The sequence below is a fragment of the Poecile atricapillus genome, chromosome 3 (assembly GCF_030490865.1).
Source record: "Poecile atricapillus isolate bPoeAtr1 chromosome 3, bPoeAtr1.hap1, whole genome shotgun sequence".
NCBI lineage: Eukaryota > Metazoa > Chordata > Aves > Passeriformes > Paridae > Poecile > Poecile atricapillus.
Window position 1 is genome coordinate 53,606,042 of NC_081251.1, and position 1,134,582 is coordinate 54,740,623.

General features: G+C 38.0%; 9 protein-coding genes and 1 long non-coding RNA gene across 37 annotated transcripts; 4 read left to right on the forward strand and 6 right to left on the reverse strand.

Annotated features, from left to right (window-relative positions):
- Positions 1-238: 238 nt before the first annotated feature.
- On the forward strand, positions 239-11,345 carry RNF146 (ring finger protein 146). 14 transcript variants are annotated; one of them, XM_058836575.1, is made up of 5 exons: positions 239-595; positions 5,878-6,034; positions 9,569-9,707; positions 9,795-9,894; positions 10,006-11,345. In XM_058836575.1, the coding sequence occupies exons 3-5, from the start codon at positions 9,570-9,572 to the stop codon at positions 10,626-10,628; spliced, it is 861 nt and encodes a 286-aa protein (XP_058692558.1). In that variant the 5' UTR covers positions 239-595; positions 5,878-6,034; position 9,569; the 3' UTR covers positions 10,629-11,345. The 14 variants fall into 14 exon arrangements, with proteins under 14 accessions (XP_058692558.1, XP_058692550.1, XP_058692555.1 ...); XM_058836567.1 differs by adding an exon at positions 5,053-5,157 and having other exon boundaries at positions 9,569-11,345; XM_058836572.1 differs by adding an exon at positions 6,584-6,789 and having other exon boundaries at positions 9,569-11,345.
- Positions 11,346-15,173: 3,828 nt separating this feature from the next.
- Positions 15,174-56,560, reverse strand: ECHDC1 (ethylmalonyl-CoA decarboxylase 1). Of its 5 annotated transcripts, none has more exons than XM_058836578.1 (6): positions 56,488-56,560; positions 47,839-48,060; positions 42,881-43,023; positions 38,007-38,059; positions 35,995-36,075; positions 15,174-16,605 (listed from the first exon to the last, which is right to left on the reverse strand). In XM_058836578.1, the coding sequence occupies exons 2-6, from the start codon at positions 48,056-48,058 to the stop codon at positions 16,200-16,202; spliced, it is 903 nt and encodes a 300-aa protein (XP_058692561.1). In that variant the 5' UTR covers positions 48,059-48,060; positions 56,488-56,560; the 3' UTR covers positions 15,174-16,199. The 5 variants fall into 5 exon arrangements, with proteins under 5 accessions (XP_058692561.1, XP_058692560.1, XP_058692559.1 ...); XM_058836577.1 differs by lacking the exon at positions 56,488-56,560 and adding an exon at positions 55,721-55,858; XM_058836576.1 differs by lacking the exon at positions 56,488-56,560 and adding an exon at positions 55,123-55,234.
- LOC131578119 (uncharacterized) lies at positions 55,455-98,328 on the forward strand. Of its 2 annotated transcripts, none has more exons than XR_009277379.1 (4): positions 55,455-55,590; positions 56,422-56,601; positions 56,710-56,772; positions 98,193-98,328. It is a non-coding gene; the product is annotated as an uncharacterized LOC131578119 (long non-coding RNA). The 2 variants fall into 2 exon arrangements; XR_009277378.1 differs by lacking the exon at positions 98,193-98,328 and adding an exon at positions 76,908-77,948.
- Positions 98,329-104,074: 5,746 nt separating this feature from the next.
- On the reverse strand, positions 104,075-117,251 carry KIAA0408 (KIAA0408 ortholog). The gene is made up of 6 exons (XM_058836560.1): positions 117,018-117,251; positions 112,693-112,889; positions 109,605-109,946; positions 109,180-109,259; positions 106,605-107,979; positions 104,075-104,798 (listed from the first exon to the last, which is right to left on the reverse strand). The coding sequence occupies exons 2-6, from the start codon at positions 112,825-112,827 to the stop codon at positions 104,628-104,630; spliced, it is 2,103 nt and encodes a 700-aa protein (XP_058692543.1). The 5' UTR covers positions 112,828-112,889; positions 117,018-117,251; the 3' UTR covers positions 104,075-104,627.
- A 6,661-nt stretch (positions 117,252-123,912) lies between these two features.
- Positions 123,913-155,054, reverse strand: SOGA3 (SOGA family member 3). The gene is made up of 9 exons (XM_058835703.1): positions 154,919-155,054; positions 154,114-154,242; positions 153,685-153,735; positions 150,971-151,911; positions 150,423-150,647; positions 146,878-147,036; positions 127,252-127,323; positions 125,477-126,652; positions 123,913-124,165 (listed from the first exon to the last, which is right to left on the reverse strand). Exons 1-9 carry the CDS (start codon positions 155,052-155,054, stop codon positions 124,055-124,057), a joined length of 3,000 nt encoding a protein of 999 aa, XP_058691686.1. The 3' UTR covers positions 123,913-124,054.
- A 17,095-nt stretch (positions 155,055-172,149) lies between these two features.
- On the forward strand, positions 172,150-182,433 carry C3H6orf58 (chromosome 3 C6orf58 homolog). The gene is made up of 6 exons (XM_058836512.1): positions 172,150-172,468; positions 174,310-174,396; positions 177,916-178,100; positions 179,180-179,313; positions 179,732-179,970; positions 182,224-182,433. The coding sequence occupies exons 1-6, from the start codon at positions 172,150-172,152 to the stop codon at positions 182,421-182,423; spliced, it is 1,164 nt and encodes a 387-aa protein (XP_058692495.1). The 3' UTR covers positions 182,424-182,433.
- A 7,897-nt stretch (positions 182,434-190,330) lies between these two features.
- On the reverse strand, positions 190,331-266,175 carry THEMIS (thymocyte selection associated). The gene is made up of 7 exons (XM_058835962.1): positions 265,992-266,175; positions 252,276-252,434; positions 243,968-244,426; positions 240,304-241,349; positions 204,537-204,687; positions 194,584-194,728; positions 190,331-190,400 (listed from the first exon to the last, which is right to left on the reverse strand). Exons 1-7 carry the CDS (start codon positions 266,080-266,082, stop codon positions 190,391-190,393), a joined length of 2,061 nt encoding a protein of 686 aa, XP_058691945.1. The 5' UTR covers positions 266,083-266,175; the 3' UTR covers positions 190,331-190,390.
- A 17,625-nt stretch (positions 266,176-283,800) lies between these two features.
- On the reverse strand, positions 283,801-666,302 carry PTPRK (protein tyrosine phosphatase receptor type K). Of its 5 annotated transcripts, none has more exons than XM_058834978.1 (31): positions 665,763-666,302; positions 582,142-582,264; positions 535,746-536,017; positions 491,813-491,894; positions 489,907-490,022; positions 475,847-476,021; positions 444,486-444,779; positions 375,549-375,851; positions 365,845-365,954; positions 364,448-364,649; positions 361,436-361,541; positions 354,454-354,727; positions 351,578-351,614; positions 320,238-320,373; positions 313,030-313,190; positions 310,893-310,928; positions 307,118-307,302; positions 305,329-305,416; positions 304,432-304,508; positions 301,769-301,805; positions 299,900-299,997; positions 299,087-299,203; positions 298,200-298,354; positions 296,949-297,084; positions 294,965-295,114; positions 294,214-294,387; positions 291,521-291,652; positions 291,163-291,288; positions 289,378-289,541; positions 288,019-288,154; positions 283,801-285,658 (listed from the first exon to the last, which is right to left on the reverse strand). In XM_058834978.1, the coding sequence occupies exons 1-31, from the start codon at positions 665,872-665,874 to the stop codon at positions 285,605-285,607; spliced, it is 4,368 nt and encodes a 1,455-aa protein (XP_058690961.1). In that variant the 5' UTR covers positions 665,875-666,302; the 3' UTR covers positions 283,801-285,604. The 5 variants fall into 5 exon arrangements, with proteins under 5 accessions (XP_058690961.1, XP_058690960.1, XP_058690963.1 ...); XM_058834977.1 differs by having other exon boundaries at positions 320,238-320,376; XM_058834980.1 differs by lacking the exon at positions 310,893-310,928.
- Positions 666,303-715,631: 49,329 nt separating this feature from the next.
- Positions 715,632-740,152, reverse strand: LOC131577664 (vesicular inhibitory amino acid transporter-like). The gene is made up of 2 exons (XM_058835704.1): positions 739,844-740,152; positions 715,632-716,783 (listed from the first exon to the last, which is right to left on the reverse strand). Exons 1-2 carry the CDS (start codon positions 740,150-740,152, stop codon positions 715,632-715,634), a joined length of 1,461 nt encoding a protein of 486 aa, XP_058691687.1.
- Positions 740,153-771,154: 31,002 nt separating this feature from the next.
- Positions 771,155-1,112,628, forward strand: LAMA2 (laminin subunit alpha 2). Of its 6 annotated transcripts, none has more exons than XM_058834220.1 (64): positions 771,192-771,379; positions 851,939-852,109; positions 856,229-856,341; positions 868,228-868,470; positions 889,772-889,951; positions 892,071-892,160; positions 894,330-894,447; positions 896,106-896,284; positions 897,947-898,046; positions 906,121-906,281; positions 909,863-910,003; positions 911,418-911,591; positions 956,245-956,349; positions 956,985-957,196; positions 963,236-963,347; positions 966,850-966,963; positions 975,323-975,450; positions 980,160-980,246; positions 986,387-986,598; positions 991,019-991,125; positions 992,140-992,403; positions 995,682-995,862; positions 999,237-999,373; positions 1,001,791-1,002,024; positions 1,005,605-1,005,748; positions 1,008,120-1,008,299; positions 1,009,006-1,009,194; positions 1,009,288-1,009,526; positions 1,014,149-1,014,266; positions 1,017,408-1,017,542; positions 1,018,216-1,018,340; positions 1,022,030-1,022,116; positions 1,022,945-1,023,138; positions 1,031,495-1,031,637; positions 1,032,157-1,032,255; positions 1,036,942-1,037,053; positions 1,040,410-1,040,572; positions 1,044,973-1,045,183; positions 1,046,633-1,046,749; positions 1,047,910-1,048,073; positions 1,051,561-1,051,699; positions 1,057,347-1,057,449; positions 1,063,394-1,063,510; positions 1,066,477-1,066,659; positions 1,069,440-1,069,594; positions 1,071,245-1,071,388; positions 1,072,281-1,072,414; positions 1,077,282-1,077,441; positions 1,079,129-1,079,253; positions 1,079,840-1,080,002; positions 1,081,964-1,082,108; positions 1,083,912-1,084,050; positions 1,088,305-1,088,425; positions 1,090,655-1,090,873; positions 1,092,213-1,092,361; positions 1,095,173-1,095,349; positions 1,096,143-1,096,356; positions 1,100,832-1,100,944; positions 1,102,408-1,102,597; positions 1,104,946-1,105,101; positions 1,108,517-1,108,670; positions 1,109,055-1,109,185; positions 1,109,777-1,109,999; positions 1,112,372-1,112,628. In XM_058834220.1, the coding sequence occupies exons 1-64, from the start codon at positions 771,289-771,291 to the stop codon at positions 1,112,527-1,112,529; spliced, it is 9,786 nt and encodes a 3,261-aa protein (XP_058690203.1). In that variant the 5' UTR covers positions 771,192-771,288; the 3' UTR covers positions 1,112,530-1,112,628. The 6 variants fall into 6 exon arrangements, with proteins under 6 accessions (XP_058690209.1, XP_058690210.1, XP_058690208.1 ...); XM_058834221.1 differs by having other exon boundaries at positions 771,193-771,379; positions 1,022,945-1,023,000; XM_058834222.1 differs by lacking the exon at positions 992,140-992,403 and having other exon boundaries at positions 771,193-771,379.
- The last annotated feature ends 21,954 nt before the right edge of the window (positions 1,112,629-1,134,582 follow it).

A 1,134,582-nucleotide genomic window follows, 5' to 3' on the forward strand; every position in this document is an offset into this window, starting at 1 on the left:
CAGGGGGTCCGGCAAGGAGACCCCCAGCTGTCAGACCCTCCCGAGCGCCTGGCAGGTTCCCCCGCAGGGCACCCGCCGGGGCCGGGGCTGCCGGGCACCTGCCCTTCCCCTCAGCCCAGGTGCCACCCGAGCCGCGCGGGGCCGCCGTGACACCGCCATGACACCGCCGTGAGGCCGGGGCGGGGCCTCCCCGCGGCATCTCGCGCGAGGCCCCGCCCCTGGCCCCGCCCCCGCCGCGGCGGCGTCACAGTGGCGCGTTCGGCCGCCCCGGCCCGCGCGTGACGTCGGCGCGTCCCGCGGTCCCGGCGGCGGGGCCGGAGGGAGCGGCAGGTGGCGGCGGGCGGAGCGGAGCGGGGCCGAGCGGAGTTGAGCGGCGCGGGCCGGCCCGGCGGGTGAGTCCCCGCGCCGCCGCGGGCAGGCCCGAGCTGGAGCGATCGGAAGGAGGCGACGACGGCGGCCTCGGCCACCAAAGGCCTCTCCGACAGCGCCCCCTGCGCGGCCGCCCGGGGCCGGGGCGGCGTTGCCTCCCCTCGCCCCTCCGCCGCCGGCGGGGTGCGGACCGAGCCGGAGCGGGCGCCGCGGCCTCCCCGCGCGGGTGAGTGCCCTGAACAAAAGGCCGGCTGCGCTGGGCTGAGCCGAGCGAGGGGCAGCCGCCCGGCGGGCAGAGCCCTGCCCGGTATTGTTTTGGCGGCGGGGAGGGTGGGGGGGTGTCGCCCGCCCCGCCCGCGGGGTCACGTGCCGGGTGTCGGGGCCGCGGCGGCGCAGCCCTGCCGGGAGCCCTTCCCCAGGCCCCGCACGGAGAGGCTGGGAGGGAGAGCCGGGACCGCCGGCAAAGCCTCCCGGTCCCTCCTGCCGGGCCAGGCCCCCTTCCGCGGAGCCGTGTCCCTGCAGGAGGCGGCGCCCCGACGCCGGTGCGGAGCGAGGTGCGCGCAGAGTGCCGGACCGGGCCCGGGCTTAGGCTGGACTCGATGGTCCCGGAGGTCTTTTCCAACCGAATTGATTCTGTGGTTCTGTGAGTCGGGGGTTTCGTTGTGCTGGGCAGTAAAATAGGTCAGGAGCATTGGCCGTGGCGGCGTCACGCGTGGCGGAATTCCCTGGCCGAGCCGGCGCAGCGCTCTAATTCCCAGGGCGAGGTGCTGCAAGTGTGGCTTCGTCCCTGCGGATGTCACCGCTGGCCCGGCCGGGCTCGGTCACTGCCGGGCGGTCACGGGTGCGCAGCGCGGAGCACCCAGACAGAAGGAACGAAGTGTTCCTAGTGGAAGTGCTGTTGTTTCTTTTTGCTTGGCGGCCTCGGCTCAAGTGTTTGCATTGTATCCCTTAGGAATGTTGAAAGGGGATGCGAAACGTGAAAACGGGTCCTGCTTTTGGCGCGGTACACGTTGCCGCCACTGAGGAATTGTTGTTAAAAACATTAACTAAACGCGAGGTTTTTTGTACGAACAAGACAATCGGAATGGGGAAATAGTTAAACTGAAACTGTGGGGGTTTAATCTTAGTACAGCTTTTCAATGATATGTCTGAGAAACGCTGTAGGTTTCCTTACTGGTATGTAATATGCAGTTACATATTAACAATTACAAGGAGGAGTATGGAGCTGAGCTTTAAAACGTTTTGCTTCTGTCAGCTTTGTAATATTAAAAAGCCAATCCTTGCTTTGTTAGCTGCTGCCTCTGGACCGTGGGCTACTTAAAAATAGATTCTGAAGTATCTCTAAAAATGCAGTACCAAAAATTACAGTGTGTAATAGTATTGAAGACACGGTGAAATCTGAATCTTCATTTGATAATTTTTAATAACTCTTAAACATTGAATGTTTTTGCAAGAACTTGCTTTATGGTCTTGTGTGGTTAATACTGTAGTTTCTTTCTAAGTCTATTGAAGTGCCAGTTGTTTAAATTGCTATAATACAAAATCTGTAGTGAGTGAAAGAGAAAGTTTGTTCATGTTTCCTTCAAAATGTATTGCATCAATTTAGATGTAATTGAGTTGTCATGTATTTAAAGAGCTGGAACTGCAGTATTTTTATAACCTATTGAATAATGAGCCCCTGGAAGAGTCCTCATATTGAAATTGATTTTTTTTTCCTCTCTTCTGTGTATATTAATGAAGTGTATATATATATATATATATATATATCCAAAGAGATGTCCCTGTATTTATTTGAGTTTCTGGAGCATTGGTAACTTAAGATGAACCAGGTTTTGCTTCATTTTTTGCACACTTTTGTTTTTGAGTGAGAAATTAACATTTTTCTTTGTTAAATAGATTGAAATAGGATATATGCTCAAAATTCAACATCAGTGCTCCAATTGTAGCATAGGAAACAACCTCATTTTCAATACATGTAGTATTTAATACTGAAATGGCTGACTGCTCTGCACTTGGCTATTCTTCTATGATTCAGTTCCCAAGTGTACAAATAAATGTTGGGGGTTTACTAATATGCCATAGCCAATAATAAGGAAAGACAGGCAGCTTGAAGCCTCATCACAATCAGCAATTCCTGAGAATATTCTAAGTTTAAGAAACAGATACAAAAAAAGTAGGCAAGCACAGAAAACAGTAAAGTTATTTATCTGTTGTGGTATCCAGTGCCAGGGACAGATTTAAACATCTGGTAAGACTCAGTACCTTGAGCTGGTAGTGTATTGACAGTAGTAGACTGTCAGATAGGAGTGTGATTTTTCCTATTAAATGAAACAACCACCTTCTTTCTTCACACACTGTCTGGATCTTGGTTACTTGTGGGGAAGGACAGCATTCAAGGGAACTTTTTCTCCTCCTACCCCCCAACAGAGTTACAAATTAGGGACCTTCATGGAAAAAAAAAAATACAAGTATTAAATGACAGAAGAGCATTTACTCTTGTGAATTAATACTGTAACTCCACTGAGTTTTCAAGGGGGGCGATGATGAATTTGTGATAGCTATTTTAAAATAATCTGTATTGTAGTATTCCTAGATTTGTCATTTGAAGTAAGACTCATATACTAGTCTTTGGCTGGTGTTTGTTGAATTCACCAGTGTTGCACTTGTGTGCTTTTAAAAAGCTAGGATTTTCCTTACAGAGGAAGCTTAAGACTGTAGGTAATTCTTCATCAATAGGAGCTGTCTTCCTAAATATGCATGCTTCTGGTTTTGGTTTGGGTGGGTTATTTGTTTGATTGATTGATTGATTGTTGAGAGCTTTTTGCAATTGTTGCTGTTTTTTTCCCCAAATGAATAAGAGTAGAAAATTATGCTGGGCCTGATAATTTACTGGGTCTCATAATTTAACGAGCACAATTAACTGAACTGACAAGAAATGGTTTAATTCCATCTTGGCCTAGTAAAAGCTTAACATTGTTCTTCAGGAGAACCTGAAGTCATTTTGGGAGATAGGTCTGGTAGGAAGTCCACCACTTCAAATTCTTAAAGCGTGGAAGAAGTGGACATGACTTCTCCCAATAAGCATCCTGAGAGACTTTCAAGGGGACAAAGAGAACAGTTCCATGTTGTCTGAGCCTCTGTTTGGATGGGGATGGTTCTGATCAGTGACATTGTCCTTCTGTCTGTTGCATTTCTAAAGCTTCAAAATCAGTATGTGATAGGATGCAGGGGTTTAGGGAGGGATACGTGCAGGTTGCTGCAGATAGCATAACTCCTCATACTACAGGAAAAAGAGAAAATTAATTGTGAAGTATAGGACACAGCCCTTACTCAGGTGTCTTAAAAGGAGGAGTCATCATCCAAGAAGGGACATGTGTGTAACCATAAGTGTTTGTCAGTCCTTTCAGTAGAATTTTCAAGACTGGCTTATTAAATAAGTAGCAACGTCATGAAACGTAGAGGTTACCTGATGTCAGTGTGTGAACTAGTTCTTTTCAAGAGCTTTGCAGCAGTTGTAAAGTTGCCTTATCACAATCCTGTAATTATGCCTTCCTTGGATTCTTCTAGATATAATTACATATCTTGAATACATGTATGCATTTTTATTTCCTAATAAATCCCCCAGAACAGACCCCGCCTTTTTCTGCCATCTCCACATAGCATTTGGTTTTATGATGTGCTACCTCTAGTAGTGGATTATGAGAGGGAGTAGATAAAAGGCTTCAGGTGATACCTATTGAAGTAACAGAAAGCCAGCTCCCAAGATGAAGGACTGAATACCACACCCAGAGCATCAAGCTTGTTGCAGCTGTCTCTTTGATCATAGAAAACATAGTATCTTGTCTCAGTGGATTAGTAGAGCCACCATTCTAATGCGATTGCTGCTCTTGGTTTCAGATTGATGTGTGAAGAAAGGAAAGCTGCTAGAACTATGAGGGGAGAAGAGGTGTGGATAGGCTTGTCAGTTTTTCCTTTGGAGCTCATTCTAAAAATAGCTGTACAGAATATTACATGGAGCTCAACTATAAAGAAAATTAATGCTTCTTGCACTGAAGTAATCTAAACACTCTGATATTATTAATGATAAATGTTTGATCATTTGATGAAGGACTATAGCACAGAACACTATAATGCTCCATGTTCGTTCAGGGTCTTACCACTCCTTGTTTTTACTCGACTCTTACATGTCTGCTCTGCACTGTATTTATGCTGAAATGATTCTTTCCTTGAACAAATTTAAATCAAAGAGGTGACATTCTCAGCTTCAAATTATTCCTATATATAATGTTTTGCAGCAACTGGAAACTGTAGTTCAAGATGTTTGAGTATCATCCAGAAAGCTACAGACCAGAAGGAAGATTCTGTGGCTCATCAGTATTTTGACAGAGGATTCACTGACGGTGGTTCTCTTAGATCAAGACCTTCCTGTTTAGGTTGTGAGAATGCAAGAGTGTTGGTCTCCCTTCACTTTCTGAGTCTGCAGATTCCTACTTCCCTGCTGTAGGAACTTTTTAGGTATTTGTTTGGCACTTAGTGATTATGATTATTATGTATTTGTGAAATGACTTGGCTATGATTCTGGTTCACCAGATATATTGCAACTGACATTATCTATTAGCCTGAAGAGGGGTATATTACCCCTGAGTTATGGAGGCCGAGTTGCATCCTTGTCCTCTTTTTTAGAAATCATATGCACTCTTTCTGTCGTTGAACCTTGGTGCCTATCAAGATATTTTAAAGAAGTAGAGGAAGGTCCTAATGAATTTTTGTTGTTGTTTGTTTACCTTGGTAAGTATCAAATGTAGGTTGTAGAGTTTGTTTATAAGGTGGTATGAGAACATACAAATGTAGATTTATAAAGAAGAAAGTGCTGAATTGTTCTGAGGTTCATTCATAAATGGATGCAATGAGGTTTCAAGGCTTTGAGCCTTGAAATATGAAGAGGCAAATTTCTCATTGAAATATGGAGAAGACCGGGGGGAGATCAGTTGTTCATGTGCACTGCTTTTTCCTCAAGCATCTGATACTAGTCTGTGTCAGGACAAGAACATGGTTAGATGGTTCTTTGGAATGGTATGATAGTTTAATAAAAAGCTTTAGAAAGCTATTGTGACTTTCTAAATTTCCTGAATATAAGGGATCATTTATTAGACGTTAAATTTGCATAAAACTAACATGCTTCTAACTTTGGTCTTGTTTCTCCTTTTGTGTTACTCCTTTTGTGAGGTCACTGTATGAGCAATTAATTGACTATAGTAAAAAACAATTGCCTTTTATAACGCTTAAAAAAGTATTATTTAAGCCAGACATCAAAATAAAAACTGGATCAAAACTGATGGTTACAAAAAATGACACAGAAGTCTGGTGATAGTTTTATTGAAAAAAAACGTGCATCAAGTAAATAAAAGCATAATAATTTCCTTTCTGTTACAGAACCATGGTATTGCACTTTGCTCATTTGTACCTCTAGACAACATTGTAATGGTGGTATTGTTTGCTTTCTGTTAGTTTGCAGAGAAGCTGAAACGCTGTTGTGTAGCACTGAGCAGGACAAGTCAGGAATGAGCAAGCCTTGGGAAGGAGGACCTGCCATCCTAGCTGGAGACATCTGAAGAGAGACCATTTCAGTCTTGTGGCATGCTTCAGTAGAAATTATTCAGAAAAAGTAAGCTGTTGTTTTGTTACTGAACTTCAACATGTCAGCTCCTTGATGGACTGTTTAGTTGCAGTTAGAATTTGGCCTGGAATTTGAAGTGGTTTTGTCTGAATTTACATTTTCTTTGAGTGCAAAAAGACCTGGGGTCTTTTTATGTAGCTGTTACACATCACCTCTTCCATACTTCATTTATTGATGAAAGCTCCATAGCTTAGAAATTAACTGTATTATTTAATATTAAAAATAAAAACCACAAGAGGTGGGATCTTGCAAGATTTTGGACTAATTCTGTCTCAGTTTGTTTTAGGCTGTATTTATGTTAAAATGCAGAGTTCATGTTCTTCTTGTTCTCTTATTTATACCTGCATTGAGGATCTAAATACTTAAAATAAAACTGGTTTTAGAATTATTCCTTGAGTTTAGTTAATTTTTAGTCAAGAACATGATTTTAAAGGGAACCCAGTCCTCCAAAAAATGGAGCTTTCCTATTTGATAACAGTTCTGATATAAAGCCTGTTTTGATTGAACTTTGTTATAAAATATTACTTTTATTTTCAGGAAAAATACTGTGTGGTCAGTTTTGTTTAATTCTTAATACCATGAAGTTCCAGTGGAAGTGCTTCCACAGACATAACGTAGCAGAATAGCCATCCAAGATGTTTGTCCTTGGTTCTGAAGGATTGCCTCTTCTGTAAAAACCTACGTGTACATCCTCCTACCAGCTGATAAACAAACTCTGTGACCTAGATTTGGTATTAAAAAAGGTAAATTAAAAAAACAAAAGATTAATTAGCATCACGATTTAAAAACAAAAAGTGAGACAGCTTCAGTGTAGTTGATATAAATCTTCAAGTGCATAATTGTCCTGCATTCTGAGCACATGCAACTGCAGCTGTGCTTATTGTATCAGAGTTTTATGTTCCTGGGTAGCACTTTTAGAGATAAGGGTTTACTCCTCCAGCTCTACTCATTTTATACATAACATTTTCCTTAGAATCATTAAAAATCAAATAGGAATTTCAAGAAAAAGCATTTACTCCTTTTCATATCCTACATTATTATCTTGATCTAGTAAGGAATCAAAGATCCCTCTAGTTAATGGGTGACCTGTTGAGCACAGTTCAAATGTTAGCATGTTTTGCTTTCAGTGGACAGGTGAGAACTTTTAATTCTTCTTTTAGTTTACCTCAGGGTAAACTCTCTTTAGTTTAGCTCATGGTATCACAATTTAGTTTGTCAAAGTGCATTGCCTTTTTAATCCCTGCTTTGCGTTTTAATCACCTTCAAAATCTAAATGATGATAGGTGACTTGTATAGAAGTTACTTACCTACAGGTTGTTTTAATCTTTTCTTTGACTCTGAAAAGGATCATTTTATAAAGGATATTCAGGGAGAAGTGTCCTTTTGTAAAACTGTAGCATGGAAGTAAAAATCTCTGCTGCTGTGCTTTTTTGCACTGTACTACTCATTGTGGGGACACTTGAAAATTAAGATCCTTTACCTCAGCCATGGTTAGCAAAAATTAATCAATAAATGGATTTCTCTTTCAGCTCTTCTGTTGTGAAATGATGGTTGGGTTGTGTTTGTCGTTATTCTGAAATCTCAATAGACTTTCTTCTCCCCTTTTTCTAATAAGTTTCTTGGTATAAACCGCTACCCTTGCTATGAAAATCTGTTGCAAAATACAGCCTCAGAAGTGTGAGGCTTCCAAAAAGCAACTTATTTACAACATTGTTAGAATGGATCTCACAGATGTGTGCTGTGCAGTCAAATCATAATTGCCAGCTGGTAGGTAATGCTGTGTCTGTATCTGGCATGCTGATTCAAGAACTGTTGTGCAGACTGGTCATTAATCTCAGAAAAAGAAATTCAGATACGAAACTGAAACATAGGTGAATACAATTTTGTGCTACTTCAGGAGAAAGTATTTGAGCTGTAGAGTTTATAAAAGAATCACTTGATTAAAAAAGGGATTAAAGAGACATTGGTCTTTCAAGAGGAAATTTTAGTGCTAGAAGGGAACAGACAGCATAGAGAAAAATATTTTAAGTAAACAGCACATGATATATCATTGTAAAGATAAATATAGATACTGAAGCATTTTTTTTTTAATCTCAGATATATTTATAAGATTTTTAAAGCAGTGGAAGCTTTTAAAGTAATACTAGGCATTTTCTCTTGAGGTAACAAATTTTGTTAGAAACGTGGGTAACATTAGAACAGGGGAGGCTGTGGTATTTCCATCCTTGCAGGTTTCAAAAAAACTCAGATAGACAAAGCCACAGGTGGTCTAATCTAGTATTGGTGTCGGTGCCATGTGGATCAGGAGACTGGACTAAGTGACCTCTAAAGGTCCCTTTTGGCCTACATGCTTGTGGTAGTTTTGCATGAACTACTCCTAGCTGTCTGTACAACAAAGGCTACTTTCACTGAAAGGCTGTTTTGTTGAATATCAGTCTTGAAGTTTCTTGGGGATTTTAAATTTAAAAAGGCACCTTTTTAGGCCCCATTCCCCAAAGCCCATTCTCCTCCCTCATTTAGTATCTGGTATTTGGTTTTGATTGTTAATAAATAAAAGGAAAATTACCATGAAACAGACCGTGAAAGATTGCCATGGCAAAAATGTAGTTGAGAAGGCATTTGCATATTTAGGCTAGAATTTTTCAACTACTTAAATCCTACACGATGCCAAAGTGATGCAGTTTTGCATTCCCCATTCTCTTACAGTTACAAAATCACCTTTAAAAACAGAAATAGGATATGGCCAGAGAAAGTGAAGGCAGTTACTCCACAAGCTAGTCAAGTCAGAGCTGTGTGTCTTCTGCAATACACTGCTGCTTCTGCTGGTCTGCAGTGATTCCTTTCGAGAGGCACTCACATATATGAGGGAGTTCACTTGATGTTTAAGAAAAAGGAGCCCAAGGTATCTTTTGAAAAAGGCCACCTCAGTTTTCAAATCTGGTTCTTTCTGCAGCCCTGTGGTTGTTTGGAGCTCAGTTTGAGGGTGGTGTACCATGGTGCATGGGAACTAAGAAACAGAGTGGGGGAATTCATCAGCTGTGTGCTGCTGTGAGGCATATTTTCTGTTGTGTAAACCTAGTCTGAGATACTGTTCAGGCGGTCTCTTAATCAAACAGATGATCACCTGTAGTCTGAAGAGAGATTGTTTAAGTTCAAACTGCAGCAACATCACCTCTTGAGGAAAGAACCATAATTTCTTTGAATTTCCTGAGGAGGCATCAAAGTAACTGGTTGGCTGAAGGTTCATTAATCAACTCTACTTCAGGAAATGAACAAAGGAAATTCCAAAATTTGTTTTCTAACTTGATATGTTAACATGCTGAAAATTAAACAGATAAAAGATTGGTGATCAGCAAAAGAAATCTTTCCAGTACTCAAGGTAGTCTTGTCACTCAGGAAACAGTAACTTACTTTAATTTGAAGTAAACATCTTGTTGTGTGAATGTTGAGGTGAAATGTGATGCAAGGTGCTGGTTTAAGTTGACATAATGAACTGATTTAAATTTCTTTGATCCTCTGCAGGATGGCTGGCTGTGGTGAAATAGATCATTCGATCAACATGCTTCCCACAAACAGGAAGACAAACGAGTCATGTACCAGTGCAGCACCTTCCCTGCAAGTCCCTGAATGTGCTATCTGTCTGCAAACATGTGTCCATCCAGTAAGTCTGCCCTGTAAACATGTTTTCTGCTATCTGTGTGTTAAGGGAGCTTCTTGGCTTGGGAAACGATGTGCACTCTGCCGGCAGGAGATTCCTGAGGATTTTCTTGACAAGCCAACCTTACTGTCACCCGAAGAACTCAAAGCGGCAAGCAGAGGCAATGGAGAATATGCTTGGTACTATGAAGGTAGAAATGGCTGGTGGCAGTATGATGAACGTACCAGCAGAGAGCTGGAAGATGCCTTTTCCAAGGGTAAAAAGAGCACTGAAATGCTAATTGCTGGTTTTTTATACGTAGCAGACCTTGAAAACATGGTTCAGTATAGGAGAAATGAGCATGGACGTCGCAGAAAAATAAAACGGGACATAATAGATATACCAAAGAAGGGAGTGGCTGGGCTGAGGCTGGACTGTGACACCAACACTGTCAACCTGGCACGAGAAAGCTCTGCTGATGGTGCAGACAGCACACTGACTCCAGGGGCTGCAGCTGTGCAGCCTCTAGCATCCATTTCTGTGAGGCCCCTACCAGCACTAGATGGTCAGCTCGTGAGCCCTTCAACGCCATCACCTGATGCAAGCAATTCTCTAGAGAACTCTTTTGCCCACTTGCAAATAAATGGAGACAGTATGGCTGAAAGGAGTCACAGGGGAGAGGGAGAAGAAGACCATGAATCTTCATCTTCTGGTAGGGTGCCAGCCCCCGACACCTCTGTTGAGGAGACCGAATCGGATGCCAGCAGCGACAGTGAGGATGTGTCTGCCCACCTTCAGCAACGCCCGTCCCCTGGTCAGCAGAGACACTTGAATGCCGGTGCAAGCCAGGCAGGAGCAGATAGACCAGGGACAGGGGGTGGGGTGGCAAACACAAGTGTAAGATCTAGAAGGCCAGATGGACAGTGCACAGTCACTGAAGTTTAAATCTAGAGCCATGCGAAAAAAAACCCATTCAGTTGTAATTTTCTGTAAATTTTCTGTCCAAATTGGCATTGCACTCAAACCTAGCAGTGTATTTGGTGGGAGGGTGGGGTGAGGGGGAGAAAACAAATTTGGCCTGTTTTAACTTAAGTCTCTTAACATGTCTCAGCTGGAAGACTTTCTAACTCTAGGAAGCTGGGTTGTACTGTTAATGGTTTGAAAGCTGTTTAACAATGCCCAGTTTTCTTGAAAATGTCTTGTGTTTATTTTGTAGCATTTTCCCCTTGAAGATACTCTACCCCTTTTTGGCCAATGTATATCTACTGTACAACTTGAATTGTCTTCATTATCTGACTGTTGCATTGTCTTACTACTTTCTGCATGGATTGATGTACGAAAAGAACACTAAAGCTGTGTGAAATCAGTCAAGGTGTTGGGTGTGAGCAGGATGCTTAATTTAATGTGAGAAAATAGATGTGAGTTTGGAGTTAAAATGTGTTTTTACTAGGCAAGAGCAATCATTTACCTTCTTTCAATGGAAATGTAAAAATGCTGTTAACTTGTGTTGCAAATCCTTACCTTTGCACTCTCCATGGCTTTTTCACTGGCTTTGCCATCTAGTCCTTGTAGTTTTGTTTTTTGAGATCTTTCTTGATCTGTCTTGTTTTTGTTACAGAATTTATAATTTAATAAAACTACATTTTATCAGTAACAATCTCAGATATGTTTCCAGTTTAATTGAACTTCACTGAAGGAATTTCAAAGAAGACTCTCATAAAAAAGCTTCCCATGTTTACCAAAAGGGATGACTAGTTCTGAGTGGCATCCTGATGTTCTTGCATCCCTGACTGGCTGGCTGTCAAAGACAACACTGTAGGACTATAGTCTTTTATTGAAAAATCATGAGTTGCAAGCTTAATACTCACACAGACATCTGAAGAGCTGATTAACTCGCTTCACTGTTGATGGCAGGCAGAAGTATCACACACAGCCTTATTTTAACAGCAGAAATGTTGAAATAAAAGACTGTAAGTTATCAAAGTTGACCCTATAACAAAGGACATGAATATTAAGGATGATAGTGCTGTTCCCCTGTTCATAGCAAAACTGATGGCAGCACAGAAGGAGCAGTTTTGTGCTTGTATTAGCGTGGGAGCTGCATTACTACAGACTTCTGAATGTTAAAAGCCAGATCCTGAAAAACACAGCTTGTCTTTTATCTCTCTAGCAGTTCTTTTACATTTTTTTAGATTGAGAAACAGCATTACTTGATTCTGGACTCTGTCTTTATTTTAAAGCTAATTAAACTCCAATTCTTAGTATATGTATCTCAGAATACCAAGGGACGGTAGCTGATACATTGGTACTGCTGGTCTTAAGTTGCTTTAAGCAAACAACTATTTGAAAGGAATTAAAAGGGCTGACTTTTAAAATGGTAGATTTAAACTTCTATGATCTTTTTAATGTAATGATGGATGACATATCTGATCTTGGACAAGCTGTGCCCCTCCTCCTCTGCCTACAGGTGAGATCAGTGGTCAGGAAAGTGCAGAGTAGGATGGAATAAGCAAGATCTCCTTCATTCTCAGCTAGAAATAGATGCTGTTGACCACATATTTTCACCATCATCTTCCAGTCCCATAAAGAAATAAGCCAATTACATGGACTTCAGAAAGGAAACTGGATGAAATGCTTTTTTCTCTCTTAGTTGCTAGCTATCTTACTTTGATTTGAGTTAGTATACAGTGGCTCTAACCAAAGTATGCCTTTGTGCTGCAAAAGCCTTCACTAAGAACACCAGCTATGTGCACACACTTCACTTAATGTGAGTATGGGTTAAAAAAAGCAAGAAATAAAATAAAGGAACATGACTCACTATACTTAATTTTAGGATTTGCAGCCCAAACAGTCTACAAATAATTCTATCAGTGATTATCCTTGGGGTTTTTGACCCAAGTAGAGTTCAGCCCCACACCTGTGATGCTGTTTTTGGCTCCTGCTGGCTAACTGCAGCTGTGAAACACTAAAATTAAAGCAAGGCTGGTGAGGGCTTAATAGCCAACCATCAGAGCAGCAAATGCACTCCCCAGATCAAGCTAGGGAAAAGTAGTAACTGATAATTCCCATCTTATATTTAAACCATTACTTTCAGTAGGAAATGTGTTCTCTGTTCATTTTAGCAAAGCCACAGCCACACTGCATTATGTGGTTGACTGCAATTCCATGCATTAAGTGATTTTCAACTTGTACAGCATAGCTAGAGAAATGCACAGTGAAGCAGAAGGGAAAATGAAAAAATAAATTTAAATGCTATAAAATCTACAGCATCTCAATTTCCAGAACAGATAACCCTAGATACAGGAATCCTATTTCATGGCTAAAAAAATACAGATCAGATAGGGAGCCAAGCATTCTGCAAGAACACCTTGCTTATCTAGCTTGACCATCTAGTAAATATATTTCTATCAACAGCAAGTAAGATAGAAGTATCTGTCTTGTTAAAAGTGATCTCCAGTATCCAACCTTTACAAGCTTAGTATAGAATCCACGCTCCTATTAAACCCTTGGGTTGGCCCAGTACACAGAAGAAAAATAAGACAGACATTTCACAATATAATAGGAAACTTAGTTTGCTGAGGAGGAAGCTGGCAAATTAGCCCCTAGGAAGTACAAAAGCTGGCATGCTATTTAATTAGGAGTCTGGGACTATCAATTTTGATGTTTCTAATTTATTTTGCGCATTTAGTGCATGTTTGTTTTTAAACCATTTCAGAAGGGGAAAAAACCTGCTGAGATGAAGCTTGACAACTTTAATAATTGTAAAGAAAATAAAAACATTTTATCAATTGCTGGTTAAAGGTATTTGTCACTTTAAGAGGATAAGAAAGTATTCTGTGAAATAAAGCATTTAGCTTTCAAATGGGCTAAATGGGATTCCATTTCATCTCAGTCTTGAACTCTCATCCTGGCAGTCGTGGTAATTTAGCTGGCCTGTCATTTCTATGAAGGTCTCTGCTTACTTTTAGAAGAAGATAAACCAGAGAATATGGTATTAGACTACTCACAAAATCCTTGATCAAAACCTGCAATGATCCTCAGAATGCCCTGTACCTATGCTTGGTATATTTATGATACCAACAAAATGGGTTTCCATAACCCTCTCTGAAACTGCTCTGAATGTGTCTTGCTGTATATTAGTTAATTATTTGTCCTGATTTCTTAGAAGCAAACATCGGCCTTTGATACAAATCACAGAGGGTGGATGGGGAAATATATTTGCTGAAATGAGAATTAAGCTCATTGTTTATAAATCAAAATGGAAAGACATCCCCCACAGGTGTACTTAGCATTCACTAACTGCCAGCACAGATCTGGTTCAAAATATGAAAGAAACCAGATTCTGTCTTTGTCCTACAATTTCTTCCCTCTCAAATTTCTATAACTCAGTACACAGAATACACTTAGGAGCCTAATACACTAAAGAAAAAAAGATTCAAGGATCTTACTCAGGTTCGAAGTAATTTCCACACCAATTTTAAAAATAATAACAGTAATGGCACATTCATTCTTGCTAAAAGCAAAGACATAACCAGTTGCCCTTTAAAACATTTTTTTTTTTTTACTCACAACAATATTATATGCTTGCTATTGCTTAAAAAACTCGATACGTATAGACTGGAGTGTGCCTTGAAGGTTCAGTGATGCAGCAATCTAGAATCCCTCATGAGTCTTGAGAAACTTCATGAAAAGCAAAATAGCTTCACTACTAAACAGTCAAGTGCTGCCTGATTATACTAAAGCATTTCCACTTGGGTTTGACGTTCTTTAGGGCATGGGAAAGAATCCAGCCACACAGGAGTAACAGCTGGGCTACTGACAAAAAGGAGCCAGGGGGAGAAAGGCACAAAACACTACTCTTCCCCATGTTCTCATTCCCGTCTCTTCTCTAACCTGAAAGGAAAAATTGAACTTTATTTTAGGGGAAGAGAGACTTGAAATCTTCCTCCATTGGTGCTTCAGATATTAAGGTGCAGGATCAACAGGGTGGAGGTAAGTTCCTTATCTTCTCTAAGGTGCCAACTCAAAAACACATCCATTTCCTCAGCATTTCTCTTGGTTGCTTCAGGCTATATTAATTGCTGTGAAAACCATACAGTAAAACATCCCCAGCAGATCACGGAATCTGCTCAAAACTACAGAATCTTAACAGGCAATCCAAGCCTAATTCCCATCATTGATGTGTCTCCAAGTCCTCAAACATATGTAGTTACCTCACGAAAACTCAGGACTCCTGCCACATTGTAGAAATTGTAACATGGATTTCCATCCAAGATATTGCCTTCTTTTCTTAAGGGAGCTTGTTCCATGATCTAGAGCTAGTTATGCCTGGTCAGAGTAAGAATGCATGTCAGTGGCACACAGCCCAGAGCTTCCTTCTTTACATGCTCCCACAGAGTACTTAGGTCCTTGGCTCAGATCTCAGCCCCTGCTGGATTTAGACAAGTGCATCCTAACCAACAGTACAGGAAACTCTCAGTCACAGATATGTCTGTATAGTTTTTCTCTCACAGATGTTTATTTTTAAATCTCTTTAAGGCACTGTGTGTCAGTTTCTAATTTCTAAAGAGAAAACTTTCCCCACTGAGTTATCCAATTACTTGCATAGTCACTGGCATGAAACGGAGACTGAGTTCCAAATCTTCCAGTCAGCCCAAATACACCCTACCAGTAAATATGCATTGAAGAAAGACATAGACATATCCATGCACATCTTAACAGAATGCTGAAGTATTCACATCATCCAGTCAACTAAGGACAAGCCATTCCAGGGCATGATACATCATGGCCTTCCAAGATTTCAGCTAGATTTTGTTTAAAGAACCAGGCCAGCAGCTTTGCACAGGTACAGGATATGGGAATGTGCAGATGCATGTGTGGGTAGTTGATTCCTTGAGCAGTGAGAAGACACCAAAATACATTTAAAAACCTGAATCAGTGATAGTGAATGAGTGCTAGAAGCTTCTCACTAACACAAAGGTTCTCCTATAAAAGCACCATTAAAATTGAAGGATACTTTCTCAACAATTACACAAAGAACTAACTAGAATGAAAAAATAAAAGCTATCTTTCCACTGGTAATCATCTTTTCCAAGCTGCTTAAAGACACTGGTCTCACGTTGGGGAACTTGTATTTTGCAGCTTTAGATGCACCTGTTCCACAAATGAATAAACGTCACAACTTTCAAATAATTTCCATCCTAGTTAAAACAACAAAACAAAACACCAAATAAAATAATCTTCAGCCTCATTCCAAATGAATTATAGTTCTATTTTCAGCACAGTATTTACCTTTACATACTAATTTCACTAATCTCTTCAGTGGGTGATTAGGACAGTAGAGAATCTGCACGGGATTTCTCTGTGGTTGCACACCAAATATGCCTGCCTGACCTAAATGGCAGGAATGTTAATGCCATTTTAAATGGACAAGTCATTAAATGATTCAGTTTAATGGCTGCTTTACTGAAAGCTTTGTTTGCAAAAGGGTCAAGCCCATTTCTTATGCATAAACCATCACTTATGTTTTGGTCTTCTAACCAATGCCTCCAAATTGGCAGGCCCACCCCATACAGTTCCAAAAATGTCCTTCTCTGTCCTTAGGGCATCTTCCAGTGGGAGCTCTCTTCCCGCTGTCACCACCTTTTTCACAGCCCGAATCACAGCGGCCGGACCCTCTGTGTAGTGGCTCAGCCAGGCCCGGGCCTCTCCCAGCGCTCTGGTTTGGTCTGAGACCGGCAGCGTCTCCTCGGAGAGCCCCAGGCTCAGAGCTCTCTCGGGGTCCACCCGGGCAGCCCCGCCCAGCAGCTGCAGGGCTGCCCCGCTGCCCACGATCCGCACCAGCCGGGCAGCTCCTCCCCAGCCTGGCACCAGACCCATGTGCTTGTGGACAAACCGAATTTCACTTCCAGGCGTCATCAACCTGTCAATGAAGAACACACAGAGGTCAATCCATGCACTGACTTTTGTTATCAGCTCGATGGCCCTTAATTTTCTATTTTCTCCTCCCCTCTGCTTCCAAAGGCTGATACAACACGCACAGCGTGACAGCACGCTCATTACCGCTGGAGCTGCTGTATCTTAATTTTTACATCACATGGTGCTGTAACTGCAGCTTTTGGCCCTTCTCAAATTAGATACATATGCTGCTACAAATAAAAATTCTTAGTGCCCATACTGATACCTCTAGTCAGTTCTAAAAAGTGTTGAAAATAGAATTGCAGACAGAGGACATGTTACATTTATTCACACTGCCTTGCTAATTCATTCCTAAACCAAGAGGGCATTGGGTGAAACCCAAGCAAACTAATGTACAAAACATTTCTCAAGAGGATGGATGTGGTCCTAGTACTGAGCTGAACTGGGGAGGTTCTGTCAGCACCATGGTGACTACAGCATGGGTGGGGCTTTTTTGTTCCATATTTTAGAGATTCATGCGAGTTTGATTTCTAATTGCTCATTACAGAGAGGGAAATCAGCATGGATGCTCAACTTATGGCTCACAATGCATAATATAATTGTTTTCTATTTATGTTGCAATGTGTAATAGAATTGCTCCCCTCTAGAAGATAAGCAACATTCCTCTTTCCAAATATGTCACATCTTTCTTTTCTATGCTTCTTTTGTACAGCTTCTCACCTCCTTTATTTAAGACCTCATCCTAGGGCTCATTAAGCTATCTCCCTGGAGGAGCTCTGCTGCAGCAGATTGTTCTGTCTTCACACAGTGGTCACACTCACACATGTTAGGTTAGTGGAAAAAACCTCTAGAAATAGAAACACAGAAAAGATGCACAGAAACAGACCACTACTTGCTCTTTCTCAAAAGTGATTTTCAGCAGTGTGGTTTCTTGTGGCTGATTGTAAGGCAAAGGATAGAAATTACACTTGTGGAGTATATTAGCTTCTAGTTGATGTACTAATTAGCTTTTTGAAGACAAATCTTGTAATACTGAGGCCTATACACAAATCTGTTTCCTAGCCATGCAGTTTTCCACAATGAAAATACTGAGGTGAGAAGCTTTGAAAGGGGAAAGAAAAGGAAAATCTTTAAAAATGCAACTACTTCTAGGAACTCACTGTTCTCACATCTGCTTATTGTTAATTGTAAGTTTGCTTGGTTGCCTTATTCTTAACCAGAGCACCATCAGCATTCATGCCACACTGTACAGCATCAGAATTGAAGAGCTTACGCTTTATCCCAGATCCAGGACAATGCACAAAAGCAACAGCTGACAGGCCAGATTGCATGAAAGCCTTTTTGTAGAGATAGCAGGGGAAGGTTGTGTGACAAAAGGAAGAAAGCAGAGTATTGCAGGGGAGGAAAGGCTTTAACCTAACATTATCAAGTGCTTCCCAGACCCAGCAAATCCCAGGGAACTCAGGTCTCTTTTCTCAAAAGAATGATTCTGCAAGTATTCCAGACATCCTTTACTGGCTCAGCTTACTCTGCAATTTGCTCACATCCAGTGTCTCACTGGAAAAGCAATAATGAAAACATTATTAAGGATTTAATTCTAGCTGTGCCAAGTGATGTGAGGCACTAGAAAAGAAAGGGTTATAGGCAGCTGGGCATCCAATGCTAGACAACCTATAGGCAGTCTCACAGGACAGCCACCACAGGTGGAGGTGAATCTGAGTATTGTATTGTATGTTGAATCTGAGATTGTTTCAGACAAGGTTTAGTATGTGGGAAGGGCTCTGTTTCCCTGCAGAGTCTTCACCCCACATCAGAGAAAATGGAACCAAACACCATGAAAGTAAACCACTGACAGCTTAACTCACAGAGGGACAGTGAGGCTGCAGTTTCCAGAACCTAACTGGGATTCACCTCTTCCCACAATACTCCTTCGAACAAGCTCCACAGAAAATACTGAGATAAGTGGTAGTCAGTGGAAGGTGTAACTGTAGTATTGGACTGTCTTCAGGCTTAAGAAAGGTATCTTTGGTTTTTCAGACATTTCAACTATGAATCCTCTCCTGAAGTCACAATTTCTTACAGAAACCACCCATCATACTCTGTGTTAGATTTATCACTTGCAGTCCCCATGCCCCAAGAAGCAATGGAGACCTGATCTCATGTCTGAAGAGGAGGAAGCAGCTGCCAAGCTAGCCTGGGATCAGCCTCTGAATGCCACAAGCTGCAGCCTCGCATACATATTTCCCTTTTATTGTATGAAAGGAATTGAGTCTATCTTCTGAGACATGACAGATCTGATCTCCCATTAAAAGAATTTATGTAAGAAAAGCACACCAAGAATTACTTAACATAAAGAGGCAGACAGGAAAAAGCTGGAAAGACCAAACTACTATTGCTGAGCTGTTTATACCTTATTCATCTAGTACTGGCCCTGCCTGAGACAGAGTAGTAGATTAATACAAAATTAACCCTGATTTCAAAAGTATGCCTGTTCTTGACTTTCACATTGGAGGAATTAAAATCTGGGTCCCCTGTATCACAGGGGAAGGTCGTATTGCTAGACTCCTACACATATGCCTTCCCTGCCCTAATAAAGAAAAACTGTTGCATGACAGTACTGAAAAAATATTTATTCAATGTAATTAATGTACAAAGTGACAGAAGATCTTATAGTAAGCAGGGGAACGTCCTTCAGAAATGTGAAGGGCACCAAAATCCTCACAATTTAAATTGGAAATAAAGAGGTTAATAAGGTAATATAAGCTCCAAAGTGCAGCTTTGAGAACCTTTTATTTCCATGTTATGAACACTATAGCCCCCTAGGAAGAAAGCACAGCCACCATGGGCCACATCCAATTTTGTGTTAGTCATCTAAAGAAAACAAGCTACAGCAAATGTTCCTGCTGTACATTTTAAAATGTTCTCAGCTGCACTAAATGTTATGAATCCTCCCCCTTTGATCTGAGGATTCCTCCATTCTGTGACATCTCATCGCACCCACAAACAACTGACTGTCACATCACACCTCATCACATCACTGGCAATGCACGTGAGAAGAAACCTTGTTTGTTATTAACACTGCAGCCTAATAAATCCCACCCTTATAAAGGCACACTTGCTCCCCAAAGGCAGCACTTGCTCTGAGCTAACAGCTATGCTTTCCTTTGCTAAAGTATTTCCCAGTTACTTGAAGCCAGAGGATATACAATAAAAGCTAAAAATGCAAACAAAAATATACTTTCTCAATTTTTCCTACCTGCTTATTACACATACTGATGTTACTGAGCTGTTCCAATGGGCATAATCGGTTCCTTGGCAGAAGTAAGATTACATTAAGATTTGTGTTGGCCTTACCTCATAATTTCCTGGACTTCAAGCTTTGAGTTATATTTAGAATTTTGACAAGGCAAAGGTACTAATCAAGTTTACTAGGGAGGGACAGATACCACCCTCCATTTCATGCTTTTCAAAAGTTCCTAGAACTATGCTTTTGAAAGCCATTATAGGGAAAAAAGACACCTAAAATATTAGATGTGTTGCCAGAAACCTGAATTTTGTTCCTATTCCCTGTTTGACTCCCAGTGTCACATAAGGACACAGCTCCTGACTTCTGTTCCTCCCCTTTTAGCTGGCCTGAGACTGGCACACCACAGAGGGAGGCAGCCGGCATCACACAGTGCTGCAGCACCTGGTTCCCAGCTACGGCTGTACCCAGACATGGCAGCCAGAACTGCAGGAGATGACTTTTATCTCCCCCACAAATACTTTGGCATCTGGCTCTCAAACCACCAATATTAATATAAAAAATAAACAGAGCTTACATTTTTGGGTCACAGTAAGTTCCCTCACCAAATCCGCTACCTTCTTCTATAAATTTCAGTAACGCCTATCTGCAAGGTGATTGAACCACCACAAAGTGGAAACTTCTCCAAAGACAAGAATCAAAGGCCTTGGGGTAAAATTAAAAGACACCTATGATTTTAGCATGCTGTAGAACAAGAGTTACAGAGCTAATAATAAGTCTTCATGTAGAACTACATATTTTGCAAAACATAGATGCAGGACACCCAGACAGATAAAAAGCAATGTCTGTGGTCAGCCACACAACCACTTTGGCACAGGGAGATGGGGAGTGGGGGTTATGGTCAGTTCATCACATGTTGTTTCTGCCACTGCGCAGGGAGAAGAGTCCTTGCTCTGCTCCAGTGTGGGGGCCCTTCACACAGAGACAGTTCCCTGCAAACTTCTCCAGTGTGATTCATTCTTCCACAGGATGCCGTCCTTCAAGAACAGCCTGTTCCAGTGTGGGTCCACAAGTGCTACCAGGAAACCTGCTCCAGCATGGGCCTCCCACAGATTCACAGCCCTCTCTTGGGCATTCAGCTGCTCTGGTGTGGGTCTTCTCCAGGGGCTGCAGGTAGATCTTTGCATCCCCATGGTCCTCCATGGGTTGTAGGGGCACAGCTGCCTCACCATGGTCTGCAGTGGAATCTCAGCTCTGGTACCTCAAGCACCTCCTTCCTCCTCCTCCTCCTCACTGACCTTGGTGTCTGCAGGGCTCTTCTCTGGCCACAGTTACAACTGCACAATAACTTTTGTTTCCTTTTCAGATATGCCATCACAGACGCATTACTGTAATTCCTGATGGGCTCAGCCTTGGCCAGCAACATGTCCATCTTGCAGACAGCTCTACCCAACACAGGGGAAGCTTCTGGCAGCTTTTCACAGAAGTTGTACCTACCAAAACCTGCTACCAAAACCTGGCCATACAAACCTGAAACACCACCCAAACCACATGTGCAACTATTGCAGGCACAGGAAAGGAGAGCTGTTAAAGAAAAAAAGGAAACTACCAGGAACATGGTAACAGAAGGAAGGTTATCAAAAGTCAAACACTTGTTTTAACCAGCAAAGAACAGAAGAACAAAGTTGATGTACAATGCTGCCATACACTTTGCCCAACATGTATGCCTTTCTAATACACTCATCAATACGGCATCAGCTTAATTAACTCTTTTTGAATTAAGCAACAGCAGTGTTATGCTGACACATGGCCAAAACAGCTTTTTAAAATACAGACTGCTGGGGAGAGCAAGTTCAAGAGTTTGTTGAGAGGTCAGCTATGACATTATCTGCAGATGGTGTTTATCATGCAAATTGAACTTCCATTCCATGCCAGGTGGACATGAAAATTTAATGATCTTGCTGGCAAGTGGACAAAAGCTCATGCGTAACTGGTTTTGTAACTTTTCTTGGTGAGTGCTACCAGGACAATTCGTAACAGCAGCAGTTCTCACATGCACACTGGACCTTAACTGAGCAAGAAAGCCAGTCCACTGTCCACTTCTTCCCTGTTTTCAAGTTGCAGCTTCTCAAGACTAAAAATATAATCCCTGTTTTACCACTTCACCAGTAAATTGCACCTCATAATCTCACGCTATTGTCCTCAGCATCCCAGGGGATAGACACAGCAGATATCAGTACTGATGGTGGGGTCCTGAAGCAAATGAATGGGACTCAGGCAGCAGTTACACGGGTACTATCTGTAATCTGATCTCACTTCTCTTGCTGAGGCACACAAAATCCAACAAAAATACAGTGCTGCTCTTATACACAAGTGCTGCTGAACATATGCAGTGATGGTTTGTTTTTAGTCAACTAAACTGTTACAATACATTAACACAAAGCAAGAGAGAGTTGTGATTATTGAATTTGTAGCATCAGAGCAAAAAATAAACTACCTGTTCTTTTATCTATATAGCAAAAGCCTTGATTTCAGATTAAAGAGAAGTCCTTTATTTCAGGTTGGCTTAGTGCACCGCATAAATCAAGTAATCTTTTCTAGGCTGCATTCTAAGCTTCTTAAATAGAAAAAAAAAAAAAAAAAAAGAAGCTTTAAAGTGAATGGCTAAAATGCAATAAATGTTCAGATAAGGAAGAAGCAGGCAGTTGGATATGAAAGCAATTCCATAAGAGAGAAACATCACCTTTGCTGCAAATGCACTCAGATAATTCTGTAGCTTCAGTTCCTTGGCTCAGGTAGGGATACTAAGGGATCATGCCACAGGCAAGTGGCAGCTCTAAAAGCTGGATCATAAGGAGCAAATAATTGGGACTGCAAATGCTGTTAGTCTGAGGTTTGGGCAAAGATAATCACTTAAGCAGTCAAGCACTGTGGAACTTCACACTACTTTGAACAGTTCATGTAGCACATACCAAGCCGTTTGGAATCTTCCAAGTTCACTCTTTTCTCACCCTTTTCTTTAGCAGGCATGTGGATTTGCAAGGTTTAACTTGTCCCTAGTGCTCACTCCACCTCTGGTATCTGTATTCCAAATCTCAGAGTCAGAAAGATATACCAGATATCATTCACTTTCCCATTTAGTATGTCTTACACCTGCTCTCTCCACCATGGAAAGACAGATATTAAAACATAAAACTTCCTTAGCAATAAGATACAATTTCTTCAGGCATTGTATATGAATGCTCTTTGGCAATTGCTGCAAAACTAATCCCTACCTTCTCCAGAATGTTTAACAACAAAAGTAATTCCTAACCTTGAAAACACAACCTGAATATGAACTACTGCCTTGATATTTTCACAAAGCCATGGAAAGTCTGAAATGACTAAAGGTAAAGCTGCAGTCTGTACCTGCAGAGATCTGACCTGGAAACCTAAACACCAATAAGTTAATTACATGACAACATTGTGTTCTTGTACTGACAACTTGTCTTGTGTAAGCCTTGTTCAATATTCCAATACACAAACCTTCCACAGTTATTAGAGAAACTCATCTTTAAATAACAAATGTATGAACTAGTCATTTTTGCAGTAAAAATGAATTTTGAAGAAGCTAGGTACTGTGGGAAGAATATTCTGCAGAGGAAATATGCAGTACTATACTAAAATAATTTTGCCAGTCAGCAAAGTTGCTGATTAGCAGCTTCCAGTCCTTACTTCAATTTTCATGACAGATGTTTTTAGAGTTAGACCCTTAAGAATAAGAGTGTCGCCTCCAAAAAGCAAGCTGGGACTAATTAATCTCCCCCTGCCTATCCAGTGCAGTGTCTGGGCAGTTTGTTTATCACTATACCATCAAATAATTACCTAGGTACTCTGTAAGGGGATTATACATACAAAATAGCTACAGATTTTTCTGAAAGTCATCTTACTACACTCTCTATCACCAAAAAACCCCACCTTAATTCTCTAAAAAAGTTAACAAGTGGATTAATTCTGAGAAGAGTTTGTCATAATTTTACTTATCTTTCAATCTCACTTGATTACCTGTATAGCCTTTAAAGAACCAAAAAGACACAGATAAAACATTTAATCAACAACTCCTTTCTAATTCTATTTAAAAGATTTTTTAACTGGAGCAATGCAGTTATGGCAAGCCATAACTGCTCCATGCTTTCCCAACACAGCTTGCTAGTATTAATTCCCTGTGCATCTCTCCCATATCTTCCTCCTCACTGAGAGCTTCTCACATTTCTGCCCCATGAGGAGAAATAAGGCAATTAGATATTGCAGCAGTCGCTGCTTCAGACCTATGACAGCACGAAGTGAGACTTCCAAAGTGCAAATTCTCTAAAACCAATAAAAGTAAGGATATGTGCTACATGATTGTGGTGATGGTCTATGCAGACCACTACGGCATCATGAAAGCAAGCCCTCCCGTAAATGTTTGCTCTTTCTGAAAATCCTTTAGTCACAGATATTCACTTTACAGATGACTAAATGGCAACTACTAAAGAACATAAAAATGAAGACAAAATAGTTCAAAGAGAATCTGGGGGAACTGCATGCCTTGTGCTTATCTTAGATACTGTTGCTAAAAGATGCTCTGCAATTCCAAGTTTCAACAGACTAAAAGAAGACTGTGTACATTAATAATCTTTCCTGTTTATCAGCTTTAATCCACAACCTTTTCCACAAGAAAGCAATGGAAAGAACTAGGTCCAGCTACTATTTTAACAAGCCCATCAGAAAGCCATCCCTCTCAAATCCTTTCAGTGATTTAAAAACACTCCACCAATTAAAATCATAAAACAGTATACCTTCTTTATTTGAGGATTAAATAAATTGATACCCAAGAAGCAAAACAAAAAAAAAAAACAAAAAAAACAAAACAAAAAAAAAATCCTACCAAGCCTCCCAAGCACAGAGTGTTCTAGGCACACTCTAAATCACAGTGTCAAAGGAGTAGGCTTGATGCCATCCAAAGAAATTTCACTAACACAAATACTTGCTTTTCTCACAGCTCTTCTCAAATTGCTTTACAGAGACTATGTGGACTTTTACTCATAGTTACTGAATTATTTTTTAACACTCATAGTGTATCCATTTTCCCCCAACTCACCACAAAAGCTAAGAATCAAACTTTATGTGAAGTAGCCCAGAAAAATTTCTCATGTCTCCCTAGCACATATTGCCTTTACCCCCTACCTTTGCTGTCCTCCTGTCAGATTTTCCAATGCATTTTATGGAACTCCATGGATCAGGGTAAAAATCAGGTCAAGTAAATAGACTTCTAATTGCAGAAGTATTTTCTTAAGTAAGAGTTAACATTCTTCTAAGTTGTCTGGGAAACCTGAGGGCACTTCCCAGAGGGGAGCAAAGGGACCTAAACAAGGAGAATTGCATTCTTCAAAGAAGGCCTTAAAATAGCAATTTATAACGTGACTATCACTCTTTCTCACATCACCCAGAATAAAAGGAAATGCAGAACTAATGACAAAGTCATGCTCTCATCTAGAAGCCCAAAAACATTTGGTTGATGCTAAAATTCTGAAAAGTGGAGTCCCGAATCTAAAAAATTTAATATACAGCAATGACAAGTGTTAGAGAGGAAGAACTAGAACACTGGGATACCAGTGCAGAAGTTGCTAAATGGACATAAATAATTTTAGGAGGAATGTGGTCTCCAGGAATAAACAGGAATTTCAAGTGTGGATAACCACCACCTACTAATCAAATATTGAGATACTCAATGTAAGAGGAACCTCCAAAATCAACAAAGTCAGCTCAAAGAGGCTGCAAGATTACCAGTTCTAAAGGAAGCCATTCCAGGGAAGAAGCACAAAAATAACACTGCTACTAAAAAAAGATCCCTTGGATAACTGGAATTAAGTAATAATAGGCAGACACAGAGAACTGCAAGTCCCCCCAAAAAGAGCATCTCATCAGTAGCAAAGTCTGCACTGAGAAAAATCAAGAAAAGGCCTTTCAGCAGCACAAAAGAGCTCAGTAAGGCAGCAGAGAAAACCCTCTGGGAGTGAACCCTGATAAGACCCAGATTAAAACTGGTCTATACATGATTGTGTAAGAACAACCAGAGAAGTGAAATAGGATCTGTTTTTTAAACACTTCCCTGATCTAAGGAGAGGGGCTAAAAAAGGGCCAGAAAGATTGTTAGTCTGAGAAAGGTATACTAAAAGGAAAGAAACACAGGGAAAAACTGCTGCTAATACCCTGCAAGGGGAGTAGCACAGTCTCAATCAAGACAAGGTAATGCCACCCCCAAAGTCTCCTGCAGGTGACATCTGCTGTCACACCAGCTGCCATCCACACAGACTTTCAATCTCATTCTGGACCAGAATCTCCCAGGAGTCAGGTACAGATGGAGGCTCACACAGCAGACCTTGATTAGGGGGTTTAAATCAAATTTTTTACCTCAGGCTTCAGACTTTTTCACCCATGGCTTCACAAAAGCCAGAGATAAAAAAGCATGCTATAAAAAGCTACATTTCTTCTAAAAGGGATAAATGAAGCTGGATATTGGAAATTGCAGAAAGACATTTTCTGCAGCAGGAATGAAAAATTGAATTAGACAGCAGATCACAAGGCAAGAAATAAGGGCCCAAAAAAAGCATGACTGATTAAAACTCCACAAGCAGTATTAAAAGAAGTAAGATGAGCCTTTTTATTTTGTTTTTCTCTTCCCAGTCATTTTTCAATAAACTGACAGGAAAGAAAAATATTCGGCCAAACCACAAAGTGAATCTGTTCCATTTTCCAGGATGATACTTCTTTAGGCTCCTATGCAATGCCCACAGGTTCCATCCCCACCACTGTGCTGGGGCTGGGCAGCACCATGCAGGAGGGGTTGGTGGAGATGGGGATAGGGCTGGCCAGAGAGTTCATGCAGCCCTATCCTGGCTCATGCAGCCAGGACACGTGTGCTGCACACACACATTGGGTGGCCCCTTGTCCACCTGTGATGTGACATAAAAGCCATGTGTGCCACACATCACTCCCTCATCCCACCTTGTGCCTAAGCATCCAAGTGAGCTGAGCAGTTACAGAAAAGAGCAGAAAAAGTAAATTAAAAGGTCTTTGCTAGGTAGGAGAGACAAACTTTTTCCAATTACACTGATAGCAATAAAGACTGTCCTGTCCACAGGTGCTGCCTTGGACCTGTTTAACACCCTCTGTGTGCACACTGGCGAGGAGCAGCATGGTTTTACAAAGGCTTATTGAACACATGCAGGGCTCAGATCACAATTTAAGAACACATAGAACCAAGAGAATAAAGCAAATAGTTACACTGTGGAGCTCTAATTCCCCTGAAGTGTGCAGTATAAACTCTCAAAATGGCATGAAATCTCCCAGAGCCATAAAGTTGGACTGATGTCCCATCATTCAAGATGCAGTGCCTGGATCCTCCTTACTCCTGCAGATGTACAGCAGCAATCCACAGGCTACTGCCCTATTTCTCCTCTCCTGCTAATGACCAATATCTTACTAACAATCTCTTCTTCTAATTCCCAGTTATGATTATATTAGAATTACCCTGCTGTCAGTGGGTCCCAGGCACCTCAGTTACCATACAATTATTTTCAGAGCAGTTTTCATCTTCTCATAGCATTTGGGCCTTACCCATGAAGCAGGTTTTAGCTGTTCTTTACAGGCTGCCAAAGCCCCCGTACATAAGTGAGTGAACACCAAAATAATGCTCACAGAAAAATTACTCATGCTGGAAACCTAAAATGTTACATGAGTCTTTCCTTCCCAAAAAAGAAACTAAAGCTATTTGGATTCTGTTCAAGCAAACATTTTCAACAACAGATATGCCTTTAAGACCAAAGCAAAAACTTCTCTCAGGAAAGTTCCAGTGATATTTCACCAGATTCTTTGATGAAAAAGACCACCTGGAGACAAAGGTGTTTGATTATAAATTTTTCAGTCAAATTTAAATGGCAGTATTCCTCTAGAAATAATAATAATAAAAAAGTACAGTGGAGCTTGTTTTCAAAGAGGAAATACTGTATTTTTTAATTATATGCACACTTTCATGCAGCATATGCAAACCACATTTATAACTTTGGCTTCTCACATCTTTATTTTCATCATGTATGTTTATCAAACTCATAGAAAACAGAACAAAATTCTCCCAGATCAAATTCAAGAGTCTCTTAAGGCAGGAACATTTCCATCATATTTTCTGCTTAACTCTACTGCTGATGCACAAAGGGGAGGAGGGGAGTCACAAGAGTGGCTGAGCTTGGCATCTAAAACGTCAAAAACACAACAATCACCTCAGTCACCTGAATTCAGCTGACTGGAAAGGAAGAACATTTCTTGACATCAGCCCTGAGAGATGCAAGATTCAAGCTGTTCTAATACTTTATGATAGATTTGAAGTATCAGGTTTCTGCAACTCACAGCACTAAAGAACTTAAAATACAATGTATCATCACAGTAACAACCCTTCACAAGACACAGGGTAACAAAACACGCTTTGAAATTCAGCTGTCTCTGCACACGGTGCTACTGAGTGCTGCATTTGCACTTCCTACACAATTTCTGACTAAAGCAAAGAGAGATCACATACTTAGTTGAAATCACTGGTGATTCAATTATAATGGAATGTTGCCACTTTGTCAGGATACCATGTTAATTTCAAACAAAAAAATACTGACTGTCACAGTTAGGGTTTTTTTTTGTGACCCTGACCTAAGTTTTCCAGATATGATACATGTCTTCAGAGATTTTTTTGGGAGGGAGGGGAAGAGCACAATGATATCACTCAAAGAGGCATAAATGAGAGAGATAATTTAAGATTAAAATTCTACACTGAAGCAGTACCCTTCTGCTACTCCTATCCACTTTTTAATACAGAGTATCAGTTATGCTGATGGGGATCTCAAACCAACTTCAGATCACTGATGTCATGTTCAGACTAGCTGCACAAGAAGCAGGCACGTTTTCAGCAAACTGTAACAGATCCCCCATAAATATGCCTAAAAGTGAAACCAATTATCCCCAAAAGTATTATTTCCCCTGCTATCTTTTTATTTATAGTCTTTCTCTTTGACACATACACAAATCCATGCTAATTTAAATTATTGGGGTTTCTCAGTCTATATATTTACTTTTTCTTTATGAATATGAATAATCCATCAGCACACAAAATAGAACTGGAAGATAACACCTAGTAACAGACCATGGATACAGCAAAAGTTTTTATACACACGACTGTTTAAGCACAATAGGAATGTATTTAACACTAGAAATTACTATCTGATTTATTCTTACTGAGACTGCCGAGTCACAGCATAGTAATTGATTTTTTAATTAACAGAATCAAATAAGTAGGAAGCCAAAGCCACCAAGGTTAACAAGTTCAAACGGTTTACAGACTTATTTCACAGAATTTTGCATAAATCTGGAAAGAAAGGGAGCACAGAGGTCCAGCCTGTGGGGCTCCAAATCTTTGCTAAGACCTTGGGTTGCTTTGGATCAGAAACAAAAATAAAACTGGGGGTTGAAGAGGAAGACTGGAAGTTGCAATTTTGAAGACAATGTTTACAGTGAAAGTAGGTTGAGATTCACACACCGCCTGCTTACACCCAGGGAAATTGAGTCATTTCAGGAACATCTGGTCATTTCAATGAACAGTAACCCTGAAGTGAATGATTATCCTTCAGAGATCTACAATGTTAACTCTATTGCTACTTGGAGTGATAGAGAGAGGAAAAGTTATTTTCGTGGTCCTTCAATAGCTCATGATGGCTGAAAAATGAAAGAGCTAACAGGGACTCAGGAAGATATCCTTTGGAAGCTGATCCAGAGCAAAGTTAGGCAGCTGAAAGATGTGGCTTCAAGGGAAACTGAGGGTATTTAACATCTCCCTAGAGCCAAAAGGAGTAGATTGTATTCTCACCCCCTACAGTTCTTTGCCATCTCCTAGACACTTAGCTCCTCCTTTACATTGGATCTAGCCAATATTAAATTCCCTTATAAGTCACTCTTGTTAACTGTAAAAACAGGAAAACCCAGGCCTTCTGTTGCTTTCCAGTGAGATAATTGACTCATACAGGCATCTTCACTGGTGCTTGGCAAACCAGAGGTAAGAAGTGAGCTGAGAATATGCAACAGGGACACCCTCTTCCCATATCCAAGGAAGCTGTTCAGGCACTCTGTCCTCATGAAGCCAAGCTCAGTATAACCTCACCTCAAAACCAGCAGTCTGGAATAAATAAGCACTTCTCACACTTCATATTATCCAATTTGTGGAGCTATCTGATAATAAAACAATATAAATATATATCATACATATATATTTAAAAAAATAATAGTTTAGATCAGAAATAACGCATCAAACTCAAATACCTCAAATACCAGTTTAACTAAACTGGGAATTAGTCACTTCACAGATGCAAGCAGAATGGACAATTCCAGTGCATTTGTACTCTTTTTCTCAAATTCTCTTTGAAACTTAAATACTTCTCTTTGGTGGATTAATAGGTCAGTTTACCAGCAAGTATCAGAATGGGTCCAGGCCAATATTCTCTAAAATCTGCCTTAGTTTTCCATTATCTATTTTCCAGTATCTGGACTATCTCTATTTATTATTATCATGCAGCACATTTTATCAGCTGCAGACAGGATTGTTCAACAGAAAGGATGTAAGATTGCATGGTACAAGTGGTCTAAAACATAGACACATGCTGAAAAAAAAAAAAAATCACTTATGCTGGATAAGATGGTTTGGCCTCCCAAAGGCAAAAAATACCCTCCAAAACAAACAAAAAAAACCTAGAATTAAATAAACCCCTGCAAAAAGACAACTTCAGAGAGAACGCATCAACTCAAATTCATGCTTTGTTGATACTATTTAGATTTCTACTAAAATCAAACAGTGATAAATTTGAATTATAGACTACATCTAAAAATCCTCTGCCTGAAAGACTGTAAAAACAAAACATTCAATCCCAAATGAAAACTGGTAGAAGATCCCCAATACCAGCCCATAAATACAAATATCATAAGCAAATAACATAAGCTCTTGAGCCCATTTCTAGCAGTGCTTACTTAACCAGATGTCAAATGTACCACGTCAAAAATAAGAACAGTGTTCTCAAAGGCAGGCAATGTGAAACTTTTAAAATCATAACCAGAAACTTGTAGTAACAAACTTCCCAGGGCTCTAAAAATGTGAAGTGATGTAGGACTGCATTGGAATTCTGAAACTGCCAACTGATTTGCAGGAGATTTTAAATATACACACACATACATATATGAGACCAAAATTCTATAGTATAAAAGTAAGCTATGCCACACAGCAAGCACCCGAAGATGTGAAAGTGTGGTATCCCCACCTTAAGTAGAAGGGAGAACCCAAGATTCGTAGACACTCATAGTTGAAAGGAACAGCAAAAGTTGAATGCTCTGCAAAAGCTTATAGTTTTATTAGTAATTTACACACTTGGCATGGACATTGTTATTCTACTCCCTGACCTCTCAGAATAAGCACACAGCAGTGGGTTTTAGATAGGGGGTAGGGTAAAAGGGAAGATAGATGTATTAAAGAGCATGAGAGAGAAAGAAAGGAAGAAAGAGAATAAGAGAGATCACCAGTTCTGCCTCTAGCATTGATCCAGCTGGAGCATCCAGGATCCTGGGGTGCACACATGCCCAGGCTTTGTGGGTGTACCTTTTTATACATATGTTTACCCTGTCCTGGAGGTAAGCTTCTCACTTTCTATGCAAATTAGTTATCAGGCACAGTCACTTCTTCTAGATCTTTCTGGAAATAGGTTGGAGGCTTCAAGGGTCTTTAATGGTCTTAATCCCCCACTACAGTGCAAGACTGCTTCTCAACTTCATTCCTGCACTTGCCCTGTACTGTTGTGCTTATCTCCAGGTGCCAGAACCTGAACATCTGTCCCAGAAAAGTGCTGCTCTACCTCCACACGGCCCCATTCTCCACCCACATCCTGTCCTTTCTCACAATGTTATTACCAACAATCCTTGTTTAGCTCCATGGCTACCCAGCTGTCAGTGTTTGAAATGTACCCATTTTAATCCCTTATTTTTCAGGCTTCTACAGAGAACCCACTCTCCGATTTGGCTACTGATCCTTCTTTGATGATGTGGAGCAATGTTAACAGTCACATGAATGAAAAGTGCTTTGTGAGCCTGGACTCTGCAAGGATTCATGAATATGTGAACCCCATCCTGCTCTGTTTGTATCAGGCTCTGCCCAGTGAAAAATGTTACTATGTACTGAGGCACCCATATTTCAAACAGCTGTATCTTGTGCACCTAAATGCTTGTCTAGATAAAATTAAAAGCCCAAATCCTTGTACAGAGTCAAAGATTTCCAAAGAAGCTCATGGGCTGTGCTCTGATGTTCTGAAACCTATTTTTGAAAAAGTTTACTGTAGAATACTGAAGTATTTATGACTTCCTCCACTTTTCCTTTTTGAAAGGTGAAACTGAAAAGTTGGTCATAGTGGAGCTACATCTATGCAGAGATTAGACTAACTTCTGCTCCTTTGATTTCCTATAAATTGCATTTAATGCACTAAATACCACTTGTAAAATTAAATAAATTATCACAGAAACACATACACCAAAAGCTATTTAATAACATTTCATTGTATCTCTTACTAAGTGTTTCATGGAACATGTCTAACACCTTAAAATGTAGTACTAAGCATGCCTACATATTTCACAGAAATATAGACAACATACCTCTAAAATGAAAGAAGGCAAATTTGATAAATGCAGTATTATTAGCATAAGCTAATAGTTAGCTCAGCACTTACAACAGTAATGAAACTGGCCCTTTGCAATTTAACTGTGTAACACCAACTACAGCTGAAGAAAACATAGTTCATTAATTTATTTTCTAAAGAAGAAAAAGAAATTATTGATGTCTCTACCTCTTAACCCATTCTGAGATCAATGGTATGAGAAATAGGCAGTTTTCCATCTCTGCACTCTTGTCCTCTGCCTCAATACACCACCTTTTCAATTTGATTGACACGGCAGGGACATCCCTCTACTTGGACTACAGCTGCATTACAGAGGAAAAAGGAGGCAGGAGGAAAGAGATTCTGTATCTCAGAAGCACCCAGATACAATGGAAGTCCATTTACCAGGCAATGTAGAACCAAATTTTCGAAGTTATGTATGTGTGTAAAAGACCTAGACAGACATTGCCCCAGAGAGATTTCTCCAAGGCACCAACACGAAATAGAAGACAAAACAGCTCAGAATTCAAAGTTAGTTATTCTGACTATTGGTTGGTAATGCACTGCAACAACTGCACTCAAGAGATTATTGTGATCTCCTAATTGCACAAATGGATTCATTACCAACTGTCTTTTCCCCATATCTGTCAGTTTATTGTCCAACATTCCACTACCGTTCCTGTTTTCCTGTCTGAAGTCCTCAACCAATCCTGCCAAATCTTCTCTCCTTACCTTCACACATTGTGTAAGCACAGGACACACTTCAAGTTTCTGCATAAAGGACCCCAAAGCAAGTACTTCAATTATTTGTAAAATTCCATCACTAAATCCAACATCACATTCACTTCTGCAACTCACTGAAATGGCTGCAGCGTCATGCAGAGCTGTAAAATACATTAACATTTGGCAGCAGAAACCACAAATCACCTTCATGGGCTCAACTGTGGCCCACTGAAAAAAGTCAGTATTTCTTGAAAATATTACTAAAATATTCAGCTGTCTGAGCAAGTTTCATACTTGCACCCTTCTACATTACTCAGTGTTGCAGTAATAATTGAGAAAAATAATTACAGTGTCAGAAGTTTTATCTTTCTAATTTTCATATCAGAAAAATTCTTAAAGGAAATTAATTACCTTGCCCTTGTCTGGACTGATTTGTCTGATTTTTTTTTTCCACTAGTAACATGTTTATGGTCTTTATAAGGATGCTGCTTTTCTGGAGTCACACTGCAACAACACATAAAACAGCTAAGACTGAAGATGATGTTTCGAGAAGAACTCTTCCTCCAGATTAAAGGTGGACTGACCTGAGATGCTTTCACTTTTCATCATTGTCCTTATGTCAGCAATAAATGTGCCAAAGTTCACACAAACTCCTGCTAATCCAATTTAAAATGAGCCAGCTTAAAACTGAGTGAGACAATTAGCTACTGCTACCAGAAGAATGTATCAGTAAAGCATCTAAAACCACATCACCTATTTTAAAATTGAATTTGTCCACACCTCTACTTTAGCAGAGATGTGCATCATGCTGCCAGAATACATTTCAGATGAGGTACCTAGGTCATTTTAGTTCAAGTGAGTTGCTCAAATTATATCAGTGTAGCTAATGTAGTACTAAGTGGCAGAGATAAAAATAAGAAAATACTTCATGTGAAAACCAAGCAGTTTGATAGTTTAAACAGAAACTGTGAAAAACAGAACTGTATTTGCAAATCTAGAATTAAAAGCAGCCACAACAAACTAATTTTGTTCTTAAAAAATAAAATGTCCAAACAGTTTATTCAAAGAAAAAAAATCTCTGATTTTCTCGAGTTCATCTTTTGTCATCTAGTGACTGAGGACAGAATACCTATTCCACTAATATCTACTTATAGTCCTCAAAAAAACCCCAGAATTTTGTCCACCAGAATTAAAATTCTCAAATTCAAGAGCAATAACAGCAAAGAGCATGTTTCTCTGTCTTGTTGCTGTTATTAATTAAGTCCCATTTGGTGCTCCTGAATTGCTGTTATTTAGTTGCAACGGATGAGTGTATAGAAAGTAATAGAAGATGGATCAACAGCTGTAGTTATTATGAAAATTATGGCAGCGCATGAGAGGAATTGCAGCTGTTCAATTCATGCAAATAAGAGCTACTTGACAATGCCTATAATTACACAGCATGTCAAAACAGCATAGCTGGAGTGTAAGTAGAGACTACATATTTTAGAAAGCCAAAAGATTTCCATTTCATTATATTCCCATTCCCTAAACGCCTATTTAGAGATAACAAGAAACACTTTCTGTCGACAGGCTCACAGATACAGAAAGGTCTGCTGAGTCTCCCAGGTGCATTCTCCTGCCAGCACTGCAGCTGTCAAACACAGAGCCTCTCTGCTGTTTCCAAGGCATTTGTAACACAGCCTGGACTCATATCACAGCTGGGCCTTCAGCTCACTGTGTGCTGAGCAGATAGGAAGAAAGATCCAGCCACATTTACTTTCAAAGCAAAGGTAGATTGCTTCCAAGTGGCTCAGACAATGCAGATACCATCTTCTCTATCCAAAGCCTGTTCGTGATACCTGGAACAGCACTGTAAAATTCTAGTTTACTTTACATTTGAGTGTACCTTCTTTCAGATTGTTTGGGGCAATTCCTTTCCCATTTCAGGCACTAAGACCTCTTCAAGAGCATATCTCCTTTTCTTACATGTAAACTTCACTAAAAGCTCCTCATTTTCAGAGATGCTGCCCACTGTACTTATCCTGTTGCATCTGTAGGCTGCTTGCACATGAGCAATGGTTTATATAAAGTGACATTTTATTACTTTAGTGTCTTCCCATTCCCGTTCTGCCTGTTTAATTAAAGCCCTCTTCTTTTTTTGCCTGTTGTTTCATGCTAGCAAATCCCTGCACCTGCAATGGAAAAAAAAAAAAAAAACAAACCAGGGATAAATCGTCATTTGTTTTCCTCTGCACCTCAAACTCTTGTTTCAACAGTTGTGCAGCACAAAATTATGTTACAAATAATAAATCCAGAACAAGAAATACAAGAGTAATGAAGAGATTTATTTATTTATTTTTACTGATGACATTCACATAAAGAGACACAGGGAGATACACAATTTTGCAGTCCTCCTACCTATCACTCAGGGGTGAGCTGCACCCACTTGGTGTACAACACAGTCAGTTACAAAAGTTCCTTACTGCTCTTGTTTTACACAGTGATTCAAACCACATAACCTGGCAGAAACCACAACTTTTCTTTTCCTGTGAAGTCTGATGACAAAAATCTAATTGCAAATGCCTTGGAATCCAGGAACGTGACTCCTAGTAGAATTGGTACCTCAAGCTTCTAATGTTTCAGTTGGACAATGATTAAATCACTGACCCAATACAACAGTTACACAACTTGTCAGCCTTACCTGAAATCACATGCTGTGGTAAGTTCTGCTCCTCCTCCAAAAGCTTTTCCTTGAACTAGTGCAACACTGATCAAAGGCAACCTACACAAGAGACTTTAGTAAGCAAAATTCATACTGCTATCCTTTCAGAAATTACAAAACAATTCTACCAAACCATTTCTATTGCAAAAGTTGAGAAAAATATACTTTTCCAATTTATTCAAATAACTACATATTTGTGGGCAATCAGCACAATATCAATTCTACTTATGTCAAAATTACTATTGCATAATTGATACAGAATCCCAAAATGAAACAGCATGATGGATATTTTAAATGGAATCAAAATAAATATCACGTACTGAAAAACATGTTATGAAAAATATCTGCTATAGAATATACCTAAAAAGGCAAGGAGTGACAGGATAGCAACGTAAGATTCTACTCTAAGCCAGTACACCACAGAAAGAAGCAGAAAGAGACACAAAGAACTGAAGGGCTGTGTTATCTAAAATTAATGAGATTTACCATGACAGCTTCAGCAGCTTCTTCAAACAGAGTGCTACTATCTCAGTCATCAACAAAACTTTTTTTGCAGACAAAACCTTTTGAGGAAAGCAGCAATCTGTTACCTTTGTTGGTGTTGTATTTAATCATGTTCAAGGTATTTAATCATGTTCAAGGTAATTCTAAGGACAGAGGGAAGGAAAAGTATGTTTCCCCACTGCTGATGTGAAATGAATACTAATGAATAGTGATTTAGGATAAGGCAAGTTTCCTAAGAAATGAGGACAGCTGGTTAGTCACAGAATTTTCACACTAATACAGCTGTTTCATCTTTTACTATGAAGAGATTTTGAGCAGTTTACAAACCATTCAGAAGTCAGCATCCTAATCATAGCCACATGTCTGGTTTTAGCTCACCTTTAACAGAAGCACCAACACTTTCTTACAGTAAGTTCACTTACAAGCTGCAGCACAGTTCATACAATACATGGCACAAGAGAAGCCACAGAAGAGGGAAATTTTTTCCTGTGGTTTATGAGAAACCAGAAGATGTGGGTCCAAGATGGCTATCATCCATAGTACATCCATTGAGTACATCCATACTCAAATCCATTTGAGGCACTTGTTTCAGGATCACAGTCAGCCTCAGCTCTGAGGGAGACTAATCCCATCTACAACAGATGTCCCCAGACAGCAGCTCAGCACTCCCCCTGAACCACGGCTTAAAGACATGCTAAGTCTACACACCTGAGATGGGGGCTTAATCTTCACACATCTTCCTCCTCTTAGCTTTGCCCCATCAATTTTGATTATATGGAGACCAGCTTATGCAAATGGATTCCAATCCCAAGGATTCCTTACAGTACTACTAATGTAAGTCTCCAATCTCCTGGGTAATTTTACAGAAAAAATGTTAATTCATAACATTTTCTCATATAGATTATTTGAAAACAAAGAATATTTGAAAACAAGGAGTATTCATCTTCAAAGAGCTCTGAGCAGAAAAACACTGACTCTACCACAAATGGATTTAATAGAAACATGACTTCTCAAGGGAAGCCAAGTCTAAAGGAAAGGATGTTTTTTCAGAAGCATCAGGTGGTAAAACAAACAACACTCCTCTTCTGAAGTGGGAAGATTAAATAAATATATCAAATAAATGTTACCTATGTAAGCTGCATAACCTGTTGCTGCTTGTTATTTAAGAGCTACCAACTTCCACTGAGTTAGAGAGGTCGAGTTTCAGAAAATTTGAAGGCCCAGATTTCCTTAACTCTGGGTATCTCCTAGCTCTACACATATAAACCTAGGGGATTTTTTTGTCCTGTTCCAATCTCTGGAAAGCAAAATGTCAAGGTCTAATTTAAATCCATAAATACCTACCTGATTAACATGTGTGAATAGAAGGTCTGGGATTCAAAATTACAGACATAAAATTACGTATTTAAACATCTTATTAAAGAATTAGCCAAAACACATTCTGATACTTATAATCACTTCATAAATGGGTAAATAAAATATATTACCTCATAAGTCTGGTTAAGGTGTTTTGCATAAACATGCACATATTCATCCCATCCTACAATGAATAGGAAATTAAAAAATGTTAAGTGATCTTAATGTGAAGCAATCAAACACAGATGGAGTAGACAGGAGTAAACATTCTTTATATTTACTTCAGCTGGGTTTTGAGTCCTTGGTTCATGTTGCCCAAATTGCACCCCTACCCCATTGTCCACAAATAGAAAACCTAGTATAAATCAGGCAAAAACAACAAAAAAAAAGTCATAACTCAACTGACTTATATAAATTTCAGTTATAATTAAGCCACTGCTAAAGTAATTGCAATACTGAATTTCTGTGTTGTGAAATTTTAGTGTTTCCTCTTAATTTCCTCGTCTCACTTCAAGTCGAACAACCATAAATCTGAGTTTTTAAATTCTGTACAAAGCCATAGCGTGCTACATACTTTTTACTTTCCCAAATCCGTAAAGTTTTAGACATGATACAATTTATCAATTTAATCTTTTATTGTTTGGGCCAAAAGCATTTTAGCAAAAGAAAAAAACCACCAAAAACCACCAAATCGCAAAACAAATAAAAAACCAAACCAGAAAGAAGATTTTTCTTATCTCTCTCATCCTTTATGTTTTACATCTCCTTGTAATCAACAATGAAAAATATACAACTGTTTCCTTCTAATCTAGTACAAGAACTAAAGGGTTCCAAATAAAACACATTCAAAACTAATATTTCTTCCTACAATGTGTAGTTAAAATGTGGAACGCTTGGCACAGGGCATTACACCCTCTACACAAATTCAAGAACATAAACTCACAACAGGAACAGCAATAAAAGGTTATTACATATAGAAGGCAACACCTCTAGCTCTAGAAATCTTAGTCACAAACTGCTGGGGGCTAAGAAAATATTTTGAGACAAAATCGTTATCTTCCTTCCCTGTTAATATCCTCTTTCTCAGACATCTAGAATTAACCAGGAACTTGACAAATAACTGGGCTAAATGATCCAGAACCACCATGTTCATATACATACTGAATTGAACCACACATATTATTTATCCCAAATTAAAGGAAAAAATATGTTTGGACACCATACAAATAAAGAACAAGTAGGTAAAAATTTCAGCACCTCTTTCAAATAATAAAGAAAATAAAGCCAAACAGACCAAATCCAAACAAACCAAACCACTCATTACCAGAATTTACTAATTTCTGAAACACATTTTTACAGAAGTTGGCAAGTTAGAGAATCTGCCTGAATTAAAAGCCTCTGACTCATACCTCAGGGAATGAAAAGATATGCATTAAGTCTCCAATACATCTTTGGAAAAGGACCTTGAAATAACAGCAGGCCAATTTCAGGTGATTTATTGTCCATTTAGTCATGTATTCCCGAGAGCTACTCTGCCCAATGACAACCAGCATTATGATGTTTAGGCACAGATCTCTGGCAGATGTGAGTGCCATGACAACTGCTACACAAAAACCAGTGTATTTAGTTTTACTACACTAAAGGGCTGCTTGAAAATTTTAGCACATGTTGATTTATAAAGAGGCTTTTAGTTATCACTGTAGCCATCTCCTGCACACTCTAAGAACAGTAGCAATATTTCCATTCCAAGTTAAAGAACATTCAAACCTTTCATGATAGCTGCCTTAGTAGCTAAGTTCAAAGCCCACACAAAGATACAAGATACCAGCTCTCAGACACAGACTTGCACAATTCCCATATTACAACCTTCAGGATGTAAGCTGAATTACATGCTTCAGGATGAAGCTGCACAGAAGCTCTTCAGAGAACATGATTTTTCACTTCACCACAGCAGAATCCTTGCATTCAAACTGGACTTCTCAATTCATGACAAAATCCAAAATGGTAATTAAAGATTCATTCCAGAACAGACAAACTTGAAAAACCCATTTATGTCTGAGCAGATAAAAAGAAAAGTCTTCATTCTCTCAGGTGGTAGAGAGATTACTGTGTAAAAAATGCCTGCACAGAAAAGACTAAAAAAAAAAAAAGAAAAAAAAAAAAAAAAGCAATTGCTCGAGTCCTGGCAAGTAATAAACCCTTCAAACCTTCCTGACAAGAAAAATAAGGCTATTATTCAGATAAAAGACTCTAAGAGGTGTTCTCTACAGTCTAGTAGAATAATTATATCTGCAGGTCTAATATTGTTCTTGAAGTAAGAAGACCTCTAACTAGCAGAAAGGGAGGTAAAATGCAGTAAAATGCACAACATATGGAAGGAAAGGATTAACAGCTTGGAGTGGGCCTAGGAGAGGCAGGGAAGAACAAAGTCACCTTCATAAAGTACAAGACTCTAATGCTGGCTCTTATTGCCACAAGAGCTTCAAATCCATTTTCACTGTTGATAAAATGAAATTTCCATATTATCTCCAACTGCTCCAAAGTCCTCCCTCCCTGGCTTATGCTTGGGAACCTCTGTCCTAGGACTTCCAGACAGGGATCAAGGAAAGCAAAATTCTCCTTTGTGCTTCTTCCTCTGAGCTGTTGTTTCAAGAGCTATTCTTGCTTTTCAGCTAGGCAACTTTTCAAGTCTCACTCCAGAATGAGGTTCTTGCTCTAGGAACAGCTTACAAAGCCTTACAAAGACAGAAGGAAAAATATTTTTTTATTTAAATTCCACTACTCATTTACCTACTGTCATTTGGTTATGTAATGTTAGCACTCAGAAAAGAAAAACAGGCAGGGGACCTAGGTTTGCTTCAGAGTTAGGAACAACTGAACATGGGACAAGATGGACAAAAGAGGAAAAAAATGAAGTGGAAGAGGAGGACTAAGAGCCACTAGGGGGCAAGAAAATCCTTCAGCATTCCTGGCCATTATTCTGCCTATTCTGCACCACAAGGAAAAGCAAAATGTACTAAAAATTATGAAAAATACAGTACTCCATCAACCAACTGGTTGGATAAAAGTGTTTTCTGCAATTACTAAAAGCAATGGGCTAAAGAATCCTTGAAAAAATATATTAAAGACAGTTCAGTTGTTTGAGCATGGTGCTAATAACGACAAGATTATGGGTTCAATCTGTTCACTTAAAAGTTGGACTTTATCATCCCTGTGGGTCTCTTTCCAACTCAGAATATTCTATGATACTGTGAAAGACATACCACTTCAGACATAAAGTTACTCACTTTTGGGGTTTTTCTGCCTTGAAGATGCCTGTGGACAGAAAACTTAACCTGAAACCAGACAAAGTACTCTCATCTCCACCAAGTTAGAGTGAAGAGTTCTGTAAGACTGAAGAACAGAAAATGCTATTACATATTCTAGTAAAGATTTATTTAATAAAGACTATTAAATCCCACCAAACAGATTGTTTAGAAGCTATTATAAAGAAACTCTCAGTAAAAGATAAATAGCTTGAACTCTCCAAAGGAAGTAGAAAAGCAACTACATTTAACTACTCTTGGAGCATTTCTGGTGACTCTTAGGCTTTAATTTCAATACCAGCATGAGATCTAGATTCTCTGCAGAGAACTCCCAAAGTTATAACTAACATGTATACGTTTCATTCCGCCCAGTATATCTGTTATTGAACCTAATCCTTGCAAGAGCCCTCTGCCACTGGAGTGGCTCAGAGTAATTTGTATAAGCATAGAGAGAGAATACAAAATGCATGGAAGCAGAATCACTGAGATTTACAGAACTCTGAAGGAAAGCCTGGACTGCAAATAAGAAAAGAAATGACCTTGTTTGGCTTCAGCTCCTTTTCTGTTGGTATAATGCTCAAAGAAGTTGAGAATGGCAGATTAAATTTTTTTTAAAAAAATAAATTTAGAAAAAATTTCATATGCATCTATATTTTTAGAATTACCAGTGCTTGTCCAGATGACAACTTCCCCCAAATCCATTTAGATATAAAGCATGACATTTCCGTATGTCATGCATAGACATGAGAAAAGCACCTCTCTTGTGAGGCTCCAGAAAGGAAAGAAAGAGTCCTATACCCTTTGAAAACTGGACTGTCCTATGTATTTTACCAAGCCACAAATAAAATCCAAGACATTGTGGGGTTTATGATATTTAGTTTCAACAGGAAAAAAAAAATCATCACTGAAGACAAATATCAGATTATCCAGTTTTTGTGTAGATGCTCATATTGGAAGTGCAAATTAAATGTTTCATTTATGTAGTTAAATCCTGAAACTTGCAGTGGCCACAAAAAAAGCACCAGGATTGGCACTTACCACAATTGCAAATTAGGTATAAGAGCAGCACAGGCAGCTTCCCTGGCAGCTGGCAAAGCCCTATTTCCACATTGCCAAGTCCACATATTAGTCCACAGAAAGAACTGTAGCACACATGAAAGTTGTCCAAATGAGTGGCATGAGCAAAAAATTGTCATCAAACCCCAATTTCTTCAACTTCATAGGTACACACAAGACTCAGATGACTCAAGTACAGCACAAGAATTGTATCTGTTCTTCCGTTTCATGCAGGTTCAAACAGTTTGGATAAAAGTTCTGTAATAGCAGCCATGCTACTTAAATTTCTGTTTTTATTTTAGAATATAAGAAATTATTACTTTTATCTGTTTCTAAAGGTCAAACTACAGAAGCACATTTTATCTGATGTGTAAATTCACCATATACTGCTGTGAGAAACTGAAACGACATTTTTAAAAGAAAAGGCTAAAAAAGCACATATAGTGTAGGAATTCAGAGTTATGAATCACTTACAATAACACTTAAATCATGGCTGGAAGGGCCTGACAACATTTTTTTGACCATTAAAGCTCCATTCTGTGACTTGTATGTAAAATTGCAGAAGTGTAGTGCAACACCTCTGTCTAAAAAGAATCTCAAAAAACGAATTTTTCTCCAAAACCTTAATGTGTACTAATACTTGCCTGGGAGTTGGATATTTCTTTGACAGCATTCAAATCAGATCCTGAGCAAAAAGTGTTTCCTGCACCATGGATTATAAGACCTTTGCCATCCTTCCAGTTTTCCAGTTCAGTTACCCTCTCCTGGAGTTCTACCATCATAGTACCTGCCACAAGAGGTGAGAAACAAAATTTTTAACAGGAAATTATTACCACCATTATGTTTTCCACCAGCAAAACCAAGTTAGAGTAAATAAGTGATTGTCTTAAAATCACAAGGGAAAACATCATCTTAAATCCTGCAGACAATCACCAACATACATTTGTTCTCCAAGGATGCACGTCCCAAAATTCCAAAGGATATGCTGTATGAAGGATATTTGTGTTACAATCAAAAAAGCCTCAAAATAAAACAAAACAAACAAACAAACAAACAAAACCCTCTACCTGATTTATTTCTGCTTGCAATTGCATACATTCAGGACAGCTAAATTTATATGTATCCATCCAGATCTGTCCAACTAGTCATTTTGAAATTACTGACATTCCTCCCTGCCCAAACAATTGGCAGAGAATGAAAATAATCATGTCCAAGATGGGCTCAAGGTGCAACCAGTCAATGTTAACAAAGGCTCCTTTCTAAAGACTCTCATTATAAATATTATCATCATAGAGTACTAGCTTTTTATTTCTTGTTTAAACAACCAATTCATGATAAAACATCATAAATATATTTGCTTAAGTACCCTTCCTGACATGGAACTCTATAAACTCCTGTTTCTAGCACTCATCCTGGACAGCAGCATCTTCCACAGCAATGGAACATACCTGTATTAATTTAAAGCTCTTCCTGTCTGAATGCCTATGACCTGTCTCTGATTCTCTTAATATACTTAAGAGAAAACATTTACAGAAACTAATTTCAGAAAGCAGGGTACATACAGGCTGATGACACTCCCAGCTTTACCCTTCTTTGACAAAAATTTAGGTGGACAGGCCTACATTCTTCAGATAGAAATGTGCTTTTGATTAATACTCTCAAGGACTCTCTCCTCTGCCAACAGTGTTGCTTTTTTAGCTCTATGCCTGCATGCACAGGACTCATCCTCTTCTGAAATTTCCCATTAGCAGCCAATCCATGGGACATTTATGTTTTCTACCTGTTTGGTTGTTTTTCTTACAGTTAATTATGAAGTAAACTTCCCAGTACCACATTAAGAGTGAACACTCAGTCAAGCACTTACCCCTTAGGCTTGGTCTCAGCCACTGAATTAACACAGTTTGACAATGTTTCTGTTCTAGTCAACAATTAAGTGGACATTACATATTATATACCAGAATAGCATTGGGTTGTTTTATTTTTTTACCCACTGTCAAGTCCATACCAATACCTCTAAAAAATCCTAGCAATTCTACCAGTTGCTTTCCCTTCTGTATTTATAATTTGGTCATGCTTTTTGTATGTGGCATATTACATTTGCTTTCACTGAATTTCACCCTGTTGATCTTGAGCTCTTTGTAGCAGCTAATCAAGGTCACTTTGAATGTCTCTCCTCTACTCCAAAAAATATTCTTGAAAGATCTCCTAATGTGGGGTCATCTGACAATTTCAGCAGTTCATCTTCTATTTCATCATCCAAGCCAGGAATAAAAATACTGAGCAGAACTAGGCCTGGACGCAATTTTTGTGGGTCTTAATTTGAAATGCTTTTCCAGCCCGACAGCATATTCAACAACTCTTTCTGCAAACACTGCAGTTCAAACAGGTGTGCATTAACCCTGTGGATTTCACTTATTACATATCTGACTTCTTAAGTCTTCTTTACAGAGAGGTGTTTGAGATGGCATCCAAGCCTTGCTGGAGTCAAATACAGCAGAACCACTGTTTGTGGTTCTCTTAATAGGCAAAGCAGTGAGGTATTGAAGAGTATTCAAAGCCAAAAATCCAGTCAACTGAAAAAATGCAGGATCCATATGAGCCTGTTACATGCAATAGCAGGGGACAAGAGACACTGGCCTGGTTCTATCCTCCTGTGAGAGGCTCTTTTTCACTCCTGACAACACTGAACTGTTATTTACCAACAGACATAGCTCCTGATGTTTGATATAATGAAGAGGGCACAACACTAAAGCAAATCGTCATTCTGCCAATCTTATTTCAGTATTTAATACCACTAAGTTCATGCTCTTTACAAAATTAATAATAAATAATAATTTGTTTGCATCTTAATTATCATCTGAGAATAAATATTTTCAAGTAAATTCTAGAAAACAAAAATTATCATCATTATTTTCTAATTTCTACAGGCTAGCTTTTTTCTCTTTCAAACTACATTCAAGATTAATTCAGTGAGAAGTTGGGTTGCTGAAACTGGTTCTACCAGGCTTTAACTGACATTATTAGCATTTGTTTCCAAAGAGACTATTTCAAACAGGTGGCCATCAGATTCCAATTAAGAAGAGAAAAAAACACATAACAATCTCCATATCGCCCATTAGCAATTTCCAACAGTTTTGTTCTGTTCTTGATTTCATGAGTTGCTCAAGCTTAGAATAAACATAATTCCTTTGAGATAAAAAACTGCTGTGTAAAGCAAATGCCTGGAAAATAGAATTTCCCTCAACAGTTTAATAATGTTTTGCAGCTTTCTAGAGGGAGTGTGCATGGATATATAAATTCACATCTGCCACTATTCAGAAGCTATGAAACACAGAATCAACAGAATTTGATGGGGAGGTCGCTGAATCTACCGGCTCCGGCTGGTGAAGTCAACCAGGTTCTGCTGAGGCAATTCAAGACTAGCACACCCCATCCTGCCACTTGAAGAGCATTATTTGATACACAGCTGTAAAGGCAAAGGACTAAGTTCCTGGTAGTTTCTCAGCAACTGCATTTCACAGACAATAATGTTAAAAATTAAATTAAGATCAGTATAAATTAAGATGACATACCATTTACTGCAGTAGCGAAGGGGCCAGACTGATTTTGCTTCTACGCTGCCTCCCATGAAAACAAAAGTTTCTAGCAGAGGTGTAGAGCACAAAGAAGAAGCATCTCTTCTACTGACAGTAAGATTTTCCAGAGAAATTTTTTGTGGCTATTGCCTAGCAAAATGGTGTACAGCTCTCTACAGGGCTCTACACACTGCTGTAAAACAGAACTGCCTGATCCCACGGCTCATTTGTTATACGCTAATGAGGATCCACAACAAAGACAGAGCTATTAATTTCCTCAGTGGATTTTGTGGCTGCTCTTTGCTACTGGAGCATCTAATTGACATACACTAATAAGTTATTTTCACAGCAGCCCTGTAAGGAGAGAAGAGATTATTTTACAGATAACTAACTGAGCCAGAGAGAAAATGTCTGCTAATTTTGGATGCATGACTCCAGATGTGTGATATGATTTCAGCAGTTTAACATTACACAGAACACTGTACAGGCAAAGAACAGCTATCAGTTGCCTAAATGGCAGGTGCACTTGCTCAGCACTGCCACCAATCACTTCTGAGCCTCTCTGGCCAAACACATAGAAAACAGAGAACATATTTGCAAGTTTCTATCAAGTTAGGTTTAAGCAATTTGACTTTTATTACTCCTGATCTTCAAAGAGCAGAAAAACCCAATCTGCTCTCTCCTTTTGGTGTTACAGCTCATTTCTCATGCCCCTTTCAACTTCCACAACAAATATGCCAAAAGCACACAGTCTGCAAGGTGTACATTGCACAGTTCCGTTTTGAATCAAAAACATAAAACAATCTAGAAATGTAGAAAAAGTAGAAACAACACTGTAATTATGATTGTATAACAGCATGTATGCTGACAGGGAGGCATGCAGAAGGACAATCCCTATGCTAACATTTTTTAGCTACAACTTCCTAAGTTAGGTAATGCTTCTATACATGAGATTTTTAAGCAAAAAAAGAGAGAATGCAGAAACATGTAGGTGCATTACCACCAGTTCTGCTGCTCGCTTAGGTTCCTTTCAGCTAACAATCACTAGTGGAAAAAGCAGATTGACATTCTGCATATAACGGGCGCAGTTTGCTGCAAAATGTTTGCTCACTACAAAGGAACAGTGAGAAACTGGGCAGGAAGACAGAACAGCAACAAAGAAACTGGCAAGATGACACAAAAGTATCCACTTCAAAATATTAACATATAAAAACATTCTTACACTAAAGGCTTATGCAGGGCTCCAGTTCAGGTGGATTCACACCATGAACCTGCGCCACCCATATCTGAAGAGAATGGCATAAATTGGAATAATCTAGATAATTAAGAAGAGACAGCAAATATACTTAACTTGGAGAACAAAAGCCTTTCATAATACAAGATTAATAAAATAGGGCACTTGGTTTTGATAGCTAAGTATTCTCCAGTGTAAAAGCATATTAAACAAATCACTGACCTGCAAAAGCTGAGAATACCCAGCTCATCTGATTTTTAATTAACCACTCACTGATATTTATGACATAAGGCAAATGAAGAAGAAATGGAAGACAGTTTGGGTGAGCAAAAACCACCAAATTACAGAAGTTTAATGTACAGGGAAGGCTTTAGGTAAAGAAACAGGAAGCAAACTCAATCTTGCTACATCACCTACAAAAGAGAGGTGGCATCTTTTCATGCCCACAAAAATGCCTTCCATATTTCCAGAGCAGTGATGACAAAATGAGAGGAGATGCAAGAAAGAGCTCAGTGGCAGAATTGTGCTAACACTTAACACAGGGAGAAGCACATTCTGCAAGACAGTCCCTGTGTCACTGAGAATTTCTTAGATTCTTATGACATTTATAGCAAAGTTACTATGCAAAACACTGGACACATTTGCTGCACATCTGAATAAAACTTAACGTTTGTTCTTTTAACTCAGGCATGGTAAGGCAGAGTGTTTCACTTTCTTAGACAAAATATCGAAACAGGTAACTGAAAAAGAGAAAAACCAAAACCAACCAGCAATCCCATCAACTAATTAGTACCTGTAAAGGCATTCATTAGCTTTGGGTTATTCAAAGTAAGTATTCCAATGCCATTGTCTTCTTTGGAAAGGTTGATGGATCCACCAGAAAACTGTTGAAGTTTCTTCTTTATCAATTCTTCCTCATAGCCATCAGCACCATTATACAGTGACAACCTTCTCTGTTGTAGTATTCTTTTCTTTGTAGTCTGAACTAAGTTCTTCCAGAGAGGAAGGGCCATTTCTGGAAATACATGGGGTGAGGAGAAAAAAAAAATTTAAGAGATTTCCTTTGAAATCCATTTCAGTCCTCTGAGAAAGAGGGAATTATGACAGCAGAAACTAATATAAATGTAATACAATCATATCAGTTGACTGAAATTACTGCACACTATATTTTCAAAATTCTTAGTTTGAATCTACCCCCACAAAGTTACCAGAAGGAGTTTTATGGAGTGATTTTAGTAGTTAAGCCATATATTAGCACCTTTTAAAACATTTCTTTGTAAAATATACCAAGAAAGTATTTGTGTGCAGAACACAAAAGAGGTTCAAAAAACTATAGTAAGACTCCTATGTATTCCACTAGACCAATTTACTCTGTATTAATTTTCCAAACCCTCCCTCACTCTTCTCTCTTAAAAAATACCAAGACCCTCAGCTAAAATGGAGGAAAAATTCTATCACATCCCACAGCCTTCATGATCTGGATGTCCTGCCTTTCTGTAAGCAACTATTAGAGCAAGACCTTCCCAAAAGAAATACCTCAGGAACATAAAAATTAAGAACTGAAGATCATTCTTATATCAAAGTCTGCTCCCCATCACCTAATCCCATTAACACAGTTGTCAGACCCCATCTTAAAACTAATTAGTTTCCCTAGCCCCTGAATGCTATGTGCTTTTCCCAGTCATCCCAGTAGCACTTTGAGTTGACCTCATTTGAGCACAGAATCTGTGCAGTGCTCCAAAGGATGCAAAGTGTACAACATTATTATGCATTGATTTATTTATATATTTGCCTTTTATAAATGTAGTAATACTTGTAAACTATTTCTGTATACCAGTATACCTCTGGCTTATTCCTCTGATATTTCTACTCTACAGTGTATGACTGTAGATCAGGAAATAACAAGAAAGTAATTATCATATATTACACTTGATCTGCATCTCTGCCTTAATTTATTTACTTTGGAAATGGGTCTACTGGAGAAAGTGGTTTACAAATTACTTTAAAGAAACTGAGTAAAGCCTGAACTGGAAACAGCTGTTCTGGAAATAAAGTCATCTTAGAAACCAATCAGAATGGGAATCAAAAGAACCCCCAGAGGATGTGGAAAAAAAAATGCTTGCTATTTTGCAATTTGATATAGTCCTACCTTTTACCCAACCTACTTTTTAATGGGCTTGGCCATTCAGAAGACATGGTAGATGCTCATTTTGTTGATAGCTGGGAAAAGACTGTTTTGTTTCTGCATCATGTTTGGCAGAAACAAGATACTTTCAAAATTGGAAAGCAGCTGTTGGAAAGTTTTTCTGTGGTGAACTCAGAACATAAACACATTCATTGAGACAGACTTTAGTGACAGCTATATTGTGTGCTCTGTTCAGGGTATCTTACAGTTTACAGACTCAACATTTTTGAAAACCTTTATTATTTACACATGATCAAGTAAATGCACATTAAAAACAACACACAGTTAGCTCCTAATGAAACAAATGAACAGCCCTGTCAAGTGAATACTTATGTCACTGGCTGTACCATCCTACACTCAATTTGAAAATGCTTCTGTTGGTGCAGGCATAGTCCTCATGCAAAGGGAGGAGGAGTTTGCAGAACAACCACACTGCGGGATGTGAAGGAACATGCAGCAATACCAGGCAATTGTGAAGAGCCATCTATGCCAATAGATTCATACCTGTCCTGCCAACTGCACCCACCAAAACAGCAGGATCTCACAAGCTCAGCACAAAGAAATTAGTAAGGCCTACACAAATCTATGCATTTTAAAATCATCTACACAAGAAATTGTAAAGGGATGTTTTTTTAATATCTGCTGACAAACAAGGCATGTTAATCTGTCATGATGAACTTTTCCAAAGTGTAAACTAATAAAACTAATTACAAAATTTAATCAAGTTTAAAATCTAATTGAATACAAGAGTCATTACTTCATAAAAAACATTCCCTGACTGGTGCTGCACCCAAACACTCTCCATCCATGCACATTCTAATAGTCTGCAACACTTCAGCTACCACCTTTCAGAGCTTTTAAAATTTTATTTAAAGAGTGAAAATGGGTTTCTAAAGCTCATTTCTCCTAATTGATTCTTTTTATATTCAGGCTCTCAAGAAAGAGACAGCCTTCCCTTTTCTCTAAAACCTCAGTAGTCATTCCTCAGCACATATTAATGCAATAAAATTTTCCATCCAGCTACTAGTTTTTGCTCAGGAGAGAACAAACATGAAATATATGGACAGTTCAGCCTTTCATTTTAAAGCATACCTTGAACAATCAACTCCCAATTTTTAATGAATACAAAGTGTCCCAAATTCTCATACAAAAACAGACTACCTGGAATTCTCTAGGAAGCCCCAATGACTGTCTTGAAAGCAAAGAGGAAGGGGAAAAAAGAAGGCTGTCCTGCTAACTTGATGACTTAAACTTCTTTCATGACTTTTATACACTACTGAATTTCTCATGACAAGAAATATACTGAGCAAAACAGACTTAAGATATGGAAATTTTATTCCAATGAAAAAAGAGTCTGTCATTTTCAACTGCTTGGTTATATGCATTAACAGCTCTTTAATATTATCACTATGGTAATAAAGAATAGCAGCAAGTGCAGGATTAGAAAACAAATTGGACACCACTGCCTGCTGATCATGACTCATGATTAATGACTCATGCAAGGTATAATCTTTGAATTATTTTCTTTACAATCATCTCCTACAGTACTGGTCAGTGCCCAATACTATTTTCTAATAAAAATAAGATTATTTTAGCAGTGTATTTAAACATCATCCAAAATTTCAATCAGTATGGAGCACTCACAATCCACTGCATTAATCCAATCATGAGATTGATTATTTCTGTATTTTGCACAAAAGCAGTGAAAGATGTTGCAGTAACACGATATTGTAGGACCATCCAAAAGATATTTATTAGCACTAAAATTTTCAGATTTTCAGTTTAACATCATCACATCACTTTATACATACTTAGAGAAATGGAGTCTGAGTCTAATTTTAAAAAGGCAACATGCTATACCCATTAGCATCTGTAGCAAAGGTAGTTTACGCACAGTTCCTACAAAGGAAAAAAACCAACCTGACAGTAAGTAATAACAGTGGTCAATTAGCATCTTTCATATGTTTTAAGTGCTACAGCTTTATATATCACTGGTGACGACTAAGAAAGAAGCCAACAGTATGGACATCAATAGCTGTTTATGCCACAGCTATTGTACCTCTTACATAAAACAGCATTTTAAATCCCATTCGGCACTCAAGTGATTTTGTAACACCCTTGCCTGTGGGGTAGCAGACTGTGGGTTCATATAAACACATTGAATGCCAGTACTTCAGTACAAAGAACTGACACACGTTATGCAGGAGCAGTACATGTATCCACATGCAGGCACTCACAATCTATGTATTTTTGTGCATGTGGAGGTATCAGAGGCCTTTTGACAGCCTCTGGTAACTGCCTAGGTAAAATTCAGACCTCACAATGTTAATGAAACATAGTAATAACAGGAACACTAACATCAATACTCCCTGAGTAGATTCTTTGGGAAATTAGTAAGTCTTGAACAAGGATATTTGCCTTTGCCATTTACCACTACCATGTTGCAACCCAAATTTGTCTTGGAACACATGATGTATCAAACCTCCAGCAATGCTGCCAGTGTCAATTGTCACTGAACATGAAGATATGCGGCCAAAGTAAGAGATAAGGGCTGTAGGGAGCAACTTTCTAGAATAAAGGGTATAAGAATTAAGACAAACCAGAGAACTAAATCTTAGGAGCTGTATACTCAAACAAGAGACACAGTACGACATAGCAAGTTAAAATACATGAGCAAGGAAAATTGCAGTTCAAAAAATGGTGCTTGAACTATTAACATGAGTCAGGGAAAAAGAAAATGGGGAAAGAAGATACAGGGGTGTGTTTTCAATACATTAGAGAAATAAGCATGCCCTTTCATCTGGGGCAGGATGTGATGTGCAGATATAGATACTGCAAAAAAAACCCATCAACTGACTTTCTGGGTTTGGATGAAGGTACACTGAGATTAAGCATAACAGAAATAAAAGGATTAAATAGACAAAATCCACAAAATAAATCTCAGGGAGGAGAAAACATTCAAATGGCATAAATAAAAACAATTAGAAAGGCACTTTTGTGACACTGCCAAAGGCATCAAGAGCACTTGGTCAAGAAGAACAAGAGAACCTGACTTGAGGAAGACTTTTGGCAGCTGCAATTTCAGTGAGAAGCTCAGAAGTGCAAAGAGAGGGAAGAAGGTTTAGAAGATGTGAACTGAGGATGATGATGACTCAATTGAACCCTGTCTGGGTGGCTTACCAATCACTTTAGAAGGCATTCACCTGTACTAAGGAGCAGTGACCATGACTGGCAGATGCTTCACCAGGTTCTTGCAGTGGCCAATCAATGGAAAGCAAGTGGTGATACGGAAATGGATATACATTATACATATATACATACACACATATACATAATGAAATACAGATATGGAAATACAATTGACGCTATAGCATGAAAGCAGATGAAAAGGCAGAGTGATGGATAAACAAAGCATGAAAATAGCCCATCTGTAGGAAAAAAAAAAAAATGTTAAAAATGAATGAAAATAGCAACTGACTGTAACCCTGGTCAGTAGGCTGGTGTGTAATTATGGGGAATAAAAAAAAAAAGAAAATAAATTCTGGTGTTGGACAAAGAGATTCAAAAACAAAAGAAGAGCGGCTTGGTCTCACAGTGGAGTCACTAGACCCTGCCTTCAGACACAAGAAAGGTGTAATAGGGAGGACTCACATGCAGGATTCCTCTGTTGCCAGTTGCTTGTCACCACCCCACAACTGAAGGTTACGGTGCCCTCCACCTACCTCATGCACTTATCCATCTCTCTACTTTCCTTCCATGATGCGTGGGTTAGGTTAACTTAAACACCTTGTCCAACAGGTTCTCCCACTCTAATAATTACCAGATGAAGCAAACTGAGGGCAGTCACTTCTCCAGCTGGCTTTCTCACTGCTGAATGCAAGCAGTGAGCAGATCATAAGCATGCTAAGGGATCAGCAGCAGAAAACCTACCGACAAAACATGATTTGCAAATACAGATACCAAACAAAGCGGGGGAGCTGAGGAGATTCTGCCTCCCCAACTAGGGGACTGATCCCTCCTGCTTTTCTCAAAATGTCATGGCTCTCAAACTTGCTGAGCCCTGTTCAAACTTTTAGCACATTGTCTCTGGTACCTGCACTGTAGACAAATTAGACGGGATCAACAGTCCCTCCAGTTCAGCACTTTAAAAGCCTTATGACTCCTCTAAAAACAGACTTTAAAAGTAGCAGGTATTTTAAAGGACAATTATTTAGCCTCTGTATTACTGTTGATAACGAAAGATTTGGGCCTCCTACTTTCTGTATGTCATCATTAGAAACAAAATTTATCCATCCAGAAGCTGAAAGAACAAGAATTAAGAACATGTCCAGATTAACTAACTGAAACGGCATCAACTAATGTACGTAATGGGAAACAAAAATTAACTGGGAGAAAGAAAAATCTTGTAACTGTGTAAGTAAAAAAAACCCCTTTGTCTGTAGTTTCAGTTTTAAGCTGGCTGACCATTTACACCTCATTTCTGTTTTTATCTCTTTTTTTCTTGTTTTTTTCATTGTTTCTAAGCAGCCCAATCCTGGACATAGCAAGCTATAGCTTTCCAAACTATTTGTTCTTCGTTTAGTTTTGTATTTTTTAAGGATCCCTGTAGGCTAGAGTTTAGCTGTGAATTGTCCTTCTATCCCTAAACAATTACATTCTCTTTTAATCACATTTTAATTATTTTAAAGAATAGTAAACTAATTACAGAGAAACATATTTAAGTCCACAGAAAAATAATGGCATTTAAGGATGCAAAACAGCTGACAAAGGAAGCCTTTCCATAAATACAGATGACACTACCTAAAAACATTTGATTTTGGTCCCATGGTGAGTAAAAGATTTTGAGTTTTACAGCAGAGGGAAAGAATATGCTATCTTCTGCAAGAAGCACTCGGGCCTTTATTTTTTAATGCTTTGATTCGAAGAGGTTCTCTTCACAGCTGTCATCAAAGGAGCTTTTAGTGACAGAAAACTCTTTTAAGTTCACTGCCCACTAAGTGTGTTTTAGAGTCCTTTAAGAAGAGCAGATGCACAACTTCACAGGAATGGAAATAACCACAACCAACCATTTGCCTTTCAGTCACCAAATCCCGAACCATAAAATGCATGAATTCTAACTGTACCCGCAAATACTGATGCTTTCCCAATGGTTGCCTTGAAAACTGTATATCTTGTAGCCAAGAAGTATTCTGAAGAATACAAGAAATATCCACTTAATTCACTGTTTACTACTCTCTCTTTACCACCAGCAGCTATAAACGCTTCTCTTGACAGCAATGCCAAAAATGATATACCAAAGTCTGAACTGGCCACGCAGTCACGATTGTCCTGTCCCCTTGTAACAGCACTGGGAACTAGCAGCACCACTCCAGGACTGCCTGTCACCTGCTTCCTTGGCTCCACACTGAATTTCGGGAAGCAATGACAACCGTGCAGGTATCACCTTGGGAAGAATGTGAAGGCTCAAGGGACCGAGGGGTGGAAGCTACTTCTCCAGAAGACATTTCTTGCTGCTAACCTGCGGTGCCAAAAAACACTTTTCTTTTTTTTTTTTTTTTTTTTTTTTGACGGAATTACTTATGTTAGATCAACCGTCAAGCCAGGCAGGGCCGAGCAGGGCCGAAGTGGGCGGTGACCGACTGTTCCCAAAGGGAGACCCGAGGTGTCAGGGCTAAGCAGAAGCACCACCGACCTCTCCAGCCCGGATGACACCAGCTCGCCTCTGACCCGGGCAGCCCGAGGCCTCGCGGGGATCGGGACACCCCGCGCCCGCCCTGCCCCCGGACGCTGCCCGGGGCCGCGCCTCGGCAGCCCCGTTCCCCTCCAGAGGCCCCTTTCCCCCCGAAGGCCGCGGGCGGCCGGGCCAGTGGAGCCCCCCGGCCGGGCACTGACCTGGGCCCGGCGCTGACCTGGGCCCGGCGCCGGCGGAGCAGCGGCGGCGGGCGGTGCTGCGGGGAAAGGGCCCCGCCGGGAACCGCTGCCGCGGCCTCCGGGCCGGGCCCGCAGCCGCCTGCCCGCGCCCCGGGCGCAGCGGTGTCGGGGCAGCCCCGCGCCCGGCAAAAGGGATTAAAACCTATTGAGCCCCCGGGTGCTGGGGGCTGACTTGGGGCCCACAAGATACCGCATCTCTAGAGGCGTGACCCCAAGCAGAGAGAACTCTGCCTGAATTAAAGCAATTTTGAGGCAGACGACACTTGTCAGCTCCAGTGCTGCTAAATACCACATAAGCAGGTCGTCATTGTTGTCGTTTTCTGCACCTATCGCCTCCATCTCTAAAAACCAAGCCCCGCGTTTCTATCCAAGTCAGGCTAATTGAAGATCCTCGTTTCTCCGCTGGCACAGGACGAGGTCTCGCCTCAGGTGAGGATACGAATCGCTGCCGGGAGGATCCAGCCTGGGGCGCCAGGGCCCCCGCTTGCAGCAGGCAGGAGGGATGTTAGCTCCCTGTCCACGGCGCCTCAAGGAGAGACTTGCGCTCCAGCCATTTTACCTGTCAGCCTAAGTGGGAGCTCTTTCCACTGTCCTGTTCCCGGCCGCTGTGCCTGCCTGGCCTCCAAATACCGCTCACCTGTACCCAGCTCTGGAAGCCGGGCCAAAGTGCTCAGCAAGCCGCAAACTACCCCGGCATTAAACTGTAACTGTGTAAACTTGAGGCTGGCAGAAAATGGCACTGTCACACACAGCCCTGCTCTCGGTTTTGCCAGCAGCCAGATCAAGGCAAATAAATGTTCCCAATAAAGATAACTTAGTGCTTTGCATATTCAAAGCAATATGTAAATATGAGCTTTCTTTCTGTGTCCTTGTTGAGACACATATATAAGATGACTCAGTTTTAAATATTTGTAGCATGGCTGAAAAATGTATCTGGAGATACATCTTCTCTCCCTTTATTAGACCTGTTTTTCAACCCAGCTGTCAATACCAATGCTCCAAAGTTGGCCTAGTTCATTAAAAATTATGATTGAATATGTAGGGAATTTCAATTAATCATTTAGGTTGAAAAACAAAAGCTTTTCACGCTGGAAAGATATTTTCAACTTTGTATTGTTCAGATAATAGAGAATATGAAATAGTCTAGTCCCAGGCAGTGCTATCTTTATACAATAGAAGGATACATTTCCTTTTTACAACACTCTCTGCAACAAGCAGGCTTATTTTTCCTCTTGGGTTCACAAAGAATTTTTGCGGTAGGATTCAGCCCTGCAGTTGTGTCTGGAAAACCTCAGTAAAGATCTGTGCGAGTGCAGCAGCTCTCACCAGGTCCTGCTCCAAGGGTTCGTCCTCTCTCGGAGCGGAGCGATGCCCAGGCACGTCCCAGCTCGGTCGGAAGCAGAGGAGGGCGAAGGCGGCTGGAAGCTCGTGGTTTTCCAGGTAACATATTGCCACCTAGCAGCGCTCGGTGGAAGTAGCGCAAAGCGGACCTGCAGATCCATAAACCAGTTTGCCTCATTTTTGGTTTTATTGCCTTGCGTCATATAGGACATGTTGAGAAGACTAGGATGTACGCAGAGTGAAGAATGAAGACTGCAGGAAAATGAACAGGTGAATGAGATCATCTTCGAAAAGAGACATTAAAGACCAGGCAGGCTGTAACCTTCAGCAGGATGGTGACTAGTCCCCTGGATGTCTGACTGTACAATAAAAGACAAAAAGAGAAAAAATGTACAGTCCTGCAAAGTCACATAATCTTATTCTTGCAAATAATTCCAATGTTTTTAGTAACATTTTCTCATTGCATTGCTGAAGCAGTACTGACCTAGGAGAGTCAGATCACCACCTGAATTACATAGAATGTGCCCATTCCCTGTCACCGACCCAGAAGCCGGTGACGATGTACTGGCTAAAAGAGCAATGCTTCACTCTTGGTTTCAAGGCTGCCAGACTGAAATATTGAATTCCAATAGATACAGAGCTACGGGTGCTATTTTTACGAACTCCTTTCAGAGCAATGGAACAAATAGATGACAGATCTGGGCTTATATCTCAGGAATTATTGGATACTAACCAACACATAAACTCACAGTCAGTTCATAAAAGGTCCCTTGACTGTAATTTTTAGGAGGCAAATATCATCTGTGTGAAAGCTCTGTGTGAAAGTGTGGCAGGTTAAAGGATGGTGTAACATATACTCCAAAGACTAGATCCACATAAAAATGTAGCCACATGCATTCTATCCCTAAATTATTGAAATATTTCTAAAATTTAGATTTCTGGATCCAAAATTATGATATTCAGTTTCTCCTTACAGCCTCACCCTTGAGGCTTCCAAATCCCATTGGTGCCTGACAGCTGTGATTCATGGGAATGGACAATTTATATCAAGTTAGCTAACAAGACTACTACCCCAGCTGTCTCTTCTGTCCTCACTGCAGATATCTGAAATACCTCAGAGCTGCTGCGGCTTTCTAAATGCAGCCCCATGTGCCAAGTTACATTTGGTTTTTGTTAGGCCTGGGGACAGGGCAGTCACCCTGAGTACCTCAGAACTGCAACTGTATCAGTACTTTTATGTCAGCCCCTCCTCCACTTCATGCATCAAAGTTGCCAGTGTGTTATTTCTCACACAGTATTTGGTGACTGGATGTGTCTGCAAAGGGCTCAGCTCTTCCCAGGTAGCTCTGTACCCAACCTATCACAATGTGTTGATTTAATGTTCTCTGTCCGTGTTGTTTAAGGACCTCCTTCTGCAGAGCTGACTCTGAGCTTCAGCAAGGCATGGCTGGAAGATGAGGTAAAGAAACACCTGCCTCTGTAGCACAGCATGGGAAGTGTCACCCATGCCCTCTTCTGCCAAAGCAGACCAGCTCTTTGGGGAAGGTGCTATGGTCAGGAGGCTGTGGTGTACTCTTGGGAAGTTGAGGGAAAGGAGCCCTGTCCCCTTTGCCAAAAGCTGCTTCTCTTAACTTAGCATAATGAAATATTCATCAAGCCAGAGAGCAGGAGAGAGATTCAGCCACAGCTTGGTGCTTGCTCACACTCTCAGTGACCCAGCAAATACTGGGTATTTAAACATTAATAGCTACTTTAGTGTATGACTCTATGGACTTGAAGGTCTTTTCCAACCTAAACCATTCCATGTTTCCATGCCATATAAAGCAACTTGAACTTGTAGGGTGAAGTCTGTTCTTGCTCTGTCAAGTCCTCTCTCTGGTTACAGCTCACCATGGGAAGAATGGCCTCAATCCAGCCAAAAGGGCCATCAGGTCCCTGCCACATGCTCTCACCTTTCACTTCACCAACACTGTCATGTGAATAGACACTGATTTTCTGATAGAAAATATATACAGTACAAAAACATGCTTGTGTGTGGTGTACCGTCCTACACAAAATAAGATCTGATTTCACAAGACAAAATACCACTTCACTTCCACTGGGAGGTGGTGGTCCCACACTTCTTCCTTCTCCTTTCTGGGAGTGAGAACCAAGGGTGAGCCAGATGAGCTCACTGAACTGTCAGGAAACTGTTTTAGCACAGCAACTAGTTTCTCTTTTGATTCCAGGGCTAAGGAACTGAACCAGCTTGGCTTGCTGCTGGTAGAGCCTGAGGGACACAAAGCAGGGAAAAGAAGATGGAGGAAACTTGAGGAGGAAGGCCATTCTCTTTTAGCAGCATTGAGTTATTAAACGGGCTCAGTTGTATCATTTGTTCTGACTCTCCCAATGTCACTCAGGGCTTTAACAATTTGGGGAGAGGAAATGGGTTAGAAATACATGGCCCAGGGCAAAGCTGAGAGGTGTATGAGTGGGTTCCCCTCTTTTGAGGGGGCACCCAGCCACTGGGATGAGCTAATTGTACTGGAAAACTCCACCCTAAATTTCTTTGAAAATCTGTCTTTCTTTCCTTCATTTCCTTTGGTCTCTGTTGCTACTCAGTTCCATAAAACTTTCAGGGAAAAAAAAGCATCTTTTTCTCCAAGAGCATTTGAATCACACTGAAGTAGGCCAGGTGATAATTGCACACCACACTGTAGTGCTGCTTAAATGTCAGATGTTAATTAAAGCCTTTCCTGAAAATGGGACATTAATTAGGGCAAATGCAGCCATTCTTTATGGATACTGACTAACCAGTGAGAAAAAGCATTATTTCAACACTGGTGTTGAAACAGTTAATTTTTATTTGTCTGAGGTGTGTTTGTTATAGAAAGAAAAATAACTGAAAAAAATTATAACTCCTTGAACTTATTGTTCTCTCTTTTAAAGACAGTTTTAAATAAATATTCTGGCACAAGAATATTCACGCACACACAGATTGCAATAGGAACATTTCAGTATTAGGTCCAGATGTCTCTAGGAGTTGTATAACCTTGGTAGGAATGCTTAAATGCTGTAGATATTAAATACAGTTCTGACCTGCAAAAACAGCCGGTTGTGGCACTTCACTTGTGTCTTTCTGTTCTTAAGAAAATGGCACCATCTGCATGAATCATGGTACACCAAAATGTTTGCTAAGTCAGGGCCAAAAAGTAAGGCATTTTACTTTGAAACTTTTCTGAACAATAGTGAATTAATGGGAAGAATCATAATATTGATAAAGGATGTAAGTGTTCAAAATTTAAGATATATATCCAAGCTTTGCAGCTTAACCATCTTGCTTTTTGTCTCTTTGGCCTGGATTCAGCAAAGCAATTAAGCCCCTAAATAGCACCATTGATTTCAGTGACACATAAGCAGTTGGTTGGATCAGGCCCACTCTGCCTGCCAAACTGCATTCCTTCTTGCCTCCCAGTGCATTAGAGCTTTTGGAAGAGCAGTTCCAGTTATTATCAGTAGCTGTAGCATGAAATCATGGTCTACATTGGCACTTTTGTGCCTAGATACCTCTGCAGAAGATCAACATATGAGAAACTGTGCAGATCTCTGGCTGAAGATTTCAGTCTTTAGCATTGCTGCATTTCCACCAAGCACATGGCAGAGCACACTGCAGCAGACACCATCCATTACAACATCTTCATCCTCACAGCAGCTACATCTCTGCAGCTATAGCAGAGATGAACCCTTGATTTGGGATTGACCCTTTCAAGTCTGGCCATTGGAAAGAATCCCCTGTATCTGCCATGCCAGAGAAGCAGCTCTTGGTCATGGAGACCATGAGGTGGTGGGGGCACAAGTCCTGCAGGCATTTCAGGCACTGGGGCATGGGTGAGGGACACACTGCTAGATTCTCAGCTCCAGTTCCTATGGTTGCTGGTCACAGAAACACTAAGCTGATGTTTATTTTGTTCTATTCATTGTTCTAATGCTCCTTTTCACATGAAGAGATCGTGGTTCCAAGTAAAATGGAAAATGCTATGATGTGATGTGAGGATTATTTCTAAATGAGAAGAACTGGAATATTTTTAAGTACCTCTTTAAGGTAGCATTATCCTGTATTCTTATCTGCCCTTTTGTTTCTATTTCATCTTTCCTGATCATCACTATTTTTCACTCACGATATTTTTCTAGTTCACACTTAATAGAGAAAGAAGAAATTGTGAGAATTAAGGTAGCAGGAGGTACAGAGCATTCCTCTTTAAAAGCAGAGATGGTTTTATTTTTCTCAAGTACATGTTACATAAGTGTATCACTTCCACAGCTGAAATATTTCAAAAGATGGATAATGAGGTTGTCAGCTGGGTTGCCTGCTGAATCCTATGACTCCGGGTTCACCAGGGCTACTGGACTTTATAAGGGAAAGCTGACCAGCTTCAAGCTCATCTTGTAGTAGCCAACATTAAATAGAAGCACAAAGCATGTGAAAACACTGTAATGGTAAAAGAGTTTATTAAAAAAAGAAACTTCTGACTGAATCTCACCTGAGATTTCATAGTATTAAATCTGCATATTTTAATAATATTAAAGAATATTAAATAATACAAAGTTGATAGCTGTGATCATGTCTCTGAAGTAGTTAATTAGGCTAAATTAATTTATATCTACATGTCAGTGTTTTTTAACTATTGTAAAAAGCTGGGTTTGTATATATTTGTTTTCACAGAAAAAAAATTCACTGTCTACTATTCTTAAAGCCTTTAAACATTAACCAGGCCCTGTACTTTTCCTCACTGAAAGCATAAACCTGTACAGATCATACGTTCTAACCCATTGCTCTTTTTTACAGTTTCAAAATTTACTTCTTTTGTGGCTTAGTTCAAAGCTAAAAGCAAATGCAGAGAGATTTTGAGGCAAAATAAACCTCTAGAGATTTTTGTTGTGTACTGATGTTTCCTGTCCAGGCCCATTTACCCCTGGCAACACAAGGTAACAGGACAAATAGCATACAAACCCATCAGTTAAGTGTTTGGGGTTTTTAAAAATAAATAAATACAGCCTGAAATAACACCTAACATAAATAACACTGGAATATTGGTATCTTTGAGTCACCCTATTGTTCACGCTATGTTTTCTTTAGCAGTGCAATCAAATCTTACTTTATTCAACTTGATCTAGATAGGCATGTGTTGCCAGCTGGCCTGAAGACACAGGGGTGCAAAATCCCTGGACTATCCAAGGTAACCAGAGGACGGCAGTCTGGAGTCAGCATAAGTGTAAATTTACACTGTGTCCCTGAGGCACGGCTGCTTATGCTTGCATTGGCTGTGCACAGTGTGGTTGTACAGTCAGACAGCTTTATTTCAGGACTGCTGCAGAGTACATATGAAAATATGGCCAGCCTATCCTGACAAGAAATAGCATAATGAAATGAACACTTCATCAATTTTATCATCTCTCTTACCACCTTTCAGATACATGTGAATAAATAGGAATTGAAATATTAACAAAAAGCCTGAATCATTACAGAATTCCCTTCTGCTTTCTTGTGCTTCAACAACATGTACTTCCCAGCAATACACAAGAAAACAAAGGGTACAAGCTTTCAACTGCTGAATCAACTGAATTAGCCACTGTTAAAAATTTATTTAATGCAGAAAAAATTATTTTTCTATTCCTATAAAGCTGGTGATGAGGTACCATGTCATCATTTCCAGAGGTGCTTAGGATTTCTGTTGGTCTTCTCTTTACACTTGTTAGCGTCAATCAGCTTGAAGGACAGCTGGCAAGGTGTGAGGGGGTTGTGCATGTGTGTGTATTAGAAGGAAGTCTCCTGCCTTTACGTCCCCTTCCCCTTTGCAGAATGAAGGATGGATGACTAGACAGACATTCTCTATAGTGTGTTTTCTAACACTAGGAATTGGTATTATTGTTTGTTGAATGCGATCAGACATTTGTGGCCGTGTGGTACTGTGCAGTATTCCATTTGCTGTTTCTCATCCAAGTAGGAAGAGTTGGGTAGGAAGCATAATCTCATATGAAAAAACTAACAAACAAACAAGCAAAACCCAAAACAAAAAAAAAAACCCTACTGCAAAGGAAAGTAGCAGAAATTAATCTTCCTACAGACTCAGCACAAAGGTGCTGCATGGTGCAGTAGCCTCACCTCAAGCCCTAGGTGGTTAAAATCTTACCTGAGGCCCTGCCACTCAACCTGTCTGCAACTGTTTGGGAGTCACCAAACAGCTACCATGCTCCAAGTGTCATTGAGGAAGGATTAGGCAACCAGAGAAAAAGTGAACCAGGAAATCTGTGTGGATACGGTGCATGAGACAAGCTCTACCTGCCAGGTCACAACAAGGTCAGAGTCCCCCTTAAATAGCATTAGCACTTAGATGTGTTTATGCCACTCCACAGCACTTTGGTCTCCCTGTATTGCTCTCAGGCACATCTCAGCTGCTTGTCAAACATATACAACAACAACTCCTTTACCAAGTAGAAGAGAAGCTGAAATACCACCTGAAATGTATGTGGTACAAGTCTTTGAGAGGAAGGTGGGGAAAAAAATTCCATCAAAAATGCAGTGGTGGCTGGCTGATCCCATCTCTTGGTGCCTCCTGTGCAGCTGACTGGTGGCTCCCTGCAATAGCACCTGGCTCCAGCTACTGTCCTGACTCAGAACCAGGACTGACTGCTGGCTGAGCCACTGCTTCTCACAAAGGTTTCTCAGAAGAGATAAAGACTTTTTCTACACTGTAACTAAAAATCAGCCCTGTTGTAACTTGTAAAGCCTTGGTCAAAACAAGATAATGTGAACAAGCTCTTCCACACTAGAAAATAGAATAGCCTGGGAACATTTATTTCAAGAGAGCTTTTTTCAGGACTCTTCTTTTGTCAAACAAGAAAAATAAAAAGTAGAAAACACTGAAGTTATTCTCCGATTTTTTTTCTGTATTATCTGTCATGTGAGCTCATTTCTCTTCCTATTGTACCCTTCCAACACATAACAACCTGTGTCTCTTCAGGTCCCTGATATACTACTGTGCCTCATATTGCTTCTGGAGTGGAATCAATACTAGTTCAAACAGCACAAAAATCTCATTAATTTCCTAATCATAATGTATATTTAGGGCTGTATGGAGGGAAAGGATGATGGACTACAGCAAGAACAACATTTATTACCCCCTCCAAGCCCAGGAGACTCAGTACTGGGACTGACTGGACATTTTTTTAATGTGAGCAAGAAAATCAAGGAGATGTATTTTCCTATGGATTTGTGCCTGGGGTGGCTCATCTAACTCCTTTGCAGCAGCACAACATTCCCCATTGGCCACCCCAAGGCAGAGGCAGCAAACACCAGCATGCATGCTGGCTGGCTCCTGATGCAGTGGGTGACCAGTGCTGGAAAGAGAGAGTAATAATTATTTTGCTTAAATTTCGCCCAAAGGGAAATTAATTTGAGTCCACTCAGATGATTTATCTGGAACTTTCAGGAATGTGAATACCTTTGAGACCTGGAGACCCCATCAGACTTGGCTGACATTAAGTGTTCAGAAACTGTAAGGGAAGTGACTGATATGCAGACGTAATTTCCAGGATAAAAATCATAGTTTAAAAAAGGGATTTTCACATATACATTGTACTTCTGTATCTGGATTCTCTGGAAATCTAAACTGACAAAATTTTTTGTATATAAAAAAAATCCTGCTTTCCTTGTTCTCCAGTATATCAAAGTCTTTTTGACATTTTATTTGCCCTGTGCTCTGAAATCCCTTCCCAGGTGCACTCAGTCTGATACATGGAGACTCGGAACTCACAGCAGTTCACATCAAGGACATCAACCTCCACTTTTTCCTACACAGGCGGCATTTGTGGTAAATGGTAAAACACAGCTGTCCTCTGACACCATGCTTACACACTTAAGGCCTGTGCTGCATCAAAGGACTATACTCATCCCTGTCATCTTGCAAGCAGGATGAGCTCAGAGAAGAAATTTATTGCTGGAACAGGTTCATCTGCCCAAGATATTCAGCACTCCTTGCACACTTTCCAGCATATTATAGCTTATGTGATATGGGTAGTTTAAGGACTTTAGCTGCCTTTTCTGGCTCTCCCAGAAACACAATGACAATGTGGAAGCCTACAACCCAGGAACAGTGTAGTTTTCATCCCTGTGTAGTAATAATATTTATTTCTTTCATGGGGGCTGTTCCTTCTTCTTACCTTATTAAGTCAAAGCAGGAAGGAACAAGGAGCAAGGCATTAATAACAATGGCAAGTTTATACAGTGAAAGCAGAAGGGAAGTGCATGAGAGAAATAAAAAGAAGATGAGGGGAAGAGGACGGATGAGTGTCACGCACAGATTGCTTTCTTGGTCTCACCAAGACTGGAGACAATCAAATCTATATGCAAAGATGGTATTGTCTAGTCAAAACTTTTGGCACAAAACAGAAGGATCCCTTGCTGTGGCCATGCTTTTTGTGGTCTCAGCTGCAGGACTTGTGCTGATAGGTAGACACTGTCTATGTCATATATCAATGCCCAGGTGTCATCCTGTCTGTGACAAGTGTATGACAGAGGTGATAATCCATTTACTGAGGTTTTGCTGAGATTAATTTCTCTAGCGTATAACAATTCATAGTGAGCCATCTGGAAAAGATAGATAGATAGATAGATAGATAGATAGATAGATAGATAGATAGATAGATAGATAGATAGATAGATAGATAGACAGAGAGAGATGTATATGTGTGTGCCAACAAGTTATATTGGCCCAGTTTGACCTCACCATGCTCTTTGAAATATTGGCATATTTGGATAACCTTGAGGTACCTATTCTGCATAGCCTTGCCTCAGCATACAACAAGAATGGCAGCTTTAGCAGCAGGATCACCTTAGCCTGGGTTTGTCTTGAGTTTAGGGTGAGTGCTGAGAGTAGACACAATTACTGTTCAGGCACATCCTTTAGCCTCACATTCAGGTGCTGCACTGATTTTCTAGAGGAAAATGCATTGAGGGGCTGTTCTTAGCCCCAGGAACTTGAAAGTCATAAAAACAGTGTGATTCACAGGAACATGTACTGTGTGATTCAGCCTACATCTGCCCCAGAACAGAGGTGAAATTTACCTTTCTTTCCCAGCAAGAGCCACTGCAGCCATGGCAGACTGGGTGTGAGCATCCAGAATGACTACCCATAGCTCATGAGGGCCAGAAACAGAGGCTGCAAGCTCTGGTACTCCTGCTGTCCCTGGGTCTGGGACAATCATGGGTTTTGCTTTCAAAGAAATAATAGAGGAGTTTCTAGTCATCTCATAATTTCTTTCAGATTAAACAATATTATTCATCATTAGTAGTAGTTATATGCACTCCCAAAGTAACTGAGTGATTCTTCATCAAAACAAAGCAGAAGTACAGCATTTCTACAATAAGCCAGTTCAAATTCCCTGTAGGGTCAGACAAATGGGGAAGCCCAATTTATGCAGAGGACAGAGGAACATAAGACATACAGCTGGCACTGTGTTGATGTTTGTGATACAGCTTCAGGAAAGAAAACACATCAATCAATACACATTTTAGTTTGGCCTGGTATTCTCAGGACAGACTTTACTTCAAGAAGTAAATAGCATGCAGGCTTTTTCCTGAAGCTTGCCTTAGAGTGAAGACTTCTGGAGTTGCAGTTTCTTGATAGGAAGAGACCCGAGCTCTTAATTTACTGCTGCCTACACCTCCTTGTGAGGGGTGGCCAACCTTTCTGCAGCAGAGATACCAGAGCAGTTGCACTGAAAGGCAGATCCCTAGGGACAGGCGGTGCTGAGCAGGTGAGGCAGGCAGCCCATGCCAGCAGCAGCTGCCTGCACCAGGGGAGTCACACAGAAGCCAGGCTAAAGCTTGTGCATCACCTATGCCTTAGGTCAGTTCTGTCATCCTCATGCCTGCACCAGGAGGAGGTACCAGCTTCCTTTGTGTCAGCAGAGAAGAACTCATTATGTGAACTGATTTATCTCACATGATATTAACTGGAGTTAATATCATATGAGAAGTCCTTTGTGTTTTTAAGTGAGAAAATAGACACCATTTTTTTTAAGCACAGGGATGGAGTGGGGAATTAAGCATGGGAATAAATGCCAAGAGAACCAGTGGGGTTTTTATCTTTTCATGTACATTTGATTCAAACATCTTCCAACCAAGTTCTCAAATAGCTATACTCAGTGTGGGGATAAGTGGGTGAAATGCAAGCTTTGATTTGTCAGGTGGTCGGATGAGGTAGTTCCCTCTGTCCTGGGCTCAGAGTTTATAAATCACTGTCCAGTACCAAGTGCCTTCTTGAGTATGCTGTGTTACAGAAGGATAAAACTAACCATTTTAAAGCATATCACTGTGAGCAAGGAATGTGTGATGCTGTATCCTAGATTTCAGTCAGTGGTATCCCAAACTGCAAACTGTGACTGCCCTACAAAACCTATGTACAGCTGTAGCTGCCAGATTAGGACCTGCCAGCTGTACCGCTGTAATCCAATAATCCATTATCACCACCACAGCTGGTCTGCATCCACTCATACCATCACACACAGGCAGCAGAAGCTACATCAACATAATTATGAACAGGCATGGACACAGTCATCAGATAGAAGCAGATATGTCTCCATCTTGCTGGAGGTATGATATTCCAACACATGTTCCGTGAAATGTGTTTTCAGCTGGCTCTCAAGAGACTATTTCCCAGTCCAATTGTGGGAAAGAATCAGCTGCCTGCTGGCCATGAGTTGCTTTTCCAAGGTAATATATAGACAAGGTGACCAACTTTGATCAATAGCACAAGGAAACTGGTGCTCTATAACCCTGACAAAGTTGACTTTTATGAGGGATTTGCAAAATGACCATAGTTTGAGCAGCTGCTTCCACCACCCTGAAATGCACTACCTTAGCCCAAAAAACACTGGCTTTTCCCTTAGTGATCCACCTCCCCATTATGCCTAAGTGATTTGACAAGAGAAGGTGACCCAAAATGCCAATTTTCTAACATTTTTGTGTAAACCCATATATCTGTCATTTTAAGCAGAGATTTTCCAAGCTGCAATGTTGGGGCCAGTTCCTCTGTGTCTTCAGCTGTATTCAGTTAATGACCTCAGATTTCCACCAACACACAGCAGCTACAAAATGCACTTTAGGCTTATGGACACTGTGTATCTGTGGTGCTGCAAAACAGCAGATGTATCTGACCAATGTAGTAGTCAAATACATGGGAACCTGAGTGGGAACAAATAGGATAGTGTAAGAAGAGTTGATTATGGGCAGGGTTTCTTGGGAGAATTAAGGAAAAAATATCCTGCAGTGGTAAAACATGATATTTTGAAACTGCTCATCATGAAATTCAGTTATTGCTCTGCAGATCTATGCCAGGGAATACTCTACTTTCTTCCATACTGTTACCAGGGAAATTAAATAGGAGGATGTTGCTATTTTAAGACTCAGAATGAAAAGTAAAAGTGCTGGTTTATTGCAGCATGAATTTATAGGTACTCTGCAGGCTAGGCTTTTGAAACAGACTGAAAAATGTGTGTGGTTTTTTTTGTTGTTGTTGTTTTGGTTGTTTTTTTCTTTGTTTTGTTTTGGTTTGGGGTTTTTTTTGTTGTTTTTGTGTTGGTTTTTTTTGTTGGTTTTTTTTTGTTGGTTTTTTTTTTAACGTGTCAAAATCAGACTTAGGCCCTGATTTTCCAAGGAGGGAAAATTGTAGTGGAAATGTATGCCCTTTACCTTGTCTTCAGTGTGAAGTGAAAGAAAAATGTGCAGATGCTATTCAGCTCTGCCTTAGTTAAAGGTGTTGCAAAGACTTTAATGACAGGAGTACTTTTCTTCTGTTGAATTACACGATGTCCCATTTGTAACACCTGGTAGTTACTCTGACAGCTACACACTGACACAGTGAAGTCTCCAAGAGAGATTTACAGCACAAGGCTCAAAGATGTGCTGAGGCTGAAGAATCAGAGCTTCAAACGGGAATTTCTGTGAAATGAACCAAGAGCATTCCCCTCCCTTCTTTCCAGGAAGTCTGTTTTCTTTTTCATTACAAACCTAAAAAAAAGCTCTAATCTTGCTCAAAAGCAAGATATTGGGGCAGGGATCTGGCATTAAACAATGAAGATAAATGTGGAGAAGCAGAGCTATTTGCTATACAGATTTATTGCTCCAAGTGCCTACAGGAAAAGCAGTGGCGAGCAAAACCGTTCTCTAAGTTATATGTTGATAGCTTCATAAAATGGATAACATAGTATTATATCCTGAAATTCATTTGCAGTTTCTCTGAAACTTACTCTCTGCTCTGCAATGCCACATTGAAAGAACCATCCTCTGCCATTGCTGCTCCAGATCACAGGAATGAATGATCTCTTGTGGGGAACCAAATCTTCATTGCTTTGACAGCATATCAAACGCCAGAAGTCCTTGGCAGGTTCTGTTTAAATGAGGGATGAGGGTAAGAAGAGCAGGTTATCAGGCACTGCTGAGAGGTGACTCTTCTCTGCTACCTTGGCTGACTCCAGCCGTCACTGGGGTAGCATGGAGTTAAATGGTGTCACTGGCAGAGCACGAGTTCCTTGGAAACAGAATAGCCTCTCAGCAGAGCCAGACACTGCCCACCAGGCATGCACTGCAGGGCAGCTGGTGTAGCCAGGCACCACCATACATGAAGGTGCAGCACTGAACTCATGTCAAAAGTGACACAAGTCATCTTCACATTTTGCCTCAGATCTCTGCTGTCCTCCTCTCTCTCCCTGCCTGTAGCTACAAATGTAACACAAGTGTTTGTGCCTGTCAGCTTTGCAAAATATTTACCATAAACATCTCAAGTTGTGATTCTTGCTAGAAATGCCACAAGGGGGAAGAATTGGGTTATTTACAGGGCAGCATTTACTTAAAACATTTGGTTTGTTCAGTCAAAAGAAGACTGAGATTGCTCTTCAAACCCTTGGTTGGGAGAGGTGGGGAAGGAAAGAGAAGGGATAACATGAAACTAATCCCTAATATCCAAGGAAAACTCAGTCAAAAAAGTCTAGTTTTGTGTCTAGATGGGGCATACTAAAGTTTTGCATTGTATTGGTTAAAAAAAATAAAAATCCAGCTCATGCCAAATCGATCCCTTTGAAAAGGCCTTTTAAGCAAACTATGTTTCATTAAACTTTCCATTAATCTGTTCAGCAATAGGTTTAAGAGACTGCCCAGCTCTATACCTGACAGCTCTTCCTCTGGCTTTAATAATAAACTACTGAAACCAGCCACAGCCATGGCAGCACAGCTAATCAAAGTGCCTGTACATTCACTGGATTTAATTCTTGTTTAAAAAGTCTTTTTTCCTTATCACTCTAATGTCATCTAAGCACCTTGCTGGAAAATGGAAATCCCAGTCATCCATTTCAGGTTCATTTCAAGGCAGCAGAGCTTGCTTTGCCAGCAGAGCTGTGCCTTGTGCTAACACTGTGCTCCAGAGCACATCCATATCACGATGTGGTGCTGGGTTTTTACAGAAAAGAAGCAGAGGCCAAAACAACCTGCTTCAGATTAGCACATCGACTTTACAACCACAAAGCCATAAGTGCTAGTAATGTGTGTGTGGGTATGTGAACACTGCTGTGCTTATGGGTTGACAGAATGAAGACATGCTTCTGTGACAGTGTCATTTGGATGCTCTTGGATATCCGAGCAGTTCAGGGAGACAGTATAATGAAATACAGAGTGAAAATTGCTTTAAAATAACCTTGGATGTTCCCAAATTTTTCCCTGAGTGATTTGAAAAAAAGAGAAGTACTGAACCAGCATTCCTAGGAAATGAATAAACTGTTGCAGCCCAATCAGGAAGGCAAACATAACATTCTCTCTCCTCAGGATGTAACGAAAGCTGACTTCATACTGCAAAACATAATGAGGGGTGTTTGTCATAAGTTAAAAATCAATGAAGTCCAGCTGTTTCCCTAGTTGTAGAAGCTTCATTTTTCAATGAGAAGATATTTTTTCTTGCAGGAACATTCCAGAAAACAGACTTCACCTTTAGTTGTGGAAAGACAAATTGGATGGAGCATAACTTTCCAAACCAGTAGACAGACTTTCTGATGAGCCCTTAAAATAAATTGCTAAATAAGAATTTAGCCTTTGATTTTTGCAAATAGAAAGTTAGAAAATAAGAGTTTCCTCTTTGGAACAGAAGTTCAGCCCCTATTTTAAACGCTGTCTTCTGGTTTGCCAAGGAGCACTTTCTCTCATTGATGCATCTTGTTGAAATATGCAGGAGACAATACAACCTCTGGCAGGAGCCACACTAGCCATAGGGTATCTATCAAGTAAAACATTTACTTATCTAACCAAGAAAGTATCTCACTAACCAGAACAGATGGAATGTTACAGGATTTGGCTTCTCCATCTTCCAGTCTGGATCTGCTTCCTTTTTATTTCTCAAGAAAGTCTTCTGGTTAAGTGTCTTTCCTCCAAGCAGGCATTAAAGATGCTTTGAGTCCCCTTTGAAGAGGAAGAGTTGCCTTATTGGTAGAAGGCATGTTAGGGCTCTGGATCTCCAGTTCTGCTGTTTATTCCATATGGATGTTGCAATAAACCTGTGTGATGGTGAAGACTGGAAATTAAATACAAGCTGTGCACTGAAGCAATCAATCTGACAGAATTCTGTTTACTGTTGGAAAAATGTCCCACAGTGAGCCTGTTTGCATGGAAATGAAATTATTTCATAGTTTCTGGAGTTCTTCATTCCTATTTATATAAATGTCTCCCAAGAAAAAAAAACAAAACAAAATTCTAGTGGGATTTTTAAGACAGAGTTGGAGCCAGACAGCCATCAAAAACAATCATGTCACTCCTGAGAGCAAGCATAGCAAGAAGCAGTATGAGGGGGAATGGCTTCCATGCCCAGCTCTAATAATGCCAGCACATGTGTGAGTTTACCAAAGGAATACTGTAGTAGAAACTCACCTGTGCTTCAGATAATAAATAAAAAGCAAATAAAAATCAAATTCACAGAGCAGCTTGGTTGAGAGCAGTTATTCATATATTGCAAGTAAATAATTGTGTCAACAGGAAAAAAGAGAAGTTACAGTTCAATCTCATTTTCACATTCTTCTTTTAAAGAATGTAAATCCAGAATAATTTCTTAAGAACTATTCCTGAAATTTCCTGAAATACTCCTGAGATTTTCCTCTATCTAACATTTATTCAAAGATTCAATAATTGCAAATTTGAGCCATGACTTCCCAGCAGTGCAAGTCTCACAACAAGATAAAATGCAATGTTTCACAAGTTTTATCACCTTCTAATGGTGGTGCAACCAAAGGATTACATGTTTTCAGCTACAGTGCTGAATTTGGGTACCACATTATCTGTATTACAGGGTAAGTGTAAATTAAGTGCATTGATTTGCATGGTAAAGCTATTAAAAATGGAAGAGGGTTTTTTCACCTTAGTCTCTTTAGACTGCATCTTTCTTGTAAAGCTAATTTTTGTCACAAGCTGCAGTAATAAGCAGTACTTTCCCACAAATACATTTTTTCTGATGTCATGGCTTTAGATTTAGTGATCCTACTTTGAAATATGTTACTATAACTGAATTCAGTTTAGGAAACTAATTAAGATGGCTATTTTTAAACTGCAACCAGTGCTCTGTCAACAAAGCACAACAATTTTACAATCAACAGATGCGCAAAATGTTCCAGAAAATAATAAAATAAAGTATTTTTTCTTTAAAAGGTTCAAGTAGGATTTTAAAGCATCCAATTATGCAGTACAGCCTGGATCTTGACAGCTTTCCTCCAGGAGTCATAGAAAAAAAAGCAACAAAAGAACAGTGACCTTCCATCAGTATCTCTATGTCATAGTATACTTGAGAAAATACCAAATCTGGAAGTATTTAAACAGAACACAGAAGAAGATTCAAATAATGATAGGTCATCTAGCCTTATATCACATTCATATGGTGGTGTCAAGACCATGTGGTGTCAAGTCATGAAAAATATTTAGTATAAGACCGCCCTCTTAAGAGTTTATTAATTAAACTCTTCACCCACTGAAGAGTTTAATTAATAAAAGTAGCTTGCACATGCAGAATCTTAGAATCATGGATTCATTAGGTCAGAAAAGGCCTTTAAGTTTATCAAGTCCAACTGTTAACCCAGCACTGCCTAGTCCAGCACAAAACCATGTCTCTAAGGGTCACATAGAATGATGGAATGGTTTGGGTTGGAAGATTGGGTTAAAGATCATCTAATTCCATGGGTGGGGATGCCACCCACTAGATGAGGTTGCTCCAAGCTGCATCCAACCAGGCACTGAACGCTCCAAAGGTGGGGCATCCACAACTTCTCTGGGAAACCTATGTCAGTGCCTCACCATCCTCAAAGTAAAGAACCTTTTCCTAATATCTAATCTAACTCTGCTCCGAGTTTGAAGCCATTCCCCCTTGTCCTGTCTCTAGGGAATAGTCCCTGTAGATAGTCTCTCTCTCTCCATCTCTCTTGTAGGCTCCCTTTGCAGTAGGTACTGCAAAGCTGCTATAAGGTCTCCCTGGAGCCTTCTCTTCTCCAGGCTGAATAGCCCAAACTGCTCCAGCCCTCTGATTATCTTTGTGGGCCTCTTCTGGACTTGTTCCAATAGGTCCGCCTCCTTCTTATGTTGAGACCCTCAGAACTGCAGATAGTACTCCAGGTGGAGTCTCACAAGAATAGAGGGGGAGAATCTCTTCCTTCAACCTGCTGGGCACACTGCTTTTGATGAGACAATATGAAAGAAATACAGAAGATCATATTAAGATTAGTAACCATAATGATCTTGACCCCTCGGTAAACTGGAATTATTCACTGAAAATAGCTTCAACACAAACCTGCAGAGGTCTTCATTAAGGAAGAAGAGATACAAGCTAGGCACTATGCTATGGAACAAACAAACCAGCAAGCAAACAAACTAAATGACACTAAGAGTTCAATCATGACAAAAAAGTTGTCATGACACTTCATGAGAAAATACATAAGGCTTGAATTATCTCTAATTGTGTAGATATAGTGCTACAGTAAAGGTGGCTGGGAAAAAAAAAGCCAAAATAATTAATGTGAGAAATCAGATATATACCTATAATATGCCTTTAGGTATGTGTATGTGTATGTGTGTATGTGAGCACACTAACATAAACCAAACAATCCAGAACACTGAATGGTAAGACAGATTCTCCATCTCTGTGGTCTTTAGTTTCTTCCAGAAGTCTGATGTAAACACATTACTTTTGCATCAGAAATGAATTATTGCACTCAGTATGGGACTAGTGGCTGAGCTGTAATGGCCTGTTGTTTTACAGGAAATCAGATTTGAAGGTCTAATAATTCCTTTAATTCACCGAAGCAACAAATTAGCCTTGTAAGCAGGAGTATCAGCAACCCTTATTCAAAAAGCTAAATATTCAATCAGCATGGATGTCCCAAAATTATTCTCTGGAAACACCATGATATGGGAAATTGTGATCACATGTTTAGAGACCTTCAGTCTCTAAACCCTCACAGTTCCTCTGTGCCCAGTGAGAGAGATTAATTCATGGATCTACCATTATTTTTTGTCCATGTGTTTTTTCCCTGTGGGTTATGAAATAGCTTAGATAGGTAGTATGTACTGAGTCAGGGGCTGCCTGCTGCATGGCAGAAGGCTGCACAAGCTTTTTACAAGAGTTAGTCTCTTACAGATTTTATTTGCACATATTGATTCAATAAAAAAAATGACATGTGAAAATCACAAATGCAATTTGTCAGATCTAAATAGGTTTTCCATTTAAATGGCCAAGGAGCAGAGATGTGGAGAAGGGCAAAAGACAAAAATCAAAGAGATAGGCTATAAACTGCATCATCCTCAGTGTGTTACTAAACAATCCTGTCAGGGTTCCTCCTGCCTATTACCTTAATGTCTTGCAACAGCAACAGTAATCCTTAAGAATATAAATCTTTACTATATCTACTAAAGGGCTGACAGAGATGATGGACCCACAAAGGCCGAAATGCAATCACTAGACAATCACAGGTACAGAAGGAGACCAGAATCTTCCTTCATGTAGGTAACATTATTACAACTGCAGCAGCTGGCTTCCTGTAAAAATCCAGGCCATTGTGCACTCGGATATCTGCTTGTGTCTTCAAATATTACCTCAGCACTGCTTTATGTTTGGCAGCATTAGAGGGGTCTGGTTTGGTGGGAGTACCCAGAGTATGATATCACCATTTTAAAGAAGACTTTCACAGGGTAGGAAGTAATGAAAGCCCAGGGCTGAAGCTGGATTTCACAGGCAGATAGTAAAACCCATCAGCCAGAAGATGGAGCAAGTTCAGAGCCTGTTTCTCCTGCTCCTGTTTTCCTGATTGCTGGCTGTAATAGAAATGCTAGTGAGGAAACTGATCAAGACATTCAAGGCAGAAAAGAGCAATTTGGACTGTAATGTGGCACAGGTACATAGTAAAACTGACAAACTCCATTGAGCTATTCCCCCTTCACTGGATCCCACTTTTTTTTACATTTTATTTTGCAGAACACACAAGTTCACTATCATTTTACAAACTTTTTATGTCAGAAAGCCTCTCTCCTTTGAGGTCATTTTATTCAGTCAATGTAAATGTCAGCTGCCAGTTAGAAGTATTATTATGTATATGGAGCTGTCAAAGAGTGAGGGGGAAATAGCACAGGCAGCTCACTTCTGTCTTAGCTCTCAGGAAAGGTCAGCTGAGCCTTTCAAAAAGGGCTGTCAAGGCCAAATCATCATTCAAAATCCATTCTCTAGAAACAGTGCAAGAAAGCACATACTTTAAAGCCAGCCAAAGTAGGGCTGAAGTGACTGTTTTCTTTTCCTGATGTCAAAAAGCTCTATTAGTGACTACTGGTGGTGCAAGAACCCAAGGCAGGGAGAGTGGACAGAGCTTACTCCAGTAATTGCATCCAGCTCCATTTTGTTTGTATTTGGGATTGAAATTTTTAGGCAAATTTCATCCTCTGATGAATATCCCCATATCCCCATTTCACATCCTCCCTGAACTGCCAGGACATGGAGCAGCTCTCACCCAATGACCTGGACGGGAACAGAGGAGGATCAGGATGTACAGCCTACAGCTCTAAGAGTGAGGGGTAAATTTTGTCCTGGCAAGCTTAGCAAAGGGATATGGCATATATGACTGAGAACGCTAAGATTCAAGACAGATTATGACACTTAGGTGTGGAAAGACTGACCAGAAATTTTAGAAGTGCAAAAAAGGAGATCTCTTCACAGAGGTTTGGCTCAAATCCCAAAAATACTTAGGTGCCTAATTACTGAGGATATCAATAGCAACCAAGTGGTTAAATGTACTGCCAATTACATAAAAGAAGCAGAAAGAAATTACCTTAGCTCTCCTATAGGAATTACTCATGCAGTTCTGTGAAAATCTCCCAAAGGGGATAAGATTAAAGGAGGAAAGGCAAATTCCAGATGAATGCCATTAAAAACTTCTAGGTATCCAGAAGTATTCTCTCAATAACATCCCAGCCAAGAAATGCTTTGTTTCAAGCATGCTGAGTTCCAGACTAATTCCATCTTCCATTTTTCCCTTCACCCAATTAAAACAAGAAATCAGGAAGCCATCACCTCTCCCTGAAGACATCTAAAAGAGACCCACTTACTATTACTTCTACATAATACTTCAAGAAAACACAAATGAGCAGGGCATTATGAACTCTGTCCACATCAATATTTACTGTTCTGGCTCCTCCTTAGCTAGATCCACGTTACTAAAGAAATGGGCTCTGTCCCCAGAAGGATATGAGTGAAACCATATAAGAAGAGTGAGTCCCTCCCTCCTGCTCCCAGTTTTCTGATCGGAGGGGAATGCTGAGCCAGACAACATGGTTGCAGAGCCTTGTCCCTTTCAGCATAGCTACCATGACTATTTTTAATTTGTTGGTGTGCTCAGCTGTTCTTTTTCCCCTTAGCCCATGCCATGCTGGGATCTCAGTTTCTCAGTCCTTCCTACAAAATTCAGACAGAAAATACTGAGACAGAAATGTGCCAAGTGAAAAGTAGTTTCATATGAATTTAAGGCAAGTGCTGCTATGGGAAAAAGTCTTAAGGAACAATGTGATGTATTTAACTTGGGGATTGAAGGGTTTGTTTTCACTGCTGTTTCTGATTCTGCCATAGGAGGTCCTTAGGAGCAGAAGTATGTGAAGAAAGACAAAAGACCACTGCCAGAACTCATTTTGGATGAGGTTATTATATCTTGGAAAGTTCATGGCTTGTTTACCCATGAAGCTGTTTACCCTTTGACACAGATTTTGTCTTTGCTAGCATATATTGGAAGCTGGGAAGACTTGCCAGAAGTTGTGCTTATGAGGGAGACAGAAATGCTCATTCTTTGGTTCCTCAACGCTTTTCCCTCAGCTGTGCCACCTCTGGCCATCCCAGCAAGCTGGACATCTTCCTGCAAGAAGCAGAAACTGGTCACCATGGCTCCTTGTCTTCCATCTGGAAAGGGGACACCTGAAAAGACTTGAGAGAGCTTCCTAGAATTTACCAGGATTTCCTGCGAGGTGCTGGACAACTCCACCACCCACCTATGCCAATCTTCACCTCTTCACCCATAAAATGGGATGAGGAACATTTGACCACTTCATACCCTGCCTCTTTTTAAGTCATCCTTGTGTAGGATGTACTTCAGCTTAAGGGTTCATCCAAGTATCAAGCTTTATCCTTTCCCCTTACCATGCCTGTTTTGGATACTTATCCCCAAAGAATTTTATCTGGAATTTAGTGGTCCTTTGCTTTACTTATTCCCTGGGAATGTAGAGCATCCTTATCTCCTCTGTCCCTCTCCTTTTTTTTTCATTCCCTCATTCTCCCATTCATTGATCTTGAGCTCTTACTCTCCAGTCAGAGCACATGCTTCTCTCAGAACTGTGGTTTCATGATAATTAGTACCAGACCTGAACAATACCTGTCCAAAAAGGACAATTGAGATCAAACAATCACATTCCTGCCAAATTAGCCCAAGCCCATAGAAATAGTTTCTGGCAGCCTAAAGCTTTTGCATGAGCTTCATATGAGGGAGAACAGGCAGTACCTGATGTGGTGTGAAGTTAAAACAGCTGATAAAAGTTGATCTGGTCAATGTCCTTTGAATGAATGCAAAATGGAGAGTTTTTTACCGTCAGATTGGTTTCAGGGAGCTTGAAAGAGCTTTTGATCCAGTGGTAGAATCCCAAACTTTCCTAGCCTTAAAGGTTTGCTGCAGACTTAACCATGTAAACTCAACAGGTCCTTCCTTCTCTTCTCTCTGCCTCTTTCCACTGGTGGGCTGCACCCTTTCCCACATCCCTACCTGGCAATGATGGTGTGGGGGTGAGAATGGGTGATGAAGAAAAACAATGCAGACCAGAAAGCAATGGAAAGGCTTTCACTGACAGTGCAACATCTGAAATTTTATTTAGCTGTTGCTCCCTCTATAATTAAGAAATAAATAAAAGGACACGGAATCCAATGGCACTGTGCTATACTGGTTCATGGAGGCCAGTGCATAAAAGTCTTTGCCAACTCTGGGGCACTGCTTTTGTTACTAAAAGGAAATCCAAAATTGCATAACCCTACAGCTCTGACTTACTGTAAAGATGGATTTTCAGAATTTAAAAAACAAAATGGAATTTAGGGGAAAGAGTTGTTACCAAGAGAAAATTTTCATATAAATTAGTTCTGTGGGCAATTTTGTAAGCTTATTTAAGAGGGAAATTAATCCATTCAAGATGTCCACTCAGCACTTTCTCACAAATAAAATAGAGCATCCAATTACATTTTGACAGTAGGAAACAATATGTGTGTTGAAAGCTGGTCTGGCTAAGCCTGAGTTAATTTTTTAGCTGTTCCCATGTTTTTCAGATGTTCTGATCCACTTACCACAGTGAAAATACTGCAGACCTCCCTTTTATGATAATCTGAGGGGACAAGATACTGATTTACCTGATCCTGTGTGCTCTCTTCACATTTCCCTGACCTTGAAACTTGCTTTGCAATTTTTTTGCAAAGAATCCAAAAGCCAGGAAAAATGTGGGTTGCCTTGGTAGAGGCTCTGCAGTGTGTGGGAGTGTGTGTACTTGCACAGAGAATATCCTGAGCAGGCAGTTTTTTATGTCCTTCTGGCTCTGCTTGTGCTCTGACAGCATTGGTGGCCTAAATGCAGTAAATAAATCTGAAGAAAGGTCTTGTCTAAAGTTTGTGCAGAACCTTTCTACAGCAGGGACCCTTCTGACCATCATTTTCTGCAGAGAGCAAACCAACATGGACAGGACTGCCATGGAGCATGATCTTTTGTGTGAAGGCCAGGTAGACATGAAAGGAAAAGCTGTGGGAGGAATGGGAAAAACAATTCTCCATGACAATAACAGGTAAGACAAGAAGGAAGTGTATTAAAAGAAGTTCAATATCATATGTCCTGTTTAGCCTTTGGAGAGCAGTCTCCCAATATCAGGGATAACAAAGCATGGGAAGAGGGCTTTCTGAGGCAGTTCAAGTCTGGCTGATTCTGCCTTGATATTTGAGATTCTTCCTGAAGCTGCTCCCATCTCCATTTCCCATAATTTTATGAGCTATTGCAGAATGCAGATAGCTTTTCCTGGTATTAAACTAGCCTGAACAGTGAAGTTCTCCTCTGTTTCAGGCCTTGTGCCATACAACAAGAATTTTTCTTTTAATCAGCCTCAGAGCATCTGGGAATTTCTCAGGCTGTTCCATGTGCAAATAGTTGTTCATTTTTGTCATTTACTTATGCCTGTACCTCCCAGGGAATTCCTGGCTTGGCAGGTAGTCATGTATTAACCAACAACCAAAATTCCACAGAAAGTATAGCTGAGGTCTGTCGTTCTAATTGGGAACGGCGGGAAGAATGACACGGACTCTCAAAGGAGTCAGAACAGGAGAGAATCTCTAGTTTATTGTTACAGTCATGTTATATAGACTAGTTCGTGAAGAGTACAGAAAGGAAACTCTTATTGGTTAGTAAAATACTACATTACCATCATTGGTCAGTGGGGTTTACCACCCCCTGACCTTCTCCTGTAAGGAAAACACAGGAATCAGAAAAACAGCACCTGCAGGCTGTTTTGTGTCTTTGAGGATTGTTTTGAATCCTCCCATGAATTTCCCAGGCTAGCTTCTCAGGCAGGCCTGTCAGGCCATGGGCCTACAGCCTGCTTCAAAGCTAGCATCCACAGAGGTCCATGTCACCTATGTATGGCCACATAGCTCATACAAGCTATGAAGCCAATAAGAGAAACAATGACAGCTCTATAGCATGTAGAGCCACAAGCATGTAAACTCACAGGCACTCCTTCAGAAGAGAAGCTGAACTAGCCCGGTGCTTTCCAAGTTACTTTGTGCTCAGAGCACCAGGCGTTTCCCCCAGTAGAAGGAGACCTTTTTTCCTCACTTTCCTTAGCTTGCTTTTCCTTCTGTGAACCCCTCAAGAATGATGCACAAAGTTGACCCTAGATGCTGCCATGGAAGACACCTAGTTCAGATTACATTTAAGAGCTAATTGGAAATACCAAGATGCAGAAGGAGAATAAATGGACTGGCAGTTTCCATGGCAATTCCCTAGACTATTAAAAATAATCAATATAACTATAGTAACCAAGAGCAACTTGTTAGCAGGGAAGCAGGGAGCAGGCTCATGCTATCCACAATATATCAATGTGGTGTTCTAGCGATACTGAAATGGAAACAGCAAAACACAAAACTGCATTTTAAAAATTGATTTTTAATTTTTAAAATGTTTCTGTATCCAGAAACATTCCTGACATGAGCAGGAATTGCCTGTTACCAGCATCTCTGAAAAACAAGCTCCTAACAAGCATGTGCATGAACAGAGTATCCAGGACATGGCCATGGCAAAGATACAGCCTGGTCATACACAGGGCTCACTCTGTTTCAGTCACTACATCTCCATTTCTAATGACATGCCAGAGCTCAGACCATTTTCCAAGAACACTTATATCAGTAAGGAAAGACCTATAAAACCAGATTAATATCTCAGGAAGTTTGTTTTATGACATTATAACCTTGACAGTTATGAAGTAAACAAAGTTGTTTTCTCATCTGTAAGCAGAGATTTTTGAGAGCTAAATATGATGAGAATTTTTTACTCTTAGTATTAATACTATTTTTTTTCTTGTTCCATAGAGCTCATTTGATCTATGCTCTGATTTAATGTTGTTAAGTGATTTTCATTACATCTTCATGGAACAAATGCCATTTCTTCCTGCTGGATATCCAAAAGATCTTGCTTCTTGAGCCATCTGATTTTTACAGAATTTTATATTCCTGCTGTCTTTAAAGGAGTCACTGCTGTGGGCAAATGCCTCCCCATGAAGCACCACGGCAGGTTTTTACCACCCCTCTAGTACGTTTGCAAGGCTACCACACCCTCACTGGATACTGGCATATATACTTCTACAAATGTGACATCAAAACGTAGCTTTTCAATGTCACATGCAGTAAACAAGATATTTTAAATGCAGGGAGAGAGTACTTAGTTGCTGTATTTGCTAATGCTTTTTAAAGTTTTCAACACATTTTAGGACAGAGAAATTCCTTAGGAGGAGAGCTCCAGAGCATGGTGTCAGCCTGTGCCATCTGCTAAACTCGTTCAGCAGCAGCCTCTGCTCTGGGGTGCTAAAACACAGCAGCTTTTGTTAGGGATGTGCATCCATCCCCATGGGCAGTAGCAGAAATGCACTGGCACAGCCAGCGGTTGTTTTCCATCCAGGCGGCAGTACCAGACAGGGAAGGGTTTCTGCAGCCAGTGATCAGCCACAGTCACCGCCTGTCCTTGGTGCACATTTCAGGGCAGACGTTCTCCCAGTGATGGGGTGGGGGCATGGAGAGGATGGGTCGCAGGGTATGGTGTGGGAGCACGCATGGCACTGACTGATGCCTGTGGCAGAGTCCCTGCAGTCAGTCCATCAGGCTGACTTGTCTCTGCACTGCAGCCATGGCTGTGCCCTCCTGCCACCCGCCTTGTCTCCCCTGGGCTTCAGCTGAGAGCCTCCAGGGACAGCAGCTGCAGGAATGAGCCAAAAACCACCATCAAAAATGTTTACATGCACCTCTTTTTTGTGTGCAGCCTTTCCTTCCCTGAGTGAGAAATATTCAAACACTCAGCTTAAGGAGCATATAAGAGATTAAAAGCAGTGTCATGTCAGCAGGTGAAGCCCATGCTACCACACACCTGATGGAAAAACTTCCCCCTGGTGTCAGCCTTGCTCTCACGGCGCTGTTTGCATGCAGTAAAGTCTCTGCTCCGTGAATTTGGCAGTATCAGTGGACACAGAGCTGGCTGCTTTAGGGGCTGAATTCCCTTGCCTTGGTTCAGCCTGTGAGGCAGGAGAAGCCAAGCCAATGGGAAGTGGCTGGAAACCAGCCCCTTTCCAGCTGGCCTGTGGCTGGCAGGGACCTCTGGTCACCCAGGCAGGGTGGGGAGACATTGCTCCCATCCCAGGAGGGAGTCTCCTCCTCCTCTCAGCTCCCTCTCTGGGAGTGCAGCCCATCCAGCAGCACTGCAATACCAGGCTGGCTAAATCCACTGGAGAAACTGCACCTTGGCTCCCTACCCGCTACCCAGTGATGTCCAGGCATGTATGTACAGCATCCAAGCACAACTCCATCCATCAGCAGGCAGTACTGCAAACACAGCTTGGTTAATTCCTTATCACACTTAATACACTTATCCTCCCCAGTGACAGTTAATAAACAAAAAACACTAGAGTGATCCTTTAAAAAAAGTCCTGCTATAAGAGCATGTGGTTGTAATTACTGCCTTTATGGACAAGTCTACTCCTTTTCTTTCCTTCCATCTCTGTGTAATAGGAAATGTGCCAGTTTTCAAGCATTCTGCTTCATTACTATTGGAAGGAAGTTTCCAAAATTCAGAGTTTGTTTAACACAGGTTCCTGATTTCATCCTGAGAGTCACCCTCAAAAGCTGAGCTGGAACAGATCTGCATGAACTGAAGTTTCTAAAAGTCCTGGGCAGTTCCTTGCTTCTCTTTCCTTTGTTATCTATCTCTATTACGATAATGTGCTCCATGTTTCCTTTTCCTTTTCCTTTTCCTTTTCCTTTTCCTTTTCCTTTTCCTTTTCCTTTTCCTTTTCCTTTTCCTTTTCCTTTTCCTTTTCCTTTTCCTTTTCCTTTTCCTTTTCCTTTTCCTTTTCCTTTTCCTTTTCCTTTTCCTTTTCCTTTTCCTTTTCCTTTTCTTTTTTTTCCTTTTCCTTCTTATGCAAAGTCTAGTGCCCCTTCACCTTCTCCCCATTACCTTTTCTCTTGTCCACAACTTTCCTGTCAGTCCTCATGCTGTCTCTACTGCTGGTCTGCTCCCCAGGTACCTCTGTCACCCCAGACAGTTCCTTTTCTCAGCATCCCTTCTGGATGTTTGAAATCCTCCTCTCTCTTTATTTTCCCTCTTCTGTCATCCTTTCCATGGTTTTCCATGTCACCATCTTTTCTCCTTCCTATCCTCTTTACTGTGTCCCCCAGCTGTCCATCCCTCTGCAGGTGCCCTCCAGCATCCCACCACTTTAAGTACTCTCGTCTTCCAGGGGCCTTTCCTTGTGGAGGTGTCCCTCTCACTCCCCATTGCCTCCACCCACCACCTTCAGCCCTCTCTTGTGCCGCCTTTGGTTGCTTCCAGAGCTGGGATCCCCATCCAGCAGTGCTCAATCAGTCTCTCCCTACATTAGCTCACGCTTTGATGGGGCTGGCACCAATGTGGCACAGGATGTGAGATCAGTGAGATCTGAGTGGCTTCCTCGGGGGCTGATGCTGTGCTGGAGTGTTGGCACTCACTTTCCACCCCCACCCTGACAAAGGGAATTGTTGTCAGAGCCAACAGACACAAGGCAGCACAGGCTCCAGATCTACTGGGAGAGGTTTGTTTGTAATGGAATTAATCCTGGCGGATTAAGGGAAGCTGCCTCTACAGAAAAACACATGACATTTCAATATTAGATGGGGAGAAGTGGCCAAAGTAGCATGACCCACGAAATACCTTTGGAATTTTAAGGTTTTTGGCACAAAGGCAGTGGGCACAATGTTGCATTTAGCCACCAAAGAAGTCCCTCTTGCATGGCTAAAACCACTCCTGCTACTGTGGCTAGAGGTAACCGCAGAGCCCTGTCTCCTACCAGAGAATTTCGGAGTGCAACGCAAATAATTAATTAATTAATTAATTAATCAAAACACTGAGGACAGATATATGTTTTCATTATCCTGTCGCACACAAGGATTCTAATCAGGCACAGTATGTATTTCCAGTGCCACTCATTGCCTTCATTCCCACAACAGGTTTTTACAAGAAAGATAGTCTAGCAGCTTGGTGTGAGGCTTGATAATCTAGGTGAGGGGAATGCTGGGCAGGCACAGAAGAATGGAAAATCAGAAAATTAAAATGCATTTTTTTGTAGCAGTATTTTTAGTTTAGAGATTTGGGGGTTACATTATTATTATAATTATTATTATTATTATCATCATCATCATCATTGGAAGATGAAGACTGACAAAACCAGGAAATACAAATGTCTGTATTTGGAATATTTCTATGTTCAGGAACTCCACCATTTTTTAGGGGAAATCTGATCTGATACAATGCAAGTCTTGCATCTGCCACCTTTGGTGAAACCACATTGTCACATGGCTGTCACATGCATAGACATGTGCACACACCATCACAGTGTAATGTATATAATGCAGTCAGTGCACCCCATGAAGTTAATTCCTAGTATTTTCAGGGCCAGAACTGATCATTAATTCATATATTTATGTCTTTCTAGAAGAGAGTATGAAAAATTGAAAGTAAATGGAAAATATTGGAAGAGCAAATATACACGCTTCTAAATTTCCAATATTATTTTCTTTATTGGCATAATTTATTATCAAAAACTATTGGCTCAATCTGGTTTGAATTTCTGGGAAGTTGTCTGGCCCCTGACTGACCATTACTGGCAATCTCAAATCTGTGCACATACTGACATTCCAAGTGTGAGCACAGTTTTGCTGCAGTTCAAAACAGCTTCAAGAAACTGGGCAACCAGTCAGGGCCAAGGCAGTAGCAAATGAATGGGCATGCAGGGAGAAGGGTATGAAGGGCTGCATGTGGAAATAGTGAAGGGAGCAATAGGGAATGACACATCCCTGGTAGACAACAACACAGTGGAAAGAAACAAAGTCTAGTGTAACAAGAAGATGATTTGACCAGGTATGTACAAATGAAAAAGAAAACCAGAATATAAAATATTGAAGAGCTGAAAAAATAGAGAAATACAAATACAAGTACCAACCACAGGGATGTCCAGAGCAGACATGAGGTATTTATCACGAATGTGCTTATTGCATCAGAACAAACTGCTGCCTTTTATATGAGAGGGAGAGAGGGCTGCTCCCCTTCCCACCACAAGGTGCTTATGGAGGGATAAGACATCAGGAAATCAGCCTCTGGAAGATCTGTCTTCGAGAGTGCATGAGTTGTGACAGTTTTGACCATCTACTACAAGACTGCATGAGAGACGTGACTGCAAAACAGAGATGTGGTGGGCACTTCTCCTGGCTCAATGGGAGCAGACACCAGCTGCCATTAGCAAAACCTCACGAAAACAAGAGGAGCAATCAGTGAAGGCTGCACAGCATGTTGTGGTGCTGAAGTCTGCTGTCACAAGCTTTGGATGAGCGTATGAACTAAAGACAAATGTATGTTGACAGCAAAAACCAAAGAGAAAGAATAATGGATCTTCTTGGAGGCACAGAATCTGGGCTAAGAGCTCACTGGCGTGGCAAGCCACAAGATTAATGCTTATTTCTATTTCAGTCTAAAAGAACAGTCCAGAAAAACAGTCTCCTTGAAACAAATCCTTGAATGCTGGTCTAAGTCTGACCTGTTGAACCAGTCTGAGATTTCATGTGCACAGATCTAATTTCACACTGTCACCAAAAGGGACAGGACTGGCCCTGCTGCACATGTCCAAAGCCTCCCTTGCACTGTCACCAGCAGAAGTGGTAAACAGGGAGTGTCTCAGGCTGAACATGAGTCATTATTCTTCCTTTGGGTTGGTTTTCAGCTGGGCCTTTCCCTGGATCCTGCCTGCTAAGTGGGTGCAGAAGCATTAGCCCTAGGAATGCGAGGCTGGGAGTAAAGTCTCCTTTGGCAGCAGCACAAGCTGCAGTCTGAGTCAGCAGCAACATCCAATACTGGTGGCATCGCAGGGCAACATGAGTCCGAGGCACCTTGGGATGTGTGTGCCTGGGCTGAGCATGTGCCTGTGTATGTGTGACCATACCCACAGTGGGTCCTGTGTCACAGACATAGCAGAGCTGTCCTCACAAGCATGGAAACTGGCACACACGTGACTTTTGTCCGGACTTGGCAAACTTTCCCCATCTTGCTGCCATTAGTGCATTTTTTTCCTTTCAGTGGTCCAGCCCTGGAGACCACCCTGAGCTCTTCATGGGATATGTTTGGCAGCTACCATGTTTTGCGTGCCAGCTGGATTATATTTTATATATCAGCAGCCATGCCTGGAGCAGTGCCTGATCTTTTGGCTTCCTTTTGTGGTGATCTCTTCTTTTGTTCAATGCCTGTGTGCACTGATGTCCATCAGCCTGCCATGTGCCAGGGAAACAGCAGCATGACAGAAACGCCCCTAGTATTTTTGTTTTCCCTTTCCACATGAATTCAGGCACAAGGAGGTTCTTGAGGAGCACTTTATGAACAATTCAGCACTTGTTGGACAATGTTTTCCATGTCAAGCAGTGAGCCAGCACTGGTACAGAACCACATGTTCTCCTGAGGCCCATACGAATCTGATATGAGGTAATCCGTCATGCTCTACCCATTACTTCATCCCCTCCTGCACTTCATTCTGTGCATTGGGAACAATATGCATTCTTTCCTCCAGATATATAATTTGCTTATTTACAGTCTGGAGACACCTGAGACACCTTAACAACTAGAAAACTCATGGGGGACCACTGCCACTAAAAATGTGGGATGACAGTTTTGCAGGGAAGAGGCAGGAGCACTGCTGCACTGCTCTGTGGTCTGTTCAAAGGCACCACCGAGGCTGCAGGGAACTGAGGCAGACACATCACTGAGAAATGCATATGCCTTTGGCACATTTTACCCAAAGCAGAAAGTGTGAAACACCTTGAAGTAGGCATGAATTCTGTTTCAACTTGATTGGTGTTTTTACTGCCCATTTTGCTCAAAATGACAGCCAGGCCTAAAATATCCAAGTTAATATATCATAGCAATAGAATTTCCTGTTGTGTCATACCATGAAGGACAAATGAAAGACCTAGTCTTGCAAAAGACATTTAGTACCTTCAGAAGATTCTCAAACAACCTTCAGTGGCTATATATAAAAGGTGCACCTTGCTTTGTGGGGCTCCAAAGTCTGGGGTCTGCTCTAGTAGAAGGATGTATAATCTGGAGCAAGTTGTATTTGTTCATAGCTAGTAAACAGCAGCATTTATTGTAGGTCTTCTTCCACTGCTGTTTGCTACTCACTTCTAAATACTACTCACTTTCTCTGCCAGAATACTGCACAATTAGTACCAGCAATCACTACTAGCAATCCCAATAAGTTACATTTCTAAAACAATTTCCTGAAATAGTGGGTCACTGAAATAGAAACCCCTCCAGGGTGAGTTGCTCCAACGCACCATGGATGTGCTAGGCTGCAAGCAGAGGAAAAAAAGAAAGGCTCTATTGGAGTACAGGAATTTGTAAGGATTGTCGTGTTTCTAGTAACATGCTGCTTTTTTTTTTGTCTGCTTTTTTCAGCTGAATGTTCCCTTTGCTATCACCTTTTCCATCCTTTGGCTCCAGTTCACTGAACTAGCTGGGCATCTAACTTCATGCAGCTACTCATGTGCTTATGTGCTTTGCCCTGTTGGGACTCTGGTTGCTAGCCACCTGCTTCCAATCAGGAAGGAGGGCTTTGTATGACAGCAACCTCACCCTTGGCACTGTGGGAGGTTACCCCAAACCTTAGACCAAAGGTACCTGTTCAAGAGCACTACAATTGTTATTTTTCCTGGGAGCACATTATGCTGTCACAGCATCAGTGTTTGCCTGTATAAACTTCATTCCTGAGATGACCACTTTCTGTGCCCCTGCAGAAAGCAGACTTTAAATCAGAGGCTTCCCGTGGTCCTGCACTATTACCACTCTGCAGCAACAGCTCTGAAAGCAGTAGTCTTAAGGTTGAACCCTCTAAGGCACTCAAAGCAAGGGGTAGGAAGAGTCTTTTGCTAGCACAGTAGTTTTTCTCTAGCTGTGCGTGCAGCTGCACTGCGTTAGCCTGAAGGTACTTTGCTGCTTATGTGCCTGCTAGCTTGTACCTCATTCAGCTGACTACAGTTTGAGTGAATTGGGTCTGGCAGAGCACAAGCCTTGTTTCCCACTGCAAGCCTCTTTAAGAAAGATTCTCCTGGGAATGCAGATTCCTGGAGGGAGTGGAAGAAAAGCTGCAGAGCTGGGCACAGAGCCACTTTTGCAGGGAGAAACTACTGTCATAGTGCCATCTGCCCTGTAAAAGTTTTTGGCAGTGTAAATATACATACCACGTCTTCAACATGTAGCACACCCCATAGAAAGAAAGTTAACATCCCTTGCTAAATCATACCCCTTTTCCCTTGGATTTCACTCTACTTGCTTAATATTACAATTAATTAACAATTAATATTATATTGTCTGGCTGACTTTACCCCCTATCACTGTTGACAGAATCAAGTTAGGGGGCTAACTGGAATGCCTGTTTAATGCTTTGTTCATGATTGTGCAATGAGGATGGAAAAGCTGTAATGACTGTTCCATGATGCAGGGCCTATAAATAGAATGCATGGAAAAGAGTGCTCTCTAATGCATTATGTTCTAATCAATAACAACAAGCTGACTCCAATTATATTTTATTGTCTCTGAGAAAAGTATTTACATGGCATAACAGCTGTGAGTCACAGCAGTGGTTTAGTTAGGAGTCAGATTCACTTAGAAATATTTGAGGCTGATGGCCATTGTTTTCTGCACTCAGGCACTGCACAATTGACTGCTCTTGCTGCAGTTAATATTTAATCCCTTCAATGAACTTCCACTACTTACCTGTAGGTGCTGTTCACAAAAGTACTCTCTAAGATTATAGGAACAAAAAGGTACATATCCTAGCTGGATGAGAACCCCAACAAACTTATAAGAGCCTTCATTATAAGATCCTTCAAGTTAATGAGAAAGAGAATAAAAATAAAAGTGAAAAAAGAAAGATGATAGGTGAAAGTGACTCGTCCAAAGTTGCACAGCAAATGAATGGCAGGGAAGGGAGAACAACCTAAACTCCCTAAGCACTGCATTGTTAGGTCTGGCTGTAGACTTCAGGTTCCATTTTTTGTTTTCTCCATGGTCTGAGCTGTTTTGCATTATTTTGTGGCTGTGGAAGACTAGCATAAAGGTACATAAAGGAGTACTAGAGATACACAGGTCTTGTGGGTCACATAGCAATTAACCAGCAATTCAGTCATGTGGCAGAGATCTCATGTCCATATGATCTTCAGGAAAACCTTCACAAATCAATCAGCAGACTTCAGATACTCAGAACATGAAGAAATAAAATTCAAATACTGTGAACTTAATGAGAAATGGACCAGGGAGAAGCACATATTTTCAACCTTCAGCTATTTTTTCTCCTCAAAAATGACAAACACTGAGAAAAGATGTTTTATACCTTTTTCTAACAGAAAACATAAGTAATGCATAAAAAAAACCCAAAAAACCTTCAATTATATACTGCATTATGCATTATGGTAAGTACAATACAAATTACTACAATTTGATACATCTATTTTTCAAGTGGAATTTATATCCCTGGTTTCTCCAGACCACTTAATGCTTTCTGACAGCCAGTCAGGATGACTTGAAAGGTGGAAAGCCAGGGGGCAGAACACCTTTGGTGTTCCAGGAGAGCATTCACTTCTATCTGGAGGTTGTCTACAGCAATTAATAGCATGAAGTTCCTTTTGTCTCATAAAAGACAAAATTTTAAGAACATTTGCTTGTGCTTTTTTTTGCTTTTATTTTAACGGACAGAGACACATGACATGAGATAGTCTGAGATTCAGTTAGAATAATAGGTAGCAGTCAAGACCGAAATATAAGGTGGTCCCAGAGATAAACCAGTCATTTATCTCTTAGGCACAGTTATCCTTTGGTGAGAGGAAACACACTGCTCTCAGTGAGTTACAGATGTCAGAAGCCAGGACCTGGAAATACCCATTAATACACTACTGTCAGGCTGGATCCCAAAATAGTTTTGCCTTTGAGAAAGGTGAGGTTGGCTTGCTCTTTTCTGTGCCTCTTTGCTGTTCAGATTTTGGACTCTTACAGTGTCCTCAGAAGTTGCTAATGTCTGGAGCCTGATTTCCAGAGAAACTCTGCATTATAGGGATGTACATTTTGCCAGAAGTTGTGTGTCTTTCCTTTTTGTATTGCTCAAGTAGCCCAAGCAAGCACCAGGTACCAAGTTATGTTTGTCCTGGGATTGTCCAGTGGTTATTCTGACACAAAATGTGAATTTACATTATCAGATTACTGCTTGTCCAATGGTTTGGGACATTTTACCTAGCATCAGGTGTACTTGACTCTCATGGTCAGTTGGTCACATCCTTCTCTTCCATTTCTGACAAAGCTATCTGGTTTCACAGGCTGAACTGAAGCCCATAGAGACAGAATGACCACTGCTGTGCAGATAGCATCACCAGGGTAAATCTGTAAACATGCAATGTTAGGAGGTGGTCAGACCTGATATTTCCAATACCATTCCATAGTTAGTACCTCTGCCATGATCTAGGCATGCAGAAATGAGTCATTGCTGACCTTGAACTTGGTATGCCTATGAGCTCACAGGAAAGAAGATTTATCTCACTTTGCAGTAAAAGTTTCTTAATATTTGCAGAGTCACATGAAATGCAATGTGTAGGCTGCCTCTTGGTGTGATAAATTGCACTGGAGCATTTGAAGATTTGGTAGTTACACTTGTTTTGATTATAATAATTCCATGCACACAAATTATGATCACTGTGTTTGTTTGTGTCTGACACAATGCAGTCCAAATCTCCCCTGAGACCTCCAAAAAATACTCAACTACATTTGTGCTTCTTATATTAAAATGCATGTCTCTTAGTATTTTGATGTTTTTAAACAATTACCCAGCAAATTGTTACACTCCTACTTTATTTCATTTACCCTATTTGACAGGGCATCTTTTTTGGAACCCTACCTTGGCAGAATGCAAAATTCACTCCAGTAATCTAAGACAACCGTTCACTTCCTGAAACAAATGTATCAACTTAAACACTTCTCAAATCCAGCAATCAGGAGCACTAAACATCTCTATAAACAATAAAGATCGAAACAATAGGATTCTGTGTATTGCATTTGCATTCTTTAATTATCATCTTCTTTAAAGGGAGAGAAGGTCATATTTTACTAAACAAGATAGCTGGCAACCTTAATGAAGCTGTATCACACTAACTTCCTAATGGTTTGAAGACTGCTCCTGAGCAGATGTGCAAGTCCAGCCAGTGAACTTCTTATGACCATTTTACATATATGTTTCAAGAGCAGCTTTCAGCTATTTTTTCCTGATGTTGTTGTGCTCTTTGTTTGACCCTAAGGAACTGCTAGTATTTCCACTAGTCATTGGCAAAGCTCCCACGGACTTCAATGCGGGTTAAATTTGTCTGCAGAAAGAGACATGTCATTTAGTCTGCGGTTTGGTCTCACGTTAACATGTGCTGCCCACTGCAATGCAAAACAAAATAACAAGTTTCTAAAAGGAAAGTTTATTCTTTTGCATGTGTGTTTTCTAACCACATAAGTAACAAATAAACATGGTAATTTCACTGCCTGCAAGTGAATGTCTGGAGCTTGTTGAAAATGATATTTCAGAGGAACCACGTGAACCTGCAGGGCTTACTGAGACCCAGGTGCTAATTCCATGACTAAGCTGTGTTGCAGTGACTCAAAGACAACTGCAAAGTGACATTCAGTGGTTTACCATCTCTCGGGTCAGCAAGTTCCCCAGTTCCCTTTTGTTGTGTGGATGTGCCCCAGGGCATCTGTAATCCATGTTAGAAATTAACTTGGTGTTAGCATAGAGTACCACTAAAAAACCCTCTGCCCAGTCTGAAGCAGTGATGAAAAGAGCTAATTTACGTCAGAATACAAAAAGAAGGTGATGGAGAACAGCATGAAACATGCTCTGTGCCATTTCACAATTCAGGGAAAGTTTCTCATGCAAAACGTATTTTTAATCCAATTTTGAGAGAACAGAATGGTATTAGAGACAAGTCCAAAGTACAGCTAGAGGCAAAGCAAAATTGCCGTTAAGGGATGCTTGAAAAGTTTGGGATATAAAATGTTTGGGAATAAAAAAAGAATAAAATTCTTTTTTGAATAAAAAGAAACAAGACTAAAAGCATATAAAATGATGCAGACAGAAGTTAATCAGGAAGACAATGAAGGCAGCTTCTTGAAAATAAGTTTTTAACCTGCTTTCTTTTCCCAAATGAAAGAAAAGCAGGTTAAAAAAATATGTATTTTCACCATATGCACAGCTAACCAATTTTTCCATTAAAGCAGACTCCCCTTAATGCAGAAAGGCATGTTAAGTGTATTTACAGCTTAAAGAAGTGTCCAGAGTTGCAACAGGACAAGTACGCAGGGCTCAAATCCCAGTCTTGGGAATGCAGCTATAATGGGGAATGTGAGATGTGTAGGTTCAATTTCCTTCTCTACCATATAATCTCTGTTTGGCCAGGGAGAGATGAAAGACAATAGCTGGGCAGATGCTAAAACTTGGTTTTGAGACCAGAATCCCACACAAATTCTCTGAAATTACATAGTTCAATGCCTTTAAAACATTGGTCTCTCTGTGCCTCTGCGAAGTGGGAACAATGTCACTGCGCCTCAAACAAAACATATGAAAGAGACACATCAGTGTGCACAGATGCATACTTCTGTGACTGGGAATCAGAGAAACATTATCTCCAGAATGAATTAACTCATATTCCTACTTCTAGGGGTTATTGTTGTCATTTGGTTGTGTTGTTTTGTTTTGTTTTTTTCCTCTCCCTCCCACTAAGTACATGAAGCTGCTGACTGCTGCCAAGGTCTAACTGGGCTTGTACTGCAGCTGCAGCCCTACTCCTGGAGGAATTTAGTCAGATGCCAGAGTGTCAGGAGGGCAGAAGCAGTGCTTGATTACTCTTGCCTGCAGCTTAGCATTCTTCTCTTCAGCCTCTATTCTTTAAACTTCAGTTATTGAACCCATTCTTTTTCTCCAGTATGGGCCTTCACTGACAAAGCATTAGATGTGGCAAAATCAGGATGGCAAAAGTGACCTCAGAGTGAATCTAGGAATGAACTATTGTCAACAACGTGTCATTCTTTTACCTCCATATACTGCTACAGTGCTGAAACTACAAATCCCACTGTGCAATAGCACAGTTTTATCAAAATGGAATATTGGTTGCCTAGCAATTAAAAATATTGGCAACAAAATATCTACGCTTATGGTGATAGAAGCAAACATTGTCTGATTTGGTATTGCTGCCCACTCTAAACTGTGTTTGATATAACCAGTACAGCAAAATTCAGAAGTCAGGAGGTTTAGAGCACAAAAAGTTGACCAGATTCACAGCAGAGGAGACACAAAAGGGATGCAGCACTTTTTGACTGTATCCTGCAGCACATATATATAAATCACACAGAAAATATCAGAAGATGCAGTTTGGCATTATGTCTGACCATGCTCGAATAATCAGGTCAGTCTTATTTGTTACTGTTCCAATCTCTCCCAAATACTAGCTTCCTTGTTTTATTGTGATTCACGCAGGCCCCACAGCCATCTGTGATTTGGCAGCTTCTACTGAGTCAGAAAATGTCAGCAGGAAAGGGGAGGGGTGATTAAAGAGTAGAGACAGAAACTTTTCCAGCCCTCTGCTTGCCTGCCTTTCTCTGTGTGAGCTCTGCTGGCAACACCTACAATTCCTTTCTTTCTTTAGAACATCTGATTGTGCTAACAGGGGCTGCCCAGCACTTGATTAAAGATGTGTTCTTAACCAAGCACAGTGCAATTAAATGTGAGAGTCGTATGGATCCAAGACCTTAATCAGTGGCAGGAGAATAAAGTATTGCAGATTTGGAACCTGATGCATGGAATCTGTTAAATCATGCTGACAGTCACAGACCAGTCCAGCTTGGAATCCAATATGCTTTATACGGCAAATTTGGCAACATTTTAATAACTATCCACTAGCTTGATAATAATGACACTATCACGTGCACTTCTCATGACAGTGCAAGTGTATGCAGTTTTCATGCACTGCCACAGCTGACCTTTGGGACACTCTCCTTTTTCACAGAACTAGGACTAGCACTCAGGATGTTTTGCCAAAGTGTAATTGGGTGATACTTGTTAATCAAAGAAAAGAATTCTCTTTTCATATGTTCAGGTCCTTCTTTCATGGCTCATCTCTCAAAAATTTAGATAGGAAATGCCAGCTAAAAGATTGATCTTAAACACACAGGGCATGATCCAAGATAGAAAGGACTCCTAATGATCTCAATGGATTTTGGATTTGTTACTTTTCCTTCTGGGCTGAAAAGAAGTTCCTGTTGTCTCTCTGCTATGTCTGCAGAGTGACTAACATAACCTAAAAAGAACAGTCAGCCAAAGAAAGCATTACTATAACCATTGTTTTGCACAAGAGGAACACAAGCTGAGGTCCACAGAGCCTCACTCACTCCAGCAGAAATAAGTAAGCCCTAGGTCCCTATTTGAGAATCTCACCCAGTGGTTTGAGCAAGATCAGCTAAGGCAGGTCCTGGTAGATCCAAAAAATGACAAGTCCCCAGAGTCACAGTCCCATAATCCATCTTGATACTGTTTCTGTGTTCTGCATTAGGCCAGAAAACTTACTGTAACGTGCTGTCATTAGACTAGACATAAACAGACAGAGAGGTGCCTCAGGAGAGCATACACCCATTTTGAAAAAAGACTCTTAAGATTGTAAATAAAGATTTATAAAACTATGAGAAGAGAGAGAGGCCTGAGTGTCTGAGGTCCCACGTGGAGAAGCAGGATGCAAAGCTCAGGCAAGTCTCATCTTCTCAGCCCCTGAGGCAAAGACCTGCCACTGGCCCTTGGGTAGCCTGGTACAGCTCACTGGGGACTGGATTCTGATCTCACATGGCTGTTCTGCCTTTGACTGTAACAAAACAACTTGTTGCAGTGAGCACCCAGAACACCTTATATGCTGTTTCAGGCCAGGCTGGTGCATTTTCAGATTTGACTAATATTGCTAGGCAGTGGTGACAGAAAGTTTTCTGCACCATAACAAAGGCAAGTTAATGGCAAAGTACTATCTTTGGACTGGAGCAATGTTGTGAGCTCCAGTGAGCCATCACAACAAGCACAATTGTTCTGCCTCAGTAACAGAGGTCACCTTTCACTAATTGCTTCCTCTGCCACTGGAAAGGCTTCCCCCTTCCCAGGATGAGCTTTTGGAATGAGCCACACAAGTTCCTCACCCAATTCAATGCAAAATCAGCTGGGCTTTCCCTTCCTTGGCATTAGGTGGGTTGTCATCTGTCAGAATGTTTGGCCTGTAAGGTGGAAAAAGGTTTCACCCTTTCCCTCTCCCAAGGGCAGCAGAAAAGAGCACAGCACATCTTACATTGCTATAGCTGTGTCTGCTCCAATCTTCTGCTTCAATTCCTTCCTCCCACTTACCCCCAGAAAGTCAAGAGTTCCCTGCTATTACTTTTTCTGCTTCATTTCCCTGTACTTCAAAACTGGGATTGTTAATGTGTGCTCCACAGGACTGCAGAAAACACTAAAACAGCAAAATGCTCTAACATCTCTTATCTAGTATGCTCTCACACTGTAAGCTGCTTGCGCAGAGTGGTCTTCCCAACCTCCAAATTTATTACTTAACTGGATCACAATCTTTTATTCTACTTCCAAACAAAGAGTAGTGATCAGAAGTACTTCTTTTATGACAGCATTAAAGAATTTTGCAGATCAAAGCCTGTCTGAAGTGATGGAAATGGTGAATATCCCCTTCTCTAGATCCAACTTAAAAATAAAAGCTGTGTGTAATGAAAACCAAATTGTCTGTGTCTCTGCCAAAGAAATAAGAAAACCAAGAGTGGCATTTCCTTACTCCGGACCTGCGGCAGCTGGCCTCTCTTGTAATATGGAAAGTCAGTGGTGGGTAATACCACTGTCATGAAAAACAGGGGTTTTTTTGGGTTTTTTTTTAGCAGTGAGTGGGTGTGTACACAGTTTCAGGAAGAGAAGTTATCTGTTGGGCTTTTTACGGTGTTTAGGATTGTGAGTTTCAATCTCAAACAACCCTAAACTTGCTGTGGGTGTCAAGAAGACCCTTCTTCCTCCTGCCTTTCTTGGTTAGTAGTGGCAGCAAGCAGTCCTGAAGCAAAGATGACAACTAATGACATCAGTACTCACTTATGGCACAAGAGCTGATTTCTACTCAGCTCTGACACTTGTTGCTCATTTAGGGAAGTCGGTGCAAACCTGGGAATTCAGCTGTGAACACAGAGAACTGCCTCTAATACTCTTCTGCACAGGAGGAAGAGACAAATCCTTTTTTATATCCATCTATTGCACTAAGTCATCAGAGTTGAAACCTGTGCAGCAAAGCTGGTGGTATCTGCTTCCTTGCTTTAGTAGAGATGTCTCACATGGGGCTTTTTTTCTGCAAGGTGTTTTGTTATTTTTTTTGTTCATTTGTTTGTTTTGGGGGCTTTTTTTGTGTGTATTTTTTTGTTTTAGTTTTGGGATTTTTTGAGCTTTTTGTGTGTGTGTGTTTTTGTTGTAGTTTCCCTGGTGGATTCATGCCTTTTACACAGTTGGTATTACAGTCCAGTGATCACTGATGTGAAATATTTACAGGAAATATTGAGCCTGCATGAAGTTCCATGAGATTCATTACACTGCTAATACTTATACATGCATGTAAAATTTGACGTTCTTCTCTTCAGTCATTTCAATGTCAAACTCTGTGGGAGGCATCAGGACTGGAAGATTAATCTGTGATTTGGCTTTGGATTTAGGGAGGTTCAAGTAGTAATTAAACTAAACTAAAAGTCTAAATTTGAAGACTCCATTCCTCTCTGATTTCGATACATTCCTGTCAGACATGGTTTATATTTGACCCTTGTGTGCCAAGTGAATGAACTGAATACAATCTTCCTCAACTGGGGAGATCTTCACTATTAATCAAAGTCCTTTTGATGCCTTGAGAGGCTACCTAGCACAGAGGCTGGACAGAGTTAAAGGAATAAAGTAGATATTTATTAAAAAGGCCTTTAAAGGACACACCTTCAGCAGTGTAAGAGCCTGGCCAGGGCTACACGCAAGATGGACCCAAGATGGTCACAAGATGGATGACAGGTCACAAGTTTTCACACTTTTGTAAGTTTTGGTCCATTTACACATTGGGGTTAATTGTTCAATTACAGCTTCAGGTTATGAAGTCCCATCTTCCCAGATTGCTCTCTTCACTTTGCTGCTGTTTATGCTTTTTGGGCCTGAAGCTGCAATGGTGTCCTTGGTTCTTGGACTGAAAAAGGATTGTGTTTTCTACCTACACTGTGAAGAGAACTTGATAACACTCTGTATGAAGTTCAGAGTTATATACTAATGCAGTAGAGAATCTGGAAAATATGACAGCTAAAGCTTAAGGCACCACTTTATCTACAGCCTGTCTTTCTTCAAATCACAGGACAATGTATGTAGGGGAAAATATATATATATATTCACACTGATCCTGTAAAGACAGATGCAAGCCTATAATGTTTGAATGAAATATCATGAGAAAGAGACAAAAAAGGAAAGCAGGCACTTGAAATTAGTGAGCTTTGATTTTCTCAAATGTTTCTCAAATGATGACAGAAGTGATGGTTCCAGCATTACATGACCTTGGTTATCCCAGTCATATCTAAATGTATACAACCTATGAGACAGCAGCCTAGGCCGAAATATATGCAGGCTGGCACTAAATGGCATTCTAGGAAAAACAGAATATCTAACACATAACTCATAGGAGGATTTGCAAGCAGCATAATGCTACTTAAATCACGAGACCACCATTATGTTCATTTCTGAATGTTGTAAGTTACTTTCATCATCCACTTTCCACTCTCTACAGGAGAAAGAAGTTGGAGCCAAGCTTAAAGAGACAGTTCACTTCTAAAAACCTTGGTGGGCTGACTGCAGATCACTTTGGCAACAGATTTTTAAATCGTTTTAAATTTGTCTTGGCCCTTTGTACATCTAGTTCAGCTTTTGGCCAACCTCCAGTAGTAAATGAGGAATTCTTCTCTTTCTGTCCCAACTGCTGTGAAATTTTGCTGTAAAATGAATTAAAATTGCAGAAATCCATCCAAAAGGTGGTTGAAAGGAATACAGACTCCTGCACAGAAAAGGAAAAAAGATTTTCCACACTACAAGAGAAAAAAAAAGACCCATGAAACTATTCAGCTCCAAACTAGCTTATGCAGTGCCTGTTGCAGAAAGATAACAAAAGTCATCTTCCTCTGTTTTCTCTCATCAGGTCTGTAGAAACATCACGTGTTTTGCAGATCTGCAGAGTTGTGGAAGAGAAGCTAGAAAGTGAAAAGAAGCCTCTATAGAGCTGTTTTCACCAGGTCTGTTTCTCATCTTAGGTGGTTGAATGGTCTCCTTCTGATGGAAGGAGAGGGAAGAAAGGAAGAAGTAAAACTACAGAGAGGAAAAATGGAAGAACTTTGCATGGAAAAATACTGTTAATTTTAAACTGTAAAAGTCTCATCCATGTACAGGGAGAAGAACATCCAGTACAGCCATTTTCCAGGGCCTAAGCTTGACAATTTTTCTTATTATCTCTATTTTCACTTCCTTTCTTCTTTTCTCCCGCAGTACAAGAGGCAAAATCATGATCAGAGATGTAAGGTAGGCTTACAATATTTTGAAGGAGAAGATGACATGCATAACCACATTTCTTTCATTAAAAGATTTGATTGCATTTACTTACACAAAACTGGGCTTTCAGAAACTGCTGGATGCCATTAATTCACATGCTATTTTTATGTAAAGATTTCAGTACAATTCTTCGGGAGAAGTCTGCATACAATTTTAGACATCATTTTTCTGTATGTGCTATGTGTTTGACCGTGGTGCTCATATACACAGCAAATAAGTGTTGTACAGCTAAGAACAGCTGCACTGGGCACTCTGGGACTTCCTGGAAGAAAAGTTCCTAAGATGTGTGTCCATGTGCATGTGTGTGTGTGAGTGTACACAAAGATATAAGAGTGTATGAGACAGTTTGTGAACTGGCTTGTTCAACTTACATCTCACCATCTTACCGCCTTTGGTAGACAGCTGCTTCTCTGAGTAGATATTTTGGCTTCAGAAAAACTCCTACTATGGAGACTTCTTACCAGCAACAGCATGGGTAGGTCAAGTGTCTTCAGCTGAATTTGGAAAAAAAAAAATAATTCCCAAACTCCCAAAACAATCAGAATACCTTCGTGGAAATTAGAAAGATCCTGCAAAGAAACAAGCATGCCATATGTACACACATATCTGGCTGTGGTGTTCTTCCAACATCTTAAGCAGCTGTACATCACATATGGCACCAGAACAGCTGACCTGCTGCAGATATCTCGTGATACAGAAGTAAAATTCAATATGATTTTCTGTGTCACCATGCCAGTTAGCAGTGTCATGTTTTCAGAGTTCACATATGAGTGCAATTTTCTTTAATGACAGTCTTTTCCTACTGTGAATATGATTTAGAAATTCTTCTAGCTGCAGTAAACTTAAATTTAGGGAAATTTGACGGGCACTGGCAAAAGCCTATGCAGGCACATCTTCCCCAGGCAGTGGCCTCCCTCCATGTGGAGGGGGAATCAAAATCAGGGTCCTTGGCATTACAATCCCTGTGACACATTAGCAGGTTAGTAGAGGTCCATGCATCCACTGAGATCTAATATTAAAGAACCTCTGGCTTTTAATGTGTTGACTGGTCACGGGATTTAACCCACCCGTTAATATCAGCCAGCATAGCTTCCTTGCTTGTATTACATACCTTAGACATACCTGTGCAGGGCCTGCTCTCCTCCCACTGTTCTTTTTGGAATTGCATCTACTCCGTAGTAAAGGGAAAAATTATCTCATGTGATAGACCAGTATATTTTGGGCTCACAAATTAGATAATCTGATTTCAAAATATAACATGTATGGACTCCCCTACAGTGTTATTTTTCAGTGAATCTTGGCCATACACACACACACAAACATGTACCACTAGGCGGAAACAAATTCCAGACCCTTTAACAGAAACATTGCTGACAGCAGCTACTAGAGAAAAGGCATTAACAACACATTCACTTTGATCACATTGATGGTTCAATCTCTCTTGTCTCATGGAAATTCTGGTACAATTCTTTTTAGAGCAACACAGTTAGCAAGGCACCCTTAGGTATGAGCTGCCATAGCCACACAGCAACTGGATCAACCAGACACAACAGAAACACCTCTCTACTGATACAAGAACTTTGCCAACAGAAGAGGTCCGAGGGAGAGGGGTAGAACTGAAGTGCAAAAGCAGATGAATTGTCATTTCAAATAGCAAAAGCACAGGTTTTATATAAGGTATGCCACTAACAGTGGATGAAGAAAGTGCATTTTCAGTACTGCAAAACAATAGATGAAGATCTAATATACTTGTGAATGGCACTAGTAATATCAGCACATTTTAAAACAACCTGTCCAAAAAATATTTTGGCTGAAGTACAGATAGAAAGTCCTGTGGTATGGCATATACATACAGACCAACAGTGATAAACCACATAAAGGGACACACACTGCAAATCAAAGAGGGGTAGGAAAGCCAGAGGCAAGAAAGGGCTTTGATTTAGTGCATTTAGAGCACCTCCCAGTTTAAAGAGCACGTACACAACTAAAGATACCATTACAGATGAGAATACCATTACTGAGAATATCAGCAGTATAATGGCTAAAGCTGTGTATTACAGATCTCAAAGCTAAAGAAATTCTTTGCACAGCAGCACTATGAGAATTGTGTAAGTTCTCGGGCCTGCATTCCAGACTGCTGTAGATCTTTGCTAAAATGCTGTTGAGGACATTTGAATACAAAATCCCTATTTAAAACACCAATTTTTAAAATAGACAGCTGGAGAAATAAATTGGTGTTCTGAATGCTCTTGAAAATTCTATTACACAGATTGTCAATACTTTCCTATATGTAACAGCCAACTCCTTTACAGTCTGTGTAACAGTGAAGGACAATCGTGTTGTTGCTAGAAAACAAAGTTTGTTCCTTCAGCAACATTTTACAGATATGTAAGTCTGTCACTCTCATGTTAAAAACAAAACACTTAATGGAAGAGTACTCTTAAGTTTGAGGAATGATACACAGAGGTTTTGCAGGGAATTTTTTTCTTCTACTCCTTCTGCCTCCAGCAGAGGGTCTGAGTCAGGCCAATTTTCTAGCCTCCAGGCAGCCCACTCTGTTACATATGCAAGTGAGATCTAAATGATTCTTCTCTGTATGCTTCTACCTTGCCACACTCCTCCATAAAAGGGTCTGGTAAGATTATGGCTCCATGTCCCAGCACGAGGGAGAATGACACTTTCTGTCAACTAAGTACCAGACATCTGATTCCTAGTGACGTCCCCATTTCAGTGGGCAGCTGACTCTGTGCCTCCAGGGAATTACTAAGACCCATAAAAATGCAATAGAGACTAATTCAGAGTGCAAGAACATATATCTGCATTAAAATTTCAGACAGGGTATGGAGGAGTAAAATTATTAAAACCTATTTTAGAAACAAGCTTACAAAACTCACCGCTTCCATAGGCGACACTAGGATTAACAGGAAGGTCAAGTTATGCTTAGATCATTTGTGTTTCTTGCACAAGCATGTGTATATGTATAGATTTCCTTGTCAGAAACAACACAGGGGAACTTGAAAGCCCAATGGAGCTTTTCCCCCTACAGCGAATAAGTGAATAAATCCTTTACTGTGGTTCAATAACCAGCTATGGGAACTAGAAAAATCTCCACAGTCCAATGGCCCTGTTACAAGTGCAGTTGAAAAGAATATTTTAACAGTGACACTGGCAATTTTCTAAAGTTAGGCTTTCCAACTAGCCATCTGCAGACCAAAATCACCAGTCTTGATACTTTTAGGCATCAGAACCAATGTCTAAAATTAGACAGACACAGAAAATCTTGACAAAATGGACCCATCCTTGACCTATTAGTTTATTTCAAAAACCTTCTGTTCATTTAACTTACATACATCAGGGAATGTTGTTGATATTAGATCCTTTCTCTGTGATTCAACAATGTGGTCTTTGTCAAAGGCAACCAAAGAAACTGAAGGGAACTAAAGAAACAACTTCACTGACTAATCAAGGGAAATGCTTTTGTAGTTACATACTTCAAACAAAAGTGCATCACAATTTTTCAGGAAAAAACTGCTTAACTTCACCACAAAGGTAATTTAAAGAAGTGTTTTTGCAGTCAACAGTGACTGAAACTAAGAACCACATTTTTTTACAATTCTCTCATATTACCCTTTCCTCAGCATTAGGCATTCAAAGCTGGTTAGGTACTTAGGCATTTAAAAGGTCAGTTTGCAACGTATTTTGGTTTGCTAATTTCCATAGTTAGAATATTAAACCATGTTCCAAATTTACCACGAATCATGTCTAATTTTTCTAGTTCTGAGGAAGCTAATGGAGTGCAATCTCTAAATCAGGGCAAACAATAAAGTTTACAGAATTCTTGATTTTTTTACTTGAGCACACAGATTTTTGTCTCTATCCAAATTGTATGAATTTTTTCAAGATTTTCTGTCCTTGCATATTTTCCAGCAATAACTTTGCAATAATGTCTCAGTAAGTTTTGATAAATTGTTGATTTGCTTGAAGTCTTCATGGGATTTGTGGGATAGACCTAGAAAGTAGCAGAAGTCTAGACAGAGCAATTATTCTGAGTGTATTTTTTGCCATGGCATGATAAATTGGGATTTATGGTTCTAATGCCTGCGCACTTCAATATTGGCAAGCCTGAACTGTTACCAATACTACCATACAGGCTATTGCTCAGAACACATGGCCTCCTGTTTTCTCTTTCTTCAAAATCAAAGTTGTGCAGAGGAAAGAAGAATAAGGTCCTTAAAGGAAGGAAAAAGGTGTGAATTCTCAACATGACTGGAGTAGAACAACAGATCACTACCAAATTAAGCACATTAAATTTTCCCTATATTGCCACACATACAATTCACTAGGACAAAAGCCTATACTCTCTCTGAAATCCTTTTTACATTCACATAAGAAGATGTGCACATTAATGGATCCTGGGATGATTTTTGAAATTCCTTTGAAGACACTATGTTTCTCCAGAAGACGAAGAAAAGTTGCCAGACAAGATCAGGCTGATGTTGAAGAAGTGCCTCTTCACTCCTTTTGACCTAGACATGCTGTTTAAAGGTAACATTTATCATCATTACTGCACCATGTATCCAGCAACAGCCTAACAAAAGGTACAAAAATTCCAGGATGAAGGACACTGTCTTTCTGAAAGTTCAGAGCCTGGACAGCATCCGTACTTCTTTCACGCTGTGAGAAGGAAACAAGCCAGGCTCTGCGCACGTCATTCACATGGCAAATAACACCAAGTCAAGAGATGGCAACACCAGAGCTGCAATGCCATGTGTCAGGATTTCGGGCACCATTGTGATCATATCTTGATGTAATATTTCCCTACTAGATGCAGCTTTCTGCCAGAGTGCAAGTAAACTTCATAACTGACTGCCACGAGTCAGTCCAGGAGCAGGGAATTAGCAAGTGGCTGAGGCACTCTAGTCTAGGAGAAGAGTAAAAAAGGAGTGTGGCTGCACCACTGGGAACAACGGTGCTTGTTCTCCCACCTTGAGTGAAAGTAAAGAAGTCCATTGTTATCTGAACTTTGCCAAACCTCAAAGTATAATGCTGGAAGGAAAAATAAGTTTTACAGAATTAAGCATATACAACTCTTTCTTCCCTTCATAAATTGTATGTTACAGTAGCTGAATCTACCAAAGTGTTTACAGTATGCTATACATATAATGGCACAGTTAAGCTTTGTAAAGGGTTTGGAACATTTCAGAAATGTCTCTGGTGCTGAAAAAGGCTAATGTATTACAAATCATATAATATTTTAATTCAGAAAAAATATGTTTTGGAATTTTGACCTAGCATTAGGGTTAGGAAACTGAACAAGGATGCCATGAAGCATGACTGACAAATCAGTCAAGCTAGTCTGCTTCAGATACATATTGTGCAAGGCATTATCACTGCGATCAGTCACAAAAAATGCATATTTAGTTTTTTTGCATTAAATACTACACCTGTGAACCTATGTAAAAGATATACAAAATATAAATGTCATCAGGACTGTATATTTCAAACTTTTTAAAATAAACACAAAGTGTATATATATATATGTAGGCATATAGGTTGTAATTTCAATGTCAACACTAGCACAGTTTGTCTCTTCTAAATACAGGCCTGGATACTTCCTAGTCCAACACATGCACCTACAAACACATGATCATGCATACAGCTTTACGTTCTGCTGTTTGCAGAAGAGTCAGAATATACAGCACTATACATTGTTTCAACTCAAAATTGATTGGCAAATTAAGAAAGATGCCGTCCAAAAGAAATTCCTTGTGAACTTATTAAAAAAAAAGAAAAAAACAAAACCAAAAAAAGACCCAGAGAAAACCAGGGATATCGCTATTTCATCTCAATAAAAACACTGAAGACCATGGTGATGACGACCTAAGATTCAGAACGCTTTGTCCAGCATGTGGTGGGGGTCACTCTTGGACAAAACACAACAGTGCGGAACTGGTTGCTACGACACATACCAAACACAGTTACAGTGAGGCATAGAGCTTTCACAACACCATCCAACCCAGCTCTGGGTTCACACTACGGAGGTCTCTGACCGAAAGGAGACAGAGTTGTACACTGTTCTTCTCACAGCGGGCGGTGCTGATGGGGATCTGGATGCCCATCTGGAAGGTAAGCGTCGATTTGCTGGCCGAGCAGGACGGGAGAAGCCCTTCTCACTCGAACATTTAGCTGGCACACATATCTAGAACACAAAGGCAAGTCCTTGCTTTAACAAGTCACAGCTTTTGTGGAATGCAGCGGGAATGCAGGAAGACATGTGCGGTGACCTCAGAACAGGTGGTTGGAAGCTATTAAAAGGAGTGCAGAAATGCACAGAATGCAAAAGAACAGCTATTTCTATGTACAGGGATTCTCACATCAGTTGTGGTTTAAAATATATGAAGACAAATGTCAGACACAAGGAAACGCATAAAATGATACTGCAAAACAAAAATGGCATTTCCTCTTATCTTTTAGTTTCTGCAAGTTATTTTTTGTCAATGAATGCTGTAAAATATTGCAAGTGTAGAACTCAGAATAGTATCTGATATTACTGGAGTAGGCTCTACATACTTCTCAGGTATTTTTTGATAGATCCTATTTCAGGAAACTCTGTTTCCATTAGTTCAGTGTGAAGCTGTTTAACTTGGTAACTAATTCAGAATGGTTATGTGTTAATACAGTGTCATGTCTACCAGCAGAGCCATAGATGAAGAGGAAACTCAACAGATTTTGATCAAAGCTACATTGATGTAAATTGGAAATAATGAAAATAAACCCAATGCCTCATGCTACATGTAGTTTTTACATCTCTAGTGACATTAATTCTGCTGGACCTAAAATGGTAACTCCTAGTTAGGCAGTATTCTACACTTAAGTTTCTACAGATAGAAATGACAAAATGTGAGCCTGTGAAAAAAAGTCATTATTTCTTTCCTCCATATTAATTGATGAAAATTTGTTTGCCTGATGAAAGTTTATTGGATGAAGAATAAATCAGAAGCTTCGTGGCATTTTTCTTTCTTTGCTGAAGCAAAGATGTGCCTGTTAAGCAAGACATTGCATCACAGCAAGGCTGTCAGAAAGACATGCAGAAGAAAATCTGCATGGTCGGATTCTCAGCTGCTTAAATCCATATAGCTCCACTGAGGTCTGTGAATTTGTGACAGTTTAAGGTATACCAGCTGACAGCCTGAACCCATTTAAGTTTCCCAGCTCAAAACACACCTGCCTTATCTTTTTTGAGATTCCAAGAGGCACGTCTCTTTATGTCCTTTGTGGACTTTTACAGAACCTGCAACTTACAGAGTGTTTTCCAAATCATCTGTTTGTATTTTCATTAAGAAAGAATGTTGGCAAAGGCAGTATTTCTAAACTTCTGAAAATAAACTTCAGCCAAATATAAATAAATTAGTCATGCCAAGCTCTTCTGTTTCTGTAAGCCTGTGCTTGAATATATAGGAGAAACTGGAACTGAGACATGAGTAAGAGAAGGTTATTTTATTACTGGAAACTTTATGGAGTCACAGTACCCCTTGTCATAGGTAGTTCCAAGGAAATCCTGAACCAAGCAGCACCCTGGATACTGAAGAATGTTATCAAAGACCTCTGGGGTTTGGGGCATGGCCAAGCCTGCTTAAGCCCTATAGGAAGTCTCATGAAACAACACATCAGCTAAAGGAAGTGGAGAGGGTGTTAAAATCTGGTTGAAGTTCGCACTAGTTCAATCTTAGCATAACTGCACTGCAGTAAAAAACCAGCTTTACAGAACACCAGCAGGGATAAGAATCTGGCACATGTCTTCACTGCTCATTCTTACTTACATGCTCCTGCCCTCCCACAACTCTATAATCTGCAGAGGAAATGCTCCTGATTCATCCAGACCCTGGCCTAAAGTATCTATTTTTACATTAATTATTTACAATATAATTTTAGTCTGCCCCATTAAGAGTCTGAGGCATGTTATGAAATGGCACTGTTTTGTTTTTGTCATTCTTATGAACCTTACCTCTGGTAACTTCTGTCTCTCTTTTCCTTGCTTGAGTTGCTGCCCAATATGCCTGGCTGAATTCCTTGGAAAGTCTTGCTTTTCTTGCTCAATCTGGAGCATTTCTAAATACTGACTCAGTGTCTCGCAACCCCCATTGGTGAATTCAGAATTTGCCTGTGTCCACTTATCTTTGCAGAATTTTGCATTACATGGAGAAGTCACTGTTGATTTTTCATAGGTTTTCAAAAGCTTTTCAACAACACCATAGTTCGACCTTGAGTCAGCTGAACGCGGGCGACCCGATAAATTACTTGGCCTCCAGTCATGCTCATGAAGCATGTGCCTATAACCACTAGTATTTGGAAGTCCATTCATGTGTTTTTGTTGCCCTGCTCTCTTGACAGCTTTGCTGGGGTTGTTAGTTTCTTGCTCCTTTGCTGCAGAGAGCTTGGGATTTGAAACACAAGACATATTTACATTTTCTGCCCTGCTAGAAGCGGGGCCACACAGTGGACCACAGGGTTTGTGATCTTCTGATGCTGTCTGAGGCACCTGATTTTCCTGCAGAACATTGTTACTTTTATCTGTATGAAATACAGTCCGATTGAACTCATCAATCTTTGCTGCTAGCATTTCATTTCTTTGGGTCTTTCCCAAAGCATACCTAGCGTCTTCCAAAAGATCATTGTGCAAGGTAGCAGGGGCATAAAAGTCATTACTGTAAAAAGGGCTGCTGTGAGACTTGGTGTTTTGTTTCTGATGCATCTTGTTGCTTTGGGCCATATTTCCATCTGAACAACTCTTTTGGGCTGACAGTGGGGAAGTCTCATTTTTATTGTCTTTTCCAAGCTTGCCCATATCATGTGCCCATGTGTTGTGGCAGAAGCTTGCTGGAACATTGCACTCATTTTTGGTGACAGGTATTGCTGCTGTTACCATCACAGGGACTTTCACAGCCTGCCCTTCATTTGCACAGGCTACTGCAGATTTCTTTTTATTTACAGGTGAAGGATTCCTCAGTTTCCCCCCATTCCAACAATCCTGAGCCTTGCAATTGCTTTTGATGCCTGAATCTCTTATGGGTGCCTCTGAAAGCTGTACAACTGCAGAAAGTGAGTTTGTTAGGTGCCGAGAAGTGCTCCGTGGAGGAACTGGTGGAGCTTCTTTCTTTTGCCAAGGTCTGAAATCTGTGCCTATGTCACCAGTAAGACTACCATAAGAAATGTCCTTCAAAGCCTTAGTGGAGCTCATCAGATTCTTCCTATTATTATGTTCCTCTGTTTCAAAAGCAACTGAAGTCTGTGATTCATTGCTGGACACGTGGTTCATCTCAGGCAGAATAACTGTGTTTTGGGTTTCCTCAAATTCCCCCAGGAAAGGAAGTGACTTCATTCTGGAAATAACGGAAGAGGTGTTTTAGGGATGAGCAATAAGGAACATTCCAGAGGACCTCAGCATGGCTTAATTCTCCCCAGGAGCAGGTGTTTTAACACTGGCTACTTAAAAAGGTTTGGGAACAGTTTTGCTGCAGCTGATATACCCAGCATAATTGAAACACACGCAAAAACATTTGAGGAAAGGTCAACAAAAGGAACTTGTATTCCTTTAATTTGCCACTAAAATTCTTCTTCTGAGTTTTTTAGATGACTGTTTTCTTATCTGTGCTACAGTAAGTACAGTAGGATCTTGTTCTAATAACTCAAAGGAATCTACCTGACTGTGAACTGAATGAAGAAAGCTGTAGGACACAGTGTATGCCTTGTTTAGGTTTCATAACCTTACACATGAGATCTGCCTTTTGATATCTGATAAAAAGCACCTTTAGAAGTTATGCATCAGCAATGAATCCATTTGCTCTAAAGATTCAAACAGCTAAAAGAATGAATTAGTGACAGTCTTTTAACTGATTGCTTTGTGGAATGTGAGAAATCTCTCTGACCTATGAGAGCATCTAAGAAGGTTCCATTTTACCTGAGAAATTTTACACAACACAAAAGGAAGTCTGGTGTTTAGCCTGCTAGAGAAGACAATGAATACTGAATTTTTAACAGATGATGGAATGTTCACCTGCTGTACTTTTCAGGATCTGACTTGCCTTCTTTGCATCAATAAAAATGTATGGTGGTTTTTCCTTCTCTTCCTTTCCTTCTACTATTGTATCATCAGTTTCTGACACATCCTCCGTGCTTAAGGCTAGTTTTGGGCTTTAAGTAAGAAATTCCCAGAAAAAACCCATACAGTGTTGTATAAACCTACATGGAAATGGGGCCAGAGCAGACAGAAATGTCTGTTCACTTTCCCAATCCTCTGTACATGAGAGCTATTACAAACAAATACAATTTCATTTCATATAAATACTAACCAGAATTTGTAGGTTCTGTATATAAAATCCATTTTGCTGGCAGAACGTGCCTTTGTATCATATTTCAGCATAGTTCATTTGAATGTTTTATGCTGAGCACTGAAACATTAGGAAGGTAGGAACTGCCCAACTACTAATAAATCCAACAGCAAACCTGCCTTCAAAGTGAAAAGCATAAGGAACATTATTCATTTCCTTCCTCTAATATAAGAAGTCCAAAGATGTTTTTACCTTCTGTGATTGGACTTCTTTCGAATTTCCTCTTGATAGCTGCATAATTCTTCACTGACTCTGGCAAGTTCTTTAAGAGCCTTTATAAATATAAAAACAGTCCTTTATTATATACATTTAAAATGATATCTCCAGAATTAATTCGAAACTTGTGATCATTTGCATTTAAGATTCACAGCAGAGGGAAGTAGTATGAGAAAAGATACAAAAATGTCCCCACCTCATGAACTGAGGTAAAGAGCATGCTGTTAACACATTTAAACAGTGAGAAGACAATCACTGATAGCAAACCTAGGAGCAAGTAGAGACAGTGACTTGTGGACAGCTAAAATCAGGGAGATCAGTTCTTCAGCTTAACCTGGAAGACCAAAGTCCTCAGTATTTTCTTCCCCCTTGTAACTGAAACATGCTCATACTTTACTTACTACATTGAGATCACCGATATAATTCTTGGTACTCTGCTCAGAATTTCTAATGGAGAGGCTGTCTTCAGGTTCCTCATGGTTCTCAAAGGCCAGATTGTCCATTAACAGAGTATTGTTTCTGCTCTTGTCTCTGGGTTCCTTCCATTTGTGTCCTGTTATACTGAGCAGACTCCCTTTCTCCATTCTGTTGTTTGCCACACTGTGTTGATGGTTCAGCTCCACTGAGTCACTCTCTTGCAAAGTAGGGGAATGCATGGACAGCTGCAGCATCTTGCTCTGAATGGCCTTGCTATCATGGATGGTCATATTGCTCTCCCTTCTAAGTTTTACCTCCTGGTAAAGCTGAAAAGACAATAGAACCTTCTATTAAATTATGGTATTGTAATGAACTTTATGGCAAAGCCCCCATACTTATCTTCTGTTTTGAATGATGCTTCTAGCATAATTTCATTATATTCATAGATTAGAAAGAGTCTACATGTGTTAGTAGGAAGGTGCTGCTGAGTCACCTAGTGTGATAATCCAAACACCATGATTGCCACAGGATAAGGTTGTTACCATTCTCAAACTCTCTGCTATAATTTTAATGTATGGCTTCCACCCACAGTTGGGACTGGAAGAGATCTCACGAGATAACTGGCCCTGCCTTGAGCCAAAAGCTGCATGTTGTTTTCCAAGTAATATCAGCACACTATGCGGTGGACACAACTGTGATCTGATGGATAGGGAATGTGGGGAAATGTGACAGAGAGAGAGTGTTCTGGCTATGTTACAGCCTATTAAACCATATTATTTGAAGGAGAGGAAGTGAATTCTCATCAAATATAGTGCCATCTGCACTACAGCAGACTCTCAGCTCTCAGACAAGTGGAATTCTTCCCTATGACAGGAGTGATAAATCAGTACTGCAGAATGGTATTATTTGGCAATGTGCTGTCACCCTCCTCTTTCATGCTATCTGCTGAGATCCAGTGGCTTCATTAGTAAATGAAAAGGTGTTAATTCTGGTCACCCAACACATTCAAATTAGGAACTGTGGTAAATTATAAATTAGAAAAAATGGCAACATCATAAAAATTTCTTCTGCTTACAGTATAATTTCCAGTGCCAAGAATCCCACAGCTCTATGTAAACATTCATTCTTAACTTGCTCTCATGAAGAAAGCACACAGGCACCTCTGAACAGCCATCTGCCTGCCCTCTCACAGTGCACAAGGCCATAACAACAGCTTTTGGAAGGACAGTGGAAAAAAATAACATGCAGCACATATGGCCATTTCATGGGTAGTGCTGTGGACTAGAAGTATTCTCACGTTCAGAGACTTAACACTTGACCTCATCCTGGGTTTTCAGATTTCACTCCCAAAGCCCAGCTGCTCATGGAAACTGAGGGCAGAACTTTGCCATTTCCAAGCAGTAAGAGCCTCATATGGATTCAGCATAGCAGTAAGAAGGAAGCATACCACCCCATAATATCATCTCCTAAACTCCACAAGTATTCCTGGAAGAATTAAGTTAGGTTTGGTGGGCTAGAGAAAACTACCAAATTAAAACACAAGCTGATAAGTGAGCACAAGTTTTATTGAGGAAATCCTTCTACAGATAATGGCATTTAAAAGGTATCTATCTCTCCTTTCCTCCAGCCATGTGGATTGTGGAGGAGAAATGTCAGGCATCCGAAATTAGCAGCAGGTATAGTCAGAGTTAGTCAGAGTTTAAGAGGGGATCTTAGGATTTCCAATAACCTTGGGGTATAATCTGTAATTTTGTTTGGCCCTGCAGTAGCCAGCAAATTGCTTCACTCTCTTCCCCTCAGCCCCATTCCACTCTTTATCTTTTTTTCTGTTTCTGTCATGCTTTCCTAATCTCTGTGCTAATACAGAATCCGATGAAAACAGTCCTTGCTGACATTTTCAGGTCTACTAATAGCCAGAATACCTTTTCATTACTGTCATTCCAAATCAGCTCTTATACCTGAAAAACTGAAATTCAACTACATATACAGATCACATTACTAAGTTTTGAAGTATTCTCAACTTGGCAGTGAAATTAGGGAAGACTGCACAGAAAAGTCCTAACACAAAAGACAAAAATGTGGCAAAGACCATCATGCCAAAGTCTGCAAGAATTGTGGATAAAATATAAGAGAGCTGACATCATGGAGTTCTGCTGCAGGCTGGTTTAATGGGCAGTGTATGGCTGCAATTCCTTTGGCTCTGACCACTCTCCTTCTCAGTTTCATGGGAACAATCTCTGCCATACATTCCTGCGCACCTCCGCCACAGGACAGTGCTGGCAGAGAGCAAGTGAAACTACTCCATGTGTATATTAGATGAAAAATGTGGAAAGCTCACTAATGAAAAAACTTGCCTCTTTAGGCTGCCAAGAAGACTCAGTTAATGCATTAGAGAGTGTCAGAGGGTTTGGCTTCAGGGACAATTTGGGGATAAAAGAATAATAAATAATTGCTGTGACTATTTCTGGAAGGATATGCATTCAAATAGCAGGGACTGTTTGCTAGTATGTGTAAACACAAGTGGTTTCAGAACTTTCATGCTATTTACTGGACCTATTTTCTCTCCCAAGAGTCATCCATAAAAGGAAAAGGTTCTAGCCAGAATAATTCTGTATCATGCAGTATTTCATATCAATATTATTTTTAATATTACCGTTTGCCCCAGCAGGCCTGCACCATCTAAAGCCTTTTCGCTATATAATTATGAAACCTACATTTTTTTGTTACTAAATATGCATTTTTCTAAACCCCATATTGTTCAGTATTTACTCGAAAAAAGTATGTGTAATATAGGCAGCATGGCTCATGCCTAGTTGAATTGTTAGCAGTACATACAGCCAATGATCTCATAGCTCACAAAGCCACATTTCACCTCCTACCTTGTATTCATGACTGTTAAATGAGCAGTTGCAAACACTGCTTCATGCCAGGATTTTCATACTACCATCAGCTGTTAGAAACTTCCAGTGACACATAAGAAATAGGATAAAATACAGAAAAAATATTGAAGTGACTCCATGTCACTTCACCCCAAGCGAAAATGGTAGTGCTCAGATTTTTGTTTAAAAGTACCTCTTCTATTTTCTTTTGCATGAGCTTCCATTGACATTCCCATTCTTTCCTTTCATTGTCAAATTTCTCCAGCAATTCCATTTTTTCTTTATTCCAGTTCCTCTCGGTATTCTCCAGTTGTTCACGCAGGTCCATGGCTAAAGTCCGTGTAACAGCAAAGACAGCTCCGCTTTTCTTCTTTCTTCCCTGAATGTTTCCTGGAAGTTTATGAGAATAGCTTTCAGGGAACAAAGACAACCAAGAAAATTCCCAAAAATAACTGAAATGAGCTTGCAGGAGACAGTATTATATGAATGCTTGATGTTTGTCTGGAATGTGACTCAAATATGGATGAACTGAGCATTATAGGACATAAACCCAAAGGCAGAGATGCCCAGTCTGGAAAGGGGAGGTAGAACACATTCAGCATCATGGAATTCAATAACATCTGCCACAGCACGCTCTGTATCATGATCACTTCGCATCTTTGCCATTACTCTTCACTATAAATGTGTTTTCAATGAATTTGAGTCTGTATAATATTGAATGGCACTTCAGGACCTTGGGATCTTGCAATATCTGCATTTGAGGGTGAAAGCTATTTCTATATTTGTTCAAAAGACAACTGCCAATGTAAAAGTATCATGTTTGCTCACACACTCCTTGCACATGTGCAAGGAGCACGACAAGGACTGGTACATTCTTTTGGCTATTGAAGACTGCAGACTCGATACACACAGGGAATTTTCATGGCTACATGAATTCTCTGGAGTTCATGAAGGAAGACAGGACAGGAAAGCTAACATATACAATAGAAATCATTTATTTAGAAGGGACAGAAGGTCACCAAAAAGGGTTCAAGAACTTTGGATTTACAAATCTAAATCCATAAATGTCAGTTTCAGCACCAGCATAGGGAAAACTAGAAAATATTCTCCAATAGCACTAACTCCAATCTAGTTCAAAACCTTTCTCAGAGTATTTGACTAATCAGTGCTTCTGTTTCTTCTTCCTCTTCAGAAGTTTTTAGCATCTTAGTGTTTGAAAATGAAATTATTATTAACTGAACCACTACATAGGCAAGTTTTAAGGGAAATATTTTAGATCTGCTTATCTGACTTTGAAGCAAAGCAGTTATAAATCTTATTGGCCTGGTGTTCCTCTTTCTTTCTTAGGCTTCACACTAGAAACGCCATTACCATCAGCATATTTACTATTCCAGCAAGGCTGAAATAACACTCATTCAGTTATGATGGTTCCTGTGACACCCCATCGATACCCCAGTTTGTTAAGCTCAGCTCTCAAAGCCAGTTGTTGTGTTACCTAGGTGGTCATGGGATCTAGTTCTAGTAATAAAATGCCTCTGCATTGCCTTCTTCACCTGTCAGAAATCAAATAGGCAGGCAATTATCAGAAAGTTAACTAGGAGTAAGCCCAGTTTACCTTTATGCAATTTGTTCATTTTCTTGACTGATGATTGGTGATTGCCAACTCACAGAAACTGCTGATTTTACTGCCTACATTTTCTATGATATAGTAAAAGTTCATTCCTGAGCAAAGTTCTTCCCCATCCTGTATGTTACTGGCAAGTCTTGTTGATTTAGCTGTGGCTACCATGTAATCAACATTTACCAGTGTCTGCTTGATTTCAGCTGACTGGGAAGACAATGCCAAAACTGGAGTCAGCCTCTTTCATGTCCAAGAAGAGCTCAGATGAAACCCAACAGGTTACTTAGGTCTTTGGGTCATAGAAAGTCTTCCCACAGGATCTCCCAAGCCATCATGGGCCCAGCCCTAACTCAGGGCTTGCAGAACAGTTTACCCAAGCACCTGACTTGGAGCTCTGAAATGACAATCTGTCCCTCAACTACCTACAAAGAGGTTTCAGACCCTTCTTTCTCCTGCCCAAAAACATACAAGCAACTTCATAAAACCATAAAACTCCTTGAAACTAGGAGCTGCTGAAAGGCAGTACAGAATTCTCATCAAAAAAGAAGCCAAGTACTGGTTTGCTCACGGCCTCTTAGGGAATGCAGCCAGGCTAGAGAGACTGCACCTCTCCAGACCAGTGTTTCAGCTTTGTGCCAGACTCCAGTGAGTACTGACCAAAAACAACTTGCAAAAAAATTCTATTACACTTAAGATCTATTGCAATCTAAACATCTACTGCTAATTAAGAATGTTGCAGTACTTTCTCACTTTGCGAATTCAAAGGTTGCAATTTTTAGCACAGTAATTTTATTTTTTTAAATTTTTTTTTAGCTACATTTATGTCTATGTAACCTTTCAGGATACCTCTGAGAAATAAACAAAAGTCAACTCTCTAGTCCACTATAATCCTTATACAAATACCTGTCAGAAAAAAACCCCAAAAACTAGAACCCCCCCATCTGTAAATGCTATACAGTCATGAACAAGACAGGCAGACATAATCTGTCAACAGCTTGCACAAATGGTGATATTGCTAGTGTACAATTTGTGATAATGACCATGCTTTAGTCAGCCACATATTACTAGAAAGGTCAATACTGTATAGCATATTTGTTTTTACACATGTAAGAACAGATATAATATGTACTTCTTTCAAGCATGAATATAGCATTGAAAAGGCCTCTGGTGTTTCCTTAGTGCTGGAAACTACTATTGCCATGTTGGCATTCATCTTAACAATTTTCAAATTGTTTCATATGGAACTCTGATCATAAAAAGAGACTGAAGACAGTCAGAAGGAAATCAAGTCTTGAAAGAGGACAGTTACAGAGGTTACAGATGGTCACTTGTAGCTCTAAGAGTCACAAAAGGCTTGTATTGTTTCTTAGGCTTCTCTGATTTCCTCTTGACATAAATTCTGAGAAGAAAACTCATGTTTATTGATGTTAGCAGCTGGATGACTGTACAGCTTCACTGCTATTGTACAGTGGATCACTTCCTCAGAGACTTTGACTTCTATTTCTACTTCTCTTTCCCCCCAGTTTCTTTTTGCTTAGTGTTTCTTTTGGGTTTGTTTGGGGTTATTTTGGTGGAGTACAATGTGCAGTCCTGGTAATACACCCTCTGTGTGTATAGTGCACTGAGACTTCCCCATGGGTATTTCACATGGCTAAAGCAACCCAAGGCATGCAAAATGTCACATTATCATTTGCTCTGTGGATCAGAACAATATCTGTGCTCTTGCAGTATTGGCAATTTCTGCATGTCCTAGACAAGGTCAGAAGCTCATTACAGCAAGCAAATTAAGCAAATAATCAATTTTGTCTGCATCAGCTGCATTTTCCCTTAACTTTTCCTTTTGCCCTTCCCCCGCTCAAGCAAAATATATTTTAAGCAACTATTTGATGTTAGTCATTATTCCCCCATATCTTACTCTTTCTAGCCAGATATTAAAAATGCAAGATAGTTTGCAAACAACCTCTGGCAATTTCTGAAAATAATCTGCTTGACATCAGCTGAGATGTTATTTTCCAATACAGTTTAATCAGATTGGATGTGCATAATCGTTCAGATACACAAATATTCCCTTTTTTTTTTTAACAGAAAAAAAATGAAATCAAATTATATTTCCAAATTAGTGTTGTATTTTGGATGACTAAGAAAATTGTAAACATATGTATTTGTAATTATAAATGTGTGCCATGTGTCATGATAGAATACACTTTATATAGAAAAAGAAAGCACAGTTGAGTGAGAGAAGAGAAAGAAAAGAGGGAGAAATGAGAAAGTGAAAGAAAGAGAAAGAAAAAAGAAATAAGGGAAAAATAAAGAAAGAAGAGAAGAAGAGAAGAGAAGAGAAGAGAAGAGAAGAGAAGAGAAGAGAAGAGAAGAGAAGAGAAGAGAAGAGAAGAGAAGAGAAGAGAAGAGAAGAGAAGAGAAGAGAAGAGAAGAGAAGAGAAGAGAAGAGAAGAGAAGAGAAGAGAAGAGAAGAGAAGAGAAGAGAAGAGAAGAGAAGAGAAGAGAAGAGAAGAGAAGAGAAGAGAAGAGAAGAGAAGAGAAGAGAAGAGAAGAGAAGAGAAGAGAAGAGAAGAGAAGAGAAGAGAAGAGAAGAGAAGAGAAGAGAAGAGAAGAGAAGAGAAGAGAAGAGAAGAGAAGAGAAGAGAAGAGAAGAGAAGAGAAGAGGAGTATTCAAGTGCACATAATACTATCTGTCATCCCTGTTCTGTTAATATATATCTGCACTGAAAAAACTGAGCTTTTAAGAAAAAAGACTACATATAACATATATGAACTTCACAGCATATAAATAACATTAAAAGGGAGGTTTAAATAACTGTTTGCCACATAAGAAATTTGCCTTCTTTTTTAATCTTAACTGTTCAAACCCAGTGATTTAAAATAAACTGCAACCATACCTTTAATGGAATAAGAAATCCTTTAGGAGTTTTTCAGTCCATTTCCAGGCAGCAGAGAAAGCAATGAAAGGCACAGCTAGCAGGGATCCTGTTCTGTGAATCCTGATCTTTAAAAGAAGTAAGAAAGCTAAGCAACACACGACCTTTCAACTGGGGCAGCATTTGCAACTCTCTTTGAATAAATCCTCAACTTTTGCAAACTGGAAAAGAGTTCCGTTCAGCATCATCCCCGCAGCTGGCTTCCACGTGACGTCAGTGCACGGAGGATGGTTTTAAAGCCATCTCTTCCAACCCCCAGCTTTGTAACTTTATATCTCCTCATATTTTGTGTAAACAACTCCAAGTCCAGGACATTTTTAGGTTTTATAGTGCAGTCCAGTCTTTAAAGCTTGCCAAAGCAGCTAGTGTTAATATCAAAGCTATGACAATAGGCAATTTTAGGTTTCTTTTATAATTGTCCATGCTGTAAAGGAAGATTTTTTGCTATCTTCCAGACCCAGTTTTCAGGGTTATCTTTTTTAATATGATCATTTTGAGCTTTAAAACTTGATCCTCCTTAATTGCTTTGTAAAAGGAGTTTTGTTTAAAGCAGTGGTTTTGTTGGTTAACAGCTATCTTAAAGAGCTGAAAGCAAACCACTCCTCACTAAAATCTTTTTCTGTATTCTAAATACGCTCTCACTTACGAAATGCAGAATTATTGGGCACTGTGTAATCCCACTGTCTTGCATTCTGGGAATGGCAGTAACGGTTTCTTTGGAATATAACCAAATATTCCTGATACTTTATAATGTTTCTGGATCAGATTCTACAGTCTGTTAATTCACTTTGTATCTCAGCAAAGCAAAGCACTTGAAATTGGATGAAGAATATCCCTTGAACAGGGAAACTCATCTTTGGCACAAGGCTGGTAAAGAAGGTCCAAAAACACCTTGGGCTGGATACAAATCCCTGGGAGGGTCCATAGCAAGTGTTGGCATGGGATGAGGGAAGGGAGTGTGACAAAAGCAATCCAGCATGAGACCCTGAAGCCAGAGCAGCAAAATTCAGCTGCTCCCCCTGCTGAGCTGCAGTCAGGAGGATCCCAGCTCACTCCTCGGGTCTCTGACCACCAGGGTAACTCTGCTGCTGCACCGTGGGTGAAAGTGCTCTCGTTTTCTGGCACCCCGAGAGAGACCCCCGGGGGGAAGCGTCACACACACCGTCCTGCTTGGTACTTGTGCTTGGGTGTGTCTGCAGACAGCAACTGAGCCAGGCAGCAAATTCACCTTTTGGGGAATGTTTTGCCCCATGTGTGCCTGGAGAAGGGCCACAGAATATTTTATTCAGGCAGCATAAAACTGGACAAACACTGCTGTCAGACAGATGTCTTGGAATGCCCTAAGCAGGAACATATTTTTGTGGGCAGAGCAGCTGATGACAAGAGGATCAATGAGAAAAAGGGCACGATATGAGGATTCACACACCCTTTGCTTAGTCAGCACTCTCCTCATTAGAACAGTAAGTTTTTATCTGATAAAATCCATTATAAAATCCAGTATAAAGATTTTTAACTCTGGGTGCATTTTATAGTAAATACCAAACCAGGTTTCAGGGAAAACACATTTTTTCTCCTTATATGGTCTAGCTGTAAGTCTCAGTGAATACATTAATTGGGTGCTTATTCTGCTCCCATTTGTCAAAACTGTAAAGATGATCTAAAAATTGACCAAATATGCCCCAAGTACACAATGAATGCTCCTGAAGAAAATCCCCAGAAAGAAAATCAGCTCTGAGGATTTAAATCTAAGGAAACAGTATGACTTTATTTTGTGAGGTTAGGTCTCAAGTGCCAGCTGACACGGCTGGGAGTGAAGCTGGAGTGCTTGGGAGCAGAACTGAGCCCACAGCTGGAGGCCAGGCACCACAGCACTGCCTCCCCGCTGAAGCCAGCACAGCTGCACTACTGCACATGAAGGCAGATTCTTCAGACTTTTTTTTTTTTTACTCTTATCCATCAACATATGCTATTATTCTTGTGTCTTTAATATTGCTAACTCCATGCCTCTTGCCTTGCTATGTGGACTCTTTGAAGTAAAAACAGTAAAAATAAATAAAACAATGGGCTAAATCCCAGGCTTGTGTTCCCACTTGGACAAAAGCCTACATTTCTGTCAGTGCAAGGAATTAGAAATGTGTAAGACTCAGGGGCTCATTAGGAGACAAGCAGTGGACCCACCTCATAGGTCAAAGGGACACATTAAATTCGTCCTAACTTGGAAAAGGTGAGACAAAGAAAACATGAAATGAGTTGTAAAAACATAGGATCATTGTTCTATATACCCTTAAGTCTAGCAGTAGAGAATTCTACTTTTGAGGATAAGAAATTACTCAACAGAGACTGCCCCCACTTTCCCTCCTCCAGCATCAGCACACAAAGCAACAAATGTGGCTTCTTGGCATCTGGCACAGATAAATAAGCAGGAAGACTACTGTAGGCTCCAACATATTGCTTCCACAGGAAAAGTATACTTTGTCCATATCTGGTACCAGCACTGCTTGTGTTAAAAGTTAGCACCTCAACAAAAATGGTGCAAGGGTATTTTAAACAAGACCTCTAAAAAATTTTTCTTCATCGTGGTAGACTGGAGAAAAAGCAGCGTGAGTTTCAGTATGGGCTGATCAGATACGCAGGGCAGTGGTTAATAAAATGCACTCAAGACCACTTCAGAACATCTTTGGCTGTGCTGCACCAGCTTGGTTATGGTACACCCATTCTGCTATGGCCACAAAAGCTAATGACAAGAAGGAAGAAGAGCAATGTTGCCACTGCAATCAACCCAACCTCACCATTAGATTCCTGAATGATGTACACCTTGGTAATCCTGGTATATACAGCTCAGGAATGGATATATATAGGAAATGGGCAGAAAGGAATACAAACTCTGTCTCTTCTTACTGTTGTGTGCTTCTGCAATAGGATTTAACTCAGTGGAGAAACAGAGCCAACTAAGTGTTATGTCATGTCTCTGCTCCAAGGTTACATTGGAAATCGTTGGCAGATACTTTAGATGTTTACTTTAAATAGAGCCACCGTAATTTTCCCCATAGGCAACTGCATGTGTAATGGCAAAAGTTGGGTTTGAATATCACTTCCCCTGGCATTAAATCAGAGACAGAAATGTAAGCCAATGGGAACTACGTCCCTGATACTGATGCCTTTAGAAGTCTCCTACTCACCTATCAGATTCTGGGGTGATTAAGGAGAAGGGCATGTAATACCCTGAGGCTCTGCTTGTTTTTGTAAACAACTCCTGAAGTTCATGTGCAGTTCATCTCTTTTTATAACACATATCTAGACAGCCATGTTTTTGGCAATTTTCTATTTTCCAACTGCCAGGCATATTTCTGCACTATAGCACCTGCTCTCTTTTAGTTTTGATTCTGAAGCACTGGTGACATGTGTCAACAGACACTTATTCTATCTCTCAACTGGAGCTTCAGGCATGGATATTTTTGGTTGAAAGAAATATCTCTGAGCTTGGAGAAAATGGTCATCCTAACATAATGGGAATTTTTCAGTAGCAGTAAAAGAGAGTATCTGTAAAGGGATTTTGTCAGGACATTCAGAGCCAACTCTAAACAGGAAACAAATTTAATTGAATTTTTCTGGTTGTATTAAAGGAAAAAATGCACCTATTCCCTAAATTACACAAAAATTCATTGGAGATAGTGCCAATTTCCACAAGTGCAAAAACATCATAATTAGATCTACAGAGGCAAGATCTTTTCCTTTTGAAAGAATCCCCTGGGAACATAGGAAACAGAAATTTAATATTTCAGGGAAGTGCTAAATTAAGGCAATCTCGTGGTTCAAATTCAATGACTTTTTTCCCCTGGAACATTAATATTTCACCAGAATATTCCAAAAGAGGAACTGTGAATCTGCTAAATTTCAACTGGTAACCTGGCATATCCTGGCATATCCAGCCCCTTGCCACACACAAACAAAATCTATATTCTTCTTATTTCTCTTCATGACTCTGAGCTGTGCAGCAGGCAGAACCAGTGAATCAGCAGTGTTCTGTCTGTCTCTGCCCTGCCTGACTCCAGTGCAGTCCTGCTAGAGGATGCTGCTGTATTCAGCTGCATTTGCTCACTCACCCGTGAGATGGTCTTTGCTCACCAGGCCAGTCACTGAGTGGGGAGAATCTGCTTCCTTTCTTGGCAAGTGTAATTACTGCATTTCGTAATATCAAGTTATTTCAATTTAGCAAGACATAGAACACTTATTTCTTTGGCTAGATCTTATCTTCTGGATATGGATAAATGTCATACTCATTCTATTAGCTTTCTCAGCATCTTTTAAAGTTGTGCAATATCTGGTATGAAAGAGATCAGGAGCTCAAATCACTCCCTTCAACCTGAATGCAAAAGGATAAGAAAAATACATCTCATTTCTCACTGAGATTTCACTGTGAGGCTTCTTACCGTTCTCCTTACTCACGAGAGATTCAAAGACTGTGGGGAGCTTCTAAAATAATTTTGTATGCTTTGGTGTGCTTTAGTTTCAGATTGCTGCCTATGCAATAGCTCCCTAAATGTCCCAAAAGGTCCCAGCTTTGATTTTGCTTTGTTGATGCCTGATGGAAAGCTCCAGCTTTTACTCAAGAAAAAACACTGTGAGAAATCAATGTGGTTGTAATTGCTGTGCAGAAATTACCTCCACCTTTCATCTCCGTAATTCATTCTTGCCTTTTCTGATTTCCAAGAAACAAATCTTTCCCAATTACTTTCCAAGATTTATTCCATGTATGAATTCAGTGTATTACTACTTCAGAGTATTACTGTTACTGATACACTCTCTGTAAATCAAACCTTCTCTACTAATTTTTATTACATATGACACCAAGAAAGATATAAGCAAGTGTGGGTTAAAAACTAGGAGGCCAGAACTTCAGATCTTAGATTAAGTATGACTTTTTCTCTCTTATGGAAATTGAGTCAGTAACATTTAAGAAAACACAAATGATTGGTTTTTCCTCCACAGGAGATACTAAACCAGAAAGAAACTGGAAAAGTCAGTCTTGTGCTAAGATCTGGTATGACAAGTTTAAGCCTCAAATGATTGTATTTTTAATGTCCAAATTGCAAATCCATGCAGAGAAAACCTCTAGTATTTCCAGCAGCTGCTGAAAAACAAAAGGCTTTTTCCAGTTACAGAAAATCACTGTGAATTATGGCTTGATCATATCTTGCCATATTAGTTTTTAATATGTAGAAATTGATTTTAGGTAACTGCATAAAGTAGAGCATCTTAGAAACTCCTCAGAATTACTTTGGGCCTGACTTTATACTTAACTGGGGAACCAGTCAAAGCTATCAATTAATCTCACATATATTGATTATAATTTCCTTTACACATCTCATTAACTATAAAATTATAATGATGACAACGCCCCCCAGTAGAAAAAGGTATTTGGATTAAATCAAGGAGTTGAGTGATTTAGCTGATCAAGGTTACTGCCCATGCAGAGTATGTTGAGGGAAAGATAGACAAAGAGAAAAATATAGGTTTTTTTAATAATGAATATTTTTGCTATTTTTTTCATTCTCATAACAAAAAATTTATTGTCCCATCCCTTGCTGCTCTCTGAGGATTTTCCCTCAAAATGAGGGAAATAAGGCAGCAGAGCACAACCTAGGCATGGAGATGAACTGTTCTCACTGGGGAATGAATTAAGTGAACGGAGAGCTAACATGATAAAGGGAATCCTTACCTCTAGCTAGAAAAACAGCTGCTTTATTTATTACCACTCTTTACTACTACATTATTCAACATGGCAACTGCAGGAAAAGAAGTGTCATTAATACACATACTTGTTCACCTTTGGAGAATTCATATTTGTGGGACTCAGTGGTTTCAACATGGGTTGAATAAAAGAGAAAAGTGAGCTCCATTGGGCATTTCAGATGAGGTTTTCATAGCAGAAGATCTACTGCTTGTCAGAACTGCCTATGTAAATGTGAAAGAAAAGAAATGAACCACCTATACTCTTACTTCAGCCTCTCACAGGCAAGAAAGGAATATTCAGTGACAATTGATGCATACCCATGCCCACAAGCTTCCCTCACTATGATCACTGGCTAGCAATGGCACAGTTAGACAGGGGTCACTCAGCAAACCAAGAATTAACATGTCCATTCAAAACTCACGCTGAAATCTGGGGAGAGAATGTAGAGCCATGGTGGCCACTGGGAAATGTTGCCTGGCAAACTCGACACCAGCCAGGGTGACTTACACCACTCCCATCAGTGCAAGCCAGACTGTAGCATGGCCATTTTTCTAGAGCACAGAAATAATGCAGCCAGCCTCTATCTCTCAGAAGACTCCTCAGCTACTCTGATACCTTCTCCTCATGCATTTTGTTCTCAGAGGCTCCAGCTCCTGGCCACAATTCCAGATATAGTGCTCTGCATACCAACCATGTTGATTTTGTCCCCTCTGTGGGCCTAATCCACATAGTACAGTGCTGAAAACATTATCATTACAATTATGCAAAATATACATACAAACGCTGACATAAAATTGCAGAATACACACAGAATATGGCTTTACTATTTTTGTATGTGGTTAGAATAGAAATTCATTTCCTAGTAGTGGGAAGAGTAAGTAAGTAAGAGAGTCCTCACACCCACTCTGCATATTTCTGTTTTGTTTCTGATTTGGTGCAAATAAATAAATATTAAATTGGTTCCAGTCCTTAGGAAATTTTTATTCAGAAATTATAAAATCAGACAAAGTGAAAAATTCCATTTTAAGTTTGCTTACCTGGAATACTGCAGTGAGCAGGTTTCCTATTCAACTGGGTGACTTTTTGGTATGTTTCTTTGTAGATTTTTTTGGTTTGGCTTTGGTTTTGGCAAACAAGTAGTCTTCAGTGTTTTTACAGCAGCGGCTATTACAGAAACTATGTCTCTTGCACTTCTTTTCTTTGAGGGCGGACAAAATAAACAAACTGAAAATAACACTACAATGAACAGTAAATGATGAATGACTTACAGTACAAAAAACAGTGTAAAAAGGAAGACAAGTTTAAATATTGTTGTGTATGAAAGGGATGAAAATAATACAAGGATGAGAATAAGTAAAATGATAGGCTGGAACATCTGGGAAAGTAAATACAAAGACAAAGAGAACAGTCAATTAATGGAATAGCAAGTCCAAAGTTTAAACAAAATAAATAGTGAATCAGACTATGCTTGTGGAGGGACCAACTGCCCATCTCCCATTTACTTCAGTAGGAGTTCTGCATGGTCAAGCCCTGAAATGTCCAATTATTAAATGTTCAATTGCTGTTATTTGTTTAGAGAAAATACTAATTAGTTTGTTTTAAATTTGTGTAAGTCCATGCAGTGCTCTGCCTTTAAGCTAATGGGAGCTCTACAAGCTCAGAACTACTGCTAGATCAGAAAGTGAGCATGCTAAATGCCGTCTCTGTTTGATTTCATGCAATACATGTATAGTAATTGATTAGCTTTAAACTCACTGCGTCTGTGACTTTCTGATACAAGGAAACAAAAGACTAATTAGTCAGCATAGGAATAAGAATAGCTTTCAGCTTCACCTGGCAACTACTTTGACTGTAAACTAGCAAGACAGCACAAAGTAAATTAACACAGCAAGAGACTTACAAAACATTGGATAACTTCATTAGCAATAACAAGATATGCCAACTATAGGATTGCATGATAAGATAAGGGTAGGTAATTTTCATTTTTCATGGCAAAAGCTCTTGAGTCAGCAAGGAGTTTGCTCCCCAAAACCTCTCTGAAACAATTCTGCACAAAAACAAACCACAACAAAGACGCTTGTTACTGCTGCATGCAAGCAGTGATTAACAGGCCTTCAACAAGATGCAATCTATTACAGCAATTACAGTGTTCACATTACTGCGTGGCTCTGTGACTCCATAAGGTAGATCTGCATGGTTTCTTTTAATCTGTGGTTTGCCATATTCTCTACAATTTTTGAAATTTAGTATTTCCTCCTGCTTAAAATTAATAAAATTGTCCTATTATTCATTTAAAGGAACCCATCCACTAAGAAAACAATCATGTGCATTTATGAATCATGTTCATATGTACCAAAAATACTGTTTGTACTGCCTTTAGTGGCAATGAAGGCCCAACTCTGTCAACTGCAATTGCAAAGCAAAGAAAGGAGTCAAATGCTCTACCTAAAATTAGAGCATATTTTTAATTTCCAGGAGACCAGATTTATTCACTGTTCACAAACAACCCTATTGGTAGAATTTGTTTTCATATGGCCAAATGAGGATTTTGAGTAATGTAAGAAACAGTGATTTTTGTCCACTGCCTAGAATAAAGAATTTCCTTTTTGTTCCATAAATCCAATTTGAGGTTTAATTTGCTTGGCAGAGCCTTTTTACCTGTAGGCCGTAATAAGTAAAAGTCTACCTGACTCACTGACAAAGGTTCATCTGCACTTCGATCGTCCGAGGACTTCGGAACTTCAAGTCTGTCGATGAAAGCCTGGAGCTCTTTCCTGAAGGCCTTCATCTGTGCATTGATCCGGTACAGAAGCTCGTGCTCACGTATTCTGCTGCCATCGTCTTCTTCGTCCATCAGTCCAAAGAGGTCCCCGTTAGCTACATAAATTCTTGCCTCCGTGATGATGGTGCTCGTGTCAGAAATTAAGCGATCTATTGTCTTGCCCAGCCGTTCCGCTTCAGAGCGAATGTCCTTCATCTGCTGCCTGTCAGTGAAGCTTTTCTGCCACCCAGACGGCGTTGGATAAAAAGACCTCGTGGGCGTCAGGCACCGAATGTTGCGCACCTCTTCGGAGTCACTTTCCCCTCCAATGGGACCTTCCCTTTTGCGGTGAGGGGGGCGGGAGTCATCATCGCTCTCCTTTTTTCCTGCATCACTTTCTGCATCGCTGTCTCTAGGGCTGCCACGGATTCCAAGATGAGAGGCCAAGTCGTAGCGCTGCATGTTGGACATTAAGACTCTGTTCTCATACTGGAGCTGCATGACTTTGCCGCTCAGCTCGTTGATCTGCATTCGTGCAGCTTTTAGCTCCTCCTGTAATGCTTCTGTCTTGGCATTATCATGGTGTCTAGAGCTCTCATGGGCCCCAGACTTGTACTTGTATTTGTTCAGCTCAGCTGTTATGCGTTTGTTTTGTTCTTCTAAATCAGCTACATTTCTCCTCAGCAATTCGGTTTCATCTTCTACTAGCTGCAAATGCTGTCGTAATTCTGACAGGGATTCATTCTGTTCACCCAGGAGTGGGTTAGTGGTCCCTGAGAAATCATCTCCTCTTAAATCATCAAGCTCTGCTTTCAGTCCTCTATTTTCTACTTCTAGTTCCACTATTTTCCTCCCGAGAATGTTAGCTTCCTCCTCTACAAGCCTCAATCGAAGCTTGAGTTCAGCTTCTCTTGTGGTAGGTGGCCCACCTGCTTCACCTTTTGGCAAGGGGCTGTCCAAATCCCCATAAAATGATCTGTATTTTTGCAGCTCATGTTCAAATCTGTCTTTCTCTTTATCAATTTTAGCCATTTTCTTCCTCATCAAGGCTGCTTCTTCTTTGACAAACTGTAGCTGGCATTTCAGGTCTTCATTGTCATCCTTAGGAAAAAAAAAAAGCAGTATTTCAAGAAACCTGAAGTCAAACAGGAGACCTCCAGTGGATTTCCTCAGCTTACAGAAATAACAGTCACAGGTACAGATACTAAGATATTTTCCTGCAATATTTTTTTCACAGATCAATAAATTAAAGAGGGGAAAGCACTATTTTACTTGTGACTAAAATTTGCACAGTCCCCAGAAGTATCTTGGGGGATAGGAAAAGGGGAGCTCGTAAAAAACCTTATATTTTCTATGCTTGCAACATTATCAGACTTAACAGTGTTCAAAAATCCTGAAGTCAGCACAAATAGAGCCCATAAATCTTGTTTCACTGGTGCTGCCATTTACTTTGCCTAAAATACAGGGTAGGTGAAAGCTGGTAGGTTCTGTTGCAGCACCATGTTTGTTTAGGTGGTTCTTGAGATTAACGGTGTCTGACTGTGGATCTGGGGTAAAAGCTCTTCCATTTCACAGCATACAGGAAAGCAAAGGGCAAAGCAAAAAGCAAGCCAAGTGCAGATATGTAAACCATGTATCCCATTCCCATAGTTTCCCGAAGTCTCCAGATAAGAGTTGAGGCTACAGCTACTGCAACATACCTCTGTTGGTGTCTGCTGTGACTTTTTTTCTGATTTTGGTAGGTCTTTGCTTCCTCTCCTTTTCAGTGATTGCTGCAATTACAACAAAAGGATATGCATTGAATTTTTCAAAAGGTATACTAAAGATGTATATAATTTGTATATCATTAATTTAAAAATATAGCAAATCAAATGCAATTATAAAATAATTAATTTCTTGTAATTTTTGAGATACCAAATACAGAGGAAAGATAACATCGCCCGAAAATGAAACAGCAATGGCACACAAGTAAGGTTTTAGTTTAATCAGTCTGTTACCTTTTTTATTCAACATACTTTAAGACTAGTGCATTATGAAAACACATTACAAGAGTGGTAAAAAAACAAAGTGGTAAATTAGAGGTGAGAAAACTGAGACAAGAAGTGAAACCCAGCTTGCCCATTCGATATTAACCCTGGTGGGGCCAGGGCACTTTAAAAAAGCCTCGGTCTTAAGACTTTGTGGTGGGACAGCTCCAAAAACAGTGTTACTGAGATCTGTGGCTGACTCCAGTGTACATCTACAAGCACAGCTTCCTCTGTGTCCCACCCTCAGGCTTGAAGCTTGCACTATATTGCAGTCACACCTCCTTACCTGTGAACTGAGGACAAACTCACACATAGCTCTGGTCACTAGGTTTGTTTTGTTCTCAGATCATATTCAAATAAATGCCATTTAAAACTGCTTGCACTACAGAGTTCTAAAGAGAAACAAATCATACCAGCTCAAGAACAGAAACATGCAAAACACACAAACACAAGTCTGCACCACCATATGAGATTCTTTGGTGTCCTCTCATATGCTAAGTAGCCCATGAGAGTAGAAAATAAACTCCTGCTTTCAGAGCAGGATGCACTGGGATTGAAGCCAGCTAGTGTATCCAGCAAAGATGTTGTAGCTGCTGACAGCAGAAACCTTGTTATGGAAAAGCAGCAGCAGTGGAAAACAATTGCTACCATCCCACTGGCAACATTCAATGCTCATCATCAAGAAAGCAGCAGGAGAAGACAAGTAAATGAGATAATATGTCAATACATAACACCCCACTTGCAGCTGTTCCCAGTTTTTGTGTTCCCCAGGTAAACTGTAGTCCCCAAGGCAGGACAGTGATACAACCACCACCATCTTCCTCTGAGATTATTCTCTGATAGAAAAATCCTTCGAGAAACATACATTTCGCTGCACCAGCTGGGGCAGAATCCAGCTCTATCTAAAAGCCATCCAGTTCCATAGACTGGGAATTAAAATGCATTCATAATCCTCAAGAAACACAGTACAGTGAGTGGGTACACTGCACATAACAATCCTGTGCACCATTTGGCTGCTGTTACTAATCATCCTCTTTCTTCTGCAGATTAACTCCATTAAAAATTCCTACACTTAGAGACTGCTCACTCAAAAGAAAAAGTTAATGCCATAGAAACATTCACGTGTATATCAAATTTTTATGTCTCTTGCAGAAACATTGAATGCTCTCAGTAGAGGAAACGATAAAAACAAATCAAACATCATAGCTAGAGAGCTGGATAGCTGTAAAACACAGGCTTCTAATGGAATCCAGAAAAGACATGAAAATAGTTCAATTAACTTATTTTTCCCTTTAAGTATAAACCCAGGAACTTTGGGATCCAGTCTACAAACAAAATTATTCTTTTTCAGAGTCACCCACAAGTTATCCTGTTGTAGAACTGGTACATGGATTTTTGGAAGGGTTGTTTTGCTGTTTTCTTTTAAAATTGGCATGTTTATAAAGCCCTAAACTTTCAAAGGAGTAGGTTCCTCCTCTATATCACCATTAATTATACCACTATGTATTACCACTTTGAAAAAACCCTTTTCAAATCAGTTTACACTGCAAACTTTTCCTTACCCCATATTTATGCCAATACCACCCACTGATAATAATATTAATAAATAAATAAATAAATAAATAAATAAATAAATAAATAAATAAATAAACAAACAAACAAACAAACAAATAAATAAATAAGCTATAGTCAAACTATATTTTTGCTTTATTACCTAAATGCCTTTTGCTCACCCCGTTGAGTTCAGCATCTCTTCAAAAACAATGAAGTTCTGGAATGCTGGGCTGAAACATATTTTGTACCCTACGACTTCTCGGAAGATAAAAGAAAAACTACTTTTCTAGGTTTGATGTCAAAGGAAAACCCCCTGTTTTTTTCCTCTATTGCTCTATTTTTTGGTGTTCCTTTTAGTAGTCCAGATAGTAATATTCTAATTACAACAGTAGTTGTGGCTGTGTAATGATTAGGCACTCAATTCTATTCTGCTCTCCTTAAATTACAACCAACCCTCCCAGAGCTTGTACTGTTCGCCAACAAAATCTCAGCATTTAGCAAAAATTTTATAGCAGAAAGCACTGAAGAATATGCACAATTCAATTAGCAGGATGATGTGGGTAAGCAGATTAGGCCCAGCTGGGCCTAAATTGGTATGATCTCTTTTCATATGAAAACCACCATGAGACAATTTCTGATCACTAGAGGTTAACATCTCACACATCTCAGCTGACAGATAATATCCTCACAATCACAGTGTCCCACAACAGCATGTCAGGGCACTGAGGCAATGGCAGTATTGTACTAAACAATCCCACATATCAAGAAGTATATTCTGCCATAAATAATAATTTTTTGTTATAAATACTAAATTTTTAAGAGTTTCTTCCAGATGTGCATTTCACAGTTTACAGTGGTTACTCTTTCTATCAATTCTCTCAAGCCTTGTACTACTGCAGTCTTCTGGTTCAATTTTCAACATGAAAAAATGTATTGCTGCTAATGAAATAAGCAATGAAATTCATTGCAGCAAAACAGAAAAGGGAAAAAAATGTTCAAACTAACACATGGCAGAACCAAAAAAATAGCAACTCAGACTCCTGCTTGCAAATCTTCATACCAAACCCGAGACTGGACATTACTAAAATTGTCTGCACATTGCTTATCACTAAAAGTCACCTCTGCTGCTTTCTCAACTGTAGCAAAAAAATCTGCCCCTCCTATGCTAGAATTGGTTTTCTAGCATAGAGTTTATTGTGAAGGACAGTTTGTGGGCTCAGATAGTTTTTTCCCATATAATTAAAAAATCCTATTCAGAAGTGTCTACAGCTGAGATAAGGCTGTAGATAATGTTTGTTTTAGCTGCAAACCAGATCTCACACAAAGGGCAATTCTGCTGCAGTGCTCAGCACCATCAATTCTCCAGTGACCTTCACTGGAGTTTGTCCAATGTCTTGCTGGAGATGCTAAGCACTTCTCAAGATGGCATAATCTTTCTCTTGCCAGCCCTAAATTGCAAGCCAAATGTGCAGTCCTAACATCACCTGTTATGCTCAGTGCTTCTCAGGTGGAAAGAGATGTGAAATCTACTCTGAGAACAACACAATTCAGAGATAACTGCATCAACTCCATGGAGGCAGAAAGCTATAATATGAACCCAAATTCTTCCTACCTGGTTCTAAGCTAAAATAAATATCTCAGCAATTAATAATCCTTAAGCAAAACCTACCAAGATTTTTCAAGATGCTTAGGTCTGATTATTTCAAGCCTGATCTAGAGGTATTTTATCTAAAAATTGTGGTAGGCAACCTTGGGAGGAATTCCTGACACATCAAGGGATTTATGCATGCACAGGGGCTCCATAACAGCCTTTATGCCTCCTCAAAGAACAGGGTAAAGGGTGTGCAGCTCCTTGAATCTACCACAGCTACCACAAACCTTCTCATCTGCACAAAACTCTGCTGTACTTGGCTATGGTTAGCTGACCCCCAACTGCTGTTACACATCTGCAGAGCTTTCAAAAATGAGAGTAAACCTAACACCATCTTTACAGTCTTGAAAAGTTGATGAATATTGAACAATTTTTGGGCTGCGCAAACTTGCCTCTGTGTGGTACAGAGTGACTATGACCAGGGAAATGTAAATTTACCCTAAACCTCTCTCTGTATTTTCCCTATAATCAATATGGCTGTGTAAGTTATGGAGCTGGATCAAAACAGGCACAAGAGAGATACTTTAGTTTTCTGCTGCTGGACCTAATGTAGTAAAAACTAAATTGACACTATCGATGTTGGCAAATTGAAAATTTATATTCTCCAACAACAACAACAAAAAAGACTCTTTGTTTTTAAAATTTCTTCCTTATTCTGCAACTCTTAGTGCAATTTGCCAGCAATTTCCCAGCTCAAGATGCTGGCTTTGTCTGTCATCAGCACAAGTACACAGAATGATAAAATAATTCACTCCTTCCACCACCATTCTAGAGCAGGAGAAGTCTTGAGTATTTCTGTATTCTACTTGCTTTGCAAAATTAAGTCACAAATGAAAAAGCAGGGTTAACTGAGATACAAAAGGCACAGCCTACCTGTCCACAAAGCAAACACTAAGCATATCCCCATTAGCTGTACCAACACTCTCTTCATATTTAAACTGGTTTATTTCAAAATAAACTGCTGAGGAGCAATATAAAATAAAAACGATCTTTACTACTTCACTAGAGAGAGAAAAATAGTTCTCATGTAGTCGAATGACTTCATATTGAAAAAAAGAGGATCTGACCTCCAATATTTGTACTATTTCATTTGCATTTATTTAGGAGTTATTTCAGATATCACTTTCAGATCCTTTACCATTATTTGTAAATTAAATAAGAAAAATATAAAGAAGGGGAAAATATATGCAATATTTGCACTTTGTCTAGAGAAGCCTTTTGCAGTTTGAACTAAAAACCACGTTCTTAGAGCATATCATAGTAACTCTTGTGGTATAACTAGGTAAAAGCATTCTTTGCAGTGCATAACTGAAGCAGCATATTTATGCTCCCATTACATTTGCTTCCTTCTTTTCCTTATTAAAAAAAATGACAGAAGATGAAAGCCGCCTTTTCAAAGCTCTCACTACATCTCGGTCAAATAGCTGTCTAAACTGATACTTTGCTTTCTGTGATTACACACTCCTTCATCCACCAGGATATCACAAAACAGTGAAAGCAATTTCTCTGAGGAGGAAGAGGTCTTCTGCCATTTGAACCTTTCAAAACATGGAAGAGCTAGACATGCTTATTTCCCCAATGCTATCCAACTAGGCTTTGTTATAGATGCAGAAATCACAATCATCTTAGACTTGGCTCCCTAATCCTGAAATGCAAAAGATCTCAGAACATCATGAATATTTTGAAGTGCAAGTTCAGGATAGGTTATTGTACTGCATACTGATGCTAGTTAAACTTTTCCTAGGGCTTCCTAAGTTGGTGTTTATTTGCCAGTTCTGCTATTTGTCTATTCCGAGAAAAGATATTCAGTCTTTTTGTCAGGGTTTGCACAATTCCTAGTATAATGCACTGCTCCAGCATTGATCTGGGACTGACAAACGGCACGTCAACACAGTTAAAACCACTACCACATAACAATAGCAATAATCACAGCACAGATATGTATATTATGAATTAAATACATATGGGATTTCATCAAATGTAAAGTCTTTTTTTCTCACACCTAGTACCACATGTGGAGTTCTTCAGTCTTCTTAGGAGGATATCTCAGGAGAGATTTCAAACAGATTTTCATGAGGATCAGAAAGTGCCAGCAACTGGATTAGGTTCATTGCCTTGGTTACAAAATGCGTATGTATTAACCACAGTGCAGCTACAATATCCCAACAAAAAGGGTCTGTGTCAAAATGAAAAATAGTGGGAAGGAGAATCGGAATGATTCTGCACATAGTGTACACTGCTCATTAGAAATGTATAGAGAAGCCTGTTCTGCAAATCTGTGGGTTGATCACACCTGTCCATTGGTGTTCATGCTCATTTGATACTCAAGAGTTGCCTTAAATGCACAGACAACACTTACAGTCCCTCACCTGGATTCACAGGGTGGGATGGCATCAAACACAGGCACATTCATGTGCATCTGTAGGTGCACAGCAGAGAAAGGAGCCTTAAAGCTCACCCTTTGAGACTGTGCACTTCTGACAACTTCCAGTTATGGGAACATCTCACAAAAATTCAGATTATAGAGTTCACTTGAAAAGATGCAAAAATTGAAGATGAATTCAGGTAGGAAAAAATCTGAAATCAGCATTTGGTCTTGAAGCCTGAGCAGTGACCAGAAGATTTTCTGTTAACAGGGGAAAGAAATCCAGCTCTTACTTCTCATCAATCATTACTCTGTCCTCTGACTTTAAAGAGGAGTCTTCTGTTACTCTTGGTCTCTTCTTTTGTCTGTGTTTACTTGGGGAAGCTCTTTTGCAAATCTAACTCTTTGTAAATTGACTAAAAAATATTTTCTGCAATACAACATATGGGGAAGTTCCAAAGGTGTTTGGAAAGTTTGGTCATTGAAAACAGAGAACCAGACTCCGCAGTGCTCTGAAGTTATGCCAGTGTGATCCAGCCACAAATTAAACACATTTTGATGAGCAGCTCATGTAAAGAAGGAGCTCTAGAAAAAATAAAACATGGAGCTGAAATGGAAGGAAGGTGTTTTATAAGTTTAGACAGCCCCGCCTTTCTTTTCTCATTCTGGTACCAGTCTGACCTGACATAACCTAAGCCTGCACCCAATACTTTTCCTGATATATCAACAATGTGAAGATGGAGATGGGGGAGAGAGGATACTGCAGCCCTGGCTAGAGCAGAGTGTCCAGCTGCTTCATTAACTTCAAGAAGCTTGTAAGACCCATTACTTGATCCCCATGTCCTGTCCTCCTAAATAATGACTGTTCCCCCTAACTGAAACGTGCTCAGGTTCTTATGGGAAATGTGACTTAGGCTGACTTAAAACCATAACGTAGAGGTTGATCTAAAACTATTATTTAAATGTTCCCTTTGCTAGAAATGTGAAAACCTCATTCTGAAAAGAAGCTTGACAGTCTTCTGCTCATTATAAATATTTGATCACTGGAATGTATTTTTAATTAGCTATCATGAACAAATATTTGACTCTTCAGCATTTATCATAAATGTCACTGAACCAGCAAATCACCTGCAAATTAATACCACATCAGCCCTAATGGGGTTATGCAAGAATCAATTCTAGGTCCTACTCTAATTAACATTTTTCTTGCTCTAACATAACATTGGATAAAGACTGGTGGGTAAAGGTTGGAGAAACACTAAATATTGAAAAGGAAGGTCACTGATACAAACCTTTGTGCAATCAAACAATATCAGTTTTAATATGACAAAATATGAAGATACGGATGTAAGAACAAGGAGTAAAAGCTATGCTAAGACAATAGGAGAACTGCCTAGAGAATTGAGATCTCTTGAAAAGCCAAATATCTGAAAAAATCTTGCAGGGTCATACACAATAATCAGCTGAAATTATATTGAGGTGCAATTTTATGACCAAAGGGTTTATTAATATGGGATATAGATATCAAAACTGAGGTTTGCTGTGCAGTAACTAGAAACAATGTACCTCTCCACAGAGTCAAACCAGCCTCAGACAAGTGGAAAGATTCACTTTCAAATAGCGCCTACCTTTCTCCTTTAAGGGAGGTCAAATTCCTAACCTAGGTTAAATGCTTAACTTTTACATGGCTAAATTATATCAATCCTAAGCATGAAAATTTTAAACAAAGAAAAAAATCAAACACCAAAACATTGATGCTGGACTCTTGAATTTAGCAAGGCAGAAAGACATTATGTTTCCTGCCTGGTAACTAACTGTCAACAAATTCAGATGAGAAGGGAGGTGTGAATTTTCACTTGTTCTTGGGAACAAGTTTAGGAACAGCTGTGGTAGACTGCTATCAACTGTCAATTTTTAACAGAGACCAGCACCCTTTTCTGAAAGGTAGGCACCAGTTTGAATAAAATAGCTGGGGTATTTTACAACCTGCGTTATTCAGAAGACCAGACTGGTTTATTATATAAGACAGTTTTTCTGTCCTCATAATTTTGGAGCACATGAAACTTGATCAAAATTTAGGAACTGAACAAAAATACTCCTAGAAGCACATCACAAGAAAAATAAACCTTTGAATGCATCTATATATATAAGCAAGGTGATATTCTAGTTCAAAAGTCTTTCTGGAGGACTGTTACTGATGCTTCTAATTAATCATTTAATCAAAGATTTAAACTAGCATCTGTGTATTTGGAATAATTTAGACCAGCCTGTAATTCAAAAGACTGCTGGTAATCAGGACAGTTTGTAGTCATCATCAGTCATGCTTTGAAGGGATGTAGAGTCCACTCATTGCAGACAACACAACAGATTCATGGCAAATACCTTCTAAGTGCAAGTACTCATGTGTGACCTAAGCAAAGGGCTTTGCTGTTATCCTAACCTGGATTCATTGCTAAGCTAGCCAAAGTCAATTAAAACAATCATGCAAACAGGATCAGACAAATCAAAACAGCCTTGATACCTTCAGGTTTTATTTTACACATCTTGATATGTGCAGTTGTTAATACTAGCAATGAGGGGGAAGGGGGGGAAATCACATCATATATCAAAAAATCTAAGCAAAAACAAGCACTTCAAAAAAGCACACCTGCACATCTAAGAGGTTAATCCATTGCCTTTTACTTCAAAATAAGAAATTTAATACTTAGAACTCTTAGTTATGGAACATTATCAAAATCTGAACTTCTCAAATGCCAGGAGGTTGCTTTTCTTGATACTACAAGCACTGAAGTAAGTGAAAAAAAAAACTCCTAAAATATCAAAAGCCTGGTGCTCTTGTTCCTGACTAGAACTGATTCTGCATTAATCAGAAGAGCTGCTGAGGTGATCCGAGAATCCAGCACTTCTAGAGCTGGGTATTCTCCCTGTTATGTGACGTGCACTATAGCATATAGCTATAAATGTGTGCAAATGAGAGGGTCTAAAAAATGAGAGTCTACAAGAAGAGGGTCAGAACGTGCCATTCTGTTCCCTGAAGTGTCATATTCTTCCAGGGCAGTTCAGAGGTAAAGCACAACCAGCACACTGCCGGTTTATGAAGAATCAGCTGGCTGCCCTGAACAATGACACACAGAAGCTGTTTGTTGGGCAGCATTCCCCACCACTGTACATGTACAATGCTTCCCTTGTGGCACTTTATTCTTCCTACCTCGAGGTATGTACCTGATGGAGGGTTCCATTCTTTGCCCACAGACACACACACACAGCTCCATGACACAGAACACAAGCAGAGGCACAAACTGCTGTGCAGTATCAGTGCCACAGCGAAAATGCCCTGCCTCGGATCATTGGCTGTGTTTTGCCTCAGAAAAAAAGTCTGCTTGGACAAACCCTGAGCTCTCCTGTTTAGCAGAAGTAACCTGGAAACCATCTCCTTTCTCCCTATCCAGAAGTGACCTTTTCTACCCCTTGTGTGCTCCACTGCAAAATGGGAAAATAGATTCTGCTTGTTATTCACAGGAACAGATCAGAACAGCTGAGGCTGAAAGAGACCTCTGTTATGACCAGCCCCTACAACTGGCCTCAGCAAAGCGCCCTGGCACCTCCACAAATGGGCAGATGTTTTGAGTCATTAATCGTTTAATAGTCCAGTCTCTCACAGCCTCTGAAGATCTAGTCCAGTTCCCCCTGCCCAGAACAGAGACAACTGAAGCAGGCTTCTCAGCCTGTGCAGTCTTGAATTTCTCCTGAGATGGAATCTCCTTCCTCTATAGGCAATGAGTTGAGCACCTTCACACAAAAGTTTGTTCTTGTTCTCCACTAGAACATCCAGAGAATGTAAAGACAGAAAATTGTTTCATGGGTGGCTTCTGAAAAGCTCAGTATAATACTGTGAGTAAGATAGCCCTGAAACCAGCAATAACCACAATCACTAAACAATAATGGAGCTATGGCAACTTTTCTTTCAATCTAAAACCTGCTCATCTGTGACCTATATCAGCACATTGCAAATACTCTCTTATGTCAGAGTTTCTTTGAAAGGGGCAGGTGCTCTTAAGCAGGACTAAATACAGTGGTATAAAGATCAGAAAGCATGTATGATTATTATTCATCAAAGCCTTGCTGGGACTTCCAGTAATGATGACATTTGGTGTACATTGATTCCACACAAAAACATGTATGTAGACATCTGGTTCAGCACCTAGAATGTCTCTGTTCTGTCTCTATAAAGCCTTCCCAGTAATAGAAAGAAATTTTGCAAAGTCATATGGATTTCCTCTAAATCTAGAGAATCATACCCTATATCTATTTCCTCATTCATGTTTTTGTACCAGTACAAAGATACTGAATGTCCTCTCTATCATGCAATCTCTTTCTTTAAGATCTAAAGAAATCATGAATAGTGTCTCAAAACAAAAAGTAAATTTTCAGAGATCTGCCAAAAATGTCAAAAAAAAAATGAGCGGAAATAAAATGTGAGCTAAACTTTGAAAAGCACAATGTATTATTAAAAAGAACAAACAAAAAACCCCAGTTTAGGTGGGTTTTTATAATCCAAACCAGGGTGGATTATATACTGTCTATGGATAGTGTGAAAAGTAACATAGTAGAGCTATTTAAGAATCAACTAAACAAGGGAGTTCATTTTTACACTGTTAAGTGACCTGGCAACTTTTTGTTTCAATTGAGCAGTCAAGTTGATACCCCTGTGTCTGCATTGCATATAGGGAAACTTGAATGTCCACTTGAATAAAGCAATACTGAAATTGGGAAGTACAAAAATAAAAAGTTTTATTCTGTGACTGAGAACCATTAAAGGGCCCTCTGTATTTCCCAGACTTTCCTCCATTTGTTAATGTGGTATCATATTTTGGCAGTCTTAGTGAAGTCAGTAGAGAGATTGCCTACTCTGCAAAGAGATAGAAAAGGTTTTCTTTCTCCTTTATGCCTTGAGGAAGTCATACCCTAAAGTCTGTATCAAGAGTAATGCATCTTTTACAGCCTGCCCTATGGTGAGTTCCTGCTCACAAACCATCTTCTCTGATAACCAGTTAATATCTACCACTTGATCCACAGTTGGACAGTCCCTGTTCACTACTTCCACACACAACTGGCCATGCCAGGTGGCTGCCCCTTGCCAAGTAATTCCTAGCAGTAGGAAATCACATGGCAGCAACAGACTGGACTTGCTGCTCTGCATCTCGTTTGCCATCTCCTCTGGCTCCATACCAAGTCAAAGAACCTTTGCCTAGCTTTTATACTAGTAAATAAAAAGCTCAGAGGCTGTTCTCAGGACCTGATGCCAACTGGCTGCTCACAATTCAGTCTCCTTTCAGCTGTGATGACAATACAGCCTAAACTTCCCTACAGCTTCCTTTCAAACAAACAGGATCACATCCAAATTGTCAATTGGTAACAAGCTCTGACCCAGCCTAGACACCAAATCATGCCCAAGCACTGCAGCAGGGGTAGGTGACCCAGGTTGAAACCATCTAAGGGACATGTTAGCAACTGCTTGTCAGCTTGTGGGCTCTCCCTAAGCCTGATTTACTTTACATATATCATTTTTGACTGCTGGAAGCAATTCTGTAGCAAAGAACAACTTTGAAAAGAATGATCCAAGACAAAAAAAAAAAAGTATTTCGGATGCTTGAGACCAGAACGTTGGGACTGATGTCCTTTCTGTAAAGCATAGTTTCTATGTGTTTGGAAGCTCAGGTTTTATTCTATGTTTCCATTCTACTTAGGTTTTTATTTTTTTTAAGATGGTCATTACTTTTTTTTTTTCCTTTAAAATACACCTTACTGCAAGGTGACTCTAATTTTACCAGAAGACCATGGGTAATATCAGTAACTCTTTTGACAAGAAAGCTGGTAAATCTAAGGTTGCTATCTCTCACACAGCTGAAGGAAAATAAAATAAGATTCTGACACAAGGAAAGAACTCTCATGTCCCCATGAAATCAGTGTAGCAGCATTATGTTTACAGATTCAAAAGAACTGATCAGTATTTTGTGATGGCTAAATTAGTTTCTGTTTTAAACCCATTCCAGATATAAACTTTTTCACTACAGCTGCCATTCATTCATTATTACTTGCCAATCAGCCATCAACCCTGCCACTCCTTTTACACATCCTTGTAAATTTTCAGACTATTCAATAGAAATTCACAGAGCAGCACACCAACTTCAATGACTGAAAAATATCCCTTCCAGGCACCTTTACTCACAAAATCTCTTCACAATAAGGTATTTATGGAGCTTTATTCCTTTGAAATAATTCCCTATGTATTATCTATGTTTTGGAATACATTATTATTGACCATCAGACTGTTCATATTCAATTTTGACTAACTCTCTTGAAACAAATGGCTCATGTGAATTGTTTATGGCTGATACAAAATTAAAATCTAATTTTACAAAGTTTGAGTGCCAGCTGCTTCTCAAATACACTTTTTTTTCCTGCTTATGGCGTGACATTTTCAGATAATTACTACAACAGATTCTGTTTCTTTTTCTTTCACCATTATGATTATTTTCTCATATTTGAAGAACCATATCGAAGCAAACTCTGCTTATCCCAGTCCCTGTGAAATCGCAGTGTGCTCTGAGCAAGTATGTCAGAATCACACCCTCACAGGTTATGAATAGCATCTCTGCTAAGTACTGTTTTTAAAGGAACAAAATACTTGGGCAAGATACCAAAAGTAACAGAATACCACACAAGCAAGTCTGACTGGAGGTTATGTATCTGCTGGGATGTGGTGCTTAGAAATCACTGAGCTGTGCTTGGAGATAGAGGACTTTCTTTCTTTTTCCTGTACAAACCCGGGCAAACTTGTTTCTCATCTCTTTTTTAAAAGTCCTATAACTATCCTGTTTTCTTCATCAAAACAGATTTAATTTTCATGAAACAACAACCTGAAATCCCAGCTCACAGAAACCCTCTGCTTAAAGGTACTGCTGATAAAAGCATTACTGATAGACTCAGTACTGGATACTCCAAAAGACAGAGGAAGGAACTGGTCTTGTGAGAGCCCTATTAAATCCTCCCCTGCTGCCACCTGGTGCCAGGAGCAAGTAAATTACTGTAACTCTCCAAAGAGTTCCACTTACTGCACTGATCCTGTGAGGACGAGCAGCTACAGCAGTCTCTCACCTCACTATACTCAACCTTGTTCCCTCCATTACCAGCTGTTTGAAATGAGGTTCTAACTCTGAGGAAAAATGAAAATATGAGGTGCAATTATGGTGTGCTTGGGAGACAGCATGATGGAGGAGACTTAAACTTTCCTTTTCAAACCAGAACAACCAAGTATTATTCCCCAGTGATTCATATGCATGCAGCATGGGCAACAAAGAAAAGCCAGAAATCCATGAACATCCATGTAGTTATGGCCTCACTGGAATCACAGAGACCTGTCAGGATAGCTCACATGCCTGGAGTGCAGCAAGGGATTGATGAAAACTCTAAAGGTGAGGAAGAAGGGTTGTGCTGTACACACAAGAGCAGTCCAGTTGTGTTTGGTGTTGTCCTGTGACAGGTGATGGGCCAGCGTGAGCTGCAGACAGCAATCAGAGGAGAGAGGAGCACCCTCTGGAGTGTCTGCTACTGCTCATCTGATGCACAAGGGGAAATAGACGAAGCATTTTTCAGACAACTGGCAGTCACATGATTTCTGCAATGGACTGAATGTTTGCTTGCCACAGGTGATTAATAAGTCAGCTATGGCAATTACTTTGATAGATCTCTTGCAAACAAGGAATCACTGGTCAGAGGTTTGATGGCCAATGGTAGCACTGGCAGCACTGACTGTGAGATGGTGAAGTTTAAGGTACTGAGAGAAGGGACCAAGCCAAGTACAAGGCAAGGAGTTCTGAAAGCCTCCAAATATATAATGTTATTGTTGGATAGGGTTGCCTTGCCTGTTGGAAATGCTGCAAACCACCACTCTTTATGAGACTTGTTTCCAGTTTCTTGCAACCTCATTATATTTTAAGCACTGAAGATTTTCCATACCATTTCCATCTGTCCTGGGATAAGTTACCAACAATGTTAATATTTTGGGAAATTTCAGCAAATTATTCAGCTCTTTTTAAGATGAGAATATTCTTGCTTGCTCATAGCAAATTATTCTATCAACTGTTCTCTTGAGACATTCCAATATGTCTGTGTTCCTGAAAACATTTTTCTGTTTATATACAATGTATACCTCATGCTTTCCTAATTCATCACAAGGATGACATAATATTTTAGAAATTTTTCATTCCTATACATTACCAGGTAATTATTTGAGTTTACCAGTTTGAATTGCTGAAAATTCAGTATTTATGAATTACCTCACCCTCTCCCACTGCCAGCAATCAATCTGCACATTTTCTCCAGCTGACAGATTACGCTCCAGCTCCAGGGCCAGAAGGCAAAGCCTAACTAGTCTTTCAATTGTTGTCCCATGAGGGTCTGGATAAAGCTGAAGCCAGGCATTAGAACCAGAAACCTTCCTTCAGGTGCTCAGAGTGGTACAGTTGCTGTTTCCTAGCACAGCAAATGATCCTCCACTGCTCTCAGTCTAGATGCAAAAATGAAGAGCTAAGGCTTGGAAACCAGGAAAGGAACAGAACAAACCAAGGAAGCTGACATTTGCATGAGGGGGTGGAGGAACCATGGGAAAAGTAAAAATTTCACAGCAGATAGGAGCTGTAGCTAAGAAATAGGGATAATATATTTCAGTCAGAATAAGAGCAAAATGAACTAGAAAACTCTTGAAATCCAGAGAGGAGACTGGACACTCATGAAGAGTTGGAAGGATGCAGGGAAGGAAGGAATGGAGGGAGAGAAGGACACAACTGGGACTTAGAAGACAGCAAAACAACCACTGCTATCAGACATACAAGAAAAAGAGAAAAATAAAAAAAGAGAAAAAGAAACAGAGAAGAAAGGAGAAAGAGAAAAAAAGAAAAAGAGAAAACAAGAAAAAGCAAAAAAGATAAAGAAAGGAAGGAGAAGGAGAAGGAGAAGGAGAAGGAGAAGGAGAAGGAGAAGGAGAAGGAGAAGGAGAAGGAGAAGGAGAAGGAGAAGGAGAAGGAGAAGGAGAAGGAGAAGGAGAAGGAGAAGGAGAAGGAGAAGGAGAAGGAGAAGGAGAAGGAGAAGGAGAAGGAGAAGGAGAAGGAGAAGGAGAAGGAGAAGGAGAAGGAGAAGGAGAAGGAGGAGAAGATCATACATACTGGATCAAGATTAAGTGAAAGAATCTGGAGAATGTGAGACTGTGAGTTACAGAAGAAAGACTTGAAATATGTGGTTAAATGGCAGGAGAAGGGACTTAAAGAAAGAAAGGGTTACAAGAAAGAATATATACTGGATTTTCATCCTAGAAAAGCGAGGCAAGCTGATATTGGTGATCAGGGGGACTGGGACAGAATCTTACCAGACCTCCTGCAGTGTGGGTTTGTTGGTTTGAGGTGTTTTTTTGGTGGTTTGTTTTTTTGGGGGTTTTTTTTGGGTTTTTTGTTTGTTAGTTTTTATTGTTGTTTTTGTTTGGTTGTTTTTTTGCAGGGTTGAGGGGGGAGGAATTTGGAGTTGTCTGGGGTTTTTTTATAGCAGCTTTTGTGGTGAAATTTCTATCCATCTTTCTGATGTATATGCAGCCTGAACACTCAGAGATGTATAAAGAGCTAATCTGTGCTTAAACAGGGCAGGCAAAGGTTGCAGGAGTAAGCAGAAAAGTTTAATTACTTTCCTGTGATCCCACAGCAGGTTAGTGTTAAAATAAGGAACAGAACTCAGATTCTTTCCCCCAGCTCCAGTGCCCAGTTCCCCAGATCCTGTTGCTTTCTTCCATTTCCATGCAGTGTATGAACCAGATTGATAAGGCAGGCACCACAACAGCAAAACATAGATCCACATAGGGATAGACTCCTCTGCCTGCAGTCTGAACTGAAGGGACAAAAGACATCTCTGGTTCACATGCCATTGTTATCACAGGTTCTGCATCTGAACTGAAAGTCTATGCTTAGAAGAAGAAAATGGTGGTTTGACAGCATTACCCTGAAGTGGCTGTCTTGCATCTGCCCAGCTTGGAGCAGTAGCAGAGCAATCTGTATCCATCCAGAGACACATGTCCCCAAAAAACACTGGGCTTCTTGCAATTGCATGTCTGCATTGCAACGAGAATTTGTAAATCCCAGGGTCCAGTACATCTATCAGATTTTCCCCCTACTTCATTTCTCTCACAATGAACCACCAAAGCACAGCTAACTGGGTGCTCGCTGCATAGCTACAGCAAATTCATTTTCAGGTCATGGTAACAGAAAGGTCTGCAAGCATTAGCCAGGCTTTACCTGTTAGCAACATATTAATGGAAGATAATTAATTAATTAATCAATGAACTACATGTTCATTACTATTAGCATGTTAATTTTTTTAATATCTGAAAAATTATGTCTACCTACATAATGTTGGTTTATCTTTTCTGATAGGAAACAATTCCTCTACTTTGCTTTCGGCTTCCCAAAAAGCATCACAGTTGATAGCAACCAATACTAAAGACAAAATCAGCTGCAGTTGCTACAAATAAAACCAACAAAGATTAAAAACCTTGGGTGTCTGTGTGGACATATCTAGGAATAACTTTCAATCAAATAGCTGCAGTCTGGGGGACTGAAAAGAAAAACAACTCATGTATGAAAAAGACAACTCAGAAAATGTATCCATATCTGGAACACCTTCCAAATCCTGGATGTTTGCAAGCTTCTGCTGCCATCAACAACAATTTCTAATTTGATGTAGAATTTATCTTTTTTTTTTTTTTTTTTCCCAAAAGCTCCAAATCAAGAAGGCAAACAGCAATTACCTCTTTATATTAATGGACAAATACATTCACATGTCTGTATTCACCCAAATGTACACTGGAGAACTCCAGATTTTACTCTAAACCAACACATCTGCTAGCTTTTATCTTTTCTACATGTTTTCAGTCAAGTCTCCATTATTTTTGAAACAACAGAGAATCCACACAGAGAACTTTGGCTTTGGTCCTGCCCTAGAGACTACCTACAAAAAAAATTTGCTTTCCTTCTTACATTTTCTATTAAGTGTTATTTTAATTCTCTGCTATCTCACACTGTTCATTATAAAAGAATAAGAAATTTCACATGGCAGTTGTACAAAAATAGATTTTAAGAACAGAAAGGTTTGGGTTTCTGCAGTACATCTGATGACAGAAGTACAGAAATCAATCATTACATCTCCAAGCATTTTTACTATGTTGTGAAACAAAAATGGTTCTTTGTCCTTAGAGAGATACTTTCCCATTTATTCTAAGCTCAATAAAGCAAAGATCACAATCCAAACAAAAAGTTTTCCCCGTATTTCAATTTAAGCTGAGTAGAAGTCCCTTAAGCAGGAGGTTCCATTGGTTATAATGGCTGTATTGAAACGAGAAAGGGTTGTAAATCCATGAAATTAGAGGAAATAACTCACAAGCAAACAGAAAATTAACATTATGACTATCTGACAATGACATTTTAAATGCATGAAACCTTCAATTGTCAGAGAAGAAAAATTATTTGTCGTGGAAAAATTCTAATGCAGACTGCTTTCAGCTGTTTTCATGGGGTTTTTTTGTATTAACATTTTCATAGCCTCTTCACAAATTCTAAATTTCAATTCTATAAGATTTAGTATTCTTCACCAGCATGTTTCCATGGGTCTCCCAAGTCATGGTTTATTTGCAAAGGGTACAGTAATTTGGCTTTGCTTCAAACTTGTTTTTTGTCTGATTTGCACCTCTTCAACTATCCTCCAACTTCCCCCATGCTGTGCTGAAAGTCGTGGCCTGAAAAGCAGCATTCACCTGCTGAAAGCAGCTCAGTAGCCTATTTGAAATACATAAATCCTGCCTAATTATGATGACACATATAATGACTGTGCAAAGCAGTTTTCCCTACTTCAGTATAAGGCTGTATTTCTGACTCTTTGTCCACTCCACCCCTGCTAAGGTGTCAAGTCTTACTTCACGTTTTCATTCTGGCTCAGTGCCCCCGTTCAGTGCCACTGGGAATCATCCATCTGCTTCAGCTTCATGAAAACCATTCTTGTGTAACAGAGACCCTGAACACGACACCATCTCTTCTGGAGTCTCCAGCACCCTTTCATTGATACCAACAGCTAAACCAGAAATGGCTAAACACTTAAGACAAAGAAAGAAGTGGAGAGCAGTGTGGAAGCAACAGAATCGTAGTTCTGCATTGTGGGCCAGAGGGAGGAGCCACAAGAAGAAAGTGACTAGTGATGACAGGGATGAAGAAATCCATTAACTAGCTTAGTATCAAAGAACACAAGCTATTAAATTGCCACTGAACATCACTGCAATCTGAAGATGCTTCAAAAAAGAAAGGCAAAAGAATTTTATAGCAGCATAACCTATTAGAGAGAAGGAGGAACCAGAGATGAGAACCTGAAAGAAAGTAGAGTCTAATGGAGAAGAATAACAAAAAACTTGGAGTAAAGCCAATCTTAAAGACAAGTTATAAGGATAATTACAGAAAGATCATACTCTCATCAAGAGGCTAGTCCAGGAAACCATGCCCTATTTAATGGCAGTAACCAGAGAGAAAACAGAAGGCGAAAGTTTCAGTGAGATGACGGGAGACCTAACTACGGCTTAGATTTTTTTCATGCCCTTTTAAAATCAGCAGTTATCTGGGAAGGCAGCAGAAGGTGGAACAAACCACCTGTTTAACATCAACTAACATGCTAGAAATTCAGTTACTGTAAAAAAACCATTTGAATATTTTTAATACTACATCACTTAAAGGACTCATTTGCAGTTCCCAAAAATGCTCTAACATCATACAACTGAAAATTTCCTGCCTTTTTTGACAACTGAAATACATCTCTTCTGCTTCATACAAGATCAAAGAAGACACTGGTGTTCCTACTGGGTATATTCCTAAAAGTGAAAATCGAGGGCATGAATTTTAAATCTTGAGCAGGAAACAGGAGAGATGTTTTTAAAATCTCTTCTGAGAAGTCACTCTTAGTCAACAGTTTCTCCTTTCATTGCTGCTTTGTTATCTCTGTCAGCCTGGCTATTACAGCTGTAATGCAATTTTCTGCTTACTTAATGGCACAGTATCTTACATCTATATAATGGCAGCTGGAGTAATTTTGAAGATTAATTAGATACAATGAAAAATTATGCGTAGATTGAAAAGCCAGGTAGAGTCTCTCACTTCCCAATACTCCAAAGAGCATGACTGAACAAGATGGGGAGGTGGCTAGATCCCCAGTCTCAGTGTGCCTACTTGTCTCTAGTAGTAGTTAGCAAGGGAAAAACTACTGGCTACTGGTCACAAAAAACCTGTGGGAAACATCATCTGTAAAGTTAGACAACTCTTACACACTTGAGCACAGTTTCTGTATAAATATTTATGTAGGTAAAATGTAACAAAGTCTCTGAACTCTTGTTACCATTAGTTCCACATTTTCCTCCTAGTAGAGAGAGAAAAAAAAGGTACCACTTGGTTCCTGTTTTGCCTAGAAAACACCAAATATTTTCATTTCTTCTCAGCTTTGCAATCATCAAGTTGTACTTTAGCATTCCTTGCAATTTCCAACTTTTGACTGCCATATTGTTTGCCCCCAAAACAAGTTGTAGAAGAAAACCAGTTCTATAATAAGAATCTAAGATCTTAAAATAATTGGTGTAGAAGTAAATAACATCACTAACCTCTTTCATTTTTTCCAGTTCATTCTGTAGTGCTTGTTTGGCAATTTCAACTTCTATAAGCTGCTGTCTTAATTTTTCATTTTCATCTTCTGTTATAGTACGTTTTTCTTCCACATTTTCTAACTCATGATGAAGTCTCACCGATACATCTTTTGCAACCTAAATGAAATGGTATATCAAAAGAAAGGTTAAAAAAAAAAATTATTGCTGCAGTGCTTAGTGCCTAAGCAACCATTTAGAAGTTAATTCTGGATGTTTTGATGGAAGAGAGAGGCATGTAAGGAAACAGGTAGACAAGGACATCCACAGACAGAATTTTAAATAATTCTAAATTCAAGCCAATTCCTTCCAAAAAGTGGTATGTTATCCCTATGGGCTTCACTGGAAACATCAGATATTAAACCCCAACTCCTTCTTAGGTTCTGTGACATCAACAGCTAAACAGGATCTTGACTATTTTTGGAGACAGCACATCATCTATCTACTCTCAACCACAGCCAGCTTACGCTTTTCATTGCACTAAAGCACATGCCCTTCAAATACTTGATGTGCAACAGCATCTAAAAGCAGGGCCTGTCTTCTCTGGGCCTTACCTACCTGTGTCTACCTGTGACCACAGATGGACACATGTTTATTTTGACTCTGCTAGTTTCTCTCTCCTCAGTGGACAATTAATGAAAATATTTACTACTATTGGCTCATTTTAACATTAAAATACGAACAAACAACTTTTTTACTGATGTTGTGCTCACACAAATGACGTCCAATAATTTCAGTGAAAATGAACACTAAGGTTTTTGGTTCTTTGGGGTTTTTTATGCATTTTCACAGGAATAGAGTTAAAAGGCATATGACAAGATCTAATTCCTCTTCCTCAGGAAAAGTAGTGAGAATCTTGCCCTGCAAGCCACTTGCACTATATTTTGTGAAACCACCAGAAACTATAATCACACACCAAAAATATTTAAATATACACTAATCACTGTGCTGATGGTGATTTAGACACAGACACATAGTTTGAAAAGCCTCATTTCCTCCCATTTTTAGAACACTGGAAAGCATAATTAATCCTACTTAGCATTAGCTAGGGGAGTTCAGCGAGCTGTCCTTCATGGCTTTCACTCAAACCATCTTTTTGTTAGTATGTCAGAAGTTCTTTGACATAAAAAAACTCTAGAGAAAAAAATAATAACTGTAAGCCAGCATCTAGAAAGATCCAATCTATCAGAAATCAGCAGCAGCTAGTGACTCAGCCTCCCTTGACAAGAAACCCAGTGTGTGTGAATTACAGATACAACACTGCAGTGTAGCACCAGATCATTCAATAACCTCCCCCACTGCACACGCACTCAAGACACATAATGCCCAACAGAAAGAGTGAGTGGAGGGGAATTTCAATTATAACCATAGTCCAAAGAGACTGCAGAATGAGCTGAGAAACACACCACAGGGCTTTAGCTTGATGTCTTTTCCTACCCTTAGTATTAAACTGTTCATCTGGTTGTCCCACCAAAGTAAATGGAAAATCATGGGGGATATTTAAAACAGCACCCTAAACAGAACCTCTCTTCAGTCTATAGATATAGTCTGGATCAGTAAACAAAACCAGATTGTAATATCATTACTGGTAGCTAATTTTTTGAAACAAAATTTGGTGGAGTGACTATTAATGCAGGAAAAAATACAGAGCATTCTAGATCACATGGTAAATGGGACTCACTTATGCAAGATACATTTTAATATAGGCATATGTAAGATACATTTTAATACAGCTCTCTGCAAGACTATCTCTGAAGGATCAAGCTCCCCAATATATTGTAAAATGAGCAATGCAAAATGAACAGTGTCAATTTGGATGGTCTTTCTTCAGAAAAGGACTTGGAAACACTAAAGAAAACTACACATGAGTTATAATTATGGTTAGCCAGCACCCAGAACTCTTATTAGGCAGAAATTTGGCATTAAACATTCATCCCTACTCCAAAGCAGAACACATTTGTGAACGGTGAGAACACTCTGCAAGAACACTGCTCCTTTCCAAAGAGTCAGTCACACTGGGAAACACATGGGAGAAATGCTAATTAAATCAAGCTCTTTGTCCAGCTAAATCCAAGGCCTTAGCTTCTATCACCTATATTGGCAGACAAGCACTTCAGCAGAGATGCTCTCAACAATTCCCTCCCCAGCCTACGTGTGTATGACTTGCTAATAAGAGTAACTCAGCCAACAAAGAAGCCAACTCTATAAACTGGAATCACAATTCACTTGGGATATGAAGGCCCGCCTTCAAATTCTGCCTGCAATATCAGTCACCTAAGTATCATGCTAAGTGTGCAAAATATCCCTTGTTTCGAACAGAAATCCCCATGAAAAGGGGGTGATTTTGCCTCTGATCAGTGAGATTCTATTTTGCCAAGAACCACATGGGCAGCTTGGGACAGTATTTATAGAACATGGGACAGTAGTTACAGAACTGTCACAGCCACAACAGAAAACGTGGGTTTTGAATATGCACAAGAAAGGACTATCAAATAGGAATTTTAATAATAATGATGACAAGCTTAAAAACTTTCAGAAAAGGTGATCCAAACCAGGCCTGGGAATAACATACTCTTCATACTTCATATTTATCAGAATGAAGTTAAAAAATAACCTTGTTTGTAATCATACATTAAATTCACATTTCAAACTGCAGCCCACAGAGTCCCTGTGACATAAGTAACTAGAGTCCCAGGCAAAAGTGTGGCCAATAAAGCTCACATTTGCTATATAGAGGTCTGCACTTCCATGGGAGACCAGTCAACTGAAGAATGTTTCAGCAGGAGTCCTTCAATACCTAGTGAATGGAAGCAGAAATTAAAACTTCCATGTCAAGAAAGGGTTTTTTTCCTCTGTAATTGGACCAATCCAGAATGGAGATGATGGGTATTTTTCAAGGACAATCTTTAAACAAGGACTGAAACTTTTCCTCAGCAATGGGCTGTGGTTCATTCAGATCTTATGGATGAAATGCAATTGATGACACACTGAAACTTGATGGGTTTTGTCTAAGGTTTCAGGTGGATATGAGAAACCCTGGATTCATTGAGCATAACAGCAGTTTTTTTTACTGACGACAACAGAGTAAGGATTTAGTGTTGTGACTGCAAGTATTCAATCTGCTTGCCCCCAAAATCTTTCACTAAAGAGTGACAAAATCCCTTCAAAGTCAATGGGGATGCTTGGTGAGGTTGGCTTAATTTTGCAGTGGAAGGGTATGTGTTGCACTCATCATAAAGAGTCCAAAAACTTTAGCTCCTAACTTGCTTTTGAGTCACTCCTTGCACATCACCTTTACAAAAAATGATAGGACTGAAGCTGAAAATAACCTATCTACACACAGTGAGGGCTCCTATTACCAAGAGTTGCTTGGCCATTGCTATTCCATGAGCTGCATGGAGTGCACAGTGGAATGGATGGAAATGCCTGAGTCATGAGGACCAAGAGCACAGCTGAGTCTCCATCTGAGACGCTCCCTTCCCTTTGACACCTGCTCACGGCTGTACCTTGAGGTCCTGCTCCATGCTGCGTATGAGCTCGTTGTCGATCTCTCCGGTCTGGGCGTAGCGGAGCCTCTTGCGCTCAGCCTTGCGCAGCCGGTACTGAAGGATCCGGCAGTTCTTGTTGGCTCGCTCCAGTTCATGGCGCATTTCTTGAAGCTGACAAGCATCCTCCTCAAAGAAACTGTCCCTCATCTCATCCATCTCTGTCCTCAGCTCATCTATCTCGTTCTAGCACAGGGGCAAGAAGGGGACAGAGATGCAACAGGTGGGTCAGAAGCACAAATGTCAGCACGTATAGGGGAAGGCAGCCAAAATGGAGCTCCACCCCACAGGGACGGCATGTAAATACAATCCAGCTCATTATAAGCACCGCAACGAAGCAGGGAAGTGGCACTGCCCGTACGCCCCACGACAGAGCCATCTTAACGCTGCCTCCAGCGCTCCTGCGGAGAGGGAGGGAGGCTGGGATGGTCCTCCCTTCGGGAGGCAGCCCGGCTCCCGCTCGGCCCCGGTTCTTCTCCCCCACCCCCGCCGCCGCCCCGGCCCCTCACCTTGAGGCTCTCGTTCTCTTCCCGCAGTTTCTCCATCTCTTCCTGCATCTCCTCCTGCAGGTGGGGGCTCAGGGCGCCCTCGGGGCCGCAGCTCCTGCCGTCGCCTTCCGTCTCGCCCTGCCGCAGCCCCTCCGCCCCGGCCGCCGCCATGGCAGCGGGCGAGGAGGCGGAGGCGGCCGGGGGAGGCTCGGCCGGGGCGGCGGCCGCGGAGGCGGCGGAGGCAGCGGAGGAAGCGCTGCCGCTGCTGTGGTTGCTGCCCTTGGTTTGCATCTGGGCGGCCGCCGCCAGCCCTTTCCTGAGGTGGAACTGGATGAGCTCACTTTGCAGGCATCCCTCCTTCCAGTACCCGCCGCCGCCCGCCGCCGCACCGCGGCCCTTCCCCGCGCCCGAGGAAGATGGAGGCGCCGGGGCCGCCTCCCCCGCGCCCTTCAGCGGGGACCGCCCCGCTTTCCCCCGCCACTGCTTGGGCGGCGGCGCCGCCGCCCCCTCCCGCTCGCCCCCGCCGCCCCCTGCAGGGGGCGCCTCCTCGGCGGCGCCCGGCGGCGGCAGCGGCTCCTCGGCGGCGGCGGCCGCTCCTCTCCCGACGGCGGCGGGCGGTGGTTCAGCACCGGCGCCGGGCTGGACAGCTCCCCGTGCCGGCCTCTCGGTGCCGCGGCCGCGGGCGGCTCGGGAGGCCTGGCCGGGCGGCGGCCGCGCCGAGGCGGCTTTGGCGGCGGCGAGCGCGGGTTTGGCGGCGCTGGGCGGCGGGCGCGGGGCGGTGTCGCGGGCCCGGGCCGGCGAGGATGCCCGCGGCTGCTTCCTGCCGCTGCTGCCCTCGGGATGCAGGCGCGGCTCGGCGGCGGCGGCGCCCCCTGCAGGCGGCTGGCTCATGGCGGCGGCTATCTCGGGGACGCGTCCATCACCGGCGGTGTCCTCCGCCTCCTCCGCCGCCGCCCCGAGAGCTGGGGGAGGAGATCAGGAGAAGCGGTCGGGGTGGGGACGGCGAGCACGGGGAGACGGGCTTCCCGAGCACGGCGGAGCCAGCCTGCCCGCTCCCCGCCGCCCCCAGCCCTGACCCGCGCCCACCTGCGGGCGAAGCGGTCCCCCGGAGCGGCCGGGGAGAATCCGGCCGAGGCCGCAGCCCAGAGCCAGCCGGAGCGGCTCATGGAAGGGCCCGAAGGGCTCGGCCGAGACAGACCTGTTCCCACTCCGCCTGCACTAGGGGCGTTTCCCCAGCCCTGACGCCGAGCCTTCCCCCGCCGAGCCGCCACAGCAAGGATGAATTTCCTTCCACGCGCAAACTTCCCTCTCCCTTGTCCTCACCACCAAGCCTGGGCTGCTGATGCAGCTGTCTGCCTGCTAAAAGGCCTCGTCCCAGTGTCTATCACAGCCGAGTGGGGGAAAGCTACTGTACAAAGGGCTGCACACGTGGAAACGACTACAGATTTCCCTTCAGCTTTGACAGCGACTCTTCCGGGGCAAGGTGACTCGGGAATAGAGGGTCATAAAGGAAAGGGGTTCTGCAATCAGCTTCTAAACACACATTCGCCCCAGATTGTTATTCAGATTGTTATGCCAGAATTTAGACCAATTCATATTTGTTATCAGTTATGCAGATCGATAGGTTATTTAGGACTCAGACATAATCGCTCCAGCAGATTTTCAAAACAGAGGAAGCAATGAATGCACCCTCACCCAGAGCAAAATGTTATGTGGCATTCTCTGAAGGATGCTCACTTGGCAATTTACTCCTATAATGACACAACCAGAGTTTTCATGATCACAACAGATTATGAAAAAGGGCTGTTAAAAACCATATCATGCGGCTAATGTCCCAAATATATTCTGAAAATAATGGCTATGATCCACAAACTGTTTTCACACACCCTTTATTCAACTCTCCTTAGGGAGAAAACACGGGCAACGGCAAAAATGACAGCATTCCTAACATGGCCTGCCCATTCCCACCTAGAACATGGCTTAACCATTCCCTGCTAGAACGGGAAATAAGGAAAGAAGCACTACTGGGCAAAATCAATGCAGAGACTACACCGTGCTCTGACAATTGGTTTACTCCCTGGAACATACTAGACAATGAGGCTGTGTTTGCTCTGCTCTCACTGGCAGGAGTACCTCATTTCCTCTCAAATGCACTGTCATTAATAACCTGATTTAAACCAATATTCTGGAAATTAATGCTCAAAATGACACAATTTGGCAGACACTTCCCAAGCATTAATTAGTAAAAGAAGAACAAAAAAAAGCATGGGAGTGTAGAGCTATAAAACTTGTATGACAACACTTTATAAAAGATTTGCTTTGCATTTCTCTTGGCCACCACAAACAGAATTCCCACCCCACCGTTGTTTGGAGCTATATAGGTATGAAATAGAAGAAATGTAATTCCAATTAATCATCGGGAACCCTACGCTGTACCTGAATCTTTTAGGGAACTTTCACTGCAACTAAGACATCAGACTCAACCGCGACCTGCCAGAAAACAACCCCTACTCTGCATGCCCCAAAATGCAAGTTCGGCTACCGCCTACGGTTAAGTTGGCTGATTTTAGATAACTATATACCTATATATAGATATATATTTTAGATAAATATATATCTATACCATGCATTTATATATATTTTTAGCTGGCACAACGAAAGCCCCGTTTGAGACCAAGTCCGAAATCTCTGTCCTCACAAAACTCCGCAGCTCGACCTTCTCCCCAGAGGCTAACCCACGTGGCGCCGGGACGCGGCGTCTCCGCAGGTTTTCCTGTCGGGAACAGCTGTCCAGGCGGAAAAAAGGGGTAAATAAATGGAAGCAACAAAAGGGAGCAGTCCGGTGGCTCCACGGGCCGGCGCGGGGATATCCCGTGCCCGGAACTTCGGGCAGGGCATCTCCCCGACCCTGGTCCTTTCGTCCTACCGGGCGCCCTCCTCTGCCCCGCCGAGAATTCGCAAACGCGGCTTAAGATTTGGGAGCGCTTCTGCCTTTTGTCCTGGTTTAAAGGAGCGGAGAGGATTTTTGAAGGTCTCCTCTCATACCTGGCGGGTTTGATGCATCTGAATCAGGAATAATATTTCCTTGCAGGGAAAAAAAAAAAAATAGAAAAGAAGAAGGGGAAAAAAAAAAGGCTTGGATCTAAAGCATCTGCATTACTCACCACCACTTTGTCCGCTGCCCGGCTGGCGAAATGCATGCACGGAGAGCCGGGCACCGCACACGAGGTACCCGCCGCTGCCAGAGCCTCTCAGGAAAATGAAGCAATATTCATGAGCTGACCTCACAGGGCCTGGGAGACGGAAAGGGGGGCGGGGAGGGAAGAAAGCAGAGAAGGGAAGAGAAAGGAAAAGATTAAACGGCGAGAACCCCGCCCAGGCCTGAAGGCTGAATTACGTCCCTTCATCTATCTGCACATGGTGGAATAGGATTACAGCGCAAATGGGGGAAGGAGCAGGCTGCAAGGAAGGGATGCGCCTGCTTTCGCTTCCCAATGCACGCAGGCAATCGATTATGATCAATTATTTAGCGTCCCCTTCAGGGGAGCCTGCTCGGGCCGGGCAGGGGCGCCGGGCACCTTCTGTACGGGCACGGCTGCGGTGACAGAGCTTTCTTTCCTTTGTTCGCCCCTTCGGCAAGAGCCCGCTGCCGCCCGGAGGGGGAGAGACAAAGGCAGCCCCGTCTCTGGGCTGGTGGAGATCATTCCCTGGGATTATTCGCGCGCCTCAACACAGGGACTGATGGGCCACTGACCCTTTCTGTACTCGTGTAGCGGGCAAATCTGTTTTACCTCTCTGTTCTATCGTGAGGTCAATTTACCTTTGCTCTGAAGCACTTCAGGAGGCTCTTAAGGCTTTGCGCCTGAAGCCTTTCCCAATTACAAATCAAAACGGGGGAAATGCTTTCTTTCCCCTTCCCTGCGAGGAGGGACCATATGATGGCTGTGTGTGGGAGTGTCCCGGACCCACCTGTGTCTGTGTGGACACCCAACAAGAATAGCCTCAAGGGGAGCCGTGCTCCATTTGGGGTCCCTCTCCCTCCTCCTGCAGCAGCTGACAGGGCCGGGGGAGCTCCTGGGCTCTGCCTCAGCCCCGGCAGCGACATCGCGGCCGGAGGGGCAGGGGACACCTCCCTCTAGCCGTGGGGAGACTGGGTGTCCGGGCTGGAAACTCCTCCCGAAGGATAATTAAGTGGTGATTTCGTGCCCACAGGTATACCAACATATGCGTACACGCATACATCTGTATCCAACCTGTATGTACACATATACACTTGTGCATTCATATATACACTAATGTGTGTGCATACATATGTGCCAGCACCCCTACTAAATATGCATACATACGCATGGGTTTGTACATTGCACGTACATATATACCTATCTCTGAGGTTCTTGTGCAGTCCTTGGGTGAGGGCAAGCTCAGGGGAGATGGGCTGCCCCCTTTCCAGCTACCCCTCTCCTGACAGGACTCTCCACCTCTCCTGATATTCCAAGCAGGACTCAACACATCTAAACCAGCATATCTGGCATGCAGAAAGGTAATCTCCCCCATGCAGGTGCATGTCCTCCAGACGCATGCCCTGGGTCTGCATGAGCGGGATATATATAGATGTGATGAGGACAATCAGAAAATAAGAAATGGAACATTAATGCTGAATAAGAAAATCAGTGGGATGAAGGAAAGCTACTTTTAAAATTATTAATATTTAATGATTTTTATAGGCCTTTGAAACACATTAAAAACAACGGCAATCATAGTAAACAGAATAATTGGTTGAAAACATGAGGAACGAAAATAAAAAATATTTCTGGAGTTGGAGTTGAGAAAATTTCCTGTGAAAGCTGGAATGCTGGAACATCTAGGTCCTGATCTCAGTGAATATACAGGATAGATGTATTAAGGTCATTGCAACAACATAACATTTAATTTACACAATATCATTCAGAAGGACAAGCACAACAATCCCTACTTTAAAGCACTGGGCATTATTTACTCCCTTCTGCTCCCTTGGTGGGTGAGTTGCCTGGATGAACTTTCTACAGATAACAATTATGCAACGTGACGACATCTTATACCTCCTACAACAAATTTGATCATGCTTTTAGAAAGACACAGATCCTTATTTTCTCATGGTAGTGTCCAGATGAAAACCAGGTTCATTAGATTATCTTCACCTGCATTGTCAGGCCATATGTCTGATAGTAAAGATCTATCTTATGAGTGTAAAAATTCCAGTTTCTCAGTGTGGTTTGGTATGGTTGACTTCTCAAAATTTCCATTCTGCCTAAACATCAGTGCAGACAGAGTTATAAAAATTGACACGGGCACAAAAATATTCTACTCATATCATTTACTTTTCTGGGGGAAATGGATAAAATCAACACAACTTAAAGTGCTCTTTTTCTAATGTAACATATTATTCCACTAGGAAATTTTCTGCCAGATCTCTGTGGACATTTTCTATTACTAACAGATCATGATAAAAAAGACACAATAATTATATCTAGCCTTGAGTAAGTGCAGTATGAAGACACCCATATATAAAAAATAATACAGTAAAAATTCCATTTATGAGCAAATTTTATTGTAGAGTCTCTAAAAACCTGTGGACTGAAATAGTACATGGAAGTAAGGGTCTTAACTTCACACAGAAAACAAGGGGCTCTCAGCTGAATACTGTAATTCAGAAATGAAACACTGACATGGTGCAGAACAGTTGTACAAATACATTGGTTCAAATGTCAGGGAAAACAATAGAAATAAAGTACCAGAAATTATTTAGTGAGAAGTGTGGAACAAACCAGAAAATATAATTACTGATCCCATATAATTCCATGGTACATAGAGAGATTTTGATTACCAAAAGCAGTTCTGGTTCTCCATCTCAAACCAGGCAGGGTGGAAAGGAGTAAGATTCAGAGAAGGGTGGCCAGGGCCTGAAGTGTCTCTGCTCGAGGAATTATGAGGTATGGTAGAAGTCTTCAGACTGGAGACAGGGTGACCAAGGAGAAATATTATTCAAGTCCTTACAATCTTAGGTAAGAAAGGTAAACAAATGTAAAAGGTTCACTGTTACTCACAGTCTCTTCCCACACAAATAGTGCAGAGATGCAAAAGAAAGAAACAAGGAGGTGATGGATTCCAAAATCCTGGGAAACATCCTAGTCCTTGTGGTAAAGCTATTCAACTCCTTGACACAGAGTGTTGTGAATATAAGGATCTACTTGAGTTTAAAAAGTGATTGAAGAAAGTAATGGAAGAAAAATTTGAGACAAAAAAGGGCAAACATGTTTAAAACCTTCCTCTCTTCTGACTATTTTTCTGATCTGGGGATTGATCTGGGAGGGGTATTAGTGTGTGTTTTTGCATTCTCTCCCAACATCTACTATTTCCCACAGTCAGACACCAATCACTAAGATAAAAATCTTTGATCTGGCTCTATATGACAATTCTTATCCTGTTAGTATCACACTCTAGCTTTGCCCCTCACTCTTTTCCAACTTACATTTTTTTTTGTCATTTTTATTTCATTTTTCTGCCTTAGATTTAATTTTGTGCGGAACATTGGCAACCTGCTGCATCCTAGTAGAACATGCCTATGACTTTTTCACTACTTTTTCACTACTTCAATAGCTAGAATTGTTTTGACTCAAATTAGAGATGTGAATACCTTGTTTTCTAGTCCCCCTTATTCCTTGCTCATGTAGAGACACATTTTTGTGTTCAGCCAACAACTGCTTTAAGTTGTGTGCAGTTATGCAAGAGATGAAAGTACAGGAAGAGAAAGGAGAGGAAGAATTTCTCCTCCAAGCAGAGTCTTAGTTTAAGTCATGTAGATTTCTTTTCCTAAGTTAAGAAGAGAATCCCTTTACATGACAACCTAAAAGTGTGACCGAAGCACGACCTCCTAGCTTTCAGTAGAGAATACTTTAATAACAGATTTCGGAAGCAACTTGGAGAGGATGCTTTTCCAGGAAAATGCCTGTGTGGCTCACAATTGCTGTACTTTCACCACTTGCTTACTCACCTCCTGTGCCCTCTTGGGAATACGCTGGGCTATGCTGGTGCAGAGAGAGAAGCTTCTGGAGCATGCTGTGCTAATTCATGGTACTGGCACAGCCCCAGCTGGCAGAGACTGCAGTTTATCTCCCTGCCCAGGAGGATGTGCCGGACACAACTAATTATACCCCGGGACAGGGCCTGTTTTCTCTGTCCATAAAAAAAAAGATAAGTTTGAGACTTTAATTCACCAATTTCTAATATGTTGACTAAGCACCTCAAGAGGTAATTTGAGAATAAACAATGAATACATTACAACTGTTCTATTTTCTTACTTACTTGTAAATGGAAAAGCTTTCCAGAGGTACTGCATAAAACAATTTTACAGCACCAAATCATCATACTTCAAAAGATAGAAACCTTGGTGTTAGATAGGAATAAGACTTGGCTGAAAAAAACAAAACTAAACCCCAGATATTTTAAGTTCATACAACTCAATAGAACAGAAATAACAGCACCAAATAATTTCTTAAAAGACACATAGTTTGGCATACCTGTTTAGCCAGATAATTATATAAAATCATGGTGGTCTGATTGCCATTTCTCCCTTCTTTTTCCTCCTCCTCCTCCTTAACAGCTGCTTCTCAGCCAGAGACAGCTATAGCATGGCACACTGAGGCTGTACCTTCTGTTCATCAGCAGACCCTACCTACCAAAGGGACAGGATGCCCCACCAAAGGTACAGCAATGCCATCTGCACCCTCCCTGGCAAGTCATTCCAATGGGAGAAGTAGGTCACGTTGCCTTTTACTGTTACATAAAGGAAGCAGCTTCAGCTTTCATACCTGTAAGGGTTCGCCTATATCCCTGTTCAGGTAGTCTGGATCTCATAAACTGTGTCAGACCTCTCTGGGTTTAACCCTTACATTCACACACCTCACTGGATTCTCAGACTCACAAGATTGTGAGAAGGTACAAAAAATTTAAATTGTAATGAAAATTAGAGACATCTTTTGTTCCACCAATGGAGAATAAAACTAGGTGAAATTAGGTCTGTTGCTTTTAATAACTAAATTCTTTTAAAATAAAGGCTTAGTTCTAATTTTGCTATCACACACTCCATTCAGCCTTTCCAAAGGCTTCAGGAAGTTTCATAATCCTGGTTTTTATTCCTATAGCAATCAATTGTACATATTGTTCAGAGATAATGACAGAAGTGAATATGCCCTGAAACAGTTCAGCTCAACCATTTCTTACGATAAAAAAACTTCTGGAATTGCTATGCCTTATGTTACTAGGATGATTAAAAAAATGTATAAATTTTGAATTTAAGATACTGAAAAAGGTTACTGTATTGCTGTGTTTGCTGCCATTCTACTTTCTCATGCTCTCTTCAGAGGATAAGATTACAGTAATCTTGCATAAATGCTGTCATGCATGCATATATCTGAATAGTCTATATATTGCATTAGCATCTAAACCTCATTGATTATTTAATGAGGCTAATAGTAGAGAAACAATAGAGAAAATTTTATAGCCAAGACTGTGGGAATGAAAGCCAAAATATGGAATTCCTCTAGATTAATCAGTCTTGTACCCCATCTCATTGCATTGTACATAGCATGCTCACTGGCTGCTGAAGGTAAAGAATATTCCTTTGGACACTAACACAGTACCAGTATGTTCAAACAGCTTTTCCAGGAAGAGATTTCCAATACAAAGTACTTTTGTTGCAGATGATCAATTGCAGGTGATCTCAGAGCTAGAATGGGTGGTCTTAAAAGAAATTAGTCATGAACAGGCTGTATTCCAGGGTCTGGAATAGGCCTCCCCTAGCAGGGAGGCTGTGCCGCAACCTGTCCATCGCACTGGGAGGTGACCCACAACCAATATGATGGTCTTACTATCTATCTTAAAGTCCTCATTGTGACTTTCTTGAGCAGACTGCAGAGCTTCTTACCTCATGGTGTTCCACCACAGCTTAAAACAAGTGAAAACAATGGTTCTAGCATCCTAGGGGGTTTGCAGGCTCCTTCCTCTGTGCCTAAAGAGAGTTTGGGGGAAGTAGAGCCATCCTAGTCTCATACATCTGTGACCAGCAGAACACAGTACTTTTCAGGGCTCTCCACAGTAGGTGATTTTTCTTCATTTATTTATAGGCACTAGAATGCCCAATTCCCTTTGGATGCTAGGAGCCTTAGGTTCTTATCTTGGAAAGGCAGGGAAGATGTGACAAAGCAGGTGAATAAACAGTCTGCAGTTTGTTAGCTGAGAGGCTTGAGAGCGTTTCATGGTTTTATTTATTCCTCATTTAATGTTAATTAAATTTTTATTTCCTCCCTGTTAATTTGGTATGCTTGTTTTGATAACTTATGGATGTGTATAATTGTTTAGTCTGGGACTGTATCTTCCTTCTCTGACTTTCAGGTGGCATCACGTTACTATATACACAAGCTTCCAGATGAAAATTCCACCTAGAGCTTCCAAGATCTGATGTTAGATAATTAGTTGTTTTTCCACCTGTGATATCTCCTGAATCATTCTTTGCTTTTTTGTCCTTTTCTTAAGGATAATATCTCTTTTTATTTTGTCTGTGGTTTCTCTGTTATTTTTTCACTATAACCTGCATTTTAGGATCAGTGGATTTTTGTACATATCATTTGCTAGCTTAATGCAATTTTCAGAGATAACTCTTTGACTAGGAACTTTTGAAAATGTTGTCAAATTTATCTCTGTTCCCTTTTTCTCCCAAACATCTGTGAGACCTCAACAATAAGTAATTCTGAAAATTAGTTTTTTTCATTTCTATGTCTTAATGGATTTTGTATATGATGACTGGACATTTTATTTGTTAATTCACATTTTCAAATCCTATAAAAAAATCACTGTATTTAGGCAAGTTGCAAATTAATAAATCAACAGTGAAGGAGATCCTTTGTTCAGCAATTTACTGGGCTTTTTATCAGGCCTGTTATGCTGTTATCTACATGCTGGATCACATCCAAGCTTCTTACATAATGCCCCAGTACTTTTAGAGAAATTAGAGGACTCTGGCACACATCAAAACAATAAAACCAGGATATCAGGTTTTCCAGCTGGCGCATGTGCACAGAAAAAGCTCTGTAGGTGTATTGAGAAGTACACATGACAGATTTGTTGCAAGGCTTTTGACTCAGGGACAGAATTTTGATTCTGATTTAAAGAGCAAGTGAGAAAATGGTTTTCTCAAGATCTGCTGCCATGTGTACGCTGGTACTGCTTTAGATGGTTGAAATGCCAGGCAGTGTGGATCAGCTGCGAGTGTACCTGCAGCAGCCTCTGTGCTCTCTCCGGGCTGCGGGAGAGCCGCTCGCTGTGCGAATGAGGCCAGAGTCCCTGTTTCTATGGCGACTTCACCTGCCATCACCCCATCAAGCAGCCCCTCTTCAGTTCCATGGAGCTGCTGCAGGGGAGGGAGACGAGGGGGAGGCAAGGAAGGAGAATTTCCAAGGGGGAGGCTGGGAAATCAGTATTGTAGTGTCAGAGTGTCAGGGAATGGACAGACGCAATCCATGCAGGGCAAGTTCCAAGGAGATGCTGGGCTCCTCCACCCTAACCCCCTCTTGCATTCCTTGCATCTCACAGAAAGCATGGCAGAGACAAAGTGGTGATGGCCTGATCTTGTTCGGAGTCCCTGTGGGGAAATGTTTTTCAGCACAACACATCTACCCTGGTGTAATACTATTACAAACAATCAAGCTTTGTGAAGTAAAGACAGGCCCAGTGACTGGAGTCCTGCAACAGGGCTCTGGGTCACGTTACCATAGCAATATGTAAACCCTGGACAGCTGATGCTGCCACCCACAGAGAATCAGGATGTTGCAGGACAGATCTGAGATAATCCTTTATTGATCTGAGGTGCAAGAGACCATAATTGAAGCATAATTGACCCTTAAGCTTAAGGTAATGCCTTTGTGTTGAAAAGGGTGCTGCACAGTGAGTCTTTCTGCTCCCTCTGAGTCTGAATGTGAGGTTAACTTGGTATCTATGCCTGCAAATTCAGCAATAAATCCAAGTGTTTCTGTTTGGCTGAGTTAATCAGTTATTAATGAGATATATATACAGGAGACAATGCCCTCCAGGTTTCATTCATTATTGAGGGAGGAAGTCCAAGGAAGGCACAAAAACTTACCCTGCCATATAGTCATACTTGCTCAAAAGAGCTGTGATCCACTCTTTCCAAACCCACCCTCTTTTCCCACAATTCAAGTTGTCTTGTAATTGTAGAAGAGGTATGTGTAGGAAGAAAAAAATCCTCATTATACAGAGATATTCCTTTAAATCTGGGACTAAATCTTGGCTCCATTAAGGTCAATAGCTAATCTCACATTGTTGTCAAAATGACCATCCTTAATGTTAGGATTCCTTGGACATTTTGCTCATTGTCTCCTCTAAACTGGCACAGGATTCTTCACGCTGATTTGAGTGCTGACAGATTTAATTTAGAAGCTTTACTAAACCAACTGCTATAAAGTAAACATATAATTTCAAATCATTGATTATTTCTGCCATGACTAGAAAAAAGTGTTCTGTGGACTTGAAATACTTCTTATAGCCTGAGAACTGTGAATCATAATAATGAATTGTAGTAATGGATTTTATTAAAACATCAATTGTTTTTGCATTTACAAAATTTTTGTATGACTTCAAAAAAATATAAGGAAAATAAAAATAATTTAATGCAGCAAAGTAGTTATTCCCAGTTTTATAATGAATTTTTTCTTTCAAGAAGAAATCTGTAGTAACTGGAAAGGAAGGCTCTCTCTCCTGGGCTGGAGCTGCCGATGCTCAGGCACAGAGCCAAGCAGTGCATCCCATCTCCTGTCTGATGCTGGGCATGTACCTTTTAACTTCCAGTTACAGTCCTCCAAAGTCATGATAATATTTGCTGCCATGTCTTCCTCTCCTACCCTTCAGATCTAGTTCTGGAATGAGACATGAGTAACAGATTAACTCATGGATGTCTTTTTTCTCAATGTTGACTGGATTAATTTCTTTTAAGGAAAAAATCCTAAAACATTTTTACCCACTTTTCATTTGCACATACTTTCCATTAATCCATCATAATTTTAAAGATGCTTAACTGAGTTGAAGCAAAATTTTGTTTTGCTTACCATACTTTTAATAGTTTGAATACCAGAAACTCTAGTTCTGAAGGTTTCACTGCCATTAAAGCCCACAAAAAGACACATGAGAAAACTTCCCTTGAGCCCTCTTTAAAGAATAAATGTCTTCTTCAGTGACTGCTGTGGTGGCACTCTCTCTCATTGCAGGATGTTTTGTGAGCAGTTGGGAGTCTGTTGTTGATCTTGTAATTGCTATCAAAGCTTTGGCAAAGGGTCAAACTATTCAAGCAGTTTTAAAGTGTCACTCAAGCCCATGTAGTCTCATCAACTAACCTCTCAAATAGCCTGATTCAAGCCATTTTGATAATGGTGGCCTGCACCACTGGTGTGAAAGGAGCAGAACACAGAGTTATTTCCATGGCTGCCTGGTGAGCACATTAGTGCATGGGCACTGCCCCCTGACCAAGGAGTTCTGGAAACTGCATAGATCAAAACCTCCCTGGGGCAAGAGCAGCTGCTAGTCCTCTTCCCAGACAGCAGCTTTTGGGATTCTCCCCTTCAATATTTCTGCAAATTATGAAAGACTCACCATGTCTGGGCAGGGGCTTGTTGGTATCTGTAACTATATCCACCCTGAGACATGGATTCACCACTTGGTTAGTGTTTGAACTGTGTCATAAGGACATCATACATATGAGGGTCATCAAGATTAGAGGAGCTGTTTCTTAGAGGAAAGACAGAAGCCAGCTTCAAAGCCTTTTCTCTGAGCCAAAGCCCTTTCTTGTACACTACCACATTATCTTGCTAGCACAAGTTTCATCTGGACCAAAACCAAGCTAATTTAGTCCTAGTACAGCATGTGATTTTTATACCAGCTTAAGGATTTATCCTGACTGCAGCAAAGGAGTTGATACCTGGTCCAGTATAAAAACTGCTGGGCAAAGGGGTTTTTTGCCAATCTTTTTTGGCAAAGCATTTGGAAAGCATTCTTGCTATTAAGTGTTTGTTTAAAATCATTCTGTAGCACATTGCCACAATGTCTGACACAAGGAGCCCTAAAATCAGATGTACCCTTTCTTTGCATCTGGCAGTTGAGGTGGAGACAGCTGGCAGGGAGAGAAATGTAGATTTTTTTACTTCGGTGATACAATTTGTCATATGTTCATGCTTGTCAGCATATTAAAAACATTTTCTAGTCCAGTCTTCTGATTTTATATAATTTTTATTTCAGTTACATGTGAAAATGATAGGGAGATTAAAAAGTTATATAGCATCATCTAGTGTTCATATACAAATCTACAGGAGCTTGCAGTTTCATTATCCTCACTTATTCAGATTAACTGGCACCAGTTTTGACAACAAAGGAAAATGTGATATAAATTCTTTATTTCCAGCTCTTGGCATGTGGACTCTAAGGAAGAAAAAAAAAAAAAAAAAAAAAAAAAGGCAGCTGTGTTATGCCCATGCTGTTAGCATTCACAGCAGGAGTGGGACAAGAATATGAAGTATTTTCTTGAAAGTATTTTTGCAGATAAGGCTAAGCCAAATTATTTTGGTGTGTGATTTTAGTATAAGGATGGCAAAAGTCCAGGATCAGAGCCTGCTGTAGTCACTCTGATTTGACAAAATAAATTAGAATGCTTTATTTTTTAAAGTATGTCTTCAAAAAAAGAGAATCAGAACAGGAATCCAAATCTTTGTCTCCAAAGCTAAGCATTTTAAATTAAATTGCTTAGAAGGAAATGCAATAGAAATCCAGGAGGACATCACAGGGTTCAGAAACCTGCCTTCTATAAAGCACATCTTATGTTCACTTTTCGGGAGGGGGGTGGACTTCTCCTTCTTAAAAGCTTGAGATTTCAAAATTTTAAGATTGGTTCTTCTTAACTGTGTACTGTGTTTTTATGTGTAGAATAGCCAGCAGAGAGGCTTATGCTAAGGCAAAAAAAAAAAAAAGAAAAAAAAAAAGAAAAACAAGTACCCTGGTCTTTCTTTTAAATCTAGGCTACAGTATATGACTTTCTTGTATCTGTTTCTTGTATCAATGACACTCCTAAGCATCTGCAACAGGTCTCATCACTCTGGAAAAGGCAAACTCTGTTTCTATGGCGCACAGCAGCTCCCTTCACCACCCAAACATCAGAAAAAGTGCAGATCACGTCTCCCCAGGCTCTTCTGCTGGATGGTTTCCCATGGTATGCCATCCCCTGTAAGTCAGTATCACATTGTGGCTCCCTGCAAAGACCACAGAGCACGACCCCAGTGCTGGTGCAAGCAGGGAGGAGACAAAGGCAGGTCATACAGGAAAACAGCATAGGAGCAGGACAGCCGGATGGATGGGAGGCTGAGGGAGGCATACCTTTTAACCAAAAACATTATTCTTGTCTTCTTGATGAGAATTAAATGGGACAATTAAGTATGACTCAAGGTGAGTAAGGTCATGTGACACACTCATTTGAGGAAATGGCACTTCAGAACAGGCCAGGAATATTTGGAAAGCTGGACATCTTTTCTGGTGAAATCAGGGAGTCCTCAGAAGTTCTTGTTTGATAGGAACACCTCAGTGTTAAATGAATTCCTTTCAAACCTATTTAAAACTAAACATGTCTTTCGCTTGTGTTCTTTTGATAATCCAAGCCTAATTTTTTGATGGTTTGGGGCAACAAACTAGAAATTCCTGTCCTACAATACCTGCCCAGTTGTGTGCCTCAGGGGTTTTTATGGTCCCAAACTTGGTGGCCTTCGTGGAGCTCAGTCATATTTATGTTTGGTGTATAATATCAGCAGGTGGCTGTCAGATACAGGAAATAATTTCACATTAATCTTTATGCAATGGACACTTGCATTATGGAACTGATATTGATACATATGAAATTGTGTCATGTGGGGAATCTCAGAAGCAAAGTTCTCAGGGGCACCCAGGTACGGAAGTATTGGGTGTGCCCCAAAAAGAAATAAAAGTTTAAGGGAAAGAAAAGCATGAAAAACTGGGCAATGGAAATATTTATCATGTTTTCCAGAAAAAAAAAATATTTCTGTCATCTCTCAGCTTGGTGACGTGACATTTCTCCATATACTATCATTAAGTCTCATTTCAATGTTAGCTTTGTTGTGCAAGCATTTGTGACTATCCAATAATTTCTGTCTTTTAATACCTATCCATGCATATTTTTGCTACTTACACACCTCTTCTGGATTTATAGTACCATAATTATGCTTCAAAAATGACTGATTTGGTTTAGGAATTATATGTTGAATATATGTTTTAGTTTAATCAAACAGGTTTGGAATTTGTTTTTCGTGAGTTATTCAGAGTTCTCTAAACGAGACTAAAATCTGTTTTTCTTGAAAATCACCCTTATTTCCTCTCTTATTGCAAATGAACAGCAGAACCAAAATAGTGTGTTGTATACCAACACAGAATATCAATTAGAAACAACAAGAGTGTTATTCTTTCCCATGACAGAAGCAAAATTGGGCAATAAATGTGAGACTAATTTATATCTTGTGTTTTATTTTACAACATTTCTTTTGAATTGTCTTGTACCAAAATTTATTTTTCTTGCTTACACAATGAAGAGTAATCTATTTATTTGAGAAATATTTTTGTTAGGTCTCCTTTCCTTTCTTTCAAGAAAGCTTCTCCCCTCCCCCTCTCTTTTCTTTTTCAGTCTAAGGAAAATGGCTGCAGCTAGAAGATGGTTGACAGTCTTCTTAAAATTTTCTCTGCAGTCTCTGAGTTTCAAGAGCCAATTATAATTCCTGAATTAATTGCTTACTCCTTCCAAATGGCAAAAAAAAGCTGTTTTGGCCCAAGTTTCTAATTGATGCAGTCATTTTGCATACTTCACATCAGTAAATCTGGGCACTAGCATCTAGCCACAGATTTACCGCTTAGGATATTTGTGTATTTTAATGAATCTTTTCCATTATGCTGATTTTTTTCTAATTAGTTTTTCTCATTTTAATCTAACTAAAATGTCATACTAAAATTATAAGTTAAGATTCAGTTTACTTGTCTTATAAATTAATGCATAATTAATGACAGATTGAAAAATAAACCAAACTCACAACATGATTCTAGTATTTTTTGTTGCAGTTGCTCTTTCCCTGGTGATATACAAACAAACAGCCAAAAGATTTCCTTAGTTTCATAAGTAGTCTTAGGACTGTACTTGACAACAATTTCTAAGAAAAAGTAGACACATTATATTAAAAATTTACTATCATCTTCCTCCATTAAACAGGTGTTTCCAACTCAGATCCTCTCAGGAATATATCTCTCTGTTTTAGAATATATCTCCATTTTTCTTATATCAACTTTTAAGTATATGTTTCAGTGAGTGGAGCTTTTGTATGGTCTGACTCAACGGAATGAATTCCACCACACTGCGAAAATAAGGCTGAAGTATTTTATGGTAGGTGTTGAAGAAGATCACCTCTGAACCATGGCTGAAGGCCATGCTGTAGGTGCTAAATTCCACAGATATCTGGCTCCATGATCAGCTTCACCTTCAAGCTGCAGTTAAAAAAAGCAGTGAAGATTATGGTATAATCTGAACTAACCTCCAAGCTAAATATACCTCCATAATACCACTATAAAAATGAAAATTATAGGTTAATTCAAATTTTCCTGATTTGGGTCTGAAAACTGTTTTTTTTTTATTGGGTGGTTGCTTTCCTATGTGTGTATATATATAAATATATAAATGTGCATCTTAACATTGGTCCTGCAAGCAAGCCTGTTCATGAAATTTGAGAATGGTCTTGAGTCCCCTGGAGCACTGTGATCTGGAAAGTACACTTAGGACACCACTAGGTACCCATTACACATCTTGTGTGTAGCTTGCTCCTCAATCCATAATTGGTGCTAATTGATATTCTTTTACTATTATGAACTGGAAATGTTGGATTTACACTTGCCTTTGCAGTCATTTGTCCAGCCAGACTTCCACCCAGCCAGCCTCATGGGAAGATTTGCTTCATCTGGGAAGAAAAACTGCATATGGTAAAATCTCACTACAGATATGAATCTGGTATTTCTCTGTGTGCTGATTAATCACAGTTTATAATCTGAATTGTCAGGATCTTCAGCACAGGTTGCTCTTTTTGATAAGGCAAGATCAGCAGGGAGCAAAGGATGGCTTTTGCAGAGGGGAGAATGGGATTAATAGACAACACGAGAGTGATGTTTTCCAAAGAAGGAGAAATGTTTGCTTCAAGGATGTCGGAAGGAGCCAGGATATGATGATGCAGCACCTCCTGCTAGATCCACTACACACACAGTATAATTTCCCCTCAGATGCCTGATGCTCCTACCACAACGTGCCTTGCTTAGTGGTTGGGTCCACTCATGTGACCACAGGGCTTGGCTGATGATCTTTACTCACAACAACATGAATTAGTAGCAATTTATAAAGCCTTTTATAGCCCTGTTAGGGGGCTTTGCTGGAGGATACTGAAGCCAGAGAGTTCCTCCCTGCCACATACTAGAGGCCTGTGACAAAAAGAAAGTCTGTTCAAGACATTAGCTGAGGACAATAACAACAGAGATTAAAAAGAAACCTAAATATATCCACTGCTTTAAGCTTATTCAGGGAAGCACATGAAGAATACATTTAGCTACAGTGTAGTCGTTTTGCCCTCAAACAGATCACAATCAAGGGGTACCCACAATTACTCGTGGAAGTGTCAGGGCATGAAAAAAGGTGCCATGTCATAGGGAAGCTCATACCAATATCCCATCTAAATGAAAACTCACTATTCTTCCTCTTAGGACTGTTACCCAAAAATGAAGTGGATGAACCCTTCCTGTCAGTGATGTTTTATGTGGCTGAAGGATAATGACATCCCCAGTTTACCTAAAGGTTTCTCGCCTGTGTCAGCTCTGAATTAATTCCACTGGGAGTACTGATGCCCCTTCCTCATTGGCTTTCCAGCTCCTTCCTCAGTGTATCCAGTCAGGATGAAGGAATGGAACTATGGTTTGGTAGTTTGGGGTCTTAGGGCTGCCATTTCTTCTTGTGGTCACCCCAACTAATGTAATTGATGCTTATTAGCTTTCCTGCAGTTATCATGAAGCAAAATCTGTAGCCCACTTGAAAACTGCAGCATTCTCTGGAAACTTCATAATTACATATCAGACCTGAAATTACCACCTATCATATCCAACAGTCTTTTCCAGCACGTGATTCTGCTGCAATGTCTCTGGGAACACATCCTTACTGAGTAACTGGCAGGGTACTTGCTAACAGTGGTGAACAGTGGTGTTGACATTACCAATGATCTTTCTTAATCTCCCCTTTGCTTAAAATGCTGGCGTGCTATGACTCAACACCCAACACCAACACCACTCAAGTCCAGTTGACATCACATGTACCCTCTCCTCTCCCCACTCAGGACAGCCAAACCAACTGGACTGGATTCCAAACTTGAAACACCAGCTCAGATATTTCTCAAAGGAAAACAGTTGTCCTTAAAGTCATACAGAAACTTCAGCAACTTGTTTGCACACACACAGCTAACTCCAAAAATGAAGATCTATAAACTGAATAATAATATTTTTCAGGAGGAATTTTTTATTAATAAAAAATTATTATTGACTCTTTAAAGATTAACTGGGTTATTGAAGTCCTTTTATTATCATAATAAGGCAAGAGGCTGAAACTTCTTTTTCAGAGGACTTCAGCAGTCTAAGTAGATGTATTCTTGTTCATTATTTCCCATTTATTATATAACACAATTTTTTTTCTATCAAATAGCTCAAAAATTGATATAAGGCAAGCATTTTATCATTAATTATCTCAATTCTGTATTATAAATCTTTTGAGAAAGTGTGCTTTTGCATTTACACTAGTGATTAATATTTTCATGCCTGCCCAGGTCAGTGTTAGTAGGGTTTGCCCTTCTAGACGGCAGAGCAGAACAGTTTTTCATGCACAATAAAGTTCCACACAAACATGAAATCAGTAGTTCACTACCAAGTAATTTGCCTTGAGGATGTAAATATATGGTATCTCTAAAAAAAAAAAGTGAAGGCATTTATTCACCTCACTTTACCTTATGTACCTTAAGCAAAATCACTCATGTAATATCTGATATCTTTCATTAGAAGAATTCAAACTCTCCCCTCTGACTAAAGAAAAACAGAAGGAGTTTAGCTTCCCAATTTGGACACTTCTTTCAGTGATGGTAAAAAAAAAAAAAAAGCACCAACCTCTTACTCCTTCATGTTCCTAAATAAAATTTCTGCCTTAGTGCAATTACGAACTTTGTGCCTTTTATTTCATAGAGTCACAGGTTTCTTCCACATGTCTTGTGCCTTAGCTGATGCCTTTCATCCTCCTTCATTTTTAGGTGAGCCTTACTGCCCATTGCCTCAATTAGAGCCTTATATATATATATATATATATATATATATATATATGAAATCAGCACATTTTTTGGCATTTGTTCTCAGGATTATTTAACAGAATGCCTTGATTCAAGAAAAAAAAAAGTACCTTTCAAAACATTTCTGAAATTATTATTTCAGAATATAGATCAGAAATTATTTCAGAAATGTAGTAAAAAGAATATTGTTTTTATCTAATCTAAAAATACTTTTTCTATGTCTTAAGGTAAACTTGTAATTTCTACTCCCTCTACAGTCTGTCAGGAACAATACATCTCTCAGTGGTGTGCTTTAAATAAGTTACATTCTGGATATGACTGATTCTCTGATTTGGTTATCAAGGGAATCTATATAGCTAGGTTAATATTAAAATGCCTACATTTGGGTTAGATAAATCCCATCCATAGAAGTTAATGAAAGAACAACTTGATTTCTCAAGACTTCAAGGCAGCATGATCAGATGTGTGTTAACCTCTGTTGAACACTGTATTTCAAAATCCTTTGTGTTTCTCTCTCAGTAGCAGACAAAAGAATTAAAAGTGATCATTGAAAAATTCTACTATTTACTAGAAATTCTCCTTAATAAATAGAGTAAATGGAAAATTTTTGAATTGAAGTGATACATTTATTTTGAATTTATTATCTAAAGTTTGCAGCCAGTTTTGACTTGCTCCCACCCACAGGTTTAAGATACTTCAGGCACACAAAGCCCAACTGAAACTCACAGAATTACTTCAAAAAAAAGTAGCATTTGCAATTTTTCTCATGCAAATAAAAGACTACAGAGATAACAAACCACGTGTTTGTTTGCTCAGTGATCTTTTGCAAACATTGCTTATCTGAGAAAAAGCAGCTGAAGATTATAAAGTCCTAGAATTCCTAAAAGTAGGTGAGATGGAGGCAGCTGGGCAGTTTCACTTTGGCTGGAGTATAACTTGGAGACCAATTTTATCACTGGAGGCATAGACTTTGTGCTCCCTTTGGAGTCTACAGGATCATGGAGGTTTAATAGGAGACCGTAGAACTTTATAATGATGACCATTTCCACACAAAACAAAGCAGTACTAAAAGTACAGCTCTCCAGGTGCCACATGGCCTGAAGAAGGGCTGATGTGGCTCCTTCCAGCACTGTAATGACCTGGAGGCTTCAGGCAGTTGTTCCAAGGCCAAAAGACAAAGCTCACAATGGCAGCACCTGCAGCATGTCACTGTTGCTTTTCTTTCAGTGCCTGGAGCCCTCCTCAGAATACCTCAGCCATAGCCTGGGCTATGTTGAGTGTTGTTAAGGTGAGATCTCTGCTGCTGCTGTCCCTTCCTTACCCGAAGGAATTGGGTTGAGAAAGGGAAGCTGACAGCTAGTAAGAAACACAGACACAGAAAGCTTGATAGCACAACTGTACAATCAGTATTGCAGCCCCTCAACCATTTGGAGATATGTGCATATGTCATGGACAGCACAGATCTGGACATCTTCTGATTAGATTGATTCCTCTTAAACGTCTGCTGGTGCTCCCTAGACCCCACAGATAGGACAGAGCATTGTTCACAGTTGCTAGCCTGGTGACTCCCTGTCAAGGTCATGGCTGGGAAGAGGGAAGGGAGACAAAGACTTGTGCGTCTGAGTCAGCCTTTTTGCCCAGCCCACACCTTTCCCGATAAAAGCCCTGCAGCCACAATCACCCGGGTCACAAACCTTCACAATGTGGCCCTGCTTTGGCATACACGTTCTTGTAGTGGCTGTCACCCTGAGTCCTGTGACTGCTGAGGCACAGAGTGAAAATGATGTCACTGGAGAAGATGTCTATCCCCCCCTCTGGGACCTGGCCCCTGGAAACCTGCTGGATTTCCCAGTGAAGGACAACAAAATTGTCATCAATGCTTGGAACTATCAAGACCGACTGGGAGTGTATAAGAGCTTGCTAAATGCTTCAGCCAAATATTTTGCTGCCTTTGGACCCCAAAACAGTGGCAATATTCTCTGGGGATTACCATTGCAGCATGGGTGGCAATTTCGTACAGGTATGAATTATTTCCTTAAGATGCTGGATTAGCAAAGTGTTTTCCAGACCTGCTCAGAGGCTTCCTTTCCAAGGTTTCTGCCTCACCAGCCTCATATAGCCTCAGATGGTGTAAACTTTGACAGAGATGCCAATTTGAAAACAAAATGCTGAGCAAACACCCTTACCTTGCTGGGCAATAGCTATTAAAATTCCTTATAGGAAGGGGTCAGAATTCAGATTTGTGGTATAGATGGGCAATATTTCAGCTAATTAAAAATCTCTGGAATGGCATTCCCAGCTGCTTCAGTTAATGTAGCTAGATTTCAGGGCATGCATTCTACAGTGCTGTTCTTAAATTGCCAACTAATAGGCTTTTATTTCTGTTAATGTTACAAGCTTCTAGAGGTGGTTTGAGTTAAATTTCTAAAACCGATATATGAATGTCCACATCTCCCTCTGAGAACTTATTTCTGCTTATTCTTTATGATCAGTTTAGAAACATCCTTATTTTCTAAATACGTTTTTTACAAAAATTAAGTTTTTTCTGTTTGTTGAGGGCTTTTCTTTGTTTGCTTGTTTGTGGGGTTTGTTTGGTTAATCAGTTTTTTTTTGTTTTAAATGATTGTTGCAATGGAAAATCTTTTGCAACATTTGTCTTCTTTTTCTTTTTAGCCTTTATCCTTCCCATTCATTCCTTTTGCACACCAGTGATCTATTGCTGCCTGTTTCTTGACAGTCTCTGTTGAAGTAAAATTTTGAAAAAATGAATCTTTCTATAACTATTAAAATATAATCTTAATTTTAAAAAAAAGGGTTGAACTGCAGTCCTCATCATTGCAAGTTCATATTCTCTGTGCTTGGCTACTGAAAGATATCTGTTTGAGTATCCAGCATGCCCCAAAGCACAAGATCTGCCCAGTCAGCTAGGGAGAATAATTAGGATAATTTGTATGCACATTGTTCATGATCGTCTCTTCTTCCTGAGTAAAAATATCAGAAAATTTGGTTTGGTAATGAGGTTTAGTTCTAGTCTGACAGAAATGACACTGCCATTATTCAGCTGACTTGTCAGAGAGCAAATGCTCTGCAGGGCAGAGTTTGGGAGCTTCTGGAATAGCTCAAGCTATTGCACAAGGCCATGGTAATTGTATGTCATACACTTAAAGCAGATTTCCTGACACTCTGCATGACAACACTTAATGTACATGTATGGTGTTCTTTTAGGACTTAGGCCATTTCTTTATGCCACGTGCTTAAAGTAAAATATTCTGTCATGAACAATTGTGAAATGTCTTGCATGTTTTGTAGATTACAGATGCTTGCAAACTTTGCTGATTAGTTACAACAATGCTTGCATGCTTAGCTTCACAGTAAGGCCACGATTGTCTGCATGATTAAACTGGAAGTGATTCTGTATCATACAACCCAATTAGGTGAGACAATTACTAACACATTTAGGTTGTGCTGTTTTGCTCGTTAAGCAGCTCTCCTGAACTAGCAGTCCTACATCTATTAAAAACAACGCTTCAGCTACGCACGTGTTCATGTCTGTATGTGGATGCATATTTATGTCTCAGTAAAAATACTGTGATGTCCCGATTTCAAACAGTTCAGTAAATTCACAGAATACATTTACAGTGAGGGATATCTCCAACTGTAAAACACAATCAAATTACTATGCACTGAAAAACTCAACTACTCTAGGAACAGTAGTTCATGAAGCAAAGCAACAGTAATTGTTTTGCTTCTCCACCCGAAAGTCTGTGTGCTTTATTCCTTTATATTTTTTTTTCTCAGTGGGATTTCCTGTGCGAAAAGTTTGAGAAGTATTTGTTGTATTATTTAATTTTATTCACTCAGGTAGGTTAGCAGATCATTCTGGTGTGACTTCCTGTGGCTATGAAAATGGAGAGCTCCTGTGCCAATCTGTAAGAAGCTGGTGGTCCTGTAAGTATATGCTGTCACACTGTTCTTCTTCATAATAAATTAGTGTCCTAGAAGGGCATCTCAAAATATTTCTTCCCTTTAGATTTACATTATAATTTCAGTGCTGTGTAATTCTCCATCACAATCTTGCAGCAAGACATCTGAGTGGATAAATGAAAATTAATGTATTTTGAATGCTTACTTGAGAAAGGAGAAAAACCCCAAACAAAGAAGCTTGCAGCCTTAAAAATATTTACACTGCAAATATTTATGTGAAAATGTGTGGGAAACACTATGACAGGTATATATATTTGTAGATATTTGTAGATATTTGCAGTTTACCATTAGTCCAGAACAGTTTTCTTCAGTTTAGATGTTTGCACTCCAAACTAAAACTCTGTGAGAAAATGTCAAGCAGGAATCTTTGTGGTTCTTATACCATCCTTGGTTCTTTTTCCCCATAGTGTATTTTCCTTCCATCACTTCTACCCCTTGGTCCCTCAGCTTCCCTGATGTCCTGGTGTAATTCCCCTTTTTCCAAGACCTGTCAGCAGGTTTGAGCAAATGGCTCTGTCCCTTCCCTGCCACAGGAAAGTTTTTCCTTCAGTGGCCATTTGGATTAAGCTTCTGGCTGTGAATCAGTAGATAAAAGTACATATCTTCAAGTGAACAAAGACATAAACATAGATAAAATCTAAAATGTAAATCCAGGGTAAAACTGACTGTGATATGAGTATCACAGTTATCCAGCTGTGGTTTTCCCACTTTGTGGATAGCTCTAGCTGCTGTGTGGGATGGTGTCTCACACAGTGTCAAGTAGCAAGAGTCACTGCATGGCCCTTTGCAAACAGGGAACCTTCCTGGAATAGAAGCCACCACCTTTGTTTCTTAGTGTTTGAATTCCTGCTCTTCATTTACTTCTAAATACCGCATGTTTGCTTGATATCCATTTTGTTGCCTCCAGAAAATGTATGAACTCAGCTTTGATTTACCCTATTGTAGCCAGAACATGCCAAGAGTCTTTGAGATTGCATGGAAATGTCTCTTAGTGTTCTGAGGATATGAATTCTTTCAGCTGGCCTTCAGAGCAGCCCTCTGGCACAAGCAGTCACATGAAACCAGGAATGAGTTTAAACCAGAAACTCACATTTAATATACCTCAGGTGAATGTGATACTACTTGCTTAAGATCATTAATCTTATTTTGACTAGAATAATATTCAGTATAGTCCTGTCCTGCATTGCTTTCTGCCCTCTAAGTCACTGAAGCAGGTGGAAATATATAATATAGGCAAGAATACTTAAGAGAGTACAAGCACTTTGTGATGTGAGATCAAGGTTTCAGTACTTCTCATGCCAACAGTGAACAAGAAGCAAGAGCCAGATCCGCAATGAGTCTCAGTGAAACACTGTTGTCTCATCACTTCAAAGTGATGATACAAACACTGTTGTCTCATCACTCATCAGAGTTTTCCTTTGAGCTTCTGACTGGCCATGCATTTCCTCCTGAATTCCCAGACAGGTCCACATGCAGGAGGTGTGTCACATGAGACAAGGGGTTTCTCTTTAAAAATAAACACTTTCATTTGTTCAGTCAGCACTCCCAGGGAAGTCAAAACCCTTGTACCTGACCAGCCTGTCAGTGTCCCATTATGGGGACCCCACGGAACAGTCCACTAGATCGGAGCATGGTTCCACCAACCTATTTGGGGTCAATGTTCCCACTTGGAGTTGGTAGATATTTCCAGTTTTGTCAAGTATGTTATCTTCTGCTGGCTGTTCCTCCCTTAGTGCCCTTAAAGGACTCACACTAAACAGTCTACTGAATAACACACTTTATTAACAAACACATTGATAGTCAAACACTGTGACAGGTTAAGGTTCAGAGATTACTATTGATAATAACATTGCAAAATGAATTTGAAGCAATATATTGACCAATTCTAATCACCAATTAAAGCTAGCTAGGGAGAATAATTTAGCTTGCACAGAATGAGGTTCTTACCCAGTAGACATCCCTATGGGGAAGAAGACAGGTTCAGCCTGTTGACTGGTCCCAGAAGTTATGATGGAGTATTCTCTGACTTCCCTCCCCACTTTAACTATATTTATATTACTTCCTTTGAGGGAAGAGGAAAGGTAAAGTTACAGTTGGTGACATTTCAGGTTGATGTGGTGCTTGAGCCATTAGTATACGTAGAGTGTGAAAAGCAAGGTGCATTTTTGAGCCAATGAAGCAAAGGGCAGCTTCTGGTTACTGTCTGGTTCATTCCTTTGGCTTAGTTCCTGCTAGCTCCATGTTTTCACTGGAGCATAATCACAACATGATGGGTTGTGTTCAACAACAACAACACTGCTGTGTTGCTCCATCCTTTGTTTCATATCTGCATCGACTTTGACAGACCATGACCACAGCACCTCCATGCTGCTCCATCCTTTTCTTCATCTTATGCTTACAGCAATACACTGAGTTCCCTCAGTATTCCAGCTCCTAAGGTGTGCAGACCCAGTCCCTAGTGAACTATAGCCAGCACACATACTCCTCCTGTGTCAACTCTGTTTTGTGATCTTCTCCCATAAGGTGGAGCAATGGCTTCCCATTAGGAGGACACAGATACGTGGTAGGTGTTCAGGTTTTGATGATTTTGGTCCTCATTGCTGGAATTTTGCACAAAATATCAGCGCAGTCCATAGCCCTGACACCAAGTATGAGCAAATGACTTCTCAGCATAACAGCTCAGAGGAACCCACCCAAGAGCGAGAGCAACTGATCCCTAGGCTTTTCTTCACTCAAAGCTATTAAACTTCATTTCTACTAAGCGGACATGTTTAAGAGGAGAACTTTAAATCCTCCTTCCAAGAGAGGAATATCAAATATCCCTATGGGCACTCTTTATTGGAGATAAGATTTGGCTCCAGTGAGAAATGAGCCTGTTTCCTACATCCTGGATCTGACTGCTACAACTTATGGATCAGACCAAAGAAAGCCATCATCATAAAATAAATCTAAACAGATAATTGATGATAATGAGGTAATATCCAAGCAATTTTCAATGAATAAAATATTTTTAGAATCAAAATTATTATTTTCCAGTAAAATATCACATTTTCCTTTCTCATAGGTCTAGGATGCATAGAAGAGGGGGTTTTAATGGTGGAAATACTTGTGGAGTATCCCTTAGTCTTTCTATACTTAGTTTGCAATTAATATTTGAGAGACTTTTCTTGTCCTGTCCAAGACAGCCTACAAAGTTCTAACTTTTTTCCATTACTTTTTTTTCCTTTTCTGCAAAGTAAAGCACAGTGTAAGCTCATACAAGGCTCTTAAAGAACAATGCATAAATGAACACTACAAATCATATCTAAATCAATACAAGTGTCATCATTATTACATTTCAGTACATATATTCCACTGCTGAACACAGTTGTATTTGTAACACTTTGTAACAGTTGCATCTGGTGTGGGAGAGTTCATTTTCTTACGTGGGCATTTTTCATTTGCTTGTGATTAACACCTCCTGCCTTTTAATTATTTTTACAGGTATGAATTACTATCTGGCTATTATACCCTTTCTGGGAGCAGTGGAGGCTGGCCTCTTTGGGCAACTGCCGTATGAAATAGAAATATTGCCACCAGAGGAGCAAAAAGTTGATTTCTGTTACAACGTTAAAGACTGCTGGTCTCGCATGCCCAAGCTCATGGATGAATGGAAGACCTTTTTTGAAGTAAATATTTTTGTTAAAAATATTTTTAGAAATTATACCAAAATATTAGTTTTAAAAACTATTATTACTGTCATTTTTAAGATTCAGAGAGTTTAGTTTGTTTTTGATAGCAGCTTCATATAAAAACAACAAGCAGGAAAAATGGAAAGCATAACATATAGTGAGTCAGAGGTAAGTAGGATGGGATCTTTACAAGTTATAGATTTTTTTCTTCCTTTGACACAGATCTGTATTTTGGCCTCTATTCCAAGACACTGTTTTGTTTTCAATTATATTTGTATTCTTCCAATACTGTTTATGTTAGCAATGCAAAATAAGATGGAACATTGCCCTCAAGAAGTGGTCCTTAGTTGGTTTTATAAGGTTCATTTATTTTTTTATACATCTAAAAACCTGAAAATGCTGAAACATCATTCATAAGTGCACCTATTTATGCAAGTAGATATTCTCTTTCCTCCTCACTCAGCTGTTCTCTAATCCCAAAGATAACACTATTTCTTATTTCATAGATTTAATAGCTATTTTTTATAGCTAGACCACTGCAGTCGACATTTTTTAATGGTAGTCGAATAATTGATAATGATCAGAAATGTTAAAATGTAAGTCACTCTTTTGAGTGAAAGTAGATGGTTTAAGAGTAAGACTGGATTTGTCTTCATAAGATTATTTTTCCCATGCATCATGTTTCAGAAGTTATTGTAAAATATCTTCTTCACAAATAACCATAATGATAGCAAGATAATTTTCTTATTTTTCTGAAAATCTTTGTAAAGTTGTGGTCAAAAGAGAATAGACAAGTTTTCAAGGAGTCCCTATTTCAGTGCTGAATCTCGTATGAATACACTCTGATACAAAAGTCCACTGAATTTTTGTAACCAAATACTGAAATTATGTGGATAAAACCCTTGCAGTGTTGAAGTGTTGAAGTGGAATAACAGCAACTACCATTAACTCTTCGAATATAATTTCCTTTAACTGTCAAACATAATTTTGTGACGTATGTGCTTATATAAAAAAATACTAATTTGGTTTAAACCTCCTCTCTCATTCTCTGCCCTTTTTGTCCCCTGTTGCTGCAGTACTTGTTATCTACAGAACACACAGCTGTGAGTTCTGGCAGCTTCTCCTCCTTCAAACTGGATGATGCCCTTGGGCTCATGTGGAAGGCACACACCACCTCCATTGCTTACGCACTCCCCAGATTCCAGGACCGGTAAGGGGAATAGAGAAGTGTCCACGGAGGATCTTTTCACGTCTTTGGAAGGATGGTATCCTAACAAAGCCTACACAAGCTTTCATACCTTAGGTGTCTACTCTTTAGGCTCTGCTCATCCTTCCACTGTCTCAGAGTGTGGGATGACCAGTGAGAGATGGCTGCCCAAACTGTGATGCCCAGTCAGGCTCTGGGCTTAGAATGAGATGCTGGTTCACCTCTGGGAGCCAGGACCTGATTCAGGTTTAATTTGGGCAGAGGCAGAGTTACCAGGAGAAATTAGGTATAAAGTACTTAAGGAGGCACTGAGGCCATTCAGGATTTTATACTGAACAAAAACTTTTGGAATAAACAACTAGTGTGTTCTACAGGGGAATTCAGTTATCTGCCACATTTTTTTTATCTTCTTCTCTTTCAGCTTAAAATATCTCTCTGATCCAGAAGCAAATTTTGGTGAAGACTGGGCTAATGCTGTAGATTTCATTGCTGCCACACACTTCAGTACAGACTTACTGACCACGAACAACTTCCAGTCCTTCCTGCCCCAGAGGATGCTTGTTGAAGGGGATGTCCTCCCATCCATTAGTGACTTCTCTCCAGAGCAAAATAAGGTCCTGGTGTCACTGAGAGTTCTTCACAAAGCAAATAAATTAACAGGTATGAGCCTGACCTACAGATGTCTGTTGTCCACAAATATTTAATATCTTATTCTCTCTACATTCCTTTTTTCATATGAATACAGTGAATGTTTTATATAAAGTGGTATAAACAGATCTTAGAGACTAACAGTAAAACAATTAAAAACACAACCATAAACAAACAACACACTAGACAGAAAATGCTGGTGGGATAACACTGACAATGAGGGATTTCAGTGACAAAAATAGAATTTTGGGAGCATATGTTCCTACTCTTTCCCAGTTTTCAAAGGAAGTTTATAAAAAGAGATATTTTTATGTTTCACCAATTGAATCCGAAACCATTAAAGCTGTAAATGAAGTTATTAGACCAGTTTAAAAAAAAAAAAAAAAAAGGAAAATTATCATGAGCACCGGTTAAAAGTGTTTTGGTTTTAGTTTTTCGTTTTATCTCAGTCTTTGATTTAACAGAGATCTATCTCAGGAAAACGATATCCTTACACAATGCTGGCTTCATCGCATCACCAAAATAAGTCGTGCATCACCATCCAGTGGTGCAACTCAGAATTACACTCTTCTGAGAATTCAATTCTTTCATAGATACTGCTGGGCTGGCTATTTTTGTTTGAACTTTATGAAGCAAAGTTATTTTGAATCTTTAAATGAAGATAGAATGTAAAAATACATTGAAAAATTAACATGCCTATCTATGGCATTTGTGATCCTCTTCTTCTATCTGTACATTTCACTGAAAATTCTCTTACCAGTTGTATTGAAAGCTGAAAAAGATGTGAAATAAAGTTATTCAGTGCTACAAAAAGAGCATCTTCCCATCACAGAGTGCTTCCCTTTCATTTTTCACATAGCATTATTCTTTGGAATCTGAGTAAGGGTCTGAACAGATCTATCTCCTGCCTGGCAGTCTATGACACAGTTCAGGAGGAGCACACCAAGGAAAAGCATGACCAGAAGGACAGGGAGGAGGAAGGAGCACATCAGATGAGGACAGCACTACAGGGAGAGAGGAAAGGATGTATGGATGCAATCCACTGTAAATTGAAGGAAAGAGGGAGAGAGATGAAGTTTCATGTAGGTGCAGCCATAATGAATTCCATAGCCGAAATCCCTTGCTTTGCAGGGGAGAGATTTCCCTAACTTTGCTCTAAGGGATGAGCTTTGAATTCAGCTGAGAATTAAATGCCAGCTAATTCAGCCTGGTAACTGATTTGCAGATCAGAAAAAGGAGTTTTAAAATAAACTTTACTGTGTCTAAATCCACAGCCTCAGCAGGGACCTGAAAGACCTTATCTCAGTGCTACAAAATAGAGATTACTAAATATACTGGTTTTGTAGATGCTTTTAAATACGTCCTGTGAGATACAGGTTTCTCTACTGGTACTGCAAACTTCAACAGCGGACAGAAAGTTGTACCACCTCCTAGGACGGGACACTGTGTAACCCAGAGTGAGACTTGATTTCTTGATTCAGAGTTTGATTGATCTTTATTTTCGTTTAGTTGCCCCTGCTAGTCTAGAAGGAGCTGTATTGAGAGAGTGTTGTGCTGCTGCTAAAGCTTTTCGACTCATGGACTATCAGATCAACTTTTTATGCTCTGCCCCTCACTGATACCCAAAGGCAGAACAAGAGGAGAAAAAATTTCTTCTTAGTTTTCCACTAGACTTTTTTACCCTCACATTTCCCCTCTATCCACTCTAAAAATGAGCACTGAGTGGAGTGAGGAGTAAGCAGACACTGTCCTGCAAACTGGCATTAGTGCTAGGCTGGGTTGGCCAAGCCACACTCCCTAGAGAGCCACTGCTTATCCCCTGGACAAAAGTATTAGAATCATTTGCTTCTTTAGCTTGAGGTCTTAGCTGGCAGAAAGTGAACGCTTTGTTTTAGAGTGAAAACGAAGACAGGCCTGATTATAACTCCCAGGCCACTGCTCCATAAACCACGGAGCTACGTGCCGGAGCAGACAAAGACCTTCCCATAACTCTTCCATCATTTCGATCTGCAACACGGGTGACAAGGGAACAATCCCCCTTGCCTGTTGATACAGAGGGCTCCGAGCCGAATGAATGGTCTGCATCTCCCTACACATTTGTAGGCAATTATCACCTCATGGTCAGTCTCCAGCTTTGTCTACATTTCACTGTCCCCAGGAGAGTGTCGAGCGCTTGTTGCCAGACTCACGCTTTGTCCCTGTCATGCCGAAAGCTGTGTGCGCTCCATGCTAATTTGATAATGTCATGTTGTGGTTTTTTCCAAGGAGGATTGCTGCTGAAGATCTGGCAAAAGGCTATGTCCACCGAAGCAGGAAGAAAACTGGGCCGAAAACTGATTGAAAGCTTGGCTTCGAGCCGGGAGCTCGAACTACTTGACCTAGTAGGAATTCAGAATTATTTTGAAGTATTATTTGAAGATTCCCAGTTCCTTGAGAATGAGCGATTCCAACGTGGATTGATTTAATTTTTTAGCAAACATGTGTCTGGTAATCTGGCTTTGGCAATTTCTTCCAGCAGAATTTCCTGAGTAGCCTTTCTTGTGCATCTTTCTCTCATATGGAATCGATATTTTTAGCCTTAATTTTCCTAATTATCTCATTTTCTTAACTCAAGTCCTTATAAATAAAAAGACTTACAGAAAAATCTGACTTTACTACTTTTTGTGACTTTATAAACTCTGTATCATAATTGGAGACAAAATTAAAAACAGGCAAAATATATTCTGTTTCAGACTGTTTTTTTTTTCCTCTGTAAGCAGGGATTCCACTAGACATGTAATTACTCGGATCCTTGATGGTCTAACAGATGATCATGAGAAACTTTGTTTTGAAGTTCTGATCCAAAAGCAATGCCTTGACTATTTCCCAACAAAGTTGTTATTTTGCAGAGCAGCTGCAATCAAACTGGAAGCTTTCTGGTTTTTCAGATTAAATACTTGAGTACAGATAGAGTCCTTTGCTATGCTGCTTTGCAACAAGTAAATGCCTCGCGTGGTAGAGCAGAGCCAGTCCAGAGCAGTCCTGAAGCAAATTAGTTTACTCCGTACCAGCTTTTACATGGCAACAGAGATTTCTTGTATTTGATCCATTTCACTTCAAGAAAACTCTGATCTGGATCTTAATTTATGTGATTATGTACCGTGTATAACCACAGGTTGCTTTTCCATTCCACCATGTCTAATCCACTTGTTGCAGTGTGTCATATGTTGGATTTGATTCCTGAGGAAGAAATGTATTTGTAATGTTTGTACTCCTAGTTCCTGGAACACTCAGACCCAGTCTTTGGGATTGTAACATACATTTGAAATCAGTTATATCTTGAAAACAGGGGTTGTGGGGAGGTGGGTGAGGGGTTCCGCAGGCAGACAGGGCTTGAAGTTTCTTGGGAAAGAAGGAAATGAATGAAAGATGTCTTTGCCCACAGCAGTGGGCTTGGAACTAGAACACCTTTAGGGTTCCTTCCAATCCAAACCCTTCTGCAGTTCTATGAAAAGAAAATTATTTCTTTCCATTACATTTTTCTGGTTTGATTTGTCCTTTCTTCCCAAACTTACATGATATTTGCACTGTAAATTAAGAAATAATTATCATCACATTAAGCAGCTAAACACCATTCTGTCCTTTAATGTCCCAGGACAAAGGTGTTAATTATTCATTGTCATTTAATGGATAAACTCTTAATGTACCATCATTAGCTAACAATTTTCAAAGGAAATATATTAATGAGGTATAAGAAAATGTGGGAGTTTTTACCTTAATTACCTGGTTCATAGATCACAGTAATTAGGTTCCAGCAGACTTTAGATATAATCCAAAAGTAATCATCACAGCTGCCAGCTGCTAAAATATTAAGTTAGTTGTGCTCCAGAAAAGTTTTAAAAATTTTTTGACCTTAAATGTGGTTGACTTAGATTTAACTTAAGGTGTTCTTTGAGAATAGAAAAAGAGCCATTAATACAAACTTGTAAAATGCAAACTGCTGCATTTGAGGGAATATTTATAAAGCACATTTTTAAAAAGCAAGTAACTCCTTACCTGAATTCATGAAACATTAGGAAATAGTTCAGAATTTTGAGAGTCACCTTTCTTAATACAGCATCAAGCATTTATGTATTTCGTATACTTTGTCCTGTTCCATCAAGACAACCAGTCAGATAAAGACTTTAGAAATTGACCAGATATTGCTCTTTGGAAACTGAGGAATGCATAAAAGTTTAGACAAAATATGGGATGGGGGACTCTTACAAGTAGAATAGAGCCAGTTATCTTGGAATAGAATAGATGCATACTTGCAGGAAAACTTCTGAGTATCAGAAATTAAACAGAGAGAAAAGCATCAAGAGAAAGCTGTAGAGGTGTGGTAGGATGTCTGTGGAGTGGAATGGGAGAGCAATGAAGGAGCTTACTTGCCAATAAGAGCTAGCAAAAGCTGACGACTACCTAAGCAGGTGTTTGCTGACAAGAAGGGCTCACAAAGCATATGCTCATATGCAAAATGCTCAGCATTAGTCTGGGGTTTGCAGCTCTGTCCTCATGCCTTTTATATATGTGGTCTCTCTACTGAAGAATGCCTGGAATTAATTAGGTCTTGTTCCTATTTGACAGAGGTGGTGTTTAAAAAAAACAAAGCCACAGCTGGCTTCAGAAAGCCAGGGTGAGGGGGTGGGGGTAAACTTCTGTACAGGGTAAACTTCTGTACAGGGTAAACTTCTGTACAGGGTAAACTTCTGTAAACTTCTAAGGGGATTGGGACAAACAACATTTAGGAGTGAAGAAGGGAAGTTTAGAGCTGAAATGTGGTACATGATAAAGGAGAACTTGGGAGAACAAAAATACACCAGGAAAGAGCCTGTCCATCTTCAAAACTCAGACAAAAGTGCTGAATATTATGCAGTCCCCACACCACAGCTCATTTTAGGCAAGCCAATTCCTTATTTCTGAGCACTGGGCAGTTTTCAGTGCCTTTGGTACAGGAGTGATCACATTTCTGAGGAATGGTCAGAAGTGAGGTTCTTGTCCTTGTCCACAGATTTGCAACTGGGCATATAGCTGCTGTGCCTTACCAAATACTGTCCAAAATTTACATCACAGAAAAATGTAAGGGCTGACCTCTTCACCTATTCTTCCATAAGGGGAATGGCAACCTTGTCCTTCTCTAGGAAAGGTACCTGCGCCTTCACAGAACGGCAGATGACAGGTGTCAATAGGCACTTCTTTAGCTTTCTTAGGCATCAAGACGTGGAGCTTACAGGGAAAATACTCAAGGAAGTGATTGGTAAAGATGCCAAAATACTCTTTATCCTTTCAAGTAGGAATTGGTCTTCTAAGTTTTCCCTTCCCTATGATCCCTAATCTGTGGAGAATTGGGCGTTTCTTTCCAGCCTATGCTCTCTAATGAATAATAAAGTGCTTTTTTTTCTGGTGGGAAAACCACACCTGGCAGGTGTGGAGGGAAGAGCAAAAACATTCTTGCCCAAGGCAGCCTCTAATGTGGCAGATAGCAAATTCTTCTGCTGGAAAGTAGAAGATGTAGGTTTGGACTCTGACAGAGAGAAAACAAAGCTAACCTAATATAAGTACTCTGACTGTTGTGCACAATGTTAAAACCCCTCTGCATTTCCCAAATCCAAATTGTTCACTTACTCTCTCGACCAAGGCATTTTGCCTGCTCCTCTCAGCAGGGTGTTGGAGGATGTGGACTTTCAGTTCCTGCCACCAAAAGCAGGATGGAGACCTGTTATCTCCATCACCCTAACTTCAGTGACCCCAGGAGGAGCATGTTGTCTGTCTGGTTTTGATATAATTTAAAAATATGAATATTCTTGTAGATCTGAATCTAAGCTCATTTTGGATTTAATTATCTTTTTTACAATGAGACACAATGGCCATGAGGTGTTTTAAGAACAATGTGCATGGTGCAAACTGCCCCAGGGAAGGGGCTGTCAAGGATCCCTAGGAGGATGTAGGGGAGCCTGGGGCTGCAGACCTGCCCAACTGCACCAGCTGGAAAGGGCTGCTCAGTTAGGAAGCATTGACAGTGGCTCAAAATGGGGCTCAGAGGATGAGGAATGGAGGCAGAATCATGTAAAGATTTGTTAGAAGACATTTATACCTACTTAAAACATGGCTAGAAAAAACTCGATAATTTAAAAAAGGCTTTTAACTGATGCATGCCTAATCAAGCTCTCCAGGACAGAAAGAGCAATAAAAATAAAAATAAAAATAAAAATCCTTAATGTGTCTTAACTTCCTTCTGCAAACTGTTGGTAGTTGTGGGAAAATTTGCATGAACTGTTTGTGTGTGTGTTTGCAGGAAAGGGCTGCAGCAGGTATAGTGGACAGATAGTGGCAGTATAAACCAGCCTTCTGGACTAGTAAAGTCACCTTTCATTTCAGAAAGAAAGGCTCTTTCTACCTCTCTTTTGTATGACATTAGGTCCCAAAATGCTAACAGATTTGATCACTGATCCTAAGAGAGCAGGCAACTGAAATAAGAGGGGAAAAAGGGAGTCTTTTTGCTGACAAAGTAGCTACAGTGCCCCATGTGGGGCAATCCTGAGCCCAGTTCAGGTCCTTCCTCTGCGCCATGAGGACCAGAGGAATTACAAAAGAGTGGTGTATTTGCAAGAAAGGCAGATCATAACATCTGAGGCTGTCCCAGGAAGAGTTACTGCTTTCTGAGGTTGGCCTGAGCCTCTGGCTGCCAGCACAGCTGCATCCAGAGCCTCAGGGACAATGTCACAGAGGACACAAGGGGATATAGGCACATGAATGTTGAGGCATTTCTTAGATCCTGGTGGAATCAGCCCCTTGAAACATCATGCAACTGTTTCCACATACACTCAAATGTTAACAAATATGAGGAATTTAATGTTACATGAGAAATTTGAAATAGTCAGACTGAGCTATCCATTCTGGTACCCCTGCTCTGCATGTAGATGACAGCAGTGGTCTGGGGCAAAAGCAGCAAAAGCAAGGCAAAGGCAGGGCAATCTCTCTTCCTACTCAGCCTGCCAGCAGCTGGCAGTCTGCACTTACATCCAGCCCACACGGTTCATCAGTCCCAGAGAAAGAGTTGTGAAAGGTTATCTTAGAAAGTACAAAAACCCAAGAAAAAAATACAGAGCAAGTTTATCAAAGAAATCAATTATTAAAAAGCACAAGACCACTCCCAGCACACAGATAAATTAAGAAAACAAGGGAGAAAAATTAAAAAAACAAGCAAACAACAAAACCTGCCACCAATACATGAAGTAGAAGCAAGACAACATTCTCTTCAGAGACTATCGGTTTTAACATGGTGTCAGGGAGTTGAAAGTTTGCATGGTAAAGATGCATCAGTCTAAAAATGTAAGGAAAACACCTGGACAGTCTTAGAAGGGGAAGGAAGATGTGAGATGTGTTAAGTGAAGAGATAGCAAGAATAAACTGTGGTTTCTTATTGGGAGTGTTGTGATAGGTAAGTGTTCCCGTGACGTGTCATTTAAGCAAAAGAGTTTTGGCATTTAAGGAAGAATGCAGGGAGAAGATTCTTCTTATCTTCCCAGGCACAAATGCTGGATATATAAAAATATGTTCATGTTGATCATCCAAACAGAAAGTTCTGTCTCACTAAGGGCTTATGCACACATGGAGTGCTGTGGAAGCAGCTGCTTCTGATCAGGCCCTCAGTGAGAACACGCTGGAAATACTTCTTAGCATTAAAAGAGATAAGCCTTTAAGCTAACAAGTCTGTGCAAAAGCTTATGCCAATCTTTTGCAAAGCAAATATCTTATTATTTAAATACACTTGTATTCTCTTCAGGCATAGCAATTGTGGTCTGTGTTCAGCTAAAAATGTCTTTCCCTTCCTGAATGCAGTCGTCTTGAGCATTAATGTCTGGGAGTGATAACCATGTCCCTCAAGGATTGCCATGACATTACAGCTTTGTCAAACATGTATTAGCAAACAGTATGAAATCACTGTGGTCATCTGTATGCCGTAAGGGAATCACAATACTTATTAAGTCTTTAATATCAAACACAAACCTTTTATTAGGATCTTACTTCACATCACCTTCCTCCCCTCTGCTTTCTCCAGTAAGACTGGATGTCCTTTCTTCAGAGCTTAAGACAGCACTATGTTCTCTCTTCCATCCAGAACTGAATGCAAATGGCATTGTCCTGCTGTGTCATATAAACTGAACAGCCAGGATAGTTCCCACTTCTGTCACAAGACACAACGTTGTCCCATGTGCCAGAGGGAAAGATGTGGGAGACATCTCTGCTATTAATATATTTACAGACTGCATAAAACCGCCACCCTTACTTAGAAGAATGAAACTCCTTCAACTCAGTGAGGCTGAATATACAAGACAGAATTACATCATGTGACAAGGGTGACCAAACCAGGCTACTTATGAGAGGATCTATGCAAAGAAGAGAAATTGCTTCTTTGGAAGAATTTTAATAGGAAAAATTTACAGAAAGGGCTGATAAGTCTTTGGGTTTTTTCACTAGATCCCAAATGCCAATGTAGAATATCCAAAAGAAGCTCATGTTTGTTGGGAATGTACTGCGTCCCACTTTGTTCACACTCATCCTAACACTTACAGCAACTAGAGGACACCTTGTTTTTTCTAGGCTATCTCAGCCTCTCCTTCTATGTCAGACTCTCTTTGTCCTCAACCGTCCTCATGGGCTTTTGTAGGACTCACTGTAGTATGTCTGCATCTTTCTTGTACCAGGGACCCAGAACTGACACAGTAGTCCAGATGTGGCTTCACCAGTGCTGAGCAGAGAGAAGAGTCACTTCCCTCTACCTGCTGGCACATCCTGCCCCTGCAGCCCAGAAGACTGTTGGCTTTCCTCTCATCCTTTCTTTTGTAGAAACCTGGCACTTTTCTGAAGGAAATCGTGATAGCAATACATCATGCCTTTCAGAAATCCAGCAGAAGACAACATCATTTTCAGTGGTAAAGTAGAAAAAAAGAGAAAAAAAATCAGTAAAAAAAAGATAAATTCAAATACCAGGTTAACAAAACAAATGGGGTTGTTTTGAGCTGCCAAAAGAGACATACAGATTTTTTTTTTAATGCTTAATATATATTTAAAATACCCACAAGTTATGTGGCAGCCACTTTTGTACACACCTGCAAGCTGTGTTAACCAGTGATATGCAAAACATTGTATTCTACATATGCATGGAATCAAAGTACTCTGAGTGATATTTTTAATACTTAAATTGTAACTGATTTTAATGAGGATGAACATTTATCTTGAATAAATTAATGTGAGACAATATTAAGAAATCCTAAATTAATTTGCATTAGTGAAAATTAATCATTCAGTAGAATTTTAATAGACAAGTCTGAAGAGACTTCACTGTCTGCTTGAGAAGACTTTTGCTTTCAAGTATACTAAGGCTTTTTTGGAGTTTTTAACTCCTCAATAGAACTAAAAATAGGGTATGTCCAGGCTTTCTAAACATATTCTCTTTCTCCACCCTGCTGATTTCTGGATATGCCACTCTGATTAAGCTTCTGTTTACTCTGGAAACCCCTGGCACATCAACTGTGTGTTTACACATCGATTCTTGATAGTTTTCCCTGAAAGTCAAATCACTGCCAAAGGGTTATGCACCTATCCTAGGTGGATAAGGATGGCATGGACACTCATTCTTCAGATCCAGTTTCTGTCGACCTGGATCTTCCTTCTTTCCTGGATTGACCTTCGTGGCTGTGTTTTCAGCAAATGGCTGGATATAATAGCCTTAGCGTAATTCTAGATATTAGCAGTAAAAAAGGTTATGGAGATGGCAATGCTACATGGCTGAGACACTCCTGGGCCTTGTGAGAAGAGTGGCTTTGCTTTGCAGGGCAAATACATGTTGTGCAATGGTACTACTTGTGCTTTGTTCATCATGTAAAAAAGGGGCAGAGTCTGGTCATTTCCAGTTTGGAGCTGTAACCTGAAGCATGTAACACTGGCTAAAAAATGAATGTCCACCTTAGACAATCCTTTAATACCCTTTCCTTCTAAAAAATACCAAAACAAAAACAAAACCCAAAGGAAGCAACTATGTGGCTGTTTCAGTAAGGGATATTCCTTTTGCATATGCCCTACAGAGGTTCAGGAAATAACCAGAATTTCAGGTGCAATAAGAATGAAGAATTGGACTTGGCATCATTCTCTGAATTCACTAATAAATATGTACAGAAGAGCTTTGTCCCTTCAAAGGGTCATGAGACATTAGCTGGTTTGACTTCTTGTTTGAGACAAGTAAGCAGTTTAGTTTTGCAAAGGATTATTATAGCTAAATTACAGCCTTGTATGCTCTTCATGAGTCAAGAAGGACACTTTCATGAGCAGCTTTTTCTTACAGCTGTGGTCAGTCTTGATGTGAGGACACAGTTTTCTACTTGTTTCCAGTTCATTACAGAATTATTTTTCTTTAGATGTCTCTGAAAACAAACAAAACAAAATGACAGGGTGAAATAGGAAATTTTATGTTTGGATTTAAAAATTGCACAAGGAGTACAGGTGAATGAGCTCTTGAGACAAATTAATGGCTGTGAGTTAGGGTTTGTCTGTACCATAAAATGGTTTGTCAGTACAATTACACAGCAATCCAAGGACTACAACAAAAACAAACCTAATATATAAAGCTATACACAGCTATACCAGCAACTTTGCTTAAGTATGTGAAACTCTTAGCAGTAAATTTTTCTTTTACTGGTATAGCTTATGCAGTTTAGGGAAATACTTAACCTACACCAGGCAAAAGAGCTCATTTAGTCAGTATAAACTGTGACTCCATCAAAAAGTTTTCCTAGTGTATCTCCAATGTGATTACCATGGTGCCTCCTGTGTCATATTCTGGTCTGTCAGACAGACCAGCAGGAGAGATACCTTCCTCTTGGGGAGAGGCTTTCCAAAGGATGTGCCCTGTGACTGATGCAACAGAGCTGCGGGCCTGGAGGGAAGTTAATTAATAATTTAATTAATATTTAATGGCAACATGCCAGTGTGCCAGACTTCACCAGTGGGCTGTGTTCCCAGCTCTGCCAACTATAAAAAGATGTTAGAATCTGCCCTGTGGGGGAACGGTAGGGCTTGTTGAGTAGGAAGAATATCTAGAAGATCTAGATAATCATGGTTGTCTTCCCTGCCCTAAGGGTCTCTGAACCTACAACTTCTTTGAGAGAGGTTCTTTGAAGTTCTGCCTTAGTCAAAGCTAAGATTTGAAGCTCTTAGAGCAGCTCACTATTTGACCCCTCTTGACTCTTCTCTCTATAATCACCATTGATTGCAACCTGGAAAAAACTTCACTTCTCATATTAGAGAAGAGTGAAAACAGCAGGCAGCTGAAAAATAATGTAACCATGAAAATTAGCAAGGTAGATGATACCCCCAAATCTGCACTGACAGTTACTTAGGAAGGGGACTTTCAAAACTGCTGAGAACACACAACTACACTCATGGATTTGGGTTCCTCACTCCAATATACCCAAGGCTACAAAATCTGCCTCAGCCTTTCACCCAGAGGCTTTTCTATGAAAGAAACAGCTTGCTCAGAGGGTCAGTGGCATGACAGCGCCAGAGAAATGTCCTAGAAAAACAGTACAAAAAGGATTAATGGAAATGTACTGGGGTCAGATAGAGTGATTTTCATTTGTAGCACTGTCTCTAGATTTCAAATATGAGGTAACCTGAATCTCAACACAGCCAAGGAAAAAAATAAAGAAAAGAATTACACCTTAATCTGCTTCATACAATTAGTTTTAAAAAAAGGTACAAATTGAAAATAAAGAAAACTATTTTCTCCAGACAAAACCACCTCAGCTGTTGAGTTCACGAGAACAGGAAAACATAGCTGTATAGCTTTTTCATTCCTTACTGCATTTCTCTCTCTTTTCTACTTTTCCTTTATTTGTGTCCTATTTAATAAGCACAGAAGCTTAGTCAGTTGAGACCATCCCTTTTCTGGCACTTGTGTGCAGTTCAAGTCCAGAAAGTAACCTCCTGAAACAGCCTGACAGCAGTACTCATTTTCAGCTCTCCAGGTGGCTGGACCATGTTGTTTCTGTCCTTTTCCAGCCATGAGTTACATGCAGCTATCAGGACTGGAGACAGACTCTGCCTTTTCTGGTTTTGCTGCTGAATTTTTTGTGGTTGCTGTTGTTTCTGTTCCTGCATGCCTCCATCTCATTTTTGGTGCCAGGGACATAGGAGGAGACATCACAGCAGCACCAGAGTTATTCCAGTTCAGTGGTTGAAATGGACCTTCTATCTTCACATTTTCTCACACTGAGAAAAGCCACTGTTGATATCTTTAATACTGTCCAGAATACTGTCAAGCTGAGGGCTTTCCTCATTAAAAAAGAAGAAACAACTCATGGCAGTAAAAGGAGAGAAACTTGCCACGCTGAAAAGAAAGCCACACATTTTAAATGCTTCCAGGGGGGTGTGGGGTCTTTTTCTTACTTTCTCTTGAATCTTTAATGAAAGGTTAAAATATGTTAATGATGGTTGTTGCTATAGCAAGCTCAGGCATCTGTAGTGAAGTCCCTTCCTTAATTGCTTATTGTTCTGGAGTGATGAGGTCATGTTAACATCACTGACCCTCTGGGCAGTTTTATTCTATTAAAATTAACGTAGCCATGACCTGAGGCAGCTCTGTTCTTTCTTTCTCCCTCCTGTTTAGGGTGAGGACTAGCTTTTTACTAGTATCACCCTGGCATGCTTCAGCCCTGATCATGGAAAGATTTTGAGAGGGACACTAGTGAAACACTGCAAATAATATATACTGGGTTTTTTTTTTTGAGGTAGACGTGACTGCTTAGGCTTACTTCTGTATTTCATTAAAACTATTTTTCCTCCTAACAATTCTACTTAAAAGTAATTTACATCAGTAGACTTAATTTTGATAAATTGTATATACCAAATAATTAAAAGCAGATATTAATAAGTGGCATAAATGTTCTGAGGAAAGGAGGCACCATGGGTGGGAAATGGTTAACTGATGAATTCTTCAAGAACTAACATGGTGAGATATTAGGTATTTGACAGATATTAGGTGAAAGAGACAACATATTTTGGTGCATTATTATCCTGTATATAACCCTAAATTGGCTAATTTGGTTATTTTATCTGGCTACATATTTTATAACACTATTGTCTGTATTAACAGTTAATTGCATATATCCACGTAAAATCCATATTTCCCAAAATGCTCACAAGTGCTAGTGTGGAATCTTGATAGAAACTTTATGTGCTAGAATAAAGCTGTAGTGCAGATTTCTGGTGGCTGGGGAAGACCAGCAGGCTGGAGGGGCCTCATGCTCCCTGGATAGCTAATGATTTCAGAGAGTGGATATATCTGTCAGCCATTAAGGACTAAACTTGTGGGATTGCTTTATAAACCAAGGATTGTCCAAAGAGAGTTATCTCCCTCAAAGCAGCAAAGGTCCTTTTCTTTCATGTTTTGTTAGTAACCTCAAAGAGGACAACTAATAAAGTGAAACTTTCCTTCCATTAACAGGGAATTTAAAGGGCAGGTGGATAAAGACTTAGAGGAACTGATGCCACAACAGTAAGTGGTATAAACAGATGATGATCCTCTAGGCTGGAGCTGCTTCTTGAAAGTATGCTTTCCCCTTAATGCCTATGGTCAGAAAGGATATTTTAGTCAGAAGAGAGCTTAATTCTCTCTTTCTCAACTTTTTTACATGATAGAACCTCAATAGCATGTGGACTGAGGAAGGAATATGTTATGTGAAACATCCTACTTAGTTTCATTTTTGTATTTTCTGTGATTTTGGAGTCTCTGTGCCTGTGAGCAGGGGGAGATATGGCCACACACTGCCCTGGATGTCATGTTTCTGAGGGATTTGCATCGCAGAAAAACCCCACCTTATTTCATATTCACTATGTTGCCTAACTTGAACATGGTATGAATGTTGCACATCACTTAAAAATAAAGTACATTTTGAAATTAAATACTTCATAACAAAATATTTTTTTAAATCTCTGAAGCACAATATTTCAAGTTTTTCCTGTGTTTTCAAGGATCTCCAGCCACAAAAGAAGCAATTCAGCCAAATCAAGTGAAATTCATAGAAGGTTCAGCTACGAGTGAAAAGAACTGGGACCACAGTTTCAGTCATATCTAGAAAAATTCTCATCTGCATTTAGCTGGAAATGGTGCCTAGAGATTGTTACAAACAAAGGCCTTCTTCACTGGCTCTTAAAGTCACTGCAGACTGCCAGAGCAGATAATGCCCAAAAGCTTTTAAAGCCTCAAAACAGCCATGCACAAGGCATCCACTCCCAGAAAGAGGAAACGGGCTGCATTCAGAGTGCTATCATTTCAGAGCAAATTGGCACAAAGCAGAAAAAGGCCTGTGTGCTTCTATCCCCAGAACAATGGTATGTACTCCTTTAACAAAGGTGACATGGCTAAGAGGTCACAGGTGGCACCTCAGAGGAGCCTTTCCTGCCTTACTCACGGGACATTTGCAACAATAGCAGAAGTTCCCAGGGGAAAACCTCTCTTGTTTTGGGAAGTGAAGGCTACCAGTCAGTCTGAAAAATCACTCTGCCTGCACTTGTTTGCATCCACGAGTGATCCCAGCCCACACTCACCTTCTTCCTCTGGACAGTGAATGCTCATTTCTAATGCTGGTGTCATGAAATACTTTTCTTATGTTTTCAACTATGTTTTCATCAATATAACTGTAGTCATGCTCTTCTTCCTCTTCCTCTTCTGCCTCATAGTTTCTTGCTAGGCCTGAAAAATTAGCAAAAAATATCTCTAAGGAAATGGAAGACTCTGCCCTTGGCCTGGAGAAGAAAAAAAGTACAACTCAAAAAGACAATAATAAAAGCAAAGAAAACAATTTTCTCTTCATTTTTGTATTTTTCAGAGATCTTAAATGACTTGCTCAAATTCCAGAACAGTATCTGTGACAGAACAAGAATGAAAATGAGCTGAGCACTTTACAAGAGAGTCTTCACTCAAGAATTCCTATTTCAGTTTTTGCATAGGCTTGTACCTCTAAGTTGACCACTGCCTGCTATCTATGCATGAATAACTTTAAAGTTTATTGAAAGGTTTATCTGGTGTAATCACTAACAGCATCAAAACAGGCACATAGAATTTTCTGACCATATCAAGAGAAGAGCAGTCCACCTACCATGAGTTGCATGTACCATCCTTACCACAGATGTGCTCTCATGCTGTCATGTTTCATTGCCTGAAAACAGGACCCCTGCAGCTAAGGAACCACAGTGTTACCTTGGGATTTCCTAGAGACAGAATCCCCCAATTGCTTGTAATTTAGATGGTGATATAACAGAGACGCAGAGTTGAGAATGACATGAGGTTAAAATGAAATGTTTTGGAGTGCATTTCCTTACGTCCACCTAGACTGGCCTGAAGCAGTGCTGAGGACAAACATTTCAGAAAGCAGCAGTGTTTTCCCTCAAGACAAGAGACCCTTATTGGAGGCCTCTTAGCAGCTCCAGTGCTGTGGCAGGCTCTACTCTGCATCTGGGTACTGTAACTTCAGTTTAGAGCTCACAGTGGTGCAGGTTGCTGCTGGGAGGCCCCAGGGTCTCTTCCCCTGCTTGGGTTGTCCAACTTTTCCCTGAGGCTAGAGCAAACTCTGCAAGACATGTGGGACCACTGATCTCATGGAACTAAACTCCATAAGGATCAGACCATGAGTGCCCCATTTTACCCCTCAGAGCCACCCCATCACTTAGCTCAGTCTGTGGTGGGCAAGAGCCAAGTGGCAATAGGACCAGCTAGAGCTGAAATGATGGTGGTGATATCATCACAGATCCCCTGCCAAGGGCAAATCACCTTTAGAATTTATCAGGAAGTCTCACAGGTTATGGAGCTGAGACGATACTGTGTTTTTAAAGCCAAAACTTTCACCTGAAATTGCAATCAGTGTGAAGCACTGTTGTTGGTACAGCTGTTCCTGGTTGATTAATTTTCTACTACCATGGTGTACTATCTGACCTCCCAGCAAGCCATGTTTGTCAAACAGGTTCTTCTTTATGAGACCAAGCTTCTCAAATAAGAATTCTCCCAGTCTTGCACTTTCAAACCACCATGTGCCCCTTTAACAAGAGGATAACACTGTGATTTCTCAGCAGTCTCCAAATCCTACTTGTGTTCCTCCTGAGGCTCTCCATGACTAAGGTGTCTCTCCCTGAAAACTGGGTAACAGTAATTTCTTTCTGAAGGCGTGATCCTTTTTTTTGTAGGTTTTCTAAGGCTGGAAATAAATATGAGGTTAATTAAATACCTGTCTGGCTACACCAGCGCAGAGTTTATCACAGACCTATATAGCCATCAGTCCCCCACTACTGAGTTAACAAAATATTTCCAGATCTAGGCATCAAAAGGGAAAAAAAAAACCCCCAAAACAAAACCCCAAACATATGATTAGAAATGCATGGAAGATCTCACTCACACATGTGGCCACTATCTTGTTAATAAACATTTCCTGGTTTGTAGTTCATTTGCAATTTGGCTGTGCTTGGTATCAGTAAAAGCAAACTAATGAATAAAACAAGCACTGAAAGAATAAGCTAATCCCTGTGATTCAGCAAGGGAAATATTGTTTGTGCACTTAGACTTGCTAATATGGATATAAGGTACAGATTGCTCATGGATGGCATAGCCAGGCTTTCTTCTTTTCCAAACACATGCAAACAAACTGATACACTTCTAAGCAAGACAGCTCAAGGAGAAAGGAGGTTGATGTCATCAGGCCAGACTAAACTGCAGCTGTCCCCACTCCCAAACCTGTTCAGAGTTTCTTTTGAAATGTATATATTTACACTTCAATAAAGCATTAAGCAATGAATGAGACAAGCTGAACAATCCCAGGGGGATCCTGAACATTGAAATCAATGCAATTTTCTTCCCTGTTTGAAAAAAAAATCTATTAGCCTCAACACTGAATTACCGAGTCTCAGTCTGCCAAGAAAACAAGGCTTATGTCATCGTGCTGTCCATCCATCCATCAATCTCTTCAGTACTCTTACAAGTTTATTTCTGCCAATTTCAGTCAGATTTGAAAAGGGGACAGAAGTCTCACCGTGGTTACAGAAGCTAGGGTTGAATTAGTTCCTCTATTGAGAGAAAAGCATGCAGAACACAGCTGTTATCCACTCCATTTGGCAGCAGACAGCAGGATAAATCAGCGTGTGCATATTGGTTGGCCACTCAACACACACATAGCTCCAGACCTGCTCTTTTCCTTTTGATAGGAACACTACAAGGAGAGTTTTGGTTATTATCAGGAAAGACAGAGAGTAGCAGTAGGGGACAACAGTCCTGAATACTTATTAAGCAAAATTTCATTAATTCTGCTCTTCCTGGAACAATTTGTATAATTATATTTGCCTTTATAGTGGAAGGCTAGTGCTCTGCAGACTAAAAATTTCCATTTATTTCACTTTTATTCTCAAGTGAGTACAGTATATTGTCTTTTTCTCGGAATATACTTGCTGGTTTCCACAAATTTCAAGGCCAGAAATTGTTGTCATAACAATTAATAACAATTATGGTCTCCATTTTGCCCTTCTTCAAAAGGTAGGCAACAGAAACGACCCAACTCATCAAGACCCTTGCTTGAATGAAGCAAGTGCTGGAGGCCCCAGCTCATGCATATGCACAACTCTGCATACCTAAATGCCTCTAGCTGTGTGACCATAACACAATTTTATAGCTATGGTAAATATTTCAGATCAGTTTTAACACTGCATAAATTAACACTGAACCACAAAACATTTGTTGTTTATTTATGCCTAACCTGAAAAAAGTAGTTGTGAAATATTCTGCATAATAATATTATGAACTCAACGTGGTAGAACCACGTCCTTATTTCTGCACATCACTTAAGTGAAAATGCACAGAACCGAAGGTATAAACCAAGCATTTTTATGAACAGCAGAATTTTATTTGCCGTGAGCCTGGTTCTGATGCTCCTCAGTGCTAATGAGAATTAATTCCTTAGGGAGTGCTGCTGAAAGCCAATCAGTGATAGAAGAATCAGAGCCCATAAAACTAATGGACTGTTCCTTGAGCTGGTATCCATCAACCACTACTTCATGTGATGATGTAGCATATCTTTAAAAACTGTTAAGTGCCACAATCAAAATATTTCACATAAACTGTAGGGTTGCATTTAATGTATGGGTAATATTTATCTCCCTCTGGAATCTCCTAAACTAATGTTTGGAAAAGATTAGTCTTAATTTCTTTAAAAAACCCTTAAATTTCCTGAACGAGACAAGTGTTGACCTATTTCCCTGTCCTTTTACTTTTAATTTTTTTTCTTTTTCAGGTTTGTTTCTAGTCTATCTCACTGATTTTATTGAACTTTTTGAGACCTAGTTTCCACTGTTTCACTAGTGCCTCATATAAAATCAATCCCCAGTGTAACCACAGCTCTTGCAGATCAGAAATGGCTGCCTCAAGTTTTAAACAATCTCATATTTCTTGCCTCATCATAAGTTCCTGCAAGAGATGTAGAGAGGGGCTCAGGGCACCATCAGACATGTTCAAGTGCTGCTCTGCACAGGACTGGGGGAGCAGAGCCAGGCAGCACTACCAGAGAGTGGGAAAGGGCACTGACATGAAGTACTCTTTGCTTTAACTACATATAATGCTGCCATACCTCCTCCCTGCAACCACCTAAGCTCCTGCCAGAAACCTCTGAATATTACTGCAATTAAAGTCAGTCATATCTAGTAAACCAGAAGGATTCAGAACCTGTGCTTTCTTCCCCCTGCTGTAAAACAAATCAGAGTTTGGTTGAGGGCAAAGCATAGGGAAAATATTTCAGTATCATTTACTAAAGTATACTCACATTCTATAAAGTGGTACGATCTCCATATTTTAAGTAATTTTCTTGCCTTTTCTTGAACTTACCTCAGAAGATGTGTCAGCCAAGGATAAATTTTGTGTTTACAGATGAAAACACAAAAAGGTTTTTGGTTTTTTTTGGTGTTTTTTGGTGTTTTTTTTTTAATTACAAGACCATGGGACCCAAAGAATCTAATATAATTTTTTCCCTAGTCAAAGACTGAGCTGAGTGGGGAAGCTGGAGGGTGTTGTCACACACACATACAGGAAAAGATTCCCAATTCATATTGCTTATTCCCATGCACCTAGCTCAGAACAGTAATACAAAATCCCTGTGATGTCCTCAAAAAAAAAGAACCGCTTTTCTTTTTTTTTTAAATAATTCAGAATTCTATATTTTGCTTTAAGTTTTTGGGGTTATTATGTTTAATTCATTTTAATATTTGTTTTAGAGTACAGTTCCATAGTCATATGTATTGTCTTAACTAATGGGACAGCAAGCTACAGGGGCAGAAATTTCTTAAGCCATCTTTGAAAATTTAGTAGACATATGTGCATCCTAAAGCACAAACAGAAGGCCCAATCCTCTTTTTCTTTCTCCAGCCCACTAGCCTCTTAAATCAAGTGCCTAAAGACAGAATATATAAATACCTTCCCTAAAATATCCTGACATCAATGAACGAAATCAGCATGAACACTGTTTTGTTGCAGACTGTAACTATTCCAGAAACTTGCACCATGAACAAGATTATGCAATATTATAGAAACTCCACTTAGAATAAATTTCAAGGATAAAGAAAAACTGATACAGCAGATTTCAGATGAGGGTTATTATCCTGAAGATATTGCTACCATTTTTAATTAGTTCAAACTCAGTCAAATATAAGAAAATAAGATAATATCTTTAGTGATCTATTCAAGTTTAATTGCAACAGAGGAAGAAGGTTCCATTTCTTAGAAACAAGGATAATAAATCCTATCCTTATTAACATGAACTATGTAAAAAAAGACAATAGAAGCTTTAAGACAGAGAAGAAAACATGGTGTTTTTCTTTTCGGAACTATCTGGCCTTTAGTAAGAAATAGCAATTGTCTCTGTAACGAGGGGGGTTTTGAGAGTACAGATTCAACATCCTTATTAGGAATTTGAAACAGGTTGGTGCTTTGGAGGGTGGCTTAACATTCATCAGTAGAAGTTTAAAGATTAGTCAGTGAATGGTGCATTTCCTCCCACTCAAAACCCACAGGAGTGTGTCTGTGTTATTAGTCTTGACATATTTTCTAATCCATTATCTTTTGAATTAGCAGAGCAGAGTACACCCTCTGGAACAGACAAGCTTGCTGCACGCAGCAGTAGACTCATGGGGATTCCTCGGCTGGCCAGGAAGAACTGTTCCATAATCTAATCCACTCTTCTGTATAATTCTCTAGTTATCTTTTAATCAAGCCAAGTAATTTTGGACTGTACATACAACTTTCAGAAAAAACCTTCAGCTTTGATTTGGGTATGTCAGTGTACAATCCATCACTGTTCTTTGGACTGGGTTACATCTGCCTAGCTCAAACTGACACTATACTCCAATTTGGACAGAGTTGGTAAAGGAATATACTCCAAGGCAATTGAACAAGAAGCAATTTCCTAGTCTTGCAAAAGAAGTATCATTATGATACTACATTGTGATTTTCTGTGTGCATACCAAGAGAAGTGCTAGGAGTTTGTTTGGCATCCTCAGTAACAAAAGCTATCCTTTGTCTGGTGTTCTGTGAGAAACCTAAGCCAACAGAGTAAATAAGATGAACTTCAAATTAACTAATTGCAATTTTCATGAGAAATGAGGCAGGAGACCTGTGACTGATGAGCTTTTGAATCAGATGCATGGCTAAGAACTCTGATAGATGGGAAGAGTTAGTGCTGTAAATCTTTGCAGTACCAGAGTCATACAAGCCCTCAGCAGTCCTAAGACCATTTTTTTTTTCTCTAATACTCTTGGTCATACACCCAAAGCTACCTGCAAAGCACGGGTCTCCAGACATAAACTCATGGAAATACACAGGAAAAAATAAGCCTGACTGATAGCTAAACTGAGTCATTGGTCTATCATGACTACTGATATGCAGGTCTCAACCAGACGAAAAGTAAACTCTGCTTTCTCAGAAGGGATGTCACAGAAAATATTGGGATCTTGATGGAATGAGGACCAAAGGAAATAGATCAAGAACAATCAAGAAAAGATATTTTTGAACCTGAAAATGGCCCTAGAAAAAGCATTCTTCTCAATTAGATTGTTTCAGAATTAAGAACAAATGAAGGATTGCCTAAGAAAAACAAAGTTGTGATAGAAACCGAAAAATCACAATAAAAGTCAAGTGCTTTTCGGGACTCTGAAAAAGGTTTATCAATGACATAAATAAGGCTTGATGACGTGGACAAAAGATTAATGCTACTATCTCTGAATGAATAAAGAGAGAGAAGGCAGCCAGACTTCAAGCAGGGCAGATGAGGCTGTCAACAATATTGCGTCGTTTCACTAAGGTGCTGGAACATGTTCAGTAGAAGGTCCAAACCTGGAACTGTTGCAAAATGTCCAAGTCTGTTTTCTGGTGTCCAGAACCACAGGCTGCATGACCTAACAAGCAGCATGAAGGAGAAGGAAGAAATTTTGCTGGTACCGTGGGTAACAGAGGCAGCCCTCTACCTAGGGACAGGTGAAGAGCCCCCTGAGAGTTTCTGGGTCAGGATTTAATGGAGACACCAATATGAGTGATGTTGTGGGTTCCTGCTACAGGAATGAGCTTTCCTTAGTAAGTTTGCAGTGGGAGGAGCAGCTGAGATGGTTGTGCTGCCATCCAAAGGGATCTGAACAGGCTGGAGAGCTGGGCAGAGAGGACTTCCATGAAGTTCAGCGAAGGAAAATGCAAGGCCCTGTACCTGGGGAAGAATAAGCCCGTGCACCAACACAGGCTAGGGAAGAATGACTGGAAAGCAGCATTGCCAAGGAAACACTGGGGTCCTGGAGGGCAGGCTGACCTGACATTGCTCCAGCAGTGTGTCCTTATAGCAAGTAGTCCATCACCTCCTCGGCTGCATTAGGCAAAGTGCTGCCAGCACAGATCCTTGTCCCCCTAATCCACACTGCTGAGAGCACACCTGGAGTGTGGGGTCCAGATCTGGGCTCCCAGTACAAGAGGGACGTGGATGTTCTGGAGCAGATCCAGCAGAGGGTCATGAAGGTGATCAAGTGCCTGAAGCATCTGGAATAGAAGGGGAGGCTGAGAGGGCTGAGGCTGTTCAACCTGGTGAACAAAAGGCTCAGGGAGGATTTTATCACTGGGTATTAGTACCTGATGGGAAGATAGGAAGAAGATGGAGACAGACACTTCTCACTGGTGCCCAGTTACAAAATAAACAAAAAAGCAGTAACAAATACCCTCACAGGTGGAAAATGGAAAGACCAAGTGACCTCCCAGTCCTGTTATTGAGCTGAAGCCTTAGTAACAGTGGCTCCACACAGCTTTTCTCAGTCAAGGGATCTCAGTTTAGAAACTGCTGTATAGTTCCCATAACAGGCACAGGAAGTGACTCTATGACTTCACTTTTTGCATGAACTGAGAAGCTGCGTTCAGAAAAATATTTGAAGACTCTTTACCATAAAGGCATTTTGAGACTTTAGCCTGTGTGATGTTTCCTGTCTGTGAGCAGTCTAGGCTGATAAAGTTAAGCACCTACTCAATCACTGGCTTTTGTGCTTGTGAATAAGCCAGTCCTCAGCCTAAGTTTTACATCTGTCTTCTTCCCTGAGGAAGCCCTGTCACATTTTCTTCAGGTGTATTCCCCCTGCTTCCCATGTCTGCCTCACCCCACAGAGACTAATCCATGCAAGTGATCCAATTTGTCCCTGTAGCATGGACAGTGGTTTTCAAAGTCAAGCCACAGTGATTTACAGGAAATTCCCTTGACAAAAAAGGAGTACCATGTTAACCTACGTTAGTATTCCTCTTTTTTGTGAGGTTTAAACTGAGGATACAGTATTTTTTAGCTGTAAGCGTCACCATTTGCCTCTATAAAATCAAATCAAACCATTAAACAGTGACAAAACAGAGCCTGAAAAGAGATTTTTCAAAGCCACAAAATATCAAATCTGGAATTTAATTTCGAAACTGCCAGATACCAAAATATTATGCTGGTTTTTCTAGGGCAGAATTAATTGTACTCACAGTGACTAGTACAGGGCTGTTTCGGATCTGTGCTGATCACAGGGTTGACAATACAGAGATTTTTTTTTTTTTTTTTTTATATGCAAGAGGGTTTTTTATGAGCAGGGCTTGCACAGAGCCAAGGGCTTTTCTGCTTCTTATGCTGCCATGGCTGGCAAGGAAAGTTGGGGGTGCACTGGAGTTTGGGAGGAGACACAGTCAGGACAGGTGACCCAGACTGATCAAAGGGATAGAATGAGGAAGAGGAGGACATTTGGAGTGATCAAGTTGGTCTTCCCAAATCACTGTTACACATGTTGGGGCCCTGCTGTCCTGGAGATGGTGGAACATCTACCTGCCCATGGGAAGCAGTGAACTAATTCGTTGTTTTCCTTTGTTTTTGTGAGTGGCTTTTGCTTTCCCTGTCTTTAATTCAATGCACAAGTTTTCTGGCTTTTGCCCTTCCAATTCTCCCCCCATCCTGCTGGTGGGGGAGTGAGCAAGCAGCTGTATGGGGCTTGGCTGCTGACTGGGGTTAAACCACATCACCTCCACTAATCAGTCCCCAAATAATCAATTTCCACAGCAATAAGGTTTAGTGAATATTCAACATGACACTGTACTTCTTCTCTTGAAAAGTGGTTTATGTAGCTTTTAGAAGTTTCAATACACATAGTTTCAAACACACAATCCTTTTTAAGAGTCTTACATACTGAATGACAAGGAAAAAGGAGGAACTTTATAGGAAGTTTTTCTATTGATACCAATTATCAGTTAACAAATGCTGTGAGGATGAATATTCGTGCTTTAGTCTTCCAGCTGTTCCAGTGTTGTAATTAATGTGATTTGTTCATATTTCAAATATAACCTGTGACTGAGAAATTAATGAAATTTTTTTTTTTTTTATTAACGGCAAAGTTGAAATATACATGATAAATTTGGATTTGTCCTCTTATCATTGAGCTTTTCAGTGTGATTGATTTCTGAAAAACTTGAAAGACAAGCAGAAAAACAAGCCATCTATCAAAATTATGTGAAATACAAACAAATACGGACTTTAAAATCAATTATTGGTCAAGTAATTTGCTCAGTATAATTTTGTTCCTCAACATAGAAAAATATGAGTTGAAGGCATCTCCATATCTTTAATGTAAATGGCTTTCTCATCTCAAAAAATTTTGGGATCTTAAAGCATTAGGTATTTTTTTAATAACAGATTAAGTGTAAGCATCACTCTAAAGCAAAAGAACAGCACATTTTCCAGTCGTCTGTTCCTAAAAACCACTGAATATTCATGCTGCAGTGTCAAACAGAGTTTAATATTGTGCTGCTGCTGAGAGCTTGGATGAATTTGCCTTACGGCATTTATAGAGGGAGAACAGAAAGGAGAATTTTTCATCCCTTTTTGACTAAGCCACAGATTCCAAGAGAAATCACACAAGATATGTCAAATTTTCATTAGGGCTGGGGTTAAGCTTTGTTACATTAATAGCTTAAACCATAAAGCTCAACTGACCTTTAGTCACAGTGGTTTCCACTAGTGTAGCTTTCCCAGTCATGTCCTTATTCTCACGATGCACCACATCATTTTGACAACTAACTTGCAATTCCAAAACATCAGCAGCTTGATTTGAGCACAATTTCTTGGTGGTGTCTATGTAGAAATTCTGAAATCAGATAGAATAGCACATTAGCTTTCCGTGTAAATTATTATTCCAAACTGATGTGACATGCAAGAGCAACAGTCTTTGGGTTATTTCTGTGAGTTTTAACTATAGATCTTTCTGTTTGTTGAAGTCCTCAATGACATTTACCACAGAGCTTGTCTTTCAGGCATGTACATCATAAAATGACATGACCAGGAGGCACTCTAGGTGAAGACATTACCTCTAAAACACATCTCCAGTCTTTCTTTTCCTTTTTATGTTTGGCTATATGGTGTCACACAAGCAAAAGGAGATTTATGTATCCCTTTTAGTTGATTCAGATTACTTTCTGATTAACTATTTTTATTGTATCGATTGTTCATTTAATGTGTTCTGTTACATATTATATCACAAATTCATATAAAGTCTGACATTTCAATTACATTTACCCAGTAGCATTCACAGCATAGTATAGTTAGATGATGAGAACAGACAATTATGGTGTTATTAATTATAATTTTATTACATTGGAAAAAGCAAGTTAGATGGCTGCAATATTTGCATCCCTTGAAATTCAAGCTTCATACACACCTTTCCATAATCATGTTGTTTTATTTTTAATTCTGAGGTATTCATGTCATAAATACTTTCAGTCAAATACATATTTTTAGCTGTGTAAGTAACAGTCAGTTAAAAGTGTCAAAAATATATCTTTGGTGAAACTTTGCAGCAGCTGCAGTGTAGGTACAGACCAATTGCAATCATTATACCAGAGTATATGTTTTAGGAAATAATCACAATAGATTTTCCATTCAAAATTAAATGCAGATTTTTTCCTTAGCAATGACAAAGCCCATCCTATTCAGGGAGATAAGGTCATGTTGGTAAATCTGACAGTAGCTACACAGTAATAGGATCTGATCTTTTCAGAATCAACCTACAATTTGTAAAAGCACGACACAAGCCCGCTTTTTACAATTTGCCCTTTTTAAAAAAAGATATCAGCTAGGAACAAAAAAAGTCACTTGTAATCAAAATAGAAAATTAGGAAGAGTATACTAAGAAAAACAGATGATGGAACCTATAAAACACAGGGATGATTTTTCCCAGTGCGTGGGTGACAAGTGGAAGACTCCAATTTTTCAATTAGACGATTCTCTGGTACTTTTCTCCTTTTTCCTAAGCCCCCCTCCCACCCCCCCTACAAGATAGATCGACAGGAGTCAGTTGAGTTATAGTGTTCAATGCATGTTTGTGCTCTATAGATCCTACAGCACTGGGTCGTGCTCACCTGCATTGCAAAAGAGCCTCTGAGGCCCAGCAAAGCTGTAAGCATGTAATTCACAAAAAACTCCAGGACTTGTAAAAAAGAAATTCATATAAGAAATATTTTGCAAAGAGGACAGAAATGTCAGAAGAAATTATTCACAGCAGAGAGTTAAAATAATCTGTTGGAAAAGACACTGTTCAAATTAGGAGTGTGCTCAGTGTGTTGTGGAATAGGTACACTGAGGCTACAGGGTCTTTAACTTTCTTTCACCAGGAGGGCATGGCCCTTCTTTCACCTCCTTTTCTTGATCTTCTGCACCTAAACATGCCTGTATACCCCACCTGTTTGTTGCCAGACTGCCCCAATTATATGTACGCTCACTTTATAGACAGTTATTGAGAAATGTCCACCTTCTGCTGGGGGAAAATAAATGCCTAAATAACCATGTTTCACTAAACTAGTCACATCTTTGGTATCAGTCATACCTCTTTATCAAAAGTTGAAGGTTTTGGGAAGGGTAGGGTAACTATTATTTATAGGCAGATTATTCCTGTGTTCTAGCTGTTTGGCATACTTAGCACACAGAAAGCTTTCACTTAATGGTCAGCTTTAGGGAAGAATGAACCTTAATTTAAACTATAGACATATTTATTTTTTTAAAAAAAACAAAACTCTTATTTTCCAGTCAGCTCCTTATTTACCCTATTAATACTAGCAATCAATGTGATGTATGAGTATGTTGAGTTTATTTGTTTTGCATTGCCTTAACTAATTAAAAACAGGCCTTGGTATCAACATAGGAAGTTCCCCTCATTAAGGAAAATGTATCTGGAATTTGTGCTAATCTTATAATTCATCAGCAAAACCACACACTGTGAAAAAATAGTTACCTGGGGCACCTTGTAAACAAATTAAAATATGCAAAACTCAAACATTTAAAATAAATAGGATTACAGAAAATGAACTGTCACATCACTTTATGCTGAAATCTGATAGCATTTTAACATCCTTAACAGCACTATGGATAACAATTATACTAAAGACCAGCAAAGATAAGTTGTTTTTTAAAAACTATGTAACTGAGAAGCCTTGCAGTTGTCTTTCAAATACTTGGCATATTTAAGAGCACAGAATTTCTATCTAGGCAGAGTCATTGTTCCACTAATTTAAAGAAGTCAGGATATTAGCCATGATTTTCAATAGTTACTGCCAGAAAAACATTAATTCAATTTAAAACTCATAATCTGAGCCGCAGTCATTTGTTATAAGAGATTACTCATGAGGAAACCCCAAATCTCAGCATTTGGAAAATAAAGCCAACAGCAACAGGTGCATGAAAAATTTTACAGTGATGGCTAAGAATTGCCATTACATCTTCAGGTTTGCTTGTGGTCCAGGAGCAGTCAGAATGTAAAGCAGTAAAGGTAAATGAGTCTAAATATGCACAGTCTTTCTCAGGAAATAGGACTGTTGTGTCAAACAGGATAAACACAAAGTGTGAGAGTTAAGGTGAGAACTAAAGGACTGGAGATGCATCACTTTAGTAAGAACAGAAGTGTCAGAATTCAGCAGAAGAAGTAAACGAGTGCAGTGTTTGTTGAAGGTGCATGAACTGAAAACACTGCAGAAGCAAACTGTTTCAGAGTAAGGAGATTGAATTAGTTTCCCTTGATCACCTGACGAGTTTTATTGCACCTATACGTGTGTGTGTGTATGTGAGATCTCTTCTGCAAGCAAGGCTTCCCTCTGCTTCTCTGCTCCAGAAGCAGTAAAATCTGATGATAGTCCTTATGAGTGGCACTGGAAAACAGTAATGTTTTCCCTGTGTACAGCCACAGTTACACAAAACCTATTCTCAGAATGCTGATTTCCCCTGCAACATAAGTGTCTGCTCTCATCCTCCTCTCCCAGCTCCAAGCTGAATTCTCCTCAGACTTAAATTTGGGCTACCAACAATTGTATCCATGTGAATATTTTTTCCATTACCCTGTCTAATTGCTTTTTAAACTAATTTACATTTCTGTTATCAGTACCATGTGGCAATGAGTTCCCGAGTTTATTTCTGCACTGAAATTTACTTTGGGTTGTGAGGTTTCTTTTTACTGCCTTAACTCATAATTTCATGCTGGTGCAGTAATTCCTCTCCGTTAATTTTCTCCCATCATTCAGATTTTTGCTCTTTTTCTTGAGTCACCTCTTCTTTAGGTAGAAGAGTTTCTGGTCTTTAATTTTTCCCCTTCCAGGAGTCAAATTATAAGTCATGATGCACTGACTCTGGAAACTCCTGCTCATTTGCAAGATACAACCCAAAAATACTGAAGGCAATCCCTATCCCACACATGCTTCAGACAGAACTATTTGGTCACAACTGCTTAATCAGCCCATAAAATAGCACAGAAGTTCTTACAAAAGAAACCCCAAATGCCCAACTAACTAACCAATCAACCAAAAAACCCACCAAAAAACACCACTAAAGCAGCAATAACAAAACCACAAAACAAATAAGCAAACAACAACCCCCACCTTCCTCCAACTCTGAAGGTGTCCAGCAAAATTATTGTAACCACTGAGATACAACAGAAGGAGAAGCTCTTAGAGTAACTATGAAAAAAGTCCTTTAAATCTGGTGACAAAAAAAAAAGAAGATAAATTCATGTTCATAATACACATTATTGTTTGGTCATTTTTTTAAGGAAAGAACACCTCAACAGTATCTAGAACATTCAGAGTAAAGAAGGAAACAACATTTGTTTGAAGTACAGAAAAATGTGGGAGTAAATATGAAACCAACAGCTGTCATAATCTCTGAAAATGTGGTGAGAGATGTAGTGGTATAAACTAATCTGACAAAACTATGCTTTTCCAGACTGAAAGTCAAGCTGTTACATGATTAGAAATGACTCTAGTGAAGAGGAGTACTCATTTGCTGGAGCAATCAGTGCTGGACATGGCACTATGTTTTTGGAGTACCTAATTGCAAGTCACACATGCTAGAAGATACAGAATATAAATCTTTTACTGCAATCTTTAAAAACAACTTGGAGTGGCATTATTTACAGCCATCAGAAACCCAAGCCAAAGCTCCAGATATATATTTGTTGCTTTGGCATATACTGCATGGGTATATTTATATCTAAAATACTTAATTGCTGCATGCACCTTTCCACCAGAAGAATAAGAAGATGTATACATAGAATGAAAGTGTGATGAATGATTTCACTGTCCAAACACAGACAAAAAAGACAATTTATCTCCACAAGCTCCGTATGACAGTTCTGCAGGAGTCACACGGCACTGCATTCACAGGGAAGCCCAAACCAGGCTGGATGAAGTTTTAGTTTTAAATATTTTGCAGACTATTTCAAGGAAATTGTGAGAGAAGGTGGTAAAGTGAGACATATCAGTATTCATAGCTGCTGATTTATAAAGAAGACTTTATGAGCTTCAAAACCTACAGATTTACAACCTACCTATATGATTTTGCTCCCACAGTCATTATATCCCCAAGACTTTCTTCAGGGAGAGTTTGGAACTACAGTGGGTCAGAAAATAATCACAGATTTTGTTTCCCATCTAATACCAGCCAGAGTAAATGCTATCACATTCAGAGCCTTAGACCATCCTGAGTCACACAGCTGAATTATTTGCAGGTTGGAAGAGCATACGTTGCAGTACATTCTGGAGTAACTGCATTCATTGCTCAGACTTACACCTGTGCTCATCATCAGGTGATCCCCCCTCTATTCCACTCTGGTGGAACCCCACCCAGAGTACTGTGTCTAACTCTGGGGCCCCCAGCATAAGAAGAATATTGATCTGCTGGATCAGGTCCAGAGGAGGGCCCCAAACACAGTCTGGAACACCTTTCCTAAGAAAATAGGCTGAGAAAAATGGTGTTGTTCAGCCTGGAAAAGAGAAGGTTCTGGGGAGACCTACTGGCAGCTTTGCAGTGCCTAAAAGGAGCTTACAGTAAAGAAGAGGGGAGGCTCTTTATCAGGTAGCATAGTGATAGGACAAGGGGCGTGGTTTTAAACTGAAAGTCAGTAGGTTTAGATTAGAGTTTAGGAAGAAATTATTTTCTGTGAGGGTGGTGAGGCACTGGAACAGGTTTCGCAGGGAAATTTTGGGTGTTCCATCCTTGGAACTGTTCTATGCCAGGTTGGAATGTTGTTTTGAGCAACCTGGTCTAACAGAAGGTGTCCCAGCCTATGGCAGGGGTTTGGAATTAGATGATCTTTAAGGACCCTTCCAACCCAAACTGTTCTATGAGTTATGAAAATATATTTCACCTACTGTAGGACTAGAAATCTGAATGGGTGCTCTTACCTAAAAGATGGGAAACACAAATTTGAATAATGGGAGCACACACATGGGAAATGCTGACATGTCCCAAAATCTATATTATTATGGCAGATAATTAGGATTGATTTATTCCACTTGGAAAGAAACAATTACCTTTGGATTATTATTAACTTGTATCCCAAGGTAGCCTTCTTGTATGATCTATTGGCAAGCCAACTTACATTGCACATCAAGGTAATTTTTGCAAGGGCACAGTGTACCCATAGCAAAGGGTACTGACAAGGGTCTATGATTTTGTAGCAAAGAATTTTAACAGTCTTTCCTATTGCACTGATTCCAGTACATGATATCAAGTCTTCATTTTCCACAGTCCACTGGAGTGTGGAAAAGGAGAAGAGCTAGTTAGAAGATACTTCAGGAAGGCCATGGGCAATAAAGAGGATCCTCATTTAGCCTTATTAATATACAGGATGAGAGCACTTTGGAGAATTATTATTTGCCTGCAGGACTCATAAGGTACTATAAACTGCAGATTAACTATTTTGACAAAGAAGGGGTCAAGGTTATATTGTTTCAAAGACAGAAAAAAAAAATTAATTTATGAGTGATTCTCTGCCTAAAAGAAGAAAACATGACCAAATTAAATTTTGTGATCCTGATTCAGGTGCTTAATAAATTTCTTCCTCACAAGGTAATTTCTGTACATACCAAAAATACCACAATTAATTTGACTCTCACTGTCAGTAGACTGGGTTTTATCATAGAATCATAGAATGGTGTGGGCTGGAAATGACCTTAAAGACCATCTAGTTCCATCCTCACTGTCATGGGCAGGGACACCTTCCACTAGACCAGGTTGCTCCTGGTTCTTTTCTCAAAGGTTAAAAAGGGGGAAACTATAAACAAAATCATGCTCGATTGTAAGCTAATGCTACTGTAAGCACATTCTAAGGGTTCAAACTTTCCAATTTCATACTGTATTTAAACTCGTTTTCATTTTCCTAATAGTAGGGACAGAAATCCCTGCTCAGAGTTTGAATTAGAATACTCGGATTTAAAACCAAAACAAACCAGGGCAGAAAGCTATGTTCCAGCCAGATACATTTCGACAAAAATAAAAGAATATAAAGTACCAAGCCGATTGGTCTTGGGGAAACCAGTCGGGCTCCCTGCCCGACTCGCAATTTGTATGTGAGCTGGGACAAACGACGACATCCAGACAAAAAGGAATAAGCGGGGATGAGGGCACCGCTAGGGGGCTCCGCATCCCGGCGTATCCCGGCACATCCCGGCACATCCCGGCGTATCCCGGCACATCCCGGCGCATCCCGGCGCATCCCGGCGCATCCCGGCGCATCCCGGCGCTCCGTCAAGCGCTCCCGCTGAACGCGCCTCCGGCACCGCGGCTCAGCGATGAAACCAGAAAGCTTCCCCGCATCTCGACTCTCCTCCGACAAAGATTTCTCCTTCTGGTCCACCCCTCTCCCCCCGTCTGAAACCACGCACAACAAATTTGGCGGTCGTGCCTGGGACTAAGGAGAAAGAAAACAACGCTTGATCAGATCTGATGAATTTTTGGGATGCGATGTAGTGAAACGTTAAGATCTTGTAATTTAACAGGTTGCAGTTCAAAAATTGAGGTGAGGGTGGCAGGGAATAACAAAGAGTGGGAAAAAAGGGATGACCATCCAGCTGATAGGATGACCTTTAAAAAGGGCTGTTGTATGTGAACAGTACATGCTTTCTTAGGAAATTTTGCAAGGGCTTTAAGTAGGTAAGGAAATACTGACACTCTTCACTGACAGTTCCCACCGTTCAGGGAAATTTTCTGCAGCTAATGGAAACAAAAGTAGTTGCATTTTGTAATCAATTAAAAAAACACACATGAGTGTATTTCTGTTGCATCCTACAGAAATTCTTTGATTGCTCCAGAAATTCAGACTCCCAAGATTTTAGTTCTTAATCCAATGACTTTCATGTATTCATTCACTGCTTACAGTATTTGTTTTATCATTTGTTGAGTGAGATCTTTTTCTCCCCCCAAATTTTTCCCAGAATAGTATCAATTGTGTCTCAAAAGACTTTAGAATTAAGTTTTGCTACCAAAGATCTTTTATATCTCTGGGTAACTGAAGCTGTCAGCCCCTTTTTCCCAGATATTTTTTCCCCTGCTCTGTGTGCGTAAAAGAGAACAGAAAATTATACTGAGCACCATTGAGTGGTCTGGGATGAAACAATGATGCATTAGCCAGCACAAAGTCACCGGGCTTACACCTTCAACTTAGTGTTACAAATCAAAAAGGCTATTTAAAAATCTTTTAGCAATAGTTCAAATGCAAAATACAGAGACCCATAATGCCCTCCCAGCTCCATCTCTTCCCTCTTCTATCCCTGAAAAATACATAAAGGGGGGCGTGCTTGATCCCCAGTGCCTCAGAGCAGAGAATATTTTTTTCATCTTTACTCTAATGTAGATGATAGTATTACACTTATTTTTGCAGTGCTGTCTTTATTTTAAGGTTTGGCTTTTTATTTCTGAGTACTTTGTCATAAACAGCACTTTGTCTCTACAACACCATGGAGTGGAAGAAAATATTGTTTTCTCCATTTTACATGCTGGCAAATCAAAATGCACCCTTTTCCACATTGTTTCAAAAAGTGGGTAGGAACAGGTGAGATGCCACCAGCTGTCACCTTTCTACACACCTTGAATTCTTCACCAGCCTGCCTTCCCTGCCATAAGCACAGAAATTGCAGCCACATTTGTGAACTCTCAGCCAAAGAAACTAGGCTTGGGCCGTTTCAGTTTGGGCAATGAAACTCCATTAGCATCAGCCTGTGGAAATCCTGGTTTCCATGGCACTCACAACAGCCCTGAAAGGAAGCAAGAAGAGGATTCCATAGTTTCACAGTGAGTCTGATGCTTTACCCCAAAGCTGGCTTTACTTTTCTCTTGGGCTACCGACTCACTAAATAGTGAAGTTCTGGGGAGAAAAAAAGTATACACCTGAAGACCTAAATTAATGAGATCTACTTCTGTATTACAAATGCACCTCACCTTGGCAAATGGAACTGCTTGTTTGTTCAAAGACTATGAAATGTTGTATTTTGTGCTATCACCACTTAAGCAGAAGATGTGAATTCTTTCCATTTGTCTTTAATGGAACATTAACTGGAAATATAATTACAAGGGAGAGCTAATTACCTGCAGGTTTGCCAAACTGCAGATGGAATATACTCAACAGACTGAAATCTGAAGGCTGAGAATGATGTGAATGTAAGTGCAGTTTAGTGTGTGGAAAATTTGAATTGAAACTAAATGAAAAGAAGAATTAAATTTCCTGTAACTCCTGCCACAGGTCTCCAAAGGAGGCAGCCCTCACTGCACTGCATTGTTGTTCCACCTGTCTCTCCCTCAGTCCTCAGATCTTCTCTGCCCCTGAATATTTAAATAACATCCACACTGGTTCAGGTCAAATGCATCTCACAGAGTATTTTTTCTTCGCCATTGCCTTAAGCAGACACCAAGGAAGGGTAAGAACAGAGCAAGTCAGGATATGTTACATCCAAATACGCTCTCAGCCTCTTGCTATTTTCAGCTCAGGGAATTTCCTGAGTTTGACGTGGTTTGTCTATTAAGAACACTCAAAGGGTGTCTCTTCCAAACATTTGTCCAGTCTCCCCTTGCTCTCCTGATCCACTTCCGGCCTTGATCTGACTCCCCCTACTCTGAATACATCCTGCCCCATTTCCTCTAATTGTGGTCCTGCAGAGACTGGGGGGGAGGGCGGGGGAGTGAGGGAGTGAGATTTTTAAAATAAAATGTTTTCAAGTTCTTGCTGCTGTGCTGGCCTTCCTAGCATGAGTCTGCAAGTCCAGCTGTTGAACTCACCCTCTTACTTCCTTTTACTGCTTGACAGAAAACGCTGTGTGCAGCAGACATCAGCCTCGGGAAAGCAGCAGGACGCTGAGTTGGTAGGAATTAAATACTTCAGACTGGATTCGGTCCTCAGACCCTGGGTGTAAATCTACACTTATTCCCTGTAATTTGAAAGCATTATTCTGGATTTACTCAGTCATGGCTGAATTCAGCATCAGGCTTCTTGTTTTTCAAAATTATCTGGCTTCCAGGCCACAGCAGGGAATGTAACAGCAGGAGTGAAAGGAAAATGGGTTATTTTATTTGCAAAACGTATTGCTATTCTAACAGGTATTTCTGCAACCTTTCAATTCCTTCAAGAATTTTGCCTTCTCACACACATACACACATATAAATTTACACAGAGATATGAGTATATAAATATTTCAGCTTGCCCACTAGAAACCAGCCTGTCAGAAAGAAACTATTTTGCCCCATTTTTCACTTCCCTCTTTATTCTTTATTCTCTGACATGATTACAAAGTTCTGACAATTAATTCCCTTGCAGCTGTGCTGAACTGCACACCGGTGGTTAGCAAACCCAGCCAAGTCACAGGGGCCTTTGGTTTGTTGGCAACGTTGTACCATGTCCTGTAAAGGATCTGGATTTTTCCCCATCAGAAAGGATGTTCACATCCTGATACTTTTGGCAAATTGGGAAGTGCCCACCTGCAGTGATTGAAGGACATAGACCATGCTATGCAAACAAAGCCAGTTTATTACACTAATCACCAGTATTTATAGTTCTCTAACATCCATGCAAAATTTTCCGCTCGGACCCCTTTGCCCCTGTTCCCTTAGCAACACAATCTTTTCGGTTATCATGTCCCTTTACATCCTTTAGTGCCAGCAATGTTCTCACTACATCTTCTCTCATCAGAGTGGTCAGGGTGACCAGACATGATGTCTTCACTTTTGTTCTTGCCTTGAGTTTATCTCTCCGATGGCCTCCACTGTACCAGGGCCAGGAGGTCTGTGGGGCTACCCAGCTCAGCTTCTGTAGCTGTGTAACCTTCCATGCCCACCCACCAGAAAAAAATGTCACTTCCTATTACAAAATTTACCAAACCTATTAAAAGAAGACTTTTTGGTCTGTTTCTGGCTGGTGGCATTTTCAATTTTGAATTTCCTCAATTCATTACAGGGAGTAAAAATTAAGGGAAAGAAAGGCTTTTAAGACCATTTGCTTCTGGGCATCAAAATGAAACTGTGCGATTCCATTCTGTCATTCTGCCTCCTGCTCCCACCCTGTCCTGAACCACTCTCCCTCCTAGGTACTGACTCTACTGAAGGTCCGAGTTCTCTCCCAGAGAGAGGCTGTAGCCTAATCTGCCCCAATACCAAGCCGTGAGAATGAGAATTAAATATCCCTCTGTGCTCATAATTGTTTTCCATTCCTTCTGTTGCATCCACCCCCCTTCCAGGCTCTCTCCTGAGAGCTGGCTTTGTAGGACAGGCCTGGCACTCCAGCAGTGTTCAGAGCTATGCCTCAGTGACATTTAAAAGGCCTTTTAAGCCCATTCAGGCAGAGTCAGCTGAGAAGAGAGGATCTCTACAAATCTCAACCCATTATTTCCTGGCTTACAAAAAAAGAGCAACTGGAAAGTCATCCTAAGAAGAAGCATGGAAAACACTGGTGGTGGTGCTTTGCTCATATGCTAAGAAAGGTCAAATAGCAGAAGGTTCATACTCAGTAATTTTTCTTCACACCAAAGATACCCTGATAAAACCTTGGTTGTTAGTTCCACCATTACAGAATGATAGTAGATGACACTAAGGACTGCACAACCTTGAAAGTGGAGATTGCTCATGCCCAGTTCATGCTCATTCCAGCATTTCAGCATATGTCCAGCTTCATGAACTAGTGTCTGAACTTGGCAGTAGTTTAATGCACTGAACCAGTCCTTCAAAACCCCTTGTTTAAAACTTTGCTGAAAGACTCTATGTGCAGAAGACATTCTAAACAAAAAGTATACACATTTCCTAAACAAAATAATGAACAATTCCTGTTCTACATTTACACATTTACAGAACTCAAGAGGACATCCAGGTTGGTGAGGTTTTAAGTACTGTTGCAGCTGACTAAAGCATTAAATACTGCTGTCATGAAGAGTTCTGCTGATAAATTCTGACCTGTTAGGGCATCCACAAAACTTTTTGGAGGGCTTTTCCACAATGACCACATATGTACACCAGACAGAAGAGTCTGAGCAAATAAATACTTGCTTAGTGGACAACTCTTAAAACTACTGACACAGGGCAAAGAGCTCTGTAAGTCTCACAATTTTCATCAATAAGATTGCTTTTGTTTCATCAGTCCACTGAATTACCTTGGGGATTTAGAAAAAAAAATATTTCTGCAGCCTAAAATTTCCTCTCAGTCAGTCTTTGAGCCAAGCTTAACTGTTCACCTGGTTTTCAGTTCAGCAGCCAGCCTTTAAAAACGTAATGCTGTCTTCTCCTGAAGTTTTCAACATTCAGATGGTCAGCTGGGTCATTTTGTCTGATGTGAATATTTTCTTCTCAGGACTTAGAAATTGAGATGACTCTAAATAAGTTCACAGAGGTTTTAAAGGAGATTATTGTTGCATCAATCTTATGCCAGTTTTGAGAGGTAATATTTGCAGTTCTATTAAGTGCACAGGAAAGACAAATTTCTCACTCTTCCTAACAGTAAATAGTCCAAACACACAGGCCAGGCCCTCCCCCAATGGCATGTGTTACATGTCAGATTATCAACAGATGAATATGCCCAATATTGCAGAAAAGTTTGCAAGCAGTGTTGCAGGCTGCTCTCCCAGATCTACCAGCTTGGCTCTCATGTTTTGGCTCTGGGAGAAAAAAGGCAAACATGTCCAATCAAACTGGCAGCTTTGGCAACAGTGGGACTTTTTTTCCCCAGGTGAAATGACTGCTGACCTCCAGCCTTCTATAATTTCCTTTATCTGGTTTGCAAAATGAGGGTAGGCAGGAGAGGAAGAGGCTGTGCTCTTGGTGGCAGGAGTTGGTCATTGCTGCCTCAGGAAATTGTCTGGAACTGCCAACCAGAAACAAAGGGCTTGGGGAAGAAGGACTCACCAAGCCAGATGTAAGAAAACATTTCTCTCTCCAAAGCTGTTCTTCTCTGTGATTTTACCAAAATAACAATTTGTGGAGAAATAGAGTGCTGTATAGGGAAACAGTATTGAGCAGAATCAAAATATTCCAGCTCCAGGAAAACAAGGCTGCCTCCCAGCTGTGCCTTCAGCCAGCCACCACGAGCATATCAGGACTGCTGTAGATCATGCAAGCAAAGATGCCTGTGGCAGAAGTGAGGTTGTCCCAGCTGAAACAAAATGGTAAACCTGTAATGAGCCTGGCCAAGCTGCAGAAAGATGAGGTGGCTGGTGCTTGTTTCAAGCTGGTTGAAAAATGGCTTCTTGAGAGTTTAGCGAAAGTAACACAAATTCTCAAAATCATTTGGCTGATTTTGGCTGTTGGTGTATTCTTGACCCAGTGAGAAACAGATTAATACAATAAAAATACCTAGCCAGCTGAAGAAATCAGTCTATTAAAATCAGTGTGCATCCTTGGGTGAGTACAGTTATGCACAGGTTTCACTGTTCACAGGAGCAGAACCTCAGAAAACCACACATTCACACATACTGAAGTTTACTATGGTGAACAATTCCCTTTGGTAAATGGAAAATCTCACCGTGGTCTTGTACAAGCCTAACAGCTGGCAAAGTCAGGACCTTGGATTAGTGTATTCTACAGCAGTGTGTCTTTTCTGGCACAAAGGAAGCTAAATAATCTATCAGATATATAAATATTGTACAACTTAAACCAAAAGGTATTCAGGGAACAAACTGTATGTTTCCACAGATGAAGACATACTTAACATGTTGTGGGCACTACCAAAATTCAAACAAAAACCAGAGAAAATAAATTGACATAATTTATTTGTTTTTTTGTGAATATATAAGAAGGCTGGCAAGAATAAAAGAATATGCAGTTTGTTGTCATTAATTCAGATTTAATAGCCTTTTATTTACTTAGGTGCAGAAAACTTCAGACCTAACAAATCCATCTATGTTTTCTGGGTGCCTGTGACATTTGAAAACTTATAAAAGTAATGTAGATCTCAGATTAGTCTCACCCTCCAACACTTACTTTTTAGATAACTAATAAGCTCAACAGATTGTCACACTGCATGTGACAATGGCTCTAGGGAGAAAATTCTCAAATCTACCTGGAGCTGGACTGAAATCTCTCATTAATTTCACATGGATCATCAAAGAGCATCTGTGAGGTAGCAACAGTTTGTGGATGGCACAGTCCTGCTTGCCAGCAGAAGCCTTCCCTTCAGCACTACTCATTTCCAAAGACATAAACTCCAAAATTATTCAATCCTGCTGTGAATTGAAGAGCTGTGTCATAGGCAACCTGAGGGCAGCTCCAATGCATCCTTTCGAAACAGAATTTATTGGGTCAGCAACGTCTGACTCCTCCTAGCCCATTTGGCCACCTCTGTAGCCAGCATGTTAGCAACAGGGAAACACATCTCATGTGACAGTAACTGTCCCCCTTTTGAGGCTCCATTTTGCACTGCCAAACTGAAAAGAAGCTTTAATGCAAGAGAGAGCTAGACCCAGGGAGGAGTAGGAAGCTACACTTACAGTGCAGAGCTTTTTGAAGTCAGTGAGTTTTACTGTGTTCTGGTTTTAGCAAACCTTTGCAGGAGGTGGTCTGTGTGGTTTTGTGACCCAAAAGTTTCATTTTAAGTTTAGGGGGCTGGGTGAAAGAAGACATTTATGAAGAAACTAGTGAAAGATTCACACATATCTTTGAAAGCTTCATAAAGTTTGCACTGAACTGCATGGTTTCTAGTCCAAAGTAGGATTTCATTAGAATTTTCCAGTAAAATTTCTAAGAGCTTGAATTTTGATCCACTAGAAATAAAGCAGAAATAAAAAACCATGCATTTCAAACCACCTTCTTTAATTATTTTTGGTAGTCTAACTTTTGCAGACTGTTTGTAGCATAAGTATTTTTTGATATCTTAGAACTTTATATAAGTAAGACTGCAGTTACAAAGTTCCATACTTCCCCCCCCCCCCAAAAAATAAGTCTTTGCAACATTCATATAGTAAAAGGAGAAAAGCAGAGACTATTAAATATTCTTTTGATAAAAGCAGTATTACTGATAGAAATTTCTAGGTTTGAATAGTCCTCATCACATTTCTCTTACAAACTTAAGCATATTCTTTATAGCAATTTCATAATGCAGCTATCTAAAACTTCTATATTAAGCCCTGGATTCAAGCAGGTATTCTTTTTTTTGTGACTTTACGGGTACAATTGGTACATTGCTCCTGGCAGACTGGCAAGATAGCACACAGGAATTATCTCATTTAACTGTAGATCAATGCCATGACTGCAACGATAAAATTGTAGGAAAATTGTACAGTAACTACAAGGTTATTATCAATCACTTTTAGCTCTGCAGTGGCGCAGGAGAGAGGACAGATACTGTAATAGGCTCTCTGCTGAGTACTTTTCATTAATATACTCTGTTTTCTTACAGTCTTGCACATCTTTTACTCCCAATGGTTACTTTTGTCTTCCTTGTGATAAAAGCGGGGAAGTCAGCCCAGGCTCAAGTAAATATATCACGTCATATCTTGCTTTTCCTCTTACGGACCAAAAGGCTTATTTAGTTATTTATTATTTGTTAGAAATGTATCACAGGGACATTTAATAAAATCAAGATGCATCTTTTGTTTGGTAATTGTTAGGTCACGGCCCTAAGTGGAAGCCAAAGCTAAACAGAAAGTCCGTAGCAGATTTCTAATGTAGGCAGGTGTTCCTTTACTGAACACGGTAGATTTACAGAGGCATAAGGCATAAAATGAAGATGCCTCATCAAATCCCAGTCTCAAACAATTGCTCGGATTTTAACAGTTAATGAATGCATAGAAGCAAGGATGGAGCCACACGCTTTTTCACTGCTGTGAAAATGGCTTTATCAATGAAAATCAATTTATCAATGGTTGCAAAGTAATTTAAAGGTTCAAAGCAGTAGTACAGAAGAATAGGCTTTACTCTTTGTTAAAACAGCTTCTTTTGCCCACTTCAAATTTTTCCTTTCAAAATTACCTCTTTAAAAGCATTTTTCTTCACACCTGACCAAAATTCTTCACTTCAGAGAGTCCTCTGACTTCAGCTCTCTCATGGTCATGATAGAATTCAATGTTTTGGACCAGGGAAACAGTAACATATTTTGGCACAAAAGTGTCAGGGATTTTGTTCCAGAGGAGAGCTAAGTACAGTAGCCAATTGCTATAGCACTTTTTTCTTTCCTGCATAAGTTTAATTTTTCCACTATAAAGGGAGAAAGAGGAGGGACTTCCTGGGGAGTAAGGTGGCAAATTTCTTCTGATTGTCAGTACAAAAGTGCGTGTCATTCAAGAAAGAGCTGCCCGGCGATGATCTCAAACTACTTCAAAATTATTTTGCAGAACTCATACCTAACATTATTTCACAAGTCTATTTTAATGCAGAACTTCTTCCTAAGACTTGATGGAGATGTATGGGGACACATTAAAAACTCATGACAACTACATCCTTAAAAAAATACTGTGGTTGCTGTGAATTAATTTTGTAGGCTGCTTGACAAATTTTGTATTTTGGACCTCAGTCTATTATTTTGCTAAAAACTACAGAGAAAAAGTTCTGCCCAGAGATTTAGTTCAGGACAAAACAGGTCTGCTAGCCAAGAAACCTCACCACTAAGCTGCTGAGCGACTGCAGGCAAGTGGTCTGCTGTCTATTCCTGCTGACATGCATTCTCCACCTATTTAGAACATGAGGATATCTGCTGGGATTGCCGTTCACCGCGTGTTTCTGCAAGGCTCAGAGACCTCAAGACCCTCATTCCACACAGCCCTGTAGGTGATGTGATGACTATAAATATCTGTGCAATGGATTTTTACCATCACACCATTTCCTAGTGGAATTTTATCTCATCCAAATATCCTACTCTTATTTTCCAATGATCATCCAAGGCAAGTCCCCAGGTGTAAGAAGCTCTCCAGCTGCCTAGAAACTGAAGCTGCAAGTATTAAATGCCGCCCCAGGATCCTTATACCTAGCAGCAGCCTTTTGTTCCCATCTCTTTTCATATTACCCTTATGTAGTTCTCTTGTACAGCTGATAGCAACATGAAAAATGTGGAAAAAAATCATGCTTGCCTTAGTCTTGACAAAGCAGGCACATGCACACATCACAAATACTGATATATTTATAAGATATATATTTTGAACACAGAATGATTGAACCATTGTAAATGAAGCAGAGGTCTGGAGTCAGAAAACTTCCCCGAAATTATGACCAAGAGAGCGAGTTCAATTGATTTGCATATATTCAGCTGATAAAGAAAACCATCTCTAGCAACCAACTTGTTTATCATATAAATAATAAATAATAATAAAAAATAACATCCTTAAAATAATAAAAAGTAACATCCTTATATAAATGTGCTCATCAGAACCCCAATATCCTAAATTCACTGAAAAAATGTAAACCTGATTCCTCAAAAGAAAGAGCTGTCTTTTGTGAAGGTTCACCCTGTATTTGGATCACGACGACAATAATTACCAAGTCACTCACAGTGTTACCTGAGGCACCAAGGGAACCTGCCTTGCACAGAATAGGAAGCAGAATGCAGTACAGTGTATTCCACAGGGCCATAGGGCAAGCATCGATGAATATTGAGATTAAATGACAGGCACAGAAACAAATGCTAATAACCAACAGGATCAGTTCATAGCTTGCCTCACTGGCCATGTCTTTTCAGGGCCACATAAGATTTCCCTTTCAGTTACATCAACTCTAACACCAGCCTTAACCTTGATACAGGCTATTTTTGCAGTTTCTTTTTTGTTCTTCCCCAGATGGCAAGCTCTTTCAGCAAGGTTCTTCTCTTTTTCACTGTTTGCAAACAAGGCAGCCCTCTCGTGTTTAGAAACATTTATGTATGTTCATGGCTGTCCTTCTGACTTAAAAATAATTTTGTCACAAGGAAAGGCTAATGTGTGGCATCAGAGCTGGAGGAGAGCTACGTGGAAGCATGCCTCAGCTAACACTAAGGCAAATACTCCAGCAATTAATGCAGAGAAAACTGCTGAATACAGAACACAACCTTTATGAAAGTACTAACAGGAGGCTTGAAAAGTAGAAGAATATGAGCTATCTTAATCTCATGGTTCCTCTGAAATTAAGTTCCCTATTCATGGTTACATGTCCAGTGTGCAGGTGAGACTGTTATCAAATCCATCACCATTCAGCAAAAAAACCCCAGGGTGAAATTCTGCGCAAAAAAAAAAAAAAAAAATTACAGCTGAGGAGGAAGAAACTTTGATGGCTTAAAACAACCTCCTTATCATCCAACTTTTACCTGTCCCAGGAGCTATAGCTGGCATCGACCTGTTTTATGCCCTACCACCTCATTTTTTACCAAGGCCCTTCAGAACAGAAGGAACATTGCAATGAGGTACAGGAGCTATTGTCCAAGGATGTATTTATTTCAGTCAGATGTAGTAAAGGCATGCTCAGTAGAGATGGGAGATAGAAGAGAGAACAGAATTAGGGAACTGAAGAGCAGCTGTTCAAATTAACTCATTGCATCTGTCTAAAGTCATACAAAAAGATATAATTTCACCCAAGAGCAAACCTTCCAAATGGCAATTTATTTTCTAGAAATAATTTAATGACACACAACTACTTGAGTGCTGGTACTTTACATACAAATAAAAATGACAAGTCTTTGCACTTCAGTGTTGTCATCTAAATTAGACTTTTGAGACCAAGTACTCTGTGGGTATAAATTAGCATAGCTCCACTAATGCTAGAGGAATTATTTATGCACCAGAAGAGGAAATAGTATAGGGAAAAGACATTTTTTGACTATAAAACTCTAGCTCAGTCCTGATTGTTTTTATTTAAATTATTAATCCTCTGGGCATCTCCAGTGAATAGATTTTACAACATTTGTAGATCTGGAGAATGCATATATAGATTCATGAATTGATAGGACAAGCCTAAACCAAAAAGATGAAGCACAGGACTGAACCATGTAGGACAAGGGAAATCTATAACCAAGGTTTCTAGGTGGCTTATGCAAAACTCCATCAATTTTGGCTTTAAAGGCCGCAATTGGCAATGGGGAAAAGGGTCATAAAAAAATAGATATTCTCATGTTTTGAGAAAAAAACCCTTTACTATTAATTATTGTCAGAACCAGTGTATTCTCTGAACTTTCAGTTCCCTTGGTGGAGAATTTAAACCTTTCTAAAGAGAAGGGACAAGCAGCTGAGCATGTTCCTCACACCACTGGTATGTACCATTAGTATCCACATATGGGATGTAATCCTCTTCAAGAACGTATATGAGTCACAAAACAGTAGCAAAAATTCAAATTATTTTTTAATAATAGGATTTAAATCCTTGTACAAAAAAAATAAATAAATTAAATGGTGCAAGTCACAGGTAGAAGGAATTGTGCCCCGGAACTCTCAGAGGAGAGAACCCAAGACATGACACACTGGGATCACTGGATTCAATCACATGGCTGCATTCAGCATTGCCTTGGAGCCAAATCATTTGTACTTTATTGCAACTGCCTCTGATCCCTTCAAACAAAGGGACTACCACTGGGCTATCCATCTTTCTGTGGTACATTGATGGTGCTTCAAAGGTGATACAATATTGTTTTGTAGGTTTAGGGTTTTTTTCTTCTCTTTTTCTTCTCAGGAGACATTAGGTAATGGTACTTTTACCTGCTGGTGTGAATCATGACACTTCTGTTGTGAAATCTTCCTTGGGAATGTTGAAAAGCCAACAGCTGTGCTCCTATTTTCACACCTCTAATTCCATCTATTTCAAAATAGTGCTGATGTATTCTCTCTTCTCAAAGACTATATCCAAATGGACCCCCAAAAAGCAAATAAAACAAAGAAGAAGGTGCTGTTAAAAATACCCATTAAACTATTTAAAAAGACAAAAGATTTGTTATAGAAGGAGACTGGGCTCTGAACAGAGGCATTATCAAGGGCTTTGTCCTCTGAACTCCTACTGAATATGCTTTACTAGGAACATTTTACTCATCAGTTATGTTCTGCAAGTAGAGTGACGGTGATGTTTATCCCGAATGTTGAATTTATTAAATGGGGATTTTATATCACCCCTTTTATTATAAAGTTATAAGCTAAGCGGTTAAAAAAATTACAGATGAATAAGATGAATATGGCATTTATCATTAGACTAGGCAGTAGTAAACAAAATTCTAATGTGAAAAGCTGTGCTTTTTATGGGTTTGGTTTCTGTCTTTGAAAGAGTAAGGATAGCATCTTTCCTTAACTGAACAAGTTTTTAAATGTAATGAACACAGATGCACAAAAATGCTCTTAGTGGTTGTATATCAGTAGGCAGTTTTCTTAGTTTTCCAAAAATTTTTTCTTGTCCGAGATTATCTGTCTTTAAACTATGACTATATCAAGTAAAGTAATGGAAAAAAGACATTTATTATGTTTTGGGAAAAGGCTCTCAATATTGGTATGGTGTATTTTAAAACATAATTCTCTATAAATTCAATCTATTCACATATATCTGCCAGATGAAAGAGAAATATTAGTGAACTAAAAATCAAAAAGTAAAATGAAAGAGAAATAAATTTACTTGATTGCACCTATTAATGAAAATGTGAACCCTGTGAGATTAGTAGGTGGGGACACATTTATTAAATACCTATGAAATAAGAATTTCAGTACAAAGTTCTTCTGTGGATGATTTCATTTATCTGCCATTGAAAGTTATCTAGGACAGAAGTTTATTACAGTGAGATGCTTGTGTAATAAGTGTGAATAAAATGGATTCATAACATTTAAAAAGAAGAGGAAGGTTAAAAAATTTTCTGCTTCTTTCATGCTACATTATCAATATACAGTGAGGAGGGAGAGAGAAAAGGAGAGGGAAAGGGAGAGGGAGAGGAACAAGGAGATGGAGAAGGAGAAGACCTATTTGATTAAACAACCTTGTATGTTTAGCACATTTTTACAGTTTTATATACCAGTAAGGAAAGGAAAGCCATGACACATGTATCTGTTCTTTTACCTGAAATGGAAGTTGAACAGACACATTCATGTGTTTCAGAATATAGGAATCAAAAATTATGGCAGGACTATAAATCATATGCTTTTCTGCCAACATATGTGGATTTTCCTCATGTAACTAAAGTTTTCTTTTTCACAACAAAGATATCAAAAACTTATGGGAATTGTTTATTTATTTTAATATTTAAACTGATACTTTACATCTTCATTAGCAGTAAAGATGAAGACTTCAGGAATCCCCATTATTCATCACCTTGTTGTAAGATGATGAATCTTGCAATGACGATCCCCACCATTGCATCTTGTTGTAAGAAAGGCATGGGGTGTGATCTGGGATTACGTTGTCAAAATAAACAGTTGTCATCTTTGTGACTGTGTATGTGCATGTTTGCAAAGGGCAAAGGACAGTCTTCCACAATTTCAAGACATCAAACATAGAATTAACCTCTAACTAAGGACAACCTGTTTTAAACAAGGGTTTGAACAAAAAAAGCTGACTGTTGCCTTTGACGGGTCAGTGTTTCTTATGTCTCTGGAATATGTATGGATTTTCTCACCTGTGCCTCTGGTTCCTGTTACCAAAAATGCTATAGAAGTAAAGTGGTGGATGGAAACAAGGCTCTGTTACAGATACCAGAACCCAGTGCCCTTCAATTCCTGTCTTTGCAAGAGCTGTGGAAACAGGAGGACTAGCTCTCATTTGAATTTTTACATTGTTTCTTTGTCCAGAAAGAATTTGCATGGCAATATTTAGTTCACCAAGAAAAGCAAATTGGAGAGAAACAAAATTTTCCAAGCTATACTAAGTAATTCCATTAAAAATTTACTTATGCATTTTTTTCCTGAATATATTTCTACTTCAGAAGGAATGAAATGTGAACTACAGAAAAGCATGGATCTACAGATATTTATCTTCAGGACTTATTTTTAAATTAAATTGTGTTATACCAGTTTCTATGAAGGAATGAAGTTTGTCCTTGACATGCATATGGCCAAACTTCCAGACCCCATGAGATTCCTGAATAAGGCTGAGAGACTGGCACATGTTACATGCCTGAGGGACCCGAAAAAGGCAAACACTAGAGCAGCTTGTAGGCTAGGGATGAAAACAGTTGTCTGAGAATGTTGGTTTTCCTCTAGGCTGTAAGTTTCTGGATGACAGCTAAGCCTCAGCCTTCCTTGCCAAAGTATTTCCTTCTGAACCAGAGCTGCACCTCATCCCTCAGACCTTGTCCCTGCACAACTTTGCAGAGTACAAATCAACATATCCATGGCCCCAGGGTTTCACTGGAGCTGCTGATGGGTGTTGTGTGTATTAGCAGCCATAATGAGGTGACCTTTTTCCTACACAATGCACTTATCACAGCCTTATTGTGAAAAACATTTCTATCATTCACTTTGGGTTAATTGCTATGCCACCAGTGGAGTTCAGATCAAGGCAGAAAAATGTACATAACTACATGTATCTATCTGCATGTTTTGCGTGTCCTTGTTTCATTACAGTCAGGAAACCTCCACAATGCAGTTAAAAACAACATCCAGCTCACCACAAAGTGTCTACTTGGCTCTCTAGGCACCACTGAGAGTAGAGACCAGAGTGGAAACTTACACATAGAGGTGTAGCTGACATCTCTAACATATGGCTACCTAAGCAAAGGTACCTCTCTCAGTGGCTCTGCTGTACCAGGCCATTCGTCACTGCAGCATGCTGACCCAGCTTTGAAGAGACACTCATGCCATTTTGTTCTTCCAAAACAAATATTCCACATTCACACTTATTGGAAGTAAATTCCATTAAAGCAAACAGAGCTGTATTTCCTTAGACCACACCCACACATATCCCACGAGGTCCATCTATCCTAGTGCAGATATTTTAAGGCGGGACACAGGCATCAAAATGTATACACAGCAGAGGAGCTGGGTAAACAGGGCAGTCAAAAGTGTGCTTATAGGATGGGTTTCAGAAAGGAAACTGCTTAGCACTGCCTAATGAATGAAGTCAGCTAGAAAAGCCAAATGCTCTGTCAGGAGTCTTCATACCAGAGAGGAGGTTTTGTGGTTACATCTGAATGACACGCTGTGTTGAGAGAAACCCAAGCACGACATGTTGGTTAGGGGTGCATACAATATATAATATGCATATAACATATATGTTTTATATACATAAAACATTTGTAAAGTATTTTTTAAATCAACAAATTAGTGTCTCAGAGTGTCATGTTATTACAATTGTGCTGTACCTGCAAACAGGGTGAGAAGCTGCATTTACATTTGAAAATTGAAAATACAAATTACATTTGTACATCTGAAAATGTATTTACAGTTGATAAAGTTAAGAAAAATATGATGGCAGCACTTGGCAATGTGTCTTTTGAAATAAGATTGAAGAGCCCATTAATTTGAAGTTGTTAGCATAATGGTTTATGCCATTAGGTATCAAATCTCTTTTTGTAATTACAGAAGAGATCACAACCAACAAATAACAAAATTGTGTTTAGGTGCTCAGGAAAAACAAATTAGTTTAATCTACAGTCCACAGACATTTGAGAGCCATATGTTACTGTTGCCTTTGTTATTTTTGAAAGCTGCTATGATTTATTACTCTAAACATATAGCGACAAATTGAAAACATGGATTAAAATGTCTCCTACTTGACCTTTTCAGAGCTATCCCATGAATATAAATATTTATTTTATGGATTCAGCAGCTGCTGATCAAGTTATATATTTTGAAAAGTATTCTTTGAATTATAATGCCACCATTCAAACGACATAGTTCCACAATAAATTTTGTAGGCGTTTTATGCTAATAGGCACCTTACAAACTGTTGTATAACCTCCATGAACTCACACTGCATGAGTGGTTGTAGAGGCATGTGATGGTTGGTAACTTGGTGATCTTTGCATCGTAACAATACAAGAAATCCCCTCTGACATCAACTCTTCACCTGAAACAAATCTTAACTTCTATTTATTCATTCAGAGATAAGAAATCAGTCGGCTATTGTGAATAAAATAGGAATGTATAACAACAAAACAAAACCAAGTAGTTTCCATTTTCCCTTGGATTTTTATTCCCGTTCACATTGGTAACACTTTCATTCTTAGCCTTGCCCTTTTTTCTCTCAGGCACTGCAGTCTCAGTGAGGACCTGAGTTGTCTTCACTTGGCGCAAAAGCAAAATAAAAGGTGCAGTGATTGAAGACAAATAATAGAAGAAGCACATTGTCCCAATGGAGCTACTAAATTTTGGTGTGGATTACAGCCTATTCCCATCTGTGCCTCGTCTGTTTGAGCCATGGAGGGAGAAAAGATTACTTAATTGCTTTTCAGTGTGCATGTCTGCTGTAGGATCAAGCACACAACCAGCGAGCTCTTACACTCATGCAAAGAAGTCTTGAGGTTATCAGATTTTTTAGTCCTTGTCCTGCAAAGCAGCGAAAACAGTCTGGTGTCTCTATGCTGGTTAGTATTATACTACTTATTATAAATCTATTCAAAATCCCCATTTATTGTAACTACACAGGTTTACCAATGAAAAAGAAAATAACACCTTCTGGGAGTTCTTGTTTCAGCTACCCTAGAAAAGGGATTTCTAGAAAACCTTTATTTTTCAAATTTGAGTCTGTTTTACTTACCCTGTGTTTTCTGTGTCCTCCACAAGTTGTGACCTGCCCAGAATGCACCACCTCCCTCTGTTACACCCACAAAATTGGGGCCTCCAATATGTAATTTACAGATTTAGCCCACAGAGTGTCTTCTAAATGACATTTATCCGAAATGCTTTTTCAAGTGCTTTCAGTCTCAGCTTGAATATTCCTCTGCTTTGATAACCACCTCAGATGCTTTTGCTTCTGTCTCTGGCCTTGTTTATAAAGATATTGCTCAGTAAGTTAGGGAATGAATTTACAGCTTCTTGTCACTAACTCTCTCTGTAAACACCCCTAGAGCACACTAAATTGCCTTGGTTTGAACCAACTTAATCTCCTCTCAATGCCTTGTGAAATATCTAATGCTTTCTGCAAACTGAGTGACCACAAAAGAGGGCATGCAGGAAACCAAATTAGCTGTAAAATTACAGCTGAACACACTACTTTCTGTAGAAAAGCCATCTATTTCAGTTAATTCTTTGCAACTAGGTCGAGGTGATGATACATCAGCATCCCTGAGAAGAAGCTCCATTTGCTCTTCCTGCTTTCACTTTCACTGTCATGACTGTAGAGCTGGTGTCTAGTCAGTGAGAGAATCTTATTATAGTAACATCCAAATATGACACACAGCAAGGATTAAAGTGTTATCCAACTTGTAAATGCATAAGCAGGCTCCCTGGAAACAGAATTCAGACTGATATTTTCATTTTCAAACCTGTATTTTTCTCCATCTGAGTAGTCAATGGAGCATCTTCTTTTCTAAGTAAGATCCAATTATAATGAGAGCTTGGATTGACAGGAAACATTATTATAACTGAATGAGCTGTCAAATCCATGATTAATAAGGTTTTTCATTTAGGTTCAACAATAGCAGCATTAGACTACTGCCATATTATTATTCAATAACTCATAGCATTCATAAGAAGGTTTATTTTCCGTTTCAGAGGGTAGACCGAGATGTTTCACATTCAGCTATTCGTATGGGCAGAAGTGGTTTCAATATTTCATGAGATGATTTTATCTCTATTTTTCCAGAAGATGCAAACTAATGAAAAGCCTTATGCAAAATCTAAGCCTGCTGTTTGAGGATTTAGTTTCTGTTTTCCTTCTAGCTCCTATGTTTTTGCATCCATATTCCTATTGCTCAACCCATAAAAAGAGAGAGGGAGTATGAATAGTGTAGGAGGTTGATAGCTTGGGTGTTCACACCACCAAATGCTGATGATATGGAGTGAAAATAGGAGGCAAACCAAGACCTCTCTGGTCTGTGTGTTCAGCGAGGTGCAAGGAACAGATAAAGAGTAGATATTTCATGTTAGCCACCATGTATGTATGCACTCAGCTGGCTCAAACAGAGAGTATTTTTATATTACACAGCTTTTCACTTTTATATGAGAGAAAATGAGGGCAGGATAGTTATGAATTAAGTTATTCACAAGGGGAAAATATAATTTTCAGAAAAAAAAGTGCTCACCCTCAGTATTTTGTACCAAAAATGCAATTCCCTCCATCCTACATAAATTCTGCTTTCCCAACCCATTTCACAGCTTGATAGAATGTAACTGGATATTCTGTTTTTCTGTTTCACTGGTTCTCAATTTCATCTTCCTAGCTTAGCTCCTTAATCCACTCTTCCACCCAAATGGAGGTGTTGCTCAATCACTGCAAGTAGTATAATGATACGTCAGATTGACTTCAAAAAAATAACCTTTTAGTCCAGCATTTATTTAACATCATCAGTTATGTCTGACTACTTTTCATACAAGTATGATGTATCAATATAAGATACAGATATATAGATATATATATATATAGCTAGAGAGCTAGTGAGCTATCTAGATAAGTAGATAGATGTAACCTGTACTGTAGCTACCTCTTTCTTCATTTTCTTCTCTTGCTGACACCTTTCACACTTGCACAAACTAACCTTTAACATGCAACCCTTAGTTTAATGTTATCATCTGTCGAAGTCCCACAATCTGGGGAAATTTATGGAGGCATTGTATGAAACATCTGACTTTCCTTCCATAACTCTTTTTAGTCTTGAAACTTCTACCTTCTGTAAGCCAACTGGTGAAGACAAGGCGAAACCAGATATACCACAGCAGATGCAAAGGACAAGCACAAAGACCCGTGTCTAATATTAGAATAAACTATGAAGTGGTTAACAAAAGACTGATCCCTCAAAGGTGTTAGTGAGCCTCAGGGTTAACACCTTTCTATGGTATAAATTCTTAAATAAGTTATTCTTTCTTGTTTCTTCCTCTTTCAAATACACACACATCAGAATCCATCTGTCCTAGACAACTGTCACTTGTTTTTTTTCTTTTGTAGATTAACTTCCCTTTTGTAGATTAACTTCCAGCTAAAAACTTTAAACAAGGCTAAAATGTACTAATCTCCAGTAATTTCATTGTTGATATTTTTATGAAAATACTGTTTTTTGCTATTGCAATAGCCAATGCACAAAATGCTGCATTAATAGAAAAATCATTCTTGTCTATACAAATATCCAAGATGTGAAAATGAAGCATCGTGTCCCATTTCACAGACAGAGGAGACAGCTACATGAACAAGTTGCCGCCTAGTAAATGAGCATGGATTTACAGCTCATTTAATACTCCATGGCAACTGTCTGTGTGGTTACTGCTCCAGAGTAAATGCGAGGCAGCTCTGACCCTTACTGAAAGCAAGGCAATGTATCTTGCGTTTACCTGAGCTTTAAGCATCCATATAAAGTAACTAATGAGCTGTAAATCCACAATCCCTCTTCACACCTGGTAGTTTCTTCATGTATCTGGAGGCAATGATATTTATGTGATTTGCCTGTGGTCACTGAAGCAGCATTTACAGAAGTGGAGATGTAAACCAGACATACTGAGCTCCTGTGAACCCCTCTCCTCACATGGTCAGAATTTTCTTGTAGAGCTACTGTTCAATTGCTTGGCACATTTCCCTTCAAATGACAGTAATTCACAAGCAAACTCAACCACTTTTTCCTCATTAATACTGCAGCACATGCATTTACCACTTATGCAAAACAGATGGATCCCTAAAAGTAGCTTCCAGATACAGTTTCTTCATTTCACACATAAAACATTATTTACTTTTCAAAGACTCTTAAATTTAAAGTTTAAAGCTGATGCTTTGGGAATAGCTTTATCCTGGTTTATTTCTCAGATTTCAACTCTAGGTAATCAAGAGTCTAAACTAGAGCAGAGTCTAAGCAGAGTTCATCATCAGTGTTGTCCATCAGGGTGGTCCATGGCATGCCCCAAACTAGTAAAGAGCTTGCTTTATTTTCCTTTTTTCCCACCAGTAACTCCTATTAAGTGACCCTCTACTTAGACTCCATCACACTAGTTCAGGTGGGCCATTGATACAAGCCACTGTCTACAGTCACTGCAAGCCTGGGGTCCCTGCTCTGGTTTTTCAGTGGCACTACAGGAATCACAACAGACTTGAACACTCTGTACATTTTTAATCCTCTCATTATCCTGTATCAAAAAAACAAAAAAAAGAAAATCTGAACCACTACATTACAACATACTGCCATGACATCTGTTTACTAGTAAAATTGTTTCATGTTCTGAGGCAAAACAAGACAGAAATGTTAAATACCTTGAAAAAGGTTGGTGTAAATAATAAACCTCTATTCATAAAGAAAAAAAAAATTGCGGTAAAGACAATAAATACATTATTTTTAAGCTTTTAAAAGCTCCCTCATCATACTTTTTTATGCCATGTCCATGGACAAACACATTCAAAAAGTAAAGAGAGGAAGCCCAGGGCTTGGACAGTCATTACAAATTTTAATAGATTTGATGAGTCTTTCCACAGCACTCTCTGTCTCTTGATAATTTTCAATTCCTCACTGCGAGGACTCTCTGGAAAATGTGAACCATGGCTACAAGTCTTTTAGGATGTGACCCTGCTGTCACACTGACAGCAACTTCCTCATTTCTTTTCACGTCTTTCAAAGCATAATCCCAACCTTCTGGGATGCTTTCATTACCAGAATGCTCAGCTGACAACACTGCCAAACCTTAATTTCATGAAAGAGGGCATAATGTGAATGGGCAATGTCAGTGCTGTCCCTTACACTGACCACATACGACACTTAAGTGACTTTAGTGAAGATTCTTCTTTTTCTTTTTTCTTTTTCCATTGTTTTTTAGCAGTGGCTATATCAACACCAGTTGATTACACAGCGCCTGGAAGACATCACTGGACTTCATTTCAACCTGTGCCAACTACCTCTTTCCACACGGTTCCCAGGCATAATCTGGTGATTATAGCACCCCAGGGCCCATTCCCACAAATAAAGAGACCAAAGTCTCCAAAAAGCAGCCACCAGCTACCCCATGCCAGCTGGCTTTCGGTGCCCTGAAAAGTTCCTGAAGCTGTTTGAGCAGGGATGGAGTCAGAGAGCCTGGGAGCTGCCCAGAGCTCCAGCAGCTGGCTCTGTGGCATCCTGGGGAGCTGCCTGGCAGGTCACTGCCACTGCTGCAGACAGACATCGCAGGAGTATGGGACTGTGCTTCCTGCTGGAAATTTGCTGTGCTTTAGATTATCTCTGGCAGTTTAAACTGGAAAACTTTTCCAGTGATTTCCAAACAGAAGTCCAAAATACAGTCCATAATAGGTAGTGCTTCAACAGCTAGATATCCACAAACACAAAATTTTCCAATTTTCTTGCTGTGAGGAGAAGGGCAAACGGTAAAATGCAGCCTGCAAAATGGCTTTGTGGGAAGTCAGGCTTCTTGGAACCCCAGCTGAAAAAAAAGATATTTTTATCACCCCACTCCCTAAATTCTATTTTTGGAGAGTTATCCTGCTGCAGCTGTTCCTTGAATTTTAGATTTATTGTTTTACTTTTCTTGTCCTGCTTCATAATAATACATAATTATATGATTTTATTATGCTATGTGTTTTATTATGTTAGATGATTTCTGTGAGACAGGAAAAAGATGCACCAGCCAGTTCTTTCCTTACTGACATCAATGGCTTTTGGCTCACACACTCTGTTCAGGATTTTCCTTCTTATCAAGGGTTCCATATTTTCATGTGGTTCAATATTTTATTTCTTCTGGGCATCCTCTTTATTTTTATATTTCTTTCCTCTTTGTTCTCCAAGTAATTCATTTTTAGCTCTAAATTAAGCAATTTGCTCTTAACCAGTTGGCATTTTCATCAGTCAGCATATCCAAATGTTCATCTGTACCTTCCTTAATTCCATGTACTATATCAGCATTTCCTGTATCACTAATGCCTTTCTGCAATGAGACACCTCAGATTGCCCTGCTGTTTCTTTAGGCAATTATGTACTGCCTGTCCTTCTGGCAGGCACACTGATATCTTCCCCACTGTATTTCAGTTTGAGACTAACATCAAACCACAGTAAGTGCCTCACTGCAGACTTGATGATTCTCTGTGAAAATTTTAAGCTGTTAGTATTTTTTAAAAGTAAGAGAGGGTACTGAGAATATCAGGAAAACTCCAGTCCTTTATTAGCTTGGGCTTTAGGGTTTCCAGTTTCTCTATCAGAGTCCATAGGGTACCCAGCAGTCCTGGTATCCAGCCAGCATTGCTTGGTTTCTTCTGCAGAAAACCCCAGGGTGTGGAGTGAGATGGCACATGCGTAGGCTTCAGCCCAGCATAGGGTAAGGATGTGGACAGGCCTTCCAGAAAATGGTGACAGGCCCCCACATCCAAACACAGCTATAAGGATATCTGCAACAGAGCATCAACACAAAATCCTTCAGCTTGGTCTGTCCAGCCAACAAAAAAATTAAACTGCTTGACACTTGTCAGCATCCTGCTCCAGCTACCCCTTAAGATCCTAGCAGGAGATCCATCCTGTGCTGAGGTTTGGAATACTTGCTGCTGGGGAAGGCAACAAAAGCCTGTGTGTAACTTCAGATGTCCCTGCAACTCCCACTCCTTTATGCCTGTGCCCTCGGCTTCAGCTCACTGCACGAGAGAAGAGCAAGAAGTGGAGATGTGCTGGGAAGAAGCAAGGAACAGGAAAAGGCAAGGCTGCTGAAAGCAGTACAGGGGAATGGGGAATCAATATCATATAGGTGAGGGGTGAGGTGAAGGGCACATGGAGAGTGGAGCATGGGGGAACCCAAACACATGGGTCTGGGGGAATCCGGCATGTGCGTCACAGGATGGGTTTTTGCAGGAAAAGGAGCCCATGGTACAGTGCAGACATGGTTCTCAGAGAAGTGAGAAGCTGCAGCACAGGGGCTTGGAGGGAATTTGGGCCTGATTTACCAGGTAAGACTGTGGTGGGGATGGGATTTTGAGACACTTTGGACACAATGACAGTATGGGTTGGTCCTCAATTTTTAGAGCTGCAGTTCCAGCCTTCACACATTGTTTATTAGGGACTTAGAAAACTAGTGGAAAATGACAGGGAGAAACGATAGAATGTGGGGAAAGAGGGGGAAGAGAGAGTGGAATGTGATATTCCAGAGAAAGGGAAACATAGTCTTCTGTGGGGAAAGGAAAAAAGAGACGAAGAAGAAACACAGGTGCAGCATCAGCAACCACAGTGCCACACCTGTCAGAGATAAACCCTCCTCCTTATATTTGCATATGCGTATTTCTGCATCTGCTAATGAACCTCTTTTTTCTTCTTCATTTCTAGAGCCAGAAGGCTGTTAATTCCAGAAGTCTGTTCTTATCTATTCTTTCCTGGCTGTCCCAGTGTGCATTTTCTAACATGCTTTTGTTTAGGAAGGTTATTTTCTTGCTACACAACAGAAATATTTGTGCTAAATCTACTCTATAAAGGAGACAAAAATGTGAAAAATGCTCCGGAAGCATAAAATAAAGTTATGAGGGAGGAAAGGAGACACTACAGGAAAACTCATTTGCTGAGAAATGCAGCTTATGTCTTATCAACTTAATTCCAGATAAGTCTTCATTTTGCTGTGAAGACAGATGCGATAAATATGTTAATGGCAGATTTTGATAGCTCAGTTTGTAGAACTGCAAAGCCAGATGGAAGTGATAATTTTTCTTTCATTTTAATTTTGAAATAAAAAGCAAGAAAGCAAGAAAGTTCTCGGTATCTTAACACTGTAATGACTTTTGAAAGGATAATGGACCTTAGCACAAAATGACGATTAACTATCATGCCTTGATGCTCCTATTTTATTAAATTCCAGTTTCCTTGGCTGGAATTCTCTCAGTTTTCTTGCCAGAGATGAGCAGATTACTGTTTGTGACTGACTTTTCCAGTTCCACATTCAAAAAGTTATTCAGCAGCAATCCAGCTGGTGGATTTTTTACTGATTCTGCTGTTGCTTAGGTTAGATACATGACGAAACAGACCATTGATAATAGCATTGGATGGAGCTAACATCTCTTACTCCTTATCAGGAGTGAAATACTGCCTTTTTTGTCCCTTAAGCAGCGCCCTGATGGTCTTAGGAGTACAAGGTTAAATTGTGGCTTTCCATGTATTGATTAAGATTGCATATATCTATATCTGGTGTGGACTTTTTGTTTCGATTTGATACAAAACCATTGAGGGACATAGATTAACACCTTAAATGTGTAGGATATTTACTGCTTGAACTGACAGGCAAAAAGAAGGCTAGAAAACTTTTGCTGCTTGAATCTTCTTAAAGGGGAGGAAACAGTAGGTTTCCGAGCAGGTGAAAAAGGAAAATAGAAAACTATTTTCAAGGAAGCTACTAAGTGAAAACTTGGTTTATCATATTTGCAGTGGTGTTTCTAATGTGTGGAAAAAGCAGACACAACTCAGTTGTTCCCTTTATATGAATTTTCATTTCAAGAAAGTGAGGTCCTGACTGAGTACTCCCACAGGAACTCTCCAGGAACGATGCTCCATTCTCAAATCAGTACCATTAACTTCTGGGGTTTTCTTAGATAAGCTCACAAATCAGAAACTGAATAATCATTTACCATTTTCTACATGTCATTTAAAACCCCCACCAAAATTCACTCAAATTATTCTAGAAAAGAGAATGTAGATTTCTGATGAATTTTATAATACATATTACCATAGGATAGACAAAGGATACAAGTTGCTATGTCATCCTTATCCTCAGCTGGGGGTGCTTGTGGGTAGAGGTATTGGCTATTGGATAAATATCTGCTTTCATCTAGTAATATTAGATAGATATCTTCTGTATGAAGTATAAGATTATTTTCATCATTCAATACAAGCTATTCTTTTTCCATTTGTTTAGTTTACATGCATTTTCTTGGGGTTTGTCTTTTTAAATTCAATTAGCAAGTTGAAAGCATATGTGGTCTGGATGTTTCTTATGCAAACAAAATGTCCATATGAGAAGGAAAGGGAAAGTCTATGCTGTGTGGGGAGAGGAGAGATCCCAGGTTCTGGAAGTGAAAGCTGTATCAGCAGGAGCTGAGCCAACTTAATTAGCCCTGTGAAGAGACAGGGCAGAGTGCTTGGTTAATACAGCTGTATCATGTTTGAGGATTCCTCTGCTGTCTCTGGACTTTCCTGAGCTGTGCAGACATCCATGTTTCTGCAGCACTGCACCTTGAACACAAGCAGAGGCAGTTCTCACACTTGTCTGAGGTTCCAGTCCACGCTGGATGCCGATCTCATACAATCCAGTGACTGACATGACCAAAAGTGTGCAGTGAAACATGCAGTCCTGCTCCTGGGCCCAGAGTTTCCTTACCAAGGTCAGAGAAAAGCAGGAACAGACAGCTGGAGCCTCTCTGCTCTCACATCCTTGCTGTGAGCTGAGACAATCAAAGCACAAGCTGTAGCTAAAGGTGACCCACACTTGCAGATAATCCTCAGGTATTGTCAAGAACCAGACAGATCTTAGTCTTCTGTGGACACATGCCGCAGCAGCATTTTATCCTGGAGCTCCAAACCAAGCAGAGCTTCCCAACTGGTGTGCAAGGAAACCATTCACCACTCTCCAGCAAGCAGCCAGAACTCCCCAAGGACCAGGCAGGGAACTGCCTGCAGGAGAAGCGTGGCAACTCATGCAGCACTAAAGCTTATCCCAGGCTGCCACCTTGTCAGGCTTAAGTTCAGCTTATTAGGACGCTCATCTGTTATTTATGCAAATAAGCCTATGCATAGTCACAAAATATGCAAAGATGGCTATTTATCTGTTTAGCACAGTTTCTGACTTTCTGAACCCTCAGACATTCCTGATACATTTAAAAAGAAAACAGAATCTCCCCTAGCACTGCAAAGAGGACAAGGCAGAGCCTAGCTGCTACCATCCACATCTTCTCAGAGGACTCATGGTGCTCAGGATAGAAAAGATAACGCATTCTGTGTGACTTTAAACACAATATGTTACAGCTCAGGATGTTTAATCTAGAGAATAAGGGATCTTTACTTTTTTCACCTTCCCAGGGGAGGAGATTTTCCATATGCATAACTTCAAGCATTTTGACTGCAGTTTATTATTTTTTTAACGCAGGTACCTGCCCCCGCAAAAAATTAAATATGGTCTCCTGAAACAGTGTTTAAATTATCTCCTTTGTCTGGACAGCTGTAGTATAAGGTTGCTCTCACTTATGAATGTTCAAAAGAACCTTGGCTCACCCCTCTTCTGCCCTTACCGCTCTCTTCTCACTTTAGGAAAATATTATCTTCCTCATGAGCCTGATCTGGAGTCAGTATCCACCTGCTTTTCTGCATACACAGCCATCTGTAACTGCAGGAGGTTTGAATCCTCCTGACAAGGGTACAGATTGACCAGAAACACAGCTTTAGGGAATTTTCCCTTAGTTCTTTACCCCCTGGCCAGTACCAGGGTGATTTTGACTGTTAGCTCCATGGACAGGTTTCTCATGTATCCTTTCCTGCATGTTTTATTTCCTTGCATGTCTTATTTAAGATGCTCAGTATTCATTGTAAAAATGAGAAGGAAAAATGTTTCTGTAGTAAAGACAGGAGAAAATGACCCATCTTTTTTTTGTAGTAACCTTATATTAGGGAGCCACCTTATCCATTCAATTCTTCTATGGACTGTTCTAACCATCTCCCAGGATTTATGTGGAGCTTTGGACCTGCATGTGGTCTTGGAATTGGGGAATGAGAGGAGAACACCTCCAGCAGGCAAAGAGAGTTACTCACAAACACTGCCCTTTCAGAGTGGTTATGATTCAACTTTAGTTTCATACCAACACACACAAAAAGAACTTCCTCTGAATCTCCAAAATATAATTACATGAGTTATATTGTACTTAAAGCATAGCAATCACAACACAGGGTGCTCAGTCCACCCTGACATCAGGATGATGATCTCATCAGGAGAGAAAATAGTAATATCAAAAGCAAGAAAACTCGTGGGTTCAGATAAAGACAGCTTAATAAATGAAGGAAAGGGAAAAAATACCCCAAAACAGTGGTGTAAAGGCAGACACTCACCACCTCTGACAAGACTGTTGTCTGACTGGTCTCTGAATTATGGTTGCCCTCCCAGGCAAATCACCCCCTCAGTTTTTATTGCTGAACACACAATTATGTGTCATGGAATATCCCTTTGGTCAGCTGGGGTCAGCTCTCCAACCTGTCTCCTCTCCCAGCCTCTTGCCCGACCCCAGCCAACTTCCTTGGCAAAGCCTGGGAAATCAAGAAGTCCTTGAGGCTGTGGGTGCATGGATGAAAAATAGCCAAAGGATTGGTGTGTTATCAACTCTGATTAAATCAAAAATCAAAAAATACTTTACAGACTGGTGTGAAGAAAATCAACTCCACCTCAGCCAGACCCAACAAAAAAAAAAATAATGAACAAAAGCATTGTCTTAGTTAAACATGAAGAAAATTGTCCTAGAAGGGGCACTTCTTTTTTAACATCAAGTTCTATTCTAAAAGAAATGCTTCTTTTTTTTTCTTTTTTTTTTTTTTAATTCCAACCTATTTCCCGCTTGGGTAAGTGCAAAACAATGAATTCAAAAATTTCAATACAACCTGTCTCTCTGTGAACTTAATTCTGCAATTTCCAGCTGAGCAAAATTATCTTTACATCATGAAAACATATGCTTCCCCTTAATAAAGATTTAAATACAAGCACTTCAAATTTTTCCCTTCACTTTTACAATGGTGCAGTAAAGTATTATCTGTGCAAAATTATACAGCCAAGATTTCTGCTGTGAGTCAGCATGGTTCCGTTGTTTTTCATGGATCAATTAACACACACTGGAGATTTTAGCCATTCCTGTCTGTAATGGCTAATTTGCTTATTACAGGGAGCTGAGAGCCATCTGTGTGTGTGTCATAAGGACACAACAGTGAAATGAAGACTTTAAACCCACAGAACATGACCTGTGCTTGTAAGACGTTCAAAGACAAGGCGGGATACCTTACCTTTGGAGCCTGTTGTACATCAGACACACCTTGCTTAGGCACTGCAAAAATAGGTGGTGGTGGTGCTGCTGTTGGCTTTTTGGGAGGCCTGGGTGGTGGATGAAGGGTCAGGTTTTCATATCTTCGCAACATATAGTATTCCTCTTTGCTGACTTCTTCCACTGTTGTCCTAGTCACAGGTGGTACAACTGTCTGGACATCTTTGCTGAGCAAATGGACCAGCATGTTTAAGCGATACACAGGGATCTCCCAGCTCTCTGCTGGACTACTGGCACTACTGATCAGCAAGTAAGAGTCTGTGATTTCTTCTTCAAACTGAAGACCAGGTGCGGCAGCCAAGACATCCTTCTCGATGGAAAGGTCCCTCACAGACACTTTGACATTGAAAGGCAAATGGAATTCTTTGCAAATCTCAGAAAGGTGGTACTGTTTCTTGTCATGAATCACTTCCACAAAGCCACCTTCCATGTACATGGGGAGGAGCACTTTTTTATATGAATCACTAAGTATTTGGTCACAAGCTAAAACATCTATGAGTTTCTTTCTTCCCTCATACAGAACTTCACTAGTCTGGCATTGCTGAACTAGAAATTGATCTCCAACTGAAACAGATAAAAGCTCTTTAAAAGGGGAAGAAAAGGCTTTAGTTGCTACAACATGAAGATGTTCTTTTTCACTTCTTGCTATCTCTAAGTCATAGGCAGTTGGAAACTCCCGAGGCCTTCTCTTGAACTTTCCTTTGTAGCTCATAGGGATTAAATAATGTCTTTTGGAGGAATCACTTCTCATCTCAGAGGCTAGGACTCTTGCTGCCTGGTACTTTTTGTAGATGACAATCTCTTTCCCTGCAGACAATAAGTTATAAGGTTTTTGGCTTCCCGAAGGCCCTTCCATTATCTCAGCAACCATAGGAAAGTCTTTGTTTGTTCTCTCAAATATATCTTCCAAAGAAAGTGGCTGAAGGAAAGAGCTAATATCATAACAGTCTGTTACATCCTTGACCTCAACATCCAGATCTGAGAGAATATGAACTATGTCCTTTCGAACTGAAAAGAAAAAGAAATGTATTGGGTTTTGTTTTCAAAAATACAAAATACAAGTCCTGTTGACCAGATACTAAAACAACCTCCCCTGAGGTGTGTGCGTCCATGTGTAAATGCGGACCACTAACAGGGCCAGCCAGAGTCTAATTGTTGTAACTTGAGAGATATGGTTATCAGTAATGCACAAGACCACGCAAATTAAGAGAGAGAATAAGGTGTGCAAGTGAGCACAAAGTTTTAAAAAAGAAAAGTCTAGTTCACTATTTTCTCCGCAGCACCTCCAAGTTTAATCAGTTGTTTATCTTCTCAAACTCTTGGGTGCAAGCTGTATTTTTATTCTTTTATTTCATAGCATCTTAGGGTTTCTTGAAATAAAGGAGTGGGGAAATATTTTAATAAATAATTATATATCCAATAGTTTTTGGATCCGTTAACAAAATGTTGCTTCTATGGCCAGACTGGGAGAAAGAAGGTATTTTGATATTTATAAGAATAATTAAAACATCCATAATTATTAGGAAATAATACCACTTAACAAAATGGCAAAGCTTTTGTATAATTAAGAGTAAGTTATTTTTATGAATTAACTCATTTTAATATTATGTCCTTCTCTGGAACTGTTGCATCTTTTTCTGCATCACCTGGTTTCATTCACTATCAGAACTGAGCCATTTAATTTGACAATCCAACAGGGAACAACAGCTCTTTTACCACAACTGAACTTGCAAAATTTTGAATGCAAAACTTCCAAGAACAAAGCTGACTACGTAATTAAGGCTTGTTTAAGAATTTGGCTCTAAGTCAATGATACCACAGATCGCTGACCAATGCAGTAAAATTTAACAAGCAAATAATATTCAATGACTCTCTTCAATATGACTTATTCTGCATAGACCTACGCAAAGGGATAGTATATCCTGAATTCACACTTCCTCATAGCAGGACACACCAATATTTTATACTGAAAATTTATTTTATATGGCAGAGTTCTATGACAGTGATTCAGGGTCTGTTTGCTCCAACTCTGCTTTTGTCACATTGATACCTTGAGGTGATAAACAACCTGAGCACCACAAGGGAAAGACAACAAAGGAAAATGACTGGTGAAAATGAAACTTTCTATGAGCATTTGTGAGAGTTCCACACAAATAACTTGTTCATTATTAATAATGAGAAGTATAGAGGATTCCTGCTCAGAGCCTGTGAAAATGTAATCAGTTATCCCAGTTATCAAGAATCTTTTTTTTTATAGTGGATAGTATTTCTCATACTTTATCTTGTGTCTATTTATAGTTCTCCTAAAAATGATGAAAATCCATTTTTCATGGTCCACAAAAAAGTAGTTATTCATGTACCATGAAGCCTACTTTTCAAGTTTGTATTAAATAGTTATTTAGGACATATGCAATACTTCTTAAATGTTGAGAACACCATGAAACTTAAAATAAAAACAAACACAATCCTTACTGGAATAACTGATTGGAAGACAAGTGAATACCAAATATTTCTGAATCTTCTGAAGGTTTTCAGGGATATTAAATTCCTATTGATTCTGCACATATATCTAAGTGGATATAGCAATACACCTGAGTTAATCGAGCTTCAGGAGATGAGCTAGATCCCTGAATCTAGCTAGAGTTACAGAAAATGGAGTACTTTATCTTGTAAAGTTATATTTTCCAATATATTTTCCAATTATGGTATATTGTGTTAACAGTCTCTGCCCACTTTTATTTCTTTCTCTTTTGTCCATTTGTTTATATAATTCAACAGAGAAATGCTCAATTGCAAAAAGGTTTCCTGCTTGACATCTTCATGAACAGCATATTTTGAACAGATTCAGTTTCTCTGGAGGTCATTGGTTTGCTTCTAGTAAATGTAACAAGCAGCAAAATCTTCCCAAAAGCTAAGTTGCTATCCTGCAATCAGAACCCAGCTGTATCAATGTTTTGGTGGAACAAGTAGAACAACTAGTACCATAGCTATTTCAGAGTTTTTAAAAATAAAATCTCAGAGCACAAACTTTCAAAGATACTGGTTTTTCTAATCTTTCTGCTTCCTCAAACTCACAGGTTTCAGAAATTTCCCATTAATTTTTTGTGTTTATATTCAGTTGATACTTGTTTCTGCAACAGAATAAAACAATATGATTTTCCTTTCTGTGACATCCTCATTCTGAAAAGTAAATGGTAATTAAGTGTATTGCAACATGTATGTCCCTATTCTTTTTCTACCTCCTAGACATAGCCATAAATGATCAAAAGATTTCTCCATGGCCAAAGTCTAAGACACAAACTGGGAACAGAACAGAATTCCTAAGCTCAACCTTTTTACTATGCAATATATTTTCAGTGAGGATTTAATTGTAGTGATCAGAAAAATGGCAACAGAAAGAAATGCAAGGTAATAATCTGAACTAACAGATGATAAGGAAATACTAAAAGAAATATAATTTTTATCTTTCTTCTTCTTGAAACCAACATTAGTAGCAAATACGAATTAGGAATTTTTAGCAAACTGAATCTTTCATGGCTATTTTAAGGAAATGTGGTGTATTTAAGGGAACTTTTGTACTTTGTTACACTGAGTTTAACAGAACAATGATTTTAATTCCTACTTACATTTCGTTACTGCCTGCACTTCGTAGACAGGCATGAGAATCAAACAGCCATCAAAATTCTCAGGAAGTGGACTAGAGGCGTCCCACATATGTAAAGTATTGGAAAGTTTAACAATCCGGTTTCTACACTTAGGGATTTTCCACTCTGCAATCTCTTTTAGGGTGTATATCTGGTCATCTTCACACTCGTAGAATTCTCCTTCTTGTGAAAGGGGCAAAGTAAAGGAATGAGACTGGTTATTTCTGACCACGACACAGTTCACAGCCATTGTTCCATGGACTTCTTCCACTGAGTTGAAGGTGATCTGCTCATCATGTTTGATAGTGAAGTTTGCCAATTGTATATCCTCAGTGCTGTAGAAACAAGGATGGCCAAACCTTGCTGGCCCAATAGAGACCTTTCTTACAATCTCTTCAATGCTGACATATGGGGTCTTATCTGCCACAACTTTATAAAGACCTAGAACAGAAAACTTGCATTATAGAAAGGAAAATACACAAAGAAAGTCATGCCAAATTTTAGACTGTGAATGTTATAAAAAGGGGGAGCAAAGCACATCAAATAATTCATAGATGATAGCTCAATTGCTAGAAATACGACTATAGAGGTAATGTCAGCTGCACGGTACAATGTATAGGCAGCTGGAATTAACCCTTTGTGTCTAATTTCTGACATCTGGCATACTTAGTCCACAGTAAAATTTTTCTTTGCCACAGAGAAGAGAAAAATTATCCTAATTCCTATCTGTCTTCTCAGAAAACCAGCCTTTGGGAGCTAAATGCAGATGTAGTATGAGGAAACACAACATTAGTGTGATCAGTTCATGCAGGATAAGTTTCCTGCCTGAACATCAGTACTATGTAACCTTCCACACACAGATTGGGAATTCCTTGGTCAAGTGTGTTTAAAGATATTCCCAAATGAAAGAGTAGCACCTACAGATAAAAAAGAGCAAATAGATTTTAGCATATCTGATAGCCCAATCCACCAGCTGGATTAATTCAGAGTCTGGGTGTTGTAGCACTCCAGACATCACGAGGCAATTAAAATGCTGGAGTTCTGCAAGGCAGAAGCTGTATCTGAGCTTCTCTATCTCCTAGGGACATTATTACTTCATGTTAATCATGCCCTTTGGATCTGTCTCATTAGGAGTTTCTATTGCAAGAAAAATGTGTACATTTCTATATTTGCATGAGGGTTTTCATAAAGGAAGATGAACTAGAGGGTTGAGAGGACTAAAAAGCAGGTCTTAGCCGAGCTGTGTGGTTCAGCTGTCTTCTTCACTAGGTGTTGCAGCATTGTGAATGCTGCCTAATGGAATTGCAGTGCAGCTTCCCGAGACAGACATTGACAAAAACTTGCTGTCGAGTGAATACAGGAGGAGAATAGAGGTTATTTCCAGGCCAAGTCTGCTAGCCATAAATAAACGAATAGCTACAACTACAGTGACAAAGAAGCCAAGCTCCCTGGGAGATACTGTGCCTTTTCTCCCTTTGTCTGCCAAAGCCAACAAGCAAAAATCCTATGGCCTTGCTCCTCCACACTATTGACTCCTCTGGACCAGAGGGCACCTTGTGGTAAAGGTATACTTCCATTTTGGCTGTTAAGGAGGATGCATGGGATGGGGAATCAAGGAGCCTGGTCGGTACCACTAAAGACATATTTATTGCAGCTTCAAATCCCAGGAGTAGTTTAAGCCAGGTCTGCAAGGTTTTAAATGTCCTACACAGTTGTCCCCAGCCAAAGGCAGGATGTTCCAGCACACACCCAGATTTCAATAAGGTGGAATGCTGCCAGAACACACAGTTGCTGTTGGATCTTGGGAAGACACTAATTTTCTTCGTTAGACCTCCCTTGATTGTGGGCTTGTTTAATAAATTGTATCAGGGGATATTGCTTCTCTTAAAAACAAGCAAGGTGCTACTTTCTTCCACATCCTTTCCCTTACTAACTTTCATTACTGACCATAATCAACACAATAGAGGGCCCCGCATGATATCAGGGCCCCGCATGATATCAGGGTGTCCCTAAGACTGTATTTCTTTAAAATAAACAAATATCGAGTATCAAATAATTACTTTTATCACAACATCCGTTTTTAATATTTTTGGGGGGAGGGGGGATTGGACAGGACAGATGGCTCTGGCTACACGATTGCTGTGATTCTGGCTTTACAGTAACAAAACCCCATACTTTCACTTTGCAACTTTAGCACCACCCTTGCTAAAGGAGACATAATTAAGATTCTGTCTCTTGAGTAGCTTTTAACTGAATTCATCTCCAGATTGGGCATGTTGGGTTCTGAGTGTCCCATGTGGCCACTAGTAACTCTGGGAATGAATATCTCTGAGGGTGTGTCAGTAGCCTAAGCAGTAATAGCCTATTTGATCTGCTGCAGAAACAGTCACCAGTTGTGCCAATGTCACTTCTTTCTACAGTTCTGTGCCTTCACAGTTGTCTGTACGACAGCCAGCTTTTCCTGTGTGAAACCAGTACCCTTTTGTCAATGCATCCTCTACATATATGTCCTCACTGCAGGAAAACCTGCAGAAAAACCTCCAGGCTTTTTCCTGGGCTGCAAGGAAGGCACATGCATGAATGTACAAAGTACAGCTTCAACACACATTTCTTTCCCACTGATATTTGTAATGTTTCTCACTGCTATTTTTAACACAATTATTAGTGAGGAAGTTATCTACCACAGTCCTAATCACCACTGGAGCATGTCAGTGCAGACCAACACAAACAGGTTCATCAGCATTTACAAAGTATAGCTGCGACAAGGTGCCAGTGACAAACTGAAACTGTGGAAAAGACAGTGTTCCAGTATCATGCTTTGCAAGCACAAGAAGGATGTCATCTCCTGGCAGTGCTGGGAGAAAGCAAATAGGAATATTCTTCCTTAAAAAGGATATTCAAAAAACTTACGGCATGTCCCAAAGGTAGTAACTATGCTTACCCTTGTGATACAGGAGCAAGAGTATGCAGCCCACAGACCTCCTTGAATTGTATTGAAAAGCCTCCATAAACTGCTAAAAACCACTTCCAGCTGAAAATATTTGCCAGCATACAGGTATGAGAAACATTCTTCTCTTCTATGAGTTTGACAATAGTCTCAGGCTACTAGTTTTCCTAGTGCCAACAAAATTATTTGGAAGGCAACTATTTCAGCAGCAAACCGATGAACATCCCAGGTTGGAAAGCAGGTGTCATATGGGAGCATAATTATCAGATTTCATACAAAACTAAGCACCTGATTATCCCCTTGGCCCAGGCAGACTGGATTTGTCAAGGATGGGAGCAGAAAAATGTTTGCCTTCTGTTCTGCTGGGTTTTTTTTCATTTTGGTGACAGAATGCTTGCTTGGGCAAAAGAAGAGCCATGTGGCCTTGCATGTTTACCTTCTGTATTGATAAGACTCCTGACATGAAGGCACCTAACAGCCACCTTTGAGTGGCTATAAGCATGCAATGTTCTGTATGTTTCTCTCTATATGGAACACAGGTAAATACATAAAAGGCTATTTTGGTATGTTGGGTGGAAGTCACTGCCATATTCTGCCATGGTATCCTGTCATAAATGCTCTCCTTGGTACATATATATGTAAAACCAAAATAAAACATATATATATATACATTTATATGTTAAAAACCAAAATAAAACCACAAAAAACACCAAACAATATTATCTGGAACAATTCAGAGCCTTATTAAAATCACCGTGAAGAAAATTGCAAAAACAAATGTTTTCAAAATCTGAGATAAAAAGGAAACCTGCAGGAGGAGAAGACATATGGCAAGTTTGAGATACTAAAATTTGGACATTTTGAGGTCAAACAAAAATATTTTTATACTTTTTCATAAATCATAAAACAACTGAATCAAATTCACTTAGACTTTCCCAAGAGATCTTGGTGGACTGTAAGGGGGAAAGACAGATGGAAATAACAAATTTGGAAGAAAAGTCCATCTGGTTTATCAAGATCTGGCATTATTCTCCTATAGATATATTTTCTAATGCAATCTGGTCTACAACCAAACTGTACTGATGTCCAATGGTTTGGGGAAAAATAAGACAGTCATGCAAGAAGAACTATGTACATATATAATAATACTACAGGAAAATAAATATAAGCATTCCACTCCATGAAGCCTCTGTACCTAGTGACTTTTCATTAGATGAAGTATCTGTCTAGACATAATGCAATAATTAGTAAGCCTCAAATATCATCAGCCCATCTTTTCTAGAAGTTTTACTAATTGGTGTACAAATTGAGACAGAGAGAGTTTAAGAATCTGAGAAAATTATTTCACTGGTATGAGAGAGAAAACATAGCCAGAGGATCACAAGACTGAATGTGCTATGGGAAAGTATGTTTTGATAGAAGGATATTTTTATCACCTTTTTACAGAGCAGTATATGCAGCTCTCTTTTACTGCAATGTAAAATGTACCACCCTGGAGCTTTATAGACTTCCTGTTTTCAGTCTTAATTAGAGTCCTGAAGGAAAAGAGTATTTTACTCTCTTTCCCCCACAGAAAGCTAAGAAAACCGAGTTAGGCTTGCTAGTAGAGTAGCAAGCAGCCTTCAGGAAAAAAGGAGAGCAGAACAGATCATCTGTCCCAGACTAGCAGTTTCTGTTCCCTAAGTAAAGCAAGAGGTTGGGAAGAGCACAGTTTCTACCTTCTCTGGAGATGACCTAATTGCTATTCCTCTTTTCCCCCACCTCCCAACACCCACTCTCTACCTCTTCTCTTTCAGCATCCTCCCCTCATGCTGTCCCAAAGGCCAGTTCTCCCTCACCTAGTACTGAGATGAGCCTTTTAATGCCTAACCTCTGTTTTCTCACAGGTGTGTTGTGTGATCAGTGACTTGAATATGTACTCAAAGGGGCAGTCATGCTCAGCTATGTGTCTGTCAGACCATGCAGGAGTGAGCAGCAGCGGCAACCAGGGCCCTCATGAGAACAGGGGCAGCCCAGTAATGCTTTCTGCAGAGGAAGGAACACAACAGAATGTAATCATTTGTGCTGGCAAACAATTCAGTTGTTGTGCAAATTACCTGTCTGCTAATTTGCTAGTAGTGAAAGTTGTATTTCAAAATGTGGTTAGATGTAGCCATTGAAGTGCCTAGAGTAACAGCAGACTTCTATTTTTTTACCCAGTGTATGAGCACAGAAAGAATAGCTTGGCCCTCTGAGGCATGAAAAAGAACAAATTAGAATGAGGATAAAACGAAATAACACAGATAGTGAACTTGCGGTTGAAGCGGTTTCTCTAATGCAAAGGGCAGATTAGGCCTTTATCAAGAATCTGATTTGCCAGAGCAGAAAAAAAGGAGTTCTGAAGACTGCAAATATGCTCAGAAAGACAAAAAGTAAGGCTCGTTTAAAGCCAATGAGCCCAGTTCTTCACTGTCAGAGCTGCTATCCCCAGAGTAACCTAAATAGGAGCATTGCTCATTTGTGCCAGCATGCACGCAGTGAAAGGATACATGAGCCCATGGCATGCAAAAGAACTCATGGCAAAGGAAATGGAAAAGAACATCAAAGCAAAAGATTTCTTTGCATCAACACGGGCAAGAGGGCACTGTACACACAATGTAAATACAGGGTCAGCCTCCTGGAAACCTGAGAGTATTTTTATTGAATTAAGTCAAAGGCAGTGTGAAAAAGATCATCTGCAATTCAGTTCTGCACTTTGTTCAGGAGATGGGGGCAAGCCATGTTTCATGTACAATGTTTCAGTTAGAGCTTAGCACGTGTATGTAATACAGTGAAAAAGAAAAAGGTCAAGAAAGAGCAAGAGAATGGGAAATCTTGACTCTGCAGAGCAGAATCATTCATCAGCTAAGAACTAAATTAGAGAAATGACAAATTTATGTCTTACCAAATAGCTCTTGAATGTATAAGAGTACATATACAGAGAAAAACAGGAAAGAGGTGCTCCCCGTTGGGCTAATAAGAAGTGTCATTATGCCCCTCTTCAGTGCTGCTGTTCAGTAATACCCATCATGTGGAGGATAACAATGATAAATTTCAGCAAAATGAACTCTGAATTTATTTTTCAAGTGAAATAACCCAGTTTTCTAGAACACTGGTTGGGAGAGTTCATAACTATGCATGAAAATTGTAGTGATTAGATCAAATTTGAAAATGTACTCAGTAGGGCAACAGCGTCCAAATGCCAAGTTGTAAAACTGATCACTTGAATGCAAATAAATCCCGATTCACCAGGTTCAAGCACTTGAAATCCAAGTCTTTCTGTTCTAACAGACATTAATAAATTTATGACTACTTTTATGACTCTGTTGTGTTGGATATTTTAGGATTCAAATGTTCAACCTCATCTGCCAATCAAGATTTAGAATATATTTCTACTTGTGTATGTATTTTAGAGATAGAAAAAATTTTAATAATGTCAGAGAAACTTGGATTACAAGAGAAATACTAAGTATCTTGAGAGTGCACAGGAGAGTCATATTTCAATATCTCTAGATAGCCACAGATAATTAAAAGGTCTTTGATCTCTACATCTGGGCCCTACTAGTGTTTTCAAATGGCATTCCAAAAAAAAGTCTTTTAATAAGTGGTCATAGAAACCATTCTGATTCACAGGATAAGAAAAATGTGAAAGAAAATTGAGGATCTGCTGGAGGGGGGGAGAAAGTTATATATACACAACTATTTCAGGGTGAAATCTGTATTTTAGAGGTGGCAGATAAAGGCATAGCAGAAGATATTTTTCTGTAGAATTCAGATGAAACATTTCATTCTTATGGACTTTTACATTTTATTTGTTTCAAGAAGTGTGTCTTGTCTCCCTCTGCAGAAAAAACATATCCCACCTTGGATACTGGCATAACCTAAACCTTATACATGCACGTGCACACACTCTGGCATACTCAGCAAGACTTTAGAAGAGCATCAATGAGGTTATTAAGTCAAGCACTCAAACACTAGAAAACACTCATATTATGTTCCCCATGCAGCATCAATTTAATTTCCCGTGTGCTTTCAGTACAATACAATGATAATTAAATATGTAGGGTTTGGGGTTTTTGTTTGTTTTTTTTTTTTCTTTTGTACAGAACTGTAACCTCATTCAGTCCATTAGGTAGGCTGATGGCCAAAGTGAGTCCTGGGCACAATCTCAGACTCTTGAAGTCTGTTGTGTACTGTGTGTGCTCTGTACCAGTGTTTCTTTTACACTAGTGTCCCACAGCTTCTCCCCCAGGCTCCTTCCCACTCCCCCTGCCCTCCTCATGCAGTTTTCCAGCTTGCTCATCTCCTCTCCCCAAGGGACTCCCATTACCTCTTCTGCCTGCAAGACTCCCAGCATAGGAACTGCCCTACTTGCAAGTCTTCCTCTGCTGCTGAAATCACCTGCATCTGCCTCCAGTCTCTGATCTTTGCATGGGAAGTCTTCATCCTTCTGTCCTGCTCTGAGGTCAAAACTTTTTCTAGCATTTTCCTAAAATAGTTTGCCTCCTACACTTCCCACATATGGGATATGCACTTCTCCCTCTGTGCTTTACTCACTTCCCTGTTCAACTCTGCTGGGGCCCAAACGCTAAAAGAACTGAGCAAAATTCAAAAATTAATAAATATGACACATGATGAAACAGTACTGGGTTCAGTACTTGGCCAGGTCTCCTTAACAGGGCAACAAGAAGAAAGGAAGATATGATTCAAGTAACAAGTCAGTAGCACATGCCAAAATTTGAAGTTTATACTCCAAAATCCAAAATTTGGATTTCTCTGTAGAACAATTAAAGAGGTTTTTAAGCAGAAAAACACATCTATTCCCCTGTAATCCTCTTTCCAAGCACGGACCAACTCTGGCCACCATAGTTAAAATAAATCATTAAAATAAAAGCACTATTGAAAACAAATTATTGAAAATATTTTGTACCCAAAATAATAAAATACAGATTTATTAATAGCAAATAAATTATAGTTTGAGAACATGAGAAAGAAGATTTCAACTCAGACAGGGTTTGGCAAAGTCATAAGTAAATGAAAAGAAGATTTTTTTTGTAATGCTTACACCAAGGGACTCCAAATGTAGAAAACATTACCACAAAACTTTATAATTTCAATAATTTCTATCCAGGTTTGAGAAAGGATTGTAAGAGTTGAAATTTAAAAATTAGTTGACTGTGTCTTGTATCATCTGATGAAATCTGTATTTTTGACAGCTGAGCTGTAACCTCAAATATCAATCAAGACAACAAATCAATAAAATGAACAAAGGTGATTACTCAGGGCAATAACTCCTCAAAAACATGAATGCATGAAATACTATACCAGGAAAATTTAGTGGTAATTCCACTTTGGCTGAAAACTGGCTGACTTCATTATTCTCACAGATACTTGCTATGAGCTTATTAATTTTGAAGCCAATAACTTTAATGACTTCTTCTGTTGACAGGGAGCATTCGTTTCCAAACATCTCATAGACAGAGCCTGAAAAGAAATACAAAAGGAAAGAAAAGCATTATTTAGATTTTTCTCTCTTTGTCAAGAATCTTTACCTCTTTGAGTGAAGCCAAAAATCATATGTAAACATGAAATAATAATTAACTAAATTTTCTTTTGCTTCCTCGGGGTTATGAGAAAAACCATCTTGTGACTTCTGTGACCAATCAGCTCTAGGTGTACATGGTTCTTAAATGCATGTGAGGAGAACAAGGTCTGAAGAATCTACATTTCCAAATTATTAGACCAAAACATTTGACCAATATAGGTAGAGGTAGAGCATAGGATTACCTGTGTTGTCAGGAGCTGTCTCCTGAAACCGGCAGGCAGTGGAGCTCAGGCACTAAAGGCGCCTCTGCACTGCACAGGGCATAGCATATCCCATAGGAAACAACAGACTACAGCAAGAAACAGAAACCCACAGACCATTGAAGGTACCCAGGGAGAGGACAGGAGACATCTAAGTGCAATTAGCATTTGAGCTTCCTGTGGTAACAGAAGACCTGAAGAAAATATAAGAAATTGGAAAACTAGCAAATTAACAATGTCAATCCCTCTTCCATGTTGAAATGGACATATTGATTCTGATCTGGCAGCAAAAAATTCCTTTTATCTGTCATGCTCAGAGCTTTGAGAAAAGGAACAAAGCAATCCAGCCAAGTGTTTTAGCACTTCCTCAGACAAACCTGGAAGTGTATCTTCTCCTGCCAAAACCAGTCCTCCCTTCTCCATTCTAGTTGTGGTCAACCTTTACTATTTCAGTAGCAGGTGCACAGGAAGAAGAATAAAGCCAAAAAACTCAAAAGCCAAGTTATTCAGAAAAAGGAAAATTCTTCCTGGTCTCTGCAGAAGATTGGCAGAAGTTTTGGAGCATGGGATCAATTAACTATAGATAAAGACAATGCAGTAAACACATGGTGTTCCATCTGTAAATAGAATTGCATTGAACACAGAATAACAGAAATGACAATTTTAACACTAGCTTCCATTCTTCTGTCCATTTCCTCCTAAGAACTAACCAAGATCTGTCCTAAAGTGATACGGATATGCCATTTCTAGAATCTCATCTCAAAGTATCATTTCCCTTGTGGTGAGAAACATTGTTCTCATTTCCACTCCCAGTGCATTGGTGAGTGCATTTATTTGCACTCCTACTAATACGGTTCAGCTACCAAAATACTTTCTTTCTCATTTCCATTTTTCCCTTCCCCAAAGGATTCTCAGGGTTAATTCTGCCTTTTGCTTTACGTCCTCTAAGACAGATTTTCCTTCACACAATTGCTCTAAGCCCTTACTTACATCTTGTTCAGTATAAAGTCTTTTTTTGTTTTTTTTTTCCTAACCTAGGTAAGCAGAACGGTATCAGGCAATGAGAAATATTTAAAACCTGACTTCTGGCTACATAGATGCAATCAATAATTGAGAAGGCCTGTACTGAAATATCATCATTGCTGGCAGAATTTCCCTTGAGGAGAAACACTCTTTACAGCTCACCTTGTAGCTGGTGGGGATGCTGGGAGCTGGGGAAATAAAAAACACAACAGCTTAGCTTTTTTTTCCACCCAGGTGTCACACCAAAAAAACCCAACTATTAGCTGACTGATCTTCCTATTGTTTATTCAAGAACAACTCCAGACCCGGACTGATAAGCATCTCTTACTGAGTCTGTGATTTATTTATTAACTCTGCTGCAGCACTTGCAAACGACATGCTCTTGATTATCTGCTAGACCTCAAGAGAAGTCACTGGGAGCCCAGCCTGAGCATAACTTATTCTTGTTTTAGCCTAAACCTACCCAAAGTTTCAATAGAGACCACAAAACAACAGGAGAATGATGGAGAGTAATGCTGAGTATCTGGTTAAGTGTGCTCTGTTGTGAATATGTGTCCAGACAAAGCTATTGGTTGCTTGTGCAATGCTCTCAACAACTGAGATGGACCTCAGAAAATCCTCAGCTTCCCTGAAGAAGATGTAGGGTTTTAACCCTCTGGAGAAGGAATCTTGGTTGAAAAAATAAAGTAAAAAAATATCTGGAAGATGCTTTTCACAGGCTGGATGGGACAACATTCCCTTGTTTCCTGAGGACCCTATAGAGGCTTAAGGGCTCTGCTGTACTTAGATTCCAAACTCACCCAGAAGGCTTTCTGCTGCACACCAGGATGAGGACCAACTCAGAGATATTCTGGATTATAGGGCCACTCAAATATCAACCAGTCCCAGGTGGAGAAACATGCTGTTTACACACGCTTTCCACAATTCTGGTACTGAGCTGAAGACCAAGAGAGCTGCTGCCCTTTAACAAAAAAGAACAATCTGGTTTTCTTATTGTAAAAATAGTGCATAGTTGTTTGCTCTCTGCAGTGCTTTAGCAATTCTACACAGACTAACTCTGCTGTCTCAATGGAAATTGCTACAGCTCCCATCAGGAGGCTGGCTGCTGCTAATACAGATCATGAAGTGCCATGTCTGTTTACTTCTTAAAAATTTCTAGGTGTAGTGACTCCGCCATTTCCCTGGGCAGCCTGTTCCAATGCTTAACCATTCTTCCAGTGAACATTTTACTCCCAGTATTCAAGATGAGCCTCCTCTGGTACTTGTTACGTCACTGGCTGCCTGGGGGAAGAGAACGACCCTCACCTCACCACAGGTTAGGTTGTTCTGGAGAGAGATAAGGTCTCCCCTTAACTTCATTTTCTCCAGGCTTAAAGTCTCCAGCCCCCTCAGCTGCTCCTGAAAGGATTTATGTTCAATCTCCTTCACCAGCTCCATTTTACTTCTCTGGCCATGCTCCAGCACCTCAATGTCTTTCTTGTCATTCCTTCACCACTACTCTCTGGGCTTGGCCATCCAGCCAGTTTTATACCCAGTGAGGAGTACACTTGTCCAAGCTGTGGGCTGCCAACTTTCCCAAGAGAACGTTGTGGAAGACTGTGCCAAAGGCTTTCCTGAAGTCTGAGTAGGCAACATCCACAGCCTCTCCCTCATCCACTGAATGGAGCAGTTAAGGGGCTAAAGTTTTCAAAAAACTGTTATTGAAGAATATTTAATGATTTAATCTGCAACAGATTGATACCAGAAAACCCCCCAAGAATATTAAAATCAAGGGATCTTATTGTCCTACCATCTAAGAAATTAACATGGGTACATAATCCACTGGCAAACAAAATACTTTGTAATATCATCAGTGAAATCCATAGGATAGTACTTTTCATTTCCAGAAGAGAAGTTGGATAGATAGATCATATAACCATGGAATAATGGAGATATGCCACCACATCTTCCATCCAATTAAAGACATCAGAGACCAACTTTCAGCAGCTTATCAATAGTGAAATATATATTATCAGGTTTATTTGAAATAGGCCAAAAGGTTGAAAGATTATGACAGTGAGAGGTTGGGTGGATAATTTCTGACTGAGACCATGGTTGCAGAAACCACATTTTTATCAATACTAGGATATTTTTAAAAAAAATGAAATGAAATTCTGCCAGCCACATTTTTGGGGGTACAATTGCACATACAGTATTGATTTTAATTATATATTTGTCTGCAACTAGATTGCTTTGGTCCTGATTTTAGCCCTTACTTGGCAGTTTGCCTGGAATAATACAATGAAGATTACATTCAGACAAGAAAAATATTACCTAAGCACTTGCAGCAAATATTTGTGCTGGTAAAAGGGAGCCAGGGAAACTGCACAGCTTTCAGAAAGGATAATAAAAGTTCTTTTTCCTTTAGAAGTCATGATAATTAATCTTAAAACATTTTGAAAATTCTCACTTTGTGACAATATGACCCTGACAGTCACATTTTACTTCAGGTGTGTAATGTGGACCCCCTTACACAATAGATTGAAAAATAAAATTAAAATACACTTTTTAAACATTTATTTGTTGTTGTAAAACAATGACTTTGTTTTTCCCACTCAAGTCACAAAGAAAATGTAACTCTTTGAAAATGTAAATCAAGTAACCTTGAGAACAGAATTTTTTGATTTGAGAAAGATGTATGTAATATAATGCAAAAACTCCTCAAACCAACATTTTAGGAGAACCCAGAATAAAGCAGCTTATTTACAGTGATCAAACAATGCCCCTGAAGGCTGTAATTAAAGAACCTGTTGCCTTTGAAAGAATGTTTTCTGGACTGTTACTTTGTTCAATAAAAACCACATTTATATCTTTCATAAGCTCATCTCTAGTTTGACAATCTGTGTTATCAACCACCATGATCAGATCAAAGCAAGCACCACAATTGGTTCAATATCTTTTCCCTCCATCTTTCCTAAAATTTTAATCAGCCACACCACTATCCTCCCCAACATAAGCCCTTTATTTGATTTATTTCTCATTACAGGTACAAGAAGAACACTTTTGTATTAAAAACAGCAATATAAAATATAAATACAGTGAATGCCTGAGATGGAGGATATCATTCTTCATGTCAAGGCATCTGACAGTACCACTGAGATAAATACTTTATAATGCAAGGTGAAACAATAAAATATCTCAGTAATATGTCCCTTTTTCTTCCCAGCAGCTTGGAGCTCCATTGAGTGACTGCTCTGGGAGCGAACGCCTCACTGATGCTGATGGAAAGCGCGGCTCACAATCAGGCCCGTGGGTTAACAGCAGTAATGCATCACCGGGACGGAACTGCCTTTTGCCGCATGCCTCAGGGCAGTTTAGCACGGAGGGCCAGGGAGAGCAATGCAAACGAGACAAAAGACTTGACTAAGGTGGCACAAAGGATTATTCAGCAGGGGTAAAGCTCAAACTCGGGCTGGCTGACTTCCAGTCTCACAGCCGGTTTGCTACAGGGTGCTGCTAAGGGATACTTCCAAGTATCCCCCATTCTTTTTCCCTTTTTCTTTTCTTTTTTTTTTTTTTTTTTTTTTTTTAACAAAGACCAAGATTTTTTCCTAACAAAACCAAATTACTTTGGAGGCCAACACTAGGCATTGACTCCCTAGTCCCATGAGTTTGAATCCTTGAAGGAAAATATTCTCTCTTTCATGTCTCAGTAACACTCACTGAATTCATTGCAGCTGGCAGGCTGAGCTGTCTTTGAAAGAAGATCCAAAGAACCGGGGACCTGGCTGCTTAGTAGGGAGATGAAAGATCTCCCTACATCTCCTGAAAGAGTAGAACTTTGTCCCAATGTCCTTTTCCCAGTGTTCCTTTCCCCACTATTAAGTTGTCATCGGTTGCTCATATGGGTGCTGTCCCTACTGTCAGAGGTGAATGTTTCAGGGGCTGGCAAAATGGTTCTGCTTTCACTTAAAGGCTCCATCCCCTGGTGCAGCCATTCAGCCAGAATTACAATAGCCCATTCTCCCCTACAACATAGCTCAGCTGAAATCACAGTTTTATTAAGTCTGCTGAAGGCTCTCAAAGTAATATGAAGGGCATAATGGATCTATAATTAGTGCCAATAAAAAAAGATATCATTCTTTATGGGCATTATTTGAGGGCTAGCCAATTGTTCAGAGTTTATGCTCTTTGGCAAGAAAAGAGATCTATTTTAAAGTTTTAAGGAGGAGAGTTTTGCTTAATCATTTTAATCATTTTATGCTCTGATTAAGCAGAAGAAAAAGCAAACAATTTCTGATGGGGAGACATTAGGTGGCTTTTTTTCCCCAATCAAATACCTCCTGAGCAGCAAAGATGCACAGCAGCCTGCTGGATTTCCTCCACTTAAATAATCTAATGTCTTGTAGGGAAGAGGCTGGAAATCATGAACAACGACATGCAAAGAAGGAAGCATGCCCCAGCTTCTCTCTCTAGCCCCAGGCTGAGTGGCTGCAAACAGGATAAAACACCTGTGTGACTTTTATCCACCCCTCCCTTCCTTCCCCCAGAAGGTGCCCCAGTGAGAGCAAGTGAGCCCAGCTCCCCAATGCCCACACAGTGCTCTAGATGCCCGAGGATAGCAGTGGTCATGAAGGTGGTGTGAATTTGCCAAGTGACAGAGCAACTTATTGGGCTTTCAACAAACTCCTCTCTCTTTAACATATCCTAAGCAACAAAAATCTTCAGGTTTGATCAGTTTGGGACATAAATATTCCAGAAGACTTTATGCAAAGATGTGTCTTATCTACATCATACCTACTTAGACTGTGAAGGGTCTGATTTTTGGCAGCATGAAACCATCAAAAAACAAAAGCTGTTAAGATTTATCTCCTGCCATATAAAGCCAAATTTTAATGTCAAGTGCTTTAAGCCATTTCAGTCATAATGGATTAAAAAAAAATACTTCTGCAGTTTCTGATTTATTCTTTTCCTGATAAGCTTTATGGACTTTTTCTTTTTTAATAAATGCATTCTTCTGATTCTCATCAATCCAGAGGTTCACACACTGTATGTGGCAGCAGAGTTTTATGCACACAGCACCCACTATAATGGAAAGAGCAAGTGAAACCCCATCTCCCAATGAAACACTTTTGACTTTTTATTTGGGTTCACCCAAATGAGTCAGAATTACTACAGCAGTGAAGGCAATGCCCAAATGTGATTTTGAACTACATTAGTCACTGTTATAGCTGTTCATGATTTATTTTCTTTACTACATTAATTACTTTGAATTTAATATGTTTATTCACATATATGTTCAACAGAAAAACTACATTTTGTTGGACAAAGCTTAGGAAAGTGGTCCAATTGAGTTCCAGGATCAGATCAGAGTGTTGAGCACTTCACAGGTACAGTCCAGAACTGGAAACATGTTTATGCATCTTCCCCTACTGAGATCAGAGCATGAGGCCCCTTGTGTCATTACTGTATGTCCAAGGGAGCTAACCAGAAACAGTGGACCTGGACAAATGTCATGTTCCTTTATGAACAGATCACCAGGTACTTGAAGAAAAAGTCTTGTTACAAAAGCCCTGCAGCTCAGAAGCAGTGTGTGGTCATGGGCTTGTGTATCATGGGATGTTTATCCCAGGATCTTCCCTCCTATGCAATTTAACATAGTCGTCCCTTCATCTTTCCAGAGACTGAGTTATTGAAAATTATCTTGGTATTTTTATAAGCTTTTTATAGGTTGATGGGAAGGGAGACAGGGTCCCTCCTGGTGCAGACCTCCTCCTCACATCCCTGGAACCCAAGTGCAATGAAGCTGGGGAGCTCTCTGCTACGGGACATCAGCACACTGAGGGAGCTTCAGCAAGCCAAGACAAGGCCTGCATTGAGACACACCAGGCAACTTGGGTATTCTGCCTACCTCCTGTGCCATCCACAGGGAGGCCCAAAACTGAATGTCACAGAAACAAAATCCCCTCAAAGGAGATCCTCAAACCAGCTTCACCCTGAGTGCCAGCTACCCAGTGTCAGAATTTTCTCAATGTGTCTGGATGAGTCATTCCATTGAGGGAAGCAGTAGAACAAAATGAGCAATATTTGACCCATAAAAGGCAGGGTTTCTCACATCCACTGAAGAATGCTTTCTTTCTTGTTTAAAATAAAACAGGTATTTGAAGCAGCTTGAACAAAGGCAGCAGAGTTTCAGTGGCTTGTATTAATAGAGAAAATTTACCAATATGCTCCAACTATTGACCACAAAAGAGAATCCAAACTATCTGTTACTCTGGCTGTACTTAAGGCTCTTGCTCCAACTTGCTCAGTCAAGAGGAACAGAAACAACTGTATTCAGAGGAAACCACCCTCCCACTTTTTGATAATTTTGGCTTCTCTATCTTTAAAAAAAAGACACAAATTAGTAAGTGAAAACAATGTACCACAAGTTTCACCAATTTCATGTACAGTTCTCCCTTGACATGCACTCCACCGAGAATCCAACCAGTAAATGCAGAGAACATTTTTAATGATATTTCACCTCTAAGAAATACAGTCCTAATTATCTTTATCAAAGCTGTCTACTCTTGGCCTCTGTTTAAATTACTTGTTGCTTTATTAAGAAAAAGTAAGAAAAAGTAGCTTTATTAATCCTGAAGAGGCAGTTTGTTTTATTCATACTTATTACAGACTGCATAGCTTAGCCTTCATCAACTCATCAGCTTATCACACAAGGGAGCAGGATTCGTTCTCTCTAGGTTGGCTTAGAATGAGCAAAAAAATTCTACCCTCTGTGATCATTTTTGAGCTGTTATTGTTGAGAGATATTTCTTGTCTAAATTAGGACTCGGGGCAGCTGAGATTGGATAGATAAGGATTCCTTTTGTGTTCAGTTCACCTAGCTACTGTAACAGGGTTAATAAGACCTTTTGAACTCTGTTGATGGCCAGCAGACCCCATCACTTCCCTGAAATGCTTGCAGAAATGCGTGCTGGAAAGATGTCGTTTCCCAGTCACAGAAGCAGAGAGAGTGAAACCAAAACTGCAGAGACAGCGAGCGAATGTGGACACACATGGAACCATGAGTCATGTTGTTTATAGACCACCAAATGAGTTTTTAATTGGAACTATTCACCCAAAGGGCTTTGTTTGGCATTGCTTCTCATGCAGCTATCAGTGCGCACCAAACACCTCCCAGAGGAGGAATCCCAACCTGTCAATACTAAGAATCTTTAGATCTCTTAGGTGTGGAAGGACATTAACCAAGGATGTTCATGTGACCCCAACAGTTGCCTCTTCCCAGTATTTTCTCCCTGCACAGATCTGGCACTTTCCTGAACCTCAGAGACTGGAGTACCACAGCTACAGCACACTGCTTCACTGCATCCCCAGCCTGCAGAGGTGGAGGCTGCTGGCTTAGAGTTCCCTTCTCCTCAGAGAAGGAGCACAGAGTTTCCTAATGTTTTTGTAAAGGAGGGTATGTCCTGGAGCTGCAATTTACACAACACACACGCTGTTTTCAAATAACTGAACAGCATAGCAGAGCTGTTCTGAACTCTCCCTACACTCTGGCAAGTCCCAACCCCTGAAAAAATAGGGGAATACCATTACTGATGTATGTATTTAGGTGGGGCAAGAATGGGAAGACTGTGTGTAGGCTAATGACAACAAACACCAACAGAAGAGGTGCCTTGAGCGGTTCTTCATTTTTCACAATTAAAGCTGGCACTTTTTACTGTCCTGCCACTGGTTAAATTAAGCCTGCAAAATATTAAATTCAATTACCCATAAAATAATTATTTCAGTATTAAAACAGACATAATTTTTGCAACATAAAGATGAAAGCCCACACTTGCATGCTATCTGTAAAAATCAGTGGTCAGACAGCACTTACCTCACTAAGTATCAATATTTACTAAAATGTTCAAAGAAAGATATTTGATCAATCAAATCAATGGAGTTTCAGCATTTTAATTTTTTAGTAATATATTTTAATGGACTATTAAATTGTTATGTACTTCGGTCTGTACTGTAGTTCCTTTTTAATCAGTGCTGATTACCAAGTTATTTGTATCTGGCAGACTTGATTTCATTTTGTAATCATCCTTCCAATTCCCTTCAGAGATTCAACAGTACATTCCGATTTCTGTAGTTAAGACATTATATCTGCTGAGTCCAAAGCAACTGTTCTGAGAGGTACCTCTGGCATTTTCAGAACTACCATCTCCTTTCACCTGTGTTTCTGTTTTCAAACCAGGGATGACAATAATTTATCTGCTTCTGTCTGGACTTTTGAATATAATGATGAAAAGCATTTTGGAAGAACTCAGGTCTCTTACTAACACCCCACATTTCTGATGCTGGTGTAGGTGATAGCTGCAGGTTTGGTCTCTGACCATGCAGCCCCACACAGCTGGAGCCAAAGTGGAATAGGAACATGAGAGTGTGAATAAGCACCTCAAACCTTGACTATTCTACCTAAAGACAAACTGGTAAGGCTTCAACCAACCCCAAAGTCCAGGTGTAACATGAAAATCAGTGATATCATTCAAGGAAAATGTTTTCCTCTTCTTCATGCCAGGAACAGAGAGGTAAACAGAATCTTGAGAAAGGTGTCTAAATCATAGTATTCACTACCAACAGCAAAAGTTAAATTGCCCATAGCTTTTCTAGCTGAAAGTATTCCGTGTGGAAGCAGGGTCTATAAAGTCACATCCATTTGCAGTTTGGGGAACTACAGTTAAACACATCATATTCCATTAATATCAGCAGGAACATATTTATTTTTATAGGCCAGCAGAGAGACTAATGGTAGAGTGAGTGCACACAGCATATGTTTTCTACTTGCTCTCCACTGGGAACAGTAGCAGGCAGGCTTGGGTCTGAAAGGAGAGACCTAGATTGTATTTGGTGCAATATGGGTTGCAGAATGGACAGAGGAATTCTGCATAGAGGCAGAATGTTACCTTTCAGAGATGTTATCTTGTCAATGGCAAGTAAATTCCCACTCTGTCCCTGGAGCTTGACTTTGCAGCTTCTAATAAAAATACCTCACCACATAGAAGACGTCCATCCTCACAAAGCACTGCGCTTTCGTTATACTTCCAGAGGTACTGAAAATCTGTCAGGAACTGTAAGGCTAGCTTGCAAGTCCTATATTTGTAAAATCATTACACCTAAGTGCAGTGTGTGGAAAATGCTGCTTCCAATAGAGTAAACAGAGAGTTTCATCCCCACAGCACACAGAGCACCAGAGAAGAACAGTGAATCAGTTACACTGTGTTGTCTTATTATCACATATCTTGCTGTAGCCTTCTTTGGTTGGCTGCTACATCTTTGATATGACAGCTCTAATGGATGTAGTAGACCATTATTTACTCCACCTAAGTACACATGGCTAAGCTATGTTAAAAAACCTTGCCTTTATTTTTTTGGAGGGGGCGGGGGTGGGGTGGGTGGGTTGTGAAGAGGGGACTATACATTAACATTTACATATACAGAAATTCTTCCTAGTTTAAATTCTTACACAGGAAAATTAGGTATCCCTGGTGATTGATCAGTTTCAAGTGATCACATGTAATGCTATAACAATCGATCTTCTCCCTTACTGTCTGCAGGCTGTGCTGAGAATGGTTACAGATTCCTATGAAATCCCATTCCACAAAACCACTTAGCTGACTGGGCTGACTGTGCAGCCATTTGGGGACTATTACAATCAGTGCACAAGTGCTCAGATTTGGTCCCAGCAGCCACAGCAATAAACCCATATTCCCTGCTGGCAGACCTGCCATTACCCACACTGTGATTGCTGGTGTACTGCATGGGGTAAAAGAGATCAAAAGGTTGTTGCAGGGGCAGAGGGATCTGCCTGAGGAAGGACTAAAGAGTGGTTGTCCTAATGGAAGCTTGAAGTGCTCAAAGTGGCCTTTTCTCCTGTTTAGCAATAGAACAGGAGTTACTTCAGACTCTCTTTGAAGCACTAGTCTTGCAACAGAAAATGTAACATAAATCATAATGCAATCACAGAACAATGTGTTCACTCCAGCTGCCAAGCACAGAAGGGAGGAAAATATTCAGGAAAGATCTGACACAGACAGAGAGCTCAGGGAAGGAGGGAGAGAAAGGGAGTGAGGGCCTGGCCTGAGAAGACCTTTTGAAGCCCTGGATCCTGCAAACCTATCAGGCACTGAATGTCTTGAGCATCTCAATCTTCCTCTGAAGCAAGGAAGAAGAGGAACCCACAGAAGCCTACTACAGAACATTGGTATTTCTAGGTACTTGCAAATATTTTGGGGATATGCTGGCTGGGAGGGCAAGGAGCCAAGTAGAATATATCAATCTTGCTTGTTGTATAAACAAGAGGCTCATGCATGGCTGTCAGTGCTGCAGCTGCTGTGCTGGTGGAACACGTATGAGAACGGCTGAGAAGCCACCAGGAACAGAGGACAGGAAGAGGTGGTGCTGCTGAAGACCAAAAAAGCATCGGAGCAGCATGAGGGCTGTCACTTTTTAATATTCTCAGGTCTCTGGAGCACATACCACCCCCTTGCAAGGCTAGTCAACAGCTAATAGCCTTTTTCTTTCACATGTGAGGAATAGTTGCAGAATGGTCTGTGGGCTAACTCAACAGTATTTTTCTCCTCATGTGGAAAGGTTTAGACAGCAAATAGAATTAAAACCTGAAATATTCTGACTACAAAAATGTACTGGTATAAGTTTTACCATCCATGAGCAACAGGATGCAGACTGTACAAACTCAGAAACCTGCAGACAGCTAGGTTACCATCATTTTATCATAGCATTTTATGTGCATATATATATATACATACATATATATACACACACATTTCACAGTATTTTGTGTACACATATATACATATATGTATTCATACCTACATGTACAAAGGCATACAACTTGTTTTCATATCACTTCTGCTTCCTAGCTGCATGAAAGGAGATGAGTACAGTGGCTACTCCAGCTTCAAGAGGTGATCTTCTCTTTTTTAGTTTTAATTTTACTCTTCATCACTTAGGCCATAATTTTCTTATCAAGAACTTATTTGTCACAGCTGCCAGACCAGTTTAAAAGATATAACTTGAACAAGCCACAAAGCAAAGTTCAGAAAAAGAGTGTTTTTAAAAGTTTTTCTGGTAATTTATCTAAGTTTATTTCCCAGAACAATTTTTCTATACATCAGTATTATCCATAGGTATTTTCCAGAGCAGCCAGGATGGGCAATCAGGAGCACATGGACAGTGCACTACCATCAGATTCAGTATGACCTTTCCCATTTCCCCTCTGCCCAAAAAGGCTGTTGTCATTCCACAAAAAGAAAAATATGGCCCACACATACTGATTGCCAATCAGACTTTAGATGGCCACTTCCTCTCTCCTACAATGGAGCAGCATGGAAATATTTAAATTGATGTAAAGACAGATGTTGTGGATCCTGAAGTGGGTGCTTGGTTGAAGCTGAAGTAGACTTCAGCTCATTTCATGAAACCCTCTCTTTTTATTAATTGAACCCAAATTTTTCCCTTTCAGTGGCACAGAGGTAACTTTCTTTTTCTAGACTGATACATGGGCTTGGCCCAATATCTTCACTGTTATTGAACAAAGTCCATGCCCAAACCAAGAGTAGATTTTTCCCTTTAATGCAAGCCTCTTTACCACATTTTGAGTGTATTTTGTGCACAAACAGAGTACTAAAAACATCATAAAAACAGATTTGTAGCAGGAAAACCCTGGAAAATAAAATATTAGCCCTGTATTGCTCCTGTCCAGCTCATACCAATCCCTTTGCATTGTCGCACATTTGAAGTGCCTCTAAATACAAGACAGAATTTCAGGAAAATCTTATTGTCCTCCCTGGTTCTTTATTTCTGAGACAGAAGGCACCCCCAGAAGTTCAAGATGAGTTAAATCAATTAACCTCTGTGATGTGATTTGCAGTTGCTGGATTGATGGCTCTGTGTAAATGTAAAGCAAATTCATGTCTTATTCCAGTACTCTTTCCAGGATATGGTGAGGACTAACTACAGTTTCTTTTCCACTTCCAGAAAGAAGACCAAATGCACACTGCACCAAAGATACTTCCAAAGCCTTTGATAAAATACTCATTCTTCAGCTGGGAAACTGCTAGGAGACAGCTCCATGAGCATCCTTCCTATGCCTCCCCCACATTCCACGTTCCAGTCTGAAGGGTGACCTGATGTCAAACAAAGCCCTGCCAGAAAACACTCAATGCTCACCTTGACAATAGATGCCTGACTGGATTTGAAGGACTCTGGGAAGGGCTCTGATGTCCAGAGAATGAATGAACTTCTCCAGGGTAGAGGCCATGGTCGGCAGCACTGTAGTACTGTAGTGCGCTGTAGTGCGTGACACGTAAAGACCAGTGAAAAGCTCTCAAGGCAGCAACACCCTCAGCCTGGTGCATGCTGTGCTCGGGAGCTCCGCAGCAGAGGGGAGGAGTGGCATGGGAGGTACTTCTGCTTCCTTCCCTCCGTGGCTGCTTCCTCCCATGGGTGCAGCTGGAGTGGGGTGAGGCAGCTGGTGGCCCCCTCAGTGGTTCTGGCACCCACATCCACCAAGGGTCTGTGACAGGCTGGGAGGTTGCTGTGGGTACTGGGCTCCAAAGGGGAAAGGGGGATCTGCTGCAAAACTCCATTTCATCAGCAATAGTTATTGACCCTGTGAAAAGAAGATACTGAATATCAGCCCAGATATGGAAAAAAAATAGAGTGGGAAAAAACCCACAATATCTGGGTGAGGTGTTTTTTGGTTTTTTTTTTTTTTGGATGGGTTTTTTTCCCTCTTGGAACACAACAAAATAGTTTGGTGTTTGTTCAAAACCATAGATAGCCTTTGAAGAAAAGAAATGAAGCATTTTGCTGTCTTAAATATTTTATCTGGATTTAAGATATACAAATAGAATACAATTGCTTCTTCCTCTAAACAAACATTTAAACACAATTCTGTTTTGCAAAATAGTCAACATTTTCTTATGCTACCAATGATTTGTGGGAATTTGATTTTGAGGTGCTTCAGCTGGGAGGGAATTCTGAGACAGTACCAGGTGAAAACCAGACTGTGCTGGTGACAAACCTCCAGCACTGATCCCAGCTCTACCATTCTGAGCTTGATCAAGCACTATTGTTTCAGTAGGGCACTTCTCAAGAGCAAGGCCATAGCAAATAAGCAGCAGACTCAGATCGTAAGGAAAACTGAAGTGACTGTGATTTCATGTTTGTTGACATCTCCTGTCTCCCTGAGGGGTCAGGGAAAGTAGAAACATGACATTGTGACAAAACAGTGAGCAACCAGTTATTTTCAAAAAGCTTCCTAGCTTCATTTCCTCTATATGTAATATTTTTCAGGAGACAATATTACTCACATAATAAAAACTTTACAATTAAAACTCAGATTCTTAGAGTGGGGGCACTGGCTGTTGAGGTGCTAGGCTACCTATAGAGTCTGAAAAATTTGTTAACTTGGTCTTAACAAATATTTCTCCTGAGAATGCTAAATATCTTATAAGTGGGGAGTCTCCAGGTGCAGAACTCACTATTGCCAGTTGTTAATGCTGCAGGTGCTACAGGGAAGAGGAGTAACTGGACTTGGGATTTAGGAGTCAGAGTTACTAGTAAAACACATACTAGAAAATATGCACAGCCAACAACTCATCAACTATTTTAATGCAATACATTACTTTTTCTCCCATCCCAAGAAAACATACTTGAAATTACGCAAATGTAATTGATTTGAGAGAGAGCTGAGGAAAACACTTCTATTCAGTGGTAATCAAAAGACCCATATGGTAAAAAGCTGGTTCTTACAAGCACAAAACAGTGAAAAGTGTGAGTGGTTTCAGTTATTTCAGTGGGACATTTTTGTATTTTTTAAGATTTTGTGTGCAGCTCTAGCAATTCAAAGCCAACTTTCTTGGTATATGCTCCCAAGGTTGTCAGGTGTTCTGCCAATGCCAGCAGCTGGGCTTTACCTGTACACATTGTTTTGATCAATGAATAAAGAGCCCCTAAGGCCATTTCTGTAGTTCCTCAATTCACTTGTATTTGGCTCTTCACTTTGGTGAGACTGCCAGGAACAACACCACAAAAGAGCATTTAATATGAATGGCAAACACATACACAAATTAATAAATGTTTTCAAAACTGCTTGAATCCAACAAAACAAATGCACAAAAATACATGAATTTCACACAAGAAAAATCCAGAACAAAACCTGGTTTCTGTTGTTGAATCCAGTAGCCCAACAGCATGGAGAAGGCAGCTGCAAATTTGTGCTCCCATGGCCAACAAGCAGCATGTGTTTCCAATAGGCACAGACACACGGATGTATACAGCACCTATACACATAAATACACTGCCAGACACAAATCAACCTATATAAAACCTGCAAGCCCCAGTGGCCTCATCCTGCTCACTTGTTCTGGCTGATTGATGTATTAGTAGGAAATACACACTTATGTGTTTATGCAGTGGGGATCCCTCTAGCAGCTGAACTTAGGCACTGTCCACCCAGTGGCCTCTGATCCTGCTGCCACTGGGACATGCAAGCAGCTCTGAAGGCCCAGAGCCTCTGTAATGTGCATGGGAATACCCTGGAAATACCTTTGGGGTTCCCCCAGCCACTGTTATTCCTCTGTGCTTTGTGTGTGCAGAAACCAGACTTTTATCAACAACCTAACAAAACCAGCCATCTTAGCTACAATGGAGGAACTAGAAATGCACTTGTCTGAAATTGCAATTTAAATCAGGAATGCTACCCACTGGTCATATGCATATGTTAGAGTCCCTAGATCTGCTAATACATAGACTGGTAAATGAGAATCACTGGCCTGCTCTTCCAAATGCTCCACAGGAGATTTTCCAGTTTGAGGTGTATGGACAAGTGCAGAGGAAAATAATTTGCCATCTCCAAACCATCCCTGATCTAGGAATGAGAGATCATCAGATTGTCATCATGGACTGATGGTAATAAGGGACCCTTTGGGGAAGTTTTCATATTGCAGATTAAATTCTTAGGAGGATCTTGACTAAGAAAAATTCCTTTTGTTTTGTCCAGTTTCAATATTGAATATTTGTACAAGCGGCTGAAATAAATATATTCTGTACTGAGAAGAGACAATATCTGACCCTGTTTTCCCATATGGAAAGAACAGAGATCACAAACCTCCCCTTACCCCTTCTTCAGTTCTAAGTTATGGCATTCTTCATAAAGAACCTATCAGGACCTCAGTGTTACCTCTGCCCTTTGTGAACCTACAGGTACGATCAGCTTGACCACTCCATCTCCACCATCTGCCAGCCATGGGGTGAAGGTCAAGTTGCACAGCCCAACCCACAACAGCCAAAGTGACTGTGAGACCTCATGTAGCCACGGTGTTGGCAGCTCCAGCTGCTCTGGAGGGTGAACACAAACAGGGACACATATCTACCCAAGTGGAAAAGCCCTGCTTATCCCCCAAGAAGGTGGCCAAGAACCAGCTCCAGGGGAATGGGACTGAAAAATAGCAGTCAGCTAATTCGGAAGGATAGACACATAGACAAAACACAGAACTTTGAAAACTATATCCAGGAATATTTTTCTACCTTGCTGATGGGCTTAATTATTATTTTCCAGAAAGGCAGTAAAATGTTCCAAGTTTCCAATGAAAATCAGTTCTAAACCTGTGAAGGTTTGCAATATTTTTTGAGCTCAGACCATTTGTTAGATAAATGTGGCCATTAGTTGAGCTGGTTGAAAAGAAACTTTAAAACAATCCTGTAAATATGAAACTAGGCATTATGTCTACAGGAATATATGCACCATTTATTGAACTTAAAAACATAAGAAAAATGTATTTGATATAGCTGGCAGAACAGTAATTCCAAAGAGGAAAATGTTTTAGGGAAACTCAGAACAGATAGGACCTGGGAGACAGGTGTGAGGGAAGCTCATATGGAATGGTTACACTATCTTTTGAATCAAATTCAGGATACTGCAGGAAGTTCAGTACATGTGAAAATTTTTTTTCCAGTGTAACGTTGTCATGGTTTAGGAATTATATTCTCCAATTTAGTACTCCCACTAAAAAAAGTGAGTGATGCCTCCTCTCCCTTCCCTCCAATTGGAGGAACAAAAGGCAAAGTTCACAGGCTGAGGAAAGAACAATAAGTATATTGTTTAAAAATACAGTATATTGTTTAACAATAAGTATATTGAAAGAACAATAAGTATATTGGAAACAGCAATGAGATAAGAAAATGAACAGTAACAGCAGCAAAATTAATAATAAAAGTAAACAAAAGAGAGAGTGATTCACATGTAAAAATTCTCACCACAGAGCATGTGACAATAAACAATACCAAATGGCCCCCCTGCCATGATTTTTTTGACCAGAAGGAACCCCTTCTCCTTGGAAGCAGAGGTCCATTTTCCCCTCCCCTGGCAATGATGTGAGGTGATATAGAATAACCTCAGTGTTCTAGCCATGGCCCTTACTGGCTACTGTAAAAAAATGAGCCCTGTCCTGGCCGAAACCAGGAAAAAGGTGAAACTCCACCTGCCATTAAAAATAGTCAGACTAAGCTGTAAGGAATCCTCCCTTGACACAGGTGCACTGAGCTGTGAAATAATCTCCCAAGGGAACACTGGACTCCTGGAATGTTTAAGCCTTGACTAAATAAAGGACTCTATGACACCATCAAGAATAATTCTGATAAAGAGAGGGAGAGAGGTCGTCTATTCCTATGGGTGGTTAGCTGTATTTCTACCCTTCATTTATAGGAATCTACTGTCTCAATACCTAAGTCAGGTGAACAGTATTATATTTAATTGTTCCAGAGGTGAACTGAGTATTAAAAGAAGCTGCAGAGACTTTCAGGAGCTATGGTATTCCTCTGCTAACCCACACTGGATCTGGTAATACCAGCTGTGTTTCATACAACCCACCCAAGAAGCACAACACTGGCCTGACAGACGTGCCCTTCCAATGGCCCTTGTGATGTAAAATGATGGTTTCATCTTGAACAAACTATCCCCAGCATGAGAAAAAATCTAATCCCTACAATGGCACACACGGATTGTTCACAGAGAGACAGAGGCTGAATTGGCTGAAACATGAACTGTTGTAACACGAGTTACAACATGATGGGTGGGTCTTTGTGTAAAAGTTTTTTCTGCCACTTCAGTATGTATAGGTGATAGGATTTATTGCCCAGTAAAGCCAAAGGTGATCATCTCATAAGCACTGAAATAATTCTATCCAAAGAAACCTAACTTTTTTAGCCTAATATTTAGGTTACTTATCCTCCAGCACCTGCAACAATTGCTTCTAAGTTTACCTGAAAATAGAAAGCATTCATTGTTCAGAATATTTCACTGACCCCAGAAAGCTGTTTTGGGTTTTTTTTCCTTTTTTTTTCCAACATTTTTTCTTCCATGGACAACTGCTGCTCACACACCCCTTAGGATGAGTGAATTTGTGTAGAGGACTTTTCAAATCTACAGACAGAGGCAGATCTTGCTGGAAATTAAACTTAAGAGCCATGTTAAAAAGCAAGGATCATTACCCACAGAATTTTATATTACATCACCATCAGCTGAAGTCCACAGATAGAGATAAAATCTGCCTTTCTGAAAATAAAATCTTGCTCTGCTCCAAGTTTTTGCACTTGGTATCAAAACGATTGTGTTGAAACTCTAATGCCTTCACAAAGCAGGTGGTCACTCTTGTGAATTGTGGTGGCTCCTGGCTCTAAAATCTCAGAACATTTTAGTGCCCTGTGATTTTATTTTGAGCTTTCCTTTACATTTTCAGGAACTCTGTTTTGGGTTCTTTGACATTTCCTTACAGTTTGACAGAGAGATCTTAGACATGCTCTTCGTATGAAATTTAAATAGCTTAGCAGGTATGAACAAAAGGCTGTTAGTAAAAGCTCTTGAGCCCACAGGGTTATTTGCCAGTGTTTGACTCCAGTGAACATTCTATCGAAGAACCAGGATCCCCCAGTGATTTTAAAAGAACTGAAGCAGATGTACACACATTACATTGTGAAAAATAGTAAGTTTTTAGCTGACTTTTTATGGACCGAACAATAATAACCTGTGGGTATTTTCATTTTATTGAGCAATTCTGTACCTGCCAGAGTCAGAAAGATCTTTTCATTGATTTTAATAGAAGCTGGAGTAGATTCTTAATAAGGAAGACTTACGGCTTTCAGCTGGCTGTGGCTTCGTGTAGAAACACCTTGCTTATAACGGCATTTCAAGTTAGAGTCTTGCAAAGAATATTGACGTGAAGTTTTCCAAAGTTTCTTCAACAAAGAGTAATAGCTCTGTATACTCCAGTAAATTATAGAAAATATATCTCCAGAAATCTCTGCCCAGCTGTTTGGTAAGTGTGATAAGAATCATGGTCTTAATGAATGCATTTAAAGTGTTAGCACCATGGACGTATTGAACACTAAAACCCCCTGAAATGTTCGAGTGCTGCAAAGGCTCTGCCAATGCTTTGTTCAATCACAGAGAAAAAGGACACTATTTGAGGTTTCTAAGCTCTGTGCTAGTATAGACTCAAAGCTAAAAATAGCCTTGAGAGTATAGAGTCTCAAGCTAAAAACATCTACTGACAGGTATTAATGGTACTTGTCTTTATAAATGTATTAAGATGATTGATACTGAAGTGTTTATAAAGCATTTTGAAGATAAAGCAGAATGCAAATGCTTAATACAGTAGGAGTTCCAATACAAATAGGCACCTGCCAAAATGACTGTTTATACAAAATGAGCCATGCAGGCGATCCTCAGCCAGTGTTACCACTTTTTATATGACAGCACAGAATATGAACTCACTCTTCTGATGGAAATATTTATTGATCTGTGCATTGCATCAAACTACAAAATCTATTCAGGCAGCCTCAGTGTTCCAATGGCTAAGCAAATATTAAAAATATTTGGGTTTTATCTTCCATACTCAGTTTGGGGGTACCATTTTGCTTGAGTAGACTCAAGAGCAGAGAGCAGAGTAGAGCAAGAGTAGAGAGCAGAGAACTTACAACATAACCAAGGCTACATGGAAAATCTATGGCAAAGCCATGGTCTTGAGTCCTGATCCCTAAAGCTTCTCAATAAGAATTTTTACTCTTTCTAAAAGTGAAGGAATTTTACTCTCTGTAAAAAAAAAAAGAAAAAGTCAAACCCATACTCCCAAGTCTACACCCAAACCAGTCAATTTCATTATCTGTCTGGTTTATATGCATTATTGGCTTTTTTTTTTTTTTTTTTTTTTTTTTTTTTTTTTTTTTTGTGGGGAAAGAAAAATTATGGGCGGGACTTAAATAAAAACACATCCTACAGCTTTAGGAATAAGTATGGATCTATTAAAGATGGAGAAGAGATTTTGGCAGTAAAAATTACTTGAGCTATCTTCAAATTACAGAAAGTGTTTTGAAATATGTTTGGCATTCCTTCAGTGTGTTTTTGACAGCTGGAAACACGCTGGAGAAATTTTTGAATTAATTTCAAATATCACTCTCTCCTTTTGTGATTTCTTGAGTGGAGTGGGCTGTAATTTATTTTTAAAGAGGCAATGTAGGTTTATAGATGTGTTAAAGGAATCCAAAATAATCTTTTTGCACCCTGTCACTGTTCAAAGAAAAGGACACTGTATTAATTTAAATATATTTGTGAAAGATTGCTTCCCCCAATGGAATTTACACAGCTACTTTCATTAATTATTCCTGAAGTTTCACCTATCAGCTGTCAATTTTCCACAGAAGGGAAGAAAAAGAGTTTGACTTTTCCTGACAGCAAAGAGCTTTAACAGAACTATAATGAAAACTGACATCTCACACTCCTTACTTCCCCAATGTCTATACTACCAGAAGAAAGAGCACTAATAACTCCTCTTTATGGAATCATTAAAAACACAGTTTAGTCTAAACAGCTGGTAAAAGAAATCAACAAAACATTTAGTTTAATAACTGTTACCTTGAATGTTTTTTCATCCTCTATATTTATCTTAAAAGACAGACTTGTCTAACTTTTAAGTTAATGATGAATTGGTGGCACTGAATGTATTTGCTCATTTTTATTGAAACTGAAATACTAGCTGTCATTTTAAAATGTATAAAAACCCAAGCTTGCTCCTTTCCTTTCCTTTCCTTTCCTTTCCTTTCCTTTCCTTTCCTTTCCTTTCCTTTCCTTTCCTTTCCTTTCCTTTCCTTTCCTTTCCTTTCCTTTCCTTTCCTTTCCTTTCCTTTCCTTTCCTTTCCTTTCCTTTCCTTTCCTTTCCTTTCCTTTCCTTTCCTTTCCTTTCTTTTTTCTTTCTTTTTTTCTTTTTCTTTTTCCCTTTCTTTTTCTTTTTTTCTTTTTCTTTTTTTTTCATCATTAGTGAGAGCCTTTCTAAAAGGTCCACAGAAAGATAGCCCATCAACACACAATTTTATTTGCCCAGTTTTAGAAACAGCTTTAGAAAGCTGGAGAACAAACTTAAATGTAATTACTTCTATTCTGTGTATGAACCTGAATCTAAAAGTAAATTGTTTCTGCAGGAAAAATGTGTTTCATTAAAGAATAAAGGCTTCATATAAAATGCACTTAACACTTGCCAACATATCAGTGAAATTGATTATAATTTCCTACCTTTTCCAAGGCCTTGATATTACCCTGCTGCAGGACATTTTGGTTTTCATTATAATTCACCATATGAAAACTCAGATGTATTTGCTGCCTCAGTGCTCTGCATCTATGCTCTTGTTCCAGGTGTCCCTAGCTTTTTCTTAAGGAGAAGCAGTATAAAGGTATCAGTGATTGGTGGACTTCTTTCTTGGAGTCTTTTTTGGGTTTTCTTTTTGGTTTGGTTTTTTGCTTGTTTTGCTATTGTGTTTTCTGTTTTGGGTTTTGTTGGTTTTTTGCTTGCTTTTAATTAAATACACAGGCAAATTGAACATAGATGAAGGAATTTGGCAAAGTCTAAGAAAGCTGTGGGAAAAGTAAGATCTGACATAAAGAGTTTAAAGGTTCCTTTTATTTGAAGAGGCAGCCAGACTCTTGGGCTGGCACCTGCCAGAGTTTCAGTCTGTGGGAGAAGATAGTGCCCAGGGAGTTCTCAGTCTGCCCTCATGATTCCTTACCCCTAGGGATGGTGGAATGAAAGCTGTATTTGGTCCAGCTGAGATGAGATTTGTCTGCATTTCATTACAAGCACAAATAAAACAAGTTGTTTCTTTTGTGTTTCTGTCATATGTTTTTTTGTTTACTTATCAGCCATTTTTTTCATGGCTTCAGAAATGGGTCTCAGCTTCCATCCTCTACCTCACCCAAGGGATGGCTGCTAGCCAGCATCTTTTCCAGTCCTACAGTCATCATTCTTATGGTAGTCTGTGATGAGCACATCACACACATTGTGAGAAGATAACCCTCATGAGAGACTCGTTTGGGAAATCTGCTGGAACACAAATATGTTCCTTTATCAAAATGGTCAATAAGCCCATCTTCCCACCTGGGGAGGAGGAAAGAGCAAAGGGGTTTTTCCCCAAAACAACCTATAAAAAGGCAAAAAACCTTTTTTTACTTGAAGAACCCATAGGTAGAATTTAATTTAACTTTATTTTTTTTGTGTGTATTTTAGCCCTGACCTATTAAAATACTCAGTCCAGAAGGTTCACCAAGCGAAATAAATCTCATTACTTCTCATGTAAAATGATAACTTACTGGGTAGAACACACTGCATCCATTTCTTCTTGTAGGCAGCTTTGCATTGCAGTATGAAACATATGTTGTGATGCAGCCAATGCTCTTTCACCTTGCCCTTCTCCACAAACTTCATGTAAATTATCTAAGATTTCAAACGGTCTGTAAGGAAACATCCTGGGGCTCTCAATTTGGAGTATAAGTCCTTCTGCCAGCCTTTCATCTTGATTTCAGTTTGTTGCATGTACATTTATTTGACATCCAAGAGCATTTGTGACCCTTGGGCATCTCGTTCAATGTGTTTCTAGCACATGTTCCCTGCAGTTGGACCCTTCTCCTCTCCTCCTTTTTTCCCTTCACCACACTGCTGGAGACTCCTGAGCTTGGGGATGCTGAGAGCCTGTGGGGCACTACAGCATCCTGGACCTTTCAGTGCTGAGCATGATGTGAGATTTAACACACAGCCAGCATGAATAGAGAGATACATTTTGAAAAATTAAAGTCTGCATGTCCCTCTACATCTCTCTGAGCAAAGTATCTGTAAGTGTTCTTGTAGAATTATGTCAACAAATTAATTCAGACTTGCCAAGGGTAGAGGATGAAATCTACAAAACCTTCCCACTAAAGTCCATTTTACAAACAATGTATTTTGTTAACTTCTTCTTTTCTGAATTCTGGTGTCTGCTCACCAACAAAATCCACCTATTCAATATGGCTGAAGACGAGCTTGCCAAGAAAGATTCAATATATCATATGAGAGAAGGTACTTTAAAAAGGGGAAAATAACATCCAATCTGAAAACTTAAACTCTTCCTAGAAGAGAGAGTAACATGAAATCAAAGTAAGCAGTCACAGGAAAAAATCCAAGACAACACAAAACAAAACAAACAAACAAACAAAAAACCCACCAAACCAAACCAAGAAACAATATCAAAGTCCAAAATAAGCCAGCCCCAATACTGAAAAAAAAAAAAAAAGCTAAAGAAAATTTGCTGTTTGGTTTAACACACAGTTGAGGATGCTTCCTTCCTAAACCCAGCAGGTAACCAGAGCCCCTATCCCATCCAAGCCTGCCCTATGATAGGAACTTATCATGAGCTATTCCCTGGCTTGGACAGGAGCAAAAAGAGCAATCAGCTCAAAAGATGTTTGTAGCTTGGGGTGCAGCATCCCATTTTGGGCAGTTATGTTTTTCCCAGAGCATTGTATTTCTGAACATTGAAATTAATTTGAGTACATAAAATGTTATTTTCTACCCCCAGACTCTGTGTTCTAACCCAGTCCCATGTCAAAGAGACAGGAGCATATCTCCCAGCTTCCATGTGGACACCAGCAACAAAAATGTTGTTGAAAGATGGGTGTGGGAAAGTAATTTTTGCCATACCCCCTTGACTAGTTAATTTTAAAGTTTCCTTTGAAAATCACTTCACAGTAGCACATTTCAGGAGCTGCCATGACAGAAAGTCAGTTACACATACACACTGGATTACGTGCATCCAGATATTCCTGTTTCCCTTATGACCTAGGATCTTCTGTGGCATTAACCAAGCTACCCCCATACATTGCTGGGTGAATCTTTTTTAAATTAAACACACCTAAATATATAATTTACCAATGCTCTTCCTGCGTTGTTTCATGTTTTTTACAGCCCACTGATCTTTAAAGACTTGGAGACACCTTTAGAGAATTGGAAGAGGGAAGGATTTTTCACCTCCTCCCCAACCCAGAAAAGCACTCAGAGGAAAAAAAAAAACCAGTTGCAGTTGTTTCATTTTGGAATTAAGTCATTGTCATCCTGCCTAAATCACTCAGCAGATTTTGAGTGACATCCAGCAAGAAGCCTGCTTTCAGAGGTGTCAGCTGACCTCAGGTGAAGGTGGGAGGTATTGGTTCAGCTACTTAGTGTAAATTAGGAACTACCTGTTGAAAATTGTTTCTGCTGAAAAATTGAAATGTGTTATAGAGATAATACCATGTTCCATTCATGTTTGGTTTGCTTCTGCCTGTGCTGAGTAAAAAAAATCTGTGAAAACAAGAATTAAAAGAAACCAAACTAAAACAACAAAATCGAGCAACATATATGATGTCCTGTTTGTTGCTGGATTCCAGTTTACAAAGGCCATTGGAAGAAGAGGAAAAATCAGGTAAGAGTATAGAATCTAGTCTGAAAAGCACACAGGCTTGAAATGAGATGATTACCTGTCTTCCTTAAAGATTTGTGTGCCTGTGATAATTTCAGAATAGGTACCTTCTGGCAAACTCAAATGAGCAAGATCAGGACATCATGGTGCAGTGAGGAGTTAATTTCTTAAAAGTGAAGGCATGGAAAATGCAGACTTGTATGCGTATATCAACAAAATAATTGTCACATTCTAGTCTCTGTTTTTCCCAGGATTATCTGATAACTTTATTTTTATTTTGCTATGCTAGACTGTAAACTAAGATCAACTTGCAGGGCATGTGTCCCCCCCAATCCAATTTTCACAATTTTTCCCAAATGCCAGGTCAAGTAGGACTCTGAAGATATTTGTTTATCAAGTTGGCTTCTGTTTTCAGGACACTCAGAATTCTTCTCACTCTCTGAAATCTTTACTGTGGCTCCCTGGAGGACACAGTAAAGCACTCGCCCCTCAGAATGCTCTCCCAAAAAATCCTCTCCACTCTCAACCCCAATCTCTGATGTTGCTTGTCTCAGTAAAAATTTTCTTCTTCTAAGAAACGAAAATTTTATATATATATACACACACATATATATAACTATGCTAGAAAAACAAGCATCAAAAAAAAGCCTGCACAGTAGCATTTTTCTGTCACTTAGCAGTGAGGTAGGGGCTGAGACCACCCCTGTGAAATCTCACCTGAGCTATAACTTCCTGTCACATTTACTTTACTTTTCATTTGTTGCTTTTCCTCAGAACCAAGATGAATGGCCATGTTTGATGTTGTAGCATTGTTTACCTTTTCTTGGTCAGCATCAACACATATGGTATCACAAAAATTGCACCTTGTGGCCTTCAAGGCAGACTGACTCCAGAAATGTAGTCAGGTCCATAGGTCATCAAATTAGTCATGTGACGAGATTCTCAAGTTTCTTTTTTCTCAAGTTTCTTGTCTGTGCTAAACCTGGTTTAGTGGCATTATTATTTTTCTAATATTTCACAATACCTCTGCAGAAATGTACTTTATTGAAGGATCTGCTCACTTAAATTTCCCATTTCTTTCTCCTTGGCACTGTCCCTTGCTCAGCATCTTTTATCCTCAGAGGCCTAAATCAATTGTTCAACCTCCCTTGACCACAAATATGACATTTACTCAATATCTGAAACTTTTTCACTGACTGAAGCAGTCAAGATTTTTATATCCTTCCATATATTTCACAACTGCATGCTTTTTGGGAAGTTCCAGTCTTGTCTAGATTTTTATATTTTCTATCCTGCCAATTCTTACATCCAAAGCCAGAGTTTTCTATGCTGTTGCCAAATAAAGGGGGAACAAGATTCCTATCTTTGTGCTGATCCCAGTCAGTTCACTATTTTCTTCTCTGTTTCTTGCACAAAGTTTATAAATCCCCCACTACAAAAGATAAAGGCCTATTCCTCAGGCCTCTGTCTGCTGTGGTCACCCCCTGAATATTCTATAGGACTCATCATACTTGTCCCTGCTACCTTTAATCCATATACCAACAGTTGTATTTAAGGACAGAGGCTGCTGCAGGCTGTGATTCTGACTCCTTAAAGGACTATCATCTTAGAAGGGGTCTGTGTAAAGCAAGGCTATTATTTGAAGTAAACAAAGTGCCTGAAAGGAAGGCACACTGAAGTAGAAACAAAGCCTGCACTTCTTCCCTGTTTTTTAAAAGAAATTTTTAAAAGCCTTTGCCACAGACAAAACCACACAGTTATTTTCTCACAGCTGTAATTGCAGCTCACTGTCACACTAGCTGAACCACCTCTTCTGGCTGGAGGAGAAATATTAGAAGAACCTATAATGTGCCTAGTGCTTTTAGATTCTATTTTATCCTCACCCCTGAAGAAGTCTGACCTATGAGAATTGCTGCTGTACGTCTAACTGCAAGGTAAGCTGGAAACCTTGATCATTTCAGGAGATGAAAGCAAGCAGCAACTTTTTATACAGTTTAAACTGCACCAACTGAAGCTTCAATGATAGATTTTGTGCAACAGAAAAGGTTGCAGCATCATCACAGCTTTCTATGATTTCCACCTAATTTGAAATGAATGCATACACACCTTGAGCAGAGGGTTTCAAGCATTTTCAGTACACAGAGGCAATTTTGCAATGTTAGTCTGGATTATCAGTGCGTTTCATAACAACTTCACCCTGAAAGCAAGGAAAAAGGCTACAGCACCAGGTTCCATGTGAAAGATAGTTCAGACCATGGTCCAGATAGGCTATTTATTGTACCTGTTCATTGATACAGCAAGTGGGTCAGAAAGACTAACAAAATATTAAGCAGTTTAATATCCTTGATCATCAACAAACTGTAATTTCACCTGTTGGGATTTAAGCAAGATAAATATCTTCCAAACTTTTCTGAAACTTACAGTTCGACTTTATGGCTACTATGAATAACCAACTCACTCTGGTTATCTTGAGAGAGAAACCCCAAAGATACTGTAATCTTTGGTTTCATGTTTATTATCAGAATGCAAAGAGACATTCACTTTCTTCAGCATTTCAGGACTGCAAAATACTGCGTCGTTTCAGATACTATTCTAGAAGATTAAACACACAAAAGAAAGACAAAAGTTTTGCACTGAGAAATGGAAAGAGCTCACACTGGTTTGCACCTGGCAGGAAAATGCAGAGATATTATCACAGTTTGGAGGTACTGCGTTTTGCCAGATGCCATTTCCGTGCTCATTACCGAACAGTTTCAGGATACTCCAAAGCTTGCAAGAAATATCAGGTTTTGCTTCCATGTCCAGTTGACAGACGTTTTTGCTGATTATTTTTTTTTTTTTTAACATACAGCTCTTTTTTTGTCTTTTACTTAGAGGAGGTTTGAAAAAAATCTCTGAGCATACAGGGATTTAAAATATATCTTGATGTAATTTGTGAAGTAAGGGACTATTTTCTGACCCAGATGGAAGCTAGAAGGCATTACAAAAGACTATTGAAATCAAGCTGTTGTATCTCAACAAGGCACAAAAACATCTGTTCTTTGTTGGCCAAGACACAGTTAATAAACATTATTATTAGGTAAGCATTCTGTTGTGCCTGTCATCATATGTACTCTGCATAAATTAGGACACTAAACACAACAGCAGGGAAAGAATTAATTTCTGAGAAGCGTGGGACAAAATAACATTTATGCCTGTCAACCACCACCACAATCTCACATCATCCTTTTAGAAAGACTTCAAGAGAAAAACATCCAGGAAGCTTAAAATAATTTAGAAATGTTTCTCTATTCTCAGTATCTCAATGTTTGCTCAAACAGAGGCCCCAGTTAAAAAAATTAACAAATGTTATTCTGCAGAAAGTTGAAGGAAAATTTATGGGACTAAACATCTGCATATTCTGAAAGTCTCATCCTCAGTACACACAATCTGATCCCAACAGTTTATTCAACCCTAGAAAGTAATGACATAGGTGAATATTCACAGATACCCTTGACTATCCTGGATTTGCAGAGGTTACAAGATCTTTGACTGTTTAACAAAGACCACTAGCAATAAATCACCACAAAGGTTCTTTTGTGAGATTAGGATCACTTTACTCAATTCAGACCTCTACGTGACACAGGAAAGTACAGCAGAAAATGAGTTACTTTTCTTTTCAGTACAGAGCAGAGCACTATAAAAGCAGCTTTTACATTTATTTCAAGATCTCAGGGTTTCTTCTGACACTGTAGCAGAGTGAAGTTTAAAAGAGGTCCTTTATACAGTCATTTGTCAGTCCAGGTGGCCTGGCCATGTAATGATTCTGCCACGTTTTTTCTCAGGCTGTCCCTTCCTTGTGCTTTAACATTTCAATTCACACTCGAGGCTCAATGACAAAGTACTTGCCTACCATTGCTTCCCCAGTGTGCTTTTTTTAGACCTTTGGTTTTGGAAATTGTTAATCAGTTTGAAAGAGCACACTCCTGCAGTAGCCTTGGCTTTCATGTTTCTGGAAGGAATATTCTGTTTTTTAATGTAGAATAGCATAAACTAAGTAAATATATTAACTGGGCAACTTCCAAAAATAAATAAATCCCATATGCTGAAGATACTAAGCTTCAAGCTTCAAACTCCTGTGTCAGTGACTGTTTTCTAGGAAGGCAAAGCATCTCTCCAAGTTGTTTCCCAATGGCATCATTTACCCGGGAAGCAGGAAATGTAAATACTAGGATCTCATCAAACAGCTGGGGTCTGATCTCTCAGGACCCAGATAAAAGGTCAAAATCTGAGTCTCCTCACACTTCTTTCTGCTGGAGTTAGGTCACCATAAACAGTGAAGCCAGACTCAGAAGGCTAAAAGAAAAAAGAAAGAAAGCCTCACACTATAGAGGGTGCTGAGGTTTGGTACTTATTACATCTCAATGACATGGCTCAAAACAATTCCAAACATGTCCGTGTTTGACGCCTTTTGTGGTTCTTCAGTGTTGAATTCTAAGGTCTGGTTATTCTGGGAAAATTCAGATAATTTCAACACATCCTAAAATTACCTCTTTGATTATCAGCCTATAGAAAATGAACCAAAGCCATCCAAGGGACTCACAGAATTTCTTCCACTAACAGAGCAGGACACTGAAGTCATCACTTCTCAGTTTTAGAGCAAAGAATAACTTCTTGCACATAGGAACCATGTTTTTTGGAACATGTATTAACCAAATTGGTTAATTTCATTATGTGGTATTAAACCAGTTTCAACTTCATTAATTTCAAATTTTAATCACCTCACATACCTCCATGGATGTAGCCTTTTGCAACTCTTTGTACTATTGTCTTGTTGCCCACTCGCTGTATTCACCATACGTGTGAGTCCAGCCTTTGCTTCGTGCTGCTGAGGAAAGCAGAGACAATGCACTGTGCAAGCTTTAGCCACTTGACTGAGTCTGTGTTAGTACTTCATCAAGGATGAGAGGAAACAGAAAGGTTTTGAGGAGTCTTGAACCCTATGGACCACTCCAGGTTAGGAGCTGCTGGCACATGTGATACTGATGCCAGTGGCTTTTCACCACCTCAGGGAGTGAAACGTTTCCCACTTAGTGTCCAAGGTCAGGAATACTTCTATTCTTCCACAGCACACTCTTTTTGTAATAAATACTTGTTTTCTGTCTGGATCAGGTTTCAGACCCCTCACTTCCCTTTCTTCTGTCTTGTATGGGTGTAAGTAAAGGATGCTGGAGCAGCACTTATCTGCAGTAACAGAGCTGGTACCCTCAGAAAACAGAGCTGGGGTTTGCTTACACTGGGTAAGATAAGAGAAAGAGCTGCACAATGAAACAATCTGTCTCTTCTGATTTTATACTAAAAAACACATTCTAATATCTTTTGCCTAAGAGACCCTCAAGAGATAGCATTACTGGAGAATATTTCTCATCTGCTTCTCACATACCATATTCCCTCTGCATACTTTTCCCTGACCTTGCGAGGAAGAATTTCCCAGAAACTTTTAGTTCATGAGATATTGCAAAAGCTCTTTAGATCACCACAGTCAGCAACAGTTACAGAAATTATGAGACTCTCAGAGTACTTGAACACTGGCAGAGTTCCCCTCTGCAGAATGACCAGCAGCAGCTATAATCTCTTCCATCCAAGGGGATTGCTCCCAAGGAAGACTCTCTTGCAGGTTTAGTATGCTGCAATGCCAGGATTAATACTGGCACTTGCACCAGTCATGCTTGATATCCAGGGGAAACTGGACTCAAAGGTCTTAACCAGGATCATGAAATTCTGATGGGGATGAACCCCACTGTCCCAAACATAGCACCTCACCATGAGAAAAACTCCACCCAAAACATAAATACCATTCTGCGCAGTATAGAATGTGGCTTTTGCATTCCACAACCCTAAGAGCTACTCATCTCATCTGTCACAAAATTAATCTAGACTTTAGACTAGTCTTTACAACATCTTCTCAGACAACAGAGGAAGATTTTTCCACAGTCAAAATCATCTAGTGCCAGACAGACATCTAACAGGCAGGATGCATCAGGCATGTTGTTTCCACAAAATGTGGTGACCAGACAGTCAGTTCTAGGTAACAGACCCAGCACTTGACTGCCAAAGTTAGTTGAATGCCATTTCCTCACAGGGAAAGCTAAGAATGTTACAAAGCATGTAACTTATACTCCACTTCCCAGTATGGCAGAAGAAAAAATAGGGTAATTTGAGTATTAAGAAGTCAGACCCAGTGAAGGTTTCAAACCTTATTTATTTACCTTGCTGTTCATAACTAGGAATTAACAGTGGGTGACACACACACACAAAAAAAAAGTGGTTTAGATTTGAAAGAAGTGGAGCTATGCAATACAGATGGAGTCACTGAAAAAAATCTGAGAAGCAGTGTTTCTCTAAACATTCCTCTGTGGTTTATAGTGTTGAATGGATAATTTCATGTATCTGAAGGAAGAAATTTAGGACATACAGATGACAGGGAGCCTTGTGACATACTCCCTGAAATACCGGGATGAAAAATAATACAATTTCCCTTCAAGATTTTCCTTATCCAAATATATTCGTCTTCCAGAAAATAATGACTCCTTAACAAGGTCAGTAAATGAGAAGGTATCAATGAAGGAAAAAAATATATAATAATCTTTAAATAAAAATTTAGTTCACTCTTACTTTACAGAATGTTTAAAAGCACCATAGCATTTTACTCTCTGTTCTAAAAATGACCAAGAAGCAACTGAACAGATTTTAGCTGGTAGTATAGAAGAAACTTTGTGAAGAAATGTCTGCAAGCTAAGTAAAAGCAAAGTAATATTTTGTACACCACAAGTATAATCAGAATCTGGCATTGGTTTATTCAAATTTTGCTTTCTTGGAAGCAAAGCTTACATGTTTGTAAACATCAAATCAAACATTGCTTAATTTTACAATTTGCTAAACAAATACTTTTTTACCCTGAAGGGCATATGCAGACCCATCTCTTTGTGTCACAGTTCTGTTGATCTGTGCTTCAATATTTTTTAAACAATTGGTTCCTGTACAGTTTTAATGGATCTCAAAAATTTCTTCCAATATTGTGCAAGTCACAGGCAAGGCCATTTTGAAGTGTGCACTTCCTTACATAGTTTTTTTGTCAGTACCTAACTAATGCAACGGTGAAAAACTATACATTTTCAGGAAAATCTTTAGATTTTTGGTCCTGTACTTAAAGACCTCCTATAATCAAGTTGTTTACATTAATTAGAATCACAAGCATGTACACAACAAAACCACTATACCAATGTTTCTTGATCTATGCATAAAAAGTATGTCTTCTACTTACACTAAAACATACAAAAAATAAACTACAAAAATTGTTTACACTTGATTTCAGCAAAAAAAGCTTTCTTCAAGAAAAATGATTCTTCTTTTTTTCAGCCATCAAAAAAGGAATGCAAGTAAACAATAAATACATGTGCTTTTTCCATATAGACATATTTACACTTGAGTCTTTGGCTTATGTTTAAGTTTCTTTATAAAGATCTTTATGTGATCCAGCCATCATTGCACATTAAAACAAAATAAGCCAGTTTTTCTTTTACTATATATAATATATATATGCAACACTTGAAACGTATAAAGAATGAACCTTACTATCAATCTGCACTGTTATTGTACTTTAACAATGTATCAAAAGAAAAAAAAATTAATACCATATAGGAAATATTGATACATGCAACATATGGTCGCTCTACTGTATCTGAGAGACGGCTGCATATACACACACGAGAAGGTCCTAACTTGAGCAAATCTCTTCTGACTCTGGTTTTCATTAAATAGTATTTATGTGGCACTAAATGTTGATACTGTATACAAGCATAGAAACAGATTGAGTTCTTTTATTAAGATACACAACTTCATAAGAAAAATACTTTGCATTTAAAATTTAAAATCCCTCCCACCCCCCTCTTCCCCTAAAATCTTTCTTCACAGGATCAAGAACTGTTGTCAAAACAGCTTATTGAGATTCATATATTTGGTGAACTTCGTCACATCCTTTCCAACTAAGAGGATTCCAGGTACTCCAGTGCAACATCATAGCAGAAACGATATTGCTCCTTTAAGGGGAAACAGAAACAGAAGTTACACTAAAATCTAAAATCTTAGCAGCGATATCTATAACTAAGAACAACATTCTTTGCTAACTGGTAAACTCAGATAGCCTTGGATTTTCCATTTTTTCCCCCTATTACACAAGTATATTACCAGCTCTGATTTAAAAACTCACCCTAACCAATGAAGGGGAAAAGGTCCCTGACCATGGAAAGTAACAATGTGCTTCTCTGATTTTTTTCAGCTTTTGAACTGGTTTGTCAAACATGAAAAGCTCTCCCCTCAGTCAGAGCATTCTTGCAGTGAAAGCACCTTGACTCTGATACACCACTTCTATTTGAGTTAGCTGATACTGAGCAGTAACTGGTGTAGGACTCCGAGTAGGTCCATGTCCAGAGCCCATTGGTACAGTCCCGTCAATATGGAATCCAAAAGATCAGATGTACATTTCAAAAAGAAGTTAAAGCTAAAACCTCATTGTGGTTGCTATTTCTCGATTGAGATCTGATACTGGGGGCTAGGGAGAAGGAAGGAGAGAGGAGAGGGGAAGAGGAAGAAGAAATAAAACCAAGGAAATTAATTTGGTGTCTATTGTCCTCACAACTTGAAAAATGAAATCTGCCCTTGTGATTTATTTTTGTTTGCACAGGAAGACAGTGTGATGCATTAACAGGAAGTTGTGGGGATATCTTAAAGGCTTTATGGCTCTGCTCATTGTTATCTGATCCTGTTGCTGAATGTAGGGCACATGACACTGTTATATAGTGGTTTTCCTGGTTTGTTCTCTAACTAACAACTCAACAGCTTCTGCTGTTCAGGAGTTTGGAATAAAAATTCACAGAACTCAAATACATAACTAAAAAATGTAGTAAATTCAGTGAAAAGCTACGGTGAAATTCAGGACTATTTTGAAATGTAATATAAGTTTGCAGAGCATTTATCAGAAACAAACACAATCTACCTTGGCCTCCCTTTACAGAGGCACAAATAATTTTCCATGTGATCTAACCTGTTTTCTTGACAGCAGTGAACTGAAATCCAGGCAGCAATTCAATATGTTGTGTCTCAGGTGTCTATGGCACAGGAGAATGCAAAGCATTTGCAGCAAAAGCAGCAATACCTAGCCCAGTGTCACCGCTGCCACAGGATGTTCTATTTGTTAACATATTAACCATCGTCTTAATTTATGTGGTGGCAAGGGATGGAAGTGATGCACTATGATTAAGAGAATCATGCCACAGAAGCTACTTGATATTAAGCAAACACTGACACCTGGAAAAACGGGGAATATGGGAAGAGGCAGCTACAGCCATTTTGCACAATATGCAAGTTCACAAGGTCAGAAGCAATTTCCACTATGCGTAAACTAAAATATGTTTTTAATTTCAATTGGCATCCCTGATTTTTATGCTGTAGGCAGCCATCTGGCTGAAAAGTGACACTGGCAGCTGGCAGTGTGAGACTCAAATGGCAGGAATTCCCAAACACTACATAACCTGCTTTCATTCACCTACAAAAAGGAAAAACATCCATGTGGGAGAATTTTTTAAGGACCTTCCAGCCCTTAATGTTCAGTTTTTGTGACAGAGGCAAACATTCAAATGGATAGGCACTCATACTGTGTGCATGAAGATTAACGAGAAGATTCAAGGTTATTTTGAGTTCTGGCAATGTACAAACAGATACTTAGTCTCGCAGTTTTGCTAATTCAGGGTCATATTGTTTATATTAGTTTATTGTTGATATCATTTATTATTTATATTGTTTATTATTTAACTGTTGGATTCAATAATCTTAAGGGTCTCTTCCAGCCTAAATGATTTTATATATTCATTTGCAACATACTAGATCCAAATGCTTGATTTTAAAGTTCTGAGGCGTCATTTTGACTACTACAAATCTGGGTAACAAGGATTGTCATTATTCGATACAACTTTCAAAGCAGCAGTTCTTACTAAGGAGCAAAGTATTCACAGATCCAGGCAGGAATCTGTACTTCACCGCTTATTCCTACCGAGGAGAAATGCCTTGCTCTGTAAAATTTCAAGATGGCTTGCGTGAGTGCAGCCTGCTGCAACTTCCTTTCAAACAGACTGGGTTATTTTGGGAGACCGAAGTGCATTCTGTTAACTCAGAATGCTTTCTGTGGAAAGCACGCAGCCACTACCAGAAAGGTAGTGTAAAATGCTAAGCCTGTCCTCTCACGATGCTGACTTGCATTTACACTCAATATCTGTTCGTTCTTCTCGTGGGCCAGGGTAGGTTTGCACTGTTTTGTGGGCACAGGATTGAAAACACAGCTCACACAACGAGGCAGCCTGCGGTCCCCGGCTGTTTGCAGAAAACCTGTGGGGCTGGTGCTTACCGGAGTTTCTACCATGTTGGGCTTACTGTTCCGCAAGGTCTTCACAGCGTGGAAAACATCCACCACATTCTGCCTTTTTACCATCTCAACCACAATGCCGATGGCACAGAACATCCCGCTCCGGCCACCGCCGTTTCTGTACGCAAGGAAAAGAAAGGGTTAAATGCCACTGTGGCCTAAGACGGCATCCAGAACACACTTCTGTTCTTTCACTCTGTAAGCACAAGTGATTCCTGAGTCCCAGAGGGAGATCAGACTTTATCAATCTCTTTGCAGCTCCAGTGGGTTTGCTCTTAAGACACTTGCTTTTTCTGACCTTCCTCTCAATTACTGCTTTTGAATTCTGCCCTTACAGCCCATCATGCTGCCCAACCATGCTATAAGTCTAAATTTCACCTGCTTTAGATATAAAAAAAAAAAACAAGATCAAGTTCAATGGAAAGTAGGACATTAGAAATAATAAAAACAAGTTCAATGCCAAGCACATTTTCCACTTATCTCTGGAAAGACACTCACTTATATTAATCTATGATATGAGGATTATTCAACTAGATATACTAAGATACCACTGATTTAATAACCTGCTGACCTTTGGGGGCACTTTTGAACTATTTTAATCTTAATTTCAAAGAAATTAAGGTAGGTATTTCTTATTAATTTTGAGGTGGCATGGGCAGAAACGGGTCACTAGTTAATTCTGAACATTTAAACAGAGGTCTTTTTTTCAGAGTAAAGAGAAATACATAATTCAATTTCTAATTTTTAAACATTATATTTAAATAAGGTAGGAGACAGATTGATTTCTCGCTGCTTTGGGAGAAGATGCTCTCTTTTCAAAATTCCAGCTCCCATTTAAATATCAGGTAAGCAGCCAGCAGTCATTTACCAACAATAGTTACATTATCATGTACTGTAATTGAGCTTTTTTCAGATGTCATATATCCATAGTTTTCAGTTTAAATTCCTCAAAATACTGTAGGCCATCCTTTTGGGAAAAAATGTAGCACATTGTGCAAAAGAGACACAAAATTTGGCATTCAGTATAAAAACCAGGAAGAAGAAAGATCTGTACATGTCTTGCGCCTGAAAAACATTCTATTATATACAGAAGATGACACTATGCACAGTATCACTGAAGTATCACATTCAAAATTCCTTGATCTGACACAGAAAAAGCCAAAAGTTGAACAAAAGTCAGCCTACTATGGTAGGCAGTGATACTTTTTTTTTTTCATTAGAAAAGTAGCAGGTGCAAGTGCAGAAGAAGGTATCCATAAGAATACTGCTTAGTTTAAGCCAAGAATGAATTGATTGGGGTTTATTTGAAGATCAGCAACTGACTCTCTCCAAGTTACTCACAGGCAATGGATGATGGTCCTGCCCTCCCCTTCTTCACATTCCTCTTGCCATTTTTCAACCTGGAGAATTAACTTCAAGAAGGATCTCTTGGAAGCTGGTACATCTCTGTGAGAAGCCCATCCCAAATACTGGAATTGCTGCACCATCAGATAGCCCTCTTGTGGCTGAGAGAAAACAGAGAGCTTTAGGTCAAAATGGCACCTTTACACCTTGGCTTAGAAAACCAAAATATAAAACTAACATGAAACCTAGGTGTTTATATTACTGACAGATTCAAGCGTGTAATTGCATGGTAGGGCCTCCGGTAATTTCTACCACTTCAGCTCAAGGAAGATGTCAGAAAATGTGAAAAAGAGAACTACACTGAAGACAACATCACAGTTTATCGATCACAAATGTAACTTATCCTGAATTCTAAATCAACAAATTCCCTATATCCCATAGATTCTGTGTGCCAAGGTTGCTTAACACCACTGATCAATTTAAAACATCACTACTGAATTCTTAGGCTTGTAGAAAGAGAGAGAGATACATTTGGCTCCTACACATGAACTGACCCCATTATAAACAAACAACAAGTAATACTGGTGCACAAACATGACTACTGTCCTTGAAATCTTCCCTTTGTGCCAGACTATGATAATCATGATAGCCTTGCTGCCAGTCCCTGAGCCTTCCACGTGCTAAATGTGACACAGGGAGAGCTTTGAATAGAATTAGACTGTCACAAGAAAGGCCTCAATAACAGGAAGAATAAATAGTCTACCTAGCTTCTTGAAGCTGAAGATGACAAGCAGGAATGTGGATTTTAGAAAAATAAGAACAGAGCAGAGAGATTTTTTAAAAGCAAGGCCTGTGAGCAAAAGGGCATAGGAGACAAAGAGAAGTAGAGGAGTAGAAAAATCAAAGCATCATAAAAAAAGGAAGAAATGGAAAAAAAAAAAAAAAAAAAAGAGGAAGTCTCAAAATAAAAGAAAAAAAGCGCTACGGTGTAATGTTTGTCAGTGTGCCCACACCTTAGTTTCCTCTAGTTTCCAAGAGGAACTGAACATGTTTTTCATAATTCTGAATATAAGAAAAATAAAATTTGAGTAAAATACTAGCCACATAAAAACTAATCTTCACCCCACTGAAAAATGAAAATGTGACCAAAATAAAATAAAACAAAAATAAAATAAAATAAAATACATGAAAGATCTTTGTGTACATAGTAATTAATTTTCCCCACAGTTATCTTTCAAGATTAATGAGAGTTAAACATGTAGTTAAGATACACTAGCAATGGTGATACATTTTCAGAGTTTTCAGAGTTTTCACACCCTGCTTTGCAGGGCGCCACAGTCTGCCTTTCCTGTTGTGGTTTTCACATCTTAGGCTGAGAAGCTGCTGGTTCTATCATCAGCCTCAGTGTTTCTGTTCATGATTCACTACAGAAAACATCTTACCAAAGCTATGAACTAAATACCTGTCAGTACATGTTCATTACAGGGATATTTCTTTTACTGTACAACAAACAGAATACAGAATACTTCTCACACATCAGGGAGAATACCTCAGAACAACATCTATTCACCTTAAAGCTCTCTCTGCTTAGTGTAGAGAAGTACTGCAGCTGAAAAAGTACTAGGAATCAGTATTAGACACTGATACTTGATTGACTCTTTTCTGAGTAATGTCTTAGGAACATTAGTATTCTACTATTATTCAAAATTAAAAAGCAAAAGAGCCTAGAGAGCATGAAAAATTACATATCTTTCTGTCACATATTGTTAGAATAATCCTTACTCTTGTAAGATTGCATATCCTGAAAATTCTGTTTATGACGTCGCAGTCCATTGAACACGACATGCATTCCACTTGGATGGGGCCGTACCGCAGTATCCCTTCCTCAGGCCAGTATTGTGGGCAGCCCTGTGCCAGAGCAAAACAGGCATGATTAAATGGTAACTTACAACCTGAGCATTGCCTTATTCCACTGCAGACATCTCACCTAACCTTTACTGAGCAACTAGTGTTGATTAGTTGCTGTGAAACAGAGAATAATTTGCAAAGTCACTGCACTGCTCTACATTTTCATCAGGTAGTAAATTCAGGGTGATTAAAACACGTGATGGCACGTGGAAAACTCAAGCTCCAAACTAACCTGTGCTAAGTCGACTTCATTCAGCATCACAAGAGAAGTACAGCCATAGTCATACACTAATCTCCAGAAGTCTTTCACAGTGTTTGGTAAAGGATGCTGCGTGACGATAAAAGCTGCTGGCTGCCTGTAGCTCTGTAAACACAAACAATTTTATTAGTAGTGGTATGGGAAGTACTTGAATTCAACTGAAACAGAACAAAGCATAAAAACAGAATAAAGCTGTGACATCTGTTACTTCATATATCACTGAGGATGTAAAAGTTAGAAATACATTATCATCTCCAGTAAGAACAAAGAGGTTACTCTGCTCAGGTCTGCCTTCTTCTTGGTTACAGAGCAAGCCCTGATTTTACACTCAGATATGCTGTGGTCACTGAAGACGTTCTTTGTGGCTCTGTTGAGCTGAGTCAAGCAGCTCTGCTCTAGGCACTGTGTCCAGGAGCCAAGCAGGGAACCTTCACCCCCCAATGCAGAGGTCTCAGAAGATCCCCCTCCCCATAGCAGGGACTCTGTGACCAAACTGGGGACACAACTCAATCCCAAATTCTGTTTCACAGTGCACAGCCACAGGGACACCCAGGAAACTGACTTTTGGGATCACTGGGATGCGTTTCCAGAAGAAAGCAGAAGTTAAACAGCAAAATACTATTTCTTGCCATGACCAGTTTCCATTTTCTATGTGCTGTGTTATACACAACTACAAATAGGGATTTCCAGCCTTGCACAGTAACTGAGATGCAACTAACAGCTGAAGGATGATTTTCTTGCTGCAGATGTATTACGAGCAGCAAGCAGAAGAGGAGATATCAGAAGTCTTTTGCAGGCAATTTGTAACCATCCATTGAAGAGTAAATTAACCCAGAAGAAAGACCAAGTAGGGTACATAAACCACTTTTGCTATGGAAGCTTGCTCACGTGAGGATTGATCTAAGAGATCTTTATGTGCAATATATAGACATACCCTACAATAACTTGTTGGTAATGTCTTTAGCATCAGTACTTGTTTGACAAGAGATTGAGGAGGTCACTGATTTTTTTTTAATCTAGGTTTTTGTTACCTTTTCTAATGCAAGAAGAATGTTGGGGTAGCAGCAGCTCATGTCCTACTTCCTAAAACTGCCCAGGGACAACACAGAGACAACCAAATTTGATTTTTCCCCTGTACTTTTTAGAAATAAAACACATCCTAGCTGATGTTGTCCTATCCCCCTTCCCCATAATTTCTAGTGTTTCTCAAGACAAGAGAAAGATAAGGGGTAAGCTTCTCTTGTTATTTTGTTATTGAAAATCCCTTTTTCTTGTCCAGGAGTAGTTCCTCTTCTCTGAATAAATCAGTCTTAAAAGAAACAACCAGAAGAGAAAAGGCAAAAAACCCCAACTTGTGTTACCAAAAATTTTAACCTTTTACTTATAATCTTGCTCTCATTGTAATATAATACCTTTTTTCCTATTGCTGTTTTTTCTTTTATTACTACCATTTCTGCCTTTTCTTATTTGGCTGTGATTGCCAATCCATTAATATATTGCTTGGTTCATGTCCCTACCTGCCACATGCACACTCAAAGTCCTCCTGCTCCCCACACCCTGTGTTGTCTTCCCTTCACCCCAAAACATATTCCTCTATGCAGCTTTATTGGTAGGTTCAGAGCACATCAATTTTATCCAGGTGCTTAATGCAATTTTAACTGCAATTCTAAACAATTTTTGCTACCAGAATTCTGTTCACTGCTCTAATTCATCTGTTCAGGCCCCGTGATACCCTAATACATTGGTCTTACACATTTACACATGCTACTCCTGTATTTTTTTTGACAAAATAAGCTAGCTGTGAGATTAGGGGCTGCATTTTGCTATCAGTTCATTTTCTGCACTAGCTCAGGCAGAACTCAAGGACGACTATACCAATCAGTGTTGATGATTTCTGTTGCTATTTGCCATTTTATTTCAGCATCTCTCCTTGACATGGCAGTTTCTGACAGCATTTCATTTTTGAGGAAGGGAAGATGCTCCTTATTTAAGTATTTACTGTAAAAGTGACTTTAGGGGCCTAACTTAGGAAATGCTAATGGGAGGCATAGGCAGGTATCTGGCAGCACATGAACTGTTTTATTGATCAAACATGTATAAGTGGGTTCAACTCCATTTTTCCCATTAATCCACCTTTTCCCCTGACAGTACTTCTGTTACTAAGACCACAGCTTTAAACAGCTGCAACTCAAAATATAAACAAGATCCCCAGTCCTATACTCTATAACCAAACATTCCAAGAAAACCATTTTTTCTTCCTCTGTTGCTCCTGCCTCAATATAGAAAGACTTTTCTATGAAATAGTGATAGTAACCTCATGCTCAGATAGATAACATTTACTTCCTAACAAACAGCAGACTTTTGAGATCCTGCTGAGATTTGGGATTTGGAGGTCTGGACACTACAGCTTTATATAAAGCTGTTAAAAAGGTGAGATTTCCAGTGGGTCCCACAAGGATGCCAAAGACTAAAGAAAACAAACCTTCTGAACAAAAAACACAAGCTGGTGGGAAAGCTTACCCTTTCCCCCCACCCTTCTTCATTTGGACTGTTTTTGCTGGGCACTGCAGTAACAGAATTACCCTTTCTTAAACCAGCAAGTGCTCTCTCTCACATTACTGAGCTTTCCATGGCACACTATGCAGACAAAGAAGGTAGTCTCTTACGTCCATAAGAGCAGCATTGATGTAGTTGCTGCTCTCCCCATCAATAGTAATTAAGAAAGGCAGACATCTGTCAGGTGGCAGCATATCCATGAAGCGGTTCTTGTCGTGGTTCCTTGGCAAGCAGGCGATGCTGCAGTCCTCTGCCTGCAGGCGAGGGGTCACAGAATTCAGGGTCTAAGGGAAAGAGGAGGCTTGTTTTAGCACGCTGAGATAGCACACATGGGACTCGAGAGTCCCCAAGTTTTACTGTAAAATATTGCAATATGAGAAAACACGAGGCATTAGCAAGAGGACATTAGCAAATGCAAGCTCCTGCCTGTCTGTTTGCTGGACATTCTGGGGCTTTGCAAGGGGGGTTAGACTGCAGGTATTAAAGGCACTCTGTGTACCACTGAATACATTCTGCATGACACCATCCCTTCCGAAAGGAATAAAACAAAGAGGATCCTTTGGAGCCCTAAAAAGCTATTCCTTCTATGTACAAATGCAAGCCAAAACTCTCTCTGGCTCCTATTCACTGGTCTTTATTTCAGACAGGTATTTACTGCAATTTTATTAAAAGGAGGATAGTCTGTATTTAAAACAATTTTGCAAAGCACATAAACATGTGTGCTTTATTTTGTAGACAAAAAGTTAGGGACCAATTGCTATAAAAGTAATATGAAAAGCCTTCTCCTTAAAATAAATTAAATGTATCTAGAGGCAAAAAAAAAATATTGTCACATCAAGAGTTAGTAGGAACTGTGAATACCTGAAACTCATCTTTGAGATGTGAAGAGTTTGTCTGAGAGTCTATTCTAATCATATCAAAATAAGCAGCTTTGAATTCGCAGACAGGAATGGCAGTTTCTCCACACAGGCAAGCTTCTAGAATGGCATCGTGAATAAAGATGTACTGCTCCTGTCAAATTAGGAAAAGAAACAAAAATTGTAGCCATTTAAAACCAACAGATCTTTCTTTCTTTTGGGATAAACACTACTGCACACTCTTAAACCCATTCAAAATGCTGCCCATCAATACATTAAATAATGCTTTAATACAAACAGTCTTGTTCTTATTGGGGTGCAGTGAACAAGGAAGTTTTCTCCAGGACGAATTTAAATTAAGTAAAACTTAACAGAACAGGGATAGTAATTTATTTAAGAGGAGAGTTTCAGTTTTCTTGTAGTGCTTGTGGGTTCCTGTGCATATGCCAAAGACTTGTTTGCTTTATTAATTTATTTTAATAGCTTTCAATCTTCTGACGTTAGCAGAAAGTGTAAATTGCTTCAAGCACTACTAGTGTGAGTAGCAAGTATTTGGCACACTGCATTCTCCTTATGCACGTGCAAGCTAGTGCATCAGTTGCCTCATACTTGGCTCTAGGCCAGCAATAAATTCCAGTGTGTTCCAACAGAAGCACCATTTCTTCCCATTTTTACTAACTTGCCTTGAGATAGCCTGAGTCCTAGATAACTGCATTACTATTTCAGTTAGGCATCCTGTCAATTTTTACACAAAATGCCCATTGTATTTACTCATCCTGAGAGTAATAGATGTAAACCTTGTCTGGAACTGTGCCAGCATCACACAGCTATTGTGAATACCAATGAGGTTCTTAAGAGCACAGAATTTAACATATGCCTGTAAAAAAAGCACATGTCCAGGGGACACAGTCATATTCTGGCTCTACAGTCTTACCCACACAACTATGGAGCTATTGGCATCACTGTTGACTGTATGACCATCACAAGAACTTGATGCAATGACAGCTTTATTTTGCTGTGCAGGTATAAGAGAGACTTCTCTGAGAGAAGGTGAGAGGTAAGAGGCAAAAGGGAGAGGAAGGAATAATAGTGGATGTATTAATTCACATGCAAGTGCAGATTAAGCTGGGAAGGTTAAAGCAGCCACACAGAAACACTTCACCCCATGCACTCCCCAAAAGTTAATGACCCTGTAGCAGGAGTAGTTGACCAGGATCATCTATTGCTCAACTGGCATAGGCTGCAGCATGGAATAAAAACTGCACAAAACTGCACTGACATGTTTGGTTGCCAAATGCAGAGATTTGCATGTGGTCACAGGTGAAATAATATCTCAGGTACATGTCCTTATGGAGGGCAGGAGAGAGAAGTGGTGAACTTCTTCAGGTAATCTGCCAATAACCAATAACCTGTGTTTCTTTGGAAGCTCAGTGGTACTCTGGTGGCAAAGTGGGAGCTGTTACAACTTCATCCATAAGGCAGTGGTTTTATTGTGAAGCTACTGAAGGCATGTTGAAAGAGCAATAGTATGGAAAAGATTTGCAGCAAGGTTAATAAAGCAAACAAAAACAGAATTGAAAAGAGAGTGTGAAATGGACATAAAGTTCACCAGTCAATTTATAGATAAAGTGATTTGAGATGGTCTAAAAGGAGTGGCAGCCCAAAAGGCAGATCCACCTTTGGGATCCTGGGATTGCTGATACCAGAGCTGACAGAGAGACATCCCAGACATGCCTAGTATAAGGTGTTCCCCGAAAAAATCCTTTCTTTCCTTTTGTTGCCAAGTTAGGTGGGCACTTTTTTCTGTGATGACTACAAGAGTTGGCAGATTTGTTGTACTACCCTGGGGCACTTTTACACTGAGCAGTGCTCCCCAGTGGAGGTACCCTCTCGGCAGGGCCACTGCCTGCTCTTTTCAGAGGCACAGTGAAATTCTGACCTAGAACGTTTCAAAAAGCATCGGGTGCTTCAAAGGCAAACTGCTGTACCTCAGTTTGTACCATGTTGATGCGCCGGGACCGCAAAGCTTTGACACAGTTGTAGATATCCACAACACCTTCTCTTTCTGCCATATCTAACATGATATCGATCACAATATAACAGCCTGTCCGCCCAGCACCAGCACTGAAAAGAATCAGTAAATGCTGTTAGGAATAGACTCAGAAAAACATCTACAAAATTTATAACCATTATTTGAGAGCATTTTTATAAAACCATTCAGTTTTTCATCACAGACACTATCTAATTTTTATCTTCTCTCCTTCTCATCATAACATCCTTTAAATTTTTTTATGTGTTCAAAAAATTTTTCCAACACATTTGATCCACTAAGTAACAGCAAAAAAGGAAAAGGTTCATTCCTTTTATCACCCAGATCAATACTTAAATTAAAAAAAGAAGTTAGTTTAACTGAAATCTGGAGAATGATTAAACTTATGCACTTCAGAATATTACAGATCTTGTTTTTCTTTAATAAGACTAAGAATGATTTTTAAGTGATCTATTACAAAATGAAACTCAAGTGTATATTTTACCAGCCAAGTTCCAAGCTAGTTCAGACAGCACATTTAACAATATACAGAAGATTCACTCATGATTTATTTTGGCTTTACATAAAGCTATGGACAGTTTTTGCACAGTGAATTATTAAAATCTGTAAAGGCTGAGTAACTGTATCTACAAAATGTAATCAAACATTTGTCTAAAATATTTAAGTAAATTAAACATTTGTAGAAAGCAAGTTTTATTTGTCAAAGGACTGTGTCCCAACAACATAACCTTGCAAAATCTGCACAGGAGAAACATTCTGTATTTGTTGCTACTAACCTCATTCCATCTTCATCTACTTGCTTACTTTGCTTTAAATTAATAATCTTTTCAGACATTATATGCAACACCAAGCTATCAAAGCAGATGCATCTACACTCATTCTCAAACACTGTCACAAAATTGTTGAAGGCTACCTAAAATGAGAGCCTGGAGTGTCTTATTTAGCTGGTGCAGATGTTGCAGGAAAAAGAAAATCTCAGATTATTCCATTTAAGAAAAGTGTACTAGAATCTGGTTATTTTCAAACATTGCTGTAGACAGCCAAATCCTACTGCAGTGGGAATTAGGCAATTCAAAAAGGGACCAACAAAAACAGAACACTTCAAAATGATGGATGCTTCAGAAGAGACTGCTGTAAATAATGATAGAAACAGTTGTGAAAAATAAAAATCTCTGCCTTCTCTACTCACCTGCAATGGACAACAATAGGCCCTGCACTAGGAGGGTTAGATAATTTGACTCTCCGTATAAAGGAAAGCAGGCCTGTGGCATTGTAAGGAACTCCATGATCTGGCCAGCCAGTGAAATGAAACTGTTTAACCTCACGGATTTCATTGTAGCCCCTCTGTAAAAGGCAAAAAAAAATAATTATGAAATTTGAAGTATTTCATATCCTAGATATTATCTGACTCAATCATCACACATACTGATAGAATCTACATGCTGTTTTCATCATTTCATCAATTATTTAAAGCAATAATCCATAGAAAGCTTAGAGATGTCATTGGGTTATTTTAATTTTGAAGTTTGTAATTTTTACTTTGGACATTAGGTATGCTAGTTTTGCTGCACTGAAAGTTTTTTTTAATAGACTTCAATGCATTTCCCATTGATTTTTCAGAAGTTTTGTTAACTAGGACAAGGGCCTGCTACATTTAAATGCAAGTATAATTTAGCATATGACCACAACTCTATCACATAGAGTATTCATGGAATTTGTCCTTTGATCGACTCAGCGGCGGTCAGATCAGAGTGCGTAGGGATGAACAGTAGGCATGACTCATAATCTGGTACTTGAGTTTAGCTCAGAAGTGTGGCTGTGGAGAAGAGGTGACTGTCAGAGAGAGAATGGCAGCAGTTGACATTCTGGGGAAATTCGAAGTCCCACAGTGAGATGCATGTTTGGGTAGCACTGACGCAATGCGTAACTCCCATAGTAAGGTAAGGATGCCTACACTGTCTCCCAGATGACAAGCCAGAGGGATTTAGTATTCCACAGAAACATCAGCATAGCCACTTTTGTCCTCCTTGCTACCAGGAAACAGTATTTTGCCGAGCCCTTTCAAAATGCACTCACCCTTCCCAGAGTGAAGGTCCTGACAACATATTCTGCGAGGGGCTCCATCTCTACACAAGTCACTTTGAAGTCCCCATAAACTTCAGTGTCGTCAGGCCAGTACTTGTAACACTTGACCTAAATAAAAAAATGGGTATGATTTTGCACCAAGGAAAAAGAAAAGCTTGAGGATACAGTACTGCATGTACTGCTTAACACCACATTTATTTCCAAAATGACCATGCATTCATGTGGCTTGTCATGGCTAGTGGCTGTTATGTCAAGTTAAGCACTAGCTACAAGGAGTTTCCACTGCTTTACACAGCTGTACTTAGGTGCCAAATTCACTTCTAAATGAACATTTGTATTTTCTTTACTGCTGAGCTATGGAATATATTTCCACTTATGCTAAACTGTGATGCATTTTGTACCCATAATCAAACTGTTGCAAGTAATCCCAGATACTTTATAGACTTCCCTGAGGTATGTGTTACTGCTAAACTGTAAATAATTTGCTGATTTCTAGCCACTGATACAGAAGCACATTTCCTCCACTACTCTTCTCATTTGAGTGATACTATATAAATCTATTCTGCTGAAATATGAATTTTGGATTCAGAAATTTTCCACTACACATGAAAGCAGCAGTTTTCAGAAGTTGCTTTTAGACAATACTATAACTGCAACATTGCCTGGACTCTCTCCCCTTGCTCCTTCAGGATTCAGGGCAGCCCTTCATAAGACTCTTCTACATTTTGCCCATAGTATGTCTTGTCAGCAGTATTTTTCTTTAAGCTTGCAGCATTAAAAGAAAAGACAAACCCAAAAACTTACTCTTCCAACTTCCACTAAATTTGTGACCATCACAACGCAGGCTGACTGCTCCTGCCATATCATTCTCCAAAAGTCATACACAGTCTCATGAACTGGACCTGTAAGAAAAAATTCTAGGTAATATTCTGCAAAAAAATAAGTGAATGATAATAAAATCTAGTGTGTTTCAGAGCTGATGCATGTGAGAACATTTGCTCAGAGAAGAAAACTTTTTGAAACCACATCATCATACCATTGTTCTTGTTTCCAGATTATATTGTTACTTCTGGATATTCTCAATTTAACTGAATTACCACTTGAAAGAAAATAATGGCAGATGTTTCATGTAGCAAAATGACAAAAGTTGCTTGAGAACTACAAGGACACAGCAATGTGTGACAGCATCTGTAGTTACACTTCCAGTTTTGTTTTATATTTTTTAAATATAATGTGTTGAGAATGAGTTTCTTCAGGTGCTCACCAAGGAGATGCCCACCCCAGAGTGAAGTATCAGGCAGGAGGGTGATGGTACAGATACTGTGCACTTACTATCCGGTTCCTGGCAAGCATGGATGCACAAGTGGGCACTGAGACAGAAACTTCCCACTGAACTGTATTTAAACTAACTTAAGTATTTTTCTGTGAGGCAAATAGGAAGCACGTTTAATCTTTGCCCCCTGCTCTGCTGCAGAGACATGTTCAGTCAAGTGACAGAGGCAGTTGCCCTGTTACAATAATCTCCAAAATGGCTCCTTTACCACCATCCAGCAGTACTATAAATATTGCTGTATATAACAGACATAGAATCACAAAATTAACTGGAAAAGACTTTTAACATCATCAAGTCCAACGGTAAACCTAACACTGCCAAGTACACCACTAACCCTAAGTGCCATATTTAAAGACTCAAACACATTTTTCATATGCTAGATCAAAGGCTGCACACAAAAGCAGTAATTAATTTTTCTCTCCTTTACACACCATTATGTGCAATGATTTGCATAGTAAAACAGAAATAAAATATAAATTTAGACTCAATACCGTATAGAGACCTATTTAGACAGCACTTACACAAAAATGAAAAACAAATGTGGACAGAACTCTGAGCATCCTGCTGTAAAATAACTCTTTGACTTTCCTGTGTGTACCTACAATCAACTGACAGACAAATAACAGGATATTTCCAGACAGATATCTGATTATGCTGACAGATCAAATAATGGCACACCTAAATCTAATAATTTTTACTTTAAATCATAGCCTCTGATATTTCAGTGCAATCTTAGACTAATCTATTTGGTTTTCCTCATTGTGAGGAGTTCTATCAGAAGTACAAACTGAAAATAGATTTTTTTTTTTTTTCTCTAGCACCTCTTTTAATAGTACTATGTTATATGATAAAGATTTGCCTCGCTCCTTTGTACAAAGAGTCTTTGTCCTCTGGCATTACTTTACCCAGATTTTCTGAAAGAGTTTAATTTATCATTACTATCTTCCCTGCATCCTGGACTAAGTTGTAGACAGTAAAATTAAACATTGTACTAAGGCAAGAAAAATGCCTCAAGGCAGGTTGAAACTGTTCTCTTCTCTATGCATGTCTCTTTTCTCCATTCATCCTCATAATTGGAAATCATGGTAGTAGCTTCTGACTTTATCAGCTGAATTTATCACTGACAGATTTGCTCAATAGCTAATTAACATTATAAATTAGTGCAATTTTTGAATTTATTCACATTCCACCCAAACATACTATGTTAATTTACCATAACACAAGACGAAAACTCACAATATTTGGTATGCTTTATTTTCATCTACTTTTGTTTTACCAAAACACTGTGGAACACTACAGAGAGCAATTGTTTGATTGGATTAAGGCTGGCAGATCCTTACCTTGGGTTGCAATGTAGTGACTTGGTCTCTGATATCCCTAAAACAGCAATATAAATTGGTTTGAGTACCATATTACTAACAGAGAGTGGAAAATAAAAGCATAAGGATACTATAGAATCCATGTATCTAGACAACATTTTCAGAACAAACCAATATTTAAGAGCAGCATGAAGCTCAAAACCTAAAAAACTAGTTCATATTGAAAAGGTTTGAATGACAACAGATAAAATGAAAATAAGAACATCTGACTTGAACAGACATTGTAGTGTACCAGGAAGGAGTACTCTAGATTGGTCCCTTGCACCTAAAAATGAGTCCTCTATTGACATTATTTCCCTAGCTGTATACGTTGAGCTTTTATTGAAAATTTAATTGAAATTCTCTTCCACCATATTATCTCACAGCTGATCTGTGTTCCCAACTTAGCCAATATGAAAAATAAATGCCTTTTGTCTTCTTCTAAACAGAGAATCACTGTAAGGCACAAAGAGGTGTGTGCCTCAGCCCTAACTAATGGGGACAGATATATTGGTGTGTGCACAGAATCAAGGGTCCTACTGCAGTGAAATCGGCTCGACTGCACAAAGTGTGCACCAATTACAGTGGGCATGATACACACAAGAATATACACAGTCTTACACATACAAACACACACACATATATATATATATACATGTACAGATAGGTAAATAGATAACCCTACACAGCTAAGCCTTTCCAGATAGCTGGATCTATGCCAATGCTAGCAGCACTTTCAGCACTAATTGTCCACATAAAAATCTACAAGACAAAGAGCTACTGCTCTTGAGGAAATAATTCAGGGTATATTTTGACCAGTGCCAGCAATTTAGCTACAAAGAGGAAGGAAAGTGTAGTGTTTATGGTGACAAGACAATACTGAATTTCACAATATGGAAATGTTAATAACTCCAATTATTCTCTAGGTTAAGTTTTATTAGGCCACTTGCTGGAAGTACTGTATTATAGGGAAGTACAAGGCCTTTGAATTCCTGATATTCACAAGATGCTACCAAAGTGAAGGATTTCAGTGTAGCCAAGGAGTTTATGTTCTTTTCCACAGACACCTTCATTATCTTTCTAGAGTGAGAGCACCTTCCTTTGGTGCTTCTAAAACAACTTTTGAATGTCTTACTCTTGGCTTTATGGGAGACCAAAATAGCATCAAGTGATGAAAGAATTTCTCTTGAAGTCCTTAATATCAAGCCACAGCTTAAAATTGTGGAAGTAGAACCTGTGCTACATGGGTTTACACTCAGTAATGCTTTCAAGAAGAAGATAAGTGTCACTGAAAAATTGTAAAATGCCAGTTTTAACTTCCAGCTTTTTTGTCTGCTTCTAATGAGATTCAACTCACTCCTAAATAAGAAAATCAATATCCCCAGGGAATTATTAAAAAAATCTGTGAGAGTTTTCTTGTTTAAGGCCCCAGGCAAAATATCACAGGCCTATCATTTCACAGAGATAGCCATGTTAAAATATCCAAATAAGAAGACAGAAATATATCTGCTAAAGCTAAATCTTTATATCCTGGAAAGTCAAAAGAGTCTCAAATAACTCATCAACTAAAAGTGGTCAGGAAAAACTACTAAGGTGCAATAATCAAGAAAAGCAATCAAAGCCATGTATTACAAAAACACTTGTCATAGCTATTCCACTACCTTTCAAACAGCTTTAAAATTAATTTGAATATAACAACTTGTTTATTTCTAAGGTGTTAATTACAGAAATATCATACTTTTTTAGTCAAATTACCTGGCAATTTGGATAAAATTTTAAAATGTATAAACTCATTTGTATTCTGATTAAAGAATGGAATTTCAAATTTTAGAGATTTTTTGCAGAAGTGAGGAAAATTCTGCTAAAATATATATATCTGTGTGTGTGTGTGTTTGTGTATATACTTTGTAATACCTAAACTAGCACCTTAAAGGAAATGCCAGCTAAATATTGCTCATCTAAAACATTGTTAAAAACAGACTAACACAAAAACCCCCAACCTACAAATGTCATTATCCCTCCTTTTTCTGTCAAGCAATTATAATGACTACTGCACAGGTATATTTTCAAACAACTACAGCAAAGCATACTATCTATCTTCTTACATATACATGGGGAGGGGAAGAGAAAAGCTAGTGGCCAAAATCATCACTGAAAAATGGGACCAGCAAATTCTCTTTAACAGATAGGCTCACCTGAGTTACCTAACACCCAATAATATTCAGAGCTAAGCTAGAAGGCTAAATTGTCTTTTCAAAACAGGTACAAAAAATATTCACACAAAAAATAAATTTTTTAAAGGAACAGATGAGATAAATTAGATGAGGCATGCATAGTTATCAACTGATAAAAATAGTAGAGGAAAGTAATTAATAACAATATCTATATTAAATATTTACAAAAGGATGCTGTTATTCACATATAGTGGTACTTACATCCCTGTACAGCCAAATCTACAGCCCAAACCAAAGTCAGATGTGAAAGAAAGCACAACAATGTCAGTGAGTACTAGGACGTAGAACAAGGAAAGTGTACATTTGTTCTTAATAAAAGAAAGCTTTTAATAATTTTGTAGCATAACATGCAATAATTTCACATAGAGAAGCTGGAAAATTGAGAGGGAGAAAGCTGTGCATTCCACTCACATCTATGTAGTTGGCATTAATGTAATCTGAAGATGGATCATCTTCAACAGGTTGCAAAATCACCCTGGAGTGGTCATCTGTAAAAACCAAGTGGTTACGGAGCCTTTTTGAAGAGTGATTTTTAAGTAAGATATTAATGGTAAGTCATCTAGAAAACCAAAATCAGCTGGCATAAGCACCTCACAATTTACAGTCCTTAAATACGAAGTGTTTACACAGAAATACAAAGATCCATTTTGTCTGAGGTCTGCAATTACTTCAAAACACATTCACTACTTTTCACTAAGGGCAGCTGAAAGGTATTGGCACTGTTATATGTGGTTAAAAAGACACAAAGAAACCAGGTTACTTGATCAAAGTCCCTTTTAACATCAGCTCCACTGTTGGTAATCTAGAAAACCAAAAATGCTGATTACTGTTTCCTCACTTCCAACCCAAGCCTGCTCAAGTTCATATTGAGACATTAATGAAATCGAGACAAAGGAGTTAGCAATGCACTTGGGATTTGATGAAGAGGTAACACTACCCATTCAGGGACTCCTCCGGCACCGTGATTCCTGCATGTTCGATTGCATGGGTAAAACAATACAGATCGTGAATAAACAGAATCAACATCCAAATGAGTGCCAGTGTGTTGCTGATATATGCTTACCACAGCTTGCACAACAGAGATGCAAATGTGAAATTCAGCCTGAGTTATACAAGGAAGAAAGTTGAACTGTGAAGAACAACAACAACAACAACAACAAAAAAAAAAAGCTGAAAAAGGCACTGTTCTGCTTCTCCACTGCAGGTATTGAGCAGCTGTGCCACCAGAGACTTGCAAAGGAGGAGAGAGCACGGCCCGAGTAACACACGAGTAGAGCTATTGCTCAAACCGAGGACACCGATACTCACATGCTATAATGTTTCCATAGCGGTTCTTTGTTCTGTTTTGATCCTTCTTAGCGACATCCCAAGAAGCTGACTGCCCCTCAAAGAAACTCTATAAATAAAAATGTTCCGAAAGAAAACATTCTGACCATTAATTTATCTCCAAAAATAACAGTTTAAAAGAACTGCCCCACCACAAAGTAAGTTCAGCTTTGCTCGCCTGCCCCGGTCACCCGGGCAGTAGCATGGTACAGAAACATCTAGAGAAGAAGGGAGCCTCTCTCCCTCTGCTACCAGTAAGTGGGCAACTCACTGAGGAACTCCACAGGGATTTCAAATCCTGTACTTGCCGGAAGGCTAAACTTGCTTTTACATCCTTGCTATGGAGGAATGACAGTAAACTGAGAAAGCACAGAGAGACTGATCACTATTCTTACAAGACAGTGTAATATACAGCCTGTTTACTACAGCATTACATTGCTTTCCACATATTACTTAATAAAACACCTTTCCTTCCTACAGAGAACATCAGGAGCTCTCCTCTGCCAATGTTCATTGCTCTTTTTGCCTTTCCTGATATCCCTCCCTCTAGTCACTATCAAAATTATTCTACATTTTTGAACTCTTAAGACTTTGGTCTCTCAGTATTGATAGAAGTAGTTTTTATTTCTCCTTGGCTTTCTCTTCATTGCCCGTAGATATTTTACTGCAGTTGTAGGTCTATGCTACTCCTTCCTTCCAGATGATCTCTTATCCTGGGTAAGTTATCTCCAGAAAATACACAGCAGCCATGGAGTCAGAACTTTAATGCATAGTCAGAAGCCGAAAGCAGGGAATAGATGTCATGTATAGAGACAGAAGAAGTAGAAAGCAGGAAAGCACCTGATATGGAATCAGGGACCACCCTCCCCCCCAGCAGTGGTCTTAGCCTTGAAGTTAGGCAGAGCATAACAAAGCATGTTTAAGTAAAAGAGAGGAAAAGAGCATAATATTCTTTTAAAAACCACACATTTATTTATTCCAGTTCTTATGTTTACAGTAGAGACAGCTGCGGAAAGGAGAGAAGGTTGAAAACTGTGTCAGAAGAGATTACTTCCTCAGAGAAAACTCATTGTAAACCTAGCTGCAACCTTGGCAGTCCCATTCCCATCTTTACTGTGTGTCCTGCCTGATATTCTAATCCCAAAGAATCACAACAGATTCAGAGATCAGAAATGAAATGTACTCATCTTCAACCTCCAGTACTGGGAATTTTTTGCTCCCATTTAAACATTAAAGTTGTAAGTAGACATGCTCAGACAGGTTTAATTAGAACTTCAAGACATTACTTCCCTTATCATCTCTTTACTGCTTCTCAGATGGAGCTGTCCCAGTATTGCCCTACCGAGATGATAAAATAAATCAGGAAAGTGCTTCCAGTCAATGTTTCTTGGAAAACCAGGCAGGTTAAATTCTTTACTTTAACCTAATCCAGGAGATCTGCACTAAAAATAGCTCACATAACTGATTACAGCATTTCCACTAAAGAGCAGGAACAAGATTGGCAACTTCTTACAATATGTCAAAAGGATTCTTTCTGTACCCTAGGAAACACACAGGGATTTTCTACCAGGCAATTGTAAAGGTTCAAACCATTTGCCTCCATTTACTATTTCACTTTTGGGTTACATATATAAGAATCTTATGCCTGTTAATCTGTTTTTCGCTTAAACCCATGACATTTAGTTCCATGCTTTTGCAATACAATGCAAACAAAAGGCTGCCCATTTCAAAGGGATTTTTCCTAGCAAAGCCCCACCACTGGAGATCTCACCTCATACTCCTCTTTAAATCCATAGCTGTCAGAGGTCTTCATTAGGTTAATATGTTGCAGGAGATCAGCCACCCTGATGGCAGGGTGCAGCTGCCCGGTCTGGTACGGGGACTCCGTGCCTTCGCAGAGATAACGAGGGACGTCCAGGAGTCGGCTGGACTCTGCTGTTGCACTGTGATTTTCATCTGTATTCACAAGAAATCGGTGCATTATGTACCCACAGAGCAGTAACACCTACTGCTATACATAGCAACATCTATTTTGAACCCTCAAAAACCTCTCTAATTTCTGAGAATGCAAAGCACTTACTCTCCAGCACATAAATACTGTGAAGTATGTAAAAGAATTTAGCAGCAAACACATACAAAAGTTTGCAGTCCTTCATCCAGCAATAAAGATGTCTGAGGGGCATTTTATTTGAAGCTACAAAACTTTATGACGTTAATGTACTTGGGAACTCCAGACTCTATCAACCAAAGTAACTTTTTAAGGGCCAGTACATATCAATAGCAATATTACACCCTAAACAATAAATTAGAATAATTCCATAGTGGCATCAGCACATCAATTGTCTAAAGCCAACAAAGAGTGAATTGAGAACCCAGTGAAAAAGAGAAGCAATTATGCCACCACTTCAGAACACCACCTCACTTAGGAAGATGAATCAGCACTACAGAGTGGTCATTTAAACTCAGGTCTTTTAGTAGAAAAATGAGACTTGAGTGGGCTGATTTCAGTCACAACTTTTTCCCCTGTACAAGCAAATAAGTTTCTTCTAGCACTCTGTGTTACATGAATTCTCATATCAAAAGCCAATGTCAAAGCTGCATGAGGTCATCACATTTTGTCAATCCCTTCTGTGAAATAGTCATTTTATTCAAATTAGTAATTATCAGATCAAATGAATTTGCACAGGAAGAAAAATTGTAATCTAAGTAGCTACTGAAATGAGAAGTGGGCAGTCAACCCCTCCTAAACTTCTTTGAAATCAGTTTACTATTTTCCTTGCAAAGAATCTAGACTAGGAAGCAAAACATTCTAGGAAAAAAATGAATGCCCTAAGGGTTGGATTTTGTACAATTACACCAAAATGCAAACACTATTAATGCCTTCTGAAATTAAATCTCCTGAGAAACACGACTCTTTGAACTGTCACCCAAGTTGCTAATTTCAGTACCTAATTTATGCCTCACTAACCTGCCTAACAAGGCAAGTGACATGCAGCAGTCACTTTTTATTGTAGTGTTACCCATACTAAATCACACACATTTCAAACCATCTCAGGATTTGTAGTTCTCCCCATTCCTCACAGAATACTTACCAGTAATAGGCACTTTAACCCATTGAAGCAGCAAAAAACAATGAGTGAACAGAACATGAGAAATTTATTTCAGGACTATATTAGAAAATGGCTAACAGAAAGTGACATTCAAAGTTGTTAAATCTTCACAATAGGTAACAATGAAAGTCATTTAAAAAATATAAGGGCCACATTATTATACTATCAGTGTAATAATAGGGACCTGGGAAAAGCAAAATTGTCATACTAACTTAGTGCTAATGTAAAAAGAATGGAGAGCAGCATTAATAATCTATACATGAAGAGAAAGAAAACTAGTATAGCTACAAAGTAATAAGAGTTTCATATAAAAAAACATGTTCTATGATTTAGAAGCCATAAAATATTCCTCTTCTTTAAATTAGGCAGAAAACACCTGTTTCATCATGCTGGGCTGAGTGAAGGCTATACAAAAATGGAGTAGGCCAAACGATGCAGTTCCAAAGGAACAAGGTTATGGATACCCAGCTTTTACTACATGGTGTGCCCAAAAGCTTCTACACTTCTCTCCACTATATCAGTCCACTCAATGAAAATTAGCACCTCTTCCAACTATCAATGGTTTGCTCATATGAGGAAGTTATCATGCCCAGAATATCATTACCAGTAGATGAAAAAGCAGATAGGAATTATTAAGCTGCTCTGCAGTTGGTTCCTTGCCCTCGGTATCCACAGCTGTCTGTAACAGTGTCTGCCACAGCAGAAAATACCATGGCAGTATGGCACTGTGTGGGAAGGTACCATGAGCACTTCACAAGCACAGCATCCAATTTCAAAGTTATCTTGATTATTTAGGAGACAATGCGAAAATCAACAAAGTGAATTGAATGGTGAAGGCAACAATAGCGTGCGTTGGAAAGGGAAGTCAAATATGTAAATAGAAAATGGAATAATGGACTGGAAAATGATAACTGTGATTCTAACAGGTATCTCAATGCAAGTCAGCAACATGAACACAATAAAAAGGAGAAAATAAGAGTTCAGTTAACAGAAACAGTAAAAGTGGGGCATAGGGGTACCCATTCCACTCAGCTCAGCATTAAGACGTCTTCCAAGAACGCTACCTGATCTGGGGTACTGCAATTTAAAATTCAACCTATGAGTTGGAAAGTTGGAAAGCATTCAGAGGAAAATAATGACAACAAATTTAGAAAACATCACCTACAAGATGATGAGTGAAAGAACTGGGTTAAACTCAACTAAAAGAGAAATAATTGAGGACACGAGATTTTCAATGTGTCAAAGACAGTTTTGAAAGGACAGAAACGTGCCAGTTTTCCATATTTTCTATGAGTCTCTCAAAAGGAGATGACTCAATCCACAGCAATGAAAATTTAGTCTGGATTAGCCTAGTTAGTAAAAACTAGGGGTGAGCATTAATAATACTTAGTAGTAACACCCAGTTAGTAGTAATTAATACTTGGGTCAATTAGTAATGTGAATCGGAATTTATTCTTACTAAGGAGGACAGAGGCACCGGAACATTCCACTGCAAGAGCAAAATTTTCTTTGCTACAAATTTTTAAAACATAATGAGACAATATCCAAAAAGAATCTGTATTTTATGTATAATGTCCCTTCTCAAAACAGAAGGGATTTCTTTGCCCCCAGGTCCCTTTAAGCTTTACTCCTAGGAATCTAATTTTCTACATGTCTATATTCACATCCATTTCTGATATCTGTCTTCTATTCTAAAATAACCTCAGCAACTGACTGAAATTCAATACTGCACATTGTGTTTATCCAACCAAGAACTTGGGTACAAATTATACTTTTATCTTCTTATTTAAAAAAAAAAATAAAACAACTCTAAAATCTGCATTCAGTGTTAGATGCAGCATAGACATATGCAGCCTGTCCATTTCAAAGCATGTTCTTCTTTTTAAAGTAAGTACAAAGCTGAGAAATTTACTAGTTAATACCAATTCAATTATGTAATTAATATAGGCATACAGAAGTACTTGTTCAGAACATGCAAAAAAAGTTGTTTCCTCTTAGATATTCTGAAAGTTTTTTCATTTTCTGTTTTTTTTTTTTCATTCTTGTTACTTAGAAAATTGAGCTTTGGGTGCTAAAAAATGCTAATGTGGACCTCAATTTTATGTTTAAAGATCTCTTAACAGAGCTCTAGTTTCACATGTCAGTTTATTGGAATTCAGTTTCAAAGCTCTGGGGAGAAAAATTTTAGTATTTTCCATTTACATATTTCCTCATTTACTCTTCAGTTAGCAGTGACTAGGAATAACTTCTTAATGAGAACATAAAATAAATTTTATTCTAAAATTGTTGTCAGTCTAATTCTGAATTGATGAACTGAGTGTGGAATTATTTTCTGGCAACAGCATAGTTTTACATAAAACAAGCTGTTTCAACGTTCAACCATGCAAGGAGACAGAACTCATGCGGGAATGGATAATGAAGGACTAGGGTCCTCACCTAACACAGCTGTCGGCACAAGTGGATCATTGGGCACTGTAGGAAAACAAAGCCCATGAAGAAACACATTACCCTTAATTTGTGTATTTTTAAGAATAAAAACAATATACTTCAGAGTATGACCAAGTGATAACTAAACTCCATTAATTTTAGTACAAGAGAAAACCAAAATGAATACAGTTCTAGAAAGCATCCTGAATAAAAGAGGTATGAAAGGCAGTGATTTCAGACTTCAGAAATGTAATGATAAAAGCAAAGAGATCCTTACTGAAATGAAATAAAGAAGGCATTACATGCAATTTAGTTTTTGAAAGGACTCCTCCTTCACTATTGTTTTTTTCACTTCACAATAAAGGTTCACTTTCATAGAACTCACTTCTTTTCTTTTAAACCCATCCTCTCATGTAATACCTGAATAGCTAATATCAAAATAAAATGGTATTTCTATAAAGTTTTCCAGGTAATTTAAAAAATTATATACATTTTTACTGCTAATAGCTTTTTTAATGTTCAGTACCAAAGAGATTGCTCGTAATGAGTATAGGAAAATCACAGACACACAGATGCAGATGTCTGAATAAAATTCATAGAATTTTATCTTTTATTATCACAGCTAGAACCATGCAGAGATAAATGCACTGTTTTGGACAGAAGTGGCAGAATTCAGGATTTGTTTTGTTCCAGTCTGGAACAAAAAATTATAACATCAAAGTGTCTGTAACAGAATTAAGCTTCAGTTCTCAAACAATCTGCCTGAAAGTTTGTCACATAGCAGGAAATCCTGTAAGCTTGGAAGACTTGTCTCAGCACAGACAATGGTCAGAAGAAACAAATCCTCCAATACACAAAAAATCACACACCTAGGATGATAGAAACCAGTGATGGCCAGCCAGGACAGCTGCGGTGACAGGAGCTCATGGGCTCTTGGCATCACATCAGTCCACCTGAAAGGCTGCCTGGGTGCCTGGCAGCCCTGGCTCACTAATAGCCATGTAAATTCCTGATAAATTCTTAGCCTCCACCACAGTCCATATCAAACTGTCTCTGAAATCCTGCCTCCACAGCTTCCAATGCCAATAAGACATCAAACTTTGGAGACTTTTCAACCAGTTCCAGCCAAAACTGTGTGAGAAAACCACCAGGCTGATACTCCCATTTATAACTGGTTGTGAGACTCTTAAAATGTTAGCACTTAGCAGTTTGGTAAGCTTCAATAAACCAAGCAATAAACCCTCCTCCAAAACCCATTTCCCTTACAACAACCAGGAAAGAGCTTAAGAGCCTTAACGGATGTATTTTGCTCAAGCATAGTAAGCAGTATGGGAGATGAGAAGAAACATGGAGTGTCATTCCCAAAAGATGGCAATTCAGAAGCAGCTCAGGCTGCTCAGATCTGTTTAAAGCCAAGCCACAAGTCCATGGAGCTGTGAGAAGCTCAGGCTCCTACCAGCTCTGTGGTAGAATTCTATCCCTTTGTAAGTTATACACTAGTTTTGAAATATTCAGTCTGCCAGTGGAGTACCTTGCTTTTGGCAAGGCATAGTGCAGATGTTGGGAGGCAAGAGTGGTGAACAGTGGCAGCTATAACCCTTAACAGTCAGAAACCCAAACTTTTTCAAAACCAGACAGCCAGCATGTCTACAAAAAATAAATACAATTATAGAACAAATTTTCAGATATATTAACAAGCTTGTTCTTAAACTTCACAAACAGCAATGAAAATTGTCAATGTTTCCTTCTGTTCTAATGTCCTTACTGCCAAAAGAATAGAAATTAGTTTGGACCTCATATTATTATTCAATACAGACGTGGTGTTATGCAGTAATATTTAATGTGCTGGCATTAAACAGTCTCATGTGGGAAAACTCAATTTCAAGTTTTAACTGAGGTATTCTACAAGTATAATACTTTCTCTAAAACAAATATCATTTCATAGTGAAAGCACATGCAAATATTTAATTAAATAATTTGGCACATTCCAATAAGGACAACATACGAACATCCCTACTCAACTTTTATGCTTTACCAGCATTCCTGGAAAACCAGGAGCGTAAAAGAATTTTCCTTAAAAAGCAGAATTGTTTTCTGTCTTTCTATATTCACCTACACTCCGGAGTATCTATCACTGTCTACTTACATCTGGGGCTGAAGTTATGCGAGTCCATGAAAGTGATTGACAGGGGATCCTCTGCATGCAGAGTGCTCTGGTCAGCGTAACTCCTGTCCATGGCATTCACCATGTGGGTCATCTCCTGACGGGTGGTTCCCATGGCATCCTTGCGCTTCTTTGCAAGTTTGCTGCCCAGCCAAAAAGAAAAAAAAAAGTAAACCACCTTAATATTTGATGAATGCTGATGTGTGCAGTAATCATTCTCTATAATCCTGAGTACTGGAAAAGTTTGACTTATTTCCCTGTGTGTGATTTTTTTCAGCATGTGATAAAACTGTGCGCCCTGCTATGAAATAGTCATGGTCTTGTGTTTTCAGTACACACAAAATGCTGCAATGGAAGAGCTTGCTTCTGTACCCTGGTAGTAGTTTGTTTTTTTTTTTCCCTGTGGAGTAATTACACTAATAAGAACAAATTAGAGACTATAATTACATTTTAACTGAAATGACAAATAAGAAGCATCTGTGCATGCAGTTTTATCAACCATTTCCATTTAAATATCTGTCTTGATTTTTTAAATGGATAATTCATTCCCCTTTGCTTGCGTTGTTGGGAAAAAAAGTCATGTAACCTTCTAAATTACTTCGTTAGTCAAAAAACCTATGAAGTAACAAAAGAAGCATAATTATTCAATAAATATTTATATTATATATTTATATTATGTTTTATGTAAAAGGTTGTGCTGCCCATTCAATATACAAGATACAAGAGGATACCACACTATGGTCCTGGTACTTAACTTTGGTTCTTTAAAAAAACAAAACCACTCTTATCATTCTACCTTTTCATGCAGTTTGGGAATATTGCATTTTTGACATTAACAGTCTTACACTCTGACTGTATCACAGTCAAAGACCAAGTTAATCTGTACAACTAAGACCCTCAAATTAACACCCAGTGCCCTTAAAGTGCACACTTCAGAAATATCGCTCAATTCTTCCCTTTTGAGAAAGAACTGGAAGTGATTTTTACTGTCTCCAGGAGTCAAGTGGAAGCAGAAAATATATTTCACTTATAACTTAAAGCATGAATCTCAAGTAGCAGGAAGTATGCAGAGCAGCATGAGGTGCACCTTGGTTCTGCAGAAACCCGTAAAGTGCATAAAACTGTTCTGAAATCCTCCTGTTTTCAACTGAAGCCATGACTATAATACATTAGATAGCCAACCTGCTTAGCTGGATAAATCTGACACCACATGGGAGAGACACAATCATCACTTAATATATTGAGTTCTTGAAAATGTATGTTTAAAACACAGCTTATCTTTGTAAGCTTCTTCTGCATAGAATACCATCAAATGCTCTGGTAAATGTTTAGACAGTGTTTATCTTACATTTCTCTTTACTAAAAGGATGGCCAACTCTAAATATTCCATGCACATTCTAAGAGCAAACAAGGATAATATAAGACACCTATTACATATTATAATATTAGATATTAGGAAGAAATTCTTTACTATCAAGGTGGTGAGACATTGACAGCAGTTGCCCAGAGAGGCTGTGGACCTACCCTCTCTGGATATGTTCAAGGCCAGGTGGAATGGGGTTCTCAGAAATCTGATCTGGTGGACAGTGTCCCTGCCCCACAGCGGGGGGTTTGGAACTAGATTGTCTTTAGGGTTCCTTCCAACACCATCTACTCAGGGATTCTATGAAGAATATTAGTGTAAATTGTCCATCCATTTACTTGTTGAGTCCTGGGAAAGTTCACCAGATAGGACCTACATTGCTCTCGAGAGCAAGAAGTGCTTCATGCTTGCACATAGTTAAGAAAATATGACAGGGCTGTTTCTTAAGTTAACAGTCTTGGTTCACAATGAGGGACCACAGCATAGAATATGGATGGACAAAGTCCTCCTATGAATAGTAGATTCTTCCACCAATCACACTCATGTCCTTATTTTGTCAGATTCCTCCCCCACACACACCCCTTTGCTCCATCTACAGATGGAATAGTTGGAAAATTACTACTCAGTAACATTCTTGCTACAAAAATCTCAAAGGTGGTCTCTAAACCTATTATTTTTTCATCAAACTATTGTTTGAAGGGGTTCTGTATCAGTTGTTACACGAAAAATAAAAAAATCTGTTGGCTGTCCCCCATAAAATGCTTTATTTTATACATTTACTCCACACATTTCTTTTAACTTAAGAGGAGCTGGTTTAAATGATACTCTGGTTGAACAAATGAAGACCATAAGGACTTCCAAGAGTGAAACTGCTTGAGTTTTATAACTGGTTCCCAATACTATCAAAGCCTCCACAAAACTAGCATTTCTAGTTCAAAGTAGTTTTTTTTTAAGTTTCAGAGCCTTTCAAATAGTCTCTATACATTGAAAATCACCTTTTTCTATCTTTTTTTCTACCTTTTTCTACCATCACCTCAGAAACTGAACAAAAAAGACTATTACATCTCATCTCTTGACGATATTAAGCCTTTCTTTGAAGCATCACTTTGTAACAAAACCTCCTAGATTTGCTAAATAAATCAACAGCTATTAAGGCTTTCATGCTATTAGCTTATTACAGTAGCTACTTTCTAATTCTTATGCTCTGCTTCAACGCCTAAAAAGGCCTATTGTGCTGTGGCACTGCAACCCAAAGCTGCTGGGAAATGGGAGGACAGCTTTATTGTTCAGCAGCTCCTGGGTCCCTTGGGGTTTGACGACTTCTTTTTCCTTCCTTTCCTTTTTTTTTTTTCCGTTCCCTTGCTCAGCTAAAGGCACATGCAATCTCTGCTTCGTGATAGTTAAGCGAATCATTAGGTTAAAGAACTTGAGGCTGACAGAAAGCATAAATGATTCTCATTATCTGCTGAAAGGATTCAGTTGGATTAATCTGCTCAGGTGGGTGTTACAGTGGTTGGAGAGGAAAGGTGCTCCATCATAGGATGAAACTGTGTGGTTAATTATCTTGAGTAAAAGCCATTGTTTTTTTAACAAGGAAATTATAATTTGTCACAATAAAAGAGAATGGCAGTTACCTAAACCAGCTGATTTTTTTTAAAAAAATTATTTTAAAGTTTGTTTAAAGAAGTCAACTAATTCTGCTTAGAAACGTGGAAGAGCATTATTATCGGACACCAGCAGTTCATCAAAGCACTCAAGCAAATCCTCAGAACTCCTCTGAAGTCAAGTGCTTTATGCATTTATTTAAAATGAAGGATGCGTGTAACTGCTTGCTCAATCACAGACAAAATTGTCACAGTGCTCACAAAACCTCATTTGGTCACAAAGTATTAAGAAAGCCAGTTTTGCTTCAATGAAGCAAAACTATACAAACCAATGCCATAAAATAAGATCCACTTTAGGATGTGTATGCAAAGTACCCCTAAAGCAAAAGAGGCAGACCATAAACTATATAAAACTATATAAACTATATTAACTATATAAAACTTTATAAAAGTTTGGCATCTGCCTACAATCTGCATAGGAAAATGGTGTGCAAGATCACTCCTGAACTGATACTGAAGAATGTAGTTTGTGATTTACAGGCACATTTCACTAACTAGGAAATGGGAAAAGAATTTTTTTTCCTTTGTGTGATGTGTTGCTGTGAATCATAATGCAAATTAAATTATGATTATAATAAAATTAAAGTGATAGTTATGGAAAAAACTAACAAAAACCTAAAGTCTCAATACACAGTTAGAAATACAATATCCCTTTAAAAAAAGAAACAACAGGGTAAGAATAACAGGAACAATGCTACAAACAATTTTTCAAGCCTGAGAACAAGGAAAGGTAACTTTTATAAATAAAACTTTGGAAAAATCATAGAGACTGTTTTTCTTTTTTAAAAAGGGATACTGCATCTTTAAAACACATAAAATAGTAAGTCACCCGTATTCTACTTACAGATAGTAGGAGTAAGAATAGTAGCTCCTCCTGGCAAGCAAATCACAGACAGTGGAAAAAGAGAAGCAATGGTGAATGAAAAGCGTGACTCTGTCACATCCAATAAAGCAGAGAAATGTGCGTTTAAAAAAAAAGTTGAAAAATTCATGTTTCTTTGGTTAGCATTTCAACTTGCTCATGCACAAACTAGCCTTACTTTGCCATGCAATTAAAAACAAACAAAAACAAAAATTAAAAAACCCCTAGCGTATAAAAATGATTTGTTTTTCAGAAAGATCACTTGAGAAAATTACATGCTGAGATTTCACTTATTGCCAAAAATTTTGAAAATTAAATGGATTGTGTAACTTCAACATGCAGTTCAGCATAATATAATGATTACTGCCTAGATGTCATGACAAATGAACAGCTGTGTACAAATCTTGTCAGCAGATATGCTTTTTACTTTTCAGTCACAAAAAAATAAAGGTTCCATTAATAAATACATTTAATCAGAAAACAATTTCTTGTCATTCACTTTAACATATTTATCAGTACACAGTTGTATGCATGTATGTTTGTATGCGTACTGTGTGTAGCTATATGAGTACACACATTTTAAAGAAAACTGCACATTTCCAGCAGACATGTGTGTACTGGCATATCCACCACACATTTCCTGAATGCAAACATATGCTTTCTGTTTTAAAATCTTACAACTGGAAATGCTGATGTAGTCATGCTAAGCATTAAAAACATGGAAGGTAAACAAATGGAAGGAAATGAAGGACATTTGGAAATAGTCCAACAATGATTTTGAAAATAAAAATGGCATTGCTTGTTAAAGATGCAGTATCCCTTTTCTTAGCTGGTTTGATTACTCCAGTAAATCAGTCTGTAAAAGCTGTTAAGAGCTTCATTGAGGAAAACTTCAAACCAATTTGTACAAAATGATCAGGCAAAGCCTAAAACATCTCCAGCTTATGAACAAAACTGCTTAAGTACTCCATTTTTCAATAAAATATAATGCTGCATTTAATCAGTTTGAGATAGCAGTGGCTGTGCATACGATTTAATAAACCAATAAAAATGCAGAAACCATTGTTTTATTGACTTTTCCATCTAATAAGCTGTGGTCAATTCGGGTACCAAAAGGGATACTACATAATGGATCACTGAATAGGTACACTACAGAGGATGATTCAGACGGATCGGTTTTCAGTCCCACCACAACTACGTGAAGTGTGTTTTTGTATGTGTGAATGTGTCAGAGTTTTTACAGCTGTTTCTGGCTTCATTATATGAATTGCCCTGATTCACTAGATGGACTGATTTAACTCAGGAACACAGTTTTTCTACGCTTTTTGTAAGAGACCTTGACTAAAGCTGGTGTAAAAAAGTGCCCATTTTCACTAAAGGCAGAGGGGGAGAAGAATGGCACACCTACAACATATGCAATAGACAACCAATTAAACTATCGTGACGAAAAATTACTAAACATTAAAGATTCATTAAGTAGGTTAATTTCTCTCCTATTTAGAATACAAAATAGTAGAGGAGTTTAGAAATATTATGTGCTATAGAATGACAATAATTTCTAAAAGAATACTGCCTTCACAGTTTCTGAGGAGGGAAAGGGGGAAAAGGTGAAATTTAAAAATATTACTTCACAGATATAATTAACTCTGGTCAAACAATTCAATAGCAAAAACTTGAGCCTAAAAGGACTCTGAATGGAAGAGGCAAAAAGGACAGGATAAATGTACACATGGATTTGTTTGTTCGTTATTTGCAAAACTAGTCAATCACATCTGGAAGTGACTGACACTCTGTAGTGTTAGACAGTCTTGTTCTCACACACAAACACACGTGCACACACAGAGAATTGTCTACTAAACATAAGGGGACCACTGTAACACGCACTAAGATGGTATTTCCCAGCACATACCTTGCTACAAAGCTAAAATATAGAGATTTCCTCCTAAAAGTTGAAAAACAACTTCTTTTTTTTTGTTTTTCAAAACTCGTGTAAATAAAGAAGGCTGGCTGACTGTATGTCTTTTTTGCACGTGATGAGTTGAACCTTTTGCATATGTGTTAATTCTCAACCACAGAGGTAAACAACAGAGAAAAGTAAAAGCACTTTTGGGAAAAATCACATATGTAGCTAACTAACACAGAACACTATAAGCATACCTAATGTTTCTAATGCAGACGTTTCTTCTCCAAGTTATATATCTCCAGGGATAATTGTAAAAAGGCAATAAATTAAAAAAATCTAATGCAAACCAGCAATCATAACATAGAGAATGATCTTAATCTTTAAAAATAATAGCAAGCTGAATTTTAGAGGAATATACGCAACAATGACAAAAATACTTTTTATGATAAATTCTGAAAAAGGCAAGGGAACGTAACGCACACACCACGGGAAGGCAAAGGGCTCGTTCTATCCAAGAGAAATCAGCTTGTGCCACATGAAGGGGACCCGCCAGGGATGGGTTGCACAAAGAGAGAGGAACTAGTTTCTAAACTATAACTACGGAATTATAGGGATATATTATGGACTTTTATGCCAGGTTAAAAGAGTTGCAGCTACTGGGAAGGCTAGGCTTCGAAACACTGACCAAGCAACAGGATAGCACAAGTTACTACAGGTAGGAGCATTGGGATGCAGGGATAGCATTGAACAATGCCAGAAGATGGCGATATTGCTTACTGTCTAAGAAAGCACTGAAAAAAATTTAAATTCACTCAAATTAATACACTTTTAAACAATTTCATGCACTAAGGACTCACTAGATAATTTTACAGTGATGTGGTATGACTTTTAAGAAAAAACTCCAAGTTTATAAGAGCATAAATAGAGGTATAAAATTACATTATTTTCAAGTTGTGTAACATACAAATACAAATAACTCATTAGAGCCGCATAGAGAAAATAATATTCATTAAGTGGTTAAAACATGAAAAGTGCAATAAGTTATTATTTTTTCTTTGCTTTAAAAAATAAAAAAGGCAACATGAATTTCAAATCCACCCACTTTAACAATCTGTACATTCTTCCATCTCCAACTTAAAAATCCTTGGAAATAAATAGTATGAGAAAATGTATAGTTATCAGATCTTAAATATAAAGAGAGAGTATCTTTAAAGACATCCTAAGAATCACAGCAAAACCAAGAGAAAACACAAGGAACTAATTCAAAAATTGACCAAAAGGACCTACCAGTCCTAAAACTTTTTTTTTTTTCTAAAGACATGTAAAAAACACCCTTTAAAAATAGTTTGATAGGGAGGGGGGGGAAAAAAAATCAATCGGCACAGATCATTTTCTTACCTTTTTTTGACAATCAATATGACAACAAGGAGAAGTAGGATGAATACCAGAATTCCAGCACTTATTCCTGCTATTTTCACCACTCGATCTGTTTGTTTAGCCGGATCTGGAATCACCTCAGGTTCTTCTGTTGCTGCTGCTAAATGAATCAAAAAAAGAAGTTACTTAAATGTGTAAGCACTAGAGACAAGGAAATAATTTTTGGTGACAATTTTCGAATATGTGTGTGTCAATACAGTAGTCAAAATACAGATACAGGCATCATGTGTTTAAGCATCTACACATATGTATGTAGACATACTATAAATTTAACAGAACAATAGAACAAGCATAGTCAGAAGTGTCCAACACTTGGCCCTGCAGAGAGCCATCACCAAGAGTCACACCATGTGCCTCAGAGATTTGTCCTAACACTTGTACTCTGCCAGGCTTGGTGCTGTGACCACTTCCCTGGGGAGCCCATTCCAGTGCTCAACCATCCTCTGGGTGAAGAACCTTTCACTAATACCCAACCTAAACCTCCCCTGACACAGCTTCAGGCCATTCCCTCAGATCCTGTCACTGGGCACCAGACAGAAGAGACCAGTGCCTGCCCCTCTGCTTCCCCTCACAAGGAAGGTGCAACTGTAATGATGTCTCCCCTCAAGTCTCCTCTTCTCCAGGCTGAATCAACCAAGTGACCTCAGGTGCTCCTCATACAACTTCCTCTCAAAGCCCTTCACCATCTTTGTTCCCCTCCTTGCAACAGCATGTATACGTGTATGTATACAGCTGAATAAATATGTGTGTATATATATATACACACACACCTCCACACATGCAGAAGTGTTTAGGCACCTGCATTTCCAAATAAGTTATGGTATTAAAAAGCAGAAGACGAAGCAGAGACAATCCATCAACTTACCACCCTTACTTCATTTAATGTTATTTTTTTCAGATATTAAATATGGAATATTTAACACCAAATAGTAAGAAAACATTTACACACATATAAATAGTAAAACAATTTTTCCAAGCCATAATGTGAACCCTAATCTGCAGTACTTCTGTCCTCCATCCAGTTTCAGTTCACCTTTGTACATTAATTCACCTTACAGCATCTGGTCTGAGATCTGCATTCTACTGGGAATTTTGATTCTCTAAATAAGGTCATCCACAAAGCCAAGTTTGAAGTCAGCAGAAGTTTTATTTCTGTTTATAGGCCCTGAAAGAAACCCCACAAACCACTGTTCTACAGAGAGATGAAACTAGTCTGTAACACAGCTGAGTGGGCTGAAGCTACAGGTTACAGCAAAGAGAAAAATATAATATACATGAAAGTGCACAGCCATTCAGTCTGCACCTCTTTGCATAACAGCCTGGTGTAAAAAGGATCAGGAACAGGAGCTTTTCTAGCCTGGCAAAAATATGAAAAATATAAATAGGTTTCAGCCAGGGGTAAAATCCCATGAGATGTTTACTCGTAGAATAGTAAATGGCTTTCTGGTTTTCTAGTTCCTGCTTTCTAAGGTTGTGGCCTTTCCTCTACTCACTGGCATGAAGGGGTGGGTACGTGTGCTTGCTCTCCCTCTGGCCCTTCTCTCCCACTCCACCCAGCATGCAGCAGATGCCACTTCACCTCTCCCCTCACAGCATCTTCATGTGGAATAAGTTACAAACTGCTGGTATCCTCATGCTTATGTCATTGCACAGAAAGTGTCCTTTAGTCTGAAAGTAGGTTGCTTCTCAACAGATCATCAAAAGCAGCAGAACAAAAACCAAGGTGTAGTCACATGTGAGAAAGTCTACTGCCCCTCTGAAAATCTACTCCATTTAGAAAGCTAGGGTAGTCCTTATCAGGGATAATTGGTACCTAATGCTTTCTGGGTTTAACCATGTTACAGATCATTTCTCTTTGTATTCCACATGCAGGAACCCATAGTACCTTTTGAGGGAAGGATACTGCTGTTGTTTAAAATTACTCTATTACTTGTTTCTGTAACCTTCATCTCTGCAGTATCTGAACATGTACAACTTACCCTCAGAAAAACCTTCTGAGTTAGTGTGCTCTCTTCCAGACACCCACGCGAGAGCTAGACAGACAGTGAGAAATCTGGTAGTGCTTTAATCGTAAAACTTAATCATCATCATAAGAATTCATCATTATAATCATCTCTCTCACCTACAGCTTGAACTCTATCTGCTAAGAAATACTAAATGTTTCCTTCTCTATGTAAATACATGCCTGCATGCACACTTGCATACATAACCTGCAAGGACTGAACACTGTATATTGTGTTTGTAGTATAAGTGTTGTTGAGGTGTCAAGGGGTAAAAGTGGGGATCAGGCAAGAGATGCGTGCATGTACAACACACACAAGTTAGAATTAATGTTGGATACACATATGATGCTGTCTAACAGAGGAAATGAGGGGCATGACTTTTGATGCAGAACTGGAAGATGAAGGTATTCAACCTTCTCAATGCTTAAAATGAATCAACTCCCAGTCCCAGTATTAGCCAGGCTGGATGTGACAAATGTGAATGAACATTTGATAAGCAGTAGAGCCAAAAGGCCAATCAGTAGAGTCAAAAGACAAATCTAAGCTAAATATAAATAGCTTTATATGCCAATGGGGGGAAAAAAATCATTTTTGCTGTATGGACTACTGAGAAACAGCAAGGACATGGGAAGGGTAAAGTGGGAGTGTACAGGAATGGGATATTTGCTGCGTCTGGAATTGTACAATGTGAGTGCAGCTGGGCAGCTCTGACCTAGCAAAGGTAAGAACTACTCAATCTGCACAATAACTAAGGCTGGAGCAAAAGATTTAGTTGTGTGGATGGAGATTTAAGGCCAAGTCTCAGAGATTTCAAAATACGAATGATAGGGATTGAATGTGACCTGAAGATGCACTTCAAAACTTGAAGGCTCAAAAATACATCCATCACTACAGGCTTGAGCTTTGATCAGGACAGTCGTATTTTGAAAGGAGTGTTAGTGATGAGAGAGTGAAGGGGAAAGAATGACAGACCTGCTTCCCGCTTCCCTGGAGAAAGATAGGACACCTATAACTTGATAGAGTAAGCTGCAATATATGTGCTTCTCAGAATCATGTTTAAAATTACTGCATGGCCACACACAGTTGTTTCATTCAGAAAAGTTACATTAGAAAAACAACTATTCACATTTCAGAAAATCTGAAGGAAAGGTAATGGAGGGTGTTTACATATTTGGTTATGGCCAAATTTAGGCACAGGTGTTTTATTATATACACTCTAGGAAATGATTGGTTTGGATCACCAGTAACTTCAAAATGAAGCTCTCTGTCAAGTCTTTGGAACAACAGTGAAAAGCCAGAAGGATATCTACTGTTTGACCATTTGTTCTTGTTTCCTTACATTAAGGGTTTTGAAGTAAGGGACAGTAACTCATTCCATGAACTTTAAGGCTACTTATGAGATAAAGCTGGTGCCCACTAGAAATGTACCAGAGAGTCCTAAATTAATTGAGGAAAATGTCATTGAACAGTCATACACTAACCAAGTGTATAATCAGTGGATGAGCCTCCTATACCCAAAATGCTAAAATCTACTGGCAAAATGATACCTGTCTTGCCAATATCAACAGAAAAATTGCTTTGAACTTAAATGAATCCAGGATTATTATATGTGCATTTCCAGCAACAGATAATATATGCATTCTTCAGACTAAATTCTACATTTGGGGACTACATTAAAGTAATCATAGATATAAATCACAATAATCTATGTAATCTATGTTAATTGCATGCAATGACTATTTTGAGGAAGCTCTTGAATGTAGCATAGAATAATTTAATGAAATGTATGACTTTGAAAACATTTCATATTAGTTGTGTTTTAACTTTGATAAAGTGTGTTGTAATAACCATGTGTGAGGTTACATGGGTAAGCTCATAACCAGAGTGAAAAATAGAGAAACCTTGTGTCTGCATGTTAAAGCTACATATATAAGTGATTATCTCCTGGCTGCTGATTGCACAAGGACTACAGCAGCAAGTAAACTTTTGCTTGCTGTGAGAACTTGCTCTCTCTACCCTCTACAAGACAACCAGGATTTAGTCCTCTGAAGTGGCTCTTCTGCAGGCTGAACTGCTGATTTTGTCAAACAAAGCAACTGAAATAAACAAAGCTTCATCAAGAACAAATCTTGCCTAACCAATCGAGTGGCCTTCTGTGATGGAGTGACTACATCAGCAGGCGAGGGAAGAGTTAGAGAGCTCATCTATCTGGACTTTTGTAAGCCTTTGACATGGTCCACAACAACATCCTAACACAACATCTCTAAACTGGAGAAATACAATTATTTTGATAATTGGAATTAACTACTGTATATTTCTAAGAAGGGCAAAAATACTCTAAAATTATTTAAATTATAAAAACACCTGCTTTACTAATTTTTAATGTTCATTTTTAGTACTGTAGTCCTGCAATCCTCTCTTCTATCTTGAGCATCAGACTCTATTAAAAGGTAATTTATTGATCTGAGAAAGAACCCTGCATGGTAACACAATGATCATCATACAAAAATATACTCTCTATTGACTACTAATTCCTTTGGGCAGCCTTACTCTAATAGACCACAAATTAAGTGTTAATTTTTACAATACCTTTGACTTGCATATCAGTATGATTTTTGCACTGATCATGTAAATCCAAAAGGAGAGAACCCTGCAGTTTTCAGCCCATACAAACCCATCTTCCATAAAATTTGCAAGAAGAGTTTCTGATCTGAAACAGAACGTTAACTACATCTTCCTCCTGTACAAAAATTGCTGCCTGCACTGAAGATTTATGAGCTAGACTGGAAGGTGAACACTGGATTTTAGCAATTTATCTACTTGCCTTTCTTCTGAACTAATGAACAGCAACAACAATCATATTCCACAGTTCCACTCACAAAGTTCATAAAATAACTCGATCCAGTGATTCTGACTCTGCACATAGCCAGTAACAGTCACCATATAAGAAGTTGTTCTCCTTGTTTTAATAGATGACAAAGGGGAGCATTCAATCAGTCAACTTCCATGATTAATAGCATGAAGTTCAGCTGTGAACAGCACTAAATTAGACCAGTGTAGCTAACTCTCTCAGGGACAGTAAAATTCTATCAGGTGAGGTAGAGTCCATCTTCTCACGGCTTCCTGATGTACTTAATTACTCTAATTTTTTTAACTACATTTTTAATCAAACACACCAAAAATCCAATATCCACTTCTAAAACTGAGCATATAGAAATTATTTACACTTAATTTTTGAAGCATACTGTGGCATAAGGAATCCAGTCACGGCACATATTTCTTTCCTGTCTTCTCCTTCCTTCTGTGGTTCAAAATTTACACAGAGCCTTGCAAAATTGTCAGAGAATTTATGACACTCAGCACAAAATCTATTCGCCTATACCTTCCCAAGAAGATGGTGTAGGAATCAAGATAATGATATTCTACTTACTCATCCAAACACAATTATTCAAGCAGAAAATTCTGGTAGGATTTTGAAGGGCTGTTTGCATGGTACCACTAAGAGAACAGCCAGACTTCCAAAAGACAGCTTTTAAATCAGAAGTTTTGAACAACATTTTTATACATAACCTTCTCACCATATGATTTGACTCTCTTAACATTCACAGCATTTTATTCTGGGTTTCCTTTGTGTGAGCAAGGGATGAAACACAGTTTTATGCATGATTAAAGCTGCTATTTTATTACACTGCATTTTCTTTGAATGTTAATTTCTGTTTATGGCAGATCTTTGAATTCTCACAAACTGGTGTTATTGCTGCATAGCTTGAAGTTCAAAATAGCTGTGCTCAAGATAATCTGTTCTGCACTTTTGTTATGTGACATTCAAAAACTTTTAATTAAATCCAAGAATGACATCTGAATGAGTTCAACAAGGTAACATCATGATAACATCAAATGAAACTGAAGGTAGCTCTGGAGATGTCAGTCTACCAACTGAGAAAAGGGCTTGTTGAAAAACCAGGTGAGATTCTCTGATAAATATTTTTTTAGACTTGTCTGCCCTGTGTTTTAATCATCTGGCCAGAAAGACTGTTCTGCCTGCATCAGTCTAGTTTTTTCACTGCTTTGCTACAGTGATAATCATTGTGCAATTAAGGAAATTTTTATAAGCCTGAAATTTAATTAATAAATTCAAGTTCAGTGAGAGAAGATCCATAACCACTTTTATCTTTATTAAGTTTAAAAAAGTCTGATTCTATTTGCTGAAAACATTTTAATGTATATTTGCAGGGATCAGCAGACAGGCTGTGCAACTTGTTCTAGCAAACCATGCACATGATTCATGAGGTCTTACAGATATCCTCACATGGGTCACTTTGGTACAGCTCTACTGATTTTTCTTTCTCAAGTTGAAAGCTGAAGATATATTTAGTGGGAAAGGAATCTCCACAATTATTCCTTCCCTACAGCTCCTAAAGAATTTCTCTCCTGGTCTACTGCTTCTGGAAGATGAAGGCATGGCAGAAATATACTGGGGTTTGGAGCCATCTAACCTGTTGTCTCCAGGATTCTAAATTACAGATTTTTAGGGTAGCATTATTAGAAAGAAAAATTGTACATGATTGTGAAGAGAAAGTGTGATTCCCCAAGCTGTGCTCTGAAGTGTCAGGTTCATGCTGTGCTCTGAAGTGTCAGGTTCATCCCTGTCACCATGGTAACCAGGTTCATGACTGTCCCAAGGAAGAGAGTTTAACAGGCTCTGCCAGTGAAAAGGGAGACCCACCAGACTCTTCTCTGAATTTGTCCTGAAAGGGGAGGGTAGAGAGGAGATGCTTAGATAAAACCTGCTGTCTCACATTTGTGTTGCAACATACTGTGCCAAATTTATCCTCATGAGTGTCCCTCACTGGAGGAAAGGGAGAGGTGTCACCACCTCCAGATGCTGCCAGATAAGCCTAACAGAAGAAGCCCTCAGGGCCCCAAAGCTTTGCTATATTATAAGTTAAGCCTTCATATGGACAAATTCATATAAGACTACATTCTCTATATAAAAGGTCATTGTTGCAGAAATTAATACAGATACTGTTTATGGGCCTCTTTTGATAATTTATGTGCAAAAACAAAAATACAGCTTCAGGCTAACCTCTAGTTAGTCAGATTTGGGATGGTATAAGGAGCTGTAGAAGTTAAGCATGGGGAGACTCAAAGTTGGCTATGCATACAAATAAGGTGCCAAGTAAACAGGTTACACATCCTTCTTTCAAATAATGCAGAAAAATAGCCTGAGCTTATGCTACTGGATACTTTTAAAATTATGAACACGTAGCTTATAAATATTTATATACATTGTAATTAATTAAACAGTCTAGAACAGCATATCTTGTCCTACGATAATGATAATGCTACTTGAAATTCCAGTATAATATGTACATTTATGTATAAAAGACCAGTTCCTGACTAGTGTTGATAATCCCTGTCAAATGTTAGTGAATGTTACTTTGATAAGTCATATACAATAAAAAAACAACAACAAAAAACCTAATAAAAAACATCTCTACAACTCCCCAGGACTTTCAGATGACTTAATAGATGGTATTATTTTGGAAGGAAACTCTAAGGAAAACAGAATCATGTGAACCAAGTTTCTGCTGCTATAATGGTCTGGAACAAAAATTAATGAGGGCTCTGAAATCAGTAATATCCATGAATTTATGACCAATTAGCAAAGAGTTTACCTTAATAGATTCAGAAGTATCAAGTGAAGAAAGTGCTGAATCTGTTTGCCTCAGTAGCTGAGAAACCTTGGACATGAGCAGATGAAGAGAGCCAGAGCTGGAACAATGCTGAGGAGACAATGTTCCTGTAACACTCTGCCTTGCTGTCCATGGGTCACATTGAAAGAGAAAATTGGTGCCATCAATGCCTTTCAACTACACTTGCCACTAAGACATACTTCTGGAGCCATGTACTTTGCAGGCACTTTACTAGCTTTAAAACTATGGCAAGGATAGGATTTGGTTATGGGGAATTAGGATGTTCAGTGAATGTTATAATCCACAGGTTTTACAACTTTTGAATTGCAAGCTGCTGTCCTCTGCAAGAAAACAGCTGTTTGTGCAGAGATAACGAAGTTAGCTTTAAGGGATCTGGCTCAGTGGTGCAACCATGCCCCCAGGACATAAAGAGCTCTGGGCCAATACAGATGGCAACACTGACAAGGCATTTTACACAGAGGTGTAAATTGAAGTTACCCTGTCAGCTTCTAGTTCAGTTGGCTTTGATGGGACCAGACACAGATAAAAATGTGGGCTAAGGCTTCTGAAACGGGCACCTCTCAAAGAGGAACGTGGCTTGTCCCCATCTTGCAACATCATTGCCCAAGAGATTGGAGAAGCCTCCTGGTCACAGCCTCTGACAAAGTGGAGGTGGCTGAGCTGCCTTTGCAACTTTTAACTCCGGAACTTTCAGAACAAATTATGTTGTTGAGCTCTACACGTGGATAAATTCGAGTCTATTTGGTAGTCTACTCGACACCAGAAAATCCATTACACCACCTTTTTTTCTTTCCTCTCATTATGGACTGCCTTAGCTTCAGAACAAATAACAAATATTTGAAAGGAATCAGGATACCATATTTCAGGGGTCTGGTACTGTGTTTTTTCAATCTTTGAAGTTCTCTTTCAGGCCACTGTTTCAAAATTGTCAACAACAGTGCAAAGGCTGAAGATTTGCCTGAAAAAATCCTAATCTGCATGAGAACTCAGGTTTTTGAACCTTATAGATCTTTAAAATGTAAACTGTGGACATATTAAGTGCTTGTTATAAAATACCAGATCTCATCATCTAATTTCATGTTTGAAATGTGGAAAAATTCAGAGAAATACCTAATGTGATTTTATTTTTTTTGGGAATCTGGTTAATTGCATGTGACTTGCCAAAAAAAATTTCAAAATAAGGCCTTCTTGAGACACTTGATGTGTTTCTTTCAGTAAACAATATGGAAGTAGAGATCTAAAAATTCAAAAAATTTTTGTTCATGGCATGTGTACTAACAGACCTTGAAAAGGGTATGTAAAATATGGATGTAGAAATATATAACATGCATGCTGTAAAGTATTGGACTGAAACAACATAATATAAACCACTATTGCTCTCTGATTTTCTGGAAAGGGGTATTGACTAAGAGTGATCCTCTGATCTACCTCTTCAACAAGCCACTTAAAAATTGTTACCATTCCTTAAGATCACTGTGATTACTTCCCTTAAAAGCACAATGGACCTGTTGTAAGACCTGTTGCAGCATTTTTTCCTGGGAACATATAAAAGCAGCCAGCCTCTTGCTAATGAGATCATTTGTTAAGTTAATGTTTGGCTACATTACAAATTAATCAAATTTCAAGTTTTACTGTAAACAAACTACCTTCAAAAATAAGTGTTTTTAAAGATAAAAATCTCTCTTGATGTTATAAAATTTCAACTGTGCAAGACACTGTACTAAGTTGCCTGGTGTTAACAATGAGTCCTATATGACTTGTTAGCTCAAAATTAATTCTTAAAAGAAAATTATTTAAAAAGCAATGTTTCATAGCAAATATACAAAAATGCCTCATCTTCCCACCAGATAGCATTTAAGAAGTTTAGCAGGGAAAGTACATTATCATTATCATTATTACTTATATAGGCACATTACATGGTTTATGTGGAAAAATATTACTCTCCAATGCCTGAAGTTACATTTTGCTATATTTATTGAAAATAACACTCTATGAATAACTTCTGCTAATTTAAGCAACTATGAAATTGCAAGTGAGAATTTACTGGTAGTGTAGGAGTTGCAGAGTTAATGCAGACCTGTGTAATTATGCTGAAGGAAGTAAGGACAGCTTAACTCTCCTCCACCAGAAAAGTGCAAACTCTCACCCCAAATGATAGCTCAAAATACAGAAAATGGGGTGAAAAATTTTCTTATATCAAATGCAGTGTTAATAACATTGCAGATGGAATCAAAAGATAGAGAAAATGAAGAACAGAAATAATCTTTCCTTTATTCTTTCCAAAAAACCAAACCCACACAAATTAAAGCTTATATAATGTTAAATCTAGCCTTTGATAGCAGCCATCAATTGTTATTTGCCATTCAGGATGGTGAAAGGTGAGAAAATAAACAAAACCCCTCCAAGAAAACAAGTGGTTAGTTCTTCCTTTGGAGGTAGGTCCTAGTTTTTCCAAATATGCATAGATGAAATTTTATACATAGCATATATATATATAGTTTATCTATAATCTTTAATAGCACACATAGTGTGCTATTTTCTTAGTATCCCTGTATATTACTGTCATGGCTGCCAGCCTTCAGTATTTTTTTCCTGCAAAATTTAGTACTTTTTCAAATAGAGTGAAAGAGTAAAAAAAAAATATATATATATATATACACACACACACACACACACTCTGAAGGAAGAAAACATGCTTTCCTTCACGAGAGTTATAGTCTTCCATTTAGAGATATTCCTCAGAACTTCTTCAGTTCTATAATACCTTAATGACATGGTGCAGTGTTTGCAGGAGTCCACTAGGCTGGCTGAGAAACAACTACACTGGAAGTGCAACAGCCATGGCAGAGAACCTTTTCTTCATTTTTAAAACCTTCCCATCTGAAGAGCTTTCACTCCCAGAAAGCTACATGGGTCAAAACTCTTGAGGTTCTCCTGAACTTTTTAGCACTAATAGGTGTCTAATAGCAGCTGGATGTCTGTGAGCATGAGGGAAAGGCAAATATCCTCTTCCAAACCAGTGGGGGGGTATCACCCAGCTGCACATCACAGCAGGCTGCAAGTACTATCTCAGCCATTACCCTAATTATGCAGTTGCTTCCAAATCTGCTTATCCAAATACATCTGAAAGGTCTCATGTCAGCACTTTAAGCTCGGCCACCTGATTTTGGACTGAAACATCCAAAGCTGTGGTGCTTATCCCTGCGAGTATACCAGCTGTGACGTGAGGGCAGCAGCCTTTAGCTGGCTAAAAGCTTTGTCATCTTCTGCTACCCCACCATTTCCAACCCAAATATGTTACCTAAGCCTTAAACCCTATGTAAGAAGTCAAGAGCTGGTCTCTAGGCTTGTTCACCACATCTGACATCTAGAAACACAGCCATAATGACACTGCAACAACATGCAGCTAACGCAATGACAACTGTATGAAAAACACATCAATAATCACAGCTCTGGCTTGAATGTCATTGATTATTGAGCTCAGATCAGGACCTGTAATCATATTAAAAGCCTTTCATACTGTGTCATTGCCTCTCTTTCTATATATTTCTACATTATTAATATGTCAAAGAAACTGTCAAGCAGGAAGAGGAGATGGCAGTCCTGCAGACTACAGGACAAAATATGCCAGCAAGAAAAAAGACTTAAAGTGTATTGCCAATTTCTGAACCTTTGGGTCTACTTTTTCATATTTTTCCCTTTAATACTGAAGCTTTGTTACCTTCAAACCTTAAACTCTAATTACTCTCCCTCATCTGAAAAAAAATAAAGAATTTTTTGTTATTTCCATTACTCAAGGAAATAGCCACACGAGACCGATAGGGAACTATGTGTAATAGAGAACTTCCATGATTTAAGATAGATGAACTTTTTACATCTGTTATTATACTGATTCATAGAAAGTAAAGGAGAAGCAGCTTTTAATTTCACAAAGCACAGACTCTGGCAGAATAGTGAGGCTGTAGGAAAGGTAGTAATGGGCTGTACAGTATGCAGAACTAAAAGGTATCAGTTTGAAAATGACTGGTGCCCCCTCAGCTGCATGTTTCACACAAGTATAGAGTGTGTGGTCGTTCTTATCCAGAGGATGAAATGACCTGCTCTGTATTGGATGTGCCATGGGCTGCTGCTTTCTCAGCTAGTTTCTCCAGGAAAATACAATTGTATCAAAGGAAAAAAAACCCAACCATATATTTAACAAAAGCTTCAAAATCACATACAATTCAAAAAAATGAAGCCAACTATAACATGCAAATATTGTATTATGATTTATGTAACGGATTGTCAGCAAAGAAGATTACTGTTCTGATATTTATGCTTTAAATCTGGTTTTAGGGTTTTCAGTCAGTTGTGATCTGATTAAAATGTGACTGATTTGGAGGAGAAAATCACCTTAAACTGAAGGACTGCCAAGAACTCTTGAGGTGGCAAAAATATCTATACTGAGGCTCTGAGCTGTGTCTAACAATGACCAAAACCAAATTTGCATCTTAAAGTGAGAACAACAGTATGAAACAACTGACATTAAAACAATGAGTTCTAGTGTTGAGCACACAAGCTAAAATGCATCTGTATTTGCGTTGTTCCTTTGCAAATGTGAACTCCATTTTGAAACACAGAGGCCACTCCACACTGTGAGTTCCCATTTATAAGCAGGTACTCCTGGCCATTCATGGCAAAAATGGCCTTTCTTCTTTTCAAGGAAGGGAAAAATGGCTTTATTCACTGACTAACTTGATACGACTTTAATGAATGGTTCAATTCAGCTTCTTATTGCTTAAAACCCAAGCAATGTTATCTATCAGCTTTCTTAGAGACAGATGGCCAAAATTTTCAAACTTGGGTTGATGGATTCACCCTCCTATATTCAGACAGCACCAACACAGGAGATGATTTTCAGATTGCTTGAACAGCTCTCATAAATCAGATGAATTGTCATACTTTAACTAATATGTGAAAAGAAACCTGAGAAATATATTAGCCAATGAATGGAATGACAATATCTGATAAGACTTTCTCTTGCCTGATTCTTTTGTAATGACAAGACTAGAAAGTACCACATGAGAACACAATGCAATCCCACATAATCATACCTGCTATCTACCAAATACTCAGAAAGTAAAATTAAATACAAAACTGTTTGCAAACTTCAAGCATTTAAGAAACAGAAAGTGGAGAACAACAATGTGTTTCTGAAGCAAATATTAAACAACCTGGGCCTACATTAAGCTTCATAAGAAAACCATACAAGCCTTATTTATCACTACAACACTACAGCAGGACAAAATGCAAAAAAAAAAAGTAAGAAATATAAATGAAATCAGTGATTTGTGATTGTAAAATGTCAGTTTAAATTGGACTGGAACTGTATCCCTAACAACATGAATCTGAGAGATATATGCCAATGAAAAGAGAAGCAAATCTAAATGTGGATCTGAGTGAAAGAGGTGGCCTACTTCTTTCCTTCTTTCCAAAGGCACAATCCAGACCTGTTTCAGACATTACTTCACACACTCTAGAGACTCCATTCCTTGTGCTGGTTAGCAATGGGACAGCTACATGTACAACTACACGTGCTGCCACCACAGAATACTACCATTAATACTAACATTAAAACTACCATAAATAGCCTTTGTGAGATGCACAGAACAGGAATGCAAATAGTGCTTGGAATCATGACAGGCACTATCAAATCTGCCTGAGGTCATTTACAGATCATTCTCCTTGTGATATATACCTTAGGTCACCATTAGTAAGTCTTCACCTTTAATTGGAGCAAGTACATCCCTTCCTATTTCTCACTGTGCAGATAGAAACAGCCAACCAGCATCACTGAAATGAGGGAAATGGTGTTAACAGAAAACTACCAGTAAAGATCCTGTAATTTAACCTTACCTAACCTTTGGCCCTGCTCCACAATCAAACAATTCCTGCCTCAAAGTACTGCACTACCTTCACTCTTGATATTTCTTTTAAGGTTTTTAAGCCTGCATACCTTTTCCTAAGCTTAAAGAAATTATTTATAAAAGTAACCTCTATTGACCAAACAAATTAATCCAAATAAGATTAAGCCTAAAGATAGGCAAAGTAATGACTAAATTTCAGTATCTGTTTACTTTTTAAAAAAAAATTATTATCATTGTGAATGAGTGTGAACAGATTTTTAAACTAAAAAACGTTCCAGTTTACTTCAAATATTTAAAATATTCTTTACATTCTCTTGAGACCTGGCAAAATGAACACCTCCATATGCATTTGAGAGCAGGATTTCTACAGAAATCAAGGGGGTTATGCCAGAATGGACAAACAAGGAGTGTTTCAACCACTCTTAATGGAAATTACTAAAAGAAAAGCCAAATTTCAAGATTCTGCATTTGCATCATGAAACATAGCGAACAAAGATGCCAATTTAAGGGTCATTAGTTTACATAACAGCAATACTTACTGCAACATTTTTCATCAATTAGTTTAATGCATTTGCTCTAAGATTCCAACAGAATCATATGCAAAAATATCTTATTTTCAGACATTTAAAGCAAAATGTATTTATGCCCACTAACAAAAAAATGCCTTATTAAACATTCATAGACATTGCAGGTATTCATTAAATCAGTTTTTTCACCAAAGATATTTTTATATAATATCAGTTTTCACTTTGTTTATTTAACACTTGCAAAGCCTCTTTTAAGAAACATGAAATATTTTACTAAGTAACAATACACTAAATTTCATTCTCAGCTCGTTGACTTAACAGTGTTCACTTAGTGAATATGAATTCTAAACAAGTTTCATCACATTGAGCCATCTTCCACTAATCTTGACTTTTGGCAAGGATAAAAAATACCATTAATATTCAAGAACTTTTAATTACAAATGCTGATTGGAAACCCAGTGACAACAACAGCCAAATTCACACAAATTTTTTTGAAAAAGGCAAAAAATCCTCATCCCGGAACTCCAGAAGAAATAGCTCTCTATGCTGGCATGTGCTTCCCCATTAGACCCAAATATCCTTCTCCACTGTGCCTGTGCTGCTGCAGGCGGGTAACAACTCTAAGGAACTCCTGCTCAGTTTTGTAGAGACCTTTCTCACATGCTTGGCCCATTAAATACTCTAGTAACAGAATATGTCATCTTAGATTTCATTCCTGTCTCCAACACTGGATCAGGGAAGATTACAGCTGAGATTAAGCTGAGTTAGGTTCAGAGCTGGGTTATCCCTCCCCCTTCAAACAGGGCTTCTTGTACACAAGGACCGGTTCCAGACACAGTGAAATGATCAGAAATGGTTTGAGAATAATTACTAAAGTTAAAAGAAGTCTTTTCACCTGCTAATACATTAAAAATTTCAAAAGGGCTGTGGGCAAAACAGTGAGAATAGTTCACAGAGAGTTTTCAGGAAGGCTGAGTTCAAGGAATTTGGGGGAAATGCAAGTATGAAGTAGCACACTCTGGGAATTATAATTTTTCTCCTTTTCTCACAAAGGCCCTGTTCTTAAAATTACAGTTAGTTTCAGGTAACTGACGGGGAAAAATAAGCAGCTCATTGTCCTGTGCCCATTAGTATCTTTTATCTAAATTTAGAGCTAATGAAGAATTTCATTAATATGAAACTTCAGAACATCAGATTTGAATCATCACTGTAAACCTACAAAGGGGAAGAAATTTTACTAAAACTTCTTCCATTCGCAGTGGAAATTGAATATTCTGAAAAGCATGACCATAAAGTCTAAGCATTGTTAAGGAATCTGTCTGGATGAGGTGGAGTAAACCTTCCTCACTAGAGTTGTTAGGGTGTTATGCTTTCAATTTGTGATAAAACAGTGTTGATAACATTGTTTTAGCTATTTTTGAGCAGTACTTGCACAGCATCGAGGCTTCCTCATTTCTCACACTGCCCCAAGGGGTATCCCATGTCATAAGGTCATGCTCAAATAAAAACGGGGAATTCTATTTTTCCAGACCTTGGGCATAGTCTGGCTATGGGCCTAGGTGTGGGAGGTAGCGTGTGACTGTCTTTGTATCCTTTTTTTTAAAAAAAGAATTTGATCCTTTCTTCACTTAAACCATTCTTAGCTCACACTTTCTTACTTTTCTTACTTTCCCTCTTCTGATTCTCTTTCTCATTCTGCTGGTGAGCAGAGCAGCTGAGTGGGTGCTTAAATGCTGGTCGGGGTCAATTTTCCACCCTCCAAAAAGTACGCAGAAAGGAAAAAAAAACCAGCAAGAAGGAAAATTGCTCAAGATCTTTTTAAAAAAACCCAACCCAGAGAAGAAACCCAAAAGCTACTTATACCATTGTCCATTTATACTCAGGTTGGTTGTCTAAAAACTAGTAAGTTTTTTCTTATCCAATTAACACGACATATTTTTAACGCTCTATTCAGTTAGTTAGTTGCTATACTGTAATTGGCATGTCATCTTTCCTAGTTGAACCTTTAAAAGTCCTTTCAGGTATTAATTTCAGACAGAGCACTTTAACAGCTGAAAGAGTGGAAACAGAAAATAAACAAGCTTGGGAGTAACAAGGATCTTGCACTTGAGCTACAAGTGTTTTCAGATAAAGGTAATGTTTGGCATAACTCTTTCTTTCCACAGTGTCTCTTTTCCCCTTCCTCACTCTGCTGCTTTTACAACAAGGTAAGATAAGGTCATAACACATTTAGCAACCTTATCCAAAAAACAGCCTATACTAACTGGCACATTTTCACACCCTTTTTTTTTTTTTTTTTTTCTTGCTATACCTCTCTTCCCACCCCTCATTTTTTTCACACAGTATTTAAGGCAGTTAAAGATTAAATTATTTGAATGTCAGACTTGAAAGGTAAAATACTCCAGTTTGCCACAATTTTTTTTGAGAGGATGAATGAAAAGGGAATAAATGACACAGTAGTCCTTTCATACCCCTCTTCTTCTTTCAAGAGCATTCTTTTTTATTTCCCTCACTTTCAATTCAACCCATTCACAAAGGATTAGCATAACACATCTTTTTATGCTTGTAAGGGTTACAGCTGTAATCGCCTCACCTCATCACTTTACTTAGAAATCCTGTCTCCAGAGGAGTAATTCGATTACTCACAACAATCCAACTTTTGCCTAACCAAATAGGAATTCATTATAATGCTGTGCTGCTTCATCAGTTTACTATGAGTGGATGGGAAAAATATAGCAAAATGAATAGCTGGTGTGAAAGGAAGAAAGTAATTGTCAGCTAACAAAAGGCTGCCAACAAAAGGTAGGATGACAAGCAGAAATTCTAAGTCCCATGGGCAGGGTAGCCTCCAAACTACTAATGACTTGAGAGTTTTAGAAGTCTTGGTTTTCAAATAGGTATGGAAACTTTGTAAATTGATGAGAACACCTGATTGATTCAATCTGACTAGTCTTTAGCAGGTACTGGGCAAGTGTGTGTAAAAACCTGAGGCAGAGCTTTTCCACCTGTTGAAGAATCACCATCATCTTCTCTTGGTGAAAAACACATTCATATTAGGCCTTAAAATGGCTTTTCTCATCCTTTTCTTCAAAGATTCAAAAATGTACAGGAAGTAATCTTGGCTGCATACTGCTTCAAAGTAAAACTAGTGCTATCCTTAGCAACTGTCAGTGGATAAGGATAAAAGAAAAAGATAATAATGAGGACAACTGGCATCTCCAAATGACTTCCAGTTGTCCATATGCCCACAAGCACAAATCTAAGAAAAACTCATGCTGATTGTGGCACAGAAGGACAGCACTTGGGGCAGAAGCACAGATGCCAGGATCATGCCTTCTACTTAGAAGCAGAACATTTTATTTTGTTTTGTATTATTTCTGTAGAATGATTTAAAATGCCCAGATATAATAAGTTCTCAAGTGCAACATTTGTTATGCCAAAGGTTTAGGAGCATTAGGATACAGCTGACAAATCTTTAGCTGTTAGACTGGCTTAGGTTGCTTTTCAGCTTTTGGAGCCCAATAACTATCTTCTTGACTTTTATTTTTATAGATTCCTAGGGATTTCAACACAACATATGGGCAGCATTAAGGGCATTAGGATTTATAAATTCACATCATCATTATAAAAACATACAAAGTCCGAAATATACTTGGGGTTAAATGGAATACATGTATTACTCATGGTCAAATTAAATATTGATGTGTTTTTGTCTGCATTAAAAAGAACAATAAAACACATTGTTTTTACAGTAGCCATATGAAGAAAACATTCCAGACACGAAGGAAGCAGTTCAGTGTATTTACTTTAGTCTGATTTCTTTTTCAGCTGGAATTTCTTTATACTTAAAGTTGCTGCTATTTTACATTCTTCTAGGCAGTTAACCTTTATTGTGATGTGTGTGTACTTTACAGTGACTGGAAATCAATAACAATTCTGATACCAAGCTCTTTTTGTCTTGAAAAACTTAAAATATCCCTAAGACAGCATATTTCTTCAATACTACTCATGGGAATTTACTAATAATTACATTGTTAGATGTGAGTGGAGAAATTGAGTACGTGAAATAAAAGCCAAACTTTGAAATGAAAGAAAATCCACAGAGCATAGGAAAAATTGTGGGTTATTGTTATTGTGCAAATTTTTTTAAACATATACATGACTGCAATAACTATGTTCACTCTACACAAATAAAGTATCTGTATTCTTTCTCTTTCTTCCATAGTTAAAAATCAGAGGAGAGCAATCCCCCCAACCAAGACCTCTTGCTCTGATCCTAATGAGACTTCCAGTTTCAAGAGAGAAATCTAGAGCTGCACAGAGAGATGGAGCAAGATCCAGCATCCAGCCTTGAATCGATAAGACACCTCAAAAAATACACCAAACTGTTCAGGTACAAGAGCACACATTTTCTTTTGCTTCCTGACACTTTTTGATTCACTATGGTTTATTTCCTGAAACTGAATTTACAGCACTAACTTTTATCTGAGTGTGCTCAGTTTAAGAAATTAATTACTACATTTGCAGAAAAGCAGCTCTGATACATTGTGCAGAGAGCTCCGGCACTCTAAGCATTAGGCAATGCTGTCTATCCCAATGGAAACAAGATCTTTTTCTTCAATAGAGAACTCTCACCAGAAAAGTTGAAATACCTTGCATTAAACTGGCCAGTAATAATAAAATGGAAGAGAGAGTGGAAAGACGTCAGCAGAAACATGAAACCATGTATTATTACTAATGCCCCAAACCAGAAAAATGTCCTCCAAATTGCTTAACCAAGATAAAAATACGTTGTGGGACTGTAAATATCACAAGACAGCCATCTTGCTTACAGATAGAGTACTGGATTGTGTTCATTAGAGTGATAACTTTTTTTCTCTTTGTTGTAAAAAAGCTAGTTAGACATTTAATCAGGAGTCAAAAATTACATAGTTCGCAAAAATAATGTGACAGAAACATCAGCAGAATACAAAAATAACTGAGAGTTATCTGATCTCATAAAATGACTTTAAAACACAATAGACAGTTTCAAAGTTGACAAAAGAAATGTATATTACATCTCTACTTAGCTTCCAGCTTAGGGATGCTTTATTTATGCTTTTGTCTCAAACACTTGTACCACAGTATAAATTGGTTCTAATTACCTTAAGTAGCTGCATCCTGAGAAGGAAGAGAAAAAGATGAAAGACTTACAGTCATCCTGCATGACTGTATTTCCCCTTTAGCCTAACAAATGTTAAGACAATTTGTTGCAAATCCTACATTTTTTCTCATGTAATCTCCAGCTATGGCAATGACAAAAATTGGCTTGATGAAATACTTCAGCATTGGGTAGGACTCAAGAAGCCTCCATACATGGCTGAACAGAGTGTGTAGTACCTCTGATATATTTTGCTTTGACAAGAAGTGGAGCAAGCAAGTCAAGTGTGGAAGGAGTTGTATTTGAAGAAATTCTTCCATTAGATAAAAAAAGCAGCTGTCACTTGATCTTAGAGTTTTGAAAAACTAGAAAAATGTCTTGTTCAGCATAAAATGTTGGCCACATCCTCATTTGTAACAAATATTCTAGCAATCAGGGCTCTCTTGTTCTGGCAGTAAGACCCCACCTCGGTGACATGGGCTACATCCCGCAGCCAGGTCCTGACAGGTTCATATCTTGGGCCTAGCTATGCACAATGTGCTACTAACCAAGCTCACCATTTCTACAGGCTGGCTGGTGGCAGGCAGGGCAGTACACCCTTACTGCAAGCTCAGGCAGCAGCAGTACTTGCACAGCTGCTCCTCTCCTCCAAGCTATAGGCATTAGTTAATGCAAAACCCGTCTGGTTCAGGTCCAGTGCAACAGCACTGTGTGCCTAACATCTATCACATTATGTTTTGATCTATGAAAGCATCACCGACCCCTCTGCCAGCATAGAAAATTGTTCTACCTAAGTATGTGTTTGCATTCATCTAAATAGTTCCTTGACTGGGTTACTCAAACATAAAGTATAAGATTTGTATTTCCTGAAACAATTTGGAAAAATACTTCCAGGTGGTTCTGTTTTGTGGGTATAGAATTTCACTGTCTAAATTTCACCATTACTAAAGGGACATCAAGGAAGTTGTGATTTCTGTTGGTCAGTACTCTGCATGCATAAATTGATTTCACTTTCTTTGTCTGAGAAAACTCTACAGTTCTGTTTGAATTAAATTTATATAAGTAAAGCTACTTGATTTGGCTAAGTAAGATGATGCCTCAGAACTTATGCTGAGTAAGCAAATGCTTTTAATACAAAGGCAACCAAATAACCAGCTTTCATATTTGGACAAGCAAATAATGAAATTCAGTTTTCTATGAGCAGCAGCTGAATGAGCTGTAGTTCTTTAGGCTGTAGAAAAGAAGGCTCAGGTGGACCCCATGCTCTCTACAACTACCTAGAAGGAGGTTGTAATGGGGTGGGGGTTATCTCTCCTCCCAGTTAACAAGTGGCAAAATGACAGAAAATGGCCTCAATTCGTGCCAGGGGAGGTTTAGATTGGGCATTAGGAAAAAAATTATTCACTGAAAAGGTGGCCAGGCATTGGAACAGGGTGCCCAGGGAGAAATGGTGGAATCACCATCCCCAAAAATGTTTGAAAAATCTGCAGATATGGCACCTGGGGAAGTAGTTCAGTGGGCTAAGACCTTAGATATCTTTTACAACCTTAACATGATTCTGTGATTTCTCAGTTTCTAAACTGCCAATGATCTATCATAGAAGGAGATTTTCTAAACTATTTTCAAAAGGAAAATAAGAACTTGGTAGATTTACAAATATGGAGTGACTCCCGCAAATTGTCAGTGGCCTTTCCCATCTCAGTGTACAGCATGATCTAGGCTGAAATATGTAACCAGTTGGTAGCAGCCAGGGAGCACTCCACAGCTCAAATTACTGATCAAAAATCCTATCTAATCATGATGGCTAATATCTGACTGCTGTTCATGGGGACTTGAGACATACATTCCTCAAAAGACAGAGTAATCTGAAAAATCAGCCTCCTTATCTGATATGTATGGCAGAATTTTCTGTAAATGAGTGAGTAGGAAAGGAAATAGATACAGCAAATCTTTGATCCCATTCGAGATACAGAGGACAGAGGCTCCTTCTAGATGTTTCACTGAGAAGATAAAGCACCCAGTACCCAGGTTTCACAGTGCAGTATCTTAAAAGCCTTTATACCAGGACAAAGAATGATAACTCTTTTTATCAGATGCATACAAAAGGATATGCTATGAAAGATGAGTACATGTATAAATATTATAGTTCTATGATTTCAAGAGGAACGGGAACTAACAAAATTTCTAAATTTTGGAATATTATAAGATAACAGGCCATTCAGGATTAAATCTTTATGAACTACCAGAAGTAAGGAACATAAAAGAACTGTGAGAAAATCTGTTTACATTTGCAGAAAATAATTACAGCATCTTGAATTACCAGTTCTTACAAAATTTGTTACAAAATTCTAGAGGATGCAGCACCATCATTTCAAAAAAGAAATGGAAGACTCAATTCAGCAAAATCCTTGAAATTACAAACAGATCAAAGGTTAATTCAAGATTTGCTTGACTACAGGCTTTCTATTGTAATGGGTTAACAAAACAAGCAAATTCACACAATCCGGATGGTGTTAACGTACGCAAAAATAAAGATTCACATTAAAAAATGTCTGTACTTGTGTAAATCAATGCCTTCCATATGTTGAGGCAATTTGAATGCCAATTACAGTAATTGTAGAATCCTATCCCTTCTCTCTCTGATATGGAAAAAGGGTCATCTGTTGTTAAAAACATGGATAAAGCAGTAAAATCTCTTCCAACGGTTCTGGCAAATAGTCAACAGTTTGATTTTTCTGTCATTACCTAATGGTCTCAAGAATTAGATGTACAACCAGAATACACATCCTTATATCACAGAACAGTTTGGGTTGGAAACACTGTCACCTAGCAATCTGGGCCCCCTATAAAATCTTGAAGGCCTCCAACTAGACACTGTGCCACTGATTACAACCCTCTGGGATCTGCCATTCAGCCATTTCTCAATCCACATCACTGTCCACTCATCCAGTCCACACTTCCTGAGTGTGCCTGTGAGGATATTGTGAGACAATGTTGAGGTTGGTAATATTTGCTCCTCTCCCCTTAACCATCAAGGTAATTACTTCATCACAGAAGGCAATCAGGTTGGTCAAGCAAGATTTACCTTTAGCGAATCCATGTTTACTACTACTGATCATTCATCTTTTGTCATTTATGCAGATAGAGGCAACCTCCAGAATGAGATGTTCCATCACCTTTCCCAGGATTGAAGTAAAGATGACTAGGTGGTACCTCCCTGGGTCCTCTTCCTTGCTCTTTTCAAAGACTGGGATTACATTTGCTTTCTTCCAGTCCTCAGGTACCTCTCCTGATCTCCATGACCTTGCAAAGATGATCATGAGTGGCCTAGCCCTTCTTGTTGTCCTTAATACCCTTGACCAGATTTAATTCATTGGCCTTGGCCTTCCCTGTTTTAACTTACTCTAACAATCTCTCTATATTCATTCTAAGTGGCCTGACCATTTTTCCACCTCCTGTTTCATCTCCATCTTTCTGCTTAAGTTTGAGTAATGACAGGAATTCTTTATTCATCCATGCAGGTCTCTTGCTTCCTTTGGCAGATTTCTTGCTTGTTAGGATGTGTCATTCTTGAGCATGGAGAAATGGCAAATTCAGAAACACAGGAGCACCAGGGATGGAAAGATTCCTGTTTTCCATCAGTATGTAAGGACCTGGTTTCATTGTCCCAGGAAGACTCACATTTCCATGATTCTGTGAAGTGTGCAGATATAACCTTTTCTCTACCATATTCACTTTTACCATACAGTGCCATTCTAATCTTATTTGAATGTTATGATGGCATAAGTACCCATTCTTCACCAGAGCAGGATATCTTCAGATTTAATTTCTCACAGTGTGAAACTGATGACACATAAGTGAGGATTTGCCTTAAACTCACCCATTAGCCACCTCATTATGCTGCCTCTGAGCTTTGCTCTGCATTTCAACTGCCCATAGAAGCCAGTTTTAGGCAATTTATTTTCCAACATGAGAAGCAGGTCTGGCATAACTGGATGTCCTATGATCTTGCTTCAGTGCTGACGATGTGACAGCAATTTAGGAATGCATAATTCAGGGCAATATCCTGCAGTTTTATGGCAGCAAGGGCATGAAAGCAGTGCATAAAAAATGGCTTGTATGCTAGATGTGGAGATGATAAAATGTCCAAGTTTTGTAGCCATACACAGAGTGACAACAACTAATGTACAATAGATATTTCCTTTTATTAGAAGCCAGATGCCTCTTATTTCAGACATGCTGCTTTAACATCCTAAATACTGTATTGGCATTTGCTATTCCCTGCATGCCTTTCCTATTAACTGTGGAGTTTTGAAAAAAGTGTGCTGGTGAAGTAGCATTGCTATTCTCACAAATTTCAGTAGTGTAGCATCAGCACAGACTACTGCCTCAGGATATTTTCCACCACAGCAAGGTTAGAGCAGGACCTCTTTCTCCCCTGTACTAATGGCCTGGCCAAGCTCTTGGCAGACGTGCTGAAACAGTCGATAATATGTAGTCCACTTATATATGTTTGAGTTACCAATACTCAGTCATCAGCAAAGAGCAAGTAACACAACTCAGCACATATGGGACCTCTGATTTAATGTTCAGGTTAAATATTCTGGCATCTGTATGGTATTGAATGTGGTTATTTTTCCTGTTGACTTAACAAAGCAGATGTTAAACAGAAGTATCAAAGAACACAATGCATTTTAGGACCTCTCTGACAGTAAAGGATTATGGAAATCCATCCTGATCAAGCACCTTCATCACTGTGCAGCACAAAGGGCATTCCCAGTCCTTTCCAATCTTCTGAATTCACACAGAAGTCTCCAGACACTTCTTAAATTGACAGTATTGAAAACCACACACAGGATTGTAATTCTGTTCCCTATGCTTTGAATTCACCTGGCCACAAAAATGGTTTTAACACTGCCTGCAACTACCCCCTGCTGTGACAGACAGATGTGTGATAACCATATTATTTCTAGAAAGATCATCCTGCCATTAAGGTCCATCTGCAAGCCCTTCCAGCTGGCATCTTTCCAAAAATAGCCTGGTTGGTACACAGCTTCCCACTAGAGCAGAAAGCAGCATGAGCTCCTGAACTTCAGAGCCATCATCTCCTTATGCAGCTGACAAAGCATCAGTCTCTGTATTCGAATAATTTGGCAGCAGTGCCAATCAACCATACTGACTTGCTCTGCAACACATTGGAATGTTTAGGAAGTGCTACTATACTTGGCAGTGCTGCTCCTTGTTTCTAGATGACTATCTGTAGAACTTCACTTAGCTCTGTCAGAGATGACATGCACATAGTTTACTAAATCCTTGTAAACTTCATGACAACAAAAGGTGGGACTTCTTCTCATTTAGTTAAAAGTGTTCAATTAGATACAGAGAAACATGGTGACAACTGATTTCAGGGTCTTAAACTGTTTTCATAAAGGTAAGTAAGCATATTTCTGATTTAGATGTTGCTGAATTTCTTCTGCATTCTTTGTGCACCATTCTTTTCTGATAAATAGCTCATGTCCTTCTTGTCCAGGTACACAGTGAGCAGCCTTACTGCTAAAATATATTTTGTCTTCTACTCAAAATATCTCAGCATTAGGCAGCTGTTAAAGCAAGAATGAATAATTGCAAAGATTACTTCCTCTGTGGTAAGGTGTTGCATGTTGTCTATGCTGACATCTTGCCAATGCAGAGAAAGTGTCATTCTGCCTGAAGAGTACTGACTGCATATAAAGACAATTTATAATTCCTAGAGACACCTTTCTCCTCCTTTCTTGAAAACAGTGCTGTCCCTTCAAAAGGCTGGTCTAAAACTTCACTACAGCACACATGAGCCAAATTCTTGTCGCTCTGAGACTGAGCAAGCACGAGATGCCTGTGACAGGCTGTTAGGGGCAGCAATCTCTGCCTGATCTGCCTCACACACTCTTCAACCCCAGGCATTGCAAAAGGCCATTTCAGCCAATGGTAGAGTTAATCACAATAGAAAATTAAAGTGTACACAGGCTGCCTCTGTGAAAAGGGGTTAATGAGACCAGTCCTATCTGGGGTCAGAGTTTACCTTCTCTAAACTTGAAATTTTACAATGACACAAAGAAAGGAAATATATTAGAAAAGACAAATGAGAGATGGTGAAAGAACAGTAAGAAAAGAGGAGATGAAATACACCCCTGCACCCAGCAGTATTAGCAAAAGGTACTTTTAAATGCATGTCTATTATAAGCAGAATGAAGGATTTTCAATTGCAGCTAAAAATCTAATGGGTTCTGTAAAAACTCTGGATTTCTAGCTTTATGCCTCCATATTCTCTGCAATGGATGCAAAACACTCAATGCCTACAGTCTGATTCATGAAATAATATTTGTAATGGTGAAGAGACCTAATAAATCAAACATCTACTAAAAAAGTATATATGCTAAGATGCTGATCCTTGTACTGTATCAACATTCTTCCTCTAATATTTAAATATAAACTAGAAAACTCTTCCTAAATTCTTACTTCTAAAATTATCATTCTTTAGGAAATCTTTAAGGTTGCTAAGATTTCAATCTTTGTGCATACATGAAAATACCCACATTATAGGTTTTGTATCTGGATATCTGGAAGTGTCTCTCACTTAACTGATTTTTAAATAAACATCATCAAATATTCCATCAGGGGATCACACCATCTTTTATTTACAACCAAAGGTATTACTTATCAGAACTAGCAGATGTGGTTGCTCAGTGAGCTACTGAAATTTCATATACAAAAGAGAAAAATATGCCATGCTAATGTTCTGTTTCCATCTTTGGAAAGCTCAGCAAGTCAACTAAATTCTCCTCCTTGAGTGATAAAAGACATTATGCAAAAGACCACTGAAGTTTAAACATGCATATGAAAACGTTTTTCATATGAATGTGTGAAAAAAAAAAGATGTGACTTAGGAAACACCTGCATTCTTCTCTATGTTTATATTGCCACTTGGGCCTCCAGTTCCTACTGCGATGGTACAGCTCAAAGTCATTGTAAAAGCATTGATCCAAACACAAAAACAAGAGTGAGAGAAAATTCCTTTCAGATACATTTAGCATCTGACATATTCCCTTCATTTGTGCATTAATCGGTAACAGACATTTTTGAGCATCCTGCAACAGGACGTGATTTGACTTTCACAAATTTCCCTAAGAGCAGAAACATCATCAGGAGCAATTTCAAGGAAATAATTATGGTCTAGACAGATTTATGACTTCTAAAGACCTAATCCAAAGCACATTAATGTCAGTGGAAGGACTCCCATTGACATCAAAGGCCTTTGGATCAATCCCCAACTGCTGTGGGAATGAATTCCGAGCAGTAATGATGGTGGACTAAATGCACACTTGGAGTTGAAATGTTACCACCCAGACCTCTTTATTCCTCAAATCAGATTAAAAAGTCATTTTCTGCCATTTCCCAATTACTTCCAGATGCGCATCATCTCAAATGGCATTTTCGTCCATCTGTATGAACCAAACATGCAGAGAGATAGAAAGGTTCTATACTGCCTGAACTAATAACACAAATGAAAACCACAAGGGAAAATAATGTTGGAATTGATGAAGTTCTTGTTTTAAATGTGGACCGAGAAACCCTGGACTTCATTTATTCCCTCTAACTGTTTTGTGATAGAGCTGCCAGGCCCACCATTTCTTTATTTACTGCCACAGTAGATTTCTTCTAATTAAATTTTCAATATTTTCCTCTATCCCACTAAGCAAAACAAAAGAATACACATAAATCAGTGTTAGCCTCAAACTTGGCAGCCTGAAAACTGTCACAAATGTCAGCTTCATATACTCTGCTTAATAACAGCTCTGCTGTCCCTTCTGTCCTCTTAAATGTCTATTTACATGCTAAATAATTTGAAGCATCACTCTTCTCTGACCATGTTAATCTAGTTTCACTCCCTTAGCAGTCAGTAACATTTTAGACTGTAAAATGAAATGCTGATGTTGTGTGTGAGTGGAAACCATCCAAAGTTTTACACTTTGAGTCAAACTCAGCTCCAGGATATGACAGATCGGTCACCAACATAACCTGTTTATTCTGAAGTGCACACACTTTCTATTTACTTCAGTTTATCAATACTTTGGTTAGGCAGGTTTGGTTATCACGTATTCATTCTGATATGTGCATGTTATGAACTACTCAATGGTCTCAAGTTTTGCCAGGGGATCTAAATTAGCTATTAGGAAAAATCTCTTCATGAAAAGGGTTGTAAGGCATTGGAACAGGCTGCCCAGGGAAGCGGTGGAGTCACCATCCCTGGAAACATGCAATAAACATGTGGGTATGGCACCTGTAGATGTGGTTTGGTCGTGAACATGGTGGCTAGGTTGATGGTTGGACTTGGTGATCTTAGGGGTCTTTTCCAACCTTAAAAATTCTGATTCCACAGTTGAAATCTGCCTTACTAAGCTAGTATTAGGAAGTTCAAGACTTTCTTTAGGAAATTATGTATAACAAATTTTTAAATCAAAGACATATTTCCTAACTCCATCTTTCCATTCCTATAGAATATCTAACCTGTTATCTCAGCCTCTGCATTCTTCTCTGCTCTTCAGAAAACAAGATATTTTTTTTTAAATCTTTCTTCAGTTACTTTGTGTGGGAAACCAGATTATTAGTGAATGGCTAATCCTACTACCTAGAGTCAAAAATTAACAAGGTAGAGAACAATTCAATGTTGTTAGAAAAACAAAAGAAAATTCACTGATCATTGGTTACTAAGATGATTGGTTACTTCTGGATGAGAAGGGGATTCAGTTTAAGAGAGGAAGACAGTATTGTCTAAAAGTGTCCAAGGAACTAAACTTGTTCACAGTTAATATATTTTCTGGGCTATATCTGTAACTGGAAATGGTGATTTAGGTATGTTGTACTCACCGCCTGTGATACAAGGAGCTGTTTTTAACATTGTTTCAACTTGATTTCCTTAAGAATCAAAGCTTATGTGAACAGACTGTGTACATGTCTGTAACTTTTCATACTCTCACCACATCTAATAACTTAGCCTGGCCAATTCACTCCACTGTGCAGAAGGGCAAAAGTTAGTCATTAAGCTCTCACAAGTGTCATGGAAGTAGGTGTCTGGAAAAAGGGGGAATCCTATTGTTAGTCTAATTTAGGGCTATCATAGAATAACTGGCATTCATCCTTCAGCTGCAAGTACACAGGAACTGCTCAGGAGGCTACTTTTTAAACAGGTGCTGCTCCAGTATTTTCTACCACAAAAAATTAAGTCAGTGCATTTCAATGCACCAGACACTAGTATGTCTCTCTGTTTACTCAAAAGCATTTCTTCAAGGCACACCAAGAAGGAGCAGCAACATACTTTAGTCATGATTTGTCACCATCTTTTAGATGACACTTCAGTGCATTTGCTATCAGAAGCACATGAGAGCACTGCATCTGGAATATACAGACTAAAAAAGTACAAATGCTTCAATTTAAATCTGTTTGCTTTCATTAGTTTAACACCAATAAGCAAAGTATTTCATCAATTCCCAAAAGTAGAAGGCAACCTTGGGAATCATATGTATGAAATCCATTAAAATGCATGAAAAGCATGTTGCTAGGGAATTGTAAAAAAAAAATAAAAAAAATTAGTTAGGTATGAATTTCTCCTGGACAAAAACATGGCACTACAGTCATATTTTTTTCCATCTATACATCTTATTATCTTATTGTGAATATACACAGTAGATAAACCAGATACTTGAACAAGATAGAAATAGAAAACTAACTTCACTGGTAATACTGAACTTCACTACCAGGGAAATTTTGTCTTAACATGCACCTTTTATGTTGTCCCTCCCTGCTCCTTTCCACCACAGCTTTTTAAATTTTTTAATGTCTTTTCAACATATTCAAGGCATAATTCAGTTTGGCCACCTCTAGGCTGCTTCCAGACACAGGAGATGACACAGAACTACACACTACATTCATAATGGAATACATAGTTTAGAATTTCCCAGATTTTAAACAGGTATGTTCACTTTGCTGGAGTGCACTAGGTAAGGTCAGACAGTCCCTTTTTCCCTATGAAAATATTACAAATGTAACCAGATATCTCCTATGCCAATGATACAATGTGATCTTAATGCAAAAAACCAACCAAACAAATCAGGGTAACCAGATGAGCATATGCAAGAACCAGTACATTAAGTATACTTTCCTTTGAGTACAACATATCATGGTATTACTATTAAGATGAAAACATGGGGGGGGGGGGGGGGGAAATCAGTATGAACTTTTAAAAAACACTTCAGAATACCAGTATAACTAATTTGAGAAATATGAATGTACATGACTCTGAAATGATGATTCCTAATTAAATGCACTCCTACAGAGGAAGAGAAAGCATTTGCTTCTAATGTTGCCTCCCAGTAAAATTCATGTCTAGCAATTAAAATAAGTCAGAGAAAACACTTTGGTTTTTAGGTCCACTTTCAAGGGATTTAGCACTGATATCTCAGGCAATGCAGTTATTTCAGGAAAACTTGTCTTCAATCAGAGTGTCAAGGGCACACAATATATAAGGCACAAAGGTAAGAAACCTCATATTTATTTTGCCTTTCTTTCAGACTACAGCCATCAGGGGGAATGTGACTGTTGCAGCAGAGGAAGGTATAAGCAACCACCAAGATTTCTCTTGTTACCATGAACATTGCTTTGAGATTGGGGGGAATACGTGTGGTTAAGCAAAAAATAATTTCCTCATATGACAGATGAATTCCCTTTTTGTTTTATTATTACTATCCAGAAAATTTATGATGAGAGCAACCATTGCTTTCCTGTTTCACAGTCCCCAATATTTTAAGTTTTCTGAGCCTTTCAAAACTCTCCCTAGACCCAAATACTAGCAGTACATGCTTGTGGTACATAAACATCTGTTTATCAAACATTTAATCTTGCCAGGTAAATATAAGAAAAATAATGCTGATATACTTTGTACAGAAGACTTAGCTCATGGTTTTAATTTCCTGTTTATAGTAGCTTACCTCACTTGAAGAAAATACTAACACATCTTAAGATGGTTAAGATTCTGGTTTCTCAAGAAAACATTTGACTGCTACCATCTCATTAGAGGCATCAGCTTTTCATTTGAACAAGATTTAAATTGAGAGAAGTTATTGAAATAATGGGGCTGATGTGTCTCTGCAATGCTTTAATACCTGGTTGCTCGTATCTAAAGTAGTTTTTATGCTGAATATCAAGATGCAATTAGAAAGAGACAAAGTAAGTGCTGGCCCTCTGCAGAAGACTCTTTGGGCATTTGTAAACTCCTTGCTTATTTATGCTGCCAGAGTCTGTCAAACAACTCTCATGTCAGCACAATCAAGCCACCAAAACGAATGGGCTATAAATACAGTCAAAGCAAGAGATAACAATAAGCAGAACAACTAAGTCCTCATTTGAAGATGAAACAGCGTTTTTGAGTGAGCAGTATGTGATTAACCTGCTGTATGTGGGGTCAACACGATTTATTCTCACAGCTAGGCAGTCAGCCTTAGTCCTGGAACTCACTTGCTGTCAGAGACAAGCCTTTCTCAAATCAACCCTCCCCTATGTCTCGCTAACACTTGGAGCTCTTACTTAGGAAAATTAACTGTCATGTCCTTCATTTAAATTATTTCCACCCCTGCTTCAAAGTAATTGTTACTCTAACAGACAGTTTTCCCATGTGCACTTTCTTCTCTCCTGTCCATCCATGTGCTGCCTGTAACACTTCAGCATTCTAAAAGTAGATCTTGAAAACCATAGACAGAAAGGGGGGAAAAAAGAGGTGTCCTTATTTTGTCTAAATTCTGGGTATTGCTAGAACATACTCTCTTTGCTCAATACCAAAGAATAAAAAGCAGCAGACCATTTTAACACAATCGAGTGGTTCAAAATAGAGCGATAGTGCAGGCTTTGCTTTGAACCTTTAATAAAAGTAGCACAATTCATTAAAAAAGCTACTTTGTGTGTGGGGACGAACCTCTTACCTTTTGTAGCTATTCGAACACACTGAGTTTTGGTTTCCTGTTAAGGAAAGAAAAGTAAAGAAAACAGTCAGATCAAGGGCTTTTTCTTGCCCTGCCCACTCCATGAATTCATCTTAGATCTACTGATGAGTTGGTACAACCCAATGAGTTGGCTCAGGGCTCTGGGCTTAGCAGGGGTGGAGGCTGGGGAATTTTGTCTTGATTGGACTGTACTGTCCAGGATATAAAAATGGGGAGAAAAAGTGCAGGACGGCCCAAATATAGCAAAATTTCAGGTTATTAAAATCAAACGGAAATCATGCCTTAAGAATACAAAGAGAAGGTGCAGCAGGAGGAAAAGGGAGGAGTGATGCTTTTTATGTCACAGCACAAAAATCCTAAGCTTGTGTTGACCTGAAACATTACTGTGCAGCAAAGAAGATACATTCACTCAGCATTGACCCCAAAATTATGTCTTGCTACAACCTGATGCTCTTGAAGAGTCACCTCAAGCACATGAGCAGCACACTCCCTCATGCTTCTGCATGTGGAATAAGCACAGATGCAGCTCAGATATCCCTCCACATATGACACAGTTAATCTACAACCTATACAATCTGCCCAGGAGACAGTGATTTGACAGCAATGTGCTTCAGAAAATGTTGCACATGCAAAGACAATTTGCATATAATTTACCACTCTCTCCTTTCCCCTCAGAAGTTTGGTCAGCAATTAAATCAAATGAACAGCGAAATGACTTGGTTATGCACAGTTTGGACAACTTGAACAGACAAGGGTCAATCATAAATGGGGTTTTCTGACCTTACTGTACAATGTGAAGTCATTTTAAAGGCAAACATATTGAAATAGCATAAGGTTGTGTGAGAGGATGCAGCTGCTGTGGTATTAGATCACTCTAAACAATATTAGCATGTAATCTGAAAATATAATAATGACCATTTCATTCTATAAAATATGCTCACTCTAGTCCTCCATCCCTCAGCATTCCATCCCCGAATACATCCCTTGGCATCTGTCTCCTCTTGAAGATTCAAAAGCAACAGGTAAAATACTTTGATGCCAGTTTGCAAACATGGCTTTTAGAGCCAATAAGGACAATTTTTCAACTGACATGAAAGCCCTGTGAAATTTACTAACATAATCTTACTTATTCTCCCTAGTTACTGAATTTACTTGTCTGTTTCTGTTCAATATGTCTGTGAGGATCACAGAGTAACCTCCTCTCAACCCTACCATGTACTTCAGAGCCTATTTTACTTCTCTCTGCCTATTTTGGTGATCCCACACATTTGCAACAAAGCATCTGTTTAAATATTCTGCAGTTCAGAGGTTATCTTACAACCACTACATCTCTGTCCTGACAGAATGCAGTGCAGTTCCCCTCAAAACCCACCCCTAAATCCCTGTTGGAGCAGAAATCTGATCCGAAGCTTCAAACATAACAAAGAAATCTGTTTTAGGATTAAAATCTCCCAAACTGAAATCAAATTTAAGTAAAAAATACTGTGTTCTCTCATTTTCTACTTATCTGTCAAAATCTAAAAGTCAGAATAAATATTTAGTTTTTATTTAGTATTTTCATTTTACTTTTCCCTCTTTTTTTTCTTTTACCTCAGAGAATGAAACAAGTTTCCTTACAGTGCAGTCTACTGGAAATCCAAAAAAACAAAAGGAATTATTTTTAACAGGTGAAGGAAATATGGATGGGTGTCTAGCAGTCACCTTTTATTTTGCTTTGTTTACTTCATGCAGCTCTTTAAATTAAAAGAGGACATGGTCTACTGTATCAGAAAAAAACCCTCAGTTTTCAAACACTTTTGTACCCATTCTGACTTGATGCATTTCTAATTTTCATAATCATAGGTAAAGGTTGAGATTTTCTTCAAGAGACTCCAAGGCAAGGCTGCCTGTTAGCAATGATTTGTTTAGTCATCAGAGAGACCCAAGAATAAGAAAGGATATACACTGCTTCTGCTCCTTTCCAGTGGTTCTGGTGGATATCAGTGATTATCAGTCTAGTTGCCCTTTCTAGTCCCTGTCTGAAAAGCCTGGACACTTCAATTTCCTAAATTATATATGCAAATATTAAATTTTAAATATCTAAAGCTTCTCTGTCTACCATATTTTCCCTTCTCACCAATCCTTTTCCTCTCCCTCATTTTTTATTTACAAGAGGAAAAACCATTTGAGAGCAACAGCCTGGGCTTGCAGAGCCACAGCTGTTCTTTGCACCTGGAACCTCAAACCTCTTTCCCTGACACTTTTCCTCCTCCCTCATGCATACAGAGCCAGTAGCAGAACTCAGCAGTAGAGTTAAAAAGAAACACCAAGGAGGGAATGAAGGTGAATGATAGCCATAATTCTACTGCACAGCAGTGCTGCAAGCCTGAGGTACACCTCCTCAGAAAGACTCTCAAACTCATGGTGGGCCAGGGGTTACTTATACTCAAGAAAATTTTTACTCTTTATTTGATGTACAATGTGAGAGTCTTAAAAAGTTTGCAATGTTTTTTTTACTAGCCCACTGAGCAGCCCATATTCTCTTTATCCTGCAGCAATTTAATCTTCTGAAGAGTGCAGGTACTGAGAACTGGGGAAAGTACTGGATGTTATTTACCAAGGAGACAGAGTCACAGTCCTGAAATTACTTTCCTCAGACAATTACTAGGAGATGTATTAAACTCTCATCTAGTAGCATTCACTATGACACGAGGCTGATGTGAAATGTGAATGGCGCACTGCCACGCTGTGACAGCACCGAGGGGATTTCAGCCATGCCACTGCCAACACCTCCCACATCCAACTCCAACAGTCCTCACTGTCACCACAGGCATGTCTTTGACTCCTTCCAGGAGAAAGGTGTTGTCAGCACTTGCCTTCTCGACGCTGCTCATGGCCTGGAAATAGATGTTGTAGCCTTTCCGAGGAGCCAGCGGCGGGTTCCAGAAACCTTGGTACGTCCTGTTGTCACCCACTGTAAAGGGGGCTGGCTCTGGCAGGTTTCCTGGGGGCAGCTGAGCAGCAAAGTAATATGGTGACCCTCCACTAAGAGCAGTCTGATAGGTGACAGGGATTTGGTAGCACTCCATGGCACCAGTTTCTCGCTTTGTTCGATGCGGGTGCAGCTCCTCAACAACAATCTGGTAGGCACTGGTGAGACAGAGGAAAAAAGGACAAAATGGGAGATGGATGCAGAGAAGAAACAAAAGCTGGAAATATAGCAAAGCTATTTATTTCAGCTGTTGGAAAGAAGCAGCATCCATTTTTTTTCATGAAAAACAACAATACAAATCCATACACGACCTCTTACTATTACTTTCTTTTAAACTTTTTTTTCTTTTGAAGAAACACAGGAACAATTGTGTTAAACTACAACAGATTAAACTCTTGGCTGATCAGAAGCAATCTGAAGTTAGCATTTTCTTTTGAAACAGTATTAGAGAAAGCTGAGCTTCAAGACCCAACATAATGGCTGCCTCCAGGCTGTGCTTGAAGCACCAATTTGCAGTTGTCATATCATTAGAGACAGAATGTGCTGACAGGCTTCTCCACCTCTTGACCTTGCTGTGGCTTCTATCTTGGCTCAGAGCTATGCAGATCTAAAGTACAAGTGACATGCTGTAATACAAGCACAGATGGACAGAAATCTGTCCATTCCACTGAAATAGACTGCCTCATTCCTTTACAGTTGTCAGTGATAAAATGTTATGAATTGCTGAAGCAAAGAGTATTCAGCCCATCAAAACACCATCTCAACCTCCCAATACCTCTGTTGAAATGGATCATGGCTTGGTCACTTTTCAAAATCACCTGCTCGAAATAGAACAGGTAATTATAATTCTTGTTTCTCCTTTAGGGGAACTACCTAACTGCTGGATGTTACCAACTCATTATCAGCTTCCTCTGCTTTTCAGAAGTACAGAATTTACGTAGTGAGAGCAGAAGGCAATCCTTCATTTTATAAGATAAAAAAAGAGGTTTGGGGTTTTAAGGCATGTAGACAAGAAACTTGAAGCTTTTGAATTAAACTGGCAGACTTGTCTGTCTTGGGTTTGTTATAAAGCTTTCTAAACCTAAAAGGTAAAATTGAACCAAGTTCTCGAAGTGTCATTGCATTGCTGCAAGGACTCTGAAAGGCAAAGACAGTCTTCCTCCTTTCAGAACTTATGGGGTAGCGTTAAATTATTTTGTCAATTTTCTCTGCTACTGCTGCCCAGAAAACCCAATAACTGCAGTGGCAGAGATAAAGTATGATACTGGAGAATGGAAGAAAGAGAAGAAATAAAATGGGAAACTAGTTTCACGTCTTTCTTAAGCTGAAAGAAAATGTTAGCATCCCTTTTCCTAGCATGTAAAAATTAAGCAGGAATGACTCTTCCATTTCAATGTGTTCAAGAAGAATATACAAAGTCATGTCAGTTTTGAAAGTCTAGGTAGAAAGAAGAATGAACAAAGAAAAACAAAAAGTTAGACATGGGAATATCTATTTCTCATAAACTGACCATGAACTGAGCTCAGTTATACATCACCTTCTGTTGTAAACTTTATGTATTAACCATCTCCAGGTAATGGGGACTGTACCAACAAATCACTCGCACAAAACCCCTGTATATCCAGCATATTTCTTTATGCTTCAAAATAAATGTACTAGCAAAAAACTCTAACAGCATTGATATTTTAAAAACTTGACAGGATGAAAAATATTTTTAAAATTTTTACTTATAATGACCCAAGCCAAGAAATGACTACTGGCATTCATTCCCTCCCTGGCCTGGTCCTGGACCGAGGCATGGTAAAAACACTGTTTCAGAATTGGGCAGACAACCAGCTGGAGAGCACTGGGATGCAGACACCACGTCTCTGCTGCCTGAATTCTGCAGTCTTCTCTCATCAGCTGCCAGTGGTCTGGGACAAACACAAATTCTGCTCTCAGAAGTGACAGAAGAGCAGGAAACTTGTCTGTGACACCCTTGGAGCTTCAAAGGAGAAAGCCAGCAGGGACAGAGGAAGGACAGTGTAATGCCTGCACGTGACAGATGCAATGGTCCCCTGGAACAGCCTGGTTTGTCACACAGCTCCAAAAATGAGACACACCACAGTGACCAAACCAACCCCTCTTTCCCCCTCCATTTTATAGAATAAGGGATAAATGTGGTATCTTCATTTTAAGGCATCGCTCATTTTTTTTCAAGTCTCCTTGGAGACCCAAAATGTCAAAGATGAAGGGCATAAGAATCAAACTGGTTAAAAGTCTCTTTTTATAGCATTCTTTAAAAGAACACTAATTTTTGAATGGGATATAAAAAGTAAGGCAAAATTTTAAGCATGAGACCACAATAAAATGTGAATGTTCTGAAAAGACTTTCAAATCAATTAATTTATTTAAAGTATATTCCAAAAATGCTTTTTTGAATGAAATATGAAAAGCTACAGATATACATATTGTAGTCATCTACACTTACACAACAGAAAAAATAGGAAATGGAAGAAACTGTTTTAAGTCTCAAACACAGCTTTATTTTTAATTTTTAAAAAAATGTATTTTCACAAAGTATATTTAAATAAAAGATTTGCCTATCCTCTTCAGATAGGTGATCTGGAAGTATTTTTCATGCAGCATTATAGGCTAACAAGACATGGAGGAATACAGTCATTTACCTCTGGGCCCTTTGTGATACCATCTGTTTAAACCCATTTACTAAACACTGCAGTGGCTCCAGAGCAGCACTGTTACTCTGCGTGCACATAACAATGTTCAGAAAGGACACCCTGCTGTAACATGTGACGAAACAAGTCAAAGCTAAATTTGCAACTTGAAAAGTGGGGTGTTCACTGGCTGCAAATGTGTTTTGACATCAGATATTAGTGAAAATTTAACTCTGTACTCTGCTTATCCCTGTGTCTTTACATATAACTAATTCTAGCTTCAATTATTTTAGGTTTTCTATACATTAATTTTTGTGCTAGGGAGAATTCAATTATTGAGAGAGCTTTTTTGTGACAGGAGCTGAGGGAATTCCTACAACAGCATTTTTTCCTCGTCTTTCCATACAGCAAAGAAAGATTAAAATAGGGAAATAAAGAGAGAGTGGAAAGCTTAGATGACAATATTCCTTCTTCTTGATGACTAAAATAAATTCTGAGCTATTCTGAAGAGTAATAAAAATTTCAGAACCTGCTCCATAAGTCATCAGGATCATAAAGGCCAAACAGCTGTCTGAGACAGCCAGGTAAGCAGAGAAATTTTATAGATACAGCAGCTGAAAAGCTCCTGAGCTGAAAGTTTCCATGATTATTTCTTGTGACAAAACTTTTTTTTTTTTTTATTAACTTAAGAAAACCTGTACAGTACCTCACTACTGACCAAGACAATTGCAAACAGGTGAGGAGGTCTCTGTCATCCTTTTAATCCCTCCATAAAAATTCAGGCTTCCAAAGAGATATGGCAGTGGTGAATGTTGTTCATACTTTAGCCCTATTCTGAGTAGACTTTAAATATCTGCTAGACATTTCTTTCTATGTGTCTAATGCAGATACATCTTCCTCTCCTTTGACAAGCATCAGACTGACTGACGAGACCAAGTTTTAGACCCAGCTCTTGGAACTCTAATTGACAGTGATTGTTTTAGTTGCTCCCTGTCATGGTCCCCTTAATTAATCTTGCTGCAAAATGAAAACAACATAATTCTTCATAAGTACAAGAAAAGCACTTTAACCATCAATTAAAATAAATGTAATCATTAAAACTTTACTCTGATTCTGATGTACACTCTTTGTAATCCTCATCTGCAGTAGGATTTGAAAACAAAAGATTGTTTTTCTGGTACTCAGTTAGGAACCTTCAGAAAAACTACAGCAACAAATCACATCTTCAAATGAATCACCGAAGCACCATTGATTCTACTGACTGGAATCTCATCCACAAGATTGATGGTGAAACAATACGTACTTCAAAGTGAGCCTGAGACATCCAGCTTTATCTCCCTTTGCATTTCTAGTTTGTAATTTTGTTTTAAAACTCCAGGAGGCCATAAAGAATGCTAGGGATTGCACAATAAAACCTGACAGTGAAGGTATTATTGGAGTCACGTTTAAACTGTGATGACTAGGGCAGCCAGGCAGTGTCTTAAAGAAATACCACACATAGATTGTACTTAAGATAAGGAATGTCTGTTTGCTGAGGAGGCTATGATGGAAATCTGATCATAGCATAAGTCCATTTGTAAAAGGAAAAGAGTATCCAACTAAGCTTTTTTAATTTTCCTATTTTTTTTTTCTTTTCCTATTATTTTTTATTTTTTTTTTAACGTGAACCTACTGATATTAAATTAAATGACCCTCTACAGCTCCAGAGATTACAGGGCTGGGTAGAAACAAAACTTTTCAAAAAGCCAGCTGTATTCTTCAGGCTCAGGCTAAAGAACAGCATCTAAGCCTCTGCTACTCCATCACAGCTGCAGACACCATGATCCATTTTTTTTCCCACCTACCTAGTAACACTCATTATGGCAGGAAGCCAGATTCTAGAGGAAACAAAACTGCAGTGTGGATGGAGTGAAGCTTCACTAAAATATATCATTAGGTTTAGCAAAATGCATTGAATCAATTCAGAATTTCAGTGTGCTACATTTATCTCCCTATTAGGGAGCTGCTGAAAAGTACCTGACTGCAATATGCATAACTTCAGGAAAAGCAATAACACCATGCCTTCTGCATTCCCCTGGTGAATGCTTCCCATTCCAAGTAAGGAATAAAACACCTGGCTGATTTTAAGAAAAAAGCCCAAATCTCCAGTTATGGTAAAGGACTTATTTCCTTGGCCTCTTGATGTTAGAAACTTGATGTTAGGTTTTAGAAATTAACTCACGTGGAGAGGGAAGATGACAGAAAAGAAGTAAGAAGTATTTTTTGAGAACACAGTCAAACAACAGTTACTAATGGTCTATGAAAATATCCCTGTCAAACTGCCTATTAACATTTAAAGCATAGATTCTTTCTGCCATCTTCACAGACCACAGTGACAAGCTCATGCCATTGAACTGAGGATGCTGTGAGGAAAACTGACAGAATAAATGTGAGTTTGTCTGCTGCAGGTTTACTCTGCAGCAAGTTCAGAGCAGAGAAACCACAACTTCTTGAGCTAGGTTGAGTAATTCTCTAGCCACATTCCATCATGCTACCAGTTCACAAAAGAACCACCCCTCCAGGAGAGGAACCCAGGATCCAAGATTGACCCCCTGAAGATGTGTGGTGGGATTGAAGGTGGAAGCCTGCTGCTGTCAGCACAGGACTGCCCTGGAGCAGCTGCTGTAAAGAAGATGTGCACCACTGCCATCAGTAGATCCCAGTGGTGTCCATCAGGCTTGCCCTGGGCAAGAATTTGCCTCAGCTCCCTCAGGTGGCCAGACACAAGACTGAAAGGATGTGGCATGGATTACATGAGAAACAGATATCACATTTCCCAAACAAGGACGGCTTTCATTAGGGCCAGCAGCAGGACTCTTGGAAGTCTTGAAAAAGCACCTACAAAAGCATATAGTGAAGTAAGTTTAAGCACCTGCAGATTTGGGAGCATTTTCAGACCACAAGTCTGGTTTCCATGGTATTAATTTAAAAAAAATAAGTCCTTATTTTAAGAATCCAAGTCCCGTACTGAAAGCCATCCTGTTTCCCAAAAATCCTAGGTTTGCCCCAGGGCAATTTCTCAGAAACGAATGATACGTGGAATTACAATTTTAAATATAACACATCAAAATCTCCAGTAAAGGGGATGAATCTGGATTATCTTCTATGACAGAATATAATAAATAACTTGATAATATCAATCATAAGAGTGATTATATGATAAGCACATAAAAATGCACATAGGTATGTGACTCATCCCCCACAACATTCAGGTAAAACATTTATTCCTCTTAATGGAAATAGACTTAAGAAACAGTTAATTTTCCTTTGCTTTTAGGGCTTGGGCATGTGACTCGACATCAACTGAGCCGTGATAGTGGACTTAATGTAACACAGAATGAAATGCATTAGCCTGTGTTTCTCTAAAATGTCACAAGGGTAATAGCATGAAAACCTTCAGATGCTCAGCAGCTAATTAACCCCCAATTAGTCAACCCTGCCCCTGAATATTGCTGATGCAGCCACATCAGTAAAACACAAATGGAATCAAATAATATCATAAAATTTTTACACTAGTGAGTAGAAGTAAAGAGCAGAATGTGGACTAATCTTTGCAAACAAAATTAAATTATCTCTCAACAGAGAGCAGAAAGGGAAAGACCCCTCAAAGTTAACATAAATGAAACATTTTAATATGATTAGAGGACACGCCAAATAAAATTTAATAGCTTGCTACATGATTCCTAGTAAGAAGCACTCTCAGAAGAAAAAGGTCAAATAGTTTGTATTCATCACTATTATTCTCCCATTCCCCCACAGCTTACAATTTTCCAATCATACTGAAGCTGACTTTGAAGCACTGGAGAGGAAGTGTTATTTTCAAATCTACTTTCTGACAAACACCTTTCATCCTCATATTTCAGAGGCACTGTGAGAAAGTAAAATGAAATTATAATGGCTAGAAGGTGGTTCTGGGGACCCTATATCAAACAGGTCAGGTAGCTGAATGATTCAAGTCATGACTATCTTTTAAGAAAAACCCTGCCAAAGCCAGATTTTTTTTTTAATTACACATCTATTGGCAAGCTAAGTGTGGGTAAGAAAAAAAAATAGTGATGTTAAATGAATATCACTCACAAATGAACAGCTCTATGTACAGTGACACAACAAACATTCAACTAAAAAAAATAACTCTTCTTGATCTTTCTTTTTAATATATATATAGTTTTTTACCTGATAGGTGCACCTTTGGCCTGTGCAGGTCTCAAGAGTACAGTTATTGTAGTAGCAGTTTCATTGAGAGATGCATCAACTCCTTCATAGTCCGGTAATGTGGGAGCTGATTAATGTTGAGCAGGAAGGGAAAGAACAAGAGACAAATCAGCAAAAACATTTTGAATTTTTATGAGGTTGCGGATGTTTGGAATATAGAACAAAGCCACAATCTTTATTAGCCATGTGAGTATTTTTAAACAGTTTTTTCAGTCAGGCACAATCTTTTACTATGGCATAAAATGGGACTTAATGAACAATTGATAACTCTGTCTCTAACCACTTCCCATCAAATCATGTCACCTCTCAACTTGAAACAATTTTATTCAAGAGGGACAGAAACAGAGGGAGGAGGTGACTGACAAGGAACCCTAAACTACAAACAATGAAAATACTTCAGCCTCAGTTTTTCTACCGTGCAAATAACAACAGACACCATGTTGAAGACCCAGCTTCTACCATCCTCCTCCAACAATTTAAGAATCTTTCACATTTCCTCTTGAACATCATGGGAAACAATGCTAATACCAACCAGTGTGCAGAAAAATTGGACTTAGACACGCTTCTGTGGACTAGAACTGGATTAGGGAATCTATTCCCATGCCCATTCCTATCAGTGGATGGCCAAGCTGCTCATTAATCAGCTTCAAAACCACAATGAAAGAACACAATCAAAAGTCAAAACCAGGAGTAGTTCAGGAACTAATTCACTAATGGCCTGTCAGACTGTCACACCTTCATGGCAGCAATATTTGTTGTGGGTGGGATGGCTAGTGTTGGCAATTACTTTAACCATCCAGCTTTAATCTGCTGCCTGTTACAGTCCTCACTGGTAATACTGTTGCTGACTTCAGCCCTAGTGCAAGGAAAGAAACAGGATTTTCTGTGAATGAGAAAATAATAGATTTCTAATAATTACTCATTTTTCATAAATTTGAAAACTACCTGAATTTTTGTGTTTTGGTTGCTTTTTTTTTTTTTAAATATGTGGCTGTATAATTATAAAATCATGAATGAAGCCTGTATATTTCAGAATGAACTTTCACAAAAAGATGTTTCCTAGGAGGACATCAATCATTTAAGTCATAATAATTTTACAATACTATATCTGAAAGCTCAGAAAGATTATAAGCCTTGCTTCATTAGTCCTAGATCCTAGATGAACGCAAAACCTGCTCTTATTTCAGGAAATAATATTTTACAAAATTTATGTTCATTTAATGTTAATTTTAAAATTACTGCTTACACCATGTTCACTAGAATCACAGTAACCATTTGTAAGCTTAGTTAAAAGGAATAATTTCACCCCTCATTAAACCAAAGTTAGCATTTTCTGAAACATGCTTTACTCCGTACAAAGTACGAGTCATGCAGAGTAGAACTAGACAACAGTTCAGTGCAAAGCAAGATAGAAAGAAGGATGGGCTGAAGTTCTGATACAAGAGGTGTCACAGCCTGCCTTTGAGCTTTTCTAGCATTAACCATGTCTTGGCAACTAACAAGACACATACTGTCTAGAAAGTTGTGCTATACCAGATTCTCGACAGAATTCTCAAAATTTCTGAGTGGAAAGGAGAACATATCTGAAGAAGCCTGAATTCATTGTAGTCCTACAAAATCCAAACACCTTGAGGCACTTTTTCTCAAAATACTGAAATATCAGACATGCTAGCACGATATACACCTCTTTCCCTTCTACAAAGAGGTTAGAAAACAAGCATGCAAGTACTACACCACCATCATATTTGAAAGTTTATGAACTAGAAATTGTTATGAAGAAACACAAGGACCCTTAAAACAACCTGAGTAAAATATCAGACTTCAAAACAATCTAATACCTACATAAACAGAACAGAACACATCATTTGGTTTTTTTGTTTTTTTTTTTTTTTGGTGCATTGGTTGGGTTGCTTTGAAGGGGCAGGAGTATGAGGAGTGCTAGTGCTGATGTGCTGGGATCGAATTCCACAAACAGTTAGCCATGATAAATATAGCATTTCATTTGCTACATAATTCAAGGAGCTCTGCCTTGAATTTTCTCACATTTTGATTTATATGTGTGTTTTCATGTACTGTGAAGAGACTACGTGAACAGTTTCCCACAAAAAAAATCATAGGTGCATTCCGTTACATTAACTTCTCTTTATAGGACAATCTGAGTTTCATTATGACAGATAATGAGGAAAATAGCCTGCTTTCTTCTGTTTAAATTTTTAAATGACTGCCTTCTTTGATCTCTGCCAAGCTCTGAAGTCACCATGTCACAAAATCAAGTTTCTCTGAATATAGCATTATCTTCCACTATTGACTGCATAAGTCACTATCTTATTTTTTGAGAATAACATTGAAATTTAAGAAAATAAAAATAATGTCAAATGAATTTGACATTACTGTCTTCTAGAGTTTGCAGTGCATTATTAAGACAAATAATGTCAAAGTTGGTGCACTGCAATAAATTAATAAAGGCACAAGGAAGCAGACCTATATGAATCTGGCAAAAGAAATTCACACAATGTCCCAGCTGTCCTGACCCTGTTACAGCTGTGTGCTGCTAAGTGGTGTCACCTTCACTAAGTCAGTAATTTTCGGCACCTGACTTTACTGACCTGAAAAATTGATGCAGTTCTTAGTGACCTATGAAGTGCTGAAAGGCCTAATTAGTTAAGGTTTACACATCACTTCAAAATCTTTGGATGAAGGTACTATATTACACAGAAAAAAAAAACCAGTTCACAACTACAGCTGAGCAATTTTCACCTCATGCAAGGATTTATCCCTGAACGTATGCTACCCTGTGGTGAATACACCCAGAAACATTTTTAGTAACATAATTTCTTAACATGGTAGGATTTTTTTGTGGGGATTTTCTTAGGCATTTTGCAATTTCTCAAGTCATACAAAAATATTCAAAAGACATTTCCCCACCCCCACCCCCTTCCCTGTTTTTTCCTTTGTGCTGTTGTTTGTTTTTACCTGAGATGTTGGTTGTTACATTGATCGTAGTTGCTGGTCCAAACCCTTTGACGGTGCTTGCACGTATGAAGAACTGGTAGGTAGTCCCGGGGTGCAGGTGAGAGAAGACGTGGTGTGTGCTGTTCCACAGCTTGGACACTGTTTGTGGAGGTCCTGCCACCGGAACCGCGGGATCAAACGACTGTATACTGCTATAGCTGACCTGGGGAAACAATTGTTTTTGCAACATCTCTTTAAGGTTTTGGCACAAAGGATTTAGGTTAGCTTGGCTTGAAAGGAAACAAAAGACACATGCTCATTTAGCTACTCATTTATCTTGGGGATATCACAGAATCATTTAGGTTGGAAAAGATCCTTAAGATCATTGATTCCAGCCATTAACCCAACAATGCTAGGTCCAGCACTAAACCTATGAGGATTTCATGTGTACTATTGAAGACTCTGCCTTACTTGAAAGGCTATGCAGGCACCCCTCATCATTACTGTTGGATGACAGACTCTCTTGCTGTTTAAAATCACCCTTTGAGCCTCACAATTTGCTTTCTTTGTAGCTGCTTTCTCAGAGCTAATGTCACTACTCCTATTAATTCATTGCCTCTTGCATCTGTTTCCAATTAAAAACTAAGGAAGCATTTATCTGCTTTAATCCCATTCATCAACTGCTTTTACATAGTTCATGTATGGAAAATTTCACTGTTACATTCTGCTGAGGGGAAGTGAGTGAATGGCTGAGTGTGGTTGAGCTGCCCACCGGATTTGACCCACACTATTTAGTGATTTTTTGTTATATTATGAAATTTATGCATTAAATAAATAAATAGATTTTAAAGGGGTTTGTTTGGTTTGTTGGTTTGCATTCCTATCATTCTCTAATACACAAAGTTATACCTTCTATTTCTTTAAAAGAGGAGTGCTGGAAAGCATGGTGTTTGTTGCTCAAATCAGCTTGTGTTACCTGCTAACCTCCCGTGGAGATCCCAGAAGGCTCATAAATTAAATACACCTTAAACAGAATTTATATGGAGGTTTTCTTAAAGGGTGATGTAAAAAAATCTAACAGATCTAAAAAAAATTGCTCCAAATTTAATAACCATCTTGCTTTTCATGTAACCTTCTCTTCCAATGAAGAAAATTTTGCAGATCATAGTTGTCATGGCTTTGGAATGGTGTATAGTAACAATAAAATATTTTTAAAGCCCTTGACAGGGATGGACAGTCATGTGCACCATAATTACAAATTTTGAGTATCTAAGCACTGCAGAAAATAATGTATTCAGTATATAAAAGGAGCATATTATTGACTAGCTGCATACAGAGCATAAACACCCACTGTCATCCACCTCTCTTGATGCACCTCCCTAACCCTATCCTATGCTTGTTAGGTGTTTAATGATTACCTCATACTGAGTAATGATGCCATTTGGATCCACAGGCTCCTTCCAGTTGAGGAAGATCTTATCTTCAAAAGGAGTTCCTTTCACTGATTTGGCAGGTATAGGGCCTGGCACTAAAAACAAAACACAAGTTTTAAAAATAGGAAGTTCAGGAGACAGAGAAACTAAAGAGATGACAGAACATCCTATTAAAACCAAAGGTGAGCACAGGTCTATTTTTATTAATATTCATTTGCATGCAAAAGGCAATGGTAGAGTGTGTGAAAAAGCACTTCAAAGTGTATTTTGTCATTTGCAGTGCAGAGAGAGCATGAAGTTGAAACGTTAACGTTATCCCCACATACGGTTTTCAAAACTCCATGGAAAGTCAAATTGTCTCATAGTATAGCCAGGGGAAACAGTTCAAGCTAGATTACAACTTCAGGGAACATCACTGAACTCTGTAATAAGCGTATCTTAGGACAAGGACTACATGGTTCTAAAATTCTTTTAAAAGGAAAAAATCAAAGGCAAGGGAGAACTTCTGTTATACAGCTTCCTCCAAAGGAGAGAAATTCTTACAAAATAGTCCTCAATCACATTTTCTAGTAATTTGTTGTTTTAAAAGACACCTTCATTTAAAAGAGAGGGCTGAACATAGGGAAACACACCAGCTCAGCTGCCATTTCTTTCAGCCTTTGACCTCCTCTTGTGCAGAAGGATCAAGACTGCTCACTTCAAATCTTTCAAATAAGAGATGTTTTCAAAGCTTTGAACTGAACAGCACTAAGGTGACCCTACTTTCTTATTTTAAATGGAACCAATATCCCTGGTGTAACAAGAACCCTGAAATGTCACCTCAGGCCTCTTTGCCCAAGTGATTCACAGCACCTCATAATCCCATCAACACAGGGCAAAAGCACTTTGTTATCTCCCATTACAGCTTACAAGATATTTTTGCCTACACATACAATTCCTTTTTATCAGAGCAGCTCACCTGGGTTTGAATGCACACATGCTAAAAGAAGGAAGTGAGCATAAGTGACCACCTGGAGAAACTCTGAACCCAATGAAACACCTCCTCCCCTCAGAGAGACAAGGTTGTTCAAATTTGCAGTCTTCCAATCTAAAATGTTATTTCTAGTTAATATATTGACATATATTTCTGTCTTCTTCTAGTAAGCCTATTTTCTTCAATGCAACTTTCAGTGAGCCTTATGCATGACACTCCTTGGTTATTCATTATCAAAGCAGAGTGAAGTTTTACAAAGAGCAAAAATAAATTAAAATCCAATGGATCAAAGGAAGTATCAGGTGCTGTGCTAGCAGCAGGAAAGAGTGAGTGGTCTTTCCCGTCAGTGAAATTTATTTCAGTCTACATGCAAACTATAAATGATGATCTGACCCTTGGTGCAAACAACATAACTTGGCTCATTAATAGTAAATTCAGGCAGTCAAAAAAAGCCCAGAAGTAAATAGGTGAGAGCTTCACAGAACATGTTCATCTCACCGTCGTAAGAAGGCTTAGGAGAAGTTAACTTAAATCACAGGCTGGTGCTTTTCTTCAGTGTCCCAGGACAGACCAGGCAGTGGATGAAGGGTGACATGCAGTGACAGCCCCTCTGTGCTGCTTTTGTCATTGAGAGACTTCCTGTAGGCAATGTTTCATTTTTCATGGGAAATCCCTACAGTATTTCCTTACATCTCAGAAGAGGTATGAATGTACCCTGCTGCACGTGATATTTTCCTTGGGAGATGCACGCACAATTTTTGTGTGTACATGTACATCTGTGTTTGGGAAAGAACACTGGTATGCACCAGGGTATGTTCACAGTGTATGAAATTTGGCATTAAACCACATCAAAGTGTGTGAGGTAAAAAAACCCAGACATGATTGCTCAAAAACATGCAAAATACTTTTTGTGCAGTGCTTTAGAAAATAAATGTTTCATATTCAGGTGAAACTGGGTGCAGGGCTCTATATTTGATGGTTGCATAAATCCTCCTACACCTTAAGTTTAAACACCAAGGTGAGAGAAGCCTCTAGACTCATCTAATTTCATTAATTTTTTCTTCTCCTGCAATACAAAATTTGATGCTTAAGGCAGCAGTAGCAGTGTTAAAGTGACTGGAATTACATGATCCCAGTTAGTTTCATACTTCTCTTCCCCCTGGCATGGGAAGGGTACAAGAACAGAAGCTAGCACAGCAATGAGGAGCTTGCTTGGAATCCCAATTCAAAAAGAGCAGAAAGAAAAAGAAAGAAAAAGAGACCAAGCATCTAGAGAAAGAGAACAGTGATTCCCACAAACCTCATCCACCCCCACAAATTCATAAAAATGAATGTTGGGATTAACTTAAATAACATGAGAACTCAACTGGAATTAAAACAAAGAAACAAATAAAAGTTCAAGTGCCCAGAAAAAGGAATATAAATTAAAATTTGTTTGAAGGACACATTTTGATGGTCTAAAGTTATTTTTTCCTTTCCATTTTCTGGTTCAGCCACAGTAAAAATGTCTTTTAATTGCACTGCTTTACCAAAAGGGTAAAGGGGGTGAGGAATGAGTAAAGCAGGAGTACGAGATTTTGCTTAAAGAAAAGAATATCTTCAGGTTCATCAAAACAATTCCTTAGCATGCTCGTTTATTCTTTTACATCTTTGTTATTAGGTCTGTGTTTGTTACAAACAGAAATTTTAAAAAGACCAAAATTAGTAAAAAAGTCTCTAAGCAAGCAAAAAAAAAAAAAAACCCCACCAAAAAAACCCACCAACAAAAGAACAACAGCAACCTGTTGGTAACACTACCCTAAATACTCAAACTGCATTTCTCCATGTAGGCAACCATTGCTGTCTATTCCTTGCTACTCCCAGCAAGACTCCAAGGACTTCAGAAATACCTTAAACTTCACATTTCCAAAACAGTGTTCAGAGCCCTCCCTTCTGTAGTAGATTGACCATGGCTGGATGCCAAGTGCCCACTAAGCTGCTCTCTCACCCCCCTTCCCAGTAGGACAGGAGAGAAAATAGAATAGAAAACAATTAGTGGGCTGAGATAAGGGAAAAGTGGGAAAAAAAGCCAAAAAGCAAAAGTTTGTACATGCATAAGCAAAGGGTAAAATTTAATCTCTACTTCCCAGAAGTGAGCAGTGTTCAGCCACTTCTCAGGAAGCAGGGCTTCAACTTTAACAGTGGTTGCTCCAGAAGGCAAAAATTGTAAAATGAAGAATTCTCTCTCATTTCTTCTTCCTTCCTTAGCTTTTACATCTGAGCTGACATCATATGGCATGAAATAACCCTTTGGTTTATTTGGGTCAGCTGCCTGGTTGTGTCCCTTCCCAGGATCTTGTCCCCACCAACCTCTTCCTGGAGGGAGAATGCTGAGACACAGCAGTGATGCAGTGCCAGCCCTGCCCAGCAGCAGCCAGAACACCAGGTGTTATCAACACCTTTCTGGGTACCAATGCAAAGCACAGCACTGTGAGGCTGCTGAGGGAAAATGAGCTTCATATCAGCCAGACCCAATACATCTTTGTATGATATTTAGCAAGGACTTGGGTCAAAACTAGCTAAGTAAATGTCATCCTTGTGTTGATAATGGCAGGAAAGGCTTTTTTCAGGCTTGTGTGTTTCCAGAAGCTCCATCACTCACCCCAGCACATTTTTGCTGACTTCTCAGCTCTCATTCTTTATCTACATGAGCTCTCACTCTTTCCCTTGGACTTACAGACAGTTTACATTTAAATCAAAACACACAAGACTATTACAAATATGTTAAGGTGAAGTATGTTACTTAACATAATCATCTGAGTAATTCAAAAAGTATAAGAAGCTGCTAGAGGAGTAGGACTCAGACCTTCTGGCCTCTGTACCCACTCTTGAAACAGATTCTAGTCTGCTGACCTTGTGAAGTGTGGCCCCATCATCTCTCAGTGACAGTGACAGTAAACACACTTTCTTTCCCATGCATTACTCTGTGCTAAACTTCCAACAAGTCAGGCTTTACACTTAGCTGAAGAAGTGAAATAATTTAGGTGGGTTTAACTTCATCAGAAGAGATTCTGAACGTAAGCAAAAAACCCCAAAGAAACAAACAAAAAAACCCAGTAAGAAAGTATACAAACATAAAATGCACATATATATAAAAGTAAGATAAAACAAATTCAAAAGGAATCTCAACAAGGTTTTATAGTGCAAACAGCACAAGCTCTTCTTTCATGATTTACATGCATCTCCAGAGCTCTTTTAATAGAACTATATATTCGTATAGTGAATAGCTGATAATCTTTTCTTCTATATGCATGTGGGATGATGGGCTTTATAAATGCTATGTATAATGAAAGTACAAACCATCAATCTGATATCACACCAATTCATTTTATACCAATATATTTGCATTAAATTATGTCACAGTCGCAAATAAATTGTTATTCACAAATAGTGTCACTTAAATGTTGTTCTACACAGACTTAGCAGGAAATTTATATTACTATACATTACTTCTGGAAAAACAATGTATTAACTGACACCAACCACTATAAAAATGAATTTATATTGCTTCAGTTTTTCTGCTACAAAATAATGAAAGTGCATGTAAACAGAGTATTTTTATTATTATTATACTCCATGAAAGCCATGCACAGTATTAATATGCTCTGTGATAAAAGTTATGTGCAGAAATATGTAGGGTTATATTGGGATGAATTCCTTTGTTGTAATCAAAAAGGGCAGCATATCAGCAGCAAAATTACAGCCTTTCTCTCAAAGTCCATCTCATTTTAAGGAGATGGTGACAGTTTGTCTGTCCTACTGTTCAAATGTTACCAGAAACAAAAATGGTCCACCTTTCCATAGCCTTTTTCTGAGAGATTTGCCATTTTTACTTTACGCTTTACTACAGCTGGTAGACTGTTTTAAATAGAAGCAAATTTTATGTATTAAAAAGGAAAAACAAAAACAGAACTGCTTTTACTGATCTTTACCTTAAAAGCATTTGCAGGAAAGATGGTGACAAAAATTACTTCTTTGGAAATCCCTCAAGTTGGACTATTTTCAGTAAAGAACAAAATACTATTGGATGTTATTGGGAATAAAATCTGATTTTATATTAACAGTGGTGTACATGCTCCACTTGACATTTCTTTTCCAGCCCCAGTGTCACAGTTTAACCCCAACCAACAACTAAGCTCCATCCAGCCAGTTGATCACTTCTCCCTCAGCAGCTGGATGGGGCAGTAAAAAATGAAGTAAATAATAAAAACAGCAATGATATAAAAGAATTAGAATAGATGTAACAAATTCTGTGCATTGCAATTGCTGCCCAGTCACAGAGTGATGCCCAGCTGTTTTCCCAGCTGTGAACCCTGGCCTGGTTTATCCCCAGTTTATAAACTGAGCATGATGTTCCATGGTGTGGAATGTCTCCTTGGCCTCTAGGTCGGCGTGCTGGCTGCATCCCCTCCCAGCCTCTTGTGCCCCTCCAGCCTTCTCGCTGGCAGGACATGAAAAGCTGAAAAGTCCTCAACTTAGTATAAACATTACTTAGGAACAACTAAAATATCAGTGCTTTATCAACATCATTCTCATCCTAAATCCAAACCTCAGCACTATATCAGCTACTAGGAAGAAAATTAGCTCTATCCCAGCTGAAGTCAGGACACACATTTAGACAGTATGCAAAGCATTTCACTCTTCCTCTTTTTATTTTCTTGTCCTTTAATTATAAGATTTGTTCTTCCTCTGCTGTTCCCCAGAGTCACAAGCCTGCTGGAGTTTTTCCAGAAGCATGAGCAATAATTGGACAGCTGGCATCTTAACCCTGTATCATAGATCTCGATATCTCTGCACGGAGCAGAATGAGCCACAGCCTCTGAAAGATCAGGGGACATCATTTCTGTCCAATGAGCCCATGCTTTGCTCCAGACCAAAGCTCTCTTATACTTTAAGCCCCAAAACAGATACTCCTCCCATTCTTTTCAATTAGTTGTTTGCCTACTGTTAGATGACACACTCCCTCACTAGTTATAAAATCACCATTGAACAGTTTGAGATTCACAATTTGCTTTCTGTGTAGCTGCTCTGTCAGGGCTAATGTCATATTCCTGTTAATCCACTGTCTTTTGCGTCTGTTTCCAAATAAAAATTAAGGAAGCATTTATCTTCCATAATCCCATTCATCAACTGCTTTTAGAAAGGGTCCCTCTGAGTTGGCAGCACTGTGGTCAACAGGCACTCCTAGAACATGTGCATGCTGTTGATTCATGCTAAACTGGTTCTTGTACTTTGCCTCAAAGTGCCAAACATTGTCTTTTCCCAGCATATATACAGCCCCAGGTTGCATGAGCCTTCCTCTACTTCCTTTATCAAATTCCTCAGTGTCCATCTCCTGTACAAGCCAGGAAAAGCAGTGAATCCCTGCCACAGCTCAGATAATGCCAAGTGCCTGTGTACTCAGAAGAGCTTTCTTCCAAACCTAAGTAGCTGTGTGGCTTCTCCCCAAAGTGAAAGATGTTGTTTCATTTTTAAAACATGCACAAATTTCCCTGTTTTCTCCATCTTTTTGCAAAAACTTGTTGAACAGTGTCTCATTGAGGGGTTTTATTTTTACATGGAATGCAACTTCCTGTAAGTACTAAAACATAATATAATTCCATCTTCCCATGTTAAATAGAAATACTGAAACTACCAAGTATTCAGATCTAGCTCTGGTCAAAAGAAAGACTGTGTTCAGACTGTCATGGTATTCCTGGGTTTTGCTATTTTGCAGCTATTGAATTACAAGCTATTAAAACTTTCCTCTTTTGTCAGCCATGGCTCCAAAGATCTGAAGCACAGCTTTTGAATCTTAACTCATTTTTCTACTAATTGTTTCTTGAGTTAATTCTGTTCCAGGTATCATATGCAAGTGAGTACCACTCAGCGTTCTGACAGATCTGACCATTTCTGAAAAGACCCCCAGCCCATCTGCACAGTCTTACATGAATGTGAGCCCTTGTGAAAGACAACCAGAGAGCCTCCCTGTCTCAAAGAAGAGCCTCATGAAAGTCCAAAGTCCTCTGCTTGTAGGAAATCCTAGAAGTTCAGAAAAGTGTAAAGATCCTGGCAGAAGGGAGGAATTGACATGAAAGATATAGTGAGATGAAGGGAAAGGTTAAAACATAACGAAAACAACTGAAGAGACAAAAAAGGAACAGCTTGGAAGCATGGGGAAGTATGATGAAAAACAAAAAATGAAGGGAAGTGGTGGAGGGGAAGAGAGACAGGAAAACATGGCGTAGGCATCTCTAACTCCAGGAGTCTACAAAGTTTTTGCTTGTTTAGCAGTACCTTGTGACAAAAAACAGCACTGGAAAGAATCCCACACTACAGGAAAGCTAACAAAAATTTAATTATCAGTTGACATCTGGAGTTTTCAAAGTTTCTATTTATGAAAAGTATAGAACATAAGTGCATAGTTTCAGATAATCATGTAATTGGGCTATTTCTAACAAATGTTATTTGCAAAAATGCAGAACTACACTCTATTTCCTCTATATTCCTTCTTCAAAATGAATCACTGATAATGCCTCCATGATATAATTAAAATTATGGTTGTTCTACGAAACCTGCAAAACCTATGAAGACAATGTAGCTTCATCTGAGCACATGTGAAACATAGGGCACAGAATCACATATATAATTAGACCTCTCATTTTCTTAGTCCAAGTGCTGCTTTAGGCTTCAAACTGAGCTTGGAAATAGTTTCAGATACTTGATCACTCAGAATGGAACTAAACTAGCCTTGTACACATAAGCAGTCAGCTACAGGATTTAGTTTGCTATTGCTATGGGAGGTCAAGGAAAGGCTCAACTGTTTCTCTCAGTATTGTACATTGTCTGCAAGCTCCAAACTTTGAAGTCATGGCACAGTGGACATAAACTTTCAATCAATCAGTAACACAAAATTAAAATCCCAATAGTTTCACAGAGTAAAGCTCACAGGAGGCTATTTTCAGGTCACGAGCGTTATTACCACCAGCACATCTAAATATAGGTACCTTTTAAAATGTATTAGCCCCTCTGTGAAAACAACATGTGCTTCAAACAGTTTACCCTGGCAACTTCTGTTCACTGGGTAAGGCTTCTTCTACACTGCACTACTTGTGACACCAACACCGACTCGAGTTCGCTGACAGCGCACTGGTGTGTTAGCTTGAGACCAAAACCTGCCTCACGTGCACCATCTTTCAAAAAAAATCCACAACAAAAACAGGAGAAAAAGTATATAAACTCACTTGACTCTGCTTCTGACAAGTACTGACACAGTGATCATTTGCCATCTCCACACATCTAACAAGACAAAGGCCATTGGAAACCACAACCTCTCTTGAAAGCCCAGGTAAAAAGGAAAATAAATCTGTTTTCCATGGACTTAACAATATCACTACTACCCTTTTTAACTTCAATGAAAATAGCAGCCATACACACTGACAATGTAGTCACAAACACAGAAATAATTTGTCATGAAATATGTTTAAAATTAACTTAAAAATTAATTTGAATTCCATTAAATATTCTAATTCTGGATTTGTCAATAAGTCTTCATATGATGCATCTGTGTGTCTATAGTTTTCTACAGCTCCTCATATTCTACCCATTTAATAACTTTTTCTCTCTTTATTGCAACAGTAAATATATTCCTCTCCTCTCATAAAATTGAAAATATATGGAAAAACAGCACTACCAGACTCTAACACTGACTGTTATATAAAGCTATACTTTCCATTCATTTATTTTGCAGGCTAGTACACACTACCTTTTTCAATTTTACCTTTTTATTTATCTACAGACTTATATTAGTCTAAGTATTCTACTTTTGTTACCTATGGAAGTATATATTTTCATTTTGCTGTTGTCAGTACTTTCACAAAAACTAAACATAAGAAAAAGAAACTAAAACTGGTTTTTGTTACCATATTTTAAATATTATTAGGGAAAAATATAGATTTTTATTTTCATATATTTAATACCAAGATTCATAGACTAACCTCTGAATGTGTCACCATTAAGTGCCTACATCTATTTTTATTTTTCCACAACTAATGTGAATTCAACTGTCTTGTTGAAACTTTGTTAAAAGCATTTTAAAGATGAACCACAAAATATCTGGAGTTGGAAAGGACCCATACATATCACTGAGCTAATTCCAAAGTTGTCAAAATAATACTTTAATTTGATAGGGGCCTTTCAAATAGTTAACAGATGCTATTTTCTGTGACCTGCAACATAAATTATTGCTCAAAGATATTTGCTATAGAGGCTTGAAATCTTGAATAGAGTCTTAAAGCACTGAACTCAATATTTAAATATGATTTACAGAATAAACTTTCAAATACTACACCTAATACTGTGAAGAAATGTAACACCACCATGTGTTTCTCATCACCTGCATTAACACAGTTTTTGAAAGACTGGGAAGCCATCCTCCTTTTTCTGGAGAGAGAGAGAGAGAGAGAAAAGATCTCTTATAGAGATAGATCCAGTTTGACTTGTGCTGCATGGACAGTTTTAGCGACATATGCAGGGTGACAGCCGTGATACCTTCATAGCTGCCATTTTTGGGCTAATTAATACATTAATAGAAGAGAACTTCCACCCTTCATGATACATACTGTAACACACCAAGTCACTTCCTTCCACCTGTCTAGACTGGACTTGTATGTAATTTCCATAAGAACATTTAACATACCATCTTCATCTGTCTGGATAATGGTCTCCTCACTTTCCTTCCTCCCTTCTGGGTTGGTTAAGATCATCTTGAGGCTGACATTTGTGTAGGGAGGCAAATGATCCACAACGTGCTGAGGTGCCTTGGGGTCCATGTCCAAGCAGTCTGCTTTGCTCTCGTTGTGTCCACAGTAGTAGTGGTAGCATATTGTGACATTGAAAGTATGGCAACGAGTGATGTTGTAACCCAAAGATTCCCAATCCACAGCGATGTGTCTGGCCTGGATCTCAGCAATCTTCAGTGTTTTTGGTGTTCTCATAGGTTCTAGAAAATAGAGCATAATGAAGAGAACACGGTTAACATCCTTCATCCAGCACTGAACCATAGATGGTAGATGGTATATTCAGGAATGCGAGAGTGAAGGAAGCACCCAACAAACACCCAAGCATCATTCTTTGCACAGGTACCCTGGAGGAAAAACATTCCTTAGTTTTTTTTTTTACTTCATTTCTCTTTGTCCTGTCTTTGCAGGCTTTAGTCAGTGATGGAAACAGCAATAGTGAGAAAAAGAATAGTTAATTATCAGTGGAGCAATTCAAAGCAACTGAGAATACTGGCAACAGATGCAAGAAGAGTGACCAAAGGCCAACCAGCTGTCACTACTGGCTTCCCTTCTTGATTTCCCCTTTACTCTTTTCCTTTTTTTCACCTGTGTAAATTAGACAATACATCATAATGTAAAGAGTGAACATTTACTACATTATGACTTGTCATGCCACCAAGCAACACTGTATACTAATTATACTAATTACCTTACTAAACTAGCAGTTACAAAAACAATGCAGATATTAATTAGTGTTTATTATTTTAGTAATGAAGCTATTCATTCAAGCAACACCCCTCAGAAATAGCACAAAAAAGTGCTTTTGGATATTCCCATTGTATCCTGATTCCTGCAAAACCCCAAAACCGTGATTACTCTGAGCAGGTAATCTCTGACCTGCTCCCCAAGCTCAGCTGCTCTCCACATGTGCATTTCTACCAAGGAGTACGTGATGCTCCCCAAGCGGTCATCAATCCCTCACTGTCTCTCTAGTGCATCCATTCCTCATGCACGAGTAACTTTTATCATTAAACTTAATTAAAATGATTACACAATGAAAATCACGACCATGACTGTGTATACTAGAGTTTCACTGAAAATATACCCTGCTAATACATGCTTCCTCACCAGAGAAAATAAAGCCTGTTGTTGATACAGCTTCAGCCTTGTGTCCTTGCTGGTTTAAGGTCAAAACAGTCAAGATTGTTCAAGGAAGTGAAATATAGGATTTCTCTTTCTGGGTATAACTGTTCCCTGTAACTTGCATTTATGAGTTCCAACGAGGCAAAAACCAGCCAAAAGCACAGATGGTATATTGAAATAAGGAAATGTGAATCAGTGTAATCTATTCAGCATGCAGTTTGCCAGACAAACTGCAAACATTTAGTTTCAAACATCAAAACAACGGAATTCTAAATATAACATAAAGGTATTCCTAGTAACATGATGAGTGTTAAGGATTAAAAGTTACGCCTATTTGCTGCCATGATCTATCCTTTCTTCATTTTGAACAAGCACATATTTTACCTTTGCCATTAAGTACTGATTTATCATATATACAGTAAAAAGTGCAATTAAATAAGAAAACTTCCTGGGTAGTAGCTCTCTGAACAGGCTGTGTACTGTAACAATAGAGATTTGAAACTGAAAGATAGCATTGAAAAGGTCCTTGAGAGATAAGAGACTTGAAGAGAGGGAGGAAAACCAGGGTTTTATAAAGAAAACAATGTCTGTAAAAAACAAGTAGAGAAGTGTGAGGTGGTCATGGGAAAAAAAAAATGCAGCAACATAGTAGCTTTGGAAGGAGCTGGTAAGGGTCTTCAAAGAATCAGTATTCCCTTCGCTACTGCAAGCACTTGGGGAAAAACTGAACACCCAAGTGCCATGGAGGAAGAGAACTGTTAAGACAAATACATACATACAAACATATTTATGTATATATGTATTTATATACATATACAAAATCAGCCTTTTTCTCATATGAATGACAGTGCAAAACTTAGTTATACACACTCTGATTTAGATTTAGGTCTAAAAGAGTAAATATATCCTTCACCAAGGGAATGTGTTATAGGCTAAATTTTCCCTCTGAAATGGGATAATTTTGCTCATTTTAGTAATTTTGTCTTTGTTCTCCTACTCTAGTTTGCGCCTGAGACCACACTCATTAGAGATGGAATTCAAACCTGAACTCAAAATTTATTGGAATTGATGCAACGTAACACCAGGTGTCTGACCATGAAGTCTGAAACTATTAATGTTTAAAGCCAACTAATCAGTAACAGAAAATTCACTACATTTTCATCTTGCATCTCTCATGAAAAGACTTAAACTGCATTTACACGATGCTGCACAGCACTTTCAAGAGAGAAGAAAAAAAAAAAAGCTTTTTTAGTCATAAAGAAAAATTATTTTACAATTCTATGCAAATTTTACAAATGTGTCACAGCATCAGAGGAGATACTGAAAAGCATCCTTTATTCACCTGTCAAAAAGGAAAGAATGAAAGACAGAGTGTGATCTCGCTTTCTCACAACTATTCCCTTCTTTGGCAGAAATTAAACAACTTCTGCAATATTGAGATGGTAATTAAAGTCTGCAGAGTCTCTCAACAGCTTTAGTAAACTCTGCCAACTGTCCCACTGCTCCTAAAATGATGCTTTAAAAACACAATTTTACTCTTTCTTCTGGGCAATGTTCATCTTGGGAATCTCTAGAGGTAAAGACCAATTGTTTTAAACTACCACACCACAAAGTCTCCATCTGTAACACCTCAGTAGAAAGCAATCTTCGAATAATTACTTTTCTCAGATAAGGCACTATTGAATTTTTGAGTAGGCTTCTCAAAGATCTCAACCATCTCATTAAGAATAGCTTTGATCTTGATGGGAGCAAATAGTGTTCATCTCTTTTTTTTTTCCATTTCCCATCACAATTTAGGGTTTGCGTTTCACTGAAACATTTCCTTAATCCTGTTGGGATTTTATTTCAATTTATGCATTCTCTTCTGATTTCTTGACACTCTTTGAGCACTGCTAATCCAAACAATTCAATTCATGTCTTGTCCTTCCAATTTTTTCCCATCTTTCCTCTTTAAGTCACATGTAGAACTTTTAGCCAAAATACGTGGACTTTCAAGCACATGAGTTCTTACTTCTTTGTTGAATTACCCATGTCAAATAGGCTTCCTATGACAAAGAGGTAAGAAATAAAATGCTCTCAAAATACCTGCTCAATCCTTAACCTGTCTGCTGGAGTGTCAATAATGATGGCAGAAGGCACTTAATATTTTTCAAGCATTAATTTACCAATTACCCCTGTGAGACATGTAAGTGGTGTTAACTTTTCTGAGAAGAGAAAGAGGCACAAAAAGGGCCAATAGCTTGTTGAAAGCTACAAAGCAAATTACTGCCAGGACTGCAAGAAAACTGAACCCAGGTCACTGGTGGCCATCAGACAGCTAGCTGCAGCAATTCATAGACCTCATTTGCAATGCATGTGCCAATGCTTCCACCCAAATTCTAACTCCAATCCTGCACTCTAGTCCTTTTGTAAAAAGAGGTTTGGTGGGGATTTTTCAAAGGTTTTCTTCGAACAAGTTTTAAAGAGCATAACAGTACCCAGACACTAATTGAATATCTAAGCATAAGGACATGTTATTTGAAAAACAATAATTTGGCTTTTTCTTTTAGGAAGATTTCTTGATTGAGAGCTTTGAATTTGAAATAAACAGCTTTTTTGGTTGTTGTTGTTCTGCATTAAATCTTGTATTTGAAATTTAGATTTTTTGGGAGAAGATATTCATAATTTATTTTTTACAAGCCTTTTTCTCCATCAGATAAAAGGCTGGAGAGAGTTCTTTTGTGGTGACAGCAGAAAGTATGCAGTACTTCTGTTGTTGCAGGAAATTCAATATCCTGTGACTGCATCAAGCTCTTAGATATGAAGATCCTGACTGGCAGAGTTAGATCTTTGAACAGAAACCCAGCAACAAAGCATATGGAGGATTTGGTGGTGGTGGTGGTGGTGGCGGGGTTGACCTTTAGTTTCTCATGAACACCCCTAATGATGACAGGCTTCCTTCTGCCAGACCTTGAATGCGCATGGGCTGCTGCTATGACCTCCACCCCACCTCCACCTCTACTTACGGCCAGCTTCTCCCTCTGCCCTTTCCTTTTAACACCTGTCAATACCCATCTCTGTTTTTCTCCCTCCTCTCACCTCTGCTTTGTGTCTTGGCACACAAATACTATCAAGTGCTCACTGACTCATATCTATTATCCAATGTGACGGTTTTTAGCCTCATTGAACCAATTAAAAACAGAGGCATTGGGAGAATAGCAAAAGAACAGAAAAAGCAGAAGGATAAAGAGATTTGTACATTTGTACAGATTACTAAAACCTCAATCCTTATCCAGAAACCATGTAAAAGAATTACATGTACGTGGCACTCAATCACAACAATTTCTGGATCAAGAAGATTTAACCCAACCTTATGGGATAAAATAAAGAACATTTCGGTAATTCTCCAAAGGTTAACAACAGAGGGATAGACGGAGAAAGAGACAGAACCTGTTGACCCCATACAACCTCTCAACTGCAGGATGATTTAATAAGACTCTCCAGACAACAGATAAAATGAAATTCAATTTCTTTAGTGCTTGATAAGCAACACGTGATATGACAGGTCAATATCAAGCCTCTTTGTAGAGATTATCTTCACCTACACAGAGATGGGAGTGAAAACAAAAGCCTTCACAGCTGCAGAAGCAGCAAGGTGAGAGCATGCATTTCCTCAGAATCTCTTTCTAATGATAATACATTTTAGCCAGCTATCAATCAGAAACAAACAGATGTCCTGAAAGCTGTGAAAAAATCCCATACAATGAGGCAAGCGAAGTGTGACACGTGCTCTGCTTTTGCTGCCTTTCCTCAGAAATCCTAAATATTGACTGCAAGACAGTTTAATTTCCATGTACCTGGCAGAGGTGTGGGAATTAGATCTTCTGACAAGCAACCAGAATGCACATTTTTTCACATGAAATGGAAAAAAACTGGAGAAATTTTAAAGCACAAACATTTCAGAAAAATATGGTGCATCTCAAAAACCAGCATGTCTTGTCTATACACTGTCTGCATATTCAGTTCTTTAATTTGGGTTGCCTTTGGGATTCTTCCTCCCTCTTGAACCCTTTCTAGTCTGTTATTACACTGAGGAGCTGACTTCCAATTCTGCTTTAACCACACTGAATGAAATTCATATCAAATTTAAGAGCAACCGAGGTAGCCTTCAATTGTGACACTGGAGGTGAAAACTAACTGGACTTGGAAGGTGTGATAATGCACAAATTTGTGCATTTGAGGGAACTGCAGAGAGATGTAGGGCTTGTGTTAAATAAAAACTCTCATATATAAAAGCAAATATATGACCATTATTTATAAAGTAGAGGTAATAACACCAAAATTTAAAGCACACTTTTTGTCACCAAGGCTCCTTTAATTATCTTGCCTTTTAGAACAAAAACTACATAGAAAAAAAGAAGTCCGTATATTTCTGCTAATATTCTCAGTCTGAACAGCCACTGGAATTTCCCAGACTTTTCTTCTATAAGAACATGAGCCTCCTTGTCCTGTGGCTTCTCCTGACCTTTACAGGGTAACCCTTTCCTTGGCATGTGGGAAATAAAAAAGGATTATTCTAAGATGTCACCATGGTTGTTCCCCTTTCTCAGTTCATGCAAGGTCCTACAAAAACAGAAGGTTCCCAAAACTCAAAACAAAAAACCAACCAAACTAAAAACCAACAAACAAACACACAAAGTGTTATGGTCCTGTAGCTGTAAAGAATTATTCTGAAAGATCCCTGATAAGAACCTGGAAGAGAGGTAAGAGGGAAAAGAGCCAAAGGAAGCACAACCCACACAGGAATAGCTGTAAGTGCAGTAAGAAAACAATAAACAAAGGTGTCTCTCTTGCTCATTTTTGCTGCATTACTCTCAATTATAACTTTTGTTATTAGCAAATGATGAATCAGGCAGAAAGGATTTTTATATAGATACTAAATTCCTCACATCATAAACTTGGTTAGGACTGCTGAATATAGCAGTATGACTCATTAAAAAGGACCAAACTAGAGTTAAATATTTCAAGAGACAACCACAGTCTCAGCAAGAACTATGCACATCAACTGTGATCACTTCTGCACTTCTGGGGGTAATGTGCTGTTGTCAAAGGAGCAAACTGTAATTAAGTTATGTTATGAACAAAGCTAACAAAAATCCCTAGGTAAGGCGAGCTGTACTAGAATATCCATGATGAAGCTCCTGAGTTTCAAGGATTATTAACCTACAAGTCCAAGAGAATTTAGTTCAGATTAACTCCCAATAACTCCATTATTTAACAATATGATGATAATACAGGAAGATCCTTCAGACATCTCAAAAATGCCATGCTGATTTTCATAAACCAGTCTGTCTTTATGACAGAATAATTCTTGCCAATTCTATTCAAGTTTCTTGTCTGTAACTGGCAGATTTTTGACCATTTCAAAGTAGAGTTGAAGTCAACTCTGAAGAAAAGACATAAAATAATTATCAGCATTGGCCCCAATTCTTAACATACAGTGATAGTTCATGAACCACTTACCTTCAGTCAGGGATTCTCTTCTACTTACTTAATGTGTATCCCAACCCAAAACCACATCACATTATATTGCCAACTAGATCAATATCAATGCAGGATGATATAAGACATCAATCTGTCCTTCTCATATGTGTGAGAAGAAATAAAATACTATTCCACTGTATTATAAATAAAATACTATTCCGCTGTTGGATTACCTGAACTCCCTCATTCTCAGAATCTACAGAAATCAGGACACCTGTTCTGTAGGTAAATGCAAGTTGGAAAGTCTCAGATACTTGGTAGTAGGGTTCTTTGTTTAGTTGCATTGATTTTATTTGTTTGGGGCTTTTATTTTACTGTTGGTTTGCTGGGTTTTTTAAAATCTTGTTTCACATCAGCATTTAAGATGCCTTTTTTTATGCAGCCACATTTGAAAACTCAGGCCTTCAATCTTTTTAAACTTAGAAGCATTAAGAAATAGTGAACACCAAAGGAAGAGACATGAAGTCTCTAACTAATGAAGTTGACAGAAGTCTTTTCTGCAGTCTGATGAGAAAGAAAAAAATAACAGGTACATATTCCCACAATAAAAATCATAGGGATTGCTGGGCATCTCCCTTCTCAAATATGTGACATATACATAATGCAAAACAAATATGGATGCAAACATAAAAATAATTCACTTTTTATGCATTAGTATGTCCATCCCTTTGTCATGTGAAACATGAACCAGAATAAATGAAACTATGGTACTTACACTGTGTTAGCACTACAGATTTATTTTGGTGCCAACAAAGGTTATAATGCAATTGCATGAAAATCTATGAGTTTTTCCTCCTTTCACTACATCTAGTGACTGATTTATTAAGCCAGTTTACAAATTTCTTATTGACCACATACTTCAGGGAGCTGAAGAAAACATCTGAATTATTACAGAGATAATCAAATCCACTACACTAGTTTTGGTAGTAACAAGGGGATATTTAATATATTTTAGAACGTATCTTTTTGGATGCAAAATTCAGCTGTCCCTGCATCATAGGTGTAGTAAAGAGATAAATATAACTGCACTACTGACAATTATTTGCCCATTTTCTCTGGATAAGACATTTATTCTGTTGCCTCCACGCATAATTAACAGTTTATGCATCCTTAGCATGTAATCAATAGCTGCAAAGTCTTGTATTAGCTTGAGAGATTAGACATCCCTTAATAATAAATTCTGTTGGTTTCTCCAGTTTAGCTTAGCTGCAAAAATCCACTTTTTTATTTTTTTTTTATTTTTAAATCTGAGTTTAAATCAAAAGGAACTTTATGGTCTAGGGAAGGAGAGGAAAAGCTGGCATGTTCTCTTTGAACAAAATGAACAAAACCTATGTGATGGAATAAAACACAAATCAGCACGCCAACAAGCATCCGACTGCAAAATTAAACACAGGGGAAGCCTGACAGTACAAAATGCCTAGGAAGCCTGTTCAGGACTACAATTATGAAGTTTAATTCTGCAAAGTAAATTTCAAAACTATTAGTGATAGGGAAAAAGTGAACCTTTGACTTGAAATAGCAGTGCTTGGTTATGTTAAAGCAGAATGGAAGATATCTAAAACAGTAACAATTATATTATAAGGAACATATAGTATTTACACACATATTTATACACTTTTTACCCACCTTAACAGTGAACTTAACTGTTCAATATTATGAAGAAAGCATTTACAGACATTTATCTGAACATAAATCACCATTATTGCTTAGGTGATATATTGTTCATTTTCCTCCAAAACACATTCATAAACATGTTTTTATGGTTTTGTTTACAAACTATATATTTGGAAGCTTAGGATGTAATGAGTATTAAGCAAAATTACTAAGCTGGAGCAGTGTGAATAAGCTAAACAAGAATTTTCTACAGATATCGTCAAAGCTTCAGTTCCTTTCTCCTGTATAGAAAAATTTCAGTTCTCCAAGTTAGGAGGCATAAATATCATCACATGAAATAAATGAAAAGATAGGGAATGCAGTCTGTATTAAAAAATAGTCAGCACAATGTACTTAGACTGGGAAAAAAGGCTACATTTACCTCAGATAACTAAGAATTGAAAATCGCAGGCAGTCCTTATGATACCCACTTAAAACCTGTACACACATTTGTATGTGTGCATGTACACCGATAGACCTATGCAGACACTTTTACTTCCCCACATGCAGATAAAACATGCACCAAAATTCACCATCTCTATCTCTGCATACCTACTGAAATGGTCTCAATGTGATTTTCTCCTGCTTCCTTTTTATCTCATCTGCTGGCTCTGGGGCCTTGGTTGAAACCACCCATCCTCCATCCCCCTGTCTGCAACCCAAAAAGCCTGGAGTTTCTTGGTCACAGCCCATGAACTACCACATCTAATGTTGTGCTTGTGTGGCAAAACCCGGTAATAATTGTGTTTCACCTTACTCTAGCTCCTTTCACAAAATCAATAACACTTCATATCACACAATGCATATATTATGTAGTGATAGGTATCTTTATATAATGCATAGGATAAACCTTGGATGAAACACAGATTCATTAAGTTGTTTGAAACCAGAAATGGCCCTGGTAAGTAACATACAATGCCTTTGCTGTATATATTTTGTCCCATCAGTGAAACAATCCAGGTAATTTATTTTTAAATGTTGAATGACAACACCTGCAGTTTCTATTGTACAGAAAAGTTTTCTCTAAGCAGTTGGAAATTTATTTAATGAATTGCCTTCATTTAAGAACAAATTTAAGAACACAAGTTGATTGAATTAGTATAAGCAGCCTTGTTTTCTTTAGAGAAAAAAATACAGATGCAAAATTCCTCTAACATTAACATTTTGAAAAAGATCAAAAACCATTCTCAATGGTATGTAGAATTCTAAAAATGCTGGTAAGGAGCCATGGGGGAAATTCCTTTCTAAGGTGGATACTGCGAAATTTTAGCATTTTTGAATTTCAATGAAATTTTGTTACTTAAGTTGCACAGTCACCTGCCAAAGTTTGACTAAACATGACTAAGAAAATTCCTCAGTCTATTGGTCAATCACCACTGCCAAGTGACTACCATAACCTAATACTTGTACCTGTACGAATAATCTTCTTAATACCTTAATTTGATATTTCTTTAAAGATATTTTAAATTTTCTGTACATTTTAAGCAGCCCAATTTCAATTCAACTCTCCCTTGATGTGATGTACCTGTGAGAAAAACTTGCATTCTTGTGTCAGCAGGCAAAGCACTGTCCATGATTTCCTAATGGAGCAGTCATGACATTTTCATTAGAAGATACAGCCCTAAGTAGATAGTTTCCAGAGAGGAGCCTTTTTTCACAAAATTTCTTGAAAACTTTGTTTTCAGAAAGGGAAAGGATGATATAAGGAATATTCGCTTTTCATATTGCCTTGCTATCTGGGCAGAATTGACACGGTATCAACTCTCTTTCCTAATACCATGTGGCTGCAAAACTTTGGAAAGCTATTCTGGGAAATGGGACCTACTCCTGCAAACCTTTTGTTCCTGGCACTGCCTCAATATAAGCAGGGCTCTGCAGAAGTGAGCTCACAAGCACCTTTTAGCCACTGTGAAAGACGGTACTTGCAGAAAGAACACAAAAGCAACGAAAAGGCCTTGCTGACAGAGGCACTAGCAAGCTGGGGAACTGTTTTCTAAAATATGCCATGAAATTCAAATAATACTCTTCCATTTAGCTGCATAAAATACTCTCAAGAAATTGCCCTGCTGCTTCACTTTCAGCCATTTAGTGTTCCACCAAGCTATTGTTTCCTGTCTAAGCAGAAACTTGGAAACCATAAAATAATTCACCTACGGTAAAAAAAAGTAATGTATTTTAGAAACAATTTTCTCTTTGCACACTTCCTCTGAACACATCTGGCTTATTCCATGATCCCAAGACACAAAAACATTAATGAAAAATGATCCTAAAGAATTTTCTGTCTACAGGAAAGCTGGACAAGTTGTAACACAAAAAGGTGGCAAACCCAGGAAATGAAAAACAATCCTAGATGCTGTGGATAATAACTTACCCTTCTTTAAAAATCAGGTGTTTTTATAAAAAGTTATTAACAAGCAAATGATTTTACCTTATAAAGAACTGGTGATGTTGCTAAATGCAATCCAAACAAATCTACTTTTCACTCACATGAGAATGTAAAGGATTAGCTCTTTGGTTGCAGGAGCCATCACCATTTACTATGTGCTTTCTTGTTCTAGATACCCATCTAGAGAGCTATTTACTTCAAGCTGTCAATCACATTCAGTAATTTTACCACATTCTGACTTTCAAAAAGATATTGTACTAGAACAGTTGTCTTGGCTTCACTGTTACAGCAAAGCAAGTGCCAACGTGCTACCCCGACCAGCTCTGCTGCAGCAGTCACCCAAGAGAATGTCAATCACGCCTGCTGAGTAAGTGGAGCATTAAATTATTTTTTTATGCCTGTGTTGTACATGCTGAATCACTGTCATCATACCCTCACAACAGAATGCAAAGAAGGAAAGGAAGCCAATTAGCCAAGTCAAGGCCACACAGGCAAACACACTAATTTGGAAGTGCAGGCTAATTGCTGGACACCAGCATAATACTGTCACTTAAACCAGATTTATTGCTGAGTCTAATAAATGTTTATAAATAAATATAATTCCTTTCTCTCACCTTACTACTGAAAGACTTAAAAATTCCCCTGGGTATCTGCCAGGCTTTTATTTTTTTTTTTTTTTGGCACCCCGTCTTACTGCTAACCTTTTGGAGATCGACATAACAAGCACACGTGCAATCTACTACCATCCCCTCTTGTCACCACAATCAAGCCACTAGGTCATAACCTTTATCAACAACCATAATAATTTGCAGAATTAAAAATCTACAGTAGAATGCCTAAATTCTTCAGAATATGTTTAAAAACATAAAATTCTTCAGAATTTGTTTAAAGGCTTTTATGATTAGCAATGGAGGTTTTTTCAAATTTACATTCCAAATCTACCTGATTCTTGACAGCCTCTGCATTGCTTTTTGAGCTAATTCTATTCCTATCCATATCCATTAATACCAGCTTGTGATGCCAGCCTTATTCTCCCACTGGCCATATTCTCCATAACCACCTTCTCCCCCTTTCCTTGTTTTGAATCTTGAAGTTATTGTAGCTCTTGCCTTCAAAACTTCCCTTGCTACTTTAATATTCAGGCAAAATTACAATATTACTATTAACTTGAGCTGAAACAAGGACATGTGCTAGCAGTCAAAAAAAACCCAAAAAACAACCACCAAGAAACCCCAAGCATGTTTGCCTTTCCCAGCAGCCCCTCAATTTTTGCTTTTGACTTGGATATCTGGAAGGCAGATTAAATCACAGCACAATAGAACAATTCAGCTTGGAGGGACCTCTGAAGGTCATATAACCCCATCTCCTCCTCAAAGCAATTGTATCAGATTGCTCAGGAACTGGTCCAGTCTATTTTTTGATATCCCAAATGAGGTAAATTCTACATTCTCTCAGGACAATAGTCATGACAGATACATAGGAGACATAAATGTGACTTCAAGTCTTGAGCTGACTTCCAAATATTTGGTGAAAAGCAGAGAATTCCACACTTCCCTAAGCATCAGATTTATTTTTTTGATCTTTTTTTACAGTATCTGGCACTGATGTCTGTTAGATGGTAAGGCTCTTCACTCAAATTTCACCAAGCTTCACTTTGTTTGACACACAACTTCACAGTTCACAGAATACCAGAAGCATTTTTTCTTATTGAAAATATTATTTTTAACTGCACTATTTAAGATAAATGTGCAAAATAAAGTTGAACAGAAGAACTCAGGTCTCCTCTTTTCAAACCACGTGAATGTGGCACTTAGGGCTGTGTTTTTTATGATGGACTTGGCAGTGTTAGGTTTATGGTTGGACTTGAAGATCTTAAAAGTCTTTTTTGACCTAAATGATTCTATGATTTTATACTAGAGAAGAGAGAAAATCACTGTACTTTAATCTGCATATTTTATACCACTATTTAAAGACATTTGGCAAGGGGCAGACATCTAAACAAAATGAGTTGGTGTTATCCTGTTTAATAATCCTTAGGTTATCACACATCTACTAGAAATTTGTTGATGGGTGTTTTGATTTGTTTGTTTAGAGGATTTAGGTCAGATTTTACTTCTACTGAACATTATAATAGAACCCAAGAACAGAAGTCAATCATCATAAGTGTGCAGTGATGCATCTAAGTGCATTGCCTTAACTTCTTAATCAATTCATAAGAAAGATGGAAAAGGCCATCAGTTATACGAATGTACATCGCATAGAAACCCATTTTAACATCTAGAAATAAAATCAGGTATGTTGGAGTCATGTAAGAAACTGGCTAATATAATTTTGCGAGCTGTGCTGACATTGCAATCACCAGGATGATTAATGAAGTTTATGCTTTCAGTCTTTTCTCACAGCTATAGTACCATGGTAGCACAGTGCTTTTTCAAAATTATGACAAAATGACTAATCTCTATTAATTGCTTTTGAGCAAAAGCTTTATACAGAGACTGAAGAGAGCAATAGAATACATGATTTTCACAACTAAGCATTTAAATCAAGCCATTTACTGAGAGGGTGAACTAGTTTACTTAATAGTGAGGTCTATCTACCATCAGGTATTTCTGCCAGGGTTGCAGGAATGGCTTACTCAAGTGACATACACTGCAGGAAAGGGGGCCATGTACTCTGAAAAGAGAGAATTTCAAGCCCAGCTCCTAAGTGGTTTCAGAGAAAAAGTCACCACAGCCATAGAAATTTCCAAGCAAAGAATGTAATCCATGCTCTACTTGCAGCTTGGCTCCTGAGGAATGTGTCCCTCAAATAGCAGTTCCCGTAGGCATTCAACCCAAAGGACAACAGACTGCTTGTCTTCTTTTGGACACAAACACTAATTAAGCAGTGTATATAAAATGAAGTTTCCTTCAGTTGCTGGGGAGTTTGGCAAGTGATTTTTTTTTTTTCTTTCAAGCTGCTCTCCATTTAAATTCAGATATTTTGTTTCTAGACACAAGAATTCTCAAGGAAATTTATTTGAAATGTCTGGTTGATTTCTTTGTTGCTGCTGGCTCTGAACCCTCATTCTTGCTTAGCTATTTTGATCAGGCAATGACTGAGTAACTTGCTAGGAAGACTGCTATCTGTCTTAGAAAGGATCCAAAATACTCTGAGCTGGTTTTAGTTCTTTTTGACACAATTAATAGATCCTTCCTAAATATGAAATATTGGACGAGGAAGTTATCTATAGATTTGTAAGAAATTAATTTAATTCATATAGTCCACCGAAAAAAACAGCTTTGTCTTTAATTGAACTGGTTGGAAACCATTTATGCAACCTGCTGTTTTATAAGCCTCATTATAACAATCAGCATTTGGCATTTGAGAAGGACATTTAATAAAAGCAAAAGATACCATATTCTATTGACAGCAAAATGATACTGACTCCTTGCGAAAGTGAAGCAGTAGAATTTGTGTTATCCTCATTTCTGTCTGAGAATGAAAATGCAACAACTTTAATTTCCTTAACATTCCTTGAAAAAAGACAAGAGGATGAGAAATCACTTTAGTGATACTGTTATAAAGTAAAAACAAATGATGGAGCTGTAGCTATGATTACAATTATGGCTTTGGTCTGGTATCGCACAGCTGATAATATCCCAGCCTTATGTGTCTTGTGCTACTTCTTGAGTTCAATTTCCTTCAGATAATGTATTTGGGTTCCATAATATGCCTCTTTGGTGAAACCAATAACTGAATCCTGTGGTAATTCCTCAGGGAGTTATAATTTATGGCAATTGTCTGTTCCCACCACTTTTCTCAGTAATTTGTTCCAATGATTAATAGCCCACTGTTAAAGACAAATAATTGTACCTTACTTCTAATTTAAATGAGCCTGACCTCAGCATGCAGCCATGAGGTTCTTATATTTTACCTCCTCTAGAGGAAAGAGGTGTTTTGTACCATGTAGTATTATTCCCTTGTACAAATACTGTATAATTACCTCCTCATTGCTGATAGACATATATGATTGAGATCTTAAAGTCACCTTTTCTAAGACTGCATCTTAAGCCATGACTCTGTGGCACTTTTCTCCATTCCTCCCAAATCTGCATCTGTGTGTTGGAAACATGGAACCAGATGTGCATCCAGTTATCAATATCACAAAATCACAGCGCTGACCCTGCTTTTTTGTCATACCCCTACACAGAGAACTTCTGGTGACTGCTGGTCTACGTCCCCCAAAACTCTTTTTGTGTTTCTGTACTACCTCTTTCAAATGCATTTATTCACATTCATGTGTAGACAGTAAGCCACACAATCTATTCTATTTCTAAACTGTCAGAGGAGCTAAAAATGCTAAAAATGAAGCTTCAAATTTAAATCTCAAAGCAAGGACAAAATTCGAAGTGGTATAATGTCATAAACTTTTATAGTGAGATATCTTGCCTTTTCAGGTTCTCATTTCACAGCTCAAAATTTTGATTGCACTTTGTAATCAAAAGATGCAAAAAAATTAGAGCTAAGTACAACAGGTTAAAGGGCAATAAACTTTATCTGCAAACATATTTACTAATCCACTTTGCTCATCACTCAAAGACTATGAATACACACATTAGTCTGAGTTAAAATATTACAATTATTGAATATTATTGTTGCAGTGAAAAAGAAAACAAAACCAGAAAAGAATGTCAATTTGGGGAGAAAGAAGGCTACGCCTTCTCCCTGTATAAACACTTCAAAAAAATGCAGTCATGCTTGACTGCAAAAGACAATGACACAATTTTTTCTCAAAAACCAGTGCCTTGCTGAAAGTCACTGAAGATTCCCCAAGGAGAACTTGAATTAGAGTCAAAGGCCAGACATAAAGACACCTCTCTGAAACCTAATCCTCTTGCCCATTTAAAATGTTCCTGCAGCTTCTGGTCAGAAAAACACAACACTAGGGTTGTACTGTTAGTTTTACTTGTTTTTCTTTAGTGTTTTCAATACCAAACAACTCAAATATCTGAACAAGTATCAACACAACTAAAATAAAACCAGACAACCTACTCTTCCATGTCAGATTGTTTCTACCCTTCCAAAATACTCTCTTCTGGCATTAGCAACATAACAATGTTTAAACCACAAATAGGCATTGGAAATGTTGGTGTTACTTAGTGGGTTTATATGAAAGTTAATTGCTTTTCCACTGTCCTTCCAGGATGCTACGGTACAGTCATGGATTTAGGTACAAGAATGAGGCCTGTGTCTTTTCAGACTCAGGATGAACCTGAAAGCATGGCACATTAGTTGATATTGGTACCTATTAAAAAACAGCCAAATTTGTTCATAAGTTAGCTCTAAAGAAAAATATAAGCAGTAAGTAATAAGTGCAAAACAAGCATTTTTATGTCAGCTGGATAAAATCAAAAGAAGTCTTCATTCAGGAAACTATTTTACCAGAGTCCTTGTCTGTCACAGAACAAGAACTCCTCAGGGTCTCTCTTGACAGATCTGACAGCTCACCAGGGTACCCAGCAGGCTTCATGAACTGACATCCCTCTGCTTTCTCCATAGACACTCCTCTTCCCCCATCCCACCCAGCTCCCTTAGACCTTTAAACTCCAAACCCACTCTATTTTAATGCCTCAGGTGTTTTGGATTCTCCTGCCACAGGTTGGAAAAAAAATTTCCTGCTCTTTATTTGATCTAACAATATCATCAGCAACTCCAAATACAGATATAGCAAAATCAGGTACTTGATTTCAGTGCCCAGCCAAAAAATCTAAGGTATTTTGCATTTTATTACGTACAAACAAGAGATATAATGGCACCCACTCTAAACATAAATGTGTCACAAAATGTGTTTGTAGTCTTCAAATCAGAAAAGCATTTTCAAAATCAGGATTAACCTTCTCTAGAGCAGTGCCAGGACTTGTACTACCTGATGTTTTTTGTGGGCTTTGACCTAAATGGGGCTTCTCTGAAGAGCTCAGATTTTGAATGGACAAAAACAGATGGGACACAACACCACCAAAATTTACATCTGGGCTGCCAGTCTCCCATTCCCCTGTGCCACCTCTCTTCCACATCAAACCAAGTCACACTACAGAGACGAAACATCTTAGGTTCAGACAGGCTTGGGCCTGCACTGTATGAAGGAGTGGATTGCCTCCTCGTCCATTTTTCTTCACTCTTGCAGCTGAATACTATAAATCAATAAACAAGCTGTTAAATTGATTTTTTCTTTTTTTTTGGTCAAGACATTAGATGCTGAATTAACTAAGCCTTAAATAAAACAGAATTCTAGCAGAGGAAATTTCACAGTCTGAATTGAATTAACACAGTCAAAAATTTCCTTGAATTTTTCTCCTCTTCCATGTAACTCTAGGAGCTGGAGTCCAGGAAAATCAATACAACATCTGTAATAACAGCACACTAAAAACTTTCCAAACACTCCAGGGAAAATCCTATAAGTTATGTTTATGACTATTCATAACACAGTAAACGAGTATTTTAAACTATTCCTTGTACTTTACTCTCCCCCACCTTAGAACTTCATTAGCTGGTATACTGATAAACAACTAACCTTTAAAGCAGCTTTTATATGTCTTGTGTAGTTAATCAGTATACTGAACCCTTATTATCACATTTATTAATTATCACATTTTAGATTGAACTGAGGTATGTATTTCCATCTGTATCTTTCAGCTATTTAATAGATGTGTCTCCTGTCACAATTATCAAATGCCCTGCAAAGTCTCCTCCTTTGTATGTCACTAGCAACATCATCCCCTGGTTTGTCTACAAATATTATGCAGTTTGCTTCCTTCTCAGCTGTGCTACACACAGAGTAATTCAGAAAATAAGGAATAGATCAGAATCACTTTTTTCTCCCCTCAAACACAGAGAATGAAATAATACTTTGTAAAATAGCATAAAAAGAATGATAGATTTTTTTTCAAAAATGCAAGCAAGGTTAAAGTGTGCTAAAATCAGCAATAGCAATCCACATTAAATAATAATATTAAATATCTTTTACAGAAAATTATTTACTTTCCATAGTGCCAGAATTAATAAATCACTGTTAAAACTCTGATATAGTATTTCTAAACTGGTTATGTTTTGCTAGCCAACTCTGTCTTTTAATAACAGCCCAATAAACCCAAACAAGTAAAACTGTGAATGCTATTTTCAATTGCAATGAATCCCTACCTCAAATATTTTTTAAAAAAATATTTGAAAACTACAGTCCATATGTGAAATATACACCAATTCAGTGTACACAGAACTCAAAATTAGCTTCCTAACCCTTAAAATGGTTTCAGCAAACTGACTCAATATTAAAACTAGGGGAAACAATTGTCACTTAGCACTGAAATACACAACAATCCAAGTAGTTTAAACCAAGATTTCAGCTGTTAGATCTACAATGCATACCAAACTACCTGCCCTTTCAGTTAATTATAACTCATGATAATAAATGAATAAATTAAAAAACAAATCCAAATATTTAATCCCATACCCTGCTAACAGAAAACAGGAAAAAAAAAAAAAAAAAAAGAGGAAAAAGATGGGGTTTTATTCTGGGCTTTGAAATGCACCTAATATATATTTCACTTTAAAATAATTCAGTCTTTCCTTCTTTTTAGCATTGCCCTATACTGTCAAGCTTGCAGTACATAACACACAATTCCTTCCTTTCCCTCAAACATATGGGATCGCTACCACAGCATTGTGCTATTTTCACATATATGACACTTCTGAAAGAAAATAGCAAAATCTCAACAATCTTGTTTGTTGCTAATGCACAACTGGTAAGCCAAGCAGCATTTGTCAAAACTGCTTCAAGAAGATCTAATTCTCTATTCTCAGGACAGACATTGAGTTTCAAAGTATGTCACGTTATAAAACCATCTCAGTCTAGAACTTCTTTTTGCTGAAATGGTACATTTCCATACTCTTCCACCAGAATAAAAATTGAAAAAAAAAAAAAAAAAAAAGTGAAGGTTATAAAAGAAAGAAATTGTGATATAATCAAGTCACACTTGCACAGACTTCAAAATTGTCAGATATACATAATCAGAGATGGAGGAGATAAAACATCTGCTGTGGCAATAGAGGGATTCAAAATGATTGAATGAGCAAGAGCAACAGACCCACAAAGTGAAAAAAAACCCCAAACCTTTGCATTCCTTTTGCATTGCATTTGTTTTGCATGTGATATTTACTTCCTAGCCATCCCACTGAACTATTATTAAATAAAAGCTTTCACATTTGATATGCTATGAAACTGCTACAATTACTCTCCGATAATCTTGACAGCTAACGTCGACCTTTTGCCATTTGCTGGGATTTTGCATAACAAGAATAATGTGTGACATTTTTAATACAGGAAAACTTATGAAAGAGATAAACATTTTGATGATGAGGAATATTTCTTTGTGCTTCAGGTCTCAAGGTTTGAGCACCCACCAAAGTGAGCATTAGCTATGCCACGCCCAGCACAGACAGCAGAGCCCATTGCTGGAGCAGTGCAGCCCACCCAGGCTTTCCTGACTTTTAGAAGCACCATAGCAGCTCAAAGCAGCTCAAAGGTGTGTAACCTGTGCTTCAGCATCCAGCCAGCAGTGCTTACAAACATTAACAATTTCCATTCTATTCAGGTTTATATCTGAGAGAAGTCCCTAGACTCATTTCTGCTCTTCCACGCCATTTCTTCTCCCTCTCCAATAATAAACATCTGAAGAGGACAATTGCTATGTACCCTGACAAACACTGCTGAAAACCATAACCAGCATCAATGCAGAAACCACTACTGTGCATAAATATGATTTTCAATATGGACTTCAATATTAAGTGTGGTCTTGGAAGATAGTGTTTAAGCTGCCTAAATTGTTTAATAAATAGCAATCTTTGATGTCAAAGAGGAAAAACCTAGGTTACCAACTGAACAGCCTTAATCAAAATAATGTAATGCTGAAATAAAAATAGTGTACCAAGTCTAAGGGTTTGATAGCTCTAGATACCAATTATCAAGAAATGTGAAAACTAAGGATCAGCCTTTGCTCTTGATTGTATACGTTATCGCGTGATTCAACGGAAATGGTAAAATTTTATTAATGTCCTATTTACCTACCCATGAAAATTATATAATTTTCCATCAATTCTTTTAGCTCTTCTTGTTTAAATCAAGTGCTAAATGTAAAGCATAAACCAAAGAAACTTCAAAAATTACAATTTACTGTGTCTGTGTTTTATATATGCAAGTTATCATCTTTGACAACGTTATTATACAAGACTTACAGTGAATAATCACTTTTGGGTTCTATTAATAAAAAAATAAAACTGTTACAAAATGAGCACAAACTTACCACCTACTTATTAATTTTTGCTCTTCTGGCTACAAGTCATCACAATCTGTACCAGAATCTAACCCAAATGACATACAATTTACTCTTCTACATACAGGGAAGAAAAAGTAATTTGGGGAAAAAAACCCCAAACAAACCCCAAGGAGTTATTCCAGCAGATGTCGTTTCCTCCCTAAATGCCTATTTGGACTTTGCATTTCTGAAACATCAAAATTAATTTAAACCCATTGTATTTCTCAGTGACTTTTTTCACAAATCAGATTATATAACACCTGCTCATCTCTTTCCCTCCACCTTCTTAGACTTAGGAGTTGAATTTAGCTTTACAAAATCACGTGCAAGAGGAGAGCCATTAACCTCCTTGTAAGTTCATAACCACAAGTCACTTTGCTGAGTACCTTCAGTGTTTAGAGACACCTCATTTCACAATAAAGGGCAGTTAACACCTGTAAGGCAATTATATCTACCAAATGTTGTTGGCCTGAAATATGAATATGTAATTGTTCCTGCCATCTGTTAATTATACTAGTTGAATCACTTATTTAATCATATACATTTACTTGACATCTACAAACTTTTTAATAGCTTTCACAAATGCTAACCTGGCTCTCAGGCAGAACTAAGGTACCATTTATGTGTCCCACAAGGAAATGACACCATTATACAAAAGACCAGATTTTGCAGCAGCTCAACAAGATGAGAAGGTAGTTTGTGCCAGGCATCTCCCCAGCCTGTCCATGCTGGCTAACAGCCTCAGGGACCAATGGGGAATATTACTACTTGAGGTAGGGGCATTGTTTTCCAGCAACAAAAATAGTTGGATAGAAAACTGAAAGGAGAGGGCAGGAAGATGGTGGGTCCAGATGTGGAGGGAGCAACAGTACAGCCTGATTTACTAAGAAAGCTGCCCAAGTGTTCCTCAGGTTAATGAACACTGCTTCTGATCCTCTAAAGATAAGGAATCCATGCTACCACATCACAGCTTTGGTACTGAGATTGCTCTTTTTCCACTAGTACTTCTAAAGTACCTACATCTAAGCATCTAAGGTTGCTTTAAACCATCACAGAACTGCAGCAGAGTGGACTTTTGCTATTCTCCAAAGATAAAAGGACATACAGCTTGCATTAGTCTTGCTGTAGTGGCGGAGGGGGTGTTTGGAGGTGATCTCTGATGAGAATGTCTCCCACACCTCAGTGCTAGTCCTCTTATCCCTCCTAGAGCTGACCCATGTGTTCCCCAGCCCAGATTAGCTCCATCCTGCCTCCCTCTGAATCCCAATGGTACTAAAAGCATGAGCAAGGTAACAGAAAGGAAAATAAGACTGTGACCTGACTCCCTCGGTCTAGGACGGAGAAAGGAGAAAAGTTCCCCTCATTAACCTACTCAAACTCTCAGCCTTGTACGGAAGCTGAACTAGAAGTGGGAATGAAGACAGTAAATCCACGACCACATCAGGTTGGCAGACATTTTATCCAGCACCCCCCTCTGCCTGCAGCTGCACCTACCTAGTTGAGAGCAGCTTCTCTCTAGATAGTTAATCTAGGAAAAATGAAATAACAAAAGTAAAACAACTTACTGGAACATGTAGCATGATTTTCTTGGAAATTGCTTTAATAACAGGGTTGGGATTAAATGGTGCTGTGCATGCATATTTTGGAGATCAGCAGCCTAAACTATTCTAAAACTTTTGATGAAAATTTCAGGGTCTCTAAGATTACCTCTCTGACTTTCTGTTGCAAATACTGAGCCATCAAAATGCAAAACAAAGCAGTGCTGCTAATCTGGCATTACAAGAAAAGATGTCCCCAGGTTAAAAAAAAAAAATTTCAAAAGTTAAGGCAGGTTCTTATAATTTGCATATTTGAATAGCTATTTTAACAGCTAATATTTTCATGAGTCTGGACATACCCTCACTTCATTCTATCATGGAGAAAAACAACTCTGAATTTCAATTAGGAAAAATGTAACTTTTTGAAATAAATTCCCTTTGTATCTAAAACTAACAGTAGGTAAGATTCATGCCTAAAAATTCATAGAAGAGTATAGCTGTCATCTTATAGAAATCAATCTATAACCTGGTACAATAAAACGAGCCCATCTTATGACTCCGTCTTCACCACCGGCTATATTCCACGTTGCTCAAAACTGCTGACCTTTCCTAAAGCTGCCTAAAAACTTCCTCTGCTGCTTGAACATAAATCCAGAACTCAGACTGGAACCCTGCTGGCAACCAAGTTGAAATAGCTATAATGATGTTTCCAGCCCAATGTGGTGGTGGCAGGGTGGCAGCTGCACAGGCACAGGGAATAAAACCTGACTGGCTGCAGAAGCCTGGGAAACACTGGGAGAGGTGCAACTTGTGGTCATCTCTACCCTACAAAACAGCAAACCTGCCTAACTGGGAAACAGTGAGATAATTGAGATGTTCTTGTAACATAGAGGTAGTTTTTTCTAACAATTCAGTTCAAAGTCCAAGTAAATTAATTCAGAGAAATTTGCTCTCTGATTTGCAGCTACTTCGTGTATCTGCTGGTTGATTAATTACATCTATTGGATCCTCAAGAGAAGCCACAGTGAGTTATTTTATTGTCCCTAGTACCCAGAAATGGTCTACAAAACCCAGAACTTTGCTTAGATCAGGACTGTAAATGAACAGGCTAAAAGATGCGGCACCTCTTTCATTTCTAGTGAAGATCCTGCATTTATCAAGCTGCCCTCACTACCCCTGGGAAGCAGCTGCGATTCACCTTTGTGCTTTCCAGGCAGAAATGTGCACCAGGGGCCAAGGGTCAGTCGAAACACACATCCAGCCCAGCTCCAGGAAAAGGGTGACAAAGGCAGGATGGGGGATGTTCTCTTTAAAAAAAGTCAGCAAAAAGCTGCCATCACAGTGTTATGGGGTTTGGGGGCTGTGTGGGGTCTGGGAGCAGGAGGGAACTCCTGGGAAGGGCTGGGTAGAGCCTCACAGCTTGGATCCCTAAGTATGCAAATCCTGTCATCCATACACCATACAGACCTCAGACACCTTTGGAAACTTCTTCAGATATGCAAACAAAGTCTCTATAGAAATTAGGAGAAAATCAAGTATGCTTTATTTTAATTACTTATGGTTAACTCAAATGTTGCAATTCATAAAGAGGTCAGCAAATAATGTCAAAAATATTTAAGGAATATGCAAAATAAAGCCCTAGACCATAGTTATCTCTCCCCATTGCTCAGAGGTTCCCCATGTAAGGACAACTTGCTAGAACATCCAACTTTCTCTAGAGAAATAAGAAATAAATTGAAATCACACACTGTGACTTTTTCTAGCAAGGATTAGAAAAATTAAGTGGATTTCATCAGGTTTCACAAATATATCACAAAGAGCTATGGGCTCAAGATCTAATGTTCTAGCTATGCCTGTATTGACCTCGCCATTTATTTTGATACTAGTTTTCCCTTTTTCTTAATCAAGTGTCACTTTAAAAGCATGTGAATAGTATTTGGTGAGGACAAGCACTGCTGGGCACTCTGCCAAGGACTATGAATGCTCAGAGGCAGCTGAGAAAGAGAAAAAGGCAACGGTCTGAACTATGATTCAAAAGGAGAAAAAATAAAAAGTAGTCCAAAACTGGAGATTCAGGGAAGAAATTGGCAAAAATCAGTGTGGCATGGGTAGAGCCAAAGAATCTACTTAAATAAACTTACAGTAGGTAGAAGCAGATCAAGTGCAAGCAGACAAGTTTTCATTATCAATCACCATAGGAATTTTTCATATTATTAAAGACAATAAAATTGTAAATGAATTTAGGCAAAGATATCAATCAGAATTGAACTGCATTCTCTGCTTAGACATCTTGGTAATTAATAGCTGAATTTTATGTTAAACTTCTTATTGACTATTATTTATTTCCATATGCCAAAGCAGATAGCTATGTATTATTTTCACATTTACCAGTCACACAGGCACATAACTAACCATATCAATAGTGTATTAAACAGACAAGAGAAAAAATTATTAATTTTCTAAGTCAAAATCTCCCTTTTTCCTAGCAAAGGCCCCCCCTGCCACTCACACAGGCTGAGCTCTTCCTCTTACCCAGCCTGGGAAGCTGCACACACAGTCCAGGGACTGTTCAGCAAACAGAGTCATTCATTCTCATCACGAGCCCATATGCCCTAAAGTTTGCTTGCTTATTTTTCAGGTGTACCACTGGGTCTAATAAATTATATCATTTTCCCCCATACAGCTACCTTCTTATATCACTGCCTGTCACAAATACAACAGTGCTACTATTCCTAAATATTTTGCAGGGCAAAATTACCACTGAATCCAGTTGCAGCTGAAAAAAAATGAGCAGTTCTGTGGGTTGTTGCCCAGGACCCCAGTGCAGGGGCCCAGATTAAATTCTATCAATAGCCACTTGTGGAAGAACTGGTTTAATAAGACCTACCCAAAATCACCCAAAAATTTCATGAGAATCCAGATATTTGAGAGTGAAGCTCAATTTCTTCCATCAAAAAGGTTTCTTTCTCTTCCTGAACTCTTTTGCCTTGTTTAACAATGAGTTTCAACTTTTTGGAAATCCAGAAAGGGTCTTACTGCCAAGAAACCCCTTTATAAAATAAATGATTCTCTAGGAGACACTTTGGAGCACAATCATCCTCTTCACTGAATGGGCTAAAGATTATTTCTAATGAGACAATTGCACATTATCTCAGCACTCACCCTGAAGAAGAACAAATAAGAGACTGCACTGGCAATCAAAATCTGACATTTTCTAACTAAGGAAGGCTTGACTTTGTGACACCTGTGCGTAACTTTTCCTTCACATTTTGTGCTATTATGCAGGTATCTACCAGAATCACCAATATCTTTTGAGCTTTAAAGTCCCCAGTGTAGACAACTACAGCTTTGAGGCAATGAGGCAACAGGGAGGGATTGACAACCTTGTGACATGGAACTTCATTTTGCAGGGATGACCTTCTTGTCATTTCTACAACTTTATGCTGGCACTTAAAAAACAGTGAGATGCAGACTACATTTCAGGATCCCTTCTCAGCTTTCTATAAATCTGATCCTTTCTTATCTATCCAGTAGGCTGTCCATGACCCACATGTAATTTTCCCCTTACTTAACTTAACAAGTAATACTTGCCAGTATTACTTCTCACATATACTCTTTCATTTTGTCTCCAGGCATCTCATCAGAATCCATCATTCCAGTCTGCCTGCTCACAGAATCACACAACAGCTGAGGTCAGAAGGCACCTCTGGAGATTGTCTAGAGTGACCTCTCTGGCTAAAGTGGGGTCAGCAACTACAGCAGGCTGCTCAGGGCATTGTGCAGTCAAGTACTGAATATTTCCATTGAGGTCAACTCCAGAGTCCACCTGGACAACCTTAGTGTTTGACCATCTTCTCAGTAAAGTTTCTTCTTACGCAGTTCAGATATTACAGTTATGCCCATTGCCTCTTCTGCTTTCAATAGGCGTTTGTACATATGGATAATTTCCCCCTAAATCTTCTCTTCTCCAGAATAAACAGTGCCAGCTCTCTCAGTCTCTCCTCTTATGGCAGATAATCCAGTCTTTGTGGCAATAGTCATCCCACAAGCTTCCCCTTTTTAGTCCCATCTTTGCTGTTAGAGCTGGGCCCCAGCTCTAAAAGCCCTTTCTTTCTTAGTAGACCCTGCTCCCCTTTATTTTTGCCCAGTTATTTCCAGCCTCAGTCATTGTCTCCTCTGCACTACTGCTTTCCAGCTCCTATTCAACTTACACTCTGCTGAACTGACTTTCTGTTCACTCTCTCACACAGAATTTCTGCCAGGGTTTTTTCCTGTTTTGCAGGTTCTCCTCTCCCTCCTTTTTTTTTCACCCCCTTCCTGTGATGCCAGGGAATTACCAGATTATGAAGAGCACAGGGACACACACACACTTGTGTCCTGCTCTGTTCTGTTGTCTAGATGGAAACTACTTTCAGCAATCCAGAACAACTGCGGTAAAGATGTTCTCAACCTCTAAAAGTAATGGTCAGCTGTGTTTTAATATACTCAGAATCTATGGGGGGTTAGACTTAGAGGTCTTAACAAGTCTCTGCTGAGATGTGATTTTTTTTAAAGGCTTACAACTCCAATGGGATTTTCACAGGAATAGAAAAAGACACTCCCTTGATACAAATTCCTTGTGAAGAGTCAAGTCCTTGCTTGAAATCATAGGGATATCATATTTCTTCTCTATTTTTGATGCAAACAAACATATAGCACTTAGTTCTTGCATCCAGAAATCTCCCAAGTCCTCTGGCTGATTTTTTTCCCATGCAAAAAAAAAACTCTTAGCAACTGAGAACAGGGCAAGCAGTTCTGTAACTAATGGTTAGTGGCAGTCAGCTTGGTAAACACAGCAAATCCCACAGAACTGTTCCTCCACAGTTTTACTCTTAATCTTGTTAAGGAAACAGTTTCTATTTATAAAATTAAGTTTTATCAATTCTGACAAGATTTATTGGAATTTTGGGCACAGACACTACCAAAAGCAATCATAAATTAAAGTTAATTATCTTTAATAGAAGACTAAAATGCTAGGAAAGTCTATAATATTTTTTAGGATCTCTTACACCTCTTTTGCCAACACCTCTCTTCCCTTTAGTATTTATGTTTTCTGATAAAGACAAGTTAGTTGAATACATTAACAAAGTTCACACAAAGGAGGAGAAGACCACCATTCAAAGGAACCAATGAAGCATTTCTTCATATGTTTTTATTCTGCATATTCTTTTTATGTGTAAGGGTTTACTGAGTGTCAACAGATAACTCCACATCTGGAAAATTTTCATGCCAATCCTGAATATATAGTTTGACACCAACTGCACTGTAAGAATTTGCAACAATTCATTAGTTATTTTTCATCGTAATGAGTCTTTAACTTAATTTTACACAATAGGTTTCTAGAGTATAGGAACTTTTTTTGTCTGTCTGTTTTTCATCACCACTAAGGATCCATTTCTATCTAACTCGCATCACAGCCAAGAAGCCAACTTCTCTTTCTGAGTATAATGTGATTAGTGGGAAGATACTTTCCAATATCAACATTTAAGAAAGTGAAGAATGAGTTATTCCAAAAAATTACTCTCTTAATTTAGTGTCAGAATAAACTGCAAGAAGCATGGGAATGGAAGAAATTCAGAAACTCAGAAGACACTGTAAGCTTAAAAAATAAGGTATTTATGAATATTTGTCCTCTTATATAATCTCACAGATTCGTAAGTCTGTGTTATTCACAGGACTGTGGGTTGAAGACGCATTTAAGAATAGATGTTAAAGTAACTTTCATTTTTTAGCTTCCTTCAAACTTGTATAAATAAATCCATTTATACTTTTCACTAAAATGGATCTCAGTAGAATCTTACTCATTCAAGCTACATTTTTGGGCATTTGGTCCTAAAAATAATGAAACAGCAAGGGAAATTCATCATAAAATATACTGTTCTCACTGGACAGATATAGCATAGCTTTAAATTCCTAAAAAAGTTTGTAGCTTATTTTGGAAGAGCCAGGAAATCTTGCAAAAATGGGAGCTTTCATGTCAGTCATTCCCCATTAAATCTTTGCTCAGAGGTAAGGACAGATTGCTACTCTGCATGGATAAATTAGGAAATACAATGATGAGTAAGACCTCCTCCTCTTTGGAGAAAGTCCATGATACTTGAAAGTAGAATCTACAATGGATAAGCCATGCAAAGGATGAGGCAATTACAGCAGCCTTTGCATAATTAAAAGCAGTTCTAATTCTGGCATTCTGTCAAACACTGGAAGACAAGTAAGTGTTTGTAACTGTGGCAGTTTTCCAAATTCTAGATGAGCATGACAGGAGTAACTCCTTGCCTTGGTAACTAAACATGAACCACTAATGGGGGTGCTTTGAAAGGAAATCTGACCTAATGGAGATCAATAAGAAACTTTGGTAGATTAGGCATGCATTGTGCTCTGTGCCTGGACAGGGTGAAGAGACATTCAGATGCACAAAATGAATTAATTAGGCATCACCATTGAAATTCACTGCCTTTCTCCAGAAAGCTGCTTCCAACAGTTACCTCTGTAACAGATAATAGCATTTCCATCTCACAGAAGCTGTGGTTGAGCTTCCAGTTACTAAGAGATAAAAAGAAAAAAAAGAAAAAAAAAAAAGTAATTTGGCAGGAAACACAATGTACCCTTAGGTACAGTTTTATGATAAAAACTCCAATATAGGTATACATAAGAAATATGCATGCAAGTAACTGAATTTTGTGACAGAGGTTTAACATCTGACAGTCTTAAATTGTAGCTTTTAAAATCTTAACTACATGGTTTTGGGTATGGTAAGGAAAGACAGAGAGGAATGCTAGTTAGTATTTATGTTCACCAGTGGTTAAACTCTGTAAATGTGGTTTTCCTGAAAGTTAATGTTTGACACCAAACCACTTTATGAGTAATGAAGAAGAAACAAATCTAGATGTGGACTCCAAGATGTGCAGTCAACACAAGAAGAATGCGCAGTAAAATGCCTGAAAAGCCTCTTGTTGAGTGCAAGTATAGTAAGTTCAGGGATGATGGATATGTAAAAATAGTATCTGTAATTATTCTAACCAGAGTGAATTTGCCATCCATTACCTCAACATTCTTGAGGAAAAAAAGGCAGATTTTTTTTTAAAGGTGCTATTTAATTTTTCATCTTGGAGTTCCACCAGTCATCCAACAAACAGAATTATTACCAAAATAACACAGAGCTAGGATACAGGGATATTAAGCGACAGGTCATAAGAAAGATGTTAAGATTTGACCCTGTTCCTCTCCCTGCTGTTTATGAGGCAAGCCTAGCATGCAACATTTGAAGTGCCTGTGGAGCTCTCCCTCTTGACAGAAAATATCAACAAACTATACAGCTCTGCTACACTTTGAGAAGGTGAAATGCAGCCTTCAAAGGTCTCGTAACAGGATGATACAAATACAGTCCTTTTTAGTGAAAACATGACAACAGAAAGAGAGGAACAGTGCTTCCTTTATTCTCACTCTATTCACCAGGCAGAAAGGCCTCTTTCAATATGAAACAGACTCATCAATATGCCAACTATAAAATCTAGGTAATGCTAGCCTCCAAATAAAGTCTAATGCTGGACTTATTTCCATAGATGTTCCAAAAGGAGTCCATTTTTATTCAAATACCTGCCATCTATGCATGTTCGCTTTCCTAAGAGAAGGCACGTTTTCTCTTCAGTGGATAAACATGAATGCATTGAGAACAGCAGGAATCAGCCTGGCCCTTCACTCTCAAGGCATGTACACAGTGTTGTACAGCAGGTCAGAGGGTAGACAACCCCTGATCAGGAATTTTGAACATTGTGCCTGTGCAAATGATACACACCTGCTGGCAGCTGCCATCTGGCACTGGCCTACCTGACCTGAGTTTACTGATTTTAAGTTCACTCTCTCAAAACGCTGTATTCCCAAAAAGATGCTTTTGATTTTTCTTGAAGGCCAGAGTATTTTAGATTTCCTTTAAGTCTAGAAAAAAACCTCAGTGCCATCTTACCTGCAGCTTGTGTCACATCCAATTTATTTTAAAAACAGCTGTGGAATTTGTTCCTCAAATTCTGCAGATCTATTAGAAAGTCAAGTCACAGGGCTCAGAAATGAAGACCTAATACATTTTCTTCCTACTAATGCAAGGCAGGGGAAGCAACTAGCAGACAGCAGTCAAAACAAAAATAGAAGGGAAAAGAAGTGTCAATGAAGTCACACCATCATTGTGAACAGCTGGGAAAGTCACAATTCTGCCCACTTGATTTATTTAACTTTTGGAGAGTGTTTCCTTTTATAAACATGTTTAAATGCAGACTGCGTAACTGTAAGCAAATCCTATAACACCTCTACTTTCCTTGCAGGCATGCTACAATTCTGTCTAATCAGGATAAACAATTCACTCTAATGAAACTTAAACATATTAGTGACAGTTGAACATGTTTTGCATTATATAGCTAGGAAAATTACATATCTCTCCCATATAGAAATTAACTTCTTTAACCCCATGAACAATAATTACAATCAACTAACATGAAAACACAACACGACAAAATGCACCCTGCAATTTATCTCCTCAACAAAATTACACTGTACAGATGAGAAGGTATTCCATCACTTAACTCAATACTGCACCAAATGGCTAATGAAGTTCCTTCATTTACTGCAGATTGCACCAAATCCCTCCCCAGCTAAGATGGAATAGATGCCATACACATAGCCTGTTTTAGATATTACCATGAATACAATCCAGCTGATCTCTATACTACGACTTTTTTTTCTTTTTATTTTCTGCAGTGAAAAAGAAAAACCCAGAACAAGATACCTGTTACTCACACCTCAAATAGAATAGTATGGGTTTCAAATGTGAATGAAAATAAATAAATCCAACGACACCTTTGAACACATACTCAGGACCAGTTAAAACAACAAGAAATATACATAAACTTTCAAGAAGCAAAACTTAAAAGGGCACCATTGAATGAGTTAAGATTTAGTTGATAGTGTTTGCCTTCATCTTGACACGCCAAAAAAAGGAAGAACATCACTGGTATGTAAGTGTATCCATGACAGTATACTAATTTAAATCCTACTAATTTAAAATCATTTGAGCACTACAATGAAAAAGAATGAAAACATATAAAATTAATATGGAAAACCCAAGGCTACATCCATAATAGATAAAATCCAGGGTCAAGAAATAAAAGCAAAAGTTAGAATTTTTAACAATTGTCAAGAAATGCCTTTCTTCTGCCTTTCTTGCAAGTACATGGCATTAATTCCATTCCTTCCGATAAAAACACAGTAAAGCTACACTTCATGAAAAACACCTCAGGCCATAGTCAGATCTGTATTTAACAGAGCTTTAGCCATGTTAAGAAATAAATACAGGTAATACAAAAAGAAAAAACATATTTCAAAATAAAGGATGTACGACTTAAGGAAACTGGAAATATGAAACCATGAATTTTGCAGTGTCAAAACATAGTGGACAGAACATTTGAAGATAAAAATCACTTCTGCCTAAATGAAAAAGCAATTATCTCTACCTCTGTATTTCATCAAGATATTACAATTCCTCTTTAAAAGAACAGGATGGTAACTCTGCACACTTTATTTTCATTGTATATATTCTCCCTGCTTCTCTCTGTCCCTTGTTGCATAAAGTGACTCCTAAAAAGAGATGATAAAAGTGTATTGTATGACAAGGGAAATCAAAAGCAGGGAAAATTTTCTACTTCAATGTCATCCTGCTTTACATGACTTAAAATTTTTTGTAGGCATCCTCTAGTCCACATGAGGAGCAGTAGTTTGAAAATACTTCCTTTGATATTGAAACAGAGATGAGACACTGGCAAAAGTTTCCTAGAGAAACTGTAGAGGACCCAGCTCTGGAAGTCTTCAAGTTCAGGTTGGATGGGGCTCTGAACAATGTGATGTATCACAGAATCATATCACAGAATTGATTGGGTTGTTAGGGACCTTAGAGATGGATCAGTTTGACATTGTCTCACATGACACCCTTGTCTCCAAATCAGAGAGATATCTGATGTGTGAACCACTTGGTGGATAAGGAATTGGCTGGACAGTTTCACTCAAAGAGTTGGGATCAAGGGCTCGATATCCAGGTAGACCCCAGTGACTGGTGGCATTCCTCAGGGATTGGTGTTGGGACCAGAGCTCTTAAATACCTTTGTTAGTGACATGGACTCTGGGATTGAGCACATCCTCAAAAAAGTTTGCTGCTGACAGCAACCCAAGTGACGTAGACAACACACTGGAGGGAAGGGATTCATGGGCTTGAGAGGTTCACACATGGGCTGTGTGAACCTCATGACATTCAAGAGGGCCATGTGCAGGGTCCTGCACCTGCACCACTCTGAGCACAAATACAGGCTGGGTGGAGAGTACTGATAGGAGAAGGGATAATGACTTTAAACTGAAAGAGGGTGGATTTTGATTAGATGCTAGGAAGAAATTCTTTCCTGTGAGGATGGTGAAGCACTGGCACAGGTTTCCCAGACAAGCTGTGGATGTCCCATCCCTGGAAGTGTTCAAGGCCAGGTTGGATGGGGCCCCAAGCAACCCAGTCCAGTAGAAGGCATCTCTGCCCATGGCAAGTGATCTTTAAGGTCCCTTCCCACATAAACCATTTTATAATTCTATGTTTTGGTGATTATTGGCTTAAGTGTATTGCAGTACATTGACAAATTAAAAGAAATTAATGCATTCATAAGTTGAAATAGACTCAATTTTAAAAATCTGATGTTATCAAGAAGTGTGTATCAAAAAGATGCTGTAACTCAGAATTAATAAGAATAAATTAAATAAGATATTTTAATATTATTATTATTTTAATATTATTAATTAACAAAATAAATTAAGTAAGAATTTAAATGATATTTGACAACTTTTTATACACCTACCTGCCTTGAAATCCATATGTCATCTAGCATTTTGTCTTAGAGGATGATGAAGTTGGATCATTTACATCAACATTGTTTGTACACTTGAGCCTGGACTTTGATCCTATCTAAAATTAAAAGTACCAATTGCTCTTGTTCTCCCTGATGTCTTCATCCTAGCCAACAAATCTCAGACATTCTCATAAGCAGAAAGAGGTGGAGAAGTGCTGAAATAATAATAGTAGAAGTGGCTTCTGATCAGAATGAAATCATAAACCCTTCAGCCAAAATCAACAACACCCTGCAAGCTTGATATCCCCCAGTTATCACACCACTAGGAGGGTGCAAGGGTATCTCTGCAAAGAAGCAGCATAAATTCATTCATTTTCAGTTTTAAAATTCAAATTGAGCTGCCTGCAGAGAAGCTGATAAGCTCTCTAGTAGAGTATAAAGTGTACACAGACCTTAAGATCTAGCACAGGTGGATTATGTGTAATGAAGTAAAAGGAATAAATATCATCTAGGGTGAACAAATCCATCACAACTGTTTATCCATGCAAGCAAAACAAAGCACAAAATGCGGCTAGAGTTATGAATATAAATATCTAGAAGAGTATATAAATATTACATTTACAAAAATGTGCCTTGGAGTTCCCAATGAAGTGAACTTTTATAGTACCCATTATATTTTTAGGTGAACATAAAGCAGAAGGTAGGGAGCTTTCTCTTTCAACCGCTTGGTTAACAAAGAGTGATCAGCACAAAGGAAATTTTTAAGAAGAGTTTCCTTCAAGCTAACAAAAAGACTTCATCTTGCTCTTGATTGAATAAATGCTTATTTATTGCAACTCACATACACATTCAAGGTTGTTATGCACTATCTGTCATGTAACACCTCCATCTGTGATGGGGCCACAGTTGTAAAGCAGGTAATAGTGTCACTCAAGTTCCTGGGTGCTTTCTTCTGTTGGGTTTTGGCCAGTTTCCTTTCCTCCTTATCTCTTATCTAGAATCTCTCCTGATAACAATGCCCCCCCAAAAACCCCAAAACAATACAAAAAACCCAAAACCCAAAAAAAGCAAAACAAACCATTCATGTGAAGTAGCTAAGCCAATAATGCCTCATGTTTCCTTGAGCTTTTTATGTCTCTTATTCTTATCTTTTCATCTAACTTATTTACAGCAAAGAGTGATTTTTGTTTTTCCTTCAGATATGTACTGGGTCAATAAGGGAAGAGCTCTATGCTGTTTCAGAGGGAAATGGATGATTTTCTGCAACACAGAGGAGATAATTTTTAAATTTCCTAACATTGGAAGAAAATGAGTTAATAAAAAAAGTGTACAACTGCTTGGAATAAACATTAGTGAATGTTGTTCACTGTGGCAATTCAAAGTATATTAGCAAATATTCTAAAGCATTTTGATACTCAAACCATTTTGAAAATAGGAATATATTTCAGGAAAAAATTATATGGTAAGTGAGCCAGAGCACAAATTAGTATTGGCTGTAATTCTGTTCCATTTAATTTGTTAGTTTGGGCTTGCTACATATGGGCAAACTCTCAGAAAACGAGTGCTTCTTTACTGCTCCATTTGCAAACGTGTACTGGGGCAGTGACAAGTTGTAGAATTAATACTTCAATATTCTTTCTTAAGCAGCGAAACCAGTTTCATATCTTGTTTGCCAACTCTACACACAATGCGCAATTTCTTTAAATACGAAGATTTTTCCAATACAAATGAATGGCCTAAAAAACATATACCAGAGGAGCACAATGGAAACATTCTCCTTGGTTTGTTGCAATTAGCAAATTATTTACTTTAGGTCAGTACTATTGTTAACTTTTGGGACATAACTTCTACATTCCTTCCATGTAAACCGAATTTTAACTCTTGCATACAAATGAGCAAATACAGCAGGAGGTCACTGAACAATTCAGTTTTCAGACTGTCAGCTCTGAAGTAATACTGTTTTAGCATATAGTCACAATTTTCATTGCACTCATCAACTCCCTACTTCAAATTACATATAACTTAGTGGAAAGGTATTGATGATATTTAAAAATGCCTGTTCTAACATTAAAATTACTACATTAAGAACAGCCAATTACAATAGGAGCCAAGGTAATATTGATATCAGAAAGCACAATGTTGGTGAGTATTATAGAAAAGACACTGTCAGAATTTGAAGCTGCAGATGGAAGATTACGATTGTGAAATTTCTTTCAGGGTCTCAGTTTATCTAATTAGTTTTCATATAAAATATTGACAAGAGCTCATTTTTATTTGAAAGCTCAGACGACATCCATGTCACAATTAACCATGAGATGCTGCTTGGCTACATCCTTTATGTCAGCAGCACGGGTACCTATGGAGGACCAGAGATGAGGTAGCATTGAGCTCAGAGCAGCAGGGGCTCTCTGAGCTTGTTCAGGTACCTAGATAATTCTTCCTCTGCAGTGCTCTCTGTTCCTATCAGTAACTTAAGATGACTAGTTTGAAACTTGCCCACATTCACAGAAGTTTCAGCAAGATTTGACTCCATGATTTGCACATATGCCAGACAGATAGAACTTGAATAGGAATTTGTAAATAAATCCCTGAATTCCACTTAATCATATATCACTTAATCATGCTTTAGCAAAACATTCATTTTAGCATGTTATAGTTACCTTTACTATGCAGGTTAAGAATTTCTCTCTACTTAACAGCCAATACTTCTAAGAGAGCTTGAAGGTTTGGGAATGCTTAAGTTACACTGAAATATGTTGTGGTCAATAGGGGAACATATTGTGCTTTGGGTCCAGGCTTATCCTTTCTCTTCTCTCCCAGTGAATTCAGTGCTGTAAATTTAAAAAAATTGGCTTAAATAACAGCTTTAGTCATGCTGAATACAGCTCTGCAGCTCACCCAGCAAGCACATTCATCCCCTTTGGCAAGGCAGATGACTTGCAGGTGCCTGTATTCTGCAGAGGGGCATTGGGGTTGTGCTGACAACCTGGCAGCATTTCTCTCTGATTTCCAAGAACAGAGATCCATCATGGCCTTTCCTCACAGGACAGCTCTGGACTCCCACCTCCACATACTACATAGGGGTCAGGATATCCCAAATACTACTCAAAGCCATAAGCTCTGCTTTGCACCAGCTCCGTGTATGCAGCAGCTCATCCTCCCTAAAGTAACCTCAGTCTTGTTTTCTGATTTCCCTTAAGAATCCAAGTCAAAAGATATTGATAAAATATCTTAAAATGTAAACACGAGACTCAAGTGACACAAAACTAGCAGAGTAACTAGACCTAGGTGTGATAGTGAGGCGAGACAGGTATTTCAGAGGCTAAGGAGATGGGAAATCTCTGGCCAGCAGCAACTGACCATGGAAGCTTTGGACAAAGCTGGGTGGTGGTGGTGGTCTGAGCTGCCATGCATAACTAGCTGAGGTTACTTATACAGCCATACAGAAAACTGTAATTTACAGTATAGGAAGGAAAAGGAAAGAATGCTAGACATCACAAAGTGATTTAGTTGGTCCCTAAATGTTATAGACTTAACAAAATAGGAGGACATAGGCTTCTGCTGTGGAAAGGCTGTATTTTGTAAGGGATAATGAGAGGAGAAAAGGAGAGCCTGCCCAGTCTCAGATCTTGTGCAGTTGCAGTAATCATAATGAAAAACATCAACACTTCTGAACAAAGACTATGCCTGATTCCTCCCTGTGGACCTATTTGCAAATACAAAGTCCAAAGCATGACTATAAACTGTATTCAAAAACAGCAAAGTGCAGGAGGGAAGATGTGCTCAAATTATGGATCTCTGATTAAGACAGACAAAATTCTCAGCAGTAAACCAACAAAATAGGTTAAATAATCTAAATATTCATTAAGTTCCATATTTCTTTCCCTTTTCTTATTCTTTCTATTCTTTAAGCAAATGAATCAGGAAAGTCAACGTAAAACATAATGTTAAAATCCTTTGTATAATGTATTTTTCTGTGCCCAGTGGTATCTGAATTCACCCAAATGGCATATTCAGTAACAACTGTACATATTAAAAAGGTAGTTTAGGTTTTATGTCTGAAAAAATACAATTCTATCCTTTATGGATCATCCAACCCCCTAACAAGAAAATTTGCTATGTTTTTGAACTCTGCTGGACCAGAAACCACCAAGCCTGCTGAACCTTAAGCCTGATCTACAGGACTGTTACACTATAAACGTGTAACCCAAGTCAGGCATGGCTCCAGCACAGGAAGCTCAGCCTTCCCTTGGGTCCCATTTCCTCCCCTCTTGCCACAACAGAAGCAGCTTGCTCATTCTCCTGACTCTCACTTCATAGAACCATTAGCCTATTAAACCAGCTGGATCTGAGAAGCAGGCTCCACAACTGTGAAAAAGCCAAGGGCATGCTGAAGAAGGGAGGCATGTTTCACCTTGTCCTTGGCAGTAGTCCTGCAACAGAGCTTTTCAAAATATCCAGTGGAAAGGACAAGAGGCACTGTGGAAGGATTCTGGATAGGCTGAACGGACCAGAGGGGAGTTTCCCTCCCAGCCCCATATTCAGTACAATCCCCACAAAGTCAGACATTGATGCTTCAAATTTACCTGGGCTACTTCAACCAATTTAGGAATAACAACTATAAAGATATTTTAAAGCACCAATGAGCCATGTAATTTGGGACAGAGGGGAAAGAAGGAAACCTGCCCTAATGTTCACTTCTGACAAGCCTAGCATAACACTGTATTTCTCATCTTTTAAACTTTCAAAATTTTATTTTCTCCCTTAGAGGGTTTAAAGACAATATTGAAATATCATGAAAATGTAAAGAAATTAATACCATGAAAATATTAGCAAGCTCAGAAAACCCCCCCCACCCCCTCCCCACCTCCTTTTCCCATGAAAACCTCAGTAGAGGTGTTCTGTCCTCTGGTAGTAGTAGCACAGGAGGAAATGCAAGGGAAAATTCCTGTAGGCTGCTCCTGATGCTTTGAGGCAGGCTGTCCTGTCTCCAAAACACACCACACTGTCATAAGTAAGTAATGGCTGTTAGGGTACTTTAAGAAAGTAGCATTACAAAATGCAAAAGGTCTTGTGGAAGACAGCAGTTAGTCACCATTTTAAGTGACTTCAGTCATCATTTCATGTGCAAAGCAGAACCATGAATAAACTTGTCAGTTTGGCATGTAGGGGTGGCCAAGAAACAGAACAAAAAGCTAATGCTATAGCACAAAAAATAGATTAGGAGCTAACTACTAGTATCTACCCTTTCTTCTTTTTCTCTTGTTAAGCATGCCCATACTTCTTCCTTATCCAGGTTGTCATTCAGACAACCCTGACAGGATCCTAAAAGGAGGTTTACCCTTTCAGAATCCATTCCTCAGTCCATAAAAATCTCCCTTCACTATGACTAGAAACATCTGTGGCCTCTCTGGTCTTAACCTTGGATGCGAACACAGTTCAGCCCAGTTGCTGTAATTCTGCTGGGACTACTTAAATGAGTAACTAAAGTTTTATTTTCAGGGCTAGGATGCAATGATAATGTCACCTGAATTTTTAGAATTATCAGAGCCAACGCTAGAGAAATTTTGACAAACATGAAAAAATGTTTCAAAAGCAGTTCAGACACCTTGGGCTTTGGAGTCACTAAGGGTTTTTTTCAGCTGTCCTACAGCTTTTGTATTAAATTCTGCACTTTTTTTTTAATATGACAAAGACCACATCAAAGTTGCCCGCACCGTGAAAAACAGGATCAGTTAGCGACGGCTGAGATATTCAGTAACAAACAACACAAAAGAGATGTCATATCCCTGTAGTCTGTATCACATTCTAACAGAGGCTTTGCAATGACTTTTTTTGCAATATTCTTCAGAACGTTGTCAAAAACACCACCCACTCAAGCTAACTGTTCATAATTAAGAAACATGAAGTAAAGTAGCTTGTGGAATATATCAACTACCCTAGTTTCTCTAATAATTCAAAACACACTCAAGCCTCACTGTTAGTAGCCTTAGAAGTAGCCCATGACAGCCAAATTAATTACTAAGAGGCGTTCAAAGCCCATTCAAAATTCTGCTAAAGGCATTACAATTACTGACACTTAAGTAAGAGGGTTTTTTGGGGATGGATTTCTTTTCTTCTTTGGTTTTGGTGAGGGGTTTTTTGGGCATTCTCTATCTCTTTTTTTTTTTTTTTTTAATTAAAACAGAAACTCTTTATGTATTGCGCTTTAATGTCATGGTTTTTCAATGTCTCCTCAAAAGGTTCAACAGAAAGGTGCTACACATTTTTGTACGTCTAAAAGTTTGACTGCTCAGCCAGAGGGGGAGCCAGAAGCAAGGAATTACAGGGCAAACACCCTTAATAAAATTACAGCTGGAAAGATAACAGAAGCCTGTTAGAAAATGAACAGTCACAGAAAGATTTGTAATTCAATTTGTTCAGGGATTTTAAGGGTTTGAAAGAGCTGACAACCTGACGGGAGGATCTATCAATAGAAGAAGATTTAAAAGTAAAAAACACCAACTTTTTAATGTTTACAAGGAGAAATTGAAGAGTGAAAGCAGCCCATACTCACATTCCAACAAAATCCAAAGACTTAATAAGGATGAAGAACACATTATAATTTTGAAAGACCGTTTGTTTCCAGGATCAGATTGCGTGTATTGCAAATCACACAACAGGATATAATTAAGCAATAACACATGCCAGGCATAAGCTTCTGAGCAGTCAGAAAACACTATAGATTGCAGTGAAAAAAAAAACCAAAAAACAAACCAAAGCAAAAAACCCCCACAGTTTACTTGTTACTTATCACAGTTTGTACAGCTTTCCTACTGCTGCACTCAGCATGCACAATATATATATTCACTCTAGTGTACAGACGCATGAAACTGTGTCCGATCATATCTCATAAATCCTTAATTACTTCTTATTTATAAATCAAGGCCACTTCTGAAGACAATACAAAAGGCAGAGTCTTCTCTGTCAAGATCCCTGTAATCCTTTTATTAAGTGTTATGGGTGATAAAAGTTAACCTTAGCATGTACTGGCACATTTTTATGGTTGAGAATTCCTCTGTCCTAGCCTGTAATAATTTTGTGATTCTACTAACAGCAGATGGTCAGTTGACCATGCCACACACAGGGAAAAACACCAGTGTTTTCTCCATGGGTCTAACTTTAAGGATGAAAACAACGGGTCTAACTTTAAGGATGAAAACAACAATAAGATCTTTTCTTCTTAAAGTGTTATGCCTTGGAGTTTCACTTGCTACAAGTGAGCAGCAGTTGTTCATTATAACTCAACCAATTTGTATTCAGCTGTAAAGTTATTACTCTGTGTGTTGCAATTCAGATTTAAGCTTTCATAGCACTGGCATCTTCCTTAAGAAAAGTAACCTGTAAGCAAATCAAGATCAACCAGCAGCAACAGTGCTACAACAGTTGAAAACATGCATGTAAGATCACACTGCTCTCAGAATAAGGACCTCTGAATACAACAAGAAAAGAAAATAGTTTTGCATAGAGTTTCACTGAACATTTTGGTAATTAATTGCTCTGCAGGGATGTACTAACACTTCATTGTTCAGCTCAATTCCGAAGTCTTCAGTCACCTGAAAAGGGTACCAGGAGATATCCACTCCAGGAGCATTCCTCCCAGAGTAGGTGATGGAATCCTTAAAACATACCAGCCATCACAACAAGAACAAACCATAGGTGAAAAACTGATTCTCTATTTGCACACGAGAAAGATCTAACTGTTGACTTACAGCCCCTCCACCTGATTTTGCCTATTTTACAGCAGAAATACAGGACTAACACAAATCAGTTCCATAAAACTTCATCTGCTTTACAAGAAACCAACTGAATATGCAGTTCCCGTTCCTCCTCAGAGGAGGGATGAGCCCTGGAAGCCTCAAGCCAATTCCACTTGGACAAGAACATGAAGCCCTGAGCAACTGACATGCCTTTGATCCTGGCTTATGCTCAGTCAAGTTGCTGTCTTCCTGCTGAAAGTCAGGGATTTCAGAGGCTACTACCCATGGAGTGGACACCTATCAGACAATCCAAATAATTATCTGCATCTCAGGAATCTGTTGGAAGCAGATAAGCTCAAAACTTCAGAATGATCAGTTACGGGAACAGCGTATGCCTATTTAGAAATTACAAAGCCACTTCAAAAAATTATGGTTGGAAGCCTGAAATTCACCACAAGCTTTCCTTTACTCATCTCAAAATCAGCAGCCTTCCAAATATGATACATGCTCAGTATACTGTCCTATTTATTAATAAACCTCTCAGTTCCACAAGGGAACCTCAGAACCAAAAATGTTAAGCTACAGGAAAGACACAACCTTGCCCTCCCCCCCAATTACATGTATTGCAGTAATTGCTCTTGCACAAACAATATGGGGTGTCTGCTAGCTATAAAACAATTTTAATAGTGGCACTCTGGACTAACTGATGAGAAGAATGGCTGCTTGCCTCTGCTACATCAAATATTTTGTTCACACGTATATAAAATACACAGTGTGCCAAATTTTCACGGCAGGATTAAGGAAAAAAGTATATTTTATGTCTGGCTGATACACATTTTGCAGCAAGTGAATTTAATTTCCTAACTTTCGAGTGCCCTTTTCCCCCTGCAAATGAGGACAAGTTTTCATACACACATCCTTTGGTCAAAAGCAATCAAACCTATGAGGACTTTTTTTAGAGAGAGGAAATGCAAAGTACTCTGAATTCCCCTGTCCAGCCAGGCATGGCCGCAATCCCCAAAGTGCCCATTGTAGATTGTGATCTGTGGATGAAAGATAACATCCACTTGCCAAGTTCTATTACAAGTCTGTGTTTTTATGTTAGAAACTTGCTTGGAGCTCAATTTCTGCTACATTTAGCCTTTATGTATCTTCACTGAATAAGGAAAGAGGTACGAAATATATACTTGAGATTTCTTTAAAAAAGCATCAGATTTCTACACTGTATCATCTCTGACCTTGCAAGCTCCCTACATATATCTTATTCCTCAGGGCACACATTTAGTGTGTGAGTAGAGCTCAGAAACCCATTAGATTCAGTTTTGGAAAGAAGAAGCAACCGCATAATCAAAAAAACACTTTTCCAAATCTTAGTAACAATAGTTTACAGAAGAGCTCTGTTCCAGTCCTACTCACTTTTAGAACTGAACAATAAAAGAAAGAAAAAGAAATCAAAAAAGAAAAGGAAAGAAAAAAAAACCCCACAAAACCAAAAAACAACAACAAAACCCAAACCCACAACCCCCAAAGGAAATAAAGGAGAAAAATAAAATATTAAAATGAAAAAAGAAAAATTAATCTGAGGAAGCCTTAACATTTTGTATGGCAATCCTGCCTTCTTACTCCAGAAAAATATAAGTCACTGTCACAAAATATTCCTTCAGATACTAGTTGTGCCTCCACCCATGTGTCATTCAGATTAACTTTTCAGGACAGAAGGTAGTTTTCCATTATCTCTCTTTATTTACACAGAGCATCTCTTGTGGGCAGAGCAAATTAGATTCTCTTCTCTTATGACCCTTTATTCACAGCAATTCCCTGCCTGGATAGGAAGCAGGATACACAATGACAAAAAGAACAGGGAGGGAAAGAGATCTCACAAACAGCACCAGACAGGCATTGGCTAGGAATGCAACAGCTTACTGAATGTGATGCCTTGAGAGGCTGAACAGAGTGAGAGGAATAAAGTAGGTATTTATTGAAAAGGCCTTCAAAGGACACACCTTGGGCAGTACAAGAGCACGGCCAAGGCTACAGCTAAGATGGACCCCCAGTCACGAGTTTTCACACTTTTATAAATTTTGGTCCATTTACACATTGGGGTTAACTGTCCAATTATAGCTTCAGGTTATTTAAGTCCTATCCTTCCAGATTGCTCTCCTCAATTCACTGTTGTTTATACTTTTTGGGCCTGAAGCTGCAATGGTGTCCTTGGTTCTCATGCTGGAAAGGATAACTAAAGTGTGAAGAGAACTTACTAACACTTTATATGAAGTTCAGAGTTATATACCAATGCAGTACAGAACCTGGAAAATAAGAAACCTAAAACTTAAGCCATCAAAGTCAGCTTGGGAGCAGGTGCTGGCTCAGGATTATGCACATCCAAAAAATCAACCACCCAGATTTTTTCTACACAATACTAATATCCCAGTGAGGGTAGCTGCTAAGGATTTATTTATCTCTTTAGAAGTTAGTTCCAACATATATCTTGTGAGGCTATCAACTCCAAGAGAAGCTTCGCACAACATACAGATTATTTCAGAAATTTCTGGCTGTGGACATGATCAGAAGAAATGATCAGCAACTATTTGAGAGCCTGCCTGTCTGTATTTCTCTGGACTTTAACTACTTTGTTTCTTTTCTAGCATTCACCACCAGAGCTTTATTCTCCTCCACTCACAGTATCCTATTTTATTTGACACATTTGCTGTTTTATCTGGAGTTAATTGCAAGTCTCATAATAGTTTACCTGTGTAAACTGTCCATGGTCTGTGGTTTCTATTCAAAGCCCTTTTTCCTCCCATGACATTCCTTTCCGTCAGGGGAAAAAAAAAAAAAAAAAAGAAGCAGACAGCCAAGTACAGCCAAATTTACTTCGTTTTTACCTTTCTCTTGAGCTCTGTTTTGGAGATGCAACACTTTTGACATGAGTGCTGTGTACTTCATAGCTCTGAAACACATATTTCCTCCATAATTTTCTAGCTTTTTTAACAACCATTTTTTCCTGCAATTTTTTACTGCTGTTAAAGTGCTGGAAATGTCCCCATTTCCATTAGCTTTCAGCTGGGCTGGACTCTTAAGATTTGAATTCTTCTATTCCTAACACTGAATTAGTTCATTCATATTTCCCATTCTATTCAAACAATTGGGGAGAAATAAGCATCATTTAATACTGCAGTTTAACTGAAGCCCTGTCTAACATATGACATTTTATAACATGACTAGTTCTAGTAGTTATCTTAAAAGCCAAACATCATTACAAGCCATTAATGTTTCTGCTGACTCAAATGCTGAATAGCAGTCAAATGCACTAGCAAAGTAGTTAATCATGTATTAAAAGTCACAAAGGGATCCAGAATTAATGCTGAAATTCGTCTATCAGCTATGTTAAGAATATAATTAAAAATAGTTAGAACTGGTATTAAAAAGAGCATTAAAAAATCACATGTAGAATCTAAATGCAATGAACTTTTCAAGAATTAAAAATAGTCATCCTAAACCCAAACTTTTTACAATATCTTTTTCTCCCCCTTCTTCATCAAGGATGTTTTGGGTTTTTTTACCATTTCTCCCTTCCAAATCAGTCAACAAATGCATAAAGCAAGATTTTCTGGAATAACCTTCATTTCCATAGCAATAGATTGAGAGATCAAACACAAGATTTTCAATTACCAGCTAAATTTATACAGTAGAAGAGACCATAGTACTCAAAAAATTCCAAACCTAACAAAGTCACACAAAAATAATTTAAAAATAATCCACAAGCCCCCTTACTCAGATTCTACATTGTGGAAAAACAGGATAAAAATACAAAGACTATGATAATCTAATCAACTTCTGATTTTCCTTTTCTGTGTGCATGAGCAGTAGGTCTTATGATAAAAGCTTTCTTTTGAAGGCTGACAATTGGTATGATACATTTTAGAAAGTCCTAGTTTGCAAAGAAATGCAAGCAAAAAATATTTTTCACAGTTCTCACTCACTCTACTTCTCCACATATGCCTACTAGATAATTACGTGTTTTATGATTATAGCAGGAAGCAATTTAAAACACTACTATACTTGAATTTTTATTTAAAATTATATAGTGTCCTCATTGCTTACTGGGGTGTGTTATAATTATTTAACTTAGTACCAGCCATTAGAAAAGTAGATCTATTACACACTGAATGACATGAGACAGATGGTTTGTTTGTTAAATACTGTTTCTAACTTCTTCCTTTTTTGTTTTGTGTTTTCTGTCATATTTATTGTTCTTAAACAAAAAAATGTCTAAGCACCAAACAATACAGACTGATTGATGAGCCTGGCATCATAATTCACATTAATGTATGTCTTCCTAGATAATAAGCAGATTTCCCCAAAGTTTCATAACTTCACATAACGAAAAGCTTTAAAAGTAACATACTAAAAAGACCTTTTTTTATAGGCCTTTAGAACCCATCAAGAAGTAGTCAATAAGGAGACACATACTGCTTAATAGCACAGATATTTTTTTTCTTTCCAATTTCATGTAGTGGCAATTTTTGAAGAAATCAATGACTAGGCAAAAGCAGATTTGAGATTTATGATGCAAATTTCCTTTCTGATGACTACAACTCTGAAAATGGTCCTCATTCTTGGTTCATATGACTTTTTTTAGCATCTGTTAAAATAAGAGCACTTTAAAATATGGCTTCTTTCTAACAGGCAACAGTCTTTCACAACAATTTAAAGCTGTAAAACTTCAGATAAAATACTTCATCCTTGGAGAGTGTCAGACCAAGCTACCAATTAGTTATGGAGAAAGTGATACTAGATCAACATGGGAGCACCAGTTAAAGAGTGGTTTGGTGGTCAGAAGCCAGTGATGGAGCATCTCCCCTGAGCTGGCCTGCATACAATGTCTGGGACTGCGGTAAGGTTTAAAACATAGAACAATGAGGAAAATGAATTGGTTGAGTAACATTTTTAATAAATAAGATGAATGCCTCAGTCTGTATGCATCTTTCCCCTGGGTACAGGGCCTCTAGTGCTGAAAAAACTTTTAAGCTACAGAATTCCCAGGATTTCCCCTTCCTGCTGCCTCAGGGTGTTTCTTTTCCCACCAGAAGCCTCAAAATTCAGTATCATTTAGGTGCAATCAGTGCCCTGGAGCCCATGGCAATAGCAGAGGCAAACACTGTGTGACTCTGCAGGCAAGCTCAATTGTTCAAGGCCAAATCTCAACTTCCCAGACACAAAACAGAGGTGCTGGAGAGGGGCCAAATAACTGGAAGAGCTGTTCTGCACTGGCAAGGTTTTCTGGGGACAATAAGCCTCACAGAGCTCATGGCAAAATTATTCACACACAAGAAAATTGTTGAATCTGAGGTGGATTCCAACAGACCTGCAAACCATTCCATTAGGCCTTTTTTTGAAACACAATAGGTGATTTCTCCATTTCCTCTCAAAAATCCCCAAAAGCTCTGCTTCATACAAGTACCTGCATTTGATCTATGTTTATAGCAAGTGTCAGGTGAGATATTCAATCAGAAACATAGAGGACTGGGTACTGAATGAAAAGAACACTTCCCCCAGAGAAAAGTGCTCATTCTCCTCCTCTGTATTTTTTGCTCTCCTGAAAATTATCAGTATTATTATATCATTATATATATAGACACACACACACATATACATAAAAAATTAGATATTATATACATATATAATATTAATTATATTCTATGGTATGATATATAAAATACTATATATATATATTATTATTAAAGTGTTCCCTGGCTGTGAAACACAAGGGAAGAAAACAAGGTACTGAAATGTAAAATGAAACAATTCTTTGTACGATCCCAAGGATCGCTTATATACAGAACTGTAAGGTATTTCTATAATAAGAATGATAAGGGAAAAAAAAGGATAAAAGATTAGACAGAGAAATAGAAAAATGGAAAGTTATTTTAGTAAAACTGAAGTAAAACTTTTTCTCTGGATGTCTCAAAATAATTGTTGCCTGGTAGATTTTATCGTTTTTATAACCCAGCTTAGCTGAATTTGAAAACAAAATATTGTGTCAAAATCAAAGAAGAGAAGCCATTTCATTTTGAAACCACTGAAATGAAATATTTAAGCTCCCAATATTTCTCCTCAGCAGAAACTACGGCATGAATTGCATCAAAACAAGCAAATAGCTTTGATCAATACCACACTGCGTCTTCCAGTTAATACACTATTTGCATAAACAATTTCATCAGGCATTACCACGAGTGCAATTGAGACCACAGCAATAAGTCAATCTGCCTACTGGCTAATTTGCTGTGGGATGCAAACTATGCCATTGCTTACAATCAAGGACAAGAGACAGAGTAGCCAAAGAGAGAATTACATTCCCACAGGTCCCCCCACACCTTCCCCCAACCAGTGATGCGGCACTGCCACACATCTGCTGAAACAACAGGATGGAGAGTTTCTGTGATAAAATATTTGGGATGTATCTACTTTTCCTTCCCAGAGAAGGATAGAGGTAGAGCCATCACATATGGGTGGTGGTCCTGCTACTGAAGACTGCCCAGATGTGAGAATCAAGGATAGGAGCAGACTGTCAGCTAGGAAGGGTTAAAAAGGCACAAATCCCTGGAAGCATAGCCCAGCCTAAAACTGCATCACTACGTTCCTGTCTCATGGTCAGTTTTGCCTTCCTTCCCTTGGTACGAGCATTAACCCCAAGAGACCAGGTGAATCAAGATAAAGCCTGGTGAGGCAGCAGGGCTGCTCTTAATCTGCACCACATGGGATGAGTTTCTGCAGGCAGTCAGACACACCTTAATGGAACAAATGCTGTGTTGCAACTATGTGACCACTTGCCATGAGGAACTACTCCGTTTCAGATGGAGGGCAGCTTCACTCGGAAGCAACAAAATGAGCTCTGCTTCCCCACAGACGAAGGAGAGGAGCCTGTGCCCATGACCCATGGCAAGCAAGCGGTGTGATGCTCAGATGCCCAAGTCCTGGAAAAAAGTGAAATTGTTTTGAAGCAGTTGGTTTCTGGCATAAAATTTCTGCAGAATAACAAATGGAGGTTGGCCTTATAATTAACAATTTCAGGGACCTTCTAGAATATGAATCAGAAGGAAGCAAAATATGAATATTGCATTAGGGAGAGTTCACGTTCTAGTAGCCCTATGTGGACTGTCAGTGTGCATTCTAGTAGCTCGTTATGATTTATCTTCATCAGCCATGGGCTGAAATTACCAGACTCCAATTACTTTGCTTCCCATGTTCAAGAAAAAAAAAAAAAATTATGTCAGGCCTACCACAGGAGATGGTTTAAAATGCCCGAGGTAGAGAAAGTAATCTACTGTTCTCTGACATTTGCTGCCTGAAAGTCATTCACATTAACAACCATTCAAACTTGTTTAGTGCAAAGCAATTGCTTCTATTTTCCTCTTGTCAGTAACATTAGCTTCAATTCAAATTTAACTCTTGGAAAATTTCAAATGTAGAATGAAATTCAGTGAGGCTTGTCAGGGACATGTAAGGGTCTTGACAGAACATACTGTCACTGAATTTGTCTTCCTTAATCTGCTAATTTTGAAATGTCTATTTTCGAGGGGAAAAAACCTGATGATCTACACTTCTTTTACTGTCACAGGGTAGGCAAGAGATTTATGGTGATGTTTACCAGACTCACCTTTTAATACCACTCCTAACATAACAAGGATTACAGAGGCAGAAAAATAGATGCGCTCAATTTAAACTAACAAATTAAGCGATTATTTACGAGAACAACTCGAGGTTTAGTTACATAGAAAAATACATTTAATAACTTAATATCCCATCACCATGAGTAGACTTGTATAACAGGCCATTAACTTCTAAAGCCTTTGGGCTTATAAGGTTAATATCGTCAGTGAGAAGGGGAAGCAGGTTAGATGGTTAAACAGCAGCTGTCACAGCCAGCTCAGACAGACACTGAGGACACTGGCTTTCATCAACATTCTTTCTTCATATGACACCCACTCAAAAAAATGTGTATTTAGTTTCTCATATAGGTAAATAAAAAAAAATACCCACAAGACATACACACAGCCTCACATTTTTGGTATAGTGTTTTTAAGAACAAAATACTTTAAAGCCATATCACTGTTGTGTCTTCTGAATGTATTCATATTGTTAGGGAGGTGGGGACTGCAAGATCAGAGGGGAAAATTTATTTTCATTTTATTTTCTATTTGTGAAATCAGGAAAAAAAACCTGCATGCAAGCTCATGCTAGCTGCGATAAATTCAACCACATTTCAAGCAAATTAGTACTGTTAGAGTTCTTTATGGTACAGCATAATTTAACCCAAGAAAAAGCCAAATAATTTCTTACATGCTAGAAAATGAAAGTAATAAAGCTCAGTATTACATAGTTGATTGTTTCTAAGCCCGTATGTACCTTCATTATTTTTAAACTAGCTATAAAATAATTACCGACAATAATTAACTTTGAACAGTTTGGGGGCAGTGGCTGGTTTACAGGCTAAATCAGATGGGTTGATATGACCCTGATATCTACAACTTACACATCAGATTAGATGTTACACAAACATGGCATTTCTTTACTCAGTCAAAAAATTTTCTGGGATTTGCAGTGCATGTCAAGATGCCAGCTCCCTTGGGAAGACTGAGCAGTTTCCTGAAGGTAGGAGGCCTGGCATCACTATAACACATCAAGACCCCAACACAGCAGTTAATTGTTCTGAAAGAGTTTGACCTACTGCCTTATATTAACAGTAATATCACTATCTTTGCTGAGGGATTCAGCATGAAACTGGAAACGTTCCAGTTTTAGTGTTTGTGCCACCTGGCCCACGTCATTCTCCCTCTGACAGTTTCATCAGAGGTATCTTAAAATATTCACATTTCATGATCTAGACAGAATATACTTTTGCGGATATATGTCCAAGGAAAGGACAGAGAGATAATCAAAATCCTGGTCCTGCCCTGAAAGTGTTAGCAGTGCAGCAGTTAGTTAATTTATGCCTGTCTCCTGGCAATTCTCTCCCCCAAAATCTCCACCAGTACAATGAACAGATCTCATTTTCTTCAGTGAAAAAGTTAAGCAGTTCCAATTAAATTGGCAACAAGGGGGACTCACAGTAATATGCATGGCTGGTTTTGTCTGGCAGTAGGCAAAAAGGCCTTGTGTGATCTTTTCTGCTTTCCCTGGCAGAGGGAAGGCAAGATGGTAACATCCAGGAGATACACAATGATAAGAAGACAAATAACAATAATGCCTCAAGCCATCTATATGGAAAGCAAAGCTTGCAGTCAGCACGTACCAACAAAATTAGGTAGAATTATTGGAAGGAAGATAAGTAATGCAAAACCTGGTTTGGTTTTAAGGAAAGGACTCTCCAGTACTTGGAACAGGATTCTGCTATAAAACGTATAGAGGAATGTAATCGTATTTTCTGAAGTCTTGAAACAGATAATTCTAATTATGTCCACATAATTTATACACCTTTAGATTTCTGGGGAAAAAAATCATCACACTGGAGGCCTCTAGAATTATTTTATTTTCCTGTTCTTCTGAATTAGTCTTTCTCAAGCACTCATGTGACAAATCCCACATTACTTCTTGCATTACAAAACTCAGGGACCATTTTATGTGACATAGATCACTTTGCTGCTATAAAGCATTGCAAGCACTCTAGCTCTTTGGGATTGGAAATGGAGAAAATGAAAAGAAAATATTGTTGATTAAAAAGCTCAGAATATTAGAGCATTTAAATTTTCATACATCAGATACATCGGTACAAAAATATAATGCAGTATTTTATAGCTGATTCTTCACTCATTCTAGGGCATCAAATATTATTATTACTTCTTACGCAGTGGTAATACCTTGCAAGTTGATTATTCCAACTAATTTATTTTTATGACTCTTGATAACAATTTTTTTTTCAATTTTTGACAAAAAAGGAGTATGAATCAACACTTTAATTTTTACCATTTTCACTTTTCAGTAGAATGAGCAAACTTAGTCTTTCAAAAAGTAGATTTCTTTCATAGGAAATGATTGCTTTCATTTATTAGCTATATCACATTTATAGTAATTCAATCTCTTCTCTTTCAATCAAGCAGCATTGTTAGTTTCTTGAAACATCTGAACCTCAATGTTATTCTATACTCCTGTTCCAGTTATTTTCTGTGAGAACTGCACTGTAGCTATCAGAAATAAAAAAAAAAACAAACTACCTATTTTTATGATTTTCTTTCAACTACCTGAACTGAGCTATTAAGAGAGGCAAAGATAGCTTTTTGGTACTTATCAACTTGACACAAAGATTTTACAATTTTAGAGCAGCAGAGCCAATGTTTTTTCAAAAGCAAACTTTTTCATAGTGTTTATATGGAAACAACACAGAAGTAAAATTCATACCATTACAGAGTATCTTTGTTCTAACAGAAAACATAGGATAATAACATTCTAGAATCCTGGTGGTGCAGACTCTATGTTTTGAGAATTTATGCAGTTTCCTGACCTCAGGTTTGCATGCTGAAAGCTGAACTACTGAACATATTTGTACACTAAGCAGTAAACTTGAAGCATCAGCTGAACATTCTACCTAAGGAAAACAATATTCTCCAAATACTGAGTTTTCTAGCTAGTCCAATTAAAATGACAATGTGTTTTAATTGTATTTATAAATACAGTGAGTCATACCTTTCATGCACTGAGGTTATCCCAACTAGCTAGAGCATGGGTTACACCAAAAATTCTGTGGCCATTGCAGAGCTTAAAGTGTTTAACACGTTTATGTCAGATTTTAAGCTGAGCATGTGGTTTCATTCTATTAATGCCTAAAGCAAAGGATAAAAATTATAAAATAATCCTGCCAAAAGCTCAGAAACTTGTGACTTGGGAAGCCCCTTCTCTTTAGTTTCAAAAAGTGCTGAACATATCCTGTAAAAATCAGGCACAACCTAACAATATTCCATAATAAGCTGAAACAGTAAATCACTGTTCATTGTCTTATTTTGGATATGGTAATTTCCTTGAGTTTTTTGCATCATTCAAGAGTTCATGAACAAGAAATGAAAGGGTTGACTTCCCATCTTCCAATAATTTGGTTTTCTGCCTTGTCATCAGAGAGCAAAAATCATATAAAACCAAAAAAACCCAAAACTGTAAGACTATAGGGATTAAAAAGGCAGTTGGGATTGGCAATACAAAGAAGAGTGACTAGAAGAGGAATAAAAGCAGACACTGATGCTTATAAGACAGAACTACAGCCTTCCTTTGATTCACAGTAATTCACATCCATAGATGTAATTAAATTTCCAGGTCCAGTATTGGATGCTTAACTGGAAATTGAAATCCTGATACAAGAGAAAGGTGGAAAGTGAATACCCAGGAGTTGAAGTGGATGAGAAAAACAAGCAAAGTAGCAAAGCACATGCAATTCATTGCCATCAGCACTAGGGAAAATGTTTGAAAGGAGGAGAATTAGGAAAGTCCCCTTTCTTGCTCTGCCATGTTTTATATTTTCTGAACAAAATTAAAAATAAAACTTCCCTCCAAAATCCACCAATCCATCCATCACAAAACACCTTAACTTATATGTTCCAGAAAATAAGAGAAAAACAACTGGAAGCTGGAGATAAGACTTCCCAAAGACATACTTCTGTAACTGACTTCTGAAACCTGAAGCCAAACTTACAAAGTCTATGAAGCTACTATTAAAAGAAAAAGGACAGTTGAGGATGAGGAAAAGGCTGAGTGGTAACATAAACACTTGAGAAGAGTATATGGTGAAACAAAGTACAGATAATTTTATCTTACATTCCTTCCCACTGGACCAGCTGAAGTTAAGTAATGTGCCAAATGTAGGATATTCACAATATTATAATTTAAATTACAACAACAAGGAAACAAAATCCATACAAAATTACTTCTATTTAATAATAGAATATGTAAAACTATTTTTTTTTCCAGTGTCAATTATATTGGCATGCTTGGTAGCAAACATTTAAATTAAATGAGCTTTTCAACTTAAATAGTAACTGCAAGGTATAAGAAAATGCAGCCTTATGGGCTGTCATAAGAAATACCTCAAAGTTGGCACTTTACTTAATTATACAAATGTGCAATATGAAATCGATTTTTTGTGCACTGTATTAGTGCTTTGCTTATTGCAAAATACTTTTGTATTGCTTTTGTCAACATAAATTAGACTTACACAATTTTTTCTAACACTGTTAAATTAAATTATGTGCTTTGCAAGTATAATATTAAACCAATGAATTAAGCTTCTAAATTCCATTAAACCATTGTATTTCCTTTATATTCTATAATGGAACTTTAAAAATCAAAATAGTTCTTAAAAGATACCTTCAATAAACCACACCAAGACCAAGTGAGCTATCAGTTTGAAATAAAAAAAAAAAATTAAAAGGGGAAATTTGCATCCCATCTATAAAAACTTTAAAATTTGCAGGAACTCTTTATTCATTAAAAATCAAGCAGCAGAGAGAATGCTACCAGCAATTAATTTTCGGCACGGCTTGCATTATCATTTCAAGGTCAGGTTTCATTGGCCATGCCTCAGTGGGAGCTTGGTTTTGAGATCACTAAACACTGCTCGCAAGGGAAACCTCATTAAACATGTACTTGAAAAAGTGAAATTACTTGCAATAGCAACAACTGAAAAACTCTGATATCCTGCCTAGACCCTTTTAGCCTCCAGAGAGAAACAGGAGTCTTTCAGTAAGCATTCATGAGCTGCTGGATAGACCTGTGATGGAATACTTGAGTCTACCCTTAAAAACTGCGTGAGCTTCTAACCACAGATCCAGAGACTGGTCCAGTTCTTCTGGCATCAGATGGAAACACAAAACCAGTGACCAATACTTTCAGGAAAGAATAAAATTAGAACACCTGAGAGGCAAATTATGTGCCAAAGGGGCTGGAGGGAGGAGAAAGAGCAGTGATTCTTGGGCCCCGCAGAGACCAGCAGCAATCTCGACAGACAAAATTACTACATGGCATGCATCAGGCAAGGAAGTCCAACTTCTTCGACATCAGTGGTTAAAGTGGTTGATATCACTCAAACATTCCTGCTGTAATTTCCATCTTCAACTGGAAAAAAAGATCTTTTTATTTCTTGGATGCTTATATTTTTTTTCCACCTTTCAGACTGCATTTATTTATAATTTATATTGGTTTTTTATCTTTATTTTCTCTTTACCCCTAATTTAATTTCTTGACACAACTTTTAAGAGTAAGCAGTGCTTTCTCTCACCATAAGCCATCCTTACAATGCAGGGAGTTCCAAAGAGTAAGGTGAATTCAGGTTACTGCAGATACCCAAGTAACTGGTGTCATTTTTGTACTCCTCTCACATGACTGGGACAAAAAGATGACTATGATAACGATGTAGAAAATGTACTGAAAATAAGTGTCTGCTTCTTTGTAAATGATACCTGGCAGGAACATATAGTTTTGTCTATTTTTTCAAATTCAGAAAATACAACAGGTATGGATTTTTTCGCCTTCATATCTATTGTAATACACTGTGTAAGAGAAAAATACTTCCAACCATCTGCCTGGTTATTAAAGACGTTAGAACAATTTACAGAAAAATGTTTCAGTATGTTGAAACCATTTTATTCTTTACAAAGCTATCAGTATATTTTTCTTGAAATTGATATGTATTTCAACACATCTATGTGTTTAGGCGCATATACACAGTCTTAAATCTCAAAACAAAGGTTTCTCTATTTCTTTCAAATACTTTCAAATACTCATAAAATACTGCCAGCAACACCTATGAGTGGTGATGGACATTCACTAGTAATTTCTGGAAGCAATCAGGGACTGCAAGATTTCAATTCAGTGCTACAGTCCAAACTAGTTAGATCTTTTCCTGTCTTTGAACACAACAGAGAATATCAGTCTGCCTTTTTTCTTTTTTCCTCTGTAAAGCAGCTAAGCAAGAAAGACTGATTTTGAAGCACATATTTCAGCATGACTCATTCAGGAACTGTTGATGTTGGTTCTTCTATCTACGCCATGAAAAATTTCACTACAAAAAGTAGATGAGAAAACGTGATCCCTCATTGTCCCATGCTGTTCCCTGGCCCCAGTGTCTAAGGATGGGTCCCTCACCTACTCCTGCCCCTCAGTTACAGTGGTGCATGCCAGAATTTCAACAGCACAAGTGAAGCAGGGATTTGCAAGGGTTCTCATGTCCTGCAGTGCCTCAGTCTCTCCCCGGCTTTACAGCACATTAGATCTCAACTGCTACATCGGTGCCTCACCATTTTCATCTCTCCTGGTCCCTTAAACCCACAGGAGGCTGCACACTATGCATTTTCCCCTGGAGGACTCGGGAAGCCAGGAATTGCCTCGGCAGGTTAGCAGCCTCATGGAGGAAGAAACAGAGTGCACCACATTCCAGCTGAACAGCAATATGAACTGAACAGCACAGCCTAGAGGCAGCTGGGAGAGGAGAACTCAGTAGCTCTTGAGGTGGCAAAGTTTATCAGCTAGTTCATTCCTAAGAAAATCTAAGATAACAGAGAGCATTTTAAGCCCTCTCTTGCTTTCCCTGCTTTTAATTTTAAAATAGGAAATGCTGTTCTCTTGCATAAGGACTTACGGTTTCTCTGTAGTAGGATGGGGTGGAGGGGCTTTGGTAAGCAAACACTTGGCTCCACCACTCCTGTGATTTTCTCTGTCAGTGTGTAACTCTCAAGGGAGCAGCAGGATCCTTCAGAAAAAGCAGACCTGAGGGCCAGCAGCTAGAGAGGATGAAGTCAGTTAACTCACACACAGCAGTACCACAAGTAGGAATCCAGAAGTTACAGAATGCTAGAAAGAAATGGATTTAGAGATGTTCCATCAACACCACAAAAACAGCAACAAAAAATATAGGGATCAATGAAAAGGACACCAATGGTGCAAGCCCTAAGGATAAGTCACAGTGAAAGAAACTTGGTCATATCTGTCTTTACATCCAAGGTCTTAATTGGAGGGGGAAAGACATTAGATGACAAACAAAATTTTGTAGCCTTCTCAAGAGTTGAATGGCTACTTCTTCTAATGCAATTTAGCTCATGAGACAAAGGTGAAACTTGCTGCAGAGAAACCTACTACACATGCAGGTTTAAGAGACGTCAGAGTAATGCTCCAAAATGTGCAAACTCAAGCAATTTAATAGTTTGCATCTTTTATGCATTTTAAGGGAAATAATTCTCTTTCAAATGTCAAAACACATTTTTTATTAATTTTCTTTTTCTTTAACTGCCAGAAGAAACTTTCAAGTGAAAGAACTTGAAGGGTCTTCATGTCTACTGTTGTTGTTTATAGCAAATTATATGCACAAAGCTATATTGCAGTAAAAGAGCAAAATAAAGTATTTAAAAGTTAGGAAATGCCAACTTTGAGATATCAGTAACAACCTTCATTCAATTTCCTTATGCATATGCACTATGTTGTTATTGTCCTTGAGGCAAGATGGAAAAATCTATACATAAAAATATAATGTCAACTAATTTAGGTGGCTCAAGTTAAAAAAAAAATGTAATAAATAATTTTTTTTTCTGTGTTCCTTGCATGCAGCTTTTAAAAAATCAAACTAGATCACAAAAGGCATATCAAACAATACACCTTACTGAAAGTTGTAGGCAAAAATAAGTGCTGCAGCACTGGTGTCTTGCTGTATGAGCCCTCACACACATTTTGTACAGGAAAGCACATGGTCCACCAGGCATTCATCAGAGAACATTCTGAAAGGTTTGTCTGGCCTGTAAGCTACTCATGTTTGCCAAATATGAGTTTAATAATTTACCATGTGATCCAGAATATGGTAGGGCAGTTTATCAGTTTTCTGTACTGATGCAGTCAGCTAAGGAAAAACTTACATGACTACTCTAAAATTAGAAAAAAACAGAAACAGAAGCATAATAAATAGATATTAAGTTACTAAAAAAGTTATTCAGAATATGCATAAGATATTGAGTATTTAAAATATCTGACTCATACCAAGTATTTTAAATTTTCAAATATTTAAAATATGGAATTAATGGGTTATCCACTACACCACAGATTAAGAAAAAACAGTAGGTTCCAGGGTGGTACTGACAATGGAGGATGTTCTTTATTTTTCTCATTCTTACACATAACTTAATTTCTCCTTATAAGAAATCTAACAGTTGCAACATAGTATTTATCCACTCAGAATTAAAACAAGTTTAGAATACCATAATGACAGTGGATATTGTAATTGACAGGCAGAACCTGATTGATGCAAAAGATGTAGAGACTATCAGCTACTGCAAGTACAGACTCCCACTGAGAAAAAAACAAAAAGAAGCACAACATCCTGCCATAAAACCCAGGTGTGCTGTGTTTCCACTCTCCTGGGAAGACGGTGGAAAAAGAATGATTGCCTCTCTCCAAGGTATTATGGGAATTAGTACAGAGCTAACAGGGTACTTGGATCAGACTGAAAAGGCACTGCAAAAGAGGAACCAGTTTGAAGAACTGCTTGTGGTTTCACTGATTTCCTAACTGGCAATAACTTCCAGGCTACAAGAAACAAAGCCTCTCTCTTCTAGCATATCCTCGGCACCTCTGCAGTCAGCATCAAAGGAAACTGGGTAACTATTTCCCCACTTCATTCAGTGTACAGAGCCCATTTGCTATACATCAGCTGAGCTCCAGCAGAGAAACAACTTGACAAGACAAGCTGAAGCAATATGTGTCAAAGAGATTGAATTCCAGTTTCATATTAGTACAGAAGAAGACAGTGCATGATTATTGCTTGGAGCGTGTGGTTGTTTAAGGGATAATGGTAGTACCTTAACACTGAGAAGTAATGGAAATTGTCTGTCTTGTTCTCATTCTTTCTGAGACAGTCACTTGTGATATGTCTTGTTACACTGCCAGGTCATTTCTCTCTTCAGGGTCCTTAAATATCACCTGTCCAGGTTGACAGTACATCTCTCCAATGATGGCATTATGCTTTGTCCCTTGCTAAATAGCAAGACGCTCACTTTACCAAGGATGAAAAGTCACACTTTACTTGCAGAAATTAAAATATTAGAAGTTGGACACTGTATTACAGCTCTGCTTCCCAATGCTGCCTCTCTGCAAGGATGCTCAGACCTCAGTATCAAGGCATCTTAATGTGCCCAGGTCCATGTCCTCCTTTATGTTCTTGTTTATAATAAAGGGGACTACTTCTAATGTTGCTAAATTCAAAGAAACAGATTGAATTATTAAATTTTCAAACAACAAAATGTATCTGCAATGACTTTCATATTTTTTAAATGCCACCATGTTCACCAAGAGGAACTCCTATTACAGAAGCTCCAGTGCTTCCAGGTCCCTGTTTTCGCACACCAGCAACTGCTCTGTGCAAAAAACAACTCGGCAAACCCTGCTCCAAAAAACAGACCTTTAGCACTAGAGACAAAAGAGTTTCCTCATGAGTTGTCAGTGCTATATTTAACCCCCACTACAAATCCACATCAGATGGAGTAAGGCATTGCATGAAACACAGAAAGAAGGATGGTGAGAATAACTGTATATTTAAAGGCAGATTTAGTGCAATTCAAGGCTGAAAAAACAGATTGCAAATACTACAAGGGGTTTTTTGCAACTATTTTTCTTTACTACAATTTATTTGCATATTTGTTTCCTAGCCCGTGTTATGGTCTAGCCAGGCAGAAAGAAGCCTGCTCATCATACCTGGGTGCAGAACTACCAGAACAGGGTGGCTGCTCTGCAGAGGAGGATAAAACACACATTGGCACATGTCTACAGGGAGAATAATGTAAAGTGTCCAAGGGATTAGTTTTAGGACAACAAAAAGCCTAACAGGAGCATCTGCTATTCTCTAGTTTAAGTCTGTCCACAAGGCTGACTTTCCAAATACGCTGATAGATTATGGCTTCTACAGAACCTGCACCCCATGGCTTACAGCAGCTCAGCTGAAGCATCACCCATGGGTACTCACAGCATATCTGTTTTTTACAGATCTTTAAATCACCTAGAGTCATCACAGAAATTATGGTACAGACTTAGAATTCCCACCTTAAACTTGAAAATCCTTTCTTAAACACAGAGACAGTAAGCTGATTTGTGAAAGCAATATTGAAGAGTGATAGCACTTTTTTCTCCACTGTGGGACCAGATCAAATTAACACAGAAAAAAAACCCCCTACATTTGTGAACTGCCTTAATTGAATGCACATGACAACTAGTAAATTCAGGACTAAATAATTCAAAGAAAGGCATAAACATCATGGTTTATTGATTTCTACACAATTGTATTGTTGTATGTATTTTTTCTCATTGTATAAAGTATGTGTAAATGCTCTGAATATGCCCCTCAGTGAAGTGACTATAAAAAATGTCTACCATCTTAACTTGTCTTTCAAATACACATTCCCCAACTTTTTCAAGTACTTCTAGGCAAGATAAGCCACATCTAAAAAAACTTTTATTTGTTTCTTTTCTGTAGAGGTTCTTCTATTATGTTCATCACCATATGAACTGCAAACTTACAAGCAGATTATGCCATATGAATAATTTCTATAACATATTATTTATTCCCTCATCCACTGCTTAGACAGAAGCATCCATATTCGTTTTAAACTTTTCAATTCTGTTTCAAGGCTGAAAGGGAGGAATAGGTGGGGCTGAAGGGGGAGGTGTGGTCATGTTAAAAAAGGAACAAGAAAAATCAAACACAAAAAGCTGGGCATCAGGAAAAGAAAACTTGATAATGGCAACCTAGGAAGTTTTCGAGGGGAAGTGGCAGGCACACACAATAAAAAAAGAATATGCTCAACTTGTATGATCCTTAATCATGGTTATTTAGCTGATAACAGACAAGGGCTAAGCCAAAAAATCCCCAAACTGACAACTTCAGGAATAAATTGATCTCCACGGATTTCTATACAGTGTGTTTGTCACATTCTTCCCACACTCCCCATCCACCTTATTATATCAAGTCAACACCAAAAGTCAATTCTACATGGACAGACAAAGAGCTCTTGGTCACACAAAGAGCTAAATGCAGACACTACAACAGTGATAAAACTTGTCACCGAATGAATAAAAATTTCACCCCTTACATATGATTGTCATTGTGTAAGATTCTCATTACAAAACAATTAGCATTCAGACATATAAATACAAGATCTCATTGCAGTCAGCACAACAAAAAGCCAGCACTTACAAAAGCAAGGAAAGTACTTGCTCTGAAAAAAAAAAAAATATCTGAGGTAAATAAATTTGAGAACAATAGCTGAGGAAACATTCATAGTCAACCCTGATTTCCAAATAGCAATGAGACATCAAAGTGAACTGATTTGTCAAAGGTGATGCCAAAGGCCATAAGCAGAGAGTAGGTTTCTTGAATTGCAGTTCTGCACTGTCTTCAAAGGTCATTATTTTAAGGAAACATGGTACAGCTCAACTGGTTTATTTATTTGTAATCATCTAAACTACTACGGGTTGTGAAGTGTGAATAGAGCACATCATATTTCCAGTGGGTGCTCATGCTCTGGGATTTCAGCTTAATTGTTAGAGTTCATTTTGTAGACAAAAGAAGGTACATTGTCAAATATATTTTCACCAGTCCCTACCACTGAGCACAATTTCTCTAGAATAAAGGTATTAAACTGAAAAATATGTACTTATGGTACTGTTATAGTATCTGAAATGTTTAATTATCTGAATGATAATTTAGCATGTTGTCATTTCCAAGGGTAATGAAATAGCTGTTAGCAACTAATGACCTGAAAAACAAAATTCATAAAATGAAACAGCTTTCAAAGGTAACCTGAAATGAAAAATAATAGTATACAAAGGAATAAAAGGCTTATGCAGTTGATTTGGAGATGTGAAACAAGGAAAATAAATTTCAACCCCATGAGGAATTACTGCCTAAATCATGTCTGTATCTCCAAACTCAGTAATAATACTGGTCACATCACATATCAACAACAAGATTTTGTTTCCAGATTTCAACTTTCTGCCAGATTTTTTTTATTTTGGTTTCCTAATCTTCCTGAAAACAAACTCTTGCACAATGCCATACCTTTAATTCTATAGAAAAGGATGCTAAACAGATTTGGAGAGGGGTTAGAGAGATGGGTATAAAGGACTTAGATCAGAAGAAAATTAATTTGGTAAGAAATTTCAAGATTACACCTTCAAAGCTTTAAATCATTCTCCAATGCTAAGGAAAGAGTGAGAAATTTTGCTCTGGTTTACAAGACAAGGACTACAGGACCTCTTCTAGTTCCAGTGTCTAAGTCTCAGCCCTAGTGGTCCATGACTCTCAGATCTACTTTCCCACCCTGTACCTATGGCCTACTTTGTTTTTATTATACTGCAAATGTTGTACTTGAAACATAGATAAGATGCAGCCAATTCAAACTACTGTAAATTAGAACTCAAGTCTTTTTTTCAAGCTTTTTTTGTACCAGTTTCATCATATTCTGTAATTTGTCAACTTTATCATAGTTACATTTTCTTTATAAATTACATGAAACTGTTCCTGATAGGGCACAAACAGGAGTGTTTATTCAATTAATTCATAAAACCAGTTTTAGATATATAAGCCAGTTCTCCTCCATTTGAGTTGATTTTATTCTGGTTTCTTAATCAAAATGCCTTATATCAAATTAAATGCATTAGAGAAGAACAATATCATCTTTATTAACCAAATCTGTAATTTAATTTTTAAAAAATCAAGTTATTCTGACAAGAGCATTCTATAAATCTGTTGACTGTCTCTAATTATATTATTTCCTTAATTCTTCATTAATCAATCTTGGTATTGGCTGTTCCCTTATTCTGTTCAGAATTAAAGTCAAGATGACAAGCTTTTAATTAACTGAGTGATCCTGAGCCTTCATGTCAGTATTTTTAATGTTTGTTTTTCAAGTCATCTGGAGCTTTTCAGGACTGCTCCAGATTTTTATTTGAAAACAGGTAACATTAAGAGCCTTGACAAGTCATTTTTAGATTTCTGGACCTACTTATCACCTGAGGTGTAACTTCATCTCCATTGCTGCTTAATATTCTCCTCAACTCTTTGTTAAAATGGAGGCTATTTCATTATCATTCCATACAAAAGCATCACATGGTCCATTCCCCCTCTCAGCACCAGCAGGAGAATTTACTGAGAAATAAAGTAAAGAGAGTGAAATTCACTCAGTTCTGCTTCATACAGTCTAGGTTCAAATTAGGTGAAAAGAGTTATGCTGCTCACTATTAAAATGAAACAAAGTTAAAAAAAATGAAAAAGCAAACAAAAATGAAATAAAAAAAATCCAAATATTTGTCTAGCAGAAGAAAGTCCAAAGAACTGATGCCTTTAAGAACCAGGGCTTTTGGTAAGAACTACATGATATCTCTGTAATGGCTTTGGAGAGGGACTTGTGGAGAGGGAGAGAAAAAATATTGAATGCATTTGGAAAATCTCATCAACATCCCCTGCCACAGCACAGGCTGCTGGTACAGCTTTCCTCTTCCACCCTTCCACTCCTGCTACTCACAGCCCTCCATATCTAATGCACACTACTATACCAAAAACACCAAAATAACTGAAAAATTAGTATGCTTCCAAAACACTTTAGTGCTGCAATGATCAGAGCAACTTAAAAAACCTTATTAAAATTTTCCCTGATTAATTTTTAATAGACTGATAAATGAAAATACAATAAAAGCCAGTCTTATAAAAGTTTGTTTTATTTGCGTACTTACCAATTCTCAACTCTCGCTATAAAATTAATATTTCATTCCTGAGCACTTGAGAGACCTTAATTATGAAACCAAACTAAAGCATCAAACACACTAATCAATCATACTAAAAAAAAATAAATTATTTCAGCTGAAATAAAAAATAGAAGTTGCAGTTCAAAAAAAGAGCTTCAGTCTTCTAAAAGGGAAAGATTATCTCAACCTGCACTCATGTTTTTAAGAAGCAGACACAGACTAAAAATCTGTGAATATCAGTCCCCTAACTTTGCAGAAGCTCTAACCAGGCTGTGAGTTATCTAGCCTGGGTGCACCCACAGTACTTCCAAGTGCTGCCATATGAATTATTGCCCACATCCATTCCTTTACAGCTGGAATGGGCACTGCGAATTAATGTACTGCAATATATTTCCTCGCCACAGACAGTGCTCCTCTCAGAACTGTGATCTATTGACTAGTTACATGCACTTTGGATAAATCATGATGGTTTCAGTGTGCTGTGACATGCTCTGCTCTGGGAAAAACCACCAAACAAACCAAGGTGAGGCAAGAGATGGAGAAATTGCTTGAGAGACGGGAGCTCTGTGTGGTGTTGGTAGCCACTCCTTTTCCTCCCCCTGCCTCTACTACAAAGTGAAGGGGGCAAGTGAAGTGACCCTGTGTCCTTCACCAGAAAGAGATCCAGTAACTTTAACCAAAGTCTTTTCCCCAAAACCCTGACTGACCAGTGTGCTGAGTGCCAATGACCACAACCATGTCCTGCTGTAGGTTATTAGTCCCTCCCTGCCCACTGGTAGACTTCAGAAAGAAGAGAGAAGAGGCCACTGCACACAACAGAGGCTTTGAAATGTGGGTGGCCATGCTAGAGGAGTCCACTTACCAAGGTCTGCTATCCTAACTCTAAGTGAAGAACATCAGAGTGATTTACTGCTGAGTATGATACTATACTATAAAAAACTGGCCATGAACAATAGTCTTCCCAAAAATGAAGCATGTGAGAATTCAGGAAATCCATGTTTGTAAAACACAGCACTCGCAATGTTCCAGGAAGAAAGTTTCAAGTTCATACAGAGGGAACTCGCAGCTGCAAGTACCATATAAATGATACTAAGCAAGGCTGAATAGAGCAAACAATAAAAAAGTTGAAAATGAATTTAGGGGAAGTTGGTGTCTGAACTTGCAGCTTACTGCCAATTCAACTGAGTCATCAACATTAAATTCCTTTGAAAAAGAGGATAGCATGCTTAATTTACACAATCTGCAAGAACTTGGCTGGGCAGTCTGCCTGGTCTCATGCTAGGTAAGTCAGCTGCACTACTCCTTTCTCATGGATATAAGCATCATTAGGATTCTATATGTGGTATGGGTATCTCAGCAGTGGAAAGCAGCACAATAAGCAGAGCATGGGTGCTGGTGCCAGATGATGGCCCAAATCAGATGGCTCTTCTACAGGATGCTTTCTCAATAACAAATCAAGTATTCAGTCTTAATGGGAATATGATAAAACTCCTTAGACCAGACTTTTTCCATTGTTTTAATATCTCCCTGCTCCACCTCCCCATACCCAGTTGGTAAACCTATGTGGAACAAGACTCTGGTGCATTTGGAATCATAGCAAAACCTTAAATGGTTCCAATTAGTACCTGGCCAAAAGCCCAGAAACAGTCACAAGTGACAAACACATTTGTAAAACAACAGCAACTTCTAAATATTGGTGTAATGAAGGCTCTTCTGGAACGACAAATGTAAAATAATTTTTTAAAGTATCATACTCATTTAGTTTCAAGTTGTTCATCTTGAGTTTATCCTTGAAATCCGTTCAAACAGTAAACAACAAAAATATGAGTAATAAAAACACGTAATTTAAGCACTCAAAATGTATTCATGTTGCCTTTGAAGCTATAGGCTAAGTACATAATAATAATACTTTGAGAGAAATAAGATTAAAATTCTGCTCAAAACATGAACACAGCTGTTTTCCTATAAAGGTAAATATTTTTCTCTGTCCCCATTAAAAAAAATGGTTGAAAATTATGCACTTATTTGTATTTTTATTAGCTTTTAAAGTTTTAACCAATTGCAGTTGCACTACTGCAAGGGACACAAATGAAGAGCACAGCTTATCTGTTCAGTGTTGTATTTCCAGGAGCCTCCTGTGATGTTGATTCTACCCAACTTTATAAACACATTGCCGCATATTCCAACATCCTAAATTCCCTTGTATAGCATACAGCAGAGCTTACAAATCCAGGTCCCCACCCTGAACCTGCTGCATTGACTCTGCAAATGTGAAAGGCAACAATTACTGAGTGAAGTAGCACTGTACACATCCCACATCAGCACATGTAGATTCTATACTTCAATGTCCCTCTCACTCCACTCATTTTAAAAATCATTTACAATTTTTATGTAACCACAACAACACTTTAGCTCTCCAGATGGCCATGCAGAGTCACTTTTTCAGTGGCAACCTCTCTGGGGTCCCTCTGTTATAAATCCCAAGACAATGATCAAAAGCCTTTGAGCTTGCATTTGTTTTTCAATATTTCTCCATGCTTTGTTTTTCTTGTTTCTTAGAGGAGAATTCAGCAGTATCCTGTACTCTGTGTATACTGTTTTTGAAATTAATACATGTGGAAACTGTGCACAAACGTTCTGCATTTGAAAAGGCAGCAGAAAGCAGCCCAGCTCCTAAGCCTCCAACCGCAGGTGTTCATGAACCCGCATTTCACGGCTGAACCAGCATCTCCTGCTCTCGTGCCTTGAGGCTGACTGCTACCAATATCAGGTCTCTGTGATGGATAATGATTTTGAACAATGAAATAACAATAATGACAATAGTAATAATAACAATAATATCATTGATAAATATTTTTCCTTTCTCAGCTCTGCTAAAGCTATAAAGCTTCCCTCCTGTCCTTACTCATTTCATTATCAAAACCAAAAAAGAGTGTAAACACACAGCACTCTTTTCTCCAACTATTTTACAATTCCTCATGCTTTTCTGAAAAATCACACCCTTGTGCTGAACTTCAGTAAAGTAGGAGCAAGCAATTCCACTGTGTACATATATTAAGCTCTGGACAGGCTGAACTCTTGACCTCCTTTGCTGCTAAAATATCAGTTAATCATAAAACTGAGCTGTGAGCTGTTACTCAGAAGCAGCAGCCAACATAAGAGAACAACTTCTAATTTAGAGTTGAAAAAGCAGGCTAAGTGGACAATTTTCGATTATCACGTATTTTCTAAACCCTGCCCCTCTCCTCCTACCCCCTCAAGGGAAGAAAGGCAATAATAACTCAGAGGATATGCTAGGAAGGACAACACACCCCAGAGCCACAGAAAACAGCTTTAAGGATTACTTCTGGTTAAAGTGTTACTCTCTGCCTTTTGTTTTGGTGTTAGAATCCAGGAGAAGTGAATAATCTGAGCAATGACCCCAGGCAAGAGGTGAAGTCAGAATGAAATAAAACTCAGGTGCCCGGTGAGGATAGAGGGGGAGGGAGTACCCTTCAGCATCAGCAGCTGAGAACACAATGCCTTGATCATATCAACATCGGTGGTGCTTAGAAGAGGAAATAACAAAGCACACACCTGGCTCTTACGGAGGATAATGTAAGAAAATAGTGTTTCACTTCAGATGTTTCAGTCTTCAGCCATTTAAAAATACTCAGTGCTTTCATATGTTTGATTGCTCAGAGCTGTCTTTAATCACAGACTGATAAAACAACACATCTAACAAAATGCCTTAGCTTCAGCACAGGAAAGATTACCTGGGAAATGCCAAGTAGACAAACAGGCTGTCAGAGGACTTAACTAGTGGAAGAATTATCCCATCATTAAAGAACAATTTTGTTAAGCATTAGTGGAAACATTTAGTAAATGAGTCACCAGACACTAGTTTTGTTATGAGGAAGACAGAAAATGATCTAAATATCTAATAATAAAAGTGCATATATGACAATGAGTTAAGTATGATCATCACTCAAATCACTAAGGAGTAGAATACATCTCCAGCAAAGCAGAGGACAACTGATCAATAATATTTTATTAAGAAATAGCATGAAATTATAAATACTGAATGAATTATGGGAAAAAAGTATTTTAAACTTAATCTGAAAAAAATGTTGATATTTGCTTAAGCATTAAACAAACAGAGAGCAGAATCCTAGCTTATTCTGATTATTTTTTCAGGGAGTTTGCTATTGCTGCTACTTGGAGCGTAAACTTCAATCCTTACAATCTCATCAGATCAACATTCACTAATGCACACTTTTAAATCTGTGTAGAGAGCAGTCAAACTTCATGTTAAAAATTCATTTATTTCCCACTATTCCATCTGATACTGAGCAGATAATCAATTATAACTTGCATCAGAATTTGAACTAGTATGTATAAAACTTATGGAAAGGCAAAATTGACAAAGAACATTGACAGAAAAGAAAGTATCTGTCTGAAAAATAAGTGAGCTTGTCAGAAATGAGAATTAGGAATAATTGAAGAAACTCCAGAAAGAAGATACTGCTGCAGAGATGTCATCTAATATAGCACAGTAAATCACCTGCCAGTCACTGGTACAATACCGGCAGCAGCAGAGACTGCAGGGTGAGATCTTCCATTATTGCCTTTGCCTTCTCTTATAAATCTTTGCTTTAGAAGAGACTAATTTTTATGTTTATAATTTGCCTTTTACAAGAAAAATATAAGTATATACAACCAAGAAAATCATATTGATGAGGACTTGCAGTTATCTATCAGAAGCCTTGGGAGAACACTGCAGAAAAGGAAGGTCTGTCTCATTTTCCAGACAGGTGAGGAGGCAGCAGGGCGTTCAATCTGGTTCTGTCCCTGACTTATCTCTGATGCTGGGAAAAATATTTCAGTCTTCACAAACCCTTGCTTGCACACCTTCTTCTAACTGAAATGAGCTAATAGTAACAACTATTTGCCTTCAGTTTAATGGAATAGAAAGAATAAGTCTTACTGCAAGGTAAACAGCTTGAAATTTTATTATTATTAAGATAATGCTGTCACAAAGTTCAGAATTTTCTGCTCAAGTGTTTTTTTAATCTGCTTAATTTCATAGTGTATTAAATTGAGCTGAATTTTTTTCTCAAGCCAGACTAGATTTTGGAGCCTAACATGTGAGTGTTATGCTAAAAAAAATATATAATTAAAAATAAAAGCACACCCACAATAATTTTCCCTAACAGGCCTCTAAAAATATGTCACATAATTCATTATTTCCTCTCCCACTAACAATCTTTACTCTGTCACAACCTGGGTAAATTAAGTTACATTTTTTCAAGTGCTGAAAAACAACCTAAACATTTCAATTTGTTAGTCTCGGCTCAGTCTCTTTAAAACAGAAGCAGTTTTCCAATTTCTACTTTTTCAGAAGAATGTCTAAACCAATTCTGTGCAAAAAACCAATACTTTAACCTTACTTAGACCTCAAAGACTGACACCCTAACTGAGATAGACACATAGATATTTCTACTTTACTGGAAAGACAGTCTAAATTATAAAAACAATCCTGAACTCCGAAAGATGCCTTAACTTTAGTCTTACTCCAGCTTTGTGCATCAGCTTCTGACAGTACTATGAACAACTTTAAAAAAGATTGCCTAATTTTCTGGAATTCATACCCACTGACCTAGTCTGCTAGAATTTCTGGCTTCTGATCCAGACCCTGATACTCTTCCTTAAGTAAACAAAATGAGTGGTCATCAATCAGAGATCTGCCTTCAACTTGTGGAAAAAACTATTTATATTTCTGATTCACATATGCACATATATACATGAGACATGGAAACCACATCTATACATGAGACATGGAAACCTGAGACACCAGCTTGTCCTTCTGATTAATGCAATTTTGCATAGATGGTTATCAGCACTCTTTGCTAAAATATAATACTGTGCCAACTTTAAAATACTGTCAGGCCCTAGAAGTCCTGAGACTAGGAGGGGAAACACCACAATTTAATTTATGCTTATTTTCCTCGCAGTCTGAGATTCAAATCTATAATTTTTCTCCCCTGCAACTATGAGATGTAGGTATTATCTTTCTTCTTATGAAAGCTGAGATTAAAATAACTTTAAGTAGCTTTAGAAGGAACAGCATTTAACACAAGTTGACAGTGCTTAATCTTCTTGTTGCTGGCCACGCAGGGGCACTCAAAGAAACAGAAAGAAGACTGCAGGGCTCAGCAGCACATGATTTTGGTGACAGTAGTCAAAAATGTAGAAAAACTCTATTTGTATTTTCAATTGTATTCTACAATTTAGAGAATCATAGAATATCCTGAGTTGGAAGGGACCCGCAATAATCATTGAGTCCTACTCCTAGTTCTTCTCAGGAGAGCCCAAAGAGTCACCAACAGTGTGAGAGCATTGTCCAAACACTTCTTGAATTCTGGCAGGCTTGCTGCTATGACCACTTCCCTGGAGAGCAGTCATAGCTAGAGATTTTAGTAGTTGGATTTTAGTTCTTGGAGATTCTGTCAGGCCATACATAACTGCTTGGGAAAAGACAAATTACGCAGAAGTTCACTACTTTATTTTTTTGCACTATTCTATTTCTTAAACATATCCTTTTTCCCCATGCAATTTCCTGTATGTGCAAAGTTTACTTAAAATGTAATTGAAAATATGAAGGTGAAGAAATATGAAGGAGGTCAGGACTTTCCAGAAACCAAGAGGTCCCCTTCCTTACATGATGAGAAGCAAAATGGTTTCTTAGATTTCAACTTCCCACCTCCTAATTTACCCTCCAAGGGTTAGCAACCTAGACAATGACCAGACAAAGAGGACACAGCAAATTATTACTGATCTGGGCTTTTTGTTAATTTTTCCAGAGCAACACTCACCGGCACATTTGGTCCTGGTGATGAGTGGTGGCCCTGGCTGCCCCGTCCCACCTTCACCCGGCCTAGTGAGCAGGACCCGGATTTCATACTCGGTGTCAGGGTCCAGGTGCCAGAGCTTGTAGGTTGGTGCGTTGACAGCGTGGGTCTCTGTCCAAGTCCCAGACGTCATCCGGTACTCCACTTCTTTCAGGATAATGGGGCCATCCCCAATGATGGAGTTGGCGTTCAGCTGGATGAGCAAGTACGTAGGCCCAACGCCCAGCAGTTGCGGGGGTGCTATCGGCCGAGGAGGCTCTGCAGGGGAGACAAAAAACAAGCCAGAGATAAAACATAAGCCGGAAAACCCACTCAAAGGAGGGCTCTCTACCCAGGAAGTTGTCAGAGTTTGGTCAGCAAAGATTCCAAACCTCAGAAACAAATTCAAACTGACATCAATGAAGAGGAGCTGAGGAGAATTTCAGCTGATGGAAGTGAGTGGTGCACTACTGGCATCTGCTCAATGCTATATTTTCCTTTTAAAAATCTCAGCTAGATACCACAAAATCCTGTCTGATTTATATACTGCTGCTGCTAGAGATTTTTTTCTGAAAAAAAAACTATGCTCGTTTATATCATTTAGTATACCAATAACTTGACATTTTCTTTTATTGACTGAAGCCACATTTGCACTTTCCTTATAGAAAGGGCTGCAAGAGATAATACACAACCCCTGCACAGAATATTCTTAAAAATAAGTATCAGTGCAGTTAATCTGAAATCCACTGGATGTAGTTAGGGAAAAGGCTACAGATGCCTATTATATGCATTTAGAATACTCAGAACTGACCAAAGCTGCCAGGAGAATGACAAAATAAAAACATGTAGCAACAACACATAATATTTTATTCTTTAGTAATATACTAGTTATTTTGAAATGTGAACAATAGGATGTGAGATGTCTTTTGTCATCCCCTCTTCTCATCAGCTTCTGCCTGACTACAGATTTCAATGCAGCTGCAAAGTGAAAAAGGTAATGACAGACCAAACGGGAAGGGGTGGTCCCCCTACCCTAAGAAATGTTAACATAGAAACATTGCCTCAGCATGATTTATTTTAAGAAACCACCACAAGCAACAAGTATTTTTCTAATAAAATGAATTCAGTGATAAACATGAAGGTTCATTTTCATTCCAGATGGCTCATATTTCAGCTAATTTGTTTCAGTTAATTAGGCAACAATGCTAAATTCAGAGCACACAGGGGTTTAACACAGCAGCGATGCAGAACAAATCAGCAACTCTGAGCAGGTAGAGGGGATCTCATGGCCAGTACATTAAAAATAAGTTTTAACCCCAGACCATAAGATTTCCCTAGAAGGGGACCCTTACAGTCTACACAACAGAAGTAAAGACACAGACACATTGCACGTACTCCGGCTCTCAGGGATGATCCCACCAGTGTCAATGACACAACACATGGTGGGGAGTGGTGGACCTCCTTTGACATACCATCTGCCCTGCATGGTGAAGTTCAGCTAATGACTCCCTGGTTCTGCCTGCTTCTCTATTTCCAGCAGCAAAGCTTCGCTTCCAGGTACCACAGCTTGCTCCAAACAGTATATTTACCAGCTCTATAAGCAACCACATTTCCAAGATTTTGGCACATATCTTGCGGGCTTTTTTCTAAATTAGCTGCTTCTCAAACCACTCAGTTTGTAGACCAGGAGTCTGTAGTTATGTCACAGTGGCTGTAATGGGAGCTGAATTTTTCCTCCCAGAGTGGAAAGGTGAATGCTCCAAGGTGTTTCCATTTCTGCTTCAGGATATGCAAAACCATAGAATGTACCTCAATTAATTATTAATGTTTTACCCTTCTTTGGCAATATATGTGCTTATGAATTAATTTAGATCCCTACCTGCATCAAAGCTCAGAAATGCAGCTGGGCATAATGAGGGCAGTTTATTTACTGTGGAGCTAACATATTAAATGTCAAACTAATGTATTCTAAGGTCAGTGTATAGCACTGAATATAGCAGAAAACATCATCACTGATGAGCATGATGCATTACCAATTCCAAGTTATAAACTTCTAAAACATATGGCTATGTTTAGAAGTATACACTTTGATTAAGAGCACGATTATCACAAATAAAACCTCACATTAATGAGACCATTGCCTATTAAGTTTTTATGTTAAGAAGTAAAGCACATTCTTATATTAGCATACACATTTTGTTTTTAAGCTCTCGAGGCCAAGGAGACTTATTTATAAAGTCTCTCCCAGTTCCAATAAATTATGCATGAATTTTAATCAGTTAGCAAATGAACAAGTAATTGTTCTGCAGCATTATTAATATTCCTCATAATACAATATACTAGCAGAACCAGAGGTGAGGTGCAACCAGAAATCCCAAAAGTACACTGAGTATCAACTGAAGCATGCAGTCCCAATATACCAGGATAAACTATTCTGATGTTACCCAATTAGCTTTCTATTAATTATTTCCATTCATTATTCTATAACCACATCTCCAATTATAATTTGAAATCACAATTTCCTTTTGTATATACAGCAACCTGAAACTTTTACAGTTTAAAATTTGCCACTGATAGCTAAAAAAAGATAGAACAAAGGCATTATTAATGTTCTGGTTGTGATTCCCATAGAAAATATCACACATATCAACAATACTTTTCTTTCAGTGAGTTTTAAAACAGAATTTACGTCCTTCAAGGAAGTATATGTGGCTGGTGTTTTTTACCCCAGCAATCTGGGTCCACCTGTAGTAAATAATCTAGTTTCAGAGTGCCCTGAGAAGACAGTCTGCCAAAAATGAAAAACCTCTTATATGAGGCATGAAAAATAAAAGAAGATGCATGAAAAGGTACCCTAAAATCACCCTCTCAGAAGTATGTTCTGGCTTATAAACAACATAAAAACTCAGCTTCATCCCAGCCAGGTAATGGCTCAGATGTTCCGAGACTGGATTAGAGGTAGAATTGAAGGAAGCTGAGGCTCACTAGATACCCACCACAGCAGCTTCGCTCCTGCCTGGCCCTATCAATCTGCTCCAATGCAGGTGGCCCCTACTCAGGTGCATTTTTTGGCTTCCAGTCACCTAAATCCAAAGCCAGGTGAGGCAGCATGGTGATGTCACTCCACCCTCTCCCTGCCCTGATCATTGCAACTCAACCAGAGAGCTGTGTCCTTTATTTCTGACAAAAAGGATGCACCTTCTTCAGTTATTATGGGGAGATATGGCTAAGGCACACAGTATTCCTAGCAATCAATTTTTCTTGAGCTCAGTTCCCCTTTTCTCAGCCATGAACTCTCTGTGAAAAGCCATAAGGTTCTAAACAATAATCTATGAAAAAATATTTCAACTCATAATTGGTTGAATTCACCAGACGAATCACAATTTTAAAAGGTATTTAAGATACACTAAAATGTTTGATCAAAGACCATGCATGGTGAGTTTCATTTCTTCCTTTGCTAAGCAGAAAATTTAAGATTCCTTATCCAATGTAACTAGTTTAATTACTGACTCATTTTCTGATTATACTTTTAGCCAGTGTATAAAGGTGTTAAATCTGATGAAATCCCTTCTAGTTTTCATCTAATATCTCAGAAAGACTATATTAAAAGACCACTTGTACATCTGCAAGACATTAAATAAATGAAAGTGTTTTCATGCATAACATGTTGCAGTATTTGGTCAGCTCTGGTTTTGACATAAAATGCCCACAGCTAAAGTAATAAAAAATTAAGACTGACATTCCATCAGTACTAAGTTCTCATTCTGCTGAGCTACTAGCAGTACATTATGCTCACATCAGTATGTATATGACATTGTATATTAAATGTAGTGTGATATTTAGGCACCAATGACTAGAATAAGCATGCAGCTTCAACCTCCTCTACCAGTCTTCCTACAGTTAAGTGGTTGTGTCATATTTTTAATATGAAACATTGTATGCAAATAATTATGCACTCACAGGCTGAAGAAATCAACCAGAAAAGGTCATTATTGTTATTAGTATAGTAACTAATATACATAAAATTTCCAATATTCTCAAGTAACATATCCATACAATACTACATTGCCCTCCAAGATTAAGCACTTCCTAAGTTTAAAACAAAGGAAGGTAGTTTCATTTGTATGTTACTGGCAATCACATACTCTCATTGATCAGTTCAAAGCAAAAAAAAAACCAACCCAAAACAATTAAGAATTCTACGTATTCTTCCAATTTGGAGGAAAAGCTAATACTAGATGCATGCCTGATAAAATCTTATTTATAAATCTTTTTACAAGACCTGAGCATTAGATGTACCAGTTGCAAGAGACTCTTGCTACACAGCAGAAGGGTTTGGAGGGGTGGGGAGGGGAGGGCTGGTCACCACATTGCCAGAACACTCAGAGCAGGTGCATGCCTTCATCCACCCTCAGCCCACTAGTGCCTTGTACAGGACCTGCACACATTAATGCTGTGCAGGATTAGCCTGCAAGTCCCTACACTCACACACACACTGTGCCTTCCCCCTGTGACTGCATGTTCAGCTTGCTCTGTGAAATATCTCACACCAAGCCATACACTTGGTATGCTAATGGGCATTAACTGCTTAACCCAATACACACAACAAGGGTAATCATAAAAAGCTTAATTTTTACAAGTATAACAAAGCATTCATTCATTATAGGAAACCAAACATCAGCCTCACCTCCCCAGAAATTAAAATTGATGTTTTAATTACACCAAAAACTATCAAGAAAGTAGGCCTACCAAAAGAATACAAAGTTCCTTTAAAATGTAATAATTCAAAGAAACAAAAATATAAAGTGATGCAAATACAGCTAATACTGGATGTTCGAGGGAGTATAGCAAAGATTTCTCCATAAATGACTCAAGACTGACTCAGCTCCCACCTATCTCAAACTCACTTCCTCTTCTAGGAAGATTTCTTGCACAGCTTTTTAAGCATGTCTAAACATTTCTTACAAGCTTTCTGGTTTTCTAGTTGAATTGCACTGAGGTTCAGTGCCCGACCCACACTGGCTATGCATAGTTAGAGCACAATCATGAGACACCCAGGCAATCTGAGACACCCAAGGGGTAAGGGGTAGGTAAATCCCTGCTTGCCAGGAGCTGGACCTGTACAGAAGTGTGCCTCTGCACCGGGCTCCTGATTGCACATGGAGATATCGTGGCAAAGTTGTACCACAAGACCCATGGCATAGGGGCAGAAGGGCATGGGGAAGCAGGGTGTCAATTCCTTGCAAGAGCTACACTGCTTCAGTACTCTTTGTGTAATGGAAGATTACATACTGCTCTAGAGATTTGTGTCTTTTAAAAAGTATTGAAAACCCCAAGAAGTATAAATATTTGTTTAAAATTTGGAGAACATGAATGACATTTAGAAGAAAAAGTTAAGGCAGTCAAGTACAAGGAGGAAAACAACATTCTCAGTCTTAAAAGCTGGTTAATCCCACAGAAAAAAAAAGAAGTAAGAAGACGTAGCGACCGAAAACTTAAATTCAAATAGAGTAATTGAGCCACAAATGGAACAATGAGAATAGAAACTGAAGAATAATAACAGTAGGGAATTCTGCATTCTCTTAATTATAAGTTGTGGGGAAAACAGAAGATGTTTCTCATACCTACGCCTCTGAAGAAGTACAACTGAAAGAAATTATACGGTCATGAGGCAGGTGACAAAATTAATTATGAACAGTTTGAAAATAAAAACAAACCATGGAGGCTTTGAGCCCAAACACTGTTTTTTATTTCTTTTTTTAATTTTTGTAAAAATCATTCTGCATGTGGCATATCTTTAATACAGACTAGAAATATTTCATTCAACTCTCCAAAATTGTAAGGAAGTACTGCTCTGACAGGGAAAAAAAAACCATCAGAATTTAAGACAAATAAATTTATTTTGGACTTGGCCTGTCTGCAAGGACACCTGGCTGTCTTCTACAGTGATAGCAGCCTGACAAGATCTGTCACTCCTCAGCACCAATACAAGGTGTATTAACACAAACGAGGGACTTTGCCAACTAAGGGGAAAGCATTGCAGAAAACAGTACTTGCCTGATAAGAAATTCCTCTGCTCAGTTAAAAAGCAGGTTAATGCAGAGGATTGAGGGATGCCAAGCTGAAAGCACAGACCTGATGAACAGCAGAGGTATCATGAACCTTAAAGTCACAGAAAGCCTCTGCAGTTTATTTTTAAATTTCCAACAAAATCTCAAGTTTTCTCTTTCTGTGCATGTCAGACTACACTCACAGCTGAGTCTGTCACCCTATACACTCCATCTCTAGTGAGGAGTTTGGTCCTTAGTGGTTTTGCTGACTAACACATAGAAGGCAAATAAAAAACCACAAAACTCTATGCTTTCAATAGTTTGTTCAACCCATTGAGGACAATTCAGTAATGGGAGATGAGCACTCTCCTTGGCTTCCAAAACCTAGGAAATGCAAAAAGACCAAAACTCCCCCCAACAAAGCCAAAAAACAAGAATGTGGCATATTTTCTTTTTTAGCATTATTAAAAACACACCTCTAGGTCTACATTGCTCCAAGACCTTCTAACCACTGATCAGACTTCACATAACAAGTTCAATAAACAAAATTACATCAGGACAACACTAACTACCCAATTCATAGGTGCAGAAACACACCCATCCTTAGGTGAGAAATGCTGCCATTAGGGACTTAGCTCATGGGATTCTTGCCTGCACACCACATAGTGGTACTTGCTTTTCTCACCTCAGCAGCTCTCCTTGAGACAAAGGAGAAGAATAAGTGCAAGCTTATTCTCAGCCAGACATACTATACATCAGCTACATGGATTACTCCTGCCCAAAATGCATCTGACAAAATTCAGAATAAAGGAGGATGAGCTTGACTGCTGGGCAGGGCACACTGCAGAGGCTGCAGGAAAGCACACTTTCTTAAAACATCTGCAACCCTCAAAATAACTCACCTGAGAGAAGTTTTACAATCACCTCCACTACTGCAAGACCAAATGCTGCTGAGAAATTAACACAACGAAAACCCAGCCAGCTGCAAGTCCTTTAGAGCTCTCACAAGCCTTGGCCATTCAATTAATAATTCTCCAATCCACGGCTTAGATTTTTCTATTTGTTCATAAACTCAATTTTCCATTTTTTAATAAATTTGTTTCTTTTTTCTTTTTTTTTCCTCACAGTGGACAAAAATGTCTCCCTGCTTATCAAGTTCAACTCATTTTAACAGGTGCATTCTTTTTCTACATTGTTAACAGTTGTACATTGTTCATTTTTTTTTTCTGATAGGAAAATTTATATTGCTCCCATCTTTGTCTTCTACAGGTAGCTTGGAGAAGGCACTATATTGATGAGAAGGCAGAAAAGACTTTTTCATAAAAATAACTAACTTTGACATATTACACCATAGAGTAACTTCTTCATGTAGAAATCAGTAGGCTTTTACAGTAAAGTGTTCCATATAGCTACAGACCAGTCTTTATTTAAAAACAAACTAACAAAACAACAGAAAAACAACCCAAAGGAAAAACCAAACCAAACTCCAACACAATCAAAAACTAATTCCAACTTATCTCAGCTGCTGTCCTGTGACCATAAGTGATGGTGGCTGCATGGAGAAACTTAAACAGCTCATGATCTACGATTCTGCTATAACGGTTTTTCTCAAACTCTTTTTCCCTTTCTAATTCCACTTGCACAGACTTTATTTCTGTGAATTCAGAAAATTATTTCTGTGACTTTAAAATAGAATTTATCACAACTGCACAGTATTTGGAACTAGCTGCTAGTCCAGAGGTTGAGACACAATACCTACAAAATGTTACATTTTAATTAAGAGAGTTAGTTGTCTGGAACAAAAGAACTCATTCTAAGTAATGGCTTAGTGACCAGGGGGTATCAAGTGATTTATCTAACTCTCTTCAGAGAGTTTGCAAGACCATTTTCATTGTCTTTTATTACTTGAAATGGAAAAAATAAAAGGATCAATTCTATATAAACATTAAAAATAAATATCTATAACATTGAAATTCAGGTAACTACATAGAGAATCAGTCACTGGAGAAAAAACAGCAACAAACAGAAACGGCAAATTGAACAGTGAGTTCACAATACTGCCTTAGGTAGAGTACTGACATATTTCAACATAATATCTTTAATTTGGGGTCCACAAACAGGAATAGTATGTCACAAGCTCACTTCAAGTACTGTTTTAGCTTTGAGCACCTAATATATAAGGTTTGTGTCATAGATACAAAAAAGTCTGCAAGCTCATGCAGCTAAAATATATTTAATTTAGGTGACGTGGCAGTTAGTGACCGCCTAAAGTGCTGAAATAGGAATTATTTCAACAGTGAAAACTGCTAACTTCTGCATAGTGATGTTATATCCTATGCATCACCGTGGCATTTTATTCACCTTGATTTGAAACACCACCATGTTCATTTTATTATCTTCCTTTAAAATAAAGGAACAGTGTGCAGCTTCAGCATTGTCAGCAGAAACTGTAAACAAGGTTAAGAACATGACCAGCTTACATGTAAAAACAAAAAAAGAGAGTCTGTCTAAAAATTGGAATATGTCATTTCTCTACACAATTTATGATCAGGACACCTGCCTATTTTTTGAATGATAGTAGGCTATGTTACTATGGGAATCAATTAGAAGATTATGACACATTTTGTCAAAAAGATTGCATTGTGTTTAAGACATTTATGCAGCACACTCCTAGAGGAAAAATGAATAAATGTAAGAAAAAGAGGTGCCTATAATGAGAAGGCATTCAAATTTTAAATAAAAAAATAAAAAAAAATCAGCCAGCATAAATGAGTCAGCTGTAGAAATGTCTCCAGCAAAGAGTTGATCACAATGACTTCATTATCCACATGTATCAGTAATGCCCTCGAGATCTCAATGTTGAGATTACTGCCGGAAAGAAATATTTTATCTGCTTCATTGTCAGGAACCAGCAGGTTGAGAACAAATTGAATGCCTTCTTCAAAATTGGTACCTCCCAAGAAAGAATTACTTTCAATTCCACAAGGCTTTGCAATTTTACAACGCTGCGATTGCATGCACATCCACATGCTGTCAATGGTGAGAAGGAATAAAATTAGAGATTACAGAAAGAATGACTGAAGAACAACAAAATATTGGTTTAGAGACTCCAAAAATTTCTTTTACATGGTGATGCAATGTGTGATGGGAATATATTCATTTTCTAAGTACTTGGATTATTTTTTTATTTCATTTTAAGTCTGAACCAGTCCAGTAAAATGAGATTGTAAAGATTTTTTGCATTATTCTTATATCTGTTGATGCTGTAGTCATGCTCACACACTGAGTATACTGCCTAAACAAACTAAATATAGAAACTTTCTGACAGAAAAAAAATTACGGTGGCATATTTATAATTAAACTTAAAAAATTTAAACTCCTGCAACAAAATCAAATCATTTCAATAGAACTCAGTGAAACATAAATAAATAAATAAAGAGGGGGGGAAAAAGAACTAACACAGATTTACACCTCACTAGCTCTACCTATCTATAAAACTTGAAAGCTAAAAAAATCCACCCAGACAGCACTCCTGGGTGACTTCCTGGAATTCTCCTGTATGCTTTATTTTGGAAGTCACATTATAACATGCCAGCACTAACACGATTTTTTTTTTTTATCACCAGCTCTCCTGCATGCCTTTTAAACAGCAGAGAAAATGTGTCACATGGTTTTGGGACAGTAGCATTGTGAGACGGGATTCAAAACTGTATCATGGTCTATAAATGCAACAAGCTGTACATATCCTTGTACCAGAAGGGTACTGAACTCTAAAGTACCTGCACATGAGAGGAATAGCTGGCATGGCTTTGCTTCCAAGCATTTAGTTGTATTTAATAGAAATTACAGAAATTTAAGCATGTAAGATATGAGACTGATTTTACTGTAACCATTAACCTAAACCATGGGGGGAGGGGAAGGGAAGGGAAGGGAAGGGAAGGGAAGGGAAGGGAAGGGAAGGGAAGGGAAGGGAAGGGAAGGGAAGGGAAGGGAAGGGAAGGGAAGGGAAGGGAAGGGAAGGGAAGGGAAGGGAAGGGAAGGGAAGGGAAGGGAAGGGAAGGGAAGGGAAGGGAAGGGAAGGGAAGGGAAGGGAAGGGAAGGGAAGGGAAGGGAAGGGAAGGGAAGGGAAGGGAAGGGAAGGGAAGGGAAGGGAAGGGAAGGGAAGGGAAGGGAAACAGGTCACACATTTATTATTAAGGCAAGACCTTACAAATGCACAGAGGGCAGAGATGAACAGAAAACCTTCCCCTTCAGACTTGCAAGGCATTCTGCAAAGTTCTTTCTTGAGTATCCCATTTCACAGATGGTAAAAGCTTTCTGTCAGCATTTGAATACTACCATCAAAGAAAAAACTGATACAAGGTAATATAGGGGTTAAACATTAATGATTATCTAGAGGGATTCTGTGCGTGCTCAGCCTATGCAAATCTAGGGGGAGAAATGACAGAATCCATCACCACTTTTGAGCAAACTTATTTTTGAGGGGCTGTTTTCATGCTCAAATTCCTCTCTTTCTATTCATAATCTTTCCTAAGACACATATAGATGTTCCCACCAGCAATGTCTTCACTTTTCTTATTACAGCATGTCCAAATATTTCTTGCCAAAAATGCCAGAAGGCAGCCCACTGGAATGACAGAGAAGGGGACTAATTTTAGGAGGCACTGAGACACTTCCTTCAATCTATGCAATGAACCAAGAGAAACCAAAATGGCTTTTGCACCACAGTTTTACATCACAGATGTGAAATACATGTCATCTAACACGCACATCAGAGGGCAACCCTACTCCTCCACTTCTCACCACCAGTGTTGCTTGCAGTGTCACTCCTCTACACTACATTCACAGCAGTTTAGGGTTAAAATTGATCCTGCAGGGGTTACATTGAAGTTCCCTGCTCTCCTATGTCCCTGCAGCAACTCCCAGTGGTTTCAGACAAAAGCCAGTGTCAGCAGAGAAACAGAAGCACAAGTTCGGGCTCTTGAGAGAGAGGAAAAGGGAAGGCAAGGATTGAGACTACCTTTCAAGAAGGTGCTGTCTACTACATCTACTTTTACCATGAAAGCCAGCCTCAGAAAGGGGAAGGGGGATAGAAGTAGCCAAAAGTAACCACCATCCTTGCCACAGCACCTGGACAGATGCTAAAGAATAGCTGTGAAATGAGGGTAACAAAGCAGCTGCCATACACTCCCACTGCCAAATGGATTCTGAGTGTGATGACAAGTCTGAAAGAAATCCCTGGAAAAACAAATCAGAACAGAAAACCCCACCAGTTCTGCATGCTAATAAGATCTTTATGAGATATTATGATTTTATATGAGTTGATAAAAGCCTGTTATCTTTGTTTTGTTGCAAAAAAGTTTCAAAATATCAATATGAATGTGGAATAGAAACTCCCTGAGTACAGTAAAAGAGTCTAAATTTTGCATCTTATTCAACTGACACAAACATTTAGTTTTAAAAAAAAATCTCTTTTTTTTGCTCTCTTATTTTAACCATTCTAAGTTATCAATTATTGATGAGCAAACGTAACAAAAAACACACAAAAAGTTTCTTATTCTGCTACTGCATGTTTTAATTATTGAATATGGTACTAACCAGCATCTATTTAATCTGGGCTGGCACACTGAAAGTTCTGGAACCAATCTTGTGTATTCACATAAGAAAGGTAAACAAAATCAACAACTCTACAAAAATAATAAGAGAAGAAATTATTAGGGTAGAAATTGTACAGTACTGCTTTTCTCTCCAAATACAAGATCCACTGGTAATAATATAGTTTATAATAATATGCACCATTGTGAAAATTGCTACCTTCAAAGACTGCACGAGTAACCTATGTTGTTTATTACATTCAGAGGGACTGTGCAGAACGGGCTTTTTGCCAAAGGCTGGGTTTCTGTTGGTTCTGGGTATTGAACCAAGCACCTAAGAGCACATTACAAAAGATTTGGAGACAAAAACAAATCACTTGTCACCATATTACCAGTTAAACAGGCAGTAGCAATACTTTAAAGGAATCCTTACATTTTACATAAGTGATGGTAACAAAAGCATGCCATGGTGGGGAAATGACCTTGTGTAATTTTACCAGCAAGCTCTGGTAAACTTGATGGTACAAACTCTGTCGGCCCCAGTACCCAAAGCTGGGAGTACTTTTTCAGACATTTTAAATACTCTGTTTGATGAAGGCAAGGAAAGTCATGATTCTTCCTGCTGAATTCTAAAGTTCTGCCTCAAATTTTTAATGTGTGAGTGTTCTTTGAAGAATTTGGCTGGTTTGTTTGCTTTTAAATAACTGCAAGCACCAGGAAGCTTTTCTCACAGGACTTGCTATCCCTCTGATAAATGTGAGTTTGGGGCAAAAAAAAAGCAGTTTTGTCAACTCAGTTAAAAGACTGGTGAAGCTGCCCCACTGAACTCTATTTAGGCTTCTGCTTCTCAATGCACATAATCTTGCCTGCTCTCAAGAAAGCCTTCACCTTCCTCCCCAGCCTGTAATGGGAAAGGCAAGCTGGACTTACTGAAATGTTCAGAATAGATGCACATAACTTTTTCCCAAGCATAACAAGCCATAACACAACATTTTGACATTTTAAAAAATACTCTAAACCTTCTCTTTTTCCTTTCTCATAGTGTTTTTCTTTCCAAAATTCACTAGAGTTTTCCTCTAAGAAGTTCTTCACCACTGTACCGAGAACTCAGCAATCAGCAAGATTTGTATCTCTAAGTTCTCCCCATTTGGCACAGACTCTTTTCCACATTTCTGAGGCACATTCTCAGGGTGCAAATCCTTCTCCTTAGTACCCACATTCAGCCAGTGAAAATTCAGGGGCTAGGCAATCCTGAGCCTGAAGCCGATTCTGGCTTTTTTCCAATGTTCAAATAATCTCAGGGCCACACAAGTACAGGAAGCCTATTTTATAGTTACCTTTAGTTACGGTCAAGAATATAGAGGTAGTACAAACCAATCTCATGCACACATATTTTATACCTTCCTAAATTCAGTGACTTAAAAATGTAACTCCATATGCACCAAAGAATAACTGCATATACACAAAAAAGAAAAAAAAAAAAATAAATCCTTCTCCTTTGTAAAGAAATGTGCTAGAGAAGCTGAGGTTGGGGTTGCATTTCAGACAAAAGGGTGGGTATGTATGTGTGTAGGAAAATTATAAAAGATAAGAAAGTTAAGATTAAAAAGTTCATCCAAATTCAGAAAATAGCTGCAAGAAAAAAACATTTACAATTGCATTTACAAAATGACATTTTGACTTTTCATGCTAGTTGCATGTGAGGCACTAGATAATAAAAAGGGGCATTCAGAACATAATTCAGGATCATAGAGAAGACACTTAATCTCTCAGCATAAGGACATTCCACATCCATTTCTCTTAGCTGACTGGACTCAGAATTTGTGCAGAGTCTTACTGTTTCCAAGGACAGCACCTTACCCTAAAGGTTCAGAGATTCTCAGGAGTCTCTACAACCCCCTTTTGAGGCTGAACCATTTTCCTAAACATTCACTAAGTCATATGTCTGCCTACAATGCCAGTAAAAAAACATGGGGTTTCAGTGATGGCTCCAATTAAAGCAGCAGTAGCCTTATCTGCTGTGCTACATAGCTGCAGGTATTTTGTGAAAAGCCACATCCAGCCTTTCGTGTTTTCCTTATTAAGATACTGTAGAATTAAGAAATAGAATGGCAAAGTCAAAGCTGATAAATACAAAGCAGTGTATTGAGCCTTCTGAATCCCTTATGGACTCTAAATCAGTATAATCAGACAGGAATATTTCTATTGGGAATTTCAAGACAATGTCAGTCCAATCCAGACAAAAAAAAAAAATTAGATATCAGTGATTATTAGGAACAGAATACAAAGAAAGCATAATGTCTTGTGTGACTGTGTAAAACCATAATGTTCACTCATCTAAAATAAATTCTATACATCTGATCTTCCTATCTCCTGCCAGATGATCTAGAAGACATATAAAAGGCCAAATTGAAGTTATTGAAGACCTAGGACAACTTCCTACGTGGAGACAATCAATCTGCAACACTCAACATGAAAGAATGATGATTGAAGGAATACATGCTAGACATTTGTGAAATGACAAGTGGCATGAAACTGATTAATATGGAATGACTTGCTATTTCTTGGAGTGAAAATAGATGGCAACTTCAGAAAGAGTACGTTCTTTCATGAATAACTTGAGCTAACTGTGGGAACTCATTGCTCCCAATTGGGCAAAAACCCAAGCTCAGAAATTATTTGACAAATCTGTATAAGGTTTGTCATGGATATTATACACATGATTCATTGATACAGTCTCTGGCTCAATAAATCTAAAGCTCTAGCTTGCTAGATGCTCAGTGATATATGGAGTGCCTCTCTGATTCTTACATCTCTATAAGCCTACTCATTAAACTGAGACAATTTTGGCCAAGCAGCAGTGTTTTCTGATATCACTATCATGTTCTCTAGAAGTAAAAAAAAGCCAAGAAATTGCTGCTAGCTATCAAGCTACTCATTGAATATTGGACAATATTGGAAATAACTCATAGGCTTCAGTCCATGTAATCCATTATTGGATACAGTGACCTCTGCATAGAGCTGCTAATGATCCAACTATCTTCTTTCAGCATGTGGATGGTGCATGGCTATATGTCACATTTCCTTCACATTTAATTATAAATTATCATATTTTCTTTTATTTTTTTTTTCTGATGCCTGAATGGAGAGCTCTAGGTTTTAAAACAAAAGCTACTTTGCAGAGCCAAAGCAATCTGAGCTAACCAACTGAAAAGTGATTAATTTTCTGTTGATTTACATCCCTGAGTGGTTAACATAATACAGATGCAGTAAGAAGACCATAATTATGTTGTACCTTCATTAAGCCATTCCACATATATCTTCTGAAGTTTTTTTCATATCCCATCATCGTTTTAATGTGTGGGGAAAAGGATCAGCAAAGGTAAGAAGTCAGCAAATAAAACAGCTTGTTTGAACTCCCTCAATTATTCTCATTGCAGGCCAATCCATGAGTAATACTAACCATACTTACAACCATTAAAATACCTCAAAAGAAGATAAAACTGCCGCTTTTCTACACAGCCTTTCCTGCCAAACAAAATGTTTTGCCCTGCTGTCTGCCTTTGTTTCCAAGGTAATTAGAATACTTACCTGTACTGTAACTGTGGTGTTTATATTCTTCTTGGCATGAATAACTTATCATTTCTTTCTCTTCAACACATAAGGTAAAAAATGAGTAACGGAAGCAGGCCAGTAACATTGCTGAAGCTCAAAGTACCCTTTGAAAGCACTGAAGAGACCAAACCATTTTCCCTTTGATATGTTGCCTAATTTTTCTCAAGTTGTTTAATGAAGCATTTCTTTTCATGCCTCATTTACACCATATAATAATCAATTATTTAAAAGCCACAAAACACCTGTTATTCCATCTACGAGTCTTCATGGCACTTTTCTCACCCAAGTTCATAATCTTTTGCTATTCACTATACTATTTTTGCCTTTGCATTGTCTTTTCTCTTCTATGATCACCTTACAGTGCCCCCTGGTTGCCTCACTCCTTTTAAATGTCTTTTCAAGAAACCTGAATTACTTCTAATATTGCAATCAGTCACTTTTTCTTCAGTGGAAGAATATTTTTAATTTAGATTCAACAAATCCTTTAACAAGAGTGCATTTTTTCTCCACTTTTTTCCTTTGGATGAAAATTTCAAATACTTCTCAGAGCAGCACAGTGACGTGTGCATAGCTGTCTATCTTATTATTCATTGAATACTACTGATAAAACAACTACACTGATATGTTTGCTTTTTCATGCTTTAATTACACCTATACAAATCATAATAACTTACTTCTTATAAATCATAATAGCCTACTTACTTATACAATTAGTATATTTTTGAAAAGCCACTCCAAGTGTTATTGTATTTCCATATTTAAATAGCCTGATTAGCATTCTGAAATTAAACCAAATGTCCAGTTCAAGAGAAATATTTTACTTATCTTTCTTTTCCTTTTTATTTACCTTTCTCTTTTCTGGTCAATTTCTTCCTCTTCCACACCAAGTCCAGCTGTTTTTTCCCATAACAACCCCAAGATGAGGTTTACTGCGGGTTTTCTATTCTAGCCTGTTACATTAAGGCCTATCATTCTGGTATCTGGTTATCTCCTTGGCTCTGACAAGATAATGTGGGCTTGAGGGAACATACTTGTATCTCCTGTCATCCCCTCTCTGTTATATCAGCTCCTCTAAAGGCATGTTCATACAAGGAAGCTGCTACCAAAGAAAACCCCCAAGACAACACTGTTTATCTTGGGAACAATCACCACAATTCCTTGTGGGCACAAAGATGTTTGCAGCACAGTGTAATCCACCTGCAAAGCCGGCTGAGGATGCAGTTTAACACTGTATCTAAGCCAACCCAAAATGACTGCATCAGTGTTGGGAGTGAACCACCACCTCTTCTCTGGTCTTTCCATATTTTCCAGACCAGAGGTTCTACTACTAGTAAACCAGTCTGACACAAAACCAGCCACTTCTTTCTACAGTGTCAGGAGTTCGTTTTTTTTTAAATTTAGCTCCCCAGTCAGCTCATTGGAGAGAGGGCCAAGCATGCTTCTGATGTAAAGGAGGAAATAACAAGTCATGGGGAGTAGGAGAGGGAAAAGAGAGGTAGAACCATACCTTTTGTTGTCACTACTGTAACATCAGATGCATCAGACATTGCCCATGCCTATATACATATCTTTAAGGAAGAGCCCAACAAATAAATAAACAGATGATGTATGAATCTGTTAATGAAGCACAAATCAGTCAAAAACAGGACATGCAAGAAATTCCTTCACAGATTAGGAAGCTGCATAAATTATGGGAATATGGAGATGCATTTTTCAGAGTTGAGGTTGAAACCAGACCAAATGGTAACAGCTTTCAGCTCTTTACTCAGTGCAAGCCCCTCTGTAACATTATGCTATGAGTCAAAACAGGATTTTTGTCATTGAAGATTTGCTTCAATTATTCCCACTCAATCGATTAAAATTCCAGAATCCTGTGAAATTTTTAATCCACCATAGGAATCCTGTGAGCTCTGCTAAGTTGGTGATAAATCCCAGCAAATTTTGATAAGGAAACATCAGGTGCTAAATCCCTAAAAGTCATCTGAGCTGGAAGTGCAGGAAGGGCAAAGACACTGAACTGACACTCACAGGAAACAGACTGTAGGTACCTGGTCCATTAATTTCTGTTAATTGCCTGAGAGCTCAACTTAGCATCATTTGCTTCCACTTGGCATCTGCTTAGTCAGTTGGCCAGAAGGCTGTCTTTTTACTGAAATATAGTTCATCTTAATTATCAAAAGTCCTAATGATGCAAATGTCTTAGGGGATAGTTTCCTTAATAAGGTGACTCTTTGCACGTACTGTTTGGCACACATGTTCCCCTGCCTGTCCCCTCCATTTTTCATAATGTAAGCAATAACATCTGAATGAAACATTCAGGTTCAGAGAAAAAACTTTGTCCTCCTCTCACATTTCTAAAAAAAATTCTTTGTTCCAGCCTGAAAGCACTGAAATACCACTAAATTCCTACTTTAGGGGTTGCTTTGGTAAAGGGCAGCAAAATCTGGACAAACTAAAACATTAATTAAACCACTCTGTCTGCAACTCCAGAAAGTTACTTGGTCAACTCCTTGAAACCATCACTTGATTTGGCCTAAATGAAAAGCCAGCCTGTGTTATCTCTATCAGTTCTTTAGCCTTTTATAATATTATTCAAAGAAGAGGCTAAAGCTGTTCCTGGAACAATTGAAAGTAAAAAAAAAACGAGGATCATTTTGTTTCTAATTGTGAAAATGTCACTAATAATGACAGCAATTTGGAGGGAAAAGAAGTGTCACTAGGGCACAATTCTTTGTGTGGCATAGTCCGCATACCTAGTTAGAGGTCAAGTAGGTATTGGAGGTGTTCCCAGGAAAAATAAAACTCATTAAATATTTCTTTAGGCAGCCAGGTTGAAAGAAAAATGCAAGAGGAAGGTCAAACAGATTTTTAAAATGGCATTAGGAAATAGCTGAAGATAATGAACTTAAGCAACAAAAAGTTAAAATTAAAAGATGGAGTCAGCTTCCCACATAAAACAAAGACAAATCTTGGGAAAGAAAAGAAGTCTGTAAGCCTAAACTTAAAACATCTTAGACATGTCTGCAGCCAGCCAGAATACAGACACAGTCCAATTTTTTTCTTGAGGTGTCCATTTATATTACCTTTACAAAAATCTTTTGTAAAAAGAGCTATTCTTTCTAGTAAAACAGACTTTTTTATCACCTTTCTATTACCTCATTGTCATTTATTGGCACATTCAACCTGACAGCATTTTCTCTGCTCCACTGATAGAAGCAGCAACCAACATGTAGGGCACAAAAGATGGCAGACTTAAATCATGTTGCAGAAAGCCCAGAGGTGCAAAATAAGGGAAAAAAGACCCAAACAAATAAATAAACAGAGCAGTCACTGGCAAAAGTGAGGACTGCAGCATGCATTTTACACTTGTGAGAACTTGCAGATATCTTCTCCCCTTCAGTGCACTATGATAGCCACGTGTCATGCTGCATACATTCAAAGCAGGAACTGTGTTTCAGCATCACATATTAAAAAAACAAAAGAAAACAACAAACCATCCTGCAACAAGGATACCCTGAAAGTATCCAGCTGCTAAAATGAAGCTGTGCTTCCTACACTGCCAAACAGCTGCTCCTTTCTATCTCCAATAAAAAGTGGGGAAAATATTGCAGTGGCTGGTGATGCAGTCCATAGATCACAAGTTTGCTCACACTAAATGTGTCTTGTTTTTTCTAGGACATGCAAGTCATCCAGTCCAAGAGAAGTGAAAAGTTGAAGAATAAATCATTAGTCAAGAAATTTCCAGCTGCTGTCAACACAATTCAAAGTCAGAGTAAAGTTCAAAGCAAGCATTAAAAGTCATGAGACTTCAATCTCAATTTTTAAGCCAAAGAAAAACATCTAGTTTACCACTATCTCCCTTCAAAAGTGGTTGTCTTTCAGTTGTTTAAAAACACATCTTATGTTACTGTGAGGATATTAATATAAGAATAAAGCTGAGATTTTCACATAAACTCCTGCAATTTCAGGTAAAAAAAAGAATGAAAAAAAAAGTATTTTTAGACTTAATCCTTATTGGACAGTGAAATAGATAATAATAGTAAACAGTACAATATACTATTCTTGATCTACTCAGGAAATGAGTAAGCCGGCTTATTAAAGTAAGACAGTTTTACTAAAAATAAATATGGCATTCACACTTTGTAGAATGTACTACTTTGTAGTATTCTACCTTGTATCCCCAAACAGGTACAGTTCCATAGGTCTTACAGAATCTACAACAAGATAGGCACAAGGATTCATCTAGATTCCACAAACTATAAGATGCCTGGTACATCCAAGTAAATTTAAAATTAATTTACCTTATAATCCATTAATTTATGGAAAATTCCAGACAAAAACTCTAAATTGAGCAAAGTATTTTTCCTGGCATTTATTTATCCAAATTAACTAATTCACACAAAGTTAGGACAATCATTATTAATAAAACTAGAACTCATCGAAAATCATCTCTGCATTATAAGCCTTAAAGTAGCACCACACAATGTTTATACCCTTCAGATCATGTTGATTACAGAATGTGTTCAAAGAGCAACCAGACTCATGAAAGATCAAAAAAACATGGATTATGAGGAACAGCTGAGGGAGCTGGATTTGTTTAGTCTGGAGAACAGGAAGCTCATGAGAGACCTCATCACTCTCTACAGCTCCCTGAAAGGAGTTTGTGGTGAGGTGAAGGCCGGTCTCTCCTGCTGTGCCTGCAGTGAGAGGACTAGAGGTAATGGCCTTAAACTGGGACAGAGGAGATTCATAATAGATAGCAGAAGAAAGTTTTTTCACTGTTCAGATGTTCAGGCATTAGAACAGGTGGCTTGGGAAGGAGGTGGAGTCACCATCCCTGGAGATGTTTGAAGTCTGGCACTGGTTGATGGTTTGGGGGTTACAGTGGTAGTGCTGAGTTGATGGTTGGACTTGATGATCTTAAAGGTCTATTCCAACCTTGAAAATTCTATAATTCTGTGATATTTTGTACTTACATCCTCCTTTCTTGAAGGAAAAGTGTAATATTAAATTGACTTGAGATGCTTTTCCTTACCATCCCTACTGACCATTCTTATTAGTCTGTAAAGTTTCTAATATAATTCAAGTCTAAGTAATATTTAATTCCTAAGAAGGTGGTCTCACTTTTTCCTAACTGTTCACTGAATTTTGTGTCTGCTTAGGCCCCAAACTCATCAATAGAAATTTTCTCTTTTGTTTAATTGTGAAGAATTCAGGAAAGAGAAAAATTTCACTTGTTACCACATACAGACATACAAACACTCAAAGTGTTTGGCAGTCCAAGACATGCCAAAAGACTAAGTAAACAGACATAGAATTACTACATGGAATGTTATAGATGAGGTCCTGGAAACAAAGAAGTTTAAAAAGAAATAAAAATCACAAAAAATTTGGCTAAGAGATGAAAATTAAAATATCAGTCCTAATAAAACAGTGTCATCCTTCCTCATGAAGGAGGTAGGACACAGACTCTGCCATTAGCACTGTGAACATACCTGGGGAACAAGGGAGAGAAACACATTCATTTTCCTTATAACACTCCTTAAATGTTCTCCAAGACATGCCTGTTAGCAGTTCCATATCAATCTCAGTGACAAGCTCTCTAGTAAACCAACACATCCAAATTCAACACTGCATCTCAGCAGGAAGAAATCTATCTTTCTACATGTAGCTAAGCTTCCCCTTCTTCAGGAGAGGCAGATATGTTCCTCACCACTTTCTATATAATTCTGAAAAAATTCTGCAAATAAAATTAACACTGCAGAAAAATCCTGCAATATGAATTATTAAGCAGACAAATATTTAAAACTCTTTAGGAAAGAAAGAAAACTTCTATCCAAACTACTTTGAGCGAACTTTTTGTAATCTCTTTAAAATTATCTTCAAATAACTCCTCAGCCAAGATGATTAAAGGTCATTGGCACATTGCAAAGCATATTTTTACGAGATAAATTTCATTATAATTGCAACAACTTTTCCAGCGACAATTTAGACATAGAATCAAATTATCCATTTCATTTTCATTCACACCTCGTGGGCTAGATCATTTATCATGTTTCATGATAATGATCAGAGAGCACATAGAAAGAGATTTCTGGAGGTAACAAATTACTTATCGTATTAGCACAGCTTACAAGATCCTGTCAACAGGTACCACACATAAATAAGAGGTAATTAAATTCACCATGTGCAGGAGCATTTTATATGCTACTCTGTTTTCTAGAAGCTGGCTAAAAATCTAGGTTACTAAATTCAACATTCCAAATTAGCAGCTTAAGTACAATAGTTTAGCTCTTCATAACACATCAGGAATCATTATGCCACTAGAACACCAACAGGTAGACAGCATGCAGTGGGCTCAAGATCTGGAGACGAATGTCTCATCATCAGGTATTATTGCTTCTTGCCACTGAATCATCCATCATGTCTCTGAGACAGCTTGGAATGATAGTGCCAGACCCTCACAGTACTGCTCCTTGAACTCTGTCTCATCCATCTTTTGCATCATTCCCCATTTGCAGCAAAGTATCATCTCCTTGCTGCAAAACTGAGTGTGAACCTGTAATGCCTTTAACCTGCAGTGCCACTCTAATAGTAATTGATTTCCTTTTATTGCAAGGATGGTGCTCACTGAGACTCTGTACAGCTGCTGAGGCTGGGACATGGTCAGAACAGTAGAAGGCAAGCACCTATGACTTTAGCAGTATGACCCATTTTCAAGGAAATATTTATATTTTCATTGCTAGCTATTTTAAAATGAGTGTATATTTATCAATATATAAAATTGGTATAAGAATATATATGCAGTTTGTTTTCCTGCAGTTCAACTACAGTTTAATAGCAAGATTCACTCAAATGCAGCTGAAAATAAATGTCAGTGTGGTTTCATTTTGTATTTTTGCTCAGTGATTCAGCATTAGAACACTGTTAGATTTTTAAATACATACTAAAGCACACAGGTGCACCTGCATTAAAAAAGCAACTTAAATTAACTGTACATTGATCATGGCGAGACTTCACAAGCGTGATGACTTGTGTATCATAAACCACCCAAGACTAAGCGTTTTAATTCAGCTTCATCTGAATGCTGTTATAAAAGTTTAATAAATCAAAATGATCAAAATGCCCCCAGTGGCAGGTTGGGATTCAGTTTCCAATTCAAATTCCCTTTAATATATGGCTTCTCTGACATGCTGCATTTTCTGCCATCTATGTTGAATTCCAAATGCATCCCTTTTCATCATTACCATGCATCTACTCATCGGCACCCTTTTTAACAACTCTGCACAATACAGAGATGTCAAACCTAGAGGGGCTTTCCCCTCCCCCAAACTGGAAAATGATGGCAAGTAAGGGAACTTTGTCTATACTTAAGTAAATATTTTAACCTCCACAGTAATGTCAGTGGCATTTAAACTGAGAGAGACCATTCTCAGCTGCAGTATTCAAATGAAATATTTGATTTAAATAAATGTAGAGACAGACCAGATACTGGAAGGGAAATTATCCAAGTGAAATACAGCAGTGATGCAGTGGGGCAGTCTGGAGACATCTTTAATTAAGATGAGAAAAATCACATTACTGCAAATGATCTTCATGTCACTGTACTTGGATAAAACACAGATATAAGAAACAAAGAATCCCCTTTTTTCCTGCCTAAAGTGACACCTGCTGAAAGCTCTTCCCTTGCCTCTTTTTTCCCTTTGCACTGACTCCCATCAAGCCTAAAGGCCAATGAGATACTCGCTATTCCAAGTGATTACATTTTAATTTCCCAAATGCTTTATTTGGTGTTTGGATTCACCTAAGTAATTTTGCAATAAGGAGGCACAGGAGAAAATGGCAGACATATAGGAGAGCACCTAAACAGTGAGATGTCACTCACACAGTCACTGATGCCAGATCTCTAGTATCACCAGCAGCACCATTTCGAACCAGGCTGAGTGAAGCTGCATCGTATCTTGGCTTTGCTGAATTTGCCAGAGCAGGTGATACCCAGTTTATGCGGCCTGTAAGGGGGCTGATAATACCTGGTCTGCTGCAGGGGCAGAAAACCCATGAGGAATATTACCTAAAGCCAGCACTAAACCTGACAGCACAGAGCCAGCTCCTCTGCAACTGTGAGCCACTCGGTCAAGGTCATCTCAGGTCACCACCCATTATAGGCTCCCACTGATTTTCATTGACCCTGCAGCTGTATTTATCTTGCTACCAAGACATGGCAAGGTCTCCACAAGAGCTGACAAGAATAAGTAGCAGTCCACTGCCTGGTAAGCAGAGAAGGGCCCTTTTCTGGAGATTTGCTTTGAAAGCACATTCCTGCCTGAATGTTTATGTAACATGGTCAAAGACGGCCATCAGAAAACCAGCCAGGCCTGCTACATGTTCATTCCAGGACACAAAACAGCATCTCACCTAATGACACACAAAATAGTGCCACACCTACTAATTAGGGATGACAGAAGAAAAGCTATCTGTAATTCTAGGTGTGATCAGATGCCCAGAAATGCAACTACACTGACATACAGAAAAGCAGGTCTCAGAAAGAAGCAGAAATAGCCATGCAAACATCGATCCAGCTAGCTGTCAGCATCCCAAGCCTTCCTCCTCTTCTTTTTCCTTTTGTTCTGATTTCCACCTGTGAAAATAGTATGCCCATCATGCTTCTTGCTGCTGAGAAGCAAGCAGAGAAGACAGGACTTCCACAGAGTTTGCTATCCCACGTGCTGTCATGCAGGCAGTATGAAGCCTTACAGAAAACACAAGAGGAACTCATAGTGCTTGGACTCGTGAATCAAAGTGCCGCAAAGCATCAACATCCATCATGGATGTCAGGGGAAAATATACACCAGGCAAGGAAAACTATAAATAGAAAATGGCCCTTGCACCAAGTAAGTGAATTAGTTAATCATTAATCTGTTTTGGTTCCTGCATTCTTATGAGTGAGGAACTGAGGCAAAACACTTATGTCCAGGCTGAGAGGGTATTGCCCTTTTCTTAAATGATGTCTGAACCACAGACCCCTGGGGTAGAAAAATTCTAAGTTAGCGAAGGATACTTCTACATCAACTTTTCTCTGATAACTCTGCCCCAATCACTGGCTGTTGGGGCAGGACACAGAGCTACAGGACTTGGCTTTTTGCTCTGATCCAGACCAGTCACCTTTAAGTTAAGAGAATACATTAAGAAGATGCATATCAACACTGAAATTGCTAGCTTTTGCCTAATGAGAGTATTAATTTAGCCTATATCAAGCAGTACAAAATTCATGTCTAATGAAATAAAAGCAAAACGTGTGCTTTACCTTAAATGTTTCAGGTGTTCCTGAAGAAAACATCAGAACTACAATAAAGCACCAGCTCATATTAGAAAGACTTCGAGAGTCAGCTGGAGATGAGATGTCTCAGGGGGATATTGCTAAAGTGTATAAACACCTGAAGGGAGGGTGCAAAGAGGATAGAGCCAGGCTCTTTTCAGTGACAGAACAGGAGGCACTGGGCACAGAGCGAAATACGGGAAGGTCCCTCTGAACAGCAGGAAACACTTTTTCTTACTGTGACGGTGTCTGAGAACTGACACAGGTTGCCCAAGGAGGCTGCAGAATATCCATCCCACGAGATTTTCAGAAGCCATCTGGACATGATCCTGGGCAACTAACCCTAGGTGATTCTGCTTGAGCAGGGGGAGTTTGGTCCAGATGACCTCCAGAGGTGCCTTTCAACCTCAGCCATTCTGTCACTGTCATTTCAAATGTAAACCTGTGCAGCCAAGATTGCTTAACACAGAAATCTGGAATGGAGTCTATGCCAAATACCTGGCATTTCTGTTACCTCGTGTGAATCAGTCTCTTTGGCTTCTTTGAAAAATCCGGTCAAAACTATTTTCTCCTGCTTCTCCAGCAAAAGCAGCTTTCCTGCACTTCCTAAAGGAAATGAGCAATGCACCTATTAATTATATAAACCAGAGACAAATGTTGCCTGAGCAAAGGAGCTGAGCAGAGTTAATTCCACAGAAGGGTTGCCTGAGCAGAAAGTGAAGCTGCTGTTCTTTCTGATATGTATAATGAAATTGAGACTCCTATCTGGTTCAATTTATTCATTATGAGCATAAAACTTTCTGAGGCATTTTCCTATATTCTTGTTTCATTCTTTTTATGTAAAGGAGGCAGGATTTGACTTCAGGGTGACAGCGCCTCTTTACCTGCTGTGAGAAACAGAGGATTGAAAAATAGGAAGATTCACAAGTTAAACCTACTTAAAGAGGATACAGTAGAGAAATTAAAACCAGAGAATGCCATAAAAAGATTGAGTTACTTGACTTTCTGATGAGTGCTTATGCCTAAATATACACCCAAACTATAATTTGTGTTTTATTATCAAGGTTTAGAAAAACTTCACAAAATAATTTCCTTATTTTTTCAACTACTGCAAAGTAATTATGACATTGTCTTCTGCTCTTCCTGCAGGGATATAGCCATGAGAGAATTAGGCTACAACTAATGAGGAAACTTAAGAGTATAAAGTAATTTAGAAGATGAGCTGAGTGTCCAAAAGAGTACCAGTATTAATATCAATACTCCAGGAATGCATCTTATGAACGAAGCATAGCAGCCACAGGGGTCTTCTGACACAAATAAAATATTTGCATACCTCTGTTGAAGTCTGTTGATGATTCAAAATGAAACTTAGCCAAGTTAGTGATGTAAAGCCCACAGATTTCAGTAACTTGGACTGCAAAACCTCTCTCCTCAATTTCCTCTCTGGTCTGAAATTCAGTGAGTTCAGAAAAACTCACACCAAAGGCTTTTCAAAGATACAGTCCAAAGCCACTGTCTCTTGGAGACTGAACACATTACAAACCATCACTAATAACCTGAACTGCCTAATATTTATCATGGCAGGTAATTTCACCAGAGGGGAAAATTTTTTTTACAAATTTCCTGTTTATCAAAGAACGCAATAATGGAGGGCAGAAATATGGGGCATTTTGCAAAATTCGTTTAAAAGTATTTCAGTCTATTTGCAAGCAGGGAATATAAATTCAGGTTACCTGATGTATTTACTTTTACCTGCCATCTAGTGCTCTTCTTGACATATTTTTAGGTCTGTTATTACACTGAATGAATAAACCAAGTCACAGAATTGAGTACACACATCTGAAGCAAGGTTAGATTTCACTTTTTTTTTTCCAGACCAAACAAGTACCAATGAAATTTGGAAAGTGCATTTCAGTCCTCAGCTTTCTCAAATGGAAATATTTCAAAGCTTTCTTGTAAGAGAAAAAGAATAATGCTCCCGTAAGAATTTCTTGCCAGGGGCAAACTCTATCTTCACAGAGTTCTAGCATCACCAGGAACCAGCCAAATTACTAGCTTTCCTACATAAAATACCTAAAGAGATTCAGATAAAAAAGGCAGAAGAATCACTGCCAGTCTTGTGTAACAGGAGCTGCTTCTGATGGCAAAGTCAGCACAGTAAAGTAAACAAAAAGAGCAAACATAATCATAAATATCACCCAAAATTGAACCTGATGACTTAGAAGAGAGACTGCCTGCAATGTCAAATCAAATGCAAGAAACAATTATATCCACAAACTCATACAAACACGTGAGATGCCTAGAAACAAGTCAGTTCATCAGAAGTTAAGATTTTTGGAAGAACATTCAGATGACAGTAGAGGAAGACTGCCTTTTTTTGCTGTTACTAACTTGGATTTACCAGGTGCATGAACACAATTCAATATTGCAACTATAAATCAAGGCAGAGACCTCCCCTTGCTTTGAATCTAGCACAGAAGTGATGTTTTGGTTGGATGAAGAAATGTTAAAAAGAAAAAATCATGTAGTAAAACTTTAAAAAATTGCTGTAATTTATGGCTCAAATAAACCTTATAAACTTATCAGTAGAACCAGATGTGTGATAGAACTCTCCACATTCACAAATGCCACATTTGATTCATACATTCTGAGGGTTTTATCATTTATTTTCTTACCTTATCTTTAACAAACATTTTCTTCCAAATCATATGTGCAAGATCCACTACATAAAATAAAATGCACCATATTTCCTGCTAATTTTGCAGCATTTAATACCATAATATCACGTTTTGTACAATTATTTTTCTAACAATGTGCAGCTACTTTAAAAAGAACCTAAACTTGGACAATCATATAAACACTTTACATAAAGTGCAATTCATTTTTATATCATTTAAGAAAGGGGTTTGCTCCTTTTTTTGACAATCAGAGCAACAAACTGTTATTACATGAATATGTATTGAATATTAAATTGAATATTTAAATTGAATTAAATTTAAATTGAATATTAAAAAGAAGGAGACTTAGCACCTGTATCTTCCCCGTACTGCAGCCAAAGAAATGATGATTTTATTCACAGTCCTTGCAAGGCTGCCCAAGAGTAAGACATTCCAAATGGGGACAAACTGAATTTGGATTATTTTACAAAGATTTATTAACTAACCATATGAGAAAGTAATATCAGTTTCATCCCCATCTCACAGCCACTTTTAACAATCCATGTCAACTAAGAAGTTGTTATCACAGCTGCTGTGTTGGACACTACCTCATTTCTTGATGCACAAGGTAACTTTTCTGGCAAATACTAACAGCTTCCGAGAAACATTCCAGTATGTTTTTAAGAGCATGGAACAATAAAGGAGTACAAGAACTGATTACAGGGCAAAGTTCTCTACTGATTGAAGATCAGAACATTTGATACTGTCACTTGGAAAGGCTACACACTTGTATGTATCAAATATACACAGGTGAGATCTCTTTGGGTACTTCATTTCTACAATTCCACACTAAGCAGAAGAGACTTTGATATACACTTGCTCTCAAAAGCAAGTAAGAAACAAGTGAAAAAGAAAGAAACCATCAGTGGCTTCTTGTTCACTCTTACCTATCACAGATACTGTTCCTCCCTCCCAGCATCTCCCTCAAGTTCCAGGGGAGAGAGGAGTCCCTGAAGACTTCAAGAAACTCCCTTCCCAGAAATTGCCAATTTACCAGGGAAGATATAAATAGATAATTAATCAGATGGACATATTCAGGAGGGTAAGTAAACTAACAGTAATGACAGCACCAAACTTCCTGTAAAAGGAAGGGGAAAGGGAAAGGGAAAACTCCTTCTGCACGCGTCCAAGAATAATAGCAATGCCATAGAAACCATGTAAAAAAAAAAAAATCAATACAGTGCAGCCACTGAGCTGGGAGCTGAAGACCAGCTCTAAACAAAGGTGAGACATTAAATCATTGACTGGAACTACTTTTGGTAAAATCTCATAATTTAATTAGAAATCCTATCCTAGTTCAATTTTTCTTCAAAAAACTAATCAGCGTAATTGAGTTATCCCTTTCAGGTTCTTGAAATGTATACCATCCCTCCCAGGTAACTACATTTGTAATAGAGTTTAGAACTCCACTAAAAGTAATTCTGCTAAAGTTCAAAATGAAATAAAGATGTTTCAACATAATGTACATTATAGAACTGAAAACTTTCATTACTCATCAAGACTGATTTGTATCAGATCAGAAGTATCAGATGCCTCTACACCTGTATTATGGTATCGCACATCTGTATAGACATGAGATATATCCCATGATATATCCATATCTTGGCCATGAATCCAAACACCAAGGTTTTGAGTTACTGTGCAAAAACTCCTGTTCTTCATCCCTCGCTCTCTAATAAATGCTGTTGTCAATAAAGTTTAGCTTCTACAAACCAAAGACCCTATCGTTGCTCAGAATTATCTGGAAGCAATACTAAAGCCATGACAAAGTAAATTGTGTTTCATCGTTTTTTTCCCCTCCTCTGGCTGTGAGAACACACAGATCAATACTCTTCAGCATGAGAATTCTGCAGCGAAATTTTCATTTGTTACAAACAGCAACAAAAGGGCCCCAAGCATGCCCTGTCACTCCCAGTTTAGAAGGAAACGCACTAATAAACTCTTCCCCCTGGGTCATCTTTGACAATGGGCAATACTATGCCAGCTCTTATTAAAGGCAATTCATATCAGTGGCCCAAAAATTTCCTTTAAAATTATCATCTTTTGTATCCATGTAGCAGGATGTCAGCTTTAAAGTGCCACTGAGATATAGGACCTGTCATTATGGTTAATTTTCAGTACAGTTTTAACACCAGGGTAGCCGATCCCTAAGGGTATGGGTATGCTTCTTTGGCTAACAAGATTTATTTAGCGGTTATCCAGACAAACAAGAAAATATATTACTGTATATTGCTTTTCAAATACAACAGCAAGCAATAAATCCAACTATAAAACATATATCTTTGTTCTCTACCATGATGTCAAAGAGATGAAAATGGTTTTGGAAGGTTTATCTTTTAGGGCATTTTTTAATATTTTATATATATATATATATATATATATGTGTGTGTGTGTGTGCATATATGTACATATGTATGTATGTGTAGATATATTAAAAAAAAATTAAAATTCTTGTACTTACACAAAAAGTAAAGTCAACCTTTACATAAAAAAAAAATGCTATGGCTGCTACATACATAGCTGCTTATCAAATTTATATTTTGAGCCATAAATGTGGTGCTATCTATGAAATTACCTAAGTTTCTAAACAGGACAATATGATGCATTTTAAAAGATGGTGCTATGAAATTTTATATTCTTGTTGGGGTTTTTTTTTTGAGACAAATAGTATTCTTAACACCATTTTATTGCCATTTTATACTAGAAAAAAATAGAAAACTTCATTTATTGGATAAATACATTGATTTGCCCTGCCTTTCTAACAACAAAAGTCTGTTTTCATGCTTCAACAGGACTTATTTCAATTTATTAGGATGAAGACCATCTTGCAGTTTGGTAGACAAAAGGTGCATCTAACAGAATAAAAAGAAGCTCTTAACATGTTGTCTAAATCTTTGTGTAGTCAGCAAGGCCCATTTTTATTGATGTTTTATAGTAGCCATAAAACCTGGTTGACCTCAATCAACTGGTCTCCCAGGGAAAATACCTCTGCCAGCAAATACCAGATGAAAAATAGGTCAGGGCATTTCCTTCACGGCTTTTATTTCTAAAAGCTGAGGACAAACTTGCTTGCCCTGTCCCCATTCCAGATGCAGCATCGGACTATAAGATGCCAAACTGAGCACACAGTTCGTGTGTTTCATTGCCTCACCAATGAATTGAGCAAGAGCCCAGCTGTGTGTCAGACCCTCCACCCACCTGGCCAAATCTGTCCCTCCACCAGGCAGCAGCTCCACAAACAGATTTTGTACACCATTTCTTTTTCCCACTTAAAAAACTGTAAACCTCATCACAACAAAGAATGAAACAGGCAGTTTTGGAGGTAACATAATTAGGTAAGAAGTGGTTCAATAGCTTATTCCAGGCCATAGACCACACAATTTTGGAAGTGAAAACTGAATTTTGTATGTTCAAACACATCTTTTGCCAGTCAAGATTACACGTTTCCAGAGCATTAAATGCAAAAAAGAAAAATTCCCCAACTTGATCACACCACAAACAAGCTATGGTTGCACATCAGCAAGCTTTTGAATTAATTTCAACCGGAAAAGTATTTCAAGTGGAAAAAGCAAGTTTTCTTTTCTTTCCTTTTACTTCTGTGTTGGCAAATATCACAGAACATCTCCACAATGCTCCCAGTCCTTGGGTAGGTGAAAGTTTACAACTTTTTTTATCTACCTGTCTCCAAGGTAACAGAACAATGTATTATTTGCTCTATTACCAGTGTGCTCAAGGCAACAGCTTTTAAAAGGGAATGGTAACTATGTATAAGTGGAATCTAATTTGCACCTAAGTTCAACAAATAGCATTCCCAGGAAAGCATGCAGGCACATTCCACATACTTTGGGATCAGGATTTTACATAGGTGCATTCCATGGAAAGCAATTGTAAGAAGATTTGCAAACCAGCCTTTCATCACATGACAGTTTCATAGGGCTATCTTTGTATGATCATTTCAGATCAAGGCATATGTAGGCTAAATAAAAAGTGTAAGCAGAAAGCACTGGCATTAAAAGCATTTAGCTTGATAAAATGAAAATAAATAAAGCTTTACCTCGAACAATAAGTTGAGCAAAGTTTGAGACTCCAGAACCTCTTTCTGACTGAGTTACACAGCGGTATAAATCCTGGTCGGTTTTTGTCACCTCTTGCAACTTAAAAGTAGCTGCAAATCTTCTGTGATTTATATTTTTAGTCTGAGCAACTGGAATATCTTCCCCATTTCTTCTCTGAAAATAAGAGTAATCAAGGCAGAGTTAACTCAAAAGATGTAAAAGACATTTGTCATTATCATCATACAAAGAAGACACAAAAACCAAAATCTCAACCCAAATGCATTCAGACCATGCTGCCATGCATTTTCATGGTAGAAGAGCTCAGTTCTGAGGTGCCATCAAGAAACAAGCGGTACTCAATAGCATTTCAAAATCAACTTTGGCAGTGAAAAGCACCATCAGTATTTTGCACTGGCACAAAACATGACCATGACATACTCGACTGCAACTGCCTTATAGCTGGAATCATCCCAGGATAGCCCAGCAGTAGCAGTTGTACTCCCAAGAAAATCAATTCAACTTTAAGCAGATTTACAACACATACACTGGGTATATTGTAAGATATATTTAAACAAACCTGACATTGAGGGATTTCAAAGGTCTGCAACAGCTCTTTTTCACCAACCAACCAATGTTTCCTTTTTAATGTTACCTTTTATCTGTCCAAATTCAATACCTTCTAAAATTTTAGCATTGTTATACTAAGCACCACCTATCCATCTAAAGCTAGCTGAAATAAAAAGTGTAGGGCAGGAAGGCACAAAAAAAAAGGAAGAACACAGATCTCATTTAAAGGAAGGAGCTTAGAGAGTTCTTAAAAAAAGCACAGCTACCACAAATCACTGAAAAATTTAATCTGTCTGGAGCTGCAGGGCCAGGTGACAGGTCAGTAAGATAGAAACAGTTTGAGCTCTTGTGGGATCTTTTTCCTTATTACCATTCACATTAAATGCTCAATTTTGATTTCGGTTGAAAAACAGACCCTCCACCAAAAGTCAGCATTCAAAAACACCCAGAAACATGCACAAAGAGAACAATGTCACTGTTCTCTCCCATGGATCAGCTGCGTGTTAGTTCCTGAGCAGGATAGAGTTTCTGAGCATTCAGCACTGCTCAGTCTCCAGAAAGATGGCTGCATTTGCTTGTAACCACCCATTCTCCTCAACATACAGCAAAGCGTGACCTCTGTGGACGTTTTTAGCTCTAATCAACCTCTGGAATGAGAAACTTCATTGAGGTTTTAAACTCCAAGCTTTCTAACACCAAAAGGGCTACTGCTGAGCCACAGAATTTAATAACCTGAAAGCCTGTGGCAAAACATAAAGGGCAGAAAAAGGAGATGATTTAATGCCGCATGTGTCTATCAGCCAGCCTCCTGTCACAGGCAGGAGTACTCCGTAACACTCAGACCCTTCATTTTACATCTACCCTTTGTCAGCCTAGAATGGTTTAGTTGTTTTAAAGAGTTTTGTGGTAGATTAACCAGGGGTCCATCACCACTGAAACAAGCATTCACTCTAGCTATTACCATGTCTAAGCAGATTAATTCTATTTATACCAAGCAGGCAGATTTCAGTCACTCATATTCCAGTACAAAGACCATGCCATTATCTTTGCCGAATGCAGGGTTTTTGGTGTGATTTTTTTCACTGCAGGAAGAAGCCATCCAGTTTCGCTCACCCAGCCACCCTCTCTGCCCTTTCCGCAGGTGTGAGCTCTGTCTGCAGGGCTAGGCCAGAAAGAGTCACAAGACACCAAGAGCAAAATCAGATTTCCAGAACAAAATGGCACATAAGACACTTCCAAAAGGTACTCTTGTTGCCTCTCCCTAAAACTGTCATCATCTCATAACAACCACAAACCTGGTTATCACAGGGGTATATATCTGAGAGGGTAAAAAAGCAATGGATGTTGGGCTCTAGGACACCTGGACCAACTGTGGTGCAGCCAAGTCACCCTGTGACAGACAGGCTCCATCCTCAGCTCTCTGGGTATCTGACTCCAATTTAGAAAAATTAAGGAAGTTTTCTGATGCCTGCAAATACTCCTACACATGAAAAGCCTTATTGAACTTCAGGAATCAATGAAATTATTGAATTCCAATATCAAGCAAATGAGGGATGGTGTTAAAGACTTTATTTTGGTGATGCTTAAACCACGGTAAAATTATTTTGTGGGAGGTGCACCTTCCAACTAGCTGGCTTCTTTTGATAGAAAATACTAAATTTGAAAGGAGGATTTCCAATCCTTGCATTCCCCACCCTCCTCCCTTCCTCACCCCTGCCTCCACCCCCTCCCAGTGTCAACCAAAGGTTTGGACTGTCAGAAATGATAACTTAATGTAAACCTTGGATCTAGTGCCTTGAAGTAACCAAAATAAACAAACCTCATGATACTTTCTTCCTCTCAGGCCTCTCAGGCTTGTCCCTTGCCCTGATGGCCTTGCCACATCATATCCACCCAGCAGAAGGATGCCAAACTCCCCCACTAAATACAAACTTGCTGTATGATTGTCAAAAATACCAAGGAGCCAATAATAAACCCAAGGTGTATCTTTGAACCTTATATAAATAGCAGACTTGACAAATAAACTATGCAATGCAGTCATTCTTGCTCTGCTCTGAAGGGAAAATATATATTAGGGAGTTTTCTAAAATGAAGGACTCCATTTCAGTAAGTCCAGTGCTTTAAATTGGAATGCAAAACGCTTAGTCTGCAGCAGAGAAGCACATCCAAGATACACCATATAAAATAATTTACACTCCGAAGATCAGAACTTGCTTACTTAAGCTCATCTGCATGTTTCAAGTTGAGAAACAAAGTGAATTGGGCTCCTACTTAAAATGAAATATTAATGCACTTTCAGAGAAATTAATTAAAATAAAATTCAACAAGCTTTACAGTTCTAGAACAACACCTCAGATTTTCTTTTTTATTTATATCAGTGATTTCCTACCATATTATCTTACAAGACTTGGAGCAGTTGCTCTAATTTCTCTGTATTAGAATTTGTTTCTTTGGAATCCAACTGCAAAACTACATTTTCAAAGTCTTTCTTCATGTACAGATTATCCATTAGAATATTTCTCCATCATTAAAGTGATGAAAAGTTCAAACAGAAGAGAGTTCTCATCTGAAAATGCATGTTAAAGAAAAAGCCCGGCATTCATTTCAGCGCGTATCCCTTACACTGGTAACCCATTAGCCAGTCAGAGTTCAGATGCACTGTCACGATCTCTTAATTAAATTCTTCTTTCTAATGTCAGAGCATTACTACTGATTTTAAAGGAGAGGGAAGAAAGGCAGCAGTTCTCTCTGCTTATTAAGGGTTCCTGGTACATACTGTTTCAATTTATGTCCTGCTCACACTGAACAGAGCTTGAAAATGCTGCTCAATTAAGTTTTAAAAATTCAATTTAAAATTAATGTGGAGTTATACTAATAGGTAATGGCTGTACCCTGTGCGATCCTTGGCTCCTCCAGTCCCTTGCTGTCTGATTTGATAACCCTGAATTGCTCATTTAAGAGAGGTCACCACCAGGCAGTTCTCCTCTTTTGTGAAAATAACTCTGGGCTTCACAAAGAACTACTCTCTATAAACACTTGATTAAAAGAAATATTAGCCTGTGGAAAAAAAACTCCTTAATTCTGGCATTTCAGGCATTTAAAATTACAATCTTAAATAAATTGCTCTGACTTCAAGGTTATTTTTAATTTGATAGGAATATGATTTTATTAAACTTTTTTCAGGCAATGAAATTAGATCATCTGTGTTTTAAATAAAGTCAACAGCAAAGCCTACGCAGCTTAGAAACAATCTTAGGTAAATTAACAATTACTCTTAAATATCTCTCTTTTGCCTCATGAAAGAAATCAAGCATTTAATAAATACGAAATGCAATTTTAGTGGATCTTTTAGAACCTGAGTGAAATTAAAAGAATTTAAACTCCAATGTCTTATTTAATTGGTAGAATTTAAGTGCATCGTATAGAAATTTAAAACCTATCAACCTTTCTCCCTCAACCCTTCAGGCTGAAAAGTGGGGAGTTTTGCTTTTTTTGCTTAAATAGCAATGAGACACCTCTCTGCAGCAATGTTCCCTCCAAATTTTCCCAAACTGTTTTTTTCACACCAGTGATTTTTATAAGCCTGGACAGCTCAACCTTACACATCCCCATCCTTTTCCTACTGTAAACACCTTAAAATAAGTCCACTCTACTGCTAATAATTACAGTCAACTCTGGTTGCCTTCTCGGGCTCTCAGCTGGATGCCGGGATGCCTCCAGAGATCAGAAGATGTCAACATTTTGGCTGCGGTGACACTCACGTTACTCTGGCAGCAGTGCCCTATCAGCTCCCTCCTCACCTTCCCTCCTGTGCTCATGCAAAAAAAGCCAACCTGGAATATGAAAAACCTTCCTGAAAACACACTCCCTGCCCATATATTATCATCACCAAACGGATCAGCTTGTGGTCAGAATCACTGCACGGCCACTGGGAGCAGAGCAGAGGGCAAGTTATATGTGGTGAGCAGGGCACAGGTCTGGAGTTTGTCTGAGCAACCCAGTCCCCAAAGCTGCAATCAGAACCTCACCAGCAGCACAAGGGCTGGAAAAATGCCCCCAGCAGCCCAGGGATTCAAACCTCTGCTGCCTTGAGGAAAGGGACATATGTAAAGAACATGTTCCAAAACATTTCTGGGTTTATTCATTATGTGAAGGGAGAAATGTCTCTTTTTGATGGGGTGGGGCGGAAAGAAAGAGGATTGATTATGGATAGTTTGAACGCCAGCAATAATGCACAATCTCTGGTTAAAAAAACAAAAAGAAAGGGAGTAAAAAACACAAATAGCTATAGTGTTTAAATTTTACTTTATATGTACCTGTCTGTCAGTTTTCCACAGATATACAAATTCTTCTAGCACATTTATGAAATAATTTCCAAATGGAGAAAAAAAAAATAAATCTAAATTTAATAATAATAATATTAATATTATTATTATTAATAATAATTATTATTATATTTTACATAAATTCATCAATATATTCTTGGCATTTAAAAATCTATTAACATGCTAGGAACATAATAAAATATTACATATATTTATTGTGAGAAATTATGAATAAAATTTTATTTTCCCCCCACAAAAAATTTAATTATTGAACAAAGTGGGATTATTTTTTGAATTTTAGTTATAAGTACAAAATTTAGACTAAGAAACCTTTTTTTTTCAAGAAGATAATGAATTAGAAATATAGCCTAAATAATATGCCTAAATAGTCCTATCTTCTTAGCATAAAAGAAGATGAACTAGTAATTTTGTTTGTTTGATTGACCATTACAGGGAAGCAGTAAACTTTTTTAAGTAGGAAATTAGTAGGACTTGCTTTAACTTTCTGATCTCCTACATGCATAGCAAACCAGAATAAGATTCTACTTTCCAGTGAACTGTGCACTCATTTATTAGCAAGAAAAGCTGCACAGCTTTTCCCATACAAACACACTGAAGATCATGAACAAATGTGACAAGCCAAGCTTTATCCTGCATGCTGCACTGCAGTACAGAAAAATCCACAATTACTTTAAATGTCTTGGTATCATGCATTGCTGTAACTCAAACTTGTCCCCTTGGAAGCAGCTCACATTTCCATCACACTGCACTGACCCTCCTACTGAAGAAATCAAGGGCTCTGATGAAATAATCTAATTGAGAGCCATCTGGCCCTTTAGAGGTGGCACTTCTAATTTATTTTATTATAATAAAAGCCACAGGAGGCAAACTAGCAAAATTCATATCACCATGTCCCTGGCCATGCCACCACAGAAATAAAAGCAACACTCACTTTATCAGAGCATTTTAAAGCCTCTTAGTTTGAGCCTAACCAAACATATGTTGAACATTTAAAAAAAAAAAAAAAAAGTATATTTAAAAAAAAATATAGGATGTTTCAGAAAACTTTGGTTCTTGAATGCAGTGCTCTTGATTGAAAAAAAATAACAAGCAACCAAAAACACATAATTCACAAAAGTATGGATTCCAGACACAGGGATTTGAGGTCTATATCCCCTTGGGCAGTGCACAGTGAACTACAGCATTTATTCTGCAGCATAAAATAAAAAAATCTGCTTAGTTAGAAGACAATGAAGGAAAAAAGTTGCACAAACCCCCACCACTGAGGGCTAACACACCACAAGACAGCTCCTCAAAAATTTCTCAGCAGACAATTTTACCCTTTTCTAAAACACCCAAGCCTACCAGCTGCTCTTATTCTTCTGCAATTCATTAAGAATTACAAGAAACATCACCTTCATTTCAGGCATCTCATTCACTGGGTGCTTCAGCCACTGGCTGACTGAGAAGTGACTATAAGGACTACACAGAAGGACCAATCTTCCACCGCAGCTGCTCTGCCTGTAAAGCACAAAATGGCAGGAGGGGAAGGAGCCACCACTGAGGCCACACTCAGCAGCACAGTCCCCAGCACCAGATGCTCCAGCCACCGCAGGACCCCAGGGAAAGCCTACAGGGAGGGCAACTCCAAAGGCTGCTGTGTAAACTAAATGACTGTTAGCTATGCAGACCAGAGGATTTAGCTAACTGGGGCAGAATTAAATTAAGACCAGGAGGATTACAGTATTTCATGTTGTTGAAACCTAGGATGACCGGGCATCTAGGGGAAACTGCCATATTTATCCATGAAGCTGATAAATTGAGGCAGGAGAGATGGAGAATGGTTCATTCAGGGTTAAATGACATAGATAGCATCAAAGGTGAATAGAGGGGGGAAAAAAACAGGGGAAAAAAAACAACTTTGTGAAACAAACAAGTTATGAATACTGTAATTTTCATAGGTTGAATGTTCATTATTATCATGTCTGAGTCAGGACTGTGATACAGAATAAACTACAAGTCAAATAATTTACAAGGAGCCTAACAGATCACGTCAAGGAAGCTTTTCCTATAACTTTGAAACAAAGGTTTGGAAAACCACAATGTCTATCACAGACCATAAATATGATGCAGTGAAAGTAAAGGCAGAATAGACAAGTCATTGCAAAAGAGTCCTCTATGCCTACCTATACTGTGTCTTCCTTTCAAAAACACCTTTTCTGTAAGTAAAAGCAAGCAATATGAAACAAATGAGGAAAGTGAAGTTTCTGTGCAAGCCTCAAGCACAAGAAAAAAAAAAACTTATATCCTGCTTAGCCACTGTCAGTAATCAAGATAAAGGTAAGATGATGTAGACTTGAGCAGGATTTTACTGGCTGAGGAAAGGTTTGGCACAAACAGCCCAGTTTGCTGTGCAAATTAGTACTTGCTTTAGGCAGATGATCCTGATAATCCAAAAAAGTCTTCTGCCTCCCCAGAGGCTCACCCACTGCCACCCAGGGAGAAGAGCGAAACCAAAGCCATAGGCCTGCTCTCTTCCCACAGCCTCCACACAACATCACTCCTCCTTAGGGCAAGCAGGCCTGACTGACTTATTTCAGTTCAAAACCAAAAAGCATCAAACTTGACAGCTGACCAAAACCAAAAGGTGATCAAAACTCTTCATCACAGTTCCATAGCTGAAACCCTGCAGATGCTAGCAAGGCATCTTCTCTGAACTTTCTCTTGGCAGCACTGAATAAAAAAGCCAAATAACAAAGCTTTTCTAAAATTCAGAGTAAGCTCTCCTTAACTTTCAGGGATCATAAAATTTGTGCACACCAACAAAAAACATTCTTTCAGTGTGATGAACATGGTGAATAGGCAGGTACACTGTAACAGCAAATGTTTTATCATCAAACTGAAGAAAGGGTATCTTAACCAGCTAATTAACTGTATCAAAATGCAATGGTATCTCAAAAGGCAAAGTTACATTAGAAAGCTCATAGAAAGCAACATACAAACAACATAAAATAAAGTTCAATTGGACATGACTCTCCTATTAGAAATGCATTTTTTTCTGACACGTAAAACGCGCCTCCCAGCATTCACTGTTGAGTTAGCTAAATGGTTTACCCCAAAGGCCCACAGCCCATGTTCCAACCCTCCTGCTGAATACCAATCCATGTCTTCACCTGGGAACAGCAGGAGGAAAGGACTCCTGTTGCATAACTTCTCTCCTTTGAGAGGAAATAGCCCTTCCACAAAGCAAAACAAAATAGTCAATGTTTTGTCCGTCAGCACTTTGCCAGAGGCATGAATTCTTATATAGCCTTTCTAATCTAAATTCCTGGAATACTTTGTTGGTTGTGCACAATGCATCATCACAGGATACCATCTGCATGTACCCAGTCCAAAGACTTATTAAAGAGCGAGTATATGCAGTACCTAGCAAGAAAAATGAATGCTAAATATCACATCCCCTTCTGTGGCAATCAGCACCAAAACCCAAGATGCTGGTGAACAGGGCATTGAGGATTATGGCAGTTTCCTCTACAAAGGGAGAGGGATGCAGCCAGTTGTTTGAGCCTGAACAGACGCTCGCTCATCCTCCAGTAACAGTTAGTACCACTGGGAGGTCAGCCCGACTCCATTGTTTTTACAGCAATTTGCATTTTATTTTCCATAATGCTGTTTAATTTCACGTTTTCAATTATTACTCTCAGGCAATTGCTTTAATTATCTGTTATTCCACGAGGAAAGACACTTTCCTCTGGCAGAGAGAAGGGCTGCATCAGACAGTATTAACGCTGACGAGTCTTTCCACGGGCGAGTGCGGGGCTGCCGCGCCAGCCTTGGCAACCCAAGTGGAGGGCGGTTAGCCAGCACCCACAGCTATTGCTGACAGATTGGCCCGCTCGCCACCGCTCAGATGGCAAATCTGCCCAGGATTACAAGGCGCATATTAAACCTTTAAATGCATGCAGCCGGTACCCCTTTGAATTTCAGATTCGCCAAGGCAAATGGTATCACCGCAGACCGTGGCAAAACACATCTGACTGCAAAGCCAGAACAAGCCGCTTTCCCTAATCCAATGCTATGTTAATGCAAAGCTCAGCAATGATGGATGGACTCATTAGTGCCGCAGTTATCGCCATCTGAACCAGGTGCCAAGACATATGGTTTAACAGATGTTCTAGCAAAGAGCTCTATACGCCACACCGTACGAGTGTCCAGCTAAACCGGACATCGATAAGACACTGAAAATCGTATTGGGCTTCTGGGAACCACAATTGTTCCCAGCTCAGGAAGCTGTTAAACACAGCCCGATTATGCAAAAAACCCTATTGCTCTGATATCCCAATTAGATTGGCAAAACAAATGCTGGACAATATACACTGCTTTCTGGAGTCTTCGTGTACCCAAATGTTTTTTAATCTACCCAGTCAATTCCATTTCTCTACTATCTTAGCAAAGAAATGAAACTTTCTTCAAGCAGAACTCATCAAATGAAATAAGCAAACAGAGCCCTCATCCCGCTCTTGTATTTTCATGTTTAGAATACTCTGTGTGCACTGTTCTTTCAAAAATTCAAAACACAGCACATATCCATTCTGAGCATAGGCTTACCATGCAGAAGTGACTGCTTTGCAAGCTTATTTACTGACACAATTCCAGTGGAATGCATGACATTTCACAGGGAAATAAATAGAATAAAACAGGGGTTCTTCTTACACTGATTTAGCAAATCAATGTGCACAAAGCAGCAAGGTGCATCAAATGTTAATAAAAGAAAAATTCCTTATTCTTTAAAAATCTTTTCAAAGAAGGAGAATTCATAGGCTTTGGAAAGGAAGAAAATCAGCAGAAGGTGGGCATAACCCAATTAATTATTATATCTATCTATACACACTATATTAATTTCTTTAAGACTACACATACACTTATGTTCACCTCCTACAGGAAAGCATTTTTCAGCAAGAAATTCTGCTAATTCCTAAAGCTTACAAATCAGAGCATACTAAAGTGCAACAGGTGCAAAACCTAGGTTACCACCTTGGGTTTAGGGACTCCTGTCACACAACCCGACTGTTTCAGTGTGGGCAGTAAGACCAAACTACAGCTGTTGGTCTGTGACATATTACAGTCAGGAAAATTTAGGACAAGTTGGAAAATACTGAGAAAGTACCCCCCTGCCCCAGCATTACATTCTGAAGGGAATGACAAGTAAAAAAGATACTAAACACTGTGAATGACTGAATGTATTTTAGAAGCAACATCAATGTTGTTTATCATTTAAACAAAAGCTAAGGACTTTGAAAGCTTTTCAGAATTTGCTAATAATTGCCGGTCATAAAGAGAATCCTTTAGCCCATAACCATAAAAGATTTGATAGCAGATCAGGTTGAAAAGGTGAAGAACAAAAGAATCTGAGCCACATTTCTGCCCTGCTCCCACACCTATTATTCACACTGTCACAAGGTGTGTTTCAGATCATCTTGTTCAACCAGTTAAATCTCTTTATCTGTGCAAATATTTGTTCTGTATTAATGCAGCCTCAACTTTTGAAATCTTCTGTTATCTTTGCTGCTTATCTTTCAATGACAGAGCTTTCACTGTCCCAAACACTGGTCCACTGAGGCTGCAAAATACAGAGGTGGCAGGAAAGGAATATCAAAGGGGACAAGAGACCAGATGCAATTCAAAAACAAACAAACAAGAGCAGAATCTGCAGCCATGAAAGGAGGAGTTCAATTCAGTGTTAATCCCTATTTGCCTGAAATGTTTACAGACATACATTTATAGAAAATGGTGTTGATGAAAGTACTGTCATTACAGCAGTAAACATGCAAGAAACAGTGTATTGAAATGCTGTGCCTATTTTTGTCCATTTTTATTTTTAGGCACATAAAGCTATGTGCACTTAATTATATATACATTGTGAAATACATAAGCATGGAAATGTACTTGCAGATAGAACATCTAGTATATGATCAGGGCCCAATAATTTAAACAAAATTGAAGTTTACATAGGTCTACAAGGAGACACAATACCATAATCCCCACTTTTATATCATGTGGTTACAGTTTTTCCCTCTTCCCTGCTTCTAATCAAACATCCTAATCTTTTTCCACCTGCTGGCATTATTTATATGAGTAATTTAGACATGAATCAAGCTGGGGAAAAAGACACACACAAAAAAATCCCCCTCCAAAAAAAGACCAAGCAAACAAATTTTAAAAAACCCAACAAAAGCAAAACCACAAGAACAGAAAAAAGATAAACAAATCAACAAAACCCAAACTAAAAAACCCACAACAATAGAAACATTCCTTCCCAGCCCCCCTCCTCTGCAACAACAAAAATCCAATTGGAATCAAAATCTCTTTCAGTAAGATCACTTTCCTGAACTGACTTACTGGAGAGCTGCAAAAGCTCCAGATCAGTGCAGAGAGGGATCAAGAGGGTGAAGCTGAGACCATGGCAGCTCAGACCAAGCCTGGCTGACTCAGCCATGGGACTGTAGGACTTTGAACATAGAACAGGGTGGCTGTTTTTTTTTCCACATGTTGCTGAATTTACTTTAATTCTTCTCAAAACGGAAGACAGCAAGAGCCAGGGAACACGGGTAGAGTCTTCAACAAAAGACAACTCTGTGCAACTCTGCCTGCACATATTTACTACTTCAATGCAAATGAAAGCAAATGAATTCTTAGATCACCACAGATGCAAAAAAGCCTGATGTCTCAGATTGCTTCTCGAACTTTTCCTTATCAAAGAATGTGTTTTAATAGCAAATTCTTTGCTGTTTTTCTGTGTTTTTTTTTTTCTCCTCAAGGAAATAGTTTTTCTCTTTCAATAAGGATATAACCAAAAGCTATTTTCTCTAAAACTATGTGCTTGGCAACTCTCTTCTTCCCCACCATCATCCACTTCTTTTTCATTTTTGCACTTTGTCTTTTTTTTTTTTTTTATAATGGTCTTTCTTGTTATGAGAAAAATACATTCCTGGAATGTTTCAGCTCAAGGCTCTCAAAAACAATTACTTAGGCATTCGATTTGATCTGCCAGTTCTTCCTTTCAGGCTACTCGGGCTTTATGAATCTTGAGTTTGGTCAAAGGTTAAAGCGAACCTTTTCCAAGTTACACTCCAGTGTTTCATGGGTCCCATACATACCCACTCCAGTTTTTAAGGATAAGGAGTAAATTCACTATTAGCTATGCACAGCAACAGTAACAAGAGTGCAATCTAAGGAAAATTATCCATATAGGGATGGTTACTGATTCACACATATTGAGCAAATTGGATTGAGAGGTGGAATGATGAGTGAAAAAAAAGCCACCCTTAAAATGGTGAAAACTCAGTACTGTTTACAGGAGAAAAGAAAGAAAACAGAAGCTCAAGTATCGAGGTATCTTCAAGAGTATCAGGGCACTTTACAAGCCCAGGCAAGCAGAGTTATAACCTCTGAAGTACTTCATCTATCACACTGTGAGAAATTATCACATCTGTGATCCACATACACACACACAAAGAAATAAACTACCCATGAAGCATATGGAGGGACAAAACATATGTTTTCTGAGTTGCTCTGGCTGCTAGCTGGGCTTCTCCAGGGAGTGAAAGTTAGAAAGGATAATCTGTCAGAGTTATCCGACTCCAAGGAGTGAGTGATAGGGAAGATTTCCAGCTGGCTGTCTACTGGGTCTTTCTGACCCACAATCAACTAAAAGTGGCGCTTCACAGGTTTTCTGGAATACTCCTCGTGCTATTGTCTTGCCTTGGCTATAGCAAAACCCAGGCCAGTTTCATTTTTTGTGCTTTGTGTGCTCTATTTGGCAAGTCTCTAAAATCAAGCTGCTTTTTCTGAATGAATGCATTACATGTTTACTCAATTTAAACAAATTACTGCTTAAAGACCTGGAGTACAAATCATTCCTACTGCTGTGATACCTTCTCACTAAAAGCAATGCAGTTACTGCTTGTGCTCCTTTTTGACGTTGCAGCATGTTTGTCTAATTATACATTTTACCTATTAGATTTTTTTTAATAATTTTTTTAAAAAAATCTCTAAAATTTCAAGCTTATCACATGCCTACATGCAACAGTTAGCCAAGGTTTTTCAGGTCCACTATTAAAACAGAAAGCAGGCTGAAATAACCGATTATATACTTCACTTCAAAATACACTTAACAAAAAATACATATTTTAACGTACTGACTATAAATAATTTAAAAGTATGTTTCCCTATGTAAAAAAATTACATAGGTTTTAGTTCTGAAAATAAACAGAAATACACATTATAAAAAAACAAAGTTTTAGAGGACATAATTAGAAACCATTCTAAAGTAATGCTGGTGCTTAAGGTTTACCTATAAACTAAATAATGCACATAAGTCGTACATGTACCACTAAAGTGGGTTTTTTTAATCCTTTTTGAGTGACAAAATTTAATTTTTTTAAGAGCAACTGGAAACTTTACCACTGTTTTACTCAACCAGTGGTCTTAAATGTAAGTACCCCATCATCACAATACAGAGGAGACTGGGTATTTTGGAGGGATGGTGGTGTTTATTTCTTTTTTTCTTCCTTCATAGTAAGAAGGGTTATATTTTGGTTATAGTCTTAAATTCTGACATACATACTATTCACAATTACACATGGGTAAAAGTTAAAGTTCCTCCTATTATGGAGACAGATAAAAAGGATATGTAGCAGTCCTTTGAGGTTTTTCAAATTAATATGCTACTGAGTAAAACTGATATGCACACACAATACAGCCACATCCCTCCAGCACCTGCTTGGACTAGTAATTTACATGATTTAAAAGTCCTCAAAATTCATGACAGCTGTGTTACATCTGTGTATTACTAGATCCCAAACACCAATTATCTGCATTTAATAATAATAAATTTTGATACAGAGGAGTTGACTTACAATGGGACAAGGCACACAATGCCTTTAAGGGCCAATCTTATCCCAGCATCCACACCAGCTCTTATTTTTAATCCAAGCTTTACAATATTGCAAAACTGATTACAAGTTTCTCCATTGAATAGACGTAAAATTCCATTTAAACTACATATTTTACATGCAGAAGAATAAAAGGCTTTGAATTTTAAACATTTATTCTCCAAGAAAGCAGCTTATCCTCTAGCCAAATAGACTTGCATGAGTTAGCCTTACCTGGAGCCATAACTTGTTATTCACTGCATCTCTCCCTGTAGCAATGCACTGAAATGTAGCATTCTGCCCTGCATTGACCTCTACATCCCCCAGCCTCAAAAAATGTGGAGATTTATCTGTAGAGGGGGAAAACAAAAATTACAAAAAAAAGTCATTACAAAAAAATAAAGGTACCAGAAACATTATTATATCCCTCAACCTCCATGTTTTAGCAATCTTTGGCTAAGAAAGAAACAGAAGAGAGAAAATTATTTGTCTCATCTGTGTTCAAGGAATGCTTTCACTGGTGATTCTACTAACTTTACATTATACATGTGTTATAATAAATTCTTTTTAAAACAGAAGCCAAAAGAAGGAGATTAGATGCCAAAATGTCAGCAGCAATGGACAAGCAGTATCCCAAAGACTGTATGGAATCCATCATACTGAGAAAAACCCAATTTGCAGCATACTGCTCAAGCAAATAGATACTGTTCATGTTATTTGCAATGCAACTCAGAGCTCTTGTTTTGGAAAACAAAATCATTTGTGTCACTGAATACAGTATTTCAGGAGCTGGTAAATCTATTCCCCACACTGAGAAAGGCTGTAGGAAGTCTCAGCAGCACAACCACCTGAAGGATTTACTAGACCTACAAAAGCCAACAGAAACTTTTGAGGAATGGGCACGTTACACAGCTCACCCACCCTTTTCTCAAGAACAACTAAGGAAAAGAGTAGCTGAACTGTTCTTTCTTTGTGCTTACTAAAAAACATGACGCACAGGAAAAAACATTAAATTGGAACAAACAGGGTTTAAACATCAGTAACAAAAAGAGCTTGTCTGAATACCGTAACATACTGATAATGTGCTAGGATGACTGTACCCAAGTGCCTTTTGTTTTGGCACTTCAAAACAAAACACAAAGAAGAGGAAGAAAATAAATATGAAAGCCAGGCACTGAATCCAAGCAGAGCTTTGCTGAGTACAGACATCAGATAGCTGGGCTGACTGAAATATTAAAAAGGTAACTCACTCAAATACCCTTAAAGCTTGGTAGCTACTGAGAGCTACAGTTTAAAAGGGTTTGAGGTAGAAGAAAACAAGATGTGAGGTTGCCACTGGAACTTTATTATTTGGCATCATTTTGCAAAGTTGGAGCATGATGTTGTTATGCCCTGGTCATTTCAGAAAGCAATTAAATTATCAGCCATGTACATTAGAATGAAATCATATTTTACAAAGGGCATGTCTAGGGGAAGATGAGAAGAGTTGAACAGAAACAAATTGCAAAAAAAAATTGATAACAAGTGCCAGAAATGCATAGCAACAATTTCTTCCTCACAACCTTTTATTAGTAGAATATTTTCATTGTCACAACTTGTGTTTGCATATGTACAATTATTCCCCAGGATTAGCTGGGAAAATGCCTGAAGTCTGTCCACAAAATAACAAACTAAATGCAATCCTTCAGTTGTTCAATAGCCAGAAGCCTTTTTTTTCTCTTGTTTTTTTTTAAATCTATTTTATTTGTTTAGAAAGAAAAACAAAAAGAGAAAAAAGAAAAGGGGTAAAAAATCTGATAAGCCTCCTACAAGCATCTGCCAATTCAGTTGTCTTTAATCAGTGAGTATACACATTAACATTAAAACCCATTTTGATTATGCACACCAACTGCATATGACTAAAAAGACACACTGAAGAATGCCCATTTTTTTATCCCTGTATAATTTACTTCTGGCAGAAAAAGATTTCACCCAGGTAAATCACTATTGCAATCACATTTCTTCCTGGAAACTGCAACAAAAATACTATTGAAAGAACAAAGAATATCAGTGATCAAGTGATGAAAATGGAGCAGTCCACAGCAATATCAAATATGTCCTGAAAAGACAGAGAAAAATGCAGCTCTTAATCATTACTTACCACAAGGGTAACTCAGGACCTGGATGTCATCAATGGCAATGTAGCCATTTCTTCCATCTGAGACTTCAGCTTCAAATATTACCTGTCAAAATGAAAGAAAAAATGTTTACTACACTCATTTCTACAGAATTCCCCCGGTGGCAAGCGTGTAGATATAAGGCACATTGCCTTTTTCATTTAGTTCAAGTTCCTACAAGGTTTGACAACTGAATGGAATATTTATTACTCAATGTGGTGCAGTTCCATACCATTCATATACATGGCTTGCTTTGGATTTTCTGTTCATAGCACACCAGAAAAAACATGTTTAACTGCATACTGCTTTAGCTCAGCTAAATGTGCAGACGATTCAATTCTGAAAAAATGCCATTACCCTCAGACAGGTTAGGCATCACAGCACACAAGTGATCAACCAATTTTAACAAAATTTGTATTCTTCCTGGAGGTCACAATATAGTCTCCTGTGACCTTCTACAGCACAGTTGCACAGGAAAACACAGAAATAGTGCGGCACTCCCCAGTGGTGACAAAATGAACAGCTGTAGTATGAGATTTATGCAGTTGTCATTAACTTCCTTCTTCCTTCTTGCAAAGCAATGAGGAAATTCCTGTGCAGGAAGGAAAAGAAGAGACTGTCTTCACGTCCAGTTTCTTATCCCACCCCAAACAGGGAGTTAACAATGAAGAATTGCTTGGTGGTGGTTCAGAGAGCTCCTGAAATTGTGCTTTGACTGCAGAAAGAGAATGCCTGTGGGGAATGTATATTTTGATAGCATTGGACACGATCCTTCTTCCAGTTTCTACAGGCATTATTGCTACAACTGCACTTCTAGCCAATTTCTTTTTTTCCCCTTCTAATTTTCTTTGCACTCAAGTGGAATTTAGTTACAAAATCCACTTCATTCTCTTCGTCTTCCTCCTGCCTTAGCCAACAACAGTGTGATGGAAATTAATTCAATGTCTGGGAGTCTTACTTTCAAAGTGTGCCTTGTCTGTTGACATTTCTGACCAGAGCACTTTTGACAATGTCTACCCACTCTTCAGGCATTTTCAGAGAGCTGGCACCTGTTCCCAGTAGTGAACATCAATATAGATATCTTTAACTCTTTAATAATTTGGATTATCATCTTTTTTATTTCATTAGTCACATGGTATGGAAGAAAACTCAGTAAAAAATAAACATTATCTTTAAAGTCCTTCTGACAGACTGGCTTCTTTAAAACACAATACAGTTCTATAACATACACAAATTCTGAAAGCACATTGTTTCTCAAAGTCTAGTTAAGGAATTTGAGCACCTGCACTAAGAACTGAACTAAATTTGCACCTCACTTTAACTGGGTTACTATGAATTCACCTGGAAATAACTTAGATTCTCAGGAAAGCTCTGCCTATATAAGTGTGTCTTCTCCTGTGTGTTGATCCCTTCTTAAACTGGGAATCACAGGAGAAAAAGCTACTTTGCTTGGGATACTGCTGGGAATTAATTTATTTTATTTTTTTTTACCTCTGACAGATTAATTCTAGTAATCTCCACCCAGCAGGAGTAGGAAATTATCAGAAAAGGAGAAATCCACAGAAAACAGAAAGATAAAGACATGGAGATCCATGAGAAGAAGAAAAGTAACAACAAAAAAAAACACAGAAAACATAGAGAAGCATGGAAAGGCAAGAAGTCTGTGAAATGTTATAAGGGACAAGGTTTACAAGGCATGCAAAAGAAAAATAGAGTGACTAAAAAGACAGATATTAGAGAGCTGAGATTTCATTCATATATATATATTAATATATATATATAAAATCACGTTTTGTATAATTGATACAAATACACCCATGAAACATTCATAATTATAGATACAATATAGCAAAAAAAAATCTCAGTTTAAAAGATTATTATAAGGCTTTAATTTGATAACATCTGTTCACATTTAAAATGGGAAATGGAAAAAGGGAATTGCATACAGAGGTGAAAACAGCAGTTCAAAATGCTGACAAGTCAGACAAGAACCTGAGGTGGTTCTTTTCCTCAAATACACAAACTACTTGAGAAAAAACAGGCAGTTGAGCCATTGCTTTCACCAGACAAGGCTTATCCTAATAAGACACAAGTCCTTGGGAGTGAATCCTGCACTTCATCTGCACTGCTGTTCAGTTTACAGTCCCAGGAAAAATGGCTTCAACACTTTCATTTTAGCTGAAAAATAATTCAGATTATCACTCTAGCCAGAACACAGTTAGTTGTCTGTGCAACCATAAATGCCCTTCCAATTATTACAATTTAATTGCATGCCCATATAGTACACCTCTGAGAGACGGACACTTTCTTTAAAGGAGAGAAGAGAGAAACGGTTTCCAGGGGTTGATTTGGGCTGGCACAGAGCAGGGTTATGGAGACACCAATCCTCTCTCTTTTGTACCAGAACAGACACAACGAATGAGAATGGGAAATGCTGAATATGTCAGGTAATTAAAATGCTACTCAAGGGAATCAGACTTGATCCCAGACTTTTCTACACAGTTCCAAGATGATACACAAATAAAAAGTTGTTTACTTCTCCAAATAAAATTGCATATCTTTGTTTATGAAGTATCTGCATTCACAAACAAATGAAGATCCAGTGCCAGAACTCCCTGAACTGGATGCGCTCCTACATATTTAACCATTCCTAATGTATTTCTTGTCCATATACTGGGCCATTTTCTCCCTAAAACCATGCAAGCTTTTAGTCAGCACAATGTCATTTGGAAAAGTCCATGGGTTTACTATTGACAGCCTTAAGAGACATTTCCATTTGTATGGTTTATACCAGACTTCCTTTAATGACCCAAATCAGTGACAAATGGATCCCAGTCAGCCTTTTATATTATTCACAACTTTGTAAACCTCTAGTATATATCCCAAATGTAAATGTAAAAGTAATTTTGTCTCAAATTTGAAAAGTCCCAGATTGTTCAGCCAATCTCATATAAAAGCCATTCCCTTTTCTTTATGTTCATCCTTCTCTCTAAAGCTCTCTCTAACAGCACTATATTCTTTGAAGATAACGAGAGCAGAGCTGGCACACAGTAATCAAAATATGGGTGAGTCATAATTTATTCAACAGCTTAATACCATTACCTAATTTATACTGAACTTCTTTAACCATTTTAACACTTCATTTGCTTTTTTTGACCATCACAGGGCTCCATGCTGATGTTTTTATGAACCCCACGGTTTTGCTGCAGAGTGGCAATGGCAAGCTTCAGCTGAGTCCATCATTCTGTGTGTGAAATTTAGATTTTATGGAGTATGCATTTTTTTATATCTCACCATCAACACTAAAATGTGACTGTCATTTTATTTCTCAGTCACTCACTGTTAGTGAGTCCTTCTACAGGACCTGATAATTACATACTGTTCTTGCAATTCCTATGTAGCTTTTACCTACAAACTTCTGTGTTTGCACTGTATTTTGGCACCCACTCTGGTCCCATATGAACATGATGAAACAATTCTGTATCTAAAGAAGTATCTCATAGAATGGCAGCTTAGCTTCACTGTAAGTTTGTGCAGAGGGACATTTGGAAATCTAACTAGATTCTGTCAATCACATCACTCTTACCTATATACTTGTCAACCTGTAAAGGGCTCCAAGCTGAAAATTAGGTGTATTATGAGAACAAAATAAAATAAAAAAAATAAAAAAAATATTTAGAAAAGGAGCTCTTTTGGTTTAGGCATTGGAAAATAACACATATATTTTCATATCCCAGCTCTAAATCCAGAAGATGACAATCGCTATTTATTTTATTCCAGAAATAAACATTTTGTCCAATTTAAATACTCAACAGTATTTGAATGCAATGGAAAAAGTAGTAATTCTTACAGCAGAGACTCCTACAGGCATTTAGTTATTGAAGTTCAATGCTTATGAAATACTTAAACCTGCACATTGCTTTACAGCCCTAACAATGCATCCTGTAATCATCACAATGGCTAAGCCTGCACTGGCAGGAATGTAAGAAATGTGCTTCTTAAGGACTGGCCTCACTGAATTTTTAACTCTTGTCAGGATCTGAAAGTTTAGGTATCATCATCATCATTAGCTCATTTGAGGCACTGATCCAAATAAGCACTCCCAAAGCATTCCTAGTCAATTAAGCACAAAATGTAGCCAGGAAAGAGGGAAAACAATTCTGTAGCCCAAAGCCTACCCTTAGGAATACAATTCTTCTTAGTTTTTGTAAAAGCTGGTTTCTTGTAAGCAATGCACCACCAACACCAAGAATGGTGTTTTCAGGACTTCAGACCTTCCTTGTTCTTTCTCCACTTGATTACTTCTGACCAGTCATGTAGTGAAAGAGGCACAATCTCCCAGTTTTCACAGCAGTCTGGGCACACCATCATATATTGAAAGCAATGCCTCAGTTAGATAGCAGTGAGCGTTAAAAAGTTTAGTTACAACAGAAATGTAGTGTTTCATTGACAATTTTTTCCTGCTAGGCTCTAATACATATAATTAGAGAGAGGCAAAGAAGAACTGGAGATGAAAATATTAAAAAGTTTTTAAAAGGAAAAACTTAGATACTGTAATTTCCAGAAATCACTCAATGTACAACACATTTCTTTTCAGGTATAGTAAGGATTCTACTAGCTGGGTTATCTGAAATCAAACCTGTACATGGATGAATTCCAGTGCTTGGTGGAAAGGTATGCTAAGGAGCTGTATGAAGACAAAAGTTATCATGTCTGTCATAAACCACAGTAAAACCACAGTACAACACAAAAACCACCCAAAAAACACTGAAAAGCAAACTACAAAAAACCCATAAAAACAAACGAAAAACCAACCCAACCAAACTTCAATCCAAAAGAAGCAGTGAAGTTATATTGACTAACTTCACTAAATGCATTATATTAACCTCAGCAGATAAAAAAGTTCAGTCTTTCATAAGAATAGAAAAAGAAAACTTAAAAGTTTTTTTTCCTTCTTCAAACACACTTCTTTCATTCATTAATTTTCAGTTTTGTAACAGCACAGTAGGGTATTCCAGATATACTCAAACCTAGTATTTGCAATAGAATTGATAAAGGTTAAACAGTATGTAGAAGAAAGTTTGTTTTGCAGTAAAATAATTCTCCACAGATGAAATATCATGCAGAGCAAGACCAATTACATATAAAACAGTAACAAATTCTATTCACTGACAAGTTTCTAGCCCTATTCAATGCTTTCACAATGTTAAAGGCATTTTAAAACACTGAATCAAGGGTTTTAACTACCAGGAAACTAAAAATTAATATAAACATGAAAACAATGTCATGTTACAAAAGAAACACTTAATGAAAGATAGATGAAAGGGACACCTAAAGAAATTTTATCTAACATATAAAAATTTTGTTGACATAATATAAAGAATTTCCCCTGTGAAAGTTACAGACAATTTTGCTGAACTAATTTAGAAATCATGAAAACATAATTAATTCCACTTGAATGCTCAAGTAATGCTGTGAGGCAGCCTTTGCAGCTGACACGACCCAAGAGAACTTCAGCACAGCAAATCAAACCCTTGGGTGAAAACTTTGGAATCTCAAGTCTGCCAGGGTGGCTAACACCCTATTACCCCCTTTTTTTCCTCAAGAAAGAAGGTAAATCACTATTTACACACCTCCTGACATTGGAAACCAAAGAAGTTAAGGCTATCTTCTCACTGGTATCTGTTTGAGCTAGTCATCCCAGATTCTTTGACCATCTCAGAGTCACCTACTTGGAATACCTACATTCACAACTTCTCTCATGCCTAAAGTTACATTTAAGCTTCACTTGACATTGGGAAATCTGTGCTCCAAGACTGATCTCAGTTCATGCTCTCTGGTGAAGAATTACACACAAAAAAACATGCCTTCAAAGGGTCCTAAGGGGTGATCTTTTAGGCAATTTATTAGTGGTAGGTGACCTAGCTACCTATTCAATTCCTGAGGAAAAAATAATAATAAAAAATAAAAAACAAACAAACAAAAAACCAAACAAAACACAAAGCCACACCTCTAGTGTAAAATCATCTCTTTGCAAGAAAGCAAGAACTGTAGGTGAGGTTTTGTTGGGCTAAACAATTCAAACAGGACGAGAGTTAATAACAATATTTTACCTCCACAAACAAGATACAAGCTCTAGCAAAGCAGATAATTAATATGAACCATAATAAGCCTTCAAAAGGACCTGTATGACAATTGTCTAGTGGCAGAAAAAGCTAAAAATTAGAATTGGTGACCCTGGAAACCACTGTGTTAGTAACAAACGCCAGAAAGAAAAAAAATCACATCTCTGCATTGATCTTTGCTTACTTCTTTCAAGTTGCTTATGCCAAATGTTTCTAGACTCCTGCCTAGAAAATGTCTGGCTGAAGCACTACACACAGATGAGTTACAGCTACTCTGGCTTTGGAACAGTAGTACTTTATCATGTGGGAATACTTACAGTTTTGTAAAATCCCACCCTGCTCTTGACTGATTGAAGAACTTGAAGAAGAAACATCCTTACATAGCCCGTAAACACCAGATCATCAAAAAATCAAAACATTTGTTTAAGGGTGAAAGCTCTTAAATGATTGAGATTTTAAAATAACAGTAACACCATGTACAAAGATATGACTCTTAACCATGGGCAACAAAACATTGATGGCACTTTAAATCATGGCATTTAAAGGTTAAAATTGGGAAAGTAACAGTTAGAGACAAGTTAAGAATACATATGAAATACTCAATGATTTGCTAATTTTTGCAATAGACTAAAACCTTAAGGAAACTCTTCGCAGTAACACAGAAGCAGTCCTTTGGAACATGGGTAGCTACCAGAAAATGCAGCAATACAAGCCTGGCATAATGCCACTTCAAACTTAGAGAAGAGGTCCGTCCTTTTTAACATTCAATGACCTCTGGGAATTTCCTATCATGTGGAAAAATTTTAAGCAGGACCTTATAACCCGCAGAGGTGCCTTTCAACTTTGACCATTCTGATTTTCTGAAACTGTTGTCCCACAAAATAGTTTTATTTCACTTGTATTAAACAGAAGGGCTTAAGTTCACTTTTGACTGTCTATCTTCCAGACACTCCCTATGGGTTGGATTTCCTTTTCTCTTTGGAAAGTGTTAATTGAAAATTTTCATGTACGCATTTTACAACTTTTATTATTTACTACACGTATTCTGCCAGAATGCTGGCTACCAACTAACACCTGCCTGTTTTATGAGGATTCCTATGAATCATTTGGGGGATGATGGAAGAACTATTGGTATAAGTCACCTGGAATGGTTTGCTATCCCCTTCCACTAATAACCTAGTAAAAATACAATATCATCCATCAACAAAGTTTTGAGCTATAAAAACTTACAGCTCAAATGAAATGAATTGTATAAAAACGATTGTTCGCCAGCAATCATTTTTAGCCATGAAAAATGTTATCTATCCATAGCCACAGAGAAGCAGAGGCACATTCAAGGGACAACACAATGTATTTCCAACAGTCTTGCCCTGCTCTCCGCAGTTGTAGGGTGAGCTCACAGATACTTCATTGCCAAATGCTGACATCTGAATAAGCAAGTTTTTTTAATAACCCAAAGCCCAAAACCTATTGTGTTAATTCCCATATTTCCATGTGAGAATCCAAGCCTAAATGATCATGCTGCCCTGGACTATGGAGCTGACTCAGAGTAAATACAAAATTGTCTTGTATGCTTTTTCATACTTTCTTTTTTCTTTTTTTTTTTCTATCTCAAAGCTTTTTCTGTGTTTTGGTTTAATGAATCAGAAGTTTAAGAGGGCAGTCTTTACTTTCTTCTTAGTGATGACAGTTCATCAGCAGTAACTACAGAACCAGCAAATCCATATATTTATCATGGATAATCACAGGGCCCTAATTTACAGGTAAAAAAATTGCATGGAAAAGGCAATGCAAGCAAGTTCTCCAAAAGCACATTACAGAAAAGAAATCAAGTATAAAATGGCTTTTGTCACAGTGAAGCAATGGAATGCAAGCTAAACTTTGTTAACCATTAATTTATTGCTTCACAGTGGCTTTGAACAAATCAGTTTGACAGGCTGCACCTTTACTTTAGTGTAAGCAGCACAATTTCCACATAGAGTTAGAATAGAAGAACAACCCCAAGCCCTAAGCCATGCCTAATAACTGACTCAACTCCTTTATTTTTTATTCCTACTACAACTGAAAGATATTAATTCCTCATGGTTGGTAAAGGGACAGCAAAGCCTACCAAATCCGTATTTGTGGATGAAAATGCAAAAGAGTCAGGTGGTTCTCAAGAGCAGGATAATTGAAAATGAGACCCTGAAGAAGAAAGAGCTTAAAGGTTTGCTTCTGTCTTCATAAACTGATAAACCTTTTAAAAAAAACAGAATAAATCTCCATAGACGCACAATGGTACCCACAGCTTTTCACTCTAAAATTTAATTTTATAGAGCAAAAAAGGAAAAGCAAAAGACAAAAACCAAATACAAAGCCAAAAGCACCCCAAAAACCCCAAACAAACAAAAAGCACTAAGCAAATCTTTCAAAGGATATGAAATGACATTCTTTACATGTCATGTCTAGGGTGTATACTCAGGACCAGGTTTTGGTGATTTTTGCCTTCACTTAGACTACGTAGAGAGCTACAAAGAGAAAAACCTTGAAAAGGTCTCTAAATACACCAGATATGCCAGACCTCCAGATACTAAGAAGCAATTCCAACAAGTCTTTCTGAAAATTTCTTCCTGCTTCTGAAAACATTAGACCAGGAACATTGAAACCATTTAAACTGTCACTGCTACTTGGTTATACATAATAGCTCAAGCCTTGCTTAATGAAATCAGACAAGTCAGATTAATTCCTTAATTTCCTACTTAAGGAAGAAACTTGCACTTGAGATTGTAATGGTGAAATACTTATTTTTCAGGGTACTTCTACATCAGAAATAGGTAGTAAAGAAGATGAAGCAGGAAAAGTAATAGATGTGGAATCTGTAATATTTAGTAGATAAACATCAGTCAGGAACGATACCAGACCTAGATTCCCCCACCACTGGCAATGGCCAGTGTGCTAAATTAACTCAGGAGGGATTCTCCAGGTATATTTTTCTGGGATATTTTTAGAGCTTTCAGGCATTATATCATTAACAGTAAAATAATTAAATACAGAATCTTTGTAATTTCTTCCATTTATTTGGAGTAGAAAGCTAAAGGTATTCAGCTTATATTCTCAGTTTGCAGGGATAAGTAAGAAAGAGGTACATACTATTAAGGAGCTCAACAAATGAAACTGGATCGGAGCAGAGAAGACAAGTTACTGACAAGTCAAGACAGGCACATCACACAAAGATAAAAATTAACCAGACAGAGACTTGGGGGCAAAGAACTTCCTCTGCCCCCTTTAAAAGCCTTAACTTCAATATATCCACTAAAGTTTTATTAGCTGTTTTCCTTTCAACCTTCCCTCTATTATCAATCTGCAAAGACATTTGATACTTCAACTAGCCTTTGCACAAACAAGCTAAACTGAAAAGTCAAACAAAGGGATGATGAATCCTAACTTCAAGAGAAAAGGGTCTCTCTGTTCTCAAAACAAATCCATTTTCATTTTTCAGCTGCTGAAGATTAATACTGCGCAGACCTTCTTTGTTTCTTCTATAGGTGTACCACATAAGCTATTTCAGCAATTTTGCCTACCAAAAAAACTAATGTTTCTGGTCTCTGGTATTGCACATGAATGTATTATTTTTCTCCACAGAAAAAGAAAGTCAAAAATACTTCCCAAATGCACATTGTCTCCTGAAAGAGAGAAATAACCAAGAATCATTCATAATCATATCCTTTGGACTTTTTCAGGATAATGCACCAACTCATGTTTGTTTTGTTTTCTTTAATTGTTCAGAAAAATAGCTGTGAAACACCAAGCAATTATTATTCTTGAAACAGCTTAGGTTTTATAATGAGCAGAGCAAACTTACCATAGCTTCTTTTAATTTGAAACCCATATTTTTAACATGCCTATAAAATAATTTTCTAACAGATGGATTATTAAATGGCAGAAAAAGATTGCATAGATGAGTACTAGCCTTTCACCTCATAAAATTACAACTTTTATCTACAATGAGCAGATAAGAGAGAAGGACATCCTTACCAGTAACCTTCAGATAGGTTAAGGTAAACTTCAAGCCCAGGACAAACACATTTTAGAATCTCTGCTCTCAAGGTTCATTATTCATTATTATAAGCCATTGTAAGTTATTAAAGATTGTGCCACTGGCTATTAAAGGAAAGTAAAAACCTATATTTAAAATGCCCTTTTTTTTCCAGTGAGGGGGAAGGGACACTATCCCACCAGTGGATCCAGTTGATATCTGTACAACAGCACTCTGCATAATGTTCAACACAGTGCTTTTCACTTACATGACATTTTATAAAAGATGACAAAGGCAATTCTTAAGTGGGAGTAAATTAGGGTTTGCAATTGGAATGATGATTTCTCTCCTCACCAGATTCAGGCTTCTGTAGTCACAGGCAATTATCATCATGTTCTGTTCACAAAGGTTTGCAAAACACCACTGGCCACAAGAAATTCCCAACATTAAAACACAGCTCTAACAACCACAGACAAATACCAGGCAAAAGCCAAGAGTACATTGCTCCACCTCAATAAATACTGAGAAGGCAGTGCCAGTGTGCATTACAAATTCTCTATTGTTTCCTTCTGGAAAATCCATGTTGATTTAAATTAGAAGAGTTCACCACAGAATATACATTTATTTCATGCTCACATTTCAAATACATGTGCAATAATATTTATTTTCACAATTCTAAAGATGAGCTACAAATATTGTTCCAAATCCACCTCTGTGTTAAAAACTACAGGCCTTGATCTGTTTATACTACTTCTTCTGGATATCAGTTCTCAAAAATCTTTTAAATAAAACCACAAGCCTAAATGTAGCACAGAGTTTGACTATACATATATATATATTTATATATATACATATATATGTACACATGTATATAAAATCTAGTTATATATACCTAATTTCCAGAGGAGATACCGGAGACACTAGAGGACAACAAGTTATTCACTAATAGCATATTAAAATATTTCTGCATTTAGTAATTGATATAGAGATGTGTGCATGAACGTGCCAATATATACTTTGAATATGGACAAGGTATTGATTACACACAATGAACAGGGCACTGTGTCTCAGCAAATATTAACTATGTTTATCCAAAGACTGCTAATAAACTGTGAAGACTCATTATGCCATTTTTAGTTAGCAACATTTTCAAATATTCTTATAAATTCAACTGATCCACACAGAGTTACCAGATTCCTCTCTGCTTTCCCTTGCTTAAAACAGACCCAGCCCTTTTCCATGTAACTTTTAGGTTCTCCTTCCCACGTGGCGTGGCAGCTTTGAATTAACAATGCTGATTGCAATGTGTGCAATTGCAATGATTGCACCTGACATACAACACTGAGTAAGCCCTTGTCTTAACTCTGTAAAAGAAACACTCCCTTAACTCAAAGCTAAGTTGTATAACACTACCAAAAAAAAATGGAGATCCTAAAACAACTTTCAATGTTTTTGTTCAATGTCAGACTTTCCAACACCCTTTATAGAAAATAAAAATAATTTCGGGGGAAAATTAACATGCAACATTCTCCTTATGCAAACTTAATTTCTTCTCATTTTCCCTTTCCTCAACACAACGTTCCCTTCTATCAGGCATTTCTTGACAGCTTTGTGCATTCCAGACTCTCTACTCATTTGCCACCTTGTGTACCTTGTTCTCCTCACTCCTTCCCAGAATACACTCAATTTGCACGTGTTAAACCAAGGCTTCCTGCAACTACAGCTCCATCTTCCTTAATTCTCTGCCTCTCTTTCAATGTTGGCATCTCCAAAAGAATAATTTCACTACTCCATTTCCTTGGTTCATCTTTCAAAGCAAAGGTACCATCGCCAATATGCACCCCTCAATAAAGCTAAGATTCATTTCCATCCTCATCTGACAAGCTTAGTGTTCTCTCTTCCAAAATTGAGAGCACTTAAGATTCCATAGCACAGTTTTCACTATTTAGATGTCATCTGAGGTTTTTCTTGATCCTGTAAGCACTGGGACTTCACAGGAGCTTTACACCAAGCTAAAGTCTCATTCTCTGCTTCCTCATCGCTGACACCCTCAAGCACTAAAATAGTTATAAAACCAAAATTTATTTCTATTCTTTTGAAATGCAAAGTTAAAATGGCAGGGAAATGTCTGGTGAAGAAAGCAAACTTTTTCAATCTAAGACAGCTGATTGAAAGGCCAGTGCACAAATCAAATAAATGAAACAATGAGACTGGAAATACAAGCATCAAGGCATCACAAGCCAACAAAGACACCAAACTAATATTCAGTTGGCACAAATTCCAAACTCCAGCTGAGTACTTTGTCACATCTGGTGTGATGGACATGTCTGGTGAGCCCACTGTTGTCATGAAAATGAATATCACCAAACAGGGAGGAAAAAACACACACATAATGTCCCTAGATCACATTACAGATAGTCCTAGATTTTACCTCATTTCCAAAACATCCAGTAATACAAGAGCCAATGCCTAAAGAATTTTGGAAAGAAAATAGTCACAGATTTCATGAGTTATTTGTATTGCTCACATTCTTCAGATTTTCTTCCAATAATCTGTCTCTAATCAGTTTGGAAATTGGAGTGCTGTACTTTCTTTTGCTGCTGCTTCTCTAACACTTTCTCAGCTGATAGTACTTTTCTAAGCTATTCTGCCCGTTTCCATTTCATCCACAGATATAAACTGTGCTCACACACACACAGACTTCACACTGTATATAAGAAAGGCAAATTCTACTCTTGCTTAATATGAATAGATCATATGTCTGTGAAGGCAAAACTTAACATGACAGAGAAATATGTAAAAACAATTTGATAAACAGGATTTCACTTTGCTGCCAAGTACCTCAGCCACGCATTTCAGACTCTCTCTTCTTTCAGTTTCAAGCCAGATATGCCAACCATGTCAGCCAAACCTCAGGCTGAGGTTTCAAGGCTTTCCAGTTACAACACCCAGCTCTTTGGATTCCAGAATTCTAAACAGATCTAATCTCCCCACAGTGTTCATGCAGCACCAACAATTATATTCTGTCAGTGGAGTGTGTCGGCCGCGATCAGGCAATCCCTGTCCTGTCACTAACCAGAGCCTGAGATGTGCCAATTGCAGAAAGTTGATAAAGTCTCCATTATTGGAAACTAGATACCAGAACATACACACTCACTTAAAAAACATGCTGTCTCCTGCACTGCACTTTCTCCTCAGCTATCCCGGCCTGAAATGATAACCATTAAATTCTGTATTTAATTGCTCAGTCAGGTAAGTTATACTTTGGCTAAGGATGCATAATAAATAATATGAAGAGTAACCAAATGCTTATAAAATATTAAACAAGAAGCACTTGCAAGATTTAAGAAAATTGGTGTGATTAGATCTTGTCTCATGGTGGTGTAATGCCCCAGAGAGGTTCAGTTAATCACATGTCACCTAAAGCAGCAAGACTATTACTTCTGAAAAGCAAGCTGAAACTGCAAACCTGAACAGTAGCTTTAACTCAATGCCCATGTTTACTTTAGACCTCAACTCGTGACATTTGAGCACAGAAGCTCTACCCAGATTTAATTATTTTAAAACAAACACCACACAAAACCTATCCTTTTTAATTTATTTCATAACATTTGCTAAAATTACTTTTAAACACCTTGCTTAGAGAACCATAAATATGATTCAGTAACTTTTATGGCCAGCTCCCTTATAGACAGTAAAGAGAAAATGTTTCACTAACTGACACACCAAAATACTACAAAATATTCAAAGATCACCTTTAATTTATCAGCATTTGCTGATAGCTACAATGACTGATATCCCAGCAGATGGCTTCTCCTTTGTAATCAGGATGGGAAATAAACAGTGTACCTTGGTAAAGCAGACTTCCATTTCCATCAAGGTAAACAGTGATAGGACAGGGCTATTCAAAGCATTTCTGTTTCCCTCCCTTACAGTGATTACTGTTTAATAATGGCAGATATGACAAATTGAGTAATAGTCATTTTGTCCTTTGGCATATCTGGGTATCCTTGGCTTAAGCTTAGTCAATCCTGTGCACAAAACCAAAGTCAAACATCAAAGTCCTGACAAAAGTAAGTGATGAATAAGGACAATACAAACTAAAGAAAAAAAAACTGTGTGATCCATTTCTGTGCTGTAAACAGGTCTCTGAATGTGAAAAAATTCAAGGCATTTGCAGAACAATAAATTCAGTGGATGTCAAAATATCTGGGGAACTCAGAGGCTATTCATCTTGTGCCTGAGAGATATGGAGAACAATCCCTTACTAACAGTCACGCTTTCTTTTCCTCCTTCCTCTTATGCTGCTTCACAGTAAGGTATTGACTGCCTCAAATCTTACATCCAGCACGGACTTGTGAGGACAAAATGCTTTCATTGTGAGCCAAGCAATTTATTATGGACACATCAGGGTATTAATACAAACCTGCATGTGCACACAGGATTCTTTTCCCCTTAATGTCTTAATTGTCACTCTCTCTAGCACCGTAAAAGATTTCAAGATACTGTAAGAGAGCTTCAATAAAATCTTCTGTTTGCTGTAGAAACTTCATCCACATACTATATAAAGGTCCAGAGTAAAAAAGGAAGTGTACTATTACCATAACAATTAACTTTGAGTATAAGGAAACATGAACAGATGGTGCATAATATTCAAGCTGATTTATTTATAGTTTAGACATTTAGACTTGATTTCAAACCACAAAAAACTTTATATCTTTTATCCAAAGTAAACTTTTGATGAGTACCAGAAGACAGAGGTACACAATTATGAATAAAAAAAGTCATTAGGTTCCAGGGCTTTAAAGCATAATTCTATGAAGTATAAAACCCAGAGATTCAGCAGCATCTCTCACTATGCCTCAAATACTCTCCTGTAACTATTATGAGTTAAACAAATACAAAAATAGTTAAGCTGGACATATATAAAAGGCTATTTTAGATAATTTTGAAAGAAATAACCAAACCACTTATCCCTACCAGAAACTTGTGATAGTAGAATAGTCCTTAACTGAAATGGAAATATATATGACATACACAAAGAACAACTTTTTAATTATCAGACATTTTCATTTCTAAGGGGGAAAATCCAGGAATACCATTAGAGGGAATGGTTTTGACACTGACACAGGGTGCTTATTTCCAGACAGTTATCTTCAGCAGACTCATGCATCTCTGTGTGATTAACTCACTACAGCACCTCATGATTTTACCAGCTTATAGAGCTCTAACATAAACCATTACATTAACTATCACACAAAAACCAGCTCATTCATTCTGAAGATACTCTTCAAGGCACTTCCTCCATGCTCTTATACATCCATACATCAAAAACTGCAAATATTTACTATGTAGTCTCAGTTCAATTTTTATTTAGTTTCAAACTCTTCAACCCAGTGAACAGTGGAAGAGCTAATCAGTGGAGGAGCTAATAAATGGATAAGATAGAAAAAAAAAAATCCGGGTTTGAGTTTGTTTAGTTTTATATTTTTCCATTTTCCAGAAATGTTTTTACAAAAAAAAAAAAAAATAAAATAAAATAAATAAAAAATTATTAAATAAAAATTGTCATTGCATTAAACGTTCCTAAAATTGATGCAATTTGAAATTGATCTCACAGCAGTTAGCTGAAATTAAGTTTTTTTTTGCATGTTACCTGAGGAAAGTGAAAATAAGGAATGGAATATTTTACCTACGGAAATGTTCATGTCCTCTCTAAAAACTAGCTAATGAAGACTGTGATTCCAGTATTTACATGTGAGTTAGACTGTTACTTAGATGTGAGACAAGAGTAGTTAGAAGAGCACGTGCCATACTCCATACACAAACTTTTCTAGGTAAAAGCTGGAAAAGACACCATTTTAATAGCCCAGTTTATAACAAGGCCTACCTTGACAGGTTGATACCAATACCAACACTAAACTACATGAAAGTAATGACTAAAATTTCTTCTAAAACTTAAATAAAATCTAACACACTTGAAAATTTACATTCTTAATACTGAATTCACATCATCCTCAATTAGTTGTCTCTTTTGACTCAGCTGCCTTTTTGATCAGTAAGACTAAAGTAGAAAAAAGACCCCAACCAACCCAAACTTCCCCACCTAGGCATTGAAGGCATAGATTTAACTATAAAATGAGGTCAAGTCAAAATATTTTTCACAGACAAACCAAAGGGTAGCATCTCTTTTCATAGGTCAGTAGCCAAACCACTTGTAGGAAGTCACTGAATTAAAAAGACATTCCATAAAACAAGTGACCACTGTATTCAATATGATGTCTTAATTTTTAAGCTTGCTCAGTTCATCATACAGATGTGCAAAAATATTTTTTTTCAAGAAAATATTATTTTCTAAACCATAATTTCTTTTTTTTTCCCCCCCCTCTTTCCAGTCTCCCTGACCATCTCCTGTTTCACCGTTTCTTGCCCTTTTTGCAAAGGATAAAGTACCTTTTGCTATCCTCTGAAAGGAGTTTCAAGAATAATAATTTGATTCCTTTCATTTAAAGTGCTCCACTCCATTCATGCAAAGCCATGAGGCTTCTATTCAAGGGTATTAATATATTTTTTAAACAGATACCTAAAAGCTTCCTACATAAACAATATCTTCATTTACGAGGTAGTACTGTAAAAAAAAAGCCAGAAGTTGAAAATGCCCCATAGCTAGCAGCACAAGTCTGGAACAGAAATTTAAATTACTTAATGCATAAATAAATTAATAGAATCATGGAATCATTTAGGATTGAACAGACTTTGAGAACATCAACTAACAATTCTTTGTTCACATGCTTATCTGAAAATATCTGTTAATGTCCTTTTAATGCACTCACACAGGAGCCTATGTATAAAATTTAAGCATCTTAGCTAGAAAAAAAAGCCTGAAATCTTGCTTCTTAACTACTATACACTATTTTCTCCCTGGGAGGTGGGGAAGTCTTTTAACTCATTTTGAGGTTGTCCCTGCCAGCTAAGCATATGCTTACTTTGATCCAAACAGCAAGACCAATTTTCCTGAAAGCCACTTTTCAAAAACACATGTGGCTAAATACTCCACTGAAACAAAAAGTCTTCACTGTTTACTAGGGAAAATTTGACCAATTCAATAACTGACTTCAACAAATCCAGCAATTACATACTTCTCTAAGAACAAAGCACTAAATTAACTTCTCAAAGACAAAATAAAATATATGTGAAACAAAAAGCCATCTTCATGCAGTATTTCTGAACAGCAGGCAAGCATTTCTTGGGCCATTTCCCTGTGCTGTTAATAGAAGCCTCTTTCTAAGCATAAAAATCTTTTCCAACTACAGCAAAGCCTCAAAGAAAAACATGAAATCATGTTTTCCCCTTCTCTTACATTGCCTGCTGTGTGTCACCTGTTGACACGAGACAAAAATGGTCACGTTCTCCCCTTCTTCCTCAGTGCTCTACAGTCACTTATCCAGCAACTCCATTTACAGTCAAACCTTAGGACCCTTTGCCCTGGGATAAATTTATAGCCATCACTGGTTTGTTTTCTAGTCCTACCTTCTGGAACCAGACAGTTTTGTACATATAGGGCTTTTCTACCTGTTCTGATTTTGCATCTGCTTTTCATGCCTATATACAACAAATGTGATAATGCTTCTTAAGAGAGGTCTGAAATCTGACTGTCTCAGCAGGACAGGAAGCAGTTTGCCAGACCAAGGTTTGAAAATGTAGCCTCATACTCTGCTGCTGATAGATGGGGCAGGACTTGCTAAAGGAGCAGGTCTGCTGCTTTGCCCACAGACATAGAGAATGTACATGATCTGCACTAGGAAACATGAATCTTATTGCATTCATGGACCATGAAACCTTACCAAAAGTACATAATTATTCTTGAAAACAAGAAAAAAGTGGGGTTTTTTAAATCATAAATGAATTCAAAATGCCTGTATCTAAGAGAGCAATTATTTTATCTGGTAACATTTACCTGTAAGTGATCTACTTTTTACAGTGCTATAAATATACATATTAATGACTACATTATCAGTTAAGTGACTGATGTCTGCTCAGCTTTTGGTTTTGGTCTTGCTCTTTTCTTTAAAGAGTAGTTCATAATCTGTCTGGAGTACCACCTACCTAGAATTATTTCTCCTTACCTAAGAAAGTTCAATGCATATGCTACAGCAAACACTGAAAACAAACAAACGTGCGTTTATTTTACTGGCATATCAGACAGCTCACATTTCCAAAAGGCTTCTTTTGACTCACTGTCATTTACATTACATATTTTCCCTTTGTAAATAAGCTGCTTGCTGTTATAAAAATGTGCTTGCTATGAATCAATAAAACATAAATCTATTTTATACAAATCAAAGAGCCATCATATGTCAATGACTGCAAAGAGCACTGTCTAGCAGCTGTGTTTCCAGCCCACCCATGAAGATCACACATAGCTTATACTCAGAAAGCTCCTATGGTGATCAATACAAACATATTTGTTGTAAACTTCTGCTTTTCAGGAGTCAGCAAGTGCTTTGCACCTCTTTTTAAAATTTTTCATTCCATACATAGAGAGAGGTTTTGCCTTCATTATTTTCCTCCTACCTGACTACATTTCAATCATGCCAGTGAGGAATTCATTTCTTTTTCCTTGAAAGCTCCAGGTCTTTTCTCTGCAACAAAGAGTAGCTGGTTTTTCCCAGGTGTCAAGAGTTGGCTCTTGATTTCACAGTACAAGTTGTGCTTGTAAGATATGTCCATAAAGTCAGGATGGTGTGCAAAGTGCAGACAGGGAAATTAAAAAAGCTAAATATACAAATGTTGGCATGAATGGTAACACCAGTGCTTAATTAATTAAATATTTTTTTCCCTACATCCAGTCAGATCTGCAGCTGTTGCCTCTTATCTTTCTGCTGTGCATCCCTCAGACGAATTCAGTTCTGTCTTCTTGTGAACAACTTCTAGGCAGTAGATTCAAGGTCAACACTAGGAATCCAGATCTATTTGGTTTGCAGCTTGCTTTTCCACATTCTTTGAAAAATAGGTTTCTATTTTGATATATTTTCTATAATATCTATATGCTTATTCACATCCACATATATTTCATGAATGTCAGTCAGAGAAATCAGAGGAAGGCATCAGAATGTGATTCTACCCACACAAAAAAGAAGGAAACCACCTGTTATCCAGAGGTTTCTGATTAGCAGGAGGAGACATCTCAAGCTCTAAAAATTCTTTAATACCATGTGCCATTTTAGCAGCAATTCAGTGCTTTCCTTCTCCTAGCTAATGAGATGTATGTTTCCTTAGCCAGAAAATGCCATCAACAAGAGGACAGTGAGAATGATAGTAACTATACATTTTTTTTCCTTCTTGGAAATGATTACTTACAGGATACTAAATAATAAGAACTTCCATTATGTTGTTTGTCCTTTCAGGATGAGAGATGGTTAAAATGGAAAACCAAAAACTGCAGCCTTCAAGAAGACATCTTCTTTAATGTACTAAAGAAAAACATCAGGAAGTAAGGGTAACACTTAGCAACATGGACAACAGTTAATATCTGAAGAACCCTTTAGATTAGAACTTATTCTGAAGTATATGGAAGTTGAATATTGAGACAGCTTTGCCTTTCTTCTAAATGGTTTAAAGCCAAAAAAGTACACTAAACTATTGTAACTTGCACCATTTTATTACCTCTGACATTGATCTCTCCAGCCCCTGTAAGAATGCCAGAAGTTTATACAAGGTATCCTTTTATGCTCTTTCCAAAGCAGAAGCTCCAAAATTATTGTAGTTTTTACTTGACCCAAAATAGAATTTTTGCTGTCAAAACATGAGTTCGGAAATTAAGTATAACTCTAAAATTGCTCTTCCCACTTTGATCAACTTTACAAATTTTCATAAACATATGAATCAATTGTTGTTAAAGTTATAAAATATAAAACAGAAAAAATGCAAATCAAATTGTTCTACATTGTATAATACTACACCAAAAATACTTACAGGAGTATTTATCTGATGTACTATAAATGACAAGAAAATACCCTTCTCTCCACTTGCTGCGAAATACATGTAATGAAAGCACATATTCATCATATTTCCTGCTCTTTAAGGCTCTTTTCCTATCTTGAAAGTTTAGGCAGTTGTTTTTCTTTTTTAAACTGCATTTTTCTTTTATTTAAACTGCAGTTTACCTGGCTGTATGGCAGGCACCATTTCAGAACAGTCAAAAACTGATGCTATTAGGACTAATCCCTAAATGCTTTCTGCTTTATTCTTTCTGTATTAATTCTCTCTTTGAAATTCTTAATGTTTTATTTTTTATTATGATTACCTTTTTGAGCAATGATATTCCACAATCTCTCCAACAGCTCTTTCCTCCTGGCAAGTTTCTTTGCCATTATCCATGATCATCATGAGATACTAATTCATAGTTGGAACTCCTCCTCAAACACATCATTGTTCTGTAACATTTTTATCATTAAATTTATTTGGCTCAGTCTTGTGGGTATCTCTTTTGCATCCTTTCATAGGCAATTTTAGCTTTGACTATCCAAAACAATTCTGAATGCTTTTGAAAAAATTATCCCTTACTTAATCATCAATTTTTAATTCATTTGTGAGGATGCTGAAGTGCATAGCTTACAGAAGACTTCTTTTTGAAATTCCAGTATTGGATTTTCCCTCACCTTCCTGATCTATGACCACAAATTTTACTCCTACCCATAATTTCATTATTTATAGGTGAATGAACTAGAAGTTGTCTTTTCAGACACATTTTTCACAAGAAAATTTGGGCCTTGACAAAGAACCTTTAGTCAAAATTTGTATTATTGAATCTCCAAAAATATCAACTGTGTCATCCTTACACTCACATAATTCTTTTCCATGAACTCAGAGGTCAAAGACCTCATGGAAACTTATTCACATGAAGGGGATGAAGACCTCTTACACTCCATTTCTGTACAGTTATTCATGTCTTAGATATTTGTGCTGATTTTAGAGAGGATGAAGTTAATTTTCTTCATATGGTGCTGAATTTTGGATTTGACCAAAACAGTGCTGACAACACAGGGATGTTTTAGCTATTGCTGAGCAGTGCTTGCATAGCATCAAGACTTTCTTGCTTCCATGCCGCTCCACCAGCAAGGAGGCTGCAGGTGAGCAGCAAGTTTGGAGGGGGCAAGACAATTGTACCCCAGCTGGCTAGAGGGACATCCCATGCCATATTGCATTGTGCTCAGCAATAAAAGCTGCAGGAAATAAGGAGGAAGGGAGAGAACAGGGTGGGGGGATGGGATGGGGGCAGGGGGAAGTGGTTTTATTTTTATTTCAGTCATTAAAGCTTTAGGCCTGGTGTGTTACTGTTTTACATTCTCACTCCCTTTTTTATGACTGTCATTAGGGCATTACTTGCACTGTTTAAAAGACCTCCTCCTCCTTGTAATAGTCACCTTTGCTCTGATCTTAAATCACAGCAGCTTTTGGGCTCAGTGGTGTTGGGATATTCTTGGCCCTCTTACACTTATCCTTCCAGACCCCTCTTACACAGGAGGGTCAGCCCATGTTAGCTGAAATTGCTTTAACCTTTCAGCTGTTCGTTTTCATTTACTTTTTTGTTTTGTCCTAGAAAAATCTCATTCTTGTGACACTGCTCCTATGGTATGCATGAGACTGCTCCTAAGGTATGCATCAGGATCACTCCTATGAAATAGCTATAAAAAAAAAAAAAAATAATTATGATAATGATGATGATTATTATTATTATTATTTTATTTTTTCCAAGGCTAGACAGATGTTTCCCTTTAGACAGGTTTCCTAACTAGTTACCTCAAGAAATAACCATTCATAGAAGTGAAACCTTACTCTCCACATTGCATCTTAACCCTTACCCCACCAAACCCGTTTTGCTGGCTTAGTATATCCCATTAAGAGTAGCCATCCCAGCCAGGTTGGGATGTTCTAAGATAACAGTTGTAGGACAGTCATAACAGTCATAGCATAACTGTTCACAATAACCCTTTTTCACAGGGTTTCACCAAAAAAATCACATTTTTCATGTTTTTATGGGGCTGACTCAATTTTGAAGAGGCTCTTTAAATGAGTTATTTGCTTAGGAGCAAAAGATTCTTGCAATGCCTGCACAATGACAGAGAGAATAGTAGCGTATTTCTTAAAGAATTTAATTTTTTTTTCTTCTGCATATCTTACCCTTTATTAAAGGAAATAAAAAGTAGTAATGAACCTACATATTCAGCAGAATAGAAGATTCCAAGCTTATCAGAAGACTAAGGGAAAAAAAAATTCTCATTTAAAGTCACACTAACTTTTAAAAAAATACCCAATTAAGTGTACTTTGCTTTCATTTTAACAATAAAAAAAATCCCCAATTAAGTATACTTTATCTTCATTTTAACAAACCCCTTAGCAACAAAACATTGTAAGACTTGGTTGCTATGACAAAAATTATTATAATTAATATGATTGGAAGCAAAATAAAAACTGCTGTGCACAGGATAAGGTATTATAACAGGCCACAATGAGAAAAGGTCATTAGATACTGCAGCTAATAATAATTAGCTGCTGTGAAAAGTCCCAAGAGAAAATGTTTTCAGTTTTTGTATTCTTTAACATTCCTTGAATCACTAGTGAAGCTTAAGCTGAAGTATGGACTTGACATCTTGCCTACTAGAAGCCAGACAAAACAGATGTCTAGTGCAAAACTCTGGTTTTCAATCTTCCCAGTATCCTTCAAAGGATGGGAATAAAATTTCCCCATATTTAACAAATTGGCTTAAGCAGTGGGAGTTGTCTCTAAATTCTAATATGAGAAACATGCTTAAATCTGTCTTTTGAAAACAGAAGCAGCTATTAATTATAGCTTATTCCATATCAGCTTTCCCATCTTTACTACATTGTAAGTGCTACTTTCAAATGCTTTTAAGGGTTTTCAGGTTCTTAAAAATAACTTTGCATACATATTTTTTTTAATAACCATCTTTAGATAGTCATGGATACTGTTAGAGTAGTTACTAGAAGGTAATGAAAATTTGATTATCAAAGTGCAAAGTAAAGACTGTGTTTAGAAACCTACAGCAAAAATTACTTTTTTCAAACCAATAAATACAATTTGGTACAATTTTGACCCAGCAGATTTAAATTAATTTTTCTTTAAGTAACCAAACTGCTTTATAAGGCCCATTGAAACTGAGTGAAATTTTAAAAGTGAGGACTCTGAAACAGTGACTGACACTGAATCATGAAAGGAGTCTCTGTAACACAGTACGTGTAACAGGTGACTTTTTTTTTTTTCAAAGGTAACACAGAATGCTCAGTTATGCTAGTTATACATAAACCATAAAAATTTCTTTTTATTTCAAGGCCTCAAGAATATATCCCTTCTTGTTCAGAAAACAAATATAAAAAAATACTAAAATCAAGATGGTATTCACAGGATTACTTTCAGATCCCAAACAAACGTCTGTATTGCAGCAATTTTTAATTTTCAGCTTTTGAGCATGTTAAGAAACACTGGGGATTCACATATATGTAAATATAAGTTTTATAAATGAGCTAATAGATTAGAAACACAAAAACTTCATGGATGAAACAAAACTTATTTTTCTGAAATTTGGATAGTTTTGGCAACATTTTAACAAGCAGCTGACCCTATCAGCACTTTACTATTACAAGACTGGTTTCCTTTTTAGTCTCACTGCTCCTGCCTGCCTTTTAACAGCATCAAAGAACATCCTTCCACATGGCAAAGAATCTCTGCTGACTTTTATTGCAGGGTTAGGTCACTCTTCCAGGCTCAGCAGTTAAACCAGTGGGTTGGTCCTACAAGTCCCCAAGCATGCAGAGTGGGAGCAGTGGCCCTGCATAGCCACAAACAGGAAGGAAACAATTAAGTTCAATAAATAGGAATGGTAACAACTTTTCCAGGCAGTAACAAAACTGAAATCACAGGTGAAGCAACCTCATACTTTCCTATGACCAAGTAGTGCTTCCTCTACCAAACCCTGGGAAGGTGTATGGGGTCAAGCACTGTCTGACCCATGCTGGGAATGGTGGGGACGGAAATATGTCCCTAATCTCATGAGAAAATGCAGCCAGACTTAACAGCCTCATTTTACAATCATGCCCCAAGGATGCTCCTACGCCTTCTGTAAGTAAATCTACTAAAGTTCAAACTGCAGTTCCTCGAATTTTCAAATGTCAGTCTTCCGACAGTTTTAATCTGTATGTACTGCTTTGCTTTTAAAACCTGCCCACCAGGTTTCCTGCTCTTTAGATTGGGAAAGTGGGTGAATGAAGTCTTCCAATGGAAAAATTAGTCAGTTCTCTGAAGGTGATGTAATTCAAGCAACAAGCTGAGCAGAGAAATCATTTCCTACCATTTTTATCCAGTATCATATCATAAACCCACTGTTAAAAGTTATAAAAGTTATCATGGGGAGAGAATAACAAGGTAATATGAAACTAAAACACTTCAGAGAAAGCAAACAAATCCCCCAGTGCAGCAGACAAATAAAAACTACATGGAAGCCACAGGGTTCTCAGACTTCACTTCTGAGAGTTAACCCATGCATCTTGATTAACTGCAGTTTAAACTAACTTAACAAGATGGCAGTAAATAAAAAAATAAATAGATGGAACTATTTGTCCCTTTAGTTTCCTGCTACCATCAGTCCCTTCTAAATGTTGCAATTAAAAAAGAAGAACGAACACTTCCAAATGACCAATGGCCTTAGATGTACTTCAAAAACAAAACAAAAATATTTCCTTAGTTCTATCCTGGGATAGATATGAAAAGAAAATAAAAAAATAAAAAAAAAAAAAAGGAAAAAAAAAAAGAAAAAAGAAAAAAGCAAGCAAGAATCCAAAATTGTAGAGGATTTTATTTAACTGCAAGGCACAGAAAAAAGTGACCCTTTGATCAGTATGACTAAGGAGAAGTTGCATTGCTCAATATACTTCAAGGAAGAAAGGTTTTCTCTTCTAACAAAAAATAATTAAGGGTTCAAGATTCTGTAAGTCCCTGAAAATAATTTTAAGAAACAGTGCTCTGAACAGTAAGCTAACTATTTTAAGATTTTATAACATCAGCAGAACTCAGTTTTTCTCTATTTAAATGGACAAAAAAAACCCACTTCAATTACTGACTGACATTCTGTCTTACAAATATCTATGTTCTGCTCTAAAAAAGATGACAAGGAGTTGCTCTGATGTTTTTCTCAGAACTGTTATTTAACATTTTCCAACTCTGCAAAGGCATGAGAACATTAAAACTCTGTTGTTGGAACCAGAGCGTTTGAAAGTTCATTGGCAGAGTAGTTACATCCACTTCTCAAGAACACATGATAATTCTCTCTCTGGTTTCCCCAAATAGAGGAGGGGGAAGCACATAGAACGAAGGAGCAGCGCATACAATATGTTTTTACTTCCATCTGCCATCTGTTAACAGTTTCAGCTACTTGGATAAATATGTATTTGTACTCATCAAGAAAGATTACAGTCTTGTCTACATGCAGTTAGTCAGTACAGCTGTTCATGAAGAAGTCCAAGGTGAGGGCATTCTGGCAGAACCAGTAGCTAAGAGTGAACAGAAATATAATATTTTGAAACAAGAATAGCTAACTAAAGAACTATTCAATATTGGGTGCTTATGAATAACTAAATACAAAGCAATACCCACAATTCATCACAATAGGGTCTACTTACTTGTACACCATTATCTACACAATGCAGAATCTGCCAGCACGGCCTTGTCCTTCAGAAATCAGAGGGAGAAGAAGAAATTTCATGTTGAGCAAGTGTAGTTACATGGACAGATGCTGAAGCTTTTTATGTTATGTTTCATATTAATTTAAGAAGTTTAATTAAACCACACATCTATCAAAAGATTCTTTTATCTTGAGACATTTAATTGCTTTTTCACTGCAGTTCAGTTGTCTCTTTGGCACACAAACTGTAAAACCCTTGCAGCTTTGATGAGCTCAGCTTAGTACCACTGTCATCTCAGATCCTTCCCACCTCGGCCTCTTGAGTAAGTGAAAATAACCTCAACTAAGATGACATGATAGTAACTACACATGAGAAGTAACCATCTTTTATTTCTGATGGAAGTGATTTAAAGATAAAAGAGGGCAATTGCAGCCTTGAGAGAATTTTTTACTTTTCCCCTAAAATTGCCTGCTTTCAGTTTCCCCCTGAAACAGAACTGCTCTGCAAGAACAACAAAATCTACACGACACAGGGCACTGCTAAGGCAGACTGTCACAAGCAGAAACAAGTCAATATGGGCCTGATTTGCAAAGTCAGGTTCTTCTGAAAGCAGCCCAGAAATGCCTCACCTGGACCAGGAGGCTGTTATCAACATGTGCATGTTCAAAAGCCATGCAGGAATATGAGACTGCAGGATGGCTTACAGCATGTACCTGCTAAGTGTGAATAAAATTTGTCTCAAATATTCATAACTGGGGAAGTTACTACTAGCACTAGATTAATACAAACATACATAATTGAAGTCCTTTTTAATCCTTGTATTTGAAATAACCACTGAAGACACCAAAAAAAGTTAAGCCTCAGCACTGCTAACTGACATTAGATATAGCAGCATTGGCTTTGTTGGCCAGCTCCAGACCCATATACAAGCTATACATACTAAACAGTCATCGTGTTATTATCAAGGAGGCTTTCTCATTAATTCTCAATGCTTACTGTATGAAATGCATGCTAAGCTGTGTCCATCACAAACCTTCCTCACACAGACTGCCTTTGTAAAATAAATAATCTCTTTATCCTCTGCGCACTGCTGTCACTGCATCTGTTTGTGTCCTTGGAAGGACTAAGATGGACTAAGTGTGGACTGTGCCTCCATCTCCACTGTGATGCCAGGCAAGCTGGACCTGTTGATTGTGTTACAAATTTGAATGGGAGAGGCTGAAGCCACTTACTATAGTGGACCTTCCCTGGGGATTCCTGGAACTTGTAGTTCCCGCTGCACAGCATTAGTTGTCTGTCAGCAATCACACTGTACTGCATTCTGGCTGTGTTTTATTGCTGATTTGGGCTTCTATACACCTAAGTAGCCCACTTTGATTTCACTGGGAATGAACCAGTAGACTATTTTTTAACATACTCCATGCAAGTCGTCTTTAACTATAGTGCACTGCTCAGTTAACAGACCTCAGCCTCTCTCCTGTACAACATTGACAACCTAGAGCTGCCATAGATACTGCATGTGTGCTACCAGAACCCAAAACAGGCTGATTTCAGTGATGGATACATGCCTGCAAGACATGACAAAGATTAGTGGTGCACAAAATATCTGTTTCAGTTATCAAGGACCAGTTCTTAAAAACTGTTTACGTTCCACTTCAGGAAATGCACGTCCTGAGATGCTGCAGCTAATCAGAAGAGACAGAGCAATTCATGCTCAAACTGAGTTGTTACTTGTTTTCAGAACCAGTGTTTCCCTTGGCCTGCACCATGCCTTAACATGTCGGCTCAATATCTGCCATCCTTAGAAAAGGCAGCTAACAGCCAGCACAATACCAACAACTCATTTACTGGAAAGGAAACAACCATGAGGGAGTAAATTATTCCTTCGAGAAAAATAGCAAAGATTCATTTATAAAATTAAAATACTGAATGCTGTAATAGGAATTTGCAAATTAGGTAGAAGGTGACGATGGAAGACAAGGTAGAAAAAAAGCTGCCAGAGGCTTGACTCTTAGGTAATTTGGTGCTTTATGCTGCCTATATGAAGCTACCAACAAACTTGGTGGAAATGAAGGGATAACACAGCAACACACAATCAGGGGATGGAGCATAGAGGGGCATTTTTCATTTTAATTGGCTTGGGAAAGAAAACCTGAAGGAGAAACTAAAACACCATATTTAAAGTTGCCTTTAATTACTGCTATCTGCCACAGTAATAAGAGCAAGTAAAGAGGAAACACTGTTCCCACCTTTATGTGGGGAACTTGCCTCCAATGGCAACCGCCTGATACATCATCTTAATACTAAGAAAATCAAAGCTTACATTAGCTACCAAAAGAAACAACAATAAGTAAAAACATATTAAAGCCCACGAATAACCACATCTGTATTTACCAGTAAAACCTACAGATCCAAGTTTTATTTCAGCTAGGGTGTGTGAAAATTCTCATTGGAGAATTTCAGAAGAATATCAATCCCTCCTTGAAAAATTTTATACCACAGTAGCATCTGTAGAAATAGCACAGTAGAAATTGTTTACAAAAAAAAACCCTCTAGAAAATATTCTTTCCTGAATACTTAGCATATTTCTGCAGGTAATCTTTATCAGTTTTGCAACCAAATTTTATTCCTATTCTCTACACAGCCAATTTAACCTTGTAACTATATTAGAGCAGAAATACAGCAACTCCTATGGCTCTAAGTGTTGAATTTTAATTATATATTAAATATCATCACTCTGAACTAGAGGAGGACATACTTGTAAAAACTTCAACATTAAATAACATAGGTATAAATTATTTATCACCTCAAATTCACAATATTTACATGGAATTGAAGAATTTAGAAAAGCAATTAAGGTCTGCTATAAGGCTCCTTTGTACACCATGAAAAATTACTACATTTGAAATTACAGTAATTGAACTGATAAAAGTGAAGCCGTCAAATGAAACCACATTTTAGTGTAAACACAAAGTGTGCCATTTTCTTTAATAAACGAATCTGATTTGAAACTATATGAACGATACCAATGAAAAAATCAAAGGTCCAGTTTCTGTGATTGACAAATTTTCCTGGATCATTTTTCAGTTGTTCAGATTAAGTTTCATCTAGCACTTTCAGAGAAGTACTAGGGAAAAAAGCAATTTCAGCTTGGAGCTTCTACACAAATGAGTTTCATTTGCAGCTGCACTCCTCTTCTCTGTGTGATCTTTGGAGGCATCAAGTATCTAGCCCAATTCTCACTCTGGAATTAATTGACTCGACCAAACAATACTGCAATTACTATAGTTCACAGTTTATATGGTTTGAAATTGATTTGGTTTTACATTTTTACTAAAACTGCACTTGATTTTTTTTTGGTCTATTTTCAAAAGAAATTAATTACTTTGGATTTTATTTCGTTTTGCAAATAAGCACACTAAACCTGTTGATTACACTTATGGAAGCAGATTCTATCCTTGCTTGGACATATATTTTCTGAAAACAAATATTTAATCATTAATATTTTTTGGCAAAAATGAACTCTCCCTAGAAATACTCCTGGAATTCACTTCTTGCTGCCATCGGTTCTCCAGAGGCAACTGGCCCTTAAAATGGTGCCTCCAGAATGATCTTTTACCTTGTACTGAGTTCTAAGAAGTTGCACCTCAAGGTGCAACTTTCCATTGTCCTTCCCACCTTTACCCTCTGGTGCTGATTGTTCCAGCAGCTAGTGCTCTGCATTTGGAGCCTTCCCTGCAATTTACCCTTTTGTGATCAGCTGCAGATTTCTGGAAAAAAAAAAAAAAAAAAGCCCTACAGGTATTTTGTATTTGCCATGGGTTCAGAGACCTCCTTTCCCAAACACAAAGGCTACGAACCTGCCTAAAGTAAAGCCAAGTCTCCAAACAGCACTGGAACAAGCTTTTGTTCCAGACAACCCTGAGAAAACCACCTCCCCATCTTAAATGGAAATACAGCCTTTTGTTTCCCAAAAATCAATAAAGACCGGTTTGCTGAGTGCAGCATCAAGGTAGAAGTCCCAGGTAGTTTTGACACAGCCCAGGTTAAGCAGACAGAGGTCTCAGCATCAAAAGCAGTGCCGTGCTGACCCATAGGCTAAAAAGTGTATGAGCCTCCTGATCCCCAAGCCACTCCCCTGCATCCCCTCCTGCTCTGGCTATGCAACCCTGCCCACTACACCGAGCAGGGAAGCATCACACTCTCCAGCAGACTTAAACTACTTACCAGCCCAGAATACAAAGACTTTTTTGCTGTGTGGTGTGGTTAGGCTTTTCTTTGCAGAGCTTGCAATTTTTTAGTATTTAATTTATTTAATTTTTTTACTGATGCAGCACGAACCTCCTCAGAAAAGAAGTTAAATTGCATCAAGAAGGCTGCATTTGCAAAATAACACAATTAACTTATTTTTTCATGTGCTATGCTTTGCTCCCATCAGGGCCCAAACTAAAGTAGTCTTACCTCAAACTTGTCAGAAATGATTGTTGAAAAAGTACAAGAATTTGGAATACATTAGTTACCAAGGTGCTTTCTGCAGAGTTTGGGTTGAAGGTCTTTCACAGCAAGAAAACTGCTATTGAATCCCAGCCATACACAGGACTTGCAGAACCAGTTTTAATTTTACAGTAGACTTGCTGGACTATTCTGGATTTTAACATGGAGAAACTAGTTTTACCAATTTAATTAACAATCTAAGATGGAGATGAAAATTACTTACTCCTGTTATGACTTTACTTCTGAGTAAAATTATAACCCTCTACATGATTATTAAGAATATCTGTAAAAGAAACTAAGTTTATTGCCTCTGCTACCGATCCTGATCTTTTTCAGAATAAGACATAACACTTGCTCAAAATGAAACTCTCTAACTTCAGAAGTGAAGGCACCTGTACTTCAGCAGACTTTGCCACTGCAGATCTGGTCGCCAATGACAAGGCTCTGAAGCAGCCACGCTTTTCAGTACTATCACACAAAACACCCTTGAAAAGGGTCAGAAAAAGGGGAAGAAAAAAAACGGGGGCAGGGGTGGGGAGAATTCCAGAAAAATCAAAGGTTTTCTCTTATAATTTTGGAAGGAATAAAAAAGGGAAAAAAGGGGGCAAGGGGAAGAGCCTTTTTAATTTGGGCTGAAGTTCTTTGTACAAATGTGTTGAACCTAACCAATGGCTCTGTAAAGCTACAGCCAAGGAAAGCTTGTGTCTGATTTAAGTGTTTTGTTGTGACAAAATACCCACTTAACACATTTTTCTGTTTCAACGTGCTATGCCACATTTATCTAACATATGTAAACAAATAATACATTAAAATGCATGCCATGTTCCATTTCAGTAGGATTTCTGAAATAAGACAAACAAAACTGAAACTACTTGCATAGCATTTTGAAAAATATTGGTTATGCTACACATTATACTTTGGACAAATAGTAGTAAATCAACACCCAGAAGTGTAATTCAAATTGAATTCAATGCTACCAAGATAAGTACATCTGATGTTCCAGCTCTTTTTGGAAAAACCAGACAGCTGCTGCTAATTTCCATTTCATTGTTCAAATATATGCTGTTAAGACCTCATAATTAAATGGGCTCATTTTTACCTCATTTTATTGTTATAAAAACAAAAGTAAAAAACCTAGGCACGTGCAAACGCTTGCTCATATACACACAAATCCCATCATATGTATCATTTTTAGTTAAAAGAGAAACGTGCCAACCAAACAAATTTTGGCTTTGTTCTGATTTCTCTGTTAAGTCACACAAAGAACAACTGATCTTCTGGCTATGACAGAAAACATTGTTTAGCAACCTGGAAGTGCACTGCAAGATGCTTGATATTTTAACCTGTATCAAAAAAGCATAATCATATTTTGAAAATCACAACTTTCAGTACATTATGAATAGTTGAAAAGCCCAGTTCATATAGGAAATAAATTTGGATCAATGTGAAGGGTTTTTGTCTCTCCCACAAAAAAAAACATATTGTAACTCTGCATTTAGGTTTTACATTTAAAAAAAAAAAAAAAAAAAAAAAATTAGAAATATAGTAACAAGAACCTGTCATCCCCTTGGCTAACCATTATGGAAAAAGGGAAGGGTTTGGTTAAGGATGATTTTTTTGGTGGTGGTATTATTATTCACCATTAATAATTATTATTTAAGTTATTAAAACAAAAAGCAAAAGCAAACAAAAACCAACCAACCAAACAAAAAGACCAACATGGGGGAGTTTATGTTTGTGTGTTCCTTACAAGTACAAGATGTACTGTATCAAGGGCAGCACATATTCACCCTTTCAAAAGAGAAACCTGGGCACTCTGGAAGCAATTTCACGGCAGGGTAGGACCTGTGGCAGCGCAGAGGGAAGACCAACACCAACTTCCTCTACACCCCATCCAGGGACAGAAGCTGGGAAAGCTGAAAAATGGACAGCAGCGGGGAAGTAGCAGCATTACAGCCCCCTTGGTTGCAGCTGTGGGTGCAGCACGGAACAGAATTAGAGAAATACCAATGTTCAATTCATCAAAGTTAAACATGGCAATTCAGCCATATCAGTGGCTGATTTTCTTTTAACCACTAACCATCTGAAGGAGAGAATCAGTTGCCAGCCCAGACACACAACAAAGCACTTATATTGAATACAAAAAGTAACAAAAAAAAAGGGGGGGAAAGACAGACTATACAGGTTGTAACAGTTTCTTAATTCATTTACCAGAGGTTTGAAAGTTTACAGTTATCCCTTAAACATGGTGGAAAAGAAAAGAGAAGCTGGGGATCAACTCACTTGAGAGAGTGTGGACCTGAGCATGTGTGTCTTTAAATTCTCACAAAGTAAAAAGAAAAAAAAAAAAAAAAAGTCAGTCAAAAAGAAGGCTATCTTTCCCATTCCTGCCTACAAGTCCACAAAGATAGAAGACTTTCAGATTTGAACTGTTTGGGTGTTTCTTGGGGGCTTTTTTTCATTTTCAGATGAAATCTACTTGTGAAGTGAACCAGTCAGCTGCAATACCTGAAACTAGTCTGGTCCAACCAAAGTTACATGATGTGAGCATAATGCACGCCCAAAGGGCGGCCACATACACTAGATAAAAAGTGTTTTACTACAGAAGCTCATTGGAACTCATTCCATTCTCCTTGTTTTCTACGGCTTGCAAGGTGCACTGGAAATGCCCTAAGCAAGCAGATCCTTTAGGTGTCTGCTGCTGAATCTGGCACAACCGCTGTTTCTTCTTCCATCCACAAAAATCAGTGGCAGGATGATACCGCCCAAAACCCATATCACCACTGAGTTACAAAATCCTCTTGTTCTGTCTGGTGCCTTAAGGCCACCACCAATTGAGTGCTACCAGAAATTCCCTAATATTTGATCTCTCTTTCAGTAATTCAACAATGCACTAGGAAGACTAGAATAACCAGACTTGTGTTATTTAATTTTTTGAAAGGCTTATCATAGCCATTCACATTGAACAAATATGCTTTCCTTGCTTGTAAGTAATTTAATTCCATAAAAAGCAGCAAACTGCTACTACTACTTGCAGGTGAGAGTTATTTTCTTCCAACAGACACAACCTGTGAGATACATTTATTGCCTGGAGGATATAGCAAAGACAGCAAAATTGACAACTATGGCAAAAATGTAACCCAAGCCAAAAAGCTGACTCTAGACTAAAAATCTACATGATGAAATTTCTAAAGGTAAGTCACAAATGAGCACCAAACAGGCACACACAACCACCCCCAGTAAATATGTAAATATGTATGTTCACGCCAGTGCAGGTCAGCAAAATGTCACTGCAACCACCCCATTAAACTCCTCAGCTCTGCATTAGCAGGGGAGCCCACACAACCTGTACATGCCATGAGGATGAAAAACATGTCTTTGCTCTGCCTCACAGTTGTCCAGCACTAACAGCACTGTTGGGCTTCCATTTACTCTTGTTTGTCTGTGACAGAAGGAGAGATGCAGTAATGCACATACATCAACAAAACCACAAAGCTTTCTAGCTACAGGACCCACTCCAGCAAATGAATAGTACTTGAAAAAGTCTCATGGATGACATACAAAAGGCTTCAAAAGACACTGAGGTCACCAAAAACTAAAATAATTAAACCAAAAAACAGCAGGGAAAAAACAGCTTAGGTTGTACTTTTAGGTAATCTAGGTACTTCGCTGAAGGAATCCACTCCAAAAAGTTTTATACCAATTCTTTAAGTCTTCTAGGAGTTGCACATAAAGACATTTAAGGAAAATAGTGAAGGAGCTCCATAACTGACTAGGAAGAATGGGAAGAACTCTATAAGAAGAAAATAATGTGTCTGTAAAGACACCAATGCAATCATTCCTGGTTTGGAGCCCGGAGAACTATCTGCCTGACTGTGCCATTGCTCTGCCTCGTACAGGGCAATTGCCTGTTTGCAAGCTTCCCATCATTTTCTTAGGGTCAGAAATTTGTTCTACTTCAGATGATGTTTCAGAACTTCCAGAACAGGAGTATAATTTATTTCACTCTGGTAAGAGGGGCAAAGAGGGTGAGGGTGACTTTAGGATGCTTTGTACTATCTATTGGACAAAGCAGAAAATTCAGTACCAGTTTGTTTGTTTAAATACACAGATCTTGTACATTTGATCAGAATGTGATTCTAGTGCAAATAAATTGATATACTTCCCCCCATCTTTGAATTTTGATTATTTTCTCCTTTAGAGCAACTATCTCAGTTGTTTTTCCAATGTCACCTCAGACAAAGTCTAAACTTCAGAAAAGAAGCACATGCAGGGTAGAGAGAATTATAAAGATACGAGGTACTTATTTCCCTCTGAGGAGGTCATATCACCAGTCAACATGGGATTCCTATTACATATTAGTCTGGATGAAGAATACCTTTTGACTTTACTCCAAGCCTCAGGCTTGTTCACCATTTAGCATTAGAAAAAGAGAAAATATTTTAAATAAAACCATCAAAACAACCAATACATTATAGTATGGTGTGCACATGCTCAAAAAATTCTTCTTGAGCATTTCATCTTGCCCTAAAAAACAAAAGTCAGGAAAGGACAAAAGAAAGTTAAGTAGCTGCATAATTCTCAGTATTATTTTTTTCCAACTGGACTAGTTTTGGCTGGGGTAGAGCCCATTTTTTTTTCATAGTAGCTGGCATGTGGCCATGTTTCAGATTTGTGCTGGAAACAGTGTTGATAACACAGGGATGTTTTAGTTACTGCTGAGCAGCGCTTGCACAGAGCCAAGGCCTTTTCTGCTTCTCACAGCACCCCTCCAGTGGTTGGGCTGGGGGTGCACAGGTTGGGAGGGGGTACAGCCAGAACAGCTGACTCTCCACACATACAAGTGACCAAGGGGATACCCCACACCTATGGCATCATACTCAGCATACAAAGATGGGAAAAGAGGGAAAAAGAGGGGACATTCAGGCTGATGTCATTTATCTCCCCAAGTCCTGTTATATGTGATGGAGCCCTGCTCTCCTGGAGATGGCTGAATGCCTGCCTGCCCATGGGAAGTGGTGAATTAACTCCTTGTTTTGCTTTACATGCACTCACAGCTTTTTTGCTTTACCTATTAACCTGTCTTTAGCTCAATGTACAAGTTCTCTTCTTTTTGCCCTTCCTGTTCTCTTCCCCATCCCACCAGGGAGGTAGAAGGAAGTAAGGAAGGGACTGTGTGGGGCTTCATTGCCAGCTGGGGTTAAACCACAACACCACAGAGACACTGAGGATTGGGGGTGGTCAGGGAAAATCCAGACTACCAGCAGCAGGCAATGCTTCACAGCAAAAATTACCTAAAAATATATCTTATCAGTGTTGAATTGATGAGTTCAGACTTTTAAACTGAAAACTCTGACTCTTCAAGGCCCATGAATTTGGAGACTGATTGGTTTCCAATTTTGAAGTACAGAGATTTTAGTGAACTTTCTGATAATGATTCAATACTGCACTATTATATTTTTTCTTTTATTCTCTTTCACTTAGAGGTAGTCTGAGAACCCCTAGCCGAGCACAATTCATTACTCAATCTTTTGAGAACCCATATAATGAAATGAAAGTATTATCAATTTCTGTTTTCTTTTAACCATCTACTTCAAGCATATATTACTGATTTCTGCCACATTCCTCTTTCATTTATTGCACTTTTCATGTGAATAAAAGAGTCGAGTGGAAGAGTATATCATTGCCAGCTCCTTGATAGTGTGATATTCGCAATTTTTCTTAGAAAGGGATAGGATCTTGCAGAAGCTGATAAAAATACGACAAAATCTGAGCTTCTTATGTAACAAGTAATTATGCTTTTCAACTACAGACTAAAATCCTAAAAAAGAATAATGTCGACCAAAGTAACCATATCCAGAACTTCTTTATTTACACACCGTGATTTAAGTCAATCTTGTATTTCAGAAAAAAAATAAAAAAACGAATCAGGCGCTCTGAGATGGCTGATTAGCAATACTGTGCTTTCCACTTCACTGCCTGACAGTGTTTGCAGTATGACAGGGAGGAGAATGCTACAGGCTTTTCATAATCTTCGTAATCAAGGTTAATACAAAATTTGCATACCACCTTGCAGATGCAAGGAATGATTCCTGGAAGAGCGCTGAGGTTAAAGTCACATCTATCTCCCCAGAAATTAAGCACTGCTTAAAAACATTACATATTTATCTCAAAGTAAGTCTTCATGAGCTTACAGCTAGTAGTGTTCCACTTAAGATTTCTAGGTAATTATTAATGTAATTCATAAAACAGATTCATATGGCATACTAACCTCCAAATCTTTCACTGCCTTGCAAAACACCAAGCATCTACTAAATTTTCATCACTTCACACTGAAGATAATCACTATATTGCAGGGAACAGTGAAAACGGTCAAAATCTTCATCGGCCTCATTGGCACTACATTTGATGACAAGAGAATTGAAGAGCCTTGTGTGTAGAGCTATGCAATTCCTTACAATACTTCTTCAAGTACTTCAGTACTTCAAATGTAATATTTCTATCCTCCTTTAAGTTCAGATCATACATAGAGCACAGGAAATCCAGAGCACAGTAGAACAAAGGACAGCTACTCACAAATTGTAATATAACAAAGAGAAGCAGTGGAAAAGACATTGAAAATTTTTAGGCAAAGGGAAGAAGTAAACTGCTTGCATTTATTTTTTCAGAATACAAACTCTTTAGCTTCAAAATTCTGTGAATTCAGTTTTTCTGTAGGACTAAGAATAGAGCAACAGAAGCAATTGCTCAGGGTCTACAGTTCTTTAGCCTGTAAAAACCAAGGCATCCAAAGTAATTTCTTTGACAGCCCTGCTGGAATGGAGTTATAGGTGTTTTTTGGAGGCAGAGCCATCAGTGCTTGCAATGGTGAAGTACAGTTTGGATCACTGACTTAGACATGGCTAACATATTTTACCTGATTAACAATAATTTCTGCTATTTCTAATTGCAAAACTTCTTTGATACTCATTTATCAGCTTGGCCCTTTTTTAATGCAGCAGACCCCAGAATAAATTAGGTCTTGGCAAAATAGGCTAACAAAAGCCAAACCCACCAAGTTAGGAAAGCTATTATATACATCACCTTAAGGCAATTTTCAAGTTCTTAAACAAAAAAAAAAACAATGGTGGGCAGGAGGACATAGCACAATAGTTGGGGGAGAGGCCAACAGCATATATCATCATTATTTACCTGCTTTCCCACCACCATCATTCCTTTATCCCTGAGGAAGTTCCTGTGCCCACAAATGAACTAACTCCAGATGGAAAGAAAGCACATTGTGGCCAGCCTGCAAAACATCCCCTACTGAAACAATGCCACAGACCTGAATTAACAGCCTGCTTGTCGTCTCTAAGAAGAAATAATTTCCAAGAAGTCTCCAATGTTGTTACTGAAAACCTAGATGCTGGCACTTCAGCTGTGATGAGCCTTGTTTGGGCAGTGCTCACTTTCATTCCCTGCACTATGATTTCCCAGTCTGAATACTGGAACAAGTCAGCATTTGTACAAGTCCTTTGACAGCTGTGAGTGCTTTGTGATTTGCAGAACTAAATTATTAAAATGGTTCTGGTAATCACTCTATTGGAAATTACGCAGTTTTTGTCCTCACCAAATCAATAAATATCTTGGAAGAAATGAGACAGAAATGTGACAGATATGCTTGCACACATTCATGTTTATCCTAGCAGTTAAAAAAGCTGGTGTTTGTACTAGCAAGGCTTGGAAAAGCAAAAATAAAGTCCATTATTTAAAAAGTCTCTCTAACTAACTCTTCAATTAATTATATAAAGAAGAAGTCTTTTGATTAAGTGCTGCCTAGCAAGTAATAGTCAGGAGGACACTTAGGGGTTTAGAAAGTGTTTCTGATGAAAAAGCAGCATCATTCCTCTTTGGAGATATTTTCAAATATTAGAGATAGCAGTAAGTAGTGAGGCAGTTAAAAGTGCTTTCATCTGGTGAAAACTATGAAGGAAAGAAGGAAGAAAAAGGAAACAAATACATAAGCCATTTCACTGTGCAGTAATGAGCTAGAAACAAAATCATTTATTGACAGTCACCTAAAATTCTTAAAAGCCACAAAGCCTTCTCAATGGAGTTATTCCTCAGAAAGAGCGCTAAAGAATGACGCACCTACACAAGGAACATTTCAGTGACTTATACTACCTGCAAACACAAGCTGTTCCAAGTTTAAGAAAAAAAAAGAAAGCTCACAGTTTATTAACTATATATAACTATACCTTAGATTTCTTTAATTATACAGCTAGCTCATCTTTTACTAACACATTTTAGGAAACAATTTTTATATCTCTGCTAGAATGAAGTACCATCACTTCACCCTGAATATAATCAGTCCAAAAATTTCTAATTATTACTTTATTTCTGAGAATCCATAGCATTTTGAAGAATTTAAAACACTTAATTATAAATTTCAATTTAAAAATGTCTAAAATAAAGTGCTACCCCAAGTGAGATTGAAAGGAAATGGTAAGGAGAAAAAAGCCAAGAGAAATGGATGTAGTAGCAGACAAAGTTAGCTCTTATTTCTACAGCCAGACAAAAACTTACATAAAATATGACCAAACTGGTTTAAATTACCACAGAATAAAAGAAATAAATTTCATTTAGGAATCCAGAATAAAATTTAAGCACACATCCACTTGCGGGGGTAGAGAGGGCTGGGCATCCACAACAGCTATTTCTGTCAGGTACATTCATGGGTCTAAAGCCTGCAGCGTGACCAACCTCCATTCACTTTTTTCAGTCTAGTTTACCTCTAGTTTACCCACCAGACCAAAAAGGCCCCTATGTCTTAAACTGGAAGAGGATTCCCCTTCATATTAATGTGGGTTTTGCAGAACTCTATCACATTCCTCTAAACTGGGTCTTTTCCCAGGCCAGATAGCTTACTTCAGCACTTCCTCTCACACAGTTACAGACCACTCTCCTCTGCCCCTGAACTCCTCCTCATGTTGAGATTTCCATCAATTTTTGCTGTCCTACAGCTGAACATCCAAGACTTAAATAGAGTTATAACATTAACTGGTTGGCTGCTTATCAGTGTTGCTCAAATTTTTCAGATAAAGCACTTTCCACATTACATTCTTACCTAACTAGTCAAAAAACTCACACTAGCTCCAAGTTTTATTTACAGTGTGTCTTTAGTGTTATTATTCGTAACTTTCTGTATTCCAAAATATTTTAAACAAAGGGTTATGAAAATATCAGTCCTTTAGAATGGTGCTGATTTTTTATTTTATTTTAGTTTAAGATTTTTGTACTTTCTTGATGTTAGATAGTATTTCAAGGGTAAAGTCATAAGTAAGAAAAGGACATTGGCCTTATAAACAGGAAGTTGAAGTTTGGGAGGCTGGGTTTTTTCTAAAGTTAGCCTATAATTCAGTTCTACACAGTTCATACAAGTACTTTCCATTTCACTTCTGGCTTTCCTTCCTTATCTATACCAAATGACTAAATCATATCTAGCCCTGTCTTCCCAAATTTTTCTGCATGCAGCTTGTTTAGAGTCTCACATGTCTACAAGTTCAGAATAGAGATCTGATATCCAAAAAGGCAACAAATTCTCATATTTCACACAAAATCTGTTTCCTACCTTATGTGGCATATGGCCCAACAGTACACACCATTACTTCAGTCTACCATCCTCCTGCTATACTTCTATTACAGCTTAAAGACCTTTTGAGATCATAAAGGAAAGTAATTTTCCAAGATCTTTGAGCAATTTAAACTTTTGCAAATCCTATAAATCACAAGTATTATAATAAAGAACAAATTAATTATCCAAATCAGGATTCACAATTCTGCAAGAAAATTATTTGGCTTTCCAGAATTTTCCTGCAGTATTTCTGAACTGATAAAAGACCTTTTGCTCAGTGCAGTCCAGTATTTTTACTTTGGTAGCTATACTTCCAGGTACAACATCACTGCTTTGAAGCCAGTATCCCAGCCAGCACCTTAGATAAACTACAGAGCACCATCACTGTATAGTGAATTTATAAAGAACCATAAAGAAACCAAGTAATTAGTGTTTTTCAAGTTTGGAAGTTATGGTTCCAAGTCAAGAGTTTATTTACCAGTTTCTGACATAAACATCAGATATGTAATATGAAACCTGAAAAGCCCATGATTCACATTACAAAGTGGACCTCATATATGAGTGAGCACAGATGTGATCCTGTGGAAGCAAAACAAATTTGCTGAGGGTGAGATCATACCAAAAATAGCAAACAGGGACTTTTGGGGGAAAAGTGTTTAAAAGCAAACAAACAAACCACAAACAAAATCAAACTAAAAAGGGATGACAGAGGTAGCAAGGGAAGTAGAGAAATGACTGTGATGGAAGCAGAAAGGAAAGAGACAGCCTTCAGCAGTCAGATAATCCCTATTGTGCAAAGCAGGAGACAACCTGGGGAAAGGAACAGAAGCATTAGACAAAACAATTCACCCAGACAGGAATAGGAATAAACGTCTCAACTACAATAAATTAATTACAGTTATAACCTACAAAGAAAACAATGAGACAAAACTCCTAGTCAGTTACAAAGTTTAAACAACAAAAAATCCCAAATTATTTTTCCTTTGAAGCAAACTTGAGGCAGGTCAAAGGTGGCATACTTCCAACAGTGTGATAAAAAAATACTCCAGAACTAACAAGTACCAAAATCAAATCAACCTTGATCCCAGGGGATTGTCTAATCAAGCTCTTTTCATTGAGAGTTTATCCACATGTTAAACAAGCGGAATAGTGGTTGCAGATACCTTGCTAGCAGGACACAGGATACAGATTGCATCATTACAGGACTTGTGAAACTCCCCAAGTGCAAAATATGACAACTGAAGAATTATAAGCCCCAGCCTTGGAGAAACCCCCAGGAACAGTCCTAACATGGAATTTACCTCAGAATTCCTTGTCATATATACTGTAGACACTAGCAGCTTAAAACATTGCAAAAAAAAAAAAAAAAAAAAAAAAAATACACACACACACACTATGAGGAATACAGAAAGGCGCCACTTAGGTTCTTAAGCTCAAAGTTTTTGAACCACATTTATGCTTAAGGCTGGAAGTGTATTCTGGGAGAGGTACAACCATGAGGTCGTACTGTTCCTGAGCTCTTCTACAAGCTTCCACTGACTCTGCCAGCAGAGACAGGGTACAAAAGTAGATAAAAACTTTTATCCAGTAAAGCTATTATAATAAACTGTACTATGTTTTGTCAGAAAATAAATATATAAATAATTGCCCAGCAGAATGCAGTTAAAGAAAGTTAAGGAAATGGATTATTTGAATAATATATTCCTGTGAGTAAAAGGAAGAGTTAAAACCATCTAAAAATGCATAAACTGAATACTGGCATGTAAAAACACTGTGCTAGTTTTGAATAGGAAGCAGTATTGTTTCAACAGAGCACAGCAGAGTACAGCAATGCTGTTTAGAAGCTAATTAGCCAAGGTGCAACACTGTTATTACAACTTACGTGGCCGTGCTGCCAGCCTCTAAGTCACCACACGAGACTTCCCTAGAGTGCAACCTGTACTATTCAGCCCCTGACAATCTCTACTCTCCTCCCTCACTTAAAAGTGAAGGAAATGGCAGTGAAGTTGACCTGATTGCAACAAAGCACATGCAAACAATTGTGGTCAGCAGTGATCTTTTGCAGTGACCTTGTTTGTACAAGCAGGGATCCTATTCCTGGGTTGGTAAAGAACCATTTCCATCTTGTTATAGAAACCAGTGCTTATTTTCCTCAGTGCTAGCTAAACTCATTGACAAACAGGTATATAAAAATGCCAAAATCACAATCTACAACTGTACCCCATGACAAAAATGAAAAAAAAAAAAAAAAAATCCATTCCAAAGCATAACTCAACTGAAAACTACAGGGGAAAAAATCCCAAACTAAAATAAAACAAAAATAAACAAAAATCTATCAAAAACGATGTTGAACCAGAACCCTGAGAGCTTAAAAAACCAAAATCACAAAAATTCTGACCCTGTTTGTGCAAACAAGCAGTTGTGCATAGATAGCATGCAGATTTCCCCTCCTGTTCATAAAAGTAATTGTGCAAGTTGGCCACAAATCACAGCAGGTTGCATTAGCAGACCTCCAGTTCTTTTCCAGGCTTCTGTTAAACATAAACTGGGTTACACATGATTTCAATATTCCGTTGGACAACCAAGCAAGGGAAAGAATGAATTTAAGCAGTCTATGGAGAGATAATGTGAAGGTTATAACGTAAGTGAAAAATGGCCACATTGCTGAGATAAGGCCCCAACCACCAATCTCATTGTCAAGCATGGCCATCTGTCAGCAGAAACCTGATTTACTGCATATAATGCTGCTATACTTGATCACTACTGTTCTGTGATAAAAGCCTCCCGAGGTTTGTTTAAGGACACCAAATGGTACCTTCTAGCAACGTAAAAAGGGTTAACAAAACACCTTCCCTTCTCAAACGCCAAGCTTTTTGGAACCAGGCTTCATAACTTTAAATCAAATTTTACCCAGTTTCAATGCCACTGGTAGATGAAACTGCTTTATAAAAAAATATATTAAAACCAGGGAAACAAAACCCCAAAAAAAACCCATAAAATGATAGTAAACTACATAATTTTCACTGCATGTGTAACGCTGCTTGCACTGAAGCTTGTTTATGGATGTTATTTTGACGGTGGGGAATTGCAACAAACTATAGATAAAGCCACTTTTAAGATGCATTCCTACAACACCACTATTCAACAAAACCATTAATAAAGCAGCCACTTTCCTTCATTTAATAACTACTCTGGATATCCAAACTGTTTGCAAGAGCACTAATGACGAATATTTAGATAGAGGCCTGTAAGCACATTAACACCTCGTAACTATTCAGGTGAGCACATGTAATCAAACTCTTCCCACTCCGACACACCAGAACAAAAATGCCCATGTATGAGATTCATCCTTCACATCAAATACCCACTGAGTAAAACAGCTGCAGGTACTTTCTCAGGTTAATCAAACAAATCAAATAACAGCATCTAGTAATAACAAAACAATTTTTCCCTCCAAACAACAGGCCTACACTGCAGGTGGTTTTGTCCCATAACAAGCAAACAGGAAAAAAAACCACATCCTGAACAGCTGCTCATTAGGTGAGCACCATTCTGCCTGCACAGCAAATGAAGCAAATGTCATGTGGAAAAATATACAGTTTACGGTCATGTAATTAGACACAGTAACACGGGCATACACAAAAGAGGAGGGAAGACAAGTACAAATTACAGTTGCACAGGCAATTTATTTCTGGGAGTTCATAATTTTTGATGTTCCTGGACTTTAACCTTACCATTTCTTTTAACAAGGCTTTTTTCCAGCTATTTTTTTTTCTATTATACAAAAACAGATAACTTTGGACAATTACCTGCTATTAAAAAATATCCATTCCCATATAATTATTTATACCGAATGGAACATTTCACTTGAGGACACTGGGAGAATACTCCATTAGAACAGATCAAAACAACAAAAAGTGAATAGGACTTTGCAGTAAATATAAAGTGGTGTGAATTTATTGCAAGTTTACCTGATACTCATTGGGCCAGAAAGTGCTGACAGCCAACTCCGCTCGAAGCCAGTCTTTGCCAGTAGAGCCAGTGACATTCCAGATGGGATTAGCCAGTGGTCCTTTGTTCACCCTAACAAGGATGTTCAAAGTGCCTGGGTTTCCTCCATTCTTGCTGTACAGAAGGTAGCTGAAGTCAATGCAGTGAGTATCATTTTCTTTCATTGTTGGAAGCTGAAGTCGAGTCTTTTCTCCAGGGTCATGGTCTGATGAAATCACTATCATATATGATCCTAAGAAAGGGGAAAGGGAGGGAAAAAAAGTGGTAGTAAGGAAAAAAAATAAATACTAAAAAACTGATTTTTCACTGTGAAAAAGAATGCAATGCATAGGTTTTTTTATCCCAGAAACTTAAAAATCCAAGTGGCATGAATTCCAGTAAGCTATAAATGGCTAGACACATGACTGATGCACCTACAGAAGATATAACTCTGAGGACCTTTCTAGATGCCTCCACCTACAAACTTTTCTATCTCTTGTTTTAGAAATGTACAATTTCTATATTTTATATATATATATTATACATATATAATTTATATATCATTTATAATTGGAAATAGTATCACAGATGGGAAAAAAAATAACAAAAGAAGCAAAGGATCATCATTATCCTGAGATCACTGAGGCCAAAATTCTCTCAACTTGCTTGGCAAATTTTCAAAACAAAACAAAAAATAAGGTCCACATCCCTCAATGTAGCTTTATCACATCCTTTTCTAAACAAAAAAGAGGCAGACTTGAATTTGAGGTACATTAGCAATGAAAATAGCTGACTTAGGACACCAAGACAAATTTCTTTACAAAAGTTTTCTTTGCTGCTCAATTAGCCAATGGATTTAAGGGGATAATAGAAGTTTCTACCACTAGAAGAGTGTCCATCTTGTAAATGTGTATTACAAATATACACAAGACAAAATAGGCTGTGCCTGTCGAGCTACAAAGGCAGAAAGTGGAAATCATATGTTTCAACATGTTATACAGGCAGTAATAATGAATCAGTCTGTCCTGCTGTCCTGCAGAATGGATGGCAAAGACAAACTGCCATCTAACCTAGCCTGGAGCTGATCAGTTTCTTCAAGAGTGACAAGTCCAGACCAGGTACCACCTAGTGAGTGAACCCCACAGAAGAAAGCTTGCTAGACAGGGTAGGCCAGGCTGAACTTTCCAAACAAATGAGAAAATCCAATTCAACACACGATCTGAATCATTGCTACAGGAAATTCTCCTAACCTAAATTTACCTATCCATCTCCTTAATGAATCCAAAATCTTCCTGTTGACAGATTTTCCTTTTACTTTCAGTCCTAAAGGGACTAATCCTAAAGGCATAACAATAAAGAGCCTTTTCTTGTGAGGAAAGTTCAGGTTAAATTCATTAAAAGTAAAGAAAATAATTAACCTAAACTTAAAAAAAATAATGGATTTGTGAACATTTGCCCAAATGAGTAGTCCCACAGAAGTCCTGGGAGTATGTACATGAATACTGGTAAAAAATCTTCTATGGAGTATGTTTCTATAAATTATTATTATTTTGTAGATCAAATTTTATCCTTTGATTTTTAGACAATAAGGAACTATCATGTTCTAGTATGTCCTAACCAGTTGTATTAGGCATTCTGAAAATTATTCACAAGCTGTTGCTCAGGAAAAGATGAAAATTTATGTACATGGATTAAATCATCTGTGTGAGATGCTAATTTACTAGCCTGTAAAGCAAGTCTGTGCTAAAAACTTAGGAAGTAAAAAGAGAAATAAATACTATAGAATGAAAGTATTTCACTGTTTTCACATTCATTTCACTGTTCTTATTAAGGCACAGTGCATTGAAATCCATATTTTTTAGTAGTCAATCTTTTAAAGAGGTTTTAAAGAAAACTACTATAATGTAACATAAGCAACCAGTTCATATTTAGAATTATATGCAGAATCCATTATTTATTTTTCTATTGAAGAATTTGGTAAAGTAGCAATTCCCAGTTATTTCTTCATCATTAATAGCCATTTATAAAAGCACAAAGGAATCATATTATACTATTGAGGTTTGCTGTTACTTTAAGTCTTTAAAGATTATCATTTAGCATCAGTTGATGACTGCCTGAGAAAGTGTTTGTAGACCACATCCACTGGTGTGCAATTTATATGCTCCTTGACTGTAGAATAAAATTAATAATATGCTTCCATGTAATCTCTATTTTAATAATACATATGTTCTTAGAAGCACCTAATCATCAGACTAGAGAATAAGATTTTCAGAAGTTTTGTTACTAAACACTATGCATGTGGCAGAGGGAGGTGGTACATCAGCAATTTGGGTTTTTTTCTTCCACATAAGAGTCAGAAAACTGAAAAGGTTCAGTAAAAAAATTACAGACTGCTTCCTACACTGTTAGCACTGATTGTCCATGGCCATAAAAATTGCCTCTTTGCCTTTGTTACTTGTATCTTGCAAATATTTTTAAGCAATACACAAAAATCAACTCAGTTTTTCCTACAAAAAAAAAGTTACTTCTAATATTTCTATAGCTAAGATACAGAAGAAGACAAACCCTTCAACATTTTCTGAAAGTGAATTTGGGGCAGGGGAGGGGGGGAAGGAAGAAACAGAATATAATAATCAACTTCTGCAGATTTTTAAAATTGTTTCTCTCAACTTCTCTAAAGATAAAACCACTGGAAGAAAAAAATAAATCAAACTTAAATTACAACAAATAAACAAGAAGAATTTAAAGATCTTGTTTCTATAGTAAGGGAATATCCTATAGCCTTCAAAAGCTTCAACATACATTTTTAACATATCAACATATTTTATAGTACTCCACTTTCTCAACCTCATTTTTCATCATTTAAAAATACTTAACTGTGAATTTGCATACATCTCTCTACATGTTAGTACCACAGCTCTTCATGAAATGATCCAGACAGCATTCGTAGACTATTTATCATAAAGCCAAAGCATCTGTTCAGCATCTTGGAAAGTACTTCCCTTCTCCTCCTTTTTTTAAACTTTAGCAGCTGTATTCCACAAATGTACAGAAAGAACCCTGCTCCCTCCTCAGTCATCTACCAACTCCAAGAAAGACAAAAGCCAATGCCAGAGTAGACAATACAGCAAAATTCTATCTTTGGAAAACATATAAAATACTTTCTTACACCTTTCATAAGAAAGTAATTCTTTACTTGTAAAGAATTACAATATAATTGAAAGCGTTAGGAGTTTCCCCCAATTTATATATGCTTGCAATATCTTAATATTAGTTATTAATAATTATAGCAAAATCTTCATAAGATACTATTTGACTTAGCAGAAATGCAAAGTATAAATAAGGGAACTGCTCACAATCTCATTAATTCCCAAGATTATCTGTTTGAGATTTTCAGTGAGAGGTTAGAGCAAGTGTTACAGCAAACTATTCACAGTGGTGCTCCAGGATGGAGCAGGGACAAAGAGTGAGGAAGAAGGAGCAGCAAACACCAAATGCAATGGACTGACTGCAGCCCCCCATTCCCATCCCCCTCTGCTGGGGTGGAAATTTGGTTAATTTTTCCCCAAGATGAATCTGTTTCATCTGTGACAATGTAACCGGTGATTTAGAAAATAAGTTATCTACTTGTCTTTGTTTCAACCCATGACCTTGTCCACACTATTTTCCACCTTGTGCTGCTGAGGAAAGGACAAAAAAAAGTCAGGGTGAGGGGCTGGCCAAGGTCAACACACCACAGCTGCCAGAAAGGTAAAGAGCAGCGGTTAATGTTAGCTAACACTAGTACTAAGTGTTTTATTAAACCCCAGTAGAGCCCGGCTCCATGACTTTTTTCCCATTGTTACTGGCCTAAGAAGGTCAGGTACAAGCAGATGTAAAACACTGTATACACCCACTTCCCTTGAAAATAAGGAAGAAAAGCCACACTAATCTGTGTTCTACTTCCACTAAGATTTTACAAGAAGGAAGTCAATTCAAAGTGAGTTACTCCATTAAATCCCAAAATGGTAAAAAATGAAATATTTAAAAAAATTAGAAGGAAAAAATCAACATATTTGGGGCAATGGAGAAAGACAAATTTTACATGAAAGACGGAAGGTCCTTTTTTCTTCTTATTACAAGACAGAAAGGGCAAATTTCATCTTGGGATGATGCTGCAAAGAAATGAAGGAAGTATCCAAAGTCACATCTGTGCCAGGACAAAGATTCATTGCTCTTAAATATTCTTTTTGCTCCCTACTTTTCACCAGATCCAGCATGAAGTCTTTAGTTACTCCGGCAGTTAGTGCAGTTACAAAATGCACACAACTCATCAGTAACATTTTTCTTGAAAATTTTTCCTGTAGTTTGACAGTAATGCTGCTTCATCCTTCTTTCAGTAATTCCCAGAAGAATCTTTTCCATTCTTGTGAGTTTACGACCTTTAAAATTCATAAATATGTTCTCTTTTGCCAAAGAAGCTTAAGTGTTAATTTTTCCTACTTGAATATAGTTTAATTTTTTCCAAATCAAACCAAATCCTCTCATTTAGCTTTTCTTCTCTGAAGTGCCTTCTATCTATTTGCCAATTAATAGCTTCCAATGTTACTCCTGATGTAAAAGGTCAATCCCATTCTCTCCTACACAAAACAGAAACATCAGACTATGAAAAAGCTAAATGGCACTGTCTCTCCTAAGCTTTGACCAAGTTCATGCAAATAGTTCAGTTTTAGGATCAGTCTTTCAGGAAGATTTTGATGCCTACTTGGCATTTAATTCATGCACTTGCTGAAAGGCATCTACACAGCTATGGAATAAGAGATACCAGACTTTTCCTGAGCTATGTTATTAAACATAGCTGTATATACGTCATAGTTTTCACTGCCTTTTATTTATTTTGATAAGCATTAAACTTGATGTCCTAGTTCAGTGGCAAAGACAGATCATTTTAGAATAATTGAATTCTTTAACTAATTAATTGTGAAAAGTCTTAGGTTTTATCTCCTACTAAAAACAAAGTTTTCTTATTACCTAGCAGATAATCGAAGCTAAGAAATCATGCTAAGATTTAAAAAAAAAAGTCCTTCTATAAAATAACATTTGCTCACTGTAAGGTACCAATGCGGCAGAGCAGTTTCCCGATCAAATTATTTTCTCTCACTTCCTTGCTTCCTGCAAAACGGGTTTGTATTTGAAGTGTGAAACTTGTAATTTTCAGCAGGCTGGTCTTCAGCTCCTGCAAATCCTCTTTCCTCTAAAGAAGAACTAACCATCAAACCATCTCCATTCTGGGGACATACTGTGGTAATTTCTCTGTCTGTGAATGGCAATGTCAATTACACAAAGTGGAGGGTCCAGGCACTTACGTGCCTTATCCTAAAGCTCGAGACTATGTGACCTTTTTATCTTTTACTAATGACTGTGTAACATAGTCCCTGATAACGTTTAGGGCAACATTTATGAGAGACTGCAGGCAAAGAGCAGTCCCTGAAGTAAGAGAAATAGGCTTGCAACTAGAAGCAGACTGCAAAGAAAAGTTCAGAGACATCTATGTTAATTCACAGAAAATGTATATTTCACCCAATAGTATTTATGCCTATTTTCTTCTTCTGAGAATGTCTTCCCTGTGACAGTTTGAGAGAGCCCTTTACTTGTATTTCTGTAATTTGCAAGAAGGAAAAAAATAAAGGCTAATTATAAAAAGTCAAAAGCTCTTAAATTTTTCCTCTTGCAGGAGGAAAAAAGAAAAAAAAAAAAACAAAGCCTATGAATACATTAAATATACTCCAGGTAAACCTCCATGTGCTTGGGTTTAATAAAACCTCAGACCATTATAGCCTTTTCATCCTCTTTTACCCTCCATTACACCACATACAGTACATGTCTGTAAACCTAGGGCAGGGCAGAAAAAAAAAAAAACAAACAACAAAACCCAAAGAAATTATGAAGAAAAACAAGAGACATTTTTAGGGCTTTTAATTTTAATGCCCTGCACCATCAGTTAAGGACACGCCTCAAGGAGAGTGCCTAGAGAAAAATGTTACTTTGTAACACTAAAATCTTACTTAAGACACATTATTTGATACACACTTAAAATGTCCAATGTAGTCATATCCTGATTTCACCTGCATGCATTGTAAAAAATTTAAAAATAAAGTTACTGGTGTAAACAGCAGAAGATTTCTCCAAAATTTCTTTAGATGACTACAATTCAGAGGTATCTTTCCACTTTACTTCACTTGTTTACAATATCATGGCCTATACAAGACTCAGAATGTTGAAGGCTTGTTTCAAGCTCTTTACAGGCTGTCAAAGCGAAAGCAGGGGTGAATCAGGAGCGTGAATTTCAACTTCATTGCCTAACTCAGTTCCAAGGCACCACAACTCAAGTGCAAGTCAAGATAAGACTCCAAATTTACTACAGATATTAAAAATAAGAACAAAAATACACAATACAGAAAGGGGATTTTTTTTATTTTTTTTTTCTGGATAATGCAAATATTTTGGGGTTTTCCTACTTCCAATAGAAAATGAGAATTATTAAAAGAATCAACCCAAAGCAGGTTATTAAGCTACAGTGTATAAATAAAAGCAGAGGACTCACTCAATTTGAACAGAAACTTAGTCTCATGGACTGCAAGAGCTCATCAATTCATCATTTTCACACTGACATTGCAATTTCATAGGAAGAGAAAAGGTGTCCTGCCCTCCAGGCTGTACTTGTTGATGCCAGAAGTCCTGCTCTACAGCAAGGTCATGCAACTGGGATTTCCCCACTGACCACACCCCAGAGGTCAAGCAACAGGAACACAGCTTGACAACACTGATCCAGGCAAGGCAAGTAAAATCAGCATCAAATCAGCCAAAGAATTAATATCGTGGGCAGTACAACACTTTACCAGTATTTACAGCTATGATACTACTGGCTTGATACTAATATCACTCATGACTCATTCAGTTCCATGAGAATAAGAAAATGTTTGCAATTAAAAGGGAAAACAAGAAACAAAAAAAAACTCTGTGTTTCAAAGGCATGTAGTATTTGCAATAAAGTTCACAATGAACTTATGAGTCAAATTGTTCCTTGAGCTGGATGTAGCTACAAAAGTTCTGTTCTCTGTACTAACATTTTAGAAATTAATAAATATGAAAAATATACACTCTGAAAGCATAGGAATTTGTAGTTTTCTCATACATAACATCAAAATCCTGTGGACTGTTTGTACTGATGCAGAGAAAATTGACCATGATGACAAACAAGTTTCTGAGGTATAGTAATTTCCTCTCTTTTTTTTCACGCAATGGACCTTTAGCTAAAACATAGACTTTAGGAACTCCAAAACCTGAGACAGAAAAATTTCAGCAACTGAAATTTGCAATGCAAGCCTGTGGTGTCTATACAAGAGAGCATTTATTTACAAGAGAGCATTGTGCTCCTTTGAACTACACCTTCCAACAAAGCATTCAGAAAATGACATTTGATATGGTGCATCAAGCAAGCTTATGAAAGGACAGTGTTACTGAACAGTAAGCTGCATTTCAGTAACCAAAAGGCACAAGGAATACTTCCATATTTATTTAGGGATTAAATTATGTACTCTGTCATGAATTTTTTAACATCAGCACCCATGAATGAATGGCTAAGAAGAAAGTAGAAACAGCTCTGAACTGTCTGAAATTGTGCTGCAAACCCACAAACACCCCACAGATGGTGGCTTAGTGACTCCAGGATGCTTCTCAGTCACCCAGGTGCTGATCTGGCTGCCCAAAGAGCACCATTCATTGGCCAGCTTCCAAACTCCAAGGCACTCCTGCATCTCCTGGGAAAATTTCAGTGGCATGAAGGCACCAGTGCCTAAAAACACTCGCAATAACTTCACTGTATAAAAAACAGGTCCAAAAAAGAGTTTAAATCCATTTTGCTTCACCATTCCTGTTAGCTGCTCTGATATTACTTGACTAGATAAGGGGAGCTTTCTTACACGCAATTTTGTTCAGACCCGCCAGGATGAAAGACCAGTGTTGGCCATCCTGTATCCACCTCCAGGTTTAGGATGCCACTGTATCACCACCACTGCTGAACATTTAGCATTTAGATGTTTCAGATGCTGATAAAAGAGACATAGTTTACTGTCATGGTTTTAAAGCAGTAGCTAAAAAATTACTAGAAAACTTACTTATTTCTTGCTGTGAGATATGGATTAGAAGAGCAAAACAGGCTTAAAACTTAAAAGGAATAAAGAAAGTTTATTAACAAACTACAAGACTAACAAAACCAGAATAAAACTTCCAGAAAACCCCTTTTTCTCCCACTACTCAACCATTCCCTTGTTTACATGACAACACTTTGGAACTTTGGTGTTTAAAACAGTCCCAATTCCTGCTAGAGTCTTTTCATCAGTCTTTGTAGAGAAACAGAAGTCTTCTTCTGCAAATCTATGGAGTTTCTCACAGGAAAACTATTTCTGTTATAGTTTTCTATTTCTCTGATGCCGGCTGCCTGGAAATCTGTCATCAGGTGTCTCCTCCCATTTCACATCACTCTGAGGTGTGTTATGGGTCAAATGAGTCTGGGAATGTCATTTTTAAGGATGAGTTATTCCAAGGCAAAAGATCTCTTCATCTGTCTCTGTGAGCTTCCCTGGAAACAGGAGTCTTCTCTTTGCCTCTACAATGGCCCCAAATCTTCAACAATTACTTCTCCTCTTCTGTTCCAGCACCTCACAGTATCACAACTAGTCCAGTGTTTGCTCAAAATCCACATTTTGAACACTCCATTCCTCCCAATATACTCTGTCATGAATTAAAGGAGGTTTTTTTCAGAACACTATTGTCCATCTCCATAGCTTTAACAGAAAAATATTTCAGCTTATAATGCATCTCCTTATTCTCTCTTCCCCATCTAAAACTTAACCCTTTTCTTCACTGTCTTTGATGGTTTTATGATGTCTTCTTCATGTTGATTGTCTCTGTCTCTCTGGGAAAAAGGAGTAATCTGTAAGTCTCATCTAGGCAGTAAAAAAAAGTTGAAGTCTTGGAAAGCTGCAGATGTTCATGGTGTCAGGTTTCAGTCCAGCAGCAGAAACTACAAACCAAGTCAAGCCAGCCGGCTCCGTTTCTCCCACCCCCCCACCCATGCGGCCTTGTCTGGCCTGGAGTGGGGGGAGGAGGCCAAGACAGAGCCTGTTACCGCTTCAGAAGCCGGAAACCAGAGGGCAAGAGAACCCTGGCTTTACATCTTAAGGTGGTGTTCACAAGTTGATTTCACTTCTGAATGGTTAAAACCACTGCCAATTCTCAGAAATGACCAATAATCGGTCAGAAGAAAAACTCCCATCAGCCTCTCGCAGCTTCAACTTCCCCCGAGCTCCCAAAGCTATCTTAAAGGTAAAATCACCCCAGGACATTTACTTAGGATGTTACAAGAGATAGGGATCAGAATATCAATTTCCATGGAGTATTATTCATTTAAATAGAAATTTAAGTGAAATATGGAAATATTTAGAGTATTCTAGGGCAGACAGTCTTATAGAAAATGTCACTGCAAAGCACTTGCTTAAATCTTTAGTGTGCTGCTACAGTGCGCAAAAACAAGTTCACAGAGAATTCACAAATGTCAGCCAAGTTGACCTGAAAGCTCACAGCTACTGAAATTCATGGGACTTTTACTCCTACCCCATGCCCTCCTCCATCTATACTCATCAGACCCTTGCAAAGCAACGCACAAATCCTATAATGAAAGACTTAAATCTCCAGTACCTGCCTCTTGACAGAGGCAAGGAGACAGAAAAGTTTGATTTCTTCCTAGGTGAGGGAAATGACTCCTGGAAAAGTCCAACAAGAACCAAAGCCACATCAAGATAAGAGAGGAAACTGAAGAGAAGTGGAATTTTCTTCATTAAAAAAGTTACAAGTAACTGCTTCCAATTATCGTGAAAGTATTTAGAGAAAGGCAGATCAAAATGTAGCTTTACAACTACTTTTTTAGTTGTTGCCAGCTAAAAACACTCTGCAAAGACTCTAGGCTTTTTTCCCCTCCTAAGTGACATCTAGATTTTAACTGAATGGGAAAAAATATAATTTTTGAATGCGCATTCATACTCAAGAGTGTCTTTAACACATTTTGTCATTCTTCCAAAACAACAAGTTAAAAGTGCATTGAGAAGATACTTACTCCTATCAGCTTAAAACACTGAAACTGAGAACAGAAACAAAAGTGGTCATTCCCTGGATAAGTATGTGAAGGGAGAAAATAAGAATTAACTATCTGCTGAAAATACTACTCTCAAGCATCACCAACAGTTAAATAAAGGCTCATTACCATATGTGACAGCAGATTACTACTGCTATTACAGAACTTTCAGAAGATGAAATTAAATGTTCTACATTTTTTATAGTAGTCTTAGAATTTATTTAAAGAATGGGAGGTTCATAAAATATTTTCACTGGGTTTTTTTAGGGTTTTTTTGGTAACAGGAAGAATATTTATTCCTTTCTTTTCAATCACTTTTTCTCAGCACCAAATAGTAATGTTTCCTGTTATGAAATAATTTTTTTTCTCAGAACATTACTTTATGTAACAGTGACCTGAAGAGTCTTTGTTATTTCCAGGCTTTGCTGCTTTTATGGGTGTAGGACCTACACTTAAGGAGTTGTATATTCCTTGATTAAATGTACAACATGAGTTAAGAACCAGCTGCTGGGAAGGATAGGATACCACCGATAGGAGTTTTGAAAAATAATATAAAACAATATTTAATAGTGGAAATAATATTCACCCTATGCATTCAGAAGACAGATTTAATAGCAGCTTGTTTGCTGCTCTTCAAAACATCATCTGACCTCCGCTCTGAAGTACACACCTCACTTGCAGTGGCTCACACTCCAGCTGAGTACAACCATAAGTCAGGCCTTTGTCAATACAATAGCAGGACTCTCTAGTGAACTGAAGTAATTCCTTAAGGAAAAAAACCTGAAAACCTTGAAATTTATTAAGTTCCAAGGAAGTCTTCCATCTGTCTTCCAGACCATCAACACATGGTTATGCATATTTGTAAAATAAAAACTTGAGCAATTTAACAAGTGGTACAGTGACACTGAATGCCCCATAAAGAGCTGAGTATGACATAGATGGAAAGGAAGAGGCTAAAAAGAGGGATCATATACAGACAGCTACTTCTGAAATTATTTTGATTTTCCAGTTACTGATGGTAATATTGATCTCACAACTGCAAACAGTCCTATAACACGCATCTCTATGATAATTATAATAAATAATTTAACAACACTTAAAGAGAGCAGTCAAAATCCATGAATCATACATATGCAAAAAATGCACTGAGGAATGCACTACCCAAGGGTATGGGGATTCATATGCCACAATATTAATTACCAGAGAAACTAGATTAAAAACCCTAAAATACACATTGCACCAGAAAGAATCTGTACAGACAATAAAAATGACAAAAACGGACAAAAAACCCAAGCCAAAGCACGGTTAAAGCATTTAGTCTTGATACCTAGGAAGGCTTACAAAATACATTAAAACCTTAAGTTCAGAAATTAGAATTTGTTGCTCTCCTAGACGCTGGTGCTTGCAGATAAAACAAAGACATGGGTTTATGGTGTGTGACAGCTCTCGTTGTGCTTCACATCTTGCTAACAGCCCTCTGCTCCACAGACATCAGCTACTCTTCTCTCCCAAACACTTCAACTGATTTGCATTAAGCCATTACACCTAGAGTAAAGGCTATAACCTGCAAGTAGCTGGATGCCTGCTGCATCTCCATCAGCCATGATGGAGCCTAGAATGCCCGAGAGGTCATTGTATTTTCCAGCCTAATTAGTTGTTTTAAAACAAACGGATAAATAAGCTCTCCTTATAAAACTCTTTCCTCTCAAGTTATATTAGCAGCTCAACTGGTTTTACACTCTAGTACACACTGTCTTTCCTCTACAGGGAAATGCTCCTGAAATAGATTGAAACAACCCTATTCTACCCTATCTATTATAAAAATCACTCATGCTAGCATACTAGCGGTTTTTATAGTGTTTTGAAAGAAATAATTTGTCTCAGTGTCCAGCAATAGGAGAAAAGCAAGCAGAACGACTGCATATAAGCTAAGACTGCTGTTTCAGAGAAAACTTGAAGTTCAACAGCTATGAATGGGGTTTGGTCGTCTTTCTTGTTGTTTGGGGGATTTTTGTTTTAATCTCAGAAAACACCTAGGTTTATGAAGATTCACATCTTTCCTCCTGACACCACAGTTTCAAATTCATAAAAATTGGAACAGCTTTTGGCTTCCAAATAGCTAGTTTATACATACTAATGCTATTTAAATCCTCCTCTACTTTGAATACTGAAGTTCACAATGCCAGCAAAATACTAAACATATGCATCCAAGCCCATAATATATAGCTGGTAACTTCATGCAGGTGGAGCAATTTTCTTTGCACCAGGTTAACCTAAACTTCTGTAACATACAAAAAAACCTGATAAATCTACCCAAATATGCACGCCATGAGGGATGAGAACCCTGCCTCCATTTCAGACAATTTGTGAAATTTTACCACTAATATTCATTAGTCAAACACTGTACATAATTATTAGGACATTGAACCCACATTCCAGAGGTAATTTAACGCAAGTATCTTCTGTGATTTATTTCCCACTTTTGTTTTCTCCAGTGACACAGTACAGATATCAGAGTACCCAGTCATCCAAAAGCTATTTTCTTTTCTTTTTCAAGCTGCAATTAGGCTTTTAAATAAAGGTTTTGCAGTTTTACTTCCTAAGGGAATGTATCACTTATCCTGAACTAAGAATATAATTTCAGTCTCTGAAACTTTTCTTTCAAAATTAGAATTTGCTGAAACCATAAAGAAAAACTGAAGTTGCTAACAGCTATGAATCATAATACTGCCTTCAAATGTTTTGAATGTCCAAATATGATACTCAGGAATCAAGTATCATCTCAGAAAATGAAGAGAGATTAATCTTATAGTATTGTCTTCTAACATTAAACTTTTCTAAAAAAAAAAATTCTCTGTGAAGGGAATATCAACAAATTTAGAAAATAAGCACAGCTGTTAATCATGACAGAGTAGTTACTAAAAAAGGTTTTTTTGAAAAAAGATCGAATTTTTTTCCTCTTATGTTTTACCTATCAACCCTCTTGAGAGTAACCAAGGACTAACCAGAATTTCCTTATTTAGAATGGAAATGCATAGCAATTAGGGGAAAGAAAAGGAATTTTGATTCGTTCCAACTGAAATAGATAAAAATAGGCAATATACTCTGTGTACGTTCTTTTCTCACAAACTGAAGACATAATTGTTCCTGGCATTTATGCACATAGAAATATTTCAGGACAAAAGACTGTGACAGCAGATAGCAGAACACCTCTGACTCTGGTTAAGAGACAGTTATTAAGCACTCAATCCCAGAATTCAATTAACATTTTATCTAATCATCAACCTCAATCTCTCTTACTGCAATTTAAGATTATTACTGTTTAACCTACCACCAGCCAACATGAAGTTTAGGTTACTCCCTTCTTTGCACCAACCTTTAACTTCTTTAAAATTTTATTTCCTTTTTCTGTCCTGTAAAAGAGACAATCCTAATTTTCTTCAGACTTTGCACAGAGGAAATGCTGTTATTTAGCCCTCTGTCTTTTCTGCTGCTTTCCTCTGAGATTTCCTAGAACAGGCATTCTCCTTCCATACTCCAAACTGAATAACAGTACCTATTCTAAATGCACTAAGAAAAAAAAAAAAAAAAGCAAAACTGAAAAGATTATTTAATGTATATTTCAACAGAACATCATTTACAAATCAATTCTGTCTGCCTTTTTCACAACAGCGTAATAAGCCTGAGCAGTTTCACCAAATCATTTCTTCATTATTTTTCAATTCTTTTTGATGAGTACTGCCCTAATGCATCATAATAATTTCTGAACCCCAGATTACCCTCAAACTGGCTCGCAGGTAGAGTAACCTGAATAGCCTCAGCCAAAGCACATTTGTTATTCCATCATCCATGGCACTAACAAAAGCAATAAGAAAGCCTGGATGCTATCAGTGTTTTCCAAGCAGCTTTTCACCTGCCATAAAGCCTTTTGAATTTCATCAAGATGTTTCTTCTATAAGCTTAAGTGGTATTTACTTCCCTAAATGGTATCTACTTCTCACCTTTCTTCTCCTCATACATTTAGAGAAATAAATTTGCACTTCATTAAATATTATAGAACTTCTTTCTTGGTACTCTCCAATACCTGTACCTTAGCTCACTACCACTTTAAATATACTGTCAAGACGAGGTTATGGAGCTGAAGATCATCAGTTATGGTGGAAAGAAGACACTTCATTCCAATGCCTACTCCTAAGATGCCCAGGTCAGCAGCAAGAGCAGCTATTCCCTGGCCCACAGGGATTAATGAGGACAGGGCACTCACAGGTGGCTCCATTCAGGCCATCCAGAATAGCCAGGCAGCCTCTGCACCCCTGAGTCCTGTGTGTCACACACACAGCTCTGAAACAGTCTTTTCCCATGCCCCTCCTGGGTCTTTCTTAGCTTTCTTAGGGATGGAAATGGGAAAGGTGGGGCAAGTGCCTCAGTTCAGCAGCTTCTGTAGTGCAATGGCACTGGCTACCTCAGGCTAGGCTTCTGGAAGGAGAAGACATGCTGGAGCACTGGTGGATAGCACAAGGCAAGAACTGGAAGACAGCATAGCACCAGTTCTGGCAGCCAAGCAGCGTCCAGAACTGCACACCAAGGGCTTGGGCATCAGGTACACCTTCCTGAACTGCAATGGTGTGCAAGCAAGGAAACCCACAGCTCCAGGAATGTTTTGCCCCCATTAAAACAAAGTTACCTGTGACACGGCATTTTCCATTTTGAGTGTTAATTCATCAAGAAAAAATTAGAGACTAACAATGGAAATTAGTTAAACATGTTCACATAATTACATAGGAATCCACTGTTTGGACTGGGGGGATTTGGGTTTGCTGGTTTGGGGAAAGCTGTGAGTAACCAAGTGCATGATTGCAGATAGTGGCAAAGTGGAAAAGAAATCCATCAGTTGTCAATGAAAAAATATTCTGGCTCTAGACAACTGTCATCTCACATCCCCTTCTCCAATGTTCTCATTATTACATAAAAGATACATAAACATGTAAACAAATGGATTCACAGGCCCACAGGAACAAGTAGGGTGCTGCTTCATATGAAGAAAAAGCAAAACAAAAAATGAAATAAATACCTTCAAAAGCTGAAAATAATTTGAAGGTCTATGCAGCTAACAAGACCCATTAATTTCTTTTAATGCCAGGTACAAATTATAATTTAAATTGGAAATTTACTGAGAAACTGAACAGAATAAAAATAATACCTTGTGAGATGTAAGATAAATTTTGAAAGAAGCACTTTTTTCCTTTAAAATTACCAAGCATTTTTGTAAAACTCAACATAGCAAGGGCAAGGCAAAGCTTGAAGCAACCATATGGCTCAGTCATTTAGCAAAACAGGAGTTAAGGCAGTGCAGGTGGCTATGGAAGTATTCGGTGATGTTTAATTTTAATGAACTAATTTGAACAATGTGTGATAAAATCAGCATATAAAATGATGCATATTGCTGGATTTATCAGGAGAAATTCTCTCCTCTCTCCTGCAAGGCTCAATTGTTCTACACAAAAGGCACCTTCAGACATTGTGGGTGTGTAGGGATATAGGAGGGTGAAGCCAAGAGAAGTAAATAAAAACATGCATCGAATACACATAATATTTACACCTATGTAAAGCCAGACACCTGTTGCCTATCTAAAACAATTACTCCAAACTCTGCCCTTAATTTTGTATTTCAGTTTTGCCAGAACTTAGTTCTGTATCATAGCAACAAACTGTCAGGTTTTTTTTTTCCAATTTATATTCAGAGTGTATATTAATTTTTTGAAAATTAGCATTTACTTGAGACTGCTAATGCTTTCATATTACATGACATCCAATGAATCAATAGTTCCCATGAAAAAAAATGAATGACAATACTATGTAAACCATGCTGCTGAAGTTTAAAATTGCAGACAGGTATAACTTTTGTGAAGAAAAACTACCAACAGGCCATAATTTTTAATATCTGCCACAATTTCTCCTTTAATTCAAAGGTCAGCAAGCACATTTCCTACTGTGAGTGATCAGTGTCTTTATAAGGCACAATTACTTGGACAGCTATTAATCATTTCTAACAATTAGAAACATTGCTCCTGTCTTCAAAAAAGGGATGGTTATGAGGTTTTACCTCCATTCAAAGCCTTAAGAATTGGATTACTTACTCCAAAGTGACAAGGGCCTCACATTGGTATGAAAAGAGAATTCTATACTGATAAATCATAGTGCTATTGAAAGTGTTGTGCTGCCAGAGAGACTCACTTTAAGCAACATACTGGAAAATTTTCAATTGATGTGAGTCATAACAAGGCTCTTCCTCTTAGTCTTTCATTTTAAACTGAACACACATGAACCTGTGGTACCCAAAGTAATGAAAAGCACTGGAGTAACCCTGCACCACCCCCAGACATGTAATTGTTCCATTGGATTCAACAGAAACCATCTTCACCTTTCATGAATCATTTTGGGTAGTGTATAATTAAGCTGAGGAAGGAACAAGACAATAACATGCAAACTTAAGCACAATAAGCTTCAATATTGCTCTGAATTATTTCTGAGTTGGCCAATAGACACATTTAATACTACACAACGCTCTGTTAGGTATATTAATTTCTATTTGAGACCACTCATCATGAGGAGATCCACTCATCATGAGGAGATAAGTAGGCAAAAACATTCTTCTTCACATTGAAGCTCTATTCTGCTAGCTAATTTACACTCCTGTGGCAAGAACCTTATTGTCCAGGAAAAAGGTAAATATAAGGGGGAAGAAATTTTTAAAAAGCCGGACAAAAAAACCACCTAAACCAAACAAACAAAACAAAAACAGGGAAAATTCAATAGAATATAACATATAAATATGGATCACACCACATAAAAAAAAAAGTCACATCAAATATGCTGATGAAAAAGAAGTATCACAAAACCAGATGGAATAGCAGCAATGAAAATTAATATATGTGAAAGGAAAGCATAGCTAGACATACAAAAAAAAAAAAAAAAAAGAACATACACAGACACTTGTTAAAAGGCAATCATGGGGCTGCAGAGAGGTTAATGACAGAGTTCCACAGGACCAGCTCTAGAATACATCACAGTACAAAAATGGCAGTAATATTCTGTAAGACAGTTTGTGATACAAGGCTGTGAAACATCTCAAAGTAATGGGGAACAAGAGCATTACAAACAAAAGTGTATTAAAGGAAAGGAGAATAAAGGGTGAAATACAGTTGTAACACATGAAATGTCGGAAATTTAGGACTTTAGATGCAAGACTTTGATAGCTGAAAAGACAGAGAAGCGGGAGGAGAGGAGTTCAAGAGAAAGCTAAATAAAGACAAGCAGTGTGCAACTTGACCAAGTCCAGGAGCACGGTATGGGCAGTTGAAAAATGAACGTCTTAAAGTTCAGTAAAAATAGAGCTTTAACTAAATTATTTTGTACATCAAACCTGTGGAGGATCTTTTTTCCTAAAACAACACCCTTGTAATATTATATTTCCAGGACATAATATTATAGTTCCAGGATATGTCTTTCTTATACACAGGTGTTGTCCATGTTTAAAAAGCAAAACCTCCCACTTTTAGGCTACCAATTAAAAAAAAGATTGCTGCTAGTAAATATCTGGTTAACACCATTCTTCAGTGGATAGCTTAAATTTAGTGACTTCAATACACTTAAGCCCAGTAGCCTCACAAAAACCTCTCTATTACTTGAATTTCATAGACAACATTAAGTGAATAAGCAGTAAAAACAAAGTACTTAAGGGTTTTGTTTCACCTAAGTAGGACACAAGAGAGAAGCATTAAACTGGGAACTCTTCCTGTCCTTGTCTGTGGATAGCTAGATAATTAGGCTTCCAGACTACAAAAAAACTTCAAGTATTTTGTAAACAATAAAAATAGCCTTAAAAAACCCAAGCAAAGCCTGTTCAGGGCTCTTCTCAACCTTCCCCAAGGAAGGACTGAATGAAGCAGAATGCACACATTGAGACTGATGGAAGTTTTCTGAGGCTCTGTCCCTCTCTCAGTCTTTGCAGAAAGGCTGTGGAAGCAAACTACTGTAGGCTGCTCTGAAGTATCTCATTTGGAGATTTTTTTCTTTTAATTTTTTTTCTGATGTGCTCGTTCAGGCACAGACAAGTCTGCAACATCCATGTTAATTTATTTCAGAGGCACAAGTGCAACCAAAAACTTTATTACTTATTCCACATCTAACTCCATTTTAGGAAAGAAAAAAACAAATCATTTTCTATCTTTCATATTAAATGATGCTATTATATATCTTAAAAGGACTCAAAAGCTCTAGTGAGACACTGAAACAAACTTCCCAGAGAAGCTATGGATGCTCCACTCCTGGAAGTGCTCAAGGTCAGGTTGGACAGGGCTAGGTTGAACAACCTGGTCTGGTGCAGGTGTTCCGGCCCATAGCAGGGGAGTTTGGAACCAGATGATCATTAAAGTAATTTCCAACTCAAACAATTCTATCATTCTATGATTCTTTGGTGAAAACTAAAATGAATGATGGTATTGTTATTTTTCAAAGGACTAGGGGAGGTATAAAGGGTTTAAAATTGTGGAAATAAAACCACAGTAATACACTTAAGTGTCTTACTTCTCTTACTAATATATGATAATCATACAAAATAAAACTGTAAGAGGCAGAGAAAATAAAATTATGTCTAGCAAGTAGAGCAGGGTAGAAGAGATGGCAGAGAACAAGAGTTAACTGGATGGTTGAAGATAAATTGTTACTTCATTCAAAATATTTCTGAGTATAAGGGAAACTAATAATTCTGAGGCTTCAGAAAGACTAAGTGCCAACAGAAAATAACACCAGCAAAACCACCCTTTTCTCACATATTTGATGTAGCAGTAATGTGCAGTATTAAGTAAATGGTATAAAGGAAATGGTATGCTTCTGTATGATGATTATTTTCCTCAAAAACATGCAGTTTTAACTTCTTTATTTATGACCCTAAAATAAATCAGATTTTGAGGAACTGCTTTAATTTACTGTGTTTGGGGGCAGGGGTATTAGGGGAATGACAGGGTTGTTAGTTCCAGCTTCTTCAAATATGCCTCATACCTAACCCACATCCAAAACAAATCCCCATATCAAGCTCTAGATGAGGATGAGGTTGATGGAAACTCATTTTCATCAATCAGTCATACTGAAGCACCAACCCTTTAAAAGATGTCATTATTTACCTTCTACCAAAAAAAAATAATTCTCAGCAACTATGAGACCAGCACAATACTTGAGAACTGCAGTTGGAGAAACAGACAGCACAGCAAACACAGCCCGGACCCCTTAATTCTCTTTGTCACCAGACCTTTGACTCTTCATGCAACCTCTGCCACTTACTCCTAGATTAACTTTTTGTGAAACAGAGATGAAATCTCTTCCATGACTGACAAAGTGTCAGTTTTATCTCCCACCTTTTTGCTCTCCAGCATGTGTACTGTGGTGTCTCTTCTGCCAAGCAAGGTTTTGCCTCACTGCTGAAATGATTCAACCTACTACAGGCTTCTTTCTGGCTCATATGAATTCTGGATCTCCCCCAGAAACATTTTGTCCATGCACACTGCTTCCCTAATGCAACCTGCTTAATATGCAGTGCTTTCCTTAGGCAGGCAAATGTAACATGGCACTAAAATGGGCCCTAGGTATTAACCTCAAATAAATCAAATTATTAAAATCTCTGGGAAAATTTTTCACAGAAAACTAAAAAAATATTAGCCCATGTCCATCCTTGCCACATAATTCATAAAAGACTACTTACATTAAACTAAGCTGTTTTGCCAAACATGGACTCCCCTCTGAACGTTAAGTCCTTCTGAAAAATAGTTTAGAATTTAAGTAATCTCAAGAATATCTAAGGAATTTCATCTCCCTAGAAAGTGGGAGCAGAACGACACCAACAGGGGCTGGCAACAATGCACTGAAAACAATTTCAGCGTTTATTTCATGACACTCACCATTGATCAAGTCCATAAAACCTTTGAATCTAATAGAAGAACAGATTACCGCTTAACTTTATTACTGGATAAAATCTTCTTGCAAAAACAGCAAAAGCTAAGAACCTGTGAAATGAACACTTGTAAAAAAACAATTCTTGTCTAGCATGAACACCCTCCAGACTACTACAAATGGCAAGGAACGGTAATGCTTAAGTTTTTCAAGTACTCACTGAGTGCAAAAAGTGACGGGTTTGTTTTTTTTAAATTCATTTTTTTCATCCAATTTGATATTTCCCATTGACCAATGTTGTTTTAATAACTTAAGAAATGAGAAACATCCTTCAACACATATGCTCATATCTAAAAGCTGCTTGAACTTAGATGCTCCTGCAGGGACTAGAGAATCATCTCCAATGAGTTACATGCAGCTTGCTAGTTCTACACTTTAGATTTTGGGAGAAGCATAATAATGGAAAAAATACATATGGAGAACAAAGAGCTAAAACAAAGAGATAAAATGTTCTTTAGGGAGACACTACTTTTTTCTTATTTTCTCAGTGCAAAAGAATAAGTAGCATATACACAAAAGAGCTCACAACTTTTGGAAGCTTATAAAGGCAGATGCCTAGGATACATAAATGAGCCAACTGCCATGCACAGCTTCCTAGAAACTGGCTACCAGACTCCTCTCTCTTGCTACCACTCTATCACTAACAATGGTGAGACTGAAGATTCATCCCCCTCTGGCATTCCCAATTTCAGAAGCTGTCTGTTGCTGTCTAAATTTTCAACAGGAAGGAGAAGATATGGGCAAAAAAACAACATCCAGAGTTTTTCCTGCATAAACTGAGACTATCAAATCAAATCTTCTGTGTAGTAGAAAGGAATGCGAAAACACGGTTGTCCGGTCGTCTGTTCACAGCTTGTCAACACTTTCATTTGGGTTATTTTTTTATAGGATATTTTTATCTGAACCAAAATTCACACCTTAAATGAATGAAAACCAAAGCTGAATGCTGCTTTCATGCTTTCCAGTGCAGAAAGAGGAGGGAAAGGTAAAAAGGAAATTATTTTAAATAAATTTTGAAAATTAATTATCATTTGTTTCAGTTGTACCCTGTTACCATAAAATAATATTTTCCTTTGCTTCTAGACAGAAAACACTACTCTTGATTATATGTAATACTCAATAAGTATTCTTCCAGCTTCAAGATACCACAGAACTATGTAGTTTACAGCTCAAACCAAACAAAAACACCACAAAAAAACCCCAAAAAAAACCAACAACAAAAAACCAAAAAAACAACAGGTTGCTTTATCAAATGAACGAAGACTCAGAGCTCCTCCTGAGCTGCCTCCACTTCAAGAATCTCTAATTCAAGATGCTGAAGGTGTTATATAAATTAAAGAATCACTAAATGCAAAAAGGCTCCATGCCTTTCAGAAAGCGTAACCAAATAACAATAGTGCTGCAATAAATCATGTTTTCTCCAAAGAGCAGAATATGAGTCAATTCACCTTGCCTGCGTGTAAGAGCCAATATTTTAAGCAACATCCACAGCTACAAGCTAGTTCCCAGCACACCTCTTCCAGATGCCACTAAGCCTTGCAGCACAAAACTGAGGACATTCAGGTCTTGTTATTACTCACCACAGAAACAATCAGTTTTACAACATTTCCCCCCTATTGTTTGGAAAAGGGTCAGACCTTCAGGAAGGTACTCAGAAGGGTAGCATCCCAAGCCACTTTAAAGCTGTCTTTCGTACCCTTGGATCTATTTGTGGACCACTTCAAACCAGGTCCATCTCCTTCAAAATTTCAATACTAAACTGTCATGCCAATGGCCCTGCTTCCCAGAGGTAGTGAATAACCACTTTCTCTCCAAGTCGTGCAAGGATAGAGCTGGAGAAAGCAGTAGGCAGCAGCTCCTGAAATCATCTCTTATATTATTTCATAAAACAGTAAAATAATATTATCTGTGGCCCTGGCCATTTGGGATGTTTAAGGAACAGCATAAGAAAAAGTCTAATTTTCTCCCATGTTCATTCTTCCAACAAGCAAGACAGAAACATCATAAACCACTGCATGCAACCAAACTCTCATGCTTAAAGTCCTACCATTCACTAGTTCATCCAACACTTCCATCTGTCCAAAAAATGTATTACCCTCAAACATATGTATCATCCTTCATTATGTTGTGGTGTCTGCTTTATGGTCTCGCCCTTACTAAGGGCATTCTAAGAAAAACTATTCTGTGTTAATATATACTGTTTGGTTATAGGTAATGTCTGAAAGCATACATGCTTTGTTTTCTAACTTCTACTGCTCAAGCTCCCCTACACTTCATACTGTTTTTTCAAAATTCATCATCTTCAAGTAGAGGTAAAAATAGAGTCACCATTCTTTATAGCTTTTTTATTCTTTATTCTGCTTCTTTATATTTTTAGATATTCTATATCCTTTAAGATACTACTCAACCCAGTCCTGATCATGTGAAGGTATGAAAGGACCTTTGGTAAAGAAGATTCCATCAACCCAAGCCCACCACCTGGCCACACTCTCTTTAATGACATAATACATCTCCTGCGTGCTTACAATAGCACTTCAAGTCAGTGAAAACAGATTGAACAGGTTTGCACCAGCATGGCAGTGCAGGTCTGCAGAGGTAATGCTACTGAAACTGAGTTGGACTGGAAGATTGTGTCACCTGCACAAGCATCAACCACTGACAGATAGAAGAACTACCTAAAATTGCCTAGGACAAGGAAGCACTAGTAAATACTGGGTCTTTCCCCTCCATTTTAGCAAAGTCCAGCTAAAAGCAGTCTGTTACATCCACAAGCAGCACAAGACTGCAATTTTCTTGCAGCCTACAAATGCTTTCTATTTTCCCATTCAACAACTTTCACAGTAACTCAGTATTTGCTAGGCACTTCTTGCAGTAAGCAAAGACTTACTCCAAAGTTTGAACTAAATTGAAGCACAATTGGTGAATTGTGCTTCACACACTTTAATATTTTGATATCATCCAGCCACTCAATAAGATTTTTCCACAGCTCTCTAGAATATGATGCAAATTTAACCATCCTAAAGAATTTTATTTTACGTGGAAACCTTTTAGTCCCAGAGTGTATCATCTTTTCACAAAACATTCCACAAAACTTAGAACAGCAAAGACCAGAGGATATATTGCAGAAATCCTACTGATAGCTTTTCCCACAGTAATGACTGGCTGGTTTTCCTCCTTCCTACTCCAGTCATTTGCAAAGGATGGCACCAGGCTTTACACTTTGAAGTGTCAGCAATGGTCAGACTAATACTTCCACAGTATTTCAGTTTCTTTTTAATTCCCAGAACATTATGCACTGCTGCCAGTGATTCCTTTCAGTGGACAGTACTCAAGGGCTTCCTGTAAACACTGCCATAGATGTTCTTATACAAAAACTCCTCTACTGTGTACATGCATTTAAAATAACTTGTTTAGCTCCCCTGTAATAAGATGACCTGGAATATTCTTTTTAATCCTTCAATACCTGCTGTCCTCAACAGACACCTCCAAGCTCTTAGCTTCTAACATCAAAAGCTTCTCACAAAAAAAGTTGGGGTTTCAATTAAATTCTAAGCTTTTAGCAAGATCCTACTAAAATTCTATCATGGACAGATGTGTTTGCAGAATTGCATTTAATATTCCAGGCTTTGTACTCTTTCCTGTTTTCTCACTGATATATAGTTCACACTTCCAATATATTTCATAAAAAAAATAAGATCTTGAGCATTTCCAGGAACCTCATTCTTTCATTATGGCTAATAAAGCTTGAATTCACAACTGAGGATGCCAGCTTTCTTTCCAGCTTAATTCCAAACCTCCCAAACAGCCAGAAAACACAATGCCACCACTTTATGCACACATCTACAATATATCAAACACCACACTTACCAACAGCAATTGTCTTTATTTTAAATATGCCCTTACTAAAATGGCACAAGGAGAAAGATGTTTTATTACATTAGACTAAATAGTACACACCTGAACTCAGGAGTGTTAAGCAATTGCTTGTCCTTGTCATGGTAGGAATGAACACAAACCAAACCATTCAGTGTCATTAGTGATGACCTTCACAAATCATAGAACAACACAACCCAGTCTTCTTCAACACTACAAGAACTTTATGCAACACCTGAACAATTTAAGGTCCACTGATTTTCCAAGCTACCTAAACAAGCCAGCCTTTGCACACTTGTGAAAAACTGAAGGGTTACAAAGCTAAAGACACATCACCATGGAGCTATCTGATATACCCGCATTGCTTGTTTCTTAGTCAAGAAAAACTTGTCAGGCAGTGAGCAAGGCAGTACTCACAAAAGGACTTAAGTTAGGAGGACAGTCTCAGTTTTTGAGATGGGCAGAATAACACATTCCTTAAATACCCAGTGCCTTGTCACAGCTCTACCTAAAAGAAATTTAGAGGGTTGTACCTAAGCACATCTTTGAAGAAGTCTACTTTCCTTGAGCTGTCTTCAAAATTTCACACTTTTGTCAAACTGAAGTTACTCCAACCCACTTGATTAGAAAAACAGCAAGTCCTAGATTACAACTATCTCCCCTTATTTATCTCAGCCCTCTTGCACAGATGATGCAGAAAGTACATACATCAGGAAAGGGTAAAAATAAAGGTAGAATTCGGCTCTTTTCAAATTAAAAAAAAAAGCCTAAAATGAGACCAATCTCAAGCCAGACTACAGGTCATTATGACCCCTCCAAGGTAGCTTGTAATTAGCAAATGTGTGTTTGACACTATAATTTTATTTTGATTGGAACAAATTTATGTTTATACAAAATCTGTGGCACAGTAAGTCCTCAGAGACAAGAAAATTCTACTAAGAAAAAAAACCCATACTTAAAATTCTTCTTCACTCTTGGAAGAGCTTACACCTTTACATTTATTATATCTTGTTATAACAAGTAAGCCTATTACACAGGCTTTCTTAAAAAAAGCTTGGCTTCAAGGGGTGGAAAGAACAAATTAAATTTATTCTCCTTTGTGGGAAGGTTAGGGCAAATAATTAAATCATGCCTTCTGGTTATTAATTGATTATTTCTATATATTTTAATGGTCTTCCTACAAATCTTCAGAAAGAAAGTATACAGCATTATTATCTTGATTTTAAAAAGTTTGAAAAGTTCATAATTTAAGTTTAAAATAAAAAAGTTATACTAGGATTTAGATCTTTATGTCTGTTTTTCAGGTTTTAGGGGAAGAAAATTGTTTCAGTAACAAAATCAAACACAGTTTTCCTTTTTTTTTTTTTTTTAGGTTTATTTCATTAAGTTTTGGGGTTTTATTCAACGTAGTTGTACAAAAAAATAATGAAAATATATGGACTTTCCATTATCGATGTCAGTATTTCAAAGACTGAATATTTTAGCCAATATTTCAAGATTTGAAAAAAAAAACATTGAAGAAAAACATGTAACAAAAATGCAATCTATGTAGGATTGGCAGCATTGTTAATAGGTAATTATAGGTCTAAAATGTTAGTTGCCATAACAACTTGGAACAGTTCTATATCCATTATAAATCTTTTGGTCTCTCTTCATATGTATGCTTATTTTTAACCCTGACTTCCTCTTGATGCACTTTTTGCTAAGCAACCTCATTAGCTAAACTCCTACTGTGTCAGATTGGCAGATAAAATTGCAGGCATTCCCACCGCCAAACAAACATATTATCTTCACACAAGCTGCCAGATGTGCCATATATCTTATAAATATGGGTTTGCACCTCCTTTAATTATGCTCTCTTCTCATGGATAGCAAAAAAATCTCCAAAATCTCTATCCCTTAATAGAGTGCTTAAAGATTTGAAATTACTATATCGCACCAGTTAAGGGCACAATGCACTGCAATTTATGCACTCACTTAATACCATATGGCAAGTCATAAACCTCAAACTTGAAAAACATTAAAATTATAACTACCTTCTGCAATTTTACAAACTTGTACTATCTCTGAGTAGATTAAATCTTTAGAAATTATTTATTTTACAGCTACATTTTGATTAAAGAAAAACAAACTTAGGTAAAGTTTAAAGAAAATTTGAACAAATCTACACTTGCCTCCTCTCTCTCATAAATCTCTAATATTGGCATGCACTCCATTTATTTGTAGAATTTTCAATATAATGAAAAGTCATAACAGTAATAAAACTGTCTGTGTTGCCCCAGGAAACTGTATATAAATTAACACTGACAACATGAGAAATCCACCAGAAAAATCAAGCTAAAATTTTTATTATTAGAAAAGATTAGTGGCATAAGATGAATATGTTGTGCCAAAGTTGAACTTACTCTGAGTTCCATAGCCAATATCAGATTGAAAAAGTAACACAGGAATCATAACAGCTGTGCAACACTTGAAAAGGAAATGTTTTTTCCAATGAACCTCCAGTTTGCTCCTAATAGAACTATAGACAAAATCAAATCTGCTTTCTATGTACAGAACACAACAATTAAAGATATAGACAATACTTTCAGAGCTGGAAAGCTCCTTTGTCCTTCTCTTCAGAAGCATTAAGTCTTAATAAAATTATTCTACAGTTACAGAAAATAAGAAAACAAAATTCAAAGATTTCACAGAAAAAGAAAATGTTGAGGGCGAAAGGGAGCTCTGGAAGTCATCTGGTTCAAACTTCCTGCTCAAGCAGGGTCACCTAGAGGTGTTTTCCCACAACAATGTGTTCAGCAGTTTCTGAGTATCTCCAAGGATGGAAACTCCACACCTTCCCTGAGCAACCTGTGCTAGTGCTCAGTCACCTCTACAGTAAAGCAGCATTTCCAGATGTTTGGGGGAATCTCCTTTGCTTCAGTTTGTGCCCATTGGCTCCTGTCCTTTCACTGGGCACTACTGAAAAACCCCTGGCTCAGTCTTCATTACACCCTCTCTACAGGTATTTAAATACAGTGCCAAGATTCCCCAGTTTCCTAGTTCTGATGTACATTTGGTCAGGTTTAGAAGCACCACTGTGCTAGTGTCACATATGGAGTTTACTGGATGAAATCAAGCTCTCATGTAAAAATGAAGCATCCTGTAAGAACTGTGCATTTAAGTAGGTCTTCAAGAGAAAACACTTGGGCAAAGGAACCATTAAAATACCTGCTTTCCATAAAAACATCTAATTATTCCATTGGTGATTCAGCCTTTCATTTCCTTCAGAAGTAGAAGATTGGCTGTGGTTTTATGAAGCTCAAAGCATCAATAACTTGGCCTTCGTCATATCAATTTTACCCTAACAAAATGTGAGTCAAAGCCATTCACTGTCTCTTCTCCCTCATTATGGCAGAACCTCAAATTCCAAAACAATTACATTTGACCTAAATTTTGCCATTCACTATGGCAATGATAATTCTCTATATGCTCTGGCTTGTAAAGCAATGAGAACAATTCCCTAAATGTTATATGTTGAGTCAGCCTTCTGCAAATAAAAAACAAACAAATCATCCTGCAAACCCTAGGTCATGTAACAGATTCCTTGTTTACATTGCATTCCAACATACCCACCTGCTCTAGAAGGGTTTAGTCTTCAGAAATTTTTTTCAGAATAATTAATTTCATGAATAACTCCTTGGTTATATTTCAAAGGTCAATTAAGAATTCTGCAAACGGCTCGCATCTCATCAAATTGAGAGAAGATTAAAACTCGAGTCATTAATTTTTTTGATAAGCAGTGCAAATATGTATGAAAAATGCTAGTTCTTTTGCCTCAGGCTTCCTTAGTCCATCACTTAGTCTCATTTAGCACATAGGAAGGTACTTGAGGGAGGGAAAGAAATGAAAGGAATAGCAGAATCCTTAAGATCTTGTGATCTATATATTAATGTAAGCAAACAAACTGATTGTGAAACACCAAAGTCATATAGCTGCAGCTTCAGATGTACTTTTACTTTATGACCTTGTGCCTATCTATGCATGGGTAACTAAAAGCATTTCAGGAGGTGGGAGAGGGATGGAGATAAGTCAGAGCAAAAAGGGGAAGGGATGGCTGTGAAATGACAAATGATAAAATCAGTGTTTTTTATCATTTTAGGCAATGGAATGAAATAATAACTATCTCTAGTTCTAATTAACATGTAAGGTCAAAGACAAATATCATTACGTATAATTTTTCTTTCTACCATAAATTTCAATCAAGTACAAAGGCATTGGGGAAGCATGCAAATTACTGTAGGTTTTTCAAAATACTAAAATTAACATTCTTATTTAACACAAAAAAATATTCACTATCCTATCAAGTCTAACGGAAGAATTAATACATGCATTTCAAGTTCAGATCTTTGATCAAAGTTTGTTTTTCCAAGATCTATAGTGGTTTAGATCTTACAGGGAACTAACATGCTGATGATTTTGCAGAACAAAGACTTAGCTGTGGTAAATGATGAATTAAAAGCAACATTAGGTTTATGTTTAGCATGAAACATTCCATAATATTTTTTTAATTATCTAAGAGCAGACTGGAATAGTAATCTACATTTTAAAATACTTGTATTTTTTCTTAGATCATGCTTTTGTTTTAGTTCCCAAACTTTACTTTAAAATACAAAAATTAAAACAAAATCATAAAATATTTATGAAACCTGGCAAATAATTTAAACATTCAGTCCCTTAGCTTACAATCATATGCTTTTGTCAATAAACCTCCCTGACTACAATTTCAGTTTTATATTAATACTGGATTTTCTTTTTCTTTGTAACTGTACAATTGTAGAATTTTAAAGAGAAGCAAATCATGAGACAAAGAGTCTGAATCCCACATTTATAGTTTATATTTGGAGGAAAGATGGAAGGACACAACAGATCTTATTTTCAGCTGTCAGGGTTTCTTTAAGTCAGTTTTCTCAATTGTAATGCTTAACTACCCACAAAAGATTTCAGTACATTTCCAACAAGTCATGCTGAGTCTCAAAGTGAAGGAAGACAAACAGGTGATGGGGATGTGGCACTCTCCACACCACCAAAGCAGCTGTTTTACAACTTAGGAATGGTTGTTTCCGTAACTGTCCATCTGCAAGTGGACTAACACAGTGAACACTTGTTCAATGATCCCTTCTGAAAACATGCTGCAGTATCCTGAGCACTTATCTACAGGATTATGGGTAGGTAAATTACAAAAACCTTTATGCAATTCATTAAAGAGGAATTTTCTAGGATATTCCAAGGGTATCGTAAGTTTTAGTTCCCCAATATTTCGGCATGCATCCGTTAATTTAGTCCAAGGTACTAACTATTTTCTTCAATATTTTTACAACAAATGTTTTGTTGGTTTTTTTTCTTCTTTATTTTACTGTTTAAGTAAAAGTTATATGCAGGACACCCAAATAAAATAAAAAACAATTTAACCTATTTCACACTTGAGCAACATTGAGATTTATATTAAATAAACATGATTCATCTGTTAAACTCAGTACCTACACATTATAGCAAACATCAATTGTGTTACATTTCACTCAATAGTGGTTTACTGAACTGGAGAAAAAGTGAAAAATACTTTGATTCCCCTTTTTACACTCTTAACAACTAAATTTGATTCCCTGTACAGATCAAACTTTTGTAAAGAATCAAGTAAAATTTCAAATTTACCTTTCCAAATATTGCTGTAGAAATGTTAGATCCTATATAAGTGATATCACAGCTTCCTTGCGGAAAAATCATAAATGCTATCATAACTAGGATTTGAGTTAAGGATGAAAGAGATGGAGCAGATGGAATGCAAGAGATAAACATTTACATGCAAATATCTTTGTTAACAGGAAATGTTTTAGGAGAAGCTATCAAAGCACATGGAAGATAAATGTTCATCTATTTAAGTCAGATATATTTGAAAGTTTCGCCTAGCAGCAAAGTCAGCTAAAGTCTGCAAGCAATCCAGAAACAGCACATGACTCAAAAAAGAGCAGCAAAGATATTTTTTTTCCCCAGTTGCCTTCTCAGAAGTCTATAGGAAACAATACAGATCTGAAAGAATACTGCTTTCCTCCCCTTGGTAAGGGAACTTGGTGCTCAAGCTGAACAGAATACACTGAACGCAGTGTTTGATGTGCTGTCCCCCCACAACACCACTATTTCTGATTTAGTCACGGAAAAGTTAAAACATTCATTAATCCCTAATTTTCACTTGCTATCTTGTAATCAATTAGCTGACATCAGGAAGCCTACCTGGGGTATCTGTTCAAATCCCTGGCTTAACAAGGGCCTGTTCACTAAATACAAACCTGCCGCAGCTGTCATGATGACAAAGAAAGCACTCTCTTGCTCCCCTATCTTAAAAGGCTGGAATTGTAAAACATGGTTACCTCTAAAACAAGCTTTAAATAGCACACAAAGTTCCACAACCAAGAAGCTGAAAGTACAGCTCGAGCAGCTTTGTATGTGATGTTTGTTTATGAAAATCTTATGGAAGCCTTCTTTAAATATATGACAGTTATATTAACAATATGTAACAATATACAAATAATGCAGGTCCTTCAAGGAGGCATTCATATGGCTCTCCAGCAGTGCTGCAACCTCTCATGTCTGGGGATTGCACCTGCAATAGATCAGTGGATCCACATGCACGGGATCAAGGAGAAGGAGAGGTGAAAGAAGAATAAAGTTTCAAGATATATGTAGTTTCAAGAGTGACCACTGCCATGGCACTAGGTCCCAGCCCCACTCTTCAGACCCACTTGTTGGTGCACAGAGCAGGTGGGGTCAGCCCCTGAGATCTCAGACCTGAACGAGGCATGGAGCAAAATGAACCTGTCTCAGGAAAGTAGGGGAAGAACATGGAGAGGTTTTAGAAAATGGTAAGGACAGTTAGCAGACTGGAGGAGATCTGGGCTGGTGAGGGGTGATCCTGATCTAGGGAGATGGCGCTGAACTCTTGACCACACCACAGTTTCCCAGTTTACAAGTCTGAAAATTTTGGCAATCCACGGTACAAACTTTAAAACACTGCCATACTCTGAAAATATAAAAATTAATAAGTAAATAAATCTTTCCACTGAGCAACTTCCTGGCTGAATAAACTGCATTCTTCCCAAGAGACAGGCCTAGCTGCCTTCAGGGGTTTGCATTCCAGCTCATTACTCATTTTGCACCTTCATAACACACATCCATGCAATCACTTCTCCACTTCAGACTGAATAAATACTTATTTTTTCAGTTGCATTTGTAGAAACTAATAAATACATAAACAAGCTACAAAACCAAGATCTGAAGTAGGCCAATTACAGTCACTGAAAACTAAAAAGTGACAAAACAAGCAACAAAAATCTAAAGTAACCCAAATTGTTTTAATGTTAACTTCCCTCAGTGAGAAAAGAAATGTTTAAAATAGGGCAGAGAAGATTTTATATGACTTCTGCTTGCAGTCGCTAGACACAGTGTCTTTGGTGGCTGGCTTAAATAGCCATCACCAATTAAACCTTTTCCTCGTGCAGCCACTCTGGCCCTTCTCACAAGAGCAGAAATTTCTTCCAGACTGACTCAACAGACTCACTCTGCAGTCTCAACAAGAGGCACTTTCCAAATCCTTAACATTGTTGACTGTTCCATTCTCTGTTCTTTGCCATTTCTCAGCATCTGGTTTTGAAACAGACAACATCAGGAGGGCAAATGCTCACTATAGATGCAATTACATTCTTCCCACCAACAATTTGCACTCCAACTGTACTTGCATCCATACATGGTTGTAAAATCTTTTGTCACTCCTGAGACCTCTTGAGTCATTGTTTTTTGAGTCCCACAGCTAGAGTTAGTCATAAATGGCTGACTGAGCACAGGTACCAAAACAAAGAATACTCTGTGAATAAAACACTACCTTCATAAAACAACAATAAAATCTAATTATGCTACCACCTTTAAGCCTCATTCATTCCTTGATATTGATTGCTCTGCTGTCAATATCTTATCAAACGCTTTCCAGGCAGATTTTAAAAAGAACTAAGAGTTTTGGATAGTTTATGGTCTTTAAAGAAATCCTAGCTCATACAATGACAACATCACATCAACAAGCTCACCATCACATTGAAACAAGAAAAGCAGAAAAACTTGGAATAAATTATAGTCTTTAAGCAAAAAAAAAAAAAATCTAGGTTATCTTAATGGCTTTAAAAAAATCTGGAATCAAGGGTTTCATTCAAAAGGTCCTGCATGGATATAGCCCTGTCCTACAGATTTAACATGAATTTATTTTTCAGCAGTTGACATTTGATATCCCAATTACCAGAGGGCAAAGAAAGTACTTTATTACTCAAAGCCAATCCATTATTACCAGAATAAAGATTATTGTCCAGTATCTATTCCTGAGCAGAATTCTCAGCTCCCTCAGATCTGTACTACTACTGCCTAAACCAATTTATGTCAGGCATCTTGTTCAACTCATTAGTCTATTTCTCCTATTTAGTTTTCATCATCCTAATCTTCTAGACCTTAATTTATATTAATTCTTAATCAACATGCTCATATACCTGTTTTCATGAAATCATAAGAGTGGTTCAGTTCAGAAGGCACCTTCAGAGGCCATTCTAGTCCAACACACTACTCAAATCATACTAAACTATATAGCAGGCCTATCACACTTCTGGGCATCTGCTCTGATTTTACCACTCATCAGAAAGAACAAACCAAAATTTTCCATATTCCTACTTGTGTGCACTGCCCCTCATCCCATCACCCTAAGGAAAGCTACCTTTCCTGTATCTTCCAATGGGGCACTTCTTGACCATAAATAAGGTTTCCTCTGAGCCTTCTCTCCTCCAGGTTGAACACACCTGGCTCTTTGAATCTCTCCTTGAATGTCCTGTAATCCAATCTCTGATCAGCTTGGTAGCCTTTTTCTGGACTCATTCCAGCATGCCCATGCTTGTCTCATCCTGGGGAGCCCAGAACCAGGTACATCACTTCAGATGTGTCTCACCCGCGCTGAGCAGGAGGGAAGGATTGCCTGTGTGTACTCCAGCAGCCCCAGGAGGCTGTTAGCCATTCTTGTTTCAAAGATGCTCTGTTGGTTCAAGCTCCAACAGGACTCGCAGGCTCTGCAAAGCCATTGTTCACCTAGCTGGCCCCAGTCTGTGCTGCTGCATGAGGCTGCTGGTCCTCCCCAGAGCCAAGACCTTGCATCTCCCTTTGTTAATCTTCATGAAACTCCTGTCAGTCTATTTCCTGCAACCTGTCCATGATCCTTCAAGCACAGCCCTGCCCCTCAGTACACTAAAGACATTAAACTAACCACCAGCAGGACTTTGCACCCCTGATCACAGCCTTGAATCTGGGAGCTCAGCCAATTTTCCACTCACCATCTTTTTGCAGAGCTCATATCTCCCCAGTTCAGAGAAAAGTAAACTATGAAAGACTGTGCTACAGGTCTACTAAAGCCAAGATATGGACACATACTACCTTGCTCACCTCATACTACAGAAAGCAGTAAGATTCATCAGGTGTGATTTGTTGGCTGCTCCCACCACCCCCTTTCTTGCCTTTCATGTGCTTGGAAACTGTTTCTATAATGATCTGTAGTTCCCTGTATCCTTTTTCTAATCCATTTTAAGAACTGATGTGACATTGTCTTTTCCCAGTCCTGCAAAGCTTCCCCCAAGCACCATGAACTTTTGAAGATAAGAGAAAGAAGTCTCACAATCTGCCAACCCCTGGATGCATTCCAGCTGGTCCCACAGACTAGTGAATATCCAAGTGGTTAAGTGATCCCTCTGTCCACATCTCCTCAGGTACAGTCTTGCTCTCAAGATGCTGAAATGTTTGGGGATAAATTCTTATGTCTGAAAACTGAGGCAAAGAAGGCATCAAGTACATCCTCTGTCCCTGGGTCCCTAATCTCACTAAACAATGGGCCTACACTCCCCTAGCCTTCCTGTTGTTGCCACTTATGCCTGTGGAGGAAAGCTTTCTTGTCAAATTCCAGCTCCTTTTCTAGCTTGAATTCCAAATGATCTTTGTGATTTCCTGACTCCATCCCTATTATGAGCAAGCAACATCTCCATATCCTTCAAAGTGGCCTCTCCCTGCTTCTCTGTCTGTGAACTGTCTAGTGCACAGGCTCTGTTCATCCATCATACCATTCTACCATGCCTGTTTAACTCTCTGCAAGGCAACAGTCCATCCCCGTGCCTCAAGAAGCTGTCCTTGATCAACCAGCTCTCTTGAACCCCTTTGCCCTTCAGGGTACCTCCCGATGGGATCCTGCAAAGCAAGTCCCTGAAGAGGTCAAAATCTGCTCTCCAAAATTCAAGTCTGTAATTCTGCTGTTAGCCCTGGGGACTCCTCAGGATCTAAAACTCATGGCTCATGATCACTTCAGCTGACACTGCCCTTAACCATATGCAAACAGCTTTTCCTTGTTTGTAGCATCTCTAACTGTGAGTCTTTCACCAAGTGCATAAAGAGGCCCTCATCTGTTTCCTGCTCTGGACAGACTGTAGCAGACACTCACAGCAAAATCACCTGTGCTGATTTATTTTCTGATCCTTACCCATAAGCTATGTACACTGCTTTGATTCTTTCACACTCCTTAATCAAAATCTTCATAGAAATTCCACATGAATATTACATGAATATAATTTTTATATAAATATAAATTATATATGCAAAATAAATTGTGTACCTTGTGAGTAACATGAATTTCATACAATGTAAGTAAATTTACATAGTAATTTTAAGGAGATTTTTTCATACAAGGTCAGCTGGTTGGGTTGCAAAATTCATTTAGCCTAGAGGCAATCAGCAGACTTTTTTATCTAAGAAGTTCATTGTACACTTTTACCCATGTTTTCTGTAAGCCATTGCACAAATACCTCTTTGTTGAATAGGCTATATTTGCTTGATACAGAGTTGTCTCCATGCAGTCACTTGCTCCCAGGTGACCAATATTTCTCACTTGGTAGTAGCCTCCTCCTCCTCCTTATACACTCCATGAATTCCAGTGGAGAATGTTTTCCAACAATGTGCAATCAACATACTCAAAAGTACTGAATCCTCCAAAGAAGCTGCTTACATGGTACTCCAGATTTGGAGAGAGCACTTACACACAAACGTGAATATCCATTGTCTTACTTGGAAGATGAACAGACTTTCCCTTGGTTTCAGACAAGTTCCAACACAAAACCATTAGCAGGAACATGCAATGAAAACCTTGGGGCTGACAGGGTAGAAATTGAGATTATCACAAAATTAAAAACAAAAGATGAAATTAAAAACAAAAGCTGCTGTTTACAGCTTACAGGTATCATGACCTAACAACTCCCTGTGTCTGCCTCTCCTCTTGTTTTTTTGCCATTCATCCTTTCAGCTCCTTCATTCCCTTGTGCTGCTGGCTGTGATGCTTGTCAGACTTGAGTCAAGTCAATTCACTAAGCCAGATGAATCCAGAAAAACAACAACATTTTCTCAGGGATAAAGAGCTGTATCAGCTCTCCGTGAGCTCTGATGAGTAAAGCTAGCTGAGGAAAGTAGCTGAAACATGAAGGCAAGGGAGGAGAGGGAGTAAAGATGAGCAGAATAATCCCTTTACTCAACAGTAAGGTATTAGGTGAGCTCACTGTGACCTGTGAAGCTGCAACCTAATTGGAAACTTATACTGGCTTAATATCTACCTGTAACTCCATCTAATTAGAAAGGAGAGCTCTTACTGCCAGTCTGGAGGAAAGTGATAAGAGACTTCCTACAAAGCCTGGAGCCAAGGCAACCTGCTCCCATGCACTGTAACCAACAGACACAGGAACCCATCTCTACTGCTAGTACAAGGGATGCTTGCTAATGTCACTGCAAATGTCACTCAGCTGCATATTTTCTTTATTTCTTTTGAGAAAGTCCACAAGTTAGGAGATTTCAAAGCCAGCCATAAGCCTGGCATACACAGTGGAGAAGCTGATGGAAGGTAAAGGCTATGTTAGCAGATGTCGGCTATACCAAAAAGGAAAAATTAATGACAACAGCGTCTTCTGTTTGTATGCCATGTGCTTGCTGATCCCTCATTCATGGGAATAAGTCAAGAGCACACAAATGCACAAGGAAGATGCTTCGTTCATACTGTTTTGTTGACTTTCTCTAAAAGATTAAAGTATGTCTGGTTCATGTTTATACGAGGCTAGGTTTTTGAAGCTAAAAATAGTTTGATCCCAAACAGAGTAAATAGCTGTCAAATCCTCAGAACTGCTCTTTAAAAAGACAGAACACAAAGAAGTTTGGGAGTTTTGCTAACTCCACAACAGGTGAAGAGCTGGGTCATCTCCTCCACCTCAGTAACACCAGGTCAACTGGAGTACCTGGAATAGTCCAGCACTGTACATTGTAAGTGTGCCTCTAAGTTTCACATTTATGTTCTTTTTTTTTTTTCTGAAACTGTGATTTTAATGCAAAATAGACTGAAAGCTTTAAAAGTTATTTCCTCTGAAACAAATAAGAATCAAATTCTTCTTTTCTTCAAGAAATAAGTAGCAAAATCACCACCAAAAAAAAACCCAAAAATCCCACCCTTGAGCTTTTATTAGGTCAGAGCATTAATTAATTATAGCTCCCTAGACTAGAAGGGTCTGGACAGAAGTAGGGTTCTGATGGAAGACAGGTGTTTTCCTAAGTCTGCTGAGGTGATGGAGAGCCTAGAGAGGATGGGGAAAATATACTTTTTTTTCCTCTGTGAGATAGACAGTATGTAAAATGCCAAACAAATTAAAAATGCATGATCTAATTCAAGTTTTCCTGCTTGCTAATTTACAGTTTAAAGCTGGTAAAAGTCCACTCCCCATTGGACAGAAGCAACATGTTTCGGAATGAAGGAATGTATTGCATTTTCAAAGTCACATTCTTCTACTGGGTCATGTTCTTAATGGATTTAATTTCTTTGGAATATTCTAAAAGTTGCTCTAAAAGATACTTATATATGGTTACTCTTTCAATCCCAGGAGGAGATGAGATAAAAAATAAAAAGACATCTTTGAATGTTGCTCTGTGTGTGGAAGCAACATTACACATGCTAATGATTAAACAAGATGCAGAAACAAACACAAACATCACATAGAAGGCAAAGCAAAGCAACACAGAGTCTGTTCCTGTACCTGACACACACCTGCTCCTTCCCTAATAAGCATCACCTCAGCAATTGCCTCTTCACAGCCTACACGCTCAGAAATGAGAATTTATGTAAGACCGGTTTGCCTTTTCAAAGTGTTTCTATGCAGCAAGCTGGGAAAGGGGAAAAAATAATCCCAGCAGAGAGGTTCCGGTGTGGGGGAGAATGACAGAAAATAAAATAAAAAAGGAAGGAAAAATAAAAAGGAAAAAGAGATGAAGCAAACCTTACTAAGTCAAAAAAAAAAATTTAACAAGTATCTACAGTAAATAATGATAGAAATGCGAAAATTAAATATTTTGCAGTTTTCTGATAGTAATTGTTTCATCTGCTCACTGCAACCTAAGAAAAGTTTGAACCTTCTCAGTTAATTCAAAATCTGTTCTATAAAATAATAATTTCATTAATACCACCATTGAAGTCACTATTAACAAACGTTAATGACTGCTGCATCAGCATGGACTGCAGCAAAAGCACAAGGGAACATAAATTACATGCTGAGCAGTAAAAAGGCTGGAGCTCAGAAATCAATATTTAAGCAGACAGGAAAATTTCAGGCACTGTACAAGGAAAATGTTAAGGAAAGCATCACTTCCCTTTGTTTTTTTTGCTATTGTTTGGCATACTGATTTTTATCTCATCTTAATTAAACGTTTTTGTTAGTTTTTCTAGGCGTTGCTTCTTCTGTTGTTGGGGTTGCCATTACTCAGGTTATAGATTTGTAGGTAATCCAGATATTAGTTTATAGCTACATAACAGATCCTGTGGTAAATTGGGAATGCTCTTACTCTGCAGTGAATTCGAAGATCTCACTGCTTCCCTTCCATGAAGAGGCTTTGCATCTGCTGTGACCAAAGTCAGAAGATAGCCCAGGGAAGGGTTACAAAAGGCACAAAGGGTTACCACAACATCACAGAAATAGATTACCACAGCCATAGAAATACCTGGCACTTCTTTCTGAAGTTTACTGCTTCAGAAGTAATAATCTGCATTAGCAACCACTGTACATTACTCATTCTATTACAGGTTTTTCCATCTTGTCTGAACACCAATCTTTTTCATACATCACAGTACTTTTCCCTTCACTCTTCTCCCCAAATATCTCCTATGTGATGTTTTTACTTATCCTTTTCCAAATAGTAAAATTATTTTAATTTTTTTCCCTATTTCTGATCTGGCTTCCCCTCCATCTCCTACATGTGGTTATATTACTGCTAGAAATTGCACACAGGTGAGTGGGAGCGGAAAGCAGAGCAATTTACAGCAACCTTTCCAGTCAGGGCAACCTACAGAAATGCTAAAGCTAAAGAATAGGAGCAGACATAGACAGGGACAGGGAAAAATGCCACCTACACTTACAACAAACCGAAGCAGCCACGCAAGCACGAAATAATGTCACATACACTAGTTGTCTGCTTTTTTCTTTTCTGTGAGAGGGTCCAGGCAAAGGGTGCCAAACAGAGGGTTCAAGGTTACCAGATGTGCTGGCCCTATGCCTTCCTCTGCAAGCAGAGGCCCACAAACCCTGCCAATGCCCTGAGCCAAATGAAGCCATGTGAGAAGCAGCATTAGTTTAACTTGGGTCTGACCTTCCACTGTACTTCAAAATAGCCCACAAAATTTGAAGGTGAGGCAATTGCTATCTTCAGGAGAAAAATATTAATACATATATACACACACACAAGCAAGCTGAGAGTGAAAATTATGGTAGGACAATGGCACAACAGGCAGACACAATACTCAAAAGCAGGGCTGGCTTGCTCCTCTCCATGCAGGTAAGCTGTGAGAAACCAAATAAATATTGTTCCTTGCTGTGCTTTGGACTTTTAGCTTTGCACACTCTGAATGCCTCTAAATTCCTCAAATAATCTGTAACACCCTCCAGGCTACCAAGGAGCTATTCAACCCTGTTTTCCCTACAGTTTTGAAAGGCCAGCACAGCACCATTTTGCTTTTTGTTCACCCTTAACAATGCTACCAAAATAGCAGTTCCAGGTAATGCCTCTTACTGTCATTCACAATTCCTGAAGCAGCAGTTGACTTCATACAAGCAATGAAACACTTCCACTTACAGCCCAGGTTTCTGACCAAGAGTGGCAAGAATTGACCAGAACTGGTCATTTCTCCCTGCTCACAGTGCCAATCCATGCCTTGAACTCCTTGAGATACAGATACCAGAAGCTAGAAAGCTGCGCCACTCAAGAGAAGGCTTTCACAAGCAGGAAAAATGCTTTGATGGTACTAGGACAGCAAAGGTGGATTTGTCCAAAAATTGACCTACTACTTTGAAACTCTATAACAAAAAGATTTCTCCCCTTGTTTTAATTTAGTAGTCCTGATTCAGAACAATATCTTAATATACTTCAAATATTGAACTAGCTTAAAAAACAAAACAAAACAAAAAATGAAGTAAAAAGAAGGAGCAGTTTCTCAGAAGGCTACATTTGATACACTGGATGGAAGGGTAAGGCTGAACAAAATAGTATAGAAGAGGAAAAGGAAAAGTAAAACCAACCAAATCAGTGTAGATAAGCAGGTATAGCAGCTGGCCTTGAACGTGAAATGATTTTGTGTAAATTTAGCAAGAAATCTGTGTCATTGAATGAAAACCCAACACATTTGTTATTCATATGTCAAACTAATTACTATTACTACAAAAACTTTACTTTTACTAAACTCATGCCTAAATTTCTTGATGAAAAAATGGCTTATCTAAATGTACAAAAGCATTACAAAAACCGATACACTGTACAATATCTATAAATCCTTCCCTGTGCCCCTCCACTGCTCACCTTATACCAAGTGTATTAAGAACAACCAGGAATCCGTGGATTTGGGTCAATAGATTGAAAGTGCTCTGTACTGAATGAGCAAAATAGGATCAGGATGCTTACACGTGTTTTTTAGACAGACATTAAATGCACTGGACTAACAAGGTAGGTTTCTTTCTGTTAAAGATGCTACTAACAAATAATATAAACAATAAAACAAGCACAAAGCTTGCTGAACAAGAAAGGCAGGAAAATATGTTTTTCCTGATCAAGGAAGTACTTCAAATTAATTCAGCTCCACAGTGCATTGACAAATTAAACAGAAAATAAATATCAGTCAACTTTTGGGGTGAAGGAGAATATGAAGACTTAAGCATCTGAGGAAAAATAATAAAGCCACCTTCAATAAAACATATCTATCCTATCACATAAAGAAATGTAAAAGGGAGAAAGACAACTGGAATTTCTTAGCAGCCCCAAACATAGACCTGAGATTTTGCAATTTATTTCATAATGTAATGACCCAGATAAGCTTTCAATTATCAAATTTTAAAACCACTACATTCCTGGATTGCATTTGCCAATCTACGAACTACTCAACAAATTCCCTTGCTCACAGTTTCTCTGACTTTACACCAACAATGCAAATCATAGAGCAGAAAAATATTGAAAATTCAGTTCTCAGCTGCTCAGTGGACTAGTGAACTTCGTTAGTCTGTCTATTAAAATAAAGAGATCCAGAAAGAGACTCTGTTTGAACTTCACCCTTCTGTAGCACAAAACAGCAAGCTGCCACATCCAGCGTGGAGCAGCAGGACTGTGGAAGAGCTCAGTAACCCAGGACATGGTGAGAGTTCTGCTGCTGAGCTCTCAATTCTTTCCATGCCTCAAGAAATACACTTTTTTTCACTAGACACTGCTTCACAGTTAGCTTTCATCTCACTATACCCTTACACATCCACATAATTTAAATTTATTCATGGGTTGTCGGATTCATTTTTACAGGAGAAAAATTCAGGTTTAAGTGAAGTAAAAGGCCAGAAGTTTCATCTATATGACATTTACATTACAGCTTTCCTTCCTGAGCTACATCCATATGAAATCTATATTAAAACACAAATTTCATGACCTTTTTTCTCCCTTCTCTCAGTTATACATTTCATAAACACTTGCATTGGTCCTGTGCTGAAATTCATTTTGGGTCATGCAGGTGACACAAAAGTTATTTCCTTTCTGTACAAGGCAGAACTTAAATAGACCACAACTGACCTTTCAAATCACAACAAATATTCAACACTATTTGTACAGGAACATTCAAGTTTCACTCAAATGTAAGGATGTAATTTTCATATTCTTTTCAGGCACCCTAGAGGTTTACCCAAGCCCTGTACCCACTCAAGCCACCAGCTAACGTGGTCCTCATCAGCTGCACAAGCATAGTAAAGCTTTTTACAGATGCACAATCAACTAACTGGGTTAACAAACTGACCCACACTGCATACTTTTTTTTTTTTTTTATTTCCAATCCACACAAGTACACAACCACATGTGTATCAAAACAACTACGAGAAGGCAGAAACATGAGAATGCCTCTGGGTATGACAGGATGTGGTAATGAGCAGTCAGACATTCTACCTATAAACCATAAAAAAAGAAATTACCATGAAAGTACAGCCTCAAATTTTTTGTCAACACATTTCCTCCCATCTCCACTATCTTTCACCATATACCTTCTCCATTCTGAAACAGCTCTGTAGGCTTCTGCCAAAATATCACCCTAAACCAGAATATGTTAATGTTTTACTTTTCAGGATTGTTTTGTTTCTTTTCCTTTCTTTCAGAGCAGTGAGTTTAGCTTTATTCTTCAATGGGGCAGCTTAAAAGGTTATTTATATAATTTCTGTAAAGTGAAAAAATTATTTCTGTAATACTCTTCATTGTAACAAATAAAGTTGGTATTTGCAAAACTCTATAATACTAAGGAACATTTTTAAAGATTTATCCTGTTTTTCTTTAGTCATGCTAGATAACAAGTGCAACTAAGACTTCCCCCACTGCTGTTAATTTAGTTTTCTCAGATTTCTATAAAATCAATTTTAAAAAATTAGCACACATCCAATCCAGGCACATTATCCATCTGAGAGATCAGAAATAAGACGTCCATCTCAGCACATCTGTATTGTTCACTATAATTTAGACATACTTCAAAATGCATTTGTAACCAGGAGGGTAATAGCCCTTATATTAAAAAAGCCCTTCATTAAGTGGCTCCCATCACACAGCCCATTACAAGCTCTCATGCCCTGACCTTGCATAGCCTCAGAGTAATGTTGCTTTTAACAGGCAAAGCAAACAGGGTAAATAAACTATCTTATCTATCTAGGGGTAAAGCCATCAGTAAATGTATTATTAATACAGATAAAATCCCCCTTTGCACATCTCCAGTGGTATAAGAAAGCACTATTATTTACTCTGTCTTCTGCAAAATTAAGTTATCCACACACAATGAATAATTCCCTAAAATAACTGGAAAATATCCATAGACAAAATTGGATTTCAGCTTAAGAGCATTCTCCAATTTCTATCTTGTATAGCGTAATGTATAAAAATAACACACATGAAAACATAATACATGCTCTAAAGGGTTTGCTTGAACATCTAGAAGATGTCTTTCCTTACACGAATCAAGACCATGAGGTAAAATACTTGGACTTTTTTTTTTGTCACCATGTCTACAAAAATACAACACCTGTTTACCAGCCCTGCCTCCCATAAAATGCAAATGTACAGTTGCAGAACCATTTCCACACATGGAACATTTCAGTAGTCTTGGAGTGGTTGACCTAGAATGGTGATCCAGAGAAAAGTCTGTATTTTATTTAAAAGGTATTTGAATAAAACTGAATGGGTGTGAGGAGACCATTAGTAGTCAGCTTTGCACACTTCCCATATATAAGACCAACATGTTTAAAAGATAAATCATGTGCAAGTCCAAGAAAAGGAAGAAGAGCTGCATTTCTCCATGTTCCATAACAAATCCTGGCACTGTTTTAGCCCACAGCAGATACAAGAAGTCTTCAAGGAGCCCACACAGACTGACAGAGCAAAATCATAGACTCCTTGAGAATATTACTAATAAAGACTGTTTCCAGTTGAGAACATTCCTAAATGCCAAACAGCTGGAAAGTAGCAGAGCAGTCAGAGCATGGATCAGCACTTTTTTGTCACAACTTCTTGCCTAGGCAACTGCTAATGGCTACATACAAAATCAGCAGATCTTTAGTTTGATCTAGCACAGTTGCTTTCATGTGATCTCAGAAAGCTAATATTGGAAATCAGATATTTTCCCAGGTCTTAAAAAAAGTAAACCAAAGATTTCATCATGTGCGCTGCAGTTCGGACAATTTACAAGTTGGTGTTTAAAGCTGTACTCAAGCACCTGCTTTAGGTGTTCACTTTATTTTGAAATTAATCATTATGTACTGTGTATATTTTTCCCACAACAGAAGATAAGTGGCTTTTGCCTCTGCTCACAGCTTAAGAAATACAATGTAGGTCAGTCTAAAAAAAAAAAAAAAAATAAACCTGAAGTTGCATTAATTACTCAGAGGTAATTACACTTGCTTGCTTTACCAATAGCATTTATTATTGCTACACTGGTATAATATTTTCCATTAGGAGAAGTTTTTATATTTTCATAGCACTCTGAAGCACATGCCATTAGGTCTGAAATTTCCCATGATTCATCATCACTCTCCAAAGCACAGCGTTGATTTAAACTACCACCTCTCTTGATTCAAAAGTAAAACACTGGCACTTGTCAATCTAACACTTGCCGTAACATTAGAAATTGTCAGTTTTTTCCCTTTTATTATTTTTTTTACATGTCCTATTCACTCTTGCACTCTTAATTTTGGGGAGTTTTGTTGTTTGGGAATTTTGTTTAATAAGTTTTTCTGAAGGTTCTGAAGGCTGAAAATCATCATTTGAAAATTGAGTATAATCCTCTGTAACTGCAATGACTCTGTGAATGTAGTGAAGTTAGAGCCCTGAAAGTTGCATACTCACTGTAAGGGCATTATCTTGTTATCACAATGAAGAACAGTGCTGCTCCCGAGACAATTCTATACCTGAAGCCCCCAGTTAATTGTATTCCAAAGGGATGTAAAAGACAAGGGCTCCAAACACTACAAAAACGTGTCCATGTAGAGGAGGTGTCAGTTGGAGGTTTGGGCCTAGCTGAAGGATTATTATCTGAGAAGAGATGCAAAGGAACAGCCTTTTCTCTAGGACTTCAGTTTCTTTGCTGCTTAGTTTTCCTGGGTACTGCTTCCCTTCTCTGCTGTCACTGACAGAACAGGAAAAAGTGGTCCCACAAGAGATTCCTAGCTTCTTCTACAATACAGCATTTTTCGTAGTGAAAACTGCAGTAGTTTAATTTGATCTATACTTTCATAACCACATCTTACTGTGCTTGTGTGGCTTCTTCATGAGCAGTAGAATGCTTTCATACCTACAGTCTCAACAGTAATCACAGTCACCAACGTTAAAACACTGCACAGCAGATGACTGCACACAGTAATTTCCCTTCTGCTTTTGCCTGAACCTCTTACTGTACCATTTCCTGCAGGTCCACCAGAAGAATTCAGCACTCATTCTAGAACTATGTTACCTTTTTAGACTTAATTTAAAATCATGCTATTTCAAACACAAATGAACTTGAATATTTAGGTATGGCATGCATCTTCAGAATCTCAAGGCTCTGAACTTCTTAAGCGGAAGCTCACCAGATCAGAACAGATTTGAGGCTGAGTTTTAGTCCACATCTCAGTCACCAAATATCAAACTTGATACAGGAAGTCTAGCATTCTAACCAAGGGAAGAAAAAAATAATAACCAGAGCTTCTTCTGTATCTCCTTTGGACTATCTCTGAAAAATTCCTTTTTTTCTGATAGATTTTATTGAGCAGCCACAATTTTGAATAAGATACAAAAAAAAGAACTTCCTCTGAAAGAATCCATGTGCTACACTCAGAAAAATGACTCTATAGCAGAACTGAACAGAAAATACATGCCAGAGACCACCGTGTCATTTAACTCTGAAAACTGCCTAAGGATGATAGCTATGTTATTTGGGATAAGCAAGAAACTATCCTGTCATTTAGATTCATTTAAAATACAATTGCTCAAATTGCTCTTCTTCCTATACAAGGTGTGCCAAAAGTCTGAGAATACCAAATTTTTCCCAAAATGGTATTTCCATCACAATTAAGATACCTCCAACCTTTATAAAAAACATACATTCTGAAAAATGTAAACTGAATAGGAACTAATTCTGGCCTTACTAGGGGAGCTTTTTTAATAGAAGACCATCAAATGTTGAGGTTTCAGGCTTTAAATTTATTCTTCCTCATGCAATACTGAAGCACCAAAAAGTCCATTAAATAAAGTGTGGGTCTTGCTTAATTAACCTATTTTGCAAGTATCCGGCATGGTAACACCTGCTCGTATCAATGACTCCAGAGCAGGGAGAATCCACCTAGGTAGTGGTTAAGAAGTAAAATTATTTAGATCAACCACCATCAATTCATAACAGTATACAAAAAGGAAGGTAAGGAATAGTGCAGAGGTGAGGTTGCTTCTGTGTGGCAACATTTCCCACTCCTTCTCCACATATACCTCACTTCACAAAACCTTTTAGATACAAATAAAATAGCCATGACCTTTTTTCCTCCTCTGCATGATTAATTACTTAATGTATTATTAATTGGAAAATGTAGCTGAATTTCAAATGCTTTCATTCTCTCAGCATATCATGCTGTCTGGGAAGCGCCGATTAAGCTGTTCATCAAAGGTGAGCAGGCAAGGTCATGTAGGCTGTGCCTCTTCAGTTATTCATTACCTGTCCTAAATAGTAATTAACAACAGCAATATTTCCATAAATCAAAGCTTTTCTGATTACCTGCAAATGATAGGAGGCTGGGGGGGAGAGGGGAAAGAAAGAATCAGTGTATGAGGTTTTTCCATATATCGCTTTTCTCACCATTTCTTCTAGTGCCTACCTGAATAATTGAACTGGTACATTGGCTGTCATATAAAACACATAATTTGACTTGAAGTCAACAGGAATTCTACATGGAATAAAGAGGAAATTATAGTTTCCTTTCTCCCTTCCCTATGCCTCACCCCAGCTTTAAAGGGGTATTTGGTCTAAGAAAGCTTCTCAATTACCAAGATTATCATATTTACTATTTTTGTTCCTTTTTATTACTTCCATTATCAAGGTTAAAGTGAGGATATCAGACCACAGCCTTGAGGCCATATTCAGTGAGGCTTTGAGTTTATAAACAAACTTATCCTTCAGCATCTGTGATGTTTCTCACCTTGGGGCATTTCAGGTGGCAAATAGTGAGGCTCTTGAGCGCTGACATGCACCCAGTCGAAATCGTCGTACAGGTCTTGGTGGTAGTCACAGGGCCCGGGACCATCATCGAAGGTGCATCCTCCTAGACAAGAAACTTGTTATTAGTTTATTTAAAAGCAGAGATCTTCCAAGAGTCAAGCAGAGGTGTTTCTCTGGGGCCCACCACAACTGCAGCACCCACACAGCAGCTTTGTACCACAGCTCACAGGCTTGTATTTACAAAGCTAAAACCTGCAAACGATTCACCCATCAATATTTCCCTCTCTTTGGTAAAAACATCACTATTCCACACAACCAATTTCCAAGAGCACCTTCTGTCAGAGCAAATCATAGCCTGAAGTCACTGATTCAAGTGAAACCTTTCTCAGAGTCTGTGTGACAAAAAGCAACATGCTGTCTAAACCACACGGGAAACTGAAAATAATAGACCAAGCTCAAAGACCAAAGATGAAAATCAAAAGCTCTGATGCACTGAAAATATAAGCAGTCCAAACACTGACAACAAGGATAAATACTGTGCCTAGAATAGTCAGAAAAAATAATTAAAATTACTTAGAAATTAAATAATTGCTGCAGAATGAATTGGATAATCTTGATTTACCAAATCAGTCTAGCATAAACATAGCAAGGCATTTCTTCAGGGTCACACAAACAACAGATATGAAAACCTTACAACAAAAGTTGTGAGAAGTGACAGAAAGAATGGAAGAAATGTAAATGATGGGAGAAGGAAAAAAAAAAAAAAAAAAAAAAAAAAAGAAAAAAAAGACGATTCCCAAGTAGCACAATAATGTCTTCCCTGTCTCATTCAGTAAGTTTTTTATTCCATTCTTAACTCAAGGCCATTAAGTAGGCTGGGAAAAGAGAGAAGAAAGCAGGCAATCACAGAAAAGGATCAAGGTTTGAGAGGGAAGAAACAAAGGAATCAAAAGAGCCTGGTCAAAGAAAAAGAAGAGCATAAAGGCAAGAAAATACAGATGTCATGCATACAATTTTACAGCAGCTGTTCTCTATGCATGGCACACAGCCCTAGAGTTTGCTCCTCCTACTCAAAAACAAAAGGCAATACCAGGAGAGAGTGAAAAAGAAAACACAGTGCATTCATCATTATTTAGGTGGTATTTTTTAATCCAGAAAAGTTATATAAGAACCACAGAATTAGACTACAGACAGTTTTTGAAAGTCAGGGGAGATATTTCTTGCATCGATTCTCCCTGTCCTCATTAATTCTGGCACATCAATCCAAATAACAATGCTTATCACAACCAAAGTTCCTTTTGCTAAGACACTTTTAGAATAACAGGGGTATTTGTATTGACTTTGTTGTCTGTCTTTTTAAATACAAAATATGGGACAAGTACTGTGGGAACAAACAAAAACCCCTTATTACAATAGATTCCAGTGTTGCCCTATGATGAGTCACCACCACAGCACAAACAGCCACCACCCTGCCTGGCTTGCCAGGGTCTCACAGCTCACACTGCATTCAGGAGGTGAAGGGGCTGGAGGTGGAAAAGAGGAGTTTGAGGACCATCAAGAGCTACAGCCTGTGCTCATTCCTGCCCTCTGTACAAGACATACATGCTGTGGAACTCAGAAAGGCCAGAGGAAAAGGAAAGAAAGACACTGCGTGTACATCATCAAATAGAGAAGGAAAATGTTGTCAACCCACCCAAAACAACATTTTCAAGTATCACATACCAGGCAGAGAGTTTGCACAGAGTTCATACGTAGGGAAGAGAAAGTTCTTTTTACTAAATTCCATAAGCAAATCTACACTGTGTCCCATACCAAGAGATGATGTTGCATCTTTAGCTAGGGATAACTCATACAGTTCCTACAAATCTGCAGAAGTATTTGTCATTTTGAATGAATAACAAAACCAAATCTTATATAATCCTACATCACCAAAACCCACAGCCAGATTCATACCCAGGCACTCCCAGAACTACCTGTTAACCAACGTTTCAGCTGGCAAGGACAACACCAGGACAGAAAGAAAATTCTACACTGAAGAAAAAATTGTGCTAAATCCTTGTACTGTAAACCCTTAAAACTTCATATGCATCTCTGTATTAACAACACTTGCTCAAGCATCACCCTGTGACAACATAAGCAGAGCATCAACAGCAGCAACAAAAACACCTCAACATTTTATTCCCTGTAATAAGTTGGTTACTACATCAGTATCAGTGTTAAAGACTGCAAGACACAAAAGAAATATTTGTGTGTCAGAGAAATATTTATACTTTTCAATGTCCAAATTACAGTGCCCTCCATTACCAGTGAGAGACTTTTCTAATGAACATCTATTATGATAACACCAAAAAGACTTAGAACATAAATCCTGTATTTTGATTTAACTTACCTTACACTTCTATGATCACTCTACAGCAAAAAAAAATGCGCATTTCCTTCAATATTTTACTGATAAATGAATAGAAGTTTCCCTTAAAGGGAAATTATCAGTCTGCTATCCCAGCACCAAAATGACATATGGCTTTGAAGCACATGCCTGCAGGGCACCCATTACCTTTTTTAATGGTTTAAGTGCCCTCAGTATATAAATTTAAACTACCAATGAATCTTTTAGACTCATTTGGAAGATAAATGTCCTTAATTGCTTGTCTTTGTACCCACTATTAATTTTATTTATCAGAGTTCTGATTAGCAATAACAACGCACCTGTTAATACACAGCAAGTAATCCCTCCTCGTGTGCACACCGTGGCTGCACCCACAGAACAAGCAAGTGTGCATTTATCATATGCACATGAGCAAAGTTTATCAGGACAGATTATCAAACCACTACAAAATCAACCCTGTAACAACTGCTTGAACCAATGGCTTCCTCTCATGGAGCACACTGCCGCCTTACCTCTTACCAACATACCGAGACTTTTCAAGGCAAGTAAACAACCAATGCTATAGTGTTTTATCTAGTACAACACAAGACAGGCCAAGCATTTCAAACCCCCTGCAAACTACTCCTTAAGACTTAAAACATGATCAAATTCAGACCTCTCCCTCTCTCTTGTAACAGTCAATTGCCTGCATGTTATTTCGATAACTCCAGGCAGTAAGAGACAAACCTAGTGCAACATGCTGTGTGGAAAACACAAGGAGAAGAGGTGGTGGGTGGGTGAAACCTGCAGTGATATATTTTTTCCCAGCCATTTGTTCAAAACCATCTATATTTTAAATAAAATCTTAAACCACTCAAAAGTAAAACCACATCTGAGAAAAGTACACAGTGGGTCAGGACTTATTAGAACCCTAATTCAGCTGCTGCACCACTGTCCACAGTAATGTAAGAGCATTGCCCAGGGAAGAGAGTGGATCAGCTTGATGAACATTCTTTACCTTCCAATGAAGTTCAGCAGCTGAACTCAAGTACCCATTTATATTTGTTGCCTAACATTTTGACAACAGTCTGCTAATACCCTAAAAATGACAAGTCAGAAATCTTCTACTAAGCCATTTGTAATTTCCCCCAAAACCTCAATAAAACAGTACTTCACTATCAACCACTGTCCCATTACCTATCACCACCACATTCCCCACCACTGGAATTTGTCCATACCTACTGATGCACACATCCTGCCACAGTGATTTGTACACCTCTGCCCAATCCCTGGGCTAGAAGCACAGACATGCTCACATTCTGACTTTCAAATGCTTCTGGATCTTGCAGTACGTAAATCCACATTTATCTTAGATTTCTATTATCATGCTTCTAAAAAAATGGCAGCAGAAGCAGTGATCAAGAGTAATACACCAGACTTGTTTGACCTCAGCAACCTGATGAGGGCCGACGGACTGGGATGCAAGGCAGTCAGTAGCACCTCCTCCTTTCAAACAACGCTTGCCATCAGGCCACAGCCTAGAAGAGCTGGATGGGACAGCATCAACCACAGCCATGAACTGCCACACCAGCAGTGGTGGCAGCAGCCATCAGGTCACCTCAACAATCAAAGACAAACAGAAAGACTATCAAAAACCAACACCCCGCCAACAGTTGGAATAGAAGACTAAGAAGACAGAATTTTAGGTGTCTGTGATTATTTTGTCAAACTACTAATTATATTTTGGATCAAATTTGTTCAGTTGCTTGTGAAGTATTGGGGAAACATTTAAATTTCACAGAAACCAGGCAAAACAACAATTACCTGTATCCATTATCTTTTCTCATAAGCTTCACTAGGTTATCAACTTCAGCTTAAACAGACCAAGAACTCACACACTCCCCTTCAACGTCCTTCTAGAAGATAAGTGATAAATCATACTAGGCTCAAAAAATTTCCTGCTTACATGTCCATTTAAATTTATGAAAGATAAAAAATCTTAAATGTTCATTATAAAAAGAAAGATTAATATCCCACACTGAACTCTCAGAAAATAAATTAAAGCTCTGCTTAATAACAAGGTCATCAAGATTCACCTAAATTTAATCTCAAAATTAATCATAAAATCCCCCAAATTAACCAAAATTTAATGAAGATTTAATAAGATCATATAGTCAAGATTTATACATCATCTATTGTAGGGGATTGACTGTGGCTGGACACCATGTGCCCACCAAAGTTGTTCTATTAATCTCCTCCTCAGGGGAGAGAAAAATATTTTCAAAAGACCTTAAGGTCACTCACCAATTACCATCATGGGCAAACCACACTCAATTTATTACCAATCAAGTCCTAGTAGTGTAATGAAAAAGAATATCAAATCTTAAAAAACCTTTTGTCATACAGAAAATTTTTCCCCTTAAATCTGTTATCCCAGAGGCATTACCACTGTCTCTGGAATGTTCAGCCAGGGTCTTTCTTGGAGACTGGCACTGGCTCTGTCAGACACAGGGGAGGCTTCTGGCAGTTCTTCACAGAAGCCACCCCTGTAAGCACCCAGACACCAAAACTTTGACACACAAACCCAAAATACCTATAAAAAGCTATTTTGAATTATTTATTTACTTGCATTTAAAATTAAATTACATATTTTAAAAATTATAATGTGAATTCCTTAGCAGCAATGCTTGGTACTGACATAGCCCTATGATTTTAACTTACCTCCTTTTATAACAAGCCAGGAAAGAAGAGCTAAACAGATCTTTTCTCCACCAGGTTAAAATATAAATCAGCTAAGATTAGAAGCAGCATGTGTCAATAACTGCCACTGATAAATGGATGCCCATATCAACTTTACTGTGGACTCCTAGCTCATCAGCTCAGGACAAACAGAAAAACTAATTTTGAATTTGAATAACTGATCTTTCTCTAACAATTCCAAAGTTTCCACTGCAGTCCCTAGAGATTATGACACTTCTACTATTTAGAATAGAAAGATTCAGTTGCACAACATTAAATTAAAGATATTCATACCATTTATAATGAATAGCATTATAGGAATGGTGAACTGGAGATCTACTGACTTCTAGATAAAAGACACTATTCCCTAATAGCATGCAAAAAGTCACTTTGCCTGATTTAATATTTAGATGTTAGAGGTGGTGTTCATTACTTAGTTCTACAATCTATCAACATGGCAAAGAATTTTTCCAGCCTCAGAATGGCATGTGTAGAAAGACAGTTGAAAGCATCCAACTTTACAGTTTAGCTCTGAGATTTGTTTTTGCATCTGACTGCTTCTGGTGTTATGTAAAACACAAAACACACTAGTAATATCTTAGAGTTCATGCTCTTTCTTCCATTTTAAAGTGCTGGTTGTAAGCCCAGAAACTCATCCATAGGAACAGGCAGATCACCAATACAGGAGGAAAAATAAAAACAACAAACCAAGAGCACGAGTGAAGAGTTGTACCAGAGGCACACAAGAAAGTTCTGTCAGCACTTCTCCTGTGAACAGGGCTCAGTTTCCAATGGTTTCTTTTGGGACTTCCATGTATGAAGGGGTCACATCAGGGAAGAAATACTCTTTTCTCATTCAGCTCAAATGACTACTTGGAACAATTATTCAAGAGCATGCTTTTATTTTTCTCCACCACCTGCTGTAAAAGCATAATGAATATTCTAAATCTATCAAAGTAGATAGCTCCATGGCAGGAGCCCAGTACAAAATTATGTTGATCTGTGATGTCAGGTAAAAGTCCTGTGAATTTTTTTTTTTTCCTTCTCACATTGAGTGGCGAATTGAAAGGTTGAAGATAAAGGTGCTATAACAGGTGTATTTTCATTCATAAACATCTAGGTACGAGTTCTGCTTGTAAAAATCACCCACCTACCACATTAATTTATCTGTTTATATTACAGTACAACTTGAAGCACAGGATGTTTTCATCTTCTAAAGGCACTACATTTTTTCTGTTATGAGCATTTTAAAACACTTTGACTGCAGAGCATTCAGACACCTGTTGAGACTATACTAAGAATTGATGTTAATGCAGTTTGAGAATAAATTTTAATGACTTATGTTAAAGTGCTTATGTTAAGTATTACCCACTGAAATGTAACACTGAAACAACCTTCATTAACCTATGGCATCTTAAAAGGCAGAAGATCAGAAGCACTATCCAGTGTTAAAAAAATAACCATGAAAAGAGCTGCACTTAAGGAAAATTACAGATTCTCCTAAACAGGGGGAAGACATACTAAATATTAAGAACATTTATCTTCCTTAAAGTGGTATCTTACTTTGTAGTACTAAAATTCATTACACAAAACAACTGATTTCAGATAATAGCAATAAACTCAACTACCTGCAAATGTTGTTCTTTTTTAATTTTTCTAGATTTCTTCTATTAATATCAAGAAGTTTTAATCACCTTAGCCTAAGAACTTTAGCATGGAACTCCAAATCTCAAGAATGTACACACCAACAGCAAAATAGGAAATATGGCAAATTATTCCTAAATTAAGATTATTATATTTTAGTTGTAGGGCTTTTGTTGGTGTTGTTATAACAGTCAAATAATTTAAACATATCTACAAACATAAATTTTTTTAACAACTAAGTGGACAAACCTCTCCTGTATCAGTACTTGCTACACATTACTGTGAAATAAAAGCCAGTCCCACCCTCCAAAAGTCATTAAGTAGTGCCATAACCAAGGAGAAGAGTAGGGAACAAAATGCTTAAAGAGCTCACAATCAAGTCTGATCTATGCATATTCCTTTTCATTATCTGTCTTCCATATTCCTTATTAATAAATAGTTAATTTAATATTAGCTAAGTTTAGAATGCAAAGATAGGAACTGGATAATTACTAGGTGCAAGTTATGGAGAGTGCATGAAGACTCAGGTGGACATTCTTTCCAGTACTCTTCAGGGTAAGATATCACTATTAATGCCAGCATCTATCCTAACCTCAAATATTGGAAGAGCATGAAGATTCACAATTAGATGTGGTCTACTTGACCATGCCATTTATTAGATTTCTTCAATTGAATTAGCCTCTCTCACTTATCTATATCCAGCCTAGAAAAAGCTTGTACACCTCCAGTTTCAAAAAGCTTCACATTCACTGCCAAGAGGAATCTTTTCCATGCTTTACCAGCAGTGAACAGGATGGAAGAAGGGAAGAGACAAAGGGGAGAAAAGAGCAGTCTCTATTACGCTGTCTTTCAGTTTCCAAACTAAGCAAAACATAATCTAAACAATAGTGTCTTTAAATTTCCTTTTATTCTCCAGGGAAAAGGAGTTCTTCTGTTCTTTACTGGAGAGGTGACAACAGGTAGCTGTGAAAAGTCACAATTGTTTAAAGTCTTTTTCATCCTTCCTTGACATGGGCAAGGCGGCAGAGAGCAAACAACCCGACATATGCAGATCACTTTATATAACTGAAGTTACCAAGACAATTTCCATTTCAGTTCACAAGATATTTCTGAAATCATGAGAAGAATTAACTGTTTCATGAAATGATGTATAGATTTTCATCAATGTACAAGTTAAAACACCCACAGAACGACAAAGCTATTTCACATTTCAGCTTGTAGGCTGCAAGCTTCAGTATTCCTGCAGTACACTGAGCAAACTTCTGACCTATTGCACTGGTGACAGTGAAGTTATACCTTCTAATATAGAAGAAGTTATACCACTCAAATATAAAAAAATTGGGGTATGGAGGGGTTGAATCATGTTCCTGAAATTAATACATATTTTCATAACTTTACTAATAGTAAAATGCCAGCAAAAAAGCTCTGTGACTTCAAGAACACAATTGAGAGCTCCAAAAATAAATTATCCACTTTGATTTGTTTTAATGGATGTGTGGTCTTACAATGCTGCTTCTGAAAACACCTTTACCAAGACACTGCTAGTGCTTATCTATAGAAAATCTAATGTAGATATCACAGTCTCTGGCATTTCTCCTAAACTTTCTCACAACATGCTGTTAAAATGCATTGGATAAGAACAAGATCAAATTCAGGAGGAGTGCTAAATGAAGACAGCACTACAAACAGTACATTAAATCACAAAATTTCCAACATTGAGTGCTAGGTTATTTTGTAACTTACTCTCCAAGGGAGAAAAAAAAAAGGTGAAACAAGGACTTGGAAGAAATAAGTTCTCAGCTCAACTTCTATCTCTGTCTCTACTAATCATGCCAACAACTCAACCACAAAAACAGGCCTAACAACTACACTCCACCAAATAAGCTGAGTTGGAAGGGACCCATCAAGCCCTGCACAGCACCATCCCCAAAAATGACGCCATGCACACCTGAGACCACTGTCCAAACACTTCCTGAGCTGTCAGGCTTGGTGCTGTGGCCACCTCCCTGAGAAGCCTGTTCCAGTGCCCACCTATCTTCTGGGTGAGGAACTTTTCTCTAATATCCAGCCTAAACCTCCCCTGACAACTTCAGGCCATTCCCTCAGGTCCCATCACTGTCACTACAGTGCCTGCCCCTCCTCTTCCCCTGATGAGGATATTGAAGACCACAATGAAGTCTCCCCTCAGTCTCTCCTGCAGGCTGAACAGACCAAGTGACCTCAGCCACTCCCCATATGGTTTGCCCTCAAGGCCCTTCACAATCTTGCCCTCCTCTGGACACTCACTAATAATTTAATCTCTTTCTTGTATTGTGGCATCCAGAACTGCCCCAGCACTGGAGGTGAGGCTGCCCCAGCTCAGAGCAGAGCAGGACAATCCCCTCCCTTGCCCAGCTGGCCATGCTGTGCCTGATGCCCCCAGGGCAGGGTTGGCCCTCCTGGCTGCCAGGGCACTGCTGGCTCATGTTCAACCTTCTGCCTACCAGGACCCGCAGATCCCTTTCCATGGCTCTGCTTTTAGGCATCTTGTCTCACCCTCTTACAGCTCTGACAGTTTAGCCATAAAATAGTCTGACAGGGGACAATACAAGTTATTTCTAGAACCCATCTCTTTTGCTATCAGTTATTAAAACTTCATTCAACAGATGAAAGCAAAAGCTTCTAGCTCGACAATAGGAGTAACTATTCAACAACAAAAAAAAAAAAGACTCCTCTTTGAGAACAACAAACACAAGTTACCACAGCATCAGTGCAGAAGCCAGATAAACAAGTAAATGAGAGAAGAGTACATAAGTTATAGATACTGAAGTTTAAGAGGAGCTCAAGGAACAGATGCGGTAGAGAGCTCAAAACGAATGTGGACAACATGAAAGCTGAGGACTTCCTAAGGGCAGGTGAGTATTAGACTATGTATAAAATATTAAATGGTCATGCAAAAAGGAAGATTAAATTAAATGCAAAGAAATGGAAGAGCTCTGATGTTGAAAATGACAGAAGCTGTTACAAGAGGTCATTTCTGAAGTCTCAGAAGGAGGTAAGCCCAAGAAGGTGGAGAGATGATTGAAGAGTTCGGTCATCGTATAAATCCAGAGCTTCAAGAGGATGACAAGGCCCTCTCAGAAGAGATCTTTTGAGAAACAACATCAAGGTACATAAGGAATTAAGCTAGCAATGAATCAAAAAACTTGGGCACATGACTAGGAGGGGCAATGAGCAATACTGAATTTAAAAATATGCCTTCACACATTGTCACGGTTTAGGGAAAATTTGGGAGAAAACCTTTGAATAGGGTCCTTCCAGGTAGCAAAGTGCCCCCCCACCCCGCCCCCCCCACGCCAACTGGTTCAGGAAAAGATTTTGTTGGAGAAAAGTGGGAAAAGCTGTTTATTTAACAAGCAAAGTATCTACAAGCATAAAAATTGAATAATAGTAAACAATAAAATCTCTTGCAATTTGAAGAGATGGCAAATCCAGAAAAGACTTTTTCACAGGGTGTAGCTCAGCTTGTTCAGTCACTTATCAGTCCCACCAGCACTGGAAGGTGCTGAAGTCCAGGACCCAGCGGGCCACAGCTCCCGGTGTTTTCCTGGGTTTTCAGTCCAGAGCAGGTTTGAACAGATCCAAAAAAAAAGGATAAAAACTCAGTCTGAGTAACTACTCTACCTCAGCTTGCTAAAAACTAACTAGAAGCAAAAGAGAGTTCTCTCCCACTGTCTGTCCATGCTGCAGACAGCACAGTCCAGGAGCAGGAGTGCAGGACAGTGAGTGCCGCTTCTGCAAACAAACTCCACGCCTCTTCTCCCCACCTTCACTCTTGGAACCAGGCTTAAAGGTGCAGAACTTAATATGTAACATAAACATAACATGCTTGTACTGGGGATACAAGCATCATAAAGTCACCCCAGGACACATATACAGGCACTGCCACACTAAAAGCCCAATCCTTTTGTATCAGAAGTGCAGATACTGCTCTAGTTTCTTATTTTGTAGGAAGAAAATGAGTAGGTACTTTAATATGAGGCACATCTTTTATGAAATCTAGCAAGATGAAAGGAAGGTTAGAAAGTGTTAGAGTCTGAGGCATAGAGTGTGCCCTTGTCTCCAATGCCTATCTCTGACGTCCAAGAAAACACTGAATTCCATATAACACAATGAAAACAACTGTTAAAGTTAAGTAGAAAAGCTAAAAGTGTGTGTAGATTAGAGAGCTTTCTAAAGTCACTGGGTGAAAAAGTTTAGAGTATAAGCTAGTTTAGAGAACAGAAAAGATGGAGGGTTTAGGGCATTGTCTCACTTCTTCATCTTCTTCTAGAGGTTTTTGGGTAATAGTAGGTGATTGGATAGAAAATGCTGCAGTGCAGCACACAGGTGAAGGGTCATTGGGTCACTAAGAAAAATAATTTATGTGTCTATAGTTAATTGGGTAAGAATAAGTATAAAGATTAAAAAGCTGCGTATTTCGGGGCCATTTTGTGCCTTTCGAGCCAACTTGAGCCAGACAATGGTGGGATGAACTTGAGCAGAAAGTCTGGGGAAGACCTGCCAAGTCTTTTGACATATATTGATAAACACGAGAAACAAGAAGCAAATGAGCCTTTGGAGTATCATTCCTGAAACAGAACTGAAATAAGGGAAACTTTGAGGGAGTATCCCAGAGGGGATCAGCCCTGAAGAGACCGAAACCACCAGCAACAAGAAAGAAGAACAGTGTAAATGTATTTTGAAAACAGTGAAGGTTTCTATACCCACGGGAAACAGCCAAGCTTCCAAATTTAGTGAAGGATCCAATGAGATACAGACCAACAAATAACAAATTCAAGACACAACAGGCCTCAGTCTACAAAATCAGAGAATGAGTATGGAAGAAACTACTGCAGGTCATCTGGTCCAACCCTTCTGCTCAACCAGAGCCATCTGGATGCAGCTGCCTAAGACCATGTCCCAAAAATATCCCCAAGGATGGAGATTCCATGATTTCCCTAAGCAACCTGTGTCAGTGCACAGTAACCCACACAGTTAAAAGAAAAAATAACAAAAATAACCAAAACAAACCCCAAACAAAAAAAATAAATCAAAACAAAAAAAACAAGAGTGTTTATAAGTGTTTCCAGGTGCTCAGTGGTACTCTCCCTGTTTGGAATAGAGCATCAACAACCTCATGATGTCTAGGCAGACAGCATTTGCTGATGTTGTCCCTCATGGATCTGGAAATGACTTCAAGTATGAGCTGTTCCATCACCTTCCCAGAATCAGGGTTTAACAGAGCAGCCTATGCTTTCCTGCATTCTCCTTGCATAATCTCCTATTAAAATGTCTTATCTTAAACTTTTCTCAGCAATGCTTCATGCTTTCCCTGGTTTCAAATTGAAGCTCTGCACTTTACGGGCTTTAACACCTTTTATTCAATCACAAAGACAAGTAAAACATTGCCTTCTGCAGTGTTATGCTTAAGGATGGACTAAAGTATCACAGAAAATCTAAGACAAAAATCAGAATTATATGAAAAGTTTTCTTAATAAAGAAGCTGAGAACAACAAGCACAAAGAAATAGAAATTTGTCTTTTATCTTCTGTCTTCTACCTTTCCTCTTTAGACTTACAAATCTGAGTCTTCCTTTACAGGTGCCCTACAGAATCAAATTAATGTCAAATGGATGATTTATTTCACATACTACTCCTTGTATTAGTTGTTCATTCTTCAGCAAAGTAAGATTTATCAAAATGCTTCCTAATTGTGAGGAAAATATTTTAGGGAGAGTGCAATCTGACAGCAAAACCATTTAACAGAGAAACACACATGATGCTAACAACTCACTTTCTTCATTTATCTCTTGTAGCCAAATCACTACTTCCTGTTGAATTGATTTAAAATATATATTGTGCATGTAAGCAAAAAACATCTCTCAGATATCAGATTTGGTCCTCAGCAAGACCTCTAATGAGCAAATGGCACAAATCATTACACCATTTTGGACAAAACTTACTGATATGCCATCAAAATTAGCTTTACTCGTGCAATTAAAGAAAACCTCTCAACAGAGGAATTGCAATAGGCGCATAAACTCCTAGCAAGAAAGCACTGTTTTAGGGTAGAAATATTTACAATCAGAATGGTAGAGATACTACAATTTAACAAACAAAGGCAATGTTATTTCATGCCTTCCCAGGGAATTGAGCTCAAGGACTTTAAACTTGTGCTTTTATCTGCAAATCTGCAACTGAGTTCCAATAAAATTATCTATTACAAGAATACTTAACTGTATTATAGTACTTTTCAAGCAGATACAAGTTGTATTTAAGCTCTCCACATCTTAAATGGAGAAGCATTCTCACTGGGCTGGCTTTTTAAAATAGCGTAAAGCCTGAAGTTCAGATAAGACCTACTTTGGACTGTGAAATGAAGTCGTAGCTTTTGAAGTCAATCATCTATCCATGACACTGCCTAAAGCACAGCAAGGAGAACAGAGAAACACTATTCCGACAATCTTACCACTTCAGCACACAAGTGCAAACATTTCCCTTCATGTTACACTTTGCACACAAGTTTAATGCAAAAAAAGCTATGGTTGAAAACTGTCCTGGTAGACACTGATAGACACTGCCAGTACAAGTCAGATTTGCCACTCAGTCTTTAGATTTTAAGGTTAAATCAAATATTTTCAGGAAAACATCAGCTTGATGCTAAATAATAGCTAAAAGGTAATTCAAGAGTTAAAACAGAGAAAATTTAGAAAAGAATACTGAACATTTCTTTACAAAATTATAAGCCACATCCAGAATTCTTGTGTGGTTCTAGTTTTCCATCTGATATGGGTTATAATAGAAATAATAAAGGCTTAGAGAACACTTGAAAGGAATAAAAGGAAAAGAAATCTCACACTTAGCTATTGGACTAACTTTTCAAATTAGAAGGCATTTACATATTCAACTAGAACTTGTACAAGTATTACATGCCCATGTTTTCACAATATCTTTTCAGTTATCCTTTGGTAGTATATTCACAAAGGTGTATATGACAAAGCATTCACTTTTTGGTATGCCATTACCTAAAACAGCATGCAATTTTCTCGGGAAAGGAAAGAAAGCCTGCACCAGGATAAGCTGCTAAAAAGTACCATTCTTAAAATTCCTACTGTATCTCATCTGAGAATGAAAACCTCACAGAAGGAGAAAATATTTGAAGAGCTTCACATTTGGGGCTTCTTTTGGTTTCTTAAAGCCAGAAGAAACAAATGTGAACTGTTTCAGTGGACAATGCGTGTTCTAATGCTTGCATCACTTGTAACCATAAAAAGAATTTTTAAAAATTAAAATAAAAACACTAGCCTCTCCACAAAAGCAGCATTATTCCGTTTTTTAATTTTTCTCTATTATAACTTAAAGAAAGCTCAAAGTTGTCTCTGCACTACCAAGTTATCATTTAAAGGTTAAAATACAGAACATAATGCAGAGCAATACATTCAGAAGAAAATACTTCATAGAGACAAAACCCAAGAAAAGCATAAAAATTTTTAATGCAATATAAAAATCAATACTTAATAGCCAACACATAATCTGGATGCAATGAATTAAGCAATAAGCATAATAAAAATTTTGCTGATTTTGAAATGAAAATTTTAGTACCAGAGGAATATAAGCAATTTGTAATAAAACAGTCTCGAAGTGTGACCAAAAGTTTCCTCCTTCATTTTTTATCATATCACAATCCACCCCAAAACAGTATTGGACAGTGGAAAAACAGGTATGTTTTATTCATACCACAATTTGTTAAGAAAAAAAGTGACATGTACTGAAAATTGAGAATGGATGTTTTAAGTTCAAGTACAAATCCACATCACCCACAAGCATGGTGAGATTCTGTCCCCTCCTTGCATACACTTTGAAGGAACAAAGACAGACTCCAAGTATTTTTGTTTGCATCTCATCTCTGGGTGTCCTCATCTACAAATACATTTGCAAACCCTTTTTCTGTGGGGTTGACTCCATCATACCCCTGATCTAAAGTGGTCTAGTTCTGTCCAAACTGAACCTCAGCTTGCCTTTCTGACAATCTTAGAGAAGAGCAGCACAAGTTACAACCACCCTTTTTCACTCCACACTTGATCTCAGGTCAGCACTTCTTTTCTCAAGTATTACAGGTACCATCATTCAACATTGACATATTCCTTCAAGCCTCTTCATGTATCTTTCACTCCTCCTATACCAAATTTTTGAAGGATAACTAAAAAGCTTCTCTGAGACACACTCTCTTCCAGCTTTCATCTCCCCTTAACCCTTAACAAAACGATCACTTTGGCATCTCTTCTCTGCCCTTGACAAATGAATCTTCTCCCACACTTACCTGTTCACAGCATTGTTGAAAAGACTCTTTTGAAAGCCCATCACTTTGGCTGCATTCCATTTTCACTTCCTTTCTCTATTTTCAAGGGACAAACTTCATTTCTGTTACCTATCACTGTTTATGCCCACTTACAGAAAGCCAGCTAATTCAACTCAACAAAACTCGTGGCAGTAACTGGCAGAAACCTATTCCTCTGCTGCTGTTGTTGGATTTGCTTTCCTCTGGTTTAGACAGTTAATGCAACACAGAGGGTTAGATAGGAGGAGGGAATGTGGGGTTAAATAAACACAGAAAAAAAAATTAAAAAAAAAAAATATTACAAGACTCTATTGCTAGAATAACAAATAAGGCAGATGTGTTTAGAGGAAGATGAGAAAAGTATGGAGGCTTAGGCAAGCAAACCCTTTGATTGGCTATGTTTCCTCCTTTTAGTTACCCATAGGTATCCAAAGTGGGAAAGGGGAAATCTTACCACACTACTCATCTAAATTGCCAACAACATCTGTTTAAGTCAGAACGGTCAACCTGGCAAAGGCATAACTGCTGTGGGTAGCTAACAAAATGCAACTTTTCACAGTTGTTTAAAGATATTTTAGTTATAGCCACCCTGATACCATCTCTGAAGTTGAGAATGAAGTGCAAGTGCAGCTCAAAGCTGAGCCAGACTGAGAGGCAAACAGCATTATTCTGCAGTCTTGCACAGCTTGCATCTCATACAGAGCACGGAGAATTGAAAATTACCAACTTTGTCAGCACACCCTTTACTATCCAAAGAAAAGAGAGAGACATCATCAGCACCTTCTCTGCAGTGACTAGCGACCTACACACCATTACACTTCTGTCTTGATCTTTATAGAGACCAGTTATATGGAAAACACTCCTCATCTTCCAGCCCAAATTAGTATCAGCTAGAGTGAACTTGGTAGACACCAACACATCATTACAACTGCAAGCTCCTAGAGACAGCCTTCATTTTTGTGATCAGGAAGGGAGATATGCTGCAGGGGTCAGGGGAAAGTTGAGGTATATCAACACCATTTTGATCCCGTTAGCTCAACATCTTTCTTGTCCCATAGTTTTCTCACTAAAGCAAACTATCACCTTCTGGTGACAGAAACAATCACCTTCAAATCAGGATAAATCACAGAATGGGTCAGATTGGAAGGGACCACAGTGGATCATCTGGTCCAGCCTCCCTGCTCATGAATCCTAGAACACATTACCCAGAATGCTGTCCAGATGGTTCCTGCATATCTCCAGTGAAGGAGAATCCATAGCTTATCTAGGCAACCTGTTCTAGTGCACAGTCTACCTACACAGTAAAGTTCATCCTCATTTCCAGGTGGAACTTCCTGTGAATCAATTTCTGACATTGGTTGCATTGCTCAACTCAGACCAATACTACTAAGAAGAGTCTAGCTCCACTCTCTTAACACTCTCCCTTGAAATAACAACAGAAACAACAACAAAAAAATTAATTTTCAGAGACACCTAGATGAGTTATATAAAGATGAGTTACATTTTGTAGAATAAATCACCACCCAGAATTTACTGCAAGTTTCTCTATTAATCCATCCCATAGACTAGTCAACGTGTCAGAGCTAATTTTTAGCACTGGCTGTGTTCTGAGGTCCCAAATTTGACACACCATTTTGCAGACCTATAGCAGAAAATGCTGATGACTGATGCCATGTAAAAGGTACACTGAGACAGTCTACTAGAAAATCTGTCGAGAATAATCCCTAAGTGATCTCTTCCTACTCTGCAACACCAGCAACCAGTTTTCAGTCTCTGCAAAAACAGCTCAACAGAATAGACCATAAGAGTAGGTATGAGGACTAGCCCTCCACATTTTCAAAGATCTCATTGGTGTTACCCTTAAATCCATACAGTAGTTATCTACGCTGATGACTTCTACCTGGATCACTACTGTTAATACTTTTTTTAATAATGAGGGAAGCAGGAATTGCAAACTAGGAATTACAGAAGGCATTTACTGCAACTGGCATATTTTCCATCTCTAGTAATGTTTTGCAAGTCAGTAACAGAGCATTTCCAAAAAAGAGCTCTAACAAAAGAATCCACATCTGTTCTCTTTCAGCAACACTCTCAGTAGGTCTCTGACTTACTGTGGCCACTGATAAAATTGGATGTGGAACCCTCCCTCTAAGCCCAAAAATCACAATAACAGTCTACACAGCAGCAATACTGGATCTACCCAGGGATCCCTCATACTCTCTGGACATCTCAGCTCTTCAGTGCTGCTACTCTACAGCCTGAATATCCTGCATCAGCCTGGGCCCACCTCCCTTACATGTAGCTGTCACGCAACTCCACACTACTGAGTGTCATTTCAGACTACAGATGGTATCCCTACCCCAGCTGCCACTGCTGAGTCACACTGCTCTGCCATTTGCTCACTCCGAATACGCATTTGCTAAAACAGTCACAAAGACTGAAAGCTCATCTGACTTATTGTACCCAGATCTGTTTTGATATCAAACATCACGGTTTTTTTCTTACTGCCAACTTTGTCACGTCACAGTTTGTCAGTGGCAACTCACCAGAAAAGGACAAGAAACCACACAGAAATGAGGTTTTACTCAGCCTTGCTACTTCAGGATGCTTCCAAAGCACCTGTGTGCTGGCCAGAGAGGCCCTTGGTGCCAGCACGCAGCCTGGGACCCAGCTGCATTACAGCTGAGCAGAGCACAGCTGCATGCAGATATGGTGAACAACAAACTCATAGAGCACAGGCTTCAACCCAGAGCAGTCATGGGCTAATGCAAGAAATTTCATTTCCAAAAATGGCTGTGGTTTGGTTTTTACATGCACATCGACAGTAGCAGTTATGAAATTTGAAAGTTGATTACCAGAAATACTTTGTTACCTCCCTTCTAATCCATCTACTTCAACCCTCTCAATACTACATTCAATCCATAAATTAAAGAATTAGAAAATATTAAAGAGCTAAAGTGCTAAAAATAAATTAATTTTTTAGATAACAGGCAACCCAACATGAAGGAGACTGACAGAAAAAATCAGCATTCAGTTACAAAAAGGTATGCAGGTCCAAATCCATTCTCATATTTTATGCAGAAAATGTTAGGCAAGGTAAGTGTTCTGAAATATTATTCAAGACAAGTAACTACCCACCACATGATAGTTTTGCAATTAATACTTCTAAAAAGAACAGAAGAGAGAATCTTCACTAACTCTGAATCAATTAGCAAATAAAAAACCATGAAAAGACAGGATCCCACCTAATCCTCAAATCTCCTTTGCCAGAGTAGGAATAGCACTATCAGGATACAGTGGGTTTTAAGAAAAGGAACTTTCACCATACTAATGAACTGAGGCCATTTCCTCAGCTCACCCCATCATCCTTAAATCTGTACATTACAGAGAGGAAATACAGAAGGATATATGAACTCTACACCACCAAAACCAATCATACTTGTTTAGAAATAGTGAAAAACTATTAGGAGCAGTTCAGATGGCAGAAGACAAAAAGAACTAAAGACTTTTTTCCTTAGGCCAAGAAGTTTTTATAATAATGCAGCCCTCTGAAGAGGGTTGTCTTTTTTTGCCATCAGGAACAAGTGGACATCTTCATTCTTTGATACAGTAATTTAATTCTTTGCTGCTTTTAGGTTTTCCAAACCAGAAATTCACAACTTTAATTTCAGAAAGTAAGCAGAGGAGGATGTAATTTGAATTAGTTTTAAATTATACAGTCATAAATGAATTGAGTTTATTCAATCAACGTTTTCAGGTCACCTTTAAACCTCCTGCTACCAATTCATATGGTAGACTAATTGCTTCAGATTCATCTTTCTTTCCTCTGAAGAGGAAAATCATGAAAATTAAATGCTACAATTGCAACAAGATGCAAACACAAGAGCTTTAATCTGCTTACTGACAGAAAGTAGTCAGAATTTTGAATATACTGGATATACAAATATACTAGTTGGCCTATGGGTGGGGGCAGTGAACATCGCTGCTGATGTAAAGAATTCAGGAAGAAGAAAGTGTCAGTTCAAGAAGAGAAAGAAGATGAGGAGCAGCACTGGAGTGACACAGTTCTGCCCCAGGACGTAACCCTGCCGAAGAGTCCTCTCGTCAGCTGTGCCTGAAATATGTATGATCAATGTGAAGTAAGCCTTAGCTGTTACTCAGGATTAAATATAGTAGGAATACATAAGTGCAGATTGATGCTAAAATTACAAGAACTTTTTAACACAGATATTTCAGTTGAGATGTTATGAATACAGAGGCTATTTACACACATGGTGCTGCTTCTAACACAGCAGCCTTCTTCAACTCCGGCTGCCAAAAATAGAAGGGAATGGGTAGGAGGAGAGGTGCTCCTCTTTATCAGCAGCATCTTAATTTAAATGGATAAGGTGAAAGGAAAAAAAAAGTATTAAAATGTGAAAGAGAAGGATAACAGTGAATAGGCATTAGATGTTATACTTGATTTTCTCCAAGTAAAAAAGACTTGATATTGAATTATTTTTATATAAGTCATCAATACAAAACAACAGAATGAATACTTGGAAAGTAATCAATAGAAATATTTGTGGTTAGAATCACTGTTGTTAATTACTTCATGACGAATTACCACAATAAATGTCAAACTCCCAATTAATGAGCAAGTCTTAGTCAGTGCCCAAAAATACCAATTACAAAAGTAACAAGTAACTTTAGTCAAGTTTAGGCCTACTCATTTATAAAAGGAAGACCTGAGGTACTATTCTGCAGAAAAAGAAATGCTTTATATATCCTCCTAATATAAGCAGGGATCAAATAGTGGTAAAATTTCTGCATTTCTATTTTTAATCAAATATGTAATATTGGAATGAACAAAAATATACTTACAACTAACATTCTTAATAAAATGGAATTTACCCAGAGGCACTGGCAATAAGACACTTTTGCTCGGTGTTTCACTCCCCTTGCACTGACAGAGGGCTGATGATTAGAGGCAGCTACTGCCTTGGTCCAATAGAGCATTACTCAATATAGCTTCATCATAAAAGGCTTGGAGATTTTTACATACCCTTTTTGAAATACTCTGTTCTAATTATTTCTACTCCATTTTGTTCTTGCAAGAGCCAAGTCCTAGAAACAGAACTAGAACAGTTTCAGCTTTTATTAACAACTACCTGTACCACATTTGTGTTCTTCAACAATATTAATTTGTTTTAAATTTATCTCTTGAGAAATGATTAGTAGGTAGTATTTGCTTTCTGAGCAAACTCTAAAGACAGGGTGGATTAACAATTCCTAAACCATCAGTTTTCTTGCAGTTCATCTTGAAGCCTACGACACATCCTGAGGTTTGATGACAAACTACTGCAACAGCTCCTTGCTGGGCCACTGCTGTTCCTAATTAGCTTTTCTGGAGTGTCAGAACATGAAACTTCTAGAGATAATGGTCACTACCATGCTTTTGGCTATGTATCAGTCACTCATTATAGCTTCACAACTTGCTAACTGAGAAAAAAGCAGCAGAGAGCTTTAAATTGACAGAACAGAACCAAATTTTTTTTTGCTGAAACTCTCATCAAACTGTACAAAATTTATTTCTATATTCTAGACGCTTAGGATGCTTCATTATTGTGTCACAAGTACATAACTTTCCTGGAAGAAAGTGAGAGAGAACATGTAGCCTCCACTACACACGGGAGCTCTGATAGAGCCACCTACTTGACCACCCACTCTCCTGGTTAGTAAGTGAAAGCAACTGAATGGTCATTAAATGACTCCAACTCAATTTACTCTACATTTAGCACTTCCTTCTTGCTTACTAAGCAGAGAAAGGAAAGCAAATATTTGGAAGGGAAGGGAACTATGATACAGAGAGTAAGAATTACTTTCTATCAAGGTTCAACAATTTTTCCTCCATAATGCATCAGCTGACAGGGGACCAAATTGCTTTGATGGCACACAAATCCTTCTCACAGATTTCTCTTCAGTCTAACTTTTCTTCCAAATGTAGCACTTGTGACTGTCTTCCGTCTTATCTTTCTGCATACAAAGTATTGTGATTTTACTTCTATAATTCACCTTAAATACCAGCGACTAATATGCAAAAAATACAGAACAGAGATTAACAATGGTGTGTTCTGTCCTACAAGCAAAATGTGGGCACCCAGAACAGCAGTTTTTATCCTACAGGACATTACCAGCAGTGTTAGCTTTTGATTAAAAGGGCAGTATAGATTCTGGAAGATTTCAGCCTGGAAGCGAAGATATCTTTACTTAATGCTAAAAAATAGCAATGTGCAAGAAAGAGTTCTCATGTATGACAAAAAAAATGAGATCTTATCTACACCACGTTTTTAAGACTTCTTGTGACCTATAAAAGCATTTGGTTATGTTTATTCCTCCTCTCCAGAAGATATATTTGTGCTTTGTACAGATGAAAACCAAGTTCTGTCTTTCAGCAACATCATGTTAGTACTTTACTGCTGGAAAAGTAAAGTATAACAGCCTTAAAGTTTTAGCAGACTAGGGATTTTTTGGCATCACCTGCAGGAGAGGAGGGGATGTTCTAAAAATCTGACAGAAAAAAAAAATGGCATTCTAAATGTAAAGGCAACAAGAATAAAATAAAGGCAGCTATAGCTACGGTTTATTACATTTTGTCTCTGACAGTCGGTGATTAGGGAATGAGTCTGAAAAGCTTAGCCATTTTGATTTCTAAGGCTAGGAACTTGGCTAATGGAGTAAAAAACACCAAGCCTAATTATGTCCTTTTTTAATGAAAATGCATGTGCAACTAAAGATTTGTCACCATCACCTGAAAACCATCTACTCTCATGTGCAAATTCCACTAATTACTGAAACCCACAGCCTTTTTTATTGGAGAGAGAAAGCCAAGTCCAGGAAGAACAGTGAAATCTCTCTTAACGAGCGCAAACATAAAAAGGTTCCCCCTTCTAATAAGAAAAATTGTCTTCCCATTATCAAGTAAGGGTTACAGCTTCCTAAATAACACACACAAAATTAATCCATGCTTCTCCAAAATTAGGTGGGCTCCTCATTAACTACCTATTAGAGGGATGAAAGTTCTGCTGTCGCTTCAACCATGTGCCCACAGCCCTAAGGCCTCTCTGCAGGTGCTCCTCCAAGGTCTGCCATCTGGTGCAACCACAGAACATCAGGTTATGGAAAGCACTGATTTGTCAGGCTCACTAAATACAGCACGTCCACACTGGGCAGACAGGGACTTGCTCTGCTCCAGTTCTACAGCAGAAGCAAGTTTGCCCTGCCAGCACTCTGAGCCACCGGAAAGTTTTGTATTAACATAGTGGCCAACCTGAACTAAAAAGCCCAGATAGGAAAATGTTAGCCTGGCCTGAGCTTTGCACTGGGTAAGCACAGCCCCTGGATAAGAGTTGACATGATGTTCCTCAGGCTTGGAGCACGCTCAGCCATATCTGATGCAAAACACTCTATGGGCATACTCAGTCATCTGTGTGGAAAAAATGCAGCAGAGAGCTGTCATCACTTCTGGAAAATGGACATAACAGCTTATACTAGAAATTAAAGCAGAAAAAATGTTAGGTTGGGATAACACTCTTATCAAAATAAGACAACTTTCAGTGCTTAAGATAAAATTCTAAAGTCAGTAAACAAAATAGTTTTATATCACAGCCCAGCCAAAAACGTTTCTGCTTGTGGTGACTTTTTGGGATTTGCTTTCCATAGAGAAGAAGATGAGAAGAAACTTAAAAACAAAAAGTTGTGATGCTTCCTTGACATGAGGACTTAATGGTAAGTTTTCCACCATACAAGAAGGTAAAAAAAACCTTAAAACATTTTGCTCAAAGTCATAAAGCTTTTTGATATAGTTTGCCACTTCAGAAAAAAATTAATCTCACCGGAGCAAAAAGCCAACATAACACAGAGAAATAGCCAGATTTACATTTGCAATAATAACAGTGAAGTGAACCCTGACCTCCTAATACAGAGGACTGTGCTATCAGCTAAATACCAGATTTATGAATAAATCTTTTGTCAGAACAGTTTTGCTGGTCTGACCTAAATTTATACGCAAATCAAGACAACTCAAACTCAATTTAGCAGGAGATAAAAGTCTCAAATAGGTACATTCTATGTTGGTTTCCCTAATTAGCACTCCCAAATTTGTGCTCACACGTACAAAGTCTCTTGACCTTTCAGAAGGCAGGCTTGACAACACATTGTACTGAATCAAGAAGAAATAAAGGCAAAGTGATTTTGAATCACGAATTGTATAGGAAGGACTAGTTCTAATTGGAACAAGAGATTCCTAATGTGTTTGAAGAGTAATAAGCAGCATACTAACACTGGAGTCTGGGGTCATTTTATTGAGCTATTTCAAGAGAAAACAGGTCAGACAAAACAGAGCTGTTTGAAGAGACCATGATATACACAAGTGTTCCAGCCAGTTTTAAGACTACTTAGAGCACTTCCATGTATAGAGCCCCAAAGGCAACATGACCCATTTTAAGATGAAATTAAACAGTGATATTTAAACTGCTGCTTCTATTGGCACCAGCCAGACATTCTGAAATCCAGCCCTGCTGGATTTCATAAAATGAATATAACACGACAAAAAGTCTAATGACCAACAATGACAAAACTAATGAACCTGGAAAAGTTAATTGGAAAAGTTACCATAAACTAGATTAAACATAGCGAAATAAAACAATATCTGAACACTTGAAAAATACATTTAATTTTTAAAAACTAAACATTACTTCTATGTGTGAAAATAAGAATTTATCTGTGGGGATGTGGGGCTGGGAGGAGATAAGGCAGGATATGATTGGCAGCTCTTTATACCGAAATATTCAACTGATAGTTAATAACGCCATGTTAGACAACAGAAAATTCTGAAGCATACAATTTTTGGACTTCCCCATGGTTTTAAAAAACTTCCTTTTAATATTTTTTTTAATGTTTCTTAAATACCATGCCTATAACTGCAGCACCTAAGAAACAGTTATTAGTATGGAGTCTGCACAGTTCACAGCCTGTTGTTCAACCTACTGTCAACTACGCATCTCACAGCAGATTGTGAGCAAAGCAAAGACTACTTTTACAGCAGCTAATCAAATTTCAGAAAGCTGAAATATTTTTATTGCCATGACATCACTTGAAGGATACAGAGGAAAAAAAAGAATGCAGAAAAATCAAAGCACACTTCGAATATTCAATTAGTGCATTAGGCCACCATAATCAAGGTCCACTACATCTTGGTCTTCATAGTTATGTGACGAAACCTATCTAAATAAAATCACATTGCCTTCCACTAGGTTGAAACCCTTCCTTATCATTTCTATTTCTGCATAAACCAGACTTATTTCATATAAATGAAGGAATCAGATGAGAAAGATCCAGATTAAGCCATGAAAAAGATGATGAAAGGTAGCCCTCAGAAGTTAAGTAATATTCAGAAACAATCACTTTAGCATGGCAAGTCTCTACATTTTAGCTGTGCACTGTTTGCATGATTAACATCTACTGTGTTGCTAGCAGTATATGAAATTCCAAAAGCAACTGGAGGAGTTCAGAGTTAAATGATATAGAACAGCACTGTCAGTATCACAAACATAAAATTTGAGCAGAAGCAAAATTACAGCACAATTACATCAGCCATGCAAAGAGGTTCACAAAAAAAAGTCCAACCTGGAATCACAACAGGTTTGTACTACAGCTCTATCAAACTCTGCTTCATCCTGGCATCATTCTCTGTGAACCAAAATTTTATTTCCTTACACAAAATTCAGCTTGAATAAACCTGCTTGCTTTATATATACAGAAACGTTCTTCAAATTAATATCCATGTTTCATATAATTTAAGTGAAAAAACAACATTCACATAAAGTCCAAAATTTTGACTTACTAGGTATTTCCTTCTACAGATTTTTCAAAATACAGAGTGGACTGTACAACAGTTTCAACTCCTCAGTGCAGGTCTGCTCGGTTAATATACACAAACTCTGGATTTTGAAACTACAAGAAGGCAGGGAACCAATAACTGATTGCTGCTACAACACTGGCATGTTCCTTTCACACTTATTTGGGGTGTGTAGCTATATGCATCATCTCTTTAGTCTGTAATTTAGTCTGTAACATAACATGCTTTTTTTAACTGGCCTAAGTCACTGAAAGTGGTTATCACCTCTACTTAGGGATATAGAGATGTAATTTCTCAGTAATATTGAGATAGCAAATACTGTCTTCATTGCTACTGGTAGATATTGTCATTCTAAAAAAAAAACTTTAGAACACCCAAAAAACCAGTGACACGTCTACCTTAATGTTTTCCTAAAAAAAAATTAAAATAAAATATAAAAAAAATCAGAAGTTGTTAATAGATGCATCTAGTCTATCTATGGCTGGGCAACAGTAGAACTTTTATTCTCATTTCAGAGAATAAACTCAATGTTTCCTCATTTCTAAAACCAACACACACTCTATGAAGCCTGCTTGTGAAATACCAGAATGCTTACTTCTGAATTCAAAGGCTCATCTGAAAAGTGAAATATAGAAATATAACTTGAGTAACAAAAAGCTGCTAGACTATGAAGGTCACTTTCTCAAGGGACAGCAGTGGTTCAAGGAGACAGATTGCCTGGAGGGATAAAAATGCATTCCCTATCTTCCATTAACATTTTTGCAAAACCTGCACTCTTATCAGAGGCTCTTGATACTGGCTGACTCCAAGGCCTCAAAATAATTGACTGGAAGCTATGTTGAAAGAGTCGTGTTGTGTCAGCTCTGTGATAAACTGACCAAAGGGGGAAAGAGGGTTACACACACGGCACAGACTGGGTTGCAACCTATGACTCATTAAGAAGCTATTCAGCACTTCCAGAACAATCCACATGAGAGGGGAAGAAAATGGATGTCTTTTGAAAGCTAGGATTATACTGCCTTACTGCACTATTGTCAATCGAGCCTTGTACAATAGCCAGTGATCTTCTTTCAAGTCTATTTGACCTGGAATTGTTGAGGATTTTTTTGGTAACTCTTAGCAACGATTCATAACGTTCTTAGCAATGACCAAATAAAAAAAAAAAAAAAAAAAATCAAGTGTTCAGCAACCTAATGTGCAACCCTCTACACAAAACCTCTTTAGCTGCCCATGTGGTCACTGGCTCAGCTGTTAGGATCCAGGTAAAAACTAGGCTTTACCAACTCCCCGTATTTTCAACAGCAAGTTTATTACATTCAGGCTTCTATCACTAAATGATTTCAACTTAAAACAGATTTTTTTTTTTCCCTTTGATCCAGCTCAGTACCCAGCGGTTTTCCAGGCAGATGCCTGACCAAGAAGATAAATGAGCCAAATAAGCTCACAGCAGGCAGAGTGCAAGGAAGCACCTCCCACTGCCCATACCTTAGGATGCACCTGGAAAAAGAAAACAGCTTTGTTTCCCAGAGTCAAATGGCACAGGTTGCTTAAGTAACACGCTTTTTTCGTTTTGTTTTGTTATTCTTGTTTACAAGCCACAGTACTAATCCTCTTATTGAATTTCAATTTCTTCAATGAGATTCCATTTTCTTGGTTCTGATTCCTAGAAGAGTGGTTTTTGCCTCATCTCTGGAATAAGTGTTTAGGTGGAAAACCACACATAGAAAACCAGCCCTGATCATATCTTATTGCTAATACCCATAGCATGCATCTTTTAACCGGTTTCAATAAAATAGCTTCAACTACTATTCTGCAGCTTGAATCTTGGTATAAATCCAATGAATTACTGCTGAGTTCCGTATCTCAAGTCTAAAGTAAGGATCTTACATTAAAGCAGCATAAGAACAATAAAGACCAGAGCTTTAAATATATATAAGCTTACATACGAGTGCCTTTATGTGTATCTAATTGACAGATGTGCATCGATAAACACACATTCACATGTTTTCAACTCACACTTTACCATCATTAATAGAGCTTTAAGAGCTATGAGGCAGAACCAACCGAGGTTCTACTCATTCAGCAAAATCACTATCTCCAATTATCATCAAAAAGAACAGTTAATGGTAACAAGTTAAGAATAGTTAATAATTGAGTTCAATGACAAAATGTTTACAACTTGTCTCTCTAAACATTATTGAGGTGCGACTAAAATTCAGAAGACAAACTCTCAGGATATCTGAGGCAAGTCAGTGTTAAAGAAGAGAGTTGAATATCCAACACACACGTTCAGTCATTGATTGACTAGTGCATTTGTGATGCACTCATTTTAGTAATTAGGGTGGGAAGTCCATTAATGCACTACTCATTAAATAATGATCTGTAAGCCTAATGGCTAATTGGAATTAAAAAAAAAAAAAAAAGAAGAAAAAAAAAATCTTTTGTGGATGGCATTGAAATTCAAGTGAGCATCAATAGGAAAAATACTGAACATGTTACATAGTCGAGGTATATTTTATCATAGTTTAGGATATAATAATTTTGGGTTACTTTTCTCTTTTAAACACATGCCTACTGAAAAAGCACAATTCAAACTCAAGAGCTGCACTAACACCCAATAAAGCTATTTTTGAAAGCCCAAAATTGCCTTTAAATATTTAGGGCAAGTTTTATAAAACACATCAAGATGACAAGATTCCTTTGTGGATATTTAAATAGTCAGACAGCATTCCAAACACTTTTACCAAAAAAGTGCTCAACAGTACTCTGTACAGATGTTCAGTATTCATTACGCACTGATATGTCTTTATGGAAGCTGTATTATAGATGAGAATTGGCATGAACAAGCAGAGTAAGGACAATGCCAATAAACATTAACACTGTTTCCCACGCTATTATACATCAATACCATGGCAGTAGTGTGATTCAGGAGGTAGAGGATAATGAGGATTTGCAGTGCATCACAGCTGCATCTCTTTCATAAACCCCTGTCCCTCGGGCCCCCACCTGTGATTGTGTCCTTCCTCTTTTGGGCCCAAGGAACAACACAGTCAGGGGGTAAGGGATACTCGCTGTCCACCTCTCTAGAAAAAGCCCTGAAGCAAAGTACAGGCACTATACTTATGGTCCCAGTGGTGAAGTTTGCTGTGTGAGGAGCCTGAAGACTACATTAGAATGGAAAATAGGGAAAAAAACCCAGAAAATTTCTTACAGCCTTACAGGGCTTCCTACCACAGCCTCAAGGTTACCTGTGTCCTGTGTTCAGCCCACTTTCTGGTGCCTCCTCACCCAGCAAGGATGGCAGCAGCTCAGCAGCATACATAGTATTAGCATTGTGGAATGCTCTAATCCAAAAGACACCACTGTGGCTACACAATAACATATCACACACTCATGTGAGCCTGATAACAGCAACTGCACCTGGAAACCAATCAACCACTTCATTTGTTTCTGTGGTTGAGTAACCAACATCCAATATTCACATTTAGCTCTGAAAAGCAATGCAGAAATATAAAAGTGCATTTGAGCCAGACTATTGTCTCCAAGAATATTAACCGTCAATTAAAAGTTTATCAGATTACCTCATATCCCCTTAAAAGCATGAAAACATTCCCAGCAATTTCTGTTCATAACCAGGTTCTTACAGGTTAGACTTTTTGCAACATACTAGCAAAGAGAGCCCTGTCAAAGGACTCCATCCAGTAGAAATAATTAAAAGATAAATTACAAAACAATTAAGGGAGAGCTTACTATTGGAGAAAAAAAGGCTTAATAACAATGGCTGCCTTCCTGACTGAAGAAGGCTACATGATTCTCAATTAAAGGAGTTTTATCTAGGGAAGAACAGCTAGTCCCTAATTGATAAAAACAAAGAGGAATAAAGAAGCACACCTAGAAAAACCTTAACTCACTCGTAAAAGATACATGACAGACTACCTTTTCCAGGTAGACAGCTGAGTCCACGTGACTGTCAGAGTCCTATCTTTAAGACTCAGGATGAAATTAAGATAGATATGATTAACTCCAAATCAGACTTGGGCAGCTATGTATCTGCTTTCCATATCGCAGTGCGCAGGTCATGGAGGAACAAACAAAGCAACCTATTTAAAATCTGTTGTACTCACATCAGGCATAATAGGGAGTAACAAATTTCTCAAGGGCCTATACAAAGCTTTACTAAGCTGAAATTTGAATTAAGGGCTCATATCATCATGCACATTTCTTCATCTTTCATTTGTACAGGATTAACATTCATTAAACACCTACACATAGTCAAAGCTGAGAAGAAAGTCTTTGAAGTCAGAAGGGTCAAGTCATAAACTATAAATGAGCACACCTGTGCAAGGCTGTGGCCCTCATAAAACAAACAAACAGAAGACTCCTTGGAGTGTTTTTCTTTGCATATATGTATATTTTTAATATATGTATATATAAATAAAATAACCCATAATAAATGACAGGTGTATGACTACGTAACACAAGGTATTTAATTTAGAATTGACAAAAAAAGAAGTATAAGAAGTTGTTACTCTAGTATAAAATAGTACAGTAATAGACAAGCAAAGACAATGATCTGAGAAAGTAGCATGGGACAGAAAAAACTATACAAGTCTGAAGGCGATGGGAGGAAATACAGGGAAAGAGTACAAAGTACTAAGAAAAGTATCCTTGTCACAAGGAACAGAGCAAAGCCATTACTGCCAATGTGGACAAAAGGAGGGAAAAACAAGGTGGGGTGGGGAAGTGGTCAAACTCAGAGGTTTTCAGTTTATATAAAATCAGGACTGTTGTTTAGTCCAAGTCTGCTTTTAAATGCTCAATTGAAGAAAAACCAAACAATCAAAAAAAAAAAAAAAAAAAAAAAGAAAAAAACCACATACACACACACCCCTAATATGGATTTTAGAACTCACAAGCTAAGTCTAAAGAAGGCATCCTTATTTTTGTCTGCAGGGAGAAAAAGCAATACTCAGAACATTCGTACTAACAGGGTACACCCAAACCTTTGCATTTTTATATGACTACTAGCCACTCAAAATTATTTTAAAAGCTCACTATAGCTTCATGTCTATTAGAAAAAGCTGCAAGCATACAGTGTGTAATACAGAGGCAGCAAAGAAAATTTTCACTCTTCCAGCAAACTTAAATATTAAGTTAGCAGGCATAAGAATTTTTTCATTCTGATTTTTAATACATCTGAACATATATTTTTTTAAATCCAAAAACCAGATAGAAGGAACAGGAACTGCCAGAGTTCAATAAGTAGGTGGTGTTGAGAGAATATTAAGTACAAGAAAGGAATTTTTTTTTCTATACTAAGAAATTGAAATAACATATTTCTTCATTTAGCAAATCACCTTTGTTCTGAAAGTGCCGTCCTATTTGTCCTCACAGAGTAAGAGATTAAATTTAAGGGAGTATGTAGACCTGAAACAAGGATAAACAGTACTTGGAATCTAAGCCTCTTGGCTCTTAAGAAAACAGTTTTTCTGCATGATGAACCACTCTCTCCCCTATAGCAAATTTCTACTACATCAGCATGATCTCGGGTAGCATTCTGCTTCACATTTCCTTCCCAATGACCATGGACCTCCACTGAGGGTGAGCACCAATACACACTGGACACTTTTAATCCTTAATACCACTTTTGGGGAGACACCCTGGTCTAAGGTTGCAAGCGCTGGAGCTGTGCCAACAAAAACTCATGCAGAAATGCTGGTTACAGCTGCAGAGCCCTCCAGAGTCTCACCAGGTGACCAGCCCAGACTGGAGCTCAGGAGGAGAATCCACAATTCCTAACTACCCTGAAAAACCAAGCCAGAAGGTTCCAACAGGCTCTTTTTTCTGCTGCAGTACCAATTCACAACCTGGACTTCGCAAAGGCTCTCTAGATGCCTCTGTACCAGGGAAGGCAGCTGTGGGTGCACAACATCCCCCCAGCCTATGCCCAGCCACTCCCTCCACCATCCATAGGTAGCCTGTAAGCTTTCCTTCACAAGGCAATGCCACCCCACACTAACTGGTAGAGAAAGAAAACCATGTGCAGGTGTAGACTTTATCTATGATGATTAATCTTAGAGAAGCCCAAATTCCAAGTTACTGAAAGCACATATACTTCACAGAGCTGCAAGCGAGAAGAGAGGCTGTAACCATGCAATGTTGCACTATGCCAGTCACATGCAATCTGACAAACTGAAGCATTCAGAAAGCTTTAATATAGACAATAAGTATCAGAAGGCTGGTATGTCTGCATCAGAAAATAAATTGGCAACCCATCTATTTAAATGTAGTTAAGTTTCGATTTAAACTGAATTACATGATTTGAAATTAACCGCATTTCATGATCCTCAAAATTATACCTTCACTTCTTCCCATCACCTTTAATACCTTGCTCAACTTGTAAATGACCAAAGGCAAACCCAGAAGTCCAGTAAGATCTTTCAGAGAAGCCCTGTTTTACCTAACATAAGGGCAATAACATATTCTACATTCAGATTATAGAATCTGAATCACACAAATTGGGTGGAAGATTTTCCACATGACTTCAAATGACTAGGTCTGCACATTCCACCTTCCACAGTCGCTGTTACATAGATTTTTACTTCAAGTATACTTAGTGCATACGAGGATCATCACTGTGTGATGTAAATGCTTTCTAAACAGAGTTCTGTAAGAGCACTCTTGGGCCAGATAGAATGGATCAAATTACATGAGAAGCATCAATAGGGCTGGCAGAGGAGAGCAGGTGTTTCACAGTCTTCATCTTCACTCAACACTAGTCTCTCACTCAGCTTGTTCACCCTATTAAAATGATGCCCTGTGCAAAAAATGCTACACCATACTGGAAATGAAGGGGATGACCACAAGTTCACTTCTAGTAGATCATCATGCTAACCTGAAGTTTGTGAGAGCACACAGTCCCAGGCTTAGATTCACTCTGCTTCCATAATCCCTATTGCAAACTGTGACCTCACCTGGATAGGTCCTTCTCCCCAGTCTCTATATTGCTACTCCATGAACCTTGTCTCTGCTGGTCCTTTCTTTACACTTTGTTTTCAAAAACACAAAAGAAAAAGTGTGAAACAAAACTGGGATGGTGGACAAGGAGTTGGCATGAAGACATCTGACTTCATAATTTCATAAGGTTATCTTTCTAGTGCAGTAAAATACACTCTTCTGGCCTACCATCAAGGACTGAGTTGAGCAGACAGTAATTCAGAATACATACAAAGGCAACCAAAGACATTAGATAAAGATCAAGGGATAATGAGAAGCTTTGTCACAACAGACAAAACACAGTTCAATCAGCACCTCAAGAGAGTTCTGTTAGGGCAGGGGTTAGCCTGGTGCCAGAATGGATACCACTTGGAGCAGGAATATCTGGGGGCACACAAGCATGGAAGAAGCCATTGCCTAGCAAGAAATTTTCCTCAGCCATGAATCTCTTCTCCATTACCACAGGAAGGATGAAGGATGTGGAATCTCAAACAAGAGAAAACTCTTCAAGTGCTGCTATTAAAGTGAAGAATTCTACAAAAAGAGTTTCCAGGACAGAGTCCCCATAAACCTCTCTGACACAGTCACCTTCCTCTCATCTACACCTCTTTCCAGTTACCTCCCAGCTATGCTATTCAAAATTGACGGTGGGCAGGAAATATAATTAAATTTATATCTGCTCCTGATAGCAGCACATGTTTACCCCAACACAATCCTACTCTATCTCCACACACAGTTTTCCTCAGTCATCATCATGCCTCCAAATAATACCCCTCGTCTAGAGCAGTTCAAAAGCAAGCAATCCAATTCCCACCACTGAACCCTGCAGGAGAGGGGGGAAAGGTTAAGCACTGCCACCCACCACAGGAAAGGCAAAGCTCTCCCTGCAGACCATTTTCCTCTCAGTTCCTGCCAACTTCCTTGGCCTCCCCTGTTTCCTTCCACTTCTCTAAAAATAAGCAAACATATTGACTCACACATATATCAGGAAACAGTGGTAACCAGATAGTCAAGAAGACTGTTTCTCCCCCTGGGGAGGCAAAATCAGCAGACTAACATTAATGATAAGAAAAACTGTTGATGGGGCTGTTGAAACCTTCTGGCTTGGTTTTTCAGGGTAGTTAGAGAAAACAAGCATACAGCAGCAAGCATGCAATCCCTTTTTCCATCATCAACTCAAATTTAAAACAAGGCTGAAGTGGCTGAGTGTTCCACGACTCACTGAAATTTGAGTTACTTAATGAAGTTCATTATTGCAGAGAACTACTGAAAATGCAAATACTGCTTCCTCCTTATGTGAGCACATATATTGGCTTAAGAGGTGGAGAAATCAATGTGAACCAATTCTAACTGGAAAGGTTTAGTGACTTACTTCTCCACTGGTACAAACATTTGGCATGTTTGCTATTAATTCAATTTAAATTGTTGTGAAATATTGTCTAAAAGCACTTCTTTTTAAGAAGAAAAACCCTGAAGATTTAGGAACAGTTTTGTTTCCATGTTCCTCACAGAGAGGGAGAGGGGGAGGAAGAATCACCAGTAGGGCAGTCTCACCTCTTATTTTAACAAACGCTACTGTAAGTCAAGAAGACTGCACTGACGTGTTTAGACAATTTTAGGCCCTTCAAAAGAGAAGAAAGTATTCCTTTAAGAGAATTTTGAATGAAACAACTACGTAAAGATAATTAAAAATGTGCTTGTTTGTTGAGCTGAATTAAATACCAGCCTGCACTGCTGCACTCCTTTCCACCTCCTTCACTGTCTTTCTTCTCTGTTAATAAGTGAAACCAACAGATGGAAAAGAACTTTTAAAAATAGTTTTTCTACGTACTCTGGAAAAGGGCAAAAGCATTTGGTTTTGCAAGATAGGAGATGATATAAAAAGAATATGAAAAATGCAAAAAGCCTTCAAAATGTGAACATGTGCAATGTTGTGCTTTTAAGCCACTCTTACAGAAATCTGCCTCTGGCCAAAAATAGCAAGAACATCACTGTAAACTACAGCCATTCAAACCATGATTACTATACTCTACCCACCCATCAAGCTGCTCCAACACAAAATATTTGGAAAATGGAATGCATAATTCCAAAGACAAATCTTAAATAAATTTAATCTGCACAGATACTTCCACAGGTTTAAAGTGGCCTTGGTTCACACATTAAACATTTGTTCAAGAAAGCCTATTAGTACCAAATGAGCACATGCAAGGTTAAAGTACTTTATTGTTTGTTCAGCCTGAAGCTAACACACATAAATTAAATTACAAACTTCCCTTTGTCAAGTCCTGAGAATATTTTAAGATTTCCATAAATAGATATACCCACTTTTAAGACACTATGAAATTGATGTTAAAGCTCCTAAGGAAATACTGACATCCTGCCAGTGACTAAGGTTGACTGGAAGCTCAGCATGCAAAGGGAGCAGGAGCAGTGAGGGGAAAAAGAGCAGGAGGTGGGGGGAAATGCTTACTGACTTTTCTGTGTTAGAAAACCAGGCAATAGTTTTCCCTGAGAGCTTGCAAGGCCAGATTGGTTTCTTACAGTTTCTCTTGGCAAAACCAATGCTATATACCTGACACTTTTATATGACTTCTCCCTTCCAGCCCAAACTTCTTTGTAATCCTTTTCACATTCACTCTAAAGTTGTGATCTCTGTAAACCTCATCGCTTTTCTTTCCCCTACTGATTCATCCTTCTTTGTTCTCTATTCCAGACACCCTTGCCTATGAATCATCCTCTCTCTATTTCTGTTTCAAAAAATTTTGTTGCCCCAGTTGTCCACAAATCTGGCTGGGATCTGCCCAAAATGTAAAAGTCCCACTCTATTTCCTCAAGGCACAAAAAAGTACATGCACTACCTCATCACACACTTTCCTTGCCACCCATCAATTGCTTTTAATTTATGACATTTTATTTATGAACACTTGAAAACCTAATTAAAATGAAGGATTGGGATATGCAGGTGTCCTGTGACACAACTGTTCACTCCAAACCATTCCTCAGTGGGTTTCTCATCGTGTCACCCACAAAGCGATGGGGGCAGAGAGTTCAACAGGCTCATGAAGAACGAGATCACTCCCAACTACTTCCAGTGTATGCAGAGATAAAAAAGCACATTGTCATCATAATTACAATGTTTTTAAACTCTAAGAATTAATTTCTTTACCCTACAGCTGACCGATTATACACATTTAAAACAGGCCAGATGTTGCACTGAAAGGCTAGGTCACATTTGTGTACCATAGAAAGTGTCAATGTCAAGGACAAAAGAAGGGCATCAACACACCTGGTCTGGCCTTCTGGTTTCGATTTTTCCCTGATGTCTTAAAATGACTACAGAGGAGGGGTTGGAATGAAAAGAGTGCTTTATTTAGAAAACATGAATTAGTTCTAAAACAGAAAAAAATCCACGTCCTAAACACATTTTGTGTTTTAAAACCAGTACAAATCAGATGGGTCTGCCTATTTGGACCTTGTAGATTTTTTCAGATATCTACCTAAGATCACAAGCAGCTGGTCTCTTCCACGTTTTTGCAACAACTCTTTTACCCTTTCCCATTCTCTTGCTCTGTTGCAGGTCCCCAGGCAAGAGAACAGCACATAGCATTGACAGCTCCCCAAAATGAGAGCTACTGCATTGCTTTAGATAAAAGAAGTGGTTCCAGATTGACACAACACCATCCCTGTTATCTTTTTGAAATGCAATAATCCCAGAAGTTTACAGGCACAGTATATTGAGTGAATCAAAGCTGACTACTCAAAATTCTTAAAGTATTTTGTCAGGGGACAACAGAAAGCAGAGTCTTCAGCCCATCTGAAGCATAATAACAGCAAAGCTTCCCTTTTTCTTTTGAGATTCACCTTTAAGAGTAAATGAGAATGTAAGGTTTCTACCCCTACAAAAACCAGCATTCACTTTAAGTCTGAATCACATTTTGAAGATATGAGAGATTTATCACATGTCTCTTAAAAACACCTTAAATAATCTCTTGTACAGTTATTCCCAGTCTATTGAGGAATTTTTGCCAAAGAAGGTAATTCTGGTGGATTTCTAGAGTGAGGGCATCTGTAAATTGAAACCTCATAAATATTTTCAGCTCTCCATATGCTGATGAAAGGATGCTGTATAACACTAGCAAAAGCATGTCCAAACCTGCCAGCTGCAGTAGATGACCTCCAACTTTCTGAGGCTGCCCTGGCCTCCAAACACAGCTCAGCTAACCTGAGCAAAACTGTACAGGGACACAGCAATTCCTCTGAACTACACCAAGTATCACACTTAATTTAAATCACTTCCTCCACAGGCAAATAAATTTATCTAGAAAGTTGCTATCGTGACAGTAATTTTTTCCTCACATTAAGAGGAGGGAAGTGGGAGTGGGAGGAAAGACTCAGTAAGTAGAGAAACTAAGCAAGGTAAATGTATCAAAATTAATTAAACAGAAATGTTTGTTCCAAACTAGCTGGTACACATATTTTAGAGCAAGCAATAGCTACTAAAAAGGAAATGCATTGTCTTCAGCAATGGGCTAATACACAGCTCCAGTGAATGTTTCCAGTAGTTATCACACACATACACACTCTCCCAAAAATAATCCCTGTATTTAAAGATAAAAAAGACATTAAATAAAAGCAATTCTGGAATTGCCCTTCGGTATCTCTAAACACTTGTTACATTGTATTATTTACAAAGTGATATATTTGTCTCTTGAAAAAGACAGCCAGGGTTTTTGTTCCCCACAAGCTGACAGTTGGTTTCACATTTGTGCCAGGGCAAAGAGCATGGCATGACAAAATGCAGAACAGATCAACTTCAGGACAGCACTTCAACCTTGAAAATTTGCCTAAATTTTTTTCAGTATGTCAAAGCAGACATCTGGGTCTTTTACTGATCTAAGAAAAAAAACCACCACATTTATATAATGTTTAAATCAAAAGATTCGATTAAGTTCAGATGGGTTTGCAAGGTGTATTTAATCAATAGCCAGGGACTGATTCTGATCTGTTCAGCGTTTGCATTTTGCCTCTCACTGAGTTCATTAACTCAACACATAAAACAACTTCCATAACCTTATTCGGCCTTGTTCAACAAGCAGTGGTGGAGAAAACACCATAATTCAAAAGAAGTGCTGCACAGTTGCAGAGAACCTACTCTGATCCACAAAGTATTTGTGTCTGCAGCAAGATAAACCTCTACTCCATACAATTTCAAGCAGGAAAATAAATGCCACTGAGCGTCCTCCTGTACATTTGAATACTGGAGAATTCAAGCTCAAAAATACCTTTTTGTAAGGTATTTTTTTATTTTATAAAGGGATTCAAAGCTGACAGTCTTGTCCATTACAAGCATATTTTTATTCATAAAAATCTTCACTTGAAACAATTACACACATTAAGGCAGTTGAAAATAAAATTCAATAGCTGAAAGAGGGACACAAATTTTTATAAACTAAGACATGTCTAGTAAAAAGATAGGCATTCTGAATTTGTTCTGTAGTTTAAGAACACACTGTTTGCAGTACTGATGAAGTGGGGGGCACAGATAACCTCCCTGAGATTCACCATAACTTGTTAGGATAATACCTGACAGGGAACAGCTCTGCTATTCATCCTTCTCAATGCCAAAGAAGATGCAATAAATATATCTTTTAATCTTCCAATAGACTTCTTACAAATAACAGTGAACATAATCACTATTTCGCAAGTTTCTATCCTCACAAAAGGAAGACAGAAAAAATTTACATCCTCCCACACATGATTTGTATTTACATAAAGTTAGTTTTATATGTATACTACATGGAGCACAAGTATGTATATTTAAAAATAGATATGCACCCACATATGTATTTATGCACACACACAGACTCTTGTTAAACCAAAAGAGGAGCTGACAGGAATGATATTTAACCTAAATCCAGCCATCTCTCTCTTTGATTAAAACTAGGTACCTAAATGTCAGCTACAGTGTTAAAACCTTTGAAAGGCAGGAATTAAGTGAACTTTCAAAAATATCCTTAACATATTATTACCTTATATATAATTACTTGAAAATGTGCTTTTTTTTTTCCCTCCTGAAATACCATTCTTATCCTTTTTCCCACTCCTTAATTTGTTTAATTCATAGTCCTTTTTGAAGGAATAATGGAGTCAAAGTACAGATGAGTGGTAAATTCAAAAATCTTCTTCCATTACCTTTGAGTGCTCTAACCTGCCACACCTGCCTCGGAACAAAGGGTTCAGGGAGCATAGCCAAGCCAATGGAAGTAGGCAGCTGGCAACAGCAAGAGCAAGGGGCTGCTGCTGGGATGCTTTGGCCCCTTTGCCTGTTCAGGAGTACTCAGAACTAGACTAAATAGCCTTAGTAAGTGGTGCCAAGAGGTTGTATCCACTCGGGTGTGCTCACTCCCCACGGCTGAAAGAGGAAATGAGGTTATGATGGTGGGAAATTCTGCAACAATGGCAGTAGCCTAAAAGAAGTTATGACCCATGTTCACAAAATGGACACTCAACTGATGTTCATAATGTAGGGACTTCCATTTATCACCATGTTTTCTCAACCACTTTTAATGGAAAGTCTACTAAATCCTTTCAGAAAAAGCAACCAACACTCCCCCCCCAAAAAAAAACCCAAACAAACAAAACAAAAACAAACAACCAGAAGCCACACTGTATAAACTAGTGCCATGATGGTTTCATTAACAATCAAACAATGTTTAGGATAAGGCTTTTACATTCCTTTATTATTTTTATCCTCCCCCTCTTGCTCTCTTTCCCTTTGGATGTAGGGAAGCATATAAATCACCTCATAGATTACCATTACCTTCTGGTGTCCTTCAGACTACAAGCTGGGGCAAGGGTGCTGAGGGGCTGGGGAGAGTAGTGGGGGTCAGAATATTGTGGATATTCCTGAAGCAGTATTTTAATACAGACCACTACCAAAACACAGACTTCCCCAACCACCTCCTCTCCCAGGAAAGAGGATGCAAAAACAAGATTTATGAAATAAGGCTCAAATTTCAATTTGAGGGATGTTTGGGGTCTTTTTGATGAAAAGGAAAATCATCACGATATATTGGGAGACCTCATACACTCTCTCCTTCAAGTGAATAGATAAATACAGATAAAAACACACAGATGCTCTGAACACAGACAGAAGCTACCACTGCACAACAGAAAGCAGCCTCTATCAGCAAAGGCAAGTGAAACCAATTAACCAAACCTAACTGCTTCCTGGGAAAAAAGAAAGAAAAATACCAGAAAAAGAAATCTTCAATGCAAATGCTTTTGCCACATTTTCTGCTCGCCAATACCAGGTCCTTTATAAAATATATCAAAAAAGCTATTTTTAACCAAACCATCAAGAAATCAGAATGACTAAGTCATTGATAGATGAGATCCTACTCATTTAGAGTCAAAACATGAAGACCTGAGATTATAAAGCAAGTATGCCTGTTATCTTTTCATAAACAAGCAAAAGTAATTTAAAGGACTTACAAACTAATGAACAAAAACTGAATCTTGATCCAGTTGTGGATATATTTTCTCCCAATATAACCATTTTTCCTCTCTTCCTGATGCCATTTCTTCATTTTCCACCATTCTCATTTGGATGCTTTCTTTTTCAAACTGCAAGCCATATTTAATCTTGTTTATTTCTTCTATCTTTTATTTATAATTGCCCCTGCCTTTTCAAAATATCCCAACCAAAAATAAGCCAGAAACAGAGATGAAAAGCAAACAAGTTCAAAACCCATAACATGTGGGGGTCAGTCAAGAACAGGCCTCCTACAGACCCTCGTCATCCTCCAAGAGCCTCCCAAGTGCTCATTAAGGAAGGAAGATTTTTTTTTTCTCCCATCGCTCCAAAGAGATACGATCCCCATTAACCAAGAGAGGAGAATGTCAGTTTTTGATTCCTTCACTCTTCCAGATAAGCTTGGTAAAATCGTTGAAAACTAATTCAACAAAATATTTTTCCCCTTATAAGCCACTCAACAAATAAAAATATGAAGAAAAAATAACTGCAATTGGGAAGGAACTGTAAGACCCATACACTTCATGCATTTGTATTAAAACATTGTAAGCCCTGCCAATTTAAGAGTCTCTTCTTCTACCACCTACATCTACTTCCTTTTATCTTATCAGAAAAATAGCTCTTCACCGCTGTAGGCTAATTACACCATCTGTTTAGCCCCAGTACTGTAACACTGAGACATGGCACATTAATTCCTTAACTTTCCCACGTGGAACTGCCTTGTGTTACCCTCATACTCAAAAAGGCACGGGCTGGGCAGAATGAAGAGGGGGAGGGAGTTGGAAATCAGCCTCACAGTTATTTGTATTCCCTCTCCCTCCACCACAGCTCTACTGTCAGCCTTCACAGGGATTTAAGCAATCTGACAATTTCTCTCTACCTCACCTCAGTACAATAGTGCCACTTGTCAGGATCAGCAATGAAAAACATCAATCACAGGCGCGCACACAAAGAAGGAGGCAGAATCTATGCATCTACTCCTCATGGTATCAAGCGAGCTGCCTCCTTTCACAGTGGTCAGAGATCACCGAATTTCAAGTTAGAACCTTCCTTGGGAAACCAGGAGATATACAGCTTGCACTAAAAGGAAGGATTTCTCCAATATTTGAAAAATAGAACAACAAGCCCTCTACCTCTCCAAAGCAATCAGATCCTGTCCCATCCAACAGGACTAAAGACAGCACACTAACTGGCAGCTGTACCCCATACTACCCAGTATAGACCACACATGCTGACCTGCTGGGAGATGTAATCACAAGATCCCTAAATCCTTCTCTTTTTCTTCTTTCCCCCAGCCCTTTAAATAAGGCAGATCATTTATGAAAAAATGTCATCTGGAATTCTTTACATATGCTAGTTACCAACTAAAAATGAAAGAGTGACTTTGGGGGGCAAACCCTGTTTACACAACTGATTTGGACACGTGGGCATGAGCAAATATGTAGCGAGGGGAGGCAGAAGGCACGAGGGCAGTCACCTTTGCATGGCAGCAATTACAAGCAGCTACACGCATCAGCCTCTTCAGCCAGAAAAGCTTCAGCAGGAAGGGAACACTTCTCTGAATCCTAGCAACTTGTAAGAATTCTCTTGCATATCTCTTAAAGTTAGAAAACTTGTTTCTGGCTTTGATTGCCTCTGGGATTCTTCAAATTTCCTTTCCCCCTTAGAAGCATTCCTGTTTTTCTAATGAGGTGATACAAAACCCCTATAAACTGGCACGTTCCAGTTTAGAAACTGTTTTCAATAGGAAAGAATACTGCTACTGATAACCACTAAGATTACACCAAAGGTGAAAGGAAAAATCTTTTGACATTTAACATGATTTTGCATTGCTCGGCCAGACATTTATTAACAGTTATTTATAGATTCATGTTTCTGCTCTGTGTCACAGGCTTGGGTATTAGCCTTTTATTTTTCTTTTTTAAAACAAGGCACGGTGGAAGCTATAAAGGAAAGAGACAGAAATAATGGAATACTTCAACTTACAGATTGCTCAATAAGATACTTACATCCATCTATAGAACAGGAAGGGCACAGGTCACTGGGAAAAAATTTTGACACAGAGGAGGAGAAATAAGAGAAGGTGAATTGATTACAGTCAATATCTTTGCCCTCAGCTCACAACAAAAATGAACACCAGGAGATGTGGATGGGATAGGGAGCAAAATAAAACTACCTTATCCTTTCTTTCATAAAATACTATGCTATAACTTTGCTTGTAATTTAAACTTAGAAACAAAGTACACAGCTATTCTTCATATTGCATACAGAAGTTAGAAAATTTTCATCACTGTATTCCTCCTGACCTTTTTAGTGACAAAGCTACTCAGAAAAGGAGCAAGATAACTTTTATTTTTTTAATTTTAAAAAGGAAAAAAACTAAAAAGAAAAGCAAGTTACTTAAATTAGGTAATTGTGAGTAGCGAAATGTTAAGAGCTTGGTCAAAACCATACCGATTTCTTCCTACTATTCAGTAGTGCCTTACACCAATCCCTCCTATACAGAGCTAACCTTAGTGCAGCCACAGCCCAGGGAAACAATCCGAGGAGTGGGCTGGCTCAGATTCAGGGACTCCTACACAATAAGGTCAAGGATACGCTGTGCAAGACACACTTCACGAAGCACTGTGCTTGTTTCTATTCTCTGAGGCACTTTACTATCATGGAGATAAAAATGTAGAGTCAAGCATTAAGTGCTATGACAGCCGTATCTGTGCTTCCAGCTAATGGAAAAGTACCAAACATCAACACCAGCCCACAGAGCAGAGGATCTCACACGACGGCTGTCACTTAACGTGCTCCCTTCCCACTCACGGTCAACAGCAAGGCCAGGGTAAGTCACTAGGTAACTTTATTAACCAAGTAATCCATTAACTTAAATCTTAGGACAGAAAGTACAATCTGCAAAAAACCAATTTATCAATTCCTTTCCAAAGTCACTTTGATATCCTAAGCCTGAAAATTTTGCCAGACAAACCCCAATTGAAAGACAATAAATTTTGCAAAAACAAGTGTGTTCCATAAGAGAGGAGAAATTCTACTAACTAATCACCTTCCCTTAGCTTTATTTAAAGCACATATCTTTGTGCTTAAAATGTAAACAAAATATCTGTATTTTACTAGTAAAGTATGAGCTGTGTTTGCTTAAAAGGCAGGTCCCTGCAACAATGCACCTTTTCTGTATGTACCACTCATCTGCTCACACAAACAGCCCACACACAGCTCCTGTACCCCAGTATATACCCGGTATAAATCAGATATCCCAATATTGGTAATCCAGGATGGAGGGGAAAAATTCTATGTTGTCATTCAGATATAAGTGAATGAAAATGGGTTACAGAAACTGTAGCTCATTAAACTACAAACAAAAATAGCTTTAGTTTTATATGAAGGAAGGGATTTATGACTTGATGAGAGACAAATTGCCAAAAAACCCCACTGCAAACTTGCAACCTAATTAAACACCTTCTGTTACACATAGCATGAAAATTACCACCACTGATTTTTATGACTATAAAACCACTCTTCCTTCTAACTGTTATTTACCTCCTGTTGGCCAAGTGCAGTATAATGCCAGCATGCACCCTCCAGGATTTCTCTAAGTTCCTACAGACAGAACAGATCTGTGTACTGCCAGTCGTGAGCTGGCTTGCAAAGAAACATATCTACATCCCCAAACAAAGGGGGTTTGTTTCTGAGTGGCATACAACTTTGACATTAAGAAAGCACTGTCAATAACTTAATTGCCTTGTTATGTCAAGTGCAGTACATACAATCAAAGGTTAATGACATAGACCATTTCCCTCACCCCAAAAGCTCACTGGAGGAGTCAGACTTCAGAAAGATTACTCCCTTGAAACATCTGGCAGTCACATAGGCAGATTAAGAAAGTATACATGAAATGCTGAGCACCTCTTTAGTATTTCATTACCTACCTGGCAGACAGTACCATTGTTTCACATACAGCACTTCATCTTGCGCTTCTTAAGTATGAAAGCATCCATTAACATTTGAAATTATTTAAAGCAGAACTGTAAAGTCTTAAAGCAGACAAAATATTTAAACTGTACCTGAACACTGTAAAGAACCAGAAACCAGAAAACTAGAGAAGTATACGAGCAGTCAAAGCATTATAAGGCTCGATGCTTTTCAAGATCCTCATGTAAACTAAACTTCTGACCATTTCAGTGGCAAATTTTCACTATCTGCCTGCTAGCACATCCCCAAATCATTCAGAAATTCCTTTCACAAAGGGTACCGTAATTAACTGTAGGGTTCAACGCAAAACACAAGGGAACACCTTCCAAATTTCACAAGTCCTTAGAAGAATTCAAACACCTGTTACACAAATGCCTATCCCATTACATTCTCATATCTGAAAAACAAGTGATTTTAGCTACTAATCAGTAGTTTAGCTAAAGTGTCATCTAAGACAATGTAGAAGGCACCAACTTCACATATGCACCATAAAATTGATTGGAGCTCAGTAAAGAAAGGGAGGATGACATTGTTAATAAATGGCAATGAAAAATCATTCAATTTGCTATTGCTCTCTGAGGTTTCTATGTAGAAAATGTTTTCTAAACTTTTCCTACTGGCAGCAGTACCATAACTCCTAAGTATTAAACAATCTTCTGAAGAAATTAAACCTAACTTTTCTTACAACAGTCAAATGTACACACCTTAGTGAAACAGATTTGGTAACCTGATGGCAGTCAAACTAATCTAGCAACACATCCTGGCTCAGAAAGGCACCCTGAAAAATTTGTCTTTAACTGTTCTGAAAGTTTAAACTGTCAATTGGAGGGAGGGATAACAAAACAAAACAGGGAAAAAAAATCATCACAGCTAAGCAGTGTAGACTTTTCCAAGAAACAGTCAAAGCCATCTTTCAATAACCTGATAGGAAAATTACATGAGAAGCATGACAAAAATATTTGAATTTGTACTCTGAAAGCAGATTCTCAGATGAAATACTGTCCAGACAAAAGGCATTTTTAAATTACCTTCAGAGAGGCTTGAATTTACATCACAGATACAGCTACACCAAGACACTCTAACACCACACTTTTCATACATGTTACAGGTTGCTCATGAGTCTGATTTTTATTTTTTAAGTCACACATTTTTTCTACCACCAGGTTTATTTCTCCACAGTCTCCTTACATATGAGGAAGCAGAACTCCTAGAGTTAGCCTATCCAAACACACTGCCCAGTTAAAGGGCAGATTGCAGGCATCTGGGAACAACATGTGCTCATGATCACTTTATCCTTTTCTCAGTGTTACAAGCCAGTCTTGTAATCTTAAAAACACCTCATGTCTGTATATTTTCAGTACAAGAACACAGTCATAAGTCCTTCTATAGACACATAATTATCACAAACTCAAACAATTTCTTCTCCCCCTATGTTCAATGCACCCCAGAGAAGTTTAGAGATATTTTACCTAGGTTATTCTGCCTTACAGACCTCCAAATCATTTCCTCTGGCAACTGCAAAGGCAAGATAATTTTGTTTTTGATTAGGGAAGTGTCCAGTTTCAAATAAACTCAAATCCAGTTTCTCCATTTTACAGCAGAAGTAATTGGGGGCACAAATACTACTCCCTACTCAGAATCAGGAACAAGGACAAGTCTCTCATCCCTTGATGCTATTACTCAGCAGCTCCTCCTCAACCTTGTGCAACATTTCAAGGAAAGAAACAGTTGCTAGTCCTTCTCTTCCTGCTTCCTTGACAATCTCTTAAATCCTGTTTCAACATTACTCAGGCACTAAGTTCTTTCCACAAGCACGACAGGATATACAAGGGTGTACAACTGGTACAGTTATTGGCACACTTGAAGTTCATGCCCTGCCTAAGCCTGTGACAACTTGCTCAAATACCTATACCTTTATCTACACAGGGAAGTTGGACACAAAGCACTGCTAAGAAGGAAGAGGATAAAACCTCTTATTTTACTATTCATCTGATCTGAGGAAAGCATAGGAGAATGCAGGGGCATGGCAGATGCTGCTTTGTCCTACTGCACCACATCTCATGGGTAGAAAGTCTTACATACTTTTCATCCAAGCCTACTCAGCAAGAAAAATTATGTTGACCTGCACTTCCCTGCCTGAATACTGAAAGCAAAATCAGTCAGGACAACACAAACACTCCAAAACAGAAATCACCATGAACATTTAAATAGATTGGACACAGCCTAACCTCCACATATTCTGTCATTTCTAGAGGAACAGTTACACATCAAATGTATCCCACACTAGCCTTATTTTCTTAAGATGTAAACATTCAGCATTTCTTTCCATCTTCCAAAATGACATCAACAATAAAGAACACTGTATCTAATCTTACCACCACAGTTTATCAGATATATATGTATAGCCACCTGTAATAATTGACATATTAATTAAACTGTGACAGCCAAAGTACTTTAAAATTTAAAAAAAAACAACCCTGTTAACAGCCTAAATTCATCCAGAAAGTCTCAAATGACATTTCATCACATAAGATCATCTGTATGTTAAAACATCTCAATTAAAAAAATAATAAATAAATACACCATTTGAAGCTGTTTTTAAATATTTAGAACTGTACTATGATCTCAGTAATTTTGGTTCATTGGTGGTATCCCATGATAGCAGTGCCGCTCCTAAACATAAGACTTAACTTCTTAATAGCTCCATTAAACATGCTTCAAGATACAAAACAATTTTGCAAGGCCTAAGGGAATAAAAAAAAGAAGGGCAAATTATGCTATGTGTGAGGCAATTATGCTATCTGTGAGTCAACACTAGCTTCTCTTCATTCTCTAAATATGTTCACAATTAACTGTTCCACCACTGCCTTGAACTTTTTGATACCACATAATCATTAATTGTTTCCTCCTTCGAGGCTCACAAAGGACAAAACTAAAGGAAAACCATCAGGTTTTAATAGTTCATGGTAGGTGGCATAAGAAAAATCTAACATGTATTTGAATACTGATTAATTTCTATTATGAAAGTTTATTATAAAATTTGACATCTCATTATCGTCTAGCATCCAAATGGTTTTGTTTATGCAAGCAGCATTTTTATTTGTAATTTAGTACTTCCAGACATGAGGTTGATAGCAAGATTGATTCATTTATCCCTTACTATCTAAACCTACATGGGAACTCCAAGACAAAAGCCCCATGTGTGACCATGTTAATACCACTTCTGGGAAAGGGTTATTTACAAAACCAAGATAATGTGTATTTATTCTTTCATTTTTCTGCAATTGAACATAAATTTGGATTAACCATTCTGGGATGTTGTGTTAACTCATTTTCCCCATCATGTGTCACCATTTTGACTACTGAACCAGGACCACATAAGCACTTGTGATGTCAAATTAAAAAGCCCAATATCCCATTACCTGAATCACAGAAATAAAGCCTTCATGATAATTTACTGCAAGTAAATTTCACAGAAATGCACAACAGTTTTGTCTAGTTGTTTTAATTAGAAATAAGTCTCAGACTTCTACAAAATAACTTTCTACACCCTATTTCTACATTCACGATTACTGAAAAATTACTTTATGAAGCCAAAGCAAGACTGCAAGTACCTTTTTATTTATCTATATTCATTAAGACTATGACATGTCCTAAACCTCTTGCAATAATTGCAAAGAAACTGTAAGGTACAAGCAAGAATAAGTAGCCTCGTTATCAATTAGCCAATTTCACTTAGCAATCCCACAAGAGCACATAATTGGCTGTCAAGATGAGCATCACACACTAATTCTCATTTGAGACCACACAGAAAAAGTGAAATACCTGCAGTCTGCAGAAACAGCAGGTTTTCCTTACAAAGGTGCTTTCCCAGAGTACTTGTCTTATTCCTCAATCAATTCCCCGACTTCTTTGAAGCCACAAAACTGAGAAGCAATCAGATAAATTTAGACAATACTTTGTGTTCCAGCAGACCATGAATAAAGTCATTAAAATCCCTATATCTAAGACTTCTGATTCCCAGTTCACAATACTTATCCAGAGCACAAAATGGACAATGGAAATAACACAGGTTAAACTTAAAAATGACTACAGATCTAAATAATTTTATTAGCCCATTTTATCAGAAAAGTGCTAGTATCTTATTTTTTATTTTCTGACTGAGATCAGAGCTTAAATAATTTTTAATCTGAGATGTGATGAAAATGTATCCATATTTACAACTATGCTATACACTCCTACAACCTGGCATTTAAACCACTGACAATGGCATCTCTCCCCCTAGGAGGTCTGCAACCAATCTGTCAAGCATATCCTATTTCAGCAAATCTTTCTGACCAAGCAAATACAAAACTCTCAATTAGGTGATCTGCCAGCATGTCTTCGAATGCATTAGGTGCCAAATTTGAATAAAAGGAAAACAACACTGACAAGCATTCAAGCCTGTCAAGATCTAAGCTAAAGCTGCATTAGTTCTGGTGAAGCCAGTGAGCATAAGCAGGCACTGTCCCTGAAAAAGTGTCTGAGGACAGGGCCACTCATCCTTCAAATGGCATCAGAGAAATGACACAGATGCGTAGAACAGAAGTCAAAACCCTCCCCTTCTGGCAGCAATACACACAGTATGTACAAACAACAAGTTTTTATTGCACAACAAGAACCCAAAACATCCTTCAGGATCCTCCTCCACCAGTACTGCCACGTCCCAGTAAATTTCCTATTCCCATAAAGCTTCCTGTGTTGGGGTTGTTGCTATTATAAAGAGGAAAGATCTACTTACAAACAATATAAATCTTTCCTTTTTTTGTAGCCCTACAAGTTCTTTCGTGCTTTTCATTAAGGAAAAAAACAGAAGTCCTGTACAGGCAAGTACAGAACAGTAAAACCATCCAGAATATAATCACTGGGAGTAGAAATCTCCAGGAAGAGATAGTGAGGAAGGTGGTTTGACTTCATCATACCTGTCTCTCCATACACCAGCATTGTAGACTGCCCATCCTGCCCTCACCACTGGCCTTTGCTTGACTGATAGTAAATCCCATTCCCAATCTATGCCACAAGAACAGCAAAAGTGTGTTCCCCATTCCAGATGTTCTTTTCAAAAAATAAAACAGGTTAACTATTTTTTTTAATCTATATTTCATAGGCTTAGTGAAAGAGCAGACAGGTAAGACTAAAGGATTTGAGAGTTGGAAGGTGGAACTAACAGCTGGAGATTGTATTCACCCAACTGTGATAAGTAACAGCCAGACTACTCTCCCTGGCTCTTTTTTAATCCATCATGAGAATAGGTAGACTTCAGCCTAGCTGAGGATTCACCAGAAGCACATATTAATTCCTTTCAGCAAATATTACATCTGTGTGGAAGGATGCCACACATCCTAATGCAGGGAACTTTTAACCTTTCCCCAAAAGACCACCTTTAGTCACAGCTATTTTACAAATGGAAACAGACAGCTTCTTGGCTCAGATAAGCCAAGTAGCAAAAGGTTTAACTGCATGGGTGACAGAATGTGTGAAGTTCCCTAACTCCTGCTAAACAGTGAGTTCAACAGCAGAAATGCTGTATTAAAGATTCCATGAATTTTAGAAATGCATTTTTAGAGCATCCATACCAAGGAAAAGCCCATTAATGGTATACTGAGAGATTATTCTTCAACCCCCTAAGCTTTTGGCTTGAGCAGAAAAAAAGCAACGTGACTCGCTGAACAACAAGGTAACAAATGACTGAGAAATACAACAAAATTCATTATTTGGGAGGACAATCAACAACATTTCTTGGTTTATGTTTTCTTCATTTTGTATGAGGCACATGAATCATGGGCATGGAGTATTTAAGTACATTTCTGACTTATATATTTTGTAGTTTGAGGGAGAGAAATATATCTACACACTCAGTCAATTGCCACAGGTGTTTCAATTCTATTGGAACACATTCTGCTAATTTTAAAGGGCTCAGTTATACTATGTTGGAGGAAGAAATCTGACTCTGAGCTCATTTAAAATGTTCTAAGCAATATCTCTAAAAATAGGGGAAAGTTAAACATAGCTAGAAGCATATTGCATAACACAAATATATCATTATACCAGTGTTATGAATAACGGGTGGGAAATGCTTTACTCTCTGTTAGCATCTTCAGTCAGCGGGATCAGCTGTATGCAGAAGAGAAGCAAGGGAAAAGAGACACAGTTTGGCAAAGAAAAAATAAATCAGTGAGCTAACTGCTATGTGAGCCCTTACCTATTAATAGAATAGCCATTAGGAATAGCTTAATAGTTAGCTACTCTTCAGCTATTCCTTGATTAACATAATTAAATAAAATTCAGAGAGAAGGATTAAGAACCTCAACCCAGTTTGTAGATGACTTGTATATAAATCTTGATTTTAAATCTGAAAGAGAATTTTTTTCCAGGTGTCCTCCTCCTTCACTTTTTTCTGCATGAAGGATGTCCACTACTTCATCACAACTAGAATGCTCCCTGCAAATCTGCACACAGTGATTAATTTCACATATTATCTTAATGAATAGAGACCAACCTGGGGAAGGGGCTGAGAGAGGGGCAGAGGTAAACATGAGGGAGAAAAGGGGATTTTACTAAATGAAGGTACCAAGGGAGTGACATTTTCTTATCTTAACACCTACATATCCAAAGATATTTAAGATGTACAGTCTACAGTGATAAACATAACTGTTGAGGTGTTTCAGTTCATATAGGTTTTGGGGCTTTTTGTTTTGTTCTAAAGATGATGAAAAAAAATCTGTTCAGAGATACAACTTAAATCAACAATTTAAAGCTCAGTCTTAATCTATAGTTAAAAAGGCTGCAGTCTGTTCCAATTCACTTACAAAAATATCAGGATGGAAAAGTACATGACAAGTTATAAAAACTAGTATTTGAATATTAAGAATAAAGTATTTCCCAAGACAGAAATTTTCCCAGGTTAAATGAACTTTTAAGTGAGTACCCAAAAACTGAATACCTAAGATCCTAACATTAGCACACCATAATATTATAAAGTAGTATTTGGTCAAACAAATTTTCTATTCATTCCCATTTCACTTGCATTTTAAAAGACAGCTAAAAGCTGGAAGGTCTCCTCTCAAATGCAAAAGTAACTGGTATGTCTGAACAGTCTACTAAAAGTCTTTCAATTCCAGGATGCACACAGCTTATTGCACACCTCTGTATTTGCATACACTTAAAACTGACAAAAAAATAATCTCCTGTATATCACAATGAAATGCTTCCTACTCTGTAGCATGTTTTGCTGTACTATGTATGTGATATTTTTATTTTCTCGGAAAAAAAAAAACAAACAGTCATTTCTGTTTTCCATTAGTTTGTAGACAGGAAAGTATCTCCTATGCATTACAATGTCAACTACATATGATTCTTGGTCCGAGTTCAAAAATACTGTCGGCTCACTAAGTTTTAAATTTAAGTTGATTACTTGCCCTTTCCAAAGGGTAGTAACATTAACACAAATCTCTTGATACTCCATTATGGTCTCACGGTCTGAGACATAACAGATCACAGAAAAGATGTAGAGTTTTCAGCTATTTCATTATATCGCTTCCAATATCAGGTGACAAAAACAAACATTACTGACAATCCCTAAAGATTGTCTTTGGAGCATGTCTAGTGTCTCTGGGATTAAGTTTTAAAAAATTTTACTTCATTTCCTAGTACAATGGAATAGTTTATATAACAGGCCAAAGTACAAATAACGAAAGGTCAAATTTATGTTGCTTGCCTACTAAGTACCATTTTTTTATATCTTCACAGTGACTAGCAGAAGAATTTCAAGAATTCCTTCTTAAGCTGAGGCATGCTATCAGCCAACACTGAAATGGGCCTGGTATTTCCATCTGTTTACATGTTCTGCTATATGCAACAAGCATCTGAAAGAAATTCTTGTAAGAAATTCCTATCTGAAGGTTGCTACCATTTCCCTCTTAAATTCCATTGATTTCTTCTCCTTTGAAGAAAACCAGCTAGACAGCACACTCTACCAATGCAGACACTGTCCTAGCCACAGAAGAATGCAACACAACCAACCACAGAATGGAGTCATTCTGCATTATAAACTTCAATGTACACTCTTTTGGATATATTTGGCAAGTAAAACAATAGGTAACCCAAAAATCAGAGCCAACTTTAGGCAGCCAAGGCATTCACCCTAGTGGCAATAATTTTATAGCTAGATTGAAAATATTTTCTCAAAAACAACAAACTACTTTTTTGCACTGAAAGAGTAGTTGAAGTGATATATATATGCACACTCCCTGCCACCAAATGCACAAAGGGTAACTCTTCTAAGACTGCACTGCACTGCTCTGCTCTGGGCCTTCTCCTCAGAGGTGTCAAGTTATCACTACTCTGAGCAGATACTATGACCAATTGCTACTTCTCATTGCTGCACAGCTGAATTCCAACAAGATTTGCAGCCGTATTTCACTAAAATATGTAAATAAATTTCACTTAAATGTGTAAATGAATTATGATTCCTTTGGGACTGCAGGCACCACAGGAGAAGAGTCCTCTATAGCTACTGTAAACCTAATTTTCTAGGAGTTTGGGTACAGGTCTACAAGTGTTCCACAACTGGGTTCAGGTATAATTTTGGCCCATCTAACTTATGTCTCATTAAAGTTAGTGCAACCTATTTTCAGCAGACTTGAAGATAGCACTGGTGACAACAAGTGGACTAGCAGCACAGCAAATGCTGCTTTGAAATATCCCTGCAGGGGTTAAAAGTCTTTCAGTACTCCCCTCCTCAAAGTCAGTCACTTTGCAGTTAAGGCTTTGAAACACACAGATGTGTGAGACTACTAACTACACACTGTTCCTAGGTCTATGGGAAAAAAGATTAATTCTCATATTCAGTCGTAAGACTGAGACTCATATGAGAGAGTGATAATAAGAGACTCCAGCAACTCAGTTTGCAGGAATCAAAAAGGTGGGACATATCATTAAACTTCCTTTTAAAATAAAAAAAAAAAAAAAGCAAAACAAAAATGTTATTCATGTCATGCCAAAAAAATAGAACCATTGAATTATACAAACCTGAGTTGTAGCTTCACTCCTGTCCCCCCATATTATCAAAGCACTTCTAAGGGTATTCCAAATCTGAAAAAATGAAAAACTGGCAAATATTTTTCTCCTTGCACTTTATGGAGTATGTCTCCAGTACAATGTTACACAGCTCTCTATCAGTCCACAGGCAATAGACATCAAAGTCTCAGAAGCGCATGTGAGTATCGTGAAAACTACAAAAGTAGGCCATCTTTGGTTTAAAACTTTTGCTTCACTCTCTGACTCCAGAAGGACAGTTAATTTGCTAAAGAGTCACCTCCCTCTCTTAAAGGATAGTGCAGCACTGCCCTTCACTGCACAGTTCAACCTCTTCATTTGTCTTTGGAAGCACTCTGTATAAGCAGCTGCTCTTCATGGTAACTACCTCCTTTGATTAGCTGCTGTGAAAGGCTCTATCAATAGCATATCTTTTTATCTCATATCTTCTGACATACTTTGAAAATCCTATTACAGTGGACTCTACCCTCAAGGTTTGAGTTTAAGCTGCACCCTCCTCGTTAACTATATTATAATTGCTGTCAGCCTGAACCTGTTTTTCTCCAGAGCACCACTAGACAATGCTGACGAGGTATTTATGGACTGAAGCATCCTGGCAGGCTCCCTCCAACACGGTAATGCTTTAGAGGTATTATTGCACAGACCTGATTAGTTCGAAACACTGCACAAGTGTGTGTAGTGTCTCCCTGCAGGCACATCAGAGGTCACAAATACAGTCCTTCAAAGTCCAGGCTTGCCCTTATTAGCATGCAGCTCTGTGTCTCAATACCACACATTTGTTCTGTTTGTACCCTACGACCTCTTGCATGCACTGGGTGAAATCCTCTCCTGATATAACCCTTGAAAATGACAGTAAGTGTCATCATCGAAATAAAAAAAAGTTTCAGAAGTTGCTCATTTCAATGACAACAGCCGGTATTGAAACCAGCTAATGTCTACGGTACATTTATACACACTCACACACTTCCACACCCTGAGTTTTGGGAATTTTTCCAGTCTTATCTCTAAAGTAAACTCTTCCTTTTTGTTAGCAGCCACTGATAACAGCCCTCAGTTCAAAATTTGTTACTGGTAAGACTTCTCTACGGGGCAGCATTGCCACCATTGACTTTGCTTATACCCTGTAAATTTCTTGTGGCCTAGGAGCACTCAGGAGACTCTCTGATCCACAGAATTCTTTCCAGTAGCTTAAATGCATGACTCCCATTTTTAGCAACTTCACTAAATCCCTTAAAGGACTTACAACTAGAGCCACAGTCAGCATTCAGATTTTTTTCAGTTTTATTAAAACTAGTTTTAATTTCCCCACTTGCAATTTGGCATACCTGTAAAGAAAGCCTGTTTTCTTTATAAACATGTTGCAAATGTCCCTTATCAATTGCCAAATTAAATTCCAATTTAAATTAACTTACGTCTCTTACAATATTCTTCAAAGCCTTGCCATTAGGCATTTGTTCCTCACAGTTACATACTCAGCTAGTCCCAAGATACGTGTAAATACATGGAAACAAGGTTTCTTTCTCCTGTTGTCTCCTAGCCTATTGCTATTTTTGGTATGCATTTCAAAAGGACAGTAGCTACTTCAAAGTAGTTGATGGTCCTTGTGAAATTATCAGCAAGATTCATATTTAGAAACAGCTAGAAACTTGGAAGTTTGGAAACTACAGTACAAAAAAAAAAAAAAAAAGTTAGCTCTTAGATGATATTCCTGCTTTCTGAAACAAGCTTAATGTGGGGGGGATAAGCCCCTAAAAAATCTTAGGAGATTCTTTTATCCTAAATAGTGACTACAGCACAAAATATCTATGCAATATTCCCACTGCCTCCCTGAGCTTCCTTTTCTTTTTCTGACAAAGCAGATTCTACACGAGCAAGCCGCCTAAAAAGACGTATTAGAGATAAATAGCAAGTTCACAAAGAAGCTTGACAGTCTTGCTGTACCACACAAAGTACAAGAAGTATTAATTAACATGATTTTGGAATGATAACTCATTCTTGCCTACACTCTGGAAAACAAACAACAGAAATGAAGAAAATAAACTAAATCACTTAACTTTTATAATACTTAGCACACCCCAATTTCTATTCCTTCCTACCTCAGGTTTCCCCTTAACAGAAGTGACAGGTAGTAATATAAATGTAGTAGCACTTCTGTTGTAAAATCCAAAGTGGTTGCAAGTTTATTAAGTGGAATATAAAATTAGTTATCAAACTGGAGCATCAGAATAGTTGTACAAGATTGGACATAAATCTTTGTGCATAGAATTGTTAATCCTGAAACATACTTTCAAAAATAAACACTGAAAACAAACCTAAATCCCTTCCTCTCATAAGGAAGTTTCTCACTGCATTGTGCATGTCAGAAAATGCACAAATTCAACTGCAGCAGAGCATTCCACAGCTGTGGGTACAAAGGACACACAGTGAGTGTTAAGTATTAAACCAACACAAACAGCAAATTGATTTTCCAGGAGAGCCTTTCAAAACTTCAAAATGGAGGGAAGGGAACAGAAAAGGGAAACTTTTACAAAAACTGAACTGCTTTGTTGTTCTGTGGAAGCAATTCAACACTAGATAGAGATGACAGAAAACATAAGGCATCACAAATATTAAATAATAAAAAGTTATTTAATTATATCTTCAAATACGAAACTATTTCCAAAGCCCTAGGAGTCAAACAGAAAATGGCTCAACATGTACAGCTAACACTTCTATTCAAGTTAGCATTGAAGACACTCTTTGTTTATGCTGTTCCTTGAATAGATTGTAAAATATTGAATCATACAATTTGATAAGTAAAAATGCCCTAAAAATTAGTGTAGGTGGCCCCATAATTAAGATAATTAAGAAGTATCTGGACAGCCAGAGGGGACCCCCTTGCAGTTCACCCAACAAAGGCTGAGGAGGTCATCTCCAGCCTCTGACACATTTTGGAGGTGCAGGGGGGCACACCTGCACCTGGCCCTTGCAAAGGCTGTGGGCATCCTGTCCGCAGACAACAGCAGCCCTACACCACCAGTGTCTCATTCCCTGTGCCACCTCTAGATATACAACAGAATTGAAAAGCAGCAGGAAAGAAAGTGGTGCTCTCTGTCTCCAGGCACACATGTGATGCACCAATCAAGGGATCTCAACCTGTACCAGTGCGCAGAACGGCCTTTCCTAAGCAAGCTGTGGGCTTGGGAAAGACAGGGTGTGAGTACTCATACGGCACAAGTTAGCTGCACAGGCTTCTAAATTGGTCAAATAAAATTTACATTTTCGTGACAGCATGAGGACAGAAGTGGGAGGAGAGGAGGTACTTCACTGCTACGATTGCTCATTCAAACTCCCAACTGCTTCAGCTTTCCAGTAAAGCTAATGGGCTCTCCTTAACTTTTAACATTTCTCCAGTTTCACACCTCCAACTTATGAATTCCTACAAACCTGTGGGAAAAGAGGATGGCTGGTTAAACAAAATCCAAGCCATTCCAATTTTGCAAGATGAGGAATAGATGAGGACAGATCGGGAATTTAGGACAGGAGAAGTTCACACAACCTTAAATAAGCCAGTCACTGCTTGTCTACGCCGTACTCTGGGTTCGGAGGAACATGCCTATTAACATATAGATACGCACATTGCCGCGCTACCTCTTCCCACCAGTTTGTGCGAGTAAAACCTCCAAAAAAATTTTACAAACCCGAACAGAAAGCCAACCAAACGGGAGGCCTGTGGCAGCGCTGTCGGCACGGGCAGCGGGAGCGGGAGGCAGGGCGCGGAGCCTCTGCTGGCGCAGGGCCGGGCACGGCGGCTCCGCGCCCGCGGGGGATGAGCCGCGCCAGCGCCCGCGGCTCCGGCGCGTTCTGTACCGCCACCTCCTGGCCCCCGCCGGCCCGCAGAGCCCGGCACGGCTCCGAAGGATGCTCGGAAAGCCGGGAGAAGGGTGGTTGTTAGAGGTGGTCTCCAGAGAAACTCGCTGGCGGGGGAAAACCAAACCAGACCAAGACAAATAAACGAAAACGCCCAAACAAACTACAAAAAAAAAAATAAAAGGGAAAAAATACAGGAAATTAAAACTTTGCTTTGTTTTGTTTTGTTGTTTTTTGTTTTTTTTTTTAAAGCTTCCTTTGCTTCCACCAACCAAAAGAGGAGAGAAGGGGTGGATCAAGGCTGAAGGAGAAACCAAAAAACTGAGGAGAAACAAAAACAAAGAGTATGACAAGCTCAAGCCAACTGAGCTTCCAACAGCAGCTACCCCCAGACAGTATTACTTTTTAGTGAAATGGGAAAAAACAAAGCAGCATTGTCCACGTCAAAAAATTAACCATCAGGTGTCTACAAAACGCCTGCTCCACAGCAAGCCTGAGAGTCTGCAAGATGAGGAGAGGTTACCTGGATATTTATCCATCTACTGTCTCTTTTTGTCACCTGCCTTCCTGAAGGCCTCCCCTAGAGAGCAGGGTCTTCATGGGTTGCAGTAGCAGAAGGAGATACCATACAGTGCCAACACCTACAGCTTTCAATCAGTTTCCAGCAGAGCTGGAATGAGAGCTCCAATGAGCTCTTCCAGCAGAAAGTTTAAACCCCACTGGGGCAGGCAAGGCCTCCCCCATCCATCATTCAGATAGTCCCAGCTACTTCAGAAAAGACAATTTGGGAACACCGAAAATCCCTTCATGCCCACAATTAAATGGCTTGAGGAGAAAAAACACTTTTGGGCAAGTTAGGGAGAAGCAAAGCACTCATCTCGAGTATTTTCTTAAAGTTTCTTTCTTAGTTTCTTCTCTGATGATTTTTTTCATTTTACTTCCTGGTTACTGAGAAAAGGGATTTGCTTCTGCAAATAAGCTGGACCCAGATTTTAAGAAAATTGCTGTGTATATGAAGCTTGAAATTACAAGAGAAATTAAAGTTGAGTCAGAAAATTAATACATGAAAACACATGCGTTTGTGTCAGAAAAATTATGGTACTGGGTTTTGCACATTTCTTGTGGTTGCACCTAATCGTACCTAAGACTACCACCCAAGACTCTATCTCAGCAACAAAGGAAAAAGATAGTACTCACATGTGCAATGCTTGCAAAAAACACACTACTTAAAAACATCTGGCAAAACATATTGATTTTGTGCTTAAACATCAGGTTAATGTTGCATTTATAATTGGTGCACATCTAATTACACAGGGGTTTTTTGTAAAAAAATTAAACATGATTCTCATAACAAAAAAAAAAAAAAAAAAAAAAAAAAAGAAGGAAACAGAACCCAAAAGAAAACAAACAAAATAAGCCACCCACACACAACTTCTGTAATTTACAAATGTGGCTTAGAAGTATCTGAAATTGATGCTTTCCGCTATCTCAAACATAGGCTACTTATAGAAACAGATCTTGTAACAACATAACATGCAAAATAAAACGTGTCCAGCTTTGTTTGTTAGAACAATTTACATGCACTTGCGTGACACCACGCTATGAGCAACTCAACTCTACGTTCCTGTCCAAACAAATCTAATCTCTTCCTTGCAACAAGCGCTCCAGAGCCTTCAAGTTGATTTTACCCAAGAGTATTTCTGGGCTATCTTTGGAATGCTTGTGGGGTGGGGGGAGGGGTGAGGGACCAAGAGGCAGTGGAAGAAACACTAGCAAGTAATAAGCAAATACAGATGGAAATTAAAACTTTGTGTGTTGACCGAAAAAAAATTATGCCATTCCCTATAAATCACTGCTTGGCTAACAATGACCTCTGCTAAAATGTTTACAATGTTAATGCTGTCCTGTAAATTCAATCTCTACGAAAAATGGCACTTTTGCCTCCTCTACTAATTTATGCTATTCCATTCATATGCACTTGCACATTGGTTAATAAATTATGTGCTCATAACCTGCTCTATGTTCACCTTTCATGTTTCCAAAAAAAAATTGTTACTTAAAAGAGGCAGGTTTTCTACTAAGCTTTGGCTAAAAATACCATTAAAATCTGAGAATAAAATAAGTAATTTCATCTCAACTCTGATGCAGATTATATGTTTTTTTCCTGCTCATTCTTTTATCTCCTTGATTTAAGCTACTGCTCCACAGCTTCTCTTGTGTTTCAGTTCATAAGTTTTTTAAAGAAGGGAAATCAGACACTTCTTTGTGTAGGAAATACCATTCACACTTACAGCTCTACAGAAACAACAAAAGCATGCACACGAACTCCCTGACAAATTGCTTTGTTAGAAATATTTGGAAGTTTAAACAAGTTCCAGGTTTAAACCTGTGCCAAAACTTAGTAGTTACATAGTTAAGGTTCTCCCTTTATCTTTACTTTGACCAAAGCTCACAGTAGAAGTCCTCAGACTTTGTACTAGTGCTCAGAAGTTATGAAACTTGGTAACTTCCAAACTTTATTCCACTACCTGCAAGAACAAAAGCCAAATGGAAGAGTGAAAGGACACAGAAAAATCAAGAGGAACATATAAAAGCAAGTTCTCAAAGGGTTTCTGCCACAGATAAAATGTAGCAGTCAGTGAAGAGGAAGATTACTTCTTCAATGTTCCCAGTTAGAGGTTTTGCCACTGCAGACCCAAAAGGAAGAATAACTGTCTGCCGTGAAGCACGGTACCAGCCCATTAATCAGAATTAGGTATTTTAAAGTGACTACTTTTCAAAAAAAGATAAACTGCCATTCCCCTAAATTTCAAAGTTTGTAATCACAGCTTGTAAGCACTTACAATTTCAAGTTTTCTATTACTTCCAAGAGACACTTTGCATTTGTAAAATGAAATATTACAAAATGCATTTTTCTGCATTATTCTCTACACTATTTCTCTTCTTCTGTCATGCATTCTGTTAGTCATTTGCAGACATTGTCTAAGAGAAGTATTAAATCCCAAAAACCTTCTTTAAAAAACAGGGAAGTTATTGCATCAAATTTCATAAAGCATTCAGCTGTTATATTGATGGCAGTGGGAACATTATAAGTAATTTAAATAAATCCTACTGGTCTCGTCCTCCTTCCACGACTTAAATGAAGGGATCAACATAGAATTAATGACCAACAAAAATTAATTAAACAGGAAGGGTGAGAAAATGGAGGCATCTATTCTGATGTGCCCCAGAAGCATTAAAATAATGCCTTACTTAGCACTAGCAGACAACATTAAGAAACAAAACCTGTTTCTTAAAAGATCTAGAACCAGCTTTAACCTTTCAAACAGATTCCAAATGCAAATTCTAGAATTGTAACTCTAGAAAGAATTTTGTAGCAAAGTTATTAGTTAAGAATGCCATATTCAAAAAGCATGCTACTAGATCTACCCAGACACTACCCTCACCTTTTTCACAGACCATTTATATCCACTGCTCAAGACCAGAGATCCCATTTTTTTAGGGGTCTGACTGGTAGAACAGTTAATGTTCCATTTAACACTGAGCTAACTAACTCTCAGTGCATATTATAAGGACTAAACAACAACAACAAAAAGTTGTCTTTGAACAATTATGGGCAAAACAGTCTTTATCATTATATAGTTAACATTAATGATTTTTGATATTTAACAAAATGAATTTTCCTATTTAAGAACAAAATCTAACATTAATGAATATTGCCAATACTGATTAGGTTCCCACAAACTCAACAAACACCTCTCAGATACATCACAGTGCTCTGCCCCTCCCATAAAGAGAGCAAAAATCCAGACTGTACTGACAAGTACAGCAATCTCTCTAAGCTAAGTTTGTCTCTTCCCAAAGAACCCCTTTATTTCTCAAACTGGACATGAATGACAATCTTAAGTCAAGAGCACAGATTCTAGTTTGCCTGCACAACAGAGAATGATAATATAAATATTTCTGTTGTTCCTCCTAGATATAGCCAACCCCACACAAACAGAATCAGAAAAAGTGAGGAGTTTCAAATCTGTATGTTCAAATCCCTGCTCACAATGTGATCACAATGTTTCAATACAGGGATTCCCTTCTAAATGCTGTTGAACTACAAAATCTGACTCAAAGTTCAGGCATAGGAGAACACAATACTAAAAATTCATAGTGATTAAACCAGGAAAAGATATTTTTAAAAAGTAATGTCTTCTAAGAGCAGTCTGTCAAAATCAGATGTTTGTGTATTTAGGTCCTCAAGGTCAGTACTGAAAACGTGACACAAGTTTCCTGTCTAATTTTCTACAAAGTAATCTCTTTAGACCACAGCAGCCTCTGGCAAGATTCTTTTTTATTAAATAAATAAATAAATAAATAAATAGAATCACTAACAACAAAAAACCTTCAGCTCTAGTAAATGCAAATGTGGTAACATGTTAATGGTAACATCAGGGCTGGTAACACAGAATGGCTGTACAGAGCAGGCCCTGACCATGTATTTCTGTAAATTAGTCTATCAAAATTAATCACTATTACTTGTCCTCTTCAGACACCTTCAAAAACCCAGAATGCCACAGATAAAAATCCTAGAGAGAGTCACGATTTCTTAACTGTCCAGTTAATAAAATCTGGGATCTTAGTCCCATAACACTATCCCTCCTCAACTGCTCCAAGAAAAAAACATATCTGTGCAAAGTATTGCAGTTTGCACCAAATGGCACATGGAACTCATAAAATAAGTGTCATTTGAAGCAGCACACTTTACCTCCATGCAACGTTGCCAAGACCAAGAAATCCGAAAACAGAGCCCTGAAACCACAATCTGAAGAATAAATGTACAATGTTTATCATTTACATCTTTAATGCCACCTAATAATACTACACGTGCAATTACAGCAGAAAGATATAATTAGGATGATTCATCTAGAAGAGGTAGCACTTTCAGTCTTTTATGACAAAGAGTTTAAGCTACAATGCCAAGCAACAGATTTGCTTTTACAAAAGTACTATCTGGTTTCAAATTTATGAATCACTACAGAAACCTTCAGACAGGACTAATGTCATCCAGAAGGATTTCAAAGTTACCTTGAATATAAAAAAAAAAAATAAAAATAAATTGTTTCACTTCAACTCTTTTATTGGTCTGTCCTTATCAAGTCTTTCAGCACAAAATTAGTAATATCATTAACCATCTGCTTCCCTATTTGCCTAACCCTAAAGGAGAACTACTTAGGAAAAAAAATCCAATAGGAAAAAATGTTTCCAGTATGCTGGCACACTAATTCTCGTATGCTCATGCTTATAAAAGGTTTCCACATGCCACCCAAGGAGCTACAAACAGACTGACACAAAATAACTGGTAAAAGGGAAAGCATACATTCTAAGTTCAGTTCAGTAAGCAATGTAGATTCGATCACCAATTTTGACCTTTTGCTACTTGAAATCTCAGAACAAAAATAACGTCACAACTACAAGCATGCAAAACCCCTTAAAGCAGCACTGTAACCTTTTTGAGCAGTTGAAAGCAGATATCAATGAAGCGCCAAGAGGCCACAGGAGACATAACACAGGGGAACGAGGAGGTTTATATAGAGGAGGCTTACAGAGAATACTGGCATTTGAGTTGGTTAACCCAGCATATGGCTGAACATGGCAGTGCACAATTTATTGGTTTTCTTCTAGGACTGCTGGCAACAAGCATTGCACAGTGTTTCAGAATGAAATAAATTACATCCTTCCCCCAGAAGTAGATAGAGAATTCCGAAGAATTTCCAACCTTTTAGCTGCAGCTGTGACTGCAGGGAGCCCAGGAAAAAGGAGTGGGCACTTCATCCTTTCTAACCAACAGCAAGCAGTCAACCCAAGCTAAAGCAAAATACACAGCCTTAACTCTGAAGCCCTAAAAGTTACCCAGACACATCTGATGGGGAAAAAATTGGAAGGGTTGCCAGTAAACAGATGAAGGGAAAACCTAGGGGCATGATTTCATATTCATCGGCCTTACCTAATGGCACACCAACTATGGTCTCCGCCCTTTGTGCCCGTACTCACACTCACCCCAGCCACAAAGCCAAGGATGTGGAGCTCTCTCAGGTCGGGAATCAGCCCTGCACTCCCAGAACTGCCGCTGGCCCTGCTGCTTCCCTGTGGCAACAGCATCGCTCCTGGCCCTCCCTTCCACCTAAGTGGCACCTCAAGGAATGGGTTGCTGCTAGATTATCAGGCTGGACTGGCAAACCAGGAACAGGCAGGTTCATGCCAAGGAAAGGGGAAGAGAGACACCAAGAGAAGCACCAGTTCAGGTCAGCTGCCAAGGAACCTACTCCTAACCTTATCTCAAGGAAAACCAGAAAAAGAAAAACTGCTTGTCACGTTAATCCAGATGCATTTACATTTCTGAGTTATTCAGACAACAGTCAAAATCTATTCAAGCTTGGGGTGAAGTTAAAACACCCCTTACTTCCACATTCCATTTGTAGAAATGAAGTAGGATTGAAGACACAATTACCATAACCACATACTTTCCAGAGCACTAAACCTGTATGTAAAGTTCAGTGCAAAGTCTCATGACAGCCTAAAGCTACCATGAGTAATACTACCTTCCACAACTCACAAGTCAAGCTTCAGCCAGTCTCTTCCCACTTTCTTCCCAGTGTCTTCACAGGGAAGTTGGTTACCAGCCTCAGAGGTGGATGAGCAGAAAGGTCACAGAAATACTAGAGAAGCCAGGCAAAAGCACAAATGCCTGGTGCCAGGGCAGTCTCATGCCAGTCAAAGTTCCTGTTTCAGAGGAACTCCAAGATCGTCAAGATCACTCAAAGATCCTCCACCTGCTTCCAGATGCTGGAAAACTTCAGGCAGTCTGGAAGGAACCCTCCAACAAATCCCAAAAATACCCTGTAAAACCAGCTCCAAATGATACATTAGGCCAGACAAATCTATAGCCCCAGGATGGAATCAAACTTGCAGTTGATAATCCTAGAAAAATGCAGAAACATAACACCTGAATAAATGAATTTCAACTTGCCAGCATAGAAAGTAATAATTTCAGCTGACTCATGGCTTCCCTCCTGGTTTCCCCTCTGTTTGCATTAGTGAAAGCAACTCAAATGAGTACTCAATAATTAGAAGAAAAAACAGAGTAGGGGTAATAATAATAATAATAATAAAGCAATATGCAGGAAAGTAAAAATTACATAGGGATATGTACATGAACCTTATTGACAACTTTTAAAATATTCCTTGTCGCATGTAAAATGTGGAGAGTGAATAATTTTTAATTTGCAAATTTGCTACAGGCAACAGTCATAGTTTCAGAGAAAACAGGTATAACAATTTTGCAGCATTGCTACGGCAATGCTTGAAAGATTTCTTGTTTAATTAAGATGTTCCTAGAAACACAGAAGAGGAAATAAAATACCAATCTTCCTGAATGTAAGCAGTTTTTTGTTTTTGTTTTTCTTCTAACAAGGCCAAATGCTCTATCAAATTGCCTCTCTCTCTACACTAGAAGCTAGCCTGAAAACAAAAACATTTACACTTCTCATTTCTTTCCCTCCTTGTTCAAGCTAAGACGTATGTAATATCCATAACACACATGGCTCCACAGTGAACTGTGACTTCAACATACTCACTTGACAATGAAGACAGCCCCAAGGTCCGTATTTGTAGGAATAAAGCAGATCATATTAATCTGGCTGTAGGAATTTCAAGACTGGTATCATATTGCAAGTGGCTACCCACTTGAACATAATTTCTCCTCAGGTTTTTCTTTCTACTTGAACTGCCAGCAGTGTTAACTCATTCAAGCAGCACACATTGCCACTACAGAATCCTAGGAAAGCTCAAGATCCTACAAGGAACAACCTCCAATACATGAAACCAAACGGAATTGAAATTTAACTGGTTTTGACGTCATTCTACACAAACCAGTCTTCAGCTAGCAATTTGGAAGCCTACACACTATATTTGAAATTATTTTACAAATGCAGTTTTGAAAACTTAGAAGATTCTCTTTTATTCAAAATAGCAAGGCAAAAATGGGATAGATTTTTCTTGTGAATGAGAAGTTTTAACTGGAAACCACGAAGTTTATCCTAATTGCTTTGGGTAGTCCTGAAGTAGTCCCTGAATGAGGTTGCTTAACTTTCCTAAGCACAGTCAATTTAAAAAGACTAATCAATAAAAACCCTTTAGAGTTGAATAATTTTCTCAGAAATTCCAGGAAACTTGAAGTTTCAAGGATGTTTTATAAGATATAAACACTGCCAGTATTTACAAATGGGATTCAAAGGTCTAGGCCAATAAGTAACATTTTAACAATTTTTTTTATACTTCTTTTAAATCACAGAGAGTGGGGAAAAATTCATAATAATAATAATAAAAAATTATAATAGCCATTCTACTAAACACAATCTCCCCAATTTGGTGCTCCAATTGTTTGTTAGCTTCTCATTCTTTCCTCATTTTCCTTAATATTGTGAAGTTTCCTACTTAAAAAAGCATCTGAATTATCATTATTCCTGAATTTTTGAATGGCAAGGAATGATTAATAATATACTGTACAAAAAAAAAAAAAAATAAAACATATCTGGGTCAACAGTATTATAATTTCAATGGGAAATGTTAATAGCAACCAATGAGAGAGAGGGTTTCCCCCCATCTAAAGCAACTTAAGCTCCTGATCTTTCTCAAAGTAGAACTTTAAAGCAAATATTTTTTGACATATTTGCCCTCAGCATCTATTTTCATTACAATGGGTTGCTAGTCTTCTATAGTTTTCCAGAGTGTGCATCAAACTCTTCATCAGAATGAAAATACAGCATGCAAAAGAGAAACAGAAAGTGACACAGCAGGACAGCACACAATAATACACACACGAGATATAGAAGTGGAAGTAAAATCCTGCAATCACAGCTGTCTCAAAGGTTAGTGCTGTGTAACCCTGAACTGAATGCACTTTCAATTATGGACTGTTCCTTCAAATACAGCAAATGTGGTATTAACTAATTGACACTGAGTGATCTTTTCGTGTAGTACGCATCCCATAACAGAAGACACCTTGTCCACAGAGAATTGCTGAAGAATTCTGTGCTAGCTAAGTGAAAGAGAACTCAATCTCCTCTTTTAATTTTGTAGTTAAGAACTAAGAAACACAACAGCCAATCAAAATTATTCGGATATTAATATTTTACGCTGAACCTACAGAAAATTGCTACAAAATTTTGCACTGATCTTCTACAAAACAAAAGCATCAATACCTCTGAAATCAAAAGTTGCTTCTGTTTTAAAGTCACAAAAAAGTCATCACTCAATTTATGATATGTTAAAACAAATACGAACGGGTAACTACTTTTCCCAAATATCAAATAGTCTGAATATATTAGCTCAAAAAGTTTTGACAATATGAAGAAAGCTTCTTTCACAAATACTAGTACACATCACATCAAACAAATCATGCACAAAGGTGTTATTCTGTGGGTTGTTTGAGTTTGAGGGTTTGGGAGAGGGGGCATGTTTTCCTTGGTTAGCAGCAGCTTGTTTCTTGATTTTTAACCATGAGAAGGTTGTCTGTAACAACTTCAGAGCGCACAGCTTCAAGCAGACTTAAACTAATCCCTTTCAGAATCTACCGACACAGCGTGCTCGCTGCTCTAACTCCCGCTGGATTGGTTAAAGCTGCTGAAGGAGTTAAGTCTCCCCTTTGCTGAGCATTAGCACAGCCCCCTCGGCAGAAGTATGGCCATCCTCTGTGGTCACAAAGGACTAAACACACTTCCCACTCCATGATCTGCATGTTGGCTTCAAGCTCTGACCTGGATTATTGGAGCAGACAGTCATGGATAAGAATTCCTTAAATTGCCCCAAAACAGATCACTGGATGCCTTGGGGACCTTAGCTATCTGAAGTATTTCTGAGGCTAAAGCCAAGCTTTCTCGAAGAAAGCGCTACAGAAACCATAAATCAGTCTTGCTGACAGACCTTAATGCCATACCTTTAGTTGAGTCACTGCTGTTTGCTGGGGATGCCTCTTCATACATGTCTCCTTATTGATAACTTTAAAAATAGCCTTGTACTAAAAGCTACGCAGTCCACACAGCTCAGCTTGAATAAGCACAATATATTTTCTGACTACATGCTTCTTCTCAACTAAATTCATTAGAGAACCTGAAAAATGTACTCCCTGATACATTGAGGAAAAAGGTTTAAGAGGGCCTTCAGAAACTTCCCAAAAGAGAAGGATAAAATAGGGGTTCAGCATTAAAAGACAGATTTGATGTTTATACTCAACTGAGCAAGGAAGGGCTGAATCATATGCCTGCCTTATTTTAATCATGACAAGAGTGTTTTTGTACCATAGGATGACACATTGGAACAATGAAAATTAGTCAAAATTATCTCTAAATTAATTTTATTTCACTTTGAAAAACTTGTGTAGCCTCTTTTTCCTGAATTAGTCTACTTTAATCCAATTTACCGTAATCCATTCCTAAGGTGAATTATACTAAAGTAAATTTTAATACGACATTTTAATACTGAATGAAAGCAACCCACACAAAATTTTAACATGATTTAACTAAACTGTTTTAAATTAATTTTTAATTTGAATTCATTTAATTTGACCTTATCGTCACATATGGACACATCATCTTCACACACACTTTGAGAAACGGTCTGACAACAGAGAGAAATGTACCTAGAAACATTTATGTGACAGGCAGAAAACTTCACGTAAGGTGTCTTGTGTGTTGGAAAGGGAGTTTTTCATTTCACCACCTCCTTGAAGTAGCCAAGGGTTAAACAGGCTTGAGGGGTTTTACCTCAGCAAGCATTGAATACAACTGTAAGGTGCTTCTTTTGGGCAAGTGGAAATCACATGGAAGAACTTCCAGACATTCTCTTACTAGGAGAGCTGTACTTTGCAAATAACAGTAGCAAGAAGTCAAACTCCAAACCCTTGGTGTCCTTATGCTTGACTTGCAGGGTCAGTTAAGCTTATAAATGAGTTTGCATGAAGAAGCATAAATCTTGCCCAATTCACAGAGTTACAGGTGAGGGGAAAAAGTAAAAAAAAACAAAGAAATGCTTGTGTTTCTTCAAACCCATTCCTGGGTTATTTGTGAATATATCTTTTCACAAAAAAAAAATAATAATAATATAGTCTGACTGCTCAAAGAAGTAGCAAAGGTTATGAAAATATCTCTCTGGAGCAGAGACCAACCAGACATTCTGCCAGGCTGGAGCACTTTCAACCTGCATCGACCTGTTCCCACACCCCATGAAATTGCAGGCTACACTTCTACTAGAATCAAAGAAGGGTTGCTTGTAAGACACCTCTGGAGGCCATCTAGGCCAAATACCTCCTTCAAAGTAGAATTATCACCAAGGCTATAACATCAGCTACAGCTTTGTCTAGCTGAGGACTAAAAGCCTCAGTGGACAGGGGTTGCCCTGGGCAGTCTGTTCTGCTCCACCACCCTCCTACACATGAGCAAAGTTTTATACTATTCAAGCTGAGCCTCCCAAGCTGCAATTTGCGTCTGCTGCCCCTTCCTGTATTATTTGCTGCTATCAAAGAGATTGTCTCTGTCATCTTCATAACCACCCTTCAAGTTCTTGCAACCTCCTGTTAAGATTATCCCCTTACTCTTCTTCATCTTGAGACTAAATAAGCCCAGCTCCCTTCAGGTGCCCCTTGGAGATCACACCATCTAGGTCACACCATCCAGGGCCTAACCTCGGTACCTTCCCAAGAGGCTTCAGCTTCTCCACATCCTTCACAACCCGGGAGAAGGCAAAAGGCACAATTACCAACAAAATACTCCAGACATACCTCACCAGCACTGAGTAGTGGGGGACAGCAGCTTGCTACAATCTGCTGGCTACAATCCTCTCAGCACAGTCCAGTATGCCATTCACTTTGCTCAGAAAAATAAAAAATTAACTAAAAGTCCCACAGAAGGAAAAAACCAAATTAAAACAAACAAACAAAAACAGCAACCAAAAAACCCCGCATGCATACCCAGCCAGTTATCAACCATAAATCCCTTTGATGCAGGGCATCACCTAGCCACTACCCAGCCTGCACCCACAGGTTTTCTTGGCTGCCAAGATTGACCCATGCGTTTGTGTTCTTGGTCCAGATGCACTTCACAAATCCATTCAAAATTCAATTATCAATCCAAAACTATTCTGGCTTGCAGAATGTGTCCTGATTACCACAGCAGAAGAAAGAGACATCACAACTCACTCTGGAAATTGTGCCATTTCAACAACAGAGAGCCCCCAACAGAACCAGGGGCACTGGTCACCCCCATTACAAAACTGGCACTGAAAATGGAAAGACAGAAATAAGTGGTAGTGTAGGTATTGTTACTAAAATATGAATTACAATTTTGCTTTTCTTGTGGGTACCTGGTGAAACACACACACCTTTGATAGCTGACATCCATATGACTTCTAGTCATAGCAAATGTATATGCCTGAAAGATGTGATGCTAAAACCTGGGAATGCAGGTGAAGATTTGAAAATTTTCTTCATCATTGCACCCAGTGTGCAACCAAATATATCTCATCTGGATTTTTATTTTGAGATTACTTGTTTTATGTACTTACATTTCCCTGACTTCTGTGAAAACAGTCACTAGGAGAATTCAAAAAAGGGGGGCAACTGAAGTGTTAAATAATGTATTTAACTGAACTGTTAAATAAAAAAAACATATTCCACCATTTTCTAACAGATAAACTATGAAAAGTTTGCACTTCCCTCCTTCTAAAGGGCAATCTCATCTCAAACTCAGTGCTTTTGGGAGCTGTTGCACTAACAGGCAGGGAAAAACCTGTCTCATATGTCAATAATGACATCAGTCTCCCATTGCTTAATCAGAAATCTGATCTGCTTATTAGCTACCAGGTAAGGAAGAAGATTAAATATGAGAAGAGTGAACTTGCCACAATATGCTTTGCAACATTAATAAAACATTCAGTAGTAGTTTTGTTGCTAAGTCTGCTAAAGTAAAGTGTTCAAATGGCCTTGGAAGAATTTGACAACAGAGCCCAAGACTGATAGAAAGTCAAGGCAACTTCCTATCGAAGTCCTGTAAAATAATCTCCTTGATATGGAGAATGTATGTTTATCTTCTTTGCAAATTACATTTTCCTTAGTCTGTGTGGTATTAATCTCCATGGGGGTGGACACCTCCAGGAAGGTGCAATGGCTCATCTCCTGGTTTTGGTCAATTCCTACTTTATTCTCATTTCCAGGTCACACTCTTCACACATAGTGAGATATTAAACTCTATAGGGGCAGGCATCTCAGCTAGCCTTAGCACGCAGCTTCCCCCCTTCTGACCAATTCTTATTTTAACTCTAATTTCCTATGATTTACATTCCATTTCCAAGTTTAGTATATTCTACTTTGTTTTTGTCAACAAGCCTTCTCTCTCCCTCCCCTACCTCTTTTCAGAGGTTTTCACAGGAAAAATTACCAGTTTGGTTCCTTTTACTAACCATTTCCTCAAAATCATTACAGGTGTTACTTGCGTTATTGGTGTCATTACGAACAGGTGTTATTACCATCAATGTTACCTGCAAACACACTGACAATGCTTGCCTTGTTAAGGACTAGTTCTCCCAGTGGGGAGCCTTGCTTCTTAAAAAATTTCACTTACCTGCTGCAGGATGGGATAACCCCACACCTTGGTAACAAACTAGGATATAAGTCAGAACACAAGAAATTAAAGCATAATGCCTTATTGTACACGCTCCAATTGACAGTCAAGTCTCTGTCCTAAATGAGGGGTGTACTACAACAGAAATCACAGGAACATCATGAGGCTAAAGTATTTCAGGTCTATCAAATATGAGTATCCTAATGGGCAACATAGTCTCAGAGAGGAAAACAGAACCAGAATTCTTTAGCTTGCATGATATCTGCCTCAAACATTTTGAGACCAATCTTTGCTCTTCCCACCAAATTTAATTGGTGGGAACATTAACAATTCAACAATCATTCATTGTCTGAATACAGTATTTAATTTCACTATCTAAACATGCTTTCAGTTTTCCCTGGCTGGTTAGTCTCAGACTTGAAAACATTCATCACTAAATTAACACATCATCATCATCATCTTCATCTCTTATTTGAAAAACCTACTATCCAAACAGTTAAAACCATAACAGAGAGGCATATTTATGAAAAGGGCAAGAGACACAATTTCAAAAATTTTGCTACTTTTTCAGAGCATGTTCCTCTTCAATTTTTTGTCCCACTGATTTTTATATACTCCCTAGCAGGGAGCCTGTCTAGTGTCCTCCTTTTTTTTTTTTTTTAATAAGTTGTACCTGTGTTGGGAGTTTCATTCAAAAGAGAAGAAAAATAAATGCCTCGATTGCTTCATTTACCATTAATTTGTTTCTCAGCACAGTTATTGTACATGTTAACTTCACCATCAGAGTCAGAGATGAGCGCACCAGAAGCTCCACATCTGAAATGCTCCAACGGTTCTTGGGGAAGCTTGATTCAAAGTTAGTGGACTATGTACCATGAGATCCTTAGGAACCCAAGACACCAGCAAAAATGAGCCTACAGGAGAAGATCATGAGATCTGAGGTAACCCTGCCTGGGTACACTGCATGCAATGGTTCCAAGTGTCTCTGTAATTGAAGCATTCTCTGTAATGCTTCAATTCAGCAAACAGCATCTATTGCACTAAATTGCTTGTCAATGCAGACACGGTCATACTATGTCTAAGACACAGCAAAACAGAATTGCCCTGACAGGTACTAGTGTCACAGATAAAATTGGCAAGATCCTTCTAACTTCTTTCTGTAGCAGCTCATAAGATTCCAAAAGCAAAATACGGTGCCTACAAGTGTCATACATGGTCTTTATTGCTGTCTGTTAGGCTGCTATCTTCTGCAATCCATTAGCCTGTGTTCAAACACTGATTACAGTCCCCCATTAAGAATATCTTCTTTGCCCATGCATTTTATCTCCTGCTATTATAACATTTCATCATGCCAGAATCTGTAAATTGTGTCTGAGAGCAAACTAGTCCGTATCATAGGTAAACTGATCAATCATATATGAAAGAAACCAAAAATACTCCAGGGACCTAGATGTATTTATATATTTTACCATGTATAAACACATTCATCAAACAGCCACTGGGTCCATTTATGAGCTATATATCAATTACTGAACATTTACATATAAGATATAATCATTGGTAGTTTATCTTTTATACTGCTAAAGGCAAATCCTCTTAATTACAACTTATTTAGAGAAAAGTTTTTAATATGTGCAACTCTAATGTTCCTAATGTTTCTCTACTTTTTCCCCTGACAGATTACAGAAATCCTTGAGGTTCAATCCCACTCTTTTTCTAAGTTGTGCTCTGAACTGCAAAAGTGTAAGAAAATAGCAACTTCTCTGGGCCTAAACATAGCCAAAGTAATCTTTTATATAAGAAGGACCCATTTTGCTTAAATACTGAGACCACATACTGCCTGCTCTTTCTTAATACTTAGCCAAAGAAATGCAAATTTATTCAGATGCTTAATTACTGTAGTTGAGATATAGTAAACAGATAAGAGAATATAAAAGAAGGACAGGAAGAGTACTATGATAAACAATACACAGTCATCTTGGATGCAGAATGCCTCAAAAAGGATTAGGAAATAAAAAGAAACCAGTTTTACCTGGATTCCTTCTTGGGTCTTTTTAATATAGTAAACAGGAAGATAAAGGTAGCCTGATCTGGGAGTTTAAAAAACCCCACACCAATAAAGCAAAAGCTAAGCAGACACATGGAAGAAACTGGAAAATTATCAAGAAAGTCACCAAAACCGCCTGCCTACCCATAACTCAAGTCTTAACTCAGAAGGTATTCATCCCACAGGCAAGTAGGCTGTTTTGTTTTTCTGACCTCTTTCACCTGGCAATACACTCAACATACAGCATGAACAGAGTTGTTTAGAATTTTACGTATTACTGCCCACAAACCTGTCAGTGTAACAAGATGATGATAAAATATGAGTTATTCCTAAAGTACCAAAAGCTGAAGAGCAGCAACAAGGATGGGTTTATCTTCCTTTGATTCTCAGTCCACATTTGGTGCCTTATAGAGGAAAAAAGGCATCCTCCTCATTCATGGCACAGTGCGGAAGAAACTCATTAAATTCAAGATTTCTGCAATGGATTCACAGATCCCTTTTTCCCCTTCTTAATTTTACACTTTCTACTTCATATTTGCTTGTTTACACAGCTGAAATGCTGCCACCATCACAGGACTCAATCCTGAACCACAGGAGAGTAACTGATGTGGAAGAACATGTAAGTGGGCTTGGCATATTTATGGTTTAAGGACTTATTTAGTACAAAATTGTGACTCCAGTACTTTATTTTGTCCCCCAACAAATATGAAAGCAGCTGCTTTTCCTCTAAGGACAAAGGAGTAGTGCCTCCCCTGTACTTCACAAATCAAAGTAAGATTATGTTGTTTTCCCTTTTTTAAAGTACTATTCAAGGCAAGAAATTCTCAAAAACTACTTTCCACTAAAGCTTTGTTGCAAGCACTACACAAGCAGTGCCCAGGAAACAGCACTTGGTAAGAACTTAACAAACGGTCTATTAGGTAATCAACATCAGTACTGCTGTGCACTTCAAAAGTGAATAAAATTGATCTTTTATTAGGGAAATAAATAAATATTTACCAACTTCATTCACTTGTTCTTGTGTCCTCTGAGGACTGCCTCATATACAAACTTATTAAATTTGAGCATTTTCTTTGGCTTTTGCTTCCACTTGCTAATGCTGAGGGGTTTTTTTGTTTAGGTTCACAATATAAATGCCTTGCATCCAAGTGCAGTGGGAGGTTTTTTTGTTGTTTTTTAATCACATATTCACTTCCACTAAAAGGTAATTTTTCTAATTCTTTCAACTTCATCATAGAGTAAAAGACTGGCCCATTAATTACTTAAGGCTGCTTTTTACTTAATAGCTGTTTAAAGAGATGGATGGCCAAAATTATTTCCCAGAAACTCAAATTATCTAGTACTTGTTTTCATTCCCTTTTCCATGCTTAAGCAAACAGAAAGCGATGTTTATGCTTAGCATCTGGATACTATCACTAAGCAAGCAAAGCAATCCAACAGATTACTCCAGTATTCCTAGGGTCTGCAAATGTCATTATTAATCACAAATGCTACTCTTTCAGGTTCACAGCCTCATCACATAGCCCATAAAGCTCAGACCAAGGATTTTAAAATACATGGTTTCTGTCAACCTGAAAGTAATGTACAGACTCCCCTCTTCTGATGCTCATAAAGAACATCTGTTCAGTCTCTCTAAACGAGAGCATAATCTTACCCTTCCAAAATGCTGGTCATTTAACTCAACTCTTTGTTCAACATTTGACAGAAACACCAATAAATCACCAGAAGGATTGAGCATTTGGAGTATAAACCCAAAAAATACAGATAAGTGAGCCAGAGGGAACAACCACCACCCCCAAAAAAGCTGTTTAGTATATCCATTTCAATGCCTTTAAAACAACCTATAAACTGAGTCTGGTAGTTAACTGCTGCTGTGCAGACAACAGGATACACAAACTGGCCAGGAACTTGCTCATCCCTGGAAAGAACTGCAGACCTGGAAGCACTTCATGCCTTCAACATGACTCAGAAGGAGCCATGAACCTACCCTACAGCACTTAACCAAATCAGCATACAGGCATTTCAAATGAAAGGAAAAAGAAAGGGAAAAAAAAAAGAGGGAGGAGGAAAAAACTACTGGGAATAACACACCACCTAGGAATGCAACATCTTCCCCACTTAGGTAAGAAGAATCAAAGTATTAAACCATTAAACTAACTTTATCAAAGAAAAAAATCAACCACAGTGGCTAATAACAGCATATAAAGTAAAGTAACTACTAACAGAAGTGGTTAAAAAATATTAAAAGTTAAAACAAAAAACAATTTGATTAACAACTTCTCACTTCCAGGTTTCAGCCACCTCAGTCAGAAAAAAACCCCACCTTTAAATCTTGACATGCTGTGACATTACACCCATCTATTTAGCCTACCTCTACCAGGAAAATTATAATCCCTTTCATTACCAAGCTTCATTTCAACTGATTCAGAAATCCAAATCATTACATGCTAAGGGTTTTGGTCTCACCTGGAAAACGCCTTACATATCTACTTACATTCTTCTAAGTAGAGCAAGGACATGCAGGTTTTTGTTTGTGGTGGGGGTTGTGAATAGCTTGTCATGCTATCTGAAAGGAAAGGTAACAAGAAAGAAAAGCCAACCCCGCAGAGATTTACAAATGAAAAAAACTTAATATAAATAGACCTTTTGCACTAAACAAGACCACACACACAAAGTATTCATATGCTGAGGAGCTGGCAAGCCTGTGGAATGAGTTTGCAATTTCTAATATATTCACAAATTGAGTCAGGACTGATTGCTGGTAAAAACTAGATGCAAAAAGAATGTTTGGCTTTTCTGAATTGACTAAGACTGAAAAGATCATTTTATTATACTTCTGCTCTGCAAGAGTGGAAAGCCTCTTTAACAGTGCTAAGTTTACTTAAATTTGCTAGCCTGAAAAGTGAACATGGAATGCACCAAACAACATTGTCACATCAACAAAGACAGATACAGCTTAACCAGTTAAGCAAAGGGGCACACAAAACCTTCATGAAAAGTGATATTTATACTCAACTATTTATTTATACTGTTTATACTTAACCATTCTGAGTAAGGAATCTCATCTACCTTATCTGCCTTCACTGATGGCATGAAACTCTAATATTAAACTCTTCCCAAAAAAACCAAGGAGAGCCAAGGAGATTAAAGAAAGGGGAGGGAGGGAGGGAGGGGGCTGTTGAAAATGGGTGTTGAAGATTAAAGATACATGGGATGAGGGAGGTGGGAGGCGGATGCACTGCCGCAGGGACAAGGACTGTGAGAACAGTGGGGAAAATGACAATCCACCTCTTTCTTCAGGTATGGGGGAAGGGATTATGGGACTGACTGGTAATTTTGAGACTGGACTGGGGCTTTTTGTTTATTTAACATTATTTTTAAATCAACACCATCATCCTCTCTGGAAAACTTATGACAAATAGCACTAAAGTTAACACAACAAGGTTTTGTATGTACTATCTACTTAAAATGCATACAGTACTCGGACTCAAGGACACTAATTGGACAGATACCTGAAAAAAGTATATTCTACAATTGTAAAAATGCATTTCTTCTAAGGAATCAGAAGTTGAACAAAATACAAAACTGCCTTTGGTATTTTTATAAGAAATCATCCCTTTAAAGTATTTCAAATAGTGATGGCAGTCAACACTGACAACTTATCTAGTCATGAATTCAGTCACATTTCTTCAGCATGGCTGATAAGTGCTTTCACATTTACAAAGAACAGGCAAATAAGATGACAGTGGAGAACCAAGACAACTGATACTATTTTGATCTTACTCAAGCCTAATACCACAGAAATATGATACAGATATAATGGAGTGTCAAAATATAAAATCAGAGCATTCTTCTAATTAATAGCAACAGGACAACTCTCTGCCAGGTCTTGTAATTTTAATTTTTCACCATAGTAAAGAAGACAAAAGCAGTCTAAAATTTCAGTGCTTCAATACTTTTCTTTTTTACTTAAAACCATAAATAATTTAAAACCAGCAAATATCATAAACCACACTATAGGACTTACAAAGAAACACAACCTCTAATTAGAAATAGTAATACAAAAAATAGTTAAAGAAGTCAGTTATCCAGTGAAAAATTTAAATCTGAGCAGTTTTGAATCCATTTGAACTACAGCCACAATTATTCTTCATAGTATTTTTCTCTTCTGGTTAATATTCATCAGTCATTTTTACTGTTACGGAGCAAGTGTTTACACACAAAAGAAAACATACAACTCCACCTCAAAATAAATTGAGCAACCAGTGTGTAGTAACTAGAATGAACATACCATAACTTAATTGCAACAGAACTTGGGCTTAAAGTATTCAACAGTGTCTCATAAGTAGTAGAATTAATTTCATGACATAGTGGTTGAGAAATGGCTTCTTTTGCTATTCAATTAATAAACATAATCACATATTTTCAGTAAGTGGCAACAGAAGTAAATGAATTTCTGACAAACTGAAAAGTCCAATATTTCATACACTAGCTAACAAAAATAACCTCATATTACCTTAGTACTGGACAAAGAATTTATTTTTTTCACATCACCAATCCTCAAGAAATTAAATCCCTCAAATCTTTTACTGAAAATGCAAACACAGCTTTCAACTACATGGCTTCCTAGTTAGAGCAGACTAAGTGACTGGAAACTACTAAGTAGGCATGCACTATAGGCGACTGTAGCTGGGTAGTTTGCATAGTTTTAAACAACTGCTTTAAAGCCACCTGTAGTCAAGGCTTACCAGGAAGCAGCACAAGGTAGTGACCTTTCTGACCTACAAAATTACATATAGAAGGATTTTATGCTCAGCCAAATGATACAGAATTGTCACCAGTGCCATTTGCTGCTGCCCAGCTGGCTCATTCTGGCCTTTAGAAGCCATGGCCATTTTTCCCCTTCAACCCATATTCATGTCTCATGAACAATCCTATTTAAAAACCCCAGAGGATGGTCAAGGAGAAATCATGCACAGAAGGATGTGAAAATGTAGAAACCTGCTTTAAACCAGTTCCTGCTGTGCCCCAAACTAGGTGTCACAACATCCTCTAATTCTAGCCTTGTATGTAGGTGTCACCTCCACCAAGTCCTCTATTGCTTGACATCACAATTGCTCTCTGCTAAGTGCTATGAATAGGCCACTCCTTGTTTATACAATTATACCAAAAATGCTTTAGCTATCTATTATAGCAAAAGAACACATTTAAACCCAGTTTACTCAAAGCTGCATGTCAGAAACACTAGCATAACACTGTCATCAGCCGGCATGCAGTCAACCAGAACGCAGCCTCAAACACCTTCACGCAGTCTAATCCCTCCAGCTCCAGAGCAAGTACCTTTCTTCCCACCTCAATTCATGTCCTCCTGCTTGCTCTTTGTACTTCCTTGGGTGGATGAAGTGCTGGCATGGTGAGCAGAGCACGGATCCAGTGTGACTCAAACTAGTGCCAGGTTTGCCTCACATGAGCTGCACTGCGATCACAGCCGTCAAACTGAGCCTCCTCATCCTCCCTCATGTCAAGTTTAGGTGGCTGCACATCTGCCAGTGAGCTAATAGGAAACTAATCCCAAGCCCCTTCTTCCCTTCAGGGAGATTCACATAAATCTAAAGCAGCTCACCCACAGGTCACTTGGTGGCCAGACCTAGCACAGCCCAAGACCCGAGAGCCACTCAAGTGATAGAAATGTCCCCCTCTGTGGCACCAGCAATTTAAATTAGCTTAATAGCATAGGCAGATTGCAAATGAAGCTCCAAATCAGAGCGCACACTTCTAGCAGCAGCACTACAAAGGCATCTTTTCATGACAATGATAAGCTATGACAGATGGGATTCCATCAATACCTGAAAACACAAGGTATGTCCTAATTGACTCAGCCAGCAGAACTGAAATAATTTTTTGGAAGCTTCCTATTACACATTCAACAGGATCTGTGTTGCAAAAGGAAGAGTAGAGATTTCACCAAAACAGTTGCCAACACTCAGTCACATACCAGCTCCTGAGAGGTGAGATGATCTGGAGGACTACCAGGTAGAGATCATACAAAGACATCTTAAAGGCTCGAGAGCAAGAAGCAATGCTGCAGATCTCTCTGCATGTTAATCTAGATACTGCCAGTTTATACATGTTAGAGGATAAACTCTTTTAAACTCACTTGTATTAACAAGAGCATATCAAGAAAGAGAAAAAGGCAAACCACGGTGACAAGCATTAAACTCTCCTAAACATTCAACATGAGGTCACAGGTCCTTCAAGAGCCTTGCTCAAAACCTCCCCTTCCTCCAAAAGGGCTGGTTAAAAACTCTCTCCTTCCCAAGAGTCCTACTGTCCACTGGCACAGCCACCCCACAGACCATCATTTAATGCAATACCTCAGCTCTTCAGTAATGAAATAGTTCCATAAAAGTGTCAGCTCACAACCAGAAGTGAGACAAATGGTCAAAAAAGCCAAGCAAATGACAAGAATGATCACACTACAGATAGGGAACAGAACAGAAATCATTATTAAGTGCTATATAAATCCATCAGGCAGCTATCTCATGGATGCTCTGAGCAATGTAGAACTGGAACAGAAAGAGAAGGCTGATAAAGGATAAAAAGAAGATATGGAATGGTAGCTTCACAGAAGGTGGCTACAACTGGACTTTTCTAACTAGCAAAGGAAAGGTTCAGATAGAGTGGGAAAAAAACCCATGTGGCATGAAGAAGATAAAATAGGAGAAATTATTATTCATCTTTTAATACAAAAGCTAGGATATATGAAATACAAGAGGCTATTTCAAAAAACAAAGGACCATAGCTTTTTCCACACAGCTTATAGATTCCTTACCACAAAGTAAGGCAAATGCTAAAAGCAATACAGGCTGAAAATGTTGTGAGGCACAATCACAGTTACATAGTCCACTTACAGTGTAAAATACCAGAACTTTGTTACTGTGGACAGACAATGCTTAGAGGAAATCACTCACCTTGCCAGAAAACCCTCTCCCACAGCACCCACCATCAGAGGCTGCATACTGGACTAGGTGGACCTCTCACCTCATCACATGCAGATTTCTTACCTCACTCCCAATCTTGGGATTTTTTACCTTTTATTTATTATCCTAAGTAGATCTTAAATAAGAGCAGGACATCTTCCTTGTTTTAAGGTGCACTGTGTGTATCACTACCACACTAATCAAGGAGTACTGTGATTCTCAGACAAAAAGGGACAAACTGGGACTTTGGGGTCATTGTGCTCTGGGTACTTTCAATTTCACATGAACCAGTTAAGTTCTAATTAGAAAATTTATATTCACTGTATAAGTGTAATATGGCACCTGAAAATACAAATAGACAAGTGATGTGTGAACCCACAGTACCATGGAAGGAGCTGAATATATAAAAGTTAAGAAAACATTTGAGAAGGTGGCAATGAAAGCAGGAAAATAATTTCACTTCTAATCTCACTCATTTTCTGTGTAATTTGTCAATACATTTTAACAGCTTGATAGGAAATAAAAAAGCTACTGATACGTTTCTTGTGCATGCACGCCTACCTGCACAAGTGTCTCCTGTATATCTCACATATATGCAAATTGTAGTACATTCTAGGTAAAATATGACTGGAGCATCTTTTGCTGTTCTGGCAGCAAAGAGCTAATTTGAGTTAAATTACTTTAGAGTATTTTAAAATATTTTCAAAGAGCTCTCAGTTTCTTCTCCTACATGATTACAAACAATAGATATGCTGGTTAAAATTTTCAGATATATTTCTCTGAAGGTATATTTAATGAAAAAAATCTATAAAACAAATAATATCTTCAACTTTATCGTATCAAATTTCTGAGTTAGATTCACTCACACAGACTAAACCTATTTTATCAGGGGAAGGGAAAAAGATTAACATACTTACACTTGCATGTTAATTTGTGACACTAACTACTTCACATGCAAAAATCTAAGGAATAACTATTCTAATAAATTATTTGAACCCATAAAACATACAGTGTTTTTTATGCTTAACTATCCCTAAGGTCTGGAATATCACAGTTAAATAACTTCAGGTAAGCTGACGTATCTAGAATTTTTATCCTCATCTCTTTTATTTAGTAATTAAAAACCCCACACACTTGCACAGACACCATCAGAGGCAGTGCAATACATATTTCTATCAGCTCGTTGACAAGCCAGCAGCATTCTTCAAAAATTTTTTTTAAATATTCCTTTTTTTCCTTCAAATTTGAAAATATGCAAATTGCTAAAAATAAAAATTAAAAAAAAGAAATGTTTAAAGTGATTGAGTTGTGAAAACAAGCTGAACTTGTTCTTTATCGAACTGTAGGAGTTGCAGATGAAAGGAGGTGCTATATAAGGAATAGCTAGACTTCAACAGAGAACACACTGCCAAAACATTTTGGCCTAGATTCTGACAGGCACGCACCCAAGTTGAAGGGTCATGGAAAGCAGCGGTGTAAAGAAACAATCTACAGAGACCAGAAAACATTACACTGCGGATTAGGGCTGTGTTGGAGGAAAGGGGGCGGGGGGAGGAGGGCAGAAAGAAGCTGCTTGGGGTTTTGTTTGCTTGGGTTTTTTTTTATTTGAAATCTGGGGAGAAAAACAAAAGATACAATGTCTCGATTATGTGCGAAGGAGGCAGAAAAGATATACAGTACAATTTCTAAGACAGCAACAAATTACAAAATGTATCTTGTTCTTTTTCCTAAGTTTCTGCAGCTCCTTCTCATTTGCTTTCACAGAATATGTTAGAAGGAAGAACAGACGGCAAACTATCACACACAGTTCCTGAAGAAGGCCAACTTTCAAAAAATTCATACTCTGTAATTTGATTAGACCCTTAATAAACATGTCAAAGTTTTATGAAGAATTTTATGAAGAATTCTGGATCTTGCTATCGTTCATGCTCAGGGGTAGTACAGAGCATCATAAAAAGGAAATAAAAATCAAATTACAACGAGAGAGATTTGTGAAAGTTCCAGACTGACTTAATACCTTCATTAATGACAAAGGAAAATTAACAGTTTTCAATTCTTGCAATTCAGACAAGAAGAATATTAATAAAAAGGGAGCTGAGAACTAGCTAGGTTTAGTTTAACTTGGAAAAGCACAGGCTGGTTTATTACGGTAAACATGGTGGAAGGCAGTGAAAGAAAGATGATTGCAAAACGGTATTCACGTTAAACAACAGAGATGCCTAGGTATAAAACAGATGCTCCAGTGTGCACCAGAGAAACTTCTCATTGTAGGCTACAGAAAGGCTCTCACTAGGAGGGACCTACAAACTCAAACCTTTGCATGTGCATCCACTAACACCAGGATAAAGAAGTTTCATCTACAGAATCATGAGCACACAGGCACACAGACTGGCTTAGACTAAGTAATGAAACAAAGTTTGTGGCAGTTTTATCAAATGCAGTAGGGCAAAGCTCTACCTGTGGATATCAAATGTATTTAATAAGAGCCCAAGAACCATACCTTAAACTAAGTACAATGACAGAACCAGCTACTAACAACTCTATTTCACTAAACCTTCAATAAAGTCTGAGCGTCTCTGATTAACAAACCTGTGACTGGTGCAATACATCAGTATCCTTGATCCTTGGCAATAGAAACTAAAGCCTTTATCTGCTGACATGCTATACACACCAAAAAAAAAAAAAAAAACAAAAAAAAAAAATCTTGTGTTTCCTAGATACAATTGTTCAACTCCTTGACAAGCTTTACCTACTCTGGTCAGAAGGATATTGAACATTCTTTTCCACTTACCTAACACATACCCCACAGTACCAACCTGACTGCTTGTACTTGCAATTCCAAAATGGGCTGCATGCCACATTTGCAGCATAAAATACCACAGAGACCATGTAAGTTATCAGAACTTCCTACTCTCCTTACACCAGTGAAAAAGCTTATAAAAAATCTTTACGTAAGTGTTACCTCTGGTGTTAACATTAGTCTGATGAGTTAGGAGTAAAGCAAAAATCACTAGTCTGACTTAACTATGGTTTTGAATGAAAAGATATTACACTTGGGAATATTTTATTTTAGCTGTTCCTACAACATACCAGCTGTGTAGATGGTACATTTTCCTTCCCCTGGTAAAGGGCTCGTAGGTGCTTACGTAAGTTTACAATTCTGATACAGAGACATTAAATTACACACACCAAAGTCAGACACACGAGGATGGATGTAATCTGCTCAGACCAGCACTGCTTCAACATATTTCTTAATCGATGATATTTCAAATGTCTCAATTAAAAACTAATTTATAGGAGGACCAGGAGGAAAAGAAGAAAAGCCCCCTGACTACACATCGGTCCTTTAAAGTCCCAAGAGTGCAGATACTTTTATTAAGGGCAGTTTTCAAATCAGTATCGTAGGATAAAGATCTCAAACGCTTGTCCAACTGATGCACCCGATGCAACTGCAAGTACTATTCAAACGAGGGGGGGAGGGAAGAAAGGAACACGATAGCCTTAAGTCTATTTCAGCCAGTCAGTTAGTCCTTGGCGTAATACTTCACATCGCAAACAGTAAGAGCACGTTTATGATAAAGCTTCACCCCAATCAAACGAAGGCTGCTTCATAAACTACAGCGGAGCAGCTGGGGGTGCTGGTCCGGCACAGGAGTCCGCGGTGCCCCCCGCATCGCCCCGGCACAGCACGGGAGATGCTGCGCCCTCTTCCCGGAGAGGCAGCTCCAGCGCCGGGCTCTCTGCCCCGAGGCTCCCCCGGGGCCAACAACTCTCCACCGCGCCGGCCGCAGCTCCCACCCCCCGGCCCCGCGGGCTTTCATTCCGCAAAACCCCGCGGCATTCGGCGGCCAGGGAGGAAGGGGCGAGAAATTCGCGGCTTTCACACAACACGGACGCCGACCTTATCGGAGCTTTCCTTCCCGTTTCTCACCCACCACTCTTTTTTTAGTGCGGGGAGGGGGGATCCCGGTGGCCAGCGGCAGCTCGTGTTTCCCTGCCCCACGCCCCGGGGCGAGGGGAGCGGCCGGGCTGCGCCCTCCGCGCGGGGCAGGGAAACGCCGGGAAAAGTTTGAGCGGGGAAAGGGGCGACAAGAGCTCCAACCCCGCCGACACCTGGGAGGCCGGCCGGGGGGAAGAAAGAGGAGGAGGTGAGGAAGAGGAGTTTGTAAGGTGCCCGAAGCCCACGCTCTGTCTGCCCCTGCGAGCCCCGCTCCGGCAGCCTGCGCACACGCGTGGGTCGCCCACCGCGCTCCGCAGAGCGGAGGGAGTGGGGGTGTGGGGCAGCCCCTCTGCAGCCCCCACCGCCGCTCCTCGGGGCGGGAGCCGGGTCCCGGAGCAGCGCGACCCTTCCCAGCCTTCTCACGTTCCTTCCCCTCCCTTTCCCGGCAGGCAGCCGGGGCACAGCGCGACCCCGCTGCGCCGCCCGCCCTTACCTGGGCGCCGAGCAAGAACTCACCTGCCGAGAGCTGGGCCCGGGCCGCCCCGAGCAGGGCGGGCGAGCGGCCGGCCAGCAGGGCGAGCGCCGCCAGCAGCGGCAGCGAGGCGGCGGCGCCGGCCCCCCTGCCCATGCCGACTTGCGGAGAAGTTTCTGAAAGAGGCCGGTGCTGCCCCGGCCCGCGGCGGCGGGCGGAGCGCACCTCGACCGCCCCTCTCGCCGCGGCGCCTCGCCAGGAGACCCCCGCGCCGAGGGGCGCCCGCTCGCCCCGGGGCCGCCCGCTGGGGCAGCCGTCTACGGCGCGACGAGCGCGGCGGCGGCGGCAGCGATTCCCCTCGTACTCCGGAGTTACTTTGCTGCTGGGCGAGTGGGGCGGGAGGGAGGAGCCGAGCGCGCACGTCCAACCCCCGCTCCCCGGCACTTGGCACGGGGAATGTGGGACTCCGGCCCGCAGCCCGGCGCGGGCGCAGCGGCGCCCGGCAGCGCCTCCTGCTGCAGGCGCGGCGGCAGCACCGGCTCGGATCGGCGCTGCCCGGATCGCCTCCGCTCCCTCGGATCGGCTTTCCCTGGCGCGGCGCGGCTCGGCTTCCCCCGGCACAGCTCGGATCGGCTCTTCTCCGCCCTCTCCGGCACGGCGCTGCTCGGCTCGGCACGGCACAGGAGCTGCTACGGGCGGCTGTGCGAGCCCCCCGCTCTCAGCCTCCCGCCCGAGGGGAACCTGCCGCGTCTGGAGGAGAAGGAGGAGAGGGGCGGAAGGGAGAGGGCGCCGGCTGAGCTGGAGGGGCGGGAGGTCGGGGCAGGGAGCGCGGCCGGGGGCGGCGGGTCTCGGGCGCTGGTTTTGGGGGAAGCTCCCCACGCCTCGGCTGGGATCTGTTGGCTCATCCCGCTCTTGGAAACGCCGTATAGATCGAGTGGCGAGCGTGGCATTATCAGCGCGCAACAAACAGCCCGGCTGTATCCTCGAGTCAGGGTTCGTGTTTTTGCTTTCTTTGGCAACACTTGTCTGGCTCCTAACGCCAGTAAAGGCTCGTTGTTCTCATTTGGAATGGTAATAAACAGTATTGCCATTATCCTACCGTTTCCACGGGTGATCACTATCTGACCTTTCAGACAGGTCTGTGTGCAGCTGTGCGACTTTGACACCCGTGGGCTGTGACAAAGGATGCTCTCTCCTGATCCAAACCCCAGGTATGCCCTATAATATAGGCCTCGTTCTCTGTTTTTAAAAGCACTGCAGGTCCTTACGCTCCCAGGGCTTAGAACTCCAAAAAGCGTTTGGAATAACAGGTAAAGTCACCAGTGCTGGAATTTATGTTTAAGTAAACATAATCTCCTCAAATTAGATTTTAACTTATTTTTTATTAGATTTTATTTTTTGCATGGCAACTTGTAATTAGAGATGTTGTATAATGATTACAACTGAACCTGAAACCACTGGAAACTCCAGGTTTTATTGCAAATTCGAAATTCAATCCAGGTTCATCAAAGGTTTGCTGTGATTCAAAATCCTTTCCAGCCATTGTCTGGCAATTGATAGGTTTACCTTTAAGCCCCACAAGTCCCCAGGTTCCCACAGCAAAAAAAAAAAAAAAAAAACAAAAAAAAACAGTGAATCACAACGTGTTATACAAAATACCACGTAGTTCACACACACCCAACACTGAAAAAACTCTACACCTGGAAAACCCTGCCCTTCATTTGGGTGGAGTGGCTGAAAACCCACTTGTATGCTTACCCTGAACTGTAAAATTATGTGCTTCAGTGAACACTGACTCTTTGTTTGCACTTCAAGAAGAATGGGAGCTCTGTGAGATGATCTCACAACACCCAGTATTTCAGGAAGGATGGGCCATGTACCAGATGGGAAATTTTCCTGAGCAAGGTGAAAGAAAGAAGTGTGCCAGCCCAGCTTCGGATGGCTGAGGATACATCACCATTTCTGTTGCTAATGAAAAAGATGTACCAAGTCATATTGGTGTGAGGGAGTATGTGGGTATCTAATGCCTGCCTTCATGCTGGGAGCTATACTACTAACACTGTAAAAGTGACTTCAAGCCAGATAACTCATGAGTTGTTTGGGAGGGCAGAGGAGAGGAAAACTGATGTCTCCTTCGCCTTTTACCTCCATGAGAGGCTTGCAGCTATCTCTGATGGTCAGCACCGCTGATTGCCGTGTCTGGAGCAGAGGAGAGGTTGTTAGGTGGTGGTGAATGTGCAGCTCCAGGTTGTTGCTTAGATAATTCTCTGAAGTGATGGATCCCACTGATGATGTACAATCATCTGGGATTTATCCAGATAGCTTACATATGTTCCAGTAGGAGTCTCTTGAGATTTTATCCTTTCCCATTATTCCATTGTTATTAAAAAGCAATGAAAAGTGTTTTGATTGCTATTCTTTCCTTGACTAGAGAGTTCAGGCTTGAGAGGTAGGGGTGAGGTGTGCATGTGAGTCCACTTTTCCCTCAGGTGTGTGTGCATCTGTTGAACTATGTGTGGTTCAGATGTGTACTACTGCACTTGGCATCCTGACAAACACTTACACTTCAGGTTTGAGGTATTTTTTTATGCTATATGACATGAATGGATTTATTTTCACTCCAGCTTTTATATTTTTGGAGCTCTAAATGTTTTACTTTTTTCCCATTTTCAAGTAAGAATAAGCAAATTTATATTACCTGTTGCATGTTTTTTTAAAAACTCTCTGAGCTAACTAACTGTATGTTAAATGCAAGTCTAATATAGTAGCAGAAAGATGGAGACACATCACAGTAAAATCTTCCCCTCCAGCCTGAGAGCTATTTGGAACTTAAGAAAGGTATGGTCTTTATCTTAGTAATTGCAACATCTAAATAAAGTGCCAAATAAATCTCTGTCAATTTCAAGAAACTGGTTCTGAAACTCTACTAGATGCTTCTACTCTCTTTGCATTCCCAGTAAAATCTTTCCTACTATGCTTTTGTGTGTTACTAAGCCCATCATAACATATTTTTTAACACAGGCTATCACTTATTTATATCTGTAATGACTGACAGATGTCTAGCACAATATATTTCACAGCAAAATACTTAAATTAGCAGTATTTCAGTTACATCTTACATGGTCTTTTCCTACGGTATTTGAACAGTATATAAAGTCTAGATGTTATAGTAAATTACATATTCCTAACCAGGAAAAATGTTTCCCTCTTCTTTTTCTTTTTCAGGAACCTTTAACCATTGTCCTAGAGCACAAGGGGATTTGGAGAGATTTAAATGAAAGTTTTCAAAAAAAGATAGTCAAGTATTCTCATTATCCTGCTGCTCCCATCCAACTTTCCACCCCTCTGCACATTTTCTTCCTTTGAGAAAATGTTCTCATTTATTTTGTGAGCCTTAGCAAGATCCCAGGCCTTGAAGTTCTGGCTCTTCAAGGTTGGAGATCCTAAAGAATATTGAGAATTGTATTGATTGAGGTTTTCTTGGTGTTATCCAACAATGCCCATGGTAGGGGTTTCATTGTATTTTGACTTCTGAAAAGAATACCTCTATGAAATATACTTCAAATTTCAATTAAATGTGTTATTTTAAAGCCTAGTACTCACAGAGACTTTTTGAGAACATGCTAATTTCACAGAGGATCAGCAGCCAACACTCTTGTCTTAAGAAACCATGAATGCATGGACTGAAGAGGAAGAGACAATGCAAAAGACAAAGAGTCTTACTGACACTTTTCAACAGCCTCCCCTCATACAGCAGCTTTTTGGAAGCAAATGTGGGGCAGACTACAAAGTATGGGGATTCACTGATGCGTATCATGTGTGCATAGGTGGACCTGAATAATACCTCCCAATTAGGAGTGTCCCACATTCACCCAGCTGCTTGTGGTACATGGTGAGACCAGGACGCACAACAAGTGAACTGCCCGGTGACTGGGGCATCTCTGCAGCTCTTGCTCACATTCTTCAGCCCCATCATCAGAGCTAGTGACAAGCTAGTGTGACTACAGAGATTATTATGTAGCAATTTGTTCCATCAAAAAGTGGGCTCAGTGACTTTGGAAGTCCTTTCCAGCCTTGATGATTCTATTATTCTATTTTATCATTCTGTAATTGCCCATCCTGAGCCTCCTTCCCACTTGACCACCATTGTCAGAAATGTTCACCTTTCAGGGTAAAACTTTCCACCACCTCTCAAGAGACGGGATATTACTTGGGTCTTCTTGTCATCTCTGCAGTTTTGATAAAATAGCCTGCAATTTTTTTTAAAAGAGCACATTTCCTTTTATTGACCAAATACTGTCTTATTTTTTCTTTGAGCAGACAAAATAGTTGACAACTGAAATATAGCATGGGAAAAGCCTTCAAGAAGGAGCGAGGCATAGCCTTGTTCTGAAATAAATTTAGTGAATTCCAGCCCTTCAAAATTACATTGTACTGTGAATTCCTCATGCCAGGGTCCAGGCCAGAAAGAAGCTGGTCCCTGAGTTTGTCTAAATATCAAAGAAAAAGCTCTGTAAAATTCTCTGTTTTAACAGAGAATGTACTGTAAAACACTATTTGGCTAAAGCAAGGGACACTGGAAGACAGCTAATAGCTGAAACTCAGAATACCTGAGTGATTAATTGACCAGTGATTATGAAGGCATTAAATTCCTCAGAACCGCCTGGTTTTAAACAAGTTCTTGCTACACGTTTTCTGTATGTATGTGTTTAAGCAAATTCACCTTTCCACATTGCCTATAAGCCTTTCACCAGTCAACTTCTACCCCCATGCTGTTCATCACAGCTTCATGCTCATTTTCCTCATTAGAAATGTAGGAGGAAACATTGTTTTGTGTCACTGAAGGAGACACCAGAAAGATTTTAGAAGTTTCTGAGAACTTGCAAAAGTACATTGCACTGCTGTACTGATTGCCCAATTTTTTTAGATTATTGTAGCTGTACCTGCTGCTTGCAGTGGTATGAAAGCATGTAGAGCTTCAAAGTCCACAACACTGAAGCTGAGCTTGAGCTCAGTTGAAGTTGTTCACTCAGGTCTTGGAACAGCTCCAAAAAGACACTCAATGTGCCCTGCAAAGATTCGTGAGAAACTGTGAAGAAAAATGGACAGATGGCCTTAGAGTATTTGTTGCCACTGAAGTGCAGTAGACAAAGAGATCCAACAGCAGAGAATGGTTGAGTTGGATGAGGTCTTGAGGGTGTTAACCTGATGCATTGAAAACAAGAAGCTGATAGAAAAATGAATATAAAAGGAAAATAGATGGGTTTTCTAGAGTGATCATTTTAGCAGCAGCTTTGGGGGCTAAATAGTTGTCTGTGATTAGGAGGATAAATTACACAGTATTGCTTCTGTTTCCTTATTAGGTAAACCTGCATATACTTGTAACTTAATTGAGTAAACATGCACATTTAAAATTCAGTGAGTAAAATGTAAAAAGTTAACGGATCAGAGAAACAAACTTAAAATCAGCATGATGCAAAATCAAGTTGCACTTTTCATCCACCTTTAACCCAGCCTTAGCATGTTGTGATTAACACAAGAAACATGGAAATATTTTGTGCATAAAAAAGAAATGCAGGACTGGGTAATTTTGTCTTGAGAACCTTTAAAAAGCATGCAGTTTGTGAATTGTCAAGTAATAGGCCTTGAAACACTAAAATATCATTTTGGGGGTGCTGGTGGGTGAGAGGCTGTACAAAACCCAGAAACATGTACTCACAGCCTAGAAAGCCAGTTGTGCCTTGTGCTGCATCCAAAGCACCATGGACAGCAGGGCCAGGGACAGGATTCTGTTCCTCTGTTCCTCCCTGGTAAGATCGCACCTGCAGTGCTTCATCCAGCTCTGGGGTTCCAGACACAGGAAGGATATAGACATGTTAGAGCAAGTCCAGAGAAGCGACACCAAGATGTTTAGAAGGTTGGAGAACCTCTCCTATTAGGACAGGCTAAGAAAATTTGGCTTGTTCAGCCTGGAAAAGAGGCTTTGAAGTGACCTAATTGTGGCCTTTCTTTACTAGACAACAGTATACATGAAAGATGAAGAGAGACTACTTACAAGAATATGTAGTGAAAGGACAGGAGAAATGGCTTCAAACTGAAAGTAGGTTTAAATTAGATACTAGGAAGAAATTCTTTACTGTGATAGCGGTGAGGCACTGGAACAGGTTGCCCAGAGAAGCTGTGGATGTGGACTCATCCCTGGAAGTGTTCAAGACCAGGTTGGATGGGGCCCTGATGAACCTAGTCTGGTGGATGGCATCCATGCCCATGGAGGGGGGGTTAGAACTGGATGACCTTTAAGATCCTTTCTACAATTCTATGATATCTCTTTTTCCAGGCTTTTTCTTTTTTTCCAAAATTTAAGATGTTTTGGGGGTGGCAGAAGAGACATCTCATAGAAAGAGACATCTGAAATGCATTTGTAAATGTCAAACCATGAGCCCCTTTACTGACCAAAAAATTCAACAACTTCATTTGAATGGTGTGATTTATTTAGAGAGAGCAAAAGCATGCAAGTTATCCATAGCCTCAAGACCTCTCACACTGCTGCTATGTCCAGTTGTGCTACATTCAGTGATCAGGTTATTAAGGGGGCTTGAAGGAAAATCGATTATTTAGAAGTACAATACATTGGGAATTCAGTCTTCCTTCCCTTCATGGATATACCATTGTTGAGATTGCCATTAGATCCTCAACTGCACACATTGTCGAACTCTTATCTGAAAGAAGACCTGTATCAGAAATCTTGAAGTGAAATAAGTAAAGCTTATCAATCATTTTAAGTAATGCAGAACTCTGTAATGTTGAGCAGATCTGATGGGATAGGTAGTGATTTTGTTTGGCTTATCCAGGCAAAAATGTCCTATATAGATTACTGTAAAACCTGTTACCAAAATGAAAGGAAGCTAGACTTGATTTGGAGGAGAGCAATTAGTCTCCCTGTAATAACTCTTGGTTTTACAGTGGTGTGTTCCAAATTTCTGTGAGATCCAAATGTTTGTTTCTACCTCTTCTTGTTAATTGGAAATTGATACATATGGGGGTGTTGAGAAGTCTGCCTGAATATAAAATGGTCTAAAGAAAACAACCCTGAGCATAAACAACCATGAGTAAGTGACAATATAAAAAACATTAGCCAGTGCTCTGGCACATTTATCCATTATAAAGGAATTAATTCAGGTTCTTCCTGTTAACCAAGAAATGGCTATGATTTGAATAAGAAAGAAGCTGAAGAAGCACAGTATATGATTCAACCTCACCCTCACAAATATTAATGATAGTCAGGAATAAAAATCGGAATCTGCAATCAGTCAGTCCATACTCGAGGGAATAGGAGTATGATTAAAGATATTTTAAGTCCAGGACTATATTTATTTTTGCAGTCTCACTGGCTTCCAACTGAAAACAAAACTGTATCCTATCTATATGCACTTGATATCTGTGGCTATCAGTGTGCTGTGGTGAGCTGATCAGTGACCACCCACCAGAAAAGCAAAGTTCACACCTGGCAGAGGTTTTCTGATATTACCCAGAGGGAAAAGAAATCTGAGCAGGGAAAAGATGCTAAACAAAATATAGCCCTCTCTTCTTCAGCCTATGATGTGAATTTGTCAGCTGTGGTAGGGACCTCTCTTAGAAGGAGAAATAGATGTTGAATTATTTCTTCATCTCACATAAACCTGAGGAATCGTTAATGCTCTGAAAATACTTTTGCTGCAACAATTGTTAAAAAATCATGGTTGCCATCTTGTCTATAGTTTAGGAAGATTTCATCTCCAAGGGAAATTAATCAAGACACATTAATACATACTCAGCAGACTCACAAGTCATAACTGACGTCTGGTATAGTGATTGCTCATGTCACTCCACAAAAGCTTTCTCTATTAGAACAGTCTTTCATAAGTCTGCTACTAAACTTCTCTTCAAAAGTGGAAAGTGTCATCAGATAAATCTAACAGACTCATAAAGACTTTGTCTCTGGGGTCTGACAGCTATATTCTGGTTGTTCTTAGAATATTACTACCTCAGTTTTGTGTACTTTAACTCTAAGATTTCAGTGTGACTTTCAGATATCTACCATAAAGCCCTAAGTTTCCGCTTTTATCTTCCTTCATTTTAGAGCTGAAGTTTTCAATTCTCAACTTTTAAAGTAAGTTACTTACATGGAAAAGGCTACCTAATCCAAGAATAGATGTGTATATATCTTATCTAAAGTAGGCTACCTTCTGCCCAAAGAGTTTATCATCAGTTGAATTACCATACTCTCTCTTTGCTGGATAGAAAGTGACTCACTCTGAATTCCTGTATGTCAGGATGTTGAAGCTATGTGTAAAGTTCTATTCTTCTCTCTTTTTTTTTTTTCTTTTTTTTTCTTTTTTCTTTTTTTTTTTCCTAGTTCTAAATTTAAGGCTTACATTTCTTATATCCAGTTTTAGTTGTGTAATACCTGGAAGAGTTCTTCCTTCTCTAGAACAGCTTCATAGGAACAAATCAGAAAAGTTTGAGAGAAAACATGGTGAAGACAATGCAACCTGAAACAGGATACTGTAATACATTTAATAATAATTTTATTAGAGTCTGGAGAGTGTTGAAAAGTAAAAAAAAAAAATGTAGACCAGAATTAGTGAGGTTTACCTGGGAGCTTGCAGTAGAATTTTTTTGTATCTTGAAAAAAAGGTTAATTCAGGCATTTATGTTAGAGAATTGTTCTACCTGGTCCAATTGTTTCGTTCAATTTTAAAAATGTATCTCCACTGGATTCTGAAACTCTCTTCCTTTCAGTAAAGATCAAAGGAAAATTCCTTTACATTTTATATAGAATAATCTGAAAGATGTTATAATGAACTTGGATGTTTTTTTCTGTCTGTGCTGGGATAATTCTTTGCTATTATGGCATTTACTTTGCTGAGTTGGATTACAGCCTGTTTTATCTCAACAATGACAGACTAGAGGACAGTAGAACAGATTAAGAATACCTATAGCAAATGCAATGTCAACCTGCACAATCTTTGACAATTATACTGCACATTACCATCATTTTATGTGCTGTAAATAAGCCCACATCCTTTGTTTTGCCTGACTCCTTCCAGATGCCACTTCCCTCAAACAAACAACAGTTATCAGGTTCTCAGCAATATTTGCAGATTGAGTTGTGCTTATGGATCTACCTTTGGCCTACAAGAAGGTAATTTCTCCAGGTTAGACAACCAGATCAAGACATTTTAATGTTGCACTCTGCATTATCCCAGCCTATTCTTAAACTGCCATCTCTTCTAGGCAGGGACATTTAGGATACAAACAGAAATCTTACATCTTTATAGTACTGATGGCAGTAGTGACACTGATACAGTTTACAAGGTGATGTTTCTGTATGAAGAATTGGCCGTTTTCCACCTTCAGCTTGGTTTTGGGTGGTTTATTATCTTCCTAACTCAAAATTGTTCCAGGAGACCTGAGGCAATGTGTAGTATATCAGCCTAGTGTTCTCCACATTCTAGTGTATTCTGCCCTACTCTTGGCTGCTCATACTCCAAAGAAGGGCAGGGCTCTCTTTTATTCTCAGGCGCCTCAAAGGAGCTATTATGAATGAATCTGAGCGCCAAAAAAGGTTTCATAGTAACTTCTAGAGGACCCGATCTTCAGGTTTTTTTCAGTCAGGAATATTTCAGTCTCCAGGAAATGCCATAATACCTCTCGGGTCCTGTTCACAATAATTTGGCATGTTTGTCTCATTTGGTGTCCCAGTGAGAGGAGGTAGTTTGTTGTTTACTCCTTTTCCAGTGCCCACCTGAGTGCCAGCACTTAATGACTAATCACCATGTGGCACCACTGTAATGATCACACTAGTTATAATACCACTAAGACAACTATATTATTAAATCATTTTCCCAGGGGACATAATAGACAATGATAAAGTAAAAAAAGAAAACTATAAATATAAATTATGTTAGTCTTGGAGAAAATCACCAGCTTATTCAGTAGAAAGAAAAACACAATTATCAGAAACACTTCAGTTCCTAAGAAGGAAGGGTTAAGAATCCCATGAACTCCATCTAACTACAGGTTTTATTTGGACAAAATATAAATTCAGAGGAAACCTGTCCTTGCACAGCTGAAATGCCCTTTCTGCTGTTTCCTTTCCCACTGGAGTAATTAGCTATGGTAGCAGTTCAAAAGTGGTTGCCTGGCATTTATGATTAGAATTGTTAATTCCAGAGTGTTAAATATTTCATTTATTAAGGAGTATAGTCTGCTTAAAATCTCACTTCTGCCTACAGTTTTGCATTTGAGGTTACAAGTAACATCTACACGTATAAAGATTAGAGAATATATGTTCCCTCTATTTTTCAGTGCACTCAGATGATGTATTTTGTAGAGCTTCAGGTCTGGTTATTTGGTTGTTATATAATCAATGAAAGCTCTGTCCAGCAACAGAGGTTCTCCACGTGGTACTGTGAACAGTTCCCCTGGAATCATAGCCTCATTCATCATGCCTGAAGATAATAGTTTGCTAGGTTGGGCCAGATCTCATAATTCCCTGCTTTCTCCTGCACCCTTCCTGAGGGCATTTTCAAACTATGTGGAAGAGAAAAATACATAGTGAATCACTCAAAGTGGTAAAAATGTTGAGATTTCAAAATTTAGCTTTTAAGGCCACTAGAATAGATCATTTGTGTGCTTTATGTGTAACAGTGTCAGCAGTAGTGTCCTCCAATGATAGCCTCTTAAATGACCACACTCGTGTTCATCTAAATTAAAGGCCAGAAGAAGCTTTCAGTCTTTATTTTCTGTAGAATCTGTCTTTAAAAAGCACTTTGCCTTGTAATAGGTTTCAATGACTAATCAACTTAATTTTGAAAATGTTTCAACCTTTAAGTTCCAAAAATTGCTCTTGCTAATATCTCTCTAAATTAGTCTTTGCTTTTGCCTACACTAATTACTGTTTTATCTATATACTACAGATCTCAGAGAGGGTTGTCAGTAATAAAATTATTAAGAATATATTGTTAGCAAGCACTTAAGTTAAAATTACTTTTACTGTAATTTTTTAATCATCAACTGTCAGGGATTTGAGTCATGCCTGATTTACAAGGAAATCTGCATTTCTAACACCTGGAGGATATAGGTTATTCTGTTGGCTTATGCTTACAATGAGTACTCCAACAATTCTTTGGGATCACAAAGTGGAAGCCTACCTATCTAGTCATAAATTATAAGCAGTCTCATTAGTTTATTTCAGGTTAGCACATGGAGGGTTTTTTATAACCACTGTTGCTATAAGGCAGGTAGAGTGCCTAGCAGCACGCAGGGATTACAGAGAGGTCTGTGATCTACCCAACCTGCTGTGTTCAAAGTTTCAAGGATTGTCTTGAAGCAAATGTTTGATGGATAGCATACAGTGCTTCTCCATCAAGCACTGTGAGTCATCGCATTGTGTATGGGACAAGTTTATTCAACTTCCACAGAGCAGCATATCCCCACACAGAGACCTAAGTGTTTCTTTTTCCTCTCTCTCTCTCAGGACAAACTTTCTGGTTCTACTTTATATTCTTTACCCACAGCTTGTGAAGTAGAATAGAGTTCTGAATGTGGAGATGGTGACTTGACTTTGCTTTTTTTTCTTCACATGGAGAAATAAGCCTTGATTAATGATGAGTTTCTGTTCACAGTGCTCTTTCTTTCAAAAGGCAAAACCTGTTCTCTCTGTGTAAGATGACAGATTGACAGCCCTGGGAGACTGAAAGCCCTCTGTTTATCCCCAGTACAAGTACAGTGCACAACTAACAAAAATGCAACTTTGAGATATTTTACCAATGTATTTCAGCCCTACTCTACATGACCAGCGAAAAATACAGGATGCTAGAAGTTATTTTAGTTATTCAGGTTATGCAATCCTTTGTCTTTGCCAAAGCTACCCACCACAGCAATGGCAGTTTCTGTGATCTGGGTGTCTGAGAACATCAGGTTTCTGGTCTGAATTTGAATTGTATTCCATAGACAAATGCCTCAATGTCTTTTACCCAAACACCTAAGCTTTTCAGCTACTCTGTGTCCCTTGTTTGAAAGGAAAAGAAAGAGGTTATTTTTTGCATTTGTTTGTATGGGGGAAGGAATATTGGCTGATGATACATGGGACTGATCACATTCCTTTCCACCCTTTGGTGCCTCTTTGAAATGGATGGGGATGTACCATGAGTTTTTGTGACACCTCTTGCACAGCTATAAAATTCAGGGAGTTCAGGAGTAGTAGGCAAAGCACCCTGATCATGTGAGTGTGTCATTTGCACACTGATCATTGCAAAAGATTTTCAAAAGTGTAGATTAGGAGGTTTACAGATCATAAAATGTGTTAGTACCATTTTGGGAAGCAGTACACCAGAAATGTAAATTATTGGTTTCTTAGCACATTCCTGTTTCATGGAAGCTAAAATTAAATCATCATTCTGGGATAGGGGCAGTCCTTGTACAACAGGCATTGGTGAGGGAGAGGATGATGTTGAGGCTGGACTAATCCTGGGATCAAAGATAAAGAGAAATCAGGAAAAAACATGCATAAGAAAGGTTACCAGAGAAACTCCTCAAGAGTTCTTTGCACCCTATGCCTGGTGCTCAGAAAGTGAGCATAAAATTATGTGACTTTCATTAATTTTGATCAGGGATCTGCTCAGGCAGCCCAATTGAAATATACCTTTACGGTCTTTTTCCCCCCTGAAGATAAGATTCTGTAGCAGTTTGGTGCAAGGAATTCAGCAGTTGCAGAAATTTCTGACATTTGGTCTTGGATATGAGGTGACATACTTTCTTGCAATACTACAGTGGTAATATATGATTAATATTGCAATTAATAGTTTGTGTTTCTCCCCTGTGCACCCAGCTACTGAGCTGTCTGAAACCTGATTCAAGAGATCTTCCTGCAGCTGCAGTGTTCTTGGTACAACTCCCCTGTGCTTTTATAGCACTGTAAGTAATATTTCAATGCTACTCTATTCCCAAAGTCCCAAAATCTTATTTAGTCTTCCTTTTTTTTTTCTTTCTGTTTTCACACTTCCTACAAATAACACTTGCTGCAAGAATTTGAATATTGTCATCATGTCAATGAAGGTCTACCTAATGCTGAGTTGTATTCAGTATTTCTTCATTGAATTCTAGAGCACGACTGAAATTCTGTCTGTTCTATGAGACAAGTAAGGAACTCATACCATGAAAGATTGAAAGAGACTAGGTTGCTGAAGGCCCTGTACAAAATCTTTTCATCCAGTTCCAGAATCTGTACCAGCCCAAGCTTTTCATATCTATGCCTGATGGAGAATTTTGACACTGACTTCATGTCCTTTAGGATTTAGAAAACATTAATGAACTTTCTGGGACACATTTATTTATTCTGGCAGCACAAATTCAGGATAGTTTGGGGGGTTTCTAGGTAAATTTTCTGAGAGTTTAAGTCATCAGAAACAGGGGTTTTTAGTGTCTCCCTGAGAAATATGCAAGATATAAGTTGTGAATTTTCCCTCCTACCAAAAGGTGTTTTCCCCCCTCTTTGAATGGCCAGTACAAATATCTCTATGCCTCATCTATGAACTTCAAGTCCTATCAGGAAAATCTCTTCTCCCAGGAACTGAGCAAAGTATGTGCTCTGTTTGCAATTTCATGTGCTACCATGTGATAACAAGACTGTTATTTGGAAAAACTCTGTTGATTTTTATTCTTATAATTACAGTGCTTACTTAGTTGTCTGTTTAAATGTTCTTTGGTCCCCAAGGCCATTTTTAAATAAAGTCAGACTCACAAGTATTTTAATGTTTTATTTGAAGTGCTTTATACATAGGAAGTTTTTTGCTATTTGTAAACTTTTCTATCAGTTCAGTTAAAATTTCAAGCATATATTTAGTTCAACTAGCATCATCTGAAGTGTATGTGCTTCATTTTCACATTCATTTTGTCATCTATACATCCCCCATACCATATGGTATGATACTCTCAGAGAGAAGCTAAATGTTTTCTGCACAGTAATTGTTTTCATTTCTATTAAAAGAGAAAGGCACAAATAATAAGCACAGTGAAGGCATGCAATCTTTGGCATGTCACTAAATCCTTGATGTCTATTAAAACCCCACCTAAACTTGCAATTCCCTTGACAGAGCACGTAGGAAGGCCTTTTTCCATCTGCTGTTTTTGCTGATGAGATGCCAAATGTCTTTACAGATACTCTCATAGAAAAGGAAGGAAATGCAATTACAGGAATCATGCTCTTAAAAGAACCATTTGAGGAGATAAAAAAAAGGTGAAGTGATTTTATATATATGAAATCACCTCAGAGACTGATTACAAATTTTGTTCATTCACAATATGACAGTGATAACTGATTTTTATGTATTGGTGTTTATAAAAGATGGTGTTTGTACTGTCCATCATTCTCTGCTAATTCAGTTTTCCTCTTGCCTTTAAATTCATGGTTTAGTACAGAATGAGAAAGTAGCTTTTATCAGGTTTAAACAAATCTAGTAGAAGTAACTGAATCTGAATATTTTAATGAGAGGACCAGTGCTTTAAAGGCTGTGAAAATGTTAAATCTTAAATTCATCCTGGAAATTTGCCTCAGCCTGATCTATAACAGGTTTTTACTGTGGCATTGTATTTTAGATGTAGACAAGCAGATGTGCTTTCAAAACAGCAGCAAATTGTTGCAGAAGGCACTACTTGCTTTGCTGGTTTGCAATGCAATGATATTAAATTAGAGCATTTTCTTAGAGACTGAAATGATAATTATACCTTTTTTTGGTAACATGTCTAAACCAAAATGTCCAGAACCAATCAGCTGACATATTTTGACATTTTAATTGACTTTTTTTTTTTAAGAGAAGGAAATATGATAAACAGGATTCAAGCAATTTTAGATGGGAATTTCTTTCATATTCACAACCACTTGCTTGAACCGAACTATAATCCTAAAAACATCAAGTTGCTGAAAAAGTATCTATGAAAAGAAAACTGCCTTTGTGAACCATAGGTGTTACATTCTCTGTGTTCTCAAATACAGGTGTAAATTGAAAAAGAGTAAAACTAGCAAGAGCAAACAGGAAAAGAATTAAAACACTATGTCTTTGTTGTTTCATTTCCTTTACTATAGAGTGCAATCAATACTTTACAACAGGGTTAATGTGGTCTCTTCAAACATGCTATTATTCTTTCAAAATAGCACAATAACTTTATTAGTTATGCTGTCTGCAGTCTTTCCAATGTGACAGGATTGTGTGGGTGTTCAGATTGTAAGTAATTTTCTTGGTGCCCTCTGTTGGAATATTTTTTGTGAGTGCTAACAATAGCAGCTAGCACCACACAGCTGCAAGAAATTGGAGTGGTGGAAGTTCTAATTCTAATTAATATAATTAACACAAACAAAAAACTTTCCCACACTGTGAAACTTACTGTTTCTACTTAGTAATTATAATATTCAGATTCTACATCTGCCAGTTCTTTACTATTCAAGTGAGGTGGTAGTTGTTGATTTCTTTTTTTTTTTGCTTCAGTGACATTCAGGTACACTGAAAGGTTATTTTAAAACATAGCCTAGAGACTGATCTTGCAACTAGGTGTTTGTGTTCCTTCTTGTACCGTATTTTTGGAAAGCATCTGTTTTGTAAATAAATATGAGTAAGCATTGGCCCGTTAGGTGTAGCAGTACCTCCTGCTTTTTGTTTCAGATGAATTCTGAAAGGCAAGAACAGAGGATTTTTTTTTCTTTGCAAGAGAATCAGGATGAAGGTTTAGAAATAGTCCTTGTGATCAGCTACAACACCTCAGCTGAGTACCCCAGTCAGATAGTCAATGGCCAGCCTTTGGGGAGGAAAAATATTAAAATGATGGTTTGATGAGACTTGAACATCCTAGAGACTCACTTCAGAATGGGCTTAGTCCCTGCTGTGGTCTGAGGGACTACCATCCTACATAATTTTGTTATTATCCTAGTCCTGGAATCCTGGGAAAAAGTGCTTTTTATTTTTTTTTAAGCTTGGTAAAGGGTTGTTATTCAAACCACTTGCTCACCACTGTTTCCGGTCATGATCCAGGGTGCCAGTATCCTGGCAGAAGAGGTTTTTCATTTGCCTTTGAACATACATACATATCACCTTAAAAAAAGGGTGGAAATGTGATGAGCTTGCTGACAATGAGAAATACTTTAGCTGCAAGTAGCTGCATGCATGTAGCAGAGGGCTTGCTACTCAGCACTTCTTTGAAATGCAAAATAAATGCTCAGTAGCTTCAGCGCTGCTGAATGAATATTAGTGCTACCGATGGCTGGTCCCAATGGGCAAAATATGTCAGGAGTCATAATCTGAGAGGGGATTAGTTAACACTGAAAGGATAAGTGTGTTGGCTGGTACTTATGAAAATGGAAGAACTGAGGAAAATGATATCTTTTGCAATTAAGTTGGTGTTGGGCTATCTGTACTGGTTCACCTGCCAAAGTCACAAGTGGTCATATCTGCACAAAGTCATACTTTTTCTATCCCTTTTCTTGTCAAAATTGAGTCAATCATCATATGACAGACCACCCATGTGTAAAATGATATATGTCTGGCAGGAGCTGATATAGGACCTGAAGATGGGCTTACTGGCTTTGAAAGGCAAGTAGTTTTCTATTAATACTTCCTGTAGAGGATAAGGCCCTGATACCTTTTGGATGAGCTATAATTAGGCCAGTATTCGAGGTCTCAGATGTTGCAGCTGATAACTGTGTAAGTTACAGTCTTTTTGTAAATTGTCCTTTCATCTTTCAGTCTGGTTTAATGTCTGGCTGCAACACTGAATGAATCACTCCTGTTAATTAATAGTCAACATATTAGCTGCTTGAGTTGTTTGTAATTTCTTCTCTCTGCATTAGCCTCACCTCAGATATCCATTTTTGACCGTGAACTGTTTTATAGAAGCATCCACTTATAGTTAGGTACTGTGCAAATATGTGTAAATAACCAAACCCACAAAGCATAGAAACTAAAGAGAGATAAAAATAATGACCTCATTACTCCAGCAGATAACTCTCAATACTGGAATTTTGTTTCTGTAACTTACCTCTTCCTCAGAAGTTTCTCATTGTCTGTATTTGACTCAAACAATATGTATTTCCTCTAGTACTTTTAAATTAAACAAGTATAACATTTGTAGTAGCCCTTTTTATGTAAAAGGATCTAACTTGGGTACTTACATAATTACAAGATTTGATATGTCACAAATGTACATTGCTCAATTATTATATTCTGAAATATTCATTTGAGGTCCGGTAGTTCATTTGTACTTCTTTCCAGGTGTTTCTTACATGATCATTTTCCCTTAAGTAATTAGCAAGAATCAGATGATCTGATCTAAAATAAGTAGTTCTTGGCATGGTTCTTATGAAAAATGAGATATTCCCCTGGAACAACAGAGAAATGAGAGAGTTAGATATACAGAAAGAAAGAATTAAACAGACAGAAGAATTAAAAATGTACCAGCAGCAGTGAATTAATATGTTCTCATGCCCACATTTTCTTATTAGGAATTGTAAGGAACTTGGGAGTAAGAGACTGAGATATTTGCAAGAGTCTCCCAGAGGATGTAAATAGATGGGAAGCCATAAAAAATGAGAATCAAAAGGAAATAAAAAAGCTTACCAGATTTTTCAAAGTGTTGGAAAAAAATGCAACGGCAGCCAAGAGCAGAAGTTGGAAAGGGTGCAGGAAGATGAGCAGGAAGGGTGCAGAGCAACAGCCTCTTGCTTTTTTTCTGCACTATAGCTGGATATCCAGTAAGGACTGTGGGCCTCAGAACAAAGAAGAGCGTAATGAGATACCCCCCAAGGGGCAAAGTCTGGAGAAGTTCACCTGGTATAAAGTAAAAACAAACAACTGAAAAGACATCATGTGACAGAGTTCTTTAGGAGTGGAGCAGGACATGTAGAAAGTGTGAATGCTGTATAGCTGAGGTCAGTAGAGATGGAGAAGTACTGGATGGAAAGCACTATGTAAAGTTTGTTAAAATGGTATTTTGTTTATGACTGATCAAGGGAATCACAAGTTAAGTTCTGTAGCCTGTCAGGTTCTGTATGACGAGTGTTTGCACTGCCTTAGTGTCGCTCTATTAGGAACGGCGAGGAGAGACGACACAGACTCTCATGGAGTCGGACAGGAGAATTTCTCTCAGTTTATTGCTTCAGGTCTCTTTATAGACCGATACGTCGAAAGTACAGAAAGGAAACTCTTATTGGTTAGTAAACTACTACATTACCATCATTGGTCAGTGGGGCACACCACCCCTCTGACTTTCTCCTGCAAAGAAAACAAGGGACAGACAAACAGCACCTGCAAGGCTGTTTTCTGTCTCTGAGGATTGTTTTAATTCTTTCTCATGTTTTTCCCAGGCTAGCTTCTCAGGCAAGACTGAGAAGCTATATGGCCTGCAGTTCTACAGGCACTTTGCTGCCTGCTTCAAAGTTAGCATCCACATCTTAGCTCTCAGAAACATCCCAGCTGCATAGGCTTTTGTGATAAAACTATCACAGCTGGGGATATCCTTGGTCCTGACAGGATAGAAGCATTACGTGGGAAGGGTTAAAATGCATCTAATTACACTTCATTTACCCTTACAGTTAGTCTAAAAGGAATTGTACAGTTAAAAAAGATTCAACAGACAAAAAGAAAATATTTTCGTATTTTTTTGGGTTTTATTTTCCTTGAGTGACCACTAGTATGGATCTCTGTCAGGACATAGCTAACTGGAGCAGAAAGATATAACCACTTCTCACTATCTGCTACCAAACAGGAACAGAAGATGACTGAGTGCTCTCTACTTGACTGCAGTACATGCAGGTAAGTCTTATCTGACAGTCACCTGAAGCAGGTGAGATGCAAACCTGTGATCCCTGCCAGTAGGCTTGTAGAACACCGGGGGTATTTTAAAATCCTTCATCCATTTGAAAGAGAGTGTATCCCTGTGTCCAACCAAGCAGTTGCTGTGGAATACTTTCTGGCTTGTTCCTCTTTCAGCCTTGCCAGCAATAGATAACTTTAGACAGTAGCAGCAAAGATAGAAAAATAAAATCATACCTAGTATGCCATATGTTGATTGGCATTTAGGATGCAAACCCTGCTTTCAGTAACATCTGTGTGAAACAGCCCTGTTATCCAGCTGCCATCACAGTTTTCTCTTCAGAAAAGGGAAAATGTTTCTACATCTAGTTCATTTGAGGTACACACTCCAGAGGGGCCAGTCTAACATTATGTTTCCTGAAAACTTATGCCCATCATCAGTAAAACTTCAGATATATCAGTAGAGCCTTTTACATAGAATGTCACTGCTCTAAATATTTGGTGTGAGCTTTCTGTGAAAAAACCCCAAATTTTTGACCCCTTAGGTATAGAAGCAATTGACATGCCCCCCAACATAGACATACACCTTTCAATGAATATTTATGGTTGTATAAACCTGGCCAGTGAATTCAGTGGTTTCACAGATGGGAGAAAATTCCTAACTAAGTAAAATAACTGACAAAGACTGTGAAAAGTCATGAGTTCTTCAAAAACGAGGAGTTTATGCTAAGAATTACTCTATTGCAGGAAGTAGTGTTAGAATTACTGTAGAAGTAGGTGAGAAGTTGGGCTGGTCACAGTATTTCAGGGCTTTTTTTTTCTGTTGACATGTGTTGTTTCACAAGTGTGTTATTTTAACACAGCGTTTTGAGAGAGGTTTGCCCATCATCATTAGCACAAGCATGCATCACGAAGAGATCTAAAGTCAGTTTTCTTTTCGGATGACTCATAGCAAAGCATTTCACTCATCTGAATTTCACACATTCACAGATTCAGAGGCCTCTAAATAATCTGGACATTAAACATGTAGACGTCCCTTGTTTCATGTTAGAGGTGTAGCAAATGGACTCAAACCTTTCGGAGTCAAAACTTACTTGACTAAGTCCAAACATCACGCCAGTCACATGGAAATGTTCAGAAAGTGCTTCTACCCTGTAGGACTGGAATAATATTTTTAAGATACAGTCATTATGTTAAACTCATCTCATAAAACAAGAGTATTAGGAAAGTTAAAGGTATGTATGGATTGCCTCTTTTAAAAACACATGAAAAATTGCAGAGATATTGCCTCTCTGTCCTCTTTCAGAAACAAACATATCCTGGTTTTCTGCCTACTGCGTATGATTCTTATTGCAACCATTTACACCATGCATGTTTTCATGTTTTTCTCTGCATGTTGGTTTTTAGGATCATTCAAAACAAACAAACACCAACCTCAAATACAAAGAGTTGTTTTTTAAGCTAAACTCAACTCATGCCACCATCTGAAGTTACTCTTCAGATATCCATTTACTTTAAATGGAGATATGCAAGGGATTATATTTATTTAGTAACTGCAGGTTGAACAAAACTGTATTAATGTGGTTTATGGGATGCATTTGTAGCACGACAGCATTTCAGAGACTTGCCATGAGTTACTGCAATACCATGTAGTATTTCAGGCTGCATCTTCAGTCCATGAGAAAACAACACCTTCTTTAAAAATGAGATGATCTAAGATGAAGGACACTGAACATGTACAAATGTGTTCTGGAGATAAAAGTAAATTTTGTCTCAGTGACTGAACATCAGATACCCAGATGATTTTGAGGATACTTTCATATGAAAGGTATCATGCCTTGCATATTAAAGAAATATTGAAACTGCTTATGTACTTTGGGTTCTGGTTTCCAAAATTTCCAGAGAGAAAAAATACCTCAGAATCCTTCTCTGAGCCGACAAGTTCTTGATTGTATTTATTTTTTGTATTTATTGTATTATTTCAAAGTTCCTTTGAAAACAAGAAATATATATAAAGCACTTCTTCCTTTCCCAATATGGAGAGGTCTTTGCTTATGCTGTTATTCCTTATTTCGCACTTCCATACACTGTAGGTCTTGCTTTTCATGGAATTCATAATTATTTTTTAAATATATTTTTCCATTTAGAAATACCTTCAAACTGCCAAGGGGCTGCAAATTGTAGAGAAAAGCAGGTTGGCCTATCAGTGTATTGCTGCTCCTGCTGGTGTTTGTGATGATACGCCAGTGACAGGTTGGGTAAGGTCTGCAGTGCCCCTGCCCCCTCTTTCTGGCACTGCTGAAGCTGTAAGGGAACTCCCCAGAATGTCTGTGTGCTGCACAGGAACGTGCTGTCCCTACCCCTTTGCAGACTCAGCACACCCCCAAAAGTACACGCGCAGATGGTCCCAAGCTTAGCTGGTGTAAATCAGCGCTGCCCATCCGGCAGATTGTATGTACTTGCTGTAAATAGATGCTGCAAGTTATAGATCTGTGTCAGTGTAAAATCACTCTTCTGCAATATTGGGACTGGGAACTTCAATCTGTAAAACCCAGGCAAGTAAAATGAAAGCTGCAGTCACTTCACAGCATCATAGAATGGCTTTAGTTGGAAGAGACTTTAGGGATTGTCTAGTTCTAACCCTCTTGAGATGTGAAGGGACACCTCCCACTACCCCAGGTTACTCAAAGCACCATCCAACCTGGCCTTGAACACTTCCAGGGATGGGGCATCCGCAGCTTCCCTGGGCAACCTGTTCCATTGACTCACCACTCTCACAGGAAAGAATTTCTTCCTAATATCTAATCTAAATCTACTCTTTCAGAGTTTGAAGCCATTATTCCTTGTTTTATCACTATATGCCCCGGTAAATTTTTCTTCAGTTCTCTTGGAGCTACTGAAAGGCTGCTGTAAGGTCTCCCCAAAGCCTTCTCCAGACTGAGCAACCCCAGCTCTTTCAGTCTGCCTTCAGAGGAGACATGCTTCATTTTCAGATCATCTTTATGGCCCTCCTCTAGACCTGTTCCAATGGTCCATGTCCTTCTAGTGCTGTGAGCCCCAGAGACAGACGGAGTACTCCATGCTAGGTCCAAGGAGGACAGAGTAGAGTGGGAAAATCACCTCCTTCCACACTTGTTTTGATGCAGCCCCGGATACAGTTGGTTTTCTGGGCTGCAAGCTCTCATTGCCAGCTCACATTGAGCTTCTCATTAATCAGCATCCCAACTCCTTCTCCTCAGAACTGCTCTCAATCAATTCTATGCCTAGCCTGTATTTGGGATTGCCCTGGCCCACATTCAGGACCTTGCACTTGGCCTTATTCACTTGCTCCCCTTGACATACAAAATACAGTACTTTATTACATGTTTATTTTTAGTGCGTGTACAATGCAACGTGAGAGACTTAATGTTGCCATGGGAACCATGACTTTGAATTCCTGACTTTTTTATACAATGTTTTATTAAAAAAAAAAGTCTACAGAAAGATCATGGACAAAAAATAGTGGACAGAAGTCTGTGGTACTCGAGTATGATTAGCATGAGGGGAAGACTAACAAACGTAAGATACTGACATTCTTAAATAGTGAATATAATTGAAATTGGCTAAACATGATGAGGTTGAATACAACTAGATGGATCTGGCAACAGGATCCTATATTGCTGTATATATATGTTTCAAATTTTATATATCTGGCCCAAATTTTATTGAAGTAGCACTTGAATATTTTTCTACCAGTCTGTCACAAAACAAAAACAAATAGCTATCAAAAGGAACAGAAAAACTGGATCTATACTTCTGTGTGGAGACTGATGTACCTGTTGAACATGGTAAAAAGTAAACTTTTTTATATATGTTAATGATTTTTTAATTTTTTTTTCTCTCTCATATTTAGCCGGAAGCCATTCTATTCTACCCATCTTCATTGTACAGTCTACACAGTAGTCTGTAAAGAAAGTGTTATGGCCACTGTACTATTTTATAACTCTAGAAAGGTAAAGACACAGCAGCAGCAAAGTTAATAGATATTTTAAATTTGTTGTTGCTCAATAAGGAATAGATTCTTCCTTCAGCTTCACATTCAGACTGCCTGGAGAGATGACATTTCTTGGGTATCCTGGGGGCTCCACAGAAAAAGTACCTGAGACTTATAACTCCTCTCAAATCTTTCCAAAGGAAGGGGCTTATACTGATGGAGGAGGTTCATTGCTGTGCCTCTTATTTCCATCCAGCCATAATACCTGCCTCAAATAACTGCATGTGAATTTTATGCCCTAATCAGTTAACAGCAACATGCAGAAAGTCTGAGCAGAATCTCAGAAGCATATCCTATTTATGGTTTTATTAACTTTTCTGCAGTGACATCCAAGGAATCAAAGATTACTAATTGTCATGGGTGTTCTCCAGGAGTGTGAAATCCTGGATGATAACAGAATTGCTGCAAGACGTTCTTCTCTGCTGCCCTGAAAGCCAGTCTGCTACTCTCTTGGTGATGCCACCAGTTTCCTTTATCCTTACAAACATCAAATAATTTGAAGGAATCGCATGGCCACTTTTTAAATCTGAATGCAAGCACCCAATCACTTGGGATAGTTTCTGTTGAGTAAAAAAAAATGTTGGTTAAAATCCTTGTGAATTAGGCTTTATTAAAGAGCTCAGAGCATTTTAATGGGTACAACTGTTTTTTCTGTGCACTGTGAATCTCTTCCCTTGCATTCATCACCAGCGGTCTATCCTCTGCTACACTGTGAAGCCTAAGAGAAAATAGAACAAAACGCCTCTTTGTGCTCTCTTTCTTCAGCCCTGTCTCTGCCCTCTGTTCAGGGCTCATGTTTGTACACAAAAGTACACACATTGTTCCTAGTGGCAAAAGAAAATCTGGATGAGCTGGGTCCCTTGCGGATGTGGAGCCAGAGGGCATGATCAAGCATGCAGCTGTTGACTGATGGCTCCTTCGTGTACAATATGAAACTGAAGTAATTCTTTCTACTAGATAGTTTAGCTTATTGTTAGAAGAAAATTGCTTGGATTTTATTTGGGTAATATGCCTGCTGGAGGGGGTTTGCATAAAACTTTTTGCATCTGAAAGCACTGAGATGCATAATATTAGTGTGATCATGATGTCGTCTTATTAGCAAGACAACTTGTCCTTTTTTGTCAGTGAATTGCAAAGATCTGTCAAGGCCCAGTTTAATCTACTCCCTGTAATAGGATTTGTCTGTAGCTTGAGGAAAGAGAAGCTTGTAATGCATAGGGTTATTAAGAAGAGGATGTAAGCTATTTGAGACTCTTTAATAAAATATAATATCAGTATATTCAATGAATATGGAAAGAAGGATCTAAATATTTCTCATTACAACCTTCAAGTATCTTGGGAGAGGAGGATGATACCAATTAAAACAAGGGGGAAAAACCAATATCTCTCTGAATTCGAGCCTTCCTCAAAGTTAAATATTGATGTAAGCGAGAGTTCAATTCACGAATGTCATTGCTCCTGCTGTAGCCATTAAAGTAAATCCTTGCCCCATTCCAAGGAAAGGTTAATGTATTTAGGGAGCCTTGCAAACAGCAGCTTTTGTTGCTTTCATGTACACCCATGCGTGGCCCTTCTGCAAACAAGGCAGCTTTAAACAAGGAAAGATATTGCTGCCAGGAGTACAAAGTATTCTGCCCTGTGAATTGCCTCACTTCCTATGTAACAAGCTTTGAGACAGTTGAAAGTATTTGCAGTCCCAAACCTCACTCACCTCCCCCAGTGCCTTGACAGGAAACACAAAAGTCTAAAGCTTTAACAGCCTCTTTTTAAAGGGAATTTTGGTATCCGGAGCAAGCAATCAACACAAAGTGATTGAATTTTTTTTCTGTGGATAGAGCCATTAGGAACAGGGTTCTGTTCATTTCACATGAGCATTAAGGTATACTGTGGTGGAAACAGACTGCTTTAACATAAGATTTATGGTTCTCCTTCACAAACACAGTTTTACCCCTCATGTCTGCACATATCCCTGTTACTGGAGATTCCTGGAACTGGAGTTATTTGAACTGAGACTGGCATCTTTTAGTCATTAATATTTTTGCAGTGCCTCTAGTATGTCAAATTCACTGTTTGTCTTGCTGATTAATATGACCTTGTCTATGTTATATCTAGACTGGTTAAATAACTAGATTGTCAGTCGCTGCCAAAATGTCACTATATCCATTGAAGGGAAATCACAAATAAACACTGGGACACTTCTACTCACTTGAAGCATTCCACAAGTACTCCTTGACTGTGGTCCTCCAAAAGTACTGTAATGCAAAATGTATGTTTTGAAACCAAATGTTCTGGTTCCCATAACTGGTTGTTTCTGAACAGAGGATCTAGATTCAGATCTCTCAATGCCTGACTCACAAGCTGCTCCAAAAAGCCAGATACAAGTAGTCCTCAGTCTGTGGAAACAGAGAGGGGGGAGGTGAAAGGGGAAAATTTCAGTTCATTTGTTTGTTGGGACCAAGGTTGATTTAGGGGCAGGGTTTGGTACCTGCAGAGCTTTGCAGGAACAGCTGATGCATGAGAATAAGTATGACAAGAATTTTTGGGTTTAGTCAAAAGAGAATTGTTTCAGGTTTGCCATTATGAAATGAAAATTCTCTTTGGACAATGATAAAAGAATGAGATGAAACAAAAAGGGATTTTCTCCTAAGGAATTATCCTTAGTTTAATGACTAAGAATTTGTTATTAATTAACCTGAGTTAATCTGGAAAACAAGGAAGTTGAACTCCCTTTGTAAAGTTATTTGCTAAAGGAAATAAGCCTGGATATTATCCCAGACGTACAGAAGGGAGAAGGAGTATAGGTCGTTTTCTCATTAATTACATTTGAGACAAAATCATACAGTGAAAGAAACAGAGAGAAATTTAGTGCAGTCATGACTCAAATATATTCCACTGAGGCTTTCCCCAGGTCAGGAGGAGTGTAGTGCACCTTCAAGGAGTCCAGGATCCCCAGTTTTTGCACTGGCCTGTGGAGGGACAGCAGATGGTTATTCTTGTGGCTTCACCCATCCTCTGTCAGGAAGCTTATTCACATCGGGAACTGCTGCAGTGGTGAGACTGCCCTGGAGGCTTAAATTGGACCTCACCAAATAGCAGCATGTCTCTGTACTCCTGAGCAAAGGGTCTCAGGTTACTCCTCTGAATCCTCCCTTCCAAAGCAGATATTACTTGTTTTTTATTGGAGAGTGTGGAACATAAAATGTCTTTTTTTATTGCTATTCTGTTTTGGGTCCCAAAGGTTTTGCTTATGATGAGCAACATGACATCCAAAACATTTCCTAACTTCCTGGAGAAATTTGAAGCCTGTAATTTTCAGGGACTTTTAACACAGCAGAGAATTGAGAGATTGAGAGCCCTGCTCACAGCGGGATTTGAGGAGGACAGATCATAGGGGCATCCCTTAAAGTACATATCAGTCCTTTACCTGAGCTGAAGCAGGAATTTGAAGGTGGTCTCAGTTTCTCAAATGAATGTATTAACCACAGGCTACAGGGCAAACCAAGGAGCCTCCCAATACTACAAGGTCTGTGGGCATTTTACTAGGCAAAATGCTCTCTGATTTCCATATTTCCATATCTGTGCACAAGAGAAAATCTTCAGAGAACAGAGCAGGAGACACCCAAACCCCTATAACCTAGTGAAAAATGCATTTAGTGATAAATTAAGAGACAAACAGCCAAGCATGAATGAAAGGTTCCTGTGCCTATTAAGTATGTTGACTTACTGAGCTGTAAGGGAAGGAGTTAATAGTGGCAAATAACTTCTCTTGCTGCCAGGGGTGTGATGTATATCCTGGTGCTGCCAAGTGTAGTCATAGCTGCCAGTTCCCCATGCAGATCAAGGTTGTACCCAGACCTGTGCCTACCTCCCAGATTAACAGCCTGACGGTGCTAACGATGTAATTAGAGGGATCACTCTGTCTCTTCTTTGCCTTTTACTTGCATTAGACACAGTTCCAGAAAAGAAACATTATTTGCAAAAGCCATAATTAGGGACAGGGAACACCTAAATTTCAGGTTCTGCTTAGTTTTGTGGAAAACAAAAGAGATTTGCCAAAGATTTTAAGTGGATAGTTTGAGAGAATGTTAGTGATCTTAATGCTTAAACATTGAAATAACTGGCATCCTTAGTTAAACTAAAATGGCAGCCTTAGTCAGTAGATTGCAAGAGAGATGAAGATATAAAACCTGGACATAAAAACAGATTAAAAAGCATTGTTTTTTTCAGAAAGCAAAATATCCGCAATTAGCTAATTTTCCACTTAAAATCTGAAGTACATCTCATCTCATAAACACTCAAACTGTTGAAAAAACATAAGAAACATGTTCCAGTAGAGTGAAGAAAAACAAGGGCTGACAAGAGAAGTCATGGTAAGGTGGCAATGAACTTCTGTCAATGAAACTAATTTTGGTTGCAAATTATTTTAATGAAGCACACAAGAGAGAGCCTGCTTCCAATACAATGGTGGAAAGTCACTCTAAACTTACTTTGTCTTACTAGAGCTAGAGACTGCTGAAAGATTTTTTGGACAAGTCTTATGCTTACCAAACCCTCATGTAACCTCAACAGCAGCATTGCAGCATGGCTAAGAGCACAATATGTTTCAAACCAAGTTAACAAACAAAGGGCCTGTGAAATTAAGAGTCTTAAATTCAGAAAGCTAAAGTTTCTATTCACCTTTCTAAATATTTCAGGACTAAATAAGGGTGTGGTCTATGCAGCTGCAGAGGAAACAGTGCTTCATGTGTATTTTTTAAGCTTATTTGAAACAGCAGATATAATAGCCAGTCTTCATGCACACATACACACGTGATAGGCACTCTGCTAGTTAGATATCACAGGCCATAGAGCAGGTGCAGTGGTAACAATTCTAATAATATTGAACACAACTGAGTGAAATTAACCTGTGGGGGGAAAAATCCTACCTTGCAATCCATTATTCTGTTGACTAATCTATCAAAGGAAGGAGCACTTGTGCCATTTGAAACTGCACTGGCCATTTTTCTTCCCATATAGGATCAATATATTCATAAATAGTGAGGTTACAATTAGAAAATGAGTTTTAGGTAAGGGAGCTGAAGCTTGAGAGTTGGGTTGTTCAAACAGCAAGTGCCAAGATTTCTTTAATCCACAGATAGACTAAAAACTGCACAGATCTGCAGAAAACAGTAAGAGGTAAGAAAATCTCTGTAAAAGATAAATTTCTCTGTAATGTTGGATTCCTTTAGCAACAGAGCTTCATTTTCTGAGTGGTGCTTGTGGCTGGATAAGGAGCTATTTCCTGCAGGATTTCTTCTTGAAAGCCTGAACTTCCCCAGTGGGAAATTTTTTGTACAGACAATAAATACTTTGCAAGCCATTGCACATTAGTTTGCCAGATTCTCCCCTCTTCTTAACTAACAGAGATAAAATGAGATAAAAACTTATCTGTGGTATTTTGAGAAAAGCGGTTGTAGACCTTTTCTTCCTCTACAGTGAATGTCAGGTACCTTATTTTGGATCTTACTCAGACTGCTGCAGTTAGGAGGTGATTGTGTCCAGAGCATGAAAACTGTGTATTGTCTTGTAGACTGCACTGGCTTTGACAGTTTTCTGTCTAAATGATAAAAAAAAAACCAGTATGAGTTGAAACTCAGTATAATAACCTGCACCACTTTTGGAAGACATAATAGTGGTGGACAAATGCAAGGTTTGCATTCTCTCAGGTTAAAGTCTGTATTGCATCTCATACATGTCATGGTAAAGAAACAGAGATCACATCAGTTATATGTGGTGTCAGGGACAAGTTGCCAAAAAAAACATGGTGTAGATCACAGAGAGCAAGTATTGAAGTTTTAGTGCTAGGACTCCAACACAGTCTAGAAGAATTTACAAAATGAAAATAAAAGCATGTGTCTCAAAATCCAGGATGGTCCATTTTGAGATGGACTGCAGGTTTACAGGCAGCCTGCTCTGCAACCATCCTCACCTTCATACTGAAGAATTCCAAGAATGGTGAGAAAATTACACAATAGGATGTAATGATCCATTAGCTTTCAGTAAAAGTGTGTGCACAGTTGTCGATCTCAGGTGAAGCCTAATGTCTGAACCTTGAAATGATCATGTGGGGAAAGGGAAAATAAGCATAGAAACACAAGTTCTGGAAAGAGGACCTGATTTTTTTATAAACTAGAACAGAATGCATTGAGCCGACTAGCAAAGAGTTCTTTGGACATGGCCATTAAAAAAACATTGAATGACTCTATATTCTATACATGAACCAGATATCTGTTCCTAGTGGTGAAAGGAGCACATTCATGTATGAACATCAGTCTCCTTAATTTTAATAGACCAGACTTAGAACCTCTTACACCTGCTGTGAAATATAGGCTGTAGCTGAGGAGAAGTAAGAGTTGAGCTAAGGTTCCCATGACACTTCTTGTAGAGATTAATAACTCTGCATAAACCCCTAAACATTTGTTTTTTCTGCAGATATTAACAGACATGGTGCAGAAAAATCCTCTTATTTTCCATTAATTTGAGCTCTTTATTAATAAGCACTTATTTGCAATTCTGTAAATTTCTTTGCTTTTCATTATTCAAAATAATAAGAAAAAAAGCGTGTGCTCTTTTGACAGATTTCATCCTAATACTTCACAAGTATTAATTAGTCTAATACCCCATTTATTTATCAGGAGGCTTTAAATGTACTCAAGTCATAGGTGGTGTTGTACCATCAGAGTGGTCTGCATTGGTGATCTCAGCTAGTGTACCTTGGATTAATCCTTCTGTTCCAAACAGGCCATGGTACAAAGTTTGTTCTAATACATTTGCTCAACAAAGATGATATAAATTCATATTACTAATTCTTTTAAGACTTCCTAAGGGGAAGAAGCTTCCTTGTACATTGTTGGGTTTTTGGTTTTTTATAAATGAAATTGCATTCAAGAAAATGAGGGTACAAATAATTTTTCATTATATAAAATGCCTTGTATTTTAACATGTAAGGAAAAGGTTTTATGAGTTTCTGAAGAGTTATGGTCAAATTAAGCACATCAGATTTTTTCCCAGATAAGTCTCAAAGCAGTGAGGTTAGCAGATTAATTCAACAGTCACTGCTTTAAAAAATATCCTTTTATACTGGCTTCGACCAGAGCAGGATGGGATCTATTGCAGTATATCCTCTAGTGAGCAAACCAGTTGTTAACATGTACTTAAACCATGTTTCTTAATCTGTGAAGAGAGGTTACCTGGAGAGGATGCTTAAGGTTCAGTGTGTGCTCAGCTACTTTGATGCACTTCAGTATTTTAAAGTATTTAAAACATTCTTCAGGAATCAGAAGGACTTTGTTAAGTAATTACCTGTATTTGAGAAAAGGCTCGCTTTTGTAACTAGCACAGGTCAATAAAATATTTTTATTATATTTTTATTATTTTTTATTATTTTTTATTATTTTTTATTAATTTATTATATTTTTATTAATATTTTAATTATATTTTTAGAAAACAAGGAGTAGCAAGCATAGTAAAAATTTGTGCAATGGACAAAGAATAATCTTGAATCTAAACCATAAAACAAGCCTTTCAGATTCCTGTTACAGGAGCTATCAGGATAATGGATGGAAATAACTATGGAAAGTGAATAAGACTCAAGGAGAAAGTTAGAATTCAAAATCTTGTTTCAGAAAAATTCCTGTGCAGACTGCATCCTGGTCTTTAAGATCTGTGAAATAGTATGCCTTTCTGTGTTTGTGTTAGAACTGGATGGATGCTCTGGAGCATCTGTGACCTGCGCCACACAGAGTGAGCCAGGCTCCAGGTACCTTAAGGTAGCTCTGGCAGGCTGGGAGTCTCACATAAAATGCAGACTCTCCCCCAGATTCAGAAAGGAGGAAACTTCCCTGGGTCCTCTCCTGCCGCTGTGTGTCTTTACCTCAGCTGCAGAGGAATGTGCTCCAGCCCAGAGGAACCAAGTGACCCTTTGCATAGTGCCCCACTTCTGTCAGCAGTGCAGGGGTCACAGCCATCATAGCTGCACCCTCCAGGCTCTCTGTGATGGTCAGAACATTTCCCTGAGTGCGAGATGTGGAGGTCTGGAAACTCTGACCAAAGAGGTATTGACTCAAACGTGTCCATTTCCTGGGAGAATGAGTTATTTAAAAGAAACCCAGTAAATAAGTGCTTCACCTGTGGAGGTTTTGAGACCTTAAGTCCTGGTTAGATACTGAACATTACAGAGGTGAGTGTTTTAGATATTCAGGGGGTTTTGGCATTTAAGTAATTCCACATCCAATGTATGACAGTTCTTAATAACCATTTGGAGTGTATAATGAGCCTGTAGGCTATAGGGAGTCTGTTTGTACCTTCTAGGTACATGTGCATTATTTGCAGAGGCCTAAATACATTTTTATATCTAAGTTCCCAAACAAACCTTAACAAGGCAGGTAAAATTCAGCTTCATATCACAAAAAATTGAAGAGAAAAAGATCAACAAAATTAACTGTTAGAAGAAATGAAAGAAAAAGTAGAAAATCACCTATTGGAGAGATGGGGAGTATAAAAATAATTATTTTCTGAAGAAACTGAGGCCATTTTATAAAAGTGCTCTGATGTGTCTTTGAAACTCCATTTCACATAGAGAGAACAATCTTGTCTCTCAGCTGGTATAAACTGTCAGGGATACATTGAAGCCAATTTCCTTCAGCTTCTGATCTGCTCCAGAGATATCATCTACTGCTATCTATACTGGTATCATCTAGTATCATCTATACTGGCATCAGGATGGAATGTACATATCTGCATAAAGCTTTGTGTCTGGAAAAGACACTGAACTGTGCTTAGAAGAGAAAAATAACAGGTCCAGAATAAAATAGCTACTGATGGCTGAAAAAATCTGTATACACAGTAATGCACTGGCTACTATTTAGTTTCTGTTTTTATTTATTTAGTAAGTGGTGTCTTCAAACTGGACGTTAATTATATCAGCTTCATTCATAGATTTTTCCTATGCAATACAAGAGCATATTCTCTCTTACTGAAGGCAGATGTTGTTGTAATATACCTAATGTACTGCTACTGTTTCATGCGCAGAGGATATAAAACACAATGCAGTCAGGGAAATGGCAGTCAAGTGTGACTATTGCACTGTTTTTTTGGCAACAAAAATTGCTATACTTTTCCTCATTTTATAAACAGAATGTGCAGGCTAAACTGGCTGAGGCTTATTTTGAAACTTTCTGCCAACTTTTTCTTACAGAGTTTCATAGACCTCAAAGAGGTTTTGAGTAGTTTTTTTCTCTTGTGGAAAGCACACACAAGTGTGTGTGTGTGTGTAATGTGTGCATGCATGCCTATTCTCCTAAGACAGTTTTACAAGACTTCCATCTGTGGATATAAGTTCAGTGATGCCAGTCTGCAGGAACGCAGGCCTGGAGGTGTGGAGTCTGATGATACCAACCACATAACTACTGTCTGAGATGAGAAATTCCAGTAATTTTCTCTGCTGTTATGGGAAATGTCATATGTAATTCCAGTTTTGACAGGTTTTTCTGTAATTGGTATTTGGCTATTGGACACACCTTTTGCTGGAACAAGACACTGTCCCTCAGGCAGTGATTTGATGTCGGCAGCAGTGCTGCTGCCTCAGCTCCTGTGCCAGCTCTCGGGTCTGACAGCTCTGCATGGGAATTATATGGGGGACTGATTAAATATGTCCTGGATTAGAAAAACAAAATCCCACCCCAGCATCAAAGGCCAATTTTTTCAGTTGGAATCTGTACTGGCTCTGTGAATGGCTGAAGAAGTACTTGTATCAGCATGGTGCTGGGAGAGTCAAGGGGCTGGGACCAAGCCCCTGGAGAGGAAGAGGAGGCAGCTTCCTGAGATGGTTCAGCTGATGTGAACTTACCCACTGCCCAGCTCCAGCCTAACTGTGTGTAACTGCTGCTCTGATTCATGTTTGTGCTCAATCCATCAGATTTAAATGACTACATAACACACAAGACAAAGGGGAATGTAACCTTTTCTTATGGTCACAGCCTACATTGCCACTGGAATGCTGAAGCTGCCCTTGCACTGCCTCCAAGCCCAGTCAGGGCGTGGATGAGCTTAATGCAAAGATGTCACTGACACTGACTTGCCAATCAATTTGCCTAATGCATACACAACACCATATTTTTAACACTTCTGCCACTATTCAGTGTGTGTAGCATGTTCTTGCACACATCTTTAAATGGCTGTGTCACCCCTGCACTAGTAGGCAGGCATTTTGATATAATATTTGAGAGACTTGTAAGCGGACAAACTCCAAAATTTGAAATTAATTCACCCTGCATAGGTCTGGCCTGAAGATGGGTAAAAATCTGAGCTGTACCAGTTGACCATAGCTTGGCTTTAGCTCCACAGGTGCTTGCAGTCACACTCATTCTGGCACTAAGCAACCACTGTCCTGCACCTGTGATACAAGAGCAAGATGTGTATAGGTGCTTCTTTGCTGTGATCTGACTCTAATAGAAAGTTATAACTGGGAAACAATTTTCACTAGGAAAGTGGTATTGAAAGCTTGACTCTTAAACTCATCTCTTCTTCTGAAAAAGAAGTTAATCATATTCTGGCATCAGAATATGATTAACTGTGCTGTTCCTTTGTATTTCATTTCAGGAAGTCCACAGTAGTGCTGTGGTAGTGGAAGAGTATTATTTTACATAACATGTAGATTTAATTTCTGGATGTATACTGACAGCCTATGTTACTGCTTCTGTCATCACAAAACAAAGTAATTAATTCTGAAAAATCTCAAATACTCTTTTAAATTGATCTTCAGAGCTGCTGAAAATACTTTTACAGTCAGAAATCCACTTTCTTTGCTTGTGCTGAGATAGTAGAGAGCTACCTGTCTTGCAGCTTTGTTCTAGTAGTTCCAATGTCTCTGAAGTGGATATTTAAACTGCTCATTATCACAGGTTTAAATAATGAAGTCCACGTATATTTTTTATTCCAGAACGGTTATCCCTAAAAGCTAAATTTATTTTTTTTTCCTGAATCAGACTGATTAAATACGTCAGGAATAAGATCTGTGTCAAAAATGCACTCAATACTGTTAAGTGTGTTACTGTTTCTCAGGCATTTGAAATGTTTTATACACTCTAGTGTCTGCAGACTGACTCAAATAGCTCCACATTTTGTGGTGCAAAATTCTTTCAGATTTTCTCTTAGGTCATAGCAATAACCATAATTTCAGGATAGGATTACAAAACCTTTGTTGATAAGTGACCATTCTTTTCTAATTTTTTTCTTTTCCTGGTCCTACAATGATGCCGAAATTCCTTTTTCATATTTGTGAAATTAAACTGTTGCAAAGGCAAGGAAATGTACAACCTACTGAATTACCAAGAGGAAACCTCCTATGGAAATGAAGCTCAGAGATTATTAACCTATTAGTTTATCTCATGTGAAGTTCACTTATCAACGAATATCCAACACTATGCTAGGTAATATGCTAGGAAAAAGATCCCTAAAGCAGTGAAACATCCTTGTTACCACCTTTTAGGTTGTAGGGAAGGTGTCCATCACGGCTCTGAGCAGGTTTCCTCCCCCAGACAAAGATGCTGCAGAAGTGTACGGGATCTGCCATCCTGTCTGGTCCTTCTCCCTCTGGTAATGATCCCCAGCTCAGCCCAGTGTTCTGCAGTCCCAGATTCTGCCTTCAGGTGACTGAACTGGGAGGCCAGAAGGGCAAACGCAGTGAAGATCTGAGTACCTCAGCTTCAGGATGCAGAGAAGACAAAGTCAGATCCACTTTGGATCTGACTTCTGAGTTGGATCTGATTTGAGAGGGATATTGGACAAGATGACCCCACATGCCCCTTCCAACCTAGGTTGCTTATATCCTTGCATTTTTGTTTAAAAAATTCTCAAAAAAACCAACCCAATACCCATTCCTCCTCACACCCCAAAAATAAACCTAACCAACTTTGTAGTGTGATTAATTTGAAAAGCATTTAGCATCTCTTTCTATTTATTGAATACTCTCGACATTTGAAAGAAATTTCAGAGCAATTCTACCATTCAGTCCTTCAGACTTGAATTGATGGCCAATATTTCTCTTTTGGCTTTTCATCTCAAAATTTTCTTATTGCATTGTATTAGAAATCAGCTCCTGATGTCAGAATAAAATATTGTGAAACGACAGTGAGTATGAATGTCCTTAAGCAAGACCACCGCATTCCTAAGGCACCTTTGTAATTTTAAAACCTTTTTTATTTTCAGTTATGCCATTAGCCAAACATATGTGATGGAGAAAAAACACACAGAAGTGCCGCAATTCAAGAATTATTTGCTTCAATGAAATAACACTAACATTAAAGAGGTGATTCTCCTGTAACAGAGATATAGCAAGTACCCGGTAAAACATATATAGCTGCAACAAGTGTGTGACAAATAACCAAAGAAATGGAATTGTTTGCAAAGTAAGAGTACATTTAATGAGATAAATCCAGTTCAGAAAGAAAAAGAATTGTTTTAATTTGTCCTTTGAATTGTAGTTTAATAAAAGAGACAAAAATGGCTGAGCAAAGTAATCAACCTATCAGTCAAATTGTGATACCTTTATTTTAAAAAAGCATTTTGTTTCACAAATAGTTCTATTAATTTGGTGTAACAGATAGGAGAGCATCACAGTTCAGTCATGCTGCCTTGAGATTGTGAGAGAGGACCTGAGGCAAGGCTGGCTTTAGTATCACAATTTTTTCAATTGATAAGTCAGAAAGAAACATTGCCTGCTATCAACAGAAACACTGGGGAGAGCAGGATGTTATGTTTTATTGTGATTCCTGCCTTTCAGTCAGCTCAGTACTACTTTTAAAAACTAGCAGCATTTTCTGTAGGCTTTGTGTGACCAGAAAATAGTCACAGACAGCTATTCTTTTGCTTGCTGAAAATTAGTATCAAGCACTTCTACAATATAGTCTAGACAGGAAATTGCCAAGTCCTTCAGCAGAAAATTGATTAGGTAATTCATTATATCAGTCATCTCAGACACTCCATCCTTTGAAAATTTGTTTTCTGTGTCTGATAAAGGCATGATCTAGAGGTCTTCTTAGTACATGAGTAATCTTAGCCTGGGCTTTTCATACATATTTTCTTAGGACAGGGATTCTTCTCTGTGGCTAAGCCAATTGAAGGAAAACATTAAACTTGCCTGATGTTTATCTGTGGAACACAGGACTGAATAAGCCTCCTAAAGGGAACTTTTAGAATTCTGTTTCTCTTCAGCTCTCAATTAATGGCTTTTGTTTGTCTGAAATGTTTGCACTCCCCCAAGAGAATGTTCTCAGTAGAACCTGAGTCTCCCCGAGGTATTTTCATTTCATAGCTATCTATTGATTTTCATTTAAGTGTGTAGATCACAACGTATACTTTAACTGTATGCAGCAGCTCAGAAAAAGTTCTTGCTTACATGACACATTCTGTTTCTGATGCATTAATGGTTGCATGTTAATCACAATTATCTGACTTTAAGCATTTGCAATTAGCAAGTGACGTAATTGAACCTAAAAATATGCTCCATAGATTTTAGCCAACAGGAAACAAAAAAGTCAAAGAGTAAAGAAATGCAGCAATTTATACCAAATTAAGAGTAGGAAATTTACAGAGGGCGGGAAAGAAAGAGCAGAAAAATATAAACTAAACTACTGTGAATAATGACATGTCAAAAAAGGAAAAAAACTAACAAAACAGTCTTTAAAAAGCAGCAAAGAAAGACAATAAAAGAAATAGTAGTATGTTGGGGAGGCGGTTTAAAGACTTTTGAAAAAGAATTATATGCAAAGGAACTTCTCTGTTTTTTCCACATAAGTGTGTCATTTTACAGTCTTGATTTGGACAGAAAATGAGTAAAAGAAGAAGTGCTGAAAGAAGTAGGAAAATATCCTTCAAAAAATTGAAGGATGTCCAAGCAAGCACAAGCAAAGAAAACTTGAAAACTGGCAAATTAAACATAGTGACACAAATCACTGGCCAACAAATAATGTTTTAGGGATAATTTACTTAAAACTAAAAGCAAACTCTACCTCAAAGCCCTGCGGTGTGGGGATCTTCTTTTGGAGTCATTAGGGTCAATTGACATATCCATTTTTTGGGAAAAAATCCAATGGGATTCTTGCATGTTTCCATAGCATGGAAGATCTAAGAAATTCACACTCCAGAAGTCACCTTTACTAGGATGAGTCTGAAGATCTCTTTTAAACTGAACTGTCTGCGGAGGAGGTTGTAAAACAAATTGTGGTGGTTTAACCCCAGCTGGCGAGTCAGCACTACACTTTTCCCCGGGGAGCAAACTGCCAGGACCATATGGTATTTACCCAGGAGATCTAAAGGAAATTGAGGATGAAATATAGCTGAACTACTATCTTCCTGAAAACTACCTCTATACGAAAGATGGCGACTCTGACAATAACTTTTTGCAGTCATTTCAGCTAGGGATTCTGAGATTGCAGACCAGTTGTTCTCAAAGGAGTACTAAGTAAATTTGCTGAGGAAACTAAATTGTGAGGAACCATCAAATCCCTTGAGGTGGAAAGATTCTGACAGGGTTTGGAAAACATTTGGACAATGCCCTCAGAAACATGGTGTGACTCTTGGAGTGTCCTGTGTGAGGCCAGGAGTTGGATTCAATGACCCTGATGGGTCCCTTTCAACTCAGCATATTTTATGATCCTATCATTCTATGGTCTTGATTTCTAGGAAGTAACACACACTGTGGAAAAAATAATCCTAACTTATATGCAGGGTCATAAACTCTGTACTTCCTGCTTCAGGTCAACAAAAAAATGTCTTGGATATGTAACGTGTAATTCTGTGAAAATGTCAGTTTTATGTTCAGTAAAAGCCAAAGGAGCAAGCATAAAATAAAACAATTTTTAGGTACTACACTTTCTTCATCATATTGTCCCTTTTGTGAAACACATGCCAAAAGTATATTTTTTTTTTATTTTCATTTGTTTTGGTAAACATATTACCTCCATTTCCAAGTTGCTTGCTTTGATATGTCCTTGGGTCACCACAGCAGGAGCAATGCAACAAATAAAAGAGCAGGAAATGATTACTACACAAATAGAGAACAAAACAGCACATTAGGTTATATCCACGTTTAAAATACCATGTTAGGTTTCTGGTCTTCCCTCCTTTCTCTCATGCCTAGAAGGGACAGGGCAGAGCTAGAAAAAGGTTCAAGGCAGGACAATAGCAGTGATCAGAGATTAAATAGCTTCCATAAGAGGAGCAACAAAATTGTTTAGGAATGTTCAGCCCAGGAGAGACAACTTAATTTTGTACAGTCATCATGGCCTGGACAAGACAGTCAATAATATTTTTTTTTTTACTACAAAAGCAAGTGAGAGTTCAAATGATGTTTTTGAGACGTAGGTTGAAAATTAACAGAATTAGTTATACTGTGGAACTCTTTCCCACAGGACATTTTCATATTAAAGTTGTACAGCTGTTCAGAAAGCTAATTAACAGAAGAAAAATTCACCAGATAATACACAAATAAAGTAAATATCTCTCAGGAATTTTCTGAACCACTAACCACTGGAGATTGAAAAAGTATTGTGGAGAAGTGTTGGCATATTCTGGCTTTGTTATTACGCCATTACCATGATATCTGTATTTGGTCACTGACAGAGAGGTGTTACACTTCTGGATGGACTTTTGATCTTATCCTGTGAGCTATAGTTACAGTCCCTCATTTGCCTGGGAATGTCTCACACAACATTATGAGGGCTATCAAGGTTAATTCCTGAAGTCTCCTGTGCCCGTTTATGTGCGCAGACTCTCAGTCAGAATCTGCCAACTGTTTTTCTTAGGCTTAAACATGGCTAGGTTTTAGGTATGAAGGGAGTGGCATGGCTACTGCTAATATTTGGTCTTCCAAGAATGCAAGCTACTTCATCAGATCTTGAGGAAATGAAAAAAAAAAAAAAAAAAAAAGGAAAAAAAGTGGTGGTCTGTAATGAATTACTGATTTGTAGTAATTGCACACAACAATGTGCCTCTGAGGAGATTGTGTGAGAAATTCTGTGTAATCAGGATAGTGAAAATATAAAATATTCCAGAATATCCTAAAGGAATAATTTGAGCAAGGGTGAAAAATGAAGTGAAAAATTTTAAAGCTTTTCTGTAGTTGCTTTGTTTTTCAACATACAGCAAAATTAGATCTCCTTTAATGCTTAGAAACAGTAAACATTACACAGTTATGAATTCCAACACAAAATTGATTTATCTGTGCAACCCTGTTGCCAAATTAGACTTTTTAATTGGAAAGAGGGTCAAATGTCTTCAGTGTGGCCATTTTCCACAGTTTCTGATGAAGGTAGTAGGAATAAAATGCTCCTTTACAGTTTGCTGATGAGTATTTGACTTTCATGAAAACCCTTGATTTTTACGGTTAAAATGAATACAATCTTCTGCTGAAGACCTTAGAGAAATTAACTAAATGCTTTCTTGGTTGCTAGAATCAACATTCAAACAAACAAAAAGCCTAACATGAATGGAAACTTCACTAGAAGTTCCAAATTCCTATGAATCAGATAGTTGGAGTCTGGTCTCACTTTTTTTCCCTTTGGAGACAATCAATTTTTAAATAAATCCCGTTGCATTGACCAATGGGTCTTATACATGCAATTTAAAATCATGACTGTTTAGGCAGAATTAATAGAATAATATCTGGGCAGGAAACAGAAAGACAAGCTTTCTTTCTCCAGTCTTCTGTCAATCTCAGGCCAATCTCTCATTCACCTGTTCCTCTCTTTTTATTTGTCTGTCAGCTTTGTATTTATGCCAGAAGATGTGTCTTCCCAGCAGTGTAACCCCCTCTCTGTACTTTGAAATTTCCTGATAACTATCAGGATGCAGTGGCTCTAAATTAATATAATGATCAATATCAGTTGGCTGGACCTCAGTCATTCAGAGACATTTTATCTAGCTGTGAGATGCTAGCCAGTTCTACGACTTTGCTAGCCATTGTGACATCAAGATTGGGAAGTTTTGAATCTTTCATTGTAGTTAAGGCATAATTGGTGGTACTAAACATCAGTGTGGTAGCAGGGAGAAAATTTTCTTTTCTATTTGTTGGATTTTCAAATTGCTTATAAAGATGAAGAATTCTATGGAATTTTATTAGCTCTGGCAACAAGATAATAGAGAACATCCTGCTATTGACCAAAGTGTATGAGCCCTCACCTGCCAATCTAACAGTCGTTCTCTGCTGGTATGATTGGATTATTCCATTGGATTATTTCCCAGATGGGAATTAATGTGTTTGTAGGGCACATTCAGTTAAAGGGTCAACGTTTATTAAACCTGCAGATATTGCATTTGCTTGAGCATATAATTAAAACAGCAGATTGGTCTCTGTTTTGCCTTTCATATGGCTGCATCATAAAACAGCCCTGGATGATTTTGTCAACTGTTTTTGTCAAGAGCTTTAAAGGAGAATATATTATAGGCTTCTTATATGAAATGAAATGCAATAGTATTTTTCCATAAAGCTAAGGTTTTCAAAGATTATGATTTATGCTGTAGTCAGGGAAACTCCATATTTTATCAAAGACCTCTGTCTTGGTTTATGGATTTGTTGTACCTATCTCCCCCCAGAGCTCTATGCTTCTGCTATTTAATTTGGGGGAGAAATCATCAGTGATATAAATATAACTCAGGTCTATTATTTCTAAATAGATGATGCTGTACATATCCATTCTTGCATAAAAGCAAGATTATGACCATGTTGTGATTGGACCATACCTTTAACTGTGATCAGTATTAGTAATTCTCATTTACAGCTGCCTCTCCCTACAATATCAATGGCATCTGTTTCAGGAACATATAAACTTATTTTTTCTTAATCTATTTTGTCTTTTCCAATTTTATTTGGCTTTATCTTTATATTCTAGGATTATTTCAGTTCAATAGTAAATGAAATTGTGATTCTTATATGTATTATGTACTAGAAATTAGCAACTGATATAAAGAAATCTTTTATCAGAAGTTTTAATAACATTAAGCAATAAAATACAGTGGCCCAAGGCATTAAAATGCTATTTTTAGTCCCCCAATACATTATTCTATCACATAAAGTAAGTACTCAAGAGCTTTGCTTCCTTTATCCTTCCTGTAGAAGAAAGTCTCAGAACCACATTCCCAGGCTGAGTCCAGAAGAAATTGCAGGCCAGAAAAATGAAGTCAGAAAGACCTCTTGTTTTTCAAAGTAACCTTTTGACCATATGTCATTAAGAAGCTGGATCTCTTCTAAGACCTCTTCCAATTACACTGGCTTAGCGCTATTCCAGGAGCTTACCATGTCCAATCACCCTAAAAGAATCCTAATCAGGCCTTAGGCTAAAATGCTGCATTGAAGGAAAAGCTGAACAGCAAGTAAGGTGTTGCATTTGCTTCAGCTGAGGGTCTTGTCAAATAAACACATTTCCAACTTCTGGAGTTACAATAGAAGCTTCATTTAAAATCAAGGTCATCCTTTTGTTCCCAGGGACATAAACAGGTTAGGCCCGCAAGTAAGCCCTAGATTGTAGCCTTGAGGCATAATTGAGGTGTTGGATCTTTAAGTTAAGCCTGGATGGAAAACAGCAGGGATAATGCTTTGCATTAGACATTTATTTAAGAAGTATCCTTCAGAGCTGCTCATATGGTCCATCCTAGGAGTATAAGACTTCTTTAGGATTTCTGATCCAGCCTTTCACACTTTGGGATCTGTGGGCTTAAAGACTCTCAAAACTCCAGCTATTAATATCCTCTTGTCCTGTTTGGTGCTGTTCCAGGACTCTGAAAACAGCTGCACTGTACTCCAGACCTAAATGACAGAATACACTCTGACCTGGAGCACTCAGTATGGCTACATTATGGCAAGATTAATAAGATTTCCATGATGTTGATTTTTAAAATTTTTATTTGACTGGGTAACAGGTTTTGAGAGCACAATGCCTAACAGATTTGAATTGGTATTTTAGGGCCTGATGGTCTCATGCTTCATGCACAGAGTCACTGTGACATGTAAACTATCAAGCTCAGGTTGGGTTTACCCACATTAAGTAAAGCATACGTATTTTATTTGGTAGTACTTTGATTTGTATGACTTGCTTTTCTACAGTATTGTGGTTGGACCCAAGAAAGCAAGTTTGTTGCTGATACAGTTAGAAAGACTATGGAAGGATTTATATTTTTTTGCTTTTTTAAAATTCAAACGGCCATCCATGTTAGCCATGATATTAGATACCAGTTTGTGGATTACCATGTTAAAGCAGCACACTGAACCAGCACCACTGATTTAAGAGAGAAGGCTGCCTGCTCATGTTTCCCTAGCCCTGGCTGCTATACCAGGTCAAGAACAGCCTGCAGAGGATTAGGGAAGTGGTTTGTTTCCTAAAAGGTGTTGCAAACACAAGAGAGGTGAGTTGCTTGTGATGTGCAAGTTAGAGAGGCAGGGACAAAGAGCACAAGCAGAGAGAGAATGAGGAATATTCAAGAACAGGGAGCAGACACCGCACTGGGTCTTAACTGTGATGGGAAAGCTTTTTTCTGGGTAGCAAGGGGAAAGAGTGGCACAGTAAGTCTCTGACTGTGCAACTGAGGGTGAGACTGAAGAAAGGGGAAATGTGTTTATAAATCATCTCTTTCTGATCTGTTTCACTATGTTTGGAAGTCGTTTGGAAATCAGTTGATCCACTTTGATCCACTTTGATTTGGATTGTTTTACATTGGCCCATTGGGTTAAAATGTGACTCATTTCAGATTCCTCTCAGACCATATGTAGTAAAACTTTCTCCTGAAGTGTGATGAGCAAGACTGTACCAATGAGATTAGTGTTGTCTAATAAAACTGATAACCTACCCTATGTTACCATCTGACATCTCAGCTGGCAAGGCATTCCTCTCCCTAGCCATCACTCCTAGGATTAATTAACAGCTGATTAAATCCCAGGAAAGCTCTTGTACCCTATGGATCAGGTGGCAGCCAAGCTCCCTGCAAGAAGGTGTGGGAGTGGATATTTTCTGCTGATGGAGGGTTAGGCCTTCACAACCGTGCAAGTTGTCGGCAATAGTAGCACCAGAGATGCAAGCCGCAGATGGCAACAGAGGGATGCAGCTGTCTGCAGAAGGCTTAATATCCCTGAAGCAGCTGCACTGGGAATTTGCTAGATGTAGCATGGCTTATGTATGCTGAGTGCTCTCCTGTAATCCTTCTGCCTTCACTCTGTCTTTGCTCATTACATTATTATTGCAAATTATTATCATTGCTAAAGTGCTAACAATATGGTCACCTGTTGACTTAGCTCTACATCCCTTGTTCTCTGGGCTTCTGGCCTAAGGTAGGCTACACTCAGCATTCATTGCTAATTACTACTTTTCTTGTCTTTCTTGTTTTGTTTTTGCTTTGTTTTCCACCCTGAGTAGGAACATTTTTACGGTTGTCAAGAGCCTTGCGTAGAAAGAGTAAATAGCATTGTAGATGGTAGCCAACGACACAAGAACATAAATTATTGAACACAGTTCCTTTTGCAACTATCACCAAAGCCAGAAGATTAGGGTAAAAGATAACCTTGATGAAATTTTAGGTATGATTTAAATAATGTTCAATTTTGCATGCAGCGAAATTAAGATTAACCTTATACCTTTCTGTTTAATTTGTTACTTTAATTTAATAAATTCTTGGCTTCTTACAGTTCTTTGTGCTATCATTAGCCCTCGATCTTAGCACAAAATGCATATAGTAAAACTCCTTTTAATGTAGGAGCAAAAACTTTGAAGCATCCATGCAGAAATTGGATCAGTAGTCATGTTGCATCCAAAGGCAGCCTGATCTGCTGACCTGTTACATACTCTCTGGGGAACTAGCTCTTGCTCCTATACATTGCTGATTTTGGGGGAAACTCTAAATAGGTCCCATTGTGAGTGTGAAGGAGTGCACAAGGATACTTTATTTTATATTCTGGTACAATTTGCTATTTTACATGTTGAGTCACCTGAGGAGAAACAAGGGTACAGTACAATGATATCTCAGTTTTAGCTTTCTCAGCTCCCACCTCACTGGAGCTTGCTACCAGACATGTAAATCAATCTAAGGCATTTCCAGACAGGATATCTGTGGGGATATTAGCTTTGTTTCTGGCCCAAAGTGAAAAAGAGCCTCTGTGGTGGTCATTGTGAAACACTTTTTACCCATTTTAAGACCTATTTTTGCACCGTTTTTGGGGCTGCAAGGCAATAACTGCTTAGCAGCAGTGCATACTCCTGAACCATTGCTGTAGAAGAGGTCAAGAGGAATAGATAAAGACACACAGAGAAAAAGAATTTGTTTATAGTACAATTTATTTAACATGTTTTCAAATTCCTTTGGTGTCCTGGGGTGACTTTATGATACTGGCATCCCCAATCATCTGGTTTATGTTATATATTAAGTTCTGCACCTTTAAGACTGGGTCTGAGAGCGAAGGCGGAGGAGAAGAAGCTGCAGTTTGTGTTAAAGAAAAACATCACTCCCACACATCTCGCTCCTGGACTGTGGTGTCTGCAGCACAGACAGACAGCGGGACAGAGCTTCTCTCTGGTTTTTAGTTAGTTTTAGCTAGCTGAGGCAGAGGAGTTCGCTGGACCTTTGTTTTTTTCCTTTTTCTTAGATCTGTGCAAGCCTGCTCTGGACTGAACACCCAGCCAAACCCCGGGAGCTCACAAGCCTGTGGCCCACCGGGGCCTGGGCCTCGCCACTTTCCAGCACCAGAGGGACTGATAAGAACCTGAGCGAGCTGAGCTACACCACATAAAAAGGACTTTTCTTCCTAGACTTCCCATCCCATTGAACAGCAAGAGGTTTTATTATTTAATATTATTCAATTTCTGTTAAATAAACCGCTTTTTCCACTTCTCTCCAAAGAATTTTTTACCCTTTCCCAGACCAGTGAGTGAGAAGGGGGCATTTCCCTAGAGAAATCCCCATTTGGAGTTTTCCTCCCTAATTTGCCCTAAACTAGAACATTTGGGTAACAGAAAACATTAAACATAGAGGTAATTCCACACAAATGAGAAAGATTTTATTTTAAATGTTTTGAATTTATAAGAGGTTTGGGGAAGTGACTATTCACACACAGAACATATTGACTTATATTAGTTGGAATAGTTTGAATTACTGCTTGTGCAAAATTGTAGAAAATGTTTGTAGAGAATATTAAATCATACATTAAATGACTACTCCCACTTTTGCTTTCCTCTTCTCTCCTTCTGAGTTTTTTTATTTTCTGTGATGTTTCTTTTCCTTTTTACCTCTTCTCAAACTTTTGCCAGTTTTGTTTTCCTCTTCCAGTTCCTCACCACGTTTTCCTGTCATCTCCCCTTTTGCTTTTTGTGTTGCATTTACTCTGCCTTTAATTCTTGTCCCATATGCTGCATCCCTCTAGATACAAATATTTAGCTATTAAATTTTATATTTCTATCTTAAAAGGAAAAAAAAAAATCTGAGAAAGGCAGCTTTCAGTTAAACATTTATGCTGTATAATGGGCTGCTTGCTGTGCTATATACCTTCATCTTATCCTGGCATGAACTGACAAAAGAGATAAAATGAAGGATGAATAAGAGGAAAAAAAAAAAAAAAAAAAAGAAATGTTGACTACCAGGATCTCCATGAAGCCATGATATAATAACAAGCATTAACCTAGAGGTTCCTTGGGGTTCCCTCTTGGGTTCATCTCTGCTATGAGAATATATTTCAAAACTATAAAATGAAGATCTTGGAACTCCCACCCCTCTAAGAGGCAGTGTGATGACAAATATATTAGACATCTGAGGGGTGACCACATAAAGGTAATGCTGCTGATGAAGAATGAAGAACAGTTAACTTCAGTGTGTCAACAGCTTGACAAACACTTATGCTGAGAAAAAAAATATTTAGGTGGATTTTAGACTGTGTATTTTTACATTCATTGTCAGCAACTAAACAGCACAATAAATTTTCCAACATTTTATATCCCATATGAACTTTGGGACAATTAAATCTCAGAATATTATAAAAATATTTTTGAAATATATTTCTTTTTCTACTTCATTTTAGAAGATGAATATTTTCTAAGACCATATATATCATCCAGATAATTATTAATAATGCAGAAGAGCTGGATAAATGATTTCTAGAAATCAGCTATCAGTTTTTAAAATACAGTATTTATTAAATAAATACTAAATAAAATATAGTAGTTCTGAAAAGAAGTACTGAAAATTGTAACTTGACTTAATGAAGCATTTGCAGGACATCTTATTTATTCCATTTTTATACAATCCTTTTTCAGAGTAACCAGTTACTGTGACATGCATTTTGTACATGTAGTTCAGAATTCACAAAAAAAAAAAATAGAGTGAGCAGTCAAGGATGAAGAGTTAATGAAATAGTGTTAGCTTCAATAATTTTTTTAGTAGCTCTTCTGACATCTCTGTAACATTTTAGTAGCACCTACAGGAAAAATACTTATTTCGCTGCTGGAAAAGCAGAAAAGATGGAATAATGTGGAAAAGAAACTACAGTAATGAAGTAAAGTGATGACCAAACTTTGGTGTAAAAGTAAATTAAATATTGTTAAAGGACTACAGGGGTTACAACATTGTTCCATTTTAAGTAAATTATTTTTCTCCCACTGAGTCAGTAAAGCAAGGTTTTCAGTCTAATTTCAGATTTAAGCTTTGAAAAGCCTGCTTAAATAAACACTTGAAGTTCCTAAGATAACTTAAATGAGCCCATATTTTAATTTTACGGTAATCTGACTGACTTAAATCTGCATTACTACTGTCAGAAATAGGAATAGAGTGTTTAGTGTTCCCCACAAAATGGGGGAAGCATTTTAGACAATGCCTCTGTTTTTGTTGCTGAAAGGAAGAAGGTTCCTTTACTCATACTTCTACTGGCAGAAGAAATGAAGCAAGACTGTTTTAAAATGCTTTATTTCAGCACATATTTTTTTCTATAGCTTTTCTTCATGTTCACTACTGTCAGTTTTTTGCTTTCAGAATTAATTTTGATAAAGCACTATGATATTACAATGAATAATCCAGGATTGGCCAAATAATACATTAATATTTAGTCAGTCTTTTATTTTCCTAGCTTCAGTGATTCTAATGATTGGTAGTATAAATTTAGCGACAAAAATTCCAAGTAGTCATTACTTAGATGAATGCAGATCCTCTTGGTTCATAATTTATGGTAACACCACCTTTCTAGATTCCCTAAACATATTCCATATATTTTATTTTAATGTCTAATATAGGAAGTTGTAAATGTTTTCTGTATCCTATTAATAGAATTTTACCATTGAAAAATGTTCATAAATAAGTTTATATCTAAAAATATGCAATTGTGTGTTTTAGGAAATGAAATCCAGTGAGTCAGCCTTATATCATGAATATTTGTCTTTATCATGTGCTGAGCACCACATTCAGGCTTGGTCTGTAGGGTGTGCATATACATCTCAGACTTTCCATGTTGGGAGGTTCACCTAATCTTCACCCCAGAACACAGTTTCTCATCAAGATGTCTGGGTATGGCTTTAAAGCAAAGCTCATACATCTTCTGTGCCCCACAACAATGGCACACTTCAAAATTGCTGGATGTTGGCTACAAAAATCTTGAACTATGCTTTCTCTTAATCTAGTGCTTTTACTAAGTGACTTCTCAAGGCCTTGTACTTGGATGGCTTTTACTTTTGTGCATTTACAGTTCTACTGACTTATTGCCCTTGCTACTTCCCTGATGTTAACAGAAATTACATAAATGATTAAATAAGGACAATAATAGGACATATTTTATAAAGTAGGAAACATTTATCCTTGTAGGAAAGATCTTATATAAGAAGGATCATGATTAAGTGGGGAACAGCTGTCTTTGGCTTGAAAAGACTGGGCACTGACTTCTTGAAAAGGCTAAGAGAAGAAAGTACAGCTAAAGCCAATTTTGAATCACAGTGATGAGCTAGGGAATTCCTAAAACTACCACAAAATAAGCCATGCTTGTCTTGGTTTTCAAGCTTTCCCCAACAGCAAATGCACTGAGGCAATCCCAAGATTTTCCGAAGAGTTAGAGACAAAACACATTAAATAAAAGTAGGAGATGGGAATAGAGATTTTTTTTTTTTTTTTTTTTGAGAGTTCCTAAGCAAAGTAACTGAAAAAATTTTTACAAAATTCTTTGGACAACCTTCCTCTGTCCTCAGAAATTTATACAGGATAAACAGAACAAATGCTGTTCATGCATGTTTGTTTTTCTATGAAACTTCTCAATACAAAAAGTAATTAAATCCTTGATTAATATCATCCAAGTAAAAAAGTTTCTATGTTGTAGCAGTAACAATAAGCTTTCAACTCTTTCAATGACCAATGTATTTTTTTGGCATTTTACATAAAGATAAAAAGTCTCCTATTTGTTCCAACACAAATTCTTATATGATTCAAACTGTTGTGGATTTGAGTGCAGAATTTGACCCATTGCAGGAAGTAATAAAGTTCTGAGATACTAGTTATTTCCATTTTTTTTGAAAATGTTGTAGTAATGCAATTAATCTTTTTAAATAAACTTTTAAACACTATTGCATATGACAGGTGTACACTAACAGACAAGGAAGGAACAGGGTGGCACACAAGGCTTTCCAGAAGTCCTCTCTTTAGCCACATGTGTTTTCTCATTCAGCAAATCAGCCTTGAGAGGCAACTGTTGCTCATGCAGGACAGAACCGTTAATGCTGAGAAACTGCATAGCAAAAATAGCTCAGTTAAGCAGATACTGCTGGGCTCTTTGTCACCCAGTCTTACACTGACGTTCAAAGACTTTCCGTATGACGCAGTACGAGGTTGTGTGAAATTGTTCATAACAAAAATGCACACTTCCTTCTTTGAAATAATTACTTTAATTATGTACTATAGCAGAGATTTAGTACAATAAGATAATATGTATTCATTAGAGCACTCTGATTAGATTCCTTCTTGTCATAATGTTTTATCACTAACATGAAATATATTGCAATGCTGATCTTTTTATTAAGCCAATATCTTTTAAAGCTAAAGATCTACCAAATTGTACAGGAAGTTAATTGCGTGTCTGTTTATTGAACTTGATTTACTCCATTGAGCTTTTAATAGAAACAGATAAAATACACAGATCAAAGAAATTTCTTGCAGGGAAAGTGAACTGCATGTTAACATTTCCATGCTACCAGAGAGACTTCTAGTAACCCAACCAATAGAGCAGCTGCATTGCAGAGACATGAATCTTAGGAGTTAGACTTGCAGAAAAGCTGCAGTCACTGGCTATAGCTTATTTCAGAAAAAATTCTCTTTTCCATGACTTTGAACTGTTAGAATGCCCCTTTTACTCTGACTGTATTCCTATTTGAAGTCATGATAAAAGCAGGCTTTCAAAGCTATTCTAAGCTGAGCTCTCTTTTTGCCTATCCATTTAAAAAACAAGTAGCAGAATTTGTCTTACATAAAAACCAAAATTCACTGATTTGTTCTGTTCACTTGTTGAATTGCAGTCTGCCAATGAGGTGAAATAATATTTTATCCATTTTCAATAATAGATCTAATAATAGAATTCTGTGGTTCTGTGATCTCTCTCACTCACATCCTGTAAGGTAAGTTTGATAACTTTGAGACTGAACAGTATCTAACCCTATGAAGAATTCTGGTTAAATTGGTGAAATCACTTGCAGCAGTAATTTCAGGATGTGCATGCCACGTATGACTAAAACCATGTAGGATTACTTACAATTATTTTCCTGTTAAACTATCTCCAACAGTTTTCTTTTCGATGTTTTAAAGAGGCCGAATTTTGTATTTTTTAGCTATGAATGTTATTTTCTGGTTTGCTTAGAGATACATAATTTTCCAGTTAAAGACTTGAATCTGCAAACACTTAAGCATACGCTTAATTCTACCTAGTGACAAAATCTCATATATACAGACTAGCAGGTTAAATGCATTTATAAGATTTGCTCCTTATTTGTCTTTCAGGAAATCCTTTACACACCTCCAAATACTTCAAGCAGCCCTTTTATCGAGCAAACTATGCCTGCAAGGCTACAAAGGAAGCCCAAAATAAAAACAGAGATATCTGCACATTTCTCTAAGAAGGACAGTTTTTTCCATTTAAGTTTTAAATGGAAGAGAGAAGGAAGAAGAAAAGTCATAGCAGCACCTGTTACACTGCCTGACAAACCCATCAGCAGGGCAAAATGTGGTGTGAACATGGCCATCAACAGAGTTAACAAGAGAAATGAGCCTCTTACAGTCAGAACAAGCAGTGGAGATCTGTAATTGGTATGGTTGTCTTTAGAAATACAAGAATATACAATTTCTGTGGCCGCAAAAAAGGGCAAAGGGTAAGAAAGAAGAGCCTTGGTTAAGAGACATAAATTCACTAGGGTTTCAAGAAATGATGGCAGGTTATCAGTAATAACTTCCTTTGTCTTTTCACCCCAGGTCAAGAAAGCAGTAAGTGCAAAGGTTGTTTTCAAGATACAGGCAAAAAAGTGAGTCCAGTTTAGCATACACCTAAATTCCCCAGGGTTTTTCATATTACCTTCAAGTGTGGGAAGAAATATTTGTGAAGTGTAACTGAAAATGATCACCCCTACAGAAACCAAGAAATTCTCAAACTCAAGCGAGAGTCCAAATTTTGCCCAGGACCATTGATGCATTTGTGTGACACAGTAAGTTATTACTACAAAGATGATAACAAAATGAACCAAAGAACAAAGCTGGCTGAGTTTGGAAACAATTTTAAGAGTTCTGATAAATATACAAGGCAACAGAGTAACAAATGCAATTACAGACCAAGTTTTCTCTGTCATGGGTACATATGGAAAACTGTGTGACAGCAAGTTCCCGCTAACAACCAGATACAAAATACATGTCATTATCAGTTCCACCACTTGGGTCACATTGACAACTATGCCACCTAGACGGGGAGACAGCTTTTTGCAGCAGGCATTTGCAATATCTTCGTACGTGTCTCTCACTCTTATCAGTTGCCCATCTTCATTTTCTTCATACAAGCAAGCAATTAGAATTTTGCCTGTGTAACAGCATAATGCTGCAGCCAAGACAATAAGAAGTAGACCACTGTATCCACTGTGGAGGAGAGCATACGGCAATCCTAGGACGAATATTCCCTGAAGAGGAAAAAGAGAGAGAAAAGATAGCACAAAACCCCCCGGGCAAAATGTTTACGAGAAATTGCACCCCCAAACCCTTCCTCCACTGAACACTGCTTTCACCCACCTGCATGGTGTAAGTACTGCTCCATTCTGCTACATAAGTAACAACCATGAGAAATGTGTTTATTTATGATAAATGAAATTACCAGCAAAAGTAACTACTTCTATCAACACACATGTAATGATAAGCTGGGAAAATGAGAATGTGACTGAATGATAGAGTCAGCTTTCTAGTTAATATTTAATGCTGATGTGATTAGAAGCACATTTTAGAAGGTTCGTTGTTAGTTATTCAGTCAACATGCATATTAATGAAACAGGTTCAGTATCAGTAAAATTAAGCATCTCTAGCATCATCTGTACAAGTTTAACTCCAATTAAAAATAGCAGTGTAGACAGATTCAGTACTGACAATTCTCTTCAGTCTAAAAATTTTTAACAGACCTTTGGAGAGAAAATGATGTGAGAGTGGATCAGACTATGCTTGTGCTTCATCCTCATCTCCTGTCTGCCTCATGCAGCCTTTGCTCTCGCTAAGTTCACTGATAAAGTGATTTTTCTAACTACTGAGATTCTAGACTGTGCAAACTTATTTAGGTGTTTAAAAATGCATGCAAAATTCTTTTTCACTAAGCAGTTTTTGAAAGGAACATAGTTTTACTTGTTTTATCTGGTAAAATAAAGAAGAAATTTTACTTTCACAGAACATTATGAACACTTCTTTGTCTTTTTCCTTCTTTCTTCTCAGTAATCTAATCAGTCCCTTAAGGGACAGATTACACTTCTATGTGGTTTCATTTCCATCAGCACAAAACCAACAAAACCCTTGAAGAGCAGTTATTAATAAAAATATCCAATTTAGAAAGATGTTTTTGTATCATTTATCTTTTCATGTTACAAACCTGAAATTAAGAATTGTGCACGAGTCAAACTGGTCAGGCATTTTTATTCATGGCAACTGAAGTAAGGTGAGGAGGAAACAAAACACAGTTATGAAGAAATACAAGTAGTTCTGCAGAAATTTTTACTTCAACATTACTTACTTCACCCATGACATGATGAAATGTATGTTTGTTCATGTTTTTTATTCTGGCCTGACAGAAGGAGTTGATTTGGACCACACCCCTAGATTCTATTTCTGACCAAACCTGAGCAACTATATCTGCTCTGCAAAACCTATGAACCCCCAACAGAAACTACTCCCCACAAAAAGGGTGACCCACTCTTCTCTCACTTCCTGAGGGGGTAGTGCTGTTTCCCTTCAGGAGCCAAAGCAGAAGAGGTCAGCTTAATGGTATAAATCTTGATCTTAGACTTTACCATCTGCAATAATGATCACCAGGCCATGTGGGAAACCAGAGTTTCAGGTGTGCCTCTGTCTTTGGTGTTTTCCATCAACTCCTTCAGGTTTTGTGTCTATCAGACAGTTTCTGTGAAGACAGTCTAGGAGCCCATCTCTGATGGAGCTTATCAAGAAGGCAGGTACCTGTCTCAGCTTTGTAGGGCTTATACCTAGCATCCCACTTCTAAGTGATTCAAGTACTCCCAAGCTTGATCCATAAGGAAGGCTCTGAAGACAGGCATTTTTTTAAACATTAAATAATCATCAACATATAAAAAGCATTCTTCTCTTCTAGCCACAAAAATGATGGGTTTTTTGGGTAGATTGTGGGGTGAGCATCAATCATGAAAGAAAGAAGTCCTTAAATTAGAGCAGTGTTTTTTCTCTAAGCCAATGAGACAAACAGAGTACCTATTGTATGAAAGAGCAACATTGCCTAATTCACCAGGCTTCACTCTAGAAGCAGGTACATTCAGTTTTCAGTTGAATTAGAGCTGGAAGAATTAAATACATGCACTAATATATTTCAGTTAGAAAAGTCTATGCCTTTATGTGTAGAAACAGAAGTACCTCAGTTATTACTACTGAAATAATAATAAAGTCATTTACCAGATATATTTTTTGGTTGTTTTCCATTACTTCATTTACAGCATTGGTTTTTTTACAAGTCACAGATGCCGTTTCATTTAGGAGCTGGCATGTTCAACTACACAGCTTGTGGTACTTAGTCACCCAAATCTCTCCACTCAATGTCTCCATTCTAATACAGGTCTCATCACCCAATTACCTTGCAGTGTAATTAGCATTTCTTTTGTACATGAACTTCACATAACTGTTCAAAATTCTACCACTTTTGCCATCAAGTGGTCTATTTTCTTTAAAAGATTAGATATCTGACTGCATCCAGGCTGCAGGTAGCACATATGTAACAGTAGCTTTTGATATGATGCCATTTTTAATCACAGCTTTCACTGACTGGAAAGTTAGATAGCTGCCTAAAGAACTGAATTTGGTTTCTTCCCTATGAAAACAATCCTTGGAGAACATTTACATAACAGATTGAGTTTAAAAGCATCACAAATAAACCAAGTCTATAAAAAAATCAGGAAGATGAAGCCACAGTCATCTTCCATATTAACATAAGAACAATGATGTTTTCTCAAGTTCCTCACAGTTTCTACCAAGCTTATCTCTTTTGTTCCATACTCACAGTGTTATTATTTTGCTGTCTAATCTGAAACTGGGAGTTCAAACAGTATCTGTTGACCCAAAGGGTCACTGTATAATTAAGCTGCAGGTAAGTGCTGGCACAGGCATTACCCACACAATGGCTTCTCCCCTGCTGAATTCACTCTGTTGAGGACAACCAGCCCCAGCCTAAACCAAAGCAGAAGACTTTGAGAGACGTTATCACAGCTGTTTACAGTCCTCCCCACAGGTGCCTGCTTTTCCTTGCTTAATTGTTAGTTTAATCAGAGCATAACATAATTCTGACCTCTAACATATCCTTGCTGTTGTTTATACTAAATAATTAAATTCAGTACCTAACACAGACCACAGAATGATAGAGGTGGGGGGTTTAGGTTGGGTTTTTTTTGTTTGTTTTTTTTTTCATTTTGTGAGTTCAGACCTTATTAAACAAATCCATTTTTATCTATATTTTTTTTCCTTAAAATTATGTATCAGTGGTTGTTTAGGTTATCCTAGAGTTTAGAGTTTAGAATTTCTAAATTGAACATTTCCACAGAAACTCTAAGTTTTTCTTTCAGCTGATGTCTTTGACTTTTTTTTTTTTCCCAGAGCTTGTAAACTTCAGCTGTCAATTAAAAATGAAAACAAATATTGTGGACATAACTGTTTTTCTGCTTTTGGATATAGAGCATGGTTAGTAAAGAGAAATGAGAGAACACTGAACATACCAATTCAGTAACTATGTCTGTAGTGAAAGGACAGTACTTTTTCTGCCTTTTCAAGAACCTTTTTCTATTTAAAATAAAAATAGTAATAACAAAATCCCACAAAATAACCAAAAATGTTATTGATAATCACAAGAACTCAAAGAGCAAATGTGAGTTTTCCAGACTTGAAAACTAACTTTGCATCTGCTCTCCTGATCTTACTTTTCCAAGTTGTTAGGACAATTTCCTGAACATTATCAAGTTTAAATAGTTTAGCTAAAAAAAGAGATATTTTTAATAAATTATTTGACTGTCAATGTAATATAACAGGTACAGGCATCAGTCTGTATTCTCTGGCTTGCAGCTGCTCAGCAACTTTAGAGCATTGCTAAAAGTGACTTTTATGTTGAAAATTCCTTCTCCATAAAGAAATCCTTTCCTGGCTCTTGATGAAGGTGCCTTTTGTGCCCCTTTCATGAGAAATGAGTGCACAGAGAATGCAGATAGAGCATGGCAATATTTCGCTGATTCCTTGCTAGTGGAAAAGTGATTCAGGTAATTCTTGCACCATTTGTCATTGCACATTTTGTCCAGCCTGGTCCCAGCACTTGCATTTATTGAATCTTCTGATCCTGTGGTCTCATGTCCAAATTATGGCACAGACGGCCTTAGCTGTGAGGCATCAGTTAAAAATGAGCAGCAAAAGGAACTGTTCCCTAAATTGCCTCATAACTCTTAGTTTCAGCTTTCTGTCTGGGAAGTGTTCTGGTCTGAGTGGTTTTATTTCCAGCTGCTCCAGAGCAAAGTCAAATGTGTTAGCTCTTAATATGCTCATTTAAGGTGATCTGTTTATGGAATAGAATATCACAGGGGAAAAGCACTCACACATCTGGGGACAGAGGAGTTTTTGAAACAATCCTTTGCCGTGGAGCATCTTGAGTGGTTGTGTTATTTACCATCCCTCCACCCACCCTGGCTGGGAAGGGAGCCCAAAATTGTCCAGCAGGCTGCACCTTCCCTTGTGTCCCAAGACAAGTTTGCAAGACTTGGGTATTTTCACCCTAGGCTGAGGAGGGCAGTGCTCTTTGTCAATCAGTGTGTCTGGGTGGAGGTCCTTGCCAAACACCCAGAGCAGACTTAGCTGTAGGCAGCTGGGCCAATGCAGGAGAAAGGACTGAGGGCTCAGCTGGTGACCAGCCTTTGAAGAAATAGCAAGGAGAAGAGAAGAAAGGGCATGAAAGAAAAGGTCAGAATCAGCTAGACACTCTTTGTTTTGTCAGAATACCCCCAAGCAGAAGCATCCAGGCATGACAGGTGTCACTAGAAATCACTAATTCACTTACAATTGGTTTTGCAAAAAAACCAAGGAGAACAGGAATTCCAAGTTACAACTGCACATGAAAACACTTTGCTGAAGGTTTGACTAGAATGTTTGAACTACAGGTGTGTGTTTTCCACACCAGCAAGGCTGGTTGCTCATTTAAAAATAGCTGACATCTGGACCAGTGCTGAATGAAAAAAATGGGCTTTCTACTATTTTTAGAGAAGTATGACATTATGTTATGTTGTATCTTACTCCTTTACCTCAGGGCAAGTGCCTCCCCAAGGAATAAAATGTGTTTAAAAAAATTGAAAAGTGAACATGGACAGGCACCCAGAGAAAAATATAAAAATTCCTTAATATTCAGTTTTAAAGCTTTTAGACCTAAGGAAAATATTCTGTTTCATAGGTTGTTTTAACATGAAATATGACATTTTGAAAAAACAAAGCAAATTGAAAGGTAATTCAAAAGTAAAGAAGATCAGATTATGGTCAGAGTTGAGGCATGCCAAAAGACAATTAAATTAAATGTAGCGAAAAGCAATGCTAGAAAAAAAAAAAGAGAAAATTCTTTTACCTTAAGACTTAATCATATGGAAAAATAAACCAAGAAATGAAGAAGAATTTAACTGAAAATGATTCTGTTAGGACAATTCTCCTATATGGAGAATATGTGCAGATATGCTAGACTGCCAAATTAGCTCAGATTGCCTTTCTCACCATCTGTAGTTACTTCATTGGAATGGTTCATCTGAGTCTGACTATTTTCCCCAATTATGCATTTGATTCCTTGAAGGAACATAGGTTAGAGATAGAAACTATACCTACCTGAATCTTTTTGGAAGAGCAGGAAGATAAATTCCAGCTCCCTACTGCTCAGTACAATTCCACAGAATATTTAATTATGTTGTTTAACTTTGCTGCTATGTGAAATAAAAAAAAATCCCAAACAGATGCAAGCCTTGGTTGCTGGCTTGGTTGCTTGATGGTGGAATTTATACAGAGATGGAATTTTATTAGTAATAAATTAAAAAACATAACAAATCCTTTAATTTCATGCCACGATAAGAAAGTTACTTTGCTTATTAGCCTCCATGGTCCTCTTCTTTCTCAGCCATCACTGTGATCATCGGCGATTTTCTATCTTCTTCCAAACCACTGTTGACTACATTGAATAATACTGGACCAGATGCTGATTATTCCCCCAGGTAACCTAAACACTACTAGAAACTCATTCCTTTGACAATACATACACATTGACAATTGCTTTTTCAGAACCTGTCACTTAGGCAATTGTTAATCCATTTAAGATGTACTCTGTGGTTGCACTAATTTTTAAATCAGCATGTTGTGTATTAATGTGTCAAAATTCCTTTTTAAAGTGTAAATATATTATTTATCTTTCATTGCCTTAATTACAATGTCATAAAAGAATTATTTGAAGTGTGTTTAATAAGGACTGTAAGAACTCTTTCTACAGAAACATAATGATTGACGCTAATTGTATTTCTAGCTTTTTATTCTCTCTCAATTAAAACCTATAGTAACAATTACAATCTTTTTCTCAGCATTGTTGCCAAGTTTCACTAGTCAGGATTTCTATAGTTTTTTAAATATTGGGATGATATCCACAATCTCCTGAAAATTCCACGTGTAGTAGCAATTGAATAAGAATATTACCTGGTCAGATGTATCTTTTGTTATGTCTCCCAAGTGAAAACTTGCTGGGAATTTTGCCTTCAAAATTCTATTGAGATACATTTTAAAATCCATTTAAAATGTGGTTATCTTATAGTTAATTGTCCAAATCTGAGCTTGAAAAAATTAGGCACATCAATTTAAAATTCACACCTATCTTAAGATAGGTAATTAGCAGAACTGAGATGAATTTCCTTTCAGAGATGTCCATGCTGAGGATGAAGTGTACACACACAACATAGAAATTCTGATACTTTACTTTTTAATGTCTTATGCAAAATAGCATAATGCCTATCCTGAAAAATTACAAAATACCACACTCTTCTCCTGTGCTATGACTGTGTCTCTCCAGGAACTACACATGAACAGCTGTTGATGAAACATCTATTATTCAGAATTAAGAAGGTTCTTAGAACCTCCATCTACTAATGTAGGAAATCAGTGTTGGAAAGTTCAGTGGGAGATCTCAGAGAAGATGAAGGTGATCTTACATTAGAAAATCTCTAGGTTAATTTTTCCCATTCATACATCCACTTGTTCTGCTGTCTGTGTCTCAGTGACATGGCCAGGATCATTTTGTGCACCAAGGGGGACAAGGGATGCCATCAGTCCAGTGCTCACTATGTCTCTGGTGTTCATTTTAGACAGTGATACCAAACTTTACCATTTTTGATTTACCTTTTATACTCTTCTGGAACAGATGCATTTTTAGATATTTTGCCTCATTATTTTGTCTCATCCCTCTTAAATAGTAGGCAAAATTCCTGACTTTTAACAGAAGTGCTGTTTATCTTATCTGCACGTTTTATATATATTATGTTCTACTTGGTTCCCTTATCTATAGGTGGGTTTTTCTACCTCTCCTTTTAAATGAAATCACTTCTATGCTGCTCCCTAGCAGTTAACACATACCTTCCCTTTTAACTTGGTTCTGCTGTTACTTTCAGACAAGCATACATAGTCAAATAGATGGACACACACTTCCATTTATATTTCATTTTTGCCATGATTAGTATCTCTGCTTCAAATTTTTATACTCAACTTAGCCTCTTTTTTTCCCAGTTTCTAAAAATTGTTTTCTTATTGTTCTGATTACTGGGAGATGCATTGTTTCCTCTCTATGTTACTGTTCGTAGTATATAATTATTACTCTCACCTTTAATTTCCCATTTTTGCTATGCATATATTTTAAAAAAATAAATTAATACATCCACTTCACTCCTGAAGTAGGAGGGGTATTAACACATTGGTTTATTATTTCTTAATTATGAGGTGTGGCTTCTGGACATCTCACAAATTCATGTTAAACTTTAAAGTTTCTTTCCCAATGGGCTGTCTGTATTTATTCTTCCTAATCAATTATCTCTCATAATTTTCTCCAGGTTTGAAGCATTCACTTTTGAAATACCAACTAGATATATTACTGTCCTCTGTTTTCCCATAATTAATGTAATTAGATCCTCCAATTTGTTCCTCTTTATCCAATTTAATGAGGCCCAAAAGAGAATCATCTTATTCTAGGTTCAATACCTTTTGTGTTAGATAATTATCATCTATAATTCTTAGAAACTTCAATGACATTTTACTACACACTGCATACAATTTCTACTATAGGTTTTTAAAACTGAAGTCACCACAAACAGTACAATTTTTCTTTCCAGACAATAGCTCTAATACAGATAATCATCTCTCTAACACAGAGAGATGTTTCTTTTGCCTGCTCTTTTTAGGTAAATATGCTTTATATAATTATTTTTAAATTCTGGCTGCACAGATTATACCACCATGTATTTGCAATATCAGTTATATCCTATTACTTCTCAGCAGTAAGAATTTCCATTTCCCTGACTGTCTACCCAAAGTCCTGGCACTGCTCTACAGATGTCAGGAAAAGAATTCATCTACTTTCCCTCTCGTTACACAGTTTGTTCACAGCTCAGGTGAGTTAGAATTCAAAAATACTATGAGCTGTTCTGTGGAAAATTTCAAATATTGTCTATGGCCTGTCTGACCTTAGCAGCAGACCCATCTTCTCTAATGTCAGTGAAAAATCTTCCTTTAACTTTGGGGATGGTTGAATTAGACCTCAGAAATCTTGTTTTTCCTAATTTTTCTTCTTTCTCACTGCCAGTGCCAGCCTGTTTCAGCTGCAGAGAGGACTCTGACTAAGGTGTTTATTCTATGATTAATGCCTTCAATTGCCTTATATACTGACAGAAACTTTGGAAGTGCTTACCTGTCAATCCTTCAGGTACCATAAGTAGATGATAAGGCAGATTTAGACTGCTCAGAAGATACTGTGATAAGGTAAGCAGGTAAAGAATCTGCATGGTCTGCACAGCAAAATGCATGCGTCCATTTGACTGACAGAAGCCACTGATTTTTTTCTTTTTTTAGTAGACGTATTAGTCTTAAAGAATCTCCAAAAGATAAGAAAAGTGAACAGAGGAAAGAAAATGACTGGCAAAATAAGGTGGGAAAAATTGCTGCTATTATATGTGACAGTTTCTCCCATAGGCTTTGCTATTGGTTTAAATATTTGTTCCAAACTTGAAGTATGCTTGATGCTTAATTCCTCATGGTTTGATGGAAAATGTTAATTTGCATAAATCCAGAGCCCTCTGCAAGAATGGACTGAATCACAAAAAGAAAATCTCCCAAGCAAACTGCCTTTTAAGAAAACATTATTTTGCTTGTTCCCAAAGGAGAAGGATTTAATAAAATAAAAGAGGGTTCTTATTATGTTGTGTATCAAAGAGGATGTATGTGTTATGTATCAAAGAGGAAAAAAGAGATGAAAAAAGTAAGGCAGCTAAAACTAAAATAAACATTATTCTGAAAGTCAGTTGTGGTGACCAACATGCTTACTTATTTCTCTCATTATAGACCAGGATTTCACCTGAAGGCAGGCAAGCGATCCAAACAACAAGTGAGTTCCGTGAACATGTGGCCAAAAGAGCTCGAGGGGAAGCAGAGGGGGGCTTTGGGAGACTATGAGCAAAGCAAAGCAGTGGGGAGTCAAATAACTTTATTTGAGTGTTCACTGACATAACAAAAGGAAGAATTAAAGTGCATGGAAAGTTCAAACTCAGGCTGTGAGAAAGTATTTGGCTCATTAGGAGTTTTCTTGAATTCTGCCTGGATGGGACAAGCCACAGTTCCCATCACTTTTAACAAGCAATGTTGAAGAGGAAATGGAAGAAAACAACTCCATTCTACAAAGAACTTTGCATTGGAAAAAAAACTTATTCACCTCTGAGAGTTGAAAGGAAAGCCAGATTACACCTACTAGAAGTTGAGTTTTATTTTCTGAACACTGGCATAGGATTTGTTGCGAATAAAAAGTGACTGAATCCTCTCCTGGCTCATATTATCCTGTTCTTTCCTCAGCACAGACATAACCACCAAATTTAGGTGGATTCTTACTCAAGCTATAATGACTTCTAGAATTCAGTATATAAAGGGCAAATTTGTCTTACAGCACAGCCAGGGGAGAATATAGTTAATAGTCTGGATGAAAGACAGGAATAGTGGTATACGATTATGTTTGGTCTCCGGGAATCACTAAAGCGATACAGAGTATCATACTCTATTCCTCTGGAATATGTGAGAAAAAAAAGGCTGGTTTACCATTAGGCTGGGTACAGACAACAAATTTCTGCTGCTTTTCCTCTTTTAACCTCACTTAAACTTCAGTGGCACCCCAAAGGCTTCTACCTTTAGGGTAAGAGAAGCAGCAACTGATTTTACTGCCTGATAATTGATCATGCACAGATACAGATAAAGTTGGGTTTGCAAATGAATCCACATAATGGACGTGTCTCTGTCCTACAATGACATAATTCCTAATGTATAACAAAGTAGAATAGTTCCTCTAATTTCAAGTAGATTAGACAAACATTCCCAAACATGCATAATTAATAAAAAAGAATAAAAATAAAAGTCAGAAAGAAATACGAGTGGGTTTTATGTCATGCTGTGAATAATCATCAAAAAAGCAATGTTAGGTAATATTTTTAAAAAAAAAATAATATGGTAATAGATTGTGAAAACAGGTATATGGCATATAAAATACACATTGAAAACATCTTTTTAAGGTTTCTAGATGTAAAATACTTGAAGTATCACTACTTGCAGAGGTATTTTGCATTCTGTTGTACAGACTTTGACAGAGGTCCTTGACCTCTACTGACCCATGAAGAAAATGAATGAAGTTACAAAATAACTAATATTCCTTTTCTGTGTTGTCTGTTTCATTTTGTTCTATCTTCCTTTTTTTGTTTTGGTTTTTTTTTTAATTTTCTTAGTCTGTAGTTGCACTGGAAAGACAAAAGCTGAGGGAACAAACTGGGAACCTTGATCATTTTCGACCCCTGATGAGGACCTCAGGTTTATTCTCAACTTTTAGATACAAAAGTTATCTGTATGGAATGAAATAAAAACACTCCTTTCATTATTAAAACACAGCTAGCTAAGCATTTGCTGTAAAAGTTTATATATAAAAAAAGAGTTTTGTTTTTTTTTCCTTAACTTGAGTCATTCTGATAGCACAGAGAAAACTTCTCAGCAAAGGATCACGCCTTTGTTCATACTTTGGTGTTGAGATCTGTAATGATTTCATATTTGAGAAACTGAGTTCAAGGCTACATTTAGTTACTATGCCTTTCTCCTAAGTAATATTAATTTCTTACATTACATTTTTAGCAAAACCAAAATTTATTCACAAGGTGGAATTAATGAATTTTAGGTGAAAACTCAGTGACAGTAATTGAAGTTACTAAAGGGTTTACTTTATTGTCTTTGGTACCCAAGGAAATTACCACTTCTTAGCATCTATTAATTGTCTATTAATTTATTAACTTCTGTCTAAAACAGACGTTCAATGAATGAGTGCACACAGTAGCAGAAGGGACATGACAAATCTGCCTTGCTTTGATGCACTCTTACTAGGAGCAGAATTCCTAACTTTACCTTCCTAAACATTGCAAATTTAACCTAATCACAGTATCACAGAATATCTGAGTTGAAAAGGATCTGGTAACTCCAGAAAGAATGGATACAGATAAGGATCACAAGGTGACTCCTTGTTCCCACAGTGTAGGGCACTTGTTTTAGGTTTGGGAATCTCCATTAGAGATACCCATGTGACTCTGTCATCTGTAGTCAGGTGAATTCCTTTACAAAGGCCATGAGATGGTGGCATGTCCTGGAAGATCAAAGGAAGAGCAAGAAGAAGCTGGATAATTTGGTAACAAGACTGCACCAGGAGAGGCAAGAAGAGGACAAAAAAGTGCCATTATGTAAAGTGCAGAACATTAGAAAGAACATAAGCCTGTAAACCACATGAGGTAAAAACAAGGAGTAGGAGAATATGATGGGCAAGGGCAAGTGAGGAAAAATTACTGGGTATGAAAAACACCTAACTCTAAACATATGGCAGGAATAAGGAGAAAACTAGAGGAAAAGTATGCATTATGCAGCTTTGTGATTAGGAAAGGGGTGGAATGGCAGCTCCTCACAATTCAGGAGACAGTAAAGAATCTCTGAAATCCCATCCAAGGAGCAGAGGGAAGCCTACAATTTTGTACAGGTATTTTATTTTTAGCCTGAGATGACAACAACAAAAAAATATAAAAGGAAGAGCTCTGCCTGAGCTCACTTTGGTTTTCCAGCCAAAGTGAAAGAAATCAGCAGGCAAGTAAAGGCAACAAGGGCAGGAGTGGAGAACTCATTTTAAACTCCAGATTCCAATTAAATCTTAGAACGAGATTTTCAAGTCCCTCAAGGGAAGGTGGCTGAGGAGATGTCATTTGGAGTTGCAGAAATCATGCAGACAATGAGACAAGAAAACGGGTTCAAAATGTAGTGAGATAGAATAAACTTCAGTGCCAGCTTCTCGAGTGACAGTAAAATGAGAGCAATAACACACATTATAACAGAAAAAAAATAGATAACTTCTTCTAAACAAAAGAAAGAATTCCTTATAAATATAAGATATGTTGAGTCTATATTTCATATAATTCTTATTCTCAATCCACATTTTTTTCAAGCTTCAGTAGAACTGCTCACAATTTCTGAAATATTCTGAAATATTTAGTCTGAAACAATTAAATTAGAATGGTTTTAAAACTGAAAAGAAAAAAGTTCTCTGCTTATCAGGGAGGAACTAGCCTGAATCAAACATGATTCTGGAGGGGAAAACAGCCACAGAAACCATCATGAGTAGAAATATCCATGCAGAGTGAAAAAAAAAGGCCTGAAATGGTCATTGTTACTAATAACATAAAACAACAAAAAAAAAAGTTTGTTTTAGAGACTACAAAATATGATCTACTGGTGCTTATTTGTGTCAATTCAAGAAATGGACTGAGAGAAACTGAAATGGATAACAGTCTGTGTGTATGAGCTGAAGTGAATGTTTCCTCACTTTGACTCATATGTTTACATTTTTGAGAAGTAAATATTAAATTTCATCTTTTTGTTAGCTATTTAGTAACTCAGCATTGTACATATGGCAAAACTAGTGCCACTGGCCAAGAATACAGTGAAACATTGCCTTCCAAGAAACATGGTGTATGTGGGGAGAAGAAGGAGAAGACACACAAATAGAAGACAATTTATTTTATTAAGCTTTGGGGGTAAAATGTTTTATACAGCTTACTGTGCTAAAACTAGGTTACAATATATCATATTCAATACTCTGTATAATCTGTGTTTAGGGCTTTTTATTTTCTCAAATAGCTCCTTTTGCTCATTCAGACAGAGCTTGTACCATTTCAGTGAATCTGCTGCTGTCAGGAATTATATACACTGAAGTAAACTATAGATTAACCATCTATGGATTGTGTGGAAGTTGCTTTACCATGTGGAAAGTCTGTTAGAGAAACATCACTACTTCTGATTCTACCAGCACATTATAATAATTCATATGTCCTTTACTTTCAGCATTAAATTCTTATATGCACTTGCAAGTGCTGAGCTAGTAAATTTTTATTCCTTGATGAACCCTAGGGCTCACTCTTTTGCTTCATAAAAAAATTAGTTCCCTTCTGCAAATTTGCTAATGGAAGAGAAGGAAGTTTAGAAAAAACAGGAAAGGAATACCATATGACAAAATATTTTACTTTCTGCTGCCTGTCACTCTGTTCTTACTGTCTTGGGAGGAATGTTATACCGGCAGGAGTTATATGACTCAGTATGTTTTATTAAAGCAAATTTGCTGAGGTTGCATACCTCATAAGTTTAAAAATAGGGGCAGAAAGAACATTTTTAAGAAGAATGTTTTCCAGTAGTGATAGATGGTCAATGGCATATGCTATACAGGGGAACAAGTATACAAAATATCTCAGCCACAGAAAGATGGTGAATAATTATAAGAGGTAATTTAGGCTTTGCTTTGAAAGTTAACTGTCAAATGTAACATCACAACAATGAACTAGCCAAATATAACAGATACAGAAATTCAGAGTTGCCTAATAACAGTGTATTTAAATAACATGTGACCTGCCATGAATTTAAAAAAGAAAAAGGAGAAATTACACCATCTGTTTCAATTCAGCTTGTTAAAAATGCTCGCAGGGATTGATGACACCAAAAAGTATGGTAGATTAATTTGATTTTAATATAGTGGCAAATTACATCAGCTATTCCCTTCACCTGAGGGAGCTAGAGATCCTTGTTGTGCAACAAGTTGTGGCACATTAGATTCTCCCATGGAATAAAGGGATCCTTGCTTTCAAGCAGCTGACAGTTACTCAATCCTTTGTTTTTTGGTAACCTTTATTGTTTCAAAAAGTATAATTTTCATGATGTCACTATCCATTTATCTTTGATATCACATTTCTGTAATTTTCTTTCTTGCCCATCTGGATTTTTAAGATGGAATGCCAGTTTTTATGGCTGAGTTTTCTAAAGGTACTCTTATCACATTCTTGTGCTGATTTATCTTATGCTCGGCCCCTACAATAAGTCTCAATAGCTAGGAGAATCAATTCCTTATAGAGAAAAGAGAGGAAACTGAATCAAATGTCAAGCTGATTTATCACAGGTTACATTTAAACAATCATTATTTTGTAAAGGGTTTCTGTAAAATAGGAAACATTTTGAGACTCACTTTAAAAATAGTTTTCATTACTGGAGCACCTGGAAGTCCTTGAATGTAATCCCATTGCATAAAGCAATGTGCAAAAAAAGCACAAAAAGATGGTCTCTTCTCCAAAGTATTTAAAATACAGGGGTAAGATAACAAGAAACAAATTGTCCTAGGGTGACTTTATGATGCTTGTTTCCCCAGTCATCTGTTCTGTTTATGCTGGATATTAAGTTCTGCACCTTTAAGATTGGTTCTGAGAGTGAATGGGAGGAGAAGAAGAGCAGAGTTTTTTTGCAGAAGCTGCACTTGCTCCTCTGCATTCCTTCTTCTGGACTATGCTGTCTGCAGCACGGACAGCAGGACAGAGCTCTCTTTTGCTGTTTGTTAGGTTTTAGCTAGTTGAGGCAGAGAAGTTCCCCAGACCGTGGCTTTTCTTTTTATTGGAACTGATCAGCCCTGCTCTGGACTGAAAACCCAGAGCACTGGGAGCTCACACCTGTAGCCCACCAGGGCCTGAGAAGCTGAGAAGCATTCCAGTGCCAGAGGGACTGATAAGAGATTGGGTGAGCTGAGCTACACCCCATGACAAGGACTTTCTGAACTTGCCATCTCTTCAGAGCAATTTATTGTTTAATATTATTCATTTTTTATGCTTGTGAATACTTTGCTTTTTAAATAAACCGGTTTTTTCCACTTTTCTCCAAGGAAATATTTTCCCTAACCAGTTGGGGGAGGGGCCACTTCAATCTGCTTTCTAGAGGGACCCTTTTGAAAGATTCCTCCCAAATTTGCCCTAAACCAGGACACAAATACAGAGAGGGAAGTTGAGGAAACCTTGAGTCAATACCAGATACTGCGAGTCAAGAGAGTAAATGGTGGTTTCACTGTAGCTTACAACTGTGCAACTTTCATCAAAAGCATTTCTACGAGTATCAGAGGAATTGCTTCATATAAGTTCAGAGGAACACTTGCTTAAGTGTTTACCAAATTGAAAATGGTAATTGTAACTGGAAGAAGAGAGACCAAAGTCAATAGATGCAGGAAGAAAAATGGTAGGTTATTATAGAAAAGATGATTAGCTTAGATTTGATTTGATGGTTGAAGACTGTCTTGCAAGAGCTAGTGGTTTCATGAGTAATGGAACTGCATCAGCTTTCCAGGAGGGTATGCATGGAGTGAGCTTGGAAAGGTTAAGGAAAAGTGTGTTACAGTGACTCAGATGGGCAGCTGTAGGTGCTCAGATCAGTTTTAGTCTTGTGGATTGGGAAACCAGACTATGTGCTAGTGTGGTTTTACAGTAAAAATAAGCAGGATATGGATGTAATCTGAGTGTGAGGATGTAAAAAGAGGTCTGAAAGGTGATGCTAGATGATAGGCCTCCATGATAGCAAGGACAAGGACTTACACAGGCAGTGAAGGAATTCTGATGTAGGCAGACACTGGACAGAAGACAAGGAGCTCTGTTCAGCGGCTTGAGTGCTGGAAAGACAGCCAAGTATTTTATGTATGCAGCAGCAGGATCTAAATAAGATGTGAACTTGAACTGGCCCAGGAAAACACACTGCTTCAGTCCCACATTCCCACAGGTGGGGAAGGATGTGGTGTCTATCAGCTGTGTCTGTAGACCCCCAAGAGCCTGAGTCTGGTGCAAGCAATGACCTGAGGGAGGACTGCTCGAGGCAGGCATGCAGGAGAGGCTGCTAGCATTAGCTGTGTGCCCCGTTAGGGACAACAACACAGAGAAGGGGAAGCTGGTTGTGACCATTGGTACTAATTCATATAAGACTTTTCCTTATAAAAAATTGTTCCAGTGAAAAGTAAAAAGAATGGTGTAGAGTGTGTGTGTGTGAGTGTGTGTGTGTGTGTGTGTGTGTGCTTTCAAAGTTATCTGAGCACCAATGCAAAGCATTTTTTAGGCATTAACACCACCAGAGCATGTCATCTCCAGGGTGCTCTGAAGGTTCCCTAATGATGAAATGAAAACAAAACTCCCGGGAGCAGGAGGCACAATGTTCAGGTTTCTGAGATACTTATATGTACCATTTATTTCATATGTCTTATGGATGAAATGGAAATGAACACACCCTTTTCGCAAATATGTGTAAATCCTACTCTGTCACTTGACAGACTGTCTATTAAGCTCTAGCAACACCACTTATAGTAGTTGGCCTTTGAATAATGGCAGGATTTAAAGCTCTTGGATGGAGAAGTACTTAAGCTGAGTGAGATATAAACCAGTTCAAATACTGACAGACTCCTCCAGTGCATCTAGCCAAGGAATTCTGTCAGTGTTGGAGGCAGGACCTTGCACTGTGCTTTGCAGGTACTGGAGTAAGGTGTTGACCCAAGGATGAGTCCTTATGGCTCCCTTTCATCTTAGGATCTCTGTTATTCTATGACTCTATGTCCTCACTCTGGACATCTGTTGGCAAGCTGAATTTGGCAGCCTGCTAAAACAACTTGCAAATTCCAATTGATGTAAAAGTTCATGTTATTACTTGTTGGAAAGTACCACTATAAGGAGAAGACTTGAGCTGGTCTCTTCCAGGTTATTTACCACACTACTCTATGCTTACTTGCTAGCTCTTTTGTCCTTTTACATGCACACAATTTCTATTAACAGCTGCTTCATGTAGGAGGACTCACATCTATAAAATAGCTGTTCTAGAAGATTAATAGTAATAGATTTTCCAGTTAAAACAATTTTCAAGTTTAGATGACAACTGAACAGTCAACAAGAAGTCCTCACTTACAAGAAATAGCCACTTGCAAATTCTCCGGCACTTTCTTTGTCAGACTGCCACAAACTGAACATCAACCCCAGGTAAGTATACCACGTCTTGAAGTGACTTAAATGCTGTTAGGAGTAAACTGAAGATAATGTGGTAGCTTTGAAATGTAGATGCTGAAATATACAGATTTCAAAAGTACAAAGCAAGAAGAGTTTCTGCTAAAGTTGTTGGAAATTATAGATAATTGAAATTGCTAAAAATCAAGTGTCAAATAAATACTTTCTTGAAATGTAAGGTTATAATTTGAGATTCTGAATAGAATGATTCATTATTCATTTCTTTAAGCCTAGCAGTGCTTCTGGCTACTGTTATCAAAATAATGAAACATTAGACAGGTATGTCTGTAAAACAGGTAAAAACCTGTTAAAGATATAAAATAAGGTATTGGTTATGAACAAACATTTTAAAATATATCTGTCAAATACTCAGTGGAATCAAGATATTCAGATTTAAGGCTGATATTGCATATTAAATTCCATGGTTTTTTTTAAAGTATTATACTTCAGAATGTTTCCCTCTCATCTTATATGAGATAAAAGTCACATATGCTAATTAGCTTAAAGTAGATCAATATAATAAATTATATAATAAAATACATCTGTCATAGCCAAAATACTGAGACTATTAGAATCATTTATGAAGGAGACACAGAGAGAGACACCTCCTGTAACTCTCTTGTGACTCATCTATTAAGAAATGCAATTTTGAACAGTGGTAAGGATAAGCATGATCTAAGGACTGCTTTAACTTCTAAAGATATTTTAATATGTCATTTAAACACCTAGAAGGCTTAAAGAATTGCACCACTTTGTTCTGTTGCTTGTGTAACCCATGTACTTGTTTCTGTGCCTCAAGAGCATGAATAGTATGGTGCTTTCTGAACAAGTAGTCCATATGTTGGGACTACCTGCATGTCCAAGGAATAATTTTGTGGACTAGTTATGTTATATCACAGTTTCTACTTGATGGAAAATCTGATATGGAGGGGCTTAGGAAAACTGATCTGACACTCCTAATGTTTTCATAGTAGCTACAGTTGTCTATGCTGATGTAAATCCACTCAACACTCCCTCCCTCACACCCGATCATTGCCCAAATAATGTGACAAATGACACAAAAGTCAAAACCTACAAAACAGCAACTTCTATCCCATGAGAATTATCCAAATATTTATTCCTGGAACAGTTGTCAATGAGCCACCTCTCTATGCTTAGGAGGTTTGTCTTCATAATATTTTTTAGTGTTTGCAGCTGACCAAGGAAAAAGCAGACTGATGAAGTGCATTGTCTAACGAGATTTATGGGAATGGCAGTTAGTTAACTCAAAAACCAGCCTGATGCACTGTGCTTACATGTCAAATAAAGAGATTTCTCTGAATTAGATGTTATTTCTTTGTTGCAGGATAACACATTTTTGATAAAGAGCTTTTGTGATAAGAAATAGGGTTGGGAATAGAGAAGATATATATCCTGAATGCAGCCTTCTCTGTACTATATGAGTATGTGCACAAAAGAAGCCTACCACAGGGTCTGAGCTGAAATAAAATCTTATAAAAAGTAGTGATGTATATCTGGAATCTTTTTTTCCCCTCAAGAGAAAACCAGAAGGGAAAACCAGGGCACAAACATTAGTTACAGAGTCTTCTCCCCTAAAATATATCTTTTATCAATTGCATTGCATAATGATGACATTATGTCATAGAAAAAACAGATCTGAATTTAGATGGCTCTCACCAGGCTATTTTGGGGTCTTCAGGTCTGGCTATAGGGGTTTGTGGTTGCAAGCCTTGGAAAAACAAATTTTCCAGTACTGCTGGTACATTTCAGCAAAAATCATTCTCACTATTTGGAATTTTTATGTGCACCACAGTTGCCCTAGTATCTTGGAATTTTACTTTGTGCTGTCATTTTTTGATGTTTCATTTGGAAACTTGAATTACTTTCTGGTGCTAGTTTAGATATCAGCTTTGGGCATCTTCCTTCAATTCTCAGTACCTCATCTTGATATGAAATGCAGAAGTTAGTTTCTCTCAGATGTCTACAATTTAGTTCAGAGTTTGACTTCAGCTTAAATGCATATGTCTTCACCTTCAATATATAATGTATAATTCAAGGAAGTTACTGCTTTGTGCTCAAGAAAAGATTGGCCCTTGTTCTCACGTCTGGAAAATAAATACTTATGATCAAGTGCTGCAGTTAAATCCAAGTGGCTATTTATCCAAACATGACTGAATTATTTAAGGCTCAGGATGAGAGGATTTATATTGTTATACATCTAATGGCCTGCTTTCTAAGCACACAAGCATGTACATATTTATATTTAGGAAATGCTTAAATTTTGTGTCAGTAAAGTTTAATGTGAGGGATGTTTAGATACCCCTCAGATGTTTGCTTTTATATCTTTAGAGGCATATCTGTTAATTCTGTTCCTCAGCATCAGTGTGTTTTCCAGTTAAGTATTTAGGAGTTATCTAAGTTAAAATGAACTAAATTTGAACCCAGAACATACAGAAGTATGGTTATTAAGGCATAGAGTGAAAGATATGTGGATATTCAGGTTTTAAAATTATGATATTGAAGTCTTGAGTGTTTTCTAAACTAATGTATAATATACAGAATAGAACTACAATGAGAATAGCTATGATTACTACTGCGATAATTGGTAATTTATTATTGACACATTGAAAAATAATGATTAATAATGCTAATTGAAGTATTGTTATTCCTAGAAGCATTCACAGTAGTCAAGCACCCTATTGTGTTTCTCTGATCATGGAACAAGAGAATTTGTGTACAAATTTTACATCTGTACAGATTTTACATTTAAAATCTGTGTACGGATTTTACAAATCTGTACAGTACAGAGGGACAATCACTGGCCTGGTCCTGCTGGCCTCAGCATTGCTTATACAGCCCAGAAGTCCATTGGCCTTCTTGGCCACCTGAGCAGAGCTCACTCATGTCCAGCTGCTCTTGATCAACACCCCCAGTCCTTTTCTGCTGGGCTGCTTTCCAGCCAGGTTCAATACATCATGTTTTACCAAACCTTCAGAGAAAAGCTGTGTGATTATATTAGCCTGTATTTTAAAGATTGTTCAGGCATCATAGTACTGAAAGTCACTTGAAGCTTTCTGGTAAAGTGGTTGACTTTTTTCAGTGTTAGGCCCTCCTGAGACCTAAGTGGAGATCAACTCACAATAGTATAAATTACAATTATAAATTACATAGGTACAAATTATAGGTGAAATTAATTTTTTTTCACTTCTTTCCATTATTTCACTTCTCAACCCAATATAATGAAAGTTTTTTTCTTTTAGTTTGGCTTTCTCCATAGTGTTTGCGAAAATCCCACTATATGTGACTGGCAAAGAGATAGTCTCTATTTTCCTTTAGTTCTGCTGTGAAGTACTGTAACATTAGAATTAAACTACCTTCTTCTTTGCGACTATTGCTTTGCTTATCTATCCAGCACCACTGGATGTACAAGTCATTACAAATGATTTTGGCCTTTTACTACTACAAACAAATGCAGCTTGCATCACACTGCCAGACGATGCTGTACATTTTCCCATTTGAATTAACTCAGCTTTATGGTCTCTGTCCTCACCCAGATTAACTGAACACAGGTTTTGATTTGCCTGTGCAGTGCTGGAATACGAAACATGTTTCCCTGGAAACTTAAATGTCTGAAGCAATCATTTACACATACAGCATCAGCACCAAAAGTACTTATTTTTTCAGTTCAAGTTAAGAACAAAATAAAAACCTCTTCTTTGTTTGAAGAGACTTATATTTAAAACACTGTGAGAAAACCCTTGTATTTAATTTTAGAGACCAGAGATTTAATTGTTCCCATAATAAATCTGGGTTGCAAAATATTGTCATTTTTAGACTGATTGTATTCACTGAAATAACTGGTCAGAGCGCTTCAAAATTCTGCTGAAATGTTTACCTCTAATTGCCATGCAAAACACTTCTGCCCTTTCCTCTGGGTAGGGCAAAACAACTGTCATTTTATCAAAGATTGTTTTCACCAGTCAACAACGTTTGGATTGTTTTAATCATTCTGTTCACAACTCTGACTTTATTTTCAAAGCTATTAATAGAAATTTCTTCAAACTGTTATTTTCTACTGACAGATGCCCATTCAATATTCTCCCCTCTCTCCTCTCCTGCCTTTCCCCTTCCCTTTTTCTACTTTGTTTCTGGACCAAATTACTTGCTCCTAATCCCAGGTATTGGGAAATAGGAATAGTACAAATATGTGCACATAGATTCCTAGATGGGGTTGCACATGCACACAGTATAATAATGTGTCATTAGGGCACTTCGGTTATACTATAAATGAAACTGCAGTTTCCAGGCTTTGCAATCTTCAGCCTGCCTTAGGAGGAAACCTCCATACAGCTGTAGCCAACTACTTTTTAATACTAATTTCTAAAATATTTTACCAAATGAGAGCATAGTAGCATAGCATGCTGAGAGTTTCAACTAGGACAATAGTTACTGATCTCTTTGGAAAATTTAACTTGAATTTGTCCTGATTTTAAAGGGTAAACTTCATATTTGATTGTTAAAAATGTGTTTCAATTGAAAGATATATTATTAATAATTAACAGTAACTTGTACTGAACAATATTTAGGATTTTTTTTTTTTTTTACATTTTGATGTATTTACAGAGGCATTATTGTTTTTTGTTTTTTCTGAAAAGAAAAAAATGTGTTAGAGAATGTGATTTGCCAAAAGGTCATACAGAAAATATTGACAAAACTGACTTCCAGAATGAAATCTTGGCTTTGCTGAAATCAAATGCAAAACTCACAGAGACAATGGGCTCTCGTCCCAGACTCCTGTCCTGACTAGATTCTGCTGTGGGAGATTGAAGATAAAATGTGTTACTAGAATGCAGCTGGGTTATTTTAGGACTTCACACTTTTATTCGCAGCTGAACACTTTCAGAGTATGATATGCTACAGTGCCCTGTTATTGCACTGGCTCTCATGTGGTGGTGCTCATGTTTGAAAATACACCAGGGTTAGAAATATGTCCTTTTTCTCCTCCTTTGCAGAGCTGAGGGATGAACTGGATGTGTAAACAAATGTTCATTGGCATAGTCAGACTTGTGTGATACTGGAAGGATTATTTTTCTATAATTGAAGCGGCATAAAAAAGTGTTTAAACAACAGTTACTGGGGACTAGGTGTGTCTGTGGATGGTGCTTTCTTCTTCCTATGTCAGACAGTAAGTTAGTGGTAGTGATAGAATTATGTAAGGAAATGAATCATGGAAAGTGAGAAAAAGATTCTGAAACATTTAATGCTATATTTAAGGATTTGGAAAGATACTCAAATTCCACACAGAATGCTGGGACCAAATGTTTTCAGTCTATTCAACCTATTTTCTTTAACACTGCCAAGCATTATTACACTTCTTGTGCTTCATGCTTCAATTTATTTCTAGTTTAACTTACGTGTCAGTAAATTTATGTCTGACGTCAGTCTGGCTCTTACCATCCTCCTTTTATTAGATGTTTACCTCACATTTCTATCAAACATTTCTGTCACTGAATTCAAACATGCTTATTAAAGATAATGGCAGCACTGCCAAACAGGTGGAATCACCACCTTTTCAATTTTACCCAATTTAAATAGTTTTTAAACTTCAGATAACATATGTATAGTTTTTCCCTTTGGAACTCTGTTTTATCAGAGTGCTAATCTTATGCAGAAAGATTCAAATATGTGAGTAATAAATTCACAGAAACCTTTTGGAATACACAAAATGATGGTACAGATAAGTAAAATAGAGCAGGCTAAGTGATGACCAGGTTTTTCAAATGATGAGTGAAATAAGTGTGGAAATAAAAGGTTACCTGAATGGCATTTGTTACATTCCATCCTGCTTCCCAGCTGGTGATCAGTTTGACCTGGGCATGTGGCAAGGGAGCTGGGGACTTGTATTCTGGATCCTGGTGACAAATACCAAGCTCAGATTTCAGGGGTCCATCTGGTTCCTCTCTGTTCTCACTGTGAGCTCTGTTCAGCTCATCGCTTTTAGCAAAATTCATGTGCTCTTCATCAGTGTCTAGGCAGCTGTCCCACCTCACCAGTCCCAAAAAGAGAGATGGTGTTTCTCTAAAGCATTTGAAAAGAGATGAAAAAGTCTGCTTCAGGTGAGCCATCGTCAATACCAAGTATAAAATTAAAATCTTTCATTACATGTCTTTATTTTTTCAGCAGTTGTACGTTGTCAATCCTTTTGCTAGGTTAGCCTTGATAGTGTAGCTGTGATTAATGGAGTTTGTTGTCTTTGGTTCATTTATTTGTGCCTGTTTCAAATGGCAGCTAAAGAAATATCTCCAGGGTCTTCAACATACTGCCCAGAGTAGCATGCAGCAAGATTTAGTAGTCTGCAAGCTCCAATTTACAATTCAAATTGTTTTTCCTTTTACCTATGGCATCTACGTAGATCAGTCATTCATGAAGCATCTACAGGTGGCTGCAGGAATGTTTTCCTGGAAATTATGCATGTTTCTAATACAAATAAATAGTTCTGCCAAAAGGAAAAATAAATGTTTCATTAAAAACTGGAGCTGATGGACTGACTGCTAAGGAAATGCATGTAAACAAGTTCGCTTTTCCAGATGTGAGAATTTTCTGCTGTGTTTTAGTGTCTACAGAGGTCAGTAGAACTTTAAAAATGTTCTAAATGGAGCTTAAGTAGCATGGAAAAGAAAAGTAGCTTGTTTGTAACTCTATTTAATTGGTACCAGCAACACTTAGGGGAAAGACCTAGAGGTATGGTGATAGAGTTTATGGATGTGAATGATATATTATGATTATTCACACTGTAAAATCATAAAATAACATTTACAAAAGTATTCTCTTCCTTCTTGGCATGGCCCATGGAATTTGTGAAGATAGGTAAACAGAGAGAGAATTGGGTTACATTGTTGTAGGTTTATTTATGCCCATTTTCTTTAGTTACTTGCTATACTTGCCCTACATTCCCCTTCTCTTTTCTTTCCAAAGTGTACCTGGTTTTAACAGCTACGCTTTTCTGCATTAACAACTGAATAACTGATACAACACTGCCGATCATTCTGAAAAAAAGTGTTCACTTATAAGAGGTTGGCATGGGGACCTTGGAGCATGTGAGGGGAGTGACAGTCCTTGCTTGCCCTAGCATGTTTTTCCCATTAGAAGAAATTTCAGGAATTCTCAAAACAATTTTAGACGTTTATAATTCTGAACAAGAATTCTAAACCAATGACTTTTCTGTCATATTGTCTGTATTTATGAACTGCAGTCTCATTACAGCTCTCAGAACCTGACCATTTCCAAAATGAATCATGCAGGCCTTGTTGCTTCCTTTTTCTTATGTGCTCAGGGTTAAATAAACATGGAGACAACCTTCAGTGTTCTGACTGTTACAATCAGACACTGAAATTTCTCTTGTTCTCATCAGAAAACTAATATTCTGAAGCTCTCCACAGTTTAATCACCTGTCTTAAAAAACCCAAAACATTTCAGAGACACTACTAATATGGAATTATGCTCCTATTCCTATCTTGTTCAAGCCTCATCACTGATTCTTTTACGTGCCAAGTCCACGGGTTTATCACTCAATGCCTTAGAGTATTTTACACATTGTGAAATCTGCTGATTTCTAACCTGAACTGAACAAAAAGTGTCTCTTGCTCGTTAAAATATCCATTTATTGGTAATTCTGAAGACCAAAGTGAACATTGCTAGCCATCTCACAAATGTATCATGCTCTTCTGGAGAGACCTGGAAGGCACTTGTATATAAAAAAGTGTTTTTTAAAGCAAATTTTGACCTTAGTTTAGTTCTCCTTTAACGGAAGCTGTTCCACTTGGAAGCTTCAGGAAGATTTCTGAGAGGAATGTTCTGTGATAGGTGTAGACACTGCTCAAATTAAGAAACCTGGCAACAGTATCTGTAATGTGAAAAAGAATAATGTTAGAAATCACATGGTTAATTTTCATAATATATAGAGAATGGTCTGAGTTACACAAATGGAATCCTGGGAAGTGGTAAACATTATTACGTATTTTCAGTCTGTTCTGAAGCATTACTTCTGTAGATGTTTACCTTTCTGGAAAGGACCATTTAGTTGTCATTGACTTTATCTAATGTGAAAGGCATAATGTCATGAAACAGATAATTAGCATTTTAAAAGATATTCTTATCAGTTAAATGCAGATAAGAACCATTTTAACATCCTGAGGAACTGAATTCCATCAAATGTAAATGTTGATTGCAACAAACGAAGTATTGTTTATCTGGTGTTTGTAGCATCTTTATTTTCTATTCAAAAGAATTATTGAGACAGCAATGAGTGCTCTTTGGTGGGGGAATATCTTTCTTTGTTTTATTTTTATTCTTTATTTTATTAAAGTTTGTTGTTGTTGTTGTTTGTTTTTCCTTGTAGATTAGTTAGGATTTCATGCAGCTATCTAAACCAAGGGAAGTGTATGCAAGTTTAGAAACAGAATTATGTGTAGGTATGGAACCATTTATTTTGACTGCACAGGCTTAGAGAGAAATTATCCAGTTTTATCCAAGGCCCTCTTACAGCACTGGAAGGAATCCATTTTCAGATCTCTTATCTGCCAGATGCATCACATCCAGAAGTCAGAAAAATTAAATAATAGTTAAAATTGTTTTCCCATGGTTACACAAAATTTCAAAAGTAATATAATATCTCTTTTAAAAAAATAGCTTTTAGTTGGTTTGAATTCACTGCTTCCCTACCGACTACCAAAACAAAGGTAAGTCTAAGAGTTTCAGAACACTGAATTTTAATAAAATATTTATATTAGATATCCCAAATTTGGTATACTGTTTGGATTACTTGTTTCAAAGAAATATTAATTTCTGACATACAGCATAGAACAGGAGAACCTCACTTATAATTGTAAACATTTATTATTATCTATGTTTAATGCTGCTAAGAGATCCTAGCAGCCACCTTTGGATTAAGTGTCTTAAAATCAACTAGTAGGAGACAACTTTTTTTATGAAAGGTATACAGTTTAACAAGTGAAGAGAGCCATGGCAATCTGGAAGTCTATCCTTCTTCATCTGCTGGGCATGGGTTTTTAATTTTATATTTCATTCCCTGCAGCTTTGATTTTTCCAGCCAGTGGGACAAATTGTTCTCTTAGTTACATCACTGTAAATTTACTGGTTCTTTCACTGACATAAATAATGAACAAAGGAAGATATATCAAAACCATTTTTATAATTGCATGAAAAATTGCTGTGGTAAATTTCATATTTATTGTGCTACTTCCAAGCCATCAGATATAAGCAGTAAAGGCAACAAATGAGAACTGGACTCAGTTGAAGGGTTCTCTACTTCTCCCATGCAGTAATTCTGCTAGACATTCTTTCTACAGATGTTTTTTATCCTTGCAAGTCAGTATTTTAAGTTTAATTAAATGTTATGTCTCATCTTGGGAAAAACTTCCTGATTTATGGTAGGCCCGTAAGTGTGGTTATCATTGTCCTTGGCACCTATTCACCTATTTCTATTTCAGTACCAAAACTGAGATTCAAATTTTCTTGGAAAGCAGCAGACTGTCACTGTGAATCACTGCTTGACAGGGCTGAATTTCAGGAACAGGAGGAGCACATGGATAGGCTTGAAAAAGATATCTTTCTTGGTCATCTGAATTTCATAGTGCAGTTGCTTATGCCCAAGGAAGTAAGCTCTTCAGAGCTGCCACTTGTGCTGGCCATGGTTTTATTCAAAATTTGTTTGACTGTAGACCCCTTAGTTATACCCATCAAGAAGAGTATTTCAGAGCCATAATAAAAAGTAGGCCAGCAAAACAGTTTATCAGTCCTGTATGCTTTATCCTACTACATAGCAGTGTATTTATTTAATGTTGAATATTTATAAGCTAACTTTTGCTGTGAAACATGGGTTTGGTTCAAGTATTGGGGCAATAAGAATGCTGTTGCTGCTTAGCACACCCTTTCACAAGGGAGAAGAGTCCTCTACACAAAAAAGGAATCTTAAATAGTCACCACTGTTAGTCCTGAGGGTAGCTGGGGAAAACACAGCACTTCCAGCTATGTGAGACGTTTTATCTACAATAATTAAATGCTCTGAGGATATACACTGCTATTACTCCCCATAATGGAATCAGTTTGCAACTTTTTCAGTCTTTCCATGTCAATGTGCACTAGGCCCGTGTATAAACTTGGATTTGAGAACATGAAAATCTTAGGCAAAGCTAGACCTGTGGTGTATTCCCATGGAACTCCAAAGCTGTATGATGGAGCAACCAGGAATGCAGATGCACTGCTGAGTGACTGTTCTGCACAGTTTAGGTGCATCCTGACTATCCCAGAAGCTCAATAGGTCTCTTTTTGGTAAAGAAACTCTTTAGATGTATTAGTCCAGCTTTTGGTGATGCCTGAATGACTTTAAACTAAAATAGACATGACAGTGCAAAATGAAAAAATACCTGAAACTAAAAATTGCTCAGTTTGACAAAAAAAAAAAAAAAAAAAGAAAAAAAAGAAAAAAAATCACAGACTATCCATCCACCCTTTGAGTGGTGAAGGTTTATGATGGATGAGATGACGAATTATTTGGTAGTGAAATAAGGATTTAAGTTTGGTACCATAGATCCCTGACATAAATATTTGTAACATTTTTTTTCACACTTTTAACTGATGCTTCTTTGAATGCTCAGGTTTCTTAGCAAAATTAATTTCCAGGTGTTTCTGCCACATATACAAATTTGAAAAGCAGATTCAGAAAAAGCACAGCACATGATGAAAGATAACATTAGTAATTGATTGCATGTGTTTGAAAAGGTTTCTTTGCATTCACTTATGTTTATTTGTATGCTTTTGTAAGGATTTTTTTTGTATTGTGGACTGCTCTATGCATATTACTGTGGCAACTCTTTAAATAGCTATTCAAAATTATGTTCAAGCATGCCAATATATATATGAGTTTAAATGCATGTGGCACTTTGGAGGAACATGAAAGATAACATCCCTGCCTATGAAGATAAACTGTAATCCAGAGAGAAAAGAATTACAGTGATGCCAATTTAAAACAAAAGAATGGAGTGGTTAACATTGAAGAGATGTGTACCTGAAAGTTTCTTGAAAGAATTTGATCACAAAACAGAATTTGTAGAGGATTAATCTTGTTAAAGAAAGAGAAGGTGCTATTCAAAGCCTAAGGGATGTGGAAGGAATTAAGCCCTTAAAGGAGCAAGAAAGAAAACAGTAGGAATGAAGACTGTAAGAAACATAGGTCTGCATGGTGTAAGAGAAGATAAGAACATGCATAACAACAGAAAAGAAACTGGAAAAAGTCAAGGACAGGATGTCATAGTATGAAGATTTTTGTCACTTTACATAGAACATTTCCTAAGATATGTCACAAAATCTTCATATGTAACCAGAATTGTGGATTCTTCTCTGAGTTTCTCGAAGTTCCTGCATGCTAATATTCTTTCTATTTCTTGCATTAGAGGGAAAGAGAATCAGTTCTGGCAATTTTTACAGTTAAGGATATTCTGCTGGAAAAAGAAATGCAATTTGTGAGGATCAAAGAAAATGCCAAGCAAAAAGACAGAATGATACTTCATCATGAGTGGCTATTTAAACATATCCCAGGGATGACCCTCAAGGAATATTTGTGCTACAAATCAAGCTCTCAAGAGATGCACATGCTAGAAGTAGGCATTCACCTTTAGTCAGATGATTTGTACATATGAATCATGATGTAGTCCTTAAATGTGTGGAGGTTTATATCTTCCCATTGGCTATTTTACGGAAATCACCATTATCTAGGAAAGGATCAGCATTATGGGGCAAAGACAACTGATGATCTCCAGAAGAGACAAGGCAGTTTTTTAGCTCGTGGAGAAATGTATTTTCTCTCTGTCTGCAACACTTAAGTTACAGTTTGGTGAGTTGCATCATGGTTTTTACATAAATTAATATGAATGGGATTCCTCTGAGCAGCAGAGAAATTTTCTGAGCTACGCATTTAGGCCCCTTTCATATAATATGTAGAACAAAACAGATGCTTCTAGAGAATTGCTTGTCTCAGCTTCAAGCTGGCACCTGAAGCAGGTTGGATGGCATAGGTCAGTGGCATGAAATTGGCCATTTTCTCCCTCTGTATATAAGGGAAATCCTGAATTACTAGCTTAGAGTTCTATGCCTGTCTGCACTGTAGTCATGTCAAGGCAGATGAAGTGAATCCCACACTGTGCATTTCCTGAATGATTATTTTAATTTGTAGCTGCTGCTGCAATGTAGCCCATCTTACTGCTCTCACCAGATACTGGTTGAATTTGACATTAGAATTTATCAATATTTTTGGCATTTTTTTGCCAATAATCTGTGTCAATAATTTGTTCAGACATGTAAATACATGTAAATGAAAATAATTAATCCCCTTGCTAAATGTTAAAGTAGAAAAAGATTTACTAATTTTCTAAAGCAATAAGCACGATATATGAAACCTAATTTATTTGGAAGTAATTTGCTCTCATTGATTTAGGAAGTTGAATACTTACATTTCTTAAATTGTCACCTTATCACCTTCTGGAGAATAGGAATTTCATGGCTCTTCAGTGCAAGAATGTGGACTAAAAAAGTGATTCTGAACAACTGTCTGCTATGTGGAGACTATCCCTTGAGCACAGGATAAGATGGGGTGAAAATATGTGATTATGTGGTAAATTACTATTGTAATGATGCATAAAAGAGCTAAATTAAGATTACAATAGCAAATCATAAAAATCATTTACAGCTCTTCAGCACTGCCTTTTCAGTTCCACTTTTAAAACCCTTCTGTAGAGGTGCACCTGTTTCATAGAACTAGGAAAGGATCTCAGGTTGTGGGAAATATCTAAGCATCACACAGCACTGGTAGAAATGACATATTCTTTTATTGGAATGATGAAATAATACAAATTTAAACTTAAACTTAAGTGACAATGGTAGAAGGTAGGTTAATTCAGTTTTATTCTAGTTCTGTTGAATTTAAATGATATTTTTACAAAAATAAATGTGTATTTATATTCTGATTTTAGATGGTACACTGAAAGAACTATCAGTCTGTCATGGGGTAGCTTTACCTTTAAGACAGCTTGGAAAGAGGGGAAGTTGAAGCTGCTGGTGGCTGATGGGAGTTTTTCCTCCTGACCAATTATCAGTCATTTCCAAGAATTGACAGCAGATCTGACCATTAAAAAGTGAATTCAACTTGTAAACACCTCCTTAAGATGTACAGTCAGAAGTGCCTTATTTTCTTTGGTTTCCGGCTTCTGAGAAGGTAACCAGGCTCTGTGGTAGCCTCCTCCACTTCCCCCCCCCCCCCCCCCCCCCCCTCGGCCGATGAAGGCCGCAGAGGACGAGAGGGAAGGGGGGGGAGGAAAGGGAAGCAGAGCCTGGCAGCTTGGTTTAGTTTTCAGTGTCTGCTGCTGGACTGAAACCTGACACCATGAACTCTTGCAGCTTTTCTAAAGCTTTTAATTCTTTTACTACCTGGATAAACAAACAGATTACTCCTTTTTCTCAGAAAAGACAGAGAACGAGAGAGACAATCAACATGCAGAAGACATCATAGAACCACCGAAAACAGTGAAGAAAAGAGTTAAGTTTAAGTAAGAAAGAGGGAATAAGGAGATGCATACAGCTGAAATATCTTTCTGTTACAGCTATGGAGATAGACAACAGTAGTTTAAAAGACTCCTTTAATTCATGACTAGAGTATGGGAGGAATAGAGTGTTCAAAGTGTGGACTTTAGAGAAAAGGAGAGAGTGGTTGTGATACTGTGGGTTGCTGGAAATGGGTAAAGTGAAGATTTTGAAGCCTTGAGGGGGCAAGGGGAAAGCTGTTTTCCAGGAAGGCTCACAGAAACACATGAAGAGGACTTCTACCTTTGAATACTTATCCTTAAAATAGCATCCTTAGACTCATTGACCCATGCACACCTCGGAGTGATGTGAAATGGGACGAGTGAACTCTAAAAACTCCATAGATTAGCAGAAAGAGACTTCTGTTTCTCTACAAAGACTGATGAAAAGACTCTAGCAAGAAATTGAGACTGTTTTTGACCACCAAAGTTCTAAAGTTTTTTTTGTCTCTATGTTATCATGTGTATAAAGAAATGGTCAAGTAGTGAAAGATAAAAGGGTTTTCTGAAAGTTTATTCTAGTGTTCTTATTCTTGTAGTTTGTTAATAAACTGTCTTTATTCCTTTTAAGTTTTAAGCCTGTTTTGCTCTTATTCTAATCCATATCTCACAGCAAGAAATAAGTAATTTTTTAGTTACTAGTTTAAAACCACGACACAGTCACAGCATATTGCCCTTTAATCCAGCAAGACATATATTAATATCACACACTTCAGCTAACAAATGGTATGTCATGTCTGAAAAAATTCCATGATGTTGGTAAGTGGACATTGGATAGATACTAACATCCTCCTCCCCTTCCTTGTGAAATGAACTGTGAAGATCAAGAGTTTACTACCTGGAAATGTAACATCCAGATGAAGCAATCTGCCACTTAAGGGAGAAGAACAAGAAAGCAATAAAGTACATCTACAAATAACAGATGAAGTTGATGGCTACGATTGAAGTTGAGAAAGTTGTTGAGAAATAAAATTGCCGTGACAATGAAGAGCAGCAGACATAAGCAATTCTTCACATAGCACATAAAGTTATTATTTCCACTTCTTCAGAAATAACAGAGGTACAACATGAAAACCACTCTAGATATTTTTGTACATATGTTCCACAGCATAATAGATTTTTCACTTTGCTTTCAGGAAAGTGAAAGTGTTTCCACCAGAGCTGCATTTCTTTGTGTTTATTTGTAGTCTCCCAAGCCCAACTGTATTGCTTCATCAGCAAGTTTTGCTTCCTCAGTGCTCATCTATAGCATCTGCATTCAAGTATTCATTCTTTACAGGAAGAGTTTCTTCACTTGTTTTATGTCTTTGTAATAGGTATTGTCTTCAAGGAACTCTACAGGGGAAGATACAGGTGTAACTTACCTGCATGGCATTATTGTCATCTGTGCATTTCATTTTAGGAACAGTTGAAATTACAGAGATGATTACTTAGTGTTGTGATGCTTACAGTCATTTGGAAACCAAATATTTTATTCTTGATGAGATACATTTTAGACTTTGAAGGATGATTTGGGATTTTCCTCACAGTCTCTCACATTTTTTTATTTTTAATGTAAAGTACAAATATATGGATAAATAGTGAGATAGCATAGGCTCACAGACATCCATCAATGAATGAAAGAAAAAAAAAGAAAGAAAGAACTGCAAAACAAATTGTCCTTTGCTGTGGGAGGTAAAGAATGCTCTGAGGTGCTAAACTTGCCTGTATTATGTAACTGAAATTAAATATCAGCACTTACCCAAACTAGAATAAGCAGTACAGAGTAATTAAAATTATAGAAACTTTTACAGATGGTTCAATGAGAATAAGCAGAGAAAACAAAAGCAGAAAACAGATGAATAGAACTTCTGCTGTTCCTGACTATAAAACTGCTGTGCTCTACTCCCTGGGTTAGAAATGCATCTAGCTTCATAGGCAGTTCATCTCTACTGGTTTTCCCCTTTAGCAATGATCTTTCCTCAAGAACTCAATTAAAAAACAAGACATTTTATTTCTTTTTATCTCATTTTTTGTCTTTTTATGATTTGTTTTTAAACCACTGTTGCTTTGGGAAGTGACAGTGTCCAATCCCAAGAAGCATTTCTGATTAAAAATAAATACCAAATGTGGGACCATTCAAGTCCCTGAGCTTGAAGAGTAACCATATGAAATCTTCATGATATTTTCACATTTTGTGCAGCTGCTGGTAAGGGAACATGAGAGAGGAAATACTTTATTCATAATAGGATCATATAGTAATTAAAACTAAAATTAACTACATAAAACCAAATTTTAGAATAACTTTAAAGTCGCCAGGGAAGAGGAATGACAGTTCATTCCATTTCTACCAGTCTGATGCCAGCGTCTGGAGAGGGATCAGGTCACCATGAGAGCACCTGAAAAGCATCACAAAGGAATTTCAGCTACTCCAGCTGGTAAGTCAGCTTCATGAGGACTCAAATGCCTCTATGCAAAGGCACGTAATATGGGGCATAAACAAGAGGAGTTAGAGTTGTACATGCATCTGCAGGGCAATGATCTTGGCATTGTGGAGACATTGTGGACACCAAAAAGGTGGGAAATGTGAAGCCTTGGCCACAGAGACTGTGAAATGGTGGAATTGGAGGTTCTTGGGGCAGTGTGGATGGCACACAGCAAGCTTGCTACCCTGGACTTCAGGAGAGCAGACTTCAGCCTCTTCAGAGATATGCTTGGTAGAGTATTATGGGATAAAACTTTAGAGGGAGGAGGGGCCCAATAAAGCTGGTTAGTCTTCAAGGATCACCTCCTCCAAGCTTGGAATCAATTCATCCCAAGAAAGAAAGCCAAGAAAAAACACCAGGAGGCCGGAATGTATGAACAAGAAGGTTCCGGACAAAAACAAGTACAAAAAGGAAGCCTAACAGAGGGTGTAAGCAAGGTGTCCTGGACAGAGAGATTCTCCAAACAGATGGGGATCTGGTTAGGATAATTAAAGTTCTGATAGAAATAAATCCAGTCAGGGACATTCAGGGTAGCAAGAAAAGCTATAATGTTGGTGTTAAAAGGCAAAGAGAAGATGCCAGCTTCTGCTTCTCTTGTGCAGTGGATGATTTGAACCTTTGTCTCTGCAGGATCATTGTGAAGATCCTGTTAATCTTTCTCACATTCTCTGATACCACTCTTTCTGCTTGCCTTCACCTGTTAGCAAGGCAGGTTCTGAGCCACACCACATGGCCTGCAGGCAATCTTCTGCTCTGGCCCAGGGAGAGGCACCAGCTGCTGCCTGAAGCCCCAGACCTGGATAGCCACATCTGCCATTCAGAGCTCTGAGCCAAGGCCTCTGCTGCAGCTGCTCGAGCTGATGACAAGCTATGTGTCTTGTGGCACATGCCCAAATTTGTCTATCAGATTCATGCTGCTTTAAGCAGCTTTCCAGCACCCTTCCATAACTTTTCTGCACAAAACAATGTGCCCATTAGCTACACTTGATGCACTATAGGTGTGGTAGGTCATTTGACAGCTCTAGCCCATAGGTGTGTAACACTCCATATAACCGGGAGTCAGTTGCAAACAAAAGATCTAAGCACCTTTTGTCCAGGAAAGACTAGCAGATACTTTTATAAACTGAGTTTGCTAGATGGGAAAGCCTCTAGTACTCACACTTTTCCAGCAGCAGGAGGCACCTCAAAATTCTTAGACAAAATCCTGGAAGTCCTCCAACCAACCCAGGCAAGAAAAGAAGCCCAAAAATAGATGTGTAAAGTGTTATGGCTGTTAGCTGCCTCTGCTGCACCCTGGGCAAAAGGAGGTAAAGTTTAAATAAATTAATATTACTTGTATAGCTCTATAATGTGTATTTTTGGAGAAAGAGTGAGCCTTTTGCTTTATACTTTGCTGGTGTGTATACTATAAGATATCCAAAAATGTAAATAACTTTACCTGAAAGGAGTTTTATTTAGAGCTAATTAGCATAAAGGAGTTTTATATCCTCTACATGAGCAGAATGCCTGAACATTCTGATTTTCTTAACACTGTTATGAAAGTTGTGCAGAAGGAAATGTTGAGAAACTTCTCTCCCACATTAAACAACTAAGATGCTTTCTCTTAAGCAGACCATTATTAATTGTTTTCAGAACTATTTCAGAAGATTGATTCATGCATAAAAATGCATTTAGTCAAGGATTTCAGATTTCAGCAACTCTGCTTAGAAAAGCTTTATAATTTTCTTCTTGAAGAAAGATCTTTAATTACATTGGAGCAATAGAGTGGGATTTATGCATATATTCTAATTATGTACTAGTAAAACTGAAAAGCTCTTCGTTAAAACCATGTGGAGAAAAATCAGACACATGCCAGCACTTCATTACTGAGAATTTAAGAGGAATTGTGTGGTGGCTTATTATCAGTGTTACATAAATAGAAGGGCACTCTACATATTGCATACGTCGACACAGTCTTTTAGATAAAAAAATAGGCCGATTTTGAGAAAACATTAGAAGATGCAAATTAACTCAGTTAATTAAACCAAACCAATTTATTCTACATTAGCACCTCACTACCTGTTTAATAGAGAAAGCATAATAATTAACATGTTATTTCTAAGTTAAATCTGTATATTTATCTCCATGTACAAACATATATGGAAAATATAAGATGAAAGATCAAGAATCACTCAACCTCAACTTAATTAGATCTAAATAATCATCAAATAGTATAATTAGATCATAGTTCATAAGAATTACATGCTTATAGCATGATCAGACTATATGGCATCCTTTCTGTTTAAACAAGAGCCTTTATGATGAAGGGTTTTCTCATGTTGTAAACAAGGACAGCTGGTGCACGGGCTGTGTTACAACACACTGGAATAGTAATACAATAGATTTATTGTTACTTCTAAAATTGTGTATAAAGAAGTCATTCATATTTTAAACACAGAATTACTGAGCATTTCTTGCCAAATCGCAGACCCTCATGAACAAATCCCTTTGAGTCACAAGCACATGACTCTCCACTTCTGAGGGTCAGTCCATAAGATAATAAAATAATTAAGACTCATGAAGGGGTTGGGTATGTACAAAATCCAGCTGCTGACTCCAATTTCATAGAAGGGAGCTAAGTAAACTATGAATCTGAGCAGAGTAGAGAGGGGATAGCAGTAGAAGTTAGAAATGAGAATGGAAAAAACAGTGTGTCTGTGAGTCTCTGCTGAAGTTCACATTTGGCCAGCTCCTGCAGCTCTGTTATTGAGATCCCTTATATTATACACCTAGACATAAAAAAAGAATATTGCTGTATATTCTAAGTGAACCAGCTCATTAAACGTAAAAAGAATTGACACAGTGATTTGATTATGGAGAAGATTTTTTGTGGCTGTGTGTATAAAATACATAGCTCATTCTTTTTTAAGTAAAAAAAAAACCCCTAAATTATGCATAAGACACATATCACTGCATGATTAAACAACATAAATAATTTTATAATATTTAAAATATCCCATTTTTACCTCTATCAGTATGTATTTTTAATGAAAAGTATTACTGTTTTTTTTAAGGGTAACTTTAAAGTAGGACACATATGAATGAGAGACTTTCACTATCACCAGTTTTAGTATTGTTCTACTATGAACAAATTTCTCATGTAATTTGTTTCTTACACTGATCAAATTTGATTTTAATCTTCTAAGATTTCTTGTCTAAATTACTCTTTTGAGAAGAACCACAGAATTATAGAATGGTTGAGGTTGGAATGGATCTATGGAATTCATCTGGTTCCAACCCCTCTGCTCAGGCAGAATCACTTAGGGGTGCTTGGCCAGGATCATGTCCAGATGGCTTCTGAATAAAAGGATGGAGACTCCACATCTGCCTGGGCAGCCTATGCCAGTGCTTGGTCATTCACAGCGTAAAAAAGTGTTTCCTGATGTATTGACATATTCCTATGTAGAAACTTGTGTTTCAGTTTGTGCCCATTGCCTCCGGTCCCGCAATTGGGCACCCCTGAAAAGGGCCAGGATCCATTGACTTAACACCCCCCACTTCAGGTAGTTACATACATTAATAAGAGCCCACCTCATCCTTCTCTTCTTTAGGTTAAGCAGTCACAGCTCTCCAGGTTTGGCCTCACAAGTGCTGAGTAAAGGAGAAGGATCACCCCCCTTGACCTGAGGTCATTACCTTGTCTAACACAGCAACAGATACCCTTAGTCCAGGCAGACAATACCCACTGCTCTCCCCTCATCTACTTGGTCAGAAATTACACTGTAAAAATGTATCAGTTTGGTCAAACACGAATTTCACTTGGCAAAGCCATGTTGGCCATTCTCTATGATTTTCTTGTTCTCATGCATGGAAATAGTTTCCAGGATTGGCTACTCCACTGCCTTTCCAGGGATCAAGGTGAGGCTGATTGGCCTGTAGTTCCCTGGATCCTCCTTGCCCTTCTTCAAGACAGGAGTAACACTTTTCCTGCAGTCTTCAGGTACTTCTTGCAGTTGCCATGATTGATCAAAGTTTATCCAGAGTGGCCTTGCAATGACAACAGCCAACTCCCTGGGCATCATGGGTGCATCCCACAGGCACCCACTGGCTTATGCATGTCCAGACCATCAGGAACTCAAACTGTTATTACTGGAGTTAGAGCAGCACTGAATTTGTGTGTTGTGTTCCTCCCACATATGGTGTACTGTTATAGAAATAGAGACAGGCAAAGTCAAACAACAAGAAATGCGGAGAGAAGAGGTTCAGAGAGGTTCAGAGAGGTTCGGAGACGTTCGGAGAGGAGAGGTTTGGAGAGGTTCGGAGAGGTTCGGAGAGGTTCGGAGAGGAGAGGTTCGGAGAGGTTTGGAGAGGTGAGGAGAGGAGAGGTTCGGAGAGGTTCGGAGAGGTTTGGAGAGGTTCGGAGAGGTTCGGTTCGGTTCGGAGAGGTTCAGAGAGGTTCGGAGAGGTTCGGAGAGGAGAGGTTCGGAGAGGTTCCGAGAGGTTCGGAGAGGAGAGGTTTGGAGAGGTTCGGTTCGGAGAGGAGAGGTTCAGAAAGGTTCGGAGAGGTTCGGTTCGGAGAGGTTCGGTTCGGAGAGGTTCGGTTCGGAGAGGTTCGGAGAGGTTAGGAGAGGTTCGGAGAGGAGAGGTTCGGAGAGGAGAGGTTCGGAGAGGTTCGGAGAGGTTCGGAGAGGAGAGGTTCGGAGAGGTTCGGAGAGGAGAGGTTCGGAGAGGTTCGGAGAGGTTCGGAGAGGTTCGGAGAGGTTCGGAGAGGAGACTCGAGGTTCGGAGACTCGAGGTTCGGAGAGGAGAGGTTCGGAGAGGAGAGGTTCGGAGAGGAGACTCGAGGTTCGGAGAGGAGACTCGAGGTTCGGAGAGGAGAGGTTCGGAGAGGTTCGGAGAGGAGAGGTTCGGAGAGGAGAGGTTCGGAGAGGAGAGGTTCGGAGAGGAGAGGAGAGGTTCGGAGAGGAGAGGAGAGGAGAGGAGAGGAGAGGAGAGGAGAGGAGAGGAGACTTGAGGTTCGGAGAGGAGAGGAGAGGAGACTCGAGGTTCGGAGAGGAGACTCGAGGTTCAGAGAGGAGACTCGAGGTTCGGAGAGGAGACTCGAGGTTCGGAGAGGAGAGGAGAGGAGAGGAGAGGAGAGGAGAGGAGAGGAGAGGAGAGGAGAGGAGAGGAGAGGAGAGGAGAGGAGAGGAGAGGAGAGGAGAGGAGAGGAGAGGAGACTTGAGGTTCGGAGAGGAGAGGAGAGGAGACTCGAGGTTCGGAGAGGAGACTCGAGGTTCAGAGAGGAGACTCGAGGTTCGGAGAGGAGACTCGAGGTTCGGAGAGGTTCGGAGAGGAGAGGTGAGGAGAGGAGAGGAGAGGAGAGGAGAGGAGAGGAGAGGAGAGGAGAGGAGAGGAGAGGAGAGGAGAGGAGAGGAGAGGAGAGGAGAGGAGAGGAGAGGAGAGGAGAGGAGAGGAGAGGAGAGGAGAGGAGAGGAGAGGAGAGGAGAGGAGAGGAGAGGAGAGGAGAGGAGAGGAGAGGAGAGGAGAGGAGAGGAGAGGAAGAAGAAAAATTAAGGATCAATGAACACTTGTCACTCTGTGATACTCTTAAAAGTGATCTTCATCATTTTTCCCAACCACAGATTCATTTTCCTAAACACAGATTCTCAGCTGTAACTGAGAGAAAAAGGGTTGAAAAGCATTTGGGTTTATTTGAAATACTGGGTTTCACAAAATGTTCCATGTAAGCCAGAGGAATGGGAAAAAATTACCTACTGATATGTCTGTTGTGCCTGGCAGATACTCTCAATTTCTCAGATTTGTAATAATAATTCATGGCATATGCACAAAATCTGTAATAAAATTGTTGTTAAAGTAAATTTAAGGTATACATCTACAACATAGTGTAACTATCACTATTATATGTATGTTTTTTTCACAATAAACTATCAAAAGGACTGGGTCTTGAATGCTGAAAATACAACCCAACTTTCATTTCCACACACAGACAGAGACCAGGGCAATATTTACTTTTACTAGAAACAGTTGTGTTGGTATAGCTCTTACAATGTCAGTTTGCTTTAGAGTAATTTTTTGGCTTTCTGCAAGTGACAGTAAAGCAAAATTTTTTCCCCTCTCTATCAATCTCTGTGTGTTCTGCTCTCACTATTCACCTCTTTGCAAGTCCTGTGCACCTATAGCACTCATTATGAACAGATCTGGCTAAAGGTCTTCAGAGAGAGCTAGGGGTTAGCCATAAGATGTGTCCAGAGATATTTCTAACTTCACACAACGTTGTGTGTATTGCATCTTGACACAAAGATAAAGTTCATTGTATCTTGATACAGAAGTAAAGTTTAGTTGGTCATTTCCTTAAATCTAGTGTTTCAATAGTACACTTACACATTTTTAAAAATTCTATCCTTACAAGTAAAAGGTCTAGGAAGTTTTCTTTTAAAAGAAGGATCAATATTTCCTTTACAGTACTATATCTAAAGAAAACTGGATCATGGGGAACAAATCCTAGAATGATTTAGTTCATTCAACATGAAAACTATATGAAAGTTAGTTAAAAAGTAATATTCTTATATGTAACTGCTTTGTGATTCTTCATTCTTTTCTCACTGAGATTTTCTTATTTCACAAAATGAGCTGATTTTCTTTTTCCTGGAAAGATTATATGAACAGACTCTACATAGGCTAATATAGAGCTGTATTTCTATCCCAGAATAGAAAAAACTCACTACTGATTTTTGCTTAAAATACCAACCCATAAGCAGGTCTGGGATAGCAGACACCTATCACTGATCTGCACAGAAATCTGAGCCCCCTGTTTAGACACAGCCACATAGTCCCCACACAGCCAGCCCTCTGTTTCTGACCTTTTTTCACAGTCCTCAATGGAGCCATCTTCTGTCTTGGAAACCTGTATTTCTTCAACCCATTTCTTTATTTGTCAAGTAGGAGACTTGGCATGTTGTGTAAGAGTGCCAGACCATCCCAGAAAGCAGTCAAAAGAAAGTGTAGAGGAGCAAGGGACTGAATTCCTCAGGCCTTCAGTCACCAGAAGTAATTCACTGTCAAAGCAAGAGCCAGAAATCCTCTTTCCAGCATTGCTGCTCTGCTAATACCCATTAGGGACAAATGCCACCAGGCTGAAATTGAGCTTTCAGGAAGGTAAATGTTCCCAGTCCATCAATGGGCTCCTGAGAGACAGTGAGGCACCACTGCTGCATCTTGAGTTGCTGTCTCCTTTTCCAAATCACATGGCCAGACTGGTATGGAAAGTGACTGGTTCTTCTCAGCAAACAAGTTTAGTAAAAAGATTCTGTTCTGTGCTTATGTAGAGAGTTACTATAAAACAAAACATTTGAAGGGGGAAAGAGAACATAAACCTGTCCTTGATGCACTGATGCCTCAAAGCCCATCTCTCGGTCTGTCCTTTCTTCTTGTAGTCCTGGCAACAAGAGAGGTCTTCCACAGCTTTCTGCACATTCTAGTAGTTTTAAGTCTAGAAGTCAAGACCTCAGAGAAGATGATAAAAGAATAAAAGGTGGTGTAGTATGTCCTGACTCTAGGCTCCAGGTTCAGGATGGTATCAGGGGAGCAAGAGAAGATTGGGAAATGTGTGGGAAGCAGCCTGCAGCCAGATTTTTTTACTTGATGGATGTGTGGGCAGCCACCCACCACGCCTTATGTTATGCACTGAACAAAATGACGTTTTTCATTCAGCTCTCACAGGACCCGGGTTTCTCTAAAAGGACTGGGCATACACAACAGCAGGATGCTACATACGGATGTGAGAGAAGCTTCGGGCTTGGTGCTGTGAAACTTATTTTACAAGTGAGAGTAAAGCATTAAGTTACCATTTGGGATACAAGAAATGTTCTTTCCCTCCTCTAGCCAGCCAAGCCAAATTTCTGCCTGTAATAAGGGAAAAAAAAAAGAAATTGTTGCTGTAGGACATGCAATGATTCACACAGACACGGCTCCTGTATGACAGGGAAAAAAACCTGGTTTTATTCTTACAACTTCAGTATTTATAGATTCTCAGCAATGACCAGGGATTAGATACTTAGGTTGCCACCTTTCCAATCACACTGGTCATGTGAGATGTCCATGAAAAGATGTGTATCAGAAAGAATGTATACATATCTATGTTTACAGTCACTGTCCTGGGAAAGTTCTTAGAAATTATGTGAACAAGATCGAAAGTCTTAGTTTTCAGGGTGACAAGAAATCTAATGCCTTCAGGAAACAAATGATAAAGGACAGGAAGAAGGATAGGAACCCCTGAGTCACCGAATCACTGAATCATAAAATATGCCAAGTTAGAAGGGACCCATCAGGATCATCCAGCCCAACTCCTGGTCCCACACAGGATACCTCAAGAGTCACACCATGTGCCTGAGAGGATTGTCCAAACACTTCTTGAACTCAGGCTGGTGCTGTGACTACTTCCCTGGGGACCCTTTTCCCATGTCCCCAGACATGCTCTGGGTAAAGAACCTTTTCCTAATATCCAACCTAAACCTCTCCTGACACAGCTTCAGGCCATTCTCTCTAGTCCTGTCTAGTCTAGTCACTGGGCACCACAGAGAAAAGATGTCTGTCTCTCCTCTTCCCCATGCCTGGAAGTTGTAACTGCAATGAGGTCTCCTTTCAGTATCCTCTTCTCCAGGCTAAACAGACCAAGGAAAAAGATATAAAGAGGAATATATAAAAAGATAAGATAAAAAGATATAAAGACTCTTTACATCAGGACAAATCAGAATAAATCAGGACAAGTAGAATCAATATAGCTGCAGATGCTGCAATAGATAATATTCTCCTCATGGAACCAGATCCACAAGGCTATAAACACAGCATGAGCTGGACAAAGGTCTAGGAAATGATAATTCTTACTGCAACTATGTGAGTGAGATTCCTCATTTGCTTTAGCTAGGTTGTAGAGGGCACACATCATCAAACCAGTACCACATGCAGCCCTGGTGGACTTTAACACTGTAAAGGTTCAGCAATGGCAAATATGTGTCAATTCTGGCAATAGAGGTAAGAATTGTCATGCAATGAGTATCAAAACAGTAAGGTAGTCTGGCATTTCAAAAATACTGGGCATCATAAACACATTTCATGGGTCTAATGCTGATAAGATGAGACTGAGAGACACTAAGGTATTGTGATCAGCTGTCTCTTCTTCCAGTTCCTTATATAAGTCAGGGACTTTTTTTCCACGGATGTTTGAGGGAATGTGTATCTGCTTAAAGCTGAGAACAGCTGGGCATTTTTTCCCACTGGAACCTGATAATGCTGTCTTAGGTTTCAAATGGATCAGAAATATACACGCCTAGTGTTAAGTCCTGGAAGGGGGACTTTGATATATTGAAATTGATAGCTTACTCTGGATCATCTCAGAATCTGGAAGATGAAATTGTACTATCAGTAAACATTAATGCTTGAGTTCCTCTCAATCAGGACTGTGTAGTCACATGAGGTATGATATTCAGAGATACCCCAGAAATTCAAAGTATGGATATGATTGAAGCAGTGATGCCCTGAAAATATTCTTGTTAGGGCAGCCATTGGAACAGATCCAGGAGAACACTGTAAATGTAGGTATGGATCTGTGTTTTGCAGTTGTTCAAACGCCACAATCTAGTTATAAAGTACACCAGCACTCAGTCGAGAACTTTTGGAAAGTACCAACAGCAGGCTGTGTCACAGTGGAAGGTGAGGTAGGAGCTAAGTGTGACAGAAACTGAGGTGAAACTCATCAAAAAGATGAGAGAATTCATGTTGCTTGGAAACACAGGCAAGACTGTGCAGACTAATACCTGGTAGTGGAGATGAAGCAGTTTTTGCTTGGACCAGTACTGAAACACATTTCCTACATAAACCACTGTAGTTCAAATGATATATTTAAAATGTTATAATTCCATGCTTAATATGCTAACTAGAATTAAGAAAAGAGCATTTAAAAGTTTGGAATTGCTAGGCTGGAACAAGAATGATCACTTATTAAGCATATTAATTTTTCTTCATGAGTGATGAATCTTGAAAACCATAGTGATTTATCAAAATAATTAAATTCCATTTTCTTTTCAGATATAAATGCCTACACAGCTTGCCAAAGTAATCCTTGCTTGCTACTCAGAAGACTAAACTTTCATAAATGTACTTTCTAAACCACATTTTTTCTTATTCATTTATGAGGTAAGAAAAAAAAATATTTTTTTTATTCATTCTGATTAAAATCTTCAATGTTGTTCATGCTAATCCTGCCAAAAGAATTTGTTTTTCAGAATCAGGTTCACATGTAGCACAGGGATAAAAAAGACCCAGTTCCTCATTGGTAGACAGTGCTAATTTCATCCTGATTTGCTTTCATCTGTTTTAGCAACAATTCAGGCAACTAACCCAAATTTCAATATTTTGATTGAAAAAAAGGCTCAACGTGGTACTGAAAATTAGAAACACCCAGCATTCACCAATGAATCTCAAAATTATAAGAATTAAATATGTTTTTAACATGCTATTTTATTTACTTTTTCTTTATTCTTTCAAGTCAAGCACTTAGATCAAGTTTCCCTCTGCAATCAATATGCCTATAAATTGTAGATTGTTTTAAAATTAAGTTGATATTCACAGGAAATCGGTTTCCTCCATGAAGTGGACTTTCAAAGAAAAAAAAAATAGAATATTTTGATACTTGGGGTAATGTTTAGGCTGCCTGAAGAGCTCTTACTGAGAGTTAAAACTAGGATAGGCTGCACTAGATGAGTACAGCACAGGATATTGATAGCATTTGGCAAACACATACAATATATTTTGGAATAAACTCCTATAGTAACAAACACATATATTTAAAAATACTTCAAAAATCTCAACTGTTAATCTGGTTTGCCAAAATTCATGTCTTTTATTTCCTTCTCTTTTTCCTACTCCCTGCTTATCTTAACCCTGTTGATCTTACCCTTTTTTGTTTATAAGATCTACCAGGTCATGACTGTCTTCCATTAAAGCTGGACTTTTTATTGCATTGCCTTCAATCATCATGCTGGAAAATGCTCTCTATGCCAAGTAATGTAAATAGGTTTGTATGTATATTGTTTATGATTCAAGTCCTTCGGCACAAAGATCTATATCCATTCCAGCAGGACACAGTGGCAAGAGAGAGAGAGCACTGTGATTCAAGGACTGACTCATTTTCCCCTACACCTCAACAACATGGGCCTTCCATCCATGGAAAGGGGTTACAACCTGCTCTGAATCCCCAACTTGGTGGTACAATTCTTCCTGAGAACCGTAGTGGTACAAGAGCCACAGTGGGCTGAGACTACTAGGGTCACTTTCCTGCTGCATGCAGCACTGGGATCCCTATGCACATTCTCCTGTCAGTGTTTGGGAGCAGTAGGAGGGGGGCTGCTCTGCAAGCAGAGGCAAACCCAAAGCTGAGGACAATACCGAGGCAGGGAAGGCAGCAGCTCTGATGAAAAGAGCCAAGTACCTGAATGTGGAAAGCAGATCAGGTCTGGTGACCGGACAATGGTTGGACACGGCCCAGTGGTTGCCAATTTAGTCTACAGTGCTCAGACAGGTCAGGGACCAGGTCAGAATGCCAAGTGTATGGATTGGAGGCAGAATCAGGGAGGTATGAACAATCATCTTGCAGCATGACTCAGGCACAGAACCAAGATGACAGCCTGAGATTGTGTCCTGGTCCAGAGAATAAGGGAAGGCCCCTCCAAGAACCTTCTCATATATCTCCTCAAAGCCCTTAATGTATCACAGTTGGTCCTGAGTCTGGGCAGACAGAATCCTGGGATGGGGGAGGATTCATGCTGGTAATTCCCAGCTGTCCTGGAAATTAACTGATTTAGTCCATTTTGGAGTATGAACCCATTTTATGTTAAACTGAAGATTAGGAAACTGAACTGACTTGGCAGAATTCTGTATGTATGCATATTCTGGATGTATGTATATCCTACAGGACATCCTAAACATTACTACAGTATCCTTTGCCATAGCAGTAAGGGAGCAGTAGTCTCTTCTCATAGATTTGAGGTAGAATTTAATTTATGTTTTAACTTACTCAATTGGTTTTTTTTATATATCTTTAATACTATGAACTGGGAGACTCTTGAGTATTTTTCACAAACAATAGATTAATCTTGACAAGTCCCTAGTGAGATTTTCTTAAATCCATAGTAGAATAAAATCAAAATATGGAGCTAGGAGACTATACTAATTTATCATCTTCCTAAAGTCTGAAATTACAAGTAATTTTCAAACAACTTCAAGTTTTTTTTCAAATTTCACTTGGGTAGATTTAAAACAATGGTATTACTAAAAATTTAATAGTATGGAGAGTGTTTATAAGAGATATATATCATTAATTTACATAGATTAAAGGATGCCTTTCATTAAAAAATAGTATTTAATATCCAGTGAGTGTATATATATATATATATATATGTATGTATATGTATATCAGGAGAAAATTAAAACCATATATACCAACTTTTAGAAGGATATTTATATTTATACATTCAATATTGTTATTGCAATGTCATATGTTTAATGTTATTAAAGCATAATGCATGGTTTTAATATTCATTTCTTATGTATTTTAAGACTTTATTGGGTTTAATATTCCAAACACAGCAAACAGTTTATGTCAAATACCTCATTATCCATTTGTAAAAACAAGTCTCTTATAACTGCAGTAATTGGATAAGAAGATGTAAAATATAAGTTTGAAAACTAGCTACAAAGGGAATGGTTTGCAATACATTACCTAAAACATGCCAAGGAAAAGTATTTTTTCATACCTCTTTAAATTTATGAGAATTTTCTTTTCTTATTTTCTTTTTTATTTTCTTATAAGATCATTCACAGTTTATAAAGGAGCGAAGTAAATTCTTGGAGCAACAGCAAACATGCCATACACATGTCACAGGCAGAAATGCTGGCTGGATGAGACATTCAGAGGTTCTTTAGTCCATTTTGCTACTGGATACCATTTGGTAGCCAAGCCATTAATTATGACATTTTGAGCCTGGCAGTCCAGCTACTTCTCAACCTATCTAACAGTTGATTCATCCAGATCATGTGTCTTCAGGTTTGCAGTGAGTTCTCTGCAGGAGATGATGTCAAAAGACCTACTAAAGGAAGGTATATTACATCCAACAAAAAATAACAGCAAAGAATATTAAAAAGTACCTCAGTTGCCCAGTGCATACAGTTGTACTTTACTGTATTGCTCTCATAGATGTCAAACCATTCCTTCCTTTTTGTAAACAATAAAGCCAGTGCCTAAAAGTGAAAAAAATGCATGTGCAAGTGAACTCTCCACAAACCAACTGTACATGGCAGAGAAATCAAGTAACACTATCCCAACGTCGTTGGGATAATAACCTGAAAAGACAACAAAAAAACCCCAACATTTCTCATATAAAGTATACAGAACTCTGTTGTCTAGGTCAAGTGGAAACCACATTTGTTTTCTTATTTCTGTAATGAAGAAGCAGATTTCAGAAGAAGTTCCAAAAGTCTACACTGTTGGACTGAGGAGAAGAGCCTTCTGTTTTTCTGACCACTAAGTTACCAGCCTCATATGAAATTAATCTAGGAATGTATCTTGTTTATTGTAATCAAGCTGTCAAGCTAAAGCTTGACAAGAGGTATCTGAAAAAGATTCTGTTTCTTGCCTATAAATATAGAACTGTTTCATTAGCAGAGTTACTTCCCATATGCCTATTTCTTCCTATGTTTTATTGGTTCTGTGCAGAAGTGGTATTATTTTGGATGCCTAGAACAGGTGTAGTATTTGTATTGTGTACATAGTTCCACAGGCTGATGGGCAGTTACCATGAAAGAAAGCTTTTAGAGTTCATGACAGAGACTAGTTTTATTTGACTAAAATAGTTGTCCAGCCAACAGTAATACAGTGTGCCTATCAATAAAGATTGTGTAATTGGATATTTATTTAAATGAAAGATGCTTGTCTAATCTGGCCATTTAATTTTTTTTTTCAAAAATATTATAATTTCATAGAAAAAACCAACTTCCTGATGGCACCAAGCCAAAATTTCTCTTTGAGGATGTACATGCACATTAGAAACATCCCTTAATTTTATACTTTAAGATTGCTAAAGGGAATGTGTTCCATCAGTACAGAAGTTGACCCTAAGATGTGTCTGTAGATGTACACAAGGGCATTTGCAAAATAATACACGATACACTGTTCTCTCAGAGGAGTCGTTGAATTCAAAATTCTTTCTTTTATATATTTCCAGTTTCTAGGTTTTCATATTTTTTTTCCTTCAGAAAACCTAAACTCAAATGAATCATAAAAATCTACTCTGCGACTGCTTCTAAGAACCCAACTTTAAGGATGTAGACGAGATCTGGAGGCTTCTTTATTGATTGGAAAATTATGCTACTGCTTAAATGAAGAAGTTCACTTTTGATCATGTATACAAACATGTAATTTGACAAGTGTGACCTCCACTGCTCTTTTACAAAATTCTCCAGGTTTTCCTGGTGAACAAAGTGTATCAATTGACTTTTTATCAAAATAAGGAAGAATAGACTAACCATCTGTCACTTTGCAGAGCAGCTGCATGGAAGAAGTCTTTAATGAATATCACTTGCTTGGCCCTTTCTGTTTTGCAGTAAATAAGCTGAGAAAAACTCAACTGTAATTTAAGAGATTCAATGTTTCCTTGCTTCCTGAGTTCCTGCCTTTCTTTTCCTTCCTTTCTTTTTTGATAATTTGCCTTCTAGTTAGACACAAGCTTCTCGATTCTAAGACACAACCATCGTCAGCTTCAATTGCACTATAATACAGAGCTCTAAAGGCCTTGATCTAGAAACATACCAAAGATTTTTCCTCATCAAACCATAGTACAGCCAGCTCATTAAGATGCAATCCTGTGGGCAAACATAACCCTGCAGCGGATTACATTGATTCTAGCACTTCATACCCAAAAATTCAGATGTCTCCAGGCCCACCCAGGTATATGTGAGGTGTGGGGTATTGTGTTGCCTTTTGGATAGTCCTGTATGGTTATCTCCTTAGGGCCATGATGATTTCTGGTCTTGTAAAATGTAGCAATATTGATGACACATTTTTCTTTCATAAATTAAGGCATCAGAGTCTCAGAGAGGAACAATAATCTTTGTTTAGAAAAGCATCAGGAAATGAAGAAAACATAATAAAACTTAGGCAGATAAGCCAAAAATTTAGATTTTACCAGATATAGTAACATGGTCTCCAGATCTACAGATCAACAGGAACAGCAAAACAATTTCAAAAACAAGCCAAAGAGTTTACCAAAAAATTTTTTGAAGATAAAATCTTTCCACTATGAAAGAAGGAAATTTAATGCCTGTACGTTTGAGGATATAAAATGGTAATCATCTAGTGAACTGATCCTTGTTCTCAGATTACTGTACCAACCTGCTTTTGCTAGTCTCTGGGTGTGATGTCATTGCAAAGAGGAATATCACCTAAGCAACCCTATAATGCTAAAAAGCTTATAGCTGAACTGTGTAGAAGGAAACAGATGGGGCAGTATCTGGAAATTTTATTTGTCAGATATCGCCCATCTGTTTCTCTCCCTATCTGCATGTTTTGCAGTAATATCCTTTTTTAGGAAGGCAAGTCAATCTAATTCTACAGAATTGGTTTAATCTTGTGTTTTATTATTATTTTTTAATTTTTATTTTTCACAACTCATTAATGGCTGGCAGGGAAACATAAAACCCACACTGGTGATTCAGCCAAATAATTTTTATTTCCATTCCATGAGAGGCAAAGTTATACTTCAGGGCAAAATTAGTAGATGTTAACTTTTCTTATTAATTGGGTCTAACAATTTTGAGTTTCTCACATACAATAGACTTCCTAAATAAATGAATGATAGAAAGTATTTTAAAATGCATTCTAAAACTGAAACAATTATGTGTCATTTCAGTCTAAGTTCTAGTTTCTTTATAATGAAATGAGTAGCTATTAAAATCAGTAAGTCTTTTTTGGCAGCTATCTGATTCTCTGAAAACAGAGCCACAAAAGACTTTGCATCATGTATATTATTTATGGAGAATACATAAAGACTTTGGTTGTAAAAATTAATTATGGGCTGAGAAATTCTATTTGTTTTCTGTTTCATATTCTCAGCTAAACATTAACATAATGTCACTGATACTGCTCTTCTATTTTCACAGGATCAAAATTAAAACAAAAGCCACTTAAAATAGCAGCATAAGCACAAAAGAAGTTATTATAAGTCAAGACCAGAAATAAGTGGCACTTCTAAATGGCCCACAGAATCCAATATCAGGCAAGAACATGACTCCTCTCTGTTCCTTATGCTTAAGTACCAATACAGAGGTACTAACAGATGAGCATTTAGCTTTTATAAGAGTTAATGATAAATAATGACAGTAAGTAGGTTGAGTGTACTAATTAATCTGACTAATTACAGGCGTGGTGAACAAGGCAAAAGGGAGGGGTTGAAACAAAATGATCTCTATTTGGAAATTAGCTCCATCCTGATGCCATGTCTAGATCATCAAACTGTAACAACTCTGCTCTTGACTGTAGGCTCCTCAGCATGCAGTGAACTGCTGTTGCTGTCATCCTCTCTTCTCAGTCTCTCTTGCCAAATTATTAGTTACCCTCTCTTTATTACCTAGGCCCAGGCCTATTCTATCCTCCCCCTGTTCTTTTGATTATTTTTTCCTTTCTTTCCCCCTTAATTTTACAGGACTGCTTTCTGACCTGTAGCTATCTGCATCAGCTTTTAAACTGACAATACTCGGTGACCCTGGCAACAGAGGGCTTCACAAGAATAGTTTTCTATCAGTGTTAGATTCTCTCTTTTTTTCATGTGTCCTTTGTCTACTTTGATCTTTAATTCTGGTCTCTACTTTGATATTGATTCCTAGTCACATATCTCATTTCTTTATCCCTTGTCTGTCTTTTAACTTGCCTTTTGTCAGCCCCTTCCCTAACAACTGCTTTGGGTGATCACAACCCTGGCACGAGGACATCCTGGTTCCTCCTGACTTGAGTCCAAATCATAGACTGTGTCTCACCTTGCCCCTAAAATGGGTTAATTCTTTGATTCTTGTGGATCACATATTTCAACTCATCCTAAGTGCTGTATCTGAATCTTCTCTTTATCCTTTAAAGCTCATTTTTAATGTTTATTTTCTTTATCCTTTGACTGCAGTCCACTTAAGAACACAGGACAGGGTCACACAAGTTATCAAATCCATTCGTCCTGCCTTTTGCAGGCAAGTTTGTCATGGAATTACTTTCATAAATCTGCCAAGATCTACTTTCAAATTGATTATTTTTTCCCCTCTGCTCTCCTAACAGAAGGCTGTTTCCACACCTTATGATTAGAAACTATCTTCCATTTCCCAGCCTATACTGATCCGTATCTTGCTTATGCTCTTTTCCTTTTATGACAATTCCATCCATTAACATCCCTGTTATGCTAAGAACTGTCTCACATCTTATTTTCCTAGGTTAAACAAATCAAACCCTTCTAATCTATGTGTCTCGGATAAGCTCTCCCTTCCCCAGAGGCCTCTGCTCTGTTTAAGTCTGAATAAATTTTTCTTGAACATGCGTGATTGTAATTCCCTATGATATCCTACGTGGGATGCAATAGTATTAATTTTCATATCTTCACTGGAAATATTTTCCCTGATGCTAGGCTTTTTATATTCTAGGCTTTACTTGCTTATTTCATAGCTGCATCATTCTGGTGACTCAAAAATGCCTTGTGACTCACTGACTTCCACCCAGGAGTTTGGGGCTATATTCTTTATTGATCATTCTCATAACTGTTACTGATAGCCCTTATTGACATGACTCAGGATCTTTTAGCATTTAGGATCTTCTGATTTTTTTTATGTTTGAGTCAGTGAGAATAAAAATTGTATAAACTCACTAAGTATATTGGTATACATAAATGCAAAAAAATTACAAAATATACATTGGTCCTCCCCAGTCCTATTTTATCAGCAGAATTGATTTTAAAATCCCTCTCTTTAATGCAAAGTCATGAAAATATTAAGTCATATTGGTTCCCAGAAAAGTCCTTATCTGATTTTACTCACATCCTTTTCTCAGCCCAGCAGTTCCATCCTCAGTACAGAGGATTAATGCCCCTTTAGCCACTGCTTTAGCTAAAAAACTTCTTATCTAGCTTGTTACAGCCCAGGGTGCAGCTCTGCTCCAGGGTCTGCTCCAGGCTCTGCAGCCTGGTCTCCTCACTCTTATGGGTTTGTCTGCCTGTGCTCAAGGCCACTTCTGACCTGGCACAGCCAGGTAACCTTGTGTCAGGCAGGGGTGACACATTTGATGTGGGAGGAAGAGCTTGAAGAAACTTTGTTCGTTTCTCCCTGCATTTAAGGAGTGGATGCTGCATTTATGTTGCATGTTTTACATTGCAGCTACACCTGTGCATCACTTTGCACCTCACTGATCCTGACCCTGATTTGCAGACTTGATCTCAGATCCATCTCCTGCCTATGAACCTGTCTGGAGATCTGTAATTTTGTTTGATCCTTATTATCACCCCAAGATCTTCCTTTTCTGCATTCAGAGACTGCAGGAGGACACTGCCCTGTCTACCTCAGTGGTGCCACTTCATCATCTAACTTGCTTCTCTTTCTGGAGCAGCCTGATCTTTCTGCTTCTTGATACAGCTTGGCATTTTATGGTATGAAATTATTTCCTGTGGTTCATATGTAAAAAATCATTGAATGAGTCAGCAGGTCTTCCTGACATATCTTGCCTCTCGGTGTCCCCAAAGTATTAAAAGTTTTGTATCTCTGTATTAGCTCTGACAGGTGATGAGGTTCCTGGGTATGCCAGAAGTGCTGCTAAACTGAAACTAGGCTGACTTCTCACAACATATCCTCACATTAAAGACTACACAGGCTCAACAGCATGGTAAACCAATTCAAATAAAAACTCATGTAAGGTCAGGTGTTGTATTTAATATTAGTGTAATATTATTACTTGGGGAAGTAGGGACCCCCCCAAACGAATCTGCTCTTGATCTCAAATTCATAGAGATCACAAGTCATAGAGATATTTTGCAGATACCTCGGATCTGATGAGACCTTAACATAAAGCAGCAGAGGTTCCTGCCTTCAGGTCTCACTTCCAGTTTCTACAATCTGCTTCTGGAGTATTGCCTGAAAGTCATCTGCAGAACTTGCAGTTTTTGGAGCCCTGGAAGGAATTTCTCCAGCTGGGGGACTATGCAAGTTATGCTAGTATGGCTTTTATGAAGCAGCTGCCACTATGCTTGACCAAATTCAACCAATAAATGTGTTATTAGAATCAAACCTATGTTGATTTAGTCAGACCCCTAAGTATGAAACTGGCACTAAATTCTCCACGTTACTGTCATATACTTGGGTTGGAATGTTTATCTGTTGTACTTAATTCACTAGATTATTCCTCTTGCACATATACACAATTCCTTGCAGTCAAAATTTTTGCATGAAGGGAATTGCAAAGGGAGAAGTAGCTGGAAAAAAGTAGTGACTATTATTTCTTGTAGGGAAACACCTTACAGACTAAATAAATATTGACAGTGATAAAACTGTGGGTAGAGTTGTAAACATAATCTCCCTCTCTGTCCCTTGCAGTTCCCTGACTATGAATACTTACAAAACAAAGCTGACAAGATGAAAATCATCGCAGTAAACCTTGAACTTGGGTTTCAAGTAAGTAAGAAATGCAGAAAACCACACATACATAATTTCTTGGCAAGAGGACTCCAGTATTTTCCATTGACTTACAAGTGACAAATGGCCGAGCCATACCAGAGCACTCTTGTTGCTGTCCTGTGTCCTGTGCTGGCAGAGCAGCTTCCCAAAGGCCATGGAAGCAATGAGTGTCCAGTAACAGCATTCCCAGCAGCAGAGTTCAGGCTTTTCAGGGAGAAACCTCAGAAGAGAGGTTTTGTGATGGGCTAAGGGCATCAGAAGAGAAAGAGTGAGTCTGCTTGGAGAGGGATGACAGGGAGAGAAACAAATTGGCTGTGTGGTTGGATGCAACAGTCTATCATGTGCAAAATTCTGCGTTCCTCAAATGTTGGGTTTGGAGTGACAGGCAAATTTATTAATAGAAAATGTTATGGCTTGAGAGCTGAAATAGACGCTTTACCAAACACACGTTTATCCCCATTGCTGGCTACAGCAATGAGCACATAGGTACTGAAGTATTTATGTTGGGAAATACAGAGAAGTGCTTAATCTTGATGTGAATTACAAGGGAAGCTCAATTTGAAGTGCAGTGGTACAAGACTTGTTTAGATGACCATTCAAGTCAGAACTGGGCTGCCAGCACAATCTTGGTTTTATGCCACAGATATACTGTGAATTGAGCCCAGCTCACTCTAACAGCCCATGACCTCCTTTCTCAGTGTGCTCAGGTTGGCAGCCTCGCTGTTCCATGAAGAAACCTGGTTTCTACGGACTTTTTTTTTTTTTTTTTCAGGAGAACTATGCAATAGTTTTTAATCCACATTTTATATTAGTGCAAGGTTAATTTTTCCTTTATGCAGTAATATCGATTTTTTCCCTGCCATACCTAGCTAGCGCTGACATAGTACTCCCAGGCACGGCAGGACAAATGTGCTTCACTGCGTCGCAACCCTCGTTTCCCAAGTGTCTCTCAGAAGGCTATTTTTTTTTTCCCCCCCGCTCCAGCACAGGCATTTTTTTCCTGTGTCGGACAACCCGATAAAGGCTAATTTAAATGGCGAGCACACTTCCATGAGAGAACACTTCTCAGCTCCGGGGAGCGGCCGTCGGGCAGGCACGTGCCGCCCGGAGCCCTGAGCCCGGAGCCCTGAGCCCGGATCCGCGCTGTTCCCCAGCCCGGCGCCTCCGGGGGGCTCCCGACGCGAGGGGCTCGGCAGCTCCTCCCGGGCCGCGCTCCGGCCCCTCGCTGCCCACCGGTCCCGCTCGCTGCTCGGCGGCCGCGGAGCCGGCGGCGGGGCGGGGAGTGTGTGAGGGGAGGCAGGGGTGTGTCCTGCTCTCCTGCTCCCTGCCCGGGGCACAGGGGTCTCCTCTCCTCTCCCGGCGGCCGCGGCTCACTCGGCCGGCCGTCCCGCGGCGGGACGACTCGGCTGCCCGGCAGTCATGGCTCGGGAAAGTTTGCCGCTGCTCCTGCTGCTGGCGGCGCTCGGCAGCCGAGGCCAGTCGCCGTCGCCGCCTCCGCCGCCGCAAAGAGGTACAGGGGAGCGGGGAGCCCGCGCCTCGCCCGCCCGGCCGGGACCGCGGAGGGGGAGGCCACCTCGCCACCCGCTCGGGAGTCCTTCTGGTGACGGGAGGGACGAGGGAACAGGCACCGAGTGTGACAAGGGACCCCCAGCCTGCAGAGAGGGGACTGGGCGGGTGGCACCAGCGCTGGTACCTCGGTGTGCGGGCCGAGGAGGGGCCGCTGCGGGAGCTGCGCTGCGGCCCCGGCACATCCCGCCTGCCGCGGCAATTCCCGCTCCCTCCCACACGCGCCTCATGGTCGGAGCAGCGCAGGTGGGCAGCGCTGTGGGCCGACGTGCAGGGGGAACCGTGTAGGTGAGGGACGTGACCCGCTCCCGAAGCTCGCACAAGCGTTACGGGCTGATCTGCTGGCATCCCTCCTCCAGCCGGGATGTGCCCGTCTGCTGGCATCTCTGTGACAGGGGAAGCTTGATAGGCTGTGTTGAAACACGTGTGGGCTGCCTGCGCTGCTTTCAGTTCAGGTGGCAATTTGATGCGCTTAGCCCGTCGCAAAGCTTTTCTCTGTGTTAAAAACCAACCACGGCTGGAATGGGAACAGAATCAGTTCTATCCTGCATGGGTAGTAGATGTCTTAGACATACCATTATCATGCATTATGCAGTGTTTAGGTGTGTTGACACTGTAAGGGGATTTTTTGTTTGCTTTTTCAGCTAGTGTTCTGTGGAAAGATCAAAAAGGGTGTTGTACAGGTACGGGAGAAATAAACTTTAGTCAGTTTCTCAGCTCTCACAGGAAATCCTTAAAACCATTCTTCAGCCCACAATATTTCTTCTGGTGCTTATACTTGTGGTCTTAATGTTTTTAGCCTTGCTGAAATTAATTCAGTTAGAAGATACTGTGGGTGTGTCAAAATAAAATTAATTCAAGCCCCTGTATTAACAGCTATCTTTCCTTTGGCCATGATGTCATATGATAGGGTGAACATTATGGATTAGGAATTTTTACAGTTTAGGTTTTACTTTAGAAAACACAATGCACTGACATTTCATGAGAAAAGGTCTCAAGCAGCTGACAACTTAATGTGAATTTTACTGTGTAAGAATAAATGGCAGGTGATCAAATATCTGTGTAGATAAAATCTCACCCAGAATTAGACTGTGTTTAGATAATGACTTATTGGTAAACATTAAAGACTAGGATTTTAAAAGTAGAGCATTTAAAATGCAGTACATAATGCATTTTCTTCTTGCTGAGCTTCTTTTTTATTTTTTTCCCCCTCCAAATTAAATTTTTTGGCTAATATTGATGCGGCGTTTCTTTTAGTATTCTCTCTCTTACACACATACACGCAGACACTTTTAGAGAATGTCCTTTTGTTTATGCAGTATCATGGTTTTCTTTAACCTCAACAGTGAAGAGATATGTTAATTATTTTCCTTTTAATTTAGAAGTGGGTGTGTTTGGTGTTCATCTGCTGCATCACTGATACTATAAGTGAGTTCTGTAATTCAATGAGGAATCCTAGGACTTTTAATTAAATGTTAATGTAGTGATGAGACCTTCTAAACTTAACAGTTGAATTCAAGTCCTGGCCTGCCAAATTTTTATGCCATTTACTGTCTTCTAAAATACTTTTTAAGATCTGTTGCAGCTGCTAGGAGGTGCTAGCACTATGTAAATGTCACTGTGTTGCCCACTACAAACAAAGAGGTAATGAGTTCCTCTGTATTGCCAAAAGTTAGGAAAGTCTGATTTCACTGAAGTCCTGGGGGATTTTTAATGTGTACAAGAATGTTAGTAGACCCATGGTTTATATCTTTAGACTTACAGCTTTTGTTTTTTGATTTGAATGTTATTTGGTAATAACCATAACGTTGGATGCTAAGTATTGCTTACTAATTGTTAGCATCAGTTGCATGTCTGTGGACAAAATTATGTAACAGAGCTGCAATGCTTTGAAAAACACTATTTGAGACATCACAATGAATTCCCATGTTGTTTTATAGAACAGAACAGTTCAAGAACATCTTGCACCTCAAAGATGGGAACAGTCTGTATTTATTTTTTTATTTCTGTTCTTGTGGTTAATTTTTTTTTTTTTTTTCCTTTTAAAATTGTTAGAAGACATACTGTGGTTAGAAACCTGGAGTTAATTTCAAGCTGGGGTTTTTTTTGTTGGTTGTTTTTTTTTTTTTTTTTTGTGTTCTTAGCTACACATATTATCTGTTCTTTTGTTGTTGGAACACTAAATAGTCATGAAGAATTTCTGTCATGGTTTGACCCCAGACACTGACCAAATACCACACAGCTCCTTACTCACTCCTTCAACAGCAGGACTGGGGAGAAAATCAGATGAGTAAAAGCTCATGGATTGATATAAAGGCATTTTAATAGGTAAAAGCTGTGCAGGCAAATAAAGCAAAACAAGGAATTAATTCACTGCTTCCCATGGGCAGGCAGGTGTTCAACCATCCCCAGGAGAGCAGGGCCCCATCACGCATAACAGTTACTTGGGAAGACAAACACCATCATTCCGAACATCTCACAGTTCCTCCTTCTTCCTCCCACTTTATATACTGAGCATGATGTCATTTGGTATGGAATATCCTTTTGGTTATTTGGGGTCATCTGTCCCAGCTGTGTCTCCTCCCATTTTCTTATACACCTCTGGCCTCCTCATGAGTGTGGCAGTATAAAAAGCAGAAAAAGCCTTTGCTCTGTGTAAGGCCTGCTAAGCAATAACAAAAACATCTCTGTATTACCATCATCACTGTGTTCAACACAAATGTAAAACACAGACCCATGTGAGCCATTGTGAAGAAAATTAACTCTGCCCAAGCCAAAACCAGTGCAATTTCTCAGAAAATGGGAGAATCAGAACTGGAAAGACATGTGTGTTCTTCAGCAGTGTTTCTTAAAGGAGTACATAACTTGCAGTTAAGGCAAACTGGCCAAAGTGTTATGTAGTGTTCCTTTGAATCTTGAACCTTGGTTCATCTCATTCGGTGTGGAATGGGAGAGAACCAAAATAGTAGTAATTTCGAAAGTAATGTAAAATTTCTTTTGTTCTTGAGTTCATGCGTTTATGAAGGGATGTCAGTATCTGTTATGAGAGAGAATGGAAGCTATGTGTCTGTGAAAGGAAGGTGTGAATAGTAGGGACAGGGCTAAGGAGCATACATTGCACAGTAACTTGATCTGTAGTGTCAGCTGCTGACACCAGTGGAGATAATTCATGGAGTACAGGTGCTTTTAGCATGTGTGGAAGGAAGTGTAAGTTGACTCCAAGAGGTGATGTATATGGGATGCTTAAAAAGTCATAGTGAGATTTCTCACTTGAAAGAGAAATGAGGGATGAACATCAGCAGGATATGACTGGTGCCAGTCTGTTAGGCAGTGGATGGTGTCAGGCAGGTCAATATTTTTAAGTCTTTCTGTAGGTGTACAAGTTTCCAGAGACTTTAGTTCAAAACTAAACTGTGTTCTCTGTGTTATGCCATTGCAACTAGGATTTATAAGATCCCTTCCCACATACAAACGTGTGTATATTATACCCTCTATTCTGAAAAGTCAAGAGACAAGGCTAATAGGACATTAGTTTAGTATTTCAGATCCTAAGAATGAAGAATGTTGTGTAGACTTAGATTCTCTGTTTCCTGAGGCAAAAAAACACCCCAAATGCTCTGTTTATGTAATCTGTTAAAGCAAAAGCCAAGTTTCCTCTTCGTAGGCATTTCTTTGGAGTAAGGTCAATTTCAAAACTAACCAACACCACCCAGCTCTAATCTTGTAATGGAGAGCATTTCCATCATGGTTGATGGCATTTAAACATTCAAAGCATTTTGCTGGCTGTCTTTGGAGAACAGGGCTTGTAAGAGATTTAGTTGGTAGATTTGCATTCTACTGTCTTGAGAAAACATGACTTAGATGATTGTTTATCAGTTTGTTCTCACCTAAATAAATTTTGAGACTGTTACCCAATATCAGCAAATATACAAACAATGCAAAAATCTTTACCGTATGATCACTGAAAATCAATGGCTATTTAAGAAAAAGAGTCCTAAATTACTTTATCTTCTGCAAGAAGAAAGGTAGAATTTAGCCATTCAGTCCATGTAAGTCAACCTGTGTAGAACTCTGGTTTCAAAAATATGAAAGAGATTACATCTTTTGTGGAGATCTGGCATCTTAGAGTATGTAAAATTTTGTGTATTTTTTTTTTTAATATTTACTTAATCCAGCTTCAGGATTTTATGACAAGTACCAAACTGTTCACTGAATCCTACATTCTTTGTGTTCCCTTTTCACGGCCAGTCTGTATGCTATTTAATGTTCTGGCAGATAAATTTTTGGTGATCTGGAAATGATGGTTTCTCTTCCTTTTTTATTGTTATTTATGTAAATGTATGTGTACAAGACCATAATCAGTTCTAGCAACTCTTTCAGCAGTATTTACTACTGTCTGATCAGTAGGGATTAACCAGCCCCAAAATGGTGGGAGATGCTGCTCTCAAATATACGTCGTGATTGCTTTTAACTTTTCACTTCAAAACTGTTGTTCATATAACTTTCTTGTAGTTTAATAACTGTCTGAGAAGGTGAAAGCAGAGGGAATTAATATGTATTTAAGCTTTAGAAAGTGAGAAATAGTAAAGGGCCAGCCTAAGGTGTTAGAAATATGTAGAATTGTCCAGACTGACTGAAGACAAGAGTTTTTTGTGTACATGCTTTAACCAGAAATAACTACAGCCCAAGCAAAAAGAATGTGTGAATTTCTCTAAGCAACAAATAGGAACATAAGATGGTAAGACACACTTTATATTTAACCTCCTTATTATTAATTTTTCCTCCAAGTGTTTTACATGAGTCATTCTTATTAGGCTTGAAATGCTAAAGTCAGAACAGTGGTTCTTTAACCTGTTCCAAAAATCTGCTTTAAAATAATACAGCAAACAATCATTTTTAATTAATTCAGGCTGGAGGAAGGAATCCACCCACACATGTTCTAATTTCTTATCCAGCTACTTGGACTGACAGTTTTTTGAGATTATCGTGTTTTGGAATAAGATGCAGCATGAATTCCTGCTGCAGGGTGGATTTTTCTTTTCTTTTCTTTTCTTTTTGTTTTCTTTTTCTTCCCCCCCGCCAAGGTCCAGACTACTCATATTTATAGGTCAGGAATGGTGGTAAGACACAAATACATGCAGATGTGAACCAGTGTACATACCTAATTACCTCTTTTTCTTTCCCAACTTACTTTTCATTGATAGTAACTCCTTAATTACTGGATAATTTTCTTCTAACCGAGAGTTTTGTCTAGGATATGTGAGCTCATATGTCGCACACTAGCAACTCGGGCCACAACAGCAATCATACAGAACAGATCTTGCTTACAGATGTGCAATACAGACCAAAATGTTATGTTTGTTAAACTTTGTTGTTTCTATCCATGTGTTTGAAATAGGAAAGGGAGTTCCTTGTGTTTGCCAATAAAGCTATTTCATGAGCTGGCTCCTACTGATGACTACATGCTATTTATTCTCTTTTACCAGCTACTGTAGTTGATAGCCAATTTCTAGTTTCTGTTTTTCTGCAGTTTTCATGTTTTTTTCAATCCAAAAATGTAGATAAGAGAGGTTCTGAAGAAAATGTTTTTTTGCACCTCTTCTGTACTGTGGGTAAGGTTGAGATTAGACTTTTTATGATTTATTTTTATTAGAAAAATTATAAGATTTACAGAAAAAAAATAAATTGGATTTGTGTGATTTTTGTACTGACAAATAACCAAGATCCTTCAGGATTCTTGCAACACTCAAAAGAAATAACAGTTACTACTCACATTTCTTGCAGCAGTTCAGTCTCCATTAGTTACACCTTAGCGTCACAAGGATTTTCATAGGACTCTTGCTCCCTGCCAGATTCCTCTAGCAGACATTATCTTTGAATCAGACCTTGTAATAACATTAGACTGTAAAGCAGCTGTAGCGGTATTATGCCAAAGAACTCTTGTGAAAGCTCAGGAAGAATAATGAACATTCCTGCAGAGTGGATTATCCAAATACCATTATAATGCCTTGTTCTGTCCCAACTGACGTGTATGTACTACCGTCATGATTCATGGGTTTAAGATGTAATAAAAAAGAAAATTATCTAAAAGTGAACAAAATGGCATATAAAAATTATTTTTATAGCTATATGATTTTTTTTTAATGGCAAATTGCTTCATCTTCTCATTGTTCACCTACCCCAATAAGTGGGGGTGTTCCTCAAGGTCGATTAGAAAGAATTAGAAGAATAACATACTGTTTGTATTTCCCATGTATATATATGTATATATATATATATATACAGTATATATATACTGTATGTATAATAAACATACTGTAATGTATTTCCCACTGCTAGGGGAAAATGGAGCAATGCTGGGGACTGGCAGTCAGGAGGTTGGAGGTGCAAGAAAAGGAAATCAGAACCCCTGTTTTTCTGCACACTTCCAGTGATAATGAGAGTTAATTTAGGATTTAGTTTGGTTTTCTACATATACACCTGCTCCTTATATGAACCCTGATAATTTTTGATGCCACTTTCACTCAGGCTACCTTTAGGTTTTGATGGGAGATGCTGAATGTGGCAATTTATTACTCTCTTTATGCTAACTGGTCAAGAGCTTGCAATCCTGTTCCACAGAAATGTCTGGGTAATCTCTACTGTAAGGAATTGCATTATATATTAACTTTCCTGGAGCTTATCCTGCACTGGGAATGAAGAACTACTGCTATACATTTGTTGCTGAATAACTTTTAGGCTGAGAGAAGGAACAAATAACATTATTTTTACATATGATTATGTTTCTAAATATATGTGATAAAATACTGTGCGGTAGGGATAACTGTTTTGTGCATTTTCTGAGCATTTCTGCAGCGGTGATAACATGAGTAGTCTGGATACCTCTGAAAGCCAGAGAGCTGTATGGAACAAGAAATCCATACCTTTCAAAGGGTACGAAGTAACATGGTAAACATACAGGGCTTTTGAATTTGGTATGTGAGACCACCAGGAATAGAACAAGTATGTTTGTGCAAATCCCAGAGCTGGTGACTGGGATGTGGTACACTTGCATATCAAATCTGACTGTGTGAATTATGCATGAATTTTTGCCTTGTCAACAAAAAGAGGATTGCAGACCACCACAAGTACATTTCTTATGTTTAACTTTAAACCATCATTGACACTACTGAATTAGTTAATATTACCAGGAAAAACACAATTCTTGATACTATTTCATCCCTGTGGATCACTTTTTTAGTCAGCTTTTATAACCATTGTGACAACACCTCAATTGTGAATATAGGAATTCCAGCATGTAGTTTGTGGCATAAACCAGAGTACATTTCTCATTGGTTTTTGATTTTGGTACAATTGGAGATTATTTTCTATTAATCGTTCCTTCTTAGAGATGACTGAGCCCTCACAGAAAAAGGTTTTCTTTACCATGGGAAAAACACCCACACCATTTTTTAATTGAAAAATACATTTGTAATATGCCTACTGAGTTAAGCACAATGTCTTTCTGCAGCTGGATGCAGCCTTCTCAATTAGTTCCATTGTATTAAGGTTGTGCATTGTGTGGACTTAGGGTCTGTGTGTGTCACTTTTTCTATGCTTACATAGTAAATATGAGAAATATTTTCTAAATTCAGAGTAGGTGGGAAGCCTTATTATTCATACCCTATAATAATTGATTATGCATGCAGCTTCAGCTTCTTCTCCCCACTGGAGCTTTGACGTAGAGAGTAAGACAATCATTTGCCAGAAAAATTAATAGTTAAATGCTTCTATCATCTTCATAGCTTGCTAACTAGAGGAGAAAAAGTACTGAATCTGCCTGCCATATTGAAAGTAGTTACTGAAAAGTGACTTTGAAGCTCATAGCTTAATTGGTGAAAGAACTTTTGTGGCATATAAAAGTGATGGAGAAAGCAACAATAGCAATAATCATCATCATCTGCATCAAGAGTTTGAGTCAGTTCTTGGGAAAGTAAGACACTGTCTCATAAGAATAAAGTGGAACTCAAGCTGTTAGCCTGAGTCATTTTTCTATTCATTGAGGATAAACCTTATCCTTTTGTCAGGGTTGGTACACTCATGATTTCAAAATCAGCTGTATTTCATAGAGAATAATATCTAAAAGAATCAATGGACACCCTGTCTTCTAATACGTTGGTTCTTCATGATAATTCACATGTCTGAAGGCTGTTTGTACAGTACTTTGCTTCCACTTGTAATATATTTTTGTCCCAAAATATCTATTTAAAACTTCTCTAATTCAGAGGGTTTGATGTAGCTACTTGTTCTGCCAGTCTGATTTTTGCCTGCACCTCAATTATGTCCCATAATGTCGCTCAAAATAATGAAATCGTATGTGTGTCACAAGTAAGAGAGAGAGATCAGGGCTTGGTTTAGTATATTACTTTGGGCAGAGTACAAAACTGTGTGTATAGTTTTTGCATAGTGCTTCTGTTTTTCATTATCTATAAAATATGGGTTTTATTTTAGTAATTTATGACTTTTCATTTGAAAACACAGCTTACAGATACACGTGAGATCGCAGAAACATGTAAAAGTTGTCAGTGCTTGTTTTAAAAGAACACTGAGGAACACAATGTACTTGTTGAGAGTAAAAATTTGGGAGGCAAGACTATTTATGCCTGTCTGAAAGAAGAAAAATAAAAATAATCAGATATTCTGTGAGATTACTGCTAAGAAATGAAGCTTTTTGCTTCAGGAATCAACCTTTGCTGATATGAAACCTTTTCTTTGTATTCCAGGCTCTTTGGGACTAAGATACAAATGCCATATAGGGAGAAGGTGGTATGGTGCTGGATAAAATAGTTGATTTAAAATAGTTTAAAATAGTTGATGAGAAAAATTGTGGTGATGAACAAACTAATGGAAGGTACACAATAGTTTCTGATTGTGTTTAGCATTATAGAAAACATAGATAATATCCCCGGGGTTTTGATCTGAACAACAGATACGGAAAGATAGAAAAGCTGATTTAAGAAGTTATCAACTCTGGGTGTAAGATTTGTTTTTAGCATGAAAATGTTTGTGAAATCAACTTGGATACAAATTAATTAAAGCTGAGGAGTGCTTTCAGCTCAAAGGCTCTAAGAGAAATAGGTATTTGAATTCAAAGCTTATGGAAGGTTGTAAAGAATTTGCTGTAAAAGTGCTGATAAAGTAATGGCATTATACAATTGATTGTTGAACAGTTATATAAACAGCCTCATTAGAAAAGAAATAGAAGGCAGCAAATATGATGCTCAGATGACAGAACAAACGTAGAAATAGTAAAGACATGGATAAATATGTTGCATTTGCGAGATCCAGAGTGGTTTTTTATATTATATGGAGAAAAGAAACTCTCAAAGAATGTGTATTAGACGTATTAATAAGGGTATAATAGTAGACCTGGGTTTTCAGAAGAGCAGTCTGAGTATCATAAACTGTGGTATCACAGTAAAAAAGGAAAGAACTCCATTTATGGAAAAATTTATAAAAATTTTGACAAGCTATATGCCTGTCTGGGATGGAGTTAGTCTTAAATTTAATTGATAGATACAGATAGATGTGAACATTAGTTATGTTGGAAGCTGTTCAGTAATTTTTTGTAATACTTCACTTAATTCTGCTCTTCTTCACTTAGCATGAGAAAATGCAGCATTCACCTAAACAGGGTTCAGCTAGTTTCTTACAACTCATTTATTAAAGATCCAGCAAGTAGCAAGTGTTCTGCCTTATCTAAGCTGCCATGACTGATCAGGAATTCCAGTTGTACAGTCATTTATAGACCATCAATTTTCATGTGTATCTAACCATCTCTGTGGAAGATGGGATAATTTGTAGGCAGTCTGCTTCAAAAATGGTGAAATGTATTGTGGCTTGAACATAGACTGTACTTTAATCATCCACCTCACTTCTGTGTAATTGTGAAACAAACCCATTTCACTTTTCTCATGCAAGAAATTCTCTGTCTCACTTATCCTTAATTTTATTTGTAAATATTTTCATGGAAAGACTTATGCCTGGAAACATTAAGAAGCACAGCACAGGAAGTGTCACGGAATAGGCAGCTTGAATAAGTGAGGAAAAGTAAGGCTTAAATAGATTTACAGTTTCTATAAATACAGGTTTGTGTAAGTTGCAAAGTGAAAACAACTCCTGCTGTAACACTCATAGTATGGACTTCATACTTCCTCTGCTGTAACAATCACAGAATGACTTGGATTGGAAGGGGCTTTTAAGGTCATCCTGTTCCAATGCCTCACCATCCTCACAGTAAAGAATTCCTTCTGTTTATCTAAACTAAATTTTTCCTCTTTGTTTGAGCTTGTTACTCCTTGTCCTGTCACTACACTTCCTGAAGAAGAGTCCATCCCTGGCTTCCCTGTAGGCCACTTTCAGACCCTGGAAGGTTTGTATGAGGTCTTCATGCAAACTTCTCTACTCTAGGCTGAACAGCACTGACGTTGCTGTTCTGCCAGCAGAGATTTCTTCCCAGTAACTGTTTCAAGGGCTCAATCAGTTTTGTGCCAAAGAAGCTGAGTGACTGAACAGTGTGTGCCTGAGATAACCTGACAGACCCCCAGGGAAAAATGTGCCCGTAGGAGACTTTTTACTGCTCAGGTGCACGACTTCACACATGGTCCATAAAAGGTGAGTGGTCTCTTAAGCTACTCTTCTCCCATAGTGTAGAGTAGTTTCTGAGAATTAAAAGGAAATTTAGCTGAAAGGTATGAAAATAAATACTTGCGATTATCTGAAAATCCATTGATGAATGAATCCATTAATTGACCTAACTATCTTTGTAATAGATCATGTAGTTTCAAAGTGAGTCAACATTATTAAGACAATCTGGAATGAGATTGAATTTGTTTCCTCAATCAGTTTAATGAACTCAAGTAATTATTAAATTTCATGTTAAAAAGACATTATATTCTGCATAGCACACCTTTAAATCACTTCTGGAATTAGTTTAAAAATGTAGCATCTGTCTACACTATGACAGTTCCTCTACAATTATTTTCTGGAAGTGAAAGTGAACTTATGTATTCCCTGTTAAACCAAATCCACAGAGAGTCCAATGAAACAATTTTCTCTCAATCACTACCTGGTTTTCCTTTATGGCTGTTACTTGAAATATCTGAGTAAAATTGTGTGATTTGTATTCATTTTAGAGGAAAGTTAGGTTTGTTTGAAATTACAGTGAGATTCTTACTGGCTTCCTCGTGGCAAGAATTCAGCTCCAAGTCATTATGGAAGAAGTATACAACATAGAACATAACATTTTGTTCTGTCTTACTGTTCTGATGAATGTATTCGTGTGCAAGCCATTTATTTCTACAATGTCTGGAAGAACAAGCGGGTCCAGGAGGTCCCAGGGGTGTCAGAATGAATTGTTAAACTGAAGTATTTGCTGTAGTTGAAATCTAGGGAGTGAGTGGCTATACAGAGCTATGAAGAAGCATTTAGTGTTGTTTCCTGTTTAAGTGAAGCTGTGTTTCTATCTTTGTATCAGCTCCTTTGACTCTACAGGAGTACCTTAACAGTAAACAAAAGATTAAAGATAAACTAATCCTGGAAATAGTATGCTAGGGGAAGTTCTTTAAAATTACATATACAGATCCATAGTAGTCTCTTTTGTTGTGAATTAAACTTATCTGTGTTGAATTTGAGATGTTTTCACTGTATCAGCTGGGCTGAAGAAACAGCTGTTCTGAGTCTGTGTGGATCAAAATATTGACATGTCATCATATGGTACTTCTGGAATCCCACTGTTCTGTTTCATAAACATTAATCACGCCTACATATGCACTTGTGAATGTATCTATGTTTTATGGAAAACCTGATGCGGCGTAATGCCAAACAGTAATATAATTCTTTATGTACAAATAATTCTTGTAATTTTTACCAGTGGTAAGAAACTTCAGAAAAGGATTCAGCCTTTATTGGATAAAGTGTCTTAAGAAGTAAGCTCAAGGTTTTAGAGGCTTATTCTAAAAGAATTCAGATTAATTTTTATGAGCAGAGCTAATTGCATCTGACACCTTATTAGATTTTAAGGTGGATTTAATGTGTAAGAGTGTATTTAGTGTTATTGGACCTAAAGAGATTTTAAGATATTATACTTCTCATCCTTAGTTTCCACTAGGAAATATAATTAGCATGAAAGTGAATTAGTATATTTGCTTTATATTTATTTGTTTGTTTTTAAATTGGCAAGCACACACAAGCTGTTTTCTTCCTGAATATCTTTGTAGCTTTCTTCTCAAAAAAAAAAAACCCTGAAATTTTAACCTACTTTATCTCTAGTTAATGGATGTTCTGTTACTAAAATCTTAACTGAATTTTTGTCCCTGGTGTGTTCTAGTATACATCAGAGAAATTAAGCTTCATCACAATGTATGTTGCTCTATTAAGATGCAATATAATGTTTAGAATTACTGCATATTGCTGAGATGCATTAAAATTCCAACCACATGAATAATCTAGGGCTTTCAGAATTTGGCAACAGTGTTGAGTAAATCTGTGTTTTTGATACTAGACTATGGGTGCAGGACTGAGATAAAGAGCATGTAGTTTAAAGCAGACAGATGGCCCTTAGACACGACCTAGCTGTGGCAATAGAGACTGTAAGGAGAAAGAAGGAGATTGTAGCTATTCTGAGGCACTTTGTTTTTTGAAATAGTGTTCTTAAGAGCATTCTTGACATGAGACAGATCGTATTTCTCATCCTTGGAAGAAGCCTTTTCGTGTATCAATAATATTGTTATACTTCATCCCCTTTCTCTATGGAATGTTTCCGCATAACGTCCATTAAATTGAATTTCTTGTGTCTGTCTAGAATAGACAGACTTGGAAGGTGAGCTAAGCTGTTCTTTCCACATTCATAAATGAGGTCTGTATACTGCTATTTAGATAAGTGCATTGTGCTTTTGATATAATGGATGTATAATGGAATACTGAATTAATTTTAGTATTCTAGTAATGTTGTTAAATCTAGCAGGTTCGTGTCTTCTGCCTACAGACAAATTTATCCTTGAATCTGGCAACTTACTTGGTACAAGACCTGATAGAGAAAGGTGAGGTGCACATACCTTGAATAATTCGTTTGTGCGTCAGTCCTCAGCCTCATAAAAAGGCTCAAGAGTATTATTTTAATAGGCCTGGAAATAGAAGTAGTTCTTGTCTGAGAAAAACATGCATATGTACATGAACCTTTGTCTTCCTCAGAAGTGACAGGGTTGTTTTTTTGTTTAGTTTGTGGGGTTTTTTTTGTTTGTTTGGGTTTTTTTACAAAGCAAGAGGCTCTCTTGTCAGAATGTACTTTTGAAAAATAGCAACACTTCTGAAGCCAGATGCTCTATGATACTGGGTAGTCTGTTGTTGGATTCAGTTATTTGAAATGTGTGATGAGGGATTGTTGTTTTTCTTAAAATCTGTAATTAATCTGCTTGAGGGAATCTGGGGTCAGGATTCCTTCCCAGATAGGAGTATTCAAGCACAATATTCCAGGAAATTCTTCTGGCTGATGCTTTTTAAGCAATGCATGGCATAATCCATATAAACATATATATATATATATACACTATATATAATATAATATATACAATAAAATATATTTAGATATTATATATACATAATACATTTAATATTATGTATATTTAATATATGTTATTTTAATATATTTTATATATGTTTATATCTCTATATCTGTTTCTATAGCTATATATATATATATAAAAATTATATCTCTGTATCTCTATAGCTATGGCTATATAAAAATATATATATATAGGGTTTTTTTACACATATTCTGTTACTCCAGTCCTGGTGAATATGGATGATTATCCCCACATATATCAGCTGACTAGAAAAATGGCAACATGGTGAATGTGTGGTTTTAAAATTTGGTATTTGTCTTAAGGTGATATACAGTGGCGTGGAGAGAGTGGTGAAGCAGGCTGTAGAAAGAATTGTGTAAATAGAGATACTGTCCTTTATTTAAAGAGTAGTACACTTTCAGAGTTCTTGTTCTGCATGCTCGGTATGGGATTTTTGAAAATTTTCCAGTTATTGTTTTAGAGGAATGCTTAGTGTTTGCAGAGTCAGGCCCCAGAAGGACGAGTAATGCATGAAGGACGCAGAAGTTTAGTGGCCTTCTAAATCAGGTCACAGCCTATTTTTTTTGCCTTTGATAACACACTCTCGTAAACTTGATATTTGAACAACATAAATAGGAAGTTATAAATTTAAATAAAGGTTAAAAAATAATGCCCTAGATTTGCATCTGGATTTTGTTACCAGTCTTAGAATGCTGCCCAGAGCAACAGCATGCCGCATGGGAAATCTGATAACGTTGTGAATCTTTCAACCTTATGCATTCTAATCTGAATGTGGTTTCCTGTAGTATTGCTGATATGCCAGATAAAACAAGCTTGGATCCAAAATCAACCTCTGTTATAAATGGATGCTCTCTGTTACCCCTATTTTTCCTGTAATCTGTGATTAACTGTTCCCTATCACAACAGGAAAAACACTATTATATTCAGTTTGGTGTGTAGATTTGCTTCCAAAAGGTAAGCAATTGCTATTTACATGACTGTTTAGTTCAAGTGCAGTTATGTTTTATTTTATGGTACATTTATGTGCAGAAATACTTTTATTCAAAGCAGCATCTTCATGGCAACCAACTGCTTTCATGTTTCTTCAATGGCTAAAAAACTTTTCACCATGGTGATGAAATTATCATGATTTGTCTTCCTCAAAGTAAGCTTTTTAAAAATTTAGTTGAAGTTATATACAATAGATTATTTATTGAGAATTAAACTCCAACAGCAAAATTTAGTATGAACAAATAAAATTAATTCTTTTGCTCTTTAAGTGCTAAGTAGAATTTATGAATAAAAATACCAAGATCTGGTCCCTTTCATTCCTGTTTCCCTGTCTGAGTTGACTTCCATCAGATGTTTAGACATGAATTACATGAATTCCAAAGTCCACATTTCCTAATTATGCTGAGCGTTTTGGTGGTTTCGTGCTCTAAAATATGTAGCATTACACAATAGTGTCTCCCCATTTCACTTAAGGATTTTCATATTTCTAAAGAAACAAGCAAGTTTTGCTGCTCTCTTATGCTAGAAGTTTCTTAACATTGTTTTTCTCTAACTCAGTATGGCATTTCAAGAAAACCAAAGAAAGAAAGCTACCACAGAAACCCAAGCCACTGAGACATGAAGTGCTGGGGGAAGTGTCTACACAAGTTAACATCAGGTGTGTAGCTTGATTAGGAAGATGTTCATTAACAGAGTTGTTTTACTTCATACAGAACTTCAGAATACAAGTTTGAGGTGCTCTGATTTCTCTTCTGAAGGAGGCTTGCTCAGATCTAAATAGAGAGATTAACTGCTCCAAATTTAGGGGCTTTATTTTCTTGCCTTATACTCTGGTACTGTTAGACAAAAAGGAGGTCATGAAGAAAGAGATAATGTAATTGAATAATGGATTATATAATTAGCAATTGAAGCCAATAATGTTTAGATAGAAGGGCAAAGAAAGAATTGTAATGATAAAAAATATTGATGATATTACAATAAACTTTTCGTGATGAAAGATTAGACTAGTCTAGTCCCCACAACTGAGAAATGCTTCCTTTTGTTTTCTGGATCAAATTAATATTCCAAAATTCAGGAGAAAAAGTTGAGTAAGAAGTGTGAAAATGCCTAATCCTTCCCTCTCCTTCTCAAGTAGTTTGGACTTTGGGCCAGTCTCCTAGGAGCTGGAAAGCGTGTATTTAAATCCTTTTGGACAATTATGGATCAGTCCTCTGTACTGAAGCTATCTGGTTTGTTTCAAAAATTATGCTTCCGACGCTTTACTGGATGGGGAAGAATGTCAGAATTCACAAATCATATACTTGGTGGAGGTGACAGTAATTGAAGTCTTAGAAAATGAACAATACTTGTAGTCTTTCTAGGAGTGAAGTGGAAATAGCCAGAACTACAGCAAGTCAGAAGCTGAGACCTACTCTGAAAAATGCAAAGCTTCCTTTTTTCTTTAGAGCTCTCATTTTTGAGTACTACATGTTGACTATATTTTGTCTATAGCTTGCTACAAGTACTGCAGGCAAAGAAAGTTTGTAACTTTCATACAACATACAACAACATACAAAGACATAGAACTAAAGTTTTCACTGGCAAAACTGTCAGTAGAAACCAGCTACCAATGTCTTACGTAGGCATTTTATTACACAGCTATATTCACTGAGAGTTAAAAAGACATGGTTTTAAGTTGTTTTATAGCTCTTCTGTGAAGAAATTGCATCTGTAAAATATTACTTGCAGCTGTACTTATGGTTTAGTGATAGTTGTTAAAGATTGCTATTATGAAAGGAAAAGGAAGCGTATTTCCAGCTTTCATTTTGAAATACATGTAAACTGAATTCAAGAAATAAGTATGATTGTGACTTTTGTAAATCCATGCGAAGAGAAGAGTAGGAAACCCTTGTTTCTCTCATAGTGGAACAGTGTCAAAATGATAGTTACCATCCTATAATAATTTACTTTCTAGACTTATCTAGATAGTGCAGAAAATTCTGCATGCCTGTCAGGAAATTGAAGTCTGTAAGATATTCCATACGTCAGGATTACAATGTCAGGGAAGAAAGCATAAGAGCATGGCAGATTTCATGTAGTGAGAACCACATGCCTAGGAACTCAAAACAGCAGAAAGCTTTTCCAATGTTATTGTGTAAAGTTTACTGTTCGGGCTTTTTTCCAACTAATTTAATTTCTATCTTTCTGAAAAATAAATAGCCCAAGAAATCAAAATCGTATCTGGAACTTGGGGTACTTATGTAATATGAACTTCATGTATTTATAAGATAAAGATAGTACCTAATGCCAAGCACTGATGTCTTAAAATTGAGATTTTCTGTATTATTAGACCAGTGTTAAGGCATCTGAATTTGCAAAAACAGGGATATAAACCAAATCTCCTAGAACACATATCACCAGTACACAACTTTTAGTGGCTATTGCCATACTCTTCTTTTCCCTCCTCTCCCAGTGGAATCTTCCCTTCATAGTTTTTTGGGGAGCAGGGATGGCATGTAAGATTCCTTGTAAAGACTGTATTTTAACAAGTGGTAGGTTGCCACATCACAAAGCTTTCTGAGGAAAAGTGGTAAAGTTTCTTCAGTTCTTTTCTCATTTTTCCAGGGGCACAAGAATTTTTGAAAACATGAGTTTATGTTGTAAAATGGAAATGTTGTGTTTCATTTGTGTAGCATGACAAACCCCAAATATTGTGAAAGTAGAAGCTGTGTGTCATCTCCATTACCTTCAGAGAATAGGTGTGGTTCATGGTTACTACTTCACTAGATTTGTGTACTTCTATTTGAAAGGAACTTGGCAATCTTGTCATTGAACTTCAATAAATCAAATATAATGGAGCTGTTTTCCTTTGAGATTTTTTTGTACTTTCTAATCTAAAGCTGAGCCAACAGAAGATTTTTCCCTCAATAGCATCAGACACGATAAACAACTGTTGTTGGGAAGTCTGCCTATCCTTTTGTATATATGAACTGCAATTTTGCATGACCTGAAGGTAGATGTTGAGATTATGTACACTGTGGAGGATTCTTAGAGTATGTGTGGCAAGTGTGTACACATTAGGCAATTTAAATGCCTTTTCAGCATGCCTCAATTTTTGACTTATAAAAGTTTGAGGAAGATGTTGAAAATTGGGAAAGGCAGTATTTGTGGTGCCTTCCCTTAAACTCTCTGCAGCATATGGAACATATACAAAATTCCCTGATCAGCAGAGAGCTGTGAACATTTTTAATGAATATATTAAAGCCGGGTGAATGCCAGATACTTGTTTTTTAAAGCCTTTTCTTAGAATTTAATTGTTTTTAATTAGGTGAAAGAGCTACAGCTCTGTTTTAAAAGAATATCTAGGTCCTGGGCATGATGAGCCATTGTGGATGCTTAATTTACTGTTTGCACTCCTGAGAGCTTGGATGCTGTTTCAAGACTTTGGAAGCCTGCGGCTTTTCTGGATCTGCCTTTCTAATGTGGTCTCTTTTCATGAATGAGGGAAGCCTTAGCTTACATAAAAATGTAGTTAGGCTTAGAATTTTTAAACAGGTATGATTTTTTGCAGTAGTGGTCTTGGAGTCCTTCAGGCACTGGTTACTGTGGTGTCTCAGTGTTTGACATGAAGGAAATAACAGGTGAAGACTGTCTGTTATGCTAGCATTGGAAATCAAACTCAAGAGGATTTTATCCTTAATCCTTTCACTTTGTTATACTTTCTAAAAAGCTATTAGGTTTTGGCCTTGCAACTTATTTTCTGACATCAAAGTATGAAAAACTAATGCTTCCTACATATTTTTTATATTTATGTAATTTTCTCTCTTTTTCCTCATGATGCTCGTTTCCCCATCTCTACTGACTGAAATTGACTTGAAAATTATTTGTTATAGAAATCGTACATCATATATTCAAAGATAAGGTCTGAGAAATCATAAATCTTACTTTTAAGCCCAGAATGTTCACTAGACTAGATATTTCATTCCTTGAAAACAAGAGTGGGAAACAGGGAGGCCGTAGAAGCAACTATGATGTTACACTGACTTGCCTGCAGATGAGGTGGTGAATTAGGCAAGATTTGTCAAGATGATGTTACAAGGCAAATCCCTGTAGCTTTGGGTCTGGTTTCAAGCTTTCTATTCTGCTGAGCTCTGTCAGATATAGAGGGATCAGATCATTTAATACACCAACTAGTTTACATATGGAAAATGAATGAGCATCATGAGTGCCCAAGTCTCCGTTTATTTATGGAAAGAAGGTATAATATACCTTAATATACCTTTATCTTATCAAAAGACTCAGGGAAAGAAGTTTTAAGTTTCTGCAGCCTGCAAGGAGAACTTTTTTGAAAACCCAGTAAATTCTCATGAAATGACATTTGTGATCTGCTAATAGCCACCTTCCTTTGGTACAGAACTTGCTAATAGCCACTTTCCTTTGATGCAGACCTCAATCCAGGAAAACATGAGAAATTACTTGCAGCTTGGGGTTGTGAGGCGTATAGGGGAGGCAAGATCTTTAAAGAGATGAATAGCTGTAGTTTGGTGGAGAAGTAAAAATTTCAGGAACATGAACTTAGAAATCTTCTTAAAGGCTTGTGAATAATGACACAGGTCTATTATGGACAGAAGTTACCTTTATTACATGCTGTAGATCTGTCTCGGCATTTAAGTATCAGGTATATGTGATTATTTTTCCTCTGGGTGCTATTGCTATATGTGCTATCTGGGATGTCCCATATATTTTGTCGGTATCTAAGGTACTGTCTCAAGCTTTTTTAAAAATATAAGACACTAAATTCCATAATAAAAAAACAGGATAACTGTTTTTCTGTGGTCTCTGCAAAGACATATATATTCATAAAGTAAAAAAATATTCAGGGTTTAAAACTCATATAATAATTTAGATTAGAATAGCTAGACTTTGTCATGGAGAATATTGAGCTATGTGTGATGTTACATAAACTGGCTTTTTGGGAGCATGGAATGACTGCAATTTCAGTCAATGAAGTATTGAACATTATAGCTGAACTCTACTGAAGTTAAGCTGCATTTGACAAAGTCAACAATTCAATTGAGTACAGATAACTCTTTCCTTCCTTCCTGTGTTTGAGTGGTGGTAAGTGCAGGCATGTTGTGAAAGTACAGATAAAGTGTATTTCTCTGCATGTGATCTCAGTGGTACTCCTGTATGAAAGGTAACTTGGCTGATACATGGCAGCTCTGGCTTAAACTGTGTGTGTTCATTTGTAACAGGATGCATGCACAAGCAGTATTCCTGGCAATGGATTCATTGTCTGTATATTGTCTTGAAATCGGTGTTTTATAAAAGCATGTTAATTTTAAGCAAAAGTGTAAATGGATATTTATATAATTATGTAGTAATCTATACAGAGACTATCTGCTCAAGTATAATATATCTGTTAAGCACTGTATTCAAGGAATAGTGGAGATACTTCATATATTAAGTAAACTAAATTAAAACAGAATATGTATTAGTTAAAGCTTAATCTATTTCTTGAGTAGTTCCTGTAAGTGTCAGGTACTTAGAGAATTACTGGTAGTTTACATTAAGTAATAGTAACATTATTTTAAAAGACTGACAATTGCTTGCCAGTATTACATAGATTGTGATGGTTTGGGGAAAAAAAAAAAATACCCTGACCAGTTAAAAGGCTGAAATCCAAGACCAGTGATTTTCTGCTTGTCTTGTTATGAAGTGCATTGAGGCTGTATTACTCAATCAGTACCTAGCAGCCAGGTAACTAGCCCAAAGTAGGTATGCTTAAAATATCATATATTTTTCAGTTCTGTTTATGGTGCAGTTTGGAACACGGATTGCTTTGACTAGCTGGGACATTCTGGGGACCAACTGAGGGCATTCAAACCAGTGTCAAGGTGCCATTTTGCTGCTTTGCAGAATCAAAACTGATCATTTTGCTACATAAATCCCATTTAAGTACCACACAATAGTTAATTTTAATTAAATTGGAGGGACTTATGTCTCAGCACATGGGTCTTCCTTAGTATGCTAGAACATTTTTATCTAGGCAAAAAAATGAAATCTGACCTGCTAAATATTGTGTGCTTGTTGGAATAGAAATAGTCAGCAGAAGGGGTCTGCCATTCAGTCATGAGAGAAACAGACACAAGTGCTGGGTAGTTTTTCTCACTGTTAACTCTTCACCAAATAAATGAGAAAGTAAGAATGACTGTGTTTTAAATTTTGGGAACTCCTAGAATTTGTTTTAGTGCCTGAGGCAAAAGATGATGGCAGGCACATAGAGAGTTGAAAAGCAGTTTTTCTCTGAGAAATAGGGACAGGATGAATGGAAGGACTCAAGCAACCTTTGTATGGCACAGATCACAAACATAAATTCCCTTTCTGCCACTTTTCAGTGTTTTTAGCACAGAAGTAAATTATAGTTTACCTGGAAGATATTTTGAACAACACTTAGTTTTTGCAAACAGATATATCCGTAGCTTTTCTGTTCAGTTTTAAAAATATGTTTATATTTTAGTCTTGATTATGAATGTCTTTAATCAAAAGGCTATAATTTTGAAATTCATGATTTGAATCTGTTTTTTCTTAAAATTTTTTTTCTCCTAAAATAACTTCTATTGCCTTGCAGCACATGATTCACACCTTGGAACAATATCATTATTCTCTAATACTATTATTTTGCTATGATGTATTGTACTTTATGTGTGAAGTACAGAAATTCTTGAAGCTGCAGTGTTTCTGTTCACTGCCAGATTGTGCCTTTGGACGGTTATAATCAGGAGGTACAGTTACTCTGAAATACAGTTCAACTGAAGAAGTATATACATGTTTTGAGCTTCTAGTCAGTTTATCAGGGCTAATAGCCCATGTTATCATCTATCTACTATCCTATCTATAACTTACTGCCATTTATATTAAATATGATCTATGTAGTTTTTAATTTCAGGTGTTGTGAGTAATATAATTTTCCTATGTTTCTACAAGAATTTCATTGTGTCACTTCCTTTTAATGATTTTTTAAAACACAGTAGTATATTTGCTGTTGGAAGGAAAATGTTTCCAACAGCCTTTCAGTGTTATGTAAGGTCTTTCTGTTCTGCAGTTGCAGAGTTTGTCACATCTTGTAGATGATGTAACTTACTTAAATGTGCAAGTGGAATGATTGAAACTTTGCAGCAAACAAGCCAAGTGTCTGTATTTCACTTTCCTCACCTCCTGACTTCACCTTGACTCAAAACGTCACTCCCATACTTATACTAGAGGACTGATGTATTATTCATTTTAACTCCCATTTTTTCTTTCTGCCTTCACCAACCCCACAGAAGCTGCTGTGCATTATGGAATGTATGTGTAAGGATTGTGCCATGTCTGTGTAGATTACAAGCTGTGGTTTTACTTCTCCAGTATAACTTAAAGGCACGAATGAAGCATTGAAGGCATCAAATTATATTGTGATATCTGTAAGTGCAAATTTCGATCAAATGCCACCTGAGTAAAATATTTCATTTACTGTTTGGAAGCATTTCAAGTGATTTGTGCTTGGGATTTGCATATTACAGTCAGTGGCATTGCTGTGAAAGTCTTCTAGTGTGAAGTGTTCTAAAAATGTTAATTGTTTGGCTGTATGCATTTACTGAGGGATCTGCTGGTGTTACATAGGGAAAATCATTATTGTATGGGGGATGAAATATTTAAGGGAGGAGATAGAAAATTACAAAAGAGTAGAAAACAAAATAATTCTCATTTTTCATGGTGAAGAGCTGCACATATTGTATCATAAAGCAAACTGGCTGACCAACATAATTTTCATCTTCAAACTACAAAATACTTTTGTATTATGATATTGAACTATTATTTTCAATATCATAATACAAAAAACTACAAAATACTTTTGTATTATGATATTGAACTGTTATGTTCAATATCATAATACAAAATCTCAGCCTTTAGGTAACTAGAATACACTAAGTATTCACCAAATACTTTAGGCACTTTAATATGATCAAGAATAAGACTGTTTTTTGTTTAAACTGGTTTAAAACATTGTGATTGATAGTGACTTCTCTTAGAGATGGATGAAGGAGGGTAATCATTCTGCATTCTCTTATGCAATCCAAATGATCTTTCCCACTGCTACATTGAAGGCTGACTATTTTGTAGTACAGAAAAGATAGAGAAAAAAATGTGAGAGTGGAAGAGAGAATCCTGAAAAAATAGGAAAAGGCACAGTGCTGAAAAATGAAATTCAGTATCTTTTAGCACATGTAGGTGCTGACTTGTAGTCCAAAAACTAAAGATTCCTGGCATACTGCTTGATTTGTTGTGTCTGTATTGTTCTTTAGGATGAAGTTGCCATATGCAGCCGTTCTTCCAAATGTCAGGTGTTAGAGGAGGTGTCTGACAGTGTCTGTTTTTTTATGAAATAGGTCTCTCACTTCTCATGTGAGGGTTGAGTTTTTGTCTCTGTTCAGTCAGAGATGTTTCATGTCGAAAGAGGATGTTCTTTGCATCAGTATACAGACAAGTATGGTGGGGTTTAGTAATGCCTTTCCTCTTAAAGCCAGATTACCAGTCAGGTAAAGAGTACAAATTTTTTTGGGAAAACTGGATGATGTTTCTAGCGGTAAGGCACTTCATTTGGCAAAGACTGTATCTCATATCTATTCCTTTGTCCCCATACTTTTTAAACACAGTTACATATTTTGTATATTTTCTTCACTGATTCCCTAGTGAAAAATACAGGAATGCTCACTAAAATGAGAACTGGACTTTAAAATTTCCATTAAACTGCCTCGCCTTCCACTTTTGCATCCCATAGCACTCCATGTGCCTTTACAGAGAGTCAGACATCAGAATTCACACAGATCATCATTTTAGGCCTGATGAGCAGAACACGATGAAAGATAGTTTTGATTTTCCTTTTCTTGGATTTACAAGACTTCAGACTTGCATTGTGGAATAGAAAAGGCTGTCACCACAAATGTGCCAATGCTTTTGAGTGCAAGTTGATGTTGTCGTGCTGGTCCTGTGCACGTGGCAAGCTCACAGATGAACTGGCGAATGAGATCTCTCGTTTGGTCACAGAGAGTGTCTGCAGGTGAACCCTGAACAAACAAAGGTATTCAGTGTCTGCTGTGTTACATACTGTATGTTTGTATTGTGCAAAAGAAAGAGAAACAGGAATAAATCTTAGATCATAAAATAACTAATTTCTGTGAAATGTATCAAGAGTAGTAATGATTACAAGAACATTGACAAATGGTTGGCAAAGCTGCTGAAGCATGCAAAGCTCAAATATTGCAAGTAGGTTGGAAAGATTTGTGTACTACCTTCCATCTAAGTCTTTACTAAAGCTTATTATAATTGCCAATATTGTTGGTCTGCTGCTGAAAAGCAGGAATCGATTGCTAAGCAGCGGAAGAAAAATGCTTAAATGAGGAACATCTTACTATCAGATTCCATCCAGTCATTTGGATGAGAGAAAAAAAAGTATTATTTAAGAATTAATGTAATGAAGAAAGAAAGTAGAACCATTATTGATTGAATTCTATCAAAGTATATTTAGGAAAGTTATATTGACAAAAAGTCTCACATTTGTCCAAATTTAAGTGTAATAATTTGCATTTCCTTCCAGTTCTGTTAACATCCTTTTTTTCTGCCATGTGATATTTTAGTGTGATCCATGGTAATCTAAACATGAAGAGTTCTAATGTGCCTTTCAAAGATCCTGACCATCCTACTATGAAGATGTACATGGTTCCTATAAAGAATTTTTTCTTTTCTTATCCTTGGATCTTTGCCAGTGCATATAATCCTTGTCTCTCATTCCGCAGATTTTATGTATACTGAAAAGAGCCAGGTCTGTGTTTTAAGGCACTTCATATCTGAATAGCAATACCTTTTTTTGCTTCATAAATTACTAGAAGGGAGGCATGATGGAAGATTGCAAATCAGCTGTCTTTTTGTTGCACAACTCCACAGGCAAGCTCTCAAAAAATAATGATTTTAAGTCAGTACTCTTCTCATCTGATTTCTCTCAGAAATTAAGGTTTTCTTAATCTTTCTATTAAGTGTGTCTTGAAAATGCTGCCTTTAGGTGTGAGCTGCAAATTAAGAGAAGGTATGAAGCCTAAGCAAGACCATGAAAAGTGGACAGTACTGATTGAGCAATCTAGACAAAATGTCTGAAGTAGCTTCTCTGAGAAAAAAAGTATCATAAGGAAGGTAGGCAGGAAGAAGGAAAGGGGTGAATAAAAGGGAAAAATGAATTGAACCTGAAAAATGAGGAATACACTGTTTCTACGTTGGATGAAATGTGATAAATTAATTCTACATTTAATAAGTAAATTCTATAAATTTCTTTAGGACCCCAAACCAAAAGCACACACCTAAAAGCTAATATGGAAAATCTCTGTGCTTGTAAATGTAAAGTGAGAAAAATAGATGGATGAGTGCACTATTTGGACAAGACAGCAACAAAATGCTTTCCCTCGAAAAAAAATTTGATCTATAAAGTGGTACAGTGGAAGTCTATACTGCGGTACAGAAATTCATTTCTGGCAGTTGAAAGTTATCTACCCAGTTTTCAGATGTCAGGCATTCTACCTTCAAGGAAACTATCTGCCATATATTATTTAATTTAAGTTTGAATAATATGAATTATTAATTTTGCACAATTAATGGTTACTCAGAATCAACTGAATTCAACTGTTGTGAAGTATCCTTTTGCAATACAGCAAGAGAGTGAATTTTCACTTGTCTTAATATGTACATATTTATACCAGTTACGGTTTCTTTTTTTATTACAACCAATTTGTACAAATAAAAAAAGTCGTATGTTCTCACAAAACTTGTTATGATGTGAGGATGCAGAGATCCTGAGGGATCCCAAACTACCCTATCACTTTGCAAACTCTGTGGAGAGCTTCATAAATTTTATAACCAATCTTGTGTACACCATTCATTTTTCATAATAGTCTTTTTTTCCTCCCCTGTTTTTAGGTTTAGTTTTTGGTTGTTTCTTCTTCAGATACTGTTATATGCTTCCATGGGCTTAAGTCTGGGACAAATTGTTACATGGTAGTGTGCAGTTACAATGACCCATTCCAGAAAGGGATAGGGACTCACAGAGGAGTGTTGTTACTTCTTTCACGTGTGCTATTTTTCTTCAATTGTGAATTTGAGCCAGACTCAGCTGATTCAGGACGATTTAGCTGTGTGGATGATTGTGTCAGATTGTGTCAATGGAGAACATGGAATAAGAGAAGCTTCTGAAGCTTCAGCAGCATGTACTTCAAAGAGCCTTTAACCTGCCTTGACAGTATTCTACATTCTATGTTTTTGTCATGTTTTCTCTACTCTCCATCCATCCAGCAGTTTATCTGAAGTTCAAGAAATATGTAAGTGTAGCCTATAAAGAAAAAAATTTGAATTTTCAGGTGAAAAATACAATGTGGGGTTGTGGGTGGCATTCTGTTAACATAATTTTATATAACTGCCTCACCACCTTCTTGTGGCTCTGCCCTGTTAGTGTGAAATCATAAGTCTGTATTAGAAGCCTGTCTCAGCACTGGGCTTAAGAAGAGTCCTTTAATAATGAAAAATTGCAGTGCTCTGACTGTTCCACAGCTGAAATATAAAACAAAGAAATTAAGGGTTTCAGAAAGGGCTGTTAGAGTTTGGAAGGAGTTTGATAGGACTTCTAGAGGAAAAGGGAGTTGAAGCCTTATTTGTGACTTGGAATTAGAAGGCAGAGGAAGGAAGTCATGTTACAGTCTGTGGGGCAGTCTTATCAAGGGAAGTTTTTATATTTCTTTTGTGTTTCAACTCGGTGACCTGAAGGTCACATTCTATTCTTAATTTGGATACTATTTTTGATTACTATTGTGTGCTTCATGCAAATGAACAGTGCTCTAAAATAAAATAGGAAGAAATATCATAACTGAGAAATGAGATAGTCCTGGTGCCATCTATCAATATTTGAATTCTCCCTTATTGCAGAGAAACTGTACATGACAGTCTTCTGAAAGAGGCCTTTTGCATTTGGATATCTTTCTTGTAATTGCTTCTGACTGGGCTAATGAATGAGGCATATGAGGTATGCAGTAATGATCTGTAGCAGAGCTGTATTTCTCCTGCAGCTACATTAAAAGTAACTCTTGTTCAGTATAAGTCCATGTCACTATCAATATTCAAAGCTGAATTGATTTAAGTTGGTTTTGGCAGAGTAAAAGACACCTCCTTTTTAAATTCAGGTAATAATTTTTCTTCTAATGATTGTCATATTGAGCTGTTCAGATCTTTATTCTATATGAAAGCAGAAAATCACATCTAGCAACAAGCAACAATAAAAAGTAATTATTTTCCAAAGAGGACATTATTTTTTATCACGTGTGAGCTTTTAAAAAGATATTAAAAAGTTATTATCAGTTTTCGACATCACTGGTGAACTTGTTCATGAAAAACCTAGAATTAATATGGGTATTTGGGTGTTTCTGACTGTTCTTGTTTTCTCCAACATCCTGACTTCTTCTTGGGGATAATCTTGTGCGATATTACTTTTTTTTTTTTTTTCTTTTTTTTTTTAGCATCATTGTATATTTTAAATAGCTTTTCCTAACTGGGAGCTGTTGTAATGCTGGGACAGCTGAGTTTGGAGAGGCAGAGCAGAAGACAGTATCATCTGCAGCCACAGTGAGGGTGATAACAGTGGGTAAAACTCCTGAAGTATGGATAATGTGTAAATTAATAATTTAGCAGCCACACACATGCAGCTTAACTCATGGTTCTAGGCTCTTCTCCAATCACTGTTTAGACATAAAGAACTCTGCCCCTACTTTTCACACAGGAGAGGTCAAAAGCCTAAATAAGAATGTTTGTATTTGCTTGCCAATCATTTGAAGCAATGCTGTAGTGAAGATTGAATGTATTGTGATATTTATTACATTTATTCCTACATTATCTGGGAGGGAAGGAATATTTTTTTCTGTTTATAAAATGGATGCAGAGAGTTTTCTTTGTGATGTCGTTAACATGAAGTACAGTGTTAATATTGCTCTTAATTAATTCTCATTTACCCACAAATATTTGTAGTTTGAATTAGGTGCTTTAAGGTTGAGTAAGTCAGCTGCTTGGAAGTTACCAGCTGAAGTTCCATTTCTGTTTACTCTGTTTAAAAATGCAGTGAAAATATATCTACAAGCATGAATAAGCACACAAGCATTGATTGCTAATGAAATTGGTTTATTTATAAATTGGAAGTCTCTTTTTTAAATTTGACCTAGCTACTAGCTCTTGGCCTTAGGGCTTTAAACCACTCAAATGGAGATAAGTGTAGCTGGTAAATTACAGAATCCAATGTTTCTGGGTGCCTTCAGGATGCTGTGAAAGGATATATGATTAAATTAGATCTCTAAGCACCCCAATTAGCCTGTGGGGTACTTTTGCATCAAAGGATGAGATACAGAGCAGCTACTTTAGGGGAATGCTGAAGCTAAGCTTTTAGTTTCTTCATTTTCAGATTCCTCTATGGAATAAACCATACTATTGGATACAATCAATTCAGCTCCTTCTACACTTCTCTGGGAAAGAAGGGATTCCAGACTCTGATGAGGTCCAACATACCCATCTCCTTTTTGGTTTCATATCTGTTCAGGCTAAGGCTGTGGGAGGGAGAATTTCCTATCGCTCTTAACTCTTGATAGAGGAAGGCTCACAGGGAAGGGCAGATCTTTAGAAAGGCATCTTCATGCCTTTCTTATCTTTGGGAAGTGCTTTTACAGTCTGCAGTCTCTTGTAGTCGTTTTGTTCACCTTGATGGCCAGCCTTGCTTTAACTTTCTCAGCTTTTCTAGGAGCAATGGAGCCTTAGACAAAAAAGGTACTGTGATGCTTTGCTCCTCAGCATCTGCTTCTGGCAGAAATGCAGATCTGTCAAAGTTTTAGCTGTCTAATTTTACTGATAAAAAAATCAAAAAGGAAACTTATAAAGATGACTTTGGGCCTGAGTTGTGATAAGGATCAGACCATCGGCAGACTTCCACTTCTTGGGGGTATGTAATTCAGTTCTCTGCTTTATTATTGTTTCAATAAATTTTAGGCTAGTATTTCAATCTGTTTTTATGAGAGTCAGGTTTTTTCCCAAAAGATTTACCACTCCAAGTACCACTGTCATACACCCATAACATTTTGTTACAGTTCTAATTTTTAAAAACTCCTACTAAATTCATTCATCTAAGTTTCTTATTATATCTGTTTTAGTTATATTCTCTTTCCTGAGTGTCCAACAAACTTTGCCTTGTAACTCTTTTTTATAAAATTATTTTTTAGTGCAGCGTTCTTTTATTTACTCCACTTTAAAAGCTTAATGGACACTCAGATCATGTGTACTTCTTTTCAGTTGTAGCTGGGTAGAAGTGCAAAACCATAACAAAATAATGGAACTCTCTTAAAATTTTAATAATTCAAAAGTTTATAAGGTTTGTAATTCACATCAATTTTTGTTACGTTTTCCTTCTTTAAGGTAGTATATTTACAATATTGCATTGCGTGGGCTCTTATCTTAAACTGTGTGATTCCTATTTTCTAATTTTGCATTGCATTTGCTTATTTGGAGAGATCATTAATGCATGAAGCATCTCAATTTAAGAACTTGTCCAACTGTCCGCCATAGTAATGTATTCTAATTACTTAAGAACACAGAATTGTGTTAAAGAAGTATTTTTGAAGCAATGGTATATTGACAATAATAACTGTAGAAGACATCAAAAGCTTAATTTGGAAAGAAAACCTGTGCTTCGGAATGACAGTTTTTCCTAATTTTTACTGTGAAAAATGGCTGTCATTCTTTCTGTTAGAAAATAAAGGAATCGGCGAACATTAAAATTATATCAGCATTTGCTCTAATATACAGCCAAGTGATGTGAAGTCATGAAAATTAGTTGGTGATTGTGCATGCTTCCGTTACACTCCGGAGTTTTTGTGTAATGGGCAAAAAATTGTAAATTATGCACTAATTCCTTCTATCCAGGAAAAAACAACTTTGGGACTTTATGGGTACATATTATTCTGTGTAAATTCAGCAGGAGTCAGCAGGGCTGAACTTGCTGGGAAATACATTTTGCTCAATGCATCTCAGCAAAAAAGCAAAGCAACAAAATCTTAAAAACAAACATGATACATGGAACAAATACTGAGTAGGCAGCTCTCTCAGATACTCTATATTTTACCAATTTCAATTTTAGGATAGGAATCTACTTACTCTGAATTGCCATTACTATGGTTGATATCCAGAGATCCCATTTTGCTGATAAACTTGCAAGTGTCAGAGTTAGGTAATCACCACAAAGTGGTTGAGAATGCCTTCTATGCCTAGTTGACTCCAAGTATTAGCTCCATTGAGAGAGAAGTACATATTTTATGATTAATATACACAAGTTGTATCACAAGACCACTTCAGAGTATGGAATTAGTTTTTTTGCTATTTTTCTTTTTGTGTTAAAAGGTGTAACAAAGTTTTCACCTGATATATAAAGTAATGGGGAAGATGAAGATACTGGATAAATAATGTGAGGGAAAACATCTAGTAATGAGACTTCAGGATATTTGTCTCTGCCTTATTGTTGTAATTTCCCAGATTTCCCTTTCTAAAAACAGTTTTGTCTCCTTCTTACATTTTCCTATTATATGTTTATTTTCCCATGGATTCAGAATCCAGGGAAAACAAAATCCCAAGCTTATATTTTCATATAGAGGGCATCTGTGTTTTCCTTCAGTTTAGTGATGCCAGAATCTTACCAACAGTTTCAAAAAAGTTTCACCTTGCCTGATTTGTCTAGTGCTACTTTACAAAGATACACTGCACAGTCAATATTTCTAATAGAAAAGCAAGCATTTCTCACTACCAGTGTGTCACAACTATGAAATAAATTGTTCCAATACATTCAGATTTTATCCTTATGAAATCATAGGGGAAGAAAACGTTAAAAAACACCACTGCATTGTATGACTGGGTGTTATTTCAAAGAAAACCTCATTAGATACTTGAAAAGGCATAGTTCACTAAATGGAAAAGCTATCTCAAAGTTTTTAAAAACCTAGTTAAGAGATATGAAAATGGCAATATAAACAAAAGAATACATAATAAATAAAAAAGAAGATAACTGTTAGTAATTAAAATTTATGAGTAGATATCTGAAAGCTAAATAAATCTGTGAAGAAACTATCAATCTATTTGTATTTTGGATAAGGAGAATACAAATTCTTTGAGACAGTAAAATATCCACATAATCATTGGATAGGAAATGATAAAATGATTTTTAGAACATTGTAATATTAGACAGACTTGAAGGTATTTAAAAGGGGAAAAGCAACATTTGGAAAGTAGAAGCAAGATGCTTAAGATAGTGGTAGGCAGAATAGCATTGCACTAATCCAAAGAAAAATCCTGGAGAAGACTGATAACCAGAGACAATCAAGAAGCATGATACTTTTTGGATTAGTTAAGGAAGAAATTAGTTAACAAGAAATCCAGTGCTGGAAAACAGATTTATAAAAAAACTGTAATAAAATGTTTATAAGGTGATACATTTTAAAAACGTTGACATACTTGGTGCTCTAAATTATTTAGCTTTCTTTGATCAATCTAACCTCATTAAAACTAGTACTCTGCAAAGACCAGTGTATCACAATGTTAATGATAACTGATATCCCAGAGAGCTGGTAAACAGAAAATCAGGTAATGAGGTTATAGCCAGGTCCAAAAGATCTTTTCTTGTTCTGGGGCTGTTTATCATCATTATAACATACCTACATGAAAACCTGAATTTGTTTCCTATAAACATTACAGATATCATAAATACCGGTTAAATAATCATTAAAATTGTCAAAATCAGACAGAGCTCTACAGCACAGCACAGATTGCCTGGTATCATAATCTTGCTTGAATAGGGTATGCATTTATGACCAAATGATATAAAGCACACATACATACATACATACTATGCAGACCCCTTCAGAGAACTGAATTCATGCAGCAGAGCATTTAAGTGCAGTGTATGGCCAAGTGTCCATAATGCACATTGGTGGCTGCAGGAGCAGTAATGCCTCTGAGGTACTTCAGGGAAAAAACAAAGGAAGAGTAGGCAGCTGTTACTGCACTGGCATTGGCATGTTTTTTTTAGAAAAAAGATGTTGTCTTATTCTAGTAATGACACCTTCAAAAGATTTTTGACTAAAATTGTGTGAATTGGTTTTTCAGTGATTTTTCTTTTTCCACATTAAAATTTCATCCTTATATCTTTGGCTAAAATAACAGTTTTACTTGTTTTTGCTTTAAAGGTTTTTGAATTTTTTCATAATTTCAATATTTACAGCATTTTGAAGTAAAAGAATTAATAAAATATCAAAAAGACATTGATAATAATTAGTTCAGCGGACATAAGGTCCTACTTTTGAAATATTTTAGGGCAAGGCAAGAGACTAGTCATGACTAGATTTTTTTATTGCTCAGCTAGGTAATGTAATACAGGAATTTCTTTGTGAAAACCCATAGGCTGGGCACTGCATGTAACTGCACTAGTTGAAAATGGGTTTTCTGTGCTTCAAATTTTAGGACTTTGTACTAGTCTCTCATCTAATTTTGGCATTGTCCAGAACGTTTAATGGAAATTACATTGCGTGTGAGGAGACAACCAAGAGATAATTCTGAAAGGTGCTTTTTTTTCCCCCCTGTACCTTAAATACTGATTTTTAAGTGTGTCTTTATGGGATTCTTTAATCTTCTTAAATGTTTTTTACTCTGTATATATATATATATATCTGCATTTGATTTACTTACGAAGGTAATCTCACTGCCCTTTCAGACTTTTGGGAAAACTTTTTAAAGAATACATTGTATCTGTAACATGAGAACAGAATTTGCAAGGAATGTTCAATTCATTGAATACATTAAATCAGAAAAATTTCAGCCAGGCTGTTTTTGTTCATGAAATTTGGATATGCATTTAGGATTTGTTTTTCTAAGTCAAGCATACACAAGTTTGAAAGTGCTATCTTTAGAAAAATGTTAGAGATTTTGAAAATGTATGGGGTTTTTTGTTGTTGTTTTGAAGCAAGCTGTCAAAATAATTTAAAATGAGTTGCATTCGCTTCTCATGAAATTTGTACAACACAAAATTCCAGTGAGAGAGATGATCATGAGAAGAAAGTCCTGCTTATCAAACTGATTTCCTTTTATGATAAGGTAAGCCACCTAGGTGATCAAGGGCAGCCAGTTGATGTAATCTTTTTGGATTTCAGTAGAGCTTTCAGTACTGTTTGTCACAGGATCCTTCTGGGGAAAAGGTGCAGCACACAGCTGGACAAACACGTCATGCAGTGGGTGAGCAGCTGGCTCATGGATCGGGCACAGAGGGTTACAGTGAATGGAGTGAGTTCAGACTGGTGATACGTTACTATGGGGTTCCACAGGGCTCCATCCTTGGCCCTGTGTCTTCAACATCTTCATAAATTACTTGGACACAGGACTGGAAGGGATTCTCTTGGAGGCAAAGAGACCCTTCAGAGAGATCCCAGACAAATTAGAGAGGGCTGAGCATCCAAATGAAGTTCAACAAAGCAAAGTGCTGGATTCCACACCTGGGGTGGGACAACCCTGCATGTATGTACAGACTGGGAAACAAGAATCTGGAAAGCAGAGCTGTGGAAATGGACCTAGGTGTCCTGGTGAATGACAAGCTGAACACGAGTCAGCAGTGCCCTGGCAGCCAGAAGGGCCAGCCTTGTCCTGGGGTGCATCAGGTACAGCATGGCCAGCCGGGCAAGGGAGGGGATTGTCCTGCTCTGCTCTGCACTGGGGCAGCCTCAGCTCCAGTGCTGTGGGCAGTTTTGGGTGTCACATGTAAGAAAGGTACTAAAATAATAGAGAGTGTTCAAAGGAAGGCCATAAAGATGGTGAAGGGTCTTGAGGGGAAGCTGCCTGAGGAGCAGCTGAGGTCACTATGTCTGTTCAGCCTGCAAGAGACCAAAGGGACACCTCATTTCAGTCCCAACTTCCTTGTAAGGTGAAGAGGAGGAGCAGACCCTGATCTCTCTGGTACCCAGTAATAGGACCTCAGGGAATGGCCTGAAGTTGTGTCAGGGGAGGTTTAGGTTGGGTATTAGGAAAAAGCTTCTTCACCCAGAGGATGTTTAAGCCCTGGAACAGGCTCCCCAGGGCAGTAGTGACAGCACCAGCCTTCCAGAGTTCAGGAAGTGTTTGGATAATGCTCTCAGGCACATGGGGTGACTCTTGGAGGAGTCCTGTGCAGGGCCAGGAGTTTGCTTGAATGATCCTAATGGGTCCCTTCCAACTCAACATACTTTGTGATTCTGTGATGATTGGAAAATGATAAGGGCCAAAGGAAGCTGAATTAACCTAGGTCGTCTGTTGTAGAGATCAGTTATGAAAGTGTCTTTATGGAATTTGATCTGCTGCTTGTCCTCCTGCAAAATAATCCCACTGTGCCAGAAATTCTTGTAAGCAGGAGCCTAAGCTGAATTGAATCAAACTTAGAGCTTTTATATAAATACTGGTTATTTGTATTGCAGCTGAAAGATGGTGAATCTGTCATTCAGCTGTTGTTTAGCAATTTACTATGAATTATTTATTATTCTGATATCTCTGTTCTTTTTCTGATATACAGGAAAATTGCTGGTGAAATGCAAGTGTATTTATGCAAATAGAAACTTGAGTTAGATTAACTCAGTGGGATATGTATTCTGTAACAATAGCATGTTGTGTGGGTTTTTTTTATTTTCTCTAAGTCAGAATTTAATGGATTTTTTTTTCCCTGAATTCCCTTGTTTATGTTCAGTAAGGAAGGCAGATGGTTACAGGAAGGATATCTGCTATCTTCTACGAAACACATGGTACAGTAAACTAGACATAGGGAGATACCTCTAATGTTTGTATGTTCTTAAATATTTTTTTCAATCTCTAGAGAAAATGCTGTGTTTTTTAATCTGGCTCCTTAATTTATACCAATTCAATTCTTGAACCAGTTATACAAACCTTTCAAGTGAAGCATATGCTGCTTACTTAAAGTACTTCCACAACTACCTATGCCTTTGAGGTGGGACTGATTTGGTGTGAGGATGAGTGTCACTACCTTCTCTCTCAAATGCATCCTGGAAAACTGCCATTCTTTTAGTTAGGATGGAAGGGAATGGCTTAGGCTATAAGGAAATGGCTTAAAGCTGTGTCAGGGGAAGTTCTGGTTGGGTACTAGGAGAGTTCTTCACTGAGAGGTCGGTCAAGCTCTGGAACAAGCTCCCTAGGAAGTGGTCATTGTCCAAAGCCGAAGTATTCAAGAAGTGTTTGGAAAATGCTCTTAGATATGTGGTTTAGCTTCTAGGTTTCCCTGTGTGTAATCAGGAGTTGGACCTGATGGTCCTTGTGGGTTTCTTCCAATTTAGGGTATCCTGTGATTCTGTGGTTTGGTTATAGATCAAAGTACTTTTAACCTTTTAATTTGGACTCTTCTTAACCTATTTTCCTTTCGGTTGTTTCCTGTGATTTTACATGTATCACACTGAAACTATACACGACCTCTCTCCCTCCTTTATTCTAATTTTCCTACTTAATTGATGAAGTAGTGTATTGTTTAACTAGTTTTTGATTGGTAGCATAATTCAACTGTTGGTTGTTTCTTATTTAAAAGGTGGAAGAGAAGTGTCATTCACATAATTAATTTTTAAAGTAACTCCGCTGTCTGGCTCATACTTCTTCAGTTGTTTGTTTTTTTTCCCTTTGTTAGCCAGACTGTTACTGTATTTCATAAGAGGCAAATAAAGGAAAAATAATTATGTATGCATCTATTAATGTTACAATGCTACAGAAGTAATCTCATCCCCAGTGACTGCTGAAATGCAAACAAAGCATAAATACCATAAAGAACAAAATTATGAGTTTATATGTGCATGAAATGCCCTGGTTAAATGAAATTTGGGTAACATTACATAAATACAGAGCACCATGTTCAGAATGCCTATTGATTCTGTGAAACTAGGCCTGGAGCGAAACAATAAGGATCTTCCAAAGAACGTCAGAAAAAAGAGGGGAGGAAGAGGCTATGTTTTAAGCTTGATCATGCAGTACAAATGATTTAGGGGAGATAAGTTGCACAAAATGACCTGACACTCTTATAAAAATGAAATTTTCCCATTCATGTCACTGTGGCTCCTTCTGGAGCAATGCCAAACTTTCACCACTTAAAATTATGCACTTAAGTGGGAGGTCTGCTAATTATACTTTTGGAGCCTGGAGAAATCCTATATTGAATAAGGAAAAACATTTTGGCTTAATATCTGGACTCCTAAAAAGTAATCTTACATTAGAATTGTTACATTAAAATATCTTCTTTCAAATGTATTTTACAGAAATTCTAGACAGTAAGATATCCAGAGTATGCGGGTACCTCCAGCTTCTCTATGCAAAGTCTGAACATGTTAACACATTTTGGATTTTGCAGAATCCATATGAATGATGAAATTATTTTCTTTAGATAGCTAAATTCTGCAAGAGAAGTTAAATTACTTGGTCAGTTTTGAAGATCATACTCTGTCGGTTGTTCAAGGCCATGCAATGAATCACTGAAGATGAAAGGCTACAACTGCTTAATCTTGAGTGTTTGTTGCTCACTCTGTCAACTGGATAGGATTTTCAAGGAGATACTGATAGAAATATTTTAATCTCTTCGTAGAACATATCAAATAAATCAAATTATGTTGATGACGACAAAGTAATACCTCTTCAAAACATCAGTAAAGCAGCAACCTAGGTGTCACTTCTGCAGTTCAGTATAGTCATAATGCTTGCTTGTTTAATCCAGGTTTGCTTTCAGTGTTGCTGAGAAGTCTGCAAATTTTTAGCAGCCATTGGCTTAAAGGTAAGAATAAAAAAAATAGTTAAATTATTATATTTTGCTTTATGAAACATTCATTGGAATGCTATCGCTATGAGGCTTTGGAAAGTTCATTATTAGAATGTTGAATATATGAAGGGACAGAGCTGACAGACCACTGGGGTGGTTTAAGTTCAACATCCTATTGGCTTAATTTAGGTAAACCTGAGGTGCTTTTAGATGGGTGTCAGAAATAGGAAGGAATAAAAAAATAATACCTTTTTAGTTTATTTTTTTGTGCATGTTAGGATTTTAGATCAAAAATAGCTAAATTTAGGGCAGTTCAGTTCACAGCTGTTTTTAATATACTTGTTTTGTTCAGATTTTTGATAATTGACAGTTAAAAGATGAATTACAGATTATTATTTCCCTCTAGTGTAAATAAATGCCCCTTGAAAATGTCTTCCCTTCTAAATGAAGGCCAAATCCAAGTGGATTCACTGGAATCACTAAATTACACAAATGTGTTATTATAGTAAATAAGCAAAGGGAAGCATAAATATGAATCTTCAGAATACTTTCACCAGCCTAAACAGGTAAAGGCTTGCCAGTTTCTTTTAATTATTTTAGAAGCATTCAAGTTGAGTTTTCATGCACAGTGTGACACATCATTTGTGTAATCACTCTGTAGTCTCTGTAGCCATTTTTCCGCAATGGCTTTCTCCAATCTAAACCACCTCCCTTCCCCAGCATATAGAATGTGTAGCGCTGAAAACAACCATTTAAAAGCTGGAAACCAGAGTTTAGCTCTTCAGAAAAGGGTTATGAGTTAACCACATTCATCTGTTTGCAATAAAATCTTCTGTTTCTTGGTCACATCCTGTTTATTTTTATTACTGGGTATTACGAAAGTGTAAGATTTTTCCAGGCTTCTTTTAATCCTCAGATGTGGTCTTTTGTCTTACTGCTTTCCATTTGTACGTTGTCTTGAACACAAAAAAGTGTCTGTTTTCCTTATTCATGATTTTGTGTTCTCTTGATAGTACTCTATAATAGTATTTAGTACTAAAGCATTACATCTTTAAAGGAAGTGAGAATCCCCTACCAAGTCAGGCTGTGTAAGGTATTACCTCCAGCCAGTAAATGGAATTGCAAAGAGATTTTAAGCAAAAATTTTCCATTAACATTGCGTGCCCCTGAGACATTTGGAGTACAATCTTTCCTCCAAATAAGAGAAACCACAGCTGGAATCTTCAGAAATTTTTGCTGCCAAACTTTAACTTTTCTCTTTTCTGCTTGCTAAGGCATGCACAGATAAAGAGGGAATGCACATGAACAAGGTGGTAGCTGGTCATCTTTTCAATACGGCATCAAAGGCATGTCCTTTATAGGTCTGTGTTAAGATAGAGTTACACTTCGGGAAAACAATAATTAACACTGACAAAACAATTTATCTTTGCCAAATTTGTTTTTGGTATCCACAGAAGTGTTCTGACATGCAGAAATTTCTACTAGAATTTTAATCCAAAGCATAAAAATCTCAGATATGAGTTTTAATTACTTAAACATTTTTTTAAGTGATACAATAAAAAGGTTGTGAAATAATATCACTTAGCTTCTTAATGGTGTGTGTTTACTTTTATATTTTATGAATATTTTTTTCTTCTTTTTTAGATTTTCTCTAGTCATTGTCCTAATGGAATGAAAAATGAAAAAAAAAACCTATTCCAAAATGCCACTCTTTCTGTTGGCCTTTTGCAGGCATCTGGAGTCCTTTTGCTTTTCTACTCAGTGTTACCTGGACTTCTAATAATTTTGCTTGTCTTCTGAAAATCAGATCTTTTTTCAAAGTCCAATGTCAAAATGAACATCTTAGGTCTCATCTTGGAAAATATTTCATTGTTTTTCATTCTATTTCTAGCTTCTAGCTATTAATAAAACTAATGATACAAATTATTGAGACCTTAAAGCTGGACATTCTATACTTTTGATTAGGTGCCATGGAATGAGGATCACCCTTTTTGTAACTACATTACATGGGGTCTCATGATCTGAGGTCCATTGCAGCTTCTATATGATTTCTGCAGAACTCCTGTTCAGTAATTGTGCCCATTCCTGTGTTTGTGGAGCTGCTTATTCCTCGTGTGAGTTTTTAATTTTCTGGATTTCAATCTCAGCTTTTCAGAATTCTCTAGCTGCTGGAGAGCCTCTAAACCTGCTTTCCAAACTGTACTTTGGTAATAAGCATACTCATTGTTCTATTTCTGTAATTAATAAGCAGATAAAATAGTATTGAATGTGGAACAAAATTCACATGCAGAATATTGTTTCTTGTATCCTTCTGTCTCTTTTAGAATTTAGCCACAAGTAGAGTATTTTTTGTACCATCATGATTTTTCTTTGAAAATAATTTCCTTTCTTTAGCAAGAAATAGTTGCAAACAAACATCTTCTAAATTTCATCTACCTTCCTTTTCCCTCATGGTATTATGGTGACCTTTAATTAGAAGATGGTCAATTACTGATCTGAGGGGAGGAAGTGTGAAATCATTTAAGTCTGTCCATTGTAATAAAGGGCAAGACTGTATGCTGCCATTGGAAGAACACTTCCCAGAAAGCTGTGGGGGTATTTGACTGTTGAGATATTAGAGAGATTATTTATAATCTTGGGTATGAGAAACTGAGAACCTTAGAGCTTGATGAAAGGCAAGAAGATTCTTTTCCTGAGAAAAATGTAGTGCTTGTGAAGATTAAGCATGACTTAGAAAAGGAATTCTGTTCCAACCTCCTAATATTTTGATACCCTGCACTAAGGTCAGCAGGGATTTGTTTAGTTGAAATGGATATTGTTTGAAAAACTAAACATTTGCAAAAATTATTCTATTTTAAGACGTTCTTACCTATCAAGCACAAAAGCAAATGGTATTTCCAAATGAAATTGTGATCCGTAATTTGTGATTCTTACACCAGATGATGTTAGCATACTTACTAGATTCGTGTTCTTTTTATGTATTTGCAGAATTTGGAGGTCTGTTGTCCTAGTGACATTTAAAAAAAGAAACCCAAGTGTGGGCAAGAAACTTCCATTACAATTAATGCAGTTATATTAGGGTTCAAATGATCCTCATTTTAGATGACTGTGCCGGAGAATTAAATTCAATATAAAAGTAAGACTTAGTTTTTTTGGTTTTTTTTTTTTTTATTAATTAGCCCTGAAAATTAACAGTTGTATTATTGGACCAGAATAGTTCAGTTGGTTTGTTTTGATATTTTTAAATAGCATTTTTAGTAGCTAGTTTGAGTTTTTCCAGGTGAACAAACCAGTAAATGTATATGCTTTAAAACAGATGTGAAGGACCAGTGGTGACAATCCAATCCTGTTACCACATTACTTATTTTGTCTGTACCTTTGGCTGTGTTTTTGTTTTACAAAAGATGCACAAAACTGATGGTTTTATTCATAGGTGCAGTTTGGCACCATTTTGCCTCAATGGCAAGAGGACTATTCTGAAACTGCTTTTTTTTTTTTTTTTTTTTGTAGCTAATGCATTTGATGTTGCCATGCAATTGGAGGAACACATTTTTTCTTCCTTTTCATACACATAGTGAATCAGATTTTATAAAATTAATTAGATGCTCTCCTAGCCTGCTTATACCTCACACACATGTCACTTTTTAACCTTAAAATCTTTGCTTTTCTTCTTGCTCTAAGCTCCATTAATCCTGATCTTGTAAACAGGCCACATCTACAGTGAAGATGCAGAAGTTGGGCATACTTGCTTTCCTTTACATGTACTCTAGAGTCACCTCAGTGTGAGTATTCAGGAACTCTCTCATGTCAAAATGCAATGAGTTTTATTTTACACAGAGCGCCTTACACAAAGGCTTTTCTGGGGTGAAAGCCTCCAGCTGCTTTTGTTGAGTGTGTAAAGAAATGACTTGCTAGGATTTGAGGAAAGGAAAAGCTATGGTCATAGCTTGACATTAGTTGAAGACTTTTCAGATACTGATCCAATTACAGAAGTAAAGTGATTTAGGTCACTTTTCATCACTGTATCCAAGTGTACACTTTACTTTAAACATAGCCTTAATTTCATTGCCTTCAGTGGAACTGAAGCAAGCAATAAGTGTTCTTTGGATTTAAAGCCAATTCCTGTACACTGCTGATAAACTACAGAAGTAAAAAACTAGCTGTGGCTGTGCAGTAATCCTGATAGAACTAGCCTGATACCAGTCATGCTGCATCAGGAATTCATTTGGTTTGCAGTCTCACTGCAAACCACAGTTTTTTCTTATAATACCGTTAGTAGATGATAGTTAAATGTGTCTATTCGAAGACAGTACTGAAATAACTCCAAGCTGCATCTGAATCAGTGTCTGGCTGTGTTCCTTCCTGTGTATAGGCTTCTTCCTCTTATTGAACCCCAGAAACAAAAATATCAGTAAGAAAGAAATTATCCTTTCCGGTTCCTGGTGAACTGATGAATGCTGGCACATGTTAGTCCTGTGAGTACTTTTACTATCTATCCACTGGTATCTCTTTTTGTCTAGCATGTCATGCAGCATTCTTTGAGTTAGTAATTTTTAATTACTCATTATAAAAATACATTAAAGGGCAAAACTGACACTCTGTAGTGGAATTTGTTCTTTCTGAGTCCCATAAAACAATCAGATAAATGTATTTTTCCCCTTTTCATATCTGCAATTGTTTTTTCTCAAGAGCAAGTTCTACAGTGTCCATGTTTCTATATTTCTATGTTTCTGTAACTAATAAAACAGGCTTATACTCATCTATTCTGGCTTTACACTAGTCTCAAATCTTAAATTTAGCTTAAAGCTGACAGTTCCCTATCTTTTAAAAATCAATTCCAACAGTATCAGTTGTTTTATTATTATTATTATTTTATCATTTTGCTATTCTCATAATACATCATCTTATTTGAAATAAGATCTTGTCTATACAGGAAACATTTAATGTAATTAAAGGTCCATCTTTAGACATAGATAAGCTACACTATGTTTAAACATTACTGTATAGTCTACATATACTCTATGTAGCTTTTAGTAGTTTATTTTGGTCTAATTGATTTCCAGAAGTTTCCTAAACATTCATTAAGGTCACAGTAGTACTAAAAGTGTGAATAAAATATAGACCCATTATGCCTGATGCCAGGACCAGAAGCAATAGCTATCAAATTTCTACCATAAGACTTCAGTCTCTTGGGAAATTTGGGTGCCTTCCCAAAAGCTATCCCTAAGACTCAATCATAGAATCATAGATTTCTACATGTTTCCTTAAGGTTCATGGCTGCATAAATAAATAACAATGTGCCATTAATTATGTATTAATGTTTCCTGGTTTACACTTATAAAAAATGTAAGGCAGTACTGTTACCCAGATAAATTTTCCTTTCATTTGTGACAGGAACCTTACAAAAAAGAAGTTTCAGAAATCCCTGATGGTAATTCTCTCAGCCTTTGTAGGATTAACCTTTTGTCTTTCCCAGTTCTTACATTTCTGTTTTCTTATAATTTGATTGATTCTGATGCTTCTAGTAGTTATTTAAAATCTAAATCTGTTGTCTCCATTTATTTGTCAATTTCTAGGGACAGTAAGTTAGTGTTTTATTTACTTTTCAGCAGTGAACTTCAGCCAAAGCCTCTGAGGAACACAGAGATATTTTCAATAGCTGTTATGGGCTTGGTATAGTTCTGTGCTGTTGAAACAAATAAACGGCTTTTTAATACAGAGAGAAAGAGCAGCTCAGGTGTGGGCAGCAGTGTTTCCAGATTATGAGACAACTCAGTAGAACTGCACCACTACTGATAACTGAGGTAGTTTAAGCAGGGCTAGCTCTGGTAGTTCTCAGTGGCCATGTGCATGCGGGTGTACCATAAATTACCTTACACTTTGTTTTTATTCTCCTTGATTCAAATTCAGGAAAAGAGATGCTGTTCCCTTATTGCATAGGAAGTCATAAGTTAAGGCCATGAGCCTTACTGATATATGCAAAGTGTTTTGTGACTTTGAGCATGTAAATTATATGAAGGGCAAGCTATTCATACTCACAGTTTCTTTTGGCCTTGGAGTATTTATAGAGGCTCCCTGTGGAGCTGCACTGTCAAGCATTCCCCAGCTGGGGAACAGCTTATGAAAGGTTCTCTGAGGACTACGTTTGCACACTGGAAACTCATTAATAGTCATATGCAGTCCTATAAGCAAGACTATTCTTGTGTCCTTTCTTCATCTGGAAAAATCTTTGGGTTTATTTCTTTCATAGTGGCATCTCCTACTTTGGAGCATTTTTTTTTTAATGCTGAAGGTTGGCTTCAAAAGGGACTAAATGTCATAGAGCTTGTTGTTTTTAATGTCTGACGAAATTATTGTCTCAAAATAGGTGTTCAGAGTCAATCCTCTACTGTATACTCAGTTGTTTGCAATCCCTGCAGTACAGAACCTAAAAAACACCTCAATATGTGAAGAACAGAGCCTTAAATAAGAAATGTGGAAGACTGAAATCTGAAATTCTGTGGTAGGAGCAAGCATTTGTGCACAGAGTAAATAATAGGTCAGAATAAAAATGCAGAATTATTATGTAAAATCATAACAGTCCCTGACTAGACAGATTTCACACTGCTTCTGTAGGGCAGAATCTCCCCCTGGGTCTTTCAATGATGGTGCTGCAGCAGTGCGAGCACCATGTTTGACCTCCCTGTGGTCTTTGAAGTGTTCTGTGGAGTCATAAAGTTGTTCTATAGAGCTGAGCTGTGTAATTCCTTTGGATCATCATTTTTCTTCAATATGCAGCATTTCACTTAATGTTCTAGTAACGGCAAGTATTTACTCCTCTCTTTTTATTCCATATCCATTGCAAGGGCTTTTAAATCATAGCCAGCGATCCATAGCTTAAGATGTAATTCTGTGAAACCTTCCAATGTCATTTGTTATTTTACAGATTCATATTTTCATCTGCCTGAGGACCTGATGTAGACTTTTCTGTCCCCAAATTCATGGTTTAATTGTGTATGCATTTGAGATCTGATCAGGATTGTGTTTTGAGTGCCTATATTGACAGTGAATATGGTAGTGGTGCTTGGACTTTGGACTTTGATTTGGTGAGTTATTTGTTTTTTCTTTAATACATGCTGGTGGAGTGCTCTGTTGTATATCTGCGCTTGATTATGCATTTAGAAAGATTCTGGGACCTGCTGATAATGTACAGTATACCAGAGCATTCAAGCTCTCAAAAAACTTCAGGAAAATTAGTGAGAACGATGTAAGTAATTCTAACATCTTGGTTGGGATAGTCTATCCAAACAGCAAGGTGAGGAAACAAGTAAGAGATTCATCTAGAATAGGGTCCTGGTGTTCACCTTCCATCTTGACATTTTGTTGTCCTGAATCTCTAATACATAGAGATATCACATGACACAGTGGACATGAAATATCTCCTGTCATGAATGTCTGAGATGAGTCCTATTATGCTGTAAGATGAAGAAAGCCTTTCCATTTTCATGCTGGATTTACATTAAATTTGAAGCTGTGAAATCTTATGACTTTGCCAGGTGCATTTATTTGAGTTTTCTTAAAATTTTGACCACCAGTGTATGGTCATGAGCACCTTTCCATACAATTAGAAGCAGATGAAGTCGGTGTGGAGGCAAGTGAGGTTCTTCTGCTTCCTTGAACAGCATAAAGAGAAATCTGCATGGTATTCTGAAGGATCATCCTGAAGAATTTTCCTCTAAGGTGAAGGGAAGTAATAAATCTGCAGATTGCCAGGGAGTATGAGTACCAAAACAATTACGAAGATGTCTCTAAAATCAGAGGTCCCAGGAGAGGTGAACTTTTTCAAAGGAGACATTAACTTTCTTCTTGTAAGAGAAAGTTACATTAGGAAGTTGTCCAGCTAGCTTGACAGAAAACATCTGGGCTCTCTGGTGGGTGGCAAAATACCTAAGTATTTTGTTCTACTGTTAGAAGCCATGAATAGCCATGTGTTCTGCTCTGCTGTAGCCTGTTCTGTTGCAGCCCTGGGAGAAGTAGTGACACAAGGGAAAACTTTTTTATTTTACTTCACTTTTTATTGTTAGTATCTTTTAATGATGTCCAGGGCTGTGCAATATGTGAGAAACTGCCCTTATGCTGCTCTTCTGCCTCGCTGCAGAATAATGAATGTTGTATCTCAGGATTCAGAGCCTGCCTGCAGCAAATATAGTCAAAGGCAAGATGCTCTAGTAAAGCTTCAACCCTGCGTTTTAAGCTACAAAACCACGTGTTTAGGAGCAGTAGTCTCTGTCACTGGAATTAGCAAATTATTCCTGCTCCCTGTGGTTTAAAATGGGGAATGCTGATTTGAGTGTTTACATTTTCTATCCCGCAGCTTATATGGTGGTGTTTCTTTGCATGGCTCAACTTTCCTCTGAGCTGTAGACTTCAGCAAAAAGTCTTGTTCTTCAACTTTTTAATTGCTTTGTATGCTTCTGCCTTTTGACTCTCTGTATGTTGATTCTTTAGACCAAGTCAGTTTTTCCGTTTTCTGGTACCAGCCTTAGAATATCAGCAAGAAACAAAAATAACAAAAATGAAAAGTAATCTTCCAGATAATACTTCATCATTTCCTTGAACAAAGGGTAAGCCTTACAAGCAATTATGAGCTCTAGTAGTTATTACCAGTCTACTTGAACGTATTATATTTCATAAAATAGTTATTTAAAGCAACTTATATAACTGTACTTTTTATTTTCTCTTTTGTTTTTTTGTTTTAATTAAAATAACTACATACTATCATACACCATTTTCCAAGAAAAGGTAACAGAAAACAGTAACAGAGTAGTTAATTTACTACTCATTATCATAATGAATTCGTTTGGAAAAAATGAGGAAAATAATTTAAATTTAGTCATAGCAAATGTTTGCCTAGAAATACTGTTCCAGCTGATGTTGTCTTACGCCTCATGCTGTGCTAAATGCTTCTGTGGTTTCTTTCTGAAGCCTGCAGACTGAAGAAGCATTGTTACACTATTAGCACCTGTATTTTGGATGAGTTCTTTGGGTGAGGACTTTTTGTTTCCCGGCAGGACCTTATCCCAAGGGACAGTGGGTTGTATTAGGTGAAGCATAGGAAGCATATGCTTGTTGAGCTCTTCAATGTATCTGGTAAAGGCATTACACATGTAGGGGAAAAATAAGCTTCTTTATACTCTGTGCCAAAAATCAGGGAAGTAATCAGATTTCACGTAAACAGTGTCACGGCCATCTGCAGTATCCCTCTCTGGTTATTGCACATGTGCTTTGCTTTAGACAGTCACTTCAGTCTTCCTGTTTAAGTAAAAAACCTCCACATTTTCCTTGCATCCCCAGTTATCTACAAGGACGTTAAACTGAGTTTTCAAACACCTGCAAGAGCACAACTTTTCTGCTTTCAGGGCTATAGGGAATGTCTTTAGGGCTCCAAGGATGCAAATGTGAAAGAGAAATTCACTCTAACTATTTGGGAGGATTTTTTTTTTTTTTTTATTAACATGGATGCAATATTAATGGAAGATTTTAAACTGACAGCTCTGGTAATTAATTTCTGCTAACTAGGTCTGATCCAAAGGCTGTCACAGATTTAAAGGAGCTTTGGAATTAGGTTTTATGATGCCCATTGTGATCATTCACTACACTGATCTGATCTTACTGCATTTTGGTTACAGTGGTTATTTAAAAAAACACTTGTGGTTTTTGGGGGGTTTTTTTGTTTTTGTTTTTGTTTTTTTTTTGGGGGGGTGCATTTTGGTCATGTTTTTCAAATAGATTTGGCAATACTTTGAGAGTTAAAGTTCTGTGGATGAAATTCTGTTGTTAGAAGGGGAAAAAAATGGAAGATATTGAAGGATGGGAGAGAGAACCAAGTTCCTTTTTCAACAGGAATAAGTTCTCAAGGGATGGGTAATTGCTATGAATGAATGAAATATCCACCAGGCTCCTCTCTGGACTTCATACTGCAGGCTTTTTGAACAGATCAGGGACTGGTTTATCAACTGGCTCTAAAGAGAACTGGAACCTGAAAGCTGTGGATGGTATCACACATTGCTTCTTTGAATTCAAAATACATAGTATATTTCAATTATCAAGTTATTAATTAAGGAAGAGCAATGTGAACAAATCCTTGTATCAATAAAATAGGTTAGCCTGAGGTAAAAGCAGAAGTGATTAGGATTATGTGCTTCTGAGCTTGAGAAACTGTCCATGTCTGTTCTTGGTTCAATTTTCTAGTTTTCTAGTGACTATTTGTAATCAAAGAAGAACATCCTGATATTTTTTTTTGGGTGTGCAATGTCATCCAGTCTGAGCATGAATTCTGAAGTTTGTGTTCATGTGTGTTGTGAAAAGAAAATAATTTTGTTTGTTTTCTGTACTGCTCGCATTCTAATTCAGAGCATTTGATACAGTGCCATGTTGTGAATTTTCAGTTTGATTAGGAGCACAGTAAACTACTGCAGGGAAGCAGGAAACTCCATGTTTCCAGAGGTTTCTCTTTCCCTCACTGTGAAATATTTTGCCTTTGAAAAAGCTTTACCTTGTTCTTAATTTGAGTTCTTTTGGTGCTCTAATTTCCAAGAACCATCTCTCTTTCAATAAAATAATTGTCCTTTAGCAAGGTATAATGAAAATTATTACTTTTTGCTTAAAAATAATTCCCTTGTTAAATTCAATGCACTTGAGTTGTTATTGATTTTGTAGGTTCTATACACTGCTGAAAAATACAGAGAATTTTCTTTAATCATGTTTGTTCAGTTAATATCAGATTAGTACAAGTCTGTCCTTACATACTAAAATTTCCTATTCAACAGACCAGTGCTAGTGCAATGCAAAGAACTTCCGAATATTGAAAGTCATTTTAAATTCAGTAAATAATGCTGTGACCAAATTCTAGATTCATAATTATTGGAGCTAAGAATCACATTTGGATACTCATTACTGAATAAATGGTGAAACACACATTTGATTGGCAATGTAAGTCTGATTCTTAGAAGGTCATAATGTTCGCCTCTAGAAAGAAAATTAAGAGCTAGGCCTCCAAATTAGGGATTCAAATGTTAAAATAAAGCAAAATAAACAAAATCTCTTTCAACTCTACTGGGAGACAACTGTGGTTTGTGGGGGATAGGACCATTCGTTCTTCAGTCTCTTGATTCATGTTCATAATACATGGAAGTATACAAAATGGAATTTCAGGTGGCTCTGAATTGATTTTGACTCCAAAGTTTCTACAGTATTTACAGAAAGGAAAGGAAAAGACTATTCCATAAATCAGCTGCAAAAGGGAAGTATGCTGGATGTTTTTCTGTCTGCTAGACATCTGCAGACATACTCATGAATTTCTAATTTAATCATCTCTGTAATCTGACGTAATGTCTACACATTTTCTTCTTGTCTATGGGATTTTCCTTTAGTTGTATAGAATGGTGGGGCTTAGGTCTTAAAATTTGCTTTTGGGTTTACCTGTTAAATCAGTGAAGAATCATTTTCAGCAGTGCTCTCTCCTTTCTTACTTGTTCAGTAGAAAGGTCTGCTTCATAAACTGAACATGGGTTTATTTCTTGTAACTTTTTCTTTTATACTGCTTGTCCAAAGAGAACCTATTCTGATATGAGAGCCTTCCTCCAGTCCTTGGGATGTAAGCGTTAAATCAGCTCTGTGAGGAAAGACCTGAACAGGATTTTATATTTCATGTCAATTAAAATGAAGCAGACTTGAGGTGGGGGCATGATGTTTTAACCTCAAGCTATTGGATTCCATTTCCAAATTACAGTGTAGTTTAATCACAAGAACCAGTTGCTCACTGCAACCAGTCATGTTTTAGATGAGTTTTCTGTTGCGTTCTGGTTTTCTGCAGGGCTGGCTGGAGGTGCCCATGTTACTGTTAGAGAGAATAAATTGCTTTCCTGAACTTTGGGACTCACTTTAGTAGAGTTTGAAGCACTACAGGATTTTAAATATGAAAGTATTAATATTTCACTGTTGTTGAGAAACTGTCTCACTGCCTCATATGTGTAGCATATTCTACAAATTAATTACTTGGCAGGTCTGAAATACCTGTTTTTATTAGGCATTCAAAGACAGAATATCGCATTTTATTCTTTTGAAGTAAATCACAGAGCACTACCTCTAAGTATCTCACTGCTCATTCCTCCCTTACCAACCCCATTTATTCATAACCTATTTCATCCTTTTTTGATTTATGTCTGTTCCATGTGTATGGCCATGAATACAAAATGTATTGCTATGAATGTAAATAGGTCAATTGCTTGTGCAGATTTAGTTTAAAAAAATTGGTATATTTTTAGATTCTTGTCTGTAGAAATCAGATGTAAAATACAGACCCACCAAAAGTGACAGTATTTCTGTAAGGTGAAAGGCCTTGAAGGCTCTGCAGGTTCTCTAGTTTTGTGGTCAGGACCAAGTCCTTTCTCATGAGATTTATCTTTTAAAGACATTGGGAGTGGTGAGCAGATAATGCCTTTTAAAATTTTTTTAAAATTTAAGTACATTTACACATAGTCAACATTCTTATTCAGAGGTGTTCTGAGCTTGTGTGACTGTTACTTACTTCCCTTACCATTTCATATTTCCCTTTTGATTACTGAAACTAAAATAGCATCCCTTTAATTTCTTTGTATTCTATTAGTAAATGAATTTGTAGTTGTGGATATGTTGCTTGCAAAGTAATCTTCTGGTGTAACTCTATTACCAAGCAACACTAAAACCTAAAAATGATATGAAAAATAAAGTTAGAAATTCATACTGTAGGAGGTCAGCTGAGGAATATCATTATGTACTCTCATGCACTCCTGAAACTGCATTGGATATATACCTTTTGGTGTTCGAGCACACCTTCTTTCTGTTCACTCTAGTCTGTGTTCAAGGACTCAAGTGCTGTATCATTTGTATGGACAGTTTGCAGTTCTTGAGCAATAGGGCTCAGAAATGTTTTACTTTGGTCTGTTACAGATGACAAATGTTCATTATTGTGGATAAAAATAAATAGCATTTTGAGAGACTGTTTTTGAAGAAGCCTTCCTCTAAAGAGGCAGCTGAAGTAAGGCGAGTGAAATGCATCTTCAGCTCAGAAGTCTGTTCAGTGTTAGATATCTGTTCAGTGATACTTGAATGTTTCTAGGTTTCTGACTTTTGGAGGTAATTTACAAGAGAAACATAAGCCACATTAAAGGTCTAAGAGTGGCTTTTATCTGAGATGAATGGAAACTGAATGGAAATTTTGGGGTTTTGATTTTTTGCTTGTTTGTTGCTTTTTTATTTTAGTATTGTATTAATACAGAGGGTGGGATTCACATTGTGAATCGACGCCTGGAGTGAGGTGTGTTAGTGTCTGTAAATGTGCTGTGCAAACCCGCTGTAACCTCTGAGCCTTCAAGGAGGCTTACTCAGGAGACAGACTGAGAAATTACTCTTCCAGGAGCTGGGTGACTAAGCTTCTGCTGTGATATTTCTACACTAGCCATTTTGTCAGGAGAAACTACTGTTTCAAAGTGCTGTCTCCATTTACTCTGCTTTATTCTCAAAATAGTCTTTCTAAACCTTAAGCTCTTTCCCTAAATCTGTTCCAGTCCCATTGAGACCTAAATCAATGAGTGGACAACTCAATTAACAAGATTTTCTAGCACACATATCTAACATGCCTGTGCTAACAGAGGGCTCTTAAATTCTTCTGCACTACAGTGACGTAGATTTGTGTGCCTCAGTGCCATTCATACTTTTCAGACCAGCAGCCTGCTTCTTCTTCATTCTTCTATCCTTCTAGCTGGGAAATACTTTCTTTCTTGGAAATCCTACCATACCTTCTGTTGTCATGCTGAGCATTAACCCTATTATTTATTTTCTGGTTTTGATTACTTGGATTTCAGTCTGTTAAAAAAATCAGTGAAATGCAAACCATGGTCTCAAGGAAGTGCCTGTTGATAAATCTGTGAAATTTCTCTAGGTGCAGAATAATTAGAACATCAGAATGTTTTAAACTTTTAAATGCCACTGGGAAAAGACTAACAAACAATGCTGTATAAAATTCAAGGTGAAGAAGATAACTACAGGAGGTGTGTCACACAGCAGGCATAGACCATTTAGGGAGAGTTTTAAGGGGTCTTTGGATTGAAACATGGCTGTGAACTTGTTGCTTAGTTGAAGTAACAGATAGTGGATATTGTGTGAGAATGTGATTTCTGGAGCTGGTGCTGCTCTGTATCCTTAGCTCTCACAGGATGCCACTGTGAGGGTATATTGTAAGATATTTTTTTGGCCTGCTATACTTTCTAGCAGGTGTCACCTTTGCTCCAGCATTCCTTGATTCCAGCTAGTTAAGCATACTGCTTCTCTGGATATGTCTTTTAACTAGGAACTGTGCTGATGAATTAGGGCATTCAGCTACCGACTGTGAACTTAAAATGCAATCCTGGTGTAACTGGAGGACCTGTTTTTTTCCTGTGGTGCTGTGAGCTGTGGAATATATCTTCCCCATAGTCACTAGCTACATCAAAACCTGCTTGTTCAGAAAAAAGTGACTGAATGCTTCAGGCACACATGGCATAGCATTTCTAGACTTTCTAATGACCTGCTATGGACCCTTCTGGATGCCTTTCATTTTAACATACTGTGGGAATATTTTGATAGAGAAGAATCCGTATGTTTTGGGAGACACTAATGTGAAGAAGCTGGTGAGTCTGGGAATTGTCAGTGTGTCCTGCTGCTTCTTTTAAATTTGGAAGAGGAGCTCCCTTTTGGTACCAATCTGAGGAGGATGCCTGATGGAAGTGCTACAGAGTGGTAATAGACCTTTCAGGAATGTCTTGTACTGAATTGAGAAGGGTTCATCATTTCCTGCTGGTTAGCTGAACTCTGAGGCCATGTGAACAAGGGCATTTCTATTTAAAATAATCCAACATTTCCTAAAATACCCAGATTTCTCTTCCTCTCAGCAGGCCAACACCAGGCCCCTGATTTACTCTCAGAATTATTTCAGGAGTTATTCTTTAACATAGCATGTATATTATGAAAGGCAAATGAATGGGAAAAAGTCCTGACATTTCTGAAGTTAGTGGGAAATTGATCTCAAAGGAGTCAAAGTTCAGCACAGTTGAAATCCTAGGGTAAAGAAGGAGGTGAGTTCCTCAGTTTACAATAACTTTTAATGAGTTTATCTGAATTTAATAATTGAAAAGTCACAGCTGTTTTAAAAGATGCTGCCTATCATCCAGAATTGTGTTTTCTGTTAGCATGAATAGCTTCAAGTCCAACTGCTGCTTTCTCCCTATTGCTTTTGAAATATTTTTTTCCCTTTCTTTCTTCTATGTATTTATACTGGCTCAGATTCCCATGGTGCTGCCAGATCTGTTTGGAAATTGAGTCACAACCATCTCATGACTGACTTCTTTTGATATAACATGAGAGATTTTTAATTTTTTTTAATAAATTGTTGGGTGAATTTTAGATTTTTTTAAATGTTTTACAAACATAAGCAATGAATGTAAGTCTCCCTCTAAAACTAAGAATCTTGGACACCTTACAAAATAAAATTTTTAGCCACATCTCCCACATGCTGCAAGCCTCTAAACATAATCATCATATATCAACTCTATCTGTGGATTTGATGTAAATATCTCTCATTATAGAAGTACTGCCAATTTCTCTTCAGGAAAAATCTAGAAAAATCATGGCAAAAAGTGCTGTAGTAGTTTAGACATTTAGTTCAAATATTAACATGTAATAATATGTAGTTAGGCTTACCCTGACTTCTTGTCTCTTGGTGCAAAAGAACTTTCTGGCTGTCTTGATGGCAGAGGACATATCTTGACTGAAAACAAAACAAAGCAAATAATTATTCTACTCCTCTCAACAACCTAACAATTCATAATTCTTTAGAGATCTCAAAGTTTTATTTACGGTTTCTTCCTCATCTTAAAAGTTGTATGCTTACCATATGTTGAAAAAGTATCATTGCCCAGTAATCTAATAGTAGCGAAGGTTGAATGTATGCATAATATACGTACTTTTTATTGTATTTCAAATTGAAATCAGTGACAATGGGTATCAGAATCAAACAAGAATAATTACAAATATGGATGCCCTTTTCTGGGGACAAACTGTGTTTCTTGACTGTTTAACAGAAGTTACCAAATGTGTTTGTCATGTAGGAGGTACTGTGTGAAATATGTAACACTATAATATCAAGGTGGTTAGGTTAGGGTAATGATGCCCCAGCATTGGCTGTTTTTCATGAAGATAAATTTAGGATGATGAGAGCTAAAAGACATCTAATAATTTCGCCTCGGTTAAAAATTTTTGTTTCTTGTTTTATTGTTTTACATATGAGAGATTATGAGATTTGCAGCTCATTACTACTAAGGCATATTTATGAAATACATATATATGAAAACATTTTCTTGTCTTTCCTGAGAATCGGCTATTACCTCAGCATTACAAATTAGAATTTTTTCTTATGGCATTTGCATTGAGAGGTTCATAAATAGCATGTAATATGTTGAGAGTGGCAACCCTTGACAGCTATCACAAATGGATGACTGAAAGGATAGATATTAGTCTTTCTAGGGCATATGTGTGTCTGCAGTGGAAGAAACTGGCATTTGGAAAAAGTAATATGCTCTCTAGGCTCTTTCCTGAGAATCTGACAGGCAGAAACTCACAGGTACCTTGATACAGCTACCTGTGGAAATAATTGTGTAATCTGAGAAAATAGTTCTTTCGTCATTAATATATATTGTTTACTTCTCATCTGCTGCAATGAAAATGAAAAGTAAAGGGCATGACATTATATTTTCACTTTTCCTGTAAACTAAGAAGTAGGATGATTCCTAGTGTCTGGGATCTGCTTGAATATCTAACATGTAACTGCACAAATAGGAGTTTTACACGTCTGTTACAGAGCTCAGTGTAACGTGATCAGTTTACAATACAAATCTGTGTAGTTTTGCCTTTCAATATCACTTATCTACAAAGCTATTACTTCCGCAGTATCCAGTCAGTTCCTTCTTTTCCTTTAACAAGAGAAGGTAAGATTGGCAGTGAAATTGGCTGTGATAATTAGTTGATTTTTTTTTTTGTCATCTAGAGGATAGAATGATGGAATTTAAGTATAATGTATTACGCTATGTGGGTTTTATTCACCTCTTAGCAGACAGTGATGAAGTTGTCAGGCCTAATGGAAAATTCCGAAGGTGCTTAAAACACATTATCTAGAAACTTTTGTCAGGAATCCAAACTTCTGTATAAGAGGTACATGTCAGGCAAGAATATTCAAGGTGGCTGAAGATTAAAAGTAAAGCTGAATATGATTACATACTTAGTTTTCTTATTTCTTGGATTGTATGAGAAGTATCTGTGTCACCTGAAATATTTGTACTGTGTTACTGGCATATCATCTGCTATGGAGGGCTAATTACAGTCTGCTGCTGCAGTGACCACAAGTGGAGATGCTCAGGCACCAATCAATTTACATGATCAGCATCACTTTGGTTGCTTAGTACGAATGATTTTGAAGATAGAAGGCAATTTTCTTGAAAGCTTCTACAGAAGTGATCTCATGTACTGCCAGTTTATTAATTACATGTTTCATAAAATCTAACCATTGCCATATACTCCTGTATTACTGTGCTAGAGTTGAGCTGTCTTTTTAGACTGCATACCTAGTCAGGGCCATGTATTTTGATCAGGTACAACACTTCACCTCCCCATAAAAATTAGATACTCCGCTGATTTGGTTGCCATTTCTGTCTTCAGGAGGCATGAGAAGGAGGATCTAGGAAACCATGAATCCCTGGGAAGTTGAGGCTTAAACCATTTCCCAGGCTGGAAGCCATTTCCCAACAAAGAACAAGAAAGTAGTTGGGAGTGGTCAGCATGGATTTGTGAAGGAGAAATGCTTAACCAGTTTGATAGCCACCTACAATTGGATATCTGCTTCAGTGGATGAGGGGACAGCAGTTGATATTGTCTTAATTTAAACAAGACTTTCTTCAATGTCTTCCCTAACATCTTTTATAAGCAGATGAAATACAGGCTAAGTGGCAGTGAGACAGACTGAACTGTTGGGCTCAAAGGACAGCTGAGCTGTAGGCAGGTTGTGAGGAATCAGTATTGGAGGTAATACTGTGAACCGGTTACTAGTGACCTGGATGATGGGTTAGAGATCACCCTCAGCAAGTGACAAGATTGGACAGAGTGGATGATCCAGGTTGTTGTGCATTCAGAGGGGCAGGCTGACCTCAACAAGCTGGGGAAATGGACTGACAAGAACCATATGACCCCTTGGTTCTGGCCAGGACAGGGGGGTTAATTTTTTTGTGGCAATAAGAGGGGATGTACCCCAGAGATAATTCTGTAGCACCTCAAGTCATTGCTGGGGGTGGGAGAAAGGGACTCTTCCAGGGAGAAGGGTTTCCTGCTGGTTAAGGAAACATGATGGGGGAAGCCATCTGGTATTGTTTATTATTGGTGTTTTATAATAACATGACTTGTTTCCTTTCTTGTACCCTCTGTCATTAGTATTGTCACTGCCATGGTTTTTTTCTTATCTCATTACTGTTGCCAGTAAATTTTTCTTAACATGTAATTTTTGCCTTTTGTGCCTCCAATTCTCTCCAGCCACCTACCCGAGGGAGGGGGAAGGGGAAGTGAGTGACGCTGTGAGAGCACTAAGTTGGTGCCATTCCTAAACCATGATCACCTTATTTGGTGCCTAGGGCTCGAAGGGTTGAGAGAACAGCAGATCTGCCCAGAACATGCTGGAAACAAATTTGATTTAACCATTTCTTGAAGAAGGTGGGAAGCCACTGGTCATTATGTTGCTTGGTCTGTTCATGGGGGTATGGGTATATAACTCTGTATATATTTCTGTACACGCACTATGTGCTCATCAGAGTGCTCTTTTTCGAAGCAGGGAGAGGGATCAGGAAGTTTATTGTACTGTGGGATATCAATTTATGATATTGTGAGAATATCTCAAGGGCAGTCAGAATTGTTTGAGACGTGTATTCAGTGTTGCTGTCCAACCCTTACCTCAGACGCTGCATTTGGGACAGCATTAATATTCATACCCAGTCTAAGGGGGAACACGGGAGGATCATTTTCCTCAGGCTTTCACGCCATTTTCCTCTTTCAGGCCAGTTACAACTTTTGAGGATTTTGAATTTCCCTTGGATGTTAAGGAGAGTATGTTCATGTCTGCCAGGTCTCCTCAGTGCAATCTACACCATGTTTAGAGTTGCAGAAGAAATTTTTAGGAGGGTCTTTCAGAGATCTTCCTCAAGACGGACCAGTCATGAGTGTTATGGAAAGTGGGTCTGCTTTTGAAAGATTGTTCTGCTCCAATATTTGGAGGTTTATTCCTGAACATCCCTGAACAGGACCCTGATAAAGTGGTAGATTATTTGAAAGAAGATTGTTATGGCAGTTTCAGAGAGGTGCAAAATTAGGCGGTGTGCTGGGTCCTGGCTACTGTTTATTGGACACTGATCATCACAAGAGAGCACCTTCACGTGAAGAGGAGGAAAGCACAACAGCAGGCACTGTGGTCACTCAGGCTGCAGCTGAACCAGGGGAACAACACATACTGGTAACAGTTTCCCCTTACACAGAAGAAGAAATCCGAGAGAAAATCAGTTCACATAGTGAGGGATGAAGAAGGGCCCTCAGAACAGGAGGACGAGGCAGGGACAGAGTTAATCATCTGATCCCTATCACCGGGAGAGCTGCAAGGTACATGAAAATATTTCAGCCACCAATCAGGAGAGCCCCTGGTGACCTGCCTGCTCTGATGTTAGGATATTGTGGCCCACGATATGAAATCTCAGATTTATTTTTTTTTTTTCACAGTGAATCACACTTCACTAGTTTTCTTGAAATTCTTTGACTTCTTGAAGTAATTTGATATTTAAAATAAATATTCAATCAGCATTGAATGTAGACTGCTTGTTTGTGTTGCAGTTTCACCCACTCTGGTTTTATTAAGATTAGCCATACACTTGTACATAAATAATGTGAGACTTGTTAGTGCAATTACTGATAAATCCCAGAAGAATGAAATTCTACAATACCTAAGTATTATTGTAGCATTTTTCTCATCTAATTTAGGCAAGAATTAGACATCTCCATAGTATGATTCAGCCTGTTTGTATTAGCTACTTAGGAGGTATCTCTTGAGGGGCATAATTTAATTCTGCCTATTGACAGAGCTTAACTGAAAAAGACATAATATTTGTGCAGATAACTCTACCTGTCTGTCTTCTGTGGAAATTTAGTTTTGAAAAGTTGATTTATGCAGAAAACAAAGAATGAGAATTTGAAAATTATGTCCTCTCAGATCACTCTGCATCTGGAGACAGGATATTTTAATTAGATTTAGACACAAAGCACATCAAAAATGGATATTCATCTATGAAAATTATGCTAGAACTGAGAAATATAAAAATATATATTATATATAATTTACTTTTTGACTGTTAGGCGAAGGCGCTTCGATGTTACTTTTTCAGCTGCACAACTGTGTTTGTGTAATCTAAATCACTAGAGATCAAAAGTGCCTCACAGAACTTGCAAAATTGCACTAATTGTAAAGTAGTATTGGGCCTATTGGAATATTGAGACAATTATAAGGTAAATATATATTTGATTATGTGGTTCTTAGTTCAAATGAGAGAACAAAGATTGTGTCAGTTGAAGAGGTTGATTTTTAGTCTCCTTGGACTATGCCTTTCATCAAAATAATGCTAGAGCTTTAGCGAAAAAAAAAAGGGTGAAAATTGTGTGGGTAGTTGGTTTGTTTAGATTTACATATTTATAGCGCTGTCTTGACTGACTGGTTTCTGGGTCCCCACAGAGTGCATGCCTGACAAGCTGAACAATAAAGTCTGATTGCTAACAAGGTTGAAGACCTTTGAGAGAATGCCTAACTGGGAAGAGTGAAGATATAACAAGGCTGTGTAACACCCCTTAACAACTCTGACCACATAATGCATTGCATATTAGCATTACAAATAAGATCATCCTATGAAAATCTTCAGAACTTTCCATTAATCATAGTATTTTATTGTCAGGAATATAATAATTGCTATTTTAATGTGTTTAATTTGCAAGATCAATGCACCAGTTAAAAAAATGAAGAGTTGTTTACATCTGATTTTGGTTTCAGGAGAATACCTAACTTTCAGAAATTATTTTTTCCTGTTTTCTATTATGGAAATTACGCATATCAACTACTATAATACGGTTCTACTCTAAGCTTCAACATGACGTCAAAGATAGATTTCTTTATGAAGGTACTTTTTATTAACAGTGCTAGTGTTCCAATTTTTGTTTACAACATTTCTTATGGAATTACAGTAATTAGAAAAATTTTAAAGTGAAGTTCAGAGAAGTTGATGTCAGTCTTGCATTATTAGAAATTTAATATTGTGAACAATCACTTTGTTAGATACAGAATCAATATTTATCTGGGCTTTGATTTCTCAGTGTCAGTGCAGTTCAAGGAAAGCCTTGAAGCACAAAGAATTAACTTAAAATATAATTTTGATGGTAAGTTATGAGTCATTTGTAGCTGGCTTTGGATTGCATGATGTAGGACTTAATGAACCTCAAGACGCCATTTTCAAGAATGTTTTGTGTATTCTGTGTTCAACTCACTGCCTATCAGTTGCATTCAGCAGCAGAGGAAGGCCTTCGCGATAGCTTCCCTACAGATCTCAAAAAGTGGGTGGCTGTGATAACTGTAATCATGGTAGGATGTGCTTTGTTAATTTTACAGTAAGGTTTCATGTCCCAGCTAAATTTCTGCAGGAATTAAAAGTAATATTAAAAATGCTGCAATTGTTCTGCACGCCTGATTATAATGATGAAGGAGACAAAATTGATTCCAGTTCATGTAATGGTGTTCCAGTGTTACTCAGTAGCACCTGTTGGCTGACAGCTGTTCAGGATTATTCCAGGTTTATTAGTCATGAGCAAGATAACAATAACAGCAAATAAGTTTTCAAGTAGCAGCTCAGGAATTTTGTCTAAAAGATGTAAGTCTTGTTATATCTGGATGATTCTTAATGTTAAACTAGAAAGAGTATACAGCCATGGACCAAGGTGTCCAGGTAAATACATGCAGTTGTCATACACATACCAAAATCTCTTCTTCTAGGCTGTATCACATGGGGATGAGGAAAAATCAGAATTCATTAAGTCAAACAAACATAAGAAATATTTTTCTGACATATATGTTCTCAGCCTAGATGGAAGTGAAAAACAATTGCTTTGTGTACTTCCTTACCATATCTATGCCTTGAACACATACGGATTTTATTTGGTCATTAATTTGTATATTAGAGTTAGTCTTCGTGGTGCAATTTCAGAGATGTTTTCAGAAGCTTGGAGAATTAGTAGGCACCATATCTCTCTTTTCTGTTTTGAATATGAGTGTTACTGCTAGAAGGTCACAAAGCCAGAACTTTCATGGTTCTGGTGGAGTCTTTCTGTTTGCAGGAGCTGAAAGAGAAATGTTAAGTAAGAGCTGGCTATGCTACTTCGTTTAAAGAAAAGAAATCAAGCCTCTTTGCCTGGAGGAAACTCCAAAGCCAGATCTTATGCTGCTTTTTAGAGTGGCTAATAGTGATACATTTATAAAATGTAGAAAAAGCCCCACATCCCATGACTTAATAAAATTGTACCAGGATTTCCTTTTTTATTATTTTTTTTGTAGGAAGGTGATATTTTTGTACTGCTAGAAGCTGAGAAATGCCTGTTTAGTTTTCTGCAAGGCCACATCTGTTCTTGCTTATTTTACATCCTTCTTGAATAGCTTATTCTTCTGCCATTAAATAGTTCTCTTATTAGACAAGCCTAGAAATCCTAAGGCATAGCATGTCTCTTCCTTAAGAATAACTTTAACTAACTTCATTCATCTTTTTAATGACAATCTACTCCCTAAATCTCTGTTCCTTATTTAAAGATCTTCACCCTTGTCACTTGCCTGTGGGAATGTTTGAAAAGACATCAAATGAGAAAAATAATCTTTGAATTTTTTTTAATGTTTCAGTTGCCTTCCATTCCCACACCCCTTTTGTATTCCTCCAAAGTAATTTTATCTTTTTACTCCCTTGATTTATCCAGCTTTTATATGATTAGTCTTTATCTGGTGGCTATTCTGTATGTAAATGAAGAAAAGTTATTTTGTGCTATGTCCAGTTCACCATTCAAGTCTCTTAAAATGTTTTGTTCTACTGCCTTTGAGCAAGAAAAAAGTCACACTAGGAACCAAAAGAATGTTCTGCAGCTTTTAGACCTTCAGTTTTAACTGAATTCCTATTGATGTGGTCGGGTATTGCAAAGATTACCAGAGAACAGAAGGAAGCTGGAGATTTTTGGGTAGGGGAGTTACAGACAGACTACAGAAAGTACACTCATTCTATTTGGAACCAGTAACTTTGTGTCAAACTAGAACTGCATCTTAATTTTAAGGGTGGTCTTTCCTTGCTCAATTTTTACCAAAAAACTTCATAAATTGAAAGTCTGTAGTCACAGCAAGGAACAGGGAAGTGTGCAAGGCTACACTACTTGGGTGGTAGTGCCAGCCACCCATCCGAGGTAAATGACATGCCATTCCTGACACCAAATGTGTTTGTACACTGCAAGGCTTCTGGCATGGATGAATTTCTGAAAAGAGTGTGCTTAAGCATAGATGGGAGTGTGCCAGTGCTGACAGGCAGTTGAATTGTCATCCTGGTGGAATTGTGCCCAAGGAAAGCTAAATTTAATTCAGCATTTTTTCAGGTTTGGGGCATTAACCTAAAGATCTGGTGGCTGCATTTTTTAGCAGTAAATGCCCAACAGTGGGTCTGTGACTATATGTGTTTGTGACTGTATAAATAAACAAATGGAGGTGGAAAACACCTGTGACTCCATAGTTGGCCTGAAGTGCCTGCAACAGGGTGCAATTTTAGAAAGGGATGACCTACCACTATCTATGGATTTCCCGCCAGAGTTTGTCCTAATTTCTTTCACATGATTGTTACAGATTTTGTGGTCATATTGTGAGTTAGGTCATTGTTCTTACCAGATACTATTTTTTTCTTCAGGTGCATATGCAATTTCAGCTTAATGTGCAGCCAAATGATTTCCACAGTTGACAAAAGTATGGTAGAAATGTGTGGATACAGGCATAAGGGGAATCTGCAATTTTCAGTGGCAGGACATGCTCAAGATTGATTTAAGGCAGCTGTGAAACTGTGCTAACCTGAGTAGAAACATGAAACGAGCAAAATAAAAGATCACTGAGAGACAAAGCTGCAACTTACCTTTTTCTCAGTTAAGTGAAATATTAGCGATGTTGACATAAAGCTGACCGTATTTTTCATGGTAGATATAGGCTACATAATGAGGGAGAACCTTAGAAACCGTGGAATAAAACAGTAATGCTGAAATAAGGTCTTTTGAAGCAAGGAAATACATTATTTGAAACAAGATGTTTTGAAAAATCAGCTTCAGTCGGTAAGTAAACACTCTAGCGTCTCATTCTGAGGAGAAACAGAAAGAAGAGATTTCCCTATTATTTTGTATTCATTCTGATGACTACAGAAGGTCATCTGCTTAGGAGATATACTGGTGATTTCTCAAACAAACAGGAAAAAAAAAACCAACCCCAAAAGAGCAGGAGAATTTAAGTTCAAATGTTCCAAATGTGTGATCTGGATAAAAGAGGTATGAATTGATGGATCATCATGCATTTGTTTTATGTCATGTTTACCAAAAATAGGCCGTTAAAAACAGCTAAAGATAGCCATTAAAAATTAGATAAAAAATAGTACGTGGATCTTGAAGGGTTTTTCTGTTGGTTTTGGATTATTGTTGTTTGTTTGTTTGTTTGTTTGTTTGTTTTAACCTAAGCATTTTTTTAATCCTTCCCCTTTATTTTTCTGTTTTGTCTATCACATGTTAATCATAGAAATACTGGTGAGAAAGGACCACTGGAATCTAACCTTTTGCGATTCAAACACTATAATATGACCAGCACATAATTAGTTTATTAGAATAGAATATTGTTAGAGTAATACAGTTTTAGCTGTGACTTTGTCTAGCCAAATGTTAAAAATCAGCTAAGACAGAGATTTCACAAGCTTTCTGGAAACCTACTCACCAAGAGCAGTTCTTCTAGGTATCCAGTTTGAACATCTCAAAATTAAATCTGTGGCCGTTGTCCGTTGTATTCTTGTGGCTTAGCATTTTCATGGCTGCTTGTTTACCTCAGACTCTTGTTTTCCTTATATCTTCTGCGAAATATTTTTTTTTTAATCAAGGGAGGATCCTTCTCTTCTAGCTTTAATGCAAATGTTTGTCTTTGACATTATTCAGGTCATAAGGAGTTCACATTTACTTCACATAAGTACTACAGACTCTAATAAATTGTCATCTTAGGCTGGGTTTGAATCTGGAATGTTTACCAGATATGCTGGTCTATATTGTTATTAATAACCCTGATTTCAAATTAGCAATGTTATTTATAATTATGTCTATTTGAACATGACTATATCTACATTAACTATTCTCTGTTACTATGTATTAGCTATATTTTATATAATTTCTGATAAAAATACTACATTGTTTCCCATAAACAGACATAGCATAGTATTCTAATTACATATTGATGAAGCTCTCAAAATTTTCACATAGCTTGTCTGAAGTTCATTTTGAGAGGATTCTCTGTAGCTTCTGAAATAATTTACATGACAGTAGTTTTTCACTGCCTTTCTGTAACTTGTTATCTTGACATATCATCCATGCTTTGGTATTGATTTGATTTTTATTTCCATTCTTTACACATCCACATACATGAAATAAAGGTGCAGCAGATGATGTCTTTAAGGAGAAGGTTATGGGATTTACCACTTTGCTTAAAAAAAAATTTACTTCAGTATGAGGAAAAAAATTACTTCTATAGTCAGAAAACATCCCAGGGTTTTTTTTTACCTCTGTGACGTAAATGCTTATGTCAGCAGAATATCCAGAACCACATAATATGAGTGTCAATAAAGTCAGCAGAGCAGTGAGGACTAGCCAAGGCCATTCCAGGAGGATTCACTAATTATGCCCTCAGTGTGTGCCTTGCAGAAGCAGGATAAACTTGCAGAAGTAAACTATAGCATGAATGAAGATAGTAATTGGACCAGTTGTGATCAAACAAATAAATTAATATATGTTTTTCTTTGTCTGACTTCATCTGACTTCTGGTAGCTAGTATCAGAAGATTTTTGTCACCAAGAGACAAAGAATTCACACTCTGCCTAAGAATTCTACCAGTTTTAAACACGGCCCAGTTAAGAAACAACACCTGAATTCTGAACCATAACACTTCTGAGCTGTTCTTCCAGCTTAAATGTGTACTTCATTAGACTGTACAAAAATGAAAAATCATCAAAATGCATTATTTTCATAACATTTCTGTTTAACCAGAATTTTGTTTCAATTGCATGGCCTTCAGGTTCCTTGATGTCCATATATACGCAATCTGGATTCCTCGTGAAATTTTTCTGTAACTCAAAGTGACTTACACTAAGTCATCTTTTTCTTTTTTTTCATAATTAGAGATAGCTACTAAAAGAGATTGTTTCTTCTCTGTCATGTAAGAGACATTTACAAATGGACAGCGAACCTACATATTTTTACTGGATTTATGTTATATTTATTTATGTAGAATTAAATATCTGATACACCATATTGCTACTTAAATGTGGTGAGTAAACTTGTAGTTACCAGCATTGCATTCAGTTAGTCTGTCAGCTTCTGTCATCTGACACTTGGAGTTACTGACTTTATTAGATTGATTCTGTTAGGTAGCTGATGCTTTCCCTGGTGCGCACAGAGCATTAGTTATATCAAGAAAGATTGTGGAACTATATATGTAGATTTAAGTTGGTTCTGTGATGAGAGGCAGAAAGAGATCTCAGTCCCTGGTGCTTAACAGAGAAGAAATCTGAAAGATTGCAGAACTATGCAAGAGCCTCACATTGGTTTTCTTGCTGTCTTAATTTAACAGTTGTTACTGAAATTTTCTAGTCTTTTTTTTATTTTTTTTTTCCTGCACTCATTGCCATGATGTCTAAATGTCTATTAAACTGTGTAACTGCTGAAGTGGGAATTTCCCCACCAAGGGAATTCAAGAGAATTCTAAAATATCTAATAAATTATTCTGTAGATCTTAAAGTTCCTTTACCAGTAGAATCAGAATCAGTGTTATCTTTTTTTTTTGGTGTTAATGCTTGAGACACATGGAGAGATTCCCTATGTTTAAAAGAAGAAAGGCATTGTTGGATTTTAATGTTTGAACATTATGTTTAAACAAATGGTTCGTGAGAGGTGTCTTGGGGTGGCCTACCCTAATTTACTTATGTGTGTATGTATGTGTGTGTTTGTTCTTCCCTAACCAGGTAAGTTCTGTGTTTCCAGAAAAAATGGTGCCCTTTGACCTCCCTTAATCGCCTATGTCAAAAAAGAAAGGTAGAAAGGTCCCATTTATTAGAAATAATAAAGGATATATTTAGATGTTGCAACCTCAGGATAAAAAAGGTACATATGTAAATATATTTAATTTTTTCTTTTCCTCTAGACTTTTTCTTCCAACATAATTTCCATATCTTTTATAAAACAGGGCTGATATTATCTCCATTTTAAAGATGTGGAAAAAGAGGTTTAATGTGGGTCTCAGAATAAATCAGTGGTAGAATTTGAAGCACAACTTTGATATTTTGCCTTCCAGACATTACTGTGATTGATTCATATGTGTATACTTCATGGCAGAGGAATTTTTAAAAGCAATTTCCATTTCTTTTAACTTAAACCTCACAAAAGTGACAGAAACGGAGGGAAACAAATCCCATCCTTTATGGAGTGCCACATGAAAGAAATTCATGGGTTTTGTTTTGTCTTTGTTTACAAGCACAATGCTCTAATGGGAAAAAAAATGTTATGCTCTTAAAAGCAGGCTTATAGTAAAAATGGAAATGAATAAAACAGTAACATGGAAATTGTGCAAGAGAACCATATATGAAGTTTTTGCTGTTATGTTGCCAGTACCTTGTGTTATCTACATCAGGTGAATACAAGTTCTTCTGATTAAAATCAGTGGGTCTTCTTGACCTGAAGAAACACCCCTCAGCTTCCCTAACTTCAGAGCCCCTTTCTTTAGGTATTGGCAGATCAGAGGTTTATCTTACAGATTTTTGATTTATATGTATAATTTATATCTCTTAATAATTGCATATTCACATTTTCATAAATAATTCTGCGTGCCAAAATTTGTTTTCTCATAAGTAAGGACTTGGTAAATGGATATTTTATTTTCTATTTTTATGCCTGTGTTACTTCAGTGTCTTGTCCATGGGAAAGCCATCTGGTCATTCAGATATGTCATTTTTTAGAACCAAAAAGACAGAACATTGTAGTTTGTAGCATTAAAAAAAGAGAAAGTGCAATTATAATGAGGGAAAGAATTCCCATATTGGTATATAGTGTGGTAAGAACTGAACAAAAGCTTAGGGAAATGGTTTTTGAGACCTAAATGCCAAAGGAATTTGTTTTAAAACAAACTGTTTCAGTTTTACTTCCCATCCAATTGCAGGGTGATTCTGTTGCGAAAAGCTGCCCTTGGCCGTTGGAATCCCAGTGGGAACGGCAGCTGTGGGTAGTGGGGGAGAAGGCTTCTGTGGCCAGGGCCTAAACCTCATAGGCACAGAATAGTTTGCAGGTGTAGTCAGGGACAGATTATAGTCCTCACATTAAGGTTTTCAAAACATACTGCAAGGAACTTGTACAGTTGTCAACTGCTTTAGTAACACCGTTTTGGAAGTTACTTTATGTGTAGGGTCACCAGCTTACCAATCGTCTAAAATCAGAGTATTAAGGATAAATTGTACTGTACACAGTCAGTATCATGAATGTGTGTATAATGTGGGAATTCCAATGCCCTTCCTTGTGTATTTCAAGGAGAATGTTATAAATTAAATCTCATAGCAATATTTAATAGGTATTAAATCTCATACCATACTTTTAAAAAAAAATAGCCTTGTCTTTTTAATACCAGGTCCCCCTTAAATAAGAGATTCAGATTCTTGCCCAATTGTCTTTGGGGACTTGTCACTCTGTAGGAACTACACTCTTTTTCCTTCAGATTACTCCATTAGCTTTCTTTCAGATGAGAGCTCAAATCTAGTCTGTGTACAGAGATTATAATCTCATATGGTACAGTACAATTGTTTGCTGGAGATCAACTGTGTGATAGTAGAAGCCAATTAAAATAGGGAAGAATGCATATTGCTTAATTACATATTGATTAAAAGAACAGAAAACTCTAAGATGATAAAATAGTGACATATTACATGTTTTTGTCAAGGCTTGGAAAAAGATGAATCAAGTATGAGCATCCCACAAGAATCAGTAGAAAATGGAACTGTGCTACATGACAGCAGGGGGTACTTTTATTTGGTCTCAACTGCATTGACAGTACAATTGAACCATTATTTAAGAAAGGATAAAGACCAGCAATATCATTTTACAGAGAGAAACCACTACCACAGAAAACCCACCTACCAACCTGTGTGCACTGTGTCTCTCAGATATTGATTATATGAGAGGTGGGCATGCAGTTGAGTAGAAATCTGTGAGGAATATTTGCGAATAGTTCTAATTTGAGTTGAGTAGTTAGCTAAATATGACCCTAGGGGTTCTTTTGTAATATGAAGAATTAATTGAAATGTGTATTTCTGTTATCTTTCCAATAACTGGATAGCTTCTCTGTTTCTAATAAAAGAAAATTTCCTGTCACAGGATATTAAACTGATCTCCACAGTCTTACAAATTTAATTTTTTCCACAAATGGATAAAAACTTATCAATAAGGACACATTTAGGCATGCTGTAAGATTTAAAGGGTAGAAAATACGGTGCTTCTACCTAGCGTTGTTCAAAGCCTCCCTGGTTCCTGGTGGTGTGCTGCCTGAGAACTGTAGTAAATTTCAAGTGGTTTTGCCTTGGTCCTAGTCTAGGAACAGCTGAATTCACTGCAAAGATGCCAAGATTATGGTTAATACTTCTGGAGTAGAAAAAGATATATTTTTTGCTACATAATGCTGAGTGGAATTGTCTGCTGCCTTAAAGTAATAGTTATATGGAAAGACACTAAGCAGATATGAGGATCAGTATTTGAATTTTACAGTAGAACATGGACTGCATGAAAATTGTTTCTTCACATCCAACCCAACTTTTAGGATTCCCTATGTAATACAAACATGGGAAACATTCAAAGTATGATTTAAATTAAGAATATGCTTATTATTTATCCCCTTTAATTACCTTCTAATAGTCCTATCTTTGTGATAAGGGTCCCATACTGAAAATATTTCAAACATTAATCTTTCAGAGGGAATTAATTTGTATATTCTTTTCAGAACCTTTTTTCAGCTCCTTTATGTGAGAGTTGAAAAATGCAGTCTAGTTAATAATTATGTGTACTGTAGATTTCATGAAGGTTCTAAGAGAGTACTTGTGTATTATTATTTTATCCTAGGTACTGATTGCTAATTTTTTCAGGAATTTTAGTCAGAGGATTTATGATAGAAATGTAAAAGAAATTCTCTTAGACTCAAAATTAAGCATGGGATTTTAAGGAGAGGGTACACTATTAGTCCATAACAAAAGCTGAGGTATGTTAGTAGATACAACTCTGCACTAGTTAGAGAAAGAATTAGATAGGAATCAATATTTTCCCTTTATTAGAAAATGCAAACAAAACTTTAGAATTAAAACTTTCAAATGAAGAGATATGCTTCAAGCATTTTGTTCTTTGCTGATTCTGCAGTGGCCATTGCACAGTGGGAAGCCTCTTCCACAGAAAATTACTCTGAAGAAAATTCTCAGTCTCTCCCACTGTGCCTGTAGAAATGATACCATGTCTATCTTGCAATTTTGTTTTTGACATTGGGGTGATGGCTTCTGTTGTCCTTCATAAAAGGAGGCACTTTTTTTTCCCCCTGGGTGCAAGGAGAAGATTACAGTCTTTGTATTCTTAGTAACCAGAGTTATGTGTTCCCACCCAAATTTATTGTGTAAAAGTTTCCAATCATCTTTCCTCTCTTTGGGAACAGCCTTTGACTTGTTTCTTACGAGTTTTGTCTGTTACACAACTTTTTGTCTCACTGCTACATGTGCTTACTGATGTTCTGTTTCCAGCCCAAAACCCCTCTGTGCTCTACTGCTCCCACTTCACCTATTGCCTTTCTTGCTCTGTGCCCTGATGTGAGAAATGCAGTGCATCAAAATCTGTCACTGACCACAAACTTGGGTCGTGTAGTGCTTTCCTTGTCTTCCTATTGCTCTTCTTCAGGTGTGGGTTTCAAAAGCAGAAAGGCTGCCAAAACTGGTGGTCTCTTGATAACCATTTCCTCTGCATGTAGGGTTCAGATACATCTGCTGAGTGTTTTATCCTTTTGCCTTCTGAAAATGTATCTCACTTCTTCCTTTCAGGGACTTCCTGATTTTAACCCTTCCTCTCTTAATGATGTCTGTTTATCCCCTTGTTCTCTTTGTCTGCAAAAGGAGTTTCTCCTGCTCTACCATCTATCTGCTCTAACTCATATATCAAAATCCCCCCAGTTTTCTATAAAAGGAATACTGCATTTCATTGCTATGTATGTGCAGTATTAGGTTTCCTGCCTATTTCAGCTCTCAGTACCTATTCTAAATTCTTCCCTTCTTCTGGATTTTCACTGATCAAAAAATTATTCTCTTCAATTCTGTGTCTCAGTAACTAGACTCCATGGAAAGGATAATCAAGTGTATCACCGTTACTTGGAAAGCATTAGTAGGTACCTTTATCATCCAGCTCTGGTGGTTGTGAATTTATACAATTAAAAGCAGTTTAACCTGTCACTCTTCTAACCTATCTAGCTCAGATTTTTTGTACCTCTCCTTCCCTTCCTCTTTCCCAGGCCAACTGATTCTGAGAACACTTGAGTTTTAGAATTAGTTTTAAATATTGCAGCCAATGATCACAGCTATGCTTTTGAGTGTTATTGACTTGCTAAGCCTGCAAAGACCTTAACATTTCAAATATGTTTTTGTATGGATGCGGATCAGCTGTGTCTTGTCCATACTACTGCGAGAAGTCTCATTGTATAATGTGGAACTGTGTGTTTCAGGGGACAGTTCTTGCAGAATCAAAAAATGTCGAAGGTCTCCATGAATGGAGCAGTCTCTTGCCTGATTGACTGAAAGCAACTTCTGTTAATCAGAAAAAAACTGCATAAAAAGCTGTTGCTATGCATAAATGTGGGGAACACGAAAACTGTGGGGGGAGGGAGGCATTTTGCTAACTTTCCGAACAGTGAGAACAGCCAAAGGAAAACCCAAGAGATGTGCATCTGATTCATACTTGTGAAAAAGAAACCGTTTGTTTCCAGCTGAGAGTCCATTGCTAAAACCTTTAATTATGCAAATAAATGTCATATTAGTGACAGTAGCACCACTGAAACTTTTTAAAATCCTATTGGAAGACCTGAAGAATTCCTTTCCTTGATGTGTCATCCCATGCATTTTTAAAGCAATGTGCAGGGATTCATCTGCATGCAGTTCTGACTGATTTTAATGGGATGTAAAGATGTGACACCTGTGATGGCTCTGAGTCTACTTTTATAAAGAAGAAAAGGAGGGTTTCCACTAATACAGATAGGCACAGCTTTAACAGAGAAGTATTAAGAGATACTGATATAATTCAATTTTCATTAATTATAAAGTAAGTATGTGTAGGGATGTTCAAGCTGGCTTATATTCTAAGCCAGATGTCTTTGGTTGTAACAAGCGGAAATTATATACCAGGCTGAACATTTTCTGTCTAATTCTAAACCATAGTATGTTGTCACTGGTTTGCTGACAGCCATCTGCTCAGACCTCATTTGATCTTCCCATTCAGTCACAGTTCAAGTAAGGGGACAAAATATATGGAAGGCAGGGAAATTATTTGTCTGTTTTTCTCATGGAGAAAATAAATATTATTAAATCTTCTTTCTCACAAAATGTATAATAAAATATATTGAAATCATGCACATATTCTGTTCTCTTCATGAAATGGGAAGAATTTTAAATTTACTACTATGGCTACAGATACAGATGCACTGCTTATTGTATTTTCATATCTGTATATGTTACATATATATAATTTACAAATATGTGAATACAGTACCACAGGTCTTACATGTATTTAGGAGCCCTTTTGTAGCAAAGTCTCAGGTGAACAAATTTAGGTGACACACAAGAACTATTTCAATGTGCTAGAACAAAAGAATACTGTAAAACTGACGAAGAGTGTTCACAATATTCTTTCATATTCTCATATGTAACTGGACATTTCTTGATTCAGTGCATAGTAGTAGTATAACTACACAAATATACAATTTAATTTTTCAATTTATTGTGGTTTTTATATTATTTGCAGTATTTCTCAGTTATTCAGCTAATTCGTGCCTCAGAATACTGAATGTATGGAAATGAAACAGATAACCTGTTCCGTTCTGTGAAAAGCTGTGAGTCTAAGATGTGAAAAATAAATTTGCATTCTGCCTTGATACTGTAATCACTGAAGGCCTTGATCTTGCTAATTTTGCTTTGCATGCATTGAAATTGAACAAATCAAAGGTGTGTGGCCTTACAGTATAATCTGAGAAGGGCAAATTAATTCTCATTTTAATAGGATATTGTGTAGCATGGATTTAAGTAACACATACACATAAAATAGTAAATAGGAAAGGTACAGGTAGCTAAAATGATGGTTTTAGGACCACATGGATTTTTTTGGAGGACAGTTTGTGATTAGCCAACCTGATGGTCTTCTATGATGAGGTAACAGGCTTGGTGGATGAAAGGAGAAGTGGATGTTATTTATTTTAGCTTTATTAAGGCTTTTGATACTGTCTCAGTAACATCTTCAAAGAAAAGCTGGTTAAATACAGGTCAGATAAGTGGACAGCAAGGTGGATTAAAAACAGAATGGGTGGGTCTGAATGGTTGTGTCAGTGGCAGAAACTCCACCTGGAGGCAGATCATTAGTGATCCGTTGGCACGCACTAGCCATCAATGCTGGGGCTGATACAGTGTAACATCTTTGTTAATGACCTGGATGATGGGGCAGAGTGTGCCCTTGGGAGGTTTGCAGGCAACATAGAATTAGACACACTGGTTGATATTCCAGAAGACTGTGCCAGAAGGGCATTGGCAGGCAGGAGAAACAGACTGACCTTATGAAGTTTAATAAAAGGAAAAAAAAAAAGTAAAAGGAAAGTCTGGCATGTGGGGATGGATAGCCCATGCATCAGTACAGCGTGGGGCCAAATGGCTGGAAAACAGCTTTGCAGAGGAGAACCTGGGTGTCCTGGTGGACAAGCTGAACGTGAGCCAGCATATGAGGCAAAAAAACCAAATGTGGTGCATTAGTTAGAATGTCCACAGCAGATTGAGGGAGGTGATCATTCCTGTCAGCTCAGCAGTGATGAGAGCACACCTGAAGAACTGAGTCCTGTTCTGGGCTCCTCAGTACAAGAGAGACCTGGACACATTGGAACAAGTCCAGGAAATGGCTGTGAAGATGATTAAGGAATTGGAGTGCTTGTCCTAAAAGTAGTGGCTGAGAGGGCTCGGGTCGCTTAGTTTTGGGATGTGTCAAGGAGATTTTATCAACAATGTGTGTCAATATGTGTCATGGGGTGATACGGAAGATATATTCAAGCTTTTTTTCAGTGGTACCCAGTAACAGGACAAAAGGTAATGGGCACAATTCAGTATACAGAAAATTCCATTTAAACGGAAGAAAACAGTTTTTTTACTCTAAGTGCAGTCAAACAATGGAATATATTGCCCAGGCGGGCTGTGGAGCTGGCATCCTTAGGGATACTAAAAAACTCATCTCCACAGTCCTGGGCCATCTGCTCCCATAACCCTACTTGAGCAGGGGTTTGGGCTAGATATGAGGTCCCTTTCAGCCTTAGTGGTTAGAATCCTCTGAAGATGGTTCTTAAGAACTCTGCAGAGAAATTGCTAATTTGTGATCTTGCGTTTTACCAGAATATGTTGAAAATTTATAATCCTAATCAGTATGTGTTTGTAAAGCATTACAGCAGAATAGTGAGGAGTAAAACAGTTCAAAGAATGAAAATTGAACTTCATGTTTATTCAAACTCATCAGTTGAAACACTTTATTTTAATCTGTATAATCAGGCTAAATGTAAGTGCACAGAATCTCTTACATATGGTAAAATCAGTTTCCATTTGCTCTTTGGTTTCATAAAGTTAGACTCAGTTTGGATTTCTTTGTACAAGAACACAGTATACATCTCAGTCTTTCTGTTTAAGTTGACAGTGTTGGAGACTCAAGGGCACAGTAACTAATTCTGACTTTTCATTGTGATTTCAATGGACATTGAGTTTGAAGTTATTGCAAAAATACCCATATTCTTCATATTCTTTAGTGTCCAAAACAATGCATTTTTTTTTCATAAAGCAAAAACATTGTCAAGACAAAAGTAATCAGTAAATTGCATCTGGAAGCTTTGATTTTCCCATGCTTTATCTTATCTTTGAGAAATTCTGATTTTTTAAAAAAAATTCCCCCCCTATTTTTTATGCTTGTTTTTTTTTCCTTTTCTCCTTCAGTGATGGGATAGACAAATCATACAGGTCTGTGTCTTGCTGTTTGCAAATGAGGGAAGCGCATGAGTGTGTCTTTTCTTAGTATGGAGACCCTGGTACTCAGTTATGGAGATGGAATAAAAATGGACATTTTTAGCCTTGATTTGCAGTTTGGAGAAATTGTAAATTGGTGTGTGCTATCTAAGAACAGAAGGCATGGGATCTGGGAGAACTACTGTATGCAGAACACTTGTCTCAGAGGTTGTTTTACTTTTTCTTGTTAGGCCTGCTTGGCTGCCTAGGACCATAGTACTGCATTGCAAAGGTTTCAATGAAGATCATTGAGTTAAAAAATAAAAGAAAATAACTGTAAAGAGTGCAGTGCTGCTTGCTTCTTCATGCATAGTGTACCCTTTCTACAGATAAGGTATTTGTACAACTGGGATTTTGCCCTTCAAAATTTTTGTCAGAATACATTTGAAAATCAGTGGGTGTCTGACTCAGACTGGGCATGTAAATACCTTTGAAAATGAGATGTCCATTAAGTCTTTGTGCTTTGAATTTTTGATTCAGTGGGAGTTCTGCCATGGATGTCAAGGAGACAAGATTTCATCTTCACCTGTGTTTTTACTGTTCTCCTTTGCAAAACAACCTTTCATGACAGCTCTGGGGAAAAAAAAGGAAATTCATTACAAAGCAAGGAGGATGCTTATATATTTAATACAACAGAATATTGGGGTAAGCCAGTAGTGATTTTTTCACTCAGTCTCCAATCTGTAAAACTGATGGAGTTTTGCTGTTAAAATCAACAAAATCCCTACAGATTTTCGGTGCTGTGAGCCGTGGAGAGGCAAAGTGATATTACTAGATAATCGGTACACCCTCTTTCAGATGTGTCTGTTACTATGTAAGGATTATAGTTAGATTTGCTATCAAGCTTCTTCAGGTTAGTGTTTCATACTTTGTTTTTTGTGTTGAAGATAAATATGCGCAAGGGTGTATGTAATGTTGCTTAGAATGGAGAAAATCACCTCTGAGTAAAAGCAAGCCATCTCTACCACCAAACATCAAAAACTACTTTTCCACTTCCTTTGGAAGGAAAAAAGGCTGACTGCTGAACAATACTGTAATGCACAGTGATTTGGGGCAGCTGACATAAATGGGTACTGAAACATTTGTTTTCCATTTTGTTTTCCTCTGGACAAATGATCCTAGTGTCAATTTTTTTTTTATTTTTTTTTTATTTTTTTTTCGTTCAGTCTTCATGCTCTGTTGTGTCTGGACAGCTATTTCTTCAAATTGGGTTTATTTTCTAGTTGTATAAAAGTATTCATCTACATTGTGGATAGAGTGCATTAAGTTACTCCCTGTCGTGCACAGCTGGAAGCAATTCAGTGCTGCAACATTTTGTTTTGTTTTGTCCCAGTTTTTTCTCCCCACTGTGTTCCCACAGCCTAGCATAGCTCTGCGCCGCAGAAGACAAGTCTCTCTTTTTCCAGTGACACTTCTTAGAACATCGGAAATTGACATATTCTCTTTTGTCTTTTTAGTACAAATTCAGTGGCAAACAGCTCTGCTTGACTGCATGAAGATTTCAAAGTGCTCTATAGACTAGGAAGATTGGCTTGAAAAGTTAGACATATTTAGGCAGGCTGTTTTATTTGCTTCTTTGAAGAGACTAGGGATATTTTGAGAAGATTGAAGGAAGTATGCAGTGCCAAATACTGGTCTGTTTAGAAGAGAGAAGAGGAGTATGCAGGTCTTAACAGAGCTTTCTTTGAAGGAAAAAACATTTTCTCAGTTCTAGTGCTTTAATAAGACACAAAGGAATCCCAGAGTTGGCAAACCGAAGTTTGTCTTCTATCTTGGAAGTACTTAAAAAAACCTAATAAAAATCAATACTGATTTTTTACAGTTAACATTTTGTTTGTACGTGCAGGCACTGCAATTATTTGTATTAATTTTACCCTCAGTAAAATGAGATGCTAATCTTATCACTGTGTAATCAAACCACAATATAGACATTAAATACTGAATGCAAATTTCAGTGTGCCAGTAATCTTCTATAAAAAGGAAAGGTTACAGGCTCTATGGGTATCTTTGCAGTGGTCTTCCTTTCAATTTTTTTCTCTCAGTTTCCCCCACTCATAGAGTTCCTTCCTTTCTCTCCATGCAAAGACTGCTACTGCTGTCTTCCATTTCCTATCAACCACCTGTGGTGGGTGCTTCTTTCTCATTTGAAATATCTGCTCTTTCCTCTGTGCAGTAGCAGAAGTCTAACAGAGATTATAATCTTTGTCTTGGTTCCTTGCTTGTGCTTCCATTGTGGTGCTGGAGTGCAATTCCAGGGAGATTTACTGCACCAGTTGCTCTGTAGGTGTGGGATGGTGATGTGATTGAAACAGGATTTACAATTCTCCATGAGTTATATGAAGGGAAGGGAGGAAAAATGTGTCAGAACTGGTGAACTGTAGGAACACTAATGTGCAAGGTAATTATTTTGTTTACATTCATATGTTTCCTCTACCCCTGCTTTGCTGTAGCTGCTTCTTGACACATTTTAAAGGTAGTTACCCCAGTGACTGTCCCCACTTCATAATGAACCTGTAATCACCATTCGGCAGCTGGAGATGCAGTTAATACCTTTGATTTCCCTCTAGAATCCATCCATCCTCTCTCAGCTAGGGAAATCAACTCAGTGGGCTCTGAAGGTCAATCAAACAGTGCTGTTTCTAAAGGGAGTGAGAGTGAGAATGAGACTGAATTCAGCAGCTGACAGGCTTTATGAAAATGTCTTGTACCTGCTACTTGTGTAGCTCGTCTGCTTCTGCTTATCTCCACTACTGCAATAAAGCATGTGGAAAATCTGTCAGTTTGGCAGGGAAGTAGGTAATAGGGCATGACAAAACAGGGCAGGGTGCCAGGCATCAGATAGGTAGGTTTTATTCCACCGATACTTGTGGAGCTTATATGAGCTGAAGGTTGGTGGGAACTCATGAAGAGTAGAAAAAAGAAAACATATGAAGCTGGGCTGTTATTTTCCTTTATGCAGCGAAAATAAGGAAGGCATAAGAAAATTAATTAGGTAATACTGCTTTGCAGAAAACTGCAAGGAAATTGCCAGGCTTGAGAGAATGTTCTGTAGAGGATCTACAGAACAAGATCTATTCTATATAATAAGTAGCCATTGAGGAAACCTCTCTGGGTGCAAGGCAATAATGGGAAATAGTATGGCTGGAAGTAGACAATGGCTGGTGAAAGAATTGAATATTGGCAAAAATATTACCGTTTCATTAGAAATAGCACACAAAATTAAGATTATATTTTCTCTTCCACTTTAGATGAACCTTGATGTTGGGATGTATGCTACCAGCCTTAGTAAGAAAAAATCTACAGATACCTATCAGCAGCAATATTGAGGAAAAATGTGAAGGAGTACAGGGATGTCTCCCTGGGTAAAACCCTGCATCAGCTAGTGATTTAGGGATGTTCTGAACTGGTAACTGAACACAATAAACCACAAAATTCATGTTTAAGAGCTCTGGATGAACCCTTGTACTGTATATTAATCTAACTGGTTTTTAATCCATTCTTGTCTTTGGAATAAAAATTCTTTATTATATGACTTATTTATCTATTCTATAATTTAATTGCTATCCTGCTGAAAAGTAGCTCCCTTTATAAATAGGAAAAATGTCCCGATCAGTGAAGAAAACTCCTGCCTGATGAGTTGATTCAGCACCTTCAATTTGTGATAGAAGGATAACCTACCATGTTCACTCCAGAGTTTACTAAAGCCATGTGATTTTATATGCAGTTACATCGTTTTATACTTCTCTCAGTCTGTTTGTTTTCCAGTGGAAAACTCAGACTGTTCATACCCACATTCAGAAGCTATTCCACAACTATGATCTTGTCACACTTTCCTTCATTTTTTTAGCTCTACCATATCATTTTACAGATGAGAGGTAAGGGATATCATACAGTATTTGAGTTGTCAGTATAGATGGATTTATGCAATAATGTAATAACATTTTGTTTCTATTCCTTGAGCTAATGTTTTCATTGAAATATCAATAATAACTCATTCAGGACTGATAATAGCTTGTGCAGAAGCAATCATATTTCCCCCCTGTGTATAAATTTCCATTCCTTTATTTCATATGCCATTTTATTGCCTAGACAAACCATTCTGTGGAATTTTTCACCACTCTGTGGTCTATGCTTATTTTAATTTTCCTGAATAACTTTTATCATCAACAAGCAGTCATCCTAGTTTTTATCCTCTTTTCTAAGTTTCTTATGTTACTGTCAGAGCAGAATAGTATTCAGCAAAGAGTGTTATGGTTTTCCACTGCTATTCTCCACTTTTAATTCTGACCTCATGAGAGGTCATTCCTTCATGTGTTATGATGGCTTAATTCCTTCCTTTAATGGCCTTTGTGGAATCTTGTAGAAGTCTGTATGCCAGTCTAAATGTGTTGAACTCAGTGAATCACTGACATGCTTGCCAGTCACTCCAGAGAATTTTAGTATTAATAAAGGATGGCTTTTGAGGCATCTGTAAAAAGAACCACAGATACCAAGCAGCCACTATCTTTCTCTTTAAGATAGGTATCTTGATGTGTTCTGATCCAGGGCCCATTATAAAAAATAAGATAATCTAGTTAGTACCTTGATACCACACCTACTTCACTAGAACAGTGGCAGTGTAAAACTTGAGTACATCAGGTTTTGTAGGCAAGCAATTCCTGATGATTTGCTGCTTTTCCTTTTTACCATTTTTTTTCTAGAACTCTTTCTGTTGAAAATGCATGCTAAACTTATCATAATTAATTCTCTAGTGACTTGAGCAGCATGCTTGATTACCTGTGCATTGTACACCACTTTAAATAATTTGATTAATTTCTGTGCTGTTTGCTTTTCATAGTTTATTCACCTGTCAACACTAAGCAAACTTCCTATTGGGTTTCCATGCACTAAAATCTTCATGGAATGTGTTCCACAATTAAAAACCAAAGTGTAAAGCAGAAAGATGACCATTCTCTTCACACAGCAGCAGTACTTTGAAACCAGAAATTGGGCCAAATTTGCTAAAACCACCACCTAATTAAAAGCCAATACTTTCTTCCTATTTCTATCATGCAATTGCTAGAATTTTTTTTTAACCGATAGAATTTAATACTAATATGATTCTTGCCAGTGACACAAAGGAGAGAAAAGATTGATCTAGCTGGCAGTTGAAGGGAGTCAAATTTTTCTGCTTGCACTTGAGCTACACAAAATAGAGATGATGTGTTTGTGGCTCAGAGGCATTTTATCCAGTCTTTGCACTGGAGCAAAGGTTTACACAATGCATTTGGCAATAAAGAAAGATGAACTCTTTGTAATTTTAGCAGATCATATTTTTGGAAGTGTTTGATGGGAGGATGCCCATAGAATTCAAGGTGGGATTGATAACAACAAACTTTAAAATTTATTGGGAAATTGAATAGAAGATGTGCAAAACTAGTACACCAGTTTTAAAATATTTTTTGTGTATGATTATTGTAATGAAAAACAAGGCAAAAAATATTAAACTGTGGTAGCTAGAGCTCTCTTGCCTTTTTTCCTGGGGATTTATGATTGGAAGATGAATTTCTAAGGTCTGGATCTCAGAAAATGTGACCAGATAGATTAGCATCATAAACATTCACATTTTTATTTCATATTCAAAAGGCCTAGCTAAAAGTTTCAAGACAATAGTTTTATCTTCTGTATTGCTAGAATTTCATACCTCTGTTGTGAAAAAAAATTTATGCGTAACTACTAGAAATCAATATTAATAATATTGCTTCCTTCATTCTATCAGGTTTGCACATCAAATGTTCTCTTAAAGCAAAGCCTTCTTTTTGGGTTGTACATAGAAGTATTATAGAATCACAGAATACCTTGATTTGGAAGGGACTTGTAAGGTCTGCTGAGCCCAGTCCCTACTCCTTGGAAATAAAGATTTTCAAAAAAAGTTCAAATAAGTAATTGTTAATTATTACTTGTTAAAACTCTAGGGCTGAGGAATTAATCAGTTGAAAAGGTGAAGTGCTGGCTGTAAAGTGCATCTTTTGCTCTCTGCCCGTCACTCTGAGCCTGTGGGGAATTCAGTGTGGAGTACCTCTGTGGGGTGCTGGCATCTTGACTTGTGGGCCCTTCAGTGAAACACCAATACTTGTTTTGTTGCCTGTGTTTGTACTGATTATGGATAGGGCTGTTTTGGTAGCTTTACCATAACCTGCTCTGCACATTAAAGAGGTGTCCCAAGGGTGAAATTATATTCTAATAAACGAGTTTCTTAAGTACTCTTCATTTATTTACTGGTCTTACATTTAAAGTTTGTGTTAAAACTTAGAACGATGGTATGATTTGTGATAGACATATTACAGGTAGTATTTTTATAGCTGTATGAATCTGGAGGCTTTTTGGTTGCTCTCTTTCAGCTCTTTTTTGAAGGATTTATTCTCCTGATGCCATATACTGCAGTTCTTTGCGTGTAGGATCATTCTGTCCTTTGTACGAGGTTCACTTTTGAGGGCTTAAAATACTTAGCTCTGAACCAAATGCCAAGCTCTTTGTTAACACTAAATGATTACTGGCTTCTACACTATTAACTTTGTACAGCCTAAAAAGATAATAATGAGGCTGTCAGTCAACATAGGAAGTTCCACAGCTATTAATTCATCTACTCTGCTAATGCTTGTGCAGATTTTTACCATGTGGCCCCATCACAGAAGGCAGAAAATGCCACTGAATGCAATGAATAAAAATACAAGACCAACTGTATAGATTTTAAAATGTGATGAAAATAAGCTTTAATCTATACAGAAGGAGCAAGCTACATGATCAATAAAATCTCAAGTATTGACTGACTGCACAAATTGGACAGGCTAGTAACTAATTTGCTCTCTTGCTCAAGCAGTATATTTACACATGGTTTTAAAGTGAGCATGAGAGTCACTAACTCACAATGTCAAAGGACAGCTGTACCATGACCAGCCAAGCTTGGTAATTAAATGGCACACAGGTTAATTGCAGACACAAGCAGGAGACTGGTGTTAAAGGACTGAAACGAGCCAGTTGAAAGGTGTTGTCCATTTGAGGACAGAAAGAAATGCCATTATAAAGGGAGCTTTATCTGAGTTCAATGGTGACCAATTCAGTTTTTATTAAAACCTTATTTTAAGGTTATAATAGTATAATAGGGCTGGAAACGGAATGAATTGCAAAAGAGTAAATTTTGGGGCCAGTTGAAATTGTCATAAAATGAATCTAAAAGTGACCCCATAAGTCCATACATCAGCCTTTTATTTTGGTTGGCTGGTTGGTTTGGGTTGGGCTTTTTTTGTTTAACCTCTAGCCACAGCAAATTTGCTTTTGAAAATGCAAAATTGGTTGATTTCATGTGAGAGGTACTAATATGTACATTCGACACATACTATCAGTTTGTCTCCATGGATCAATTTTATTACAGCTAAAAGGTTTTGATCGGTGCTTAGTGGGAAGAAGAGTAACCCACTTTAATGAATGTTTTTCATATGGTTTATAATCTTTATAGCTTACTGCTGCATATAACTTGGCTCAGCAGAGCACTCAGATGTGCTTAAATGCTTTGCTGAATGAGAATTATAATACATCACTCAGCATGTGCACCTGGAAAAATAACAACAGCACTACCATAAAATATATGATGTTGTATATATTATTTTCTTCATGAGGAAAGGGAAACATGACATATGCTATTCATGTTGCTGGATGAATTACCCAGCTGCTCTGATGACAAAGGTGTCTGTGAAGTCCTAAGCAGAACAGCAACACAGTGCAAGTGCTGCAGTGTGTGAAGGAAAGCTTTTCCATGGAGATGTCAGCAGAAAAGAAGTATGATAGTGTTTTCATAGGTACATTGTGTACAATGTTGCAGTGGCCAGTTGGGTAGGAACTCAAGGTTTGATTGTGAAACATAAAAATTTATGATGCTTTGTATGTTTCTGTACTTTCTCCTTTGGCATCCTGCTGGTGTTCATGATATAACCAGAAGGTACTGATTTGAATTTTAGGAGAATGGGAAGAAACCCATCAGTATAATGTCTTTATTCTGATGTGTAAATTCTGGATACACATCCAAAGTTTTTCTTTATTATTTCCATAGCTGTTGAAAATTAAAGCTTTTGCTTTAATGTTTTAACAGGTGTTAAATTCGTTTGTGATTATTCTGCTAAATTCACCTTGGTTTTGCCTCTGTTGCTTTTGTTTATGATTTTATTATTTTATTTTATTTTCAGGCCTGTTTCCTGCAGTGCTGAACTTGGCTAGTAATGCTCTCATCACAACCAATGCTACCTGTGGAGAAAAGGGGCGGGAAATGTACTGCAAACTCGTTGAGCATGTACCCGGACAGCCTGCAAGGAACCCTCAGTGCCGCATTTGTGATCAAAGGAGCCGAGTTCCACATCGTATGTGTGCCATTTTCATTTTGTTCCTTTTAAAATATTTCTTTCCAGAGCATGTAGATACTCAGGAAACAAAACAGTAGTTCACCAGCCTGATTACTCTGAAATGCGTCTCCTTTTAAATCAGGTTAACCATCTCTTCCAAAGGTATTTCAGAATCTGTATCTGATATGGGTGCTCCTCCCATGGAACTTTCTGATTTAGGTACTGAAAAGCAGAGCACCTAAGTTCAGATTAAAAAAATTAAATATCTACAGCTGTTGCTGAATTCTTTTAATATACACTAACCATGAATGAAAACCAGAAAAACAGGTAACTGACTTTTACCTGCATACCTACATGTGGAATTTGAACATTTTGGCCAGTCTAAGCAGTATCTGAAGTTCCAGTAAATTCAGTTTCACTGAGCCAGAAGAAATAAGATAAAGTAATGGAACACTGCTTGGTTTAATGCTTAGTTTTTAATATTAAAATTGATTTTTGCTAACACTGATTTCTTAAAGATTACCTGAAAGCAAAATCAGTTTTAAAGTATGAATTTGTCATCATCTACTTCAGACATGCTTATTTCTGGTAGTTGGGAAGATTAGAACTAAGAAAATTTCTTATTCAAGTCATACAAGTTTAATTTCATGTAACCTTGCAGTGAAAGACATGAACAGCTTTAACATTATTAGATTTTCATGAGTATATTGGCACTGCAGATTGTAGAGGATGTAGGGATACTTGAGACAGCTTTTAATGGAATAGATAAAATTCTGGAAGAGGCACAGACACAGAAGCATGAAGACAATAATTTTTTTCCAATTGTATTCCAATAAAACTTAGCTCAGATACATTTATATCTCATGACATTTAAGCATGTGCTTAAAACCAGGGGAAAAAGAAAAAAAATAAAAAAAAAAAAAGACACCTAATCTGTCTGCTAGTTCGAGACAGGATGAGCTATCTGTGGCTGTAACTTTCCAGACAGATGCTTGTTTGGATTCTCCTTAGAAACTTCCTCCCCTGGCCACACTTTCTAGTGTGGCTCACTCATTACATTGCTGAAAACAAAGTGTTTTTCTAATAGCTAATCTGCATCTCCTTGCTGAAGTTCATGTTACCTATTTCCTAAATTCAGTCAATACAAGGAATGGATTATAATTCCCTTTTTCTTAAAAAAAATTAATTAATTGAAGGGTGATTGTATTGTTCTATCTAGTTTCCATACCAAGATATCTTTTCTTTCATTCTCCTCATAGGTTTTATTTTCTAGAAGATAAAATTCAAAGAACTGCATGAATTGCAGTTCTTTGAATTCTCTCTAGAGGCTTTCATATTTATTAAACTTCACCTGAGCTCTTACTAGCACTACACAGAGATCCAGGTTAGCTCCAGAATAACCATAAGTTCCTGTTCACGTGCTTTACTTTGAGATTTCCCATTGCTAATGGTGAAAAACCATTGAGAGGGTAGTTAGTTGTCCATTACAAACTTTAGATGCTTTCTTTTCCTGCTAAATTTTATAATTGTGAAGCTGTTTATAATTGTCCTAGTGTAGACTACTTAATTTATCTGAAGAGAGTTACAAACTTTTTTTTTTTTCCCCAGATTGTTTTCCAAGTTTTAACATCTCCTTTAACTTTAGAAAATTCCACCTTCTGAGGAAAGGTCACATGGTAGACACATCCAATTACATTATAGTTGTGTGTTTCACTCAGAAAATAATTCAGTTTTTGGAAGCATTCCGACAGAGAGACTGAGCAAAAGATTTCCTATTTTACAGATGGGAATTAGAGACACATGCACATTACCCATTTTTTTTTCCTATATGAAGCTTGCTTATTTAAAAAACCAGAACTAAACCAGAGATATTGCTTTGTCCTGTCTATGATGTCAGACAGTGTACACTAAAATATTTGTATACACACAGGCATATATATGTGTGTGTATATAAAAAAACCCATCTAAATGATTTATATCTATGTTTCCCCTTTTTCCTACTCTTTTCTGAATTTGAATCAGTCCAGCTTCATGATATCTGGTCTTTTGTGACAATCATATCTCATTTTAAGGACTTTACATGTTCAACTGGCGAAGGGAAGTGTCTTGTTTAAACAGAGATGGCTTGTTAATAGGAGAACCATGTAATATAACCAGACTTAAAATGATCCCCCTGGAATGTGTGAGTCTGGAGTTCTTCCCCTTAATTACTGTAGTAGGAAATGAACACAAATTCCCTGGTTAATCACATGTGAGTCCAAATTAAAGTGCACAGTTTGATGGGCTCACTCTCTAAGTTCTCCCTCTTGCCATCCATCAGGGAGATTGGTCCTTGAACTGCATTTGCAGTCCAGTCCTTTCTAGAAATATTTCATTTTTTCCCCCTTACCTTTTAAATAAGCTAAACATGCCAGCAATTAATCAATTTTCAAATTAATTATGATTAAACTTTCATAATGGTGATTACAGTTAATTGTTGATTCATCTCCCAGTCCTCCTTCTGATGATTTACCTTTATATCAGTTTCATCTGAAGAGACTTAGATCAAAATTTCCAATTAGATAACTTCTGTCACAATCACCAAAAAGCCCTGAATTTGATTTAAAGCTGATTTTTGCTGCCACTCATTTAAAGCCAAGATTTGAGAAAATGATCAGAGCTGTGGGAACTGACAGCATGTAAAGCACAGGGTGTGCTTTGCTTTTCTCTTCAATATAAAGATAAAGCTACCTATAGCTTTATCAGTTATAGTACCAGAATTCGAACTTGCAAATGTTACTGCACACTAATACCATTGAATAATATTTAAATGAAATTTTGTCATTTTCAATATTGAACTTGTATGCCTTCACTAACTCCCAGAAAGCATTTTAATTGTATGTTTAAATATGTTCAGGGATTCTGGTTTCTCTTAATGAGCTAGGACTCCTGTCCTCCACAGGTGGTTGATATTGCAAAAAAAAGAGATACAAAGACTATCAATCTGGCTGGTTGATATAAGTAATAATTAAAATAATAAGTAAATTAATCAGTAATTATTAGCAATTCTAGGCCCAGCTAGTAATGAATCATATTCCAGTTTTATACCAAGGAAAACTGACAGTTTAGAAAGTCATCCATAATAAGAGGTGTAGGGTTTCCTCCTTAATTCATGTTCTTGCAAACAGAATTTGCATAGAAGAAACTTACTGTGTTTTAATTTCCTCTGGGTTATTTTCCTCATAATGCACAGGCTTGCTCTGAAAAATTAGGGACTTCAAAACATAGATCCTTGGACCTTTTAAAATTGTGATTTTGTACTTCTCCATTTCGTACAGGAGAGAAACGCAAAAAGTAACCTGGAAATATTGAGTGTGATTTTTTCTCAATCTAAATAACTAATTAAAGTACTAAGTAAGCAAATTTTGATACTGTAGAAGATCTTGAAATTCAGGAAAAATTCAATTCTGTAAATAAATTTATATCCCTCTTATTTAGGATTCATTTGGGACACTGCAGCAGAGTAAATATAGACATGAAAAAGAATGCATCTTAGACCTTGATATGGATTATAACCAAATAAACATTTATATTCATATATGTGAGTCAGAAAATTTTCCAGCTGAAGAATATGTTCTGTAATGATTTCTGAATCATTTCCTCTGTAATGATTTGGGAATTATTTCCTGAACTATTTCCATGTGCACTTAAAAATGTCTTAGAAATGCCAGTACCAGTATTACTTTAATCTCTGCTTTTCTTACACACCATATCTCAGGTTTCTGATTTGTTGTTTCTGTTGCAACATTCGATGACTTTGCAGTACTTGAAATTTTGGAAGAGTGCAGGAAATGTTTACTTGATTTAAATGTCTGCATTTTCTGTTGGATCAGGAGAGCCTTCTGCAATTAGATGTTCTGAATGACCTTCTTGTGAACATAATCAAAACTAAACAACTAAAATTAGATCAGTATTCCAATAATAATAAGCATGACTGGTGGCCCAAGAGTACAAGAAAAACTAATTTATTCTTTTTTCTTTTTGAAGTCCCGCCTCATTACTTCTGCAATTGTCTTAAAATATAGATTTCAGATCTAAAAATAAGTAAGTCTTCTAATAGTTTTGAAATTTATTTGTATGTTCCTGCTGTTCTAACAGAACGACACCCGATAACAAATGCAATTGATGGCAAGAACACTTGGTGGCAAAGTCCTAGTATCCAGAACGGAATTGAGTATCATTATGTGACCATTACGTTGGACCTCCAACAGGTAGACTTCTATTTGTTTGTTTCTGGGCTTGCTTTCTTGCATGCTAGATCACCTGGATTATCTTAATTTTTGGTCTGTGTTGGTTTCCTGTATGAAGACATGACCAATTTTTTTCCTGTAATTTTCTGTTGTTTATATGGATATGACTGACCCATTCATTGTAACATAATGTGCCAAATAAAAAAAAAATATTATTTAATATATATTTTTAGGAAGTCATGCTGTTTTTGTACCTTTATCTATGAATCTGAAGTATTTGGAGGGTAGGCATTTTTAGACCTGGAAGAGCCTTTGAATCCTGGAAGTGTAATTAGCATTCTGGCTTTGGAGCCCTCTTGGCTAATGGCAGAAACAATCCTACATCTGTGGTTTAGCCTTATATATGCAAAACTATTCAATGTGCATTTCTCTTTCAAATAGGAGAGCTAAAACTTTTGCAGAAGTTTGAGAGTAGGATCCTGTGCATTAAAGAGGTTTAGGGTATTTTTAAATGTGTCTTTTAAATTTTCAGAGTTATTTACTGGTTTCCTTTTGCAGCAAGGAATTGTGCCTCTTCTTGGTTGTGATCTGATAATATGCAAGTAGCTCTCGGGTATTAGAAATAAATTCCCATCCTTGTTTTCCATCACCCTAGAAATTTTAGTTGTGTGGTTGTTTAGGTCAGCTCTTCTAAACTAGGGCTTTACAACTCCTGTTTTTGATCCTGCTATTTCATCATCTAGATTATCATCAGAAATTAGCAGATTTATGAATTTATGCAAGTTTTAAGTTTTCTTATGTATTAAAAGCTAGCAACTAAAGCGTCGGTGATGATACTGGAGAAAAAGTATGGGTTGTTCTAATGTATTTAAAAGGCTTCTTCATGTGCCAGCTGACAACAGTCTGAGAATGCTGCACTGTGTGTGGCGTGGGTTTGGGGGTTTTTTGTTACTGTTTTTAAAAATTAGACAAGGATCAAGTCTGACCCCGTTTCTTTCCCATGTCCTATTACTTACTAACTGTTCAAAGAAAACTTGGCAGTCCTTCTGCAGCTCTAAAGCTGATACCTTCTCTTAAGCCCATTCATTTGTTCTTGGCTGAAATAGGAGCAGTGTTGAGGTTTCTGTGGATGTCAGAGAGGTGGGATAAGACCCTGTGTCACTAATGCTATCTGGCACACCCTTTATGATCTGAGTAACCCATGTAGTTAGGAATGCACACGATTTTACTCCCCACTGTACAGGAACAGAACAAGTATTGTTCCCCAAAATGTAGCAGAAGGTCTGCTGCAATTTGCATGGCTCTTGGACTGCTCAGTAAGGAATGAGTGTTTGTGTCTTGAGAGGTATTAGGAGTTTTTTTTTGCTTATCCAGGAATTTCATAGTCAGAGCATTATAGACTATTAAAGTAACCGGTAGAATATGAACTTTCTCTTTCAGCTTTTCTTTTGTGTAGTAGTCAGTATGAATGGTGAAGGTCACCAGATATATCTGTGACCTCACTTAAAAGAAATTCCATTCTTTACCTTTGGCTTTTAGGAGATTCAGTAATTGCTGTGTTTGTGTTGATGAATTCTTGCTATAAGTATAAAAATGCTTAATTTCCCTTTGTGAGATAGAAATAACAAATGACAAATCCACAAGTAATGGACTGAAAATTGCAGGAATGCATTAGTTCTTATGTTATTAGTGGTAATTATGATAGTACATGGAATGCTTTTAGCAATCCCAATTTCATGAAAAAATCAGGAAAATAATTACAATTTCCTCATTTATATAGTGCTTGGCCTTTTGGGGCAGTAGCTTTTTTTTTTCTTTACTTTATTGTGCAGGGAAGCCATATAAAAATGATGTATACTATTTAGCAGTGCTAATGAACTAGAAGTAACATATACTTAATGTTAGAACAAGCTCAAATATTATCAGTCCTGTTGAGAAAAATGTTGAGTTTCACCTTAATGCTTACAAAGAGATTTTATCTAATGGAGTCTAGGTTTATGATTCATTGAAGTATGCTTGAAATTTTTACTCCATATATTATTAAAATATGAGTTGAAAACTGGAACTATTTGGTTCTGAGCATCTTTGAAAATTTGCTCTTAATCCTTCGCTTTTTCCCACTTTTTAGCCATTGTAACAAGTCTATATCACAAGAAAATTATGGAACTCTATTCATACCTGTAAATGTGAGATTATTTTTTACAGTGCTTTTTATCCAGCAAGTGCATAGGAGGTCAAAAATACAGAGTTATTTAGGAGTTTCTGACATGAATTTAAATGGAGGTTAGAGTGACAGGTTGAGATACCTTGGTAGGGCTGAGTTTGGAAGGGGGTGGTTCACAGACGGGCCAGGTACCAAGGGAAGCTGTCTGCTGTTCTGCAGCTCTTAGTCCTGCTGGTTGGGGAGAGTCTGTCTGCTCTGCCTTAAAAGTGTTGGGCAGTGACTAAGGAATCAAAACATGTTGAGCAACAAAGCCATATTAAATTAGCCTTTGCACATTAGCTGCATAGTCATATAGGGTTATGCCTATCACTGGGCGATAATTGGTTTAATGTTATATATTCTTTTCTCTGGAATATCAATTTTCCAGAATTTTCCCCAATATTCCATTGGGGAAAAAAGTTCCATATTTCTGTTTAGTAACTTCTAATATCAAATACCAGAACAGCTAAGAAAGTTAACTATACTGTTTAGTCGTGGGATATAAGAACCAGTTTAGTAAAATGAAGTTCCGTTTGGTCTTTAGGTGTTAAATTTCTATATATATGCAAACATTTTGTTTAGATGTTCAATTAATATTTTCCTTCTCTTTTTTTACCATTAACTGTGGGCTTAAAATGCTTTCAAAACTGTTTTTGTAAAGGTAAGGCTTGAAGCTTCTCTTCATCCCCAAACCAGAAAGTAGTTTAACAGAAATGAAGTTTAGTCCAAACTTGGACTTCTCTCCAACAGATGACAGTCAGTTTTGTTCATCTTCAAAATTTTTTTTCTAAAGAGAAAACAATGAAAAATTCCCAAATCTGTTGAGACTATCATGCTGCAATTCCCTGATTGCCACTCCTCCCCTCACTGGTGAAAGGGAGGTGTTTCTGCACTTCTTGTTCTGGCATTTGTGTTGCCAAGCAGGAAACCAGATGTACCTTGGTACTGAAAACTATGTCTTGTTTTGTTGTTTAGGGGGTGGATTCTGCCAGATCAGTTTTCTGATTTGGCTTGCCTATGTGAGGTTTTATTGCCAGCTTGGGGGAGAGGACAGCCAACACTGTGTTGGCTTAAACACTGTAAAACCTCAAAGTGTATGGTACTGATCTGTGAGCTACAGTCCAAGCCTGCAACACGGTGCTGTCATCCTCAATACTTGTTTTTACTATTCCTTGCTCATGAATCATTCTGTTTTGAAGTTATGTAAACACTGGGAATTCAAAAAACAAATTATCTCAAAACTAAGTCCCATTTTCTGGCTCAGTTACACCTAAGTGGTAAAGGAACTGTTGAAGTGACAGCCCGAAAGAACTGAAACCATGAAAATTACTTTTGAATCAATTAAAAAAAGAAAAAAGAAAGAGGTGTTCTATTTTAATAAAGTCCACAGCCAACTTTTAGACAGGTATGTTAGTTACAATACTCACTTTTAATTTCTTTTTTCATTACCTTCATAGGCTTGAATCTTACCATTTTAGTGATTCCCTTAAGTTCTTTAGTTTTACAATTTGCTGGTAATGAACTAACTAGGTATTTATGGGATGAAGAAAAGTGTAATTTACCTTTCTAATATCCCCTTAAATTATTATTACTTTTAAATTACTTTACATTGTTAATTTGAATTTAATTTTTAAATCTTTTTAAAGCAAAATTATTCGACTTGAAGTCAGCTTCTAATGAAAGCATTTGAAAAACTCAAAAAGAAAAACAAGAAAAGAAATTGCTTATTAATATACCAGTAAGAATTTATAGCAAACATACCTAGAAAAAATTATTTATTATCATGAAAACAGAACGGTAGTAAATATTTTGACATTACAGTAAACATTTTTAAGAGCTATCTGTTTTATATACGATTAGCAAATTTACTTTACATTATGTATCTTGATTTCCATTTGTGGGAAGGAGAGAATATGTGCACACTAATAAATAACAGATATTACCCAGGGCTCCCTTCTTGTCTCAGAATAACATTTTCGTCATTGATATCACTCAGACAAAAGCCTAAGGAAAATAAAATTAGCTTTTTTCTTAGTTAAGGGACAAGACTGCATCTCTGTGCCAGCCATAATTCCTGAAGAGGCTGCTGCATGAAGCTTCTAGGTGTTCTAACAAACAAATGTTAGTGTAGGTGCTCAAGATGACTTTCCCACAGCATTAAAAAAAGAGAAAGTTTATCATGAGTTGTTCAATAGTACATGGAGGGAGTTGTCTCAAATGCATTCAGAAATGCTGAGAACCCATTATTGTATTGTAAGATGAGTTGTAATACCCACCAAACAAAGTCCTATAAGCTGGGTTAAGGGGTTGTATTAGCAGTAAATATCCACAGGATTATTTTGCCCATTTTTTTTATACTCACCATTAAATCAGACCATGAATTTATTGCTTTGTGCTTAGTCAGAAAGATTTCTAAGTGAGCAAATCCTTTCAGCTTCAGTTCATAATACACAGTAACAAAGATTTTGAACAGTGTTGAGAATTTATGCTTTTTTTTTTTTTTTTTTGAGGTTACTTGCCTTATATTTTCTCTGGATAAGTGTAATACATATACATTCCACTTTCATAATTTTGTTTTTGAGGACGAAAACTATTCTCCTTTGAATCCGGTGACACATACGTTCTGACATGAATATGAGGTTGTGTTCTGATTTTGTACTGGGGGAATGGTGATGTGATAAGTAAGGGGTTCATTGGATTCTCAGTCTTGAGCAGATTTTGTTACTGATATTGAAGAATTATGCTGTCTTTGTGTCTTTTATGATGAATAACAAGCTTACTTGAAAAAATAAGTTTTGCAGCTGATGATGGTTGTGAAACAGTGCTTCTGTTGTGACAGGCACATTAAATGTACAAATTTGGTATGAGGGAGAACTGCTGAGAGGACCCTGCATGGAAACATTGCTGAAGGAAATAAGAATGCTTCACTTTGAGTACTCTCAATGCTTCTGGACCCAGGCTGAGCATCAGTTTTTGGATATAGAAAATGAAATAAAAAAGAATTTTTTTTTCGTGTTATTAGCACCGAAATAGAGGAACAACCTCCCTCTTGTTGTCCCCTCCTGTCCAGGTTTTAAGAAGAAGGGTATGGATATTGGCATTTTCATCAATTTTCCTTTTCTCAAAATAGTCTTTCTCCATGGAAAGAAGGGATAAACTTTAGAAAAGAAAGAGAAATTGCTTTCTGTTATTATTTGAAAGTATTGTGAAGAGAGATTATTAACTTCAGCCCTTGATTATGATATACACCAGGGCAATGATGAGCAGCATAAATAGTCAAGAGAAAGCAGCTTTTCTTTTTGAGGCCTTCACAAACAGCTGAATAGTTGGTAATGGAGAAAACCAACAGAGAAAATTACAGAGAACAAAGTTGACATTGACAGGAACTTTACAGGTTCTGACTCCTTCCATTTGGCTTAATGTGTCTCAGATATTCAACAGCTGGACAACTTGAGTCCTTTACAGTTTGACATCGTATAAAGTGCACTCTTTTAATAGACTTTGCTTTCTATTTTTTTTTTTTTAATGACATCTCGTACTTACAACATGAACAAAAGTTGAGAAGTATTAGTACAATGTATTTTTTGTCATGGAGAAGAAAGTGTTCTTAGAAGAACTTGTGCCTCTCCAGCAGTTACATACATGTAGGGGAAAAAGCTGAGCTTATTCTAAGTTCAGGTATTTTTTTAGTTTTTTTTTTTAAATGCATATTCTGCAGGCATTAACTGAATGCGACTGTGCATTGTACAAAACAGAATTTTTGCCTAACTAGAAAAGATTAATTTGTACCTGAAATGGCTTGATTTTTTTGGAGACACCCACCTTAGAGCTTTTCAAGATTGTCTGTGATAAAATCTTTCTCAGTTTTTCCCACGAAGCACTGTGAACATCTTAATTTGCATGACATTTGTAGCTGCAACTTTCTGTAGTTGCAGTTTTTCTGGACAGACGACATCCTGCTGAAATTGCTTGCAATACTGGAAAAAAAAATATCTATATTGGAATCAAGTGTGTGTTTCTTTCAGCCCAAATTCCCCATCTGATAGCAGCATTTCAGTTGGAAGCAGCTCAGAGGAACAAGAGCAACATTGTCATTAAAGGCAGACTGCAGCATGATGGGAGATGTTCAGCTCTCTGAGCTGGTATTAGTGGAATCCTGCTAACCAAATTTTTTTTTTCCACCCATGCCAACATTTTCAATTACAGAATTTCTAACTGTGAGCAGAATATTTGAAACCATGGCCACTGTCTCTCAGGAGAGTGATAGAAAAAATACATGTTAGGTGGCCATTTGAGGAATCTGGAAAGCCATTCCATTTCTAAATAAGGCTTTTCCTCTGTCTGAGTTGCATGTGAGACTAAAATGAGATTAGTTGTTTTTAAATAACCAATTGTATAAAGATTGTTGCATCAAAACTGTCTACTCTCTTTCAAACATAATAGATCCAAACAATAATCCATAACAGTATCTGTGAATTGAAATATTACTGACCACATAAATTGGCCTCTGAGAATACAAGGAACTCTCTCAAAACTCACACAATCTCTGCTTCAATTCATGAGTAGTTGGATTTGGTCTCTTTCATGTCTTAAACCTTTAGGAGAGGCTAATACAAAAAGAGAAACCATGCAAATGTGGTATTTAAGGTGCATGATGTGCTGCATATGTAACAATTGTTTTCATATGTGAGTATCAAGATAGAAGTTAAAGGCAGAGGAACAGTTCTGCATTGAGAATCTGTTTTTATCTGTGATGTCTGATTCTTAGTAACCTGTGGTGTTAAAAGTTCAGGCTCCTATGTCTGTTTTCACATTCAGACTGTAGCAAGGCAGAACTCATACTCCTGAGAGAGTGAAACAAATACATGGCTGCACAGAACAACATAAATAGACCATGGTGTCCTGTCAGCACCCACATGAACACAAACACAGCACAGCCGGCTTCACCCTCTTCTTCCTCTCCAGCTGAACAGGATTAGTGTCTCCTAGGGGTGTATACATCTATGGATGCATCCAAGATATGCAGTGCTTCAGTATGCCTTCGATAATCTTTTGAAGATCTTGGAGATTTACAGCCTCACTCCAGTTGCTGGTATTTACATCTATTCTACTTGCTGAGCTTGAAGTTAACTCTTATTCACACACAGAGAGAGCACACCTTAAGAAGGTATTTAGAAGCAGGATTTAGTGAGAAAATAGGATAGACTTCAGCGATTGAGGTCAGGATTAACATGCTGATTGGCTAGCTGGTTGTAGTCAACTGGTTCCTTTCATCTCCTTTTCCCTGTTTTACACTTGTTCCTTCTTGATCCTCCTTGATCCCTCCCATTCTCTACCTCTGTTCCTTCGCCTAAGTGGTTCCATTTTGAGTCTAATTCATGTACACAATCCCCTTAACACATCCCTAAGAAATTCTCCCTAGACTTTCCCCTGCTTCTCTTAATGAGGGGGAACTCCCTGTAGCTAACAACCCCCTTTAGCCACAGGGTGTTCTGAGGTAGCCTTGACTCATCTGGATGGATTTCACACTGGGACAAGGGGTGTCTGCAATGCTTTTGCTAACCCTATCAGCACTTTTAAATAGCTACTTAAATAAATCTGTGTCATGGTAAAGGCCGTATGGTGTTACAGTATTTATACCAGCCTGCAAGGAAACAAGTCCATGCCTAAGTTCTGCACTCTTCTCCATGAAAGAATACCATGTTTACTTGGACACTGAACTGCAATAATAATCAGCAACATAATAAACAAGTAGATGCAGCATTTACACCAGATTGTTGATGGGAGCCTCCATTAGAGCTAATAATTTTTCTGTTGAGAAAATGAAATGGAAATACTTCTGAAGTGTGATACCATTTCTTTTTCTCTGCTGATATTCTGATTTACATGAATGCTTTCTAACCGAAGGATTTATTTTTTAAATAGAAGCGCAAGTGGGAGTCGGACACAATGAGATTTCCTGCTTCAGTAGTTAACCCTATGTAGATTAATGATTCACTTCAGCTCTATCTGAATAATATTAGTGTAGCAAATTATCCTGTAGAGTAGGATGCACTTTTCTATGTCTTATGAGGCATTCACAAGGAGCTACAGTGCTATAACTTATGGAAGTGTTCCTACAATATGTGCTTCATAGTTCTCACTGCTGAGACAATTACCAGTGAAAATGAGACCCAAGACTCATTTTGTTTTTCATCTTGAGGATTATGTTGCCTATAATTTGGGGAAGGTTTAAAGGACTATTTAGACTATTTCCCTCCCACTCCCATGATTATACTGCTATGGTCACATGAGCAGAACAAGTAGAAAAAAGCACCAGCTGTGCTTTGGCAGCTGTGTTAATGATCTTTTGCATGCTACCCGGCAGTTAGGTATTGCTCCATTTTCCCATTTGTATAAGCAGGCTTGGGTCCCTAGGTTTCATTCTGTTGGACTTGTACAAATCCAAATGTGCTCTAAGATTGTGCAGTTACTCTGTCAATTGACATGTGTCGGTTTATTGATGCTACCTGAAAAGTGAACCGGGAGTGCTTCATCAATTATCCCGTGGGAGCTCAGTGTTACGCTGTGATAGGAAAGCTGGCTTCAGAATACTGAACCGTGACACCTTTTTTGATTGTGGAAGCCAATGCAACAAAACTCGATGAATTAGACTTTATTAGTTTTCTCATGCCACCATGCTTGCTGGTTTTGTGTTTGCTAAACAACTCCCGAGTAAAAGAAGAGTTACTGTTTTACCTGGAGGACAGTTTTCCAGCTGATTGGAAAGTCAGCATTGCTTCCATTACATTGATTTGCTTTGAGAATGATCATATAGCTGCCATTAATTTTAGTCTGTTCATTGTCATTGCCACCTTGCTGAGAAAGCACAGTAAAACATGGCATGCACCATGACTGCTCTCTGCCTCTTAGCACTGTGGTGAGCTGGTCGTGCCTGGTGTAGCTGGGTGAGCTGGGGCAACCATCTTCTCATGTCATGCTAAAGCTCTAGCTGTCCCTCAAAGGAAAGATATTTTTAAGAAGCATAGATTAGCATCCTGTACTGTCTTCAGCCAAGCCTTAGAAAGTTCAGGAATAATATCAACTAGGCCATATTTTTGATGCATGATGCTTTTGATGCAGCTTCCTTTGTCTGCAGTTAGCATTAACAGTCTACCAATATTTAAAAATACTGGTAGTTCCAGCTCTGTTTCTCTGTCCAGGAAGTAATTTTGTTAGTGGGTTGCAGATAGCTCAGTGCTGTTACAGAATGAGCTTTAGAGACTGGGAGAGTAGTAGTCTGGATCAGGTTGAAAACTGTAACTGAAAAGTAGTTAAAGCCAGCTCTTCATATGTACTCTTTTATTTACATTAAGTTCTTTCTTCTTGTCAGATTTAGAGAGATTACATCCATTCCACTGTGATGTGCAATATGCTGTTCACTCTCCACTGCTTTTTTTTTTTTTTGGTTGTTTTTGTAGTTTCATTTACAGAGAATCCTAACCATAATGAAAGCCAAAGGTATATATTAAATAGTAGTCAAGCAGTGAACTATCTGAAGGTAAGAAAGAAGACTTCAAACACATCCTCAGCAAAATATTGAGGAAATGTTATTGGAAGAGGGCTTCAATTTGAAAAGTCACTGTAGAAAGTTTCATTCTCCCACAGCCTAGTATTTCAAAGTAAGCATACAGAAAAATGCTTCCTGTTGATTACACCTCTTGGCCCCACAGAGCCAATATATCCAAGACGTTTGCAGAGCTAAATGTTTTTTGGCTGTATTTAACAATGTATCTTTCATGAAGTTCTGCAAATTTTAGGACTTCCAAAAAGCATGCTATATATATGCACACCGGTGGTTGTGAATTTATTGTGAGATATGTCCTAAACCACAGATCTTCTATGGTAGAAGTCCCAGTAATGTGTTAAGCTCAGTTGCTATCCATTCAACATATAAGGAACAGTCTTATTCTGAGAAGTTGATGTAAATTGCTTATGCAAATTTTTTTTATAAAAGGTATTTTAAAGTACTCTGGAATGAAATCTTTAGTCTATATTTCTTACATTTCTAAGAGCTTAACTTGGGGGTGAACAGTTTGGAGAGATTTGTTAGTGTTTTGATTGTCTCTGTTTATTGTAAAGAGTATTAGTGACCCTGATCCAGGATAGTTAAAACTATAGTTGTATGTGACCACAGTGGAAGATAGCTGTAAATGAGTTTGAGAGACAAAAGGGGATTTCTGAACGGGGACAAGTGGTTGTATGACTCCTGTTGGAACAATGGAATGAAACATGGGTTTTTTTCATTCTCTGGAGTGTTTATTTTATGCTATTGAAAAAAAGTATAGAGATAATCCTCCAAGAAGGTACAGCTACAGACATGTTCTTCAGATTGAAATTAAAACGGCCTCACCCACTTCTTATTCCACTGAAAAACTTTGGCTGCTAGTGCTTTATTTTCCTGACTGAAGCAATTGTGAATCTTACCACATTCTCACCATCTGCACAGAAGGTGGGAATGATAATTGGAGATAAACATTTTCTTTGTCTCCATCGTCAAGTGTTTGGGAATACTTGCTATACTCAGTCACTTAAAACATTTTCTATTTTGCAGTGATACTGGTGGGTAATAAAAACCAGTTCAAATTTTCTTACTGTTTCTTACATTGTTTACCATTGAATATTCTTTCTGTAGCTTTACTGATCGTCGAAGCATTCACAAGAAATTTTGTGTGGACTAAGTCTGAATCTTGCAGCTTCTTTACAGTGACTATCCAATACAAAAAGCTTTAAGTATTAAATCAACATTGCCATGATACCCTCTGGCATCCTCATGTGCAGACCCACAGCACTGCATCTTAAAAATATTAACTTGATATGTGTTCTACTTTTCTAATAGAAGTAGCTGCTTTTTTTTCTTGGCTTCAGTTCTACTTCTGTAGCATACAGCTGTTAGTATGTTAAAAACCAAACCAAACCAGACCTGTGTCACTAATGTGTGTCATTCTGCAATTGCAAATGTATTTGTGGTTTGCATTCCAGCAAGCATGTACACAGAAATAAACCTTGATAGATCAGTTGAATAGGCAGGTAAAATGGACTATAATGAGCATTGATTATATGCTTGCATTCTGTTTATAGTGATATTTGATGTGTCTCTGTCCTGTAAAGCTTATTCATGGTCACAGGGCTGAGTTGTGTGATTGAAGCAAGAATGTTTTATAAAATGATTTCATCATGATGTGATTGCCTTTCAATAGCTTAAAACTATGTTTTTCTTTAATAGAGATAGAGTTGTAACAGTTTGGCATCTCCTAAGCATTGTGGAAAGTGTATATCTATAAATACACATAAAGAAGCAGTCCCACTCCTACAAATTGAAAATACTTGAAAACAAACTTTGCTGAAAAACAAAATTTGGCTGAAATGGCAGTTTAGCAATTACCTACTAAGCTATGTGAAACTTAGAGTGCTTTGTAATTCTATTTTCAATGTTTCTATTGGCCTAATGCAACTATTCTTTTTTTCCAGAAATCTTGATGGAGAAATTGTTTCTGTAGTTTTAGAGTTTCCATGTAATCCAAGGCCATATTGCATTTCTAGGGGAAAAAACCCAGTTAAGCATTAGCATATTTACTGTTTTTATTTTGGTTAGCTATGCAGAAATCAGAATGAATTTTTCATTGTGTATTTAGCTGTATTTTAACAATACTTGTGTTTTTCAGATTTTCCAGATAGCATATGTTATTGTGAAAGCAGCTAACTCCCCTCGTCCTGGGAACTGGATATTAGAGCGTTCACTGGATGGAGTAGACTATCAGCCGTGGCAGTACTATGCTATCACAGACAGCGAGTGCCTGACGCGCTACAACATTTATCCCCGGCCAGGAACCCCATCCTACATAAAAGATGATGAAGTCATATGCACTTCTTATTATTCCAAAATCCATCCTCTGGAAAATGGAGAGGTAAGATCAGATGGTGTTCCATATGTAACATGGCAGAAAAGAATCCCCTTTGGTTAATTGATATATCTGCCTTCAGTAGACAAGAGTGTTTTGGAACAATTGAAAACTGTGGAGCGAATCTATTTGCAAATTTTAAAAGCTCATCTTACATGGTCCTATATAAATGCACACAAGGTCCACTCTAATAAGAATATTCTACCAAGTAAACCAAGAAGTAAGAGTTTATCAGGTAGGCAATTTCAGGTAATTTTATGTGCTTGAAATATGTTCCCATGGCACTTGTGAACAAAGGTGACAATACTTGGAAAAATCATGGACTCAGTAAAGTCATAAAACACTTTTCTTTTAGATGCATTTTCAGTCCCTGTGCACAAGCCAGGATGTCAAATGGTAATGATTTTAGTCATAATTTAATTTAATGCCTTATTGCTGACCCTCTGCCTGTGTTTATGACTATTCCTTCTTCTTTCAGAGGCCTCTACTGTTTTAGCCTAAGTCCAGGCACATGAATCATGGACCAGTCATTTGTTCTAACTGAGGGCATGGAAAAGATTGAGAATGAGAATCTGTGGTTGAAAGAGCGAGTCAAATGTAACACCTGTAGCTGGAAATGCAGCATTTTCAGTCACTTAAAATGATGGGAGGGAAACCCATATGTACCACATTCCAGCTGCATATTTTTTTTAACAATTTTTTTCCAACGCTTGCTCTGCAAATGAAATTTTAGCCTCAATATTTATCCCTCTGTTATTTTCTCTGTTCCACTTTTTAATGATTTCTTTTCTTATAAGTAAGTACAAAATTACTTATTTCTGTTCCCCTAGATGCAAAGCAATATTCACATGCAAAGTTGTTAATACAGTTATTTTCAAGACCTTGATATAGATATATATATAGTTAGTTTATCTTCTCAAAAAATTTCCAATTCTAGTTGCAAAAACTGAAAAATTCAGCTTTCTGTAAAAATATCCTGTTGATATGCTCTAAAAAGATATAACCTTGAATCTAAGAGTCTCAGATTATCAAGAGTTATCAGGTGGGAAATAATTTTCAGTTCTAGGAAAATTTGTAAGTATTTTATGTTTGTAATTGCACTTGTATCATTAGTGCTTATATAATTTGCATGGATATTTGTTCCTTTAAAATCTCACAGGAGCAGATAAAGTGATATTAAAAGAAATAGTGCATATACATGTGCAGTATTTTTAAACTGGTTCCAACTGGGTGCTTTTTTGAGGGGTGAATAGAACATGAGTTAGTAATTTATCACTTGCAAAGAAATTTTATACTGTTTCTTTGGGAGAACATATCTGCACTGAAAATATAATGCAAAATTAATTATTGCAGTAATTAATTTAATTTACATGGTTCCATTTATTTGGTTATCCAGTTCTTTCACAGGCAGATATTGATTCCAGTAGTCTGCTGTCTTCTTGGTTAAACCAGTGAGTCTCTGTGTTCTTCACTGACTAAGCTGAAAAGCAGAGAACTTTATTCATCACTCTGGTATATATCCATGACTGAAACATTGGCTTAAAGCCTGCTGAATTCGGTGGAACTTAATTCTGATCTTAAATGTGAAATTAACAATTTTTGACTGGGCCTGATGTGCTCTATCCTTAACTTAGTAAATTACCTACAGCTGGTATGTGGTTTCTTTAAAGATAAAGATGACTTTGAAGGGAGTAATGCATCTGTTCCATTCCACTTGACAAAGGGGAGTTGTTAGATACAGGCATACTCTGTGAAATACATGGGATAAACCCCAAGATAATCATACCTCCCATAGGTAGTTATTAATCTGAGATGTGGCTGTAACAGAGAGAGAACAGCTTGAAATGAAAAGCCTAAATATTAACCTTTATAGTGATTGGAAGAGTATCATTGTACGTGAACTAATTATCTTACATTTTTAACAATACTCTTTTCGTAAATAAACCACTAGTTTCAGCTGTAGCTGTGTAGCTAAAGGCTGCATTATGAAGTATGTAGCATTTACAGAGAATTGATGCAGGTTAATTAATTTTCATATTTTGTCAAACACGTAACATGAAAAATAACATTTCTACCAATATCATATTTACTTGCAGTGGTGTTGCTGGTGGTATTTGGCTCCTGGTCTTTCAGTGGAACTACATCTGCATATAATTTATCATTGTTCCAGCATAAAAATTCTGTTTTCTGAATCCGATATTGCAGTCATCTCGTAAGACTGATGGAGTAATGTAAATAAAGTGCCTTTGCTTCAAACCCCATGCATTTCTTAGGCACACCATTCCGATGCACACCCAGAAAACATGAAGTGCACGAGGATCATGGCTGGCAAGCCAGTGCCAATGTCAAAAGTACATTTGCAATACTGCCTGAAGTTAAAAGTTGTCTAAGTTGTCATCTTAGGAAAATCAGAATATGTTCTCCTTGTGCATACTTTCGATGAACATTTTAGTCAATTACTTGTTTCATTAGCATATTTTCAGAAATGTTCATTCTAAGCCAAATATTTTTTGTCATTTCATACTATTCCTATTTGTACCAGTAATATTGTCTTGGCCATTCACAGAATTAGAACCAACAACAGCTAGAACAACAAAGCCAACAAAACAACAACAAATTAACAAAAACCCCTTGTGATTTATCTTCAGATCTGTGTAATTAGCACAAGTTTAAGTCAAATGGAAACAAGCAATCTATAGGCCAGGGATTATTTGCAAAAAGTAATTTTACTGAATGAGTTAATGGAAAATTGTATAATGACAGCTTCCAAATGAACAAAGGTAAGAAACACTCAAAGAAATTTCTCTAAAAGTGAAGACCTGAATGCAGGAAGATTCCTAGCATTCTGGTTTTCATACTAAGCTATCAGTGATAGCTAGAGAAACAGTGTGTCTCTGTATCATACTGGCTAAGCTGTTTCACAGCATCATGGAATTGGTAGGAGTGGAAGGAACCACACTGGATCATCTGTCAGTAGTCCAAACTCTTTGGTTAAGCAGGGTCATCCTACAACACGTGGCACAGGATTGTGTCCAGATAATTTTGGAGTATCTCCAGTAAGACAGCCTCTGCAACCTCTCTGGGAACCTATTCTAGTGTACAGTCACTGCACAGTGAAGAAATTCTTCCTCATGTTTAGGTAGAATCTCCTGTGCAACAGTTTCTGCCCGTTACCTCTCGTCCTGATGGTCAGCACCACTGAGAAGAGCCTGGTTCATCCTCTTGCCACCCCCCTCTTCAGATACTTGTATATGTCGATGAGGTCCCTTCTGTGTCATCTCCTCTTGAGGCTGAACAGGCTCAGCTCCTTCACCTTATCCTTGTAAGAGAAATGCTTCAGTGCCCAAATAAATATAAAAGCTAAAGCTTCCCAAAACAAAATTTCAAAACGAAAATGAATGTTGCTCTCAGTATCTCCGTGCCAGAAAAATAAGGGAAAGAGATTAGTTCACTTAATGAGTTATTCATTACCTTTTACTGAACTGATGTTTCTTGCTTTAATAATAAATTATTATTTTTTTTTTTACACTGAGTAAGAAAGACCAGTAAGGATTAATAGTTGGTGATGTGAATCTGGTATTTTCAGGTAAATAAGAATGCTTATCTTGTTTTCGTCTTTACTTAGACACTGTATAAGAATGACATTTCTTTCTTTATTTCTTCAGATGATCATTAGTTCAAGAAATAAAAGTTAGTGGGTTACCATAGTGATTTTTGCTTCAATTTTCTTACACGGGAGCCTCTAATGTTTACATCCAGTTTGCACCTTTTTTATTGAAATATTTCTTCTGCTAGACTGCAATTTGTTTCACAGCCTTCTTACTGGCTAGGTGAATGTAAGTCTCTGAATGTTAGCCTTCAATGCTGTAACTTCATTTTTTTTGTGAGATGCTGAAAGATTTTCTTTGCAAATTTTTTGTTGAATTAGCACATGTAGTATTTGTATTTTGATACATTGGAATCTTCCCTCTTGCTTCCAGTTGTTTCAAAGCTTGACCTTCTGAAAACTTCCATGTGCAACAGACGATCACTATAACATGTTAAGAAAAAACATAGTATATAACATAGTATATAACAACATAGTATATAACTATAACATGTTATAAAAATGTATATCTTTTCATAGAAAAAGGACACAATTTTGTAGGAAGTAAAATTGGAGGTTACACTTGGAAACATACACTTGGAAATATTCTTTTACTAAGAAGGCAAAAATACCCTCTCCCCTCATTCCCCCCTCCCCCCCCCCCCCCATATTCTGAGAAACTTTGAGTTTCTCTAAAATTAAGCTTTCTGAAAATTTAAAAATGGAGGTTAAGGTGGTGAATTTAATTCCCAACTTCTAAAATCTTAATTGAAATACTCAATTATCTCCCTTGTCTGTCATCACATAAAGGTATTCTGTCAAAGTTGGTTTAAAAATTATAATTATATCTGGTGGTGCAGAAGGTATGTAAACTTTTCAAGGCAAATAAATACTTCAGTCTCTGTGGGCAGAATCTGTTGTCAGAAGATACTGCCTCAAAGGATATTTCTGTGGTTGATTAGAGTTTGGGTTATACAGTGACAAGGGAGATATGAAATCTCAGGATTCAGTAAATATTTCCTTGTAGGGAGCAAGTGAAACAGTCTTTGATTGTCCTGTGTGAGATGCCTTTCATACGTTATTTTCAGTTGCTGAGAATGCTCTACCTTGACATTTAAATACAGAAAAGTTGAAGGATATTATCCCTGTATTTGAAGTAATCTGATTGTAGAAATGAGAATGATGCCTAATTGCACCATACAAAGGACCAAATTTCCAAAATGTTTATCTAGATTCCTCGTATCAAACACAGCCCTTGGGGTTGCTTGATTCTTTTCAGCTTCTTGTGAAGCAGTGTGACCAGATGGTTGATAAAACAATATTGGTAATGACTATTGGTTTATTATTAAGGAGGTAATTAAGGAGTTGCACATCTGCATTGTTCCATTGCAAACTGCATGGTATTTCCATGTTCAAAGGTGAAAATTGGACACTGAAAGACTTTGGCTAGAGCGGTTTGTGTGAGCAGTGGAGTCGAGGGTTCTCTCAGTTCTGGTGTCCTTTAACAAGAACATTCTATGTTCTCTATGGCTAAGGCTGAAATAGAAGACTGACAGGGAGGAGAATGATGGTGCAATTAAGTAACTTATCTCCTTCATTTTCTGCAATAAGTATTTCTATCACTGCTATTATAGTGGTGAGAACAATACTGCAGTGAAAGTGATGGTTCAGTTCTGCTCCTTTAAATGATTAATCTTGTATGCTTCTTGTGATTGTAGCAGTGTAACTGTAATGTAAAACAAAATAAAGTACTCTGGTAGTAAAGACAAGCCTTGTATAAGCATGTTCATTAGTCTTTATTTTCTTCAGTCAAGTGGAAGTTCAAAGTGTGTACTTCCTATGTAAAGAAGAAAAATAAACAGAAGCAAGTGCCTTGACAGATTTTTTTTTTTATTATTTTGTTCACTTGTTGCCGTAGCACTTGAATGTTTGTACTGTATCCCTTTCTAAATGCGTGCCTCAGGTCCCTTAGAACCTCCCTCAGTGTCCCAGTACTTTGCTGAGATTGCCTCAGGCCAGTGGTACCATGAACGTTGGACTCTAGTATTTCCCAGTGCTTGCATGCAGATTTTCTCCTCTTCATACCATAGTGCTTTGTCCTGTTCGGTGCAGTCTCGGTGAAAAAAGAGACTTGGAAAAGGACCCTAAGGTGTGTTCTTATAGCCAGATTTAGACTCTGAGAATATCAATGCTAAGAGGACAGAGGGTCCAAATTTTGGAAGTACTCAAAATTAAAATGTATTCACTTGCAGACTAAAAAATTTGAGTTAATTGATTTTTTTTCTTATTTATTTATGATACAGATGCTACACAGTTTCTATAAAAAAAAATTACCTAAGAGTTTGTGAATTACAATATTGATGCTGCCTTTATAGTTCCTATTTTCAGATTGATCCTCTCAGCTAACATGTATTCAGTATTTTGTCTTTATTGTAAAATAATTTTCTAAATTCTGACCTCTTATTTCCCCTTGAGTAATAGTGATAGGTGTATTTTCAAATGCATAAGATGTAGAAAAGGCATCAATGGTAAAAAGTAATGCTAGTAATATTTTTGTCCATGCCCTCAGCTGCAATCACCCTAGGCATTTCTCATGAGTATGTTAAATTTCCATATATTTGACTTGCATTTCTTCAGTACAGTACTTGTGTTTATGGTATATGTTGTCTTGTACCAGTATTGTGTTTCTTTATTTTCACTGGAAAAACAAAAATGCACCATATAAAAAAAATAGTAACAATCTATTATAGATGGATAAAACTGTTCAGAAATTGAAGTGGATTCTACTTCCAGCATCACAGTTTAGACAAAGACATTAGACAAAGACTAATGAATGCAGTCTGACTCAGAATCCAAAATAGGGATCTGTGAACAGCATTTTTCAGCTTGACGTCTGAAGAGGGAGAATAACAATCATTTTAAGTAATTCTGATTTTTTTTTCCAAACAGTGAAAGGGAAATTTTTATTTTGATTGACATGAATTGTTCCATGTGATGCAAAATGAAAACATTTTATTTAGTTATTTAATTCTCTTTTCTTCAATGCAAAGACAATGAAAACAAATTTCAGAAAACTGTGAATGGAGGACATGAGACAGTCTTTTGCTCAGAATGCAAATGAAAACTTCAGCAAGTAGAGATCTTATCAGATGCAATCCTTGCATCCAAGATGTTCTGCTTCCGTTTTGTGGCATACTTTGAGTCAGGCTGTCTAGCTAAGTGGCACAGCTTCATTTTCTAAGAAATAATGACAGGTTTTGTCTGGACTGAAATCCAGGTGTCCCATCAATTTAGGATCTTTCTCATTCTGCTTTTCCATTTTACAATGCACAGTTAGTTTTTTGTAGTGATTAGTAGTAGGGATGTAGACAACAGAGTCTGTAGGTAAATGGTGCGTGTTATTAAAAGATCTTTCCAGTGAAGTCAACAGTCATCTTCAGCTCAGGTTGCCATGAATGCTCTTTGTTAATCTCATTTTATTCAGTGTTGCACCACTTCAGAGGTGGAACGGTCCCTGCTTAACACTCTTGGATTACTCATACTTTGTTCTCCCTATTGATTTTGGTTTATATTTTCTTTGCTTCCCCTCCTACCCTCACCTTCTGGCTACAGCAGCTTCAGGAAGACTTCTGCTCAAACCATGGTTTTGGATACTCTTTTTTTGGACACCTTTTGTATGATTGGTCTCAGTGAAATGACTCTGATAACTTCTACTTTTAAGTCTTATTTTTCAAGCGCTTTGAAAGGATGTAGCAGTCTAGAAGCTTACTTGTGTCTACCAAGAAGGGATAGAATATTGATTTTCTTCCAGAATTTTGGCACATAAGCTTTCAGCAGCTCCAAAATTTCCATTTAGAATAACTTCTAAAGAAATGGTTTACAAAAATAAATAAAACAGATTAGAGGTTTGAACAAAGATTCAGGTCTACTTAATTTTGTTGCTTTTGGGGTTTTGTCTCTTTTTTAAAATTTGGTTATTTGGCTTAGTACAAGTAAACTTGAGTATCTGATCTGAGCAAACAAGACCTTTAACAAATGACTGCCAAATAAATGGATGCATCTTAAATATTCTGTTTACACAACAGTATATTGCCTCACTAATGTAAAATTAACATTTCCTGTTTTCCTACTAGACACTGAAAGATATGTGAAAAGACAAACATTTGACATATGTGCTCAGTATCGTAGGAAACATAGAAAAACATAGAATTTACTTTGAGACAGTTTTAAATTATTTTACTATGTATTTACTATTTTACGATGAGAATTGTCTTTACAATAATTTATTCAAAACTTCTACAGCTAATTTTGCAAGTTGATAATTTCATAATTACATTATAGCAATATTCATTGCTAATTTTTGTCTAAGAAAAAAGAAACTTAAGTGGTATTTTCAAGTTGGTAGTTCATACTCAACTTGAGTTTCTGATATTCAATACTACAGAAAAAAATAATGGTTATAAAATATGAAATGTACTTTTAAATTATGCTGCAAAGAGGAAAAAATGTGGAAAGCTGAGTATAAGTAGTATTGCAGTCTCCCATTATTGTGTAAATAAGAGACAGGATATTTACTGGTACATCTGTGTGAGCCAACTTGGAATGAAAGTTTCTTTTGTGTAGTTAGACAGTCCACTTTTCTATCTTGGCACATCTTCTCTCATTGAGCAGAAACTGATGTTGTAATTTCTACCATTTCTTGAAAGAAAAACTGATTAATGATCTAAATCATAATAATGAAAAAGTAATGAAGTTTCAGAATGCAAGAAACATTCCATACAGTGCAATCTTTCAGTTTGAAGTTAAATTGATTAGATGATGTACCTTTTCTCTTTAGCACCATAGTTTATTGACCACAATGCTTACTGAAAAGAGATGTGTTACAGGTCAATGTGTAGATCTGTGGCAGGTTTTTCTAATTTTAAAAGGAGGACTCATGCCTGTAAATGTAGTTTCTAACTCAACATACTCTTTCAGCAGTCCAAAGGGAACTAGTATGCTTAACTGTTTTTATTTAGTTGAATGATCCAAATTTCTCTTGTAGGGTTTGGTAGCAGATTTTTGTACAGTAATAGATCTCATTCTGACAGGAAAACGGGAGTAAGTGGATATTTGGTGAAGGCTTTTTGTGTTCTGCTTGATCTTCAGAGGACCTGAAGATCATTGTGGGTAGTGGGTTTTTTTGTTTATTTGGTTTTTTTTTATTATTTATTTTAATTAGTTGATACCATGGAAAATTATTGGGCAAAAAAAATAGCTTAATTGTAAAAAAAATAAATATTTTTTCCTTTTAAAGGAGAAATTCATTAAAATACAGGTGGACTACATGAAGGAGTAACTTTAATCAACCTCATTGAAGCAGAGAGATACAAAAATGTCAGCCTGAGACCAGATGTAGGTGTGCTTTCATGTCCGTGCAAAGGAATTGTATAGGAAAGAAAATAAAAAACAAACAGCATCGTTTACCTGGAATTTTCAGTTTAAATGGTAAATGTCACAGAAATTCGATAAAAGGAAAGTTAGTCAAATAAAGACTGTGGACCAAAATGGGCAAATTACTCAAAATTCATGTTTTTCAAAAATCAAATTATTTGATTGAGGTCTGGAGTCAAGAACATTTGAATGAGAAAAGCAGAGAGACAATGTGGGTAAGTAGGCAGATTGTCTCAGCAAACAATTCTCTGTCAAAGAAAATTGACATATTTTATCATATATCATATGATAAAATATATTGTGCCTGGGGAAGAGTAGGAAAAGTTAGGACTGCAGTACTATTTAATCAAGGTAGTGAGACTACATAAGGAGTCTCTGAAGCCAAAAATAAAGGCAAAAATCTGACTGTAATGAAAAAGTAAACTATTGTTAGCTTCCCATAGGCTGGGTTAGTGTCACAAAGCCTAATTTTTAAATCCCTTTGAATGTTCTTTCAAGGAACAACATAATGGTACAACTAAGAATATGGGATGAAACTCAAAATATTCTGAGAGAAGATGCAATGAAAGATGGCTCAAAATACTGTTATTTAAAACTGTTCCATAAAATGGCAATAATATTCTCACTATTTAATATTAAGAAATTTTTGAAAGAGAGTAAAAAATGATAAAGCAATCTCTGAGGGTCAAAATATATTTTTATATGTTTTCTTTTTAATATGTAGGAGTTTATGCATGCTATTTGCAAAAAAGAATAGATCTTAGAGTATCCAAAAAGGTAGCAGCATAAAATACCTGAGTACTAATAGGCACTAGAAACTGAAAGACATCATAAAAAAAGCAGGGAAAATACAAAATTTGCAAATTGATATGAAATCACAGTAAGGCAAAAGAAGAGTCAAGAACAAACTTCTGCCCTTTCCTACCAAAAAAATGTGCTGGAGGCCTAAAAGATCCAAAGAGAAGAAGCATTTTCAAGCACATCAGACTAATAAAGCTGATAGCCAAGTGAGATATAATAGGAGTGCCAAGGACAGCAAATCCATGGCAGGTGGATTCTGTGGCTTGAGATTCCTACTGAGGGATATAACAAAGTAGCCACACAAGAGCTTTTCTTTGTTTTAGAAGTTGGAGGATCTTCTGAAGGAAAAACAGACCCAAAATAACAGTTTAAAGGCCTTGGCAGGTTTGTTCCCCGGCTTTTACTGCTGATCACGTTGTGGGGGATATCCTGTGGTCAGCTGGGGTCAGCTGTCCCCGCTGTGTCCCCCTCCTGACCTCCTAAGCACCCCCATGCTCCTCACCGAGGGAGGCAGGGTGAGAAGCTAAAAGGTCTTGGTGCTGTGTGAGCGCTGCTCGGCAGTAGCTGGAATATCTCTGTGTTATCAACGCTGTTTTCGTCACAGATCCAAAGCACAGCCACACACTGTGATAATAAACCGATACTGTGAAGAAAATTAACTCTGTCCCAGCCAAATCCAGCACACTAGTTGACTATATAAATAATTTTGTATCATGTAACATAACTGAAATCTGAAAAATCCGGACATTTGAGAGTCTGACAAAACCCTGCCAAGTGTAGTTTTTTGTAATTAAAGTAAGCACTACTATTTTTGTAACTTTCCAACAATTAATCATGATGGGAGCAAAGAGCAAAAAGCACATTTCATGCACATAATTCTTTAATCTCATGTGTTTGACAGAAGATTTCTGATGACATTCCTAGCCTGGACTGTTTGTTCTGTGCTACTCATAAATGGATTTTTTCCCTCCCCTGACTTTTCTTCTAGTAGCTTCTGTAAAATATCTCTGAAGTCTGAACAGGTCAAGTTCACAATTGGAGAGGTATCCAAGTTTGTTGTATTCTACAACTGAATGTCCTATTTGTTCTTTCTTTTTAAATCATTAAAAATGGTTTTAAAGGAAATGAACGCTTACCATTCACAGGGATTCCATCTGGTTTTCAAAAGCATTCATCAGTTTATGTTCTAAATGACATGACACAGGTTTTGCTAGAACTTTGAGTCCAACACTATACAGTAGCTGTAATGAACTTTTCCACACATGGATTTCCATCACAAAAAAACCCAAAATAGTTTTGTTCAAATTGCTCCAGTCTAAAATTCTTCAGAGTTGTAGTTAAAAAGAGGAATGTTGCATCAATGTAAAGCATATTACCACAGTTTATTTAATGATAACATTCAGGAGCAGATGTACTTGTTTACTGTTTGAACAGCTTAAATCCTCACATTCTCCCTCTTTTACATCAGCAGTTGTTTTTGGCAGCCATTTGCAACTGCTTACAGCTGTTAAAAGTTCCTGTGGATTTTCTTTCTACTGGTCACAATGCTGTACTGGCAATAATTTGTCTGTAATTCCATGGTGTATCTCATTCAGGAGGAAAAATATAGTGTGAAGTGCCATGAGTTTTTCAGATAACCATACAATTAATAAGGGAAACCATAAAATCTTGGTAGGAAAGCGGGGATGGGTGTTGTTTGGGTGAGTTTTTTTTAATTTTAGTTAAATCTGAGGATCAGAATGCTTTTGTTATAATTATAACATTATAATGTCCAAGAAAACTTACAAGATAACTTTCCCTTTTTTCTTTTTTTTTGAAATTACTTGTCTCATTTATGATCATTGTCCAAGAAGAGGTGTACTACTTTGAAAACTAGTAAAGAAAAAATACACTTTTTGTGTAATGTCAACTCGCTTCAGCGCTCCCTTAAAAAATAGCATACTTTGGATTTTAACGTTGTGCTTTTTGAGTAATTTTGGAGAATGTGTTTAACACACCACTGCATTTCATCCTTTAAGCAGAGAGGTGATCATGTTTAACTCACTAGTGCCTAGGTATTTCACCTCTGCTTGATTAAAACTCAGACTAACATGATTTTCCTAACTGCTTTGCAGCTAGAGTTGCCATTGGCATCAGCACAAAATACATTTTTGCTGCCTTAGGAGATGAGGTCTCACTTCTAAGTGCACCTAGAAGAGCCAATAGAGCAGAAACCATCATGGCTGTGTGCAGTATTCCAGGCCTTGCATCTTGTCCGAGTCCCTCATAGACTGTGGTAGGCATGACTGTTGCTGAAACTTGGTGCAATGTTTCCACTAATGTAAAACAGTTACAACAAGAAAATAAAAACTTGAAATTATCTAAATACACTTCCAAGGTAATCAAATTTCTTATTATTCTGTGATTTATTAATAACTATTGCTCTGACAATGAGCAGTCTGTTTACAAGTATGCTAGATGATGTCTTTGACAAATTGCTTTTTGTCTAAAAATGACAAGCATGAGAATTTCGGGAGCCATAAAAAAGCAGTGGCTTGAATAGGCAAGTGAAATTGGAAAGAGAAAAATGACGAAAGCAAGTTAATCAAAACTGAAGCAATGAAGCCCTATTTAGCTTAAGCTGTAGGGTATAGTTGTCAATGACACAATACTATTTGCTTAACAGTTTGTTAAACTGACATTTGCCTGTATTCTTAGGGGGAATGAATTAGTTGAGATACAACTGACATGCATAGTCCTTGACATTTTAATGCAAGTTTAAGCATTGCATTTCAAGCAGCTCTTGTAATCATTAGTGAAGCACAGAAGGGAGTTGTGCTTTCACTTACTAAACCACTAATTTATTAAGATAGTGAGATGTTTATTAGAAATATAGCAAAATTTGCCAAATATGCCATTTCTTATACACAATTATTATAAATATGTATTTATGAAGAAAAATTGAATGCTGAGTTATGGCATATGCTTCCATCTACTATTCTAGTTGTGAAATCAACTCTAATGATACGTTAGGTCTTGCACTAAGAAAACTTACAGAAATTTTGTCTTTAGGGATTAAATATAAGATACCAAGAGATTAATTAATCAGCAGTAATTTTCTGTCTACTGCAAATGAGCTATTTGCAACAGATAATTAAAGGCAGTATTGGGTAGGAGAATTACGAGAGCTACTGAATCACCTGTTGAAAAATTTATTTTCAGCATTGTTCATCTTCATATTAATGTGCTTGCATAACTTGAGAATGTAAATCATGGGGTACTTTTCCCATTAGATCATTTTAATGCTGACATTTTTGTCTTCTCCATTCCCATTATCAAGTTGCAAGACCTTTTGTGCAGGACACAAACTTTTCTTTCCTGTATGCTGCTGTCAGAGATTAGATTTCAGTGAGACACTGACCTTTCTTGGCAATAGTTTAGGGTCAGACCACTGCCTTACACAGAGCACCAAGGTTGAAGCCCAGAGTCTTGATATGATGTACAAAATAAACTACTGAGTACTTGAACAAAGGAAGTTCTTTACCACTGCTAGCCAAAAATTATTGTAGGATGACGTTCCCATTCCATCCTTGTAACAAATTACACTAAATAGATTTCTCTTTTTATGAAAGAATTAAGTCTTCCAGTTTATCATCAGTGAAAATCATATTGGTTAGTGGAGCTGTTTTCTTGCAAAGAAAGTGAGCAAAAAAACTCCATGCCACACAGCTGGGGTTTTTTATATCCTACAAACAGCTTGAGATTGATTGCACTCAAATTGCTTGGCAAAGTAATGGGCTTCAAATACCAAAGCTCTAAGTAGAAAAATACACCACTTGGATTCATATATGGGTATTTTAAATTTGTATGAGAGCATGGTACATACTTAAAATTCTTAAAAACTTTGTTAAAGTGTGTTAATTTTATGTTACTCAGCCGTTGATAATAGACATTATGCCAAATGGCAGCATTTTTACTGTTGCATTAACAACAGAGGCAGCTAACATGATGCATGTTTGCGTATCAGTTCATGCCAGAAACACGCACAGAAGAAGAGGTGGAAAGAGTGGTTTTGGGTGCTCAGCCATGGTGGTGAGGCACAGTCTGGGCACAGTCTGTGCACTGGCTGCCACAACTGCCCCAGTACAGCAGAGCCATCAGCTCAGGCTAAGTTCCAGAGCCAGGATGCAGATTTTAACCTCTGAGACTTCAAGAACCATCTGGGACCTTGCTGAAGTTGAGGGAGAGAGTGTCCTTGCCTGCAGAATGGGTGATGTGTTTGGGTATTTGTGTCACCAAGTAGAGGACTGCAGAAGGATGTCAGTAGACATCCAGTAGACTGTACAGCATCAGAGTGACAAGAGTGAGTAACTAAATTTTATTGTGGCTTCACTCTGCAGCCTGAAGCCACCACTATACAAAAAAAGAGAGGCAGGCAGAGTCTGTGCCTGTTGGTCCAGAAATGGAGACTCCCATGAGGGTGAAGACTGCAAACTGGTGACTTCTGACACCAGGAGAGGGGTCCCTTCTTTGCCTGCGGATGGGCAGCTACATGACAATTCGGTGACTGGAAGCACACAGTGGGCTGAGAGCTCTGTTCAATGAGATGTGAGCCAGCTGTACCTACATAACCCAGGAGCATTGGGAGGAAGCTGAGGGAGAGTAGGGGTGTACACTAAGTTCTACAGAAGCCAGCAGGGTGTCCTTGCAGGCAGTGTAAGCCAGGAGTATCCTGGGCTGCATTAGTCAGTCACCAGCAGGTTGAGGGAGGTGATGAGAGCACAGCTGAAGAGCTGAGTCCTGTTCTGGGCTCCTCAGTAACATATAGATAGGGACATGTTGGAACAAGTCCAGGAAAAGTTTGGGAAGACAAATAAGGACTTGGAGAGTCAGTCTTGTAAGTAGAGGCTGAGAGGGCAGGGTTTGCTTAGACTTGAGAAGTCCCAGGGAGATTTTGTTAACATTTAAAAAGTATTTGGTGGGGTGCAGGGTAATAATTTTCTTTATCCTCAAGACCTATTACAAGTAGAGTCTAAACAAGTCCTTGTTTATCGGTATATGAGACTTGCCTACTGCCAAAAATAGCAACAAGTTTCTTAAGCTGTCTGTCACTTCTTCCTTGGCAGAAACCCAATGAAATGTGTTGTGAAATTCTAGTGGTAGGTCTCATCATCACCTGTCTGGAGCACACTGCGAGCCCTTTCAGGTGTCTTTGTTACAGAAACTAGGATTGGATGGATCCTAGTATTGCCCAGTATCCAGACCCAGCAGCTGAGAAACGTTACCTTTATAATTAATACCAGCCTTTAAAGGGTGTTGAAAAAATGTGATATTATAGGCATGACAGAAAAAAGGAGCTGTTTAGGAATGACTGACTTATAGAGGAGAGGCACTATAGATTTAATAACATAAGAAAGTCAGCAGAAATAAAATGGTATATGAGATCTCTGTGAACTAAATTTCAGCACCTAAACTGGGACAGCATTACTTTAATGTTGTATCAGCAACTGCCCAGATGTGTGGAACTGAGCTGTTCTTGCTGAAGGAAGGCTAAGAATATAGAATCAACCTTCTACAACCCTTTAGAGCAGACTCTCTAGCTGTCACAATAAAATGCAGTGCAAGAGTATTTCTTAAAAACCCGAATGTCCTCCATGCAGCTAGCAAAGGAACACATGGTTTAGTTGAAAACAGAATATAAATCCTGGTCTGATTAATTAACTGTCAAATAATTATGTAATTATACACACATTCAATGCTACATTTTAGAATAGTCCCAGAAATCATACATCATGTTTAAAGCATAAACCAAGGAAAGATAACAGATATCAAAATTAACTGGTTTTATTTGTAAATGGGCATCATATCTTTTCCTGCAAATGAGACAAAGAGGTAAGAAAATAAGTTCCAGCAAATGAAATGTTAAACTGCAGTAAAGATGTGAAAAAGTTTCTGAGTGACTGAGTTGAAATAAACCTTTTTTCAGACACATCAGATTCAGGAAGTCTGCCAGAGATTTGGTGGGCTGAGAGATGATCAAAGAGCATTCAAGAAAGATAAGGTCATCGCTGAAAAACTAAATTAATTATTTGAATAATTTTTTTTTCTGTAGAGACTGTCAGGAGAGTTTCTGCACTGGAAATGTTATTTACAGGAGAGGAGTTGGAGAAACAGTTGCAAACTAGGTTGTTAACTGAAGAGGTGCAGAAAAAATTGATAAATTGAATAGGGAAAAGGAACTCAAGGCTAAAATAGGTGAATTATAACAGTTGTTATTTAACTTCTCACTGTCAGGTATTCTCAGTAACCAAGGAGCATGGAGCATCAAATGAAACACTATTTTTTTAGTAGCATTCCTTAGTCATCTGAGGAAACTACAGATCTGGAAGCCTGATACCCATGCAAAGCTAATTAGTAGTAAAGAAATGAAATGAAGAATAGAGCTGGTAGAAAGATATATTTCTTTGTTCCAATTTCAGAACTGGAAGTACTAAGAGAGCATAGTATGTGTCAGATCTAAAATCGCAAAGGAAGGATCTCTTTCCCTACACATAAATGAGATGAGAAAATCCTAATTAAGTGATGGTGTAGATATTGAAAGGTGACTTGGATTTAAGGTGAGACTGAGACTGAAATCTTTTGAGGCTTACCAGATGTAACTACCTACCTACTACTAGATAGAAACTACCTATAGCTTAGCAAATCCCTGAGGAAGTATTATGTATGGTTGCCTTCATCTTACTGTTAGCATGCTGGCTTGGATGCTGTATGGGGCAGACTGCCAAGCTGGATAGGTCTTTAGGTTCTGGCATGGTCCAGGGATTCTAATGTACTCGAGATGCCCTTTGAAGATATTTGGTATTGTCCCTGTTGTTCAACAATCTTGCAGGCAATCTAAAAAATCAGAAAACTGTGTAATAGCAGCATTTGTTGGTAATACGAAATTTAAAATAATTTGTTCTATTAACAGCTTATGATGCTACATGAAAAGTACTGTATGAAAATGAGTGTTGCTAAAAGCAAAGTAATATATGTATGAAGTAAAAAGAATTATGCATGAATGCTGATGGGCTAGTCTTAGACTAAATTCTCTTCAGAGCAGAGAACTTGTAACATCCTCCACAGTTCTCAGATAAGAAAAGTTGATTTATCATCATACTGAATTTTAAAAATTAAAAGATGTTGACTGCTCACAATTTTCTCAAATGAAAAATTAGAATACTTTCAATTAAATAATTATGAGTTCCAGGTTTAAAAGGAAAAAGAAAACAATCAAACTGAGAACCCTGCCAGAGCCAGTTATTTTTGTTGGGGTTTTGTTGTTTGTTTTTTTTTTTTAAGAAGCAAATTTTCTGGGCTGAAAAAGGGAGTAGAGCTATAAATACAGAAAAGGGGAATTGTTAGACATTAAATGCCATGAGTCAGATTCATGCTGTAGCTCAGGAAGCCCTTAGACTGATTAGTTAGAGGAAGTGATCATATTGTATTAGAGGGATGAGTGTCTAAATGCTGTTTCTTATAGTCCTTCATAACCATTTTCCTCTGGCCTAAATTCCTAACATTTAGGAATTCAGAGATTCCTAAAGATTCCATTTTTTGGAATATAGTCATGGACAAATGCCTCATTAAGGAAAAGTTTTCTTTAGTTTTTCTTAAGTTGAAATCTGAGTATCATCGATTTAGAATCCAAGATTATGATTATTTCTTCAGTCTTGGAAATGGTAAATAAAAACCTGAACAGAATTTGATATTGTGCTGTCATGGGGACTTGGATTATCCAAGTTGCAGCAGCCCAGTGGGTGGATTAAAGTATTAATGTTTTCCTGGAAGACTCAGCTTTGGATCTTTGCTCTGCTGCAGAACTGTGGAGTGTGCACAGGCCATCAGCACCGTAGCTGATGTGTGGAAGGGGGATAATCTTCACAGGAGCTATATGGGAAGCACCATCGTGATCTTACATGGCGTAGTGGTAGGTGCTTAGTGAGGATTGTGTTCACTGGGACAGTTTTCAAGTCCAATTCAAAAATACTTGGAGGGCAGGGACCACATTAGAGTCTTGACTGAAAACATGCTGTCCTGGGAACAGTGTCTTACAAACAGGTGCAAGATAGTGGAGGGAGATGAAGAGAGTAAGTGTGCTCTGGAAAAACTCAGTGATGTCTCATTGGGAGAGTCATATTGAAAATATTGAAAATCTAAACCTATTTAAACTTCTTTAAATTAAGATTCATCCTTTTCTTTTTTTTTTCCTGATTAATGACAGATGTTTCTAAAGTATTCTTAATTTCTTCCTTATTCTCTTTTCAAGGAATAGGAACAACTTGGTTGGACAGTTTTCAAGTTGATTCTAACTATTTCTAGGAAGAAATGAATGATTTCATCACAGATGTTTATAGGAGGAGAAATAGTTAAGAGTAATTAATTTTATCAGTGTAAAATTTTCAGATTCATTTTGATAAAACTATCCAGTTTTGAATTTTCTAGTTGTGGTGTCATTTTGCTGTACATACTTAAGCAGTTGCAGTATTTCATGCAGGACATAGCTGCATTTCAATAATTATGTGAACTTAATTGTTTGTTGTTTTAAAATGAAATTCTGAAACATTTAAAGACAAAGCTTAAAAAAAACATAAATGGAAGTCATCATGTTACTAGATTAGCCTTGCCAAATAGCTGAACTACTGGCAGATAGATTCTTTCAAAAATAGGGTCTATTCTAAAATTAACACCTCTAGTTTTATTTTTAAGACCAAATTTGTTGTTTTTAAAATCAAAAGGTGTGACTGCTGATTGTCAACAGTGTCATTTGTGGTCAAGCTGTATCTGTGATTAATACTTCTAGCTCTCTGTGGGCACCTTCTTTCTTTGATATGTGATTTGACCTACATCTTTCTCCCCCCCACCCCCAAAAACTTTCTCTTTTTGAATAGATACTCAGATTGCCATGCTGCTTATCGCCATGATGCTGTTGTTCTGTCAGACTGAGCAAGGCATTACTTTAGATTAATTTCTTCTTTATCTCTGGAATATCAAAGTTCAGTGTTTAGTATTCTGTTGCTTTAAACCATAACCCATGTATGTTTGCTGGCTGTATAAAAAAAAATCTCTTGGATCCTGTTTTAAAGGAAGTCAGTGATGGCGTGAAAAAATATTCTGAATAAGTATGTTTCCTTGCTCACAAGTAAATATTATGCAAAAAAATCTTTAGGCATGTGTTTTTGCTAAAATTCTCCTTCTTTTGGAAAGATCTGTCGATTTCCACTTGACTTGTTGCCACCTTCTTTAGGCATCTTTTGAAGTTTTCTCTCCACACATGTTCTCTCTCTTTTCACCAGGGACTTGAGTAGTTCTCTGGTCATCTGCTTTTGTCCTATTTGTAGCCAGACATTTCTCATTCAGGACCTCCTCCTTGCTTCCTCTGGGGTTTTTATTATAACCTTTTGTTTGCACCATGTCTTTTTCATAGCATTTTATTCTGTTTGTTTCCAGCCGTGTCCTTTAGTTACTTGTAGTCAGGAGCAGAACTGAGTCAGACAGAGCTCAGTGGCTGTCCTGGTATGATCTGAGTAGGAGGTAGTGATATCGCCTGTTCCTGGAGGTAACATGGCAGAAACCCAGAGGTGCTGATTCATACACAGGCAAGATATACTTGATGACTGCTCCTGGCAGAGTGGTTCCCAGTGATTTGGTGTACCTGTAGATACAGTGGAGCAGAATGCTGGACATGATGAGGTTTAGGTTTTCTCTCTTAGTAGTAAAAATCACAATATCACAGAATTGTTAGGGTTGGAAGGGACCTCTGAAGAGCATCTAGTCCAAGCCCCCTGCCAAAGCGCAGTCGCACAGAGCAGGTTACACAGAAATGCATCCAGGTGGATTTTAAATGTCTCCAGAGAGGCAGAATCCATGACCTCCCTGAGCAGCCTGTGCTGGTGCTCTGCCACTGTCAATGTAAAGAAGTTCTTCCTCAATACTGAGATGAAACTTCCTGTGTTTAGAGACATTGCTCCATTGATCCTGACACCAGTGAAATGAGTCTGGCACCATCTTTTTGACACCTGCCTTTGAGATAAATAAGTAAGTTGGTAGTATCACATAGGCAGTGCAAGACAGCAGTTGTTCAGTGAGTCTATCCAGCACCTCCAAAAACTCCAGGAAACAAGAGCTGCTGCTTTCCTGGGAGCAGTAGATTTACAGTCTCTTTCCTCAGTGTGAGGCAGCCACTGCTGAGTGAGTGCCAGCTGGTGTTTGGAGTGCAGCTGTTTGCCTAAACCAGCAGCGATATGACCGTGTTCAATGACAGAAAATGGCTATGTGGCCTGACCGCTCACTCAGAGCGCTGAGGTATGAGGTGACACATGTTCATTGCAAAGAATAAATAATTCACTTATTCATTCCAATGTTCTGCACATTTGGCTTAGCATCTGAACATTCTTTCAGTGTACCAGCCTGTAATAAAAATGCCCCAATTAAAATTTAACACTTGAGGATACAGGAAAATTAATGGTTTCTTTCCTCTCTCCCTCTAGGTGCTCATTAACAGTATTTTCCTATACTTGACATGCTTCTTCTTGTAGGCCTTTTCCAAGAACAGTTCTGTAGCAGCCCATCTGCTTTATTTAGTTGATTCAGAGCTAATGTGTGCCATGATCAGCTACAAAGACAGGAGGGGAAGAAGATCTCTTATTTTTGTTGCCTTACCCTTGATGCTTCAGTTGAGGTTGGAAAGTTTCTATGAAGGAGCCGCAGAGCTTACCTAGAAGATTTCTAGACCTTAGCATAGGGCAGGCAGAGAAAGGGGGAGGTAATCTTTACAGATACCACAGTGTAGGCAGAGAGTGGAAGTGTCTTTGGGAAAACAAATGCTAAACAAAGTTCTCAGAAGTGATAAAGACTATCCTCAGGGACCTGGTGAAAATTGTTGCAACCCAGGAAATTGTTTCACCTTGCTGAGAACAAGATTCAAAGAAGATGTGTAAAGAGAAAGTGGGAAAGGAGAGGTGATTATGAATGCTGAGTTTGTCTCATCTAGCCATTTTGTAGTTTTCAGTATTTCAAAAGTTCAAAAGCCTTTTGATGATGATCACTCCAAGAGGTGCAAACTGACCCCTGTTGAATTCTGAATCCCATTCCAAGTATATATTCCCTTAACTCAAGATTTCTGAACCCGTTTGGTTGTATGATTACCTATTCTCAGACTAGGAGAGAAGTGAATTGCCTGCAGCATGGACACTGTTTTAGGGCCTGGGTACACATACACAGTTTGTACTTCAGTCTTTTTGTAGCTGATGACTGTCCTTTGCTCTAAATGTTTTTATTATGAAGACTCTTCATAGCTGAGGCCTGTGGACACATGAAATATTTTGGGGAAAATCTACTTTCAAATGAAAGAAGTTATTCTGCATGTACAAATGCATTAACACAATGCCCGTAATTATATGTGTTGGCCTAACCATGACAACATTGATGTAATGTAATGTAATCCTTACTGCTTTAATAATTCTTCAGATTCACACTTCTCTAATTAATGGACGACCTAGTGCTGATGATCCATCACGTGAATTACTGGAATTCACCTCTGCTCGCTTTATTCGCCTGAGATTCCAGAGGATACGGACACTAAATGCTGATCTAATGATGTTTGCACACAAAGATCCAGCTGAAATTGATCCCATTGTTACAAGGAGGGTAAGTTCTGGCGAGGCAATAGAAAGGCACATGTAGAAGTTCTCTTACACTTGTAAGTGCTGTACCTGCCTTTGTTTGCCATAGAGAATTTTGGGAGATGATGACTACCTGTTGTTATTTTTCAAAATCCTGGTGTTGGAGAATTCCCTGTTCACTCTATTTTGTTATCTTCTCTAGAGCAGAATTAACAATTTTACCTTTTCTGCTTAACAGTGTTATTAACATAAACACCCATATCCTTTGACTGAAAACATTTGGATGTAGGTATTTGGCAAATGTTTGCTGTTAGTATCTCTTGCCTCTTCTACTCAATCCTTTGCTACCTTTAATATGACTTGAACACTCCCTTTGAGTAGAATTTCTAATTGTACTATAGTAGTAAGGCCTGAATGCAATGCTTTTAGTATTTTCATATATTGAGGGTAGCAGTAAACACATTGTGTTTTGCTTTAGCATAAAAGAATGGATACAGCATTTAAACTCTCACCATACCCATACTCTGGTCTCTACCACTGTGCCCTGTGGTTGCACACCCCTGTCTCTTCTTTCTGCAGTCTTTACTTCCTTTCTAAGCCATATTTCCCTGTTGGTCTGCTGATCAAATGTTTTACATATGTAAGTGTGTGTATGCAAATGTATTATTCTTGTTTTCCTCTGATTTTTCGACAAAGCATTCTCAAAAACTGGTTTGAGGGATTTATGTTCCTTTTTGTTTTTTCGCCTCACTTCCTCTTCCTGCTGATCATCATATTATAGTGGTAACCTACACTTTCCAAAGCAAAAATAAGTCCTGTTATGAAGGAGACATGTATCATTATTCTTGTCTGTAGTTAATGTCATTTGTCAGTGATGAATAAGTGGTAATAAAATTTTCTTCTTCTGTTCTCCACTTCTGGTTTCCATTTCCTTGTCTAAATAGAGAGTGCTGGCTATTTCTGAAAGTTTGGAACAAGCCATTTTGTTTTGAATTACAAGCCCAGAATCCCTTCCAATTGAGTGCAGTTATTGCAGCCTCACTAATCATGAATACTGTGTATTTATGTAAAAGTGGTCATTTAGTAATCTGATTCTAAGCGAATAGAAAAACAGAGTTGAATTAGCACTAGAAAAATTACTCTAAACTCATGAAAACTGAGTGCAGGATGATACACTGATTTCTCAAACCAGCAAAGAACTGTAACTTCTGTGTGGCATGTCTCCATGAGGCTGTCCTCAAAGGATCAAGGAGCAACCGAAATTTGCCACCCCTGTCAGGAAACAAAGCGTAGCCACAAATTTTTCATTTTCCTTGTGTTGGAAGTTTTACTGGGACTGATAAGAGTTCTCATTTTGTGTGATATATTTATTCATGATCTGATAAAGAGGTTGAATACTGTAATAGCAAAATTTGCAAATAGCATATGTTTTGTTTGATTAGCCAGCTGTGAGATTGTTGCAGGACCCTTGCTGAAACAGAAGACAATGAATGAGATTCAGTTTTCACAGGCTTTGTGATGTAAGATTATGAATATCTTTCTATCCTTCTGTCTGCTTAGGGCTCTTAATCCTCACCAAAGAAAAAAGAGAAATGGTCAAATGGCAGCAAAACAGGTCAAAAATACTTCAATCTCAGTAATAAAGACTGTTTCATGATCATTCAAAAGGCCAATAGTGAAAAACAGTTCTTCTTTCCACAGTTCAGTGAATGCCCAAATTAGACTCAGCTAAGGTGAACAAAGGTGTTTCATAGGCTTTTTCCTAGCTTTTCTCCTCTTCCCATAATCATGCCTTTTCCTTTTCATATTTTCTGAAGGGAATAAATTCTATAGCATTTGACTTTTCATTATCCCGTGTGCATATAGCCTTTTCCTATTCTCATGTTTTTGTATGCTGTGTATAAATTGACATGGCTTTTGTGACTTCAAACAAATGGAACTGTGCCAATTTACACCCTTTCTTTCACTCAGCCTGAATCTGTTGATCAAGACACGGCTTGGATTACACTGTCTGCTATATTTGTAATAGATCAAAAAAGAAATAAAAGAGGACCTGACAGTTTTGTCACAAGAAATGAATTCTGCAGTTTGGCACCTGCATTTTAGAATCCACTTAGCAATTCAATTTCTGTTTTGTCTTACAGTATTACTATTCTATAAAAGACATCTCTGTTGGAGGCATGTGTATATGTTCAGGCCATGCAAAGGCTTGTCCACTGGATCCAGTGACCAATGTATGTATTTTTTAATTTTTTTTTTTTTTAATGTGCCTTATTTATAGGCTGGAACATGAGGGGGAAAAAAAGAAAAACCCTTATATTGATATTCTTCAGCGTTCTGTGAATTTATGTCTGTTTTTCACCTAGAAGAACCGTTAGAAGCAGTGCCAGAATGAAACAGTGCTTGCAGCCAGAATAATAAACATTCATACAGTGTCAGCAGAGGCTTTCCTGAAATGAAGTAATAGGTTTCAGGTAATTCATATTGGAAGTTTCCTAGGAAAAACAGAAATCTGGGTTACACTATGTAGCTGTAGAAATGAGCACTAACAGTCTTTCTTTTCCTTCTTGATGTTAATCAAGATGTTTCCTAAATAATTGTCAAATATTTAATTGATGCTTGCAAACACATGATGGCTCTAGAATGGTGCATTGGCTATGTTGGAAGTATCAATTGAAAGATAAGCTAATCTAGAAAATCATGAGCTATTTATAGTATCTTTCAACTTGTAAGTCTCTTTTTTTGCACAGAACCAGTACAATCAAAATATAACCAATACAATTAATACAGAAATATAATTTGATTATTCAACTGATTATTCAACTCTAGGCACACATTATCACTAATACTGATTTTCCTGTTTATTCATACTACATGCCACAGTGTGGGATCTCTCCATATACTACTCATTTAAGTAGGAGCTTTACAGGATTTAACCGAAAATCTTGTTTGTATGTGACATTAAGCCATTATGTAGGAAATAATTTAAAGAAATGACAAAATCTTACAGAGAATACATTTAGAGTTCTAAGCAATTTCTATGAATCTTTGTAAAAATTGAGCAAACTCCTTGGTTTAACCCTTCTGAGAGTTTTCTGTAATGATATGTACAGCAAGTGTTGAACTATTGTTTCAGATGCCCTTAGTGGTGAAACTGCAGCATTGTCTCTGTGCCATCTGATAGAATCAGGCCTGCCTCGGAAAATAAGTGCTGCTACTGAGATCAATACATACTTCAGATAATTTAGCTACTAGATAAAATAAAGCCATTTTGACAAGTGTGATGTCCTGTTTTGCACGACGTCAAATACGTATTTGTTGTCTGACCAGTATAAAAAATAGCGTAAGTGAAACAGCTCAAGCCAGAAGAGATTTGGAGGTTTAGCTTTCCAGGGATATTCTTTAGACTGAGCCATGCCAAAATAGGCTTATCAACATTATGACTGTACTTGTTAGAGAAAGAATCTTTTCCTCAGCATTACAAGGAGCAAACTTTCTGGAACATATTGCCATGATTTTCTGAAGCAGTCCTTGAGTTAGCTTTGTTTTGCAAGATTTATGCTTTGTCCTGTGAGCCATGGAGTTTCTCTGCCTAGCTGGTTTGACCTTGTACGGCCTCACAAGGACCACAGAGGATCCCCTTCACTAAATAACTATCGGGAAGGCAATTTTTACTTTTCATTTCTCCAAACTGTGGGTGTTTTTTCAAGCTGCCTCTGTGGCTCAGGGAGTTTGAGTGTTCCTTACAGTAATACTTTCATGCTGGGACTAAGGTGATCTTGTGGGGAAAGTCACTTTTGTAAAGGGACTGAAAGGCTGGACTTGTGCTCATCTATTATTACTTTAAACATTCCCGCTATCCCTCCCATAGAATTAGTTACACAGTTGGAAGGTTATATGATAAATTGACTTATCCAGTCAAAAAATAATAGCAAAGTATTAAAAAAAGGCAATTTGTATTGCATCAGTCAACAGAATTGATTTCATTGTGCAGCAACAGAACTGCTGTATCAAAGGGAAGGGTGGAGAATGGGTCGCTCCTTCAGGGGTCAGATCTGTTTTCCTGTATCCAAGGGCTACCTGTACTTTGGCTTATTTGTTTTATTAGGGAACTTTCCCATCCTCCTCTATCCAGTTGGAATTAAATTCTCCTGCATTCTTAGATTCTCTTTAGATTATCTGGCCAACTATCTTCCTTTGCTTTGTGGCTGTTTTCTTCAGATAGAGCTATAGAAGTTAAACACACTTGGTGAATGCAGGATACATAAATGAATATACAAAGGAATTACAGAGTAGAGCCATTCTTAATGTTTTCATAATTTGAACTGGAATGCGTATTACGTACATGGACAGATTCTTCAAATCATCACATTGTGTAAATTTTTGTTTTTCTTTTCAATTAGAAATCCGTCTGTCAGTGTGAGCACAACACATGCGGAGAGACATGTGATCAGTGTTGTCCTGGTTTCCATCAAAAGCCGTGGCATGCTGGCACTCTCCTGCATAAGCATGAATGTGAACGTAAGTTGAAGGCAGTACAGGAGAAAATTTATTGCAACTGCTGCTGAAAACTGAAATTGGGTCCTATGTGATTTTGCAGTTAATTTGGTTTCTAACCACATTGGTTTATGAATAGCATTTGATGTGATGTTATTCACTTAATTAGACTGACTCAAAAGACTTAGCAGAAAAATTACATGTAGAGCTGTGGTTTTATTGAACTCAGAGTATTTTATTGTAACATGGTGATATTTCAGGAATGCTATATTAAAAAAATCATCTTGTGTAGTTTTTATAATCATGATGATTTTGTTTTGATAAAATAACAGGGCTATACCCTGGTAAGTACAAAAATCTCTTTACAGGTTTTTCATTATATGAAACTTTACTGGCATGATTTCTTATAAATGACACTTTTATATGTTATAATGTTCATATTTGCTAAAACAAAATATTTTTTATGCTCAAAATGCAAGCTGACTGTCTGATTTTCTTTAACAAAAAATACAACGTATCTAGTTTTCCAACATGGAATGAAAACATACCTTGAAATATCAGCTTCCCACAGGGTGGGAATTGAATTTTCAAATTTATTGTAGTAAGGGTAGTTATAATTGAACTTTAACATCTTACTTCCAAAGGTCACATACCACTATTTCTGAACATAATAAAATCTAGTGGTCCATTACATTAAGCATTTATTTATTTGTAGGATTTCAGATATAATTTTATCATGAGTGATTAAAAATAAATAAAAATTAACAGTTATGCCCATACTTAGAATAGCCATTGCTTATTTGTGTCCTGTAAGCTTGAGTTACAGAGGTCTTTGTTTTAGCTGGGACTGGGACAGTCTGAACTGGGAATGCATTGGAGAATGAAAGCAGGGTACATTTAATTTCATGTTTACTTTTTAAGAGACATTTACACTCTGTTCAACTCAGTGAATTGTTGTACTGTCTTGGTGGAAACAGTTCACTGGGATCTGGTTCAGATATAAAGAGAATGTCTCCCCACAATGTTGATAAGCTTTGAATTTCTCTTTATGATGAAATGAATGTTTTAATACCATGGGGAAAGGGATAGTGAGCTAACTCATTTTCACTGCAGCAGATCATTAGATTATCTTTCCCGTATTTGGACCTGAAGTCTAGAGTTCAGATATAAATGTCGAAACATTTAAGATTGGGAATCCCTTTGTTCTGCCCCAGTTCTTGTATGCATATGTGCAAGTGAGAGGTTTTTAGGATGCCTTTCAGGTTTTATTTGAATTACTTTAATTTACTCATACCATTGTGCTACTTTCCTCACAACTCCTCTTGTACTTTAATTTAGATGACCCTCTCATGAACCGTATGTGTATGCAACCCCCAAAATGTTTCCTAGCTATCAATTTTAAACAGGAAAAAAAAGTCAAACAAACTAAAACAAACCAGGAACATCATAATTAGACTGTGTCTGTACTCCTCAAGACAAAATATTGAGGAGAAAAAACACAACATACAGAATTTCAGGCTGTGTTTGTAATGGGGCTGCGTTGCCTTTCATAAATGAAGTAGTAAATGAATGTTTGGATGTGCTTTTATAATATACACAGAACCAATGATAAAATATTGAATGGCTCTTTTCTGGGCATCCCTAGTGGGGAAGTATTTGCTAACGCTTTCCTTCTCTTTTAGCATGCAACTGTCACGGGAAGACTGAGGAATGTTACTACGATCAGAGTGTGGCAGACAGAAATGAGAGTTTGAATATCCACGGGGAGTACCTCGGGGGTGGAGTGTGTGTGAATTGCTCAGGCTACACCAGTGGCATAAACTGCGAGACCTGTCTGGATGGCTACTTCAGGCCAAAAGGGGTAAACGCCCGCTCCCGCGACCCTTCGCTGCAAAGCTTGATGTTCAGACTATCACTTCAGGGGGCAACAACTTAGGTTACTAAAAAGAGTTTGAACTGCCATTTTGTGAAGGTTAACTCCCAAATCTGACAGTGCAGCGGTTGATCTTCATTGCTGGAAATGTATAAAGTTAACGCTCAGAGAAATAGGAAAGTGAATTGTGTTAATATGAAGGAATGCGCTTGAGGTCAGGGCCTCCAGCTAGTATTTCAATTTAATTTAAAAGAGGATGTGGTCCTGTAAACAGAACTTTTGCCTCAGTAATGAATTTCAAGTTTTATTATCAAAGTTCAAAGAAATATTGCTATATTTTATATTGATGAAAGAGAGAATGTAATTTCTATTTTTTAAATTCAATGTAGAATTAATCAGCACTGAAATTCCATAGTTTTTCATGAATATTTTTAAACTTCAGTAGAAATTGCTTTTTGTATTTCATTATATAAGACTATATTTTCATCTAAGTGGAAACTGTCAAAAGATGAATCTTATATTAGGTTGTATTGTCAATATAGGCCATTCCTGTGCTTTAGACAGCTACACTATTAGCATGTGCTTGAATTGTTTATATTTCATCTGTATATTTTCAGTTGGGTAAATAATAGCCTTTAGTCTGATTGGTGTTCAATCTTCAAAGAGAAAACATCAGCAAACAGCAGTAATTACGTTTTCCCTGATAGACTAGATTTAGCCTTACAAGTTGAGTAAAGGAGTACTGAGAAACAATTTCTTCAGCCACATGGCACTTACTGATTTTTTCCTCTGTTTTAAGTTAACATCTAGCTAAAATGGGATTTGATATATATGTGTGTGTCTGTGTAGTATATCCACAGTATGTGTATGTATCTAATTCATGTAGAACTTCTAATTTATATTCCTAATGTGATATTAGGCTGATGTTTAAATTTGGTTGAGGTAACCTCTCAAGAACAAAAGGAAATTGTTCTATTGTTTAATGGAACACTCTTACTTTTCTTCACTTACCTTTTTGGTCTCTTACTGACTAACTAACATTGGTTAGTTTTTTGAATCATGCTGACCAGAACAACTGATCTTGTCAGTATTGCTTTGGGTAGAAAATGCTTAAAATCTACTATTGCATTTATTGATTTTAATTATATAAAGTTCTGTTACAATCTCTACACCTGGTATTTTTTCAGTTGAAGACGTATTTCCGTCTGTGTCACTACGTATTTTTAAATAAAAACCCCAAATGTAACTTTAATAGAACCACCAAACCTAGAATAATTTATTTGGAAAGGACCTCTAAGACTGAGTCCAGCCCTTAACCTAACACTGGCAAGTCCACCACTAAACAATGTCCTTGAGTGCCACATCTACGCATCTTTTAAATGCCTCCAGGGATGGTGACTCCACCCTGTTTGGTGCAGTCCATTCCAATGTTAGACAACCCTTTTTGTGAATAAATTTTTCATAATATCAAATCTCTGGTGCAATTTGAGGCCTTTTCTTCTGGTTGTAGTCTGCATGGACTAAGTTTATAATTTTTGTTGAAGTGTAAGCCACCTACACAGAAGCCCTTCTCTCTTACTTTTTATTTAAGTTGTAAATAAAAGTTTCCAATTATTGAAGGTAAGGTTTTTTCTTCTAACGTCTTTATAGGTATTGCCAGATGACCCAGATCCATGCCAGCCATGTTCTTGTGATCCAAATGGGTCTTTAAATGATACTTGTGTCAAGGATGAGAAACATGTGGAAGGAGGTAAGATCCCTCAAGTATAAGGATGTTAAAGATGAAGTTCAGCAACGGTCAAAGAAATGCTGAATCATATTTTTGGTATCTTTAACAAGAAAAAGTCACATAAAGTTTGGTTTTGGTTTCTTGTGGTTCTTTTTTTAAATTTTTACTCATGTAAACAGTAATCCAGCTGTATTGGTTTGATGTTGTTGTTGTTGTTTTTGTTTTGTTTTTGGTTTTTTTTTAAACTCATATTCCAAATGTGTTGAGGCTTCTTACAGATTCATGGCTGGGAAACTTGTGTATTTTTGGAAGAATATTCCCAGTGGAAAATATTGAAGAATCTTGGCATTAAAGAGCTTTCTTCTTTTACCATGGAGATTAAAGCTCATGCAACAGCTATGTTATAATATCTTTTCTTATCTAAGCCTATTTCCATTTGAAATCTAAGAAGTATTCTTGAAAGGTAATTATTTGCTTTCTGTGTTATTCATGTAGGATTACAAGATGCTTACCATAGCCCTGTAAAAGCTGTCTTCACGTAGATAATGAACTGGTCATTGGGCTTTAGAAACAATGAATTGCCATATTTTTTGGTTCTTTCATTGTAAGACATGTGAAAATACTGTAGGAAGATAACAAAACTCAAGGTTGGTTCTTAAGAGATTTATAGATTGGGCTAATTACAATCTATTGATGAGATGTAGCAATCCTTTAAAACAGAGATCAATAGAACATAAAAGCAACATGGCAAAGGTGCAAAGACAGGGTCCATAATCTACTGTAATAACCATGTACTGATCGTATCAGTTCAATAAAATGATACTGATTTACTGTCCCAGGGGTATCTCTGGTGTGTTGATCTTGGCTAGCTGAAGCTGCCCCCTCTGCTACTCTCTCACTGTCCTTCTCGCCAGGACAGGGGCAGAACAGAAGATGAAGCAGCTCATGGACCAAAGTAAAGACAGGAAATAATTTGCCAGTTATCATCCTGGGCAAAACAAACTTTACTTGGGGAAAGTTAAGTTATTGCCAATTTAAATAGTTTCAGGTAGTGATAAGCAAAGACAAATATTAAAAATACACCTCTTCTGCCACCTTATTTTTTTTTTCCCCCCAGACTCAACCTTACTTCTTCATTCCAGACTCCTCCTCTATCTCTTCCCCCACTACCACAAGTGGTGCAGGGTGATGGCAAGCAGGAGTCATAGCAGTTCTGTTCTGACACTCCTGTGTGCCCTGTTGGGAGCTGGCTGTGTCTAGCACAGAGCAGCCCCATCCTTTTCCTCACAGAGGCTGCCCTTGCAGCCCCCTCCCTGTTGCTAGCACCCGGGCATGGATACCCAGTGCAGTATCCATGTGGATCACGTGGAGTGATATGAGAGACAGTACCAGCAGAAGGGAGGATGAATCCCAAAGCTGGCAAAAACACAGCAAGACTCTCCAATGCCTGTACCAAGCCTGCTGGTGAGACTTAAACAGGTTACAAACGACAGACAATGCAACAAAGGAACCTCTTGGACTGTGATTTTGAGATGGGGAATGATTAATTCCAAAAACCGTGATGCCCCACTTGCATGTTACACACTTGCTTGGTCTCTCACTCCAGTCCTTGCTGGAGTCTCTCTTTTCATACGTTTTCCAGCCCCTGGTGTGGGTCATCCTCCTGGGGTGTGGCAGCTAATCAGCACTTAACAAGCTGACAACTCCTCTCTTACAAGAGGAAAGCAAAAAGAGAGACGTTTTTCCATCTAGTTTCAATAATGGTGTCCTTAGGAGCTCTTAAAATGTCTTATGCCTCTAAGCATTCGGCAGATCTAAACCATCTCATAGTTCTCATCTCATCTAAATCTGCTTACACTTTCTGAATCTGACAAGGTGGTACTGTGCTTTGACACCTTGCTATGTCTCGTTCTGCATTTTTAGTGCTATGATCTTTCTGGCAAATTCTTCTTTTGCCTCATTTCTGAATATCTCTAGGAGGAGAATCAAGCTCCTGTTTGGATTATAAACTATGTTTTTCTAGAAAATTAAGAAACATGTCATACTAACATGTTGAAGGTAACATCTTGGATTATTTTTCTGCTTTTCCACCTTTTACTTATATTGCAGGTAGCCAGTCCAGCTCATCTGGCCCCAGGCATTCAAAGAAGCTATTGAATACTCTAGTTCCTCCAGTCCCAAAACCCAGAGATTGTTTGTTCTCTTCACTAAGTGAAAACTCTCGTTTTTTTCTGTCTTAATTGTAACCAGCTTCTCCTCATCTTCCTTAAACTCCCTCATGCTGCTGCAGTTAGTTGGAGGCCTGTTGCTTTTGAGCATGTTAATATCTGTTGAATCTGCTATTAGCAACACATAAAGAAATCCTTTTCCTTTATTCCTTTCTAAACTCATTGATGCCTTCTCTTCCCAAGTTATTTACTGTAGAGGTTATTTTGTGTGTTTAAACTATTTATTTTTATATGTGACAAGGACAGTTGTTGTTTAGATAAACCTGCCATCATATATGGAATTCCCTCCCCAAAGTAGTCTGTGCATTTGTTCTTGGGACCAGGTGTCTGTGTCCTGCCCAGTCTTGGAAGTCTAGTGAGAAGTAGGCACTTTGTACTGTCTGGACAGTAGCCAGAGGATAATTTTGATATCCATCTTATTGTTTGCCTTTTTTAAGACCACAACAACAAAAATATGCCACCTCTACATATAGCTGGGCATCACAGCTATTCTGCCTACAATGGACTTGCTCTTTGTTCTTACTGTTTATTTGCCTTTTTTTTTTTTTTTTTTTTTTTTATTGCACTAAATAAGGTTCCACACATTAGGAAAGCTGTTTACTTCTTACTCATTATGTTTGTAGTTCTTGAACCGGTCACATATTCATGACTGTAATGCCTTATTCAACAAAAAAAGACAAAATGATGCTGCTTGAAAGGAAAAGCCTTTCTAATATTTCTTTGAAGAAAAGATTGTTGTGGTAACAGAAGACGTTGTTTTAGAATCAAGAGTGAGTCTGGATATAATTTTAGCATAAAACTATCCTGAAAACAGATCACTTCTTCCCCTTTTTCCCTCTCACATTTGTATTCAGTGCACTGATAGTGTTCTTTTTACTGCGTGCTGCTCACCCTGGGCAGCAATTGGGTTTGAAGCACTGGTGAGTGTTCATAAAGGAAAGGGTGGAAAGCATGATCTGTCTGAAGGAATCCATCTATTCACCAGTAAACCAGAATGAACACTCTAGGTGGGTTAAAATACATCTTAAGAGTCACTGGCTGGTTGGATGAGGATAAATTGTTTGCTTGGTGTAGGATGCTTTTCCTTTTCAAATGTGTGCTAAGTAAATGCTTTGAGAGAGTAAAAGACATTAAAATAAAATGGAAATATGATAGTAAGGAACATCACTGGGGATATAGAGCTACTGTGAACAGTTCTCAAGTAAAATAAAGCTGGAGGCTGTACATTCTCTGTTCTTGAATACAGTAGGTAAGCGGCAATTAAAATGGAAAATTGTAGCAAATACTATAATAACTGGTACACTGATGAAGTGCATCAAGAGGATTTAAATGACTGCATCCTGTAGTCATAATCAGGTTTTGCTAGATAAGAGACGGGCATAGAGAAGCTGCTTTATAATATAGCATTCATTGTTTCAGGAAAAAAAAAGGCAGGATTGTTGTATCTCATGTATAATTTCCATTTTGATCTCTTTGCCCTCATGTATCTCAGTCAATAGTCTAAAATCAAATATTATTATTGTTTGTAAAGTGTATTTTTGATTTTGAATCTTCAAGAATGCTTTTTAAGTATTCTTTCACAAAAATCCTATATAATATGTTAGTGAGAAATATAAAAAAGAGAAGCTTAGAATCAGTCATAAAATAAACTGATGAGGATGACTCTAGGTTTTGTAACTGAAAGGACTTAATTCTAAAACTGAAGTTTTCCATCTGTGTTGAATTCATCCTAATAGCTAAATTTGACCATTGCTGATACTGCAGTTTTCCATACAGAAGCAAAGGTCCAGCCATTTAAAACGACTCTGTACTCCAGTAATTAAGGCTTTCTCCAGGAGTTGGTACTCTTGTTTCAAGCTCTAATGGCTAGATTTTAACAAATAGCCATTTTACCTAGATCTTAATCAGCTACAAGAACTGACAGGTTTGGAACCTGGCAGATTTTTGTGACTCAGTCTTCAGGGCGTGCTATTTTTCCCCTGTTGCCTCTTTATGTGCAATATAATCCCAATGACAGATGTTTATTTTTGCTGAAAAAGTCCTCAGACACTTTAGGGTAAGTAAGATCCAGACATCTCAATCTTTATTCAGGCTTTGTACTACTTTGTTCAGCAAGCAGTCCCACTGACTTCCATGAAATTATTTTTGAAATTTAAACACTGTTGATCAGTAGTTAAAGTGACAGGAGGCCACTCCTAGAATCTCAGGTTTTTTAAGGGTCTGGTTCATGCTTTTGCATGCATTTATTTTTGTGCAGTTTTTAAAGACTGCTAGGCTAGGAAAAACTAAGTGGTAAAACTCATATTTCAAGATGACTCATCCTCTAGGGTGCATTTTCAAAGCCTCTGTATGCTGAAAGACAGGACAGAAACTGATAATATACAGGCAGAAAACAGGGAATAACAGCTTCATCAAATAAAGACCCATTCCAACAAGACCTGTGAAGTCATAGACCAAAAGCAAAAGATGTCCTTCTTCTGAAATATCAGTTAATTACAACAAAACCAGAAGAAAGACCTGAAATATCTGCCGTAAATTGAAAAGTAGTCAGACTGTTGACATAATGTACATTACAGATGCACCACAGCAACCTCATCAAAAATAACCAGGGGGATGCTGAGAGGAATTTACACACTGTGTAACACAGGGAGAGCTGAGATCTTGCAAGGGCTGTAAATGAAAGAAGGCGTGGAGCCAAATCAAGTACACAGACTAACTGTATCAACATGTGTGAGAGCTGGAAGAATGTACAATAGGTAGCAGTCACCTGCCTTCCTTTCTCTCATGAGGAGTGTGAGGTCTCTTGATAAGCGGTGTGCTGAGGTTATCCGTACCTGAGTGTGCTGTATAAGAATGGGGTGAGCTGGGCTGGTGACAGTAGAGTTTTCAACAATTGCACAGAAAGGAAGAGCAGGAAAGGGATGGTTCTTGTTGGGGAGCTAAAAAAAATGGATGGATTGGGCAATGGAGGAGAGACTATAGATTTTAATTAGTATTTGGGAGCACCATACTGAGACATGTAATTGAATTTGAGCTTTCTGAGGCTTGATTTATGAGACATGAGTTCCTGAAGCTTTAATATGAGGTGGTCTCACTTCTAAAGTCTAAAGACTTGCCTGTGTCTCTTACTGCAAAACCCTGGAGTATAGCCTGCTATTTTCATCTGGAAGGAACAAAAGTTTCTCTGTTCCAGATTGTCCAGTTAGGATGCATTGACCCAGATTACAACAGCTTGTGTCCTGCTGTGCTGCAGGGCCTTGATGGTAGCTGTTTGAGAGGAGAATAATTCAGAAATTTGAGAATCAGCTGAGCCAAAGGCATCAAAACCCATGGAGCACACCACTTTGAGATAGGAAGCAACAGAAATTTCATGCACTGAAATTCTGTATATAATTAGGACAGATCAAGAAGGTGACAGTTGGTATGATGTGCTGCAGGAGATCAAAGTTGCTTCAAACTTAGAGTAGACAGATTGAATTTCACCTCTGTATAGACTAACAGATAATATAATTTAAAACTCCTGTAGGTGTCTGCTTCTTCAAATGGCTGGTTAGAGAAGCCATAAAAAGGCGAAGCACCTCTGGATTTATGCATGAGGGACTGTTTTAAAACTCGTCCTCCTGAAGGGCAGTCAAATTCAACATTCTTGTAGGAATGAGAATGCCTCCCTGAAAAACAACTTAATCAAAGCAAGGAAATCTATAAAAGGAAAATAAAAATGAACGGTCCAAGACTGCTAATGGCAAGCTTAGGGTTTATAGACTGCATATTAGACATTCTGAGAAGATGCATTTCTCTGGTTCAGAATTATTCAAGCAATGCAATAAGCTAAAAACAACAAAAAAAAGGTGCGTCTATTTAAACAATGTAAGAAACTCACTGAAAATCAGAAGTTATTTCTAACTGAGGATAATAGAAAAGAATATATATTGTGACATGTTCCAGAAAGTCATACTCTTAGTAATAAATACACATATTTTAAGGAATAATTTGCTAAATACTTAGATGTTGCTAAGATGTACTTTTTCAGACAATTCAGAATCAAACGGACTGCTAGAGATTCAAATGCAGTAGAAGATAAATGTGGTTTAGGTGTAATCTACTTATAAATGGACATTCCAAGAAAGAAGGGGGCACAGCAGAAAGGTTATATTAATTCTTTTTAACAGTGAGTAGAATAGCTCAGGGAATTTCCCACTTGGGAGTCTTCATTCATGGGGACAAATCAGAAGAACTGCCTCAAACAGAAGTGTCAGATTTAGAGCAAGCTAATAAATGCAGAATCAAAATTTGTCAGGCATATAGCATATTTATCCATGGCTTCAGGATGAGTTGAGTAGTTGAAAATTGAGTTGCATGAGGCATTAAATATAGCTTATAATATTTTTTAGAAAAGACATTAATATTAAATAGACACTGTTTATCCAAAAGAAAGACAAGATGTTCCAGGAAACTAGAATCAGAAGGTCTGGTTTCTGTTTCATGGAAATCACTAGAATTACAATAAAGGATTTATACCATTTCTCAAATGTGGCAAAAATGGGAAAAACCCCAAGACTAGGGGTTTTATATAGAGGACAGTCTGTCTTGTGAATCTGTTTGAAGGATTAAATGAATATGTGAAAAAAGGCTCATTTGATTAATATTTTATTTTGATTTTCAAAAGGTTTTGACAAGATCTTTTACCAAAATTCACAAAGGAAAGTGTAATAGAATAAGGAGAAAAGGTTCTTTCATGCCTTAGTACTTGGTTAAAAGGATAAATGGACCATTTTCACACTGGTGATCAATATGAACTGTTCAAAATATTCATATTTAACCTGGAGAAGGGATGAGTAGGAAGGTGACAAAGTTAGCAAGTACAAAATCTTTCAGCAGAGAAAAATGTATGAACTGCAAAATGTTCAGAAGGATCTCAAGATAGTCAGTGGCTGGGTAGTAAAATAAATGATGAATTTTTGTAGCAATTACAGAGAAAGTAGAACACTGGGAAAAGTAGTTCTACTTGTACAGTGATTGCGGTGATTCCTGAATGAGACACTACCAGCTGTGAAACAGCTCTTGGAATTACCTCGGACTGTGCCTCAGGTCTGTCAACTCAGTTCTGTTTCAGCAGTAGTCAAGAACATCAACAGGGCCTTAGGAGATACTACTGTTTTTTTAAAAAAAAATGTCTGAAAAAAATCATCAGAAAATCCAATCTGCATTATGCACTCCCTTTTTAAATAATTTATTAGAAATGGAAACAGTGCAGAGAAGGACAGCAGTGGTTTTTGGCCATACCAAGTACTTTCTGTGTAGAGATAATGAGTAGATTTAGGAGTTCATGGCATATGAATTAAAAATAAGATAGATATATATTGAAATCACAGATACATGGATAAAGTGAATGGTTACTTGCTCTTTTCTGTGATATGACAATTAGATGGCAGTAAACAGAGATTTAGCGGTGTTTTTTTTCACACTATATAAGTGAAATGATTTAGCCAAATGTGAAATTCCCTGCTAGGGAGCCTTATGGATTCTGAAAGTAAAAGCATGTGGAAAGGCCTTTAGATGAATTGATGGAAGAGAAGGTTTTTAGGGACTGTTAGATGCAAGGAAGTAGGGATATGTTTTGATTTTCAAAATTTCTACTATGCAGATTTCTGGAAACTCAGAATTCAAATCACTGTATACTTGCCCTATTCTTACATTGCTCATTCTAGCCTCTCTCAGATGACTCTGAGTTACAGATGGTGGTGTGAGCAGCAGTAAACATCCCCTTACATTAAACCTACCAAAGGTGTTGCTTTGAACCCTTTAACATATCTGACAATAATAATGACAAATGAAATATATCTCATGTTTTCTGCCTCTTCTCATAGATTTGTTGCCTGGTTTCTGTCACTGCAAGTCTGGCTATGCAGGAGAAAGCTGTGATCGCTGTGCCTTGGGTTATACAGGATATCCTGACTGCCTGCCCTGCAACTGCTCCCTTGAGGGCAGTGAAAATGATGACCCTTGCATAGGTCCCTGCATCTGCAAGGTATGGATGTTGAATTCTTCTGAGCCAACGATACTAATGATACTGAAAGATTACATTAGTGTTCTTTTATTATGCCGGAGTATTCTACTATTTTATCTAGCTGTGTTAGTATCTATGTTAGCCACTTCTCACAGAACACTTGTTCTTGGTCCTACAAAATCATACATGGTCTTTTGTCATCTCAGAACTCACTGCAATCAACATATTTACCTAGGAGTCTGCTGCCAGTCAAACAAGTCCTTAGAAATCTATAATGAAGGGATACTAACAAAGCTTGTGAATCATTTATTTCAAACTCTGTCCTCATCTACTGAGAAACTATATGTTTACAGTATTGTGGATTCTAAAACCAACCTGTAAATGTGATTTCAGAAGGAGAAAATGAAGTGAACTGATGATCTATTAAACCAAGGAAGTTCCCTTTTAGGAGTAGTCATTAGGGATATAGGACATTCTTTCCTGCTTTGGGATGGTTGTTTTAGAAATCTCTGACATGTTCAAAAAAGCAAATCTATCCTTTCTGTAGGATGAATTTCTTAATTTCTGGGAAGAAAATTTAGGAAAATTTAAGACAGTTTTTCTCTGTATGCCATTGGCTATTTCCCTCAAACTATACCTTGTTATTATATTGAAATGAAAAACATTTTAAAGCACATGCATCCACTTATACCTAGCTATTACAAAGGCTTTAAAAATGGTTGTGCTTTCTAAGTCACAATCTAGTAAGAGGCGATGAATATGCCCAAAGGACAGCTCACTGTACTGTGGATTAATTTTTCTGTACTGTGCTTGTGGGAATTCCCTTCCAAAATTTAGTTAACAGAATTAATCACAAATGAGAATTTCAAAATACTTACATGACATTCCTAAATACAGGAAAGTACAAGAAATGCTTCAATCTCATGCTGCAGACACACACAAAGCTCTGGTTTGACAGGTGAATAGCATGGAAATCTACTCAGGGAATTAACCTTATCCTTGCTTTATTTGTACGTAACAACCACGTGCTCTCTGTCAGAAAAAAATCATCCTTATCACATTTCTAATTACTTAGCCATCAAGTCTACAAGATCATAAGAGGGTGATTTTGCCATGTTCTGGCTTGAAATGGAGCTTTGATGAAGATGTATTATGCTAAATACCAGATAAATACTGCTTAATGATTCTTATGATGTTATTCATGTAAAGCCAAACTGACCTGTTAGTACACGCAGACCAAAATGAACAAATAAGGAATAGAAATAATTTTTCCTAGCCCAGAGAGTTCTCATTATATACGCTTTTCTCTCAGTGTTCATCTTTTGTCTTCTTTGTGCTCCTCCAATCCCTTTTTAAGTGCTTGTGGGATAAAAATGATACCTTTTGTAGATAGCTGAGATACAAATGCATACACATTTAATTTCACTAGCAATTTTCAAATTCAAATCAAAGCAGAATATGGTCAAAGGGACACTGAAATCATCAGATTAGTTATGCTCCATATGAAGAACAAAGTGGGATGTCTGGTTAATAGCAGGTCTTAAGAAAATGCTTCCCTTCTTTTAATCACATCTTTCAATTACCTATGATGGGCTGTAAATTTGCTAAAGATAGTTTTCATGTAAAGGAAATTACTGAAAAGCAATCCTAACTGTAAGCAGCAAAATGTAATAAAGTGGGCATTAGATTGTTATCTTTACCACATTAACTAGAGTAAATTAAGATACAGAAAGGAGGGGGGCAACTATAAATGCCTTTTTCACTAATTATTGGAAGTTTATGAAGATATGTGGTCAAAGTCTCATCTCTGGATAGCTTAATACTGCACTGAAAAGTATTGAGAAATACATGGGATTGCAGAAACATAGTTTTATTTGCTGAGGAATAGGTTAGATCTCCTTTCCAACTCTGAGTTTTATTTATCTGTTATTCACTGAATTTGCTGCCTACTTAATGGAGTTCTACAGCTTTTACTCACAGATGATTGTGACTGCAGAGTGGGCAACTTTGCATTTAAACATGTTTGGTTTGCAGCTCTCTTTTTATTTTCCCACTTCCTGCTCTGCACACGCTAAGCACATCAACACGGTGTGAAACTTTTGGGACCAGTGTTCATATTTCTAGTTTTTTAAATAATGGGTGAGTGTATCTCTGTGTCCAGATGTTGCCCACATTATTATTCGCATGAAGCATGAGTAATCAGTTAATTCTGACTTACCCATGGTGGCAGTATGCATTGATTAATCCCAAGATTTTTGGTGAATGTGTGAAAATGCCAGTCTTGAGATTCATGAGATGTTGAAGTTAAATGTAATTGCCTTATAACCTTGAGTTTTATTAAAGATATTTGTGGTTTGTTTAATAGTCTGTATGATATTATTGAAGAGGAGTGTAGAGCACAGCAGTAGAGATGGAGCAAAGATTCTAGCCTATACATATTATTACTGTATAATTAGTGGTAAAAACATTATTACATTTTCTTTGTATCTCCCTTTTTGCAGATTGTTTCTCCTTCCTGCACAATGTCTCTATTTTCTCTTCATTCATGTGTGCTGTCCTTTCTCCCCATACATCTATCTGCTTTGCCCTGTTTTTGCCATGTTTGCTACATCTTAACCAGGAGGCTATCAAATGGCTTTCAGTGAATTTACTTCAGAGCTGTGTATTTTGAGCTATCCTAGACTACACAGTGTGGGCAGGGTTTTTATAATGTGTTCATTCTCTGCTGATGTAGAGCCAACAGTTCAGTCCTGTGTGCATTCCACAGAGTGCTGTCTCCAGGGTTGAAGAGACTGTGCATAATACCTGTGAAAGGGGGAGTATTTTCTGAGTTATGTTGGGGAAAATACTGAATTACTAAGCCAGCACCATATCATGAGCCTTCTGCCACACACTCCATGTAAAAAACATAGCTTTAATTTTGCCTATAGGACAAATTGATTGGTAGTGTAAGACAGTAGGATTTAATGCACAACATAAGCTTTCTACAAAAAGTATATGTACAAAATTCTAAGTTTAGAATAGCTCATGTATATTTAGTGCCTGTCTTCCTGCAGGGGAAGAGTTTCCAAACCTGGCTGCATGGCTGGCAAACACGTAGTTATGGAAAGAAGTGTAGCCTGTTTAGCTCATGTATTTATCCTGAATTCAGCTATTAATGACAGATCTCTCATCACTCTGAGTGATTAGTACAGCTACTGCCACATACCTGTAGTTTTCATCAGCTGGATGTGCATGGATTTTGTCAGCCCTACCTACGTACTACAGTTTTTGAGGTCGTAACATTGTCCCCTACTTCCTACCCCTCTGAGACTCTCAATTGTAAAGGATATAAATTAGATTATTTCCTGAAATTTAGTATGTCCATTCCTAGAGATGAAGAATGGCGACTCTTTTAATGTCCATATTTCATGTCCTATTATTTACATGCAGACACATAGCACCTTTTACTGTGTAAAGGATTTGCTTCTAACAATAACAAATAAGAAAGTCCTTCCTATGAATGTCTTTAGAGTCCTCCTAAAGAATAAAAAGCCTGAAGAATAAAAATCTCTAATTCTCATCTATGTCAACTGAAGTAATATTCCAATGTGCCTTTCCAGGAACATGTTGAAGGAGAAAACTGTGACCGTTGCAAACCAGGCTTCTTCAATCTTCAGCAAAATAATCCCGAAGGCTGTGAGGAGTGTTTCTGCTCTGGGAAAACAAACATCTGCAGACACTCTCCCTTCACCTACAGAAATGTAAGAAAAATCATACCATACCAGCACATCTCATTTCTCTGTGTTTTTTGTGCTGTCACTAACCATTGTCACTAGGCTTTTTCTTATTAGAAAATCATGCATGTTCTTTATGGGTCCCTTTCAACTGCAGCTATTAATAAAATCTATACAATTTTACGATATTTTTCATTTATCCAGAAGAAAATGCTTGTAAGCTTTGTCTCTCTTCTTTGTGAGAAAATTCTGAAATAGAGCAATTAGAACAGTGACAAGCACAAAAGAAGCTATAACAATAAAAAATGAAGCCATATGCATAAACACAGTAACACAGTCCTGTAATGTGCATACATAATCACTCCTGAGTTAAATGCATCATATCCATTGGGCAACCTCTTTTCCAGATAATTATTAAATTTCTAAACCTTAAGTAATTAAGAATTTGAAAACACTCAATGTACAACACAGCTTAAGTAAGAAAAAGGAATGCCTTGCAGGGAGCATTTTGAATGCATTTCTTTGTATGCTGCATTCCTAGGAAAGGATGTGAGAGGGAGATGAACCTACTGTTCCTATTTGCACTGTAGAAAAATGTCTTTAGCCTGCAAATGTACTCTAAACTGTAAATTAGTTCTCAAAGCTCAGACACTGATGCCACTGAAACGGATGTTTGCTACATATTCATGCCTGTAGATCGAGTTTGGGAAATGTGTTCCAGGTCTACTAGGTCTTGATTTTGGCCGTATTGCTATGCTGGAAGTCTGCAAGTAACATCATATATGTCTAATGTTCTCATTTACATGCCAGCAGCTGAGAAATTTTCCATTCCATGGCTGAGCTCATTCATTGTTCTGCTTGTATACGGGCTCCAGAAGCCATCTTTTTATGAACAGTGTTCTCTTTCCTGATGACTCATTTCTAGTTACAGGATTTCAGAAATTCAGGTCCTGGTGCTTTCCAGCAACAAAAAGGTGTAAAAGTATAAAAAGTATATTTGGTCTTGTTAAGTTGTAAGGTTTTAGAACTGAAAAATAGTATAAATTATGCTGCCTACATATCAGAAGGTATATATCCATTTTTCAGGTCATCTTCTGTACAGTCTGTGATTATTATTATTTATTGAAAGCTTGGAAAATATTTGTAGATAACTCCTGCATATATGTTTGTGTGTTGGAATTTCTTTCTTCTGGACCATGAAGCACAGGATGCAAATACTTGCAGTTATTTCAAACTGAGAGGTTATAATTCCCAGTCATATACAATAAGAAATGTTTGCTGTTATCACTTTGTGTTTTCCTTGGTGCCTACACTGCTATTAAACCTAATCAGTTTTTTAAAAAATGGAAGAATGAGAGGCTGTAACTATTGAAATGATCAATGTCCCGATTCTTATTGTAATGTGGCTTTTAGTTATTTTTTTATTTTACTATCATTTTAGATAGAAGACATGAATGGTTGGTATCTGACTGACTTACCAGGTCTCATCAGAGTTATCCCCATGGAAGAGAGATTTGATGGGCGTCAGCAGCTTAGCATCAGCAACGTGGCTGCGCAAAAAGTACTGCCACAGATTTACTATTGGAGCGCACCCAGTTCTTATTTGGGCAACAAAGTAAGTGCAAGTGGTGCTTGCCTAAACACTAATTAGATTTATTGAGAAAAAAGGTAAGTCTTTGAAGGAGGGTGGAACTGAGGTAGGATAAAATTGGTTAGCTGTTTGACCGGCAAAATTGCAAACAGAAAGGAATCACTGTGTATAGTATTCTTGTGAGGCAAAATGTTAGATAGACCAAATTAACTGAGTATCTTTAACCTTGAGCCCTCGTTGGTCTCCTGCTGTTGGGTGTTAGAGAAGTCCAGCTAGTTCCCAGCATTAGTTTTTGAATGAACTAGCTGGTATGTGGTTCAGGTTGACCTGCTCTCTTCCCACCTTGTCCTCTGCTTTCAAAACCAGTTCCCTCATCTGCTTTTCAGAGATGCAAGTTGTGTATCAGATGCTGTGGGGGTGTGTTGCAAAACTTTAGTGTTTGTCAGGAAACTTGTGTGTGGGGAGCTTTCTGCCCTGGAACTCAGAAAATGCTTTGTGACAGTTCTGATGCATGTGCATGTATCTAAGCGTGCATGTATGCACATATTCACACCCCACAGGTTAATACCAAATCCAAAATACTTTCATGAAAATATCACTTTTTTCCAGAGACTAGAACTGAAGACTGAATGAATCTTAAATGTGAAGAAAGCTTAACAGCTTTCCATTTCCTGTAACCCTGATTATGCTAAAACTTATCAGAAATGCTAACACTGATGTATTTGAGCACGTTTTCCTCTGTAGTCTCTTCAGGCTAGTCAACCTCTTATTTATTTCTTTCTTCCTGTTGGCTGAAAATCAACAAGACAGAAGGTAAGTGAGCACATTGAAACTAAATAGCATCATTCCAAAGAATTGGGCATCCTGTTCATGCCCTATAAATTGTTAAAGAGAGTCAGGCTCACTTAGCTGGGCAAGGGGCAGTTTCTTCTGTAATATTGCATGTCTGGTGAACTTACCCTGAAATATGAACTGATACTTTTACTGACAGAATTTCATCTTGCTTCTAGTCAGTGAGCGAAATAATGGTAGGAATATGCACACATTATTTGAATGTGGAAGATATTTTTTCAGTGTAATTTGGAGGTCCTTTGTGGTTACTGTCAGATATCGCTGTATGAATGAAGCAATTTGCCTTAATAACTGAACCATATAAATTTTTGATACTACAATAACGCTGAAAGCACTCAAATTACCACAGTACATCTTAACTGTCATGTTGCATCATGTAAACTATAGCCATAATGACATGCCTAGGCCAGATGATTTATGCTATGGAAAGGGAAATGGAAATAGAATATTGAGAGTCCTTATTTGTAAACTCAATAAAACATTTCTCTAAATAGCTGAAACTGAATAAAACCAAATAGCTGAATCTAGATAAATACATCCTTCCTTGAGAATAACTGCTAGCTATAGAATAATTGTTATGTCAAAGCATGCAAACTCTTTAAGAATTTTTGTCTTAAGAAACAAAGAAAAAAAATTAGGAAATCTTTTATCTAGATGCACACTTCTCTTGTAATTTATAAATCTTGTGTCACAGAAAGCTGCCTCTCCTTTATATCACTAAAATTATTTATCTTAAATAATATTCCCCAAAATAAAATTGTATAAAGAGAGGTAGTAACCATCTTGAATTTCCAAGTTTTCAAATATAGCTCAAAAACCTTATATTAAATAATTATTTTAATATGAAATTGGCATGTCCTGTGTGTGCCTCCACAATATTGACTGACATACATGTGCTATCTGCTTGTTTTACATCCATCTCCAACTGCCTCTTTTGGAGGAAAAAACCATAGTAAATGGGATGCCCCTGTGCAGCCTTCAGCTTTTTCTTTTTCATCTAAATCTGGGTGGCACTGGGCTATGTGATACTGGTCTTTGACTGTGTCTCGAAGGAGACATTCTGAATAACAGGGGGCTGTGGATGGTTGTTTATTTCAGAGTGGGACAAAAACATGAACAAATTACTTTAACGTTAACAGGCCCTTTTAGTCTTCTAAATATATGTGCTGCTACCAGAACTTAAACTTTGTTGTATAAATTCAGGTAATTTTTTAAAAACTCATATAATATGCATTTGAACTGAAACATTGAACAATGCTTTTGATGCAGAATACATTTGGGAGTAATCTGGAGAAATTTAATTTCTAGAAATAAAATACCTAGTGGATAATTTGAGAGAACGATTTAAAATGGCTAGTATTAAGCTTTTAGTAGGTATCATAAAGCATTTTATATTCTTTCCTGCCTACCCTCTCATAGCCTACTGAACTAAGGATTGCAGCAATCATGAGGACTTGTTCTGTGTTAGACCTTCTAGTATCTGAAAAATTGCATTATTCTAGAAACTCTAATTACATTTTAGGTATTTGAAAACCTAATTTTCTTTCAGTTAGCAGTTTCTTAAATTGTTTTGACAACAAATCTGTAAATCTCTTTTAAATATGTGTCCATGCTAAAATATTTTATGAGTTTTTCTGAAAGCGTTATGAGTTATAGTATGATAACTTTTGATCAGAGCACTGAAAAGAAAGTAGAAAATAAATTAAAAATTAGGTACCAAACTCAGCAGGATAATGTGAAACACTTGTTTCTTTAAAGTCAGTGCAGAAGGGTTAGGTGGGTGTGGTGTTTTGGGAGTCTACCATTACGCATATACTGTGCCTCTTTGATGCCTCATGAAGAAGCAATTTGATAATCTGCATGATGAGGAGAAGCTCCTTATAATTAGGCAAGATTAAATATGATATTCAACATATCTAAACATATGACACCCCTCCCCACCCTCCCATGACAAAAACATGAGAGGTGGCTGAGGCCACTTGAAATTCTGTGAGGAAACTTCCATCTTTGGGTACATGCTTTATTTTTTTCTGTAGCTGCAAGTTTTATCTTCCTTTCTCTGCCAAGGGCCAGGTTTATATTGTGAAGGTGGAGATTTACCTTGCCTTTTTTCAGATGAATAGGGTACTGCCTTTGGTCAGCAGTTGCAGGTTAATTCAGTCCTTAGGTGGAGTTCATCTTAGAATTCAAATCTCTGGACATTGTTAGGTCTCAATGCGCAGCACATAGTATGTCCCCACCCACTCTTCCCTCTGGGTTTGAGAGCACACTAATGCTGCCGTTAATCAACCTGCAAACAACGTGACAGAAACCCTAAACCACTTTTTCTCCATACCACTGTATGCATACAGACAGGCTTGGACTGAGACATTTCTTGAATCCAGCCCTGTTTTACAGGAATCATTTAAATTAGCTGTACAGCATGATCCCATTCACTGTAAGTAAGGTTAATGTAAGCTGATCCTTCATGAAGTCAGAGCATGTTGAAAATTAAAGCAAAAGATGGTTGAATGTTAAGCTTTGTTATCTCTTGGAAAAGTTCTTGGACATCGTGTTTGTCAGATCTATAGACCTAAGCAGCCATATGATAGATATTGTTCTTTCTCTGACTTCTAGTTAAAACCAAGACAGCAGCTGAAAGTTTTATGTAGAGTCTGTGCATACAGAACAGAAAGGGGACTTTTTGGCCTTGTCCTTTCATTTATTTTCCTATTATTTTATAATTAGCTATTTGCAAGTAACCTATTTGCTGAGTTCACTAAGTCATTGTTTCTTTGAGTCCAGAAATGAAGACGCTGTAATAAGCCTGTAGTCAATTCATACAAATTTTAAAAATCTGTCAGCCTTTTAAAGGTACTTCACTTGTGGAAAACTAGATTGGGATAGAATGAGCAGTTTGTTTTGTGACATATGATATATTGCAGACTGCCTAGAATACCTCATAGGATTAAATATTGGATTATAAAATAATCATAAACTAGGTCCTCATGGCTTTTATGTTTATTTCCTTCCATTTGTTTTCATTTCTTAGGCAATTCTGATACAAAAGGCGGAATAATGCAAGCAAATTGCAGTCTATGGCTCCCAGTGGGGAAGGGATGGAGTTGAGACCCAAAACATAAAGAAGCGTAAATAATGCAATAATCAGCTGGAACTGAAATGCCAGGATCAATTGTCCTGAATTATGAATGCATCTAAGCCCAGAAAGCTTCATCTAGTATTTTCATGGTTTCAGATCTAAAGATTTTTTTGTTCATAGGACACAATGGAGTTAAACAGACCCTCAACTCCTTTACTTTTAGTGCCTGCCTCAAAAAGGAAAGCAATCTCTCATAATAACTTTTGGTATAAATAGATGAAATACAAGTTAAATTGTAGTTGGAAGCTACTATTTTTACCATCAGTTGGTTCTGAAATTATTTGGCCTAATGAAAGTAATCTAGCCTACAAAATTCCTACACTCAGCTGTGTCAGATTCAGCCAACAGACTGATTTTTTTAAACATTTGTCTGTATTGCTTATATTGTCAGGGAAGGAAAGCAGTGCAGCTGGGGTGGGCTGGTGTGATCTCCATTTTACACACTTTTGTAAGAAAACACTTTATTTCAGCTGGTTTTATGGACAGTTTAGGCCATCAATAGAAGATTTGATTCACTAATGAATATGGGTTATCCAAATTTAAGCAGGTCACCCTTTAGTAGACATGCTTGAATTATCTGCTCACTGTGTGATGGTAAGGCCAGTACTTTGTGATGAATTTGCCTTTTTTATCCCCTCTGCACGTTAAAGTGTCAGCACCAGATTTGAATGTGTAGCAAAGCACATCTCCAAGCTCACAACAGTAAATTGGGAACAGAGTAGGGAATGTGATCCTCTAGTGTAAGCCATAACACAACAAAACCAATTTTGTAGGGACATTTAATGATTCTTAATATATTGTAAGTATGAGTAGGTGGAAATAGTTGGGTTATATGCATGTTATCCATATTTATAAAAGAAGCAGTAATAGGTATCAGCAGTACATAGTACGCAAGAAATGTCCTTCAACACCCTTGAAGTTATTCTCAGTTGCTGCAAATTGAAGTTTTTTTTAAAAAGTCAACAGCCAGCTCATGGCAGAAAATTAAAATGATGCAGTTAAACTTAAAGAAAAAATAAATTTTGTAAAGACAGCTACTTCAGTATTTTTTGTCCTTTATATTGGAATGCATTCTTCTAAGAAAAAGATGTTTTAGTTTATTGATATGTTTTTTATTTTATAACAAGTAACATTAAACTGATCTAAATAATGCTGTTTTATTTTAAATCACAATCTAAACTGGCCTGGCTGAAACCAAATCACCATGGTGATCAGCCTCAGTCAGCAGTATGAAGTTGTCTTCAATTCATACCAAATGTACCATTTATTTTATTAGCACTTATTTTAATATAGCTTCTAAAAATTGAGGTAATAGGCAGAGTCAGATATGGAAAAGATGAGACAAACAGACCAGACATCCAAGGGAAGAGCAAAGCATTTTAAGGATTTGAACCACATCTGACTGATGCTTTAAGTTTACTTAATTTGTGTTTCATTATTTGGTTTAGATTATTTTTTTTTCTTGAAATATTCTTTTACCTTGGCACCGTGAAATGGACAGCGGTAGGTCTCTGCATTCTTTCACAGCTGTGGCTTGCCAAATTTGACTTGATCCCCAGTAAAAAGCGCAACAATATTAGTACTGTCCTACTTGGGGCTCAGCTACCCATGACTGTAAAGAACCACCGAGAGATAAGTAAATATTGCACACTTTGTTCCTTGTTAATGCTTTTAATGATGCTTGGATAGCCTGTTGGGACGGTTCAAGTGCAGCCATTGTGATTACAAGGAAACTAAGGATGCCCAGTAGACTGTTACAGCCTCTGCATCTTGGAAATGTGTGGAAACTGGGCTCAGACTGCCTAGCTGAGTCCACTGACTGCAGTATTTCATGTATCCCATGTTACATTTAATTTCTTAGTGCTAAAATCATCTTACACTACCCTAGATAAAAGAGGAAATTTACTGTTGGTGAAATTATTTCATAAATCTCAAGTGTCCTTTGTGTTACCTGCCTACCCAAGTCTGCCTTGAAGGCAAGGGTTTCAATCAATAGAGGCAGTTGAAAAATGGAGAAACAAGCAGAAAATAAAGCAGTTTCACAAAAGAAGGGAAGTGAATGCTAGAGAGAGAACACTGAGGGGTGATAGGAAATAATGAAGAAGGAAGTAAATAGGGGGAATATGCTTTCCAGCTTGCAAAGGCTTTGATTTCTTTGATCTCAAATACAAAAATAATGAAGGATGTGAAAAAACAGAAGAAAGAGATAAAAAAGGCTTTGACTTGGAAAGAATTTATATATCTGGTGGTTTGTACTGAGGGCTAATCGCCATGCAAAGATACATGGTGATGATGATTCCCAAGCTAGAGATAGCTAAATTGAGTAGTGGTTACTTAGCGATTGCAAAGAAAAAGTGAAATTTATGAAAGGGAGGCTACATAGGGGTTTTGTACTTCTTATATTTTATTCCTCTTATATACATTCTTCTGCATGCTAAATACTTCATCAGCAAGTAAGTGTTTGCTTTGAAAACTATATTTAGAGTTCCTTGCTCATTACAGGGTATCTGTAAGTAAAGTGTTTAATCAAGTTTTACTCACTTAGATTAATCAGAGAGAATTTATAGTCCAAACACCTAGTTCATATTGGGTTGCACAGGAGAGGGATGAAGGAATTTATGCCCATTACCAAAGAGGTATACTTGAGAACTACTGAAAAATCATTCTCAAAATATTGAGAGCCATAAAGAGGTAGTTTTATGTTTAGCTTCCAGATATCATTTTATGAATAAATAAACTAAAATTTATGTTTGATTTCCCTGCCCCCCCCCAGTTTACTTCAAATTTAAATGATTTACAGAATCTTGAAATAGAATGCAATTGAAATTGTTGAGCTTATATAACTCATTAGTGACACTGCATGATGCCACTGAGCTTTAGTTTTGTAATTTTTTGGTGTTCGATTTTTCTTTCCACATCAAAAAGGCAGTATGTGACAGGGCAGAAATACTGAGAATTTCTGATGGTGCACAAGGGAAACAGCCTTTAGCACAAACCATTTATTGTATTTTCAACCTGTGCTATATTGTTTTTGAAGTTTGACATGCTCAGTAGCACCTGACAATCTCAAAATTGTCCTTACATGTGGCTTCTCTACAAGATGGATAAATTCTGTTGTTTCCATTTTACATGCAGGAATTAGTCTTGGTATTCTACATCTGTCCTTAGAAGCTAAGTTCTGGTGCCTAAACTTGATTGACACACTACCCTGTGCCATTAAGAAGTTTTAAAACCAAACAGGTGTAGCACAGGTGCCCAAATCCAAGTGCTAATCACCCGTGTACACATGCAATTAGGAAGTCTGTGTGTGTGGATTTATGGGATTCATATTTTATTGTATGGGTGTTATGGGAATTTTCAATCAATTCACAGATTTGGGAGACCTAATCCAACTAACTTGGTTAACAGCATTTTACATCTATTGTCATTAATAAAAAGGTTGTGTGTTTGTAAAACAAAATATGGGCAGGAGTCACTGATTTTTAAAACACAAAGCAGCATTGCTAACAAGACTGCAGAAGATGTAAAGATGGTATAAGTGGTTGAAAATTATACAAATTCAATTAAAACATCATTAGTGAAAGAAAACCCAAACTGATGTTCAAAGTGTACACAAAGTAATGCTTTTAAAATTTATCTTATGTTAGTTTATGGGAAACAGTAATCATTTTGGCTGTGATAAACAGCCAAGGAATTGAATAGTGAAATGGTAGCCAAAACTGACAAGTAGCACAATAGTGATCAGAAGCTTGAATTATTTGCTTAGTTTTAACTTGTGTTTTCATAGAGTCATCATTCTAAGCATATTAATACTGAGAATCATGCTTTGATCTAATCCCTGAAGAGAGTATGAAGCATCCTTTAAATCCTGTAGATCCTGTGTCTCACATACACTATTCTAGGTCTCATCTACCCTGACAGCTCTGAATGGACTCATACTGCTTTGTTAAATCTCTAGAAGGCAAAATGAGATCACATTCCTAGTAAGTTTGCATACTGTAAGATGATCTTTAATAGAAAGAGAATGATGGCAGGAGAGATTTTGTTTTCCAGGGAGAGAGCCTAGCTTAATACAATAGATTTCTTGAGAAAGTGGGAATTTTAAATATTCAGTAATTTTTTAGAAGTATGGATTACCGTAACTATAGAATGAATTTGTATTTGTCTTCTTGCACCCAAGATACAAAAGGGTTAAGATGTCAATATTTGGCATAAGGAAGGGATAATCATGTGCTGGAACCCTAATCTGAACTGCAATGAATTATTTAACGAGTGGTTTGTTGGATGATGGAATATTACCTGCTAAGCAGTACTCTTCTAGAGGCACATCCAAAGCTAACTGAATTGAGCCAATTAGGCTGACAGTCTCTCCAATGTGTTGTGACCTATCAAAGGTAATAGCTTATTGTGATGATAAATGAACCCATCTCTCAAACTGAAGCCTGAGTGCACACTTCAGCAGTTTCCCTGAATCATAGGGCCATTACCTATCAACTTCAGATTGACAGGAGTGGCAGCAGCGAGAGCAGATGGCATGCATGAGTAGAGACAGATGATTGTTTTACCCAAATAAATTTGGATTTGGACTTATTTTTGGTGAGGTTGTTTTGTGGTTTTCTTGGGTTTTTTAATGGGCCTGCCTTAACATTCCATATTTTGCTAGAATGTTTCTGACAATAAATGCAGTACCATCCCTGTCTCCTGAGATGGCTGGATGAATTTGTGATTGGTATGTACATACATTTTCAGATTCACAGGCACTCTGTGTTGTGATACAGGTTAATCCTTTTTTTTTTTCTGATTGCAGAATGTGATAGATGTTTGGCCCTCTTAGCTCTATCACTTTATTTTCCAGAGCTAACTTCCTCAGAAAAACGGGAAAGATAGAAGAACTGTAACATTATCAATATTTTTCATTATTTTATTACAACTTTTTGAAGCTGTAAGTATCAAATATCATTAAATACTTGACACTTTTGGATCAATTCCTTGGCTAGTTTAATTCTTTTTAAAGAAAGGAAAATTTTTCACAGTGAAGGCAGTCATTTTAACAACTTTCTGTGCCAGTTTTCTTCTAGGCTTTTTTTTTTTTGTTATGTTGAGGATTTCAAGTGTGCTTTATTAATTAAAAATAACACTGCCAGAGATATATCCCTTCTGTTTAACGTCCTAAAAGATGATTTTGGTTATGACTCAGTTTTTAAAATGAAATTGCAGAAGAGAAATAGTTTTATATATTCCTGAACCACCATAAGATAGTTCCATCATGCTCTGAAGATGTGACCTGGAGTGAATAGTCTTTTTAATTAAAGATTTTAGCCTATGCAATTAGCCAGTCAGTACAGCAATCTTCTCCATAACCATTCATCTCTTCGGTCCAGAAGGTTTCCTGAGACTTGTCCTGGTGAGCTCTCCCTCACTGCAGCACATGCAGACCATGCAGTTACTAAGGCAAAACTTGACACAATTCTAAGTTTGCTTTGCCATGAACTAGGTAGCTTGTTTGCAGAAATATTAATGGATATAAATATGGGGAATAGTAATCGGTAGTTTTCCATCAATATTGTATCTTCTGTGCTCCAGAAAAACCATAACACAGTATTTCATTTACTTTGAAGTTATTTGAAGCTCAGATGATCAAAGTCTGTCATATTAGAGAAGAACTTTTTCTTCTTACATATTTCAAATTAAATGCAACAATACAGAGCTATACATATATCTAGTAATTGTAAATGTTTGCCAAGTTAAAAAAAGATGGAAAAGTTAAAAAAGTGAAATGAAAAAGGAAATAATAGCTCAGTATTCTGTTTTGATTAAGTATGGAAAGAAGATTTCCTAACTTAATAAACCTAAGCGGTCTATAGTAATAAAACCGGTGGACTGAAGCCGTATTTTTTAACTTAGTAAGTAGGTTTGTAACAACAAGATGCCTTTAAAGCTAATCAAATAAATAGGTACATTGTTTGGCCAGCTGTGTCTTATTACTTAAATGTGTGAGCTAACTCTGTTTAGTCTGCTGTGATGAAAAGTTCTTTTTGAGGAAGAACTTTCTACAGTTTTTTTGCCAAGTTTCATCTTCTGTGCTATGCAGGCCAGTGAATTTTTTCCTCTCTTTCATAGATGATGTATTAGCTCAGGTGCACAAAACTCCAGTTCTGTCTCTGTTCTGTGTCTTTTGTTTTATATCAAATAGGCGATAAGTATACCTATACATTTGAATAAAAATCACTTTATACATGCATCTCATCTGTTGAACAAAAATATGAATGTGTAACACAAAGGATGAAAGAGAATAAAAATTGCCACGAGATTAAAACACATAGAAAATTAAATACAGGAATGATCAGGGCAACTTTTCTCAAAAAGCTCTCAAGCTTATATATTAAAGCTAGCTGACAATGATTCATTAAAATACTCCTCTGGCTTTTTCTCACTAAACATTTTCTAATTTTCCGTTAGAAACATCAGAGAGAGATACTTTGTTTCTGAATCTGGAAAGTGTGATATGTCGCTGCAATTTTCTTCCTTAGTTTCTGTAAAGAAACTTGCAGTAGTAGAAAAATTCTAACATTTGGTAACAAATTGGGGTTGTTCATCCTGGAGAAAAAGCTCAGGGGCACCTTACTGCTCCCTGTAACTATATTAAAGGAGGATGTAAATAGGTGGCCATGGGTCTTTTCTTCCAGGTAACAAGCGACAGGAGAAGGGCAAAGAGCATCAAGTTGTGCCAAAGGAGGTGTAGATTAGATATTAAGAAATATTTATTCACTAAAAGAGTGGTTTAGCTTTGAAACAAACTGCTCAGGGAAGCAGTGGAATCACCATCCTTGGAAATGTTCGAAAATGTGTAGATGGGGTGATGAGAGACATGGTTTAGTGGTGGACCTGGCAGCATTACATTGATGAATGATCTTTATCACAGAGGTCTTTTCAAACCTTAATGATTCCAGGATAACTCAAAATCTCTTATTCCCACCCTAAATATGATCAAGTAGATGATTCTGTCAGTAAATCACCAGACTCATTACCAGGTCTTCCCAGAGCTCCATGAAATAAAACATCATTTTGTCTGCAATATTCAAGGAAAATAAATGTTATCTGAAAAGATTTAGGGTAGGCAAAAGAGCTCTCAGAGTCTCTCTTGTCTGTCCCTGCACTGTCTCAATTTTGAATCAAATAGAAGTGCATTCACCATTCAGAGGTGGCCTCATCAAGCTGTGAAACCTGTTTGAAAATGTGTGACACAACACAGTTCTCATTTCAATTTACTGAGTTACAAATCTAATGTTTTTCTGAAAGTTACAGGCAAAATTAAAGTGACATAAGAAAAAAGCTTTCAAACTTTCAGTGCAAGTTTTGGTGGGGGAAAAAAAAAGTTATGAGGTTCACATTCTTTATTTCAAACAAAGAAAGGAGCAGCTTTTCACCTAATTTATATGTGTTTATAAATATTACTGACTGCAGTGTGCTTTCAGTCTGCTATTTATATATTTGGCTGTTCATGAGAGTATTATTCTAGGCAAATATGAATGACTTAGCTTAAGCTACTTTTCCAGTAAATCATTATTTATCTTCTTTTTCTACTTTGTTTCACAGTACTATGAAGGTTGTTTTTTTTTTAATATACTTGTTTCTGAGAAGTAAGATAATTCTGGAAAATTATCTCTAGGTTTATTGTACAGAGAAGTAATGTTCCTCCGATGACATTGTATGTTCCAAAATGTAATGCATTTTTGACTCCTCTCAAGATTTTTACATGATGGCTCTTTCAGACTATCTTTTGCTATTTTGTATGGCTAAATGCAGCATTTGGAAAATGGTTGTTCTATAGATCTATGAAATGTTTCATGACAAGCAGTTAAAGTAAAAACTTATAGTTGATCCATAAAAAAGTATTCCTTTGTTTTCTTCAAAAGATTCCTGGTGTTTTTAACCCAGAAAATCTAATTTAAATGCTTATTTCGGTTTCCTGTATGTATTTTGCATGTTTTATTTTTGATTTCCATTTAAAATTTTCTAATTTACATCCATTTATGCATTAAAGATATTTAGAACATGTAGTGATATTTCGCACTGCAACACAGCAGAAGACTGTATTTTTCAAGTACAAAAATTTGTGCCAGTTTAAATACATCCAAGGTTTTTTGAATTGAAGATGACAGATTATTTCCTTTGTAAGATTATGAAATTTTCCTTGTGTTTGGAGAGAAAGCCTTAGTTTAAAGAGATTTTGATCTGACCTATTGAAGTCCTTCTGACATTTCTACAAGTTTAGTTTCATATTCAAATATGAAAATCTTCAGAGAGCTGAAAAGCCACTCTTATTCACTGTTTAGGTACCTGAGATTTTTCTGTGGTGCTCAGAACAGCAGCAAAAATAACTGCAAAGTGGCTACAGTTAACCACGTCTTTGAAAATGATGTGCCAGGGTTTCTTGCCTGTTAACAGCATGCTGCTTTCTAACATAGGAAAGCCCAGTTTTGAAAAGTACTACAGCGTGTATGCTATTGCTGCAGCATTTCATAAAGCACTGAAAAAAAACTGGTTATTTACTGAAAAACTTCACTTTGCTTGAAGAATATGGTGAATTTAAGTTTACAATTCAGGATTTATTTTGCTCTAGGCAGGTAGTGACTACCACTTTAAAATAAGTGGATGTTAATTAATGCTTGAATACAGCAGATATTTTATTGGATAATGTGGACAAAAATTCACCTTATTAATGAAAAGATCCATCATAATGAGTATATTGCCATCTTGCTGAATTATGATAGAATTCTTATGGAAGGATAAATGACATCCATTTTAGAACCTAATGGGTATCATTATGGTCAGTGTTAAAACAATGAATACCAAATGAATGAGTAATAGAGGGACACTAAAACTAAATTTTATTCATTAACTCAGTCGGTAAAAATGTGTAATCAGTACCACAGATTTATGTACACATCCTAGTTAACTGTGCATGTGCTTTGGGCAATCTGGAGCCTTCAGGAAAATTTGACCAGAGTGGCAAAAGCATTTTTAACCACTTCACTTGAAATACATATATATGGTTTATGTAAAATGCTAAAAGTAGGAAAAGAAAAATATAGCCTGAATACTGCCCAGAAGGCCATAAATAGTTTATTTTCTTCTGTGTACAAAGAATCTTAAATAGAAATCCCAGCAGTATGGCAATAGCAATTAAGCAAACATTTTGTGATTGGTGTGCTTAATTATCCTGACTATGTGAACAGAAATGGGAATAGTCAGTGACCTGAGCTACCCTGATGAGTAGATCTGCTTGGGACACCATTCAGCATCCCATTAGGAGCCAGCATAAAACCACCCCATGTTGCAGGCAGCTCCAACTAGGAGTACCCAGCATGTTCACTGATCTTAAACTTCCCAAGGCTCTTAGGGTTGTCCATGGGGCTTCTTTGGAAGTCCTCTATGAGGGCTTTTAGTAGTTTCTCTTCATTAATTAATAACTTAACTTGTTTATTTATTCCTTGTTAGTTTTTGTGTCAGTTCACCACAGGGAGATTCAAACTGCTGTAGGATTTAGAGACAATTATGTTGTTAAAAAGTGGTCTAAAAATATCACATAAGCCCACTGAGTTCTTTGTTTTTAGGGAGGGAAGAAAGGAAAAGGTGGAATTCAGAAGGGAATTGTAACTAGGAAGAGTGTAAATACATGCTTACATGTGATATAATTCTCATCTGGCCAACTAGCAAGAAAATGAAGAGTAGGTTTAAGTACGTGTCATTTTTGTGGGCGAATTTTTGTATCTTAAGATTGCTAAGGCAAAAATTCTCCCATTTGATCTCAATCAGTATTGGGTATACTAATATACAGTTGTTTTATTACAGACCTTTGAACTGGATCTATATTAGGTATTCTGTGAATCAGTATAAAATATTCTGCAGTGGCTCTGAAGAACTTTCACCTGCAATGCTCAAAGAAATGGAAGCACAATCTGTAATAAAAAAAAAAATCTGTAATAAACCTTTGAACTGCAAACAGGATTTACCCTGCATATCTGAAGAAGAGTTTGTCCTGCGAGAGGGAAGATCACAGATTCATATTAGAACCAGTCTTTCCAAGTAGTTTTATTTTTTTCCTCAGATAAAACAGAGAGATATATGTTAATACATTACCTTCTGTGTATGTAGCTATTACATTCATAAGGCACCAAAATAATGGTTTATACTTTTCAGTTCTTTACATAGAATCATAAACCATTAGTATATTTCTTGGGAAAATACAAAGTTTGAGGATATAACAGTATCTAAACTGCACCACAGGAAAGTCCAACCAGCCCAGCGGCCTCTTTATAATCACAATGGCCAGTAAGTGCCGAGGGAAGAGTGTAAACTGGTAAATATAAATATAGTGATACTTCATCCCCTACTTTCCTAAATTCAGGCCAGTAGCCTGGGTACCTCTGAACTCATGGATTGGATACAATGGTCTTTATTCATCCTAACTGCACGTTAAAATTTTTATCACAAGATAATTAAATAAAGTTTAAATATTATTAAAATTTAATAAATTAAATAATTAAATTTTGTTTGAGACACCAAGTCTGGTTCTGTGGCAGCCTACTCTGTGTCTTGCCCTCTACCGTTGTTATTTGATTTTGAGAGATCCCTAAAATATTATTTGTATGGGAAAATCTAGGAAAATCAAAATTTACACTGGCAATTTGGATAAGTGGTCTGGAGACGAATTACCTGTCCTTCATAGAAGATCTGCAGGTGTTTGTTCACGACATCAAAGCACAAACTATTGTTTGCTTCTTGTTAGTCAGGCTAAGCTGTAAATTCCTGTCTGTTGCACTTGACACTCATCAGAAAGAAGGAAGATACTCTGTGATTATATCCTAGAAAAGTTCTTTTAAATGTCTGTTTTTCAGGGATGAGTTATTTCTGTCTTCGCATTATAATCTGCTAATTGTTTAAAACAATTATATTAGCAGTGATTAGAATCTGTATGTCCTTGGTATTCGCATTTTAAGAATTTTTAAACATATCTTTGATTCAGGTTAGTTGGAAAATAAATGAAGGAACAACATATTGTTATCAGTCTTCTAATTTATGTGATTTTATCACACACTCCATTTTTGTACTGGAGTATATCAAAAGCAGTGAGCCCTGGAAAGTGTTCTGAGACAGTACTAAAATAGCTAAATAGGGTTGAAGAAGGAAAAGCAATAAATCAGGTCACGTAGAATCATAGGAGGATACAGGAAAAAGAATTAGTGTAACTACTTTTCAAGGCATATTCTGGTTTCTCTTGAGTGGGCCCGTGCAAGAAAAATAGTGGTACAAAAAATGCCTTTCCCAGCTTATGGTGCCTCAGTTTTATTGCCAGAATGAGGTCAATACTTCGTTGTACAAAACACGCTTTTTGCCAACCAAGAAAGTGAGTTTTGTGGGACAGCTAATAGTGGAAAATTATATGTGATTGTGCCCTCATCCTTTTTAGTCACCAGCTCCTCAGCTGTTGTAGAGCTGGTGACTAATGCTGACCATACTCCTTTAAAGATGCAACAATTTATGATATTTTACATACTATCGACCTAAGTTATGAGACAGAGAAGGTGTACATAATTTTCTAATGTCATGTCCTGAAGTTTAAGCATCTTCCTCTGGGCCATAGGAATGACAGTATGTGTCCTCGAAGTGGAATTTTGATTTTTGTTCTAAGCTGCATACTGGTTCAGTGGCAACTCGGCATTGATGGTGTCTTGTGCGTTCTTGCAGACACCACAAATTGCAGATGGCCAATTTTCGGTCGATATCATAGCTCCACTGAGTGACTGTTGCTGTTTCTTGTAGAGTGGGATGCAGCATATAAATGTCTAACAATTAATGTAATTTTAAAATATTAGTCATGTCTTGTTTCACATGTTTGTTAGGTTGCTGATTAAGAGCTTTAGGTATTAAAACACCACAAACCTGAAAGCAAACCCCTTCGTAGTAGAAATTACTGCTAGAGAACTTTGACTAGAAATAAAGTCTTTACAAAAATGTTCAAAGGGAATTGTGGAGTTCCAGAAAAAAAAAAAAAAAAAAAAAAAAAAGTTTATGACTTTGTGAGGCAAGTAAGCAAATAATTTTGCAAAAATACATGACATGGGTACCACAGCAAGTACCTCACTTCAGAGTTCCTCCTCCTTCTCAAATGCTTACCGCATTAGATAAGAGCTACAAAAACAACCTGACCTGAGAAATTCTCATGCTTTAGGGACTCAGGATTAGGTCCTGCTCCAGCAGTCAATTCACTTAATAATTTCTCATGTCTGAAGTTACATTATCAACTTTTCCATCTTTTATAGAGTCCAGCTAAGCTAGATCAATATCCTGAGGAAATGTGGCTTTCTATTTTAGGATGACATTTTTGTACTTGGCAGGATATTATCTTCATCAACATGTGTACAACATGGTACTAATTTATGTCTGTTTCTTAGTTTGGTAAAAGTCTTGCACAGTGTATTAGGATTTAACAACTATTATTTAAGACAATTTTAAATGTTCTTAAAGTATAATATATTTCCTTATTTTACTGTAAAATGATACTCTATTGAGTCAAGAGCTATAACTATACTTAAGTGAGGGCCTAAGCAATTAATAATAATTTTCATCATGAACTCCTCATTCCAGTAGACTGAAACCGAGGTAAAATGGTGCTTGAGCCAAAACTAACCATACAAAATTCTTTATATAGCCATATGATGTCACTTGGATTGAATGAGTTTTAGATACACAGATGATTGAAAATGAAAACAGAAGTTTGCGAAGTAGATTTTGAGCTACACTGTCAGAGTTATTGTTCACATGCATACTTTAAGGACATGTCTGTTTTATTAATCTAGGAATTGCTCTGTTCTCTAGTTTTGAGGCCACTGGTATTGCCATATTATTGAAACACCGTGCTGTTGAATTAAAGAGTACTCGAGTAGTGTGCAGTTTTGGATGCCAAAGTATAAGGAGAATATAAAGCTACTAGAAAGTGTCCAAAGGAGAGCAGTGAAGGTGTGAAGGGCTTTGAGGGGAAGCCATATGAAGAGCAGCTGAGGTCACTCAGTTTGGTCAGTCTGGAGAAGAGGAGACTGAGGAAGGACCTCATTGCAGTCCTACCTACATCTATGTGGGCGTGCAAAAACTTCGAACCGCATTAATTGTTTGGCAGGATGAGAGTCACTGGAGAAAACTGTTGTAAACAATTTAAACAGTTGAGATTTTCTGGCTCACCACACACTTTATCAAATGAACTTCCTAAATGAGAAATGCAGAAATCTTGCCAAGTAATTAGGTCTGTTCTGGTGTGTTAAGTTCAGAAGCCAGTTTCGATGACTCCCTGTTTAACCGGAGGAGAGGCAAGCTCCCACAGAGGACAGTTCATAGCACTAACTTATGCTCTACATGAATATAGGGATACCCACTGACAGTATGACACTGGCAATATGATCCCTAAAACGAAGTAAGGTATATAACATTAGATGGGGCTAGGGTGCCTGCAGTTCCCAGTTTAACCCGAAAATATTCAGTTTAGAAAAATGCTTAAAAATGCTGACAAAAGCTTGATAAAAGGGCAAATCCTGCCCCATTCAGGAGAAGTACTTTATGTTGTAATTTATATTGGAAATCTCTTTGACAGTCTGCACTGGACAGTTAACTGTGCAGTTACACTTGTTTTTTATTTCACAATACAAAGGAGGCTTAAACACAGGAAGTCTTATTGTCCCTCTGGTGTTAGATTTATGATAGAGGCCTGTACAGACAAATTAGATGTCCTGTGCAAAAACTCCCAGATCTCCAATCAGGGAGACAGCTCACAAAAATAATAGCTTGTCATTTTTCTCAGTTACAAATGAAACTGTATAAGATACAGCCTCCTATGTGTAACATAAGGTAGCTACAGTCAATATAATTTGTAAATAATGGTTTACGCATGACAGAAATGTTTATATGTAAGTAATTAAAATGCTTGCATGTGTCAGGGTATAAAACATCAGCTTTACAAACTATAATCTTTAAGTCAAAACACATAATTTGTATACATTGTTAGAAACAGCTCATGATTGCAAAGGTCACTGCTCTGTGCAGTCATGCCTGGATATTGTTCCAGTGGAAAATATAATTACTATTAATAAATATTTATGTATTTTAGCTCTCTCCATAAGATGAAGCAACTGGAAACTTCTCAGCAGCACATGACCAGTCAGTTGTTTGTAGATCCTCAGCAGACCAAAGGGGTGTTTATTAAATAATTGCCCTAGCTCTACTGCTATCAGCAGGGTGTTGTAAATGTTCTGCGGTAACTTTTAATAATCTAGGTCAAGTATTAATTACTGAATTCCCAGTCTCTCTAGTTTAGACTGTTTCCCGTCCTTGCACCCTGAGTATTAAAAAAAATCAGTTCAATAATTCACTGACTTTTGTACAATTTTGCACTAACTTGACGCTGGTACATCAATTAAAAAAATCTGATGAAAGCATTTGTGTAATAGACAAAAGCAATATAGAGAGTCAGCATATCCAAATAAGGAGATAACTCAGTGAGTTGATAAGTAGTTTTAATTGAATGGAAACATATGAGAAGAACCCTGAGTAAAAACAAGGTCATCCTGTGCCTAGATAGATTTCCAGGAAAACAGTTATTTAACTTCTGTGGGATTTAATTTCAATTAAATCTACTGAAAGCTGCATAAATATTTGTGCCACCCAGGAGAGTGTGATTGTGATAGCAGTTCATGTCCTGATGCATAGTCAATGCTTTCATACCCTCCTTTGAACTTTACCATAAACTCAGTAGTGTCCTGGGGGCCTGCTCTTACCAAAAAGAAACTCCAGTTTTCTTAGCAAACAGCAAATGATAAGGCACTGGGGGGACACCTAGTCCAGAAAAGCTATGGGATATCACTAGGATTTATGGTAAATAGCCAACTAAGAGTCAGTTGTAGACCCACTTAAATTATCTGGTTCAAATATTTATTCTGCACCTTGATGATCTCACAGTTGCTTCTTCCCTACTGTGGCTAGATTTTTAATCTGAAAAAGGGTAGTCATAATTAGCACTGCAAATAATTCATGTGCATTCATTTTAAGGGTTAGGAGATATAACATGAATGAAGAGCAGGGATTCTGGCAATATGGAAATCATTCTCAAGTGTGTCTCGGTGGATAATCCATCTTTCATAGGGTCATTAAAAAGTCTGGGAGAAAGGTTGTGGGAATTTATTGGGATCAACTCATGATAAAAACTTTTTTTGGTCTAGCTAAAATGGAAAACTGAAGGATTTCATTACAGATCAGAGGTTTCATTTGACCTGGAGCAGATATTTTGGCTGGCAGGTATTTATTAAAATAAAGAGAATTAACAGCACATCTGTGGAATACTAGTAAATTCTGTTTTGTCAGTTTATCCTCTGAAATACTTTTTGGATTAAACTGTCAGGCAAACTTCCTCAGATTTTCTGAATAGTTCCATAACAAACAAAAAGCATTTTAAAAGTGAAATTGCTTCATTATTAAACGGTAAGAAGAGTCCTCAGCTCAACTGCTATTCCAAGTAGTTTTGTCGTATCAATGTGCCATTCTTTATGTGTTACTTTTTCTTCCTTCTTTTGAGGAATAATGGACACCATAGGGATTTTTTTTTAAAGCCTCTTCTACTTGTCTAGTTATGTTGGTGTCTTTTTCCTCTTTTCTTCTGCATTTTCTCAAATTGAAGTTAGAAGCTCTTTGCTATTGCAGAGGATGCTAAACTCTTCAAGGTCAAAATGGTAAAATTGAACATTCTCTAGGTCTATATACTCGCAGTGGGACTCCTTTCAATACAAGGGTAAGCCAATTTAAATATATAGTTATCAATAAAATTAAGAAATTTCATCTAAAGTGTTGGTTGGATTTAGGGATTGGACAAGATTATCTCCATCAGTTCCTCCCAAGCTCAACCGTTTTGTGATTCTGTTTAGTTACAAACCCGCAAGCATTTAAGTACTAGTGCTTACTTTAAAATTAAAACTATAGAAATTAAATTTCTTTGCAACTTATCACAGAGATACGGTTGACTATTCGGAAATCACTGTGTTGTAAACTATTGGGTTATGCTATGTTTTTCAATCTCAGACATTCCTATTACTCTCCTGCGAAATACAGTGCTGTGACCTTTCCCAGAGATTAAGGATCATACTAGGGATCTTAAATGCCAGTAATGTTCACAGTAGTTAAATGGGAGTAGATAGATCCACAGGGATCTAAGAGAGTCTGCAGAGAAAAATTATGTGCCATATCTGGCATATGGACTTAATGGAAGTCTAGTTTTTCTTTTAAGACTTGTGGCTGTGTGGCTGGCACACTTCAAGTTAGGAGTTCCTTTAGTTGCAGAACCATTCATTTACTGTTTATTTAAATCAATTCAACCAGTATCTAAATAAACTGAGCTTAATGTAGCTTGTTAGATGTAAAGCAACAGGTAAACTATTTTAAAAATTTGAATTACCTGCTGGTTAAAGTATTTGTAAAGCTTTTTGTGATATAGTATATTTTGACCTTTTCTGGTTATATTTTTTGTGGTACACCTGTGAAGTGCTAGGCAACTTTAGACACCATAGCTTCAATTCAGATTACTGAAATCCAGCTCCCTGCACTGACTTCACTGAGACCATAGATATCTTGGGGTTTAAATTGATTGTATTCCTTGCCTTCAGGTCTTCATAAAAACACTATATGTTTTCCACAAACTGCAACTAAAAATATCACTGAGACATTTTCTTCTGTTTCTGGCAGGCATATCTTGATCTTTGCACATTTCACCTAATAATCTCAAATCAAATGTTCCAGAATGAAAATGAGGTGGTATGGTGGGTTAACTGTGGTTAAGGGCCAGAGTCCCAACAAAATGCTCTCTCTCTCTCCCTCTTCTCAGCCGAACAGGGAGAGAAAATAGGATAAGAAAGCTCATGCATAGAGGTTAAGACAGGGAGATTGCTTACCCATTACTGGCACTGGCAAAACAGACTAATCTTGGGGAAAATTAATTTTATTTATTAATTAATTAATTAATTATGGCAATTAATATATTGAGAAATAAAGAAAAAAAATTAAAATACTTTTTCTTCATCCTTTCCTAGGCTCAATTTTAGTCTTTTTCTTGTGATTTCTCTATCACTACCTGAGTGCATGAGGGAATGTCAGAGGGTGTGGTCAGTATGTAACAGTTCCTCTCTGCCACTATTCTCTCACACTTTTTCCTGCTCTGGCATAACCTTCAGGAAAAATTCTCTCTAGTTTGGGCTCTCCATGGGCTGCAGTTTCTGCCAGGAGAACATGTTCAGCATTGGTTTTTCATGGGCTGTAAGGATATTTGCTGTGTCATGAAGCACCTCATCCTTTTCTGACCTAGGTGCTCCCTCCTCCTCTGTTCATTCCATATTTTTTCCCCCTTTCTTGCATATGTTTCCACAGAAGCATCACCTGCTTGGTTGATGGGCTGTGGTGGGTCCACTGTAGAGCCAGCTGGACCATGCTGTGCCTTGCTCATGGAGCCCCAACCACTTTCCAGAGGGGTCATTCCTGCAATGCACCTGCTACCAAAATCTCACCACTTTTACCCAAAATCCTAAAATGCACTGTATTATAGAAAACATTGAAGAATAAAACATAAAGTCAATAGGTAGGTGGAAAATCACTAGGACAATTTTTCATGTGCATAAGGATTGAATTTGGCCTTTAGAATATGACCTTCTCAAAAAGATGCAGCTGATGTATTATGCCCACCATGCATAGCAGTGAAATGATTTCTTATGACCATATTTTGTTAAATTCTTAGTTAAAAATATGTAATAGATTTTGCATCTAGAGTGTTAATGGTTTTGTGTGTTGCTTTTGATTCCATGACTTCTTCCCAAGTACCTGGCATGGATTATTTGGATGTGAAAAGTGCTATGGGATATCACTGTCATCAGCTTAAAAATAAGTATTTTGATGGTTTTTGGTACAATAATACAAAACTAACTGATATTACATTTGATGCCATTTTTTTAAAGTATATTTAAAGGAAACTATTAACAGGAAATAATTTGAGATTTCAGATTTCAGAAGGATCTGAAAAGAGTGACTGCCTGAGGCTTATTCAGGCTGCAGTCCTTATAAACTAAAAGTTTCATGGGGACCACTTACTGATGTCTTGAATGCTAAAGGAATCTGTGGATCTTAAATTTTTATTACAAATTAATGCAAGATTTTCAAAAACCTTTCACCATTTACAATTTCAGTAGTTCTTGGAAGATGTACTAAGACCAACCCTGCTGTCTTAGTTTAGGGCAAATTAGGGAGGAAAACTCTGAATGGGGATTTCCCCAGGGAAATGCCCCTCCCCACCAACCGGTCCGGGAAAGGGAAAAAATTTCTTTGGAGAGAAGTGGAAAAAGCTGTTTATTTAACAGAAAATTGAATAATATTAAATAATAAAACCTCTTGCTGTTCGATGGGATGGCAAATCTAGGAAGAAAAGTCCTTGTTATGTGGTGTAGCTCGGCTCGCTCAGTTTCTTATCAGTCCCTCCAGCGCTGGAAAGTGCCGAGGCCCAGGCCCCGGTGGGCCACAGGCGTGAGCTTCCGGGGTTTGGCTGGGTGTTCAGTCCAGAGCAGGCTTGCACAGATCCAAGAAAAAGGAAAAAAACAAAGGTCCGGGGAATTCCTCTGCCTCAGCTAGCTAAAACTAACTAAAAGCCAGGGAGAAGCTCTGTCCCGCTGTCTGTCTGTGCTGCAGACAACACAGTCCAGGAGCGAGATGTGTGGGAGTTATATTTTCTTTAACACAAACTGCGGCTTCTTTTTCCCCCTCTTTTGCTCTCAGAGCCAGTCTTAAAGGTACAGAACTTAATATATAACATAAACCAGACGATTTGGGATACCAGTATCATAAAGTCACCCCAGGACATTCCACCCCTTATCCCCATATCGTCAACTTATTATCAAAATTAATATATATATTTTTTAACTCTACAACACATACATTATACAGACAAGGGAATTAATTCACGATCTTCACTCAACCATCAGATCTCCCTGAGGTACACATTGTGTTGTTCCATCTTTCCGCATTATCCACTATGTGCAACCCGGTCCCTGAGCAAAAACAACCCCACGAATGGGTTTGTTTGCACTCGAAGTAGAATTGATCCAAACTGTCTTTCCTAACAAACCTCTGAGATGTACCGCTGGGACTTTGTCTCCGTCTACTATATACAGGGCCTCGGATTGGGCTGGGCCTGCTCGGTTGGTGGAACCTCGGGTGTTAACTATCCAGGTGGCCTTTGCTAGATGCTGCTCCCAATTTTTGAAAGATCCCCCACCCAATGCTTTCAAGGTAGTCTTTAACAGTCCATTGTACCTCTCCACTTTCCCTGCAGCAGGTGCATGGTAGGGGATATGGTGCACCCACTCAATGCCATGTTCCCTAGCCCAGCTGTTTATAAGGTTATTCTTGAAATGAGTCCCATTGTCTGACTCAATCCTCTCAGGGGTGCCATGCCTCCAAAGGACCTGCTTCTCAAGTCCCAGGATGGTGTTCCGGGCTGTAGCATGAGGCACAGGGTAGGTTTCCAACCATCCAGTGGTGGCTTCTACCATCGTGAGCACGTAGCGCTTGCCTTGGCGGGTTTGGGGCAGTGTGATGTAGTCAATTTGCCAGGCCTCCCCATACTTGTATCTGGACCACCGCTCACCGTACCAGAGGGGCTTCAACCGCTTGGCCTGCTTGATCATGGCACATGTCTCACAGTCATGGATAACTTGGGAAATACTGTCCATGGTTAGATCCACCCCTCGGTCTCGTGCCCACTTATAGGTGGCATCTCTACCCTGATGACCTGAGGCATCATGGGCCCATCGAGCTAGGAACAACTCTCCCTTGTGTTGCCAATCTAAGTCTATCTTTGACACCTCTATCTTTGCAGCCTGATCCACCTGCTCATTGTTTTGGTGCTCTTCATTAGCCCTACTCTTGGGGACATGGGCATCTACATGACGGACCCTCACACAGTTTCTCTACCCTGGTGGCAATGTCTTTCCACTCATCAGCAGCCCAGATTGGCTTTCCTCTGCGTTGTCAGTTGGCTCTTTTCCACCTTTCCAGCCATCCCCACAGAGCATTGGCTACCATCCATGAATCAGTGTAGAGATAGAGTTTTGGCCACTTCTCTCTTTCAGCAATGTCCAGGGCCAGTTGAACAGCTTTGAGTTCAGCAAGTTGGCTTGATCCACTTTCTCCTTCAGTGGCCTCTGCGACCTGTCGTGTGGGGCTCCATACGGCTGCTTTCCACTTCCGGTTCATCCCTACGATGCGACAGGAACCATCAGTGAACAGAGCGTAGCGTGTTTCTTCTGCTGGAAGTTGGTTATATGGTGGAGCTTCTTCAGCCCGTGTCACTTGTTCCTGCTCCTCTTCATCAGTGAGATCAAAGTTTTCACCTTCAGGCCAGTTTGTAATTATCTCCAAAATCCCAGGGCGATTTGGGTTTCCAATACGGGCGCGCTGCGTGATGAGGGCGATCCACTTGCTCCATGTAGCGTCGGTGGCGTGGTGGGTAGAGGGAACCTTTCCTTTAAACATCCACCCCAGCACTGGCAGTCGGGGTGCCAGGAGGAGTTGTGCTTCTGTGCCAATCACTTCTGAGGCAGCTTGAACTCTTTCATAGGCAGCTAAGATTTCTTTCTCTGTGGGAGTGTAATTGGCTTCGGACCCTCTGTAGCTTCGGCTCCAGAATCCCAGTGGTCGGCCTCGAGTCTCCCCAGGCACTTTCTGCCAAAGGCTCCAGGACAGACCATGGCTCCCGGCTGCAGAGTAGAGCACGTTCTTCACATCTGGTCCTGTCCTGACTGGGCCAAGGGCTACTGCATGAGCGATCTCCTGCTTAATCTGAGCAAAGGCTTGTTGTTGTTCAGGGCCCCACTGGAAAGTGTTCTTTTTGCGGGTGACCAGGTAAAGAGGGCTCACAATCTGACTGTACTCAGGAATGTGCATCTTCCAAAAACCTATGGCACCTAGGAAAGCTTGTGTTTCCTTCTTGTTGGCTGGTGGAGACATTGCTGTGATCTTGTTGATGACATCAGTAGGGATCTGACGCCGTCCATCTTGCCACTTTACCCCCAGAAACTGAATCTCACGAGCTGGTCCCTTAACTTTGCTCTTCTTGATGGCAAAACCGGCTTTCAGGAGAACTTGGATGATTTTCTCTCCTTTCTTAAAGACCTCTTCAGCCGTCTTTCCCCAAACAATGATGTCATCAATGTACTGCAGATGTTCTGGAGCCTCACTTTTTTCCAGTGCAGCCTGGATCAGTCCATGGCAGATGGTGGGGCTGTGCTTCCACCCCTGGGGCAGTCGGTTCTAGGTGTACTGCACTCCCCTCCACGTGAAAGCAAACTGAGGCCTACATTCTGCTGCCAGGGGAATGGAGAAAAATGCATTGGCAATGTCAATAGTGGCATACCACTTTGCTGCCTTGGACTCCAGCTCGTACTGGAGCTCCAGCATGTCCGGCACGGCAGCGCTCAGCGGTGGAGTCACTTCATTCAATGCACGATAGTCCACAGTCAATCTCCATTCTCCTTCAGATTTACGCACAGGCCAGATGGGGCTGTTGAAGGGTGAGTGGGTTTTGCTGACCACCCCTTGGCTCTCCAGCTCTCGGATCATCTTGTGGATGGGGATCACAGCATCTCGAGTTGTTCTATACTGCCGGCGGTGCACCGTCGAGGTGGCAATTGGTACTCGCTGTTCTTCCGCTTTCAGGAGTCCTACTGCAGATGGGTTCTCTGACAGTCCAGGCAAGGTGTTCAGTTGCTGGACACCCTCTGTCTCTACAGCTGCTATCCCAAATGCCCACCTAAGCCCCTTTGGGTCCTTAAAATACCCACTTCGGAGGTAGTCTATGCCCAAAATGCACGGGGCCTCTGGGCCAGTCACAATGGGGTGTTTCTTCCACTCATTTCCAGTCAGGCTCACATCAGCTTCCACTAAAGTAAAGTCCTGTGATCCCCCTGTCACACCAGCAATAGAAACAGATTCTGCCCCTACATATTTTGATGGGATTAGGGTGCACTGGGCACCAGTGTCAACCAAGGCCTCATATTTTCGTGGTTCAGATGTGCCAGGCCAACGAATCCACACAGTCCAAAAGACACGGTTTTCCCTAGCCTCTACCTGGCTAGAGGCAGGGCCCCTCTAAGCCTGGTTATCCTTCTTTCCTTGGGTATATATCTTGGAGGTTCCTTCAAGAGAATCAGACATGTCATCATCATACTTGTCAGTTTGACTACAGGCTACTGGAGCGGCTTTCTTTTTGGTGGAGTATCCCCCCTGAGTCTTGCTGTCTTCTAATTCACGCACCCGTTGTGCCAGAGCACCAGTAGATTTTCCATCCCATCTTTTCATGTTTTCTCCACAGTCACGTAGGAAAAACCACAGCTCAGCTCGTAGCTTTTTCTCTCTATCTGGGGAATTTCTGCGTTGAGTCCCGGGGCTCTTGGACTGTACTGCCGAGACTGGAAGAAGATCTTCCTTGAGTTTCTTGAAATTCTCTTCCATTTTGTCTTGGAAGTTTTGCATATCTGTTCTCACAGCTGCAATTGTTGCCTGCATGGGGCCATGCACGGTATCTGCATATGTTCGAAGTTTCTTCGCCATATCCAGCACAGTCTCCTCTCGGTCATCCCGCTTCATTGTTGCTAAAGCAGAAGCGTATTCTTGTGGCCTAAGTCGAACAAGTTTTCGCCACATCACAGATGTACATGGCACCAAATCTGGATTTCTAGTACCTAAGTCACCCACGAAGACAATCTCTACTATTGCCATTTCTCTCAAGCGCTGAATCCCTTGTTCTATGGTTTTCCAACGAGTTTGCTGTATATAGAGATCATCTGCACACAGATAGCTTTGTACCACACTTCTTAGGACCCGTTCCCAGAGACTGTAAGGGTCAGCCCCCCTCATCACTTCTTGATCGATAACCGGATCATGTGACAGGGATCCCGGATGCCTCGCTTCAGTGCCATCTAGAACTGTAGCCTCACCTGCAGCATCCCACAGACGGACTAACCAACTAATTATAGATTCATCAGGTCGTCGAGTGTAATCTTTTCTCAGGCCACGAAGGTCCTTCAGGGAGAAAGGTTCACCAGTGCCTTCTGATTTTTGATCAGTTGCTGGTCTTGAGGGTCCTTCCCCCGCATCGCCATTATCATCATCTACTGGCCGATCGGTTTTGGTTTTGAATTTCATACCTCTCGTGGTAGGAGCAACAGACACTGGCTTAGGTTCACTGTCTGGTTTGGCTGCTGGCTTAGGCTCACTGTCTGGTTTGGCTGCTGGCTTAGGCTCACTGTCTGGTTTGGCTGCTGGCTTAGGCTCACTGTCTGGTTTGGCTGCTGACTTGGCTGCAGCCTGAGTGACTGGGGTAGCTGCTGATTTATCTGCCTGCCCTACAGTATCTAGCAGCGTGCGATAAGCATACACTAGGGCCCAGCTTATTGCAATGAAATTTTTCTTCTTAGAATCATCACAGCAATTCTCTTCCAGATATTTCCCTACTTCATCTGGGTTCTGAATTTGTTCACGTGAAAATTCCCAGGCTGGGGAATCAGAAAATTCCTCCAGAGTTCGGCCAATTCTCTCCCATTCTCTACTCCACTCAGGATTTTTCACACCTGAGCCTACTTCTGGGACAGGGGTTTCATTGGCTCCTCTGGATATCTCAGCCCTCACTCTAGAGAAGTTACAGGCCGTATAGAGGAAGCTTAACAGCTGAACTACCAGGAAAGTGGTATCCTTAACACTCAGGGGAAACTGGATATTCTCAAAGAGGGACATAACAGATTCAAAGGAGAAAAAGGAAAGAAAAGGCTGAAAAGCCTCATCCCCTGCTCTTCCTCTAACAAACTGGGTACAATTATCAATAAACTCCCAAAATGTGCTACTGGGACTGGGAGGCAGGGTTGGGCGAAGAAACCATAAGCCAAACATACCTGACAGAAACTTCAGTAGTTCTATAAACTTCCTACAAATAATTATCACCAAGCCCAGCACAATAACCATTCTAATCCATGCCCCTCTATTGTGAAAGAGGGAAAAGACAAGTATTAAAACCTCAAAAAATTCTAGGGACCAGATTGACATGAAGGCTTCCACCCCGAGAGATATTATGTATCCAAACAACATGGCTACTGACTGCTTTATCTTAACACAGAATAAATACAACCAAAAATACAACCAACAATTAGTACAGGTTTTTCCACTTTCTCTCGCCCCGCACTGGGCGCCAAAAGCTGTATCTGTCTTAGTTTAGGGCAAATTAGGGAGGAAAACTCTGAATGGGGATTTCCCCAGGGAAATGCCCCTCCCCACCAACCGGTCCGGGAAAGGGAAAAAATTTCTTTGGAGAGAAGTGGAAAAAGCTGTTTATTTAACAGAAAATTGAATAATATTAAATAATAAAACCTCTTGCTGTTCGATGGGATGGCAAATCTAGGAAGAAAAGTCCTTGTTATGTGGTGTAGCTCGGCTCGCTCAGTTTCTTATCAGTCCCTCCAGCGCTGGAAAGTGCCGAGGCCCAGGCCCCGGTGGGCCACAGGCGTGAGCTCCCGGGGTTTGGCTGGGTGTTCAGTCCAGAGCAGGCTTGCACAGATCCAAGAAAAAGGAAAAAAACAAAGGTCCAGGGAACTCCTCTGCCTCAGCTAGCTAAAACTAACTAAAAGCCAGGGAGAAGCTCTGTCCCGCTGTCTGTCTGTGCTGCAGACAACACAGTCCAGGAGCGAGATGTGTGGGAGTGATGTTTTCTTTAACACAAACTGCGGCTTCTTTTTCCCTCTCTCTTGCTCTCAGAGCCAGTCTTAAAGGTACAGAACTTAATATATAACATAAACCAGACGATTGGGGATACCAGTATCATAAAGTCACCCCAGGACACCTGCTCACATCTGTATATTTCAAAATACAACTTCTACATATTGCAAACAACAGGCCCTGATGTGTCTTTCTGAGCACTATTATTTGTACAGAAGGCTTGTGCACCTGAAGTTACACTTCACTGTGAAAAAGCATTTGAAAAAAAACCAAATAACTTAAGCTAAAATATTTTAGAATCATGCTGAGAACGCACTGGAGTTCCATGCACATTGCACAGGACTGTGAAATTTTTCAATCTTTCTAAATATGCATAATTTTTTTTTTCCTATTAATGATTTGTTTAATGGTGTACACCAGGAGCTTTATGTACAAAATATATTGCCAGGTCAGGAAGGTGAGACAGACATGAGATAGGCTGATGTGTGAATACACATGTTGTGTGTTACATATGCCACATAAGGGCTGCATGCTTTTTTAAAGTTTGTTTCCCAAGGACAGCACACTTATATTTTAAAAATGAAACCTGATGACCTGTATGGATTTGGGCAGGCTTAATATGTAGCAATATGTTCCCAAGCTGTTTCACACTCCATTCTTTCTTTTACCTAATATAAGAAGTTTCAATGTTTTGGTGTGAGTCTTAGCTACCTGCTTTCTGCTTGACATTCAGAAACGGATTAATAAAAGATACTGACTATGAAATTCTTAGTAGACTCAAGTGGATACAGCAGTGCATTCGCTGTGAAAAGTAGTGAAAAGAGACTTGTTTCAAGTGTTAAGTAATGGTAATTCTTGCTCAATGACCTTGGACATTCATTCACTCCCCAGAGATTGTTGGGACTATCTTTAGCTCTTCAGAAGTGAGATATCAACACCTTACTTGGCACTTGGTGCAGCAGGAAAAGAGATTCCCTGTTAGCAGAAATTTTCAGAAATCAATTAAGTTCATGGAGCTACAGCAGCTTCTATCAGCAGGAGATCAGTTCTGAAACAGCTATGAGAAAGTGAGAGCAGCTGCAGTTAGTCTGAGAAAAGGTCTGTGCGTCTCCAGCTGTGGCCAATACCACATGCATATGGATTCATGTAAGAATGCAGGCACGCATCAATGCTGTCCTGCCCACCAACCCAGTATACTGCAATTTGCACTCATTTCCTGAGCTAGAGAATGTCTCTGTTACAGTCCAGGCAAAAGAATGAAATGTTGAACAGATTAGAAAATAGACAGTTTTATATAAAAGGTGATTTACTTATATAATTAATTGGTAGTTAATGCTAGAGATTATGAAACAGTAACAAATGGGCCAGTACAGCTAGAGTGAGCATGGGAAGAGACAGATGAAGAAACAGAATTCATACATTCATGAAGGACATGATAGCAGTGGAGGACTGAAAGATAGTGTTGGATCTAATCTCTGGCCGTTCCAAATTTCAAACAATTGTAGATCTCAGAAATTTTGCAATGGTGGAGAGGCTAATTTTTCACATGGCCAAGTGCAATAGGGTTTTAAATACACTGCTGAGTCAAATCAATGACTTGCAACCTGTAGAGAGATGCTATGGCAAAAATCACCACTGCCTGATTTTGTGTGATTAACTTGATAGATGAGCATTATTTAAATACAGATTAGCATTTTTAGAGTTTATGATGTGTTCTTGCTGTGTCTGTAAACTTGTATAACTTTGTGTAGGTCAAAGTCTTCATTTAAGATACATTTTAAACAGCACTAAGTTAAGGTCCACATTTTTAATAACTTTTTTTCTCCTAATGCTAATGTAAAGTGATAGCTTTTTTATTCATAAGTTATCTTAGAGCTATAAAGTTAATAGTTGCTTTGTACTACACCATTTGCATTAAATCTGAGGCAGCATGAAACCCTGCTAAATATTAAAGAGTTTGAGATGGAAGCAGAAAATTTACATTGTTAGTCAACACTTGGTTTATTAGGACCTAGCAGCCTGGCTTACATTAGAAATGGGGAGAAAATATATGTTCCCAACAGAAACAGGGAAGGAAGGAACATATTCAATTAAAGGAAATTTATGTAGGTATATAAATCACATTAATCACACTCAGAAGACCTTGCATTTATCTATTATATATGAACTTCTTGCAAGGGTTTATTATTTTGGAGTTTTATAGCTTTTTGTTACACCAAGAATTCAAAAGACATTCAAGGGAAGTTAAAATTTGGTATCCTGGATAAAATACAAAATTAGGTTAAGGTTTTCCAAAGTCTTTGTTGAAATTCAGAATTACTTTTGAAAAGCCATTGAAACCAAGTGAATAATAATGAATAATAAAAAAATCCTAGATTCTATTAGATTCAAGATTCATATACTGCTACTAATGTTTAAAGATCTTAGAGCACATGATGAAATTCTGAGATTTTACTGTTTAGGGTTTTAAAATTACAATTATTTTTCAAACAATTACTTGCAATACCAAAACTCAGCATGATTTTCTCATTCTTCTCCTGGGCTTTGATGCACAAAGATAATGTCACTCTCCATTTTTCGAGGATAAAAGTGAGGAAACATGAAAAAATCAGTTGCTAGAAACTGAACTTACGTTGAGAGAGATAACCAACTTAAACTGAGTTTTATTAATTTCTGTAAATAAAATTTCATTATTTGAGTATTATAGCTGTTTCACTTTATGTATGTTTATCCTGACATTAGAGTAGGGAGTGTTTTCTTATTTAGAAAATTGACATATGAGAATTTTAACTGCGATCAAGTGGGATATTTCCGGAGAGATTCTGAAGCACCTGGAATGAGGATTTGTGTATCTTCTCCATTTAGGCTATCTCAAACACAGTGTGTTTGCTGTAATATGCATAAAAACACATACATTTACCTGCACACCCATAAACACAAACTCCTTCTTCTCTCAAGGTGAAACTGGTGGTCTTCCAAATCTTGTTCACTGTTCTACATCTGAACTTTTCTCTCTACAAAAGACACTGTTGCAATTCCAACTTTTTAAAAGCTTTTCGGCCCTCATAAAAGGATATTGATGTGTCCAGGGCTATATTGTCAATCCAAGCAAAAGAGAGTAAGACTTCCTTTCTTTTGAGAATAAGAAAACATGGAGAACTGTGTTTATTTGAAGACAAATGGATATAAATGAAATTATAAGGACTAAGACAGATGTTTTAAGATATCTAAAAGCCAGCAGCTCTGTGAAGGGAAGGTATGGTGCTGGGTTGATGGTTGGACTCGATCTTTTAGGCTGAGTCAAGAAAAAGACTGCAGTCCAAGTTTTGGTTTTCAGTTAGTGATCTGTTGAAACGTCAGTGTCCCCTTCCTTTAACTTGGTTGCTCTTCGATGATCGCTGTGTGGTTTTTTTTTTCCTTGTAACTATGCCAATGGCCTCCTCTGCATCCTTATGATTTTTCAGTCCTGAAAATTAGAGCTAAATTTGATTCAGGGAATTGCATGAAAGGTACTGGATCTATCCTTTCTTCTTTCATAATCAGAAAGAGTCAAGTTTGAAATAAATCTTTTTAAGAAAGGGAACTGCCAATCATCAAAGGTAAACCTGTTAAAGCAACCAGATATAATGTACACAGTGCCCATATACTATAAGATAAGGAATTTCTTTTTAAGAAGTCTCCATTAAATTGAAAAGTGTCAGTAATTGAAGGGAAAGCAAGAAAAGAAGAATCTTTTAGCTAATAAGGTCAAGTGTATCTTCTGGAAAGATGCAAAATATACAGTTAGATGAGTTATGTGACTAACATGGTCATGAAGAAGATAATTTTTCAGCATAAATAAGGGGTTTTTTTCACATTATTTTATTACTACGTGTGAACGCTTACTCTGTGTTCATCGTGTGCATTCATTATGACTGCTTTGGCTATCATTTTTTAACTTGACTTAATATATTTATTCCCCAAGCTTGTGGGTGTTGTATTACTTTTTGGGTGCCTCTTATTTTTCAGAACATTAAAATGAAGTGTGTATAGGACAATACTCTCACATGGTTTTCATGCTCAATTTGTTGTGCACTATATTTTATAGCCAAAGATAAAGGAATTTCTGGCATCTCAAAAAGTGAATTTGTGAAGGGAATAGGGGGCTTTCTTTGAAATATGTGACTTTCACCTATATCCACATAGCACTTTCTGTAAAAAAAAAAATTGCAAAATATCTACATGATTAAGTGTCTGAAGTCAACAAGCCTGAGAACATTTAATCTCAGTAGAATTTTCCCTACCTGTGTGACTTCAAATTCATGTTATATTAATCACACTCTCTATGTTAACATACTTCACGGAACTGCAATGTTTTTTGATGATGAATCCTTCAAATGGGACTCTGTATGACCGTCATAGAGCTTATGCCAGTGTAAGATTGATGTTGATTCTTTCAGCACATGTAACCCTTGGGCAGTAGACTTGCCCTCTTTTTTTGACAGTTACTAATTCATCCAAAGCAAATTTTCTCCATCATTCTGCCTTTAAAGCAGAGGCAACTCATGAATGTAAGGGTCCTTTTTTCATTTTCTTCTCATAAAAGGCATAGTATATAAATTAATAATTGGTAGAAAAGATACTGCTTCAAGCCTGTAAACAGAAGGCACTGTACTTGTGGGAACAAGAAACTTATATAGTCTGCTGTAGAATAATGTAATTTTTCTGATCAGGATAATATATAGAGGATAGTTTTTTTTAATATTTTTCATTTAAGGGGAAAAAACAATAAAGGCATGTTAAAAATAGCACATATGATTGCAGCAACCACAAAGTTCATACACCTGCATTATCCTTGCAATGGCTAAAGAATTTTTGTGTCACCACCCATTAAGGCAAATTGAAGTTGAAAGAGTAAATTCCCATATGGAGGACTTATAAAGCTATGCCATTTCTGCTTTCTCAGTCTTGGGCATCAGTTCACGTCTTCAGTCTTTCCTTTGCTCTCCAATCTCATTAGCTTGATTGCTCGTCCTTCCTTCAGCCTTCTAAGAAGAAATGTAAGGGTTTTTTTCACAGAAACTCATATCTAAGAAAGATAAAGACTTTGAACTTGAAGAAAAAAAAATTGCCTGAAAAGATTTTCAGAAAGAACCTTTTTTTTAAGATTATTTGAAACAAGCTGGGTTTTTTCTTACCCTTTAAAACAGCAGGACAATTTTGTAGTTTTCAGAGATGAGCTCATATCAAGTTTCATTTTCACAGTGTGCATATGTTACATTGTGTGTGCGTGTGCCTGCACACGAGTAGTGTTCCTATATATGAGCACATTGCCTCAAGTAATAATCATCTGTGGATTACCATGATGGTGATAACAAGCACAGAATTGCTTTCATGGGTACAATAAAGAATGGCATAATAGATTTTTATCTGCAATATTTTTTTTTAAAAAAAACCTGTCTTAAAGCATATTTGTTAATTAAGTGCTGTCTGTACTGTTCGGAAATATCTTTGTTCCTTGAGTAAAACAGTATTGAAATTCAGGGTTTGTGTGATACATACATGCATTTAGTCACTGCTAACTAGCGTTCATTTCAATTAACATCAAACGCAAATTTCTTTCTCTAAAAGAAAACATAGGTATTTTTCAAAACTATGTTACTTCATTATGAGTAAGGTTAGCAGCAGAAAGGTGCAAAAGTAGCAAGCCAGGAAAGTGGCCATGAATTCAATCATGAGAAAGCATTGGCTCCAGAGGCAAAGTAATTCAAAATATGTTTTTTACTGACTGAAAATAGACAAAAATCACAGGATTCTGATTCACTGTTTTGTTTTCCCCTTTATCTGAAAGATGAAAGCAAGATGCAAGGAGTTGTTGGGGTTCTTTTCTATGATTAGTGTTGGTGAATTGTATTACACAGAGACAAGCTTATACACATCTATATCTTTTTTTAATACTCAAATATTTATTCCTACTGCTTTTGTTTTGATGTGTGATCCTTAGAGGTCTCCATGACACGCAGAAAATACTAAATGAGAGTATGTTATTGTTGCACTTATTATATCAAATCAAGGCACCTCTGAAAAGCAGATATTTGGCTTTGCAGAGCCTTGCATTTTTCTTAGAAAAGAAAGAATTTTTTCAAAATATTGATTTCTTTGCATTTTATTTCATTCAAAATCTCCCACTTAGAAACACTGGCAGTTATTAAAAGCAGTATATCCTTCCTGTCAGAATAATTTTGCCCAACAGATACTCCAGTTACAAAACTCCTTCATGCTTGAAACATTATGATATATTTCAGTTTCCTAAAGGATCCCAAAGTGCTTCTTATGTCATACTTTGCTTTGAATTACTAGCGCAGCCATCACTGTGGTGCAGTATTGTCAATAGTAATATTGCAAATCATTTAAGTAGAAGGAGATAGGAAAGTAACCTTTGGCTGGCTATAAGTGAAAGCGGGTTTTTTTTCCATTTTCTTTCATGACAAACTTTAGATATAACATTCCTTGGCTGTTTTGCTTGGTGCTTTACAAACATGGAAACAAAAGAAAGCCTGATATCAAGAATACTTCTAGTCTAACTTGGTGAACTGTACTAGCGGTTGTACCACTTGATGGCACTTTGAGATGTAATTTAGTGGTGAACAAGGTGGGCTGGTTGGACTCAATTATCTTCAAGTTCTTTTTCAACCTTAATGATTCTGTGATTTTAATGAAGACACAGAATTTAACTATTTATTTCTGCTACATGCACTGTTTTTTCAGTAGAAAGTAAACACTTGAAGAGGCATCCATGGATTTTCACTTAAAGATCATGCAGTGAGATGTCCTCAGCAATATCACATGCAAAAAATTTGGACCTGAACAGTTGCTCTTGTTTTATAATCCTGCATATTTATGTTTAATAATCCTTGCATGCTGGGATTTTGTTGCCATAGAAATATGAGCTTTTGGTTTTGAAAAATTATGCAGATTTTTTTTCTTGTTTAAATATTCATGAAGGAGTACAGAGAAGGGAGGGGAAGGGTTGGTTCTTGTGTTTTAATGGAACTGGACTTTGACATGAATGTTCTAATTAGTCATTCATTCTACTATTACAGGAAGTCATTTATTGATATTACTACTGTAATTACAATTTGCCCCTTTGGAACCACAGACCATGGAAGTGGGAGACTAACATTTAATCAGTAAAATTAAGAATTACTTTCAATTATGAGATTGTTGACAGCTACAAGACCAGCAGTAAACAGTTTTTATTTGGAAAGTTTTGATGAGGATATGTTACTTAGAAACATGTCTCAGAGTTGATGCTCAAATAGCCAATTTGATTACAATATCACTAGTAGTCTGAAACATCTTCACAGCTGGATAAAATGTGATTCTTGATTCTTGGTGATTCCAAGTGATTCTTGGTTTTTTTACCCTGATTTACACCATTTACCACTCTGGCCTGCTAAATTGGTACTTATAGCAATCAGAGCAGCAGTTCCAGCAGCTGTTGAGTTTGTATTAACTGGTTTGTTCGGTTTTGTTTTTTTCTTTTCCTTCAGTTTAACTGTGTTGAGTCAGGGGAAAATGTCTGCAGCTATGACATACAAGGTTAATTTCTTTAAATATCCTTCTATCATGTGTGCTTGACATACAGGGTCACAGCTTCTGGTATATTTTTGCTAGATTGGTAGACTTCCAAAGATTGAGATTTACCTGCCACCACAGTAATAGACACGGGCAATAATTGTACATTAATTAGGTTATCACATCACTACTGGAAGAATATGCCCCTGTTTTGTATTTTTGAGTCGTAGATCTAGTTACAGCAGTTTGGGGAACAGTGGTTGGGAAGGCACAGTCAAGATCATATGGAAAGCAAAGAAAAAGGAAGTGAGTAACTGTATTAATTTTGTGTGCTTTGGTTGCTTTGATTAAGTAACTGTAACAAAGTAATCATATACTTTAAATTTTGTAACAGTTTATCATTAGAAAGTGGTTGACCAGAGAGTTCTGTTTCTCTTCTGGAGTGAGAGGAAATGACAGCTGGGAATTATGGTAGAGATTTGAGAATTTGTAGACTAAATGTCAACATTCATAAATACGTTTCAGGAGACAGTGTATAATCTTACTGTGCAAATTTTTCAATCAGTCACTGATTACATTAATTTTTTCAGTGCTAAGTTCAGAGCAACTACTCAACATAAGTAGGAGTAGCAGCAGAGGGCTCACAGGAGAGCTGATGTTATTCAGTTCCCATCTTCCTTAGGAACTGAGATTTATTCCATTTTTCATTTTATTGTTCCATGATATAATTGAATGTTTATATATATATTATATATTGTATATATATATATATATTAAACACAATGAGCAGTTGTATTTTATTTTGAAATCCAAATAATACAGTGTAGTTCATCCAAGGAGGAAGAGAACTGGCCTTATGAAATGAAAACTTTAATGCAGTATCTCAGTAATAGACTGCACTGAGTTTATGGATATAATTTTGAAAAATATAAGATGCTTATTATTGATTTCTTAAAAATATTTCCCATTTAAATGCTTCTTAGCAGATATATTGAATTAAAGGAATTGTGTGATATTTCAGTTGGTCTAAATTGTTTGTGACAAACTATTTTAAATATGAAGGCCCTGTAAATAGGCATCAGATTGTCATGTTTAGGATGGCAGACATTATCAGTTAATATTGATAATTATCAATATCAATAATTGATATTATCAATATCAAATTATATTTATAATTATAAATTATAAATAATATATATTATGGTATACCACTATACCATAATTACACCTTGAACTTCTGGAGCAAGAAAAAATAGGCACCAGGATCAAAAAGAAAAAAGGTTTAAGTTGTCTGGTTACACTTGATCTTGAATATCAGTATATTCTAGCAAAAGCAAGAGATACTTTGAAGGGATGATTAAGGAAATACTAGATTTTAATGTTTTCCCCTGTTGATGTTCTTTCTTCCCTCATGTTTCCATTGTGTTTGAATCTGAATATGCGGTATATCTCTGATAGGTACTGGGTATTCTTTCTATGACCAAGGGATCAGATGCTGTGAAAGACTTTTGTTAGTTAAGATTAATAAGTGTTCTGGAAGGGCCTCAGTTGCTCAGGGACAGAGTGTGAAATAGGGAAGAGACATGATCAAGGTACATAAGAAATACAATTTGGCAGAGTTTTCTTTGCCCCTTATGAGTTGTGCTTACTCTTTGGACAGGTGTTATTTGTCTCCTAAGCACAAAACTTTGACTTAGGGGGGAAAAAACTAAACCCACAGATTTGATGATTCTTTCCATTGCTGGGAAAACTTTAAATATTAATATTTATTGTGATTGTGTTTTTCCATTGTCCAATGAAACTACATATTCACAATATTTGGGAATAAAACTCCTTAGAATAGGAATTTGAATAAAACTCAATTCTGCTTTAATGTAGGATCAGCAGAGGAAATACTAAAAGTTAAAGAGCCTGCATCATAATATTCTGGATAAGATTCCAGGAAAGGATGACTTGGAAATCTTGGCTGTTAGAGTGGTCTCTTTGAAGAAATTGAAGATGACAGTGAATGGTTTGGAATTTCCAGTTTTCCCTTTCAATGGTTCAATACTGTAGATAAATTCTCACAGAAAGCAATTGAGCCAACCATTGATAAGCAGTCAGGGTACTTTATTTAAATGTACTCCCTCACTTGGTCTTCTCTGGAGGCAGTATTCTGAAAAACTAAAAATACATAGAATGTAGCATCAAGTTATACAGAAGAATTTTGAGTGTACTCAAGCATGGAAACTAGAATTGTGAACTAGCTGGCATAGAGTTGGCGAACTTTAGATGGCAGAGAGCTTGGGAAAGAGTCCATTCTTTCAGGGGAAAACTTTAACTTCCCTATAAAGAAAACTGAGTTTTTCTTAAAGCTAGCCGGAACTATACTGTCATTCAAATAAAACATGATTATTCTGCTCCCTGCTTTATCTGAAATATTGCTCTAATGCCTCAGAAGAGCTTTTATATCCTATCTAAATTCAATCTGTCTAAGAGAGGAGAGTCTATTTAATCTCTAATTGGATCTGGAGTAGAACTAACACATGCAATCTTTACTGAGAGCTATTACTAAATGAAGAAAGGTTTGACGTCTTCTTGGTGATGGTTCTATTGGAATTCTTTTCTTGTCCCTGCTTTGCCTCACACTGCAACTAGGTCGAAGACTGGATCAGCAAAATCCAATTAAATATCATAAATTTACAGCTGGTACTTTTTCATAAAGAAGATAATAATCCAGATGAGAGCTGAATTACCAGTGCAATATTTCCTTCAACACAAGTAAATTAAGTGAGAAAAACCAGCCCTTGGTCCATTCCCCTCTACACTGAGTGGCCTTCTAGGAGAACATGTGTGCACTTAGCCATCAGTTTAGGTGGTACATTGTTCAGTGGCTCGTCAAACCATATTACAATTACTTAGGTGCTGATGAATTGTGAACTTTGTCACCGCAAATAAACTGGGAAAAATCTTTTGTATTTAAAGCATTTCCTTCACATGGATAGTGCTGATATTCTGTTGGCAGATATCTCTATGTTTGTTGAAATTCTAGTCATAAAATAAATGTGTACCTAGAGAGTTTGTGAAGGTGAAAGAGTCCAAATCTGCTTCAACCTTTCATTTCAGCTCTATTCCATGGAAATTCAAGAAGGCTAAGAGGGAATATTAAACTGTGTATCTTATGATTCCATTACCTTCAAGCATAGTATCGAGTGGTAGATGGTGCCATGGGAATATGGCAGAGCCACTGGAAGACTGGGTAAATATCTGTGTAATTTCTCATAATCATGGCAGCAAGCAAATAACATTTGCAGGTGTATCAAGAATCAAGTGGGGTGTTTGTTTGTTTTGTGGATGTCTTCCAAAATAAGAAAACATTTATTAGAAGTTACTTGGAAATGGAAAAGTTCTGCCCATTCATATTTGTAGCCTTTGCACTTTTTTTCCCATTTTAAAATTTTTCCTGGTAATGTTTGTTTATTTGGCATAATTCTAATTGTATGACCATGTATACAATCATGTAATAGCAAGCAGAATTCATGTTTTTCTAATTCCTTTTACCTTTCTACAGATGTATTATAGCAATATCGGTCTAATAAAAACATTAATTCTTGTCTCTCTAATACAATATGTCAGTGACTGTATTTCTGCCACAGCCACTAACAGTGAAGAGGGAAAAGATAGTTCAACTTCTCGGTATTTGTTGGAGCTTAAGGTGGAGTTTACTGGTGGACTTGGCAGTGTTGGATTAATGGTTGGACTTGAGGATCTTGGAGTTCTTTTCCAACATAAATGAGTCTTATGGTTCTATGATGCCTTTTTATTTCACTGATTTTGAAAATCTGGTATTGTATGAGTATTGGTTTAAATCTAGTTTAATGCAGTAATATAGTTTTGGTTTTGAAGGTGTTGTGTTCTCTTGGATTAGGCCTGACATCCAAGCCTTTATTAGCTAAATCCATTGTTGTATAGATTTTACTACCAAACATCTGAGCAAGGTGTACTTGTTGTATTTCAGTAATACACTTAGTGCATAATTATTTATTCATTTGCAAAACTTAGTCTTCCATGTTGCTTTTTAAATATAAACACAAAGTGGAATGATTTGAAGGTCATCCTTTGGTGGGGTCACCGTGGTGCTAGCCACTTTCACTCTGTGGAGGACTTATTTCAGCTGCCTAGATGTAACCATGTGTAGCCATATCAGCTGCCCCAGTTCATATTTAGGTGCTTTAATCACAAACTGAGTCTCTTCTTAACTGACAGAAGAACATTTTTCTGCTTAATGAGATAAGGGATTGTAATCAGCACCCTGTTTAATGGAGATAGCTCCTAATCTTCTGAAGTTACATTTGGCAGATGTTCAGAAGAAATGAGGCAGCCCCCAGTGCAGTGGACTAAGTGCTAAACCTTTACAGGCAGAGTTACAAGAGGCATTGGAGAGGCAGAGTGTGACTCTTCATGCAGTAACTCAAGAACAAGATGGAATATAAATCTGTGTAAGAAGGAGATATACTCCAGGGACATTAACAGGAGAGATCCTAACAGCTTGCCTTGGGAAAGCATTGGCAGCAGATTCACTAAATGCAGGAAGAGAAAGACTAGTAAAGTTTGATTTCCATATAAAGAAGTGCAATCTTTTCTCATCTCTAGCCTTGCTAATATTTGTAGAAATGTTGTTTGTTTTCAGTGCTGAAAGTATTTGTGGTTTACTGTCACTTATCTTGGCTTAAAGGTAATTTTAGTGGGACAAGCATATAACATCAAAACATGGTTTGCACAGGTAATACTGAGTGCTTCCTCCTACCCCTCATCTCTTTTGCTGTTGGGCATGAGCATTTGTTCACAGGAAAGGAACCATCTTTTCTGCTTCAGTTTTGGTTGACCCTCTGTTAGGGTGCTGTAAAAAAGTCTCATCTGCTCTCTGGTTTTATCCTTAAGAGCAGGTAACATGATAGTACAGCACAGTTAACAGTGAACAATTGCAAAAAGCCCCAAAAACTTATCTGCCAGAAACTTCTTGGATTAGAACTAAGATTGCTGTGATTTCTCTCTCCTATGCTTGTTATTTCCTGGGGAGTCTGCCACTTTTCTTGAATGCATGGATTCTGCCTCCAAAACTGGGAAGAAATATTTGATGCATTAATCTAAAAACAGGTGGGAGAGACAACGGAAATTCTATGGAACTTCCTTGACGTTTTTAGGCAGCTATTCTTATCTCAACAATACATGCCTTTGTCACCAGCAAGCCAAACTTTTATGCCCTCTTCTCTTGGGTGTTGATGGTCTCAGATGACAGTCCTTGACGCAGAACTCTGAATCTTTGGGTGATACAGAGAAAAATGTGAAAGTAGAAGGATCTCATGAGTGCCCAATTTCTGTATTGCAGTCATATTTAAAATTCAGTGAAAAGTACTTTTTGCGCAAGATGCCATGCAGCACATGGATTGACCTCTGAATTCCTTTGCCTGTGAATGAACTTGTCCTTTAAATATGCAGAGGAAGGAAATAACAATTGCAAACAATGACAAAAGGAAGTAGTACATTTTGGTTTATGTAAGTGTGAGGTTTTTTCTAATCTATATTGGTATTATACAGCGTACAAGGTAAATACATATTCTGAACTGTGAGGTATTCTCTACAGTAAGTACCTTTTGGGGACCTTGTCTTCAGTGGGTGATCCTGTTCATGATATGCAAATCTTGCCAGTTGCAGCAGTGAAACTCTGCTGTGGCTAGCAGAGACCTCAAGAGACTTCTTAGTCATATTCCAACTCTTAGGCATCATATTCAGAGTATCTCTGACATGTTGAACTGCTGCTAATTAATGAACTACTTCAATAGCATTTTAAAGTAATGCAATACTGTTTTGACCATCTGTACAATCAGTTTTCTGTATAGTCAGGCTGAATCTTCTTCATGCCTTCCTTGCAGTTGCCACAGGTAAATAAAAATGGCCACTGCATTTTTCCAGACTTCTACATTTTGGTAAATTATTTTCCAATTTCCTCTCACTGTTCTCTGTTTTGGACTAGGCATACCACCCCTTTCCTCTTGTGTTTTCGGTTGGTTATATATTAGGAGTCCCGAATCCATTCTAGGTGCCTTTCCTTTAGGAATTTTTATTTTCCTTTTTTTTTTTCAGCTTTGTGACCTATCAGTTCCCATGTTGGATTTTTATATACTAAGGTAAAGGTTACGTAGCTGGGAAAAAGTAAAACTTGTCTTGGTACATAATTTTTATAGGTTGCCTGAAACTGCCTAATCTTTGTTTTTCCATTATTTTCACTTTCTTAAATCTTTGTCATTAGTCTGAACTTGAAATAGAAATGATAAAATTCTGCAAAAGTTACTCTTCTAAAATGTTTGTCTATAGCTGGAAGCAATTCTGGGTACTTCTTGCAGCATTTCAGTTATCTAAATTTTATACATGCCTCATGCAGTTACAAACCAATACTTAGACTTGACCACAGGCAAAACAAAAGTGCTGTAACAGCTGTATCCAGGGAAAAAAAAGTTTTTTCATGTTGTTATGGTCAAGGCTTTTAAGAAGTTGCATTTGTCCCAGCAGGTTTGGACACTATGTAGTTAATTTTGCGATGCCACTGTTTGCCAGTGACTGAACTAGGAGAACCTGCAGACTCCATCAGGGGTAGAGGGGCCTTACAGAGAGATCTGGATAGATTAGAGAGCTGGGCCATCACCAGAAAAATCTAACAAAAGTGCTGGACAAAATCTAAAAAGTGCTGGATTCTGTCCCTGGGATTGAGTACTCCCACTTATACACACTAACTGTGAGGTAAGAGGCTGGAGACGAGCGACGTGGAAAGAGATCGGGGGTTTGGGTCTATGGCAAGTTGAACAGTGTTGTTCAACAGTTGCCAGCAGTGCCCTGGCAGCCAGGAGGGCCAACCCTGTCCTGGGGGGCATCAGGCACAGCATGGCCAGCTGGGCAAGGGAGGGGATTGTCCTGCTCTGCTCTGAGCTGGGGCAGCCTCATCTCAAGCAGTGTATTTTGGGCACCTCAAGCAGTCAGACTATTGAAGTACGTCAAGAGGACAGTGACCAAGTTAGTATGAGTGTCTTCCAACTTGAGATGTTCTGTGATTCTGTGATCCTATAGTTCTGTGGTCCAGGTTAATTGGAGGGGATTTTCTGGCCTTAACATAACAATTAACTGTACAGCCTCAGATGTGGGGTTTTTATATACCTTTATCACTAATTGTTGATTAGTTATAAATTGATTATAAATAATAATTATTATATAATTAATTATTAAATACTGATTTGTGAATCAATTGATTTCTAGGCCTTAAATGCTGTAACCTTACCCTTTGAATTAGATTCATCATAAAATAATGAAGATTTTGACTTCTACTGCTTTCTGTTACTATGTGCAAAAGCATCCAGTATGATGAACAAGTATATCTTTGAGAATAACCAGATTATTCTCTTTGTAAAAGACTCACAGATTTGCTCTGTGCTCAGCAGTAGGTATTGGAAGGGCAGAAGAATCCCTGTGATTGTAATATTCTCTATGAGGAGGCTCACATTGCACTGAAGTATGAGGCAGATGCATTTAAAACCCAAAATGTAGCTCTTGCAGGATTTGATTTACTTATGCTGCTTCCAATCAATTAACAGAAAGCACTATTTCTGTGTTGAACTCTCATTCAAGTCTGCAGCTTTTGATTTGCATCATACTACATTCCATTATTTATGGAATGGCTTGTGTCAATGCCATGATTCTAGGGGCTAAAAGAGCATGGAAAAAATATATTGCCATGTTTCAAGAGCCTGGCCATTGACTTCTCACATTGTAGTCTGAGTCAAATTGAGTGAAAGGGCTGAAATATTCTTTTAAAGTAAATTTATTTGACTCCACCAGGGAAAATTCTTACTTTATTTTAGGTTACAGTTCATTCTAAGAAAAACATCACAGCCCTTTTTTTTTTCTATTTTGGTAGTTTGCTCCATCAATGAAACTGAAGTTATTGAATTTTCTGTAGGTTGCTAAGGCTGCTGATACAGAGGCCAGCCTAAATGAGGACCGTATAACTGAACAAATGCACTGAAAGTCTCATGCAAGTATCTAGTGGAAATTTGTACAGATTTAATACCTGTTTCTGATTTCTCTGTTAGTCAGTGAGTTTAAGGAATTCGCAACCTTTGACAGCTGTAATCCTCAGGGATCTGCATGTGGTTTTGCAGCACTAGAAATCTACTGATGCTCAAGAAAACTGCCCCCAGGTGGTTAAGGCCCATTTTCTTTTATTTAATTAGTATTTTTTTCTGTCTCTTTATTCACCAGATAGCAGCTGCTGGAGGACATCTGAAATTTACAGTCTCCTATGACATCACAGAAGAAGAGGGAGAAACAGCTAAATTGATGGTTCAATCTGATGTTATCATAGAGGTAAAGTATTTTCTGCCAAAGAAAGAAATAAAGAAAAAGAAATAAAAAGAGAGAAAGAGATAAAAAGAGAGAAACAGACAAAAAGGGGAAGGGAATGTGGCCTTCTTTTTCAGATGTTTGGTGTGAAGTCTGGTGGTTGAGAACACAAAACAGAAGGGTGCACATACATTCAGCTAATTTCTAGTGTGAGAAAATGGATACACTTCTAAAAACTAAAACTAAAAACTTAAAGCTTCAATATCTCAAGGAGTCTCTGGTATTATTGCAGTAGCTTAGGAAAGTACAGTGCTTTCTGTTCATCAATGAGGAGGTGAAATATTTGGTCATTTGAGATTACACTTGGACATTCTTTCAGTAGATCTGTTCTTTTGCAGCTCAGTATTATATGGATTTGCTTTTGCTTATGTAGAGCCATGCACCATGACACTAGGTTTTATCTGAATAACCCAAACTTTCTTTTCCACTGCTTTTCAATTATATCAGGCAAGCCCATTTCAGATTTATGAAAAGTTAATATTATTCCTGATATTTGTTATTCTTTTAAAATATATTATTCAATAAATCATGCACCCCAAAGGGCTTTTTTTCATTACTTTTTTCATGTTTAAATCTCTCTCTTTCATGGCTCTCTCTAGGGAGGTGATTTGAAAATCAGCACTCCAAAAGGGATAATTCACCTGAAGCCTTCTGAGGAGCACACTGAAGAAGTTGTGTTGAAGCCAGAATCTTTCTCAGTGCATGGCACCGATGTTCCAGTCAGCAGGAGGGAGTTCATGACTATCCTTGCAAATGTGAAGAGGATCCTCATAAGAGCCACATACAGCAATGGGATGAATGCCATCTACAGGTGAATGTGGGGAATGGGTCCCTTTGTTATAGGCAGCTTCTCAAAAGAGTTGTTTTCTCTCTTCAGAGAACAAGGCTGATATAATTTAAAACACTCTAATTTATTATCATGAAATCCATACATTTATTTACACTTTCAAACTTTTGTTAGTATGTTTTTCATTTTTGGTAGACAGGAGGAGGAAGGCAACAGAAAGAAGCAGCCTTTTAAGAAAATGAAATTACATGGACTATTAAGGCATGAATGACAGTTCTATAAATATGTTTATTTTGTGAACACAGTAATTCCCATGTATATGGTAAATCATGGAGAGCAGTAATAACATGTTGAAGTAGGAAATGATATATTTCCTATATATTGTTTTTCCATTTAATGACCATACAGGGCTGCATTAACAGTGGACCAGAGAATAATATCCTGAGTCTCCAGGCTGGAAAAGTGCCTCAAGGGGAATTTTCTGTGTTTTTAATCAGTACCACACACAGAACTAGCTAATCCCAAAGCCTTTCCCTTGATTTATGTCAGGATGCTTCATGGACTGCTCAAATTCACTGATTTGATGTGAACTCTTCTGAGTCCTCTGATAAAATTAAAGACATATGAGATGATACAGTTGTTCTATTTCAGTTGCTGCAGTGTGTTTGAAACTGTAAAGCTCATCTTGCATTTCAAATTTTCCTAAGTGCATGAAGAAATACTCCAGATGGGCTAGAAGACGTCTCTCCTGATACTGTGTGATTAACATTAATAGTTAGGTGGCATAAGTAATATTTTTTAAATGTGTAATGGAATTGATTGCATAGTAGCTTTTTACTCACAAGGCATGAAACCTGAATGCTCTCTAATCTACACATCAGTTGATTCAGTGGCATAAGCCAATTTGGAATGGAGGGAGCTGATAGCACATTTAGTGACTATTTGCTGAGAGCACAGACACAGTTTTTGCTGTTGTGAAATTTCTTAAGCAATCTAACCGTCATTTGAATACTTAGGTAATTAAAATATATCCTAAATTGAAAGACAGGTTGTGTCAACAGCATGCAGTTTTCTGATTTGAGCTTTAGCAGTGTAAATTTTTTCCCTGCAAAAGAATTCATATCTCTTCAGTCTCTATCTTTTCCTGTGGTTAATTAGTATGTATTACATCTCTGTAAGTAAGTTTGTGAATCATAACTAGCTTGAGTTTGGGCCAAACTGCTTCCTAATTTGCTCATTCAGTCGTCAACCTTGTATTCTTTTGCATCTCCTTGCATCCAGTTTGAAAGGATGGTCCTTTTCATGATCCCTCAGCTTCCCACCCTGTTTTTTGAGGAGTGCCAAAACACCAGGCCAGAGCTCACATCTTATGCACTATGAGCAGACCATGAGAAGCTGTTAATTCACAGTTTACAGCTGGGACAGTGGGAGCTCATTGAGTGATGTCCTCTGCTCTCTTCTCATTCAAATAAAAAAAACCCAAACCATTACTCAGAATTTTCCAAACTAAGGGAGTGCAGGAGCAATTTTGGAGTGAACAGCAGGGGCTTTTGTGCTGTTTTTAAAGCAAATATGTAAGATCGACTTTCTTTGGGCCAGAGATCTTATTGAGTGGTATGAGAAATGCAAACTTTTAAAGGAGATACGTACGATTGACTTTGGCCAAAGGTGTTGCTAAATATTATGGGAAACGCAAACTTCAGTTATCAGAGGTTTACATATATTTGAGTACTGACATTTGTACTAGTAGGAGAAGGGGGTCTCTCCTACAAAAAGCACTTTGGCTGGGCAGTTTTGAGGAAAGGGAAGTGCTGGACGTGTAAAGGCTGCATCTTGCCTATACTGGGGAGCAGTGTGGGGTGGGATGGCTGAGATCCCCTCTGGGCAGCAGTGGAGAGCTCAGGTAAACACACACACGTAGAACTGGCACAATCTACAGAATGTGCCTTGTAAGATATGGCAGAGCTGTCTGGCAAATGTGGAAGACTATACATCACTGCCTGCATCCCAGATTACTGCTTTAGCCGTTTGGTCAGGCGTGGTGCCTCACTGTTTCACCATCTTGTTCATATTCAGCCTTTCAGAACAGTTTAGTGGTATGTTACAGATAATTTTCTGAAAGCATTTTTTAAAAATACACTTTGAGAAGAGCTCTGCAACGCAAATATAATTTAGGGTTTGCTTGTTGGTAGCCATCAACTTCTAGGTGTAGTGACATTATAGTTGTGAAGGTTGGTCCCTTAAAGACAGTGAGTTAAAAGGAGGTTAGGGGAAGGAACTGAAGGGATTTTGAAGAGTATCTATTTTTGCTATATTGCTGGTACATTTATAGCTGTCCCTCTGATTTCTCTTAGCAGAAAAGAATGCAGTGGTTGCTGTATTACTGTGTACTAAAGTAAACAATTTTATTCAATGCTCTCAGGCTGCTTATTATGGTTTAGCATGACAGAACAGAGGATATGAAATTTCAATCACAATTAAAGAGATTCAGTTTTTTCATCTTTGATTTAAGTGTAGTAGATAAAGTGGTAGTTTCACCTGTTAGGATGGGTTTTACAGGGTGAAGTCTCCTCAGAACAGTTTGTGCTCCCAGGCACCTGTTGTAGCAGCAACAACATCTACTGCCATCCAGCCCAGCTTATGATCTGCGGTGTAGGGATATTGCTGATTTTCAGGATGTGCCTCATTACTGACTGTTTTATACTCTCTTTGAGTTTCATTCATGCTAAAACATGTGCTCATAACAGTGCAAAGATGTGCTCATAACTCTTAAAGTCACGCAAAATAACCTTTTTGCCTACATTCTGCCTGTTTAGTTCTTCAGGGAAACTGTAGACCCAATGAGGAAGATATTCTTTGTGATATCTAGGGCTTATTAAGGACTCCAAGGGAGCTGATGTTCTCCAAGGGAAGACATTTTTGAAAAGAAATAGTGTAGAAAGCCTTAACAGATAAGTAGATATGAACTAAAAGATTTTTATTGTCTTTAAACAGGTATTTGCAGTAGATGGACGGATATTGCTCTTAGAGGGTTAAGAGGGTCTGGTGAAAAGACAGAAATATTACAGGGTTATTAGATCTGTCATGAATGACAGTTTCTGCCTCAAAGCACTAGCAGAATTATGCAACATTCTAATTAGAGATTGCTATATTAAGCAACCTGTTCATTTAAGTACCGAAAGTTTTCAAAATGGATAATGTCACCACATGTGTGAGGAATCCAAGGGTGCTGTTATAATCTGTGCTTGAAAAGAGACCAGAATGGAGGCACAGAGTAACTTTCTTGCAGGCATGTAGAAAGAGACTTAAGAATTCAATGGCCCTGTCTCCAGTTGGCAAGAGCTTTAATTTAAAGATCCTATTTTTATCCTTGTTTAGCCTAACCTACTAGAAACATTAGTTAATTTATTATGCTTTCAAGTATCCACTAAACAATATTAATGCAGTAATGCTGGGTTTGACTCAAGCATGGTTTTGTGTATGTTTTTTAGGTAATTTTAAGCTTGCAGTGTTGTTGTTACTCTGGCATAATTAGGAAGCTTTCTTATATGAGTGGGCAATTAGATGATCAAGTAGGATAAAAACTGAGACTACAGAAATGCAGCAATCAATCTGAAAGTGAACCAAGCTTCTGGGTTTAAAACCTAATCCTCCTCTAACTTGAGAGATCTTCCAAACAGTTGCAGTTAAGTCCATCTGTGGTAGAAGCAATGGGCCAAGAAAAGATAACTTTCTCATACTGTTTTGTTTCATCTGTTAGCTTTTGCTTCAAAGAAAGTTTAGTAGCTCTGTTTATTCAGTTTCAATTTTCAGAGTAGTCACTGATTGTAAGTGTTGCAAACATGCAGATAGGCACTGGAAATTGAAGTACTAAGGAGAATAGATTGCTTACAACCACATAGAAAGGAGTCAGTGCTAGACACAAGGAGGGAAGAAGAGGCCAAGATTTTTTTTTCCATATGCAGAATTGGCTCCAAGACAAATGAGCAATGATTGGGTCACTACTTCATGTGCCTTATGTAGCCAATATGATTCAGATGCCTGGCACAGCAGACAGTAAACTATGCTGATACTGCCTGAAATGTCCCCTTCCTTTTTAGTCTTGTTTGTTTTTAGGAGTCAACGGTTGCCTGCTGACAGTAACAGTCAGCTTAAATATTTGGTCTTGATGTCTAATCTCAAATTGTTCATGCATCTCCAGGATTCAGTGCCCCATTACTGCCAGCATTATGTATTTTAATGAATGCAGAATGGCATCGAGGAATCAAAATTGCAACATCAAAATGGGAGAAAAGAAAATCACTGCAGCTTTCTTCACTGAGTAACTGTTAATGCTAAAAACTGTTAAACACATTAAAATCCCATTTAGCAAATAGCAGAATGTAATGAAAATTGGAACAATTCAGTGAATACAAATGTGGGATAATACTGTGAGGATTGTTTCTGTATGTAAGTGCTTCTCTTTGTTCCAAGATCAATGCTTAAAGGGAACTAGCTGTAGTTCAAAGGAGAAATAAAATTTGACCTTTTATTTAAAAATTGTTTCTTCATTAGCACATTTTTTTCCTTAAAATTCTAGATTTTTTTTACTGGTAAAGTAATCACCATTTGACATTTAATATCCTAGAGATTTGTTACCTTATTGTAAAGAAAATTCAAATGAGCGATTGCAAAATAAATGTACAGCAATAGAGCGAGGGGATATACTGAAAAGTGAGAGAGAATTTGCTGAAGATATGGATGGGAATAAGCATCCTTCTCTTAAAACAATATCAAGAACCTTTTACAGAGGTTTTAGTATCACCAAATCAGATTGAAGTTTCTAACTGCATTATGCACAAATGTAGTCTCTCCAAAGCCCAGTCATATCCTTAGTGGTGGTAAAATTTCTATTCTTCTGAAGCTTCTATCTTAATTTGAGAAATCTGCCCTTTTTTTTTCCCCATTACCTTTCATGTTTAGCTTGTTTGGAGCAGTCATAAAATTGAGTGGGAAAATATTCTGTCATAAGCTTTCCTCCAACCACTGTAGTATCAACAAAATATTTTTCTTGGATGCTTTCTTGTCCAAGGTCATCCAAATAATTTTCAGGATTTTTTTGCAGCAAAAAAGATAAATGCCCTATTACGAATAGGAAAAACCTTTTTAATAAAATGTATTTCATGAATGAAAGGTATTTTCTGCTGAAGACAACTTCAAAACAAGCTCTCCAAGCAGCCCTAGTTATCAAACACTCTGTTAAGATTACTGGGTGAAAATAGAAGTAATTTAACTTCTGTAATATGTTAATGTTCCTTCGAATTCTCATAAGAATTAGACTCCCAAATCCCAGTTTCTCTCCGAAAAAAGATACTCTTGAGGTAAATTGCATCTGTTTCTGATAATAGCTCTAAGACTATCAAAAGGCTTCTGTGTTTTCTCTCGTCATACTTCCATGCTTTAGAAATAAAAGTCATGGTCAGTGTTCACCAAAACAACAGCTGTTTAGTACTTTTTTCTCTGCCATTAGGGGAACCAGGCTATATGGTAGAAGATTTCCTTTTTGTTTCATGTACATATGTTTTTCTCTCATATACGTAACACTTAGATCCTCAATCCTTCTGGACAGGGCTTACATCTTTTCCAGAGGTCAAATCTCCAGAGTAAAAATACCCTATATCCAAAACTTAGTAATGTATTATTTTAGAAAGCTGGGCTAGTGGTTCATAAATTTTGAAGACCCTGCTTAGTGTCAGATTTGCTCTATATGCAGCTGCAATGCAAGTTGGCACATGTGGCTCGCAGGCCAGGAATAGCCTTCTATCTCCTGGTACATTGCTGTAAGACTTTATTAATCTATTTTTATCTGTGAGTATCTGACCATAGTCTCCCTCACATGATGAACAAAAATAGTAACAAGCCTACAGACATATAGTTTAGCAAAAAATAGATTAATATGAAAACCTTCTTATTTTTAAGCAGGAAAACAGAAACAAGCCGCTGCATGTCACTATGAAGTGTTTGTTGCATTCACCTGCACACATCCATCTAATTTGCTGTTTTGCCTGTTTAATTTCTGTCCAGACTAAGAAGTGTTATTATGGAAGCTGCTGACCACACTTCAAGGGGGAAAACGGTAGCATCTGCAGTGGAGTTGTGTGAATGTCCTCCAGGCTATGATGGTACCTCCTGTGAGGTGAGTATCATGATGCAGTCTAGTTCAATATTGCTAACTGTGATAGTTGGAAGCAGGCAGTGGACCTGTGTTGGTAGAAAACAGTAAAAGATTTGTCCATTCTTGTTAGAAGTTTGCCATGGCTTGACTAGTTACTTTTATTTCCAGGTGATGGTTCATTATATCTGATAATTAAAATCCAGAATTTTACACCTCTGTGATGATTTCTAACTTATGAAAAGACATTTTGGTTCATAAAAAGGAAGCAGAAACAACGTGTGTACTCTTTAGCCCGTTGATAATACAAATGGATGAACACAATTAGAAAGAAAATGGCAGTTAGCTGACATGTTAACGAAGACAAATCAATTTATTTGAGTTAATGGGGTTGAGTTTCTTCTTTTGTTTTCCCAGAGCTATGCCATTTGCCTTGGAGTTGTTGAGAGTTGCATGTGCTCTTCTGAGGATTAGGTCACTGTATTTTGCTTCTGTAACAGATAATAATGTAGACACATGGTCAGAAAAACACCCACTTCCCTAAGAAGGAAATTAGTTCACACAGAATGTGTTCATACAAGTATACGTATGATTAATTACCTCACGTGGGCATCGCTTGGGGTAAATAGAAGCCAAAAAAACATTCTTCAAAAGCTTTGCCTTTAAGGAAATAGTTTCAAACACCAAGATGCTCTGCTTCACAAAACTACAAACAATATGCCATTTACACAGGCACTCTAGGCATTTGCTTGTCAACTCTCTTTTTCTTTAAAAATTTTCATGCATATATGTGATATTTAGGGTTTAGAGTCTACTCTCATGCCAAGTGTGGTTGGTTGTTGCTGGGGCTAGATGAACTACTGCAGAAAGAAGGCCTGAAGGAATTAATGGATATTCCTATCACTTCCAAAATGGTACAGATGGAAAAATAACTAGAGAAGAATAGTTTTTGCCTTGGCTGAGAAATAATTTTAAAGCCTGGCCATTATCTGTCTGTTAAATTATTTTAAGAAAAATGCTAGATGTAGTGTCACTGTGTTTCACACTTTTAGAAACTTGTCCATTTATTCTCCCAGTGCAGATTTAAGCGTGATACCCAAGAGAGTAATTAGAAAAGCCCTGATTTCAGATATTTCATTATTTACTTTTGTTTTAGAAGCTGAAGGGCTTGGGTAGAATTCCTGTCTTGGTGTTGCTGAAATTGTCTGTCCAACATTATGTCCTTCAGTGCTAAACCTTCTTTTCAATCATAAACAGTCCCTGAAATTTGATACATTCTCCGTAAGTGATTTGATTCATACTCCAGAAGAGAAAGCACATATATATAGAGCTGCAAATTTAAAGTTTTTATGCATGCTAGTGAGTATAGGGAAAAAAAAAAAAAAAGTCATGTTTAAGATTTCCAGACAGATAGTATTTAAGAAAGTATGGAAAGAGAAGTTTAAAATGTCTTTCATTTTTTTTCCCAATATACCACTTTTGTTTCTTCTTCTGAATACTTTCAGCCTTGTTCAACATTTTACTTCTGCCAGTTTCAACCAATCAGAGTACCATTTTTACTGATTTTGTACCGTTTTTCAGTTCTCTTCATTATTTAATTTAATGTATGTATTTGTCTACTGCATAATGATGATGTGGTGCCTGGAATAGATGCTGCTATGCCATATATGCCACACTAAAAACAACTACTATTTTCTCATTTTCATGCAATGAAAGTTTTGATATGATCTGACTTCCAAAGACAACCAATCCCATTTAAATTATGATGTCTCTTCTAAGGTTTTCCATTATATAAATTTGAAATTTATTTTTTACTAGTCTCTGGCCAAATAAAATTCTATACATTTTTGTATGTGTAGGAACACAGAATTCCATAAGCACAGGTAAAGCAGATAAAATTTCAAATTCTAATACCAGTTGGACCCCTTTGTGATAGTTACTTTGCTCCACTCATGAATTTTCTTGCCTTTGTCAACATCACATCTAGTTGCTCTTCTCCCTCAGATTTGTTCCCATTCTCTGTTCTCTTTTACATCTGCTTCAGAAGTTGTGTTTCACTTGCATAACTATGATGATCAAGAACTTTCCTGACTGTTGAATGTTACATCATTTCGTTTCTTGAGATCTCAATCTGTAATATTTTAGTTCTGAGCCCTGCTATTGATATTTTATGTCTAAGCTCTTAAAATTAGTGACTTTTGGAGCCTTGTCTTGAGCAATATCATGTGCATCTGTGCACAAGAGATTATTTTCAGTCACCAAAAGTGGGAAAAGATTTATAGATTTATGCAGAAAACACTTGCATCTCATGCCACAGAAAGAAAAATACAGCAATTTCTTTTAACCTCTTTTTAGGTTTTGGATTTTATAACTCTAGATTTTTATTTTTTTTTGTATTACAGGGTTTTCTTAGGAATGTGTAACCAAGAATGTAAAGAAGGAAAAATAAGGATAATATCTCAGGTTTAGGAATGGTTTTTTTTTAAATCATAATTTCAATTAATCTTTAGATTACTTAAATTTTCCAAGTGTAAGACAAAAAGGGATGTCTTTATTTTTATAAAGAAAAGTCTGTTTGTTACCTTTTTGGAGAGTGTATGTGAAGGGGAAAGTATTTTCTTTATTAAATGATACTTTTAGTATTCTGTCAGTGCAAAACTTTCTCTTTGTACTATCCAGATGGTTTTGAAGGTTATAAATCTGTCATGAGCTATTTTATCTTATGCAAAATTATTGGATCACATGAGCAGTCTTACTGTAGAAGGATAGTTTGCAAAAACTATGAAGCCATTTGTGAGATATATAGTAAGGAAGACTGCTGCTTGACATCTTATTATGAGCAAATGGAATAGCTGAATTTTCGCTGATGAATCACAGTTGTATGGTGCCACTTTACCTACAAAATTACTGGCCATGCATTTAATATTGATTTGAATTTTACATTTCAAAAAGAAAATTAAAAAATCAGAGCAGTTTCTTAAAGTGAAATTACTACCCTTTAAGGACCACAATTTGTAAATAAAAGGATAGCCTTGTTTTCAGCCTTTGCTTTATATCAGTGTAGCCTTCTACTGGAGTCCTAACAGGACTAAATGGTATTTTAATTGCTCTTTGTGCCTGAACTTCTCAGAGAACATTTTTTGTTGTTTTGAGGGTGTTTTTTTCCTCCTTCTCTCTCCTTCAGTATTTCACCTTCTGGCTGTTTTTCAGTCTGTACCTCTTGCTTTCATGCTGTCATATTTCAGTTCTTCATTTCTCTGCTTTATTTTACCATTTCAGAAGAATGATCAAGTTAACGCTTCCTCTAATCTCACACCTGCTGCTAAGGCTAAGGTCAGTGCAAAGCCACAGTACCAGAATGAAGAATTTTCTAGGGAAATGTTGGTATTTTTATTCATTTGGCAAGTATGTTTTTTGTGTGTGCAAGCATCGAACCCAATAGAACTACAAAAATGGGATTTTTAAAAATCCCATTCCTTCCTCTGTTCAAACTAGAATTTAAGTTTTTATCTAATTTCTCTTGCAGTCATGCTGGCCTGGACACCGGCGTGTGAATGGCACGATCTTTGGTGGAGTTTGTGCACCCTGTACGTGCTTTGGTCATGCAGATGAGTGTGATGACATCACAGGAGCATGTCTGGTAAGTGTCCTTACAGGAAACAATGGACATGGCCAACATCAATCCAGTATACCTGTGCAATTGAATTAGTGACCTCTGAGACCTGGGATAATCAAGAACAAGAAAGCCAGTGAGTAACAGAGGAGGTCTTCATGTTGAGGTAAAGGATCCCCTCATACCAAATTACAGTATCTTTAACAGTTAAGAAAGGAAAAGATTTTATTTATCACATAGGGTCTATGTTTTAAAATACAATAGTTTTAAGGTATGGCATGGAGAAGGCAGCAAATGTATGAATACTTCATCGTGCAAGATTTATCTTCCCCTCACATTTGTCTCCTGCAGTATATTCAATTTATAATATGTAGCAGGTAACTTTGTAAATTATGTTCGAGTTTGATGAGAAGATATTGTTAATGTGTTCCTTCTTCTAAATTCATAGTAAACCTTGAAAGAAAACTAAATGAATTGTACTTCAGAAAAATAATAAGCCATATGATATCAGCTAAATCAGATTCTTTTTTTTTCTTGTAGACTTTGGAGATTTTTATGTAGTTACCTACTAATTCAGCAATTAAATTGGTGATATTATCCATAGTAAGCCTACCAGCACACCACTGTTTCCTGCCTGTTCAGTAGCCTTTTGGAATGGGTGAATTATGCTGAATATACTTTTCTGATTGACTCAAGGGCATTTTTAGTTTTATATTGTCTGACATGGCATGAAGCTTGAAACAACATGTCTAATTTCATTAGTCTTGCAGAAGCACAATTTAAGCCAGTGCCAGTTTAGTGGGATATACTCTCATTTCCCTGCAGAATTTCAAGCAGACTCTGTAATGTGCATGTTTCTAAATGTTCCCTTTTATTTCCTTAAGAAAAACCTGCTGGGAAAATGCCAAAATGAAAATTCAGGCTTTTTCCAATATAATTTGGCACTTAGAATTATTACTGTTCTTCCTGTTTTGCTCACAGAAGATGTTTAATTGCATTGCAGTGCAAAACAAGATATCCTTAATGTGTGGATCAGTGGATTTTTCAAATTGCTTTTTCATGAATAGAAGCTTAAAATTATTCTCAATTTAATTATACTGTAAGCCTCAAAGAAGAACCTAGAATGAAAAACATGTTTGATGTGACAGTCATGTTTTGAATCTTTCGCTTAATACTCAGTGAAAATGTTTATCACTAGGGTAATATGAATTTGTGTTTCCTGACAATTTTTTTTTTTTTGCATTAATGACCATATTCTCCAGCAACAATATTTATAATACCCATGTGGGATAAAATCAATTAACAGGAGAAAAAAGGAAGGAAGGGTCTTGTTTAAGATATGCCATAACTGTTGCCTATTTTTCTTAGGGGTACATAACTAGATGTAACTTCTGAGGTTGTTGGCTTCTGTGTCTTCAAGTTTTAGTCCCTGCACAGCTTCCCTCTTTATTTTTGTCTGTAGCACCAGCCTGGATAAAAGAGAAGGCTACGTAGGCTGCTTATTGCTTCTTGTGGTTTTTGGCTGATGTGAACTGTTGACTCAGGCCATGGAGCTCCCCCTTCTGATGTTTCAAGGGTGCTGGTGTAAGATAACAGAGCACTGACAAGGAAGTGGAAAATAACCAGCTGAAGACGCACTTTCATCTATTCACATTATCAAGCACTCTGTATTTTATGTGTTCTGTAGCTTATACTAGATCAGGCTATAGAGAAGAGGTGCACAGGGAGCTTAAAATCAGTTCTGGATTTTCTTACAACTTTGAAAGCACTGTAAGTCAGATCGGTTAGTATCCATGCAGGCTATTAAATGCTGCTATTCAATTTGGATCATAAGCCTTTTGAAGTGAAAGAGAGAGAAGTCTGAATGCTGAAAAAGAGAAATGTTTCACATCAAAGGCATTCTTTCTATTGAGGTTTACACAGCCTTTCGGCCTCCTTATTATTATTCATGGTGTTTGTTCAGTAATACAACAGACAATTTAGGCACCTAATTTACTGATATGATACTTCTTTTTGCTCTTCCTTAGCTTTGAAATGTAGTTGAAAAGAAGCTGAAATGTGTTTTTGACTCATGATAAAAGCTCAAATCATCAGCTTCGACACAGACCTGTATAAAAAGCTCATTTTAACTTATATCTTCCAGTAACCTGCAAAGCCCTTTGATCCCCACAGCAGCCATAGAGAGCTGCACGATGCCTCGTTCTCGTTACCATTGTGATATACATAAGTGCTTTGGTACACAGGGAAATTTGGAACATTCTTTTGTAATATAATTTGAAATATTCTTTTGTACTATTACACACACACATTTACAGTAGCTTTAGGAGGCTGGTTAAACCTAAACCTTGTGAAAAGCAAGCACATTTCAAGGTGTTTCATTCATTGAAGGATTCTATGTTCCTGTTAGTAAGCCCAGAGGAAGTGGGTCTTTCTCCCCAAAGTTATGCTCAAATTGCCCTGAATGGGCAGTCCCTGCTGGCATCCTTTTCAAGTTGTATTCCTCTGTGTATAAACAGTGTATACCATGTAGGATGAGGCCGGTGTCAGTGCTGGTGGACATGTGCTTTAGACAGTGTTCATCGCCAGAGTGACAAAATGTCTTTACCCATCTTCATATATGCCAAAACAAAATGATATGTCCTAGCTAAATGCAGTATAAGCTCTTGCTCAAGTAAAGATATGCAAAGCCTCTGCAACATCCTGATTACATTTGTATTGTTACCCAGGAATGGGAATTGTCTGTGTCATCTTGACATTACGGTAGTTTGAAAATTCTAGAAGAGCTTATTCATGCTTCCAAAGGCAAAATGCCTTTGTCTGGTCTAGACAGCTCAGAAATATACTAAAATAGGCACCCAGGCTTACTTTCTTGAGCTGTTTTTAACAGCTTCCCTGGTTGTCTCTGTAACAGGTATCCTGAGGAAGGGCAGCAACATGCCAAATGTGCTATCTTGGACTCTGTCATAATCCCTGTGTAAGGTTTTATTTTCATCACTAGCATTCTATTCTAAATGTTTCTTTCCATGTTCATATGCATATGAACTGCATAAGCAGGAGTGGTTTTCACTGTGAATTTAGGGTTCCCTGATATTGGACATAAAGAAGTTCATTTGGTTTCTTCCGAAAAAGGAGAGCTGGCTCAGTAGGAAATGGTGGAAAACACTCTCCAGGACATCAGCAAGGAAGTTTGTAGGGAACAAGGTCTGAGTCATACATAAACTTTTGGACAAAAATAAATCCCACAGTTTTAATTATACAGAGTTTGTCTAACTGAAGTTTAAAGATGTTCAGAGGTAAAAGAGGTACAGAAAATTAATACATTCAAAATAGTGTGAGATACAACTGAATTCATTGTCTTGAATTGATTTTGGAATTGAATGCATAAGTATTTGGACATTAAATTGTTCCTGGCCTCAAAGTCTGTGAAAAAAAGCATGGCTATAACCAAACTACTAGATCAATGTGTTGGAACAACCCCTATTTCCACGGGAGTAAAAAGAAAGCAGATATAATGTACTGAGCAGGTTAGAGAAGTTGAGCATGATCTATTTTATATCCAGTCTCATGACATGAAAAAAAACAGTACCGTTTTCCTATGAATGTGCAATTAAGACATCAGAGGCTTAAGCATGCTTTAAGGAAATAATCTCAGTATAATTAGACATTGCTCAAACCAGATGATGTTCAAAACCATTGCTGTACATTTGGCAAGTTTCAAACTGAGATTCAGCCAATTGATATCAAGAAAGCACAAATCTTTCATGAGTGTTGATATTTTTAGAAGGACTTGTCTACTTCAGTACTTAAAGTACTGGTCTGTAAATGTGACAGATTAGGAAGAAGTTTTATTCATCGCTGAAGAGAACAGGCAGATCAGGTCACATCTACATACTACACAATCTTTGTTCTTTGTCCTGTAAGGTCCAAAATGGCTCAGGGAGAAAAGTATGGGATACACAAGATCCTTATTTCTCAGATAAACTAACATGCACAGTATGGTACACTCAGATTTTGGTTCCATATATGTGGGGTTCTCTTTTTTTGTTTGTTGGTTTTTAAATTTAAATATTGATTCATTGCTTTTGAACATGCTGGGGACCATCAGTACTAGTCACTTTTTAAGCACTGCCTGCTAAGGGCACAGGAGCAGGCAATTCCAAAATGTCAGAAATCAAACAGGCAGAAGGCCAGCTTGGCTGAGCAGGGATCTTATTTTGGAGATAAGGCGAAAAAGGAAGGTGCATGCGGTGGAAACAAAGTCAGGTGATGTGGGAGGAGTACAGAAATGTTGCTTGCCAGTGTAGGGGGAAAGTGGTGTGATCAAAGCTCAGCTGGAGTTGAAGCTAGATGGAAATATGGAGGGCAATAATAAGTTTTTTTTAAAAAGTTAATGGCAGAAGGTAGTGCAGAAATAACATTGGCCCACTACAGGAGGAAGATGGTCCCCTCACAAAAAGGCAAGGCAGAGATGTTTAATTCTTTCGTTGCCTTTGTCTACAGCATTGATGATGGGCTAAAGGGGTCCAAGTGCCTTCAGACCATGGCTGTGAGCATGATAAACTCTCAGTGTACATGAACTAGTGTGGCATCTACTGGATACGTATAAGTCTATGGGGCCTAATGGGATCCAGGAAAACTCCAAGAGCAGGCTGATGTCATCCTGAGGCCTCTCTCAATGATTTTTGAACAGCCTTGGAAATATGGAAAGACCCTTGTTGAGAGGAACCTGGCTAACATTTGAATTTTCAAAAAGGACTAGAAGGATGGCATGGAAACTGTAGGCCTGTCAATCTCATTTCAGTGTTTGGTAAAATTATGGAGAAGATTTTTCTGGGAGGTATTGAAAACCACCTGAAGGATGGTGCAGTCATTGGTCACAGCCAGAATGACTTCATGAGGGGACAATCCAGCTTATCAAATTTAATTTTCTTTTATGACAAGGTAACCCATCTAGGTGATGAGGGGCAGCCAGTTGATGTAATCTTTCTGGATTTCAGTAAAGCTTTTCATACTGCCTCACAGGATCCTTCTGGGCAAAATGTCCAGCACACAGCTGGATAAACATTTCATGAGATAGGTGAGCAGCTGGCTCATGGATCAGGCACAGAGGGTTGTAGTGGATGGGGTCACATCAGCCTGGCAGTGTGTCACTGGTGGAGTTTCACAGGCTCCATCCTCAGCTCTGTGCTCTTCAACATCTTCATAGCAACTTGGATACAGAACTCAAAAGAGTACTATGTAAGTTTGCCAGTGTTACAGAACTGGGTGAAGCTATTGACTCCCCCGAGGGCAGAGAGAACTTGCAGAGAGACCCAGAGAAATTGGTGAGATTGGCAATCACCAACCAAATGAAGCTTGACAAAGAAAAGTGCTGGATTCTGCACAAGAGATGGGACAACCCTGGATGTATGTACAGACTGGGGATTGAGAGGGTGGAAAACAGTGCTGTGGAAAGGGACCTGAGGGTCCTGGGCCATGACAAATTGAACATGAGTCAGCAGTGCCCTGGTAGTCAGGAGGGCCAACCCTGTCCTGCGGGGCATCAGGCACAGCATGGCCAGCTGGGCACGGGAGGGGATTGTCCTGCTCTGCTCTGAGCTGGGGCAGCTTCATGTTGAATATTGTGTGGCATTTGCAGTGCCACAAGATAAAAAGGACATTAAGCTATTAGAGAGTGTCCAAAGGAGGACTACAAAGATGGTGAAGGGCATTGAGGGGAAGCCATATGATGAGTGGCTGAAATCAATTGATCTGTTCAGCCTGGAGGAGACTGGGGGTAGACCTCATGGCAGGTACAACTTCTCTTTAGGGGAAGAGGAGGGGCAGGCACTGATCTCTTCTCTGTGGTGACCAGTGACAGGACTCAAATGAATGGCTTGGAGTTGTGTCAGGAAAGGTGTAGGTTGGGTATTAGAAAAAGATTCTTCACTCAGAGGTTCATTGGGCACTGGAACAGGCTCCCCAGGGCAGTGGTCACAGCACCCTTGACAGAGCTCAAGAGGTGTTTGGACAACACTCTCAGGCACATGGTGTGACTCCTGGGGAGCCCTGCACAGGGACAGGAGTTAGACTTGATGATCCTACCAGGTGTGGATATTCTATCGTTCTGTGATTGTGAGGAATTAAACACAGAGGACTGGATTGAGTAGGAGTAGACACAGTACATGGAAATAACTGATGTTAAAATGCCAGAAAGTACTTCATCAAAGTGAAGGTGGTCCGGTCTTTGTAACAAGAAATTTTGTCCTACAAAATGGAAAGTTTCAGGTGTTTCACTTTAAAAAAGCAGAACCTGCAAATACCACTCAGCAAGAGATGTAGTGTATTAGCTTCTCTCACTTTAATAACATCCTTGACATATAAACTGTTCATATTCTTCAAAAATGTTAAGATATGTCTGAGGATATTTAAAGCTAAACTTATCACAAAAGAAGAATCCATTATTTTTCAGAAAAAGTACAAATAATTTGACATGATGTCTTTAAAAAGTTGAATTGCAGAGGATTTTTCTTTTGAAACACTTAAATTATCTTTGTCACATCTTCTTTTAAAAGCATATTGTTCCTGGCTACTTTTTTGGTATGGCTGATAGATTCTTTTTGAATGTCAATGTTTGAAATACCAAACAAATGGATTAGTTAACTTATGGAAGCTGATTTTAACCCATCTGGCTGTTCTAAAGCTGTAATTTTAATTGATTAAGTGTTTCAATAATTTGGTATTAGCTCACAATCTACAAATTATGTCAAAATATAGTATAGTGATTGAGGCTTTCATTTCAAATATATGATGATTGTATGCGCTAGTAATAAGAATTCGCCCTTGAAAACAACAAACAGTATTTCTGGAGGCAAATGCTTTTGATGCCAGTGCACTCATGACTAAAAAGGGCATTGTGCTTTTTCAGCTGTCCAGGTGCAGAGCACAGTGCAAAAAAGCTTTGTACAAATCTTTGCAATCCCGGAAAGCTGTGAAAAAGGAATCAGTGTTCTTTAGAATACTGTCTGTTTCCTTATTGAGGATAAATTATGTCTTCCAGACAGTAAGGCTGTTAAATAGCAATCAGTACCATATGCGTGACTTACTAAAATGATAAAACAATTTTAAAGTGTTCTTGAAAAACTATTTTAAATTAAATCTTAGGTTTGAATGTGCCCACGCTTAAAAAGAAAACCAAAAAACAAACAAAAACAAACCTCCAGAGTTCTTAAGGTGTAGCTTGGGTGGAACATTCTAGATTTGATGTGGCCCATAGCCTAAAACACAGCAGAACACACCCCATTAACAAAAATCTCTGTTATGGCTTTCATTTTGGCCTTTTGAAGTTGACATAGGCATTTTCAATCCCTTTTTCAGTCCAAACCAAGTACATCAACATGGCATTTAATATCCAAAACCATTCCTACTACTTTCTTTGCTTCTGTATTGTGAAAGGGCTACACTTGAGTATCTTGTGGGAAATAGCAGTAAGAGGAATAGTGTGGTGTGCTAGTAGTGTGGGGCGAAGAAAGAAAACAGAGAAGGCCAAAAAAGTCTTTTTCTGAATCTATTATGGATTCTGTGAAATGACATAGAATTTCTAGATTCTATATGGTGAGAGGGAAGAAGACTAGAAAGGGTAATTACTCTTGAAAACTTGGTTCTTACAGGTCATCGTGGAAAGCTTTTTCTCACAGGACCGATTTCCATTCTGCTGAAAGATTGTTTAATTTGAGATCAGCCAACAGCTATATACAAAAATGCAAATGTAGTACTGCCATTTTTATACTGCATATTTCATATGCTCAGCTAATTTCTCTCCTATTATGCAGTCACATAAACGAACACAAACTGTTGGATAGCACCCTATACATGGTATACTTGTTCTCCCTTCTACTCACGAAATAGAGGCTGGATTCTATTCTAGGAAGTAAGAATTAAGTAATTCAGGCTTTGCTACTGTTTACAAATACTGATAGCCATATGCCTTGTAAAATCAACTAATGCACATATATGTCAAAAGTAATAATTAGTTTTTATAAATTATATTGTCTGCATTATATTTTTTGAATCAACATCTGAAAACTGTTTGTCGCAAAATATGGCCTGTTGCAAGACTGCGTTACTAAACCTGTCTTATGCTGCTTTGAAATTTGGTTTTCTTTAAACAAGCTAAAACAATAATACAGCTGTAGTGTGGTGTAAATTTAAAGGTTTTCTGTTAAATATTCTTTTTGTTTTACATGGAAAAAAGCTATCCACAAGAACATAACAAAGCACTGATTGTGACAGCTAACCTGTAGAACTGTTTCTCAACAAGCAGCAGAAAATAGGGATAAATGTTGCAGACCTTTTTCCATATGCAAGTTGTCTAATTGTCAATTTGTACTTTACATCTTCTGTTTAGAACTGCAAACACAACACAGGTGGTGCATATTGTGATAGATGCCTGCCTGGCTTCTATGGTGATGCAACTAAAGGGACAGCTGAAGACTGTCAATTGTGTGCTTGCCCCCTAAATATACCTTCTAACAAGTAAGTTGAATATTTATTGCATATTGAACTTTTCCCCTTAGTAAATTGCATAATTTCTTAATTTATATTTTTACATGTATGCTTTTCCCTTTCAATCAAATAATATATTCTGCAATATAAACTTTTATTTTTATGATTGTACAGAGTGCTTAACTAGGCAGATGAAGAAAAAGCTGGATGAGAACAAGGTAGAAAGAACAACACAGAATTTGGATGACTGCGTTTCAAATTAATTACTAGCATTTGCTTTTCTGTCCTCCTTAAGGGTAATTGTTTCTAGTTTTAAAGCTGAATTTGGAGATTTGACATGTGGGGTTTTTTCTGCTTTTACTTTTCCCTTTCTTCCAGTCTACATTATTGGCTTCATCCCTAGATATTATAAGTGAAAATATTTTGTCAGCATATCTCAGAAAAAAATATTGTACATTTGTACATTTGTTTTATTTAATGACAATGGAAGTGAAAAGTTATTCAAAATTCTGATCTAAGAACCAAAGTTTCCTTAACTACAAAAGCTTGTCTGTGCTACTCCATCGCTTAACTTAATAGACCAAGTGGCTTGAACATTTTTTCATTGGTTTTGTCACAGACAGTACCTGGAAAATAATAGTACCAAAAGCATTTTACATGATGTACCTGAACAAAACCGTTCTGAATTTTGTGTGTGGAATTGTATCCTATTAAAATTGCACTGATCAGAGCAGAAATAGTCTAAGCATCTATGAGCGGAAATTCCAGGGGATTGTAGCATGGGAGCCTGCCTTCCTGTTAACACAGCTCTTGAGTTGGGTTTATTAGATATATATATATATATATATATATATCTATCTGCTTATATATCTGCTGCTCAGGCATGGTTCTGCTGACATTCTCATTACTTGCTATTTCCTTGCCTCAGTAATCAATTATCTTTCTCTTGTTTGAGAACACTGTGCTGACAAAGAAGGAAAAACGCTATCACATTTCTGTCTTGCACAGACATGCAACAAACCAAGTCAAATAGATTGAATTTAGGTTATGACTGGCAAAGTGCCTGGAGACCTCCATTACGTAGTTGTCATAGTTCTGGGTGCTTTACTTTCCTATTTTGAAGTTAACAGTCCCCTTTTTAATGTTTAGTTTTTTTGAAAAAAATAACAGGAACAGAACAAACACGCAATATAAATGTTCTTTGAACTGTGAAACTGTGTGGGTCCTGAAGTCTACAAAGTTTAGCTTTGTAGAACTCACTATAAGGTTCAAGCTCTCATGATGTTACAGTCTAGACCAATTATTAAATTTGTTTATGAAGAAAAAAGGGGTTTTAAAGATTTAATGTGTTACTTGAAGGCTTTTAAAATATTTGTTGCCAATGAGTTTGTTGTGCAAGGGATAATATTTGCAAACAGTTCAGATACATTCATGTGAAAAATAAACTTTTGCCAAGTTCATGTCACTGTGCAGATGTAGTATATGTCATGTTCTTTCTGAGTAACTGAAAAAGTGACTAATTGTGTGTACAAATTATTATAAATAGCTGTGTATAGATTTTAATTCCTGAAGTATTTAATTCCTAACATGATATGACAGGACATTTGTAGGTTTCTAAGCTTAATACCTAAGTTCCCACTACATAGAGAATATTGTCCATGTAATGAGCCTGTGACATATATTTCTATTAAGAAATAAGTTTTATATTTTACAGCAGTGTCACATTTATTTATAATGTTTATAGTGGTTCCCTTCACTGTTGTCACAGCACTCGACTCTTTCTTTGCAATGCCACATAAAGTGGCATGTAGAAATGATGTGGTGATTGTGTTCTGTCATTGACTTCAGTGGATTTAGCTGCTGCTAATTCCCTTTCCTGTTTCCTAATGGCAGGAGTTTCCATATGCAGTCACTGAAGCCAGTCATGTGCCTTCTGAAGCACAACAGTCATAAATGGCTTGCCATATGTCAGAAAAGAGCACTTGGCCAAATCAGGAAACAAAAATTAAGTTGTCTAAGCTTGTTTTCTACATCCTGGGTTGTATTTTCCTCTTTTTGCGTATATCTTCATATATGTGTTTATGTGATGCAGATGAAATCAATACCTATGTTATAAATGGTCTTTGCAATGAACACATGACTCCTTCATCCTATGTCTTCTTGTAAATAAACCACTCTTAGAAACTGTTTGAACATTCTTAGTCCTCAAGCATTTTCAAAGGAAATTATTTTTCCCCCATAATTTCTAAAAAATACAGATGTTTGGGATAATTTCTGCTCTTGATGTAGACATAAATTTAATATGGGTAGCGAAGACTTTGACAGGAATGCTTTATCACTGGAAATGGGAGACAGAACATCTCTCATTCAGCCTGGGAAGGTCAGGAGTAAATTCACAGCACATGAACTAAGAATTCAGGTTGATCTCAAAATTTTAATTTTTTCTGGGAGAATTAGATAAAATCACAAGCATATTGTCAGGGGATGTTTTCTATAACACACTAGGAAGCTTTTAGGACGCCCTGTCTCCCAACACAGACTTATCACATGCATACCCATACTGTGTATTCATACTTGTCCTGTGTCCTGACTCGTATTAGTGTCGTTACCATATGAGAAAACTGTAAAGAGCAATGAGATATCAAGAAGGGGACTACAGTTTTTTGAACCTTGTTTTGACAAATCAATACTCACAGTTCATTAGTGTTTAGCATTAGTGAGTAATGAGATTCTCAATATCAGGAAGATAAACTCTTCTTTTCTCAGCCTGCTGTCATATATTTCCTTTACAGCACGCAGATGGGAATTTCTCAATATATTAATGTTTAGTGTTGAAATGTGGTCCAACTAATAAGTCATAGAAAGAATCAAGGAGGCAAGGTCTGAGCATAACCCTTAAAACATGGAAATTCTACTATTCATCATTACTGCTTAGCAATGATAAGTATATTATCATTATTATTATCATCGTTATCATCCTTACAATTATTATCATTATTATTTTTAAAATGTATGCAGTTAAGTTCAGAGCTCTTGGTGGAACTTTAGCACAGTCAATTTTTTACAGTGCTGTAAAGAGCTGTGATAGCATCTCTACAAAGTTTCCCATGAAGCTCTTAGAAAGAGTGAGGTTGGGACTGACAAGCAGGAACTTACTTGAAGTCAGGTGCTGCTGATTATATTAAATAATAATGTGTGCCTTCTTTGCTATTAAAGAACACAATGAACAATTACTGTTTCTTCAACTGACTCTTCATCCATTTGTCAATCTATTATTAAGTAAATGACATTGCAAAATAACACAAACATAATTCTTATTGAAAAGAGAAAAATCCCAGCACCTCTCTATATTTATTGGACCTGACCATCCCACATTTTTCTTACTGATCTCTTATATTTGTGGGATAACACAGAATAAAGAATAACTGAGGACAGATCACAGGATAGGTGACTCCAGAGAAGTGGGATCTAGTCACTAGAAGCTCATCACATTAAATGATGCTAATTAAGCTTTTCTGTCCTCCCTGGGCCTATTGCTTTCCAGAAACTGTTATGATATACCCTGCTTTAATATATCCAAGGTCAGATTATGTCTATTTGTTATTATTGTAGCATGCACTGCTACCTTGAATATACCTTCCTTCTGCTCTTTATTGGAGCAATTCCACTGCTTCTCAAATTCTGTTTTCCTAGGTTATAAAAGATAATTTAGCATCTTTTTTCCATGTTAGTGCTTTGTTTTCCCCTTTGAATGGTCACCCTGCTATGCACCTACTCACATTCTTTTATTTTTTTTCTTTTTCTACTTTTCTGTTTGGTCAATTAGAATTGATTACCATTATTTAGATGAGGCTTTATAAAGATGCTCGTATGTCTCTGTCTCTAATAATCATTACAGAATTACAGAAGAAAATATTATCTCTTCTTCTGTGTAGTATCTTTTAGTGTGTCAGAAGGTTTCTTCAGAAAAGTGTGTTAAGGGAGAAAGACTATGGAAAGCAAAATGCTAACAGTGAAGGAACAGCTCAGAGTTAAACACAGGCATTGAGATGTGGAGTTTGCAAATGTCTACAGTATCCTTGTTTACAAAAAGAGACAAAAAAACCCCAAAAAACCAAACCAGCCAAAAATAATTAGAGCATAACAAAGAGGTAAAGCTTTCTAGTCTGCAAGTTATTCTTAAACTTCAACATGCCTGTGTGGCCTGTTGCTTGAGGTCACTGGCACTCGATTAACTCAAGTACACTCCCTGGGAAGCTGTACCAGATATTTCCCATTTTGCCCCTCCCCTGTCTTGTTCACTGGGTTCCTTTCACAGCTGACTATACACAAAGTTAACTGAGCTTTTAATTGGTTGTCCTTCAGAAAGATTTATATAGGGGCCAATTATGGCACAGATTGTTTTGCCAGTCCCTCAGGGGCACAAACAAACAGCTGTACATTCCTGCCTTTTTAATGGTATCCAGACCTCTCACTGGCAGGCTCAAGTCCTGTAATAACAGGCTATTGGGATGCTGCCATCCACTGCTCTATATTCAGTGTCACAGAAATAGCAGAGTCATTCCAAATTCAATTTGCTGGAGTCAAACTTAAGCCCAATGTCCTAGACCAGAATCACTTTTCCTGGGCGCTGTTTTGCAAATTAACAATCTCTGAAGTGGGAAGAGAGCTATGCTGCTAACCGTGTTTTCTTTATGTTTCTTCCTTGTCCCTCTTCTTTCTCAATATCAACAACACAGCTTTAGCCCAACGTGTCATTTTGACCGACATCGTGGATTAATGTGTGATGAATGCCCAGCTGGCTATGTGGGACCACGCTGTGAAAGGTAAGCAGGCACCATGCTTTTAGTCATATGAGACCTGAAACAAAAGTATTGATCACATGGAGCTATTCTGCTTTTTGTTACCTCCCCTTCTCATCCCCATTCCTGTTCTGAAACTCACTGAAAAAATTCCTGTGTATTTTCCTCTGATATTTGATTTATGAATTTGTATTTTTCTTATGCTTGTTTTATTGTTTTATGGTAAAATGTGAGGTTTCCAAGAAGCTTCTTGGAATTCTTGATATATAAGTCTTTGTTTAAAAAGTCCCTTCTAGCTTTTCTGTCACTCTTCTGAGATTTTTATAAAGCTTTTGTCTCTTTTGTCATTTGAATGTTTAGAGCATGGTGATTCAAATATGCAGTAAATTACTGATGCTTCACTTAGAGAAGTTATTATGCAGTGAAAATACAGATCTTCTAATAAGTTATTTGTATATTTTAATTATTTTTTAAAGAATATTTTGCATTTTTGTTGCTTCTCATTTTCTGTTGCAGTCTTTATTTAGCAAGTGGAACAAGCTGGGCTTTAATGACAAAAAAAGATAACTCTTCTATGTCAAATACATTAAAAAGTTCAATATGTATTTTCTACACTTATTGCTAGCTTTACAAAGGCATTATGCTGAAAGGATCATGTGGAAAATTTAAATGTAACAAGAGTTAGTGTGAGTGCTAGTGCTAAGCTCCCAGGAACCCCCATCCAAAGGAGGTGAGACCACACAGGGGAGGGATATCACCACTGTGTCTACATGCCTTTGGTCCCTTGGGATTTCACATGGATGGAACAGATTTCAAGAGCAGTTAGTATGCCAGGGGACCTCTGCTAGCTGTTTGGAGGTCATGATGAATCATTATTGGCTTTGTCCCCATGATCTCAGTCCCCTGTGACCCTGCCAATGACACCTTTTTAAGAGGGGCCTGGGGAGCCAGATAACTGTGTAACACCTTCCTAGACAGTTACGGGGCATGGAAACCTGGCCCTTGTGTTTCTTAGTAGGCTCTTGCCATTTGACACTTCCATGAGCTGCTTGAAGGATTTCTCAAGGCAAACCCTAAAAAAAGGTAAGGCTTGTGAATGAAAACTTAAAATACTCACGCTGGGATGAGAAGAAGTAGGAATAAACCAAGAGTAAGAGACAACCAGAAAAGCAGAAACCTGACCATACGCTGTGAATCTCCCTATAGTCCCCTTTTTCCAATTTACAACTACTTCCTTTTAAATCCCCTGTTGTGCTATATCTGTCCTGAAGTGAGAGTGCAGGCTGTCACCTGTTTCCACCCATCATCACCGAGTCTGCTCCTGCTGCTGCTATTTCTGCCTGTCTTTTCCTGTCTGTCTGGGAAGTCATCACCTTCTTTCAGCTAGTGGGCTGTGAAGTTAATGACGGCAGGAATAAATGACATCAAGAGCACTTTGGTGGCAGTTTGTCAATGCAGGGTCATTGACAGCTTCCATTAGCAACAAGTGCTGTGTCTGAGCGGAGCACAGGCTGTAGATGCAGTAGGACAGAGTCTGAATAAATGGCTTAATTGGATTTTAGCCTGATCTCCTAAGGAAATGAGGCTCCTGTGATCTTTTTGTGCATGTCTCTCTGGCTGCCTGCGAAGTGTCTGCACTTGTAGGTCAATTTCAACCAAATTTGGCAGAAGGTGGGAGGGCTCAAAGATGGTAATTGTTCCCGAAGGTTTTATGAAAAGTGTCTGGATAGAGATTAATAAATCTGGACATATCATAGCTAAGAGGAAGAATACTGTGTGAACTCACACCTGATTAAAAAGATAGAGAGAGAACAAGAGAGATGGCTAAACATTCTGCCCATAAGAAAACTCACAGGGAAAGGTAAAGGCGCTGCTATAGCCTGAGGGATTACTCCCAGCTGAGTAGCAACATCCTGCAGCAAATAATCAGCCCTTAGCCTTGTAGCCATGAGATATAAATCCACTGGAAATTAGGCCATTAATTCCAAAGCTCACAGAACTATTTGCTTTTAATTGTAACAAGTTGTTTTAAAATGTCTGCAGCTGTCAATAATAATGATCAGGAGAAAGCATGTTGCATTTTGCTATTAGCACTGGTTGTATAATTGCTGAGAGAGTTTACATTAAAATCTCTTTCATTTTAGCAACTACAAAGTGACAAGTGATCTGAGCCACGTGATTCATTAGCTGAACAATGCTAAATTATCATGACATACTAAGTATCATGTATTGAGAGTGTGCAGCACTGTACTTATTCAGCCTAAAAATATACCCTCTGTCCCCTAGGGAGATACATCTATCTGTCTGATTTGTAAAATGTCAAAAAAAAAAAAAAAATTGCTACTTCTTCCACTGGAACTCTCAGGAAAATGGTGCCATAATTGCTTAATATTCTAAAGGGTCCAGTTCATAACACCATCAAAATAATTGCAGATATAAACTGTATTGGGAGTTATCATATATCTATAATTATAGAGAGAGCTCAGCTTTCCCATGTAATGTTTTTCCCTAACAAATTAGACTTAGGTTTTTTTCCTTTGCTCACTGCTCACTTTTCCAAAGGCATATGAGGTAGCATGGACATTCTCCTAACTTCATAGAAAGGATGTATGAGACAAAAGGTTGTCTTTTTAGCCCAGCACATTTACGGGATGATGATATACGTTTTCCAAATGCAGTCTTGCTAGGGAAAAGAAGCAAAATAGGTGAGTCTAGCTTTTCCTGTAGGACTCTGTGATTTATGTGCATGGATCCAGCGACCTTTTTCTCCTACAAGGTGACTCAGTGTCCCTCATGTGTGAGGAGAAGTGTGAGCTGACCCATGTCCTTTCTTGTCCCCACCTCCCCCAGTCTTGACGTCTAGCACAGAGTGCATCCCTCCACAGCCTCTCATGAGTACTGTGGCTTCAAACTGCTGCTCATTGTAGCAAATAAAATTCTTCCACTAGTGCCAGGGCAGCAACTCTGTGTTGCAGTACTGATGGGAAAAGGGTCAAACATTTCAGGAGATTTGGTACAAAAAATGTGTTACACAAAAATGTCTGCAGCTTGCAAAGGCAGGCATTCTGACATTAGGTAATGCAAGATTTATAGTTGGTCACACAACGATAACATCTGTGCTGTGCACCTGAGTTAAGATATCTCACCACGTGCTCACAAGCCATTTCTCCACAGGGCTTTTGCCTGATTTTGTGCACAGGTTGAACGCACATAAATTTCAAAGGCTCTGTAAAAATAGTATTTCCAGACTTAAAAGTGTTTGGATTTGCAGGCTTAATTAACTCCGTCTCAAGGGCTTTTTTTTCCTGGTAAATATAAAGAAATGTATAAAATAGGCCTGCATTTCTGTGCATATATGTTTATATACAAAGCACCATACAGATTGCTATGGGGAATATTAACTCCATACTGACCAGGCCCAATACAAATTCATACACATATTTTTAAATAGTAGCCCTGTATTTGGCACCACTTACACTAAATCAAAGCAGTGTCACTGACAGACACAACTGCATTTGAGAATAGAAAAGAAAAATATGGGCACAATCTTTTTTTCACTGCTTTTACTCCTATTTTTGTTTTATTTTTTTAGTTTATTTTTTTAATCTCAGAAGTATTATTAGGTTGTAGTTAGAAGACATTTATTTTTACATGTATTTCGTGCAAAGCAGAAAAGTAATTTTCCATGCCACATACTTACTGGTGTTTTTCAATCTAAACCTTCCCAAATATATAATGCTTTGAATCTGAGAAAAGAAGCTGAAGTAGGAATGTTCTTAAGGAAATAAAGATGGAACTAAGGAAAGTGGATTTTTTTTATCTTCCCCTGAAACTTAAGAGGTGGTAGAAAAAGAGGAAGAATTTACATAGATGTACATGTACACAGTTCTCTTATAAGCTTTAACTGGTTTACCCCTACTTTCAGGATCATCTTCAGTTGGATTTGAGATTATGTATGTGTGTAAGTAAAATACGGCTATGTGATGGTAGTGGGTTTTTCTAATTTTAATTATCAAAGTGTAAACTGATGAGAATACAAAGAGTTATCGAGGTCTCCTGCTGTTAATAAGAGGAAATTATTAGCAGTGTATTTCACACAAATCATTGGAGTATTCTTTCTGTGAACTGCTTGGTAAATTTCTGTGAATGCTGTCAAATACAGAACTAACCCCTAAATGAAAGTGGAAGAAGAAAACAAACACACATTAAGTGAAGTCAAATAGATTAGTAGGACCAAAAGATGCAGATCTATGAGAAACACACCAGTAGTATGTCAGCAAAGCAGTTAAGGGTTAGCAAAGAGTTAATTTCAGATGTAATCTTGTTTAGGTAAGTAAGATAACTGAATAAATTATCCAAATACTCTCTGGATAAAATGTGGCTATTAATTGTAACATGTTAAGATACATTCTTGGCCTTTGTAACTGAGATATTGTCACTGAAAAAAGCCAACTTATTTTGGCAAAATTAAGCTAAAAATTAGTCTTTTGTCATTGCTGAGATAGCCTCCATCAAGGAAAAAAATGTCTCTTCCTTTGTAGGAAATAGAATAAATTTCTACATTTATGACAGATTCTGAAAATAAAATACCTGAATTATTCTAATGAAAATATTTTGACGTCTTATTGCTATGAGGAGATGATTTTGAGAGATGACTGTGCTACAGGAGTGGGCTAAATTTTGGAAATTTTACTCATGGTCCTGACTGCTTACATGCACCCAAACCACTGGACTGTTTATACGTATTATTGGTCTGTGGTCTGCATCGTAGGTGTTTTGAGAGAATGGAAAAAAAATCCTATTTTGTGTAAAATTACAGAAAACTGCTCAATTAGTTCCCACTATTTTTTCCTCCCTGCTCTCAGTTATCCAGTTTTTATAATCTTTGTGGTCTTTGCTGATGATATTGAATAATATTTAGTACATGTTTAGACAGCTTTTCTTAGGATCCAGATAAAAGCTTTATGAGATATTCTGGAAGCAAGGAAAAGGATGAATTTGACACACACAAGAGTGACAGCATAGGGGAGCTCTGTGTTCCTGTATTAGGATGATAAACAGAATCTTTCCTCAGCCATGCTATCCAGCACTACTACAAAGTAGAGAGGATATCTGTGTACATTAAAACTCCATTCGAACAGACTTCAAAATAGCAGCAAAAATTATTTTGTGCAATGTGCTTTATGTACTTTCTGTTTTCCTTATACTAATTGGAGTTCATCTGAGATGCACATGAATAAATTCATTAGCCAGAACTGTGCAATTTTTTCTTTTCATTTTCTTCACTATCTACAAGTTGCTCTTACTGTGAAGTGTGAACAAGTGTAACAGAAAGGGAAAGCAGACTAGATTATAAACAGGAAATAGGTTGTGAGGGGAGTAGAAATTTGCTTTAAATACAGACTTGTGTTAGGTCAGATTCAATAACCTGCTTTGCATGGTATTCACGGAAAACTGCAGGTGGGCAGGGTGGAAAAGGATGTGATATTTTCAAACAATTCTCTTAAAGCATGGAAGGTAGAGTACACAACAACATAGTTCCTGTGCTAATGAGCAATCTTTGTTACTTGCCCATACGCAGAGATTAGAAATCCATTAATTAAGCAAATCTGACCATGCAGTAGATCAGGGGAAGTCAAAGTCAGAGGACAGATCTTGTTAGGTAAACAAATTTATGTCTGTATTACATTCTAAATGTGTTTTTCTAAACTAAAGAAGTTTTTAAGGCAGAGGGAAAAAAAATCATCAGGCTTGCTGGTGATTGAGTACAGAACATCTAAACATAATGTGCTGTAATACAAAGTATATCTAACATAGTCATATAATCGTTTGGCTTGGAAGGGACCTTTCAAGGTCATCTAATCCAACCTCCCTTCCTCTAGAGTGCCACTAAGATTTCTTGCTATACTTTGTCTCACCTTCAGTCCCAGTGTCAAGATTTTTCTCCCACTGAAGTCTAATTACTAGCAGAACTGGCAGGATTTCAGCTGGTACTGTATCTACAGCATTGTTAAAAAAGAGAAGGAGAGAGAAAGAAAGAAGACGCTTAAGACACACTTGAGAGAAGATCAAATCATTTTTGGTGATTAGGGAGGCAACAGAATTAAATATTTCTAATGAGAGGATTATTTAAGGGTCCTAACTGATGATGTCTTTTACCGTAGGTGTGCAGAAGGCTATTTCGGACAACCTCTAATACCAGGGGGATCATGCCAGCCATGCCAGTGTAATGACAACCTTGACTTCTCTGTTCCTGGCAGCTGTGACAGCTTGTCTGGTGCTTGTCTGATATGTAAGCCAGGTACAGCAGGCCAATATTGTGAGAGGTGTGCTGATGGATATTTTGGTGATGCTCTTCATGCAAGAAACTGTCAACGTAAGTCACGAACTTTTACAGCTCCTGACAGTATTGATCTATCCCATAACTTTGTTCCTGAGAGGAAGGCTGTGCCTCTGTATGTGAGCAAGAGACTGATAGAGCTCTAAAAATGATACTGTGAATCTGCATCTGGAAAGGGAGGCTTTAGAGTAATAGAAGAACTTATTAAAAAAGCTCTAGTTGAAGCAGAATGGGAAAAAAACAATGGAGCTTTGCATGGGTGCAAAAGGTTATACTAAATGTCAGATCTACAAAAATAAATACAAATAAATTGAAACTATTCACTAAAAAATGCTATAAGCTACCCAGAAAAATCCTGTTCTCTTGTAAGATTGAAAGGAGGGAGTGATGTTTCAATTTCAGGGTCCAGCTCTGGCAGCCTTCATAAACTGTTTCCCACTTAGATAACCTCAGTAAGAGTTGGGAGATGCTGCTTCTTGCAGGTCAACATTCACCCACCTGCCAATCAGACCCTAAAATCTCCAGACAAGTTTTCTAAAATGCTGTGGAGGAAGATACCTGGCAGCAAGCTACCAATTCTCAGCTGAGAGGTAGCATGTAATTCAACTACCAGCCCCAGTACATCCTTCCTCATAGCGATTGCAAAAAATTATTCAGCGGAGATGAAAGATTGTGTAGGAACAGGAGCTTTTCTTTCTGTAGGAGGCAGTGTCTCTCTCTGAGCTGTTGCTGGCACAATTCAGAATGCAGAACAAGTGCTTTTAACTTAAAAACTTTCTTCATGTACTCTTCCTTCACATTCTGAGAAGTGGAATGAAACAAGTTCCAAACTGTCCTGAAAGAGACGATCATTTTTTTTTACTGTCACAAGGATTTATTCCTGTTTGGTCCATTATAATAAACACAAGAGTAACCCCACTGAGTACAAAGGTGTTATAGTAGGATAAAATATTAGTATTAATATATTAATATTAGCAGGATAAAATTACTAATATTAGGAACATGGGGGCCATGTATGCAGTCTGTGTTGTGAGCAGAGGAGTCTGAGGTTCTGGCATCCATTTCCAGAACTTGCCCTATTAGCAACTTGCAGTCTAAAAGTAGAAATCCAAGGTCATGTTGGACCTCCGGAGAGTGTGTGGGAGCTAACAAGATGCAGAACATCACTGAGTTTCTCAGCTAAGGGCAATAAGCAGTGATGTATGCAAAGTCATAGATACCCCTGAAGACATGCCTGTGTAAATGCTTTCTGTACCTACCTTACACAATGCCAGAAAAAAATTAGACAATCCTATATGTTTTCTCCCTAAGTTCACGATTAATGATGTCATCTAAGTTACAATGTTAATGTGTAAAGTGATTTTATAAGAGTATTTCAAAAATTACAGCTTCCAGTAGCTTACCACCATTCTTGAGTCATGATGAATGGTGCTCTGACCATTTCCACAGTAGTAAAAGGTCCATGAGAAAGAGATTTTATAAGAGGAGAGTTTGGAAAACATACAATTTAAAAAATATATTTAAAATAAATACATGCTTCATGTTGAATTACAAGCTTTGCTTTTGTTGTTAGTATCATTGACAAGGAGAGCCCTCTAATGTATTCATATCCTTGTGCTTGCAGTTACCTTGTATTCATCTATTCTCTGCCTTTCATGTGGGTTTTCTTCTTTGCATATGATTTTTTATTTCCTTTGCAGACTTCCATGAAGTTTGCCCTGCAGCAACAATATCAGAGGGACTGTGCTTTTACTTTGTTGTTTTCAATTTTGTTCCTTATTAAAAAGCCAAATCCAAGAGTATTGCAAAGCATGAATTTGCTTTCAAATTATTGTTTGAAATGCTTCTTGCTCTTTCTCAGTACAGTATTGTTGTGTGCATTAACCGTTTCAAATGACAGTACAGCTTTATATCATCATAGCATCTCTGAATTTTTTCGTCTATCTATACAAAAACATAAATCTAAGAACAATGAGCAAATGTCCTAAGCTTATTTGGTTTGATTTTAGTAGGTCGTTTTTTGGAGTGAAGCAGCGCAGTGTACTGAAGCAAATACCCGGGGGTTGAGCTGATGGTAATAGAGCTCAGTGTCACAAGATGAATTAAAGCAACTAGTCAAGTCTGTCTGTGTTCCAGTGTATAGGTACTACTGTTGTAGGAGAATAAGTGTGTAGCTTCATCATAAATACAAGCTCATAAATATTTATAGAAATCTAGAGAGAATGAAGGGTCTTGACCAGCATCATTCGAGAAGAAAGACAAATTTCTCCAACAGGCTGCATTGTATTATGACAATTATTTGGAGGTTTAGACAAGAGCTAATTTTCCCAGTAGAGGTGAATGAATGGGAAGGCTCTAGGTGAGATAAATGCAATTTATCAGATTGAGTATCAGTTTATTAGATGAATAGCCCTGACTGTATGTTTCTGCCCTATGTACATACTGCTAGAGCCAAGAAAAACAATCTAAGTCCTGATATTCCAAATTGTTCCTTACCACTGCATTGCACTCAGTCATCTGTGACTGAGTTAAGACACCATGGAGTACTGCTTGCAAAAAAGGTATAAATAGGACAAACTCATCTGTTTATAAAATCGGTGTAAGTTTTCTTTTTGATTCTTGTGTTGTCATATGCCTGATAATCAAAACAATTAAATCAGACTGAGCTTGGGTTTTGAGGTCTGTATAAAAAGGTTGGTGAAACAATTTTAATTTGCACTGAGGATTGTAGTTTGTTGAATCTGAGCTTTAGCATCTTCTTTCCCCGCTCACCAATTGAATTAAATATATACTCAAAACATGGATATATGTGATACTTATCACCATGTATGGTTTGGAATGTAAGCAGTTTTAAAATACACTATGGTAAACACTATAAAATACACTATAGCTGTATACAGGATGATAGAGGTAAATTATAGATTTGTTTAATATTGAAAGCTGAAAGGAAAAGATAAGCAATGTTAATTACATGAGACGTGTCTTTTAATTTTTACTTTTTAAAGATATATTGCAAAACAGAAGGAGATAAGAATCTCTGAAATTGTTACATGACTGGTATGAACAGCAGAACCAGCACATTTTTGTTACTTATTCCAGAATTTTTGCAAACATTTGAGAAACAATGCCATGAACAGAATGGCAAGTCATAAAGTTGCTTTCATTAAAAGAAGCAACTACTGCAGAATACCCCAAAAGCAAAAAACCGCACACCAATCTTTTCAATTTATAATCGGAAATTTTAAATTAGCAAGTCCAATCAAATAATGAGGAAGGTTCTGTTGTAATAATCTATACATAGGGAAAATATAACTGCGCTATCTCACATAGCACCTTCTGACATGCAAGTATATGACTGCCATGTGTTCACTGCTGGGACTCAAGTGTTTCTTAAAATGAAAGTGTCAGGTTGAGAAAAAAAAAAAAAAGCAACACATGCAGATAGGGCACTGCAGGAAGGCAAAATGTGCACTGGAACCCAAGTTTGGAGAGTAGACTGATAATTGATATAGATATGTGGATTTATTCCCCTATGGGGGATGGGGGGGAAACCATGTGCAGGAATCGACTGCAAGGTTATAGTCCCTGTGACAGCGATCACATCCTTGTTCTCTACTGCGAGTGCCAAGGGTTTTTTCCCAAATCTCTGCATGGCAAAAGGACTGAAGAGCACAAAAGTTCTTGTGGTTGAAGAACATAGAGGGTGATAGACATCTTACTCATAATTTTTCTTCTCCTAAAACATGAGAATTTAAGAGCCAGAAGCATTGGTGTTTTCTTCAAGAAACAGTGTTGTCACTGTCTTTTTAAATCTTCAGGAAAGCACTGTGATAAGTTAGGTTGGTCAGCTGGGTTACATTTACTCTGGGAGCAGTGATGCTGTTGCTGAGACAGAAATCCTGGAGAGTCATAGTAGCAGATAATCCTTGGTATGTTTTTCAGTGCAGCCTGGGGCATGAGAGCATTACTGCCCCTGTATAGTGTCAACTTTGTGCTGGGTTTGCAGCCTGCCAACATTCCCTGATGACTACATGAACAGGGAGTGAACTCCAGGACAGCAGAACTAGTACATGCAGCAGTAACTTTCCCACTGGCTGGAACTACGTTCTCTACCCACCCTGTGTAAGGGTCTGTACCCTTTTTGTAATTATCTCTCAGCATTACCCTGCCCACTCTGAGTCTCTGGGCATATACTTAGTAATCTGCCCTCCACATCCTGCTTTGATCTGAGAGGAACATCTAAAACAAGCTGTTAATGAACTTGAGGCAAAATTTCTGACAGCAATAATTTGGAGAAAAATTCCACATTAATCCAGGCAGGTTTGTCAGTGTACGGGAGTGACACCTTCCTGTTTAACCCAAGCTGGGGGTTTGTCAGGGTGGGAAAAGCTGCACTGTAAACATTTGGCTATTAGATTTAGCTTCAGGGAACACATTGATGTCTCCTTCTCTGCAGCCTGCCACTGTCACCTGAATGGCTCCTTCTCAGAGATCTGTGACTCTCGGACAGGCCAGTGCAAGTGCAAAGCCAACGTCATCGGGCGCCGCTGTGACATCTGCAAAGTGAGTGCCCAGAAATGGGGTTTCCATTCTGCTTTCTCCACTGTTTGTCACAACTAAACGTCATTTGGTTCTGGATAGGCTTTTTTCTGTTGTTTACATTTCACTTAAAGAACATATATAGATTGTTCTTATGTAGAGAAAGGTAAAGTGGTTGCTTTTAAATTTTTTCTAATTGTTTTCTAGAACAGAACACAAGACATAACATTTACATGCAAGGAATGCATTTTAAGCTTCACTGTATCTATAAGTACATTTGTATACATAGTATATACACTTTGTATTTGAATGTTTAATATAAAAAACTAGTTTAAAATATTGCAGCTTTAGGAGATAATCCCTGTATGCGGAAAGCTGCAAAACGTCTGATAGCATCTAATGTTTATTTTTTTTAAGAAAGGAGGATGCTAGTTTAGTTGTGCTGGAATGTTCTGTCTTTATGATTTTTTTCTTAGGGTTTCTTCTTATGTTGTCCAAACAATGTATTATTTTTCAGTGAAAGTGGTTTTTGCCTTGACATTGTTTTCCTGTCTCATAAATCACTGCAGAGAAATATAGTTTCATAAACTTTCAGAGTTGTCTTCAGGCAGCTAAGGAATATGCTGTAGCTGCCTGCACATTTCTCTAGTTCAACATAAGGACTCATGAGTTAAGCCTGTGTCCTCAGAACACCTCCACCTGTGTGTAATTTAAGTTACATAAATAATTCTGCAGAAATCAAAAGGATCATTTTCACCCTTTAAAATTATGTTATTTCTGAAGTGATTTGCTCACACTCCATTTTCAACAGTATTTAAAAGAGTCTGTTCGAAGAAAAATTGCTGGTATCAGTGGCATTTGCAGATTGCATAAGGTACCTAGAAAATATCTCAAGCTCATTAATACAGTACTGGTGGTTAATTGGAATTAATCTTTGTTTACTTCAGTGTTTACTCCTGTCTTTATTTCCGTACTCTTTTATGTGAAGTAGTTTCCTTATCTTCACTTTCTAACAGTGTTTACTTTTCATTCTTAAAGCCCAACTACTTCTGGGCCCCAGAAAAGCTGTTTTGTATACCCTGTGGCTGCAGTGCTTTAGGATCTGTGTCACTGCAGTGTGATATGTTGGGAAGATGTATCTGCAAATCAGGATTCGTGGGCAGACACTGTGAAATCAGCAGACAGGTGCCTAAATTGCAAGAAAATGCAGGAAGCAGTCAGCAGATTCGAGTACCCCCCCGGAGGTGGGGCACCAGCAGCGCCAGTGGGTGCCCACGAGGCGCTTACCGGCCTGCAGCTCTGGTAATGAGAAACTCTGCTTTGCATGGGCTGAAGTCTCCTGTTCGCTTGTGTTTGGAGCTCACACAGGTTGCTTGGGTTTTTAATTTTTAATACCAGTGTTACAATATAAGAAATGCTCAAGAAACGGACAGGCTCGGAAGACAAGCAGCATTTTAGGATGCTTCCGATCCTAAGGACTTCATCGTGCAAGTGGTGCTATCAGTGAGAAATCAAACAGCAGACTAAGTCCCAAAACAGCACCATCAACAGCAGTATGCACAAAATGCATGGGAGATGTACATAAATCAATGGAATTGGTAGGATTTTCTTGGATTTTGCAGCATGAAACTTCCTTTTCCAACAATTCAAGAACTAATAGCTTAAGGAGGCTGAAGGAAAGATCAGCCCCAGAGGCACAGAGTTAAGATCTAATTTTAAAATATTGAACATAACTGGTGTTAAAATATCTCATTAGCGAATATGGCCAGTTATCTGAGACATTTTTAGCTCAGTGCAATGACAGTTATGTGACTGTAATGCCAAAAGTGATAGGAGTGTTCGCTCCTCATCACAGACCAACAAAGCAAGTTATTTCCCAAAAGTAAGTAGTTACGGTACAACTGCTAACAGAGTATTTGAGGGTTGTTTGTTCTCCCTGCAACTCAAAACCTCCACACTTATCACAGCCCGCTTGAAAAATACTTGGCAGTGTTTTTCATCCTCAGCTAGGCTCTGGGACCCATGCTGTATTTGTTCATATAGATTTCCTTGAAGAAATTAGTTTTTTCCAATTAAAATATTAGGTTACTGTATTGCCCACAGTCACTGAAGGAGACACGATATAATGACATATTCAGAAAATCCATTGTGTTTCCTAACTGTGATCTAGGATCTTATCTCTTGTTCAGCAAATGTGATTCTTAGAATTTCTGTGTGTAAGCAAATTTGCTGAGAACTTTAACTTTGGGTTAAAGTTTGCATGACTGACCAAAATGTCCTTGTGTGCAGACCTTCTCACAGAATGTAACCCAGCATGGTAGTGGTCTTTTCCAACTTACTGTGGTGTGGAGTGCTGGTGTCAGACTTTTTCTGACTGTTACCCATATTAACAGAATTTATGAGATCCTAGCAAACTTTATATTGAGAACTGAGATGCATGCTGTGCATTGGTTACTTCTCTGCATTAATCTGAATGTCTGTCCTGAGATTGTGTGTATTCACATTTCTGTGTATCTTTCTGTGTAAAAGAAATCTTTAGAGATAGTCAAGTACTTTAATTGAACCTTGAGTTTAATTAAATGAGTTTGATTATCTCTTTCTCTCTGATATGCTGTGTTTTGTCAGGCAGAAGTATGAAATTGAAAAACATTTCAATATAGAGTCTGGAAACGAAAATCAGTGTAATTCTTTGTTGCATATATAATCAAGCATTTGCTTAGGTTTGTATGATTTTCAGGCCAAATTCTGACCATAGATGTGGTCCTGTATTCTGACACCTATCGGCAGATTCTCTGTGTGAGTGGGGAACTTCGTTATTAACCTCAGAGGTCGTATTTCAAGACTTTTCCATGGAAAGCTTCTGAAGATTCACAGAATTCACCAATACAAGAATTAAGGGTTCTACTGTGGAACAAATCCATATAAAACAGTAGTCATAGAATCACTAAGGTTGAGTCCAACTTTTGACTGATCACTGCTTTGTCAACTAGACCATGATACTAAGTGCCATGTCCAGTCGTTTCTTGAATGACTTCGCCACTGCCCTGGGCAGTCTGCTCCAGTGGCTGACCACCCTTTCAGTGAAGAAATTGTTCCTTTTGTCCAACCTGAGCATCCCCTGGCATTGCCTGAGGCTTGTGCTTCTTGTCCTGTTGCTGGTTCCCTGGGAGCAGAGGCAAGTTTCCCCATAAGCCTCTCTTCTCCAGGCTAAACACCCCCAGCTCCCTCAGCCACTCCTCATAGGACTTGTGCTCCAGAACCTTCACCAGCTCCATTGCCCTTCTCAATGTCTTTTCTTTTTGTAAGTGGCCCAGAACTGGACACAGCACTAGTGCTTAGCACAGAGGGACAGTCACTGCCACGGTCAAAGCCAGCACAGCTCCATTGATCTGAAGATCTACTGATTTATAGTAGGTAAAAATCAACACCTCATACCTGGGTCACAAAGTAGCACACTATAAAGTAAACATTTTTCACTTTTTTCCATTTATATTCATTAGCAGTCATTTTTTTAATATCTCATTTTTAATATTCTGCCTTTCTATCAAACTCACTGGTAGATTTTATAATTAATGTTGTAATATCAATTTCAAGTGAAGTTATTAATATGGTTTGGATTTCAGTATTCACTGAAAATCATCATGCCTGAAAAACAGGTAGAGAAGTACTCCTATTTTAAAGCACTCTAGCTCAAGACTGAGTTTCTCATTTGAATATCAACTATGGTTTCTTCCAAGGAGCCTCTGTTGGTTGGTGCAGTGAAACTCATGAGGACTTTTGGTTGAAATCTTCATGCAGAGCTCCGTATCAAAGCATACCAATGAGAGTGTCTTCCCTTGTTTACTTTTTGCACTCTGCTAGTGAAGTTAAGGAGGAAATTTCTTGCTATAGTTGATAACATCTACTCTGGTTCTGTAGAAACTTTGTATTGATCACCACAAAAAAGAAAGAAAAGGAAGAGTATAGAAGAGAAACAGAGGCCTAATCCAAAGACAGAGTTTTTATCATGAAAGTAAATCCCTATTATTTGTTTGTATTGTACACAAATACACTATTTCTATGTTCTTCTAAAGTTATTTCTATATATCATTCTAAAGAATTGCCCTTAAGTTACTGTACACAGACATTGCCTTTGCTCAGAGGAGATAAAATCTAGTTCAGAGGCTTTCCAGTTGAATCGATCTCCATTCATAGCTAAGAATTTGAATTCACTCTCGTAGCAACAAACTGCCTGACATAGCCCTACAACCAGAGATGGGGTATGCATTTAGTGCTGCTGATACACTTTCCATTCCAAGGGAAACACAGCCTCATAAGAAATGTAACATAAGAAATGTGTTACATTGCAGAACATTCATTGTAGCATCAAGTAACATTCTGAAATCTTTATTCTTTCTCAGCAGTGGAGGGCATTTAGTGTCCTTGCTCCAGGGTTTTACCGCAACAATTTAACATGTTAAAAGCAGTATTTCAGTGGTGAAAAGAAAAGAGCTACCCTGATGGCCCTACACTCGCAGCTTTTCCTCTCTTCTCCTGGTTATCATTCCATGTACTAACTGCTCTTCCTCACTCTGTGGCAGCCTGGAACATTTGGCCTACAGTCTCCCCGAGGATGCGTTCCCTGCAACTGCAACTCGTTTGGTTCCAAGTCCTTTGATTGCGATGGAGACGGCCAGTGCTATTGCCAGCCTGGAGTGACAGGGAAGAAGTGTGACCGCTGTGCACATGGGTTTTACAACTTTGAAGAGGGAGGCTGCACTCGTATGTAAATGTTTTGCACCCAAGCACAGACTGATTTGTTTGTTTGTTTGTTTATTTATTAATTTATTCCTAAGATTATAGTTTGGCTGATTTTGGATTGCCTAACAAATTTTCCTGACAGGGGGTTCATAAACAGCCTTGTACATTATTCATTTGACAAGGGTGGTGATTGGCAAGAGTGAAAGACCCAAGCAATTTCTGCTATTTTATGGGCAATTTATGACTAATCTACTACATTTAAAAGGAGCAGGAATCTCATTTACTCCATGTAGTGTCTGCCAAAGAAATTCCATGAAGTTCCTATAATTTAGTTAAGAGTATCACAGAACTCTGATTAAATTTTTTTGCCAAATCACATCAACTTGCAGGGATGTAAAAGGAAAACAAGGAAAACACAAACTGTCTTTGCTTCTAGTTTTATCTTAAACCTTTGCAGTGTTCTTATATGGGTGATCCTCTTTCATTACCACAGTCCTTTCCTGTACAGTAGTATTTAGTTGCTTACTAGTTGCTTTACTAGTGCTTTTTTGTGTATGAGAAGATCTTTAAGTAAAACTGTCTGCTATATCCCTTGTGTAAACACATGAAAAGTCTCCTTTCCTAGATGCTGAAACTCTAGCATTAGATATAAATACATTCAGCCACCTCTTTACCTTTATTTTTGTCCTTTTGGAAAATAGGTCGAAGACTGAAATGAATGCTTTCTATCCTTGAAGTAGTGCAGACTGCTATATCAAAAAGAACCCAATCAATAGGTTTCTTCACAGGGAAATATCCATCTTTCCTGATAGAACTGTGTTTTTCAAGTCTCAGAGACTCATTTAGGTGTGACCACAGGACACATAGATAGTTGTCTAGTGTGACTGACTGCTGGGATGCCAGAATGCTGTTATTATTCTTCAAGTATAAAGCATATTCTTTCCAGAAACAGAAATCACAATGTCTGCTCCTCTGTTCTTCCTCCTTTCCTATCCAGAATGGTAGTACAAGAAGCAAGCTCAGCTCCCTTTTCTTTCTCCTTTTTGCTGTAATGGAAGGAGCATCAAGGCCTTGCAACCCACATTTGTGCAGCAAAATTCAATTTTACGTGTAGTGTGGATAAACCTTGAAACAGGCTGGATTATAGATTATATTTGAAAATGTTGCTCTATGGTGTTGTCTCACACGGGAATGAAGGGTTCAAAAATGCTTACAGGTTTGAAAAGTTCAGATACAGTGGCACCTTAGAAAAGTTAAAGATTGTTTCCCAGGCTCACTGATGAGAAAGCTTGAAATAAAATGTAAATGATAACTGCAGTCCTAAAGCCTTTAGCAATCAAATGAAGGTCAAAAAAATCTTTCATTTATGATTAACATCTTATTCTAACATGCCACAGGTTAAAAGCACATCACTATTGTGAAACACAACAAAATGTTGATAACTACAGTTGGGGAAGGAAAAAGAGAGGTCTATTAATGAAGTTGCACTTTAAAATTTTAATTACTCTCTTGGCAAACTTTGAAATTGCAGAGTTTAAGAAACAGCAATGAAATGGTAATGTACTGTAGATTGTACCGTAGAAAAGTAACATTTTTAAATATATATGTGTCAGCCTGTGGTCATCAAAAGTTTAAAGCAAGAGAAGCAGCTATAGATATTGAGAAAATTCAGAATTTTAAAAGTTCCAAAGTTAAAAGAACAGGTGGAGTGGAATTCTGTTTTCAATGTGCTGTTTTTTCCAGACTTATTTTTAGTAGATTTCTTATGTATTCCTTCAAAATATGACAAAAAATAAGAATTAAGTTATGAATCACAAAGAAAATCAGAAATTTAATATAAGTATATCAAATTATGCTGGAAGGAAAAGTACAGAAAAATTAATTCTGTTGTAATAGTTAGGTATCAAATAAAATATTGGACCTCTTTTATTTAGTGTTTATCCAAAAGGAATATAATTTGATTTTTTCTTGTGCAATATAAATCCATAAAGCCTAAAAAAGCCCTGAAAGCATCATGAGTGTTGACATTCTAGCAGCAAAGATACAAATTAGATTTCTGTTTCACTATTGCTTGCAACAGTTGTGTTGCATTTTTTCCCTCTTATTTTGAAAAATAATTGTAAAAGCAAAAATAGGAAAAACATTTGAGTATCCCCTTCCCCTCCATGCCTTTTTAGCCAATTTTGTGTAAGCCCATAGATGAGTTGTCACATCTGAAAGCCTCAGTCTCCCAATGAGATGTATTCTGAAACTTCAAGCTACAGTGTGTGAAAATATTTTAAATAGCATGCAGCACATTGTGTTCCTGGCATGATGGAGGCGAAATTTGCTATCTTCTTTGCATCAATTACCTTATCTTGAAAGCATTGGTGGGGAAAAGTAAAGGTCATTTCTTATTTGAACTACAGATAGGAATTCTATCTTTGCACAAAAAAACATTTGTTTTCTAGTTTCAATCTGAATTGAAATATTTCACAGTAAAGGAAGTGAACATGAATGAAGCCCCCAGCAACAAAGTTACATTGCCCTTTAAACGCCCCAAGGAACAGGTTATCACACAGAGTCACCTGGCTTATGATGCATTTTCTCTTACCTCCTGGGTTATGTGGATGGTGGGTGTGAAAACAACCACACTCCAGTTCTGCTCTTTTGATCACTCACATATCTTGTGCCCCATAACTGCTTATCACTTACATACCTTGAATGTGTATCTGCTACCAGTGAGTTGTTCACTTAATAATCCTTTAAGAGCAAAGACCACTTACGGAAACACTTACAAACCTGAAGTGTTTTTAATTTAGTATAATCTGCAAAGAATACCAGTTTCCCTTGGAGAGGAAACAACAGTTTGTTGATGTCTTCCCAAGGCAGAGGATATATAAGCTGAAAAAGGAAGAATTCAAAGGGAAAAAGGAAAACACTTTTTTTGCCCTTTAAGGAAAGTCTCTTAAGAGCAGCAGAAATTTCAGAAGGTATTTATCAAACTGGTATAGAACAAGAATTGGTATAAACAGAGTGCAAGTTCCCTGCATAGATGGCTCAGAGGCCTTCAGGTGGCTTCTTAGAGGAGACAGCATGCACCCAGAAATTGAGTAGCAGGACTCCTGCAGTTATGTCACAAGAGTGCACCATCTCAGAAGTCGTTTTGCTTCTGCAGTTGGTGACTTTATTTTTCCTGTTCTGTTTTCATTGCAGCTACTTCAGCCAGAGGTAACCTGTGTTTCACTGCTACTTGTTTTGGTTTCTCAGGGTTATCCCTGCCTTTTCTGTCCCAGATAACTGAGAGTTCACTGTGCAGTAAAGGAATGATCCTAACCCCATTAGGGTCTGCTCTCCAGGTGTCACATAAAGGGATAACTTTTCCTCTGCTTTATTTTTTTCTGTCTCCCATGAAGCCTGTGAGTGTTCACGTTTTGGCAATAACTGCGATCCCATCAGTGGACGCTGTATCTGCCCTCCCAATACTGTTGGAGAGATGTGTGACAAATGCGCGCCAAATCACTGGGGCCATAACATTGTCAGTGGCTGCAAGGTGAGTGGATTCCTATTTTCTCTATGTGCATTACTTCTTTCACAATAATTTAGAGCTGGAACAGAGTTTTTGGTATTGCAAGTTTTGGTGCGAGACTGTGGTGTAAATGTTGGCAAGCTGCTACTGCTACTGCACTAGAGATCCTCTGTCTCAAGTATGCAGCCTGTAACACAAAACACCCTGTTGATTCTGCTGTCACACTGAGTCAGTGTCCTGCTTGAGCCTGATTTTATTTCATTATAGCTGTGTTTAATGTGATTGAGGAGATTACCACAGTGTTGAACGATGTATGTAGATGTATATTTACAGGTAATCAGCAGTGCCTTCGGGGAACAAATTTACTTTGGCCTTAATGGTGATACCACTGGGGATTTGTATTCAAAGTTTGCTTTACAAAGGCTTCAATTTGTGCATAAAAGACAGCAAGGAGAAAAGAATCATCCACCTTAGTTGTAAATTGCACTTTATTCCCATGTTCTTAAAGGGGAAATAAACCTTATCATTAGCTTTTAAATCATTATTATTCTAATATTTGACACAGAGTTAAAATATCCAAAGAGAAAGGAAAGAAGTAGGAAAATGATGATAGAATGTCGAGGAGGCCATGAAAGCTGTTGTTACTGACCTTGAGTTGAGGGGCGCAGTATTTGGTTAAGGCTGAAAACTGTGTGAGAAGTTCAAATGCCTTATTCCTCCCTGCTGTGCTCATTGATGATAAGGAATTTGATAGTACCGCTACAATTACTCCAGAAAACTATCTTTTTGGAACATAGTCATACACCATTGATACTTCTTCTTAAAAGGCTGTTAGTCATGTAGCTCAGGCTGCAAAGAAATTGACAGGAGTGATTTCTTTTTTGTGTGTATGAAAAACTCCTGTGAAACCTCTGCAGTGCTGCTGTGACACAGACTCTTGGCTTTTGAAATGAGCCTAATGAGGTTGAAGACCTCCGTTTGAGCTCTGGAGTATATTCTCTGATTGTCTTTTATGTGAGCACATTAATATGACAGTTCCATGGCACCATCTAAATTAATGATGATCTATCAGCCCACATCTCTTTTAGTATGTTGCCGCTAATTTCTGCAAAGTGAGATGTGAATCTCCTGCTTTGCAGACCTTGTAGATTTCCAAGGCTGTTGTAAGTCTGGGAGAGCATTGCAAAAAACTGCATAAACCAAACATAGCACCTGATTGCAATTTAGGCTTTGATATTGTACACCAAGCTATTTCAGAGAATGGTGAACAATTTGCTTTTTCAGCTTTGTGTTCAAATGTATCTTGTAGAATAAAGTTCTTTCTGTCAGAAAGTTTTCCTTCTTAGGTTAGGTAGTCATCTTGCAGACTAATATTTAACCAGTGGTTAAATAGTTTCTCTGACATTCCATAAAGATTACATCTGTAGATTTCCTATATATATTCACCTTCCTTATTGATGGTGTTTTCAGATCAGAGGAAAGGTACTCTAAGTAGTCATGTAAAAAACAGTTTTGCTTAGAAACTTAATCCACATTTTCTTCATCTCTTTTTCAGCTTTGTGTCTGTAATTTTAGCAAGTCTATCCATGTCAGTTACTGTGGTAACCTGTACTGCTGGCACTGAATTTTTTTCTGTAATCTGAACTTCTCCATATGATATTCTGGTCACACCAGTGATTACAGCCAATGTCCTGTATTAACTATGCAGTGCTGCCACAGTAGTAGCACTGAGGGATTCTTCTGTTCTTTGGGAGTCTGCAGTTTTTCTTCTACTTTTGTATTCAATATCAAGACACCCTGGAAAATCACCCATTTCTATCCTCACTTGCCTGTGCAAGTAGTATTCTGTGATCAAGTTTACTTCCAAATATATCACATGACTAAATCTCTAGCCCTTACTGTGTAAATTACTGTCATTTAGGAGTCTTGTTTGTACAAGGAGGATAGTTACCTGTCTGATGGATGAGTAATAGATATTGAACTAGATTCCTCTGGAAACACTGAGCTGGTTGCTCCTGAGCAATTCCAATTTTAGGAGAGTTTTCTGAGCATGCCTGCAGAGAATTTACATACAAAATACATACTCCTAGAGAGTGCTTGTAGTTTCTGAGTTAATTTTGTCCACAAAGTGTTCCAATATCCTTGACCCTTTTGGGTTTATTTGTTTTCATTGCCTAATTTATCAGTGATAAGTAATACCTAAAAAATACCTGAAAAAATCCCACCAGTGTTGTAAATGTATTTAATGTAAAAAAACATGTTAAATCAAAATAAATTACTGGCCTTATAATTTACGTATGTTGTTTTTAGACAATGAAAATTCACTGCTGTGTTTCATTTATTGATACTTTAAAAAGGTGAATTGATTTTGGGTTGGGTTTTGGTTTTGGTGGGTTTTTTCAGAAGCACAATTGCAATTGCCTTGTTTCTCTCCTTTTCAGCCCTGTGAGTGTAGCCTCATTGGAGCCCTAAGTTCTCAGTGTGACTTAAATACAGGCTGTTGCTTCTGCCGCCCTGAATTCTCTGGGGACAAATGCTCTGAGTGCAGGTTGGGCTACTGGAATTACCCGCATTGTGTCGCTTGTCAGTGCTTCCCGGCTGGGACAGATCCACAGAGCTGTGATACAGAGGGGAAGTGCTCATGCATTGATCATTCTGGCCAATGCAGCTGCAAGGTAGGACAATGAAGGTTGTAAACTGATCTTATAACTGCTGAGAAGTTCATTTCAGATTTCATCAGCGCTTGCCCTTACTTCTTCAAACCATATATGCAAACCAATCTCCTTTAGTGCATTTGCAAACTGATGTGGGAGGAGTCCAACTTAAAGAAAGTGCTTATCAGTTGCTTTTTCACATACTGACACTTGCCAGGATAGCATCCTCTTAGGAGGATCTTTAACATCCTCTTTTTCCCAATTTTTATTTCTTTCCGTTCTTACAGAACCGTTGCCAGTTCATCCCCATAACACAATTCTTGTTCAGATTCTGGGCACAATAAAAGCAAACACATCAGTAAACACAGTATGCCACAGTGCTAAATCAAAGTACATTGACTTAGAGGGAATCAGTATTCATCATTTCATGAGTAGAATTTGCTGCAGTAGTATCTGTTTTGAGTAGACTGCATCCAATTCAGGATCACTTAAGCAAAGACTTTTGGCATCATCATCCACAACATTCTTGTTTGGAATTGTGCTTGGAAGAACAGCACACTTAGGTTGTTTAAGAGTTGGCTGGATTGCTGAGCTTACAGGGCAGTAATTGGTGCTTTGATATGCAGTTGGTAGCCAGCAAGCAGAGTATCCCAGAGCCAATACCTTCACCAGCAGCACAGATGACAGAATTCATGATCAGCACATTTGGAAATACTGCTGACTTGGAGGACGTCAAGGTTGACATGCTGAATAGTAGAATTACTGTCTAGAGACTTCTTGAAAAGCCTCATGACTTTTCAAGACTGTGAAAATATGTCATTAGCTGGAGTGGAACAACCTCAAGAATCAGTACAGTTTGGGAGGAAGAGGCCTGAGTGGCAATCCTGCTGGAAAACACGATATAAACCAACCGTATACTCTCATGGTAAATAAGGCAAACTGCCCACTGATCTGAATGCACTGAGCACAGCAGCCAATGCAGCTGCAAGGTAGGATATCACGAAGAGCATGGTGAGCAGGGGAAAGCTTCATCTAATCAGTGCTCTGCTCCCAGTGTAGTTAGTGCTGGTAAAGCTGCACTTGGAAATTATGTCCAGTTTTAGAACTTGATTTGAAAGTGTTGTCGAGGAATTGGAGAGGATCTGGAGAAGGGTCTCTCAGCAGATGATCTGTGGGGATGTACTGAGAGAGCTGGACTCTCTCTAAGTCTGAAAAAAAAGGCTAATAAGAGGAAATGCAATGACAACCTATTAGCCACTTCAAAGGGTAGTTAATGGAATAAAGTCCTTTCTGATAATGTCAGAAGATGTAACAAAGGACAACAGCTGCAAATGGGAGCTTGGGAATTTTGTGTTGGAAATTAGGGAAAAAAAAACAGTTATGCAGCAGTGATACACATTATCCAGTAACATCTGAAATCTCCATTCTAGGAGATTTTCAAGAACTGGCTAGAAAGAGACATGGGTAATGTGACTTAGTATTGGTGATAGCTGTGCTTCTAGGAGGAGGTTTTTAAAAGTGACCCCTAGAGATTCTCTCTGTGATTTAGATTCATTCTTCTTTGGGTCTGTTTTGACACAAAGAGATAGTAAAATGGAAGGATTAATTTAAATAATTGAATTGCCAGGTAATTATTTTGTTAAATGGGAAATAGTCACTTAGGTCAGAGTTTTGAGACTCAGAACTGTAGAACAAATTAGATTAGAAATGACCTATCAAGGTAATCTTGTCCAGCACCTTGTCTGAAAGACACTGCTGAGGCAGTACTTCCAAGGATGGGGAGCAATTTCACAACCTCTTTGTGCAAACTACTTTACCACCTTCCCATTTTTCTGGTATATTTGAACAGGAAGCATCATTTTTCACAAGTACTGATTCATTTGATGATGGTACCATAAGAAAATGGAAGTGAGTTGGCATCATGGACTATCTGAATAAAACTCAGTGCTGTTTGCTCTGTGCCAGCCTCTGAAACGCAGAAATTGAAGTATCTCAATTATTTCAATCTCTCTTGATACATGATAAGCAGACAGCCTCTGTAACCATCTCGATGCCCCATTTCTGGATTAGGTCCAGCATGTCACAGAATCACAGAACTGGTCAGGTTGGAAGAGATCCCTGGAGATCATCTAGTCCAACTCCTGCTCAAGCAGGGTCATTGAGCACATGACTCAGGATTGTGTTCAGAGTGCTATCTCCAGAAAAGGAGACTCCACAGCTTCTCTGGGTCATTGTTTTTCTTGTAGCTCTTGTAAGCACTAAGTAGAAAGAGTGGGGATTCATGGCATTTTAAAACAGAAGTGTCTCTCTGTTAATTCTTTTAATAATATAATTGCTTCTGTGTTTCTCTGAGTGAAAATGAACAGTATTTATATTTAGCTGATGATTAATGATAAGAAAGTGCAATTGACATGGAACAAAATTCAAAGCATGTAAAAATCACTGTTTATGAGAGAAAATGGACAAATAATACTGAATTAAGTAAGCATTTTCCCCCCCATAATTTTAATCTAAGGTTAAATTTAAATCTAGGGTCAGTTAATCTTTTGTGTAACTTTTTTTTAAAGAGTTATACATTGAAGAAACTAGATTTTTATAAAATGGTAATCATCCCCATTTAAACCTGCTACAGCTACAGAAATGAGCTCTCTGAGGCTCAGGAGCCTCATTGTCAGCCCTGACAAATAGCAGCAAAATCCAAGCTAAATACAGTGTATGAAAATTTATTGATAAAACATGTGGAAATGAGGGTTAAAACTGGTAAATCATGAGGGATAATAGCGGTTTCTTGTAAAAGCTTTGGAAAGATTAATTTTTTTTTGATTGGCTTTTTCACACTAGTCTCAAGAGAACAAAAAAGGTGTGTGGGGAGGAAAAAGTCAACCAGTGCTTTCATATTGATGATTTTTTTTCTTTTTAATACCCTGGTCTCAGTATGAAAATGGTTTTAAAAGGCTCTGCATAAATTATTGTGTATCTGCCCTATCTGGAATAGCTTTTTATTTGGATTAATTGAAAAATGAAAATAAAAGCATTGACATTACAACAGTGAAACATTTCAGCCTTGTTAATACTGTTCAATGATGTGGAAAACAATCTTGAAGAGGGGAAAGCTTTTCTCTACAGAATTTCCATTAAAATACATTTCTCAGCAAGAACATTTAGTGCCTACCTTAAATATCTGAACATGTCAATGCTAATTCCTATTAAACAGAAGGCTTGATTAACATGGACAGTTTCAGAACAACTTATAGTTCTTATCTTATCAATCAGTTATTGAGCATGTCATGCCCAAAGTGCCATTTAATTTTTCTCTACTTGCAATTTTCAGTGTGAAGCCAGCATCTATTGCTCAGAGCTACTCAGTGGATACAAATGCAAATGCCTTAATTACATTAATTACATATGTTTGCATACACACGTGATAAGAAGCTGGAGAGTTTCTTGAATATTTCCTATCGCTTATTATTATTTCTTGCTGCACTCTGTTATTATCGAAACAGCAAGATTTTCTTTTTCTGTTGCTACCTTGAAATAAGACTTGATTTTTTTTTTTTTTTTTAATTCTCTTTTCCTTTTAAAAATACTCTCTCTTTTCCAGGTTAATGTGGAAGGTGTCCACTGTGACAGGTGCAGGTCTGGCACATTTGGTCTCTCTGCCAGAAACCCACTTGGCTGCAGCAGTTGCTACTGCTTTGGCCTGACCACACAGTGCAGCGAGGCAAGGGGGCTGATCCGTGTGTGGGTGAGTAGGAAGCCGCTGAGCCATGTAATGCGATAATGTTGTTTCCTGCTGGCATCTTTTAGTCAGGCACTGAGAGCTAGCTAGAAAATGGCCAAACATTTAAGCAATCACTTTCCTCTTTATGCTTTGAGGAGTGGTGAGAGCGATATGTTCCATTAGACAATCAGGGTCAAGACATTAAAAGGAAATAAGCAGATAAGAAAATGAGTGATAGGATAGCTGACATCCAGCCAAAGTAAAGCTATTAAATCCCCAAAAAGGGCAAGCTAGTCATGTGGGGAAATTATGCGGTCTAATGCATTGCAACATAATCCCTGGTACGTGATACACAGTTTACCCAGGTGTATTCAAGGGTCACAGATGCTTGTTGTCCAGTATAAAATTGCCCATAGTTCAGTTAATCTGTTCATTTTCCTTCTTGGTTTTGTTGTTTTGGTGGGATTTTCTTTTATCTTTAAAAAAAGAGCTTATTGAAGCTATATTTAAATTCAAGCATGGCAAGGTATAATCCATCAGAGCAAAGAGCTCTACACCTGTTTGTGGAAGAGGGCCTTGAGACCTATGCTGGACTGATAAATGAGGCAGACTGGATGTGTCCATTTATTTGTCCAACAAGCACAGAACCCACATTGAGACTGCTGCCATGCCAGCTCCTCGGTTGCATTCTGGAGGAGAGATTTCTAATGGAAAATGATTGGTTCTGTCCCCACGTGTGGCCAGTCATATCTCTGCTCAAAAGAACGCCAACCATAGAACGAATGTCTGCCTAATGCAAATCAGCCAAAGCTCCAGACTAGTCATGTACAAGCATCAGTTAGATAAGGACACTTTAGGCTGAAATCAAGTTAATCTCTCTTGTTTAATATAATATGGATAGCACTTATTCTCCCCTTCACTATTCAATCCCATAGCACCTCTTTCCCTTCCCAGTGGATGAAATGATTTATTATGATCTGACCCACTTTTTCAGTTTTTATTTCAGTTTTGCCCATCATATGCTGCTAGACTGGAGATGAAAGGCTGTAGAAGGCTGACAAGTTACAAAATTTAATCAAGTTCCATAACAGCAACAGTTCTGGATAACTGTGCTTTGACCTTTGTGGCAGCACAAAGCAGAAAAAATTTAAACCTCCTGGTTATTTTGTTTCTCTTGATTAATTTCCTTTTGTATTTATGCTCATATTTAAAGAAGTGTGTGTCCATGTCGCATTTAGTATTTGGTACTCTCATCTATTTCAGAATTGATATAGAGCTGTAAAATAAGTGAGGCTATGTTCTGCCAGCTGCTAGTGGCTATCTTGGATACTCTCAGGTGCTTCAAATGACATGAGACTTGTTTAAACACGAAAATTCTGTTTTATATGACAATAAGGCATGACTGATGAATGATCTGAAAATCAAATGTGTTGACCCTTTTCTTGGTATCTAAGGTATTAAACAGTAAAATAGAGTTACGATAAAAAATCAGTAAATCTCACTAAGGCTGGCAGTGTTAGGAGTGCATCTATATCTGATCGGTCTAGATTCTGCTGTAAATGGAAATACTAGGATATTGAAAGTACATCCCAGGGTTTGGTTGATTCCTCATTTACTGACTCCTATCTCATTACCAGTTTGTTGGTGGTATGACTGTTACCTGCATTTGTTTTCTTTGTCTCACTCTTTGGGAGAAGGCAGTATTGATACCACCCCTTTGCATCTGTTCACACATTCCCTGAGATGCTTCCATTGGCACATGATTACTAAGACCCTTGCTACAGTTCTTGATCAAAATAATGATTTCAGTGTAATGCTAATGATTTTGTCAACTAGTCTAAGAAAATTAAAATCATATAAGTGGCATCCTTGTATTTTTTTTGATAAAGCTGAATTTAGAGTTACAGAAACCTTCACTGAAGCCTCACTCTGCAAATTGCCTGGAGAGCATTTAGGCTGAATATTCCATAGAAGTATCAAGGGATCAGGCACTGTGTTTTACAGCTCCAGTGATGTATAACTGGTGGTGAGAACTCTGCTTCTTTGTAATGTAACATTCCTCACGATCTGAACAAAAGAGACCCGAGACTAAAATAGCACTATGAAAATCACATTGATAAAATTCATGGAATCACTTGCTGATTAAAGTATTTTAACCAGTGCTGCTACAATCTTTGTTAACATGAGGACAAGGTGCAAAAGGCTCAAGGGGAAAGTCATTATTAGCACAGTTCATACCTGAAGGAGTAGCAAGACTGCTTTGTGACAAATTGCTCGTGATGTGAAATGAAATTACCTAGAAGTAATTTTTTAAGGAGCTAGAATTTAAAGACTAACACTTCATGGGGAAAAAAATTGAGTTAATTTTCTTCTTGATTTTTTCAAATATGCATAGGTGACCTTGAAGCCAGAGCAAATGATTCTGCCGCTGGTGGATGAAAAGCTTCAGCGTAGCACTCTTTCGGGGATTGCATTCCAGCCTCCTGAAATAGTAGCAAATATAGAACAGGTGATGCAGGATCTTCGGTCAGAACCTGTTTACTGGAGGCTTCCAGAGCAGTTTGAGGGACGAAAGGTAAACCTAAAACTCCATCGAATACTGACATGGCTCCTTTTTTTCTTTTAATGTTATTTTATTATTTTACAGTGCCTTTTTTTCCCTCCCAATAAGCATGTCTTCACACAGTGGAAGGTATTTCAAAAGAAAATAAATGCTATTCCATTATTAAAACTTATTTGCTCTGTTACTATGGAAATTCATAAAGTAACACAAACAATATTTTACATGTTAATAACTGTAAATATCTATGTTCTATTTTTCCACGGAATACATTTTTTCATAAGAATGTTATTTGAAAAATTAAGCTGCACAAATTTAATATAACACTCTTGCAATGTTCTTTTCTCCCCTTTTTAAGCAAAAAATACCTGATATTTGTAGATTACATGGAACAAAATTATGGCAAGAATCGTCCTTTTGGATGTCGTTATACACCTCCGTGACAATTTATTTTGATATTCCTTAGTTTGGTGGAACACCAAGGCACATATAAGGAAATAAATAACATACGGGTTTTTGTGTAATATAATAACCACTTGTCGATGAGTGTTTTTGAACACAGCCCTTGTCCCCAGATAGTTCCACAAATAGATAACATATTGCTATTTTCTACCACGTATGCATTCATCAGGCTGCACATAGGTGCAGACCCCATCCAGATCCTTCCCAGGAATATATTTTTAGCTAACTGAAAATGAGATTTCTTTTTGTGCTTTGCTAGCTGACTGCTTATGGAGGGAAACTGAAATACGCCATCTATTTTGAAGCACGAGAAGAGACAGGTTTTACTACTTACTCCCCACAAGTCATCATACGAGGCGGGCCTCCCACAAATACGAGAATTATTGTCCGGCATATGGCTGCCCCTCTGATTGGCCAGCTTACAAGGCATGAGATAGAGATGACAGAGGTAACATTTCCATCTGCCTTTTTAGTCCAAAGCTTAAGCACGTGGTTCTTTTGAATACTGTTAATAACCTGATTTTGTGTTTGTGTCTTTCAGCATGAATGGGAATATTATGGTGATGACCAAAGAGGCAGAAGCCCTGTTCCCTGGGAATATTATCAGGGTAACCCAGGTCTCAACAGGACAATGTCTCAGGCAGATTTCATCTGGAAACCTTATGGAGACGACTCAAGACCAAGCAGAACTGTATCCCGGGAAGACTTCATGAATGTGTTGTATGATGTTCATTACATTCTTATCAAGGCGACTCATGGCAATATCATGAGGCAGAGCAGGTACCTCTTTCATGCAGTGATCTGAAATAGTGCAGTAGTCAGATAACCTCATAGACCTCCTGGCTAGTCCCAACAGAATTGGTATTCATGGCGCCAGCTATAGGCCATTGCTGAGAAGAAAGGGCAGAAGGAATTCATTTCTGGCATAGTGGAAAACACAGAAGAGGGAAGTTTTATGCACTGGAAGATTTAAATCCCACTAGGCAACTGGAATCTCTACTTTCAGGATCCTAGAACAGAAAACACATGTAGGCACACACATTCTGAAACAAACCTAGTGTATTTTTTGAATAAAGGTCTACTTTATGAAAACATAATGCTGTAATTAAACATAAATGTTAGCTCATGAAGGAATTTTCTCCGAAGAGTTGGAAATTAAATATATTAGGGTCAGATTCAACATCTTCAATCTATTAATGAACCAGTTACACAAGGAAATTAAGATAACACTAAATTTGAAGTGGACATCAGGCTGCAACATAAAGGAACATTACAAAAATCTCTGCAATCTAAAGGTCAGCTGTAAGCTTTACGCTGAAAGTAGCAGTCAACTGAACAAACAAGGAACAACTGCTTAGTTATCTATTCTTAAAAGAGGAGTCTGTTGTTTACAATATATCACCAGGTGAGGATGATTCAGTAACAATATTCTTGTTGAGAAATTCTAATTCTGTACCTGCATGTATAAACAGATATGGCCTGCTAAGTGAAAAAAACAACCTCTTTTAGTTCCGCCTAACACTCGTAAAGCCTAAGCATGAAGTTCTGGTTAATGTAATTGGAGAAAATTTGATAAAATAGTTATTAAAGTTCTCAGAGGATGTTAGTGACCATCATTGCAGGTCACTGCAATGAAATATGACGTGTAAGAGAAGATATAAAGAACTAGATATGTTTAGAAACTAAAAGTTGCTTTAAGATGCTTAAAATGTCATAACAAAAAAGGAAAGAATGAGTTCTCTGTTGCTATGGTGGGTAAGTCAAAAACAAAAATGAACTTAAACTTCAGCAGGAAAGATTCACATTAGACATGAAAGATAAACTGCTGGGAGTAGAGAAGTTCTAGAATAACTTACATAGACTACTGCATAAAGTTTTTAATAATTAATGCACAATATCCTTTGCAATCAAACTTTATTTGCAAGAGGATGGGAATAATCAGAGATAAACTCCAAAGGTCTCCCGAAGTACTTTTTTATGATTCTGTCATAGAAATGATAAGCTAAAATTATTTCTAGTTTTCTAGGGTACAAATAGGTCTTTAAGAGCCTTGCCTTTGGCATTTGAAGGTGAACAGTAGAGGCACATATCATGCAACTTTACAGCACGGTGTGACAGAAAACATAGTCATTGTTGCTGCTACTGTTTCTCTTTAAAGTACATAATTTACACAGAAGTATTCATGCAAAAGTAGCTTGCACTGGCTAGATGCTAAATATTTGTAACAGATGCCATAAGTGCTTAACATTGGTTTAATTTATTTTTGGCATAGTCCATTTAGGATATTGTATTACAAGCAAGGGGATTCCCAGGAAAAGAGTTTTGAAGGTAACCCCAATGCAATGTGGAAAATTTGAGAAGCATATTCATGTTTCATGTATGTTTTTCCCTTCCCTCTGTGCAGTACAGATCTTAGTTCAGCTGTGAAAGCAAAAACTGAGTACTGTCTCAGCTGGAGCATCAAAAGGAAAGTTAAGGCAGCAAAGCTGATTTTGTTCAGAGGTGCGTGTGACTCCTGTGGCTGCGCTGGGCTTGCACTGCAGAACCATTTTATCAAGACTACCCTGTAATGAGGCAATCAGAACAGGGGAGAACTTTTCAGTTCCAAGGCAGGTTTGCAAGGTGTTACCTAAAGAACCAGAATATGTATTTTGCAGCATGGCATTTCAGAATGTGACATTTTATGACAGTAGAGCTTAGCAAACAGTTCATCTGCTCTTTCTGGTAACTCTCCATCTGAAGTCATAACCTTGCATATAATTCTGTATTTGATTTTGGAGGCGGTTATGTTACAATGGATTTTTATGATCTGTCTTGTTTCAAAGTTAACATTTATCACACGGCATCTGAGACTTTTGGTAGAATATAGCAGGAATACATTATTATTTTTTTCAAGTTAGCACCTTGAATGATTTCAGTGGAAGTTTTGCATAAGACTAAAATATAAATCCCCCAAAATGTTTTTAAAGGTTAGTGGAATATTATCTTGCACAAGAATTGAAGACTTTTATTAAAAATAAGCTGAGACCCTCTAAAGAACAATATTTGTGCTCAAATTTAAACATATGTTTGAATTAAGTGACTTAAAATAAAACATTTGTTTAAATAAAGTGTGTTGTGCTTTCCAAATAAGAGCCTTGCTCTAAACTGGTAAAGATTCTCTTTCCACTTGACTGTGCTTAGTAGAAAAAGATATATAAAGCTAAAGAATCTTTGGCTGGGAGGAGGAAAAGATATATATGAAGTATTTTTACATTTTTTAGGTTTAAATAGTGCTTTAATTTCAATTGCAAAGTTTAAAAGCTGCAGGTAAGTGATAAACTACAGGAAAAACACTTTAAAATAAAGTCAAAGTAGCAGCAGCAATTGGGAACATAAAAATAGCTTCATTCTAGTGTTAGCACTCTATTAGCTAAACAGTTTAGTAGCAATGCTAATGTTGTTTCTGCTTCCAAGCTACAGCATTATTAGTGATTTAGAGGTTTCTGCTCAGAATCCCAACCCAAACATTTTTCTCCTGTATTGTTCATTTTGTCGTCTCATTTTCACATTCAACACTCTAAATGGAAACATTGCTTTTATTAGATTTTGTTTTGCAACAGGGCTGTGATAATAAATTTCTTGAATTGAAGTATGCTTTCAATTTCACTGCACATTATTTCAATATTCCCAACAGTGATCAGGTAGCAGTTGTTTGACTGCTGCCTAATAGACATTTTCCAAAAATCAGTCAAGCCTGACCTTCCTTAAGTAACATTTTCACACAAACGATAGGTAGCTTTGTGGCCCTAGAGTGTATTATCTAAATACAGCTTTATGGTAGTGAACAGTTTTTCAACTGTGCCCTCATTTTTGAGGATGATGGAGAGGCAAATTTCATTTTCTTTTCCATTAAGTGTACAGAGATTTTAATGTAACTTTACATTGACAGATCTGAATCATTTTGCCCTCTTTATTTTAAGTCTTCTGTTTTGACCTGGCTTTGTTTGCTTGGGTTTTGTTGTTTGGTTTTTTTTTATTCAGTTTCCCTGCTCAACTGAACCCCTTTCTTCAGGTAATAAGAAGAGAGCAGAGAGTTTTAATTACTAGTTTGCTTTGGGGGTTTTTATATTGACACAAAGTTATCAAGATGTGTGCGTCTGGTCATATAAGCTCAGTCACAAAATTCTCATCTAGTTCAGTGGTGGGCTTTTTCTTTTCCTCCCTTCATCCTGACATTGGTACCTATATGCCAATGAGCAGAACAGTGTCACTCAGTCCCTCAGGAGTCAGGGTCTGGAAGAAGTTGAGCAGGCTGTGAGTGTGAGGAGGAGGTGAGCAGCTCTGTGAGCTCCTCTGCATTAGCACTGTGCTCAGACACGTACTGAATAGACTCTGCCCACATTATTGACATTTATTCGGCCAGTTAGTCAATCTTTGACATTTTATCTTAGGTTAGCATTATATGTGAGGCTTTAAAATTTACACTATTCTGCAAATTTTGTTTCTCTGAAGCAATAAGTATTCCAGATCCTAGCATTCATTTAAGCAAACTAACAAATCCCCAAAATGAAGAAGTAAGCTTAAAGTACAGCAGTCTTATATGTTAGGATTAAGTGTATTTCATTAGATTTTATATTTGTTGTCTTTGTCCATGATGTACTCAACCCTACTTATCAGATCAGCATTCATGCTGGAAAAAAAAGGAGTTGTTGGGAGGCAAGGATATTATTTTTATTTTTATTTTTTTTTTATTATTATTTTTATTATTATTACACAAATGCTTGGAAGGTTAAAATTGTAGAAATTCAGAAATATATCCCTTTCTGATATTAGCAGTTACTTCTGTAGTAGTTTTTCATGCTTGCTTTAAATTGTTTGATTATATATCTAAAAAAAAAAAAAAAAAAAAAAAGAAAGAAATGGTACCTGGCTACTGATCTTGAAGTTTCTGTTCAAACGGCACATGTCCAATGTCTTTGTTCTAGAGCTTGCTAGGTTGCTTTAGTTGCTGAGGATAGATTTTATTTTTTAAGTAGTTGCCTCATTACAAGCTCATTAAGAGAACAATTTTACTGCCACACCCCTGAGAGTCATCAATTTCTTGATGAGTCCCTCCAAATAAAGAATCAAATATGAATTTTTGTATATTTACTTTTGTTAGTTTGGCTGAAAAGAGATTAGAGAAAGAGATAGAATCAAGCTGGAGATTTAGCTATAGTATTGCCTAGAACTAGAAAATGAGACCAGAGGTGGTGTTAACTTTGTAGTTTCTTGGGAGATGCAAAAACCAGTGTTGTTTGCCTGCTATAGATTAAGAATCCTACAAGCAACCAAATGAGACTCCTCCATGCCAGCTGACTGTGAGGGTTTGAGTTAGTGCTTGACTAATCTCATTAGAGGTGTTTGCTCCTTCTTTTCAGGATTTCCGAGATCTCACTGGAAGTTGCTGAAAGTGGTCCTGTATCTGGCATGGCTCCTCAAGCTTACCTGATAGAGAAATGTGACTGCCCACTGGGTTACTCTGGTCTGTCCTGTGAGGTACAGTATTAACCTAATTCCCAGGAAAAGTCTTGGTGCCTTCTCTGGTCCATTCACTGGCAAGGTGTGAATAGCAATTGAGTGTGAATTCATTTAACTGGCAGCAATTCTCCCTTAATTTAATTACTTATTTTCTCTTGAAGGTATTTCTCTCACAGGGAATTTCAGCCCTTTTTTTAATTGCTGTAGGCAAATTTACCACTGAAACCGTGGCAATGAGTCAAATACTTAGAATACGGGAAAGTGAGCTTTACTGGGACAGCATCACTGAGCCTGAATTGTGTAACTGATGCTGACAGATCAAGCCTTTTTGAGCAGATAGGGGTATAATACTCTTGTCATAGTAAAACACTAACTTACTGAACATCAGGAGAAAAGTGTGGGTCACTAAGTGACCTGGGTGCTCCATATATATGCACTATATTTATCTTTTTACTTACAATTTCATGCTGAAGATTGCATATTTCAGAAGTACCCAAGTGTTCTAGAGAATCAGAGGACTTGTGTATGCTTTTGTAAAATGGATTTCATGATGGGTACCAGAGAAATTGTTTAAAATATAATACATTGATTGCAGAATAAAAGTTAATATGTCTGAGTAAGAGCACTGTCTGTGCCCTTGATGATGAGACTGCCAGTCTTTCTGTGTGCAGAATACCATGTTTTCATTTTTAACCAGCACAAACAATTCTAAATTCACTGGTTGCAATTGTTAGGTTGAGGTAGCAGGGAACAGCACCTTGAGTATTTTGCAAACGCCTCAAACATCCTAAGTGGGATCTTGTAAGGGTTTCCCCCAAACTAGCAATTGGAGAAAAATCAAAGTAAATAAAGGGAAAGATACCTTATTATCTGTGAGAACTCTGATCCCTTTGGATCATGGTTATACATGGTTGTGTTATGCAGCAATTAAGTCAACAGAAACAGTAAGTTCATAGGAAAGGTGTTCAAGAAGGTGAATGAAGTAATTTTCTTTGCACACTATTTCAATAAGAGAATACACCTGAACTTGTGCAAATACATGAGAACTTAATGGACTCCAACATTTGCTTAGAAGTACAGATTTTTTTTTTTAATTACTGTAGCAAATTGAATTTTTGAGGAAAAATATATGATAATGTAATTAAACTTTTTTTTAATTCACACCCACCAGGGGCTCAATAAATGTCTCAGCTGCAACCTTCATACTTCATTCTTAATTGTGTGATCTTCACATACTCATAACTTAGTTTATTTTTTGTGTGCTCAGTGAAGGTTATGGTGTGTTCTGTGAAGGTTTATTTAATTTTAGCAAGAAAAAAAACATCTGACACCCTGGCATTTTTTAAGCGGGTGTTAACAGGGTGTATGTGTCTGTGCCATGCTTTATGCATGTAATAGCATTGTGAAGACTATATGCACAGCAGTTTTCACTAGAAGTACCATTTATATTCCCTGCCCCTCTTTTTTTTTCCCCCCCTTTTTTTTTCCACATCTAGTTGTAGGCTGCAGAAGCAGTAGTAAGAATTTTCCTAATGACTGCTTCTGAAAAACTTCCAAACTAGCAATTAAAAATATCGTCAGTTTTATCTTTTGTGTGTTTTATTTCATCTCAGAAATGCTTTGATCAAAATAGGCAATAAGACTGTCAATAGCATATCAGAAAAAAACCCAGATATCAGTTTTGTTTGAGGATGTACTATGTATTTACAGTTCGATTCTGAAGTCGTTCAGAACTTGTAAAGCTTTTTTTTTGTTTTGTACCTTGTTTGGACAAGTACGCTTGTGGAGATAGAGGGAGGGGAAAAAAAAGAGTATTTTAGTAAGAAACAGAATTACTTTCATTTGAGATTATTTTTCTAGGTTAGAATTCTTCACAAACCGTGAAAAAGAAGATAGACTGTTTCTATGCTTCAGGAAACTTAATGTGGTATAAGTCAAAATAGAAGGGGAAAAGCAGAAATTAGTGAAGATTAATTTCTTTGTGATTCTAAAGAAAATAATTGTGTTTATACTTTTTCCATAATTTACACTCCTGGAGGTTTTGGCAATGATTATAAAACTGTCAGAGTGGTAGTACATGAATAAATCTAGCATGTCAGCTAGTGTTTCACTGGAGAATCCTGTTTTCGGTCACAAAAATTACTTACTCCAGATTCTCTTGTGTTTTATTTTGCATCCATTTTATTGCTGTGTGAAAAGCGTACCACTCCTTTTCTTTCTGAAAAGCAGGAATTGTGGTCACCAGTAGAAAATGACCTCATCAGCCAGCCTTCACAGGCTCCTGGCACCACTAGGTGGTGGGATTTATACATGGGACAAGTGACTTCTCTCTAGGCACTCACCCCTAATGGTCTCAACTGTCAAAATGTTCCTGTTTGTGTTTTTATGCTGCCATAGCTGTGTGCTTTCTGAAAGCTGTGTAAGGGCTTCTGCAGAGCTGTGTAATAAGCCTGAAATAAAGATCAAGTGTTTGATTTTGCATGTGTCAGCTTTGCTAGAAATTTTTGGGTTATTCTTGGAATTTTATTGCCAAGCTGCAGTAGAGGAGGCTTAGTGATGGATAAACTTGGTTTGGGGCTGATAGTCTCAAGACATGGAAAACCTTTAACATTTTGAATTCTGTACTTTTATGGTCTTTAAATTATATAGCTATAAATAATGCAGCCATGCAGCCATTTTCTTGTTTATTATTCAGCTTCTGCTTGTTACCCATCAGGTAGTGTGTAGGCAGATACATGCTTGTCGAACTTGAAAAACAGCATGGATGAAGGAAACAGAATCATCACGCTTACTCTCCACAGTCCACACAAAAAAAATATTTTGAAAACAAACTGTTTTCTTAAGTAATGAAAGGAATGATGCTTGATGCACAGTGAGAGCAGAAAGGTGTTCTGCATCTGAATGAAAGATCTCTCAAGCTGTAGAATAAAAGCCTGATGTCAGTGAAGTGCTCCAGGGATTTTTCAGCCATGTTTCCAATTAGGGCTGGCTCTTGTTATCTGTAAAGTACTGTATATTGTTTGTAACACAGCTGGAAGCCTGTCAGATTCTTTTCACAACTTGTAAAAACTGGTGATTGGAAAGATGAGCTTGCAATGCTTCCCATACACAGTCCGCTCTGTAATGATCTGTTTTCTTCTGCGTCTTTTTTTATTGCAGTCATGCTCTCCAGGATTTTATAGGCTTCCATCTCCACCTGCGGGAGGGACACCTGCTCAGTCCTTAGGCACTTGTGTTGTATGTCAGTGTCATGGACACAGCACTATGTGTGACTCTGAATCATCAATTTGTCAGGTATCATACTTCTAAACTTTTGCACCAAGTTAATCTTAATGTCAAATTCCTAAGCTGTGCTACTAATTTAAAAAAAAAACAGAAGACAATATTTTAATACAATTTTGCCTAAATAGCTTAAGTGTCAAAGTTCAGGGAGAGTCATAAAAAAACACTTTTGAAGTTTTCTGTTCTGATTCTCTAGAGTTCTGATTATGCGGTGCTTTTTCACCCCTGAATTACTATTTGTACTAGACACTTGCAAAACAAAGAAACAATGTACTATGTGTCATACAGTAAACACACTTCTGCTCTTACAGGCATGATACACATGACCTGGTACAGTAAGACTGAATTTTAATTATTGCTCCTTCTCCAATGGCTGGAGCTATTGGAGGGAAGGAAGTAAAAAGTTCTTCCCTCCTCCACAAGAGGAGGGAAGAAAGGATGAATGGGGTAAGAAGGTCTGTAGGATACATCTAGGTAGCTACAGACCTGTATTCTTTCTCCTTTTAAGCCCGTATATTAATCAGCAGGCATTTGATGGAAGCTTAAAGCAAGCATTCCCACTGGGAATCATATCAGGGAAATTATGTATTGAAGTAAGTTTGAATCCCTAAGGCTGGGAGCAGAATGTTGCCTGCTTTCTTGTAATTATCAAATACAGCTTTCATTCTGTCTCCTTGCTCAACAGGACTGCCAGCACAATACTGCTGGTCACCACTGTGAGAGGTGTGCACCGGGATTCTACGGCATTGTCCAAGGCAATCCAGATGACTGTCGGCCCTGTGCTTGCCCTCTACCCATTTCTAGTAACAAGTAAGTCAGCAAACTCATGGTGCAGGATTGCCTTTCCAGCAAGCCAGAGCTTCCTCCTGGGCTCCCTGTGTCCTTTTTCAGATGGCTGGCTACAGAAGAATTGCCTCATGGAAGCTACGCTAAAAATTTCTTATCTACTTTTGCTAATTGATCTTCCTTTAAAAGTCAGAAATTGCTCCCTTGCTAATTTGTGATTAATAAATTAATAAGTGGTAGAAAATGCAATACTCAAGATAATGAGTGTGTGTTATAAAGGTATTCTCATAAATGAAGCTAGAGCAGAACCCAAGTACAATGCAGCCACAAGGGAGCTGCAAAAGTCTTATACTCATATATTATGTTGGTATAAATGTGTTACAATGCCTTTCTTGCTCCACTATGGAATTTATTGATTTCTTATTTAATGTTACGTGAGTTTTAGGCAATTTGTGAAAGATAGAATAATTTTAAAGCATTATAGTTATTGCAGCATAAATTTTATTGGTTGCTTTGTGCTAATGAGCATTTCCACGATGCTTCTGCATGTGTTCCCAACAGATGATACTTTAGCACTTGAGATTTGTTTATTGTTTTGCTGAGAAGCTCTTAATGATATTTGGCATCATACTGTAGTAGTGCTCTGAACAGGTTTGTGTTTCATGATTGTGCTTTTGGAAAGCTGGAAGTGTTTCGTAAAACCATTTTTCGGTTCTTTGTCTGGCCCAAGGATGTTTTAGTGAGGATTTCAGTCAGTATAGTTGAGAACCTGGAGGGGGGGGGGGGGGAGTTCTTTTTCTTCTTACTTCATTTTATTATTTTGGATTGGTCTAAGGTTTATTTTGAAGGAGGAAAGTCCTTTCTCAAATATTATTAGGTAAAGACATCATGATCATTCATCCACAGCATGAGCTTTTAATAATACTTCCAAATCTTAGGTATTTAAAGAAACATTCTTTATCTCAGAAAGTTGTAATGCATTCTTAACTACAAGTTTTTCTGAGGTTTGCCCATTTCATGAGTGTTTTCTGCTACAACTTGATTATGTGTTCTGTCTATTAGTATCAGAAAAGGACATTCAAGTTGCAAAGGACAAGATCAACCAAGCTTCTCAGTTTTGCAAATCAGCAAATATTGGTAAAAAACTTCTTATGTTACTAACTAGCAGTATGAAGGGCTGCAAATATTCCATCCTGTTTTTTTTTCATTGGGCTTAGGAACCTTTGGTTGCCCAGAAATACATGTATCAGATAGAAATTGAGCAGGGCTGTTCACCTGGTGTATGGCACCATGCTACAAGAATTTAGATGTTCTCCACACTGTGCTCCCAAGATCATTTCAGTATCTTATTTAAAACCTAAGATAAACTCAAGAAGTGGGTGTTGTTGAAGTGCTCCACAGCTGAGAAATGTGTGGACTGTGGGTAGTGTGTTTAACACAGAATCATAGAATGGTTTGTGTTGGAAGAGACCTTAAAAATCATCTAACTCCAACCCTCCTGCCATAGGCAGGGGCACCTTCCACTAGACCAGGTTTCTCAAAGCCCCATCCAGCCTGGCCGTGAAGACTTCGAGGGACTGGGGCATCTACCACTCCATTGAGCAGCCTGTTCCAGTGTCTCGTCACCCTCTGTGTAAAGAATTTCCTCTTAACATCTAATCTATGTTTCCCCTCTATTAGTTTAAAACCATCCCCTGTTGTCTTATCCCCATCTTTTCTAAAAAGTTCCTTTTAGGTGTCCTAGGTGCACACTCAACCAGCTGAGCTGCCTGAGGGAGAGCAAGCAAAGTGCCCATACCCCATTCAGTCACATAGCCTGCATGGCTGTGGGTGTTGTCATAGCTCTTTGTGTCATGCTCACATGAAATCATGATCATGAGACTCTCTTGTTTCATAAACCTTCACAGGAGATAAGAGAATAACACCTAGCCTGAATTTAATAAAAACACTGAATCATGAGATACTCATCCAATTTCTTAGTGCTGTTGAGGAAAGAGTCAGATCTGAGCATGTTTAGGAACAGAACTGCTTGTGCTTTATAGAACTTAACTCAGATGTCTCTAGACATCATGGAAGGGATTTCTGTTTCTGTTAGCCACAGCCATCAACTTTGGTAGCTGTATAGTAAATACAGAGATAGACAACTGTATATCTCACTCGTGTTAAACCTAAAGGAAAACACCATTGGAGAGAGGGCAGGGAAGGAGATGTTTCAAATGTGTTTATAGGTCTGTCTGTGCATGTCCATTTTCCACTGCTGATAGAGGATGCCTGAACAATTGGTTTAGACTAAATGACTGACTTTTAGATGGATAGAGTGGCATGGATTTATACCATAAAGCTACAGTATTAGGTGCAAAGTGAGAGTTAGATTTGTATCTTGTGCAGATCAGTTAGAGCTCTTCAAGATGCTATTAAGGAAAAAGTCTACCTGCACCTATTTTATGGTAGTCAAGTAATCATAATCTACATGAAGTACAGATAGCTAATAAGCTATCTCATTAGCTTGCTATGTCATGACTGATACAATAGTATTTGTGAATGCTATAGTGCAATTATTTTTATTTATGAAATTGTATAAAACTCCACTAAAGTTTTAAATACCGTATTTATACTGCTGTACAAACAGCAGTCAGCTTCAAACATGATGAGCTGGGGAAAAAAAAAATAACAGAGAAAATGAATTGTTCCTAGTATGGATCTATTTTTATGGAGTTGAAAATGTGTTGGATAATGAGTTTGTGAGTAATAGATCAATTTGTTTACATTTTTTGCGAAGGCATAATTTTATATACTCATTCAAGCACTATTGATTTAATGCATTATAAGCAAGTTAGATGAGGATGCTGACTGTACTGTACCAAGAAGGAGCCCTGGGCTCACCACTAGCCACCTCTGTGCTTTTCTAGTTATTCTTCCACAAAGAACAGAAAGAGTTTCATGGTTTTGCACCATCTCAATATTTAGCTCTTTTCTTTTGCCCTACCTGCCCCTTTTGATTGTTTTAACTGCAGGCACTTAATACACTAATATTTCAACTGAATGTTACTTTGCACAGTGCCCACAGGTAAGCACCACAGTCAGTAGTAAAGTGGCTCAGAATCTTCAATTTAATCTTCACTGATGAAAATAAGACCTCTTCCTTATCATGAAGGAGGTACTTTTTAGGGTTTTTTTTCTCTGTAGACTGGGCTTTTCTCATACATCCTTGAGAAGATCACCTGATGCTGTCTTTTTGGAAGATTCCATACAGCTATGACTTTGGTTCCTTTTCCCTCTTTGTCTTACCTTCAAGTAAACTCTTCCCAGCTTATCTCATTTCGTTCAAAACACTATGAAATCAGTCTGCAAGGGCTGAATGTTCATTGGTTCAGTTTCTAAATCTTTTGTTTCACATCCTTCCCAGTGCTTCCCTTGCATGTTCACTGTGAGCAACAGCACCATTCAATCACACAAGCCTACAGCATGGGCATTGCTCACTCCTTCCCCTTGGATACAGCCCTTGGAGCCTTTGTCCAAACTGTGCAAGTGTCACAGCAAGGCATTTGCAAAAATTGTAATAGGAAGGAGACACCACTCACTGGTTTTTGTAAACAGATAAGAAAATCCTTAATTTACATTAAGAGTGGAACTTCTTGGGCCCCTCTGCACTGCTGACCAAAGTGAAATGTGCAAGAGAGTAGAAAAAAATTCTTTATTTACTTTTGTTTTAGTTTTAGCCCTACTTGCGTTGCTGAAGGACCTAGTGACTACCGGTGTACTGCTTGCCCACCTGGATACGAAGGCCAGTACTGCCAAAGGTAGGACGAATGGAAAAAGCAGAAAGAGGGACAATGAAACGAGAAAAAGGCATGAAGGAGATAAATGTTTTTCGATTTTACAAGTGTGTATTTACTACTGTTTAACTACATGCCTTTGGATCATTTTCTTCTCCTTTATACACTGTTAAAACTCAGCCAACAGACAATTTTTATATACACAACTGTAAATTGATAATCAGTGTTATTTATGTCACAGATATTGTCCCAGTCTTACTTTTTGATGTGTGAGGTTTTTTTCTCCTCCAGGGCTCAGAAATTTTTTTTCCAAAATTAGATGCCATGCTAATAGTGTATCTTGATGTCACTCATACCCTTTGTTTTAGTGACTCTTGTGCTCTCGTGGGCATTTACTGTGAAATACAGTTACATATAAACATTTTAATGCTGAATTGTGAATTAATAACCTAAACAGCCTCTGTTGTTCCATCCATCAAAATACTGACGGATTAAGATGATCAAAATTGGAAAATGTCTACCAGACTTCATGTCTGACACAAAACACAAGTGGCTAAGTTTATAGGCCAAACAATCATAGCAGATGAGTTTTTGTTGTGGTTTAATAGAAATGTAACTGAAAATTATTAGGATGTGGAATCACTTTTGCATAACTCCTTTATCCAGACTGTTCTGTGTCCTAATTGGAAGTCACTTTGCTGGAGAGTTTGCAATATTTCTCTCTTGGACATGAAGCAACAAAGATTTTTTTACTGGTTCATGTAATATAAATTATGTTTAAATTACTGCCAAATATTCTTTCTGCACTGGGTCTCAGTTGGACAAACCTTGTTTTGTATTTGCAATGTCTAGATGTTCTTCTGGCTACACAGGAAGCCCACAGGTTCCCGGAGGGTCCTGCCAGGCATGTGAGTGTGATCCCTATGGTTCCGTGCCCGTGCCCTGTGACCCTGTCAGTGGGCAGTGCACTTGCAAGCCTGGATTCACGGGGTGGAAGTGTGCTGGCTGTGAGCATCGGCATGCGCGTCATGGCACCAAATGCCTTTGTACGTATACTAATGGAATGTTGGATAACTTCCGGTTGTGTTTGCCATACTTCAGAAATCCAAACCTGCTTGTGCAACACTGAGTTGTGTGGGTTTCTTTGAAAATAATTGCCAGGTTTCTTACTACTTTGGCATCTGCTCTGGTTTTTTTCATGAGCCTTGAGATGTTAAGAAAACTCTCAATAATTTCTAATATTATCACTGAAAATTGACCAAAAAACTTTGAAGGATTTCTTTTTGGAAGAAAAAGAAATTTTTGGCTTTTTGGAGTCTGTAATTTTGCTTAAGGTTGTGGCTACTGTTGTGACAATATTTTCTCTTGGTGAATTTTTTTCTGTCCTAAATGTGTAACTATTAATTGCAATGCTCTACACCATGAGGCACACACAAAATTTTTACTAAGGTTTACTTGATCATGTTGGCTCAACAACAATCCGCTGGACTTTAAAAGATACAGGGAATGACAGTACACTATATCCAGCAAAGAGCTTCTTTTGTTAAAAATAGAAAACTAATAGCCTAAAACACCAATTTATATTTTACAGTACTGGTATCTGTCCTACCCTCAATTTTGGTACATACCAAGTGATTATCTTTTATTTTTGTTTGGATTTTTTTTTTTTTACAGTATATGGGAGATAGTGCTTGTTTTGAGCCCACAATCTCATATCACGTAATGTTGTATGCTTATATCTTATTTTAAAAAATGTAGCAAAATATATCTAGAACTCGTGGTCAGCCCTGACTTATGTAAGGCATTTTCCTCTTCCCTATCTGCCCCAGGATGTGGAGGGACTAACCTTGTGATTTTTTTTTTTCCCCTTTGTTGCCATGATTATTAAATTTAAAGTAGAATACTGGTAGCGTTCTTGTAAGTCCGAAGTATATAATATTTATAAATCTGTGGATATTTGAAAATATTGGCAAGGCACAGTGAGCTGGTGTAAATGTTTTGTCTTTAATTGGAGCTTTTTCATGGAGAGTGGGTTACATGTGAGGGACATGTAAGATCAAGAAAAGTAGGTACCATATACTTTTTTTTTGCTTCTCCAAAGAATTCAGTTGTTTTGTACCTCAATACTCAGAGGTGCACACTTCTCTAGTATTAAAATAAAATGGTAAAATAAATTACAAATGTTTTAAAAGTAAATTGAAAAACTAAAAAAAAAAAAAAAAGAAGTGCTTAAAATTTTTGAAGGCGTCATATAATTCCATAAGAATGGAATGCATGGCTTCTTGGAGTGCTTAAAGAGGAAGATATTAGGCACATAGGGTCAGGAACTACATGATGCAGAACATTTTTTCACTCAACCTAATGGTTGTGATCAGCTCTCAGTCAGTCACCAGGACTTAGCAGAACTAAGCTTCTAAGTAAGTCCATTGAAATAAGTGCTTTTGCATCAGTCCTAAATCCCAGATAGAGATCATAGATTACTGCGAATATAGATATAATTGCTTCTATTTCTTTACTATTAACAACATGGCATTGATTCATTGATTAAAAGTGTAGTGGACTTAAGAAAAATAAATTTCTAATGTCCTGCAGTGGGATGTAGTTTAGGACTTAATTCTGAACTTAGTATCTTATGCTCTGTTTTGAACAGCAAAATGATTGCAACTGAAGTAGTCCCTTTGCTGAAATAAGTATGAAATAACTATGGTTTGAGTTCCATTTTGTGGTCTATGTGTCAAGGAGAATTGTAACTGGAAGTTCATAAGTGTTACAGGTATAAAATTTTAAAATAAGGACTGTGTTTTACAGAATGGCATCTACATGAAAACTACTTAATTTTTCAGTATCTTGAGTAGCTCTTTCATTATTGGCAGTATTATTCTATTTTTCGAATCACAGGCATGAATTAGTATGTTTTTTGTAAGTCTTTATCAGTATTCTGAAAAGTCTTTTGGGTATCCAGGATGGCAGAGTTTCATTGTACAAAACAGCCTAAGTTCAAGTTATCATTTATAACAGTTTTCCAATTTTTTAATCTGGTCATTTCATTGTTTGGATAATAAGGTTAAAAATCCCATTTGTGAATGGAAAAAGCTGTTTGCAGGCAAACTAAATTTTCCACCTTTTTGCTTTGAAAGATGTTATTTCCTATAATCTCTGATTTAACTGCAACATATCTGAATGTGAGTGTTGAAATATACCTACACTATCTTTAGTGACATTTTTACTTTAAGTAATCAGTTTTCACCATAAAGACATTTCTTCACATGTGCATATGGACATTTCATTTGACCACTAGAGGTGAGGAGTCAAATGAGAAGATTTCTTTTCTTTAGTCAGAAAGATAAGAACCACCTATAGGAACAGATGAGATGTACTTTATATCACATATTCCTATCACAGGGACTAGGTTTTTACTGTTGACACCATATCAATAATAACCACATCATAAATTGAAAAAACTGCATTTTAATATTTCAGTAGACATTCCATATGCCTATTAGCTCTTATTGTATGATCTTCCTCTTGTTTAAAGGTTCCTCAACATCCATATTACTCCAGACCTGCCTTGTCTAATGTGGTACAATACCCCTGACATGGCAGAAAATAAGCCTGATCAATAACCTTCATATCCTGTGGTGGACACAGGTCTGTGGCAAAGGGAGTGTGGCAAACCTAGATTTTGTAGGAATTTCCCCGTGGTAAACAGTCTCTGGTATGTCACAGGCTTCAGCGTGCTGCTCTTGGTAGGGATTCATTGCTGCAGCCCCTAATGTGCTTTAGTAATCCTTGTCCTGTCCAAGAACCATTGGGAACACCTTTGGGGCAGCCTTGAAGTTTTCCTTCCTTGCTCTCAGAATACTGAGCTGTTCCAGTATGAGTTTACTGCAGCTGAGGATTTGGTTCTGTGTACAATGTTTTTTTGCTTTCATATATCAACCAATTGCAAAACACTCAGTAAATTCCCTTCTGACCAACTTCAGTTGTAACAAAACCTTAAAAGTGAAAACAATGGTACTCTTAATGTACAGAAAATTAATTGTACATTATTTTTTTTGCTTTCATATATCAACCAATTGCAAAACACTCAGTAAATTCCCTTCTGACCAACTTCAGTTGTAACAAAACCTTAAAAGTGAAAACAATGGTACTCTTAATGTACAGAAAATTAATTGGTGTCAAAAGCAGAACCCTGTTTGCATTCAATAGTTAAAATGAGCTGAATGCATGTACCTACTTTTACTCATTTGTGGTCCCATATCTACTACTGCAAATGCATTGTACCTGTCAGAAGTGTGAAGAACCCCTAGTTAGGTGGTAAAGTGGTATAACTTGAAGAAAATACATTCAAATACAGTCACCCATGTTTGAAAAAGTATTTATAAGTAGTAGTATAGGACAGTGTGATTAAGCTGTCCTGTTAATATGCTAAAGTCAATGTTTAAGAATGTGAAATTTTATTTTGAATATTTAAAAAGAATAACCATTTAAACAATTAATTTTTGGCAAATTTTATAAAAGGTCACCACACAGTATGACATGAAAAACCAAATAATGTGTATTTAAATCAGATCAGAGATGTATTTTAGCCAAAATATTGTAATGCATTCTTCTTTAAATATAACATTTATATTTTAATGCACCCCTTATCATAAGTATTCTAAAGATTTTTTTAAGTGAATATTTTCAGAGGGGGGGGAAAAAGCAAGGAAGCATGCATGTTCACTAAAGTCGTCTATTTCTGATATAGCTGAAAATCTATTTTAATGGGTTCTTACTGTTCTTTTTTCATAATGTGTCTTTTTTCAGTTGCCTAGTGCATGTCACTGTTCAGCGCTGTGTTATAACAGTTATATTTTAGAGAGCTACAGGTAAAATAGAATATATATTTATTTTGAAAGCCACTGCTTAAAGGGGAAGATTTCATTTGCAGATAAATAACTATGGTACGATAATTATAGGTGCATGGCACAGATAAAATTCCATTCCCATTATATTCTTAGAACAGAACAATTTTGTTTTCTCTAGGATGCCATAAGGGAATGAAAAATTATATCCAAAAAGTATATTTATTTATTTTTAAATAAGTAATACAAGAGTATGGTTTACCACACATCATAAAAATTTCTAACAGCTAGTAGCTGGATTATTTCCCCAGCTAAAGTAGCCATCTCAGTTGTCCTATACAGATATTCATAATACTCTGCTGATGAATACTTTCTTACGATTTTTAGACTCAAGCAATTAACTTTGTCGATTCATTTTCCCTTCTCTTTTGAAGAAGTCGGTACCCAACGAATAAATAGTGATGGCTGGAAACTAATTTTAATAATGCTGCCAGCATGCTTGTGTACTGTCAAGTATAACAAAAGTTCTCCCAAATCTTCTCTCAGATTTTGAATCAAGCCTGTAGCAATCATGCATTTTCTCAGAAATAGTAATCCTCTTGTGTGTTTTTTGTTATACCTTGTGACATTCCACTTCACTTCAGTTGTAGAGTTTGTAGTACATCAAATGAAGAAGCCTGAATGGCAATGTTATTGAAACAGTGACTCTGTTCACTGCTGTGCCATATTTATGGAACAAAACAATTCTGGTGAGAATTTCAAGGCTTTATTGTTCTGTGGCTTTAATTCTTATATGCTAAGTCAGAACTCACCTCCTGAATGCGTTCAGGGTATCTGTCGTAACTACAATGGAGACTTGAAAACAAAGGTCTTCAATGCTTTGAGCTGCATTGCAACACAAACTAAAATCCTTTCCTTGGATATGTGATCTTGTCCCAAAAGTTCCTTGGGGTCAAGCAAAAGCCTAAATGTAAAGCAGCTGATATGACTGAACAGGATGACTGAACATGACACAAAAATCAAGCACATATTTAATTGTTAGGTGTTTTTCCTTGTCTCAATCTTGTGGGACAAAAAAAAAGATAAAGATCCTCAGCCTTGCTGCAGTCAACAAACTTTCAGCTTTATGTATTTAAATATTCAATATTGGTAGAAGGAGAAAATAATATAATGGGATTCCTTTAATATCAGGTCTTGGCCATCTAAGTATTTGCATTCAAGACTGATGCTTGCAATGAGAGAGAGGTTTTTTTTTCCCAGCTGTCAATCTCTACTTCATCACAGTCCTGCACCAAGAAGAGCAAGGGAGCTCCCAACCACTGGTACTGGTAGAATCAAGGATTTTCCATTAAAACAGTGAGGAGCTCCCTGATCTCAGCCATTCCAAATCAGAACTAAGCAGAGATGCTGTCTTTGTTAGAGGTAGATCTTGTAGAATCTGTGAAAGGAAGTCTCTCCCAGCTCTTATACAGTGCTTAATTCAGCAGGAGCTGGAAGCCTTTACAGAGTGAGCTGAAAAGAAAAGATCCCATGTGTAACATTACATCTATGAAGCCTTGGACTAGCTCCTTCAGTGTTCTGAGTTTTGCTGTGTCCATGTGACTCAGCTGTAAGAATTAAATTTACATTTGTGTTGGACAACTGCTTCTTGGGTTGCATGGGCTCAGTTAGGGCATCCCTACTTGGCCTAGAAGCTGATAAGCTATCACTTGTTCTCTGTTTCTGTGATACATGAGCTCCTGTTGAGTTTAGACCCACACTCCTGTCTTTCACCCAACACAAGCAGTCTTTAAACTCAGCTACTTCTGGTGTGTATCAGAACCAGCAGATGAGGATTTCTAGATAATAAAAATCAGAAAAAAAACCCAAGTAGGTGTTTTAGACCATGATCTGGGTATGAGTTTTCCTGTATTTTGGAGGCATATTGATCATGTAAGCTACCTGAAACCAGCAGCAGTGGCAAGGAAACTAAAGCTTTCAGCTCTGTACTACTGGGGGTCTGTTTTGGAAAGCACAGTAAGGCTGTTTCATTATTTGGTGTGAGACTAGTGCCAAACTGGGGAAAATGAGGTAACAGATTAATTAGATCAATTAATTATTAACAGATTAATAATGTAACAGTAGTTCAACACTTTATTTGAAATGACAGGAAGCTGATACTGAAGAGTCACTGACTGTCATAGGATACCACCTCCCATTAGAGATTGCATGGTTGCCCTTAGACCAAAAATTTCCTAGTCATAACAGAGTCTTCTGAATCTTCACAGAAATGAATATATTAAAGCAAAATTGTGTCAGATAATCACTCAATTGGAGGAACACATTGTGACTCAGATCTGTTTATTTTATTGCACATTATGTTTCTTTTTAAGATGGAATAAATGGTTAGATGTCTGTAAACTTAAAAGAATTTCTTTTGGCATGCATACTTTGGACATGCTTCTCACAAGAGGTAAGTCAAAATCCTTAGAGACTTAGTGTGCATGGAAAAGTGTGTTGAAAATGGGAAATGCAGTCATTTGCATTAATTGCTTGTTGAACTATTGTAATATTGATTGCATGATTTGCCTCTGACATGCTTGCACTGCTGTAATGATCTGAATTTAGTGCTGCATTTGTTAATATTAGACACGAATTTATCCTGACAGCTTTATAGATAGACACAGAAGTATTTAGTCTTTCAAAATATAGTCATGCTCTTGAAATATTTCCCATAGCTACAGTACATTACAGACTGCATACTGGAGTAGTGCAGTCCTGTCTCATCTACTCAGCTCTGGTCTCACTCGATGCAGTTCCTCTTTTCAACCTGATTAGTGGGCAAGAGGTGTTAATTTATACTGAATGCTTACTTATCGATTGTCCACTCACTGCAAATACTTTGTCTCTTCACGGGCTGTTCATTTTTTTCTTAGTGGTGTGAATTCAGTTTGTCTTTAACATGTAACAAATTTTTAGCAATTTATTGCCAACCAGTAGGAAAATTTTGAAGGTGAATAGATTTCACTTGTTTCATAAGTAAAATAATATATGAAAAAAAAAAACCAAAAAACACAGCAAAAACTAAACTATAAAGGCCAACTCTTTTCAGGTTCAAGATAATTTATTTTTATCCTGCAAAATGACTATTAGGTCTCCTTACCTCCTTACCTTGATCAGCTACAGAACAGGTGTTTGTTATATAAAACATTATTTGCTGTAAAACTTGCTTTTCCTTGAATTCTCTTAGGCTTCTAAAGGCAAGCACACAGATGGCAAGAACAGGGATGATAATAAGTTGGGGGGGAGGTTAAATTTCATGTAGGAGCATAAATCAGAATGTATCATGCCCACAGTTATTGACTGCAGTTCCAGTGCAGTTCAGTTTATGTAACAAAATACTGTGAAATAGGAGGAAGAAGTCTGCAAATGGAAGCAATGAAAATGCAAAAGGAAGTCTTAAAATAACAGTAGTATCTAGCTTTCTTCACCCACTTCTTACTACACTAATCCAGCATCTACCTTGTCTCCTTTCCAATCACCACTTGAGTTTCATGGTGTATTAAAATAGTTTACTATTTTTTTTTCTGTATTTAACTCTACTCTTTGTCTTTGCTATATTGACCAGTCAACAGAATAAGAGCCATATTTAGGTAACTGTGAAAACTTTAATGAACAGAAAAGATTTAATCTACATGAAGGATGGATTTCAGGAAAAAATAAGTACTTCTCTTTTGAAAATTACTTCTCTTTTTTACAAAAACATACACTTTGCTTAGTGGGGTTTTTTTTTAGCTATTAAACTGCCTAGCTTTGCTGAAATAAATAATTACACACTTGTAAAAGTTTAGATACAACTCTCCATGTCTCTTAACATCACCAGTGAATTCATTGTTTCACAGTTTGCTTCATCTCCCGAGATGTTTGGGTTTGCCAGTTCTTTATGCAGAGAAAGAGAAAGGTATTCCCACAACTGTGTTCTAAAGGATGAAGAATTCTCCTGTCTGCTGCATAAATGATACAAGATGAGAATTTCTTGTGATAGTTAATCGAAAGTGGGGGGGATTGTACAGGGGGGAATGCAAACTTCTTTTGATATATGCAGCACACAACAATATTTTTCATCCTGAAGGATATTTGCAAGAAAAGACGCATACATGAAAAGCTTATAAGCTGGTTAGTGAAAAGAGGTAGGGAAAAGCAATTTTTTAAAAGAAACCTGTCAGTATTTTTACCTGGATGCTTTCAACTGTCTGCATTATAGATTTTGTATGCTTGGCCATGCTGTTATATGGAGATTTTCTTAAGTTTTTTTCTTGCATTCAAATCCATAAGCATACTATGTTTCTTACAGAGCTCCTTAGATTTTCCAAATTGCCCGTCTCCTTTTCTCAAACTTTCCTATTCCCTGGTTGTTGTATCCATTTTTTCTCACGCTACACATTTGGGGTAATATGTATGAAATTAGTGTTATCTCCCACAGAATTGGGTGCACAGAATATGTGCTACACATTATCTGAATCAAATGTCTTCAATGTTTAGCAGGAAGAAATGAGATTTGTTGTTCTTCCCCCAGCTTGTGATGATGAATGCACAGGACTCCTTCTCAATGACCTAGATCGGCTAAACCAGATGATCCTGAGTGTTAACCTTAGTGGTCCACTGCCTGCTCCATATAAAATGTTACATGGCTTTGAGAACATGACACAGGAATTAAAGGTATGTTGGCAGTATTCTCATATATACATAACAGAGCTTCAGTACAACTGTACTTGATTCTGTTCAACCATACAGCTGTAAGTAGGTTCAGGGAAGAATAAATATCCAAGATTTAACTCTTTCCAGCTTGCTTTGCTTGATAAATAAGTATTAAAGTTATTTCTTTTTACTTACTTTAATACATAAATCTTGCAACAGTAATTTCTGACCATATATGCGAGGAGTTATACTTCAGGCATAGAAAAGCAATGTTGCATACAAATAAAATAGTTTTCTTGCTGATGGTCCATAAAGTGATTATGTATTTTATGTACTATGTGTTCCCTACCATACACACAAGTTATGTAAAGTTGCGATTCCTGAAAAAAGCCTGTTGGATAGATGTGACACAAGTCAATGACAAAAGCGATTGCATATTTTAATGAAAAGGAAATGCTTGATGCTGCTTCTCTTCAATATTTGGAAGCACCAACATTCATTACATGCAGATTTTTCACTCTCCCTTCTCTTTCCCAACAGCATTTGCTTTCACCTCAGAGAGCACCAGAGAGGTTTCTTCAGCTAGCACGAGAAAATCTGGATACCTTGGTGACAGAAATGGATGAACTACTGACAAGAGTATGTCTGTGATCACATTGAGGTCTATGGGTTTGGTTGAGGCTGCTTAATGACAGAACTCTTCTGAATATGCATTAAACATGAATGAATAGATGAATTATAAGGTGCTTCTCAGTCTCAGTGTCTAAAATGGCAGAAAGTACTCTAAAAAACCTCTTTTTGTGGGCCAATATATTGACACATATTTTCTGCAAAACTTCCTAATAAGGTAAGAAAGCTTTTTCTTGTCCATACAGACCACCCAAGAATTATCTTATCTGGAAAAGATGACACTAAAGAGATGTGTGAGTTTAATTAAATATATGTCTTCTAGATTTCATTTATGAGCATAGTTATCATCTTCTGGATTTTAATAGATGTGCTATGTACTTTTTTTATTACAAAAGTTTTATTTCAATATAGACTTCATTTTGGTCAGTAAAGACAATGTATAAGAAAATAATATAAATTGTGCCACCTAGTGGAGAAAAAATAGGGAAATTAACCAGCCACGGTATAAATAAAGCTGTCCAAAGTACTTTGATGTGAAGAACTTCCAAAAGTTATGCTCGTGAGTTGAAAGAACCAAATGAGAAAGTTGTGGAGCACTGTACTCGTCAATATACACCTCAGAGAATCACATAAACTCCAGGAAGTTTTAGCATCATGTCTCTGAATTGTAAATGGCTTAAGGAGCTAAAATTCTCAGAGAAACTGTTTTCTTTATGTGTTGTTTTAATTCAATTTTGAAATTGGTAGTAGGTAAGAAAGTATCTGAAGTGATCTGAAGTGTGTTTGCATATGTAGGCACCCACACCTGTGTGCAAATACCAGTATGCACCATTATATACATCTGTACATACTGACATTGTGAGAAAGCTTGCTTTTCCACTTCTGAATTCTGTTTGTTTTTTTTTAATGCAAGAAACAACTGCAATAGTTTTAAGTCTAGCTGCAATTTTAACCCATGTCAGCTGTACAAGCTGGGAAGATTATATTTTTTTCTATTAATATTTCTCAATCTTAGGCTAAGACAATTTCTTCTCCTCTTGTAAAGTTGCTCCTTTTAATATCCTTTTCCAACTTCCCCCATAGAGATGATCTAAAATAATGCAGACTCTGACCTTCTCTAGACAACTCTTGGAAAGAAAAACGTATCAAAAGTGTGATCTTAGGGGAGTTAATGTGATGGCCACATTATCACACTCCCTTTTTGCAGTTTTTCATCACTGTAATGACTAATAGCCTTATGATTTCCAGTCATCCTTACAGAGTTGTTTGCAATAGTTTGGGGTGTTGTTTTTGGTGTTGTTTTTTTTTTAATTTAGGGACTGGCAACTGGTGGCAGGTCCTACATTTCTCCTTCTGTACTTGTAAATAAGAACAGTGTTCCAAAAAAACATGAGTCCTGATGTAGTGTGTTCAAGGCTCATTTCCAAGTGAAGATACAGATGATAACTACATAATGGCACTTAGAGTACCTAGTAGCACTATAGATACCAAATTTTTCCCTGTATCTGATATGCAGGCTCACTGTATTTTCAAAGTGGGACCAGTACCGATAAGAAAAAAGCTGGTGAGGACTGGTGAGGAATCTATTTCCATGAAAAAAATTTAATCATTTTAAGATAAAATATAGAGGAAAATAGTATTTAGTCACTACAAAACTTTAAAGGATTTAGCTTCCCTGTGGTCTCTTTTCAACCCATGATCTTTTATTCAGTGCAACACTCCTTTCCCTTCTTTTACATTATTCTGTGTTTCATTTACTTTGCCGTATGGAAGATCTTCATGTCTTGCACTAATTATGTTCACATGTTTGCATGCAAATTCCCACACCTAGCACCAGAGGAAGGCCTGACATCTTCACTTCCTTTCAGTTCACTGCATTTCATCAAAATCCCCACTTGCCTTTTAATTAGGTACCTTCAGAGCATTCAAGCAAGATAGGGATCAGAATCACTCCTCTTGACTGAAATGCTTCTTTTGTCTGTGTAAAGTTTAACCTTTCTCCCAAAGTACTGAATTTCTCTAGCTCTAAAATCTCTGGAAGCAGTAGCAAAGGCAACTTAGTTTGCAGTGGCTGGGAACATTTGGAGAGAGAGCCAAGAACTTCCATCTGTACAGTGATGTCTGTGTTTACACCCCCTTCTGTGGTCTGCAGCTCACTAGCTGGAGAAATTCCTGTAGGACACCCTCCAGATGCTATCTAGAGTAGTTTTTTTAAGGCTTGATTAAGTCCTAAGATTAAATAAACATTGAAACAAAACCAAAACAAGAAGAGTGCATAGTTGCTAATACTTGCTTATAGTTTAAATTGCAAAGTGGCTACTTCAGAATGGAACAAAAAGCCTTTCATGGAACCTCCATCACTAAGTATGAGCTATGGACATCACCAAAACATGTTCACTGATCTCACATACTTTACTGATTTCTGTGATAGGGATCTCCTTTATGCCAAAAAGTTTTATTTGTGTCCAAGTAACTTTTTTAAGACTCATTCCAAACCCTTGCTCTGAGTCCAGTCTGCCTGACCTGTATTGCTCCCACAGCAAGAGTTTGTTTGACCTATTAAAACTGTTACATGCTGAAAACTGACCTAATGGAAATGGTGAGATGTAGTAAATTGGATATGTAGAAAATTACTAAGACCTAATTAACAAAGGAAAACATTTAATTAGCCATGGAATGGCCAGCTACAGTAGGAAGGATGTTCACCATTTAATATGGTTTACAGAATTAAAGTTAGACCAGATAATGAAGCAAAAGCCTGTTTTTCAGCAAAGGAAATTCTGTCAAAATACTGAAGGTCTTCAGTGGACCTGAATGGATTTAAGTACTAAAGAGAGCTGTCACTGAAAGGAAATGAAAATTGTTCAGTGACAGATTAATTTTCACAAAAATGTGGTACGTGCTACTCAGTCATAAATAGAGAGGTTAAAGTGGCCAACTTGAATTAGTATGAATGTGGAAAAAGTAATCAAAACTAAGAAAGGAATATGTAAGTTATAAAACACCATTTGTAGCAAAGGACTAGAAATATTATAGAGTATAATAAAACTGAATGTGAATATTCCAAACAAATAAAACTCAAAGAATAAAAGGCTGCTTGTGGAGGGTTTTGCAATAAATAATAAGTTATTCTCAATTACATGAAGAATTAAACAACATCAGAAATGCCAGGCAGGGTTACGGCAGTGGTCCATCAGGACCATTTGGAATTTTTGCCTTTTTTCTATCCCAATTGTCTCCTACAGCTCACTGTAACATTTAGTAATATTTTAGTTCTGTATCCTGGCAGGTAAAAAGGGTTTTTAAATCTTAGAGGAAGTAACCAATAGTATGATTAAAGCTGTGTAAGTGTGAAAAGACACATTCTTCTACTGATAGAGGGACGGGGTGGAAGAGAACAAATTCTCCCAGTCTGTATGGGTTCTTAATTCTTCCTGTATATTTCTATTTACCTGAACTATTTTCATATAAATTACTTTTAGTGTAAATTACTTTCAATGTAGCTACTCTGAAGTAGCCAAAAATTATAAGTGGAGTGATAATGCCAGGGATTTCATTCCAGAAACTCAGATGTAAAGTACCTTGAGGGCTTCCATCTAGAAGTAATGAGGCAAAAATAAATGTGTTTAACTGCTACTATTTCTCTGACTATTACTGGAAAGTGTGGGGTTTTTGTAAGGGAGAAACAATTTGTGCAGTTCAAGTCAGGGAAAACCTAAACTCATTTTGAATTATTGGCCTTCTAGCCATTTCACAAAGACTGGGAAATTCATAATGTCCTATTTCAAGATTTTTTTTGAGAATGTAATCCCTAAAGAAAAAAGCTAGGGTTTTATTGGTTTTATTTGTTGGGGTATTTTTTGGGTTTTGGCTTTATTTTGTTGGTTTTGTTACTTTGCAGTATAGCTCAACAATCTTTGTGTCTTCAAATGTTTAGCTGCTTTTTAATAAGAAAAGTTCCATTTTGTAAATAGGGACCTCAAGAACTACGTACAATGTCCTAAGATGATTCCTTTCCTTGGCATGTTTCTCCAGTCTGCAGCAGATGTCTCTCTTTCTGCTGCTGCTGTGATCAGTGCAATTATAAAGCATTTAGTAAGAGAAAGTTAAATTTTTACTAAGTGCCCCAGTATGTTATAAGCAAACAGCTTCAAGCATTAGAGCTGAATAAAACTTCTCTTTATTTTTTTCTCTTTTCTTCGTGAAATTAATGTATTGATTTAAAGTTCTTCTTGCTCGTTGGAATGCGTTGTCTCTTTGAGAGCACCTCCAGGGAAGAAGTAAAGAGGTCATGATTCCTGCTGCACTTTGTCAATCGAAAAGTACACAATTGTGAAACTGTGGAAAGTATTCCCTGAAGAATCTATTAAAAGGTTGCAAACAGCATTTCTTTAAGCAAATATATTATTATTCAGTGAATAATTTCATCCTGTCTCCATTGATGTGCTGCTGCACACAAGTAGGGTTTCTAAGAACCTAAAATAAAGCCTTCCAATTTCCATTTAAAGGAAAAGGTAATAAAGTTTAATTGTGTACTTGAACAGAGCATTTCATTGCCCATGCATCTGATCAATAATTCATTGATTGCCTCTGGCCTGAGGAAAGTTTTGTACATGGATTCAGCCAGTAGGAATATAACATAGTGCAGCCTTGTCCTGTTCATTAATTATATTTTCCCTGAATTTGTATCACCAGGCTACCAAGGTGACAGCAGATGGTGAGCAGACCAGGCAGGATGCCGAGAGGACTAATGACAGAGCGAAATCTCTTGGACAGTTCGTCAAAGGCATTCTTCAAGCTGCTGAAGGTATTGGAAGAAAATTAAAATACTTGAGTTGTTTCTCAAGAAAACTGGAGGATGGTAGGGGAAGAGGGTCTGGGAGACAGTGAGAAAGATTTTACTTGCTGAGCAATGTCATGTGCTTAAAATGTTGAGTGAAGAGCTTCATGTTGAGTGAAGTAAACTGTCTTCAAATTTTTCTTCAAATCTGTGTGTACATTTTATAGAAACACTTAGTGTATTGGTTGTTATGAACAAGGACTAGAAGAAAACTGAGCATGTTCATTCAGGATTTTTACAGTTATCTGAAGAGCTGTTATGATGAAGTAACAAACAGGGCTTAGCTTTAGTTTATTTTCAAAGCAGTTAAAAATATGTATTGGTAAAAAAGTTTGATGTAATTTTAGCACTTGGTACATTAACACTTCATCTTAATTCACCAACTTTACTTCAGCAATGCATTTACTCCTTGCTGTTAATGAACATCTGCTGCTTGGAATTTGCAACTGACTGTTAACCCTACCTAAGCATGGAGCCAAAGCCAACGCTCTGTCTTCCACAGACTGATCCACTGCACTTGCACTGCAGTAAATACTTTTGAGAAAAGTAGATTCTAGATGGCCTTAAGCAGCAAGACCTATATATTTCATAAAGCTATTAAATAAGATAATGGATGAAAAAAATTAAAATAATATTCAAATACAGTCAGGGTTTTTTAATTAGAGTTTTCAGTTCTTTCCTCCTCCAAATGTTCACTGCAGCACTGGTTTTAGTAGCTATGCTTCTGAAGGCCTATTTCATTGAAAGGGAAAGCTCCCACTTTTGTCCAAGTGCTATAAAATACATTTTATTTTGCCTTTTGTGTAACACATCCCTGTATGTGCTGTGGAAGTGAAATGAGCAGCAATTTAGGGGATAGCCTTACGACTTGTAACTTTGAAAAGAAAAATTTGTGGGAAAAGCAACAAGAAAAAGTCAGCAATTTTTTGAGATTTTCTTTAAACAAAAGACCATGTTCCTCATATTTCAGGATGAATTTGGGATGATGAGCAAAACAAAGTCTTTGACTCTGCAGAGTTTATGCCCAAGTGTTTGTAGCCCAAATAAAAATTTCCTCAAGCAGGTTTAGCAGTAGAAAATGCAGAGTTAGTAAACATTAAGGGCGTGAAATAAATGTATGCAGTAGCTTAGAAGTAGACAAAAACTTTAAAATCAATGTTTTTGCCTAGTGGCCAACTTAACATTTTAAGAATACATCAATTACAAGAGGACAGGATTGAGAGATACCTTGTGGGTTAATGCATCCACTCCCTAACTATTAAAAAACTTTCTGAAGTTTATCTTCAAAGTAATTTCTATAAATACACACAATCTCAACAGGAGGTAGTTTCAGTACTCTTCATAATTACCATAGTTCACATTTCTAGCAAAAAATATTCATCTTTAGTTTATCATCTTGTTCCCTTGCAAACCTTGCTCTTAAGTTCAAATAGATGTTTTTTCCTCTCCCTAGCACTCGTCCTCCTTCCCCCACCACCACTATTTTTGCAGAGAGGAATCATATTCCACTTTGGCCCCTTTTTTTCTAGACTGAATCACATGAAAAAGGGTTCTCCCAAATCTCTACTTGCTTTCATGTAATTTCTCTTTCTCTGCTGACAATTATATCCGTGTTTCTGAGCCACAGGAAAAATGCATGAAATGAGGTTTCTTCAGTGTTTTGCTCTTCAAGAGGAGTAAAACTTGCCTATTTCAGCTCTCCTAATAATGTCCCAATAACTTTTTTTTTATAGCTGGGTGCTACTGGTGATTCATAACACAGCTATATTCTTCTCATTCATACCTTTTACCTAACTGACAAAACTCCTCATTAAAAGTGAGAAGTTTGTAGTGATTGGTTCTAGCGACCATATTCTGACTGCTTGCCCACTTCTACTGAGGTGATTGTTGACTTTCTGAACTTCTGAGTAGCTGTAATTAATTTTTCTTCTTAGCTATGGAATTTCCCTGCATTGCCATTCCTTGCCTTTGTCTACGTCCGTGCACCCAAATCTTTTACCACCACTGGACTCTGATGTTTGCATTCTACCAAGACACAAAATAAAATATGGTTAGAAGAGAAAGATAAAACTTTTATAAGGGATATGAATTTTTCTGAACCTAAAAAAAAGCTTAGTTATCATATTCATTTTCTCTTTTAAGGTAAATATTTAAGGAAGCTACTCACTATTTTTTTAATTGAATTTTTAAAAAATTAATATAGACCTATTCCTGGCCTGAGGAGCCTTAGTAATGATAAATAATGTAGTACATGTAGAAATCATCCACAATCTATTTGAGCAAACTGTAGTCTTTTTCCAGACATCACTACCCCACACAAAACCACTCATTATTAAAGATACAAATCTCAGTTCTCAACAGCTAATCAAAGACATCATTAGATTAAAATTTTCTTCATAATTTGCTCTAAACTGGTGCAATGTGTAGATGAAATAGTAATTTATTGTGGTTTGAAAGACTGGTTTTAATTTCTTTAATTAAAGATTTAAATACTCATAAGTGCCCCTGCGACCAGGAACGGTGCCATTTCAGATGAATCAGTTACTTGGGAGCTCTGTACCTGTGGAAGGGCAGCAGTAGTTTTAAAAGTGAGGATGGAACTGATTGCCATAAATGACCTAGTTGCTTCTGAAAGTGGGTATTCTAATGTGTTGTGGTGTGCTGTGGCAGGAAGATTCTAGTCCATCCTTGAATACGATGCCATGTATACAGCTTTACCTGCTCGGAATAATTTGGGCGTTCCAAACACATTTACAGTTTACTTTCATATATTCCAGCCTTCATGCTTTTCTTTTCCATTTCTGGGTATCTTCTTCTAAACAGATGAGTGGGTTTAGACATCTGTGGGTGTCTTTCACTCCTCCTCTGCTTAATTTTCTAAAATTTCACAATTGTTTATTCTTTCTAGCACTGTTAAGTCTAAATGCTAAAAATGACATATTTTAAGGTTCTCCAAAAGTAATCTAAGACTAATTTTCATTGCTTGTACTGCCTGCTCCTTAATTCTACAAGCAATATAGCAAACTATCTTCTGCTTGTTTTGAAAGTTCTTTCTTTCAGGGAGGAGGAGGGGAGCAATGTATTTCTTATACTGGATATAAAGACTTCTTTAATTATTGTGTTGAAAAGTGAACTATAATAAAAGGTTTGATGAAACATATATTATTTTATCATTTTTTACTGACCATTAGATTAACCATCCTTTATATTTCACAGCAGAAATAACCAGTGCAAGTTGTGTTCCACTTGTTGATAGAGTTGACAGCTTCTCTGTTGTTTTTCCTTACTAGCTCTTTACATAAATGTATTTTTGCCCCCTGCAGCTGCAAATGAAGATGCTATAAAACTGAATGAGACACTCAGAACACAAGACAAGATGTTGGAGAAGAGTCTTCCAGAACTGCAGAGTGAGGTTGAAGCAATGGTCATGGAGATGAGAAATAGAGACCTCAGTATGCAAGAAAAAATAGCTCAAGATGAGTTAAAGTGAGTAGAGAGACCCCAGTCTTCAAACTCCTAGTGACAATGTCTGACTCTTGTAAGTGAGATTGTCATGTTTGCCAATCAAGTTTTCTAGCTGAGGGTTACAGAAATGTGAAAGAAAGCAAAGTCTAATACTTTATATCAGTTGATACAGCATTTGCATTTTTGGAAGTGCTTACATACGTGGAAAGCAGTCCCTAGGAAATTACTTCCCTTCTCCATAGGTACCAGCAACATTTCTAATTGAATTCCAATTTTTCTCTGTTTATTTTTAGCTTCTGCTTCAGACCTGATGAATTGCTTTTGTGCTAAAAATTTCATCTGGAAGCTTAGGGTTTTTCCCTGGAAAACTAGTTGGTCTAATAAAAATAATAACTGTCCAAAAAGTTTGTTCAACATAGTAGATGTTAAAAAGAATGTATTTTGCCATGTTTAGAATAGTGTAGGTCAGAATAAACCATCTCTGTGGCATAGTTCCAAAGCACACTGTTTGATTATTTAATTATCTGTAAATAAATGTATATACATATTAGTATATTGGCAGCTGTTTATAAAACATTATGCCAGATGCTGAAAACTTACCTGATTCAGAAAAATACTTGGCTTGAAGCTGAAGTTCTGGTAGTTTCTTACTTCTACATGAGTAAGACCAGGCATCTCTCTAGGGCTAGACTTTGCTTCACTCTTCACCAGTGCAAACAACTAGCAGGGAATCCAGCTGAGCAGCGACATGGTCCACTGAAGTTGTGATGGATCAGAAAATTGTCTGGCATAGAGTTATGTGGGCCTGAAAATGTCAGTTATCAGGTGCATGCATACTGTAAGGAGATGTAAATGGAATACAAAATTAGCTGAGAATTCCAAGCAGTTTAGAATCAGATTCGCACTGCCTATCTTAGGCTTTAGAAACCAGATCATTTTCTGGAAATCCTGATAGTGCAGTATTTCTTCCCATAACTCTGATAGCTTTACTTTCTATTCTCTTGAGAAAGAATATATTGCAAACTTATTTGTGAGCAATGTTTTATTGCTTTTTCATCTGATTCCACTGAGCCTCTTCTGTGCCTTCTCTTCTCACACACAGAAATAAACCAGGAAAAAGTAGGGATGAGAAAAATTTAGCCAAACCATTGAAAGTTTTACCTGCAAATTTAGGACTGGCTGGAGAAGGGCCTTTCAAACAAGGTGTTGTTAGTCCTCAAATGCTACAGCCAACATGAAACTGTCAGGCTACAATGAAATAATTTCTCACTCTATAGTCCAGTAGCTAGAGTAGAAAATGCAGTAGGGTTTTTTGAGGGAAAGGACTTCTCTCCTCCTTCCATTCTTCCTGAAATACACAAAGCGAGTGTTTAAAATTCTTGATATATGAATACATTTTGTACTAAGAGATACGTGAATATATTCATTGACTTCAATGAAAGTTTTATGGTTTATCTTAAGGATAGGGTTACCTCCTTGTAGTCACTCACTGAGATCCAAGAAATTTTGGCAGTCAACTCAACAGAAGGAAAATTAATCACTGTGCATTACAGGGTGGGGAGGAAAGGACCCGAGAGATACTATTTTCTGCAACTGCCTCTTAAAGGAAATTGTTATAAAACTGTTTAAATAATGTAGTAAGATAGTGGATAGGATACGCTCTCCAAGGAAGAAGAATGAAGAAAAATGGATCATTCTTAGAACTCTGGAAGTACATGTACATATGTGTGGATCGCTGTGCTCACACATGGATGTATTCTCTACAGACCCATTTGAAATATTTACGTTTGAATAAAGTATGAATGAAGCTCTTGCAAGCCTCATTATCATTTTGAAGTAGTTAATCACACTTACTCTTTTGTCAGTGATTGTATTCTGTTTTCAGAATTTTGTCCAAGAACAGAATCCCAAGATTCAGTGAATTCTCTCCTGTTTTCAGTGAATTCTCAAAACTTGAAGAAGACAAATGAAGTAAAGTCTTCTTGCTTTCATAGATGGCAAGGCTTCTCTTACATATGCAGTTCTTTCCATTATTTTCCTTCAAATTTTTCAAATGCAAGCTCTAATTGCCTTAATGTACTGAAATGGCATACTAGTCAATAATTTGTCTTTAAAAAGAGCATGTAGAGAAATACACCAGCTGCTGTTCTGAACTGCCATGATTTTCATATTTATGAAGTAAATCTTGCACTATTTTATAACATTCCTTCATGTTTTCTCAGATGCCACTGAGTTGCTATCAAGGGATGCTGTGAGCCAGAATTCTTTCTTTCTGTTTAGTATGCTGAATAGCTTTATTTTTGTGTGACTTTTTCTTCCACTAATTTGTCTGATAGCTTCTGAACCTCCATGAATTTCTATCATCCACTTTCCTGGGAGAATGAATTGAGAACTCAGCTGTCTAGTGTTGGAAGACCTGCCTCTTATGTTTTGACATTGCCTCCTGATATTTCCATTTTTGTTTTTTGGAGAGACATTGGACAGTTGATCACCTTATCCGTGCTATTCATGATGTTACAATCCTTATTTAGTCTTCTGATAAGGCATTTCTAACATATTTAGACTCTCATATGCAGTTGATGGGTTTTAATCATTTTGTCATCAGTTTCTAATCTTGTTTGTTCTCTTGCACTCATTTTGAGCATCCAGACCATTCAGCATTCCATCTGTAAGGCCAGACCTAAGATTGTTTCTTCTAAAACTTCAAGCATTTTGTATAGCTTTATTTTTTTTCTAGGATGGTATCCAGTGAAAGTAGCACAGCTTAAGTGTACAAGAGAGTATTTTAAGAAATGTGGTGCAGCCCAGTCACACAGAAATTCTAAAGCAAGGGATTACATGGAGCACATTGCCTCATACTTCATTAGAAAGAGCAGAGGGCAAATGCACAACAGATCAATACCAAAGTGCTATCTTTAGAGCACCAAGGAAGAGTTTTGAGGTAGACTGCTGGATGGATAAGTAGTTTGAACTGTGCTATGAGGCAAGGAAATAAAAGGGAAATCTGTCTGTTTTGTACTGTTCCTCCAGTACTGCAGAGTCATAAGGGTGTCAAAATTTCCCAAAAGTGTAAGACAGGAGCTTCTTATAGAAGAAAAATGGAGGAGGTATGAGAGAAATCCTAAGTTCCTTACTACATTTCTGTGACAGGGTGTCAATATTGGGATTTAGTTTTTGATTAAATATTTTGTCCTCAGAAATTGTAAATTCAAATTGTGATTTTTTTTCTTTTTTTCATCAAACGCAATAGCAGAATTGATGGGGGAAAAGACCTCCAATCCATCTCAGAAAATCCCAAAGCTAACAATTTTACTTCCCTTGGCTCCACTTCAGATTCTTCATCTAAATTATGTCCAGTGTCAGTATATCTTTTTCTCCTTTCCTATATCTTTTTGGTGTGCATTTATTTACATATTTATTTTTAAAAGATTCCTAATGGAACTGACTATAGACAGACCAAATTGCAGTGTTTTTTTTTCAGAAAAAGTTTTTTCAGAAAAGTTCTTGTTTTCCACACTTTGGCATAATGAAACAGGAAGAAAAACTTAATCTGTCCTAGGTGGAAGTATGATAAATTTCTTCTGTAGTTATTATCTATCCTACATATTCCTGTTTACTTATGACTTTCCTTATCTCTAAAGCATCATTTTGGAAATGCCTGAAGTGCCTCTTTATTCTTTTTTTTTCCTGTCCTTGACATATCATTGGATTAACACAGCAGTGTTGCCTTGTGTGAAACTGATTCGAGGCAGGCAGATGACAGTATTCCAGTCCCTTAAAACTGGGGTCAGAAAAATCCATTTAAAATATTCCAGAATGTATTTTAGATAAGTGAAAATTTTTGACTACTTGAAGTCATAAATCCAAGGGTCAGGGTTTGGGTTTTTTTATTTCACCAGAAAGCATTTATGATTTTTGACTGTCTAGTCTAAAGCAGTCGTCTGCTTCAAGACAGATTGATATTGGGCATATCTACAAATCCTCCTCAAGTTCAAGGTAGGAAACCACTTTGTGTCGCATGTCACATCAATGTGAGTGAAGGAAATCTTTTAGAAAAGTTGGAATGTTTCAGAAAATCTCACTTTTCTAGTCAGATCTCAAGAATGGAAATTAACCAAAAAATGTAAGGAGAAAAAAAAAAAATATATGTAGTCTTCCATGGAGAATATTTGAATATATTCCACTTCATAAATAGGACCTTAGTGGAATTTAAAAACTTCTTTTAAGAAAGGGCTTAAAAAGAGCTTTCCTTTCACTTTATTAAGCATGTGTCATCTTGAAAATTACTTTAAGACTTAATTTAATTTAATTTTCTTTGAGACTTAGTTTTTCTATTTCATTTGCACATTATTGAGATTATTCAGATTATTTGGTGTAGGGAATATGAACTCTGTGTTTTCATGGATGGCAATGTATTTCAGGAATGCAGAAGATCTTTTGGACAAGGTCAAGAAATTATTTGGTGAGCCCAGTAAGAAAAATGAGGATCTCAAAAATGAGGTCTGGGACAAGCTAGCAAACTACCAGAGCAAAGTTGATGATGCTCAAGATCTGCTAAGAGAAGCTGCAAGTAAAATTTGGGAGGCAGATCGTTTATCTGCAGTCAACCAAAAAAATATGACCATGCTGGAGGTGAGTGCTGACAAGTTTTATCCTCGATTACTTGGATTCTGATTAAAGATTGAACCTTTGCATGATTAAATATTGAAACAAAAATACAAGCAAAACAAAAGTATAATTAAAATATACCTATATCTGATGTAATTTAAAGGGAACATTTTCCTCAGAATGAGGAAGTGCACTGGCTTTTAAAAGTAGAATTACTCCCCTGTTTTATTGAAATAATACCATCTGTTTTGTGGAAGGTACACTGGATTTATTATTCTGTGGGAAATTAAATTTGTTCCAGTATAAATAGTCATGTAAAATTCAAATCATGTGCTCAGTATTTAAATACGAGTTCCGTTAAAATCTTTGCTGTCATATATTTGCTTCTAGAAAACTTAGAGTTTCATCTCCCTCTCCAACCCCTGGGAAGAAGACTGAAGGGGCTATGTGGATTACAGAGTAATAAATCAAACTCCATCCTCAGTAGTTAGGAGACGTTATAAATTATCTCACTCATAGAAGAGGGTCTGCTTGTGATTTAATTTAAATTGCAGAGACTTAAAGAGCATATTATACTGTACATTAACAAGCATTTAACCAAGACATAAAGAGCAGAGTCAACCTAATGAAGATTAATGTTTCAACTGTATCTTGGTGAGCTTTCACCTCAAGTACAATATGAGGGTAGAGTTCTGAGACCTCTGTTCTCAGCAGAGATTTCTGCACTTGATTGAATTAAGGAAATTTGACAAATTTAGGTGATCTCCGTTCTGTGCATTTTCTTCCCAAGGGCGGATGGTTAAAGTTTGGAGATATTACCTGCTATTTCAGTTTTTAAAATATTCTTTGCATCACTGTAGCAGAGTGTCTTTCCAGCAGTCCTGTCCATGTGGCTGCTGTGGCCTCCTGTCAAACTAATCTGTGATACTCAGTGGATCTTGCACAGGAAATTGCCAATTCTTTATTCAGAAGTCTATCCTTGCCACGCAATATGCAGTAGTTTTACTAGTTGGTAAAACAGGAATCCATAGGTTACTCCAAACCTTTTATTTTGTATTCAGCAGTTAGTGAAGTACCAATAGATGGAAGTAGAAAAGCAAAAGAATATTTTTACAAATTTTTTCTTCATAGTCAGAGGTGATTTACAAAGTGAGGAACTTGCACATCTGGGTGATGGTTAGGATTTTTAACTTTCTGATTCATTTTGCAGTAGTACTTCAGCCAGTTACCTCTGTTAGAGAGCAACAAAAACCCTGCGATGTGGTAGGACAATGCACAGCTGGGGTTAGGAGGACAAAGAAAAGAAACCTTACATGTGCTTTTATTGTTGTCACTGTCAGCTCTGGGAGCTCAGAGAGTTGCAGAAGGGGCGTTGTGGCATGGTGACAAAATGCAGTCTTACACTGAGATGCTGACATTTGAGCTGTTCTAGTAAACAAGTGGTCTTTTTCTTTGTGTGAACTCATTCTATAGAAAAGGAAGCAAGCTGTAGAAGATGGCAGACAAGATGTTGAAAAGGCCCTTCAGGAAGGGAATGATATTCTTAATGAAGCCAGTAAACTTGCAAATAACATCAGCATAGCTGTAGAGGTGAGTATTTTATCATCTTTACCTGAGAATTAGTACAACAAAACGTCATTATGGAAGCAAAATAGATAATTAAAGTAACATCTAATTTTTCATTGTTTTTATCAACATTGAAATATTTTACTTGGGATAATTCTTTTTTCCATTGCTGTATGGCAGAAGATCTAGTTGGGTGTATAAAAACTAGTAACTTAGAGTTTTTAGTGATTCATTGGATTACATGTGAGCAAGCTCATAATATTTTAGGGACTCTGCCATTTATAAATATGGCATTCTGATTGTGGTACTGACTTTATCTTGAGAACTACAGATGCAGCAGACTCATTCACAGTCTCACTGCAACTCTGTAATCTAGATATAGATTTATCTGCACAAAAACTGTGTATATATCGGAAGGAAACTTCAGAAATAATTTGTTGCCTGTGGCCACAATTTTAAGTCTAGACAGATCAGGGAGAGGATTGAACTCACATTCTGCATAATATTTTTGAAAATTCTGCCTTAAAAATTTATTCAACAGAGTTTGAGATCAGTGCCTTAGCTACCAAAAAAAAAAAAAAAGTATCTTGAAGTATCACTGGTTCTGAAGATATTTCCAGCATGCATCACAGCTTACCGTAATAAATGGAAAAATGGTCTTTGGAGACATTGAAAAGGAGACACAGTGAGACAGCTTTTTGGAACAGGAATGGCAAATCTTCAGAAAGCATAGTTCTTACTGAGAAGCTTTAATAATCAAAAAGGCATTGTAGCCACTCAAAGGGTCCTGGAACATGAAACTTCTGCCACTTATTAGTTATTACTGTGGAGCTCAGCAACAATATAGCTATGCATGCATTATCATTTAGGAAACAAATCAAAATTAGAGTTTATAAGCTTTTAAAGTGTACAATTCCTTAATTGTAAGAGAAAAGCTTTTACTAAGCTCAAGAGAGACAAGTAGATCTTGGAATATTGCTTATCTTCTCTCTGCTTTTCAGTCCAGCCATTCCTGTTACTCTTCCCATACTAGTTCCCTGAAGTTTTAATGCATGGGTAAGTTGAGATAATAGCCCACAAGGGAAGAAGAAACACCCTTATATATAGATAAGGCTACAGAATTCACAGAATGACTAGGTTGCTTACATTCAGAAATTTAAATGCTTTTCTTTTGCCATTTTCAGTATGTAGAAGGTGTTGCAGATAAGATACAGCCAATGTCTGATCAGCTGAAAGATAAAATAGATGACTTATCACAAGAAATTCGAGACAGGATGCTTCCAGAAAAGGTGTTGCAAGCTGAGAACCATGCGGGCCAGCTGAATGAATCATCTGCAGTGCTGGATGGGTAAGGCAGACATTCACTGGTAAGGCTAAAATCATGAGGCAGGTTTGCAAAAGTGCTTCACAGAACTTGAGGGGCATTCTTCTTTTACATCTGTTTCTGGAGCTATACATATAACTAGTGATGTGTACAAGCATACAACTATTGAGTTAGTCAATTTATGAATCTCTTGTAAACCATTTCCTACACCTTGTGATTTTTATAGGCTGTGTGGACAGCAAACAGTGCCCTCAGATGCACTGGTAACACTGTTTAACTTATCATATGCTTACTGCTATGTTGTGAAAAAAATAGAAATTCTTAAAGAGCTCACGACGTGTTTTCATGTGCATTTGTTAAAAACAAGTACTATTTTCCTTTTTAAGATGACCATTTTGGTAGGAGACTATTATTGGGATGTTTACTAAACTAAACTAAATTGTTTACTGTTGGAACTCCCCCTTAGTGATGGACAGTAATTCCTCTACCAATTTCAAAACACTTTCCCAAAAAAGTAGGTGTCCTGGACCAAAATGCTGAAACCCAAGAACGGAAGCTTCAGGTTCTGTTTACCTCTATCACAGTCCTAAATATGAGAATTGCAACGCCCTTCATTTGTATGACTACTGCTCTTTCAGAAGAATGAAACTATATAACTCATCATAAAAATAGTTTCCTGTAAAGAATATAAAACAAGGGTTTGTTGGGTTTTTTGGGAATTTAGGGGGAAAAGGAGAGGGATGTCTTTTGTTTAATCGCATTCTATGCACTTAAGAAGGCAAGCCATAAATAGTAAATGTAATCTATAATACACTTAAAGGTGCAGAACTTAATATGTAACATAAACAAGGCAACTGGGGATACAATCATCATAAAATCACCCCAGGACAAATAGTAATACTCAGAAATAGACCATGGATATTCTGCCTGTTGAACCTGTCCCCAGCATAGCTTCAGCATTTCATTATTTTATAAAAGCACTGCATAAAATAAAAAAGATTATTTTTTTAGACATCAACAATATGCTACTTTTTTGCTGCTTATATCTTTAGATCTACCTGAAGACTTGAATATCCCAAAGACTTGTGAACAGATGCTTAACACAGGTTTTTCTTGCCAGCATCTGTAATTTTGAGGAAAAGACAGGAAATACTGTCTGATACTTGCAAAATTACTGGCTTCATTCACAGTGTAGTTACACTGCTCCAGATACTCGGTGTAATACATGTTTTGAGATATGCATAAAGTAATGATAGCTGTGGTTTCCTCGGTAAAAATTGATTTGAAAATGAACGACTTTAGTGTCACACCCAACCATGTATAAATATCTGAATACATGGAAGATAGTCATGAAGGAACTAAGAAATATAGAAAATGTAGACAAAAAAGAAGACTGTGCTCCTAAACAAATGTTCACAATGCTTTGAGATAGAATTTTTTAACTATTCAAAAGAGACCTTTTTATGGGTGTTCATATGTGCTTCTTAATGTAGGTGAAAGCTTGGCCTTAATAAACTTAGGGTAGTGTTTAAAATGTTATAACATCACCCTATGTTATATGCATGCCTATGTCTGATCCAGATATCAACTTTGATTTCTCAAAAAAGGCAATAAACTCCACAGAATCAAGGACATTAAAAATTATGTCTAAAAGCAGATTATTCAAAGTTAAAATTTCTGATATGGTCAGATAACTTCAAAGGACAAAGAAATACTGTGGTGCTGTGTAATCAGGATAAGCTGTTTACTTCATGCCCTGACAATAAATAATTATACTTCACAGGCCTATGCAGTCTCTATCAGTTTGAGGAATTCAAAAGTGTATCTATCTTCACAACTGACACTTGAGTGCCATCCAGACAATACTGACTTTGGTGTAGATTACTGTTTCTTCTTACAGGAGAAGTAGAGGGAGACCCTTGTCTCTCCAGTCACCCTCTAAGGATTCAAGTAATCTCTCAGTTGACAATGAGGATGTTCTCCTGAGTATTGGAACATGGAACCATTCATGTACTTAACCTAGAAAAAAATTGTTATTTCTGCTGTGTACAAGGAAACATTAGTATAGGCCTCTCCCTTATGGCTAATTCTCTGCTTGTGAGTAAACGCCACTGGTATTTGGCAAATTCAGTTTACGTTTTTCCTAACCAGAAAGGATTTGAACTATGTTTCTTAAGCTACTTGCTAGGTAGCTTTTCTGGGCTCCACGTTTGTCTAACAGAGCATCCCAGAAACTTAGAGAAGCCTAGAGAGCTCCCGCTGTAGTAGAGGAATGAGTCTTTTCCAAGAGTGATGCAGAGACAGCTCAGTCATGCAAGTTTCTGCAGAAATCTAAAGGGAATCTCTCTCCCTCTATTAACTACTTGTGGAGTCCAGGGACTATACCTTCCATCCACTTTGTCTTTTCTGTGGCACTTTGTAGAAATCAGTAATTGATGCAAGGATCAGAGCCCAGCTGTCACAGTTCTCCAGAGAACAGATAAATTACCAGGATGAATTTTCCTTTCTTCCACACACACTGTCTCAATGACTATTTTATGCCAGCTGGAATAGGTCCAACAGAAATAATCCCCATCTCTCTTATATTGCCATACACCTGCATGGCTAGAGAATTTCCCAGAGAGGCAAAAATCCAGGTTCTGATCCATTCTTATCCAGTTCAAGTGGTGATTTTAGCCCATTTATACTTTAGTCAGTAAAATCAGCATAGGCATTGGTCATAATGACTACTGAGAAAGTTGTCTTCAAGTTCATTCTGTGGGTGCAGCAATTCTTTGTAGAAAATGATCAAGTATATCATACAGAGAGAGTGAAAGAAAAGTTATTTCCCCAGCCTTCTGACTGGAAATTTGCCTAGGAAGGAGGTTAGCTGAACTCTGTCCCTGCACCAGAAAATGCTAACTGTATTTAATCTATTTATAGCTATCAGAATGGAGTATTTCATGTAAATTGAAGATCACATTCAATATGAAGCATTACTGCTTATGTTTTACATTTTTGTCAGCAAAATTAACATTTAGAATTTGGTTTAGACTATGAGAACTCCTTTAAAACTAGCAATTCTGTTTTTGGCAGCCAGACCAAGAAATGAATTTTTCAGAGATTCTGCTTTAAAACATGTCTGTGATGATCCTTCATGTTCATACAGTGCAAGTTTCCTCAAATTGCCTGGCTCAGCACATAGCCTAAAAACCCACGTGATGAATATGTTACTTGTATTAGAGCATTAAGCACAGTGCTATCATTTCTCACTGTCTGATCTATTTTTATCTCACAGAAGCTCCTCTTTCAGCAAACATTGTTCTTTATGTCTTTGTGCACAGATAAAATATGAATTCCATTAAACACATGATGCCAGATCTCCTGAAATCTCAGATGTAGTGTTGCTCTCTAAACACTTTAGAAATAGCCTTAGAAATGCAGGCCATTGGGTCTGAAAGTGTAGAATACTCTGTTCTTTTGATCTCTGACAGCAGGTTTAATGGTGTGTTTACTTTCCCCATCCCAACAGAATCCTTATTGAAGCCAAAAACCTCTCTTTCAATGCCACACGTGCTTTCAATGCTTACACTAACATCAAGGATTACACAGATGAAGCTGAAAGGGTTGCCAAGGAAGCCAAGGCTCTTGCAAATGAAGCCATGCAATCGGTAAGGAAAATTGAGTAAACTGAGAAGAAGGTTTAGATTTTTTATGGAATGTGCTACACTGATCTCAGATTTGTGTTTTGCCATCTTAAACCTTATGTGAGGACCTTTGCTGTCAAACGTTCTTGTTTCATGATCAGAAAGCTATGCCTCTGTCTACATGTATCTTCAGACAATCCCTATTTTTCCTAGCTCACGATCCTTACTTTTCTTCACCATTTTATTTACTATCCTTACTTTCCTCCTTCTGTCTTCCACCTTTTGGTTTTTGTGTATGGCTCAAGCCAAGCCAACAGCTTTGAGTCAGGAGTGTAGGTCATTTGATATTCAACGGTGCTAGTTTACATGTGGGTAATACATTCATTAAATATAAAGAACTCCCTACCTTAATCAACTCTTCAACCTAGTTCCCTGAAAATACTTGGAGGCACTTCTCTGCACATCAGATGAACTGCATGCACCTGGCCAGAATTCTAGAAATGGAGAATTGTAGGAGGGGAGTGGAAATTCTTATTCACTTTGTGAACTCTACCAGTTTTTGCAGAGAAATCTTAATCTCACTTTGAGGTAGCACATGCAAATTTCCAGAGAATATGAAGAAAGCTTTTAAAAATAGGATTGTAAGGTAAAGCCAGCTCTCCAGCCTGAGCCACAATGAGGGTCTCAGCTCCTTGATGTATAGACTGTGAGCAGAAGGATTGTGAGCATAGCCAAAATTATCTTTTATGTCAGATATCAAAGGAGTTAATGGCTAATGTGTGGGAGTTGGTCAGAGACCAACAGACATGCACTTCATGTGCATACAGAAATATGAGGCAGTGACAATATAATACGAGATTGCCTGAACTCATATTTGATATAGGAACATGTAGATGAGCACAAATAACTTGTAGTTACAGCACTTGTACATGAATAAAGGTGGCTTGCAGAGTGCTACTTCAGTCATGGGTTATGAGAATAGCAAAATCAATCACATATTGTAAAGGTCTATATTCATCAGAGGGATAAAGTGAACTAGCCACTGCACAAATATTTTAATATTTGAAGGCTGTTTATATTTTCAGTGTTTTTTTCAAAAAACACTAACTATTGTTTTTATCTCTTGATAAAAAAAAATTCACCTCGCACATTAGTATGTGCTAGTTCTCTGTAAATGGTTCTTTATTTCACCAGAATGCCTAATTACACACAGAAGTAAATAAGGGCCTGCCCCTTTTTGTTTTTTCCTTCTCATTAAGATTTAATACGTGCTCTCTTTTTCTCCTTTGACGACTTGGAATGAGTGGGACAGGCAGCTGCTTCAGGGAGTGAACAGGGGGGAAATAAAGGCACATAGAACAATAAAGAAACAAAGCTAGCAATTACAGTATGGTGACAAAAGTCACTAGGTGATTATATCTTAGAGAGAAAGGGGATTGATAATTTAAGTGATGAAGGTCAAGATGGAAAATATGATGTAAATAGAAGCAAGTGAGTGGCAAGGAAAGAGATGAAAATATTAAGGCGATGTTTTCAGCATCTCCTTTGCGTGTATTCAGTAGAGGGAGCTTGGTTTTTTTTATGAGCAGTATATGTTAAGTGGGGATCTAGTTGATGAGGAAGAAAATTGAGGCAGCTGATGCCTTTTAAATGTAATTGACTTGATATAGAGGTCATTGGTGGTTTACTGTCAAATTGCTGCAGAGCAATAGATTTAGCTGTTATTTCTTAAATGATCATTTGAAGGTTTTGAGCCAGATTTTAAAAATATGTCAATTGTGAACTACAGTCATCACTTCTTTATTCTTTTCCCTTGTATTTATTTAAAGACTGTTGAATGTTTGCACATCCTAGGTGAAGAGTTTAACTGGTAACCAGGTAAATCAGGGTCTCATTTTCTGTAGGTCCTAAGGAGCTTCAGCACAAGACCAGAAGTGTGCCCTCAGTCAGGGCTGTCTGGAGCAAAATGGTTCAAAAAGTCTCCTAGAAGGCAGCATTGATGAATCTGCTCCTCGAAGGCAGCATAAGCCCCTAGAAACTGTGTTGCCAACTTTCTGAGAAGTTGCTCTGGGGACCCTGTGTAAAAGATGGAGATAAGGTCTTTCCCCTCTCTGTTTTTGAAAGAGCTATGTTCTCTTCTGTATGAGAGCTGTTGTGGATGCCTGTCTTCTGTGAAAGACTCCGAGTCCAGCTGTGAGCAGCTAATGGAGAAAAGTGCTGTAGCTCACTGTGCATCCCTGATCCTCACCTTTCCCATTCACTAGGAATAATGTTGGGGCAGGAGGATGAAGGTTTCCCAACAGCAACAAGCTGGTGTATGAACCAGAGATGGTAAGGACAGCTTTTGGTTTTAGGGTCTGTTCTGTACATCACTGGATGTGCAGAATAGATCATTTTATAAGATTATTTATAAGATTATTCATTTATAATTATTTACAAGAACCTTAGTGATAGCTCAAGGGGTTTTTGGTTTTTGGATTGTAATGGGAAAATGCCCTCATTTTCAAATTCATCTAATGTTTCTAAAAGGATGAATGAAAAGATGCTTAAAATCCATCGTGATTACAGGAAGCCTGATAAATGACTGGAAAAAATGTATTAAAAATATTACAGAAAAATTTCTCCTGAGCTTTTTATGATGGATTTGCTCTCCCTTTTGAAAGCAAAATAAATTCATCAGAAATGAAAAATCTTTAGCATTCAGCCAATTTCAGCATTCCATTAATTAGGCAGTAACTGATAGGAGTAAGGTTGACATACTCTGTTTGTATATCTCAGATCAGAATCTTAGTTTTACACTAAATAATTTTAAAGAGTGGATTATTCTTAGGCTTTTTAGAGAGGGCTTACAGGCTGGGGACTGTAGGAAGCGTAGGGGACACATCAAGTGTTAAGGGTCCTGCTTTCTTCTTTGATTTTGACTTTCTTTGTAGGTGGTGTCCAGCTTCTGTTGGGTGTCTAGATTTCCTTACATAAAGCTGCCTAAATATCCTTGTGAGGATGCCCTGAGGTGGAAATCATTTTTGGTATCCATCTTCAGGACTGGTAGAAATGAGAGTTACCCTATCTCTTTCATAGGAGAAAACTTCACAATATAAGTGTATGTGAAAATAATTTAAGAGCAAGGCAGAACTATTTTAAACTGATTTGAATTAGCACTGAGGCCTACAAAATTTGTACCTGTGTAAGTTCATGTGATCCTCAACACTGCCCCAGTGCATTTGTGCCTCTAAACTACGACTGAGACAGCACTGTTTGGGTACATAACATGGTCCCACTTCTGCCAGAAGATGAAGCTGAGATTCAAACTGTACAGGGTTTGCATGGGGTGGGTAGGGGCCATGAAGAAGGGCACAGGGAGAGGAAGCTACTATCTGCAGATTATGGACATTTTGGGAGAGACAGAATTAGAATAAATTAAATTCCAGAAAATTTAAAATTTTCAAATTTATTGTGAATCATAATTTTTGTTTTGTTTTGTTTTTCTTTTTTATTCTCTTTTTTTCTTTTTTTTTTACAGTATATGTCCCAATTTAGAATATAATGTCAAAGTCTGTTGGCTGTAAATCCTAAATTGTGGTTCACTCTGACCCAGGCTTGCCACAAGTATCCAAACTCACACAAAGTCATAAAATATTTGGGTTTTAATTACTGACTGCTTCTTAATTTGATATCTCATGAACCACAAGAAAAACTAGTAAAAAAAGTACATTTTCTATCAGATGTCCTAATTTATCCTTGTTTTCAAAATTGTTTTTAAAAAATATAAAATAAAGCTTTTGATAAGTACAAGTTTATTTCTCTCTGAAAGGGCTTTTCGAGTATTAACTTCATGCTGAAGTCTATTTCTGACTAATTGTCAGCACATGCCCAATTAATGATCTTGATTTGATGAGCTTCTTGATTTTACATTGTAAATATGGTCTTCCAGCTTCATTTTATTGACTATAAACTGCTTCAACAGCCAGTTAATTGTGCCTAGTTATATAATAATAGTAATAGTAGTAACAATAGTAATAGTAATAATAATAGTAGTAGTAATAATAGTAATAGTAATAATAATAGTAGTAGTAATAATAATAATAGTAATAATAACAATCCTTACTTTTGAAGTCTGTGGTCACAGAGTGTTCATACTCTGGGTTCTGTTTCTAGTGGGAAAAGAAATTTAAAAGTATTATCTGATTTGACAGATGCATCTGTCACAAAATCTGGCCAAATGTTCTTCCTTCAGGAGCAGTCTTTTGTTTCACTGGATAGTTTTTTTTTACTTTTTTTCCTGGGTATTTTTATATTTTGTTGTTACCAGTGCTGCTTGTTCTCATGTCGTAGAGAAAAATCTGTAAGAAGCTAATTTTTTTCATCTTTTTTAATGTGTATGTTTTTGTTGTTGAAAGGAATGTGTACACAGCTTAATATTTCAGGTGAGCTTGGGAAATGGCAGTGATGTGTGCCTTAGCTCTTAAAGTCACATAAAAGTTTAAATTTACATACCATCTAAATAGAAGGGCTCTTTAATAGCTACACCCCTGTGACATGGCAACATATATACCAAGTGATATCCCATAACAAAAAGCTTGGTTCTGGATTTTGAAAGTATCCAAAGCATTCTCTAAGATTTCTAAAAGAAAGAGAAACAGCAAGTTCACTATATGTTCTTTACAGTGTCAAAACACATCAGAGCTTCAGCAATATGTGAAATGTCACTTCTGGGCTTGCTCATTATAAAAATAATGACTAGCAATAATAATTGTGTCATTTAATTGACACACAGTTAATTTTTGAGTATATGCATCTGCCCTGGAAAATGAAAAGTGGCTGCTTCTTAATTACATACCAGTTACAAGGCTATGACCCATGACTAATATAGAATGTTATCTGGCTGTCAGGAGTATTCTCAAAGAAATGTATTCAGTATGATGTGTGACCTGAGTTCAGGCTGACAAACTGAACAGTAAGTGGTTCAGAACCTGGAGCATTTCCTACTGACTGAAAACACTAATCTAATTTAGAAAAATCATTCCATCTATTGATCAGTCTCTGCACTGAAGGTAGAGATGGATGTTTTTCAGGAGAAAGATCTTTAAGTAGTATGATATGATGAAGGATGGTTACTTAGTAATAAAATTCTTTCAGATTAACTGCAGTTTGCCCTGCTTTTAAAACTCTGTTTCTTACTTCTTTACTCACCTAGCAATTATAATTCTTTCATTTAACCACAGATTAATCTCAGTTGTCATTATTAGAGTCATCAGATCCAGTCTGGCCTGTAAAGTTTCTGTAGCTGCAGTTAGGGAGGAATACTGTACTGCATGGTGTTTTGTCCTTAGCTGGAAAGATAAATGCATATTTAAGTTGTAATACATTTTGCTTGTTGGTTTTGGACAGCTCTTATAGTCAAATCTGTTTCTTTAATACTGTAAGCATTGTCTCTCTTTAATGAAGTAATCTCTGATATTCTGATAAAGGGGATCTGACATTTCATTAAAAAAATATTTAGATTTTTTTTTTTATTTTGGTACTTAGAGTACTATTATGGCAACAGGGTGTAATTCAGAGCCCACTGATGTGCGCATAAAATTCAGATGACTGTTTGCTTAGATCATGATCACATGTCATTGGTGACCTCAGACTTTCCTGTACGTTTGACACTTTGTTTGCTTGCCTACAGACATCTGATCCTCAAGGATCACTGAAGGATGGTGCCAGGAGCTCTCTTCAGAAAAGCTTCAGGGTCCTTAACAGAGCCAAGATGTTAGAAAGTGATGTTAAAGGTATGTGCAGTATATGGCATTCAGAACCACTAAACAGAGGAAAAAAAACGTTGTGAGACTGCTATGCTTCTGGTATGAAGAAACCTTATAGGAAAAAAGTAGAATTCATTACCTGATTTGAAATTGGATAGTGTATCAATGAAAAGGATTCTCCTGTTTTGTGTACAGGCATTATACAGGAACAAGGGCAAGAGTAAGGGCAAGAAAAAAGAAAAATATTCCAGGCTAGGTTTTGAACTTGTCATAGAGATGATGCATGAATCTTCCCCATCCTGCTACCTTAGTTAAACCAAGAAACTAATAAGAAACTTCTTTCTTATTAGAATCAAGAGAGATAAAAGAGCCCTGTCTTCCATGTTTTTGCATACAAAATTATCTTTGGCCTCTTGGCCAAAGATAATTTAAAAAGAACATACAGCATGAAGGAGGTGATCTATACAGCTTAGTCATCTTTTGGCTGTTACTACACTTCAATTTAGTTTTGGTAGCTCTAGGATTTCCAACTGCAGAACTAGTATTTCCAACTGTAGAACAAGTAAACATAATGTTTAATAAGGTCATAAAGCATAATGTTTCATAAGGTCATTAATTGCATTTTATTGTCATACACTGTTTGAAAGTGAAAAAATCATTATTTTCTTGTAGCTGAACTGAGGGAAAGAAGTGTGTCTGAGTTACTAGTAAATCTTGGATGTATATTTAGAGTCTTCTTTATTGCAATTCTCTTCTTCCAGATTCAGTATAGATTTGGGGCTAGATGACCATATTTCAGGAAATATGTTATAGAAAATCACAAGACTATGAGAAGAGGCCAATGTGCAATTTCAGTATCATGCCTGAAGTGGAAAAAAATAGCGATGCTTTCTGGTCTGGCGTGCAAACTGCTGTAGCTTGCCATGGCTGGTGTATAAGAAGCACTAAAACGGCTGCGCCGCCTCTCCGGTGCCGCAGCTCCAGTGAGCTGACTTGGCACCTCAGAGTGGAGCCCACAGCTCTGTCTGCTCCCCAGGCAGGTGGAGTAAAGCACAGTGCCCTGTTTGCAAGGACAAATCAAAATGGTGTTTCTACGAGGATGGACATGAATTCCATGTGTCCACACGACTGTTCAATTTAACGCTGAGACAAGATATATTACAACCATTACTGCTGAGAATTTTGAGAAGTTATTTTGCCATTGTACCAGTGAATATTTTAGTTGATAACAGTTTCATAATTCAGAATAAAATGTCCAAACAGCCTAAAGATTCATAAAGCAATCTTAAAGCAAGCAGGCAGGAAGGCTTTAAATGCACATATTAGATCTTTGTCTGTTTTTCCCCAAACTGAAGGGTAATGAGATGGAGCTTTCCTTAATGCTCCTCAATATATCTTAAAGTGCTTCATAAAGACAAACATTCTAAACTTGGGCAGTATGCCTTTTTGCGTCTAATAAAACATGTCCATGCTCCACAGCTAGACCCGTGGAGATCAGTTAACATTGTGCCCAGAATGTAGATGTGTAAGAAGAAAACACAATGACATATTTCTATTCCCCATGCTGCTTTTGCACCAAAGTGGTGATATTATTAGTATTGTGAATAACATAGAACATATGTTACTGGTATTATGAGCATAATCTCTTGTGGTTGTCTTGATTTTCCCATGAGAGAAATTGGGAGTTCAGTGTCAAACTAAGAGAAAGGTATTTTCTTAGAATCCTTATAAAGCCACCCTTTCAGAGTCTCAGCTGGAAGTACAGGATGGCTAATGGGCACTCTAAAAAGATCTGGTAGACAGAACTAATCACTAGCTTAAAATTTCTCTGTCTGCACTACAGGAAGTACATTAGTTAAAGTAATGAAGACCCATAAACCACTCAACTAATATACACTCCAAAAATCCCACCTGGGCCGTGACGGAGATGGGAGTTTTCTTCCTACATTATGACATTCCCCTGATTTGTGGCCAATTACCTGAGTTATAAAATGGCTGTTAATCATGAAAATGTTTTATATTACCACCAAAGACTTCTGAAACCCTCCTTACAAAGCAAAGCTTCTGACAGAAGCTATTAAAATGGAGATTTAGTCATTTATCTCTCTGTGGGTTTAGGAGTTAAGAATAACCCTGGCGGGAGAAGCAAAATCTGTATGTAGTATTGTGGCTAAGGAGGAATTTTGAAATTTGGGCTACCAGTGAGTAAATGCTGATCAATGAAAAGTGAAAATAAGATGCATAAACAACTCTTCAGCTGGAGACTGCTGTCAGGTGGCTACTGAAATTCCGCTAATGTAATTTCTTTTGCTTAAGAATTGACAACTTGAGGGGGATGTGTCTTGTCGGACAACACAAGAATATTTTCAGCTAGAACATTTTCCAGCTGATAGATCCCTTGTTTGTGTATTCTCCTCTGCATTGTCTTTCTGCTGACATGGCATATTGCATTCACCAGATTATGGCAGTCAGTGCTGAAGGTACTCTTTTTAAAAAGTTACACTTAATTAGCTGCATTTCTCTAGTTACATCTCTTTCTCCTATTTGTTCCTAATGCCAGTTTCTAAGTCTTGCTTGGTTTAGGAAAGAAAATTCAGGTTGTGACCCATGTTCCTCTTTATAGGATGAGATTGTATAGGGGAGCAAGAATGCTATTTGGAAGAAGTTAACACAAAGATAACAGAAGGGGATGTGTGTAACAGTCAGCTCATTTCTGCAGTCTCCAGTCAATAAAAACAGATGCATTTGTTGCTCCTTGGTAGATTTCCAACTTTAGCCTGGTTTTGGGATACATGCATTTGGTAGCATAACCTTACTGATGTTTTCTTGGAGAGTTTCATGTGGAAAAACTGCATTTATCCATACTGTCAGAAGATACCTGCTTCCACTTTGTTCCTCTATATGTATGTTCCGCCATGATGGTGGCACATCATCAGCAATTAAGCAGTGTCACCTATTTATGTGATCTGCAGAGACTTGTAAAACCTTGTGTCTCATAAATCACTCTATATAAACACTAAGTAACTAAATTCCCGAGTTCATCTTAAGATGAAATATATGCACACAGCTTTGTTTGTCTTCATTTGATTCCACTTCATTGATGCAGAGGAATAAGGGATGATGCTGTATCCCGTAATGCTGTCTTTAATATAAACAGAAATTTAAAATCATTGTGCGTGTTACCCAAGACAGCAAACACAAAGGCTGATACATGCAAAGTCCTTCAGGTTCCTGCTTACTCTTTAGGCTTTAGTTTCAGCAATGCATGACTAGTTTTGCTGATTTGAACATCAAACAGTGCATTTATTGGCATCTTTTGCCATCTCTGTGCAGAGCTAATCAAGTGAAAACAGAATTGAGATAAATTTCTCATGATACTGCTCTACCGCACTTTAATGAGAGTTGACAGTGCCTGGCATATTTCAGTGGATACCTACTAACTTCTTCCAGGCTGGATAGGTTCTGTAGTTTGGAAAAACTTAGACTGTAGCTGCCTGTATTTTGAATAACTTTAGCACTTAACTGGAGGATCTTGGGCCTTCAAATCATTGCCACAGCTTTTTTCATAAATGCTAATAAAAGGATGTAGAAAAGCTGACATGAGGTCAGTTCTGTTTGTGATTCATGCAACAGATTAGTCCAGTGCCTAGTGAAGTTGTCATCTGGATTAGAAGGTAAGAAGTTACTTCAAAATAAAACCTAATATCTCTGTGAAAAATGAACAATTTCCTTGAAAAGCTAACACAGGACGTAGTTTGTCCTCACTTCTCATTGTATAAGAGCCTCCCTAGGAGCACTTCTTTATCATTGTAACTGGAAAAAACCCAGCCACAGTAAAACTATATTTGAGGAATTCAAAGAAAAAATGTTAAACAGGTAAAGTCTAAATGTTCAATTTCAGAATTTCTAGGGAAAACTTCCCTTGTTAAATTCCATAAAAACCAGTTTGCTGCTATGGTTACAAAGCTGAAAACAGAACTCTGGGAACATAATTCTTCAGAAATATAACCGGCAGATAAATTAGCATGCTGGACAGGCAGAGTAGGGAGGAGAAAAAGAGAAAATTTAAAAGTATGTTTCAAAGTTAGAACACCACCATAAATGAGTCAAACATCTCAGAAATATTGACAGACTTTATAAACACTAACATTCCACTAGAAACACCAAGAAATTATCAGGCAGACCAGGATTTCAGAATTAAATGTTAGAAATTAAAAGTAGTTTTTTAGTATTATTACTTAACAGGAAAAGAACTCAGATAAAATCTCAGGGCATATAAGACCAAAATCTCATGAGTGCATCTTGGTTTAACACTATCACATTACCTCCTTCAGCAGCAGGGACATAACCTATCATTTAAAAATAAAGCTGTTTTTAGAGAGAAGAGTGATCATACAGTATGTGCAAGTCTTCCAAACTTTATTCTAGTGTTAACTGTGCCTCTCACAGTTCACACAAATGTCCTGTTTTTCTGCAGAATATTTTGCAGGAGTGAAGGCTTGTGTCCAAACACTCCTGCAGTCCTGTGTGGCACTGTAATTCAAATAAAACAAACAGATTTCTTCCTTGCACTGACATGACATTTCAAAAGGTCTAACAACAAATGTATAGTTCTCATTTAAATTCCATGTGCTGTTTCAGTCTTCCTATAGCCTTCAAAGATTTAATTAATAATTTCTTGTAGGCAATATAAATTTAGTTTGATTTTTCTCTTTACAAATTACTCCTTGCACATCTAATTTTAAGAAACCATACTTTTTTGTGGTATTTGAATCAGATGTTTATTTTTAAATGATTTGCCACATACCTGAAGGTCACAGTCATTCTGAGTTTCTGTTCTACAAATTATTCTTCTCTTTCGGCTATCAAGCCCAGTGATGTTAAATTAGTTTCCCAGTAGGATACGGCTTTAAGGTAAGAAATCACCAGCTGTCTGTTCCAAAGAGCTTCCTACTGATCCAGAAAAATAATGAAAAATGCCCACTACAATAAAAACTAATAAGTTAGTAATAGTAACAGTAGTAACTAATAAGTAACTAACAGGAATAAGCACTAACTACATTTTTTAGTCAAATTTTACTTCTGAAATTTTGGATAATGTCTGTTTCAATAGCCATAAAGTTTAGCTGGAATCTCAGTTTTGCTATTGTTGCATTGCTCTGCTGGATAGGGTTCAAAAGACCCTGCATATATTTTATTCTAAGTAAATGCTGAAAAATAGGAACTTACTTGTAAATGAGGACATGAGTTTCAGCTGTGATGTACTAAATATGACACACCTGTGCCTTTGATTTGTACTGTTTTTTACTTAGATTTGAACCAATTCTTAACTATGAATGTTTTTTACTAGGTGGGTGTTTTCCCAAAGAATTTAGAATGTTTATTTCATAATAACCTGTCACTAGTGTATTCATCTCATATTGACAATTAGTGATCTTTTATTTTTCTTGGATGTTATGTCAACATCTTTGAGAAAATCCAAGAGAACTTGGCTCTGGACACTCCAATTGTAACAGCAAGCTGGCCTAATGGGTCTTGTTTCATTCACACCACATTCAACTCATTCAGCTCAGGCAACCACTTCGGGAAGAAAGGCAGTAGCTTAATCTAGGAATCAAGACTATGGCTAACATCACAGCTGTTGAATCTATCATTGGATCATTGTGTGAATTTGCCTAAATCATATCATAACGAGTTCTTCCCTCTGCACAGCTTTGAAAAACTCATGATAAATACATACAACACTACAAGAAACTCAAACATTTAGATACTATGGAAGTAGGGAACTTAAAGACACTGGACAAGATGATCAGTGAATCCACAAGTTCTGATGGACTTCCTTATTTACACAATTCCATATCTTAATAAAAAATTAATGGCTTGCTTGTTTTTACGCATTTTAAATTATGTGCAAAGAAAGGAAAATGAAAATAAAGAGTTAAAGTATCTGTATCATATGTCTTTTTTATAGAAAAGGATGATAATCTGGACACCACACAAAACAGGCTGAAAGATGCTGATGAGAAGAATGCCATTCTCTTGAGAGCATTGAATGAAACCTTAGGAAAGCTGTCAGCCATTCCTAATGGTAAGTTGTAAAAGTGTTGCAAAGTTTGACTCAATGCTCCTCTTTTGTTTCTTTTTCCATCACTTAACATTTGTCTCATCTATCTTTGCCTGTGTCCACACTTTGACCACTGGCTGTTATAAGACAAAGATGAGCAATGTGAGAGAGAAAACTGAACTGAAAAGATTTACATGGTATCAGTTAGAATTTAGGGATGGTAAAGGATACCATGCTTCTGCAGTTTTCAGATTTCTGAAAGAAAAAAATTATGATATCAAAAATCATGATACACTCTGAGACAAATAGTATTTTTGTTTGTATATGAAACATCTTTTTGAAGCTAATCTTTAATGAAACACTATAATACATTTCCAGCCACTGTTTGGTGTTGTACATATTTTTTAGCCTGTAAATTGCTTAGAACTACAACAGGTTTTCCTCAATGGATTCTGAAGTACTGTGCTCTTGTGACCTACCCCTGAAGGCAAGGGTGACTGAGGTTCTTGTTAATAGATCCCTTGGGGTGGATTACAGTGAAATGACACTGATTGACCAGTGCAGATAGATAGACAGGCAGATAGCTAGGTAGATGTATTAGTACATGTATATAGACATATAAATATGACAGGTGAATTTTAGAACAATTTGGTTGCAGTAGAAAGGAGGTATGTAGCCATTTTGATTATTAATCATAGAAATCTGACAATAAAATAAAGAAAAAATGAAGGAGAAGAGAGAAAGAGGAGAGAAAAAGAAGAGAGGGAGAGGGAGAGGGAGAGGGAGAGGGAGAGGGAGAGGGAGAGGGAGAGGGAGAGGGAGAGGGAGAGGGAGAGGGAGAGGGAGAGGGAGAGGGAGAGGGAGAGGGAGAGGGAGAGGGAGAGGGAGAGGGAGAGGGAGAGGGAGAGGGAGAGGGAGAGGGAGAGGGAGAGGGAGAAGAGCTAGTGGAAAGATACCACCACATGTGGATCCAACAAAACTTGGTTGTTGCAATTTATATGTACCTTGGTCAAAGTGATGGTCATAGTCTTAATTCATCCAGGGTGGGGGAAACCCCACACAACATAAAGTTCAGTGAGTTAAGGTGCATTCAGGTTCAGGTGGGAACTCCCATGTGCCTCCCCTGGAAGGTAGTTTTGCACTAGTTTGATGCAGCACTGTGGCTCATGTGCTGTCCTCTGGTGGAAGGTCACAGAAATGAGTCTGTGGTTTTTGGTAGTTTGTGACCCCTTATAAGACATGACTGCTCTTACTCCTGCCAGTGTAATGGGCCATTGAGGTCTTCTCAGAAGGAATGAACACTTCAGACCTGTGTTTGAATGTCTCAATTCATGCCCCCAGGCAGGCCAGTTTTACACCACAGTCCTTTGGCATGAAGAAAAGCATTACCCCAGCTCCATAGGATTTGCTTCTTATTGCCCTTTTTCATAATCTGGCTCTAAAGAGATCTCTTTGCTAAACAAAGGTTGCTTTGTTTTGGTAATGGTCTGGTGATGGTTGAGACACCTGGGCTGTTCTTATCCAAATCAGAGGTTTCACCACCACACACCTAAAAGCTCTGCTCCCCCCCTTACTTTAGGAGTTATCTCAGCTTAGCAACTTGCTGCTTTTGCCAATGGACCATTGCTTCAGTCATTAACCTTCAATATTTCAGTGTCTCACATGTGCGCATTTGTTATTCTGTAGAGATTTTTTTTTAAGTGTAATACTCATTAAAATCCCAAAGTCCTGGTATGTTAGCTACTTTGCATTGTGATAGCAAGGGACAGGGAACCACAATGCACTTTCATTATAATGGATAGTGAAAGATAAAATGAATGTTTTAAAAAATTAAATGTTTTAAAACAATCTGTTTTGCTATGTTTTTTTCTCCAAGGAGCACTTTATAAACCGAAGTTTCACCTTAATAAAAGTCTCTGAAGAAAATCTGTATTCTATCTGATTTCTGATGGTCTGGAAGGTTCAGACTGCTAGTAAACCCTTAGCATGAAAAACAATTTACAAAATTCATCTTGTACATTTTTGTGGCTTTAAGATTCCAGCTAACTGAAAAGTTTTGATTTAGATTTAATAATCCTTGAAATCAGCACTCATAAAACAAATTGTTTATTATTTCATGCTCATCATGTACTATTTCTTGGGTTTTGGTCAAGATACTGACATGGGTATTTGTCTAGAGCACAGATAGATGTCTTAGTCAACCAAAATGGACCTCTAAATCCTGTTAACCTTAGGACACAGAATACTAAATATGGAACTAGTAAAAGTGATATGAATTATGCAATCATTATCAATGTAATAAACTCTTGGCAGATTAGAATTACAGGGTGCTTACTCTTGGCACAAGGACACTCATAAAAACAAGCAGATGAGTATTAAGAATGAAATTCAGAGCAAATAAATAGTGTGGATAAGAAAATGGAGTAAATTAGTTGTCCAACAGGAAAACGATCAAATGAGGAAGGGAGAGAAAATGGCCCCATCATATATCTTGTTCAAGGATTTGAGAAAGCAAAGAGCAGTTTAAACATAATTCTTGTGTCCCTGCTATACTAAGAGTCAGATAAAAGCAGAAGGATTCAGAATAAGATAGACAGATCACGTGTGGGACAAGGATCCAGGTGCAGAGATGGCATAATTTAAGGTGTGGCTGAAAATAATTTGTGGGACTAATAGAGGTATCAGTAACTTCAACTTTCACTCAGCCAGAAAGGTGCATGACCCCTTATAATGACCCAAAAGGAACTACTTAGATATGATGGAAAAAGGCAATCAAGACGCTCTTTTCTTACTCTTGGCAGGACTGACATTGATAATGATTTACTAAAGATTCCATCATATTTCTGAGGTGCTGTTGTATTTTGGGGGTTTTTCAGAACCAAAACTTCAGAAATAAAGGTGGAGTTTTTGGAGGACAGATACATATCTGTACTCAAAAAAGTTACTTCTGCACTCTGGGAAATCATTTCATTGTCATTTTCTACCTACAGATACGGCTATAAAGATACAGGCAGCCAAAGACAAAGCAAGACAAGCCAACGATACTGCAAATGATGTCCTGGCCCAAATTAAAGACCTCAATCGGAACCTCCTGGGCTTGAGAAAAAACTACAGTAAACTTACAGACGATGTGGCCAAAACAAATGCAGTTGTGAAGGATCCAGTCAAGAACAGTAAGATCTTTTTTGGGTTGTTTGGTGGTGGTTTTTTTCAGTTTGTGGTTTTCATTTCATATCTCAAAATGAAACAGAGGCACTCCAGAATTTCACTTACATAGCATTACTACAGTATGCTGGGATAAAAGGACTCTCTATCTGGGCTTCTATTTTCTGGGCTTCTTATATGTGAAAACGGACCAGAGGTCCCTTTGAACACTAAGAATTCTGTGAAAAGAATTTTAAATCCTAAAGACTAGTGATAGTAGTTGCAAGAAAAGCTAATGTCAGAAGGATGAACATGTAATGGATAGATTTGTTCCTCAGATTACTTTTTAAAGTGTTTAGGAGGTGAATAATCAAAGATTCTGACTGGGAATTCACTGCCTGATTCAAGAAAAATACCCCGCACTAAATCTGTCATCAGTCTATCAGATAATCAGTCCTTGGAGAAATGCATGACTTCTTTCATATACATTGCTATTTTTGGTAGTACACTGAAGACATTTAAAAAAAGGAAGAAGATTCTGGGAATGTGGTCTTGTCTGCTTTTTTCCCTTTTTTTGCCATGAATTCTGCTATCAAGTGTGACAATGGCTTTAGCGTTTTCACGTTGGTTAGGATGGATAAAAATGAATTCTATATTACAATACATTTTATGGTAGATTGCTAGACCATCTCTCATATAGGAGTACACAGCCACAAAACTAGAGTGTCTTCAGAAAATGTATGAAGAACTAATTTCTCAGCTATTCTTGGCTCCTCAGATTGTTGTCAGCATTATGAAGCTGGGCACCTGAAAACACACAGTTTAGGAGGCTGTCTTTCTCATTCTGTGGACAAATATCCTCTGCCAATTGTTGCTGTACAGGTGAAATAAGTTAATCCCCATGGCTGTTTGTCACTGCCTGCCTCGTGCAAGTTCCCCGTCGCTCATCAGCTGAGATACATGTGTGAGCCCCAGTACTGCTGCCATTGGGTGCATACAGGTTTAGACAATATGTAAAGCAGTTATTGTTTGAAGTGGTGTGGTTAGATTACAGCAGACTGTAGAACCAGCAGATCTGTCTTTTACAGGGTAGTGGGAAACAACTGAGAAGCAGTCTTAATGCAGTCGTTTCTTGGCACTGCTGAATCTAGACTAGGCCATCTGTCCCTGCTCGAGTACTCTGATCCTGTGTGTACCTTAGCACTTTAGTTGAGATCAAGAGTGGTAATTTAAAATTGAATCTCTTTATTGTCCCCAGTCACCATTATTTTGTTTGTATTGAAGACTGGTCTTAACACTTGCAAACTGCTTTGTGTCAGATGAAGCTGAACTGCGAGATGTTCTCCAGAAGTACACTTCTGTCATTCTCCAAATGTTAATGGATACTCAGATTACAGAATGAAATTAAAGTAGGGTGAACCATTCCAGATGTATGAAGTGAGTAGGATGGCATTCATGACTAAATGCAGAAGTAGACATAGCCTATATCTTTACTTTGTGTATACTCTAATATGTCAAAATTCAGGTGTTGAATTCTCATTCTGATAGATACGAAATATTTAAAAGGTAAAAAGTTATTTATAGACTCATCCTGTCCCTTACTTTACTTCACATGTCTGTTTAGATCTTCAAAACTTTCTCTTATGTTATCTTCTGTCTTCTTATGTTATCCTCTGTTTTTTTCTCCTTTTGTCTCCATATCTTGCCTGCAGAAATCTGTACGTATGTTTTTCTTACTTGCAGCTTATACTGTGCATTTTCTAGTAAACAATGACTCATTGCTTACCATCAATGCCTCTGCATGGTCCTCTATGTTTCACATACATTGAAACAGCTAAAGAGTTACTTTTTGAAAACTTTGAGATAAAGTGATTTGGTAGCTAGTTTAACTTACATGAAACCTTAAAAAGCATTTTGAAGGTTTTGGTATGAGTGTTTGGGTCAAAAAACTAGATATGCAGTTTTTCTTGCTTTATCTAAGCATTATTTTTATTGCTATTATTATAATTACTATTATTTTTATATAATATGCATCTTTCTGGTAAATGCATGTTTGTCCTTTTCGGTGTCATCCACAAAAATCCACATCCTCATTCAGTCCAAGTGTTGCAATCCTTAGATCTACTGATGAGTTGTCAAAGAGAGTGTATTATTCACTAGTTGCAGGTTGAGGGGCAAAAAAATAATTTGAGGCTTAATGAAAGACAAAAATATTTTAGTAAAATTATTTAGTTCACCTGAACAAAAAAAAAGAAAATAATTTGCAGTTTACTGTCACTATTTTTAAATCTGCTTTCAGTACCCAGATAGAATTTTAAGCTTGTGACCAGAATAAAACCTTTCTGTATTTGTGCCCATTATAGTTAGTTTAATAATTCATTTCAAGTTAATTTTAACCCAGTCATTTCAGAAATTACTTATGGAAACAACCCAGTTTTCATTAATCCAGCATTTTTCTTCAAAATTTGGGGTTCTTTTCAAAGAAGAAAGCAAATATTTCATTCATAAATATATTTTACTACAGAAAATGTTTTCCATAACTATCATCCTGACCTGAAGCATAGTTATGGCTTCAAAATCCTGCTTTAACACCAATGTTTGCTGCTATTGCTACTTTAACTTGATTCTAAGCATTCTGAAATTGCCTTATTCTGTTCAGGTAGCTTTCTGGCCTGTGTGTAGCTCTTAGTGGCATATACAATCTCCTGAGCATTGTGTATGCAGAATTTTCTTGGATTTTTATTATTGCAATGTATAATTCGTCTCTGACAGTATTCTCTAAAGCTCTGCCTTGTTCTTTCTTATGAAGTTGCTGATGCAGATTCCAGTATTAAAAACTTAGAAAAGGAAGCAGATCGCCTGCTAGATAAAATCAAGCCAATCAAAGAACTCCAGGATAACTTAGGGAAAAACATTTCTCAGATAAAAGAGTTGATAAACCAAGCTCGGAAGCAAGCCAATTCGGTAAGTCCCATTTCTCAAAAAAAAAAAATGACCTTTTGAGTATTGATGGGATTTTATTTTCTACTTTTTATTTGTTTTCTACAATGTGAATCCTTCCTAATTCTAGGTACATGTAAAGAGAGCAAATAATGGAGTATAATTTCTCAGAAAAAAAGAGAATATTCTGATGATTATCACTCTGTGTCTTGTTTCTTCATTTAAAACACGCACTTGTAAATGAATAACATCTGTAGGAATGAATCTCAAAAGGTTATTTTCAAGAAGTATTTTAGGTGTTAATAAAGCAGAAGAGTCATAATATCACTGATATTTTGTGAAAGCAAAAATGTATTTTTCTGCTTCAGCACTGATATTAAGCCCCTGATTTCATTTCATAGACCTTGCATTACTCAAGAATGACACCATCTCAGACTCACTGAAATTGCTGAGTATATCTGCTTTTCCCATGTTTTTGATTTTTCTCTGTCCAATAGAAGCACCGAAGGCTTGATCTTAAGAATATATTTCTAGTCCATTTAGGGAGTTTGGAATTCATCTCCCAGTTGATTCAGTAATATTGTCAACTCTAGGATTATCTGGTTAATACTGAGATTATTCAGCTTGTGATTTAAATAGAAAAGGAAAAAAGAATCTTGTAGATGATACTTGAGAAATCTTCCTCAAAAATGGTTGAAAAATAGTTTAAAAAATAAACATAATAATAGGATACTGGGAAAGAAGTGATAGGATAAACAGGATACTGGTGATTTCACCACTAATGTCCTGAAATCTGCACAGAACAGAAAGACAGGCTACAGTAATGATATGTTTTGTTACATTCATTTCCTGTCTGAGGGCTTTGAAGTACTTAACTGCTCAGCATTTCTGAGATAAGGAAATTAGGAGTTTGGTCCTATAATGGATCTCTTTTTAGCAGAGTTTGCCGTAAGCATAAGGTGATACCATTATGTACATTTCCTCTAATGCATAAACATGTCTAGCTGGGATTGAAACACCATTGTAATGTCTTTATGTCTGCGCTGGTGTTATGAAAGCAAACAGTAAAGTGTTTTTATCTGTGCTCAGTGCCTGAGGAAACCAATACATGGATCCAAATGCACGTGTCACTCAGCTGTGGAAAAAAAACTTAGTTATGAATGCCAGCTCCATTAGGGACTATGTAAAAGCAGTGATAGACATAACTGTTGTTTTAAAAATAGTTGTGAAAAGATGTCTTAAATTGGCATAATCAAAGATATTACAAGGGAAAAATAGATAATTATGACTACCCAACAGCAATATGCTGTAATTCCTTCAGGAATGCTGCTTATTTCCTAGCTGCATATTGTACTAATAGACTATCTGTACTGCTAGAATTCCACTGTTACTTGCATTACACCAGTATATCTTCTAGCTATTTTTAATCTACACATTTCATCCTTTAAATGTGAATTCCAAAGAGATTTTATTTCCTTTTGCTAAACAATACCAGAAAGAAAATTAAACTTCTACCTTCTTCGCATATCCAAGCAACTCACTGGTACATGAAACAGAAAAATGTGAAGGAAAAAAAAAAATATAATAGTCTTATACTTATTTGGAAGCATCTACGGTTAATTTTGAAATAATAAGCAGTGAACTGAATTCTTTCTGTTATGCTTTTTTTTGAAGATCAAAGTGTCTGTGTCCTCTGGAGGCAATTGTATTCGCACATACAGACCAGAAATAAAGAAGGGAACATACAACACCGTCATTGTCAATGTGAAGACTGTTGTTGCTGACAATCTGCTTTTTTACCTTGGAAGTGCCAAGTTTGTGAGTCTGTCTCCTGCCTTTCGTGTCAGAGTTGCTCGATCAAATCAAACTACTGGCAAATAAAGAAGATGAGAAAGGCTTTTTTTTCACCCAGGGGCTTCAAAGCAGTAGTAGAGGGTCTAAAATAATCTAGACATTTACTGTCTTTGGTATTAATATAGAGATTTCTAAAATACGACCAGCAAATTTTTTACATATATCTTTATTTTAACTAGATACAAAATAGCAGGCTTGTACATGAACTGCATTAGAGCTTTAAAATTCACAGTGCAACCAGAGTAATTTTGGAGTTGGTTGTGGGTTTTCCCTAGGGAATGAAGTAGCTAATCATATTGCATCTGTCAAAGCTCCTATTTATTGTAATTTTAAGTCAAGACTACAATTTCAAGCATAATAATGGTGAATGATTCAGTTTCCCATGAGGCCTGTAGCAGACAGACTTCTAGAACAACCAATAATATTTCAGTAAATGGAAAAAGTGTTGTGTTTTCCAATATTTCCAACATGTATTTTATATACCTAATACAAAATGAAAATCCTAGATGGCATCATGTATCTCGACATCTTTCTGTTGTCCAGTGGATGTTTCAGAGTGTTCCTCTGAATTAAATCCTTCTATTAATGGCTGCAATATTAATATTATTTAAGTCTGGAAGTCATTTGTTGCATATCACTGAAAGAAATAATTTTCCATCTTTAGCTTAAGATTCCTTGTTTGAACCAATAAAAACAGGAAAAAGAGAGTCTCATTTTAGAGCAACTTGAGAATTAATGTTAGTTCTCTACTGTGTATGTGTGGGTTTCTGGTGCCTCATTAGACCTTCTGAAATGTTCTGGAAAACTTCCTTAATTAAAGTATGTGACCACTTCTATTTTCATGTTTTGCATGTAGACTGACTTCTTGGCCATAGAGATGCGCAAAGGCAAGGTGAGCTTCCTGTGGGATGTGGGATCTGGAGTTGGAAGGGTAGAATACCCAGATCTGACCATTAATGATGGCTTTTGGTACCGGATTGAAGCCTCTAGGTGAGTAATATTTCACTTCCAAGATTTTATAAAACATGGCTACTATGGGAAATTCTAGTCTGGTTTGACAAAAGGTTTTGGACCTGCATTTGTTAGTACCAAAAGTATATACACTATGTTACTATGTATAGTGTATACACTATGTTACTATTGAAATGTCTATTATTCTCTCTCAAGAATTTACTTTAATCACATATTTCCCCTCTAGCATCAACAATCTATGACTCCTTATATTTATTCCCTTTTGTTTATGTATCACTCTCTTGATTGTCTTCTTCAACTAGCTTATTTTTAAAATCAGTTACAGGTTTTGGCACTTGAATAACTGCTATTCTTTTCTCCTTGAATTTTAAAGAGGAGCAGCTTTTCTGAATTTCTGGTCTTGATACAGTACTGCAAGTGAATGGTCTGTCACACAGCAGTATCTTGATTCTTACTCAGACTGCCATTCCCATAGGCAAAATGTCTTATCAAACTTGAAATATTTATGAAAGATACAGTTCATGAAAATTGAAGGAGAAGATATTCTGGAAAGTTGAAATATATTTTGTAATTTGAGATCAGCTATTTAATGTCTTTGAACTTTGGAAATATAGGTACATAAATGTTCAAATTCAAATTTGTTAGCTGAAGCTTGTATTTCCCACTCAAATAGCAAACACATGCCATATGGTGTAGTAATCACAGCATAAGGATTGCATAACTCTATAGCCTTTATCCTGAATAGATCTTAGTGATTTAGATAACATCAGCTGTATCATAATTTGATAAAAAAAACTGAGTAATTTCTCCTGCATCATTACAGTTAATTTCACATAGTATTAATCATAGAATGGATAATATAGTTAGAAAATGAGAGAATGAAGGAGAAAGAAAACAAAGCACTCTAATTCTGGTAACATGCATAGCTCCCAGAGGAGGAAATGGCATTCAGTTTAAATAATTTAATGAAATCACAGAAATCAGCCATTCAGAGCAGAGAATTAAATAAAATTATGGCACAGTCTCCAGAAGCTGGCTTAATGAAACCTTAGTGCTAGGAAAATACAAACTGGGTTACAATACAAATTGTTGAAATCTTCACTGGTTCATATTATGCATACCAAAACAGCTTCATGACACAGTAATGCCAGGCTTTCATTTACAAGAAAGCTGCTTCAGCAGAATATGTAGCCAGAACACGGTATAAAATTCACACATCCTACAAAAGCCCATTGCCTATTAGCTGGTTGTTCTGGATATGTAGGATGTGCATGCCATTAGTTTTGAACAAAGTGCTGGATCAGCAATTTAGAATGATTACAGCTGCACAAATCAGAAGTACAGAGCGGTGTTTAGGAGAATTACATTGCAGAGGCATTAGGTGGATTTGTGGAATTAAGATGAAGAGCTTGGGACTGATTTTGCATTCTTAAGGCAGACTTCAGAAATCACATACCCTTATGGAAGAGTCTTCAACTCTGAGCATTTTAGTCCATTTAATAGCTCTACTCTAACTCCCTTCCTTACCTGTTTGAGAATTTTACTCATTTCATTCCCTCACATATTTTCTCCAAATTTCTGCTCAGTTCAAGCCAGAGACTTTTTCAGCCTGGCAGAATGGCCTGAGCAGCTGGAGCAGGGCATCTGCTTAGAATGAGGACATAAAATGAAATTCTGGCCTTACTGAATTTTGCTGTTTTCACTGGTGACAAGAATTGGCAGTAATAATGATATGGTGTTAAACCCACCATAGGTTGATAGCCATTCTTAAGAATCCCAAATGCTGTGGCACAGAGGTTTGAAAATTCTCAAGTTCACTTAGCATTCTAAATGAAATCTCAATATGAAAAATTGAGACTCAATTCTGACTGTCGAGTAATGGTCAGAGATGGTCAGTTTATGCATGCACCAAAATTTCCAGTTAGTTAGACTAAACTGATAATTAATGCATCACTTTTCCAGGGACACTTAATTTTCATCACCTTTTTTATTTAAAGCATACTGATCCTTTGCATTTTATTGTATATACAGATGTTATAAAGGAAATACCTTGAATTTTTTTAATGGACTTGAAATAAGATTTGTTTATTCCTATAGGACTTTCTAAAGGTATTCCCTATACTTTGATGGTACAGGAGTTTAGCAAATGTCACTTACAAGTTACTTACCTGCTTACAGAAGCAATCTGATTGGCATTAACAACTGCAATCAATCCAAGTACCAATTAACAAAGGAAAATCTGGCATAACAGTATGTGACAAAATGATTTAAAGCAGATTTACAGCATGCAAGTAATGTCAATTTCGTGAGACAGATGGATGAAAGATTATTTTTGAGACTCACTAGATCAGTGTTACTTGACTTCAGCAGGCCTCAATTAGGAGCAGGACCTGATTAGTTGTGATTTTAATCAACTGTGATTTGAGCATTACCATTGTTTTGATTGTTAGTGACAGAGTTTAAGCAGTGCCCTTCTTTTGAGGACAAAGGATGCCTGAATCACAAGTTCACTATAGACACATCCAGTTTAGTTCAGCAAGAATTCAGTCTTAAAGTACTGTAGCAGATATAAGCCATGCTTTTCAGTGAAGATTTTATGTGCTTTCAAGGGATCAAGGAGCAGAATTTAGTACATAGTAGTTTAAAATTTAATGCTGAAGGCTTGCTAAAGTCTTCTAATTTATTCCATGTTCCTCCTTAAGAGCAAACACTGCATGTCATTACACAAATTTTTCATAGAACTATAGAATAAGCTGCGTTGGAGGCACCCATCAGGATCATCAAGCCCAATTCCTGTCCCTACCCAGGAGACCCACAACAGACACAACATGTACCTGTCAGTGTTGTCCAAACGCTTCTTGAATTCAGGAAGTCTTGGTGTTGTAACCACTTCCATGGGAAGTCTATTCCAGGGATCAGCCACCCTCTGGATGGAAAACTTTTTTCTGATATCCAACCTAAACCTCCCCCAACTCAGCTTCATGCTGTTCTCTCAAGTCCTGTCACTGATCACAGGTGTAAAGAGATCAGGACCTGCCCCTCCATTTCTCCTTGTGAAGATGTTGAAGTCTGCAATGAGGTCTCCCCTCAGTCTCCTCCAGACTGAACAGACCAAGTGATCTCAGCCCCACCTCATAAGGCTTCCCCTTCAGACTCTTCACCATTCTTGCTTTGAACATGACTCTGCTTTGGACTTACTCTAATACTTTAATGTCTTTTTTTATATTGTGGCACCCAGAACTGCCCCAGCACTGGAGGTGAGGCCGCCCCAGCTCAGAGCAGAGTGGGACAATCCCCTCCCTTGCCCAGCTCTGATGCTGTGCCTGATGTCCCCCAGGGCAGGGTTGGCCCTCCTGGCTGCCAGGGCACTGCTGGCTCATGTTCAACTTGCCATGGACCAGGACCCCCAGGTCCCTTTCCATGGGGCTGCTCTCCAGGATCTCATTCCACACTCTATACACACAACCCCATCCCAGTGCAGAATCCAGTGCTTGCCCTTGTTAAATTTCATATGGTTGGTGATTGCCCATCTCTCTGGTTTGTCGAGGTCTTTCTGCAGGGCCTGTGTGCCTGCAAGGAAGTTGCCAGCTCCTCCCAATTTAGTGTCCTTTCAGTGTCATTTTGCATATCAGCCACATAGCGCTGATGCATCCTCTGTAATCCTCCAGTTTTACAGAACTGACTATCATTAGAACAGTATCTTCCAACCTGGTAACTTGTCATGCACAGGGTAGCAATGTCTTTTTGCTGTCAAGTTAGCCAAGATCTTTCTTCAAGCTCCATTGTCCTCTCTAAATAAGAGAGAATTATTTATAGAATAGACTCCATTGTGAGCATTTCAGTCTGTTTGAAGATGAAAGACATCCATACTATTTGTGAATTATTAGACACCCTAAAAATTGTCAGTCTGCTCAGTTACTTTTGCATTATTGCACTTGAGTGTTTTTAAACTAATCCTGATTTCAGCACAATATAGACTGGAAATGCCAATAACTTACTTTCAGAAAGCATCAATTTCAGCTTAAAAAAAAGTTTCTAGTGACTTTTAGTTTTTCAAGACTTATTACTTTTATCCCTTAAAGGGCTTCACATTAGTAAACCTTCTGCTATAAACCAGTTGCACCTTAGACCCACACAATCCATGGGGATAGAATTCATCCAAGACTACTGAGGGAACCACTTTCAATCATATACCAGCAGTCAATTTCAGCTGGGAACGTCCCAGGTGCCTGCAAACTGATAAATCTGAGAGCTGTTTGTAAGAAGTTTCAGACGAGGATTCAAGAGTCATATGTCTCCAAAGTGTGTTCCTTCTGTCGTAAAAATATGTCAGCAAACTCCTTCTGTGCCAGTTACCACAGAAATATAATCAAAGGAGTAGAAAATAAACTGATGCAGAAACTCTTAATAAATGGCGAAGTCCATTGCTGTTGTGTTGCCATCAATATTTGATGTGATTCATAAAGGACAATGAAGTAATATTCTTGAACACAATGGGGTTTGTACCTGTTTGAAAAGCAGCCTGACAGCTCCACTGCAGAAAATGCAAATTCTATTTCTCATAGTGAAGGACACTGAAGTGCTTTATCACTTCAGTTCAAATATAATCTAATAAATATTCTTTGTTTTAGTCAATGCAGGGTCCATGTCATGGGTATAGTGAATTTTATTCAAAAAGGACATTCAGGTGAGAAAAAGGTCTGGTTCTGTGATCATGTCTTCAGCTTATGCAGTGTTAAGTTCATGTTCATTTGTATCAAAATGAAGCATAATCAGGTCAGTCATATGTGCTTCTGTTAAAAGTCACCATCCATAATAGAGTTTTCCTATGTTTGGTGTAACTACTGACTTTGTATACTTAAATTATTTTTTTTTAAACCCATAGGACTGGGAAAAATGGCACAATATCAGTGCGAGCTCTGGATGGTCCTAAAGCCAGCATTGTGCCAGCCACATTCAGTGCTGTCTCTCCACCTGGATATACCATTCTGGATGTGGATGTTAATGCTGTGCTCTTTGTTGGTGGTTTAACAGAAAAAATTAAGGTAATGCCTTTTCTGGTGTTCCTATGTTATCTGGCCATTTGTGTGGACAAATTTTGTTATTGCTTAAAATAGAAACAGTACATTTTAATATGCTGGTGTCATTGTAGTAGGTGCTTTAATTGCAAGTAGTTATAGCTCTTTTCAACCTCAGTAGGGATTGTCCAAATATTTTTTGAAGAACACTCTATTTTTTCATTTTAGTCAGGAAAATCTTACTGAATTATTTTTTTCTCCAGGTAAATAAAGACAAGGGCAGCAGTAGGAAGGCAGTCTGTTTTAAGTTTGGTATTGCTGGTATATTCACAATGTAGAGTTTTAAACGCTGTCAGATTTGTTTTGTTCAAATACAGTCTCTGAATTAAAATATAACTTCAGTTTTTTGGGAATTTCTGTCATGTCACTGTGGTGTCACAATTGTAAGGCTCACTAAATGAAAACCTTAACCAAGACTTTCCTAAAACTGTGCAGCAGTTTGGACATTTAATCAAGCTTACTGGTATATCTTAGGCCTCTGACTCAGAAATCTGCTTTTTCACATTATTGCGGTTTGGAATGCTTTAGATTTGTCCTACAGTTTTGTCCACATCCCTTTTTGCATGCATTTCTGCAGTGTATTCAAAAAGAAAGTTCATATTCAGTTTTTAAAAACATCTTTCATCTGAATTGTAGAAGACTGTGATACTTAGATATCATGAATTTCTTAGAAGTGACATTAAGTTCATACTTGTTGCTAATTAAAATCTATCCAATTACCCTGGGAAATATCAGTAGCACATTAAGTCTTTTGAGTCATACTTTTCCTTGAGTATTTTCAAATTGCACTTCTCCATGTTCTCTTGCAAGATCTTAATATTTGTAATTGCTGTAAAAACAGCAGGTGCTTGTCTATCTCAAATAGCTAAGTGTATAGATTTTTAATCAGCTCATATTGATGAACTGAAATTTAAATGAATTGGTATTTTTAGAAGGATAATTTTTAGCAGAGTACTCTGTGCACTGTCAACTATTACTACCTTCATCATGTTACCACATTATGGCCTACTGAGCATTGCTCCATGTGCATGAACTTAATGAGTTCTGATGGGACATGTGTTTTAATCGCTTTGCCCTCTGCACTTTTTTCTGCATCCAAAATTCAGAATGAACTTTACAGGTGTAACAGTTGAGTTCTCAGTCTGTCTTTTAGCTTGGACAGTCTGCTAAATTTCCAGGGTTTCAACCATTACAAGAGAAACACTTTGCTTATTGTATTGTGGGAAAGATTGCTCATAGTCCTTTCTTGAAAGTCTGAAATGAAAACCCAGCTAGGCCTTAACAGGTGAGAGCAGCCGGCTCTGAGCAGCCAGGAAAACTGATGGTAGAAGCCAAAGCAGCTCCTTGTTCTTCAGGATTTGTTCTCCCTAGGCTTTCCCAAGAGTCTCAAATCTAAATAGTCTTACCCGTTTAGATTGATACAAAATTCAGTTCACATTTTCACTGATCACTTGTTCTGGAGGAGAGCTTCTCAGATTAAGTAATACTCTTGATATTTAAAATATTACAAAACATCTTATATTTTCTGGGTTTTTTATGATTTTATATGGAATTTTATGCAGTAGTTATTTTTATGATTTTTGTACCAGTTGCTTTCAGATGGAGTAGATCACTTTAAATTCAATTCTAAGAAGGTTTGTGTTCTCTGTTGCAGAAGTCGGATGCTGTAAGAGTCACCACCTTCACTGGCTGCATGGGTGAAACCTTTCTAGACAGCAAACCCATTGGACTCTGGAATTTCAGGGATATTGAAGGAGACTGCAAAGGGTGTGCTGTCAGGTAGGGAAAGCACTGACTGTTTCACATGCTTCTTTGGGGAACCTGTCTGCAGTGACATTACGTTCGGTGGTAAGTAGTGGGAATTTCCACAGCAGCAGTCAAATTCCCATGTATATGCAACAGAATTTAGGTTGCAGTTCCACCGAGAGGGGAAGCAGCCAGTCTGGGCTGTAAGCGTGGTCAGTGAGTTATCAGAACTGAGCTGGTGTGACAGGGCTGTGACAGAAAGGATCCTGACAACCAGTGACCAGAAACAGTCAAAGCATGAGAGGGCATGAGAGCCACAGTGAACTGAGTGACAGCTGTGGTGTGGGTGCCTGCACTTCTCAAGTGGCATGGAGCTGAGTCCAGTGCCTCAGGGTGGCTTTCACAGCCACCAGGGTAGTGAGCAGAGACCCCACAAAAGAAAAGTGTTTGCATTCTCAAAATAGAGTGGGAAATCCTGTCCCTGTCAGTGGGAGATTTGATAAGACATCAATCCAAGTTCAGGAAGACTCCCAGGAGGTGTGCCCACATTTCCCTAGCCCTGCACTTTTTATTTTAACTTCACATGGCAAAAGAATATGGTTGGAATTGTTCTTTTCAGCCCACAGGTGGCAGATGGTGAAGGAACGGTGCAGTTTGATGGTGAGAGCTATGCCATGGTGAGCCGCCCAATCCGCTGGAACCCCAATATTTCCACAGTCATGTTCAAGTTCAGGACTTTCTCATCAAATGCTCTGCTGATGTATCTTGCTACTGATGACTTGGTAAGAGCAGCCAGCTAACCTCTCTGCTCCTTGCAGGTTTCTCACCATCTTTGCAGTCATTGAACTCATCAGATCATGAAAACAATTCGTAATCTAAGGTACCACTGTCCTGATATGATGCTGCCTGGTGTGATGCTTCACTGCTGGCCAAATGAAGACAGTGTTATAGTGTGGATGCTGACTACCTAATGTTTGCTGAATGGGAAACATTATGTTAGTCTGGGGGGAATTCCAGCCTTTCTGAAATTATTAATTAGTTTTCCTTTATCCCAGATGTTTATGTGTGTGAATATTTTCAGTTGTGTTTGTCCATTCATAGTATAAAATATTATAGTGTGATGGCAGGGGGAATATGGGAGAAGATGAGTCTTATATAGAAATCCTACTCATATGAAGAAAATGTTTATGTTTTATTGAGTGTGTTTAAAGGGGGACTGGTGCAACAAATAAGATGTAATAGTGATTGTGTTTTTACAATATTTGCAAATGGTGTCTCTTACAGCTAAAACAGAGATTAGAAACATTAGTTTTAAAGTTGTTTAAGGTTTCTATTCACACACAGTATCAAATGTGCATGGTTAACAGGGAGAAATTATTTATAAGACACCTGTCCAGATCTGAATAGCTCATCTTTGGTGTCTCTGATCCAGATTGATTTGCATGACTGACAGGGAACAGAAACTTTCCCTTAGCCTTTTCATATGGGGCAGAAGTTATGTACAGTAGTTCTCACTGATGTCTTGAAGAATTACAGAGAACTCGCTACTGTACAAAAAGTGTGTTTGTGTAAATCAGTCTTATTTCAGATTCCTGTATTTTGGAAATAATTATCAAAATAGCTGGAATTATCAAGGAGGAGCATGCTCCTCCTGACTGACTATAGCAAAAGCTAAAATTTTATTATGATAATGAAATACTTATGTAGCTTTTGTAATGAACTTTTATAATTGAATATTGAAATTAATGTCATTATTTTAGATTATTTTATATAATTATTGTTGACTTACATATTTTTCTATGATAAAAAATACTTAATTGAAATCCCAAAAACAAAGCACAAGCTACTGGTCCCTGGTATATTTTGTCTCTTATGATACTGTCCCACCACATAAAAACTTGGATGATGCTCTTTCTAATGATGCATGGATAAACATACCTAAGTATCTAGAATACTGAGTTTATTCAGTTTTACTCTGCAAAGAGGTGGAACTGGCCTTGAGCAAAATGATAACAAAAATTTCTCCAGTACATTTATGTCCTGGGTCATAATTCTACCATTACTTACCTAATGGCTTTCATGCTGTCTGATTCTCTGGCTATTTGTTTTGCTCTTTGTATGGTGACAGCTCATTTTCTGGAGATACTGCAGCATATGCTGTTGCTCCAGTCAGCCATCTCCAGTTGCTGCTTGAATACTGGTGTCAGTGGTTGATGAAAATAAGAGTGTTCATAGCTCTCTTTGTCTCCATCTCTCTGTTGCTATGCTGCTTCTGTAGATTATTCTCTTAAAATATGATAAAACATGCTCAGTTTTCCATCTTCACTATTTCTGTTTTCTATCTTGCAAGTTTAAATCTAGCTGAGGTATGCAATAAATACACTAATTATAGTACAAACACACTCTCAAAGCTGAGTATTAGTTTCAGGTAATTATAATGTCCATTTGTATCTTAAATCTAAAATAAAAGTACAGCTATCCCATCAAAACTCCAACTATGATGCCAGCAAAATTCCAACTAAATTAGCTATCCAAAAAAGAATGTAAGGAGAAAAAAGACCTTGGCATCAGACTTCTGTAGGTGAGAGTCCTGGGTAGTAAATGTATAAGTTGTGGCATTTTTAAATCTTGAAAGGTGTTGTCTTTAGTCACCCAGGATTAAAAAGTGTTAATTTAATGTCTTATGCCCCTTACCAAAATGGACAAGAAACATAATGGTGTATCTCACCTTTTTCATTAACAGAAGGACTTCATGAGTGCAGAACTCAGTGGTGGGCGTATAAAAGTCAGCTACGATCTGGGTTCAGGTACAGCTTCAGTTATCAGCAACCAAAATCATAATGATGGCAGATGGAAATCTTTCACCCTGTCTAGAATTCAAAAGCAAGGTAAGTTCCTGTGGTGTCAGCACCATGACTTTTCCAGTTATCTGTGCAGTACACCTAACCGTCTAATCACAGGGAAGATGCTGTGGGAATTATAAGTTCTGGTGATTTAGCAACTTCTTTTGCTTAGATTATAGATGTGTTGAGTTGCATGTGATTGATTGCACTGTCAAACAGCACTTTATGAACAGGTAGCCTATTTGTCAGGCACAGTCATTTTATACAGTCATAAATTGCATTCTAAAATTCTGACTGGGGAAAAAAAGTCTTTTCATCGGTTCCCTGATGTTCCAAATCATGAAACACATGTGTGATTTTTGTTAGGACAGCAAAGGCTTTTATGCTGTACAGTCCTCTCATGCTTAGTATATGCCCAAGTGCTTAAAAAAAGCAGTGACTTTAGCACTGATAGTACAGTATTTAACTAGACAAACACCACTACTTTATCTTCCCTAATGATGTGCATTGTGCCATGAACTGAATCTGCATGGAAACAACTGGGAACATCTCTAGAAGTTCTACTAATTCTTTAACATATCACTGGCACACAATGTGAAGTGGTGGAATTTGATAAGAACACAAAGACTACTGGTTATCATACTGGCAAAACCCTTTTTTTGTTTTGTAGTCTGGTTATAGGGCTGGTAGAATCTTAAGCTGAGCCACATTCATTTTATTTATAGCAACTGTGACATACCCTGTGCTTTTGCAGTTTGAATTTTTACTTCATTCTGAATTTTCAGGATCACCACAAGCCCCTAAACACATTCCTCTGCCCTCTGCCCTCTGCAGTGCCAGCTCTCTACCTGGCCTTCATACCTCACACACAGTCCTTCTTCCTTGTCATTTGGATGAGGTAGACTTGGGACAGTAGACAAAATAATTTAGTGATCTCACTTGTAAATTTTCTGCACCTTTAGAGGAGGAATGTCTTATTGCTAGGCAGTTATAGTTCATAAGTAACCCAAGAGGTATTAATATAAAGTACAATATCATGTAATTGTAATTTATCAATAGCATTCAAACACTGTGTTTATAAAGAAGGTACAGGTATAGAAATTAAAGGAAAATTAATCTGGTTTCGGTAAGGTGTAGCAGAAAGTCTGTCTATTCAATTCTTAAGGAAGGAAGGAAAGAAATCCTTTCTTTTCATCCCTATATATCATCGGGCCTGCTCAGCAATTTTTACTGAGTCTTATTTCTTTTATTGAACTTTATATTCTGTATTAATCCATACATTAAAAATATACATGGAAAAAGCACCCAAACAGGATGGTTGTATGTAGCACATCACTTACTCTATACTGAGATTAGACATGAGAGCAACTGACTGGTTTGGGTTTGAAAGTGGTTTAGAGTGACTGATCACCAGTCTCTAAGGCACATAATGACAGTGCTTAACAAACTTTTACACTGAAAAATCATGTTCAAGAGGCAATCTTTGCACTGAGATCACAAATTAAATGCAAAATGATCTCTTGTCATGACTATGTCCTGAAGTGTTAGCTCCAAATTACAGTGACACAAAGAAGGCACCAAATGGAAACAGGTTTAGAGAATATATAAAAATAAAGTGTACAGAATTGCTATAGCTTTTCAGGTTGTTATGGAAACAGAGGAAAGTGCAGGTTTCTTCCCCTGCCCATAATTAATAATGTGGAAATCCAGTATCATAATTGCAAAATACAGCCCTCCTTGTCTCTTCCCTCACCTGTTAACCCTCCAAATATTTTTCTGTTGGTTTCTTACATTAAGACATCATTGTTCATGATGGATATTTTGTAACTAATCTCAAATGTCTTTTAGCCAACATATCAATTGTAGACATAGACACCAATGAAGAAGAAATCATAGCAACAACTTCTACAGGCAGCCACTTTGGACTCAACTTAAAAGGACATGAGAAAATATATTTTGGGGGGTTGCCAACCCTGAGAAATCTAAGGTAACGTAGCTCAAACCAATTTCTTTAGTCTTGATAAGGGGATGTAAACACAATGTAATCTTATTCTCTGCATTTATTTCTCAAGTTCATTTACAGCAAGTGAATGGTGAATTCCCAATGTACCCTGTACTGCCTCAGCAGAACAGTGCTTTATTTGCATATGTTCTGTATTTCACAAGACTCACCTTATACAGATACAATGGAAATGACACTTGCAGTGCAGTACATCTTTCTGATTCTGTGCAAGAACCATGATGTAGCTGACTTTTTAAGCATTTATTTATTTGATGCATAGAATTTGTGACTGCAGATTCAGAGAACTGGCTCAATACCTTCACAAAATTAAGGGCAAGTGTTTACTTTGTTCCTGAGTAGAAAAATTGACCTGCAGACTACTCTGCATGGGATTACTGCTTAATGGATATCCATGTTTTTGCATAATCAGTGTCAGTATATTTTAAATATGTATTAAAATATTTTGCTTAGATATATATTTTTTAATTATTTGTAGATTTTAGTTCCTGGTCTCCTAAGATAAAATTCCTCCTGTATTCAGGACTTAAAGTATATGATGTGATACTCTTCGTGTATTTAATGTAAACAGAATGAAATATTTTCCATTCAGAAGTCTGATCCTGAATTTTCTACACAAATAAAATTCCCAGTACTTATTTGTTAAATATTGCATAGTAATAGTAATAAATGTTAACTTCAGCGTAAATAAACTAAAGCAATAGAATAACAGATACTTGAATTTAGTGACTTTCCTTCATGGCTTTAAATAGACCAAAAAACTTACTTAAAGTTTAAATGAATATTCAGCAGTTTTGCAATGGCAAGAACAAAAGAATTCTGTGCTACAATGAACAGATGAGCAACACAGAAACAGCCCCATTAATCTATGTCAGCTTTAACTACATGGTATAATGAGAGCCTTGAAGTGGTCTTGTGCACAAGGAACTGTTGTGTTTAATCCACAGGCTCTTCTGCCACTAAAAGAATGGACATATTTGTTAATTTATTAGGATAATCATTGACCTCTGATGTCAAATCACCCAGCAATAAAAAGATCTAAGATCCATTTTACTCATGAAATATAACACTATGTTATGTAATTGTGAAATCACACCAGTGCATAACAAAACATCTAGAGCAATTATCTTCCACTTCCTTTGTGGCTGCCCAGAAAATCAGTGTACCACAGCTACTTTGACCTGTGGTAACCATTCTGCCTACAGCTATGACTCATGAGTGCCTGAGGCAAGATTAATGTTATGGTAAATTAAAATCAGAAGTAGTGAAAGGGGGATTAGGGAAAAGCTGAGCTACTGCAAACAACAGGCACTGAGGTATCCATGACTTTGTAATTACCACATCATGTCAGTTCTGCCAAATTCTTTTACATGGTTTGCTTTTGCTCGTGACCAAGTATAGTATCAAGTTATAAAAACCCTCTGATGTGTTACATTTTAAGGTAGCTGTTTGCTACTGTTATAATAGTTAATACATATATATATATAAATATAACAGTTAATGCTATAACTGCTAATTGTTATAGCATACATAGACTCTCACCTTTTATTATATATTGTTTGTAAATGATGTACACCTGCTTCACTGTGAGATATCTGAACCTTGCTAATAAGTATCACGGAACAATACAAGACGTACCGTTTGCTACAATTAATGCCACGTTGTTGTTTTCTTTTTTGTCTTTCTTTCTCACCCCAGTATGAAAGCAAGGTAAAAACAATCAGATTATTTGCATGACTTGCATGTGTCTAGTTAAAGTGCAGCTTGAAGGCACGGGTGGCACCGCAGCAGCAGCAGCATGGGCAAGGTTTAGATTAGACCAGTTGCTACGCTAAGGCTCTTAGTTCAGCGAGCAGCTCCTGCCACAGCCAGCAAAGCTGCTCCCAAGTGCTCACCACCATCACGTTCCACGCTGTGCACACACCTACACAAGCAACTTCTATTTTCCTCGCGCAGCTGCTTCCTTCAGCTGTGCGTTGCTTGTGCCAGCGCAGAGCCTCGGAAGCGGGGCTGCAGCCAGCTGTGTTGCTGACCTTGGCTCCGACCTCCAGGCTGTAGGAGCGCTGTGGTACCGTGTGAGGTGGGGAGCGCCGAGCTCAGAGGCAGTGAAGTAGGTACTGAGGAGAGCATGAAAGCGAGGTGGAGATTTTTTGTGAAATTTGCCACTTCTCATGTTCATGTAGTATGAGTTCAGGAGAATGAGGGGGAGAGAGGGGAGGTTGCCTATTTCAGACTGCGTTTTCAGTTTGCAACTATTTGTATCCATTGCTTTTGCTTCAGTATACCCAGATATGAACTGATTTTCACTGTGTTTTGCAGCCTAATTCCTGGCCTGAACTGGAAAAACACAACTTCACTCCCACACTCCTGCCCTGAACCTCAAAAAGATTATTTCCTCCCAAGCTCCAGAAATTGCTTGGTTTTTTTCCCTCAAAACTGACCTATCTTGGCAAAAAGGAGCTAACAAAAAAATCCAAAAACAAACCAAGAGTTACGCAAGATCTTTGTGATCTTGGACTTTGTTTGCTGTATTTTGGAAAGGAAAAAAGCAGTCTTAAAGAAAACATCAAGCAAGTGTTCAGTGTTTGCAAAGAGGTTGAGCCAGACAACCCACGGTGCTCCCTTCCAACCTTACCCATTCTGTGATTCTTTGATATGGGTTGGGAATTATAACAGCAACTGTTTGTAGCAGGACAGGATGAGGACAGTTTGTCAATGGACAAGGCAGGAAAGGGTAGTAGCAGGAATGGTTTCTGGATGGCAAAGTCTACGGGCACCAGCGACAATGGTAACAGCAAAACTGTTCTTCCATTGGGAAGATAAATCCATCAAGGAACTGGAGAAAAATGAGCTAGGAAAAAAAACCTGAAAAATGAAAGGTGAACTCAGCTACTTGACTGTAAATAAAGCAGCATATGGATCATTTTAGTAAACCAGATGCTTGCTTTAACTTATGCAAAGTACTAATTTGCCAGAGAATACATTACGCTTGCTCAGTTGGCTATAATGCAAAGAATGGCTTTCAGTGCCAAAACATGCAGCTGATTAGTATCTGCACAAAATGATTTGATTTTGTAATTAATATTCTTTGCATTTTTTTTTTCCTTCCAGGGAACTGCAGTTACTTCCCTCCTTTCCCACCCCACCCCAGTTTTAACTCCTTATTTATTTCCCAAATTCATTTTTCTCTCTTTGAGCTGCTCATACTATTCAGATATTCTAGTAAGCACTCAAGGGTAATATTTTTTAGTAAATTAAATCGTGGTTTTTTTTTTCTTTTTGGATTTACTCTCCATGGTATCAATGGCACGTCTTTTTTTTTTTCCTGAAGTGACTTTATAAGGCTTTTCTTCTGGCAAGCCTGTTTCAGATGCTGCCAGCAGTTATGGCCTCACTCTGGTGTACCTGGGCCTGGAAAATTGTACTTTTGCAATCAAATATGATCGTTTTGGTGTTACTTTCAAGGGGTTTCTCATTTCCTCTCATCAGCCAGCTGATGAGTCAAACATGGACCTTGAATTCCATTACAGTACTTTCCTGTCAAGGATGGATAGTTACATTCTGTAACAAACCCAAGTGCTTTGTTTTGTTTAACTGCCTGAAAAAGTCAGATGAATTGCTGTGTCCTAAGAAAATATGCAGCAGTTTTCATAAGAAAGTTACTGGACATATAAAATAAAAGTCAGTCCACCTGATTGAATTCCTGAAGCATGTTGGCAAAAACTTCACTCAAATATTTGTATGCTGCTAAAGTTCTTCTTTCATTTGCTCTAGCATGCAAAAAGATGAAAAAAAATTTCTTCCAGTTAAGGTCTGTCCTTACTGTCATGATTTCCTAGTTTGCATCTTTCTTCTTTGCCTAAGAAACAGCACCTTCCTTATTTCATACCTCACTGTGTTTTAACGTCAAAGGTGCTCTCCTTTACCAAAGGAAAAACACAAAAAACAAAACAACCAACCAAAAACCCTTAAAGAAAAGAAAGAACAAATTAAGAAGGGGACTGTTGTCAATTGGAGATGAGATGAACCTCGTTACACCTTTGAGCGGTGCAAGGCAGAGTGCAATGTGTGCTGATAGAGTGTAGAAGTGTATTCAAGTGTATGTGTGTAGTTAAAATAAAAATCAAGCATCTGTGCATCTGAAAGTGTACGTATGTGTGCCTGGCTGACTGTTCTCCCTAAACTCTATTTTTGAAAATTGTACTTCTAAATGTTTTTTAGGCCTGAAGTGAACTTAGAGAAATACACAGGTTGCCTCAAAGACATTGAAATTTCAAGGACACCTTATAATATATTGAGCAGTCCTGACTTTGTTGGTCTAACCAAAGGATGCACACTAGAGGTTAGTCTGATTTCCATGTATTTTGGCCTTAATGTTTATAAATGTTTTCTGGATTCTGATTTTATGGCATAGTAAATTAATTGTATATCGTATATTCCTTCCTTAGATAGGAATCTAACCTTAAAATCCAAACAATTATGTTTAAAAGAAAGAAAGATGAGTAAGTCTGATCAGCAAGGAGATAACTTTTTCAGATCCTGACTTCTTAGAGAGTATCTCTGGCCACTTGTGATATTCCTATCCCTAAAAGGTAGGATTTTCTGAATTGAGTAGCAGTGATGTAGCTTTGTTTCAGCTGACTGAAATGCTAATTATTTGCGTTAATGAGGATAGGCACTGACAACACTGCAAAAACAAAAAAACCCTGATGCACATAAAACCCAAGGATTTCATTTTTTAAAAAAAATTGTTATTATAAAGTCATTCACTACATAAAACCTCAGGTATGAATACTTACTATCACGAGTTACTGCTGAGTTGGAAGACACATTTCTTACTGATCACTAAGAATGTGCAAAACTGATGTTGTTATTTTAACTTTAAATGCATCTATTTTCAGTTGCTGCTGCTTGCAATTAACAGCCTTTCAGTGCATATAGAATTCATGGAATTTGATCTGAAATTTGGGAGAGAATTTAGTAATTTTCCATGGAAAATGGAAAAAAAAAATATTTTTATGTAAAAAATACTTTCACTGCCATTTGTGTCCCAGTTTATAGTTCGTAGTTCTTCCCTGGAAATCTCTAGTATTTAAGATAGTTTTGCTAGCAGGTGGAAGATATCCATCAGATACCATATATACCATATATCTGGTATTTCATATCAGATACCATTATAGTAAGTACAAATGAGTTGTTGTTAATCCAGTGCTCTCCAAATATTTTATTTTTTTTCTACAAAACATTAAAACTTTACTTTGAACAGCGACTGGAACTTGGCTGGGCCAAAATGAAGGCAAGGGCCCTATTTTGCTGTTTTTATCCATTGTACATTTGGCCTTCATCAGAGCAAAAAAGTACACAACAGTAGGACTCTCAGACGGGATATTAGACCAGATTTGTTATGAGATCCATATTTTCAAGTTTGTGGTAAAGCTAAATTGTAAACAAGCAGATTGTTCAAATGCTATTAAATCTTACAGATTTTGCTTCAGCAAAAATTGGATAGAGAGGTTCTTATTTGTTTTGATTTATAGTATATTCTTTCTGGAGCAGGAAAGAAGGATAGTTGTGTTCATTTTCTTCTGTTGCTGTGAATCTTAGAAAGTACTTTGCCTTTCACATTATTTTGTGACACTTGAGGTTTCAGAGTATGAAATCTAATTGGATTAACCCTTTTGTTGGGGAAATAAAATAATCTAATTGTACAAAACAAGACATAATGAAATTAAAAATAAGAGAAGCAAAAGTAAAGGATAAAGACTTGGATATGTGTGCAATCATTTAATGTCCTCAGATTTCAGAGAAAGGTGAGCACCAGCAGCAATTATTTTATCTGGTATAATTTTTTATCTTTAGAACTGAAAACAGTTCTATTGTACTGAATAAATGGTGAACTACTTCAGAAAAGTCACTGTTTCTATAGATTGGTCTTCCACATCTGGAAGAATACATGAGTTGGCAGCAAAGACAGAAAATCTTTGGGAGTATTCACTGATTTATTATTTGATGATATATTCTGCTCTTTAAATTTTGTTAATGCCTATCAATGTCTGAAAAGTTGGGCCACATGCACCAAGTGCTTTGTTTATGACTGAATAACCAAGAAAGCAGTGGTGCTTAGCGAAGTCACGAAAATTAATGAAAAGTATTTTCTCAGCACATCTGACAAATAATAAAATCTAGTTTATGTTCATATTGGGTTTTATTGCCTATTGTATAGATTCAAAAGCAAAGTCCAACTGTATTAACTCAATGAAAAGCACATATATAAAATAAAAACAACCTTGAGCAATTATTTTTAATCCAGGAGGATATATCGACATAAAACTGGAACTTTGCCTTCCTGTAAGATAGGATTCCACAAATACAGTAATGATGCCAGATGTAAACAGATAAACTAGTGTTTGCAGAACACTTTGAGTAGATTGCTAAGTGTTTATTATTATTCTTTCCATCGTTTCATACTATATTTACATTGTTTATTATTTTAGTTCAGAAATCTTCCTGTGCATTCATAATCTTGCTTTTACTTGTACTAATGTACTTCCCTGTCCTCTCCTTCCTACAGAACATTCATACAGTCAGCTTCTCCAAGCCAGGTTTTGTGGAACTGCAGCCAGTCTCCTTTGACGTGGGCACAGAAATCAATCTCTCCTTCAGCACCAGGAATGAGTCTGGGATCATCTTGTTTGGCACAAGTGGCACAATTGTCCTCCCCAGGAGAAAGCGCAGGCACTCTGCAAGGAAAGCTGCTCCTCTGAGGAGAAAGCGCAGGCAGACAGGACAGGTGAGAGGAACCTGGCAAAGGATTTAAAACCCCCCCACAATTCTGCTGAACTGCCACAGTTTGCTTCAAAACACTGTCAGGTGTTTATGCTTAAGTTAAAATTCAGTTATTTGGAAAAAATTATTTCTAGTGTTATCCTTTATCTGATGAAAAATCTAATAGAAGCTGAATTTTACTTTTTTTTTTGGTCCTAGATAAATTGTTTCTTTTACAGATTTACAGTCATGTATCCACTGCTTGTTGCTAAGCAGCAGATTTGGTTTTCTATTATATTCCATGTTGGGTTTTTTAATGAAACCCAAATATTAAAAAATACTGTTCTTCACTCATTTTGAGGAGTACTTATTTACTATTAATGCTTGGAAACTCTCAATCCTGTTCATAGAGACATAAATGAGGATTATTCCCTGAGAAACGAGGATAGTTTCCCTGAGACCAAAAGGAAGAAAAAAAAAAAAAAAAAAAGCTGCTGAACACAGTGAAGATATGCCCCTTGTTTGGCATCACTGACGTGGAATTTAAGACTTGGAGTGCTCTGGCTTCTCCTTCTCTCTCCTAAAATACAAATTTGCGGTATTAGTCCACAGTATCTGAGTGACTGGCAAAAATGTGATTACTAGAAATTGTTACAAATTATTCAAGTCTTTAATAAATCTTAATTAAAATGGACAGACAGACACACTACAACAGCAATAAACAGAATGTGTTGATGCACTCTTTGTTCAGCACTTCTGGGAAGTGATATTTCATTATTCTCCTTTCTACCTGTTTTGGAAGAGAGCTCTTGGTGACCTGGAGTAACACACTCCTGGGACAGCACGTTGTAATGGCTCACCTGGAGGACATTAACTTCGGGGTAGGGGCTCCTACCTGTCCCAGGTCTTTGGGTCACAGAAGTGAACATGGGCACTTACTGCTATACTAACTGGAGTTTAGATCCAGAAATTATGATACTGGTGCTGGAGTAACTATTGGCGTGATTTGGCAAACATCCAAACACAAAACTCAAGCTGAGATCAGTGCACTTCAGGGCTTGATGAGTTTAAGAGCAGGTCTTGTAACAACAAAAACCAGAAGAATTGGAGGTTAGAAGTCTCCATCCATCCCTGAAAATAGATAGAGAGTTGATGTTTTCCAGCATGACCTTGTTTTACCCCTTCCTCATTATAAAAATGCCAGAGTGCAGCAGCAGCAGCGCTGAAACAGCAATGTCTTGTCTGTGGTGAGCACATTAATAGCCAGTGTAAGACAGCAAAACATACACACTAAATGTAAAACTAAGGTAAATAATTTCTTTCCAAATGTAACTTATCTTTTCACTCCAACATATACCTTGCAGGCCTACTATGCTGTGTTCCTGAACAGAGGTCGGCTGGAAGTGCACATCTCCACTGGGATCCGGGATCCCCACAGAATCACCATCAGACCAGAGGCTGGCGAGTTTCACGATGGCAGAGCGCATTCCATCCGGATAGAACGAGCTAGAGGGTAACAAATACCTACAAGTGCTACAGAACACACAGCACAGCTAATTCAACAAAGCAAATGTATTAATGGCTTTGGCAATCCATGTAAATGCCTCTTCTGAGACAAAAAAAATTAGTTTCATTCCGTCATTGTCCAAAACTTCTTAGAAATAAGTTTCTGATAGTCCTCACTGTTCTGAAGAGATGGGTTTACTTGCCTTCATAGGCTACCAGGTTGTTTCTCCTGAGATTTGTGTTTTCCTGAACTGGCATCTTTAGCCTCTTTGCAAATATATTTTACAAAAGAATCTGAGGGTGAGAAGTTCTGCTGTGGTGCAAAAAATCTCCTTTTCAGGACGTATAGAAAAATACCATTTTCAAAGGGTGCAAACTGCAGCAGCACAGCAGCCTGTAGCCTTTTTGAGATGCCATGTGCTGGACACAGTGGTGCCCAGCTAAATAGGGTAAAACAGTGAAAACACAGTCACACTTATTGGAAAAGCCATCACAGACCTTCTCAGACCACATTGTTTTACACTGAATTTCACTTGAATTCCTTTGCCCTTTCCCAGACATTTTAAAACTTTCTCATTACACTTCACCATTCAGAAAGGGATTAGAAACAGCACTACTGTGGTTTGTAGGACTAAGGCAGCCAATAATATTTATGGCCTGGAATAGCCCTTGTTCCAAGCAGGGTTTATTATGGACATTTGAACATACGAATGTGTACATCTGTACTGACATTTGTTGGATTGGGGCACTATGCACAATGTTCTGTGTTGTTGAAAGAAATCAGAAAGAAGACCTGACATCCAGCATGTTACAAAAGGCACTTATCCACTTCACCCTCTTATCCCAACAACACTGCAGCCTTCTTGACCAGCCATTCCTGTCTAGTCCCCAAGTGCCCTTCTGTTCCCTCTGTAATTTGCTTTCCTTTCTGTATAATTTTCTGACTGAATTTCTATTGTATTGTTAAAAAATCTCTCATAAATAATGCTGCCAGTCAATAAGTCTCCTCTACTTTGATGCCTAGGTCAAAGTCAAACCGTAAATGCTTTGGAAGGAAAAGTTATTTTGGAAACAGATGACTGAATTTTGTGATACATTTTATGCCCCTGTGACAGAACACAAATATGCAGATGATAATAAAAAGCTCTAAACAACAAAGTAAATTCTTTTATGCAATGCTATAAGGACTACAGTAGCTTGACCTTATAAGGGTACATGTGAGAGTACATCAAGGCAAAATTGCTGTACAATGCCATCCAGTGATGGTGCTTGTTCAGATGAGACCTCTGTGTTTTCAAAGTAGCTTTGTTACAAAACAAATTGCCTGAACTCTGAAGTTTCTGTAACCTGAAATGGATGTGAAAAGACATAAATTAAGATTAACCCTTCCTATGCTCATCATGAACTCAAGCTTTATTTTTTTTTAATGTGAGGAACACCCTGTGAGAACTCTGCAGAGTTAATTGTCCATGATTATAATTTATGATATATGAATAATATGGTATATTATAATTATAATATAATTATGAAAATTATATTGTTGAAAACTAATGTATATCATTGCATGCTTCTGCTTAGACCCAAAATGTTTACATGATTAGGCATGGCTAAGATGCAGCAGCACAAAGGATAACTTGAGTATTGACAATCTGACATCCCTATGCTCCTCTGAAGGCAGAGAAGGGAAATGTCCTCTCTGGGACAATTCATGGAACCTAAATTAGTCTTTTGCTCTGAACTGCCTCCAGAGAAATCTCTCTCCTTCTGTTTCCACTGCTGAAGGGACTAGGAGATATCATAGGGATTGTCCTGAAAGATAAGTCTTTTAATAACTGCCTTCTCTAACCCTTTGAAAAATTAGTCACATTTCTTAATCTGCAGCTTTCAAAACCAAATTAATTCATCCAAAACTATGAGGAAACTGGACAATTTACACTTAGTACAGCACTTACATAGTTCAGGTGCTTGAGTCACTGTCCAGTTCTGTCTAGAATGTGTGTAAATAACAAAGCCAAGCATTTTGTATTTGAAAATTTTCAATAAGCATTTTCAATATTCATTTGCTTGCAATGTAATTATAGTTAAGAAAGAATATCAGAGTTTAATATAATTTTGTGGTTGACAAAAGGGAATTTATTTGCCAGAAACTAATTAGTCAGCCAGTGGTGCTGCAGACTCCTACCTTCCTCTCTTCAGCCCTAACAGTAGCCATGGGACTGCTTTGTGTTTTGCTTGCGCCATGTGAAATACCCGTTGGAATGAATTATAGCACCTGTATCAGTACATGGTGAGCAATCAGCAATTTTCCTGCTCTGCCACCTCCCCCAGAAAAAGCTATGAGATCTTTAAAAAGAGTACCATATGTCTACCATTGATCCTGCAGTCAGAGCAGTCTGGTTGTGCCCCAGCAAGAAAATAATAAGGAAATAGGGAGTTCAAACAAAATGTGACCCCTTGCTGTTCCCATCCTGCTGAGCTCTAGATGATTATATCTACCATCACAGTACAGCCGGCTCAGCCCTTACTGTGTCAGTATTGCCACACCACAAACCACTTCTTCTTGTGCAGCCACAGTCTGACATTGTCACCCCTCCACAGCACAGTTCTGCCTGGCTTTGTCAAACAACTACCAAGGAAGCACAGCAGCAGCTGAAACCCCTCTAGTGCTTAATATGCATTTAATGTGAGCTGCCGTAATTTGAGTTGCTCATTGTTACAGCTGGTGTAGGAGTAAACGGGGCTTGTAAAGGGGTGATTTCAATACAAGCAATAACCAGTGTAAAATACATATTTCTTTGCTTTCAAATATTTTCCACAGGATATTCAGTGTTCAAGTTGATGAAGACAAAGTCCAGACTCAGAGGTTGCCATCAGACCAGCCCATCTCTGTTAAGAAACTCTTTGTGGGGGGTACTTCTTCTCAGTTTCAGATTGCACCTCTCAGAAACATACCACCATTTGAGGGCTGTATATGGAATCTTGTCATTAATGCCACGTAAGTCTCAATGATGCCAACAAACGTCCAGTTAATGAACTCTGGTCAAACTGCCTTGGTTGCCAGGAGAAAATTCATTGTTGTGATAAATCATGCTAGCAGCAAATCCTAGAATATGATCTGTTTTATTTATATGCCATTCCTTTTTTTGTCTACAGTATATGCTCCACAGGCTGTGCAGTTAATGAGCTATATAGCAGACAAGCCAACACTGTCTGTTTATCCATGAAATCAGAGAAATTCAGCAGTAAGATGTGTGTCAGGGATAGGTATTTATGGTGTACTATAACACTTTATTTTAGGTAAGGGTGACTTCCAAGAGAAGTCAAAATTCTGAGAACCATCATGGGAATCAATTTACTTTGTGGAAAGTGCAGTAATCTGGAAGGAACATTTGAGAAAAAGGAAAGGCAATGGTGAATAAAATAAAACCTCTATAGAAAGTTTCCATCTAAATCTTTCTTTCACATATCTGAAGTACCTAAATTAGGATTTTATCACTCTACATCAGAGTAAATGACTTCTCTACAATACTATTGAAACTATGTAGGCCTGTAAAGTTTGCCAAAGCAGATGCCTGTCTGCACTGACCTGTAGGAAGAAAAGCCAATGTCACTGTCACCTCTACTTTAATTGTCTTGCTTCTGTACCTGTACCTACCTGTATAGGGTGGGATCAGTCCTGGCTTTCGTGTCCTGTAAAATTACACTGCAACATATAGTTGTTCTCTATAAATGATAGTAAAAAGGCAGAGAAACTAATAACAGACATCACTCTTTTCATGTGTTCTCAGCCCCATGGACTTTGCTCAGCCCGTGTCCTTTGAAAATGCAGATATTGGCCGATGTCCCACATTAGAACCAGAAGTTAGGCCACCTGAGGATGAAGATAAACCAACCCGTGCAACAATTCTGGTCCAACCTGAACCAGACACTAATGGGGAGAAAGAAGGGCCAAGAATCCCTCCTGCTTCTCCTCCTCCAACACCATCTCTATCGTCAACACTTGTAAGTATAAATCACTTCAGTCAGGTAGAGTTTGAAAAGTTTCTTTTTCCAGGCAAAATTGAAATCAAGAATAATGAAGCATTTTGCCACAAAAATAGTAACAGTACAGCATGATACTGTAAATGGAACACCTTGTTGCAGGTCAGTAGAACCTGTGGATAATGGAAAACTGGCTGATATCATTTGCTTGGATTATCACATCAGTAATTTAAAGAATGATATAACTTTAGAATATCTTTGGCTTGCATGATTAACAGTAAACCCTTACACTTCAGGATGCAAGCCAAGCAATATATGCTTCAGGTTGGAAAGGAAATTTTCCCATGGGAAATCCATTTAATTACTATATTTCTTGTGCTGTTCTCTGATGCACATGATAACAGTCATGTCAGTGACAGGATGAAGAAAAAGATAAACCAGGAGGCCTATTTGATACAGCAATTCCTCCACTGCTATTTTATAACTTTAGTCTGGGGAATTACAAAATGAAACCCCAGTCACTGCTAAATTGAGCTCAACTGTTACTAGAAATAAACAGCTAGATAGTGGCAAGCAGTCTTATACAACAAAATTTAAGGAAGAAACTCCTTGTCTCACAAGTGTAGTATTTTTATAAGTTAATGCAACATTTTACTGTTCACAAAAAATGTTTATACATCTGAATAGTAAAATGCATAATGCATACACTGGAAGATATTTTTGAGGGGAAAAATTATTTGCATTTTGTTAGACCTGAATGCAACTACTAGGTTTATGCAGGCTATAGTTCAGTATGAGTGAGGTTTCAAAATGGTGTGAGAAGACTGCATATTCCCCAGTCTGGGTTTTTTTTGGATGTTGGAATTTACAGTTCAATACTAAGATGGTTTCGAGAAGTTAAGAACTGCAATTCTATTTGAGATACGTGACCGCTTTTGTTGGCCAGGTAGATATGGAACAGCTTTATCTAGAAGGATTTGTTAGATGCTACTGAGATCTCCACATCACGTGCATGGAAGTGGGAGCCTTGGTTTCAAGGTGGGCAAGCTCCATCTCGGTCATCGGCGTGCCCCGAGCCCCGCAGATACAAACCCGGTCTCTCCATGCTCTGGGGCAGCGGCTGTGATTCGCTCCCACAAGGTGGAGTAGTTGTAGCACCAGGGCTCCAACGCAGCTTTTCTGTTTGGAGTTCAAAGCAAATTTGCAGTACACTAAGGCTACTATAGAAAGATAAGGAGCCAGGCAACAAGGTAAAAAGGATTATCCAGTTAAATGCTCACTGTTGTGAAGGAATGCAGTTGTAGTATCCCTCGATCAAGCCTTAAAAACAAAACAAAGAAACAAACCACAGAAAAGCATGAAAGAGCAGGTGCACATTCCTAATTGTATAAACTAACTTTTAAAATAGCAAAATTGAGAGGAATAGATCTACTCATTAATATCAGAAACTAGTCCCATTCCAGCTAGGTGAGTTTTGTGTATCACATATCTAGAGCAATGATAATTTAAAACAGGCATTCAAAATAAAAATCTAAATAAAACACCATTACTCCACTTCTCTCTTGGAAACAATGAAACTGTTTAGGTATGCTGAAGACTTGAAACTATTTTAAATAAGGCAAACTTTTGGATAGCTGTTACATTCATATTAGTGAGTTCTTCAAAGTATTTTTAAGGGGACTGTTGCAAAAAAGTAACTACAGTCTGGTAATGAGGTAACACTCATATGAGGTGGTGCTCATACAGCAGTAAAAGGTATTTTCACATAGGAGGCTTAAGTAAAGTATATGCTCTATTTAAGTACTTTTTTATCTACGTGCATCTGTCTGCATGTGAAAGGGGAGGGCAGCTGAATCCCAAATGAGGAAAAAACATACTCTCTACTAAATGCAAGGCAAGATCCATAAGTAGGACAGTCAGGAAATACACCAGCCAACCAGTCTGCTGCTGCTTGCTGTGAATGCCAGAATATTCTGGCATTACCCAACACGGTGTAGCTGCTGCCTCTGCCTCACATTATTCCCTGCTTCTCAGGGCTCGCTTGCCGCTGAAACGAAGAGCGCCAGCCTTACTTCTGCCTTTGGCTCCGTGACGGTACCTCCCACTTTTGATCCATGCATTTCTGCATTGTGCTATTAACAATATCCAGTGAACTGTGGAGACTGCTTCAGTGCTTTTTCTACTAATTGCTTTCTTTGTAATTACTAATACAGCAAATGAGGATATGGAGAATGTGTGACAGTCCACCAGTGGCCTTTTCTGTTCTTCATTTCCACTGCCATACACACCGAACTTCTTAACCTACCAGTCAAGTCCCTGACATCTTGCAAAACTGAAGTAAAGCACAGCTGAGGAGTTCAGTCTCTCATGTAATATGAGAGATTATTAAGCAGCCAGGACACATTAAGACCATTACTCAAAAAAGGAAAGCTGAGATACTTTAATACAGCCTGGTAACCCATGCTTAGTGCACAGTGTTGTGAAAGCTGTAATGCTGTCTGTCCTTAGGTAAAATAAAAGTGGACACAGGCTTGTGAATAAACTATGGACTTTTTTTTAAACATGCCCTACTGATTTTTTTTTTCCTTTTGCTGACTTTCCACATCAGCCTAATGAATGCTTACTATTAGAAGTAGTTACTAGTAAATAATCGGTGTATGCTATGGTTCCAACAACCATTGGTGGGATTGGTGCACTCTCCCACACTCCTTGCCCTTTCTTACAGTCACACTGCTGGAATGAAGAAAAACTGCAGTGCTTATTGATGCTGGTGAGCAGTTTGTGTCAGGGTCAGACCCTTTACTAACACATACCAGCCTAGGATTAAATTTACTGTCAGAGCATATTCTTCTATCATGTAAAATGTAAAACTATGACAGAAAAAGGTGTGTGGTACTTTCCAGTACCAGTTGTTATTCCCTATCTTCAAATTTTATCAAGCTCAAATGTAATTGAAGGTATTATATATATTGTCATTAATTTAGTTAGACTTCTAGATAAGCCTTAAAAGCTTAAAATAAATCAAAATTTTATGCTGCATTATGGGAATATTATTTTTTATTATTATTTTTGATGATCACTGGAAGACTGATATCATACATTCATAACCTTGCTTAGTCCTGGAGAATTTTCCCTGTTTTTTCCCTCCATTGCATATGGGTGTATCAGTCGTTCTTGTTATAATGCATGGTGTTCTACTCTGTCATATTCAAACCAGAGCATTTACTATGCAAAACTCTATTTTAGGGGTGTTCTACACTGTTATGAAGATCTTTATGATGTATGAAAGTAAAAAATATTACTGAAAAACTGAGTGAGAGAGGGAAATAAATTTCCTCTTTGCAGTTGAAATCTCAGGGCTTAAGTCACTCATGACATTTTCAAAATGTTTCAGAGAAAGAACTCTGTCAGCAAGGCACTGCACCTTGTGCTTCGCAGGTCCCTGCTGAGTCAGGGCTCAAATAAGAGACTGTCACCAATCCAAAATGATAGCAGCCACAGTGCTTAAAAACAGAGCTTGCAGCTATCAAAGTTTGTTTCTTTCCCAGCGGTATTGTCTGATATTTTGTTGAGTTAGATCCTTTGAGTGGTTTCCTCACAATACTCTCAGTGGGAGGCAAAAGCCAGACATGAGTAGAAGCTGGTAATTACCATGGTCTCACATTGCCCCAGGCACCCTTATACAGGAGCTTTAGGACCAGAGTTTAAAAGACCTGGGGAAATTAAAACGAGAAAATTATAGTGGACAGAAGATATTTTACCTTGCATTGTCACACCACTTCAAGATTAATTGAAGTGGAACTACAGGGAGGGGTTTCTTTCTTTACAAGCCGGGTAATGTCTCTACATTTTACAGCTGGGGGATTTCGACAGCTGTTACATCTATCCATCAGTTATTCGGAATCCCTGATTGTTTGTAGGGGCCTTTCAACAGCACTGGGGGATGGGAGGGGGAACAACAGCACATCAAGCAAAGAATACAGTTGTAAAACAATATAAAGAAGTAAAATGAAGGACTCATTGACAGCTGCAAGATCTGAAACTACTTTTAACTCATTATATTTTAGGCGACTGGATTTCAAGTTGACAATAAAGCATCCCTTTAAAATTTAAATCTTGTTTCATTTCTGTAAGAGGGCATCCTACTGTGTAAAACTCAGTTCTGCGTGAGCTTAGAGTACACTGAACTGCCTGGAAATCACTTAAGACTCTTGTAAATGTCCACTTTGAAAGCATGAAAGCAGCAATGTTCTTATATTACTTTTATTTGCTTTTACAGCCAGTTTAATGAGCTCTGCTTTTACACCAAGTTCCTGTCATACTGGTTTATAACTTTTGCTGGTGTGATGAGACATCAGCCTGCTGGAAAATTGCAGGGCCGCTCTCTAGACTAGGTACAATACTCTCAGTCCTGAGCAGCTGGGAAACTCCCAGCATATGCACAGTTGAGACAGATACAAAATATGAAGTTTGTATGATTGCCGTATATTTTGCAGGATTCCTGTGCTGCTGACACAGAACCAGCCATTTTAGAAGGTGGCAAGCAGTTTGGTCTTTCAAGGAACAGCCACATTGCAGTTGCATTTGATGACACCAAAGTGAAAAACAGGTATGTTGTTTATTTCAGCAATGAGATTTGATGGAATAGTGTCAAAATAAAATGCCCCTCCTAATTCTCTCAAAGGTATCTTCCAAAACCATGGACATAATCTGAAAAGATCACATGCCATGAATAATTAATTTCATTAAGCAAATCTAAAAAAGCATTAAACCATGAAATGTAGGCAATTAGGCCCACCTAAGTAGCTCTCACAAAAACAATTTACCTCTTTGTAAAGGTTTGGGCACACACAGATCCCAGACTGATTTGCTAAAAACCAAACAGAATAATGGAACCAATTTGTGCAACTGACTGCAAAGATGGCTTTTTCAGAGGAAAATAAAAACTAACTGTTCAGTAATGTGACAATTTCTTTCAATAAGCAGAACTTCTCTCCCTTTTCCTCCAATAGTTAAGATCAATCTTACACAGTAAACAGGAAGAATAACATTACTACCCCAAAATATAACTCTGTATACATATAGCTGTAGACATGCAAAGGAATTCCATGAACTGTTTATAAAAATGCATCTTTTTTCAATGGATTTGTGAAGCTAGAACTTGTTATTTGTTTATTTTTGCTCTGTATGCACATGGTCATTAACAAATGTGCCATATCACAGCATTAAGCAATTTTGCTGCTTATAGTTTCCAAATCCATTAGCCTCACACTTATTTATCCCTATAAAGATGTTGTACCACATATGCTAATTTTAAAAAACTGGAAATGATCCTGGACTGATCCTTTTCATGCAATGATTTTTCATTTACATTATCAGCTGCTTTCAGGTACTGACTTTGCAGCTCAGCTTGAGCAAGGTTAGTGATGTGTTGCCAGTACAACTTTAGCATTAGAAAACATAAATCATTTCTTTGCAGCATCTTTGCTGAAGAGGAAGTTCTCAACATTACCATTCTGTCCAAAGGGTCATTAGGTTTGCTCAGACACAGCCTCATTTTCTATTGGGAGAGGACAGAATAAGTGTTTTATATCCTCATTTTAAACTCTTCTGTCTGCATCTTTAAAAGTTTTGCAACCTGTCTTCAGGCAATACAACTCATTAGAAACTCAACATTTGCCAGCTGTCACTACAGCTCTCTCCTCTTTGCAAGCATTACGTGTGTGGATGATGGATAATGCTGCTGGAATTTTACAAGTGCTGGAATTTTCTAGCTGCTACAGCTGCAGCTGAGAATTACATCTCGAAATTCTATGCCAAGATTGTAGTTTTGTATCTCCATAGCAAAGGAACTAATGAATGCTCACATGTCAAGGATCAGATACGTGTGAAATGTAATTTGCATATAACCAAATTATTTTTCTTGAATTCTAATGGACAAGTAAGATTGGACGCTAGCTGTACAAAACTTTTTTAGAAAAAACACAAAAAGGTAAAGCAGATGAATTTGTCTAGTGCCTGACTCCAAATACCTTTTCCTTTCTTACTGTTTCTTGTTTGTTTCATTTCTAGGCTTACAATTGAATTTGAAGTCCGAACAACAGCTGATTCTGGCTTGCTGTTTTATATGGCCCGCATCAACCATGCTGATTTCGCTACAGTTCAAATAAAGAATGGTCTGCCTTACTTCAGTTATGATCTAGGGAGTGGAAACACCAGCACAGTGATTTCCAACAAAATAAATGATGGCCAGTGGCACCAGGTATAATAGTTAGTCTCTAATTCTAAATCATTCTTTGTAATGGTAAGAGGGAGCTTTGTTTTGCCTTGAGATATTTGCAAAATGTAGTCCACACAAGCCAAAATTTACAACTAGTATTTTCTGAGGGAAAAAAAAAATAATCTAGCAAAATTTGCATCAGATGCACTGGTACATAGAAATTTATCCTTCAGGAAACACATATTTCTGAACATATTTAAAATATGTGCCATATATAGTAAGGAACTACAGAAAAAGTTCCTTCCTGCTTAATAGGGCTCATGTGAGTATCAACTCATGATGATGGAATACATCATTAAGCCCAGTTGTTTCTACATTAATAATGTCATTGTTAAACCAGAGTGCAGAGAACAAAAAAAAATAAAAAAATAGAAAAAGAAATAACATGTAAGTAAACCTTCCCTGGATTATTAATTCAGTAGGGAATAAATATGATATTCATGGATGTATTTAGCAGTGACTTTATGAGAGGAAGCATTATATGCAATGCCTGTGGCATTTGGATGCTAAGAGAAGGAATGATATCACAACCATGAAATTTCCTATTTACTGGACAAAGGACAACAGACACACAGTATATTCATTAGGTGATGTGCTGGAAGGCACCATTAAAGACAGAGAAGCAAAGTATACATGTGACTGTGGGTTGAATTTATATGCTGTAAGTTACATTGAATTTTGTACAGATATTTCAAAATTCAGCATCCACATCTTAGCCCCAAATGAGAAAAAAAATCTAATTGCATTTTCTCTTACACTTTAATGGCCTCATTTCTACTCTGTTCTCCGGGAATTTTATTTTCATGAGATTTTTAGTCATGAACTTTTTGATGATAGCAACTGCTCTACACCAAGGTATTTCATACAGGGGGAAAAAATGAAGCTGTAGTTATCATTTATCTCTTTCATATAATGCCTGGGAGCACTGGCAGCAGACCAAGGGCCCATTCTGCTACTCCCTCTGTATATTCAAAGAGATGCTTTTGCTTCTTTAGCCATTTTCTCTTTATTCTAAGAGAGCTAAATAGAACATATATTTCTTAATGGAAGATTGTGCTCTTTGGGCCTATAGCTTGACACTCGACAAGAGAGAGTCCCTTTTCCCAGAACCTGTTTCTGTAGCAGAGAATGGAGACAAAGCCACAGTACCCAAAAAGCAAAAAAAATTTTGAGAAGGAGGAGGAGGGAAAGCCACGCTTTTAGGAAAAGGCCACAGTCTTTGTTTCTGATAAAGCAGGGGCTTCTCCTTAAAACAATCCTTTTAGTGACGACCTTTTCTTCATTTGGAATGATTTAGGTTGAAAATATTTCCAATAGTCCTACAGAAGCCACTCATTGCTGCTGCTATCCTGCTATCTGTTTAGGTCCTCTGAGAATGTGTCCCTAGTTCCCGTCTCACTCACCTAATCTCCCCTCTGCCCAAGGTGTAGTTACCCATCTTAAATTTACAGTTGCCTGTAAACACCAGGTTGAGGCCCTCACCTTCAGGCCATCCTTGTCAGTGTTCAGTCATTCCCACTGCATGACAGATAGGCTGCCACACTGGAGCAGTAGCAGCCGTGTTAAAGAAAAGCCAAAAAAATGCAGTTTGACTCTCTTTGCTATCCTGGTGAGCCAACTACTATGCTGTTTAGAAGTCTGCTAACATGCATGATGCATTTTGCATTTATTCCTTTTTATGCAGAACCATTATTATAATGAGTTGTGGAGATTTCAGTATAAGCTTTTAGAAAGACAGTGGCCTAGAATTTCCTCAGGTGTTCAGCAACTGCACTCCCTCTGTGCAATGCGCAGTTCATTTGTCTGAGCAGAAACCACAATGCCAACAGAATGTAGTTGGTATTATATTTACTCTAGCATGAACTATGATCTGAGGCATGTCCAAGCTACTGGAATCATAAACTCAATATTTTCTGCAAACATGTGCTGCTATAAAGATTTGCAACCAGTGACATAAAATTCAGTATTTATTCTGAAGTACTTATCTGTACTTAAAATTGCTGTCTGATTCCAGGAAAATAATACTGTGCTGTGCCTGTTATAACATGACAATGAAGCATTTTAAAGGAATCTCAAGTCTTTTCAGTAATTCTAGTAAATAATCGTCATGATGCCTCCTGACCCAGATGCAAATAAACAGTCAGATGTTGGCACAAAACATTGCTCAGGAGCTTTGTTCCATAAGTGTTATCCATAGCTACTGCCATGGTACTTCTGTAATCACTCCTACTACTTTCTTGTGTATTCTTACATATTTTGGACTGTAAGACCTGAAAATACTTGGTTGTCAGAAAACTAGCAGTAATCATATCGCACTTTTGTCTTTCTAGATAAAAGTAAGTCGAATGAAGCAAGAAGGAAACCTCATGGTAGATGGAGTTTCCAACAGGACTGTGAGCCCCAAGAAGGCCGATATACTGGATGTTGTAGGAATGCTGTATGTGGGAGGATTGCCCATTAACTACACAACCAGGAGAATTGGTCCAGTAAGCAAATTCGTTTAAGTTATCTTAAATTACATCTTAAGTATGTTTTGATTGGTGCAAATGTCTTCCCAGTTTTGTTTTGTCTTGCTTTTCCCTTCAGACTGCTGGAGAATATGGATAAAATGGACCTTTGTGGAGGTGAACAATGTTCTGTCAGTGGAAAGATCTGACTCAGAATCCAGTTAATGCAAAAAAACCTATTGAAATAGCAGAGTTATTTACTGTCTTGGAAAAGCAGAAAGTTCCACACACTTGTATCCACTTGGATCACTGCACAGCATGAGTTTCTGAGTACCACTTGCCCTTTCTCTTGGCTGTAATTAATCTAGCAGCAAATGCTAATAAACAGTGAAAGGATCTCCTACAAGGAGCAGCAAAAGCCAAAATTACCCAGGACAAAGTATCCAGTAGTACTGTAATAATCAGTTTTGTGTTGCTATTACTAAAAGAGGAGAGAGGGTGTTTTGAAGGAAGGCCATGAAAATTCTGTTGTCCTCTTTCTGTTTCCACATTAAATGTGCATATATTAATTTATTACTGTTTTGGTTCAAATGCCTGGCTTCCATTATAACATGGAAGATGACAGAAAGCCCAGAGAATCAAATATAATTTTGTCCTAAATTTTGTAGATATAACTAGGAGCACTGTATTCCATCACCCAGACTATTTACTGCATCTATCTACACAACTCCATGCCAGTCATCTAAGTGATGCCCTTCCAACTTCCCAAGATAAATCAGTATCAGAATGGGAGAAAAACCTCTTCCATGCTTTCTTTTGCTCTCTGTGAAGACAGTTCTTTCAAATCAGAAGCCAGAACCTGAGTGAATTTAATTATAGTAAACAACAAATTCGGTACCTAGCACAGCACAATCCAGACACACAAAAAATGGAATGTCAATAGGAGCTGTGTCTGGGCTCATCCTGGATAGATGCATAGAGTCCATAAAAAGCAGGCAAAGCACAAATCTGGTAAGGGAACAAAAGACTCCCAAAGAAGCTGGACAAGAGTAAATAGCATTATACTGAGATGTTTATGGAATGGAAAATACAAGTCTATGGACAGGCAAGAGTTCCCTTATTTGAGTGGACAAAATAAATATAGAAAAGGAATTCCTAGATCCTGCTAAGTCCATGTATTAACTCATGGATAGGGAATGAGGGGGATGAGTAACCACTCTACATCTCAGAGTTATATTCCATAAAGAAAACTGACCTGTAAGATCATGATTCTTAATAAATAATTGATTGTGCAGAAAGCCCAAATTGAGGCAAATCTAAGTCATTAGGATTTACCAAACCAGATCTGAGGCACTGAAAACAAAAAGCAATACTTAACTACCCACAACATATAATTCCTAGTAGAATCAATTTATGCTCTTTCAATACATCTGCAATTTACAAATACTCATCTAAGGAGAAAGACAACACTAGGTCCTCACCTATTGCTATTTGTCAGAGGTAATGGAGGGAACCCATGCAGATAAATGGCTCAGTCTGGCAATAACAGTCATGTCAGGTCCTGACAATCTTATGTGCTTTGGGATTTAAATGAAGCTGTGACTTCAAATGTCATGTAAAAACCAACGTTTGCCTTCCAGTCATGCTCAGTAAAATACACTGTGATGTATGAGACAATGTTGTGTTGTAGCTTCATGTAGAGGCTCTGAAGCAAACCAAGTTGAAAGGATGTGTTACCTTAGTCAGGGCTTTCTTCTGTACGTATATTAGCCTTTTCATACAGTAATCTATTATGTAACCATAGGTGGTTTGGCTTCTTTTTCAGTGTAGAAGACTGATACCCATTTGTTTAGCTTCAGCAGATGTCACATTTTGAGCACTCAACATTCTGCTTTCAGCAAAAGAGGTCCTATTACCTGTTCCCATGCTAAAGTATAACCAGATTTGCTTTTCCATAGGGAGGAGAAAATTGTTAAGTTAGAGAACGTTATCAAATCATCTACAAATGATTGCATTTCTGTGTTTTATTCTTGCAGTGAAGGTTTGTTTTGTTTTCTGCCATTTCTCTTTTTTGATAACAAGATTTGTTGATCTGGAGATGACTTACTAAGAAATTACAAAAAGGACTACTTATGAAAAGTCTGACAGAAAGCATTGTTCAGCTCAGAACTGAATCTGTTCACTGGTATTGCTCAAGTTCTCATGAAAATATTATACAGGTGTATTTAGCTGTAATAAGCTATATAATTTAACAGTACATACAGCTTTGATTTACAAGAAAGTAAATTCTTTGAAATTCTTTCCAATTACAGAATGTTGTTAGAGGAGGTAGTGTGCAGAGTCAAAACTTCTCTCTGCAGGTGTGCCTTTGTCTTTTTTGTATTTGTATGTATTTCTAGGCTGAATTTTATTCACTGATGTTTATTTTCCTCCTTTCTACTACACTTTCTACTACACTTTCTACTACACTTTCTACTACTCCTTTCTACTGCACTGCTTATGAATATATCTTCTTTTTCTTCCTCCAAGTACATGATGTATGATTTTCCTCTGTCTCACTGGTATCAAGGATAGATTTTCCTAACTCTTTAAGTCAAAGATCAAAGCCTCTGTCTGAGTCTTAGAACCAAAATGCAGCTTCTGCATACCTTGGAGAGAAAAAGGGAGGGCGAGTTCTGCAGGAGATGACAGTGGCTTTCAGATGTCCCACTGGGATGCCCTGCTCACACCCAGAACAACCCCTGCCCCAGGCAGATTCATGGGTACTCAAACCACCATTCTAAGTGTGCCCAGACCACTGGCTGGAGGGCACGGTGTGCCCAGTGCAGAAGCCAAACTGCAGCTGCAGTTTTCTACCTTGCTCAGGTGCCTCCCTAGACAAGAGCACATTCCCTGCCTCCACCTGCCTCTCCAGCCAACTGAGTGGTCCTGATCACTGCAGTCAACAGCCTTCACACAGGGGCTTTGTTCATTGTAGTAGTGATGTTACCTGCATTACCTCTGTCTTACTGTGCAACATTGGGCCAACAGTAAAGTGATTAAAGGAAGGGAAAAAAGAAAAACCACCCAGTAAGATTACCAGCATTTCAAAGAACTATAGCCACTATCTTCATCTACTTGCAAACCCCATAACCTAGTCAATTAAAAAGGCAAAATATAGGCCATTAAATTCCTGCATTGCTGATGTAATTTTCTATGTTTCATTATGTGGTGTATTATTTTATGTCCCCTCCAGTAAGCCAAATAGATGTGACTCAGATCACATCCCTGAAAAGTAATGTAATTCATCCTCAGCATGATTAAGGGTAGATTCCAATTACAATCAGATAGTAAGTATTAGGCACATAAAATTCAAGTTTTATTCAGCTCCATAAATCCAGGAGTGAAGCAGAGAAAATGCACTCATTGATAGCGTACTCATAGTTTTACATTTTGTTTGAAATATTGACTGCAGGTCCTCCATAGCATTGATGGCTGCATCAGGAGTTTTAAAATGACAGAATCACCTGTTGACCTGGATAATCCAACTTCCAGCTTCAACGTTGGGAAATGCTTTGTCACTGCACAGAAGGGAACGTACTTCGATGGAACAGGCTTTGCCAAAACAGGTAACGAACAATAATTCTGGTGATAGTCAAAGAACAGAGAAAGAGGAGATTCTGCTTTCAAAAGCTCCCAGTATTATCTAACTCCTGTTGGCTGGAGGCAAAGTGAGGCCAGTATTGAAACTCTTGCTGATCATTTTTAGTTATCTTGCCCAAGGAGAAACTATGTGACTTCCTAGCAAGGTCTTGCACTAAGCACAGTTATTTACATGGCTTCACATGAAATGGAGTGTGTTAACAATACCGAGTTAGTTACTTTGCCTTACTCTCAGCACAATTTGTGTGATGATTTTTAGGACTATTAATATATTATATATATATAATATAATATTATATAATGTTAGATGCTTATCTTCATTTTATTGTGCTTCCCCTTTTCTCTCTAAGTTGGTGCATACAGAGTGGGAACAGATCTGCTCGTGGAATTTGAATTCCGTACAACACGAATGAACGGTGTTCTCCTAGGAGTCAGCAGCCAAAAAATGGATGGACTTGGCATTGAATTAGTTGGTGGGAAAGTGAGTAGCAAAGCAGTTTTGTTTCTTCGTAAACTGGTTTTAGACAGCACAGGTAGTTTAAATGCGAAGTTACTACCCCAATCTCAAGATGTCTCAAACAGTATCAGGGTTCTTGAAGGACAGCAGCACTTGCACCTTTCCATACATCTAGAGGATCTTACACTTTTAAAAGATAATTTAAAAGGTTCTGTAATACTTGAGTCTCCTAAAACTGCAATTAGGTCTTAAGCTAGCAACCATATAAGAAGTTTTGAGGAAAGGCTTTGTCATTAATAATACTAGTTTTCTTGGATATCTTTTGATTCACAGTCTGGATAACCAGTCATTATTCTGTCACTATAAATATTTTAGAGGGGTGTAAAGCACCCTAAAACTAAGACAAAAAAAAAAGGGAAAATGACAACTTAGACAGCAATTTTCCATATTTCCACTTGTGTTTATTTCAGTGATAGAACCCAGATCACAGAGGGACAGCAATCCACATAGTCCTTGGTGCATACAGTCAAACTATGTTGACTTCAAACAAAACAAGCAAACAAAAGCAACTGAACCGTGTTGAAAACTTGCTGATGTCCATGCTGTGCTTTTCAGGTGATGTTTCACGTTGACAATGGTGCAGGCCGATTCTCTGCTGTCTATGAGCCTGATGCACCAGGCAGTTTGTGTGATGGACAGTGGCACAAGGTTCTTGCAAACAAGATCAAACACCGCTTGGAGCTGACTGTGGATGGCAGACAGGTGGAGACCGACAGCCCAAACAGGGCCTCGACCTCAGCAGACACAAACGACCCTCTCTTTGTTGGAGGCTATCCTGGTGAGCATGCAAGACACAAATTATGCTTTACTTAGGCTCCAATAACGCTGCCTTGGTAATGGCTTAAATGTAAGTAGGACTAGTATTCTAAAGATGATTGATAAGACAGGCTGAGTTTGTATCAGTTGGCGTGGATGTTCATTTCTGCATTCAGCTGCAATTCAGAACAAGAAGTTCTGCAACAGAGACTCTCACAGATACCCCTGCCCCATTTCAAATGTAGGCACTGTCACAGAGAATTAGACAGATTTTCTGCCTTCTGCTGCTCACACACACACAGCCTCCCTCTTAAAACTTCCTGATTAGTAATAGCATCATAGTTGCAATAGTAACAGCATTTGGCATATTTAAATTTAACTGAGGAACATCAAATCTTAACCAAAGAAGGTATATATGCCCTTGAGGGGGCAGGGCAGTGCATGTGTAAATCAGCCTGTAAAACCTGAGGAATAAGAACAGCTTCCACACAGAGGTAAGAAGACACCATCACTTTCTAATTAAAGCCTTTGCTTGTGGTCTGCTGGTTTTTAAAGGAAAAAAACACATAATCTACATTTCCTAATCAGTATTCTGGAAGCCCTCAAGAGAACTTGTTTTATGCAGAGGTAATTGAACAGTATCAAGAATTGGGCTGAGTTCTGCAGCTGGCTTCATCTTCCACTAAGCTGATAATGAATTCTAGTATTCATCTCTTCATAGACAGTCAATAAATTTTCTAACAGCAGTTTTCTTTCTGAAAATACAGTTAATATATTTGCAAAGTACCAATTTTGTTGCATTTGTAATAAGTATTCCCTATAGCTTGCAAACCAAAACAAAAAGCGAAGTATGTTTGCAGTATATGTCTGCTCCAGTGCATACTGAGGTGAAAGGCAAGACACCTCTGAGTCAGTTAATTCCTAAATTATTTTCTGGAAGTTGTTTTTTCACCCATTCTAATGTGTGATACAGTGCATCTAAAAAGTCTTCTCTCCCAAGCTTTGGAACATTTAAAAAATTGTCCTTGGCAGTGACATATGGGAGTTGAACTTTAGTCACAATGACTATCAATAAACACCAACGACTTTGGGACTGAAGGAAAATGGTTTTGTGGCAGCCTTTTCATAACAAAACAAGATTCTAGCATAGAAGCCAGCACTGAAGAAACACTGCAGATGGAGTTACTATCTCGTCTGGACTGTATGGCAAGAGGAGAGACACAAATCGCAGTAACACTGCAGTCTGTACAAAACAAACCTACTCTTACCTCATGTTGAAGGGATATTCGTGAGTTCAGCCACATGGCAAGCTATGAAATGAATTAATGAACCTACTGCATGTGTAAACACTCTTCTTTTGCTGCCTAGTCTAGCTCATCCAGGATTTAACATTCCCAATACTTAGCTGCATCACAAATTTGAAGCACACAACCATAGGATTTTGTAAAATTAGTAAGTGTTTGTAATTTCCAGCCCTCTTGAAGCTGCATAAATAGAGCAAAACAGTTGTCAACCAGCTAGAATTAATTAGCTGATGGAGTATTTTCTATGTAGAGAAAATTTTCACCACCATGGTGTGGACAAGAATAAAGATTCCTGGGTACCCATAAAAGCTAGCATTCATCTGCTGGTATCACTCTTCCCCACAGGACGAGTACACAGAGAGACAGATGGATTCATCCATCTTAACCTCTGTGAAACAGAATAATGCTGTGGCCAGACAGTCTCTACAAGTATAAAGTAACTTCTGCAATTCACTTTTAAGAACACTGAGAAAAAAGTTGCACCACGAATTTCAAGCAGTTCAGTGAAATATTTCCAGCTTCCCAGTCAAACCACTCTCACTTCCATCCCCTCCTTCATTGGTGGAGCAGATATACTCCAACTCCTGGCTTTACTGCCAGCAACGAAAAAAAAGAATACATGAGAACTATCAAAACTGGTCTGTAAATGACATCTGAAATCCATCCTGAGGAACTGGCTTCTTTGTGATGTTAGGACTGAGAATTGTATCCATTTTGGCCTATTTTTTTCCCTTCTATTGTTCTGTGGATAAAAAGCTGAATATCTGCAGAGCATCATATACTCATATGATGATTGTACACCATTTATAGGTAGCAAGCTGCATGCATGGGTTACAATGGTAGTCTGTATGTGTTCAGATTCTGCCACTGTCATAGTAGGACAGAAAAAGAAAGGAAGTGTGGATTGTTATCTAACATAAGCATTCATCACATTTGCTCATAATGTTTGTAATTTTTTTCACAATGAATATATACAGCAAATAAAACATTCATGTATTGCTGGGGACATCTGTTCTCGTGCAGGACTCAAAGAACAAAATTAAGCATCAACTCAAACATAATTCCTTTCTAATTTTTTTCCTTCCTTCAGATGGTGTGACCCAGTTTGGGCTGACGACTAATATCCGTTTTAAAGGATGTATTCGATTTCTGAAGCTCACCAAGGGTACTGGAAAACCTCAAGAGATTAACTTTAGCAAAGCTTTGGAGCTGAAGGGTGTCCAGCCAGTGTCATGCCCTGCAGACTGATGGTTGCTCAGCCAGTATGGGTCTGTTTATATAAGCACCTCAGATTGAAAAAAAAAAAAAAATCTATATCCTCATTGCATTCATAATAAAATGTCTTTGTGCAAGTATTTGAGTAGTGTTTGTTGTATATTCCAATGGCTATTTCAATGTACCTCCCAGAAATGCATGAACAAAAAATCCCTGACCCCCATCATCCCCTTCATTAAGGGAGTAATTTTAATCTATCTCTTTCCTTATGCTTGAAATGGAAATGTTCATTCTTGTGATGAGTGAGAGCGTGTATTTTGCAGGTTGTTCCTTTTCTATGGAACACAGAATCACAAAATATCTCAAGTTGGAAGGGAACCATAAGGAAGGATCACGAAGTCCAACTCTTTGAAATGCTCACTAAGTGCTTTTGGTGAGGTAGATCTCTAAACTTGTATTCCTTTACAATTCTAAATACAATGCACTCGTGGGAATACACAACCTTATCCTTCTTTAGCATATTAACTTGCTTCAAAATTTTATGTTTTGGTCACATCCAAGAGCTTTTACAAAACTTTTCTGATCATATTTCCCATGAAGTTTCACTGAGAAATTATATGTGGTCTGTATGGCTGCTGTCATGCTGTTGCTGTGGAAGCAAGTGCAGGAAGAAAAATGTTGGTACTTAGTTTATTTGGGATTATTGATGAAAATATGTTGCACCTAAAATCCCTGCTCTATCACTTGGACACCATTGATTTTTACAGAGGTTATATTGTTTGGTGTTGGGACCTTGAGTCTCTAATGGAGGGAGTTGAACTGGGTTGTATTACTTACCTTGAAATACAGTTTTAATGATCCATAATTAATAAAGTTCAACATTGCTGCTGTCTCCCACATGATACTGAAGTTACACATAGCAAAAAATCATACACCAGTTTTCTAAGGGAAGATGAAATCTTGACACTTGGAGCAGAATAGAGGTGAAGCAAGAACACTCCATAGATTATTAGTGCAACACCTACTACTGATCTCTGCTGTTATCTATTAATGGAATTCTTACCATAAAAGCAGCTTCCAAAGTTCAACTTTGCTGCTTCTGCCTGATGTTGTCAGTTTTTAAGGAATACTGAATGCAAAAGCTACCCCAATCTTCCCTTGAATAAAATTTATAGTGTCATGTGGATAGCAGTTTCAATATAGATGGAGAGAGGAAAGTTGCTTCCTAGATTCTCACTGAAATGCTAAATCCTGGTGGTTATCCTCATGCTTTGTATGTTTTAGAGGACTAAAATCATCACTGAAGTGTGTGTTATGTTTTCTGTGGATTATTTCAAGTTGTTAAAGTGCAGTTTTGCAAAGGTTGTGGTTGGACAAGCAAAACAGCTGCTGTAGGAATGTAAAAAAACCTACCTATGCAAAAGAAAAAAGAATAACAGAAAAACCCCTGGCAGTAAGGTAGCACAACCATGCGATTAAAGGAAAAAGGTTTTTTAAAATATTTTTTTTCTGCCCATAAAGAGCCTTGAATACACGTTTTCAGAAATTCTGACATAGTAAAAGAAAGGCAGCTGCAAAATTTGTGCATAGGCTAGCTGCAAAATTTCTGCTTGCCAGTGAGCACTCCTGCAGGAGTGCTTTGTATTTTACAAAAGGCCTTTTTGGCATACAATGTTTCTTTAAACTGCCACGGAAGGGGAAAAAAAAAAAGCCTTTACACTGGGAAAGTGTATTAAAGAGATCTTAATAAATATGTATACGGGCACTTCAACGGTTTGGGGAGTCTACATCGATCAGATAGACCTGAAGAAAAACCATCTGACTCCTGTGAAGTCTTCAAGTAATTGCCTTCAGCAAATATTCTAGTTTTAGTTGCAACTGGCCTTTAATGTTAAGAAACAGTTAATGGCTGCTCAGTTTTACCCATGTTCAAAGAGCTAAGAATTAGTAAAGCTTGCATTTGTCTCTGAAAAAGCCTAATTATCGGACATGTACTGTCCTCAACTTCTACATGGTTGTGCTTTTAACAAGCACACTGTAAAATATTCATGCATTTCTCTGTTATTCTTTAGGCCTCATGTATTTGCCTATTCTCATGCCTATAATGTTTCAGGGTAGTTTGAGCAGCTCAAGAAAAGCAGGCTGGAACACTTCAAATGCAGTTGAGTATTTCCAAAAGTCTTAAAAAATATGAACAAAGGAAGCCCCAAGACATTGTTATGGATGTCTCACAACACACAACAGCCGATTGTTGGCCCACCACACTACCTAGGCACTAGATTCCTAGCCTCTAGATTCTAGTCAACATGTTGAATTAATTTTTAACCCAAAGTTGCTTACAAAGGTTTTGGAGTTGGTTTTGGTGTTTTTTTGAGGGTGGGCTTGAAGACACAAGGGAAATCTGAACAACCGAGCCTGGAGCTCTGTGAGTTAAACCATGCCCAGCCTCAGAGGCAGGAAATTGCCACTGCTCTGCCCAGTGCTGCATCAGCAATGGTCTTTCACATAAATATGTCTTTGCCTTCAAAACAATTACTGGAGTTTCTATATAAAAGAAGTGGAATGGGAAAAAAGAAAGAGAGGCCTTTATGTTCTTATGTTCTGTTGAATTATTTCTCTCCTGCGTGACTTTCCAGGAATGTGTGGGACACAGGAAGAACAATGAAACAATGCAGATTATTACATTTCTTGAACTTTCAAGTGGAAAAAATATCAACCATCTGCTGTACTCTGCTAAAGGAAATGCACTCAGTAGGCTGAAACAACAGCTACTTCAGCAAATAGACAAGCTAAAAGAAAACAGAAAAACCTGACTAATTTGTTTTCATAGATCAGTGAGTGGATGCACCAAGTACTGTTAGTAAAGTTTTCTATCTTTGAAGATTAAGTAGAGCATCTGGGAATGATCCCAGCTCCCCATTACTCCCTTTTGCCATACCAGAGATTAATAGATTGTCGGATTCGAGATAAAGACTAAAACTTCCTGAAACCAGCAGGTTGTGAGCTTCAGAGCCATATGCAGCTGCTGGAGATTATGCCACTGCTGACTGTGCAATACCTCTCCAATTCAAGATTTCAAACTAAGACACATTTACAAGGCACAAGTATTTAAAACCTTATTTTGGGGGATATTTTGCATACAGATGTTTTTACTACCATTTTCTTCCCCACTCACACTTTAAATACTCTGTTGCTAACCTTCAAAACAAAAAACTCACATGCAGGTGTTTTTAAATTGTTTTGAAATTGATCTTGTTGAGGGTAGTCACTTTTAGACATTTATGATAAGCAGTTACTCAGAAAGAAACAAATTCCTCATCATTTAGGCCAACTGCTATGTTGAAAAAGGTTGTGTTTTCAATTTTAAATACAAGCAGTTCTCAAACTCTTTGCAAAGAATAATTTCCTTTTTCATGCTATTAAATCATACTTACAGCTCTTTATAGAAACTTGTCAAGAGAATATGTTTCTGGTTTAGTATTTTTCTTTAGAATGCACAAGAAAAACTTAAAATGATAAAAAAACCCAAACCATTTCTCCCATCTCTCTTTTATCATAGAAACCACCAGGAATATCAGTTCTAGGCCTTCCCTTTTTCAGTTTCTGGGCAGCAGATACCTGCTGAAGGGTTTCTGAGTATGTGCAAGTAAAATTTTTCATTGACTTGTTTCTGACCAATAAGAAAAGTGTACTCCATACCTTTCATAAGAACACATTTACTGAAGGACCACCAGAAGTTCCCAATCCCCACATACACACCAGTTTTTCAACTTTTAAGAAGACCTTGCAGTTTTCAACTAAGATTTTATGAAAGCAAATAAAACTCTTCTGAAAATATTCTCAATGGTTTTTTAACCTTTTCTTTCTTTTCATCATCTGCATTTCCTCATGACAAAAGTCTACCAGTTCTTCAGTCATCCATCAAGTCTTGGAGCATACACGTGGGCTGAACGTCTTCTGCAAATACATAGAAAGGATTATCACTTTCACCATTTCATGCTTCATACCTGGACACAAAGACCTTTCTTCAAAATATTTTCTTAAATACACTGCTAATGTGTCATGCCATGAAATTGAAACAGGACCCCAAATTATTCAGGTTATATATTTCTGTGGTGTCATTCTTCATACTCAGGAGTACAAATATTTTCTTCATGAAGTTTCAGATAATTCCCAATATGATCCATCTGTTTCAACTCAGGAAAAAAACCTTTCCTGTTCAAATTTAGTGGGCAACATAGCATAAAATGACAGCACTTCAGAAACTAAAATATCTAATTTTAGCAAAGAAAGAAAACCCTAGGGAAAAATCTCCAGCAGTCAGTGCTCTCACACATGTCTAATGCTCCCACAGGACCAACATCATTCTTTAGCCAAAGTCTAACACCCCTCTCTTAGTTTTCACTTGATTATGGACTTGACTCTTCACTTATTTTGAAGAGTACACAAAACTCTCCTAATGTCCCTTCCTTTTACCCCATCTTTTTTTAAAAGTAAGTTTGAGTACAAAATTAAACTGATGCTTCCTGCCTGGCCAACATTTATCTATCACTCTGTAATGAAGATAATAATGAAAGTAGGTGCCTAGAATTTCAAAGACTATTTTTTATGATATACAGTATTACGAAAAATTCTGCAAGGCTGAATAATCTGCTGTGACATCTCCCCTTTCAAACATAATTCATTTTGACAACTTTGGTTCTTCTAGTTGGCATGAGCAAGGAAGGATGACTGGCAGTTGAGGCCCTAGAGTAGCTACATTTCCTGTGGTTTTCTTCATTATGATTCTGTACTGGAATACAACATGAATTTGATTTAAACAGCCAAAGGCCTCACTCTTTCACTGAGTTTCATGTCAACAGAATGGCTCTCTGGGAGATGAAAAACTGCCCATCTCTCTGAACTGAGGGAATGAAGCACATAGAGTGACGTGGACTCCTATGACCCCGGAGGCAGAGGGTTAGGTGGAATAAAGCAGAGCCCTTTTCTCCACAACTTTGAATTATATGAAGTTAGAGTCATCTTAAGCACTGAAATGCCTGGAGGCATAGACTGACCTAAGACAGCAGAGATTGATATCTCTACAGTTTGCATAAGTTTAGACCACTTGAAGATCCAGGAAAGATGCAAATATTACAGGTTATTCTAATATTTCTTATTTAGCACCTGTTCAAGAAATAGCTCTATTTTATTCCTTATTTGAAGAGTCTGGGTTTATGCTATATTTGCTAAATGTAAAGTCATTGCTCCTCTTATTTTTCTCTTGGCTTGTTCTTTGTCTGCCTTGTGGACAGTTATGTTGAGAGGGGAGTAAACCTTCAGCTGTAAAACAATATTGCTGCTTAGAAACAAATGATCTCGTGTCTGTTACTGAGACACCCATCAGACTAGAGTTTCTACTTTAAATGACCAGAGGAAACTACAGGCTGTCCTTCACTGTCTGCAAATGCCACCTCCAGAGCTCTTCTGGCCCAGACTGCCCCAGAATCCAAATTAGAAGCCTGATCCAACAACTGAACATCAGGGTGGCATGGGCTGACTGTGCCAGCTACAAAAAGCAGCAAACTTTGCTCACTGCAGAAGCTGCAGACAGGCCTGCTGCCACCTTGGGTGTTCTATTTCACTTAATGTCACTGCTAAAACCTTTCTTCCCAATTCGACTTAGTAGCTCTGCTGCAATCCTCTACAGCACCCAGCATTAGGGTTACTCTTGATGGAATACAGCAGAACCCCAGTTTAGGGAAGAACTTCCAGATACAGGTAATAGCAAACATTACTAGCTACTTTCCTTTTCCACAAAAAAAAAGTAACCAACACCTGTAGTGACTAAACCCAAGCTGCAAGCACAACCTCTTACATTTTTCTCACAGACCTGCAGCATTAAGAAAGCGAAAAATAAACCTTGTACATGTGTTCCCTTAAGCCCATTTCTTTCTGCTAATGGCTGCATTATTGCTGCTATTCAGTCCATTTTGACAATCTGAGCAAATCTCCCCATAAAGTAATAGAAGGTTTAACAAAGGAGGTGAATTTGGCTTGAATAGCTGATTAGATTGGTTGAGAATTCACTGATACTGAGGCAAGTAGGAAAATCTAATGACTTCTTGACTGCTCTTAAAAAACCACTGCCCTGTGCAGTCTCAAGGTCAAGGGGCCAGGGTATTGTTAATACTCTACTGTATCTCCTCCAGGCCATGGACAGCTGGGCAGAAGAGTGAAATCCACAGACAAAATCTACTTGCAACAGTGGGTTGCCCTAAATTATAAAGCCCAGCTTTCACCTGATGCTGCATACAGATGGTGCACATTGAAGGAAAAGGTTACAACATGCAAAACTGAAATCATATCTCCATACAAGAGTAGCATTCATGCAGCCAAAGGGACAGCAATGAAATAAGCAGGTCAGGAATGTCATTACAGCAGGGCAGAGAAGAAGATTGCTACAGATAGGAGTAATTCAGCTGCAAATCTGTACCAGATAAAAAATAGCTCACTGTGCTTTTCATCTGGCTTTTCTCATGTAAATGAAAGAATGCAAAAATACCCCAAAAAATTCTACTCATTGTGTCTGTAAACTTTTGACTGTTTACTCTCCCGAGGATTACAACTATTGAACAAGCAGTTAATGGTTATAGGTCTCAATAGGTTTTCAACAGTGTTTCTAAATTACTGTGGGCCAGAAAATTCAAGGTTGCTTCCTATGCTTATTGAGTTACTTAGTGGCCATCCTACAAAGGGAGAACAGAGAGGGGAAAAAAAACCCCTATATGCAGACATTGCACTTGAAAATACAGTAAAGACAGCAGCCTTCCTTTCTAGTTAAGTTAAAGAAGGATTAAGCAGTCATCACTGATCAAAATCCAACACACCAGCTTTGAACAGTGACAAGTAAGGTTCAAAGAGATACAGTAACCTCCATACCGTAGCTCTAAGGCCAAGTTTGTGCTAATACATTCAGTGCAAGACTGAGGCCAGCTTGGCCTCAATGCACAAGCACACCGTTGTATACATTGTCCATAAGGTATCTGTTATTTTAAGCCTACAAGCAGTTTTATAAACTGAACTGCAGCAGGAGTGTGCTTTCAAACACCAGCTGGCAGTGGCATGTTGGGTTGTGAAGTCTCTAAAATGTGATTCCATAAAAGACATTGGACGTTGCTGCTGCTTAGAAACTGTTAAAAGTACTAGAACAGATGGAGAATTAAGTTTACCATTTAGCTGCCTAGTTCATGGATGGTTTTCTGTTCTCTGTTTTTGAAACTAAAAATTTTTATTGTTTAGCTGGCCTTTCTCTTTTCCATGGAATTTTTAATAAACCATTTTTCTTTGTAACATTCCAATTTTTGATATATAAAAATTGTCAGTTTTGTCTGGTAGTATTTTGCACTGATAATCAGATAATCAGTGATCTTAAGAATATTGACGTGTTTCTTTACAGATATAGTATATTTTCAAAATTTAAAAAATTATTAATTTCAAATCAAAAACTGTTTGTCTACCTGATTTTTCTACTATTTATAATGTGGCTGATTTGAGAAAAATAATCCTTTTCCTGTACCATGGGGGACACTCTTGGAAGATGTGTGGATGGCCTAATTCTAGGGTAAAAAAATCTCACGGCAAAGAAAACCCCAAACCATCAAAAGCCTCCACCTCACTGTAGAAAGAGCTTGAAGAGGGTGCCTTGTTCACTTTCTCATTTATGCAAAGCAATGGCCTAGGCAGTAATTCCCCATTTTTATTTGTGCACAAGGTATCCTGTGATAATGTCTTTCCCTAACAGGCATCGGCACCCCATGCCTGTACTTGGCAAGTATTCTGGTGAGCAGGAGGCCAAGGAGCAGAGGAAGAAGAGCTGTGTATGTGAGGATTCTTCTTGTCTTTTTTTAATTCAGTAATTCCAACTTTGGAGAGATTTCTCTCTCCTGTGCCCATTCAAGACAGCAGTCATAACAAGCACTTGAGCTCTGTAGCTGGCTAAATGCAAGCACACTTCAAGATTAGGGCAATTTTACAGTCCTGCTTCATTTATCAAACCTGACGTGTGCTGCACATTATGATTTCCATGTAATGGTTTGACTGTAAATTTACCCTCAGCAAGATCCTTTTATATGCGTTCAAACTAATTTACCTCTTGCTGATCGAGTCCTAAGTTGTAATTTGCTTAAATGCAGAGCCTAAATTGACTAAATCAAATGCATTTGCGCAAACTCAATAAACAGAACCATTTTCCACTGAAATAAGTAAGTCTCCTAAGAGCATCAAATGCCTCCTTATAGTGGAAGAGTTGGCTCAGGAGCCAACCACCACTCCAGCTAATGACCATGTTTCTCCCTCTATTTCATTAGCCAGTCTGAGGGCTCTAATGTTTTTTCCCCTATAAATGGAAGGGCGAGAGGCATTCATAGCTTTATCAAGTACTGCAACCAAAGCAACTAAAGCTCATTTTCCAGTGTAATGAAAAGGCACCAGCAAATAAAGATACATTTGAATATCCCTGCTAATGTGTATGTTAGCTGGGCCACAAGTCTCAGCCTCACAGATCTCAACCACAAAGATCCCAACCACCTAGCACACAGGATCCATTTGCAGAAAAGGTTATCAAATCATTGTGACACCACACATTGTATACAGCAGTGCAAATACAATTGAGTCAAACTGACCTGCCTCTGACTTGGTGCTTAGAAAGGAATATTGATTTTCAATTGCAAAATTTAAAGAATTAACACAATGGCATCAGGCAAGAGGGCATTCAGCCTCTTTATGGGTCCCCAAACCAGGATCCACCCAAAAGGATCTGATCTACTGCGCCAGAGCCTACCTCCAGTATTTCACTATTTTAAATTTATTTAGTGGCTTTGCAATTTAAATATAATGGTGGTGAACGTAATGGAAGCCAGCATCTAGTACTTTACATCATCTTGAGAAAATCTCTGTTGGACTAAAAGTATTTAAAGCTTTGTGCATATTGGGAATGAGAATTGAATGGCACATAGTACACCTCACATACCAATGGCTGTTCTGATATGGAGAATTATTACTGCAGGGAAGTACTAGCTAGACTGAGTAGTCTCACCATAGGTTACTGCCATGATCACACCTTCAAGCTGTGATGCAAGGGAAATTAAACATCCAAGTTCATTCTGAGCTAAAATTCAAACTTTGTGTATCTAGTTGTCATGAAGAAAAGAAGTCTTACTAAAATTAGTAAGACAATGAAACGTGTTTGCTGATATGTGTAAAATAAATATATAACCAGAACTGAAAGTCTTAAACATGCAGACTAATTTTGGTAACAACTGCCAAGTTTTTGATACAAAATAGTAACAAATCTCCGTATTTATTAAGTATTTGTCTTTAAGATGCTATAGGAATATTAACTCATCTGTTTTTCTATTAATAACCAAATGTTTTGGGCTTACTACAAAGACCATACCTTTGGCAAACCCATAAAAAAGAGGAAGTTAAGTCACCTAATGAAATAACACCACCATTCTATTTTTTGTTTGTCCTTTGAAATGTCTGCCTTCAGTTCCATGTCTGCTAATTTCCATCAGAAAAGCAAAAAGCAAGACTCTTCTGTGTTTTCCAAGATAACATGTCAAAGAATTATGCACAGACCTGCCAAAGACAGATTTTCCTCAAACGTGCCTGAGTAGTGCCGGTGCAGCTGCATATAGACTGGCCCTGAACAGTGACAGCAATAATAAAGTGTCCTGTGACAGAAATTATTCCATACTGCTTGGGTTCTCAACTCTCCCTAGTGCAGCTGACAAGAAAGTGAAGGCTCTAGGAATTACCAGTGCTTTGTAACTACTATTACTTTTTAAAGTATTTTTGTTACGGATTAATGCACATCCTTCCTTGACCGTAGAAAAAATTACCAAAAGGCAACATTTTTATAAAGATTTGTGTATGTGGCCAATCTTTGGTATGACAGGTCCTCACCTAACAACTGAGATTTCAAAAAAGGAAGAAAGGGACACTGCAAAGGCAGGCGGGTGAGGGAACAGGAGGTAAGGGGGGGAGGCAACATTGAGTGACAGCAGAGAAAACTTTATGAAAGTGTCTCTTCAAACAGCAGCCACTGAGGGAATTCTGCCTGCTGGACTGAAATTGTAGCTATCTAAACAATAAAACTGGGAAGTTTGAACACATCTCCTCATTTATTTTGTTTAAAGTTTGCAGTTAATAATTGCTATATCTGCCCTGCATAAAAAAGGTACATAAATCCCAATCAGGCTACTCAGCAAGATTCTTCCTTGGTAAATGAGGGAGAACAGGATTTCTAAATAATGTGAATAGAAGTTCCTGGGTCTAGGTCCTGGTATCTTGAGTCACTTAAGAAATTGTAGTACTTATCTCTACTGAGTTTCCTCTTATTTTTCATTGTCTTTATATGGAAATCATAGTCCAGTAAATAGTATACTAGAATATACCCACTGGAATAGATCCAGGATTAATCACATCTTTCATGGACCAATGTCTCAAAGACTTTAAATTCTGGATATATGCCATGTGCAATTAGGACAGCTTGGACCCTAGGGGAATTTCATGCATTAAGTCTCTGTATCCTAAAGGAAATAAGTGATGTAAAGAACCAGCAAAGCCATAAAGAAAGCCACAGCAGTGTTACTGCTTTAATTCCAGTGAAGGCAGAGGTTTATCAAAATCCATCAGCTCTTGTTTCATCCTTTATGGAAAACCAGTTACCACTCTCAGAAGTCCCCTGTCCAGAGCTGATGCCTAGAGGGGCTGGCCAGGAACAGAGGCTAGACAGAGTGAGAGGAATAAAGCAGGTATTTTGAAAGGTCTTTAAAGGACACACCTTGGGCCATACGAGAGCCTGGCCAGGGCTACAGCCAAGATGGACCCAAGATGGTCACAAGATGGACGACTGGTCACAAGTTTTCACACTTTTGTAAGTTTTGGTCCATTTACACATTGGGGTTAATTATCCAATTACAGCTTCAGGTTATGAAGTCCCATCTTCCCAGATTGCTCTCCTCAATTCACTGTTTATGCTTTTTGGGCCCCAGGCTGCAATGGTGTCCTTGGTTCTTGGGCTGGAAAAGGATTGTTTTGTCTACCTACACCGTGAAGAGAACTTGCTAACACTTTGTATGGAGTTCAGAGTCACACACTAAGGCAGTACAGCATTCTGAAAATATGAAAGCTAAAACTTAAGGCATCAAAACCAACTCAGCTGAAGCACAAAGGGATGCTATAGATCTAGAAAACAAAAATGAGCTGTTGTGTTCTAATCACTTCCTTTTCTCCTCAACAGCGTAGGCCACCAGCATTACCTTGCCGATTAGAGGCTAAGCCTCTGTGTGATCTATGACTACATCATGAGGCTAGAAATTGCTAAAGGAGCATGTTCTGTGGCTGTGATGCATCTGTCAGACAAGACACTGGAGTACATCTTCAAAAATCACCACCTCATCAAAGAGATGATATAGCTTCAGATTTCAGGAGGTTGAAACCAGGGAGGGTGTGAGGGAGTGAGGGGGATAGTAAGTGGGGGGGGTATGTGGGTGGGTTCGCTGTTTCTTCCTTCTGGACTGCTGCCAACACTGCAATTACCGTGCTGTCATCAGCTGCATGGGCTCTTCAAGCACATAGACATCACACAAAAATGTAACCTCATATGACACAAGAATTAAATATAACCTCAAGTTCCCCTCTCCAGTTGTGAGAAGACAGCTGCCAACCAAGTGACTCTAAAGAAGGCTTACATATCCTGCAAACCCTCTTACACTTGTACAGTACATAGTGATGTCGGCATAAAAAACAAAATTAATTAAATCCAATTCAGCCCTTCTCTTTCCCCATGTGCCTTCCCTCAAAACCAGACATCCGTGTCTACAGCAACAAACAAGAACAAACTTATTTAGCCATAGTGCATGTTCTTCATTTTTCACAGCAGTTACACATACACACACTGCCAGTCTGTCTCTTGCTGATCTGCTTATGGTTAGTGCTGTTTCAAAGTAATAAACAGAATAAATATTCATCATTCACTCCCTTTCCTTGAAGCCCATTTAGTGTGACTGGAGAGGCAAGGGCATGGAGGAGTCAGCCATTGCAGCAATACCGCTACAATCATTCTCTTCACGGCTAATGAGCAACAGCATTAAGGAACTGGTGGTTTTTTCTAGTTGGCTTCTTTCACTGTAAAGGAGACAGCATTTTTTCACATTGTCTCCAGACCCAATTTGAACAAGCTGATGAAGAACTACTGTCCCTCCAAGGCAATGATGCAATTAGAGAAAACACGGTGGAATCAAATAAAGAGGAAAATATATTGGAATTAATTCACTGTGAGCAAGGCTCCAGTCAGTAGCAACAATTGTATTACTGCCTTTCTAAATTGTCCTCTTGCAGTTCACTATCAGACACTCTATTCAATCCCCCTATTTTGTTCTAAGAGCTTATTTAAAGTAATGCCAGCTGACTAAAGCACAATTATTGTATGTACAGCACACGCTAAGCTTGTCACAGTGCTTCTTTCTCTGGAAGCATCAGAGGCTGGATTAGGATGGAACTGTGCAGTCAGGCACTGCACAGCTTGTGTCTTACCCACCTGCAAGAAGCACAGCCTGGTTTCTCCCTCCCCTGCCAGTGGGGATTGCTAGATCAATCTCTCCTTCTTAGTTTTTAATAAAAAATCAAACACTGTTTAGCCCCTTCAGAAGGAGAAGGTAATTTATCTTGTGTCTGATACACAGGATGCAAGCCTTGTCTATCTGCCTCTCTGAACTCGCTCAGAGTTGGAGCAAGGGAGGAGGCAAAACACTGGCACTTCTCCAAGTGCACTGCGACAAAGCCAAAGTCACAACAAACAAGATGGAACTGAAACTTCGTTTCCTCCATTCCAGAGATGCTCAGGACCAGGATTTTTCTTCTAATTTGTAACTGGGTGGTACCAGTGCGAGGGGAAGAAGGACAACAGGTCCTTCTATTGACTTTACCCCTGGAGAGCCTTTACTGATGCCACCACTGGCACACTTCTGTCCTTTCCGAAAGCCTGGGACTCCAGGTAAGCCTCCTGGGCTAATCACCTGAAAAGCTATCCTGATTGGATAGAAGTGGGGGGAGATAAAAGTGATATGGGACTGGTTCAGCGTTCTGGGTACATTAAACTTCTTTATTCCAGCATATTACGAAGAACATTCATCTTTCAGCATCAAAATGATTGACATTTCTGTTTCCACCTTCTCTGGCACCAAAGAAACACAATTCGGCACATCTACAGTGGTTTCATACATGGATCCAAGACTGCATAAGGCTTTTCATAAACAACTAATGACAGTGATTGCCTCTAGATCCTCAGCTTGGGATCCAGCAAGAGGTGTCAATTAAAAAACAGTAAAAAAACCCACTCATCTGGGCCCTGCTCTACAGAAAATCCAAGTCCTTCTGAGGTGCCCTGCTTTGGGGACTGAGTCAGCCAACTTTAATTACCACTCATGCTTTGCAAATTCAGCCATAGTTTGAAAGATGGTTTTGCTTGCCATGTAACCCTACAGCAAGGTCCCCTGCTTCATTTTTCTGACATAAATTTCTGTGCATGTCAGTTTGCATTAATATCATCATATTAGCTATATTCCTCCAATATTTCTGCAAACAGACTGCAAGAATATACTCACAAGCCCAGTGGAAGGGATACTTAGAACCAAGAAAATAATAGTGGAAAATAAGAAACTGTTTTCTGGATTATGAATGTGCAGGAGTGAAAGTTCTGAACAATTCATTAGTCCTCACACACAGTTATTTTAGGTAAAAGAGAATTAAATTATTTTCTAACGAGAAAGGAAGTTGTTCTGCTTGACAAGGTAGTAATGAGTAGTAGCTTTTTTACTGCTGCTGCTGCTGCTAAAAGCAATATAAATGCATTTTTAAAAACCAAGTAAGATCCATCTCTTTCACCAGCAGAAAACAAACTAGCAAGTAGTCTGCAGTATCTTCTCAATGCTTCTTTTATATATTTTAATACTTTTTGTCTAGAAGTGACTATGAGCAAGTGAAAATAATTTTTTTTAATACATTGCAAACTTCATTTGAGTGGTGGAAAGAACACAAAAACTTCTTGCTATCTTACTGTGAAAGCGCGTAAAGATACTGGGGAGAGAGTTGCATTACAAGTCTATGAAAAATCGGAATGTTCAGACACTACTGAAATAAAACTCACCTCAGAATACTTTCTATTTCTAACTACAGAAATAACCATGTGTCAGGATAAGGACAGGAATATTTTTGTGGAGTACAAAAAGATTAAATGCTCCAGATGTACACACATTTTGATTATACTCTTTTCCAACTGTCTCCCTACCCAATTTTTGGAAACTGCCAGGTGCTACTAGAAATCCTTTTATACTGGTACACTACATATTTCATTGCTAAAATAGAATTAACATATAGAGCAGCAAATAGGGCTATCTCTCTTCAGTGTTGTGCCATAAACATACCAGATTGTCAGCTGGAAGTAAGAATTATGACAAAGTTCTCTACAGATCCACACCCACAGAGACTGACAGGATAGCATTGACTACATCAAGAAGCAGAAAACACTTTTATTGCTGTAGAGCCTTCTCAACATCTTTAACTTACAGTATACTTTTAAATTTAACTAATTCCACTTAATATCATCTCAGAAACACCTTTTTACTGGCACTCCTTCTTTAAGATGTTCCACAGTTGATTTTCAGTCTGGTGGTTCAGTGGTATCAGGTGAGAACTTCCATATTAACAAAAAAATTGGAACTATACAATCTCTCTGTTCCCAGCTGCAAGCCAGGGCAGCTCAGATGCAGAATTAAAGGCTAGCACAGCTTTCATCTCTTTAAAGCAATGGCAAATCCTTGTGTGAATGAGTTCCAAATACTTGAATAGACTTTTTTTCCTTACTTTCCTAAGAAAACCTTTTTTTCCTGAGGATCTGAAAGGACCATGAAGGGTGCAGAGTTGGCAGACATCGGCAAATACTATATTCATGACAGAAATGTTAAAAGCTTGAATAAATGTAACTCTCTAACTCTTTTGTATTCATTTTTAAGCAAGCTGATGTCTCTGAATCTTTGCAGAAAGAGGTTTTAGGTCTCAATCTGCATCTCAACCCTTTCATGATGAGAAATCTGTAATTCAACCCACCCTGAATTGCAATTGCAGCAAGACCGTGTGTCACTGGTAGAAAGGATGTTATTGATGGCATCATCTATATTATTGGTGTTTGATCCTGCCTAGTAATGAAGATCTGGAAGTGTTACTAATATGCAACATAGCTCTATACAGTGTGCATTCATAAATCTCCCTTCTTTCATGCATATTGCTGCTACGGTCTGCAGAAGTAAGAACTGACTGATTATGTTGTTACAAGACACTTTAATAGTTGGAGAGCTTTAATGATATTCACTTCTGAGATATTTGGATAAATAGCACTGCATCCCCATTGTCAGAGCCAGGGATGGGGAGCAGAATGTTTCCCCCTAAGCTGCAGGTCCTATAATGTGATGAATAGTAGATGCTGACTCCATCTCTGCCATAATTGTGAGAGTTTGGCAGTTCATGCCTCCACCAGCCCTCTGCAACTCCTCCAAGACCAACAGCCCAAGAGCCCTACCAAGGCTGTACTTAGGCCATGTTCCTCCAAAAGGTCTAATCTTTCTCCTGTCACCACTGCCAATACAGTTTATAACTTCCTTCAGTTTCTTGGCCTGTGAGACATCAGCAGCTCATTAGCACACAGGAATTGTCACTTTCAGTCAGGCTCCATCTGCAGGCAGACATAGACGGCAGCTGCTGACATACCCATGTTAGGTTTAAGGACACTGCACAAAGCTGACAGGAACTCGTGGGACCCCATGGATGACCCCACTCAGTCATGCCTCTGGCAACTGCAGAATGACCCATATCAAAGAGAAGGAGCTCTCTTCTGACGCTTCAATACAGCACACTTTCAACACAGTAGAATTTCTCACAGATTGGCCCTGATCCCACTTTTTCCTAAGATACCAAAATTGTGTAAAAAAAATCTTTGTTTATCAGGAAAAGGATTATTCCCATTGGGACACACATATAACACAAGAGAGTTTACAAAAACAGAAGAAAATCTATATGCACCTTTCCTAGCAGTTTTCATTATGCCCACAGCTTTTGTCCAAAACCTCTTCCTTCTTGGTTGTTTCTGCCAGCCTGGTGCACCTTATATGTCTGTGGGGCCCAGGGAGAGCAGGCAGAGCCCCTTCTCAACAGAACAAACGACACCAAACCTCCATCTCTTCAGAGATGTGTAGAGAAGCTGATCGTGTTCAGCTCAAAGCAAACAAGGTCCAATGTGAGCCTGCTGAAAAAACCAACATTCAGTCCAAACATAATAAGTAAATTCAAATTTTCCTTCCCTTGCTACATCATCAGAATCTTGTTATTTATATAAACCCTCACATTCTCATTTTGATTGATACTGATTTCACTGTGTTCAGGTTCACTGAATGTTCCCATCTGTCCATGTAATAAAACAAGGAATGGGGTTACTTCATTGTGGATTACATTTCACAGCATAAATCTTTGTTTAAATCTTTTGCAGACTTAAAGAATTGAGACATAATCTCATTTTATACAATGCTGAGGAAAGAACATGAGAACTCATTCTGCCGTGCATGCTATTTACAGTGCACATTTTGGGACTGCAGGATACCTTGATATTTGTTCAATATAGGTGGGTGGTTTTGTTCTGATTTGCTTTTAATAGATTCTGCTAGAATGTGAAACCCAAACAAGGGCACAGAAATTGTGAAAAAGTAACCATTTTAAAATGTGCTCAAGTGTCTATGTTTGGAAATTGTTTGACCACTTAGTTGCTTCCAGCTCCCAAAGACACTCCAATACAATACAAAAAAGGAAGTATTTTCCACATGAAAATTATACAAGCAAATTAATACAAAGTTTGAACCTTTTTTCATGAAAACTTCATAGAAATTATGCCAAATAATTTCCTAAATACAAGGAGAGAAAAAGAAAAGGTGCTATTTACTATATGTTGATTGCTACAAATGATTAATTGACTGGTTGCCAACCAGTCTCTCACTGTTTAATGAATGTGTGGGATCACAGTTTTGGGGAAAACAGGGACAAACCACACACTCAGAACCAAGTTTCTGTATCCAGTATTAAGAAGACAGCTAGTAATATACAAATTTTTTAGAAAATCTGACCCATAAAAGTTAGAACTGGCCCTTCTCTTCCTTAATAAACTTCAATGAGGCTTCAGAGACAACTAGGTTGAATAATTCTGATTGCTTCATGTTTTCTGCTCCTCTGATATAAGATTAGTCAACTTTTTCTGGGTTTTTTGTTGTTGTTTTTTGTGTTGGTTGTTGTTTTTCACAGGCAGCTGGCCACACTCTCAGGACATTCTGAAGGGGAGTAAGAACAACCTATTCCTGGAATAAGGGACACAAGGATTTGCTCTGTTAGGGCAAATTTGCAGAATTCTCTACTTTAGAAAGAGTATTTTAAATAGATTTAATAATTTGATTTGAGCTTTCTATCAAATTGCCCTGAATCTTGTGGAATTGCTGCACATCTCCCAGCTAAACCAGATTTGTACACTAAACCAAAGAGTAAAACTAGGGCTCTGTATTGAAGACCTGGCCACCACCATAACTTCTGAGATTAGTATCTGTATCTAACACTACAAACTACTTTTTCCTTGTTCTCACATGCCCTTGCCAGAGGGTAGAGGGGAGGTGCATTGATAGGGACCAATTAAACTAAACAGAGCCAAAAGCAGATACTAAAGCCATACTGAAACCAGTGAGCCAAGGCATTCCTGACTCCCTAAATACTTAAAAGTGGTAAAGAAGGTCAGAGGAGAAATAAATTAATAGCTCAAGAGCAGATCAATTGTGCCTATGCTGTTTCATTCAAAAATGAATGGCATCTGTGGGAAGTGCACACAGAGGAAAAAGGATTTAAGAATGACTGGGTAATTACAGCAGTTGTTTAACATTTCTAAGCAGCTCTTTGGATAATCATTTAGGAGAATGAAGAGACAAAGCATAAAGGCAAAGGACTGCTGATGGTTTGCAGTCTCTGAGTATACTGAATGTCTGTAGCAGCTTAACTGAGGAATTGCCAGAGCTGACCTTCCTCCTTTCACATCGTGCTGCTGCCTTCAGGGTCACTGGGATGCTGAAACAGCATGTATGGACTGGATCACAACAAAAGGGGTGGAAAGAAAAGACAGAAAACAGAATCAGGTGGGAAAGAAAATATACTGTTTCTAAATGGTAAGGAAATAAATACTACATGAGGTTTCAAACAGTTCACATGAGAGTGTTGCATTCCATCTAGACAGGGTTATTTCAAGTAGTAACAAATAATTAAATTGTGAAGAAGCAGAGGATCAGTGTCAGAGCAAAACCTTGACAAGAAAGCCAACAGTCCAATGAGACTCAGCTTCTCAAATGCTGCCCTGAGGTACCCCATCAAAACACACAAACCCTGGAGGGACAGAGTACTGACCCTCCTGGGCACACCACTGACCCTCCAGAGACACTTGCTCTTCTTAAAAATTGGTCAGGAAACAGGCACTTAACTTCACTCATGCAGATTTGGATCTTAAGTAAGAGCCCTTGGAGCAAGCTTTTGGTGGGGAAGGGACGGTGGGAAGCTTTCTTTTCTGCAGTTTCAAATGTGACCTGGAGCCCTGAATATGAACTGGAGTGAGAGGAGTCAGTGCTTCAAAACACACACTGGCTCTTCCAATAGAGGTTTAAGCCAGAAAATCCTCCACTTCCAGAGTCACTGTAACTGCACAACTGGGGGAAAGGAAATAAATCCAAAAAATGTACTTTGTTAACCATGATAAATGGTTATAAAATGCTATCTAGAGAGCACAGATGCTCCTGCCTTGGTTTACCAAAGCACACCGTGACATTAAACTGTCAGGTTGCAACGGTGTCAGAGCCCCAGACACTTTCTCTTTACCTGAATTCCAGGAGAGAATTGATGTGCTTTTGTGAAGTGGGAGCTACTCCATCAAGGAACCCAACAGAGACTGGCAGCAAAGCTAAAAAGCAAAATAGTTAAAAGGCAAAGAAAAGCAGAAATGCCCACATGTGGCAATCAGATCCTTTGAGTAGTGCAGTACAGGGAAGCTATTAGAAGAGAACAGAAGGGTCTTAAAGCTGCACTGATACTGCTGAAGCAAAATTTACATATATATATATTTAGTAGCAGTAGAGGCATTTGCATTCAAAGGCAAACTCGACAGGGATCTGGACATTCTTTAACTCCCTTCACTGAGTGCTATAAGAGGGCAAAGAAACAGGCCAAATCTGCTGGTCCTACAAGCAATATCCAAAATGCCAATCATGGCATCAGCCTCAAAACAAATACCCCATATATTGCAAAAGAGAGAAAAGCAGCTGAGGCACAGCTCAGAGGCCTGCAGTAACAGTGATTCCTCAAGGGCACCAGGACTCTGTTGAGGTTGGGCTTGGCATGAAGCTTCACTCCAGGGTAATCCAATAGTGTCAGCACCAGTGATTTCCCCCGCTCAACTTGAGCAAGTTGAGTCTTCCCAAGACCAAAAAATTTAGATAAGTAGCAGCATCTTGTGTGTCACAGCAGCTTTATCCACATGCTAGTGCTCAGAGAGTTCTTCAGCTGAATGCTAACAACAATACATGAAGTCACCACGATTGTAGCCCCCTCCCACCATCAATAAGCCACAGTCACAACACAATGAAGGAGAGGAAGAAACTGAATACATCTGCTGGGTATCACACAAAACAAAATGATGATGGAAATTGATCCAGAGGTAAAAGGTTTCCCATGCAGACATCTGCATGACTGTTACTCATATAATTTTCCCCCCTGTGGCCAAGTGAGACGTGCACAGAGACAAAAAAGACAATCTCTTTGACCAGGCTGAGAGGAACACAGGGACAGAGATGCACTCTATAAAGATGACTAGAAGTCTTAACATATACACACATGCACACACACCCAGATGGATTTGATAATGGATATTACTATAACAGGTATATTGAACACCTGGAAGTAGGGACCAATAAGCTGCAGAACTGTAAAGGATAAAAATTCCATGCACAAGGGAGTGAGACATGCACACATTGAGAAACAACAGATTCCATATAAAATCCACAGATTTCATTGGACTCAAGTTCTAGGCAGAGAGAGAAGTAGATTGTGGTACATGGGACCAGCCATGAGCAGAAGAGTCCTGAAAGAGGCTTGGAGGTCAGAGGCTGCAAGCTGAACAATCAGAGTGCCAACTATTCCTAAGCTTAGGCATTGTATAAGATATGAAGGTACACACTGAAGCACATAAACACTTGCCTTCCAGAGAAATTACTCAGAAAATGCACAAGAGGCAAAGCAATTCCTGACTTGACTCTAAGGAATGTGCAGAATCTGGTTGCAAATGCTGCAGAGATCATTCTGCTATTCCCCAGATACTCCAAACTGCAGGAGCAGCAACAGTACCTTCCCACATGTCATACAACTGCATTTTTGTTAAGTGAGACTAAAGGTAAAGGGAAAGAAAACCAGCCATTTAAAAGAAATTAACTTCAAAGATATAAGTTAATGGCTAAAGGGTTTGCAAGAGGCAAAAGCACTATAATAAAGGCTAAATTAATTAATAAATTAAACCCTTTTTTATTCAATCATTCCAACAAAAGAATGAATTCCTTGACAATTTAAAGACACGTCCATCTAGAAAATACATTAAAAAAATCAAACCAAACCCACACACTCACTGTCATATTTGATGTAAGATTACAGTGAGCACACAGTGGCCCAAGAATGGCTTTTGAGGAACAATTTGTTAAACTGGCATAAAACCAAGTTACTCTTTTCTCAGTAGTAGGAGGTCTGTCAAATTCATAGGACCGATAATTAACATGTAAATGGAGTAACTGAAGAAGAGACCACAACAGAAAAATGAAATTAATTTTCTGCATCTATCTTTCACATTGTTTCATCATCTACTACAATGTGCACTCCCAGAAATCCAGTTGCATCCTGGGCTGCATCCAAAGCAGTGTGGGCAGCAGGGCGAGGGATAGGATTCTGCCCCTCTGCTCTGGTGAGACCCCATCTGGAACCCTGCATCCAGCTCTGGGGTCCTCAGCAGAAGGACATGGACCTGTTGGAGTGAGTCCAGAGGAGTGACACAAATGGTCAGAGGGCTGGAGCACCTTTCCGATGAAGACAGGCTGAGACAAGCTGGGGCTGTTCCACTTGAAGAAGAGGGGGCTCTAGGGAGACCTTACTGAGACCTTCCAATACCTAAGGGGGCTTACAAAAGGAGGTGGAGGAACTTTTTATATGCACAGGTAGTGACAGAACAAAGGGTAATGGCTATAAATGGAAAGAGGGCAGGTTTAGATTAGATGTTGGGAAGAAATTCTTTACTGAGAGGGTGGTGATGCACTGGAACAAGTTGAACAGAGAAGTTAGAGATGCCCCATCCCTGGAAATGTTCAAGACCAGGTTGGATGGGGCTCAGAGCAACTCAGTCTAATGAGTGACATCCCTGCCCTTGACAGGAGCGTTGGAACTACAGGATATTTAAGGTCCCTTCTGACCCAAGCCATTCTGTGATTATATATTACCTCTTTAGGAGTTACTCTAGAGGAGCTATCTCACACTGAATTTCAGTAAAACACTGTAACACAAATTTAGAAGACTAACACTGGCTAATTACCAGCACCAGATGGTCTTTACCCACAAATTAAACAGAGCTCAAGTATGATGCAGCTGAATTGTTAACTGTACTAACCCCTTACAGAAGATAACAAAATTCTTTCATAAAGCCATGACTCATTAACCTATTGGAGAGTTTTTGAGGAATTTTATAAGCATATGCGTAAGGAAGACATAAAAAATAAAAACAAACATCAAATTTCTTCATTAACTTGCCATGGGAAAGTAAAAAAAAGAATGAAAAAAGGTGTTCATATGGATAAACAAGTTTAAAAGACAAGAAAGGAAAGGAAAGAATGCAGTCTCATTGCAGGCAGGTCACCAGTGAGGCACTTTGAGCCCACGCTGTTC

Bases quoted from the DNA above. Each gene is read 5' to 3' on its own strand.
- LAMA2 (XM_058834220.1), top strand. From the start codon at position 771,289: ATGGCTCGGGAAAGTTTGCCGCTGCTCCTGCTGCTGGCGGCGCTCGGC. The intron at 1,045,184-1,046,632 runs GTGAGTGCTGAC...CTCATTCTATAG, and splicing joins AAAATATGACCATGCTGGAG to AAAAGGAAGCAAGCTGTAGA. The intron at 1,051,700-1,057,346 runs GTAAGGAAAATT...GCTTGCCTACAG, and splicing joins CAAATGAAGCCATGCAATCG to ACATCTGATCCTCAAGGATC.
- ECHDC1 (XM_058836578.1), bottom strand. From the start codon at position 48,058: ATGGCCCTTCCTCTCTGGAAGAACTTAGTTCAGACTACAAAGAAAAGA. The intron at 36,076-38,006 runs GTAATATATTTT...TCTCTTGTGTAG, and splicing joins ACCTTAACCAGACTTATGAG to GTTGCCTTTGATCAGTGTTG. The intron at 16,606-35,994 runs GTAAGGCTGACA...CTTCATTGACAG, and splicing joins ACCACAGCATGTGATTTCAG to GTTGATGACGCCTGGAAGTG.
- C3H6orf58 (XM_058836512.1), top strand. From the start codon at position 172,150: ATGTGGCCCTGCTTTGGCATACACGTTCTTGTAGTGGCTGTCACCCTG. The intron at 174,397-177,915 runs GTAAGTATATGC...TTATTTTTACAG, and splicing joins TGTAAGAAGCTGGTGGTCCT to GTATGAATTACTATCTGGCT. The intron at 178,101-179,179 runs GTAAATATTTTT...CTGTTGCTGCAG, and splicing joins AATGGAAGACCTTTTTTGAA to TACTTGTTATCTACAGAACA.
- LOC131577664 (XM_058835704.1), bottom strand. From the start codon at position 740,152: ATGGCTCACCTGAAGCAGACTTTTTCATCTCTTTTCAAATGCTTTAGA. The intron at 716,784-739,843 runs GTAACCTTTTAT...TTTCCTCTTCAG, and splicing joins ATGTAACAAATGCCATTCAG to GGAATATTCGTCCTAGGATT.
- PTPRK (XM_058834977.1), bottom strand. From the start codon at position 665,874: ATGGGCAGGGGGGCCGGCGCCGCCGCCTCGCTGCCGCTGCTGGCGGCG. The intron at 490,023-491,812 runs GTAAGTAATGAT...CCCCCTCTACAG, and splicing joins GGTCCTGAGTTACCCTTGTG to ATAAATCTCCACATTTTTTG. The intron at 289,542-291,162 runs GTAAGGATTATT...GTTTTCTCTCAG, and splicing joins GGATATGCAATCTTACAAGA to CCACAAGAGGGCTATCTGAT.
- THEMIS (XM_058835962.1), bottom strand. From the start codon at position 266,082: ATGGCCTCTACCCTGGAGAAGTTCATTCATTCTCTGGACATCAGAGCC. The intron at 241,350-243,967 runs GTAAGTAGGAAT...TTTTCTTTTCAG, and splicing joins AGTGCAGGCAGTAACGAAAT to TTCGAAAGGACATAGTTCAT. The intron at 204,688-240,303 runs GTAAGGTATCCC...ATCTGATTTCAG, and splicing joins ATGTACAACAGGCTCCAAAG to AATTTCTACATAGACACCAC.
- SOGA3 (XM_058835703.1), bottom strand. From the start codon at position 155,054: ATGTCGCTGCCGGGGCTGAGGCAGAGCCCAGGAGCTCCCCCGGCCCTG. The intron at 154,243-154,918 runs GTGGGTCCGGGA...TCCGTCTCCCAG, and splicing joins GGGTGTCCACACAGACACAG to GCCCTGTGAGGTCAGCTCAT. The intron at 151,912-153,684 runs GTTAGCCTCTGG...CTCCTCCCCCAG, and splicing joins CGCGTCCCGGCGCCACGTGG to CTCTCGGGGCGGCGGCGGAG.
- RNF146 (XM_058836567.1), top strand. From the start codon at position 9,570: ATGGCTGGCTGTGGTGAAATAGATCATTCGATCAACATGCTTCCCACA.
- KIAA0408 (XM_058836560.1), bottom strand. From the start codon at position 112,827: ATGGACCTGCGTGAACAACTGGAGAATACCGAGAGGAACTGGAATAAA. The intron at 107,980-109,179 runs GTAAAAACATCT...CGTTATTTCCAG, and splicing joins AAGAAGTCCAATCACAGAAG to AATGAAGTCACTTCCTTTCC. The intron at 104,799-106,604 runs GTAAGGTTCATA...TTTGTGTTCTAG, and splicing joins AGAGACAGAAGTTACCAGAG to ATATGTGTGCCAGCTAAATG.